Raw genomic sequence first — 1153433 nt, 5'->3', positions numbered from 1 at the left:
AAATCTTCTCATTATCTAGCACAAAATAATTGTGCTTTGTTTCTGCATTGTTTCGACGCTGTCGGACTGAAATCAAATTGATTGACACAATCTTCAATAAAAGTGACGTTCGAACTTAGCTTTGTTGATGTAAATGTATTTTATTGGATGTAATACATGAGTCATGTTTATAAACACCCGTAAGCCAAATGACTTACGATGTAGCCTGCATGATATTTTTGATGCGACTTGACAAAAATCCATAATTCCAAGAGCAACTAATTTGAAATCAAAATTTTCAGATAAACTCAACAGTTTATTCAATTGTCTTCTCTCTATTAAAAATGTTCATGCTCCAAATTCAACTGTAGCCTACACATAAAATACACAAGAGAAGTTAGGTCCCATAAAACTACAAGCTGCAGAAGCTTATGAGTTTCGGGAAGCAATAGTTTAGGACAAAAATATAAAACAACAAATACAGTTTTTTTTTCAAATTTGTATAAAAAGTATCACTCTGATTGTAACTATTCTACAAGGAATGAGATCAATATGATTTCCTGGCAAGTTGTAAATCTTTATCAATGCAATGAGTGGGCATACACACTTCGTGCGGTTGATCGAGCTCTTTATCCTCCAGATCTGCGCATGAAGTCGGATTAGCGCAGAAATTAAACGGCGGCTAGATAAAGCAAAATTGTCGTTTTTGGTTACCTTTGGGAAAAATCAAATATCAAGTTTAACATATAAAATTTTAGAATATTGACTTTTCAAAGTTATATCCAAATGATTTTTCTACAGACCAGTGCAACTTCTGTTGAAACAGCACCAATGGATAACACGTAACAACTGAAAGAATTTGATTCAAAAACGCCCTCCCCCACTTGAGCAGTTAACTTGCAAAGGGTTAAGCGTGAGTTTCAACAGCAGGAAAGTCACAGACATCCATATCTCTCTTTATTTCAGTTTCACTTCCAGACCACACTAATTCTAATCAGCCAAAAGGTTTTTAGTTTTGTACTTTCACAAGAACTAATATCAAGTGAACGAATCTTTTTAGAGAAAGTAAAAACATTATTTTGGAACACCTGAGAAATATAGTTGCACGTTAGAGTTTGTATATTCCCGATTTATGCAAGTATGCATGGGCTCGGTAGCGTTTGTTGTTTTTCCAAAGGGGCAACCAGATGCCAATGGGCAACCAGATGCTCTCCCGTTAGATCTGCCACTCTGCAGCTCTCCCATCAATGATCAAACCAACATAAAAGTTCTCGCCAGTCACTTCAACAACAATAATACGGTCGGAGTTGATGTAATAGGCTTACAGATTATATATTATAATGAATATGCTGTAAAGTAAAAGTGTTTCAAGCAGCCTTTGTGAGGAAACTAAAAATCATACAATGTCAAAATCAACATTGGCAAAGTATGTAGGTATTTAATTTTCCCCAGAACCTTAATGTCAAAATTGAAACGTTTTTGACAAAAAAAACACTTAATATGTAAGACGGTCATAGCAGCATCGGTGTCATAAGCAACTTGTCGTTGTTCTAAGTAATTACGTCATGTAACTTCAATCTTCATAGCTGATCAACATTTTCTTCCCATCAGCATTTTGGCGTAATGTTGTGATTGACATATGTACTTCCGACAGTTCTGAAAAACATCATCCGATACCAGGTTGGAAATTTACTAGAAGCTGTTTTATTGCGAACAAAGAGTTGGAAAAACGCCATATCCAGCTTGGGTTACACCTGCATTGTTCGTTAGTAGGCCTAGCTTTGTTGCAGACTCTACTTTTATCGCAAACAAAGAGTTTGTAGGATCCTGTATTTGGGTTGGGTTACACCTGTATGGTTCGTTAGTAGGTCTAGCTATGTTGCGCATACAACTTTTATCTTGAACAAAGAGTTTGTTTGAAGGACGCGCTATCTAGCTTAGGTGACCCTTGTATTGTTCGTTAGTAGGCCTAGCTTTGTTGCAGATTCTACTTTTATCGTGAACAAAGAGTTCGTTTGAAGGACGTTCTATGTAGCGTGGGTAACAAGCAGTGCCGGATTATCCATAAAAATGAAGCTTTAGGTCCAAGAAAATTCGGCATTCTTCAAATATTAAGAAACGGTTAAATATTTGGCAACATTGTTTAACATCTTTACAAACGCGAGTTAGGTCTTGAAGTTTTTATAGATTGTATTTTTCATGTAAGCAGGTGACTTGTAACTTGAAGTACAAATTCTTGACTCTTTTTACTGCTTCAATGACTTATTTCTTTGCAGCATCTATTGTCAGTTGCTATTGTTTTGTGAAAACCAAGTGCTTGTTCGAATGCGCCAAACCACGAGTCACCAACTGGCGGCCCGCCACGATAATATGTGCCACCTTCGGAAGGCAATAATATACATTATACAAGAATGACGAATTAAGACGCGACCATGTTGTCTGAAGCGACAATCGAACTTTTGATTTGATGAAAATTGTGGCAATCTTGATTTGAGTGAGATTCGAATCTCTGTCAAGATTTAACCACAATGTCCAGTATTCCGTTCTTAACCGCTGGCTACATCTCAAGACAATGGAGCTGTTGTTATGTGCAGTCTTATTCCATTTAATGCGAGGGAAGCAATCTGGTTTTTCAGAGTAGCCTACGCAGAGACGTATGAATCCCCAATGCCAATAACCTCCACGGGAGGAACCTCACTACCAGGATTTTATCTTGCAAATCATAAGCATCGCACTTACTAATATTCCTTGAAGGCAAAATGTGAGATGTGGGGGTTTGTGAAGTCATTGAGCTTCCTAGTTTAAAGAAGTCAAAGGTGTTGTCAAAATAGCTTGAAGTGGTCTATTTTGACAAAACCATTCACTCTTAATCTGATAGTTCCTCTTCTGTTGATATCCAATTTGTTTCTTTTTTTACTGAAAACATCTAGTACAGCCGAACACGTAGACTCCACCATCCATGTAGTTAGTTTTAAATCTTTTATCAAGACATAGACAAATACCCCTTTGAACCTTGTTAACACTTCCTCTTAGTTTTACATCCTCTTTTAAGTCCAATAGCGTTTCAACTTGGTACTTTCATCTGGTTGATAATTTTCAAAGTCTACAAACCAGAGTGGATAATCAATCTTTAAAAAATCCACGAATCTTCTCTCAAAGTCTGCTTGAAGACCTTCAAGATGAACAATGCATACAGAAATGCATTCTAATGTAGGATCAGTTTTCTTGAAATTTTCAAACATCAACAGATTCTTTTTCCCAAACTGTTTCTTTCCAATATTTTAATTTCCCAATGTAACCTTTTATCTTCTGAGCACAGGTAACCAAGTCTGGTCTTTTGCCTTGCAGCTCCAAGTTCAGCATGTTCACTGTTTTAAAAATATCACCAAGGTAGAATATTTTTGATTTTGTTTCAGCAGTCTCGAGTTTTTCCAGAATTTCTCTGCGCTTTCCCAGCTTGCTTTTTGTGCATTTGGACACAATTTTGTAGAACATTTTATCAAGGATTTAAAGAACTCTCTGTGGACCAATAGAAATTCCAGGTGGACCATGCTGAGAATCACTGATTTAAAGCTCCTCAATGTCTTTGATTTCGCTGTTAAACATAAAACTTTAAATATTTCCTTTTTTTGAAACATTTGTTGTTTCAATTTCGTTTCAAATTACACTCGATATACAAAGCGATACAATAATCTATTCTTCCATTTCATTATTGATTCTAAGACAAAATATTTCGATAAAAACTTCAGTTTCTCCAACGTTTCACTGACGTTTGAATATTGAAAAATAAAAATAACACTGGTCAACAAAAAAAAAATCTTGTTGCAAGAGATTTTTTGATCGATTCTGAATGAGTTTTAGCCACTGATTCCAAATCTGCAATCAGATTTTTTCTGCAAGCTCTAGTTTTTATGCAATGCACCAGTGGATATTTTGAGGCTTGCAGCATTTGGTCTGAAATTTAATTCCAACTATTTAGTTCTAGTTACCACGGCAGTTAAAGTGCCTCTGACAGGAAAATAAATTTGCTAAATTTACCTAAGATACCAAAAAGATGACACTAACAAACTTCCCTGACCAGCAAATAGTAAAAAATATCAACAGGCTAATAAGTTACACGCTTGCAAACTTTCGTTCACTTTCGGCAAACCTGGCACTCATTCAATTGCGAAAATAAAAACGGCAACCTCGCTGTGACGTCACCGTGGGTGGGAAGGATACATTCTTTCTCTGTGGTGATTTGATAAGGTATGGTACGACTGCTCCAAAACGTCAATGTGTGGGGCTCTATTGGTCTAAAGCATGTGCAAAATGAGAATTACCGAAAGGAAAAAGTCAACTTATTATTACTATCAGGTTTAGATCAAATAGATTGAGTTTATTTTTATCAAACAGCATCTCGATTCAATTGAAATTGCAGTTGTTCTAAACTCTTGTAGGGCTACGATTTGGATAATTTTTTATTTGTCCTAATCTGGCTATAGCCATTTGCAGTGTAACAGCAGTATCTCACAGACAGTAGGCTACACTTAATTTATGGTTGAGGTAGGCCTAATGCCTGGAAATTGCTGTTTATGTGACAAAGTCAGTGACAAAGACGTGTGCTATATTTTCATGCTTTCAAACAAAACAAGGTGCTGAGAAGAAAATAGTCAAAGTTTTCTTCAAGTTTTCGAAAGTGTGATGGACCATACAAAACTAGTCGTATATGTTCTTTTCACTTCACTGGAGATGATTTTGTTAACACCACCAACCCGATTTGGATCTTCTCAGCAATGAGTGGCGTGCTGGGAACGGTAGGTTGTGCGTCGGCCACAAGTGCGAGTCTATGTCCCAGCCTAATGAATGTGTACGTTGCCATGAAGTGCTATAGACGAAAGAACTTTTGAAGAAAGACGCATCTAGCTGTGTTACCAATTTGACCGATTTTGAGGCACACTTACATCCCGCAGTTCTGAGGACTTTTTTTTATGAGAAGCAGGAAGAACTCGAGAAAAAACAATAAACCGAAAGGAGAAAACGGAGACCTATCAAAAGAGTAAGGATGCTACATTAGGCTAAAAATACCCTAAACGCTAAAGAATGCACACTAAACGAAGTGATTTTATTTCCTTGCAGGCAGTATCGGTAATTAGTCGCTTACAGGCATGTATTGGAGTGGATACTACAAGGTGGTGCTCTCGAAGCAACAATCGGATTGTGCTGCCGTCATGCATTGTTTGGCGAATCCGAAACAATTTTCAAGTCCAGATGGCCGTTACACCGGATTTCAATGGCCAACTGAAGGCACATTATGAGGGAAAGAGAGAGAACTTTTATTTATTTATGAATAGTGATGAATGATGATGAATTAAATATGAATGATGATTCGTACGATTTCTTCATTTTTCACTTCAAGTATATTTTAGGTTTTGTAGGAACATATCCAGTACAGTTTTATTAAACTGCAAAAAACAATAAATCTTTGAAAAAAGCAACCGCTTATATCAACTCCGACCAAACTGTGATCCACCAATTACATCTAGAAAGCATTTGTTTCATCCGTCGCTAACAACGCCCACCCACGATGACTTAATACCACCAAAGTCGTCCCAGAGCAGTGAAATATGGAGTTTCGCCAGTGGTGGCGCTGCGGAACTGTCGTTTTGTATAAATTTCGCCCTAACCAGTCGAGCTTCGAGGTTAAGATTAAAAAGTTCGCTAAGCATAATTTTGCGCTAGAAAATGCTTAGAAAATTTACTATACTTGGGTCCAACCTGTCAGGGGCACTTTAACCTCGATTTACAGCGATACGATGATTGGTTTTACAAATGCCAAAAAAAAGTTGTTTCTTTTTGTTATATTTGTGGCATATACTCATTCCCTCGTCAGAGACGAAATATAACGCTAGTCGTGAAGCGGGCCTACAAAGCTTATTTTCAAGTTTCTCTGGGAGATCAAGAGAAGAAATGGGCTCCACATATTGTCTGCCATAATTGCGAAGAAATACTTAGAGACTGGACTGGACAAAGAAAAAACGTAACGGACTTGCTTTTGGTGTCCCTATGGTGTGGCGTGAACCGAAGGACCACTGCACTGACTGTTACTTTTGTTTGATTAACACCAAGGGTATTGGCAGGAAAAACAGACAAAATATTTCTTATCGAAATATTCCTTCCGCTATTCGACCGGTCCTTCACTCTGAAACGTTTCCACCTCCAGTATTTAATGGTTTTGCATGCTCCGATGATGAAGAAACAGCTCTGAGATTTACCACGGTAGTATGGAATGCAAGTATACTAAGGAAGCAGATGCAGACTCAGAAGGCTCTAGTTCTGAAACCATTCAGAAATTTAATCAGTCAGAACTAAATGACTTGGTACGAGACTTGGACATCCAAGCAAGCTGCTTAGCTTTCAGCATCAAGGCTTAGTGAAAAACACGTATTGGACCGTTCCACTATGGTTTCGTTTTTCAGGAAACGAGATGAAATGTTTATGTCTTTTTTTTTTCAGAGGAAAAGCAGTTAATTTACTGCAATGATATTCCAGGCCTTCTCATCCAACTAGGAGTTTCTTCATATGATTCAAGTGAATGGCACTTATTTATAGACAGTTCCAGGCGAAGCTCTGACAGCTTTTGAAGTGTGTTCTTTTGCACAATGGTAATGCATATGGAGGAGTTCCAGTTGGTCATTCAACTGTCTTATAAAAATCATATGATGATATTAAGCTAGTCATTGACTTGCTAAAATATCATCAGCACAATTGGATATTATGTGTTGGCCTGAAAATGGTTGGTTTCTTACTTGGTCATCAAAAAGGATACACAAAGTTTCCATGTTATCTTTGCATGTGGGACAGCAGAGCTAATGACAAGCATTGGACCCAAAAGAATTGGCCCATACGTGACACACTTGAAGCTGGCATGCCAAACATGTTAAACGATCCGATTGTAAGTAGGCTAGATACAAAATTGTTTTTCCCCCTCTTCACATCAAGTTAGGGTTGATGAAACAGTTTTTGAAAGCTTTAAGCCCTGATAGCGACTGCTTCCAATATATTGTTCACACATTTCCCTCCATTTCATACGAAAAGATTAAAGCTGGTGTCTTCAATGGACCACAAATTCGAAGCCTTGTGCGAGACCAACAGGCAACAGTTCACCGATAAGATGAAAACCAAAGAGAGAGCAGCATGGTTGTCCTTTGTGGATGTCACTAAAAACTTTCTTGAAACAAAAAGGCTCACAATTACGAGGTTCTTGTGAGCAAAATGTTCTTTGCTTTCCGCAACTTAGGATGCAGAATGAGCACTAAAGTTCATTTCTTATTCAGTCATCTGGACAAATTTCCAGAAAACCTTGGAGCTGTCAGTGACGAACAAGGAAAGCGGTTCCACCAGGATCTTATGAAAGTAGAAGAACGTTGCCAAGGCCGATGGAATCGACACATGATGGCAGATTACTGCTGGAGCATTAAACGAGACTGCCCCCAAAAAGCTTACAAACGCAAGAGCCTCAAACGCCAATTTTTGCCTTGCATGTAGTGTGGATTTCGCTTTCTATTTTCAGCCAGTAAACTTTTCTCACAACATCAAACTTTTAAAGGAGCTTATTTATGCTTGTAATTGCAATAGGTCTGCATACAGTGGTATGGTTACTACTGTAGTTGTGAAAGTGATTCGTTTGTTATTGTATATAGCCTATATAATTTTTGAAATCTTGTTTACGACGCTTTTCAAATGATTTTGTAATGTTTTTTCAAATATTTCGGTGCATTCCTATCAGTAAGTATAGATCTAAGCTATAGACGAAACAGCTAAGCAGTTATTTCAGTCGAAGAAGATGTTTTTTTCTCTATTTATCAAAATATCATTTTTTTGAAAAATATTCAGTTTTTACTCAAAAATGGTAAAAATCAAAATTTGCAAAAAATCTAAAGCTTCTAGACCAAAAATAATGTCATATTCGGATTCAGCACCCCAAAATTACTCAAGACCAAGTGAATTTGGAAATGCAACAAATTTTTTGTTGACCAGTGTAATTGCCAACCAACTTCAAATGGCGAATTAAAAAATGTTTCAACGTTTTCTAACGTTGCAATCTCGTAAAGCAAAAATTCGTTCTGCTTATGCTTGTGCTTGGAAAAACCTTTTTCACCAAGAACATTTCTTTTTTCTATTGTTTTCCCAGCCACGCACTGCTCACGTGATCACCGCTATAAAACGTGAGATGCTGAGCGCTTCTGCACATTCGACGAGTTAGTTGGTCAGAATTCAAATCTAGTGTTGGTAAAACTGGAAACAGTAAAAATACAACTTGCTGTGTTGTTTCGGTGGTGAGGATAAGTTAGAGCTAGAACAATAATGTATGAACCCAACAAGTTAGAGCTAGAACAATAATGTATGAACCCAACAAGTTAGAGCTAGAACAATAATGTATGAACCCAACAAGTTAGAGCTAGAACAATAATGTATGAACCCAACAAGTTAGAGCTAGAACAATATATGAGTTTGTAGCATTTGATGTGAAGTTTGTAATACGCTATAAAAATGCAGGTTAATGAGAAAAAACAACACAACCGAAACTATTATTCAAATCATGCGTTTGTGTTGGTTTGTTCAATATAAATTGATGTTGTTTGATTTGTCTTGTTTACTTTGATAAGGAAGAGAGATGTTTATGGCTCACAATTGTGTTTTGTAGCCTCAACTACCTTATTAAGTTTTATGTTGATTTGCTGACTAGCAGTTAACAAAACAATACAAAATGTATTTCCCACAAAATCAAGAAGAAAACACAATAACTTCAACTGAAGAAACTGAACGACCATTGCCAGAAAATCCTGGTAAGTTCGTTTTGAACAATTTGTCTAAGAGACTGCTCAAATATCGCATCACGCCCTCTGGTGTTTTCGAGAACTTTTATATAACCATTGTATGGTTGGCTGCACAACCGAGTAGTGAAAACCCTCGTACGACAGTCGAAAGGGCGCCGGTTCGACACCGCTGAAGAGCACGCTGCTGTTTATTTGGTAAGACACTTAATGACGTGTCTGATGGACACAAAAATTAACTTTCTTGCCCATGGCATTCAACAGTAATGACAAAACAAACTAACCTAAGAATTAAGTGCTAAAATATTCTGATATTTTTGTGTCGTTGTTTTAGCAGTTTTGTTTCTAAATATACATCGTCAGCATTAGATTGATTGATTGATTGATTGATTGATTGACATTTTATTTGTTGCGAGTATAAACACACATATTCAACAAAATCGGATAAAACAAACGATAACGTAGAATGTATTATGTGTGGATACTGCAACGCCTGCAACGGGTGGCTGCGAAGTGACCTGGAAGGTCTTCTAGTCGAGCAGCCACCCTCAACAAAAGAAAAAGTAACAAATTAAACATCAATGAAGCGAGGCAAAAGTATCTAAAACATAAATTTACGGTATAATTGCTTGAATGAACACAAAATACATCATCTAATAAAAGTTCTACTTAGTCCTGAAGCCATCATGATTGGTAAAATGATAGTAGTAAATTTTTATAAAATTTTTTAAATAAGTTAGGTGATTTTTTTCTTATTTCCAATGGGATTAAATTCCAAATTTCCACTCCTGTATACTTGAAACTACGTTGAAGTTTTGAAGATGAATATTGAGGAACATAAAAATTATCCTTGTCAATTGCATTTCTGGTATTGCGAGAATGAACATTTTTTGCTTTTTTAAAATAATTAGAAAAAGTACATGGTAGTGAATTGTTTTCAAATTTGTGCATTAATTTTTAAGTTTCGAGTTTGAACAAATCTTTTATTTTAAGAACATTTAGTTGTTTAAAATATGGAGTAACGTGATCCGACCATCGACCTCCCGCGACTATTTTTATTGCTTTGTTTTGGAATGTTTGGAGTTTGTCGAGATGTGTCTTAAAAGTGGAACCCCATATTGTTATTGCGTATTGTATATGGGGATGCACAAGCGAGTGATATAACTGAAGTCTTGTTTTCTGAGGAATGAAAGATTTCAATTTATACAAGATGCCGACGGACCGAGCAAGTTTCAATTTTATATCATCAATGTGGGGTTTAAACGAAAGTTGACTGTCAATAGTTATTCCAAGATATTTAGCGTGGTCAACTATTTCTAATTTATCACCATTGTAGAGAACATTGATTTTATCAAGATTACTGTAGTTTTTTTTTGGCGGAATTACTAATAAATTTGATTTGGAAGCATTGATAGTTAACTTGTTGGCATTTATCCAGCTACTGATTTCGACTAGATCCGAGTTGAGCTTGTTTTCTAACAGACTTAAGTTTTCAGCTTTGACAATGAGACACGTGTCATCGGCAAACAATCTTGGTATTGATGATATGCTATTGGACAAATCATTTATATATAATAAGAAGAGCAGTGGGCCTAGTGTGGATCCCTGCGGAACGCCGTACTCACTAAGCTGATGAGTGGAAGAGTAATTGTTAATCTCAACATATTGTTGACGGCCATTCAAATAGGATGCGACAAGGTCGTTTGCTACTCCCCGAATGCCATAGTGGTCAAGTTTGCGCAAGAGTCGTTTATGGCAAACAGTATCGAAAGCCTTTTTTAGATCCAAGAAAGCAAGCCCTGTAAAATCGTTGGTTTTCGTTTGATCGTAGGAAGTGCTGATGATATCGAGAGCGGCATGTGTTGTAGAGCGATTAGTACGGAATCCATATTGCGTAGGAATGAGTACAGAATTTTTACCAATAAAACAGGAAATCCGTTTAAATATTATCTTTTCGAATACTTTTGAGAAGCACGATAACAACGAGATAGGTCGATGGTTAGATACATCTTGTTTGTTACCAGACTTATAAACTGGTATAACTTTGGCAATTTTTAGACACCAGTAAAAGGAGAATTGAATTGTGACTTCATAACCATAAATAACAATAAATTGTTCTGTTTCTTACAGAACAAGCTCCGAGCAACATAGCTGTTCTTCAACAGCAAGTAATTCAGCAGGACAACCTACAACATCATGACCATCATCATCAACATGTTGATCAACAATTGGTTCAGGTTGATCAGCGGCAAAACATAATCAACATTATTCATCAACCCGAACAAACCAATGTTCGATCTGGAGATCAAGAAGGTTTGTAAAATGTTCATGTTTATATCAAAAATAAAATCTACCAGTTTTAATATACATTTATTTGCAGCAGTGAGCTTTAACAATTGCCCGTTTGTCATTGAAAATATTTTGCCTTTTCAATTGTTTAACTTTTAATATTTTTGTGGAAATTTGATGAACTAAAAGATTTTTGCAATACTAGATTTTTAATTGGTACATATTTCCCCGCCTTGCAAAAAAAAATCTTCTTACGTCACATTGAATATAAGCTGCGTTTTATTTGGATAGCCCCATCATTGAATTTACCCTTTCATAGATTTTACACTGAGTTGACCTAATTTTTCCATATTATTTGTATATAATTTTAAACTTTGTGATTTAAAATTAGCAACACTTTTATACAAAAGCAAAATTATCTGGGAATGTTAAGTTTTGTGGCAAAGCTAAATACTTAGATTTCTCTGCAAGCTGATTGTTTGCAACAATTTAGTGACATTTTGAGTTGCTTTCATAACATAGATCGAAGGTAAAAGGTACTTGGTCTACGTTGACATGTCATTGATTGTGTATGGTCGTTGCCTTGCACTACGAGGTGTGATGGGAATCTTCCTCTATTAAAACAACGGCAAGATAAAGCTGCGTTTTAACTAGTGTTGCCAAATTTGAAACCTGTTAGGATCATAAGTTTCATTTGGAAAATGTTTAGAAGTTTTGAAGTGGGTATTTGGTGATACTTTGTTGAGTTGGAATCGTAGAAATACGCAACTAGTTAGAGAAATTTAAATTTATTTTGAGAGAAAATTACCCCTTTAGCTCGGTGGTTTTGCGCCCAACTCAAGACCAAGCAGCACTGGTTCGACTCTCGGGGTGTGTTCTTGAGTATCGCATTTTAGAACTGCTCTCCATTCAGCAGCACCAGGAAATAATTCACAGATCACGCCATCTTTTATAAAAACAAACAAGGTACAAAACAAAGCTGTGTTTCAACTAAGGTTGCCAAATCTGAAAGCTGCTAAGGACATAAACTTCCATATGGAGAATGTTTAGAAATTCCAAAGTAAGCGTTTTGAGTTACACTTTGTTGAGTTGGATTTGTAAGAATACGCAACTAATTAGGGAAATTTCAGCTTGGTTTTGGGAAAAATCATTTGTAATTTTTTTGGAAAAACTGATTTTAATGTTCATTCAATGGAAAGCCAATTTTGACAAAATGTGATTTTGAAATTTTTTTTTTTGTTGTTAGATCTTAACAAAGTCTTCGACAAACTGAAGAAAGCAACTCGACAACTCTACAAGTCCGAGTTTGATGTAGATGTGTCGAGGTTTGATAATCCAGCATCGAATTTTCCGGAAGTTCATCCAGAGCTTCTGTCGGTGGACTTCTACGAAGGAAGGTTCATTCCCAACGACGACCAGTATGATCCCAAAACCAGACAAATCAAATTTAAAGAGTCCGATAAAAAAGTTTCGATTGATCAATTAATTTCATGTATTAAGTCACAAAGCTTCATATCAATCGTCGGTTACCCTGGGGCGGGAAAGACAACGTTATCAAAGCGCCTGGCAAGGCGTCTAGACGAAACTAGAGACTTTCTCGTTCTGAGGATACCTTTCATGAGCATGAATGATTGCGATGATGAGAAATTAACTTTGAAAGAATTTTTACTTGGAGATATAAATTTTGACTTAAATCAAGAAGAAAAAACGTTTGTATTCAAATGGATAAAAAATCACATGCAAAATTGTTTTTTCATCTTTGACGGGTTCGACCAGGTGAATTGGAATTTAATGGGAAAAATCAAATTATTTTACTCGAGAAATTACGACACATTAATGACTTACCAGGAGCTTGTGTCGAATCTTTGTCAAGGATTATTATTACCCAATTGCCACATTGTATTCACATCTCGACCACACGCCATGCTGGAAGTTCCTAAAAAATGTCGCCCTAAGCAAACGTATTTTATCGGAGATTTGACGCCTGAAAACATGAAAAAGTTATTTGTTGCTTTGATAAATGATGAACAAAAATCAAGTAAAATTTTTCACAAGCTAACTGTAGAAACCCCTCATCTAGAATCCATGTGCCACAATCCTTTGATGCTACAATTATACTTGAGAGCTTCTCTTAGTTCATCACATGAAACTGCAAACATTTCAACAATGACCCAAATATTTCAAAGAGTGCTAGGAAACCTTAGAACATCAGAACACACAATTGCTTTAACAGATGAAATTGTCCTTAAACTGTCACGAATCGCGTACAATGCAACAAAAAATGGAACCGTAGTAATCACAACTGAAGATCTTCGAAACGACAATCTTTTAACTAAAGATGTGCAAGATATTGTTGTGGCATTGTTTGCTTCAAATAGACAATGTGGCCTTTTCGAGGGTAACCAACGATTGTATTTTTCACACCAAACCTTTCAAGAGTTTTTTAGCTCTTTATACATGGTCCATCAAATGTCGTTAGATAATTTCACATCATTTGTACAAACTAAACTACTGGTCGATCACTGGTCAGTCGTTGTTCAATTCTTATCCGGACTTTTGTTGGATTCGTGCATGAATGAAGGTAAATATATTTTATAAACAATGGTTTTAATGTTGTATTGAAATCGAATGCAATCGTGATTGTCCATACTTGAACAATTTGTTTTCTATTAAATCATGAATTCTTAACCAGGGTTTCAAGAAACAGTGTGAAATGTAGGCTACTGTTACATTTTAACCAATTTCAAGAGGGGGTGAAAGAACTAGATGGTGATTTGAAGGTGAAACCAAAATGGCAAAAGGATAGGAACCGCTGTACTAACTTAAACTCTTTTAAACTAATCTACTAAATTATTTTTTCTGTTTAAAATAGCGTAGAAGATGCTGGAATGGTACAAAGACTATGTGCGGGTATACGCAATTGTATAAATATTATGATAAATTACAGAAGCTGTAACTTGTTGAATCAAGTTGTATAGTTTCATATACTAATTATGAACATTCTCTGCAGATCTTTCGAGCTCTGCAGTAAATCAATATCCTTCAGATGCATCTACCTCACCACTGACGCAATCACCATTTCAATCACCACCTCTGTCTTCACAAATTGCTTCAAGTAGGAGTATCTACTAGACCACTTCAAAATAAGCTCTCAGATTTAAATTATGCTTATAAATTTAAATTATGCTTATATTATTATGCTTTAAATTATGCTTCAAATTATTTTGAAATACCCAAGTATTGATTTGTATGAAATGCTTGAAAAATATTTATGCTTGAAATTAGAAAGTGCTGACTTGTATAAAAGTAAAGTTTTCGCCCAATGGTTAGAAGCATATAGCGGCGTCAACCTTGGTTTCGTTGTTTATTTGTTTTTGTTGTTGTTTCAGCCACACAGCTGCATTGAGATATTTCGTCACGGTTGAGAAGGAATTTTACATAAACACTAATCGTTGATTGGTTGTGGAAATCTCATATTGAGAAAACTAGTTGGTTCTTTTAAGTTTTTTTTCTAGTTTGTTTAGTTTAATCCTTGAAGTTTTGCATAACTGTCACTACACACTGAGATTGAAACTGCTTCTTGTGGAAATTATGTTGCCTACGAATTGTTTCAGCCACTAGGTAACGCTCAATGACCAGCTGTGTTGGAATTGCGTTACTCAACTGCACAGGATGATACTTGAACCAGCGTTGCTTGTTCTTGTTGTTTCTTTGAGGATTTGTTACACCGTAGTTGAAGCAAACTTCTGTTTTTTATTAGTTGTTTATTATTGAATGTTGTGATGAAAATCTTTCTCGATAAAATCAACCACAAGCCATAGCTTCTCAACCACAAGCCAAATCAACCACAAGCCCAGAGATGGGCAAGATCACCAGTATTGGTGATCTTGAAGATCAAGATCAAGATCACCAAACTATGCGATCTTGAAGATCAAGATCACTTTTTGTGTATTGGTACTTGAAAAAAAATGAATTTTTTGATCAATGATGTTGCAAAAAATAATTACTATAAGTAACCTGGGTAAAGTTGGTGTAGTTGGTATTGCTATAGTTGGTATTGCTAAATTTTACTTTTAACTACTCGATCACTGGCCTAAGAATTGTAATAAGTTAGCACTGTTGCTATTAGGCCTATCAATTGTTGACTTAGTTTGCGTAGAATCGCAACGTCACACCCAAGGCCGAGGTTAATTACAGTAGTTCTGAAAAAGTCGCAAAATTTGCAATTAGTTTTATAGTTTTTATTAATAATAAATAAATAAAAATAAAGTTTGAACTGCATCATTTTTTACCAAATTTTAGTCTGGTTCATGTGGGAGTTTTTATTCGTGTTACTAAGTAGTTTTAACTTTCACTGTGTCGATGTTTATTGCACAATTTACCCATCTGGCAACCTTGATACTGTTGTCTGCTTTCAAAAAAGTTCAGAGGTTTGCGGTCAGACAAACCGCTCCATACTCAGACCCTAAATAAGTCTTGATCTGATTGATTTGCTGCAATAAACTACTTTATATAACCAAGTTGGTTAGAGTCCAGATTTTTTAACACCGCCATTCCAGACTTTTGAAACATTTCAAATTGGGTCAAAGAAAGCAAACATTTCTTTAAAATTCACACATGGAAATTGTGAACAAAGTTAAATCATTTTTTATTATGCGTCAACATAAAGTACACGGAAGCTGACTTCTTTATTATGACCAACACAGAAAACTTTTTCAATTTTGAAATGGTAACACTGACTAGATTAGATGGAGACTAATCGTCTTTTGTTGGACACATATTATATTAACAGTGGCTTAATGTTAGTAGTTGCCACTAACTACTTTGTACAGTACGAGTTCTAAAAAAATGCCTCTATCTAGTAAGTAAACTTCAATTTTAAAGTGATCTTGATCTTATTGTTCTTCAAGATCAAGATCACACAAAAAAAGTGATCTTAGATCAAGATCAAGATCACCAAAAAAAGTGATCTTGAAGATCAAGATTAAGATCACGCCCATCTCTGCACAAGCCATAACCATAGCTGTTGCATAGCTCTTTTATTGATGATCAAATGATGATAGCTTAACGGATTGTCCAATTATTATCTTAAGTGATAATAGTTGCTGTTTTCATATCCAGGTTTATGCCAATGGTTGAAAGATTATATTAAATTAACTACATAAAAAATTGAAGGAGAAAGTCTTCCTGTCCACAATCAGATGTGTCTTGTCAGGCGTGTCATTGAGTGTCTGGCCACGACAGTGCATGTCACTTAGTGACAATCAGTGCGCTCGATAAGTTCTTATGTTTATTTTTTTCAGCTTCTTCGAGTCATGCAAACAACCAACAACAACCTTCAATTGAATTCACTTTACCACAAACATCTGTCCAGCAAACACAGTCTTTGCAACCTCTATTAAGTAAGAATATATCCTGCTAACAGCATTTAAAGTTATCCAGTAATGCTCAAGTACATTTAGACACAGACAAACCATGATCACCTTCTCAATAAACTTACCCCAATCTACATCTACCACGTCTTCACGTTCGCGTTTGGGCGTTTATTATACTTTTTCTAACCTTGTTGGCTGTGATTATCCTTGATAAAAACAAATAGAACCAAGTCAAAGACAACTTAATTACACGAAGCCTAGCTACAGAACAATATTAGTCTTCGCTTCTGCATTTACAACTGCATTGTGACATGCCTTGATTCTAAGTAGTTTGCAAAATCCTAAATTATATTAGCTCTAAAGTCAAATCCGCCACGTTAGCTCAGTTGGTTAAGCGCCTGACTTTGTTCACGAAGAAACCTCACGATCAAGCGGCACTGGTTCGGCTCTCGGAGTGTGCGCTTGAGCAACGCATTTCAGGATTTCTCTTATTTAGCGGCACCTAGTGGATGGGTTAAGAATTCACAGATAAGACTTCAACAAGCAGAAACCTGACTCTGTCAGTCTCGGTAACTGGCCAGGCGTCAGTGGTTCAAAGCCTCTGCAAGTATGCGAAACTTCTAGGAATAAGCTATCAGAAGCTTTGTCGGTCCAAGGATAAAGATTCAAACCAACCAACTTGTCTGTTCAGTAACTCACAAATGGAAACAGTTGCTTCCTCTTCATGAAAGTGTGGTACTGACGTAGCAATCAATGGTGATGTCAGACCAATATTGTAACGGTGAAGTGTTTTAATATAGCATATGTGCAATTGTGCATGCAGTAATAAGGAAGGTTCTGGAAATATTATTTTGTTTAAACTTATTGTAAGCTTAGCTCTTGAGTTGTGTGGCTGAGTAACGCATTTCAAAGCAGATTTCAATACTTTAATTTTAAAAGCAGAGAATATGACTCACTTTATAGACCTTTTGACTTAGGCTACAATTTGTGCTGACTGATGAAAGCACATCAACCAGCCTTTGAATGAATGGTGTGCATTCCAAGTGATGTTCACATTATAGTTGTCCTATGGCGCACTAAGTATCGCTCCACACTACTGTGCTGCGGCACACTGAGGTAGTTAACAGTTTTATTTCTCGTTTTTCAGATCTCTTGCAAGATTCTATTCTTCAAGAATCCCATGCTTCAAATCAACCACAATCGTCTTCACAAGATGTTTCAAATCAACCACAATCGTCTTCCCAGGATGCTTCAAATCAACCACAATCATCGTCCCAGGATGCTTCAAATCAACCACAATCATCTTCCCAGGATGCTTCAAATCAACAACAATCATCTTCCCAGGATGCTTCAAATCAACCACAATCGTCTTCTCAAGATACTTTAACTGTTTCTGGAAAGTCAAAATCTCAATACTTAATAAGAAAATTGAAATACTTCAAAAAAATAATATTTCCAAGTAAGAAATTAATTATATGAATTTAAATGTGTTTATGTTGCTTTAAATCACAAACTTGAACAAAACAGGTTTTGAAATTTTATTTTCCGGAATAATTAGAAGATAAAAATATTTCAAATCTATCAGATCTTTGTGCTTTTATATGGTTATCGGCCAAAAATAATTTCAAATATTCAACTTTTAGGTTTACCACAATTTCATTTCAATTAAAATTTCGTAACGTTTACATCAAACTTTACGTCTATGCTTCGCTTTATCGCAATAAACGTCACAATAAATAAACACTGTAATTAACTTTTGTCGCCATTTGTGTTTTTACAGAATCATCTGGAATAACAGCCAAATCTTCACAACGATTGCAACCATTTTCCCATCCCCAACCAAGTAAGATCGGACTATACAGACAATTAGAGCATTGTCAATTCATTTCAATTGTTTCTGCATTTCCAGTTAGATCAGTTTGCTCAACGCGAGCCGCTCGGGCCATGTCTTAATGCCAAATTATGACGTTTCACGAATGACCACAACCACTCTCTTCCTGCCTTCTTGTTGTCAGAGTTTTTGGGAACGGTGACTTGGTTTTGCTAAGTAAATTCGTAAGCTAGCATTTTTACTTTATCTACAGATAAACCATGATGTTGCTTTGCCCAATTAATGTTCCTATTTAATTGCGCATGCCGCATGCGGACCGCGGACCGTCAGTTGGTGACCCCTGAATTAGAGCATTGTCAATTCATTTCAATTGATTCTTCATTTCCAGTTAAATCAATTTGCTCAACGCGAGCCCCTCGGGCCATGTACAACTTAAAGAGAGTCCAAACGTTTTTTTTCTTGCAATTTTGTAACTGTTTTAAGGTTGTTTATCTTTGATCAAAGATATTTTTGTATTTTGAATAATGTCGCACCAATTGCAGGCTTATATTTTACGAGATAATAAATGAAAAAGTCGCTCTGATGCTTTGAAACCGCAGGTTTGGTGGCTCCTTTGGAAATTCGGTCTCGCATTTGCAAGAGCTTTGAGATTGTTGCAAATCATTGGTAACATACAATCAAGCTGGCACATTGACGCCAATGAGTTGACCAGTGACCAAAACAGCAATAATTACAAGTTTAGCAAAATTTTCGATACCTGAAGATGTTCTATTGGTTTTTGGTGCTATAAAAACTTTTAAACAATATATCAAATGCTTCAATGTTTTGCAAACTTGCTTGTGGCTTGGGCTGAGCAAAGCTTTTCAAAACTGAAACTCATCAAAACGATTGTAGGCTATAGTAGGCCTGTGCAAGAGTTCATAATAGGCTTTCCTTGGTCAGTAAATCAGTTTTTTTACACTGATGCATCGTCAATATACCAATAGACAATATATCAAATGCTTCAATGCTTTGCAAACTTATTTGCGTCTTATCTTTAAAAAAAAATTTTCCGGGGGAAAGTTAAGTGTTTGTTTCATAAGGAAGGACACATCAGTGCATCATTAATGCAAATTGAGGACAATTATAAAAATATTTTGGACTTTTCAATAAGTTTCTGGGTAGGTTAAAACGATCTCGTTCCCTAGCACAAAAGTAGCCTACTCACTGAACCACTTAATTCAACACTGTCGGCTACAATACAGAAGTGTACAGGAGCCGGAGTTTTGGAGTATTTAGGAGCCTGAGTCTGGGCATCTAAGGTCTAGTTCCAAACATTTGGGGTCTGCGGTCAACATAGCAGAGTTATTAACCAAACTTACACATAAAAAAGTAAGCCAAGTATGAAACATGAGATTTTGGCGTAAGCTGTATCATTTTGTTGATACCGTGTAAAGTTTAACTATCATTTAATTTTTAATTCCTAGTTTTACTACTACATATAAAGTAATTTAACCAACAACAATTGGAGTTACTAAAACTAAAAGCTTCATACCTTTTATTGTTCACTTATTAAAGTAAAAAGTTGAGCAATGATGCGCTGAAATTGAATCTTGCCTGAAGTGCATCGGACTTGCAGTAAGCAAATGTTTGTCGCTCAGGGTCACTTGCAGAATCTTTTTTTTAAATTTGCCATCTGCAAGTAAGGTGCATATTGCAAACATGTTTGTACTTAAGTTCAACAACTATCCAGTCACCTTCAGAAGAATCCGATGTTTTATTACTCCAACCACCTTCCCAGCAAACCCGATTATCTTCACCTGGTAAAATGTATTTTACTTTGTACATCAAATTAAGACCTTGACAACGCTGTGTAATGTGTATACAGAGGTGGGCAGTAGCGCGCTGATACCAATTGGTAAACATCAAGCCATGCTGATACCAACAAAAGTGACACCAACCCTTGGGAAAGAGCATTTTAAAAGGTTGCGGATTCGAATCTATTCTAGAATAGTTTTTATTCTTAAATAGTTTAAACTATTTTTGCCAAGGAAAATGATTTAAACGCCAAGTAAAGTCAAAGAATTGTTAGAAGCACAAAATATGTTCATTAAAACGTAAAGTAAATGCTGTGCTGTGTTCATAACTATTCGAATCTTTCGCTGTAAAACATTCTCTCAGTTTGATGGTGGTTAACTCTGCAGTGGAAACTAATAATGTGGAGACTCACACAATGCAGTCGCTGTTCCAGTACCCTGCGATTAACAGCGTGACATCCACTGACAAGATTTTATTTTGCTCTTATTGATATAATAGTTATTCAAACGAAGTGAAACCAACCAACAGACAACTGTTTTCATATTAATTTACCGTTTTGCAAACGTTGAAACAATATAAAAAAACGGATTTTGCTATCAAGAGTGTCACGCAATAAAAATAAAGATTAATATTGGTGTTAAAGTGTTAGTGAACCAAGTCACTATATCGCACCAATGACTGCCGTACTGTTAGATCAGTGGTTCCCAACCGGGAGGGAATTCCCCACTAGGGGGGAATTTTGCAATTTTTAGGGGGGGATTTTGTTTTAGGATTGTAAACCTTTTTAAACCTAGTAAGTTGGCCTAGACGAGCCTTAAAGAGAAAATTATTATTAGATTAACTCCCGATTATGTGCTGCTGTGCACTGACATAAATGCAAACCATCACGTAGGCGTACTTCTTTTTCATACAACTACTCGATGGCTTTCAAGAAGAAACGTAACCAAGCGAGTGTTTGAGCTCAGAGACGAGCTTAAATTATTTTTTGACCTTTAAAGAAAATTGGAATTTGTTTCATTGCTGAATGATGACAGATGGATTAGATTCCTTGCTTATTTGGGTGATATGTTCGGTTCTTTGAATAAACTAAATCTGAAAATGCAAGGGAAAGACACCGGTATACAGTAGCCTATATATCACCTTCTCCATTTTCCAGCGGTTCAATCGCCACCTCCATTTCAAGCAGATTGCGCATCAACATGAGTTATCTACATCCATGAGCCATTGACATATTGATACCATTTAAATCTAAAAACTGCACTGCTTCCATGCTGGCTCGAGGCAGGTTGGAAGAGTGTATTTGATTTATGTCATTGTCATTAGGAGCAGGGCTTTGGAGTCGAAGCCGTGCATTTTCAACGGAGCCGGAGCTCTACGTGAAATTCAAGTGGAGCAGGAGCTGGAGCAAGTTATTTGAAAAATAGCTCCGGCTCCGATGTATATACTTCATAAGATGCTACTACTAAGTTATTGGCTGAATTCACATAATTTAACAGCAACCCTTCACAAAATTAAGAAATTATTTGCGAAATCAGACGTCGAATTAACGAATATGTTTTGAAACGCAGTTCCGCATTACATTTTGATTAAAGTACCGTACCTTAAATTTCATAAAGTTGTGCTATTTTTAGCAACAGTTGACTGCAGCCAATTTTAAGCTTTAGAAATTAAATTGATAGGCTATGTCGTCAATATTTTGATGAAAGCACTTTTCGGTGCCTGGAGCTGTAGCCGGAGCAGTGGTTGTGGTATCAATAAGCTCCGGAGCTGGAGCTAATTTATGATAAAAGAGAGCTGCGGAGCTGGAGCAACTTAACATTTACGCCTGCTCCAAAGCCCTGATTAGGAGATTGTCGCTTAAAGTGCCCCTGACAGGTTGGATCCAAGTATAGTAACTTTTTAAAGCATTTCCTAGCGCAGAATTACACTTAGCAAACTTTTTAATCTTAACCTCGTAGCTCGACTGGTTAGGGCGTAATTTAATAAAACGACTGCTCCGCAGCGCCACCACAGGCGAAACTCCATATTTCACTGCTCTGGGACGACTTTGGTGGTATTACGTCATCCTAAGTGGACGTCGTTAGCAACGGATGAAGCAAACGCTTCTTAGATGTAGTTGGTTGATCACAGTTTGGTCGGAGCTGGTGCAAGCGGTTGCTTTTTTCGAAGATTTATTGTTTTTTGCAGTTTAATAAAACTGTACTGGATACGTTCCTACAAAACCTAAAATATACTTGAAGTGAAAAATGAAGAAATCGTACGAATCATCATTCATATTTAATTCATCATCACTATTCAATAATAAATAAAAGTTCTCTCTCTCTCTCTCATAATGTGCCTTCAGTTGGCCATTGAAATCCTGTGTAACGGCCATCTGGATCTGGAAAATTGTTTCGGATTCGCCAAACAATGCATGACGGCATCACAATCCGATTGTTGCTTCCGAGAGCATAACCTTGTAGTAGGCTATACACTCCAACACATGCCTGTAGGCATTTTTACTTGAGTGGTAGGCCTATTAACAAAATCATCTTCAGTGAAGTGAACATATACGACTTAGTTTTGTATGGCCCATCCCACTTTCGAACACTTGAAGAAAACTTTGACCATTTTCTTCTCAGTACCTTGTTTTGTGGGAAAGTGGGAAAAGAAAGCACACGGTCTTTGTCACTGACAATGTCACATAAACAGCAATTTTTAGGCATTGCCTCAATCATAAATTAAAGGTACTGTTTGTGAGATAGGCCTACTGTTGTTATTCTGCAAATGGCTATAGCCAGATTAGGACAAATAAAAAAGTATGAAAATTGTAGCCCTATGAAACTGCAATTTCAATTGAATTGAGATGCTGTTTGATAAAAGTAAACTCAACCAATTTGATCAAAACCTGATAGTAATAATAAGTTCACTTTTTTATTTCGGTAATTCTTAATTTGCACATGCTTTAGACCAACAGAGCCCCACACATTCACGTTTTGCAGTAGCCGTACCATACTTTACCAAGTCATCACAGAGAAAAGAATGTATCCTTCCCGCTTACTGTGACGTCACAGCGGTGTTGCCGTTTTTGTTTTCGCAATTAAATGAGTGCCAGATTCGCCGATGTCAACGAAAGTTTGCAAGCGTGTAACTTAGTGGCCTGTTGATATTTTTTTACGATTTGTTGGTCAGGGAAGTTTGTTAGTGTCATCTTTTTGGTATCTTAGGTAAATTTAGCGAATTTATTTACCTGTCAGAGGCACTTTAAGGTACTAGAAGGCTCTGGTGGCCGGCCTACGTTTTGTCTGGCCTCTACCTTTCGACAAGCCTGGCATGGGAGGCCCTTCCAGAGCAGATGCCAGTTCCCTTCAGCATTTAAAGATGCTTGGAAGCTTTCACCAGCAAGCTTGATAATTCAAAGAGAAAAGTTACAATAAACAACTGAACATGTTATCATGTTTAAAGAATTATCATTGGTGCTTGTTGTTGACGGCAAAGAACAAGTTCTTCCAGAGTTGGAAAAAGAAGAGATTTATTCAGCAAAAATCTATCAATGGATTTTGGCCATTAATGTGTAATTCTTATCCCATTATCCCAAAGTGGCAAAGAAAGCTATTCGAAATATCTTTCCGTTTGATTCAACTTATCTACAGTAGATGCGAATCAGGTTTTTCAACACTTGCAAATGAAAACAAAACAGAGAAACAGATTAGACATGAGGAATAATATTAGTTGTGCTCTTTCACCACATTAATGATCTGTCGAAACAAAAAAAATCACAAGTTTCACACAGACTGTTAAATCCAGTGACTCTTATATTTAGAATGCATTCTTTGAATAAACTACTTTTCAGCAATGTTCTTCATTAATTAAATTATTTTAATATGAAAAGGAATATTACAGGCTATGGTGAAAGTTTAGTTTATGTTTCAAGATTTGATTGAAATATTAATGTAAACAAGTTTTTAACAAACTAAATATATAGGGGGGGGGAATTTAGATTTCAATATCGACTAAAAGGGTCCACCGGTTAAAAAAGGTTAGGAACCACTGTGTTAGATTATATATTGACTTCAATAGATTAAATTAACAATATTATATTACTTAGCAAAAGGCGTATGTTGGCTAATGTTACTTGTTTTACTTTCGGTTCTCTCGAAAGTTCTGTTTCAATGTTTTAAAAGCAAACGTAGTTTTCATCTGAAACCTCTTCAAACAAATATCTTTAACCAAAATCTCATGCTTTTCTTGCAAAGTCAAAAATTTAAGATTATAAATTTTCCTGACGTTGCCGTAAAGTTGCAAGCTGTGAACTGTGTAGAATCGCCTAAAATTGTTATTTTTTTTCTATCTTGAAAGCACACAATGACATTAACTCAAGCACCGAAATCATCGATTTACAAGAAGTTTTTCTGCTGAGACTGCAAATGTTACGCATGAACGCATAGGCGTTCAAAAATAAAATTTAATTTGGTTTTTACTTTTTGCAAAATATTTTAAATCTAATCTGAGAAGAACCGAAATATTATAATTTATATGAAATGATAACCTCCAATTGAGTAAAAGTGAAGAATGTGAATGTTCATTCTTTGAGGGTATCTGTCAGCTACTCTCAAAATTTTGATCTAAAAAGTTAGCCAAAAAAGCAAACAGTTCTGCGGGAAGCGAATTTTTTTCCACGAAGTGTTTGTCTCATTTACATATTTCTGTAAGCCATTACTGGTAACCGCGCGGCGCGCGTCACTGTTTTTACCGATTCATTTTTTTGCGCGGTTTTCAAAGTCAGCAGCCGATTTTCGCCCTGCAGGTCCAAGTCTAAACATTGAACTTGAAAAAAACGTAGCCTGGAGACACACCTAGTCTAGTCAAATTTAAAAAAGTTGAGAAAAATAATTGATTCTGGTCACTCTAAAAGTAAGATATTTCTGAATTAATTAACAATTAACCCTAACTCTAACAATAACAATTAACCCTAAGCCATTAAACCTAACCCTACTTTTTTTGAAAAGCTTTTGCTCACCGCAAAAATTAATTTAAAGAAAAAAAAAATTGACTTCGATGAGCGTCAAACCGATATCCTCACGAACATAAGGCAGAAGATGAACACACTGAACCAAACACGCCAACGAAAAATGTTTGCATTCACATGGTATTAATACAAACTCTATGCGAAGTAACAGAAAGTTCGTGGGGAAAACAATCCGCCTGCGGAAAACGTCAAGACTGGCTCCTGCGATGTCAATCAGCGTGTGTGCGCTTGTGTAACCTATTTGCTGTGCTGCACGCGCGTCGTCCACCAGTAAAAATAATGTTATGCCCAGACAGTAAATCAACCTTTTTATTATTTAACGACTGCAAACGTAAAAAAAACTGTTGATTTGCTCTCTGGGTAGTTTTATTTACTGTCGCTTTACAACATTTAAGGTCTTTTAGCGACAGGGCTCATTTTTAATTTTATATCAAGTTTACGATGTCATCACATTATTACCCGACTTATTCTCACTGCATCATGCCAAAAAGAGAACAATCTCTATCGTCTTTAAAGTCTCTGGTTTGACCCGAACTGGTTAATACCGAACAGAACTGGAATCAGATCTACCAGTATCAGAGCAGAAGGCAAAACCATTCGGCCACTGAGCTGGTTCACTCCAGCACTGATACATAACGTAAATAAGACGTGAAAAAATGAATATGTTTTACATGAGAAATTTAATCTTTTTCAGATGAAAAATTGCAAAAACGGAAAGTATTTCTTTCAGAGCTGTATGAAAGAACTCGAAAAGTTGCTGTTGGTAAGTAAATGTTTTTACCTGGTCAGCACAGTTTTCTATGTTAATGATGTTTTATCAATTTTGAGGTGGCCTATATTTAGGCAACTGAAAACAATATTGCATCGTTGTATTTTTAAGTAGTTTTGTTTATAAAAGTGTTTAAATTTCAGGTTAAAAACGATCAAAAGATGAAAAATTGTCAAGTGAATAAAATGAGCCAGGTTAGGAAGCAAAGGTTCTAGCAGCAAATATCAGTGTAGACTGTAGATATCATATGAGCACGGTAAGCATAAGAGCATAACAAGTAAGCTGTAGGTTGCAAAATAAAGTGGAAAATCGTGATCTCTAGGTCACATTCAAGCAACAGTACTCATTTCTTTTAGGCAGCAAGAACTTTTAAAGTTGAAGTAACTCAAACAGATTTTTCTACAAAGGTCCAACTTATCACAAGTCATCAAATATTTTGTCAACCATCTCACTAATAGTCAGTAGCGTTGACAAGCAGATCCAGATGGTACGTTCAGACCCTGCCAGAGATAATTTTATGGTCCTTGACCTTTTCAAAGAGCACGGACAGTTGAAAAGCAATGAGTATTTTTTGGATATACTAAAAGTGTGTCTTTGACGTGTTTTTATCTAGGTCACGAGAATCCAGGGGCGTTGGCAGGGTGGTCTAGGTGGCACTTTTGGACCCGAGCCCGAAATATTTAAAGGGCCTGGATTTAAAAGATTCCCCGCGATTTCAAACTTTATCAAGAAGTTAATATACAGTAAGTTAATTAGATCTAAAAGAATTGCCATCAAAGGTTAAAACAGCCAGTTCAACCGTCAGATGGTAAAGTACCGGGCCCCCTTCTAGGTACCAGGCCCACTTCAGACCTCTGGTGGTAAAATAGCTACTTCAGCCACTAAACAGTAAAATAAGAATTTAATCTAGTATAGTGATTTCCCTAACCACGAATATTTAGTGAAATAACCCGAAACACGAATTTCAAAATAAATAGGCTAACATTTGTTTAAACTCAAAAACTGAATGGCACAGGTAAGACGATTGCTATCCCTATTTCTGCACTATAAATTAAACCAAAACCACTTTTTAGATTGCAACAATCAGCAAATGTTTGACCTAGGCCTAAAACCTTTCCCAAATCAAATTGAAAACTTTTTGATCGTCTGCACTAACTGCTCTAAATTCTCTTCTGAAAAGCTTAGAATGACCAGTGAAACATTAATGGAATCGGAAAGTAATACTCTAGCGCCGTGTGAAAAATAAAAGTTCAAAAAAGCAACCACTAGATAGAGATAGTAAGTTTTGCGGTTCAAGAAATTTTAAAATTGCGCAAGATTTGTTAAATGACCATGCTTAACTCATATCCTCCTACCGTCAGTTTAAACTGACAGCACGTTTAGATGGTTTCTAGATTACAAACCGTTTTGTCGAAACCCAGTTAGTATGTTATGAGGTTCGTAAGGTCTGTACCTAACACTATAGTACATTTAGTGAAATTCCGTTTCTCCTTCGACTGGATATTTACGGATCAAATTTCTAAAATGGATATTTTTTGTTGTTCATAATTATAGCGCTGTCAATTTTTACTGGATCGCGTTATAATGACATAAACCGAGAAATTAGTTAGAACTAACATTGCTGTATCCATATTTTGCATACTTAGAAGAAATTAATTGTTGTTTAAATTTTGTACCATTTCCGCTTCCGTCTGTTTAAACTGACGCTAGGGGCAGAAGGGAGCATGTAAATTGTAAATGATTTTACAAATTATGTGCAGAATAGTTGAGTTTAGGGGTTATTTTGCAAACCTTTTGATTCTCAAGCAAAACGTTGATATATTAGCAAATGAAAACTTAATCTAGGTCAATTGGTGAACATAGCCTAATATGGTATAACTGTTTAATTTGAAGTTAAAAGTAGTGATATATCATGCATCTTTTGATTTCATACAGCATAGCAATGGCAAAACATTTACATGATAGCAACAAATTGAGTTTTTGAAGCATTGGAAGCTCTTAAAAGGTTAGAAACTGATGAAGAATCAATATCAGAAGTCGTGTCTAAAGCAAATTTAGTTATATTTCCTCCTGAAGATGATGGCATGGATACAGATGAAGATGCTGGTGGTGAAATGGATTGTATTCCAGACAATCTATGTGGTAGACAGTTGTTGGCTAATGCTGAATTGGATATCGTTGAGAATGGGGGCATTCCCAACAATCTTTCTGACAACCAGCAATTAGATAAAAGTGACAAATTTTCCAAACTCCGGCCATTCTTTGCTGCAGTGAACACACAATGCCTTGCAAACTACAAACCTGAACAACATGTGACTGTGGATGAAAGCATGATACCATACTTTGGGAAACATGGCGCAAAACAATACATTCATGGGAAGCCTATAAAGTTTGGCTATAAGCTGTGGGTGCTAGCGAAGCCGTTAGGCTACTGCGTACAATTCCGCCCTTATACATGAAAAGATTCCCAGCTGGAAGAGTACGAGGATATTGGGCTTGGGATGGGTGCTGCAGTAGTAGCTCATTTGATGCAACATCTACCTCCACAAAGCAAGTCCAGTACCAACTATCATGTGGTTATGGACAACTTTTTCACAAGTCCGGGACTTCTGCGATACCTTCGTGAAAAGTCTATTGCAGCTACAGGAACAGCCAGAGTTAACCGCATGGAAAATCCCCCCCTCAAGCGAGTTAATGAAGTTGACAAGTTACACAGAGGTGCCTCGGATGTTGCTGTGGAGACATCACATAACATTGCTGCTATCCGATGGAAAGTAGTAGTAAAGAAAAGTAGTAAATGTTCTGTCAACCTTTGCAGGAAAAGACCCACTGCAAAAAGCGAAGCGATATAGTAAGCAAGAGAGAAAAAAGATTGATATTCAGCTCAGCTGCCAAATGTAATACACGTTTACAACCAACACATGGGCGGTGTTGACCGTTTGGATGAAAATGTTTCAAAGTATATGATCAACTTGAGAAGCAAAAAATGGTGGTGGCCATTATTTCGTTTTTGTATTGATATGGCAGTCAACAATGCTTTTCAAATATATCGCCATCGCAAGACCGATGCTTGTGAAATTCGTTTAGATGCTCTGGGCTTCAGAAGAGCAGTTGTTGAAAGTTACCACCAGCTTTATCGAAAAGATGTTCCAGATATACTGTTTCCGAGACCCAAGGAATCTCCGCAACTCCATATAAAATACAGCACTGCCCAACATTAGATCATAAAAGGGAAGCAACACAGCTGCGCCAAACCAGGATGTTCTGGAACCTGCAATGTTGGCCTACATCCTCAGTGTTTTAAGGAGTACCACATGAAATAGATGATGTCAGAATTGGGCTCTTTCAGCTGAACTCAAGCCGGGTGAACATGTGAGACGAAATGGTTTCAAGCCAATATAAAGTACATTTTTACGATAAATCAATATCGCCAGACGTTGAATCAACCAAGAACATTCCTATCTTTTGATACTGTGACATTTATTTGATTCGTTAACATGTAGTGATTTCTTGACTTTTTTGTCCTTTTCCATTATTGCTTTGGTTGAATACGTATTAGACTAAACACTGTCCGAGAAAACGTTTTCGTATTTATTTTATATGCCCCCTCCTGCTCCTAACGTCAGTTTAAACTGACAGGCCAAAAATTGTTGATAATTGTCCCCACCAAATTTTTTTTTCAAAAATATTGTTCAATTTGGTTAAGATACCTTAAAAATAATATACATACAAAAAATTGCACAAAAATTTTGATTCAGGAGGATATGGGTTAAAGGACATCAATAAAAGTTTGTACACAACCTTTATATTCATAACATTGTCGCTGAAGGGGGCCCGAAAATAAATTGGTACCGGGCGCAAGAAATCCTGTCAACGCTCCTGCGAGAATCTCATTGGTAGCCTACCAGTTCCAAATTCTATAGTAGAACCGCTACTCAGAGTCAGAGTGGCTCTACTCATTATTACTCAGAGTGGCTGCCCCTATGAATCGGGGAAGGTTTGACTTCAATTTGCTTTTTTTCTTCTGTCCTCAGTGGTTCAGGTAAAATTTGAATCAAAGTTAAATGTAATTAATTTCACATTTTTACGTAGACTACAGTAATTGTAATTGAGACTAATTTTTGTTGTTGTGTGCAGTAGCGTTCGTAGCTATTTTTAATGAAACGGTTGAAATAATGCTTTTACTGAAACAGCTTGTAATCCAGGGACTTGAATAAAATGAATCTCAGGATCAATATTTAAAAATAAATTATCTAGCTACGCTGTTAACATGTCTCGATGCTGCTAACATGTCGCAGTTAACATATCCCTACCAGTATAAGTTAATGTATTCAATTCAATTTTTAGTTATCTTTGTTGGAACTCAAAAGAAACGTAACTTAGAAGCATTATATAACATATATTTTTATGAATAGAAACATTAAAATCACTCAATAGCCTACATCATCATCATCATAATCGGCCATGCCTGAATAAGGCGTCAGCTACCGTGAGTATCCACAACGATCGATTGTCCATAGTTCTTATTAAGTTTTCAAAATTTTGGTTTGTCCATGTTGAAGGATTTTTAACGTTTTCCAAACGTGGACACCCCGATGCCTCTGACCAGGAAGTCGCCCCATCATTGTCGAGTGTTCAATTCCGCGTTTGGGGTAGACATGCCAGATAAATATCATTTGCCTTTTTTTTGATAGTTGTGATGAGGACGCCAGGGGTACACCCAGAGCGTCTCCACACTTCTTCGTTGGTGATTTTATCTAGGGAGTTAATTTCCATCATTCTTCGAATAAACCAAATTTCAGCACTGTTGATCTTCTTTTCTATCTGCGGGCATATACAGTCCAGGATTCGCAGCCATATAGCAGAACTGACCAAATGTACACATGTAAACTTCTTATTGTAGTGTTTAGAGAGATTGATTTAGATTTCAGTATTTTGGCCATTTTGATGAAAGCTTGTTGGGATTGTGCAATTCTTGATTTTACATCGCTCCAGCATCGACCATTCGAAGTGACTATAGAACCCAGATAGTTGAAACTATTTACTTGTGAGACCGTTGTATTCTGTATTTTGATTGTGCATACTGGAGTTATTTCCTTTGATGAGATAGTCATGCAGAAGGTTTTCGTTGCATTCAAATTAAGTCCAAGGTTCTCAGTTTGCTTAATGACTATGTCGAGTAAGTTTTGTAAACTGGAGTTTGATGTGGCGATTAGTACCGTGTCGTCTGCGTATCTTATGTTGTTGAAGTGTTGTTCGCCTACCGAGATGCCTTCTTCTTCACCTAGATGTCGCAAGATCATTTTTTCGATGTACAGTGAGAAAAGATCAGGTGAGACTACGCACCCCTGTCTAACACCTCTCCTAATTTGTGTCCACTTGCTCAGCTCGCCATCTATCCGGACTACGGCTGATTGATCCCAGTAGAGATTTCTGAGGAATCGGAGGTCTTTACCATCTGTGTCTAACCTGTCAAGCATCGCCATAAGTGGCTCATGTCGAACACAGTCGAAAGCTTTGCTGTAGTCCAGAAGGCAGAGGTACAGGTCTTCCCTGTGTTCTATCGACCTCTCAGCAAGTGTCCTCCTGATTAGGAATGTGGCGTTTCTAGTTCCTTTGTCTTTCACAAATCTGCATTGCACATCTGAGATTTCGGGATTGATACATTTGCTTAGTCAATGGAGTAACACGGTCAAAATAGAAACATTAAAATCATTCAATAGCCTACATAACTACAACTTATTGTCTTTTTGTTCAAGTGGAGTGATTTTGAACGTAAATAAACGAAGCTTTTTGTCAAAATGTCCTCTTCCATTTTTAAAGTTTCTTAGAAAACATTACTTCCTTTCAAAAAAATAAAATAGAATATTCACAAGACAAAACGTTAAAAATGATTTAATCTGATATAGCTTCAATAAAAAATCCAAACAATCCATTTACCTGGCATTAACTTTCACCTTAAATTTTTCGTTGATTACCATTTTTTATGGGAAACACTACGCATAAAACTCCCGCGCAAACCTGCAGACTAGAGATGCAGCGAACCCAAAATTTTTATCCGCACACCGCACCGCAACTGACTCATCTATCCGCGCACCGCACCGCACACCGCAATTTATCTGGAACTTTGACACTGCACCGCACCGCACACCGCAAATTACAAAATTAAAAAAAAATATTTTAACGAGTTATTGTTTAGAAAGTCAATTGTAGGAAAAAGCATCCATGGCATATAACTGGTAACCTAGTACCAATACAGTTGTGCACTAATTGGCCAGGCTAACCAGATCATATTCTCTTATCAGCAATGCATCTAAGTTCTAAGACATAATACAAACTAAGACAAATAGAATGTTCCTGGATCCAGTATCAGGACTTTTGAACACTTTTTGCAAGCAATAATGCAATTATAATGCCAGTGGCTATATGAACTACACACACAAGAGTAAAACTTATAGCCTGAACTCACTGGGCTAACTGATATAGTAAATAATGCGGTAGTTGCGCTAGGCCTATAGCCTGGTAACTGAGCTTATCAGCTAGGCTACTAACCAAAAACATTCGTACAGCTTCCCTGACAAGCAAGCCCTAAAACCCTGTCAACTGCAAGCCATTTGCAATTGCATAGCTTTCCATCTTAGGGTTTCCGAAGGGAAAAATAACTGATCCGTGTTTCCAATTTAAATTTGAAGTTTCATAGCTGATTCTTGAAAAGTTGAAAGTTTACGTTTACGAAAGTTTAATTTCTTGAAAGTTTACGTTTACGAAAAATTAATTTCTTGAAAGTTTACGCGGCAAGCGGCGCGGCGCGGCTTTGTCATTTCAACCTTCCACGCGGCGCGGCGCGGCACGCGGCGAAAAAGTCAAAAGCGGCCGCGTACGCGGCGCGGCGCGGCGCGGCTTGCATCACTACTGCAGACGACAATTTGTGTTGGTTAGGAGCAGAGTTGCCGAAACAGAATTCAAACAATTTTTCACAAGCTAAAATTTGCATTTTTTGGAGTATGTGTGTATTCTTTGAAAATTGCAAGCTGATCGTATATTTTAATTTAATTTTAAAAAATATGAAATAACTGCCTTACGTGTTTTCCCAAAGTAGTTTAGATTTTTATCTTTATTCTATTGTTTGTTGCGTCAACTACTTTTTAAATAAAAACTTATTTGGCAACTCTGCACAAAAATTCCCGCGCAAATCAGCAGGCGACAGCAGTGCTTCCACTTTGAAGGATTTTATCCCGAAATCGGGATTTTTCAACGCTTCGAAGGATAAAAAAGGGATTTGAAGAAAAAGAGGATTTTTTAGGGATTTTTAACAATTTTACAAGGAATTTTTGTCTTAAAAAGGGAATTGTTGTTTTTAGCAATTTTGAAGAAAATTTTATTAATATTCTCTTTCAAAAGTTCTAAAAACGACTGGAATAACAATGATCAGCTGGTTTTCATCGTCACTCGCCATCCGGAACCCCTCTTACTCCCTGTCCCATCCTCGCGTTTCTAATTTCTATCGCTTGATTTCTTTTATCGCCACTTTGGGAATTGGACGTGATTGCAGACTGTAGTGAGAGAGTTAGTTCTCAATTCTTTGAGTTAAAATTAAGTAATCCGTTGATTTACAGTTGAAGTTGAGTAGCAATAACAAAGTTCACTGAGGTTCGACGTACAGTTAGGTATGATAAGCTTAGGCTAGTGATATCTTTAGTGCTAGTGATATGTTTAGAAAAGTTAGTTTTTGCCTATGCTAACTGATGGTGTCATAATAATAGAGGCTATGTAGTATGTATGCTATAGATAGTGTACACAGTCAGACTGAGTCAGTATCATGAATAGGCCTAGTATCCTGGAATTTTTCGTCAGTCTCAAATGATTGTGAAGGCGTTACTGACAAGAAGAAAAAAGAGATACCGGTAGCCTAGCCAATAATGTTAAGTTAGCGGCTTAGCGCATCAAGGAAAACTAAACTAAACACAAAAATAAATTTGTTAATGGATGGATAATTCGTTGAAACTGGAAATTTACCACCTGTACATTTTTGCTGTTAGGGATAGATTAGGAACTCCGGGTAGGAAAGATGAGAGTGGTAATTGGTAAATGATGTCCAGGACTCCAGGCGGTAGGCCTAAATATCCCAGAACCGACTAACTGACAAGCAGTTTTTTGGCTGGACAGTGAACAAAGGAAGTAAACCATGTTATTGTAAAATATGGGCTGCTTTTGTGCAGCCTACTGTTCTAATAAAACAACGTTGCTTCGACATACCGGTGCTACTGAATAAAATCGAGATTAAAATAGCTTTAACTGAGATTATATTATAATAACTTTAAAGTTGTATTACATTAGCACCTTTTTTAACCTAAATAACGTTAAAAATAACCTCGTCTATGAAGGAAATTTTGAAAGATTTCCGACTGAGGAAAAAGGGATTTTTCAGGACAAAAAAGGAAATTGAAAAGGATTTATCAATTGTCAGAAGTGGAAGCACTGGGCGACAGTCATTTTGTTTTTGGTCGTTGAAGAAGAAACAGGAAAGAAATGGTTGGTGCCAGCTTATAATTCAGTCATCATTCTGCTTAGTTTCACCAGAGAAACGTTTTAAAGTTTGTTTCTGACCTTGTCTTCTAAATGTGGAACAAAAAGCATCAGCTTGGATGAAGTTTCAGCAAGAAATGACTGATTGGGAAATTTTCTTGATCAAGTTGTAAAGTTTCTTCGAAGATTTGTCGAAAAAGAAATCAAAGTTTATTTCAATTTGCAAGCTTTGGTTAGTTTCATGTTTTAGCAAAAGTTTAGTTTCTAACTGCAAAGCTAGCCTAAGACTGCTCAGGTTATTTTTCAAATTGTGATTTTGACTTAAACCTAAAAAGTTTGTTTAAAGTCTGTGGCTATTTTTCCCATGTAAGTGTTGCCAGATAAGCAATTCTGCCCTAATTTGAGAAACTTCAAAAACCTTGAAAACAGAAACTTGTGAGTTGGAAAACTTTGAAGTCTCGGACACAGAAAACTTTTCTAATCTGCAACGAAACAAGATTTTTGGTTCAAAATAATTGTTTGTATTTTGTTTACGAGATAAATAAATTAATGTTTTATTCTTAAGTAAACAACTTGTGTTCAATGTTTGCTTATTTTATGGTTAGAACCAAACTGTAGTTTTAGATTACAACCTGGTTAGCCGAGCTAATATTGATTGATATTATTCCTGCATTGTTAGATCACAAAGATAATCGTTCCATCATCGCCATCAGCAGAATCCTGAGGGAAGGCAACAACGAGGAAGTGACCGTGGCCGCAGGGCGTCATTTTGATGGAGGGAGGATAGAGATGTATCCCTCCGACACTCAGAATGACATCCATGCGGTGACGTCATTCCTCAAATTGATGCCAGGGCGGATTGGAAAGCTTGATCTGTCCGAATGCGAAATGAATTCCAATCAATTCCGTCCATGGAATGAAGCGATCAAATCGATGTCTGGATCCGTAAGTCATGTTTAACTTTTATAACCAACGTTTAATTACATTGATCCATGGTTGCATTAACATCAGTTGTTACGTTGATTCAACGTTACTTTACATTGTTTTATCGTCCGACTCCAAATCAGTTTCCAATTTTAATTATTTAAGTTTTGTTAAACTTACACAAATAAACAAAACGTCGCAAACAACAACATTATTTAATTGTTGCATCATAATTATTTGTGTTTAGATTGTTGGGATGGATCTCCAACTCAACCTCCTATCTATCCATGACGTCATCGAGGTAATCAGCAAAGTTGAGAAGCAAGTTTGGATGGGGCGTTGCCTCGATGATGGTGATGGGGAGTTGAGAGATGCGAACATGATGGAACGATCCATGTTGAAGGAAGCTCTGGATCGGTCGGACAATAAGGTGAAAGTTACGTTGTATCAACGTTATCTAACATAACATGTAGAGTACATTACATTGTATCAACGGTATCTAACATAACATGTAGAGTACATTACGTTGTATTAACGTTATCTAACATAACATGTAGAGTACATTACGTTGCATCAACGTTATCTAACCTAACATGTAGAGTACATTACGTTGTATCAACGTTATCTAACATAACATGTAGAGTACGTTACGTTGTATCAACGTTATCTAACGTCACATCTACCAAACTCTAACCTCGAATTGTTGATAATATTTTGCTTCTGGTAATTGTAGCCTAGCTAGCCTATGGTAGCCTACAATCACCAAGGTTTGTTATTCTATCCTTGATTCTACGTCAATAAACATCAAGGTGAAGTATTTGCATCAACATTACATTGATTCAACGACGTTCCATCAATACACAGTTGGAAGGATCCAAAGTATTCCAAGTTGTGGAAACTTCTTTAATTTAATTATTCGCTTCGTCTTTTACAGAAGTTGGAGATCTTGGTTGGCCTCAGTGACGTCATCATCCACAAGGATCGAGATGATTGAAAGATTTTCTTGTTTATTTATTTGATGTTGTTTTATGTTAAATTAATGTTATCCGTTCTTTGTTTATTACATGATGACAACGAAGTATCAACGATAAACGACGTTGTATCAACGTAAACTTCAATGTTGCGATAATGAAATTGTCAGGAAAGTGTTGGGGAAGGGGTTGGGGGGTCACCTCTCTTCAACGACCTCTAGTGTTGCTAATTATTGATTTTATTTAAAAATTTCAATAAAAATTCAAATCAATTTATTAGTTTACAGTGTTGCCAGGTGAGTCAATTGTAAGGTGTTGCCAGATTACACTTTTTTTTCAATTTTTAATAAAGGTTTCAAGTCAGGAATCTGGAAGTAGCTGTCGAGATGAGCGTTGATTGCAGGTAGCGTCAAATCAGTTTATTTGTTAACATGTTGATAGAATTAATAATTTTAAAGTAATTGTTGAGTTACTGAGTTAACTTAAAAGCAAATAATTTTGGAGTGTTGCCAGATTAAGTTGTTTTTTTCTAATTTAAATATATACAGTTTAAGTTTATACTGGAGGAAAAAATGTTTAATCGTAATTTCTGTAACGAAACATAAGGCAAGATTGTTGAACTAATAATAACAACAATATTTATATAGCGCCACAGTTAAATTATGTTCCTGGGCGCTGTACATGACAATGGTGATAATTAATACGGTTCTTTCAGTCATAATGCTCATTGAAATAGAACGTTTTCAAGCGAGCTTTGAACTATAGGCTACTCATGGGCTAAATACCCATTGTCGGGCATCTTTAGTGCTGCAAGATATTTTTGAATAAAAATAGTGTTTATTAAATTCGAAGTCGATTCAAAATAATAGGAAATCAACAATATTGCAACCTGCTAGAAATTGTCCTCAATCACGAAGCAAAACTCACGGATCTGGCAACACTAAGATAATTATTAGGCATTTTCTGAAATCGCCAGACATTTTAAAGGGTTGTCGGACCATAATCTTACTCCTAACCTCCCAATGGCAGCCCAAACAACATTCCGCAAAACTGGTCCAATTGGATCTGACAATGTGTAGGCCTATTTAGATTAACGTAGCCTACTTAAAGGCCGCGTCTAAATCTAATGACGAGTTTAACAATAACTTAAACTGAATCTCAAACCTACAGTAAATCGTCGTAGACAGAGGCGTAGCAACCGCCCTCCGATCGGAGGGGGCCCCGCAAGGAATGAGGGCCCCTCCGCCGAAGTTTTTGGAAGACTCGAAATATAGGCTAACCAGTAACCACGTAGTCACAAACGCACGCGAAATAGCAGAGCTTATTGGTATTGAGCAGGTGTTTTCAAAAAACACGGTACGATGTAGGAAGAGAATGTTTGGTTACAAATGTGAAAATTAGAAATTGCCCAAATATAACGTATGCGGTGCATGATAGGCTAACAGTGAAAAACTATCATAACAAGATCACCAGCTAGCTAGAATTTCTTACCCAAGTAATCAAGATAGAACTGAATTCATCTTTGAATATACCTTGTTTGTGCATTGCTCGATACTTCTGAACTTTGGCATGGTAGGTAGGAGTAGGCTAACAATAAGAGTATTATATACTTCAGTAGTAGCATTTTAAATGTTGGTGAAATTAACATGACATAGTTGAATACCTGAATATGAGAATGGCCCAAGTCCAAGTGATACTATTTCGAGAAAATCAAAAAAAACTTCACAATTTTTTTTTTGTTAAAGATATCAAAGCCTGGTTAATGTGGGTAGTTACTCATCGTGGTTGGCAATGACGTCATCACCCACAAGGATCGAGATGATTGAAAGATTTTGTTGTTTATTTATTTGATGTTGTTTTATGTTAAATTAATGTTATCCGTTCTTTGTTTATTACATGACGACGACGAAGTATCAACGATAGACGACGTTGTATCAACGTAAACTTCAACGTTGCGATAATGAAATTGTTGTCAGGAAAGTGTTGAGGGCTCACCTCTCTTCAACGACATCTAGTGTTGAATATTATTAATTTTATTTAAAAATTTCAATAAAAATTCAAATCAATTTACAGTGTTGCCAGGTGAGTTAATTGTAAGGTGTTGCCAGATTAGACTTTTTCAAAATTAAATAAAGGTTTGAAGTCAGGAATCTGGAAGTAGCCGTCGAGATGATTGCAAGTAAGGTCAAATCAGTTTGTTTGTTAAGATGTCCATAGAATAAATAATTTTAAAGTAAGTGTTGAGTTAGTGAGTTAACTTTAAAGTAAATAAGTTTAGAGTGATGCCAGATTAAGTTGTTTTTTCTAATCCAAATATATGCAGTTTATACTGGAGGAAAAAATGTTTACTCGTAATTTCTGTAACAAAACACATAACGCAAGATTGTTGAACTAATAACAATATTTATATAGCGCCACAGTCAAACTATGCTCCTGGGCGCTGTACATGACAATGGTGGTAATTAATACGGTACTTTCAGTCATAATGTTCATTAAAATAGAACGTTTTCAAGCGAGCTTTGAACTATAGGCTACTCATGGGCTAAATACCCATTGTCGGGCATCTTTAGTGCTGCAAGATGTTTTCAAATAAAAATAGTGTTTATTATATTCGAAGTCGATTCAAAATAATAAGAAATCAACAATATTGCAACCTGCTAAAAATTTTCCTCAGTCACGAAGCAAAACTCACTGATCTGGCAACACCAGAGAATTATTAGGCATTTTCTGAAATCGGCAGACATTTTTAAGGATTCACTGTAATCTTATCGTGGTAATTTCATCACATGGTAATTACATTGTCATCGCATTGTAATTACATCGCAAGACACCACATCGTCAGTAATTTAATCGTCAACGTCCACCCATTTTTTTTAAAGTGAAAAGGCGGATGATAAAGTAAATGATACCCATTAAAGTTCAAAGTTGTTGTAATGAGCAAATTAAAATGAAGTAACCATATTAAAAATAGCTGAGACAGTTGCTTTTTAATCAAAACGACAAGTTATGTGCAATTCTGGAGTTACGGGAACTTGGGCTGCTACATTTCTAGCATTTCGTATATTCCTTTTTAAGCACTGAGATGTTGGTAGCTTGCCTGCAACTGCTTGGGATACTCCGACGTACGCATTTGTTGCAATGCAATGTGTTCCTTCTTGAGTTGTCATTGCTTTTTCTTTAGTTGAGTTTAGGGTTAGGCCTACCATATTTGAAAAAGCAAAATTCCGGACAGTGCATGACTATTTTCGTGAGACCATATATATGCGCTACCGAAATGCTAAAGCTGCAAACGTTGTAGCCTACGATACTCATGCTAAAGCGCCAGCTACCGAAATTAAAAGTATTGTCTTCTGTCACGAGCAGAATCTCACACCAGGCAGGGTAAGCACTCTCTAAATATAGCTACGGACCGTCACTGAAAAAAATCTCAACTTCAGAGTGGAAAATAATAATGAGAATTAGGTTATGCCGAAAAAGGAAGAACAGCAATTACATGCTTAAAACAAATTAAAGACACGCTTGTAAGTCAAGTCACTACAAATTTACTCTTCTGACCATGCATATTTTTCTGAAGATCTAATTCTCTTCAATAGGGCCTTGTGTGATTTCAAAAATGAGAAAAATTCACTAAAGCACACATCTTTGAAATTATATTGAAGAGTCAACATGCCTTTCATAGTCGCAACGCTCAACTTGTTTCTTTCTTTAGTCCACTGACTTTGCATCAGTGAAAAGAGTTTCTCTACATTGGCATTGTGGGATGTAACAGCAAAGAAAAACTGTACAATCCCTTAAAATTTCTGAGTGGCATGTGATGTTCGTAAACTGATTGAAATATTTGCACCATTTCTTATGCGTTGGCAATTTAAGTTTAAATTTTAGTGTTGTAGCCCAGTTTAAAGTTATGGATAAATTTTTAAAACGAAAAGAAGATTGTAATGATTCGGATTGGGAAGCCCAGCAGCATGTTTTGTCCAAAAAGAAGAAGAGGATATATAGCATTACTTAGCTAGAATAGCTTGCGAAGACACAAGAAGGAGTATATTAAGCTTGGCTATATTGAATGTCCTTCTGATGTTACTAAACCTCACAAATAACTCCGAGAATTGATGACTTATATGCAATAAGAAGCAATCCCATCCGTCCCATTGATGTTGTCAGTTTTTTTTAAATTAATAAAATTCGGTTTGTTCATTTTTACCTTTGTATTGGGATCCGCAAATAAACAGATTCACAAATAGTGGTCCCTAGCCCAAAAAAGTTTGGGAAACCCTGCTCTATGGTATTGGCATTTAGCAACTGTTTCTTCATGTGTTTGAATGGGCTCATCTTCAAATCCTTCTTGAGAACTGTTAACATGGTTCCATAGGCCACGTTTGCCTCCTTTGCCATTTTTTGAATTGGATCTCTTGTAGCGTTACTTATTGATGACCCTGTAGTTGTTAGCAGTAGTCAGTGTTGGGCGAGATAACTCATTTTTCAGTTAAGCGATAACGATAATCGATAAACGTAAAATGCCTAAAGCGATGACGATATAAACGATAAATCAAAAAAAAGTTAAGCGATAAACGATAAATTATCGCCGATAACGTCAGATAACGATTTTTTTTCTTGATTAGCACTGCCCAATCCCATGCAGCACGAACTGTTTTCATCAACATGACAAAAAATTGAACATAATATACTGTAGTGTAAAGGGACAAAACTTTTTGTAAGTTATGCATAAATAGAATCGCAACAGCGGCAGTAGGTATCGAATCTTCAACCTCTTGATCCAGAATCAAACCACTGAGGTAACCGCCGTGCTTATAATTATACCTTCAGATACCAGTTGGATGCTTTTATCAATTGAGTTACACTGCCGCTTACGTGCAATAGGCAAAATAATTAAATCAAATGAAAATACCATAAAAAGTTCCAAACTTTGTATTTTGCTTTCTGCTTAAAAGGCTGTTTACAGCAAAGTCAGCAATAATTGAAAAAATTCCAACAAACGCAAAATGCTTGAAAATTTATCAGTAATCTTAAGCGTTATTGGTAGTAAAAATGTGCATACTGTGAAATCCATCAAGCTTGTCAAATTAGTCGTGTTTGTTTAAGAACAAAAACATAATTATCGTAATTTACTGTACTGATAATTTCAGATAATAATAATTAGATGATGATAGATGATATAATTAATAGATGATAATTTCAGATAAATGGCACTTACGCATTTGGTTATTATTTTTGGATTAAAGTTATATCGCCAAGCTAGAAAAAAATCGATCTTACAGTCTATAACCGATCTTGTGTTGTTATTGTGTGTGAATTTTGTCTTTTAAACTGAGTTTGTGGCGTAACCGCACGTCTCAAGGCAAGTTCTTGCAATTTTAGTTAATCTACTCATCTAAAGATTTAATGCACTTAAAACAGTAAGTTTCATGTTTTGACGAGAGAGATTTTATTTTTTTACGACAATTACTAAAAACTAACACTTCCAACGAGGAAAACACAAGAATAAAATAGTTGATCGTGAGGTGGCGCGAAAGACCATGTTTACGATGTAAAATCGTCAGGTCGTCCAGTCTGCGCCACCTCATAAAATGATGACATTAAACCTGTTCAAAATGACACCAAGCTATACTTGCTGGTTCAATTCTGTCTTTTTAAAATCACAGAATTTTTGAGAACTAATGCGTATCTGTAGACTGTAAGTTAAAGCAATAAAATGTTTGCTACAATTTTCAAAAATCAATATCGGAAAGTAAAAGTTAAAATCTAATCAAAAATCACTAAAGTTAAAAATATCCAATAAACATATTTACTTTAGATTGTTACGACAACAATATTACTTTTCATGGTCTTTTCACTTGTGTCTTGATCCTATATAATTTCATATCAAAAGCCATTCATAGCTATATCCAGTGGTGAAAATGTGATATAACAATGACAAAAAGTAAATGATCATCGAGTTTGGTATCTGCCTACCATCTAAAAACCACTGTGCAAAGTATCAACCTTGAATTTATAAAAACCAATAGCCTACTATATATCGCTAATTAGGCCACACCGATTGCAGTTTCATGATAGATTTTCTCATGCTCTAAATGTATTTTTACGCAAGCATGAACACCTGAAAGTTGGTCTTCACCCATTTCTTTGTTCGAAAGAAGACTACATTTTATGTTTTGCAAACACTGCTGGTATGAGAATGTAATTTCGAATAAAATGATATGATACAAGGCTCTCTGTAACAACAGCACAAAAATCCTCTATCAATTTGCGTAATAGATCTATTAATACATGAATAAAAAACACGTTTGTGGAAGTTTTTGTAGCTACACAAAGCCTTCAAATCTAATTTTATAATTTCATTTTATAAGCCTTCAAATCTAATCAGGCACATTTAGGGCAACTTTTGCTCATTTCATAGAATTTTGATTTATAGCCAGTGGCGTAGCCAAGGGGGGGGGGGGAAAGTTGGGAGTTATAACTCCCCCCTTTGGCACGCGTGTGACGTCACGACATTGAGAATGATGCTTTCAGTCTAAAAAAAATGTCTAATTTTAAACAAAATTGCATTAAAAGAGCGAGTTTTGCCAATACCAAACATCTCAGCCAGGAATTAGAAACAAGAAAACATAGAGACTTAGCTTTATTTCCGAAAAATGCCGAAGAAAACATGATCTTATCCTTTTGCTATGCTACCGGACAGCACCATTTTACAGGAATATTCGTACCCACATTTTTGTTGAAAATGCTCTCAGAATGCACTAAATTCAAAGTAATTTTTCAAAATTTTCTGGGGGAGGGCCCCCAGACCTCCCGCCGCTGGGTGGTCAACCCCCCCCCCCCCCCCCCCTTTCAAAATTCCTGGCTACGCTACTAGCCTAGCCCTAGGCTATATTGGTTTTACATGTCTTTCGTACAGTAACGTATTGCAATAGATATTTGTTGGATTGAAATTCTACTGTTTTCAATAACTTATATGTGATCATTTGGTGGTGGATAACTATTTCTCGAGTCGCTAAAAATAAATGGTAGAACGTATTTTTTTTTATGAGCAACTGCGTGCTCACTGGCTGGTATATTATAGCACAAGAAATGTTTGGGCATTGTGCGATTTTTCGATGCAATGCTGTGAAAAAGGAGTAAAATGATCTATTGTCACACTAATAAGAAAATCGTTTCTGTTTTATATTGGTGTCACGTCTTGAGACGTTGAATCAATATAAAAATAAGTGATTTTCTGACTGAACTGCTCTAGCCATCAGCTCGGGACAAATTTAGGTCAAACAAAACAATGGAAAACTCCGCGATAGTCTCTCTCCTTGCGCATGTTGATTCACGGAGCAATTATGAGCTGATCGTTTGTAAGCGAAAAGAAATCGATTTCATGCTTTGCCAAACGTCGGCCAAAAACAGCAAAAATTCACCAAAATCTTGAATTTACAAACGAACTACACACAAACAAACTTTTGCTATCAAACTTTACATCATCAGATCCGCCTTGCAATTTTAGGAAAAGTCAAGAAAAAACAAGTGCATGGCATTACTGTGCTTCAAGTAATTATAAAGGGAATGTGAAGGGGGCCAGATCTGATTGCTTGTCGTTAGTGACGTAGGCTGTACAGTCGCACGCTTCGCTGTTCACGTCCATTCCCGTTTTGAAAGCTCTGACAAAAGCACGCGCGGAATGCTGATCAGACCGCAATGGGGCAAAATTTTATTGAAAATCGTTTTATGGTAGGCGGTAGCATGTTAAACACAAAGAACGAGGAAAATCGCCAAGTCAGGTTTTTCCTTTAGTATCCCTTTGAGTAAGACACTTTTCTAAACATTTCCGTTGTTTTACATCAGCCCAGGCTACACTTTATTAAAAACAAGTGTAATTTCTCTAAAAAGCGACCAAAATTTCCTAAAATTTTCTCAGAACATGTCCTCTTGCCGTTCCTGCCTGAATATTCAATTCTTACAATATTTAGGCTACCTCGGCGTATCTCAATTGTTTTAATCTAGCCTACTATTGAAGCCAGGTATTTCGAATGTTTAAACTTTAAATGAGCTTCTCAGTCTTTGCGAAAATATATTAGGCTAGAACAATAACAAAATAAGCTAGACCTAAATAAGCTAGAACAATAAAAGCCGTTACTAGAACTTTTGAAACCATTGGACACGTTTATGTCTTGAAGGCAGTCAATCAATAGCCTAGTTTTATTCATCAAACAAGCGAACGACCTCCTACAAGTTAGAGACACAGGTAGGGCTACATTGTAAAAGTTGAGTAAAAACAAAATTGACTCAAAATGTTTAACCCTTATTTTCAAGGGAATAAACGCTATTTTTAAGCACTTGGTGTTTTTCCATATCTCCAGGCCCGGATTTAGGGGGGCAGAGGGTGCAGGTGGAAAAATGTGACTTTGTGTTATTATTATTTTTTTTCTTTCAGCCTTTGAAGTTTCTGCAAAATGTTGTGCAGTGCTGGATTAATGCTACTGTAGACGTAGAGGTGGTTTTTCGCGCCGTCGGCGCGATAATTTTTTTTGCAGTGGGGAACCCCGATCAAAAAGTGACCCGGGCCTCCCATCAACTAAATCCGTCCCTGCATGTGTCTCAATGGTTTGAGGGAGTTAGAGAAAATATTTTGGTCTAAATCCTCCTCTCCTTAATATAAGCTCATAGCAATAGACTACATAACTTAGGGCTAATCGCCTAATACTTTAAAAAATTTCATTTCGGTGGTCCGCAACTGATTCACTGAATATGTTCGGATAAGAAAAATTGATTTTTGAATGGGAAACAAACTGATACAATTTTACCTCAACCTGTAAGCTTTAACAAGTTACGTTAGGCTTACAATTTTTTTTAAATTTGAACTTAAAAGTATAACCAAGCTCTGAAAAACAGAGAATGTAGGCTACTGCAGCTTCATCAGCTCACTTCATAAACCTACGGTACTGTACTACTTCGACGTTTGTTTGTAATAAGAAATATTTTAAGTAGCCTACAGTAAGAAAGTGTTAATTAGGCCTAGGCTACATTCCGTCTCGATGACCTGACATGACCCAAGAAACAACTCGATAGATCAGCTACTTATAGTGGCGATTTAGTTGTCCAACAAAACATGTAGCTACGCAAAAGTCAATGAAGGGAAACGCAAACAGGTTTGAGTAAACTAAAACTGTTTGTAGTCATGGTACATAAAAGACTGGTAGCCTATACTCTACTTATGCAAGCATTCAAACATGCCAAATTGCTACTGGAACAACAGTAAGAGCTATCATTTAGAATCGGCAAGCAAGCAAATTGTTTTTCAATGCAAACCTTATTGATAAATTCATATTTTTGTATCGTGAAACACAAGATGCGACGGTGCTCGAGGTCATGTGAGCAGTGAGCAACATCTCGCCCAGCTCGTAATAAAGCCGATTACTTTAATCAAACTTTCAAAAACAACCACAATAAAATTTTGTGCTGTTTAACTTTAGCAGAAAAGTCAAGCGGGATGGATTTTTTTGCCAAATTCCGTGTTTGATCTGTTTATAAAATACTTGTTTGATATCTTGTGTTAAGCTGATGAATGTATGAAGCCTTTGTAAATAAATCACAATATGTAGACGGATACTGATTCATATGAAATTTGTAGGCCTACTTTTTTATTTCAATGTTATGTAGGCTAGGCTATGTCTTTTAGTTTCAAGATGTTCGTTTTGAAAAATAAAAAATTAGTGGAGCATAGTAATTTTGTTATGGATCCAGTATACTGTCACAGGCCTTTCTCCAACTTGAGCTACAAAACAAGCCGAAGTTTATAAATATAAAAGATGAACATCATTTCACAAACACAATAACTTATTCAAAAAAATAAGTCTAGGCCTATCCTTTTGTTGAAATTCCTATCAATCCTATCTGGTTGGACATGAAGCAATAAGAGGTTAGCTTCCTTTTCCAACGTCTACTAGCAGTAGCGTCTACTAGCGTTGACAGAGGGGGGGGGGTCGAGGGAAACTTTTGGACTCGGAATAATTTTAGGAACCCAAGAAACTTGAATAAACCACCGCATATTCTATAGACAGGCTTTTGGGCATTTTTCTTGAAAGTATCTTGATTTGGGGTCGCGAATATCTTCTTGATACCGGACCCAAATTATCTTCTCAACGGGCTTGCCTACAACCTAGATAGGCTATCCACCCAGTGGTTCAAGATCACGCGGCGCTGGTTCGACGCTCGGGGTGTGCGCTTGAGCAACGCATTTCAGGACTGCTCTCCATTCAGCGGCACCTAGTGAATCGAATAATTCCCCAAGCAACAACACTTCAACAATCGGTAATCTTCACTCTGTCAATCTCGGTAACCGGCCCTGCGTCAAGACCAAGAGCCTCTACGTCTACAAGTATGCGAAACTACCAGGAATAACCTATCAATCAAGGCTTTGTCAGTCCGAGAACAAAGATTCAAAAACAAACAAACAGGGGCATAGCCAGCACAAAAATTCTGGGAAGGGGACAAATAAATAGGCTATTAAGTTATTACACGTCAATAAGGTCAGCGGTGTATTGCCGAATATCATACTTTCCGTGTGTCTTCACTTGCACTTAACTTAAGTCTCCTAGCTCCGTCGTCAGATTAACACGACCACTAATAGTCTTTGTAAAGGTCTGCCGCAAACCCAATTGATTCAGCGTCAAAAAAAGTCATAGAGTGCCTGTATCGGAGTTGGTACAAGTAGGTTCAATAAGAAAACATGTCACAAAGACATACGATGTTTTCATGGAAGTGAAAAAAGTATCACAAACACAAAAGATAAAGCATCACGAAAATGGCTGAAACATCAAAAAGATTCTACAAAACTTCATTTCTTCCCAGAACGAAAGCTCAGTTTGAAAATACCTCCGGTCTCACAGAAAGTTGCAAAACTTATGTATGTCCAAGGCACAAAACACGATATACGCTATTTCATAAGAGCATCACGGTATATTGAGTGTAACTTCGTAAAAGAAAAATTGCACTATCGCTTTAACATAATCTATGTTGAGATAAAAACATTTTGTGATTGTTGCTGAAAATTTTTCAAACAAGCAGCAAGAATCGGCAAATGAAAAGATGTTGCGTAACGATAGGTGGCATTAAACGAAAAAAAAATCACAAAAATGAAGATGCACATGAAATCTAACTGCACATTTATCAAAACGTGACGGAGTTGCTGTCTTGGCAAATAACTTTCTTAATGGGTAGAGTGAACGGCAACACTTTCAAAGGAAAAACTCATCAAAACCGAGTAGAGATTTAGTTGCTTTTGGAAAACAAGCAAATCTACAGCATCTAAAAAATGAGATTCATTGCAAAACTGGACATGTCAAGCATGGCTTATAGAGAATACCACAAGTGCATCACAGCTACATAGGCCTATGCGATATAAAACAACTTCCAAACACGTCATACGTTTGCTGCAAAAATTGACATCTGGTGTACATCCAATCTGAAACCACACAAATTTTAGCAGTTCACGCACGATAAATCAATGCTCATGGTCGACACTTCACTGCATGAAGGTGATATGATGTGATCACGTGATCTTTAGGGGTCGTTCTTTAGTCTGCTCGATCGCGTGAATTCGCATCTGAAGACGGTTTTCAAAATCGTACCCAGCAAAGTTATCCTTGAATAGGGACGGTAGATTACAGGACGCGCAACTCCGTTGTTCCGCCAACATTAGAAGGGTCAATAGCCAATTTGACATTTTTTTCACGCTTTGTTGCTCGCTTGTTTTCAACTAAAAACCTTAAATTACTTTAAAACCAACTTCATTCTTCTTATATAACCTATAAAATGTACAATATTTTGTAAATCAGAAAAAATCGTAACCCTTCTAGTGTTGCGGATAAGCCAAAAGCGGATGTAGTTGCGCATCCCGATATTCTACTGTCCCTATCTTTGAATAACAAGACCGCGGGTTAAATGAAGAGTATTGCTTGTAAGTAGGCATTGACTAACATCATTCAACAAGAAGCTGGTAATAAAAAATTCCGTTCTTAAAAATAACGCAAAATACAGCATAAAAAAGTGGTTTCATTGAACCATGATCTTACTTTCTGCATTTTTAGCTTAATTTTCTTCAATAAATTGAGTTTAATAAATCTTAAACGCGCAACGTCAAAAGGTAAAGATGGTCCCATACTTGATTCAAGTGTCGGGTACGATAAAATAAGGTTCTCAATTCTCATTGTACTAAGCCATCGGCACTAAGAAGAGTAGGGTGGCCAGTTCCTTTCTCTCGGTCACCTTTCCTTCAGCAATTATGCCCACCCAAGTTATTACACCCGAGGTGAGAGGTGTTTTCAACAACCAGCTTAGCCGGGAATCGAACCAGGATTGCATAATTGGAAAGCCACCGCATTATCCGCTGCGCCATCCCAAACGCGCCACATGAATCGTGTTTTAAAAATCGAAAACCATACGCTTAGTTAGTGCGGCAAGCATTTTTAAGATCCCTAGCATTGATTGGTTGCTCGTTTTCATTTCGTTTCACCTTGCAATGATGAAGCACTTCCAAGCCTTTCTTTCTTGTGTCAGGCGAAGTCAACATTGAAGTGGCTAGCTCGTACAAAGCGAAGGGCGAAATGTGACCATCTTCTAAGTCTTTCTCGGATATCTGAAAGATTAAAACCGTAAATTACGTTATCGTTATGTCGCATGTGCGAGCTATATACATACTTTTATAGTAGCAATATCAATAATTATTGAATAATGTTCGTTCAAATTGGTGCAATTAATGTTACTCGACTTAACGACGCATTGATAAATTGCAATGATTTTCCAACATTTTGTTTTGGGTCAATTTATTTTCAAATTTTAATTTTAGCAATTATTCCCATTTCATGGGAATCCAACTGTTAAATTTTTCTGGATATCCCTTCCACTTTACAAACACAACCCCTTCGAATGATTCTTTCTATTCTAAAAGTAGATTCAGGGGTTTGGTTAGTCTTCAAATTCTTGTTCATAAAATGATCCTTGAATTAACTCTCCACTCAAGTCTTCCATCACAAACGTAACTGGACTTGTGCTTTTGACTCCCCCAACTTTGAAAATTTCTTCAGTCCAATTGGGAGTGTAGCCTTTGTCGAAAATCTTCTTTTTGCATTTGCTGATTCGAACAAAGTCACCTACTTTAAATTTTGGATATCCCACAGGGTTTTCATGATGATTGTATAAATTGTAAGCAACACGACCAGAGTTCTTTTTTAAAGTTGCTTCAGTCGGCTTCATTTTTATGGATGAATGCTTTGTGTTGTTTGTTCCAGAGGCTCATCTGTTTATTGTTTCTATGCACGCGTCACCTGATTTATTAGCGCTTTACCTGCGGGAAGGCGCCTTCTCAAAGGTAAAGCCAGCACTGTTCACTTTACTTTCAATCATTCCAGTTTTCTGTTATTTGCCGTCCGGATGGCTAAAATCTTTTGGTGTTACTGCTTGGTATTTGTGAAAGACTATTTTTAATCCTTCAATAAGAAAATCAAATCAACTTCAAAAATTGTGTGTTAAAAGAAGTCTTAGAAAGGATAGGGAAACTTATGTTACAAGCTCTCTAAATTTAAGTCTCTGTAAACAACTTAGAGGGACGAACCATTATTATATTTCCCAAACAATTCAGGAAGCCAATCCACAAATCGTGTTGAGCTTGTTTCAGTAAATCGTTTCCACATTTTTTCCTTTATTGTTCGATTCCAACGTTCAACCACACTCGATTTTTCTTCATTTTCTGTTGTGTACAACCTGATTTTTGCTTTCACATGTTAATTGAAAAATTCTTTCCCTTTATCAACCCAAACCATTTTAGGAGTCCTCCCATTCTTACAAAAATATATTCTGAAAAGCTTTTGCGACTGTTTCACCCTTTTTATCTTTTATCATCCCAATAAAACCAAATTTCGAAAACATATCAATTACCATCAACAAGTAGCCTACCTCACACCATTGTTCCACTTGGAAAACTTTTGCATTTCAACTAAATCTGCAGCCCAAATTTCATCAACTCCTTTTGAAAATACCTGTCTTCGAGTAAATTTTCTCCTTATTGGTTTATGCAGCTCATCAGCTCATATTTGACCCTCTTTTTTTACTCCCAAACCTAATTTGTATTTTGTTCCAATTGCTCCTTGAACTAATTTCTTGTCGAATGACTCTCTGATTCCTTTTGTTTTCGTCTTGGACAAGCTATCCAACATGGATTTATCACGTTTAAATTTTCCGGCTTTGTTGTTGTTGTCTCGATAGCAGATGTCATGTTTCAAAGCGATAGCATCAACTTGATTAAACCGTTCTTGACCAGGAACCGGATTGTCGTTTGCATCGAGTTGTTTATCAAGAGGATTGAACGGACCTGTGTACTTATGACGTGGCACAGTGAAACCTCCTTTTGGTCTTGGTAATTTTCCAATTAGTTTATGAATATCAATGTTTCCACCGCTTTTGGAAACAAAACTTGTTTTCGTTATTCCACAACTTGCACAAACACATTTCATCATCACCCGACCACCTTTTATGTATTCAATACCGTCACTTCCTGGAACACATTTTGTTTTCATTCGTTCTGTAACACAATAGGTTTCCATATTAGTTTGTTGAAAATTTAAAACTTTTTTTTTTGTTTACAAAATGTTGTTCTGGAATTTAGAATTTATCAGCAATGTTGCTCAGATGGATCTATGGCTTAAAATGTTTAAGTAGCAGGACCCATATTAGTTTAAAAACATAAATTTTTGGCACAATCTTGTTGTTGGCTCCTCTCCCTCAAAGTCATTGAGGAGGAGCCATTCCAAGTTGTTTAGTGGTTAAGCCATGGCCTCCCCCACACAGCCACAAGCTTGGTCGCTTTTGTACGATTTGTCCATTGTGTCCAGGGAAGTTGGGAGCTTGAGGCATTCAAATGGGTGTCTTGGAGGTGTGGAGGGTGGTTTTGCATTGCTTGGCACAATCTTCTTCAATTATAACATTTAATGAGCCTATTATAAACATACAAAACATCATTAGGGGAACTTGGCATAGCACACTTGCAATTAAAAATAGTACTGATTTTCAGACACAAGCTTTTGTTTTCACTTTGTGAGGTAAAATACTCAATAAGCCATTAATTTTATTTCTGATATATCAATTCTCCTTGAAAATATCTTTAAAATGATGCATTGCATGTGATTGTAACTAGTGAGCACCATGAGTTATTTATGATCAAAAATTATTTTCCGCATGATTGAGCACAATTGGGCTACTAATAAACATGAGGTTAAAGGTCAAAGGTGATGGTCAAGAGCTTTAGTTTTAAGTGATATGGCTTAAGAAGTATATCTCCTACAATACCTGAAAATATCAATCAGTACAATTTCTTACGAGCTGAGAAATATCTTCCTATAGTTAAACTTGTGAAAGCGAAATGGATTTTACGCTTCAGCGATCACAAAAAGCAGTCAACTTTAAGAAGATATCTATGCTTTAAGTGGTCGTAACTTTTGTTTTAGTTGACCGATTTAAAAAAAAAAGTTTTTTGAAATCAGGAAGAAAAGTTTTATCAGTGTGTGAATTTTCATTAAAATCTGAGAGGGTGTGTTACAAAATCCCATTTTTCTGGATCACTTGACATGGAATGACCATGGTCATATTTGTATGCAATAATAAGCATGTGGGGCTACCGTAACGCCAATGCATAAGCATTGGATTATTCCGTGCAATATCAATGTCCTTTGAGAGGTCTGTTAACCGTTTTCAGACTGGGCTCTCAAGGGATTCCCTGAGTTGGGGGTGGGCATAAAGTGCTCACGGTTTTTGAACGTTTATTACGCCTTTGATATGCATGCTGTCAGTAAGATATTTTACCAATTGAAAGGAAATTTATCTGACTTTCCAAAAAATTCAAACGTGTCTTCGAATCATGTGTATATCTATAGCTATAATAGATTTATTAGACAGGTGTCAAATCGCCAAAGTTAGATGTAAATTATAATAAAGAAACAAAGCTTGCTTTGCTTGAGATAATGACGTCACGGTATTCCCACGGTAATCACACTTTGCGCTCTGTCTCTCACACTAACAACCACAACGGCTCATCAACTGCCGAGAATCTATTTATTCCGTAATTATCCAACCGGCAAAAGTGCGACATTATTATATCGATTCAACGTTTCACCACAGTGCTTAGACGTGAAAATTGTTTATTTGACTTGAGTTTGTTTGGAAAGATACGAAGATCGGAAACAAGTGTTGCTTGAGATGTATGCAGATTTGGCTACAAGCCGTAAAAAATATATGCTTACACAGCTAACAATTGTAAGACGTAATAATCATTCAAATGCATAATTTTTTCAGCAATTTATAAATACTGTTTTTGGTACGTCGTACTGGTACTAACAAACGATTTTGTTTGTGGTTTCTCCCTGTAAATACGTGCGTAACTTTTTGTGTAGCTGTTGTTTCATCATTTTCTCTCGTCGATATCGACGTACAATATTAGAACCTGCAAACTATGTCGTTTATATACGATACATATGTCGTGTATAAACGACACACGAAATAGCGAAATTTGATCTCTCGACAAGTCTCTAATATTCTTTCCACATGCGTGGCACCCAAGCTGGAAATAATTCACATTCACACCGATTGGGCGTAAAATGGACGATTTTCTAGCTGAAAACCAACGGTGAATGTAAATAGCCTTCAATAAACGCGGATTCAATGCAGTTAATTACATTATAAAATATCATCATATGATTAAGTATTTCTCATTGCAATGCGCGTATTGTGCGGTAAATAGCGTTTCTGCTTCAATAATATTTTAGTGAAGATTCACATGTAAAAGTTATTATGTTTGTATTTACTGGACTACCGTGTTGTAAACAAGTATTTGATTATGTGTGATGACGGCTGAAATAGTAGGCTAGGCTATGCGTGTAGCCTACATCTTGTATGCAAGGCTAGAGTTATGGCGTACTGTGCTTTATTTACTATTTTGTTGATTTGCAACGTTGAATGGGCACAGTTTTGAAAATCGAAGTAATTTCAAAGCAAACACTTCTATCTTTGGTGTTTTACAACTACAAATATCATTCGTAGAACTGAATGATGGGTTAATAAATTATGCCATTATCGTTAACTTACTGCCTGATTATAACGTAAACAACAGGATGTAAGAACAATAAGTAGAAGAGCAGTTGAAATACGTCAACAAACCTACAGAGAAAAATTGACCATTTGTGCGTCTACTCAACGTCTTTAGTTGTTGAATCGACGTGAAAATGGCCGATTGGTCAGCGGAGAACAAGCACATGGAAATGGTTTTATTTCTGTTTGTTTCAATCGCAGCAACGTTTTTACAACGATTTTACGTCGTTTGACGTTAGATCTGCGTAACAACGGTGGGATTTGAAAACAGGAAAATACGATCAAATGCAAGTGAAATGAGAAGACTTTTCGTTATACCCACGAGTTACGTCATTTTACATCGGTTCAACCATGATGATAATAAATCAAAGCTGAAACAGCAATGTGCTGTTCTAACACTTATCTTTTGAAACATAACAATAAGCGATGTCCACTTGTGCAGTCATTGGAGGCAGCCAATTTTACGATAAATCAAACTCGTCTAACGTTGATTCGATATAAGAATCCTATAGTAGGCCTATAGGCGATCGTGTGCAAGCATTTTCTCATCGCAAACTTGTCGATTATTAAATCGATTCAACAGCTGATGATATTGAATCAATGAAAACATGGCACTTGCTGCCATCAGGCTTGTACGAGGTTGGAGATATATCATTCATAGCATTATATATCATTCCCCAATTAGTAAAGTGATGCATTTGACTTGTATTAGACAACTTATCTAGTTCGAAATTCCTTCATATACATATGCGAATTTATTTTCAAAATACATTTCATCAACATATTGTTGTTTTTTCCGTCGATATCTGTTCATTTCGCCAATTTCACATTAGAGGGGCGTCTAAAGACTAAAATCTGATAGACAAGGCAACCAAACTTTAAAGTAGGTTATTCCAAGAAGAATATATCCGTTGCGTAAAATAAATGGTTTTGTTTCAGTCACAAGACAGAAGTAACTGTATGCAATTTACACCAGACGCAAATCATCATGCAGTGTTTTCTTCACAACTAATCAAATTACACGCGCGACAAACTCATTAGGCGACTCGGCTTGGCGGCTTGGCGCCTTTGAATAAACGATCGATGATCTGTCACTCTTTTTATAAAAGAAACCAACCAAGCGCAATCTGCTCTCACTCCAGGAGCAAATCAATGAAATATTTCAAGGTGCATGCTAAAAACAGTAGAATATCTCCCAAACCGAATCAGGTATAGCCACGAAACTTTAAATACCTTTAGCCAAGTAATATTTAGGAAAAGTCAAGAAATTTCAGCTTATTAGCACGTATGCCCATTAAAATACATTCGTTTGAAATTGGGGTGGGCACATTATGCCCAACCCCAGTCTTAATACGGTTAATGATATCCAATCAAGCTAAAAGTTTGGGAAACTTATTTTCTCACCAAGCTTCACAAAAAGCACTACCAACATCAGCGATGTTGTATGTCACGCATGGTTGCGGTTACCTTTTCGGGCAGTGTAATACGTAAAAGTGCCTACCAACTTTAAGTGGTCGTAACTTTTGTTTTAGTTGACCGATTTAAAAAAATAAAGTTTTTTGAAATCAGGAAGAAAAGTTTTATCAGTGTGTGAATTTTCATTAAAATCTGAGAGGGTGGGTTACAAAATCCCATTTTTCTGGATCACTTGACATGGAATGACCATGGTCATACTTGTATGCAATAATAAGCATGTGGGGCTACCGTAACGCCAATGCATAAGCATTGGATTATTCCGTGCAATATCAATGTCCTTTGAGAGGTCTGTTAATGATATCCAATCAAGCTAAAAGTTTGGGAAACTTATTTTCTCACCAAACTTCACAAAATGAGAGGGTATGCAATATGCATACCCAAAATCCAAAATAATATTTTTTAAACACCCTAGTATGCACATTGATTGGCATATACGTTAAATGCAATAGGCTACTATAGTTGGAGCTTGTGGTAAAAAAAGATAACCAAAAGCTTTGGTGAAAAGATATGTTCAAACCTTCATTTTACCAACAATTTTTTAAAGTTAGTCTGTCAGCCATCATTAACTTTAATGCAACTTTATTTTAGATTGTTGCTCGCTATAAAACTGATGTTTCTTCCATATTGGAATTAGTTATTACAGCCAGTTTTTCATACAAGTTGTTTTATCATGGATTTAAATGTTTGATTGCTGCAGTTGACATGCCAGATATCCGCACTTGCACAATCAAGACTTTTTTACAAAGAGTGTGACCTCTTCTTTATCACTTATGTTCAGGTTTGTTTGCTGCGATACTGTACAAATGGCTAGTTGTGTTTTTATTCAATGTGTATCATTTCTCAAGGATACACATTGAAAATGAAAATTACTTTCTAGTTTACAGTTCTTACCTTGTCTGTGTTTGCATGGAGGGTCAGCACATTTGCATTACTGTAGTGTTTTTATGACATTGTTATGTGAAATTGCAGAAAGGCTTGAGTATTTACCGGTTGTAAGCATAATGTGAGTCTAAAATTCTAGACCAGCTAAGCGTAAGCGAACCTAACCTAGCTAAATTAAAATATACTTGTAAATGGAATGGCCCGTTTCGGCGAGTCCGATTCGGCGAGTCCAATTCGGCTAGTCCAATTCGGCTAGTCCGATTCGGCGAGTGCCCTATTCGGCGAGAGCCCTTTTCGACAATTTTTTGAATTTTTTTTTAAAATTATTGGGTACTGTAGTCTAATTATCATTGCCGTTTTGAGGTTAGGGTCTTATTTTAACGTTTAGCAATGTTAAAACGATGTAAAAGCAGCAATAATAATTAGGCTACGGTACCCGATAGTTTAAAAAATTTTTCCAAAAAATCGCCGAATATGGAACTCGCCGAAAAGGGCTCTCGCCGAATAGGGCACTCGCCGAATCGGACTAGTCGAATTAGACTTGCCGAATCGGACTCGCCGAGAGAGGAGAGTGAACGGCATGAGTCATGATGAATTGAGTTTTGTAGCCTACGCACTACTGCACGGTTTTACAATCAGCATGAAACCAATTTAAAAAACGTCAAATAAGCACTTATATACAATAGTTTTTTGTAGATAGCAGGAAAAGAGATTCCATTATTGCGATTCATTACATTTTGATTGATGAACCAACTTTCAGAAAACATTCACTTTTTATTATCACTTTCAACTTTTAGAATTTTAGAATTGCTCCAAGTTATTTTATGATCTGAAGTTACGGCATGCATGCAAATTGCAAGGAGCAGAATGTTCAAGGTGTTGATATTTGAAAGCTCTTTTTTCATTAATGCGAGATTTAAGATCTCGTTTTGTTTGGCCAACATAAATTAAATTGCAATCATCACAAGAAACTTGGTACACTAAACCTGAGATTTCGTATTGTTTCAAGGGGTTTTTTAAAGACGGCAAAAATTTACTTATTGTCAAGAAAGGTTTCAAAGCAACTTTTACACCAATTTTATTTAAGATACGCTGAATTTTTTCAGAAACTCCCTTAACATAAGGTAAAGAAACAAAAGACGGAGCTGATTTACAAGGTTCCCCTTTGGTTAAAAGGCGATGACGTCACGGAGGAGGTATCCACCAAAAAAATAGTAGAAAAGTGGGGTGAAATCAATCAACTATGACGATAAAAAGCATGCAAGTGTCCGCCTTTGGTAAATTAGTTGTGATTTGCTTGTTTCTGCTTCAATTTTTACAATTGAACCAGCCCTGCAAAGCAGAAGATCTCACCTATGCAAAGCAATGTAACACAGGCCTGAAAAACACCACATATCTCCTTAGAAAAGAGTTAAACTTGACCAAGTTTAACTATTTATCCGAAGAATACACAGCAATTAATAAAGATAACAGCATTTAATCAAGAAGATATCTCTGTCGTTTCTGCTTCGATTTTTACAATTGAACCATTGCTGGAAATCACAAGCTATCGTCTACCCAAATAAAGCTAAGCCTGACTCTAAAAGTTAAAAATTTTTCCTAGGTAAAGAGTTGAACTTGACCGAGTTTAACCATTTATACGAAAAATAACTTTAAAGATACAAGCATTCAATAAACGCTAATTTAAAGAACATATCTCTGTCTATTAACAAGCAAAAGTTGAGGTTGATAGCTTTTTCACAAAGCGAGCAACCGGGCTTTAAACACAAGCAAATAGCGCCCGATGACTCGTTGCATTTCTGAATTGAAGCAAGTATACAAGTCTCCCCTGGTCTGCGATCATTTCATGCCTTTATGAAATTAGTTGTAAGTTGCTTGTTTCTGCTTCGATTTTAACAATTGAACCATTGCTGGAAAGCAGAAGCTATCGTCTATCCAAATGAAGGTGAGCCAGACTCTAAAAGTTAAAAATATTTCTTAGGTAAAGAGTTGAACTTGACCGATTTCAACCATCTATCCCACAAATATTTTTTAAGATACCAGAATTTAATCAACGCTAATCTAAAGAACATATCTCTGTCTATTTACAAGCAAAAGTTGAGGTTGATAGCTTTTTCACAAAGCGAGCAACCGGTCTTCAAACGCAAGCAAAAAGCGCCCGATGACTCGTTGCATATCCGAATCGAAGCAAGTATACAAGTCTCCCCAGGTCTGCGATCATTATATGGCTCTATTAAATTAGTTGTAACTTGCTTGTTTCTGCTTCGATTTTTACAATTGAACCATTGCTGGAAAGAACAAGCTATAATGCTAAGCCAGACTCTAAAAGTTAATAATATTTCCTAGGTAAAGAGATGAACTTGACCGAGTTTAACCATTTATACGAAAAATAGCCTACCTTCAAAGATACCAGCATTTAATCAACGTTAATTTAAAGAACATATCTCTGTCTATTTACAAGCAAAAGTTGAGGTTGATAGATTTTTCACAAAGCGAGCAACCGGGCTTTAAACACAAGCAAATAGCGCCCGATGACTCGTTGCATTTCCGAATTGAAGCAAGTATACAAGTCTCCCCGGGTCTGCGATCATTATATGTCTTTATTAAATTAGTTGTAAGTTGCTTGTTTCTGCTTCGATTTTAACAATTGAACCATTGCTGGAAAGCACAAGCTATCGTCTACCCAAATAAAGCTAAGCCAGACTCTAAAAGTTAAAAATATTTCTTAGGTAAAGAATTGAACTTGACCGACTTCAACCATCTATCCCACAAATAATTTTTAAGACACCACCATTTAATAAACGTTAATCTAAAGAACATATCTCTGTCTACTTACAAGCAAAAGTTGAGGTTGATAGCTTTTTTACAAAGCGAGCAACCGGGCTTCAAACACAAGCAAATAGCGCCCGATGACTCGTTGCAATTCTGAATCGAAGCAAGTATACAAGTCTCCTCTGGTCTGCGATGATTTTATGCCTTTATGAAATTAGTTGTAAGTTGCTTGTTTCTGCTTCGATTTTAACGATCGAACCATTGCTGGAAAGCACAAGCTATCGTCTATCCAAATAAAGGTGATCCAGACTCTAAAAGTTAAAAATATTTCTTAGGTAAAGAATTGAACTTGACCGACTTCAACCATCTATCCCACAAATATTTTTAAAGATACTAGCATTTAATAAACGTTAATCTAAAGAACATATCTCTGTCTACTTACAAGCAAAAGTTGAGGTTGATAGCTTTTTCACAAAGCGAGCAACCGGGCTTCAAACACAAGCAAATAGCGCCCGATGACTCGTTGCATTTCCGAATTGAAGCAAGTATACAAGTTTCCCCCTGGTCTGCGATCATTATATGTCTTTATTAAATTAGCTGTAAGTTGCTTGTTTCTGCTTCGATTTTAACAATCGAACCATTGCTGGAAAGCAGAAGCTATTGTCTATCCAAATGAAGGTGAGCCAGACTCTAAAACTTAAAAATATTACCTAGGTAAAGAGTTGAACTTGACCGAGTTTAACCATTAATACGAAAAATACCTTCAAAAATACCAGCATTTAATCAACGCTAATTTAAAGAACATATCTCTGTCTATTAACAAGCAAAAGTTGAGGTTGATAGCTTTTTCACAAAGCGAGCAACCGGGCTTTAAACACAAGCAAATAGCGCCCGATGACTCGTTGCAGTTCTGAATCGAAGCAAGTATACAAGTCTCCCCGGGTCTGCGATGTTTTTATGCCTTTATGAAATTAGTTGTAAGTTGCTTGTTTCTGCTTCGATTTTAACGATCGAACCATTGCTGGAAAGCACAAGCTATCGTCTATCCAAATAAAGGTGATCCAGACTATAAATTTAAAAGTATTTCTTAGGTAAAGAGTTGAACTTGACCGACTTCAACCATCTATCCCACAAATATTTTTTAAGATACTAGCATTTAATAAACGTTAATCTAAAGAACATATCTCTGTCTATTTACAAGCAAAAGTTGAGGTTGATAGCTTTTTTACAAAGCGAGCAACCGGGCTTCAAACACAAGCAAATAGCGCCCGATGACTCGTTGCATTTCCGAATTGAAGCAAGTATACAAGTTTCCCCCGGTCTGCGATCATTATATGTCTTTATTAAATTAGTTGTAAGTTGCTTGTTTCTGCTTCGATTTTAACAATCGAACCATTGCTGGAAAGGACAAGCTATTGTCTATCCAAATGAAGCTAAGCTTGACTTTAAAAGTTAAAAATATTACCTAGGTAAAGAGTTGAACTTGACCGAGTTTAACCATTTATACGAAAAATACCTTCAAAAATACCAGCATTTAATCAACGCTAATTTAAAGAACATATCTCTGTCTATTTACAAGCAAAAGTTGAGGTTGATAGCTTTTTCACAAAGCGAGCAACCGGGCTTTAAACACAAGCAAATAGCGCCCGATGACTCGTTGCAATTCTGAATCGAAGCAAGTACTATACAAGTCTCCCCTGGTCTGCGATGATTTTATGCCTTTATGAAATTAGTTGTAAGTTGCTTGTTTCTGCTTCGATTTTAACGATCGAACCATTGCTGGAAAGCAGAAGCTATCGTCTATCCAAATAAAGGTGATCCAGACTCTAAAAGTTAAAAATATTTCTTAGGTAAAGAATTGAACTTGACCGACTTCAACCATATATCCCACAAATATTTTTTAAGATACTAGCATTTAATAAACGTTAATCTAAAGAACATATCTCTGTCTATTTACAAGCAAAAGTTGAGGTTGATAGCTTTTTCACAAAGCCAACCGGGCTTCAAACACAAGCAAAAAGCGCCCGATGACTCGTTGCATTTCCGAATTGAAGCAAGTATACAAGTTTCCCCCGGGTCTGCGATCATTATATGTCTTTATTAAATTAGTTGTAAGTTGCTTGTTTCTGCTTCGATTTTAACAATCGAACCATTGCTGCAAAGCAGAAGCTATTGTCTATCCAAATAAAGCTAAGCTTGACTCTAAAAATTAAAAATATTATCTAAGTAAAGAGTTGAACTTGACCGACTTCAACCATCTATCCCACAAATATTTTTGAAGATACCACCATTTAATAAACGTTAATCTAAAGAACATATCTCTGTCTATTTACAAGCAAAAGTTGAGGTTGATAGCTTTTTTACAAAGCGAGCAACCGGGCTTCAAACACAAGCAAATAGCGCCCGATGACTCGTTGCATTTCCGAATTGAAGCAAGTATACAAGTTTCCCCCGGTCTGCGATCATTATATGTCTTTATTAAATTAGTTGTAAGTTGCTTGTTTCTGCTTCGATTTTAACAATCGAACCATTGCTGGAAAGCAGAAGCTATTGTCTATCCAAATGAAGGTGAGCCAGACTATAAAATTTAAAAATATTATCTAGGTAAAGAGTTGAACTTGACCGAGTTTAACCATTTATACGAATAATACCTTCAAAAATACCAGCATTTAATCAACGCTAATTTAAAGAACATATCTCTGTCTATTTACAAGCAAAAGTTGAGGTTGATAGCTTTTTCACAAAGCGAGCAACCGGGCTTTAAACACAAGCAAATAGCGCCCGATGACTCGTTGCATTTCCGAATTAAAGCAAGTATACAAGTCTCCCCTGGTCTGCGATCATTATATGTCTTTATTAAATTAGTTGTAAGTTGCTTGTTTCTGCTTCGATTTTAACAATTGAACCATTGCTGGAAAGCACAAGCTATCGTCTACCCAAATAAAGCTAAGCCAGACTCTGAAAGTTAAAAATATTTCTTAGGTAAAGAGTTGAACTTGACCGACTTCAACCATCTATCCCACAAATATTTTTTAAGATACCACCATTTAATCAACGTTAATCTAAAGAACATATCTCTGTCTATTAACAAGCAAAAGTTGAGGTTGATAGCTTTTTCACAAAGCGAGCAACCGGGCTTCAAACACAAGCAAATAGCGCCCGATGACTCGTTGCATTTACGAATCGAAGCAAGTATACAAGTTTCCCCTGGTCTGCGATCATTATAATTATATCTTTATTAAATTATTTGTAAGTTGCTTGTTTCTGCTTCGACTTTAACAATTGAACCATTGCTGGAAAGCAGAAGCTATCGTCTATCCAAATAAAGGTGAGCCAGACTCTAAAAGTTAAAAATATTTCTTAGGTAAAGAGTTGAACTTGACCGAGTTTAACCATTTATCCCACAAATATTTTTAAAGATACCAGCATTTATTAAACGCTCATCTAAAGAACATATCTCTGTCTATTTACAAGCAAAAGTTGAGGTTGATAGCTTTTTTACAAAGCGAGCAACCGGGCTTCAAACACAAGCAAATAGCGCCCGATGACTCGTTGCAATTCTGAATCGAAGCAAGTATACAAGTCTCCTCTGGTCTGCGATGATTTTATGCCTTTATGAAATTAGTTGTAAGTTGCTTGTTTCTGCTTCGATTTTAACGATCGAACCATTGCTGGAAAGCACAAGCTATCGTCTATCCAAATAAAGGTGATCCAGACTCTAAAAGTTAAAAATATTTCTTAGGTAAAGAATTGAACTTGACCGACTTCAACCATCTATCCCACAAATATTTTTAAAGATACTAGCATTTAATAAACGTTAATCTAAAGAACATATCTCTGTCTATTTACAAGCAAAAGTTGAGGTTGATAGCTTTTTCACAAAGCGAGCAACCGGGCTTCAAACACAAGCAAATAGCGCCCGATGACTCGTTGCATTACGAATCGAAGCAAGTATACAAGTCTCCCCGGGTCTGCGATCATTATATGTCTTTATTAAATTAGTTGTAAGTTGCTTGTTTCTGCTTCGATTTTAACAATTGAACCATTGCTGGAAAGCAGAAGCTATCGTCTACCCAAATGAAGGTGATCCAGACTCTAAAATTTAAAAATATTTCTTAGGTAAAGAGTTGAACTTGACCGACTTCAACCATCTATCCCACAAATATTTTTTAAGATACTAGCATTTAATAAACGTTAATCTAAAGAACATATCTCTGTCTATTTACAAGCAAAAGTTGAGGTTGATAGCTTTTTCACAAAGCGAGCAACCCGGCTTCAAACACAAGCAAATAGCGCCCGATGACTCGTTGCATTTCCGAATTGAAGCAAGTATACAAGTTTCCCCCGGTCTGCGATCATTATATGTCTTTATTAAATTAGTTGTAAGTTGCTTGTTTCTGCTTCGATTTTAACAATTGAACCATTGCTGGAAAGCACAAGCTATCGTCTACCCAAATAAAGCTAAGCCAGACTCTAAAAGTTAAAAATATTACCTAGGTAAAAAGTTGAACTTGACCGAGTTTAACCATTTATACGAAAAATAACTTTAAAGATACCAGCATTTAATAAACGCTAATTTAAAGAACATATCTCTGTCTATTAACAAGCAAAAGTTGAGGTTGATAGCTTTTTCACAAAGCGAGCAACCGGGCTTCAAACACAAGCAAATAGCGCCCGATGACTCGTTGCATTTCTGAATCGAAGCAAGTATTACAAGTTTCCCCTGGTCTGCGATCATTTTATGCCTTTATTAAATTAGTTGTAAGTTGCTTGTTTCTGCATCGATTTTTACAATTGAACCATTGCTGGAAAGCAGAAGCTATTGTCTATCCAAATGAAGGTGATCCAGACTCTAAAATTTAAAAATATTTCCTAGGTAAAGAGTTGAACTTGACCGAGTTTAACGATTTATACGAAAAATAACTTTAAAGATACCAGCATTTAATCAACGCTAATCTAAAGAACATATCTCTGTCTATTTACAAGCAAAAGTTGAGGTTGATAGATTTTTCACAAAGCGAGCAACCGGTCTTCAAACACAAGCAAAAAGCGCCCGATGACTCGTTGCATATCCGAATCGAAGCAAGTATACAAGTTTCCCCAGGTCTGCGATCATTATATGGCTTTATTAAATTAGTTGTAACTTGCTTGTTTCTGCTTCGATTTTTACAATTGAACCATTGCTGGAAAGAACAAGCTATTGTCTACGCAAATAAAGCTAAGCCAGGCCCTAGAAAATAAAAATATTTCCTAGGTAAAGAGTTGAACTTGACCGAGTTTAACCATTTATACGAAAAATACCTTCAAAGATACCAGCATTTAATCAACGTCTCTAAGTGCTCTCTAAGCGCTATTTGCTTGTGTTTGAAGCCCGGTTGCTCGCTTTGTGAAAAAGCTATCAACCTCAATTTTTGCTTGTAAATTGACGGAGATATGTTTTTTAAATTAACGTTGAATAATGCTGGTATCTTTGAAGGTATTTTTCGTATAAATGGTTAAACTCGGTCAAGTTCAACTCTTTACCTAGGTAATATTTTTAACTTCTAAGGCCTGTCTTAGCTTTATTTACGTTGACAATAGCTTGTTCTTTCCAGCAATGGTTCAATTGTAAAAATCGAAGCAGAATCAAGCAAGTTACAACTAATTTAATAAAGCCATATAATGATCGCAGACCTGGGGAGACTTGTATACTTGCTTCGATTCGGATATGCAACGAGTCATCGGGCGCTATTTGCTTGCGTTTGAAGACCGGTTGCTCGCTTTGTGAAAAAGCTATCAACCTCAACTTTTGCTTGTAAATAGACAGAGATATGTTGCTTGTAAATAGACAGAGATATGTTCTTTAAATTAGCGTTGATTAAATGCTGGTATTTTTGAAGGTATTTTTCGTATAAATGGTTAAACTCGGTCAAGTTCAACTCTTTACCTAGGTAATATTTTTAAATTTTAGAGTCTGGCTCACCTTCATTTGGATAGACAATAGCTTCTGCTTTCCAGCAATGGTTCGATTGTTAAAATCGAAGCAGAAACAAGCAACTTACAACTAATTTAATAAAGACATATAATGATCGCAGACCGGGGGAAACTTGTATACTTGCTTCAATTCGGAAATGCAACGAGTCATCGGGCGCTATTTGCTTGTGTTTGAAGCCCGGTTGCTCGCTTTGTAAAAAAGCTATCAACCTCAACTTTTGCTTGTAAATAGACAGAGATATGTTCTTTAGATTAACGTTTATTAAATGCTAGTATCTTAAAAAATATTTGTGGGATAGATGGTTGAAGTCGGTCAAGTTCAACTCTTTACCTAAGAAATACATTTAAATTTATAGTCTGGATCACCTTTACTTGGATAGACGATAGCTTGTGCTTTCCAGCAATGGTTCGATCGTTAAAATCGAAGTAGAAACAAGCAACTTACAACTAATTTCATAAAGGCATAAAAACATCGCAGACCCGGGGAGACTTGTATACTTGCTTCGATTCAGAACTGCAACGAGTCATCGGGCGCTATTTGCTTGTGTTTAAAGCCCGGTTGCTCGCTTTATGAAAAAGCTATCAACCTCAACTTTTGCTTGTTAATAGACAGATATATGTTCTTTAAATTAGCGTTGATTAAATGCTGGTATCTTTGAAGGTAGGCTATTTTTCGTATAAATGGTTAAACTCGGTCAAGTTCATCTCTTTACCTAGGAAATATTATTAACTTTTAGAGTCTGGCTTAGCTTTATAGCTTGTTCTTTCCAGCAATGGTTCAATTGTAAAAATCGAAGCAGAAACAAGCAAGTTACAACTAATTTAATAAAGCCATATAATGATCGCAGACCTGGGGAGACTTGTATACTTGCTTCGATTCGGATATGCAACGAGCCATCGGGCGCTATTTGCTTGTGTTTAAAGCCCGGTTGCTCGCTTTGTGAAAAAGCTATCAACCTCAACTTTTTCTTGTTAATAGACAGAGATATGTTCTTTAAATTAGCGTTTATTAAATGCTGGTATTTTTGAAGGTATTTTTCGTATAAATGGTTAAACTCGGTCAAGTTCAACTCTTTACCTAGGTAATATTTTTAATTTTTAGAGTCTGGCTCACCTTCATTTGGATAGACAATAGCTTCTGCTTTCCAGCAATGGTTCGATTGTTAAAATCGAAGCAGAAACAAGCAACTTACAACTAATTTAATAAAGACATATAATGATCGCAGACCGGGGGAAACTTGTATACTTGCTTCAATTCGGAAATGCAACGAGTCATCGGGCGCTATTTGCTTGTGTTTGAAGCCCGGTTGCTCGCTTTGTAAAAAAGCTATCAACCTCAACTATTGCTTGTAAATAGACAGAGATATGTTCTTTAGATTAACGTTTATTAAATGCTAGTATCTTAAAAAATATTTGTGGGATAGATGGTTGAAGTCGGTCAAGTTCAACTCTTTACCTAAGAAATACATTTAAATTTATAGTCTGGATCACCTTTACTTGGATAGACGATAGCTTGTGCTTTCCAGCAATGGTTCGATCGTTAAAATCGAAGTAGAAACAAGCAACTTACAACTAATTTCATAAAGGCATAAAAACATCGCAGACCCGGGGAGACTTGTATACTTGCTTCGATTCAGAACTGCAACGAGTCATCGGGCGCTATTTGCTTGTGTTTAAAGCCCGGTTGCTCGCTTTGTGAAAAAGCTATCAACCTCAACTTTTGCTTGTTAATAGACAGATATATGTTCTTTAAATTAGCGTTGATTAAATGCTGGTATCTTTGAAGGTAGGCTATTTTTCGTATAAATGGTTAAACTCGGTCAAGTTCATCTCTTTACCTAGGAAATATTATTAACTTTTAGAGTCTGGCTTAGCTTTATAGCTTGTTCTTTCCAGCAATGGTTCAATTGTAAAAATCGAAGCAGAAACAAGCAAGTTACAACTAATTTAATAAAGCCATATAATGATCGCAGACCTGGGGAGACTTGTATACTTGCTTCGATTCGGATATGCAACGAGCCATCGGGCGCTATTTGCTTGTGTTTAAAGCCCGGTTGCTCGCTTTGTGAAAAAGCTATCAACCTCAACTTTTTCTTGTTAATAGACAGAGATATGTTCTTTAAATTAGCGTTTATTAAATGCTGGTATTTTTGAAGGTATTTTTCGTATAAATGGTTAAACTCGGTCAAGTTCAACTCTTTACCTAGGAAATATTTTTAAATTTTATAGTCTGGCTCACCTTCATTTGGATAGACAATAGCTTCTGCTTTCCAGCAATGGTTCGATTGTTAAAATCGAAGCAGAAACAAGCAAGTTACAACTAATTTAATAAAGACATATAATGATCGCAGACCGGGGAAACTTGTATACTTGCTTCAATTCGGAAATGCAACGAGTCACCGGGCGCTATTTGCTTGTGTTTGAAGCCCGGTTGCTCGCTTTGTAAAAAAGCTATCAACCTCAACTTTTGCTTGTAAATAGACAAAGATATGTTCTTTAGATTAACGTTTATTAAATGCTAGTATCTTAAAAAATACTTTTGGGATAGATGGTTGAAGTCGGTCAAGTTCAACTCTTTACCTAAGAAATACTTTTAAATTTATAGTCTGGAACACCTTTACTTGGATAGACGATAGCTTGTGCTTTCCAGCAATGGTTCGATCGTTAAAATCGAAGCAGAAACAAGCAACTTACAACTAATTTCATAAAGGCATAAAAACATCGCAGACCAGGGGAGACTTGTATACTTGCTTCGATTCAGAACTGCAACGAGTCATCGGGCGCTATTTGCTTGTGTTTAAAGCCCGGTTGCTCGCTTTGTGAAAAAGCTATCAACCTCAACTTTTGCTTGTTAATAGACAGAGATATGTTCTTTAAATTAGCGTTGATTAAATGCTGGTATCTTTGAAGGTAGGCTATTTTTCGTATAAATGGTTAAACTCGGTCAAGTTCATCTCTTTACCTAGGAAATATTATTAACTTTTAGAGTCTGGCTTAGCTTTATAGCTTGTTCTTTCCAGCAATGGTTCAATTGTAAAAATCGAAGCAGAAACAAGCAAGTTACAACTAATTTCATAAAGGCATAAAAACATCGCAGACCAGGGGAGACTTGTATACTTGCTTCGATTCAGAACTGCAACGAGTCATCGGGCGCTATTTGCTTGTGTTTGAAGCCCGGTTGCTCGCTTTGTGAAAAAGCTATCAACCTCAACTTTTGCTTGTAAATAGACAGAGATATGTTCTTTAGATTAACGTTTATTAAATGCTAGTATCTTAAAAAATATTTGTGGGATAGATGGTTGAAGTCGGTCAAGTTCAATTCTTTACCTAAGAAATATTTTTAACTTTTAGAGTCTGGATCACCTTTATTTGGATAGACGATAGCTTGTGCTTTCCAGCAATGGTTCGATCGTTAAAATCGAAGCAGAAACAAGCAACTTACAACTAATTTCATAAAGGCATAAAATCATCGCAGACCAGGGGAGACTTGTATAGTACTTGCTTCGATTCAGAATTGCAACGAGTCATCGGGCGCTATTTGCTTGTGTTTAAAGCCCGGTTGCTCGCTTTGTGAAAAAGCTATCAACCTCAACTTTTGCTTGTAAATAGACAGAGATATGTTCTTTAAATTAGCGTTTATTAACTGCTGGTATTTTTGAAGGTATTTTTCGTATAAATGGTTAAACTCGGTCAAGTTCAACTCTTTACCTAGGTAATATTTTTAAATTTTAGAGTCTGGCTCACCTTCATTTGGATAGACAATAGCTTCTGCTTTCCAGCAATGGTTCGATTGTTAAAATCGAAGCAGAAACAAGCAACTTACAACTAATTTAATAAAGACATATAATGATCGCAGACCGGGGGAAACTTGTATACTTGCTTCAATTCGGAAATGCAACGAGTCATCGGGCGCTATTTGCTTGTGTTTGAAGCCCGGTTGCTCGCTTTGTGAAAAAGCTATCAACCTCAACTTTTGCTTGTAAATAGACAGAGATATGTTCTTTAAATTAGCGTTTATTAAATGCTGGTATCTTTAAAGTTATTTTTCGTATAAATGGTTAAACTCGGTCAAGTTCAACTTTTTACCTAGGTAATATTTTTAACTTTTAGAGTCTGGCTTAGCTTTATTTGGGTAGACGATAGCTTGTGCTTTCCAGCAATGGTTCAATTGTTAAAATCGAAGCAGAAACAAGCAACTTACAACTAATTTAATAAAGACATATAATGATCGCAGACCGGGGGAAACTTGTATACTTGCTTCAATTCGGAAATGCAACGAGTCATCGGGCGCTATTTGCTTGTGTTTGAAGCCCGGTTGCTCGCTTTGTGAAAAAGCTATCAACCTCAACTTTTGCTTGTAAATAGACAGAGATATGTTCTTTAGATTAACGTTTATTAAATGCTAGTATCTTAAAAAATATTTGTGGGATAGATGGTTGAAGTCGGTCAAGTTCAACTCTTTACCTAAGAATTATTTTTAAATTTTAGAGTCTGGATCACCTTCATTTGTGTAGACGATAGCTTCTGCTTTCCAGCAATGGTTCAATTGTTAAAATCGAAGCAGAAACAAGCAACTTACAACTAATTTAATAAAGACATATAATGATCGCAGACCCGGGGAGACTTGTATACTTGCTTCGATTCGTAATGCAACGAGTCATCGGGCGCTATTTGCTTGTGTTTGAAGCCCGGTTGCTCGCTTTGTGAAAAAGCTATCAACCTCAACTTTTGCTTGTAAATAGACAGAGATATGTTCTTTAGATTAACGTTTATTAAATGCTAGTATCTTAAAAAATATTTGTGGGATAGATGGTTGAAGTCGGTCAAGTTCAATTCTTTACCTAAGAAATATTTTTAACTTTTAGAGTCTGGATCACCTTTATTTGGATAGACGATAGCTTGTGCTTTCCAGCAATGGTTCGATCGTTAAAATCGAAGCAGAAACAAGCAACTTACAACTAATTTCATAAAGGCATAAAATCATCGCAGACCAGAGGAGACTTGTATACTTGCTTCGATTCAGAATTGCAACGAGTCATCGGGCGCTATTTGCTTGTGTTTGAAGCCCGGTTGCTCGCTTTGTAAAAAAGCTATCAACCTCAACTTTTGCTTGTAAATAGACAGAGATATGTTCTTTAGATGAGCGTTTATTAAATGCTGGTATCTTTAAAAATATTTGTGGGATAAATGGTTAAACTCGGTCAAGTTCAACTCTTTACCTAAGAAATATTTTTAAGTTTTAGAGTCTGGCTCACCTTTATTTGGATAGACGATAGCTTCTGCTTTCCAGCAATGGTTCAATTGTTAAAGTCGAAGCAGAAACAAGCAACTTACAACTAATTTCATAAAGGCATAAAATCATCGCAGACCAGAGGAGACTTGTATACTTGCTTCAATTCGGAAATGCAACGAGTCATCGGGCGCTATTTGCTTGTGTTTGAAGCCCGGTTGCTCGCTTTGTGAAAAAGCTATCAACCTCAACTTTTGCTTGTTAATAGACAGAGATATGTTCTTTAAATTAGCGTTTATTAAATGCTGGTATCTTTAAAGTTATTTTTCGTATAAATGGTTAAACTCGGTCAAGTTCAACTTTTTACCTAGGTAATATTTTTAACTTTTAGAGTCTGGCTTAGCTTTATTTGGGTAGACGATAGCTTGTGCTTTCCAGCAATGGTTCAATTGTTAAAATCGAAGCAGAAACAAGCAACTTACAACTAATTTAATAAAGACATATAATGATCGCAGACCGGGGGAAACTTGTATACTTGCTTCAATTCGGAAATGCAACGAGTCATCGGGCGCTATTTGCTTGTGTTTGAAGCCCGGTTTCTCGCTTTGTGAAAAAGCTATCAACCTCAACTTTTGCTTGTAAATAGACAGAGATATGTTCTTTAGATTAACGTTTATTAAATGCTAGTATCTTAAAAAATATTTGTGGGATAGATGGTTGAAGTCGGTCAAGTTCAACTCTTTACCTAAGAAATATTTTTAAATTTTAGAGTCTGGATCACCTTCATTTGGGTAGACGATAGCTTCTGCTTTCCAGCAATGGTTCAATTGTTAAAATCGAAGCAGAAACAAGCAACTTACAACTAATTTAATAAAGACATATAATGATCGCAGACCCGGGGAGACTTGTATACTTGCTTCGATTCGTAATGCAACGAGTCATCGGGCGCTATTTGCTTGTGTTTGAAGCCCGGTTGCTCGCTTTGTGAAAAAGCTATCAACCTCAATATTTGCTTGTAAATAGACAGAGATATGTTCTTTAGATTAACGTTTATTAAATGCTAGTATCTTAAAAAATATTTGTGGGATAGATGGTTGAAGTCGGTCAAGTTCAATTCTTTACCTAGGTAATATTTTTAACTTTTAGAGTCTGGCTTAGCTTTATTTGGATAGACAATAGCTTCTGCTTTCCAGCAATGGTTCGATTGTTAAAATCGAAGCAGAAACAAGCAACTTACAACTAATTTAATAAAGACATATAATGATCGCAGACCGGGGGAAACTTGTATACTTGCTTCAATTCGGAAATGCAACGAGTCATCGGGCGCTATTTGCTTGTGTTTGAAGCCCGGTTGCTCGCTTTGTAAAAAAGCTATCAACCTCAACTATTGCTTGTAAATAGACAGAGATATGTTCTTTAGATTAACGTTTATTAAATGCTAGTATCTTAAAAAATATTTGTGGGATAGATGGTTGAAGTCGGTCAAGTTCAACTCTTTACCTAAGAAATACATTTAAATTTATAGTCTGGATCACCTTTACTTGGATAGACGATAGCTTGTGCTTTCCAGCAATGGTTCGATCGTTAAAATCGAAGTAGAAACAAGCAACTTACAACTAATTTCATAAAGGCATAAAAACATCGCAGACCCGGGGAGACTTGTATACTTGCTTCGATTCAGAACTGCAACGAGTCATCGGGCGCTATTTGCTTGTGTTTAAAGCCCGGTTGCTCGCTTTGTGAAAAAGCTATCAACCTCAACTTTTGCTTGTTAATAGACAGATATATGTTCTTTAAATTAGCGTTGATTAAATGCTGGTATCTTTGAAGGTAGGCTATTTTTCGTATAAATGGTTAAACTCGGTCAAGTTCATCTCTTTACCTAGGAAATATTATTAACTTTTAGAGTCTGGCTTAGCTTTATAGCTTGTTCTTTCCAGCAATGGTTCAATTGTAAAAATCGAAGCAGAAACAAGCAAGTTACAACTAATTTAATAAAGCCATATAATGATCGCAGACCTGGGGAGACTTGTATACTTGCTTCGATTCGGATATGCAACGAGCCATCGGGCGCTATTTGCTTGTGTTTAAAGCCCGGTTGCTCGCTTTGTGAAAAAGCTATCAACCTCAACTTTTTCTTGTTAATAGACAGAGATATGTTCTTTAAATTAGCGTTTATTAAATGCTGGTATTTTTGAAGGTATTTTTCGTATAAATGGTTAAACTCGGTCAAGTTCAACTCTTTACCTAGGAAATATTTTTAAATTTTATAGTCTGGCTCACCTTCATTTGGATAGACAATAGCTTCTGCTTTCCAGCAATGGTTCGATTGTTAAAATCGAAGCAGAAACAAGCAACTTACAACTAATTTAATAAAGACATATAATGATCGCAGACCGGGGGAAACTTGTATACTTGCTTCAATTCGGAAATGCAACGAGTCATCGGGCGCTATTTGCTTGTGTTTGAAGCCCGGTTGCTCGCTTTGTAAAAAAGCTATCAACCTCAACTATTGCTTGTAAATAGACAGAGATATGTTCTTTAGATTAACGTTTATTAAATGCTAGTATCTTAAAAAATATTTGTGGGATAGATGGTTGAAGTCGGTCAAGTTCAACTCTTTACCTAAGAAATACATTTAAATTTATAGTCTGGATCACCTTTACTTGGATAGACGATAGCTTGTGCTTTCCAGCAATGGTTCGATCGTTAAAATCGAAGTAGAAACAAGCAACTTACAACTAATTTCATAAAGGCATAAAAACATCGCAGACCCGGGGAGACTTGTATACTTGCTTCGATTCTGAACTGCAACGAGTCATCGGGCGCTATTTGCTTGTGTTTAAAGCCCGGTTGCTCGCTTTGTGAAAAAGCTATCAACCTCAACTTTTGCTTGTTAATAGACAGATATATGTTCTTTAAATTAGCGTTGATTAAATGCTGGTATCTTTGAAGGTAGGCTATTTTTCGTATAAATGGTTAAACTCGGTCAAGTTCATCTCTTTACCTAGGAAATATTATTAACTTTTAGAGTCTGGCTTAGCTTTATAGCTTGTTCTTTCCAGCAATGGTTCAATTGTAAAAATCGAAGCAGAAACAAGCAAGTTACAACTAATTTAATAAAGCCATATAATGATCGCAGACCTGGGGAGACTTGTATACTTGCTTCGATTCGGATATGCAACGAGCCATCGGGCGCTATTTGCTTGTGTTTAAAGCCCGGTTGCTCGCTTTGTGAAAAAGCTATCAACCTCAACTTTTTCTTGTTAATAGACAGAGATATGTTCTTTAAATTAGCGTTTATTAAATGCTGGTATTTTTGAAGGTATTTTTCGTATAAATGGTTAAACTCGGTCAAGTTCAACTCTTTACCTAGGAAATATTTTTAAATTTTATAGTCTGGCTCACCTTCATTTGGATAGACAATAGCTTCTGCTTTCCAGCAATGGTTCGATTGTTAAAATCGAAGCAGAAACAAGCAAGTTACAACTAATTTAATAAAGACATATAATGATCGCAGACCGGGGAAACTTGTATACTTGCTTCAATTCGGAAATGCAACGAGTCACCGGGCGCTATTTGCTTGTGTTTGAAGCCCGGTTGCTCGCTTTGTAAAAAAGCTATCAACCTCAACTTTTGCTTGTAAATAGACAAAGATATGTTCTTTAGATTAACGTTTATTAAATGCTAGTATCTTAAAAAATACTTTTGGGATAGATGGTTGAAGTCGGTCAAGTTCAACTCTTTACCTAAGAAATACTTTTAAATTTATAGTCTGGAACACCTTTACTTGGATAGACGATAGCTTGTGCTTTCCAGCAATGGTTCGATCGTTAAAATCGAAGCAGAAACAAGCAACTTACAACTAATTTCATAAAGGCATAAAAACATCGCAGACCAGGGGAGACTTGTATACTTGCTTCGATTCAGAACTGCAACGAGTCATCGGGCGCTATTTGCTTGTGTTTAAAGCCCGGTTGCTCGCTTTGTGAAAAAGCTATCAACCTCAACTTTTGCTTGTTAATAGACAGAGATATGTTCTTTAAATTAGCGTTGATTAAATGCTGGTATCTTTGAAGGTAGGCTATTTTTCGTATAAATGGTTAAACTCGGTCAAGTTCATCTCTTTACCTAGGAAATATTATTAACTTTTAGAGTCTGGCTTAGCTTTATAGCTTGTTCTTTCCAGCAATGGTTCAATTGTAAAAATCGAAGCAGAAACAAGCAAGTTACAACTAATTTCATAAAGGCATAAAAACATCGCAGACCAGGGGAGACTTGTATACTTGCTTCGATTCAGAACTGCAACGAGTCATCGGGCGCTATTTGCTTGTGTTTGAAGCCCGGTTGCTCGCTTTGTGAAAAAGCTATCAACCTCAACTTTTGCTTGTAAATAGACAGAGATATGTTCTTTAGATTAATGTTTATTAAATGCTAGTATCTTAAAAACTATTTGTGGGATAGATGGTTGAAGTCGGTCAAGTTCAATTCTTTACCTAAGAAATATTTTTAAGTTTTAGAGTCTGGATCACCTTTATTTGGATAGACGATAGCTTGTGCTTTCCAGCAATGGTTCGATCGTTAAAATCGAAGCAGAAACAAGCAACTTACAACTAATTTCATAAAGGCATAAAATCATCGCAGACCAGAGGAGACTTGTATAGTACTTGCTTCGATTCAGAATTGCAACGAGTCATCGGGCGCTATTTGCTTGTGTTTAAAGCCCGGTTGCTCGCTTTGTGAAAAAGCTATCAACCTCAACTTTTGCTTGTAAATAGACAGAGATATGTTCTTTAAATTAGCGTTTATTAACTGCTGGTATTTTTGAAGGTATTTTTCGTATAAATGGTTAAACTCGGTCAAGTTCAACTCTTTACCTAGGTAATATTTTTAAATTTTAGAGTCTGGCTCACCTTCATTTGGATAGACAATAGCTTCTGCTTTCCAGCAATGGTTCGATTGTTAAAATCGAAGCAGAAACAAGCAACTTACAACTAATTTAATAAAGACATATAATGATCGCAGACCGGGGGAAACTTGTATACTTGCTTCAATTCGGAAATGCAACGAGTCATCGGGCGCTATTTGCTTGTGTTTGAAGCCCGGTTGCTCGCTTTGTGAAAAAGCTATCAACCTCAACTTTTGCTTGTTAATAGACAGAGATATGTTCTTTAAATTAGCGTTTATTAAATGCTGGTATCTTTAAAGTTATTTTTCGTATAAATGGTTAAACTCGGTCAAGTTCAACTTTTTACCTAGGTAATATTTTTAACTTTTAGAGTCTGGCTTAGCTATATTTGGGTAGACGATAGCTTGTGCTTTCCAGCAATGGTTCAATTGTTAAAATCGAAGCAGAAACAAGCAACTTACAACTAATTTAATAAAGACATACAATGATCGCAGACCGGGGGAAACTTGTATACTTGCTTCAATTCGGAAATGCAACGAGTCATCGGGCGCTATTTGCTTGTGTTTGAAGCCCGGTTGCTCGCTTTGTGAAAAAGCTATCAACCTCAACTTTTGCTTGTAAATAGACAGAGATATGTTCTTTAGATTAACAATTATTAAATGCTAGTATCTTAAAAAATATTTGTGGGATAGATGGTTGAAGTCGGTCAAGTTCAACTCTTTACCTAAGAAATATTTTTAAATTTTAGAGTCTGGATCACCTTCATTTGTGTAGACGATAGCTTCTGCTTTCCAGCAATGGTTCAATTGTTAAAATCGAAGCAGAAACAAGCAACTTACAACTAATTTAATAAAGACATATAATGATCGCAGACCCGGGGAGACTTGTATACTTGCTTCGATTCGTAATGCAACGAGTCATCGGGCGCTATTTGCTTGTGTTTGAAGCCCGGTTGCTCGCTTTGTGAAAAAGCTATCAACCTCAACTTTTGCTTGTAAATAGACAGAGATATGTTCTTTAGATTAACGTTTATTAAATGCTAGTATCTTAAAAAATATTTGTGGGATAGATGGTTGAAGTCGGTCAAGTTCAATTCTTTACCTAAGAAATATTTTTAACTTTTAGAGTCTGGATCACCTTTATTTGGATAGACGATAGCTTGTGCTTTCCAGCAATGGTTCGATCGTTAAAATCGAAGCAGAAACAAGCAACTTACAACTAATTTCATAAAGGCATAAAATCATCGCAGACCAGAGGAGACTTGTATACTTGCTTCGATTCAGAATTGCAACGAGTCATCGGGCGCTATTTGCTTGTGTTTGAAGCCCGGTTGCTCGCTTTGTAAAAAAGCTATCAACCTCAACTTTTGCTTGTAAATAGACAGAGATATGTTCTTTAGATGAGCGTTTATTAAATGCTGGTATCTTTAAAAATAATTGTGAGATAAATGGTTAAACTTGGTCAAGTTCAACTCTTTACCTAAGAAATATTTTTAAGTTTTAGAGTCTGGCTCACCTTTATTTGGATAGACGATAGCTTGTGCTTTCCAGCAATGGTTCAATTGTTAAAGTCGAAGCAGAAACAAGCAACTTACAACTAATTTCATAAAGGCATAAAATCATCGCAGACCAGAGGAGACTTGTATACTTGCTTCAATTCGGAAATGCAACGAGTCATCGGGCGCTATTTGCTTGTGTTTGAAGCCCGGTTGCTCGCTTTGTGAAAAAGCTATCAACCTCAACTTTTGCTTGTTAATAGACAGAGATATGTTCTTTAAATTAGCGTTTATTAAATGCTGGTATCTTTAAAGTTATTTTTCGTATAAATGGTTAAACTCGGTCAAGTTCAACTTTTTACCTAGGTAATATTTTTAACTTTTAGAGTCTGGCTTAGCTTTATTTGGGTAGACGATAGCTTGTGCTTTCAAGCAATGGTTCAATTGTTAAAATCGAAGCAGAAACAAGCAACTTACAACTAATTTAATAAAGACATATAATGATCGCAGACCGGGGGAAACTTGTATACTTGCTTCAATTCGGAAATGCAACGAGTCATCGGGCGCTATTTGCTTGTGTTTGAAGCCCGGTTTCTCGCTTTGTGAAAAAGCTATCAACCTCAACTTTTGCTTGTAAATAGACAGAGATATGTTCTTTAGATTAACGTTTATTAAATGCTAGTATCTTAAAAAATATTTGTGGGATAGATGGTTGAAGTCGGTCAAGTTCAACTCTTTACCTAAGAAATATTTTTAAATTTTAGAGTCTGGATCACCTTCATTTGGGTAGACGATAGCTTCTGCTTTCCAGCAATGGTTCAATTGTTAAAATCGAAGCAGAAACAAGCAACTTACAACTAATTTAATAAAGACATATAATGATCGCAGACCCGGGGAGACTTGTATACTTGCTTCGATTCGTAATGCAACGAGTCATCGGGCGCTATTTGCTTGTGTTTGAAGCCCGGTTGCTCGCTTTGTGAAAAAGCTATCAACCTCAACTTTTGCTTGTAAATAGACAGAGATATGTTCTTTAGATTAACGTTTATTAAATGCTAGTATCTTAAAAAATATTTGTGGGATAGATGGTTGAAGTCGGTCAAGTTCAATTCTTTACCTAAGAAATATTTTTAACTTTTAGAGTCTGGATCACCTTTATTTGGATAGACGATAGCTTGTGCTTTCCAGCAATGGTTCGATCGTTAAAATCGAAGCAGAAACAAGCAACTTACAACTAATTTCATAAAGGCATAAAATCATCGCAGACCAGAGGAGACTTGTATACTTGCTTCGATTCAGAATTGCAACGAGTCATCGGGCGCTATTTGCTTGTGTTTGAAGCCCGGTTGCTCGCTTTGTAAAAAAGCTATCAACCTCAACTTTTGCTTGTAAATAGACAGAGATATGTTCTTTAGATGAGCGTTTATTAAATGCTGGTATCTTTAAAAATATTTGTGGGATAAATGGTTAAACTCGGTCAAGTTCAACTCTTTACCTAAGAAATATTTTTAAGTTTTAGAGTCTGGCTCACCTTTATTTGGATAGACGATAGCTTCTGCTTTCCAGCAATGGTTCAATTGTTAAAGTCGAAGCAGAAACAAGCAACTTACAACTAATTTCATAAAGGCATAAAATCATCGCAGACCAGAGGAGACTTGTATACTTGCTTCAATTCGGAAATGCAACGAGTCATCGGGCGCTATTTGCTTGTGTTTGAAGCCCGGTTGCTCGCTTTGTGAAAAAGCTATCAACCTCAACTTTTGCTTGTTAATAGACAGAGATATGTTCTTTAAATTAGCGTTTATTAAATGCTGGTATCTTTAAAGTTATTTTTCGTATAAATGGTTAAACTCGGTCAAGTTCAACTTTTTACCTAGGTAATATTTTTAACTTTTAGAGTCTGGCTTAGCTTTATTTGGGTAGACGATAGCTTGTGCTTTCAAGCAATGGTTCAATTGTTAAAATCGAAGCAGAAACAAGCAACTTACAAATAATTTAATAAAGATATAATTATAATGATCGCAGACCAGGGGAGACTTGTATACTTGCTTCGATTCGTAAATGCAACGAGTCATCGGGCGCTATTTGCTTGTGTTTGAAGCCCGGTTGCTCGCTTTGTAAAAAAGCTATCAACCTCAACTATTGCTTGTAAATAGACAGAGATATGTTCTTTAGATTAACGTTGATTAAATGGTGATATTTTTAAAGGTATTCTTCGTATAAATGGTTAAACTCGGTCAAGTTCAACTCTTTACCTAAGAAATATTTTTAAATTTTATAGTCTGGCTCACCTTCATTTGGATAGACAATAGCTTCTGCTTTCCAGCAATGGTTCGATTGTTAAAATCGAAGCAGAAACAAGCAACTTACAACTAATTTAATAAAGACATATAATGATCGCAGACCAGGGGAGACTTGTATACTTGCTTTAATTCGGAAATGCAACGAGTCATCGGGCGCTATTTGCTTGTGTTTAAAGCCCGGTTGCTCGCTTTGTGAAAAAGCTATCAACCTCAACTTTTGCTTGTAAATAGACAGAGATATGTTCTTTAAATTAGCGTTGATTAAATGCTGGTATTTTTGAAGGTATTTTTCGTATAAATGGTTAAACTCGGTCAAGTTCAACTCTTTACCTAAGAAATATTTTTAAATTTTATAGTCTGGCTCACCTTCATTTGGATAGACAATAGCTTCTGCTTTCCAGCAATGGTTCGATTGTTAAAATCGAAGCAGAAACAAGCAACTTACAACTAATTTAATTAAGACATATAATGATCGCAGACCAGGGGAAACTTGTATACTTGCTTCAATTCGGAAATGCAACGAGTCATCGGGCGCTATTTGCTTGTGTTTGAAGCCCGGTTGCTCGCTTTGTCAAAAAGCTATCAACCTCAACTTTTGCTTGTAAATAGACAGAGATATGTTCTTTAGATTAACGTTTATTAAATGCTAGTATCTTAAAAAATATTTGTGGGATAGATGGTTGAAGTCGGTCAAGTTCAACTCTTTACCTCGGAAATATTTTTAACTTTTAGAGTCAGGCTTAGCTTTATTTGGATAGACAATAGCTTCTGCTTTGCAGCAATGGTTAGATCGTTAAAATCGAAGCAGAAACAAGCAACTTACAACTAATTTAATAAAGACATATAATGATCGCAGACCCGGGGGAAACTTGTATACTTGCATCAATTCGGAAATGCAACGAGTCATCGGGCGCTATTTGCTTGTGTTTGAAGCCCGGTTGCTCGCTTTGTGAAAAAGCTATCAACCTCAACTTTTGCTTGTAAATAGACAGAGATATGTTCTTTAGATTAACGTTTATTAAATGCTAGTATCTTAAAAAATATTTGTGGGATAGATGGTTGAAGTCGGTCAAGTTCAATTCTTTACCTAAGAAATATTGTTAACTTTTAGAGTCTGGATCACCTTTATTTGGATAGACGATAGCTTCTGCTTTCCAGCAATGGTTCGATCGTTAAAATCGAAGCAGAAACAAGCAACTTACAACTAATTTCATAAAGGCATAAAATCATCGCAGACCAGGGGAGACTTGTATACTTGCTTCGATTCAGAATTGCAACGAGTCATCGGGCGCTATTTGCTTGTGTTTAAAGCCCGGTTGCTCGCTTTGTGAAAAAGCTATCAACCTCAACTTTTGCTTGTAAATAGACAGAGATATGTTCTTTAAATTAGCGTTGATTAAATGCTGGTATTTTTGAAGGTATTTTTCGTATAAATGGTTAAACTCGGTCAAGTTCAACTCTTTACCTAGGTAATATTTTTAACTTTTAAAGTCAAGCTTAGCTTCATTTGGATAGACAATAGCTTGTCCTTTCCAGCAATGGTTCGATTGTTAAAATCGAAGCAGAAACAAGCAACTTACAACTAATTTAATAAAGACATATAATGATCGCAGACCGGGGGAAACTTGTATACTTGCTTCAATTCGGAAATGCAACGAGTCATCGGGCGCTATTTGCTTGTGTTTGAAGCCCGGTTGCTCGCTTTGTGAAAAAGCTATCAACCTCAACTTTTGCTTGTTAATAGACAGAGATATGTTCTTTAAATTAGCGTTTATTAAATGCTGGTATCTTTAAAGTTATTTTTCGTATAAATGGTTAAACTCGGTCAAGTTCAACTTTTTACCTAGGTAATATTTTTAACTTTTAGAGTCTGGCTTAGCTTTATTTGGGTAGACGATAGCTTGTGCTTTCCAGCAATGGTTCAATTGTTAAAATCGAAGCAGAAACAAGCAACTTACAACTAATTTAATAAAGACATATAATGATCGCAGACCGGGGGAAACTTGTATACTTGCTTCAATTCGGAAATGCAACGAGTCATCGGGCGCTATTTGCTTGTGTTTGAAGCCCGGTTTCTCGCTTTGTGAAAAAGCTATCAACCTCAACTTTTGCTTGTAAATAGACAGAGATATGTTCTTTAGATTAACGTTTATTAAATGCTAGTATCTTAAAAAATATTTGTGGGATAGATGGTTGAAGTCGGTCAAGTTCAACTCTTTACCTAAGAAATATTTTTAAATTTTAGAGTCTGGATCACCTTCATTTAGGTAGACGATAGCTTCTGCTTTCCAGCAATGGTTCAATTGTTAAAATCGAAGCAGAAACAAGCAACTTACAACTAATTTAATAAAGACATATAATGATCGCAGACCCGGGGAGACTTGTATACTTGCTTCGATTCGTAATGCAACGAGTCATCGGGCGCTATTTGCTTGTGTTTGAAGCCCGGTTGCTCGCTTTGTGAAAAAGCTATCAACCTCAACTTTTGCTTGTAAATAGACAGAGATATGTTCTTTAGATTAACGTTTATTAAATGCTAGTATCTTAAAAAATATTTGTGGGATAGATGGTTGAAGTCGGTCAAGTTCAATTCTTTACCTAAGAAATATTGTTAACTTTTAGAGTCTGGATCACCTTTATTTGGATAGACGATAGCTTGTGCTTTCCAGCAATGGTTCGATCGTTAAAATCGAAGCAGAAACAAGCAACTTACAACTAATTTCATAAAGGCATAAAATCATCGCAGACCAGAGGAGACTTGTATACTTGCTTCGATTCAGAATTGCAACAAGTCATCGGGCGCTATTTGCTTGTGTTTGAAGCCCGGTTGCTCGCTTTGTAAAAAAGCTATCAACCTCAACTATTGCTTGTAAATAGACAGAGATATGTTCTTTAAATTAGCGTTTATTAAATGCTAGTATTTTTAAAGGTATTCTTCGTATAAATGGTTAAACTCGGTCAAGTTCAACTCTTTACCTAGGTAATGTTTTTAACTTTTAAAGTCAGGCTTAGCTTTATTTGGATAGACAATAGCTTCTGCTTTCCATCAATGGTTCGATTGTTAAAATCGAAGCAGAAACAAGCAACTTACAACTAATTTAATAAAGACATATAATGATCGCAGACCCGGGGGAAACTTGTATACTTGCTTCGATTCAGAATTGCAACGAGTCATCGGGCGCTATTTGCTTGTGTTTGAAGCCGGGTTGCTCGCTTTGTGAAAAAGCTATCAACCTCAACTATTGCTTGTAAGTAGACAGAGATATGTTCTTTAGATTAACGTTTATTAAATGCTAGTATCTTAAAAAATATTTGTGGGATAGATGGTTGAAGTCGGTCAAGTTCAACTCTTTACCTAAGAAATATTTTTAAATTTTAGAGTCTGGATCACCTTCATTTAGGTAGACGATAGCTTCTGCTTTCCAGCAATGGTTCAATTGTTAAAATCGAAGCAGAAACAAGCAACTTACAACTAATTTAATAAAGACATATAATGATCGCAGACCCGGGGAGACTTGTATACTTGCTTCGATTCGTAATGCAACGAGTCATCGGGCGCTATTTGCTTGTGTTTGAAGCCCGGTTGCTCGCTTTGTGAAAAAGCTATCAACCTCAACTTTTGCTTGTAAATAGACAGAGATATGTTCTTTAGATTAACGTTTATTAAATGCTAGTATCTTAAAAAATATTTGTGGGATAGATGGTTGAAGTCGGTCAAGTTCAATTCTTTACCTAAGAAATATTGTTAACTTTTAGAGTCTGGATCACCTTTATTTGGATAGACGATAGCTTGTGCTTTCCAGCAATGGTTCGATCGTTAAAATCGAAGCAGAAACAAGCAACTTACAACTAATTTCATAAAGGCATAAAATCATCGCAGACCAGAGGAGACTTGTATACTTGCTTCGATTCAGAATTGCAACAAGTCATCGGGCGCTATTTGCTTGTGTTTGAAGCCCGGTTGCTCGCTTTGTAAAAAAGCTATCAACCTCAACTATTGCTTGTAAATAGACAGAGATATGTTCTTTAAATTAGCGTTTATTAAATGCTAGTATTTTTAAAGGTATTCTTCGTATAAATGGTTAAACTCGGTCAAGTTCAACTCTTTACCTAGGTAATGTTTTTAACTTTTAAAGTCAGGCTTAGCTTTATTTGGATAGACAATAGCTTCTGCTTTCCATCAATGGTTCGATTGTTAAAATCGAAGCAGAAACAAGCAACTTACAACTAATTTAATAAAGACATATAATGATCGCAGACCCGGGGGAAACTTGTATACTTGCTTCGATTCAGAATTGCAACGAGTCATCGGGCGCTATTTGCTTGTGTTTGAAGCCGGGTTGCTCGCTTTGTGAAAAAGCTATCAACCTCAACTATTGCTTGTAAGTAGACAGAGATATGTTCTTTAGATTAACGTTGATTAAATGGTGGTATCTTAAAAAATATTTGTGGGATAGATGGTTGAAGTCGGTCAAGTTCAACTCTTTACCTAAGAAATATTTTTAACTTTCAGAGTCTGGCTTAGCTTTATTTGGGTAGACGATAGCTTGTGCTTTCCAGCAATGGTTCAATTGTTAAAATCGAAGCAGAAACAAGCAACTTACAACTAATTTAATAAAGACATATAATGATCGCAGACCAGGGGAGACTTGTATACTTGCTTTAATTCGGAAATGCAACGAGTCATCGGGCGCTATTTGCTTGTGTTTAAAGCCCGGTTGCTCGCTTTGTGAAAAAGCTATCAACCTCAACTTTTGCTTGTAAATAGACAGAGATATGTTCTTTAAATTAGCGTTGATTAAATGCTGGTATTTTTGAAGGTATTTTTCGTATAAATGGTTAAACTCGGTCAAGTTCAACTCTTTACCTAGATAATATTTTTAAATTTTAGAGTCTGGCTCACCTTCATTTGGATAGACAATAGCTTCTGCTTTCCAGCAATGGTTCGATTGTTAAAATCGAAGCAGAAACAAGCAACTTACAACTAATTTAATAAAGACATATAATGATCGCAGACCGGGGGAAACTTGTATACTTGCTTCAATTCGGAAATGCAACGAGTCATCGGGCGCTATTTGCTTGTGTTTGAAGCCCGGTTGCTCGCTTTGTAAAAAAGCTATCAACCTCAACTTTTGCTTGTAAATAGACAGAGATATGTTCTTTAGATTAACGTTTATTAAATGCTAGTATCTTAAAAAATATTTGTGGGATAGATGGTTGAAGTCGGTCAAGTTCAACTCTTTACCTAGGAAATATTTTTAACTTTTAGAGTCAGGCTTAGCTTTATTTGGATAGACAATAGCTTCTGCTTTGCAGCAATGGTTAGATTGTTAAAATCGAAGCAGAAACAAGCAACTTACAACTAATTTAATAAAGACATATAATGATCGCAGACCCGGGGAGACTTGTATACTTGCTTCGATTCGTAATGCAACGAGTCATCGGGCGCTATTTGCTTGTGTTTGAAGCCCGGTTGCTCGCTTTGTGAAAAAGCTATCAACCTCAACTTTTGCTTGTAAATAGACAGAGATATGTTCTTTAGATTAACGTTTATTAAATGCTAGTATCTTAAAAAATATTTGTGGGATAGATGGTTGAAGTCGGTCAAGTTCAATTCTTTACCTAAGAAATATTTTTAACTTTTAGAGTCTGGATCACCTTTATTTGGATAGACGATAGCTTGTGCTTTCCAGCAATGGTTCGATCGTTAAAATCGAAGCAGAAACAAGCAACTTACAACTAATTTCATAAAGGCATAAAATCATCGCAGACCAGAGGAGACTTGTATACTTGCTTCGATTCAGAATTGCAACGAGTCATCGGGCGCTATTTGCTTGTGTTTGAAGCCCGGTTGCTCGCTTTGTAAAAAAGCTATCAACCTCAACTTTTGCTTGTAAATAGACAGAGATATGTTCTTTAGATGAGCGTTTATTAAATGCTGGTATCTTTAAAAATATTTGTGGGATAAATGGTTAAACTCGGTCAAGTTCAACTCTTTACCTAAGAAATATTTTTAACTTTTAGAGTCTGGCTCACCTTTATTTGGATAGACGATAGCTTCTGCTTTCCAGCAATGGTTCAATTGTTAAAGTCGAAGCAGAAACAAGCAACTTACAAATAATTTAATAAAGATATAATTATAATGATCGCAGACCAGGGGAGACTTGTATACTTGCTTCGATTCGTAAATGCAACGAGTCATCGGGCGCTATTTGCTTGTGTTTGAAGCCCGGTTGCTCGCTTTGTAAAAAAGCTATCAACCTCAACTATTGCTTGTAAATAGACAGAGATATGTTCTTTAAATTAGCGTTGATTAAATGCTAGTATTTTTAAAGGTATTCTTCGTATAAATGGTTAAACTCGGTCAAGTTCAACTCTTTACCTAGGTAATATTTTTAACTTTTAAAGTCAGGCTTAGCTTTATTTGGATAGACAATAGCTTCTGCTTTCCATCAATGGTTCGATTGTTAAAATCGAAGCAGAAACAAGCAACTTACAACTAATTTAATAAAGACATATAATGATCGCAGACCCGGGGGAAACTTGTATACTTGCTTCGATTCAGAATTGCAACGAGTCATCGGGCGCTATTTGCTTGTGTTTGAAGCCGGGTTGCTCGCTTTGTGAAAAAGCTATCAACCTCAACTTTTGCTTGTAAGTAGACAGAGATATGTTCTTTAGATTAACGTTTATTAAATGCTAGTATCTTAAAAAATATTTGTGGGATAGATGGTTGAAGTCGGTCAAGTTCAACTCTTTACCTAGGAAATATTTTTAACTTTTAGAGTCAGGCTTAGCTTTATTTGGATAGACAATAGCTTCTGCTTTGCAGCAATGGTTAGATTGTTAAAATCGAAGCAGAAACAAGCAACTTACAACTAATTTAATAAAGACATATAATGATCGCAGACCCGGGGAGACTTGTATACTTGCTTCGATTCGTAATGCAACGAGTCATCGGGCGCTATTTGCTTGTGTTTGAAGCCCGGTTGCTCGCTTTGTGAAAAAGCTATCAACCTCAACTTTTGCTTGTAAATAGACAGAGATATGTTCTTTAGATTAACGTTTATTAAATGCTAGTATCTTAAAAAATATTTGTGGGATAGATGGTTGAAGTCGGTCAAGTTCAATTCTTTACCTAAGAAATATTTTTAACTTTTAGAGTCTGGATCACCTTTATTTGGATAGACGATAGCTTGTGCTTTCCAGCAATGGTTCGATCGTTAAAATCGAAGCAGAAACAAGCAACTTACAACTAATTTCATAAAGGCATAAAATCATCGCAGACCAGAGGAGACTTGTATACTTGCTTCGATTCAGAATTGCAACGAGTCATCGGGCGCTATTTGCTTGTGTTTGAAGCCCGGTTGCTCGCTTTGTAAAAAAGCTATCAACCTCAACTTTTGCTTGTAAATAGACAGAGATATGTTCTTTAGATGAGCGTTTATTAAATGCTGGTATCTTTAAAAATATTTGTGGGATAAATGGTTAAACTCGGTCAAGTTCAACTCTTTACCTAAGAAATATTTTTAACTTTTAGAGTCTGGCTCACCTTTATTTGGATAGACGATAGCTTCTGCTTTCCAGCAATGGTTCAATTGTTAAAGTCGAAGCAGAAACAAGCAACTTACAAATAATTTAATAAAGATATAATTATAATGATCGCAGACCAGGGGAGACTTGTATACTTGCTTCGATTCGTAAATGCAACGAGTCATCGGGCGCTATTTGCTTGTGTTTGAAGCCCGGTTGCTCGCTTTGTAAAAAAGCTATCAACCTCAACTATTGCTTGTAAATAGACAGAGATATGTTCTTTAAATTAGCGTTTATTAAATGCTAGTATTTTTAAAGGTATTCTTCGTATAAATGGTTAAACTCGGTCAAGTTCAACTCTTTACCTAGGTAATATTTTTAACTTTTAAAGTCAGGCTTAGCTTTATTTGGATAGACAATAGCTTCTGCTTTCCATCAATGGTTCGATTGTTAAAATCGAAGCAGAAACAAGCAACTTACAACTAATTTAATAAAGACATATAATGATCGCAGACCCGGGGGAAACTTGTATACTTGCTTCGATTCAGAATTGCAACGAGTCATCGGGCGCTATTTGCTTGTGTTTGAAGCCGGGTTGCTCGCTTTGTGAAAAAGCTATCAACCTCAACTTTTGCTTGTAAGTAGACAGAGATATGTTCTTTAGATTAACGTTGATTAAATGGTGGTATCTTAAAAAATATTTGTGGGATAGATGGTTGAAGTCGGTCAAGTTCAACTCTTTACCTAAGAAATATTTTTAACTTTCAGAGTCTGGCTTAGCTTTATTTGGGTAGACGATAGCTTGTGCTTTCCAGCAATGGTTCAATTGTTAAAATCGAAGCAGAAACAAGCAACTTACAACTAATTTAATAAAGACATATAATGATCGCAGACCAGGGGAGACTTGTATACTTGCTTTAATTCGGAAATGCAACGAGTCATCGGGCGCTATTTGCTTGTGTTTAAAGCCCGGTTGCTCGCTTTGTGAAAAAGCTATCAACCTCAACTTTTGCTTGTAAATAGACAGAGATATGTTCTTTAAATTAGCGTTGATTAAATGCTGGTATTTTTGAAGGTATTTTTCGTATAAATGGTTAAACTCGGTCAAGTTCAACTCTTTACCTAGATAATATTTTTAAATTTTATAGTCTGGCTCACCTTCATTTGGATAGACAATAGCTTGTGCTTTCCAGCAATGGTTCGATCGTTAAAATCGAAGCAGAAACAAGCAACTTACAACTAATTTCATAAAGGCATAAAATCATCGCAGACCAGAGGAGACTTGTATACTTGCTTCGATTCAGAATTGCAACGAGTCATCGGGCGCTATTTGCTTGTGTTTGAAGCCCGGTTGCTCGCTTTGTAAAAAAGCTATCAACCTCAACTTTTGCTTGTAAATAGACAGAGATATGTTCTTTAGATGAGCGTTTATTAAATGCTGGTATCTTTAAAAATATTTGTGGGATAAATGGTTAAACTCGGTCAAGTTCAACTCTTTACCTAAGAAATATTTTTAACTTTTAGAGTCTGGCTCACCTTTATTTGGATAGACGATAGCTTCTGCTTTCCAGCAATGGTTCAATTGTTAAAGTCGAAGCAGAAACAAGCAACTTACAAATAATTTAATAAAGATATAATTATAATGATCGCAGACCAGGGGAGACTTGTATACTTGCTTCGATTCGTAAATGCAACGAGTCATCGGGCGCTATTTGCTTGTGTTTGAAGCCCGGTTGCTCGCTTTGTAAAAAAGCTATCAACCTCAACTATTGCTTGTAAATAGACAGAGATATGTTCTTTAAATTAGCGTTTATTAAATGCTAGTATTTTTAAAGGTATTCTTCGTATAAATGGTTAAACTCGGTCAAGTTAAACTCTTTACCTAGGTAATATTTTTAACTTTTAAAGTCAGGCTTAGCTTTATTTGGATAGACAATAGCTTCTGCTTTCCATCAATGGTTCGATTGTTAAAATCGAAGCAGAAACAAGCAACTTACAACTAATTTAATAAAGACATATAATGATCGCAGACCCGGGGGAAACTTGTATACTTGCTTCGATTCAGAATTGCAACGAGTCATCGGGCGCTATTTGCTTGTGTTTGAAGCCGGGTTGCTCGCTTTGTGAAAAAGCTATCAACCTCAACTTTTGCTTGTAAATAGACAGAGATATGTTCTTTAGATTAACGTTTATTAAATGCTAGTATCTTAAAAAATATTTGTGGGATAGATGGTTGAAGTCGGTCAAGTTCAACTCTTTACCTAGGAAATATTTTTAAATTTTAGAGTCAGGCTTAGCTTTATTTGGATAGACAATAGCTTCTGCTTTGCAGCAATGGTTAGATCGTTAAAATCGAAGCAGAAACAAGCAACTTACAACTAATTTAATAAAGACATATAATGATCGCAGACCTGGGGGAAACTTGTATACTTGCTTCAATTCGGAAATGCAACGAGTCATCGGGCGCTATTTGCTTGTGTTTGAAGCCCGGTTGCTCGCTTTGTGAAAAAGCTATCAACCTCAACTTTTGCTTGTAAATAGACAGAGATATGTTCTTTAGATTAACGTTTATTAAATGCTAGTATCTTAAAAAATATTTGTGGGATAGATGGTTGAAGTCGGTCAAGTTCAATTCTTTACCTAAGAAATATTTTTAACTTTTAGAGTCTGGATCACCTTTATTTGGATAGACGATAGCTTCTGCTTTCCAGCAATGGTTCGATCGTTAAAATCGAAGCAGAAACAAGCAACTTACAACTAATTTCATAAAGGCATAAAATCATCGCAGACCAGGGGAGACTTGTATACTTGCTTCGATTCAGAATTGCAACGAGTCATCGGGCGCTATTTGCTTGTGTTTAAAGCCCGGTTGCTCGCTTTGTGAAAAAGCTATCAACCTCAACTTTTGCTTGTAAATAGACAGAGATATGTTCTTTAAATTAGCGTTGATTAAATGCTGGTATTTTTGAAGGTATTTTTCGTATAAATGGTTAAACTCGGTCAAGTTCAACTCTTTACCTAGGTAATATTTTTAACTTTTAAAGTCAAGGTTAGCTTCATTTGGATAGACAATAGCTTGTCCTTTCCAGCAATGGTTCGATTGTTAAAATCGAAGCAGAAACAAGCAACTTACAACTAATTTAATAAAGACATATAATGATCGCAGACCGGGGGAAACTTGTATACTTGCTTCAATTCGGAAATGCAACGAGTCATCGGGCGCTATTTGCTTGTGTTTGAAGCCCGGTTGCTCGCTTTGTAAAAAAGCTATCAACCTCAACTTTTGCTTGTAAATAGACAGAGATATGTTCTTTAGATTAACGTTTATTAAATGCTAGTATCTTAAAAAATATTTGTGGGATAGATGGTTGAAGTCGGTCAAGTTCAACTCTTTACCTAAGAAATACTTTTAAATTTATAGTCTGGATCACCTTTATTTGGATAGACGATAGCTTGTGCTTTCCAGCAATGGTTCGATCGTTAAAATCGAAGCAGAAACAAGCAACTTACAACTAATTTCATAAAGGCATAAAAACATCGCAGACCCGGGGAGACTTGTATACTTGCTTCGATTCAGAACTGCAATGAGTCATCGGGCGCTATTTGCTTGTGTTTAAAGCCCGGTTGCTCGCTTTGTGAAAAAGCTATCAACCTCAACTTTTTCTTGTTAATAGACAGAGATATGTTCTTTAAATTAGCGTTGATTAAATGCTGGTATTTTTTAAGGTATTTTTCGTATAAATGGTTAAACTCGGTCAAGTTCAACTCTTTACCTAGGTAATATTTTTAAATTTTAGAGTCTGGCTCACCTTCATTTGGATAGACAATAGCTTCTGCTTTCAAGCAATGGTTCAATTGTTAAAATCGAAGCAGAAACAAGCAACTTACAACTAATTTAATAAAGACATATAATGATCGCAGACCGGGGGAGACTTGTATACTTGCTTCGATTCGTAATGCAACGAGTCATCGGGCGCTATTTGCTTGTGTTTGAAGCCCGGTTGCTCGCTTTGTGAAAAAGCTATCAACCTCAACTTTTGCTTGTAAATAGACAGAGATATGTTCTTTAGATTAACGTTTATTAAATGCTAGTATCTTAAAAAATATTTGTGGGATAGATGGTTGAAGTCGGTCAAGTTCAATTCTTTACCTAAGAAATATTTTTAACTTTTAGAGTCTGGATCACCTTTATTTGGATAGACGATAGCTTGTGCTTTCCAGCAATGGTTCGATCGTTAAAATCGAAGCAGAAACAAGCAACTTACAACTAATTTCATAAAGGCATAAAATCATCGCAGACCAGAGGAGACTTGTATACTTGCTTCGATTCAGAATTGCAACGAGTCATCGGGCGCTATTTGCTTGTGTTTGAAGCCCGGTTGCTCGCTTTGTAAAAAAGCTATCAACCTCAACTTTTGCTTGTAAATAGACAGAGATATGTTCTTTAGATGAGCGTTTATTAAATGCTGGTATCTTTAAAAATATTTGTGGGATAAATGGTTAAACTCGGTCAAGTTCAACTCTTTACCTAAGAAATATTTTTAACTTTTAGAGTCTGGCTCACCTTTATTTGGATAGACGATAGCTTCTGCTTTCCAGCAATGGTTCAATTGTTAAAGTCGAAGCAGAAACAAGCAACTTACAAATAATTTAATAAAGATATAATTATAATGATCGCAGACCAGGGGAGACTTGTATACTTGCTTCGATTCGTAAATGCAACGAGTCATCGGGCGCTATTTGCTTGTGTTTGAAGCCCGGTTGCTCGCTTTGTAAAAAAGCTATCAACCTCAACTATTGCTTGTAAATAGACAGAGATATGTTCTTTAAATTAGCGTTTATTAAATGCTAGTATTTTTAAAGGTATTCTTCGTATAAATGGTTAAACTCGGTCAAGTTAAACTCTTTACCTAGGTAATATTTTTAACTTTTAAAGTCAGGCTTAGCTTTATTTGGATAGACAATAGCTTCTGCTTTCCATCAATGGTTCGATTGTTAAAATCGAAGCAGAAACAAGCAACTTACAACTAATTTAATAAAGACATATAATGATCGCAGACCCGGGGGAAACTTGTATACTTGCTTCGATTCAGAATTGCAACGAGTCATCGGGCGCTATTTGCTTGTGTTTGAAGCCGGGTTGCTCGCTTTGTGAAAAAGCTATCAACCTCAACTTTTGCTTGTAAATAGACAGAGATATGTTCTTTAGATTAACGTTTATTAAATGCTAGTATCTTAAAAAATATTTGTGGGATAGATGGTTGAAGTCGGTCAAGTTCAACTCTTTACCTAGGAAATATTTTTAAATTTTAGAGTCAGGCTTAGCTTTATTTGGATAGACAATAGCTTCTGCTTTGCAGCAATGGTTAGATCGTTAAAATCGAAGCAGAAACAAGCAACTTACAACTAATTTAATAAAGACATATAATGATCGCAGACCTGGGGGAAACTTGTATACTTGCTTCAATTCGGAAATGCAACGAGTCATCGGGCGCTATTTGCTTGTGTTTGAAGCCCGGTTGCTCGCTTTGTGAAAAAGCTATCAACCTCAACTTTTGCTTGTAAATAGACAGAGATATGTTCTTTAGATTAACGTTTATTAAATGCTAGTATCTTAAAAAATATTTGTGGGATAGATGGTTGAAGTCGGTCAAGTTCAATTCTTTACCTAAGAAATATTTTTAACTTTTAGAGTCTGGATCACCTTTATTTGGATAGACGATAGCTTCTGCTTTCCAGCAATGGTTCGATCGTTAAAATCGAAGCAGAAACAAGCAACTTACAACTAATTTCATAAAGGCATAAAATCATCGCAGACCAGGGGAGACTTGTATACTTGCTTCGATTCAGAATTGCAACGAGTCATCGGGCGCTATTTGCTTGTGTTTAAAGCCCGGTTGCTCGCTTTGTGAAAAAGCTATCAACCTCAACTTTTGCTTGTAAATAGACAGAGATATGTTCTTTAAATTAGCGTTGATTAAATGCTGGTATTTTTGAAGGTATTTTTCGTATAAATGGTTAAACTCGGTCAAGTTCAACTCTTTACCTAGGTAATATTTTTAACTTTTAAAGTCAAGGTTAGCTTCATTTGGATAGACAATAGCTTGTCCTTTCCAGCAATGGTTCGATTGTTAAAATCGAAGCAGAAACAAGCAACTTACAACTAATTTAATAAAGACATATAATGATCGCAGACCGGGGGAAACTTGTATACTTGCTTCAATTCGGAAATGCAACGAGTCATCGGGCGCTATTTGCTTGTGTTTGAAGCCCGGTTGCTCGCTTTGTAAAAAAGCTATCAACCTCAACTTTTGCTTGTAAATAGACAGAGATATGTTCTTTAGATTAACGTTTATTAAATGCTAGTATCTTAAAAAATATTTGTGGGATAGATGGTTGAAGTCGGTCAAGTTCAACTCTTTACCTAAGAAATACTTTTAAATTTATAGTCTGGATCACCTTTATTTGGATAGACGATAGCTTGTGCTTTCCAGCAATGGTTCGATCGTTAAAATCGAAGCAGAAACAAGCAACTTACAACTAATTTCATAAAGGCATAAAAACATCGCAGACCCGGGGAGACTTGTATACTTGCTTCGATTCAGAACTGCAACGAGTCATCGGGCGCTATTTGCTTGTGTTTAAAGCCCGGTTGCTCGCTTTGTGAAAAAGCTATCAACCTCAACTTTTGCTTGTAAATAGACAGAGATATGTTCTTTAAATTAGCGTTTATTAAATGCTGGTATCTTTAAAGTTATTTTTCGTATAAATGGTTAAACTCGGTCAAGTTCAACTTTTTACCTAGGTAATATTTTTAACTTTTAGAGTCTGGCTTAGCTTTATTTGGGTAGACGATAGCTTGTGCTTTCCAGCAATGGTTCAATTGTTAAAATCGAAGCAGAAACAAGCAACTTACAACTAATTTAATAAAGACATATAATGATCGCAGACCGGGGGAGACTTGTATACTTGCTTCGATTCGTAATGCAACGAGTCATCGGGCGCTATTTGCTTGTGTTTGAAGCCCGGTTGCTCGCTTTGTGAAAAAGCTATCAACCTCAACTTTTGCTTGTAAATAGACAGAGATATGTTCTTTAGATTAACGTTTATTAAATGCTAGTATCTTAAAAAATATTTGTGGGATAGATGGTTGAAGTCGGTCAAGTTCAATTCTTTACCTAAGAAATATTTTTAACTTTTAGAGTCTGGATCACCTTTATTTGGATAGACGATAGCTTGTGCTTTCCAGCAATGGTTCGATCGTTAAAATCGAAGCAGAAACAAGCAACTTACAACTAATTTCATAAAGGCATAAAATCATCGCAGACCAGAGGAGACTTGTATACTTGCTTCGATTCAGAATTGCAACGAGTCATCGGGCGCTATTTGCTTGTGTTTGAAGCCCGGTTGCTCGCTTTGTAAAAAAGCTATCAACCTCAACTTTTGCTTGTAAATAGACAGAGATATGTTCTTTAGATGAGCGTTTATTAAATGCTGGTATCTTTAAAAATATTTGTGGGATAAATGGTTAAACTCGGTCAAGTTCAACTCTTTACCTAAGAAATATTTTTAACTTTTAGAGTCTGGCTCACCTTTATTTGGATAGACGATAGCTTCTGCTTTCCAGCAATGGTTCAATTGTTAAAGTCGAAGCAGAAACAAGCAACTTACAAATAATTTAATAAAGATATAATTATAATGATCGCAGACCAGGGGAGACTTGTATACTTGCTTCGATTCGTAAATGCAACGAGTCATCGGGCGCTATTTGCTTGTGTTTGAAGCCCGGTTGCTCGCTTTGTAAAAAAGCTATCAACCTCAACTATTGCTTGTAAATAGACAGAGATATGTTCTTTAAATTAGCGTTTATTAAATGCTAGTATTTTTAAAGGTATTCTTCGTATAAATGGTTAAACTCGGTCAAGTTCAACTCTTTACCTAGGTAATATTTTTAACTTTTAAAGTCAGGCTTAGCTTTATTTGGATAGACAATAGCTTCTGCTTTCCATCAATGGTTCGATTGTTAAAATCGAAGCAGAAACAAGCAACTTACAACTAATTTAATAAAGACATATAATGATCGCAGACCCGGGGGAAACTTGTATACTTGCTTCGATTCAGAATTGCAACGAGTCATCGGGCGCTATTTGCTTGTGTTTGAAGCCGGGTTGCTCGCTTTGTGAAAAAGCTATCAACCTCAACTTTTGCTTGTAAGTAGACAGAGATATGTTCTTTAGATTAACGTTGATTAAATGCTGGTATCTTAAAAAATATTTGTGGGATAGATGGTTGAAGTCGGTCAAGTTCAACTCTTTACCTAAGAAATATTTTTAACTTTCAGAGTCTGGCTTAGCTTTATTTGGGTAGACGATAGCTTGTGCTTTCCAGCAATGGTTCAATTGTTAAAATCGAAGCAGAAACAAGCAACTTACAACTAATTTAATAAAGACATATAATGATCGCAGACCGGAGACTTGTATACTTGCTTTAATTCGGAAATGCAACGAGTCATCGGGCGCTATTTGCTTGTGTTTAAAGCCCGGTTGCTCGCTTTGTGAAAAAGCTATCAACCTCAACTTTTGCTTGTAAATAGACAGAGATATGTTCTTTAAATTAGCGTTGATTAAATGCTGGTATTTTTGAAGGTATTTTTCGTATAAATGGTTAAACTCGGTCAAGTTCAACTCTTTACCTAGATAATATTTTTAAATTTTATAGTCTGGCTCACCTTCATTTGGATAGACAATAGCTTCTGCTTTCCAGCAATGGTTCGATTGTTAAAATCGAAGCAGAAACAAGCAACTTACAACTAATTTAATAAAGACATATAATGATCGCAGACCGGGGGAAACTTGTATACTTGCTTCAATTCGGAAATGCAACGAGTCATCGGGCGCTATTTGCTTGTGTTTGAAGCCCGGTTGCTCGCTTTGTAAAAAAGCTATCAACCTCAACTTTTGCTTGTAAATAGACAGAGATATGTTCTTTAGATTAACGTTTATTAAATGCTAGTATCTTAAAAAATATTTGTGGGATAGATGGTTGAAGTCGGTCAAGTTCAACTCTTTACCTAGGAAATATTTTTAACTTTTAGAGTCAGGCTTAGCTTTATTTGGATAGACAATAGCTTCTGCTTTGCAGCAATGGTTAGATCGTTAAAATCGAAGCAGAAACAAGCAACTTACAACTAATTTAATAAAGACATATAATGATCGCAGACCTGGGGGAAACTTGTATACTTGCTTCAATTCGGAAATGCAACGAGTCATCGGGCGCTATTTGCTTGTGTTTGAAGCCCGGTTGCTCGCTTTGTGAAAAAGCTATCAACCTCAACTTTTGCTTGTAAATAGACAGAGATATGTTCTTTAGATTAACGTTTATTAAATGCTAGTATCTTAAAAAATATTTGTGGGATAGATGGTTGAAGTCGGTCAAGTTCAATTCTTTACCTAAGAAATATTTTTAACTTTTAGAGTCTGGATCACCTTTATTTGGATAGACGATAGCTTCTGCTTTCCAGCAATGGTTCGATCGTTAAAATCGAAGCAGAAACAAGCAACTTACAACTAATTTCATAAAGGCATAAAATCATCGCAGACCAGGGGAGACTTGTATACTTGCTTCGATTCAGAATTGCAACGAGTCATCGGGCGCTATTTGCTTGTGTTTAAAGCCCGGTTGCTCGCTTTGTGAAAAAGCTATCAACCTCAACTTTTGCTTGTAAATAGACAGAGATATGTTCTTTAAATTAGCGTTGATTAAATGCTGGTATTTTTAAAGGTATTTTTCGTATAAATGGTTAAACTCGGTCAAGTTCAACTCTTTACCTAGGTAATATTTTTAACTTTTAAAGTCAAGGTTAGCTTCATTTGGATAGACAATAGCTTGTCCTTTCCAGCAATGGTTCGATTGTTAAAATCGAAGCAGAAACAAGCAACTTACAACTAATTTAATAAAGACATATAATGATCGCAGACCGGGGGAAACTTGTATACTTGCTTCAATTCGGAAATGCAACGAGTCATCGGGCGCTATTTGCTTGTGTTTGAAGCCCGGTTGCTCGCTTTGTAAAAAAGCTATCAACCTCAACTTTTGCTTGTAAATAGACAGAGATATGTTCTTTAGATTAACGTTTATTAAATGCTAGTATCTTAAAAAAGATTTGTGGGATAGATGGTTGAAGTCGGTCAAGTTCAACTCTTTACCTAAGAAATACTTTTAAATTTATAGTCTGGATCACCTTTATTTGGATAGACGATAGCTTGTGCTTTCCAGCAATGGTTCGATCGTTAAAATCGAAGCAGAAACAAGCAACTTACAACTAATTTCATAAAGGCATAAAAACATCGCAGACCGGGGGAGACTTGTATACTTGCTTCGATTCAGAACTGCAATGAGTCATCGGGCGCTATTTGCTTGTGTTTAAAGCCCGGTTGCTCGCTTTGTGAAAAAGCTATCAACCTCAACTTTTTCTTGTTAATAGACAGAGATATGTTCTTTAAATTAGCGTTGATTAAATGCTGGTATTTTTGAAGGTATTTTTCGTATAAATGGTTAAACTCGGTCAAGTTCAACTCTTTACCTAGGTAATATTTTTAAATTTTAGAGTCTGGCTCACCTTCATTTGGATAGACAATAGCTTCTGCTTTCCAGCAATGGTTCAATTGTTAAAATCGAAGCAGAAACAAGCAACTTACAACTAATTTAATAAAGACATATAATGATCGCAGACCGGGGGAAACTTGTATACTTGCTTCAATTCGGAAATGCAACGAGTCATCGGGCGCTATTTGCTTGTGTTTGAAGCCCGGTTGCTCGCTTTGTGAAAAAGCTATCAACCTCAACTTTTGCTTGTTAATAGACAGAGATATGTTCTTTAAATTAGCGTTTATTAAATGCTGGTATCTTTAAAGTTATTTTTCGTATAAATGGTTAAACTCGGTCAAGTTCAACTTTTTACCTAGGTAATATTTTTAACTTTTAGAGTCTGGCTTAGCTTTATTTGGGTAGACGATAGCTTGTGCTTTCCAGCAATGGTTCAATTGTTAAAATCGAAGCAGAAACAAGCAACTTACAACTAATTTAATAAAGACATATAATGATCGCAGACCGGGGGAAACTTGTATACTTGCTTCAATTCGGAAATGCAACGAGTCATCGGGCGCTATTTGCTTGTGTTTGAAGCCCGGTTGCTCGCTTTGTGAAAAAGCTATCAACCTCAACTTTTGCTTGTAAATAGACAGAGATATGTTCTTTAGATTAACGTTTATTAAATGCTAGTATCTTAAAAAATATTTGTGGGATAGATGGTTGAAGTCGGTCAAGTTCAACTTTTTACCTAAGAAATATTTTTAACTTTTAGAGTCTGGATCACCTTTATTTGGATAGACGATAGCTTGTGCTTTCCAGCAATGGTTCGATCGTTAAAATCGAAGCAGAAACAAGCAACTTACAACTAATTTCATAAAGGCATAAAATCATCGCAGACCAGAGGAGACTTGTATACTTGCTTCGATTCAGAATTGCAACGAGTCATCGGGCGCTATTTGCTTGTGTTTGAAGCCCGGTTGCTCGCTTTGTAAAAAAGCTATCAACCTCAACTTTTTCTTGTAAATAGACAGAGATATGTTCTTTAGATGAGCGTTTATTAAATGCTGGTATCTTTAAAAATATTTGTGGGATAAATGGTTAAACTCGGTCAAGTTCAACTCTTTACCTAAGAAATATTTTTAACTTTTAGAGTCTGGCTCACCTTTATTTGGATAGACGATAGCTTCTGCTTTCCAGCAATGGTTCAATTGTTAAAGTCGAAGCAGAAACAAGCAACTTACAAATAATTTAATAAAGATATAATTATAATGATCGCAGACCAGGGGAGACTTGTATACTTGCTTCGATTCGTAAATGCAACGAGTCATCGGGCGCTATTTGCTTGTGTTTGAAGCCCGGTTGCTCGCTTTGTAAAAAAGCTATCAACCTCAACTATTGCTTGTAAATAGACAGAGATATGTTCTTTAAATTAGCGTTTATTAAATGCTAGTATTTTTAAAGGTATTCTTCGTATAAATGGTTAAACTCGGTCAAGTTCAACTCTTTACCTAGGTAATATTTTTAACTTTTAAAGTCAGGCTTAGCTTTATTTGGATAGACAATAGCTTCTGCTTTCCATCAATGGTTCGATTGTTAAAATCGAAGCAGAAACAAGCAACTTACAACTAATTTAATAAAGACATATAATGATCGCAGACCGGGGGAAACTTGTATACTTGCTTCGATTCAGAATTGCAACGAGTCATCGGGCGCTATTTGCTTGTGTTTGAAGCCGGGTTGCTCGCTTTGTGAAAAAGCTATCAACCTCAACTTTTGCTTGTAAGTAGACAGAGATATGTTCTTTAGATTAACGTTTATTAAATGCTAGTATCTTAAAAAATATTTGTGGGATAGATGGTTGAAGTCGGTCAAGTTCAACTCTTTACCTAAGAAATATTTTTAACTTTCAGAGTCTGGCTTAGCTTTATTTGGGTAGACGATAGCTTGTGCTTTCCAGCAATGGTTCAATTGTTAAAATCGAAGCAGAAACAAGCAACTTACAACTAATTTAATAAAGACATATAATGATCGCAGACCAGGGGAGACTTGTATACTTGCTTTAATTCGGAAATGCAACGAGTCATCGGGCGCTATTTGCTTGTGTTTAAAGCCCGGTTGCTCGCTTTGTGAAAAAGCTATCAACCTCAACTTTTGCTTGTAAATAGACAGAGATATGTTCTTTAAATTAGCGTTGATTAAATGCTGGTATTTTTGAAGGTATTTTTCGTATAAATGGTTAAACTCGGTCAAGTTCAACTCTTTACCTAGATAATATTTTTAAATTTTATAGTCTGGCTCACCTTCATTTGGATAGACAATAGCTTCTGCTTTCCAGCAATGGTTCGATTGTTAAAATCGAAGCAGAAACAAGCAACTTACAACTAATTTAATAAAGACATATAATGATCGCAGACCGGGGGAAACTTGTATACTTGCTTCAATTCGGAAATGCAACGAGTCATCGGGCGCTATTTGCTTGTGTTTGAAGCCCGGTTGCTCGCTTTGTAAAAAAGCTATCAACCTCAACTTTTGCTTGTAAATAGACAGAGATATGTTCTTTAGATTAACGTTTATTAAATGCTAGTATCTTAAAAAATATTTGTGGGATAGATGGTTGAAGTCGGTCAAGTTCAACTCTTTACCTAGGAAATATTTTTAACTTTTAGAGTCAGGCTTAGCTTTATTTGGATAGACAATAGCTTCTGCTTTGCAGCAATGGTTAGATCGTTAAAATCGAAGCAGAAACAAGCAACTTACAACTAATTTAATAAAGACATATAATGATCGCAGACCTGGGGGAAACTTGTATACTTGCTTCAATTCGGAAATGCAACGAGTCATCGGGCGCTATTTGCTTGTGTTTGAAGCCCGGTTGCTCGCTTTGTGAAAAAGCTATCAACCTCAACTTTTGCTTGTAAATAGACAGAGATATGTTCTTTAGATTAACGTTTATTAAATGCTAGTATCTTAAAAAATATTTGTGGGATAGATGGTTGAAGTCGGTCAAGTTCAATTCTTTACCTAAGAAATATTTTTAACTTTTAGAGTCTGGATCACCTTTATTTGGATAGACGATAGCTTCTGCTTTCCAGCAATGGTTCGATCGTTAAAATCGAAGCAGAAACAAGCAACTTACAACTAATTTCATAAAGGCATAAAATCATCGCAGACCAGGGGAGACTTGTATACTTGCTTCGATTCAGAATTGCAACGAGTCATCGGGCGCTATTTGCTTGTGTTTAAGGCCCGGTTGCTCGCTTTGTGAAAAAGCTATCAACCTCAACTTTTGCTTGTAAATAGACAGAGATATGTTCTTTAAATTAGCGTTGATTAAATGCTGGTATTTTTGAAGGTATTTTTCGTATAAATGGTTAAACTCGGTCAAGTTCAACTCTTTACCTAGGTAATATTTTTAACTTTTAAAGTCAAGGTTAGCTTCATTTGGATAGACAATAGCTTGTCCTTTCCAGCAATGGTTCGATTGTTAAAATCGAAGCAGAAACAAGCAACTTACAACTAATTTAATAAAGACATATAATGATCGCAGACCGGGGGAAACTTGTATACTTGCTTCAATTCGGAAATGCAACGAGTCATCGGGCGCTATTTGCTTGTGTTTGAAGCCCGGTTGCTCGCTTTGTAAAAAAGCTATCAACCTCAACTTTTGCTTGTAAATAGACAGAGATATGTTCTTTAGATTAGCGTTGATTAAATGCTAGTATCTTAAAAAATATTTGTGGGATAGATGGTTGAAGTCGGTCAAGTTCAACTCTTTACCTAAGAAATACTTTTAAATTTATAGTCTGGATCACCTTTATTTGGATAGACGATAGCTTGTGCTTTCCAGCAATGGTTCGATCGTTAAAATCGAAGCAGAAACAAGCAACTTACAACTAATTTCATAAAGGCATAAAAACATCGCAGACCCGGGGAGACTTGTATACTTGCTTCGATTCAGAACTGCAATGAGTCATCGGGCGCTATTTGCTTGTGTTTAAAGCCCGGTTGCTCGCTTTGTGAAAAAGCTATCAACCTCAACTTTTTCTTGTTAATAGACAGAGATATGTTCTTTAAATTAGCGTTGATTAAATGCTGGTATTTTTGAAGGTATTTTTCGTATAAATGGTTAAACTCGGTCAAGTTCAACTCTTTACCTAGGTAATATTTTTAAATTTTAGAGTCTGGCTCACCTTCATTTGGATAGACAATAGCTTCTGCTTTCCAGCAATGGTTCAATTGTTAAAATCGAAGCAGAAACAAGCAACTTACAACTAATTTAATAAAGACATATAATGATCGCAGACCGGGGGAAACTTGTATACTTGCTTCAATTCGGAAATGCAACGAGTCATCGGGCGCTATTTGCTTGTGTTTGAAGCCCGGTTGCTCGCTTTGTGAAAAAGCTATCAACCTCAACTTTTGCTTGTTAATAGACAGAGATATGTTCTTTAAATTAGCGTTTATTAAATGCTGGTATCTTTAAAGTTATTTTTCGTATAAATGGTTAAACTCGGTCAAGTTCAACTTTTTACCTAGGTAATATTTTTAACTTTTAGAGTCTGGCTTAGCTTTATTTGGGTAGACGATAGCTTGTGCTTTCCAGCAATGGTTCAATTGTTAAAATCGAAGCAGAAACAAGCAACTTACAACTAATTTAATAAAGACATATAATGATCGCAGACCGGGGGAAACTTGTATACTTGCTTCAATTCGGAAATGCAACGAGTCATCGGGCGCTATTTGCTTGTGTTTGAAGCCCGGTTGCTCGCTTTGTGAAAAAGCTATCAACCTCAACTTTTGCTTGTTAATAGACAGAGATATGTTCTTTAAATTAGCGTTTATTAAATGCTGGTATCTTTAAAGTTATTTTTCGTATAAATGGTTAAACTCGGTCAAGTTCAACTTTTTACCTAGGTAATATTTTTAACTTTTAGAGTCTGGCTTAGCTTTATTTGGGTAGACGATAGCTTGTGCTTTCCAGCAATGGTTCAATTGTTAAAATCGAAGCAGAAACAAGCAACTTACAACTAATTTAATAAAGACATATAATGATCGCAGACCGGGGGAAACTTGTATACTTGCTTCAATTCGGAAATGCAACGAGTCATCGGGCGCTATTTGCTTGTGTTTGAAGCCCGGTTGCTCGCTTTGTGAAAAAGCTATCAACCTCAACTTTTGCTTGTAAATAGACAGAGATATGTTCTTTAGATTAACGTTTATTAAATGCTAGTATCTTAAAAAATATTTGTGGGATAGATGGTTGAAGTCGGTCAAGTTCAATTCTTTACCTAAGAAATATTTTTAAATTTTAGAGTCTGGATCACCTTTATTTGGATAGACGATAGCTTGTGCTTTCCAGCAATGGTTCGATCGTTAAAATCGAAGCAGAAACAAGCAACTTACAACTAATTTCATAAAGGCATAAAATCATCGCAGACCAGAGGAGACTTGTATACTTGCTTCGATTCAGAATTGCAACGAGTCATCGGGCGCTATTTGCTTGTGTTTGAAGCCCGGTTGCTCGCTTTGTAAAAAAGCTATCAACCTCAACTTTTTCTTGTAAATAGACAGAGATATGTTCTTTAGATGAGCGTTTATTAAATGCTGGTATCTTTAAAAATATTTGTGGGATAAATGGTTAAACTCGGTCAAGTTCAACTCTTTACCTAAGAAATATTTTTAAATTTTAGAGTCTGGCTCACCTTTATTTGGATAGACGATAGCTTCTGCTTTCCAGCAATGGTTCAATTGTTAAAGTCGAAGCAGAAACAAGCAACTTACAAATAATTTAATAAAGATATAATTATAATGATCGCAGACCAGGGGAGACTTGTATACTTGCTTCGATTCGTAAATGCAACGAGTCATCGGGCGCTATTTGCTTGTGTTTGAAGCCCGGTTGCTCGCTTTGTAAAAAAGCTATCAACCTCAACTATTGCTTGTAAATAGACAGAGATATGTTCTTTAAATTAGCGTTTATTAAATGCTAGTATTTTTAAAGGTATTTTTCGTATAAATGGTTAAACTCGGTCAAGTTCAACTCTTTACCTAGGTAATATTTTTAACTTTTAAAGTCAGGCTTAGCTTTATTTGGATAGACAATAGCTTCTGCTTTCCATCAATGGTTCGATTGTTAAAATCGAAGCAGAAACAAGCAACTTACAACTAATTTAATAAAGACATATAATGATCGCAGACCCGGGGGAAACTTGTATACTTGCTTCGATTCAGAATTGCAACGAGTCATCGGGCGCTATTTGCTTGTGTTTGAAGCCGGGTTGCTCGCTTTGTGAAAAAGCTATCAACCTCAACTTTTGCTTGTAAGTAGACAGAGATATGTTCTTTAGATTAACGTTGATTAAATGGTGGTATCTTAAAAAATATTTGTGGGATAGATGGTTGAAGTCGGTCAAGTTCAATTCTTTACCTAAGAAATATTTTTAACTTTCAGAGTCTGGCTTAGCTTTATTTGGGTAGACGATAGCTTGTGCTTTCCAGCAATGGTTCAATTGTTAAAATCGAAGCAGAAACAAGCAACTTACAACTAATTTAATAAAGACATATAATGATCGCAGACCAGGGGAGACTTGTATACTTGCTTTAATTCGGAAATGCAACGAGTCATCGGGCGCTATTTGCTTGTGTTTAAAGCCCGGTTGCTCGCTTTGTGAAAAAGCTATCAACCTCAACTTTTGCTTGTAAATAGACAGAGATATGTTCTTTAAATTAGCGTTGATTAAATGCTGGTATTTTTGAAGGTATTTTTCGTATAAATGGTTAAACTCGGTCAAGTTCAACTCTTTACCTAGATAATATTTTTAAATTTTATAGTCTGGCTCACCTTTATTTGGATAGACAATAGCTTCTGCTTTCCAGCAATGGTTCGATTGTTAAAATCGAAGCAGAAACAAGCAACTTACAACTAATTTAATAAAGACATATAATGATCGCAGACCGGGGGAAACTTGTATACTTGCTTCAATTCGGAAATGCAACGAGTCATCGGGCGCTATTTGCTTGTGTTTGAAGCCCGGTTGCTCGCTTTGTAAAAAAGCTATCAACCTCAACTTTTGCTTGTAAATAGACAGAGATATGTTCTTTAGATTAGCGTTGATTAAATGCTAGTATCTTAAAAAATATTTGTGGGATAGATGGTTGAAGTCGGTCAAGTTCAACTCTTTACCTAGGAAATATTTTTAACTTTTAGAGTCAGGCTTAGCTTTATTTGGATAGACAATAGCTTCTGCTTTGCAGCAATGGTTAGATTGTTAAAATCGAAGCAGAAACAAGCAACTTACAACTAATTTAATAAAGACATATAATGATCGCAGACCAGGGGGAAACTTGTATACTTGCTTCAATTCGGAAATGCAACGAGTCATCGGGCGCTATTTGCTTGTGTTTGAAGCCCGGTTGCTCGCTTTGTGAAAAAGCTATCAACCTCAACTTTTGCTTGTAAATAGACAGAGATATGTTTTTTAGATTAACGTTTATTAAATGCTAGTATCTTAAAAAATATTTGTGGGATAGATGGTTGAAGTCGGTCAAGTTCAATTCTTTACCTAAGAAATATTTTTAACTTTTAGAGTCTGGATCACCTTTATTTGGATAGACGATAGCTTCTGCTTTCCAGCAATGGTTCGATCGTTAAAATCGAAGCAGAAACAAGCAACTTACAACTAATTTCATAAAGGCATAAAATCATCGCAGACCAGGGGAGACTTGTATACTTGCTTCGATTCAGAATTGCAACGAGTCATCGGGCGCTATTTGCTTGTGTTTAAAGCCCGGTTGCTCGCTTTGTGAAAAAGCTATCAACCTCAACTTTTGCTTGTAAATAGACAGAGATATGTTCTTTAAATTAGCGTTGATTAAATGCTGGTATTTTTGAAGGTATTTTTCGTATAAATGGTTAAACTCGGTCAAGTTCAACTCTTTACCTAGGTAATATTTTTAACTTTTAAAGTCAAGCTTAGCTTCATTTGGATAGACAATAGCTTGTCCTTTCTAGCAATGGTTCGATTGTTAAAATCGAAGCAGAAACAAGCAACTTACAACTAATTTAATAAAGACATATAATGATCGCAGACCGGGGGAAACTTGTATACTTGATTCAATTCGGAAATGCAACGAGTCATCGGGCGCTATTTGCTTGTGTTTGAAGCCCGGTTGCTCGCTTTGTAAAAAAGCTATCAACCTCAACTTTTGCTTGTAAATAGACAGAGATATGTTCTTTAGATTAACGTTTATTAAATGCTAGTATCTTAAAAAATATTTGTGGGATAGATGGTTGAAGTCGGTCAAGTTCAACTCTTTACCTAAGAAATACTTTTAAATTTATAGTCTGGATCACCTTTATTTGGATAGACGATAGCTTGTGCTTTCCAGCAATGGTTCGATCGTTAAAATCGAAGCAGAAACAAGCAACTTACAACTAATTTCATAAAGGCATAAAAACATCGCAGACCCGGGGAGACTTGTATACTTGCTTCGATTCAGAACTGCAATGAGTCATCGGGCGCTATTTGCTTGTGTTTAAAGCCCGGTTGCTCGCTTTGTGAAAAAGCTATCAACCTCAACTTTTTCTTGTTAATAGACAGAGATATGTTCTTTAAATTAGCGTTGATTAAATGCTGGTATTTTTGAAGGTATTTTTCGTATAAATGGTTAAACTCGGTCAAGTTCAACTCTTTACCTAGGTAATATTTTTAAATTTTAGAGTCTGGCTCACCTTCATTTGGATAGACAATAGCTTCTGCTTTCCAGCAATGGTTCGATTGTTAAAATCGAAGCAGAAACAAGCAACTTACAGCTAATTTAATAAAGACATATAATGATCGCAGACCCTGGGGAAACTTGTATACTTGCTTCAATTCGGAAATGCAACGAGTCATCGGGCGCTATTTGCTTGTGTTTGAAGCCCGGTTGCTCGCTTTGTGAAAAAGCTATCAACCTCAACTTTTGCTTGTAAGTAGACAGAGATATGTTCTTTAGATTAACGTTTATTAAATGGTGGTATCTTAAAAAATATTTGTGGGATAGATGGTTGAAGTCGGTCAAGTTCAATTCTTTACCTAAGAAATATTTTTAACTTTTAGAGTCTGGCTTAGCTTTATTTGGGTAGACGATAGCTTGTGCTTTCCAGCAATGGTTCAATTGTTAAAATCGAAGCAGAAACAAGCAACTTACAACTAATTTCATAAAGACATATAATGATCGCAGACCAGGGGAGACTTGTATACTTGCTTCAATTCGGAAATGCAACGAGTCATCGGGCGCTATTTGCTTGTGTTTAAAGCCCGGTTGCTCGCTTTGTGAAAAATCTATCAACCTCAACTTTTGCTTGTAAATAGACAGAGATATGTTCTTTAAATTAACGTTGATTAAATGCTGGTATCTTTGAAGGTAGGCTATTTTTCGTATAAATGGTTAAACTCGGTCAAGTTCATCTCTTTACCTAGGAAATATTATTAACTTTTAGAGTCTGGCTTAGCATTATAGCTTGTTCTTTCCAGCAATGGTTCAATTGTAAAAATCGAAGCAGAAACAAGCAAGTTACAACTAATTTAATAGAGCCATATAATGATCGCAGACCTGGGGAGACTTGTATACTTGCTTCGATTCGGATATGCAACGAGTCATCGGGCGCTTTTTGCTTGCGTTTGAAGACCGGTTGCTCGCTTTGTGAAAAAGCTATCAACCTCAACTTTTGCTTGTAAATAGACAGAGATATGTTCTTTAGATTAGCGTTGATTAAATTCTGGTATCTTAAAAAATATTTGTGGGATAGATGGTTGAAGTCGGTCAAGTTCAACTCTTTACCTAAGAAATATTTTTAAGTTTTAGAGTCTGGCTCACCTTCATTTGGATAGACGATAGCTTCTGCTTTCCAGCAATGGTTCGATCGTTAAAATCGAAGCAGAAACAAGCAACTTACAACTAATTTCATAAAGGCATGAAATGATCGCAGACCAGGGGAGACTTGTATACTTGCTTCAATTCAGAAATGCAACGAGTCATCGGGCGCTATTTGCTTGTGTTTGAAGCCCGGTTGCTCGCTTTGTGAAAAAGCTATCAACCTCAACTTTTGCTTGTTAATAGACAGAGATATGTTCTTTAAATTAGCGTTTATTGAATGCTTGTATCTTTAAAGTTATTTTTCGTATAAATGGTTAAACTCGGTCAAGTTCAACTCTTTACCTAGGAAAAATTTTTAACTTTTAGAGTCAGGCTTAGCTTTATTTGGGTAGACGATAGCTTGTGATTTCCAGCAATGGTTCAATTGTAAAAATCGAAGCAGAAACGACAGAGATATCTTCTTGATTAAATGCTGTTATCTTTAATAATTGCTGTGTATTCTTCGGATAAATAGTTAAACTTGGTCAAGTTTAACTCTTTTCTAAGGAGATATGTGGTGTTTTTCAGGCCTGTGTTACATTGCTTTGCATAGGTGAGATCTTCTGCTTTGCAGGGCTGGTTCAATTGTAAAAATTGAAGCAGAAACAAGCAAATCACAACTAATTTACCAAAGGCGGACACTTGCATGCTTTTTATCGTCATAGTTGATTGATTTCACCCCACTTTTCTACTATTTTTTTGGTCGATACCTCCTCCGTGACGTCATCGCCTTTTAATTAAAGGGGAACCTTGTAAACCAGCTCCCAAAAGACTTATACTGGGTAGATAGGGGTACTAAACTTTTACGTTGTCCTTGGCAAGCATGCTTTCTTGGATTTGGATTTTCATTTGGCAGTGGCTATTTGACCGGCGCCGGTCTTTGAATCTGAAACACTATATATTTGACCGTCATACGTCATGAAGCACGTTGTATATAAGTCCTAAATCCGACTAATTCATTCAACTCATACGTGGCGAGTGCGATACGTCGCCGCTTCCTATTGTAGAGGTACTGAGTTCGATACTACCTGGAAGCGTTCTTTTTTTATTTATTTTTTTTAACTAAATTTTGACAGGAAGTGCATTTTTGTAGTCAATTTTTAATTTGAGTTGTCTACAGCCCAATTTTTTATGTCTTTTCAAATGTGAGTAATAAAGTTAGAGTTTTTTAATTTGCTGGAACTTGAGAATTTCTCTGGGTAATTTTCCGTTTGTGGTGTGCTAACTATAGCCTACTACATAATTTTTCATTCAGGCACGTTTTAAACCTTCAAGGTTTTGCCACCTTTTCCCGTTCATTAACGTGCTTGGGAGGTCTATATCGATTTTTGTAGTTAGTATCTTTTTCGTCCCTGACGCGTTAATGACGAAAAATAAAATGATTAATGGTATGTAAATGTAATGCAACTTGCAACTCAAATTAAAAATTGACTACAAAAATACACTTCGGGTCAAAATTTAGTAAAAAAAAAAAAAAAAAAAGAACGCTTGCTGGTAGTATCGAACTCAGTTCCTCTACAATAGGAGGCGGCGACGTCGGATTTAGGACTTATATACAACGCGCTTCTCGTCTTTTGCTTGGAAAGAGAAAAAGAAAAAAAGTGACTGTATAATATAATGACGTAATGATGGTCAAATAGTGTTTCAGATTCAAAGACCGGCGCCGGTCAAATAACCACTGCCTTTTCATTTTGCATGTTTAGTTGTTTTCAGCAATATGTCCTGTATTTTGCCATGCTAGACAGGCATGGGCGCCGATCGCTCTCTAAGATTGGTGGGGACATTTACTAGGAAAGAAAGGGCAGACGAGCGAAGCGAGCTGAAAGATTGGGGTCTGTTCAACAAACAAATAGGCCTACAGTAGATAGGCTACAAGTCTAATGCGATGTATTTTAATTGTCAGTGTCAACATTGGACAGCAGAAGTCCAAACTCGGCAACGAGTCTCCGGCGAATTAAAAACGAAGTCCTTGGTTGATCCTTGGCTTGTAATGAAGGTTGATCGAATTCAAAACTTTATTGTGCACATAGCAGACCATTGCATGATTTGGCCGTTTCTGTGTCATGGTAGATCGTAACAAAGTTTTGATACGTCGCAAAGTTGAAAATGAGCGTTCAGCTGAAAACGAGCGGGCTGGTGATATGAGCAAAAGTTCCATTTGCGGAAACATTTGCCAAACAGCGGATGGTAGCCTATCTTCTTGAATATCATTCGAAAATCTTGTGCAAGGGACTCTGTGTCAAAGAACTGAAGATAATCGTCTACCAAATGTGATTGTAGCTTTCCACTAAAGAGTGATTCTTGTAGAATTTTGTAGTGCTCAAGATCGGTCGACTTGAAATAGTCAGTAAGATTTTGCTGCGAGCTGTCAATGACTGCAAAATACTCTGACCGATCGATCTTGAAGTTTAGGAGGTTGACCATGGCCATGTCCATACTGAAGACGATTTGGAACGTGACAAGTCTTTTAAAAATTGGGTAGGGTAAGAGTTTTTTCACTTGAAAAAAAGCTGCCTGGCAGCCTTCCAACTGCTGATTTTCCTATATACAATTTTTTGCCAAACCGGTGAAGACATTTCAGCAGCTTTTAACCTCAATGTAATAATAACTGAAAAAATAGCTTTTTTCTTATACAAAAGTAACACAAGCTACACTTACTGCACTACATGCTTGTACGACTCTTTCAAAGTAATTCTAAAACTCTGCACTGCGTGGCCCTGGCGTAACCAAATTAAATACAATTTGCGAGTTACACCAGGGTTTCTCTGCCTAATAAAACATTTCTACTACGGTTGGGGCTTCCTCGCATAAAACAAAAATGTTGTCCCCTCCTTTCAATATATTTTAAACGTTTGACTGGTAAAATTGTGACATTCGGGTAATATTTTCCCTTTTACGTTACAAAAATAATGTAAAAAGATGATGGGGACATGTAAAAAGATGGTGGGGACATGTAAAAAGATGGTGGGGACATGTCCCCACTGTCCTATAGGGATCGGCGCCCGTGTAGACAGGTAGTCACCACCTGGTCAAGCCCCCTGATGAAGTCAGTCGTGTCTGATTGACGAAACGTCGGAATAAAAAGCAGATTGTCACTGTATATATACATCTTGTGATAGTTTAGCTTAATTTGCACCAGTAGAACAGCCTCATTCAATTTTCAAACTTTGGTTGATTAACCAGATATGCATGGTTAATGAAAAATGTAGCTTGCAGCTGATAAAATTTTACACTTTTTGAATGTGCTGCTTTTTTCTTTTTTTAGATTTGCTTTAAATTTAGCAATGAAAAGCGGGAGCAAGTCTTTTAGGCGCAGACAGTTAGGTGCCGGTCAAATAGGTGCTCACTCTGTGGCGTCTAGATATTTAGGTGCGGAGAACTGTGGCGCCCGTTCATTAAGGTGCTATTCCTAGTAAAGTCTGCAGATTGTATCAGCTTGGCAGGTATGGCAATGCTTTTCACACAAAATGTTGTATTGAACAAAAAAATGTGTTATGGCTTCCGTGCGTAAAGCTGCTTAAACCGGCAATGCTGTTCATACAAAATGTCATATTGAACACAAAAATATATTCTAATTTTAATGCGCGTGTTCGGCATTTATTTGTTGTTAGTCCAGGTTGCGTCGGCGAAAGCTTTATCAATAAATTATTTAAGTTTCCGAACATGCCTGATTTCACTTTTAGTGAGTCAAATAATAACTAGGCTACAGTAAACATCAGTAAAAAATATAGCGTAGCCTATATTCAAGCGGGTGGTAGGCTTGAGTGAAGAGTAACTTAGTTTTCCGTCAAAACCCTGACTAGGTTTAATAACGAGCAAAGTCGCACTATTATGCTTGTATCTAGGGTTTATACGTCTTATAGTTAAATGTACCGTATATGTCTTATAGGTATTCATGTAGTAGAGCGTTGTCTCATACGTACTCGCCACACGACCAATCCATCCCGAGTAGAACTACTGTAATTGCGAAAGATAACAGATTAAGTAAGGTTCCATCTGGTTGCAACCTGTGTTCAGGATGCATAGCAAATGTCCTGTGGAGATGTGTTAATATCAAGAGTAGTAGAGCGTTGTCTCGCACCTCATCTCCACACGCGCATTAACAAAACAACATATTTTTCTGTTCAATACAACATTTTGTGTGAAAAGCATTGCCCTACCTGCCAAGCTGATACAATCTGCAGACTTTACTAGGAATAGCACCTAAACGAGCGGGCGCCACAGTGCTCAGCACCTAAATATCCAGACGCCACAGTGTGCGCGCCTATCTGACCGGCGCCTAGCTGTCTGTGCCTAAAAGACGTGGACCCCGAAAAGCGCCTCTTGTTATGATGAATTAAGGCGAATTTTGATTTTACCTTCACGTCACACTTTGATTGATTACCGGTAAGTATTAACGGAGCAAGATGATGTAAAAAGATTAAAAAAAAAGAGTATATGGTACTGCAGTTACTTTCTTGTTTTTTCCTGTTCAAATGATATCGAATTTTTTTGTAATCGGTAACCTTGCTATAAACCTGTTTTAGTAACTTTGTGTGATTTTTGATTATAGTATTTTAAAAATGAAAACTAACAAACCTGAAACACAGTACGGTTTAGCGGTGTTGTTGATGTTTTACTCTGCTTCTTAAGAAATTACAAGTGGTTCCTAAACTATACGGCACCTTATGCAATATTTCACTCACTGTTTAACTGGATGTGATTGCTTTGTAATATGTTTATGATCTTTTTGTTAGCCACAAATAAGCAGTGTGGCTGTGACAATTTTTGTCATTTAGGATTTATGTTGACATGCTCTTTTGATTGTACCTATAATATGCTGTTTTGCTCTTTTGCAGCACCCTATAGTATGCTGCTCTTTTAATATTTTGTAGTAACATGAAATAGGCTAATAAAGTAGCCTCAGTGGACCTATGCGGTTATTTAAAAGATTAAAGTGATTATTTTTAGAAAGCATTGCGGCAATCCAAAGCACTTCTATCTTTGTTGAGATTGAAGGATTGCGCAAAAGGCATGTTATCCCTTCATTGTCCAACGATACTAAATTCATATAGCTATTACTTCGTTTTTCATGCTAACTGGAAGTTATTGATCGACTTTTCGGTTTTGACTTTTGTTTTGTTTATATATAAGTTTTTCTTATCAACAACAACCCAGATAAACAATGAATGTTTTTTACATTGATTTCACATTGGTTCTACGTGGAATCAATGTAAAAAGTATGGATTTACTTAGTGACAATAATCTTTCGCTTTACATGCGACTGCTGGAAGAGTTAGAAAATACCAAGCACGGTTTGACTCTCCCACCTCTTTCTATTTGTTGTCAGGAAGCAATAGCATCCTCTCTGTATTGTGATACTTGTAAAGTCATAACCAAAACAAAAATTGTCATTTTTACATTGATTGGACGTCTGCAGACGTTGAATCAATGAAAAAATTGCGGATATTTCTGAGATTATTATTTTTTATTATTTATTTGTTTTCTGAGATTATTTATTGAGGTTGGTTTACTCTTTGATTTAAAAACCTTTTGAGCGAAATTATTTGTCCATCTTCAGCTGAAATGTCATGGATGGAACAAGATCTTAAGGAAAAGAATCAAGAAGTTTCAATTTTAAAAGGAGAGTGTGCTGTCTTGGAAAACGGGAAAAAGCGAGCAGAAGATCGAATTAAAGTCCTGGAAGAGCAGTTGGAAGAGATGAAGATTGCAACAATTAACAAGTAAGATGGATGTGTATTAAAGTTGTGTATGGATTTTATAATTTTCATATACTTTTGAGTAGCTCATTGCTTTGCCATTTAATGAGATTTTGTTAGCGTTGCCCTTATTAGTTTAGATAATTTTTCTTAATTTTGTTGAAATCAAGTGAGATTTTTGTGATATGTTGAATTACATTCATCATTTCAAACAAAAATGCATTATTACTAAGACACTAGTTTGGTGATAACTTTTTTTTTTGTACAGTTTAGTAGCTCATATGTATCATCAATATTTTTTGATAAGAAAATGAACTTTCAAAGCAGTTCGCCAGAGAAAAAGCTAGATGAAAAATCCAGCGCCGATCTTCGAATCAAAGCCGCGAAGTTGGAAGCTTCAGAAGCGGAGAACGCGGTCCTCCGGCTCCAGATGCAACTTGTTGAGCTGAATCACTGAAGACATCTCACAGCACAATGATATGAGCGCTGAAGAAGCAGCTGAAACGAAATGGAACAGTAAGTTTTGCGCATCTCAATCGTTTTCTTTCGTGTGAGACATGATTGTTCAAATTTCAGGGCAGGAGATGGAAACCAGGTGAGTGTAGCTTCGTCCAGTGCTTCTATACCATGCATTCCATTTGGTGCCTTGTAAATGGGATATTCAAGAATGACATGATAAGCAGTTTATTCCACCACGCCGCATTCGCAAGCCGATGAGGGAGCCAGACCCCACTTTTTTGTATTGGAATGGAAGCGACCGACTCCTATTCCCATTTTGTGAAGCTTAACTCAAGTCGGCCTGGCCAGGTCCATACCAGGGGGGTGCACCACCCGGATAGGTATAAAACCATGGAGTTTGATATCGGTGGCACACCATGCTGTTTTCCAAGTGTCTTCCACATAATGTGCTGTACTGGTGGCATGATCACTGAATGGTTGTAATAATTCAAGGGCAGCTGGTACAAAGGGTCTCTTGATTTTAATCGCCAGGAAAATTCCTGAGGTGGGACGCTGAGTTTGGCGTAGAGCAAGTGGTTATGATCTTCTACCCGGCGATCCAGGGGTATAGTGGCTTCCTTTCGACAGGGATAGCCATTATATGGCTTCTCAATGTAGCAAAGGCATCAAATCTTTCTTAAGTTTTTGTGGAGCAGTCTACTGTACACAAAGATTTGTTTAAACCATTATCTGAACAATAAAATTACTTTCAAGTTTTAAGACTTCTTTTACATTTGATAAAGATTCCAAACTTAAGTGTAATATATATATATGTAATATATTTTGCCATAATTTTTTCTTTAGAGTTCCGGTGCCAGCGACAGTTCCGGGTCGGGAAATTCCCTTATTGCGGCTACGAAGGAAATTAAATCATTGAAGCGTGACTTACAACGAGCCATCGAAGGTGATTTGCGATGGATTGATGTTGCGAACAAGCATCCTACGTTACTTTTAACATTATAATGCGTTTGTACAAAATGGAACCCCTTTTATGTTGTTGACGTCGTCTAACCTACACCCAGACATGTTGGTCAACGTCTCTTTTGTCATCGCTACTGCATCATATCTCCAGCTTCACCGGAACAATTTATTTTGGCCCAGATAGGGTCTCATGATGACGGTTGATTGCGGTGCTGCATAGTGTGGACGGTTTAAATATGCGCATAACTACACATGGTTAACTACACATCAGATGGATTGATGTTGTGAACAAGCATCCTTCGTTACTTTCAACATTATAATGCGTTTGTACAAGACGGAACGTCTTTTATGTTGTTAACTTCGTCTAACCTACACCCAGACATGTTGGTCAACGTCTCTTCTTCATCGCTACTGCGTCATTTCTCCAGCTTCATCGGAACAATTTATTTTGGTCCGGATAGGGTCACATGGTGACGGGTTGATTGGAATGCTGTAGCATTCCATAGATTATAGTGTGGACGATTTCCATATGCGCATTAGTACACATGGTGTTCCACCCTTGTTTAAAAGTTAGACTGGGTTGAATATTATTGGAGTGAATAATGGTGTGGAGAATTGATAGAGGAATACCAAATCACAGTGATGGAGCGATTGAGCAAATAATTCAATGTCGCTTAGAAATTGGAATAAAAGAAAAACACATCAGTGATCTGAAGAAGAAATTCGTCGATAGTCAGCGACTCGAGCAAAAAGCTCGACAGGAACGAGATGAATTGCAAGGGAAGGCCATCATCATGGAGTCATTGTGAGTAACAAACTAAATAGCATCAAAGTTCGAGTGAAATAAATTGAAGAGATTTTCCAATAAAGAGCATTAGTAGTAAGTAATACCCCATCTCGGACCCCCATACACCATGCTGTGACGTCACAGACGAAGCAAACCAAAAAAGGGCAATAAATTCACCCGCCAAAATTCAAATGTATAAAGAATAAACAAAGAAATGTGAGTATGATTCAAGCTCCAGGGTTGCCAGATGTATGATAAATAAATCTCCAGGGTTGCCAGATCACTTTTTGTATAAAAAAAAAAATTCAAATGTATAAAGAATAAACAAAGAAATGTGAGTTCTGCAGGGTTGCCAGATGTATGATAAATAAATCTCCAGGGTTGCCAGATCACTTTTTGTATAAATTTACCCGCCAAAATTCAAATGTATAAAGAATAAACAACGAAATGTGAGTTCTGCAGGGTTGCCAGATGTATGGTAAATAAATTGAGTGTTCAAGCGTGACAAGAACTATTCTGATGCTACAGTGTTGACGTCACTTGTTTCTATGATGATGTCACTGTGTTGACGTCATGTTTTCCTTGCACCATCCTTGAGTAATGGGTGATTTGGTCTCGATTTTTTTTTCTTATTGTTTATGAGGTGTTAGCTATGCATGGTAGTAGGTTGCCATTTGTCGCGACATTGTTATTAGGGTAGCACATGGTGGTTATGGATAGGTTTTTTGGATCATCGAGTGTTGCAACAGCTAGTGTTTATGTAGGATTCTCAGATGGCTTATCAGCTATGCTTTGTCCAGATTCAGGCCCTTCTGATCCTCACATGATGGAAAAAGAGGTTAGAATGAAGACTTTTGAAAGGAATGAAAAATGTTGTAATGAATACTTTCTTAACTCTTTGCATTGTCCAAAGAAAATGGTGGATAGTGGTTTTTATTACACGGGGGTGAAGGATTTAGTGCGCTGTTGCTATTGTGCAGGAGAATTGAACAATTGGAAGTTTGCAGAAGTTCCAAACGTGGAGCACGCGAAATACTTCCCACATTGCAAATTCATTCAAGAAACGTTGGGACTCGAGTTTGTGTTGGGTGTCACCAGAAGACACCCCGATTTGAATAGGCCAACATCTTTTCGAATAGGTGGAAACTTGCCTGCTGGAATAGTGCTTCGAAGAGGTTTAAACATACCTCAACCGCGTTGTACACCTCAACCTCGTTCTGCACCGCCGCTAACTGTCACAATGCGAAAATGGATGCATCGAGTTGTCTCTTTTGTTTATGCACCTGAAGATTTGTTTGTCGAGAAAGCTTTTCTTGCCAGAGCTGGGTTGTGTTACAGCGGAGATGGGAGAAAGGTTGTTTGTTTTTGGTGCGACACATCTTTTTTAATGGCTGGTTTTCAATGCCCTTGGACTCAACACGCCAAAGCCAATGATAAATGCAACTATTTGAAAATGAACAGAACACCTCCATCCACTAATTGCGATGGTCAACTGTGTTTATTGGATCAATCAAACAATTCTAAGGAATCGAATGAACACTGCAAAATTTTACGGTGTAAAGTTTGTTTAGATGATTTGACTGAAATTCTAATTAATCCTTGTGGTCATTTATGCGCTTGTAGCAGTTGCGTGATCAATTTGAAAAGTTGTCCTATATGCCGACGAGGGATTGAAAGTCTTAAAAAAGTTTACCTAACTTAATTTTTAAGTTTCTCAGTTTACCTAACTTAATTTTTAAGTTTCTCAGTTTACCTAATATAACAGTTTTTCGTTACCTAACTTAACCAGTTTTACGTCTTATAATTCAATCAATACAAGTGTCGAAGCATAACTTGTGTGATCAATTTGACACCCTGCGACGTCTGACCGTGCAACAATAATTGAACAGCATGAAATTTAGGCGCGATGCAGTGACACCCGCATTTTCAGGTGGTTTATCAGCCTATTCTTTATCCAGAGCCAGATCCTTCTGCTCGTCATACGAGGTGACCTTTGAGCAAAAATGATGACCTTTAATGATACTTGTTTGTCTAACCTCTCACCGTTTTACGTCTTATTTAGTCAATACAAGTGTCGAAGCGCAATACTGTAGCATCCTGTAATCATTATCTAGCCTTGCAACACTTTCGTGGCGATTAACAAAAGTTGCATCCGCTGAGTGGTGTATTGAGTCAGCATTTATAGGCAGCAAACGCTCTGTTGAAACGAATCAACAATGAACTCGCGATGTTTTGTTTAGACCTGCCTACCAAAGAAACAGCACAACCAACACAAGGATTTTCCACAGTTTATTATGCCAAACTGACGGTGAAGGTTACTTCTTTCCTTTTTACTTGCGTTGTTGTTGTAGCTTTCTTTTTCTGAGAAAAAAATCATAATAATTAAAACAAATCGATGGATGGATTAGTGAATATTGCTCTGTTTACTTTAGCTATTGCAAATAGTTTCACGCTATCTTTAAAGAAAAAGTAACTGTTTAAGACAGATAAAAAAACTCACGATATTTTAAATAAGATAAAACACTCGCATATATCGTCATCCGGCATCTTTGGATTAGTGTGTATTAAACAAATCGATGGATAGGTCATTGCATATTGCTCTGTTTACTTTAGCTATTGCAATAAAAACACATGAAAAATCAAATTAAAAATAAAAAAAAAAATAACGTGGAGAATTGTTTCAAGAATGATACCCGGCTACCACCCTGCATCTCGGATAACGCAATCGGTTGTCATATCCACGAAATTAAAAAATAAATAAACATCTACTTTGAAAAATTAACTGTTTAAATCATCCAACACGGAGAATTGTTTCAAGAGTGTTTCCTATAGGCTATTACCCTACATCTCGCATAATGCAATCGGTCCTCATACCCTTGAGCAATAAAATAAGTCAAAAAAGCAATAAAGTAAGTCCAAAAAAAAAAAAAAAAGAAAGTCAAGAAAATATTCAAACTTACTGGAGGGTTTTGAACATTCTAAAACAAGTGAAATGAAATCGTTTAGTTTACATACCACTTCAATCGTAAAGAATCAATCAGACTTTAAAACTAAATGTTGTTTTACATAGGAGGAGGAAAAAAAAAGTAATAAGGGTTTGATTGAATTCATCACGTTATTTGTAGTCGATTTGCAATATTCTGGAGTTATTTGCACTCACAATTTAGAAATAGGTAAAAATTAATAATAGGAAAATCTGCCACAGATTTATCACATTACTTGTAGTCGATTTGCAATATTCTGGAGTTATTTACACTCACAATTTAACAAGAAATAGGTAAAATTAATAATAGGAAAATCGATAAAAGAATACTTACATGAGCTCTACTGCTGCAGTTGTTGACGTGTTTCAATAAGCAGCCGTAGCGCCTGTACATTTTTGTGCAAAATGGGCAGAACCCTCTCTCCCATGCTCTTTCATTTCATGCTGGGTTCGTGCTTCCCAGCTTGTGAATGTAGCTCTACAATTCGTGCAACTCATTATTTTATTTTTTAATTTTCAGGTTTGAATAAATCTCGACTAAACCTCGGTATTTAAATCGTGTTTGAGGGGAAAGAAACAAATCAAGTTTTTGACATCGCTTGATTTTGTTACAGGTTCACATCCAACTTTTTTTCTTTTTTTTTTTTAACAACTTTGAAGTAAACCTATTTTAAGTTGCCTTTGGAAAAAGATTGCTTTAATAAATTAAACTTCTCGGTCGAAGTTTGACTTCATAGAAAATAATTACGCTTTAACAACAGGTCAATAGTCTTCACGCAGGTTGAATTGAAGCTTGATTTTGTATTACAGCTCCATTTCCGACTTTTTTTATAACTTTGAAGTATGCCTATATTGAGTTGCGTTTGATATCAGATTGCTTCCGTTTGAACTTCTCGGTTAAAGGTTGGCTCAAGCTTACCAAGAACTTGACGTATTTCGAGTTGCGTTTTGGAAACAGATTGCTTTCCACAAATTGGACTTTTCCGTTGAAGTTTCGCGTCATAGCTTCAACATTTCTTAAAAGAATGAGTTTTTTAGTTTTTTTTATTACCTTGAAAGTTTTCAAGGCGTCGTATAGGTGGATATTGTTTCAAATCCACCGAAACCTTGAAGTTTTATCACCAAACTGCAAGTTCATGGCTCGATGTCCAAAAGTGGCAATGGAAGTTCCATTCACCCCCACTAAAGAATGACTATGTGTTTTTAAATGTTTTTCAGACTTATACGGCCTAACCAAGCTTATTTCAGCACCACTGTCTATCATGAAGCATAAACCTGACTTGTGATCCCTAATGTGAAGAAGTGGGCTGTGACTTTTATGAAATGGAAGTTTTGTTGCACTGGGCACAGTCGATCTCGCAGTGCAACCTACCAGTTTCCCTGGAAAGAGCAAGGAGGGTTACATTTGCGAGCATTTGCACCAAACCGTTGGTGATAGAAACACATCATATTGTGTGTTCTAGCCACGCGAGAATAATTTGAGTGTGAAGCTTGTGGTTTTGGTGCATAGTGAGCAGGTGGAGGACCGGCTCTCTGGGAAGAAACTTGGCTTGGAATAGTCCTCATTAATTCTTGCACTGACTTAGTCAATGACTCCAGCTGTAAATTTACCCTAACCATTTCAGACTGCTGGGGCTCTTTGTTTACAGTCCCCACAAAAGATAAAGGTGCAGTATGCTTTATAGCATGGTCTGCTGCTATTGCATACTCCTCTAGTGAAGCCTCATGAAGTGGTGCCAATGCAATTTTAACCTCTTGTGGAAGTTTGTCGACCAACATGGACTTCACCACAGAGTCGGACATGTCTGACTCCGAGATATTTACTCTCATGTTAGCCACAAACTCCGAAGGTTTTACATCACCTAACTGCTTGACAGAAACTAACTTCTGAATTTGGTCACATAAAGGTTCTGTGAACTTGCTTATCAGAAAACTTTGAATGTCCGGGAATTGTTTTTGTCTTGCCAAAAGTGGTTGCACTGCAATCATAGTTGATGAATCCAGACAAGACATTAAAGCTTCAATCTTGTCTGAATCCTCAACTATGCTCCACTTGTGGCACACTCTATGAAATTAGCAAACCATGCCTTAGGGGCAGATTTGCAAAATTCTTGGGTGACTCGTTTACCCGGTTTTAAAATGGAAGTTGTTGGGTTGTTCTCTGTCATCACGCTGTTACTAGTGTTTGGTGAGGTATGAGAATTGTTTTGTGTGATGCGTGATTGGTGGCGTGTATTGTAGGTGTGTGTAGCCACAATGATAACACAAAATGATTAGAAAAAAAGATTAAGTTAGTCTACACACATTATGGTATATAAATTTACACAAAACACTAACAGGCAATGCACTGCTAGAAGAAGGCTTTGTCGGGGGTCACCAGTTTGGCGTACAGGTTGTAGGTGGTCGAATAGTGTACGCTAAGCACTACCGACATGCGACTCCTAGCTCAGAAGGGGCGTTGTTCTAACCTTATCTCTTCTAGAGTGCACTGTCTATTAATACCACACAAAAGCAAGCATTGTAGAAGTAGTATAATAATTCAAAGTAAACACAATAACATTAATTAACAATGGTAGAAGCTAATACAAATGAAGGTCACCAGGGCAGACCAGGTTACACCCACAGTAATATTACTTAATAGAATAAATGTCCTTAATCAATAGTCCGGGTTCAACCTTGTAGCCATGTTCCTATTTCCGAATGTCATTTCTTTATTGTATTTTGTGCATCGCTTTCCTTCACTTCATTTTACGTCCGATCGCTGAGTTGTTGTTTTCAAAAGTCTCTGTTTAGTATTCATCTGCGGCGCGAGCCACGTTCCAGCCTTGGCGACCTCTAGCGGACAGAACTATTCAGACGCAGGCAGAATTGTAAAGGGGAACGCCACATCTCCACTCGATCGATTTGATTTGGAACCACACCACAATTCAAGGACCTTTGTCGCTTGTCTGTGGTCACTATTGCATGTATTTTCTATTAAAACGCTGTTGCGGTGTATCCATGAAGGCGATTGTCTCAAATTTTCATTCTGATCTCAATGCAAACGATCGTGCTATTGAAGACTTTGTACGCCGGCGTTGTAGAATAAAAATTTAATTTGTACATTTGTTTAGTTTTTTGTTTTTTATTATGTATTTGTGTCTATTACACAGTTGTTGCATTTTTACCTCAATTTCATGTTGTTGTTTTTTCAACATAAAGTTAGAAGAAAAAAATCTTCCTGCTTCACCTTTCAATGTATTTTTTATTTTTTTATTTTAATTCTACCTTTGCACTTAAAATTATATTGCTGTTGTTGCCTAATAAAAAAAAAAAATACGAGTTGTCAATTTTATTTTATCGCAAAGCACGAAAAGCTAAAATGATGCAGGTGAAAAGAAACAAGTTTCTTTAAGGAAAAAAAAAATACAAGTTAGCAATTTTATTTTATCGCAAAGCACAAAAAGCTAAAATGATGCAGGTGAAAAGAAACAAGTTTCTTTAAGGAAAAAAAAAATACAAGTTAGCAATTTTATTTTATCGCAAAGCACAAAAAGCTAAAATGATGCAGGTGAAAAGAAACAAGTTTCTTTTTGAAATTTGTTCAATAAAAAAAGATAAAAAAAAAAATACAAGTTAGCAATTTTATTTTATCGCAAAGTGCAAAAAGCTAAAATGATGCAGGTGAAAAGAAATAAGTTTCTTTAAGGAAAAAAAAATACAAGCTAGCAATTTTATTTTATTGCAAAGCGCAAAAAGCTAAAATGATGCAGGTGAAAAGAAATAAGTTTCTTTAAGGAAAAAAAAAAAAATACAAGCTAGCAATTTTATTTTATTGCAAAGCGCAAAAAGCTAAAATGATGCAGGTGAAAAAAAAACAAGTTTCTTTTCGAAATTTCATTTCTTCGAAATGAAATTAAAAAAAAAAAAAGAAACATCTCAATGTTGCGGCGACATTGTTACACAAACTCATCTTCATTGATTTCTGCCCGTACCAAGTTGGCGCGTTGCTGATGACAACAGTCATGGTCGATTTCTGCTGTGTCCAGTATACGACAGTCAAGTTAGGGCGACTCTAAACTCATCTTCATCAATTTCAGCCCGTACCAAGTTGACGCGTTGCTGATGAGAGCAGTCATTGTCTATTTCTGCTGTGCCCAAAATACGACAGTCAAGTAAGGGCGACTCTACAACCTTGACGATGGTGAACAATTTGCGGCACTCTTTGCAGTGCTCAAGCGGTCTCAGGTCAAACAATGTAACGCTTCTGACAAGCCCCCAAGCAAACGTCGCCGCAACATTGAGATGTTTCTTTTTTTTTTTTTAATTTCATTTCGAAGAAATGAAATTTCGAAAAGAAACTTGTTTTTTTTTCACCTGCATCATTTTAGCTTTTTGCGCTTTGCAATAAAATAAAATTGCTAGCTTGTATTTTTTTTTTTTTCCTTAAAGAAACTTATTTCTTTTCACCTGCATCATTTTAGCTTTTTGCGCTTTGCAATAAAATAAAATTGCTAGCTTGTATTTTTTTTTCCTTAAAGAAACTTATTTCTTTTCACCTGCATCATTTTAGCTTTTTGCACTTTGCGATAAAATAAAATTGCTAACTTGTATTTTTTTTTTTATCTTTTTTTATTGAACAAATTTCAAAAAGAAACTTGTTTCTTTTCACCTGCATCATTTTAGCTTTTTGTGCTTTGCGATAAAATAAAATTGCTAACTTGTATTTTTTTTTTCCTTAAAGAAACTTGTTTCTTTTCACCTGCATCATTTTAGCTTTTTGTGCTTTGCGATAAAATAAAATTGCTAACTTGTATTTTTTTTTTCCTTAAAGAAACTTGTTTCTTTTCACCTGCATCATTTTAGCTTTTCGTGCTTTGCGATAAAATAAAATTGACAACTCGTATTTTTTTTTTTTTATTAGGCAACAACAGCAATATAATTTTAAGTGCAAAGGTAGAATTAAAATAAAAAAATAAAAAATACATTGAAAGGTGAAGCAGGAAGATTTTTTTCTTCTAACTTTATGTTGAAAAAACAACAACATGAAATTGATGTAAAAATGCAACAACTGTGTAATAGACACAAATACATAATAAAAAACAAAAAACTAAACAAATGTACAAATTAAATTTTTATTCTACAACGCCGGCGTACAAAGTCTTCAATAGCACGATCGTTTGCATTGAGATCAGAATGAAAATTTGAGACAATCGCCTTCATGGATACACCGCAACAGCGTTTTAATAGAAAATACATGCAATAGTGACCACAGACAAGCGACAAAGGTCCTTGAATTGTGGTGTGGTTCCAAATCAAATCGATCGAGTGGAGATGTGGCGTTCCCCTTTACAATTCTGCCTGCGTCTGAATAGTTCTGTCCGCTAGAGGTCGCCAAGGCTGGAACGTGGCTCGCGCCGCAGATGAATACTAAACAGAGACTTTTGAAAACAACAACTCAGCGATCGGACGTAAAATGAAGTGAAGGAAAGCGATGCACAAAATACAATAAAGAAATGACATTCGGAAATAGGAACATGGCTACAAGGTTGAACCCGGACTATTGATTAAGGACATTTATTCTATTAAGTAATATTACTGTGGGTGTAACCTGGTCTGCCCTGGTGACCTTCATTTGTATTAGCTTCTACCATTGTTAATTAATGTTATTGTGTTTACTTTGAATTATTATACTACTTCTACAATGCTTGCTTTTGTGTGGTATTAATAGACAGTGCACTCTAGAAGAGATAAGGTTAGAACAACGCCCCTTCTGAGCTAGGAGTCGCATGTCGGTAGTGCTTAGCGTACACTATTCGACCACCTACAACCTGTACGCCAAACTGGTGACCCCCGACAAAGCCTTCTTCTAGCAGTGCATTGCCTGTTAGTGTTTTGTGTAAATTTATATACCATAATGTGTGTAGACTAACTTAATCTTTTTTTCTAATCATTTTGTGTTATCATTGTGGCTACACACACCTACAATACACGCCACCAATCACGCATCACACAAAACAATTCTCATACCTCACCAAACACTAGTAACAGCGTGATGACAGAGAACAACCCAACAACTTCCATTTTAAAACCGGGTAAACGAGTCACCCAAGAATTTTGCAAATCTGCCCCTAAGGCATGGTTTGCTAATTTCATAGAGTGTGCCACAAGTGGAGCATAGTTGAGGATTCAGACAAGATTGAAGCTTTAATGTCTTGTCTGGATTCATCAACTATGATTGCAGTGCAACCACTTTTGGCAAGACAAAAACAATTCCCGGACATTCAAAGTTTTCTGATAAGCAAGTTCACAGAACCTTTATGTGACCAAATTCAGAAGTTAGTTTCTGTCAAGCAGTTAGGTGATGTAAAACCTTCGGAGTTTGTGGCTAACATGAGAGTAAATATCTCGGAGTCAGACATGTCCGACTCTGTGGTGAAGTCCATGTTGGTCGACAAACTTCCACAAGAGGTTAAAATTGCATTGGCACCACTTCATGAGGCTTCACTAGAGGAGTATGCAATAGCAGCAGACCATGCTATGAAGCATACTGCACCTTTATCTTTTGTGGGGACTGTAAACAAAGAGCCCCAGCAGTCTGAAATGGTTAGGGTAAATTTACAGCTGGAGTCATTGACTAAGTCAGTGCAAGAATTAATGAGGACTATTCCAAGCCAAGTTTCTTCCCAGAGAGCCGGTCCTCCACCTGCTCACTATGCACCAAAACCACAAGCTTCACACTCAAATTATTCTCGCGTGGCTAGAACACACAATATGATGTGTTTCTATCACCAACGGTTTGGTGCAAATGCTCGCAAATGTAACCCTCCTTGCTCTTTCCAGGGAAACTGGTAGGTTGCACTGCGAGATCGACTGTGCCCAGTGCAACAAAACTTCCATTTCATAAAAGTCACAGCCCACTTCTTCACATTAGGGATCACAAGTCAGGTTTATGCTTCATGATAGACAGTGGTGCTGAAATAAGCTTGGTTAGGCCGTATAAGTCTGAAAAACATTTAAAAACACATAGTCATTCTTTAGTGGGGGTGAATGGAACTTCCATTGCCACTTTTGGACATCGAGCCATGAACTTGCAGTTTGGTGATAAAACTTCAAGGTTTCGGTGGATTTGAAACAATATCCACCTATACGACGCCTTGAAAACTTTCAAGGTAATAAAAAAAACTAAAAAACTCATTCTTTTAAGAAATGTTGAAGCTATGACGCGAAACTTCAACGGAAAAGTCCAATTTGTGGAAAGCAATCTGTTTCCAAAACGCAACTCGAAATACGTCAAGTTCTTGGTAAGCTTGAGCCAACCTTTAACCGAGAAGTTCAAACGGAAGCAATCTGATATCAAACGCAACTCAATATAGGCATACTTCAAAGTTATAAAAAAAGTCGGAAATGGAGCTGTAATACAAAATCAAGCTTCAATTCAACCTGCGTGAAGACTATTGACCTGTTGTTAAAGCGTAATTATTTTCTATGAAGTCAAACTTCGACCGAGAAGTTTAATTTATTAAAGCAATCTTTTTCCAAAGGCAACTTAAAATAGGTTTACTTCAAAGTTGTTAAAAAAAAAAAAGAAAAAAAGTTGGATGTGAACCTGTAACAAAATCAAGCGATGTCAAAAACTTGATTTGTTTCTTTCCCCTCAAACACGATTTAAATACCGAGGTTTAGTCGAGATTTATTCAAACCTGAAAATTAAAAAATAAAATAATGAGTTGCACGAATTGTAGAGCTACATTCACAAGCTGGGAAGCACGAACCCAGCATGAAATGAAAGAGCATGGGAGAGAGGGTTCTGCCCATTTTGCACAAAAATGTACAGGCGCTACGGCTGCTTATTGAAACACGTCAACAACTGCAGCAGTAGAGCTCATGTAAGTATTCTTTTATCGATTTTCCTATTATTAATTTTACCTATTTCTTGTTAAATTGTGAGTGTAAATAACTCCAGAATATTGCAAATCGACTACAAGTAATGTGATAAATCTGTGGCAGATTTTCCTATTATTAATTTTTACCTATTTCTAAATTGTGAGTGCAAATAACTCCAGAATATTGCAAATCGACTACAAATAACGTGATGAATTCAATCAAACCCTTATTACTTTTTTTTTTCCTCCTCCTATGTAAAACAACATTTAGTTTTAAAGTCTGATTGATTCTTTACGATTGAAGTGGTATGTAAACTAAACGATTTCATTTCACTTGTTTTAGAATGTTCAAAACCCTCCAGTAAGTTTGAATATTTTCTTGACTTTCTTTTTTTTTTTTTTTTGGACTTACTTTATTGCTTTTTTGACTTATTTTATTGCTCAAGGGTATGAGGACCGATTGCATTATGCGAGATGTAGGGTAATAGCCTATAGGAAACACTCTTGAAACAATTCTCCGTGTTGGATGATTTAAACAGTTAATTTTTCAAAGTAGATGTTTATTTATTTTTTAATTTCGTGGATATGACAACCGATTGCGTTATCCGAGATGCAGGGTGGTAGCCGGGTATCATTCTTGAAACAATTCTCCACGTTATTTTTTTTTTTATTTTTAATTTGATTTTTCATGTGTTTTTATTGCAATAGCTAAAGTAAACAGAGCAATATGCAATGACCTATCCATCGATTTGTTTAATACACACTAATCCAAAGATGCCGGATGACGATATATGCGAGTGTTTTATCTTATTTAAAATATCGTGAGTTTTTTTATCTGTCTTAAACAGTTACTTTTTCTTTAAAGATAGCGTGAAACTATTTGCAATAGCTAAAGTAAACAGAGCAATATTCACTAATCCATCCATCGATTTGTTTTAATTATTATGATTTTTTTCTCAGAAAAAGAAAGCTACAACAACAACGCAAGTAAAAAGGAAAGAAGTAACCTTCACCGTCAGTTTGGCATAATAAACTGTGGAAAATCCTTGTGTTGGTTGTGCTGTTTCTTTGGTAGGCAGGTCTAAACAAAACATCGCGAGTTCATTGTTGATTCGTTTCAACAGAGCGTTTGCTGCCTATAAATGCTGACTCAATACACCACTCAGCGGATGCAACTTTTGTTAATCGCCACGAAAGTGTTGCAAGGCTAGATAATGATTACAGGATGCTACAGTATTGCGCTTCGACACTTGTATTGACTAAATAAGACGTAAAACGGTGAGAGGTTAGACAAACAAGTATCATTAAAGGTCATCATTTTTGCTCAAAGGTCACCTCGTATGACGAGCAGAAGGATCTGGCTCTGGATAAAGAATAGGCTGATAAACCACCTGAAAATGCGGGTGTCACTGCATCGCGCCTAAATTTCATGCTGTTCAATTATTGTTGCACGGTCAGACGTCGCAGGGTGTCAAATTGATCACACAAGTTATGCTTCGACACTTGTATTGATTGAATTATAAGACGTAAAACTGGTTAAGTTAGGTAACGAAAAACTGTTATATTAGGTAAACTGAGAAACTTAAAAATTAAGTTAGGTAAACTGAGAAACTTAAAAATTAAGTTAGGTAAACTTTTTTAAGACTTTCAATCCCTCGTCGGCATATAGGACAACTTTTCAAATTGATCACGCAACTGCTACAAGCGCATAAATGACCACAAGGATTAATTAGAATTTCAGTCAAATCATCTAAACAAACTTTACACCGTAAAATTTTGCAGTGTTCATTCGATTCCTTAGAATTGTTTGATTGATCCAATAAACACAGTTGACCATCGCAATTAGTGGATGGAGGTGTTCTGTTCATTTTCAAATAGTTGCATTTATCATTGGCTTTGGCGTGTTGAGTCCAAGGGCATTGAAAACCAGCCATTAAAAAAGATGTGTCGCACCAAAAACAAACAACCTTTCTCCCATCTCCGCTGTAACACAACCCAGCTCTGGCAAGAAAAGCTTTCTCGACAAACAAATCTTCAGGTGCATAAACAAAAGAGACAACTCGATGCATCCATTTTCGCATTGTGACAGTTAGCGGCGGTGCAGAACGAGGTTGAGGTGTACAACGCGGTTGAGGTATGTTTAAACCTCTTCGAAGCACTATTCCAGCAGGCAAGTTTCCACCTATTCGAAAAGATGTTGGCCTATTCAAATCGGGGTGTCTTCTGGTGACACCCAACACAAACTCGAGTCCCAACGTTTCTTGAATGAATTTGCAATGTGGGAAGTATTTCGCGTGCTCCACGTTTGGAACTTCTGCAAACTTCCAATTGTTCAATTCTCCTGCACAATAGCAACAGCGCACTAAATCCTTCACCCCCGTGTAATAAAAACCACTATCCACCATTTTCTTTGGACAATGCAAAGAGTTAAGAAAGTATTCATTACAACATTTTTCATTCCTTTCAAAAGTCTTCATTCTAACCTCTTTTTCCATCATGTGAGGATCAGAAGGGCCTGAATCTGGACAAAGCATAGCTGATAAGCCATCTGAGAATCCTACATAAACACTAGCTGTTGCAACACTCGATGATCCAAAAAACCTATCCATAACCACCATGTGCTACCCTAATAACAATGTCGCGACAAATGGCAACCTACTACCATGCATAGCTAACACCTCATAAACAATAAGAAAAAAAAATCGAGACCAAATCACCCATTACTCAAGGATGGTGCAAGGAAAACATGACGTCAACACAGTGACATCATCATAGAAACAAGTGACGTCAACACTGTAGCATCAGAATAGTTCTTGTCACGCTTGAACACTCAATTTATTTACCATACATCTGGCAACCCTGCAGAACTCATATTTCGTTGTTTATTCTTTATACATTTGAATTTTGGCGGGTAAATTTATACAAAAAGTGATCTGGCAACCCTGGAGATTTATTTATCATACATCTGGCAACCCTGCAGAACTCACATTTCTTTGTTTATTCTTTATACATTTGAATTTTTTTTTTATACAAAAAGTGATCTGGCAACCCTGGAGATTTATTTATCATACATCTGGCAACCCTGGAGCTTGAATCATACTCACATTTCTTTGTTTATTCTTTATACATTTGAATTTTGGCGGGTGAATTTATTGCCCTTTTTTGGTTTGCTTCGTCTGTGACGTCACAGCATGGTGTATGGGGGTCCGAGATGGGGTATTACTTACTACTAGCATTGAACAAATTAAATAGCATGTTCCTTTTGTTCAAATATTGGTTTACATATTGCGCCATTTGTCTTTTATCGCTTTAAAAAACATGAAAATGTGCGAAATACTTTTATGATAATAGCTGAAGATAAATCCAGAACAGCTGTAAGCTTTAGGTTTTGACGTTGCAGTCAAAGTTTCATCAGATTTTTGACAAAACTTTGTTTTCTAGAAACGATTCCAGCCAAGATTTATTAAAGGAGCTTGATGAGATGCGAGAGAAAAAGTTCAACCTTGAAAAGCAACTTCCTAACGACCAAGACAAGTCAAACTCCACCGACTACGCTTTCGTTGCCTGAAGATCTTGACAGGTAATCTGGCAACACTGTAGGCTACTATTAATGCTTTAATATTGACTGATTAAAACCATAATAAACCGCATCCTTGATTCTTCTGAAACACGTTACTGCTGAAGCTTTTTCACAGAAAAATATCTCTAAGTTGTAGATATTCTTCTTTGTTGTGAGCACAAAATTGAGTGCTGTTACAACATAATTATGCTTGTTCTACATAATTTCAAGGTCATTTTGACGTGTTTTTTCAAAATAACTCCTTTTCTGTTGCAGTTAGCGTTTCATATTGTATTGACAACAAATAGGAAATCGTCCCTTCCGGTCATTTTTGCGCAAGTTTCAACTCTCTAGCTCTTACCACAGGCCTCGAAATTCCGGCGGTCATGGCGGACATGACCTCCGGAATGACCTTGAATGTCTGCCGAAGCCGACTCATTGGTCGGTCATAAATGACCGCCGCAAAATTCTTGACAAAAATAGAGCTAATGCAGCAAAAATATATTTTAAATTTGAATTGTTACAATTGTTTGTTTAACGCGAACAACTACGGGGCTGAAAGAATAATAGTACAGGCAATTGCTTTAAAGATCATGTTAGAGTGGCGTGGTTGAAGAGCTGATGGCAAAAGTAGCCATTTTTACATCATTTCAACGCCTTGCAATGTTGCCTTGAAATAAAGTTGTCTGAACTTTTCGGCAGGATATGTATTCTAATTTTAACAATGAGGATTATTGCGTCACATTGATCGTTTGTTAAAAAGAAACGTCACAGAGAAGCAAGTCTCAGCTGGGTTCGAAGGTGTTAGACTAACACTATTGTGTTAGTTAGTTAACACTAACACTATTGAGGGCTAACACTATTGGGTCACTAATGCGCATCTGTCTGGACGGTCCTGACATGGAGATTTGCAACCCCGCGCCGACATTAATCGCTTGGCACAACGATTCTATAACGCGAAAACCACGGAATAAGTGATCATAATTGCTTTTGTAATAAGGAAATTTGGATTGTTGTTTTCAATTGTGTTTATTGCGTCATTACACGACTGTCATTAACGCACTGATTTATTTGCAAGCAATCTTCTCCAGTATACTGTTAAGGTTAATTAAGCCATCAACCATTGCGGAGTTATTTTGTTGTAGAAAATCTTCTACAAACACGACTACACAATACTGTAGTGCAGGGGTCGGCAACCTTTCGTATGCAGTGTGCCAGTTTATGAATAATATCAAAATATCAACAACTCGCGTGCCAAACATATATGTTTGGTTTTGTATTGGCAATTATCTGATGTTAAAATTAAACAGTAAAGTTGACTGAGTTAACAGACAAGAAACAAATTTGTTTTATTAATTTTATTGGAAAACATCGAATGCAGTCATAAAAGTCACTTTTTAATGAGATCCTTGTCCTTGCGTTTTCTTGCTTAGCTCTGTAGTATTAGGATTATATTTGGACGCTTCAAGTGGAACACATGCTTCCGAATGATCTTTCGTAAGTCGGCTGCGATGTGGACTGAGAATAAAATTCATGTGCAAAAATATTTGTTCACACAAATAAGTGGAGCCAAATGCAGATAGCAAAGCTATTGACATCTTCTTGAGACAGCTAAATTTCTCCGGCAAAGATTTCCAGCACGTCAAAATGCTTGTTTGTTTGTTTTCAATCGTTTCCAGCGATTTCCGCAATTCGACGAATTTTGATGTCCACAATAAGGATGCTTTGAAATCGATCAGGTGCATCTGGAAGTCTTCGATGTCTAACCATTCAAATGCAGATAAGTTCAAGTCTTCGCTGCTCTCGGGCTTGATGAGAAATGAAAATACTGAACCAAAATGTTGAAAATCTTGGAATCTATTGCAAAGTTGAGACGCTAGATCCCTCATGTACACATCAATTTCAACTATGTTGACTTGATGATCCACTGAGAAAACCTTCAGGTATTTAAAGTAGCGAAAAGTTGCAGTTTGGATGTCCCTTGTGTATATATCCAATTTAACTACAAAACCTTTCCATGCCTCAAAACGATCCATCACCGTTTGTTGTGAACCTTGCAGACGAAGATTAAGTTCGTTAAGGTGGGTGGTGACATCTGCAAGAAACATTAGTTTTACAAGCCACTTTTTATCCTCCAGTTCAGGGTAGACCTTGCTTACCCTGCCAAAAAGACCCTTATCTCGACTAGACATTCAACAAACCTCAAGAGAATCTTACTGGACTGGCACCTATACGGTGGCACCACTGCTGCAGATCGAACTGGAAATGTGTGCAACCATTCAGTTAACGCTAGTGTTAGTGATGTAATAATAATGTTAGTGATGCAATGGTTGCACTTTCTTAAGGTGCTATAACGTGTGCGTCAAATCATTTGGCGTGCCATAAAAAATCATCTCGCGTGCCACAAGTGGCACGCGTGCCAGGGGTTGCCGACCCCTGCTGTAGTGCATAGGCGCCTAACTATTTTTTTGGCCGTGGGGGCGAAAGCGTGTTTCACAAGCAGCAACGTAGCCTAAATTCAGGGAAATGTCACGCAGATGGATGACGTAATTATGTCGTCACACTCGGATTGCTTTTATTGCCACACTCGGAGTTATCGCTACGTTCGACCTACCGTTAATTATAATAAACAAAACTCGACCAAAACACATGCTATGCGTCTGCGTTGGCTAGCGGTTGATGGACTGCGACTCTTTAAGCTAAGCACAACATAAAGTTTATCAACGAACTAGATTTATTAGCATGAAACAAGAGACGAAAAGGTTTACTAAAAGGTATACTGTAAATGGAATGAAAATACTAACTTGATCATACGCTTGAAAATATACCTGTTGAAAGCAAAACCATTCATGTTTACATCAATTCAACATCACGTCAACTTGAATAAATTTAAAAGTTGCTGACACCTTAAACAGCCCTTAAAAAAATAGTTACGGAGAGACGTTTGATTAAGTTTTCGACTTGACATTACTCCCTTTTCACCACAATATCACAACTTATCGCTGACCAGCTGACCTGCTTTCAAGTTTCAATTCGCTGTGATACGCCCGTGTTGCAGATGAAACAAAAGACGCGCATATTCCCCCGCCTTTGATCGGGTTTCTATGGCAACGGTCGTGCGTGCGCCATGCAGTCTGCGCGAGTCCGTTGTTGTGTTGATTATGCCGCGTGTGCGCAATGCGGTTTGTACCAGCCCTTGTTACGTTGGTTAGTGGTTACTTCGGGCCGAGACTTCAAGTTCCTTTTCACAACCATTGAATCGACGCAAAACAGTAGATTTTTGCTATGTCTCAAGCAGCAAAATCAGTCATTTTTACATTGATTCAACGTCTGCAGACGTTAAATCAATGTAAAAATGACAGATTTTTTTGTCTGGTGTGGGATTGTAGCATCGCTACTCGTTCTAGTGATTATTTATCGCGAAGCTGTTGCGGTTTGCATTTAAAAATGTTTTCCTGCTGCCGATCGCTAGTTCATCTATTATTTTATGTATCAATGCAGCATAAAAAGTTGGTCCCACGTAGAAATATGCGCGGGGGCCTGGCCCCCACGGGTTAGGCGCCTATGCTGTAGTGTGATTTTGTGCAAAATCTACATGTAAAAAATATGTCCGGTTGAGATATTAAATGTCCGCTGAAAGGGCCAGTCCGGTAGGACATGCTTGACCGCCGGAAAAAAGTACAAATTTCGAGGCCTGTACCATATTCGTGATAAGGCCAAAATAGCAAAAATCCGCTAGCTGGCGCATCAAGATGACGTCATAATGAAAAAATAACGTCATTTTTGAGATCAGTGACGAAAATCCATTCAGAATTTGACCCGAACCTAATTTTCCTGAAAAGTCGCCTAAAAGTGGGACACCCTAATACATATAACCTGTCTTTTTAATAATCATAAACCTAAATAGGCCTAGTGAATGCAGTATAGACCACTTTATGTATATACTTGTTAAACACACTGGGTTAAATCATTTGTTACTCTACGGGACAAATGACAATTTTTTATTAATTGACTTCATCATTATGATTCTTTATTATTAAATTCTAATGTAAAATCATTTTTGAAATCTGCTGGTGATGAACTTTGCTTTAGTAAACGTTTTTCCACAAAAAGATCAATTTTAGTAATTGTTTTAACTAAAACTGTGACGTTACACTACGGGACACCTGAAACAACCATCAATTTACCCATTTTTCTGCAATCAGCATTTCTTCCTCAATTAGCCTTTAACATTAAATTTTTTTTGCGGCAAATGTTTGTATGGCTTTATTTGTGTCATGGGCGATAATCTCAGAAGTTTGAAATAATTTAAACTGAATCTCTACAATGTTTAGTATGTTACACTACGGGGCGTTACACTACGGGACGTTACACTACGGGACGTTACACTACGGGACGTTACACTATGGGACACATTTTCCTTGCATTATTTAATTCAAAACAAACGAACGAATTCAAGAACAAAACGAAAAATTCACAGCAACTTATGTATCAAATAGCATTCTGTATTAGTCAGTGTGTATGCATTTATGCACTTGTAAAGGCATGTACCAAGTTCTGATATTTGCTTCCAGGTAAACTGTAAATAATCGTACCAGCACCTGCCATCAGCTCAGGCTCCACTGTTTTAGCCAAAATATCCTTTAGGTTTATCACTCAAATATCATCATCCTCTGGATATTGATAGCGATTAGGTCCACACGATGTTGGATACTTAACTCGTATCCTTCCTCCAGGTGTGTCAAAACCTTCCCTACACAGAAATTTTTGTTATAAATCACCGCAACCCATGAGTTTTCAATTTCGTCATCTTCGTCTCTTTCATTTTGAAAATCAGTAGTTTGATGATTTGTTGACGAGAGATATATAATTTAGAATTGGTTCTTGCTGTTCTAATGTTATTTGATGGGCTTTTCTAAATCCATCCAAGGTAGGTTCTGCATCAAATTTTCCCTTCCACTCCTCTTTCTTTATTGTTTCTGTAATTTCATCTTTAGTAGTTTTTATGATTTTGATTTTAGAATCTTCATTGACCTGGGCAGCAATCACAAAAGAATCTAGGTCATGTACGATAATTTGTCTGGATATGTCACGATCATAAACCGCCCATAAACTACCACCAAGTTCTTGTAACTTTCTTATTCTCGGTGATTGCGGAAGTGCTTTTCTCGTTCTTGAAATAGCCTTATTCCTTGCAGAATCTGTCTTATATGGCGAGGTTGGTGTTATTGGTATTGCCGTGTCTTCTGCATTATGCTCATTTGAATTTTTTGCTTTTCTCTGTTTTGCTTTCCTTATCCTTTCATACTCTCTCCTCTGTTCTCTCAGTTTATGCTGTTCATCCGTATCAAGTGTTGATTCCTTTATTTTTCTCTTGTTCCTGTATTTCTGGACTTCTAATTTCTAGTCTTTTTTAAACTTTTCTAGGTCTGCAGCCTTCTTTTCACGACATTTTTTTATCCTATCTGCCCCTGAAGTAGGCATTGTTGTCTAAAACATGGTTAATATGGTTAATTTACTGATTCTGATTCAATTAAAATCATTCTAAGTTGTTAACTGAAATTCATATCTAGAGTGTGAATGTAAATATTGCATTGGAGGTCATGTTACACTGCGGGACATAACAAATAGTTACACTACGGGACACAATTATTTCTCATTATTCAAGGCAGTAGTTTTTTTTTTTAAATCTGTTAATATTGTTACACAATGGTATAACTAGTATGCTTGTTAGACTGCAAATTTTTTTTATCTCTAACCGAGTTATATGTTGAAATATAAAGAAATTTGTGAAAAAAATCAACATTTTGTTACACTACGGGACATCAGAGTTAGGTTGATTTTGGGAATCATAATGTGATGCCATGTTATAGCACCAGTGCAAGTTAAAAGAAGAAGCTGCAAATACATTAGTTTGTGTCACTGTAGCCCAAAAACTATTTAAATTTACTCAAAAATTGACCGCTATATCACTTGGCGAAAACAAGGCATTTTGTGCAATATACTCAACAACATTTCCTCACTGGTAAATAAGGCTAAAAATTTGTGTTCAGAATGTAGAAATTTGAAAAATAAAGTACACAGTGTGAAACTGTAAAGCAACACCATTCCAAAAATGTATAAAAGGTACCCATTTGACAGCTTTCAAAAATTTACCAACTTTTCTCTCCCATATGATTTTGCCCCACTACGTTTAAAAGCCTGCCAAGCCTCAATGAAAAAATTGATTCAGTAATAAAACACTATTAGTGTTTTACTGTTTGGCTTCACCAGCCCCCAGTCGTTTTGTCTGTGTCAGATTGTGCTTGAGTTATAGCCAATTGTTAATTTTGCAGGCAGGAAGCAACTATATTGACAATGTGTACTGGAAACACCCCATTGATGATGTCACAACTAAATCACCTGAAGAAGAGAACTCATCCTTTCAATATTGGAAACCTGTGGAATATTCTTTAAACTCAATGGACTTTGAAGAGTTGTGTGGCTGAATAACTCTGCCTGTACATTGCGAAGTGTATTTTGCATTTCCGCCAATGCTTCAATGCTCGCCATGTTACCTGTTGTTATTTGCTCTTCAACAGGTTTAATTGTAATAATGTGTTTCCTTTCAAAATAGTACACCGGTAATGTGCATCTCCTCTTCTTGATAGGTGCAATACAATAAATAGTGTGGAGTGTTTGCAAGTGCTTTAATCATACTGATCTGTCACAGTGTCAGTATTCTTTATAAGTTGGTTTGCAGGATGGAGCAGAACTAATTCGCCTTATTCCAACATAAATTATACAACTTGACAGTAGCATCAAGGTCAATGTCCTGCCATTTAATAATTCAGTGTCTGATTTTTACACTGCCGCGTACATGGTTTGTTGTCATTGGCATCAAGACTAACCTTGTGCTGCAAATATTGTTGTTCTTGTGGATGAAATGAAGCAGCTGTGTGGTTACACAAAGTTAGTTACATGTTTTATCAACTTTATTCATGTGTATAATATCATGTTTGCTCAACTGCCTTTTACATTTTGACATGTTTTGTAGTGTATGTTGAAACTGATTGTGCATTATTTGTTGCCATGACGATTTGTCACACAAGTGAACCCCAGAAATCATGTTAACGTTTACATTGCGTTCAATGAATTAAAAAAATGTGAAAACGAAGACACGAAATTGCTGACTGTGTTTACAAAAAAGTTGGAGATTTAAGGGACCAGAAACCATAAAATGAATGATCAATTTTTTGTGGTTTTTAGGGGTCAGCCTCTTCTATCTGATGCTTCTCAGAAGCTGCTGTGTCTGATAGATTTTTGTTTTGAAACTCATGCTAAACTGCATTGTTTTAAATTTGCAGGGAGGTTAATAATTAGTTGAAATTTTATAACACTTTATTTGCACACCATGAACAGTTATGTACAATCTTTGAGCAGGTACAACCTAACTTTGTGGTGAGTTGTTTCTTCAATTAATAATAATAATTTTTCTGTCTCTAGTAATTCGTTGATCAGTTACACTTTTATAATGTTGTCTTTATTTGCAGAGCCTTCTGGAACTAATGATGTGATATGCCGCTTTTCATAAACGACCATGAAATCCAGCAAGACGATGGCTTGTTAAAGAGCCTGAGCAGTTTCTTACAGGTGGAATGAAAATGTGAATATACTCTTCTACTGCGCTCGCCTGCATTTTAACTTTGTGTTGTGGAATGCTGTGATAATATTACATCTAATAAATGCTTCATTTCCAGTCTGACAAATAACTTTTGAAGTAGACCCAGTACACAATGGCACGAAATGTCAAAGCCACAGCCGTCTCTCTTCACCCAAACACCAGCTAGGCGCAATGTTTGTTGATGTAAATATTCAGATTTTGCAGAAATATGAGAACTACTTCCATGAACAAAACGAAACTTTAAAGAAGCAAAAAGTTTGTCAGATATCTCCGGAACATTCATTCCTCTATGTCAGTCAGCGGGAACTTGCCAGTACGTTGATGAATGATTCTGTAAGTCTGTCATTGCCTTCATTCAGAGTCTAGCTGGAAGTCAGTATTAGTAAAACATCAAATTGTTTTACTATTTTGTGTGAAGTTTTGCAAAATGCCTATACTGCCTTGAGTTAATTATTTCGCAGCTGGAATCTGCCAGTATGAACATTCTTATCAAGTTTAATGCAAATTGCAAACCCACAGATAACGATTCCTGCTCTCGATTTATGCTGGTTTAAGTTGTTATGCTATGCTGCTATATAGCGTTTACTTCTGTTTTTCCATTTTTGTTCGAAGTAGCCTAATCTTCCGCATCATCGTGACATCATTTATGACACCGAGACAGGCCACTTTGGTACAGTCAACCTTTTTACCATTTTTTATTTATAAAAGTGGTCCCTTAGTTTTGTGCAATCTAATTCATGTCGATATATGAACTTAAATTACCTTTCTATTTTAATTTTTATTAAAGTCTGGGTAAAGTTTTTCAGGAGTTTTACTAAAAATCTTAATTTAAACGTTGGATTGAATGGCAGCCATCCCAAGGAACCATGTTGTTCATGTATCGTCTATTGTGTTGTCATACTATACCCAATAGTATTGTCATAGATAACTTATTGTCTGATCCTCAGATAGAAGGCATCGGTACCGATATGATGACGACCTGTCACGCTGTTGTACTGAGGTGTGGTCGGACCAAGGTGACTTCCCTGGGGCACTTTGATGGGGCTGCCACAGTGGATGGGGTACGTACTATGGTCAACACCGCGTCATCAAATCCAGCTGGGACATGGCCTCTCTAGACTTGCTTCATCAAGGCGTAACCGTTTGCTCACTGATGTTGGACGCTATGGTGCAGACATGTTGCGTTGGGGCTTGGCAGAGAGTGCTGCTTGTGAGTGTGGCGAAATGCAGACGGCAGCCCACATTATCAAGGATTGCCGGCTATATAGACCACCCCATGGTATGGAAGGTCTAATTTCCATCGATGACGACACCAGGCAGTGGCTAACCAACGGATGCCCTGACATATAGCGACAATACGAGAGAAGAAGAAGACCGCGTCATCGATGTCGCGTCACAAATCAGGTTGGTTGTTCTTCGTTGTTACTCGATTTCATGAACGATTTCATGAACATGAATATTTTAGTTCAATGTTTTAGTCATCCTTTCAAATTAAGAATTTGTATGGTTCATGTTTCTTGTAACTTATTTATCAGTTGTAACTTGGGTAGTACCGTCCAGGGCCGTTCAGAGGATAATTTGGGCCTGGTACCAATGAGATCTTCAAGCTCCATAAGAAACCTCTCAGGAAAAGGCACTGTATCAACACAATACAACGTGATTTTTAGGTTTTCGACCCCCTTGTAAAGGTAACGGGCCCTGGTCCAAAAGTACCTCGACTCCTCTGTCAACGCTACTGGTGTTGTCTGAATGCTACGTTACCCCGCCATGTACCGACCTTGTATTCAACCGTTGGCGTTTAGCAGCTGACTTCTAACGTTTTCTCCTCAGGAGTGGCGTCAGAGAACGTTGAATTTGATCTCCATATTGTTGGAGGATTTGATGACGACCGAGGCATTTCGCAAGAACTCTCACTAGACATTCTTAACGCGTTTGCTTCCGTTCGAGTTGGTAAGAATCAGTCTGGTCGTAGTTTGAGGTTTTGTGACCGAGGGTCTAACCCTATGTGGAAGATGTACCCGGGCTGCACGGGAAAGAGTGCTAGGGACTTTGATGTCGCCATCCGGCACCACCAGACCTTCTCCTCCATTCGGTGAATGTGTTAGTTCCATATCTCAGAAACACCTGAGGATAGTTCGATAGTTGATATTTTCGTTTCGGTTGATTTTCCATCTCGGTGACGTACGAGTGACGTCACCATCGGGTTGCCATGAATCGTTCAGTGGATCGTCATCCCCTGCATGAATTGTCGGTGGAGTCAATTCATCGCGTTGGTCGCTTAGAAGGTTGCTGAGAGTGATGCCTCTCTTGGTGTACTTAAAGATTAAGTCAATCGATTTGCTCTGACGATGTTAAATACAGAATTAAACGAAATAATGGGTTACGGAAGGTCACTATCGGTCATCGGAAGGTCACTATCGGTCATTATCTGCCACTCCGCACGTTAACCTCATATTCTTGATGTTAGATTTGTGCGAAAATTTGCTCATCACTTTGATGACGTTTTGTTGCACCACGCTGAATCAGAAGACGATCCGCCAAGATGGTAGGTCCATCAAGAGTCCGGTGATCTTTGGTCTTGGCGTTGCCTTGGCAACCGGAGAGTTATTTCCAGCTGTCTTTGAAGATCCCGCTAATGAACCAGCCTCGTCACTACGTGGCGCCAAGTCACTTCACGGTCCATCGGTCATGCAGGATATTTATAAGTGAGTCTACAGTTTAAAAAGTCTTTTTGTGATCCAATATTATCACGTTAGCATAAAGATACAAGCATCATCTTTCAAATTACTGAGGCAAAGTCATGATCTTTTGCATTAATTTGCAGTTTACAGTCACCAGAAGAACGCAAGAAGTTGTTTTATAAACTTTAATATCATTGTAAAGATGATTATCGCCAGATTGGTGTAAATTGAAAGAGAATTGACACTTTGTGCTTCTATGTAACATTGTGACGTCACGTTATGTTGTTTTGTAAAGTTTGACCGAGCAACCAGCACATCAAGAGCTGTTCAGGCGTAATTTTGTTTTGTTTACAATTTCTAGTTGTATGATTTCCTTGTTGTTCCAGTAAATTCTGATCATTACAACAACTATTCGACTGTCTCGTCCATGCTATACGTTTATACCCTATCATTCGCTGTACTCTGATATGCCGTTATTGATTATCATCAACCTCTTCCATTGCTCCCAGCTGGAGAACAAACAACATTGTGATAAAACCTTTCACTTACGATGCCTTCCCTTCCATATCCGCCTGGTTGGATCAGCATGACAGCATTATTCGAAAGTGAGTGTTGTGGTAGCAATAGACAATTGATGTTAACTTGACTGAACTATTGATAATAACAATGAGCTTTGTGCCAGGATTGTTGACATTGTGAGGCTCCAATCCCTGCAATTTTCGCACTGGCACTTTCATCCCAGGTACTTGTCCACTTCGCCAGATGTGGAACCGGAGAACTTCGAATCGCACATCCGGGATTCCTTGGCGTTCATCTTCAGTCATCCCGACCCGATGCAGTCCGTGTTCAAAGAAGGAGCCATCCGCTTCAGGAAGACAGGAGTCGAGTGGGTCCAGGTTTCTTAGGAGATACCAGATGCAAGACGTGGAATTTGCTCCAGTTATTCACAACCCGCTTAACTTCCCTTGAAAGTTTCCTCTTAATGCAAATACAACGTTAATAATAATCAGCGATGTCAAAACACTATATTGTCAGTTACGTCATAAACGAGATTGTTAAACGTTTGTTTTCTGTCGAACCACGCCGTGAATTGTTTGTCGAATACTTTCAATTGCACAGCTCGCCTCAAGAAGGTAATGATCACGATAATGTTCATTATTTAAATGTACTTGGTGCCGCAGCGTACACACTTGCAAAATTGACACTGCCCTCAACACCACCATGAGAATAATCACTGGTTGCCTGCTTCCAACTCCCACTGACTTTTTGTCTGTACTATCAGGCATCGCCCCAGGTAGACTTCGTGGGGAAAATCACGTACGCAGTCTGGTTCTACAAGCTATGTCAAGGGATGACCACCTCCTCAACCAGATTGTCCTAAACTCACCGTCCCAAAATCCCCAGCGCTTGAAACCTCGACGCCCCTTTTCCCGACATGCTGTAGATATCTGTAAGTCCAACTTCCACATTACCGAAGTTTGGAACAGTGAATGGAGAGAAGTTGGGAGACCAACCCAATTCACAGTCCTTCCCAATACCAACACTCCACCTGGATCAGAACTACCTCGGAAGGAATGGGTGAAGCTCAATCGCCTGCTGACTGGGGTGGGCCGTTTCAACAGCAACATGTTCCAATAGGGCCTCGCCGATTCACCATCTTGTGCGTGTGGCTCAGACTGCACACCACATTATCTACCATTGTCCTGTATATCGACCCCAGGACAGATATGTGGACTTCACAACGCTCGATGAACACACAATCCATTGGCTGCTGCGCCTGCATGTAACAACGTGATCTGTGGCGGCCTCAAACGCAAGAAGAAGATTGTAGTTTTATTTTATTTATGATCACGATAATGTTCATTATTTAAAGGTAAATTGAGTTTCCCCTCTCTGCTTTATTTCGTCTTCCCCTGAAACAATTTTCTTTGCAAAGTATTTCGCTTCGACCCAATTGTCTTTTGAAAAGCAAATTCAATTTTTTCACATTGATCCAATCTTTGAATATGTTGAATCAATGTAAAAATGACAGTTTTTGTTCGCTGTGGATTTACCAAATACAATTGTGATTTAATTAAATTCAATTAATTTTACTTTGCCTGTTAATTGCCAGATTCACCCAGACAACTGAGCAGAAATTCATTTTGTTTATTCAACGTACACAGACGTTGATACAAAAGCTTTTCTGGCTGGCATTTTTTTTTTTTGTTCGGTCATGAATTAGTAAAGGGGAGAAAAATCGACATTTTTTATCCATTGTGTAGTCTCAGACGTTGAATGAAGGTAATAAAGAGTGTGGGCTAGTTGCAAATGCTTCAATCTCTGCATCATTATAGCTTTGAAAGCATTTGTTTCTATCTATTCCTTGTTTGAAACACAGAATTTTAAATAGAATGTGTCACGCAGTGTATAGCCGTGACAGGTTGTCTGATAGGCCCTCTACCGGCCATCTACAATTACGGCTAAGTGACAAATCTATCAGTGTCTTGGGTTTTTAACGCAACCATTAAAGGGGTACTAAAGGAAAAACCTGACTTGGCGATTTTCCACGTTCTTTGTGTTTAACATGCTACCATAAAACGATTTTACCAAAGTTAGAAAAATCGGCTCAACTCCCCTGGGTCTCCCTTATATTTATAAAGACATGATTGGGGCAAATTTCGCACCTCCAAAATGTTTTATTCTCTTGTTACGGCTATGTTTAAAAGTATGTACGGTTGTTTCGTTCACCCGCTTGGAACTAATGTTAGCAATCCGCCATCGAAAGACAACTTAGCCATCAAAGATGCAATCAAAGAACAGTTGATTGGTTTAGTGAATGATAGGGGTGCGAAACGTATTTTCAGTGAGATGTGCTGCAGTGACGTGTGGGTTGAAATGGCGCAGTCCTAACCTAATATCGCAAGTATGCCACTAACACTGCTGAATCAATTTCTAACAACTTATAAATGTGAAACAGCATTTTCAACACTACTCGCTATCAAAATAAAAGCTTGCACCATGTTGGATGTGATGCTTGGTATGAAAGTGTCGTCGTGCATAATGGAGCCTGACATCGAACGACTGTAGCAGCTAAGCAGGTGCACCCAGGTTATTGAAGTGTGAATTTCTAATTGCATGTAACAAATTAACCGTGTTCGTGCGAATTTGAGCCGGATATCTAAGATATCTTCGTTACGTTTGGTATGTTTAGAAAACAACCCACAATTTGTTTTGAGTTAGCTTCAAACAATGATAGAAATCACTCGGCATATTTCCTCATCCTGTGATGGAAATGTCTCACTGCGCTCGATTGAAAAAATCTTTTATTAAACAAATGTCTTTGTCTATACAATTTTCAAAATGACGAAACAATGCACTTTCTTAAAATTGGCACATGGCAGCACATACCATCTTCGATTTTAAATCTCGAGATTAGTCTTCATTGTGATTGTAGAATCCGACCAAAACAATGAGGAACAATTGAAACCTCGAATGTAAAATCGTGACACATTCGAGGCCAATTGGGTAACAATGAGATTTGTCGATTTATTGCAATTGGTTCAGGCAATGCCCCTTCTTTTCAGTGACTGCGCTTAAAATGTTTTGCGATGGTTTTTTAAACTGCAAGCGCTCAAGAGGTGGGCCATAAAAACATCAAGTTTGAACCACAAAGTCTTTCAATGAAGGGAAATAAAATTCACAGATTTAGTGAAAAACACAATTCTTGATATTCTCTGGTGAAGAATATTTACAGGCAATGCAGTAATTTACTTTAGAGCCGGCCTTCCATTAGCTTTCTTTAAAGATTATTCATAGCGCTTAACTTTTGCTAAAGGTTTTGAATTCAGATTGAAAACATATTACGTTGATTTTACAATCGTTTATGAAGTTTTGTAATGAAGTTAAGTTTTGTTATGAAGTTAATCGTTTATGAAGGTGAAGTTTTCGAGTGGTGTGCTCTGTGAATTATTCCAACCACTAGGTGCTGTTGTGTGGAGAACTGTTTTTGTTAATCCTGACATGCGTTGTTAAAGCGCGCACACCGAGAATCGAACCAGCGCTGCTTGATCTTGACATTTCTTCGTTAGTAGTCGGGGCTTACCCAACAAAGCTATCTGGGTGGACTCCACACCAGAAAACACATCAGACAACTGAGTATCTGAGTTTATGAACAGTAGTTGCGGACAGGAAGAGAAACTTTTGTGTCAACTTTTCGGATTGTCTTTCAGCAAAGCGCCTTGCTAGATCACAGGTGCCTGATTTCGCTAGGTGTCGCATCTTCGTTCCTGCAAGCATCGTACAGGAGTTCACACAACTCACCCTCACAGCCACAAAAGCATGTTGCTTGGTTTCAAGAATTTTCGGTCTGTATTCTGTTGTAAAAACTAAATATAGCGTAAAATTGAGTTGAACTTGAAACGATTGGCGTAAACCAAAATATTTTCAGTGTTCGCACGCGATAATTGTGACATCACAGAGTTGCTATTGTTGTAATTCTATCCCGAGTTGTTTGTTCAAAAATATCTTCCTTTCAATAATTACTTGGAGTAGAAAGTTGCACATTGCTCGAAGCTGCAAAATTTGCCAAGTCTTACCAATATATAGAGTAAGGTTTGAATCTCCCTCAATAAAGCTGAACAATTTATTGTCAAACTCAACAATACCAGCTTATTAGCAAACAATACTGTGGCAATGTAAAGCCAAAAACGAAGATGAGTTGTAAATTATACAGATCGAATGCAATTTATTATTTACGAGTTTTATCAACCGGATTCCTTTGTGAACCCATAACCTGGTAAAGCTTTACTTTATGAATTGTGAATCATTAAAATTCCCAACATGTCATATTCGTGGCCATTTGGGTAACAAGCTGGTTTGTTAATTTATTGCAATTGGTAAAGGCAATTATGGCCCTTCTTTTCGGTGACTACGCTTAAAATGTTTTGCGATGGTTTGGTCCATGAGCTGTTTTTCTTCAGTGCTGATGCTTTAAATTCTTTAAAGATTATTCATAGCGCTTAAGTTGTGTGGTTTTGAATTAAGATTGAAAACATTTTACGTTGATTCTACAATCGTTTATGAACGAATTTCATCTTTGAGCACGTCTTGTGGGTCAATCTCTCCAGGATATCTCTTCCGCGATTTGTTTTGAGATAGCTTCAAACAATGATGGAAATCACGCTGCATATTTCCTCATCCTGGGATAGAAATGTCACGTGCCTCACTGCGCTCGATTGCAATTCATCCAACTTGAGTCATAACTTGCACAATCATGCATGTATAGCAAGTCTGCTGCAATAACAAACCATTACTTTACGTTGGAACGACTTTAATGCACATCTTGCAATTTTCCATTTCTCAATTTATGTCACTTGGTTATAAATGTTGGCATAGAAACCTTTTCCTTTGGACATGATTTGTTGGAACCACTTTTACTAAGCCAGCAATCAACTGAATGCACCTTGGAATGGTGAAAGTTTGATACAAAACTCATAGATAGGTTGTGAATGCATCAGATAGTTTGTATTGAAATAATCTTTTATTGAACAAGCGTCTATTTAATTTTCAAAATGACGAAACAATGCACTTTCAGTTGGAACATGGCAGCACATACCTTCTTGAATTTTAAATCTCGAAATTAGTCTTGATTGTGATTCTAGAATCCGACCTAAACAATGAGGAACAATTGAAACCTCGAATGTAAAATCGTGACACATTCGAGGCCAACTGGGTAACAATGAGATTTGTCGATTTATTACAATTGGTTCAGGCAATGCCCCTTCTTTTCAGTGACTGGGCCTGAAATGTTTTACGATGATTTTTTAAACTGTAAGCGCTCAAGAGGTGGGACATGGAAACATTAAATTTAAAACACAAAGTCTTTGAATGTAGAGAAAATAAAATTTTCACTTTCACAGATTTAGTGAAAAACACGATTCTTGATATTGTCTAGTGAAGAATATTTAGTATACAGGCAATGTAGTAATTTACTTTAGAGCGGGCCGTTCATGAGCTGTTTTGTATCAGTGCTTATGCTTTAATTTCTTTAAAGATTATTCATAGCGCTTAAGTTGTACCAAAGGTTTTGAATTCAGTTTGAAAACATTTTACTTTGATTCTACAATCGTTTATGAACGAATTTCGTCTTTGAGCACGTCTTGCGAGTCAATCTTTTTCAGGATATCTCTTTCCGTTTGGTGTGTTTAGAAAACTACCCACGATTTGTTTTGAGTTAGCTTTAAACAATGATGGAAATTACGCTGCATGTTTCCTCGTCCTGTGATAGAAATGTCTCACTGCGCTCCATTGCAATTTATACAACTTGAGTCATCTCTTGCACAATCATTTATTGTAGCAAGTCTGCTGCGATGACAAGTCATTGCTTTACTTTGGAACGACTTTAATGCACTTCTTGCAATTTTCCATTTCTCAATTTATCTCACTTGGTAATAAACGTTGGCATAGAAACCTTTTCCTTTTGGGCATGATTTGTAGAAACCACTTTTCACTAAACAAGATAACGATAACTGCAAACACATTTACAGAATGAGCAATTCCTTTACAAGTTGAAATAACAGTCCTAGAAAAGCAGATTCTATTGCAAATGTGACATTTTGATATGAGTGAAATGAACCGATGAAGATTGTAGGCTACATTCTTCCCTGTCGACTGCAACCTTTAATCATTTTGTACTTTAGCTTGATTGATTGTGGAGATCGTTATCCTCGGACTGAAACAGCTTCTTTAAAAGCTTTGTCCTGTCATGCTTCCCATACTAGTAGATATTTTAAACTACTGATGCAGCACCCACCAAGATTGACATGGTGAAGTTTTCGATTGGTGTGTCTGTGAATTTTTCCAGCCACTTAGTGCTGTTGTGTGGAGAACTGGCCTGATATGCGTTGTTAAAGGGCACTCACCAAGAGTCAAACCAGCGTTGCTTGATCTTGAAATGTCTTCGTTAGTAGTCAGGACTCAGGGCTAACCCAACTGAGCTATCTGGGTGCTCCACACCAGAAAACACATCAGACAACTGAGTATCTGAGTTTATGAACATTGGTTGCCGACGGGAAGAGAAACTTTTGTGTCAACTTTTCGAACTGTCTTTTAGCAAAGCATCGTATCTTACCAAGACACAGGTGCCTGATTTCGCTAGGTGTCGCATCCTCATTCTTGCAAGCATCGTACAGGAGTTCACATTTTTTGAGCTACCGCAAATCAACTATTTTTGAGCTACTGCAAATCTTTTCATAGTTTCAAAGTAATTTGGCAGGGAGTTCCACTCTGTAAGAATTATATTCAGTTCAGTTCAGTTTGTTTTTATTTCTGACCATCACAACAAAAAAACAATATATGACAGACATAGCAGAGGTCTAGAAAAAGGTAGAAGCGACAAAACGCGGACGTTATAACGTGCATGATACAAAAGCAGGACAATCAGTTTAAAGTATGGCACGGTCGCAACACCTTAATAATTTTTTACAGATTTAGAAAAAAAAGAGAAAAAAGGCTAATAATTTATTTATTATTTTTTGTTAACAATTTATAAGCATAGACATAGGCTATACAACCAAGCAACCACACGGCATTTAACATAATCCATTAAAATTGAACAAAACCTATAAGCTACAAACGTTTTCGGCTATACACACGTTAGCCCTTATCAAGTAACAAAAAATAAAAAATAACTGCTTATCATATCTACAATGAATATGAATAACTGATCTAAACACTGAATTGAAAAACGAAATGCAAAATGAAACAGCAGAGCATAGGAGAAAGGCGCATCACATGGCGTTTAAATTACACGAGGCAAAGACGCATCATATGACGTATCAAGAAAAGACGTTGAGTAAATAAGAAGCACCTGAGGCAAACAGCTGTGTATTGAGGCGAGGATTGTATGATTTTATTAGCAAAGCCTCGTGGATTTTAGTGTCGAATTCGGTGAAACATTTACGCATAATTCTAAACGACTCCAAGGAAGGTTTGTTATTTGAACACGTTTGACAATCGAATATGTGATCTTTAATGGCACTTAGTTTGTTCAAATTATTTAAATCCAAGTGCTCCCTCACTCTCGTGGCCAAATGACATACCGATGTATAGCCTATGTACATTATACTGCATATTTGGTTGTATATGTCTGTGGTTGAAGAAAGTGACCTCTTTACCAAAATTGTATTTCTGAGCATGGTTTTCAACAGCAGGAAAGTCACAACCATCCATATCCGTTTTCATTTCAATTTTTTGTAGGAGATGATTTACATAAGTCTACAAATTTTGTTTCCAAACTGCACTTACTTGAAAGTCTATCATTTCCATTTCCAAGTTGTAAAGACGAAGCCATTCGAAGTTTGATAATTCAAGATTTTCAAATTGAATTGCATGCAGGAAAAGAATGAACTGCAATGTAGTATCTAGCTTTCGGAACTGTGTATATAAACCTTTCTGACATTACATTTTGGCCTCTTTTTCGTCAGTAAAACATACTTGTTGAGTGCAGTTTGCTTTTGTTCATAAGTTAAATTGGTGCTGGTAAAGTGCTTCAACAACTGAGAAAAATATTTCAGCTGACCTTGTTCAAGGTCTACAGAAAAAATAGCGGGTTTCTTCTCAAATGCTTTAATGTACCCAAACATGGATAATATAATATTTCCACAGCCTTGCAATTAGTATTTAACTTATTGTAATGCAGCGTTTCTTAATCGGGGGTGCTAGCACCCCTTGGGGTGCTGGAATAGACTGTAAGGGGTGCTAAATGTATGCAGTATAATATCAAAAAATGCCATTTTACTTTTCTCCATTTTTTCGACTTTCTGCCAGTATCGGCAGTTGTCATATCAATGATTGCTGTTTCGAAGTAGCCTACATGATTTGCTGTTATTGTAGTCATCTCCCAGTCATGTACGCAAATTGATCCTGAGTAGATTGTGCGAACTTATCTGGTGGGTGCTTTGTTGTAATATTGTTGCTCACCTCTCGCTTCTAGCAACCACCATGGCAAAATACGTTCCCACAAATCACTCGTATCCAGAGTGGATACAGCAGCCCTTCTTGGCAGACATGAGTGATGATAATAGACTAAAGAAGGAGCTGATTGACATGCAGGTGAATCAGAGTTGGACAAAATTTCGTCATTCCACTTGCTGATTTCTGGTGTGGTCAGTTGACAGCATATCCTGCATTGGCACGGGCAGCATTGGAATTGATCGTTCCATTTCCGACTACCTACCTGTGTGAAAAGGCGTTCTCCACCATGCTCCAAATCAAAACGATTGGCCGGAACCGCCTTTAACGTGGGTTGCTCCACGATATGAGAGTGGCTTTGATCAACACAAAGCCTCGAATAGAGAAATTGGTCACACATAAGCAACAACAGAAATCACATTCATTCATGTGTGACTAGTTACCCAGCTGGGTAACTTAAGTTTGTCCATGTTCTTTCACTATTCTCGGGTTTTCCTATTTCTTTTATCACCAATGACGACAGTGGCTGATGACTTCCTGCCTTCCAATCTAGCCTGGAGAAGACCTGCTGATACGCCGATGATAAGGACAGTAGTTTTGAAGAATAAACAAAATGATCAATTTGTTCACCGCTTTCCTTTCAATAGTGCACGCCAAAGTTTAATGGCGGAGCCGAAATTTTGACATGCTTTTTGATCGCTGGCGGTATATTTTGTATTTTTCTGTCGCTTAACAAACTGTGCTGTTGTCTTAAGAGAGTTGATTCACATACATATGGTTATAATTGAATTTCTGTTGGTGAATGAAAGTCAAATACCAAATCCTGAATCAAGCAACTTAACACCAACGTTAAAACAACTACCGTATACAGTTTGTTAAACAACAAGAGACTTCAATACAAACTATATGGCCAGCGATCTGAAGGCATGTCAAAACTTCGGCCTCTATACTAAACTTTTGGTCCGCACTGTAATAGTCGAATGTTAACGATAGTTAGGGGGTGCTAGACTGTTCAACCCTGTTTACCTTGGTGCTGGAGTCAGCAAAGGTTAAGAAACGCTGTTGTAATGCATTGTGAAATCAGCGAAAAAATGTAAATCATTCAACCACGTACTTTCGCTTAACTCTGGATATTTTTGATCTTTTTAAGGTAAAAAAAGTTGTACTTCTTCCAACAATTCAAGGTACGGTACTAGATTAAAATAGGGTGGGGCCTTATTACAAATATTTAGTGAAACATTTATTCTTTGATGAAATATTTGTTTAAATTTCATTATTTAAAAAAAGACAAGTGGGTTACTGAAAATCTGTGATGGGACTTCGTGACCCGCGGGTCAGTGGTTCGCCATCCCTGATATAGAGTATGGTTTGAATTTCTCTCAATAAAACTGAACAATTTATTGTCAAACTCAACAATACCAGCTTATTAGCAAACAATAAGGTACTGTGACCATGACAATATTTTAATTTAATTACTTGTTTCTGTCTCAAGCACGTTTTAACGTTCGCGTTTTGTCGCTTCTACCTTTTCTAGATCTTTGCTATGTTGACGTGTCTATTGTTTTTAATGTGGTGGTCAGATATAAAAAAAAAAAACTCAACTCAATGCTGTCCCAATATAAAGCCATAAACAAACATTATAGAGTGAATGCAATTCATTTATTTACGAGTTTTATAAACCGGATTCCTTTAACAGTGAACCCATGACCTTTTAAAGCTTTACTTTATGAATTGTGAATCATTAAAATTTCCAACGTGTTTTTCATATTCGTGGCCAACTGGGTAACAAGCTTATTTGTCGATTTATCGCAATGGGTTCTGGCAAGTATCGCCCTTCTTTTCACTGACTGCGCCTAAAATGTTTTGCGATGGTTTTTCATACTGTGAGTGTAAGCGCTCAAGAAGTGGGCCATAAAAGCATTAAGTTTGAAACACAAAGTCTTCATGGCAAACCACATCGGTACATACATTCTGATTATGAATGTCACAAGCAGTAGCGTAGCCAGGAATTTTGAAAGGGGGGCGAGGGGGGTTTGACCACCCAGCGGCGGGGGATCTGGGGGGCCTCCCCCAGAAAATTTTGAAAAATTACTTTGAATTTGGTGCACTCTGAGAGCATTTTTCAACAAAACTGTGGGTACGAATATTCCTTTAAAATGGTGCTGTCCGGTAGCGTAACAAAAGGATAAGATCATGTTTTCTTCGGCATTTTTCGGAAATAAATCTAAGTCTCTGTGTTTTCTTGTTGCTAATTCCTGGCTGAGATGTTTGAATGTTTGGTATTGGCAAAAATCGCTCTTTTAATGCAATTTTGTTTAAAATTAGGCAATTTTTTTTAGACTGAAGGCATCATTCTCTATATCGTGACGTCACACGCGTGCCAAAGGGGGGTTGTAACCCCAAAACCCCCCCTTGGCTACGCCACTGGTCACAAGTGTCTTTACATTTTCAGATGGATCGTTAACACCGACGTAACAGCGCAGGATTCTGTTCGCAGTGGTTAGCCACCGTAGGTGATTGAGCAGACCAGGTTTCCGTGTTATTAAGTCTAAATCTATAGGGCATTCACCCTTGTCTATGGCATCACACAGATGTACAAATACATGTCTCAAGGGAAGTTCGTTGGCATGTAACATGCAGACGAACCAATGAAGCGGACGTCCAAATGACTCTTCCAGTCTCCTTATAATACCACCCATAACTCCCGCGTTTAATGCCGTTCCATCACATCCAACGGCTACTACTTCGCCATAATCAACATTCTTTTCAACGAGACTCCCTATGATAGCTGAAGTTATTGATTTGCTTGATCCATTTTTTGCTATTTGTTTTTGGGTATTGTGGCCGTGCTAACTACTGACATATAGCCTACTACATGATTTACCATTCAAGCACGTTTTAAACCTTCCAAGGTTTTGCCACCTTTTCCCGTTCGTTAACGTGCTGGTAGGTCTATATCGATTTTTGTAGTTAGTATCTTTTTCCTCCCGGACGCGTTAATGAGGAAAAATAAAATGATTGATTGATTGATTAGTTGCCAATACATGAGAGAAATATCAGGAATCTGACTTTGAAATGATGCTGACATGTTCTTCGATCATTGTTTTCGGCGATATTTTCCATCAATATCCATCACTTTTTTATTGTTTTGTCCTTTCAAAATACAATCCTGGTATATCGGTCATTCCTTTCTTTTGCAATCTTTCACATGTTTTTGTTCTCTCTCTGCGAATCTTAGTTCGGTCAATTATTCTGGATTGATGTTTTGGAGAGATAACTTCCACGTCTTTCAAAACGACTGAAGCGATTATAGCAGCAGATCTATCAGAGACACCTGTGTGATGGCATGCTTTTGCCACTGATGGTAGAGACTTAGTCATTTTATCGTCAATTGGAGGTGTTTCTGGGAACCTTTTCGTGTTTCTTGATGAACGTGGTTTGTAAATTGTGTCTGTATTATCATCACTAATATCCTTGCTATCGTCATAACTACTATCACTAAGAGCAGTGACGTGAACTTCTTCAGGGAAACTTTATGTTTTTGAGCTGAGCTCTATCTCGAAAGATTTTCTTCCGTAGCCACCTGGTTTCCACTTCTTCAATTACACCGATGGGATTTGTCTTGGTCCTCTCTGATCTTCCAGAAACAGTCGTTCTTCAATTGGCATTTAGTCAGATCTAGCACAGTCACAACTGTCAAAATTGGCACATCTACACTTCGAAATGTCTAACAGTTTATCAGCGTCTCAGTTTAATAGGATAACGTAACATGTATGTGACGTTACGATAGGGAGCGATCAGTCGATCATGCGAGACGCCTACAGTTTACTAATATGCGAACACAAAAAGGGGGAAATTTATTCACGTAATACACGCAATGTCGCAATTTAGAAGGAAATAGTACATTTTCAAGTGGCTGGTGGCAGATCAAGATGTCGTCAGATCACATTCTAATTTTGCACAATTGTTTGTAGTAGTAACTGGAAAGTTTTCCAACCCCAAACAAATAAAAAATTAAAAAGTGTTTCTACTACAAGAAAATGGACTAATCACGACAAGAAATGCCCAAGTTCGAATCGAAACGTGACTATTTCATCTAAAGCGAGGAAGTTTGATGCATATTATCATTTCCATTGCATTGCAATAAATCTCCATGCTAACGTCAAATCCAAATATTTTTGCGTTTTCGGTCGATAAGTAATGGCCTGGTTGCAGATCAAAAATTTGTTCCATCGAAATATACTTTTAACACAGTGTTCTATACACCCAATGGCAAGTTTTGGCACCCCAAGCTAAGCAAAATGGAAAAACCTTTTACACCCCCTAAATCGATCCACCCTAATGTAGAAGGAAATAGTAAATCTTCAAGTTGCTGGTGGCAGATCAAGATGTCGTCAGATTACATTCTAATTTTGCACAATTGTTTTTAGTAGTAACTGGAAAGTTTTTCAATCCCAAGAGCTAATAAAAAATTTTATAAAAAGTGTTTCCATTACACCCTAGACTACTTAATGTTTTACCTTCTTTAAAGATTATTCATAGCGCTGAAGTTGTGCCAAAAGGTTTTGAATTCAGATTGAAAACATCTTACTTTGATTCTAGAATCGTGTATGAACCAATTTCCGTCTTGGAGCACGTCTTCTGAGTCAACCTTTTCATGGTATCTCTTTCCGTTTGGTGTGTTTAGAAAACCACCCACGATTTGTTTTGAGTTAGCTGCAAACAATGATGTCACGCTGCATATTTCCTTATCCTGTGATGGAAATGTCTCACTGCGGTCGATTGCAAGTCATCCAACTTGAGTCATAAGTTGCACAATAATTGATTGTAGCAAGTCTGCTGCAATAACAAGCCATTACTTTACGTTGGAACGACTTTAATGCACTTCTTGCAATTTTTCATTTCTCAATTTATCTCACTTGGTAACAAACGTTGGCACAGAAACCTTTTTCTTTTTGTAGGGTGGGGAGGGAGGCAAAATATTTGATTCATCGAAGAGAACGACAAAGTATTTGATTAAACACATCGCCACCTGATGTGCAGTGGATCATTAATCTCGCTTGGTAATAAATGTTGGGACAGAAACCTTTTCCTTTTGGACATGATTTGTAGAAACCAATTTTCACTATTGCAAATAGAGATGTAAAAAAACGTTTTTTTTTTGTTTGTAAAATAACGAGCTCGTTTTTTTGTTTTTTATCGTTTTTTTTTTTTTATTCGTTTTTTTGTTTTTGTTTTTACATATTTTGTTATTAAATGTCACAATATGCAGCAATTAGGGTAAACTCATTGCAATAGCGTCTCTTTCAACAAACAAACAGTCTCATAACTCGTATAACTTATTTCAAATCAGACAATATGTCTGGTATATTTTTTCATTGCAATTTTGTAGATCTCAAGTCTCAACACACGAGCCATAAAGATTTCTCATCGTCTCAAATTGTAGTAACAGCGTCCACATCTTAAGTATTGTCTGTAATTTGGTCCAGCCAGTTGTTAAATGCAGTACCACACTCGTGTACAGTTTCGAAGCCACCTGGGATTTAGCAGTAGACGGTCGAGGCACATTATTTTTTGAAGCATTTTTTCAACAAACTGCATTCAACAGTATGCAGCTTTGCAAGCTGAAAGATTAATAGAAACTTCTCAAACACGTTGTGAATGCATCAGATATTGAATTGAAAAGTCTTTCCATTAAACAAATATGAATTCAACTTTCCACTTTGCTTCTGCTTTTCGAGTTTGCTTCTGAAACGAATTGAGTCACTCCTGGACAATTTTGAGTTGTTGAACACGAATATCACGTTAAAACTTGTTGTTTCGCTGGTTTTCGAGATATGGCACCATGCCAAACTGTGCATTAGCTGCAGTCTGTGGCTTGACTGTGGCTCTCAAGTGAATTTTTTCTCAAAATTCTGGTGACGTATATGATGAGCATGGTGAGCGATTTAGAGATGCCAGAAATAACGGAACCATTCCATGCTTAGTAACTTTTGCAAGTTAATAACTGTAGGAAATAATTCTCCATAGGGCGCGTTCACACTACAGTTATTTTCGCCGCAGCAAAGCGAACCTTTTGTTTGTTTTATTGTCGCCTGGTGTCACTCACTTATCAGAATGGTACCCCCAGACCAAGCACAGCGCCCTTGTCAGGGCGAACAGCTCCAGCTGTTGTAGGTCAAGGAGTGACCATTCTGCAACTAAATGTTGAAGGCATCACCAACGCTACACTAGACATCATCACACAGCTTGCCCACAACAACGATGCAGCAGTGATCCTCATCCAGGAAACCCATTGCTTGACCCCGGAGAAGCTTAAGATTCCCCACTTTGATCTTGCTGCCTGCACCCTCAGCAATAAGCATGGAATAGCAACGTTCGTTAAAAAAGACCTTAACTGGATACTAGAGGCAACTTCCACAGCAGACGGTGATCTTGAATGGATCGCAGTACGAATACAGGATACGATTGTTGTAAATGTCTACAAACCTCCTCCAAGTAGACTTCTTTCGACATCATTACCACCATTTCCTGCACCCTGCATATATGCAGGGGATTTTAATTGCCGTCACACTGATTGGGGTTATTGCAACAACAACGCTGATGGTGAAACTTTAAATGAATGGGCTTCCAAAAACGATCTTTCCCTTTTATATAATCCTCGGGAACCAGATAGTTTTCTATCCGGACGCTGGAACACAGGAACCAATCCTGACCTTGCTTTTGCAGGAGTACTCCAAGGCGAATCCATCCCAGATCGTAAAGTCATAGAAAAATTTCCCAAATCTCAGCACAGACCCTCTATAATCTTTCCTGCATCTATTGTGCAACCGCCACCAACCAACCCAGTCAGACGCTGGAACTTTAGGAAGGCTAGATGGAAGCAATTCTCTGAAATCACGAGTAAACTAGTTCATACCCTACCCCCACCCAATAATGCAGATGTCAATACCTCCTACTCAGCCTTCACAGATCTGCTTCGCCATGCAGCAAAACAGGCAATTCCCCGTGGCCAACGCAAGGAATACATACCATGCTGGGACGAAATGTGTCAAAGTATGTACGAAGACCTGAATGACTCCGAAACATCTGAAGACTTCCAAGAAAGGTCTGAAAGCCTGATGCAGCACCTCAACACCAAACGTCAGGAGCGATGGATTGAGACGGTCGAAGCTATAGACTTTACCCACTCCAGTCGTAAAGCATGGAACACGGTCAATCGCCTGACTGGAAGAAGTTCCAGAACTTGTTCGAAATGTCCTGTAACTCCTAATGCCATTGCATCGCAGGTTGTGGAAAATGGACGACACCAACAAATAGACCGCAAATTTCAACGCAGACTCTCAAGCCTCACATCAGAAATGTGGAAGGATGACACGCGTAACAACGAACTAACTGAAGACTTTTCGACCGAAGAAATGACTGAAGCCATAAAGTTACTGAAAGCAGGGAAGGCCCCAGGACCAGACCTGATTCACCCCGAATTCATACAAAACTTAGGAAAGGAAACGATTAATTGGCTACGAAATTTTTATTCTCATTGCATGCGAACCCTAAAGATTCCTAAACTCTGGCGGAAAGCATTGATTGTTGCAGTCCCAAAACCAAACAAACCGGTAACTGACCCAAAGAGCTATCGCCCCATTTCCCTATTGTGCGTGCCATTCAAACTACTGGAGCGCGTCTTACACCGACGAATGGAACCCGTTATTGACCCCAAACTCCCACACGAACAGGCGGGGTTTAGGAGAGGAAGATCAACAGTCGACCAAGTAACCTTGCTGACACAAAACATCGAAGATGGGTTTGAGGCCAACTTGAAGTCGGGAGCGGTCTTCCTCGACCTTACTGCGGCATATGATACTGTTTGGCACAGGGGTCTCACTTACAAACTGCTGCAGATAATCCCAGATAGACACATGGTTAAGTTTATCGTAGAACTCATCTCCAACCGCAGCTTCATTCTTAAAACCAGCGACGGAAAGAAAAGCCGACAGAGACGTCTAAGAAATGGAGTTCCGCAGGGATCCGTTCTCTCCCCAATGCTGTTCAACATCTACATTCATGACCTTCCAAATACTTCCTCTAATAAATACGCATACGCAGATGACCTGGCTATTCTTTATTCTCACCGCAAATGGGAAACAGTGCAGAACATCTTGACTAAGGATATGGACATTCTATCTTCCTATCTGCACCAATGGCGCCCCAAGTTGAGTGAAGCGAAGACGGTGACTTCTGTCTTCCACCTATGTAATAGAGACTCAAACAGGAAAATTAACATCCAAAGTAACGGCCGAACACTTCCTTTCGAAGCCACACCCACATACCTTGGAGTCCGACTTGATCGGTCCCTTACATACCGCAAACACCTAGAACACTTACGCGGAAAAGTGACAGCTCGTACTGCTCTCATGAAACGTCTTGCTGGTACAAGGTGGGGTGCTAGCCCCTCAGTGCTGAGAACAAGTGGTTTAGCCTTAGTCTACGCCCCTGCTGAATACTGTGCTGCTACTTGGTGCAGAAGTGCCCATACTGACCTTGTCGATGTACCAATCAACAACTGCCTGCGAACTGTCACAGGTTGCCTCCGCCCAACTCCAACTGACTGTTTGCCTGTCCTTGCAAACATTGAGCCAGCTGCACTACGGCGCCAACGTGCTGTTCTCTCCCTGAGCCGTAAAGCCCTAAACCCTGGCCATCCGTTACACACAACCACGCTGAGATATCCACCAAAGCAGCGGCTAAAATCAAGAAAACCATTTGTACGCGCTGCACAAGACCTTCTGGCAGTCTCTGGTGGAAGCCCTAGCAAACAGTGGTGCCACGCGGCGTGGTGTGAACAATGGTCAAGCAGCACGTCCCCACTTCGCCAAGTATTCAGATCCCCGTCCGAAAACCAGCTGGGACATGGCCTCTCTAGACTTGCCTCATCACGGCGTAACCGTTTGCTCACTGGTGTTGGACGCTATGGTGCAGACATGTTGCGTTGGGGTTTGGCAGAGAGTGCTGCTTGTGAGTGTGGCGAAGTGCAGACGGCAGCCCACATTATCAAGGATTGCCGGCTATATAGATCACCCCATGGTATGGAAGGCCTAGTTTCCATCGATGACGACACCAGGCAGTGGCTAACCAACGGATGCCCTGACATATAGCGACAACACGAGAGAAGAAGAGAAGCACATCCCTTGTAATCTAAGCCTGGTGTCGCTCACTTGCGGTTGCTTTGCTTCAGTTTCACAAAGTGAGCGTGTGACAAAGATCGATCTTGAGCGTTTTTTCTGCTCAACTGCGTGACGTCATGCGTGTTTTTGGCTCGAAAGTTGATTTTCTGAGTCTCGTTTTCGGGGTGTGCGTTTGAGCGACGCATTTCAGGACTGTTTACCATTCAGCGGCACCTAGTGGATGGAATATTTCTCCCCCAACAACTATCGGAAACTTCACTCTGTCAATCTCGGTACTCAGCCCTGTTTCAAAAGCCTCTACAGTCTACAAGTATGCGAAAAGGACATATTGAGGCCTTGTCAGCCTGAGGATAAAGATTCAAAAACCAAACATGTCATAGCGTAGGCTTCATATTGCTTTACGTCTTTCACAGATACTTGTACAAAGCAAAAGAAAAGAACTGGCGGTCGCAAACGCAAATTAAGCGATTGTACGACATCCATTGCTAGCTTTTGCATGAAGGAGTTAAAAGACATACAGAAGGAAGCAGGTAACCAAACTTTATGCTGTTTTGAAACTACAATAGCCTACCTTTCTTTGCCATAATAAACTTCAAAATGTTCTGTAGTTAATTTCTATTCAGTATGCCTACTCAACTTTAGCTCGACACCGGCTATGAACATGAAGTTTATTATTCTGCTTTGTCGGTCAGAAATACAAATATACGGAACTGGCATTGAAACCTCGATAACTTCACACAAGTTTCAAAGCACATGAAATAATTTAACACAATTTGTTATATCGTATCTGTTTTCATTTTTGCAGAACAAGAACATGATTCCACCGGCTCTTTCTTTGACTTTGTAGCTAAAGAGGCCAGACAAATGCCAAAACTAATCAGGATGAATTTCCAAAACGAAGTGATGGAGCTGGTTAAAACGTACACACAACAAGTGGAATCATTACATTGTAACTAGTAGCCTAATATATTAGTGTGCCATTTCTGAAGTTTCTACATTTTTCATTGAAATACATTGTGATGAAACAAACTTGAAAATGGTTATTTCATGCTACAATTCAGCTTAAGCTACGTGGTGAAGAAGACGACGAAAATATCTAAACTTTGAAGCTAGTATAACAAAAGCATTTCGTACAATTCGTCGCGCACGCGACAGCCTGTATGGTAAGTTAGTTTTTTTTTATCATGAGATAGGCCTGAACCAGGGTAGGGTCGCATCAAGTTTTGACTGAGGAGAAAAGCTTCATCTTTTTCAAATACAAACGACATTGATGGTTGGTTTGTACTGTGTAGCGGTTTATCTGCTGGAAGTCCAAGCAGCCCACTGATTAATAGTTTTCCATATTCAAACTGAGAGAATATTGTAGAATCGCTATGTCGCACGGAGGACCCGACGTCGACGAAAACAAAATTGTAGTGAGAGTCAACAGCAGCCAATGCTGTGACTTGTGAGTTCTTATGTAGTTGAAAAACGATACTTGAATTTTAAATAAATTTTTTAATTTACGATGCTTGAATGACGATGTGTTTGCCATCTACGGCACCAACGCAGTGAGGGAAATTCCAATAATTAAAATCAGTTGCAATCTTTTCCCATTCAGAGTTAGTTGGTAAAGGTATCAACTACTCTCATCCGCAAAACAGGGCTAAACCTAATATTTCGGCTTTTTCTGTGCACGCAACGTTTGCAAAAGAATAAGCTTTCGTCTAGCTTTTCTCACCTTGTAAAAGTGCATCTTAACCATGTTTAGTAAAAGTAGCAGCGATAATACCGTGAAACTTCTTCAACAGCACTGCAGTGATGATCTGACACCGATCAAACAATTTTTACAACAGCCGAAAAAGCATTGTTGCATCATAAAGGCACGGGTATTCGCTTTGCTTTGCCTGCGTTGAAATAACTGTCGTGTAGACACTTTTTTTTCTCGTCAAACGTTTGCATCGCGTTGGGCGCGTTCACACTATAAGAAAACATTGTGGCACCAACGCGACAAACGAATGGATTCAGCGTCCAAGCATACATAAGAATTAATTATTTTCATCTCGGAAGCAAATAAATTTTGAAAATTGTTGACCAGTGTAATCATGGGCGAAAAAGTAATCTCGCATAAATAAGTTGATGCAAAAGAGATGTCAGATTCAAGGTCATCTTTTGAGATTGGAACACTCCTTCACCAGTAGTTTATAAAACACCACATGGGCTCCAAGTGGAAACGATGTTGATCTGGCTTTTCATGGTTGCACATCTTGAGTGATTTGAGCAGAAATCGAATAAAAATCTTTCCAGAATATCTCCAGTAGGTCTGGTGTGTTACAAAAACAACCCACGATTTGTTTTGAGTTAGATGCAAACAATGATAGAAATCACGCTGCATACTTCCTTATCATGGGATACAAATGTCTCACTGCGCTCGATTACGGGTCGTCCAACTTGAGTCATAACGTGCACGATCATTTATTGTAGCAAGTATGTTGCAGTAACAAGCCAATGATGCCATTACATTATTCGGAACGACTTTAATGCACTTTTTGCAATTTTCCATTTTTTAATGTCACTTGGTAATAAACGTTGGCACAGAAACCTTTTCCTTTTGGACATAATTTGTAGAACCACTTTTTACTAAACCAGCAATCCACGAAATGCACCTTGGAATGGTGAAAGTTTGATACAAAACCGAATAAATGTGTTGTGAATGCATCAGATATTTTGTATTAAAATAATCTTTTGATTGAACAAACGTATATTCAGTTTTCGAAACGGCAGAAGCAATTCACTTTCAGTTGGCACATGGCAGCACAAACCATCTTGGATTTTAAATCTCGAAAATAGTTTTGATTGTGATACTAGAATCCGACCAAAAGTGAGGAAAAATTGAAACCTCGTGTGTAAAATCGTGACACATTCGAGGCCAACTGGGTAACAATGAGATTTGTCCATTTATTACAATTGGTTCAGGCGTTTATGGCTCTTCTTTTCAGTGACTGCGCCTGAAATGTTTTGCGATGTCTTTTTAAACTGTAAGCGCTCAAGCGGTGCGACAAGAAACCATCAAGTTTGAACCACAAAGTCTTTGAGTGTAGAGAAAATAAACTTTTCACTTTCACAGATTTAGTGAAATTCATAATTCTTGATATTGTCTAGTGAAGAATATTTAGTATACAGGCAATGCAGTAATTTACTTTAGAGCCGTTCATGAGCTGTTTTGCATCAGTGCTGATGCTTTAATTTCTTTGAATCTTTAAATTTCTTATAGCGCTAAAGTTGTGCCAAATGTTTTAAATTCAGATTGAAAACATCTTACTTTGGTTCTGCAATCGTGTATGAACCAATTCCGTCTTGGAGCACGTTTTGTGAGTCAAACTCTCCAGAATATCAAAACCACCCACGATCTGTTTTGAGTTAGCTGCAGACAATGATGTCACACTGTATCTTTCCTCGTAATGTGACGGAAATGTCTCACTGCGCTCCATTGCTATTCATCCAACTTGAGTCATAACTTACACAGTAAGCTAATTGATTATAGCAAATCTGCTGCAATATCAGGCCTTTACTTAAGTTTGGAACGACTTTAATGCACTTCTTGCAATTTTCCATTTCCCAGTTTAGTTCACTTGGTAATAAACGTTGTCATAGAAACCTTTTCATTTTGGGATAATTTGTAGAAACCACCTTTCACTAAATTAGATAATGATAACTGCAAACACACCCAGGGAATGAGCAATTCCTGTACAAGTTGAAATAGCAATATTAGAAAAGCAAATTCTATTGCAAATGTAATGTTTTTGATATCAGTAAAATGAAACCGAAGTAGATTGTAGGCTACATCCTTCCCTGTCGACTGCAATCTTTAATAATTTTATCATTTAAATTGATGGATTGTAGAGATCGGTATCCTCGGACTGAAACAGCTTCTTTGAGAGCTTAGTCCTGGCATGTTCCCCGTGCTAGTAGAAACTTTGAACCACTGATGCAGGGGTGCAGGACCCACCAAGAATATGCGTTGTTAAAGCGCGCACACCGAGAGTCGAACCAGCGTTGCTTGATCTTGAAATGTCTTCGTTAGTAGTCGGGGCTAACCCAACTGACCTATCTGGGTGCTCCACACCAGAAAACACATCAGACAACTGAGTATCTAAGTTTATGAACAGTGGTTACGGACGGGAAGAGAAACTTTTGTGTCAACTTTTCGAATTGCCATTCAGCAAAGTGCCTTGCTAGAACACATGTGCCTGATTTCGCTGGGTGTCGCACCTCGGTTCTTTCAGCGTCCTACAGACATTCACACAACTCACTCCCACAATATCAAATGTTGCTTGCTCATCGAATGAAACAAAAATAAGTTGTCATCTGTAACGCTTGTTTTATTTAAAACTTTGCAATGTTTTTTAGTCACGTTTAGGACTGTTTAAAACAAAACTTGAGATTATTCTTCCTTTTAAAAATTTGTTGTTTTAATTTTGTTTTAAATTAAACTCGATGTACAAAGCGATATAATAATCTATTGTTCCATTTCATTATTGATTCTGAAGACAAAACATTTCAATAAAAGCTTCAGATTCTCCAACGTTTCACTTACTTTTGAATATTGGGAAATAAAAATAATTGCTAACCAACTTCAATTGGCAAATTAAAAGATGTTTCAACGTTTTCTAACGTTGCTATTTCGTAAAGTAAAGAATCGTTCTGTCTATGCTTGTGAGTTAAAAAACTTTTTTCCAAGAACATTTCACGTGATTACACATTTCACGCACTGCTCACGTGATCACTGCTATAAAACGCGAGATGCTGAGCGCTTCTGCACAGTCGACGAGTTGGTTGGCCTGGGTTCGATTCAGTGTTGTTTAAATTGGATTTCTCAAAAGTATAACTTGCTGTGTTGTTCCGGTGGTGAGAATAAGTTAGAGTCAGAACAATAATGTGTGAATCCCGCGTAGATGAGTTTGTACCATTTGATGTTAAACAAGGTGGTGTGTAAAACGCTGTAAAAATGGAGATCAATGGGCCACTGTAGAAATTATTATTCAAATCATGCCTTTGTGTTGGTTTGTTCAATATAAATTGATGTTGCTTGATTTGTCTTATTTACTTTGATAAGGAAGAGAGATCTTTATGACTCACAATTGTGTTTTGTAGCATCAACTACCTTATTAAGGTTTATTTTGATTTACTCACTAACAATTAACAAAACAATACAAAATGTCTTTCCCACAATATCAAGATGAAAACACAGCAACTTCAACTGAAGAAATTGAACAACCATCGCCAGGAAATCCTGGTAAGCTTGTTTTGAAAAAATTGTCTAAGAGACTGCTAAAACATGGCAGACGTCCTCTGGTGTTTGCAAGAACTTTGATATAACCATTGTATGGCTGGATAACCGAGTAGTGAAAACCTTTGTATGACAGTCGAAAGGGCACAGGTTCGACACCATTGAAGAGCACGTTGCTGTTTATTTGCTAGTTTACACAGCACACTTAATGACGTGCCTGGTGGAAAAAACTGACTTCCTTGCCGATGGCATTTAACAATAATGACAAAATAAACTAACTTAAGAATCAAGCGCTAAAGTGATTCTGACATTTTTGTATCGTTGTTTCAGTGGTTTTGTTTCTAAATAAACAATAAACATCGTAAGCATTAGACACAGGGCCAGATTTATTAGTAGACAGAGTAAGCAGTTGCCTAGGGCGGCAAAATATACGAATATATTACATTGATATAATAAGTTACTGTAGGCCTACGTGAATATAATAATTCACAACAGATATATCCAGATATATAGCAATTAATTAATATGTTATCACATCACAAACATTTATAAGCAGTACGGCAAGTCATGTATGGCAAGTCACCTTCCCTAGAGTACTTCATGCTTGATTGGTTTTCAACAATATGTGCTGCTTATCGCTTCATTTAGTTATCTGTCTCGCTTAGTATGGAGCATTAGGCTTTGTCTGTGCAATTTTTATTAATCTTTGTTCGGTTTGTTTCACTGTTATTAAATTTAAAGGAACCTAGAAAAAATGTTTTAGTCAATGTTAGGTTGATGGAAAAGTTGCAAGCTATTTTGTGTACTTGCCTTGATGCTTCAAGTAGGTATGTAAACAAGTCAAAAAGTAAGACTACCTTACGAAAGAACTTTAGTTTCATGAGGTTTTATAAAAATGGCGGCATTGAGGACAAGTGAGAACAAGTGCCTGAGTTGTATCGAAAAATCGAAAATCACCATGTAAAATTTTTTTTTGGGGGGCAGAACTTTTCTCATCTGCCTAGGGCAGCACTTAGGCTAGATTAGACACTCCTAAAAAGGAGAATTGAATTGTGACATCATAACTATAAAAAACAATAAACTGTTTTGCTTCTCACAGAACAAGCTCCGAGCAACATAGCTGTTCTTCAACAGCAAGTAATTCAGCAGGACAACCGACAACATCATGACCATCATCATCAACATGTTGATCAACGATTGGTCCAGGTTGACCAGCGGCAGTATCACGCCCATCATCATTATATTGATCAACGATTGGTCCAGGTTGACCAGCGGCAGTATCAACAATTGTTCCAGGTTGACCAGCGGCAAAACATAATCAACATTATTCATCAACCCGAACAAAGCAATGTTTCATCTAGAGATCAGGAAGGTTTGTAAAATTTTCAAGTTTACATCAGAAATAAAATCTATTAGCTTTAATATACATTTATTTGCAGCTGTGGGCTTTAACAAATGCCCCGTTTGTCATTGAAAATATTTTGCATTTTTAATTGTTCAACTTTTAATGTTTTTGTAGAAATTTGATGAACTAAAAGATTTTTGCAATACTAGATTTTTAATTCATAAACAGACATAACTCAGCAACAACAGTACATTTAACATTATAAAAACAAAAAACAAAATTTTTAATTAGTACATATTTTCCCACCCCCCAAAAGAATGCTCTTACGTCGCATTGAATATAAGCTGCGTTTCATTTGGATAGCCCCATAATTGAATTTGCCCTTTCATAGATGAGTTGACCGAATTTTTCCATATTATTTGTATATAATATTAAACTTTGTGATTTAAAATTAGCAACACTTGTACACAAAAGTAAAATTATCCGGGAATGTTTAATTTTGTGGCAAAGCTAAATATTTAGATTTTTCTGTAAGCTGATTGTATGCAACAATTCAGCGACATTTTGAGTTGCTTTCTTAACATAAAGCGTATGTAAAATGTACTTGGGCTATGTTGACATATGGCCTTTGTCTTAATGTCTTACGTTACGAGGTGAGATGGGAATCTTTCTCGATAAAAACAACTACTACTACTACTACTACTGACAATTTTGAAAGCTGCTATGGACATAAGTTTTAATGTAAAAAAATGCTTAGGAGTTTCGAAGTAGGTGTTTGCTGATACACTTTTTGCTGAGTTGGAATAGTTAAAATATGTTACAAATTGAGGAGATTTAAAATTAGTTTTAAGGAAAATCGCTCCTTTAGCTCAGTATTTAAGTGCACAACTCAAGATCAGTGATGCTGGTTCGGCTCTCGGGTTGTGCACTTGAGTTACGCATTTCAAGGACTGCTTTTATTCAGCGGAAATTAGTGGGCGGATGGAATAATTTCCCAGCAACAACACTTCAACAATCGGAAAAACTTCACTCTGCTAATGTCGGTAACCGTCTCTGCGTCAAAAGCCCTATCAGAGGCTTTGTCAGCCCGAGGATGAAGATTCAAACCAACGAGCCAACATACCAATTGTGATTGTCTGGAACAAAATGATTTCAACGTTTATTAAATGGAAAGTCAATTTAAAAAGAATGTGATTTTGAAAACTTGTTTTTTGTCATTAGATCCAAACAATGCCTTCGACAAACTGAAGGAAACAACTGGTCAGCTCTACAAATCGGAATTTGATGTCGATGTGTCGAGGTTTGACATTCCCGCATCGAATTTGCCAGAAGTTCATCCAGAGCTTCTGTCAATTGACTTCTACGAGGGAAGGTTCATTCCTAACGATGACCAGTATGATCCCAAAACCAGACAAATTCAATTTAAAGAATCCGATAAAAAAGTTTCGATTGATAAATTTATTTCACGTGTTAAGTCACAAAGCTTCATATCAATCGTCGGTTACCCTGGGGCAGGAAAGACAACGTTATCAAAGCGCCTGGCAAGGCGTCTAGACCAAACTAGAGACTTTCTTGTTCTGAGGATACCTTTCATGAGCATGAATGATTGCGATGATGAGAAATTAACTTTGAAGGAATTTTTACTTGGAGATGTAAATTTTGACTTAAATCAAGAAGAAAAAACGTTTGTATTCAAATGGATAAAAAATCACACCAAAAAATGTTTTTTAATCTTTGACGGATTCGACCAGGTGAACTGGAATTTAATGGAAATAATCAAAAAATCTAGTTACGACACAATATTGACTTACCAGGAGCTTGTGTCGAATCTTTGTCAAAAAACTTTCTTACGCAATTGCCACATTCTTTTTACATCTCGACCACACGCCATGCTGGAAATTCCTAAAAATTGTCGCCCTAAGCAAACATATTTTATTGGAGACTTAACGTCTGAAAACATGAAAAAATTATTTGATGCTTTGATAAATGATGAACAAAAATCTGGTGAAATTTTTGACAAGCTAAGTGTAGAAACTCCTCATCTGGAATCCTTGTGTCACAATCCTTTGATGCTACAATTATACTTACAAGCTTCTCTTAGTTCATCACACAAAACTGTAAATATTTCAACAATGACCCAAATTTTTCAAAGAGTGCTAGAAAACCTCAGAACATCAGAACACACAATTGCTTTAACAGATGAAATTGTCCTTAAACTGTCACGAATCGCGTACAATGCAACAAAAAATGGAACCGTAGTAATCACAACTGAAGATCTTCGAAAATGGAATCTTTTAACTAAAGATGTGCAAGATATTGTCGTTGCATTATTTGCTTCAAATAAAAATTGTGGCCTTTTCGAGGGTAATCAACGATTGTATTTTTCACACCAAACCTTTCAAGAGTTTTTTAGCGCTTTATACATGGTCCATCAAATGCCGTTAGATAATTTCACAACTTTTGTACAAACGAACCTACTGGTCGATCACTGGTCAGTCGTTGTTCAATTCTTATCCGGACTTCTGTTGGATTCGTGCATGAATGAAGGTAATTATATTTTATAAACAATGGTTTTGCTATTGTATTGAAATCGAGCAATCGTGATTGTCCATACTTGAACAATTTGTTTTCTATTAACCCTTAACATACTAAGCGGGGTCTCATAGGTGAACAAAGACGGTTATTTTTCTTAAATGTATTAACAAAAGAAAAATGATCGAATCGCAATTTCTGCAACAAAATACACAACGTAAGATTGTTAAACTCAACACTAGAACTAGAACAAAAGAAGCTGTTGTTCGCTAGCCTGCCAGAATGAAATGATACGAATAAAACAGAGTACTGCCTCGCGGAGTACACGTGACAAAAGGAGTGCAAACGTAATCAAGGAAGCATGCTAACTGCAGGCATTTGTGCAACTCCCCCAGCTCGTAAGGCGAAACTGTACTTACGAGCTCGAACCCTTGATTACCCATTGACCAGAGGATGCGTCTAAATCCAATGCCGGCCGTCGGGACCGCGTAGAACGGCGCAGAACAGGCGATTTTTCAATGTGCGGGACTCCACTTGTGGGTTCTGTTGTTTCTACTGAATCGAAATAATGCAATAGGGACCCCAGAGGTGAATTTTTTTTATCTCCCGCCTTACCTGTAGCAACATTTTTTCTCATCTTTATAGCCTATGTGTCATAAATTTAAGCAAGTTCAGTATAGTGCAACAAAAATTAAAAAATCATTTGAAACATATTCAAAAAACAACATTACGTTATCTGGGGTCCTGATAGGACTCCCATGGCATATTAGGTTATAAATTCTGAATTTTATCCAGTTAACTTCATGCGCAAAATATCGTTACATTTTGCCAGAATTTGAGAGTATAATCGGCATCCAGGCCGGATAGCGACTGTCAAAACAGCGACTGTCATAATGGCGACTTCATAATAGGGACGTAATGAAGTGAGCGACATTCCAAACAGCGATTGTATGAATGCCGACTGCATTAAAACAGCGACTGTTATGATAGCGACTTAACACTTTCAATTTAGCTATAGCGAGAAGTTTTTGGATTTATATCATGCCAGTCAGCAGGTTTTGACTTGGAGGCCAAATTGGAGGCCAAACTTGGAGCAGAAGTAATGCCTCTCGTAAATTACTTCGAAGACAACTACGTGGGCCGAAGAAACAGACGGGGAGACAGACGACAGCCATTGTTTCCCGTACATATGTGGAGTGTGAAAGCCAGACAAGATGCGGGACTGCCACGAACCAACAACCAGCTAGAGAGTTGGCACAATGCGTTTCAGGGATCAACGGAAACTCATCATCCATCCATCTTTCGATTCATCGAAGCTTTAAGACGGGAGGAAGCCCTTCAACGGCCAAACCGAACCCAGCTACTACAAGGCAGAGACCTGACTCAGCGAATGAAAAGATACGTGACAATGAACACACGAATCACTGTTGTACAGCAAAATCGAGGCCAGTATGATCTGCAGCAGTTCCTTCGAGCCCTTGCTCACAATTTAGAAATAAACGTGGCTTGATTTTTATTGCAACACTTTTGGTTGTTTTAAAGTCCCTTTTGGTTTCAATCTTTTTCTAGACCCTGAATTTTATTGCAAGGCTTGACGACTTTCTGTTGTTTGGCTTGACTAGCCTATTTCTTTTTAAATCATGTGACTTCTATGGATAGTCCAAATAAAATGTTGTTTTAAAGTCCCTTTTGGTTTCAATCTTTCACTACGCAGGGTTTGCCTGTTTGTGCGTGCATATGTGTGTAGAGAGGTGTGGAGGATGGAAGGTATGTGTGGAGGGGGTGAAAGAGTGCGTGTGCGCGTAAGCCTTGGATTTAATAAAAGAAGTGAGGTCGCTGTTGTGGCAGTCGCTGTTTTTGATGAATCGCTGTCGTGTAGTCGCTCTATTGACAGTCGCTGTTTTAAATGAATCGCTGTCGTGTGGTCGCTCTATTGACAGTCGCTGTTCTGACAGTCGCTATTTGGAACCCGAGCCGTATAATCATAGCTCTCTCTTAGAATTTACTATTCTTTTTTATATTAGTCGTCAGTTTTAGTCCAACAAGTAATGCCCTTTCATGATTGAATAATACATTTTTGCGTGACATTTAGCTTCGTAGCCATGGATCGCAACGGCGCGCTGTCTGAGCTGCGTTGTACGTTTCTTTGTTAGCTTTCGTTACACTTCAGTTCGTTCACAGGAACTTGTTAGAGGCAGAGATGTAAGAGTGATGAGGAGATATAAGTTGTGAACTTGAAGCCTAGTAAGCCTAATCAAGTAAAGTTTACAACATTTGTGCAATGTTTTAGCAATCTCTAGATTTTGTACGCAACTGGTTATTTTTCAAATTTTTAGAAGTAAATTTTAGGCTCTGAAAATTTTTAACTGTTGTGTATTGTGAAAAATGGCTCGTCGTATTAGCACACACGAAGATATTATTCAAATTTTGGACGTGTTGGATATACTGTAATTGATCCTGAAGATGTCTTGAGTGAATCACATGACTACTTTATACCACAAGGAGATGCATCAGAATCAGAAAATAAGCTTGAATTAAATTCAGAAGAAAGTGACATTGCCAGCGCAGCACAGTCAAATGATGATTCTGATGAAGATGAATTTATTGCAAAATCAGGAAAAGTTTAGAAAAGTAGCGTGCCCCCGGTAACTCGCAGACGCTGTTGCAATTATGTCATTGGATCTCTTGGGCCAACGCGCATTACAGATAACGTATAACCACTATGCAAGAAGTTTTGAGTTTGTTTCTTGATGAAATTGTACAAACTATATGCACCTATATAGGCTAGTAATCTTGAAGCTACACGTGTTATTCCAGAAATCAATGCTATAATGCTTCTTCTAAGAGAATAAGAATTTAGCTTTAATGTAGATCCTGTGGAAATAAGATGGAAATAATAATGGCTAGAGCTCTTCATTGCCGAAGAGTAGTAATTTCTGAAATGTGGACTACGGATCAAGCCATTCACCATGCTATTTTCCTGCTTCCATGGCGCGAAACAGATTTCCTCGCATTCTTAAGTTTATTAGATTTGATGACAAATCAACACGTGTTCGAAGAAAAGAAAATGATAAACTGGCAGCTTTTCGCGAGATTTGGGATAGATTATTTGTAGAAAACTGCAAAAAAACTCTATGCGCCATTTGGAGAAGTAACGGAAGATGAACAAAAAGGCTCTTTCCGAGGGAAATATCCAATGAGACAGTACATGCAATCAAAGCCAGCAAGATATAGAATTAAAGTGTGGGCAGCTGCAGACGTGATGAAGACCACTTACCGTTATAATCTCCAAGTCTATACCGGAAAACTTCCTGGGAGTGCACCAGTCAAAAATTAAGGACATCGTGTTGTGTGTGACATGATGAAGCCACTGTTTGGAACTGGAAGAAGTGTTACCACAGATAATTTTTTTTACATCAGTGCCAACTGCAGAATTTTTGCTCCAAAAAATATCACCATGACAGGAACACTGAGAAAAAAGCCAGATATTCCTGCAGTTATCGAAGTTGCGAAGGGACGAGATGTTTTATCGTCAAACTTCATCTTTTCAGAAAAAACTGGCAGTTGTAAGCTGGGTGCCTAAAAAAAACAAGACGGTTCGTTTACTGTCTTCTCAGTATCTTGATGACTTAGGCCTACTGTCTAATAAAGATCACAAGAAATCAAACATGATACTTGAATATAACCGCACAAAACGCGGTGTGGATAATGCAGACAAGCTGGTGAGTGAATATTCTTGTGCCAGGCGAACGTCAAAATGGCCTTTCCGACTTTTATGAACGTGCTTGACATTGGAGCTCTGAAATTCTATATCATTTGGGTGTTCAAAAACAGAGACTGGAACAGTAGAAAATCGAATCGAAGATTTCATTTCTTGGTGAAGTTAGGCAAAAAATTAACTAAACCCAATGTCTTGAACAGAGCATGTAATCCATCTGGTTTTCAGCTTCACATCGTTAGAACTATTGAAGGTCTGGGAGTTTCTGCAGCTCGAAACACTGAAGCTTCAAATATAGCCTATCTTCAACGTCAAGGCAGCTAGTAAGACGGAAGAGAGAAAGATGTTTTCAATGTCCTCGAAACAACGATAGAATAGTTAACGTTATATGCTCTAAATGCAAACGATTCGTTTGCAAACATCACCGAGTCACCAACACAACTGTGACATGTGCGAAAGAATGTGAAGATGACAGTGAATGAACTGTGTGTTTTACTGTTTATGAATACAATCCTTTGTCCACGTAATTTGTAGAAACACATATATTATACTGTACTGTATGTGATGCTAAGACTAAAATTCTAGTTTTTATAACAGTTGGGGTAAAAACAGGGGTTTCTTACAGTGTCATAAAAATAATATTTGCTTTACTTACAATTTCAGCATCTTCCATTATTAGATTGGCTGAAAAAACTGTAATTTAAGTAATGATGAAGAAAATAGACTACAAGTTGGCTTGTGCTTTGATGTGCCGGTTTTCTGTATATACTGTATACTTTAAGCAATAAAAACGATGGGGTCCTCAGAAGATCCCATCTTGGTAAACGACGTTGGTGAACTAGGCTTGGTATGTTAAAGGTTTTAAATCAGAAATTATTAACCAGGGTTTCAAGACACAGTGTAAAATGTAGGCGACTGTTACTTTTCAACCAATTCTAAGAGGGGATGAGAGAATTGGTTGGTGATTTGAAGGTGGAACCAAACTGGCAAAAGGATAAGAACCACTGTACTAACTTAAACTCTTTTAAAGTAATCTACTAAATTATTTTTTCTGTTTAAAATTTCGTAAAAGATGCTGGAATGGTACAAAAACTATGTGCGGGTATACCCAATTGTATAAATATTATAATAAATTACAGAAGCAGCAACTTGTTGTACTACGTTGTATAGCTGAATAAACTAATTATGAACATTTTCTGCAGATCTATCGAGTTCTGCAATGCATCAATTTCCTTCAGATGCATCTACCTCACCACTGACGCAACCTCCAATTCAATCACCACCTCTGTCTTCACAAATTGCTTCAAGTAGGAACTGAGAAAACTAGTTTGTTTTTTAAGTTTTTTTTCTAGTTCTTTTTTTTAAAAGCAGAAAATATAAATCACTTTACACAACTTTCGACTTGTTACAGTTCGTGCTGACTGATGAAAGCGCATCAACCAGTCTTTGAATGAATATAGTGTGCATTCCAAGTTATGTTCACATTATAGTTGTCATATGGCGCATTAAGTATCGCTCCACAACACTGTGCTACTGCACACTGAGGTAGTTAAGAGTTTTATTTCTCACTTTTCAGATCTCTTGCAAGATTCTATTCTTCAAGAATCCCATCCTTCAAATCAACTTGAATCGTCTTCCCAGGATGCTTCAAATCAACCACAATCGTCTTCCCAGAATGTTTTAAATCAACCACAATCGTCTTCCCAGAATGTTTCAATTCAACCACAGTCATCTTCCCAGGATGCTCCAATTCAACCACAATCATCTTTCCAGGGTGCTTCAAATCAACCACAATCATCTTCCGAGGATGCTTCAAATCAACCACAATCATCTTCCCAGAATGCTTCAATTCAACCACAATCCGCTTCCCAGGATGCTTCAAATCAACCACAATCATCTTCCCAGGATGCTTCAAATCAACCACAATCATCTTCCCAGGATGCTACAAATCAACCACAATCATCGTCCCAGGATGCTTCAAATCAACCACAATCATCTTCCCAGGATGCTTCAAATCATCCACAATCATCTTCCCAGGATGCTTCAAATCAACCACAATCATCTTCCCAGGATGCTTCAAATCAACCACAATCATCTTCTCAGAATGCTTCAAATCAACCACAATCATCGTCCCAGGATGCTTCAAATCAACCACAATCATCTTCCCAGGATGCTTCAAATCAACCACAATCATCTTCCCAGGATGCTTCAAATCAACCACAATCATCTTCCCAGGATGCTTTAACTGTTTCTCAAAAGTCAAAGCCTCAATCCTTAATAAGAAGATTGAAATATTTCACAAAAAAAGTGTTTTCAAGTAAGAAATTAATTATATGAGTTAAAGTTGATGTTGCTTTAAAACAGGAACTTGAGCAAAACAGGTTTTGAAATTTTATTTCACGTAACAATTAGAAGATAATTTTTTTTTCAAACCTATCAAGTCTTTGTGCTGTTATATAATGGTTATGGGCCAAAATAATTTCTAATATTCAACTTTGAGGTTTACCACAATTTTAATTTCAATTAATTTCCACAATTTCATTTCAATTAAAATTTCGTAAAGTTAATCCCAAACTTTACGTCTAGGCCTCGTTTAGTCGCAACAAGCGTTACAATAAATTAACACTGTAATTAACTTTTGTCGCTATTTGTGCTTTTACAGAATCATCTGGAAGAACAGCCAAGTCTACACAACGATTACAACCATTTTCCCTTCGTCGACCAAGTAAGATCAATGTACACAGACAATTGGAGCATTGTCAATTTATTTCGATTGTTTCTGCATTTCCAGTTAGATCAGTTTGCTCAACGAGAGCCTCTCGGGCTATGTACGACTTAAAGAGGGTGCAAACTTTTTTTTATTGCAGTTTTGTAACTTTTTTTGAAGTTGTTTTTTCTTTGAACAAAGATATTTTTGTGTTTGGAATGTTGTCGCACCAATCTCAGGCCTACAGTTTACGAGAAAATAAATGGAAAAAGACGCTCCGATGCTTTGAAACCGCAGATTTGTTGGGCTCATTTGGAAATTCGGTGTCGCATTTGCAAGAGCTATGAGATTTGTTTCTCGGCAGTCGAGTGTAGCAGGAACTCAGCGATAGACACGTGTTTCGCCCATGAGGCTGGGCTCATCAGTACCGCACCACTAGTTCCTGCCACATAGTTCTCAACCGCTGCTTTTGTCCCTGCTACACTCGACTGCCGAGAAACACATGTTTTTGGAAAAGTCTTGATGGCTAGTGTGGAGGCTACATCGGCATGGTTAGCGAAACACAATGCTCGCTGTTCTGTAGTGAGTAGTCAGGTAGTGCTGACGCCAGGAAGATCGCTCCTTCTCAACAGCTTTGAGATTGTTGCAAATCATTGGTAACATACAATCAAGGAGCCACATTGACGCTAATGAGTTGACCAGTGACCGAATCAGCAATAACTACAAATTTAGCAAAATTTTTGACATCTGAAGATGTTCTATTGGTTTTTGGTGCAATAAAAACTTTTAGACTATATATCAAATGCTTCAATGTTTTGCAAACTTGCTTGCGGCTTGCGCTGAGAAAAGCTTTTCAAAACTTAAACTCATTAAAACGACTGTAGGCTATAGTAAGCCTCTGCAAGAGTTCAGAATATAATAGGCTTGCCCTGGTCAGTAAATCATTTTTTCTACACTGATACAAGGTCAACATATCCAATGCTTTAATGTTTTGCAAACTTATTTGTGGCTTATCTTAAAAAAGTTTTTTTCCGGGAGAAAGTTAGGTGTTTGTTTTATGAGGAAGGACACATCAGTGCATCATTAATGCAAATTGAGGACAATTATAAAAATATCTTGGACTTTTCAATAAGTTTCTGGGTACTTAAAACGATCCCCTGCCCTGGTTCAAAAGTAGCCTACTCACTGAACTACTTAACTCAACACTGCTGGCTACAATACAGAAGTGTACAGGAGCCGGAGTTTTAAAGTATTTAGGAGCCGGAGTCTGGGCATCTCAGGTCTGGTTCCAAACATTCGGAGTCTGCGGTCAACATAGCAGAGTTATTAACCAAACTTACACATAAAAATTAAGCTAAATCAAATATAGTTATTTTTATCTGAATCCTTAACAGCCTGTTTTACCTTTAACGGATTATCAGAAGGTCTTATTCAAATACAATTCTATTTGATTTTATTTCTATATTCAAATAGATTCTATTTGAATAGGACTCTTCTGATGATCCGTTAAAGGTGAAACAAGCTGTTAAGGATTCTGATAGTAATAACTATATTTGATTTAATTCGCTCTGCTTTGCTTTTTTGCTTAGTATTGAGCACTTTTTGTAGTATTAATAGTTTTTATTGTTTTTAAAAATTAAGCTAAGTATGAAACATGAGATTTTGGCGTAAGCTGTATTAATTTGCTGATACCGTGTAAAGTTTATCTATCATTTAATTTTTAATTCCTAGTTTTACTACTACATATAAAGTAATTTAACCAACAATAATTGGAGTTACCAAAACTAAAAACTTCATAACTTTTTATGTTCAACTATAGTAAAAAGTTGAGCAATGAGGCGCTGAAATTGAATCTTGCCTGAAGTGCATCGGACTTGCAGCAAGCAAATGTTTGCCGCTCAGGGTCACTTGCAAAATCTTTTTTTTTTTTAATTTGCCATCTGCAAGTAAGGTGCATATTGCAAACATGTTTGTACTTTTATAGGTTCTTTAAGGTCAACAACTATCCACTCACCTCCAAAAGAATCCCATGTTTCAACACTCCAACCACCTTCCCAGCAAACCCGATTATCTTCACCTGGTAAAATATATTTTACTTTGTACGTTAAATTAACACCTTGACAACGCTGTATATACAGAGGTGGGCAGTAGCGCGCTACCTTTGTGCAACTACATTTTGTTGAAGTAGCGGCTGCAGCAGCGGCGCTACTTTTTTTTCAATGTAGCTGTAGCAGATAGGTGATAGATTTCTTTCAGTCGTACTCCCGCTACCGGTTACTTTCCAATATAAAGTAAAAAATGGCTTTTTTAGATATTTTTCATGGAAACAGTGTGTGAAAAAATTAAAACATAAATCATTCGTTTATTGTGGAAAACATCAAGCCACACTGATACCGACAAGAGTGACACCAACCAACCAGTGACACCAGCCAACCCTTCAGAAAGATTATTTTAAATGGTTGAGGATTCGAATCTATTCTAGCATAGTTTTTATTCTTTAATTGTTTAAAATATTTTTGTCAAGGAAAATGATTTAAACGCCAAGTAAAGTCAAAGAATTGTTTGAAGCACAAATTACGTTCATTAAAACGGAAAGTAAATGCTTTGCTGTGTTCATAACTATTCAAATCTTTTCCTGTTAAAACATTGTCTCAGGCTAATGGTGGTTAACTCTGCAGTGAAACTAATAATGTGGAGACTCACGCAATGCAGTCGCTGTTCCAGTATCCTGCGATTAACAGCGTGACATCCACTGACAAGATTTTATTTTGCTCTTATTGATATAATACAGTTGTTCAAAAGAAGTGAAACCAACCAACAGACAACGGTTTTCGTATTGATTTAACGTCTGCAAACGTTGAAACAATATATAAAGACGGATTTTTCTATGTAGAGTGTCATGCCGGAAAAATTGCTGATTAATATTGGTGTTGAAGTGTTAGTGAACCAAATGATTACAACGCACCAATAACTGAGGCACTATTATGGGACCAATGACTGCCACAGGGTTGTTGACTAGACAGACCAGATACTATACCTTACATCACACTAATTATTATATACTGACTTTATTACATTAAATTAAGAATATTATATTACACAAAAAACCTACGGTATTTATTTAACATAATTACACGAAAATATACTAAAGATTACAAACGTTTTCGGCAAAAACCAACTGACTGATGCTCTTCATAAGTTGAAATTACAGATCTGATCTATATACACAAATATCGAAAAAAGACACGAATAAGAATGATACGGCAAGGCAGAGGAGAGGCAAAATCACATGACGCTTAATTGTCTAAGAACAAACACAAATCAATGACGCAAAAATTACGTGAAGACATTTAGCAGATAGGAAACAGCTGCCTATTGAGGCGAGGAATCCAAGATTTTATGAGCAAAGCCTGATGGATTTCAGTATCAAATTCGGTGAAGCATTTACGTACAAGTTGCAAAGTCGCAAACTGTGAACTGTGAAGAATCGCTTCAAATCGGCTTTTTTTTTCGTTTTTTTTTTCATTTTCTTAGAAGTACAGAATGACATTAACTCAAGCACCGAAATCTTCGATTTGCACGATGTTCCTTCAGCTGAGACTGCAAATGTCACACATGAACGCATAGGCGTTCAAAAATAAAGTTTAATTCGCTTTTTACTTTTTCCAAAAAATATTTTAGATGTAATTTGAGAGGAACCGAAACATTTCAATTTATATGAAATGATAATCTCCAATTGAGTAAAGATGAAGAATGTGATTGTTCATTCTTTGAGGGTATCTGTCAGCTACTCTCAAAATTTTGATTTAAAAAATTAGCCAAGATATGCAAACTTCTATCAACTAAACGCAATAAAATTTCTTGCTGAGTGAAGAAATTCCAGGTTATATAGCGCCGAAATCCCGAGCAAAAACTCGCAATTCCTAAATGAGATTATCACAGTTCTGCGGAGAAACCTCAAAACTGGTTCATGCGATATCAATCAGGGTGTGTGCGCTTGTGTAACCTATTTGCTGTGCTGCTTACTTATTGTCGCTTTATAACATTTAAGGTCTTTTTTTATTCTTTTAAGCGACAAGGCTCATTTTTAATTGTATATCAGATTTACGATATCATCACATTATTAGTTATCCGACTTCTTCTCACTGCGTTATGCAAGAAAGAATGACCGGCTATGTCACATATATAGGCCTTTTTACAACGGGCCGATAGAAAAATACCTGAAATTTTGACTAACAAAGAAACTGCTATTACTGGCATAGGGTATAACAAAGCAGATATTTTTGAGACCTGTTAAGGCGTTTTTAATGCATTTAACAGTTGCCTGAGCTTACATTCCTTAGACACATTGTATTAGGCTGCCAAACTATATAATGAAGGGTGCCATGGCCACCAAAAGATACGACCTGATTTGTCACATTTTGCAGAAATTTCCAGGTTTTTCTGACTTTGGGCGAAAGTTTAAATAAATTTTTCTAAAAATTAGATTTTTACGCTTTCTTTATTCTTTTCCCCAGATGACACAATAGGTTTTAACATCCTCATATGTTGAAACACAAAAAAAATTTGATTTTGTAGATTTTAGTCTGACTGTTAATTTTCAATAACAGTCTGATTTTGCGTTTTTCAACTTCCTTTTCTCATTTGCTACTGCTTCCCCAAGGCAACAAAAAAGTTTCATGTCATTAGGAAACCGCAAAAAGTAAAAACATCTCAAAAAATGTCAGTCAAGCACTAGCAGTAGCTGTAATCAAAATCTGCAAAATGTGACAAATCAGGCCGCATCTCCAGGTGGCCTTGAGGGTGCAAATGAATAATTTGTAAGTAAACAAACACCGCAAAATAAACAATAATAAACAGCACAGACTATTTTTTTACAACAAAAATGGTGTAAGGACATGTGAAAATAATGATATATGTGTTATTCAATGAAATTGGGGGGAACTAGAAATACGATAGTGATCATGGTGACGGAAAAAGACATCTCATAACTACAATAGAGTCAACTACTTTTGACGTTGCCTTAAATGCTGCAATGTCATCCTTTCTTTTTGTCTCATTTATAATCTTTTGCCAATTATTATATTAAATATTAACAGCAATTCTCGATGCAAAGTGGTTGCTTGCCCCCGTCCACATATGTGTCACATGTAAACTTTACACCGGTGAAAAGATATTTTTTAAAACATACTGCATAGCCTTTCGACAAGGCAATCCACATTTGTGTACGGTACCTTTTCAACAACATCTAAAACAGCAAAAGCAATACAAACAAAATCAGCAAGTGGCTGAGAAGGCACATTGAAGCCCCCTTGACAAAAGCTGAAAGTACAAAGGAGCTTTAGCTGCACAATCAGCTGTAGGCCTAAGCATAGCCGTAGGAGAGTAAAACATTTTGGGGGCAAAACAAAAAAATTTTCTAAATTTTGCCTTTGTAAATATATTGTCAAAAACGCAATATTACTCACAATCTCTGAGGTAGTGTAGTTTAAGAACTCTAGTCATCAACTTGGCAGTGTACGAAAACACAGGCAACGAAACGTTCAACATAGTAAAACAAGGCTGAATTTACTTTAAACTAAATTAACCATCAAATTGTAAATTTCTTGCAGCACAAAAGTATATATATTAGGTCTAAAATCAGATATTCTGTCTTTCTGCGAGACGTCTACCAGTTCATCAGGCTGTTTCATATGAATTTTGGGTGCTTTTCGTGGAGGTGCTGCTGGAGTTGGTAAAGCTGATGGGCGTTTTGATGCTTCAATTGAGTGAACTGTCGGAACTGGATTTAGATGCCACTTGAGGCTATTTCTTTTACCATAACTTATAAACTTCTCTTCAAAATATTTCATACACAAAACAGAATTTTTTGTAGGCTCCCAGTTAGATCGGTTCACAAATTTTATCCATTGCGGCAGCAACACCACACTATCCAAAGGAAAAGCAAATTTAGAAATACTGGCAGCAGAAGTAAGGTAGCCTGATTGGTAACCAAACGCAACGCATTTATTAGGCATTTTGTGACTTAAATCCTATAAAATGCAATGAAACAAAAGTCCATCATCTACATGAACATGCGAACTACACATCATGACCGATTCGCGGTCATGTATTATAGGCTATCCTACATGCCAAGACTTGCATTACGATTCATACATTGGTCATAGAGTTACAATATTTTGCTGCCATAAAATGATTGGTTCAACTTGTTTAGTTTTGTAAACATGAAGTCAACATGCTTTCTCTTCGTCAACTGACAAAAGTTAAAATAGCCTACAGTAGCATTAAAAAGTATGCTGAAGTGAAGATACAACTAGCCCTGTAGCCATTGCATATCAGAAGCTTGATTTGCTCAGCAATCAGCTACATAATTTCGGTACCTTGCATTGCTTTTCTGTGTTAGTTGCTTGAGAATATCACATGAAAACTAACTGCACATATTGTACGACTAAATTGTTTTCATTTTCACTCTAGCTGCTAGACTTGCCTATGCTGTGACTAACTGCGTATGAGTTCACTTTATGGTTCACTCCCATCAAGAAAAATGTCCAGCTGCGCAGTATTTCAGCTCGGAACTTACAAACTTTCCTTACATTGAGTCAACGTCTACAAACCTGCGATTCATGTCTACATACTCTTAAGGCAAAAGTAATGTGTTTTGTCTGCCGAACTGCTACGAAACAGTCGGCCCGGTATTTTAAGGCTTCAAAATGTGACATAGCCCGTCATCTCTACTAGTCTAGTATGGTCATGCGGTGTCAGAACCGAAGGAGAAACCAATCGGCCTCTGAGCTTGTTCACTCCAGCAGTGATAAATAACGTAAATGTGACGTGAATAAAAATGAGATAGGCTACATACTGAATCTTATTTTTGGACTCAAATTATTCAAATAGTACAGGATTCGAATCCACTATTTTAAATCGCCCACCCTTAACCCAACACCAGTCACGACTCTGAGGATGAATCTTTGGTGTATTGGTGCCATCGCATCAAATGTCGGTACGGAAAACCCAGTCAATTGTGGAGGTCTTTCCTTCAGACAGAAGCAAGCTCCTGAGCTTTCCCAGTGCCGATTTAAAACGTCTTTTCATTAAATGCAATTTCCCATTCCTTCCAGTGCTGCGGTGTAGAGACCGTTCTCTGTTGGTAAAGACGTGCTCACTGCTCAAGTCCAAACGGAAGGACTCAGCGACTCGCATATCTAAATGCTCGTGTTTTTAAAAGACTCATAAAAATAAATTTCACCTATAGAACGTGTTTGCTGTAACAATGTTGAGAAGGCAGTGTATATGAATGATACCACTCGTTTACAAGATCTTTTTCGGCATTACAAGTTACTTGAAATGTGCTTCCTAATGTTACTTCATACAAAAGTAGCGATAGTACGCGCTACTTTTGTCCAAGCAGCGGTACCGAGTAGCGCGCGACTTTCGTCGATTGGTAGCGGGTAACGCGCTTCTTTGGTCTATCCAAGTAGCCGCTACTTTAAAAGTAGCGGGTGCCCATCTTTGGCTATGTAAAGTAACTTTTACACAAAGATTTAAAAATCCTTTTTAAAAATCTGCTATCTAAACTTGAGGCGCATATTGCAAGCATGTTTGTACTTTTATAGGTTCTTTAAGGTCAACAACTATCCAGCCACCTTCAGAAGAATCCGATGTTTCAACACTCCAACCACCTTCCCAGCAAACCCGATTATCTTCACCTGGTAAAATGTATTTTACTTTGTACGTTAAATTAGGACTTTGACAACGCTATTTAAAGAAACTTTTAAACACAGGCTGCTTTAATTTTGCACTTTGAACTAGTTTAATTTTTTAGCAGAAGTATTCGTTTAATTGAGCTGAGTTGAAAAACCAGAGTGTTGTAGAAGAAACCGCATCCCTACAATTTTTTGTGTCTTATCTCGAAGACATGTTGGCAACGCAAATATCTGTAAGCTACGGCTCGTCAAAAGTTTACAACAAATTGCAAACTAAAAATTTTTAGTAGGCTAGAGAGATTATTTTTAGAGCTCTTAGTGATTTTTTATGAAGTTAATGTGCTGTTTGACACTGTAGTGTAGCCTATACAATAATATTTTTTTTTATCCTTGCACCCTGGTGGCAATCCTATAGCCTTTGATTGTATAGAAATAAAGTGATTGCACATACATCGACTATCTTCCCGCGACTAGTCTGGTTAGTGAAAGCATGAACTGTGGTAACGAATGCTTAGGCCACGAAAGAGACATCTACGAAGGTGACGATCAGCCATAATTTTCATGAGGGGTGTGTTTTTTTTTCAGGTGAAAAATTGCAAAAACGGAAAACGTTTCTTTCAGAGCTGTATAAAAATACTCGAATAGTTGCTGCTGGTAAGTAAATGTGTTTACCTAGTCAACACAGTTTTCTATGCTGAGGATGTTTTACCAATTTTGAGGTGACCTATACTGATCTAGCCTATATTTAGGCAACTGAAAACCAAGATTGCATCGTTGTTTTGTTGCATAGTTTTGTTTAGTTATATAGTTATAAAAGTGTTTAAATTTCAGGTTAAAAATAATCAAAAGATGAAAAATTGCCAAGTGAATCAAATCAGCCATGTTAGGAAACAAAGGCTCTAGCAGCAAATATTAGTGTAGATATAAGCACAGTAAGCATAAGAGCATAACAAGGAAGCTGCAGCTTACAAAATAAAGTGAAAAATCATGATCTCCAGTTCACATTTAAGCAACAGTACTCATTTCTTTCAGGCAGCAAGTACTTTTCAAGTAGAAATAACTCAAACAGATTTTCTACAAATGTCTAACTTACCACAAGTTATTAAATATTTGTCAACCATCTCACTAATAGTCAGTAGCGTTAACAAGGAGATCCAGATGGTACGTTCAGACCTTGCCGGAGATGATTTTATGGTCCTTGACCTTTTCAAAAAGCACGGAAACTTGAAAAACATCGAGCATTCTTTGGATATACCGATAGTGTGTTTTTGCTCTACGGCACGAGAATCTCATTGGTAGCCTACCAGTTCCAAATTATACAGTAGAACCGCTACCCAGAGTCAAAAGTGCATACCAAGATTCATTCTACTAGAAAAGCTTTGTAACATTTGACAAGTCATAATAATCATCTCTTCTGGCAGTGAGTCCTTCAGATCATCTAGATAACAGTGAAGCAATGTTTTAGCACTCTCTTCTGTTTTGCTAATTTCGGCTCCAATCCAGGTCTCGTTGGACATCAACCAAATTCAACTCGATACCTTTATTTTAAAACATATAACTGAACTTAAAAAGTGGCTGCCCCATGAATCGGAGAAGATTTGACTTCGATTTGCTTTTTTTCTTCTGTCCTCAGTGGTTCGGGTAAAATTTGAATCAAAGTTAAAAGTAATTAATTACACATTTTTACGTAGACTACAGTAATTGAGAGTAATTTTTGTTGTTGTGTGCAGTGGCGTTCGTAGCTATTTTTAATGAAACAGTTGAAATAATGCTTTACTGAAACAGCTTGAAATCCAGGGACTTGAATAAAATGAATCTCAGGATCAATATTTAAAAATAAATTATCTAGCTATGCTGTTAAAATGTCTCGATGCTGCTAACATGTCGCAGTTAACATGTCCCTACCCGTATAAGTTACTGTATTCAATTCAATTTTTATTTATCTTTGTTGGAACGCAAAAGAAACGAAACTTAGAAGCTTTATATAACCTATATTTTTATGAATAGCAACATTAAAATCATTCAATAGCCTCCATAACTACAGCTGATTGCCTTTTTGTTCAAGTGGAGTGATTTTGAAAGCAAATAAAGGAAGCGTTTTGTCAAACTGTCCTTTTCAATTTTTAAAGTTTCTTAGGAAACATTACTTCCTTTCACAAACTTAAAATAGAATATTCACGAGACAAAACTTTAAAAATGATTTAATCTGGTGTAGCTTCAATAAAAAATCCAAACAAACCATTTACCTGGCATTATAAGTCTAAGCGTAAAACGTATTGACCTGGAATAAATTGCGACCTTAACAAATTAGGTACCGTATCGTTGGAAAGCTTAACTCTTCTAGATTAAGATTTTCACTCTCCTCCAACCAGAGACCCTTGGCAAGAAAAGTTATGGCTGTTTTTTTAGCAGCACCTTGCGCCGCTAGTGTCGAAAGTGCAATTTTCCTTTTGCGCAAGTTTCTAGTCTAATTGTCAACTTTTTTCCCTACGTGTATAAGAAAGAGACAACTCACATTTGAAAAAATATTTTTTATTTTTAATTGACGTCACTCTGACCTCATCAAACTAAAATTGCTTACATTACTCCCAGCCCATTGATAATTGCAGATCCAATACATTTCAGTTCAGTTGTTTTTATTTCTGACCATCATATCAAAAACAATACACGTCAACATAGCAAAGGTCCACAAAAAGGTAGAAGCGACAAAACGCGAACGTTAAAACGTGCTTGTGACCGAAGTAAGTTATTTAGTTGAAAAAAAATTGGCGCGGTCGCAACACCTTCAGAAAAATTTAAGATATAAAGGGAAAATAAAAAAAAGAAAATGTTACAAACAAAAAAAACAAATAAACAACATATATTTAGGCTATAGCTTTATTAGCCCACATAGCTTTAGCTGATAGTGATATATTTAACATTTGTATGGACAGTTGCTATGAACATCGTGCGTTATCAAGAGTGCTGATGGTCGTGAGGAGAACACGTCTTGATGCGTTTAGCTCATAGCAAAGAGCAAGGCAGGCAAAGAAAACACCACAAAGAAATCCTACCACGGGTAAAGCCATTTCAAGCGCAACGCACCATGCCTTGCACGACTCACAAAATAGATAGGCTGTAACTTGACGACATGAAAACAAAGACAAACTAGCAAAAACAACATCATCATCCTGCGGAAATCCAATTATACCCAGAGAAGTTATGTCTTGAAGATAGCAAGCGTGCTTTGTAATAAAGTTGCGTTGATAAAGCGATAATTTTACATCCCAGTCAGTTAAACTCGTCACCTCCACACCGATCTAACGTCAGCAAACGTTGAATTAATGCAAAAATGGCAGGCATCGCTAGCTGGTATGCAGTAGTGGGATCTAAAAGATCGTTTTTAGACAGAACGGAGCTTCATATAATGATTCAAGGGGGCATTTTGACCCCAGGTCCGATTTAATGACGAAACTAAGCGCTGAAAGTGGCGAGAGTATATTATGGGCATTATACAAAAAGTGCGAAATTTTTAAAACTTTACTTCAATAATTATGCCTTCGAGGAAATGGTTGACAGTTGAGTGCCCAAGGCGTGGAACTATTGTTCTTGTCGACGGTGAAAATTCGACTCACACTGCTAATGGATATGCCATGTCTGAGGAGTGGGCTACAGCTCAACTATCCAGTGGAATCTTTCGGGTAACCCAAATTTCGGCAAAACACAAATATCCATCAGACAAGAAAAATTGGCAAATCGAGCTTGGGTCTGGGCAACCACCCTATGTATTAACGCAGAAGGCGCCTTCCTGCCATAGGAGAATAAAGATCGCCATGAACTATGTGGTACCGTACAATTGTTTTTATTTGATATTGTTTTATATTTTATTATCATAAGCAAACTTAAGAAAAAAATTTCATACGTTTCTAGGCTCATTTTCAGGTTCAGTCCAGCCTTTGCAGTAACGTTCCTATATCACTTAACTGGTGTGAACTTCTATGCTCGGTCGCTCATAAAATCAAAAGGGCAAAACGTTCCATTTTTTTATAAAATCATTTATTGAAACATGATCAAACTGTCGCAATCCTCAGGGCAGTCTTCTTGTACATAACTGAGATTGCAACAAGTTTCCCCACGACACTCTCCACATGCTGTTACGCACTTTAAGCAGGCCCGGATTAAGGTTTTGATGGACCTGGGGCTATGTGGTAATTTAAGGCCTATATTTCATTCCTCTCATTGTACCAATCACAATTAAAATAAAATAACAAAAATTATACCCGAATTACAGTATTTAATTATTAAACACAATCAAATGACATGTTTTCTGGATTTAGACAAAGCAAAGCTGTTAATAACATCATCGGTGTCTATTTTTTCCAAAATTTTGTTTTCAATGCAGAGTAGAGCTAAGGAATGCAACCTTTTCTGGCCCATGGATGAACGCAGTTGATTCTTTACTCTTTTAAGCACTGAAAATGAGCGCTCGCCTGAACAATTAGAAATCATTACACAAAGATACATACATTCTTAGTAGGCCTACTACAGATATGTTAGAAAATGCATGCATAAACTCGTTTTCATTGATGAATCTAAACATTTAAGTTTCTTTGCTGCATTCGCTGTTAAAATGGTGTTGTTTTAGAAGTTCAGAAAAATGAATCTTCTCTTCAGGCAGTGATTCTTCTAGTCTAGATCATCTGGATAATAGTGAAGCAATGTTTTAGCACTCTTTTCAATTTTACAGTTAGACATGGTGTTTAATTCCTCCAGAAACGAAAATCTTATTTGAAGACGATCGTAGCCTATGCTGCAATTCTGGATTTCATACACAAAATAATTTGGTCAATGATTGGCAAAATTAATATGAGTCTACTTTGAGACTACTCGATGGATCAAGTAATGTGTCTTCAGATCAACCTTCGCTATAGCCAAACATACTTTTCTTCCCTTCTTTCTTGAAATTTCTTCAATATAGCGATGACAGCCACTTAATACTCTACCCTTTTCTTCGAATTCTTGAAATTGGAATCTTATGTTTGAACAAAGTCATGTAGGCTAGACCCTGAAGTAAATTTTTTGCCTTATTCAAAGTAATTTTGCTATCCTGCAGCGCCCGACTAGTTTTATGAAATCGTTCCATTATGCACGACCATAACTTTAACTCATATAAAATAACGCTAGATCTCGCGCTCCCTCGGAAATTAGCTGACGCCCCAGTGGTTGAGAACCACTGGTTCACACAGTTAGCATTCGTTCTATGATTATCGTCCTTTATTCTTCCTGATTCTGATAATAAGCATGCCAGTTGCTCTTGGGCTGTAGCCCCGTCAGCCCCCGCCTTAATTCGGCCCTGACTTTAAGCCATGTTTTCTGCAGCTGCAAGACATTGTACCATATTGATTTTTTGTTCCTTCTTTGCATTTGCATCGTACAACGTTCAATAGCCATTCTGGTGCCGGATCTAAATTGGTCTTTATTGGCATAACTGCTCCTGCTGAGTCAGCTTTCCATCCCCACTGTGCGAGATCCAAGATTTCGGTGTCAAGATGCTTCTACTGACATACCTGAAACAACAGTTTTATATCAACTTAGATAAATCAAATCTTGCTGCCATAAAATTTTTGATTTGTAGTACACCACTTGATTATGCTAGTCATGTTATAACGCAAGTTGTTTTGCTATAACTTGCATTTTTTGCCTTACAGCAGTTTAATACTGTAGCGCAATTTGCTGTAATATTTTGAAGTTACCGACAATAAACAATTCTTGAAAAATATCTTCAAGTGCTATAATCTATAGGGCAAAGACGCTTTTTTACTAAATGATTACCGGTATTGTGTTGCAATACCATTAGGCTATGCACTATTATTTCACCTGCAAATGTACTCTGAAGGAATGAAAACGAATCGCAGCTTCGGTGTGTGGCAATCTTTCAGGATGAACAGTGGAAGCTGTTGCAACCATCTGCATGTACTTGACGTACCGTAGTTGGCCAAGTGAATCTGCAGGTTTTTCATTAAAGCTGGATAGATCAACAAAATATTTCATTATTATTGGTGAATCTCATTCAGACTGGTAGCCTACTCAGCAACATTTTCATTTATTTTTATTTAATTAACTGTCTCCCAATACAGTCCCAGTAACCAACGTTTTCAATAACAAATCTCTTCCAGCATCAGCTATTTTGCTCACGTGTAGAACCTAATCTACCAAATACATCAGCAGATTGTTTAAATTCTTCCTTCTTCAGGTAATTGAACATCTTTAGCTTTCCTAAGCAACAAGACAAATGAAATAATTAATCATTGTCACCAAATAATGTGTGCATACACTCCGTACATTGGCATTACAAATAGAAGTAAATACAATATTAGAATAATATTTAGTAAATTTGGTAATGACTTCCACCTGAGTTCTTGCATATCTTTTAAAAGCTGATCAGAAAATGGTAAAAATGTACTTTCAGACAAGCATGGTAAGCAGTTCAGGAATGAAGAGTGGGGAAAATCCAGAAAATACTGAAAGCAAGATAAAAATGTACTGCTACCACAGCTGAAAGCTGAAACCTCAATTGCTAAGGTAACAGGGATCAGTTGTCAGTAGATGTTACAGAAAATATATTTCGCACTTATTCAGTGCATCGTCAGTTCTGATAAAAAACATAATTTCACTGATAAATTGTTTTTTATCAGAACTGACGATGCACTGAATAAGTGCGAAATATATTTTCTGTAACATCTACTGACAACTGATCCCTGTTATCTTAGCAATTGAGGTTTTAGCTTTCTAGATATGGAACAGGGATCGTTTCAGAATAAGACTAGGTCAGAAAGCGAAGCAGACTCCGACGCAGCTCAGCATCAGCCAAGAGCATTTAGCTACCACAGCTGATTAATTATATTGGTACCTTGTTGATATATTGCAGAAGTTGTATCACATCCACTCCAAGCATGAGCAAACAGCAAGTAATTTGAAACAACTTAGAAATTATTATTTCATAAAAACCTTTGTAAAGCTGTGAAGAGAGAAAAGTAACCTCAGACCTGGGAAAAAAAAATGGCCACACAGCACATTTGCTCTTTCAAACTTAATCTATATCTGAATATGATATAGTCTTTTCAGGTGGTCTCAGAAGTAACAAGAACCATAGTTCATAAGCCTACTGGTAGGCTGGCCTCCTTATTTAACTGATAGAGTGTGCAATTACCAGAATACGCATTATTGCATGGATATCACTAGAAGCTACCAAGTCTCAATAAACACCCTTCATTTGTCAATTTGTGCACCAGTGCACTGGTAGCCTATAACAGTGGCCTACTACTACTACGGTACCATATTGCATTCATTGGTACAAATACTTCACACCTGCATGCAATGCCATTTAAAATCCAAGATGTTAAATGAAAGAGAACTCAGCTAAAAGAACAACAGAAAACTCAAAAATTTAATATGAGCTAGACGATTAGACATTCTGCATGTAAAGAATATTTAGACCTGTTTCCTTTAACTTTCATCATAGCCTAGCATACACTGTTATAGGCCTAGTGCACCTGTGTATCCCCTGCTGCCCGGTACCGTGCCTAACGTGTTGACTTCTGTTGCAAACCAAATTAAATGAATAACCTGACATAACTTACCGATAATGATGTTCTTGTAAACAGTTCCCAAAACAAATTAAACTAGGCTATATGCTTGCCTGGTAGGCTACTCAGTTCTGTGATATTTAGGCTAGTAGGCTACTGCAGAGTGCTAGATCAAGAATCTTTGCTGTCCCAAACCTACTCAATACTACTACTGTCTAGTTACTTACAAACATCATGGCTAATAAATAAGCTGGTGAGTGGTCACCGGAGCAACTTCGACTGCCAGAAATTTACACGGCTTGCTGGCCGTTAGCCTAATCATTCTGCTACAAAGTACGTACAATTTCAACCATGTTTCTGCTGAAAGCATAGCTATCTGCGCCACTACCGGCGCAAGGTGCTGCTTAAAAAACGGCCATAATTTTTTTTTGCCAAGGGTCCCCTGGTTGGAGGAGAGTGATAATCTTAATCTAGAGGAATTAAGCTTTCCAACGATACCAAATTTGTTGAGGTCGCAATTTATTCCAGGCGGCCCTATATTTTCGCATTTTACGCTTAGACTAACATTCATCTTAAATTTTTGTTGATTACTATTTTTTCTGGGAAACACTACAGTACGCAGAAAACTCCCGCGCAAAGCTGCAGACGACCATTTGTGTTGGTTAGAAGAGTTGCCGGAACAGAATTCAAACAATTTTTCCCGAAGCTTAAATTTGCATTTTTTGGAGTATGTCTGTATTCTTTGAAAATTACAAGCTGATCGTATATTTTATTTTAATTTTAATAACTGTGAAATTAGTACTTTATGTGTTTTTTCCCAAATGGTTTAGATTTTTTATCTTTATTCTATTGTTTGTTGCGTCAACTACTTTTTAAATAAAAACTTATTTGGCAACTCTGCACAAAAACTCCCGCGCAAATCAGCAGGCGACAGTCATTTTGTTTTTGGTCGTTGAAGAAGAAGCAGGAAAGAAATGGTTAGTGTCAGCTTTCAATTCAGTCATCATTTCGCCCAGTTTCACAAGAGAGGTGTTTTAAAGTTTGTTTCTGTCCTTGTCTTCTAAGTTTGGAACAAAAAGCATCAGCTTGGATGAAGTTTCAGCAAGAAATGACTGATTGGGAAATTTTCTTGATCAAGTTGTAAAGTTTCTTCGAAGATATGTCGAAAAAGAAATCAAAGTTTATTTCAATTTGCAAGCTTAGGTTAGTTTCATGTTTTAGCAAAAGTTTAGTTTCTAACTGCAAAGCTAGCCTAAGACTGCTCAGGTTATTTTTCAAATTGTGATTTTGACTTGAACCTAAAAGTTTTGTTTAAAGGCTGTGGCTATTTTTCCCATGTAAGTGTTGCCAGATAAGCAATTCTGCCTTAATTTGAGAAACTTCAAAAACCTTGAAAACAGAAACTTGTGAGTTGGAAAACTTTGAAATCTCGGACACAGAAAACTTTACAAATCTCAACGCCACGAAACAATGATTTTTGGTTCAAAATAATTGTTTGTATTTTTATTTTTTAGTTTATATTTTGTTTATGAGATAAATAAATTAATGTTTTATTCTTAAGTAAACAACTTTGATTCAATGTTTGATTATTTTATGGTTAGAACTAAACTGTGGTTTTAGATGACAACCTGGTTAGCCGAGCTAATATTGATTGATATTATTCCTGCATTGTTAGATCACAATGATGAACGCTCCATCATCGCCATCAGCAGAATCCTGAGGGAAGGCAACGACGAGGAAGTGACCGTGGCCGCAGGAAGTCATTTTGATGGAGGGAGGATACGGATGGAATCCTCCGACACTCAGAATGACTTCCACGCGGTGACGTCATTCCTCAAATCAATGCCAGGGCGGATTGGAATGCTTAATCTGGGCAAATGCGAAATGAATTCCAACCAATTCCGTCCTTGGAAGGAAGCGATCAAATCGATGCCTGGATCCGTAAGTCATGTTTAACTTTTATAACCAACGTTTAATTACATTGATCCATGGTTGCATTAAAATCAGTTGTTACATTGATTCAACGTTACTTTACGTTGTTTTATCGTCCGAGTCCAAATCAGTTTCCAATTTTAATTATTTAAGTTTTGTTAAACTTTCACAAATAAACAAAACGTCGCAAACAACAACATTATTTAATTGTTGCATCATAATTATTTGTGTTTAGATTGTTGAGATGAGTCTCGGAGACAACTTCCTATCCATCCATGACGTCATCGAGGTAATGAGCAAAGTTGAGGAGAGGGTTGGGATGTTGCGTTGCATCGATGATGGTGATGGGGAGGGGAGAGTTGCGAACATGATGGAACGATCCATGTTGAAGGAAGCTCTGGATCGGTCGGACAATAAGGTGAAAGTTACGTTGTATCAACGTTATCTAACATAACATGTAGAGTACATTACGTTGTATCAACGTTATCTAACAGAACATGTAGAGTACATTACGTTGTATCAACGTTATCTAACATAACATGTAGAGTACATTACGTTGTATCAACGTTATCTAACAGAACATGTAGAGTACATTACGTTGTATCAACGTTATCTAACATAACATGTAGAGTACATTACGTTGTATCAACGTTATCTAACGTAACATGTAGAGTACATTACGTTGTATCAACGTTATCTAACATAACATGTAGAGTACATTACGTTGTATCAACATTATCTTACATAACATGTAGAGTACATTACGTTGTATCAACGTTATCTAACATAACATCTACCAAACTCTAACCTCGAATTGTTGATAATATTTTGCTTCTGGTAATTGTAGCCTAGCTAGCCTATGGTAGCCTACAATCACCAAGGTTTGTTATTCTATCGTTGATTCTACGTCAATAAACATCAACGTGAAGTATTTGCATCAACATTACATTGATTCAACGACGTTCCATCAATACACAGTTGGAAGGATCCAAAGTATTCCAAGTTGTGGAAACTTCTTTAATTTAATTATTCGCTTCGTCTTTTACAGAAGTTGGAGATCGAGATTGGCGTCTTCAGGCCGAGATCTTCAATAACTTCTTCTAACTATCTTCAATGTTCAATAATGAAAATGACAATTCGAAAATGACAATGTTCGAACTTCAACCTATTTTCATCACCCACAAGGATCGAGATGATTGAAAGATTTTGTTGTTTATTTATTTGATGTTGTTTTATGTTAAATTAATGTTATCCGTTCTTTGTTTATTACATGATGACGACGAAGTATCAACGATAGACGACGTTGTATCAACGTAAACTTCAACGTTGCGATAATGAAATTGTTGTCAGGAAAGTTTTGGGGGGTCACCTCTCTTCAACGACATCTAGTGTTGCTAATTATTAATTTTATTTAAAAATTTCAATAAAAATTTTCAATCAATTTATTAGTTTGCAGTGTTGCCAAATGATTCAATTGTAAGGTGTTGCCAGATTAGATTTTTTCAAAATTTAATAAAGGTTTGAAGTCAGGAATCTGTCTTGTGGAGATGAGCTTTGATTGCAAGTAAGGTCAAATCAGTTTGTTAACATGTCGATAGAATAAATAATTTTAAAGTAAGTGTTGAGTTAGTGAGTTAACTTTAAAGTAAATAAGTTTAGAGTGATGCCAGATTAAGTTGTTTTTTCTAATCCAAATATATGCAGTTTATACTGAAGGAAAAAATGTTTAATTGTAATTTATGTAACGAAACACATAACGCAAGATTGTTGAACTAATAATATTTATATAGCGCCACATCCACAGTCAAACTATGCTCCTGGGCGCTGTACATGACAATGGTAATAATTAATATGGTACTTTCAGTCAAAATGTTCATTGAAATAGAACGTTTTCAAGCTAGCTTTGAACTATAGGCTACTTATGGGCTAAATACCCATTGTCGGGCATCTTTAGTGCTGCAGGATATTTTTAAACAAAAGTAGTGTTTATTATATTCGAAGTCGATTCAAAATAATAAGAAATCAACAATATTGCAACCTGCTAAAAATTTTCCTCAGTCACGAAGCAAAACTCACTGATCTGGCAACACCAGAGAATTATTAGGCATTTTCTGAAATCGGCAGACATTTTAAGGATTCACTGTAATTTCATCACATGGTAATTACATTGTCATCGCAAGACACCACATCGTCAGTAATTTAATCGTCAACGTCCACCCATTGTTTTTAAAGTGAAAAGGCGGATGATAAAGTAAATGATACCCATTAAAGTTCAAAGTTGTTGTAATGAGCAAATTAAAATGAAGTAACCATATTAAAAATATCTGAGACAGTTCTTTTTAATCAAAACGACATGTTATGTGCAATTCTGGAGTTACGGGAACTTGGACTGCTACATTTCTAGCATTTCGTATATTCCTTTTTAAGCACTGAGGTGCTGGTAGCTTGCCTGCAACTGCTTGGGATACTCCGACGTACGCATTTGTTGCAATGCAATGTGTTCCTTCTTGAGTTGTCATTGCTTTTTCTTTAGTTGAGTTTAGGGTTACCATATTTGAAAAAGCAAAATTCCGGACAGTGCATGACTATTTTCATGAGACCATATATATACGTTACGGTACCAAAATGCTAAAGCTGCAAACGTTGTACGATACTCATGCTAAAGCGCCAGCCACCGAAATGAAAAGTATTGTCTTCTGACACGAGCAGAATCTCACACCAGGCAGGGTAAGCACTCTCTAAATATAGCTACGGACTGTCACTGAAAAAAATCTCAACTTCAGAGTGGAAAATAATAATGAGAATTAGGTTGTGCCGAAAAAGGAAGAACAGCAATTACATGCTTAAAACAAATTAAAGACACGCTTGTAAGTCAAATCACTACAAATTTACTCTTCTGACCATGCATATTTTTCTGAAGATCTAATTCTCTTCAATAGGGCCTTGTGTGATTTCAAAAATGAGAAAAATTCACTATAGCACATATCTTTGAAATTATAGATATAGAAAAACTGTACAATCCCTTAAAATTTCTGAGTGGCATGTGATGTTCGTAAACTGATTGAAACATTTGCACCATTTCTTATGCGTTGGCAATTTAAGTTTAAATTTTAGTGTTGTAGCCCAGTTTAAAGTTATGGATAAATTTTTAAAACGAAAAGAAGATTGTAATGATTCGGAATGTGAAGCCCAGCAGCATGTTTTGTCGAAAAAGAAGAAGAGGATATATAGCATTACTTAGCTAGAATAGCTTACGAAGACACAAGAAGGAGTATATTAAGCTTGGCTATATTGAATGTCCTTCTGATGTTACTAAACCTCACAAATAACTCCGAGAATTGATGACTTATATGCAATAAGAAGCAATCCCATCCGTCCCATTGATGTTGTCAGTTTTTTTTAAATAACAAAAAATTCGGTTTTATTCATTTTTACCTTTATATTAGGGGTCCGCAAATAAACAGATTCACAAATATAAGTGGTCCGTGGCCCAAAAAAGTTTGGGAAACCCTGCTCTATGGTATTGGCATTTAGCAACTGTTTCTTCATGTGTTTGAATGGGCTCATCTTCAAATCCTTCTTGAGAACTGTTAACATGGTTCCATAGGCCACGTTTGCTTCCTTTGCCATTTTTTGAATTGGATCTCTTGTAGCGTTACTTATTGATGACCCTGTAGTTGTTAGCAGTAGTCAGTGTTGGGCGAGATAACTCATTTTTCAGTTAAGCGATAACGATAATCGATAAACGTAAAATGCCTAAAGCGATAACGATATAAACGATAAATCAAAAAAAGTTAAGCGATAAACGATAAATTATCGCCGATAATGTCCGATAACGATTTTTTTTTCTTGATTAGCACTGCCCAATCCCATGCAGCACGAACTTTTTTCATCAACATGACGAAAAATCGAACATAATAGCCTATACTGTAGTGTAAAGGGACAAAACTTTTTGTAAGTTATGCATAAATAGAATCGCAACAGCGGCAGTAGGTATCGAATCTTCAACCTCTTGATCCAGAATCAAACCACTGAGGTAACCGCCGTGCTTATAATTATACCTTCAGATACCAGTTGGATGCTTTTACCAATTGAGTTACACTGCCGCTTACGTGCAGTAGGCAAAATAATTAAATCAAATGAAAATACCATAAAAAGTTCCAAACTTTGTATTTTGCTTTCTGCTTAAAAGGCTGTTTACAGAAAAGTCAGCAATAATTGAAAAAATTCCCACAAACGCAAAATGCTTGAAAATTTATCAGTAATCTTAAGCGTTATTGGTACCGGTAGTAAAAATGTGCATACTGTGAAATCCATCAAGCTTGTCAAATTAGTCGTGCTTGTTTAAGAACAAAAACATAATTATCGTAATTTACTGTACTGATAATTTCAGATAATTTTTTTTGTTTTCTTGTGAACATCATCATTAAAGCAATGGCAGAACGCTAAGTTGTTGAGATAAGAATTACAATATAGGCACTGTATTAGTGGAAATAAAAATATTTGATTGAGGTAGGCTATGTCGCATAGGTAGGCTACAGCAGTGAAGAGCAACGTGGTCCAGGTGGACCACAAGTGGTCCACAGAGAATTTTCGGTGGTCCACGGATAAAATAATTATTTAAAATAATAATCCACAGATTTACGAAATTGTACAATCTTTCATCATATCCTTTCCAACAACATGGCTAGTTGAGGCTAGATTTTCTGTTATTAATGACATTTTTTGTAAAAAAAGAAACCGACTTGATATTAATAAGCGTGATACAGTAAGATTAAGATTGAATCAAACTTTTACTTGTAATTATGACTTAATGTGTGACAGAACAAGGCAGTCACTGACGTAAAATTTTATGATATTTGGTCAATTGTTACTTATAAATATTTGGTTAAATTTATTACTGTTGTTTTTCTAAACTTAAGCCACAATTATAAATCTGATATCGAAAAAAGGCTATGGTCCACAGAGATTTCTAAAAAAAATTTATGGTCCACAGTCACAAAAAGGTTGCTCATCACTGGGCTACAGTAAATGAGAAAAGTTATAGGCCTACTGTATTTAGGATAATTTTACGACGCAACTCGATGCGCCTATTGTCATGCAAAAACCACTACAAGATGCAAAAAATGTGATGTCGGTCTGCATGTCAAATGCTTCAAGCAATATCATATTCCGCAATGACTTGTTTCAATGATGTGTTACTTTGCTAATTTTCATCTTCATATTTTTTGAACTTTCATTTCAATAAAATTTTTGATGACAATAATGACATGACAAGACATGAACAAGACATTTCCCATTTTTATCACTTTGAGCGATAAGTAAAACGTAATAACGATTAAGCATTCATTACGCACAAGAAACTTGTGAAATTTGATAACGGATTTGCCTAACGTCCTATATATAGGACGGCTTTTTTCTCGAAAAGTACAAACACACTTAGGAAAAAAGTAATCGTGATATGTTTTTTGGGTCATAATTAGGCAATATTTAAATTTTCCGAAATTTTTTTTTAAGTACTTTCACTTTCGGCACAAATGGGTTAACTTTTTAAGTTAAATGGCACTTACGCATTTGGTTATTATTTTTGGATTAAAGTTATATCGCCAAGCTAGAAAAAAATCGATCTTACAGTCTATAACCGATCTTGTGTTGTTATTGTGTGTGAATTTTGTCTTTTAAACTGAGTTTGTGGCGTAACCGCACGTCTCAAGGCAAGTTCTTGCAATTTTAGTTAATCTACTCATCTAAAGATTTAATGCGCTTAAAACAGTAAGTTTCATGTTTAGACGAGAGAGATTTTATTTTTTTACGGCAATTACTAAAAACTAACACTTCCAACGAAAAAAGAAAACACAAGAAAAAAATGGTTGATCGTGAGGTGGCGCGAAAGACCATGTTTCCGATGTAAAATCGTCAGGTCGTCCAGTCTGCGCCATCTCTTAAAATGATAACATTAAACCTGTTCAAAATGACACCAAGCTATACTTGCTGGTTCAATTCTGTCTTTTTAAAATCACAGAATTTTTGAGAACTAACGCGTAACTGTGGACTGTAAGTTAAAGCAATAAAATGTTTGCTGCAATTTTCAAAAATCAATATCGGAAAGTAAAAGTTAAAATCCAATTAAAAATCACTAAAGTTAAAAATATCCAATAAACATATTTACTTTAGATTGTTACGACAACAATATTACTTTTCATGGTCTTTCCACTTGTGTCTTAATCCGAAATAAAATTTATCGGCGATTATCGGCGATAATCAAATACTGCCTTTGGCGATAACGATAAACGATAACTGAAAAATAAATGAGCGATAACGATGGGCGATAGAAATTTATCGCCGATAATAATTATTATAGCCGATAATGCCCATCACTATATTGACTTTTTTGTTTGTGTGGTTTTGGCTTACAATCATGGAAAATTGATAGACAGCAAAGTAATTGGGTTGAAAAACACTAATCAATCCCAATTAGCTTACTTTGTTGTCTATCCATTGTCTATGATATTATAGCTATGTGGAAAACGAAACTTGTGCAGTACGTCGCGTAATAACGTGAAACCTTTTTTTCAACGCGATTTAGCAAAAATCGCGAGATTATGGAAACAAAAAGAGCGAGTTTTCTATTATTCAGATATGTCCTGCACACATAAAACGTAGTTGAATCTTTATGGTAATACTGGCAATCTGACATATGGAGTAAATAGAGCTATCACATTGTGTTTACATCATTTAGGTCAGTGCTTCCCAAATGGTGGGTCGCGAAGCATTTCTAAATGTTACTGAATGTTAAAATTTTTAAAAAAAATACTGACGTTGCTATGGATCTCACAAGCCGCAGTTTGGTCTTGAACAGTAGGCTATACTTCGCCATCACTAATCTTCACTTCATTTGTTGACTTTTCATGAATTGTGCACCCTATTTTCTGTTAGGTCGGGAAATTATTGAGAAAATAAATCAATAGTTTTTTTTTCAAGTCTAAACCTTAAACCATTTGACCAGGTTAACACTCACAATAGTATTTCAAAATTTTTTTTAATATATGAAATTAATTATGATATAATATTAAAAAAAATTTAATTATGTATATTATGTAATTATGTAAATTTAATTATTAAAATAAATTATGATATTATATTAAAAAAAATTTTGAAATACTATTGTGAGTGTTAACCTGGTCAAATGGTTTAAGGTTTAGACTTGAAAAAAAACTATTGATTTATTTTCTTAATGATTGCTTTCTGTGTTAGGTTGATCGCCCATTTGAGGAAGTGTCATAGTACCTGATCACCTTTACCAGTTAGTTTTTCTCACTTTTAATCGGGAAATTATTGCATTATCATTACGTAACAATTATGCAACAATGTAACAAATACGTAACAATTAGATGTGTTGTGTCGCATTAACTATTTCCTTACGTGGGCCAGTAGTAAAGATGTCATAATAAAGATGTCATATCTCATTGTGGGTCGCAAAATAAAACTTGCATTAAAAGTGGGTCGCGCAATAAAACTTGCATCAAAAGTGGGTCGCAAGCCGAAAAAGGTCGGGAAGCACTGATTTAGGTAATGTGTGTTTTTTTTTAATAAATTGTAGAAATTCTGTAGGAAAATCAACGTCATAAGATCATAAAAATACAAAAATAAAATAAGGCTGATAAAAAATAGCCTATAATTTCACATCAAAAGCCATTCATAGCTACATCCAGTGGTGAAAATGTGATGAACAAAACAATGACAAAAAGTAAAAAATGATCATGGAGTTTGGTATCTGCCTACCACCTAAAAAACACAGTGCAAAGTATCAACCTTGAATTAATAAAAACCCATAGCCTACTATATATCGCTAATTAGGCTACACTGATTGAAGTTTCACGATGGATTTTCTCATGTTCTAAATGTATTTTTACGCAAGCATGAACACCTGAAAGTTGGTCTTCACCTATTTCTTTGTTCGAAGGAAGACTACATTTTATGTTTTGCAAACACTGCTGGTATGGGAATGTAGTTTCGAATAAAATGATATGATACAAGGCTCTCTGTAACGACAGCACAAAAAAACTCTATCAAAGACAACAATTTGCGTAATATATCTACCAATACATGAACAAAGAACACGTTTGTGGAAGTTTTTATAGCTACATATAAGCCTTCAAATCTAATTTTATAATTTCATTTTATAAGCCTTCAAATTTAATCAGGCACATTTAGGGCAACTTTTGCTCATTTCATAGAATTTTGATTTATAGCCTAGCCCTAGGCTAAATTGGTTTTACATGTCTTTCGTACTGTAACGTATTGCAATAGATATTTGTTGGATCGAATTCTACTGTTTTCAATAATTTATATGTGATCATTAATTTGGTGGTGGATAACTATTTCTCGAGTCTCTAAAATTAAATGGTAGAGCGTATTCTTTTTTATAAACAACTGCGTGCTCACTAGCTGGTATGTTATAGCACAAGACATGGTTGAGCATTGTGCGATTTTTCAATGCAATGCTATGAAAAAGGAATAACATGTTCTATTGTCCACCTAATAAGAAAATCGTTTCTGTTTTATATTGGTGTCACGTCTTGAGACGTTAAATAGGGCTATCGTATGTCCTCTTTTAGGAGGATTTGTCCTCTTTTTTGATAAAAAATGAATTGTCCTCCGAGGACACTTGAAAATGCTCAAACGTCATCTTTTTTGCATTGATATCATTTTCAGCATGGTTTTATTTTTATGTGACATTGGTGAAAGCTAAATAAGGCTAAGCAACGATGCCAAAAAGGAAAAGTATGTTTTCTGTGAGCTGTGGCAGAAGTAGGCTATCTTTAGTATCCTTGTTTAAGAAAAGTGTTTATTAACTTTGAGGTTGACAGTACATTGCTTGCTGTGGATATGGTGGATACAATTATTTCTGAGGCAAACGAAGGCAGTGTTACTGATTGATTCTTGTGTTGCCTATTTGGATGAATAGACCACTAATTTCATTTTCCGAGTTCACATCCTTTGATTGAATGCTTATTGCTTATGTTGTCTTGCACCAAAGAATAGGATAACGCTTTTCAGCGGTGTGTGAAAGTATCTGTCACAGAAAAATGTTGGCATTGATAATGTTAAACCGTCCGATCTATACCAAAGCTAGTGCAAAGGTGTCTTAAACGTGATTTAAAGCGCTTGCATTCGCTTTGTTTAAAATTCAGCGTGGTCCAACTTCTTTTCATCGCGGGCCAAAGACTTTTTTTTATCTTGCGGGCCAATGTTTTTAAATAGCGATTCATAGGTTTATTGCTGGCAAATTATACGTAGCCTATGGCATATACTTAAGCCTACTACTCTCTAAAACCTCTACAGCTTGTTTCACCCTAAAAGGAGGATCATCTTTAACGTTATCAACTTTAGATTTTAATTTTAGACAATAGCGTTGGTATCCACGAGAATCGTAGATGTGGCCATGCGAACGCAAGCGTAAAGAGCTTCGTTTCCAAGTTGATTTCGATATTTGGCTTTAATATTTTTCATTGCTGGAAATGTACATTCGCAAATGTATGTACTTCCAAACATCGAGTGGCCTGCAGGTTCAGAACAGCATCTTTTGAAAGGGGAAACTGCTGTTTTGACACTAACTTCCAAAAGGTTGCAGGACTTTCCATTTTCTTTGAGAGCAAAAACGGATCGTTCTGACGTTCACATAATTGGAGTTGAAGCTCTGGGGGCTGTGTACTAACTCTCACGCCCATGGGAAATTTTTGAACAAAGTGGTATTTTTACGCATTACAAAGGATCATTCACAAAGATTTTTTGTCAAATAGCCTACAATAAAAAAGAAACAAAAATTGAAGTAATATTGCTAGATTAAAGCAAAACTGACTATCAGTTCAAGACCAAAAAAAAAAAACGGAACTCGCGGGCCAAGTTTGGCCCGCGGGCCTGCAGCTGGACCAGGCTGGTTTAAATGATGGCACATTAGAAAATGGATAGAATAGTTCAAATATTGCAGGACTATAGATTTTTTAATGAATTGTTAAAAATCGAGCAATTCTTCATCTGCAATAAGCTATGGCTCAAAATGCAAATGTAAAACGCATGTTTCTGTGGAGAAAATCAAATGAACAGCAAATGTTCATTGACTGAATCTGACAAATAAATATGTTATGTTTTTTATTTGTCATTTTTGCTACATAGGCGTATAATAATCTAAGAAGATGTAAAAATTGTTTTTGACGTAAAAATCCACTGGCATATTACGTGCTTACTAAACATGTCCTCTTTTTGGGTGATGAAAATATGGTACGCCTACGTTAAATCAATATAAAAAAAGAAGTGATTTTCTGACTGGACAGCTCTAGCCATCAGCTCGGGACAAATGTAGGTCAAACAAAACAATGCATAACTCCGCAATAGTTTCTCTCCTTGCGCATGTTGATTCATGGAGCAATTATGAGCTTATCGTTTGTAAGCGAAAAGAAATCGATTTCATGCCTCGCCAAACGTAGGCCAAAAACAGCAAAAATTCACCAAAATCTTGAATTTACAAACAAACTACACAACTTTTGCTATCAAACTTTACATCATCAGATCCGCCTTGCAATTTTAGGAAAAGTCAAGAAAAAACAAGTGCATGGCATTACTGTGCTTCAAGTAATTAAAGGATATGTGAGGGGGGCCAGATCTGATTGCTTGTCGTTAGTGACATAGGCTGTACAGTCGCACGCTTCGCTGCTCACGCCCATTCCCGTTTTGAAAGCTCTGACAAAAACACGCGCGGAATGCTGAATAGACCGCAATGGGGCAAAATTTTATTGAAAATCGTTTATGGTAGCATGTTAAACACAAAGAACGTGGAAAATCGCCAAGTCAAGTTTTTCCTTTAGTATCCCTTTAAGTAAGACACCTTTCTAAACATTTCCGTTGTTTTACATCAGCCCAGGCTACACCTTATTAAAAACAAGTGTAATTTCTCTAAAAAGCGACCGAAATTTCCTAAAATTTTCGTAGAACATGTCTTCTTGTCGTTCCTGCTTGAATATTCAATTCTTACAATATTTACCTCGGCGTATCTCAATTGTTTTAATCTACTATTGAAGCCAGGTATTTCGAATGTTTAAACTTTAAATGAGCTTCTCAGTCTTTTCGAAAATAGACTAGGCCTACGTTACTTGCAAACAAGCAAAAAGTTAATTCCGTAATAATTTTCACTACGAATCGCCTTCGCGTTGGAATTTAAGTAATGTTTCAACAGGTGTGACGCTGCGTCGCTGAGCGAAGTCAGTTAGAACCACTGAAGCGTGACTGGAACGGACATAAAGCACGAAAGAAGCCACTTTCTCGTCTACTAATATAAAGTCTGTGGTTTAACTGATCAAACTTACTATGCTTTTTTGTGTCTAATGAAAGGTAACGCCTAGAACGTCACACGCCCAGGGCGAAAGAGAAAATTGAATTGAGTCCTGTCTTTGTCATGAGTTACCATGAGGGGTGGGGGGACAGGTTATACCTGGAACTGGTATATAAGTCCCCCCCCCTCACCCCCCTTGGTAACTCATGACAAAGACAGGACTCAATTCAATTTTCTCTTTTGCCCTGGGCGTGTGATGTTCTAGTCTTTTCCCTAATGAAAGGTCTATGGTAGGGTTGCCAGATTGGGCACTTTTACGCCCAATTGGGCTACTTTTGATTTTTCCAGGCGCCAAAAATTCGCGTTGGGCGCGCTTTTTTGGCTGGCGCCCAATTGGGCTACTTATTATAAAAAAATACAATATAAATTTTTATGTAAAAATTGTAGCATGTTTAGGATTTTTACCTGATTCGTAGTTATTTCATTGAATAGCAGGGTTTTAGGAGGCCTCCGTCAGGCAGGGTTACCAATTTGGTATAAAGATGCCAATTTTCAAAAATGTGAATATTTAAGCTTTAATATACGGCAACTCTGGCAACCTGAGTGATCCAGGTTTCCATGAAAATGCAGTCGACATCAATATCAGTTCAGTTTGTTTTTATTTCTGACCTTCACAATGAAAAATAATATACACATAGCAGGGGTCTAGAAAAGGTAGAAGCGACAAAACACGGACGCTATAACGTGCACGATGCCAAAGCTGGACAATCAGACTTTGTATCATCCGATTTTTGTAGGGTTAATAACGGACCCTGCATACAACAGCTGTGCCATATTTTGCTCGACAGGAACGGCTACCATTTAGGCCTCAATTCATCACATCTGACTCAAGCTGACCAATGTTTATTCAAGTACACAAAAACACTTACTTGTAATCCACGCACACAAGCCAACCACCATCAGAAAGAAATTATTGAAAAATACGCCCGTCCACCGCTCTGTCGAAACGCAAAAGAAAACTTTTCAATAAATGAAACATGAAGATTCAAAACTCATGCGGCTGGAGTTCACTGAAGCATGAAAGCAAAACAAGAACATTCAAAATAAGAAAGGGATCACATAAATCGTTTCTACAGAGGTTAATATATGGTAGCCACTTTAACAAGTCGAAATTCTGCCACTGAAATTGACTAGAATGCAACCGCCAACCAATCATAAGCTACGGTTTAAGTGACGTAAAAAAAAACAAGACAAAATGATAGTTGCTATGTTGATCGACCTTGGTGGGTTATCTAAGCTGTTGATGGTCTTGAGGGGAACACTCTTGATGCGTTAGCTCATCACGAAAAGCAATAGACCTTTTGCACATACAAAATCACCAGAGCGTGACGTTTGAGTAATGCGCACGCGCAGTCTGAGCATAGACTTTACATTAGTAGACGAGAAACTGGCTTTTTTCTCGCTTTATCTCCGTTCCAGTCACGCTTCAGTGGTGCTAACTGACTTCGCTCAGCGACGCAGGGTATTTGTGTCTAATGAAAGGTCAATGGCAGTGGTTCTTAACCTTTACTAACCTGCCGAACCCTTACGCTGGTCTGCAAGCTTTCGTTGAACCCCAAATTTTCGCTGAGTCACAAACAAAATCTACCACATTTAATAATAATACATTACTGAATCAATGAGCCTTCTGTTGTTGTTTTTCTGAGACCAATAGTGCGATTCGAAGATCTGTATTGGAAACAGCAATTCTATTGTCATTTTTGCATAAAGCCGATGTTGTTTTTTTGCTTTAACATCCATCAGAATAGAAAACGCATGCTCGCATAAATAAGTGGTTACAATTGGCACGAGAACTTCAAGGGCAACTTTTGCAGAGAATAACTTTCCATTTGTTGGCACCAAAACGATTGAAGATTTGTTGTGTTAAGTTTCTTTTTTGCATCTCACTTTCTTGAAGTTCGATAATGTAATCTAAGTATGGACTGTTTATATCTGCTGTTGAAGTTTAATAAACAAATGGTTGACGTATCCATGCTGGATATTACGCTTGTTTAGGAAAGTAGTCTTGAAATAAATTTTGCACTTCTGCAAATGCTCAGTAAATACTGGCTTAAAGCCTCTGAACTTCTGCAACTTCGCCATTAATTGCTGTATCGGAACTACTTATTACCTCGTCCAAACGTGGAAAGTTAGCGAAGTTGTTATATTCAATCGCTGCCACCACAACTGCAATTTCCTCTGAAAAGCACTCATTTACTCTTCAGCTTCTATTACATTTTTACCACTTCCTTGCATTTGGTAATTCAGCTGATTGAGAGCACCAAAGATGTCAACCAAATAAGTTAATGTAAGGATAAAACTTGTCTTCAAAGCGTTTTGAATGCCGATGGTTGTGACTTGTGAGTGTGACTTTTCAAGAACTCTTCTTTTCAAGCGTCTTGAGAAAATAGCCGTAGCCTATCAATTGCCCTTCATCACGACTTTTCAAAAACTCTGAAAAAGAAAGCACAACCATCTCAATGTTAGCTATATCTGTAAAACAGGAATAGATTTTACTTTAGCAAAAGTCAGTCGACCAAATGCTTTACTCTTACCGCTCTTACAAAAATTAACAATATTTCTTTTATCATGCACATTGCACACTCTCTAAGGGGGCTGCACTGAAATAAAATCTCGGTAATAGGGGAGAAAGTTCATAGCAGAATGTAGGTTACCGGTACTCAAAACGATTAGCCCATCGAAATGTCGGCAGTATGGCCAAGAGGTCTGGCGCGCTGTTTTTGCGGCGGCCTGTGATTGATAGCATAGGTCTCAGGTTCAACTTTTCAGGTCATTTTGTTGCGTCCTTGGGAAAGACGCTTTACGATAATTTCCTCTGCTTGTGGATTCAGACAAGCAGCAAATTCTTCAAAGACAAGATCAAACTTCAAATGAAATCGGAAACTTGAATCTGGAAACTCCCATGCAGGTCTGGATCAAATGGTCCTATGCATATAACGCCTCCGCTGTTTTCCCGTAAATGGATGATAAAGATAAAGAATTGAAAAAAAAACATGCAACATTCTTCACTAGTTGGTTGTTCTTCAATCGATTGTTGTCATAAAATTAGCCTACAACTTACCGTCGTAAATGGAAGTCATGACTTCAATAGCTTTTGGAGTAATGTCGGAAGACTTCTTTGCCAATCCTGCTGCAACTGCTAGGCACGATCCACGTTGAATTACAGTATTTCCGATAAACCATTCGAATGGTATCTGATTGATGTATACCGATGTAATAAGACTTAAACTTAAAACTATGTAATCAAAGTCATACACACTATCTCATAACTTTTAATACATGAAGCTTACGGGCGGAAGTCGGTATGAGCGGCAAAAGTCTGGGTCACAGACCTTTACGCAGCTCCAAAATAGGCAGTTGTAAAGAGAATCACAACAAACAGTCTCTGTTGAAGTAGATTAACATGTTAAACCATAGATTTTAGACAGACTATATCAACGACAGAGTTGAAGTATTACTAGTAAAAGTTCCGCTGAAATATTTTACTGTCTGAAGCACGGTCTCAATTATTACCTCTACGTGTATTTCCCAATTTTCATCAGAAAGAAATAGGTTTTCACCAGACACTGCCAAGTGCCATTGCTATTCTTGTATAAGCATGAAGCTTCCGCTCCCAGATGTTTGAAATTGTAAGAAGTGTCATTTTCTGTTTTGCCAATGGAAAGCCAGTCAGCACCAGTCATGCGTGGCAAGGCAGACGCATGATTTTAACGCCACTTTGGTTTGTTTCATTAAAATCGCTTTTTTCTTTTTTCGGAGTTTCTCGTCTACGTATGTAAAGTCTATGGTCTGAGGGATTAAGAATCGCTTGTTTAGTACGGTTTATGAAGGCGTTTCTTGTTATTGCAAGCAAGCGTGAGGTCGCTGGCAAGTGAAAGTAAATTTTTTGTGTTTATGAATTGTTGTAGGTTATCGGTACATTTCAGTTTTTGTTCGTTTTCATCATAGTGCTGGCTAACAGACTAGGTAAGGCAGTGTAAGACGGCCACCGGACCAGTTGAGTTGCTGTGTGTGTCCATCCCCTCCGTGCGTTATCACTTATCAGTAACCGTCAGGCGAAGCCCAAAGGCGTGTTGCCGAAGGCAACCCTTCCAGCGGGGGCTCTGGGGGGCCTCCCCCAGAAATTTTTGAAAAACACTTCCAGTTTGGTGCGCTCTGAGAGCATTTCCAAAACAAATCAAACATAAAAATCTGTCAAATTGTGCTTCGCCTATGTCGTGATCATACATTCATTTAATGTTTAGAAGTCATAAACAATCTTAATTTTAACGTTGCAGGATCAAAATCCAGTGTTAGACATGGAATAATAGTTGTCTAAATGTTCAATTCGTCATGAATGTTTATTCTCAGATATTCAGTTAAGCCTACACTACAAAAACTAACACTTAGGCCTAAACATTACAACCGCAAGCAATTTGTACAAAAAGCTGGATAAGTTTGCCTCCTGCGTATAGAAGCTTAACAAACTAAATATTGCATCCGCACCTGAACGTTCATTGGCGAAGTAACGTTATATCAACGATGTAAACAGGGCAAAGGCATGACTATGAAAGCTAGTACAGTAGGCTAAAGTACATGGCGAGGAGACATCAAAAAACAGCAACAAGCTTTTTGGCATTATGATGCTAGGCGTGTACCGTGACGAGAACCATTCTGACGAGTTAGTCTAGTCGCTCTAGCGAATGTACCAATTGACGTCACTGGGAAAGCACAACTCACCTACCATAACCATAACACATCTGATTGGCTAAGCAGCTGGTGACGTTTTGCAAAACTAGTGATGATTGGATAAAACGAAGGCGTTTTTTGACATTTTTGAATCTGGGAAAGCAAGTTTGATAGTTGCTTACCTTGAGCCTCAGTGATTGTTTCTGACAGACGCGTTTGCGTGAATTGGCATTTATAGGCAAGACATGCGGTTTGGTGAGGATTTAGACTACTCACAAGCGTTACGAGTAATTCAAGTCACGAATACAGTAATTTTCAAGTTAAAATAGACGTGATAAAAATAATAAGAAGTTAAACCTAGAATTCAGTCATTATATTTTGCATAGTTTTTGCTAAGGTAAGCACTGCTTTCCTTGCTTTCCCTCACCGATCGTCACTGCTTATCAGCCTAGTCTAGCTTCCTCGATTAAATTTAAGACTTAGTCGGCCATTATTGTTTAATTATTAACTAAAAACTAGCCTAATAGGCTACTGTAGATGGCAATGTTTCAATACCCACTAGGTAGATTAAGTAGGTCTGGTCCACACAGGTTCAGTCACTAGCTAGGCCTACCATAACCACTCTTTTTAAGCCAAAAGCTCATTTTATGGGTTCCTGAGTGTTCCAAGTAGCCCATGGTCATAGGCATAATTAACAAATGCTATTCTGTAGAGTTTGTGATATAAGCTACAATGTGTCACTGGATGCATGCTGGATAAAATCATTAGAAAAGCTGCCGTCATTTGGCATAAGTGATATATCAAAGTATGAAACTGGAAGTAACTTTGGTTTGTTAGAAATAAAATGTCCATTTACGTTGAGGAATAGCACTATAAAAGAGATGGCTACAAACAAGGACTCCTACCTTCATGTCTTGGATGGCGACATAGGCCTACAGTCCCTACACCCTACAGCTTAACACAACGCATAAATACTATTTTTCGATCCAAGGACAACTAGGTTTAAGATGGCGTGCAATGCTTCGTGTGTTCAACACTTCGTCTTCACTCATTTGAGGCGAACGGTGGGATATTAAAATGTAGACCAATATCATGTAGCCTAAGTCTTTTTCTATGAGAAACCCTTTATCGGCCATAATAGCATCATTGAAGTGCAGCTCATTAGCAGCTATTTTCTGCTTCAAAACGTGAAAAAATCCACTTCTCTGACATATTTCTTTGTCACTCACATTACCAGTGTACAACTGAGATACAAACATAATACGCCCATTTGGATCAACTACCATTAATGCCTTTGCAGTGTTAGTACTTTTATAGTTCGAGTGCGTTTGCGACTGACAGTGAAGTGAGAATAGTGTTTTGAGACGTAGCCTACTTCAGTGCAGTCGATGATGATCATGGTGCTTGGGTAGTCCTAGTAGGCAAATTATACTGAAACACTGATACACGCCTGTAAAGATCACAAAACAACAGCTCAAGCAAACGCTAAACAATTTATTCGCCTGCAAACTACGCCACTAACCTAGTCATTCACGACTCCAACACGCTCTGTTGGTTCGTTATGCAAAAGGTATATTAAACCATTTTTTATGTTTAGGTACTTGTTTGTAGTTATTTTAACAAACAGTTGAGTGAATGCATGGTTGCCAATCTGTCTGAAAGATGTGAAGAACTGGAAAAACACTTATAACTTGGAACTGATGATTAAGCGTTCTGGAAGAATTTTGTATAGGCTAATAGCCTATCTCATTGCTTGGGCTTCATTTTGGGCTGCATTTTAGAACCCCAAAATAAATTGGGCTACTTTTTGCATAAGCTTGGGCTCTTTTTTATATTAACCTCTGGCAACCCTAGTCTATGGTGTCACAGGTATTTGCAGAAGGTTGCGAGATTGCAGGTTGCATATTAAAAAGAACGCTATTGCAGCAAATTAGCGGTTGGTTTGATGGAATGATGTTTGTGTATGGTAATTGAGATGTCCAGTGAGACCTTATCTCATATTATTATTATCATATTATAGACCTAGCTAACAGTTGCATTATAAGCATTTAAGCAAGGTAGGTAGGCTCAGATCAAGTTATTTAGTGGTGAATCGGACTCACCGAATAGTAGCAGACCCTGGTAGAACATCCAGGAACAGAACAGAAACTTGGAGCCATGGAATGACGGAATGTTATTATATACCACTAAATAACTTGATCTGAGCCTACCTACCTTGCTTAAATGCTTATAATGCAACTGCTAGCTAGGTCTATAATATGATAATAATAATATGAGATATATAAGGTCTCACTGGACGGGTCTGCTACTATTCGGTGAGTCCGATTCGGTGAGAGCCCTATTCAGTGATTTTTTTGAATTTTTTTTTGAAAATTATCTGGTACCGTAGCCTAATTAAAACCCCTAACCCCAAAACCTCTAAACCCAAACCCCAAAACACCCCAACAACCCCCAAAGCCCCCAAAAACCCAAACCCCCCAAAAAAAACCAAACACCAAAAACCCCCAAACCCAAACAACCCCAACAACCCCCAAAGCCCCCAAAACCCCCAAAAACCCAAACCCCCAAAAACCCAAACCCCCAAAAACCCAAACCCCCAAAAACCCCAACCCCCAAAAACCCAAACCCCCCAAAAAACCCCCAAACACCAACAACCCCCAAACCCCAAAAAACCCCAACAACCCCCAAAGCCCCCAAAAACCCAAACCCCCAAAAACCCAAACCCCCAAAAACCCAAACCCCAACCCCCAAAACACCAAAAACCCCCAAATCCCAAAAAAACCCTAAAGCCCAAAAACCCCCAAATCCCAAAAAACCCCAAACCCCAAAAAACCCCAAACTCCAAAAAAAAACCAAATCCCAACCCCCCAAAAACCTCCAAACCCTTAACCCCTAACCTCTATCCCCTAACCTCTAACCCCTATCCTCTAACCCCTATTCCCTAACCCCTATCCCCTAACCCCTAACCCCTAACCCCTATCCCCTAACCCCTATCCCCTAACCCCTATCCCCTAACCCTATAACGGCAATGATAATTAGGCTACGGCGCGCAATAACTAAAAAAAAAAACTCACCGAATAGGGCTCTCACCGAAAAAGGCTCTCACCGAAAAAGGCTCTCACCGAATAGGGAACTCACCGAATCGGGCCATTCCGGTTCTACCAGGTATAAAAAGGGACACTATGTTCACATTAAGCAAGTGAAAAGTTTAAAGTTTTTGAAGAAAGACACTGATGAATATCAACATCAAGAATTGCTTAATCGTTTCATATTATATTATCATATCGAAATCCAAATGCAAAAGAAGATAACATAAAGTCTCAAATTCATCGTGGGCAATGTGGAATTTGCGAGAAGCATTTCAAAACTTCTGATTTCATCTTGAGTAAGTTCTGTTGAATTTCATCATTGATTTCTGGTATCACATGAAAAATCGGTAGGTTTACAGACAGTATGCCTATTGCCTATTGGTATGTTAAATATTCATATTGCATTAGGTGACTTAGGCCTGTGCTGTACCAGTATATTATGGTTGTTACTGATGTCCAATATGTTGCTCTGCAACTTCAACTTTATTGAAGGTACCGGTAAGCTAAGGCTACTTAGTACTGGGAGCAGGGATGGATCCAGCCTCTAATTTTTGGGGGGGTGCTGCTGAAATCTATTTTCATTTAAGGAGATCGATCAGTGTGGCACTGTCAAAATGTGTCTCTGCTGTATTTGGCATACTGATAAGCATTCATGTTGTTAATGCAGATGTTTTTGTTGGGTACAACCTAGTTCGTACGTACCCTGAACAGTTCATACCCTCAGTTCGTACCCTGAAAAGATCAAGAAAAAATTAAAAAAAGCCAAAGTTGCTGTTCGGAGTTTCCGCAAACAAACAAACTGAAAAGATCGAGAGAAAAAATAGAACAAAGCGTCGCTGATCGCAGTTTTCGCAAACATTTTAAAATTTCTGGTAATGATCCTAAGAGTTTTCCGAACCGAAGTCACTGATCGCAGTTTCTGCAAACATTTTAAAAGGGTTAGGGTTGAGATCGGAGTTTTTGCAAACATTTTAAAATTTCCGGTAATGATCCTGAGTTTTGGTTTGTTTATGATAACTTCGGCTTTGTGCTATTTTTTCTCTCGATGTTTTCAGAGGGAAAATTTTAAAATGTTTGCTGAAACTGCGATCAGCGACTTCAGCTTTTTTAATTTTTTCTCTCAATCTTTTCAGGGTACGAACTGTTTAGGGTACGAACTAGGTTGCATCCTTTTTGTTTAATATTAATAAAGACTTGAAAACGGAGAAAGTGTGCATGAAAAATCAAGTCTTAAAAACAAGCATTAATAAAAAACACTTATGGTATAACAAAATTCAAGAACGTGATGAAATTTTAGAAAATATTCTAAAGTTTAAAAACATGAGCAGTACCTACAAAACACATGATTATTTCCATTGGTACACATTCCATAATCTACACAGCATCAATTCGTTACATGCTGAGATAAAATGCTATGATCTATAAAAATATAAAGTAATACTAGTAGATTTTAATACCATTAGTTTATTAAAATAATAGCAGTTTGAAATTTTTGGGGGGGTGCGCACCCCCCCACACCCCCCCCTTAGATCCATCCCTGACTGGGAGGGTAGCATGATGATGATGATGCAGTGTAGACTCAGCCATAGGCGCCGACTTTTATTTTTGCACGGGGTGGCGGATAGCACAATATGGCAACCTAAAAACTTTCAAACTGCATGTTTTTGTTTGATTTTTACTAAGCGTGTTTCGTAGATGCAATTGTTTTTTCACACCTGATTTATAGCTTGATAATTTACAAAGCAACTTTAAAACAAAGCACAGGAGGTATGTCGTGAATTTTATTGTTACGTTGCTGCTCTGACACTTAACATTTGGCAAAAGTATTTTTGCGAACAGCAGCTCTGTCAATCCAACTGTTAATCAACTGTTCAAGTTGTAACCGTGAAGCTTCAGCTTGATAAACATTTAAAATTAGGACGTGGTTCAATCGCAGTTGCGTCATGGTAGATCGCAAGTAGGTTTTTATGCGCCTGAGTGCACTAAACGATCGCTCCGCCTCGCAGGTGGTGGAAGGCAGCGATAAGTATATTTTCACAATGCAGACCACGTTTGAAAGAATTAATGAAATTGTTTCATTGCTTGCAAATAGATCAAATTCAAGCAGTTGCGACTAGTTGCAAATCGGACAGAATGCTCTATCTTTGCATCTATCGTATTCTAGCCACGGAAATTCGCTCTTCACGGTTTTTGATAGCTTCTCCCTTCAACAGCAATTATCCTGCTCGTGCTTGGTTCTTCCACCTCCCTGATCATGCTAACGCCTTTTGGCAGTGGCACACTTTCGTTTCGTTCAGGCATTTGGTCACTTTTATGCTGGCTGAAATCCTGACTAGACGCAACAAAAAATGACTCAATGGAGAGCTGCAATTTTGAATGCTTTTTTGGTGGCATCTTTAAGCTGAATAAAGCTGGAATGTCGGCGAAAACTTTTACTGGACGACGTTTCGTAATTTTTTCTATGATGTAACAAGCAACTCCTATGTCAGACCAATAAATTCCCGCATCACAGTTTGTCACGCATCGACACGCAATATTACTGCATGAAGTAAATAACAAAGTAGAAATTAAAGCATAAAGTAGATGACAGTACACTCCAATTGAAATCGGAAAATAATTCAAAATGCAAAATCTTGAGTAATTGAAAAAGGTTGCTTTTATTATTGGGAATTGGCAGGGGGTGTAGCTTTCCTCGAATAGAATCATGTAAACGTGTAAATTTGCACAGAACGTTAAAACTGCTACTTTACTAAGTGCACTTATTAATTAAAACTCAAAAAGTTTCGAAAATTGCATTTTTTAATGAAATTTAAAATATTCATTTATTTAGGGAGTGGAGCTATCAATCATCGAGATAATTTTATTTCCAAGTATTTTATAGCTGGCATAATTTATAGCGATATTATGAGCAGTTTAAAATTTTTCAGAAAAGATTTTTGAGGGAGGCAATGGAAAGATCGTATTTTATTGATTAATAAATCCCATTGTAAACCTAACAAATGTAACAATGACTTATGACAAGTAACAAATAAACGATCGCAACAACAACAAGGAAAAAACTCGTAGCCACGTGTTGCGTAATCTTCACGTAGCTTGCTTGATGTTACGCGAGTATCATGCTTGTGACAAAAACAATCATTTTCTTCGCAATACTGTATTGGTTCACCTCTTGCTTTACGTTGACTTGAAGCGAAAACCAATGATCAAAAAAAGATTTAAACGTCTGTTCAAACTACATTTATTTGCAGTAAGTAATGTAACCTAAACGGGGTGGCGTGGCCACCCCGTAACCCCGTAAGTCGGCGCCAGTGGACTCAGCGACCTGTCCACTCTGGCTGGTCACTCATTTTGGTCTTTCACATTCTCTCATTGGATACTTCAAGTGCTATTTAATGTCTTTGAACTTTGCACATAGCCTAGTGTATCCAGGACCATGAATATTTCTTCTATTGTAGGCTACACCACTTTGGAAATAGGCTACATTTTTAAAAATCATGGTGGTGTTTCAGTCAGTCAGTTTATTTATTTGTCACAAACACAAACATGAAAAGAATACAAAATATGCAATAATTTGCTGTGTGTCATATGACGAGGAGACTGCGAAAAGACCAAGCGGTCATCTAGTCAGCAGCCACCTCAAGCTAGGTGATGTAGGTCTAAATAACTTACACAAACAATCATACAAAAAAATCAAGCATTTGCTGATATAGATACACATGTTTTTATTAGGCAAAAAAAAACCTAAGCAGGTTTACTACCGTGCTAGGCTACTGCATGAATTAATTGTGGAGTTTAAGAGATATCAATTGACAATTTTAATCAGTAAAAAATCAAAAGTAACGTATACCAAAGAGGTGAGCATTGAGCAGATAGAATAATGTAATTATATATAGACAAAACAATTATTATTTATACAGTGTCGTTTAAATCAAGAAAGTAGCGTTTAAATTTTCTTTTAAAAGAAGTTGGAGAAAGACCTTTGACATCAACTGGAACCTCATGCCATATTTTAGGACCCTGATTAACATCTACTTTTTACCCAATTCAGTAGGCTACGCACCCTTGATACAAAATAGTTACTACTGGATGATTGGCGAAATGGCGAGTATTGTGTGAGTGGCATTCTGATAGTCTGCGGAAGATATCACATTCTGTTTCTGGTAATAAATTTAAATGGACTCTGTGCATGTATTTTGCTATCTCTAGTTTGTAAATTTCTTTTAACAGCTGTAGTTTATGGAAAAGTTGCAATGTGTGAGCTGTATAGTTGCTGAATGTGATGATTCTAACAACTCTTTTTATGTAGCTTAAATAAGTGATTCAGTGCACTGTCACAGGTTCCACTCCAGCTGGATATGCAGTATTGAAGATGAGAATATATAAGACTGTAATACACAGTTTTCAGAGTGTTAGTATCCACATAATTTCTGAGTTGAAGAATGGCCCAGGAGCCTCTAGCAAGTTTTTTACAAACATTTTGAATGTGACATTTCCAGTTTAGGGAGTCATGGAGCAGAAATTTTTGATGCCATTTTATTGCCTATGTTAGCAAAGTATTCATTAAACGAGTTAGCAATAGCAGTAGAATCGGAGATGATTTCATCATCTTCCTTCTTGCTACTTGTAGGTGTATTTAAATTTTGTTATGTCATTTATTGTTTGCCATAGCTTAGATGTGTTATGATGGGTGCTATGAATTAATCGGCTATAGTACATTTTTTTAGCTTGTTCTTTAATATGTGTTAGTTTGTTTCTGTACACTCTGTATTCATTTAGTGCTTCACTAGTGTTTACTTTTAACCTTGACTGAAATAGTTTGTTTTTGTGTTTAATAGACACCATAATTGCTATGGTAATCCAAGGTTTTCCTGTTAATTTTTTTTCCTTTCGGGTACGTTTCCTTAAAGTGCCCCTGACAGGTAAATAAATTTGCGAAATTTACCTAAGATACCAAAAAGGTGACACTAACAAACTTCCCTGACCAGAAAATTGTAAAAAATATCAACAGGCTACTAAGTTACACGCTTGCAAACTTTTGTTGACATCGGCGAATCTGACACTCATTTTATTGCGAAAATAAAAACGGCAACATCGCTGTGACGTCACCGTAAGCTGGAAGGATACAATCTGTGGTGACTGGTGACTTGGTTAGGTATAGAACGGCTACTGCAAAACGTGAATGTGTGGGGCTCTGTTGGTCTAAAGCATGTGCAAATTAAGAATTACCGAAATAGAAAAGTGAACTTACTATTACTACCAGGTTTTGATCAAATAGGTTGAGTTTATTTTTATCAAACAGGAAACAGCATCTCAATTCAATTGAAATTGCAGTTTCATAGGGCTACAATTTTGATACTTTTTTATTTTTCCTAATCTGGCTATAGCCATTTGCAGTGTAACAACAGTATCTCACAAACAGTAGGCTACCTTTAATTTATGGTTGAGGCAATGCTTAAAAATTGCTGTTCATGTGTAATTGTGTATTGTTGTATTTAAAAATATCTATCCCAAATTTCCTTGCCAACTGAAAGTATTAAATGCAATAATTCTCATTGTTCAGATGCTTCTCATGTTGCCTCAATAGACTCTTTCTATAATATTATAACTGATGCTCTCAAAGCAGCTTCTGATAAAATCTTTGTTGGTGTAAAGAAGAAATGTAACATATTTTCTGTTCCTGGTTGGAATAATCATGTTAAGCAAGCTCATGCTACTGCCAGAGAAAGTTACATCATGTAGGTGAAAAATGGGAAACAGTGAAATGGTTACCTATATGAGTTGATGCAGAGCAAACGAAAGGAGTTTAAAAAAGCCTTTCGCCGTTGTAATCATGCCTCTGAACAACATAGAGCAAATGTGCTTGCCTCAGCACTCAACTTGGACAGCTCACATAGGTCATTTTGGCAGAAAGTAAAAAAGTCTACTTGCAAAAAGAGTTCTCTTCCTGTAAATGTTGGTGGAGCACAAGGTCCTGAAGCAATTGCTGAGATGTGAAAACATCATTACAGCTCCTTGCTAAATTCTAGCAAAACCAACACTGAAAAAGAATTTGTTAACTCATGTATTTCTTCTAGGGATAAATATTACAACTTTTGTTGCAACATGGACACAATTGGTTCCATAAACCGGGCTGCTGGTGCTGACAAAATTTCAGCTGAACATATTGTTTATGCTGATTATTTGTTTTTATATTAGTGTACTGTACTTTTTAATATGTGTCTTAGTCATGGCACTGTACCAAATTCTTGCTTGAACACTGTCTTAGTCCCGATTGTAAAGAATTTGAATGGCGACATTCAAGATTCAGGTAACTATAGACTTATTGCTCTAGCCACAGTAATCTCAAAACTGTTTGAATGTTTTATGTGAATCATCTATTGCCTTTCTGGAATACCAGTGACAATCAATTTGGGTTTAAGTCTGGTCATAGTACTGAAATGAGTGTTTTTTATTAAAACAACCAGTGTCCTCTTATATCAGTCATGACACTCCTGTATATTCTGTCTTTTTGGATGCTTCAAAAGCCTTCAACAAAGTCAATCATCATTTATTGTTTAGAACGCTTGTCACACGTAACGTGCCTACTGCCTATCTATTTTGTTCGCTTATTGGAATACTGGTGACCTTTGTGCCTTTATAGTAAAAAAACCATGCAAGTGAGGTGGGAAGGTCACCTGTGCCAATCATTTACTGTGTCCAGCGGAGTCTGACAAGGTGGGGTGTTAAGCCCCCATCTTTTTGCCGTATATATTGATCAGCTTTCTTATCTCAATAAAACAAAAGTTGGTTGCTATGTTGGCAACTCTTGTCTAAATCATATTATGTTTCCTGATGACATTTGCTGCATCTCGCCTAGTTTGTGTGGCTTACAAAATTTGTTAGATGTTTGCCACAAGTATGCTGTTGAACATGAAATTACTTTCAATTCTAAAAAGTCATTTGGTATGTTATTCTCCCCAAAAAACTTTTATCTTTTACGTGCTCCTCTGCTACATCTAGGTAAATCTGAAATTGTGTTCACAGACTCTGTAAAATATCTGGGTGTATTTATTGATAGTTCTCAGATGAAAATTATATTTCAAGGCAAGTACGCTCTCAGTACTGTGCTGCAAATAATGCAAAATCTCAATTTTTCTAAATGCTCACCCGCTGTAAAAAACAGTTTATTTTGTTCTTATTGTATGTCGTTTTACTTATCCCAGTTGTGGAACAAGTTTAGATCTTCTAGTATAAAACGATCACGTGTTGCTTACAATGACTCTTTCAGAATATTGCACAATTTGCCTCGTTAGGTCAGTGCCCGTGAATATCAAGTAATGAATAATGTAACTACGTTTGATGCTTTATTGAGGAAAAAACATGTTTTCGTTTATTAACCGATTGCATACACTCCTCAAATCGCTTTATATCAGACATGATGTCATCTGATTACTTTTATCGTTCTGAATGCTTTCAATTCTTCCAACGCTCATTATATGTAAATTTGTGACAGTAGATAGCCTATTTAGTGAGCTTTTAAACCGACGGCATCCAAGGTGGCTCTCTGTGATCTTTGTGCATTTTCAGTTTGTGTATTACAGTATTTCATTGTTTTATTTTCGATGTGGACAGCTTTGTCTGACGCAAATAAATAATAAATAAATATGTGACAGTGTCAGTGACAAAGACCGTGTGGTTTCTTTTTACGCTTTCCCACAAAACAAGGTGCTGAGAAGAAAATGGTAGAAGTTTTCTTCAAGTGTTCGAAAGTAGGATGGGCCATACAAAACTAGTCATATCTGTTCTCTTCACTTCACTGAAGATGATTTTGTTAATACCACTCAAGTAAAAATGGGCTTGAGCAAACTTTACATTTTGAAGGAATCTGCCATAGGCTACCATCTACAGTATAACAGCAAAGATGCAACCAGTTGCTGATGATGATTTCAGCACTTCTAAACAACAACGTTTACAAAAACGTACCCTTGTACAGGTAAACTAGGCTTTTACATGTATAGACTCTGCTATGTACGTACTGAGGGTACATTATGAGAGAGAGAGAGAGAACTTTTATTTATTATGAATAGTGATGATGAATTAAATATGAATGATGATTCGTACAATTTCTTCATTTTTCACTTCAAGTATATTTTAGGTTTTGTAGGAACGTATCCAGTATAGTTTTATTAAACTGTAAAAAACAACAGATCTTTGAAAAAAGCAACCGCTTGTACCAACTCCGACTAAACTGTGATCCAGCAATCACATCTAGGAAACGTATGTTTCATCCGTCGCTAAGAACGCCGACTTACAATGACGTAATACCACCAAAGTCGTCCCAGAGCAGTGAAATATGGAGTTTCGCCTGTGGTGGCGCTGCGGAGCCGTCGTTTGATGTAAATTACGCCCTAACCAGTCGAGCTACGGGGTTAAGGTTAAAAAGTTCGCTAAGTATGATTCTGCGCAAGGAAATGCTTTAAAAAGTTACTATACTTGGATCCAACCTGTCAGGGGCACTTTAATAGTGCATGCTTTTGTAAGACTATTTCGAATATGCTAATAAATTTGCTCATAGAGGTATTTACAGAAGTGCAATTAATATTAGTCATTTTTTTCAAATTTTCATCAAGGTCACACAGAAATGTTTCATGTTTCACATTATGAGATGTGAACTTTACAATAATTGGGCGAGGTTTTCCAACTTTTTTTGGTGTGCCTTTTAGACGATGGCTCCTGTCAATTTCATAACTATGCAGATCAAAACCAAGATTGTTGCTACAAAAGTGTTCGATTTTTTTATCCGTGTCTTCATTTTCGCCAACTTGTATACCATGGAAAAGGAGACAGTTCCTTCTGGAGTATTGCTCTATCTTTTCCTGCTCTCCTTTTAGTTTATTGATGTCATTGTTGACGTCTTTTGCAGTTTCATTAATTTGTTGACTTTGCTTTTCTATGTCCTTTTGAAAATCCATTTTCACTGCTTCATATATCGTTTGTTTGAAGCTTCATATATCGTTTGTTTGAAGCTGTCATCCTGAGAAAGGAGCTGATATAATTTGTTTACAATTGTATCAATGAAGACTGAATTGTCAGCTAAGTTTTTTATTGCTTCAGTCAATACATTCTCATCCTTCAGGGCTGTTTTGACGATGGACTTTAGTTGTTCTTGTGACATTTCAAACAGGTGTTCAGATACAGATAATTATAATATAGTTTCGGGAGAGAGTTTGCTTTTTTATACCAAAGACAGGCAAGACACAACAATACCACAGGGTTGAGCATTACAACAGTATATATATATTTTACATATTTACAAAATAGTTTGACATTCAAACGTTTTCGGCTTAACCTAAGCCCTCATCAGGAATCTGAAAATATTAATAAAATGCAATAAATTTCAACTTTTTGAAGGTAACTAGCTAACTAATTGTAAGCATCAAGAAATACGCAGCGGTTAAAAGCAATAGTGTGGAAAACAAACAGACGGACGGAAAACAAAATTACATTAGAAAAAGGCAACCACATGACTACAAACGAATTAGCACCACAGGGAACGTGATCCATCTAACTTAGTAAATGTTTAGTAGAATGGACGCGCCGCCAGCAAATAATTGTTTGTTTAAATTTGGGTTGTAGCGTTTGATTAATAGCGCTTCCTGAATTTTTGTGTCAAATTAGGATTTGCCTTTGCGTAAAATTTTAAATGAGTCAGCAGAGAATTTTCGATTTGTGCAAAAGGAACACTCCATAATATGGTCTTTGATGGCACTTTTCTTTAAGTCTCTAAAGTTCAAATGCTCCCGTACTCTCGTGGTCAAATGTCTGGTGGACATACCGATGTATGTCAATGCCGAATCACACGGACATGTAAAACTGTATACGACATTTGAACAGAGAGACGAAGGCGTCTGGGACTTTAGTTGAAAATACGAACTGATTTTGAATGTTTTATAAACAGGAAAAACGTCCACATCAAATTTACTTTTCATAAACTGTCCGATTTTGCGAGCAAACGTTTTAGAATCTTTTCCCACAAACGGAATGGACAAACAATGCTTCAAATTTAACTCATTTTCAGCCTTTACTTGTTGGTCACAATTCGTTATTGATGTTATTGGTTATTGATGTTACATTTAGTTAGGTACAAGTTTATTAAATCCTAAGTTCTTTTCATGCCTTGTATTCAAATAGATTGGTAAGATTCATTGGTAAGCCTTTTTTATGCGTTTCTTGGACACTACAGCTGCTACCAGGTGTTGCATGTTTTAATGGATAAAATCTCTGCTTTACTTGTGGATATGAGTCGCACTGGCATCAAATTGTTTTCAATGAAGTGAAGGCACAGTTTTTGGGAATTCATTTGTTCAAAATTGCTTACATTCACAACACAAGTGCATTAGGAAGTATGACCACTGACCAACATGGATATGCTTCTGTAGTTGTGCCTTACATTCTTGTAAATATTAAATGATCATGTAGTACGGTAGGGTACTTATTGCATATGGTAAATAATGTCTATACTTGGTGTGGAAATGAGAAATTAAATTTATATATACAGGTGTTCTTAGATAGCCTACTTAGCCTACTGCCTTGAATTGTATCACATAATATGTTGCATACAAAAATCTTACTTTTTTAGGTTTGAAGTGTTGTCTTTACTTATTTCTTTCAGAACCAAATGGAAAGAAATGTATCAAAGTAGGAGCAATTTCTACCGAGTGTTTGCCACAAAAATCTGTGCCAAAACAGATTACACACTACACAGCCAAGACGAGAAATAGTAAAACATCCTTTACCAACTCCAGTAGTGCATCGAGATTTCAACAGCATTTGTGCATCTGTTAAAAAACAATGTTGGGAAAAATCTTTATCTGACTGGAACTTTACTGTCTCTGATTCCCAAGTAAGCAAAATATTTTTATCATAATGGAGAATGAGTTGTGTGTTGTGATATGATGTTATATAAATTATGTATACCTACCACTTAAGACGGGTCTGCTACTATTCGGTGAGTCCGATTCGGTGAGTCCGATTCGGTGAGTCTGATTCGGTGAGTTCCTAACTTCTAACCCCTAACCTTAACTCCTAACCCCTAACCCTAAAACGGCAATGATAATTAGGCTACGGTACCCGATAATTTAAAAAAAAAAATTGAAAAAATCCCCCGTTAAGGGATCGGACTCACCGAATCGGACTAACCGAATCGGACTCACCGAATCGGACTCACCGAAACGGGCCATTCCGACTTAAGACTAATTAACTTTCATAGTTTCTTTATGAGAAATTTTGTACAACTTACTAGTTTGTAAATTTAGCTCATTGTTTGATCTCTTGTTATGAGTAAACCAAACTTTGTGATCTATATACTTCATCATTTTGTTATCTTGCGTCGATTGTGTGCACCATATCATGTTAATATGTTCACCATTTTATCATGTTAATATGTTTAGGGTATCAGTTGCTTTATTTTACTTTTGTAGATATAGAAATATGCTAAATTAGGCAAACTGAATTGTCCGGTCCACGACATTAAGGCGCAAACAAAACGGCGCAGAAAAAATGGCGCAGAGGGGTAAGTCTTTGTCAACTTGACCAAGCTATGTAACCCATGGTCTCAGATTTTGATGAAACTTAGACACTTTGCAGAGCAAGTCATTTTGAGAAAAATGATACCAATCTCAGCAAAATCGGCTCAGCGGTTTTCGGGATATGGCCATTTGAAAATGAGGTGTTTTTGCGTTCGCTCAAGCATGAAATTAGTGAAAAGTTAGTACAACAAATTTTAAACGTAAATAAAACATACACCATTAATGGTACAAACTTCAAATTTTGTGAGAACTTAAGTTTGGTTGAAGTCAACACATTTACAAACTTTCAACAATTTTGGTCATGGTTGAATGATTTTGAAGACAAGTTAATATTGTTGTGGAATTGAAATCAATCAACCGTGACGTAACTTCCAAGCACTATACTGAAAAAGGCCCCTCTTCAATTTTTTTGAGTAATACATCATATGAAAGGTCTTGACTTCCCCTATACAGTGAAACAAAGATATCTTTGTGTATTTGAGAAAATCTAGGCGTAGTAAGTCGAAATGTACCATATACACAAAGTGGCTAAATTGATTGTTTTTATAATTGTTCAACAGTGCTTTGCTTCCCTTTTTTCCAATTATGCACAAAATATATACATTAGTAGACATAATAGGTAAGTTGAAAGCTTTGAATATCTTGCTTAGTCAATTAACCATACTATGACTACTGAAAATCAAAGCAAAGATTATTGAAATTCAATGTGTAAAATGTTTCACTTGAAATTGGTTTTTAATGATTGTATAGTTTAATGCCAGAAGGAAATAAAACCAAGAATACTAATAGAGAAGTGGCTCTTTTTACCTGGCCCAAAGATGCAATTTAATCAACGAAAAAGGTTATCGTGCTTTGAGAAATTTTAAGAAAAACATAACAATATACCACAAGATTCGTCAGCAAAAGCCAAAGGATAATTATATTGAACTCTCATTGCACTTTTGAACCATGATAACTTTTGGGCTGCTTTTCAATTTATATTCCCAATTTAAATAATTGGTCAAACTGGATATTAATGTATATATAATATATTTCAAAGCATATGTATGACAGAAATTAATTACTTATTAGCTGATCTCCAATGAGTTTGAATTTGTTGCAAACATTGCATGGAAAATTGATATTGGTCTCGAGTAGTTGCAAGGGTTGGACTGTCTACAACACACAAAACATGTTCAAAAGGAATCCAACATTCGTCTTTGTTTCTTGGCCAATGAAAAGATGGAAACAGTCCATTAGGGTGCAGAAAATTTACAAAGATGTCACCATTTTTTGTGTCAACTACCAAAGTTACTCCAACATAACCACTTTCCATCATACATGGCTGCTACAAAGTTTCCTTGATTGATGCTTTTGTTGCTGTACTTGGTATCAAAGTTGAAAGTGTAATTATATGTGAGTTCATGTTCTTTTGATGCCAATTTTAGACTTGTCAACTGGTTCAAAGTAATGAAATCCTCTGGTTTCTTTTATTGTACTTGCTAGCTTCCACCTTTCTTCCAGACGTTTTCTTTCATTCGTCAAATCTTCCTTGAGAAGTTTCATGAAATGTATTGAAGGCAACTTTTCAGTGCAGTGATCCATCATTTCATCTAAAGTACCAATTTGATGATGTAGAGGTCTTCGTAAACTTTCCATAGCTGTTGAATGCTTCACAGTGCCCCCAGTGCCATCGCAAGGTGACTTACCATAATTGTGGCAAAGAAAAACCATGATGTTTCCAGGTCAAAATCATGTTTGTGCAGGCACAAATGAAATTTTCTTTGCCATATGGAAAGTTTACGAAGACCTCTACATCATCAAATTGGTACTTTAGATGAAATGATGGATCACTGCACTGAAAAGTTGCCTTCAATACATTTCATAAAACTTCTCAAGGAAGATTTGACGAATGAAAGAAAACGTCTGGAAGAACGGTGGAAGCTAGCAAGTACAATAAAAGGAACCAGAGGATTTCATTACTTTGAACCAGTTGACAAGTCTAAAATTGGCATCAAAAGAACATGAACTCACATATAATTACACTTTCAACTTTGATACCAAGTACAGCAACAAAAGCATCAATCAAGGAAACTTTGTAGCAGCCATGTATGATGGAAAGTGGTTATGTTGGAGTAACTTTGGTAGTTGACACAGAAAATGGTGACATCTTTGTAAATTTTCTGCACCCTAATGGACCGTCTCCATCTTTTCATTGGCCAAGAAACAAAGACGAATGTTGGATTCCTTTTGAACATGTTTTGTGTGTTGTAGACAGTCCAACCCTTGCAACTGCTCAAGACCAATATCAATTTTCTATGCAATGTTTGCAACAAATTCAAACTCATTGGAGATCAGCTAATAAATAATATATACATTAATATCCAGTTTAACCAATTATTTAAATTGGGAATATAAATTAAAAAGCAGACCAAAAGTTATCATGGTTCAAAACTGCAATGAGAGTTCAATATAATTATCCTTTGGCTTTTGCTGACGAATTTTGTGATATATCGTTATGTTTTTCTTAAAATTTCTCAAAGCACGATAACCTTTTTTGTTAATTAAATTGCATCTTTGGACCAGGTAAAAAGAGCCACTTCTCTATTAGTATTCTTGGTTTTACTTCCTTCTGGCATTAAACTATACAATCATTAAAAACCAATTTCAAGTGAAACATTTTACACATTGAATTTCAATAATCTTTGCTTTGATTTTCAGTAGTCATAGTATGGTTAATTGACTAAGCAAGATATTCAAAGCTTTCAACTTACCTATTATGTCTACTAATGTATATATTTTGTGCATAATTGGAAAAAAGGGAAGCAAAGCACTGTTGAACAATTATAAAAACAATCAATTTAGCCACTTTGTGTATATGGTACATTTCGACTTACTACGCCTAGATTTTCTCAAATACACAAAGATATCTTTGTTTCACTGTATAGGGGAAGTCAAGACCTTTCATATGATGTATTACTCGAAAAAATTGAAGAGGGGCCTTTTTCAGTATAGTGCTTGGAAGTTACGTCACGGTTGATTGATTTCAATTCCACAACAATATTAACTTGTCTTCAAAATCATTCAACCATGACCAAAATTGTTGAAAGTTTGTAAATGTGTTGACTTCAACCAAACTTAAGTTCTCACAAAATTTGAAGTTTGTACCATTAATGGTGTATGTTTTATTTACGTTTAAAAATTGTTGTACCAACTTTTCACTAATTTCATGCTTGAGCGAACGCAAAAACACCTCATTTTTAAATGGCCATATCCCGAAAACCGCTGAGCCGATTTTGCTGAGATTGGTATCATTTTTCTCAGAATGACTTGCTCTGCAAAGTGTCTAAGTTTCATCAAAATCTGAGACCATGGGTTACATTTTCCCTTTTTTCTGGTCAAGTTGACAAAGACTTACCCAGAGGCAAAACGGCGCAGATACAAAATGGCACAGAGGCAAAACGGCGCAGACAAAACGGCGCCAAAGTCAACGTAACAAGCTCAGAACTTATTCCTTATTTTGTTCACATGTTTTGGTCAATTCCTCTTTGTCATGAGTTGCCAAGGGTGGTGTGGAGGGGACTTGTATACCAGCTCCAAAAATCCTTATTCACACATAAACTTTTGTTATGGTTGCAGAGTATTATCGTTCTATACATTGACTTTGGCGTCGTTTTTTCTGCGCCGTTTTGTTTGCGCCTTAATGTCCTGCTTCGTGAATTGTCCAAAGATGTTTCAGCAATTGATACGTTCTTAGAGTTTCGACCATGGTAAATGTTGTTTGAATGTAGGCTACTGTGTATGCACAATGCACATGGATTGGCATATACATTAAATGCAATTGATACGTTCTTAGAGTTTCGACCATGGTAAACGTTGTTTGAATGTAGGCTACTGTGTATGCACATTGATTTGGCATATATATACATTAAATGCAATACTATAGTTGGAGTTTTTGGTAAAAAAAGACAACCAAAAACTTTGGTGAAAAGATATGTTCAAACCTTCATTTTACCAACAATTCTTTTAAAGTTAGTCTGTTAGCGTTCGGAATGGCCCGTTTCGGTGAGTCCGATTCGGTGAGTCTGATTCGGTGAGTCCGATCCCTTAACGAGGGATTTTTTCAATTTTTTTTTTTTAAATTATCGGGTACCGTGGCCTAATTATCATTGCCGTTTTAGGGTTAGAGGTTTGGAGTTAGGGTTAGAGGTTAGGAACTCACCGAATCAGACTCACCGAATCGGACTCACCGAATCGGACTCACCGAATAGTAGCAGACCCGTTAGCGTTAGCCAGCATTAACTTTAATGCATCTTTATTTTAGATTGTTGCTCGCTATAAAACTGATGTTTCTTCCATATTGGAATTAGTTATTACAGCCAATTTTTCATACAAGTTGTTTTATCATGGATTTAAATGTTCGATTGCTGCAGTTGACATGCCAGATATCCGCACTTGCACAATCAAGACTTTTTTACAAAGAGTGTTACCTCTTCTTTCTCATTTATGTTCACTGTTCAGGTTTGTTTGCTGCGATACTGTACAAATTGCTAATTGTGTTTTTATTCAATGTGTATCATTTCTCAAGGTTGTTAATCAAAATTACTTTCTAGTTTACAGTTCTTACCTTGTCTGTGTTTGCATGGAGGGTCACCACAGTTGCATTACTGTGGTGTTTTTATGACATTGTTATGTGAAATTGCAGAAAGGCTTGATTATTTACCGGTTGTAAGCATAATGTGAGCCTAAACTTCTAGACCCGCTAAGCGTAAGCGAACCTAACCTAGCTAAATTAATATACTTGTAAACGGAATGGCCCGTTTCGGCAAGTCCGATTCGGCCAGCCCAATTCGGCTAGTCCGATTCGGCGAGAGCCCTTTTCGGCGAGTTCCCTATTCGGCAATTTTTTTTAAATTATTGGGTACCGTAGCCTAATTATCATTGCCGTTTTAGGGGTTGGGGTTAGGGACTTATCTCAACGTTTAGCGAAGTTAAAACGATGTAAAAGCGGCAATAATATTTAATTAGGCTACTGTACCCGATAATTTTAAAAAAAAAATTCAAAAAATCGCCGAAAAGGGCTCTCGCAGAATCGGACTAGCCGAATTAGACTCGCCGAATAGTAGCAGACCCCTTGTAAATGTACTGCTAAAGTTACTTTTTGTTTTGGAGTGATTTTCTTTTAACTTCAAAAATGCTATTCGCCATGTGATTTCAACTTGAGAGTGTGATGATTCTTTACTTCAAACTGATGTTTACTGTTCACCTTCATGTCTTGTCATCATTGTGGGTTCTGATGGTGATATTTGCAAACATTGCAAATTTTGCATTTTCAACAGCATAACATCTTTGTAAAACGAATATACATGTTTAGAATTGCAAGAATAAAACAAAAGTTATCCAGAAAGGAAGATATTGTTGCATTTGATTCTCCAATTGCTTCAAATATTCATCAGCTTATGGAACGAAATTCTGACTCGTTTTATTCCCTGTTTTATTGGGAACAATTGAAAATGCAAAAACAACGTAAAAATGGACTACGATTTCATCCAGATATCATCAGGTAATTGTTAACACTTCACCTATAGTGCAAACGAAGCAATTAAATTATAAATTAAACACTCTTAACAAACTAAAAGTAACATACATGATGCATGAAATAAAACTGGAAATTGAGTTACCCGGTTCAGTTTTCAAGGTTACTTTAGTAACCCAGCTTCAGTCACTATCTACAACTCTTCTTACAAAGTTGAAAAATTCTTCGCTGAACCTATAACGATTAACAAACTTTGGTTGATTAACCAGATATGCATGGTTAATGAAAAATGCAGTTTGCAGCTGATGAAATTTTACGCTTTTTGAATGTGTTGCTTTTTTCTTTAGATTTGCTTTAAATTTACCAATGAAAATCGCCTCTTGTTATGATAAATTAAGGCAAATTTTGATTTTACCTTCACGTCGCACTTTGATTGATTACCGGTAAGTATTAATGGAGCTAGATGATGTAAAAAGATAAAAAAAAAGAGTATATGGTACTGCAGTTATTTTCTTGTGTTTTCCTGTTCAAATGATATCGAATTTTTTTGTAATCGGTAACCTTGCTATAAACCAGTTTTAGTAAGTTTGTGTGATTTGTGATTATAGTATTTTAAAAATGAAAACTAACAAACCTGAAACACAGTACTGATAACTTCTGGTTACACTTTTGCCTGTATACAGACTATCGAGTGCATTTATGCAGTACGGTTTGGCGGTGTTGTTGATGTTTTACTCTGCTCCTTAAGAAATTACAAGTGGTTCCTAAACTATATATACGGCACCCTATGCAATATTTCACTCACCGTTTAACTGGATGTGATTGCTTTGTGGTATGTTTATGATCTTTTTGTTAGCCACGAATAAGCAGTGTGGCTGTGACAATTTTTGTCATTTAGCATTTATGTTGACATGCTCTTTTGATTGTACCTATAATATGCTGTTTTGCTCTTTTGCAGCACCCTATAATATGCTGCTCTTTTAATATTTTGTAGTAACATGAAATAGGCTAATAAAGTAGCCTCAGTGAACCAATGTGGTGATTCAAAAGATTAAAGTGATTATTTTTAGAAAGCATTGCGGCAATCCAAAGCACTTCTATCTTTGTTGAGATTGAAGCATTGCGCAAACGGCATGTTATCCCTTCATTGTCCAACGATACTAAATTCAAATAGTTTTGTTTATAAGTTTTTCTTATCAACAACAACCCAGATAAACAATGAATGATTTTTACATTGATTTCACATTGGTTCTACGTGGAATCAATGTAAAAAGTATCGATTTACTTAGTGACAATAATCTTTCGCTTTACATGCGATTGCTGGAAGAGTTAGAAAATACCAAGCACGGTTTGACTCTTCCAACTCTTTCTATTTGTTATCAGGAAGCAATAGCATCCTCTCTGTATTACTTGTGAAGTTTAACCCAAACAACAAAATACATCATTTTTACATTGATTCAACGTCTGCAGACGTTGAATCAATGTAAAAATTACGGATATTTCTCTCTGGGAGTAACTTAATACAAACATAATTATATCGTTTGATCGACGACACGATAGACAAAAAAGTTAACTGAAAGTTGTCACTGCTCAGTAAAACCGGGCGGGTATCGCATTTCAAGCATATTACATCTATAAAGGTGTTTAGCCATGCTCTCATGGGCAGACAAAAAAGTTTTTAGAACTAAAAAAAAGCTTTGCCAACCATATGCACATTGCGTTTAACTTATTCGAACATTAGAGGCTTTAGTTTCTTGGTTTTGTTAATGGAATTGCATATAAGATGCCAACCCTCTCCAACAAAGTTGCGGGAGTTTCGTAAGTAGTTGCAATAACATGAATACAGTTTTTGTGGAAGTGATGTAGCCTTGTGATGAGATCATCAGTGGCCCTGGGATATGTTGGGTGACAAAAACATCGCGAGCTTTATTACGTCATGTGGCTGTGAGTTAGGGAACAGCTAAAGTATTAAATGTTTGGGGCATAGTTATCTCAGCAACTGAATGGGACAGCAGCCAATCCTTAGAGATTATTTCCCAATGGTTATTTATAGTTTGCCATCAGACAACATCATGCTGTAAATTTCAATCGGTCACTTGTTTGTGGCCGAACGATAAATCTTGCATCTTCATAAGATTCTGTGTTCCGTTTATAGCTATAAAATAAACATTATTTTCTTCTCCAATAAAAAAATCAATCATTTTTACATTGATTCAACGTCTGCAAACATTGAATAAATGTAAAAAATAAATAAATTTTTATCTGAAAAAAGAGCCCAATGATGTAGAATAGTTTTTGTACAAACAATTTCATCCGCTCTGCTTTAGCTTAGACATGACGAGTGCAATGAACAAGTGTCTGCTTCCAGGCATGGACTCATCTCTGTGGGATTATCACTTACGACCGCCCTCTCGTGGTCGTACAAGGTCGAGAGCTGATTCCTACTTGGATACAAGTGAATATAACGAACCAAGGTGGGTGAAAGGATGTAATGCTTTCTCGTGGAGTAAATTGGATTGCCGAACCCAATCGAGAAGTATCTCTACATAATTGTGCAGGAAGACAATGCAGGTTCAGTTCAAACTATAGTTTTTTTATTGTCTATATTTCTGGTTGGGTTGATAAGCATGTCAACAAGTCAAAGCTACCAATGGGTTTAAGTGATGACGTAGGCTTTGACGTCTTTCAAAACTACCATTATGTTTTTTGTCAAGGTAAGGGTAGAAAATGTTAAGTATATTATTCCAATTGAATCAAAAAGAATATCTCTATAAGACATTCAAATTTGTTTTTTAAAAAGTGCAAACACAGCACAGCAGCAACCCAACTGATGATTTAGAATGTTGTTTAAGACAACCAACACACAGACACCTGGCATCGGTCATGCTTCACTGGTTATGCAATTTGTTTCATCTTCAGCCTCACTTTCAACTTTATGTTAAATGGTTTATTTGTGTGAACTGAGAACTTTGATTTGATTCCAAACACTTGATTTCACTTCTAATTTTTAACATTTTTCTGGCAGAGATGTTATGGCGCCCTCTCGTAGTCGTGCTTCAACACCATCGGCAGCCGTTAGGAGAGCGATGCAAGTGCTTGAAGACACGTACAGACAGCAATCCTACTTGAAGGTTTGTAATTGCGATCTTCGCTCTGATGTTCATCTTAAACTACTTGTTCCTCGTCAGAAACTAACATGCCTTTCAGTGAAGGATAACATTAGTTCTTGTAAGTCATTAGGCTTACCGTGTTGTTACACTTCTAAAATTGTTACAATTTCACTTCTAAAGTGTTTTAAACAGACTGTCGTTTGTTGGAAACGTATCTACAGGTGAGAAATCTCGTTATTATTGTGTTTGCTTTAAATCTACGTTTTTGTTTCTTGTGGTATGTAGATCCTTACCTTTTCACTGCAGTATAATCTGTCTCAATTTTGACCAGATATATTATGGTATATTAGGTTCATGGTACATTTAGGTACGTGGTACTGGTACAAGTAGGTAACCTAAGTATCATAATTTTGTAAACGGATACTTTTGTAACTACAATTTTTTTAACACAGTTATTTTCTTTAAATCCAACCAGAATGATCGATGGTCACGGTCTGCTGATCATGGAAGCATCTACAACGGACCAATCAGAGCGCGCCGTTCGCCGTCTCCCATTCGTTCCCAGTCTCCTTCCCCAATCAGAAGGTAAGTAGCCTACATGTCGCCAGGATGAAATGGTAATTTCTCATGTGGTAACACTGGGAAGTAAAAGATTTATGAAAACTGTCAAAAATGATCCATTTAATTCATTCTTCAATGAAATAATTTTGATTGAATTTTTAGTTAAGCTTGACTTTATATTGTTTGATTTGTTTACCATGAAAGATGAAACTGACTCTATAATTACTGGTAGACGGCTTGACCAGTTAATGGGGGCGCTCGTAATAACCTCATAGATTTAACATTTATCGATAAACAGCGTCCTTGTTTGAAACTGGGTGTGGCTATACTTGAAAGTGGGTGTGGCTATACTTGAAAGTGGGTGTGGCTATATTTGAAAGTGGGTGTGGCTATACTTGAAAGTGGGTGTGGTTACATTTGAAAGTGGGCGTAGACTCGGGCATCCTTAACATCATCTTGATTCAAATATACCGCTACAAGGCATGAGGCAGCTACGAAAACAAACAATGATTGTGATGTTGAATCAGCTTTAATCGCGTCCAGAGTTTTTCCGCAATTGGATCGGGAAACCCAAGCGATTCTGCCAGTTTTCCTTGCAAGGTTCGATTTCTGATACAATTTCCTAAAACTTAAAATTTTTCCAAATTTCAAGTATTTGGCCTCAATAAACTTGATATTTTACATCGTGCGACTTGCATGTTGGAAGTGATCAATAATCTTCTAGATATTTTGTTACAAAACAAAGCACTGTGTCACACACTAAGGAACATCATTCTAATACTATGCTGGCTGCAAAAGAGTTAAAATCGTCTGAGCGCTTCATTGAACTCAGATCTCCATCTTTGTGGCAACCATCCCGCGTGGTAGAGCTAGAGAGGGACAACTTTCAAGACGCGTTGGACGACAGTGAGTCCAGAAGGTAATTGCTCTTGAAAAAGTTGGCTGACGCTCAACAGACAATGGAGGTAATTATTGGAGAACAATTCTGTTTGTGTTTAATTGAAATGTTTTGATGAAGAAAAAAAGTAAAACACCATTTGCATCGAAATTGAAACCACTCAATTGTTGCCATTTCACACACAATAATGAACCTTATTAGATCATAAGTTCACAACAATTGGTTCATTTCATGATGAAACAATAATTACAAGTTCTTGTATCGATTTCAACAGCAGTTTGATCGTTTTCTCGATTTATACTTTATTTGTTCTATTGAGGTTATGCAAACAGGAAGCTTTTAGTTTTTGCGAGCTTTCGTCTTCTGTCCTCATGCAATTAACGTAAATCATTTAAACCTCGGAATGAAAACTTAAAGTTAACCTGATGTTGTGGAGTTCAGATTCAGAACGAAAGGCTCCGAGATGGAGACATGGATGTGAACGAGTGCAAAGCCACCATCAGGCTGCTGCAACAAGTCCAACAAGAGCTTGAAACTAAGACACAATTCCTCCAGAAAGAAAGAGAAAGTTTCTTAGCAAAGTCCAAACATGACGCGGAGGAAAAAGAAACTCAACGGCGAAAGTAACTTTTAAACTCAGTGTATCAGCTTGGTAGTGGTGTTAATAGAAGACAGAAATATAACTTTAATAGGTTTTAACATGCAGGTATTTTATATTTAATGTACAAACAGAAATACAACATAATTAAATTTGCAATTTAATTATGTTGTATGCTCTTTGGGTATGAAAAGTAAAACATGGTAAACTCATTATAGTTACTTTATTTTGTGTGTCTGCGATACAACAAAGCGAATTCTTTACCAAAGCTTTATCAATATAAAGCTTTGGTAGAGAGTTTGCTTTGTTGAACCATAGAGAAATAAAACATAGTAACTTTAGCGGATTTAACATACTTTATTTCACACAAAATATAACATAATTAAAATAAAATAAACTCAAACGTTTTCGACACGTAGGCTACGTCTGTCCTCATCAGGAATTAAATCTGCAATACATAAAATGAAAAATCGTAAGATAAATTTGACTATGCACTGTTACTGTAACGACAATCTGGACTGAAAGCACAAACTGAACAAATGATATGAGAATGATTGCGAGTAAATTATGCGGTGGGAAACAGATCACGTGAGATGTAGACTACAGGCATTGGACAAAACAATTAGAACACACACAAAAGGAACGATGAGCCACAGGCGAATAACTGCCGGTTGAGAGATGGATTGTTACGTTTGATTCTTAAATGTTTGTTTGATTTTAATGTTTGATTCTTACGTTTGATTTTTCATTTTATGTATTGCAGATTTAATTCCTGATGAGGACACACGTACGTGTCGAAAACGTTTGAGTTAAATCCGCTAAAGTTACTATGTTTTATTTCTTTTTATCAATATGAAGCTATTACAAATCTTTCGCCTTTACAAGATGTGCCTCGTGCATTAATTTTCTTTCTAAACTCATCATAAACTCATAATTTGTTTCATACAAAATTATATAGAATATAAGTTATAGTAGAATACAGAATAACACAAAACATTTTGTTAAGCAACTCTTACAGTAGCCCAATCTTTTGCAAATAAATTGTGTTCTTACTGTTTAGACCAGTGGTTCTCAAACTTTTTTTTGTTGCGACGCCTCTGCAAAAGTTTTTTGGACTTGCGACGCACCAGCAAATAAAAGTAAATGAAGAAACTTAAGATTAAAGTTTTGTTTATTGACACAACACTAAAAAGCGATGCACAATATTTAATGTGACGTGTGGGATTGTTTGTTTTCACAAAGTTCATTGAATCTTGGGAGAATTTTTGAAATTGCCACCCGCATTTCTCTTTCATTGTTTATTCGTGATCGGTATTTGGTTTTACCACCACCAAGGCAGAAACTCTTGCTTCACATCAATACGACGTAGCTAATGGGATAATAATTCGCAGTGTTTTCTTTCACCAAACCTGGATAATCGTCATTCATTGAATCCAAAAATTTGCCAGATTTCCTACTATGAAAGGATCACGAATCCATTCGTAGTTTGAAAAATTTTTCCGGGAAGTATTTTGCAAATTTCAACTCGAGCTTGGACAAATGTAAATAAATATGCTTCGCAAATTTGAAAGAAAAAAAACGCACTTGCAACCTCAACTCTTCACTGTTTTCAAACTGAAATAACACCAAGAAAAATGATTCAGAGTTTCCAATTTTTTTTGAAGGATAGACATCCAATACTACGTTAGGGTATCAGCAGTGGCAATTTTTTTAGTTAGTTGCGGTGTACTCGGCTAAGTGCATGGAACACATGTGTCCCAGCGGTCCTCAAAGGGTTAACCTCATTTTTATAATCTTAAACCGAGTTTCACCAAGAAACCGAACTATTCTGCGACGCCCTTAGAAAAGTGAAACGACGCACAGTTTAAGAACTACTGGTTTAGACTTTCACTGCTAACTAATATGATGCTGATTTACTGGATGTTAAAAATTTATTGATGCTACAAAACAATGTCACTTTTGCAAAATGTACCAACCTTTCATTTACTGACAGGGTTGTTGCTATACCGCTCTCACAAATTAGGGGAAGGCATAAGTTCTACAATTTGAGCTTTCAACTTGATACAGTGACGACAAGTGGTTCAATTTTTATTTACAGAATAGATGAACTGAATCGGGAATCGAACCGGCTCCGTTGCCAACTTGAGCTGATGCTGGCAGACAAACAACAACACCACGTCACTCTTGAACATTTGCACAAATCAATTGCAGATTTCAAACAACAAGTTAAAAGATATTACAGAGGTTGGCAACTATTTCCAATTTATACTGTACAGTTGTTGTGCTTTAGTCGTATGTAGGTATAGTAACTTTATGCTCTGTGGTTGAGATTTATAGTAAGTGGATGGGAAAGCAAGGAAGCCTAACTTCGTGACTTTTGGAACGAAGAAGCTTCAAGATCAGGCGGCGCTGGTTCGACTCTCGGGGTGGGCGCTTGAGCAACGCAAGTTAAAGACTGCTCTCCATTCAGCGGCATCTAATGGATGGAATAATTTCCCTGCAACAAGATTTCAACTATCGGAAACTTCATTCTGTCAATCTCGGTGACCGGGCGTGCGTCAATGATTCAAAGCCTCCATAAGTCTATAAGTATGCGAAACTGTTAAGATTAAGCTCTGCGAGAAGCTTTCCCAGTTCTAGGATAAAAGATTCAATCAATCAATCTTCGTGTCCACCTTCAAACATACCGCTGTCAATGTTGAAGATTATTATGTTTAACAAGTTTTCATTGTTGTTTCGTTTCTTATTTTTACCTACTGGCTTCGCAATTCTCATACGCATCAACAAACGTGTATTGAGTTCTTCAACCTCGTAGACTCAATCTGCGACCACTTCGGAACTGAACACGACCAAAGAGAGGTTGAACGTTGCTAGGCAACGAGGGGAACTGCTGGAAAAGGAAAAGAATCATGCCTTCTCGGAGTTGGAGAAGAACCAGAAGACACAACAAGTAAGTGTTTTCATCAAAGATTAAATATGTATTTTTTTAATTCCTATCTGTAATCAAAATCTGCAAAATGTGATAAATCAGGCCGCATCTCCAGGTGGCCATGGTGTGGACATATTTGAAAGTGGGTGTGGTTACATTTGAAAGTGGGCATAGACGGGGCTCCTTACTATCATCTTGATTCAAATATACCGCTACAAGGCATGAGGCGGCTACGAAAACAAACAATGATTGTGATGTTGAATCAGCTTTAATCGCGTCCAGAGTTTTTCCGTAATTTGATTGGGAAACCCAGGCGATTCTGCCGGTTTTCCTTGCAAGGTTCGATTTCTGATACAATTTCCTAAAACTTAAAAAATTTCCAAATTTCAAGTATTTGGCCTCAATAAACTTGATATTTTAAATCTTGCGACTCGCGTGTTGAAAGATATTTTGTTACAAAACAAAGCACTGTGTCACGCACTAAGGAACATCATTATAATACTATGCTGAATGCAAAAGAGTTAAAATCGTCTGAGCGCTTTATTGAACTCAAATCTCCATCTTTGTGGTACCCATCCCGCGTGGTAGAGCTAGAGAGGGACAACTTTCAAGACGCTTTGGACGACAGTGAGTCCAGAAGGGAATTGCTCTTGAAAAAGTTGGCTGACGCTCAACAGACAATGGAGGTAATTATTGTAGAACAATCCTGTTTGTGCTTGATTGAAATGTTTTGATGGAGAAAAAAGTAAAACACCATTTGTATCGAAATTGAAACCACTCAATTGTTGCTATTGCAAACAAAATAATGAACCTTAATAGGTCACAAGTTCACAGCAATTGATTCATTTTGTGATGAAATGATATTGCAAGTCCTTGAATCGATTTTAACAGCGGTTTGATTGTTTTTTCGATTTATATTTTATTTGTTGTATTGAGGTTATGCAAACAGGAAAGTTTTAGTTTTTGCGAGCTTTCAATTGTCTTCTGACCTCATGCAATTACCTTAAACTATTAAACTTCTGGATTAAAACTTAAAGTTATCATAATGTTGTGGAGCTCAGATCCAAAACGAAAGACTCCGAGATGGAGAAATGGATGTGAACGAGTGCAAAGCCACCATCAGGCTGCTGCATCAAGTCCAACAAGAGCTTGAAACTAAGACACAATTCCTCCAGAAAGAAAGAGAAAGTTTCCTGGCAAAGTCCAAGCATGACGCGGAAGAAAAAGAAACTCAACGGAGAAAGTAAACTTTAAACTAACTGTATCAGCTTGGTAGTGGTGTTAATAGAAGACAGAAATGTAACTTTAATAGGTTTTAACATGCAGGTATTTTATATTTATTGTACAAAAAGAAATACAACATAATTAAATTTGCAATTTAATTATGTTGTATGTTTTTTGGGGATGAAAAATAAATCATGGTAAACTCATTAAAGTTACTTTATTTTGTATGTCTGCGGTACAACAAAAGCTTTATCAATATGAAGCTATTACAAATCTTTCGCCTTTACAAGATGTGCCTCGTGCATTAATTTGCTTTGCAAACTTAACACGAAGCGTTAATTTGCTTTCTAAACTCATCATAAACTCATAATTTGTTTCATACAAAATTATATAGAATATAAGTTATAGTAGAATACAGAATAAGACAAAACATTTTGTTAAGCAACTCTTACAGTAGCCCAATCTTTTGCAAAAAAATTGTGTTCTTACTGTTTAGACTTTCACTGCTAACTAATATGATGCTGATTTACTGGATGTTAAAAATTTATTGCTACAAAACAATGTCACTTTTGCAAAATGTACCAACCATTAATTTACTGAGGGTTGTTGCTTTACCGCTCTCACAAATTAGGTGAAGGCATAAGTTCTACAATTTGAGCTTTCAACTTGATACAGTGACGATATGTGGTTCAATTTTTATTTACAGAATAGACCAGTGGTTCCCAACCTTTTTTGGTGTCGGGGCCGAATTTCAAACTTCAGAGTACGTATGGAGTCGCATGAAAACACTCAAGTAATTATAATGAAAATTTTAAAGCATGAAAGCATGTACCAACGAATAGCAACACTAACAAGAAAAATAACACAAATCAATTTAATGTCCAACTTGGCATTGGCTTTGAGCTTTAACAAGTTTGTCAAAGCGAGGCACAATTGCCGAGGATGCAGTATGCAGTAGCTGCTTGAGATGGTCATCGGTCAACCGATTGCGATATTTATTTTTGATTCTGATCATTCTGCTAAAAAGTGCTTCACATACGTAAGTTGATCCAAATACAGAGGCGTTTTTCTGGGCATTTGTTTTCAAGTTGTGATACTTTCCCTCTGGAACTCGACTGCAAAATTCAAGTAGGTCTTCATTTTGAAATAATTGTTTGAGCTCGATATGTGACTGCATGTCTAACAACTCCGATTGAAAATTATCAGGAGCAGTGGCCACATTAACTGCAATAGGATTTGCAAACATGTTCATCATTGGGAAAAATAAATTCATTCCGTTAATGCGGCGGTTGAACTCATCAATTAAATTTACTGATAAGTCTGCTGTATGCTTCAAATGATCCATTGGTTCGATGGTCAGATAGCGTTGGGAAATGTGTTGTAATACCACCTGCAAGCTGCGTTTTCCAAAGACAAACCTTGTTAACAAAAGCAATTGCTGTGCTGTACAAATTGTGACAAAACTTGCTATTGCCTTGTAGAGTTCGATTTAGACCTTCTCTTTCTCATATTATATTGTTTTTTCGTTGTGATGGTCAAAAATAAAACAAACTGAACTGAATTGAGTTTTTCAAGATTGTCCATGACCATTGTTGTTAAAGTGAACTTTTCTGACTCTTTGTAATTTTTAATATACTGTATTTCGGACGCTGCTGTTCGTGAAACTTCAGTTTAGCCATCTAATGCTTGATTTTATTTGAAATATTCAGGGCTTCATAAAAAGATTGTTTTAGGTATTGAAAAGAGCACTTTGAAGACAAAGTTCAGCCGTTGAGATGTTTGTCCTATTTCCAAATGGATAAGTTACCCAATAGAAACCGAGAAAAAAAACCCTGCTCTATCATAAAAGAACTAACTCATATTTTTGTTTTTATTTTGTCTATTTCTTCCCAGGAGTTCTCCATGTGCCGAGATAAGATGAAAAAGCAAGGAAATGATTTGATAGAATTAAGAAGAAGTCACATGGAGTTGCAAAGTGACCGGGAGAGGGCGCTAAAGCACAGCAGTGAGTTGGAGAAAACTCTCAATTCGATCAAGGAAATCAATCAAGAATTGAAACAGGTTGGTGTTCCACAAATGAAACAAGACAAGTCATCAAGAATTCCCAATGCTTTTCCCACTTCCATTTGCGTCGTTTGGGCTGCATGGCCAAGTGGCGAAGGCCTGAAACGACACTCAAAAGGCACTGGTTTGACACCACTCAAGAGCATGCTGCTGTGTGCAGGACACTTAAAGACCAACCGGAAGGTGGACATGACGATTGGCTTCCTTGTCTTCCCGTTCAACCACCGGGCGACAACCTAGATACGACAACAACAACAACAACGTTTCGGCTAAGTTTACAAGACTTACAACGAATCCAAAAATTAGTTTTTAAAGTCTACTTCCTGTCACCATCGATGGACATAAAGCATGAATATTAAAACAACTCATTATCAACTTAACCACCAGCTGCACGATTTGCTTAGAATTATTGAAAACATGAAATGGATCTCAGACAAACAACAGGACTACAAAAATGAAGGAAATCGTGAAATGTAAAACAACATTATTATTTATGAAGCGATTAAAAGTTGGAGTTTAGGTGGTGATGACACTATTACTGATTGAGGTTAAAAATATTAATAATTATGAATTCTTAATTAATTAATTATTAATAATTGTTCCATATAGGCCTACATAATATTGAATATTTAATGGTGATGGATATTACTTAAGATTTGACTAATCAAGATAAAATTTCCATGTGGCATTTCCACCTCGTCTTTATTGCGTTTAGTTGCATTAAGATTTTGTTCAGTGTCTGTGACGTATTCGCATTCATCGATACTGTTACGTCACCAGGCGAAAGTGACGCTTGAAGACGACAACACGGAACTTCACGCGGATCTGGCGAAGACGAGGCTGGAGATGGCAAAGTCGTCGGAGGAAAATGATTCAAATAAAAACCAGCTCGTCGAAAGCAGAAAGGTTGGAATTTTGTTTGATGATGTAACAAAACATTGGATGAGTAGCTGTTGAGTGTATATGATATAACAGTTAATAACAAAGGCATTGACACCCACTCATTAAAAGAAAAGACAGATTCATTTTTTGTTTATTTGTTTTGCAATTGTCTTATTTTAACGGCATCCATCGATTGAACTTGAGTTCAATGACTTCTTGTGTCAGCTGCATAGCTGAGTGGTGAGAATTGTCAAAAAAGAGAATTTTCAAAAAGATATAAGTAAAAATATGCTGAACCAGAGAGAACTAAGTCGCCTATTGTATAATATTTTACCGGTTAGTGTTTTCAATGAAATAAGCTTTCACGAAGAAAGATTATTTCATCAGCAAACTACACTATTTTAGTGGCAACTTATAATGTCATAGTTGTGACTTCAGCAGTTCTTCAAGTTATTTTTTTGATTACTTTTTTTATAATTTGATTCAAGTTTGACAAAATAATTTTTGATTCTCGTGTGTTTTGTGTTCTAGCATTGCAAGCAGCTGACTAAGGAAGTTCTTCAACTTCGTCCGGAAGTGGACGCGCTGGAGAGAAAACTTAAAGAAATGGAAGGGACTCACAAAATGGACGTGCAGAAGGCGGCGCTATTAAAAGCACAAAAGTCTCAGCTGGCCTGCGAAAAGGAAGATTCTTTAACGGTTTGTTGGCTTTTATTTTGCTTAACAAGTAGTTTAACTGACACTGTTTGGTCAAACCTTTCACGCCTTCACGTGATTACAGGCAATTTCCGTAGCTATCTCACCTACCTGTGCAGAGGGAGGTTTTATTTGTTTACGTTTACAAATTGACAGACGAAACAAAGTAACTTTAGCTCGTTTAACATTATAGGGCATAGTCAGATTAATCTTATTATTCTCATTTTATGTATACTGCAGATTTAAAGTTATTCCTGATGAAAGATACAAGTACATGTCGAAAACGTTTGAGTTTATTTTTAAATATGTTATGTCTCGTTGTGTAATAAAATATGTTATATGTTAAACCCGCTAAAGTTACATTGTTTTGTCTGTCTATGATTCAACAAAGCAAATTCTCTATCAAATCTTTACAAATTGGTTGAAGATTCACAACTAACTCTCATTATCTTGTACCGGATGTTGTGGAACAAATAAGCCTACTAGTTGTTAGTTGCTACCAGGTTAACGTACTCCTAAACCTCAAGGTCATGAAAATCTAAGATTTCTTTTAAACAAAAGTAAGCTATAACTAGAATTTTCTAGAACGTTTTAATAACTCAGTTCTGTACATTAACTAATGATTTCCTCAACTTTGGATTTTGGCCTTTTTGGATTTTGGCCATCTTGCGTCTCGCGTATTGAAAGTAATCAATAAACTTCTAAATATTTTGTTACAAACAAAGCATCGTGTCACGCACTAAGGAACATCATTCTAATTGCGCTTTGTTGAACTCAGATCGCCATCTTTATGGCAACAATTTAAGGAACATCATTCTAATTGCGCTTTGTTGAACTCAGATCTCCATCTTTGTGGCAACAATTTAAGGAACATCATTCTAATTGCGCTTTGTTGAACTCAGATCGCCATCTTTGTTGCAACCATTTAAGGAACATCATTCTAATTGCGCTTTGTTGAACTCAGGTCGCCATCTTTGTGGCAACAATTTAAGGAACATCATTCTAATTGCGCTTTGTTGAACTCAGATCTCCATCTTTGTGGCAACAATTTAAGGAACATCATTCTAATTGCGCTTTGTTGAACTCAGATCGCCATCTTTGTTGCAACCATTTAAGGAACATCATTCTAATTGCGCTTTGTTGAACTCAGATCGCCATCTTTGTGGCAACAATTTAAGGAACATCATTCTAATTGCGCTTTGTTGAACTCAGATCTCCATCTTTGTGGCAACCATCCCGCGTGGTAGAGCTAGAGAGGAACAACTTTCAAGACGCTTTGGACGACAGTGAGTCCAGAAGGGAATTGCTCTTGAAAAAGTTGGCTGACGCTTAACAGACAATGGAGGTAATTATTGGATAACAATCCTGTTTGTGTTTGATTGAAATGCTTTGATGGAGAAAAAAAATAAAACACCATTTGTTTCTAAATCGAAAACACACAATAGGCTAGTTGCCATTTCATACACAATACTGAACCTTTAATAGATCACAAGTTCACAGCAATTGATTCATTTCATGATGAAATAATAAAACAAGTCCTTGAATCAGTTTTAACAGTGGTTTGATTGTTTTTTCGATTTATACTTTATTTGTTCTATTGATGTTATGCAAACAGAAAACTTTTAGTTTTTGCGAGCTCTCAATTGACTTCTGACCTCATGCAATTAACGTAAAACATTTCAACCTCGGAATGAAAACTTAAACTTATCATGATGTTGTGGAGTTCAGATTCAGAACGAAAGGCTCCGAGATGGAGAAATGGATGTGAACGAGTGTAAAGCCACCATCAGGCTGCTACAACAAGTCCAACAAGAGCTTGAAGCTAAGACACAATTCCTCCAGAAAGAAAGAGAAAGTTTCTTGGCAAAGTCCAAACATGACGCAGAGGAAAAAGAAACTCAACGGCGAAAGTAAACTTTAAACCAACTGTATCAGCTTGGTAGTGATGTTAATAGAAGACAGAAATGTAACTTTAATAGGTTTTAACATGCAGGTATTTTATATTTAATGTACAAAAAGAAATACAACGTAATTAAATTTGCAATTTAATTATGTTGTATGTTCTTTGGGTATGAAAAATAAAACATGGTAAACTCATTAAAGTTACTTTTTTTTGTGTGTCTGCGGTACAACAAAGCGAATTTTTTACCAAAGCTTTATCAATTATAAAGCTTTGGTAGAGAGTTTGCTTTGTTGAACCATAGAGAAATAAAACATAGTAACTTTAGCGGATTTAACATACTTTATTTCACACAAAATATAACATAATTAAAATAAAATAAACTCAAACGTTTTCGACACGTACGTGTGTCCTCATCAGGAATTAAATCTGCAATACATAAAATGAAAAATCGTAAGATAAATTTGACTATGCACTGTTACTGTAACGACACTCTGGACTGAAAGCACAAACTGAACAAATGATACGAGAATGATTGCGAGTAAATTATGCGGTAGGAAACAGATCACGTGAGGTGTAGACTACAGGCATTGGACAAAACAATTAGAACACACACAAAAGGAACGATGAGCCACAGGCGAATAACTGCCGGTTGAGAGATGGATTGTTACGTTTGATTCTTAAATGTTTGTTTGATTTTAATGTTTGATTCTTGCGTTTGATTTTTCATTTTATGTATTGCAGATTTAATTCCTGATGAGGACACACGTACGTGTCGAAAACGTTTGAGTTTATTTTATTTTAATTATGTTATATTTTGTGTGAAATAAAGTATGTTAAATCCGCTAAAGTTACTATGTTTTATTTCTCTTTATCAATATGAAGCTATTACAAATCTTTCGCCTTTACAAGATGTGCCTCGTGCATTAATTTGCTTTCTAAACTCATCATAAACTCATAATTTGTTTCACACAAAATTATATAGAATATAAGTTATAGTAGAATACAGAATAAGACAAAACATTTTGTTAAGCAACTCTTACAGTAGCCCAATCTTTTGCAAATAAATTGTGTTCTTACGGTTTAGACCAGTGGTTCTCAAACTTTTTTTTGTTGCGACGCCTCTGCAAAAGTTTTTTGGACTTGCGACGCACCAGCAAATAAAAGTAAATGAAGAAACTTAAGATTAAAGTTTTGTTTATTGACACAACACTAAAAAGCAATGCATATTATTTAATGTGACGTGTGGGCTTGTTTGTTTTCACAAAGTTCATTGAATCTTGGGAGAATTTTTGAAATGGCCACCCGCATTTCTCTTTCATTGTTTATTCGAGATCGGTATTTGGTTTTACCACCGCCAAGGCAGAAACTCTTGCTTCACATCAATACGACATAGCTGATAGATGGGATAATAATTCGCAGTGCTTTCTTTCACCAAACTTGGATAATCGTCATTCATTAAATCCAAAAATTTGCCAGATTTCCTACTACGAAAGGATCACGAATCCATTCGTAGTTTGAAAAATTTTTCCGGGAAGTATTTTGCAAATTTCAACTCGAGCTTGGACAAATGTAAATAAATATGCTTCGCAAATTTGAAGGGAAAAAGCGCACTTGTAACCTCAACTCTTCACTGTTTTCAAACTGAAATAACACCAAGAAAAATGATTCAGAGTTTCCAATTTTCTTTGAAGGATAGACATCCAATACTACGTTAAGGTATCAGCAGTGGCACATTTTTTAGTTAATTGCGGTGTAATCGGCTAAGTGCATGGAACACATGTGTCCCAGCGGTCCTCAAAGGGTTAACCTCATTTTTATAATCTTAAAGTGCAACTGCACGATGACATTGACCGCACTTTATCTGAAAGAGCATGTTTCAATCTATAAATACCAACCTCGCCCTTACTTTTTAAGGCTATATTTATCTCAATAAAAATTATCAAAAGTATGGTTTTCCACGCGCTTGTATTTTTGGCCACGCTCCTGCAATGGCGGATTGCATTGCGCAACACGCGGATTATGACGTCAGTTTGAGTCAGTCAGATCGAAGCGACAATTGGTTTTGCAAGTCTTTTAGTTGTGTTTGACCTTAGAGGAAGGAGGTTTTTTTCGCTGCTTCGATCTTGTTGCACGTGCTTTTTATGTCAAGGCAGGTAGTATAGGCTGTTTGAAAAAAATAAGCCATGTCTGTTGACTTATCCATTGAAATTGTTGGTTAAGGGACAGACCAAAGCTGTCATAGGCCATGCAAGGTAAGGTACGGTACATCTTAACCAATGTTATGTGACATTCTTGTAAGCTTCAAGTCTTTCTTTCAAATATAAAACTTTTAAAACAAAACATTTCTCTTGCAACTTGGTTTCTTAGATTATTGTAGTTCTGAGCCAAACATTGAAAATGGTGAAAATTTGCTCTATCTGTCACACAAAATTTGTTTCTGGTGCAAAGGTGACATTTTTTGCCTTTCCCAACGATGAACGTTTGCGAATTAAGTGGTGCAAGTTTGCTCATCAAGTCCGCAAATGGAATGGACCCTTCCCTACCAGTGTTATCTGCTCAAATCACTTTCTTGAGCAGGATTTTGAAAATTATTTTGAAGTTAATATGGGATTTTGCAAACGTTACATTCTGAAGAAATCTGCTGTTCCCACCATAAAATGTACTTCTGCTACGTCTGATGCTACTGCTTCTAAGCTGGATAGAGATCATCGAATGCAAAAGCGGACAATAGTGAAGGTTTGTAGATACACAATAGAAGCTATAGGCTGCATATCCTATGTAATGTTTTTAGGCCTACTTGGTTAAATTTTATGAACGTACAATGTGTCATCTGCTCAAAACGATTAAGTAGTTTTGTAATACTGGTACCACTGCTATAGTCTAATTACAACAGATCACAACCTTGCAAAACAGCAAGGTTGCAAAACTTACTGTTTTGCTTACTTACTTTGACATACCGGTAACACCTTTTATCTCCAAACTGGGATTAACAACTTTTGGCTCAGAATATGTGGCTTAGCAATTTTTTATACAAATTTGATGTCCAGATTTTTTTCTTTCCTAACTTTTACAGAATGTGGCTAGTGGGATTCATAATCTGATCATAAGTCTACGTTGCCCAAACTACAATTGTGCTACCCGGGTCTTCATATGTGTTCAGGAGGTTTCTGAGACATACAGTAATCTGATATGCAATTGTCAATTTTTTGTAGGCCATGAATGATAAAATGGGTGCAGGTTCGACCAAGAAAACTAAAACCACTGCATCTCAACAAGCTGTGCCGACTGCTGTTGAAGATTTCATTGACGTTGCTATGCATGATGAGATGACAGTATGTAGCCTTGCATCGTTCTATTGATTAACCAACATAATATAGGCTACAGGTTCAATTTAATGTGCTGCTTGTATTCAGTTGCGGGTGATGTCCTCCTCCTTTATCTATGGTGGTGGCCGAGGGGTTTATCGTTTTATCATATTTCATTCTTTTTTGTAAAGTACCCAGTAGTCAAAATCACTGCATAATGCTGTTGCATTAATCTCTTATGTACAATTCAAGTGCATCTAATACTGGCATGGTACCAATTTCAAAATGTTATAGTCTTCAATGGTTCCTAATAAGCAGCAAAGTGTACTTTACAATACATATTAGGTATTGGAGGTTGCGGATGTTGACAAACAAATGGTTAGCTGCGAGTTCTCAAGTGAGAGTCATTCTGATATTTCCACCCAGTGTGAAACAGCATCTTTCCAATCCAAGGCTTGTCAGGTTTCATTGAAACAGGAGCAGACTACAAAGCGATCTGTTGGTGAGTCACCTATAAATAAGTGCTTATCTGCAATCTTCTTTTTAAGTTGGATTGATTCTGCAGTCAATGTTAAAATGTTTCTTTTTGCTGATTTACAACTACTCGTAACAGTCTATTGTGCCACTGCTACAGCATCAGTTCTCAACAGGTACCCAAACGTGGTTTGGACGAAATACCGTGGGCACGAACACTGAAACAATGTTGCTTTCCAGTCCGGTTAAGCCGGTTGCATCTTCTACCCCACTTAAAAATAGAGATGCATCTGCTCATTCTTCAGTTGGTGTAACACCGTGAATGGTGAGAATGCAAAATTTAATATTCTTTTTTCTGGTGCTGCCTTCTGTCTTGGAATACGCTGGACCAAGTTGGAGCGTTTCATGAATGTATTAAACATCACCTGCCCGGCCGAAAGGACCCATTACAATCACACAAGCAACATCATTCAGCCTCTTATTCATGCTTCATGGTGTGATGAGCAGAAGAAGCTCTTGACATGCCAAGCAGAGGAAGGCGGGAATCTTGTTGTAGCGGGTGATGGTAGGGCAGATTCTCCTGGCCACTGTGCTAAGTACGGTAGTTATACTTTCATGGATCTGCGAAAGAACAAGATTTTGTGTATTGACTTAATTCAGGTAGGAATGAGGTTGAAACTTGTCCTTTGAAGTTGTATTATATATTGTAGCAGTTGCTAGTGCTGTTAGCTTGTGCGATATAAAAGTGTAATATCCGTTGAATGTTTGGTTGTAATGTTTAGAGCAATGAAGCCGGTGGCAGCCATGCAATGGAGCTATGTGGGTTTATGCGTTGTGTTGAAGTGTTGGAAAAAAATGGTTGTCGACCACATGAAATAATAACGGATCGTCATGTGCAGATCCGAAAACACATAAGAATGGAATTGCCTGGGGTCAGGCATCACTTTGATGTGTGGCATATTGCCAAAGGTTAGCGTAAATTTTTTTTTAACATGCAGCTAATTGTGGTAGCTTTTATGTTGCTGTGACTACAACTCTTGATGCAGGCAGCATCAACAATCATTTTAACCTGCAACTCAAATAGGTGTGAAAAAAAAGTTGGCAGCCGCAAGTCAAAAGAAAGAGCAACAGGAGCTTCAAGTTTGGATCAAAAGTGTTGTAAATCACTTATACTGGAGTGCTTCCTCTTCGCGTGGACAACCGTCGGCGGTTATAGTACAAAAATGGCTCTCCATTTTAAACCACACTAGAAATATCCACGAGGGGCATGACGATTTGTTTCCACGTTGTGTACATCCACCTATTCCTGAATTTGTCTCTGAGAGGAAGTGTTGGTTAACAGGTATGCTACGTCGTATAAACAAACATTTTCAGTACTATACTTGTCACTTTAAACTCATACCCTAACCTTGACCTCCACAAGAGAAATGTAAACAAGACTCTGGGTGTGTGCTAACCGTTAGGGTCTGGTGTTGGACTGTTGGTATGAGAGTCCAATGAGAGTACCGATACCAACAAATATAGGAGCACCTTGCTAATGCAATGCAAAGGAATTTATTCTCACACGAGTCAGTGTATTCTATTACTGACTCGTGTGAGAAGAAATTCCTTTGCATTACAAGACATGTAACCGAGTCGTTCATATCAAGCATTGTTGTGGGTTTGACACCTGTCAGAAGATATTTCATTTCCTTGCTAATGCATAATGGATGATGTAAACATGACATGATGATTGCAGGACCTGCTGCATGTAAAGCGCTAGAAGGTGTTGTACGTAATCAGTATCTCCTGAAAGATATTCCCTTGATGAGCACCACCTATCAGACAAGCAGACTAGAAGCATTCCACAGTTTGATCCTCCACTTCACACCAAAATCACAGTCTTTCTCATTCAAAGGAATGTTGTGCAGGTAGTTTGTCCTGTAGTTTTAGGGTCACCCACCATACGGTACCGAATATTACCGTTTTTGATTTTGACAGGCAATACTTGGCAGCTATGCATTACAATGAAAATAGTGAGCGGGAGGTGCTTTTGGATGACAGTGGTGAGGAGAAATTCATCATCACTTTCCCGAAGCACAAGCACAAGGCAAAGGAGTATTCTATTCGACCTGTTGTTGCCAAACCGACTTACGGTAGGATGTGTGAGCTTGTGCTATTCGTGATTCCATTGCAGTAACAACAATTGTATAGGCCTACAGTACTTGATAAATTATTAGGCATTTCAAGTTTTAAGTCAAAATTTGCCAACCGCCCTAAAATGAGGTGGTAAGAATTGTCATTTTAATTAAAGTCATTATTCACCATTGTACCAATAAATAAACTTTGCACTGTACAGTACACGCAGTAAAGTCATCAGCTAAAAATGCATGAAAAATGATGCATAAATACAGTAATAAAGAATTTGTACTGTACTTAACTTTTATGCTTTGATTAAGAATACCGTACCATTTAAGTTACATGGTTTCTTTTTTATTTAGGATACGTTAAAAAAATCCTACACAAACTGTTGTTGACAACTGATGAGGAAATGGAAGTTTTTCGCACTGCTTTCCGGACTATTAACACCCCCCCTGACATAACATCGGATTTTCACCAACCTGAAAGGAGTTCAATTCAGCGCAGTGCCTCTAATCGTCGCTTCAATGTGTGAATTTTCACATGTTGTGATAGAGTTCCTGCAAGCTGCACCGGTTTTAGGAATGTTAACGGAGAAAGATTACCTCATAGATGTGGCTGCAAACTGCAGAATATTAAATTTGCCACCACTTTTATTCGGCCATTTCGCTAGACTCTCTTAATTATTCTGCAGGTTAGGATTAAGTTTTAAGTACATAGTTTAGTGATTAAAATGGACAGTGATGACTTTCTGGATTTTGATGAATGTTTCGATGGCGAAACTGCTCCGTATCTTTTTGAGCCGGAGTACTCCGACAGTGAGCTTGCACAACGAAAAGAACTTGAAAGAACACAATTGGCGGTAAGAAAATGATTATTTACTGGTAGGCTACCGTGAACTCGATAATGCTCGTGCATGCCAATGAGCTATATATAATTAATATCGTATATGAACTACACGCGTCCCAAGAAGTGACCTGGGTCATCAAGTCAGCAGCCTCATTGAAGAAGCTATAATAAAAAGCAACATACAGTGCATCGTATACAAGCAAGATTAACCAATTTTTGAAATACCAGTAGGCCCTATTGATGTTTTTTATACATTGTTTAGGTTGATGCTGGAAGACGAGACTCTACGGAAAACCGCCTAACGATGGAGTGGTGTCGTTGTACCCGTTGTGTTGTGTTGGGTGCGGAGGAATGTGTTTGCTGCCACGAAATCGAGCAGTGTGTAAGGATGCTTAACGGAGGATGCATGGCGGAGAGCACCTCTTGCATCACTGTGTTGGACGACTTCCACGCAATGGTGAATCCAGCAGTCCTACAAACCTTCTTCAGGGTTGACAGGAGGAATTGGGAAAAGGATGGCAAGCCCAGAGGACGTGATGGAAAGTTGTCAAATGAGTGAGTTTACTTGAACTTGTTTACTGTTCAACAGCCTTTCAAGAACTGGTTGCGTAATTGTTCCATTCATTATTAAACGACTTGCTGTTACCTCTCCCAGGCAATTCAGGCTGGTCGCCTATAGGCACGTGCTGGAGTGGCTGTTGGATGGAGAAGTTCTGGGCAAGTCCAACAGAGTCGTGCTACCATCGTGCATTGTCTCTTTTATCCGAAGAAAGTATCCAAGCGACGATGGAGACTATGCTGGTTTCCGAAGACCAGTGTTAACATTTTAGTCTTTTTAAAACGAAATCCGGTTTATTTGCAACCGTTTGTTGGTTTATTTTTATTTTTCGATTTGTTTTTGGTTTGGTTTGTTTTCGATGTGTGTGTCGTAATGCGATTTGTCATCAATATTGTATGTTGGTTTATTCTTATACTTTATTTCTGCTTCAATTTGGCTTATTCTGGTCTTTTTTGTTTAGCTTCATGTGTTGTAATGCGATTTGTCATTAGTATTGTACAATATGTTGGTTTATTTTTTAGTTCATTTCTGCTTCAATTTGGTTTATTCTGGTCTTTTTTTTAGCTTCATCTACATTATTTTTAAAGAACGTAGATGTCAACACCGCCGAAGACAGTCCCAATGAATGCTAAAGCGTTATCGCATGATAGTCGACTGTACTATGTCCTACAATACCGTACAATACAAAATATTTTCGATATAACCAAGTTTGGCTGTTGTAATCTACGAAACTAGCCTTCGGAGATAGGCTTCGCAAACCACTCCTGGCAGGCAGGCATGAACAAACAAATTTGTATAATGCTGGCTGAAAGATGCGTCTTCACTATAAATGCCTTATAAATTTGCGCATTCACTAGCAACCAAGCCTATCTCAGCTAGTTTGGTCTCCACTAAGCTCGACTCAAACTGACGTCATATCGCTAGGTGGCGTTGACGAGTTTACTACTTCCAGGTAGCGTGAGAGAGAAGCGCTAGAGAGCGTGGGAAAATGGTCGGTTTCTCGGCATTGGGCCTCAATTGTAAGGAAGTGAGTTTTTCAACAGGTTCCAGATGTCTTGGCAATGGATTCTAGCCTATGTTAATTCGATCGTGCAGTTGCACTTTAAACTGAGTTTCACCAAGAAACGGAACTATTCTGCGACGCCCTTGGAAAAGTGAAACGACGCACAGTTTAAGAACTACTGGTATAGACTTTCACTGCTAACTAATATGATGCTGATTTACTGGATGTTAAAAATTTATTGCTACAAAACAATGTCACTTTTACAAAATGTACCAACCTTTCATTTACTGAGGGTTGTTGCTTTATTGCTCTCACAAATTAGGTGAAGGTATAAGTTCTACAATTTGAGCTTTCAACTTGATACAGTGACGATAAGTGGTTCAATTTTTATTTACAGAATAGACGAACTGAATCGGGAATCGAACCGGCTCCGTTGCCAACTTGAGCTGATGCTTGCAGACAAACAACAGCACCACGTCACTCTTGAACATTTGCACAAATCAATTGCAGATTTCAAACAACAAGTTAAACATATTACAGAGGTTGGCAACTATTTCCAATTTATACTGTACAGTTGTTGTGCTTTAGTCGTATGTAGGTACAGTAAATTTGTGCTCTGTGGTTGAGATTTAGAGTAAGTGGATGGGAAAGCAAAGAAGCCTAACTTCGTGACTTCTGGAACGAAGAAGCTTCAAGATCAGGCGGCGCTGGTTCGACTCTAGGGGTGTGCGCTTGAGCAACGCAAGTTAAGGACTGCTCTCCATTCAGCGGCATCTAATGGATGGAATAATTCCCCGGTAACAAGATTTCAACTATCGGAAACTTCACTCTGTCAATCTCGGTGACCGGGCGTGCGTCAGTGATTCAAAGCCTCCATAAGTCTATAAGTATGCGAAAGTGTTAAGATTAAGCTCTGCGAGAAGCTTTCTCAGTTCTAGGATAAAAGATTCAATCAATCAATCAATCTTCGTGTCCACCTTCAAACATACCGCTGTCAATGTTGAGGTTTATTATTTTTAACAAGTTTTCAATGTTGTTTCGTTTCTTATTTTTACCTACTGGCTTCGCAATTCTCATACGCATCAACAAACGTGTATTGAGTTCTTCAACCTCGTAGACTCAATCTGCGACCACTTCGGAAGTGAACACGACCAAAGAGAGGTTGAACGTTGCTAGGCAACGAGGGGAACTGCTGGAAAAGGAAACGAATCATGCCTTCTCGGAGTTGGAGAAGAACCAGAAGACACAACAAGTGAGTGTTTTTATTAAAGATGTTTTTTTTTTAATTCCTATCTTATAAAAGAAAGGTGTGGTCATAATAGTGCACAGAACACCGAATAAGTTATTGATTGCCACAAAACATGGCTGTAAAGGTTTGGTAGAATTTGTAAGTAGTTCACCAGTGAACAGTGCCACTGGCGCCGACTTACGGGGTTACGGGGTGGCCACGCCACCCCGTAACCGCTGTGGCGGGGTGGCAGCCACCCCGTTTAGGCTACATTAGTTACTGCAAATAAATGTAATTTGAGCGGACGTTTAAATCTTTTTTTGGTCATTGGTTTTCGCTTCAAGTCAACGTAAAGCAAGGAGTGAACCAATACAGTATTGCGAAGAAAATGATTGTTTTTGTCGCAAGCATGATACTCGCGTAACATCAAGCAAGCTACGTGAAGATTACGCAACACGTGGCTACGAGTTTTTTCCTTGTTGTGAAGGTTGGTGTACACCAAGGATCAGTTTTGTCACCTCTGATATTTGCTATTGTGGTTGACGTTGTAACTGAAGGAGTGAGGGAGGGCTTATTGAGTGAAATTTTGTATGCAGACGACCTGGTCTTGACAAGTAATAATATGGAGGGACTGGAGAGAAAGTTTGAGAAATGGAAAGAAGCATTTGAAACCAAGGGTATGAAGGTGAATCTTGAAAAAACAAAAGTGATGGTGAGTGGAGCTGAAGGAACAGTTGTTGAGAACAAAGTAGATCCCTGTGGAATATGTGGCAAGAGAGTGATGAGAAATTCAATGCAATGCAAGGAATGTGGAAAGTGGGTACATGCAAGATGTGCTAATGTCAAGAGAGCCGCAACAAGATTGGCGAAGTGTTTTGTTTATGGGAAATGCAGTAAAGGAAGGAATGAAGTGGAAGGCCATGATGATGAGTTCTGCCATGGCATTGAAACAGTGACAGACTTCTGTTATCTGGGTGATCGGATCAATGGAAGTGGTGGATGTGAAGCAGCGGTGACAACAAGGGCAAGATTGGGCTGGGCAAAGTTCAGGGAATGTGGGGAAATGTTATACACATGGCAGAAAATTTTCACTAAGGATGAAAGGGAAAGTATATCGGAGCTGTGTGCGGCCTGCAATGCTATATGGTAGCGAGACATGGATATTGAGAGAGAGTGAACTGGCAATCCTGAGAAGAACGGAAAGGTCAATGGTGAGAGCAATGTGTGGGGTGAAAACGAGAAGGGAAAAAAGGACTGAAGAATTGTTGGATATGCTAGAGATGAGAGAGACCATAGACCAACTGGCAAGGGCAAATGGAGTAAGATGGTATGGACATGTGATAAGGAGGGAGGAAGGAAGTTTTCTTAGAAAGGCACTAGATCTAAAGGTGGATGGGAAGAGGAAACGCGGTCGTCCAAGAAGAACGTGGAAACAACAAGTGAAGGATGAATTTAAAAAAGTCGGACTGAAGGAGGAAGATGCAAGGGACAGGGTGAAATGGAGAAAAGGGATAAAAACAATTGCTGCGCGGAAACAATCGGCCACCCCCACTAGTGGGGAACAAACCGACGATGGATTATGGTGATGTGGTGATGATGATGATGTTGCGATCGTTTTATTTGTTATTTGTCATAAGTCATTGTTACATTTGTTAGGTTTACAATGGGATTTATTAATCAATAAAATACGACCTTTCCATTGCCTCCCTCAAAAATCTTTTTTGAAAATTTTTAAACTGCTCATAATATCGCTATAAATTATGCCAGCTATAAAATTCTTGGAAATAAAATTATCTCGATGATTGATAACTCCACCCCCTAAATGAATATCCAATTATCCATTTTCAAATTTCATTAAAAAAATGCAATTTTTGAAAAGCAGCTCCCAGCGCAAATGCTTTTCTTTACCAGTATAAGGTCATACTAGATTGGCTTGACACGGCATCGAAAAAAGATGGCATGGATGCTGTCACTCGAAACAATGCCACTAGCCATGTTTTATCCATGGAGAGTTTCGACGTTTACTTTTCCTTGCGTGTCCTGCAAAAGCTTTTGCTTCTTTTAAGCCCTGTACATATCGCTGTTCAGAAACGTGGGATCAATGTCGGAAAGGTACGTGGATTACTGGAAGCCGTATCATCAACAGTTTCTTGGAATGCAGCAACATAAAGTGAGGCATCTGCGTTGTTCGAAGCATGTAAAAAATCAGCTGTTGATATGGGTTTGCAGCTGCCATCTTTGCCGCGTGGCCGTGGTAGACGTACTGCAAGATCTTTCGATGACCAGCAACAGCAACCGTTTTTTTCTACCGTAGATGCTTACTACCAAAGCATTTATTTATACGTATTTAAACAGTGTTCTTCTTCACTTTTGTCACATTATTCACAGCAGGACATGAAAACGATAATGACATGGAAACAGTTCTGCTTTCCAAGGATCAAGCATCGGAAGAGAACAGAGCTGCTTTTGAAAATGTCGCTGCCACATATAAAGATGACATAAACCCAACATTTCTGCGTCTGGAATTGCAACAGCTGGAAAGTTTTCAACAGCAAAAACAGATTTATGTTTCAATTATGTCGCAACTGCTTGATCTATTTGCAAGCAATGAAACAATTTCATTAATGCTTCCAAACGTGGTCTGCATTGTGAAAATATACTTATCGTTGCCTTCCACCACCTGCGAGGCGGAGCGATCGTTTAGTGCACTCAGGCGCATAAAAACCTACTTGCGATCTACCATGACGCAGCAGCGATTGAACCACGTCCTAATTTTAAATGTTTATCAAGCTGAAGCTTCACGGTTACAACTTGACCAGTTGATTAACAGTTGGATTGACAGATCTGCTGTTCGCAAAAATACTTTTGCCAAATGTTAAGTGTCAGAGCAGCAACGTAACAATAAAATTCACGACATACCTCCTGTGCTTTGTTTTAAAGTTGCTTTGTAAATTGTCGAGCTACAAATCAGGTGTGAAAAGACAATTGCATCTACGAAACACGCTTAGTAAAAATCAAACAAAAACATGCAGTTTGGAAATTTTTAGGTTGCCATATTGTGCTATCCGCCACCCCGTGCAAAAATAAAAGTCGGCGCCTATGAACAGTGGTTCTCGGTGCATCCAGGTCAGGATATTGTTGTCAATGTTATATTTCGTTTTTCTGTGAATGTTCTTCCCAACTCATCATCATCATCATAATCCATCGTCGGTTTGTTCCCCACTAGTGGGGGTGGCCGATTTGCCTACAAATCGATTTGAATGTGGCTGAGTTAAACGCGTCAAAAACACTAATCTTAAAATCTGAAAGTAAGCATGAATACTACAAAGCAATTGTGTTTTAATCCAAAAAGGCTACATTTCAAATAATGATGTATTTTTTTCATATCTATGATCTTGAGAGAACTTAAATCTATTTTTTTAAATCGTTCATTTCAAAAGGAAATCAATGTTTTAATGTAAGAAGTAAGTTGTTTAGATAAAATGTCATAGGTATTGCAACCATATAAGTTTCTTAAAATATTATCTAACCATAGGCTCTAATAAACCGGAACACGGAACTTGGTCAGAGGTTGAGCAGATGCCAGTCGGACCTTGAGGCGGTGTCGGAACAATTGGATCAAACCAACCACAAGTATGGACATCAGAAAGAGGTCGGTGGTTCGATTCCTACTTTCACTAACTTCAGTGCTATATTTTGGAAGTTCCTACAAAAGCCATTCTGAAAAGATGCAATTTAAAATAATTTTTATGCTAATAAATCAAAAATATACTTAGCCTATGATTTTTTCAATATTGTCCTTGACGATTTTTGTTGAACTGAACTTTTTTGACACTTCGTAATTTTTACTGTATGTTCTGATGCTGCTGATCGTACAATTTCAGCTTTGATATCTAATGTTTGATTTGGTTTGAAATATTCAGTGCTTCATAAAAAGATTGCTTCAGGTATTTAAAAGAGTACTTTCAATACAAAGTTCAACTGTTGGGATGTTTGTCCTACTTCCAAATGAGTAAGTTACCTAAAAGAAACCCAGAAAAGAATCCTGCTCTATCATAAAAGAGCTAACTCATATTTTTGTTTTTGTTTTGTCCATTTCTTCCCAGGAGTTCGCCATGTGCCGAGATAAGATGAAAAAGCAAGGAAATGATTTAATAGAATTAAGAAGAAGTCACACGGAGTTGCAAAGTGACCGGGAGAGGGCGCTAAAGTACAACAATGAGTTGGAGAAAACCCTCAATTCGATCAAGGAAATCAATCAAAAACTAAAACAGGTGGGTGTTCTACAAATGAAACAAGTCATTAAAATTTCCAATGCTTTTGAGCTTCCATTACTTTACGTCTGTTCGGCTGGATGGCCGATTGATCAGAACCTGGCACGGCACTCGAGGGCGCCGGTTCGACACCGCTCAAGCGCATGCGGCTGTGTCGTTAGCAGGACACTTAAAGGCATGCCTGAAGGTGGACACGAAGATTGGCTTCCTTGCCTTCTTGCCCACTTAAATGAAATCTTCAACCACCGGGCGTAAGCCTGGATACGACCAAAACAATGTTTCGGCTATTTGACCTTGTTACAAGTTTCAACAACTTTACAAGGCTTACAACACATCCATAAATCAGTTTTTAAAATCTTGTCACCATCGATGAACATAAATCATGAATAATAAAACAATTTATTATCAGCTTACCAACCATCTGCACGATTTGCTTAGAATTATTGAAAACATGAAATGGATCTCAGACAAACAGTAGGGCTACAAAAATGAAGAAAATCGTGAAATGTAAAACAACATGCGATTAAGTGTTGGAGTTCAGTTGGTGATGACATTACTAGTGATTGAGGTTAAAAATATTAATAATTATGAATTCTTAATTAATTAATTATTATTAATTGTTCCATATACATAATATTGAATATTTAATGATGATGGAAATTACATAAGATTTGACTAATCAAGATAAAATTTCCATGTAGCATTTCCACCTTGTCTTTATTGCGTTTAGTTGCATTCAAGATTTTGTTCAGTGTCTGTGACGTATTCGCATTCATCGATACTGCTTACGTCACCAGGCGAAAGTGACGCTTGAAGACGACAACACGGAACTTCACGCGGATCTGGCGAAGACGAGGCTGGAGCTGGCAAAGTCGTCAGAGGAAAATGTTTCAAATAAAAACCAGCTCGTCGAAAGCAGGAAGGTTGGAATTTTGTTTGATCATCATCATCATCATCATAATCCATCGTCGGTTTGTTCCCCACTAGTGGGGGTGGCCAATGTAACAAAACATTGGATGAGTGGCTGTTGAGTGTATATGACGTAACAGTTAATAACTTAACAAAGGCATTGACACCCACTCATTAAAAAAAAAGATTCATTTTCTATTTATTTGTTTTGCAATTGTCTTTTATTTCAACGAAATCCATCGATTGAACGCTTGAGTTCAATGACTTCTTGTGTCGGCTGCATAGCTGAGTGGTGAGAATTGTCAAAAACGAGAATTTTTAAAACAATACAAGTTAAAATATGCTGAACCAGAGAGAATTAAGTAGCATATTGTATAATATTTTACCTGTTAGTGTTTTTAATGAAATAAGCTTTCACGAAGAAAGATTATTTGTCTGTTTATGGTTTAAAAGATTATTTGATCAGCAAACTACACTATTTTAGTTACAACTTAAAATTTCATAGTTGTGATAATTTTTGATTCTCGTGTGTTTTGTGTTCTAGCATTGTAAGCAGCTTACTAAGGAAGTTCTTCAACTTCGTCCGGAAGTGGACGCGCTGGAGAGAAAACTTAAAGAAATGGAAGGGACTCACAAAATGGACGTGCAGAAGGCGGCGCTATTAGAAGCACAAAAGTCTCAGCTGGCCTGCGAAAAGGAAGATGCTTTAACGGTTTGTTGGCTTTTATTTTGCTTAAAAAGTAGTTTTAACTGACATTGTACGGTCAAACCTTTCATGTTTTCACGTGATTACAGGCAATTTCCATAGCTATCTCACCTACCTGTGCAGAGGGGAGGTTTTATTTGTTTACGTTTACCAACTGACAGACAAAACAAAGTAACTTTAGCGCGTTTAACATTATAGGGCAGGGTTTTCCAAACTTTTTTGGGCCACGGACCACTATTTGTGAATTTGTTTATTCGCGGACCCCCAATACAAAGGTAAAAATGAATAAAACCGAATTTTGTTTATTTAAAAAACTGACATCAATGGGACGGATGGGATTGCATAAGTCATCAATTCTCGGAGTTATTTGTGAAAGACAAACTCGTAAGTCAGTGTCCACGGAAAGTCTGGACCAATATTTTGTCTTCATGTTGGTAAGAGCTGAAAATGCTGTCTCACACATGTAGGTCGTGGCAAAAGGCAATAAAATTTTAGTTGCCTTTTGCGATAGCAATGGGTATTTTTCCACAACACTCAACCAGAAAGATGCAATAGCTGTTTGATTGAAACTAAGCATTAAAGTTCGATCAGATGATAATTCGGCTAATTCTTCTTTTTCGCGTCCTGACAGATCAGCCTTTGTAACAACAAAAGGGTGTAAAATCGAGTTAAAATTCTCATATGTCTCTTTTAAAAAGTACTTCTTGAATTGTCGGCTGCGGAGCCGAGTGGTGAGAACGTCTGCGCGACGTTCGAAAGGACGTGGGTTCGACACCGCTCCAGAGCACGCGGCTGTGTCTCGGCAAAGACACTTAATGGCAAGCCAAAATAAGGGGAGCAGCTGACTCGAAGACTATATGTCACTTCGCTGCTTCCTGTCGTCTGTTGTATCGCATTTGTGATCGCAGTGTTCTGTATGTTATCGCAATGGGCGCAAATAAAAACACGATAAAAAAAAATGTGCAGAAAGCAATTCCAAATGTTGTGTAACGTCAGAAAAAATCAATTCTGTAATAATTAAGGGTTTGTTGGTAATTGTAGTCGCACAGAACAGGAAACCACATATCTACAACATTATCATTTATCCTTGTTTTCCATATGTTGAGTTTAATTCTTTATGAATGCTGTTATTTTGTTTTGAGGAATACGAGAATTTTTCGTAAACAACTTTTTAACTGCAACGAAGGTGCAACAAGTAAGATTTACGATAGTGGATAGCAAAGGCTTTCGAAATCATTTAAGTTGTAAAGAACTGCAGCAATTGTCTTTTACAGGGTACGTACTGTAGCCTACAACGTATATGTGTGACTTTTTAATTTCTTGTCATATCGCCACGTACCACCTGTGCACTTGTGCAGTCGTCGCGGACCACCAGTGGTCCGCGGACCACAGTTTGGGAAACCCTGTTATAGGGCATAGTCAGATTAATCTTATTATTCTCATTTTATGTATACTGAAGATTTAAAGTTATGCCTGGTAAGGACACACGTACGTGTCGAAAACGTTTGAGTTTATTTTTAAATTTGTTATATCTCGTTGTGTAATAAAATATGTTAAACCCGCTAAAGTTACATTGTTTTGTCTGTCTATGATTCAACAAAGCAAACTCTCTACCAAAGCTTTACAAATTGGTTGAAGATTCATAACTAACTCGCATTATCTTGTACCGGATCTTGTGGAACAAATAAGCCTACTAGTTGTTAGTTGCTACCAGGGTAGCCTACTTCTAAACCTCAAGGTCATGAAAATCTAAGATTTTTTTTAAACAAAAGTAACTAGAGCTTATTTGTTCTAGTTTTTAGTTTTAGTTTTTAGTTACCGGGGTGCAACTTTCCAAAATTTTACTTTGAAATTGGACCAATCAGAGTCTGCTGAACAAACAAGCTCACTAGTTTTTAATTGACGGGGTAGCCTACTGCTAAACCTCAAGGTCATAACAACCTAATTGTGGAACAAATAAGCCTACTAGTTGTTAGTTGCTACCAGGGTAGCCTACTCCTAAAGCTAAAGGTCATGAAAATCTAAGATGTTTTTAAACAAAAGTAAGCTAACTAGAATTTTCTAGAACGTTTTAATAATTTAGTTCCGTAAAGTAACTAATAGTGTTGCTCTGGTCAACAGAAACTATCTGCTCTTCGAGAAAGTTTTGAAAACTTGGAAAGACATCACGGAGAGGAAATGAAAAAAAATGAGCAAAGATATCGCCGAGCTACGTCACGATAAAGACAGAGCCAACGCTCAGTTCAGAGATGCGCAATCGGTGAGTGTGATTTCACAGTGCTTGCTGCAAAATTGAAATAAAGATTAAAAATTCGGCTGCATGTCTTGTGATACGAATAAACTTATTTCTTCACAAATTAGAACATTAAAAATGAACTAAAGTGAAAAAAACTTGAAAGTTTCTCTTGGCGGAAACCACCTTTTTCTCCAACTTGTCGCAATTGGGTAAACTTGTGTCATTAGATCTTCTTGCTGAGGGTTGCTGTTTCGATTTGTTGTCATTCGCTTGATTGCAAGAATTCATTTATTTGAGTTGACTACTTATTATTGGGCTATACTGTATGATATTAATGCAGTAAGCTTAACGTTGCAAATAGTGCTAGGCTCTATGTCAGAGCCCAAATTCGACTTGTATTGGCTAAGTTGTATATTCTCATTTAACACGAAACACCGGAATAACTACGTTTACTAAACCAACCCATGCGATATAATTCACAATATGAATTTAATAAACGCATTTCAGTTGAAGTATTGGAAAGAAACATTATAATGTTCAGCTTCAACTCTCTCAAAACCTTGATGGAAGAACCAATTTATTTTGTTTTAATTTTGTTTTAACTGTATTTATGTGATTTTAATTAAAAAAATTTTTTGCAATAATTCAGCAATATTCAAGAATTAAAGAGTAACTCGAATCCAACAACCAACATACACAAGCACAACTTGACCACTGGAGGCAGGCTTGTTCAAAGCTCACCTCATTGGTCGAAGAAAAGGAGCATGACTTGAGCGATTGCCTCACCCAAAGGCGAGAAGCTGAGGAGAGCTTAGCTCTCGAGGAGGCACAAAGAAGAACGTTAGAGATCCAGGCATGTCGTATAAAGACGCAAACGATTTAATAATAGCATTGCCGTAACGTTTGGGTTAGTTACGATATCAGTTGAAATCTTTCTCTGCCTTTGTGCTTCCGATAGCTCACTTGGTTAGCGAGTGACTTTGTGACAATAGAAGCTTCAAAATCAAGCGGCGCTGGTTCGACTCTCGGGGTGTGCGCTTGAGTAACACATTCTAAGGACTGATGGAATGATACCCCAGCAACAACACTTCAAAAGTCGGAAAAACTTCACTCTGTCAATCACAGCGACCGGGCCTGCGTCAGTGATTCAAAGGCTCTACAAGTATGCGAAACTGCCAGGATTAAGCTCTCAAAGAAGCTTTCCCAGTCCGAGGATAAAGATTCAATCAATCAATAACTCAGTTGGTTACGATCTCGACTTTAGCAACGAAGATCAATCGAAACGAAATCTCTCTTGTCTTCAGCTGAATGATGCGCAAGTCGCTGATGAGGAGCTCAACCACTTGCGTTCCGAACAAAAGCGACTCTCCCAAGAATGTGCAGAAAACCAGCAGATGATCACTGTGCTGGAGATGCAGAGGGACATTCTGGCCAAATCAGTGAGTATTTTGTTAGGCGACAGTTAGTTTAGTAGTTTTTTTTCCACAAAGGTAAGGATTCATTTGACTCACAAAAGTCAGCAGTTGAGAACTATGTGACATGAATTAGTGGTGCGATACTGATAAGCCCATCCTTATGGGCGAAACACGTGTCTATTACTATCAATTCTTGCTACACTCGACAAGTTACAACTACGCAAATTTTTATTTGAATATCTTGATGTCGAACCTGCACTCTTGTAATAAACGTAACTATGTGATGTAATAATAATATTAATATGCGATATATCAATTTCGCCCTAACCGGTAGAGCTTCGATCCCGAGAACGGTTTCAACCCAATAAACTGACTCACCATCCAGGCACTTCATGTTATTTTCTGTTTCGCTTTCAATCGCATCTCAAAAACAAACTAATTTTCCAATATCATATCAGCATTAGCATAAAATCATTTTGTTTACAATTCTATGATGCGTCATGTGTAGATTCCTTACTCATCTCATTGATGCAGACTCCATTGATATTAAGTCTGTACTGGAGTCAACATACACCAGCACTGCATGACCACTGGAGGCAGGAAGCCTCCTCTTACAAATAACAGCAGAATAGTTTCAGCCTAACATCAGTTCATAACGTGCCCATAAAACAAATGTTCAAAGTGAAACGCATTTTTCAAAAGAAAATCAACTCATAAACAAAATAAAATCCTCCAAAATCTTTTTTAATAATCTTTTGTTAATTGACCCTTCCCAATATTTTAACAGGTTGAAACCCTTGGTGACGTCACCACTCTGAAAGGAGTGAACCAACTTCTTGCTGAGCAACTCACCCAAGCACGACAGGTCAGTTGGGGTAGCTGGATAGTGAAACCACCTTGGCTGGGTAGATTTTACGTTGTCACACGTTGAAACTGCAAAAATTAGATGCTTATTATCTATTTTTCCAAATACAATGAATAGACATATATCCGTTGTGGCAGCTCTTGTCTTTCACAATATCTGCTTTCAAAGAGCATTCCAAATTATTGCATGTCGCTTTGTATTAATTCAACCCTGCCAACAAGATATATCTAGCTCAAATAGTACTAATTTTATCATTAAAAACGTGATTTAGGGGGCTCGATTTAAAGATGGTGTTGGGGCAAGGTCTAAACAGGGTCAGATTTCAATTTTTTTTTGGATTTATTAATATTTTGGGCTAAGGCAAAAATCTATCACCCAGGCAAGTTGAAATAAAAAAATTGCCTCAAAAGGGGCCACCCTAATGCACTAATGGGAAATGGCTTTTTTCTTTACTTGTGAAATGTGGTGCTGAGGAACAGACCACATCAACCATTGTACCATCTTCAAGCTACCTAATGGAGTGGTAGGTCTACATGTCTTGAGTGATGAAATAAAAGACTGGCTGCTCTCTAGTAGCCTTCCAGCTTAGTCCGGAAACATCGTGAATCTGGAGTGGTAAAAGGATAGATCCTCGGCCCCAGAGGTTCACACGACGATGAGCACTATTTTTTGTTCTGTTGACAACATTTATTGTAGCCTGTAAATATATTTATATAGTTATTACACAGTGTTTTTATTTTTGTTTCTACGTTGTCTACCTGACTGAAACGTTCTTTAACGTTACAAATAAACTAAATGAAGTGTATTTTCCACGTTTAGAATTTCAAAAGCTCCTTCTCCTGATGACCATGAGCCCCATCCTGAGGAGTTAGGAAACTTACCTACTCCCACTTCAAGCCCATCCCTCCCCTCCCCATCTTCAGCAGGGTAACACGTTTAAAGAAATTATTAATATTTTTGCTTTCTAAGCAATATTCAAACCGTAAGAGTCAATTAGGTTGCAAAACAGCGGTATCCATCCACCCCATAAAAAAAAACTTAGCATTGGAGATATCCCACATTAGTAACGATGATGGTTATGTGCAAAATGATAGGCTATAACTTATTTAGAGCTACCATTCTTGATTTTGCAAGTATTTATTATTCGATATCGATGGCTATCCCTCGTCTTCGAGGACGCAATAAAAACGATGGTCTTCGCAGTAAAAACGATAACGATGAAATCTTAAATGACTAGATTTGGTTGGTTGGTTTTTGAATCTTAAACCTCAAACTGACAAAGCCTTGATAGATTATTCCTCGTAGTTTCGCATACTTGCAGAGGCTCTTGACATGGGGCCGTTACAGAGATTGGCAAAGTGAAATTTCCGATTGTTAAATCGTTGTTGCCGAGGAATTATTCCATCCACTGAGTGCCATTGAATGGAGAGCAGTCCTGAAATGCGTTGCTCATTTAATGCTCAAGCGCACACACCGATAGTCGAACCAGCGCCGCTTGATCTTGAAGCTTCTTCGTTCTCGAAGTCACGCGCTGATCAACTGAGCTATCGTGGTGGACTAAATTTAAAGCGGCCTATCTTAGTATTAGAGCTAGTATTCTTGATTAAAAAAAAAATCATTATTAACTTATTGCCTTTATAAAACTCCGCAGAAGACGAGGTTTGCCAACATTAGTAGTTCGCTCGAGCGAAGACTCCGATGATTTAGAAGAACAATCTTCGATGTCAGGGTCAGAAGACAAAGCCACAGTTGGTAAAAATCCGAGCGGCTATCCCCGGCTATCCCCCAAAACTAAACCAACCAAAACCAAAGCGGCTTATCTTAGTATTAGAGCTAGTATTCTTGAACTTATTGCCTTTATAAAACTCCGCAGAAGACGAGGTTTGCCAACATTAGTAGTTCGCTCGAGCGAAGACTCCGATGATTTAGAAGAACAATCTTCGATGTCAGGGTCAGAAGACAAAGCGACGTTTAGCGAGAATCCGAGCGGCTATCCCCGGCCAATGCGTGCAGTCGCCTCCGAAGAAAGCAGTTTTCCATCGAAACCATCCTTTAAAAGCAGTTCGCATCCACAGCGGCCACGGTCTCAACCAACCTTCAAAGACATGGACACTTCTTTAGCTGCTCATTCGAGCAAGAAAAAACGGTCCAGCCTGGTATAGGCATAAAATCGTGATACCATGGTAGATAAAATCTTGATTCCATATGTACAACGAGACTGTTCGGCAAAAATATAATTACGTTTCCTCTTATAGCTAACAGTCTGAGCTTCCACAAGAAGTTGAAAACAATTTTTTTCTTGCTTATTGTTTTCAAAATCTTATGGCAGCCCAACATATAATCACGAAAAGAAAGCAAAGGTTTTTATGCAACAATTTCACAGTGATATCATTGTATCAGATGATTATTTCAATTGCTGCAGTATTGAAAGTCTAGTTATGAAAGCAGTGTAGCTCCAATGCATGCCAGATCGTTGTTTTTTGAATAACTTGCCACCTATTTGTTCAGTTGGCATCGAGCCCACGCATCGAGCGACTGTTTCATATAGTGATCATTAGAATGACTCTGAAGTTTGTTTTATTAATTGAAAGCCTCGATCTTTCAATAGCGATGGAAGGTTCGAGCTTGTTGCTGGCCGAAGCTTCACCAGATTCGAGTTGGTAGCTGACCTCACAGTGACGTCACAATGCAACCACTACAATAATAGAATGTACGAAAGTAACATACAAGGATAGGTTAACGATTGTTTACTTAATCGGAATCCCACTGAAAGCTACAAGCGGAAAAGAACTAATTTACTCTGATCAGCGTCAGGAAAATACGGTTATAGGCAAATTGTTCGTAAGCAATTGTTCGTAAAGCAATTGTTCGAAAGCAATTGTTCGTAAAACAATTGTTCATAAACTGTTTTTCGTAAAATGAAATCCGTAAAACAATTCTTCATAAAGCATTTCTTCGTATACATCAAATTTTAACTGCATGCACGAAAAAATGCTTTACGAAGAATTGTTTTACGAAGAATTAATTTTACGAACAATTTGTCGGACACCGGAAAATACTCGGCGCAACTACCTACATAGTAAAATCTGTCATTTTTACAAAGACATTTGTCTGCGGACATTGATTCAATGTAAAAATAAAGGATTTCGATGTGTAGGTAGTGATGCTTTTTGCCCAAAGAAAGCTAAAAACTATCTCCAGTAGATATTTCATGCCGTAATTACAAATAATAAAAATTTTAATATTCTAAAAACTTAACGTTTACGAAATTGATGCTAGTTTCTAAACAAAATGTAATATTTTTTTTTTGTTGACTACATTTTCAACTTCAATTCTCCAAATTTTGTTTTAGTTTTGAAACTTAGTTACGGCTTGTTGATGTGTTTGTTGGCGTTGGTATTATTTATTTTTTTGATGTGCAAGTCCATAGGCGTAATGCAAAGCACCTTCCATAAATTACGTTTTTATAAACTTTTTTATCAACCAAATCAAACTGATGCTTTGCAGTAGAAACAATATTTTTGTGAAGTGGCAGTTGATGTCGAAGTGCCAAAGTAGCCCACGTAAGTAAATGATGTTTTTTGTAGGCTATCTCAAAGAAGAATGTTCAAATGGTTTAATTTATGTTATATTTTACCTTTCATTTCAACATTTTTGTGATATTATTGCTGAAACAATTTTTGGAATAAAATTACTGAAGAAGTACGTACGATTGAAGGTAAAGGTGCTCCCATACTTGATTCAAGTGTCGGGTATGAGAAGATAAGGTTCTCATTGTAGTAAGCATTTAGCACTAACGAGAGTAGGGTGGCCCGGCCGCCTTTACTTCAGCAACTACGCCCACCCAATTTATTACACCCTTGGTAGAAGCGGTGTTTTCAACAACTAGCTTTGCTGGGTGTCGAACCAGGTTTGCATAATCGGAAAACCAAGTCATTATCCGTTGCGCCATCCAACCGCATATAAAACTGTGAGCTGTTTTCAAGTTCCACCACTCTATTGTCAGGGTTTTCCAGACAATGCAGTAGCGGAAGCTAATGGGAATGAAGAATCTTCTACTTTTGACCACTGACCGAGTGAGCAAAGTGTTGTTGTGGGTCTGTGGGATGCATGTGGTTGTGTAAAATGTAGAACACTGTAATTTTGTTTGATTAAATTCGGGACTGGGATTTAATTTAAAATAATTTCATTTTTGAAATTGAAATGTGTAAACTTGTGGGGTCTTATGGTTTTTCAATGCTTTTATTTGATCGGAGTTTGAATTGAATTGATTGACGATGAATGATGGCTCTGATAACAGCAGACCACGGCACCTAATGAGTGGAATAATTCCCAGAAACAAGATTTCAACAATCGGAAAACTTCACTCTGCCAATCTCGTAACCGGCCCTGCGTCAAAAGCCTCTAGAATTATGCGAAACTACGAGGAATAACCTATCAAGGCTTTGTCAGTCCGAGGGTAAAGATTCAAAACCAACCAGACCACTGCTCGGCGTAACGATTACTTCAATGATGAAAGGTTTGGTTTTTGTGAAAATATGAAAGTGGTAGGCACTTTAACGTAACCCACTCTTCAAATAAAACAACGCAATCATGCGTAACGTAGCCTATACGCGAATCAGCTGATGTCAGTCATGTGTCTCAGCACGTGATATTCTCATCGTATTTTAATCAGTGCACCACAAGCGTCCTTCAATCAGTGCAATCTCTTCCGTACTACACAAGCCTCCAATGGCAACGCATCATACCTAGCGGCCAGCAAACTAATCACAAGGCTTGATAACAACAGACGAGAGCGATGAGAAGAGACGGTCCAAAACATCGACTTCACCCACTCAAGCCGTAAAGCATGGTCCACGATAAACAGGCTAACTGGCAAGTCCAGACAACCGCTTGGATAACGCCACATTACAGCCAACTCTATTGCATCACAACTTGTGAACAATGGGGTATACCCCTAAGGGGATAAAAGCACGGCTCGCCAAGTGCCTAAGGAAGTGTCTGAACTGTGGAAGGTTCCAACACCACCTGAGCAAAATATATCCCGAGACTTCACCCTCGCAGAATTCCAGCATGCTCTAAACCTCCTAAAGCCAGGCAAAACACCGGACCCTGACCATATATGCCCAGAGTTCATCCTCCAGGCCGGCAAAGCATTGACATCTTGGCTGCACGGTTTCCTCTCCTCCTGCCTGCACCACCTAAAAATACCCAAAACCTGGAGACGAGCTGACGTCATAGCCATACCAAAGCCCAACAAGCCCCTGGATGACGCTAGGAGCTACCGCCTTATCTCACTCCTATGCATCCCCTATAAAATCCTCGAATGGCTCATCCACACTCGAGTGGATCTAATCATCGACCCACTCTTACCACCAGAGCACAGGTTGTCGCCGTGGCCGATCAACTGTAGAACAGGTCACTCGCATGAGCCAAGACATAGAAGATTGTTTTGAGGAAAAGAAAAAGGCTGGTACCGTATTCATTGATCTCACTGTCAGCATATGACACAGTGTGGCACCGCGGCCTCGCCTGCAAACTTCTTCACCTTCTCCCCGACTGGCACATGGTCAGAATGATTATGGAGCTTGTATAAAACCGCAGTTTCACCCTCACCACCGGACGCAGACGAAGAAGCAGGCCAAGACGCCTCAAGAACGGTGTTCCTCAGGGATCCGTCCTAGCTCCACTCCTTTTTAATGTTTACATCCATGACCTTCCACCAACAACATCTAAGCTGTATGCCTAAGCAGACGACCTGGCTATGATGCATAACGCTTCGGAATGATCTCCGCTGAAAAGGACACTAACTCAAGATATGGCTAAGATGTCAGACTACCTCCACAAGTGGAGATTCAAGCTCAGTAATTCTAAAACAGTGTCGACAGCTTTCCATCTAAACAACAAGGAAGCAAAGCATGAGCTGACCATCAATATCGATGGAAACATCCTCCCCTTTAACCCCACACAAGTCTATCTCGGCGTTAGTTGGACAGGACTGTCACGTACCGTACCGACACTACTTGGAATCACTCCGCAAGAATGAAACATCAGGCGTTGCCCTTATTCGTCGACTGACAGATACGAGCTGGGGTGCGACAGCACCAACTCTGCGCACCAAAACTCTGGCTCTTGTCCATTCCACTGCGGAGCACTACGCCCCTGTATGGTGTCGCAGTGCTCATACTCACTTGCTTGACAAACCCATCAACGATGCCTTGCGTATTGTATCGGGATGCCGGAAACCTACACCTACTGAATTAAACCTTAAAACCTACTGAATTAAACCTTAAAACCTTATATGTTCAATTCGATTTCGAAGCTACTGTTCCATCCATCATTATGTTTTAGTAATACAGTTATAATGTCTGATGCTGCAATGTAAGATGACTGATGACAGGCAGCACCTTGACTGGTTAACCGCAAGGTTGTTCGGTGCTGCCAGACCTTTCTATTGCCATATATTGATTTGTATGTAATTGTGTTTCTTTATATCGAGTCGTATTAGAAAGGCAAATAAACAATATCTCTCTCTCTCTCTCTGAGTTTTACCAGTTATTTCAGGCATCGCCCTTGCTGAGCTTCGCCGCAGAGCTGCCACACTCTCCCTGTCTCGCCGGTCACTGGAGCCACACCACGAGCTCCACAGCTACATCACCAGGTCGGTAATAAAGAAACGCCTCAAAACGAGAAACCCCTTTGTCGCTCAAGCACAATCCTTGCTGGAGCACAACACCAGTGCCTCATCCTGAATCACCAGTACCTGGCAAGAGGAATGGACACACAACACCTCCAGACTCCACACCTTTGTCCCTGACGCTGGACCCATGCCACCAGGAAAGGAGCTCAGCCGACCTGCCTGGGTACGGCTGAATTGCCTCCTCACAGGTGTTGGGCGCTTCACATCCTTGATGCACATATGGAGCCTATCAACATCTGCGGCATGCAGCTGTGGTGCAGAAGAACAGACAGCAGACCACATCCTCTACCACTGCCCGACGTTTACTCCTCCAAGGGCAGTTGCCCTGTCAACGCTGGAGGAATCTACAATCAAGTGGCTGCTCGAAGAATACCCGGACATTTGACCCCAATGAAACGTAGTCCTAAAACCAACCTCTCATACGAAAGAAGAAGAATCAGTCAATCAGCAATTATTTTTTTTTCGTCATTAACGCTTCGGGACGAAAAAGATACTAACTACCCAGACAGCAACTCAGTCGTTTTTGACATTGATTACATTGTCCGCAGACGTTGAATCAACGTAATAAACAACTGATTTGCTGTCTGGGTAACTACAAAGGTCGATATAGACCTACCGGCTACCAGCACGTTAATGAACGGATTTGCAGGGGTTTACAGGTCTTTTATGATTTAAAGTGAATATTACCCACTGATGACATCAGATACGGTACGCTGCTGGCGTAACAAAGCTGCGATGGAACAGAGGTAGGGGAAGGTGGGGCAAGATGATCAAGGTTAAAATCTCCATAAAATTCAAAGTTTAAAAGATATTTACAAATTCTTAGCATTACAAAAGCATGTGTTCATCAGCGCATCTAATGGTAGCATGCTTTGCATTATAAGCCAACAGCATGAGAATCTATAGCCATTTGAAAAAATGTGGACAAGATGATCAACTTGCGCCAGTACTGGGGCAAGATGATCACACATATGGGGCAAGGTGATCATACATTTTACGCATTCTGTGAGGTGGGGTTTATTATCAAAAATAGAAACAACTTGGTGTAGCCTCAAATTGAAGAGGCAAGCGACTAACATTATGAAAAACAACGATTGGTATGCAATGCGTGAACTGCAAAAGAATCTTTCAAACGAACAACAAAAAAACATTCAAACACACGGCACATTGCTCAGCAGCAGGGCCATAGGTAGACTACTATAAAAGGGTAAATCATGGGGTACAATTGAACAAAACCCAATTCTTTACTGTAGCATGCAGAAATGTCAAAAAAATACTAATTTAGGAATGTTAATCGTCTGATTTCATAAAAGGCTATTCCCTATACACAAACGTTGATTTTTATTCTGCACCCCAAATATAAATGTGCTTCCCTTATAGTTGGGCCCTGCTTGGAGAATCTTAGACAAAGTTTTTACAAATTAAATGCGGACAGGTTGGCATTAAAATATAGTTGGTGTGATTTTATCTCGCTTCCACTCCTGAAGTGACGTGACGGCAATTTGTGAACAATATCACTTTTCGTGAATGAAGCACTATCATTCTTCATCAATTACAAAAAGAAGCTTTTCAAAATTTCCTGGTAAGCACTGCATTTTCTTCAAAAATACTTCCTCGTATTCGCCATCTTCAAAAGAGTCGATTCTCGCGATATATGGAACTACTCTCGATTTTTCGGTAATATTTACTACAATGAAGTCTCCATCTACATTCTACAACTATCAATACCTAATATTGGAACTTGTAATTTTGACATATCATGGATGCAAGTTTGTTTCTGTCTTGACTCTTTGTTGCTAGTGTAGATATTGGGCAGATGTAGATAAGTACATGTAGATATCAGTGTAGGCTACTGTTTAGTAAATGTTTGTCATCGACTTGGCTGAGGGTGGCTGCTTGACTCGAAGACCGTCATGGTCACTTCGCAGCTTCCCGTTGTGATTTACTTATCAACGATGCAGTGTAGGCTACATTTGTTATTTTTCTTTGTTTCAATTGTGTTCGTTAAGCGTGCTGCATCATTTAATGATATTGCGGTTATGCTATTGCACAACAAAAAAATAAACCAATCAAACCATACCATAGCCTAATTCTTTCAGAAGAAAAAGTAAATATGTTATGAAGTATGGTAGGCCTTAATCAAAAGATCTGCAATAAAATTACAGTAGGCTAATTCATGAAGATGTCACTTTATGGTATTTCACGAGGTTAACCAGGAAATGAGCAAGCAATTTTAACTATAAATCCACTCATTTAAATTAGTCTCAAACTAGCATAATTATACTGTCCAAAATTATTTCAAGTGGGGCAAGATGATCACCCTGATCAAGTTGCCCCACGTGCAAGTGATCATCTTGCCCCATGCCAAACATTTTATTTTCAACTGCACTCTGTTGAAACTTAAAAATACTAACGAGCTGTAAGAAGCAAGGCTAAATTATGAATTGACGCCCTATCTAATGTGCATACTTTCGCTTTTCTGACATTCTTCAAAAACAACGTTATCACCTGCTTTTTGTGATTTCGCAATTTTACTTTTAGCTACCAAAATCACGTTTTTCAGCACAAGTCCTAAACGGCTAGTCTAAAATGGCTGAAAATTACATGTAAAATGGCGCTTTGGTAGAGCTAACGCTACTTGGCAGCATTTTGTTAAAGCTTCATTTTAAAAGAAAATAAATCGGGGTGATCATCTTGCCCCCGTGATCATCTTACCCCAGCTTGCCCTACCGGTAACGCAATGAGTCTCAAAGAATTTTTTTATTTGTAAGTTTGAATTGCAGAAATTAGAACACCAATTTTTGAACTAGCGTTGTTTAAAATTGAATAGATTTTTGAATTGAAAATAAGGATTATTGTTATGCTTATGTGTAAAACTTGTTTGTGCGGAGGTAGACCTATATAAAGCACTTTCAAAATAAAAGAAAAAGCAAGCAATTACGTAATTTAAAATTGACATATTCCAACAATATGTTTGCGATTGTAGAACAGCACAGGTGAAATCATGTTAAGATCTCGTCATGGAGGTAAATTACGGAGATATTAAATGGTTGTTATTTCACAGCAACAACTTGAAACTGAAGCTATTTCTTAAAAAGTTATTGTTGATGAACTTACACGATTTGACGTCATAATGCAACGTTTTGCTAAAACGGAGAAAATTGAGCCATCAATCGCTACCGGTATAGAACAGAATCCTGGAAAAATCTGCGGTTGAGTTATTGGAGTGGAAAACGATTTGTCAATTATTTGTTCACCACAAGTGAGTTTTTTAAGAAACACAAATATAATGAGAGAATTACATTTTGAAGAAAGTTAAAAACAATGGAAATTCATCACGGGTCCCTACAGATTCTTTCTCGAAAGATGTTGACACAAAGAAATTTACCTGAATGTATCGCCACGACCAGCGAGGCCTAATGGGTTAGGGTAAAGGAGTAGGCCTAGTCATTTCGATTGCGTGGGTTCGATTCTGCAACTGAACTGAGTGCAAGAAGGATCTTAGTGACTGCAATCAATTGAGTTTATAAGGAAAATTGTGACAAAAACACCAGTGGTGTCATATGCGTTATGCATGATTGAGTTGTGTCCTTCGGACAGTGTGGTACGTTAAATTGCCTAGCCATGAAATCGTGGTTGAATGAATTTGGCATAATATGTGAGAAGATTTAGTGGAGCAGAACTGACAAACTTTTCTCAACCCTTAATGGGAACTCACCTTGGAGAGCTGAAGCTGGTGGAAATTAACACAAATTTGTGGGAGTTTCGGAGCATAGCAGAAGTTAAAAAAATTCACATCTGCATCCAGCCTTGCATCAGTGGTTTAAGCTTACACAAGTATGCAAAACTGCCAAGAATAAAAACCTATCAAAGGTTTTGTTAGTCCGAGAATAAATATTGAAAACCAACCAACTAACATGGAATGATCTGGCAACACCATTTGTATTACAATTTTTTATCATCAGTGGTGTGTGTGGTTGGGCTGCTAAGGAAGATTTTTGATCAAAATTTATGCTTTTATAAAATTTGGCTTGAAGTTGGTTTTGGATGTTTCCACCAAGTGGTACACAAAATGTGGTACCGATATTGACATTCAAAATTTTACTTTAATCAAGTCGCTATTTCCAGCTACCGGTACAGTACAGTAGGCCTATTTGTTTTTGCAAAATAAATTTGTTGCTTTAACCAACTGTCTTGATATCAATGAGGATTGCTTGCAGAAAAAGAACATCTCCATTGATTCATCTGCTTGATGTTGAAATCAAACGTCAAAAGCTTCTGATAGAATTAAAAAATAAGCGGAAAGCAGTAGAGAGTGACATTAAAAGTTGCAAGCTCATTTTAAAAGTTAGAAAACAATGAAAACAAAACATTTCATCTAAACTTGGACTTAAAGTTTTTTTCTGCATTTTATTTTTCTGGTTTAACTACAAAGGAAGACAATTGTGACACTACAAGTACAAATGTGAGTGATTAAACTTTTAGTGTGCATTGAGCTTGGGGTTGCTTGTGTTATGTGAAGTTCCTTATCAATTTTGGTCTTAAAATCACGTGGCACTCAAATACAAGAACGCAACTCCAAGCTCTACAAACAATTATATGCTGGAGAGGAATCTTTCCTGCTAAAGTTTTATTAAAGCTATTGTGTTGAGTGCAAAATTTGGATTTTTGTGAACTGGTTAAGAGAAAAAACAGTTTGCACAAGGTTGAAAACAATAGATATTCATAACAGGTCCCTACAAATTGTAAAGGTCAACCCTGTAACGGTACTGTAAATTGAGTACAACCTATTCCATCCCCTGAACATGCCGTTTCCCGATTTCGTCCCCTAAAAAGATCGAGAAAAAAGTACATCCAAACTGGAAAATTTTGTAATGTTTGCAGAAACTTCGATCAGCGACATCGGCTTTCTTTTATAATCTAAAGAAGAGGTGATGAACCTGCGGCCCGTTAAAGAATTTTGTGCGGCCCGCAAAACTATTTGACAATCGCTCATGCATTAAAGACAAAAGACATCTAGCTGTTTTATGCCTTCATTATAATATATATGTTTTATATATGCGTTTTATGAAAATCTTAGTAGGCCTATGCAGTTGAGAGTTGCCACATCGTCTGTTTGACCTAATATTGAATGCTTAGTCAAGCAAAAAAACTGTCCAAAAATCCCACTAAGCAAAAAAACTCAATGCTTCAATGTTATTTTTTAATATTTTATGCTTCAATGCTGCATTAGATAGCTTCAGCTGTATGATTCGCGTGGGCTTTGGTTGGGTGCAACCTAGTTCGTACCCTGAACAGTTCGGACCCTCAGTTCGTACCCTAAAAAGATCGAGAAAAAAAAGTAAAAAAAGTCGAAGTTGCTGATCGCAGTTTAATAGCACAAAGCCGAAGTCGCTGATCGAAGTTTCCACAAACAAACTCGAGGGTCAGGGTTAGCGGAAACCGCGGTTAGTGGAAACTGCAAAACTGCGGAAAAATATTTGCGGAAACTGGGATCAGCGAGGGCTAGAGAGCATAGTTTACTCGATGGTTAGAAACTTAGAGTTAGGGTAAGCCGAAACTGCGGTTAGCAAAAACTGCATAAAAATGTTTGCGGAAACTGCTCTATAGTTAGGGTAAAGGTGAGCGGAAACTACGGAAAAATGTTTGCGGAAACTGCGATCAGCGAGGGTTAGGGTGAATGAGAGCATAGATTGTTCTATAGTTAGGGTTAGGGACTAGGGTAACGGTTAGCGGAAACTACGGAAAAATGTTTGCGGAATCTGCGATCAGCGAGGGTTAGGGTTAGAGCATGGTTAGGGTTAGCGGAAACTGCGATCAGCGACTTCGGTTTTGTGCTATCTTTCTCTCGATCTTTTCAGGGGGAAAATTTTAAAATGTTTGCGGAAACTGCTTTTTTTAAATTTTTCTCTTGATCTTTTCAGGGTACGAACTAAGGGTCCGAACTGTTCAGGGTACGAACTAGGTTGCATCCGCTTTGGTTTGTTGTTTGAAAAAGAAATTTCATTAACTGATTTGTTGTTTCGGAGCATAATGGTTGAAGCATTTAGTCAACTTGAGCAAAAAGGATAGAGCCAAAAAAAAGAAGAAATTATATGTACTCAAAACTCATATATATGAAAGCAAATCGAAAATTAAACTGTCTTCATTGTCAGTGCAAGTACTGTTGCTCTATCCTTTTTGCTCAAGTTGATTTGTTTTTATTTTTTACTGTTGTATGTTTTGTTTCTGCGTTTTACAAGATAGTTTCAATTGTGTGGGTTTTATTACTTTTATCTGGGTGCAACCGAGTTCGTACCTTGAACCATTCGTACAGTCAGTTCGTACCCTGAAAACATCGAGAGAAAAAATTAAAAAAAGCTGAAGTCGCTGATCGCAGTTTAATAGCACAAAGCCGAAGTTGCTGATCGGAGTTTCCCCAAACAATTTGAAACAAACTCGAGGGTTAAGGTTAGCGGAAACTGCGGTTAGCGGAAATTGCAGTTAGCGGAAATTGCAGTTAGCGGAAATTGCAAAACTGCGGAAAAATGTTTGTGGAAACTGCGATCAGCGAGGGTTAGAGCATAGATTACTCTATGGTTAGAGTTAGGGTAAGCGGAAACTGCGGAAAAATGTTTGCGGAATCTGTGATCAGCAAGGGTTAGAGCATAGATCACTCTATGGTTAGGGATTAGGGTAAAGGTTAGCGGAAACTGTGGAAAAATGTTTGCGGAAACTGCAATCAGCAAGGGTTAGAGCATAGATTACTCTATGGTTAGAATTAGGGTAAGGGGTAACAGAAACTGAGGAAAAAATGTTTGCGGAAAATGCGATCAGCGAGGGTTAGGGTTAGAGCATAGATTACTCTATGGTTAGGGTTAGCGGAAAAATGTTTGCGGGAACTGCGATCAGCGGACTTCGGTTTTAAGCTATTTTTTCTCTTGATCTTTTCAGGGGGAAAATTTTAAAATGATTGCGGAAACTGCGATCAGCAACTTCGGCTTTTTTAAAAAATTTTCTCTCGATCTTTTCAAGGTACAAACAGATGGTACGAACTGTTCATGGTACGAACTAGGTTGCATCTCTTTTATCTGCCGTTTGATACTTTTCATGAATAATATCTTGAGTCGCTTCTAAAAGATTTCATAGTAGGTTACGATTAAAAAGTTGTGTGGCCCGATAACTCATGTGTAATTGACAAAGTGGCCCGCGACCACAAAAAGGTTTGTCACCCCTGATCTAAAGTGTTAAGGACTGCAAATCACAGATACACATATTTTCTCTCGTGTGTTAATACTTGCAATGCTAAAATGGTGTGGAATAGTAAAGTTCAAAAACAAGTTCTGAGCGCTAATGTATCACCACAAATGGGCAGTGTGGGCAGTTGCATGCTATTCTTGTAACACTGCTACTTTTTGGTAGTGGTAGCAGCGTTGCATTTTTGTTGGAGTAGTGGCGCTACTTTTTTCTAATGTAGTGGTAGCATGTTGCATTTCAGTTGCATTCCCATTGTTTGCTACTTTCCAATTTAAAGTGAAAAAATGACTTGTTTTTGAGATTTTTTGTGGAAACAATGCGTGAAAACATCAACTCAGAAATAATTCAACTGCAACAAACATCAAACCACATTGATACCAACAAGAGTGATACCAACACTAATCACGACTTCAAGAATGAATTTTTTTGGTGTATTAGTGCCATCACATAAAACATTAGCACCAAAAGAAAAGTCAATTGTGGAGACCCATTTTTCGACAGAAAGCAAGTCAATATGCATTGTGCTTTCCCAGTGCCGATTTAAAACATGTCTTCATTAAATATATACCCCTATTCCTTCCTATCCTGCGGTGGAGAGACATTTCTTCATTGGTAAAGATGTCCTGAAGCCAAAACGGCAGGACTCGGCAACTCGCATTTTGTAATGCTTGTATTTTTGAATGATGCGTAACAATAAATTTCTAAAATGACATTGAAATGGCAGCTTGTAAACAAATGATATTCGATTTCAAGGTCATTTCTATTGTTGCAAAGTGTTTCTTGTGTCAGTTTAAAACAAAAGTAGTGAAGGAAGCAGAAGGTAGCGCGTCCTACTTTAGCCAAAGTTGAACTAGAAGTAGCGATTAACGCGCTACTTCTAAAATGGCGGGTAGCGCATTAGCGCAACACTGTTTAGCCACGGAATGGCCCGTTTCGGCGAGTTCGATGCGGCGAGTCCGATTCGACTAGTCCGATTCGGCGAGTTCCCTATTCGGCGAGAGCCTTTTTCGGCGAGTGCCCTATTCGGCAAGTTTTTGAAATTTTTAAAAGGAAATTATCGGGTACCGTAGCCTAATTACAATTGCCGTTTTTACATAGTTTTAACGTCGCAAAACGTTGAAATCGTGCAGAAAGGAATAAAAATAAAATGGTTGAACTATTAAATTAAAATTCGTCATGTCAGTTCAGTTATTTTTATTTTTAACCATCATATCAAAAACAATACACGTCAACATAGCAAAGGTGTAGAAAAAGGTAGAAGCGACAAAACGCGAACGTTAAAACGTGCTTGTGACTGAAGTCAGTTATTGAGTTGAAAGAAATTTGGCACGGTCGCAACACCTTCAGAAAAATTTAAGATATGAAGGGAAAATAAAACAAAGAAAATGTTACAAAAAAAAATCATGTTTATGTCTATAAGTTAGTACTTTTGAATAGTTAAAATGATTAGTTTGGATCAACAAATGTGTGACCTACACCTTAGATTGAAAGGAAATTATCGGGTACCGTAGCCTAGTTATCCCGACCAGCAAAAATTTGTTCCAAGAACCCAGTTAGCCTAACAGTTCATTTTTACATTGTAGTAACAGAATGAAAAGGCTAACCAAATGTGTGGCCTATCGTTTTAACGTCGCTAAACGTTGAAATCGTGTAGAAAAGAGAACTTTGCTGACTAGGATACGTTGAAACTGAAAAACATTCACAGAAGCCCTACGATACGTTGCATTTTTGAGATAATGTATTCAGACGTTGAATCAATGTACAAATGAAATGTTATGCTAAATGGGCTCTTGGAACAATTCGAAGGGCTTCTGTGAATGTTTCTCAGCTTCAACGTATCCTAGTAAGCAAAGTTCTCTTTTCTACACGATTTCAACATTTAGCGACGTTAAAACGATGTAAAAACGGCAATTTTTGCTGGTCGGGATAACTGGGCTACGGTACCCGATAATTTCCTTTCAATCCAAGCTGTAGGCCACACATTTGGTTAGCCTTTTCATTCTGTTACTACAATGTAAAAATGAACTGTTAGGCTAACTGGGTTCTTGGAACAAATCGAAAGGCTTCTGTGGATGTTTCTCAGTTTCAAAGTATCCTAGTCAGCAAAAGCTCCCTTTTCTACACGATTTCAACATTTAGCGACGTTAACATGATAGGCCACACATTTGGTTAGCCTTTTTATTCTGTTACTACAATGTAAAAATGAACTGTGTTCTTGGAACAAATTTTTGCTGGTCGGGATAACTAGGCTACGGTACCCGATAATTTCCTTTCAATCCAAGCTGTAGGCCACACATTTGTTGATCCAAACTAATCATTTTAACTATTCAAAAGTACTAACTTATAGACATAAACATGATTTTTTTTTCGTAACAGTTTCTTTGTTTTATTTTCCCTTCATATCTTAAATTTTTCTGAAGGTGTTGCGACCGTGCCAAATTTCTTTCCATAGGCGCCGACTTTTCAAAAAACCTTGGGGGGCGAGAAAGGTGATGACGTCATAACCATAACGCTATTTTACTCAATTAAAATAGTCTTTGATTAAGCTTAGTGTCTTGTTTATATTAACAAATAGGTCGCAAACCGAATTTATTAGAAGCGCTGCTTAAAAGGATTAGTTTTACGCATGCAGTACGCCTAGTCCTAAAAAATTTGATATTGTTAGCTCATAATTGGAACTGTTGGAAAACAAGCCGATTCATTTCCTTTTCGGGCGAGTGAATAACAACGATCAAGACAGTGAAGTTATCGAAATAAAACGCAAAAAATCATGATCTCAAGCAGAGTGAAAACCCACTATCAGCTTTATTAACCTCGTTTTGCTAATTAGTTTACTTCCTTTCAAAGCGTTGACAACGGCGAAGTGTTTTCTCTTCTGTTTTTTATTGAAAGTCTTTGTAGTCTTTTATTGAACACAGTAGGCTATATACTCGAGTAAAGGTCGAGATGTTCGCAAGTGATTTTCACCTCAAAAAGACAAGTTCAACTAACACGGGACAAGCTGTTGTCTCCAGCTCGGCAATTTTCAAAATGAACGCACTAAAAACCATTGTCGACGTAGATGACGGAGTGTGAAATCGCGTCGGCCTAAGTAAAAGTTTTGAATACGTTTATTTGCAGTGATTCAAACTTAATTTTCAAATTCAATGATTTCTTGTCAATTCTAAACTTTATGCACTTGTTGAGCAATATGCAAAGCTCACGAGACAAAACAGAAAGAGGAGATCATTTTTTTATTTTTCCGTGTAGGATATAATCGTTCTTATTATTACGTAACATTCCATGATCGTTAAAGTCAATGTCAAACCTTAGCGGCCGCATAAAACAATGATGTCAGGTTAGCTAGGTGATAATAGCGGTAAGAGACGTCGTTAATGCAGGCAATATCTGCGACCAAGACCATTAAACACATTTTTTTTTTATCGGTTTTTGATTTAATTCTCACACATTGCGAAGAAAGCAATGCGTTCTGTTGAATCATAATTGTCTCACAGCGGGAAGACTTTGCGGGCAAGAGCAACGTAGGCTTTTCTTGCTTTCGGCATTCTTTAAGTCTGTTTAAATTATCTAAATCTCTTTCGCGAAGTGCTTTATCTTTGAAACACCACTTGTCATCACCATTTTTGTTGCCCCTCAACCATAAATTTACGGGGGGCGCCGCCCCCCAGAAGTCGACGCGTATGTTTCTTTCAACTCAATAACTTACTTCGGTCACAAGCACGTTTTAACGTTCGCGTTTTGTCGCTTCTACCTTTTTCTACACCTTTGCTATGTTGACGTGTAGGCTACTGTTTTTCATATGATGGTCAAAAACAACTGAACTGACGTGACGAATTTTAATTTAATAGTTCAAACATTTTATTTTTATTCCTTTCTGCACGATTTCAACGTTTAGCGACGTTAAAACGATGTAAAAACGGCAATTATAATTAGGCTACGGTACCCGATAATTTCCTTTCAAACATTTTAAAAACTCGCCGAATAGGGCACTCGCCGAAAAAGGCTCTCGCCGAATAGGGAACTCGCCGAATCGGACTAGTCGAATCGGACTCGCCAAATCGGACTCGCCGAATCGGTCTCGCCGAATAGTAGCAGACCCGTTTAGCCAACGCCCTCCTCTGCAAATAGATTTGGTCATTTATGCTCTGAAAAATGCATGTATAATTGTATTGTTTCACTTAGTGTACACAATTTCTTGTCTAAACATTCTGTAGCCTACCGGTATTAATTAATTAATTATATAACTTGTCTTTTTAATAATTATAAACCTGAATAGCCTAGTGGATGCAGTATAGGCCAGTTTATTGAACTCGTTAAACACACTAAGTTTAAAAGTTCACCAAGCCTCAATCAAAAAATTCATTCGGTAATAAACACTTTTAGTGCTTGGCCTACTTCACCAGCCCCCAGTCGTATCGTCTGTGTCAGATTGTGCTTGAGTTCTATTGTTAACTTTGCAGGTAGGAAGCAACTATATTGACAATGTGTACTGGAAACAGCCCATTGATGATGTCACAACTAAAACACCTGAAGAAGAAAACTCATCCTTTCAATATTGGAAACCTGTGGAATATTCTTTAAATTCAATGGACTTCTGAAGAGTTGAGTGGCTGAATAACTCTGTCAGTCTGCCTGTATGTTGCAAAGTGTATTTTGCACTCGCGATGTTATCTGATTGTGATTTTCTCTTCAACATTTTTAACTGTAGTAATGTGTTTCCTTTCAAAATAGTAGACTGGTAATGTGCATCTCCTCTCCGTGATAGGTGAATACAATAAATAGTGTGGAGTGTTTGCGATTGCTTTTATCATGATGGTCTGTCATAGTGTCAGTGCTCTTTGTAAGTTGGTTTGCAGGATGGAGCAGAAATATTCTGCCTTATTCCAACATATACAACTTGGCAGTAGGATCAAGGTTAATGTCCTGCCATTTAATAATTCAGTGTTGATTTTAAACTGCTCTGTACATTCATGTGTATAATGTCATGTTTGTTTAACTGCCTTTTACATTTTGACATGTTTTCTGGTGTATGTTGAAACTGATTGTGCATTATTTGTTGCCATGACGATTTGTCACAGAAGTAAACCCCAGAAATCATGTTAACGTTTACATTGCGTTCAATGAATTAAAAAAAATGTAAAAACAAAGACACACAACTGCTGACTGTGTTTACATAAAAGTTAGAGATTTAAGGGACCAGAAACCATAAAATGAATGATCAATTTGCTGTTCTTTTGAGGGGTCAGCCTGTTCTGTCTGATGCTTCTCAGAAGCTGCTGTGTCTGATTGATTTTTGTTTTGAAACTCAAGCTAAATTGCATTGTTTTTCATTTGCAGGTTGGTTAATATTTAGTTGAAATTTTAAAACACTTTATTTGCACACTATGAACAGCTTGTTATGCACAGTCGTTGGGTAGGTTTGAGTTCACAACCAAACTTTGTGGTGAGTTCATTCTTCTATTGATAGTAATAACTTTTTCTGTCTCTAGTGATATGTTGATTAGTTACATTTTTATAATGTCTGTATTTGCAGAGCCTTCAGGAACTAATGATGTGATATGCCGCTGTTCATAAACGACCATGAAATCCAGCAAGACGATGGCTTGTTGAAGAGCCTGAGCAGTTTCTTACAGGTGGAATGAAAATGTGAATATACTCTTCTACTGCGCTCGCCTGCATTTTAACTTTGTGTTGTGGAATGCTATGATAATAAAACATCTAATAAAACTTCATTTCTAGTCTGAAAAATAACTTTTTGAGGCCCAATACACAATGGCACGAAATTTCGAAGCCACAGCCATCTCTCCTCAGCTAACTAACTAGGAGCAATGCTTGTTGATGTAAAGATTCAGATTTTGCAGGAGTATGAAAACTACTTCCATGAACAAAACGAAGCCTTGAAGAAGCAAAAAGTTTGTCTGATATCTCTGGAACATTCATTCCTCTATGTCAGCCAGCGGGAACTTGCCAGTACAATGATAAATGATTCTGTAAGTCTGTCATTGCCTTCATTCAGAGTCTCCCTTGAAGTCAGTATTTCTAAAATTTCAAATTTTTTTACTATTTTATAAATAAGTTTTGCAAAATGAATACAGTATATACTGTCGTAAGTTAATTGTTTCGTAGCTAGAATCTGCTAGTATGAACAATTGAACATTCATAATATGTTTAATGCAAACCCAAGGGTAAGGATTCCTGCACTCAATTTATGCTGGTTTATGTTGTTGTGCTATGCTGCTATTATTGTAGCGTTTGCTTCTGTTTTTCCATTTTTGTTTGAAGTAGCCTAATCTTTATCCCGCATCATTCATCATGTGACATCATTCAAGGTGACATCATTCATGACACCGAGATATGCCACTTTGGTACAGTAAACTTTTTTTCCATTTTTTATTTATAAAATTGGTGCCCAAGTTTTGTGTAATCTAATTCATGTCAATATGTGAACTTAAATTACCTTTCTATCTTAATTTTTATTAAAGTCTGGGAACAAATTTTTTCAAGAGATTTACTTAAAATCTCAATTTAAACGTTGGATTGAATGGCATCCAACCCAAGGAACCATGTTGTTCATTTATCGTCTAATGTGTTGTCATACTATACCCAATAGTGTTGTCATAGATAACTTATTGTCTGATCCTCAGATAGAAGGCATCGGTACCGACATGATGACGACCTGTCACGCTGTCGTACTGAGGTGTGGTCGCACCAAGATGACTTCCCTGGGGCACTTTGATGGGGCTACCACAGTGGACGGGGTACGTACTATGGTCAACACCGTGTCATCGATGTCGCGTCACAAATCAGGTTGGTTGTTCTTCGTTGTTACTCGATTTCATTAACGACTGTTTAATATTTTAGTCACCCTTTCACATTCAGAGTTTTCATGGTTTATGTTACTTATTTATCAGTTGTAACTAGAGTAGTTGTAACTAAAGTTTCCGGCCTATTTGTAAAGGCTACGGGCCCGGGTCCAAAAGTGTCCTTTGACCCCCCTGTCAACGATACTGGTGTTGTCTGAATGCTACGTTACCCCGCCATGTAGTGATATTGTATTCAACCATTGACGTCTAGCATCTGACTTCCTCCAACGTTTTCTCCTCAGGAGAGGCGTCAGAGAACGTCGAATTTGATCTCCATATTGTTGGAGGATTTGATGACGATCGAGGAATCTCCCAAAAACTCTCACTAGACATTCTTAACGCGTTTGCTTCCGTTCGAGTTGGTAAGAAACAGTGTGGTCGTAGTTTGAGGTTTTGCGGCCGAGGGTCTGACCCTATGTGGAAGATGTACGCGGACTGCACGGGAAAGAGTGCTAGGGAGCGCTAGACTTTGATGTCGCCATCTGGCACTAGCATAGCCTACCTTCTTCTCCGTTCAGTGGATGTGTTGGTTTCATATCTCAGAAATACCTGAGGTAGTTCGATAGTTGATATTTTCGTTTCGGTTGATTTGCTATCTCGGTGACGTACGAGTGACGTCGCCATGAATCGCTCAGTGGATCGTGGTCCCCTGTATGAATTGTTGATGGGATCAATTCATCGCGCGTTTATCGCTTCCAAGGCTGCTGAGAGTGATGCCTCTTTTGGTGTATTTAAAGATTAAGTCAATCGATTCGCTATGACGATGTTAAATACAGAATAAACGAAATAATGGGTTACGCAAGGTCACTATCGGTCATCGGAAGGTCACTATCGGTCATCATCTGCCACTCCCACGTTAACCTCATCTTCTTGATGTTAGATTTGTACGAGAATTTGGTCATCAACTTGATGACGTTTTGTTGCACCACGCTGAATCAGAAGACGATCCACCAAGATGGTAGGTCCATCAAGAGTCCTGTGATCTTTGGTCTTGGCGTTGCCTTGGCAACCGGAGAGTTATTTCCAGCTGTCTTTGAAGATCCCGCTAAGGAACCAGCCTCGTCACTACGTGGCGCCAAATCACTTCACGGTCCATCGGTCATGCAGGATATTTATGAGTGAGTCTACAGTTTAAAAAATCTTCTTGTGATCCAGTATTATCACGTTAGTGTAAAGATACAAATATCAGTCTCTCAATTTACTGAAGCAAAGTCATGATCTTTTGCATTAATTTGCAGTTTATAGTCACCAGAAGAACGCAAGAAGTTGATATATATACTTTAATATCATTATAAAGGTGATTATCGCCAGATTGGTGTAAACTGAAAGAGAATTGACGCTTTGCACTTCTATGTAACATTGTGACGTCACAGTATGTTTGTTGTTTTGTAAAGTATGACCGAGCAACCAGCACATCAAGAACTGTTCAGGCGTAATTTTGTTTTGTTTACAATTTCTAGTTGTATGCTTTCCTTGTTCTTCCAGTAAATTCTGATCATTACAACAACTATTCGACTGTCTCTTCCATGCTATGCGTTTATAACCAATCATTGGCTGTACTCTGGTATCCCGTTATTGATTATCGTCAACCTCTTCCATTGCTCCCAGCTGGAGCACAAACAACATTGTGATAAAACCTTTCACTTACGATGCATTCCCTTCCATATCCGCCTGGTTGGATCAGCCAGACAGCATCATTCGAAAGTGAGTGTTGTGGTAGCAATAGACATTTGATGTTAACTTGACTAAACCATTGATAATAACAATGAGCTTTGTGCCAGGATTGTTGGCATTGTGTGGCATCAATCCCTGCAATTTTCTCATCACTGAGCATCACCAGGCACTTGTCCACTTCGCCAGAGGTGGAGCCGGAGAACTTCGAATCGCACATCCGGGATTCCTTGGCGTTCATCTTCAGTCATCCCGACCCGATGCAGTCCGTGTTCAAAGAGGGAGCCATCCGCTTCAGGAAGACAGGAGTCGAGTGGGTCCAGGTTTCTTAGGAGATTCCGAATGCAAGACGCGGAATTTGCTCCAGTTATTCACAACCCGCTTAACTTCCCTTGAAAGTTTCCTCTTAATGCAAATACAACGTTAATAATAATCAACGATGTCAAAACACTATATTGTCAGTTACGTCATAAACGAGATTGTTAAATCTTTGTTTTCTGTCGAACTACGCTGTGAATTGTTTGTCGAATACTTTCAATTACACAACTCGCCTCAAGAAGTTCCTGATCACGATAATGTTCATTATTTAAAGATAAATTGAGTTTCCCCTCTCTGCTTTATTTCGTCTCCCCCTGAAAGAATTTTCTTTGCAAAGTATTTCGCTTCGACCCAATTTTCTTTTGAAAAAGCAAATTCAATTTTTTTACATTGATCCAATGTTTGAAGATGTTGAATCAATGTAAAAGTGACAGTTTTTGTTCACTGTGGATTTGACCAAATACAATTGTGATTTAATTAAATTCAATTAATTTTACTTTGCCTGTTAATTGCCAGATTCACCCAGACAACTGAGTAGAAATTCATTTTGTTTATTCAACGTACACAGACGTTGATACAAAAGTGTAATTTTCTGGCTGGCATTTTTTTTTTTGGTTAATTTGGTCATAAATTAGTAAAGGGGACAAAATCCGACATTTTTTATCCATTGTGTAGTCTCAGACGTTGAATCAATGTAATGAAGAATGTGGGCTGGTTGCAAATGTTTCTACCTCCGCATCATTATAGCTTTGTAAGCATTTGTTTTTATTTATTTATGGGTTGAAATTCAAAATTTCAAATAGAATGTGTCATGCAATGCATAGTCGTGACAGGTTGTTGTTGGAATTTATTTTAAGGAATAATATTATCAGAGTCGCCGGACAAAGCATTGATGATCATGCAAGTCTCTTTAATCAGTACCGTTGTTATTGTTGTTGTTTTCATTTTTGATAATACCTAAAATCAGGCCTGTAAATCAGGCCATAAAAAAAAAATGCCCCCCCTGGCAAAATCCCAACATTCTCGAGCAACAGCTACAATTATAATGATTTTGCCCATCTTTCTCGTTGCAGAGCTCCAACCTAGGCCCAATTAACTACAATTGTTTTGTTTAGTCAACAGCTAAGATGATTAAACAATTTTGCCCCCCCCCCCCTACCCCCTCCTTTGACAACCTCAACATGTTCAATTCAACCAAGGCCAACACGTGTTAGGTTGGTAGAAAAATTGTCAGAAACTGTGCAAAATGAAAATGTTTTGGGAAAGTATGATAACCTAACAAAGAGCCTAAGAGGGAATGGTTTTCCTGCAGGCCTACAAACCGGTACAAATTAGGCTATTTGATATCAGCTGTCGCTATTCTCGGTACCATACCTAATTCTAAGGGTCAGTGATAACCAATTTGTGCAGTGATAAACCAAATTTGTGCAGTGATAAATCGCAAAATGTGCAGTGGTAAAGCAAGTGGTTTTTGAAGACTACGCATTATTATTGTAACTGTCTCCGCCGCCAGTGTAGCCAAATCGTTTGACATCCGCTGGCTTCGATCAGTCTTTCAACAAGGTTGATAGGATCTCCATTCTGTTTTGTCCTTTGCGATGTTTTGCAATCGATGGAGATGTGATTTGCTGAGCAGGGATCCCAGGCCAGCTTTTCTGATGTCAGATCTCAACAGTTGTAATAAGTTGGTACGGTGACGTCCGTTTCGGCCTTGGTACTTTTTGCTGCCAATTATCGCAAATTCAAGGGCTTTCTGGGGAGGTGAGTTCTGGTGAAGTCTCAGAATATGTCCAAACATGTTCCATCTCATGGTGGAGATGTTGACAACGACAGACAACGCATACAAAATATAAACCCGTAATCTTTTAAGCAGTGTTCATTTTTTCTCTTCAATCCAATCAGTGTAAATAAATTTTGTTTCTAGTTTTCTGATCTGTGAAGTGTTCAACCTTGCAGCAGATATTGCTACATTTGGATCTAGCACTGCCGTTTGTGAGTGTGGATTCTCAGTGTTAACAAGGGTTGACGCTCCCACTAGACCAGTGCTTCTTAACTTTTTTAGCGCTCGTACCCTTTGAGCTTTCATGAAATTGTCTCGTACCCCCTGTCTACAATGGCCGACGGAAGCAAATAAAATTGTAATAATAGGAATTAAACTCAGTGTATTTATAACTTACGTGTTGAATGTATGCATTAAAAACAGTCTTGTAACTTGTAAGTTCAACAAGATTTATCAGTCAATCTACGAATAGCTTTTTTGTTGCTGCTTTTCGTCAATGATTATGTTGAAACGAGGTACTTTCAGATAGACACACGAATATTATCTCTTGGATCCAAACGATTGCCCGACTTAGTTTTGATGTTTACAAGAGTTAACCCAGTTTCACATGGGTAGGTTGTCGCAAAAAGCACAAAGATTTCTAAAGCTTTTTTTCTAACTGGGGAAATGTGTTGAATTGTGTACACCAGAAGGCATCCAACTGCATTGGATCAAACTCCATTTTGCTTTTACTACCAGCTTTCAATGAGATAGTCTTTCATTTTAGTCCAGTCGTTGAAGGGTTTTACCTTGACTTAATTGGTGTAAAGCTGAAATTTTGCACATTGGTTCTGTTCATTGCGTACAATGACCAAAAAAAAATCCCCGTGAAAATTTTTTGGTGAAAAAAAGTTATCCGCTATTTTCGAAATTCCGCCATTTTTATCAAAATGGCGGATGTACAAATACTGAAATATTCAATTTTTATGAAATTATTGCTAGTGTTGGTGCTCGTTTAAAAGTAAATTTCATACTGCAATTATTTCACATTGGCAAAGTTTTGGTCCACCGTGATTGCCGGAGGAAGTTTACGGATACACGGAAAAGGGTTCAGGGAAAATGCCTGCAAAGAAATTACGATCTGTGACAAGGAAATTCAAGCTTCTGAAGCCTCCAGTATTCTGTGTCAAAAGGGTGCTGATGGGATTAATGCTGTCAGTACTAATAGAGGGGACAACACTGTTGCGACAGCTGGTCGATAAGTACACATAGACTGTCGTAGGCCTAAACGTTACACCAACCCATTCGATATACAGCTTAAGAAGAACAGAGAGGAAAGTAACCCTGACAAAAAGTAGCAATGAGCATTTATAGAGGCAGGGTATGAGATGAAATGGAAGACGTTTTTTTCAGTGCTTCCACTTTGAAGGATTTTATCCCGAAATCGGGATTTTTCAACTCTTCGAAGGATAAAAAAGGAAAATGAAGATAGGAAGGATTTTTAACAATTTTACAAGGAAATTTTGTCTTAAAAAGGGAATTGTTGTTTTTAGCAATTTTAAAGAAAATTTTATTAATATTCCCCTTCAAAAAGTCTAACAACGATTAGAATAACGATGATCAGTTGGTTTCCGTCGTCAGTGGACATCCGGAACCCTCTTAATCTCTTTCCCATCTTCGCCTTTCTGCCGCTTGATTTCTTTTCTCGCCATTTTGGGAATTGGACGTGATTGCAGTCTGCAGTGAGAGAGTTAGTTCTCAATTCTTTGAGTTAAAATTAGATAATCCGTTGATTTGCAGTTGAAGTTGAGTAGCAATCACAAAGTTCAATGAGGTTCGACCGGGGATATCTACGTACAGTTAGGTGTGATAAGCTTAGGCTAGTGATAATAATAATTTGATGTTGTAAGTACCAAGGTGCTTTTTCATCATTCTGATATACTACGGTCATATATAGCCTACATGAAAAACACATACGGTACACAAAGTAGCCTACTGTCACTTCATAAATAGTACTGTCACTTAATACATATCCTTCCGGTTTAGAAAAGTTAGTATTTGCCTATGCTAACTGATTATGGTGTCATAATAAAAGATGCTATGTAGTATGTATAGCCTAGTATGTATACAACATGTATTAAGAAGAAGAAGTTCTTTTATTTTGCATCATCAGCACATGCGAAACAAAAAACAATACAAGATTACAATGTGAGCTAGGTTGTTTGCTGATGACGATGGGAGTGACAGAAGGACTGAACTGGTCATCGAGTCTGCCACACCCGTATTGTATAGTGTACACAGTCAGACTGAGTCAGTATCATGAATACGGTAGGCCTATAGTATCCTGGAGTTTTTCGTCAGTTTCAGATGATTGTGAAGACGTTACTGACAAGGAGAAAAAAGAGATAGCCTAGCCAATAGTGTTAAGTTAGCGGCTTAGCGCATCAAGGAAAACTAAACACAAAAATAAATTAATTGTTAATTAATGGATGGATAATTCGTTGAAACTGGACATTTACCACCTGTACATTTTCGCTGTTAGGGATAGGTTAGGAGTCCGGGTAGGAAAGATGAGAGTGTTAATTGGAAAATGATGTCCAGGCGGTAGGCCTAAATGTTCCAGAACCGACTAACTGACAAGCAGTTTTTTGGCTGGACAGTGAACAAAGGAAGTAAACCATGTTATTGTAAAATATAGGCTGCTTTTGTGCAGCCTACTGTTCTAATAAAGCAACGTTGCTTCGACATACCGGTGCTACTGAATAAAACGAGATTAAAATGGCTTTAACTGAGATTATAATAACTTTAAAGTTGTATTAACACCTTTTTTAACCTAAATAACGTCAAAAATAACCTCGCCTATGAAGGAAATTTTGAAAGATTTCCGATTGAGAAAAAAGGGATTTTTCAGGACAAAAAAGGAAATTGAAGAGGATTTATCAATTGTCAGAAGTGGAAGCACTGGCTTCGAAGGCACCAAAAGGTAGCCACTTTAACAAGTCGAAATTCTGCCACTGAAATTGATTAGAATGAAACCGCCAACCAATCATAAGCTACGGTTTAAGTGACGTAAAAAATGGCGAAAAGAAGATGATAGAAAGCAAATTAAGTGATTGATTTTTTGTCAGCTGGTTGGCTTAGGGGTTAGGGTTAGGGATAGAAAGTAATAATTTCATTGACGCGCGTTCGATTCTCACCACTGCTATTGCTCTTTTTCTTCTGTAATTACCAAATAAAGTTCAAAACAAGCATTAACTCTCTGGGTGAGTGCTAGAAGGGTCACAATTGGACGGTAGCCTCTTATAACACTTTCTGATTGGTTGGCGCTTGCATTGTAGTCAATTTCAGTGGCAGAATTTCGACTTGTTAAAGTGGCTACCGCACCAAAAGAGGTCTGCCAAGACAAAACGTTGAAAACCACTGCTCTAACTCTATTGTCAAGCTCGCGTGAAATGAAACAAAACAGGCAATTTTTAGTTATAAAGGGTTCCAATAAATCGACGGGTGCTTTGCAAGCACAAGGGAGGATCGTGGTAGCCTACTTGAGGCTGGCATGTGAAAGGAAGATGCAAGCGAACGGTAATCTGATGCGGGGTAAACGATCCCCATGGGTCACATCCTCCAGGTTGAAAACCAGTGTTTTAGACATTGAGCTACTGCAGAGTTTATTTTCACTGAGCAAGTGAGTAAGCAACCATGCGTACTGTAAGTAGGCTCAACTCCACCATAATATAAATAAGTCAAATACGTCCCTAACATTTCTGTCTATCCGATAGGATATCGTGATGACTTTGTTAATAAATCCGAATTTGGTTTTAAACATATAAAAAGGGAATTACTTTTCATTCCCAACTTCAAACAAGCCATTAGTTAACGTTCTTAATGAATTTTATTTTAAATAACAAACATAATTCTTTAAGTTCAGTCTGGTAGCTCTAGTGGCGTACGCAAGGTGGGGGGAGAGAGGCAGTATGCGGTAATTCCCCTTTGAAAGATTTCTTTTGAGCGTTGTTGTGATTTTGTAGTGCAACTAGTTATTGCTTAGGAGTGGTCTTTGTTGGTCATGTTATTGCCCCCGTACTCCCCGGCCTGAAGGAGGGTCGCGGCTTTTTAAGGGTCTACTCATTTCAGTTTATTTGGCTATTTAAAATAACAAAAAAGGATGCAAACACAAAAGATCAATACTCAATAGCTTAAATCACGTGAGGCCGTATTGACCTCTTTCAAAACTCCCTGTTGGGGCATGCACCTTTGTTTAGGCGCGCACCCATATTCATATTTTTGGTTATCAAAATAAAAAATGCGATAATACTGCTACAAAAGCTCAACATTTGGTGGCTGAAGCTGCATCTATCGGTTTTGTATTTTTGATCATTGTGGTTATGATAATAATAATAATAATGCTAAATAATTCATGATGCCAATGACTTCATGCCAACGACAACGAGTGTGCTTTGCTGGAATCAACTGCATTCATCTCATGTCTTATTTTTCCAGAAAGAACAAGGAGACCCCATCGGGACTGTGATGAATCTGCAAAGTCGAACTAAAAGGGTGAGTGCTGAGGTAACTTCATTGAGTGTCGTCAGCGTATCGGGGAACACCAAAATAGAGTTGGGCAACTCTGGCAGTTATTCATTGTGCACTCCTTAGACCAGCACTGTGTACGCGAGCAGTTTTGGTTCCTCTTGTTTACTATTCGTTTTGTGCTCTCTAGTGTAAATAGTGCAAGTGTAAGATAAAGTGTAAAATCTAGTGTTGTGTAAAATAAAAATGACAATGACAGGCGTCACATAAGACAAACAACAACTCAGCCTACTTCATCATTGATTCAACATCTGAATACGTTGCGCCAATGTATAAAGTGAAAAACCGCCATTTATAAACGATCCGATTATTCCAAAAGTGGGATAAACTAATGGATCAAAGGATGAATAAACAATGCTGAGAAAACTAAATCGAAGTGACGAACAATTCAGATGTCTTCATTTTTCCTGGCAAATCGCTTCGTAAACTCATCAACAGAAAATAGCCTATTATAAACAACGACAGGAATCCGGAAAGCAGAATTTGCTTGACTTTAGCATGAATTTAATCAGACATCTAATAACTCCACATATACAATAACGGGCTCTCAACGGCTGTAATATAAAAAGTCATAGAAAATTTGCGAAAATCATAATGTGATGCAAATGCCATAAATGCATAGTTTGCATGCTGCTCTAAGCTGGCCGGCAACCACAAAAGTAGTTGCAACTCGATAACAGCGTAATAAACATTATAAATACGTAAACCGACAGCTTTTTTGACAAACGTTTTACATCTAATAGTAAAAGTTTTCCCAACAAATTTTTGTGGAGCGTTTACAAACCACAGTTTTGTGTAATTATTCATCATTAATATTCTTATTTACTTTTGGAAGATTGTAAAACGTCACAAGGAAAAATTGCAAGAAAACAATTCATTATTTCAAGATAGTAAGCCTAGAAACTTTTTATATAAACGTAGCCGCGTTGTTTCAGCAAAGAAGCCTTTCTTGGGCAATAAAAGGTTGTAAAAAGTAATTTGCAATCCTGCAAATCGTCGTAAAAATCTAGGAAGTCTTCTCATTATTTAGCACAAAATAATTATGCTTTGTTTCTGCTTTGTTTTGACGCTGGCGGACTGAAATCAAATTGTTTGACACAATCTTCAATAAAAGTTACGTTCGAACTTAGCTTTGTTGATGAAAATGTATTTTAGTTAGGCCCGTAGCCAGCTGGGGGCCAGGTTATTTTTAAAAAAATTCGCCCCCTGGCAAAATCCCAACATTCTCGAGCAACAGCTACAATTATAATGATTTTATCCATCTTTCCCGTTGCAGAGCTCCAAACATTTAACTACAATATTGTTTTGTTTAGTTAACAGCTAAGGTGATTAAACAATTTCGCCCCCCCTACCCCCTCCTTTGGCAACCTCAACATGTTCAATTCAACCAAGGCCAACACGTGTTAGGTTGGTAGAAAAATTGTCAGAAACTGTGCAAAATGAAAATGTTTTTGGAAAGAATGATAACCTAACAAAGAGGGAATGGTTTTCCAGCAGGCCTACAAACCGGTACAAATTAGGCTATTTGATATCAGCTGTCGCTATTCTCGGTACCATACCTAATTCTAAGGGTCAGTGATAACCAATTTGTGCAGTGATAAACCAAACTTGTGCAGTGATAAATCGCAAAATGTGCAGTGGTAAAGCAAGTGGATTTTGAAGACAACGCATGCAAAATATAAACCCGTAATCTTTTAAGCAGTGTTTGTTTTTTCTCTTCAATCCAATCAGTGTAAATAATTTTCGTTTCTAGTTTTCTGATCTGTGAAGTGTTCAACCTTGCAGCAGATATTGCTACATTTGGATCTAGCACTGCCGTTTGTGAGTGTGGATTCTCAGTGTTAACAAGGGTTGACGCTCCCACTAGACGGAGCATGTTACAACCAAGACAGGCTCTTGGTGCTTATGGCCTTTGAACATTCTGTATCGAAATCTATCGATTTAGACTTGTTTGTGAGACGGTTTGCATCCAAACATCCACGACTGCAATTGCAATAGACTAGCTCACGGGTGTATAGGCGGAATGTAATCATATATATCAAAATCCTCGGCACTAGCTTCTTCGAGCCAGTTAAAGTTTTTGCTCATAACAAGTACCGCTATTTATACAACAAGTTAACAATTGCTGTGTTATGTTGGTCAATGTAATGTGGTTGCCGTGATTTAACTAGCGGATAAAATAAGAGACCAGTGTTCAGTGGCGTAGCCAAGGGGGGGGGGTTGGGGGTTACAACCCCCCTTTGGAACGCGTGTGACGTCACGATATTGAGAAATGATGCTTTCAGTCTAAAAAAATTGCCTAATTTTATACAAAACTGCATTAAAAAGCGAGTTTTGCCAATACCAAACATTCAAACATCTCAGCCAGCAATTAGCAACAAGAAAACATAGAGACTTAGCTTTATTTTCGAAAAATGCCGAGGAAAACATGATCTTATCCTTTTGCTCTGCCACCGGACAGCACTATTTTACAGGAATATTCATACCCACAGTTTTGTTGAAAATGCTCTCAGAATGCACCAAATTCAAAGTAATTTTTCAAAATTTTCTGGGGGAGGCCCCCCAGACCGCCCGCCGCTGGGTCGTCAAACCCCCCCCCCCCCCTTTCAAAATTCCTAGCTACGCTATTGCCATTGTTGGTCTTACACACTGATCTGATATATTGCAATTTTTGTGGATACCGATATTTAAGAGGTTTAAATGCCAAAATCATTTTGATTTTTTCGGCCTCCCCTAAAAAAAAGTTGGCCCCCCCCTTGCTCTGCGGTCTGGCTACGGCCCTGATTTTAGTGGATGTAATTCAAGAGTCATGTTGATAAACACCCGTAAGCCAAATGACTTATGAAGTAGTCTGCATGATATCTTAGATGTGACTTGACAAAAATCCATAATTCCAAGAGCAACTAATTTGAAAATAGAAATTTGCGGTACACAATTTCAACACTTTATTTTCAATTTCCTTCTCTCTACTAAAAATATTCATACTCCAAACTCAATTGTAGACCTAAAATACACAAACAAAGCTAAACAACTTTTCAAATGAGGTGTTACTGATGAGAAGTTTGGTCCCGAAAAACAAGAAGCTAGCCTATGAGTTTCGGAAAACATTAGTTTAGGAACTAAGGCGCTGGGTTGAATGTAAAATACTTCAACATTAGGTAGGCTAAAAAATTGGCGTTGTGGGGTTTCCTTCCAAATGCAAGCCTCCACTCCCCTTAAAATATTTTGAATTAATAAAATCCTCACTGATACAGAAGTATATCCCAGAATAATCCCTATCAACATCTCTGGCTGCCAATATCGAACATCTTCGACGTTTCTTGATTATTTAATGTTGATCAAGTATGCAACAGCTTGATTCAACTCATATCGAAGAATATCCAGGAAAAGTTTTTAGACCTTATCCAATCTTCAAGTATTATTCAGTCATATTAAACTGCATACCAGCCATTTAGCCAATATGCCATATACACACATTTCTTGAAAGTTGAGCATTGTGTTTTTGATGTATTTTCATTCATACTGTCTATGCATATTTATGCAACCAAGTAAAAGTTAACCAATTGGATCATTGTCATGGGGGGCCGCAAAGCATATCCGCACAGGGCCCGAAATACCTCGAGACCGGCATTGAGCACAACAATAACTTGCAACGTTGGCGACAGTTGTCTGTTCAATGAAATTCTTGACATTAAAACCACGTTGGAACTTTCATGATTTACAAGTCATAAAGTGATGCTTTGTGAGGTCATGGGTTTATTGTTGGAGGCATCCAGTTAATAATATTGTGGCGCAGAGTGAATACATTCGGCCCTTTATAATTTACAACCCATTTTCGTTTATGGCTTTATATTGCGGAAGCACTGTTTGCTAATAAGCTGGTATTGTTGAGTTTGACAACAAATTGTTCCGTTTTAAGATGAAAAACTCAAACCATTAACAACCAACTTATTGGAAACGACTGAATTATAGTTTGTTGGTGAATCCGTTACTTTTTATCGTTTACGACTTGAACGTTTGCAACAATGCTGCTGACCTAAGTAGGTTTGTAAATCATTAATGCAGTTCTTTGAATTATTCAAAAGTCAACATTAACTTCAATTTATTTTAATCTTGTTGTGTTTCAACTCATAAAATCGCTACCATAAAAATGAAAAACTCCGTTACAATTCGTATGGTGACTCAGAACTTGGCAATGCAAGAATGCGTTCATTGCGTCGTTCAAACGTAATAAGACGAAAATACATTGTTTTGTTTACTGCATTTCAAGGATATGACTGCCTTCGGTCTTCCACTGGGAGGCACAGCGTGAGATAAACATCAACAATGACGGGGAACGCCTGCCCTACTGTGGAGAACCTACTGTACTTATCTCGGCATAACCCTGGACTGGTCACTCACGTACCGCCGACACCTGGAGTCACTGCGCGAAAAATTATCTACGTGAATTTTGAAATAAGAAGATTTAGATCTTTGACTGAACCTTAATTATTTGTAATGGAAGAACTTAATTCCACTATGATTGTGGTTATAAAAAGAAAAACTTTTATGCAAAAATATATAATAGGCTAAATAGTAAAACACTTATAAACTAATTAAAACATCAAACTCAATTTATGTGATTATGACGCCAAAAACCCATTCCTTACGTTAATTGACGTAACATTTGCCTTGCAATTTTAACTGACCATTCAACGTGATACGAAATTACAAGAGACCTTCAGAACTTTTGCGCATTAAAATATAAATCAAATCAGTTGCAACTTAATCCAATTATTCACTGTAGTTGCTCAAACATGTTTTATTATTATTAGTCATGTGTCTGATTTAATTTATTGTTTCAACATGAAAATATTCTCATCGCGAAACAAAATGTCTGTTCCAGTGTGCGAACAATCAAAGAATATTGCTCAATCCCTTGTTTCTGTCGCATCTGAGTTTATGAACAGTGGTTGCGGACTGGAAGAGACAGTTTAGTGTCAACTTTTCGAATTGTCTTTCAGCAAAGTATTTTATCTTACCAAGACACAGGTGCCTGATATCGCTGGGTGTCGCATCCTCGTTCTTGCAAGCATCGTACAGGAGTTTACTCAACTCACCCTCACAGCCACAAAGCATGCTCACTTGCTGAATGATGCAAAAAGAAGTTTATTTAAAACTTATCAATGAAACTCATAATTTGGTTTAGGGCTGTTTAAAATAAAACTTTCACAACTTTAAATATTTCCTTTCTTTGAAAAAGTTGTTGTTTTTATTTTCGTTTCAAATATAACTCGATATACAAAGCGATACAATAATCTATTGCTCCATTTGATTGTTGAGTCTGAAGACAAAACATTTCAATAAAAAATTTCAATTTCTTTAACGTTTCACAGGCATTTGAACATTGAAAAATAAAAATAATTGCTAACCGACTTAAAATTGCAAATTAAACAATGTTTTAACGTTTTACAACGTTGCAATTTCGTAAAGCAAAGAATTGTTCAGTTCATGCTTGTGAGTTGGCCATGACCGCGATGCCGACGGGAGCTTAGAGACCTGGAACTCTAATGTTAAAATGGAAATGTCTTTCACAAATAAACACATAATATGTCAGAAGGTCATAGCAGCATTGGTGTGATATGCAACTTGTCGTTGTTCTAAAAAATTACGTCATGGATCCTCAAGCTACCACGTCACAGCTGATCAACATTGTTTTCCCATCAGCACTTTAGCATAATATTATGATTGACATTTGTGCTTCGGCCAATTCTGCCGAAACATCATCTGGTACCAGGTTGGCAATTTAAAAGAACCAGTGTTATCGTGAACAAACAGTTTGAAGGTCGTTGTACCAAGTCCTGGCATCACACGCATTGTTCGTTGATATGTTACTCGAATTAATCTTATCATGAACCAAAAGTTTGAAGAATCTTCCACTTAGCAAAGTCACAAACTTGTTTGCACTTCCACGTTGCTGATCGTTTACCGAGCTATTATTGTCCCGCACGATGCTAGATTGTTGAGATCATACGAGCCCTGCAAACAATGAGCAAGCAGTTTGGAAGTTTTTATTTTAATAAATCAATTGCGAACAAACAATTTGAAGAGGATTTTACTTCGTGGAGTTATTGTTGAGCTAAATAATTTGCAGCTGCAAATTTTCCAATATATGTAGCAATCTTGTTAAAATTAATAAGAATATTGAAGAAAGCTTTTATCTGTTTATCTCTCAATAATATTCTTGTCTAATTGTTTTAGCAATTGAATTTATAATGGCTTGAACCATCTTTTACAAAATTGTAGGTCATTTGTATGGTGGACAAAAGTAAAATATATGCTTCTTGACAAAAAGTTCTCAAAAAATATATTTTCTCCAAAAAGTATGTGCTCCCAATTTTCTCATATTGAAACAAGATTTCGGAAAAGTATTTTGGCAAGTAAAGTAAATATTTGAATTTGTTTTGGTACATTTCAATAGAAGCAATGCTAACTTTTCCCCAGTAGGTTACTCCCCAGACGAAAAAAACATGGTTTATGGACGTACTCATTTTAGTCTGTTTAATGTTTTTTGGCTATTCCAGCAACAAAAAGATGAACCTGTTCGACGATGAACAGGTTACATCAATAGGGTTTTGTTTTGTCGGTAAGAAAATTTTCAAATCGTTATCCGAATGTTTTTTTATGAGTAAAATCACTCATTTTAGCACTGCTTATCACAGTGATGTCATAATTGTGTTTGTTTAGTTCAAATGGTTGTTTTTGTAACACTGGCGAGGAATAAAAAAATGAGCTGCAAGAATAAAAGAGAAACATAAATGTTCAATACAAAAGGTTGAGAATCATGGTATGGCACCAAGAAAAATAACTTGAAAATTGTGTCCAGGAAGTACTATTGCACCAGGGCCTGAATGAATTTAAGGTCCGTAACCTTCACAGGGGGCCCTGAAACTTGATAAAACAGATAAGCGTATTAAAACAGATAAGCTTGATTAGCGTATTCTTTAGATATATCGCCTTTTTGTAAGAAGCAAGCCCACAACCAGGGGGGGCATTGGGGGCATTTGCCCCCCCCCGAAATTTTTTGAAAATTTTTTAAGCGTTTTATGCAGTATGAAATGTAGGCCCTACTATACGTCGTACACGTACAGCCATACTGTAGGGTACCCGGACATTTTGTCGAAAGGACATTTTGCCGAAAGGACATTTTGCCGAATAGACATTTTTTCGAAACTCATTTTGCCGAAAGACTAATTGCCGAAAGGACTAAATGCCGATTAGACAAATTGGCGAAATTATAGAATTCGGTAATTAGTCCTGTCGGCAAAATGAGTTTCGGCAAAATGTTCTTTTGGCAAAATGTCTTTCGGCAAAATGTCTTTCGGCAAAATGTCCGTGCACGTACTGTGGAGTGTAGACTATCGAAACCGAAAGTAGGCTTCGCTGGTTGGAAGCTATGCTAACAATTTTGTTCGATAAATTAGGCTGGCATCCTCATTATCTGTTTCGTTAGCGTATACATAATGTCAGCATCCATCATCACCATAAAAAGCGTTTAAAAACAACTAAATAATTCGAGATCAAAAGCAGCTGCGATAGCGTGGTGAATAAGGTACTCAGTTGGGCTTAGGCATTTGTAAATCTGATTTTAAATGAATTCTTGAAAGTGAAAGGCCAGCAAGTGCGATTGATGCGGTGTCAGCAATAGAATCCCAAAAAGAGTTTTATCCAAACATTTACAAACTCTTGATAATTTTGGCTACACTTCCAGTCACAATTGCTTCTGCAGAAAGAACATTTAGCTGTCTACGACGCTTGAAAAGTTAGCCTACCTTAGAAGCACTATGGGGCAGGACAGGCTTTCTGGACTAGCTCTCATGCAAATCCATCGTACCCAAATTCCAAGCGCGGAATTGGTGTTAAACAAACTTGCCAAATCAAGTAGAAAGTTAGACATTATGCTCTAAATTAAAATGTCATTTTGCATTTGCAAAGTCAACTTTTTTGGGCCTACAAACATAAAAACTTGTTGAGCCAACAAAATGTATCAGGATTGTAATTTGTAATTACCGTGTTGAGTTTATTCATATGTATCTGTTCGTTTATGTTGATGTAAATATATGTTATTGATTAATTTATGACTTCAGTCGTGCCAATGCAGTTCGTAGCCTACAGATGTTGTATTTTATTTGTAACCGACTGAACACATTACTGTGATATCGTTATTTTCTTCCTTGGGTAGTCATAGCTAAATGAGAAAAGGTTACAAAGGCTACTTTCCTTTAATGCTGTACTAAACAAAAACGTGATTGACATAAGTTATGACCACTGAACCGTAGCATGGTAGTGCCACACACTCTATCAATGGGCGTGGACATTAACATAAAAATGTCACAATGCATCATTTTAATGTTTGTTCTTTTATAAAAATTAAATGCCCCCCCCGAAAATATTTGCTGGTTGCGGGCCTGGTAAGAAGTGTCTTGTTTTGTGCGCCGAGGATTTTATTGGTACCGGCATAAATTCTCCTCTCAACGGCCCTGTGAATGCAGCTTTGTATTGAAACGGCAGGCCTACTGAATTTGATACTTGTACAAATAAAATTTAATTCCAAGTCACTTCCTGTGCCTACTTCTGCAGTAAATTTTGTTTTGAGTTAAATGCCTATGACATATACAACGCTGTTCTAACGATCCAGATACATTTAGATTTAGATACATTTGTGACAAGAAGCCTATATGACAAAGGGGACGCGTCACAGTTTGAGTGATTTCATTAAAGAGGTTTCCACAAGGAGATCGAGATAAGTTCAGGGTTCCTCAATATTTATGCAAACATTGCACTAAAAATAATTTATGTGCTTGGGAAAAGTTAATGCTATGACGTTCGGAGTTCCATGGCGTAAAGAGAGCTGCAAAATTACCACGACAATAGTGTCTTTTGCACTGAAAACATTTTCTAATGGAATCAGACAATTAAAAACACGGAAAAAATTCAACATCTTTGAGCATACCTTAGATGTCGACTAATTAAAAAAGAAAACTTGAGATTTTCCATTGCAATTCGGAACTATTTTAGAGAGCGGTCGTATAACAATTCTTAAGTTGGCAAACAAGGACCACCCTAATATCCAGAGCTGTGGAATCGGAGTCGTAAAGTAAAAATAATTTTAGCCAATCCGAAGTCGGAGTCGTAAAAAAGCCGACTCCGACTCCGGCTTGATGCAAAACGATAAACAATACATTTGGTTTGCAATCTTTTTTCAAAATATTGTTTCTTGTTCTCAGCATTGATCTCTAAAACTTTACCAGAAAATAGAAATGCTTGTTCTTCTTAGTTTTTGTAAACGTCGCCGTTTTAATTTCGATCACAACTTAACACTTTGATCCTCAAAGGGAGGCCAGATCTGCCCCCCCCCTCACATTTGTTGTAATTACTTGAAGCACAGTAATGCCAGGGAGTTGGTTTTTCTTGACTTTTCCTAAAATTGCAAGGCGGATCTGACAATGTAAAGTTTGATAGCAAAAGGTGTGTAGTTTGTTTGTAAATTCAAGATTTTGGTGAATTTTTGCTGATTTTGGCCGACGTTTGGCAAAGCATGAAATCGATTTCTTTTCGCTTACAAACGATAAGCTCATAATTGCTCCGTGAATCAACGTGCGCAAGCAGAGAGACTATCGCGGAGTTATGCATTGTTTTGTTTGACCTAAATTTGTCCCGAGCTGATGGCTGGAGCAGTTCAGTCAGAAAATCGCTTCTTTTTTATGTTCATTCAACGTCTCAAGACGTGAAACCAATATAAAACAGAAATGATTTTCTTATTGGGTGGACAATAGACCATTTTACTCCTTTTTCACAGCATTGCATCGAAAAATCGCACAATGCCCAAACATTTCTTGTGCTATAATATACCAGCCAGTGAGCACGCAGTTGTTTATAAAAAAGAATACGTTCTATCTTTTATTTTTAGCGACTCGAGAAATAGTAATCCACCACCAAATGATATCATTCAAATTATTGAAAACAGTAGAAGTTCGATCCGACAAATATCCATTGCTGTATACAATACGTTACTGTACGAGAGACATGTAAAACCAATAGGCTATAAATCAAAATTCTATGAAATGAGCAAAAATTGCCGTAAATGTGTCTGATTAGATTTGAAGGCTTATATGTAGCTTTAAAAACTTCCACAAAAGTGTTCTTGATTCATGTATTAGGAGATCTATTACGCAAATTGTTGTCTTTGATAGAGTTTTTTTTGTGCTGTCGTTGCAGAGAGCCTTGTGTCATATCATTTTATTCGAAATTACATTCTCATACCCTACCAGCAGTATTTGCAAAACATAAAATGAAGTCTTCTTTCGAACAAAGAAATCGGTGAAGACCAACTTTCAGGTGTTCACTGTTCATGCTTGCGTAAAAAAAACATTTAGAACATGAGAAAATCTATCATGAAACTGCAATCAGTGTAGCCTAATTATCGGTATATAGTAGGCTATGAGTTTTTATTAATTCAAGGTTGATGCTTTGCACTGTGTTTGTTAGGTGGTAGACAGATACCAAACTCGATGATCATTTACTTTTTGTCATTGTTTTGTTCATCACATTTTCACCACTGGATATAGCTATGAATGGCTTTTGATGTGAAATTATATAGGCTATTTTTTATCAACCTTTATTTTATGTTTATTTTTTGTATTTTTATGATCTCATGACATTGACTTTCCTACACAATTCCTACAATTTATTAAAAAATACATACGCATTACGTAAATGATGTAAACGCAATGTGATAGCTTCTTTACTCCACATGTCAGATTGCTAGTACCTATTGCCATAAAGATTCAATTACATTTTATGTGTGCAGGATATGTTTGAATAATAAAAAAACTCGCTCTTTTCGTTTTCATAATCTCGCGATCTTTGCTAAATCGCGTTGACAAAAAGGTTTCACATTATTACGTGACGTGCTGTACAAGTTTGGTTTTCCACATAGCTAATAACACAGACAATGCCAATGGATAGACAACAAAGTAGGCGAATTGGGATTGATTAGTGTTTTTCAACCCAATTACTTTGTTGTCTATCAATTTTCCATGATTGTAAGCCAAAACCACACAAACAAAAAATTTAATAGTTTTGGTACTATTGCTAAGGGATGCTTGGTTCCATAATATATAGAAATTATGAGTTTCGGAAAGCATTGGCTTTTGAAAAACAAATGCAATTTTCGTTTCAATTTTATACTGAAAACAATATAAATCATTGAATATCAGGGCGATATAATTAGTCATTTTTGCACTGCACAACAATGTAAACCGCCATTATTTACTGAAAATTTCAGTCATTGTTTACAGTCATTGTTAACATAATGTAAACAATGCCAGATTTATACACTGGCACACACACACTCCGCATTGCGTTGGAGCGGGCTCATTGTTTTGCAGCGCTTTGCGTAAAATTGGATTAGCACGGTAATTAAAAGGCGGCAAGATGAAGTAAAATAATCGTTTTGGGTATCTTTGCAAAAAATGAAATATCAAGTTAAGCATACAAAATGTCAGAATATTAATATTTCAAACTTATAGACAAGTGATTTTTCTACACATTAGTAAAAATTCTGTTCAAAAAGAACCAGCAGACCACACGTAACAGCTGGTTGAATTTGGTCCAAAAACGGCCCCCCCCTTGAGCAGTTAACTTGCGAAACAAGGTTGAAAAGCAAAGGAAAAGTGAAATTAAATTTTAAAACAATAAAAAAAACAAAAATTTGAAAAATCTGGCAACTCTCCAAAATCTGGCAGCACTGAACTGAGGAGTCGAAGTCGTAATTTTTTGCCCGAATCTACAGCCCTGCTAATACTGTATACTGTATGTATTAGAAATGACTTAGTAAATTCGTTACTTTTTATCGTTTACTACTTGAACATGTACAACAACAATACAGTTCACCTAAGTAGCGCTTTGTCAATCATTGATACAGTTCTTTAAATTGTTCAATAGTCAACATTAAAAACTCTGCTGGGATTGTTATGGTGACTCAGAACTGGGTAATACAAGAATGCGTTTATTGCGTCTTTTAAACGTAATAAAATGAAAATACACTATTTCGTGTAATGCATTTCAAGGACATGGCAACAAACAACGTACAAAAGTAAACAAAAAATTAAAGTTTACTCTTTAGTGGAACTAACACACCAGTGGTGGAATACAAAAATATCAAATTAAGCTTTTTCGACCTTTTCATTTTCAAAATTGAATGGAACTGTTCACCAGGCATATACCTTGGCCAATCGTGCCGGAAGCTTTTATTGTTGAGATCATCAGAAAGCAATTTTCAATTACTAGAAATTAATTGTGAACAATCAATTTGAAGGAGATTGTGCTTAGCGGAGTTATTAATATTTGCGCTTGGAGGTACCAAGCTAGGTGAGTTGTCATTGCTGAAATGAATGATCTGCTACTGTTTGATTTCCCACACATGGAAGCAAGCCCGCAACCAGGGGGGGCATTGGGGGCATTTGCCCCCCCCCGAAATTTTTTAAAAATTTTTTAAGCGTTTTATGCAGTATGAAATGTAGGCCCTACTATACGTCGTACATGTACAGCCATACTGTAGTGTACCCGGACATTTTGTCGAAAAAACATTTTGCCGAAAGGACATTTTGCCGAATAGACATTTTTTCGAAACTCATTTTGCCGAAAGACTAATTGCCGAAAGGACTAAATGCCGATTAGACAAATTGGCGAAATTATAGAATTCGGTAACTAGTACTGTCGGCAAAATGAGTTTCGGCAAAATGTCCTTTCGGCAAAATGTCTTTCGGCAAAATGTCCTTTCATACGGTACGCTGGTTGGAAGCTATGCTAACAATTTTGTTCGATAAATTAGGCTGGCATCCTCATTATCTGTTTCGTTACCGTATACATAGTGTCAGCATCCATCATCACCATATAATCCATCATCCATCATCTTTTTTACATCCACCATCCATCATCACCATAAACGACGCACTGCGTACTGTGACTGGATGCCTGCGTCCCACTCCAACGGACTGCCTACCCATCCTAGCAGGCATCCAACCCGCTGAGGTACGCCGTAAAGGAGCCACGATTTCTCTCGCTCACCGCGCTTTGGACCCCGACCATCTCCTCCATGCAACACTCAAGAGACCACCACCTATAAAGCAGCGCTTGAAATCAAGACGCCCCTTTGTGCCTGCCGCACAACAACTCCTTAAGAACGCAGAAAAACTTAGTTTAAGTGCGGCACACTGGACGAACCACATGTGGAACACGGAGTGGCAAAATCACACCTCCACGCTCCGTGACTTCATACCCAACGCCGATCCCCGTCCACCAGGGATGTCCCTCGCAAGGCTTGCGTGGGTCAGGCTTAACCGCCTGCGAACTGGCGTCGGCCGCTTTCGTTCGGACATGCACAAATGGGGCCTGGCTCCTTCATCAGAATGCGAGTGTGGTGCCACGGAACAGACCGCAGACCATGTCATCCACCACTGCCTAACCCATCGGCCTCCACACGGTGCGCATGGTCTGAGAATCCTGGACGACGAGACTGCCGAGTGGCTGAAGATTTCCTGCCCTCCAATCTAGCCTGGAAAGATCGCTCATACGCCATCACCATAAAAAGCGTTTAAAAACAACTAAATAATTCGAGATCAAAAGCAGCTGCGATAGCGTGGTGAATAAGCTACTCAGTTGGGCTTAGGCATTTGTAAATCTGATTTTAAATGAATTCTTGAAAGTGAAAGGCCAGTAAGTGCGATTGATGCGGTGTCAGCAATAGAATCCCAAAAAGAGTTTTATCCAAACATTTACAAACTCTTGATAATTTTGGCTACACTTCCAGTCACAATTGCTTCTGCAGAAAGAACATTTAGCTGTTTACGACGCTTGAAAAGTTACCTTAGAAGCACTATGGGGCAGGACAGGCTTTCTGGACTAGCTCTCATGCAAATCCATCGTACTCAAATTCCAAGCGCGGAATTGGTGATAAACGAACTTGCCAAATCAAGTAGAAAGTTAGACATTATGCTCTAAATTAAAATGTCATTTTGCATTTGCAAAGTCAATTTCTTTGGGCCTACAAACATAAAAACTTGTTGAGCCAACAAAATGTTTCAGGATTGTAATTTGTAATTACCGTGTTGAGTTTATTCATATGTATCTGTTCGTTTATGTTGATGTAAATATATGTTATTGATTAATTTATGACTCCAGTCGTGCCAATGCAGTTCGTAGCCTATACAGATGTTGTATTTTATTTGTAACCGACTGAACACATTACTGTATTATCGTAATTTTCTTCCTTGGGTAGTCATAGCTAAATGAGAAAAGGTTACAAAGGCTAATTTCCTTTAATGCTGTACTAAACAAAAACGTGATTGACATAAGTTATGACCACTGAACCGTAGCATGGTAGTGCCACACACCCTATCAATGGGCGTGGACATTAGCATAAAAATGTCACAATGCATCATTTTAATGTTTGTTCTTTGATAAAAATTAAATGCCCCCCCCGAAAATATTTGCTGGTTGCGGGCCTGCATGGAAGCCTAGCAACATTGTCATGTTTTGTATGAACAAACTTATTCCACACTTGGAAGCCTAGCAACATTGTCATGCTTTGTATGAACAAACTAATGAAAATAATTCAAAATGATCTACAAATATAAATCGTATTTTGTCTGACATTTTGATGCTTGGCAATTAAAGACTTTAATTCTATTTTGATTTGTATTTAAACTGCATTGAAAACTCCATGTCACAGACCTACGATTGCAAATTGAATTTTGAAATAAGAAGATTTAGGTGACTGGACCTTAATAATTTGTAATTGAAGAACTTAATTCGATCATGTTTCGTATTGACACTGCATCTTGAAGACAAATTACAAGTTCTCATATGTCGGAGTGACTATGAGAAAACCAACAGCAACAATAAATGTGGATTGTAATCCTGAAAGTCTTCTGGTCCATAATTCCTTTCAGTTTCAAAGATGCGTAATGTGTAATAACACACAGTAATCTTACACAACTTTTAATATAGGTTAGAACAAAATATGTAAGTCCCAATTAAATGCAACCTCATCTAGTTATTTGCTGTTGTTGCTACAACTTGTTTTATCACTTATTTTCAGTTGTTGCTACAACTTGTTTTATCACTTATAACTTGACTTCATCTCACTGTTCGCTTATGGGGAAGCCGACAAAAGACCACAGGACAAACAAAAATATTTTAAATTTTTGATTAAACGTTTCAAAATTTTGTTAGTTTTTACGCGAGTTGCAATGCAGCCAAAGTTAAGAATGCAATGCAGATACGTCACTCATTTGCACAGCGCGCGTACAATTTTCATGGGGGCTAGGTTTATACAGTACATCATCTTGCAGCATTAGGGTGCTTAAAGTGCAGTAATAATTTTATAGTGGTTTACTTTTACTAAACGCGGGACAAATCGGTATGCCTACTAGCGGTAGAAGATCTAAATAAACTTTAGATGCAGCAAAATGTGTTAAAATACAAGACGCGCATCTAGATCAAAAAACCATAATTGGGTTGAAAAATGCACCAAAATCGATTAAATCTTAATTAGATTTGTTTGAAGAAATTCTTAAACTACCTAAACTATTTTTCTTTGGAAGCTCGACTTCTACTTTTGTGTATTTTAGTACAAAATTCTCTTAAAATCATCAAGCTAAAATTCGATATCACTTAAAGCTCTCGTGGCGATCGTTCGCTTCAAAATGTTTTTTTTTTTCTTTCACGACCCCGAAAGAATTTCATCAACGTATTTGTTGAAGATTTGCAAAACAAAACGAAATTCAATACAAAGAAGACTAATAATTATTTGAATATTGAGAAATATAAATAAATTGCCAACCAATTCAAATCGCAAATTACACGATGTTTCAATGTTTTCTAACGTTGCTATTTCGTCAAGCAAAAGAATCGTTCTGTTTATGCTTGTGAGTTGAAAAAACTTTTTACCAAGTAGCCTGCATTTCTTTTTTTCTGTTCATTTTCCAGCCATGCCCTGCCCACGTGATCACTGCTATAAAACGCGAGATGCTCAGCGCTTCTGCACAGTCGACTAGTTGGTTGGTTTGGGTTCGAATCTAGCGTTGGTCAAATTGGAAACATCAAAGTATAACTTGCTGTGTTGTTTCGGTGGTGAGGACAAGTTAGAACAATAATGTATGAATCCCGCGTAGATGAGTTTGTATCATTGATGTTGAACAAAGTGATTTGTCGGCATGAAACATGGAGATTAATGAGCCGCAGTCGAAGCTATTATTCAAATCATGCGTTTGTGTTGGTTTGTTTAATATAAATTTATGTTGCTTGATTTGTCTTGTTTACTTTGATAAGGAAGTTAGATGTTTATGACTCACCATTGTGTTTGTAGCATCAACTACCTTACTAAGTTTTATTTTGATTTGCTGACTAGCAGTTAACAAAACAATACAAAATGTATTTCCCACAAAATCAAGAAGAAAACACAACACCTTCAACTGAAGAGTCTGTACGACCATTGCCAGGAAATCCTGGTAAGTTTGTTTTGAACAATTTGTCTAAGGCAGGGATGTCCAACCTTTGATTATAGTGGGCCGCATTGTCATTTGAAATAAATTAATGGGCCGCAAGACATATTAAATTTCAAGAAAAATAGGTACATAAAGAAACAAATAAAAACCATTAATTTCATCTTTCAAAATAGGAACAAATAACACACACATAGAAAGAAACAAAAATTTATTTCTACAATACAAAGTCAATGAGATTCTTGACATTGTTTTCCAGCTAAGAGGTTATCAACATTTGCATTAAACGACGTTGTCTTGATTCTTAGGATGTTTGCTAAGTGTTTGTCGGTCAGTCTGTTTCTTTCTGCAGTTTTGATGTTTTTCATGAATAAAAATAACTACTCGCAACAATATGTGCTGCCCCACATAAGCAATAATTTTCTGGACAAATTAACTAATTTAATAAATTCATTACATGAATGTAATTCTTTATAAAATAAAGGAAGAGTGTGTTCTCTGTGGAAAGTTTTCAAATTTTCTCGACTTCGCAGTTCAATCAGTTTATGTTTGAATTCGGGTAGCGCTTTATCACACTGAAATGAAACTGGGTCATTGAATAATTTTAATTCAATTTCAATCTTTTTCAAGTCAGAAAATCAGACTGTTAATTCTTCAAGCAAATCTTCACATAACTTAGCATACTTTTCATAGTTTACAGACCTGTCTTGAGCTCTTTTTGATAGACGACGAAAATGTAGAATTCCACCTGCTTTCAATTGTGCTATGAAAAGTTTTAATTTCCTGATAAAGCTACTTATTCACTCGAACATTAAACTACACAACTGACCTTTCTCTTGTAGATGCAAATTGAGCTCAGCTAGCACTTCTGTAAGGTCAACTAAAAAAGAAAAATCATTCAATCATTCTTCATTTTCTATAAAGTTCACATTTTGTTTCTTTTTCTCCATGAAGTTGAAAATACTAGTCTACTTGGAGTGAGAATGACTAGCGGGCCGCACAAAAATCTCAGGTGGGCCGCAATGCAACCCGCCGGCCGAAGGTTGGACATCTCTGGTCTAAGGGACTCTTTAAATATGGCATGACGTCCTCTGGTGTTTGCAAGAACTTTTATATTACCGTTGTATGGTTGGCGGCATGACCGAGTAGTGAAAACCCTCGTACGACAGTCGAGAGGACGCCGGTTCGACACCGCAGAAGAGCACGCTGCTGTTTATTTGGTAAAACACTTAATGACGTGCCTGAAGATGAGCACAAGAACTGACTTTCATGCCCATGGCATTTAACAATAATGACACAATAAATTAACACTTAAGTGCTAATATATTCTGATATTATTGTATCGTTGTGTTAGTGGTTTTGCTTCTAAATAAACATCGTAGGAATTAGACACTCCTAAATAGGAGAATTGAAATGTGACATCATAACAATAAATTGTTTTGCTTCTTACAGAACAAGCTCCGAGCAACATGGCTGTTCTTCAGCAGCAAGTAATTCAGCAGGACAACCGGCAGCATCATGCCCATCATCATCAGCATGTTGATCATCAGTCGATCCAGGTTGACCAGCCGCAGTATCAACAAGTAATGAACGTCCATCATCAACATCATATTGATCAGCAGGTGGTCCAGGTTTACAACCAGCAAAACATAACCAAGATTGTTCATCAACCCGAACAAACCAATGTTCCATCTGGAGATCAGGAAGGTTTGTGAAATGTTCAAGTTTATATCAAAAATAAAATTTACTAGTTTTAATATTTGAACTTTTATTCGTAGCAGTGAGCTTTAAAAGTTGCTCCGTTTGTAAATGAAAATATTTTACATTTTCTTTTGTTCAGCTTTTAACGTTTTTGAGAAAATTGATAAAGTGAACCTCAAAATTTTTTTTTGCAATACTAGATTTTTAATTGGTCAAATTTTCCCCCTAAAAAAAAATTCTGCTTGTGTCATATTGAATATAAGCTGAAATATAAGTTTCTTTTGGAGAGCCCAGTAATTGAAGTTGCCCTTTCATAGGTTTTACACTAAATTGATTTAATTTTTCCATATTATTTCTATTTAAATTTAAAATTTGTGATTGGAAATTAATAAGATTTTGTACTGAACCAATATTATTTGAGAATGTTAAGTTTTGATGCAAAGCTAAAATATTTGTATTTCTCTACAAGCTGATTGATTGTAACAATTTAGCTACATTTTGAGTTGCTTTCATAACATAGAGCAAAGTTGAAATGTACTTGGGCTATGTTGACATGCCATTGATTGCGTATGGTCGTTGCCTTACACTACGAGGTGTGTTGGGAATCTTCCTCTAGCAAAACAACTACACGATAAAGCTGTATTTCAGCTAGTGTTGCCAAATTTGAAAGTTGTTTGGATCATAAATTTCATGTCGAAAATGTTTAGAAGTTTTGAAGTGGGTATTTGGTGATACGTTGTTGAGTTGGAATCTTAGACATACGCAACTAGTTAGAGAAATTTAAATTTAGTTTTAGAGAAAATTGCCCCTTTAGCTCAGTGGTTACGCGCCCGAATCAAGACCAAGCAGCGCTGGTTCGGTTCTCGAACTCTGCCCTTGAGTATCGCATTTCAGAACTGCTCTCCTTTCAGCGGCAACTAGCAGAGGGAATAATTCACAGAGCACACCATCTTTATAAAAACAAATACGGTATAAGACAACGCCGTGTTTCAACTAGTGTTGCCAAAACTGAAAGCTGCTAAAAACATAAACTTTCCTATCGACAGGGTTGGAAGTCGTTAGTCAAAAAGCAATGACTATTTCACTATTCGATAGTGCCCAAAAAAGCAATGACTTTCCGCTTTCGATACTTAAAAAGCAACGAATAGCAATTACTAAAAATAATTAAAATAATAAATAATTACTAACAGCACAGATGAAACAAAACTACCAGTTTAACTTTAGAAATAACAAAAATATAACTTATTGTTTAATTCTTACTCATTTCCATATTTCACAAAAAGGTTACAACGACATTAAATAAAAGCGAAATCCTCATGACTCATGAGTAAAATGACATATCAGACGATAAGACCACCAGTAGCCTATTATGCAGTGGCTGGCAGTGCACTAATCATGAGACGCAAAAATCGAAAGCTATCAAAAATTTTAACAAGTTTACAGCAAATTATAAATCTTCTTCGCCCGAAATTAGCGAACACAAGATTTGAATAGCAAATATATATGACCATTGTGGAAATTATTATTCATTCCAGACACTACAAATAAATTAATCAGTAATTTGAAGAATAACCAGAGTACAAAAAACGCAATGATGTAATCTAATGAAATCGGCGAAGACAGACAAATTTTAACACGAGGTAAACAAAAAAGTTTTGCTAACAGTTAGCTTATGTAACTCGACAAAAATTTTGGAATCTTATTCAAATAAAAGTTATGCGATCGATGCTAACGCATTATCTTACAGTGAAAATAAATGAATGGACAAAAATGTATTCCTTTGGTCTACTCTAAACATACATAAATATACACACTCCAAACTTCTCGGGATTTCCAAAATATTTTCAATGTTGACAATGTTGTTACAATGTTGACTACAATAAAAACCTCGCAATGTCAGTGTCAAAAACAAGTCAAAAAAATGTTTAACTGGCCAAAAAACAAGCCCAGAAACAAACAACCAGCAAACTCAAAAAAAAAAAATACGCAAACTCGAAAAAAAAACAGGTTGGCAACATCGTTAACGACGCTCACTTGCATGGTTTTTCTGAACTGTGTTGCCGCAAACTTTTCCTTAATCCTTTAAAGTTCGAAAACCGGAAGGGGACTATAGGTGGGATAGTAATCCGAAAACTAAATCTCGTAAATTCGTTTTGACGACGAAGTAAGTGAATAACAAAAAATGATTCAGCAGTTCTCCTAAATATCGATTAGTGAAAAACGATTAATGACTTCGTTGCTTGCATAAAAAAGCAATGAATAACGCGCATTCGATATTTATTTTTAAAAGAAATGGGTGTAAGCATTCGATATTCAGAAAGCAACGAATAACGCTATCGAATAGTGACAACTAGTCGTTACTTCCAACCCTGCCTATGGAGAATGAAGAATTTCCAAAGTAAGCATTTTGAGCTACATTTTGTTGAGTTGGATTCGTAGAAATACGCAACTAATTGGGGGAATTTCAACTTGGTTTAGGGAAAAATCATTTGTGATTTTTCCGAAAAACTGATTTTAACGTTCAGTTAATGGAAAGTCAATTTTGACAAAATGTGATTTTGAAAACTTTTTTTTGTCATTAGATCCAAACAAGGCCTTCAATAAACTGAAGAAAGCAACTCGACAACTCTACAAATCCGAGTTTGATGTAGATGTGTCGAAGTTTGATAATCCAGCATCGAATTTTCCAGAAGTTCATCCAGAGTTTCTGTCGGTGGACTTCTACGAAGGAAGGTTCATTCCTAACGATGACCAGTATGATCCCAAAATCAGACAAATTAAATTTAAAGAGTCTGATAAAAAAGTTTCGATTGATGAATTAATTTCACGTATTAAGTCACAAAGCTTCATATCAATCGTCGGTTACCCTGGGGCGGGAAAGACAACGTTATCAAAGCGCCTGGCAAGGCGTCTAGACAAAACTAGACGAGACTTTCTGGTTCTGATGATACCCTTCATGAGCATGAATGATTGCGATGACAAGAAATTAACTTTGAAGGAATTTTTACTTGGAGATGTAAATTTTGGCTTGAATACAGAAGAAAAAGATTCTGTTTTCAATTGGATAAAAAATCACACCCAAAATTGTTTTTTAATCTTTGACGGATTCGACCAGGTGAAGTGGAATTTGATGGATAAAGTGGAAAGATCGAATTATGACTCTTTACTCACATGCCAGGCGCTTGTGTCGAATCTGTGTCGAAAAACTTTCTTACGCAATTGCCACATTGTATTCACCTCACGACCACACGCCATGCTCAAAATTCCTGTAATCTGTCGCCCTAATCAAACATATTTCGTTGGAGACTTAACGTCTGAAAACATGAAAAACTTGTTTGTTGCTTTGATAAATGATGAACAAAAATCAAATGAAATTTTTGACAAGCTAACTGTAGAAACTCCTCATCTAGAATCCATGTGCTACAATCCTTTGATGTTACAATTATACTTACGAGCTTCTCTTAGTTCATCACACGAGGCTGTAAATATTTCAACAATGACCCAAATATTTCAAAGAGTGCTAGGAAACCTCAGAATATCAGAACACACAATTGCTTTAACAGATGAAATTGTCCTTAAACTGTCACGAATCGCGTACAATGCAACAAAAAATGGAACCGTAGTAATCACAACTGAAGATCTTCAAAACGACAATCTTTTAACAAAAGATGTGCAAGATATTGTCGTGGCATTATTTGCTTCAAATAAAAATTGTGGCCTTTTCGAGGGTAACCAACGATTATATTTTTCACACCAAACCTTTCAAGAGTTTTTTAGCGCTTTATACATGGTCCATCAAATGCCGTTAGATAATTTCACATCATTTGTACAAACTGATCTACTGGTCGATCACTGGTCAGTCGTTGTTCAATTCTTATCAGGACTTCTGTTGGATTCGAGCATGAATGAAGGTAATTATATTTTATAAACAATGGTTTTGTTATTGTATTGAAATCGAATGAAATCGTGATTGTCCATAATTGAACAATTTGTTTTCTATTAAATCAGGAATTCCTAACCAGGGTTTCAAGAAACAGTGTGAAATGTAGGCGACTGTTACTTTTCAACCAATTTTAAGAGGGGTGAGAGAACTGGATGGTGATTTGAAGGGGGAACCAAAATGGCAAAAGGATAAGAACCACTGTACTAACTTAAACTCATTTAAACTAATCTACTAAATTATTTATTCTGTTTAAAATTGTGTGAAAGATGCTGGAATGGTACAAAGACTATGTGCGGGTATGTGCAATTGTATAAATATTATGATGAATTACAGAAGCAGCAACTTGTTGAACTAAGTTGTATAGCTTCATAAACTAATTATGAACATTTTCTGCAGATCTATCGAGTTCTGCAATGCATCAATTTCCGTCAGATGCATCTACGTCAGCACTGACGCAATCACCATTTCAATCACCACCTCTGTCTTCACAAATTGCTTCAAGTAGGAACTAAGTAAACTAGTTTGTTTTTTTAAGTTTTTTTTCTAGTTTTTTTTAGTTTAATCCTAGAAGTTTTGCATAACTGTCATAGACACAGAGAATGTTTCTTGTAAAGTTCTGTTGCTAATGAATCATTCCAACCACTAGTTGACGCTCAATGATCATTGACCAGCTGTGTTGGAATTCTGTTACTCAACTGCACAGGTCGATACTTGAACCACCGTTGCTTGTTTTTGTTGGTTCTTTGATTGCAAAGTCGATGAACTCAAATTGATCCATTGAAGCAAATCTCTGTTATTTAGTAATTGTTTATTATTCAATTTTATTATTTATAGATGATCAAATGATGATAGCTTAACAGATTATTCAATTATTATTTTAAGTGATAATAGTGACCATGGTTATTGTTTTCATATCCAGATTTATGCCAATGGTTGAAAAATTATATTAAATCAGCTAAATAAAAAATTGAAGAAGAAAGTCTTCCTACCCACAATCAGATGTGTCTTCTCAGGCGTGCCATTGAGTGTCTGGCCACGACAGTGCATGTCACTTAGTGACAATCAGTGCGCTCGATAAGTTCTTATGTTTATTTCTTTCAGCTTCTTCGAGTCATGCAATCAACCAACAACAACCTTCAATTGAATCCACTTTACCACAAACATCTTTCCAGCAAACACCGTCTTTGCAACCTCTATCAAGTAAGAATATATTCTGCTAACAACATTTAAAGTTAGCCAGTAATGCTCAAGCACATCTAGACACAGACGAACCATAATCACCTTTTTAATAAACTTACCCCATCTACATAGGCTATACCACGTCTTCACGTTCGCCTTTGGGTGTTAACTTATTTGGGCGTTAATTATATTTTTTCTAACCTTGTTGGCTGTGATTATCCTTGATAAAAACAAGTGGAACCAAGTCAAAGACAACTTAATTACACGAAGCCTAGCTACAGAACAATATTAGTCTTCGCTTCTGCATTTACAACTGCATTGTGGCATGCCTTGATTATAAGTAGCTTGCAAAATCCTAAATTATATTAGCTCTAATAAGTCAAGTCCGACACGTTAGCTCAGTTGGTTAAGTGCCTGACTTTGTACACAAATAGACCTCACGATCAAGCGACACTGGTTCGGCTCTCGGAGTATGCGCTTGAGCAACGCATTTGAGGATTGCTTCCGATTTAGCGGCACCTAGTGGTTGGATTAAGAATTCACATACTTCAACAAGCAGAAACCTGACTCTGTCAGTCTCGGTAACCGGCCAGGCGTCAGTAGTCAAAGCTTCTACAAGTATGAGAAACTTCTACGAATAAACTATCAGAAGCTTTGTCGGTCCAATCATAAAGATTCAAACCAACCAACTTGTCTATTCAGTAACTCACAAATGGGAACAGTTGCTTCGTCTTAACGAAAGTGCGGTAGTGACGTAACAATCAATGTTAATGTCAGACCAACATTGAAAAGGTAAAGTAAGCGAGTATAGCATATTTGCAATTGTGCATCCAATAATAAGGAAGAGGTTCTGGAAATATTATTTTGTTTAAGTGCGTATGACGACAATTGTCGTTTTCGTGATCGCAGCTATTCATGGCACTTTTAATTTCGCTTTCCTCTTTTCGCTTTTGTCTGGAAGGCGCAATTATGACGTGTGAAGAAACATAGATGCATTGTTTACAATAACGATTGCAGCCTGACGGAAATCATTAATCCCTAAGTCACTCTATTGCAATATTAGGTAGTTTCTGCACTCACCTACAATATAACAACAATTGCAGGAATAAAAAGATTTCATCCTAAATTTTTTTTTTCTGAAATGGCTTCCTTCCGATGTATGAAATTCGAACCACATCATGCGCGTTCAGTCAGTGTGAAGTCATTTTGATGTAATGTTGCAAGCAGTTTCAGAATGTTTTGTTGTGTTCGAAAACATATTTTGCAACATATAGTCAACAAAACAATAGGTGAATAAAAAAATAACAGTTAACCTCTCAAGTACATGTAGCTCCACACAAAGTGAAATTTCCATGCCTTTTAACTCTTTTTTATTTTTTTAAAAGTAATGTCTAAAAAGACATTATTGATCCAAAAAGAATGTCTAAAAAGACATTATGAAAAGTAACTACGGACAAAGGCCAGTGTTGAATATTTCCAAACTAAACTTACGTGTCCTTTGTTTAGTGTCCTACAAATACGTAGAAATTGTGCTGTTCTGTGAACTGACGAATTTTTGTCTTCATATTAAACAACTAGTGGAATAATTTGACAATGGTGAAAGGTATAATCACTTGAGAGTAATGCGATTACACCAGAAAACAATAGTCCAGCCGGAGACTTCTCCGCAATAGTCGATAAAAAGCTAAAGAAATAGACACAAAAGGAAATTGAACAAAAGCGTATTCTGCTGTGTCATGGGAGTTCCACAATATCCTAGCAAGCAATAATGCGACGAAAAGTACAGCGAGTCGTCGTCGTCGTGTGAGCCTCTGGGGCCGAGGGTCTATCCTTTTACCACCCCAGATTCATGATGTTCCCGGACAACACTGTAAGGCTACTAGAGAGCAGCCAGTCTTTGGTTCCATCATCCATGACACGCAGACCTTCCACTCCGTTAGGTGGCTTGAAGATGGAACAGTCATTGATGATGTGGTCTGCGGTCTGTTCCTCGGCACCACATTCACAGGAGGAGGAAGAAGCCATTCCGCATTGGTGCATGGTTGAGCGGAAAAGCCCGACGCCCGTACGGAGACGGTTAAGGCGCACCCATGCCTGTCATGGTAGTGTTAGGCCGATGGGGCGTGTGTTGGCGTCGGGGATAAACGAATGGAGTCTGGTAGCGGTTGTCTTCCATTCAGAACTCTATTTATGGTTCGCCCAAGTAGCCGCAGAGATGTCTTGTACATCAGATTCGTTGATCAGAAGTTGAGCGGCTAGCACGAATGGGTGTCTTGATTTCAGTCGACTGGGGTGCTCGTTTGGGAGAGCAAAGATCTTATGGTGAAGAAGGTGGTTAGGCTCCAGTGCCCGTCGACCAAGGGACAGAGTGGCTTCTTCGCGACGAAGCTCAGCGGGTTGGATGCCAGCAAGGATGGGGAGATTGTCCAATGGTGTGGGACGCAGGCATCCGGTCACTGTGCGCAGGTCGCTGTTTATGGCAGTGTCGATATTATGGCAGTGAGCACTGCGGCACTAAACAGGAGCACAGTACTCTGCTGAAAAGTAGACAAGGGCTAAGGCTGCTATACGCAAAGTGTCAGCCCTCGCTCCCCAGCTAGAGCCTGCCAGGTGCTTGAGTAGCGCAGCGCGGGATGTCAGTTTCTTGCGCAGTGACACCAAATGGTGGCGGTATGTGAGCGATCTGTCCAGTGTCACCCCAAGATATCTTGGTTCGGGGCAGAAGGACAGAGATTTTCCGTTGTTCTGGACGTGTAGCTCACGATCAGCTTCCCGATGTAGAGGTGGAAAGCTGCTGCCACAGTTTTGGTTTCGCTGAGTTTCAGTCGCCAGTTCTGGAGATATGCTGAGAGAGTTTTCATGTCCTGGCTCAAGGTGTCTTCTAGATTTTCCCACGACTTTGACGAGTGGAGAATTGCCAGGTCGTCCGCATAAGCGCATTTTGCGGAGACCGTAGTTGGCAGGTCGAGGGTGTAGATGTTGAAAAGAAGTGGAGCCAGGACCGATCCCTGTGGGACGCTTCACCGGTGAACTCGGGACAGGGGCCACAAGTTTTGGGGCGGTGATGAGGGACGGCCGATGTTGGGACCGCGGGAACTTCTCAAGCACACGTCTGTCTGGAAGAGAGCTGTCGACACTCGCGAAGGCCAAGTCAGGGTTTGTCCCTGTTCCCCAGCGGCCGGAGTGGAAACTGGCTGGTTCCTGTGGATTGAATAGGAGGGCAAGATGGTTTGTAGACGCCCAGTCAGCCAGCAATTCTCCGTCGCTGCTTGTGTTGTTGTAGCCCCAGTCGATGTGCTGGAAGTTGAAATCGCCAGCGTAGAGACTGGAGGAGGGGAACGTTAGAAGGGATGGTGGCAACATTCGCGAGGGTGGGGGCTTGTAGATGTTGACAATGTTGTAGTCTGAGATACAAATGCACACCCACTCAATCTCGGCATCAGTTGGAGATTGATCGACAAAGGTCCACTTCAGGCTCTCATGCACAAACGTGGCAATGCCGTGCTTCCTGCTTAAGGTTGACCCGGCTAGCGTGTAGTTGGGAATAGCTAGCCGATCTGCAGAGGTGCAGTCGGTCTCTTGGAGGAGGATGACGAGTGCCCGATTGGTATGGGCAAGCTGCTCCACAAATTTGATCTTGCTTGTTGTGTAGCCTTCTATGTTGAGTTGCAGAATAGTGGGGCGTCTGAACTTGTCCATTGCCCCCTGCAGCTGTGCCGTCCGGGTGGAGGCTCTTGGTTGACAAGTTTCGTTTGGCATCTGCTTGGGTGCAGATGTTACTCACAGGATGGGGCACGAGGAGCCACTTTTCGTCCATCCCGAAATACTGCGCGTGATCAAATTTAATACGCACAGTAAGGAGAGTTTCGAAAAATTAATTACGCACTTAATAGGTTAAACTTATTGTAGCTCTTAAGTTGTGTGCCTGAGCAACGCATTTCAAAGCAGCTTTTGATAGCCTACTTTATGTTTAAAAGCAGAAAATATAAATCACTTTACACAACTTTCGACTTAGGCTACAGTTCGTGCTGACTGATGAAAGCGCATCAACCAGTCTTTGAATGAATAGTGTGCATTCCAAGTTATGTTCACATTATAGTTGTCCTATGGCGCATTAAGTATCGCTCCACAAAACTGTGCTACTGCACACTGAGGTAGTTAAGAGTTTTATTTCTCGCTTTTCAGATCTCTTGCAAGATTCTATTCTTCAAGAATCCCATCCTTCAAATCAACTTGAATCGTCTTTCCAGGATGCTTCAAATCAACCACAATCGTCTTCCCAGAATGTTTCAAATCAACCACAATCGTCTTCCCAGAATGTTTCAATTCAACCACAGTCATCTTCCCAGGATGCTCCAATTCAACCACAATCATATTTCCAGGATGTTTCAAATCAACCACAATCATCTTCCCAGGATGCCTTAAATCAACCACAATCGTCTTCCCAGAATGTTTCAATTCAACCACAGTCATCTTCCCAGGATGCTCCAATTCAACCACAATCCGCTTCCCAGGATGCTTCAAATCAACCACAATCATCTTCCCAGGATGCTTCAAATCAACCACAATCGTCTTCCCAGGATGCTACAAATCAACCACAATCATCGTCCCAGGATGCTTCAAATCAACCACAATCATCTTCCCAGGATGCTTCAAATCAACCACAATCATCTTCCCAGGATGCTTCAAATCAACCACAATCATCTTCCCAGAATGCTTCCAATCAACCACAATCATCTTCCCAGAATGCTTCAAATCAACCACAATCATCTTCCCAGGATGCTTTAACTGTATCTCAAAAGTCAAAACTTCAATCCTTAATAAGAAGATTGAAATATTTCACAAAAAAAGTGTTTCCAAGTAAGAAATTAATTATATGAGTTAAAGTTGATGTTGCTTTAAAACAGGAACTTGAGCAAAACAGGTTTTGAAAAAAAATTATTTCACGTAACAATTAGAAGATAATTTTTTTTTTCAAACTTATCAAGTCTTTCTGCTGTTATATAATGGTTATGGGCCAAAATAATTTCAAATATTCAACTTTGAGGTTTACCACAATTTTAATTTCAATTAATTTCCACAATTTCATTTCAATTAAAATTCGCAAAGTTAATCCCAAACTTTACGTCTAGGCCTCGTTTTGTCGCAACAAGCGTTACAATAAATTAACACTGTAATTAACTTTTGTCGCTATTTGTGCTTTTACAGAATCATCTGGAAGAAAAGCCAAGTCTACACAACGATCACAACCATTTTTCCATCGCCGACCAAGTAAGATCAATGTACACAGACAATTAGAGCATTGTCAATTTATTTCGATTGTTTCTGCATTTCCAGTTAGATCAGTTTGCTCAACGCGAGCCTCTCGGGCTATGTACGACTTAAAGAGGGTGCAAACTTTTTTTTATTGCAGTTTTGTAACTTTTTTTGAAGTTGATTTTTCTTTGAACAAAGATATTTTTGTGTTTTGAATGTTGTCGCACCAATCTCAGGCCTACAGTTTACGAGAAAATAAATGGAAAAAGACGCTCCGATGCTTTGAAACCGCAGATTTGTTGGGCTAATTTGGAAATTCGGTGTCGCATTTGCAAGAGCTATGAGATTTGTTTCTCGGCAGTCGAGTGTAGCAGGAACTCAGCGATAGACACGTGTTTCGCCCATGAGGCTGGGCTCATCAGTACCGCACCACTAGTTCCTGCCACGTAGTTCTCAACCGCTGCTTTTGTCCCTGCTACACTCGACTGCCGAGAAACACATGTTTTTGGAAAAGTCTTGATGGCTAGTGTGGAGGCTACACCGGTATGGTTAGCGAAACACAATGCTAGCTGTTCTATAGTGAGTAGTCAGGTAGTGCTGACGCCAGGAAGATCGCTCCTTCTCAACAGCTTTGAGATTGTTGCAAATCATTGGTAACTTACAATCAAGCAGGCACATTGACGCTAATGAGTTGACCAGTGACCGAATCAGCAATAACTACAAATTTAGCAAAATTTTTGACATCTGAAGATGTTCTATTGGTTTTTGGTGCAATAAAAACTTTTAGACAATACAGTATATCAAATGCTTCAATGTTTTGCAAACTTGCTTGCGGCTTGCGCTGAGGAAAGCTTTTCAAAACTTAAACTCATTAAAACGACTGTAGGCTATAGTAAGCTTCTGCAAGAGTTCAGAATAGGCTTGCCCTGGTCAGTAAATCATTTTTTCTACACTGATACAACGTCAACATATCCAATGCTTTAATGTTTTGCAAACTTATTTGTGGCTTATCTTAAAAAAGTTTTTTCCGGGGGAAAGTTAGGTGTTTGTTTTATAAGGAAGGACACATCTGTGCATCATTAGTGCAAATTGAGGACAATTATAAAAATATCTTGGACTTTTCAATAAGTTTCTGGGTATTTAAAACGATCCCGTGCCCTGATTCAAAAGTAGCCTACTCACTGAACTACTTAAGTCAACACTGCTGGCTACAATACAGAAGTGTACAGGAGCCGGAGGTTTAAAGTATTTAGGAGCCGGAGTCTGGGCATCTAAGGTCTGGTTCCAAACATTTGGAGTCTGCGGTCAACATAGCGGAGTTGTTAACCAAACGTACACATAAAAATTAAGCTAAATCAAATATAGTTATTATTATCTGAATCCTTAACAGCCTGTTTCACCTTTAACGGATCATCAGAAGGTCTTATTCAAATACAATTCTATTTGATTCTACTTCTATATTCTATATTCAAATAGATTCTATTTGAATAAGACCTTCTGATGATCCGTTAAAGGTGAAACAAGCTGTTAAGGATTCAGATAGTAATAACTATATTTGATTTAATTCGCTCTGCTTTGCTTTTTTGCTTAGTATTGAGCACTTTTTGTAGTATTAATAGTTTTTATTGTTTTTAAAAATTACGCTAAGTATGAAACATGAGATTTTGGAGTAAGCTGTATTAATTTGCTGATACCGTGTAAAGTTTAACTATCATTTAATTTTTAATTCTTAGTTTTACTACTACATATAAAGTAATTTAACCAACAATAATTGGAGTTACCAAAACTAAAAACTTCATAACTTTTTATGTTCACGTATAGTAAAAAGTTGAGCAATGAGGCGCTGAAATTGAATCTTGCCTGAAGTGCATCGGACTTGCAGCAAGCAAATGTTTGCCGCTCAGGGTCACTTGCAAAATGTTTTTTTTTTTTAATTTGCCATCTGCAAGTAAGGTGCATATTGCAAACATGTTTGTACTTTTATAGGTTCTTTAAGGTCAACAACTATCCACTCACCTCCAGAAGAATCCCATGTTTCTACACTCCAACCACCTTCCCAGCAAACCCGATTATTTTCATCTGGTAAAATATATTTTACTTTGTACGTTAAATTAACACCTTGACAACGCTGTATATACAGAGGTGGGCAGTAGCGCGCTACCTTTGTGCAACTACATTTTGTTGAAGTAGCGGCTGCAGCAGCAGCGCTACTTTTTTTCAATGTAGCTGTAGCAGATAAGTGATGGATTTCTTTCAGTCGTACTTCCGCTACCCGTTACTTTCCAATATAAAGTGAAAAATGGCTTTTTTGGATATTTTTCATGGAAACAATGTGTGAAAAAATTAAAACATAAATCATTCGTTTATTGTGGAAAACATCAAGCCACGTTGATACCGACAAGAGTGACACCAACCAACCAGTGACACCAGCCAACCCTTAAGAAAGATCATTTTAAATGGTTGAGGATATGAATCTATTCTAGCATAGTTTTTATTCTTTAATAGTTTAAAATATTTTTGTCAAGGAAAATGATTTAAAGGCCAAGTAAAGTCAAAGTATTGTTAGAAGCACAAATTATGTTCATTAAAACGTAAAGTAAATGCTGTGTTGTGTTCATAACTATTCGAATCTTTTCCTGTTAAACATTGTCTCAGTTTGATGGTGGTTAACTCTGCAGTGGAAACTAATAATGTGGAGACTCACGCAATGCAGTCGCTGTTCCAGTACCCTGCGATTACAGCGTGACATCCACTGACAAGATTTTATTTTGCTCTTATTGATATAATACAGTTGTTCAAAAGAAGTGAAACCAACCAACAGACAACGGTTTTCGTATTGATTTAACGTCTGCAAACGTTGAAACAATATATAAAGACGGATTTTTCTATGTAGAGTGTCATGCCAGAAAAATTGCTAATCAATATTGGTGTTGAAGTGTTAGTGAACTAAATAATTATATCGCACCAATAACTGAGGCACTATTATGGGACCAATGACTGCCACAGGGTTGTTGACTAGACAGACTAGATACTATACCTTACATCACACTAATTATTATACATTGACTTTAATAAATTAAATTAGGAATATTATATTACACAAAAAAACCTACGGCATTTATTTGACATAATTACATGAAAATATACTAAAAATTACAAACGTTTTCGGCAAAAGCCAACGGACTGATGTTCTTCATAAATTGAAATTACAGATCTGATCTACATACACAAATATCGATAAAAGAAAGATAAGAATGAAACGGCAAGGCAGAGGAGAGGCAAAATCACATGACGCTTAATTGCCTGAGAACAAACACAAATCAATGACGCAAAAATTACTTAAAGACATTTAGCAGATAAGAAACAGCTGCCTATTGAGGCGAGGATTACAAGATTTTATGAGCAAAGCCTGATGGATTTCAGTATCAAATTCGGTGAAGCATTTACGTACAAGTTGCAAAGTCGCAAACTGTGAACTGTGAAGAATCGCTTCAAATCGGCTTTTTTTTTCGTTTTTTTTTTCATTTTCTTAGAAGTACAGAATGACATTAACTCAAGCACCGAAATCGTCGATTTGCACGATGTTTTTCTGCTGAGACTGCAAATGTCACGCATGAACGCATAGGCGTTCAAAAATAAAGTTTAATTCGCTTTTTACTTTTTCCAAAAAATATTTTAGATGTAATTTGAGAGGAACCGAAACATTTCAATTTATATGAAATGATAATCTCCAATTGAGTAAAGATGAAGAATGTGATTGTTCATTCTTTGAGGGTATCTGTCAGCTACTCTCAAAATTTTGATTTAAAAAATCAGCCAAGATATGCAAACTTCCATCAACTAAACGCAATAAAATTATTGCTGAGTGAAGAAATTCCAGGTTATATAGCGCCGAAATCCCGAGCAAAAACTCGCAATTCCTAAATGAGATTATCACAGTTGTGCTGGGAAACTTCAAAACTGGTTCATGCGATATCAATCAGCGTGTGTGCGCTTGTGTAAACTACTTGCTGTGCTGCTTACTTATTGTCGCTTTACAACATTTAAGGTATTGTGAAGAAAGGGGCGTTCTTCCCGGCTATCAGCGCAAGGCTGAGCACTCACTAGTACAGCGAGCAGTTGCGATTCGCTAACCATAACGGAATAGCTTCCACGCTAGCCATTCAGACCATCCAATCAACAATATGTTTCTCGGCAGCCGATTTGTAGCAAGAATTGACAGCGATAGACACTCATGGGCGAAACACGTGTCTATCGCTGTCAATTCTTGCTACAAATCGGCTGCCGAGAAACATATTTAAGGTATTTTTTTATTCTTTTAAGCGACAAGGCTCATTTTTAATTGTATATCAGGTTTACGATACCATCACATTATTAGTTACCCGACTTCTTCTCACTGCGTTATGCAAGAAAGAATGGCCGGCTATGTCACATATATAGGCCTTTTTACAACGGGCCGATAGAAAAATACCTGAAATTTTGACTAACAAAGAAACTGCTATTACTGGCATAGGGTACAACAAAGCAGATATTTTTCAGACCTGTTAGGCGTTTTTAATGCATTTAACAGTTGCCTGAGCTTACATTCCTTAGACATATTGTATTAGGCTACCAAACTACATCATGAAGGGTGCCATGGCCACCTAAGGATACGGCCTGATTTGTCACATTTTGCAGAAATTTCCAGGTTTTTCTAACTTTGGGCGAACGTTTAAATAAATTTTTCTAAAAATTAGATTTTTACGCTTTCTTTATTCTTTTCCCCAGATGACACAATAGGTTTTAACATCCTCATATGTTGAAAAACAAAGACAATTTGATTTTGTAGATTTTAGTCAGACTGTTAATTTTCAATAACAGTCTGATTTTGCGTTTTTCAACTTACTTTTTCTCATTTGCTACTGCTTCCTCAAGGCAACAAAAAAGTTTTATGTCATTAGGAAACCGCAAAAAGTAAAAACATCTCAAAAAATATCAGTCAAGCACTAGCAGTAGCTGTAATCAAAATCTGCAAAATGTGACAAATCAGGCCGCATCTCCAGGTGGCCACGAGGGTGCAAATGAATAATTTGTAAGTAAACAAACACCGCAAAATAAACAATAATAAACAGCACAGACTATTTTTTTACAACAGAAATAGTGTAAGGACATGTGAAAATAATGATATATGTGTTATTCAATGAAATTGGGGGGAACTAGAAAGACGATGGTGATCATGGTGATGGAAAAAGACATCTCATAACTACAATAGAGTCAACTACTTTTGACGTTGCCTTTGATTAAATGCTGCAATGTCATCCTTTTTGTCTCATTTATAATCTTTTGCCAATTATTATATTAAATATTAACAGCAATTCTCGATGCAAAGTGGTTGCTTGCCCCCGTCCACATATGTGTCACATGTAAATTTTACACCGGTGAAAAGATATTTTTTAAAACATACTGCATAGCCTTTCGACAAGGCAATCCACATTTGTGTACGGTACCTTTTCAACAACATCTAAAACAGCAAAAGCACTACAAACAAAATCAGCAAGTGGCTGAGAAGGCACATTGAAGCCCCCCTTGACAAAAGCTGAAAGTACAAAGGAGCTTTAGCTGCACAATCAGCTGTAGGCCTAAGCATAGCCGTAAGAGAGTAAAACATTTTGGTGGGGCAAAACAAAATTTGCCCAAATTTTCTAAATTTTGCCTTTGTAAATATATTGTCAAAAACGCGTAGTGTAGTCTAAGAACTCTAGTCATCAACTTGACAGTGTACGAAAACACAAGCAACAAAACGTTCAACATAGTAAAACAAGGCTGAATTTACTTTAAACTAAATAAACCATCAAATTGTAATTTTCTTGCAGCACAAAAGTATATATATTAGGTCTAAAATCAGATATTCTGTCTTTCTGCGAGACGTCTACCAGTTCATCAGGTTGTTTCATATGAATTTTGGGTGCTTTTCGTGGAGGTGCTGCTGGAGTACGTCATGACCGATTCGCGGTCATGTAGGCCTATAGGCTATCCTACATGCCAAGACTTGCATTACGATTCATACATTGGTCATAGAGTTATAATATTTTGCTGCCATAAAATGATTAGTTTAACTTGTTTAGTTTTGTAAACATGAAGTCAACATGCTTTCTCTTCGTCAACTGACAACAAAGTTAAAATAGCCTACAGTAGCATTAAAAAGTATGCTGAAGTGAAGATACAACTAGCCCTGTAGCCATTGCATATCAGAAGCTTGATTTGCTCAGCAATCAGCTACATAATTTCGGTACCTTGCATTGCTTTTCTGTGTTAGTTGCTTGAGAATATCACATGAAAACTAACTGCACATATTGTACGACTAAATTGTTTTCATTTTCACTCTAGCTGCTAGACTTGCCTATGCTGTGACTAACTGCGTATGAGTTCACTTTATGGTTCACTCCTATCAAGAAAAATGTCCAGCTGCGCAGTATTTTAGCTCGGAACTTACAAACTTTCCTTACATTGAGTCAACGTCTAAAAACCTGCGACTCATGTCTACATACTCTTAAGGCAAAAGTAATGTGTTTTGTCTGCCGAACTGTTACGAAACAGTCGGCCCGGTATTTTAAGGCTTCAAAATGTGACATAGCCGGTCATCTCTACTAGTATGGTCATGCGGTGTCAGAACCGAAGGAGAAACCAATCGGCCTCTGAGCTTGTTCACTCCAGTCTCCAGCAGTGATAAATAACGTAAATTTGACGTGAATAAAAATGAGATAGGCTACATACTGAATCTTATTTTTGGACTCAAATTATTCAAATAGTACAGGATTCGAATCCACTATTCTAAATCGCCCATCCCTAATCCAACACCAGTCACGACTCTGAGGATGAATTTTTGGTGTATTGGTGCCATCGCATCACATGTTGGTACGGAAAAACCAGTCAATTGTGGAGGCCCTTCCTTCAGACAGAAGCAAGCTTCTGAGCTTTCCCAATGCCGATTTAAAACGTCTCCTCATTAAATGCAATTTCCCATTTCTTCCAGTGCTGCGGTGTAGAGACCGTTCTCTGTTGGTAAAGACGTGCTCACTGCTCAAGTCCAAACGGAAGGACTCAGCGACTCGCATATCTAAATGCTCGTGTTTTTAAAAGACTCATAAAAATAAATTTCACCTTGAGCGACACCTTTTCACCTTGGACAAAAGTAGCGATAGTACGCGCTACTTTTGTCCAAGCAGCGGTAGCGAGTAGCGCGCGACTTTCGTCGATTGGTAGCGGGTAACGCGCTTCTTTGGTCTATCCAAGTAGCCGCTGCTTTAAAAGTAGCGGGTGCCCACCTTTGGCTATGTAAAGTAACTTTTACACACAGATTTAAAAATCCTTTTTAAAAATCTGCTATCTAAACTTGAGGCGCATATTGCAAGCATGTTTGTACTTTTATAGGTTCTTTAAGGTCAACAACTATCCAGCCACCTTCAGAAGAATCCAATGTTTCAACACTCCAACCACCTCCCCAGAAAACCCGATTATCTTCACCTGGTAAAATTTATTTTACTTTGTACGTTAAATTAAGACTTTGACAACGCTATTTAAAGAAACTTTTAAACACAGGCTGCTTTAATTTTGCACTTTGGACTAGTTTATTTTTTTAGCAGAATTATTCGTTTAATTGAGCTGAGCTGAAAAACTAGAGTGTGGTAGAAGAAACCGCATCCCTACAATTTCTTGTGTCTTGTCTCGTAGACATGTTGGTAACGCAAATATCTGTAAGCTACTGCTCGTCAAAAATTTACAACAAATTGCAAACTAAAAAATTTTAGTAGGCTAGAGAGATTATTTTTAGAGCTCTTAGTGATTTTAGTTGATGTGCTGTTTGACACTGTAGTGTAGCCTAAACAATAATATTTTTGTTTATCCTTGCACCCTGGTGGCAATCCTATAGCCTTTGATTGTATAGAAATAAAGTGATTGCACATACTCTGGTTAGTGAAAGCATGAACTGTGGTAAAGAATGCTTAGGCCACGAAAGAGACATCTACGAAGGTGACGATGGTCAGCCATAATTTTCATGAGGGGTGTGTTTTTTTTTTAGGTGAAAAATTGCAAAAACGGAAAGCGTTTCTTTCAGAGCTGTATAAAAAAACTCGAGAAGTTGCTGCTGGTAAGTGAATGTTTTTACCTAGTCAACACAGTTTTCTATGCTGAGGATGTTTTACCAATTTTGAGGTGGCCTACTGACCTAGCCTATATTTAGGCAACTGAAAACCAAGATTGCATTGTTGTTTTGTTGCATAGTTTTGTTTATAAAAGTGTTTAAATTTCAGGTTAAAAATAATCAAAAGATGACAAATTGCCAACTGAATCAAATCAGCCATGTTAGAAAACAAAGGCTCTAGCAGCAAATATTAGTGTAGATATAAGCACGGTAAGCATAAGAGCATAACAAGGAAGCTGCAGCTTACAAAATAAAGTGAGAAATCATGATCTCCAGTTCACATTTAAGCAACAGTACTCATTTCTTTCAGGCAGCAAGAAATTTACTCAAACAGATTTTCTACAAAGGTCTAACTTACCACAAGTTATTAAATATTTGTCAACCATCTCACTAATAGTCAGTAGCGTTAACAAGGAGATCCAGATGGAACGTTTGATCCTGCCGGAGATGATTTTAGTGTCCCTGACCTTTTCAAAAAGCACAGAAACTTGAAAAACATGCTTGAGTATTCTTTGGATATACCGATAGTGTGTTTTTGACTGTTTCTATCTAGGCCACGAGAATCTTATTGGTAGCCTACCAATCCCAAATTATACAGTAAAACCGCTACTCAGAGTCAAAACTGCATATTAAGATTCATTCTACTAGAAAAGTTTTGTAACATTTGACAAGTCATAATAATCATCTCTTCTGGCAATGAGTCCTTCAGATCATCTAGATCACAGTGAAGCAATGTTTTAGCACTCTCTTCTGTTTTGCTAATGTCGGCTCCAATCCAGGTCTCGTTTGGACATTAACCAAATTCAACTCAATGATTTTTTCAAAACATATAACTGCACTTAAAAAGTGGCTGCCCCATGAATCGAGGAAGGTTTGACTTCGATTTGCTTTTTTTCTTCTGTCCTCAATGGTTCAGGTAAAATTCGAATCAAAGTTAAAAGTAATTGATTACACCTTTTTACGTGGACTACAGTAGGCTAATTGTAATTGAGACTAATTTTTGTTGTTGTGTGCAGTGGCGTTTGTAGCTATTTTTAATGAAACGGTTGAAATAATGCTTTACTGAAACCGCTTGAAATGCAGGGACTTGAATAAAATGAATCTCAGGATCAATATTTAAAAATAAATTATCTAGCCACGCTGTTAAAATGTCTCGATGCTGCTAACATGTCACAGTTAACATGTCCCTACCCGTATAAGTTACTGTATTCAATTCAAGTTTTATTTATCTTTGTTGGAACGCAAAAGAAACGAAACTTAGAAGCTTTATATAGCATATATTTTTATGAATAGAAACATTAAAATCATTCAATAGCCTACATAACTACAGCTTATTGCCTTTTTGTTCAAGTGGAGTGATTTTGAACGTAAATTAAGGAAGCGTTTTGTCAAACTGTCCTTTTCAATTTCTAAAGTTTTTTAGGAAACATTACTTCTTTTTACAAACTTAAAATATAATATTCACGAGACAAAACTTTAAAAATGATTTAATCTTGCATAGCTTCAATAAAAAATCCAAACATCCAATTTGCATGGCATTAACTTTCACCTTAAATTTTTGTTGATTACTGTTTTTTTCTGGGAAACACTACGGTACGCAGAAAACTCCCGCGCAAAGCTGCAGACGACAATTTGTTCTGGTTAGGAGAAGAGTTGCCGGAACAGAATTCAAACAATTTTTCCCCAAGCTTAAATTTGCATTTTTTGGAGTATGTGTGTATTCTTTGAAAATTACAAGCTGATCGTATATTTTATTTTAATTTTTAAAAAAATGTAAAATTAGTACCTTATGTCTTTTTTTCCAACTGGTTTAGATTTTTATCTTTATTCTATTGTTTGTTGCGTCAACTACTTTTCAAATAAAAACTTATTTGGCAACTCTGCACAAAAACTCCCGCGCAAATCAGCAGGCGACAGTCATTTTGTTTTTGGTCGTTGAAGAAGAAGGAGGTAAGGAATGGTTGGTGTCAGCTTTCAATTCAGTCATCATTCTGCTTAGTTTCACCAGAGAAATGTTTTAAAGTTTGTTTCTGTCCTTGTCTTCTAACTGTGGAACAAAAAGCATCAGCTTGGATGAAGTTTCAGCAGGAAATGACTGATTGGAAATTTTCCTGATCAAGTTGTAAAGTTGCTTCGAAGAATTATCGAAAAAGAAATCAAAGTTTATTTCAATTTGCAAGCTTTGATTAGTTTCATGTTTTAGCAAAAGTTTAGTTTCTAACTGCAAAGCTAGCCTAAGACTGCTCGGGTAATTTTTCAAATTAGAACTTTGACTTAAACCTGAAAGTTTTGTTTAAAGGCTGTGGCTATTTTTCCCATGCAAGTGTTGCCAGATAAGCAATTCTGCCCTAATTTAAAGTCTCGGACACAGAGAACATTTCTAATTCCAACACTTGCTACGAAACAATGATTTTTGATTCAAAATAATTGTTTGTATTTTGTTTTCGACGTAAATAAATTAATGTTTTATTCTTGAGTAAACAACTTGGATTCAATGTTTGTTTATTTTATGGTTAGAACCAAACTGTGGTTTTAGATTACAACCTGGATAGCCGAGCTAATATTGATTGATATTATTCCTGCATTGTTAGATCACAAAGATGGTCGCTCCATCATCGCCATCAGCAGAATCCTGAGGGAAGGCAACAACGAGGATGTGACCGTGGCCGCAGGAAGTCATTTTGATGGAGGGAGGATAAATATGGAACCCTCCGACACTCAGAATGACTTCCATGCGGTGACGTCATTCCTCAAATCGATGCCAGGGCGGATTGGAAAGCTTGAACTGTACGGATGCAGAATGAATTCCAACCAATTCCGTCCATGGAAGGAAGCGATCAATTCGATGCTTGGATCCGTAAGTCATGTTTAACTTTTATAACCAACGTTTAATTACATTGATCCATGGTTGCATTAACATCAGTTGTTACGTTGATTCAACGTTACTTTACATTGTTTTATCGTTCGACTCCAAATCAGTTTCCAATTTTAATTATTTAAGTTTTGTTAAACTTTCACAAATAAACAAAACGTCGCAAACAACAACATTATTTAATTGTTGCATCATAATTATTTGTGTTTAGATTGTTCGGTTGGATCTCTATGGCAACCTCCTATCTGTCCATGACGTCATCGAGGTAATGAGCAAAGTTGAGGAGTTTGTTGATATGTGGGATTGCATCGATGATGGTGATGGGGGGATGAGTGATGGTTGTTGGGGGAGGAGATGTGCGAACATGATGGAACGATCTATGTTGAAGGAAGCTCTGGATCGGTCCGACAATAAGGTGAAAGTTACGTTGTATCAACGTTATCTAATATAACGTGTAGAGTACATTACGTTGTATCAACGTTATCTAACGTCACATGTAGAGTACATTACGTTGTATCAACGTTATCTAACATCACATCTACCAAACTCTAACCTCGAATTGTTGATAATATTTTGCTTCTGGTAATTGTAGCCTAGCTAGCCTATGGTAGCCTACAATCACCAAGGTTTGTTATTCTATCGTTGATTCTACGTCAATAAACATCAACGTGAAGTATTTGCATCAACATTACATTGATTCAACGACGTTCCATCAATACACAGTTGGAAGGATCCAAAGTATTCCAAGTTGTGGAAACTTATTTAATTTAATTATTCGCTTCGTCTTTACAGAAGTTGAAGACTATGACTATGATCAGGGTTGTCAACTATGACGTCATCAGACACAAGGATCGAGATGTTTGAAAGATTTTGTTGTTTATTTATTTGATGTTGTTTTATGTTAAATTAATGTTATCCGTTCTTTGTTTATTACATGACGACGACGAAGTATCAACGATAGACGACGTTGTATCAACGTAAATTTCAACGTTGTGATAATGAAATTGTTGTCAGGAAAATGTTTGGGGCTCACTTCTCTTCAACGACATCTAGTGTTGCAAATTATTAATTTTATTTAAAAATTTCAATAAAAAATTCAAATCAATTTATTAGTTTACAGTGTTGCCAGGTGAGTCAATTGTAAGGTGTTGCCAGATTAAACTTTCAAAATTTAATAAAGGTTTGAATTCAGGAATCTGTCTTGTCGAGATGAGCTTTGATTGCAAGTAAGGTCAAATCAATTTCTTAACATGTCGATAGAATAAATAATTTTAAAGTAATTGTTGAGTTAGTGAGTTAACTTTAAAGTAAATAATTTTATAGTGATGCCAGATTAAGTTTTTTTTTTTTCTAGTTTAAATATATACAGTTTAAGTTTATACTGGAGAAAAAAATGTTTAATCGTAATTTCTGTAACGAAACACATAACGCAAGATTGTTGAACTAATAATAACAATATTTATATAGCGCTACAGTCAAACTATGCTCCTGGGCGCTGTACATGACAATGGTGATAATTAATATGGTACTTTCAGTCATAATATTCATTGAAATAGAACGTTTTCAAGCGAGCTTTGAACTATAGGCTACTTATGGGCTAAATACCCATTGTCGGGCATCTTTAGTGCTGCAGGATGTTTTCAAATAAAAGTAGTGTTTATTATATTCGAAGTCGATTCAAAATAATAAAAAATCAGAAGAATCAACAATATTGCAACCTGCTAGAAATTGTCCTCAATCACGAAGCAAAACTCACGAATCTGGCAACACTAAGAGAATTATTAGGCCTTTTCTGAAATCGGCAGACATTTTAAAGGATTGTCGGACCATAATCTTACTCCTAACCTCCCAATGGCAGCCCAAACAACATTCCGCAAAACTGGTCCAATTGGATCTGACAATGTGTATTTAGATTAACGTAGCCTACTTAAAGGCCGCGTCTAAATCTAATGACGAGTTTAACAATAACTTAAACTGAATCTCAAACCTACAGTAAATCGTCCTAGACAAAGGCGTAGCAACCGCCCTCCAATCGGAGTGGGTCCGCAAGGAATGAGGGCCATTCCGCCGAAGTTTTTGAAAGACTATCGAAATATAGGCTAACCACGTAGTCACAAACGCACGCGAAATAGCAGAGCTTATTGGTATTGAGCAGGTGTTTTCAAAAAACACGGTACGACGTAGAAAGTGAATGTTTGGTTACGAATGTGCTGATGATTCGAGTCGTCTTTCTGCTGAAGAAAAATTTAAATCTTTGACCAACTCGTGGTGTGGTGCAAGTTGTTTGAATTTTTGTACAATGCTAGCAGCCTGAAGAAGTGTCTCAGAGAAAATGATTGGGTTGGTTGGTTTTGAATCTTTATCCTCGGACTGACAAAGCCTTAATTGGTTATTCCTGGTAGTTTCGCATACTTGTAGAGGCTCTTGACGCAAGGCCGGTTACCAAGATTGGCAGAGTGAAGTATTCCGATTATTGAAGTGTTGTTGCCAGGAAATTATTCCATTCACCAGGTGCCGCTGAATGGAGAGCAGTCCTGAAATGCGTTGCTCAAGCGCACACCCCGAGAGTCGAACTTGCGCCGCGTGGTCTTAAGCGGGCATGTAACCACTGAGCTAACGGGGCGGACAATGGAACTGGACAATCACTGCAAATAAAAAAAAAAATGGTAGACATTGATGCCAACGAACTAATAATGGAATTGAATCGTTTTATTTATGTCATCGAGAAATAGAGAGGACTTGTCACGGCAAGTATTTTTTTAACGTACAAGAACAGCCTTCAGGAGATATATCCGAATCTTTGCATTTGCACCAGAATTCTTCTGACCGACCACACCAATTACTGTCGCCAGTGCTGAAGGGACCATCAGCAGAATGAAACTGATCAAGAATATCCTGCGCTTAACCGTGGCAGATGACAGGTTTTCTGCTCTTGCAGTTAGGCCTACGATCGAAAACAAGCCTACCAAATCCCTGGACTATGACTCATTACAATTTGCGCAGAACAAGGCTCGAAAGAAGCGCTTTGCGTAATTATGGAATATATGTCCATCACTGTCGCTGTAGACCTAGCCTATGTATAGGCTACACAGTGGTGAGCGCAGCTAATGTAAAAGTTAGCTTTCTACAAAGAAATCAGCGGATTTCCAATAAATTTACTTTCGCTAACGAGTCCGCTAAAATTTCTAAATATTAGCGAAAATTCTAATCCGCTAACCAAAGCGTTAGCTTCGCTAATTAGCTGAACTGTGCCCTCTACTATGTATAGTATACATATTAGTCCAGTCGTTAAAGAGTTTTACCTTGACTTAATTGGTGTAAAGCTGAAATTTTGCACATTGGTTCTGTTCATTGTGTACAATCACCAAAAAAAAATCCCCGTGAAAATTTGTTGGTGAAAAAAAGTTATCCGCTATTTTATAAATTTCGCCATTTTTTTCAAAATGGCGGATGTACAAATACTGAAATACAGTATTCAATTTTTGTGAAATTATTGTTAGTGTTGGTGCTCATTTAAAAGTAAATTTCATACTGCAAGTATTTCACATTGGCAAAGTTTTGGTCCACCGTGATTGCCGGAGGAAGTTTACGGATACACGGAAAAGGGTTCAGGAATAAACTGTTCGTTGCTATTACACTACAATAATCATCAGCTCAGCTGTAACGCTAAACTGAATAAGAGCTCTGCTGGAACTGCTGGCAATGATGTAAATTTAGTGTATCACATACGCATGCTCTCGCATTGCAGTGTTTTTGCTTTATAGCCTATTATAGACTGAATGTAATTCTATGCAATTTAACACATGCTTATATTCATTTCATAGATGAATAAAACCTCTATTATACCAAAGTTCTAAATTAGGGGAGATGTGAGACCTATCGGACAAAATTGACCTAACTCCAATTATTTCTAATTTTCAAAGCGGTGTTGAATGTTCTTGTGTGTTTTTGTTTACTTACTTACGTCTGCAGACGTTGAATCAGTGTAAAAATGACAGATTTTGTTGTATGGGTTGGCTGTAACAGCGCAGCTTTCACATAAATTTGAGACACTAACAGGATGCCTTTTTTATTTTTTCAATCGAGATGCGAGAAGCACAGTCTAGTTGTTATAAGATGTCTATGTTCCCAACCTGGGTGCCATTTACAAAACTCTGGGGTGCTGCCAGCTATTTATCATATTTATTTTTCATCTGCCTTCAAATCGTCTGCTGGGATTATTGTTGCTGATAAAATTTTCATGCTCAATTGTTTTTTTACATCATTTATCAGGGGCAATTTTTTGTCATGTGCCTCATATGATGTTTCGTGGTCATAAATACTTAGTATCAGTTGAGCAAGCCATGAAAGGGCCATAGGCATTTTTCTCCTACGCAGCTTAGCTTATTGTTTATTAGAGTATAAAAAATCAAGCGCTATTGTCGAAAGAGCATCACTCCGCTATTAACGGGCATGCCTTTGAGGGTTGAATGCACCAATACCAATTAACTTAAACAATGATTAAAGTTAATCATTGTTTAACTAAACAGTGATTAAAGTTAATTCGTTGTTGGTATGCACCAACAAAATTTTGTTCATGATTATAGTTCAGGGGTCACCAACTGGCGGCCCGCGGAAGGTATCAGCGTACAAGTAAGTATAACCAAAAATACTTTTCTCGAGGAGTTAAAGAGCATGAAAGAAAAAATACTTTCCGGGAAGCATATTTTCGCTTTGCATACGATTCCACCGACCGACCAATCAGATTGTAGTTCTAGGTGGGGGTCGCTTAAGGTTATTCCAATGCGATGTCCAGCCACACTGTCCCAGTGGTTGATTAAAACGTCTGTTTTTGAATTTCGAAATTGTCTGTGAGCATAGGGTTTGCTTGTTTTAAGTTTGTAAATGTCCTGTAAGCACTAGTGTGCATTTCACCGTTATTGTGTTTCATGAGCAGTGTTCCCTTTATGCAAGTTTTTGTTGGCAAAATAGGTCGGTGTGTCAACTCAATTTATAATAAATTGGCAAAATGTTATATATAAATTTAAAGATTTTTTCTGGTTGTAATACGAAAATATTTAGCTTAGTACTGCGAAATGTTGTCAATCAACAATTCTTGCCATGCTGATAGGCACCGCAAGTGACAGTTGCCTAATAAAAATCAAAGAAGGACGGTTTTATAGACTCTCACAAAATGGATGAAAAAACAATTCATTGCTTTTTTAGAGGGAACACTGTTCATGAGCTTATGATAGAAACGTTTTTTTTTTCGGTGATTTCCTCAAGTGTTTGTTTCATGGTGCCTGGTTTCTTTCTCCTTAACCCATATCCTCCTACCGTCAGTTTAAACTGACAGCACATTTAGATGGTTTCTAGATTACAAACCGTTTTGTCGAAACTCAGTTAGTATGTTATGAGGTTCCTAAGGTCTGTACCTAACACTATAGTACATTTAGTGAAATTCCGTTTATCCTTCGACTGGATATAACGGATCAAACTTCTAAAATGGATATTTTTTGTTGTTCGTAATTACAGTATAGCGGTGTCAATTTTTACTGGATCGCGTTATAGTGACATAAACCACAAAATTAGTTAAAACTAACATTGCTGTATCCATATTTTACATACTTAGAAGAAATTAATTGTTTGTTTAAGTTTTGTACCATTTCCGCTTCCGTCAGTTTAAACTGACGCTAGGAGCAGAAGGGAGCATGTAAATTGTAAATGATTTTACAAATTATGTGCAGAATAGTTGAGTTTAGGGGTTATTTTGCAAACATTTTGATTCTCAAGCAAAACGTTGATATAAATTAGCAAATGAAAACTTAATCTTGGTCAATTGGTGAACACAATATGGTATAACTGTTTCATTTTCAAGTTAAAAGTAGTGATATATCATACACCTTTTAATTTCATACAGCATAGCAATGGCAAAACATTTGCATGAGAGCAACAAATTGACAGTTTTTGAAGCATTGGAAGCTCTTGAAAGGTTAGAAACTGATGAAGAATCAATATCAGAAATCGTGTCTAAAGCAAATTTAGTTATATTTCCTTCTGAAGATGATGGCATGGATACAGATGATGATGATGGTGAAATGGATTGTATTCCAGACAATCTAGCTATGTGGTAAACAGTTGTTGGCTAATGCTGAATTGGATCTCGTTGGGAATGGGGGCATTCAACAAGTTGATGCACTTGAAACATTATCAATTTCAAGTAATCAGGTGACAAAATGTTGATATATTAGAAAATGAAAACTTAATCTAGGTCAATTGGTGAACATACTATGGTATAACTGTTTCATTTTGAAGTTAAAAGTAGTGATATATCATGCATCTTTTGATTTCAAACAGCATAGCAATGGCAAAACATTTGCATGATAGCAAAAATTGACAGCTTTTGAAACGTTAGAAGCTCTTGAAAGGTTAGAAACTGATGAAGAATCAATATCAGAAGTCATGTCTAAAGCAAATTTAGTTATATTTCTTCATGAAGAGGATGGCATGGACATTCTAATGGCATGGCATTAAATTGGGATTCGTAGCTCAGTAGCTCATTTGATGCAACATCTACCTCCACAAAGCGAGTCCAGTTCCAACTATCATGTGGTTATGGACAACGTTTTCACAAGTCCGGGACTTCTGCGGCACCTTCGTGAAAAGTCTATTGCAGCTACAGAAACAGCCAGAGCCGCATAGAAAATCCTCTCCTCAAGCGAGTTACTGAAGTTGACAAGTTACACAGAGGTGCCTCGGATGTTGCTGTGGAGACATCACATAACATTGCTGCTATCCGATGGAAAGACAGAAAAGTAGTAAATGTTCTGTCAACCTTTGCAGGAAAAGACCCACTGCAAAAAGCGAAGCGATATAGTAAGCAAGAGAGAAAAAAGATTGATATTCAGCAGCCAAATGTAATACACGTTTACAACTAACACATGGGTGGTGTTGACCGTTTGGATCAAAATGTTTCAAAGTATATGATCAACTTGAGAAGCAAAAAATGGTGGTGGCCATTATTTCGTGTTTGTATTGATATGGCAGTCAACAATGCTTTTCAAATATATCGCCATCGCAAGACCGATGCTGGTGAAATTCGTTTAGATGCTCTGGGCTTCAGAAGAGCAGTTGTTGAAAGTTACCACCAGCTTTATCGAAAAGATGTTCCAGATATACTGTTTGCGGGACCCAGGGCATCTCCGTAACCCCATATAAAATACAGCACTGCCCAACACTGGATCATAAAAAGGAAGCAACGCCGCTGCGCCAAACCAGGATGTTCTGGAACATCCCTTTATTTTTGTGAAATCTGCAATGTTGGCCTACATCCTCAGTGTTTTAAGAAGTATATACCACATGAAATAGATGATGTCAGAATTGGGCTCTTTCAGCTGAACTCAAGCCGGGTGAACATGTGAGACGAAATGGTTTCAAGCCAATATAAAGTACATTTTTACGATAAATCAATATCGCCAGACGTTGAATCAACCAAGAACATTGCTATCTTTTGATACTGTGACATTTATTTGATTCCTTAACATGTATACTGAAAAGTTTGGGTGTTCATCAGGACAATTATCGTTTCTAGCACTAGTTGCTACGTTCATCTGATGAAATTGAAAGTAAAATCAACAACAAACAAGATGGTTTATTGCTTCACTGACTGACTTCACTGACTTAACATGTAGTGATTTCTTGACTTTTTTGTCCTTTTCCATTATTGCTTTGGTTGAATACGTATTAGACTAAACACTGACCGAGAAAACTTTTTCGTATTTATTTTATATGCCCCCTCCTGCTCCTAACGTCAGTTTAAACTGACAGGCCAAAAATTGTTGATAATTGTCCCCACCAATTTTTTTTTTTCAAAAATATTGTTCAATTTGGTTAAGATACTTTAAAAATAATATACATACAAAAAATTGCAAAAAAATTTTGATTCAGGAGGATATGGGTTAATTGTTACTGAAGCCTATTTTTACTGATATGTTTGCAGGTTACTATTGTTGCCTGTATTGCGTTGTGTCAAACATTTCCTTGTTTACTAAAACTGTTAATTGTAAGATATCTTTTGTGAAGCGAAGTGACAACACCACTCTTGCTTGGCGATGAATATTCTGATGAAACCGCTGGCCTCGCTACAAGTGCGCAAAACAAGTAGCCTCGTTTATTAGACATTATTAAAGAAGTCAAAAGTGTTGTTGAATGAGTTTGGCCTGGCAGTAGCGTTGTTCGACTAATTTTGTTGCTGCGGTATTCTAAGACAAATATTAGCAGCATGTAACGCTGGATACTGGGTACAAAATGCGTTCTTTTCTACCATAAGAGTCAACCTACCTAAAATTTTATTAGTGCGGCCCGCCACAGCTTTCCTTAGTGCTAAAGTGGCCCGCATGCAAAAAAGGTTGGTGACCCCTGTTATAGTTGATCAATGATTTAAGCAGACTGTTGATGGTTTTTGCTGAGTCATAACTCTAGCAATGAGTATTTCTTTGATTTGTTTTGGGATTCAGTAGCCTACAGTTCAGTGGTAGAAAAAGGTAGCCTACTTGTATCAGCTAATCGTCGTCGTCGTAAGAGCATCTGGGGTTGAGAGTCTATCTTTTTATCACCTCAGATTCACGATGTTGCCGGACTACACTGGAAGGCTGTTAGAGAACAGCCAGTCTTTGGTTTCATCATCCAAAACACGCAGACCTTCCACTCCATTACACGGGCTGAAAATGTTGTAATCGTTGATGATGTGGTCTGCGGTAGGCCTATGACCTGCAGAAAAGTTCATTTGAAAGTTGTCTTTCTTTGATCAAATTTATGCGGTATTTAGTCATTAAACACGTTTTGCATGCTGTAGTATGCTACTAAACCAAACAAAAAAGAATCTGAAATCTGAATGTAACACTTTGGCTGCTAATAGTAGCTTAGTCAGAGGCAGTGATAAGCAATTTTGTTGTTTAACATTTTGCTTACCAGTAGCCTATTGTTATGTCGAATGTTTGTTTCTACGTATACGACGCACACCTGAGATCTAATGTGAACATTTGATTAGTTCTGTGTTGTGTTTTGTGCGAAAGGTGCTTATTGGCATGCAGATTTCTGAAGCCCACCATTGAACTAACCATCATAGGTCTATTCTACTCTTACAACTGTTTTGGCTTTATGTACCGGTAACTAAAATAACCTATCCACCCTTTGTTACAGACTTATTTTGACAGAGTTTTACTATTCATTTAGGCTTAAAGTACTCTCAGAATGCGTGTTTTTTCAAGTTTTTTTCACAATTTTGTGGTGGTGGCCTCCCAGATCTCCTATATGTCTGCTTTAATAAACTACTCATTTGTCTGTCACGATTTGTTTGCTGGCTAAGCCCCTGCATATGACTAGTCAAAGAATTTTCCAAGGCAGAAAGTTGAAAATTTTATCGTAAAGTATGGTTTAGCGTAAACCTTAATTTTAAAGTAAATTATATTGCTTTTGTTGTTGACGTCACGGAAAATGTTGCCCTTTACTTGCTCCCCTGTAAAATGGAGCAAGTTATCGTAAAGTATGGTTTAGCGTAAACCTTAATTTTAAAGTAAATTATATTGCTTTTGTTGTTGACGTCACTGAAAATGTTGCCCTTTTTGGAAAAAGCCTTGCCCTTTACTTGCTCCCCTGTAAAATGGAGCAAGTAATACCACTGTCTGATCATCTATTGATAATACTGTCTGGTTTGCTTGTTTTTGTCGTTTTTGGGTGGTTATTAAGGACAAATGTTTGTGTGCAATAGTATTGTAACTTTATTAAACTTATTCCCTATAATTAGCAAAGGAAGAGGGGAATTAGTTTAATTACAACTTCAGCCATGGTATTAGAATACAACAGTACATTCTAAGACCTCACATTCTACATTTTCCTTGCTCTACATTATTCTTTACATGACATTCTAAGACTAGTTTATTCTAACAGCTTAAAATGTCCTGTTGCACACTAAAAGCAGGGATAAAATTTATGTTGAAAATGCAGCCGCTATACACCCCTCCCTCAATTACATTATAGTTTTATTTGAGATATGTAGAAAGTAGGTCAAGTCGCATTTTATGCCCCGCACTTATTCACGGATGACTTTTTTGGGCAGAAAGCGGAAAAATTATTCTGCCAGAATAACAATGGTCTTATCAGCTAGGCTATTAACCAAAAACACTCCTACAGCTTCCCTCACAAGCTAGCCCCAAAAACCCTGTCAACTGCAAGCAAATTGCATAGCTTCCCAGCAATCCAGTTTAGGGTTTCCGTTAAAGGAAAAAAAAGTGATCCGTGTTTCCAATTTAAATTTGAAGTTTCATAACTGATATTTCTTGAAAGTTCACGCAGCAAGCGGCGGGGCTTTGTCATTTCAACCTTCCACGCGGCGCGGCACGCGGCGAAAAAGTCAAAAGCGGCCGCGAGCAAAAAATTTTTGTACGGAGGCCCCCCGATCTAAAAGTGCCTCAGCCCCCCATCATGTAGCTTACATTGAGCCTATAATTATTCCTGATGAGGACACTATGTGATGTCGAAAAACGTTGGATTTAGTAGTTTTTTTTGTGAGAGTTTAATTAATAAAAAATGTTAAATCCGCTAATGTTAGGCTACTGAGTGTTATATGCATCTGGTACAACAAGTCAAGCTCTCTACCAAGGCTCAAACAAATATCTTGTTAAAGCATAATCAAATTAATCATCTGACCAATAACCTTCTGCATTAACTTTTGCATTCACCATATGCCTAGCAGAGGTGAACGAAGTCACTTGTTTTTTTGGTTTCGGTTCCACTCCTGCTCCGAAAATATTGACTACTGCACCAAACTCCGAAATTCATTTTGAAGTGAAATAAGCGTGAAACTACCTTCTTCAAACATTAAAAAAAAACACATGAAGCCCCAAAAGTTTTTTTTCAATCCTGCTTTTGCTACTAGGCTATATGCCCCCTCCACCGAACAGGATAATATAAATCAACTTTTATGATTTAATTTAAGGTGCTTTTAACGAAACATTTTTTCACGTAAAGCATTAAATCACCACTTGGGGCCATTAATTTGCGCGGCGCAATGCACTCAAATACTTTTCCGGGCCCTTTTGATAAATTATGGGCCCCCAGGACTAAAGAATGGCAACTTTTATACTTGAATGAAGTCGTTTAGGAAGGTTTTAACTAACATTTTTGCGCGTTAAGTATAAAATCACAATTTTGGGTCCCCAACAATCACAGGCCTGGGCCCTCAAGGGTATGCCGTACCCTCCGTACCCCCCTCTCATAGGCTCTGACCACCAGACACAAGCCTGGATACGACAAGCAATAGGACACATTCACTAAGAAATAAATGTTTCATTTATTAACATGATGTCCAATCAACTAGATTCAAGTCACAAATCATGTTGGCAGCGAAAAGTGTGTTTACCTGACGATGGTACTCTAAGCACATGTTGATTGTTGAATGTTGATTGACTGATTGGTATAGTTGCATTTCCTATTTTCTTTAAAAATGTAAAGACAAATCTTTCGTATCATGTGAATATCAACTTCACCTGCAAACATGAAAAGGAAAGTGCCCTTTAGATAAACTTTGTTCCAAATCTGAAAAGAATAAATAAATAATTTTACAAGTGAAAAAGAAATAACAGTAACCTCTCAAATACATGCAGCTCCACATAAATAAAATTTACATAACTTTTGAGATTAAAAAAAGAAATGTTTCGATTGATCTCTTCAGCGTAGCAACTAGTTTTTGCTTGAATCATTCAGTTCGAACAAAATAGGTAATAAAGCATGTTCAAAATAATTTATTCATCTGTACATGGACTTTACATAAAAATGAAAAGAATATTGTATTCGGTGTGAACTGAAAAGCAGTTAGCTACATCAGTTTAGTCACCTGCAAAGTTTGCCACTTGGACTATTTAAAACAGCGTCTTTTTTGATAAACGAAACTTTTCATACAAAAATTTGAATCAAAATGAAAAAGACAAATAATTTTCCTTCGAAACAAAATATTGCGAAATAACGAATCAATTTTATTGCTAATGGTTTCAAATCTTCATTTATTTTTAAAATATATGGAACGAGATCGTGTAAAAAAAATTCAATCTAATAATTAGCTCACGAACTCGAGACACATTACAAATCAATTTTTGAAATTTACTGCTCCTAAATCTTAAAAACTTTTGTCCTTATGAAAAATGTAGATTGCAAAAAAAAAATTTACTTTGAAGTTGGGTGTGGTCGGTATCCCGGATGTTAAATACGTTGAAGATTTGAGCAAAGCTTCCATCGCCTTGCAAGCTTGGTCATGTGAAAAGTATAATAATCAATTCTTTAAGTTTCGATTTGCCTGCAAGTTGGTCGCCCACAAACATTCAAATCTTTCCACAGTTTCGTCAAACGTCAGTTAATATTTTGCTTCAATAACTTTTCAACAACATAAGGTAACTTAAGTTATATAGTCAATAACATTTAAGGTATTCAAGCGATTTAAAATTGGTTGCTAAAAATCGTTTGGTTTATTTAACATGAAAGTACCTTTGAAAGGAAGATTATTTTGGAACAAACAAGTCGGGATAGAAGTACAACAGCAGCTCTGTGATGTCACAATCATCGCTTGCGAACAATGGAAATATTTTGGTTTACGTCGATGGTTTCAACTCAATTTTACGCTCCATTTTGTTTCTACAATAAAATACAGACGGAAAATTCTTGAAAACTTACTTAGGATTAAAGTCTCCAAACACAATGATCAAACATGACATCGCGCATGATCCTGCTGCTATTCGTTCATGTCGCTCGTTTTTTATGTTTTAAAAAAATTTTCTCTTCATTTAGTTTCTACAGAAGAAAACAAAGGCCGCTTAAAATGTTTAAAACTTTCTTGAAAATTTGCTTCCAGTCAAAGTCACCGCAGACAAATATCCAACATGACCATTGATCCCGTGGCGATTCTTGCTTGTTTTTCCATTTCTGGTTGTGCCCTACAGATTTCGTTTGTACAATAAATGCGTAACTAGGATAAGGGGTGTTTTGTCACAACTCCGATCAGTTCAGTGACGAATTTAGGGGATGGGGTGAATGGGGCGACCTCTTTAAAGATGTGTAAGTCTAGTTTAATCCAAATGTGCAAATACACAATGAATCAAATTCCTTTTTTTGTGTTTTAGAGGAGATGTCGCCCCATTTACCCCCCATCGCCTAAATCCGTCGCTGAACTGATTGGAGTTGTGACAAAACACCCCTCATCCTAGTTACGAGTTGTACAAAGGAAATCTGTACGGCACAATTAGAAATGGAAAAACAAGCAAGAATCGCCACCGGGATATTTGGCCATGTTGGATATTTGTCTGCGGTGACTTTGACTTAAAGCAAATTTTCAAGAAAGATTTAAAAAAATTTAAGCGGTCTTTGTTTTCTTCTGTAGAAACTAAATGAGGAGGAAATTTTTTTAAAACATAAAAAACGAGCGACATGAACGAATAGCAGCAGGATCAGTGCGCGATTTCGTGTTGGATCATTGTGTTTGGAGACTTTAATCCTAAGTAAGTTTTCAAGAATTTTCCGTCTGTATTCTATTGTAGAAACAAAATGAAGCGTAAAATTGAGTTGAAACCATTGACGTAAACCAAAATATTTCCATTGTTCGCACGCGATGATTGTGGCATCACCGAGCTGCTGTTGTACTTCTATCCCGACTTGTTTGTTCTAAATAATCTTCCTTGCAAAGGTAGTTTCATGTTAAATAAACCAAACGAATTTTAGCAACCAATTTTAAATCGCTTGAATACCTTGAATGTTATTGACTATAGAACTTAAGTTATCTTACGCTATTGAAAAGATATTGAAGCAAAATATTAACTAATGTTTAACAAAACTGTAGGAATTTGTGAATGTTTGTGGGCGGCCAACTTGCAGGCAGATCGAAACATAAACAATTGATTTTAATACTTTTCACATGACCAAGCTTGCAAGGCGATGAAAGTTTTGATCAAATCGTCACCTTATTTGACATCCGGGATACCAATCACACCCAACCTCGTACGGCATTGTTCAAGCCAGTGCAAATTCTAGCAGGGAAGTCAGCACTAGAGTAGCAGCGGGATAAAAGCCCGGTTTCATGTTGGATAATTGTCTTTAGCGAATTTGATGCTACCAAGTCTGCTACAATATTATTACATTACTTCGAAACGATACCCTTTTGTAATTTTCCTTTTTCCGATAAAATTTATGTCCCTTGGTAATGAATGTTGGCACAGAAACCTTTCGATTTGGACATAATATGTAGAAACCACTTTTCACTAAACTAGATAACAATAAATACGAACACATTGAGGGAGTGAGCAATTCCATTACAAATTAAATTAACCGTCTTAAAAACCAGATTCCATTACATATGCTGAAAATTGAATGAGGCTGTTCATTAAGTAATTAAATAGGCATTTAATTAAATAATATGATGCGTTCTACTGGTGCGAACTAAGCTAAACTATCACATAATGTATAAAGTGACAATCTGCTTTTATTCCGACGTTTCGTCAATCAGACACGACTGACTTCTTCAGGAAGCTAGACCAGGTAGTGACTACCTGTCTAGCATGGCAAAACACGGGACCATGTTGCTGAAATCAACCAAACATGCAAAATAAACATTAAACTTCTAGACAAAAAATTATCTCGCCCAAACTTTGAACTAGAAAAAAGGGGGTTTAAATGTTAACCATCAACAAGAAACTTAATGTGTTTTTAGGAAAAGTCTTCATGGCTAATGTGGAGGCTACACCAGTATAGTTAGTGAAACACAATGCTTGCTGTTCTATAGTGAGTAGTCGGGTAATACTGACGCCAGGAAGATCGCTCCTTCTCAACTTTGCATATCCTTGGCGACAGTTAGTTTAGTTGTTTTCTTTCCACAAAGGTACTACAAAGGGTAAGGGTTCAATTGACTGACAAAAGCAGTGGTTGAGAACTATGTGGCATGAACTAGTGGTGCGATACTAAAAAAAAAAAAAAAAAAAAAAGCGATACTGATGAGGTCAGCCTCATGGGCGAAACACGTGTCTGTCGCTGTCAATTCTTGCTACACTCGACTGCCGACAAACACATTTTTTTGGGAAAAGTCTTGATAGCTAGTGTGGAGGCTACACCGGTATGCTTAGAGAAACACAATGCTTGCTGTTCTATAAAGAGTAGTCGGATAGTGCTTACGCCAGGAAGATCGCTCCTTCTCAACAGAAACTTGGTGTTTAGGATGGTGTGAATTACAATTTAAGTATCTGTCAGTGTATGTGGGTTTTTTGAAAATCATGGTAGTCGACATGTTTGTGGCATTGTGACAAACAACTAAGGCGTCTAAAAATGATATGGAATTGTTTTTTCATGTTCTTTTGTGAATAGAATTGAAGAAGATATCTGTTCAAATGTTGATAGAAATCCAATTCTCACAACATGGTGAGATTCCTCGTTCGCCCATTGATAGGGCGTTGGTTTGACACCTCTCAAGAGCATGCGTGACAAGACTCGTGACAACAATGCGCTGCTCTAGATAGAAATACCTACGGTCCTTCATAGGACTATATGGCCTGGTGAACTGAATCAATGTTTTTGATTCGAGTTCAAAACTTGGAATAGCCCTTTTATTGAAAACAACTCCTGTTTCAATTAAAATATTTAATACGTTTCAAATTAAATATACAATTTTGGTAAAGATTTGACTTTCTTCAACCATAGACAGATAAAACCAAGCAACCACACGACATTTAACATAATACATTTCACTTTAATGTAGCCTATAATGTTAAATGCCGCGTAGTTGCTTGGTTTTATCTGTCTATGGTTAAAGAAAGCCACCTCTTTACCAAAATTGTATTTTCAATCTATGTTTGTAAAAAATACTTTACTTTTTTTCAACTCTTTATCTTTTTTACTTTTTTATTACGTTTCAAATTAAATATGTTATACATACATTGCAATAAATCTTTTTCCACTTTATCATTGATTTTAGAAATAAAATCTTTGACTGAAAATCTTTAGTTTCTTAACTTTTCATTGATTTTGATGATTAACAAAAATAAAACAATATTCTCAAAAAAACAATAATTGCAAATATAATAATGTTGCAACGTTTTCCAACGTTATTCAACGTTTTCCAACGCAGTTACGTAACACAAAGAATAATTTTGTTTTTGCTTGTGTGTTAAAAAGCTTTTTTCAACAAGAACATTTCTTTTTTCTGTTGATTTTCCAGCCACGCTCTGCTCACGTGATCGCTTCTATAAAACGCGCGATGCTGAGCGCTTCTGCACAGTCGACAAGTTGGTTGGTCTGGGTTCGAATCTAGTGTTAGTCAAATTGAAATCATCAAAGTATAACTTGCTGTGTTGTTTTGGTGGTGATGATGAGTTAGAACAATAATGTACGAATCCCGCGTATATGAGTTTGTATCATTTGATGCTAAACAAGGTGGTTTGTCGACACAAAACATGGAGATCAATGAGCCGCAGTCGAAACTATTATTCAAATTATGCGTTTGTGTTGGTTTGTTCAATAAGAATTTATGTTGCTTGATTTGTCTTGTTTACTTTGATAAGGAAGAGAGATGTTTATGACTCACAATTTTGTTTTGTAGCATCAACTACGTGTTAAGTTTTATTTTGATTTGCTGAGTAACAATTAACAAAAAAAATGTCTTTCCTACAAAATCAAGAAGAAAACAGAACAACTTCAACCGAAGAGACTGAAGGACCATTGCCAGGAAGTTCTGGTAAGTTCATTTTAAACAATTTGTCTAAGAGACTCTTCAAATATCTTATGACGCTGTCTAGTATTTGTAAGAACTTTTGTGCTACCGTTGTATGGTTGGCTGCATAGTCGAGTGACGAGAATTTTCGTACAACAGGTGAAAGGACGCCTGTTCGACACCGCTGAAGAGCACGCTTTCTTGCCCACGGAATTTAACAATAATGACAAAATAAACTAACTGAAGAAACGAGTGCTGCAATATTCTGGCATCTTCGTATCGCTGATTTGGTGGTTTTATTGCTAAATAAAAACCGTTGGCATTAAACACCTCTAAAAAGAATTAATATATGACATCATAACAATCAACTGTTTTGTTTCTTACAGAACAAACTTCGACCAACATAGCTGTTCCTCAACAGCAAGTAATTCAGCAGGACAACCGACAGCATCATGACCATCATCATCAACATGTTGATCATCAGTCGATCCAGGTTGACCAGCGGCAGTACCAACAAGTAGTCCATGTTGACCAGCGTCAGTACCAACAAGTGGTCCAGGTTCACAACCAGCAAAACATAACCAACATTATTCTTCAAACCGAACAAAGCAATGTTCGATCTGGAGATCAAGATGGTTTGTAAAATGTTCATGTTTATACCAAAACTAAAATCTCTTAGTTTTAATATACATTTATTTGCAGCAGCAGGCTTCAAAAATTTCCCCGTTTGTCATTGATAATATTTTGCATTTTCAATTGTTCAACTTTTAACACTGAATTGAACTCATTTTTCTAAATTATCTGTACATAATTTTAAACTTGTGATTTAAGATTAGCAAAAGTAAGTTCCGAGGTAGGTATTTGCTGTCAAACATTTTGCTGATTTGGAATCGTGGAAATATGCCACAAATTAGGGAAATTTAAATTTAGCTTTAGGGCAAATCGCCCCGTTAGCACAGTGGTTTCGCGCACAACTCAAGATCAAGCGGCTCTGGTTCGACTCTTGGGGTGTGCGCTTGAGCAACGCATTTCAAGAATTGCTTTTCATTCAGCGGCACCTAGTCGATGAAATAATTCCACAGCAATAACACTTCAACAGTCGGAAAAACTTCACTTTGCTAATCTCGTTAACTGTCTCTGCGTCAAAAGCCTACCAGAGGCTTTGTCAGTCCAAGGATAAAGATTTAAAACAACGAGCCAACATACCAATTGTGATTGTCTGGAACAACTGATTTCAAGATTTATTCACTGGAAAGTCAATTTAAAAAGAATGTGATTTTGAAAACTTGTTTTTTAGCATTAGATCCAAACAAGGCCTTCGACAAACTGAAGAAAATAACTGGTCAACTCTACAAATCGGAATTTGATGTCGATGTGTCGAGGTTCGATAATCCCGCATTGAATTTGCCAGAAGTTCATCCAAAGCTTCTGTCAATCAATTTCTACGAGGGAAGGTTCATTCCCAACGACGACCAGTATGATCCCAAAACCAGACAACTTCAATTTGAAGAATCCGATAAAAAGGTTTCGATCGATCAATTAATTTCACGTATTAACCTGTTAAGTGCGTATAACGACAATTGTCGTCCGAGACAGTCGCTCTTGCTGTGCGTAAGACGACAATTGCCGTTTTCGTGATCGCAGCTATTCATGGCACTTTTAATTTCGCTTTCCTCTGGTCGCTTTGTCTGGAAGCAATGCCTGGAAGGCGCAATTATGACATGTGAAGAAACATAGATGCATTGTTTACACTACAATAACGATTGCAGCTTGATGGAATTCATTAATCCCTAAATCACTCTATGATCAAAAGTGGGAAAAAACTAACCGGAAAAGGCGATCTGGTACTATGACACTTCCTCAAATGGGCGATCAACCTAATACAGAAAGTAATCACTAAGAAAACAAATCAATAGCTTTTTTTCCCTAAAAGTCTGAACCTTAAAACATTTGACCAGGCTACGCAGTCACAATAGTATTTCAATAAATATAATTTAATTTATGTTGTGGAACATGTTTTCGTTCATTAGAACTCTTCAGCACAACTGGACCGAAACAAAAATTATTCGAAACTAAATTAGCCTACAATATAAATAGATTTCAGCACTAATAAGGTTCAGACTTTTAGGGAAAAAAAGCTATTGATTTGTTTTCTAAATCACTCTATTACAATATTAGGTAGGATACGGTAGCTTCTGCACTCACCTACAATATAACCACAATTGCAAGAATAAGAAGATTTCGTCCTAAATGTGTTTTTTTTTCTGAAATGGCTTCCTTCCAGTGTATAAAATTCGAACCACATCATGCACGTTCAGTCAGTGTGAATTCATTTTGATGTAATGTTGCAAGCAGTTTCAGAAATATTTTATTGTGTTCGAAAACATATTTTGTAACATATAGTCAACAAAACAATAGGGTTTTGTGTTGCTGCTAATGTTAGAACAAGCGTCAGAAAATGGTCGGCTACAGTTTGAATATTTCCAAACTAAACTTACGTGTACTTTGTTTAGTACCCTATAAATGCATAGAAATTATTCTGTTCTGTGAATTGATGTATTTTTTTCTTCATAATAAACAACTAGTTGAATAATTTCACAATGGTGAAAGGTATAATCACTTGAGAGTAATGCGATTACACCAGAAAGCAATAGTCCAGCCGGAGACTGGACACAAAAGCAATGGGCACAAAAGGAAATCGAACAAAAGCGTATTGTGCTGCGTCATGGGGGTTCCCCAATATCCTAGCAAGCAATACTGCGACGAAAAATACTGCGAGTGATCAAATTAAATACGCACAGTAAGGAGAGTTTCGAAAATTTAATTACGCACTTAACGGGTTAAGTCACAAAGTTTCATATCAATCGTCGGTTACCCTGGGGCAGGAAAGACAACGTTATCAAAGCGCCTGGCAAGGCGTCTAGACGAAACTAGAGACTTTCTCGTTCTGAGGATACCTTTTATGAGCATGAATGATTACGATGATGAGAAACTAGTCTTGAAAGAATTTTTGCTTGGAGATGTAAAATATAACTTGGAAAAGGAAGAAAAAAATGCACTTTTTAGTTGGATGAAAAGTCACACTCAAAACTGTTTTTTTGTCTTTGACGGATTCGACCAGGTGAACTGGAATTTGATGGATAAAGTGAAAAGATCGAATTATGACACTTTACTCACTTGCCAGGAGCTTGTGTCGAATCTGTGTCGAGGAACTTTTTTACCTAATTGCCACATTGTATTCACCTCACGACCACAGGCCATGTTTACAATTCCTAAACAATGTCGCCCTAAGCAAACGTATTTTGTTGGAGACTTAACGTCTCAAAACATGAAAAAGTTATTTGTTGCTTTGATAAATGATGAACAAAAATCACGTAAAATTTTGAACAAATTAACTGTAGAAACTCCCCATTTAGAATCCTTGTGCCACAATCCTTTGATGCTACAATTATATTTACGAGCTTGTCTTGATTCATCAGATGAAACTGCAAACATTTCAACAATGACCCAAATATTTCAAAGAGTGCTAGGAAACCTCAGAACATCAGAACACACAATTGCTTTGACAGATGAAATTGTCCTTAAACTGTCACAAATCGCGTACAATGCAACAAAAAATGGAACCGTAGTAATCACAACTGAAGATCTTCGAAAGGACAATCTTTTAACTAAAGATGTGCAAGACATTGTCGTGGTATTATTTTCTGTAAATAAAAATTGCGGCCTTTTCGAGGGTAACCAACAATTGTATTTTTCACACCAAACCTTTCAAGAGTTTTTTAGCGCTTTATACATGATCCATCAAATGTCGTTAGATAATTTCACATCATTTGTACAAACTAACCTACTGGTCGATCACTGGTCAGTCGTTGTGCAATTCTTATCCGGACTTCTGATGGATTCATGCATGAATAAAGGTAATTGTATTTTATAAACAATGGTTTTCTTATTATATTGAAATCAAATGCAATTGTGATTGTCCATAATTTTTACGTTCACGTTTGGGCGTTAATTATTATTTTTCTAACCCTGTTGGCTGTGATTGTCCTTGATTGTCCTTGATGGCAGCCGTGGCCGAGTGGTTAGCGCGTTGGGCTCGCAGTCGAGAGCCTGCATGTTCGACTCCAGCCACTCGCACGTGCTGTTGTTTCTCTGGGCAAGAAACTTTACGATAATTGCCTCTACCTAGTGATCGACTTTCGAGTAATGGGTAGTACCAAATTTAAGTCATAAGTAAAGTAGACAACCGGAAACAGACATTGCTGTCGGCTGCAGCGTAGGTCAGGTGTATGTCGGAAGGCGTACACCGATGCATAGCGCTCAAGTCCGCTTTCCCGCAATGCAGGATAAAGATAAACAAACAAACAAACAAATGAGGACAAATGAAACCAAAAACGATTTAATTACACGTAGCCTAGCTACAGAACAATGTAAGTCATCGCTTCTGCATTTTCAACTGCATTGTAGCATACCTTGATTATAATTAGATTGCGAAATCTTAAATTGTATTATCTCTATAAGTCAAGTTCGCCACGTTAGCTCAATTGGTTAAGCGCCTGACTTTGTACACAAACCTTCACAACGATTGCAACTATTGTTCCATCCAGGATAAAGTAAGATCGAACTAGACATACAATTATAGCATTGTCAATTTATTTCAATTGTTTCTGCATTTCAAGTTAGAAGTTGCAAACATTTTTGCAAACATTTCAAGTTGGAATTGCAAACATTTTTGTACTTTTATAGGTTTTTTAACGTCAATGGCCATCCAGTCACCTTCAGAAGAATCCGATATTTCAACACTCCAACCACCTCCCCAGCAAACCCGATTATCTTCACCTGGTAAAATATATTTCACCTTGTACGTTAAATTAGGACTTTGAAAACACCATATAAATTAATCTTTAAACACAGGCTACTTTAATTCTGCACTTTGCAAACTGCAAAGTTTATCTTTTTAGCAGGATTATTCACAATAACTATCCGAAGTTGAAGCGCTTATAGCAAACATGTTTGTACTTTTATAGGTTCTTTAAGGTCAACAATTAACCAGTCACCTTCAGAAGAATCCGATGGTTCAACACTCCAACCACCTTCCCAGCAAACCCGATTATCTTCACCAGGTAAAATATATTTCACTGTGTACGTTAAATTAGGACTTTGACAACGCTATATAAATTAACCTTTACACACAGGCTACTTTAATTCTTCGCTTTCGACATTTAGACGAGTCAATATACGGAAAAAAGGCACCTAACCCCAAAAAAATTGATACAAAAGGTTTTTCAACGGATTCTGTTACCAATGGGCATACTAAATAACATACTAAAAGTCTACCAAAATCGGACCCCCAGAAAGGGGTCATTTTCAAGGAAATGTACGCCATATTTCTAAATAATTTTGCCTATTGGGTAGATGGTGGTATTCAAGTTGTTATTGTTCTTGTGTTTGTGACATCATAATCACATGAATGAGTGCATAGTCGCATCACAATGCAAGCAAAGTTATTGTTGTTCAAGTCAAAAAGATTTATTCAGGCAAAGTCACTCCGGACTGCCAGAGCTTGTTTTTTTAATGCACTTTTGTGGTTTTATTTTTGAGTCTGGGGTTTTTGGACCATAATTTATAGGCTTTCATTTTGCTATTTTTTGGATATTTTAAGTGCTAAAACGCTAATAGTGTTAAGAAAGTTAGTTATGAAAAAAAGCAATATTTTTTCGCTCCATCGACGCGATATTTGCTGCATAGTTTTATTTTGACCATCCTGGAGCAACATGCTAGTTGCAAGAATTTTGCCAGGCGTGCTATTTTCCCGCCGACTTTGGCTAGTTTGGCATTTTTTGTACATAATCAAGCGTTATTTTCGGTGTTTTTAAAAGCTGGGGTTTTTTGTTTGGATCTTGTTTCATGTTATCCGTCGCAGCAGCCAGTTCTGGGCAGGCCTCAGCTCAGATCTCGTCATCGAGACGACATTGATGAGGTCGTTGAAAACCACTGGCCTTTCTTGCAAGATGCTTCGTTAAGGAACGTTGTCACTAGTGTTGTAGCCGATGATAGTGTGAACGTGCACGAATATGAGACTGTTGGACAAAAAATCTTACAAAAAATGACAGGCCAACCTGCATTCGCATACTCATTCAGTAGAAAGGATAAAGCCAGGACCCTTGGGAAAAAATCTGCTATCAAGGTCGCTCCTGATCGAACCATTGATACTGCACTTCTTTTTCAACGCTTCATGGTGGTCTCCCAAGCTGGACATGTCTGATTTTATGCTGATTTATGCTGATTTTCACCATCCGGCAATATGGATGGTGAAATCAGCATAAACTTCGGAAACAAAATTGCACCGTGGTAAATGCATCTGGGGATGCTGATGTAGAAATTGTGAAGGCCGCACTGGAGACATCTCTTCTCCAGACAACAACGCTGATTGGAGAAGATACCGATCTCCTTGTGTTAATTGTTTACGATGCACAAGAAGATAGTAAGGGCCTTTATTTCAGGTCAGACAAGTCCAAAGCTGATGACAGTACCAAAGTATACAACATCAACCGTTTGAAAAAAATCTTTGAACATGACATGTGTTCTGAGTTGATATTTATCCATGCCATGACTGGTTGTGACCAATGATGAAACCAAAGACTGGCTGCTCTCTAGTAGCCTTCCAGTGTAGTCCGGGAACATCGTGAATCTGGGGTGGTGAAAGGATAGACCGTCGGCCCCAGACGCTCACACGACGACGACACTACGTCTCGAATATTCGGTGTTGGCAAGAAGACTGCTTTTAGGAAACTTGTGCATGGAGATCCTGTTCTTCGGTCTTGTGCTAAAGCATTCACTGCCCCAAACCAGACCACAGAGATAATCGATGACCTTGGGTGCCAAGTAATGGCTGTCTTCTTTGATGGCCAGAGCACAGATTCCCTTGCGACAATGCGATACAACACCTTCAGCAAGAAAGTTGTCTCTGCTTCATCATTTGTAACGCCCGAGCGTCTGCCACCAACTGAATCTGCTACCCAATTTCACTGTCGTCGAGTTTACTACCAGATAATGGTCTGGATGGGAAAAGCAGAGAGTATGGATGTCATGAATTGGAGGTGGAACCTGCAAAAGAATTGGCTCATTCCACTTATATCAAAAATGAAGGAGTTTACTACCAGATAATGGTCTGGATGGGAAAAGCAGAGAGTATGGATGTCATGAATTGGGGGTGGAACCTGCAAAAGAATCGGCTCATCCCACTTATATCAAAAATGAAGGAGTTTACTACCAGATAATGGTCTGGATGGGAAAAGCAGAGAGTATGGATGTCATGAATTGGGGGTGGAACCTGCAAAAGAATCGGCTCATCCCACTTATATCAAAAATGAAGGAGTTTACTACCAGATAATGGTCTGGATGGGAAAAGCAGAGAGTATGGATGTCATGAATTGGGGGTGGAACCTGCAAAAGAATCGGCTCATCCCACTTATGTCAAAAATGAAGGCTGCTCCAGACAGTCTCTTGAAGGTCATTCATTGCAACTGCTCCACTGCCTGTAAGACACTCCGCTGTTCCTGTAGAGGATACGGAATACCATGTACCGCTGCATGTGGACCATGCCAACTGCAAGAATGTGACAATCTACATAACAAGTTTCTTCTAGACGAGTCGGAAGATGATGAATAGAGACAGCCGTAGGCACTAAGACAACAAACCAGCTGATCACCCTGGTTTACGATTTACTGTACCTTTGTAGCCTACTGTTGTAATTCCGATGATTTTCTGAATGTGTCTGTGTCCAGACTTTAATGGTACGCCATTCTTTAGAACAGATTAATCCCCTGTATTCATCTACTGTAGGAGGCCAAGTATGAGCCTCCTGTTGGTTGCAGTTTTTCTTAGATGCCTGTATTGATAGTACCTGTTATGCCGCATGTAATAGCCTAGCTGTTATGATAATTCCATCTTATTAGGGGAGATTGGGGATACTACGGACGGATTTTCGAGTATTTTGTTTTCGAAAAAATGTTTTATTTTACATTGTACTGGAAACCGTTTTTCACCAATACATATGGAATTTATTCAGATGAAAAGTGAGGAGTTGTCTCTGAAAATTTTACCACTATTCGGCTTATCAAGCTATCAAGCTATCAGGCTTATCAAATATAGAAACTGAAATGTTGGAAAAACCCTTTTCTCAAGCTCGTGTTACATAATGGAAGTCAAGATGATTTTGTTTGCGGTTTATCTCAAGCCTCAAGTGAATTTGCTAATATCGTGCTCTGCTCTGTCTGATGTTCGCCTGTCGCTGCGTCCGAAATGTCCCCGAGCTCCCCCAGGTCATATATTATATACAATCATACGTATCTCTGTAGATAATCAGCCTATCGTAATTTAACCTATTTAATTCGATTCATTGGCCCCGAAAACCTAGGGATAGACACCTAAACCGCCTTTCTAGCTTGAATAGCAATTGAGATATAGGCAATATAACATCCCGGCGGCCATCTTGGACGCCATCTTGAAAATGACCCTTTTCTGGAGGTCCGATTTTGGTAGACTTTTAGTATGTTATTTAGTAGGCCCATAGGTAAAAGAATCCGTTGAAAAACCTTTTGTATCAATTTTTTTAGGGTTCAACCTTATATTGACTCGTCTAATTGCAAAGTTCATTTTTTAGCAGGATTATTTGTTTACTTTGGCTGAGCTGAGAAACCAGAGTGGAAGCGCATCCCCACAATTTTTCGTGTCGTATCTTGTAGACATGTTGGCAATGCACGGATTTGTAAGCTCACTAAAAGTTTACAACAAATTGCAAACTAAAAAAATTTCATTAGGCTAGAGAGATTATATTTGAAGCTCTTGTGATTTTTTATGAAGTTTATGTGCTGTTTGACATTCTAATGTAAACAACAACTATAGTTGCAACAATAATATTTTTGTTTACCCTCGTATCTTGGTGACAATCCTATAGAATATGATTGTGTAGAAATAAAGTGATTTTACATATATCGACTATTCGCCCGCGACTTGTCTGGTTGTGATAACGATAACGCATAGGCTGTAGGCCTACTCCTGCAACGGTGACAATTGCAAGTCCTAGTTTTCATGAGGGTGTGATTTCTTTCAGATGAAAAATGGCAAAAACATGAAACATTTATTTCAAAGCTGTATGAAAAAACTCGGCAAGTTGTTCTAAGTAAGTAAATGTTTTTATCTCGTCAACACAGCTTTCACTGCAAAGGATGATTTATCAACTTCAGGGTGGCCTATGTTTAGGGAACTGAAAACCAGTATTGCATTGGCTTTCTTTTAAGTATAGTCTGTTTTTTGTAAAAAGTGTTCTAATTTCAAGTTAAAAATGAACATAAAGTGAAAAATTGCCAAGTGAATAAAATCAGCCAGATTATAAAACAACGGCTCCAGCAGCAATTAGGCTATTAGTTTAGATATAAGCATGGAAAGTATAAAAGCACAATAAATATGCTTTTCAACAAAAGTTGAAAAATCTTGATCCCTAGGTCACATTCATGCAACAGTAGGCTACTCTTTCAGCGAGCAAGAACGTTTCAAGTTGAAGTGGCCCAGTAGTTCAACAAAATTTTCCGCAAAGACCTGAATAATCACAAGTTATTAAATTTTTGTCATATAGTCAGTAGCTTTGATAAGGAGACAAGCTCACTATATTGTGCAAAAATTCTTATTATCCCCTTCTCCCTGAGATTTTGAGCCAGCTACGCCCTTACTCGTAGATTATAGTGTGAGGTCTTGTGTGAGTGTGAGCACCTTGTCTTGCGTAGAAATCTTTTTATCATAAATATTTTAACGAGTAGCAACATTAACAGCATTCAATAGCCATTATATTCAAGTAAAGTGATTTTGAACGTAAGTAAAGAAAGTTTTTTGTCAAGTTGTTCATTTGCATATTTAAAGTTTCTTGGTAAATAATATGAGGCGTTCTACTGGAGCAAATTAAGCTAAACTAACTGATCACAAGATGTATCCAGTGACAATCTGCTTTTATTCCGACGTTTTGTCAAGCAGACACGACTGATTTTTTCAGGGGGCTAGACCAGGTAGTGACTACTTCTCTAGCATGGCAAAACACAGGACCATGTTACTGAAATCAACTAAACATTTAAAATGAAAATTCAACTTCTAGACAAAAAATTATCGTGCGCAAATTTTGAAATAACTTAAACTTGAGATGCTGATACAATTTGCTGATCTTTAAAGTTTCATTCACAAGTTTCTTCGCTTTCCTTAACACGTCCTTGCCTTATTCTTTTCTGATAATGCAGAAAATTGAATCAGAATTATCAGAAATTGATTTTCAATTTTCTTGGTAAAATTGCCCTTTTTTTAAATAAGAGATAGAATATTTATGAAAATAAATTTTAAAAACTATTTAATCTGAAGTAAAAGCAAAAGAAAATCCAAACAATCAATTTACCTGGCACAAACTGTTACCTAAATTTCTCGTTGATTACTGTTATTTTGGAGAAACACTGCGCAGAAAACTCCCGCGCAAAGCTGCAGACGACAATTTGTGTTGGTTGTGAACAAAGTTGCCAAACTGACAGCTTTGTTACAAGATTAAATTCGCATTTTGAAATATGTGCATGTTTTTCAAAAATTACATGTTGGTTATATTTTTTGTTCTATTTTTGAAAAATTATGAAACTATTTTGTAGTTTTTTGAAGTGGTTTAGTTTTTCTAATTTATTCTATAGTTATTCTATAAAAAATAAATTGAATTGAATTGAATTGTTTGTCGCTTCAATTGCGTTTTAAAATGACGCTTATTTGGCAACGCTGCACAAAATCTCCCGCGCAAATCAGCAGGCGACAGTCATTTTGTTTTCAGTCGTTGAAGAAGAAGCAGGAAAGAAGTTGTTGGTTTCAGCTTTCAATTCAGCCATCATTCTGCTTAGTTTCACCAGAGAAAAGTTTTAAAGTTGATTTCAGTCCTTGTCTTCAAAGTGTGGAACAAAAAGCATCAGCTTGGATGAAGTTTCAGCAAGAAATAACTGATTGGGAAACTTTCTTGATCTAGTTGTAAAGTTGATTCGAAGATTTATCGAAAAAGAAATCAAAGTTTATTTCAATTTGCAAGCTTTGGTTAGTTTCATGTTTTAGCAAAAGTTTAGTTTCTAACTGCAAAGCTGGCCTAAGACTACCCAGGTTATTTTTTAGGAAGTGGCTGCATTTACGGCGCCGTAAATACAGCCGTTCCATGCCTTTTTTCTAATCTTTACGTCGCTTTTAGTGCGCATGCGCGCTGTTGCTGAAAAAAGCTAGATATATAATTAAATTCAACTGTTTTTGCCAAGTGATTCAGTGGCGCATGCGGTCTGCGTCTGACTCGTAGCCTACTCCCAAGGATATGAGTTCGATACTTCCAAGAGGTGTGTGTTTTTTTTTTTAAGTTAAATTCTCACCTGAAGTGACTCAATCGTTAGGCTGCGCATTTTTGTGGCCGTTTAGTTTGTTTTTAATTCTGAACATTACAACGAAAAAACAGTATAATCTTCTTCTTCAAACATAGCAGAGATCTAGAAAAAGGTAGAAGCGACAAAACTCGAACGTTATAGGCTACCGTGCATGATACCAGATAGCCGAGTGGTGAGAACGTCTGCGCGGCGTTCGAAAGGACGCGGCTGTGTCTCGGTAAAGACACTTAATGCCAAGCCAAAATAAGGGGAACAGCTGACTCGAAGAGTAAATATGTCACTTCGCTGCTTCCCGTTGTCTGTTGTATCGCATCTGTGATCGCAGTGTAGGCTACTGTATGTTATCGCAATGGGCGCAAATAAAAACACGATTATTATTATAAAGCAGGACAATCAGTTTAAAATATGGCGTCGTCGTCGTGTGAGCCTCTGGGGCCGAGGCACATTCACAGAAGGAGGAAGAGGCCATTCCCCATTGGTGCATGGTTGAGCGGAAAATCCCGACGTCCTGTCTTGGTAGTGTTAGGCCGATTGGGCGTGTGTCGGCGTCGGGGATGAGCGAATAGAGTTTGGTGGCGCTTGACTTCCATTCAGAACTCCATTTATGGTCCGCCCAAGCAGCCGGAGAGACGTCTTTTTCTCAAACCTTTAGTTAGGCTACGTTACGATTCAATCGTTAGGCTACGCATTTTTGTGGCCGTTCAGTTTAGTTTGTTTTTAGTTCTGACCATCACAACGAAAAATCAGTTTAGCCTAAAATATGGCACGGTCGTAAACACCTAAAAAATTTATGAATAAGTTATAGAATTTTAAAGAAAAAAAACTCACTAGCCTTTTTTTTTCTCTTCTAAATTTATAAAAATTTTATTAAGGTGTTACGTCCGTGCCATATATTAAACTGATTTTTCGTTGTGATGGTCAGAACTAAAAACAAACTAAACTGAACGGCCACAAAAATGCGTGGCCTAACGATTGAATCGTAACGTAGCCTAACTAAAGGTTTGAGAACAAGACGTCTCTGAGGCTGCTTGGGCGGACGATAAATGGAGTTCTGAATGGAAGTCAAGCGCCACCAAACTCTATTCGTTCATCCCCGACGCCGACACACGCCCAATCGGCCTAACACTACCAAGACAGGACGTCGGGCTTTTCCGCTCAACCATGCACCAATGGGGAATGGCCTCTTCCTCCTTCTGTGAATGTGGTGCCGAGGAACAGACCGCAGACCACATCATCAATGACTGTTCCATCTTCAAGCCACCTAACGGAGTGGAAGGTCTGCGTGTCATGGATGACGAAACCAAAGACTGGCTGCTCTCTACAGTAGCCTTCCAGTGTAGTACGGGAACATCGTGAATCTTGGGGTGGTAAAAGGATAGACCCTCGGCCCCAGAGGCTCACACGACGACGACGCCATATTTTAAACTGATTGTCCTGCTTTATAATAATAATCGTGTTTTTATTTGCGCCCATTGCGATATCATACAGTAGCCTACACTGCGATCACAGATGCGATACAACAGGAAGCAGCGAAGTGACATATTTACTCTTCGAGTCAGCTGTTCCCCTTAATTTGGCTTGCCATTAAGTGTCTTTACCGAGACACAGCCGCGTCCTTTCGAACGCCGCGCAGACGTTCTCACCACTCGGCTATCTGGTATCATGCACGGTAGCCTATAACGTTCGAGTTTTGTCGCTTCTACCTTTTTCTAGATCTCTGCTATGTTTGAAGAAGAAGATTATACTGTTTTTTCGTTGTAATGTTCAGAATTAAAAACAAACTAAACGGCCACAAAAATGCGCAGCCTAACGATTGAGTCACTTCAGGTGAGAATTTAACTTAAAAAAAACACACCTCTTGGAAGTATCGAACTCATGTCCTTGGGAGTACGAGTCAGACGCAGACCGCATGCTCCACTGTATCACTTGGCAAAACAGTTGAATTTAGTTATATATCCAGCTTTTTTTAGCAACAGCGCGCATGCGCACTAAAAGCGACGTAAAGATTAGAAAAAAGGCATGGAACGGCTGTATTTACGGCGCCGTAAATGCAGCCACTTCCTATTTTTTAAATTAAAAAATTGGGCCAAACCTGAAAGTTTTGTTTAAAGGCTGTGGCTATTTTTCACATGCAGTGATGCCAGATAAGTACTTCTGCTCGAAAACTTTAAGACATTGATAACAAAACCTTGTAATTTAGAAAATTTTGAAGTCTTGGACACAACAAACAATTTTAATCTTTGCTCTAACCCCAATCTTATTTTCAACTCTAGCAACCTTTGCAACGAAACAATGCTTTTTGATAGTAACCATGGCAAATAGCCACTTTGTTGTTCAAAATAATTGTTTGTATTTTGTTTGCGAGGAAAATAAATTAATGTTTATTCTCAAGTAAACAACTTGGATTCATTGTTTTATGGTTAGAACCAAACTGTGGTTTTAGATTACAACCTGGTTAGCCGAGCTAATATTGATTGATATTATTCCTGCATTGTTAGGTCACAATGATGGTCGCTCCATCATCGCCATCAGCAGAATCCTGAGGGAAGGAAACGACGAGGACGTGACTGAAGTGGCAGGAATACATTTTAATGGAGGGACAATATGGATGGATGCCTCCGACACACAGATGGGTCATTCCATTATAATTCAACAAGTGAAGGCAACCCGCCCATCTTGGAATTTTTTTGTTTTTTAATATGTTAATGTGCATGAAATTCTGAACGCAACAAAAAAAAAATTATGAAAATTGATCAACCGGTTCACTAGATATGCCATTTTGAAATTTGTTGATCACTTGGTGGCGCTGATGAGTTGCCAAACATAAAAATGTCATTTGTTGTGCCCCCTGATGATAGAGAGGTGATCAAACATTCGATTTCACTATTTTTAAGGGTGAGGATTCCAAAAATGCAAGTGTTTTCTGTGTATTACTATCACAAAAAAAGTTATAGCAACTTCTATTGTTTTTGGGTGGTTGCAAAAACACGCCCAAAAAGCCTTGTGGGAATCCACGTAGAGTGAAAATTTTTTTTTTGTAAGATAGTCAAAGATGTCTTTTATTACAAAAAAGAAAAAAATTAGAGGTGTTTTTTGTTATTTTTTTTTTAATATCATTTTAAAGTAAAGTATGGTTTTCACAGAATTTGTCCATTTTTAAGCCTTACATTGTTGCTCTTGTGTCATGTAATAATGGGCACACCAATGACATCATAATGGTTATTATTTCTTAACAATCAGCCTGTTAGTTGAGGTTCAAAATGGCTGCTCTTTTAAACCTGACTGCTTCCCTATTGTGTTTTCTGTCTGAGCACACCCTGTGTAGGTTAGTTAGTGGGTGTTGTGAGTAGAAGGTATTGAGATGGAGGATTGTACTGTTGGAAAAAAAAGTAGTAGTACTTGTCATTTGAAATCAATATTTAATGATTCGAATATTCTTTCAGAAAGTAAGCAAAATGATGATTGCAAATTGTTGACATTGGCAGTTCCTCTTTTTCAAGTTCAATCCCAGATCTCCATAGAACTAACTTTGTTTCAGTTTCAGAAAGGTCAGACAAAGCTATGTAGCTGTCCTTACGGCTGTACCATTTCAAATGACAAGCACTACTACTTTTTTTTCCAACAGTGCAATCCTCCATCTCAATACCTTCTACTCACAACACCCACTAACTAACCTACACAGGGTGTTCTCAGACAGAACACACAATAGGGAAGCAGTCAGGTTTAAAAGAGCAGCCATTTTGAACCTCAACTAACAGGCTGATTGTTAAGAAATAATAACCATTATGATGTCATTGGTGTGCCCATTATTACATGACACAAGAGCAACAATGTAAGGCTTAAAAATGGACAAATTCTGTGAAAACCATACTTTACTTTAAAATGATATTAAAAAAAAAATAACAAAAAACACCTCTAATTTTTTTCTTTTTTGTAATAAAAGACATCTTTGACTATCTTACAAAAAAAAATTTTTCACTCTACGTGGATTCCCACAAGGCTTTTTGGGCGTGTTTTTACAACCACCCAAAAACAATAGAAGTTGCTATAACTTTTTTTGTGATAGTAATACACAGAAAACACTTGCATTTTTGGAATCCTCACCCTTAAAAATAGTGAAATCGAATGTTTGATCACCTCTCTATCATCAGGGGGCGCAACAAATGACATTTTTATGTTTGGCAACTCATCAGCGCCACCAAGTGATCAACAAATTTCAAAATGGCATATCTAGTGAACCGGTTGATCAATTTTCATAATTTTTTTTTTGTTGCGTTCAGAATTTCATGCACATTAACATATTAAAAAACAAAAAAATTCTAAGAGGGGCGGGTTGACTTTTTGAGGAAAATTTGTTGAATTATAATGGAATGACTCAGAATGACTTCCACGCGGTGACGTCATTCCTCAAATCGATGCCAGGGCGGATTGGGAAGCTTGGTCTGTACAATTGCGAAATGAATTCCAACCAATTCCGTCCATGGAAGGAAGCGATCAAATCGATGCCTGGATCCGTAAGTCATGTTTAACTTTTATAACCAACGTTTAATTACATTGATCCATGGTTGCATTAACATCAGTTGTTACGTTGATTCAACATTACTTTACATTGTTTTATCATCCGACTCCAAATCAGTTTCCAATTTTAATTATTTAAGTTTTGTTAAACTTTCACAAATAAACAAAACGTCGCAAACAACAACATTATTTAATTGTTGCATCATAATTATTTGTGTTTAGATTGTTCGGATGAATCTCTATGACAACCTCCTATCTGTCCATGACGTCATCGAGGTAATGAGCAAAGTTGAGGAGTTGGTTTGGATGGGGCGTTGCCTCGATGATGGTGATGGGAGGAGGAGATTTGCGAACACGATGGAACGATCCATGTTGCAGGAAGCTCTGGATCGGTCGGACAATAAGGTGAAAGTTACGTTGTATCAACGTTATCTAACATAACATGTAGAGTACATTACGTTGTATCAACGTTATCTAACAACATGTAGAGTACATTACGTTGTATCAACGTTATCTAACGTCACATCTACCAAACTCTAACCTCGAATTGTTGATAATATTTTGCTTCTGGCAATTGTAGCCTATGGTAGCCTACAATCACCAAGGTTTGTTATTCTATCGTTGATTCTACGTCAATAAACATTAACGTGAAGTATTTGCATCAACATTACATTGATTCAACGACGTTCCATCAATACACAGTTGGAAGGATCCAAAGTATTCCAAGTTGTGGAAACGTCTTTAATTATTCGCTTCGTCTTTTACAGAAGTTGAAGATCGATGTTGGCGATGACGACATCAGACACAAGGATCGAGATGATTGAAAGATTTTGTTGTTTATTTATTTGATGTTGTTTTATGTTAAATTAATGTTATCCGTTCTTTGTTTATTACATGACGACGACGAAGTATCAACGATAGACGACGTTGTATCAACGTAAACTTCAACGTTGTGATAATGAAATTGTTGTCAGGAAAGTGTTGGGCGTCACCTCTCTTCAACGACCTCTAGTGTTGCAAATTATTAATTTTATTTAAAAATTTCAATAAAAATTCAAATCAATTTATTAGTTTGCAGTGTTGCCAGGTGAGTCAATTGTAAGGTGTTGCCAGATTAGACTTTTTTTTTAAATTTAAATAAAGGTTTCAAGTAAGGAATCTGAAAGTAGCTGTCGAGATGAGCCTTGATTGCAGGTAGCGTCAAATCAGTTTATTTGTTGACATGTCGATAGAATAAATAATTTTAAAGTAATTGTTGAGTTAGTGAGTTAACTTTAAAGTAAATAATTTTAAAGTGATGCCAGATTAAGCTTTTCTAATTTAAATATATACAGTTTAAGTTTATACTGGAGGAAAAAATGTTTAATCGTAATTTCTGTAACAAAACACATAACGCAAGATTGTTGAACTAATAATAATATTTATATAGCGCCACAGTCAAACTATGCTCCTGGGCGCTGTACATGACAATGGTGATAATTAATACGCTACTTTCAGTCATAATGTTCATTGAAATAGAACGTTTTCAAGCGAGCTTTGAACTATGGGCTAAATACCCATTGTCGGGCATCTTTAGTGCTGCAGGATGTTTTCAAATAAAAGTAGTGTTTATTATATTCGAAGTCGATTCAAAATAATAGAAAATCTGAAGAATCAACAATATTGCAACCTGCTAGAAATTTTCCTCAATCACGAAGCAAAACTTACGGATCTGGCAACACTAAGATAATTATTAGGCATTTTCTGAAATCGGCAGACATTTTAAAGGGTTATCGGACCATAATCTTACTCTTAACCTCCCAATGGCAGCCCAAACAACATTCCGCAAAACTGGTCCAATTGGATCTGACAATGTGTATTTAGATTAATGTGTAATTGACAATGTATATTAGCTCCCGTAGCCTACTTTATAAACTCGAAGCTTTGATTGAACAAAGGCCGCGTCTAAATCTAATGACGAGTTTAACAATACGTTAAACTGAATCTCAAACCTACAGTAAATCGTCGTAGACAAAGGCGTAGCAACCTCCCTCCGATCGGAGGGGGCCCCGCAAGGAATGAGGGCCCCTCCGCCGAAGTTTTTGGAAGACTATCGAAATATAGGCTAACCACGTAGTCACAAACGCACGCGAAATAGCAGAGCTTATTGGTAGTGAGCAGGTGTTTTCAAAAAACACGGCACGACGTAGGAAGAGAATGTTTGGTTACGAATGTGAAAATTAGAAATTGCCCAAATATAATGTATGCGGTGCATGATAGGCTAACAGTGAAAAACTAACATAACAAGATCACCAGCTAGCTAGAATTTCTTACCCAAGTAATCAAGATAGAACTGAATTCATCTTTGAATATACCTTGTTTGTGCATTGCTCGATACTTCTGCACTTTGGCATGGTAGGTAGGAGTAACATTAAGAGTATTACAGTAGAACTCGGTTAATCCGGATTCGATTTGACCGGCGATTCCATCCGGATTAGGCGAAGATCCGGATTAACCGATGACGGTTCTATGAAGCCTGACGTTACCTAGATAGAAGGGTATCGGTAAAAATCACCGAAATTGAACGCATTAGTGTGGTCATCTGTCAATTCCGAGACGCGCGATCACCATATATTAGCAATAGAATTCTTTTGAAATGCATGTAAAACGAAAGTATTTGTAGACTCTGCGTCTAACGCAAGAACACACTGGTAAAAGTTATATCTTCAGACATGCGTGTCGGAATAATCTGTAGTCACTCAAAACTTTTGAAAACAGTTACAGAAGACAAGTTTCTTTGGAAAACTTACAAAAAATCAAACAAAGTCTTCTATTGGAAAAACATCACCGACATAACGCCGAGAATTCCACCGACATCTTTTCAAGTTACAGTACGAGTTTGAACATTTGCACACAAATTTTGCGTTAGGAGGGATTACTGTTCATGAAAAGAAGAAATCCGCAATAATTTATTGCGTCACATTAACGGAACAATAGATAAGAAATTTCTCGCAATAAGCCACGTTACGTTTTAGCATAAAGTGGCAAAACTGTCGGGAAAATCCGGATAAAGCGATAGAGAAAGCGCAAATTTTGTCCGGAATAGGCGAAGATCCGGATTAAACAATCCGGATAATTCGAAGCCGTTTCTCAAGAAAAAGATTACAAATCATTTGTACTTCCAGTTTCATCCGGATTAGGCGAAGATCCAGATTAACCGAATCCGGATTAACCGAGTTCTACTGTATGTACTTCAGCAGTAGCATTTTAAATGTTGGTGAAATTAACATGACACAGTTGCATATACAAACTAAATATTTATTTTTTATTTTTGGGCGCAACTGCATCATTTTAATTTGGGTAGTTTTATAAAAGTAACCAAACAAAGCTAAGCAACACCACAACATTAACATTACATTTAACAGGTAGCCTAAAGTATAACATTTTTTCGTTAAATGTTCAATCAATCAACGTTTTATTTGTCAGTAACAGGAACATAGGTACATGTTTGAAATATGCAATATACACAGTACAAAAGTTACACAAGTTCCCATACCGACAGGGAGACAACGAGACGACCATACGGTCTACTAGTCAATTGCCACCCTACGGAAATTACGATTTTGCCATTTAAAATAAGCTTACAAGAGAAAAATAATAATTGAAACGTTCCCGCGCTTCAACAACAACATACGCACAAAAAAAAAAACAACATATTGATGATAACGTAGGCCAAAACACAAAATTCCATGAAGCAAGCAGAGAATAATAAAGTTTCCGAAGCAACTGACAAGTTGGTTTCCATAACATATCACTTACTATGCACTGTAGTTTTGTAAAATTAACGTTTTGATCTGTGGTGTTGCTTAGCTATGTCCGTTTATAAGTAGTTTTGCTTAAGTATTTGCTATGTCCGTTTATGGTTGAAAAAGTAGCCTACTGCAACCTCTCCACCCGAATTGTTTTATAAAAGTATTCACCAGATTTATATAAATTTATATTTTGTAGTTGCCCAAATCAAGATGATGCATTTATGGATATTAGGCCTATGAAAAATTTAAAGATTTTGTAAATTTTAATGCCGAGGCAACTGCATCATGCCAATTTGGGCAGTTTTATAAATAAACTATAATCAGATAATTTGATATTTTTTGTTGCCCAAATCTAAACGATACAGTTATGTAAATGGGAAAAATTAATGAATTTGTTCATTTTGGGGAAATTGCCTCACGCTAATTTGGGCAGTTGTATAAACAGACTAATCAGATAATGTCATGTTTTCAGCTGCCCAAATCAACACGATGCATTTGTGAAAATTAATAAAATTAGCTACGTATATAGCAAATTTTGTGTTTTGATTTGGGCAGATTCACAAAAGTATTGAGACATATTTTGGTGGCTGCCCATATTGGCATGATGCAGTTGGTTAAATGCATTTCGTACTACAGTTTGATCACCATACAATACATCAATACGGGTGTGCCAAATGAAAATTTTGCGGCATATTTCTTGTGCAAATAAGAGGCTGTACCGTACTTAGTTTGATAGGTAAAAGATACTAATTTGTAGTTTTTTTTAATTCATGCAATTTTGAAGCTTTTCATATAGCATTGATTGAAGATTTGATTGAACAAAGGCCGCGTCTAAATCTAATGACGAGTTTAACAATAACTTAAACTGGATCTCAAACCTACAGTAAATCGTCGTAGACAGAGGCGTAGCAACCGCCCTCCGATCGGAGGGGGCCCCTCCGCCGAAGTTTTTGGAAGACTATCGAAATATAGGCTAACCACGTAGTCACAAACGCACGCGAAATAGCAGAGCTTATTGGTATTGAGCAGGTGTTTTCAAAAAACACGGTACGACGTAGGAAGAGAATGTTTGGTTACGAATGTGAAAATTAGAAATTGCCCAAATATAATGTATGCGGTGCATGATAGGCTAACAGTGAAAAACTAACATCACAAGATCACCAGCTAGCTAGAATTTCTTACCCAAGTAATCAAGATAGAACTGAATTCATCTTTGAATATACCTTGTTTGTGCATTGCTCGATACTTCTGCACTTTGGCATGGTAGGTAGGCTAACATTAAGAGTATTATATACTTCAGCAGTACCGGTAGCATTTTAAATGTTGGTGAAATTAACATGACACAGTTGCATATACAAACTAAATATTTATTTTGGGGCGCAACTGCATCATTTTAATTGGGGTAGTTTTATAAAAGTAACCAAACAAAGCTAAGCAGCACCACAACATTAACATTACATTTAACAGGTACAGTATAACATTTTTTCGTTAAATGTTGTGGTGTTGCTTAGCTATGTCCCTTTATGGTTGAAAAAGTACTGTAACCTCTCCACCTGAATTGTTTTATAAAAGTATTCACCAGACTTATATTTTGTAGTTGCCCAAATCAAGATGATGCATTCATGGATATTAGGCCTATGAAAAAATTAAAGACTTTGTAAATTTTGATGCCGAGGCAACTGCATCATGCCAATTTGGGCAGTTTTATAAATAAACTATAATCAGATAATTTCATATTTTTTGTTGCACAAATCTAAACGATACAGTTATGTAACTGGGAAAAATTAATGAATTTGTTCATTTTGGGGAAATTGCCTCACGCTAATTTGGGCAGTTGTATAAACAGACTAATCAGATAATGTCATGTTTTCAGCTGCCCAAATCAACACGATGCATTTGTGAAAATTAATAAAATTAGCTATATAGCAAATTTTGTGTCTTGATTTGGGCAGATTCACAAAAGTATTAGAGACATATTTTGGTGGCTGCCCAAATTGGCATGATGCAGTTGGTTAAATGCATTTCGTACTACAGTTTGATCACCATACAATACATCAATACGGGTGTGCCAAATGAAAATTTTGCGGCATATTTCTTGTGCAAATAAGAGGCTGTACCGTACTTAGTTTGATAGGTAAAAGATACTAATTTGTATTTTTTTTTAATTCATGCAATTTTGAAGCTTTTCATATAGCAATTTTGGCCCTAATAAGTGCAAGATTTTGCCCGAATTCGCGACGTTTTGAAACAACAGGGGGGGCAGCTGCCCCCCTGGCTCGTACGGCTATGGTTGCAAGTAACAACTTTACTGCACGACATGGGAGTTACTAACTGGACACCTGTTCAAAGTGTAGGTGCATAAAACATGACATATACAGCATATACTGTAATTGGTGATGGGTAGACTGTGATCTGCCATGAAATCATTGTCAAGGAAATACCAGCGCACAGATTAATATGATTCATACTGCTGCATGTGCTAGGCCACCAGTACTACATAAGAACAACCAAAAAGGTGAACATGTCAATCTAGTGGGAATTCCTTCTTAGCTGTTGAATTCTTTCATAAGCTGACAAGATTGCACCTTCTGACGAATCAGCCAATACCTTCATTCAAAAGCTACAACAAATCAAAAGCTTGGCATGACGCATTGACGCTCCACCACTTGGATGTGGCAAGGATAATCGAGCCGCAGAGGTTAGTCGATGACATTGTCAAGCTGTTGATCTGTTAGCGATCTCATGATAGGTGGCTCAGACTTATGAACTGTGCCAAGCTTCACAAGTTGGTGGTATAATTTTGCTTTAGTATTAAGCTGTAGAACAAGAAATCTGCGTATTGCAGGTGGCACCGCTGGTGAAATTGCCTTTCTCAGCTTTTGATTTTCATCTTCTGCTTGTTGTGAGGAGCCAACATGATTCTTTCTTTGCTTTTTCTGAGCTTGTGAACGTAACAGATGGATTTGTTGGACTGCTGCTATTCATAATTGGCAGTCTTCATCACCTAGCATACCAACAATGACATTTTCAGGGTGATCGAAAAATGCATTGCGTTTCAAAACCTTCTTAGAAATCTCTTTTACTTCTTGGTTTGGGAAGGATAGATTTCTTTGCAACATGTTGAAGAAGTTTTTTGACTCATTAGATAATGAATTGTGATGTTTTATTTTAGACTAAGATAGGAAGAAAACCTTGATGCAGTACTCAGACAAGATCATGAAACATTTGAAAAGGTTGATCGCAGAAGTATATTTACAAAGTAGCCTACAAACAAGTGTTTGCCACCATAAATGACATAATTCCCCGACTGACAACAACTTTAAGTCTTCATCAACATGCCCAAGCATAACAGCCCAACATATTCTGTAGTCATAATACTGGTCAGAATTAAGGTTATCAATCACACTGTTGGGCAACACAGGAAATTTGGAATTGGGGATTGTTTAGATTTGGGTAACTTTCCATGCAGAAATTCTGCCTCTCAATTCCTTTCCTATGATTCCAGAAAAAGATGAAGGGCTGTTTGTTGTCCTATCTAAGTTTGTAAATATATGTCGTAGAGCAGTGGTTCCCAACCTGGGGTTCGCGGACCCCTTGGGGGTCCGTGAGAAAGCATTTGGGGGTCCGTGATTACCTTGATAAATTTTGGAAAAAAAAACTTTGTTCTATAGCCTATGCACGGATGGAGCACCAGCTATGCTCGGGAGCAAATCCGGATTTGCTGCTTTAGTAAAAAACGAAGCTCCTCGGGTGGTTGTTACCTATTGCTTCTTGCACAGGTAGGCCACGCCTTAACAGCAAGAACTTTGCTAGCAAGTCTCAAAGAAATTCTGACGAATTGCGTGAAAGTCGTTAATTTCATCAAAAGCAGAGCTGTAAACCACCGTATTTTTAAAGCGCTCTGTCAAGAAGTAGGGTCAGATTACGAAGTACTTTTGTATCATTCTGAGGTAGCCTACGTTGGTTATCTAGATAAGTTTTAAAACGGCTGCAGCAGCTAAAAATGAGTTATCAACTCTTTTGAAAAGAAAAGAAAGTCCCCTCTCAAATTTGTTCGAGAGTAAAAGTTTTCTATACGGTGTTCCAGACAATGGTTCACCTATTCAAACGTCATATAAAAACCGTTCAAGTCTACTGAATATTACGTCATGGAAGTTGCTAGAAAATGTGCCAAAATTGCACCATCGTTCATAGACTTGTGTCAAACCTGTTTGGACTTGTTTGGGCCTGTTTCAGTTTGAAACCTGTTTAAACAGGAAATATTACATCAGCTTTAAACACCTGTTTGAATGACTTCATAATTGTCTTTCATTATTGCGTCACAGTACTGCATACGGTATGTGAGTTTGAGATATTGCTATCTATTCTGGTCATTCGTGAAATGATTGTTTGAAAGTTGGCCGCACATTTAACTGTTGGCTTAGTGCTTGCTAGCTGGACAAAGGTTCCGTCTTTTATCCAAGTAATCTGTTCTGTAGTGACAGTTTTCAGTGGTGTACGGCGTTGCACCCCCCTCGTTTTCGATAGCCTCGGGCTAATTTTACAGAAATACACTGTTTGAAAAGAAGTTCAAGTGTGTGTTTCTTCGGTCATTATATACAGACGAACGGATTTGGGAATCTTATGTTACAATTTTCCCACGAAGAGATTATGGTTTACCGCTGTGACCATACGGCATGGCCTACTTAGCCGATATTTTCGGTCAGATTAACAATGTTAATGTGGCATTCAAGTACCAGGTGTGACAATAATTGATGCAGCTGAAAAACTGAAAGCGTTTTTGGCCATGTTGCCGGTTTGGAAACGCAGATTGGAAGCAGGTAATTACGCTAACTTTCCAATGTTAGAAGATCTTATCTTGATGGATGAAACTCAAAGAGAATGTACTCTTTTGATTTCTATTAGAGAAAAATTTTGCGCATACTTGAAACCCTGCAAATCTCATTTCAACGTTATTTTAATTTAGAACACCTGCCGCACGAAGTTGAAACATGGATTCGAAATCCTTTTCTTTTGACTTGAGCAACATTAGCGATGACGATCTCAGTAAAGATGACCTAATTGATTTGAGATCAAAAGAGTTATTACGCATTGAATGTCATTCAAAAACTGTGGAAGAATTTTGGTGCTCACAGCTGCAAACCCACCCATTCTTGGCAAAGCAAGAGGTTATTGTTTTGTTTGTTTGTTTGTTTATCTTTATCCTGCATTGCGGGAAAGCGGACTTGAGCGCTATGCATCGGTGTACGCCTTCCGACATACACCTGACCCACGCTGCAGCCGACGGCAATGTCTGTTTCCGGTTGTCTACTCTACTTAATGTTTATTACTTAAATTTGGTACTACCCATTACTCGAAATCGATCACTAGGTAGAGGCAATTATCGTAAAGTTTCTTGCCCAGAGAAACAACAGCAAGTGCGGGTGGCTGGAGTCGAACATGCAGGCTCTCGACTGCGAGCCCAACCCGCTTTTGTTACCATTCATAACCACTTACCTTTGCGAGGCAGGATTCTCAGCTCTTGTTACAATAAAAACTAAGCATCGAAATCGCCTGGACGTTGAAGATGGCATGCGTGTTGCATTGTCAAAAACTCAAGCACAGTTCAGTCGTTTAGTTCAGGAAAGGCAACAACAGACCTCTCATTAAATTTGCTTACGTTGAAAAAGTTTCGGCATGGCACTTTGGGTCACCTTGATATTCAAATACTGCTGACATTTCTTGAACAATTCATTCATTTTCTTATTTGAGCAACTGTTGAACCTGATATTTGCTGCAGGAGTCATAGCGGCAATGCAATATGACACAGTACAGTAGTTGAGTGGCATAATTATTACAATAGTCAATAGTATGTTAATTGAGTTTCAGGCAAAATTTAGGTAGGGGTCCGCAGAATTAATAGTTTGTCTAAAGGGGTCCGTGACAACAAAAAGGTTGGGAACCACTGCTCTAATATAACTAATTAGTCCTTGAAAAAACATCTGTTTTAAGTTAACAAAACTAAAGCCAGGTCTGTCCGTGAGAACTCGAGTCCCACAAAACAAACAATGAGTCTCAGTGCCGAAATTGCCATCAAGAATTCGAACACTTCGTTTCCTCGTGACGCAGGACCCACTTTCCTCTCTGTTCTTTTTAAGCTGTATATCGATTAGGTTGGTGTAACGTTTAGGCCTACGACAGTCTATGTGTACTTATCGACCAGCTGTCGCAACAGTGTTGTCCCCTCTATTTGTACTGGCAGCATTAATCCCATCAGCACTCTTTTGACGCAGTATACTGGAGGCTTCAGAAGCTTGAATTTCCTTGTCACAGATTGTAATTTCTTTGCAGGCATTCAAAATGAAAGCAATGGGACTACGAATCCTCACTAAACTAATCAATAAATGGTCTTGTTGCGCCTAAGATGACAACCTCATTGTGAAGAAAGGAGCGTTCTTCCCGGCTATCAGCACAAGGCTGAGCACTCGCTAGTACAGCGAGCAGCTGCGATTTGCTAACCACAACAGCTTTACTTTGTACAAGTTTTCCTCATTTCATTTTGAAATGAGGAAAAACCTCTCATTTTGGGCCGCTATACTCAACTCAACTCCTCATTTTGGGCCACTATGAAGCTCAAATATATATTATAACTAAAGTAATGGGTCTCAAAAGGACACCTGATAAATCTAACAAGATATAAGGAGGGGCCCACAAATCGTTCAATCGTACTATTTCTTATACAGTACAGTAACTGTAATAACCCCTTAGATTTTGGCCCTTCAAAAGCTGCTTTTCGTATTTGTAATTACTGCTGAAGTCCTAAGTTTTCAAAAAAGGGTTAAATGTAGTTAGGCCTATACTATGTTGTTGGAGTGCATATCAAGCATAATGCAGAGAAAATTTACCCGATTCCAACCCTTAGATAACTATTTGTGAACTCTTATGTTATTATTCAGTGTATTGTTGTATGGTATTTTTGATGTGTTAGTTTTGTTGTGGAAACATAGGTCAAGAAAGAGTATGTACCCGAAGTGACAAAATGTTGTTCTGGAATTTAGAATTTATCATTGTTGCTCAGATGGATCTATGGCTTAAAATGTTTAAGTAGCAGGACCCATATTAGTTTAAAAACATAAATTTTTGGCACAATCTTGTTGTTGGCTCCTCTCCCTCAAAGTCATTGAGGAGGAGCCATTCCAAGTTGTTTAGTGGTCAAGCCATGGCCTCCCCCACACAGCCACAAGCTTGGTCGCTTTTGTGGGATTTGTCCATAGGGTGGTTGTGTCCAGGGAAGTTGGGAGCTTGGGGCATTCAAATGGGTGTCTTGGAGGTGTGGAGGGTGGTTTTGCATTGTTTGGCACAATCTTTTTCAATTATAATATTTAATGAGCCTATTTTAAATTATAAATATACAAAAATCATTAGGGGAACTTGGCATAGCACACTTGCAATTAAAAATAGTACCGGTACTGATTTTCAGACACAAGCTTTTGTTTTCACTTTGTGAGGTGAAATACTCAATAAGCCATTAATTTTATTTCTGATATCAGTTCTCCTTGAAAATACCTTTAAAATGATGCATTGCATGTGATTGTAATTAGTGAGCACCACGAGTTATTTATGATCAAAAATTATTTTCCGCATGATTGAGCACAATTGGGGCTACTAATAAACATGAGGTTAAAGGTCAAAGGTGATGGTCAAGAGCTTTAGTTTTGAGTGATATGGCTTAAGAAGTATATGTCCTACAATACCTGAAAATATCAATCAATACAATTTCTTACGAGCTGAGAAATATCTTCCTATAGTGGCCGAGTGGTTACGCGTTGGCCGAGTGGTTAGAGGCCGAGTGGTTAGCGCGTTGGGCTCGCAGTCGAGAGCCTGCATGTTCGACTCCAGCCACTCGCACTTGCTGTTGTTTCTCTGGGCAAGAAACTTAACGACAATTGCCTCTACCTAGTGATCGATTTTCGAGTAATGGGTAGTAGGCCTACCAAATTTAAGTCATAAGTAAAGTAGACAACCGGAAAACAGACATTGCCGTCGGCTGCAGCGTGGGTCAGGTGTATGTCGGAAGGCGTACACCGATGCATAGCGCTCAAGTCCGCTTTCCCGCAATGCAGGATAAAGATAAACAAACAAACAAACTATAGTTAAACTTGTGAAAGCGAAATGGATTTTACGCTTCAGCGATCACAAAAAGCAGTCAACTTTAAGTGGTCGTAACTTTTGTTTTAGTTGACCGATTTAAGGAAATCATGGAATTGAAATCAGGAAGAAAAGTTTAATCAGTGTGTGAATTTTCATTAAAATCTGAGAGGGTGTGTTACAAAATCCCATTTTTCTGGATCACTTGACATGGAATGACCATGGTCATATTTGTATGCAGTAATAAGCATGTGGGGCTAACGCCAATGCATAAGCATTGGATTATTCCGTGCAATATCAATGTCCTTTGAGAGGTCTGTTAATGATATCCAATCAAGCTAAAAGTTTGGGAAATTTATTTTCTCACCAAGCTTCACAAAATGAGAGGGTATGCAATATGCATACCCAAAATCCAAAATAATATTTTTTTAAACACCCTAGTATGCACATTGATTGGCATATACGTTAAATGCAATACTATTGTTGGCGTTTGTGGTAAAAAAAGATAACCAAAAACTTTGGTAAAAAGATATGTTCAAACCTTCATTTTACCAACAATTTTTTTAAAGTTAGTCTGTCAGCCAGCATTAACTTTAATGCAACTTTATTTTAGATTGTTGCTCGTTATAAAACTAATGTTTCTTCCATATTGGAATTAGTTATTACAGCCAATTTTTCATACAAGTTGTTTTATTATGGATTTAAATGTTCGATTGCTGCAGTTGACATGCCAGATATCCGCACTTGCACAATCAAGACTTTTTTACAAAGAGTGTTACCTCTTCTTTCTCACTTATGTTCAGGTTTGTTAGCTGCGATACTGTACAAATTGCTAATTGTGTTTTTATTCAATGTGTATCATTTCTCAAGGTTGTTAATGAAAATTACTTTCTAGTTTACAGTTCTTACCTTGTCTGTGTTTGCATGGAGGGTCACCACAGTTGCATCACTGTGGACTGGAGTTTTTATGACATTGTTATGTGAAATTGCAGAAAGGCTTGAGTATTTACCAGTTGTAAGCATAATGTGAGCCTAAAATTCTAGACCAGCTAAGCGTAAGCAGGGGTCGATCTTACCTTTTTTTTTCACTAGCCCACCGGACTAGTTGCTCCCCGTTTTCAGTAGCCCACATGATTTTTCACTAGTCCGACCAGTTTACTGACTTTTCACTTGTCTGAGCGTTAGACACTTTGTAGTAACATTGAATCAGCATTTGATCACGATATATCAACAAAAAAACGTTAATTTCGCTAACTGCTGCTTGCTGGGATGCCGGCTTCTCCGTGCTGGCGTGCTCACTACTACCACGTGTCGTGTCTAGCGAGGTTGCGAGAAAAAAGTAGTCACGTGCTCAGTTGACCGACTTTGCAGCCTTCTTCGTGCAATCTCGCCTCTGGCAAGCAAATTTTTGCAGTATTTCAGAGTGACGTCGCCAATTGCCATTTTGCAAACCAAAACTTTTCACGGTGACACTGTAAACGGCGAATATTTTCACTAGACAAATCGGACTAGTACTGCAACATTCTACTAGTCCGCGCAAATTTTCACTAGCCATTGGCTAGCGGACTACCGCTAAGAGCGAACCCTGGTAAGCGAACCTAACCTAGCTAAATTAATATACTTGTAAACGGTACGCGCCCACTTGGGCAAGACCAGGTGGGCGACGAGTCAAGTGGGCGACGGCCAAAGTGGGTGACGGTAGCGAAAGTTTAGCCGTTCGAAACAGTGGTGACATATATATATAATTTATCTAGTTGCTTTGTGGCGTCACGGTTTATCGTAAAGCTTAAGAGAAAGGCAGTGGCTATTTGACCGGCTCCGGTCTTGGAATCTGAAACACTATTTGACCGGTCATGACGTCATTACATAAGTACTTTATTCTTTTTCTCTTTCAAAGCAAAAGACGTGAAGCGCCGATATAAAGTTCTAAATTCAACTCGTTCTCTTCAACTCAGTCCGTGGCGCATACGTTGCGTCTCGGGTTGCCTTTCTAGTGGGGATGAGTTCGATACTATCCGGAATCATTGACTTTTTTTTCATTTTTTTTTATTTAAACTTTGAACCGAAGCGCATTTTTGTGATCAATTTTTAATTTGAGTAGCCTACAGCCCATTTTTTTATGTCTTTTCAAATGTGAGAAATAAAGTTAGAGTTTTTTTAATTTGCTGGAATTTGAGAATTTCTCTTGGTAATTTTCCGATCGTGATAAGTGGTCCAATTTTCCAATCGTCCATTTTTTTTAAAAGAAAATTACATTTTTGCTCTCAAGTTAGTTATAGCCTATACAATATGATACTTCTTTAAAAAATATAACTAACTTGAGAGCAAAAATGGGTGCTCTTCCACAAGACGCCCTGTTGGTCAACCAGACAAAATGATGACGTCACACATTGGAATGGACTATTATGAAGGAGGAAGTGCGGGGTGGAAATGGAACGAAATACACCAGAAGGAAATTGTCTCCCATTCATTCATTTCTTGTTCAATTTCAACAAATTTGCTATTGTTGGAAAGCACAAGCATAGATCTAACCAACTAAATTAGTACCAAGTCCCAAAATACTACTAGCTCCATCTGGTGGCCACCTAAACTTGACCAAATTCAAACCATCACCAAAACTTCATTTTAAATGATAAACAATCTAAATCAAATCTAATTAAAAGAACATGTTACTGTTTATTGAAGTGCTAACTTTCATTGTTATATCTTATTCAATATGCGCGCAATCGTTGTTCGAAGACAGCCCCCTAACGAAGCTTTTGCCCAATGCATTTCAATGGCGAATCGATCGTCTTCCAATTCACGCCCTGCATGATCACGATAATTAATTGTCTCCCATTTATTCATTTCTTGCTCAATTTTAACAGATTTGCTATCGTTAAAAAGCACAAGCATAGATCTAACCAACTAAATTAATACCAAGTCCCAAAATACTACTAGCTCCATCTGGTGGCCACCTAAACTTGACCAAATTCAAACCATTATCAAAAGTTTATTTGCAATGATAAAAACATTAAACGACAACCAATTAAAAGAACTTGTTACTGTTTATTGAAGGGCTAACTTTCATTTTGACACCTTATTTAATATATGAGCAATCGTTGTTCGAAGACAGCCCCCCAACGAAGCTTTTGCCCAATGCATTTCAATGGCGAATCGATCGTCTTCCAGTTCACGCCCTGCATGTTCACGATAATTAATTGTCTCCCATTTATTCATTTCTTGCTCAATTTCAACAGATTTGCTATCGTTGAAAAGCACAAGCATAGATCTAACCAACTAAATTAATACCAAGTCCCAAAATACTACTAGCTCCATCTGGTGGCCACCTAAACTTGACCAAATTCAAACCATCACCAAAACTTCATTTTAAATGATAAACAATCTAAATTAAATCCAATTAAAAGAACATGTTACTGTTGATTGAAGTGCTAACTTTCATTGTTATATCTTATTTAATATGCGCGCAATCGTTGTTCGAAGACAGCCCCCCAACGAAGCTTTTGCCCAATGCATTTCAATCGCGAATCGATCCTCTTCCAGTTCACGCCCTGCGTGTTCACGATAATTAATTGTCTCCCACTTATTCATTTCTTGCTCAATTTCAACAGATTTGCTATCGTTGAAAAGCACAAGCATAGATCTAACCAACTAAATTAATACTAAGTCCCAAAATACTACTAGCTCCATCTGGTGGCCACCTAAACTTGACCAAATTCAAACCATTATCAAAAGTTTATTTGCAATGATAAAAACATTAAACGACAAACAATTAAAAGAACATGTTACTGTTTATTGAAGTGATAACTTTCATTTTTATACCTTATTTAATATATGAGCAATCGTTGTTCGAAGACAGCCCCCCAACGAAGCTTTTGCCCAATGCATTTCAATGGCGAATCGATCCTCTTCCAGTTCACGCCCTGCGTGATCAATGGTGAATCGATCGTCTTCCAGTTCACGCCCTGCATGTTCACGATAATTAATTGTCTCCCATTTATTCATTTCTAGCTCAATTTCAACAGATTTGCTATCGTTGAAAAGCACAAGCAGGGATCTAACCAACTAAGTTATAACCAAGTCCCAAAATACTACTAGCTCCATCTGGTGGCCACCTAAACTTGACCAAAATCAAACCATTATCAAAAGTTTATTTGCAATGATAAAAACATTAAACGACAACCAATTAAAAGAACATGTTACTGTTTATTGAAGTGCTAACTTTCATTTTTATACCTTAATTAATATATGAGCAATCGTTGTTCGAAGACAGTCCCCCAACGAAGCTTTTGCCCAATGCATTTCAATGGCGAATCGTTCGTCTTCCAGTTCACGCCCTGCGTGATCAATAGCGAATCGATCGTCTTCCAGTTCAAGCCCTGCATGTTCACGATAATTAATTGTCTCCCATTCATTCATTTCTTGCTCAATTTCAACAGATTTGCTATCGTTGAAAAGCACAAGCATAGATCTAACCAACTTAAATTAATACCAAGTCCCAAAATGCTAATAGCTCCATCTAGTGGCCACCTAAACTTGACCACATGCAAACCATCACCAAAACTTCATTTTAAATGATAAACAATCTAAATTAAATCCAATTAAAAGAACATGTTACTGTTTATTGAAGTGCTAACTTTCATTTTTGTATCTTATTCAATATGCGCGCAATCGTTGTTCGAAGACAGCCCCCCAACGAAGCTTTTGCCCAATGCATTTCAATGGCGAATCGATCGTCTTCCAGTTCACGCCCTGCATGTTCACGATAATTAATTGTCTCCCATTTATTCATTTCTTGCTCAATTTCAACAGATTTGCTATCGTTGAAAAGCACAAGCATAGATCTAACCAACTAAATTAATACCAAGTCCCAAAATACTACTAGCTCCATCTGGTGGCCACCTAAACTTGACCAAATTCAAACCATCACCAAAACTTCATTTTAAATGATAAACAATCTAAATCAAATCCAATTAAAAGAACATGTTACTGTTGATTGAAGTGCTAACTTTCATTGTTATATCTTATTTAATATGCGCGCAATCGTTGTTCGAAGACAGCCCCCCAACGAAGATTTTGCCCAATGCATTTCAATCGCGAATCGATCCTCTTCCAGTTCACGCCCTGCGTGTTCACGATAATTAATTGTCTCCCACTTATTCATTTCTTGCTCAATTTCAACAGATTTGCTATCGTTAAAAAGCACAAGCATAGATCTAACCAACTAAATTAATACCAAGTCCCAAAATACTACTAGCTCCATCTGGTGGCCACCTAAACTTGACCAAATTCAAACCATTATCAAAAGTTTATTTGGAATGATAAGAACATTAAACGACAGCCAATTAAAAGAACATGTTACTGTTTATTGAAGGGCTAACTTTCATTTTGACACCTTATTTAATATATGAGCAATCGTTGTTCGAAGACAGCCCCCCAACGAAGCTTTTGGCCAATGCATTTCAATGGCGAATCGATCCTCTTCCAGTTCACGCCCTGCATGTTCACGATAATTAATTGTCTCCCATTTATTCATTTCTTGCTCAATTTCAACAGATTTGCTATCGTTGAAAAGCACAAGCAGGGATCTAACCAACTAAGTTATAACCAAGTCCCAAAATACTACTAGCTCCATCTGGTGGCCACCTAAACTTGACCAAAATCAAACCATTATCAAAAGTTTATTTGCAATGATAAAAACATTAAACGACAAACAATTAAAAGAACATGTTACTGTTTATTGAAGTCCTAACTTTCAGTTTTATACCTTATTTAATATATGAGCAATCGTTGTTCGAAGACAGTCCCCCAACGAAGCTTTTGCCCAATGCATTTCAATGGCGAATCGTTCGTCTTCCAGTTCACGCCCTGCGTGATCAATAGCGAATCGATCGTCTTCCAGTTCACGCCCTGCATGTTCACCATAATTAATTGTCTCCCATTCATTCATTTCTTGCTCAATTTCAACAGATTTGCTATCGTTGAAAAGCACAAGCATAGATCTAACCAACTAAATTAATACCAAGTCCTAAAATACTACTAGCTCCATCTGGTGGCCACCTAAACTTGACCAAATTCAAACCATTATCAAAAGTTTATTTGCAATGATAGAAACATTAAACAACAGCCAATTAAAAGAACATGTTACTGTTTATTGAAGGGCTAACTTTCATTTTTATACCTTATTTAATATATGAGCAATCGTTGTTTGAAGACAGTCCCCCAACCAAGCTTTTGCCCAATGCATTTCAATGGCGAATCGTTCGTCTTCCAGTTCACGCCCTGCGTAATCAATAGCGAATCGATCGTCTTCCAGTTCACGCCCTGCATGTTCACGATAATTAATTGTCTCCCATTCATTCATTTCTTGCTCAATTTCAACAGATTTGCTATCGTTGAAAAGCACAAGCATAGATCTAACCAACTTAAATTAATACCAATTGGTCATCTGTGCGCAATAATAGCATCAGGCTGCAATAAAACTATTATTTAGTGTTTTGTGTTGTACATAGCCTATCATGTGATCTGTTCCTCGCCAATTATTCCTCGCCAATTGCGTAAGCTATCCTGCATTGAATTCGTGTGTCAGTTGTTGATGCCGGTGCTGTTGAGAGGTGTCGCTTGTAGCTTACAGCTTTAATGCAAAATTTTCAAATTCATTCATTTATTTCTCTTAGATGTAGCCTATAATTAGTCCTGATGAGGACACTATGATTTGGTGTCGAAAACGTTGGATTTAGTAGTTTTTTCTTGTTTTTTTGTGTGTTTAATAAAAAATGTTAAATCCACTAACGTTACTGAGTGTTATATGTATCTGCGGTACAACAAGTCAAGCTCTCTACCAAGGCTCAAACGTAACATCTTGTCAAAACATCATCAAATTAATCGTCTGACCAATAAGCTTTCTTCATTAACTTTTGTATTCACCACATGCCTAGCAGAGGTGAACGAAGTTACTTTTTTTTGACTCGGTTCCGTTCCTGCTCCGAAAGTATTCACTTCGGCTCTTGCTCCAACTTCTAAATTCATTTTGAAGTGAAATAAGCGTGAAACTACCTTTTTCAAATAATTTTAAAAAAACACAAAAAAGCCCAAAAACACCCGAGCTTTTTAAGAAAAGCCCGAGTTTTTCTCAACCCTGCTTTTGCTTCCCTATGTCCTAACCGAACAGGAGAAAAACCAACTTTTACGATTTAATTTTGGGTGCTTTAAAATGGAACATTTTTGCACGTAAAGCATTAAATCACCACTTTGGGCCCCTAATTTGCGCGCAATGCACTCAATTACTTCTCCGGGCCTTTTTGCTACATTACGGGCCCCCCAGGACTAAATGATAACAACTTTTATGCTTGAATTTAGTCGTTTAGGGTGGTTTTAACCATCATGTTTTCGCGTAAAGTATAAAATCACAATTTTGGGCCTCCCAACAATCACAGGCCTGGGCCCTCAAGGGTACGCCGTACCCTCAGTATCCCCCTCTCATAGGCCCTGGGTCTCCAAGCAAAACATTCAAACACAAACGGTTTTGGAACTACAAACATTCGTGCTTGTACGAAAAGCATAGGCTACTATGTGGCTTCATGCCACACCATCACTATTGATGAACACGAATATTTGCCATTTGTTGATAACGTACAGGTCTGTTCGGAGGATTTGTTGAGGAATCAGCATCAAATCGGTGGACCTGGCCACATCGTCGCTATCGATGAGTCCTTGGTGGCCAGACGAAAACCAGGAAATTCACAAGGGCGCCCAGTGCCACAGCAGTGGATCTTCGGCGGGATTGACACCACAACAAAGTAAGTTATATATTATGTGCATGTTTACCTCCTACAACTAGGCCTACGCCTAGTCAACTACGTTCGAGCAGGTGAGCAATATCACTTGGGCTTGGGATTTGAAGGAATATTTGACAACACTTTTATTTAACCTACCCTCCTTAGGGCACGTTCTTTTGCACCTCAATGCCTGTAGATATCCCTAGTAAAATTGTGCTATTAGAGAATGCTTCATTGTAATGGTACCGCGGCGGGACAGGGCTACACTGGAGGCAGAAATTCTACGCCACATCGCACCAGGAACAGAGATTCATTCCGATGAATGGGGTGCATACTCTAACTTGTCTAGTGAGTGTTTCTTGTAGTTCTATTTTAAAATGACATAGGCTACACTAACATGTAAACACTTAACGTAGATTATGTTAAACATTAAATGGATTGGATGAAGTACATAAAATGCATGTAGATTAAACATTTGTGTAGACTAGGTGTACTGAGAGTAAAAATGTGTAGGGGAGATGTGGCACCTATGGGACGAATATGACATTATTTCTAAAAAAACGTTATTTTAAAGCAAATCATGAACTAAAGCAATTTTATTGCAAAGTTTAGTCATTGTTTTTTTAACATGAAATCAAAACAGTGATGACTGTAGGCTAATATTCTTTATTGTTTTTTTTTCATCATTAAAAAGTGTCAGACAACTGTCCCATAGGTTGCTTACATACATGATCAATGGGACAAGGGGTTATGTCCCAGGAGACACTTTTCTAGATACATCAATTGATTGTCAAGGGTATGATGGAATGAAAGAGACTCAAGAGAAAAGAAGCAGAACTTGTTTTCTTGGTTTTCATCAATAAATAGACCCGCTTTTCTTTTCAGACATGATAAAATAAGACACTTTAAAGGTTCAATGAATTGAAATCTAAAAAGGTATATACTTTGCCATGATCTATAGCAAAGTGTAGTGTAATAAGGCTTTTCAAGATTGTACAAAATAAAGCAGTAGCTCTTATCTACATCCCTAGTGAAAAATACTTTTTAAGTGAAAAAAATTTCTTTCAGCCTTAAAATAACGTAGGAATATGTCCCAAAAGTGATTGCTTGCACAGTCCCATTGGTCATTCAACCACCAGTTTGTGTTTAGCTTGTCTGAAGACATATCACAGTACAATGTGTACTTTTCTGTTGTGATAGCATCAGACCCAACCATTTGGCTTAAACTGTCATGCCAGGTCCCACTTGATACAACTTATTCATAGTGTAGAAACTGTTAACAACAATTAACCATTTAAAGTTACTTTGGGAGCAGAAAAAAAAATCAACTGACCTCGCCACTTAACTGCACAGCTCCTTTTCAAAAAGCACGATGGCTCATGCCAAAACAATTATGCATCCATTAAAAATAAATTTAACAATTTAACATGTTTTTGTTATTTCTATTGGGAAACCGTTGCAGCAAGCATTTTAGGCTGAAATTTATTTAAAGTTGCTTTCGTATTTTTTAGATCTTGGATATCGCCACCAAACGGTCAACCATCACCATCATTATGTTTCGGCCACAGGGGTTCATACGAACCACATTGAAAACCTGTGGCTGAATTGTAAACGGAAATTTAAAAGAATGGGTGGCACCACAAGGCCCATGATACCTGGGTATCTTGATAAATTTATGTGGCGACATCAGTTTCCACGGGGACGACATTTTCCGGAAGTTCTCCGCGCCATAAGGGAGTCCTACCCCTTACTGTAGCCGCCACATCGTCCATTTGCCAAAAAAAAACAAAACAGCCCTTTTCAGGGCTACCTAATGATAAAAAAGAGTTGCTGCCCACATAGCCTACTTTGTGATATTTATTCTATAACAAACAAACTAGGCTAAAAAAAGTGCAATGTCACATGAAACAAAATAATTTTTTTAACTTACGTTTGTAACATGATTTTTGTGTGTTAACGTTTAAGGTTTGGACCTATGAATCATTTTGTTTACACACACGGATGCCTTTGGGAAAAAGACTTCGTGTGGTAATGAAAGAACACGAGAATGCAAGCCCAAGTCATTTCATTACGGTTTCGTTACTTACCTTTGATCCATATTTAAGCCTAGGTTTATTAGGCTTAGCCTATGTGTTGCGAAAAAATTTCTTGGCTAAGCATTGAACAAAACATAAGTATCCGCACCCACTGTCTCGCTGGTTGTTGTTGCTTTTTATTATTTGCAGAGGTTTCTCCATCCAAATAGGAACAATTTTCTGGCTCCTGCACTTGGAGCTGACATCACTTGCTTCCTCAACCGAGCTTTTCCAATAGATGTCGACTGAGGGCCGAGTGACAAGAATTCTTCCACGACCTCCCAAAGGATCAAAGTTCTACACCGCTCTAGAGCACACATCGCTTTCCTATTGATCAGTGTTTGTTACATTACTTGATTCGGACAAGCCATCACACCACCAACTAGGCTATTTGTGTGCCTGATCCTAATACTTTCTATGACTTTAGCATTTTTTCAATATAAATGGGACACAATTAATTATCGCGATCACGCAATGTGAATCCAGAAAGACGATCGATTCGCCATTGAAATGCATTGGGCAAAAGCTTCGTTGGGGGGCTGTCTTCGAACAACGATTGCGCGCATATTGAATAAGATACAAAAATGAAAGTTAGCACTTCAATAAACAGTAACATGTTCTTTTAATTGGATTTGATTTAGATTGTTTATCATTTAAAATGAAGTTTTAGGGAGGGTTTGCATGTGGTCAAGTTTAGGTGGCCACCAGATGGAGCTAGTAAAATTTTGGAACTTGGTATTAATTTAGTTGGTTAGATCTATGCTTGTGCTTTTCAATGATAGCAAATCTGTTGAAATTGAGCTAGAAATGAATAAATGGGAGACAATTAATCATCGTGATTACGCAGGGCGTGAACTGGAAGAGGATCGATTCGCGATTGAAATGCATTGGGCAAAAGCTTCGTTGGGGGACTGTCTTCGAACAACGATTGCTCATATATTAATTAAGGTATAAAAATGAAAGTTAGCACTTCAATAAACAGTAACATGTTCTTTTAATTGGTTGTCGTTTAATGTTTTTATCATTGCAAATAAACTTTTGATAATGGTTTGATTTTGGTCAAGTTTAGGTGGCCACCAGATGGAGCTAGTAGTATTTTGGGACTTGGTTATAACTTAGTTGGTTAGATCCCTGCTTGTGCTTTTCAACGATAGCAAATCTGTTGAAATTGAGCTAGAAATGAATAAATGGGAGACAATTAATTATCGTGAACATGCAGGGCGTGAACTGGAAGACGATCGATTCACCATTGATCACGCAGGGCGTGAACTGGAAGAGGATCGATTCGCCATTGAAATGCATTGGGCAAAATCTTCGTTGGGGGGCTGTCTTCGAACAACGATTGCGCGCATATTAAATAAGATATAACAATGAAAGTTAGCACTTCAATCAACAGTAACATGTTCTTTTAATTGGATTTGATTTAGATTGTTTATCATTTAAAATGAAGTTTTGGTGATGGTTTGAATTTGGTCAAGTTTAGGTGGCCACCAGATGGAGCTAGTAGTATTTTGGGACTTGGTATTAATTTAGTTGGTTAGATCTATGCTTGTGCTTTTCAACGATAGCAAATCTGTTGAAATTGAGCAAGAAATGAATAAATGGGAGACAATTAATTATCGTGAACATGCAGGGCGTGAACTGGAAGACGATCGATTCGCCATTGAAATGCATTGGGCAAAAGCTTCGTTGGGGGGCTGTCTTCGAACAACGATTGCGCGCATATTGAATAAGATACAAAAATGAAAGTTAGCACTTCAATAAACAGTAACATGTTCTTTTAATTGGATTTAATTTAGATTGTTTATCATTTAAAATGAAGTTTTGGTGATGGTTTGCATGTGGTCAAGTTTAGGTGGCCACTAGATGGAGCTATTAGCATTTTGGGACTTGGTATTAATTTAAGTTGGTTAGATCTATGCTTGTGCTTTTCAACGATAGCAAATCTGTTGAAATTGAGCAAGAAATGAATGAATGGGAGACAATTAATTATCGTGAACATGCAGGGCTTGAACTGGAAGACGATCGATTCGCTATTGATCACGCAGGGCGTGAACTGGAAGACGAACGATTCGCCATTGAAATGCATTGGGCAAAAGCTTCGTTGGGGGACTGTCTTCGAACAACGATTGCTCATATATTAATTAAGGTATAAAAATGAAAGTTAGCACTTCAATAAACAGTAACATGTTCTTTTAATTGGTTGTCGTTTAATGTTTTTATCATTGCAAATAAACTTTTGATAATGGTTTGATTTTGGTCAAGTTTAGGTGGCCACCAGATGGAGCTAGTAGTATTTTGGGACTTGGTTATAACTTAGTTGGTTAGATCCCTGCTTGTGCTTTTCAACGATAGCAAATCTGTTGAAATTGAGCTAGAAATGAATAAATGGGAGACAATTAATTATCGTGAACATGCAGGGCGTGAACTGGAAGACGATCGATTCACCATTGATCACGCAGGGCGTGAACTGGAAGAGGATCGATTCGCCATTGAAATGCATTGGGCAAAAGCTTCGTTGGGGGGCTGTCTTCGAACAACGATTGCTCATATATTAAATAAGGTATAAAAATGAAAGTTATCACTTCAATAAACAGTAACATGTTCTTTTAATTGTTTGTCGTTTAATGTTTTTATCATTGCAAATAAACTTTTGATAATGGTTTGAATTTGGTCAAGTTTAGGTGGCCACCAGATGGAGCTAGTAGTATTTTGGGACTTAGTATTAATTTAGTTGGTTAGATCTATGCTTGTGCTTTTCAACGATAGCAAATCTGTTGAAATTGAGCAAGAAATGAATAAGTGGGAGACAATTAATTATCGTGAACACGCAGGGCGTGAACTGGAAGAGGATCGATTCGCGATTGAAATGCATTGGGCAAAAGCTTCGTTGGGGGGCTGTCTTCGAACAACGATTGCGCGCATATTAAATAAGATATAACAATGAAAGTTAGCACTTCAATCAACAGTAACATGTTCTTTTAATTGGATTTAATTTAGATTGTTTATCATTTAAAATGAAGTTTTGGTGATGGTTTGAATTTGGTCAAGTTTAGGTGGCCACCAGATGGAGCTAGTAGTATTTTGGGACTTGGTATTAATTTAGTTGGTTAGATCTATGCTTGTGCTTTTCAACGATAGCAAATCTGTTGAAATTGAGCAAGAAATGAATAAATGGGAGACAATTAATTATCGTGAACATGCAGGGCGTGAACTGGAAGACGATCGATTCGCCATTGAAATGCATTGGGCAAAAGCTTCGTTGGGGGGCTGTCTTCGAACAACGATTGCTCATATATTAAATAAGGTGTCAAAATGAAAGTTAGCCCTTCAATAAACAGTAACAAGTTCTTTTAATTGGTTGTCGTTTAATGTTTTTATCATTGCAAATAAACTTTTGATAATGGTTTGAATTTGGTCAAGTTTAGGTGGCCACCAGATGGAGCTAGTAGTATTTTGGGACTTGGTATTAATTTAGTTGGTTAGATCTATGCTTGTGCTTTTTAACGATAGCAAATCTGTTAAAATTGAGCAAGAAATGAATAAATGGGAGACAATTAATTATCGTGATCATGCAGGGCGTGAATTGGAAGACGATCGATTCGCCATTGAAATGCATTGGGCAAAAGCTTCGTTAGGGGGCTGTCTTCGAACAACGATTGCGCGCATATTGAATAAGATATAACAATGAAAGTTAGCACTTCAATAAACAGTAACATGTTCTTTTAATTAGATTTGATTTAGATTGTTTATCATTTAAAATGAAGTTTTGGTGATGGTTTGAATTTGGTCAAGTTTAGGTGGCCACCAGATGGAGCTAGTAGTATTTTGGGACTTGGTACTAATTTAGTTGGTTAGATCTATGCTTGTGCTTTCCAACAATAGCAAATTTGTTGAAATTGAACAAGAAATGAATGAATGGGAGACAATTTCCTTCTGGTGTATTTCGTTCCATTTCCACCCCGCACTTCCTCCTTCATAATAGTCCATTCCAATGTGTGACGTCATCATTTTGTCTGGTTGACCAACAGGGCGTCTTGTGGAAGAGCACCCAAAAATGTAGGGTCGTTCACCGTTCAGCAAACACGGTCACTTATGACGATCGGAAAATTACCCAGAGAAATTCTCAAATTCCAGCAAATTAAAAAAACTCTAACTTTATTACTCACATTTGAAAAGACATAAAAAAATGGGCTGTAGGCTACTCAAATTAAAAATTGACCACAAAAATGCGCTTCGGTTCAAAGTTTAGATAAAAAAAAATGAAATAAACGTCAATGCTTCCGGTTAGCATCGAACTCATCCCCTCTAGAATGGCAACCCGAGACGCAACGTATGCGCCACGGAGTGAGTTGAAGAAAACGTGTTGAATTTAGAACTTTATATCGGCGCTTTACGTCTTTAGCTTTGAAAGAGAAAAAGAAAAAAGTACTTATGTAATGACGTCATGACCGGTCAAATAGTGTTTCAGATTCAAAGACCGGAGCCGGTCAAATAGCCACTGCCTAAGAGAAACCCCTCAGAAAAGAGACAAACGAATGGCCAAAGAGTGGTTGAAGTCATCGAAGCTTGTCAGTCGTTAGAAAGTCATATTTTCTGTTTTAGATCATAAAATATGACTTTTCATTTTTACTTTAAAATACAATGATTGATTTGTGGAAGGGAGGCAATGAGAGTTCTCACGCTGAGTTTCACGAAGCATTGGAAGCAACGTTTTCTTTATATTTTGTAGTCTAGTAATAGCGCTTGCTGTTTGATGTTAATTTGGATTGTGACATCATCTTGACACATTATTTTGCAACACACAATCCAGTCTCAGAATATTATAAACACTTGTGCTAGGTCAGCCAGTGCTGAGATCTTAACTACTAAGTAGCTGGATTGGTAGGAACCGTACATGCATTAGAGTCCAGGGGTTTTCAAATGGGGGTACTCGCACCCCTTGGGGGTACGAGATTAAACATCAAGGGGTACGAAGATCCTTGGGCCACAGCTTTTCAAACAGATTTCACAGCAAGTTTTATTTTGGAATTGTAAATGATATTATGCCATTACCGTCTTTGTTTTAAAAAAAACAATTATCTACAAATAATTGTTGTTATTTAGTAGGCTAAGAAGTAGAGATGTACCGATATATCGGTATCAGTGATATCGGCCATTTTTTTAGTATCGGTATCGGCAAAATTTGGCCGATTCTGTGGCCGATACTACCATGTAAAAAAAAGGCGTTTGTTGCGGATTAGGGTGGGCTGAAAAACACTTATTTTTGAATTAAAAAAAAAAGGTGTTCTAAAAAGCTGCCAAATCGACTTAGAAATCATTTCCCAAAATTTTGGGAGGTAGCCCCCTCAATCGGCCATGCCACCCAGCCCAAAAGGTCAAATAAAGGTCAAATCGCCATATCTCGAAAACTACTTGGGCTGGAAGGGTCAAACAAAGCTCAAATGAAGCAGAAACACTAAGTTTCTATCTGTCCTAAAAGATGTTTTTATCATAGTTGCACTACAAATTATGTTATTTCAAAAAGAACGCTTTTTATGGTAAACTTGAGGGGCAAAATCACAGAAATTGTAAATTCCGGGTGTGGAATTGATTCCTGTGCATGGCTTACGTAATACAGGCCTTGCCATCGTGCGAGCTGGAGTCCAAGCTGGAGGCGAAGCTTGCTTTTGAACTGTTTGCAGTGAAGAGTTCTCTCAGATTCGATAAGATAATAAAGAGAAAGAAAAAAATTTCTCCTTTGCGATCTCGTAGTATTTCTCGTATGTATCGTCACAATGATTAATTCAGAAAATATTTTACGAAAGTAGCCAACTAACTAGAAGGGGGCTTTTTTCTTATTTTGGTTATGAAATAGCAATGTAGTGTTGATTTTATTTTATTTTGAACAATTTTTTTTATTTATTACTGTATATGTGTAACTTTTAGAAGCATAATTTGTACAAACGTGTATTAAAGTAGCCATTTGTTCGAGTTCTTAACAACCATGCCACATGTTGAATCGGTCTTTGTGAAGATAATGATTGGGAAAACAGGAATCGATGCTGCAAGCTAGAAGATGTGAATTTTTGACAGCAGCAAAGTATAGTCTACTAATACAAGTTCTTAATGTTGGTAATGTTATAAGCTAATGTTGTAGCTGGTGAATAGTCACTAACTGTTGTAGGCTACATTAGATTTCGCACAATCATTAAGTTGCTAGATAGGTGTAGTTTTTTCATTATAGCTGTAGCCTACCTTGAACAGTCAAAACATCAAAGAGGACTTCTCTACTATAGATACAGCCAGGTTCTCAGCAATCAAGATTTGATAAAAATTTTAATAAACAAATTACAGAGTAGAAGTTACTCTGCATGTTTGTTTTTGACAGAGAATTTTACCAAGAGCCTAAAAGTATCTTTGCGCAGGGCTAGGTCAAAGCAAGAGATTAAAACTTTAGATTTTTTATCGGCAGTGGCTATTTGACCGGCTCCGGTCTTTGAACCTAAAAGGCAAGCCTATGGTTGAATAAAATCATATAGGCTACTGTAATTAACTACTCACATGTTATAATTAGGTAACTTAATAACAATTAATTCATAATGGGGCGTAAATGTGTGATGAATTGCAATTATTACTTGCTTCTTGCCAAATATATGATAAATGTGTAGTCTTGTAAACTTTTGCAGTTGGTTACTTGATATGAATGTCTATTGTTCATTGCAAGAATGTATCAGTTTTTTCATACAATGAACGGAATGACTTGTGAAACTTGACTAAATTTGTTAAATCAATTTAGTAATAGTTATTCAGTTATTAAGAAGGCTGTGGTTATGTTTACACAATAGTATAATAATAGCCTCAATAGTGTTGCCAGATAAGGAATTCTGCCCAAATTTGAGAAAAGATTAAAGCCGTTGAAAACAAAAACTTGTAGTTTGGAAATTTTTTTTAGTCCTGGGCAAAGATTAAAACCCTATTCTTATTCCTAACTTTAAACCCTATCTTAAACCTTCCTAACTTTAATCCTAACTCTGGCAACACCTGATTGTAACAATGGCATTAAGTGTGGAAAAATAGCCACTTCCTATTAAGAAATACAGAAAGCTAGCTAAATCATCAACAACAAAATAGCAAGGCTATTTGCTTTAATTCTGGTCGATATGAGACTGTGACTACTGCTGTATATATATGATAGTGATCAATGCTTTCAGAGTGCTCAATGTATTATGTGTTATCATCATGACTTTTAGGAATTTAATAGGCAAATAACTTACTGTAGAACATACTGTGCAATACACAACATTATTGCTACAATTTATGTGTCAAAGTTATGGAGCTGGAGAAGGGCTTTATTGGAAAATCAAAGGAGTCTGATGAATGTCATAAAACGTGGTATACCAAACGACAAGAATTGTTACCCATTGCACAGTTGAAACGAAATGAACTAGAACTTGCATAATGGAGAGCGGGAGTCAAAGTGGAAGATTGCATTTTCGACTAAGTGCAAAGATATGCCTTTATCCTTATTGAGTATACATATTGCGTGATGTGAAAAGAGACAAACGAGATGCTGCAATGTCTTACAACTCCATTATGGAGTTAAGCTTCCCAAAGCACGCCAATCAATTACATTAAATACCCATGGCAAGAAGTTTGATAAAAACCCACAATGCAATTACACCCAGATTGAAATTATGCATCACTTGCCAAAGACAAGCAAAACAGAGCTTGATATTCTAGCCAAGGGCAACCCTTCTGACACGGATGAGTGTGATGATGCATGCTAATCATCAAGTACATCTGAAACTGACAGATCAGAATTTGCAATTACAAATAACGAAGGTGCACTTGATGCACTTAATAAAAGTCTTTTAAATCAAAATCTGTCACCAATCTTATTGAACATTTACTATGACATTACGATGCATATGCTGTGTGATCAACTGATCATGTATTTTTTATTAAAAAATCAATAATCAGCAGTGCCTATTTATGGCATATGCATTTCGCTCTACTACTGTATAGCATCATTAGTGCCTTAATTGTATGACACTTCGAGTCTATTGATTAAAAGCGTTATGAATATAGCAATGAAAAATTCATGTCAATTGCAGAAGCTTGCAACAAAATGTATTTATCATACTTTTCTACATGAAGCAGGTAGCTTTTCTTGACAGTTTAACATGCATCAGTTGGGGGAAAAAAATCTTTTTGCAGATTTGAGATATGGGGCATTGAAATGGAGTACCCCAAAACTTTTGTACAATAAAATAAAGTGTTTTTCGTTGCTTTTTTCACGAATGTAATAACATATTTGAATTCCTTGCCCCAAAAACTATAAGAATACATATTTTTATTATTTCTGCATCATACAAAATAAGAATTCTAAGCTATTTTTGTTTTTGTGATATGAAAATAGCGCCTCTGGTGGCAAAAATATAATCGTTGATATCTTGAAAACTGCTTGATGGATTTTGACAGTGCAAATGTCAATCTTCATCTTTTCTCAATAGCTCTAATATATTAAAAAATGAAGAAATTCTGAGAGGATGGGTTACAAAATTTCAAAATTTTGACTGTATTATAATAGAATGACTCATACATTACATATTGTCTTTCATTGTGCTTTTGTGTTGTGCTTGTATTTACGTTACTGACGTTAAATCAACGTTAATAATAGCAGATTATGCTTGACAAGAAATATTGTTTTCTTGTGTACATTTGTACCGTTTCATTTAACACCTTTTATTCTACTATGTGCTTTATTTAAATGTGTCATTCATTGTAAATCGAACATAGAATGCATATAACTTATCAATTAAATTAAAAAAAAAGATTATTATTTACTGATATGGTATCAATCGAGCAGGATTTAACAAAATGGGCAAACAAGCCTTGAAAAGTGTGTTTAGCAAGTCATAGACATGAGTTTTTGTTCGCCTCCAGCTTGGACTCCAGCCTGCACGATGGCAAGGCCTGTATTACGTAAGCCATGTTCCTGTGCCAATTCAGAGCAGAGCAGAAATACAAAATAATGAGAAATTCTTTCAACTCGTTAATGGGGTGTACAACTGTGCAACTGTACATCGATGGCAGAAAGGATGCCACACTCTCACTTCTTGAAGCAGATCATGACAGGCACTATCAAGCCACTGTCTTGGAAGAACATTCTGTAGTTGTTGGTGAACCAGGCTGGTTTTATTTAACACATTTCTCACCTGAAAATGGAAAAGGAAAAACTATTGCAAATTGCGTATATGAAGCTATGAAATAGACCTCCCCAATCCCCGGACTTTCTTTTGTTTTCATCTATATTGTGACTTTTCTGCATGGGTTTTCAATGCTGATTTCAAAAATATGCATAAAATTTTTTTTTGATCAACATCTGGGAAGTTATTCGCTGTTGCTTAGCAACAACTTTTCAAAAAAATTACAAAAATCCCCTTTAAAACCCCTTTACTTTTAACCTAGTATGCTGATATCTAGATTATCTGAAAGCATTTCTTCTGCTGAAGAATTTAAAAAAAAAATTATTAAAATTGGACAATCGGTATCAGAGTTATGACCGTTTAAGTACCCAGATTATGCAGTCACGCATGACTGATTTTTGTTAATTTATTGCCAAATGATACTAGAAAAATGGTGAAAGTTGCTATCAAGGGGTTTTTGGGGGTAAGGAGTTCAAAAAGTATATTAAAAAGTGTCTCAGAGCAACAGAAAAAAAGTTATTAAAAAATTGATACGAACAGTCATGCATGAATGATTTTGTTGCTGTCGCTTCATTCCTGCAACGAGATGTATTCCTTAGGCACCACAAACGTTAAATGCCTGGAGTCATATACAGTATAACATGGAACCGATCATCTCAATGTAGCTAACATCTGGGTACCCATTGCACTTGATGTTAAAATACACGCTTCATTGCTCGGAAAGAGCTCTGATCAAGTGCAAGATGGTCACGGTCCGCCACAATTTCAATAGCATCTCTCACCCAGCATAATGTAGTCTATGTATCTAAATCATGTGGCAAAAAATGGATTAAGTCAGCTGAACTTAACGATAACCTTCTGTAATGCATTTCAGGTTTCACTATTGATCAGTTAGCATTTTCTACTTGTATCTTGTATGCTTATATAACGTATTGTATACACTTCTACTGTCTAATATTCCGTGTGTATTCATGTATCCATCATGGAGCTGAGGAAGAGTAAAATGAACAATGGTGGTTTGCTTGGTAATTTGCAGCCTTTAAAACATTTTAAGGAAGGACAATTTAGACCAACTACTGGAGATGTTCTTCAGAAATACATATATCATCTTCAATTAAATCCTCGTAACCACCAGAGTGGGAAGCTCGCAGCTTGGGATACAGCAGTATGTCTAGCAAAAGTATGGCAGCCTGCTTGCATTCCACTGATGACAAAACAAAATATCCAAAACAAAATTATTTGTTTGGTTGATGAATACAAGAAATACAAACATGCCAAAAAGGAATCTGCTGCCTTAATTAAATTTCGAGAAACACTGACAACACGATTTATGATATCTGCTAAGAATGCCGCAAATCTTATTAACAAAACAAAACATTGCTACCAGAAGGTAAGGCAGAAGGTATACAGTTTCTTAATTACTTGAAACAAACCAACCAGCATCTCTTGGACCCCTTGATAGAAAGAGGTTGAAATGCTTCAAGAATTATGCATTGAAGAATCGAATAAAGTATGATGTATGTTTGTTCCCAGTATGCTTAACAGCCCAATGATTTTTAAAGTAACATTCCGATTAATTTTTGATACGAATGCATAAACAAGACATTTTTTACAGATAATTGCAGATTCTCAGTGCAGATTCGACTTAATTTATTGGGAAGATGATATCAGAAGATGACGAGGAGAGTAAATTAAGTCCTGAGGTAGATGGCTGAGAATCTGCATTTATCTGTAAAAAATGTCTTGTTTATGCATCCGTATCAAAAATTAATAGGTATGTTACTTTAAAAATCATTGGGCTGTTAAACATACTGGGAACAAACATACATCATACTTTATTCGATTCTTCAATGCATAATTCTTGAAGCGTTTCAACCTCTTTCTATCAAAAGGTCCAAGAGATGCTGGTTGGTTTGTTTCAAGTAATTAAGAAACTGTATACCTTCTGCCTTACCTTCTGGTAGCAATGTTTTGTTTTTGTTAATAAGATTTTCGGCATTCTTAGCAGATATCATAAATCGTGTTGTCAGTGTTTCTCGAAATTTAATTAAGGCAGCAGATTCCTTTTTGGCATGTTTGTATTTCTTGTATTCATCAACCAAACGAATAATTTTGTTTTGGATATTTTGTTTTGTCATCAGTGGAATGCAAGCAGGCTGCCATACTTTTGCTAGACATACTGCTGTATCCCAAGCTGCGAGCTTCCCACTCTGGTGGTTACGAGGATTTAATTGAAGATGATATATGTATTTCTGAAGAACATCTCCAGTAGTTGGTCTGAATTGTCCTTCCTTAAAATGTTTTAAAGGCTGCAAATTACCAAGCAAACCACCATTGTTCATTTTACTCTTCCTCAGCTCCATGATGGATACATGAATACACACGGAATATTAGACAGTAGAAGTGTATACAATACGTTATATAAGCATACAAGATACAAGTAGAAAATGCTAACTGATCAATAGTGAAACCTGAAATGCATTACAGAAGGTTATCGTTAAGTTCAGCTGACTTAATCCATTTTTTGCCACATGATTTAGATACATAGACTACATTATGCTGGGTGAGAGATGCTATTGAAATTGTGGCGGACCGTGACCATCTTGCACTTGATCAGAGCTCTTTCCGAGCAATGAAGCGTGTATTTTAACATCAAGTGCAATGGGTACCCAGATGTTAGCTACATTGAGATGATCGGTTCCATGTTATACTGTATATGACTCCAGGCATTTAACATTTGTGGTGCCTAAGGAATACATCTCGTTGCAGGAATGAAGCGACAGCAACAAAATCATTCATGCATGACTGTTCGTATCAATTTTTTAATAACTTTTTTTCTGTTGCTCTGAGACACTTTTTAATATACTTTTTGAACTCCTTACCCCCAAAAACCCCTTGACAGCAACTTTCACCATTTTTCTAGTATCATTTGGCAATAAATTAACAAAAATCAGTCATGCGTGACTGCATAATCTGGGTACTTAAACGGTCATAACTCTGGTACCGATTGTCCAATTTTAATAATTTTTTTTTTTAATTCTTCAGCAGAAGAAATGCTTTCAGATAATCTAGATATCAGCATACTAGGTTAAAAGTAAAGGGGTTTTAAAGGGGATTTTTGTAATTTTTTTGAAAAGTTGTTGCTAAGCAACAGCGAATAACTTCCCAGATGTTGATCAAAAAAAAATTTTATGCATATTTTTGAAATCAGCATTGAAAACCCATGCAGAAAAGTCACAATATAGATGAAAACAAAAGAAAGTCCGGGGATTGGGGAGGTCTACTATGGAAGGCACTGCATTGAAAACAAAACTTGCAATGGTAGGAACAGATGGCACTTCTGCAATGACTGGAGCCCATTCTGGATACATAAGATGCCTGGAAGTACTTAAGAGACCTTTGCAGTGGTCGGTGTGCCTTTTACATGCAAGTGAACTCCCTCTGTGCCATGTCTTTGCAACTCTCGATGGCATTATCAATAGTCCAAATAGTTTTACTGGGCCTATTGGAAAAGCCATTGACTCTTGTGTTTCCGATTGGCCTGTGGTCACTTTTTCTTCTATTCTCAACCAAGACTTTTTGTTTTTTCCTAACGATTTTATTTACGATCCCAGTGCAGATCAAAATTATGCTTACAAAATTTGTTTAGCAGTGATGGACTGATGGTTGGATCATCATCATCATCCATCGTCGGTTTGTTCCCCACTAGTGGGGGTGGCCGATTGTTTCCGTGCAGCAATTGTTTTGATCCCTTTTCTCCATTTCACCCTGTCCCTTGCATCTTTCTCCTTCAGTCCGACTTTTTTAAATTCATCCTTCACTTGTTGACCTAGACTTGAAGCTGATCGAGGTTGGTCCAATTGTACACTCAAGGTGGCTAACTCTGGCTTACCGCATCCTACGTTTTTATACTGCAACAGAAAATCCCTCAACCAATTTGGTGTTGCTAGCAAAATTTTGCATGCTGAGATATTTTCCATCATGGTTTGAAATAAAGCAAAATCACAAAATTACACATGGATCAGAAAACTTCTATAATATGCTACAAAGGATCATAAAATTGCTGATATTGCCTTTGAAGTTGTGCAAAGAAATGGCTTTTTTGCACATCCTGAACAAGTTATTATGGGGATGCTTGGACACGAGGATGAAAGTATCCGCAGGCAAGCTGTAAACAAAGTGTTGTCCCTGCGTGGAAGGATCCCTGAATTGAAATAAGGCAACCACAACTTTGAAGGAGGGTTTCTGGAACTTGAAGATCAAGACAGGCAGAGCTAGAGGGCAAAAAGTTCAGTTCGTAAGTTTTTAATTCCGAAAATCAATGTGAAAGCAAAAGCATTTCACAAAATGGCGAACCTGGATTTTCCTGGCCTGCAAGAACCTCCTCTAACAAACATATCTCAGTGATAGTGAAATTGAACAAATCAGACAAAGTCCATTGCAACTTGAACATCCTTGCCATAACCAAACTGTGGAAAGACATGTCAAACTTGTATCTGAAGCATCCAGTTCAGTTGCAACATTTGAAAGAAGGGATGGGATGATACGACAAAGAATCAGTTCACGAAAACTGATGAAAATGTTTGACAAAAAAACAATTCACCATGTAAATTAACAACAGATTGAATAATATTTATCTATTCTGTTGTTTTTGCATGCTTTCCAAAATATTATATATATTACATGTCAAGTAAAACCATTGAATGTTTATATATAATATACATAAACTGAACTATTAACTCTACAAAAAGAGTACTCAATACCAAACACATGGCCAAGCAGAGAAATATAATCAAATAAAATTACTAGTACCAAAAACCGTAACAGCCAGTTTCACCCTGTGATGGGATCTTCAGATAGTTCTTGAATAAAAACCATATGAATCCCATCACAGGATGAAACAGGCTGTAAAGGTTTTTTGGATATTATGTACTATTATTAGTGATTTTATTTGAATGCATATGTTTTTGCTACATTCCAGACCAAATGCATTACCAAAGTGAAAATTTCTACATATTTTCCAAGAGTTAAACCACTCGTTTTAGTAAAATATGTGTTTTTTCTAAATATCTCAATTTGTAGTGCAACTATACAAAAAGTTCTCTTGGAACAGATAGAAACTTTATGTTTCTGCTTCTTTTCAGCTTGGTTTCACCCTTCCAGCCCAAGTAGTTTTCGAGATATGGCGATTTGACCTTTAATTGACCTTTTGGGCTGGGTGGCACGGCCGATTGAGGGGGCCACCCCCCAAAATTTTGGGAAATGATTTCTAGGTCGATTTGGCAGCTTTTTAGAACACCTTTTTTTTGAAATTCAAAAATAAGTGTTTTTTAGCCCACCCTATTGCGGATTTTTTGTACAAGCAAAGATATAGATTTTTTAAAGTAGTAACTAACGTCACATTGATGTAGAAAAATAACAACCTGTTCAAATTTTTGATACCTCACACTCCCATGACTTCATGCGCCCACCTTTTGGCATTGTTTGCTTACAGTGATTCTTTCACTCAAAAACGTTTTGTTTCAGCAGTTTTGCGTTGTTTGATTCTTAAGTTGTGAAGGAGACTCAATTTCTCCAATATTTATCATTTGTGTTTCTTTTTTACTCTCAGCAAAGAATAAAACCAGGCCAAGACTACCCAGGTAGCAAAAATGTATAATTTTGCATCGTTTTTACGTTGCTAAACGTTTAAATAACCCATGTAACTTGGTTGTTTTTAGTAAGCTGGTTCTATCAGTTTGTGATTTAATTTCCAACTTTCGTTGTAATAAACTCACCAAGCTTAAACAATGTCATGGCAGAGCAAGTAGGCTCAAAATGAAAGCAATGGGTCTACAAATCCTCACTAAACTAATCAATAAATGGTCTTGTTGCGCCTAAGATGACAACCTCATTGTGAACAAAGGAGCGTTCTTCCCGTCTATCAGCACAAGGCTGAGCACTCACTAGTACAGTGAGCTGTTGCGATTCGCTAACCATAATGGTGTAGCTTCCACGCTAGCCATTTAGACCAGTGGTCTGAATCTTTTAACAGTGGGGGACCGGCAAAATTTTAAAAAAATGTTTGCAGACCAGGAACCAAAGATCGTAGTGAATAGAATGAATATTTGAAACGTTTTGTTAACCAAAGTTGTCGTTACGCACCATAATGCAAGGTTTTAGCATATGATTTGTATTCAGGACAAAAATTGGAATAAAACGGCAATCAAATCAACTCAAACAGAAAAATGTCAATCCATTTGCATACAACATCAATGCCAGTGGGAAATTTGCTACTGTAACGCTGCCAGTACCCTGTGTGAGAAAAACGAAATATCAAAGAAGTTTCTATAACACGTAGCTTTGTTTCGGCATCCAAGCGATTTCTTTACTTTGTTATTAAAGCTAGAGATGAAAAAGAATTGTTGTTTCTAAATATCTAGTTGAAACAATTACCATCAATTCGATTGTTTTGAAAGTTAGGCACGAGTTCGTTTGCAAGACATAACCAGAAGTGTGACAATGATGTTTTTCGAATCTGGACTGCAAAGTAGAAGCACAACATATTGTAATTCAATCAAACTTTCTTTTTCATGAAGATTAAGGTCGCATGTGTTGACATCATCGATGCATGGATTGTTTATCCAAAAGTTTCCATGTCGAGGATTTTCATGCTACGCAAAATGATCGTCAAAATTGTTAGCCAACTCTTTCAAGTGTTGACTCACTATGCTCAGCAGCTCTTTTTACTTTTTTCACCACTCCATTTTACCACAATTTTCCACAGCAAATCGGCTTTTCTTCATTCCATTCCGAAGCGCTATTTTCCGCATAGTCTTTGAAAAACAAGATCTTTGCTTTCTCAAACTCCGGTTCTGGCAAATTTCCATTGCCGGTTTGACTTTATCCCAGAACTTCAAATTTATCTAATACCAAATTTTCTACTCCAACGACTTTAAAATTTTCCAAAATCAAGAACAAAATTCCCCACTTGGTTATGTATTTCTGTGTTTCAAAACTTTTTGAAAACTACACGCAATTTGTCACAAAAACATTATCAACGGCACAGAATTAGGTCATCAAAAAGTCACCTTTATTATCCAACAATTTTACGTGGAGATATGTCAGTTTTACAGCTTTACATGGTTCACAGTGCGATCACCATTTTATAATATGCTAATGACTCCACATTAAAATTAGCTTTGCAAAAAGTAAGATCTTCTGCGGACTGGAAAAAAAAATACACGGACTGGCGTTTGAGAACCACTGATTTAGACCATCCAATCAACTAGGCTATAATATGTTTCTCGGCAGCCGTTTTGTAGCAAGAATTGTATTGACAAGAATTGAAATGGCTAGTGTGGAAGCTACACCGTTGTGGTTAGCGAATCGCAACTGCTCGCTGTACTAGCGAGTGCTCAGTCTTGTGCTGATAGCCTGGAAGAACGCCCCTTTCTTCACAATGAGGTTGTCATCTTAGGCGCAACAAGACCATTTATTGATTAGTTTAGTGAGGATTCGTAGTCCCATTGCTTTCATTTTGAGCCTACTTATTCTGCCATGACATTGTTTAAGCTTGGTAAGTTTATTACAACGAAAGTTGGAAATTAAATCACAAACTGATAGAACCAGCTTACTAAAAACAACCAAGTTACACAGGTTTTTTAAATGTTTAGCAACGTAAAAACAATGCAAAATTATAATTTTTGCTACCTGGGTAGTCTTGGCCTGGCAAAAGCTTTTCAACCAAATGACAAGCGCCCTTAGGTTGCACATTACTTGTCGAATAGTTTTTGTACGACTACACAAATGACTTGGTTTACATTTTACATCTTATTATCCATTATGATAGCCTATTTGGAGGGTTTGCGCAAACACTTTATTAATTTTTCAGAAACCCCAATTATGATGTAGGGTCATTCCATGTCAAAACACCGAAATTTCAAAAAAGTTCCCACCCGACCCTCTCAGATTTTGCTCAAACTTTATCAGAATGTTGGTAGACATAATTAAGCAACATACGCAAAATTTTAGCTCTTCATCACTTTTCGTTTAAAATTTATACCCCCCCAAACTTTTGCACCCCCGCGAATTAGTCGTTTTCATCTCATTTTATAGCGTTTTTGAAGGATCATAACTTCAGATTGAAATGAGCTACAATGCTGAAACTGGGAATTTTGGTAGACATTTTCCCACTGATTTCAGACATATATTTGATAGAAATGTAGTGTGTTGCAAATTTGAGTTACATTTCTTTGAAAATAGCCCTTTCTACACATGCAAACGTATTTTTTGCAAACTTTGGAGTCCTGTATCTCCCGCAACAAGTATGACAGTGCAACAAAACTACTGCTGGTTTTCACTCATATATGTAAGATTACTCTGATAAAATTTGAGGCTTCTAACTGCAGTGACTTTGCAGTAATGAATTGGAACAAACCAGACATTTTGCAAAAATGGTGAAATTGCGCCATCTTGTGAGGACCATTTCATAATGTGGGCAATATTTCAGAAATTTGAAAATTTTACAAGAATATGTCTTTGACCCAAGCTTCAACACATCAAACTTTCAAGAATGTGTCTCAACTATAAAGTTGTCTTTTGAGGTCATAAAAGTCCATCATTTTGCAGAATTTGCTTGCAAATTTTCCCTAGCAACGACCATAGCAACGACACTCTGCTTGCTGTAAACCCCCACTATTGTTACATTTTTGTAAGTTATATTGAAAATTTAACAACTTGCACATGCTAATTCTCATCAAAATGAACAACATGCGTATTACTAATTGTTTTTCTATACCCCAAGCCAGGGCTGCGATTTTTTCTTTCTTGTCGAACGACTAAAAATTCTACGCTTGTTGGTCGAATAGTAATATGACGTCACAAGAGTCAGATTATAAGCGTTTGGCCGCGAGTTACCGCACAAGTTGTGTGGTATCAGAATCACTTATTTTAAGTTTTTAATCGCACGCTGGTTGAGTGATTCCATCTATGACGGCAAAAACATTGCCGTCGCCAAATCAACACACCTTGGATTGCTGCGACAATTGCCGTATGCTTTAATGTTTAATCAAACAAAATTTTATGCGCTTCTTCATCGCGTGTCACACGGCGGTAGCCCAGAGCATCACGCAAGCTATTTTATGCGCTGACAATGCTCTTGTGAACTGTAAAAAGTTTGCAACCTAATAAATACCGGCTTATTGTTACGCAAAAGTTATATATTCTTTCATCGAATGCTTATTGTTTACCGGTGTCGTTGCGAATATAAATCATCGTGAAAGAAGATACAGTTAAAAAGTGGAATTTACCTGCTATAGATTATTATCAAACAAAAGGAAAGTTAGTGTGGTATTTTGCAAAATTTGTAAAGAATTTTATGACAGAAACAAATCGGAATTAGAAAAGCTACGGGGTCAAGTTAAAAAAGTAGTACAAAATTGGATAAACGATTCTTCGGCAGAAAAGAAAAATAATGCTTCTGATCATAATTTATGGCATTGCGCGTGCATGAACGGGCAGTTTTGCGTCTTCAAGTATTCCAGTGACGATGCGACAGCTTCATCCTCCCATACAGCGTCTTATGATTCCGATTCTGACAGCTAGTTCTTTATCAAACAGACTCGTGTTTGCTCGCAGTATCTCAATTGTGCCGAAATTATGTTCGTGTAAACGTAAATCGAGGCAATCATCCCGCAGTGAGATATTAATTTGTTACCGGTACCTGGTTGAACAACTAACGTTATTTTATGATAATTCAAAGTTGCTAGATGTCGAATTAATGTAAAACAAACGTAAATTTCTTCTTGGGCATTGTTACGCAGGCAGCAAAATTCGTTATTTTTGCATTGACTTCACGTCTGTAGACGTTGAATCAATGTAAAAATGATGATTTTTGCTGTCTGGGTACGCAATGTAACCCGCCAGGAAATTTAAATAGATTTGTGCTGACTCGAACGTTGAATCAACTCAAAATTAACTTACTTTTCCCCCTGAGTTATTTGACGTGATTTAACGTAACAGCGTGCGTATTGCTACTTTTGGTATTATTACAACACTACAAATCAAACAGTGCGGTCGTGACTCGTGATAGACTACTCTAGTGTATTTTTCGCTTTTCGTTTTTTCGATTCAACGTCTGCAGACGTTGAATCAATGTAAAAACGACGGGTTTTGCCAGCTGGGTTGTGTGCTTTTGTGAATGCAAATTATGCAAAATCGCCCATTACGTAATCACAGAAACCCTTTTAGTGGATGGAAGTCAAGTTGCAACCGTGGTTATCTGTCTACTATTCTTTATTCACATTGCAAAACGTTTCTGCAATCTTGGAACAACAAGTGCATAAGTCAGACATAAATCCAAACTTGCAAACACGTTGACATTTAAAGTAGCCTACTTCGGTTATTTTATCTATAAAAGAAACCCGTTGTGTCGAATAGCACAAAACGTGTGTGGCGAAATGTTTGATTCCAGGCGTTGGAACTTCGATCAAAGCATTCTCCCGCAGTGTTCAAAATGGCGGCGCTGACGCCTTTGGAGTTTCTCGTGTGAAGCGTCGCTTTTAGACCTTGTTTTAAAGTACCTGGCGCAAGAAAGTTTACGTAAGCCAGCACTCTTATGATTGCATCACGTGATGCCCCCCCCCCCCCCCCGATTGTTCCTCGACCTGACGATGTTTAGTCCTCTCTCAGTTTTTTTATTTCCTTTTTATTTTCCTCTTTTTTTTTCGTAAGGCACGGCGTTTGTCGAATAGTGATGGCGCGTGTCGAGTGACCTCGTCACCGAAAAAAGCAAAAATCGCAGCCCTGCCCCAAGCATAACCTGGAGGCCAATATGTTATTCGGGATCAAAACTGGCATTCCAGTTTGTGTTGTATGAGGTACGATAATGTAAACATTAAACTCAAGCATTGCAACATCACATTAATCAAAAACAACTGTAGTGTATATACATATGCAAAAATTAATCCCTTGAATACCAGGTATGCGTTAAACTCAGACCTGACTCAGACCCCTCATTATATTGTCAGCCTAATAAAATACGGATTGGCTATTCTTACTACATTATTTTAACTTTCATGCGTCAACCCATTCTTACTCTTGCATAGTCTCTGAATTGCCGCTCAGGCAATAGCCTACAGAAAACACCACATTCCCATATGGTCATTTAAAGTCAGTTTGTTCTGTATCATATAACATAGAAAAATAAATAAAAGTCTGGCGGTTTCTGTGATAAATCATGGCGTTTTTCAATCTTCCAGCTGGTAAAAAATTATTAAGATCTAAATAATGAAATGATTCGGCTTTGATCTGATTTGCTCAGCTTGTAGCATCGACCACTTTGATCTTGAACGACAGGGGCATCCACAATGCATAATATTTCTTGAAACGGTATCCAGCATTCATTTCTTGCATGTTGGGGCCATGTTAACGTGTTGTTTTGGTTAAGATGCATAAATTTAATGTATACATCATGTTGTTCTTCACATCGCTCAGTAATAATTCCGACGTACCACCCTTGATCATATGTGCATGCTACATACTGTCCAGGTTGGAATTGGATATTATTTGTAGTTGATCTTATGCCAGAAGAGCATGCTGCTACATTTTCAACTTCTCCAAGTAAAACTTTGGTACCAGCAGTGTCAGAAGAAAGTCTCTTCATTTCCATGACAGACTCAGAAACAGGGATAAAACTATGATGTGAACGAGTTCCAGGGATGGTTCGACATTTAGAATAACGCTCTTCTAGATCAAAGTGCTGGGAATTGCTTGCGATTTCACTTGTACTGACATAAATGTATTTTATGCCAGTAATATGGTGATCAGCCCATGTAAACATTTGAAAGGGTGTCAAAATTTGGTTTGTTTCTGTTGCCTGCAAGCTTGCTCTTGCCACAAGCCGTTTGGTTGTACCACCCAAACCATCGCATGGTGACTTACCATGGCTGGTAGCAAAAAAATGCCACTCAGCTTCAAGATGATGATCATGTTTATGGTGACACATATTTACCAGATTCTTGAAGTTTTTATATTGACTTGCAGCACCATCACTAAAATAAATCACTTTCGACGTTAAAGGAAGTTGTTCTATAATGTATTGAAGTGCTGTATGGATGAAAGCATGAACTGCATTGCTGTCATGTTTCATGCTGTCCGATATGATGCAAACACTTAAACAGTTAACTTGCTCCCCTTGTTTCTTATAGTAGACAGTAAATGGGTGGAGTGTGGCTTGGCTGTTGTCCCAGTGGTAACCCTGAACAGCGTCCTGAACCATGAAACCGTAATTTTCAGCAAAATCAAGAAGTACAATAATTTCATTGAGTTTAAGGTCTTTTTTGCTTTGCTTGAGAAAAGCTGATTGAGACTTAGCAATGTAATGATGATGCCTCAGTGAATCAAATTTTTCGCAAACAATCTCAATGAACTCACTTGCTGCAAATTGCAAGTCGAGTAGCTGTGTTCTATCTGTATGTAGCCATTGTTTAACAGTGATTTTATCTTCCATGTCGATGTCATGATTTTCAAAAATTTGTTCCAACATTTGCTGAAGTTGGTCTTTGCCTGGGCATTGATCGCATTGTTTGAGCATGCAGTTTCGGCTTTCTAAATTGCACACTTATTGCTGCAAAAGATCTTGATAGGTGCTTTTTCCGGGCAGAGCACTGCAAAGCAGTTTTGCATTTTGATGTTTTTCGCAAATGCACACGGCATGCATTCCTGCACTGTTAACAGTGACGCACCACTTTGGTCTATGTTTACAAAAACTTGAAAATCCGATGGTAACATCAGTGTTTAGCATAAATTGTTGATGGAGCTCTTTCAAATTAACCAATAACAGTCGCTTTTGTTTTTGAATTTTTTCATTTCCGGATTTAATTGAAACAAATTCTTTTTTTCCTGGGCACATTCGCGAGTATTCATCTGATTGGTAAAACTCAGTCACTTTGTCAATTATTTCCACTGAAAGAGCTTTTCCTTTTTTTGGATTAGGATCACTGAGAATACCGGTTTGTGTTTTCAGCTTCCTTGCTTTTCGTACTAAATGTTCCGAAATACCAAATTCTTCCACAGCTTTTTTGATCGACCAGCTCTCGGGAATAAGAGTCAAAAGCTTTATCTGTTCTTGTTTAGAAGCTAATCCACATTTTATTTTCAATAATGCTATGAAACGGTCGAAATCTTGGCACTGCGTACACAGTTTATCTTGTGGTAGAGGGTTAAGGGTTTCTGCAGAAACCGACAAAACTTTGGCTACTTTATTTTGTGTTGCCTTTTGTAAATCTTTAAGTTTTCTTTTGCCATAAGCAAGTCGGTCACGATTGCTAACCAGTTTTGCTTTTACAGGAGAACAACCCAGCAAGGTTGCACTGCTATTGAGCTCGTCTTTAACGGCTTCAACAGGTTCAAAAGCTTCATCTGCCGATGATGAACATTGTTCAGACCCAAGTCTTCGGTCACATGAAGGACACACTTTTTGCCCTGGCTTGAGATTTACAAGCTCTGCTTGATTGATGTCAATGGTTCTTAGGGATTCTGAAAAAAGATAGTGAATTTAAACAAAGCAGAGCTAAGCAACTTGTTATAATATCAGCTGTACCATACCATATAAGCCTGTTCTGCTATTATCGATTTGCAAAAAATGTTAGGCTATCATATAATTTTCTGAGTTATCAATTTTTGGTTTCAGAGATTATTTCAACAACTCACTTTTGACTTGTTTTTTGTGCACCTTGAAGGGATCACAGCAATTTTTTTGCAAACTCTCATATCGGTATAGATAAACCTTTTCATGATGATAGCAGATGATGCCCTCATTGGGGACATCTATATCAATTCTCCACTCAAGTATTCGTTTACTATTTGCATCCAGGTCAGCCAGATGAATGAGTCCTGTTGTTCTGGAGTAGGATGTTTTGTGGCATTCTTCATTTAGTTTGATGCCAATGAAGCATGGCTCCAGAACGATATTACTTGCCATCAGTCAGTTGTTACTAAAAATGTAGTCTCAATAAACCCTTTACTATAACTTTGCAATTATTACTGAATACCTGAAACTAAAGAATTCTTGTAAAAGTAAGAAAATTCAACACTTCATTCAATAAAAAGAATATCTTATTTGTTGAAATTCGTGTTTCAACCGACTATAGAGACCTGCAGTAGGCTAATATTCTGCTTAGAATTGAACCGTCAGGTATTAAGGCTAACTTTGAGATAAGCTGTTATGATGCTAGTACGGTAGCCTAGTATTCCTACAGCAGAGGCTGAAGCACTTAGAAAATATTGTGAACTATCTAAACATTGAAGCAGCAGATAACAAGGATATCATCATTGACACCACAATAACTTTCACTACCAACTTTGCAAAGCATCTGGTGACATAGTTTCCTCATATTTGCAGCTAGACAATGACAAAAATACAGAGAACTAGAAACTTATGGTGGTTGCTATGGTCGTTGCTAGGGAAAATTTTCAAGCGAATTCTGCAAAATGATGGACTTTCATGACCTCAAAAAATAACTTTATAGTTAAGACACATTCTTGAAAGTTTGATATGTTGAAGCTTGGGTCAAAGACATATTCTTGTAAAATTTTCAAGTTTCTGAAATATTGCCCACATTATGAAATGGTCCTCACAAGATGGCGCAATTTCACCATTTTCGCAAAATGTCTGGTTTGTTCCAATTCATTACTGCAAAGTCACTGCAGTTAGAAGCCTCAAATTTTATCAGAGTAATCTTACATATATGAGTGAAAACCAGCAGTAGTTTTGTTGCACTGTCAATAGGGTGCGTCGCGTGCCCCAATGTTCATATTTTTTGTATTATTTTTTTTCAATGGTGAGGTTTCACTGAAACAACAATAATATGAAGTTTCAGCAAAAAATATTAATGTTTAGGTGCTCCACATTGCAGTTAAAAATACAGGAATTTCGACCCCCATACTCCATAAATACCTTGTTTTAACATAACACTCGTCTACCCGATTTTTGCTCTATGAACTTTGAAAACTGATTTAGAGTAATTTTGGGGTGCTGAATCCGAATCTGCCCTCAGATTTATCCTATCACGTCAGGTATGTGAAATATGATGACAGCAAATTGTTACTTTTGGGCCATTCCGTGTCAATTCACACAGTCAAGAAAATCAACCTCTTCGATTTTTCTTAAATTTTACACACCTTTTCACTATCCTATATGATGAACAACTGCAAAATTTGAGTGAAATTTATTGAGAAACACGAGAGTTATGAAGCATTTAGTTTGGGGGGGTGTGCTGAGGGGGCACATTTTTTTTATTTTTGGCCATGTTTGAGGCCCTATTACTGCTAAACTAAATTAGGTAAGAACCCAAATTTTTTACATGTGATAATACTTCTGCCAAATATTGAAAAAACAACATCGTTCACATTGTCACTCTAAAAGGTCAAAGGTTATAGACATCCAAAGTTGGCTGTTTCCAGCTCTCGGCTAAAATTTACCAAAATTTTAAAACCTTGCCAAGACCCTATTTTTGATTGGTTTTGGCTAAAATTTAGCAGAAATGTTGTTTACAGGATTTTCTATGAACTGAGAAAATTTTAGTATAAAATATTAAAGGGTTTGGGAGGTATTTAATGTGAAACATGGGTTGAAATGAAAAAAAGCAAAAAGTGGGGTCCTTTTAATACCCCGGTTACCCATGACCCCAGTGAAAATTTGCACTGAAATTTTTTTCACACATTTACTAAGATATGACAAGTCTAGCATGCAAAATTGATCCATGGTTCTCAATGTTTTCTTATAGAAAGTATTCGTCAAAGTTTGGAGAAAAACGCTAAAAATTAGAAATGAAAAATTCAAGGGGAGTAGGGGTGATCATTATTTTATCTTGCTATTGGCTATGTAAAGTGTTCTTGATAACAGCAGCAATATTATGTGCTTGACAAATGACAATGTAGACCTATGAATAATTTTGCAAGACGTTCTATCCATAAAGTTTAAGACATTATTATCTTTATGTGTTTTAGCTACACTGTCCGATATCGTTTTGTTCGATCTTTTGGTATTAAATTTGCTTCAATTGCATGAAAAAGAAGTATATAACATCAGAATGCCAAGTTAATGCAAGCCGTAGTACCTGATAAGCTGACATACACAGCAACCGAAATTTTGTTCACAAATTCACTAAGATGTGACAAGTCTACCATGCAAAAATTGATCCATGGTTCTCAGTGTTTTCTTACAGAAAGTATGCGTCAAAGTTTGGAGAAAAACGTTAAAAGTTACAAATGAAAAATTAAAAAAAAAATGTAACAATATTGAACTATATATACTAGAAAACATTTGAAGTGTATTTTTGATTGTGTTTTGAGCAATTGTTCACAAAGCAATTATTATACATTTGACAACTGTAATGTACTATGTGGACGTGGTTCTCATTGTCAGTGGACAAAATGGCAAATTTTGTCATAATCTTCATTGCTCAGTTTGTACTGTTGTCCAGAAGAACCATGGATACTCGGCACAGCAATTGAACAAATAAATATTGAAATGGAATCCAGCATGTTTGTTGATGTCTGAGCCAGTTTAAACATTTGTTGCTTTTGTTAAGTATCATAAACTAAACACTGAAGTCTTTCTTTTCATAGCTTTTTTCACTAATAATGCCATGTACCTTATCTGCAAGGTACACATTGGCCTATACTTGCATCATCTTCTTGGAGTTGTGATTGACCTAGTGCCACATCCACAAGGGTATGTGAAATATTATTTGACAGTCGACGCATTTTCAAAGACTGAAATGATTGTGGAGTAAAGCTATGATGTGATCTCGTGTCTGTTATTGTTTTACACAATGCATATCGCTTTTCCAATTCAAATTTTGTGTTGAGGTCTTGAATTTCAATTGAAGAAACCCAAATATATTCAAACCCAGAAATGTGATCTTGCTCCCATTGGAAAAGATTTGTGGTGTGAGAATTTGGTTGTTCGTTGCTGCGTAAAGACTTGCACGACTGCACGTGCAGCTAATCTTTTGGTGGTTTCACCAACTCCATCACATGAACTTTTGCCATGAGATGTAGCAAAGAAATGCCGCTCAGCATCAATTCCAAAATGTGATGAAATCAGATGGCAAAGATTAATAAAATTTTTACGGTTTTTGTATTGTGAAGCAGCACCATCGCTGAAATAAAATATTTTTTTCACATTACCAAGTGATTTGATAATTGGAATTATTTGGTTAATGAATGCATGCAATGTACTTGTTGAATGTTCCAAGTGATCTGATATTGCAACCAAACTTTTTAATGTTAAAGCTCCATCTTTTTTGTAGTATATTACAAAAGGGTGAAGGGTTGCCTGAGTGTTGTCCCAATGGAACCCTTGCACGGCATCTTGGACACTAAATGAGTAGTTCTCAGCAAAATCAAGTAGTACTACGACTTCATCATCAGCTAAATTTTGTTTCAAGTAACTTGATTGTGATTTGCTAATGAAGTGATGGGTCTTTAAAGCTGTATTTGGTGCATTACAACTCAGCTCTTCGGAGTTGAGTACCTGCTTTGTTTCTACTTTTTATGTTTGATTGTAATAATATTGACCATCTTGAGTTGAGTCTGATGCAAATAAATAAAAGCAAGAAAGGTGTCACACAATGATTCAATAAAGTCATCCAGGCTTTTTAGCTGCTCAGTTAATTGTCGTTCTATCAGTATGAGCCCATTGCTTGTCCCTTATAGTATCATCAAGATCATATTCGTTGCTGAATGTATCAATTAAGTAGCTCTTCAAACATTCTCTGCATGAGCAATTATTGCACAAACTCATCATGCATTCTTTGTTAGAATTATGGAACACACCAATTTTCCAAATAGTCTGTGTATCAGGTATCAGCTTATCAGGTACTACGGCTTGCATTAACGTGGCATTCTGATGTTATATACTTCTTCTTCTTCATGCAATTAAAGCAAATTTAATACCAAAAGATCGAACAAAACGATATCGGACAGTGTAACCAAAACACATATAAAGATAATAATGTCTTAAATTTTATGCATAAAACGTCTTGTAAAAATTATTCATAGGTCTACATTGTCATTTGTCAAGCACATAATATTACTGCTGTCATCAAGAACACTTTATATAGCCAATAGCAAGATAAAATCATGATCACCCCTACTCCCCTTGAATTTTTCATTTCTAATTTTTAGCGTTTTTGTCCAAACTTTGACAAATACTTTCTATAAGAAAACATTGAGAACCATGGATCAATTTTGCACAGTAGACTTGTCATATCTTAGTGAATGTGTGAAAAAAATTTCAGTGCAAATTTTCACTGGGGTCATGGGTAACCGGGGTATTAAAAGGACCCCACTTTTTGCTTTTTTTCATTTTAACCCATGTTTCACATTAAATACCTCCCAACCCCTTTAATATTTTATACTAAAATTTTCTCAGTTCATAGAGAATCCTGTAAACAACATTTCTACTAAATTTCAGCCAAAACCAATCAAAAATAGGGTCTTGGCAAGGTTTTAAAATTTTGGTAAATTTTAGCCGAGAGCTGGAAACGGCCAACTTTGGATGTCTATAACCTTTGACCTTTTAGAGTGACAATGTGAACGATGTTGTTTTTCTAATATTTGGCAGAAGTATTATCACGTGTAAAAAATTTGGGTTCTTACCTAATTTAGTTTAGCAGTAATAGGGCCTCAAACATGGCCAAAAATACAAAAAATGTGCCCCCTCAGCACACCCCCCCAAACTAAATGCTTTATAACTCTCGTGTTTCTCAATAAATTTCGCTCAAATTTTGCAGTTGTTCATTATATAGGATAGTGAAAAGGTGTGTAAAATTTAAGAAAAATCGAAGAGGTTGATTTTCTTGACTGTGTGAATTGACACGGAATGGCCCTTTTGTCAAAAGTGGAAGATTTGACGTTGCGTTTATTGCACATACATATTTTGCTATATGCAGAAATCCAGGCCATGTCGTGCATAAGTAGCTGAAATACACCAAATATAATTTTGATACCAATTTGTTTTCTAAGCAACATTATTAACCATGCAGGAATAACAATCTAAAAGGGAGGCTAAAAGTATAACTGACCCCCCCCCCACCCCCTCGTCAAAGGTTTGCATGAAACCACAAAGGATTAAGTAGGCCTGTGGCAATGCTTGTACAGTAACCTTACTTAGGCTGTTTTGGTCTGTCTAACACTAACCATTTGTTATAGCACTGCATATGTTGGTGGTGAACGCAATGCCAAATCTTCGACTTTTGACAAAAGTAACCATTTGTTGTTATCATATCTCACAAACCTGACGTGATCTGAGGTTAGATTCGGATTCAGCACCGCAAAATTACTCTAAATCAGTCTTCAAAGTTCATGGAGCAAAAAATAATTCTTTTTTTGTTTACCAGTGTAAAATATGGATTATGCCTGCATTGTGCTTGGGCATGTTGAATGTTGATGAAGACTTGTTGCTTTTGTCAGTCGGGAAATTATGTCATTTAAGGTGGCTAACACTTGCTTGTAGGCTACTTCGTAAATACACTCATGCAATCAACCCTTCCAAAAGTTTCATGAACTTGTCTGAGTACTGCATCAAGGTTTGCTTCCCACCTTGGTTTGAAATAAAACACTACAATTCATTATCTGATGGGTCAAAAAACTTCTTCAACATGATGCAAAGAAATCTTCCCAAACCAAGAAGTAAAAGATTTCCAAGAAGGTTTTGGAATGCAATGCATTATTCGCTCACTCTGAAAATGTCATTGTTGGAATGCTAGGTGATGAAGACTGCCAAGTTAAAAGAGCAGCAGGCCAACAAATCTATTCCTTAGGTGCACAAGCACAGGAAAAGCAAAGCAAGAATCATGTTGGCTCCTCACAAAAAGCAGAAGATGAAAATCGAAAGCTGAGAAAGGAAATTTCACCAGCCGTGCCACCTGCAATATGCAGATTTCTTGTGCCACAGCTTAATACTAAAGCAAAATCATACCACCAACTTGTGAAGCTTGGCACAGTTCATAAGTCTGAGCCACCTATCATGAGATTGCTAGCAGATCAACAGCTTGACAATGTCATCGACGAACCTCTGCGGCTGGATTATCCTTGCCACAACCAAGCAGTGGAGTGTCACGTTAAGCTAGTGACTGTTAAAGCAAGCTTATATGCTGTAGGTTTTGAAAGGGATGGACTGATTCGTCAGAAGGTGCAACCTCGTCAACTTATGAAAGAATTCAACAGCAAGAAGGAATTCCCACTAGATTGACATGTTCACCTTTTTGTGCTGGTTGCTAAAGTCTCAATGTAGTAGCCTACAGGTAGTCTAGCACATGCAGCAGTATGGAGTATATCAATCTGTGTGCTGGTATTTCCTTGACAATGATTTCATGGCAGATCACAGTCTACCCATCACCAATTATGTCTACTAATTACAGTATTTGTTTATGCACCTACACTTTGAACAGTCCAGTTAGTAACCCCCAGGTCGTGCAGTAAAGTTGTTACTTGCTACTGTGTGTGTACATGACACGAGCACTATATTGTATTTCCAGTCACACTACTGTACCGTTAGACCACTGTCTACATGCTCTCGATTAACCCTTGTATTCTCTACATCATGTGTAGTGTGTACCGTATATTATGCAATATGCATACCATGCTGTATATTTATTGCAAATGCAATAAGCAAAAGTATCCAAGTCATCTGTGACCTGCATCAACATATGCAGTACAGCATGTGCATTTACCCATTATCTTGTGCCTGCGCTACCGTTTTGTCCAAAACATTGTCAAATATACGCTTTTTGTCATAACTTTTTTTCTAGTGAAATTAAGGCAAAAAATCCTCATAGAGCAGATAGAAACATTATGATTCTGCATCATTTGATACCAAACTCATGTTCCTAGCACCAGCAGTTCCAAAGTTACATCCGATTTGAGAATTTTGGGGGTATTCCCCCATAAAATGGGGGGTAGAACGGCCAATATGTGGTACAACTCCCTGAAACCAGTTTTGTTATTGTTTTTAGCCAATTTGTCAGTGGTCTAGACCCCCCTTTTTTTTAATTAAAAAAAAATTTTTTTTCAATCCACCCTATTGTCATGCCAACAAGGGGATACAGGCAATTGGGATGTGGAGCACCTAAACCTTGACCAAATTTTTTGAAATTTTGTAATTTTGCTTTTTTAGTCAAGCCTCACCCACAAAAAAAAATAATTTTGTTTTCAACCATTTTTTAAATTTTTGGGGGCACACGACACACCCTAACTGTCATACTTGTTGCGGGAGATACAGGACTCCAAAGTTTGCAAAAAATACGTTCGCATGTGTAGAAAGGGCTATTTTCAAAGAAATGTAACTCAAATTTGCAACACACTACATTTCTATCAAATATATGTCTGAAATCAGTGGGAAAATGTCTACCAAAATTCCCAGTTTCAGCATTGTAGCTCATTTCAATCTGAAGTTATGATCCTTCAAAAACGCTATAAAATGAAATGAAAACGACTAATTTGCGGGGGTGCAAAAGTTTGGGGGGGTATAAATTTTAAACGAAAAGTGATGAAGAGCTAAAATTTTGCATATGTTGCTTAATTATGTCTACCAACATTCAGATAAAGTTTGAGCAAAATCTGAGAGGGTCGGGTGGGAAGCCCTTGGTGTTTTGACACGGAATGACGTTTCTTCCCTTATACCCCAGTCCTCAATTACGGTGGCCTTTCATTACTAAAACCTACTATTATGACACAACAATGCGGTTGAGATTGGATTCTTGAATCTTTAATAAATTATGCCAATTGAAAGCTTTTTTTATGCAAATAAGGTAAGACTTAGCATTTGATATAATTCCTTGCAAATACCAAAATTGCTTCTTTTTGTAACACCAAAGTATCAGCCAAAATATCGGTATCAGTATCGGTATCGGCCTAAACAAGGGATATCGGTATCGGCCAAAATATTGGTATCGGTACATCTCTACTAAGAAGCCTCATTGTCTCATAACAATGTGTTTTTTTTACTTGCTGCTGCTGAAAATGGAAACCTTGCTAATTTTCCTTGTCTTGATCAAATTGCAAATATATCTTTGCTGAGTCATTCCATTATAATTCAACCAATGGTGAACAAACTGAACACCCTCACCTCTCAGATTTTTCTTGTTTTTTGATATTTTGAAGACACAAAGAAATTATGAAGAATGTATTTTAAATTTTTTCTCTATCTTACTTGGCTTTTGAGTAATCTCATATTTAAAATTTGCATTTTCGCCACTAGTGGCGCCATTGCGCAATTCAGTGTTTTACAAAATTGGCCTAAAATCTACATTTCTGACTCAACTTTTCTAAACAAAATGTCAAATTGTATGTTTTTGTGGCCAAGGATCTCAAAAATGAGGTCAAAAACACCAAACTATGCTTAGTTTTCTGTGTAAGGGGTCTTGAATTTAAATTGTGGTACCCAACTTCAGATGCCCCCAATTTGCTTATGATTCAACATTTTTTTCCCTGGCAACTTGCAATAGTCTTATAAATGCCTGATCTCACTGGAGCTAAAATATCTTTTAAGGATGTTTTTTATACAATGAGGAATTTCACTTTTAACATATAGGATATTATAAAGCTTTGGTAGAGAGTTTGCTTTGTTGAACCATAGAGAAATAAAAAGTGTGGATATAGGATATGTGGATATAGGATATTTGCTATGACGTTTCCAGTTGAAAAGTTCTCCCTGTCATAAGCATTGGTACAAAAAAGAAAAAGGGTTTTTCAAACTTGCTGCTTTGTCCAATAAAAAAATTGCATTGGTTATGTGGAGATCTGGTTTAAAGCAAACGGTTGCAGATAGTCATGTTTTGAATGATGGCTACAACACTTTGTGCTTCCACCATCATTCAGCGTTTCTAAGCTGCTGTGAAACAAAACAAAAAAATGTATCGACCCATTTGGATTGCATTCCAGATCTAGAAACAAACAAGTGCGTCAAGGTCAATACTCAATTACTCTCTCTATGGCTGAAATATTTCAAAAAAAATGCATTAAACAACCTGTTGATTCCTGGTCAAAAATTATGCAAAGAGTGGTAGCTTAAAGTTAAAACAAAACTTCACCATTAACAACAAGCTGAATCAAGCTGTTCTGAAATCTTTTCTGACAGTTCTCACAATGAACAAACTTTAGAAGATTCAAACATTATGCTGGTTGATTCGTCACTAGCTGCTTGTGGTGTGTCACCATTTCAATCTAAAGGTAAGACTCAGGGGCAAAAAGAAACCCATGCTCAGAAAAAGGCCAGCCAAGCAGTAAAAAATTTAGAAGCAGCATTTTTATCAAGAGATATCACGAATTTATCATCTAGTTCTGAAGCAGCAAATTCTCGAAACTTGTTCTTCTTCTTCGTCATATGAGCTGTTCTTCCGGACTATATGTTTGGGCATGATGTCATCAGCCACTCGACAGTCTCGTCATCCAAGGCCTTCAGTCCAAGCGTTCCATGTGGTGGTTGATAGATTGGGCAGTCATGGATGACATGGTCCACTGTCTGGTCTGTGGCGCCACACTCGCATCTCGGTGAGGGAGCCAGGCCCCATCTGCACATGTCTGAACGAAAGCGACCGACGCCGGTTTGTAGGCGGTTAAGCCGTATCCACACAAGTCTTGCGAGGGGCATTCCCGGAGGGTGGGAATCGACGTCGGGTAGGAAATCACGAAGTCGGGAGGTGTTGTTTTGCCACTCCATGTTCCATGTGTAGTTTGTCGAGTGTGCTGCAATTATTCCAAGATCTTCAACGTTGTTCAGAAGCTGTCGTGCGGCGGGCACAAATGGGCGTCTTGATTTCAGTCGCTGCTGTTCTCCAGGTAGGCGCTGGAATGTACTGTGGAGGAGGTGGTCGGGGTCCAGTGTGCGACAAGCAAGGGAAATCATGGCTCCTTTACGGCAAAGCTCAGCAGGTTGGATGCCTGCAAGGATGGGAAGGCAGTCCGTTGGAGTGGGACGCTGGCATCCAGTCACAGTGCGTAGTGCGGCATTGATGACGGTGTCAATAGAATTCAATTGCTCACATTGAAGCCCCAATCTTGGACAATACAAAAAACTGTCAGTTATTTTGAAACAACAACATATAGTCAAGTGGGGTAATTACTGGACAGTTAAAATGACGGGGTAAATTCCTTGAAAACCCTGCTTACTTTTTTCTGTGTGCAATGTGACCTTGCAATTTAGTCATCTATTTAGACAAAGCTTTGAACTAAATGAATCAGTTGCAACTCTTATTTTATCTGACTTTAAATTTTTTTGGCAAGACTTGGAATGCAGGGTGTCAAATTTTGCATTAATTTGAAGCTAAGTAAAAAAAGTAATTTTTTAATATAGGCAACATTATTAGGTACAGTATTTGAATTTTCAAACTGGCTACACTAACTAGAAAAGCATGGAACCTTCTAAAAATGCCAGAGTGTGAGCAGCAGCTGTATCCACTTTTCCACAAAATGTGTCCAATATTTACCCCATAACAATTTCTCGGTTTTGAGGTAATTATTGGACACTTGAAGGTTGTAATTTCACCAAAAACACTGAATGATAGTTCACAAAATATTGCCTTTGCAGACGTATTTTGAATAGCGTGTTTTTAGTAGCTAGCTTTTTAACAATCCCAGAACATAAATCAAATGTAGCACGGCCAAAGGTAGCAAAAGGTAGGCCAAAGGTAGCACGGCCAATACGGAGTGCAACTCCCTGACACCAGTTTTTTTTTTTTGCCAATTTGTCAGGGGTCTAGAGTCTAAACCCCCTTTTTTTAATTTAAAAAAACAGTTTTTTTCACTCCACCCTATTGTCAAGCTAACAAGGGGATACGGGCAATTGAGATGTGGAGCACCTAACCTTGACCAAATTCTTTGAAAATTTGTAATTTTGCTTTTTTAGTCAAGCCTCACCCACAAAAATGAATAATTTTGTTTTCAATCATTTTTTTAATTTTTGGCGGCACACGACGCACCCTAATGCATAGTAAATACAACCTTATGCTTGTATTTTAAACAAAATTTCATTTACTGTAATAGATAAACAAAACATAAAACTACATCACATCTAATTTCACCTCAGAAAGGTCAAGGAATTCAAATAATAATACTTTTTTACATAAGGGGTATATACTGGACAGTGTCCAACAATTACCCCTACCCCGTCCAATAATTCCCTCATTTGATGGGGTAATTATTGGACAAAGAAAAGTTGTGTTTCTGCTAAAATACACATAGTAGAGAATCAGGTTAATTTGTAATGTAAAGATGAAGGCCAACCCTTGCAATCAAGATACTTTACATATAAATAACTTGAGTCCTTATACAAAATATTACAACGTTTTCACGAAATGTCCGGTAATTACCCCACTTGACTATACTTGGTTAAAACAGCAATTAAACTGGAAAAAGCTGAAGGAATTCTTAGTATTCCCAAAAAAAGTGCCAGACAAGGAGTAGATGAGGAAACTTTAAAGAAAGTTGCTGCTTTTTATGAGAATTACAGGTATTCCAGGGAAATGCCAGGAGCCAAAGAATATGTCAGCATAAGTTTTAAAGTGTACCACCAAAAACGATTGCTGCTATGCAATTTAAAAGAATTGTATGCTGCATTTCTAAGCAAGTTTCCTCAACGCAAAATTGGGTTTTCCAAATTTTGCTCATTGCTACCTAAATGGTGTGTTACACTTTACACTTAGATCTTCCGGTGGTCATAATGTATGTGTTTGTGCAATCCACCAAAATGCAATTCTTGCTTGTAATGCACTTAATTTGGAATACAAAGAGTTGGTGACCAAGCTAGTGTGTAACGTACAAAGCAAACTGTGCATGATGCATTGTTGTCCAAATTGTCCAGGTTTTTCATATCATTTTTTGTTTTTGCAAGAATTAATTTCTGACAAAATTGATCAAGAAATCACGTTTCAGCAGTGGGAATCAACTGACTGAACGACACTTGTGCGCATTGTAATGAATATGCCACAATTTATTCAGTTTTTGGCACACAAAATTGATAAACTCACAACTCATTCATTTATTGCAAAATGCCAATCCAAGTATCTATCTACTCTTAAAGAAAGCCTCCACTTGTGTCCAACCAGCTGTTTGGCTTTAGCTGACTTTGCAGAAAATTATGCCATGATTGTGCAAGATGCAATTCAAGGTTGGCATTGGACTAAACTGCAATGTACTATTCACCCACTCGTACTCTACTACACCAAATCGTCTGGAGATTTAAAGGTGTCTTCATTTTGTTTTGTCTCAGATGACTTAAAGTGCCTCTGACAGGAAAATAAATTTGCTCAATTTACCTAAGATACCAAAGAGATGACACTAACAAACTTTCCTGACCAGTAAATCGAAAAAAATATCAACAGGCTACTAAGTTAAACGCTTGCAAACTTTTGTTCACTTTCGGCGAATCTGGCAATCAGTCAATTACGAAAATAAAAACGGCAACACCGCTGTGACGTCACAGTAAGCGGGAAGGATACATTTTTTCTCTGTGGTGACTTGGTAATTTATAGTACGGCTACTGCAAAACGTGAATGTGTGGGGCTCTGTAGGTCTAAAGCATGTGCAAATTAAGAGTTACCGAAATGAAAAAGTGAACTTATTATTACTATCAGGTTTCGATCAAATAGGTTGAGTTTATTTTTATCAAACAGCATCTCAATTCAATTGAAATTGCAGTTTCATAGGGCTACAATTTTGATACTTTTTTATTTGTCCTAACCTGGCTATAGCCATTTGCAGTGTAACAATAGTATCTCCCAAACAGTAGCCTACCTTTAATTTATGGTTGAGGCAATGCCTACAAATTGCTGTTTATGTGACAGTGTCAGTGACAAAGACCGTGTGCTTTCTTTTCACGCTTTTCCACAAAACAAGGTGCTGAGAAGAAAATGGTCAAAGTTTTCTTCAAGTGTTCGAAAGTGGGATGGGCCATACAAAACTAGTCGTATTATGTTCTCTTCACTTCAATGAAGATGATTTTGTTAATACCACTAAAGTAAAAATGGGCTTGAGCGAACTTTACATTTTGAAAAAATCTGCCATACCATCTATAAAAGTAAAGATGCAACCAGTTGCTGATGATGATTCCAGCACTTCTAAACAACAACGTTTACAAAAACGTACCCTTGCACAGGTAAAGTAGGCTTTTACATGTATAGACTCTGCTATGTACGTAACTGTATAATTAAGATTTTGTTAAAACTGGCACTGACAACTTGCATTGCGCAAAGCTCACTGCTTGCAGTTTTCAGTTTGATGCTCTCGGAAGCAACAATCGGATTGTGCTGCCGTCATGCATTGTTTGGCGAATCCGAAACAATTTTCTAGATCCAGATGGCCGTTACACCGAATTTCAATGCCAACTGAAGGCACATTATGAGAGAGAGAGAGAACTTTTATTTATTTTTGAATAGTGATGATGAATTAAATATGAATGATGATTCGTAAATTTCTTCATTTTTCACTTCAAGTATATTTTAGGTTTTGTAGGAACGTATCCAGTACAGTTTTATTAAGCTGCAAAAAACAATAAATCTTTGAAAAAAGCAACCGCTTGTACCAAATCCGACCAAACTGTGATCCACCATTTACATCTAGGAAGCGTTTGTTTCATCCGTCGTTAACGACGCCCACTTAGGATGACGTAATACCACCAAAGTCGTCCCAGAGCAGTGAAATATGAGTTTCGCCTGTGGTGGCGCTGCGGAACAGTCGTTTGATATAAATTACGCCCTAACCAGTCGAGCTACGAGGTTAAGATTAAAAAGTTTGCTAAGTATAATTCTGCGCTAGGAAATGCTTTAAAAAGTTACTATACTTGGATCCAACCTGTCAGGGGCACTTTAAACAATGATACTGGATTTGTTCATCACATGCAGAGTGTTTTTACATCTCATCTTAAATCTCTTACTTCCAGTTTGACCCAAATCCACTACTTTTCAGATGGCTGTGGTGGCCAATACAAAAATTACAAACATTTTCTCAATCTGACTTTTCACCAACAAGATTTTGGAATAAGTGCAACATGGAACTTCTTTGCTACTAGCCATGACAAGTCTGCTTGTGATGGAGTGGGTGGAACAGTAAAAAGAAAATTAGCAAACGAAAGTTTAACCAGAATCCGAGATAATCAAATTACAACAGCAAAAGAAGCATTTAATTTTTGTAATGAATCAATTCAAGGAATCAAATTCTTCTTTTTGTCAACAAATGAGTTGGAAGAAACTCTACAAAATCTGCAAGCACAATACCAGATTGGACACACAATTCCTGGGTCACGCAGTTTTCATGTTTTTTTACCCATTCGAGTTGGTGTAGTAGTGAGCGGCTGAAGATGACGAAGCAAGTGGAGAGCACCACTTCTTTCAAACAACATCACAGTTGTTGACACCAAAGCTTCAAGATTATATAGCTGCAATGTATGACAACCACTGGTGGATTGGCTTGGTAGTCGACAACACTCAAATTGGTGAAGTTAAAATTACCTTTACGGCTCCACATGGCCCTAGAACAACTTTCCACTGGCTGACAAGAGATGATGTTTGTTGGGTACCCATACCCACAAACAACATTATTCGAGTGCTGCAACCATTATCCTTGACATCGGGGTCAGGTCGAAGTTATAGTTTGGCAGCTGAAGATCTTATTACCTTGAGCAAACAATAATTTGTTTTCTGGAAGGCCTTTATTTTGATCTCCAAGTTGGAAAAGTTGTTTTGATTAACGTACTTAATGCATTCTTCTTCTTTGAGTACCATGCCTGTTCCAGGCTTAGGCGATTATGCACAGTTCTTTCCATTTATCCCGGTATTTAACTGAATTAACAGTAGTTGTGGTTTTAACGTGAAAGTGGTTAATGATTATTGAGAAAAGTGAGACCCACGTGCTCAATTATTGTTCTTCTTCTTCTTCTTGCTTATGAGGCAGCAGTTCAGGCAACATCTCCATTATTGTTTATCATTGTGAACATCTCCTGGAAATTTCATCCACTGACATTTTCTTCATTTCAATTTAATTTGGATAGCCCACACCAAGACAAGGGTAGATGTGTATTAAAAAATAGGACTCAGTGTTTTAAATCTCATCAAATCAAGTTCAACAGGAGTTAGATTTTTAAGAAATCAACATCATGTGTAGGCTACTAAGAAGTCTTACCCATGTATTTGCAACATAAAATACAGTACCGGTAGTATTAAGAGCGCGAAAAGTGGTAATAAAAAAGCGATTTTTAAAGGTTTAAATTAATATTTTAGATTCATGCATTTGTTACCATGAATAAGTGATAGATTTATAATCGCTGGAATTTTCTAAATGTTGGCTGTAATCTTTTCAGTTTTTTGCAGTGCTTTGCTCAATATTTTGTTATTCTAATAATGTGAGCTTGTTAACTGGTGTTTTCAACTATTATCATCCATCTTGTTCTATACATGTATAGTATTGTATACTAGACCTCCCCAATCCCCGGACTTTCTTTTGTTTTCTTCTATATTGTGACTTTTCTGCATGGGTTTTCAATGCTGATTTCAAAAATATGCATAAAATTTTTTTTCGATCAACGTCTTGGAAGTTATTCGCCGTTGCTTAGCAACAACTTTTCATAAAAATTACAAAAATCCCCTTTAAAACCCCTTTACTTTTAACCTAATATGCTGATATCTAGATTATCTGAAAGCACTTCTTCAGCTGAAGAATTAAAAAAAAAATTATTAAAATTGAACAATCGGTACCACAGTTATGACCGTTTAAGTACCCAGATTATGCAGTCACGCATGACTGATTTTTGTTAATTTATTGCCAAATGATACTAGAAAAATGGTGAAAGTTGCCGTCAAGGGGTTTTTGGGGGTAAGGAGTTCAAAAAATATATTAAAAAGTATCTCAGAGCAACAGAAAAAAAGTTATTAAAAAATTGATACGAACAGTCATGCATGAATGATTTTGTCGCAGTCGCTTCATTCCTGCAACGAGATGTATTCCTAAGACACCACAAACGTTAAATGCCTGGAGTCATATACAGTATAACGTGGAACCGATCATCTCAATGTAACTAACATCTGGGTACCCATTGCACTTGATGTTAGAATACACGCTTCATTGCTCGGAAAGAGCTCTGATCAAGTGCAAGATGGTCACGGTCCGCCACAATTTCAATAGCATCTCTCACCCAGCATAATGTAGTCTATGTATCTAAATCATGTGGCAAAAAATGGATTAAGTCAGCTGAACTTTACAATAACCTTCTGTAATGCATTTCAGGTTTCACTATTGATCAGTTAGCATTTTCTACTTGTATCTTGTATGATTATAAACGTATTGTATACACTTCCGTCTAATATTCCATCTATACTCATTTATCCATCATGGAGCTGAGGAAGAGTAAAATGAACAATGGTGGTTTGCTTGGTAATTTGCAGCCTTTAAAACATTTTAAGGAAGGACAATTTGGACCATGTTCTTCAGAAATACATATATCATCTTCAATTAAATCCTCGTAACCACCAGAGTGGGAAGCTTGCAGTTTGAAATACAGCAGTATGTCTAGCAAAAGTATGGCAGCCTGCTTGCATTCCACTGATGACAAAACAAAAATATCCAAAACAAAATTATTCGTTTGGTTGATGAATACAAGAAATACAAACATGCCAAAAAGGAATCTGCTGCCTTAATTAAATTTCAAGAAACACTGACAACACGATTTATGATATCTGCTAAGAATGCCGAAAATCTTATTAACAAAAACAAAACATTGCTACCAGAAGATAAGGCAGAAGATATTCAGTTTCTTAAATTACTTGAAACAAACCAACCAGCATCTCTTGGACCCCTTGATAGAAAGAGGTTGAAACGTTTCACAAATTATGCATTGAAGAATCGAATAAAGGTAATAAAGTATGATGTATGTTTGTTCCCAGTATGCTTAACAGCCTAATGATTTTTAAAGTAACATACATATTAATTTTTGATACGGATGCATAAACAAGACACTTTTTAGAGATAAATGCAGATTCTTAGCCATCTACCTCAGGACTTAATTTACTCTCCTCGTCATCACAAGAAACACAATCTAATACTGATGAAGAATTCATACATACTGCTGCTACCACTACTCATAACAAAACTATAAGTACTAATTTTGTTTTAAATCTTAATAGAGATGACTGGATAAAAAAACTGATACCACATGCTGACAGAGGGATCCGTATCAAAAATTAATAGGTATGTTACTTTAAAAATCATTAGGCTGTTAAAGCATACTGGGAACAAACATACATCATAACTTTATTCGATTCTTCAATGCATAATTCGTGAAGCGTTTCAACCTCTTTCTATCAAGGGGTCCAAGAGATGCTGGTTGGTTTGTTTCAAGTAATTTAAGAAACTGAATACCTTCTGCCTTATCTTCTGGTAGCATTGTTTTGTTTTTGTTAATAAGATTTTCGGCATTCTTAGCAGATATCATAAATCGTGTTGTCAGTGTTTCTCGAAATTTAATTAAGGCAGCAGATTCCTTTTTGGCATGTTTGTATTTCTTGTATTCATCAACCAAACGAATAATTTTGTTTTGGATATTTTGTTATGTCATCAGTGGAATGCAAGCAGGCTGCCATACTTTTGCTAGGCATACTGCTGTATCCCAAACTGCAAGCTTCCCACTCTGGTGGTTACGAGGATTTAGTTGAAGATGATATATGTATTTCTGAAGAACATCTCCAGTAGTTGGTCCAAATTGTCCTTCCTTAAAATGTTTTAAAGGCTGCAAATTACCAAGCAAACCACCATTGTTCATTTTACTCTTCCTCAGCTCCATGATGGATAAATGAGTACAGATGGAATATTAGACGGAAGTGTATACAATACGTTTATAATCATACAAGATACAAGTAGAAAATGCTAACTGATCAATAGTGAAACCTGAAATGCATTACAGAAGGTTATCATAAAGTTCAGCTGACTTAATCCATTTTTTGCCACATGATTTAGATACATAGACTACATTATGCTGGGTGAGATATGCTATTGAAATTGTGGCGGACCGTGACCATCTTGCACTTGATCAGAGTTCTTTCCGAGCGATGAAGCGTGTATTCTAACATCAAGTGCAATGGGTACACAGATGTTAGCCACATTGAGATGATCGGTTCCACATTATACTGTATATGACTCTTGGCATTTAACGTTTGTGGTGCCTAAGGAATACATCTCGTTGTAGGAATGAAGCGACTGCGACAAAATCATTCATGCATGACTGTTCGTATCAATTTTTAGTAACTTTTTTTCTGTTGCTCTGAGACACTTTTCAATATATTTTTTGAACTCCTTACCCCCAAAAACCCCTTGACAGCAACTTTCACCATTTTTCTAGTATCATTTGGCAAGAAATTAACAAAAATCAGTCATCCGTGACTGCGTAATCTGGGTACTTAAACGGTCATAACTCTGGTACCGATTGTCCAATTCTAATAATTTTTTTTTTTTATATTCTTCAGCTGAAGAAGTGCTTTCAGATAAACTAGATATCAGCATACTAGGTTAAAAGTAAAGGGGTTTTAAAGGGGATTTTTGTAATTTTTATGAAAAGTTGTTGCTAAGCAACGGCGAATAACTTCCAAGACGTTGATCGAAAAAAAATGTTATGCATATTTTTGAAATCAGCATTGAAAACCCATGCAGAAAAGTCACAATATAGAAGAAAACAAAAGAAAGTCCAGGGATTGGGGAGGTCTATTGTATTCTGTAACAATATATTGTCATCCAAGCTCATTATAACCATCAAAATACAGATGCAATGCATACATAACAAGTGGCACTTTGAAAGTGATGGGTCATTTCATTATAATTCATCCAGAAAATTGAAATTTTGGAACCATAGAATTTAGAATTGTCCCATTTTTTCACAGTTTAAAATGTTTAAAATTCTGAGTTATTTGGCACAAATTTTGTCAAAATTGGTTGAGCGGTTTTTGTTTTATTGCTACTTTAATGTTTGACCACCAGGTGGCGATTTTTTTAGTGAGCCGCATAAAAATGCTCATGTCTTGGGACCTAGTTGCCCAATCTTCATAAAATTGGTATCTATCCCCCCATTTTCAGGGGTGGGCTTTCCAAAAATGAAAGTTAAAATGAGCTAGGAGTTATACTTTTTGTGATATAAACATTTGTAGTGCTTCGATTGCATGGCCGATTTCGCCATGCGGCCACATGTTTTTTTCAAAATTTTTATGATCATTATTATCAGCATAGATGATATATTCCAAAAATATCTTTTTAATCACTTACAATTCACAACCTCATAATAAAAATTGTGCACAAAAATGCAGAATTTTTAAAATAGTCAAAAACATTGGGTTTTAATTTTTTTCATCAGCCCATACTGGGCGGTCCGCCCTCCCCCCCCCTTATTACGCCACTGTATGTCAAGCAAAGCATAGTAGTATAATACATTATTACAAAATTACACAAAGTGAAGGAGTCAAGACATAAAGATGAAGGAGTTTAATACATCGAAAGGATGTAATGAGCTTGTCCGATGTGGGAAATAATTATATCATTTTCCAAACAAGTTTTGCTGCTACTGGTAGGACAGTGTGCATAGTACAATTCGTTACTTTAATTTGTCAGAAGTTACATTAAAGAACAGCGACAGTCTTAATAGTAAAGTGAGCTATATGCAACAATCTGAGCAAGTATGTACATTGTACAACACCCCACCGGTACATAACATTGCAAAATAAAGTCACACTATTCTGACGATATAACTACAAGTCTATACACTTCTGCTATCATTTCTGAATTGGAATATATATATACGGTATACTATAAGATAGGCTTTGTCTGCACTGATCATTGTAAAATTACATGCATACATCATTGTAAGATTATTAGTGCCAAGAAGTGTACGAAACATTAAAGATAGTTTTAAGTGACTTTTTGCAATAAAATACAATTAAAAAGGATTCAATAAACCTATAGTTTTGCATGCATAACTAGTGCATCCCATTTTGCATTTAACATTATGTGACACTGGACAAAATATGCTCACTTCAGAGTGCAGAGCCATTACAACATGTGAGGGGCAACAATCGGAATGAATAAAAACAAAATTGAACAAATGCCGCCATGCATGTAAATAAACCGACAACCACGGTTTCTACCATGTAGCTAAACATGTGAGAGGCAGCATAAATTACTATACAATTGAACACGAGTTGTCATGCATGCAAATAAATTTTAAACCACGGTTTCTAGCATGTACAGTAGCCTAACTAAGCTCTGTGAGAGGAAGCAAAAATATAAATACAATGTACAGATTCTATTTGAATAAGACCTTCTGATGATCCGTTAAGTGAAACAATTTGTAAAGGCTTCAGATAGTAATAACTATATTTGATTTAAATACAACATAAATGAACAAATGTTGTTGCACACTTGGACACATAGAACAGCATGCCATTATTGTAACATTAGTCAAGACCTAGACAGCAATTTCAGGCAATCAAACCCAACATAATAGAAGCCAATCAATGCTCACCTTGAATGCAAATGAAGCGACGATTCACAGTTTCCATGTTTAGAGCCGAAAATGTGTATATTCTGCCAGTTGTAGTGGAAACTGTCCAAAATCATCAGGATTGAAGAAATGCAAGACCAGGCACAGTGCTTCCACGCTGGAATCTTTGTTGAGTATTTCTTACTGGCACCAGTTGCTCAGCTTTTATGTATATAGAAGAAAGTTACACTTGTTACAGCTTCAGAGCATTATTGATAGGCAGCTGCAGCAGTCAAAATTTGGTTAGCAGTTGGTCTGCCTAGAATTTCGTTACCCAGCTTCCTTTTTACTACTCCATCAATCCCGTCACATGGAGATTTACCATGACTTGTGGCAAAAAATGACCACTCTTGAACAAAGATTCCAGGGTGGAAGCACTGTGCCTGGTACTCGTGGATACCATTACTTTAGTTGAAGTTGTATTGGTTCTTTCAGTTTTAAGCGCGTATCAGATGATTCACAATTCGCTGGCACACATTGTTTCTTCGATGCAACCCCAATGATAAACATCCACGATGTAAGTGTCATGTCTTATGTAGCATGTGTTTATGACAGACAGTGGTGAGTTGGGCTTGTTGAAATTGTGGACAAAGAAAAGAATGATGTTCTGGTCAATTTTATGCATCCTTGTGGCCCCTCTCCATCTTTCGATTGGCCTGACCGTGAAGATAAGTGTTACATGCACATTTCTTCAATCATGATGATTTTGGACAGTTCTTCCACTACAACAGGCAGAATATACACATTTTCGGCTCCAAACATGGAAACTGTGAATCGTCGCTTCATTTGCATTCAAGGTGAGCATTGATTGGCTTCTATTATGTTGGGTTTGATTGCCTGAAATTGCTGTCTAGGTCTTGACTAATGTTACAATAATGGCATGCTGTTCTATGTGTCCAAGTGTGCAACAACCTTTGTTCATTTATGTTGTATTTATATTTTTGCTTCCTCTCACAGAGCTTAGTTACTGTATGTACATTGTACAATACATGCTAGAAACCGTGGTTTAAAGTTTATTCGCATGCACGACAACTCGTGTTCAATTGTATAGTAATTTAAGCTGCCTCTCACATGTTACATGGTAGAAACTGTGATTGTCGGTTTATTTACATGCATGGCGTCCCTTGTTCTTGCGTTTTTATTCATTCCGATTGTTGCCCCTCACATGTTGTAATGGCTCTGCACTCTGCAGTGAGCATATTTTGTCCAGTGTCACATAATGTTAAATGCAAAATGGGATGCACTAGTTATGCATGCAAAACTATAGGTTTATTGAATCCTTTTTAATTGTATTTTATTGCAGAAAGTCACTTAAAACTATCTTTAATGTTTCGTACACTTCTTGGCACTAATAATCTTACAATGATGTATGTATGTAATTTTACAATGATCAGTGCAGACAAAGCCTATATATTCCAATTCAGAAATGATAGCAGAAGTGTATAGACTTGTAGTTATATCGTCAGAATAGTGTGACTTTATTTTGTAATGTACTTTCTTTCTCAGATTGTTATGTATTTCTTAGATTGTTGCATATAGCTCACTTTACTATGAAGACTGTCGCTGTTCTTTAATGTAACTTCTGACAAATTAAAGTAACACAATTGTACTGTGCACACTGTCCTACCAGTAGCAGCGAGACATGTTTGGAAAATGATATAATTATTTCCCACATCGGACAAGCTCATTACATCCTTTCGATGTATTAAACTCCTTCATCTTTATGTCTTGACTCCTTCACTTTGTGTAATAATGTATTATACTACTATGCTTTGCTTGACATACAGTGGCGTAGTAAGGGGGGGGGAGGGTGGACCACCCAGTATGGGCTGATGAATTGTTAGTGATTAAAGTGGAATTATTGGAATAGGAGTCAGTTATCTATGTCAATATTAGCATTGAGAAGAAAGCTTGACTACAGTTCTGCTCATAAAATAGTTGTAATACAAGTAGTGATAATGAAATCTAAAGTCTTATCCAAAAATTCCAAAAAAAATAAAATCCAATATTTTTGACTATTTTAAAAATTCTGCATTTTTGTGCACAATTTTTATTATGAGGTTGTGAATTGTAAGTGATTTAAAAGATGTTTTTGGAATATAACATCTATGCTAATAATAACAATCAAAAAAATTTTGAAAAAAATATGTGGCCGCATGGCGAAATCGGCCATGCTATCGTAGCACTACAAATGTTTATATCACAAAAAGTATAACTCCTAGCTCATTTTAACCTTCATTTTTGGAAAGCCCACCCCTGAAAATGGGGGGATAGATACCAATTTTATGATGATTGGGCAACTAGGTCCCAAGATATGAGCATTTTTATGCAGCTCACCAAAAAAGTCGCCACCTGGTGGTCAAACATTAAAATAACGATAAAACAAAAACCGCTCAACCAATTTTGACAAAACTTGTGCCAAATAACTCAGAATTTCAAGCATTTTAAACTGTGAAAAAATGGGACAATTATAAATGTTATGGTTCCATGGCCTGGATGAATTATAATGAAATGACCCTGATGTGATATGCACAATTATTTAAAAGTATCAATAATAGGGGCAATGTTAAAAGTGAAATTCTTCGTTGTATAAAAAACATCCTTAAACGATATTTTAGCCCCAGTGAGATCAGGCATTTATAAGGCTAATTTGCAAGTTTCCAGGGAAAAAAATGTTGAATCATGAGCAAATTGGGGTCATGTGAAGTTGGGTACCCCAATTTATATTGAAGACCCCTTACACAGAAAACTAAGCATTGTTTGGTGTTTTTGACCTCATTTTTGAGATCCTTGGCCCCAAAAACATACAATTAGACATTTTGTTTAGAACATTTGAGTCAGAAATGTAGATTTTAGGCCAATTTTGTAAAACACTGAATTGTGCAATGGCGCCACTAGTGGCGAAAATGCAAATTTTGAATATGCGATTACTCAAAAAGTAAATGAGATAGAGAAAAAATCTGAAATATGTCCTCAATCATTTCTTTGTGTCTTCAAAATATCCAAAAATAAAAAAAATCTGAGAGGTGAGGGTTTTCAATTTTCTTAAAATTGGTTGAATTATAATGCAATGACCCTGCTGCAAAATGTCAAAAATGAAATTATTTCCAATTTAAACATGCTGGATGATTCTTACGATGGTCACTTTTTTTCTGGTGATTTGAATTATTCCCAGCTTTGGAATATAAATCCATTTCTTTTTGATTTAACAAAAATGTTGGATGAGGATAATTTGAAGGAGAACATCATCGAAATGAAAAGCTGCCAAAAATTGAAACTGCTATTTGACAAATCAAAGTTAGAAGATTTTTGGTGTGTTGCTATGAAGCTTTCCCAAGTCTTGTTATGGAAGCCATGACAGTGTTAATTTTCTTCTCAACAACTTATTACTGTGAAAGTGGCTTTTCGACATTGATGTTTTCATCAAGAATAAGTACAGAAATCGTCTGCAACTGGAAGATTGTGCTGCCTTGAGTAAAATCGAACCATCGTTTGAGCAAATTTTATTAATGCAGCAGCAACAAATATCTCACTGAGAAGTGACAAACAAAATAAATGACAATTACTTTCGTTTGGTAATTTTTGCATATTTGTGTGAAATATCGGTTTAACGTTTAATTGACCTATAAAAGCAATTTAATTTAGCAACATATACCGTACCTCAAAATTCAATCAGAATTTTTGGGGGTACGAAGAATGCTATGACCTGACAAAGGGATACGAATAGCAAAAAAGGTTGGGAACCCCTGCATTAGACATTTGAATTTTTGTAATGATTTTTAAGCGAAACAGAAGTTTTTTGTTAGTTGTTCGGGTGTGTTATTGTTCAAAATACATGTAAAAACTTACATACGAATCATCAACTACGCAGATTAGGAGAATAAATCAATAGATTTTTTTCAAGTCTAAACCTTAAACCATTTGACCAGGTTAACACTCACAATAGTATTTCAAACAAATTTTAATATAATTTATGTTGTGGAACCGGTTTTCTTCCAATAGGAGTCATCAGCACAACTGGATCGAAACGAAAGATTAGCATAAATTTGATGCTCTAAATATAAAGTCATATATTTCAAAAAATAAAGTCATATTTTTCAATTTTTAGGTTATTAACAAAATGGTCCTAGTAATGACTGTCAGTCACAATGTGTTCTGTAAACTGCTAATGCGGCTACGCAGCATCTAGATTAGAGCATTCGGATTAAGAAATATGGTTTAATTGTGTCGCAGTTCCTGATTTACAATGCTTCCACAAGATTTTGACAAAAATTACACTAAAAAAACACAAAAAGTTTTTCAATTAGCCATAATTGGACAAATTTTGACTTTATTGAAAATTTTTAACTTTATTGTCAATTTTGACTTTATTTTGATCTATAAACTTCTTAGAAACAGTCCCCTAGGTGCTGAAAACAACTTTATTCTTTGATTCGTGAGTCTGTGGTGGATCCTGTCCATTTAAGTTTTATTGGTACTTTCACATACAACATTGTAAAGTTGTTTAGATTTATCATTGCAATATTTTACATAGATTCAACGTCTTTGCAGTACAACGTCTTTGCAGATTCAACGTCTTTGCAGTTTGCAGTACAACGTTTAGCACATAAGATTATGGTCTGGGATTACAGACACTTGTCTTTGTTTTGATCGCATGCGTCTGTCCCACCTTTACTTCATTTCGCCCATTGCGGACAATCATTCGATTGGTGACCTATATATATGTAGGCCACCAGCCCACCACATTCTGGAGAAGCGTGCTCACAAGACACAAATTGAAATGACTTGAATACTTGGTATAAAACATGCAAGGCAAGTCGTAGTTGTCATCACAATCGAAAGCGTCTTTCGAACGATACTCGCTGCGTAGCCGCATCAGCAGTTTACAGAACACATTGTGAGTTGTGACTGACAGTCATTACTAGGGCCATTTTGTTTATGACCTAAAAATTGAAAAATATGACTTTATTTTTTGAAATATATGACTTTATTTTTAGAGCATCAAATTTATGCTAATCTCCGTAGTTAATGATTCGTATGTAAGTTTTTATGTATTTTAAACCAGGGGTGTGCAACGTGCGGCCCGCGGGCCAAATGCGGCCCGCAAAGATGTGCCAATTTTGAGTTGTGTGCGGCCCACGAAACGTCTTTATTATTTAGTTTAGTCTGGTACGTGTGAACAATTCATTGTGGAGTGGATTATTATAGATTTTGCATCTTCTGTTAACCATTTTAGAAATCTCCCACCGGCCACCGCTAATCCATTGTGTTAATTATTTGGAACGTAAAAATGTATGGTCACATAAAAAGCTTTATGAACAAATTACGACTTTGGAAAGCTCACATACAGAGATAGGAAATATTTTCCACTTTCCAACTTTGAGAGACTATGGAGTATGGAATGCATCCTGAGAAGAAAACTAAATTTGAAAAATTGTTGTATGAATTTTTAGCTCGTTTCAAGGACTTCAAATCTCATGAATATTTGTTTGGTATATTCTCTTCGCCATTCGACACAGTCATTGACAAAGCACCAGCTGATATCCAACTTGAACTGATGATCTTCAAGAGAAAACGGATTTGAAAGCAAAGTATTTAGAAATGAATCTTGGCGATTTTTACGGAAAACATCTCAACCAAGATGACTTTCCACATTGGAAAAAATCCATTGCTTCAAAAATGGCTCTTTTTGGCTCAACATATTTGTGCGAACAATTTTTTTCTAAAATGAGCGTCATGAAATCTCCCTATCGATCAGTTCTGACAGACGAATACTTGGAAAATGGGTTTCGAATTGCGAACACTTCCATTAAAGTACGGTAAATTTGGAAAAGCGGTTGGAAAAAAAAGCCAACTGCAAATTTCTCACTGAACTCGTTTAAAAGGACGGTGTGACAATAAATTTGAATAGCAGTTTTCTTCAGAAATTTATGTGTCTTAACTTATTATTTCTGCAAAGAGATAACCCCTAATAATGCCATAAGAATAACATGAATAACAAAAAAACTACTGTTTTGTGCCTGCAACTACTAGAAATCATATGTTAAATAAACGTGCGGCCCGCGATTTCACCCAGTTATTTATATCTGGCCCTCCTGTAATAAAGGTTGCACACCCCTGTTTTAAACAATAACACACTCGAACAACTAACAAAAAACTTCTGTTTCGCTTGAAAATCACTACAAAATTCAAATGTCTAATGCATGTACCTACCAAACCAGCTACTTAGCATTTAAAGTAAAAATGAAACGTCATATTTTATTATCTAAAACAGAAAAGAAAACAAGCTTCGATGACTTCAACCACCCTTTGGCCATTCGTTTGTCTCTTTTCTGAGGAGTTTCTCTTAAGCTTCACGATAAACCGTGATGCCGCAAAGCAACTAGATAAATTACACTGGTCAACAACAAAAAAATTTTTTTTTTCTTGCATGGGCTTTGAGAACTGATTTATGGTAACTTTGAGGTGCTGAATCCGAGTCTGACCTCAGATTTATCCTATCACATCAGGTTTGTGAGATATGATAACAGCAAATTGCTACTTTTGTCAAAAGTGGAAGATTTGGCGTTGCGTTTACCACCAACATATGCAGTGCTATAACGAAAGGTTAGCGTTAGACAGGCCAAAACAGCTTCTTCTTCTTCGTCGTATGAGCTGTTCTTTGGGACTATATGTTTGGGCATGATGTCATCAGCCACTCGACAGTGTCGTCATCCAGGGTCTTCAGTAGGGTGGCTCGTTTTTGAACTTTTTTCTTTAATTCTTTCGGGGTAGTGGGGAAATGGTGCCAATGAGTGAGAAAACGCTCATGACAAAATTTGAGATTTGTAAAAAATTGTCTTCAGCCTCCTCATGGGGCCCAAAAATCGAAAAATGGGGTCAAAAACGCAATTTTTTTTTTAAATATTTTTAGTTTGGGTAGATACAATATTGTTTAGATATATCTAATTGGCGTCATTTAAAAAATTGGCGTCATTTGAACTATTCCTTCAGCTTCCTCACAGCTTCCGAAAATTTCCATTTTGCTGAAAATTTCGCATTTTGTGGGCGGTTACATGATACATAATTGCGTTAGACATTTTGCCAGCTATAAAACGTCATTGTATTTCTCTTTATAGACCTGCCCTGAGCCGTTGCGTCATTTTTTAATGAAATTGGGTTAACTTGGTAGGAAAAAGTGACGTCTTTTATTTGAATTTACGTCACTGACGAAGTTTGTAGATATGTAACCACAAACAAAAATGCAAAATTTTCAGCAAAATGATAATTTTCAGAAGCTGTGAGGAAGCTGAAGAAATAGTTCAAATGACGCCAATTTTTTTTCTTAGGTTAATTAGATATATCTAAACAATATTGTATCTACCCAAACTAAAAATATTTAAAAAAAAATTGCGTTTTTGGCCCCATTTTTCGATTTTTGGGCGCCATGAGGAGGCTGAAGACAATTTTTTACAAATCTCAAATTTTGTCATGAGCGTTTTCTCACTCATTGGCACCATTTCCCCACTACCCCGAGAGAATTTAAAAAAAAAGTTCAAAAACGAGCCACCCTAGTCTTCAGTCCAAGCGTTCCATGTGGTGGTTGATGGATTGGGCAGTCATGGACGACATGATCTACTGTCTGGTCTGTGGCGCCACACTCGCATCCCGGTGAGGGAGCCAGACCCCATCTGCACATGTCTGAACGAAAGCGACCGACGCCGGTTCGTAGGCGGTTAAGCCGGACCCACGCAAGTCTTGCGAGGGACATTCCCGGAGGGTGAAGATCGACGTCGGGTAGGAAATCATGGAGTCGGGAGGTGTTGTTTTGCCACTCCATGTTCCATGTGTAGTTCGTCCAGTGTGCCGCACTTATGCCAAGATCTTCAACGTTGTTCAGAAGCTGTTGTGCGGCGGGCACAAATGGGCGTCTTGATTTCAGTCGCTGCTGTCCTCCAGGTAGGCGCTGGAGTGTACTGTGGAGGAGGTGGTCGGGGTCCAGTGCGCGACGAGCAAGGGAAATCATGGCTCCTTTACGGCGAAGCTCAGCAGGTTGGATGCCTGCAAGGATGGGAAGGCATTCCGTTGGAGTGGGACGCAGGCATCCAGTCACAGTGCGTAGTGCGTCATTGATGGCGGTGTCAATGTGGCGGGTGTGGGAGCTGCGGCACCACACTGGTGCGCAGTACTCAGCGGTAGAATGGACGAGGGCCAAGGTAGCTGTGCGAAGGGTTTTCGCATCAGCTCCCCAGCCGGAACCCGCCAGCCGCCTCAAAAGTGCAACGCGCGCTGATAGTTTTTTGCGCAGTGACTCCAGGTGTCGTCGGTACGTGAGTGACCTGTCCAGGGTTACGCCGAGGTAGGTGGGTTCGGCGCAGTAGGGGAGGTGTTCGTCATCGATGGTAATGTTGATCTCACGTTTTGCTTCCTTGTTGTTTAGATGGAAGGCCGCCGACACTGTCTTTGCCTTGCTGAGCTGTAGCTTCCATTTCTGGAGATATGTTGATATAGTTGACATGTCCTGGCTTAGGTTCCTCTCCATTGACTGCCAGTCTCCGGCTGGATGCAGGAGAGCCAGATCGTCTGCGTAAGCATACTTCCTGGAGATGGTGTCAGGCAGGTCATAGATGTAAGTGTTAAAGAGGAGGGGAGCCAGGACAGAGCCCTGTGGGACGCCGTTCCTGAGTCGACGTAGTCTACTTCGTCGGCCGCTACCGGTGGAAAGGGTAAAGCTGCGGTTTTGCACAAGTTCCATAATCATATGGACCATGTGCCTGTCAGGAAGGAGACGAAGTAGTTTGCAGGTAAGGCCGCTGTGCCATACAGTGTCGTAGGCAGCCGTGAGATCGACAAACACGGCGCCAGCCTTCTTTTTTGCCGAGAAGCTGTCCTCGATGTCTTGGGTCATCAGAGTGACCTGGTCTACAGTTGATCTACCGTGGCGAAAGCCGGCTTGTTCCCGAGGGAGCTGAGGATCTATTATCGGTTCGACACGGGCGTAGATTATTTAAGCCAAAACAGCTTAAATAGGTTACTGAACAAGGTTACTGAACAAGCATTGCCATAGGCCTGTTTAAATCTTTGTGGTTTCATGCAAAACATTGACGGGGGTGGGGGTCAGTTATACTTTTAGCCTCCCTTTTAGCTTGTTACTGCTGCATGGTTAATAATGTTGCTTAGAAAACAAATTGGTATCAAAATTATAGTTGGTGGGTGTATTTCAGCTACTTATGTACTACATGGCCTGGATTTCTGGATATAGCACAATGTGTACGTGCAATAAACGTAAAGTCAAATCTTCCACTTTTGACAAAAGTAACAATTTGCTGTTATCATATCTCACAAACCTGACGTGATAGGATAAATCTGAGGTCAGATTCGGATTCAGCACCCCAAAATTACCCTAAATCCATTGAAAAACTCCATGCAAGAAAAGTTGTGTTGACCAGTGTTATATATGTCACCACCGTTTCAAACGGCTAAACTTTCGCTACCATCGCCCACTTGGCTCATCACCCACTTTGTCCGTCACCCACTTAGCTCGTCGCCCACTTGACTCGTTGCCCACTTGGTCCGTCGCCCACTTGGCTCGTCGCCCACCTGGTCTCGCCCAAGTGGGTATCGCCCAGTTGTGGTGTACCGCTTGTAAATGTACTGCTAAATTTACTTTTTGTTTTGGAAGGATTTTCTTTTAACTTCAAAAATGCTATTCGCCATGTGATTTCAACTCGAGAGTGTGATGATTCTTTACTTCAAACTGATGTTTACCGTTCACCTTCATGTCCTGTCATCATTGTGGTTTCTGATGGTGATATTTGCAAACATTGCAAATTTTGCATTTTGGTGAATGCAAAATTGCAACGTCAAAGAGAATCCTATAATTTTCAAATTGGCAAGCTACCTTTACAAAAATTTTCCACAGGGGCAACAAAGAGTCGACTTCTGCAGACAGCTAGGAAACAAAAATCAGAGTGAGTTTAGTTTGTGTGATGATTTTGCTCTACTTTTTAAAGTATCAACAGCATAACATCTTTGTAAAACGAATATACATGTTTAGAATTGCAAGAATAAAACAAAAATTTATCCAGAAAAGAAGATATTGTTGCATTGGATTCTCCAATTGCTTCAGATATTCATCAGATTATGGAACGAAATTCTGACTCGTTTTATTCCCTGTTTTATTGGGAACAATTGAAAATGCAAAAACAACGTAAAAACGGACTACGATTTCATCCAGATATCATCAGGTAATTGTTAACACTTCACCAATAGTGCAAACGAAGCAATTAAATTATAAATTAAACATTCTTAACAAACTAAAAGTAACATACATGATGCATGAAATAAAACTGGAAATTGAGTTACCCCGTTCAGTTTTCAAGATTACTTTAGTAACCCAGCTTCAGTCACTATCTACAACTCTTCTTACAAAGTTGAAAAATTCTTTGCTGAACGTATAACGATTAACAAACTTTGGTTGATTAACCAGATATGCATGGTTAATGGAAAATGTAGTTGTAGCTGTAGTTGTATGCTGATAAAATTTTACGCTTTTTGAATGTGTTGCTTTTTTCTTTTTTTAGATTTGCTTTAAATTTAGCAATGAAAAGCGCCTCTTGTTATGATAAATTAAGGCGACATTTGATTTTACCTTCACGTCGCACTTTGATTGATTACCGGTAAGTATTAACGGAGCTAGATGATGTAAAAAGATAAAAAAAAGAGTATATGGTACTGCAGTTACTTTCTTGTTTTTTCCTGTTCAAATGATATCGAATTTTTTTGTAATCGGTAACCTTGCTATAAACCTGTTTTAGTAACTTTGTGTGATTTGTGATTATAGTATTTTAAAAATGAAAACCAACAAACCTGAAACACAGTACTGATAACTTCTGGTTAAACTTTTGCCTGTATACAGACTATCGAGTGCATTTATGCAGTACGGTTTGGCGGTGTTGTTGATGTTTTACTCTGCTCCTTAAGAAATTACAAGTGGTTCCTAAACTATACGGCACCCTATATCAGGGGTCCCACTCGGCATAAAATCATAAAAAATCATAAAATTTTGCTTGATTTGGAAAAAATCATAAAATAGCATAAAATATAGACACAATCATAAAAAATCATAAAATTTAGTTGTAATGGAGAACTGAGCATGTAAAAATCAAAAACATTAATATAGTGTAATGTGTAACAATTCCAACCATGATAACAGCATAATTATTTGTGTAACGATTGTGTTGAATGCATTGATTTAGGATAACATGTGGTTGCGTAATCAAGTCCAGTGTTGCCTGTGGAGCTGGAATGAGAAAAGGAGCGTAACTAGATACTTTCAGTGAATGTTTTAAACGTCATTAGACATAGACAAGTAGACGCTGACAAGATTTCAAGACATTGCAGTTATTGTTGGAGAATGGTGAAAGGATAATTTGACAGCAATGTTTTGGGAAAAAGCGTAGGGCTAGGCAAGGAAACTATTGAGGCCATTTGCAAGCAATGTGTTACTCAGGCGAAATTCATGGCGGAAATTCATGGCCTTAAACCTTGAGTGGGACCTCTGACATTACTTCCTGTAGTTTTTGCCTTAGCAAAAAACTTCAAGTCAAAAATTGCATCTACCCAAAGATACAAAAGGATTTAAGAAGCATTAAAGGATCCTTTGATTGAAGCTTATATATATTTCATTTGTATCATTTGCTTCTGGTGACTTTGAACGGTTTTTAGTCCTATTCCAATATGAAGAGCCACTGATTCACATTTTTTACTCAGCAATGTGCTATCTGATCACAGCTTTGCTTAATAAATTTATCAAAAAAAAACAACATATCATCCACAGAGTCAGAAAATCTTGTGCTTGATGTCACAAACAAAGAACTTCAGAAGCCCTTGAACTTGATTGATGCTGGAACATGAACAAAAATTTTACTCAGTGATATTGCAGTCCTAACTGAAACCGACAAGAAAAAATTTAAATCAGACTGTCTAAACTTTTTTGTGGTTGCTACAAGTTACCTTTTACATCATTTGCCATTGCATTCATCTGTTCTTAAGCAGGCACAATTTTTGCACCCAGAAAAAAGAAATGATGTTGGAACTACAACTTCTACTGTCAATCCATTGGACAGTCTCCAATTGCATTAAAAAGTGTCGTGCAAGTGCTTTTGCAATTGATGTATCTGTTTCAAGAGAAGAACTTTATGATAAGGCAAGACTGCAGTGGTTGCGGTATCAATCTAAGGATATTCTAGATGAGTTTTACAAAAAGACTGATCTTGAAAGTAACAAATACAGTATACACCAATTCCCAATCTTCTTACTGGACTCAAGCACAAATCAAATATGGTTTAACAGTAACACCCCTACCAAAAGTGTCTTCCTACAGGAGAATTGACTATTATTAGTGTTGTATTTCCAGACGTTTAATATAAAATAAACAATAATAATTGTAGCGATAGCCAACCAAGTGAGAAAACCATTTACCTCTTGTTACTTACTGATTCAGTGTATAAAATCAACGCAATATATAGTAAGAAAGAAACGCAAAACAATCAACTAAGGAACGTGGTACAGAACGCTCAATTGATTACACGCGCAGTGCGGTGGTAATCAATTCCAACGTCTGTACCAGAAAACGCTGAACTGTGATTATGTAGTGAGGCAGGTCACAAGTTACATAAGTTCAACGTAGATGACGACTATAACACCTCCCCGATAATTTTTATACACAAACATAAAAATGAACAAGACACCGAATTAAACAATTAAACTCCAAGTCCGAAACGGGCCGGAGGTCTGCGGCGACGGCTCGACCTTCGTGGGTTGTGTGGCCCGAATTCCGGTACAGTCGGTGTGTCGTCCGAATTCGTTCGGGCTGAGGTGGAGACAGCGGAGGAGTCGATTGTTGGTGCAGGAGTTTCTCCCGGCTCCTGGTCCTCCGATGATGCATAGCGAGGTTGCAGTTGGTCCATATGGCGCCTCCACGTCGGACCATGTGGCAGCAGACGTACCAGGAAGATTCGGTTACCCTGTCGCTTGATCACCTCGGCTGGAACCCAACGAGGATCCTGGCTCCGTCGTGGAGTGAATGATAGCGCGTAACAGGGATCTCCCGGTTTGAAATGTCGTTTTGTACTTTCGGAGGCGTCCGTGTTGTGAGGTTTTTGTCGGGGTACCACTTGAGACGGTGTAGGGAGAAGCGTGTCGATCTTGGTTCGAATCTGACGATTGTTGAGTAATTGGCTTGGAGAGCAGCCACTCGGAGTTGGCGTGCTTCGATACTGCTGTAGGAATTCCAAGACGGCCTGCTTCGGGGGTAAGGCAGATTTGCGAAGTGCTTGCTTGAACGTACGTACGAGGCGCTCCGCCGCTCCATTGGTTTGCGGATGGTAAGGTGCACCCGTGATGTGTACCATACCCCTCTCCTTACAGAAAGTTTGAAATTCTGTGGATTTAAAAGTAGTAGCATTATCGGTAACTATAGTATGGGGATAGCCGAAATGAGCAAAATCTTCTTCTAGCAGGTTGATAGTAGCTGTTGAAGATAAAGAAGTAGTAGCATGAATACAAGGGTATTTAGAAAAAGCATCAATGCTGAGTAACCAATGGTAACCCATGAATTCTACCGCATGATCTATGTGTAAGCGACTCCACGGTGCTTCTGGAACCGTCCATGATTGGACCTGGGTTTTAGATTGCGGTTGATATTCGCCACAGGTACTACACTTGTGACAAAGTTCCGCGATGTCTCGATCGATGTTTGGCCAGTAGACGGACGTTCTTGCCAACTGCTTCATTCTCTCAATGCTGAAATGTCCTTCATGAAGCAACTGAAGGACGGAAGGACGAAGTTTGGACGGGATGACCACTCTGGAACCGTAAAGTAGACATCCGTAACAAGTAGAAAGAGAGTCTGCGTACTTACGAAACGGTTCGACCGGGTCTTGTGGAGAAGACTTGGCCGGCCATCCTTCATGAATGAAACGCATTACCGTGGAAATGATAGGATCTTTAGAAGATTCTTTACGTAGTGAGGCAGCATTTGGGGTCTGGACCTGCAAATCCAAAGCATCGATAGCGCAGACGATATCAATGTCATTCGCACTTTCCTCTTCATCGAAGACTTTATCCCCTCCTGCTGGTAAGCGACTCAAAGCATCAGCGTTTTGATGATCCTTCGTCTTCCTGTACTCAATAGTGTATGTAAATTGCGACAAAAAGAGTGCCCAACGAGCCAAACGATTTGCTGCCAAAGAAGGTGTCGATTTGGTCGGGCCAAAAAGACTAAGCAATGGTTTATGATCTGTGACCAAAATGAATGATCTACCAAAAAGATATTGATAGAATTTCTTTAGCGCAAAAATTATCGACAAAGCCTCTTTCTGAATTTGACTATAGTTTCTCTGCGAAGCTGTTAATATCTTTGAAACGTTTGCTATAGGTCGTTCTGTGCCATCTGGGTAACGGTGAAACAAAGTAGCACCGATGCCCACACTAGAAGCATCACATGCGATACCTACCGGAAGTGACGCATTGAAATGTGTAAGAACCTCATCAGTAGATAGATGACGCTTCAGCTGAGCAAAAGAGTTTTCCTCTTGTTTTCCCCATCTCCAAGGAATGTCCTTTTTCGTGAGATGGTATAGTGGTTCTGCTACAGTAGAAGCGTTCAACGGTAGAAACTTCGAATAAAATTGTAAGGAACCTAAAAATGAACGAAGAGAAGATACGTCAGTGGGGGCAGACATCTCCAGTACGGCGTTTACCTTGGGACCTTTGGAGATGCCCTGCCTGGACAAAATGTGTCCGAGATACTCTACCTGAGGTTGTGCAAACTTACACTTGTCCTTCCTACACCTCAGGCCTTTTGAGTGAAGTCGATCGAGGAGCCGTCTAAGATTCTGGAGATGCTCCTCAGCAGTATTGCCACTGACAAGAATGTCGTCTAGGTAGACTGCGACCCCTGGAAGGTCGGCTGTAAGATCGTCCATGATCTTCTGAAAATAACCTGGAGCAGAAGATATGCCAAAAGGTAAAACATTTTGTAAAAGTACGCCACGGTGAGTGCTTAATGCGAGTCGTTTTCGACTGTCAGGACCAAGTCGAATCTGATTGTAGGCATCAGCCAAGTCTATCTTGCTGAAACCATACCCACCACCCAACTTTTGCATTAAGTCTTCTGGTAAGGGTAACGGGTGACGATGGGTCTCCAGGGAAGGGTTCACCGTGACTGAATAATCGCCACAAATGCGTAACTTGGCCTTCGCTTGTGAAGAATTTGAACGCTTACGGACTGGAACAACCGGTGTGCCCCAATCGCAAAACTGAACTGGTGTCCATACACCACGTGCAATGCCCGAATCATAGGCTTGTGCTAAGTCCTCCTTTAGCGCGAAAGGTATAGGCCTAGGTTTTAGAAAAACAGGTTTAGCATCAGACTTAAAATCTATGTCTAGTTCATAATCTCGCAAGCACCCGAGTTCAGGCTTAAAAACATCTTTGAACTCGTCACATAAGAGGGAGCATGCCTTCTCCAGACTCTTATCAGGCTTGTCGCATGACTGGATGCTCTGTAAAGTAGAACAGTTAGACAGAAGGAATTTATCGATAGAAATTCCTAAAGACGAGATTGCATCACGACCTAGCAAGTTTAGTCCTTTGACTGTCGTGACTACAAAAGAAATATTATCTGACCTTCCCGTGGAAGGACAAGTTACCTGGGCCGTGAAAGAACCCGTGATTGGTACTAGATGCTTGGTAGCAGATTGGAACTGCGACACTGGTGCTTGCAACTGAGGTGCGCCTACCTGAGTCCAGACGTCGCTGGAAAGGAAATTTCCATTTGTAGCAGTGTCCAGTTCTAAGTGTGTGGTTACCGAATTAATGGAGATCGGTACTTCCAACTTTGAATTTCGAGGTTTTCTGCAAGAACTAGAGAGCATGTTAATTTCCTCAATACAATTTACCTTAGAAGGTTTAAACTGTCTAGCTTTCTTTCGACAAACACTCTGTAAGTGTCCCGTAATATTGCAGAAATGGCAAGTGGCTTTCTTAAACCTACAGTCATTGGCGTTATGGTTGGAATTACCACAACGATAGCATTCTTTATTTTTAGAAGTAAAGAAAGTACCTGTAAGTTGCCTAGTTTTTGGAGGTTTGCTGATGGTCCTTACTTTCGCAACTGGTACTGGTGGAGTGCCGTAAACAGTTTCTTTGGCCACCTTGGCTGCCTCTTCGGTTTCTGATGCAACCTCCACCGCACGTTTGAAAGTAAGTTCATCAGCTCTGATTTTGAATAACGCCTTAAGCACAGCCTCGTTACCTATTGAACAAATAAAACGAGTACGTAAAGCTTCGTCCAATGGATTTGAAATGGACGAGAAGTCACAGGTGGCAGCTGCCTGGCGTATGCGGATGGCTAGTTCTTGAGCTGTTTCCCCGGGCTTGCGCTTCATTTCGCTCCAGAAACGGAATCGCTCTCTCACGATGAAGCGTTTTGGGTCGAATTGTTGAGCCATGTAATTTGTAATTTCCGTCATGGTGAGATCGTTGACTTCCTTTGGGTTTGTTTCCTGCGCAGCCAAATTTGTTAACATTTTGTAGATTGTAGGTGATTGATTGGTGAGAAAAACTTGCGGCATTTTGTCTTGTGCGACTGAATGTGCTGCTACAAAGGTGTTAAACCTCTTCCAATAGTCTGCCCACAGTTCAGTGGTGGCATCGAACGTTACGAACTTAGGTAAAGATACCTGTTGTTGTATTGTTGTTGGTTGTGGTCTTGAAGTTTGGGCTCGCATTTCTCGTAGTTGCTCCATGAGTAGTTTTGTCTGATCTTGGTGACGTTCTTCTTGTCTGGCCATTTGCTCCTTCGTCTGGCGTTCTTGGTTGGCAATTTGCTGTTGCAGGACTTCGATAAGTTTCTCCATGTTTCTAAAATCCTCTAAAAATTCTGTAAAGATCCTGCCGACGACGCCAGTTAAATGTCTGTTGTATTTCCAGACGTTTAATATAAAATAAACAATAATAATTGTAGCGATAGCCAACCAAGTGAGAAAACCATTTACCTCTTGTTACTTACTGATTCAGTGTATAAAATCAACGCAATATATAGTAAGAAAGAAACGCAAAACAATCAACTAAGGAACGTGGTACAGAACGCTCAATTGATTACACGCGCAGTGCGGTGGTAATCAATTCCAACGTCTGTACCAGAAAACGCTGAACTGTGATTATGTAGTGAGGCAGGTCACAAGTTACATAAGTTCAACGTAGATGACGACTATAACAATTAGACAAAAATTGGAGGCCTGTTTGATGATGCTGGGATAAAAAATATCCGCAACTATTTAGTCTGGCAAAATGTTTTCTAACATTAAGTCACGGTAATGCCAGTCCTGAAAGAGGTTTCTCCATTAATACACATTTGATTGATTCACATAGAAGTTCTCTTAAAGGAATCACAATTGTTTCACTGAGGATGGTGAAAGATGAACTAAATCGGTATGATGATGAGGTAAACTTTCCCATTAACCGTTTGAGTAATGTTACTAGAAAGTTGGTTTACATGAAAGTTGCCATCTGATCACGGCTTTGCTTAGTAAATTCATCAACAACAAAAAAAAAAGAACATATCATCCACAGAGTCAGAACATCTTTTGGTTGATGTCACAAACAAAGAACTTCAGAAGTCGTTGAACTTGATTGATGCTGGAACATGAGCAAAAGTTTTACTCAGTGATGTTGCGGTCCTCAGTGAAGTTGACAAGAAGAAATTTAAATTAGACTGTCTAAACTTTTTTGTGGTTGCTACAAGTTACCTTTCACATCATTTGAGTAATGTTACTAAAAAGTTGGTTTATATGAGCCATGCAAGAAAGATCAAGCCACAACAAATACTGATTAACAGGTCTGTTCCAAATGAATTATGATAAATTGGATTTCCGCAGAACCTAGAAGTACTGGTTATTCCCAATGTCTTTGCAAGTCTGTTGTTGCGTTGATTTGATTTTTAAAGTGCAGCTTGCTCTGAACTGAGCTAAACAATTTAACCACATTTAAATAATGTAAAGTATAACAAGCTTACGGTAGGCTATATTATGTTTTCTACTTCCACTCAAAAGCTGTACCGTAGCCTATGTTTGCTTTTACGTAATGACTTGCATTGATTGTTTTTCCGTAATCGCTTCTTATCCTTAAACTGTGAAAATAAATACTTTAAAAAAATTAAATGTAACAAAACATCGAGCTCTGATGTAAAATCATAAAAAAATCATAAAATTTTGATGAAAAATCATAAAAAAATCATAAAATAACCAAAAAAATTCATAAAAAATCATAAAATTTTTGACTTTTTTGGCATAAAATCATAAAAAAAATAGGAACATCTTGAGTGGGACCCCTGCTATATTATGCAATATTTCACTCACTGTTTAACTGGATGTGATTGCTTTGTAGTATGTTTATGATCTTTTTGTTAGCCACGAATAAGCAGTGTGGCTGTGACAATTTTTGTCATTTAGGATTTATGTTGACATGCTCTTTTGATTTGTACCTATAATATGCTGTTTTGCTCTTTTGCAGCACCCTATAATATGCTGCTCTTTTAATATTTTGTAGTAACATGAAATAGGCTAATAAAGTAGCCTCAGTGGACCTATGCGGTTATTCAAAAGATTAAAGTGATTAAAGCATTGCGGCAATCCAAAGCACTAACTTCTATCTTTGTTGAGATTGAAGCATTGCGCAAACGGCATGTTATCCCTTCATTGTCCAACAATACTAAATTCAAATAGCAATTACTTCGTTTTTCTGGAATGGCCCGTTTCGGTGAGTCCGATTCCCTATTAGGTAATTTTTTGATTTTTTTTTTAAATTATTGGGTACCGTAGCCTAATTATCATTGCCGTTTTAGGGTTAGGGGTTAGGAGTTAAGGTTAAGGGTTAGGGGTTAGGAACTCACCGAATCGAACTAACCGAATCGGACTCACCGAATAGTAGCAGACCCGCTCAGTAATACCCAGCGGGTATTGCATTTCAAGCATATTATACCTATGATAAAAGTGTCCTCACGGGGAAACAAAACAGCTTTTAGAAATGTAAATATAGCTTTGCCTAACACATGCACATTGCTTTGAACTTATTCGAACATCAGAGGCTTTGGTTTCTTGGTTTTGTCAATGGAGTTGCATATAAGCGCCCATTTCGGTGAGTCTGATTCGGTGAGTCCGATTCGGTGAGTCCGATCCCTATTTGGTGATTTTTCAATTTTTTTTTTGAATTATTGGGTACCGTAGCCTAATTATCAATGCCGTTTTAGGGTTAGGGGTGAGAGGTTAGGAACTCACCGGATCGGACTCACCGAATAATAGCAGACCCGCATATAAGATGCCAACCCTCTCTATCAAAGCTGTTGGAGTGTCGTAAGTAGTTGCAATAACATTATTACAGTATTTCGTGGTAGTAATGTATAGCCTTGTGATGGGATCATCAGTGGCGCTGGGACATGTTGGGTGGCAAAGACATCGCGAGCTTTATTACTTCATGTGGCTGTGAGTTGGGGCACAGCTAGTATGAAATGTGAGCTCAACGATGTAGAATAGCTTTTGCACAAACGATTTTATCCGCACTGCTCTAACTTAGGCACGACGAGTGCAATGAACAAGTGTCTACTTCCAGGTATGGACTCATCTCTTCGGGGTTATCGCTTACGACCGCCCTCTCGTGGCCGTACAAAGTCGAGAGCTGACTCCTACTTGGATACGAGTGAATATAACGAACCAAGGTGGGTGAAAGGATGTAATGCTCTCTCGTGGTGTAATCTCGGTTGGATTGTCGAACCTAATCGAGACGCATCGCTACATAATTGTGCAGGAAGACAATGCAGGTTCAGTTCAAACAATAGTATTTTTATTGTCTATACGTGTGGTTTGCTTCTGAATTGGGTTGATTTCAACAATTCAAAGCAACCAATAGGTGATGACGTAGGTGTTGACGTCTTTCAAAACTACCATTATGTTTCTCTTCAAGGTGAGGTAAGTTTTTTTTGTCATGCGAACACAGCACAGAGCAACCTAACTTATAGTTTAGAATGTTGATAAGGCAACTTATTGGCAAGCCATTGACCACAACACGCAGACTCGTGGCATCGGTCATGCTTCACTGGTTATGCAATTTGTTTCATCTTCAGCCTCACTTTCAACTTTATGTTAATTCTCTACTTTTTCGTTTTACGTGGTTTACTGTTAAATGGTTTAAGTATTTTGTGTGAACTGAGAACTTTGATTTGATTCCAAAGACTTTTCACTTCTATTTTTTAACATTTTTCCATGACAGAGATGTCATAGCGCCCTCTCGTAGTCGTGCTTCAACACCATCGGCAGCCGTTAGGAGAACGATGCAAGTGCTTGAAGACACGTACAGACAGCAATCCTACTTGAAGGTTTGTAATTGCAATCTTCGTTCTGATATTCATCTTGTTGTACTTGTTCCTCGTCAGGAACTAACATGCCAATGAAGGATAACATTAGTGCTTGTAAGCGATTGCCGTGTTCTTACAGTTCAAGAATTGTTACAATTTCACTTCTAAAGCGTTTTAAACAGACTGTCGTTTGTTGGAAATGTATCTACAAGTCAGAAATCTCGTTATTTTTTGGGCTTTTAACATACGTTTTTGTGGTGTGTAGATCGTTACCTTCTTTACTGCAGTATACTTCAGTAGTCTCTTTCAATCCTGACCAGATACCCATGGTACATTTAAGTACGTGGTACTGGTATGTAGGCTACCTATATATCATCATTTGTACGATTTAAACGGATACTCGTGAACCTAAATTTTTTTTAACAAATACAGTTATTTTCTTTAAATCCAACCAGAGTGATCGATGGTCACGGTCTGCTGATCATGGAAGCATCTACAACGGACCAATCAGAGCGCGCCGTTCGCCGTCTCCCATTCGTTCCCGATCTCCTTCCCCAATCAGAAGGTAAGTACATGTTGCCAGGATGAAATGATAACTTCTCATGTGGCAACCATGGGAAGTAAAACATTTATGAAAACTGCCAAAAACGATGCATTTAATTCATTCTTCAATGAAATAATTTTGATTGAAATTTTAGTTAAGCTTGACTTCATATTGTTTGATTTGTTTACCATGAAACTGACTCTGTAATTACTGGTAGACGGCTTGACCAGTTAATGGGAGCGCACGTAATAACCTCATAGGTTTTAAACAGCGTCCTCGTTTGAAAGCGGAAGTGGCTACATTTTGATACAGTTCAGTAACGTTAGTTTTGCGTTATGATTATTGCCTTAGTGCTAATGCATTGCACCGAGTCGCATGCGCTTGATTACGTCATGCCGCCCTGTAGCTCTGAGTAGTTCGTAATTATTGCAGCAGGACTTGGTAACCACTACACAGTGATTTGTCACTTGTACACAAAGCTCTACTCGTGTTAAGACCTCTTTTCAATTCCTTTACGTTTGTGGGTTTCTGCAGCTATTCTGCAGCACCTACAAGCGTAACACATTTGAAAGTGGGCGTGGCTATATTTGAAAGTGGGCGTAGACGCTGGCATCCTTCATCTTGATTCAAATATACCACTACAAGACATTCTGAGGCGAATACCAAAACAAACAATAATTTTGACGTTGAATTAGTTTTAACTCTTTCTCGTCCCAAGATTTTCCGCAATTTGATCGGGAAACCCATGCGGTTTTGCAGATTTTCCTTGCAAGGTTTGATTTCTGATACAATTTCCTAAAATACAATTTGGGTAGAGAGGTAACTCTTTTAAACCATAAACAGACATAACTCAGCAACAACACTACATTTAACATTATAAAAACAAAAAACAAAAAGCGAACGTTTTCGGCTAGTCATATAGCCCTTTTCAAGCCTATAAGAAAATACATTATTAAAAGAAATGTTTATAATTTCCTATGTCTATGTCTGTTTATAATTTCCTAAAACTTAAATATTTCCTCAACTTTGAATTTTTGGCCTTTTTGGATTTTGGCCATCTTGCGTCTCGCGTGTTAAAAGTAATCAATAAACTTCTAAATATTTTGTTACAAACAAAGCATCGTGTCACGCACTAAGGAACATCATTCTAATTGCGCTTTGTTGAACTCAGATCGCCATCTGTGTGGCAACCATCCCGCGTGGTAGAGCTAGAGAGGGACAACTTTCAAGACGCTTTGGACGACAGTGAGTCCAGAAGGGAATTGCTCTTGAAAAAGTTGGCTGACGCTCAACAGACAATGGAGGTAATTATTGGATAACAATCCTGTTTGTGTTTGATTGAAATGTTTTGATGGAGAAAAAAATAAAACTCCATTTGTTTCAAAATCGAAAACACACAATAGGCTAGTTGCCATTGCAAACACAATAATGAACCTTATTAGATCACAAGTTCACAGCAATTGATTCATTTCTTGATGAAATAATAATACAAGTCCTTGAATCGATTTCAACAGCAGTTTGATTGTTTTTTCGATTTATACTTTATTTGTTCTATTGAGGTTGCAAACAGGAAACTTTTAGTTTTTGCGAGCTTTCAATTGACCTCTGACCTCATGCAATTAACGTAAATCATTTCAACCTCGGGATGAAAACTTAAAGTTAACCTGATGTTGTGGAGCTCAGATTCAGAACGAAAGACTCCGAGATGGAGAAATGGATGTGAACGAGTGCAAAGCCACCATCAGGCTGCTACAACAAGTCCAACAAGAGCTTGAAACTAAGATACAATTCCTCCAGAAAGAAAGAGAAAGTTTCCTGGCAAAGTCCAAACATGACGCGGAAGAAAAAGAAGCTCAACGGAGAAAGTAAACTTTAAACTAACTGTATCAGCTTGGTAGTGGTGTTAATAGAAGACAGAAATGTAACTTTAATAGGTTTTAACATGCAGGTATTTTATATTTAATGTACAAAAAGAAATACAACACGAAGCATTAATTTGCTTTCTAAACTCATCATAAACTCATAATTTGTTTCATACAAAATTATATAGAATATAAGTTATAGTGGAATACAGAATAACACAAAACATTTTGTTAAGCAACTCTTACAGTAGCCCAATCTTTTGCAAATAAATTGTGTTCTTACTGTTTAGACTTTCACTGCTAATTAATATGACGCTGATTTACTGGATGTTAAAAATTTATTGATGCTACAAAACAATGTCACTTTTGCAAAATGTACCAACCATTCATTTACTGAGGGTTGTTGCTATACCGCTCTCACAAATTAGGTGAAGGCATAAGTTCTACAATTTGAGCTTTCAACTTGGTACAGTGACGATAAGTGGTTCAATTTTTATTTACAGAATAGACGAACTGAGTCGGGAATCGAACCGTCTTCGTTGTCAACTTGAGCTGATGCTGGCAGACAAACAACAACACCACGTCACTCTTGAACATTTGCACAAATCAATTGCAGATTCCAAACAACAATTAAAATATATTACAGAGGTTGGCAATTATTTCCAATATACGGTAGGCTACAGTTGTTGTGCTTTAGTCCTATCTCCAGCAGATTTACGCTCTGTGGTTGAGATTTAGATTTAAGTGGATGGGAAAGCAAGGAATCCTATCTTCCTGTTCACCTTCAGGTATTCCATTGGCAATGTTGAGGTTTATTTTTAACAGCAAAGTTTTCAATGTTGTTTCATTTCTTATTATTACCTATTGGCTTGGCAATTCGCATACGCATCAACAAACGTGTATTGAGATATTCAACTTCGCAGACTCAATCTGCGACGAGTTCTGAACTGACCACGACCAAAGAGAGGTTAAACGTTGCTAGACAACGAAGGAAACTGCTGGAAAAGGAAAAGAATCATGCCTTCTCGGAGTTGGAGAAGAACCAGAAGACACAACAAGTAAGTGTTTTTATCAAATATTAAAGATATTTTATTAATTCCTATCTTATAAAAGAAGGATGTGGTCATAACAGTGCCCGGAACATCGAATAAGTTATTGATTGTCACACACACGGCTTTAAAGTTTTGCTAGAATTTGTAAGTCGTTCACCAGTGAACGGTGGTTCTCGGTGCTTTCCAGGTCAGGAAGTTGTTGCCATTAAATTTCGTTTTTCTGTGAATGTTCTTCCCAACTATTGCCCGCAAATCGATTTGAATGTGGCTGAGCTAAACGCGTCTATAACACTGATCGTAAAATCTGAAAGAAAACATGGTTACTTCAAAAGCAATTGCGTTTTAATCCAAAAAGGTTACATTTCAAAAAAAGGGTAAAGTTTTTGATATCTATAATCTTGAAAGAACTTAAACCTATTTTTTAAATCGTTCATTTCAATGTTTTAATGTAAGAAGTAAGTTGTTTGGATGAACTGTCACAGGTGTCGCAACCAACTAACTTTCGTAAAATATTGTCTATCCAGGCTCTAATAAACCGGAACACGGAACTTAGTCAGAGGTTGAGCAGATGCCAGTCGGACCTTGAGGCGGTGTCGGAACAATTGGATCAAACCAACCACAAGTATGGACATCAGAAAGAGGTCGGTGGTTCGATTCCTACTCTCACTAACTTCAGTGCCATTTTGCAAGTTCCTACAGAAGCTAATCAAATCCAAGCCATTCTGAAAAGATGCAATTTAAAATAATTTTTGTGCTAATAATTCAAAAATATTCTATGAGTTTTTGAAGATTGTTTATGACGATTTTTGTGGAAGTAAACTTTTCTGACTCTTTGTAATCTTTACTATATTTTCGGACGCTGCTGTTCGCAAAACTTCAGTTTAGATATCTAATGCTTGATTTCGTTTGAAATATTCAGGGCTTCATAAAAAGATTGTTTTAGGTATTTAAAGAAGCACTTTGAAGACAAAGTTCAACTGTTGAGATGTTTATCCTGTTTCCAAATGAATAAGTTATCCAGTAGAAAAAAACAGAAAAGAACCTTGCTCTATCACACAAGAGCTAAATAATATTTTGCACATTTCTTCCCAGGAGTTCGCTATGTGTCGAGATAAGATGAAAAAGCAAGGAAGTGATTTGACAGAATTAAGAAGAAGTCACACGGAGTTGCAAAGTGACCGGGAGAGGGCGTTAAAGTACAACAGTGAGTTGGAGAAAACCCTCAACTCGATCAAGGAAATCAATCAAGAATTGAAACAGGTTGGTGTTCCACAAATGAAACAAGTCATCAAGAATTCCCAACGCTTTCCCACTTCCATTACTTTGCGTCGTTTGGGCTGCATGGCCAAGTGGTGAGAGGCCTGAAACGACACTCTAAAGGACATTGGTTCGACACCGCTCAAGAACATGCTGCTGTGTGCAGGACACTTAAAGGCATGCTTGAAGGTGGACATGAAGATTGGCTTCCTTGCCTTCCCGTCCTCTAAATCTTTACCAGGCGTAAGCCTGGATACGACAAAAACAATGATACGACAAAAACAAACTAACCCTAACAACAACAACATTTTGGCCTGGTAGCCTACAAGTTTACAAAGCTTACAACAAATCCATGAATGAGTTTTTAAAATCTACTTCTTGTCACCATTGATGGATATAAAGCATGAATAACAAAAGAACTGATCATCACCTTAACCACCAGCTGCATGATTTGCTTAGAATTATTGAAAACATAAAATGGATCTCAGACAAACAGGGTCTACAGAAATGATGGAAATTGTGAAATGTAAAACGACATATTATTATTTATGAATCGACTAAGCGTTGGAGTTTAGTTGGTGATGACATTACTATTGATTGAGGTTAAAAATATTAATAATTATGAATTCTTAATTAATTAATTATTATTAATTGTTCCATAATATTGAATATTTCATGATGATGGATATTACTTAAGATTTGACTAATCAAGATAAAATCTCCATGTAGCATTTCCACCTCGTCTTTATTGCGCTTAGTTGCATTCAAGATTTTGTTCAGTGTCTGTGACGTATTCGCATTCATCGATACTGTTGCAAGCAGCTGACTAAGGAAGTTCTTCAACTTCGTCCGGAAGTGGACGCGCTGGAGTGAAAACTTAAAGAAATGGAAGGGACTCACAAAATGGACGTCCAAAAGGCGGCGCTATTAGAAGCACAAAAGTCTCAGCTGGCCTGTGAGAAGGAAGATGCTTTAACGGTTTGTTGGCTTTTATTTTGCTTAAAAAATAGTTTGACTGACACTGTACGGTCAAACCTTTGTTTTCACGTGATTTCAAACCTGCAATTTCCATAACTACCTCACCTACCTGTGCAGAGGAGATTTTATTTGTTTATGTTTACTACTTGACAGACAAAACAATGTAACTTTAGCGTGTTTAACACTATAGGGCATAGTCAGATTCATCTTATTATTCTTATTTTATGTATATTGCATACTTAAGTAATTTCTGATGAAGATACAAGTACGTGTCGAAAACGTTTGAGTTTATTTTTATATATATTATATTTCGTTTGTGTAATAAAACATGTTAAATCCGCTAAAGTTACATTGTTTTGTCTGTCTATGGTTCAACAATGCAAATTCTCTACTAAAGCTTTACAATTTGTTTAAAGATTCATAACTAACTCGAATTATTTTGTACCGGATCTTGTGGGACAAATAAACTCACTAGTTTTTAGTTACCGAGGTGCAACTTTCCAAAATTTTACTTTGAAATTGGACCAATCAGAGTCTGCTGAACAAATAAGCTCACTAGTTTTTAATTGACGGGGTAGCCTACTGCTAAACCTCAAGGTCATAACAAGCTAAGATGTTTTTAAACAAAAGTAAGCTAACTAGACTTTTCTAGAACGTTTTAATAATTTAATTCCGTACAGTAACTAATAGTGTTACTCTGGTCAATAGAAACTATCTGCTCTTCGAGAAAGTTTTGAAAATTTGGAAAAACATCACGGAGAGGAAATGAAAAAAATGAGCAAAGATATCGCCGAGCAACGTCACGATAAAGACAGAGCGAACGCGCAGTTCATAGATGCGCAATCGGTGAGTGTGATGTCACAATGCTTGCTGCAACATTGCAATAAAGATTAAAAATTCGGCTGCATGTCGTGATACGAATAAACTTATTTCTTCACAAATTAGAAGATAAAAAGTGAACTAAAGTGAAAAAAACTTGAAAGTTCCTCGTGGCGGAAACTATCTTTTTCTCCAACTTGTCGCAATTGGGTAAACTTGTGTCATTAGTTCTTCTTGCTGAGGGTTGCTGTCTCGATTTGTTGTCATTCGCTTGATCGCAAGAATTCATTTATTTGAGTTGACTACTTATTATTGGGCTATACTGTATGATATTAATGCAGTCAGCTTAACGTTGCAAATAATGCTAAGCTCTATGTCAGAGCCCAAATCAGACTTGTATTGCGTTAAGTTGTATATGTTCATTTAACCCGAAACACCGGAATAACTACATTTATTGAACCAACCCATGCGATATAATTCACAATATTAATTTAATAAACGCATTTTAAGAATTGGAAAGAAACATTTTAATGTTTAGCTTCAACTCTCTCAAAACCTTGATGGAAGAACTTACCGTATTTATGTTGTTTTAATTAAAAAAAATGTTTTGCAATAACTCAGCAATATTCAAGAATTAAAGAGGAACTTGAATCCAACAACCAACATACACAAGCACAACTTGACCACTGGAGGCAGGCTTGTTCAAAGCTCACGTCATTGGTCGAAGAAAAGAAGCATGACCTGAGCGATTGCGTCACCCAACGGCGAGAAGCTGAGGAGAGCTTAGCTCTCGAGGAGGCGCAAAGAAGAACGTTAGAGATCCAGGCATGTCGTATAAAGAAGCAAACGATTTAATAATAGCATTGCTGTAACGTTTGGGTTAGTTACGATATCAGTTGAAGTCTTTCTCTACCTTTCTGCTTCCCGATAGCTCAGTTGGTTAGCACGTGACTTTGTGACAAAAGAATCTTCAAGATGAAGCGGCGCTGGTTCGACTCTCGGTGTGTGCGCTTGATCACGTTAAGGATTGCTCTCTATTCAGCGGCATCTATTGGATGGAATACTTCCCCGGCAACAACAACTATCGGAAACTTCACTCTGTCAATCTCGGTGACCGGGCCTGCGTCAGTGATTCAAAGCCTCCATAAGTCTACAAGTATGCGAAACTGCCAGAATAAAGCTCTCAAAGAAGCTTTCCCAGTCCGTGGATAAAGATTCATTCCATCAATCAATAACTCAGTTGGTTACGATCTCGACTTTAGCAACGAAGATCAATCGAAACGAAATCTCTCTTGTCTTCAGCTGAATGATGCGCAAGTAGCTGATGAGGAGCTCAACCACTTGCGTTCCGAACAAAAGCGACTTTCCCAAGAATGCGCAGAAAACCAGCAGATGATCACTGTGTTGGAGATGCAGAGAGATATTCTGGCCAAATCGGTGAGTATTTTGTTAGGCGACAGTTAGTTTGGTTATTTTCTTTCCACAATGGCAAGGATTCAATTGACTGACAAAAAGCAGCGGTTGAGAACTATGTGACATGGATTAGTGGTGCGATACTGATGAGCCCAACCTCATGGGCGAAACACGTGCCTATCGCGGTCAATTCTTGCTACACTCGACTGCCGAAAAACATCAGTGAGTATTGGTAGAATAACAGATGATTACTTATTCCATGAACGTGCTGTTTGGAAAATTCAAAACACTGGATTATGGATTAGTTGAACCTCACATTTGGATTACTGAAGACACAATCGAACAAATTAAATCATAAAAATAAATGGTCACTCACAATGTCTCCCTCTTCTATCACCGGTTTAAATCACTATTTTACTGAGTGAAATTAAGATGATTAACTTAAAGATTTTATTCTCACTTTTTATCTGCTGTTTGAAAACTCTTGTTTGATTTGGATCCTGGGTCTAGGACACTTTTACAGTATATAGGACTACTTTTTATTGAGACTTTTAGAAGTATCCAATTACTATGTATAAACTACATCAACGAGCAAATTACTGTTTTTCAGCCGTCCAAGACTACAAGTGAAAATATTTGTCAGCCTCAAATTGAAAAGCTGCAAGCCGAACTGGGTTTGATAAAATCAAGGTTACAACAAACAGAATCAGAACGAGACAATCTTGTCAAAAATAAAAATAAATTGGCAAGGGATACTTCGGTAAGGACTATTAGGCCTAAATGCAATGAAAAAATTATTTGCCAAATTTTCTCACTCTAGATATTTAAGTTCAAGCTACTATTACGCAAGCTTTTTTTGAATATTTTGATGTCGAACCTGCATTGTAATAAAAGTAACTATGTGATGTAATAATAACACTGGTCTACACAAAATTTCAGGTTTGGGTTTTGACAACCGATTTTAGCTAATTTTGGGGCGCTGAATCCGAAAATGAACTCAGATTTTCTCTATCACGTCACGTTTTTGAGATATGAAATATCCCTAATTTTTGAAAAAAATCCATTTTTGCCCCCCCTCTGTTGTCAAAACAAGGCATTCTGATGCAATAAACTCTGTTTTACCTGCAATAATCTAGCTTTAATTAACAAACAAGCATTCTATATTATATTCACACAAATTTGCGTTGTCTTTATTAAAATTTCATGCCTTGGAATAAAAAATAGGCATGCAAAAGAGCAACCATAATAACATCAAACGCTACATTATGCTGACGAACATGTCGATAGGACAGTGACAAGGTATTTTCTGAATTATAGCCTACAGTTCACACAATATGCACATAGACATTCCAATAGAGTGCAGAAATTCTGAAGACACACACAGAAATAGCAAAGTGCCAAAATAAAGATTGACTCATAGGGACTTGGGCAGGGCGAGTTCAGAAACAGTCAAAAAAAGAGCTTTCATAAAATATGAACTCTTCACTTATAAGCTTAAAAATACTCTTTTGAGGGACTTTCTTTTATGAGCAGCATCTGGAATTTCTCTTTTAAAACTCCAGCAATAGTCGGCCATCATATGACAATCCCACCGACCTTGATAACGTTCCTGCATAATTTTAATATCCTGGTGGAAACGTTCACCCTGTTCTTCACTAACTTTCTCAAGGTTTTCTGGAAACTCATCCGCATGGCTTTTCAAATAGTGAACTTTGATGCTCATCCTGCATCCCGAATCTTCAAAACTAAGCAGTAGCTCCCTTAAAAGATCTTTATAATTTTCTGCTTTTCTGTTTCCCAAAAAATTTCTCACAACAGCACCGAAAGCATTCCAAGCTCTAGCCTCGAATGGCAACATTGATTTTACAAAATTTTCATCCTTTAACAATTGCCTGATTTGTGGTCCATTGAAAATCCCAGCTCTTTTTTTCTCTTCACTGAGACCAGGAAAAGCATAACATATATACTTAAAACACTCTCCTTTATGATCCAAAGCTTTTACATATTGTTTCATGAGACCAAATTTGATGTGAAGAGGAGGCAAGAGGATCTTTTTGATATCAACTAACTGATCACGTATGATATTTTTGTCTCCAGGTGTCAAGGTGAGCCTTGGAGGCCACTCTTCTTTGTTCCAGTGCTGATCCTTGGCCCTGCTGTCCCAGTAACATAGGAAACATGGGTATTTGGTGTAGTCACTTTGTTGTTTTCCCAGCAAAAAGTTCACCATTTTTAAATCTACACAGATGAGCCAACCATGCTCATGGTACTTTAACTTTTCAAGAACGGTTTTGATGTCCTGATACTCTTCTTTCATTGTCACCGAATGTCCTATCGGAATAGAACCGTACACGTTACCATTGTGAAGTAGAACACACTTCAAACTTCGTTTGGAGCTATCAATGAAAAGTCTCCATTCGTCTGCATCATACTGTGGTAATCCCATTTCTAGAAGAAGCCCTTCTATATTGTTGCAATAAACGAAATTGGCCCCTTGTTTAAAAAGTTGGCTCTTTTTTGGCCCTTTTTGAACGTGCAGTTGGCTCCTTGCCAAATTTACATCTGGTAACCCTGCTGCACAGAGATAGCAGCTGACCCACAGATAACGCCTGAGAAGCCAAGACAGGGAGTTCAAGCCAGCATGGAAAAACTCAACGCTACCAATCTCCACTATGTCCTATTACGATTATTATCATAACAGGAATTTTTTTTATTTTAAAGGAAATCTGAACCAATTTATGAATTTAGTGTAAAAATGTCTCTATGTTTGAAAGTTTATTGCTGTCAGAAAATAATTATATTTGACATTTTACTGCACTAAAAAGGGTAAAAATTGGTCAATTTCATTAATAATGGCAACGATAGAAAGAAGACTTGATGTGATAGAGAAAATCTGAGTTCATTTTCGGATTCAGCGCCCCAAAGTTAGCCAAAATCAGTTGTCAAAGCCCAAACCTGAAAAAAAAGTTGAAATTTGTAGACCAGTGTAATATAATATGCAATATATAAATTTCGCCCTAACCGGTCGAGCTTCGAGGTTAAGTTTAAAAAGCTCGCTAAGCATAATTCTGCGCTAGGAAATGCTTAAAAAAGTTACTAGCCTACACTTGGATCCAACCTGTCAGGGACACTTTAAGCTTTTCCAAAGAAGCAAACTTATTACTCTGTTGCGACATCATGCGGTGCTACATTAACAGAAAGGCCATGAGTACTTTTCCACCCAGGCCTGAGATAATTTTAGAACTTTAGGGGCAAAAAATCTTTTTAGATATCCAGATAACTTGCCAAACCACTGCATATTATTTTACTTTAAAGCATTTGCATTCAGTCTATTTCGTTTCAGTGACAATTCCTGCTTTTGAAATAAAACAAAACCTCTTTTCTGAAGGATTTTACAAATAGGTTATTTTCTCACCCTGCCATCTGGTTGGAACCGGTCTAAATTATCCCGAAAACGGTTTTGTCCCAATAAACTGACTCACCATCCAGGAACTTCGTGTTATTTTCTGCCTCGCTTTCAATCACATCTCGAAAACATAAAATCATTTTCCAATATCATATCAGCATTAGCATAAAATGATTTTATTTGCAATTCTCTGTTAGGTCATGTGTAGATCCCTTACTCATCGCATTTTATTGATGCATTGATATTAAGTCTGTACTGGAGTCAGCATACACCAGCACTGCATTACCATTGGCGGCAGGAAGCCTTCTCTTATAAAAAAAAAAGTAGCAGCAGAATAGTTTCAGCCTAACATCAGTTCATAACGTGCCCATAAAACAAATGTTCAAAGTGAAACGCATTTTTCAAAAGGAAAATCAATTCATAAACAAAATAAAATCCTCTTAAATCCTTTTGAATAATCCTTTGTTATTTGATTCTTCCCAATATTTTATCAGGTTGAAACCCTTGGTGACGTCACCACGCTAAAAGGAGTGAACCAACTTCTTGCTGAGCAACTCACCCAAGCACGACAGGTCAGTTGGGGCAGCTGGATAGTGAAACTACCTTTGTTGCGTAGCTTTTACGTTGTCACACGTTGAAACTGCAAAAATTAGATGCTTGTTATCTATTTTTCGAAAATGTAATGAATAGACATATATCCATTGTGGCAGCTCTTGTCTTTCACATTATCTGCTTTCAAAAAGCATTCCAAATTATTGCATGTCGCTTTCTATTAATATTAAATCTTCTGCAATCACGCCCTTCATTGTGACGTAACACCATACTTCTTCTACGACTGCCTTGCCTGAACCAGGCATCGACGGCCTCGGATACTTTTATCTAAAGCACAGAAGGTTGTGTTGTAAAAGTTTGAGCGAAGAGTTTTTCGCTTTTGACTTGTCATCGCATCAATCTTAAACTATGGAAGTTTTAAAATCATTTTTTCCTTGCATTTAAATATTGAATTACTGTCGACACAAGTTTAATTTATGTATGCGTTATTTGCTTTAATTAATTTAGGAAGTGGAAACCTTACAAAGTCTCTTGGAAGAAAAGTCGAGAGCGTATGAGAGGGAAGTGAGAGAATTAAGCAGAGAGAAGCAACAGCTTGATTTAAGATTGGCCAGCATGTCTGATGAACTGAACGCGTTACAAAGCGATCAATCGCGAAGGACAAGTGACAACAATTCGGAATTGAAAGGCATAAAAGGTAAAATCTAAACCGTCCAACACACAATAAAATCGAACATATCACAATACAGACATAATCGATATAACCTAAAAAATTTAAAAAGAAAATATGACCTTTGTTCAAAATTACAATTGTTCTTCCTAATTAAAGACATTATTCTTACTAACTTTAAAAAATAAAAACAATCTTATTCTATTTTAGACAGCAACATTTGTCTGTCGATGTTGTTTTGTCGTTTTGCCTTCATTTAAAACGTTGTAAATTAATTGTCTATATTCAGCTGAAATGGTATGGATGGATCAAGATCTTAAGGAAAAAAATCAAGAAGTTTCAATTTTAAAAGGAGAGTGTGCTGTCCTGGAAAACGGGTAAAAGCGAGCAGAAGATCAAATTAAAGTCCTGGAGGAGCAGTTGGAAGAGATGAAGAATGCAACAGTTGACAAGTAAGATGGATGTGTATTAAACTTGTGTATGTATTTTGTAATTTTACATATTTTTGAGTAGCTCATGACTTGGCCCTCTTCCAAACTAAACTGTTAAATATGAAGATCATGATCATCCTTTAGATAAGAAATGCACAGCACAGCAGTTATGAAAAGAAATTAAATTGCAAATATACCAAAATATTATCATTCTTATGTCGTTTTATTTGAACTTAACAATCAGCAGTTGTAGCTTACATCAGCTCAGTAGCCAAGTGGTTATCGCCTTTCGGCTGTTGTGCTGGTAGGGCTGAGATCGATTCCAGGTCGGGTCATACAAAAAACTTTAAAAAACAGTACCGATTGTGTTCTTTCTTGCATAACGCAGTAAGAATAAATGAGTAATAAGGTGATGACATTCAAAATCTTATTCGTCTAGTGCTGCTATACCATGCATTCCATTTGGTGCCTTGTAAATGGGACATTCAAGAATGACATGGTCAATAGTTTATTCCTCTACGCCGCACTCGCAGCCGATAAGGGAGAAATACTCCACTAGTACATATTGGGATGGGAGCGGCCGACTACTGTCCCAATTCTATTAAGCTTGACCGAAGTCGGCCGGGCCAGGTCCATACCATGGGGGCACGCCACCGAGATAGGTATAAAACCCTGGAGTTTATTATTCGTGGCACACCATGCTCTTTTCCAAGTGTCTTCTATGTATTGTGCTGCACTGTGGTGGTATAATCACTGAAATGGCTGTAATAGTTCAAGGGCAGCTGATACAAAAGGGGTGTCTTGAATTTAATCGCCAGGAAGATTCTTGAGGTAGGACGCTGAGTTTTGCATAGAGCAAGTGGTTAGAATCTTCTGATCGACGATCCAGGTGTATAGTGGTTTCCTTTCTGCGGAGGAAGCCATTTTATTGCTTCTCAATGTAGCAAAGACATCAAACCTTTCTTCAAGACGTCTTTACGTTTGATAAAGATTCCAAAGTTCGGTGTAATATCGTGTTTGGCGAAGTGACTTTTCGCTTTATCGCACAATTGGCAAGAAATACCTTGCTCAAAAAGTCAATAAATTAACTATATAAACCTGAGGGCTTTCCAGTAACCCATTGATTATAATGATTCTTCAAAGTGATTGATGCAAGACTATTCTTTAGCAACATGAGTATACGAAAAGTTAAGAAGAGGCTAAAACTAAAGAATAATTTATTTTTACACATCAGCAATTCTTAATTTAACAACACATAATTCTTAACAACACAATCAACTTTAACTTACTATTAACTTTAATGGTGTCCGAAGTTTTCTTCGTAAACAGTTCTTCTTAAAGCAATTCTTCGAAAGCAATTTTTCGTAAGCAATTCTTCGTAAAGTTAATTCTTTGTAAAACAATTCTTCCCAAAGCATTTATTCGTGCATGCAATGGAGATTTGATGTATACGAAGAAATGCTTTACGAAAAATTCTTTTACGGATTTCATTTCACCAACAACTGTTTACGAACAATTGTTTTACGAAGAATTGCTTACGAAGAATTGCTTTACGAAGAATTGTTTACGAAAAATTCGCCTATAACCAACTTTAATGCATTAAGCGCTTAAATACTTCCCTCCGATATAGTTTCACTCCTGATATTCTTCTGCCATAATGTTTTATTTAGAGTTCCGGTGACAGCGACAGTTCCGGGTCGGAAAACTCTCTTAATGCGGCTGCGAAGGAAATTAAATCATTGAAGCGTGACTTACAACGAGCTATCGAAGGTGATTAGTGATGGATTGATGTTATGGACAAGCATCCTTCGTTACTTTCAACATTAAATGCGTTTGTACAAAATGGAATGTCTTTTATGTTATTGACATGTTGGTCAACGTTTCTTCTTCATCGCTACTGCATCATTTCTCCAGCTTCACCGGAACAGTTTATTTTGGTCCCGATAGGGTCTCATGATGACGGTTGATTGCGGTGCTGGACGATTTCCATACGCGTATAACTACACATGGTGTTTCACCCTCATTTAAAAGTTAGACTGGGTTGAATATCATTGGAATAGATAACGGTGTAGAGCAGGGGTCACCAACCGTTTTTGCATGCGGGCCACTTTGGCACTAAGGAAAGCTGTGGCGGCCGCACTAGTAAAATGTTAGGTAGGTTGACTCTTATGCTAAAAAAGAACGCATTTCGTACCCAGTATCCAGCGTTACATGTTGTTCATATTTATGTCAGAATACCGCAGCAACAAAATTAATCGAACAACGCTACTGCCAGGCCAAGCTCCTTTTACAAAACTTTTGACTTCTTTGACAATGCCTAATAAACGAGGCCACTTGTTTTGCGCACTTATAGCGAGGCGAGCGGTTTCATCAGAATATTCATCGCCAAGCAAGAGTGGTGTTGTCACTTCGCTTCACAAAAGATATCTTGCAATTAACAATTTTAGTAAACAAGGAAATGTTTGACACATTGCAATACTGGCAACAATAGTGACCTACAAACATATCAGCGAAAAATAGGCTCCAATAACAGGGAAAAAGAAACCAGGCACCATGAAACAAATGCTTGTAGAAATCACCCAAAAATCGTAATTCTATCCTAATTCATAAACGGTCTTCCCTTTAAAAAAGGCAATGAGTTGGTTTTTCATCCTTTTTGTGAGAGTCTATAAAACCGTCTTTCTTTTGTTGTAGACAACTGTCACTTGCGATGCTTATCAGCGTGGCAAGAATTTGTTGATTAACAACATTTTGCAGAACTTGCTTCGGCAGTAGATATACTAAAATTGGAACGATACAGAGAAGATTAGCATGGCCCCTGCGCAAGGATGACACGCAAAATCGTGAAGCGGTCTATATTTCTTTAAAAAAAAAAGAAAAAAAAACATTTGCAGCACTAAGCTAAATATTTTCATAATACAATCAGAAAAAGTCTTTAAATTTATACATAATATTTTGCCAATTTATTATAAATTGAGTTGGCACACCGACCTATTTTGCCAACAAAAAGTTGCATAAAGAGAACACTGGTCGTGAAACACAATAACGGTGAAACGCACACTAGTGTTTACATGACATTTGTAAACTTAAAATAAGCAACCCTGTTCTCACAGACATTTTCGAAATTCGAAAACAGACGTTTTAATCAACCACTGGGACAGTGTGGCTGGACATCGCATTGGAATAACTTTAAGCAACCCCCACTTAGAACTATAATCTGATTGGTCGGTCGGTGGAATGGTATGCAAAGCGAAAATATGCTTCCCGGAAAGCATTTTTTGCCTTCGTACTCTTTAACTCCTCAAGAAAAGTATTTTTGGTTATACTTGTACGCTGATACCTTCCGCGGGCCGCAGCGATACAGCGTGGCGGGCCGCATGCGGCCCGCGGGCCGCCATTTGGTGACCCCTGGTGTAGAGAATTCATAGAGCAATGCCAATCTACAGTGATCGAGCAACTGAGTAAATAATTCAATTTGCTTAGAAATTGGAATTAAAGAAAAACACGTCAGTGATCTGAAGAAGAAATTCGTCGAGAGTCAGCGACTCGAACAGAAAGCTCGACAGGAAAGAGATGAATTGCAAGGGAAAGCCATCATCATGGAGTCATTGTAAGTAACAAACTAAATAGCATCAAAGTCCAAGTGAAATAAATTGAAGAGATTTTCCAATAAAAAGCATTGAACAAATTATATAGCACGTTCCTGTTGTTCAGATATTAGTTTACAAATTACGCCACTTGTCTTTTAACGCTTTAAAAAACATGGAAATGTGTGAAAGACTTTAGTGATGATAGAAGCTGAAGATAAATCCGGAACAGCTGTAAGCATAAGGTTTTTACGTTGCCTTCACAGTTACATTAGATTCTTGACAAAACTTCGTTTTCTAGAAACGATTCCAGCCAAGATTTATTAAAGGAGCTTGATGAGATGCGAGAGGAAAAGTTCAACCTTGAAAAACAGCTCAGCAACTTCCTAACGACCAAGACAAGTCAAACTCCACCGGCTACCCTTTCGTTGCCTGAAGATCTTGACAGGTAATCTGGCAACACTGTACTAATATATGCTTTAATTTTGGTTGATTAAAACTGTGATAAACCGCATCCTTAATTCTTCAGGAATACGTTACTGCTGAAGCTATTTTCACAGAAAAATATCTCTAAGTGTAAAAATTCTTCTTTGTTGTAAGCACAAAATTGAGTGGTGTTACACCCCCTAACATAATTATGCTTGTTCAACGAATTACACAGTCGGCATATTTTGTAGCTGGAAACAGAAATTTTCTTTAGAAAGTATGGTAGTTCACTTTACTAGCATGCTCTTATGAGAAAGTATAGCATGAGATGGAAGATTATAAATTTTAATCATAACCCACAGAATGTTTTACAGAGATCTGGAAAACCAGTACCGCACAGTATGTGAACGAAACAAATGGCTGGAAACAAGGATTGCAACCTTACAACGCGAAATCGAGCTCATCCGCGACCAGAACACATTGTTGCAGGAACAACGGAACAATGCGGAGCGCGAAGCCGCTAAGTTGCAGGATGAACTGAAGGTTCTGAAAGAATATAACTTACCGCATCAAAAAACAATGAAGTTTTTTGTATGATATGACAATAATTTAGTGTAATCAATACAGACATTAATTCTTTGCGCATTGCTACTCCGATGACATAGGAAACGCATCGAAGGAGCAGAGAGGGGTTTCATTTCAAGGTGTTGGGAGTTGAAATGGCTGCAAAGAAAATTTCTTTAAAACTTTAAGAAAATTGTGATGGGAAAAGTTATTGAAGCGAAATATTAACTGATGTTTGACAAAACTGTGGAAAGATTTGAATGTTTGTGGGCGGCAACTTGTAGACAAATCGAAACAACTTAAACAATTGGTTTTAGTACTTTTCACATGACCAAGCTTGCAAGGCGATGGAAGCTTTGCTCAAATCTTCAACGTATTTAACATCCGGGACGCCGACCACACCCCACCTTGTAGGGCATTGTTCAAGCCAATGCAAATTCTAGCAGAGAACTTTCGAAGAAATTAAGTTAAAAATGTTTATGCGGTAAACTTTCCTCACTCTTGTTCTTGCGTTTAAGGCCGCCGCAGTCACGTTGTTGCATCCAATCACGGCAGCCAACGGATTGTGTGTTCATAGAGCCTCATCATTGTGTGTTCATCCTCATGTGACGTTTCACGCATCAGTTTCATCCAGCTCACACTAAGTAGAGTATGTCAACCGGGGTGCGGAAATGATGGCACTGTGAAGAGCGAAATACTGAAACAAAATAAGTGACATTGCCGACAAATGTTCAACAAGAACAGCACATACAGGCAAAGGTTACGGTCTACAAGCAACCTCATACAAATTCAATTTCAAATAAACATTAAATTTTACCAGGGAACCAATTAAATTATATTTAGAGTCTAAGCAACATAACAAAAAACATTTTTTCTCAATTGGGCAAAATTAGATCAACTACAACTAAAAAAACGAGTAGAGTAACATGAAAGAATAGCAGCGCGATGAATAGCCTACGCGATTTCATGTTGGATAATTGTCTTTGGCGACTTTGATCATAAGCAAATTTTCAAGAATTTTCCTTCTGTATTCTATTGTAGAAACTAAATGGAGCGTAAAATTGAGTTGACCCCATTGGCGCAAACCAAAATTCAGTGTTTGCACGCAATAATTGTGACATCACAGAGTTGCTATTTTTGTAATTCTATCCCGAGTTGTTTGTTCAAAAATATCTGCCTTTGAAAAATTATTTCTAGTAGAAAGTTGCACATAGCTCGAAGCTGTAAGATTTGCCAAGTCATATCCAATATATATAAAGTATAAGAAAAAAATAGGTTGAATAGGCCTACTTTAACATATTAACGTCCACCTTGTAGAGTACCGTACAAGTCAATTCAAAGAGAAACAAGAATTTATTTGCTAAACTTCCATGTTTGATCAACTACACCATTAATAGTTTTCAAAGTATTCATGTCCAGCTTGAAATTATCTATAATTATATAAACAGCATAGTACAGTAATATTTACAGCAGTTCACTTTAGAAAATGACAAAATTGTTATGTGGTTGCCAAGAAACGAATTAGTCTGCGAAATTAGTCTACGAGCAGTAATAATGACAATTTTTATGCAAATTATGAAGGTAATTGGGTCATACAATATTCAAAGAAAATACATTAAAAGCATTCCGGGAAGTATTTAAATTCAAACAATAAAAATGGGGGTCAGTCAAGCTGACATACGCCCAAATCTGGGACCAGTCAAGCCGGCCTCCTGTAGAATGATCCGAGCGAGCCGGATGCAAGATACTTCAAACCACTAATTCAAATATATAAAGTATGATTTGAAAAACAATGAAGACTATTAATACTACAAAAAGTGCTCAATGCTAAGCAAAAAGGCAAAGCAGAGCGAATTAAATCAAATATAGTTATTACTATCTGAAGCCTTTACAAATTGTTTCACCTAACGGATCATCAGAAGGTCTTATTCAAATATAATAATCTATTTAAATAAGACCTTCTGATGCTCCGTTAGGTGAAACAATTTGTAAAGGCTTCAGATAGTAATAACTATATTTGATTTAAAGTATGATTTGAATTTCTCTCAATAAAGCTGAACAATTTATTGTCAAACTCAACAATACCAGCTTATTAGCAAACAATAAGGTATTGCGACCGTGACAATATTTTAATTTGATTACTTATTTCTGTCTCAAGCACGTTTTAACGTTCACGTTTTGTCGCTTTTACCTTTTCTCGACCTTTGCTATGTTGACGTGTATTGTTTTTGTTGTGATGGTCAGAAATAAAAAAAAACAAAAAACTCAACAACTTAATGCTCAATATAAAGCCATAAACAAACATTATAGAGCGAATGCAATTCATTTATTAATTACCAGTTTTATTAACCGGATTCCTTTAACAGTGAACCCATGACCTGGTAAAGCTTTACTTTATGAATTGTGAATCATTAAAATTTTCAACGCGTTTTTCATATTCGTGGCCAACTGGGTAACAGGGAGGTTTGTCGATTTATCGCGATAGGTTCAGGCAGGTGTCGCCCTTCTTTTCAGTGACTGCGCCTGAAATGTTTAGAGATGGTTTTTTATACTGTAGGCTAAGTGTAATCGTTCAAGAAGTGGGCCATGAAAGCATTAAGTTTAAAACACAAAGTCTTCATGGCAAACCACATCGGTGCATACACTCTGATTATGAACGTCACAAGCGTCTTTTCATTTTAGATGGACCGTTAACACCGACGTAACAGCGCAGGATTCTGTTCGCATTGGTTAGCCATTGTGGGTGATTGAGCAGACCAGGATTCCCTGTTATTAATTGTATTGGGCATTCACCCTTGTCTATGGCATCACACAGATGTACAAATACAAGTCTCAAAAGAAGTTCGTTGGCATGTAACTTACAGACAAACCATCAATGAAGCGGACGTCCAAATGACTCTTCCAGTCTCCGTATAATATCACCCATAACTCCCGTGTTTAATGCCGTTCCATCACATCCAACGGCTACTATTACGCCATAATCAACACCCTTTTCATCGAGACTCCCTATGACAGCTGAAGTTATTGATTTACTTGATCCATTAGTTGCCACTACATGAGAGAATTATCCGGAACCTGGCTCTGAAATGATGCTGATATGTTCTTCGATCACCGTTTTTCGGTGATATTTTCCATCAATATCTATCACTTTTTTATTGTTTTGTCCTTTCTGCCATCAAAACACAATCCTGGTATATCAGTCATTCCTTTCTTTTGCAATCTTTCTCGTGTTTTTGTTCTCTCTCTGCAAATCTTAGTTCGGTCAATTATTCTGGATTCATTTTTTGGAGAGATAATTCCCACGTTTTTCAAAACGGCTGAAGCGATCATAGCAGCAGAGCTATCAGAGACACCTGTGTGATGGCATTCTTTTGCCACTGATAGCAGAGACTTAGTGATTTTATCGTCAATTGGAGGTGTTTCTGGGAACCTTTTCGTCTTGTTTGATGGACGTGGCTTGTAAATTGTGTCTGTATTATCATCACTAATATCCTTGCTATCGTCATAACTACTATCACTAAGAGCAGTGACGTGAACTTCTTTAGAGAAAACTTTATGCTTCTCACGACGTATCAGCCAGGGGCGTTGACATGGGGGTCTAGGTGGTACTTTTGGACCCGGGCTCGGAATATTTAAGGGGCCCGGATTTAAAAGATTTGACGCGACTCCAAACATTATCAATATCTTAATATAATCAGATCTAAAGGAATTGCCAACAGAGGTTAAAACAGCCCCTTAAGCCGTCAGATGGTAAAGTACCGGGCCCCCTCCTGGCCGGGTACCGGCCCACTACAGTTCTGTGGTTTTAAAATAGCCACTTCAGCCAACAAACAGTAAAATAAGAATTTAGTCTAGTACTGTATAGTGATCTCCCTAACCACGAATATTTCCCTAACAACGAATAATATTAACCCGAAACACGAATTTCAAAATAAGCTAATGTTTGTTTAAACTCAAAAACTGAAATGGCACAAGTAAGAAGATTGCTACCCCTATTTCTGGACTAAAAATTATACCAAAACCGCTTTTCAGATTGTAGCAATCATCAAATGTTTTAGTTAGGCTAAACTAGGCCTACCATATTTTCATCACCCAAAAAGAGGACATGTTCAGTAAGCAAGTAAAATGCCAGTGGATTTTTACGTCTAAACAATTCTTACATCTTCTTAGATGATTATAGGCCTATGTAGCAGAAGTGACAAATGAAAAGCATAACATATTTATTTGTCAGATTCAGTCAATGAACATTTTGCTGTTCATTTGATTTTCTCAACAGAAAACATGCGTTTTGCATTTTGAGCCATAGCTTATTGCAGATGAAGAATTGCTCGATTTTTAACAATTCATTAAAATAAATCTATAGTTTTGCAATATTTGAACTATTCTGTCCATTTTCTAATATGCCATCATTTAAACAAAGCTAATGCAAGCTAGCTATTAAGTTTAAGACGCCTTTGCACTAGCTTTGGTTTAGATCGAACAGTTTAACATCATCAATGCCAACATTTTTCTCTGACAGATACTTCCACACAGCACTGAAAAGCGTTAACCTATTCTTTGGTGTAAGACAACATAAGCAATATAAGCATCCAATCAAAGGATGTGAACTCGAAAAATGAAATTAGCGGTCTATAGCCTACATCCAAACAGGCAAAACAAAAGTCGAACAATAAAAATACATCTGACATGGTCATTGAGTAACACTTCCTTCGTTTGCCACAGAAATAAATGTATCCACCATATTCACAGCAAGCAATGTATTGTCAACTTCAAAGTCAATAAACACTTTTCTTAAACAAGGATAACCTACTTCTGCCACAGCTCACAGAAAACATAGGCTACTTTTCTTTTTTGGTATCGTTGCTTAGCCTTATTTAGCTTTCGCCAAGGTCACATAAAAATAAAACCTTGTTGAAAATGATAGCAATGCAAAAAAGAGGACATTTGAGCATTTTCAAGTGTCCTCGGAGGACAATTCATTTTTTATGAAAAAAGAGGACAAATCCTCCTAAAAGAGGATATATGGTAGCCCTAGGCTAAACCTTTCCCAAATCAAATTTAAAACTTTTTGACTGTCTACAGTAACTTTGCTGTAAATTTGTCTTCTGGTGAGCCTAGAATGACCAGTGAAACATCAATGGAATCGGGAAGTAATAATCAAGTGCCAAGTGACAAATAAAAGTTCAAAAAAACAATCGCTGAATAGAGATAGTAAGTTTGGCGGTTCGGGAAATTTTAAATTGCGCAAGATCTGTTAAACAACCATGCTTTTGGCATATCGGGTTTGATCTACAGTATTCCTCTTAATTTTCTACTTTGAACGGCATGTGTCATCCCCATTTTAAGAGCAACCTTTATATTCATAACATTGTCGATGAAAGGGGCCCGAAAATAAATTGGTACCGGGCACGAGAAATCCTGTCAACGGCCCTGGTACCAGCTGAGCATTATCTCGAAAGTTTTTCGCAGCCGTATGGTTTCCACTTCTTCAATCTTCATTTCCACCGAGGAACATTTGTCTTGGTCCCCTCTGATCTTCCAGAAACACTAATTCTTCAATTGGCATTTTGTCAGGTCTAGCACAGTCACAACTGTCAAAATTGGCACATCTACACTTCGAAATGTCTAACAGTTTATCAGCGTCTCAGTTTAGTAGGTCAACGTAACATGTATGTGACGTCACAGTATGGAACGATCAGTCGATCATGCGAGATGCCCGCAATTTACTAATATACGAACACAAAAAGGTGGTAATGTATTGACGTAATACACGCAATGTAGAAGGAAATAGCAAATTTTCAAGTGGCTGGTGGCTGATCAAGATGTCGTCAGATTACATTATAATTTTGCACAATTGGTTTTAGCATTAACTGGAAAGTTTTCCAACTCCAAGAACTAATAAAATTTTTATACAAAGTGTTTCCATTACACCCTAGACTGCTTGTGCTTTACCTTCTTTAAAGATTATTCATACCACTTTAGTTGTGCCAAATGTTTTGAATTCAGATTGAAAACATCTTACTTTGATTCTGCAATCGTGTATGAACCAATTCCGTCTTTGAGCACGTCTTCTGAGTCAACCTTTTCAGGATATCTCTTTCCGTTTGGTGTGTTTAGAAAACAACTCACGGTATGTATTGAGTTAGCTTGCAATACGAGTTTAGCTTCAAACAATGATGGAAATCACGCTGCATATTTCCTCGTCATGTGACGGAAATATCTCACTGCGCTGAATTGCAATTCATCCTACTTGAGTCATAACTTGCACAGTAATTTATTGTAGCAAGTCTGCTGCAATAACAAGCCATTACTTTACTTTGGAACGACTTTAATGCACTTCTTGCAATTTTCCAATATTATTTATGCCACTTGTTAATAAACGTTGGCATAGAAAACTTTTCCTTTAGGGCATGATTTGTTGAAACCACTTTTCACTAAACCAGCAATCAACTGAATGCACCTTGGAATGGTGAAAGTTTGATACAAAGCCTTATAAAAGGGTTGTGAATGCATCATAGGATATATTTTGCATTGAAAAATTTTTTTATTGAACAACCGTCTATTTAATTTTCGAAATGGTAGAAACAATACACTTTCTTAAAGTTAGTACATGGCAGCACATACCGTCTTGGATTTTACTTGACTGTGATCCTAGAATCCGACCAAAACAATGAGGAACAATTGAAACCTCGAATGTAAAATGGTGACACATTCGAAGCGAAACGGGTAACAATGAGATCTGTCGATTTATTGCAATTGGTTGAGGCAATTATGAGGCTACATTCTTCCCTGTCAACTGCAACCTTTAATAAATTTGTCGTTTAAATTGATGGTTTGTGGAGATCGTTATCCTCGGACTAAAACAGCTTCTTTGAGAGCCCAGTCCTGTCATGTTTCCCTTGCTAGTAGAAAGTTTGAACCACTGATGCAGTGATGCGGGACCTAGCAAGATCGACATGGTGAAGTTTTCGATTGGTGTGTTCTGTGAATTATTCCAACCACTTAGTGCTGTTGTGTGGATAACTGGCCTGATATGCGTTGTTAAAGCGCGCACACCGAGAGTCGAACCAGCGCTGCTTGATCTTGAAATGTCTTCGTTAGTAGTCGGGGCTAACCCAAGTGAGATATCTGGGTGGACTCCACATCAGAAAACACATCAGACAACTGAGTATCTGAGTTTATGAACAGTGGTTGCCGACGGGAAGAGAAACTTTTGTGTCAACTTTTCGAACTGTCTTTTAGCAAAGCATCGCATCTTACCAAGACACAGGTGCCTGATTTCGCTAGGTGTCGCATCCTCATTTTTGCAAGCATCGTACAGGAGTTCACACAACTCACCCTCACAGCCACAAAACCATGTTGCTTGGTTTCAAGAATTTTCGGTCTGTATTCTATTGTAAAACTTAAATGGAACGTAAAATTGAGTTGAAACCATTAGCGTAAACCAAAATATTTTCAGTGTTTGCACGCGATAATTGTGACATCACAGAGTTGCTATTTTTGTAATTCTATCCTGTAGTTGTCTGTTGTCTGTTCAAAAATATCTTCCTTTGAAAAATTGTTTCGAGTAGAAAGTTGCACATAGCTCGAAGCTGCAAGATTTGCAAAGTCATATCCAATATATAGACTATGGTTTGAATTTCTCTCAATAAAACTGAACAATTTATTGTCAAACTCAACCATACCAGCTTATTAGCAAACAATAAAATATTGCGACCGTGACAATATTTTAATTTAATGACTTGTTTCTGTCTCAAGCACGTTTTAACGTTCGCGTTTTGTCGCTTCTACCTTTTCTAGACCTTTTCTATATTTACGTGTATTGTTTTTTAATATGGTGGTCAGATATAAAAAAACAACTCAACTCAATGCCGTCCCAATGTAAAAAAAACAAAAAACTCAACAACTTAATGCTCAATATATAAAGCCATAAACAAACATTATAGAGCGAATGTAATTTATTTATTAATTACGAGTTTTTATAAACCGGATGGATTCCTTCAACAGTAAACCCATGACCTGGTAAAGCTTTACTTTATGAATTGTGAATCATTAAAATTTCCAACGTGGTTTTCATATTCGTGGCCAGGCCAACTGGGTAACAAGCTTATTTGTCGATTTATCGCAATAGGTTCTGGCAATATGCAAAAACGAGTAGAGTAACATGAAAGAATAGCAGCGCGATCAATGCGCGATTTCGTGTTGGATAATTGTCTTTGGCGACTTTGATCTTAAGTAAGTTTTTAAGAATTTTCCGTCTGTACTCTATTGTAGAAACTGAATGGAGCGTAACATTCAGTTGACCAAAATATTTCCATTGTTCACACGCGATAATTGTGACATCACAGAGCTGCAATTGTAATTCTATCCCGAGTTGTTTGTTCTAGAATAATATTTTTTTCAAAAATTGTTTCGAGTAGAAAGTTGTACATACAGCAGCTCGAAGCTGCAAAATTTGCCAAGTTATATCCAATATATAGAGAAGTGGTTCTTAACCTTTACTAACCTGCTGAACCCTTACGCCAGTGCTTCTCAACCCCTGGGTCGCGACGCAAAACTGGGTTGCTGCAAGATACGCCTAACCAGTAACCACTATACTTTAGTTTTCGTAATTTCTACTTTTCAAACTACGTTTCAGGTTTCACCCCACGATTTTTCCACACTCATTTTGCGGTGAAGTGTACACAACAGTAGGCTTACACACTAGCCCAGGGAATTGTCACAATCAATTGCTTTAAAAATCACACACAACAAATACAATTAATTGCTAAAACTGGACAATCACTTGTATTAAACCTTATCAAATAAAAAAATTAATGGATTTCCCGCACCCCTTTCAATCTTCGAACATCACTTGTGTACCGGTAAATTCGTCAATTACTTAAGCTCAGTAGCGTAGCCAGGAATTTTGAAAGGGGGGGTTTTGACGACCCAGCGGCGGGGGGTCTGGCCTCCCCCAAAAAATTTTAAAAAATTACTTTGAATTTGGTGCATTCTGAGAGCATTTTCAACAAAAATGTGGGTATGAATATTCCTGCAAATTGGTGCTGTCCGGTGGCATAGAAAAAGGATAAGATCATGTTTTTTTCGGCATTTTTCGGAAATAAAGCTAACTCTATGTTTTGTTGTTGCTAATTCCTGGCTGAGATGTTTGAATGTTTGGTATTGGCAAAACTCGCACTTTTAACGCAGTTTTGTTTAAAATTAGGCAATTTTTTTTTTAGACTGAAAGCATCATTCTCAATATCGTGACGTCACACGCGTGCCAAAGTGGGGGTTGTAACCCCCAAAACCCCCCTCCCTCCCCTTGGCTACGTCACTGTTTAAGCTTATATGGTTACTATGTTCACCTTTTTGTATTGCTTTGGAAACAACAACACGAGGCGAAGATGTCTTTGCTTTGGCCGCCTCATTTATGAATGAAGAAGGGTTAGAGTAGACAAAATGTTCCAGTATTTGCAGTGATGGAGTTTCAGCTATGCTCGGATCCGGCAAAGGTTTTACTGCTCATGTGAAAGAAGTGAATCCTAATGTACTCGTCAGTCACTGTTTCGTCCATCGATAGAATTTAGCATCTTGCAGACTTTCAATCGGATTGGGAACTGTCATGCAAGATGTAATTCACATCGTCAACTTCATAAAGGCCAAATCACTGAACTCACGACTATTTGTATGCGAAGATTTTAATGCAGAATACAGACATCTGTTGTACTTTCCTGATGTGAGATAGTTATCTCGTGGCAAAATAGGCTATTGGAGAAATTTGTAACTCTGCGCAAGGAGTTACATGTGCAATTTTTGATAAACAAGAAGCAAAGCTTGGCAGAAAAGTTTGCTTATCAAAAGTGACTTTTGTTTGTAGCGTATATTTCTGATATATTTTTGCAGCTGAAAATCTTGAATAAATCTTTGCAAAGACCAAACATAATGTTGGTCGATGTATCTGAAAAACTGATTGCTTTTACGGAAAATCTGAAGTTGTGGAACAGGAAGATCGCGTCCCAAAAAACAGCATCATTTACTGCTTTGAACCAGTTACTGGAAGATACGGAATTAGGCTTTGAGGATGTCAAGTTTGTCATAGAAAGGCATTTGGGTTACTTGACATGAGAATTTGATATGATTATTCCTAAATATGAGTGTGGATAATTTTTTCATGCTTACAAAACGTTGTGCGAAACGTAGTTTGGGAAACAGGGTCGCCAAATTTTCGCTATTAATTTAACCTTAGTATTTGGGTCGACACAAATAAAGGTTTAGAAGCACTGCCTTACGCTAATCTGCAAGCTTTCGTTAAGCCCCAAATTTTCGCTGAGTCACAAAAACAAAAGCCTACCGTAAACCGGGGCTACTTTGAACGCCAGGGTAACTTTGAACATTTTTTTTTATTTTGTTTGTTCATTGTATGTTTACCTAAAAACGTATCTTCGCTTATTTTATTTTTCTGTTTAGCAGTCAATTTGTAAATAGTGTATGGTAAACTATTTATGGAAACCCTTTCTGTTCGAAAAAAAAGAAGATTGCTGCTTTGAGACTAGTTTGCTTTCAACCTCGATTTTGAGGGAAATAATCAGTTTTGGCAAGGTAAGAATACTTCACTGTGTGTTTGAGTGGTTTTAACGCTTTTGGCCAAGACCTTTTTATCAATTGAAGGGTAAGTCATAAGCAAGTTATATCAATATGCACATCGAGTTTTTTTGTAGTAGTTTTGAAAAGCTTGAGTCATATGCTAGATGGGGTTACTTTGAACAGTATTCTGGGGTTACTTTGAACGTCAAAAGTGGATTTCGAAAATGCGGTATTCATCCTTTCGATCCGCAAAAAGTGTTGGAACGGCTTCCAGACTATGATTTGAATGAAAATGGCGATGCCAGTACCGGTACCGACACAGCTCGCAGAGTGTCAGATGCAGTTCTTGGAGTGCTCAGAATGATGTGGATGAGGACAGACCAAAGAAGAGAAGAAAGAAGATCAATACCATTCCAGGGAAAAGCATCACATGTGATGAGATAGCAGAAGCAGGTGAGCACCAGAGCACATACCGGTAACCATTCTTTTATTTCTAGAATCCTCTGTTTTGTTAGTTTTATTGCAAAGGTTAAATAACTTAATTTTATGTACCAGTACTGGTATTGGTGTCTAATATATTTCTGCTATGAAAGCACATCATTAACTTCATTCGATTTCATTGCACTGCTGTTCTGGATAAATATTTTTGCAGGCACATCTAAAAGTGCAACTGCAGTTACCGGTACGGACGGTGAAGATGAATCGGAAGGCGATGAGTCGTATGAGGACGAAAGCATAGAAGATGGTGCTTCAGAGGATGATACGGTTTCTGATGATGATATTGAAGAAAATGAAGCAGAAGAATCTAACAAAAAATATATTGCAATTGGAGAGTACATAATTGTTGAATACGAAGAGCAACAGTTTCCCGGTAAAGTGACAAGTGTTGAGAGCGAAGGAGCGGTGGTATCGACATTGACAAAGTGCAATCGAAATGGATGGAGATGGCCCCAAACCGAAGATGAGATGCTCTATGAGTGGGATGATATTGTCAAAGTACAGCCCAAAGCCATTCCTCTGAATAACAGAAATATTCTTCGATTTCCTGACTTCGAATACATGTGGGGAAAGTAGTTGCAAAACCTACGTTAATATGAACTGTTTTGAGCCATATTCCTTGTCTTCCTGTAGCATAATAATTGCTATTGCCAATTCGTGTACCAGTTTGTGTAAATATGTTCTCTTCAGTGAAATATGTTGTTTATTGTCAATATACTACGGTACCGATATCAAAAAGGCTTTTTAAAAACTTTCAATGTGTTTAAAGTAACCTCATATACAGCCAAATTTGAACAAACGTAAACAATTCACGTCTGTTCAAAGTAACCCCGTGATCGGGGTTACTTTGAACACCGACAATTTTCTAAAAAAAGCGGTTAAGATAGAGATTAAAACTGAATGTTGTTTGTGCTATTTAGAGACCTAGTTGGTCCCCCTAACATATTGCAATTTAGTGCGGATAGGTTAAGAAACCGCTGATGCACTTCATTTTGAAGTCAAAAAGCGTTCAATGTAGCCCCGGTTTACGGTACCACATTTAATAGTAGGCCTAATACATTACTGAATCAATGAGACTTCTGTTGTTTTTTTCCAGACGAATAGTGAGATTCGAGGCTTTGTCTCGGAAACAGCAATCCTCATTCCTCATGCCATTTTGGCATGCAAGCCGGTTTCGTTTTTCTGCTCTAACATCCACCAGAATAGAAAACGCATCCTCGCATAAATAAGTGGTTACGAATGGCATGAGAAATTCAAGGGCAACTTTTGTAATAAGAGGATAACTTTCCATTTGTTGGCAGCAAAGCGTTTGAAGATTTGTTGTGCTGAAGTTTCTTTTTTGCATCTCGTTTTCTTGAGGCTCGATAATGTCAACCAAGTATGGACTGTTGACAGAGATGGAGGAACCACGTGGGCCTGGGCCCACCTACTTTATTTTCTGGGTGGGCCTGGCCCACCCACTTTTGAATGTCAAATATTTTTGAAAAGGTAGTGAAAGATTTGACCAAGATAACCTGATGTTGTTTGTGATATTAAGAAAGTAATTTTAGCTGCAGCAAGTGTAGAGGATGCAGCAACTTTGTCTCTAAAAGAAGGCACTTAAAGTCCAGGCTAGATGGGGATATTGATGTTAATTCTCTCGAAAACGAACTCAAGCTGTTAAAATAGATAAAACATTTACATAAATCTATCAAAACTGATACAGTTTTACCTGAAAATCCCTATGTTTAATGCTAGTGCAAAAGAGTCTTTTTCGTGCCACAAACTTGTGAAAAATTACTTAAAAAGCAGATTAAAACCCAAGAGCACTTGAACCATAGGATGAACAGTTGAACACATTCACAAAAACTTGATCGATCAGGTTGATCTCACCTCAATTTGACAAGAATTTATTGCTTTCAATGATCGTATTATTAACTTTTTTAGGAAACAATTTCAAGTGTAATAAAGTATGTTAAACCCTCTAAGGTTACTATGTTTAATTTCTCTATGGTTCAACAAAGCAAACTCTCTACCAAAGCTTTATCACTATAAAGCAATTTAACAAATTTGTAAATGCTCTGGCCAAGTTGGGTACAAAAATGGAAACTTTTCGCTTGCTGGCACGAAAGGCAATCATGAAAACTCAATGTATAAATAATATAAAGCAGTGAAGAGCAACGTGGTCCAGGTGGACCACAAGTGGTCCACAGAGAATTTTCGGTGGTCCACGGATAAAATAATTCAAGACACACACACACACGAAATTGTACAATCTTTCATCATATCCTTTCCAACAACATGGCTAGTTGAGGCTGGATTTTCTGTTATGACATTTTTTGTAAAAAAAGAAACCGACTTGATATTAATAAGCGTGGTACAGTAAGATTAAGATTGAATCAAACTTTTACTTGTAATTATGACTTAATGTGTGACAAACATCAACAACAAGGCAGTCACTGACGTAAAATTTTATGATATTTAATCAATTGTTACTTAAAATATTTGGTTAAATTTATTACTTATAAATATGTTGTTTTTCTAAACGTAAGCCACAACTATAAATCTGATATACAAAAAAGGCTATGGTCCACAGAGATATCTAAAAAAAAATTATGGTCCACAGTCACAAAAAGGTTGCTCATCACTGATATAAAGTATTAGGAATGCAACAATGCTAAGTGGGGCTTCGCCCCCTAGAAGTTGGGTTGACTTTGACTGTTGTGCCTCTGGACCCACCTACTTTTAAAATGGTTCCTCCATCTCTGACTGTTGATATTCGCTGTTGTAGTATTATAAGTACTTGTAAATAGTTGACGTATCCATGCTAGATATTGCGTTTGTTCAGGAAAGTAGTTTGAAATAAATTTTGCAACTTCTGCAAATGCTTAGTAAATACTGGTTGTTATATTGCCAATCGCTGCTACCACAACTGCAATTTCTTCTGATAAGCACTCATTTGCTTTTTAACTTCTATTACATTTTTACCACTCAAAAACATTTCCATCGTCAAACACACAGATGTTTATTTACCATCACGTAAGCCGCAATCAAGTTTCGGCTGGACAATATTTTCCAAAAATATTCGCTGATATCATGTGATATGCCATTCAGTAGGCCGTGTGTTAATGTTTCAGAGGGCTATACCAGTATTATCAACTGAATGCACCTTGAAATGGTAAAAGTTTGATACAAGCCTCATAGATAGGTTGTGAATGCATCAAATATTTTGTATTAAAACGATCTTTTAAACAAACGTCTGTTCAATTTTCAAAATGACAAAACAATGCACTTTCTTAAAGTTGGTACATGGCAGCACATACCATCATGGATTTTAAATCTCGAAATTAGTCTGGATTGTGATTCTAGAATCCGACCAAAACAATGAGGAACAATTGAAACCTCGAATGAAAAATCGTGGCACATTCGAGGCCAACTGGGTAACAATGAGAATTGTCGATTTATTGCAATTGGTTGAGGCAATTATGGCCACTTCTTTTCAGTGATTGCGCCAGAAATGTTTTTCGATGATTTTTTAAACTGTAAACGCTCAAGAGGTGGGGCATGGAAACATTAAATTTGAACCACAAAGTCTTTGAATGTGGAGAAAATAAAATTTTCACATTCTTAGATTTAGTGAAAAATATAATTCTTGATATTCTTTAGTGAAGAATATTTAGTATGCAGGCAATGCAGTAATTTACATTAGAGCCGGCCGTTCATAAGCTGTTTTGCTTCAGTGCTTATGCTTTAATTTCATTAAAGATTATTCATAGCGCTTAAGTTGCGATTAACAAAGGTTTTGAATCCAGATTGAAAACATTTTACGTTGATTCTATAATCGTTTATAAACCAATTCTGTCTTTGGCCACGTCTTATATGTCAATCTCTCCAGGATATCTCCAATAGGTTTGGTGTGTTTAGAAAACAACCCACGACTTGTTTCGAGTCAGCTTTAAACAATGATGGAAATCACGCTGCATATTTCCTTATCCTGGGATAGAAATGTCTCACTGCTCTCGATTGCAAGTCATCCAACTTGAGTCATAACTTGGTCAATAATAATTGATTGTAGCAAGTTTGCTGCAATAACAAGCCATTACTTTACTTTAGAACTTTAATGCACATCTTGCATTTTTACATTTCCCAATATCATCTCACTTGTTAATAAGCGTTGGCAGATTTGCAGGAACCACTTTTCACTGAACCAGCAATCAACTGAATGCGCTTTGGAATGGTGTAAATTTGATACAAAACGTCATAAATGGGTTGCAAATGCATCATATATTTTGCATTGAAATAATCTTTTCATTAAACAAACGTCTATTTAATTTTCGAAATGGCCGAAGCATTGTGCGAAAGGTAAAAATCGCCGACTGATGCTTTCTTCGAAGTCTTCTTGGGAAAGAGCACGGATTGCATGTTTGGCAATACACCACCTTGTGCAATGGTGACTCCGCCCAAAAGCTTGTTCAGTTCCTCGTCGTTGCGGATGGCGAGCTGAAGGTGACGCGGAATGATTTTTGTCTTTTTGTTGTCGCGGGCGGCGTTACCGGCCAACTCCAACACATCGGCACTCAAGTACTCGAGCACGGCCGCAAGGTACACTTGTGCGCCTGTACCTACGCGTTCCGAGTAATGTCCAGTGATTCTACAATCGTTTATGAACCAATTTCGTTTTTGCCCACGTCTTATGAGTCAATCTCTCCAGGATATCTCCAGTAGGTTTAGTGAGTTGAAAAAACAACCCACGATTTGTATTGAGTTAGCTTTAAACAATGATGGAAATTACGCTGCGTATTTCCTTATCCTGGGATAGAAATGTTTCATTTCGCTCGATTGCTATTCATCCAACTTGAGTCATAAGTTGCACAATAATTGATTGTAGCAATTTTGCTGCAATAACAAGCCATTACTTTACTTTGGAACGACTTTAATGCACATCTTGCAATTTTCCATTTCCCAATTTATCTCACTTGGTAATAAACGTTGGCACAGAAACCTTTTCCTTTTGGGCATGATTTGTTGGAACCACTTTTCACTAAACCAGCAATCAACTGAATGCACCTTGGAATGGTAAAAGTTTGATACAAGCCTTATAAAAGGGTTGCAAATGCATCATATGTTTTGCATTGAAATAATCTTTTCGTTGAACAACGTCTATTCAATTTTTGGAATAGCAGAAACAATACACTTTCTTAAAGTTGATACATGGCAGCACATACCATCTTGGATTTTAAATCTCAAAATTAGTCTTGATTGTGATTCTAGAATCCGACCAAAACAATGAGGAACAATTCAAACCTGGAATTTCAAATCGTGACACATTCGAAGCAAAACGGGTAACAATGTGATCTGTCGATTTGTTGCAATTGGTTGAGGCAATTATGGCCCATTCTTTTCAGTGGTTGCGCCTGAATTGTTTTGCGATGTTTCTTTAAACTGTAAGCGCTCAAGAGTTGGGGCATGAAAGCAACACTTTGATCCTCAAAGGGAGGCCAGATCTGGCCCCCTCACATTTCCTTTAATTACTTGAAGCACAGTAATGCCATGCACTTGGTTTTTCTTGACTTTTCCTAAAATTGCAAGGCGGATCTGATGATGTAAAGTTTGATAGCAAAAGTTGTGCAGTTTGTTTGTAAATTCAAGATTTTGGTGATTTTTGCTGTTTTTGGCATACGTTTGGCAAAGCATGAGATCGATTTCTTTTCGCTTACAAGCGATAAGCTCATAATTGCTTCGTAAATCAACATGCGCAAGGAGAGAGACTATCGCCGAGCTTTTCATTGTTTTGTTTGACCTAAATTTGTCCCGAGCTGATGGCTAGAGCAGTCAGAAAATCAAGAGGTGCTCAAGAGGTGGGGCTAGAAAGCATTGAGTTAGAATGACAAAGTATTTGAATGTAGAGAAAATAAACTTTTCACTTTCATAGATTTAGTGAAAAATATAATTCTTGATATTCTCTAGTGAGGAATATTTATTATACAGGCAATGTAGTAATGTTCGTTAATAAATTGTTCGTCTTATTGAGAGAAATTTAAACCATCAGCAATTTATTTACTGGAAACGACTGAAATAATGTTCATTGGTGAATGTATGGTTTTTGCGACTTGAATGTTTGCAACAATGCTGCTGACCTAAGTAGGTTTTTGAATCATTGATACAGTTATTAAAATTTTGACAAGTCAGCATTAATCAAAAATTTATTTCATTTATTCTTGTTGGGTTTGAACTGATGAAATTTCTAGCTAGATAGACAAAAACGAATAATTGCTGTAATTTTATACAACGCGTTCCACGGCTAGCAAATCATTTGAACATTTATTTGTGGCATTGTTTAAATTTCTGTGAAGGTAGTGGAGTAATCGCAAATAAAACTTCATTTGTCCTTAATAATAGTGTCCAAGCCCCTTTCAGCCAACCCTGAGTTTGACAAACGTTGAATCTTTAACAACCTGATTGAATTTCCTGCATACACTTGTGATCGAATAATTGGTATAAACTTACATTCATTACAACATACTAACCCAGCGTAGTTCAAACCCTGGCACGCGGGCTGCATGCGGCTCAGATGGAAGTTTTGTGCAGCCCCTTCAACATTTTTTATACGTCATATTTTCCATGGCACAATCGACAAACATGCAAACGCACCGGCTTACGCCGATTGAGCACTTTACTGGAGGCACCTTGCTAAGCATTGCGCAAAGCTCACTTGCTTGCAGTTTGAGCTCTTTGGCAAGGTTGGCAGTAGTACTACTTTTGGTGCTTACGTACCACAAATAGGAACATGTCACATGAAGGTATATATCTCCATCGCCATTCCAGTGTACCTACTGCACTGAAGAGACCGGAAGGTCGAAACGGTGTGCACTGTCAGTAGTTATGTTTCACACAAATGCATTGCATTAGCCAAGCCGTGATTATGTCGCAGGCCTACAACGTCGAAGTACAGTTCAATTAACGATAGCCCACTGATGTGTACTTTTGCATAAGGTCACTATACATTTTCATACTTTGCAACGAAACAATCCTATGTTAATATTCGGTCTTGTCGCAAGCATAAACTTCCGTAAGTTACCAGCTGTGGTTGTTGAACAAAACGTAGTCAAGCGCCATGTTTCAATGTCGAACAAATATAAGAGAAAAACTAAAAGTTTTATTGATATTACCAAGGTGGGGTCTTCTAAGGACCCCATCGTTTTCATTGCTTTAAGTATACAGAACAAACTGTATACTGGCACACCAAAGCACAAGCCAACTTGTAGTCTATTTTCATCATCATTACTTAGATTACAGTTTTTTCAGCCAATGTAACAAAGGAAGATTGCTGAAATTGTAAGTAAAGTTGATGTCGTTTTCATGACACTGTAACATACCCGTGTTTTTACCTCAAGTGTTATAAAAACTAAAATTTTAGTCTTAGCATCACATACAGTATAAAATATGTGTTTCTACAAACTAATTGGGCAAAGGATTTTATATTCATAAACACGCAGTTCATTCACTGCCATCTTCACATTCTTTTGCATCTAGTTGTCCCATCAGGACCCCAGGTAACGTTATGTTGTTTTTTGCATATGTTTCAAATGATTTTTTAATTTTTTTCGCATTATACTGATTTTGCTTAAATTTATGACACATACAAAGATTAGGAGAAAAATTGTTGCTATAGGTAAGGCGGGAGATAAAAAAATTTACCTCTGGGGTCCCTATGAGACCCGGCTTGGTATGTTAAGGGTTTAGCAATGAATAAATATCGAATAAACTTTAATTACTTAACCGTATCTGTTACTGCTTCCTTTTGGCGGCAAGAGTTACTCGCCGAGACCATCAGGTCTACGTCTCTCTTATTGCTAATTACTCCGTCGGCTTATATCAAATAACAACGGAGAAAGTATGCCATTGGTCAAAAGCCTTATCTATCATTTCAATCAATTTATTTCGCAAAATATATTCGTGATTGTGTATTTTAGGTAGAAAAGGTGATAAAGACTCAGTTTTTGAACTATTTTCTCCATTTCTTGGTCAAATTTCTCAGTTCACATTTTATTTTGAAAGTCTTCTTGTATTGAACACAGAATTTCATCAATTTTGTTTTTCCGTTTCTGTGCAAACAGTATTCCATGCACTTTTTGCACTACAAAGCAATTTGCGCCAATAACAAATCACCTTCCTAATTATTGTCTGCCAGCGAAAAATGACTCACATCTCGTCAGAGACCGTTTCCCTACCCAGACAGCAAAATCGATGTTGAATCAATGTAAAAATGACGGATTTTGCTGCTTGAGTACAGAATGGAATTTTAGCGCCGTCGCGGTATGATTGACAAACACAAAATGAAACCGCACGCTAATAGTAAACTGTCAATCAAGCTATTGAATATCAGCAAATTTCTTGCATTTCATAACTTGCTGTGACAAAAGGTTTATTGTGAACTTCACAATTATCCGATACCAACGAATCGGGATTAAAAGTTGGGGCAAGAAAAAAAAGTAAAAGTCAAGAAATCTCAGGTTTCTAGCGTCACTGCTTCTATGTGAAATTGCTGAATTAGCAGAGGGCGAGACCATAGGGTCTACGCCAGTTACAGGTACGGTTAAAGGCATGCCTGAAGAGACACTTAAAGGCATGCTTGAAGGTCTACATGAAGATTAGCTTCCTTGCCTTCCCGTCCACTTAATCTAAATCTTCAACCACTGGGTGTAAGCCTGGATACGACAAACAAATAAAGTTTATTGGTGGATCCCTTTTAACGTTTGCAATGCTATTGACCAAAGTAGGTTTTGTGAACCATTAAAATTGTTCTCACAAGTCAACATTAACTTTAATTTATTTTAGTCTTGTTGCATTTTAACTCATAAAATCGCTACCTTAAAAAAATTAAAGGCTCAGTTGAAATTTGTATTGTGACTCAGGACTGGGAAGTACAAGAATTCAAACGTATAAAAATTAAAATACATTGTTTTGTTTAATGCATATCAAGGACCAGTGACGATCGGTGAGGGAAAGCAAGGAAAGCAGTGCTTACCTGAGCGAAAACTATGCAAAGTATAATGACTGAATTCTAGGTTTAACTTCTTATTATTTTTATCATGTCTATTTTAACTTGAAAATTACTGTATTCGTGACTAGAATTACTCGTAACGCTTGTGAGTACTCTAAATCCTCACCAAACCGCATGTCTTGCCTATAAATGCCAATCAACGCAAACGCTTTTGTCAGAAACAATCACTGAGGCTCCAAGGTAAGCAACTATCAAAGTTGCTTACCCAGATTCAAAAATGTCAAAAAACGCCTTCGTTTTATCCAATCATCACTCGTTTTGCAAAACGTCACCAGCTGTTTAGCCAATCAGATGTGTTATGGTGAGACCAGGTGAGTCTTGCTTTCCCAGTGACGTCAATGCATACATTCGCTAGAGCGGCTAGACTAACTCGTCAGAATGGTGTCGTCACGGTACACAGCACAAGCATCATAATGCCGAAATAATTGTTGCTGTTTTTTGATGTCTCCTCGCCATGTACTGTACTTTAGCCTACTAGCTTTCATAGTCATTCCTTTGCCCTTTTTACAGCGTTGATGTAACGTTACTTCGCCAATGAACGTTCAGGTGCGGATGCAATATTTACTTTGTTAAGCTTCTATACGCAGGAGGCAAACTTATCCAGCTTTTTGTACAAATTGCTTGCGGTTGTAATGTTTAGACCTAAGTGTTAGTTTTTGTAGTGTAGGCCTAACTGAATATCTCAGAATGAACATTCATGACGAATTAAATATTTAGACAACTATTATTCCATGTCTAACACTGGATTTTGGTCCTGCAACGTTAAAATTAAGATTGTTCATGACTTCTAAACATTAAATGGATGTATGATCACGACATAGGCGAAGCACAATTTGACAGATTTTTATGTTTGATTTGTTTTGAAAATGCTCTCAGAGCGCACCAAATTGGAAGTGTTTTTCAAAAATTTCTGGGGGAGGCCCCCCAGACCCCCCGCTGGAAGTGTTGCCTTCGGCAACACGCCTTCGGGCTTCGCCCGACGGCTACGCCCTTCGTGCCTACTACCTTGCTGCAGCATATTTACAAGTTGCTTTCCCAACGGTTTAAGCCACCGAACGTCACTGTCAAGGACATAACAAATCGGCCGACCTGGCATTTCTCCACCTCATGAAGTCGTCAGAAAGCCTAGAAGACAACCTGAGCCAGAACATGAAAACCCTCTCAGTTTATCTCCAGAACTAGCGAATGAAACTCAGCAAAACCAAAACTGTGTCAGCAGATTTCCACCTCCACAATCGGGAAGCTTATCGTGAGCTACATGTTCAGAACAATGGGAAACCACTCTCTTGTCCCGAAATAGAATACCTTCGGGTGACATTAGACAAATCGCTCACTTAGGCCTACCGCCATCACGACGACTGCGCAAGAAACTCAAACGCTTGGCAAGACCTTCAAAAAATTTTAGCAAAAAATGTTTTTCTTCAAAAAGAATTGATTTCATCTCACTGTTCGCGCATGGGGAAAGCGACAAAAGACCACAGGGCAAACAAAAATATTTTTAAATTTTTGATTAACCGTTTCGAAATTTTGTTAGTTTTTACGCGAGTTGCAATGCAGCCAAAGTTAAGAATGCAATGCAGGTACGTCGCTCATTTGCACAGCGCGCATACAAATTTCATGGAGGTTTGGTTTAAACATCATATAGCAACCTTAGGGTGCTTGAAGTGCAGTAATAGTTGTATAGTGATTTACTTTTACTAAAGGCAGAACAAATCATTATGCCTACTGGCAGTAGAAGATCTAAATAAACTTTAGGTGCAGCAAAATGTTTAGAAAAGAGAATTTTGTACCAAAATACACAAAAGTACAAGTCGAGCTTCCAAAGAAAAATAGTTTAGGTAGTTTAGGAATTTCTTCAAACAAATTTAATCAAGATTTAATCGATTTTGGTGCATTTTTCAACCCAATTATGGTTTTTTGATCCAGATGCGCATCTTGTATTTTAACAAAATCATCAAGCTAAAATTGGATATCACTTAAAGCTCTCGTGGCGATCGTTCGTTTCAAAATGTTTTTTCAACAACTTCTTTGTTGAAGGTTTGCAAAACAAAATGAAATTCAATAGAAAGAAGACTAATACTTGTTTGAATATGGAGAAATACAAATAAATTGCCAACCAATTCAAATCGCAAATTGCACGATGTTTCAACGTTTTCTAACGTTGCTATTTCGTCAAGCAAAAGAATCGTTCTGTTTATGCTTGTGAGTTGAAAAAGCTTTTTTCCAAGTAGCCTGCATTTCTTTTTTTCTGTTGATTTTCCAGCCACGCTCTGCTCACGTGATCATTCGGCTATAAAACGCGATGCTCAGCGCTTCTGCACAGTTGACGAGTTGATTGGTCTGAGTTTGTATCTAGTGTTGGTCAAACTGGAAACATCAAAGTATAACTTGCTGTGTTGTTTCGGTGGTGAGAATAAGTTAGAGTTAGAACAAGAATGTATGAATCCAGCGTAGATGAGTTTGCATCATATGATGTTAAATAAAGTGGTTTGGTGACATGAAACATGGAGATTAATGAGCCACAGTCGAAACAATTATTCAAATCATGCGTTTGTGTTGGTTTGTTCAATATAAATTTATGTTGCTTGATTTGTCTTGTTTACTTTGATAAGGAAGAGAGATGTTTATGACTCACAATTGTGTTTTGTAGCATCAACTACCTTACAAAGTTTTATTTTGATTTGGTGACTAGCAGTTAACAAAACAATACAAAATGTATTTCCCACAAAATCAAGAAGAAAACACAACACCTTCAACTGAAGAGTCTGTACGACCATTGCCAGGAAATCCTGGTAAGTTTGTTTTGAACAATTTGTCTAAGGCAGGAATGTCCAACCTTTGATTATAGTGGGCCGCATTGTCATTTGAAATAAATTAATGGGCCCCAAGACATATTAAATTTCAAGAAAAATAGGTACATAAAGAAACAATTAAAAACCATTAATTTCATCTTTCAAAATAAGAACAAATAACACACACATAGAAAGAAACAAAAATTTATTTCTACAAGACAAAGTCAATGAGATTTTTGACATTGTTTTCCAGCTAAGAGGTGATCAACATTTGCATTAAACCAGTGCTTCCCAACCTTTTTCAGTTCACGACCCACTTTTAATGCAAGTTTTATTGTGCGACCCACAATGAGATATGACATCTTTATTATGGCATCTTTACTACTGGCGACTGGCGTACGTACTGAAATAGTTAATGCAACACAACACATTTAATTGTTACGTATTTGTTACATTGTTGCATAATTGTTACATAATGATAATGCAATAATTTCCCCATCTGATAGAAAACAGGGTGCACAACTCATGAAAAGTCCACAAATGAAGTGAAGATTATAGTGATGGTTAAGTAGCCTACTGTTCAATACCAAACTGCGGCTTGTGAGATCCATAGTAACGTCGGTATTTTTTAGATAAGTTTAACATTTAGTAACATTTACAAGTAGGCTATGTCGCGACCCACCTGAAATAGCTTCGCGACCCACCAATGGGTCGCGACCCACCATTTGGGAAGCACTGCATTAAACGACGTTGTCTTGATTCTTAGGATGTTTGCTAAGTGTTTGTCGGTCAGTCTGTTTCTTTCTGCAGTTTTGATGTTTTTCATGAATTAAAATAACTGCTCGCAACAATATGTGCTGCCCCACATAAGCAATAATTTTCTGGACAAATGAACTAATTTAATAAATTCATTACATGAATGTAATTCTTTATAAAATAAAGGAAGAGTGTGTTCTCTGTGGAAAGTTTTCAAACTTTCTCGACTTCGCAGTTCAATCAGTTTATGTTTGAATTCGGGTAGCGCTTTATCACACTGAAATGAAACTGGGTCATTGAATAATTTTAATTCAATTTCAATCTTTTTGAAGTCAGAAAAGTAGACTGTTAATTCTTCAAGCAAATCTTCACATAACTTAGCATACTTTTCATAGTTTACAGACCTGTCTTGAGCTCTTTTTGATAGACTACAAAAATGTACAATTCCACCTGCTTTCAATTGTGCTATGAAAAGTTTTAATTTTCTGATAAAGCTACTTATTCACTCGAACATTGAACTACACAACTGACCTTTTTCTTGTAGATGCAAATTGAGCTCAGCTAGCACTTCTGTAATTTCAACTAAGAAAGAAAAATCATTCAATCATTCTTCATTTTTTATAAAGTTCACATTTTGTTTCTTTTTCTCCATGAAGTTCAAACTCCTACTTGGAGTGAAAATGAGTAGCGGGCCGCACAAAAATCTCAGGTGGGCCGCAGGTTGGACATCCCTGGTCTAAGGGACTCTTTAAATATAGCATGACGTCCTCTGGTGTTTGCAAGAACTTTTATGAAACCATTGTATGGTTGGCTGCATGACCGAGTAGTGAAAACCCTCGTACGACAGTCGAAAGGACGCCGGTTCGACACCACTGAAGTGCACACTGCTGTTTATTTGGTAAAACACTTAATGACGTGCCTGAAGATGGGCACAAGAATTGACTTCCATGCCCATGGCATTTAACAGTAATGACAAAATAAATTAACACTGAAGTGCTAATATATTCTAATATTATTGTATCGTTGTTTTAGTGGTTTTGCTTCTAAATAAACATCGTAAGAATTAGACATTCCTAAATAGGAGAATTGAAATGTGACGTCATAACAATAAATAACAATAAATTGTTTTGTTTCTTACAGAACAAGCTCCGAGCAACATAGCTGTTCTTCAACAGCAAGTAATTCAGCAGGACAACCGACAGCATCATGACCATCAACATCAGCATGTTGATCATCAGTCGATCCAGGTTGAACAGCGACAGTATCAACAAGTAACGAACGTCCATCATCATCATCATGTTGATCAACAATTGGTCCAGGTTCACAACCAGCAAAACATAACCAAGATTGTTCATCAACCAGAACAAACCAATGTTCGATCTGGAGATCAGGAAGGTTTGTAAAATGTTCATGTTCATATCAAAAATAAAATTTACTAGTTTTAATATTTGAACTTTTATTCGCAGCAGGGGGCTTTAAAAATTGCCCCGTTTGTAAATGAAAATATTTTGCATTTTCTTTTGCTCAGCTTTTAACATTTTTGAGGAAATTGATAGAGTAAACCTCAATTTTTTTTTGCATACTGGATTTTTGATTGGTCAAATTTTCCCCCCTAAAAAAGCATTCTGCTTGTGTCACATTGAATATAAGCTGAAATATAAGTTTCTTTTGGAGAGCCAATAATTGAAGTTGCCCTTTCATAGGTTTTACACTAAATTGATCTAATTTTTCCATATTATTTCTAATTAAATTTAAAATTTGTGATTGGAAATTAGCAAGATTTTATACTGAACCAATATTATTTGAGAATGTTAAGTTTTGATGCAAAGCTAAATATTTGGATTTCTCTACAAACTGATTGTTTGCAACCATTTAGCGACATTTTGAGTTGCTTTCATAACATAGAGCAAAGTTGAAATGTACTTGGGCTATGTTGACATGTCATTGATTGCGTATGGTCGTTGCCTTGCGTTACGAGGTGTGTTGAGAATCCACCTCTAGCAAAATAACTACAAGATAAAGCTGTCTTTCAGCTTGTGTTGCCAAATTTGAAAGTTGTTTGGATCATAAATTTCATGTCGAAAATGTATAAAAGTTTTGAAGTGGGTATTTGGTAATACTTTGTTGAGTTGGAATCGTAGAAATACGCAATTAGTTAAAGAAATTTAAATTTAGTTTTAGGGAAAATTGCCCCTTTAGTTCAGTGGTTACGGGCCCAAAGCAAGACCAAGAAGCACTGGTTTGGTTCTCGAACTCTGCCCTTGAGTATCGCATTTCAGAACTGCTCTCCTTTCAGCGGCACCCAGCAGAGAGAATAATTCACAGAGCACACCATCTTTATAAAAACAAATACGTTATAAGATAAAGCTGTGTTTCAACTAGTGATGCCAAAACTGAAAGCTGCAAAAAACATAAACTTTCCTATGGAGAATGAAGAATTTCCAAAGTAAGCATTTTGAGCTACACTTTGTTGAGTTGGATTCGTAGATGTACGCAACTAGTTAGGGAAATTTCAACTTGGTTTAGGGAAAAATTATTTGTGATTTTTCCGAAAAACTGATTTTAACGTTCAGTTAATGGAAAGTCAATTTTGACAAAATGTGATTTTGAAAACTTTTTTTTGTCATTAGATCCAAACAAAGCTTTCAATAAACTCAAGGAAGCAACTCGACAACTCTACAAGTCCGAGTTTGATGTAGATGTGTCGAGGTTTGATAATCCAGCATCGAATTTCCCAGAAGTTCATCCAGAGCTTCTATCGGTGGACTTCTACGAAGGAAGGTTCATTCCTAACGACGACCAGTATGATCCCAAAACCAGACAAATTAAATTTAAAGAGTACGATAACAAAGTTTCGATTGTTGAATTAATTTCACGTATTAAGTCACGAAGCTTCATATCAATCGTCGGTTACCCTGGGTCGGGAAAGACAACGTTATCAAAGCGCCTGGCTAGGCGTCTAGACGAAACTAGACAAGACTTTCTCGTTCTGAGGATACCTTTCATGAGCATAAATGATTGCGATGACAAGAAATTAACTTTGAAGGAATTTTTACTTGGAGATGTAGATTTTGACTTGAATACAGAAGAAAAAGATTCTGTTTTCAATTGGATAAAAAATCACACCCAAAATTGTTTTTTAATCTTTGACGGATTCGATCAGGTGAACTGGAATTTGATGGATAAAGTGGAAAGATTGAATTATGACACTTTACTCACCTGCCAGGAGCTTGTGTCGAATCTGTGTCGAAAAACTTTCTTACGCAATTGCCACATTGTATTCACCTCACGACCACACGCCATGCTCAAAATTCCTGTAATCTGTCGCCCTAAGAAAACGTATTTTGTTGGAGACTTAACGGCTCAAAACATGAAAAAGTTATTTGTTGCTTTGATAAATGATGAACAAAAATCAAGTGAAATTTTTGACAAGTTAACTGTAGAAACTCCTCATCTAGAAACCATGTGCCGCAATCCTTTGATGTTACAATTATACTTACGAGCTTCTCTTAGTTCATCACACGAGGCTGTAAATATTTCAACAATGACCCAAATATTTCAAAAAGTGCTAGGAGGCCTCAAAACATCAGAACACACAATTGCTTTAACAGATGAAATTGTCCTTAAACTGTCACGAATCGCGTACAATGCAACAACAAATGGAACCGTAGTAATCACAACTGAAGATCTTCGAAAAGAGAATCTTTTAACTAAAGATGTGCAAGATATTGTCGTTGCATTATTTGCTTTAAACAGGCAATGCGGCCTTTTCGAGGGTAACCAACGATTATATTTTTCACATCAAACCTTTCAAGAGTTTTTTAGCGCTTTGTACATGGTCCATCAAATTCCGTTAGATAATTTCGCAACATTTGTTCAAACTAATCTGCTGGTCGATCACTGGTCGGTCGTTGTTCAATTCTTATCCGGACTGCTCTTGGATCCATGGATGAATGAAGGTAATTATGTTTCATAAACAATGATTTGTTATCCTTTTGTTATATTTTATAAACAATAGTTTTGTTATTGTATTGAAATCGAATGCGATCGTGATTGTCCATACTTGGACAATAGGGTGGCTGGTTTTTTAATTTTTTTTTTTAATTCTTTCCGGGTAGTGGGGAAATGGTGCCAATGAGTGAGAAAAAAGCATGACAAAATTTGAGATTCGTAACAAATTGTCTTCAGCCTCCTCATGGGGCTCAAAAATTGAAAAATGGGGTCAAAAACGCAATTTTTCAAAAATTATTTTTAGTTTGGGTAGATGCAATATTGTTTAGATCTATCTAATTAACCTAAGAAAAAAAAATTGGAGTCATTTGAACTATTCCTTCAGCTTCCTCACAGCTTCTGAAAATTTCCATTTTTCTGAAAATTGGTGTGATGAATCGTTAGGGCTGGTTCCATAATGACATAAGGAGCTATGTTTGTTACTGGGTTTCAAAAAGCATTCTGAAATGTAGGCGACTGTTACTTTTCAACAAATTCTAAGAGGGGGTGGGAGAACTGGTTGGTGATTTGAAGGTGAAACTAAAATAGCAAAAGGATAAGAACCACTGTACCAACTTAAACTCTTTGAAACTAATCTACTAAATTATTTGTTCTGTTTAAAATTGTGTACAAGATAATGAAATAGTACAAAGAGTCAAAGACGATGTGAGGGTATACGCAATTGTATAAATATTATGATAAACTACAGAAACTGCAACTTGTTGAACTAAGATGTATATAGCTGTATATAAGTTATATATAGCTTCATAAGCTAATTATGATCATTTTCTGCAGATCTATCGAGTTCAGCTGAAAATCAATTTCCTTCAGATGCATCTACGTCAGCAATGACGCAATCACCATTTCAATCACCACCTCTGTCTTCACAAATTGCTTCAAGTAGGACTATCTAATAGATCACTTAGTATTTATGCTTCTAATAACCAATTTTAAGAGGGGGTGGGAAAACTGGTTGGTGATTTGAAGGTGGAACCAAAATGGCAAAAGGATAAGAACCACTGTACCAACTTAAACTCATTTAAACTAACCTACTAAATTATTTATTCTGTTTAAAATTGTGTAAAAGATGCTGGAATGGTACAAAGATTATGTGCGGGTATACGCACTTGTATAAATATTATGATAAATTACAGAAGCTGCAACTTGTTGAACTAAGTTGTATATATAGCTGTATATAAGTTATATCATCATCATCATCATCGGCCATGCCTGAATAAGGCGTCGGCTACCGTGAGTCTCCACAACGATCGATTGTCCATACTTCTAATTAGGTTTTCAAAATTTTGGTTTGTCCATGTTGAAAGATTTTTGAAGATTTCCAAACGTGGACGCCCCTGGTGTCTCTGACCAGAAAATCGCCCAATCATTGCCGAGTGTTCAATTCCGCGTTTGCGCTAGACATGCCCGATAAATAGTTATATGTAAGTTATATAAGTATAATATAGCTTCATAAACTAATTATGATCATTTTCTGCAGATCTATCGAGTTTGGCAGAAAATCAATTTCCTTCAGATGCATCTACGTCAGCAATGACGCAATCACCATTTCAATCACCACCTATGTCTTCACAAATTGCTTCAAGTAGGAATATCTACTGGACCACTTTAAATTTATGCTTGAAATAAGAAAGTGTTACTTTGTATAAAAGTAAAGTTTTCGCCCAACTGGTTGGACGTATAGCGGACGCCAACCTTATTTTTGTTGTTTATTTGTTTTTGTTGTTGTTTTGGCCACACAGCTGCATTGAGCTATTTCGTCACGGTTGAGAAGGAATTTTACCTAAACACTAATCGTTGATTGGTTGTAGAAATCTCATACTGAGAAAACTAGTGTGTTTCTTTAAGTTTTTTAATAGTTTTTTTATGTTAATCCTAAAAGTTTTGCACAAGTGCCACTAGACACAGAGACTGCTTCTTGAAAAATTCTGTTGGCCACGAATCATTCCAGCCACCAGGTGACCTTCAATGACCAGCTGTGTTGGAATTGTGTCGCCCAATTGCACATGTCGATACTTGAACCATCGTTGCTTGTTCTTGTTGGTTCTTCGAGGATTTGTTACACTGCCATTGAAGCAAACTTCTGTTATTTATGAATTGTTTATTATTGAATGTTGTCTTTTATTGATGAACAAATGATGATAGCTTAACAGATTGCCCAATTATTATCAAGTGATAATAGTGACCATGGTTGTTGTTTTCATATCCAGGTTATGCCAATGGTTGAAAAATCATATTAAATCAACTAAATAAAAATTTGAAGAAGAAAGTCTTCCTGTCCACAATCAGATGTGTCTTGTCAGGCGTGCCATTGAGTGTCTGGCTGCCACAGTGCATGTCACTTAGTGACAATCTGTGCTCTTGATAAGTTCTTATGTTTATTTCTTTCAGCTTCTTCGAGTCCTGAAATCAACCAACAACAACCTTCAACTGAATTCACTTTACCAGAAACATCTTTCCAGCAAACACCGTCATTGCAACCTCTATCAAGTAAGAATATATTCTGCTAATAACATTTAACCGTCTGATGAAATTGAAAGTAAGAGCAACAACAAACAAGATGGCTTATTGCTTCACTGACGTTTCGCGCACCATGACAATGCGCATCCTCAGAGCGAATAACATACAAAATAAAATTTCACCAGGTTATATACTGCAGTGCGATTGAAGGCAAGAAAAAATAAAACAGACAATATTTTAGAAAATTGGCCAATGATGTGTGAACATCGGTGAAGCAACAAACCATCTTGTTTGTTGTTAATTTCACTTTCAATTTCATCAGATAAACGTTGCAACTAGTGCTAGAAACGATAATTGTCCTGATGAACACCCAAACTTTTCAGTATTCAACAACATTTAAAGGCATACTAAAGGAAAATTTCAAACCGGAATTAAGCATTACAATGAGCAAACTGAACATTCAAGAATACATTTCAAAAACAATTACCGAAAAAAAATTTGTTTTCAATGGCGCTGGCAAGGCCCAAAGTCCAGTGTTTCATTTATTTTCATTTTTTTCAAAATGACCAAAACGTGCAAACACAGCTCGAGAATACGTAATAAAATCCAGCAATAACAAAAGCCACGTTACCACATCTGATGTTTTGAGCAAACTGTCTGCTGTTTTGATGTTGAAATGTGCTGTTTTGATGTACATACATACATAGCCTACAGTCAAATCGCCCGCAGTAACAATTATTGCGTGATCGGTTGATTGCTAGCCTTTATGACGTAGACTGTACACTTGTACAGTCGCACGCTTCGTTGCTCAGGTCCAATCTCGTTTTGAAAGCTCTGACAAAAGCACGCGCACAATGGCGGTCAGACCGCAATGGGGCAAAACTTTATTGAAAATCGTTTTATGGTAGCATGTTAAACACAAAGAACGTGGAAAATCGCCAAGTCAAGTTTTTCCTTTAATACCCCTTTAAGTAAGCCAGTAATGCTCAAGTACATTTATATTCTAGACACAGATGAACCATGATCACTTTCTCAATAAACTTACCCTATCTACATGTACCACCGGTCTTCACGTTTACGTTTGGGCGATCCTTTTTTCCCAGTGTTGCCATTCGACAACACTAAATAAAATAAACAAACAAAACATCTTCATTTTCTTTCTTTTTTGAAGTCATTACTACCACAGGAGAGCTTTAGAAAAATTTTCCCCACCCAAAATAATAATTTGAAAATGAAAGGATTCTTATTTGAACGTTTATTATACTTTTTCTAACCTTGTTGGCTGTGATTGTCCTTGATAAAACAAAATGATACCAATTCAAAGACAACTTAATTACACGAAGCCTAGCTACAGAACAATATTAGTCTTCGCTTCTGCATTTACAATAAGTCAAGCCCACCCCTTTTGCTCAGTTAGTTAAGCGCCTGACTGTGTACACAAAGAAACCTCACGATCAAACGACACTGGTTCGGCTCTCGGAGTGTGCGCTTGAACAACACATTTGAAGATTGTTCCCTATTTAACGGCACCTTTTGGTACCATTAACGGCACCATTAAGAATTTACAGACAAGACTTCAACAAGCGGAAACCTGACTCTGTCAGCCTCAGTAACCGGCTAGGCGTCAGTGGTTCAAAGCCTCTACAAGTATGCAAAAGTTCTAGAAATAAGCTATCAGAAGCTTTTTCGGTCCAAGGATAAAGATTTAAACCAACCATCTTGTCTGTTCAGTAACTCACAAATGGAAATAGTTGCTTCGTCTGAATGAAAGTGTGATACTGACGTAACAATCAATAGCTACTGATGTCAGTCTACTAAATACCCTACTACTACCAAATACCCTCTAGGCCTCTACTACTCAACATAGCGGATTTATGGGGGGGCCCAGGGGGCCCGGGCCCCCCCCCCGAAATGTTGTGAAGGATTATTGTTGAAATTCTATGTATCCGCATCAAATCGTTTGATATGCGTCTAAACAGCTGATATTAGTCCCACGGCGGACTTAACTTATCCGGCGGGGAGGGGGGGGATAATTTTTTGTTATTATTATGGTTGAAATCATCCATCGATCAGACTCCTTTATTTTCATTGAAACAGCTGCAAATGCATTTTAATAACAACATTTGTTGGAGCTGACAGCTGAAACCAATGCTGAACCAAATGACGTCAGTTGAAACAATCTGAAACCTTGAATGGCTGTTTTATAGTTTTTAGCCTTCATTATAATTTCAATCAATTGCCGTATATGTCTGCAAACATACAAACATCCAATTGGTCATGGACACTGCATACAGGGTTTTAAGCCAGATTTCAAGTTTACTTTGCATGCTTAGCAATTTTTATTTAAGCAAAATGTATTTTTTACACATTCACAATTGATGAAAATGGCTGTTTCTTTTAATGTCTATTTTATTTCATGGCATGTCGTATAGGCCTATGTCGTAGTAGGCGTAGTCAAGGAGTTTGCAAGGCCAAAGCAAATGCGCATAGATTGTAAACTGACTAATAAATAATCTAACTGTTTAGCTAGACCTTTATTATACGCCATGATTGGTGACTCAACCATACAGATAACAGTGATTTGTTAGCAGACTTATTACTGACGTGTGGTAAAGTGTTAAAAGATCACATGACGCAAGCACAACCAAATTAACTATAGCTTCCTTTCAAGGCTCTCATAACCTTGTTGCTCTTGTTGAGCTTTCAAGGAACATATTTGTTGATATCTGAGCTAGACAAGCACGTGACTGTTTAAAAGCCCTTTCTTCATTTTACAAACAATGCAGAAAATAATTTTGCAGGTTACTTCTGAAACAAATTCAAATTGTTAGTTTTGGAAATTTGTGGCTTTTAATTGAAACTTTGATCCAGCGGTTGCAGGCCGCAAAACTATTTTAAAAGGGCAATATTGATTAATTCCTAGTTTAAACATTTGAAACGCTAACATTCACTACTGAAAACTCAACATTACGTGATTGGTTATGTGCATACTTAACCTGGGACTATACTCACAGTTAATCCATTGGAATTAGATGAAGCGTTCTTCTTTAAAAACCTGCTATCCTAAATTGAGGCGCATATTGCAAACATGTTTGTACTTTTATAGGTTCTTTAAGGTCAGCAACTATCCAGTCACCTTCTGAAGAATCCGATGTGTCAACACTCCAACCACCTCCCCAGCAAACCCGAATATCTTCACCTGGTAAAATGTATTTTACTTTGTACGTCAAATTAAGACCTTGACAACGTTGTATACAGAGGTGGGCAGTAGCGCGCTACTTTTGTAGTGATACTACATTTTTTTGGAGTAGCGACCGCAGTAGCGGCGCTACTTTTTGTCAATGTAGCGGTAACAGGTAGGCGCTATATTTTTTCAGTCGTACTCTCGCTGGCCGTTACTTTCCAATTTAAAGTAAAAACTGGCTCTTTTTTGGAGATTTTTCATGGAAACAATGAGTGAAAAAATTAAAACAGAAATCATTCGATTATTGCGGAAAACATATAGTTTTTATTCTTGAATAGTTAAAAATATTTTTGTCAAGGAAATGATTTAAACCTCAAATAAAGTCAAAGTATTGTTAGAAGCACAAATTATGTTCATTAAAACGTGAAATAAATGCTGTGCCGTGTTCATAGCTATTCGAATCTTTTCCTGTTAACCCTATTTCCTGTGGGGGGGGGGGTCGGTGGGGACTTGCTCCTTTTCAAAGCAATATCATTAAAGAACTACGCGATCCACAGCTTTAAAATTTCTTGACTTTTCCCAAAAATTATTCAAGTATTTATTCCGCTTTAAATGACGTTGCTATTGTCTATAGTTTTAGAGATATGGCATGATTTTCATAACATACTCTGATATTTTAGCTAGCTACTAGCTAGCCCTTTTGTTTTCAAATTATACGGATTAATAGGATTACTGAGCGCCGCCGTGCGTGGAACTGCGACGCAGATATCTCATGAGTTGGCTTTGTTGTGAAGCATTCAACCGTAATGAGTTCGCCTTTTGTTTGCAAACTCGAGTTTTGAGTTGCTTTGATTAATCTTTTAATTACATCTGAGTTGCTTTGAAATTATCAGAGAGCATCCGATAATCTATACTGAAAAAATGTAATTTTACGTTGTTTTCTATGGCGAATACATTTTGTTTCTAACTTATAACAAGAAGCAGTAGGAAAGTTATTGCCAAAACTCTGTTTATCTCATAAAACAAACAGACTGATGCGGTAAGTTTCTTGATTTCTTGTCGGAAAGCAAGGAGTGCGTTCTTGACCCACCAATAAACTTTTCCATGTACCTGTACACTTATATTCACATGAATGTTGTGAAAATGTTTTATGAAAACGAGAGATTGATGGATATTGAAAAGAACTTGACACAGACTATCTAAACTGCTTGGCTTTTGTGGAAAAACACGCGCAGCTAAATTATTGTGCTTTGACAAGCATTGTGCATATTGTATCATCACTGAATCTTTACCTAAATGGTAATTTTGCAGTTGCTTGAGAGATTACAAAATTATTTTTTTATACGAGGATTGAAAAGTTTTGATATATCTCAGCAGAAACACTATTAGGACCAACTCAATAATTTCAAACTTTTCATTCAAATGTTGGTCTTCAAAAGCTTATTTTCACAAAACGGTGTAGGCCTACATCTTTTTCTCCATAAATTTAGACGTTTGTGTCATTTGGAGCAAAGTTGTTTGTTGGGTTGAAAGAATCTGAAATCAATGCCTCGTTTGTGTAACGTATCGTAACGTAATCTATCAGTCAGCGCTTTTGTGCCTTTTTGTTTTCGAATACATTTCCGTGACAAAAGATTGGCTTTTGTAATAACGCCATCAACCATAGAGTTGTATTCTCTGACTGCATCTCAAACGCTATGCCATACTCAGCAATTTTTCTAAAGCATTGTTACACAAAATGCATATCTGACAAAAGAAGGGAAATATGTTGAATTGAATTATACTTTATACGGATCGTTTTCCTTGTCCTTGAAAAAAAGAAAGAACGATTTTTATCGTTTGGCATAAAAATATGTATATTGAGGTTCACCTTGGTTTGCATAATGAAAATCAACCCAAAGAATTGCTTGAAGTGATTTTTGCAGCTATTTGATCCTTCGCGATGATATCAATTATAGTTTCTATCACATGAAACCTGTTCAAACTATTTTTTTAAAACTATGGTTCATTCAAGAATATAATACTTTGTAAATATATCTTACTTCATTTTTGCGTTTTTACTTCGATTTTTTCACAAGCAAGACTTTACACAAAACAAGTTATTTGCAACGTGAGTTGATTGACCATAGTAGCCTAAATGGACCAAAATGCTGTGGCCAAAACTTGATTACTTTTTATCAAAATGTTTGCACATTGGAAACAGCAATCACTTTGTTTCAAATCAGCAAATCACTTTTTGTCATTGGTTCAACGTCTGCAGACGTCTAATCTAATATACGACAAAATTGGTTTTCTGGGTCTTCGGTGCGGAAAAACATCATTATGATGTATTGTGACGTGGTCTATCAGCCAGCAGTAGTTTATGCGTCTTTTGTTTTTGGATGTGTGTCAATTACAAAAGATGGTTTTTGCAGTAACGCCATCAACCGCAAACTGCATCTAAAATGCTATTTCAAAATTTGAACAGAAAGAAATCTTCTAATGCGTAATAAATAACTTGACACAAAATGCATGTCCAACAAATCAGAAAAAAAATGTAGAAAACGTTATTTTGCAAATCTAGTTAACAACATGAAAAAAAAACACTTCAATCATATTGACACAAACGTGCATTTTTAAAATATCAATAACCTTCAATTTTACCCAAGGAAAAAGTCAACACTTTAGTGATTTTTTGTTTTTTTACGACAATAGCACTCGGCCTGAAAAATATTTTTTTTCTATTTTTCGTATCGTTATGCCACGACTTTGAGTTTGTCACGCAGAATGGGAGTTCCATTTGGCAAACGACCTGTTCTATAGCCTACCAACACGATTTGACTAAACGATTATTATCACTACATTTTGTCACAACTGTTTGCAAAATTGTTTCATTCAAAGTGATCATTGTTGGTAAGTATTGAAACATTTCACTTTGGAATGCATCGTGACATAGTTTATCAGTAAGGAGTTTTAGACGCTCTTTGTTTTTGGAGTGCATGATGGCCTAAAATGGAACAAGCTCCTATCGAAGCAAGTCACTACCTTTGGATAGGTTGTTGTTCAAATACCACGTGACACCACAGGCTACCTTACTTTTCTGTATTCAACCGCTACCCAGGCAGCAAATCAGACACTTCTTACATCGATTCAACGTCTTTAGACGATGAAATATTGTTAAAAACGAATAAATAGCTTCCTAAGATGTGCTGTGAAATACAAAGTGTTTCTTGATCATGCATAACCAAATTCGACAGTGTGAATGTGAAAAAAAATTTGCTTGATTTAGTTCCAATATCAAGTAATGACAGTACGTTTGAAAAAATGTAGACTATAAACATGCGACTCAAAAAGAACTTGAAATAGTTTTTTTGTGGTGATTTTGTCTCATTCTCTGCAAATGTTGAAATAAAGCAAATTTTTTTTACAATGCCTCCGGCAAAACAACAAGCAAACGAGAGTCGGACGCCAATTACGATTTCATTGAAGCGTGGACGACGTCTTCGCGAAAGAGATTAAAATCTACACAATGGAATTAACCCGTCACACTCAATTATAAGTTAATTACGAAGCAATTTCTTAAGTCAAATAAAAAAATATGACCAACCATCAAATTATTTGATTTTTCAAGTTGCGCTGTTGAACAAATTGCAAAAGAGTTTAGATGTTATGTTGTCAGATAAATTATCTACACCATGTGAAAATTTGATTGATCTATCTTGCGTAGTTTTTGAGTTACACGAGCTCAAAGTGATAGTGTCGAACCGACCCCCCCGTCCGCAAGTCAACTGGCCAAAATACGTCACAGGATAAAGGGTTAAACATTGTCTCAATTTAATGGTGGTTAACTCTGCAGTGGAAACTAATAATGTGGAGACTCACGCAATGCAGTCGCTGTTCCAGTACCATGCGATTAACAGCGTGACATCCACTGACAAGATTTTATTTTGATCTCATTGATATAACAGTTATTCAAACAAAGTGAAACCAACCAACAGACAACGGTTTTCGTTTTAATTTACCGTCTGCAAACGTTGAAACAATATAAAAAGCGGATTTTGCTATCATTGATATACAGTAAGGCAGTTATTCAAACAAAGTGAAACCAATCAACAGACAACGGTTTTCATATTAATTTACCGTCTGCAAACGTTGAAACAATATAAAAAAACGGATTTTGCTATCAAGAGTGTCACGCAATAAAAATGAAGATTAATATTGGTGTTAACCGTTTTCAGACTGGGCTCTCAAGGGATTCCCTGAGTTGGGGGTGGGCATAAAGTGCCCACGGTTTTTGAACGTTTATTACGCCTTTGATATGCATGCTGTCAGTTAGATATTTTACCAATTGAAAGAAAATTTATCTGACTTTCCAAAAAATTCAAACGTGTCTTCGAATCATGTGTATATCTATAGCTATGATAGATTTATTAGACAGGAGTCAAATCGCCAAAGTTATATGTAAATTATAATAAAGAAACAAAGCTTGCTCTGCTTGAGATAATGATGTCACGGTATTCCCACGGTAATCACACTTTGCGCTCTGTCTCTCACACTAACAACCACAACGGCTCATCAACTGCCGAGAATCTATTTATTCCGTAATTATCCAACCGGCAAAAGTGCGACATTATTATATCGACTCAACGTTTGACCACAGTGCTTAGACGTGAAAATTGTTTATTTGACTTCAGTTTGTTTGGAAAGATGCGAAGATCGGAAACAAGTGTTGCTAGAGATGTATGCAGATTTGGCTACAAGCCGTAAAAAATATATGCTTACACAGCTAACAATTGTAAGACGTAATAATCATTCAAATGCATATTTTTTTCAGCAATTTATAAATACTGTTTTTGGTACGTCGTACTGGTACTAACAAACGATTTTGTTTGTGGTTTCTCCCTGTAAATACGTGCGTAACTTTTTGTGTAGCTGTTGTTTCATCATTTTCTCTCGTCGATATCGACGTACAATATTAGAACCTGCAAACTATGTCGTGTATAAACGACACACGAAATAGCGAAATTTGATCTCTCGACAAGTCTCTAATATTCTTTTCACATGCGTGGCACTCAAGCTGGAAATAATTCACATTCACACAGATTGGGCGTAAAATTGGCGATTTTCTAGCTGAAAAGCAACGGTGAATGTAAATAGCCTTCAATAAACGCGGATTCAATGCAGTTTACATTATAAAATATCATCATATGATTAAGTATTTCTCATTGCAATACGCGTATTGTGCAGTAAATAGCGTTTCTGCTTCAATAATATTTTAGTGAAGATTCACATGTAAAAGTTATTATGTTTGTATTTACTGGACTACCGTGTTGTAAACAAGTATTTGATTATGCGTGATGACGGCTGAAATAGTAGGCTAGGCTATGCGTGTAGCCTACATCTTGTATGCAAGGCTAGAGTTATGGCGTACTGTGCTTTATTTACTATTTTGTTGATTTGCAACGTTGAATGGGCACAGTTTCGAAAATCGAAGTAATTTCAAAGCAAACACTTCTATCTTTGGTGTTTTACAACTACAAATATCATTCGTAGAACTGAATGATGGGTTAATAAATTATGCCATTATCGTTAACTTACTGCCTGATTATAACGTAAACAACAGGATGTAAGAACAATAAGTAGAAGAGCAGTTGAAATACGTCAACAAACCTACAGAGAAAAATTGACCAGTTGTGCGTCTACTCAACGTCTTTAGTTGTTGAATCGACGTGAAAATGGCCGATTGGTCAGCGGAGAACAAGCACATGGAAATGGTTTTATTTCTGTTTGTTTCAATCGCAGCAACGTTTTTACAACGATTTTACGTCGTTTGACGTTAGATCTGCGTAACAACGGTGGGATTTGAAAACAGGAAAATACGATCAAATGCAAGTGAAATGAGAAGACTTTTCGCATTCTATACCCACGAGTTACGTCATTTTACATCGGTTCAACCATGATGATAATAATTCAAAGCTGAAACAGCAATGTGCTGTTCTAACACTTATCTATTGAAACATAACAATAAGCGATGTCCACTTGTGCAGTCATTGGAGGCAGCCAATTTTACGATAAATCAAACTCGTCTAACGTTGATTCGATATAAGAATCCTATAGTATAGGCGATCGTGTGCAAGCATTTTCTCATCGCAAACTTGTCGATTATTAAATCGATTCAACAGCTGATGATATTGAATCAATGAAAACATGGCACTTGCTGCCATCAGGCTTGTACGAGGTTGGAGATATATCATTCATAGCATTATATATCATTCCCCAATTAGTAAAGTGATGCATTTGACTTGTATTAGACAACTTATCTAGTTCGAAATTCCTTCATATACATATGCGACTTCATTTTCAAAATACATTTCATCAACATATTGTTGTTTTTTCCGTCGATATCTGTTCATTTCGCCAATTTCACATTAGAGGGGCGTCTAAAGACTAAAATCTGATAGACAAGGCAACCAAACTTTAAAGTAGGTTATTCCAAGAAGAATATATCCGTTGCGTAAAATAAATGGTTTTGTTTCAGTCACAAGACAGAAGTAACTGTATGCAATTTACACCAGACGCAAATCATCATGCAGTGTTTTCTTCACAACTAATCAAATTACACGCGCGACAAACTCATTAGGCGACTCGGCTTGGCGGCTTGGCGCCTTTGAATAAACGATCGATGATCTGTCACTCTTTTTATAAATAAAAACCAACCAAGCGCAATCTGCTCTCACTCCAGGAGCAAATCAATGAAATATTTCAAGGTGCATGCTAAAAACAGTAGAATATCTCCCAAACCGAATCAGGTATAGCCACGAAACTTTAAATACCTTTAGCCAAGTAATATTTAGGAAAAGTCAAGAAATTTCAGCTTATTAGCACGTATGCCCATTAAAATACATTCGTTTGAAATTGGGGTGGGCACATTATGCCCAACCCCAGTCTTAATACGGTTAAAGTGTTAGTGAACCAAGTCACTATATCGCACCAATGACTGCCGTACTGTTAGATTATATATTGACTTCAATAGATTAAATTAACAATATTATATTAATTAGCAAAAGGCGTATGTTGGCTAATGTTACTTGTTTAACTTTCGGTTCTCTCAAAACTTCCGTTTCAATGTTTTAAAAGCAAACGTAGATTTCATCTGAAGCCTGTTCAAACTGATACTACTTTTAACCAAAATCTCGTGCTTTTCTTGCAAAGTCAAAAATTTAAGATTATAAATTTTCCTGACGTTGCCGTAAAGTTGCAATTTGTGAACTGTGAAGAATCGCCTAAAATTGTTATTTTTTTTCTATCTTGAAAGCACACAATGACATTAACTCAAGCACCGAAATGTCGATTTACACGATGTTCCTTCAGCTGAGACTGCAAATGTCACGCATGAACGCATAGGCGTTCAAAAATAAAGTTTAATTTGCTTTTTACTTTTTGCGAAATATTTTAAATCTAATTTGAGAAGAACCGAAATATTATAATTTATATGAAATGATAACCTCCAATTGAGTTACGGTGAAGAATGTGATTGTTCATTCTTTGAGGGTAATTGTCAGCTACTCTCAAAATTTTGATCTAAAAAGTCAGCCAAAAAAGCAAACAGTTCTGCGGGAAGCGAATTTTTTTTTCCACGAAATTTTTGTCTCATTTACATATTTCTGTAAGCCATAACTGGCTACCGCGCGGCGCGCGTCACTGTTTTTACCGATTCATTTTTTTCGCGCAGTTTTCAAAGTCAGCAGCCGATTTTCGCCCTGCAGGTCCAAGTCTAAATATTGAACTTGAAAAAAACGTAGCCTGGAGACACACCTAGTCTAGTCAAGTTTAAAAAAGTTGAGAAAAGTAATTGATTCTGGTCACTCCAAAAGTAAGTTATTTCTGAATTAATTAACAATTAACCTTAACTCTAAATTACAATAACAATTAACCCTAAGCCATTAAACCTAACCGTACTTTTTTTGAAAAGCTTTTGCGCACCGCAAAAATTAATCTAAAGAAAAAAAAATTGACTTCGATGAGCGTCAAACCGATATCCTCACGAACATAAGGCAGAAGATGAAAACACTGAACCAAACACGCCAACGAAAAATGTTTGCATTCACATGGTATTCATACAAACTCTATGCAAAGTAACAGAAAGTTTGTGGGGAAAAAATTCGCCTGCGGGAAATGTCAAGACTGGCTCCTGCGATGTCAATCAGCGAGTGTGCGCTTGTGTAACCTATTTGCTGTGCTGCACGCGCGCACTCCACCAGTAAAAATAATGTTATGCCTATAGACAGTAAATCAACCTTTTTTTTACGTAACGTCTGCAAACATAAAAAAATGTTGATTTGCTATCTGGGTAGTTTTATTTACTGTCGCTTTCTTTTAGCGGCAGGGCTTTTAGTCTTTTAGCGGCAGGGCTCATTTTTAATTTTATATCAAGTTTACAATGTCATCACATTATTACCCGACTTATTCTCACTGCGTCATGCCAAAAAAGAACAATCGCTATCGTCTTTAAAGTCTCTGGTTTGACCCGAACTGCTTAATCCCGAACAGAACTGAAATGAGATCTACCAGTATTAGAGCAGAAGGCAAAACCATTCGGTCACTGAGTTGGTTCACTCGAGCAGTGATAAATAACGTAAATAGGACGTGAAAAAAAATGAATAAGTTTTCATGAGGGGTGTAATTCTTTTCAGATGAAAAATTGCAAAAACGGAAAGTATTTCTTTCAGAGATGTATAAAAAAACTCGAGAAGTTGCTGCAAGTAAGTAAATGTTTTTACTCAGTCAACACAATTTTCTATGCTAAGGATGTTTTATCAATTTTGAGGTGGCCTATATTCAGGCAACTGAAAACCAATATTGCATCGTTGTTTTTTTAAGTAGTTTTGTTTATAAAAGTGTTTAAATTTCAGGTTAAAAATAATCAAAAAATGAAAAATGCCAAGTGAATCAAATCAGCCATGTTAGGAAACAAAGGCTCTAGCAGCAAATATTAGTGTAGATATAAGCACGGTAAGCATAAGAGCATAACAAGTAAGCTGCACCTTACAAAATAAAGTGGAAAATCGTGATCTCTAGTTCACATTCAAGCAACAGTACTTCTTTTTTTCAGGCAGCACGAAATTTTCAAATTGAAGTAACTCAAACAGATTTTTCTACAAAGGTCTAACTTATCACAAGTTAATAAATATTTGTCAACCATCTCACTAATAGTGAGTAGCGTTGACAAGGAGATCCAGATGGTACGTTAAGATCCTGCCAGAGATGATTTTATGGTGCTTGACCTTTTCAAAAGGCACGGAAACTTGAAAAACATCGAGTATTCTTTGGATATACGATAGTGTGTTTTTGACGTGTTTCTATCTAGGCCACAAGAATCTCATTGGAAGCCTACCAGTTCCAAATTATACAGTATAGAACCGCTACTCAGAGTCAAAACTGCATACTAAGATTCATTCTACTGGGAAAGCTTTGTGACACTTGACAAGTCATAATAATCATCTCTTCTGGCAGTGAGTCCTTCAGATCATCTAGATAACAGTGAAGCAATGTTTTAGCACTCTCTTCTGTTTTGCTAATGTCGGCTCCAATCCAAGTCTCGTTTAGACATCAACCAAATTCAACTCGATACCTTCACTGTAAAAAATTTTTACTACGCATAGCCATGCAACAATTTTACTATGCACTTTAGTAATTCTTACTAACAAAGTTTGTAAAATTTACAGTAGAGTTTGGTAGTTTTTCCACTCAGTGCATGGTAGAATTTACAGTTTTGTTGTAATATTTACAGTTTATTTTGGCAATTTTTACTCGCTAAGGATGGTAGAATTTACGTTTCTCCAGCAATACTTACGATTAATCTTAGCATTTTTTACTCTCAATTTATGGTAGAATTTACATCTATCTTGCAATAATTACTGTTGACCTTGGTGATTTTTACTAGCTACACATAGTAGAATTTACTTTTCTTTTAGCAATAGTTTCTATCACTGAGCTATAATTTTCACTATGCACAGCTATGCAACAATTTTACTATGCGCTTTAGTAATTCTACTAACAAAGTTAGTAAAATCAATAGTTTAGAAAGGCGCCTTGAATTGTCGTCACAAGCCATAACAAAAAATATGCAGGTCGGAAATCTTGTAGTATACTGTATTACAAACCCTGAAAAGAACGCAAAAACAAAGAACAAGCAGTTCACAGATGCAGACGCAAAATACATACGTTTTATAATGTACAAGGTGGATAGTTTTCGTTTCAAAAGCTTATTTCAGCGCGGACACAAAAAGCAATGAAAAGCGAAGTCCCGATGAGTCGGAAGCAGCGGCATTTTTCTAACGAGATATCGAAGTTAGTTTAGCGGTTTGAAAAGCAAAAGGGAAACTAAAAGGTACACAATATGAACGGGTACTGTGCTACTTTCGACCACACTCGCACACTGTACAATGAGTTTTTCCAGAACTTTTCGTCCGTTCACATTTCTTCAGAACTTTTGATGAGTTTGCAAAGTCTCACAATTTTAGAGTGTACGTCTTGTCATCTACGTGTTTTCGTCTTGGCTCCAACTCATCCATGCGGGCAAAATATCTAAAAAGACACAAACCTCTGAGCCAAATAATATTTTAAACAATCTGAACCTAAAATGTCAGAATGCACATTACCACTTCAAACAACAGGCGGTCTGGAGGAACAGTTGAAGCTTTCATATGTACTAGCTCAGTAATAAAATGCTAGGATTCGAATTCATCGGGTTGTGAGTTTTAAACTACCCTTACCAGTTTTATTTTGTTAATGTAAGGTAGGCAGAAGCACTGCCGCTGTTAGCTTTCATGCAGCATAGTGCACATACTGTAATCGACTGCTGTTTGCTCGCAATCAAGAAAGCCAATGAAAAGCTAACTATAATGAAACAATGCTTTACTGTATATAATTCGAACCACACACGGCAACCTGTGTACAGTATAATAGCTTTTCGTCGAGCGCAGTCCTTGATTATGGACAAACAGCATCTGGTCTTAAGCGACCACGATAGCTGGTTTGGTGACAAACTAGATGCCTGGCATTTAGTTTGTTTGTTTTATTGAAATCTAACAAAAAATAATCTGAAACCATAGAACGACGTTTAGGGGAGAGTGGGGTTAGTTGGAAGGCGGGGTTAGTTGAAAAATGATCATTTTTTTAACTCTCGATAACTTTTTTAAATATTTACTGCCAACATGTGAAGTAGTTTATAAAAACACATAATCCATGTTAGTTTCGATTTGTTGAGTCAAGGCATACCCATTTGGCTGACAATTTTCTATTTTCTTACTTTCAAAGTAAAATTTTTGGCGTATTAAAAAACATCTTATGCGTCGATATCGTTAAAGATAGGCAGAAGTTTTTTGGTGTGTGTCATCTGTAGGTATTCAGCAACACTAAAATATAAACAAATTTTAGTCCAATTCGCCATGCTTGAATATTTTGGGAAAATAGTTTGTCGTATGCTAATGGGGCTAGTTGGAAAATAGTGGGTGGGGTTAGTTGGAAAGTGGTTTGATAACGGTATGACTATGTAGTACGATACGAGTATAATTATCGTCGTGGTATGATAATAAGTAGTATAAGCTCCGATGTATTTGTTGCAGACATACATTGTAAAATTTTAATTTGAATAACTTGGAAAGGGTTATATATACGGCATCACAAGTTTTAACAATGCGTTTATTAAAAAATGGTTTTACGATGATTAGGTGTAGAATTCATTGCATTTTGATTTTAAAGCAGGTAAACATATTTGCTTACAACCCCATGTAAATGTTTGTTGGTTGAAAAAAGGGTATCCAGTTCATTAGTGGGCATTAAACTGACGTTTTTCAACTAACCCCAGGCATGGGGTTAGTTGAAAAATCAATTGTATGTTTGTTTATTTTAAATTTTCATTAAAAGCTGAATTGACTCAATACTTATTTTTGGTTGTATGATAGAGGACACTATAGATGATAATTTAAGCGTCTTCACGTTGTCAGGTTATGCACCAATTGTTTTAAATTTCAATTTAAAAAAAAATCTTTCCGACTAGCCCCACTCTCCCCTACATCAAAGTAAATCTAAAGTCTAGAACTGCGAGATTACCATTACCACTCCAGCAATGAGCAATCCCACGCATGGTAAGAAAATACCAGCAATTATACGAAGCATCGAGATTAACTTCGGGCAGAGGTGCACAATCGACTATTGATCGAATGTCGAGATGGTAAAGAAAAGCATCAACACGTCCTGGCGCAAAGCATGCATGTAAAAGATCCGCAGGCAACTAACAAGTCTGTCTGGAAGACGAACCGGTTGCGTAGTGTGTTCATAAACACAATACATTTGCTCTTACCTTTGAAAAAATTCCAGTGTAACCGCAATTTTGTCATCGTATTGAATGTTGAAAACATAATAGCAGCAGAATAGATAGACGAATCCGTTAAGGACATCTTCACACTTCCAAACCACTTCTTTTTCCACAACGACGAATTGATGCACCTGCAGAATTATATACTCTAGGTAAAACGGTAAGAACCAAGCCCACAAACGATTACTTAACTAAGCTTTGTTTTGGGAAACATAGCAATAATCCAGCGGCAGTCACGTTACATGGGACCACTGATGCAGAGCAAAGCACTCCTGGGCACAACAGCGTTTTTTCTGATCTCCATTTAATATTTTGTCCGTTCATTAGACGCATAACCCGACCAAGGAAATGAACCAGTTATGTACTTCCACGTTCAAAGCCGACGTTTGAACCATTACACTATGTAGCAGCTCTTACAAGCATAATTGGTGAACATTTGGCTTTGTATAATTATGTATGTAGCCTACAATTGTACAGTGTGCCCACTTAGACAGCTTCTGAAGACAGCACTCAACCGGATCATTCCTAGGTAAAATCTGTTTGGATTAACCCGATAACAATGACATGTTGCAGTGAAATGCACAAATAGGTTTACCTTTGATAACAAGAAATTGAGTCGGTGGAGCTGCTTCCAATGTTCTCCATTGGAACATCTTCCTGCAATTACAAATTTATATTGTTTCTAGTGAAAACAGCCTAAAAGCAACACAATGCGTAATCGGAAAGGAACAGGTAAAATTTTATCATGGTAGAGCATCCAGTTCAATGCCTCGCACTGCTTCTGTCCAAAGGAAAACTACAGATCAATGCTGCCTCAAGGATGCAAAGCTACAGTAACTGTGCAGCGTGCAGTCTGGCAAATAAACTTTAGCAACCAAATGTTGTACCACATAGGTTGAAAATGAATCCCTTGGCTAATTTTGGGGTGCTGATTTTGAATCTGATGTTTGTGTTTGTGTCATCTTTCATTTTTTAGTAACCTCACACACCTAAAAAGTTTAAAATACCATATCATATAGCATATACCAAAAAATTACACAAACTTTCCACATCAAACTATTGTGAACCAGTGCTTGTGATTACAGAACAACTTACTTCGTTTTCAAGCTTTTAGCACCTTTTGGGCTTGTATTGGAAGTAGCACATCTTTCAGGTCATCATTTTCAACAAATGTAAGATCAGCCACCGACTGAACACCAACCTGCTTTAGCATGTCAAGCAACACACCAAGAACTTCCGGAGATAAATCGGGTAAAGTTGTTGTTGGTTTTGTTCAATTGCTTCCATTACCAATCAGTTTTCAAACTAGGTTCCTGCAAAACACTACACAAATCATGTAAAAGTAGGATAGGGCAAATCTGAAAATTTTAGAGAGCCGAGTTCTTCTATAAGCGAAATGATGTGCTGAATCCAAAAATGACCGTACTTATTATTAGATCAAAGAGGTCCATTGTTATGGATTTTCTCAAATATATTAACAGCTGCAAACTGGTGCAGGATGTCTTCAATTGTACCGGGTTCTACTTTTGCTTGCAGAAGTAACTTTTTTAACAAATTATTTGAATGCATTACTTGTAACGTGTTTATTTTTCCTGAGTGACAATATCACCCGCAGTGCTGCTTGGCACGTGTTGTTTGTATAGAAAAAACTGATAAAATGATGCATATTCCTTGATTCAACAATCAACATTTGTGGAGCAGTTTTCTCTCACGCTTTCATCAACAGTACCGGTATCCATTCTGGAATATTTTTCAAAGTTACACCGCAGATGAAACTTCAGATGTTTGAAAAGACTCTCAGAATTGTTGAACTCTAGTCCACAATCTGCATAGAGCACTTCAACGAGCACATTATAGAGTCATTTCATTATAATTCAACAAATTTTGAAAAAATTTTACACCACCATATCTTAGATTTTCTTTGTTTTTACATATTTGGTACATAATTTAGAATAATATTCATAACTGTTGGAATTTTTTTGATACCTCGTGTCGTTTTCAAGTTATCGCAATTTAAAATTTGACATTTTTGCCACTAGTGGCGCCATTGTGCGTGGGAATATTTTGGGAAAATGCTGTAAAGTCACCATTTCTTGTCCAATTATGATGAACAAAGTGTCTATTCCCATGTTCTCATGGGTGGGAAATTCAATTCTGCTATTAAAATATCAAAAAAACAATTGCTTGATATAAAAATCTTCATGTTATTTCTTAAAAGTTCCTCAAACTTTAAGGCCCCCCCACTCCCCCATGATTGCATAAATTTTTTTCTGATTGGCTCCATTTTGTAAAGTGATGGTTTAGTTACCAAGAAATGAAAAATCTTTCACTGAACTTTTCTCTAAGTGCTTTTATCACATTAACTGTTGGCATACCCATTGCAAGCTAATAATTATATTTAAGCTATTGTGAAGTTTGGGATAACAATTATGACTTCAGAGCCAATATGACTTCACAAAGACATAAAAATGATATGGTTAACCTCAATTTAAAATAAACAATATCACACCAAATCAGAAAAATCAATTTATTAAAATATAGAGCTTTTGCCACACAAGTGTGGCTTCTGCAGTATAAATAATCTTATTCGAATATAAACTATTGAAAATATTCAAATATAATTCTATTTGAATAAGATTGAAAATATTCAAATATAATTCTATTTGAATATGATTATACTGAAGAAGCCAGACTTGTGTAGCAAAAGCTCTATATTTTAATAAATTGATTTTTCTGATGTGGTGTGATATTACTTATTTTAAATTAAGGTAAACCACATCATTTTTATGTTTTTGTGAAGTCATAATGGCTCTGAAGTCATAATTGTTATCCCTAACTTCACAATAGCTTAAATATAATTATTAGCTTGCAATGGGTATGCTAACAGTTAATGTGATAAAAGCACTTAGAGAAAAGTTCAGTGAAAGATTTTTCATTTCTTGGTAACTGAACAATCACTTTACAAAATGGAGCCAATCAGAAAAAAATTTATGCAATCATGGGGGAGTGGGGGGGGCCTTAAAGTTTGAGGAACTTTTAAAAAATAACATGAGGATTTTCATATCAAGCGATTGTTTTTTTGCTATTTTAATAGCATAATTGAATTCCTCACCCATGAGAACATGGGAATAGACACTTCGTTCATCATAATTGGACAAGAAATGGTGACTTTAGAGCATTTTCCCAAAATATTCCCACGCACAATGGCGCATTAGTGGCAAAAATGTCAAATTTTAAATTGCGATAACTTGAAAACGACACGAGGTATCAAAAAAATTCCAACAGATATGAATATTATTCTAAAATATGGACCAAATATGTAAAAATGAAGAAAATCTAAGAGATGGTGGTGTTCACCATTTGTTGAATTATAATGGAATGACTCTATAGCATTAACTGGAAAAACCTAGATATTACAACAGACACTTCACTAAATATGAACAGACGCTGGAATTTCAGGTGCTTCTTCACTAAATCTGCTGAATTATGAAAATGTAGTCCACATATAGGTAGAGCACATTTCAATGGACACATTATAATGAGCTACAATTAACAACAATACTTGAAGACTTACCGTAACCATTGCAACTATGTAATGTGAAATTCTGCCAAGTATATTTATAAGTGGCACAAACCACACATCGGCGCAGTGTTAACACAGCTACAAATCATCTCTTGTTTGATTTTGACTTAAATATAAAGCCTATTCAAGCAGAGTAAAACATGTTACAAGAAAATTGGATGAAAACAGAAAGTTTGAAAACTCTGACACTACCTCTACTCTGAAACTTCGTTTGACTGCGGTATTCCTGTTAATAGCAACCAGGGTACTACTTATGTTGCATGCTTATTCTTCAATAGAATATTTTGTTTAATTCTATTTTACTGGCTTATTCTACCATTATTTCGCTGTCTCCTGGTTGAGCTATAATCAACTTCCCTTTTGAAACTGTTTTATATGTACAAGTGCTTAACAAATAAAAATTCTTGAAAACTGCTGGTCACAATAATCTTCACTGGGCGAAATAAGCTTACCACAGTGTTGTTGATGTAGAAATACATCTCGCCGCTGTAATATCCTCACTCTTTCGACTCTGCTGGTGGCAACAGGTTACAAAAACTTTGCGAAACTGTACTGACACTGTGTCTGTAGTCTGTACAACAACAAGAACAAACCCTAGCGTAAGTTCCCGGATGTCCAAATTCGCGCTGTTTTCTGTTGCTACTTTGGAATCACCTCATTGGACGATTCAGAGAAGCGTGATGTGCCGAAGCATCCTAAGAGCAACCATGCGTATCGAAAGTGCTTTTTTCTTGCAATTCCTGCAAAGGCGAGAGAAAAAACGAGAGAAAAAAGGAAAATTGAAGTTTTTTACTGTGCAGTTACGGTAAAGTGGTGCTACAATCCGAATTGTAAAACTTTCACCAGCAATGCGCAGGAATTTTTACAAGATTTTTTTACAGTGTTTATTAGCATATAACTGCACTTAAAAAGTGGCTGCCCCATGAATCGGGGAAGGTTTGACTTCGATTTGCTTTTTTTCTTCTGTCCTCAGTGGTTCAGGTAAAATTTGAATCAAAGTTAAAAGTTGAACCATAGGCATACGAAGCCGAGCAACGTTATCAAGTTTAACATATTTAAAGATTATTATATTTACAAAACTACGCAACAATTAAATATCGAACGTTTTCGACATCACAAGATGTCCTCTTCAGGAATAGTATACATACAACTTAACTACATCTGAATAAAATACACAATAACAAGACAAACTCTCTACCGAAGCTGTAAAGTTGAAAGTAATTAATTACACATTTTTACGTAGACTACAGTAATTGTAATTGAGACTAATTTTTGTTGTTGTGTGCAGTGGCGTTCGTAGCTATTTTTATTGAAACGGTTGAAATAATGCTTTACTGAAACAGCTTGAAATCCAGGGACTTGAATAAAATGAATCTCAGGATCAATATTTAAAAATAAATTATCTAGCTACGCTGTTAAAACACAGTCTCTATATTACTAGTCTGGAAGGCTAACGAAAAAGGCAGTTGTCGTCGCTCGTGAAACAGCGCCCCTAGTGGTCCGAGGGTTTATTATGAAAGCAAAGCAGCAAAGGTATGCAAATACAGGCATATTGTCTACTATCAATGGTGAAATTGTGCAAGATATTGTGGTTGCAGACTTGTTTTTAACTAATGTGGAATGTTTAGCATGTTAGTTACAGTATTTATCTAGTAAATTTCGTTTGTTCTACTTTTCTTAGGCTTAGGTTAGCATAGTTAAAAGATGATGTTAGTTTTCAAATTATTAAGGAATTGAATTTTGACTTCTTCAGCAGAAGACCAAAACATAGGTTGTTGAAAGGCTGGTTAGTTGCTAAACTTTTCTGCCAGAAATATTAGGCACTGGTTAGTTTAAAGGAAGGCACTTGTTGCCAATGGAAATTGACCTAGACTCAAGATTAAACAGTACTTTTGTCTATTCAAAGTTTATAAATGTATATGTACAGCAGTACAGGCATTTATTCTGAAGAATTTTTAAAAGATATTGATTACCGGTACATTCATAAATACAGTATATATATATTTTTTACAATGCAGCAATAGGGTACAGAAAGGTTTTTTATTATTTTGTTTTAAAAAGTCATTAAAATGTTGTCACAATGTTTGGAGTCTTTTTAAGACAGGAGTGAACACTGAACAAGAACTTACAATATGTTTTCATAAGGTATGTTGAACTACACTTGTTTACATGCAAAATACTATTCATATATCTTACTAACTACAGTAAGTCTCTTTAAGACTTCTATTCATAAATGCTCTGCTACAATTCTGACGCTCTTATCAAATCGTCTTATTTCAAATATGTCATTTGCAGCTTATTCTTGTATTTTTTTGTTTATGTCTTTTTGCATGTATGGTACATAATTAATATGGACTTATTGTTCTGATGCAAATAAATAGTAATAATAATATTATCAATATGGTATGAAATTTGGAAATCTAGCCAATGAAATACTTACCTGCTTCAGGGTTACCTTCGTGTTGAAAAAGTTAGCTTTCAAAAGCATAATATGCAATTATATATACACCATTACGATGGTGCTACTTTAGAAGTACATTAATTCAATAATTCCGTAGCTATATTTACACTTTGAGGTACCGGTAATGAACGTTCTTCCTTGGGTGCCATTTTTTGCATACTATATATAGCAATTGAACGTAACTTATTTTACACATATGCATTACGTACATTACTGGTATGCTGGCACTTGATGAAAATGGTGCATTACTGAATTCATTTGTATTTGCAGTTGAATGAAGATTTGGAAGGTGAAATTCGCCTATGACAGGGAAATTCTCTTCAAAAAGTGGGGTATTACAGTATTACACCGACATATTGCGCAATGAAATCAACAACCTTAATCTGCCTGATGCATACCGTATCATGACTATTGTGAAGAAAGCTTATTGTTGGACCTGGACTGTGCAAGGTATAGCCTACAGCAATCCATTAACTATGGAAACTCTCTACGAAGGCGCTTTTGAAGAACTTTTCTAGATCCTTGCTATGTTGACGTGTATTGTTTTCGCTGTGATAGTCAGAAATAAAAAAAAAAGAACTTATAAAAAAAGTGCTGGAGATGCGAATGGGGTAATATTTTTTGCCACTACAAGACTTCTTACATGGTAGAAATAAAACAGTTAAACAATCGCATAAGCCAAACTGTGCACTACGTAGCACTCTGAAAAGTATTTAAGCAATTCTAAAAGCAAACTTTGAAGGATAATTCCTGTTATATTTTGTTATCCGTTTTTGATTGGTACAATAAACATCATAGCATACTTTCATCATATGCTTTTCAAGCTTATTTCATAGCACATTACTTTGAAAAATAAAATAGGCTTTCTATTAACACCGTAACTTAAATAAAGCGCAGTATGCCGGAGTAGTTAATCTAATGTTCACTCTCGACATTAGATCCCTTCACTGCAGAGTACTTTACCATATCTGAAGTTTTGACGGTACTGCTAAACATTCGAACTGTAGGCGCGGTATCCCGGGACTACAGAGAAGGGGACTTCCGACTCAAAAACGGCATGGGCCTTAAGAGGGTTACTACCGCTCAAACGAAAATCAACAAAAGATAACATCTAAACGTCTTTCTGTTTCATGTAACATCTTTTAAGGGTACTCAGCACAAAATTGAGTAAGCTGTGGCTATATTTACACTATATAGTGTAATAATTACTTCAATAGTGTTGCCAGATAAGGAATTCTGGTCTAATTTGAGAAAAGTTTAAAGCTGTTGAAAACAAAAACATGAATTTTGTAAATTTTTTTAGTCCTGGGCAAAGATGAAAACGCTAAATCTTATTCCTAACTCTAACCCTTACCTTAACCCTTCCTAACTCTAGTAATCGCCAATAGGCTACTATACGACCATATATATTCATTTTTTTGGAAAATTAAACAAAGATAATGAATACTGCTGCAACGCCAACATTGTTAGGCCTATGTGTTTCCGGTGGCTCCAGGTCCCCTGCTGCCATGGGCAAGCATATTAACCCTTGAAATGGGGGGTATCGCGACTGCCACGTCGCTCATTGTTGCCTGGTTTCGGAGGATGTTTGAAGTTCCTTGATTGGGGTAGGATCTCTACACAAACATATAGAAAATAATGTAGTGCAGTCGAGCATCTGTAGGAGCAGACAAACCTCCACGATCAGCTAACTCAAACAACTGGGCATATTCCTCTGGTACACAGTCTTGGATTTTATGTACATTTATAATCTTGCACAAGCAATTCTTTGCAAGCCGAGCACTTTCTTCGGTGAGATTCACTACGTCCAATGTATCCACTAACAAAGCATGTAACATTAGCATCAACAATTCAACATCAGATAAATCATCTATGCTAACTACAACAAAGAAATCATCAAGCCATTTGAAAGAGAAGGCGTCTGAAATTTCTGGAGGAGATTGGTCAGAGGAAACCAGGCAAGATGCTGATACCAAAGCTTGCTGTTGTAACAAACTTAAACAACAAACTTTTTTTCTGACTCGAGTAGCTGCTTTACTGACATGAAGTTACCTCCATTGGTTTGACGATACCAACTTTGTCGCTTGTGACTTTATCGCTTTAAATTACTGAACCTGCATACTTACCGCTACCGTAATCAAAATTGTCTTGCTAATGCTCTTTGTTTACAAATTATTTTTGGGACTTGGGAGTGACTATTTTGAGTGCCACAGATTGAAACATATCAACTTTTCGTTGTAGGCTATCACTAAATAAAACAACTTTATACACTTTTTTAAAATAAGTGTCAACTGAATTAGTTGATCAATCAATGTTTTTGGAAATGATGCTGGCTAAGTAGCATCTGCCAATTACGGTACTAATTTCAAGCCTACTTCAGCTTAAAGCTTCCGCAAATATTTAGTAATTAAACCCTTCAATTATTAAGCTGATGTATATACTTGGTACATTGAAACTTATGAACTTTAAAGACCACTACTTCAAACTATAAAGTAATCAATTCCTTAGTAATTTAAAAACTCACATCACATTTTAACTACTTGTATAGTCATGCTAGATATTAACTGTAACTAACATCCTAAACATTCTACATTAGTTAAAAACAGTCTGCAACCACAATATCATGCAGTTTCACCGTTGGTAGTTGGCAATATGCCTGTATTTGCATAGCCTACCTTACAAGCAGATTCTGTGATTTGACCACAATCCCTATATTGAAAACTTAAGACCAACTTAGTAGGATAATCTGGTAATAAAAAAAATTAGCCTAGGCCTATTTTGCGGTAATCTGCAAATAAGAATTTAGCCTACTTAAAGTTAAAACAACCTGCAGTTGACATTACTCGGCTAACCCTGCCTAGACTTTTGGCTACGAATTGCAAAGAACCAACTTGCCACTTGAGGCGCTGTCTCAAATCCTAAGACACACCCTTGCATAGCAACGCCATTGAGCTTCCAGACTAGTAATATAGAGACTGTGGTTAAAATGTCTCGATGCTGCTAACATGTCACAGTTAACATATCCCTACCCGTATAAGTTACTATATTCAATTCAATTTTTATTTATCTTTGTTGGAACGCAAAAGAAACGAAACTTCGAAGCTTTATATGACCTATATTTTTATGAATAGCAACATTAAAATCATTCAATGGCCTACATAACTACAGCTGATTGCCTTTTTGTTCAAGTGGAGTGATTTTGAAAGCAAATAAAGGAAGTGTTTTGTCAAACTGTCCTTTTCAATTTTTAAAGTTTCTTAGGAAACATTTTATTTCCTTTTACAAACTTAAAATAGAATACTCACTAGACAAAACTTTAAAAATGATTTAATCTGGTGTAGCTTCAATAAAAAATCCAAACAATCCATTTACCTGGCATTATAGTCTAAGCGTAAAACGTATTGACCTGGAATAAATTGCGACCTTAACAAATTAGGTATCGTTGGAAAGCTTAACTCGTCTAGATTAAGATTTTCACTCTCCTCCAACCAGAGACCCTTGGCAAAAAAAGTTATGGCCGTTTTTTTAGCAGCACCTTGCGCCGCTAGTGTCGAAAGTGCAATTTTCCTTTTGTGCAAGCTTCTAGTCTAATTTTCAACTTTTTTCCCTACGTGTATAAGAAAGAGACAACTCACATTTGAAAAAATATTTTTTATTTTTAAATGACGTCACTCTGACCTCATCAAATTAAAATTGCTTACATTACTCCCAGCCCATTGATAATTGCAGATCCATTACATTTCAGTTCAGTTGTTTTTTTTATTTCTGACCATCATATCAAAACAATACACGTCAACATAGCAAAGGTTCACAAAAAGGTAGAAGCGACAAAACGCGAAAGTTAAAACGTGCTTGTGACCGAAGTAAGTTATTGAGTTGAAAAAAAATTGGCACGGTCGCAACACCTTCAGAAAAATTTAAGATATAAAGGGAAAATAAAAAAAAGAAAATGTTACAAACAAAAAAACAAATAAACAACATATATTTAGGCTATAGCTTTATTAGCCAACATAGCGTTAGCTGATAGTGATATATTTAAGATTTGTATTGACAGTTGCTATGAACATCTTGCGTTATCAAGAGTGCTGATGGTCGTGAGGAGAACACGTCTTGATGCGTTTAGCTCATAGCAAAGAGCAAGGCAGGCAAAGAAAACACCACAAAGAAATCCTACCACGGGTAAAGCCATTTCAAGCGCAACGCACCATGCCTTGCACGACTCACAAAATAGATAGGCTGTAACTTGACGACATGAAAACAAAGACAAACTAGCAAAAACAACATCATCATCCTGCGGAAAGCCAATTATACACAGAGAAGTTATGTCTTGAAGATAGCAAGCGTGCTTTGTAATAAAGTTGTGTTGATAAAGCGATAATTTTACACCCCAGTCAGTTAAACTCGTCACCTCCACACCGATCTAACGTCAGCAAACGTTGAATTAATGCAAAAATGGCAGGCAGCGCTAGCTGGTATGCAGTAGTGGGCTCTAAAAGATCGTTTTTAGACAGAACGGAGCTTCATATAATGATTCAAGGGGGCATTTTGACCCCAGGTCCGGTTTAATGACGAAACTAAGCGCTGTAAGTGGCGAGAGTATATTATGGGCCTAATACAAAAAATGCGAAATTTTTAAAACTTTACTTCAATAATTATGCCTTCGAGGAAATGGTTGACAGTTGAGTGCCCAAGGCGTGGAACTATTGTTCTTGTCGACGGTGAAAATTCGACTCACAATGCTAATGGATATGCCATGTCTGAGGAGTACAGCTCCACTATCCAGTGGAATCTTTCGGGTAGCTCAAATTTCGGCAAAACACAAATATCCATCAGACAAGAAAAATTGGCAAATCGTGCGTGGGTCTGGGCAACCACCCTATGTATTAACGCAGCAGGAACCTTCCTGCCATAGGAGAATAAAGATCGCCATGAACTATGTGGTACCGTAAGCCTACAATTGTTTTTATTTGATATTGTTTTATATTTTATTATCATAAGCAAACTTAAGAAAAAAATTTCATACGTTTCTAGGCTCATTTTCAGGTTCAGTCCAGCCTTTGCAGTAACGTTCTTATATCACTGAACTGGTGTGAACTTCTATGCTCGGTCGCTCATAAAATCGAAAGGGCAAAACGTTCCATTTTTTTTATGAAATCATTTACTAAAACATGATCAAACTGTCGCAATCCTCAGGGCAGTCTTCTTGTACATAACTGAGATTGCAACAAGTTTCCCCACGACACTCTCCACATGCTGTTACGCACTTTAAGCCATGTTTTCTGCAGCTGCAAGACATTGTACCATATTGATTTTTTGTTCCTTCTTTGCATTTGCATCGTACAACGTTCAATAGCCATTCTGGTGCCGGATCTAAATTGGTCTTTATTGGCATAACTGCACCTGCTGTGTCAGCTTTCCATCCCCACTGTGCGAGATCCAAGATTTCAGTGTCAAGATGCTTCCACTGACATACCTGAAACAACAGTTTTATATCAACTTAGATAAATCAAATCTTGCTTCCATAAATGTTTTGATTTGTAGTACACCACTTGATTATGCTAGTCATGTTATAACGCAAGTTGTTTTGCTATAACTTTCATTCTTTCCCTTACAGCAGTTTAATACTGTAGCGCAATTTGCTGTAATATTTTGTGTTGCAATACCATTAGGCTACGCACTATTATTTCACCTGCAAATGTACTCTGAAGGAATGAAAACGAATCGCAGCTTCGGTGGGTGGCAATCTTTCAGGATGAACAGTGGAAGCTGTTGCAACCATCTGCATGTACTTGACGTACCGTAGTTGGCCAAGTGAATCTGCAGGTTTTTCACTAAAGCTTGATAGATCAACAAAATATTTCATTATTATTGGTGAATCTCATTCAGACTGGTAGGCTACTCAGCAACATTTTCATTTATTTTTATTTAATTAACTGTGCACCAATACAGTCCCAGTAACCAACCCTTTCAATAACAAATCTCTTCCAGCATCAGCTATTTGTCCCAATACAGTCCCAGTAACCAACCTTTTCAATAACAAATCTCTTCCAGCATCAGCTATTTGTTCACGTGTAGAATCTAATCTACCAAATACATCAGCAGATTGTTTAAATTCTTCCTTCTTCAGGTAATTGAACATCTTTAGCTTTCCTAAGCAACAAGACAAATGAAATAATTAATCATTGTCACCAAATAATGTGTGCATACACTCCGTACATTGGCATTACAAATAGAAGTAAATACAATATTAGAATAATATTTAGTAAATTTGGTAATGACTTCCACCTGAATTCTTGCATATCTTTTAAAAGCTGATCAGAAAATGGTAAAAATGTACTTTCATGACAAGCATGGTAAGCCGTTCAGGAATGAAGAGTGGGGAAAATCCAGAAAATACTGAAAGCAAGATAAAAATGTACTGCTACCACAGCTGATTAATTATATTGGTACCTTGTTGATATATTGCAGAAGTTGTATCACATCCACTCCAAGCATGAGCAAACAGCAAGTAATTTGAAACAACTTAAAAATTATTATTTCATAAAAACCTTTGTAAAGCTGTGAAGAGAGAAAACTAACCTCAGACCTGGGAAAAAAATGGCCACACAGCACATTTGCTCTTTCATACTTAATCTATATCTGAATATGATATAGCCTTTGCAGGTGGTCTCAGAAGTAACAAGAACCATAGTTCATAAGCCTACTGGTGGGCTGGCCTCCTTATTTAACTGATAGAGTGTGCAATTACCAGAATACGCATTATTGCATGGATATCACTAGAAGCTACCAAGTCTCAATAAACACCCTTCATTTGTCAGTTTGTGCACCAGTGCACTGGTAGCCTATAACATTGGCCTACTACTACTACGGTACCATATTGCATTCATTGGTACAAATACTTCACACCTGCATGCAATGCCATTTAAAATCCAAGATGTTAAATGAAAGAGAACTCAACTAAAAGAACAACAGAAAACTCAAAAATTTAATATGAGCTAGACGATTAGACATTCTGCATGTAAAGAACATTTAGACCTGCTTTCTTTAACTTTCATCATAGCCTAGCATACACTGTTATAGGCCTAGTGCACCTGTGTATCCCCTGCTGCCCGGTACCGTACCTAACGTTTTGACTTCTGTTGCAAACCAAATTAAATGAATAACCTGACATAACTTACCGATAATGATGTTCTTGTAAACAGTTCCCAAAACAAATTAAACTAGGCTATATGCTTGCCTGGTAGGCTACTCAGTTCAGTGATATTTAGGCTAGTAGGCTACTGCAGAGTGGTAGATCAAGAATCTTTGCTGTCCCAAACCTACTCAGTACTACTACTGTCTAGTTACTTACAAACCTCATGGCTAATAAATAAGCTGGTCAGTGGTCACCGGAGCAACTTCGACTGCCAGAATTTTATACGGCTTGCTGGCCGTTAGCCTATTCATTCTGCTACAAAGTACGTACAATTTCAACCATGTTTCTGCTGAAAGCATAGCTAGCTGCGCCACTAGCGGCGCAAGGTGCTGCTTAAAAAACGGCCATAATTTTTTTTGCCAAAGGTCCCTGGTTGGAGGAGAGTGATAATCTTAATCTAGAGGAATTAAGCTTTCCAACGATACCAAATTTGTTAAGGTCGCAATTTATTCCAGGCGGCCCTATATTTTCGCATTTTACGCTTAGACTAACATTCATCTTAAATTTTTGTTGATTACTATTTTTTCTGGGAAACACTACGGTACACAGAAAACTCCCGCGCAAAGCTGCAGACGACCATTTGTGTTGGTTAGAAGAGTTGCCGGAACAGAATTCAAACAATTTTTCCCGAAGCTTAAATTTGCATTTTTTGGAGTATGTGTGTATTCTTTGAAAATTACAAGCTAATCGTATATTTTGTTTTAATTTTAAAAACTGTGAAATTAGTACCTTATGTGTTTTTTCCCAAGTGGTTTAGATTTTTTATCTTTATTCTATTGTTTGTTGCGTCAATTACTTTTTAAATAAAAACTTATTTGGCAACTCTGCACAAAAACTCCCGCGCAAATCAGCAGGCGACAGTCATTATGTTTTTGGTCGTTGAAGAAGAAGCATGAAAGAAGTGGTTAGTGTCAGCTTTCAATTCAGTCATCATTTCGCTCAGTTTCACTAGAGAAATGTTTTAAAGTTTGTTTCTGTCCTTGTCTTCTAAGTGTGGAACAAAAAGCATCAGCTTGGATGAAGTTTCAGCAACAAATGACTGATTGGGAAATTTTCTTGATCAAGTTGTAAAGTTTCTTCGAAGATTTGTCGAAAAAGAAATCAAAGTTTATTTCAATTTGCAAGCTTTGGTTAGTTTCATGTTTTAGCAAAAGTTTAGTTTCTAACTGCAAAGCTAGCCTAAGACTGCTCAGGTTATTTTTCAAATTGTGATTTTGACTTAAACCTAAAAAGTTTTGTTTAATTAAAGGCTGTGGCTATTTTTCCCATGTAAGTGTTGCCAGATAAGCAATTCTGCCTTAATTTGAGAAACTTTAAAAACCTTGAAAACAGAAACTTGTGAGTTAAAAACTTTGAAGTCTCGGACACAGAAAACTTTTCTAATCTGCAACGAAGCAATGATTTTTGGTTCAAAATAATTGTTTGTATTTTGTTTACGAGATAAATAAATTAATGTTTTATTCTTAAGTAAACAACTTGGATTCAATGTTTGATTATTTTATAGTTAGAACCAAACTGTGGTTTTAGATTACAACCTGGTTAGCCGAGCTAATATTGATTGATATTATTCCTGCATTGTTAGATCTCAATGATTATCGATCCATCATCGGCATCAGCAGAATCCTGAGGGAAGGCAACGACCAGGAAGTGACCGTGGCCGCAGCAAGTCATTTTGATGGAGGGAGGATACAGATGAGATCCTCCGACACCCAGAATGACTTCCATGCGGTGATGTCATTCCTCAAATCGATGCCAGGACGGATTGGAAAGCTTGATCTGTTCCAATGCAAAATGAATTCCAACCAATTCCGTCCATGGAAGGAAGCGATCAAATCGATGGATGGATCCGTAAGTCATGTTTAACTTTTATAACCAACGTTTAATTACATTGATCCATGGTTGCATTAACATCAGTTGTTACGTTGATTCAACGTTACTTTACATTGTTTTATCGTCTGACTCCAAATCAGTTTCCAGTTTTAATTATTTAAGTTTTGTTAAACTTTCACAAATAAACAAAACGTCACAAACAACAACATTATTTAATTGTTTGCATCTAGTGCAGGCCCTTAGGGGAATCTTTAGGCTAAACGTGTTACACGTTTTTTTTTGCATATTTTTGTAGTTGATCAACCCAACTTTGATTTTAGTGGGTGCCGCAACTTTTTGGGTCACGTGATCACCCCAAATCGGGGATTTCCCCAGAAATCACGTTTCAGCTCTTTTTACGTCATTTTTGTGCAATTACATATTTGATTTTTGTATATTTTAACTTAAAAAGCACATACAAATAAGTGAGACAAAATAAACACAAAATAATTTGATTGATGACGTCATTGTGACGTCATCACATATTTTTTTGCTTTTTTAACCTATTTTGGTCGTTTGCTGTTGGTTTTAGTTGGAATACCGGTTACTAAAACCATTTCACAATTCCTAAAAGTAGTTTCGTCATGATTGCATCTTTTATGACGTCATCATTACATTATTAATACTAGACAACTTCAAATTCAGGAACCAAAGGTAAGTTCATTCCGAAAAAAGCGATCAAATACTCATTATAAGTTTTGCAAATGCTTAAAATTTTACAATTGCAAGCAATAACAATCATGCCAGTACAGTATAACGCAATAACGACGTCATCAAGGGAATAACCAGAAGAGCAGCTACCAGGGGTGAATTTCCCTTTTGGTCATGCCACTTTAAAATTTAAAATAATATGTAGGCCTAATTATGATCTACAAATCAAATTAATACACGACCCCAGATGATGCAATGTCAGAGTCTTAATACTGTTAATTCAAGATGAAAAAACTAGCGGTTTTCGATGTTAAATTCCTACCATACGTAATTTGATGTTAAAAAAATTCGTGTACGCAGTCTTCGAAATTAGCACATTTTTTTCTTCGGCAGAAATTTTTTCTTCGGCGAAAAATATACTAGAGTAGTCTATCACAACCGCACTGTTTGATTTGTTGTGATGTAATAATGCCAAAAGTAGCGATAAAGCGAGCAACAAGATACGCACGTCGCACGCTGTTACAGTAATTCACGTTAAATAACTCACTGGAGGAAAGTAAGTTAATTTTGGGTTGATTCAACGTTCGAGTCAGCACAAATCGATTTAATTTTCACGGCGGGTTATATTGCGTAACAACAATGCCCAATAAGAAAGTTACGTTTGTTTGACTTAATTCGACATCTAGCAACGTTGAATTATCATAAAATAACGTCAATTGCTCAACCAGGAAACGATAACAAATTAATAGCTCCCTGCGAGAAGATTGCTTCGATTTACGTATACACTAACATAATTTCGGCACAATTGAGATACTGCAAACAACACAAAGTCCGTTTGATAAAGAACTAGCTGTCAGAATCGGAATCATCAGATGCTGTATCGGAGCACAAGGTTGTCGCGTCAGCACTGGAATCAGACACATCAAGAGGCTCATCGCTTGGCTGTAAATCTACACCGTCTTTGCCATTCGCAATGAAGCGTCCACGTTTTGCGGCTTTCGGGTTTTGATACCAATCCACACGCCTCTTTCTTTTTCATAGAGATCCATCAGGGTGTTGACTATGGAACAAATCTATGGCTGTGCCATAACGACTGGGAGGAATGTCTAACCCTAACCTTACAAGCGCTCGTGTGGCCTTGGCATTTGCCATTTGCCGACGCTAATTTCGAAGACTGTGTACGACAAGCTTTTTCAAGTTACAAGATAGAGTTTAGAAAGTCAAAAGCATTTCTTGAATGATCAGTGTGGATTGGAGATGAAACGTCAATGTGGATTGAAGATGAAACATCAGAGAGGATTGGATATTTTGTGGTCGAATTGCATGTTTCGTACTCGCATGAACAAAGACTTGTGCATTTTATGGATTTTTTCTTACAGGAACATCGAGAGCCACAAGTAGACTGACAAAACGGAACAAGCTGATTTGCATCATTATGTTTCCAACCCCAAGTTAAAGGAGAAGGTAGTTGCTGAACATTTACGAGGCTTGATTTCCGTATTTCAGCTTGATGTATCGCTCTGCGTGTATGTTGCATCAGAGCAGCTGACGTTGGTGGCAGCTTTTCAATAGTGCAACCATTGGTAAACATCATATAACGGCATTCGTCTACATCCGTGATAGTAGGACCATTGCCATAAAGAGCTATGACATACTTTTGTATGTCATTTATAGAAGTAGGTGAGCTTGAGAAATTCAGAGAGTTAAATAAGCCACACATTGCGGTAAGATTAAGCATCCAACAATCCCAAGCCTGTTTTTCCAAAGACGAAACAGTATCACAGATTGTGATAGCATAAAACAAAGGTAAAGAAACGCAAATCATCAGAGATTGAGGTAAAGATGAAACAATGTCATGGATTGGAATGAAGCGAGTTTTTTCTCCAACTCCAAATTCAACCCATAGTTTACAGAGTCAAAACACGAAATTGCAATAATTACCACATCAGTATCTACTGTCTTGACTATGGCATGGGATTTGCCATGTTTCACATGGAGAAACATACGGGTGTCTGCCTCTTCGTGATCACACAGGGAAATCTCAGACATGTCCAATGTTTGATTGCTAAGAGCTGTAGGCTATCTAACGATGTAACAAAAATCGTAGACAAGTTTGGATCGACTGAAGTTATCACAGCTTGTTGAACCAGTTGGTATAACGCAGTTTTGTTGCTGTCATTTCTCAAAAACTCAGACCAGTTGAGAGGAAGACGAGTATTACTTGTGACAGCCACGTAACATCCAGACCCTCGCTTGTTTCTTGCAGAAGATAAGTCTCAAATAGCTACCGCCATCACAGAACATGCCAGCAGTGTGATGTCAGGCGATTATGAAGTAGTGAAAGAATCTGCCTCGAAAACCGATCACTACGTCCTTGATGGAGGGTTCTTGTTGCATCGAGTGCCATGGAAAGCTGGAGACAGTTATGGGTCTATTGCACAGTCGTATGCAGATTTTACCATTCGTCATTATCGCGTAGCAACGGTGGTCTTTGATGGATATGGTGGTCCGTCTATCAAAGACAATACCCATCAAAGACGCGGCATGAACGTCCACCCGGTTGTTCACTTTACTGTAGACACCAAGTTCATTGGAAAGAAGGAGCAGTTCTTGCCTCGAGCTTCCAACAAGGAAGGATTAATTTCTGCTCAACTGAGGAATAGAAGCTGCAATGTGATGAACGCTCCAGGTGATGCAGATGTTGACATCGTCAAGACGGCAGATGGACAGCCCTCATCGACATAGTACGACTTTAATTGGTGAAGGCACGGACCTTTTAATATTGATACTACGCTATGCTGACACTGACCCAGACATTAAAGACCTCTACTTCCGCTCCGAAAAGGCTTACGTAACCAAGATACACGACATCAGCAAACTTAAAGCAATCATCAGACCAGACATAATTATGCTTACAGCTCCTGTTCATTCATGTATTCACCGGTTGTGATTCAACGTCAAGGATATTTGGTATCGGAAAGACGACGCTTTCAAGAAACTAGTGAAAAGTCAACCAATAATCAAAGAATGTGCAAATTGCTTTATTCTCCCAAATCAGACAGACCACATCATTAAGGATCTTGGAAACAAAGCTATGACCGTTATGTTTGGCTAGAAACAGCAGTAGTAACCTAGAAACACAGCGATACAATACATTGGTCAAGAAAATTAAAGCAGCCAAATCCTTTGTTCACCCTGAACGTTTGCCACCTACATCATCCTTTACCAAATTCCACTGCCTCAGAGTTTACTACCAGATTATGGTCAGGATGGGTAGGCTACTGACGATGGTATGGATGCTCTAGACTGGGGATGGAAAGTAGACAATAATCAGATGGTTCCAATCATGACGGACATGAAAGCTGCCCCGGACAACCTACTGAAAATGATCTCTGCAATTGCGAATCGTGTTCACCTCACTGTAGTTGCCGGAGATATGTGCTACCATACCATGCTGGATGTGGACCATGCCAAACTGGTTGATGTGCCCATACAGCAATCACATAATTACAGACGATGACATCGAGAGTGACAGCGATGAGCATTAGGAATACTTGATCCATTTGCTTTCTTTACGCAGATTATGTCAAGAGTCTACATGACCACATCGTATGAGCTCTTTATGCCTGCTCAGTTAACCCAAATACATATAGAAATCCCTGTGATAGAAATTTACCGGGTTTTTTAATAAACAATACATTGTTATTGTACATTTTTAATTGTTTTGGCAGCCATCTTGGATTGCCATATTGAATCTATAGGCTATCAGATAATTTAACAATTCTGAGAATGGTCTCATTGACTTCACAAGGTATAAGAACCTAGATATAGACACCAAAACTACACGTTTTGGTCATATGATAACCTAGTTATGGTCAATTTACTGTTATTTTAATGGTTTGGCGGCCATCTTGGAAGCTATCTTGAAAATAACCACTTTCTGGAAGTTGGATTCCTTAAGATTTTGAATATGTTAGTACTGACACTCAATACTAATCAAATCAGTTGAAAAACCATTGGTAACTTATTGTAACCAAAAAAGTAACACCAACAACAAACAAGCGACTACAGTACAAAAAAAACAAGCAAAAAATTAATACATGACGTCACAATGACGTCATTAATAACATAATTTTGTGTCATTTTTATCTCGTGTATTTTGTAGTGGCAGTCAGTACAAATTTAAAAAAATAACGTATCTAATTGCATAAAAATGCCGTAAAAAGAGCTCAAAATTGACTTGGGGGGAACCCCAATTTGGGGGTGATCACGTGACCCAAAAAGTTGCGGCACCCACTAAAATTGAAGTTAGATTCATCAACTACAAAAAAATGCAAAAAAACAACGTGTAACACGTTTAGCCTAAAGATGCTCATTTTTGCCCCTAAGGGCCTGCACTAATCATAATTATTTGTGTTTAGATTGTTCGGATGAATCTCGATGGCAACTTCCTATCTATCCATGACGTCATCGAGGTAATGAGCAAAGTTGAGAAGTGGGTTTGGATATGGAATTGCCTCGATGGTGGTGATGGTAGGTTGAGATCTGTGAACATGATGGAACGATCCATGTTGAAGGAAGCTCTGGATCGGTCGGACAATAAGGTAAAAGTTACGTTGTATCAACGTTATCTAACATAACGTGTAGAGTACATTACGTTGTATCAACGTTATCTAACAAAACATGTAGATTACATTACGTTGTATCAACGTTATCTAACATAACATGTAGAGTACATTACGTTGTATCAACGTTATCTAACAACATGTAGAGTACATTACGTTGTATCAACGTTATCTAACGTCACATCTACCAAACTCTAACCTCGATATGTCGATAATATTTTGCTTCTGGTAATTGTAGCCTAGCTAGCCTATGGTAGCCTACAATCACCAAGGTTTGTTATTCTATCGTTGATTCTACGTCAATAAACATTAAATCAAGGTGTAGTATTTGCATCAACATTACATTGATTCAACGACGTTCCATCAATACACAGTTGGAAGGATCCAAAGTATTCCAAGTTTGGAAACGTCTTTAATTTAATTATTCGCTTCGTCTTTTACAGAAGTTGATGATCAGGGCTGGCAACTATGTCGACATCACCCACAAGGATCGAGATGATTGAAAGATTTTGTTGTTTATTTATTTGATGTTGTTTTATGTTAAATTAATGTTATCCGTTCTTTGTTTATTACATGACGACGACGAAGTATCAACGATAGACGACGTTGTATCAACGTAAACTTCAACGTTGCGATAATGAAATTGTTGCCAGGAAAGTGTTGGGGGGTCACCTCTCTTCAACGACATCTAGTGTTGCAAATTATTAATTTTATTTAAAAACTTCAATAAAATTTCAAATCAAATTATTGATTTACAGTGTTGCCAGGTGAGTCAATTGTAAGGTGTTGCCAGATTATACTTTTTTTCAAATTTTAATAAAGAATTCAAGTCAGGAATCTGAAAGTAGTTGTCCAGATGAGCTTTGATTGCAGGTAACGTCAAATCAATTTGTTAACATGTTGATAGAATAAATAACTTTAAAGTAATTGTTGAGTTAGTGAGTCAACTTTAAAGCAAATAATTTTGGAGTGTTGCCAGATTAAGTTGTTTTTTCTAATTTAAATATATACAGATTAAGTTTATACTGGAGGACAAAATGTTTAATCGTAATTTCTGTAACGAAACACATAACGCAAGATTGTTGAACTAATAATAATAACAATATTTATATAGCGCCACAGCCAAACTATGCTCCTGGGCGCTGTACATGACAATGGTGATAATTAATACGCTACTTTCAGTCATAATGTTCATTGAAATAGAACGTTTTCAAGCGAGCTTTGAACTATAGGCTACTCATGGGCTAAATACCCATTGTCGGGCATTAGTGCTGCAGGATGTTTTCAAATACAAGGCGGCAGCAGTGGCCGAGTGGTTAGCACGTTGGGCTCGCAGTCGAGAGCCTGCATGTTCGACTACAGTCACCCGTACCTGCTGTTGTTTCTCTGGGCAAGAAACTTTACGATAATTGCCTCTACCCAGTGATCGATTTCGAGTAATGGGTAGTACCAAATTTAAGTCATAAGTAGAGTAGACAACCGGAAACAGACATTGCCGTCGGCTGCAGCGTGGGTCAGGTGTATGTCGAAAGGCGTACACCGGTGCATAGCGCTCAAGTCCGCTTTCCCGCAATGCAGGATAAAGATAAACAAACAAAAAAAAAGTGTTTATTATATTCGAAGTCGGTTCAAAATGATAGAAAATCAGAAGAATCAACAATATTGCAACCTGCTATGAATTTTCCTCAATCACGAAGCAAAACTCACTGATCTGGCAACACTAGGAGAATTATTAGGCATTTTCTGAAATCGGCAGACATTTTAAAGGGTTATCGGACCATAATCTTACTCCTAACCTCCCAATGGCAGCCCAAACAACATTCCGCAAAACTGGTCCAATTGGATCTGACAATGTGTATTTGGATTAACGTAGCCTACTTTATAAACTCGAAGCTTTGATTGACAAAGGCCGCGTCTAAATCTAATGACGAGTTTAACAATACCTTAACCCTTTGCTTTTCAACGTTTTTTTGGAAGTTAACTGCTCAAGGGGGGGCCGTTTTTGGATCAAATTCAATCAGCTGTTACGTGTGATCCGCTGGTGCTATTTCAACAGAAGTTGCACTGGTGTGAAAAAAAATCATTTGTCTATAAGTTTGAAAAGTCATTATTCTAAAATTTTATATGTTAAACTTGATTTTTCAACTTTTGCAAAGGTACCCAAAAGCGACAATTTTGATTTAACTTGCCGCCTTTAATTAACCGTGCTAATCCGATTTCATGCAAAATTCTAATGGACAAAGAGCTCGATCAACCGCACGAAGTGTGTGTGCGGTGTGCCGACTCATTGCGTCGATAAAGATTTACGACATGCGAGCAAATCTTATTGTAGGCTACTCATTAATTGTAAAATAGTTACAGAGTAACATTGTTACATGAATTTGAAAACACAAAACTGCGTTGTTTTATATTTTTGTCCTGAACTAATGCTTTGCGAAACCCATGGCCAGCTTCTTGTTTTATGGAACCAAACTTCTCATAAGTAACACCTTGGCCTACTGGAATAGCTGTTTACATGTTCGTTTGTGTATTTTAGGTCTACAATTGAGTTTGTAGTATGAATTATGCCTGTTTTGTTTCTTATATTCCACTTTTCACAGAAAACAACACTGATCACACAAATTTGCTTCAATGGACAATACAAAATACCGTAATGTTTTATAAACCTAGTCTAAATCCACTTGTAAAGTATTTAGATGTGTATTTGCAGATGGCCTACAGAAAGCCAGCATGCAAAAGACGTTCATTAGCCTTTCTGTCCCTATTGCACAACCAAACGTCATTACTAACTAGTCTTCAACGTGCAGAAGTGCTATCCCGAGCTCACTATATCCCCGGTTTCAATAGAAAATCCAAACAATCAGTTCACCTAATGCAGGGTTTCCCAAACTGTGGTCCGCGGACCATTGGTGGTCCGCGACGACTGCACAGGTGGTCCGTGGCGATATGACAAGAAATTAAAAAGTTACGCATATACGTTGTACAGTATGTACCCTGTCAAAGATAATTGCCGCAGCTCTTAATTAATACAGAGTTGATTTTCTCTGACGTTACTCAACATTTGGAATTGCTTTCTGCACATTTCAAGAAGAACTTTTTAAAAGAGACATATGAGAATTTTGACTGGATTTTAAACCCTTTTGTTGTTACAAAGACTGATCTGTCAGGACGCGAAGAAGAAGAATTAGTCAAATTATCATCTGATCGAACTTTAATGCTTAGTTTCAATCAAACAGCTATTGCACCTTTCTGGTTGAGTGTTGTTGAGGAATACTCATTACTCATTGCTATCGCAAAAGGCAATTAAAATTTTATTGCTTTTTGCCACGACCTACATCTATATGTGTGCGACAGCATTTTCAGCTCTTACCAACATGAAGACAAAATACAGGTCCAGACTTTCCGTGGACCCTGACTTACGAGTTTTCGTTTCACAAATAACTCCCAGAATTGATGACATTATGCAATAAGAAGCAATCCTATCCGTCCCATTGATGTTGTCAGTTTTTAAATAAACAAAATTCGGTTTTATTCATTTCTACCTTTGTATTGGAATTGGAGTGTCCGCAAATAAACAGATTCACAAATAGTGGTCTGTGGCCCAAAAAAGTTTGGGAAACCCTGACCTAATGAAATGATTGATGATGACCTGGCATTAACTTTCACCTTAAATTTTTCGTTGATTACTATTTTTCTGGGATACACTACCCAGAAAACTCCCGCGCAAATACTGCAGATGACAATTTGTGTTGGTTAGGAGCAGAGTTGCCGGAACAGAATTTAAACAATTTATCCCCAAGCTTATATTTGCATTTTTTGGAGTATGTGTGTATTCTTTGAAAATTACAAGCTGATTGCATATTTTATTTTAATTTAAAAAAATTATAAAATTAGAACCTTATGTGTTTTTCCCAGGTGGTTTAGATTTTTTATCTTTATTGTATTATTTGTTGCGTCAACTACTTTTTAAATAAAAACTTATTTGGCAACTCTGCACAAAAACTCCCGCGCAAATCAGCAGGCGACAGTCATTTTGTTTTTAGTGGTTGAAGAAGAAGCATGAAAGAAATGGTTTGTGTCAGCTTTCAATTCAGTCATCATTCTCCTGAGTTTTACCCGAGAAATGTTTTAAAGTTTGTTTCTGTCCTTGTCTTCTAAGTGTGGAACAAAAAGCATCAGCTTGGATTAAGTTTCAGCAAGAAATGACTGATTGGAAAATTTTCTTGATCAAGTTGTAAAGTTGCTTCGAAAAAGAAATCAAAGTTTATTTCAATTTGCAAGCTTTGGTTAGTTTCATGTTTTAACAAAAGTTTAGTTTGTAACTGCAAAGCTAGCCTAAGACTGCCCAGGTTATTTTACAAACTAAAACTTTGACTCAAACCTGAAAGTTTTGTGCAAAGGCTCTGGCTATTTTTCCCAAGTAGTGATGCCAGGTAAGTATTTCTGCTCGAAAACTTCAAAGACATTGATAATAAAACTTTGTAATTTGGAAAATTTGAAAGTCTTTGATGGAAAGAACAATTTTAAATTTTGCTCTAACCCCAATCTTATTTTCAACTCTGGCAACACTTGCAACGAAACAATGCTTTTTGATCGTAACCATGGCAAATAACCACTTCGTTCAAAATAATTGTTTATATTTTGTTTGCCACGTAAATAAATTAATGTTTTATTCTTAAGTAAACAACTTGGATTCAATGTTTGATTATTTTATGGTTAGAACCAAACTGTGGTTTTAGATGACAACCTGGTTAGCCGAGCTAATATTGATTGATATTATTCCTTCTTTATTAGATCACAAAGATAGTCGCTTCATCATCGCCATCAGCAGAATCCTGAGGGAAGGTAACGACGAGGAAGTGACCGTGGCCGCAGGAAGTCATTTTGATGGAGGGAGGATACAGATGAATCCCTCCGACACTCAGAATGACATCCATGCGGTGACGTCATTCCTCAAATCGATGCCAGGGCGGATTGGAAAGCTTGATCTGTTCAATTGCGAAATGAATTCCAACCAATTCCGTCCATGGAAGGAAGCGATCAATTCGATGCCTGGATCCGTAAGTCATGTTTAACTTTTATAACCAACGTTTAATTACATTGATCCATGGTTGCATTAACATCAGTTGTTACGTTGATTCAATGTTACTTTACATTGTTTTATCGTCCGAGTCCAAATCAATTTCCAATTTTAATTATTTAAGTTTTGTTAAACTTTCACAAATAAACAAAACGTCACAAACAACAACATTATTTAATTGTTGCATCATAATTATTTGTGTTTAGATTGTTTGGATGGGTCTCCAATGCAACTTCCTATCTATCCATGACGTCATCGAGGTAATGAGCAAAGTTGAGGAGGAAGTTGTGATGGGGCGTTGCCTCGATGATGGTGATGGGAGGAGGAGAGTTGCGAACATGATGGAACGATCCATGTTGAAGGAAGCTCTGGATCGGTCGGACAATAAGGTGAAAGTTACGTTGTATCAACGTTATCTAACATAACATGTAGAGTACATTACGTTGTATCAACGTTATCTAACATAACATGTAGAGTGCATTGCGTTGTATCAACGTTATCTAACATAATATGTAGAGTACATTACGTTGCTTCAACGTTATCTAACATAACATGTAGAGTACATTACGTTGTATCAACGTTATCTAACATAACATGTAGATTGTAGAGTACATTACGTTGTATCAACGTTATCTAACATAACATGTAGAGTACATTACGTTGTATCAACGTTATCTAACGTCACATCTACCAAACTCTAACCTCGAATTGTTGATAATATTTTGCTTCTGGTAATTGTAGCCTATGGTAGCCTACAATCACCAAGGTTTGTTATTCTATCGTTGATTCTACGTCAATAAACATTAAATCAACGTGAAGTATTTACATCAACATTACATTGATTCAACGACGTTCCATCAATACACAGTTGGAAGGATCCAAAGTATTCCAAGTTTGGAAACTTCTTTAATTTAATTATTCGCTTCGTCTTTTACAGAAGTTGGAGATCTCGGTTCGCCCCACCTACGATGACGTCATCATCCACAAGGATCGAGATGATTGAAAGATTTTGTTGTTTATTTATTTGATGTTGTTTTATGTTAAATTGATGTTATCCGTTCTTTGTTTATTACATGACGACGACGAAGTATCAACGATAGACGACGTTGTATCAACGTAAACTTCAACGTTGCGATAATGAAATTGTTGTCTGGAAAGTGTTGGGGGTCACCTCTATTCAACGACATCTAGTGTTGCTAATTGTTAATTTATTTAAAAATTTCAATAAAAAATTCCAATCAATTTATAACTTCACAGTGTTGCCAGGTGAGTTAATTTCAAAGTGTTGCCAGATTAGATTTATTTTCAAATTTTAATAAAGGTTTGAAGTCAGGAATCAGAAAGTAGCTGTCGACATGAGCTTTGATTGCAGGTAAAGTCAAATCAGTTTATTTGTTAACAACGTTGATAGAACGAATAATTTTAGAGTGTTGCCAGATTAAGTTTTTTTTTTAATTCAAATACATACAAGTAGTTTAAGATTTAAATTTATAACTAAAGATTAAATCGTAATTTCTGTAACGAAACACATAACGCTAGATTGTTGAACTATAGTCTACTTATGGGCTACCTCTAAATACCTATTGTCAGGCATTTTTAGTGCTGCGGAATGTTTAAAAATTCATTATATTTAAAATACAGTAGAATTCGCCTATAACGGCACCTCTAGGGGACTGCAAAAAACTGACGTTATAGCCGAATTGACGTTATAGACGAACTACCGCAAACTATTCCAAAACTGTCTTTTGATTAAAGAAAGAGGAGTATAATCCAGTCAGGTTTACTGTGTACCACCAAACTGACAAAAGTCAAGCAGAAAATACAGTAAACAAAGAAATTGTTTAAAAAAAATAACCTACAGCGAAAGGTACAGGAAATTTGCGCAATAGCCTACAGCTCGTTACATACAGTAGTAGAGAAGTTCATTGTTTATTAGCAAAAAAGGCATTGATCTTCAGCTGTTTCTGTTATAGTTTTTCACGCGGGAAAAAAGTTAATTCGGTTAATTAAAGTTCCTGCTGCGAACGACGTAGCAAAATAAGGGGAAGACATTTTGCAAGCAGCAGCGCTAACTGGATTAAAAGACTGACCGTTCGTGGTGAAGGTAATGGCTTAAAGTGACGTTATAAACGAACAAAAGACGTCTGGGGACCAATAAAGGGTGCTGTTACATGCGAATTGACGTTATAGGCGATGCTGTTGTAGCCAAACTACAATGTACGTAAAAGATAGGAATATTTAAGGATAAATTATAGGCGAATGCTACTGTAGTAGAAAATCCGCAATATTGCAATCTGCTTGAAATTTCCCGTAACTACGAAGCAAAACTCATGCATCTGGCAACACTACAAAATTATTGGGCATTTTAAGAAATCGGGAAACATTTTAAAGGGGTGTCGGACAGTAATCCGTAAAACTGGATCTGACAATGGGAAATTTGAGCTAAGGTACTTATGAGCTCGAAGCTTTAATTGAACAAAGTTTACATGGAACAGACAATTTTTCGATATGAGGGCTTCACTGGAAGATTTTGGTGGTTTCAATAAATCAGAGTCAGGTGAAGGTTTTGGTTTATAAAGATGTAGACGTGGGACAGGGAGGTGTAAGCGTACGGTACATCAAGAGGCGAAGTCGATGATTTGTCCGATTCTAGGTTAGGGCTTAGCTCGACATGTAAAGGGAAGAGAGGGAGCAGTAGTCTTGTTTTCAAAGGTTGAGCGGGAGGAGATGATAAAAGACTGTGGGTGAGCAACGGTGGTTGATTGAAGAGAGTGCAATCTGGATTGAATTTGTGTTCGTCCGCCCCGAAAGCTCAGTTGTTGGTTAGCGCGTGACTTCGTGAACGAAGAGCTTCAAGATCAAGCGGGGCTGGTTCGACTCTCGGGGTGTGCGCTTGAGCTACGTATTTTAAGGATTGCTCTCCATTCAGCGGCACCTAATGGATGGAATAATTCCCCTGCAACAATAATCCGAAAACTTCACTTTGTCAACCTCGGTAACCGGCCCTGCGTCAAAAGCCTCTACAAGTATGCGAAACTACTGGGAATAACCAATCAAGGCTTTGCTATCAGTCGGAGGATAAAGATTTAAAACCAACCAAACCACCTCACGCACAAGGTTCAATGGTTGAAAAACGTTGTTATTTACTTACTTTCATGTCATTTCTTAATAAATTGATGTTGATGTTCCAGCCAATTGTTCACCAAATCAAACGTCATATAAAAACCGTTATGGTCTACTTAACCTAGCTGGCATCTTACGTCATGGAAATTGCTAGAAAATGTCCAAATATTGCACCATCGGTCGTAAGACCTGATGAAATATTGCATCATTGCCTTTCAACACCGGTTTGAATTACGTGACAATGTCTTTCACTATTGCGTCACAGTACTGTGTACGTGCATTTGAGATATTTCTATCTATTCTGGTCATTCGTGAAATGGTTGCTTGAGAGTTAGTCGCACATTTAACTGTTGGCTTGGTGCTTGCTAGCTGGACAGAAATTCCGTCTTTTATCTAAGTAATCTGTTCTGTAGTGACAAGTTTTAGTGGTGTACGGTGTTGCACCCCGATTTTCGATAGCTGCGGGCTAATTTTACAGGAATACAAATTTGAATAGACGTTTCGAAGGAGTGTTTCTTTTTCGGTCATTACATGCAGACGAACGGATTTGGGAATCTTATGTTACAATTTTCCCACGAAGAGATTATGGTTTACCGCTGTGACCAGTTGATTACATGGATCGCTTGTTCGACGAAGTTTTAACGATAAACGACGTTGCATCAACGATTAGTAGAAGCCTAGTAGTCAATAGCCTATAGTACTTGTGGCCCACTAAAACTGAAAAAGTTGCGCTGGCTCTTACAAAAGTACATACAGGGTTGCAAGTCAATATCGAAAAAAGTAGGGTATAAATCGACACCGACAGTCAAACAAAAAATTAGGGAAATGTCCGATTGCGATAGCCTCCCAAAAAAGTAGAGAATAAAGAATAAGCTAATCGATATTAAACGCAATTAAAAAAAATACAAATTCTCTAGATATCACGGTTTAAAGTGAACCCTTTTACCCACACTATTTAAGTGGCAACATGATTTAATGAATATTTTGTATTAAACAGTGTTGCCACAAAAATTTTGTGAGTAAAAGAGTTCACTTCAAGATCAAAATATTATATTTACATCCAGACTTCAAGATCAAAATATTGCTACACGATCAAAATATCCTACACGATATTAAGTCCAGAGCAATAAGATTTGCAGTAAAAAACAAACAATTCACATGGTAGACAAAAGAATGAATCAGCGATTTCCAATCTTATAGTGTCTTTCTGCTCGATCATGCATAACTTCAAACACAATGCTTATTCTTTCAACTCCGCCGCTTGATCGGTAGCCTATTGTTCAATTTATCGTTTTTCTCGCATGAGCGTCAAAATATGCTATGATATCTTTGTCCGTCGTAGGCTACGTTCTTAAGTAGAATTAAAGGCTTGAAAAAAGTAGTAAAATAATTGTAACAACCGAATTCTGCAAGATCATAACGCTGGTGTAATCCGCATTGAAGGGCGCTTAAGTAATCCTCCAGAGATCTCTCTAGAAGCAAAGCATCCGATAGTTTTGCCTTCGAAACACCCCTTCACTAGGCTTATTGTACTTTCATACCATAATCGAAATGCGCACTGTGGAGTACAGCACAGTTTGTTGTCTACGCGACAGAAGTTTTGGATCGTTAATGGCAATGCCTCCGTGAAGAAGTATCGTAATTGACTGTGGTTAATGCGCGATTGAGAGAGCGGGGCCTATAAGGCAGCTCATGTCTGATTTACCTTTGTCTCGTACAACTGTGCATAGGAAACCCTTTTTTGATTGCGACTTAGACTATCTTGGACCTTTAACCTTTGTTGAAGGTAGGAGTCACAAAAAAGCTTGGGGACTCTTGTTCACATGTATGGCATCTCGCGGTGTTCATGTTGAGCAGGTTACGTCATTGTCGCTGAGCGAATTTTTACTTGCCTTTACAAGGTTGACAGATTTACGTGAGCAGGTTAATGCTATCTATTCCGATAATGGAAGCACCTTTCAGGCAGCATCTAACAAGTTACCCGAGTTGATAAAATCAGCTGAATTTCACAACGCCTTGAGACAGAAGGAGATAAACTGGGAATTTATACCTCCGTATGCTCCAGGGCAAGGTGGCGCCTGGGAAGCAATGGTAAAACAATTTAAAATTGCATTTTTTCACATTTTGGACTCTTCAATACGCAAGCCCAATTTTATTGAACTGCTTACGTACACGAGCAGTGCCGTTCGGATCGTGAACAAACGCCGTTTAGTACCTTTGAGTGACGACCCTAGGGATTTTACTGTCATCACCCCTGCCTCACTGTTGACCCCATACTTAGACTCATACTGTGTTGTTGGGCAACCACATGATCGTGACCAACTAAGAAGGGATTATCGGTTCAATTTGTCACTTTCTCAGCAGTTTTGGAGTAAATGGATAGATTTTTACTTGCCAGGGCTTCAGGGCCGGAAAAAATGGTTAAAAATGGCCGAGAATTTGGAGCCTGGTCAACTTGTAGTGGTGGGTTCTCTCCAAGACATTGGTAAACGTGGGAAGTATCAACTTGGAAGGGTGCATGAGGTAGTCCCACAAATTAGGAAAGGGAAGCCTGTCGTTCGTAGAGCTAAAGTTGCCGTTTGCAACTATGATGATAGTACGGGGAAGTGAAAGTAGACTACGTGTTGAAAGATATTTCGTGCCTCGCCACCGTAAAGAACACTTAAGTGTTAGGGTTTGAGCCTAGTTCTGTCTGCGTGGTCGACCTTTGTCTGAGCCCAAAACAGTCATTTATTATCTCAACCATTGTATATAGCGTGTACGTGTACCTATGGTACCAATTTCATGTATCGTCGTGTATTATTCTTATTATTGTTCATTCTTTGCATGCACTTTGTATTTGAGTATTAGCTTAAACGTGAGTGATTCAAACAATTTGTGTATCGGGTATTTTTATTCATTGGCTCACGATTGTTTTGAAATTCTTTTTTAGTTATGCCATGTTAGACTGTCATAACTAAGGGCCGCTATGTTACAGACAATCTTCAAATCAAACGTCACATTAAACCGTTAAGGTCTACTGAACCTTGGCGTCTGACGTAATGGAATATTACTAAAACATGAGCAGAGATTGTATCATCACCTTTGGTAACACCTGTGAAATATTTCATCATTTTAAATCTTGAATTACGGGATGTTGCGAAAGCCGAATTTACCAGGTGCTTGAATTGCTTCACAATGCTTGTCACTGTTATCTCACAGATACATGTTATGTGGTTTGAAACATCTCAAGTCAGTCCGTCATTTTTAAAATTGTTGCTTGAAAGGTTGGTCGCATTGCTTGTGCTTACCAACTAAACGAAATTTCCGTCGTTACCTCAGTAATTTGTATTGTGGTGACAAGTTTTAGTGGGTACGGTGTTGCCTCCATTCTTCGACAGCCTGTTGGCTATTTTTTACTGAAATACAATTCTTGAACAGGCGTATTCAGAAGAGTATTCTTTTTCCGTGTCATCGCATACACACGAACGGATCTGGGAATTTTATGCTACAACTTTCCCACGAAGATATTATGGTTTACCGCTGTGACCAACCAGTAGTGTAGCACCAAGGAGAGTGAGTGTTGAAGACATAAGTCCCCTTTCAACAAATATTTTTCAAAGCCATGCTAGAAGAATAAGATCCTCAAAATCTACTCTGCTTACAGCATCGCCTCATAAAAGATTGGTAAAGTCAATGGTAAAAAAGTCTGCTCAGCTTCTTACAAAGTTGGTCGAGCAAAAATGGTTAGGTCTACCAAACAGAAAAATCTGTTTTCCAAAAAAGTACATAATTGCCTGGTTTGTAGTGAGTCAAATGATGAAAACTGGATCGAGTGTACTCAATGCAAGGAGTGGGCTCATGAGCATTGTGTTGATTTGTCGGACCCTAAATTCTACTTTTGTGATAACTGTCAGTAAACTAAACAAGTTTACATATATTGACTGAGTGGTTGAAAAGGTTTAAGGCATTTTCGCCCAATTACTGAACAGTTTTTTGGTAATAGCCAGCTGCTTTTGAAGTTGTTCTCAATTATGTCATACAAAAAATAGTGCTTTCTTGCATCAACTCTTTCATACTTTTTACTACTCAAATCACTCCTTGCTAATGTTTCATAGGAACTTTAAACTTGGGAAATTGCTAAGTTAGAATACTTGCTACTTTACTGCAAAATATGCTTTCACCTAGTATGAACAAATACTGGTTCAAATTACACATGGGTGAGGTTCATTTTACACAGGGCATGTGTAATTTGGACCAGGTTACGTTTTTTTTAAAACACCTTTTTAAATCACCCTTGTGGCCGTCCTGTACAATTTTCGCCGATAACTTTTTCATGTGTATACCTTTGCCTTCAATTTGTTAACATGTAAATTTCAAAAAAAAATTGGGTTGTAAAAGAGTTAAAACAAATCCTGCTTAAGGGGTTCAAATTACATAGGTTTCCTCTAACTTGTCTGCATACATGCAAACACAAAAGTCCACTCGTCAACGCCATCCCCCAAACCAACACACTTTCATTGAAGTTCACTTGAAATTTTTTTTACAGGCGTTTGTTCCGTGCAATTGTTTGGTTGGTTTTGGATCTAAAGAAATAAACATTATGACAGAGAATCGAACCCATGTCATTTGTACCCAGGACGAATAGGCTCAAATGTTTTTAATAGGTTCAAGTTTCACATAGAACCAAAAATTGACGTACCTTAGCATCAACACAGCGTTTAATTATAAAACAAGGCATTTGGGAATTGTGGCTCTTGGTGAGACACTTCAAAATGAGTATAGTCATGGCCACCTGGAGATGCGACCTGATTTGTCACATTTTGCAGATTTTGATTACAGCTACAGCTAGTGCTTAACTGACATTTTTTGAGATGTTTTTACCTTCTGCGGTTTCCTAATGACGTAAAACTTTTTTTGTTACCTTGGGGAAGCAGTAGCAAACGAGAAAAAGTAAGTTGAAAAGCGCAAAATCAGACTGTCGTTGAAAATTAACAGTCTGACTAAAATCTTCGAAATCAATTTTTTTGTTTTTCAACATGTGAGAATGTTAAAACCTATTGTGTCATGTGGGGAAAAGAGTAAAGAAAGCGTAAAAATCTAATTTTTAGAAAAATTTATTTAAACGTTCGCTCAAAGTTAGAAAAACCTGGAATTTTTTGCAAAATGTGACAAATCAGGCCGTATCTTTAGGTGGCCATGGTTTAGTAAAAGCAAAATTATTGTTGTAGATACAAAAAATGTAGAAAAGAAATCTTAAATTACGAAAATTTAACTAGAAATGAAATATTTCGAAACAATTTTTCGAAATGATTTTGCTTCTAACAGCTTAACATTTGTATGTTTGTTTAACCAATTATCCGAACAGTTCAACCCAAACTGTGACAAAACAAGACATATAACAATTTAGCCTTCGTTTCTATGGCAACTGGTCACCTCAACAAGATTGTTCTCAAATCCCATCTTCTTCTTGTGGACCTCTCCGGTCTGAACCGCGCCGGTCTCAAATACCACCTGGCGGATGATATCCCTCAGACCAATGACCCGGTAGAATTCCTTTCTGTTCGGCTTCCCTGATCACTTCGATCTTCTTCTCCACCTCCACTGGCTCCGCATCTTGCTTTTCCAACTTTTCTTTGCTCTGTTAAGCCTTCTTCACTTAAGAGATGTGCATCGCCTTAGAGTGGTTGAGGTTGTTTTCTGAATATAATCAAATCACTGAAGAAGTATTCTGGCCCAGATCTGATGAAGATTTGGTGAGGTCCTTACTCATACTCAATCTGGTAAACATCTGGACCAGGTAAAGTGGCTGTCAGGGATATAACCAACTCTTTTCATATTATTTTTGGTGACATGATCCATACATTCCTTGAAAAAGTTTCAGTGTTAAAACCTGCATGGTGTCGCTAGCGAGCCACGTTTGTCATAGTGATCGGGAAGTCAACTTCTTGTCATTGAAGAAATAATGATCTTCTTGCGTTTGCAGCCGCCGCAGGTCACATTGTTATATCCAGACACAGTAACCAACAGATTGTGTGTACATCGAGCATTGTTGTCACTCAGCCGTTTATAAATGTTAAAAGGAATTCGACAGTGATGAACAAAAGGATGTCCAATGTTTATCTGGAGATTTTATGCGAATTATCATTTTTGTTTGCTTTCGAAACTCCCTGAATTTCCATTCCAATGAAGTTGAAGCTTTTCAAAAAGTATTTTAGTATCAAACAAACATTCCTTTGACGGTTATGACGTCATTGTAATGGTCATTTTTAAAACCATAGTAAATTGACCAATGTCACATTTTGTTTTTCGCAATACGCCCGGTGTTGTTGGCATATTGGCAGGTGGTGAAATGCAACAATGACAGTTTCAGTTTTTATGTCACAACCATTTAAGGGTACGGGTATCTCAGTTTGGGAACCCCTGCTGTAGATAATCACAAAAAATACCTTTTATGATCAGCAATAACAATTGTGCATGGCAATTTTCTCAGCAACAATGATCCTCGCTGATCATTTGAAGACAAATGAAACGCACATATCACTTTGAAGACTGCTGGGACATATGTGTCTCATGCAATTTAGCCGATTACCCCGCAGTTAAGTTTAAAAAGTTTGACACTGCTGATACCCTAAGGTAGAATTGAATGTCTATCGTTCACAATAAATAAAAAAATTGGAAATCTGAATCATTTTTCTTTTTCTAATTTCATTTTAAAAACAGTGAAGAGTTGAGGTTGCAAGTGCATGTTTTTAGTGACGTCATTAAGATATTTTCATGTCATTTTTTTAATTTTTGTTTGCACTGTGGTCTTTAAGATTTCTTTGTTGTTGCATGGCAGTTAGAATTAGGATAAAAGCGAATATTATGGCATGAAAGGAGATTTTGTTTGCATGGGACATATGTGTTCCGTCAGTCTTCAATGGCAATTTTTTATGTTTCTTTAGAGACTGTGCATTCACTATATTTTAGGATAAAAACACAATGGTTCAAATTAATTTTTGTTAAATAAAAACAAAACATCATGTTTTCTGAATTCAAACACAAATATGAATAACATTTCACTCGAACATCAAAGTAACGTAGTTTTACGTTGTTATCAGTTTGTGCACTACCAAAACATATGACTACCCTAATGGCTCTATTCATTGCAAACAAATCCATAAAAAGCCAAATGACATGAACGAAGAAATTCCATTTGCTTTCGACAAACACCAAACCAAGTGTGATTGTGAGTACGCTCTGACTTGTTTAGCATGAAACGTAGATGTAACGTTGTTTGAAGGGAAAGTTTGAACAAACGCAGAATCAAGCAGTTGCAGCAGCAAATGAATTGCGTGCGAACGATGAAAGGTATTTCTGCTTCACTACAGTGGCTTAGAACCAATTTTACGTTTCAGTCATTTCTTATAAGACGAAATCAAGTCAGCTTATAAAAAATCGCTTTGGAGCCTTCCAGACATGAGACAAGAGCATCGCCAATCGTTGACCCGACCGTTACGTCACTGCTGTTGTAAATAACGAGACAGCAAAATCCGCCATTTTTACATTGATTCGACGTCTGCAGGCGTTTTTTCAATGTAAAATGATGAATTTTGCTTTTTCAGCAATTGTCATTTAGAAATGCTGAGCCTTGAAAAATAATTGCTTTCATTTTGTTTTTCTAAAAAAGACAAATTTACCTGTAAATATTATTAGCCAACTAATTTTTGAAGAAACCATTCCCTCAGATATCACGGTAACTGGAGTTGTACAATGTACAGCATTTGCGTGATGTATTCAATTTGGAAAAAGTTCTCGTTTGACTATGATCGCTCAAAGATATTATTTATCAACCCACAAAATAATCGGTTTTGATTCAGTTTTGAAAAGAAATTTCGTATTTCTACTTGTCGGACAGCGATTATATTGTGTAAACCAGTTGAGTCCAAAATTCGTTTAGGAAATAAGATACTTCTGATAATTAAATGCAACTTGATAGCTTCACAATTTTCAACTATAAACTACTGCAAAAAAAAGACAATGATGTTAATTTATTACAAAACCATGAAGTATTTTGGTGCAATACGGCGATTTTGGATAGTTAATGAACAGCAGACTATATTGGTTTCAGTTCAGCTTGTTTTTACTTTTGACTTCCAACACTTCCATGTTGAAACATTCACGATATTTTATCACAAAAGATATGACCAAGAAAACATAAAAGCGTGCCTGGGAACGACGTGATGTACGAATGAGAATGGATTTGGCACAATCGTAACATCTTGCAATGATGTACATCGAAAATAAGTCACTTGTGATGTATAGTTTTCCCAATGCATCCATACTTAGTCTACGTTCTATGCTGGCCAACAACGGCCAATTCCTAAGTACACGTACGTCGTCAAAGCGTATTGTGAAATCATAAAGCAACATTTAGAAAGTTATGGATTTACTTTCGTATTTCCGTGGTCAGTGTAGTAATACCAGGTGGTAATAACTTCAACTCTTCAAGGGTAAACTAGAATACTAAGGCTGAACAGCCTCTGATCAAAGCCTATTTGTTCAATACCGATGCATTTTCACTGGAGGTCATGGATTTCAAATTTATCTGGAAGACGACCTGTTTAGTTTCAGCCTTCACCAACTGCTTATTTGCATAATTCTGTGCTTTGATGATGTTTAAACTCTCCATTATATTTCATTAAAATTTGAAGCTTTTTCATCCCATATTCTAGCTAGGGATGGTTATAACGTCACAACTGACAAATCCATGTAAATCAGAAAAATATGAACCAAACTGTTATTTCTTTTTCTTTTTCACCAAAACAATAGCGATTGTCGAGAAGCTTTTTAAAACAATATAAAACTGACCATCAATGTCACATTTTGTTTTCCGCGGTATCGCCCAATCACTTCATTTCAAAGCATCAAGTTAATGTTGATCTTTCTAATTAACATCTCGTACTTAAGTGTTTGCATGCTTTACAAAGAACATGGCGGTCCTGTTTCACTTCAAATCAATGCAACTATTTAACTGTCTGTTTCATCAAATCAATAACCATTCCGGTACAATTTCATACAGGATGCGATATTTGCGTCTGCAAAACGTTTGTTTGATTCAAAACGGACAATGATCACTCTACAAACGCTGAAGGAGGATGGAATTTCTGGCAATTTAAATGTCTATAGCAGTTGCTTAAATTGCATCTACGAGATCACTAAAGTTCAAATTAAATTTTGTAACGTAAAAACAAAATATCATGTTTTTTGAATTCAAACGGAAATATGGATAACATGTCATTTAAACATCAAAGTAACGTAGTTTTACGTTGTTATCAGTTTGTGCACTAACAAAGCATAAACTACCCTAATGGCTCTATTCATTGCAAACAAATCCACACAAAGCCGAAGAATATGAACCAAAACATTCCATTTGCTTTCGACAAACACCAAACCAAGTGTGATTGTGAGTACGCTTTGACTTGTTTAGCATGAAACGTAGATGTAACGTTGTTTGAAGGGAAAGTTTGAACAAACGCAGAATCAAGCAGTTGCAGCAGCAAATGAATTGCGTGCGAACGATGAAAGGTATTTCTGCTTCACTACAATGGCTTAGAACCAATTTTTTTGTTTCATTTATTTGTTATAAGACGAAATCAAGTCAGCTTTTAAAAAATCTCTTTGGAACTTTCCAGCCATGAGGCAAGAGCATCGCTAATCGTTGACACGAACGTTACGTCACTGCTGTTGTAAATACCAAGGCAGCAAAATCCACCATTCATACACTGATTCAACGTCTGCAGGCGTTTTTTCAATGTAAAATGATGAATTTTGCTTTCTGTGTTATTGTCTTCTAGAATTACTGAGTCTTGAATATTAATAGGTTTTATTTTGTTTTTCCAAAAAGACAAATTAACTTGTGAATACAGGGTGACCCAAAAAAAGGGCCCCAAATCTAATTACGCCCCGTTTCTTAGTGTTTCGTTCGAATGAAATGAAACTTTGGTTATAACTAGTTTATTGTGTTCAAAACATCACATCAAAACACTAGGGTCTTTGGCCTTTTTTGAGGTGTGAGAACTTGCCCCGTCTTGCTGGAACCAGAACTTGCTCATGAGCGACGGGTAGAGTGTCTGGAGCTCACTCTTAAATGTTTTGAGGACATCCACATACCGCTCATTGGTGACTGTCACTGCAACGCCAGGTTCTTCGATGAAGATTGGTCCGATGATGACTCTGGCCGAGATTGCAGCCCACACCGTGCACTTAGGAGAGTGCAGAGGCTTGGTGACTCTGGAGGACCCCCAGAAGACAGTTGTCTTGGAGTCCGCCTAGATGGAAGTGAGTTTTATCTGAGGTCCAAAAGAGGTTAAGGAAACCTGGTGTTTCCTCGATCTTCTCGAGCATCTTGACTGCCATAGCGCTCCTCTGTTTCTTGTCTGAGGCTGTAAGGGTCTGCATCGTCTGTTTGGGTAAGCCCTGATATCGTTCACCAGCACTCTCCTGCAAGTCTCACGGGATATACCGAGAGACTGACTTCGTTTACACGCATAGCATTTCGGACTCTGCTGGAGAGACTCCCTCACACTTTCAACCAGTTGAGGTTCTCCACGGTCCCATACTTCTCGAAGTGGTCCGCCCAGTTCTGAATTCTGCTTTTGGATGATGCCTTTTCAAATTCCAACTGATTCATGAAACTGTGCTGGGTTTTCTTAAACTAGCTTGTCTTGTAGTAAAATTTTACACAGTGTATTCTTTGTCCCATCTCCCACTGGGGTCTTGGTGTACTCACCGTTGTCGTTGTTAATTGATCCATGCCATGTCCATTGTTGATTGATTCGTGCCATTTCCATTGTTGATTGATCCATGCCATGTCCATTGTTGATTGATCCATGCCATGTCCATTGTTGATTGATTCGTGCCATGTCCATTGTTGATTGATTCGTGCCATGTCCATTGTTGATTGATCCATGCCATGTCCATTGTTGATTGATCCATGCCATGTCCATTGTTGATTGATCCATGCCATGTCCATTGTTGATTGATTCGTGCCATGTCCATTGTTGATTGATCCATGCCATGTCCATTGTTGATTGATTCGTGCCATGTCCATTGTTGATTGATCTATGCCATGTCCATTGTTGATTGATCCATGCCATTTCCATTGTTGATTGATCCATGCCGTGTCCATTGTTGATTGATCCATGCCATGTCCATTGTTGATTGATCCATGCCATGTCCATTGTTGATTGATCCATGCCATGTCCATTGTTGATTGATTCGTGCCATGTCCATTGTTGATTGATCCATGCCATGTCCATTGTTGATTGATCCATGCCGTGTCCATTGTTGATTGATCCATGCCATGTCCATTGTTGATTGATCCATGCCATGTCCATTGTTGATTGATCCATGCCGTGTCCATTGTTGATTGATCCATGCCATGTCCATTGTTGATTGATCCATGCCATGTCGATTGTTGATTGATCCATGCCATGTCCATTGTTGATTGATCCATGCCGTGTCCATTGTTGATTGATCCATGCCATGTCCATTGTTGATTGATCTATGCCATGTCCATTGTTGATTGATCCATGCCATGTCCATTGTTGATTGATCCATGCCGTGTCCATTGTTGATTGATCCATGCCATGTCCATTGTTGATTGATCTATGCCATGTCGATTGTTGATTGATCCATGCCATGTCCATTGTTGATTGATCCATGCCGTGTCCATTGTTGATTGATCCATGCCATGTCCATTGTTGATTGATTCGTCGTTGATTCTGCCATGTCCGATAAAACAAAGGCAATCGGTGAATAAATAAAGGAGATATGACATAAAGTGTACGCGGGGCCCGTTTTTTTGGGTCACCCTTGTATTATTAGCCAACTAATTTTTAAAGAAACCATACACTCAGATAACACGGTAACTGGTGTTGTACGATGTACAGCATTTGAATGATGTATTCAATTAGGAAAAATTTCGCGTTTGACTATGATCGATCAAAGATATTATTGATCAACCGACAAACTAGGTAGGTTTTGATTCAGTTTTGAATTGAAATTTCGTATTTCTACTTGTCGGACAGCGATTATATTTTCTAAACCAGTTGAGTCCAAAATTCGTTTGGGAAATAAGATACTTCTGATAATCAAATGCAACTTGATAGCTTCACACTTTTCAACCATGATCTGCTGCAAAAAAAAGACAATGATGTTAATTTATTACAAAAACATGAAGTATGTTAGTGCAATACGGCGATTGGATAGTTAATGAACAGCAGACTATATTGGTTTCAGTTCAGCTTGTTTTTATTCTTGACTTCCAACACTTCCACGCTGTAACATTCACGATATTTTATCACAAAAGATACGACCAAGAAAACGTAAAAGCGTGCCTGGGAACGACGTGATGTAATAATGAGAATGGATTTGGCACAATCGTAACATCTTGCAATGATGCACACCGACAATAAGTCACTTGTGATGTATAGTTTTCCCAATGCATCCATACTTAGTCTACGTTCTATGTTGGCCAACAACGGCCAATTCCATTAGAACTTGATTGGCCGACAAAAGCAACAATGTCATAAGCACACGTACGTCGTCAAAGGGTATTGTGAAGTCATAAAGCAACATTTAGAAAGTTATGGATTTACTTTCGTACTTCCGTGGCCAGTGTAGTAATACCAGGTGGTAATAACTTCAACTCTTCAAGGGTAAACTAGAATAATAAGGCTGAACAGCCTCGATCAAAGCCTATTTTGTTCAATACCGATGCATTTTCACTCGAGGCCATGAATTTCAAACGTATCTGGAAGACGATCCATTAGTTTCAGCCTTCACCAACTGCTTAATTGCATAATTCTGTGCTTTGATGAAGTTTGATCTCTCTATTATATTCCATTAGAATTTGAAGTCTTTCCATCCTATATTTTAGATTAAAAGCGATAATTATGACGTCACAACAGACACATCCATGTAAATCAGAAAAATATGAATCAAACTATTATTTGTTCTTCTTTTCCACTAACTAAGACAATAACGATTGTCGAGAAGCGTTCACTGCTTTACCACACAACGTAAATATGACGTATTTGAAAAGAAGATATACTATTAGGCCAAATAATGAATGCAGCAATTTGGTAGGGACAAAATGAAATGCTTGAAAGAGATTGAAAATATTTCTGCTTCCGCTTTAAAAGATTAAGACCAATTTTACGTTTCAGTTGCTTTCAACAACAGGATATCAAGCAGACTTTAAAAAAAATCTTCGTTGAGGCTTTCTGGGTTTTCAAAATTCTAACTTGGAACGTATTGCTCGCACGATTATTCTCCCGTTCCTATGATATTTAGATGTCTAGAAAATAGCACTGTAACTATGCGTTTCAATAAAGACGTATGTGCTCAAGCAATACCGGTCAACAATTCAGGGTGACTTTGAGAATTTGACAAAAAATATTTGTTTTGTTTGTCGTATCCAGCCTTACGCCCGGTGTTGTTGGCGTATTGGCAGGTGGTGAAATGCAACAATGACAGTTTCAGTTTTATGCAGATTTTTGCTGCAGATAGTCACAAAAAAGTACCTTTTATGATACAACAATAACAATTGTGCATGCCAATTATCTCAGCAACAATGATCCTAGCAGATCATTTGAAGACAAATAAAACACACAATTGCAAAATAGCTTGAGTGCCCAAGAATGTTGTAAATGGTTCCCGGTTGAGAACCACTGGTCTAACACGTAAAGAAACTGTAGAAAAATATATGACGTTGTACAAAGTTCTTGTAGGAAATTTGCGGAAATCGTAACACGATACAAATACCATAAATACGTAGTTTGCATGCTGCTCCCAAGCTGGCCGCCAACCACAAAGGTAAACAATAAAGGTAATTTGTAACTCGGTAACAGCGCAATAAACATTATAAATTCGTAAACCGACAGTTTTCTTTTACAAACGTTTCACGTCAAAAAGTAGATTTGCAGCAACAAGTTTTAGTGAAGTGTTTACAAACCACGGTTTTGTAAAATTATTCATCATCTCTGTTTTTTACTTTTGGGATGTTGTAAAACGTCATCAGGAAAAACCACAAAAAAACATTTTATTATTTCAATGTATTAAGTCTATAGGATTTTTTTATATAATCGTAGCCGCGATGATTCAGTTAACCCTATTCGGACTAACGGGTGGACGGGTTCCGTCCATACCTAAAACTTTCATCGATTACATAAAAGTTACTGGCTCAAATTAGCTGAAGTTTTATGACTTTTCCTAAAAATTATTCATCTTTGTTTTAGTAATAAAATGACATTTTTATGTGGTATAGTTTTTTAGTTATCAGCAGTTTTTGGCACCCTACTCCTAAAATTGCCGGGTCGTCTGAAAAACTTTATCATCTTGTACAAGCAAGTTAGCAAACATTTGTATTGTTTTGTGCCTTCCAAGATTTACTGCGTGACCTACATGACTACTGACCATTTCGGATTACATGCATGACTGGACCGTGTGCCTTTTACGAAGATATTAACGATTTCAGGAGATTATGACGGAGACATCAGAAAAATTTAAAAATAAATGACTACTTTTAGCAAAAAAGCAATAGCAAATAACTGGTAGAGTATGTGTGTCCACTTAAAATTTTAACCAGTTTGTCAATAATTTTGCTTTAACTTTGCGAAAAAAGCAACCTCGTAACGTTTTTATATCAAAAGTTATTAGCAAATGAAAGTGTGGATGGAATAAGTCCACACGTCAGGCCATTACCTCACAAAAATAGCTTAGTCCGAATAGGGTTAAGAAGTCATTTAAGGTTATAAAAGGTTATAAAAAAAATTTGCAATCCTGCAAATGTTTAGAAAAAATCTAGTAAGTCTTCTCATAATCTAGCATAAAATAATTATGCTTTTTTCTGAATTGTTTCGATGCTGGTGGACTGAAATCAAATTGTTGGACACTATCTTCAATAGAAGAGACGTTCGAACTTAGCTTTGTTGATGTAAATTTTGAATTTTAGTCGATGTAATACCTGAGTCATGTTGATGAACACCCGTAAGCCAAATGACTTATGATGTAGCCTGCATGATATTCTTGATGCGACTTGACAAAAATCCATAATTCCAAAGGAAACTAATTTGAAATTAGAAATTTCAGATAATTTCAACAGTTTATTTAATTTCCTTCTCTCTACTAAAAATATTCATACGCCAAACTCAATTGTAGCCTAAACCTAAAATACACAACAAAGATGTAAACAACTTTTCAAATGAGGTATTACTTGTGAAAAGTTTGATCCCATAAAACTAAAAGCTAGCCTATGAGTTTTTGAAAGCATTAGTTTAGGACAAAAATGTAAAACAACAAATGCATTGTTTTTTTCTAATTCGTATAAAAGTATTACTCTGGGAGTACACTATTTTCGATGGAATTAGAACAATAACATTTGCTCGCAAGTCGTAAATCTTTATCAATGCAATGAGTGGGCACACACTCTTCCTGCCGTTGATCGAGCTGTTTATTCTCCACACGTTTACTTTGCATGAAGTTGGATTAGCACAGTAACTAAACGGTGGCAAGATAAAGCAAAATCGTCTTTTTGAGTACCTTTGCAAAAATGAACTACCAAGTTTAGCATACAAAAATATAAAATATTGACTTTTCAAAGTTAGAGACAAATGATTTTTCTACCCACCAGTGCAACTTCTGTTGAAGTAGCACCAGCGTATCACACGTAACAACTGATTGAATTTGATCCAAAAACGCCCTCCCCCCTTCCCTTGAGCAGTTAATTTACAAAAAAGGTTGAAAAGCGAAGGGTAAAGGGATTCTAAAGGAAAAATCTGACTTGGCGATTGTACACGTTCTTTGTGTTTAACTTGCTACCATAAAACGATTTTCAATAAAATTTTGCCCCATTGTGGTCTGACCACCATTGCGCGGGTGCTTTTGTCAGAGCTTTCAAAACGGAATTGGGCTTGAGAAACGAAGCGTGCGACTGTACAGTCTACGTCACTATAGACTAGCAATCAGCTGAACGCGCAATAGTTATTTCTGCGGGCGATTTAACTGTAGGCTATGTATGTATGTACATCAAAACATCAGATTTCAACATCAAAACATCAGACTGTTTGCTCAAAACATCAGATGTGGTAACGTGGCTTTTGTTATTGCTGTCTGTAGCGACGTTTTCTCGAGCAGTCTTTGCAATTTTTGGTCATTTTGAAAAAAATTAAAATAAATGAAAAATTGTAATTTGGGCCTTGCCAACGCCATTGAAAACAATTTTTTTCGGTATTTTGAAATGTATTCTTGAATGTTCAGTTACCCATTTTAATGCTTAATTTCCGTTTGAAAATTTCATTTAGTATGCTTTTAAGCATGAATTTCAACAGCAGAAAAAGTCACAGCCATCTATTTTTATTTTAGTTTCACTTCCAGAATAACCTAATTCTAATCAGAAAAAAGGTTTTTGGTTTTACATTTTCACAAGAACTAATATCAAGTCAACGGATCTCTTTTGATAACATAAAAACATCAACTTGAAACAACTGAAAAGTGCATGAACAGGTTAAAGATTATATATTCCAGATTCATACAAGTAGCCCCACATGAGTACGGTAGGGTTTGCTTCTTTTTCCAGAGCCAGGTATCCAGATGCTCTCCCGTTAGATCTGCCACTCTGCACCTCTCCCAACAATGATCAAACCAACATAAAAGTTCTCGCCAGTTACTTCAACAACAATAATACGGTTGGAGTTGATGTAATTGGCTTATAGATTATATATTATAATGAATATGCAGCAAAGTAAAGGTGTTTTGTGAAGCCTATGTGAGGAAACTCAAAATTATACAAAATGTTAAAACCAACGTTGCCAAAATAGTAAATTTACTTTTTCCACAGAACAAACTTTACAATGGGAACTTCTGTGACAAAAGCACGCGCAAGGGAAAGTAGGGCTATATGGTCCACCCTGTTTGGCGTACTTAAAAAGGGCTTGTGGCCACGATTCCTAAACAGCTTGAAAGAAAACTAGAAGACGCAATTTCTGCTTAGATGGCCTATATTTACCTCCTTTCCCTTAACATGTAAGAAGGTCATAGCAACGTCGCTGCCATGTGCAACTTGTCGTTGTTCTAACAAATTATGTCATGAATTTTCAAGCTACCACGTTACAGGTGATCAACAGTTTCTTACCATCAGCACATCAGCACTTTGGCGTAGTAGTGTAATTGAAATTTGTGCTTCGGCCAGTTCTGCCAAAATATCATCCGATTCCAGGTTGGCAATTTATGAAAACCAGTCTTATCGTGAAAAACCTAGGTATCTTGGTATCTACGTACCTAGGTACACCTGCATTGTTCCAAAGTATGTAGCGGCGTAGCGCACTAGGGACGGTAGATTTTCACACAAAATGGACGGATTGTGGCAAAAATCGGTATTTAGGTGAGGCGTGCAGTACTAAATAAAGTGTTAAAACTTCAAATTTAAAAAAAACTTCAGTTTTCCCAACGCTTCAGTGACGTTTGAATATTAAAATACAAAATAAATTGCCAACCAGCTTTAAATTGCACATTAAAAGATGTTTCAACGTTTTGCAACGTTGCAACTTCGTAAAGCAAAGAATAGTTCGGTTTATCTATGTGAGTTGAAAAAAGTTTTCCCCTAAGAACATTTCTTTTTTTCTATTGTTTCCAAGCCACGCACTGCTCACGTGATCATTTGGTCATAAAACGTGAAATGCTGAGCGCTTCTGCACAGTCGAAGAGTTGGTTGGCCTGGGCTCGAATCTAGTGTTGGTCAAACTGGAAACAGCAAAAGTATAACTTGCTGTGTTGTTTCGGTGGTCAGGATAAATTAGAGTTAGAGCAATAATGTATGAATCCCGCGTAGATGACTTTGTATCATTTGATGATAAACAAGGTGGTTTGTTGACATGAAACATGGAGATCAATGAACCGCAGTCGAAACTATTATTCAAATCATGAGTTTGTGTTGGTTTGTTCAATATAAATTTAAGTTGTTTGATTTGTCTTGTTTATTTTGATAAAGAAGAGAAATGTTTATGACTCACAATTGTGTTTTGTAGCTTCAACTACGTGTTAAGTTTTATTTTGATTTGCTGAGTAACAGTTAACAAAACAACAAAATGTCTTTCGCACAAAATCAAGAAGAAAACAGAACAGCTTCAACTGAAGAGACTGGACGATCATTGCCAGGAAATTCTGGTAAGTTTGTTTTAAACAATTTGTCTAAGCGCCTATTTAAATATCTTATGACACCCTCTAGTGTTTGTAAAAACTTTTGCACTTCCATTGTATATTTGGTTGTATAGCCGAGTGGTGAAAACCATCATACGACAGTCGAAAGGACGATTGTTCGACACAGCTGAAGAGCACGCTGCTGTTTATTTCGCAAGACACTTAATGACGTGCCTGAAGGTGGACACGAATATTGACTTTCTTGCCTACGAAATTGAACATTAATGACAAAATTAACTAACTTAAGAAACGGGTGGTACAATATTCTGACATTTTCGTATCGCTGTTTTGGTTGTTTTGTTGCTAAACAAAAGCCGTTATAGTTAGACACCCCTAAAAGGAATTAAAATATGACATCATAACAATAAATTGTTTTGTTTCTTACAGAACAAACTTCGACCAACATAGCTGTTATTCAACAGCAAGTAATTCATCACGACAACCAACAGTATCAACAAGTATTCCAAATTGATAACCGGCAAAACATAACCAACATTATTCATCAACCAGAACAAAGTAATGTTCGATTTGGAGATCAGGAAGGTTTGTAAAATGTTCATGTTTATATCAAAAATAAAGTTTACTAATTTCAATATAGGCCTACATTTATTTGCAGTAGTGGGCTTTAAAAGTTGCCTCGTTTGTCATTGAAAATATTTTGCATTTTCAATTGTTCAACTTTTAACATTTTTGGGGAAATTTGATGAACTAATAGATTTTTGCAATACCATATTTTTAATTGCTCAATATTTTCTCCCAAAAAATAATTCTTCTCACCTGGAATATCAGCTACCTTTCTTTTGAAGAGCCCAACAATTAAATTTTCCCCTTCATAATTTTTACACTGAATTGATCTAATTTTTCCACATTATTTCTACATATTTGTAAAATTTGTGATTTAAAATTGGCAAAATTTTACACTAAGCCAATATTATCTGGGAATGTAAAATTTTTTTGCCAAGCCAAATATTTGGATTTCTCTTCAAGCTGATTGTTTGCAACAATTTAGCGACATCTTGAGTTGCTTTCATAAGATAGAGCAAAGTTAAAATGTACTTTGTCTATGTTGACATGTCATTGATTGCGTATGGTCGTTGCCTTACACTACGAGGCGTGATGTGAATCTTTCTCCATAAAATTAACTACAAGCTATACCTGTGTTTCAAGTAGGGTTGCCAATTTTGAGAGCTGCTAGGGACATAAACTTTTAAAGTACATACAAAATGTTTAGAATTTCCAAGCTAGGTATTGGCTGATACACTTTTTGCTGAGTCCGAATCGTGGAAATATGCCACAAATTGGGGAAATTCAAAATTAGTTTTAAGGAAAATCGCCTCATTATCTCAGTTGTTACGCGCCCGACTCAAAATCAAGCGGCGCTGGTTCGACTCTCGGGATGTGCGCTTGAGCAAAACATTTCAGGATTGCTCTTTATTCAGCGGCATCTAATGGATGGAAGTAACTCCCCGGCAACAACACTTCAACAATCGGAAACTTCACTCTGCCAATCTCGTTAACTGGCCCTGCGTCAAAAGCCCTATCAGAGGCCTTCGAGCCAACATACCAATAGTGATTGTCTGAAACAAAATGATTTCAACGTTTATTCAATGGAAAGTCGATTTAAAAATAATGTGATTTTGAAAACTTGTTTTTGTCATTAGATCCAAACAATGCCTTCGACAAACTAAAGGAAATAACTGGTCAACTGTACAAATCGGAATTTGATGTCGATGTGGCGAGGTTTGACATTCCCGTAACGAATTTGCCAGAAGTTCACCCAGAGCTTTTGTCGATTGACTTCTACGAAGGAAGGTTTATTCCTAACGACGACCAGTATGATCCCAAAACCAGACAAATTCAATTTAAAGAATCCGATAAAAAAGTTTCGATTGATCAATTAATTTCATGTGTAAAGTCACAAAGCTTCATATCAATCGTCGGTTACCCTGGGGCAGGAAAGACAACCTTATCAAAGCGCCTGACAAGGCGTCTAGACCAAACAAGAGACTTTCTTGTTCTGAGGATACCTTTCATAAGCATGAATGATTGCGAGGATGAGAAATTAACTTTGAAGGAACTTTTACTTGGAGATGTAAATTTTGACTTGAATACAGAAGAAAAAGATTGGGTTTTCAATTGGATGAAAAATCACATGCAAAATTGTTTTTTAATCTTTGACGGATTCGACCAGGTGAACTGGAATTTGATGGATAAAGTGAAAAGATCGAATTATCACACTTTACTCACCTGCCAGGAGCTTGTGTCGAATCTGTGTCGAGGTACTTTTTTACCTAATTGCCACATTGTATTCACCTCACGACCACACGCCATGCTTACAATTCCTAAACAATGTCGACCAGAGCAAACGTATTTTATTGGAGATTTAACGTCTGAAAACATGAAAAATTTAATTGTTGCTTTGATAAATGATGAACAAAAATCAAATAAAATGTTGAACAAGTTAACTGTAGAAACCCCTCATCTAGAATCCATTTGCCACAATCCTTTGATGCTACAATTGTACTTAAGAGCTTTCCTTGGTTCATCACAGGAAACTGTAAATATTTCAACAATGACCCAAATATTTCAAAGAGTGCTAGGAAACCTCAGAACATCAAAGCACACAATTGCTTTAACAGATGAAATTGTCCTTAAACTGTCACAAATCGCGTACAATGCAACAAATAATGGAACCGTAGTAATCACAACTGAAGATCTTCGAATCGAGAATCTTTTAACTAAAGATGTGCAAGATATTGTCGTGGCATTATTTGCTTCAAATAAACAATGCGGCCTTTTCGAGGGTAACCGACGATTGTATTTTTCACACCAAACTTTTCAAGAGTTTTTTAGCGCTTTATACATGGTCCATCAAATGCCTTTAAAAAAATTCAAATCATTTGTTCAAACTAATCTACTGGTCGATCACTGGTCAGTCGTTATTCAATTCTTATCCGGACTTTTGTTGGATTCATGCATGAATGAAGGTAATTATATTGTATAAACAATAGTTTTGCTATTGTAGTGAAATGGAATGCAATTGTGATTGTCCATGCTTGGACAAACTTTTTCTATTACTTAGCCAGGGGTTCTTAACCATTGCTACACGCAGCCACGCACCACTAGGGAATGGGAGACCTGTTCCCATGGAGAGCAAAAATTATGGAATTTTTGGGTTGTTTCCATAATGACGTAAGGAGCTATGTTCGTTACCGGGTTTCAAAGAATGTTCTAAAATGTAGACGACTGTTTTTTCAACCAATTCTAGAAGGATGTGGCCAGAACTGGTTGGTGATTTGAAGGTGGAACCAAAATGGCAAAAGGATAAGAACCACTGTACCAACTTAAGCTCTTTTAAATTAATCTACTAAATTATTTTTTCAGTTTAAAATTGTGTACAAGATACTGAAATGGTACAACGACGGTGTGCGGGTATACGCAATTGTATAAATATTATCATAAATTACAGAAGCTGCAACTTTTTGAATCAATTTGTATAGCTTCATAAACTAATTATGAACATTTTCTGCTGATCTATAGAATTCTGCAATGAATCAATTACCTTCAGATGCATCTACGTCAGCACTGACGCAATTAATATTTCAATCACCACCTCTGTCTTTACAAATTGCTTCAAGTAGGAATATCTACAGGACCACTTCAAATTTATGTTTGAAATAACCAAGTTGTTGATTTGTACAAAAGTAAAATTTTCGCCCAAGGGTTAGAAGCATAGTGGGCGTCAATCTTGGTTTCGCTGATTATTTGTTTTTGTTGTCGTTATAACCACACAGCTGCATTCAGCTATTTCGTCACGGTTGAGAAGGAATTTTACATAAACACTAATCGTTGATTGGTTGTGAAAATCCCATAACCTACTGAGAACACTAAATTGTTTCTTTTAAGTTTATTTCTAGTTTGTTTAGGTTAATTCTAAAAGTTTTACATAACTGTCACTGGACACAGTGATTGAAATATTGCTTCTTGTAAAAATTATCTTGGCCGCGAATCATTCTAGCCACTAGGTGACGCTCAACGACCAACGGTGTTGGAATGGTGTTACTCAACTGCACAAGTCGATACTTGAACCACCGTTGCTTGTTCTTGTTGATTCTTCGAGGATTTGTTACACTGAGCCATTGAAGCACTGTTGACCAATGACCATTGTTGTTGTTTTCATATCCAGGTTTATGCTAATGGATGAAAAATTATATTAAATTAGCTAAATAAAACATGGAAGAAGAAAGTCTTCCTGTCCACAATCAGATGTGTCTTGTCAGGCGTGCCATTGAGTGTCTGGCCACGACAGTTCATGTCACTTAGTTACAATCTGTGCGCTCGATAAGTTCTTATGTTTATTTCTTTCAGCTTCTTCGAGTCCTGCAGTCAACCAACAACAACCTTCCACTGAAATCTCTTTACCACAAATATCTTTCCAGCAAACACAGTCTTTGCAACCTCTATCAAGTAAGAATATATTCTGCTAACACCATCTAAATTTGGCCAGTAATGTTCATTGTTCAAGTACATCTAGACACAGACGAACCATGATCACCTTCTAAATAAACTTACCCCATCTACATTTACCACGCCTTCACCTTCGCGTTTGGGCGTTCATTATATTTGGGCATTTATTTTTATATTTTTCAAGCGCTGTTGGCTGTGATTGCCTTGATAAAAAAAAATAGAACCTAGTCAAGGACAACTTAATTACACGTAGCCTATAGCTACAGAACAATATTACAGTCTTCGCTTCTGCATGTACAACTGCATTGTGGCATGCCTTGATTATACGTAGCTTGCGAAATCCTAAATTATCTTAGCTCTAATACGTCAAGTCCGCCACATTAGCTCAATTGCTTAAGCCCCTGGCTTTGTACACAAAGAAAGCTCACGATCAAACGCCGCTGGTTCGACTCTCGGAGTATGCGCATGAGCAACGCATTTGAGTATTGATCCCTATTTAGGGTAAATTAGTGAATGGATTAAGAATTTACAGACAAGATTTCTACAAGAGGAAACCTTGTTCTGTCAGTCTCAGTAACCGGCCAGGCGTCAGTGGTTCAAACCTAGCTACAAGTAAGCGAAACTTCTTGGAATAAGCAGAAACTTTGTCGGTTCAAGGATAAAGATTCAAATCAACCAACTTGTCTGTTCAGTAACTCACAAAATGGAAACATTTGCTTCCTCTCAATGAAATTGTGAATCAATGCTGATGTCAGACCAACATTGAAAGGGTGAAGTGTACGAGTATAGCATATCTGCAATTGTGCATCCAATAATAAGGATAAAAAGGTTCTGGAAATATTCTTTTATTTAATTTTTTTTCTAGCTCTTGAGTTGTGTGCCTGAGCAACGCATTCCAAAGCAGCTTTCAATACTTTAATTTTAAAAGCAGAAAATATGAATCACTTTATAGAACTTATAGTTCGTGCTGACTGATGAAAACGCATTAACCAGTCTATGAATGAATGTGTGCATTCCAAGTTATGTTCACATTATAGTTGTCCTATGGCGCACTAAGTATCGCTCGACACTACTGTGCTGCGGCACACTGAGGTAGTTAACAGTTTTATTTGTCACTTTTCAGATTTCTTGCAAGATTCTATTCCTGAAGAATCCCATGCTTCAAATCAACCTCAATCATCTTCCCAGGATGCTTCAAATCAACCACAATCATCTTCCCAGGATACTTCAAATCAACCTCAATCATCTCCACAGAATGCTTCAAATCAACCTCAATCGTCTTCCCAGGATGCTTCAAATCAACAACAATCATCTTCCCAGGATGCTTTAACTGTTTCTCAAAAGCCACGACCTCAATCCTTAAAGAGAAAATTGAAACATTTAAAAAAAAAAAATATTTCCAAGTAAGAAATTAATTATATGATTTTAAGCTGGTTTATGTTGCTTTAAAACACAAACTACAACTAAAACAGGTTTTGAAATTTTATTTCACGTAACAAGAAGAAGATAAACGTTCTTTCAAACCTATCAAGTGTTTGTGCTGTTATTGATGATTATGGGTCAAAAATAATTTCAAATATTCAACTTTTATGTTTACCACAATTTCAATTAAACTTTCAAATTTACGTCTTTGCCCGGTTTTATCGCAATAAACGTCACAACAAATTAACAATGTGATTAACGCTCTTTGTGCTTTTACAGAATCATCTGCAAGTAAGCTTGAACTGCACAAGCAATTAGAGCATTGTCAATTTATTTCAATTTTTTTCTGCATTTCCAGTTAGATCAGTTTGCTCAACGATGTGCTATTGTTCAACCTCTCTGGCCATGTGCACTTATAGGGGGGGCAAAAGGTTGTTTTCTCTTCTTGCTGTTTTGTAACTTTTTAAAAACTTTTAACGTTTTGTACAACGTCAAAGGGGTACAAAACGTGTTTTCTTTGAACAAGGATATTTTTAAATTTTATGTTTTTGTGTTGAGAGTTTAATACATTTAGAAAAGTTGAGCACGAATCTTCATCATTAAAATTAGCAAAAATATCATCTACATACCTAAGATAAAGTTTCAGAAGTAAATCTTCAGAATCTTCAAGAATTTTTGTTTCAATATGGGTCCTACTGGTAGTCTAGAAGTACATGGTTCATTATTTGAGGGTATCTGTCAGCTGCTCTCAAAATTTTGATCACATTTCTGCCGAAACTTCGAAACTAATTCCTGCGATGTCAATCAGTCTGTGTGCGCTTGTGTAACCTATTTGCTGCGCTGCTCGCGAGCAGTCCATCAATAAAAATAATGTTATGACCAAGCAGCAAATCAACCAATTTTTTTCGATTCAACGTCTCTGAGCTGGTTCACTCTAGCACTGATAAATAACGTAAATAGGACGTGAAAAAAATGAATGAGTTTTCATGAGGTGTATTTTTTTTTCAGGTAAACAATTGCAAAAACGAAATGTATTTCTTTCAAAGCTGTATAAAAAAACTAGAAAAGTTGCTACGGGTAAGTAATTTGTTTGTACCTTAGTCGACACAGTTTTCTATGCTAAGGATGTTTTACTATTTTTAGGGTGGCCTATATTTAGGCAGTGATGTACGCGCATACAAAAAATTATGACGCCGTCAGCGCAAACGCAAACGTTCGAAAAACTATACGCCGCATGCGTCAACGCAACTTGTAAAAAAAGTTGGCAGCGTCAGCGTTAGCGCATACTCTAGCGCAAACTCATTTTATTTGCTAGGTGCCAAACATTCACACGGTATAAACCACTCGAAACAACACACTTTTCAAGCCACTTCGCGTTTTCTCGTTACAATAAATTATCTTTTTGGCCGGAAGGCACATCTGGCATTAAAAATATAAGTTTTTGCCTTTCGAAGAAGAGAGCTTAAAATACTTTTCCATGTAGGGCCATGGATTTGTATTATCATGCTACATTTCACTTGGAGATTAGTATTACCGTAAGTTATTCCCTGAATACAATAGTGTAGTGTAAGAAACTGTAGCATATGCCTATCAAGAAAATTCTAGTATTATAGGCTAATAACTGTCGCTCCTAGTAATATACTAACTGTCGGTTCCTAAAAATCCATTTTAAAAAACACTATTTTTAAAATGATTCCGTTTGAATAAGACTAATGTTGCTTTTAATGCCATGATTCTCTCAGTAGCCTAAGCTCTATGCTTTTTTCTGATAAGATTTTTAAAAAGTGGGTTAATGGAAGACAAAACTGCCAGACACAAGCAAGTTTAGATTCTGAACTGCACAACTCTTTGTTATTAGCATTCAGGGATAGTTAGCATTACTAGTGTTATTAGCAGTAGGCTACTCAAAAGCCTCTCACAATTGGCCCCTGGATGCATGTTTTGCTAAACTGCTCATCAAGTTACAAAACATATATAATTACATACTTACGCAACAGAATGTATAAATTGTCAAGTAAAAATTACCTTAGCTTGATAGCCTACTGTATGTAGACCTACACATTACTACGCTACATAGCCTACAACAAGTATAACGGGCAAAGGCAAAGTAATGTACTACATATAACATACAGAGTACAACATCATGCAAGCAATCACGGTCGGAGACCAAATATTTGAGTTTGTTTAGATACATAGGCTGCACTGCTCATTGCCTGAGAAGTTTCTGATTTGCCCCAAAATGCAAGACTTAACTAATATAAATTAAAGTGCTCACAATTGCTTACAAACGCCTTCAACACTGCTTGACTAAAAAAAACTTCACACTACGAAGCCAAGTCATTGTTTACATTTTACATGGAGCGACATTACCAACCAACCTATTTGCTTGCTTACATTACATTTCTGTTCTGACCCGTAATTTACTAAGTAATTTCTCAGTAGGCCTAACTAATTCTTTCTTTTTTTCTGCAAGACTTCAGTCTCCACGTGGGACTCTAGCGTCAAAGGCAGTAGTGCGATATACAAACAAACTCCAGCTGACTGAACAATAGATGACACTGTGACACAACAATAAAACAATGGGCAATTGCAAGACGCAACATTTCACAGTTTGACAAAAAAATTGCAAACAACAACTAAGACATTACAAAGTATGCGTTGACGCTATGCGCTAAAAAACCGCGAAAACTTTACGGCGCATCCTCAAGCGCAAACTATCCAAAAATATGTGGCCGCAAGCGTTAGCGCAAACAAAAAGTCTACGCCGCAAGTATGCGGCGTAGAATTTGCGGCGCATACGTACATCTCTGTATTTAGGCAACTGAAAACCAATATTGAATCATTCTTTTTAAGTTGTTTTGTTTGTAAAAGTGTTTAAATTTCAGGTTAATAAGATCAAAAGATGAAAAATTGCATAGTAAACGAAATCAGCCAGGTAAGGAAACAAAAGCTCTAGCAGCAAATGTTAGTGTAGATATAAGATTAAGCACGGAAGCATAAGAGAATAATAACTGAGCTGTAGCTTACAAAATAAAATGGAAAATCGTGGTCTCTTGGTCACATTCAAGCAACAGTACTCAATTCTTTCAGTGAGCAAGAACTTTTCAAGTTGAACTAATATTTTGTCAACCATCTCATTAATAGTCAGTAGCGTTGACAAGAGATCCAGATGGTACGTTCAGACCCTGTCAGAGATGATTTTAGGGCCCTTGACCTTTTCAAAGAGCACGGAAACCTGATAGCCTACCAGTCTCAAATTATATAGTAGAACAGCTACTCAGAGTCAAAACTGCATAAGATTCATTCTACTCAGAAAGCTTTGTAACACTTGACAAGTGATAATTATCATTTGTTCTGGCAGTGAGTCTTCCAGATCATCTGGATAACAGTGAACCAATACTATAGCGCTCTCTTCGATTTCGCTAATTTTGAATCCAATCCAGGTCTCGTTTGGATGTTAACCAAATTCAACTCAATGACTTTTCTTTAAAAGTATGTAACTGCATTTAAAAAGTGGCTGCGGCCATGAATCGAGAAAGATTGAATTCGGTTTGCTTTTTTCTTCTGTCCTCAGTGGTTCAGGTCAAAGTTGGATCAAAATTAAATGTAATTAATTACACATTTTTATGTTGACTACTGTAATTGTAATTGAGACAAAATATTGTTGCTGTATCCAGTGGTACTCGAAGCTATTTTTAATGGATAGACTGCAAAAATGCTTTACTGAAACAGCTTGAAATCCAGGGACTTGAATAAAATGAATCTCAGGATCAATATCTAAACATTTTTATCTAGATGCGCTGTTAACATGTCTCGATGCTGCTAACGTGTTGCAGTTGACATGCCCGTATATTGTATTCAACTCAATTTTTAGGTGTCTTTGTTGGAATACAAAGAAACGATATTGTGAAAATAAAGTACATTAACAAAACCAACCAAAGCAAAAGGTGACGGAACCGTGATGGTTTGACACGTGCATGTAAAAGATCTACTTTTATAGTATATGTATCACGGCCACCAAACCTGATAGTTAAAACAAGCAGCTTAGATGAATTCAGGGGCGCCGGAAGCGGGGGGCAGGGGTGCGGATGCCCCCTGCCCCCAATTTGTCTGTGGATGGGAGGGCAATGGTGCCCTCTTAAGGTCATGTAAGCTACTGCATATTTTGCTATATAACAATTTCTGCTATTCGCTTTTAGCCTAATTATAACCTTTCGTTTTTGCCTCAAAATAATATTTGCGACACAAAATTCTGTGTCACAGGAGGTTACATCATTATAACATAGCATAATGCCCTTCCGTGCCATTGTTCTTTGTATACCGAATACCGCTATGCAGGTTCTTGTATCATTACTCGATAATGGACTGAAAGATGAGCATTATCGCTATATCTTAAACCTTTAAAATCCATCTTAAAACTTAAAAAAGAATTGGCCTTTTAGCAACAAAAGTGCCCTTTTTTCATAATCCTACCACCCCCAGTCAAAAATCGTTCCGTAGCTCTGGATTAATTAGTGCAAATGTGTCAAACTCCTGGCCCGCGGGCCAAGTCCGGCCCGCGATGCAACATTTTTTGACCCGCAGGACGGTATTAAACTCTATTTAAATCTGGCACGCCGACATGCTGCATCATAAACAACTTCAAGTTTTAATCAATAATAAACTTACATCACTAAAATATTATTATTGTAACTGTCTCCGCCGCCAGTGTAGCCAAATCGTTTGGCAGCCACTGGCTTCAATCAGTCTTTCAACAAGGTTAATAGGATCTCCATTCTCCAAGACGATAACCTTCTCGAGGTTCACCCTGTCAGTACTGATTTTTCAGGAAGCTAATCATCGTCTAGGCTTGCGGGCTGACAGCCGCATAAAACACCGAGTGGGTGGTAAAAGGATAAACCCTCGGCCCATCTTCGGAAAGATGTCTAACTTTCAACAAGCACGTTCACTAAAATAAACAATAAGGAAGTTACACGAGACTAAAACTTAATAAATGTTTAGTTTGTAAGTACTGTACAGTGCATATTTGCACCAGCCAAAATCCTCAATATGCTTCATCAAGTTAATGTTAAGACAACAATTTATCTTTTACGTAATAATCGAACAAAAGACATTCTGGGTAAATTCCACGGTTGCTATATTGACGAATTTATGGTCAAAATTCAGAAATCTGGCGATGTTTGAAAACGTTTGTCTTCGTATTTATGGTTTGGTGTTTTGGCTCCTTTTTGGCGAATTTAGGGAACTGGTTTGGCTAAATCAATTCCTTTTGGCGATTAATCAATTTGCTAAAACGTGCTTGAATACTCGGGTATTTGACACTTGAACCTAAAAATATGTGGTTAACTCACCTACTGACCTTTTTTTTATTTTTTAGTCGCACTAGCCCACAGTGTTTGAAAGACCTGATTTTTCTGCAGAGTTTCGATAGTTTTGTCTCTGAGTCGCGACATTTTTTTCAACCAATATGCTCAAAATTGCTGGCAAAACCACCTACTATTGTTGCAAAGTCCGAAGTACCTTGAAACATATTTTGAAATAAATATTGAACTAGTCTGGCTCGTGACTTGTACTGATGTTTTAGTTTTTGCCCGGGTGTATTTGTGTCTGGCACCTCTGCATTAGCAGAAAGAATCAGCTGTCTCCTTGTTCCTAAAAAACTGGAGTGCCAGTTTTTGAAGCAATGCGGACGACTAACCTAACAACTATCACAAAAACAAATTGCATCATATATATTGCAGTTAAGAAGTATAAATACAAGGACTATTTACAAATTTTGTACAAAAATAAAGTGCTTTCAGCAACGACAGTGAGTAGCCTACAGATTGCAGAAGATAAATACACAACATGGCAGATGGTTGCCTAGATTAAATAGCATTACCATCATTAGGTTCCTTGCTCGTATTGAGGGTTGGATACAATGCGCCATTGTTCTCGACCATGAGCTGTTAGTACTCCATTTTCATAACTTAAATAGAATAGCCTACACGTATTACAGTTTTCATATAACAAATAAGGGTTGCTTTGTCACACTTAGAAGCATTACTATATTTTTATAAATAGGCCTAGCAACATTAAAATCATTCAGCAATAGCCTACAAAACTACAACTTATTTCTTTTTTGTTGAAGTGGATTGATTATGAATGTAAATATAGAAAGCTTTTTGTCAAATTATCCTTTTGCAATTTTAAAGCTTGTTAGAAAATATTACTTATTTTCAGAAACTTAAAATAGATGTTCAGGAGACAAAACTTCAAAATCATTTAATCTGATGTAACTTCAATAAAAAATCCAAACAATCAATTTACCTGGCATTAACTTTCACCTTAATTTCGCGTAGATTACAATTTTTTCTGGGAAACACTACGCAGAAAACTCCCGCGCAAACCTGCAGATGACAATTTGTGTTCATTTTAGTGCAGAGTTGCCGAAACAAATTTAAGCAAGTTTTTCTAAGCTTAAATTTGCATTTTTTGGAGTATGTGTGTAGTTTTTAAACATTACAAGGTGATCGTATATTTTATTCGATTTTTGAAAAAAATATGAAATTAGTGCTTTATGTGTTTTTTCCCAAATGGTTTAGAATTTTCATCTTTATTCTATTGCTCGTTGCACCAACTACTATTTTATTTGAAACGTATTTGGCAACTCTGCACAAAAACTCCCGCGCAAATCAGCAGATGACAGTCATTTTATTTTTAGTTGTTGAATGATGTGCTTGAAAAAAGTTGCAACAAGAAATGGTTAGTTTCAGCTTTCAATTCAGTCATCATTTCGCTCAGTTTCACTAGAGAAATGTTTTAAAGTTGGTCTCTGTCCTTGTCTTCTAATTGTGGAACAAAAGGCATCAGATTGGAATAAGTTACAGCAAGAAATAACTGATTGAAAATTTTCTTGATCAAGTTGTAGAGTTGCTGCGAAGATTTATCGAAAAAGAAATCAAAGTTTATTTCAATTTGCAAGCTTTTGGTTAGTTTCATATTTTAGAAAAAGTTTAGTTTCTAACTACAAAGCTAGACTAAGACGGCCAAGGGTATTTTACAAATTTGAACTTTGACTTAAACCTAAAAGTTTTGTTTAAAGGTTGTGTCTATTTTTCCCATGCAAGTATTGCCAGATAAGCAATTCTGCCCTAATTTGAGTAACTTCAAAAACCTTGAAAACAGAAACTTGTGAGTTGGAAAATTTTTGATGTCTCAGACACAGAAAACATTTCTAATCCCAACTCTGGCAACCCTTGCCACAAAACAATGATTTTTGATCTTTGTTGTTCAAAATGTTTTTGTATTTTGTTTACGAGGTAAATAAATTAATGTTTTATTTTTAAGTGAACAACTTGTGTTCAGTGTTTGATTATTTTATGGTTAGAACCAAACTGTGGTTTTAGATTACAACCTGGTTAGCCGTGCTAATATTGATTGATATTATTCCTGCATTGTTAGATCACGATGATCCACGCTCCATCATCGCCATCAGCAGAATCCTGAGGGAAGGCAACGACGAGGAAGTGACTGTGGCCGCAGGAAGTCATTTTGATGGAGGGAGGATAGAGATAAAATCCTCCGACACTCAGAATGACTTCCATGCGGTGACGTCATTCCTCAAATCGATGCCAAGGCGGATTGGAAATCTTGATCTGTCCGAATGCAAAATGAATTCCAACCAATTTCTTCCTTGGAAGGAAGCGATCAAATCGATGCCTGGATCCGTAAGTCATGTTTAACTTTTATAACCAACCTTTAATTACATTGATCCATGGTTGCATTAACGTCAGTTGTTATGTTGATTCAACGTTACTTTACATTGTTTTATCGTCCGAGTCCAAATCAGTTTCCAATTTTTCTTAAACTTACCCAAATAAACAAAACGTCACAAACAACAACATTATTTAATTGTTGCATCATAATTATTTGTGTTTAGATTGTTTGGATGGGTCTCCAAGGCAACTTCCTATCTATCAATGACGTCATCGAGGTAATGAGAAAAGTTGAGGAGTGGGTTGTGGTGGGGCATTGCCTCGATGATGGTGATGGGAGGTGGAGAGTTCCGAACTTGATGGAACGATCCATGTTGAAGGAAGCTCTGGATCGGTCGGACAATAAGGTGAAAGTTACGTTGTATCAACGTTATCTAACATGTAGAGTACATTACGTGGTATCAACGTTATCTAACAAAACATGTAGAGTGCATTACGTGGTATCAACGTTATCTAACAAAACATGTAGAGTGCATTACGTTGTATCAACGTTATCTAACAAAACATGTAGAGTGCATTACGTTGCTTCAACGTTATCTAACATCACATTTACCAAACTCTAACCTCAAATTGTTCATAATATTTTGGTTCTGGTAATTGTAGCCTAGCTAGCCTATGGTAGCCTACAATCACCAAGGTTTGTTATTCTATCGTTGATTCTACGTCAATAAACATTAAATCAACATGAAGTATTTGCATCAACATTACATTGATTCAACGACGTTCCATCAATACACAGTTGGAAGGATCCAAAGTATTCCAAGTTTGGAAACGTCTTTAATTTAATTATTCGCTTCGTCTTTTACAGAAGTTGAAGATCGTGGTTGGCCCCTATGACGTCATCATCCACAAGGATCGATGGAGATGATTGAAAGATTTTGTTGTTTATTTATTTGATGTTGTTTTATGTTGAAATAATGTTATCCGTTCTTTGTTTATTATATCATTACGACGAAGTATCAACGATAAACGACGTTGTATCACCGTAAACTTCAACGTTGCGATAATGAAATTGTTGTCAGGAAAGTTCTGGGAGGTGACTTCTCTTCAGCGACCTCTAGTGTTGCTTATTCTAAATTTTATTTAAAATTTTCAATAAAAAATTCAAATCAATTTATTAGCTTGCAGTGTTGCCAGGTGAGTCAATTGTAAAGTGTTGCCAGATTAGACTTCTTCAAATTTTAACAAATGCTTCAAATCTGGAAGCAGCTGACCACATTTAATTTGTGTACAGTGTTGCCAGGTGAGTCAATTGTAACGTCTTGCCAGTTTTTTTCTTTTCAAATTTCAATAAATAGTTGAAAGAGATTTGAAAGTAACTGAGACTTGATTGCAGGTAACGTCAAATCAGCGTTGAATAAATAATTGTATAGTGTTGCCAGATTAAATTTTTTTTGTTAAATTGACATACATACAAATAGTTTACAATTTATAACTAAAGAAAAAATGTTAAATCGTAATTTCTGTAACGAAACACTTAATGCAAGATTGTTGAACTATGGGCTACCTCTAAATACCCGTTATCTGGCATTTTTAGTGCTGCATGATGTTATTAAATAAAATTAGTGTTTATTGTAGTCAATTCGAAATAATAGAATATCAAAAACATCAACAATATTGCAACCTGCTAGAAATTTTCCGCAACTGCGAAGCAAAACTCACGCCTCTGGCAACACTCGACAATTATTAGGCATTTTCAGAAGTCGGCAGACATTTAGACTTTGAGGGTTTTCAGACCGTAATCTTACTCCTATTCTCCCAATGGTAGCCCAAACAGTAATCCGTAAAGCTGGATCTGGCAACCCTGACAATGGGCATTTAGAGGTAACATACTTATGAACTCGAAGCTTTGATTGAAAAAAGTTAGTGAGGAACAGACAATTTTTCGGTATGAGGGCTTCATTGGAAGATTTTGGTGGTTTCAATAAGTCAGATGAAGGTTTTGGTTTATAAAGATGTAGACGTGGGGCAGGAAGGTGTGAGGGTACGGTACATCAAGAGGCGACGTCGATTATTTGTCCGATTCTAGGCTAGGGCTTAGCTCGGCATGTAAAGGGAAGAGAGGGAGCAGTAGCCTAGTCTTGTTTTCAAACGTTGATCGGGAGGAGATGATAAAATACTCTGTAGGTGAGCCACAGTGGTTGATTGAAGAGGGTGCTATCGGGATTGAATTTGTTTTCGTCCGCCCGGATATCTCAATTGGTTAGCGCGTGACTTCGTAAACGAAGAACCTTCAAGATCAAGCGGCACTGGTTCGACTCTAGGGGTGTGCGCTTGAGCAACGCATTTTAAGAACTGCTTTTCATTCAGCGGCACCCAATGGATGGAATAATTCCCCTGCAACCACATTTCAACAATCGGAAACTTCACTCTGTCAATCTTGGTAACCGGCCCTGCGTCAAAAGCCTCTACAAGTATGCGAAACTACTGGGAATAACCAATCAAGGCTTGCTATCAGTCGGAGGATAAAGATTTAAAACCAACCAAACCACCACACGAACAAGGTTCGATGATTGAAAGACGTTGTTATTTATTTACTTCATGTCATTTTTAATAAATTGATGTTATTCGTTGATTGTTTGTTTGTTTATTACATGGATCGCTAATTCGACGATGACAAACTATTAACGATAAACGAAATTGCATCAATGATAGAGAGAAACCCTGTAGTTAATTGTACTTTTTTGCTTGTGGCCCACTAAAACTGAAAAAAGTTGGCCGTAGCCCTTTAGTATAAAAGATATCTCGTAATTGTTGACAAGGTGCCACTATACTTTAAGGTGGTGTCTTTGAATCTTGTAAATCTAACAATTTTATAACGTTTTTACACCAATCCCACTCCAGTCCATTTCTGAATATAATGGAGACCAAATGAGGCAGGTAGCATTGTTCGTAGAAGTTGCGTCATAAACAGGGTAGAAGCATAATAGTAAGCCTGAAGGTAGAAACATGAACAGAATGCCAACTACGTCTGCTAGGGCTCCAGCGGTGCAACCATTCGTTAAGCGCGCTCATTGCCAATATATGCTGCATAAGTGTTCAAGCTGAAAAGTGGACTGCATTAAGTGGCCGATACATAAGAGCTACCGTAACCCTCAATGATTTAGCCCCAGGCAAGGGCGTCCGCACATAGAGGCAAATGGGGTCAGCTGACCTCCCCTGGAAAATGGTTGGATGAAAAATGAAAAAACGAGAACATGCAAAAATAGGCAATTTTCTGAAAGGGGGGAGAGGTGAAGGTGATAGGCTACGAGTGATGACTGGCTGGTCGGGTGCAACCTAATTCGTACCATGAACATTTCGTACCATCAGTTCGTACCTTAAAAAGATCGAGAGAAAAAATTAAAAAAAGCCGAAGTCGCTAATCGCAGTTTCCGCAAACATTTTAAAAGGGTTCGGGTATCGGATTCGTAGAATCGGTTAGGTATCCTTTTCCTTTTGGTATCCGTTTCCTTTTGTTGGTTTTATTCACGTAAACTGTTGGTAACTATGATTGCTGTGGTTTTCCGACAAAGAAAAATAAATTGAATTGTATCGGTATCAGCAAACAAACAAACTGAAAAGATTGAGAGAAAAAAATAGAACATCGCTGATCGCAGTTTCCGTTTTTCCGCAGTTTTTGCAAACATTTTATAATTTCCGGTAGGAATGATCCTAAGAGTTTGCCGAAGTCGCTGATTGCAGTTTTCGTAAAATTTTTAAAAGGAGGGTTAGTGTTGATAGGAGTTTCCGCAAACATTTTAAACGGGTTAGGATTGATCGGAGTTTCCGCAAACATTTTAAAATTTCTGGTAATGATCCTAAGAGTTTTTGTAATGATCCTAAGGTACGAACTGACGGTACGAATTGTTCATGGTACGAATTAGGTTGCATCCAGCTGGTCAAGCTCTCCGATTGTGATCATTACCCTTCTTCGGGAGTATCCCACTTCCTCTATTAATTTACGAAGATACCTACGAGCTACCCGTAATCGCAAAATTCGACTTGAGCTCCTGTAGGCTACTCTCAGAACCACATTACTAGTGCGGGCACTGGCTTCATCTCACATAAATCTGAAGAAAGATAATTCACAGTTTCAGATAAAATCATCTCGTGTTTCGTGAATTCAATGAAGCTGTTCATAAAATTGAATCATGCAGAAAAGAACAATCAGCCACCAGTTTAGTTAATCAGTTCTTGAATAAAAAGTGAAGTCGACGTGGGTCTTTGCCGAAATCTTCGATGACTTTTTGGATGAACAAATTTATGTCCGAGTTTATTCGGCTTTTGTGGACACTCATCATACACAGCCCGGTTACAGTGGCGTAGCCAAAAAAAATAATTGGGGGGGGCCAAATATTTTATGAATTGAAGAGAACGACAAAGTGTTTGATTTTAAGACATCGCCACCTGATGTGCAGTGGCGTATCCTGGTGAGGGGTTAGAGCGTGCCGAAGGCACGCGTATTCTAGGAGGGTCCGGGGGCATGCTCCCCCGGAAAATTTTTGAAAAATTACACTCAAATAATGGATTATAGCGCTTTCTGGAAATACTTTCAGGGTAATATTTGTATGAAATTTATTAGCAGATAAACAGCTATTAACTTATTAAAGGTAGCTGTAACACGAACGGACAAAAACTGCGGCTAAAATTAAAGAATACAAAAAGCTCAGCTACACAAAAACTACACAAAAACCCAACAGAGTAAGCGATTCTGAAATTGCTTACACAGATTAGTTAAAAGAAACGTAAATCGCGTAAACTTTGCGCGATTTACAATTTTCAAAATTTATTGGTGTCTTTCTGTGTGTCTAAAACAAGTCCTGGGGGTGTTAATAGCCAGATGTCTTGGAAAACGATATAAATTTCTACAAATTATATTATATTTTCAACAAGGGGTTCAACTTCGGAATCCAAACTTTGAAAATTTTGAGGGGGCCATGGCCCCTTTCGCCCCCCCCCCCTGGCTACGCCTATGCCCGGATAGCATGTCGTCAGACATGGTTGATCTGAGCCATGTTTTGGTCACCCGCCTCATTGTGCTGAATGATCTTTCTACCGTAGCCTACAAGTAGTGGCGAGGAGGGTCAGTAATGCTATCATCGCTTGACGTACAGCTGGAAAAAGTTCGGGGATTAGTGCTGGAAAAATTTTGGGTATTAGTGCAGAACGCTCAAATCTTTTTAGGCTCACTGCAAATCTCAAATCACCACATATAGGCTACTGGTAAACTGGATTAACAGCTTGCCACACTTCTACCAGTCCTTGGCAGATTGAAACTAAGCTATTTGAACAATGAGTGAAAAAGAAAAGGAACTTAAACCTGATGTCATGGTCACATACACAAGGCCAAAAACAATTGGAAATTATGTTACAAACTACAAAGATCTATCAAAAAAAATCCAATCTTCTGTTCTACAAAGAGGTTATTTTGCCCCTTGTGGTCGCTGTGCGTTGTGTGGTAACCATGGTCATCATCGTTTGTCAATGGTTTCACGTACAACGACATTGAGCACTCCGCAAAGACTTTTTAAGTTAAAACAGGAACTCAATTGCAGCAATTATGGGATTTATGTAGCAACATGTTTACTTTGCAATGAACAATATGTTGGACAAACGGTTAATAAATCTTCGGTTCGCTGGTCAGGCCATCGTGCAACTTGGAACACTTTCGATTTTTCTTCTAATAATGACAGGGCTGCGTTATTAAAACATTTTGCTTTATTTCATGATCTAAGTACTGAACCACAACTTTCCCAATGCTACAATGTCACATTTGTTGAACAACCCAATATTGATAATCTAGATGCTTGTGAAGATAAATGGATACATAGGATACATGCCAAAATAAATATCCAAAAATTAATTCTGCCACAAGTTTAATTTTTTGACGCTCCACTACATTTTTTGGTATTTTTTCAATATTTTACTGCCTTATTATTCACTGCCGTCTTTGCCTACTCTTTTTTCCACAACGCTACATTTTGTGTTTTCCAAGACGCTCCATTTAATTATTTATCGCTGTACTTAGTTTGTTTATCACTGCCTTTGACTGCCGTGTTCCGCATATAATTTATTTTCTTTGCCGTAATTTGTCACAACGCTACATTTGCAGGCTTTGCTCATCGCTCTTTCATCAATTCTAGTTTATAATTTATATTTGATACGTAATTTACTTTACTGCCGGCTTGGTTTAGTTTTCATTCAGCATTTTTTCAATATTTACGCTTATGCTTTTTCAATTTTTTACGCTCATGTTTTGACATTATTACGTCACTGTAATGTTGTTTAAAACATTACTTGTAGGTTTTAACTGCCCTTTATCAGAACTGACGATGCACTGAATAAGTGCGAAATATATATTCTGTAACATCTACTGACAACTGATCCCTGTTACCTTAGCAATTGAGGTTTTAGCTATTTGAACAATCGCTAAAAATCAAATTTGCTGTTGATATCATCACAACTCATAACTTTTTTCTGTGTAGGCTATGGTTTTAAAGATTACAGACTCCCAAATACCATCGTGTAATTGAAATGCTTCTTTTTCTCTGTTCTTACCTTCCTTTACTATCTCTTGATGGAACTACTAGCTACTAGCAGTCGGTCGCTGCGGAAACCACACAGCTATGACAAACCAAAGTGCATTATTACCCCAAATGTATTGTATATATTACACCTTGGGCAGGGTTCACTTGAGCACGATAATAGTATGCAATAAAACGATTATATAACTCTGATAATTTTTGCTCTGGCCAATTTTGATAAACATCCGTAGAAATGTAAACACTGATAAAAATGATAAATTGTCTGGATGGTGTAATGGTCAAGTTTTCAAAAATATTTTGCATCCGGCCGAAAGGGCAGAGTGAACCCACCTTGACCTCCCTAACCGAAAACCTGCGGACGCCCTTGCCCCCAGGTCAAATTTCAGATTTAACATCACAAGAATTGAGACATGAAGCGCGGTACCATTCACGACTATTTTCGACCTAAAAGATCAGCTTCTTCTGCTGAACAGATATCAGTGAATGGAGACAGCAGTGACCAAGAAAGTAAGTTATCTTTAGTTAACTCTAAACACGATGAGATTGGCTTTTTTCTGCCACAGTTGATCAAGTTTCTTCCACGGGTTTCTTCAAATGAACCAGTGGCAAGTTCCACTTACGTTGTCAATGCCAACCAAACTTCTCCAGCTAACCAAGTTGGTTTGTTGTGGTTTTGAATCTTTATCCTCGGACTGACACAGCCTTGATAGGTTATTCCTGGTAGTTTCGCATACTTGCAGGGCCGGATTAACCATTAGGCTAATAAGGCTATAGCCTTTGGCCCTGGAAAAATTCGGCCCTCAATTTTTTTTTAAGGCCAAACTTTTGTAAGGCTGATAGTGATACAGATCCAATACAGTAGGCCACTAGGCCTACAGTTTTTGCTTAAAAACGAATGACTGATTTGAGTCAATAGGGGAAGGTCGGGTTAGTTGAGCCACTTTTTGCATTTTTTTTTTATATGAGTTGCTTTCATTTCTTCATTCACAGTGCTTTACATCCTATGTATATTAAACAATATCTGTAGGAAGTATAAGCCTTATGGAACGGCGACAACTGGGTCCACAGGTGTTTAAAAACTAATAGTCAAATGGCTCAACTAACACCATGGTGAGGGTTAGTTGAGCCTCATTTATTATTTTTGAAAACACAAATTTAACCATGTTTCTTTTCCAAGCCTGAGTTGGTATTTAAAGTAATAATATCAATATATGAAAGCAGGTTAACAATTGTTCCAAGAGTGGCTCGTAACTCAATATACACATCAAATAATGAAGGTATTGCTACGGCATCCAAATAACACCATTTCATTATAGCTTGACCAAGTTTATGTGCCTTTGTCGAATTTTATGTAGTTCAAAGAGATTTATTGGACCGTAAACAGACTTATCCAACGGCTGCAATCTATGTAAGGTGTGTGGAGGTTTCGTAAGCATTAGGCTATAACGCCCTTTTTACACTGGCTCAACTAACACCGAAGGCAGTGGCTCAACTAACACCTCAACTATACCGCCATAAAAATGTTAAAACCACAGCTAAACTTCATGGCACACTATGTCGCTTTTTATTCAGAACGTAGCTTGTTTGGTATGCTACCAAACAAATTGAATAAAACTGTCTCAGTAACTAAGTATAAAAAAATATTATTGGACATACCTATATCTTCAAAATCTACTTTCCAAGGTCAAAACACAACTTTTTAACTTCAGCACCACATATAATGTAAATCAGGGGTGTTCAACGTGCGGCCCGCGGGCCAAATGCGGCCCGCGAAGAAAAATTGTGCGGCCCGCGAAGATGTGCCAATTTTGAATTGTGTGCGGCCCGCGAAACGTGTTTATAATTTAGTTTAGTCTGGTAGTCTACGTGCCAACAATTCATTAGAGTGGATTATTGTACATTTCGCAGCTTCTGTTAACCATTTTAGAAATCTCCCACCAGCCACCGCTAATCCGATTGTATTTAATTGTTTGGAACGTCAGTAGATCAGAGGCACATAATTGCGCAGGGAATAGCTCAAACTATGAAACCATATTCTGACTGTAATTTTGTGAAGCAGTGTCTTATCGATGTCGCAGAAGAAATGTGCCCTAAAATGAAGAGTGAGTTCGAGAAAATAAGTCTGTCACGGTGGACGATAGCGAGGCGTATCGATGATCTTGCTTGTGATATTAGTGACACTCTCAGGGATAAGGTGAAGAACTTTGTTTCACGGAGTTTTGCGATGGATGAAAGTACGGACCAGAAGGACACAGCACAGATGGCCATATATGTAAAAGGAGTGGACAAAGACTTGAACGAAACGGAAGAGCTTCTGTCACTACAGTCAATGAAGGGCACGACAACCATTGCTGACATTTTTACTGAAGTAATTGATGCTTTTGACAAGTTAGAACTGGACTTGTCCAGCTTATGCGGAATCGTAACTGATGGTGCTTGATCCATGTCCGGAACTGGCATTGGATTCATAGGTCTCTTGAAGTCTGCCTTGAAGGAGAGAAAAATCGATGATGACATAGCAACTTTTCATTGTATCATTCACCAGCAAAACTTGTGCGCAAAATCCTTGAAGTTCAAACACGTCTTGAGCCCGGTTATTAAGGCACTAATTTCATTCGAGCACGAGAGCTCAACCATCGTCAGTTTCATAAGTTTCTGGATGGTCTCAACACGACACATAAAGATGTAGGCTCCTGACTTTTCCGAGGTGCGTTGGTTAAGAAAGAGCTGCATGTTGCGACGATTTTACAAACTGTGGAAAGAAGTCATCAATTTTTTGAAACTTAAAGGATACCCAATAGCTGAAATGGAAGACGAAGACGAAATGCGATCTAGCTTGTTGATATACCTACGCACCTGAATGATCTTAATACAAGACTGCAGCGAAAAAATCAGTATGCAAATCAAATGTATGGTCACATAAAAGGCTTTATGCACAAATTACGACTTTGGAAAGCCCATATACAGACAGGAAATCTTTTCCACTTTCCAACTTTGAGAGACTATGGAATGCATCCTGAGGAGAAAACTGAACTTGCGGACTAATTTGAAAAACTATTGTATGAATCTTTGGCTCGTTTCAAGGACTTCAAATCTTATTCTCTTCGCCATTCAACACAAACATTGACAAAGCGCCATCTGATATCCAACGAACTGATTGATCTTCAAGAGAATACGGATTTGAAAGCAAAGTATTTAAAAATGAATCTTGGCGATTCTTATTCTTACCGAAAACTTCCCAACCAATGACTTTCCAGATTTGAAAAAATTCATGGCTTCAAAAATGGCTCTTTTTGGATCAACGTATTTGTGCGAACAATTTTTTTCTAAAATAGAAGTCGTCTGGAAAAGAAGCCAGCTGCAAATTTCTCACTGAACTCGTTTAAAGTCAGTGTGACAATAAATTTGAATAGCAGTTTACTTCAGAAATTTATGCGTCTTAACTTATTATTTCTGCAAAGGGATAAGTTCCTCTAATAATGCCATAAGAATAACATGAATAACAGAAACACTACTTTTTTGTGCCTCTAACTGCTAGAAAGCATATGTTAAATAAACGTGCGGCCCGCGGTTTCACCTAGATATTTATATCTGGCCCTCCTGTAATAAAGGTTGCACACCCCTGATGTAAATCGTCAACTCAAACCAGACTGGAGACCACGCGATGAGATCACGTGATGATAAAATGTGGATACCTCACTACATTTAAGAATTAAAAGGGGTGGATCAACTAACCCAGTGGCTCAACTAACCCGACCTTTCCCTACATATGAAGAGCCCATTTCCAAAACCACGTAGGCGCCACTTGTATCGAGTTTAGAGCAGGGCTTTTTAACTTGGGAGTCGCGAGCCGTTTTTCGGAGGGTCGCGAGGCGCTTGAAATTCCAGTGTATTGTTTTTAATTCTTTTTTGCCAGAAAAGATTAAAAACTGTGTTTTTTCGCAATTGACCATTCCTCTACTTGGGGTTATTATATCGTTATAGCTTTCAGACGTTGCAAGGCTTTAACTATAGGAAAGCATTCGATATTTTTCACTAAATTCTTGTACGTTGCTTTGTGCAGACTAAAGTTAACCAGTAACAACGCTATGGTAAAAAAGCAAAATCATGTAGAATCCTATGCAAAATATAGATATCTCAGTATCGTTTTCAATGGCATTGAAAAAAAATAGTGTCGGCTATTTTGTTTGAAAGTTCTTGCAACAGTATCAGTATCTTGCAACGCATTGACAAACTTGATGGTTAAAAATATGCATCACCAACAATCTCACTTAAATTGATATAAATGAATTCATAAAAATTGCAATAAATTCAACCTGTGAAAGTGCGAAAACGTAGATTATTCTCATTATTTTTTCTCCTATTATCTAGCTAAGCTTGATAGAAAATGGAAATAACAATCGGAAGAAATGTAAAAAAAGCCGTAATAACATCGCAAAAAAACGTTTTCGTTTCGGAAGTTTACGTTGGAACAACAAAACTAAACACAACTGGATGTCGGCAACTCGGCATGAATCAAATTTGGTTAAATTTTGCATTAAAAATGCTTTTGTTGAATACTTTTAAAGTGGGTCGCGACACTACATTGATTGCTCTGAGTGGTGAGATCTCTGATTCCACGTTCTCTGGGGCGCCGCTTCGACATCGTTCATGAGCATGGAGCTATGTTTCTGACAAGACACTCAGGGTCGAATGCACCAACAGTGATTGGTTCGACTCCCGGCTTCAGCTGGTTGTTGAAAAACACCGCTCACCTCTACCCAGGGTGTAATAAATTGGGCGTATAGTTGCTGAAGTAAAGGCGGCCGAGAGAAAGGAACTGGCCACCCTACTCTCCTTAGTGCCGAAGGCTTAGTATAATGAGAACCTTATCTTCTCATTCCCCAAAGCTCAGTATCTGAGTATGGGTCCTTTACTTCACTCTTTAATGCTTAAAACATACAAACACATAGTTTAGTTTATTAACTCCAAAAAGGAATCATCACTAATCTTTTTTTTTACAAAGCAAAACAATACTGACTCAGTATTACAATACTGAGTCAGTTACAAAGTCGTTGTTCTAGTTGCTGCCGGTTAGCATCTCCTCCTTCTCGGCTTCGTTAGATGATGTGGTGTGCTGGCAGCGTCATCAGCTTCAGAGTCAACTTTAATTTGAGTTGACTTGTCTTCACACGGCTCAAACAAGTTTTATCTAGATTTAGTTTTACCTGATACTAGTTTTTCCACCTTTTCGTTTCCGAGCCTATTGCGGACCTTGGTGTGAGTGTTCCCAAATACTCACCATTTCGCTTAGAAGATGCTGGAGTAGGTGCTATCTGTAGAATGATAGAAGCAATGGGAGATATGGTTTCAGAGCTACATAGGCCCTTCCACCATATAGCTGCGGAGATGTGTTGGGCTGAAGACCAAACACCGTTTCTGTAGTGTTACCTCCCTGTGTGTTCATCTGCAGAGCACGTGACCTACAGTTCGCGTATATATACGGCTGTCGCCATCAGCAGCGACTTTAGTTACTTGTACCTGAGTTATTAAAAGGGCTAAACACTACATGGTGTCAGAATGGCTGGAAACCTTCGACCTCCAGACCAGTTTAATTTTGAAAAGCCAGAAGAATGGCGAGGTTGGAGCCGCAGATTTGAACGATACAAAATTGCTTCAGCACTTAGTGACAAGCCTGAGAAAGAACAAGTTAACTTTCTGATATATTTGATCGGAGATAAAGCGGACGATATTTTGGCAACATTCGGGTTAAGTGCAGAGGACAGGAACAAGTATGACACGGTGATAGCAAAGTTTAACAATTATTTCGACACTCACCACAACGTCATATATGAACGAGCAAAGTTTAACCTCAGAAAACAAGAAATTCATGAAACAGCCGATGAATTTATTACGTCGCTTTACTCTTTGGCGGAAAACTGTAATTACGGCAATTTACGCGATGAACTAATCCGTGATAGAATTGTAGTTGGTATTTCAAACAAAGACTTGTCTGAAAGATTGCAACTAGATTCAGAATTGACCCTTGATAAAGCAATTCGGATGGTTCGCAACACCGAATCGGTGAAAAAGCAGCAAAAGCTCTTGCAGCAAACAAGCGTTTTAGAAGTGGACAGCGCACGTTTTGATGATTGCACGCCTGCAGTGAGCGCAGTGCGACAACGATTTGAACGCAAACCAAATCAAATTAATCGACAATCTTGTTAATGGTGTGGAAATGCGGCTCATTCTAAAACGATTTGCCCTGCTCGCAATGTTACCTGTCACAGTTGTGGTAATTTAGGCCACTTCCAAAAAGTGTGCAGAAGTAAGCGCAACAAAGTGTTGTCAACTCACCTAGTTGTCAACTCACAATCTGATCTAATGCTTGGAAACTTGAACAATAGTGCAATGTACGACAGACCCGAAGAAAACATTCAAGTGAATGACGTAATGATGCGGTTTCGAATTGATTCAGGAGCTGACGTTACGGCGATGTCTCTAGAGGACAGTAAAAAACTTAAAGTTTCGCTACGCCCGTCATATGTTGACTTAGTCGGCCCTCAATCCACACGACTGCAATTGCAAGGCAAATTTACTGCGACTTTGAGCGTAAGGAACCTTTCCTGCACACAGGACGTTTATGTCATAAAAGGATTGACGCAACCACTGCTAGGTTGGCCTGCAATAAAAGAACTGGGTATCTTTGCTTGCTTTAATAATGTCAGGGAACTCTCGGTTTCACAGCAATCAATTTTTAGCGAACAATATCCAGACTTATTCACAGGTTTAGGCAAACTGGGGCGTGAATATAACATTAGCTTAAAAGCTGAGGCGAAACCTTACTGTCTTTCAGCTCCGAGATGAGTTCCATTGCCGTTGGAGGACCAGGTGAAGGGTGAGTTGAAGCGCATGGAGGAACTTGGAGTCATTTCAAAAGTTACGGAGCCTACAGAGTGGTGTTTTGGAATGGTTGTGGCTCCAAAGAAAAACGGTAGGGTACGAATTTGTGTAGACTTTACACAGCTAAATAAAAGTGTTCAAAGAGAGCGTCATATGCTCCCCACCGTCGAAGAAACCCTGGCCAAACTTTCGGGTGCCCAGTATTTTTCAAAACTTGATGCCAAAAACAGGATTTTGGCAAATTCCCCTGTCCGAACAATCACGATTGCTGATTACATTTATCAGTCCATCCGGGAGGTATTATTTCAACCGATTACCATTCGGAATCTCGTCAGCCCCAGAACATTTTCAACGCGAAATGTCGTCTATTCTGGAAGGATTACCTGGCGTGTTATGCCTTATGGATGACGTGTTGACATTTGGGGCGACAAAGAGTGAACACGATAAAAGACTTAATGACGTTTTGGCTAGGCTGTCCGCTGCGGGAGTGACTCTTAATGACAATAAATGTGAATTTTCCAAGCAACTGATAAAATTCCTTGGCCACATAGTTGATAGCAAGGGTATTCATGCTGACCCTGAAAAGATATCGGCTGTTAAAGACATGGAAGCTCCCTCAGACACAAGTGGAGTACGCCGGTTTTTGGGCATGGCTAATCAGCTTGCAAAATTTTTGCCTAACCTAGCAGAATTGTCACAACCATTACGAGAGTTGTTACGCAAACAGACCTCTTGGGTTTGGGGCCTCAGCGAACAAAAATCTTTCAATGATATCAAGTCTGCGTTAACAGATACCCCTGTGTTAATTCACTATGACCCTAAAGCTTAAACTGTTCTTTCGGCAAACTCGTTCTCTTATGGGTTAGGGGCTGTATTGTGGCAAATGCAATCTGGGCAAATGCATCCTGTTGCCTTTGCATCAAGATCACTCACTCCGGCTGAAACTCGATATGCCCAGATCGAAAAAGAGGCATTGGCTGTAACTTGGGGATGTGAAAAATTCCGAAACTTTTTAATTGGAACTTTATTTGAAATAAACACTGATCATCAATCGTTAATATCGCTGCTGGGCAACAAAAGTCTTGACGAGTTGCCTCCTCGCATTCAACGCTTCAGAATGAGATTGATGTGGTATTCTTACGAGATTAAATATGTTCCAGGAAAATTACTTTGTTCAGCAGACATGCTTTCCAGAAGCCCTGCTTCAACGGGCAACAAAGATGATCTGCATGAGGAGGCAGAACTTCATGTGGATGCCGTTATTGTTTCACTGCCTGCCTCGTCCGAACGCTTAGATCAGATTCACGCCGAAAATCGAGATGATCCGGTATGTGCTAAATTAATTGATTACTGTCAAACGCAGTGGCCGAGCAAATCCGTGCTAGATCTGCACTTGATGCCATATTTCAAAGTCCGAAATGAGCTGTCGTTTGAAAGAAACATATTGCTTTTTCGCAACCGCCTGTTAATCCCTCTCAAGCTACGGAATGATATGCTTCACCGCATCCACACGGGTCATCAAGGAATAGTCAAGTGTAGATCCCTGGCTAGATCTTGTATATGGTGGCCTGGTATGAATGATGACCTTGCCAGTTTTGTAACCAAATGTTCTGCTTGCAGCCAACACCGTGTTTACAGCCCAGAACCTCTCATGCCTTCGAGTTTGCCGGACTATCCTTGGCAGAAAGTTGGCTGTGATTTGTTCCAATGGCAGAACAAACATTATTTGATTGTGGTCGACTATTTTTCGCGTTTTATTGAAGTGTCGTGTCTTGACCACTCCACTACATGCTTTGATGTTATCGAACATTTGAAAAAGATTTTTTCGACTCACGGAATTCCCGAAATACTCGTCAGCGATAATGGCCCACAATACTCTTCTCACATCTTTTGCAGATTCTCCGAGGAGTATGGGTTTTTACACAAAACGAGCAGTCCACGATATCCAAAGAGCAATGGCGAAGCAGAAAGAGCTGTTCAAACAGTGAAATCGCTATTCGACAAATCAACGGATCCACAACTTGCACTCATTAATTACGCAAGCACTCCACTGCAGTCTGGATTCAGTCCGTGTGAACTATTAATGGGACGCAAGCTGCGATCGATTGTTCCCGCTGATCCTAAAATATATGATCCAAAGTGGCCTTACTTAAAACAATTTCGCCTTCGTGATAAAGAACTAAAACAGCAGCAAAAGTTAGATCACGATAAAAGACATAGAGCAACGGTGCTGCCTCCCCTATCTCCAAACTCAAGTGTTTGGATCGAGCCAGATTTGGATGAAGGACACTTAATTGAACAAGCTCCATCCCCTCGCTCTTACCTGGTCGAAACTCCTCGTGGCATTATCAGACGAAACCGCCACAGTTTAATATCAAGACCGGCAAACCAAAAGACCGAAATCCCCGTTACACAGTCAGAAACTGATCAAGTTGACCATGATCAGCACAATTCTGATCAAGATCAGCCCAATTCTGATTTGTATAGAACCCGCAGTGGTCGTACTATAAAGCCACCAGATCGTTATACTGATAATTGGCAATAGTATCGTGTAATTGTTTCGGGGTTGTTGTTGTTTTTTTTTTTTAGTTACTTGTACCTAAGTTATTAAAAAGAGCTAAACACTACATGGTGTTTATCTACCAAAAATGACTTCTTTTCTTTAAGTGATGACGTAGGTGTTGACGTCTTTCTAAACTACCATTATGCTTCTTGTCAAGGTAAGGTAAGTTTTCTTGTCATGCGAACACAGCACAGAGCAACCTAACTTATAGTTTAGAATGTTGATAAAGCAACTTCTTGGCAAGCCATAGACCACAACACGCAGACTCGTGGCATCGGTCATGCTTCACTGGTTATGCAATTTGTTTCATCTTCAGCCTAACTTTCAACATTATGTTAAATCTCTGCTATTTCGTTTTACGTGGTTTATTGTTAAATGGTTTAATTATTTATTTGTGTGAACTGAGAACTTTGATTTGAGTTCAAAGACTTGATTTCACTTATGTTTTTTTTTTATTTTTTTTTTTATTTTTATTTTTTATTTATTTCTTTTATTACACAACAATAACAATACAGATAACAAACACAAAGATACACATATATTGTACTCATCAGCACATCAGCAAGATGCATGCAAGTTCGAGTTCACAATCTATCTATGTCATGGGGTTCCATTTGAATTGGTGTTTTTTCAAATTCTCAGACTTTACGGCGGTCACTCGCTCTGATTGCTTAGTTTCTTTCACCGTTTGAATAAACTGGGAAATTGTCGGCTTAGCTTCGGCATATTTGCATCGATAAACAACATATCTTGCGCATAAAAGTAAACAGTTTAACAAATTACAATTCGCAGTTCCAAACAGAATTAACTCGTTATTTGTTGTTACAGGATATCTCAGTTTTGCTGAAATCCAAGAAAAAACATCTTCCCAATAATTTTTTACAATATGACATTCGCAAAACAAATGAAAAACATTTTCCGTCGCAACGTTGCAAAATGTACAGAGGTTGCTCTCCTTCAGACCAAACGCAAACAACGCGTCATTGGTCACAATTGCTCTGAGGTTCAACTTTATTTGGAATGCTCGCAATTTGCTCTCTAGCGTGCTGTAGTGCACAGATTTGTAAATGTTTTCCCACTGCGTCAGGTTCCAGTTCATCCCTGCAATTTGGTGCCATCTGTTTTGTTGCTTTGTAGGAATTAGTTTGACTTTGTCAAGGTAAAAGTGATATGCAGTTTTTGTTGATTCGCATATTGTGTTTAGATGAGATGTGAGTGTGGTATTGTTGTTGGTGTAATTTGGGCGATTTAAATTGCCGTTGTCTCTATCCCACGAAGTAGGTAATGATGAGATGAGTTCGATAAATTTAATAAACGTTTCATTGCTTGGTGTCAAGTTGTATGCTGAGCATATGTCATCATAAGACTGGCGGTAAAAATATAATGACGTTTTTTTTTCGTTCTTCCTCTTACAGCTAACAGTCTGAGCTTCCACAAGAAGTTGAAAACATTTTTATTTTCTTGCTTATCGTTTTCAAAATCTAGAGGCGCCCTAATGTAAAATCACGAAAAGAAAGTAAAGATTTTTATGCAACAAATCCACGGTGATATCATTGTATCAGATGATTATTTCAATTGCTGCAGTATTGCAAGTCTAGTTATGAAAGCAGTGTAGCTCCAATGCATGCGAGATCGTTGTTTTCTGAATAACTTGCCACCGATTTGTCCAGTTGGCATCGAGCCCACACATCGAGCGACTGTTTCATATGGTGATTGTGGTATTTACGTCTTGACAACGTCTGCAATTTGTGTTTGGTAGTTATGCCATCTGCTGATTGATTAAGAAGCGCGATGCCTCTGGCATCGCAAGCAACCTTTCCTTTCAACTGCTTTGCCAGAGCGTCGCAGTCTTATGTTTGAAACTATATGTTACAGTAGAAGTTTGTGTTGTATGCCTACTACGTTACCTAATGCTATCAGTTTGTCTTTAGTTCTTATTGTTTTGTATTTATATATTTCAGTGAATAAAAGCCTCAATTGGTTATTAAATGTTTCATCTCAATTTTATTCACTTGTATTAATGGACAAATTGCTGCGACCCAACAGGCTGGAGATCCTTCCAGAGGATCCCGAAGCAAAGAAAATATACGATCACTGGAAAAAAACTTTTGAAACTTTTCTAACTGCGGTTGAAAGAAACGAAGGAAATCAAGAAAACATCGACAAGCTGGGGTTACTAGCAAACTCACTCTCACACAGAACCTACGCCTTCATCGCAGATGCAGGGACCTACGCCGCAGCAAGGACAGCGCTCGACAATGCTTATCATAAAAAGAAAAATGTTGTGTTTGCTAGACATTTATTAATGACCAGAGTTCAAAATCCTGAAGAGACCATCGATGAATACATTCACGCATTACGTCAACTAGCAAGAGAATGCGAATTCGAAAACGTAGACGCCGAGACCTACAAAGACGAAATTACAAGAGATGCTTTTATTAATGGCATCAACTCCAATACAATTCGACAGAGATTACTTGAAGAGCAAAAATTGGATTTACCAACTGCCATTAGAAAAGCTCAAATGTTGGACCAAGCCAAAGAACACTCAAATTCTTATTTAACTAATTCACCCCAGCGTGCTTCATCCATTTCTAAGCAATCTAGCAGCGATGTGAAAACGACAACAATGAAACCTACAGTTTCTAACCGATGCACAAAGCGCAAGTGTTTTTTTTGTGGAGGTAATCTCCATGCAGGTGGCAGATACTTCTGTCCAGCGAAAGACAAGCTTTGCAATGCTTGTGGCAAGATCGGTCATTTTCAAGGTGTTTGCCAAAACAACCTTCGGAAAGCAGCTGCAATACCATTTGCAGGCCAGAAGTCCCCACTTGACGATGACAACACAGCCCATGATGATGTTGAAAAATCTCACTTGTATTCTGTTCTTGGTACAGTCCCAAAATGCTTAAACAAAACCACACTACGTACACAAATTAAAGGGGTGGATTTTGATTGCTTGCTGGACACAGGTGCATCCGACAACTTCATGAGTGCCAAAGCTGCAAAATTTATTAAACTGCAACCTCAAGGCAAGCCATCTAAAGTTTCAATGGCTTCGGACCAACTCACTGCACAAGTGCTGGGGAAAGTGTGTACTGACGTCAAACTTCAAGAGAGAAAGTATGCCAACGTCGTCTTTGGAGTAGTACCAAAACTTTGTGCCGACATCATACTAGGCCAAGGTTTTCTGAACCAGCATGAAGAAGTTCTGTTCAAGCTTGATGGATCACAAAGAAAGTTAGTGATCGGAGACTCTTACTGCGAGTATCTGCCTCAACCATGGAATCTCCTCATTTATTCCAAAGTTTGGAACCTAACTCCAAGCCCATCGCTACTAAATCTCGGAATTTCAATCAAGAAGATCGTAAATTCATCCGGGAGGAGGTAAGCAAACTTTTGTCCGAGAAAATAATCGAACCTTCTTATTCACCTTGGCGAGCGCAAGTGCTGGTTGCAAGAGATGGACGACATAAACCAAGAATGGTTGTTGACTATTCACAAACTATAAATAGATTTACGTTACTTGATGCTTATCCGCTTCCTAAAATAAGTGATCAAATTGCGAAAATCGCAGAAGGATCTGTGTTTAGCACTTTAGATTTAAAATCTGCTTATTATCAAATTTCGCTTTGTCCTGCTGACCGCCCATTTACGGCTTTTGAAGCCGAAGGAAAATTATTTCAATTCACGCGTTTACCATTTGGTGTTACTAACGGTGTGTCGTTTTTTCAACGAATTGTTGACAAACTGATCGAAAAGCATAATTTGACTGACACCTATGCCTATCTTGATAATATAACTGTGTGTGGCAATGATCGAGCAGATCATGACGCGAAATTAAACGCCTTGTTTGCTGCAGCTAAAGCCGAGGGCTTAACTTTTAATGAATCGAAATGTGTTTTTGCTCGTAATGAGATTGACTTACTGGGTTATAGACTTTCACACCGTAAAATCAAACCTGACCCCGAACGCCTTAAACCCTTGCTCGAACTTACCTTGCCGAAATCTAAACCAGAATTACAACGGGTTTTGGGAATGTTTTCTTACTATGCCAAATGGGTACCCGATTTCTCTGAAAAGGTTAGACCTTTAGTACAATCCAATCTATCATCTTCTTTTCCTCTACCCTCTGACGCCATTAAAAGCTTCGAAACTTTACGTGAGGGTCTTGCATCTGCTTGCCTCACCAGTGTCAAAGAAGGAATTCCATTTGTAGTGGAGTGCGACGCTTCGGAGCATACCTTAGCTGCCACTTTAAATCAGGGAGGGCAACCTGTTGCCTTTCACTCTAGAACATTTTCTCGTTGCGAAGCAAACTATTCAACTGTAGAAAAAGAAGCTTCGGCTATCATGGATGCGGTTAGAAAGTGGAGCCATTTATTACATGGCCGCAAGTTTACACTTCTGACAGATCAAAGGGCCGTTTCCTTCATGTTTGACCCAAAACGACTAGGTAAAATTAAAAACAACAAAATCCAGCTCTGGCGTGCCGAATTGGGAAATTTCGATTACGACATCTTGCATCGACCCGGTAAGAGCAATCTAGTTCCAGATGCGTTATCCAGAGCGTGTACACTATCTTCTAACTCGCCCGATCTTACCAAAATCCATAAAAAACTTGGGCACCCTGGCATTACACGTTTGTCCCATTTCATTCGCACTAAAAATCTGCCTTTTTCTATGGAAGATGTCAAATATGTTTGTTTGCACTGCAAAGTCTGCGCTGAATTAAAACCTCGATTTTATCGTAAACCAGCCGAATTGTTGATTAAATCGATGAGACCATGGGAAAGACTTAGCATTGACTTTAAAGGACCCCTCGATGGCAGGAATAAGTATATGTTGATTGTTGTTGATGAATATAGTCGCTATCCTTTCGCATTTGCATGTAAAGACATGACTTCGCCCACTGTTATTCGATGCCTTGGTCAACTCTTTTCTTTATTTGGTCATCCCTTGTATATCCACAGCGACCGAGGCTCTTCATTCATGTCTCAAGATCTCAAGCAATATCTTTCAGACAGAGGAATTGCGAGTAGTCGGAGTACACCATACCACCCTACCGGCAACTCTCAATGTGAAAGAATTAACCAAACTGTTTGGAGAACTGTCAAACTCTTGTTAAGAACGTACGAACAGCCTGAGAGCTGCTGGGAGGCAGTTCTACCCGAAGCTCTGCACGCAGTACGATCTCAGTAGTATAGAAAGTAAGTCTCATCAAGTAAATGTAATAACCCAAAGTATTAACCTGCAATAGGACGATATTGTGAGCACATTTTTCTGCCTATTTGAGCGGGCAATAACGGTTGATGCATATTTTTGAAGTCCTCACACATTGGACATTTGAACTTCCTGCGCATTGTGATCACATATATTTCGGCTGATGACGCTATATGAGTTCTATAAAAAGCGAGTAGATTTCATGCCGATTTCAAGACGAGCTTTAACTGCAGATTAGTCAGAGTTCTTACGAAAATTTATGAGATTTATGTTTGAACTAGCACGAAATTATGGAATCGAACTCATTGAACAGGTGAGTGTTATTTTTGATTTTTCTTTATTCGAATTCAGTGGGTTTCTAAAACATTCATTTCGTTAGATTTTTAGATGAATGCTCTCGAGATTATGAATGTGAGAGGTGTCAAAAGACATTTAAAGATGAGAGTTCTCTCCATTCTCATGTGGAGTTATCGTGTCTTTTCTGTCAAATCTGTGGGGTAATGTTTGGAAGGTATTTATTTTCCTTGTTTTGATGTTTGTTGGGATTAGGGTGTGTGTGTATCATTGTTTATTTTCCCTGAAATTTTGGTCAGTTGCAAGTCTTTTCATGAAAATAAAATTGTGGGTGGGTGATAATTAGTTTTTTTTTGTTTCGTTAATAGTGTCAAAAGCAAAGACCAACACAGCCATAAGAGATGTAGGTTCTGTGAAAAAGAACTAGCATCCAACTGGGGAGTGAAAAGACACGAAAGAACGTGTGGAGTGTGTCGGAGATGTAATGTTTCTTTTCAGAGGTGGGTTGTGTGTATACATTTGATATGGTTTATGATTATGTGGGTTCATTGCTTTTATTTTATTTTTTTTTTCAGTCGAGAGGAGAAGATGAACCATCAACACCTCCCAACAGTTCACAAATGTCCGACTTGCGGACGATCTTTCAAACACAAGAAAGGACTCAAGCAACATTGGAGAATTATTCACCGCCCTACTCCACCCGATGCAGGAGAAACAACCCAAGAACCAGATATTTGGTAGATATGTATTTTAATTTCTTCTTTGTAGAGAGTGTCTCATATGGTAAAGTTCGCTTTAGTGTCATTAATTTTCTTGAAACCAAGCAAATTTTTTTTAGAGGATAGAACCTCCCTCTCGCATGATGAACTTGTGGGTTATTCTTAATACAAAATACTTGAAAAAATTGAAATTAATGTTAAAATAATGTAAGTTAAAAGACTAAGCATACCTCTGGAGTGTAATGAAAATTATTTGTAGGGGCAATGTTTCTGATGGGGAGATGTACGAGGTTGCGGAGAAGTTGTCACAAAACAGAAAGAGGTGGGTTTATTTTAACTTTTGTGAGCCTGTGTTTTTCTGTTTTGAACACGTTTTTTCTTTAATTTTATTTTGAAAAAATAGGAGAAATTATATTTAAAAACATTCAATTAGAATTAGTAATCATTTTAAAGTCGAAATAAATGTTAAAAATAATGTTAGTTAAAATGAAACCAAGCAAATTTTTTTTTAGAGGAGAGAACCTCCCTCTCGCATGATGAACTTGTGGGTTATTCTTAATACAAAATACTTGAAAAAATTGAAATTAATGTTAAAATAATGTAAGTTAAAAGACTAAGCATACCTCTGGAGTGTAATGAAAATTATTTGTAGGGGCAATGTTTCTGATGGGGAGATGTACGAGGTTGCGGAGAAGTTGTCACAAAACAGAAAGAGGTGGGTTTATTTTAACTTTTGTGAGCCTGTGTTTTTCTGTTTTGAACACGTTTTTTTTTTAATTTTATTTTGAAAAATAGGAGAAATTATATTTAAAAACATTCAATTAGAATTTGTAATCATTTTAAAGTCTAAATTATGTTAGTTAAAAGACTAAGCTTGTGTTTATGATGAAATATTTATTAAATAGTGAACAGAACGAGGAAGCTGTCACAGACATTCAAGTCTTAGAAGAAAGTAATCTGGTGGATATCTTTCAATCCGACTCGCAGCTTGTGGGACTTCAAGAAGACTGGAGGTAAACCTGCAGTATGTTTGACTCACTGTTTTTTTTTAGCCCGTGTCTAATTCATCTTCTTAAAAAAAAAAAAAAATAATAATAACTTCGTCTTACCAGTTTGTATATGATTCCTTCAACGAGAAAGATTTGTTGGGAATTCCATATTTTTTTGTTTTAGTTTCTTTATTTTTTTTTAAGGAAAGTTATCGAGGAATTCGATCTTTCTTGGATTTGGAGCCAAGAGCATCCTATCGAGGATTCAATCAACCTCCAGTCAAATGATCCTACTAACGAGTGGGATATCAGAAGTTGTGAACATCAAGGGTGCGACGCGCAATGTCTCTGCGAACTTTTTAATTCATTTAAGGAGGATGAAACTCTACCTCAATCACCAATTGATTTGTTTAGTGATAAATTTTGGACTGTTAATTAATCGTTTAAATAAATATTATAGCCTCTGTCTTGTGTTCTGCATTATCGAAATATACTACACACAAATTGTCAACAGTTTGTTTTATTGGACTGCACAAGCGAAGAAATTGTAAGCGAAGTTACACAGCAATTAAATCTTTTTCGTTGATCCAAGTGTTGAATTCAGGTGGATAACCCAACCATTTCACTTGTACTTGTTGATTCCTTCCTCGTTTTCGTTCTCCGACAATAGCTTCAATTAGATACTCATCATCATTCTTTATGATTTTTTGAAGTTCTTGAGGGTAAAAACGACCTTGGAGTTCTTCGTTGTTGTAGTCTTTTAGTGTGTAAAGAGTAGGATTTCCAATCAAGCGTTTCGAAACGGTAAAAATTTCTTCAGTAAAGTTAGGCATATAACCTTTCTCAAACAGTTGCTTCACCTTGCTGATGCGAACCTTATCTCCAACCAGAAATTTGGAACCTTTAAGGGATCGTTGCTTTCCATATAGAACCTGCCAAACTTCTTCTTGATTTTCCTTATTAACCGAGGCAGGAGTCCGTTTAATTGAGCGATGATAACTGTGATTGTAGCTCCACAATAAATCATCCAAGATATTAATGTAGGTTAGAGTGTTTTTCGCGGTGAAGTATCGCCACATCTTTGTTTTTAACGTTCTGTTGAATCTTTCTACAATGCTAGCTTTAGTCTCATTTCTTGTTGTGAAAAAATGTATGTTGTTCTCTTTTAGAAAAGCTTGAAATAGACGATTGGTGAATTCTTTCCCTTCATCGGTTTGCAGACTATCGCATTTTCGAACTTGGATGATGTGAGAGAAAGCTTCTACTAGGCTCTTTCCAGTTTTATCTTTCAAAGGAACAGCAAAGGCGTATTTTGAAAGCACATCAATACATGTCAACAAGTATTTATAATCTTTGTTGTATTTTTTCAGCTTTGACAAATCACACAGGTCTGCTTGAAACTGTTGGTTGATGCTTCCAACAATCACTTGCCTTCTCGTGAATTTTCTCTTGATTGGTTTATGTAATGTGTAGGCGTCTTGTCCCATTAACCATTCTTTCACTTTCTTTATAGGTTTTTTTGAACTTTTTTGCAAAGCACTGACGCCACCAAAACTCCCAGGGTTACGGGGGTTGTAGTAAATTTCCTTTAAAGACATGTTTTAATATGGTGACCAAACGAGTTGTTTCAATTTCTGTTCAGTATTTTTTCTCCTTGATCGTCTAGGTGTTGTTTTAGGTTTGGTTTGCTTTTGTTCTCGTCCCAGAGAGCTGCTTGATACAGAAGGGTGCATGTAGTCCCACCGTTCTTTATTTCCAACTAACGTTTGTGGGGTGTTGATTTGTTTTAAAGCGTTTCCAAATTCTCTCCAACCTATTGGTTCAAAATTTTTTCTTTTTCTTAATACATCATTGATTAAATCCTGTACATTTGAACCAGAGAGTAATTTATCGTTTATTTTCACCTCGCCCAACTCATTCCAGCTTATGGTGTCAGAGTTTTTCATTAATTGAAGAAGATCTTGAGCTGATTTTCGTTTTGAATTTGGGACGCTATCCAATATTCTCAGCTCAATCGCTGGGGTGGATGTATGGTTAGGTTTTGGTAATTCTTCTTCAACTCGAATCCGGATAGGTTGATTTTTCTTTTCTTGGTAGGTTAAGTAACGTTGCAAAACTTGCTGATATAATTTTGCTTTTTCATCGTCCGGTAAATCACCGCTTAAGATGGTATTCATTTCCTCGTCTAAATTCGAAAGCATTTTTGAGGTGGGATTGGAGGCAGGGTTGTTCAAAACTCGGGGATCCACCAAAACCATCTTTTTTGCATGCATCATCACTTCCTTGTAAAAAGACTCGTTATAGCAGGAATGACAGCCCCAATAAGTGGGGCAAGGAAACTTCCGAGAAAACCGCCGTTTTGTAAAATTTTCCTTTTTTTAGAGAGTGCAGTGCGTTTGCTTGCAAGAGTTCTCAAGCTGTTTCTATGACGATAGAGTTTTTGCTTCTGGTTTGGTGTGAGAGTCACGTTCCCTTTTAAAATATTGAGAGCGCACTCACAGAAAGTATTTACCAAGTCTTTGTCCGCGCTTTTGATGATTGCCTTTCGTAGACTGGGTTTCGCTTTTGTAAGAACGTGAAACGTTCTAGCGTGACGTCTAACCCTCGCTGACATCATGAGAAAATGAATCGAAAAGTGTTCTCTCGGCTTTTTTTATCACTTTGGAACATAAACAGTTTGATGCTCGCCGGAAAAAATAGACGTTCTTAATCGCATTTTTTCCGGTGTGTCTTGCTTGAGGTCAACAAGTAAATATCCGTGTGGTGGAGCTGTTGCATCACGAAACGCTTCAACCATGAATTTCGACTTTGAAGGATACATCTGGCTTGCTAAATGTCGAATCTGTGTGACATCACGTGGGTTTTTGAAAAGAACTAAGTAATGAGCATTTAAGCTCACAGTCCTATGACCCTTTCCTTTATGAAATAAGTTTTGCACAATGTGGATCACGCTTAAATTTTTATGGTGAGACTTCTTAGTAAAAATTTCAGAAATCGCTTCATCGTGGTTTCCCATCAAATCATCAATGATAAGTAGTGTTCTCTTAGAAGTATCAAGTCCGGACAGATCTGGAAGCCCCTCAACAAACTCCACATTGTTTGTAGTCTGGTATAACGGTTGCCATTCTGAAAAGCACCATATCACTCTGTCTGGGGGAGGGTTGACTAAATGAGATGACTCTTTAATAAATTTGTCTGTAAAGAAGGATTTTCCAGACCCACTTGGACCTGCTATTAAACAACTGAAGGGGTGCTTCCAGCGCGAATCCATTACTATAACTGTCAAAATACCTCATTGCAACACAATATAAATCACATTCGAAAGACTTTTATTTTGCGATCAATATCTTGTCTACAAATAGGACACGTTGTTAAAGCAGAACCACAAGACGTACAACAGCATAAATGAGCACATGGTAAAAATAACGTATCAACATGAGCAGTCAGACAGACACTGCACTCTCCTCTGTCATGAACTGCTTCAATCTCTTCTCTGGGACTCTGTTCTCGGGAATCCGAAAGTCCTGTGATTCTCTGTTGTGGTATGACTTGTCCTCTCATCAAAACCTCCCCAGCTGGAGTGCCCATGTGAATCAAATTCATGATTCTTCGTGTTAGATTAGAGATGTGTGGGTTTCGAATCCGCACTCGCTCTATAGAAGGGGTTTGAGAAACCACTCGGTAAACATATTCAGGACCTTTACAGCATAGCACGTACTCGCATAAAGGAAAGTGCTTTGCATGCTCCTCCCAAGGGTTATCAGTCACAAGCCAATTCTGCAATCCTCCACCGCAATACCAACATTTTGTACGATCGCGATCTCCAGTGTAATATAAACCAGCTTCTGCGAGGGAGAGACAAGAAGGGCTAACGTTATGACTGAACCAAGCTCTTCCACCTCTATAGAATGTTTGCAAGCGATTTGCTACATGTCGCATAGACGGATAGCCGGGTTCTTGACACGCAAATACCCCTCGATTGTCGGTTTCATCGGTGCTCGTCATGATTTTATTTTTCTATGCAGTGATTGCCTTTTATAAACCACTACCACCTTTTTTCTTTCATTTTTTTCAACACTTTATCAAGCGGAATAATCAAACATCACATTTCGATTTTTATCAACCTCCAACACATTATCAAACTCAGCATATACAATAGCATTGATAGAATGGGCAAGGGCTTCAGCAAATTTAACATCCAAACGAAGTGTGCCGTGCTTCACAAGATCAAAGTGACCACCATCACTCAAATCTGGGCTTAAATCAAAAGCAAATAGAGAATAACCCTTGGCATAATCGGAGTAGTCAATACAATTGCCCAAATCTTTAAAAAAAGATCCTGTTCCAGTAAAAAGGGTGCTGTACAAACGAACATACTGTGGTGGGTCAGAGAATTTTGGAGTTAAGGGCTTTGAAGGAATCTGTTCTCCATTCAAATACAACGATAAAAAATTGATATTGAAATGTTCAAAATGAAATGGGTTTTGATCGTAAGCACCATTATAAGCCGTATTTTTAACAAACCCAATCACAACACGTTTCGGCATCTGACCCATGAAAACATTCTCATGCGTTGAACTCATATCTCCACGTGGAATACTAAACGTTTTAGTAACAACACGACGAATAGGATATTTCGCATTTGAAACTTGCAATGCTTTTGTATGTCCTGTGATGACAGCTGGGCTTAAATTCACTTGTCGAATAAAGAGAGATACTTCTTTTATGACAGTTTTAAACTCGGCATCAGCAGCTGCCATCAAATTGAAAGCATGTTTAGAACGAATGAGACGTAATTTCATATTGACACCACTCAGTAAATATCGGTTTTGAAAGAAAACGTCCAAATGAAGTTTTCCCAGCATTTCGACTTGACGGCTAGTGGCAGTCAAACCTTTTCTTTTTGTGAAACCAGTATTGTTCTGATCAAGATCCGACATGTGTGATGGGGTATCTTTACTCCACATTGATGCGGAGAGTTGAGAGTCTTTGGCAGCTGGTCCAAAGCTGAGTAATGTCTCGAGATAAGATCTATAGGGATAAGTGTTGTCTGAAGCTGTAATGAGTTTATCATTGAGATAAAGATCCACTTGAGAAAACATTGAATGCATCCAATAATTTGTACCACCCACAGCCGCCTGTGCGTCTATATTCGTCCCATCTCCTTTAACGATTTGCGCTTTCACAAAAAGCATGGAATTGGACAAATCAAAATAAGTGTTTCCAGAGGAATTCACGGTAAATTCAATAGAACCGCGTTCAGATATGTTGTTTAATGGTTGAAATTCTATCCATTTTCCATCTTCAACGCTGGTTTGCGTCGGATTGACACTGAAAAGATTCAACTCTGACTTCAAGCACTCACAAGACAAAGGATGAACCAACGCCATTTAAGAAAATATATCTCTTGCTTTCCTCTTTGCTTTCTTTGATTTGAATGTCTTTGAGGGTTGCTTGCGCTTTTTATTTGTGTGATTCATCATGGAGTGAAGAAGGCTAGAGCCAGCTTCTCTACTTCTTTTCACCACTGCCTGCTTTGCGTTTTTTCCTTCTAAAACATCTCCTAGAAACTCTGATCCGGAACGGATTGCTTGATGGGCAATGGCTTTTCCTGTCTTTTTCAGGAAGGGCATCACCATTTTTGCAGCTGAAGAGAATATATTTGCAAGACCATGACCCCGCTGAAATTCGGCTCCATGAAACACCGGGAGACCGTTTCCAGCTTGATCAATAAAATATTTTTCATAAGATACTGGATCAGACTGATGCATCATGTTGTTTTCTGAGATGAACAATCACGACAACACGTCCTGGGAGGAATGGCATCTTTTCTCCGGTGTCTGTTCTTAAATCCAATTCTATGATATCAAAACTTTTGTGTTGTAATGGGTAGTACTGCGCTTTTTCATATTGTTTTGATGCATATTCTCCCTATTTTCGATCAAGTGGAATCACACGCAGAAGCGGGGCATAAACACCTCCAACCATGCTTGGTTCAAGCAAATCACAATAAACATACATTGAATAAAAACCCGACTTGAGGTTCACAGGGTTTTCGAGTGTGTGGTTCCCAGGTAAGAGAACATCTCCAGCGATGCCAAGTATGGTGCACAAGCGCGGAGAGAAACGAATGGTGGTTCGTTCCATGATTTCAATTGTGAGTTTTCTTGTTAAATTATCATAATGCGCTTGAAACACGTGAGCTGGTTGGACGCAAAGAGCATCAATATCATCATGCAAAACTCCTCTGTCAATTGTTGACCGATAAATTTGTTGGCTTAACGCATTCAAAACCGAAACAAGCTGTTTAGGATCATAGTGTCCATCAGGGAGAGCGGGGTGAAACTGTTCACCCATGCAATTTATCACCATAGTGCAGGATTTTGCAGAGATGTTGTTGAAGTTGATTGGGAAGTGGATTTCTGATAAACCCATCTCCCATCCCCCCTCCAATCGCACTTGATGGGGAAGCTTTACTTTGAAGTTTGCGAGTGTGTTGTCTGGAAATTCATTCATGGACGCATTCGAAGGGAGAGTAATATACATTTTCACTTGATGACTGGATTCGGTAACAAATAACCTAAGCAAGAGCTGAGCAGGGAAATCCAAAGATCTTTTTGTTCAACACTAGTCGAGAGATTATAAATGCTTGCTATGATGACAGCATACACAATGATAACTTGACAAATGAACACAATTTCGTTGCGTGGAACTTTTTTCCCAAACAGACCCCAAGATCTCTCAGAGGATGGACGCTCACTCTCCTCAGGATTCATTTTCTTTCTGAAGGATGAATGGTCGGGCGTTTGTTTATAAAACATGATTGAACCTTGAAGTGATAAACTTTTTTGCCAGTTCATCGTTCTTTGATAAATCATCAGAGTAGATTTTCAAGATCTCTTTCAACTGATACCCTCTTGCAGATAGCATACCGAACAGCAAAACCTGATGACCGCAAGATGTCGCCATTAAACCTTGCACTGTCTGTTCATTAAACTCGGTTGAGGTTGCGTTTATTCGGAGGAAGAGATAGATTTCTCGATACATTGGATGGAGCCCTAAAGGATCAAAATAAGTCGCCTTGTGGTTTGCATCAGTGAAAATCCCTACCCAATGTGAGCCAGGTTGATCGGACCTGTCAAGATTGATAACACAGAAGCCAGGGTTTTTAAAGTCAACTTCAATCAATTGATCTCTCGCGAAAACTCCTTTAAAGACTGTCCTTGCATATGGATCGGTCTGTAAAACATTTGCCAGTTGCTGAGTATCCATGATTCATTTATGATACTTACTCAAAAAAACACAACAACATTTCTCTTTATTAGCAAAAAAAAAAAAAAAAATGAGGTTAGTCTTTTTTTCCTTTTCACTGTATAAAAAGGGAGGAATAAATGTTGTTTTTTTTAAATGCGATAGTTTGGAAAACATGGAGAAACAAATGCCACCAATCTATGTACCTCAACCGTATGTGCGGGAACCATTCTATGAGGCTGAACAAGACTTAGCTAACGAATCAAAACTTAAACGTGCTACAGCAAAAGTTGTTGACATCGCCAGGACTTTCAATGTGAAGCATGAAATTGGATTCAACCCTCACTTAAGACGAGCTTCATTATCTGTTCGCGTTGGAAGAAAAGCGTTTCATCCTGAACAACTATGCAAAGTCGCGAAAAAGCTAATTGTGAAACAACCGTTTTTTGCTTTCCCCTCCACAAAGAACATCTTACAGATTTTATACTGGAGCAAAGAGGAAGATTTAAATTATTGTCCTCATAGCGAGCATATCCAGCGTGTGAAAGAGGAGCTCCTACCTCAACAAATTGATTTGAACTTTACCAGTGGAAAAGTCTACGCGCCAGCTGCCTATCTCTCTTATATTATCGACGGGAAAGTCAATGTGAAGGTTTATCATGAAGCGTATCCCTTACCAACTCCAGAAGATCGACACCAATTGCAAGAAATTTTGAAATATTTAAAAGTGCTAAAGGATCAATCACCAAGCGCTTTTCGACCTCAAAAACGAATCAAATTAGATTCTATTCTGTGATTGTTTTGTATGATTTGTCAATAAAACATGATTAAAACTGTACTGTCTTGTTTCTTTTGTCAGTCAGCACATAAGTTTTATTAAACAACAAGATTTCCAGTAAAAACAAAGCAAAAAAAAAATAAAACACAGTAAGAAATAAATAAGTCGTAAAGCACATACACAAAGAAACATACACAAATTATATAGATAACGGTAAAGTAGTGACATCATCAGAACAAACGACACGTTTCGCATAAAAATACGCCAATCCTTTTTTAGTTTGATGATACGTGTAAATTTTGTTGTCTCTGACACGAAAGGAAACATTAACCCCTTGGCCACTTTCATGTGTACTCAATACATTTAGATAGGAATTTTTGTCAAATTTGTTTTTTGTTGTACTTAAACCTTTAGAGACTTGCTTGTCCGCAGCACCAAAGCAATAATATGTTTTAGAACACAAGCCCACAAAACCTGTCCCGGCCCATTCTTCCTTAAACAAACCAGGAGTACGCTTATCAAATTTTTGTTGGGCAATACAACATTCCTGGGGAACAAATTCACTGCCATTACACTTCAATGAAACGAAATCTGCGCGATGTACAGGACAGGCAATAGATGGAAACCAAAGATGATAACAACTAAAAAACTCAAAACGCTTTTCGGGCTTCACGACTTGTTCCAATGATGAAGCAGATAAAGCGAAATACAACGAGTCAGTGTCCATTTCGAGACACTGAAAATCACTCCGATCAACAAATTGATCTAAAAAATCATAATAAAACTCTAGCATTCTGAGTTTGGCATAACCGTAGACAAAAAATCCAATTTGGAGGGGGAGGTCAAACTTGATGGATTTTTTAAAACTTTCTACTTCAAACAGATTTTCATGGACAGGGTTTAAATGGTGAAAAAAGGATTTATTAATTTCTTTTGCCACTGTGTCACTATCACAAAACTTAATTTTCTTATGTTTTTGTTTGTTGGTGATTGTTTTACCATAAGCCGAGTTTCCCCATAACTTAAATGTATCAGCCAAGATTTTCTTGTCAGGATTAGAATCACCTCTTCGCCTTGCATCCGATACCTGGTCTGCAAATTTTTGAAAGCATTTGTTTGGTTGGAATTGAATGACTTCGTAGATCTTTTTAACAACAAGGCCATGTTCTAAATACCATTTTACCAAGGGTGTGATCAACAAAATTTTCGAACCAAAATAACTTGAAATGAGCATGCGTCTTGGCTTGGATAAAATTTGATTTTTTTCTGCAAACTCTTGCATGAATTCACCTATGTCTCCTCTAGAAACTTCAACGTTTTTAAAAATAGGGCAAAATTCAGAAAAATGTTTTTTTAGATTGTCAGGAGTCTCAATATCACATAAAACAAGACCGAATAATGTCCCATCTAAAATGGAAGAAAGAAATGTGTCCTGAGTCATATTGTACATCGGTTTAAGCACATTCAGAGTTTTCAAAAATTGTTTCACACTGCACACTTTTTTTTGCTCAAGCCACTCACATTCATACATTTGCACAACACGATAACCTAGCTCCTGCAAATATTTACAATTTTTTTCTGTATTTTCCCTGAGTTGTTCCATCGAAAGTCCATTACAAGAATTTGTGTCCTTCATTAACCCAGTAGAACGATCGATGTTAAGCCGACACGAGTGTCCATGCCAAAAGCATCCCTGGAATTGATACACGGTTTGAGATTCTTTACAGAATCCATCCACAAAGAGTTTTCCAACTTTGATTTCCCCACCATTAAAATCATGCTGAATATGGCAACCTTCTTGAAAAGATACAAATTCCAACCATTCCATGGCAAGGTAGCCATATTTATGAGAGCAAGTGGGTTTAAAATTCTCAGCCTCCTTATAGCGGATGAATCGACCTGTAGGAGCTGGTTGAGCTATCGATCCCAAGTAAAGCGCGTTCGCATCCAGACCAAGAACACTTTGGCATAACTTAGCATTGTCACCGAATTCATGCTCTCGAAGTCGCGTGACACCTTTCTCATGGTAACGATGAAAAATAATAGAAGGACCACCAACAATATTACTCTTGAACAGTTCATGGAGATCTTTGTTCTTTTCATCTATTAAGGAAAAATTGACACCACGATCGAGAGTAGAAAATAGATACTTCAGAGTTAACCCGGGAACAGAAAGTCCATCTTTAAAGAGATCTAAAGATTTTGATTTGTAAAATTGAAAGCACTTTTCAATGGCAATTAAAAACGGAACAACATCTAAATTATTATAATACACTAAAAAATCTTTCATAGTTTTCATTTCTTTTTCTTTCCAAGTTTTTTGACATAGTGAATAGTCTTCATCCGATATATTACAACCTTTCAGGTGACTGTAAAAACATTCGTGCTCTGGAAGAAACGTCTGATTTAACTGTGACAAGTCTGTTAACCACTCGTAGGGAAAAAAAAACTTGGTTTGCTCCACGCCATAAGCTTTAATAAACTTGTCATAAGAAAATCCAGGCGCAATATAATTCATTATGTCAAGAAATTTAAAATTTTCCGTTTTAATGCACATGTAATTGTTGTTTCTCTTTACGACAAACTCAATGTCTTTCTGGATCTGGCTAAAAAATTCTCTCTTCACCAAATTCAAATCGTAGCGGCCACTATTGAACCCAATAACTGGCATTTCTTTTAAGTACGAGTGAAAACGTGATGTTAATTCTTTGAAAGGTTTGTTTTTTGGGTCTTTTTCCTCTGTTGAGCAACGGGATTCAAGTTCTTCAAACACATATTTAAATTTTTCAAGAAGAATCTGATATGCAGCAGTTGAAATTTCACCTAAATAGTCTAACTTTTTTCTCACAAGATCGTTCACATTACCTTCATCCACAAAACACACAGGATTTTCAAACCCACATACATTACTGCACACACTCACGGAACAAGCTTTATGTTCCGCTTCCCAATGAATCGTGTCAGAATTGTTTGGTAATTGATCTTTTGAAAAAAGGCACTCGAAATCATACGTAGCCCTATAGGGAAAATAACGTTGATTTTTAGGAACAATTATATTAACATCCTCCAAACGTTCAAAAATGGTTTTAGGAATGTTGTACACCCCACCTACAAATTTGTTTTTGACATTCATGTCGCATGTTTTCGCATGTCTCTCACATGAGGACCCACGACCCCAAATTGTTTGACACTTTGGACACACAAATGTTTTGGAGTACAGCGATAAATTGCAAATATAACTAAAATGGTTATCATACAAGTTTAAATGCATAGTTTCAGAAAAGCGATTGGGACTTCGTTGAACTAAAGAAGCAACAATTTGTTCTTTTTTTTCTAACTTGTATACGGAAATATTGATTTGAAATAATTTTTCGATTTTATCTAAATCAAATAATGACACACCTGAAAATTGAATCGGATCAACATTAAATTTCGAACAGAAAACATGAAACTTTTCTTTTGCTACTTTTTCTAAGTTATGAGGTAAACAACCAGCTTGCAAGGCCAAGCAACGAAACAGACACAAGTGATCAGTATAAGTTTGATTACTTTGTTGACTTGTTACAAGTGCATTTAAACCAAAATTGTTTAAAATAAAATCAGGTAATGCTAGCGAATGACCAATGGGATGATTTGGTAACTTGTTAACATAAAAGCAAACATTTGTGACATTAACAACAGTCCAACTTGAATCAGGGCGTTGAAGTCGTGCAAATTCCAAAATATCTTGATGTATTACGTTTTCTAAAAAATCATCGAAATCATGCGAGTTTGAAATTAAAGGAGAAATTTGAAGAACACGGTCTGCTCCGTGGGACGGGTGAAAAAACCTCAGACCCCCATGAACACGGTGACGTAAAATAAACCCGAAACTATAATTAATTTTAAAAGCAGAGTTTTGTGATTGAAATATGACCCGTCGGAATTCGTCTCTTCGAGATAGCAAATCATTATTATTTAATGCAAAATTAAACCGATCTTGCACTCTTTGATGGATGATGTGTTTGGCGTGGATGCTTCCTGAATGTCGCCTCAAAAACTGTCTGTAATACAAACCCTCTTGAAAATGTTTGACAAAAAAAAAATTAACAACTAGGTCAAGTGAAGCATAGTGTTGGATAGATTAAAATTTAACAACAACTCACTGAATATCCTGTTCTGCAGGAGGTTGTTCAGCACCATTTCGATTTTCCACATTCTGCGACCATTGTATATCTCTAAAAAAAAATAATTTTGACTATAATTTTGACCAACATGTTGCTATTTTGTTAAAAAAAATCATCACGCAAATCAGTGAAAGAAAAGTTTTTTTTTTTTTTTCAATGTCTACTAAAACACTTATCTTTTTTTTTTCAAGATAACCAGACCATAAAAAACAGAAAATGTTTTAAAGTCTCCCCAAACGTTTGAAATGCTATTTAACCAGTAATATGTTACTTTTTGTTCAAAAAACATTGACAAAGATAATATGTTTCCAATCAACTTACCCCCATAAATCAGGGTTTTTCAAGTCTTGTTCGACTTCGTACTGTGCTTTCCAGTCAATGTCTCTACAAAGGAAAGTAAAGTTTCAAAAAAAAATCCCTGTTTTGTAATCATTTTAACTAACTCCAAACTAAACAGTTTAGAAATAATTTTGCTTTGAATATGTTCATTTTGTAACACTTTTAATTTACATTCTCAATTTTAAATGAGATCTCATTGCAGAATTCTTACCCCCATAAGTTTGGATTCATTAATTCCTCAATTTCATTCTCTCTGGGGACCTTTTCCCTTTCATTGTTATTGCCTTCGACCACTCTGAAATTGTAATCAGTCAGATAACTAAAATTAAACAATTACGTGATTCCCTTCACCCACTCTCAAATTGTAATCAGTCAGACAACTAAAATTAACAATTTTACAATTATGTGAACAATCAAACTCACTTGTGAAACCTCCGCTCATGCCGATTTCTTGACACTACTTGCGAAAACGTCCTTTCACAAAACCTACAAGCATAACGAATGTTTCTATGTTTTTTCATATGCAACCATCTCCCAGTCTTTGACTTGAATTGGGCATTACAGATTTCACAATTATACATTTTGCTATGTTTTTTTTCTTATCAACCTGAAAAAATATTCAGCTCATAATCGAAATAGGAGACATAACTTTCTGCTAGTTCAAACATAAATCTCATAAATTTTCGTAAGAACTCTGACTAATCTGCAGTAAAAGCTCGTCTTGAAATATTTCACTTCTTTCAAGGCACCCAAACAGCCGGCATGAAATCTACTCGCTTTTTATAGAACTCTTTTCAAAGTTTCTTTTTTGCAACTTCCTGATTCAAATCAACCATTATGCATATGTGTTACCTTTGATATAGCGTCATCAGCCGAAATATATGTGATCACAATGCGCAGGAAGTTCAAATGTCCAATGTGTGAGGACTTCAAAAATATGCATCAACCGTTATTGCCCGCTCAAATAGGCAGAAAAATGTGCTCACAATATCGTCCTATTGCAGGTTAATACTTTGGGTTATTACATTTACTTGTTGTATTTGACATTTACTTACTACTGATCTCTCTTATGCACTGCAACCAACACCACTCCCCACGAACGATTTCTGGGGTTTAGTCGTCGAAGTATGTTCGGTCAATCTCTTCCTAGCTGGCTTATCCAGCCAGGACCAGTCCTACTCCGACGTTTTGTCCGAAATAAAAGCGATTCGCTTGTGGAAGAGGTCGAGCTATTGGACGCAAACCCAAGTTTCGCCCATGTGCGATTTCCCAATGGTCGGGAATCTTCCGTCTCAACCAACGATCTTGCCCCAACACCTAGAAAAGGATCAAACAATGATAACATGATTTCTACTCCTTCTGAATCTCTCTCTCAAACTTCACTCACACAACAAAATCTTACATCAGAACCTCCATGTACACAACAAAACCCTTCACCAGAAACCGCAGGTACACAGCAAAATCTTACACCAGATATTGATGCAGATGCTCATACTTCTTCGGAAACTAATCATGAAATGACTGAATCTCCCTTAACCATTTCTACACACCCGAGACGTTCTTCTAGAGTAACTAGACCACCTGAAAGATATGGTCACAATATATACGATGTTTGAGGTGCCTGTACAAATAGGTAATGCATTTATTTATCATGTATGAAATGTATCTGTTTGTTATTATATCGTTTTGTCAATTTGTTATTGTATTATTCGAAGATGGTGTTCCGAAGATGAAGGAGGGAAGAATGTGGTATTTACGTCTTGACAACGTCTGCAATTTGTGTTTGGTAGTTATGCCATCTGCTGCTTGATTAAGAAGCGCGATGCCTCTGGCATCGCAAGCAACCTTTCCTTTCAACTGCTTTGCCAGAGCGTCGCAGTCTTATGTTTGAAACTATATGTTACAGTAGAAGTTTGTGTTGTATGCCTACTACGTTACCTAATGCTATCAGTTTGTCTTTAGTTCTTATTGTTTTGTATTTATATATTTCAGTGAATAAAAGCCTCAATTGGTTATTAAATGTTTCATCTCAGTGATCATTAGAATGACTCTGAAGTTTGTTTTATTAATTGAAAGCCTCGATCTTTCAATAGCGATGGAAGGTTCGAGCTTGCTGACCGAAGCTTTACAGATTCGAGTTGCTAACGATTGTTTATTTTATCGGACTCCCACTGAAAGCTACCAGTGGAAAAGAAATAAATTACTCTGATCAACATCAGGTAAATACCCAATGTAACTACTCGTAAAATCTGTCATTTTTACATAGACATTAGGGTGGGTCGAAATTTGGACTTTTTCTCCGATTTCATTGCTACAAACTTTTTTTCTTGCGAATAGTCATAAAACGACATTCCTGAAAGTTTGAGCTTGATCGGACATTGTCTTCATTTCTAAAAATCGCGATTTATAAAGGTACCTGAAGCGATTTTTTCGAGGCTTGAAAATGTATTGTTTTTAATAGGAAGTTGTTTTCACGAGATTTAAAAACGTCATAACTTACTGAATTCTTATTGCAAAAAGATGATTTATGCGTCAACAGATTCAATATAATTAGGAGAATCTAATTAATTATGTACTGACTCCGGAAAATGATGACGTCATCAATGACGTCACTAAACAGTAATTTGCAAATAGCGATAAAACTGATATTCCAACATGCTTCATCTCTAAGTTATTTGATAATGAATTGATGTACTTTTCAAACATAAACATCGTGCTGGTAATTGATGACGTCACCTACATTATTAAGATGAAACTGTTAAGATAGCATCAAGAACAGGTGGCAAGATTTTTGTTTGCGTAGAACACTACAGTGTTGTTCAGAAACCTGGAAATCGGTATTTAACTGCTGTCAGTCCAATATCAGGAACAGCTGAAGATAATAAAAATGCTCTCATACCAAAAATATAATATGGTGCATTGTGTCAAAGTAGGTGGGTGTGATTCCATGAATGTAAACACTGGATTTAAATCAGGTGTGATAACTGGACTGGAACAACGCCTTAGTCATCGCGTGAGTTAGTTTATATGCATGTTGCACAGTTGCAGCCAATGAGTTACCCCTTCGACACGTCTTCGCTACATTAGATGGACCTACCAGTGGTGAGACACCATTTAAAGGGCCAATGGGGAAGCTTCTAAGTAGAGTTGAATTTGAAGAAGTCAATCCTTTATTTGTGCCTGTGAAGATGGGGCCAGGAAATCGTTTGCTACCGGAGCACATAGTAAATAATCTATCGACTGATCAAAGGTATCTGTACGAGATTACCAAGGCCATTAGGAATGGCTATGTTTCATCTAAACTGATGTACGCAAAGATTGGTCCGTTATATCATTCGTGGTGGCTAACTTTCGCTTCACGTTGCTACAAACTATACATCAGTGATCACAAATTGCCAAGTGACATTGCAGAAAACTTGAAAATAATTGTTGCGCATATAGTCATTCAATATATGCCCCATGTTGGTTTAATATAAAATGTGAACCATTGTGCAAAGACGGAACAAAGCATATCCTTAAATCGTTGCAGTGCTGTTCACTTTTGCCTGATAAAATTCGAAACATTGCGTTGAAATATGTTAAAATGAATGCCTATTTTGCACACCAGGAAAGGCAGTGTGGAACTAATCTTTGAAGAGCAATATTGTTATTTAAAATGAAGCGATTCATAACTAATTGATAACGATCCATTATCTATCAGAAACACGCAATATTTTCCAGAAGCCATCATGCTGAAATGTAATTTAATAATGTATATGACGTCATCAAGTACCAGCATGATGTTTATGTTTAGAAAGTACATCAATTCATTATCAAATAACTTAGAGATGAAGCATTGTAGAATTATCAGTTTTATCGCTATTTGCAAATTACTGTTTAATGACGTCATTGATGACGTCATCATTTTTAGGAATCAGTACACAATGAATTGGATTCTCCTAATTGTATTGAATCTGTTAACGCATAAATCATCTTTTTACAAAAAGAATTAAGTAAGTTATGACGTTTTTAAATCTCGTGAAAACAACTCCCTATTAAAAACAATGCATTTTCAAGCCTCGAAAAAATCGCATCAGGTACCTTTTTAAATCGCGATTTTTAGAAGCGATGACGATGTCCGATCAAGCTCAAACTTTCAGGAATGTCGTTTTATGACTATTCGCAAGAAAAAAAGTTTGTAGCAATGAAATCGGAGAAAAAGTCCAAATTTCGACCCACCCTAATAGACATTTGTCTGCGGACATTGATTTAATGTAAAAATAAAGGACTTGGTGTGTAGATAGTGATGCTTTCTGCCCAAAGAAAGCTAAACTCTAAAAACGTAAAGTTTGCAATATCGATGCTAGTTTCTAAACAAAATGTAAAATATTTTCGCTGACTACATTTTCAACTTCAATTCTCCAAATTTTATTTTTGTTTTAAAAGCGTGAGTGAAAAGTTTATTGGGTCACACCACGGCCACCTGGAGATGGGGCCTGATTTGTCACATTTTGCAGATTTTGATTACAGCTACTGCTAGTGCTTGACTGACATTTTTTGAGATGTTTATACTTTTTGCGGTTTCCTAATAACAAAAAACTTTTTTGTTGCCTTGGGGAAGCAGTAGCAAATGAGAAAAACTAAGTTGAAAAACGCAAAATCAGACTGTTATTGAAAATTAACAGTCTGACTAAAATCTTCGAAATCAAATTTTCTTTGTTTTTCAACATGTGAAGATGTTTAAACCTATTGTGTCGTCTGGAGAAAGGAATAAAGAAAGCGTAAAAATCTAATTTTTAGAAAAAATTATTTAAACGTTCGCCCAAAGTTAGAAAAACCTGGAAATTTCTTAAAAATGTAACAAATCAGGCCGTATCTTTAGGTGGCCATGGTCACACTTAGTTACGACTTGTTGATGTTTTTGTTTGCGTTGTTATGGTTTATTTGTTAGATGTGCAAGTCCATAGGCGTAATGCAAAGCACCTTTGATACATTACGTTTTTATAAGTTTTTTATCAACCAAATCAAACTTATGCTTTGCAGTAGAAACAATATTTTTGTGAAGTGGCAGTTGATGTCAAAGTGCCAAAGTAGCCCACGTAAACAAATGTGTTTTTTGTAGGCTATCTCAAACAGATGAATGTTCAAAAGGTTTAACTTATGTTATAACTTATTTTACCTTTCATTTCAACATTTATGTGATATTATCGCTGAAACAATTTTGGGAATAAAATTTATTGAAGTATATAAAAATATAAGCTGTTTTCAAGTTCCATCACTTTATTGTCAGGGTTTTCCAGACAATGGCTTATTGGGAATGAAAAATCTTTTACTTTTGACCTCTGACCGACTGAGCAAAGTGTTGTTGTGGATCTGAGGGCGTGTGGTTGTGTAAGATGTAGAAAACTACAATTGCCTTTGATTAAATTCGTGACTGGGATATAATTTAAAATCATTTTATTTTTGAAATTGAAATGTGTAAACTTGCGGGGTCTCAGGGTTTTTCAATACTTGTATTTGAAGAGAGTTTGAATTGATTGACGATGAATGATGGCCATGATATCAGCAGACCACTGCTGAGTGTAACGATTACTTCAATGACGAAAGGTAGCTTATGAGTCTTCACTCTTTTATTTTGGTGAGGTCGAATTGTTGATAGAGGATAAATGAACAGAAGATAGTAGATGACTCTTGAAGAACATCAGATTCAAAAATTCAATAAGACTACGGACGAACTCTCCACTGAATTCCAAATGAATCCTTATGTGAATAAGCATACCACCACCAAGCTGAATAGTTTGTTCTTTGTTGGAAAAACGCGCAATTGTCTTCTCGAAGCACTCAATCGCCAGGTTGTGCCGACTCGCGGTGTTTCTCCAGGGAAAATAATCGCGGCTTTACGAACGCGAAAACGTAAATAAAAAGCAGTTACAGCAAAGTGTAAACATCATAGTATCATACATTAAGTTATACGAAATTTTATATGAGATGCACGGCTGGTTAACGAATCAGACAAATTATGAATAACTGAAAATGATTCTTACCGATTTGTTGACAACTCTGTTTGCTAGAATTCATTTACAAGGTGGTATAAGCATTATATCACAACTAAGTAGAAACAACTATAATTAACAAATATTCCAGAAAAATCTAACATAGCCTTTATTAAATTAAAGTGTCAAGAAAATGAAATGTCTTCTGACAGGTGTCAAAGTCACAACAATGCTTGATATGAACAACCTGGTTACATGTCTTGCAGTACAAACGAATTTATTTTCACACGAGTCAGTTGGATCATAAACAGCTAAAAATCGATTTCGATCAGCTAGCAGCTAGATCATCTTTAGTTAAGCTTATTCAAATAGAATTTATTAACATTTTTATCATGATCTAGCTGATCGAATGCTCGCCCCGATAGCTCAATTGAGTAGCGCGTCACTTCTGGAACGAAGAAGCTTCAAGATCAAGCGGCGCTGGTTCGACTCTCAGGGTGTACGCTTGAGCAACGCACGTTAAGGACTGCTCTCAATTCAGCGGCATCTAATGGATGAAATAATTCCCTGGCAACAAGACTTCAACAATCGGAAACTTCGCTCTGTCAATCGGTGACCGGCCCTGCGTCAGTGATTCAAAGCCTCTACAAGTATGCGAAACTGCCAGGATTAAGCTCTGCAAGAAGCTTTCCCAGTCCGAGGATAAAGACTCAATCAATCTGATCGAAATCGATTTTAGGCTGTTTATAATTGAACTGACTCGTGTGAAAACAAATTCGTTTATATTAAATTACAAACCAAAGTTCTTTTCAATAGCTCATTTAACAAATGCGATATTTCTAAACTGCTAAGCAATTGTATCAATTAAACGTGCAATCATTCTCGTATCATTTGTTCAGTTTGTGCTTTCAGTCCAGAGTGTCGTTACAGTTACAGTGCATAGTCAAATTTATCTTACGATTTTTCATTTTATGTATTGCAGATTTAATTCCTGATGAGGACACACGTACGTGTCGAAAACGTTTGAGTTTATTTTATTTAATTATGTTATATTGTGTGTGAAGTAAAGTATGCTAAACCCGCTAAAGTTACTATGTTTTATTTCTCTATGGTTAAACGCGTAAATTGACGTAAAGAAATGTTTGCGTAGCCTATAGCTGAGCTACTCATGCAATGTTGTGCTATTTAAACTCAAAACTACAAAAACGTCCTTTTTCTGATGTTGAAATAGAAACGTCAAAGTTACATCAGTAAGTCGTTCGTCAACGTAGACTTAGCATCTACGTTGACGAACATGAGGCAACAGATCTGGTATCCATGAGGCAACAGATCTGGTATCCATGAGGCAACAGATCTGGTATCCATGAGGCAACAGATCTGGTATCCATGAGGCAACAGATCTGGTATGTATTGTAATCCAGGGGTTCTTAACAGGGGGTAAACAACCGGAAACAGTCATTGCCATCGGCTGTATTGTGTCAAAAGCCTCTACAAGTACCGGCATGCGAAACTACCAGGAATAACCTGTCAAGAATTTTTCAGTCAGAGGATAAAGATTCAAAAACCAAACCAAACAGCAACAAAGCCAGCAAAAAGAAAATAAACGTAATCTGATACAAATTCAACAAAAAAGATGCCCCTCCAGCGAATAATAATTGTTTGTTGAGCCTGGGGTTGTGCTGCTTTATTTGGAGTGCCTCATGAATTTTAGTTTCAAACTCTGATTGACCAGTTGCGAATTATCTTGAATGAATCTAATGTAAATTTGGTGTTGGAACAAATACTGCAGTCATAAATGTGGTCTTTGATTGCACTGTGTTTATCGATGTCTGTTAAATTTAAGTGTTCCGTTGCTCTTATTACCAAGTGTCTTGTGGACATACCTATGTATGTCCTGTGGTGGGCACTAGTTACTTTCAAAGTAACTGAGTTACAGTTACTTTGCTCAAAAAGTAACTAGTTACAGTTACCGTTTTTTTAAATGTAACTAGTTACAGTTACTTTTCAAAGAAAATGGATGTGTACTGACCTACAACTATTCTTTTCATGAAGTACAAGTTGAAAAATACATGATAAAGGATAAGATTATATTTTGTTCATAGCTGTTGCCTAACTACTAAACTGCGACCACTCTGTTAGCTGTCTACATACAGTACTATAATTCTTCTAAAAATCCATACAATCTAAGCTCAAAACGTCCACCTACCGAATATAAAAAATTAAAAAAACGACATGCACAATGCACAGGAGATAACTATATAAGCAGTAGGACATGTCAATATTTTTATAAGGGTATTTAAAATGAGCGAAGAGACACAACATCAAGTTCCTTTCAGAAACATCAGCATTTCAAATTGTTAAGTCCAACTCGCTTTGGCTTCAAATTGTCCTTTCCAAGGGAGAACAGTCTTTCAATAGAAGCACTGAAGAGATAGGGGTATTAATATTATATTGCAAGAACAAACGCCTCATGACGTCATTGGGGAAGGCATCAGACGTAACTGTCTATGTTGGGTTACATTCGAGAAATTCATTTAAAAAATTTGCGGCACTCGCTTTCTTTTTTTGTGTTTTCAAATAACGGAGCAAAAAAGTCATCTGTTTCATGCTTGTCAACATCAGTGTCGCTTCTTCTTGCTACATCGTCGATGTTGAAATTGCTGTAGTTCTGAAATAGGTTAACCATTTTGAGATGTAGAGCCGTCTTAATTTCTTCACCCCTCTAAAGCCAAGAAAGTCTGAATTGTGGGTGAAACGCAGCAACTAGCTGGCAGTCACTATCATCAAAAACATGACCAAATCTGTTTTTCAAAGATTCCAACAATCGGGTAGTAATGGCAGGCAGACAGCCACCTTGTTGCAGTTTGGAAGTTCTTTCAGTATTTTCCTCGTCATGCCCATATATGCCTTCTCTTCTGATTGCAAAATGTCCAGAGATTGGCATATTGGTCGCATAACCAGTGGGGTTTGTTTCTGCTTCAGATACTTTAGTTAGACAGAAACTTATCCATTTCGACTTTCAAGTTTTCGACTACTGAGTACTGACTACCTCGTCTACCTGTGTTCAAAATTATATAACAACAATCTACAAAAAAGAATTCCTTTACAAAAAAGGAGAACATGAAATTTGTAAAAACAGCCAGCTTAGTAGGAGAACAAACAAAAGATTGTGGCGTCACAGACATCAATCCTCAGAAAACACTGCGAAATCCTACTTCGCAGTTTAAGCGGCCTCCTTTCTGTCGCTGGTACACCGCAAAATCCTACCTCATAGTTTATACAGCTCCTTTCTGTAGGCTACATCAGGGCTTCCCAAACTTTTTTGCTCGCGACCCCTTTTAATCTCCTAAAATTTTTCGCGACCCCTTACGATTAAAAACGACAAACAGTGCGAAATATACGTTTGTGATAACTTAAAACAATGAAAACTATTAATACTACAAAAAGTGTTCAATGCTAAGCAAAAAAGCAAAGCAGAGCGAATTAAATCAAATATAGTTATTACTATCTGAATCATTAACAGCCTGTTTCACCTAAAGGAGGATCATCAGAAGGTCCTTATTCAAATAGAATCCTATTATTCTATATTCTATTTAAATAAGGACCTTCTGATGATCCTCCTTTAGGTGAAACAGGCTGTAAAGGATTCAGATAGTAATAACTATATTTGATTTGTGATAACTTATGTATTGAAAAGCTTATAACAAACGAAATTCAAAAACAATTTACCGGCACTCAGTTCAGTTTGTTTTTATTTTTTATTAATTTCTGACCATAACAACGAAGCCCATGGGCAGCCTACTGGAAACAAAACAAAAAAGCAAACATGTTTATTCAGTGTGATGGGTGTGACTGCTTTCTGCCACAAGCAAGTCCAGTCGTGGCTCAGTGTTTGTTAATGCAGGTCTCAAGGCGGTTTCGATGTTGCTTGGGCTGGAACGGTAGGCGAAGTGGGAACAATTCAGATAAATTATTTTGAAATTTTTGTTTCTAGATGTTCAATTTTTTGATCAACTCATCAATTTTAGATTTCAATGCAAAATATTGATGTTTTTTCCTAGGATGGACAAATGAAATTCGTTCAGTGTTTCAAACAAATCTGACATTTGGCATAATTCGAAAAGCTAGATGCGAAAATGAGGGACGAAGACTGAGCTTTATTCTGTTGCAAAAGTCACGATTACAGTTTTTAACGTTAATTGGCTAACCGTTTTAAAGCTTTGACTTTTGAAAGCCACCTCACTTCACGATGCGGTAAAATAGTTTTTAACTTCGATGAGTTACTTCACCTCATAAATTTTCAAAAATATGGGCAGCCTATTGAGTGCGAGACTCTTAATAGAGTTAATATCTGTCAAAGCATCTCGTACAGAAGTGTTAATATGTAGTAGGCTACCTTGTACAAATTGGTATACTTTCTGCGACCCCTGAAGTTCGTTACGCGACCCCTTGGGGGGTCGCGACCCCCAGTTTGGGAAGCCCTGGGCTACATAACCTCTCGCTTCTTGTCGCCGAACGCGTATAATCTCTCCGAAACAAATAATTTGACCACTACGAAAAAACTGCCATAAACTGAAAAACGAATGACCAATGTTTGTTTGGGAAATCAAGTAACTGTAACTAGTAACTGTTGAAAAACGCTAAAATAGTAGCTAGTTACTGCCTATCGTTACTTTTTCAAAAAAGTAACGAAGTTACAGTTACTCAAAAAGTAACTAGTTATGCAACTAGTTACTTTTTTAACTAGTTACTGCCCACCTTTGTGTATGTCATGTTCGTGTCGCACGAACAAGTGAATTTGTAGACAATGTTGGAACGAAGAGACTGCGGAACGGGAGATTTCAGCAAAAAATATCTACTGATTTTGAAGGTTTTGTACAGAGGAACAATGTCGATATCAAATTTGCTCGACTCTACCAACAAATTCTTAGAAAATGTAAATAACTTTCCGTGCCACAAAAATCAATTGATGGTGAGTTTTGATGTGTCTTCATTGTTTACAAATGTACCGTTGGTTGAAACCATAAATATCATTGCTGATTACATTTTGTCGGATTCCCAACCTAATCACCCTCCTAAGAAAGACATTTTCATTAAACTCCTCATGTTAGCCACACAAAGCATGTTTTTGTACAAAAATAATTTATACAAACAAATCGATGGCGTCGCAATGGGGTCTCCATTAGGTCCTACCATTGCTAATTTTTTCCTAGCATATATTGAAACAAAAATTCTTGAAGAGTCCGAAACTTTATCTTAGGTATGTAGATGATATCTTTGCTATTTTTGATGATGAAGATTCGTGCTCAACTTTTCTAAATGTGCTAAATTCCCAACATAAAAACAAAAAATTCACAGTGGAAAAAGCTAGAAAAACTATACCATTCTTGGATGTTGAACTAAAGATTAACGAAAGTACTTTTGACACATGGGTTTGGCGAAAACCTAGTAACACTGGATTATTATTAAATTTCAACGCAGTGTGTCCTATGAAATGGAAATTTGAGTTGGTTTTAGGTTTGCTTAATCGTGCTCGTTCTATCTGCTCAGACAATTACCACTACATGAATGAAATCGCCAAAATTAAATCTATGTTATGTGCTAATGGATATTCCGGGCAGTTTTTTGATAAGGTTTTACAACGTTTCAATTCAGTATCTTCACCGAATACTAACGTCATAAATTTCCAGAACTCTATATCCATACCTTTCCTAGGAAAGGAATCTCTCGTATACGCTAAAAAACTATCTAAACTCTTTAAGTGTAAATTTGATATCGACATTGTTCCTCTGTACAAAACTTTTAAAATAAGTAGATATTCTTCGCTGAAATCTCCCGTTCCGCAGTCTCTTCGTTCCAACATTGTCTACAAATTCACTTGTTTGTGTGACACGAACATGACATACATAGGTATGTCCACAAGACACTTGGTTACTAGAGCAACGGAACACCTAACTTAAAAGACATCAACAAACACAGTGCAATTAAAGACCACATCTATGGCTGCAGTATTTGTTCCAACATCTAATTTACATTAGATTGATTCAAAATAATTCGCAACTGTCAATCAGAGTTTGAAACTAAAATTCATGAGGCACTCCAAATACAGCAGCACAAACCTAGGCTCAACAAACAATTATTCGCTGGAGGAGCATCTTTTTTGTTGAATTTGTATTAGATTACGTTTGTTTTATCTTGCTTAGTGTTTTTTTCCTTGATTGCCTTTATGTTGTTCCGCTCACTATCTTGTCTCATGACCAGACTCCCGCATAGTTTATGACAGATTGTTACCACTTTTTGTGTTTGTTCGTCAGTTGTTGCTTGTACGCAGGTCAGTGCAGTTTTATTTATTTTCAGTCATCCATTATTAACATTTCACGAATATTTGTTTTTGTTTAGATGAATTAAGGTATTTTCCTGACGAGGGCATAAAGTTTTGCCGAAAACGTTTGAAGTTATGTAGCTATTTTAGAGTATGTATTATTTTTTGAATTATGTGTATCCAACAACAATCTTATAAAGCTGTTATCGATTATCTGTCTGTGGTATTCAAAAAGTATCTCTCTACCAAAGCTTTACTAGAATGACATAAAAATGGCCAAATCACCCCCTGGCCAATTCACCCCCTTCTACCCTAAGCTTATTGTGTATCGTACTATTATAGAATCTGATTGGCAAATAAAGTTATTTCTCTCTTGGCAAGTCGTAAATCTTTATCAATGCAACGAGTGGGCATACACACTTCGTGCGGTTGATCGAGCACTTTATTTTCCAGATCTGTGCATGAAATCGGATTAGCACAGTAATTAAGCGGCTGCTAGATGAAGCAAAGTTGTCGTTTTCTGGTACCTTTGCGAAAAATGAAATATCAACTTTAACATATAAAATTTTAGAATATTGACTTTTCTAAGTTATATCCAAATGATTTTTCTACACACCAGTGCAATTTCAGTTAAAATAGCACCAGTGGATCATACGTAGGCTAACAACTAAAAGAATTTTATTCAAAAACCACCCTCCCCCGCATGAGCAGTTAACTTACAAAAAAAATTGAAAGGCAAAGAGTTAAGCGTGAGTTTCAACAGCAGGAAAGTCACTGCCATCCATGTATCTTTTTATTTCAGTTTCACTTCGAGACTACACTAATTCTAATCAGGCAAAAGATTTTTGGTTTTGTGTTTTCACAAGAACTAATACCAAGTGAACGAATCTCTTTTGAAAAAGTGAAAATATCGTCTTGGAACACCTGAGAAATATAGGTACTAGTGATGCAAGCCGCGCCGTGCCGCGCCGCGTACGCGGCCGCTTTTGACTTTTTCGCCGCGTGCCGCGCCGCGCCGCGTGGAAAATTGAAATGACAAAGCCGCGCCGCGCCGCTTGCCGCGTAAACTTTCAAGAAATTAAACTTTCGTAAACGTAAACTTTCAACTTTTCAAGAAAATCAGTTATGAAACTCAAATTTAAATTGGAAACACAGATCAGTTTTTTTTCCCTTTGGAAACCCTAAGCTGGAAAGCTATGCAAATTGCAAATGCAAATTGCAAATGCAAATTGCAAATGGCTTGCGGTTGACAGGGTTTTGGGGCTGGCTGGCTTGTCAGGGAAGCTGTACGAATGTTTTTGGTTAATAGCCTAGCTGATAAGCTCAGCTCCCAGTTACCAGGCTATAGGCCTAGCGCAACTACCGCATTAGTTACTATAACAGTTAGCCCAGTGAGTTCAGGCTATAAGTTTAACTCTTGTGTGTGTAGTTCATATACGTACCTAGCCACTGACATTAAAATTGCATTATTGCTTACAAAAAGTGTTCAAAAGTCCTGATACTGGATCCAGGAACATTGTATTTGTCTTTGTTTGTATTATGTCGTAGAACTTAGATGCATTGCTGATAAGAGAATATAATCTGGTTAGCCTAGCCAATTAATGCACAACTGTACTGGTACCGTACCGCAGGTTACCAGTTATATGCCATGGGTGCTTTTTGCTACAATTGACTTTCTAAAAATTAACGCGTTAAAATATTCTTTAAAATTTTTTTAATTTGCGGTGTGCGGTGCGGTGCAGTGTCAAAGTTCCAGATAAATTGCGGTGTGCGGTGCGCGGATAGATGAGTCAGTTGCGGTGCGGTGTGCGGATAGAAATTTTGGGTTCGCTGCATCTCTAATAGGTACACGTTAGAGATTGTATATTCCAGATTTATGCAAGTAGCCCACGCATAGGCGCGGTAGCGTTTGTTGTTTTTCCAGAGGCAGGTAACCAGATGCCCTCCCGTTAGATCTGCCACTCTGCAGCTCTCCCAACAATAATCAAACCAACACAAAAGTCCTCGCTATTCACTTCAACAACAATAATACGGTCGGAGTTGATGCAATAGGCTTATAGATGATATATTATAATAAATATGCAACAAAGTAAAAGTGTTTCATGCAGCCTATGTGAGGAAACTAAAAATCATACAATGTCACAAATCAACATTGGCAAAGTATGTACCGTAGGTATTCAATTTTTCCACAGAACCCTAATGTCAAAATGGAAACTACTTCGACAAAACTACACGTAATATGTAAAAAGGTCATTGCAGCATCCGGGGCGCAACTTTTGAAAAGGTACCATAAAAAAATCCCCTCTGAGCAACAAAGGAAAACGTATATTGTAGCTCAGTTTAGTCATTCGTTCCTTGATCTTGAAGCTTCTTTGTTCCAGAAGACAGGCGCTAACCAGCTGAGCTGTCGGGCGGACTGAGTTATTTTTAACTTTAGGTGCTTATTGCAGAGGTGTACAGGAACCGGAAACGGATCTTTCTGTTTTTTACCGGATCTTGATCTTGTTTTTTTTTTAAACAAACAGAATCCGGATCCTAAAATTTCAAGATTTTTTTTATTAATTTTGTCAACAAAGATACAAAATTTTCTATGTGCTTCTGGCAACAATTCCAAACCCGAAAAAAGTTTACATAATGATGCAAACCTCGCCGCGCACGCGGCCGCTTTTGACTTTTTCGCCGCGTGCCGCGCCGCGCTGCGTGGTAAGTTAAAATGACAAAGCCGCGCTAAGGTTAAGATGCAAGCCTTGCCGCATTAACTTTGAAGAAATATTAGTTATAAAACTTCAAATTTAAATTGGAAATACGGATCAATTTTTTTAAGCTGGATTGCTGGGAAGCTATGCAAATGGCTTGCAGTTGACAGGGTTTTTGTGGCTGGCATGTGTGAGGGAAGCTGTACGAGTGTTTTTGCTTAATAGCCTAGCTGATAAGACTACCGTCATTCTGGCAGAATAATTTTTCTGCTTTCCGCCTAAAAAGGTCATCCGTGAATAAGTGCGGGGCATAAAATGCGACTTGACCTACTTTCGACAAATCTCAAATAAAACTATAATGTAATTGGGGGAGGGGTTTATAGCTGCTGCTTTTTCAACACATACTTTATCACTGCTTTTAGTGTAAAACAGGACATTTTAAGCTCTTAGAATGAACTGGTATTCGAATGTCACGTAAACAATAATGTAGTGTAAAGACAATGTATAATGTAAGGTCTCAGAATGTACTGTTGAATCCTAATACCATGGCTGAAGTTGTAATTAAAGTAATTCCCCTCTTCCTTTGTTAATTATAGGCTATTAATTTAATAATGTTACAATATTATTGCACACAAACATATGTCCATAATAACCACCCAAAAACGACAAAACAAGCCAACCAGACAGTGTGATCAATAGATGGTCAAGACAGTGGTAATACCTGCTCCATTTTGCAAGGGGAGCAAGTAAAGGGCAAGGCTTTTTCCAAAAGGGGCAGCATTTTCATTGACGTCAACAACAAAAGCAATATAATTTACTTTAAAATTAAAGTTTACGCTAAACCATACTTTACGATAAAATGTTCAACTTTTTGCCTTGGAAAGTTCTTTGACTAATCATACGCAGGGGCTTAGCCAGCACAAAAATCGTGACAGACAAATGAGTACGGTCGTTTATTAAGGCAGACATATAGGAGGTCTGGGAGGCCACCATCAGAAAATTGTGAAAAAAACACCTTGTCCTTGAAAAAACACTCATTCTGAAAGTACTTTAAGCCTAAATGAATAGGAAAACTCTGTCAAATAATTTTGTAACAAAGGGTGAAAAGGTTATTTTAGTTACCGGTACATAAAACCAAAACAGTTGTAAGAGTAGAATAGACCGATGATGGTTGGTTCAATGGTGGGCTTCAGCATGCCAATAAGCACCTTTCGTAAAAAACACAACACAAAAATAATCAAATGTTCACATTGGATCTCAGGTGTGCATCGTATATCAATATATCAAACATTGATAAAATCGCATTTTTAATGTTTTGGTAATGCAGCAAAGTGATCACATTTGCGCAAAATATCCAGTTCATCAAATAAACAGTGAGGTTATGTATATAAACACCTAAGTACGTAGCCTACTTCACCAAATCAACAGAGAACATTTTTTCAGGCCCAAACGAGTCCTGTGGGCTTCAAGAAAGTTTAAAATATCGAAGAGAAAATAACAAAGATATATGACAACAAAGATAAATCGGATCACATAGATTGGTGCGCACTGAGAGTATATTTGTATAACAGGATAAGGAAACTAGCAGCGGGTTTTCCACAATTCATTGAAGCTAATTCAAAGCAAATAGTGGGTGGTTTTTATTTTTGTGTGAAGTCGTCGTTATAACCGATGCTGGTTTCAATGAACCAGATGCTGAGCTTGCAAATCAAACAATCTCTAAACCTCATAAATTCTTCCATTGTTGCGCAATGTCTCAAAGGGTAATAAAGCAATGGCCTATTATTGCACTGCACCATAGATCATTGTGCAAAATATGACTCATGTTAGATCACATAGATTGGTGCACAGTAAGAGTAGGCTACGTTTGTAGCCTATTACAGGATAAGAAAACTAGCAGCGGGTTTTCCACAATTGTGTCAAGCTAACTCAAAACAAGAGTGGGGGATTTTCTATTTTCGTGTGAAATTTTCTTCATAACCGATGCTGGTTTCAATGAACCAGATGCTGAGCTTGCAAATCAGACAATCTCTAAACCTCATCAATTCTTCCATTGTTGCGCAATGTCTTAAAGGGTAATAAAGCAATGGCCTATTGTTGCACTGCACTATAGATCATTGTGCAAAATATGACTAAAGTTAGATCACATAGATTGGAGCACAGTAAGAGTACGTTTATATTACAGGATAAGAAAATTAGCAGCGGGATTTCCACAATTGTTGAAATAAAACTAACACAATTTATTTCAGCAAACTTGCAGAAACAAATGATTATGCAAGACGTGACTCAAGTTGGATGAATTGCAATAGAGTACATTGAAATATTCCAATCACACGATGAGGAATATTAGCATTGGGGTTTCCACAATTGTGTCAAGCTAATTCAAAACAAACCGTGGGTGGTTTTCTCAACACAGAAAACTGAAGGAGATATCCTGGAAAGCAAAACGTCAGGTCAACTTACTGGATTTCTTGAGCGCTGAGATAAAAAGCAATCAAGAAAAATATAATTTTCTGCATATGAACGAAACAACATCACTGGTTTGTGTTAGACATAAAAAAATGAAACGAAATCTGGGTTTGCAATCAACGGATTAGTGAAATCTGGGTTTGCAATCAACGGATTAGTGAAATTTGGGTTTGTAATCAACGGATTAGTGAAATCTACTGTAAAGTAAAAACCAACACTACATTAGTTCGATAAAAGTTTCAATAACGTTTATGTAAAGAAAATAACCATGTCATAGATTGAGTTACGCTTCAGCTTCAAACAACTATATCATATGCAACTCACAACACCCTCGCTGGCTCCCAGCAGAACGTTTGCGGTGCGGCCTGGGTCATGTGGGGGGCGCTGTGGAATGGGGGCTTTCCCTTAACCCATGCAAAGAATTGCAGTCATATGGGTTTCAGTCCCAAACACATGCATGGGAACGCCAAGCGTGGCACCTATAAGATGAACGCTGTTAAACATCTCGTTGCCACCTAAAGTTGGTGTTAGATTAATGTAAAAGTTTGAAAACGTACCAACTTCTCTCATGACACGTTCTTTATAATTGGATCCACCACGACGGACAAAAATAGACACGTGATTGTCTCGTAACAAGTTTTGAAACTGCTTCAAAGCGCGTACTTGGTACATGTTACACAATACCCTAAACAGAAAGATATTAAACTCAACATTACCAATACTGGTAACTAGCCCTTTTACATTGATTTAACGTCTGCAGACGTTGAACCAATGTAAGAAAAGGACTGGTATGTTGGTTGGGTGTTTGACCATAAAGAGTTTTTGCTATTAACTCAACCAGCATATTAGTTGTGTTTGCATTTGTTTGCATTGGTCTAACTTCTGCAGATATTAAATCTGTAAAATTCCCGGGAATTTGCAAAGCCGAAACTTTCCATGGACGGTAACTTTCAAAACAACCTTATTTTGATGTTGAAACAGGAAAATAATGGCCTTGTACTGTTCAGATTAAAAGTACTATGTAGCCTATAACTAAAATACTTAAGAACATACAAACACATGGTTTAGTTTAATAACTCCAAAAATGAATCATCACCAATCTGTTATTTTACAAAGAAAAACAATACTGAGTCAGTTACAAAGTTGTTGTTTTAGTTTCTGCCGGTTAGCATCTTTTCCTGCTCCTCTTCTTCAGATGATGTACTAATAACTGTGCTGGCATAGTCATCAACTTCAGAGTCAACTTCAATTTGAGTTGACTTGTCTTCACACGTCTCAAACAATGCCAAGTTTTATTTAGATTTAGTTTTACCTGATACTAGTTTTTCCACCCTTTCGTTTGCGAGCCTATTGTGGACCTTGGTGTGAGTTTTCTCAAATACTGACCAGTTGCGCTCAAAAGATGCTGGAGTAGGTGCTATTTGTAGATTGTAGAACGATAGAAGCAATGAGATGTGGCTTCAGAGCCACATAGGCCCTTCCACCATGAAGCTACCGAGATGTGTTGGGCTGAAGAACAAACACCGACTCCTTTCCACAAACTATCTTTGGTGCGAAACTTGGCCAAGCTAGACAGGATTTCCCTCCATCGAGTTAGGTGGCCCGGTGGAGTGCCATGGTCGTTGCGTCTCGTAACTTGCGAATCAGCGGCCTGCTAGGGTGGGAGTTTATGAATACTGAGTCTAGCATTATAAGCGGTCTCGCATCGGTCGTGTAAAGTTCTCTCACAGTGTTCTACGAGGTCGCAACTTACGAGAGGTTGGTGAATAAAGCCTCTGGTATATTTTTAATATTGAAAAAGTATGCATAATTATGCATAAGGTTTATTCTTAATTGTCACCAAATTAGTGTTTATAATATAAAGAAAATAAGAAATGCGATAGGTTTTTAATAGTTTTTTCTGGTTGTTGAAATATTTAACAAATGTTCTAAACATAATAAATGCCAAATTTGGGTATTCTCAATATTCCCGGGTCCTTCAAAATTCCCGGGTTCTTTAAAATTCCCAGAAAGTTTCCAGGAAAGTTTCAAAAATTCCCGGAAACTTACCACCCGTTTATAACCCTAATTAAATCAATAAAAAAGGTAAAACTTGCTGATTGAAACTTTGATTAGGATGAAGCCACCGTTCACATGAACTTTTTATTTGCTTTAAGGCACATAGCCGTCCACCAAAATGTCACAGTATAGCCAAATCATATCTAAATTTTGCTATCAAACGTTATTTAACGTTTAGATAATGTGTTTCAAACTTTAAGGATACAAGGGAGGACGGAAAAGTTCTCATCATTGGTGGCGGAATTGCCAATTTTACCAACGTCGCTGCTACCTTTAATCATCAGAGACAAAATAGTCCGAGCATAGTCGTAGGACTGTTGTTCATTGGGAGCTCCAATATATTCCCCATAATTTGCAAGCTCCGAAGCGCCACCAAGGTCGCATATGGTGTCGCTGTGGAATAAATCACATTTTATTTCACAAAATAACTGCAAGTACTGACATGATAACTCAGTTCAAGCAGACCGCTTTCACGCAGAAAACCTAACCTAGAATAACGTATTGTGTGGGGAGATGTACAATGTACATCTCATTGCCATGTACATTGTACATAGCAATACAAGTAACCGGTAGACTACAGAAGCACTGCCTCCAGCCACCATAGTCCATATGCGTCCTCGTGGATTCAACACCGTCAACTTCAGTGAAGTTTCGCTATTGGCATCCAGATCAGCGATATAAGACTCTTCTGGATAAGCCTCCCGGCAGAATGGAAGAAGGAGGAGGGAAGGTAACATCCCCCCACTGGCGCTGGCACACAAACTCGGCACCCTGTGGCACAAAATACCGTTTTAGAATGAGGAACAAACTGGATATTCTAGAGCTGCAAGAGACGTTTTAGGTTATTTATTCGTTAAGCAGCCAGCAGTAGATTCATATTTTCAAGCGTTACGTTATGCAAAAGGAATATGAGATCACTAAGCGTTTCAATTAAACAAGATCTACTCAGCATAGTAAAAAAATAGATAAAGTTGTAATCGTTGCTAACATGCAAGTGCCTTGAAACTTGTAAGGAATGAAGTTATAAAACTTTTAACTAATAACTGACGGTCGAACATGTGGCATCGGATACAGTTTCTACACATCAGATCACTTCTTTTAAGCTTTAGAATTTTTGATTTTATTGTTGCAACAATTTAGTCAACGTACATTTTGATGAACAAGCATCCTTTCTCATTACAACCGAATCTGAAAAGCTTCAAAACAATAGTTCGATCACTGCCCGCCCCGTTAGCTCAGTGGTTACGCGCGTGGCTCAAGATCACGCGGTGCTGGTTCGACTTTCGGGGCATGCGCTTAAGCAACGCATTTCAGGACTCCTCTCCATTCAACGGTACCTAGTGAATGGAATAATTACCCGGCAACAACATTTCAACAATCGGATACTTCACTCTGTCAATCTCGGTAACCGGCTCTGCGTTAAAACCCTCTACAAGTAATATGCAAAACTACCAGGAATAACCTATCAAGGCTTTGTCAGTTCGAGGATAAAGATTCAAAACCAACCGAATAACCTTACACTATCAATACACCACTCATACATATCCTATTATGATTGTTGGCAGTTGCTAGGCTATGTCTGCTGAGACCTGCTGAATCTGCTGATCGAAAAAAGCAATGAAAATAAAAAAATAAAAATTATGCGGGAAGGAGAGCAATTGCATCAGGTCACCACGTGCACATACCTAGGGTCCCTCATTACACAAAATAGAAAATGCACCAATGATGTAAAAAGAAGAATTGGTCAAACAAAAGCGTCATTTTTAAAATGCAAGGAATTTTTAAGAGGAGAAATAGATTTACAATTGAAACTGAGACTTATATCTTGTTACATCAAACCAGTCATGTCATATGGAAGTGAAAGTTGGACCTACAGCAAAGAAATTCACTAAAAAAATTAGTGCTATTCAATTCTGGTGCTACAGAAGAATATTAAAAATATCATATAAAAACACATTGCAAACGAAGCAATTAGGAAAAGAATTGGAATGCAAGATAGATGGGCAAACGACTCAGCAAAACAAAAGATGAAATTTGCGGGACATACTTTGAGAGGATCAGCAGCACAGCTACATCAATTGGTTATTGAAGGTATGGTGGAAGCAAAGAAGTGCAGGGGAAGAAGGAGATGAACATGGGGAGATGACGTAATACAGTGGACTGATTTGTCAAGCATCGAAGAAACAAAAAGAGTAGCAGAAGAACGTGACTTGTGGAAGAAAATGACAGCCAACCTTCGGATCGGAGACGGCGGTGGTGATGATCGGAGACGGCGGTGGTGATGAATCATACTTTGTAAGAAGCAAACTATTGTCAAGAAATTTTAGTAAAAAAGCGGTGCCTAGCGGAAATACAAAAAAAAAATGAATACCGGTAGTTGAAATGCGTCTATAAACGCTCTTGGCAGTTCGAGTGTTAAAATCCTGGACATTCAGCACGTTTTTGTATTTCTCCTTGATTCAGACTTGAACAATAAATTCTCTGGCATGGAAAAATTCTACATACTGTAGGCTACATATAATTAAATACATAATTAATGTAACCATCCGTAATTAAATACATAAAAGTATTAATTAATTAAATACATAAGGGTTAAACACTATGTTCATGTTCTTTGTTCTGAACACAGGTTCTTTCAATAATTTTCTACTCACACAAATACAATTTTGTCAACTTTTCTTGTTTTTCGTTGTTATAAAATACAGTCTTAAGCCAAAAGCAGCTTGTTTGCAAGTTAAATTAAACTCTAAAAATCTGTGGTCGATTGCGTAGAGGCGTCCCTTTGGCTACAGCCCTTCATTTCTCTCATGTAAGAACACTGCTCTACATAGAAATGCATACGGCCCTTCATAGGACTATTATGGCCTGGTGAACTAAATCAATGTTTTTGATTCGAGTTCAAAACTGGGAATAACCCTTTTATTGAAAACAACTTCTGTTTTAATTAAAACGCTTAATACGCTTCAAAGTAAATATGTTATACAACAGTGCAATAAATCTTCTTCCAGTTTACCATTGATTCTGGAGATAAAATGTTTGGTTGAAAATCTTTTGTTTCTTCAACTTTTCATTGACCTTCAATATAAGGAAAGAAAATTAAATTACAAAGAAAATTACCGAGATAGAGGGAAAATGAATAAAAATTTGATTTATCAACAGAAGTCAGATGGAATTGATTCACTGGGTGTTCTAATAACATTTGTCAATTTCTCCAGCTGCAGTGTGTTTTCGCTAGGCTCCGAAATAAAATAAAAAAATGGCTGGGCCAGGTCTATTTAAAAAGTACTGTACCCAATTATGTAGCAAAGAGACAACACTCCACCAGCTTGGCAATAAAAGATAAAATTGCTCCTCTGCTAAAAGTGCACAAAACGAGTGGCCTCGTTTAAAGAAGTCAAAAGTGTTGTCAAAGGAAGTTGGAGTGGCAGGAGCGTTGTTCGATTACTTTTTGTTACCACGATATTCTAAGATGAACATTAACAACATGTAGCGCTAGATACTGGATACGAAATGCGTTCTTTTCTAACGTAAGAGTCAACTTATCTAAAAATTATTAGTGCTGCATGCCACACTGCCACAGCATTCATTGGTGCCAAAATAGCCCTCATGCAAAAATAAAGACGACCCCTGCACTGAACAGCGATAACAGTCAGTGACATATAGGGTTACTGTTTGTTCAAGAAAGCAGTAGGCTACTTTGTCTTGGGTAAGAGTCGAACTGAGATTGGAACCACGAAATGGAAATTGAACCAATTCGTTTCGAATTAAACTCGTTGTATAAAGCGATACAACAATCTATTGCTCCATTTCATTATTGATTCTGAAGATAAAATATTTCAATAAAAAACTTCAGTTTCTTCAAAGTTTCACTGAAGTTTGAATATTGAAAAATAAGAATAATTGCTAACCAGCTTCAAATTGCAAATTAAAAGATGTTTCATCATTTTCTAACGTTGCAATTTCGTCAAGCAAAGAATCGTTCGGTTTGTTGTTGTGAGTTGAAAAAACGTTCATCACCAAGAACATATTTTTTCTATTGCTTTCCAAGCCACGCACTGCTCACGTGATCACTGCTATAAAACGCGGATGCTGAGCGCTTCTGCACAGTCGACTAGCTGGTTAGTCTGGGTTTGAACCAAGTGTTGGTCAGACTTTACGCATAAAAGTATAACTTGCTGTGTTGTTTCTGTGGTGATGAGTTAGAGTTAGAACAATAATGTATGAATCCCGCGTATATGAGTTTGTATCATTTGATGTTGAACAAAGTGGTTTGTAAAAAAACACAAAACACACACAAAACATATAAAACATGGAGATCAATGCGCCGCACTCGAAACTATTATTCAAATTATGCGTTTGTGTTGGTTTGTTTAATATAAATTTATGTTGCTTGATTTGTCTTGTTTACTTTGATAAGGAAGATTATGTTTATGACTCACAATTGTGTTTTATAGCATCAACTACGTGTTAAGTTAACAAAAAAAATGTATTTCCCACAAAATGAAGAAGAAAATACAACAACTTCAACTGAAGAAACTGGACGACCATTGACAAGAAATTCTGGTAAGTTCATTTTGACAAATATGTTTAAGAAATTGCTCAAATATCGTGCTGGTACGCTCGAAAGCCGCCGGTTCGACACCACTCAAGGACACGCTGCTGTGTCATAGGCAAGGCATTTAATAACGTGCCTGAATGTGGACACTGACTGGCTTCCTTGCATTTGACATGACCTGATTTTCGACCATCAAATTCTTACAGTAATATAGCAAGCGATATGAAGAGAGTGACTAACTGACTATTTTATACTAAAACACAAACCTGGTCCAAACGCTGTTACTTGTGTTCAAGAATTCAAGACACGGTGTTTTCTCACAGAACAATCTCAGATCAATGTATTGAACGTCCATCATCATGTTGATCAACTATTGGTCCAGGTTCACAACCAGCAAAACATAACGAAGATTGTTCGTCAACCCGAACAAACCAATGTTCCATGTGGAGACCAGGAAGGTTTGTGAAACGTTTATGTTCATATAAAAGATGAGTAGATTTCCATAATAATGACAAGTGAGAATAAACTACAAACGAGGCTTATACGTTGACGTCTTTATGTTGTGTCATCAAAAGTTTGAGTGATTTCTGTGATTTAAATAAAAATCAGTTTCATTTAAACACCAAAAATGAAAGTGGAGAGTTGAAATATGACGTCATCACAATAATAACCAAAATTACGTCACAATGTTTTATTATAATGTGCATCAAAAACAGTGGTTCCCAACATTTAGTACAAGACGTTGCAGTTTTAACCAGTCTGCATCGGCTCTTGATCTACGTCATCGTGACGTAACCATCGACTTTTCTATGTCTTTCCATTTAACATTTCAGTTAAAGCAGTGGTTCCTAACCTGGGGGTAAATTACCTTCGAGGAGTAATATGCAATACTTTGGGGGGTAACGCGGCACCACTATCACGCTAAAAAATAAATGTTGTTCTCTATTGCGAGTAATCACTGCAAATATTTTTTAACCTAGTGTGAGTTGCAGTAACAAACAACGGTTGCCACCAGTGGCAGCTAATACAAAAGACGTTTGCTTGTAACGTCGCAGTGCATTTTATATTTTTGTGGCATATTGTTTTCCGCTAGGCTAGATACCATAGTTGCCATTTCCGCGATTTTCCTACGGAATTGGGCTAGAACACACTAAAAACGATATTTTTTTTTCTTGCAGTGATTGTTTCTAAAAACTTACTGAAAAGTAACAAATAAAACGACACAACTAGTAGCATAATGGAAATGGTTAAGTTGTTTTACGAAGTGAATATTAAGGGTAACATGCTATAGTCCCTACGTTTATTTGGGTGACGGCTCGAAAAAGGTTAGGAAACACTGAGTTAAAGGTTCAGCCTCCAAAATATTTTACAAATGTTGGAGCTTTGAGAGAGCGTTTGCCTTGCTGAGCCACAAACGCATGATGTCAAGTAACATGAAGGGTTCAATTTGTTTATTACACATTCGTATTTAATGTCGTTTGCTTTAGCGATTGTCTTACAAATCAACTGATTGGATCTTACAAATGCAATCTCAATTCATAGCTGAGAGTAACTAACAAAATTATGTAAAGAAATATACTTTTATTTGTTGACTCATTCAAAAGTGTTAATTTTGTTTCAATGCGCATTGCACTTATTCAGATCCAAGCAGAGCCTTCGACAAACTGAAGAAAACCACTGGAGAGCTTTATGATCGCAAATTCGATGTGGATGTGGCGAGGTTCGACATTCCCGCATCGAATTTGCCAGAAGTTCATCCAGAGCTTCTGACAATCGACTTCTACAAGGGAAGGTTCATTCCCAATGACGACCAGTATGATCCCAAAACGAGACAAATTCAATTTAAAGAATCCGATAAAAAAGTTTCGATTGATAAATTAATTTCACGTGTTAAGTCCCAAAGCTTCATATCAATCGTCGGTTACCCTGGGGCAGGAAAGACAACGTTATCAAAGCGCCTGGCAAGGGGTCTAAACGAAGCCAGAGACTTTCTCGTTCTGAGGATACTTTTTATGAGCATGAGTGATTGCAATGATGAGAAACTAACTTTGAAGGAATTTTTACTTGGAGATGTAAAATATAACTTGGAGATGGAAGAAAAAAATGTACTTTTTAGTTGGATGAAAAATCACACTCAAAACTGTTGTTTTGTCTTTGACGGATTCGACCAGGTGAACTGGAATTTGGTGGATAAAGTGAAAAGATCAAATTATGACACTTTACTCACATGCCAGGAGCTTGTGTCGTATCTGTGTAGAGGATTATTATTACCTAATTGCCACATTGTATTCACCTCACGACCACACGCCATGCTCAAAATTCCTGAAATCTGTCGCCCTAAGCAAACATATTTTGTTGGAGACTTAACGTCTGAAAATATGAAACAATTATTTATTGCATTGATAAATGATGAACAAAAATCAAGTAAAATTTTTGAAAAGCTAACTGTAGAAACTCCTCATCTAGAATCCTTGTGTCACAATCCTTTGATGCTACAATTATACTTGAGAGCTTCTCTTGATTCATCAGATGAAACTGTAAATATTTCGACAATGACCCAAATATTTCATCGTGTGCTGGAAAACCTCAAATCATCAGGTCACGTCATTTCTCTTTCGGATCAAGTCGTTATTAGTTTATCAAAACTAGCATTTCAAGCTACTAAGAATAAAACAGTATTAATCACAATTGAAGATCTTCAAGCAGAACATTTAACAAGCGAGCAAGTCCAAGCACTTGTTGTGACATTATTTGGTTCAAATCGAAGGTGTGGTCTTTTGGAGGGTAACCGACGATTGTATTTTTCACACCAAACTTTTCAAGAGTTTTTTACCGCTTTATACATGGTCGATCAAATGTCGTTAGAAAATTTCACAACATTTGTTCAAAGTAATCTACTGGTCAATCATTGGTCAGTCGTTGTCCAGTTTTTATCCGGACTGCTGTTGGATCCATGGATGAATGAAGGTAATTATGTTTCATAAACAATGTTTTGTTATCCAACTGAAATCGAATAAGTTCGTGATTGTCCAAAATTGGACAATCTGTTTTTCATTAAAGCAGGAGTTCGTAACCATTGTTACACGTACCACTAGGAGGTGCGAGACTTGTCTTCAGGAGTTGCGGAAGTGCTGAACCATTCGGATTAGTAACAAAATGTCGATTTGTATAAACGTGAACAGCGATAAGCACTTCTAGAATAATCCGTTTTCACAAATTGCTTCAAGCAGGAATATCCACTAAACCACTTAAACTTTATAACTGTAAATAATGGTAGGCTAATGTTAAGTGACTGAAGAAATAACTGCAATAGGCACTGAGCTAAGTACACACACAACCGCAGAACAGATACCAAAGGTGTTAATATTTTGTTGTAACGTACACTAGCGTGTAATCACAAGACAAGATTGCGGGATAGGGAGCGGCGACAAAGTACAATCCGGGAAGCAATTATGACATACAGCAAACGTAATCTAATATAAATTCAGTTAGCAAGATGCCCTCCAGTGAGGAACTGCTTGTTGAGCTGCGGTTTTTTTCGTTTTACTTGAAGTGCCTCATGAATTTGGTTTCAAATTTTGATGGACAGTTTAGAATTATTTCAAACGAATCTGATGTAAAATTGACGTCACAACAGATACTGCAGTCATGTATGTGGTCTTTAAATTTGATTCAGCTCAATAACGTTTGTTTTGCGTTATGGTTATTGCCTTAGTGTAAGTGCATTGCACCGAGTCGCATGCGCTTGATTACGTCGTGCCGCCCTGTGGCTGTTGAGTAGTTCTTAATAATTACACTGGTCTACAAATTTCAACTTTTTTTTTCAGGTTTGGGTTTTGACAACTGATTTTGGCTAATTTTGGGGCGCTGAATTCGAAAATGAACTCAGATTTTCTCTATCACATCAAGTTTTTTTTTCTATCGTTGCCATTATTTTATGAAATTGACCAATTTTACCCTTTTTAGTGCAGTAAAATGTCAAATATAATTATTTTCTGACAGCTATAAACTTTCAAACATAGAGATATTTTTACACTAAATTCATAAATTGGTTCAGATTTCCTCTAAAATAAAAAAAATTCCTGTTATGATAATTGTAATAGGACATAGTGGAGGTTGGTAGCGTTGAGTTTTTCCATGCTGGCTTGAACTCCCTGTCTTGGCTTCTCAGGCGTTATCTGTAGGTCAGCTGCTATCTCTGTGCAGATGGAATATCGTAGGAAAACAGCTGGTGGGAGTAGATTTGACTTAGTAATAAATTCTTGCTTAGTGAGGAAGATTTATTTAGAAGTTTTATAAAGCACATGTACATTGTACATACCAACATCAGAGTTCAAGCTGAAAAGTGGTTTGTAGAAGGAAAAAGTATTTTCATACTTTATAAGTTTGAGTTCAAGTCGGTTAGAGTTTTTGGTATAGTGGTGTTTCTGTGGAAAAACTTGCTCTTAGAAAACTACTAACAAAGAAAGGTTATATTTGATCTCAAGCTATGTCTGCTTCCAGCAAAAGAAGAAAATGTTCTAATGATCCGGATATATTTTGTTACATTTGTGGATGCTTCATGTTGAAGTCTCAACAATGCAATATTACCACGTTTGTAAAAAGGGCATATCTTGCTGGGCTCCTCAAAAGCTGGGCTCCTCATAAAGTGTGCAAGACCTGCTTTGAATGTCTGAGAAGTTGGTCGCAAGGAAAAGGTTCACAAATGAAATTTGGAATACCCATGATTTGGCGAGAGCAACGAAATCATGTTGACGATTGTTATTTTTGTCTTGTTAGTGTGAAAGGGTATAACAAAAAGAGTAAACATCGTTTTGAAATATCCAAATCTGGATTCGGCATTGCGGCCAGTTCCTCACAGTGATGAAAAGCCACTGCCAGTATTTACATCACTTCCAGAACTACACGAAGAGGCTATTTCTTCTTCAGAAGCATCGTTTAGTGAAGGAGAAGGGGAAATTTTTCAACCAGTACCCGAAGATCTGTCAGACAAGCCTTCCCAGTTTAATCAGATAGAATTAAATGATTTAGTGAGAGATTTGTATTTGCCTAAGCAATCTGCGGAGTTATTGGCATCAAGGCTACAGGAAAGGAAACTTCTCAAAGCTGGTACAAGCGTGACATTTTATCGCAAACGAGAAGAAGAACTGCTTCCATAGTTTGCTTCCCACAATGATTTCGTTTATTGCAACAATATAGAAGGGCTTCTTCTAGAAATGGGATTACCACAGTATGATGCAGATGAATGGAGACTTTTCATTGATAGCTCCAAACGAAGTTTGAAGTGTGTTCTACTTCACAATGGTAACGTGTACGGTTCTATTCCGATAGGACATTCGGTGACAATGAAAGAAGAGTATTAGAACATTAAAACTGTTCTTGAAAAGTTAAAGTACCATGAGCATGGTTGGCTCATCTGTGTAGATTTAAAAATGGTGAACTTTTTGTTGGGGCAACAAAGTGGCTACACCAAATACCCATGTTTCCTATGCTACTGGGACAGCAGGGCCAAGGATCAGCACTGGAACAAAGAAGAGTGGCCTCCAAGGCTCACCTCGACACCTGGAGACAAAAATATCATACGTGATCACTGATCAGTTAGTTGATATCAAAAAGATCCTCTTGCCTCCTCTTCACATCAAACTTGGTTTCATGAAACAATATGTAAAAGCTTTGGATCATGAAGGAGAGTGTTTCAAGTATATATGTTATGCTTTTCCTGGTCTCAGTGAAGAGAAAAAAAGAGCTGGGATTTTCAATGGACTACAAATCAGGCAATTGTTAAAGGATGAAAATTTGTAAAATCAATGTTGCCATTCGAGGCTAGAGCTTGGAATGCTTTCGGTGCTGTTGTGAGAAATTTTTTGGGAAACAGAAAAGCAGAAAATTATAAAGATCTCTTAAAGGAACTACTGCTTAGTTTTGAAGATTTGGGATGCAGGATGAGCATCAAAGTTCACTATTTGAAGAGCCATGCAGATGAGTTTCCAGAAAACCTTGGGAAAGTTAGTGAAGAACAGGGTGAACGTTTCCAACAGGATATTAAAATTATGGAGTAGCGTTATCAAGGTCGGTGGGATTGTCATATGATGGCCGACTATTGCTGGAGTTTTAAAAGAGAAATTCCAGATGCTGTTCATAAAAGAAAGTCCCTCAAAAGAGCATTTTTAAGCTTATAAGTGAAGAGTTCATATTTTATGAAAGCTCTTTTATTGACTGTTTCTGATGCTATTTCTGTGTGTGTCTTCAGAATTTCTGCACTCCATTGGAATGTCTATGTGCATATTGTGTGAACTGTAGGCTATAATTCAGATAATACCTTGTCACTATCCTATCGACATGTTTGTCAGCATAATGTAGCGTTTGATGTTATTATGGTTGCTCTTTTGCAGGGCCGTTGACAGGATTTCTCGGGCCCGGTACCAATTTATTTTTCGGGCCCCCTTCATCGACAATATTATGAATATAAAGGTTGTGTACAAACTTTTATTGATGTGCTGTAAAAATGAGGATGACACATGCCGTTCAAAGTAGAAAATTAAGAGGAATATCATTTATATCTTCTCAAAGATTTGTTGTACCGTATCCACGAATTTCCCCAACTGTGCAATTACGCATTAGGGATTTCTTCATAAACTGCAAATCCTTGCTCTCAATCACGATCTTCGTCGATATGTTTAAAATTGTTGGAGTTTTCGGCTGAAATTAATTCTTTGTAAAGTAGAGTAGCCGTAGGAGAGTAAAACATTTGTTCACAAAGAAACCTCACGATCAAGCGGCACTGGTTCGGCTCTCGGAATATGCGCTTGAGCAACGCATTTGAGGATTGCTCCGATTTTAGCGGCACCTAGTGGATGGATTAAGAATTCACAGACAAGACTTCAACAAACGGAAATGTTTCTCTGTCAATCTCGGTAACCGGCCAGGCGTCAGTGGTTCAAAGCCTCTACAAGTATGCGAAACTTCTAGGAATAAGCTATCAGAAGCTTTGTCGGTCCAAGGATAAAGATTCAAACCAACCAACTTGTCTATTCAGTAACTCACAAATGGAAACAGTTGCTTCCTCTTCATGAAAGTGTGGTACTGACGTAACAATCAATGCTGATGTCAGACCAACATTGAAAGGGTGAAGTGTTTTAATATAGCATATGTGCAATTGTGCATCCAATAATAAGGAAGGTTCTGGAAATATTATTTTGTTTAAACTTATTGTAGCTCTTGAGTTGTGTGGCTGAGCAACGCATTTCAAAGCAGATTTCAATACTTTAATTTTAAAAGCAGAGAATATGACTCACTTTATAGACATTTTGACTTAGGCTACAATTTGTGCTGACTGATGAAAGCACATCAACCAGCCTTTGAATGAATGTGTGCATTCCAAGTTATGTTCACATTATAGTTGTCCTATGGCGCACTAAGTATCGCTCCATACCAGGCCCGTAACTAGCTTGGAGCACCAGGGGGGGCAAAAAGTATTCCAGAGGGGGCCCAACTTTTACCTTCAGTATCGTGTACGAAAACGACGTTTGTACACAATGTAGTATATCTACGCAAAAACATTAATCGTATAGCAGCGTTTACATTAGCATAGATTATCATAGAAACAGCAGCGTAAACTGGCATTATAGAGTCAATTACATACTGTAGCTTAAGCAGTTATAATGACGATAGCATAGAAATTGAGAAACAAAATCATTTTTAAAACATCCGATCCGGATCCGACCATCAACTAGCGATAAAATGGTTAAAAATAGGCATAGAAACCGCAGTGAAATAAAAATTTATGATTTTGTAGTTGACTCTTTTGTTAGTTAATCCTTTCATGAACTTCGAGTTCGTTTTAGTTTATTTGCATTTTCCCCTAATGCGCTGTATAAATCACACAAAATATACACAGAAAATAGGCGTTCAACTATGATCAAATAGGGCTGCAGCCGCTGCACCTGTCACTCATCGTTTTGTAAATAATTGTACAATGTGTTACCTACATTGCACCTCTTTTTCCATAGTGCAGAATCAACAATCATCTCTTCAAGATCAATCTTTTAAGGATAATATTGAGAATGTATTTCACACCATCAGTGAAATACATCCTCGCCAAAGATAGGTTAGGTCCTACCTTAACAGAAGGCGTTGGTGGACTTTACTGAGTCTATTAACAAAAACGTCCACGTCTATTTTCTCGGTCATTTTCTTTTGAAACCCCAACAGGACCAAGTTCGCCTGTCTCGTCTGGAACATAGACCTGCGTGTAGGCTTGTCTATCCGAGATAAGACCGAGAAGCCACTCTCACAAACCGCACTACTGGACACGAATAATGCCATAGTAGCAGCAAGTTTATATGCATTCACTAATGCCAGTCGTTGATTGTACAGTTCTTTCAGTAGGCTAATAATTGGAATTTTGCAACTTCCACACGCCACGGTCATGTAGGAACTGTTTTGCGACTTGCAATTCCGCCTCTGATGGAATATCTATCTTCAGTTGCGTATATAGGCCTAATGGAATGAGAGATTCACCGTCCAAGAAGTTTTTATTTTTTCTTGAAAGGGCACGAACAGATGTGTAAAACCATAAATTGTCAGCAAATCTGAGTTTCATCTCCAAAACAATGTCGTCTATCACAGCATAGCCTACATCAGTAACCTTCTCAGATCCATTTTCTCTTCCATTCCTACAACAACTAGAAGGCTAGGCTAACTCTTCCATCACCAGGAAATCACAAATCAGTAAGGCGTGTATTTGGCAGTCAACTTTCTGCACAGTATTCTGGAGACTTGTCGGCTATCACACTGCTTTGCTCAGTTGGAAACTGGTGTACTCTGGATCTAACCAACATTAAATCTCGAGTCTGTTTAACACAACATTCGACCACACCATTAAACACGTCACACAATGTTTACAATTAAACAACACAAGAAAATCGGATATAAAACTGAAAAGTCCGCGAACAGAGCTAATTAACATCATTTTTTTCCAGGGGGTGCCAACATTTTTGTAGGGGGGGCTTCGCCCCCCCTGCGCCCCTCCTAGTTACGGGCCTGCTCCATACTACTGTGCTGCGGCACACTATGAGGTAGTTAACAGTTTTATTTCTCGCTTTTCAGATCTCTTGCAAGATTCTAGTCTTCAAGAATCCCATGCTTCAAATCAACTTAAATCATCTTCCCAGGATGCTTCAAATCAACCACAATCGTTTTCACAAGATGTTTCAAATCAACCACAATCGTCTTCCCAGGATACTTCAAATCAACCACAATCATTTTCACAAGATGTTTCAAATCAACCACAATCGTCTTCCCAGGATGCTTCAAATCAATCACAATCATCTTCCCAGGATGCTTCAAATCAACCACAATCGTCTTCTCAAGATACTTTAACTGTTTCTGGAAAGTCAAAACCTCAATACTTAATAAGAAAATTGAAATACTTCAAAAAAAGAATATTTCCAAGTAAGAAACTAATTATATGAATTTAAATGTGTTTATGTTGCATTAAATCACAAACTTGAACAAAACCGGTTTTGAAATTTTATTTCCCGGAATAATTAGAAGATAAAAATATTTCAAATCTATCAGATCTTTGTGCTGTTATATGGTTATCGGCCAAAAGTAATTTCAAATATTCAACTTTTAGGTTTAACACAATTTCATTTCAATTAAAATTTAAATCAAACTTTACGTCTATGTCTCGCTTTATCGCAATAAACGTCACAATAAATTAAGACTGTAATTAACTTTTGTCGTTATTTGTGTTTTTACAGAATCATCTGGAAGAACAGCCAAACCTTCACAACGATTGCAACCCTTTTCCCACCCCCAACCAAGTAAGATCGGACTACACTGACAATTAGAGCATTGTCAATTCATTTCAATTGTTCTGCATTTCCCGTTAGATCAGTTTGCTCAACGCGAGCCGCTCGGGCCATGTCGCCAAATTATGACGTTTCACGAATGACCACAACCACTCTCTTCCTGCCTTCTTGTTGCCAGAGTTTTTGGGAACGGTGACTTGGTTTTGCTAAGTAAATTCGTATTCGTAAGCTAGCATTTTTACTTTATCTACAGATAAACCATGATGTTGCTTTGCCCAATTAATGTTCCTATTTAATTGCGCATGCCGCATGCGGACCGCGGACCATCAGTTGGTGACCCCTGAATTAGAGCATTGTCAATTCATTTCAATTGATTCTTCATTTCCAGTTAAATCAATTTGCTCAACGCGAGCCCCTCGGGCCATGTACAACTTAAAGAGGATCCAAACGTTTTTTTCTTGCTGTTTTGTAACTTTTTTAAGGTTGTTTATCTTTGAACAAACATACTTTTGTATTAGGAAAATTGTCGCACCAATTGCAGGCCTATATTTTACGAGATACTGAATGAAAAAGTCGCTCTGATGCTTTGAAACCGCAGACTTGCTGGCTCCTCTGGAAATTCGGTCTCGCATTTGCAGAAGCTTTGAGATTGTTGCAAATCATTGGTAACTTACAATCAAGCAGGCACATTGACGCCAATGAGTTGACCAGTGACCAAAACAGCAATAATTACAAGTTTAGCAAAATTTTCGATACCTGAAGATGTTTTATTGGTTTTTGGTGCTATAAAAACTTTTAGACAATATATCAAATGCTTCAATATTTTGCAAACTTGCTTGCGGCTTGGGCTGAGCAAAGCTTTTCAAAACTGAAACTCTTCAAAACGATTGTAGGCTATAGTAGGCCTGTGCAAGAGTTTAGAATAGGCTTGCCCTGGTCAGTAAATCAGTTTTTTACACTGATACATCGTCAATATACCAATAGACAATATATCAAATGCTTCAATGCTTTGCAAACTTATTTGCGGCTTATCTTTAAAAAAATTTCCGGGGGAAAGTTAGGTGTTTGTTTCATAAGAAAGGACACATCAGTGCATCATTAGTGCAAATTGAGGACAATTATAAAAATATTTTGGACTTTTCAAGTATTTTCTGGGTACTTAAAACGATCTCGTTCCCTAGCACAAAAGTAGCCTACTCACTGAACCACTTAAGTCAACACTGCTGGCTACAATACAGAAGTGTACAGGAGCCGGAGCGTGAGTCTGGGCATCTAAGGTCTAGTTCCAAACATTTGGAGTCTGCGGTCAACATAGCAGAGTTATTAACCAAACTTACACATAAAAAAGTAAGCTAAGTATGAAACATGAGATTTTGGCGTAAGCTGTATTATTTTGCTGATACCGTGTAAAGTTTAACCATCATTTAATTTTTAATTCCTAGTTTTACTACAACATATAAAGTAATTTAACCAACAACAATTGGAGTTACCAAAACTAAAAACTTTATGACTTTTATTGTTCACTTATTAAAGTAAAAAGTTGAGCAATGATGCGCTGAAATTGAATCTTGCCTGAAGTGCATCGGACTTGCAGCAAGCAAATGTTTGTCGCTCAGGGTCACTTGCAAAATCTTTTTTTTTAATTTGCCATCTGCAAGTAAGGTGCATATTGCAAACATGTTTGTACTTTTATAGGTTCTTTAAGTTCAACAACTATCCAGTCACCTTCAGAAGAATCCGATGTTTCAACACTCCAAACACCTTCCCAGCAAACCCGATTATCTTCACCTGGTAAAATGTATTTTACTTTGTACATCAAATTAAGATCTTGACAACGCTGTGTAATGTGTATACAGAGGTGAGCAGTAGCGCGCTGATACCAATTGGTAAACATCAAACCACGCTGATACCAACAAAAGTGACACCAACCCTTGGGAAAGAGCATTTTAAAAGGTTGAGGATTCGAATCTATTCTAGAATAGTTTTTATTCTTAAATAGTTTAAAATATTTTTGCCAAGGAAAATGATTTAAACGCCAAGTAAAGTCAAAGAATTGTTTGAAGCACAAAATATGTTCATTAAAACGTGAAATAAATGCTGTTCTGTGTTCATAGCTATTCGAATCTTTCGCTGTAAAACATTTTCTCAGTTTGATGGTGGTTAACTCTGCAGTGGAAACTAATAATGTGGAGACTCACACAATGCAGTCGCTGTTCCAGTACCCTGCGATTAACAGCGTGACATCCACTGACAAGATTTTATTTTGCTCTTATTGATATAATAGTTATTCAAACGAAGTGAAACCAACCAACAGACAACTGTTTTCATATTAATTTACCGTTTTGCAAACGTTGAAACAATATAAAAAAACGGATTTTGCTATCAAGAGTGTCACGCAATAAAAATGAAGATTAATATTGGTGTTAAAGTGTTAGTGAACCAAGTCACTATATCGCACCAATGACTGCCGTACTGTTAGATTATATATTGACTTTAATACATTAAATTAACAATATTATATTAATTAGCAAAAGGCGTATGTTGGCTAATGTTACTTGTTTTACTTTCGGTTCTGTCGAATGACATTAACTCAAGCACCGAAATGTTGATTTACTCAATGTTCCTTCAGCTAAGATGTCACGCATGAACGCATAATGTCACGCATGAACGCATAGGCGTTCAAAAATAAAATTAATTTGCTTTTTACTTTTTGCGAAATATTTTAAATCTAATTGGAGAAGAACCGAAATATTATAATTTATATGAAATGATAACCTCCAATTGAGTTACGGGGAAGAATGTGATTGTTCATTCTTTGAGGGTAATTGTCAGCTACTCTCAAAATTGTGATCTAAAAAGTTAGCCATAAAAGCAAACAGTTCTGCGGGAAGCGAATTTTTTTTCCACGAAGTGTTTGTCTCATTTACATATTTCTGTAAGCCATTACTGGTTACCGCGCAGCGCGCGTCACTGTTTTTACCGATTCATTTTTTTCGCGCGGTTTTCAAAGTCAGCAGCCGATTTTCGCCCTGCAGGTCCAAGTCTAAACATTGAACTTGAAAAAAACGTAGCCTGGAGACACAAATAGTCTAGTCAAGTTTAAAAAAGTTGAGAAAAGTAATTGATTCTGGTCACTCTAAAAGTAAGATATTTCTGAATTAATTAACAATTAACCCTAACTCTAACAATAACAATTAACCCTAAGCCATTAAACCTAACCCTACTTTTTTTGAAAAGCTTTTGCGCACCGCAAAAATTAATTTAAAGAAAAAAAAATTGACTTCGATGAGCGTCAAACCGATATCCTCACGAACATAGGCTAAGGCAGAAGATGAACACACTGAACCAAACACGCCAACGAAAAATGTTTGCATTCACATGGTATTAATACAAACTCTATGCGAAGTAACAGAAAGTTCGCGGGAAAAAAAATTCGCTTGCGGGAAACGTCAAGACTGGCTCCTGCGATGTCAATCAGCGTGTGTGCGCTTGTGTAACCTATTTGCTGTGCTGCACGCGCGCACTCCACCAATAAAAATAATGTTATGCCCAGACAGTAAATCAACCTTTTTTTGATTTAACGTCTGCAAACGTAACAAAAACTGTTGATTTGCTGTCTGGGTAGTTTTATCTACTGTCGCTTTACAATATTTAAGGTCTTTTAGCGACTGGGCTCATTTTTAATTTCATATCAAGTTTACGATGTCATCACATTATTACCCGACTTATTCTCACTGCGTCATCCCAAAAAGAGAACAATCGCTATCGTCTTTAAAGTCTCTGGTTTGACCCTAACTGCTCAATCCCGAACAGAACTGAAATGAGATCTACCAGTATCAGAGCAGAAGGCAAAACCATTCGGCCACTGAGCTGGTTCACTCCAGCACTGATACATAACGTAAATAAGACGTGAAAAAAAAATGAATAAGTTTTCATGAGGGATGTAATTCTTTTCAGGTGAAAAATTGCGAAAACGGAAAGTATTTCTTACTGCGCTGCATAAAAGAACTCGAGAAGTTGCTGCTGGTAGGTAAATGTGTTTACTTAGTCAACACATGGCCACCTGGAGATGCGGCCTGATTTGTCACATTTTGCAGATTTTGATTACAGCTACTGCTAGTGTTTGACTGACATTTTTTGAGATGTTTTTACTTTTTGCGGTTTCCTAATGACATAAAACTTTTTTGTTGCCTTGGGGAAGCAGTAGCAAATGAGAAAAAGTAAGTTAAAAAACACAAAATCAGACTGTTATTGAAAATTAACTGTCTGACTAAAATCTTCGAAATCAAATTTTCTTTGTTTTTCAACATGTGAGAATGTTAAAACCTATTGTGTCATCTGGGGAAAAGAATAAAGAAAGCGTAAAAATATAATTTTTAGAAAAATTTATTTAAACGTTCGCCCAAAGTTAGAAAAACCTGAAAATTTCTGCAAAATGTGACAAATCAGGCCGTATCTTTAGGTGGCCATGGTCAACACAATTTTCTATGCTAAGGATGTTTTATCAATTTTGGCTTGGCATATATTTAGGCAACTGAAAACCAATACTGCATAGTTGTTTTTTTAAGTAGTTTTGTTTCTAAAAGAGTTTAAATTTCAGGTTAAAAATAATCAAAAGATGAAAAATGCCAAGTGAAGCAAATCAGCCATGTTAGAAAACAAAGGCTCTAGCAGCAAATATTAGTGTAGATATAAGCACGGTAAGCATAAGAGCATAACAAGTAAGTTGCACCTTACAAAATAAAGTGGAAAATCGTGATCTCTAGTTTACATTCAAGCAACAGTACTTATTTCTTTCAGGCAGCAAGAAATTTTCAAATTGTAGTAACTCAAACAGATTTTTCTACAAAGGTCTAACTTATCACAAGTTAATAAATATTTGTCAACCATATCACTAATAGTCAGTAGCGTTGACAAGGAGATCCAGATGGTACGTTAAGATCCTGCCAGAGATGATTTTATGGTCCTTGACTTTTTCAAAAGGCACGGAAACTTGAAAAACATCGAGTGTTCTTTTAATATACCGATAGTGTGTTTTTGACGTGTTTCTATCTAGGCCACAAGAATCTCATTGGTAGCCTACCAGTTCCAAATTATACAGTAGAACCGCTACTCAGAGTCAAAAGTGCATACTAAGATTCATTCTACTGGGAAAGCTTTGTCACACTTGACAAGTCATAATAATCATCTCTTCTGGCAGTGAGTCCTTCAGATCATCTAGATAAGAGTGAAGCAATGTTTTAGCGCTCTCTTCTGTTTTGCTAATTTCGGCTCCAATCCAGGTCTCGTTTGGACATCAACTAAATTCAACTCGATACCTTTATTTTAAAACATATAACTGCACTTAAAAAGTGGCTGCCCCCATGAATCGGGGAAGATTTGACTTCGATTTGCTTTTTTTCTTCTGTCCTCAGTGGTTCAGGTAAAATTTGAATCAAAGTTAAAAGTAATTAATTACACATTTTTACGTAGACTACAGTAATTGTAATTGAGACTAATTTTGTAGCTATTTTTAATGAAACGGTTGAAATAATGCTTTACTGAAACAGCTTGGAATCCAGGGACTTGAATAAAATGAATCTCAGGATCAATATTTAAAAATAAACTATCTAACTACGCTGTTAAAATGTCTCGATGCTGCTAACATGTCGCAGTTAACATGTCCCTCCTACCCGTATAAGTTACTGTATTCAATTCAATTTTTATTTATCTTTGTTGGAAAGCAAAAGAAACGTAACTTAGTCGCTTTATATAACATATATTTTTATGAATAGCAACATTAAAATCATTCAATAGCCTACATAGCTACAGCTGATTGCCTTTTTGTTCAAGTGAAGTGATTTTGAAAGCAAATAAAGGAAGCGTTTTTTCAAACTGTCCTTTTCAATTTTTAAAGTTTCTTAGGAAACATTACTTCCTTTCACAAACTTAAAATAGAATAATCACGAGACAAAACTTTAAAAATGATTTAATCTGGTGTAGCTTCAATAAAAAATCCAAACAATCCATTTACCAGGCATTATAGTCTAAGCGTAAAACGTATTGACCTGGAATAAATTGCGACCTTAACAAATTAGGTATCGTTGGAAAGCTTAACTCCTCTAGATTAAGATTTTCACTCTCCTCCAACCAGAAAAAGTTATGGCTGTTTTTTTAGCAGCACTTTGCGCCGCTAGTGTCGAAAGTGCAGTTTTCCTTTTGCGCAAGTTTCTAGTCTAATTTTCAACTTTTTTCCCTACGTGTATAAGAAAGAGACAACTCACATTTGAAAAAATATTTTTATTTTTAAATGACGTCACTCTGACCTCATCAAACTAAAATTGCTTACATTACTCCCAGCCCATTGATAATTGCAGATCCAATACATTTCATTTCAGTTGTTTTTATTTCTGACCATCATATCAAAAACAATACACGTCAACATAGCAAAGGTCCACAAAAAGGTAGAAGCGACAAAACGCGAACGTTAAAACGTGCTTTTGACCGAAGTAAGTTATTGAGTTGAAAAAAAATTGGCACGGTCGCAACACCTTCAGAAAAATTTAAGATATAAAGGGAAAATAAAAAAAATAAAATGTTACAAACAAAAAAAAACAAATAAACAACATATATTTAGGCTATAGCTTTATTAGCCCACATAGCTTTAGCTGATAGTGATATATTTAAGATTTGTACGGACAGTTGCTATGAACATCGTGCGTTATCAAGAGTGCTGATGGTCGTGAGGAGAACACGTCTTGATGCGTTTAGCTCATAGCAAAGAGCAAGGCAGGCAAAGAAAACACCACAAAGAAATCCTACCACGGGTAAAGCCATTTCAAGTGCAACGCACCAAGCCTTGCACGACTCACAAAATAGATAGGCTGTAACTTGACGACATGAAAACAAAGACAAACTAGCAAAAACAACATCACCATCATGCGGAAATCCAATTATACCCAGAGAAGTTATGTCTTGAAGATAGCAAGCGTGCTTTGTAATAAAGTTGCGTTGATAAAGCGATAATTTTACATCCCAGTCAGTTAAACTCGTCACCTCCACACCGATCTAACTTCAGCAAACGTTGAATTAATGCAAAAATGGCAGGCATCGCTAGCTGGTATGCAGTAGTGGGATCTAAAAGATCGTTTTTAGACAGAACGGAGCTTCATATAATGATTCAAGGGGACATTTTGACCCCAAGTCCGGTTTAATGACGAAACTAAGCGCTGTAAGTGGCGAGAGTATATTATGGGCATTATACAAAAAGTGCGAAATTTTTAAAACTTTACTTCAATAATTATGCCTTCGAGGAAATGGTTGACAGTTGAGTGCCCAAGGCGTGGAACTATTGTTCTTGTCGACAGTGAAAATTCGACTCACACTGCTAATGGATATGCCATGTCTGAGGAGTAGGCTACAGCTCAACTATCCAGTGGAATCTTTCGGGTAGCCCAAATTTCGGCAAAACACAAATATCCATCAGACAAGAAAAATTGGCAAATCGTGCGTGGGTCTGGGCAACCACCCTATGTATTAACGCAGCAGGCGCCTTCCTGCCATAGGAGAATAAAGATCGCCATGAACTATGTGGTACCGTACAATTGTTTTTATTTGATATTGTTTTACATTTTATTATCATAAGCAAACTTAAGAAAAAAATTTCATACGTTTCTAGGCTCATTTTCAGGTTCAGTCCAGCCTTTGCAGTAACGTTCCTATATTACTTAATTGGTGTGAACTTCTATGCTCGGTCGCTCATAAAATCAAAAGGGCAAAACGTTCCATTTTTTTATGAAATCATTTATTGAAACATGATCAAACTGTCGCAATCCTCAGGGCAGTTTTCTTGTACATAACTGAGATTGCAACAAGTTTCCCCACGACACTCTCCACATGCTGTTACGCACTTTAAGCCATGTTTTCTGCAGCTGCAAGATATTGTACCATATTGATTTTTTGTTCCTTCTTTGCATTTGCATCGTACAACGTTCAATAGCCATTCTGGTGCCGGATCTAAATTGGTCTTTATTGGCATAACTGCTCCTGCTGTGTCAGCTTTCCATCCCCACTGTGCGAGATCCAAGATTTCGGTGTTAAGATGCTTCTACTGACATACCTGAAACAACAGTTTTATATCAACTTAGATAAATCAAATCTTGCTGCCATAAATTTTTTGATTTGTAGTAGGGGAAGGTCGGATTAGTTGAGCCACTTTTTGCATTTTTGCATTTGTTTTTTATATGAGTTGCTTTTATTTTTTTCATTCACAGTGCTCTAGCTTCTGCGTATATTAAACAATATTTGTAGGAAGTACAAGCTTTATCGAATGACGACAACGGGTCCACAGGTGTTTAAAAACTTGTAGTCAAATGGCTCAACTAACACCATGGTAAGGGTTAGTTGAGCCACAGACTGGGGTTAGTTGAGCCTCATTTATTTTTTTTGAAAACACAAATTTAACCACGTTTCTTTTCCAATCCTTAGTTCATATTTGAAGTAATCATATCAATGTATGAAAACAGGTTTACAATTGTCCCAAGAGTCGCTCGTAACTCAATGTGCAGATAAAATAATGAAGGTATTGCTATGGCATCCAAATAACACCATTTCATTATAGCTTGACCACGTTTATGAGCTTTTGTTGAGTTTTATGTAGTTCAAAGAGATTTACTGGACCGTAAACAGACTTATACAACGGCTGCAATCTATGTAACGTGTGTGGAGGTATCGTAAGCATTATAACGCACTTTATACACTGGCTCAACTAACACCGAAGGCAGTGGCTCAACTAACACCTTAACTATACCGCCATGAAAATGTTAAAACTACAGCAAAACTTCATGGCACACCATGCCGCTTTTTATTCAGAACGTAGCTTGTTTGGTAAGCTACCAAACAAATTAAATAAAACTGTCTCAGCAACCAAGTATAAAAAAATATTATTGGACATACCTCTATTTTCAAAATCTATTTTCCAAGGTCAAAACTCAACTTTTTAACTTCAGCACCGCACATAATATCAATCGTCAACTCAAACCAGATGAGAGACCACGCTATGAGAAACTTTAAGATCACGTGATGATAAAATGTGGTTACCTCACCACATTTAAGAATTAAAAGGGGTGGATCAACTAACCCAGTGGCTCAACTAACCCGAGCTTCCCCTACACCACTTGATTATGCTAGTCATGTTATAACGCAAGCTGTTTTGCTATAACTTGCATTTTTTTCTTACAGCAGTTTAATACTGTAGCGCAATTTGCTGTAATATTTTGAAGTTACCGACAATAAACAATTCTTGAAAAATATCTTCAAGTGTTATAATCTATAGAGCAAAGACGCTTTTTTACTAAATGATTACCAGTATTGTGTTGCAATACCATTAGGCTACGCACTATTATTTCACCTGCAAATGTACTCTGAAGGAATGAAAACGAATCGCAGCTTCGGTGTGTGGCAATCTTTCAGGATGAACAGTGGAAGCTGTTGCAACCATCTGCATGTACTTGACGTACCGTAGTTGGCCAAGTGAATCGGCAGGTTTTGCACTAAAGCTTGATGGATCAACAAATATTTCATTATTATTGGTGATGCTCATTCAGACTGGTAGCCTACTCAGCAACATTTTCATTTATTTTTATTTAATTAACTGTGCACCAATACAGTCCCAGCATAGACTTTACATGCGTAGACGAGAAACTGCGAAAAAAGAAAAAGGCGATTTTAATGCAACAAACCAAAGCGACGTTAAAATCATGTGTCTGCCTTGCCACGCATGACTGGATCTAACTGGCTTTCCATTGGCAAAACAGAAAATGACACTTTCTTACAATTTCAAACTTCTGGAAGCGGAAGCTTCATGCTTATTGCTTATACAGGAATAGCAATGGCAGTGTCTGGTGAAAACCTATTCCTTTCTGATGAAGATTGGGAAATACACGTGGAGGTAATAATGGAGCACAGTTTCTATATTAATAATATAATATAGTAATATAGAGACTGTGAATGGAGACCGTGCTTCGGACAGTAAAATATTTCAGCGGAACTTTTACTAGTAATACTTCAACTCTATCGTTGACATAGTCAGTCTAAAATTTATGGTTTAACATGTTAATCTACTTCAACAGAGACTGTTTGTTGTGGTTCTCTTTACAACTGCCTATTTTGGAGCCAGGGATTGTTTGGAGCTGCGTAAAGGTCTGTGACCCAGACTTTTGCCGCTCATACCGACTTCCGCCCGTAAGCTTTATGTTTTAAAAGATATGAGATAGTTTTTTGTGACTTTGATTACAAAGCTTTAAGTTTAAGTCTTAATACATCGGTAGGCTATACACCAACCAGATACCACTCGAATGCTTTATCGGAAATAGGCCTACTGTAATTCAACGTGGATCGTGCCTAGCAGTTGCAGCAGGATTGGCAAAGAAGTCTTCCGACATTACTCCAAAGGCTATTGAAGTCATGACTTTCATTTACGACGGTAAGTTGTAGGCTAATTTTATGACAACAATCGATTTAAGAACAACCAACTAGTGAAAAATGTTGCATGCTTTTTTTAATTCTTCATCTTTATCCTCCATTTACGGGAAAACGGCGGAGGCGTTATGCATAGGACCATTTGATCCAGACCTGCTTGGGAGTTTCCACATTCAAGTTTCCGATTTCATTTGAAGTTTGATCTTGTCAAATAGTCCTACTACCGAGATTTTAATTCAGTTCAGCCCCCTTAGAGAGTGTGCAATGTGCATGATAAACGAAATATTGTTACTTTTTGTAAGAGCGGTAAGAGTAAGGCTTTTGGTCGGCTGATTTTTGATAAAGTAAAATGTATTCCTGTTTTACAGATATACAGTAGCTAACATTGAGATGGTTGTGCTTTCTTTTTCAGAGTTTTTGAAAAGTCGTGATGAAGGGCGATTGATAGGCTACGGCTATTTTCTCAAGACGCTAAGCGGTTGTTCTGCGAAATTGGTCTTTCGATAGGCGAGCTCCTAAAATGTTTAGATGTCATTTCAATAATTTTTTGCGAACGGAAGAATGAAGCTGCTGCCAGCAATCTTCAGACATTGTTATCAGTGACGAGGATAAAAAAACAGTGAAGTATATTGGAGGTTATATAATAAAAAATCTGCTACGCAAATCTTGGAACAAGGAAACAAAAAAATCTTTTTTGCAAAGGTGCGTTAAAAAAAGTTCGGATTCTTCACTGCTCGAAATAACGGACCTCCTTCTTCGCATATTGATTGCTTTGGAAAAAGCCTTTCGAAAGAGCAAGTCGTTCGCTGGTATCGATTTAAATAGGCCTATTATGAACGAGTGTCTGGCATCGCCACATGTCCAAGCACATATACAACAAATGTGTGTAGCCTACATATGGATCTTGAAGATACCAGGCCATGCGTCTCGTGCGTCCACAGAATTGCTCGCTTATTTTTTAAAATTAGGGGCCATCGTTTTGCTAAGTCATTAGCAGAAAATGCCACAGCAAAGAACAGTAAGTCTCTTCGCAACTCTTTGAAAAAGCTGTAACTTGTTATTGAACTCTGTACTGTAAGTGATTCGTTTTTTCTATTTGTGTTCTGTGCCGTATTCTTATTTGTTGGCTGTGATTGTTGTATTTTATCTGTTATTCGGCTTGCCTTTTTAAGTCATGTGTTATTTCTCTTATGACCTTACACTAGAGTAGAAGACGAATTGCTTTCTTTTCGCTTATTGAATACAAGTATTTCCAGTTATTTGTTGTTGTTTTTTTTTTCCAAAAAGAATATCAATCCATAATAATTCATTCGCAGAAACTCAACATTAACATTATCATAAAACACTAGGCAGTCACAAGCAAATTTAAAAATGGACCACTACTCTTTCCGGCGTTTCTTGAAAGGTCGACCAACTGCACAACCGTGATGTAATTCGCGCTTTAACACAATGGTGTTGTTTCGGTATCCAAACTCATGAATATTGGGATTTTGGTGCCTTCTCCCCAACGCTCTTTGGTGACCAAAGTAGGCTTCGAGGCTGTCTTGAGATATTCGCCTTGTCACCTAATGCACCTAACGTCACCTAAGTCACCTAACGCAATATGAATATTTAGCATACCGATAGGCCTACTGTCTGTAAACCTACCGATTTTTCAACTGATACCAGCAATCAATGATGAAATTCAACAGAACTTCATCAAGATGAAATCACAAGTTTTGAAATGCTTCTCGCAAATTCCACATTGCCCACGATGAATTTGAGAGTTTATGTTATCTTCTTTTGCATTTGGATTTCGATATGATAATACCAAACGATTAAGCAATTCTTGATGTTGATATTCATCAGTGTCTTTCTTCAAAGACTTTAAACTTTTCACTTGCTTAATGTAAACATAGTGTTCCTTTTTATACCTGGTAGAACATCCAGGAACACAACAGAAACTTGGAGCCATGGAATGACCGAATGTTATAGGCCTACCACTAAGTAAAGTAACTTGATCTGGGCCTACCTACCTTGCTGAAATGCTTATAATGCAACTGTAAGCTAGGTCTATAATATGATAATAACAATAATAATATGAGATAAGGTCTCACTGGACATCTCAATTACCGTACACAAGCATCATTCCATCAAACCAACCGCTAATTTTCTGCAATAGAGTTCTTTTTAATATGCTGCCAGCAATCTCGCAACCTTCTGAGGGAAGTCACTTAGGACCACTGAAGCGTGACTCGAACGGAGATAAAGTACGAAAAAAGCCAAGTTTCTCGTCTACGTATGTAAAGTCTATGGTCCCAGTAACCAACCCTTTCAATAACAAATCTCTTCCAGCATCAGCTACAAGCCTTAAAGCAGCCGGCGGCCATCGCGGCCATGGCCGCTAAGTAGTGCTTGAATGACCGCCGGTGCTACCTCCTCCGTCGGCCAAGTTTGGCCGCCGGTTTCTTCTAGCCAATTATTTAATTTCGCATTAGAATGATCGTGGATTAAATGTCGAAAATATGTAGTATCAAAGAGTGACGCAGAAGTAGGCCAGCGCATCATAGTCACTACTGTTGTATTGAATATATCCAGCTGCGATCACCAGCGCTGTAAGTCTTGTTTGCAATTCCCGATGTTTATTTTAACGAAGTGTTAATCCGAAGTGCTAATTTACATCAGCTGGCAATATTGTCGTTTTTATATCGATTCAATGTTGTCGGACATTAAATCGTTGTTAAAAAAGAGAACTAGGTTAGTTGACATCCGTGAGTAAAACACATGTCTTCATAGTTGAGAACGCTGTGGGTTAGTGACTTCACACCCTCAATGGTGACATCATAACGGAATAAATGGTCAGGTTTTATGAAAGGCGGTATGCAGTTGAAACAATTTACTGAGCTGCGAGCAGTTAAATCAATTTAGGGTCGTTAGATGGTCCCGCAGTACCGGATTACAATCCCGATAAAGCATTTAATGCGTGGTACAACGATTCTATTGCAGGACGTCGCCCAGACTTCAACAACGCTAAGTGATCATTTTAACATTGTTGCAAGTTTAATGCTATTTACTTGTGCTATCGTTATTGTATTTTGGCCTCCAAGCACGCAGATTTGGCCGCCGAGAAGGAGCTCTCGGTAGGCCACGATGGCTGCCGGAAAAAAACAGGAGTTTTAAGGCCTGAGCTATTTGTCCCAATACAGTCCCAGTAACCAACCTTTTCAATAAAAAATCCCTTCCAGCATCAGCTATTTGCTCACGTGTAGAATCTAATCTACCAAATACATCAGCAGATTGTTTAAATTCTTCCTTTTTCAGGTAATTGAACATCTTTAGCTTTCCTAAGCAACAAGACAAATGAAATAATTAATCATTGTCACCAAATAATGTGTGCATACACTCCGTACATTGGCATTACAAATAGAAGTAAATACAATATTAGAATAATATTTAGTAAATTTGGTAATGACTTCCACCTGAATTCTTGCATATCTTCTAAAAGCTGATCAGAAAATGGTAAAAATGTACTTTCAGACAAGCATGGTAAGCAGTTCAGGAATGAAGAGTGGGGAAAATCCAGAAAATACTGAAAGCAACATAAAAATGTACTGCTACCACAGCTGATTAATTATATTGGTACCTTGTTGATATATTGCAGAAGTTGTATCACATCCACTCCAAGCATGAGCAAACAGCAAGTAATTTGAAACAACTTAGAAATTATTATTTCATAAAAACCTTTGTAAAGCTGTGAAGAGAGAAAACTAACCTCAGACCTGGGAAAAAAAATGGCCACACAGCACATTTGCTCTTTCCTACTTAATCTATATCTGAATATGATATAGCCTTTGCAGGTGGTCTCAGAAGTAACAAGAACCATAGTTCATAAGCCTACTGGTAGGCTGGCCTCCTTATTTAACTGATAGGGTGTGCAACTACCAGAATACGCATTATTGCATGAATATCACTAGAAGCTACCAAGTCTCAATAAACACCCTTCATTTGTCAGTTTGTGCACCAGTGCACTGGTAGCCTATAACAGTGGCCTACTACTACTACGGTACCATATTGCATTCATTGGTACAAATACTTCACACCTGCATGCAATGCCATTTAAAATCCAAGATGTAAAATGAAGGAGAACTCAGCTAAAAGAACAACAGAAAACTCAAAAATTTAATATGAGCTAGACGATTAGACATTCTGCATGTAAAGAACATTTAGACCTGTTTCCTTTAACTTTCATCATAGCCTAGCATACACTGTTATAGGCCTAGTGCACCTGTGTATCCCCTGCTGCCCGGTACCGTACCTAACGTTTTGACTTCTGTTGCAAACCAAATTAAATGAATAACCTGACATACCTTACCGATAATGATGTTCTTGTAAACAGTTCCCAAAACAAATTAAACTGGGCTATATGCTTGCCTGGTAGGCTACTCAGTTCTGTGATATTTAGGCTAGTAGGCTACTGCAGAGTGGTAGATCAAGAATCTTTGCTGTCCCAAACCTACTCAATACTACTACTGTCTAGTTACTTACAAACCTCATGGCTAATAACTAAGCTGGTCAGTGGTCACCGGAGCAACTTCGATGGCCAGAATTTTACACGGCTTGCTGGCCGTTAGCCTAATCATTCTGCTACAAAGTACGTACAATTTCAACCATGTTTCTGCTGAAAGCATAGCTAGCTGCGCCACTAGCGGCGCAAGGTGCTGCTTAAAAACGGCCATATTTTTTTTTGCCAAGGCTCCCAGGTTGGAGGAGAGTGATAATCTTAATCTAGAGGAATTAAGCTTTCCAACGATACCAAATTTGTTAAGGTCGCAATTTATTCCAGGCGGCCCTATATTTTCGAATTTTACGCTTAGACTAACATTCATCTTAAATTTTTGTTGATTACTATTTTTTCTGGGAAACACTACGGTACACAGAAAACTCCCGCGCAAAGCTGCAGACGACAATTTGTGTTGGTTAGAAGAGTTGCCGGAAGAGAATTCAAACAAATTTTCCCGAAGATTAAATTTGCATTTTTTGGAGTATGTGTGTATTCCTTGAAAATTACAAGCTGATCGTATATTTTATTTTAATTTTAAAAACTGTGAAATTAGTACCTTATGTGTTTTTTCCCAAGTGGTTTAGATTTTTTATCTTTATTCTATTGTTTGTTGCGTCAACTACTTTTCAAATAAAAACTTATTTGGCAACTCTGCACAAAAACTCCCGCGCAAATCAGCAGGCGACAGTCATTTTGTTTTTGGTCGTTGAAGAAGAAGCAGGAAAGAAATGGTTGGTGTCAGCTTTCAACTCAGTCATCATTTCGCTCAGTTTCACTAGAGAAGTGTTTTAAAGTTTGTTTCTGTCCTTGTCTTCTAAATGTGGAACAAAAAGCATCAGCTTGGATGAAGTTTCAGCAAGAAATGACTGATTGGAAAATTTCATGATCAAGTTGTAAAGTTTCTTCGAAGATTTGTCGAAAAAGAAATTAAAGTTTATTTCAATTTGCAAGCTTTGGTTAGTTTCATGTTTTAGCAAAAGTTTAGTTTCTAACTGCAAAGCTAGCCTAAGACTGCCCAGGTTATTTTTCAAATTGTGATTTTGAATTTAAAACCTAAAAAGTTTTGTTTAAAGGCTGTGGCTATTTTTCCCATGTAAGTGTTGCCAGATAAGCAATTCTGCCTTAATTTGAGAAACTTCAAAAACCTTGAAAACAGAAACTTGTGAGTTGGAAAACTTTGAAGTCTCGGACACAGAAAACATTTCTAATCTGCAAACGAAACAATAATTTTTGGTTCAAACTAATTGTTTGTATTTTGTTTATGAGATAAATAAATTAATGTTTTATTCTTAAGTAAACAACTTGGATTCAATGTTTGATTACTTTATGGTTAAAACCAAATTGTGGTTTTAGATGACAACCTGGTTAGCCGAGCTAATATTGATTGATATTATTCCTGCATTGTTAGATCACAATGATAGTCGCTCCATCATCGCCATCAGCAGAATCCTGAGGGAAGGCAACGACAAGGAAGTGACCGTGACCGCAGGACGTCATTTTGATGGAGGGAGGATAAAGATGGAATCCTCCGACAGTCAGAATGACTTCCATGCGGTGACGTCATTCCTCAAATCGATGCCAGGGCGGATTGGAAAGCTTGAACTGGCCGGATGCAAAATGAATTCCAACCAATTCCGTCCATGGAAGGAAGCGATCAAATCGATGGATGGATCCGTAAGTCATGTTTAACTTTTATAACCAACGTTTAATTACATTGATCCATGGTTGCATTAACATCAGTTGTTACGTTGATTCAACGTTACTTTACATTGTTTTATCGTTCGAGTCCAAATCAGTTTCCAATTTTAATTATTTAAGTTTTGTTAAACTTTCACAAATAAACAAAACGTCGCAAACAACAACATTATTTAATTGTTGCATCATAATTATTTGTGTTTAGATTGTTTGGATGAATCTCAATAACAACCTCCTATCTGTCCATGACGTCATCGAGGTAATGAGCAAAGTTGAGGAGGAAGTTGGGATGTGGGTTTGCCTCGATGGTGGTGGTGGGAGGAGGAGATGTGCGAACATGATGGAACGATCCATGTTGAAGGAAGCTCTGGATCGGTCGGACAATAAGGTGAAAGTTACGTTGTATCAACGTTATCTAACGTAACATGTAGAGTACATTACGTTGTATCAACGTTATCTAACATAACATGTAGAGTACATTACGTTGTATCAACGTTATCTAACATAACATGTAGAGTACATTACGTTGTATCAACGTTATCTAACGTCACATCTACCAAACTCTAACCTCGAATTGTTGATAATATTTTGCTTCTGGTAATTGTAGCCTAGCTAGCCTATGGTAGCCTACAATCACCAAGCTTTGTTATTCTATCGTTGATTCCACGTCAATAAACATCAACGTGAAGTATTTGCATCAACATTACATTGATTCAACGACGTTCCATCAATACACAGTTGGAAGGATCCAAAGTATTCCAAGTTGTGGAAACGTCTTTAATTTAATTATTCGCTTCGTCTTTTACAGAAGTTGAAGATCAGGGTTGACGACTGTGACGTCATCACCCACAAGGATCGAGATGATTGAAAGATTTTGTTGTTTATTTATTTGATGTTGTTTTATGTTAAATTAATGTTATCCGATCTTTGTTTATTACATGACGATGACCAAGTATCAACGATAGACGACGTTGTATCAACGTAAACTTCAACGTTGTGATAATGAAATTGTTGTCAGGAAAGTGTTGGGGGCTCACCTCTGTCCAACGACCTCTAGTGTTGCTAATTATTAATTTTATTTAAAATTTTCAATAAAAAATTATTAGTTTACAGTGTTGCCAGGTGAGTCAATTGTAAGGTGTTGCCAGATTACTGGTAGACTTTTTTTTCAAATTTTAATAAAGCTTTCAAGTCAAGAATCTGGAAGTAGTTGTCGAGATGAGCCTTGATTGCAAGTAAGGTCAAATCAATCTGTTAACAAGTCGATAGAATAACTAATTTTAAAGTAATTGTTGAGTTAGTGAATTAACTTTTAAGTAAATAAGTTTAAAGTGTTGCCAGATTAAGTTGTTTTTTTCTAATTTAAATATATACAGTTTTAGTTTATACTGGAGGAAAAATGTTTAAACTGTAATTTCTGTAACGAAACACATAACGCAAGATTGTTGAACTAATAATAATAATATTTACATAGCGCCGCAGTCAAACTATGCTCCTGGGCGCTGTACATGACAATGGTGGTAATTAATAGGGTACTTTCAGTCATAATGTTCATTGAAATAGAACGTTTTCAAGCGAGCTTTGAACTATAGGCTACTCATGGGCTAAATACCCATTGTCGGGCATTTTTAGTGCTGCAGGATGTTTTTAAATAAAAATAGTGTTTATTATATTCAAAATCGATTTAAAATAATATGAAATCAACAATATTGCAACCTGCTAGAAATTGTCCTCACACACGAAGTAAAACTCACGGATCTGGCAACACTAGAGAATTATTAGACATTTTCTGAAATCGGCAGATATTTTAAAGGGTTATTGGACCATAATCTTACTCTTAACCTCCCAATAGGAGCCCAAACAACATTCCGCAAAACTGGTCCAATTGGATCTGTCAATCGGTGTTTAGAGCTAACGTAGCCTATTTTATGTATTCGGAGCTTTGATTGAACAAAAGCCGCGTCTAAATCTAATGACGACTTTAACAATAACTTAAACTGGATCTCAAACCTAAATCGTCGTAGGTTACTGTGTGATGTGCAGTCTGACCATAGAAAGAGCTCAACACCTGCTCTCCTGGGCCATATCGAAACGGGCTTTTGCCTGAGGATGGGTTTCTTTTATGTCCGGTTTTCTTTCTCCATCCTGTTATTATCATTATGACTGCTCATCCACATCAATGTTGGAACTGGCAAATTCGATCCACAACACTTTTCATTAGGCTAGGCCTACCATATTTTCATCGCCTAAAAAGAGGACACGTTTCGCCAGCAAGTAGAATTTTAAGCTGGAAAAATCTTTTAGGCCCTACATCTTTTTAGATCATTACAGTATAAGGCCTACGCAGCAAAAGTTACCAAAAAAAAAAGAAAACAGATTGACAGAACGTTTAACTTATTCTTTCTCATCTTTAGTGCTTCCTTAAGACAACAAATAATTTTATATTATTATGAGTCAGCAAAAAAGTGAAAAAAATACCTAATTTTTTCAGTCACAGCAATGATCGCAAAATGTGACAAATCAGGCACGATCTCCAGGTAGCCAAGCCTTCGAAATTGTTAAATTATTGGCAAGAAATATGATTAAAACCGTAGTCTGCAGTTCATAGGTGTAGCCAGGGGGGTGCGAAAGGGGCCATAGCTTAGGCCTACCATATTTTCATCGCCTAAAAAGAGGACACGTTTTACGCTTGAAGAATCATTTACATCATTTTAGATAATTACAGTAGGCTATAGGCCTACGCAGCAAAAGTTACCAAACAAAAACATGAAAGAGATTGACTGAACGTATAACTTATTTTTTCTCATTTTTAGTGCTTGCCTAAGACAACAAAGGATTTTATATTATTAAAAGATTCAGCAAACAAAAACATGAAACAGATTGACTGAACGTTTAACTTATTTTTTCTCGTTTTTAGTGCTTGCTTAAGACAACAAATGATTTTATATTATTAAAAGAGTCAGCAAAAAGTGAAAAAAATACCTAATTTTTAGACAGTTTCAGTCAGACAGCCATGATGGCAAAAATCTGCAACATGTAACAAATCAGGCACGATCCCCTAGCCAAGCTACTTTTTTCAACAAGGAATGGTCAGCTTTAACGAAATTGTTAAATTATTTTCAAGAAATATGATTAAAACAGTAGGCTGCACATAACCGTTTAAGATGCTAAAATCGGCGTGAACTAACTATCTGTCCCTTTCCTTGCAAAGCTGTGGGCCTATCCATGCAATGATTTCTTTTGCTGGAGGTTAGGTGTTATACACATTGCGCTTATACTGTAGACATTCGTTTCGATTTGTTTCAAGTAACAAGCGAGCTAAACCGAGTTGGTAATCAACAATGTCTACAAGCGTTGTATCAATATAAAACGTATGTAGGTAAAAGAAGAATTTTTGTGAAAGTGTGAGCATGGCCTTTAAAATGTCGTTTAATATCTTGCAGTGAACCAGGCAATGAACGGTCAACAACAGTTCTATAAAATGCGCCAATTCCTTGTAGAATTTATAAAATAAATAGCCTACAAGCCGTCGCTAAAACATGATCAAGCAATGTAATCCCGTTGAGAATATAAGCAAGAAAACCCAAATTGTCAAAAAAGAGGACATTTGAGCATTTTTTAGTGTCCTCGGAGGACAGTTCATTTTTCTTGAAAAAAGAGGACAAATCCTCTTAAAAGAGGACGTATGGTAACCCTACCATAGCTCCTCCCAAAATTTCAAAGTTTGGATTCCGAAGTTCAGCCTTTTGCTGAAAATATAATAAAATGTGTAGAAAATCATATCGTTTTTTAAGACATCTGGCAATTAACACCCCCTAGAACTTGTTTTAGACACACAGAAAGACACCCATAAATTTTGTAAAAACAAATGAACGAAGTAATTTTAAGTCACATTCCGGCTTTGCGTGAAAATCCTGATTACTTCTCCACAAAGCGTTCTCGACCATGATCGCAACGACCTGAACGTTTTGCTGAAGCATATAGGCTACAGAGAACCATGCGAAGTACCGTACTCAGAGTACAAGAGCTGACGCCCCGTTAGCTCAGCCGTTGCGCGCCAGGCTCAAGATCAGGTGGCGATGGTTTGACTCTTCGGGTGTGCGCTTGAAAAACGCATTTCAGGAGTGCTCTCCATTCATCGGCACCAAGTGAACGAATAATTCCCCAGCAACAAACACTTCAACAATCGGAAAACTTCACTCTGTCAATCTGGGTAACCGGCCCTGCGTGAAGAGCCTCTACAAGTGTGCGAAACTACCAGGAATATTAAGGCTTTGTCAGTCCGAGAATAAAGATTCAAACCCGGCTCTGCGTCAAAAGCCTTTAGAATTATGCGAAACTACCAGAAATAACCTATCAAGGCTTTGTCAGTCCGAGAATATGGATTAAAAACCAAGCTGACGATGCCCAGAATAGTAGAGGTTTACAGTGCTAACGTCTGCGCTGAATCGATTTTCAACGTTCGGTATATGTCCAATACATGGACGGATTGAGTAACTCTCTTCGGGAACGATTCAGTGACAACATTGATTTTTTGCGTTGCTATCCATCCTTCCACCAAACAAACCAACCAAGATAGATGAGAATGAGCATTTGTATTCTTTGGATTACCTTGATAGCGAAGTAATTCTCTTGAGGTCTTCCCTGACTTCTCAAGTCAACCAGGAAAGTTTACAAGAACTTCTTTAGAGTGCCAAATATTATCCAAGCGTGCACAGTGCAATCCAAGTCATCCTGGCCTTGCCAGCAACAACAGTTGAGGCTGAAAGGACTTTTTCATGCATGAAGAGGGTCAAGACCTGGCTACTTTCAACAATGACTTCCGATCGCCTCTCAGATTTGTGTGTGCTCCATTGCCATTACGAAAGGATCAGTGAGGAGAAGATCAATCGAGTTGTTACGAACATGGCTGGCGGGAGGCGACGAATAGACTTTTAATCGCGATGTTGTCATTTTCTGATCATTCAATAAATTGATTTTGCTTTATGTTTAAAAATAATTTTTGAATCTCTCAGAAAGTCGATTTTATATTAACAAGGTCAAGGAATGATTTTAAACCATCTTTCTTTTGTTGTATGTTTGGATGGTTTTTATCAAAATTATCCAAATTTGACAAGACAATCATAGCCTCCTTGTTAGCACTCCACTTAACAAGTTTAACCCTATCTTAATACGAGCTGTTTTCGTACGCGGAAAGTTCGACACGGGCTATTTTAGCCCCGTGCTAATTAATCGCTAATAACGGGAGCTATGAAAATTACAGAGCCAAAATATCTTGCAAGATAATAGCCATGTGTATTGTGCGTATAGAAATTAAAATTTTACCGAACAACTTTGTTGGAATAAAGTGTTTGAGATGAAAAAACGATAGAAAGTCGGTTTTTATTCTACTTTCACGAAAATAGCTTCAAAATTGACCGTTCGAACGCATATTTTTGAATTATAACATGGAGTAATGCCAAACTAAGCAAAAATGTACTTTTCCTCATAAATATAAGGCATTTTTGGGCGTTTTTCCATTACAAAGAAATTGCACTAATATTTATAATCTACCATATAATTCGTTTGCTCAAATATCAAGCAGCGAAAGGTCAACTCTGGTTTGCCGCTCTTGTCCTGACCTAATTCTCATCGCAGAGAAATAAGCACAGCTTGATATGTCCTATAGTGTTATTGCGAGTGCTAACAGCTTATAGATACTTTGCTTATGTCGATACAACGTTCAGCGGTGTTGCGATACAACCTAAGAAAGTCATGCGTTTGTTTCAAATTGCATTCCTCTTGAATGAATGTTTTTTTGTTACGCAAAACGTTCGCAGGAAATATCGGCCGCTTTACAGCGGTTCACCGTCGTCAGACGTTGAAACAGTATAAACATTTCATCTGTGAAAGTCATGCCTATCAGCGAAAATGGAAACACATAATGTCATCCAGGCACTGTTTATTGAAAATGAAGACATGCAGTTCGTCATTGCATTGAGAAAAACTGACTTATCAAAATTCTTCGAAGACAAGAAATTTCAGTCACAAAAAAATATGACTTGTGCGAAATATTGTACAAAACAGACTTGTACTTGTAATATCACCATGGTATTATGTGCATTTCTACATTACTCCTGTACGCAACGTTGGTATTTAACATACTAACATATCGTAGATGTCGTTTTATTTGGACAGTTGCTCATAGTACTCCCAGAGCTAAATATACTGCCAACGTGTTGCAGATAATCTATATCGCACCTTTAGAGGAATTCATCATTACGATTTTACATAATTCAAGAGTTTGCCGCAATAATCAGGAACGCTTTGTGTCTTATTCAAAGTATTCTTCATCTCATAAATAACAAAGTGCCATGAGACATCAAAATGACGTAGAATAGCTGTAAAGTTTATAAGTTTTGTCATGGCCATGGTTTTGTGCAAAGAAATTAAAATGAACTAGGATACTTTGTTTTTTGTCCGATATAAACTCATCTATATTTGTCTAAATAGGTTGAATGACAGTAAATTGGCATAATTTGACGGTTACAACCGTTTACACAAATATGTGAAACGTATAATGGATTTTTAGCAATGATGGGACCGCTTGAAGTCCCTCTCATTCTTCATTGTAGGGACGCTATAAACTCATAACGAAAATCAATGACCTAGAATTCATTACACCGTGGTGCTGACAAAACACGTTATGTATGTAGCATGACAGGTGTTATATTATATTGTATCGACGCTCTACGAGATAAATATAAGTGAATATAGGCTACTTACAAGAATCTAAGGTACGAAAAGGCGTTGTGAAATAAATAATCGAGCAATTTTGTTATGATTATGGGGATACAACATGTATCAAAAAGAATCAAATCAAAAATAATTAAATTTGGGCTTCAGCATCTTCTAAGAAACAAGCGTATTTATGACTTCGGCAATGTCGTCGAACAAGGGTAGAGCACATAAAAAGATAAAATCGTAATGTTTGATTTGTAGTTTGTGCGATAGGCTACAATCAAAGTAAGCAACATATTGTTACAATAATGATCAAGCATTTTACGTTGATTCAACGTAGAAATGCATCGACGAAATATCAGGAACAGACTTTCTGTAACGGAATAAAACTTGTTTATTCTATCTGGAAAGCAGCGAAATGTGGAAAGCAGTCGCAATTCTAAGGGCATTGTTCGAACACACACAAGATTGTAATTAAAACCCCACAATCCTATTTTACCCTTTTGCGGCAAAGCAACGCCTCGGGGTAGGATTAGAACGAATGTCCAAAAACGATATATTGGATAATTGGATCACACAGCGGAGAAAAACTTCCCACGACAATTAACTGCTGTAATGCAGGCAGTTTCATGAAAATGTCTAGCCACCTGGGACAAAATGCTTATTGTGAAGGGCAGGAAGGTAGAAAAACGACGAGGGTAGGTTTAAAAAATTCGCAAAGAATAAAAACTAAAAGTCAAGAAATTTCACATTTCTAGCATATTTCCTTCTGTGAAATATTTCACTACTAGAGTGGGGCGTCCTCATTTGACCCCGTGTCGTATTAAGATAGGGTTAAACCCACGGCTATCAAACAAAGCAAGTGATTCATGAGTGATTTGCTGAGCTTCCTCTAAGCCAGGGGTCACCAACCTTTTTTGCATGCGGGCCACTTTGGCACTAAGGAGAGCTGTGGCGGGCCGCACTAATAAAATGGTAGGTAGGTTGACTCAATGACTCTTATGCTAAAAAAGAACGCATTTCGTACCCAGTATCCAGCGTTACATGTTGTCCATATTTATGTTAGAATACCGCAGCAACAAAATTAATCGAACAACGCTACTGCCAGGCCAAGCTCCTTTTACAACACTTTTGACTTTTTTTTAACAATGCCTAATAAACGAGGCAACTTGTTTTGCGCACTTATAGCGAATCGAGCGGTTTCATCAGAATATTCATCGCCAAGCAAGAGTGGTGTTGTCACTTCGCTTCACAAAGATATCTTGCAATTAACGATTTCAGTAAACCAGGAAATGTTTGACACATCGCAATAGAGGCAACAATGGTGACCTGCAAACATATCAGCGAAAAACAGGCTCCAATCACAGGGAAAAAGAAACCAGGCACCATGAAACAAATGCATGTGGAATTCATCCAAACATCGTAATTCTATCGTAATTCATGAACAGTCTTCCCTTTAAAAAAGCAATGAGTTGGTTTTTCATCCTTTTTGTGAGAGTCTACAAAACCGTCTTTCTTTTGTTATAGACAACTGTCACTTGCGATGCTTATCAGCGTGGCAAGAATTTGTTGATTAACAACATTTTGCAGAACTTGCTTCGGCAGTAGATATACTAAAATTGGAACGATACAGAGAAGATTAGCATAGCCCATGCGCAAGGATGACACGCGAAATCGTGAAGCGTTCCATATTTCTTTAAAAAAGAAAAAAAACATTTTGCAGTACTAAGCTAAGTATTTTCATAATAGCCTACAATCAGAAAAAGTCTTTAAATCTATATATAATATTTTGCCAATTTATTATAAATTGAGTTGGCACACCGACCTATTTTACCAACAAAAACTTGCATAAAGTGAACACTGGTCGTGAATTACAATAACGGTGAAACGCACACTAGTGTTTACATGACATTTGCAAACTTAAAATAAGCAACCCTATCCCAGCAAACATCACAGTATTGGGCCAATACTGTATTTGTATCGGCGTGTATCGGGTGTATCGGTAACGTTTGCACTGTATCGGGCCAATACCTGCAATGTACAGTATTGTATCGGCAAAACGGTACAGTTTGTCCGATACAAAGCCTGTATCGGGCCGATACAATGTTGTAACGGCAAAACTGTACAGTTTGTGTAAGGGCAATCCGGTATTGGCACAGTACAGTTTGGTAGGGGAGATGTGTCACCAACGGGTCATTTTTCACATATTTGTTATTTTCTCTCCATACAAAGGTCATGCATCCTCCTTTTTTGGCATAACAGTAGGTTACATACCCTGGTATATTCAGCCAAAAAAGTTTTTTAATTTTCCAACTACTAACTGCCGAAAAATAAATTTTAAATGATAATAAAAAGTGCCCCGTTGGTCAAACCCCTATACGACCAACGGGCCACTGCTATTCGACCAACGGGTCACTTCTATTTGGCAAAAAGCTGATGCACTGGTGCTTATTTTGGACTATTTAATACACGAACAACATACAAACAACACAACAACATAAGCAACAAGCACTAGAAACATGCTTTTATTATGAAATTTCATTTCATATTTTCATATCCAATTCATTTTCATAATATGAGGTTCAAGGGTTTTTGGTGTTTATTTTACTCTTTTTAAATTTCATATTTTTCTAAACTTGCAGAAAACTGTAAGATAGGCTATCAGACAGGTGTTTTGTAGATGCCACGGGTGTTGATGCAGTAGTTTTCTCACTATCCATTGATTCATTCTTTAACATAACGAGCCAACGTTGTTCGTGGTATATCATATTTTTTCACCGAGTTTCGAACAGAAATATTTTGTTTCAAAACATCTTCGACAGCTTTGTTGAGATTTTCAGAAGTAAACAACCCTGTTTTATTACTAGTTGTTTTAATTTCTGACATGTTAAGTCTGACTACATAAAGAAAGACGTTGTTGAACAATTAGCTAGTGACCCACTGGTCAAACAGGTGGGTGGTCCGTTGGTCAGATACATGATAGTTCTTGGGTTTTATGACCTAGTTTAATGATGGATAAAATTTAAACATTTAACTCATTGCAATTTCATTAATCAATGAATAAGCAATCAGCAAACAAAAAATAGTCTTGAAAAAATAAACCGATGGGTGAAAAAAATTGCAGAAAAAAAATGTTCAAAATTTACTTTCTACCTTGTAAAACATACTTTCCTTCATAACAATATGAAAAAAAATCACAGGTCCCCGCAAAGAAGATTTCCAAACCCAAAAAGGTTAATCTCGATACCACAATAACATTTTTCGTGCTTCCAACTTTTATTTTAAGAAATAGAAGGGTGGTCCGTTGGTCGTACCCTGTCCGTTGGTGGAACATCTCTCCTAATGGCAAAACTGTACAGTTTGTGTAAAGGCAATCCGGTATTGGCACAGTACAGTTTGTGTAATGGCAAAACTGTACAGTTTGTGTAAGGGCAATCCGATAGTGGTACAGTACAGTTTGGTAATGGCAAAACTGTATAGTTTATGTAAGGACAATCTGGTATTGGCACAGTACAGTTTGGTAATGGCAATACTGTACAGTTTGTGTAAAGGCAATCCGGTATTGGCACAGTACAGTTTGGTAACGGCAAAACTGTACAGTTTGTGTAAGGGCATTCCGGTATTGGCACAGTACAGTTTGTGTAATGGCAAAACTGTACAGAGTGTGTAAGGGCAATCCGGTATTGGCACAGTACAGTTTGGTAATGGCAAAACTGTACAGTTTGTGTAAGGGCAATCCGGTATTGGCACAGTACTGTGGGATAAAGGCAAAACTGTACAGTTTGTGTAAGGGCAATCCGGTATTGGCACAGTACAGTTTGGTAATGGCAAAACTGTACAGTTTGTGTAAAGGCAATCCGGTATTGGCACAGTACAGTTTGGTAATGGCAAAACTGTACAGTTTGTGTAAGGGCATTCCGGTATTGGCACAGTACAGTTTGGTAATGGCAAAACTGTACAGTTTGTGTAAGGGCAATCCGGTATTGGCACAGTACAGTTTGGTAATGGCAAAACTGTACAGTTTGTGTAAGGGCAATCCGGTATTGGCACAGTACAGTTTGGTAATGGCAAACTGTACAGTTTGTGTAAGAGCAATCCGGTATTGGCACAGTACTGTGTGGTACTGGCAAAACTGTACAGTTTGTGTAAGGGCAATCCGATATTGGCACAGTACAGTTTGGTAACGGCAAAACTGTACAGTTTGTGTAATGGCAATCCGGTACTGGCACAGCACAGTTTGTGTAACGGCAAAAGTGTACAGTTTGTGTAAGGGTCATCCGGTATTGGCACAGTAGGCTACTATGTGGTAAAGGCAAACCTGTACAGTTTGTGTAGGGGCAATCCGGTATTGGCACAGTACAGTTTGGTAAAGGCAAAACTGTACAGAGTGTGTAATGGCAATCAGATATTGGCACAGTAGGTTACAGTTTGATGAAGGCAAAACTGTACAATGTACATTGCGAGTTGCGACGCACGTGTTTTTTCGCTGTGAAAGGCATTTTCGCTGTGAAGTGCCTGCAGTGAAAGGCCGATCGTAAAGATTTTCATTGACTGAATTGAATTTGAGGTCGACAGACTGGAGTTTCTTTAGCTGAATGTTAAGATATACAGTAGTGCTAAAAGAAAGATATATTCTACTTTAACATCGAAAGACGCAGTCATGGAAAGTCTATTAGAACTCATAACTTCGAGCCAGTACGTTTCAAACTCGGATTGGAGTATATTAATCTACTAAAGAAACCAACAACAAAAGTGAGCTGTCGGAGCGAAAGTAAGAACATTTCTTGGGACTTTGATGCATGTGTGTACGTTGCTAAATCTTTGAACTTGATTCGTAAATCTGGATTTAGTAAAACGGGTGCATATGGTTTCATAACTGCTAGTCTGCTACTACATGTAGCAAAATTCATTTTACCGTCGGTTTTGCTTAGCCTACTTAAGTTTTTCGTGTTTCATATCCAAACTAATTGTTGAAAATTTGCAACATTCATTAGTCATATTCAACGTTAACCACCAAAACTCTACAGCTATTGTGATTGTTGAAATAGCTTACATCGCAAATTTTCAACGTTCTTCGTAACATTTATCTAGTAAAAAACTAACAAAATTAAATACGATTTTGAAACGAAAACAAGATTATCTTTTTGGACTCTGTTGATTGTGTTGTATTTAATAAGTGGTGCTAAAATCTTTTGCCCAGAAATCAATCCATAAATTTGCTTTCACTCAGATGAGCCTAGTTTTATAAGGGTCACAAGCAAAAAGTCAATTCGCCTACCACAATTGCTATATCCAACGTCAAACTACCGTAGTTTTACGTGAATCGCCAGTGTTTGTGGTTGTCAGTTTACCACACATTGCAAATTTTTGCTTTTCGCAAGTGTGTATTAGAACCGCCCGCTTGCCAGCTGAAGTGAATAGAGTGACATCATAATCCCTTTAGCAAAGGATTAACTCCAGACCTTTGTCTCTTCTGTTTTCAAATCAAACCAAGCCCTTCTGTTAAGTCACGTCGTCTTACGTTTATATAACGCATCGCCTTCTCTCTCACCAAATTCTCAACTGCAACACAAAAACCTAACGCATCTGCGACTCCAAAGCCATTCAAAATCCCAGTCATCTCGCCTAGTAGCCCATTATGTTTGAATGTTTCAGATTTTTCGCCTTTCTGTGGTGGATGGCTCGTCAGTGAAAGAATGCAGCTGGCGAGTGATGAAGAGCACCATTTCAAATACATTTTGTCAGAAGTATAATTAGTCGGGAAAAGGTGGATGGAAGGGGGATTCCGGTTTGCCAAGGAAGAAAGCGCTATGTTTTGTGAAGAACATTGCGGATGTCAATTGTCATAAAGAGTAAGTCAAGTAACTTTCAAAGTTTTTGCTTTCATATTAAACTGTAAGGTGAAATCTAACTGCAAAAACATACATCACAAAAACATAAAGAAATAAGCATGGTATAAAGTTTAAAAAGACAAAAAATTGTAGTGGTATGTAAGAATGTCAAATTGAGCATAATAAATTAGCCTGTCGTCACAACCGGCAATTGGTACAGGATAGTGATGCGTATTTAACGAATTGTTTACTGCTTTGCGGTAGATTAATTTTAGAATGGTTAGATAATAGGCTATGCACGTAACATATTTTAATGTTGCAGTTATGTTTTGTGGACAATTTGTTCATCTTTGTTTTAGGAGCTGTTCTACAAAACCCGCTGCTGACCTCAGTTACCGAAAAAGAGGTAGAGAAAGCAGCCAGCCCCTGGATGCAAAACTGGCCTGATCGCCAAGGCGGAAGAAGACTCGGGTTGAAGCCGAGGTGGCCAACAGTTGATTGTATTGATAATAATAAAAGATGCAAGTGGTAAATGAGTTGTGTTGCAAAACCTGTCGAAGTATTCCTAAAGACAGTGTGCTATCCCTGGATGTCAGCAGAACAGTTTCAGTTAACGAGCAATACACATCAGTAGCCTACCTATTGGTGTTGTAGCGTAGCATCGCATCAGAGCGGCGCGATAGTTTCGATACAGTTAAGGTAGTAGCAGATAATCTGTTTACAGGCACGATACGGTCACCAGTACAAAGACAGTAAGTTATTGGCTGGGTACAGTCACCGGTACAAAGACTGTACTGAGCTAGTATTGGCTGTGTACAGGCTCAGTACAGTCACCGATACAAAGACTGTATTGGCCCAACGCGTTAACGATGTGCACGAATGTACTGGGCCGGTATTGGCGCCGGTACTGGGCCAATACAAGTTGCCTGTATCATCCGATACTGGGCCAGTATTGGCTGTGTACAGGCACCGTACAAAGACTGTACTGGGCCAGTATTGGCTGTGTACAGGCACCGTACAGTCACCAGTACAAAGACTGTACTGGGCCAGTATTGTCTGTGTACAGTCACCGGTACAAAAACTGTACTGGGCCAGTATTGGCTGTGTACAGGCACCGTACAGTCACCGGTACAAAGACTGTACTGGGCCAGTATTGGCTGTGTACAGGCACCGTACAGTCATCGGTACAAAGACTGTACTGGGCCAGTATTGTCTGTGTACAGGCTCAGTACAGTCACCGGTACAAAGACTGTACTGGGCCAGTATTGGCTGTGTACAGGCTCAGTACAGTCACCGATACAAAGACTGTATTGGCCCAACGCGTTAACGATGTGCACGAATGTACTGGGCCGGTATTGGCGCCGGTACTGGGCCAATACAAGTTGCCTGTACCCTCCGATACTGGGCCAGTATTGGCTGTGTACAGGCACCGTACAGTCACCGGTACAAATACTGTACTGGGCCAGTATTGGCTGTGTACAGGCTCAGTACAGTCACCGATACAAAGACTGTATTGGCCCAACGCGTTAACGATGTGCACGAATGTACTGGGCCGGTATTGGCGCCGATACTGGGCCAATACAAGTTACCTGTACAATCCGATACTGGGCCAGTATCGGCCCAATACTGTGATGTTTAAAACCAAAGCAAAAATCGTGTGTCGTCTTGTTGAAGCAATCCAACAGAAACTTATAGCCTACTCATCTCATTTTACAAATGTTGTAGACTATGTCTTAATCATCATCATCATCCGTTCAGTCGATTTGAATTGTCGGTCATTCAATATAGGCTATCTTCTCTCTCCACAGATGCAGGGACGTGCAGTCAGGGGAGGCAGGTGAGGCAGTGCCTCACCTGCCAACATCTGGCAAAGCAAAATTTATATCAAAGAAATGGTTATCACAGAATAAATATTATTTGTTAAAAAGTAATAAATATTGCACGTTTTTAGGTGCTTTTATTTGTGTAAATTGCTGTAGTCGTGCCCCCTTTCCCTCAAATTTTACGTTTCTACACCCAAACTGTGCTTTAATTTTTTCTGTTTCTGTGGCGATATTCTTATCGAGCCGTTCACGTGGTCAAAATCGTTGAAATACGCGAGGAGAGGCAACGCCAAGCTGCGCCTCACTTCAGATCAGAAAACTTCCATACGCTGCATTATGCGTGCCTTTTTCTTTCGCAAAGTCGCCCAGCAATCATCATGAACGATTTAGCTACGATTTGAGGCTTGCCTCAAATGTGACGTCACAGCTATGAAACCTTTTTCGTCAAGCTGGAATGCCCGCATAGTACGTGGTATGTGACTTCTTGCAGTGTAAAGGATTGTTTCTTATAACATTTAACTAAAAAATGGAAGAAGATTTTGTATCAAATCTGAAAGATTTAAAAAAATTAAACTTTCAATCCAAAGTTGAAGTCATAAATAAAGACTGGTTCTAAATTTATAAGGTTTGCATCAGACGACTGAAAAAAAAAAAATAACTTGCAACTTTCAAAGAGATTGCTGCTCAAAAAAGAAGTGGCTGGCTTTAAAAATTGCCTTTTCTGCTTTCCCTTTCAATATCTAGTGATAATGTTAGGACTAAAGAAGGGTCTATACAACAAAGTCACAAATGTTTTAGTCCAAAAGGATTGGCGCATGGATTTTATTTTTAATAAATGTGAAAGCATGCTGCTAATTTTTTTGATTAGTATGATACCACTTTTGTTGCTAAAAAATTTTATTGTAAAAGTTACTTGAAAAAATTAGTGCCTCACCATCTAGGAACCTCACCGTACGTCACTGCACAGATGTAGGCTACAGTTTTGCCTTTACCAAACGATATTGTATCAATATCGGATTGCCCTAACACAGACTGTAGGCTACAGTCTTGCCTTTACCAAACTGTATTGCACTTATATCAGATTGCTCTTACACAAACTGTACAATTTTGTCCTTACCAAACGATACTTTGTCAATATCGGATTTCCCTTACACAAACTGTAGGCTACAGTCTTGCCTTTACCAAATTGTATTGCACCAATATCGGATTTCTCTAACACAATATGTACAGTTTTATCTTTACCAAACGATACTGTATCAATATCAGACTGCCCTTACACAACCTGTACAGTTTTGCTTTTACAAAACTGTATTCCACCAATATCAGATTGCCCTTACACAAACTGTATCGTCTTTTCTTTATCTGACTGCACTGTGCCAATATCGGATTGCTGTTACACAAACTGTACAGTTATGCCTTTACCAAACTCTATTGCGCCAGTATCAGATTGCCCATACACAAACTGTACAGTCTTGTCTTTACCAGACTGTACTATGCCAATATCGGATTGCTCTTACACAAACTGTACAGTTTTGCCTTTACAAAATTGTATTGTATCAATATCAGATTACTCTTACACAAACTGTACAGCTTTGCCTTTACCAAACTATATTGCACCAATATCAGATCGCCTTTACACAAACTGTACAGTCTTTTCTTTACCAGACTGTAATGTGCCAACATCGGATTGCTCTTACTCAAACTGTACAGTTTTGCCTTTACGAAACTGTATTGCACCAATATCAGATTGCCCTTACACAAACTGTACAGATTTGCCTTTACACAAACCTTACTGTATCAATATCGGATTGCCCTTACACAAACTGTACAGTAGCCTATTGCCTTTACAAAACTGCACTGTGCCAATATGGGATTACCCTTACACAAACTGTACAGTTTTGCCTTTACAAAACCGCACTGTGCCAATATCGGATTACCCTTACACAAACTGTACAAGTTTGCCTTTACAAAACTGTACTGTACCAATATCGGATTGCCCTTACACGAACTGTAAACTTCTGCTCTTACCAAACTGTATTGCACCAATATCGGATTGCCCTTACACAAACTGTATAGTGTTTCTTTACAAAACTGTATTGTGCCGATATCGGATAGCACTTACACAAACTGTATAGTTCTGCTTTTGCAAAACTGTACTGTGCCGATATCAGATTGCCCTTACACAAACTGTATAGTTTTTCCTTTACAAACCTGTACTGTGCCGATATCGGATTGCCCTTACACAAACTGTATAGTGTTCCTTTACAAAACTATATTGTGCCGATATCGGATTGCCCTTACACAAACTGTATAGTTTTTCTTTTACAAAACTGTATTGTGCCGATATCGGATTGCCCTTACACAAACTGTATAGTTTTTCCTTTACAAAACTGTATTGTGCCGATATTGGATTGCCCTTATACAAACTGTATAGTTTTCCTTTACAAAACTGTACTGTGCCGATATCGGATTGCCCTTACACAAACTGTATAGTTTCTCCTTTACAAAACTGTATTGTGCCGATATCGGATTGCCCTTATACAAACTGTATAGTTTTCCTTTACAAAACTGTATTGTGCCGATATCGGATTGCCCTTACACAAACTGTATAGTTTTTCCTTTACAAAACTGTACTGTGCCAATATCGGATTACCCGTACACAAACTGTATAGTTTTTCCTTTACAAAACTGTACTGTGCCGATATCGGATTGCCCTTACACAAACTGTATAGTGTTCCTTTACAAAACTGTATTGTGCCGATATCGGATTGCCCTTACACAAACTGTATAGTGTTCCTTTACAAAACTATATTGTGCCGATATCGGATTGCCCTTACACAAACTGTATAGTTTTTCTTTTACAAAACTGTATAGTGCCGATATGGGATTGCCCTTACACAAACTGTATAGTTTTTCCTTTACAAAACTGTATTGTGCCGATATCGGATTGCCCTTATACAAACTGTATAGTTTTTCCTTCACAAAACTGTACTGTGCCGATATCGGATTGCCCTTACACAAACTGTATAGTTTTTCGTTTACAAAACTGTACTGTGTCGATATTGGGTTTGTATCGGACAAACTGTACCGTTTCTCGATACAATACGGTACGTAACCGGTATCGGCCCGATACGGTGCAAACGTTACCCATACACCCCATACGCGCCGATACAAAAACAGTATTGGCCCGATAATGTGATGTTTACTGGGTTCCTCGGCACCACATTCACAGAAGGAGGAAGAGGCCATTCCCCGTTGGTGCATGGTTGAGCGGAAAAGCCCGACGTCCTGTCCTGGTATAGTGTTAGGCCGATTGGGCGTGTGTCGGCGTCGGGGATGAACGAATAGAGTTTGGCGGCGCTTGACTTCCATTCAGAACTCCATTTATGGTCCGCCCAAGCAGCCGCAGAGACGTCTTGTTCTCAAACCTTTAGTTAGGCTACGTTACGATTCAATCGTTAGGCTACGTTACGATTCAATCGTTAGGCTACCGGCACGCATTTTTATGGCCGTTCAGTTTAGTTTGTTTTTAGTTCTGACCATCACAACAAAAGATCAGTTTAAAATATGGCACGGTCGTAAACACCTAAAAATTTTATGAATAAGTTATAGAATTTTAAAGAAAAAAAAACTCACTAGCCTTTTTTTTCTTTCTAAATTTATAAAAAAAATTATTAAGGTGTTCGACCGTAACTGATTTTTCGTTGTAATGGTCAGAACTAAAAACAAACTAAACTGTTTCTGTTTTTGTTTTATTTTTTTGCTATTTGTTTTTTGGGTTTTGTGGCCGTGCTAACTACTGATATAGCCTACTACATAATTTTTCATTCAGGCACGTTTTAAACCTTTCAAGGTTTTGCCACCTTTTCCCGTTCGTTAACGTGCTGGTAGGTCAGGGATTGGTAGGTTTATATCGATTTTTGTAGTTAGTATCTTTTTCGTCCCGGACGCGTTAATGACGAAAAATAAAATGATTGATTGATTGATTGAACGGCCACAAAAATGCGTAGCCAAACGATTAAATCGTAAAGTAGCCTAACTAAAGGTTTGAGAACAAGACGTCTCTGCGGCTGCTTGGGCGGACCATAAATGGAGTTCTGAATGGAAGTCAAGCGCCACCGAACTCTATTCGTTCATCCCCGACGCCGACACACGCCCAATCGGCCTAACACTACCAAGACAGGACGCCGGGCTTTTCCGCTCAACCATGCACCAATGGGGAATGGCCTCTTCCTCCTTCTGTGAATGTGGTGCCGAGAAACAGACCGCAGACCACATCATCAATGACTGTTCCATCTTCAAGCCACCTAACGGAGAGTTGAACTAAGGTCTGCGTGTCATGGATGACGAAACCAAAGACTGGCTGCTCTCTAGTAGCCTTCCAGTGTAGTCCGGGAACATCGTGAATCTGGGGTGGTAAAAGGATAGACACTCGGCCCCAGAGGCTCACACGACGACGACGTCATATTTTAAACTGATTGTCCTGCTTTATAATAATAATCGTGTTTTTATTTGCGCCCATTGCGATAACATACAGTACACTGCGATCACAGATGCGATACAACAGACAACAGGAAGCAGCGAAGTGACATTTAGTCTTCGAGTCGGCTGTTCCCCTTATTTTGGCTTGCCATTAAGTGTCGTTACCGAGACACAGCCGCGTTCTTTCGAACGCCGCGCAGACGTTCTCGGCTATCTGGTATCATGCACGGTATAACGTCCGCGTTTTGTCTCTTCTACCTTTTTCTAGATCTCTGCTATGTTTGTCATATACTGTTTTTTCGTTGTGATGTTCAGAATTAAAAACAAACTAAACGGCCACAAAAATGCGCAGCCTAACGACTGAGTCACTTCAGGTGAAAATTTAGCTCAAGAAAAAGCACACCTCTTGGAAGTATCGAACTCATATCCTTGTGAGTAAGAATCAGACGCAGACCGCATGCGCCACTGAATCACTTGGTGAAAACAGTTGAATTTAGTTATATATCCAGCTTTTTTCAGCAACAGCGCGCATGCGCACTAAAAGCGACGTAAAGACTAGAAAAAAGGCATGGAACGGCTGTATTTACGGCGCCGTAAATGCAGCCACTTCCTAGAAACTTAGAGTTAGGGTAAGCCGAAACTGCGGTTAGCAAAAACTGCGGAAAAATGTTTGCGGAAACTGCTCTATAGTTAGGGTAAAGGTGAGCGGAAACTACGGAAAAATGTTTGCGAAAACTGCGATCAGCGAGGGTTAGGGTGAATGAGAGCATAGATTGTTCTATAGTTAGGGTTAGGGTAACGGTTAGCGGAAACTACGGAAAAATGTTTGCGGAATCTGCGATCAGCGAGGGTTAGGGTTAGAGCATGGTTAGGGTTAGCGGAAACTGCGATCAGCGACTTCGGTTTTGTGCTATCTTTCTCTCGATCTTTTCAGAGGGAAAATTTTAAAATGTTTGCGGAAACTGCGATCAGCGACTTCCGCTTTTTTTAAATTTTTCTCTCGACCTTTTCAAGGTACGAACTGAGGGTCAGAACTGTTCAGGGTACGAACTAGGTTGCATCCGCTTTGGTTTGTTGTTTGAAAAAGAAATTTCATTAACTGATTTGTTGTTTCGGAGCATAATGGTTGAAGCATTTAGTCAACTTGAGCAAAAAGGATAGAGCCAAAAAAAAGAAGAAATTATATGTACTCAAAACTCATATGAAAGCAAATCGAAAATTAAACTGTCTTCATTGTCAGTGCAAGTACTGTTGCTCTATCCTTTTTGCTCAAGTTGATTTGTTTTTATTTTTTACTGTTGTATGTTTTGTTTCTGCGTTTTACAAGATAATTTCAATTGTGTGGGTTTTATTTTATCTGGGTGCAACCGAGTTCGTACCTTGAACCATTCGTACAGTCAGTTCGTACCCTGAAAACATCGAGAGAAAAAATTAAAAAAAGCTGAAGTCGCTGATCGCAGTTTAATAGCACAAAGCCGAAGTTGCTGATCGGAGTTTCCCCAAACAATTTGAAACAAACTCGAGGGTTAAGGTTAGCGGAAACTGCGGTTAGCGGAAATTGCAATTAGCGGAAATTGCAATTAGCGGAAATTGCAATTAGCGGAAATTGCAAAACTGCGGAAAAATGTTTGTGGAAACTGCGATCAGCGAGGGTTAGAGCATAGATTACTCTATGGTTAGAGTTAGGGTAAGCGGAAACTGCGGAAAATGTTTGCGGAAACTGTGATCAGCAAGGGTTAGAGCATAGATCACTCTATGGTTAGGGATTAGGGTAAAAGTTAGCGGAAATTGTGGAAAAATGTTTGCGGAAGCTGCGATCAGCGAGGGTTAGAGCATAGATTACTCTATGGTTAGAATTAGGGTAAGGGGTAACAGAAACTGAGGAAAAAATGTTTGCGGAAAATGCGATCAGCGAGGGTTAGGGTTAGAGCATAGATTACTCTATGGTTAGGGTTAGCGGAAACTGCGGAAAAATGTTTGCGGGAACTGCGATCAGCGGACTTCGGTTTTAAGCTATTTTTTCTCTTGATCTTTTCAGGGGGAAAATTTTAAAATGATTGCGGAAACTGCGATCAGCAACTTCGGCTTTTTTTTAATTTTTTCTCTCGATTTTTTCAAGGTACAAACTGATGGTACGAACTGTTCATGGTACGAACTAGGTTGCATCTCTTTTATCTGCCGTTTGATACTTTTCATGAATAATATCTTGAGTCGCTTCTAAAAGATTTCATAGTAGGTTACAATTAAAAAGTTGTGTGGCCCGATAACTCATGTGTAATTGACAAAGTGGCCCGCGACCACAAAAAGGTTCGTCACCCCTGATCTAAAGTGTTAAGGACTGCAAATCACAGATACACATATTTTCTCTCGTGTGTTAATACTTGCAATGCTAAAATGGTGTGGAATAGTAAAGTTCAAAAACAAGTTCTGAGCGCTAATGTATCACCACAAATGGGCAGTGTGGGCAGTTGCATGCTATTCTTGTAACACTGCTACTTTTTGGTAGTGGTAGCAGCGTTGCATTTTTGTTGGAGTAGTGGCGCTACTTTTTTCTAATGTAGCGGTAGCATGTTGCATTTCAGTTGCATTCCCATTGTTTGCTACTTTCCAATTTAAAGTGAAAAAATGACTTGTTTTTGAGATTTTTTGTGGAAACAATGCGTGAAAACATCAACTCAGAAATAATTCAACTGCAACAAACATCAAACCACATTGATACCAACAAGAGTGATACCAACACTAATCACGACTTCAAGAATGAATTTTTTTGGTGTATTAGTGCCATCACATAAAACATTAGCACCAAAAGAAAAGTCAATTGTGGAGACCCATTTTTCGACAGAAAGCAAGTCAATGTGCATTGTGCTTTCCCAGTGCCGATTTAAAACATGTCTTCATTAAATATATATATACCCCTATTCCTTCCTATCCTGCGGTGGAGAGACATTTCTTCATTGGTAAAGATGTCCTGAAGCCAAAACGGCAGGACTCGGCAACTCGCATTTTGTAATGCTTGTATTTTTGAATGATGCGTAACAATAAATTTCTAAAATGATGTTGAAATGGCAGCTTGTAAACAAATGATATTCGATTTCAAGGTCATATCTATTGTTGCAAAGTGTTTCTTGTGTCAGTTTAAAACAAAAGTAGTGAAGGAAGGAGAAGGCAGCGCGTCCTACTTTAGCCAAAGTTGAACTAGAAGTAGCGATTAACGCGCTACTTCTAAAATGGCGGGTAGCGCATTAGCGCAACACTGTTTAGCCACGGAATGGCCCGTTTCGGCGAGTCCGATTCGGAGAGTCCGATTCGACTAGTCCGATTCGGCGAGTTCCCGATTTGGCGAGTTCCCTATTCGGCGAGAGCCTTTTTCGGCGAGTGCCCTATTCGGCAAGTTTTTGAAATTTTTAAAAGGAAATTATCGGGTACCGTAGCCTAATTACAATTGCCGTTTTTACATAGTTTTAACGTCGCAAAACGTTGAAATCGTGCAGAAAGGAATAAAAATAAAATGGTTGAACTATTAAATTAAAGGAAGTGGCTATTGTTACACAATGAAGTGTTGCCAGAGTCAGGATTAAAGTTAGGAAGGGTTAAGGTAAGGGCTAGAGTTAGGAATTATTTTAGGGTTTTGATTTTTGCCCAGGACTAAAAAATTCCAAAAAACAAGTTTCTGTTTTCAACAGCTTTAAACTTTTCTCAAATTAGGGCAGAATTCCTTATCTGGCAACACTGTTGAGGCTATTCTTACACTATATAGTGTAAATATAGCCACAGCCTAAATTAAAATTCGTCATGTCAGTTCAGTTATTTTTATTTTTGACCATCATATCAAAAACAATACACGTCAACATAGCAAAGGTGTAGAAAGGGTAGAAGCGACAAAACGCGAACGTTAAAACGTGCTTGTGACTGAAGTAAGTTATTGAGTTGAAAGAAATTTGGCACGGTCGCAACACCTTCAGAAAAATTTAAGATATGAAGGGAAAATAAAACAAAGAAAATGTTACAAAAAAAAATCATGTTTATGTCTATAAGTTAGTACTTTTGAATAGTTAAAATGATTAGTTTGGATCAACAAATGTGTGACCTACAGCTTAGATTGAAAGGAAATTATCGGGTACCGTAGCCTAGTTATCCCGACCAGCAAAAATTTGTTCCAAGAACCCAGTTAGCCTAACAGTTCATTTTTACATTGTAGTAACAGAATGAAAAGGCTAACCAAATGTGTGGCCTATCGTTTTAACGTCGCTAAACGTTGAAATCGTGTAGAAAAGAGAACTTTGCTGACTAGGATACGTTGAAACTGAAAAACATTCACAGAAGCCCTACGATACGTTGCATTTTTGAGATAATGTATTCAGACGTTGAATCAATGTACAAATGAAATGTTATGCTAAATGGGTTCTTGGAACAATTCGAAGGGCTTCTGTGAATGTTTCTTAGCTTCAACGTATCCTAGTAAGCAAAGTTCTCTTTTCTACACGATTTCAACATTTAGCGACGTTAAAACGATGTAAAAACGGCAATTTTTGCTGGTTGGGATAACTGGGCTACGGTACCCGATAATTTCCTTTCAATCCAAGCTGTAGGCCACACATTTGGTTAGCCTTTTCATTCTGTTACTACAATGTAAAAATTAACTGTTAGGCTAACTGGGTTCTTGGAACAAATCGAAAGGCTTCTGTGGATGTTTATCAGTTTCAAAGTATCCTAGTCAGCAAAAGCTCCCTTTTCTACACGATTTCAACGTTTAGCGACGTTAACACGATAGGCCACACATTTGGTTAGCCTTTTTATTCTGTTACTACAATGTAAAAATGAACCGTGTTCTTGGAACAAATTTTTGCTGGTCGGGATAACTAGGCTACGGTACCCGATAATTTCCTTTCAATCCAAGCTGTAGGCCACACATTTGTTGATCCAAACTAATCATTTTAACTATTCAAAAGTACTAACTTATAGACATAAACATGAATTTTTTTTCGTAACAGTTTCTTTGTTTTATTTTCCCTTCATATCTTCAATTTTTCTGAAGGTGTTGCGACCGTGCCAAATTTCTTTCCATAGGCGCCGACTTTTCAAAAAACCTTGGGGGGCGAGAGAGGTGATGACGTCATAACCATAACGCTATTTTACTCAATTAAAATAGTCTTTGATTAAGCTTAGTGTCTTGTTTATATTAACAAATAGGTCGCAAACTGAATTTATTAGAAGCGCTGCTTAACCCTTTGCTTTTCAACGTTTTTTTGGAAATTAACTGCTCAAGGGGGGGCCGTTTTTGGATCAAATTCAATCAGCTGTTACGTGTTATCCGCTGATGCTATTTCAACAGAAGTTGCACTGGTGTAAAAGCAAATCATTTGTCTATAAGTTTGAAAACTCATTATTTTAAAATTTTATATGTTAAACTTGATATTTCAATTTTTGCAAAGGTACCCAAAAACGACAATTTTGATTTAACTTGCCGCCTTTAATTAACCGTGCTAATCCGATTTCATGCAAACTTCTAAATAACAAAGAGCTCGATCGAACGCACGAAGTGTGTGTGCGGTGTGCCGAATCATTGCATTGATTAGAATTTACGACTTGCGAGCAAATCTTATTGTAAGCTACTCACTGATTCTAAAATAGTTACAATCAGAGTAATAGTGTTACACGAATTTGAAAAAAACAAAACTGCGTTTGTTGTCTTACATTTTTATCCTAAACTAATGCATTCCGAAACTCATGGCTAGCTTCTAGTTTTATGGAACCAAATTTCTCATAAGTAACACCTTAGCCTGCTTGAATAGCTGTTTACATCTTCGTTTGTGTATTTTAGGTCTACAATTGAGTTTGTAGTATGAATATTTTTAGTAGAGAGAAGACAATTGAACAAGTTGTTGAAATAATCTGAAATTTCTAAGTTCAAATTAGGTGCTTTTGAAATTGTGGATTTGTGTCAAGTCGCATCACAAATATCATGCAGGCCACATCATAAGTCATTTCGCTTACGGGTGTTTATAAACATGACTCATAAATTACATCCACAAAAAATACAGCATTTACATCAACAAAGCTAAGTTCGAAGCTCACTTTTTATTGAAGATTGTGTCAATCAATTTGAAAATACATTTTTAGTCAGCCAGCGTCGAAATAATGCAACAGCGAATTGAGGAACATGCGTAAACAAAGGAAATGTGAAATAACCCACAGTCAGCAAATCTACATAAATTTAACGTTTACAAATGTTGAATCAATGTAAAAGGACTGGATTGCTGACTGGGTCCTTATTGTTTGAAGCACTAAAAATACGCGTAAAAGCGACAACGTCAGCAAGGCAGTGATTATGTTTCTGGCCAAAAAAAAAATAACGTTTGACTTCAAAGATAAAAATGATTATAACGAAGCTTCAAAGTTTGTCGTAAAACATTTTACTGAGATACAATAAACATAATCATTCTGTGCCAGATTGTGAGAAGACTTCCTAGATTCTTTCCAACCATTTGCATGATTGCAAATTATTTTCTATAACTTTACATTGCTAAAAAATGGCTTCTTTGTTGAAACAACGTGGCTACAATTCTATAAAAAATTCTTAGGCCTACTACATTGAAGTAATGAAATTTTTTTTGTGATTTTGCTGATGACGTTTTACAATATCCGAGAAGTAAAAAATAATAATGATGAATTATTTTACAAAACCGTGGTTTGCAAGTGCTTCACAAAAAATTGTTGGGGGAAAATTTACTATTAGACGTAAAACGTTTGTAAAAGAAAATTGTCGGTTTACGTATTTATAATGTTTATTGCGCTGTTATCGAATTATAAACTGCCTGTAGGCTATTGTCTACCTTTGTGGTTGCCGGCCAGCTTAGAGCAGCATGCAAACTAAGCGTTTGTGGTATTTGCATCGTGTTATGATTCTCGAAAATTTCCCACAAGGTCTTTATTTTTATCGTGATATTTTGTGCCTCTTCTGTCCTAAACTTGAAGTTATTGTGCAGCACTATCCACATCGGTTTTTAGACTCAGTCTTCATTGAAAATCTTTTGTGTGGTGCATCATTTCAAGTAGTGTCTTCCCCTAAACTGTTACACAAATCGCCCAGAACCAGGTTGATTATTATGTATCTTACAGCAGTTGAGAGCCCGTTATTGTATGTGTGGAATTATTACTGTAGATGTCTGACTAAATTCATGCCAAAGTCGAGCAAATTCTGCTTTCGGGATCCTTGCCGTTATTTACTGTATTTTTTGTTGATAAGTTTAGGCAGCATTTTTCCAAGATAAATGAAGACATCGGTATTGTTCGTCACTTAGATTTAGTTTTCTCAGCATTATTTATTCATTCTTTGATCCACTAGTTTGTCCCACTTTTGGTATAATCGGATCGTTTATAAATGGCGGGTCTTCACAATAGCCGGCCTCTTATACATTGGCGCAACGTATTCAGATGTTGAATCAATGATGAAGAAAGCTGATTTGTTGTTTGTCTTATGTGACGCCTAAATTTATGCCTCGTCTACAGTACAAAATATTTTGTAATGTACATTGTGTACATTGTACATTTTGTTTGTAGGCCTACATTACAAAATATTTTGTAATATTTTATTATCATCTTTTGTAATATTTTATTATCATCATTATCATTATCATCTATTATATTATCATCTTATATTATCATCTTATTATCATTATCATCATTTTATTATCATTATCTATCATCTATCATCTTATCATTATCATCTTTATTTTGCGCTCTTTGGAACAAAACACAGTGCACTGTGAAACAAAAATACAGGACATAACAACAAGTAGGCGACATAAAGCAGTGAAGGGACGCCATCGAGTTAGCTGCTACGTGTAAATGGAGCCTATCTCATAATTTTGAGTGTATCTCACAATTACTGTTTGCAAAAACGCTATTTCTCCGGCTTCTCCCAAAAGCATTTGCAGTGATACATTTCCTCAATTGCAAGTTTTGTCAATGAGAGCATTTCCATAGAACGTTTATTTCGAAACCAGGTTTTCGTGTCTTTATCCAAGAGAAGATTTCTTATTGTAACGTTTTTTATTCGTCAATGAATATTATCTGCTTGAAACAACTGTTTTGAATAGTTTGTGGCCTCCATAGCCTACTGTTTTGATCGTGGATTGCTATTCTTCTTTGTAGAGCTGATAACGCAAAAAAGCTTGCTATTATTGTTTCTAATTAACAGCTTTGCGATCACTGGCTTTTCTTTGCAGCATAAGAAATAACGCGCTTTGTATTATTGAGGTCAAACCGTGGCCTGGGTCAAACCAAACAAAAGAAAGCAAGAGGATGCTTCTCTCTGCTCGCGCATATCGATGCACGAAGCAATTATGAGCTTATGGCTTGTCATCGCAATGTAATCCATTTCACGCTTTGCTGGAAGTTAGCTAGAAACAGCAAAAATTCACCAAAATCTTGAATTTACAAGAAAACTACACAACTTTTAGCATCAAATTTAATATCATCAGATCCGCCTGGCAATTTTAGGAAAAGTCAAGAAAAACCAAGTGCATGGCGTTACTGTGCTTCAAATAATTAAAGGAAATATGAGGGGGGGGCCAAATCTGGCCTCCCTTTGAGGAGCAAAGTGTTAAAAGGATTAGTTTTACGCATGCAGTACGCCTAGTCCTAAAAATTTTGATATTGTTAGCTCATAATTGGAACTGTTGGAAAACAAGCCGATTCATTTCCTTTTCGTGCGAGTGAATAACAACGATCAAGACAGTGAAGTTATCGAAATAAAACGCAAAAAATCATGATCTCAAGCAGAGTGAAAACCCGCTATCAGTTTTATTAACCTCGTTTCGCTAATTAGTTTACTTCCTTTCAAAGTGTTGACAACGGCGAAGTGTTTTCTCTTCTGTTTTTTATCGAAAGTCTTTATAGTCTTTTATTGAATACAGTAGGCTATACTCGAGTAAAGGTCGAGATGTTCGCAAGTGATTTTCACCTCAAAAAGACAAGTTCAACTAATACGGGACAAGCTGTTGTCTCTAGCTCGGCAATTTTCAAAATGAACGCACTAAAAACCATTGTCGACGTAGATGACGGAGTGTGAAATCGCGTCGGCCTAAGTAAAAGTTTTGAATACGTTTATTTGCAGTGATTCAAACTTAATTTTCAAATTCAATGATTTCTTGTCAATTCTAAACTTTATGCACTTGTTGAGCAATATGCAAAGCTCACAAGACAAAACAGAAAGAGGAGATCATTTTTTTATTTTTCCGTGTAGGATATAATCGTTCTTATTATTACGTAACATTCCATGATCGTTAAAGTCGATGTCAAACCTTAGCGGCCGCATAAAACAATGATGTCAGGTTAGCTAGGTGATAATAGCGGTAAGAGACGTCGTTAATGCAGGCAATATCTGCGACCAAGACCATTAAACACATTTTTTTTTTATCGGTTTTCGATTTAATTCTCACACATTGCGAAGAAAGCAATGCGTTCTGTTGAATCATAATTGTCTCACAGCGGGAAGACTTTGCGGGCAAGAGCAACGTAGGCTTTTCTTGCTTTCTGCATTCTTTAAGTCCGTTTAAATTATCTAAATCTCTTTCGCGAAGTGCTTTATCTTTGAAACACCACTTGTCATCACCATTTTTGTTGCCCCTCAACCATAAATTTACGGGGGACGCCACCCCCCGGAAGTCGGCGCGTATGTTTCTTTCAACTCAATAACTTACTTCGGTCACAAGCACGTTTTAACGTTCGCGTTTTGTCGCTTCTACCTTTTTCTACACCTTTGCTATGTTGACGTGTACTGTTTTTCATATGATAAAACAACTGAACTGACATGACGAATTTTAATTTAATAGTTCAAACATTTTATTTTTATTCCTTTCTGCACGATTTCAACGTTTAGCGACGTTAAAACGATGTAAAAACGGCAATTATAATTAGGCTACGGTACCCGATAATTTCCTTTCAAACATTTTAAAAACTCGCCGAATAGGGCACTCGCCGAAAAAGGCTCTCGCCGAATAGGGAACTCGCCGAATAGGGAACTCGCCGAATCGGACTAGTCGAATCGGACTCGCCGAATCGGTCTCGCCGAATAGTAGCAGACCCGTTTAGCCAACGCCCTCCTCTGCAAATAGATTTGGTCATTTATGCTCTGAAAAATGCATGTATAATTGTATTGTTTCACTTAGTGTACACAATTTCTTGTCTAAACATTCTGTAGCCTACCGGTATTAATTAATTATATAACTTGTCTTTTTAATAATTATAAACCTGAATAGCCTAGTGGATGCAGTATAGGCCAGTTTATTGAACTCGTTAAACACACTAAGTTTAAAAGTTCACCAAGCCTCAATCAAAAAATTCATTCGGTAATAAACACTTTTAGTGCTTGGCCTACTTCACCAGCCCCCAGTCGTATCGTCTGTGTCAGATTGTGCTTGAGTTCTATTGTTAACTTTGCAGGTAGGAAGCAACTATATTGATAATGTGTACTGGAAACACCCCATTGATGATGTCACAACTAAATCACCTGAAGAAGAGAACTCATCCTTTCAATATTGGAAACCTGTGAAATATTCTTTAAATTCAATGGACTTCTGAAGAGTTGAGTGGCTGAATAACTCTGTCAGTCTGCCTGTATGTTGCAAAGTGTATTTTGCACTCGCGATGTTATCTGATTGTGATTTTCTCTTCAACATTTTTAACTGTAGTAATGTGTTTCCTTTCAAAATAGTAGACTGGTAATGTGCATCTCCTCTCCGTGATAGGTGAATACAATAAATAGTGTGGAGTGTTTGCGATTGCTTTTATCATGATGGTCTGTCATAGTGTCAGTGCTCTTTGTAAGTTGGTTTGCAGGATGGAGCAGAAATATTCTGCCTTATTCCAACATATACAACTTGGCAGTAGGATCAAGGTTAATGTCTTGCCATTTAATAATTCAGTGTTGATTTTAAACTGCTCTGTACATTCATGTGTATAATGTCACGTTTGTTTAACTGCCTTTTACATTTTGACATGTTTTCTGGTGTATGTTGAAACTGATTGTGCATTATTTGTTGCCATGACGATTTGTCACAGAAGTAAACCCCAGAAATCATGTTAACGTTTACATTGCGTTCAATGAATTAAAAAAAATGTAAAAACAAAGACACACAACTGCTGACTGTGTTTACATAAAAGTTAGAGATTTAAGGGACCAGAAACCATAAAATGAATGATCAATTTGCTGTTCTTTTTAGGGGTCAGCCTGTTCTGTCTGATGCTTCTCAGCGATTTTTGTTTTGAAACTCAAGCTAAATTGCATTGTTTTTCATTTGCAGGTTGGTTAATATTTAGTTGAAATTTTAAAACACTTTATTTGCACACTATGAACAGCTTGTTATGCACAGTCGTTGGGTAGGTTTGAGTTCACAACCAAACTTTGTGGTGAGTTGATTCTTCTATTGATAGTAATAACTTTTCTGTCTCTAGTCAGGCCTGGATTAACCATTGTGCTAGGGTGTGCTAAAGCACAGGGGCCCCGCAGACTGAGGGCCCCCTTTTTCCTAAAAATGATATAAATAAAATAGCTGGTAAGGGCCCCCATAAAATTCATTTGCACAGGGAATGTTTTCCCTTGCACGGTTTCGTTGATTTAATGTGTGTGATTTTGCATCCATTATAACGTAAACAACTAAACATTGTTGACTTAATTTGCACATGCTTATTTAATCATCGATCACGTGCTATTATTTGAAAGTTATCTAACTTACCTAAGCAAGGCTCGGTTTCCTCTGCAAGCGAAACCAGCTTACTTCCATTACGCTCCACGTAAGCTGGTAAGGGCCCCCATAAAATTCATTAGCACAGGGGCCCCATTTGACCTTAATCCGGGCCTGTCTCTAGTGATATGTTGATTAGTTACATTTTTATAATGTCTGTATTTGCAGAGCCTTCAGGAACTAATGATTTGATATGCCGCTGTTCATAAACGACCATGAAATCCAGCAAGACGATGGCTTGTTGAAGAGCCTGAGCAGTTTCTTACAGGTGGAATGAAAATGTGAATATACTCTTCTACTGCGCTCGCCTGCATTTTAACTTTGTGTTGTGGAATGCTATGATAATAAAACATCTAATAAAACTTCATTTCCAGTCTGAAAAATAACTTTTTGAGGTCCAATACACAATGGCACGAAATTTCGAAGCCACAGCCATCTCTCCTCAGCTAACTAACTAGGAGCAATGCTTGTTGATGTAAAGATTCAGATTTTGCAGGAGTATGAAAACTACTTCCATGAACAAAACGAAGCCTTGAAGAAGCAAAAAGTTTGTCTGATATCTCCGGAACATTCATTCCTCTATGTCAGTCAGCGGGAACTTGCCAGTACAATGATAAATGATTCTGTAAGTCTGTCATTGCCTTCATTCAGAGTCTCCCTTGAAGTCAGTATTTCTAAAATTTCAAATTCTTTTACTATTTTATAAATAAGTTTTGCAAAATGAATATATATATATATATTGTCGTAAGTTAATTGTTTCGTAGCTAGAATCTGCTAGTAGGAACAATTAAACATTCATAATATGTTTAATGCAAACCCAAGGGTAAGGATTACTGCACTCAATTTATGCTGGTTTAAGTTGTTGTGCTATGCTGCTATTATTGTAGCGTTTGCTTCTGTTTTTCCATTTTTGTTTGAAGTAGCCTAATCTTTATCCCGCATCATTCATCATGTGACATCATTCAAGGTGACATCATTCATGACACCGAGATATGCCACTTTGGTACAGTAAACTTTTTTTCCATTTTTTATTTATAAAATTGGTGCCTAAGTTTTGTGTAATCTAATTCATGTCAATATGTGAACTTAAATTACCTTTCTATCTTAATTTTTATTAAAGTCTGGGAACAAATTTTTTCAAGAGATTTACTTAAAATCTCAATTTAAACGTTGGATTGAATGGCATCCAACCCAAGGAACCATGTTGTTCATTTATCGTCTAATGTGTTGTCATACTATACCCAATAGTGTTGTCATAGATAACTTATTGTCTGATCCTCAGATAGAAGGCATCGGTACCGACATGATGACGACCTGTCACGCTGTCGTACTGAGGTGTGGTCGGACCAAAGTGACTTCCCTAGGGCACTTTGATGGGGCTGCCACAGTGGACGGGATACGTACTATGGTCAACACCGTGTCATCGATGTCGCGTCACAAATCAGGTTGGTTGTTTTTCGTTGTTACTCAATTTCATGAACGACTGTTCAAAATTTTAGTCATCCTTTCCCATTCAGAATTTGTATCGTTTATGTTTCTCTGTAACTTATTTATCACTTGTAACTTGAGTAATGTTGAGCAGGGCCGTTGAGAGGATAATCTGGCTCCTGTACCAATAAGATTCTCGGGGTCCATATCAGGAAACCTTTTAGGAAAAGGCACAATACAACGTGTTGATACAATGCACAGTGTATCAACACAATACGTGTTTTTTAAAGGGATACTAAAGGAAAAACCTGACTTGGCGATTGTACACGTTCTTTGTGTTTAACATGCGACCATAAAACGAGTTTCAATAAAATTTTGCCTCATTGCGGTCTGACCACCATTGCGCGCGTGCTTTTGTCAGAGCTTGCAAAACGGGATTAGGCGTGAGCAGCGAAGCGTGCGACTGTACAGTCTGCGGCACATAGACTTGCAATCAGCTGATCGCGCAATAGTTGTTACTGCGGGCGATTTAACGGTAGGCTATGTTTACGTATGTACATCAAAACATCAGACAGTTTGCTCAAAACATCAGATCTGATGTTACAACATCAGATGTGGTAACGCGGCGTTTTGTTATTGCTGTCTTTTGTGACGTATTCTCGAGCAGTGTTTGCACTTTTTGGTCATTTTGAAAAAAATTAAAAATAAATGAAACATTGGACTTTGGGCCTTGCCAGCGCCATTGCAAACAAATTTTTTTCGGTAATTTTTTTTTAAATGTATTCTTGAATGTTCAGTTGACGCATTTTAATGCTTAATTCCCGTTTGAAAATTTCATTTAGTGTAATATGCCTTTAAGTGGTAAAAATATATCTTTAAGTTTCCGGGCTCCTTGTAAAGATCACCGGCCGGGTCCAAAAGTACCCCTAGACCCCTCTAAAATACCCCTAGACCCCCTGTCAACGTTGCTGGTGTTGTCTGAATGTTGCGTTACCCCGCCATGTAGTGACCTTGTATTCAACCGTTGGCGTCTAGCATCTGACTTCTAACGTTTTCTCCTCAGGAGAGGCGTCAGAGAACGTCGAATTTGATCTCCATATTGTTGGAGGATTTGACGACGATCGAGGAATTTCGCAAGAACTCTCACTAGACATTCTTAATGCGTTTGCTTCCGTTCGAGTTGGTAAGAATCAGATGTACTAGGACTGCACGGGAAAGAGTGCTCGGGACTTTGATGTCGCCATCCGGCACTAGCAGACCTTCTCTTCCATTCGGTGGATGTGTTACTTTCATATCTCAGAAATACCTCAGGTAATTCGATAGTTCATATTTTCGTTTCGGTTGATTTGCCATCTCGGTGACGTATGAGTGACGTCACCATCGGGTTGCCATGAATCGCTCAGTGGATCGTCATCCCCTCACGAATTGTCGGTGGGGTCAATTCATCGCGTTTATCGCTTCGAAGGCTGCTGAGAGTGATGCCTCTCTTGGTGTATTTAAAGATAAAGTCAATCGATTTGGTCTGACGATGTTAAATACAGAAATAAACGAAATAATGGGTTACGGAAGGTCAATATCGGTCATCAGAAGGTCACTATCGGTCACCAGAAGGTCACTATCGGTCATCATCGGCCACTCCCACGTTAACCTCATGTTCTTGATGTTAGATTTGTGCGAGAATTTGGTCATCAACTTGATGACGTTTTGTTGCACCACGCTGAATCAGAAGACGATCCACCAAGATGGTAGGTCCATCAAAAGTCCGGTGATCTTTGGTCTTGGCGTTACATTGGCAACCGGAGAGTTATTTCCAGCTGTCTTTAATGATCTCACTAAGGAATCAGCCTCGTCACTACGTGGCGCCAAATCACTTCACGGTCTATCGGTCATGCAGGAGATTTATGAGTGAGTCTACAGTTTAAAAAATCTTTTTATGATCCAATATTATCACGTTAGCATAAAATACAAGCATCATCTCTCAATTTACTGAGGCAAAGTCATGATCTTTTTCATTAATTTGCAGTTTATTGTCACCAGAAGAACGCAAGAAGTTGATTTATAAACTTTTATATCATTATAAAGGTGATTATCGCCAGATTGGTGTAAATTGAAAGAGAATTGACGCTTTGTACTTCTATGTAACATTGTGACGTCACAGTATATTTGTTGTTTTGTCAAGTTTGACCGAGCAACCAGCTCATCAAGAGCTGTTCAATTTTGTTTTATTTACAATTTCTAGTTGTATGATTTCCTTGTTCTTCCAGTAAATTCTGATCATTACAACAACTATTCGACTGTCTCTCGCTGGAGTTGCGAGTGGAGGGTCGGAGAAAACAAGGAAGACCAAAGAAAACATGGAAAAAGCAAGTTGAGGAAGAAAGCAGCAAGGTGGGCTTGACAAGAGAGGACGCGTTAGACAGATCGATGTGGAGGCAGGGTGTGAAGACGATTGCGGCACTTGGAGGTGAATCCGGCCACCCTCGGTAACGGGGACATCACCGGATAAAAACTGGACTACTACTACTCTTCCTCACTATGCGTTTATAACCAATCATTTGCTGTGCTCTGATATATCAACCTTTTCCATTGCTCCCAGCTGGAGAACAAACTACATTGTGATTAAACCTTTCACTTACGATGCCTTTCCTTCCATATCCGCTTGGTTGGATCAGCCTGACAGCATCATTCGAAAGTGAGTGTTGTGGTAGCAATCGACATGAGGTATTGATGTTAACTTGACTAAACTATTGATAATAACAATGAGCTTTGTGCTAGGATTGTTGGCATTGTTTGGCACCAATCCCTGCAATTTTCTCATCTCTGAATATCACCAGGCACTTGTCCACTTCGCCAGAGGTAGAGCCGGAGAACTTCGAATCGCACATCCGGGATTCCTTGGCGTTCATCTTCAGTCATCCCGACCCGATGCAGTCCGTGTTCAAAGAGGGAGCCATCCGCTTCAGGAAGACAGGAGTCGAGTGGGTCCAAGTTTCTTAGGAGATTTCGAATGCAAGACGCGGAATTTGCTCCAGTTATTCACAATCCGCTTCACTTCCCGCAAAAGTTTCCTCTTAATGCAAATAACTTACAACGATACCAAAACACTCTGTTGTCAGTTACGTCATAAACGAGATTGTTAAATCTTTGTTCCTGTCGAACCACGCTGTGAATTGTTTGTCGAATACTTTCAATTACACAGCTCGCCTCGAGAAGTTTGTGATCACCATAATGATGATGGCGTATGAGCGATCTTTCCAGGCTAGATTGGAGGGCAGGAAATCTTCAGCCACTCAGCAGTCTCGTTCATAATGTTCATTATAGATAAATTGAGTTTCCCCTCTCTGCTTTGTTTCGTCCTGAAAGAATTTTCTTTGCAAAGTATTTCGCTTCGACCCAATTTTCTATTGGAAAGCAAATTCAATTTTTTCACATTGATCCAATGTTTGAAGATGTTAAATCAATGTGAAAATGAAAGTTTTTGTTCGCTGTGGATCTGACCAAATACAATTGTGATTTAATTAAATTCAATTAATTTTACTTTGTCTGTTAATTGCCAGATTCACCCAGACAGCTGAGTAGAAATTGATTTTGTTCAACGTACACAGACGATGATACAAAAGTATGCTTTTCTGGCTGGCATTTTTTTTTGTTAATTCGGTCATGAAATAGTAAAGGGCAGAAAATCCGACATTTTTTATCCATTGTGTAGTCTCAGACGTTGAATCAATGTAATGAAATTTTTCTACCTCAGCATCATTATAGCTTTGTAAGGATTTGTTGATACCTATTCCTTGTTTGAAACACCGAATTTCTAATGGCATGTGTCATGCAATGCATATTGCATAGTCGTGACAGGTTGTTGTTGGAATTTATTTTAAGGAATAATATTATCAGAGTCGCCGAACAAAGCGTTGGTGAGTGCAAAAGTCTCTTTAATCAGTAGCTACCTATTGTTATTGTTTTGATATTACATAAAATGCTTCAATTAGTCTAATGTAGGGTAATTAGTTAAAATTCAATACATTATTATTCATGAAGTTAGATGTTAGAACATAACTATGTGTGCAGTGCAGTGATTTCTGCGTTAGTTTCGATCTGGGATTTCGGTAATACCAAATATCTATGCATGGAACAAGTTTTTTCAACTAAGTCAACTTTTCGTAGCAAATTCTCTTAGTTAATAAACTACCTCTTAGTTAATAAACTAAGTAGTTGTTTTAGGCCTTATTTTACACTATATAGTGTAAATATAACCAAATAATAGCGTTGCCGGATAAGGAATTCTGTCGTAATTTGAGAAAAGTTTAAAGCTGTTGAAAATAAAAACTTGCATTTTAGAAAATTTTTTAGTTCTGGGTAAAGATCAAAACCCTAACCTTATTCCTAAGTCTTACCTTAACCCTTACTAACTTTAATCCTAACTCTGACAACACCTGATAGTAACTATGGCAACAAGTGGGTAAAGATAGCCACTGTGTTAATGTAAAAGTAAGTCGAAATACGATTAAGATCGGGTAAAAAATGTGGTAATCTGAGGACAAATGTGGTAATACAAGTGGTAACCTAGCTTTGTAAAAGTGGAAGCACTGGTTTGGGGGGACTGAAATTGAGTGGTTTTATTAATTTTCACATATTTTAGACTGTTCTGCAGTTATCAAACCGCTTTGACTTCCGTTTTTTTGCATTTTATGTGAAAGATATGTGCATGCTGATACAGTAAAACCAATAAATTTGAACTTTTTTTCTAATTAAAGCAAGACTGATAATGATGATCAGACTAGGCTAATTTTGGTAATGAGGCCCATGGGCCCCTGAGGTAACGTTGTGCACCCTTGGTTAAGAAAGTGAGGGTTAAAGACTTGAGTGACCTAAACAATTCTTGTTACACCATTAATCCAATTTGTTATTGCAATGGAAATATCATTTTCAAAATCAAAATACTTTATCATCCCTACCATATCTAAAAACACCATGTCGCTTTTTAAAAAAATGGAGCATTGGGCGGGGGAGGAAATAGTTGTCTCTGTGTATTTAATTATTAGTTATGTGCCTGTGTTGTCGATTAGAATTTGTTTTGTGGTGTTGTTATAGTGAAAATACATCTTTTCCATCACTTTTGGTGCTAATTCAAACCGGGCCTTATTCACAACACGTGCATCTAATAAGGCCCGCTTGAGATTTTTTTTATTGTTTTAATATTTTACAACTCCTTTTACTTAGAAACTTGTGTCATAGATATGTTGTTTAGATAGACCCAAAGTATCCTCATTCCAAGTTTCGTTCAAAATTATGCAGTATTTAGAAAAATATTGAGGTTTGAAAATTAGCGGGCCTTATTAGCTGCAGGTGCCTTATTGATTCTGCGCTTGTAGACGTTGCTGATAACCAGTGTTGTACGTTGACGCCGTCAATTTGACGGCGTCAACTTTTTGTTGACGCTGAGGCTAGCGCCGTCAATTTATTTTTCAGTTGATACGGAAGTGATAGCGCCGTCAACTATTTTGCCGATTTTAAGCGTCAAGCGCTAAGCGTCATTTTTTGTTTCCATAGAAAATCTCGTTTCACAATAAGAGTTTCACAATATATTTTGGCCAGCGCGACTCATCCGAATTACCGGCTTTGGCGTTGGTTGGAATGGCTCCCTGGAATACAAGCGGAAGAAGTTCGCCAAATGGTGATCACCCATGTATTGAGAACGAGGGATCAGAGACAGAAAGCAAAAAATCCATGAATGGCATCGCGGACGTTAAATATACTTTATTTCAAGAGCTCTATGCCCCTGAAAAGAGCGATGTTGGTGCAGTGGACCTCGTTAATTAAACGTTTTCAACTTGTTTTTGAAATACAACACACCAATACCAACCAGCGCTGCTGTGGAACGCATGTTTTCGCTTGGAAAGGACAATATGCGTAGGGGCGCCGGAAGCGGGGGGGGGGGAGCGGATGCCCCCTGCCCTCAAATTTCTGTGGATGGGGAGGGAAGAGGGGGCAATGGTGCCCTTTTAAGGTCATGTAAGCTACTGCACACTTTGCAATATAACAATTTATGCTATTCGCTTTTAGCCTAATTATAATGTTATATTTTTGCCTCAAAATAATATTCACGACACAAAATTCTCCATCACAGTAAGTTATATTACATCATTATAAAATAGCATGATGCCCTTCCGTGCCATTGTTGTTTGTATAGCGGACACTTGTATCATTACTCGATAATGAGCTGATAGATGAGCATTATCGCTATATCTTATCTTAAAACTTAAAAACAAATTGGCCTTTCAGCAACAAAAGTGCACCTTTTTTCATACTCTTGCCCCTCCAGTCAAAAATCGCTCCGGCGCCCCTGAATATGCGTCCAAAACGCAGCAGATTATCAGACAAACGTTTTGAAATGCTTGTTTTTCTGCAAGGAAATAACTAATAGGCTGAGCAGCTAATTACAATACAGTCTCAAAACATAATATCTGCTCTTTATTTATAGCTATTGTTAGCCTGAACTTGGTTGAAATATTTCCGTTTTATGAGACGCTGGCAAAAAATAGCGCTAGAAATTAGCGCTGACGCCGTCAATTTCTTCAAAAGCTTACGCAGTCCTTTACGCCGTAAAGTTTTTAGGCAATTCGCGCTGACGCCGTCAAATTATTTCAATGACGCGTACAACACTGCTGATAACCAACTTAGGCCTAATAGTTTGGCTAATTTGTCAAGTAAAGCAAATCGAAAAAATAATCCAATGTGCACTATGCATAACATGAATAACCTATTTCAAAAGAAATCTTGGCATGGATAGTTGGATACTTACGGTACAACTTATGTAGGTGCAAAGGTAGAATAAATTTTATCTGTCATGCAGCCACAATGGTAGCCTACAAAGAAGGAATCAGCCTTTTAGTTTTAGGTGAGTCTGTCCTTAGCATTTCATTAACAGCTCTATTCAACTTCAATTATATTTAGTGTAAGCAGGGGCTCTATCCACTTTTAGAATTCGGGGGGGTGATTTTTGGACAGTGGTCTAAAATCGTCATAGTCATTTCAACTTCTGGGGGGCTGCGCCCCCCAGACCCCCCATTGCAGCATCAGCTTCTTTCTGATCGAAGCATAGGGTTTCCAAGTCGTTTCACAAAGTATGTTTCTGAAAGGGCATTTTTGGGTAAGCAAACTGGTAGTCACTTAACAAGAAATATTTCTGACACTGCAAATGAAAACTCGAACCAATCATAAACTACGTTTTCCGTGACGTGAAAAAGGGCGAAAAGAAGATGATACAAAGCAAATCAAGTGCTGGATTTTCTATCAGCTGTTTGTTTGTTTTTCATATTTTTACCCTGCATTGCGAGAAAGCGGACTTGAACGCTATGCATCGGTGTACGCCTTCTGACGTACACCTGACCCACGCTGCAGCCGACGGCAATGTCTGTTTCCGGTTGTCTACTCTACTTATGACTTAAATTTGGTACTACCCATTACTCGAAATCGATCACTGAGTAGAGGCAATTATACTCATAGTGAAGTTGCTTCCCCAGAGAAACAACAGCAAGTGCGGGGGGTGGAGTCGAACATGCAGGCTCTCGACTGCGAGCCCAACACGCTAACCACTCGACCACTGCTGCCGACTAAGTTGGCAGCTGGTTGGCTGTTTAGGGGTTAGGGTTAGAAAGTAGTCATTTCATTGATGTGGGTTCGATTCTCACAACTGCTATTGCTCTTTTTTGTTCTGTAATTACCAAATAAAGTTCAAAACAAAGATTAACTCTCTGGCTAAGTGCGAGAAAGGTCACAATTGGACGGTAGCCTCTTATAACATGTACTGATTGGTTGGCGGTGTCATTCTAGTCATTTGCAGTGGCAGATTTTTTTCTTGTTAAAGTGGCTGCCAAGCAAACTAAGAACACAATGTAAACGCCTGGCTCGTAGTTCAGGGTTGCCAAACCAAAAAATCATATTGAAATGAAATATATTCATATTAATAAAAAATTCAAAATGTGCTAACAGCGAAAATATATTTTTCAAAATTTGATCAATAAAATATCACAAAACCTTTTCAAAGCCAAATGAGTGGGGGGGTGATTTTGCATTGATCACCCCCCCACTCCAATTAGTGGGGGGGTGATCACCCCCCTCACCCCCCCTTGGATAGAGCCCATGAGTGTAAGTAATTTTATGATTTCGTTAAAGATGATCTCTTTTTTCTGAAAAAAGTTAAGACATGGCTACCTACAGATACTGCCTGCCTCACATTTTTATTACATTATCACATCGCATTTTTATTTTGTCACACAAATCGGCTTGCGAAAAACAAATTTGTCTGTTTTTTTGCTGTAGGCCTAACTGTCTATAATTATCCAAAAAGATGTAAAAAAATCTTCATACGTAACATTCTACTTGTAATTTTACTTGCTGACGAAACGTGTCCTCTTTTTAGGCGATGAAAATATGGTAGGCCTACTATAGTTTCTATCGATGACGACACCAGGCAGTGGTTAACCAACGGATGCCTTGACATATAGCGACAACACAAGAGAAGAATGCAATAAAGTGGGCAAACACACTTTGTGCAGTGGATCGAGCTCTTTATTCTCCAGATCTGTGCATGAAATCGGATTAGCACAGTAATTAAGGGGGCAGTTCTATTTAGAAAATTAAGCAGCGGCTAGATAAACCAAAATTGTCGTTTTTGGGTATCTTTGCGAAAAATGAAATAGTCTATTAAGTTTAACATATAAAATTTTAGAATATTGACTTTTCAAAGTTATATCCAAATGATTTTTCTACACACCAGTGCAACTTCTGTTAAAATAGCACCAACGGATCACACGTAACAACTGAAAGAATTTCATCCAAAAACGCCCTCCCCCCTCCTTGAGCAGTTAACTTGCAAAAAAGATTGAAAAACGAAGGGCTAAACATGAGTTTCAACAGCAAAAGTCACAACCATCCATACCTCTTTTTATTTCAATTTCACTTCTAGACTACACTAATTCTAATCAGCCAAACGGTTTTTGGTTTTATATTTTCACAAGAACTTATATCAAGCGAACGAATCGTATTTGAAATAGTACTTGGAACACCTGAAAAATATAGGTGAACGTTAGAGTTTGTATATTCTCGATTTATGCAAGTAGCATGGGCGTGGTAGAGTTTGTTGTTTTTCCAAAGGCAGGCAACCAGATGCTCTCCCGTTAGATATGCCACTCTGCAGCTCTCCCAACAATGATCACATAAAAGTTCTCGCCAGTTACTTCAACAACAATAATACGGTTGGAGTTGATGTAATAGGCTTATAGATTATATATTATAATGAATATGCAGCAAAGTAAAAGTGTTTCATGTAGCCTATGTGAGGAAACTAAAAATCATACAATGTCAAAATCAACATTGGAAAAGTATGTAGGTATTTAATTTTCCATAATCAGAGATGTACGTATGCGCCGCATACTTGCGGCGTAGACGTTTTGTTTGCGCAATCACTTACGGCCACATTTTTTTGGATAGTTTGCGCTTGAGGCTACGCCGTAAAGTTTTCACGTTTTTTTAGCGCATAGCGTCAACGCATACTTTTTAATGTATTTTTTTCACTACAGCACGCCGATACCTTCCAGTGCTGCAGTTGAAAGAATGTTTTCAATGGGCAAAGACATATTGGAACCAAAACACAGCAAAATGTTGGGTGAACACATTCAGATGCTTGTGTTTCTTTGTGGAAATTCAAAATCAAACTTGTTTGTTTCGAGTGATTTATACCGTGTAAATGTTTGGCACCTAGCAAACAAAATTAGTTTACGCTAGTGTATGCGCTGACGCCGCCAACTTTTTTTACAAGTTACGTTGACGCATACGGCGTATGGTTTTTCGAACGTTTGCGTTTAGGCTACGCTGACGGCGTCAATATTTTTTGTATGAGCGTACATCACCGATTATAATGAATATGCTGCAAAGTAAAAGTGTTTCATGTGAGGAAACTAAAAATCATACAATGTCAAAATCAACATTGGAAAAGTATGTAGGTATTTAATTTTCCACAGAACCCTAATGTCAAAATTGAAACGTCTTTGACAAAAACACACGTAGGCTAATATGCAAGAATGTCATAGCAGCATCAGGGTCATAAGCAACTTGTCGTTGTTCTAAGTAATTACGTCATGGAACTTCAATCTTCATAGCTGATCAACATTTTCTTCCCATCAGCATTTTGGCGTAATATTGTGATTGACATTTGTACTTCCGCCAGTTCTGAAAAACATCATCTGATACCAGGTTGGAAATTTACGAGAAGCTGTTTTATTGCAAACAAAGAGTTGGCAAGACGCCATATCCAGCTTGGGTTACCGCTGTATTGTTCGTTAGTAGGCCTGGCTTTTTTGCAGATTCTACTTTTATCGTGAACAAAGAGTTTGTAGGATCTTGTATCCAGCTTGGGTTACACCTGTATGGTTCGTTAGAAGGTCTAGCTATGTTGCAGATTCTACTTTAATGTTTAAAAAAAGAGTTTGAAAGACGCGGTATCCAGCTTGGGGACAATTGTATTTTGTATTGTTCTTTAACAGGTCTAGCTATGTTGCAGATTCTATACTTTTATGTTGAACAAAGAGTTTGAAAGACGCGGTATCCAGGTTGGGTTACCCCTGTATTGTTTGTTAGTAGGCCTAGCTATGTTGCGCATTCTACTTTTATCGTGAACAGAGAGTTCGTTTGAAGGAAGCTCTATGTAGCATGGGTAACAACCAGTGACGGATTATCGATAAAAATAAAGCTTTAGGTACAAGAAAATTCGGCATTCCTCACATATTAAGGTATCGGTTAAATATTTGGCAACATTGTTTCACATCTTTGCAAACGCGAATTACTGTTGGTCTTGAAGTTTTTATAGATTGTATTTTTCATGTAGGCAGGTAACTTGTAACTTGGAGTACAAATCCTTGACTCTTTTTACTGCTTCAATGACTTAATTCGTTGCAGCATCTATTGTCGGTTACTATTGTTTTGTGAAAACCAAGTGCTTGTTCGAATGCGCCAAACCAGGGGTCACCAACTGGCGGCCCGCCACGATAATATGTGCCACCCGTGGAAGGCATCAATATACAAGAATAACGAATTAAGACGCGACCGAACGAAAATGGAAAACGCCATTCCCCGACAGCAAAATCCATCATTTTTACGTCTGCAGACGTTGAATCAATGAAAAATGGGAAATTTGCTGTCTGGGACTCAATTTTCACCGTTAATCGTCAGTGGTGCATATCCATGTTGTCTGGAGCGACAATCGAACTTTCGATTTGAAGAAAATTGTGGCAATCTTGATTTGAGTGGGAATCGAATCTCCGTCAAGATTGTACCACGGTGTCCAGTATTCCGTTCTTAACCACTGGCTACATCTCAAGACAATGAAGCTGTTGTTATGTGCAGTCTTATTCCATTTAATGCGATGGAGGCAATCTGGTTTTTCCGAGTACGCAGAGACGCACGAATCCACAATGCCAATAACCTCTACGGGAGGAACTACTAGGATTTAATCTTGCAAGTCATAATAAGCATCGCGCTTGCTAATATTCCTTGAAGGCAGGATATGAGATGTGGGTTTTGTGAAGTCATTGAGCACCCTCGTTTAAAAAAGTCAAAAGTGTTGTCAAAGAAGCTTGAAGTGGCAGGAGCGTTATCGATTATTGCTGTTATCGCGATATTCTAAGATAAATATTAACACCATGTAGCGCGAGATACTGCACTGCAAGACAAGGGATGTTATTGTTTGTTCAACACGTGGTGCCTTATCTTGCGTGGGAGTTGAACTGAGATTGGAACCATGGAACTTGAACCAATTAACGAACCTGTGGACATTCACATAACAGCGGCCGAATAGCTTGGTAGAGGTTTTGTTGAAATAAAATTAATGCCCCAACTGCGTGGTATCGTGGCCTACAGGGGTTGACGCAACTCACCCTCACAGCAATCTTGTTTTCTCATCGAATGATACACAAACAAGTTGTTATCCGTAAAATTTGTTTCATTTAAAGCTCCTCAATGTCTTTGATTTCGCTGTTTAACATAAAACTTGAAATATTTCCTTTTTTTGAAAAATTTGTTGTCTTAATTTCGTTTCAAATTAAACTCGATATAGAAAGCGATACAATAATCTATTGTTCCATTTCATTATTGATTCTGAAGACAAAATATTTCAATAAAAAACTTCAGTTTCTTCAAAGTTTCACTGACGTTGGAATATTGAAACACAAAATAAATTGCCAACCAACCTCAAATGGCAAATTAAACAATGTTTCAACGCTTTCTAACATTGCAATTTCGTAAAGCAAAGAATCTTTCTGTTTATGCTTGTGAGTTAAAAAACCTTTTTCAGCAAGAACATTTCTTTTTTCTATTGTTTTCCAAGTCACGCACTGCTCACGTGATCATTCGGCTATAACACGCGAGATGATGAATGCTTCTGCGCAGTCGACGAGTTAGTAATTTAGTTGGTCAGAATTCGAATCCAGTGTTGGTAAAACTGGAAACATCAAAGTATAACTTGCTGTGTTGTTTCGGTGGTGAGGATGAGTTAGAGTTAGAACAATAATGTAGCCTATGAACCCCGCGTAGATGGGTTTGTATCATTTGATGTTAAACAAGGTAGTTTGGCGACATGAAACATGGAGATCAATGAGCCACAGTCGAAACTATTATTCAAATCATGCGTTTGTGTTGGTTTGCTCAATATAAATTTATGTTGCTTGATTTGTCTTGTTTACTTTGATAAGGAATAGAGATGCTTATGACTCACAATTGTGTTTTGTAGCATCAACAACATGTTAAGTTTTATTTTGATTTGGTGACTAACAGCTAACAAAAAAAATGTCTTTCCCACGAAATCAAGAAGAAAACAGAACAACTTCAACTGAAGAAACTGGACGACCATTGACAGGAAATTCCGGTGAGTTTATTTTGACGAATGTGTTTAAGAAATTGCTCAAATATCGTGGTACGCTCGAAAGCCGCCGATTCGACACCACTCAAGGACACGCTGCTGTGTCGTAGGCAAGGCACTTAATAACGTGCCTAAAGGTGGACACTGACTGGCTTCCTTGCATTTCCGACATGACCTGATTTTCGACCATCAAATTCGTACAATTAGTATAGCAAGCGATAAGAAGATTGAAGAGTGTGGCTATGTTATATACTAAAACACAAACCTGGTTCAAACGCTGTTACTTGTGTTCAAGGTTAAATTCAAGGAACGGTGTTTTCTTACAGAACAATCTCAAATCAATGTATTGAACGTCCATCATCATCATCATATTGATCAACAATTGGTCCAGGTGCACAACCAGCGAAACGTAACCAACATTGTTCATCAACCCGAACAAACCAATGTTCGATCTGGAGATCAGGAAGGTTTGTGAAATGTTCATATTCATATATAAGATGAGTAGATTTCAACAAGGATGATAAATGAGACTAAACTAAACAAAAGGCTTATACGTTGAAACACCGTCTTGGTGCAAGTATAGAATCCGCCACCCTGGTCAACATGACGTCACAAAACGGACGCAACTATTATTGGGAGGGTGAAAAAAGGAAAGTAAAAAGCGGCGGAATGGAGGTGATAAGGCGGAATGGATATGATTTTTTTGACAATTTTACTGTGTTTTTACAATAAAAACATTAAACCAAAGTCGAGTGTTGAATAAAACAACCTAGAATGACATAAAAGTTACCAAATTGCATCAATTCAACTAAAAATTTACCCAATTAAACTTTAAAAATAAAAATACGAAACGTTTGCAACTAAATGTGTTGTAGCTATCTAATTTCTGCTCGCATTTTAATTTTTACAAAAAAAGTACCAATCTAACGCAACTGCAAAGAGTATGTCTTGCTTTATGCACGTGAAAAGTTTCAGGTTTATATCTTATCTACAAAACGGGCAATCGTCATTCAAACGTAGCCGCTGGGCGACACTTTTTACCAATGCATTGTGAAGGCGAATCGATCCTTATTCAGTATAAGCCACCCCTGTTTGCTGCGATCGGCAAATAGTGCTTCAACTAAACTTGCTGTAGTTTTCTTGTTTCTGCTCGGATTTTAACAATTTTGCCATCGTTGGAAAGTACGATTATATATCTACACGAATCAATTAAACAGTAGCACAAAATAAATACTAGATTTATCTTATGATAACTTAAACTTCACCAACTTGTAACGATTCTCAGCAATTTAATTTTTGCAATAAAATCATTAAATCTTTGCAAACTAAAAGAATATGTCTTGCTTTATGCACATGAAAAGTTTCAGGTTTATATCTCATCTACCAAACGAGCAATCGTTGTTCAAACTTAACCGCCCAGCGAAGCTTTTTTCCAATGCATTGTAAAGGCGAATCGATCCTTATTCAGTATACGCTACTCCCTGTTTGCTGTGATAGGTAAATTGTCCTTCCACTGAAAGTGCTGTAGCTTTCTCATTTCTGCTCGGATTTTAACAATTTTGCCATTGTTGGAAAGCACGATCATACATCTACACGAATCATTTAAACAGTAGCACAAAATAAGTACTAGCTTTATTTTGTGATAACTTAAACTTCACCAACTTGTAACAATTTTCATCAATTTACTTTATACAATAAAATTATTAAACTTTTGCAAATGGAAAGAGTATGTCTTGCTTTATGCACATGAAAAGTTTCAAGTTTATATCTTATTTACAAAACTGGCAATCATCGTTCAAACGTAGCCGCTCAGTGACACTTTTTTCCAATGCATTGTAAAGGCGAATCGATCCTTATTCACATATTCAGTATACGCCACTCCCTGTTTGCTGTGTTCGGTAAATAGTGCTTCAACTAAACTTGCTGTAGTTTTCTTGTTTCTGCTCGGATTTTAACAATTTTGCCATCGTTGGAAAGCACGATCATACATCTACAGTCTACACGAATCAATTGGCTAAAAATCCAAAACAAGTACTATCTTTATCTTGTAATAACTTAAACTTCATCAATTTATACCGATTCTCAGCGATTTAATTTTTAAAATAAAATCATTAATCTTCTGCAAATGCAAAGAGTATGTCTTGCTTTACGCACCTGAAAAGTTTCAGATTTATATCTTATCTACCAAACGAGCAATCGTTGTTCAAACTAAACCGCCCAGCGAAGCTTTTTTCCAATGCATTGTAAAGGCGAATCGATCCTTATTCAGTATACGCCACCCCCTGTTTGCTGTGATCGGTAAATAGTGCTTCAACTAAACTTGCTGTAGTTTTCTTGTTTCTGCTCGGATTTTAACAATTTTGCCATCGTTGGAAAGTACGATTATATATCTACACGAATCAATTAAACAGTAGCACAAAATAAGTACTAGATTTATCTTGTGATAACTTAAACTTCACCAATTTGTACCGATTCTCAGCAACTTAATTTTTACAACAAAATCATTAATATGTTACAAATAAAAAGAGTATGTCTTGCTTTATTCACCTGAAAAGTTTCAGGTTTATATCTTATCTACCAAACGAGCAATCGTCGTTCAAACTTAACCACCCAGCGAAGCTTTTTTCCAATGCATTGTAAAGGCGAATCGATCCTTATTCAGTATAAGCCACCCTTGTTTGTAGTGATCTGTAAATAGTGCTTCCACTAAACTTGCTGTAGTTTTCTTGTTTCTGCTTGGATTTTAACAATTTTGCCATCGTTGGAAAGCACGATCATACATCTACACGAATCAATTGGCTACAAATCCAAAACAAGTACCATCTTTTTTTTGTGATAACTTAAACTTTACCAACTTGTAACGATTCTCAGCTATTTACTTTATACAATAAAATTATTAAACTTTTGCAAATTGAAAGAGTATGTCTTGCTTTATGCACATGAAAAGTTTCAGATTTATATCTCATCTACCAAACGAGCAATCGTTGTTCAAACTTAACCGCCCAGCGAAGCTTTTTTCCAATGCATTGTAAAGGCGAATCGATCCTTATTCAGTATACGCCACTCCCTGTTTGCTGTGATAGGTAAATTGTCCTTCCACTGAAAGTGCTGTAGCTTTCTCATTTCTGCTCGGATTTTAACAATTTTGCCATTGTTGGAAAGCACGATCATACATCTACACGAATCATTTAAACAGTTAGCACAAAATAAGTACTAGCTTTATTTTGTGATAACTTAAACTTCACCAACTTGTAACAATTTTCATCAATTTACTTTATACAATAAAATTATTAAACTTTTGCAAATGGAAAGAGTATGTCTTGCTTTATGCACATGAAAAGTTTCAAGTTTATATCTTATTTACAAAACTGGCAATCATCGTTCAAACGTAGCCGCTCAGTGACACTTTTTTCCAATGCATTGTAAAGGCGAATCGATCCTTATTCACATATTCAGTATACGCCACTCCCTGTTTGCTGTGTTCGGTAAATAGTGCTTCAACTAAACTTGCTGTAGTTTTCTTGTTTCTGCTCGGATTTTAACAATTTTGCCATCGTTGGAAAGCACGATCATACATCTACAGTCTACACGAATCAATTGGCTAAAAATCCAAAACAAGTACTATCTTTATCTTGTAATAACTTAAACTTCATCAATTTATACCGATTCTCAGCGATTTAATTTTTAAAATAAAATCATTAATCTTCTGCAAATGCAAAGAGTATGTCTTGCTTTACGCACCTGAAAAGTTTCAGATTTATATCTTATCTACCAAACGAGCAATCGTTGTTCAAACTAAACCGCCCAGCGAAGCTTTTTTCCAATGCATTGTAAAGGCGAATCGATCCTTATTCAGTATACGCCACCCCCTGTTTGCTGTGATCGGTAAATAGTGCTTCAACTAAACTTGCTGTAGTTTTCTTGTTTCTGCTCGGATTTTAACAAGTTTGCCATCGTTGGAAAGTACGATTATATATCTACACGAATCAATTAAACAGTAGCACAAAATAAGTACTAGATTTATCTTGTGATAACTTAAACTTCACCAATTTGTACCGATTCTCAGCAACTTAATTTTTACAACAAAATCATTAATATGTTACAAATAAAAAGAGTATGTCTTGCTTTATTCACCTGAAAAGTTTCAGGTTTATATCTTATCTACCAAACGAGCAATCGTCGTTCAAACTTAACCACCCAGCGAAGCTTTTTTCCAATGCATTGTAAAGGCGAATCGATCCTTATTCAGTATAAGCCACCCTTGTTTGTAGTGATCTGTAAATAGTGCTTCCACTAAACTTGCTGTAGTTTTCTTGTTTCTGCTTGGATTTTAACAATTTTGCCATCGTTGGAAAGCACGATCATACATCTACACGAATCAATTGGCTACAAATCCAAAACAAGTACCATCTTTTTTTTGTGATAACTTAAACTTTACCAACTTGTAACGATTCTCAGCTATTTACTTTATACAATAAAATTATTAAACTTTTGCAAATTGAAAGAGTATGTCTTGCTTTATGCACATGAAAAGTTTCAGATTTATATCTCATCTACCAAACGAGCAATCGTCGTTCAAACTTAACCTCGCAGCGAAGCTTTTTTCCAATGCATTGTGAAGGCGAATCGATCCTTATTCAGTATAAGCCACCCCTGTTTGCAGTGATCGGTAAATAGTCCTCCTACTGAAAGTGCTGTAGCTTTCTCAATTCTGTCCGGATTTTAACAATTTTGCCATCGTTGGAAAGCACTTCATACATCTACCCAGGGATGGGGAACCTGCGGCCCGCGGGCCGAATGCGGCCCGCGTAACTGTTGTATGTGGCCCGCGTCAAAATTTCGTAATTTTTTTTTTTTTCTTTTGCAAAAGTGAAATCATTTGAAGCTAAATTACCTGTGGAAAGTACAACTTGAAAACAATAACACCGCACATTTTCCTACCTTGCAAGAGCAAAAGCTTTCTACAACAGCCAAATATAGGCTACCCATTGCCTATGTATGTGTCAATCTTATGGAGACATTTAATGCAAGATTTTTGGACATAAAGAGTAAAGAAATGGAGTTAGATATTTTTGCCTCTCCTTTCAATGTGGTTGCAACTGATGTTCCTAGTAACTTCCAACATGAAATAGTAGAGCTCACAGAGTGACGGTACGTTGAAAGCGATGTACCAAAATATTCCACTGCTCAACTTTTATCAACGCTACATAAATGCTGATGATTTTCCAGTCATGCGGAAACATGCTTTGAAACATGTGTCTCTGTTTGGAAGCACCTACCGTTGCGAGCAGTTTTTTTCCAAATTGAATCTAACAAAAAGTCGGCTTCGCTCCAGACTGACTGATAAAAACGTGGAGATGTAGTTAAGAGTTGCAACATCTTCCGTGTCAGCAGACATCACACGACTCACCAAAAATAAAAACTTTCAGAAATCCCACTAGCTGTGAAAGTGAAATAAATCATTGTCTACTTCGCTGCATTTTTTATCTGTAAATAAAATTTCGAAATTTTAGTGGCCCGCCTGTGTTATTTCTCATTTTATGTGGCCCGCAATACTAAAAAGGTTCCCCACCCCTGATCTACACGAATCAATTAAACAGTAGCACAAAATAAGTACCAGCTTTATCTTGTGATAACTTAAACTTCACCAACTTGTAACGATTTTCAGCAATTTAATTTTTACAATAAAATCATTAAATTTTTGTAAACTAAAAGAATATGTCTTGTTTTATGCACATGAAAAGTTTCAAGTTTATATCTCATCTACCAAACGAGCAATCGTTGTTCAAACTTAACCACCCAGCGAAGCTTTTTTCCAATGCATTGTAAAGGCGAATCTATCCTTATTCAGTATACGCTACTCCCTGTTTGCTGTGATCTGTAAATAGTGCTTCTACTAAACTTGCTGTAGTTTTCTCGTTTCTGCTCGGATTTTAACAATTTTGCCATCGTTGGAAAGTACGATTATATATCTACACGAATCAATTAAATGCAAGCACAAAATAAGTACTATATTTATCTTGTAATAACTTAAACTTTACCAATTTGTACCGATTCTCAGCAATTTAATTTTTACAAAAAAATCATTAATATGTTACAAATTGAAAGATTATGTCTTGTTTTATTCCCCTGAAAAGTTTCAGGTTTATATCTTATCTACCAAACGAGCAATCGTCGTTCAAACTTAACCGCCTAGCGAAGCTTTTTTCCAATGCATTGTAAAGGCTGGTATTATCCAAAGAAATGTTTTTTCTTTTTTACTTCTTCAAAAGTGTTAATTCATTTAAAGTGTTCAAAACCTTCAAAATATTTCACAAATGTTGGAGCTTTGAGAGAGCGTTTGCCTTGCTGAGCCACAAACGCATAAAGCCAAGTATCATGAAGTGTTCAACATGTTTATAATGTTTATGACACATTCCTATTTAATGTCGCTTTGCTTTATGTGATTGTCTTACAAATCAATGTAAAGAAATATATTTATCAACAAGGATGATAAGTGAGACTAAATTAAAAGCGAGGCTTATAGGTTGACGTCTTTATGTTGTACAATTTTGGTAAAGAGGTTACTTTCTTCAGCCACAGACATATACAACCAAGCAACCACACGGCATTTAACATAATGGATTAAAATTGAAACATAAACTATAAGCTACAAACGTTTTCGGCCATACACACGTTAGCCCTTATCAAGTAACAAAAAATAACTGCTTATCATATCTACAATGAAAATGAATGACTGATCTAAACACTGAATTGAAAAACGAAATGCAAAATGAAACGGCAGAACAGAAGAAAGGCACATCACGTGGCGTTTAAATTACACCAGGCAAAGACGCAACATATGACGTATCAAGAAAAGACGTTGAGTAGATAAGAAGCACCTGAGGCAAACAACTGTGTATTGAGGCGAGGATTGTATGATTTTATTAGCAAAGCCTCGTGGATTTTAGTGTCGAATTCGGTGAAACATGTACGCATAATTCTAAAGGATTGGAGTCCTTTAGAATTATGCGTAAATGTTTCACCGAATTCGACACTAAAATCCACGAGGCTTTGCTAATAAAATCATACAATCCTCGCCTCAATACACAGTTGTTTGCCTCAGGTGCTTCTTATCTACTCAACGTCTTTTCTTGATACGTCATATGTTGCGTCTTTGCCTGGTGTAATTTAAACGCCACGTGATGTGCCTTTCTTCTGTTCTGCCGTTTCATTTTGCATTTCGTTTTTCAATTCAGTGTTTAGATCAGTCATTCATTTTCATTGTAGATATGATAAGCAGTTATTTTTTGTTACTTGATAAGGGCTAACGTGTGTATGGCCGAAAACGTTTGTAGCTTATAGTTTATGTTTCAATTTTAATCCATTATGTTAAATGCCGTGTGGTTGCTTGGTTGTATATGTCTTTATGTTGTGCCATCAACGTTTGAGTGGTTTCTGTTATTTAAAAATCAGTTTCATTTAAAAACCAAAACAGAAAATGGAGAGTAAAAATATGAAGTCATCACAACAGTAACCAAAATTACGCCATAATGTTTCATTATAATGTGCATCAAAAACAGTGGTTACCAATATTTATTACAAGACGTTGTTGTTTTAACCAATCTGCATCGGCTCTTGAGCTACGTCATCGTGACGTAACCATCGTTTTTGTCTATGTCTTTCCACTTAACATTTCAGTTAAAGGTTCAGTTTCCAAATTATTTTACAAATGTTGGAGCTTTGAGAGAGCGTTTGCCTTGCTGAGGCACAAACGTAACATTAGAGATCCAACATATTTATTGCAAGTTCATATTTAATGTTACTTAGCTAATATGCTGGTCTTACAAATGAACTAATTGGATTAATCTTGCAAATGCAATCTCAATTCATTGCTAAAAGTAGCTCCTGGTACTATCTAAAAAATAGTTGTTTTTTTGACTTATTCAAAAGTGTTAATTTATATAAAGTGTTCAAAGGCTTCAAAATGTTTTGTCACAACATCACAACAGATACTGCAGTCACATATGTGATCTTGCACTGTGTTTGTCGATGACTGCCAACATCAAAATTTCGATAGGTTTTAGCATATATAAATGATCCTTCACTGAGGAAAGGCATGGATACAGAGTTACGGAAATCTATGACGTAAGTTCTTATGTTTATTTCTTTCAGCTTCTTCGAGTCATGCAATCAACCAACAACAACCTTCAATTGAATCCACTTTACCACAAACATCTTTCCAGCAAACACCGTCTTTGCAACCGCTAGCAAGTAAGAATATATTCTGCTAACAACATTTAAAGTTAGCCAGTAATGCTCAAGTACATCTAGACACAGACGAACCATGATCACCTTCTCAATAAACTTACCTCATCTACATCTACCACGTCTTCACGTTCGCGTTTGGGCGTCAATTTATTTGAGCATTAATTATATTTTTTCTAGCCATGTTGGAATCTGATATAAAATTAAAAATGAACCATGTCGCTAAAAGACCATAGCTGTTGTAGAACGACAATAAATAAAACCATATCATTAAGAGCCGCTGAGATAACAGGTCGGACCCGGTACCAAGTGTAATTCTAGACAGTCTCTGAAAAAAGTAATGTATCTTTAAAAAGGTTTTTCAATTTTTTGAATTCGTTGCTAAAAGTAGCGCCTGGTATTATCCAAAGAAATGTTTTTTCTTTTTTATTTATTCAAAAGTGTTAATTCATTTGAAGTGTTTAAAACCTTCAAAATATTTCACAAATGTTGGAGCTTTGAGAGAGCGTTTGCCTTGCTGAGCTACAAACGCATAAAGTCAAGTAACATGAAGTGTTCAACTTGTTTATGCCACATTCCTATTTAATGTCGCTTTGCTTTAAGTGATTGTCTTACAAATCAATGTAAAGAAATATATTTTAATTTGTTGACTTATTCAAAAGCGTTAACTTAGTTTTAATACGAGTGGTACTTTTTCAGATACTAGCAGGGCCTTCTACAAACTGAAGGAAGCAACTGGTCAACTCTACAAATCGGAATTTGATGTGGATTTGTCGAGGTTCGACATTCCCGCACGGAATTTCCCAGAAGTTCATCCAAAGCTTCTGTCAATCGACTTCTATGAAGGAAGGTTCATTCCCAACGACAACCAGTATGATCCTAAAACCAGACAAATTCAATTTAAAGAATCCGATAAAAATGTTTCGATTAATCACTTAATTTCACGTGTTAAGTCACAAAGCTTCATTTCAATCGTCGGTTACCCTGGGGCGGGAAAGACAACGTTATCAAAGCGCCTGGCAAGGCGTCTAGACGAAACTAGAGACTTTCTCGTTCTGAGGATACCCTTTATGAGCATGAACGATTGCGATGATGAGGAGTTAACTTTGAAGGAATTTTTACTTGGAGATGTAGATTTTGACTTGAATACAGAAGAAAAGGATTCTGTTTTTAAATGGATAAAAAAGCACACCAAAAAATGTTTTTTAATACTTGACGGATTCGACCAGGTGAACTGGAATTTGATGGATAAAGTGAAAAGATCGAATTATGATACTTTACTCACCTGCCAGGAACTTGTGTCGAATCTTTGTCGAGGAACTTTTTTACCTAATTGCCACATTGTATTCACCTCACGACCACACGCCATGCTTACAATTCCAAAACAATGTCGACCAAAAAAAACGTATTTTGTTGGAGACTTAACGTCTGAAAACATGAAAATCTTAGTTGATGCATTGGTAAATGATGAACAAAAATCAAGTGAAATTTTAAACAAACTAACTGTAGAAACTCCTCATCTAGAATCCATGTGCCACAATCCTTTGATGCTACAACTGTACTTAAGAGCTTTTCTTAGTTCATCAGATGAAACTGCAAATATTTCAACAGTGACCACGATATTTCAAAGAGTGCTAGGAGGCCTCAGAACATCACAACACACAATTGCTTTAGCAGATGAAATTGTCCTTAAACTGTCACGAATCGCGTACAATGCAACAAAAAATGGAACCGTAGTAATCACAGCTGAAGATCTTCAAACAGAGAATCTTTTAAGTAAAGATGTGCAAGATATTGTCGTGGCATTATTTGCTTTAAATAAACATTGTGGCCTTTTCGAGGGTAACCAACGATTATATTTTTCACACCAAACTTTTCAGGAGTTTTTTAGCGCTTTATACATGACCGATCAAATGCCGTTAGATAATTTCACATCATTTGTACAAACTAATCTACTGGTCGATCACTGGTCAGTCGTTGTTCAATTCTTATCCGGACTTCTGTTGGATTCGTGCATGAATGAAGGTAATTATATTTTATAAAAAATGGTTTTGTTATTGTATTGAAATCGAATGCAATTGTGATTGTCCATAATTGAACAATTTGTTTTCTATCAAAGCAGGAATTCTTAACCAGGGTTTCAAAAAATATAGTAAAATGTAGGTGATTGTTATTTTCAACCAATCCTAAGAGGGGTGGGAGAACTGGATGGTGATTTGAAGGTGGAACCAAAAAGGATAAAAACCACTGTACAAACTCAAATCTGTACACCACTGTACAGAATGCAAAAACAACGTTTCTATAAAAACAATTTGAGATCATGTCCAGAGGCAGGTCTGAGTATCAAACTAAAATCTCAGAAGCCTTGCACATAAAACGTAACAATCCACCTTTGAATAGACAATTGTATGCTTTTTAGCAGGATTATTCACAATAACTATAACTATAGTTGCAAGAATGATGTTTTCGTTTACCCTGGCACCTTGGTTACAATCCTATAGACCAGTGTTTCTCAACCTTTTTTGGCCTAACGCTCCCTTCATGAACTGGCAAAATTTTTCCGCCCCCCAACAAAAACAACTAATTACGAAAAGAGAATATAAAACAATAAATACTATTAATAGCCTACTACAAAAAGTGCTCAATGCCAAGCAAAAAGCCAAGCAGAGTGAATTACATCAAATATAGGCTAGTTACCAGTCTCTAAAACCCTTACAGCCTGTTTTACACTAAAAGGAAATCATCAGTAGGTCCTTATTCCAATAGAATTCTATTTCTATTAGAATAAGGACCTTTTGATGATCTCCCTTTTAGGGTAAAACAGGCTGCAAGGGTTTTAGAGACTAGTAACTATATTTGATGAAAAGCAAATACTGTATATATATATTTGCGAGCATAAAAACAGTAGCCTATAGGCCTACTGGTAGTCAGTGTGAATCTTGGGCTTGGTGAGAAAGTGCCAGTTTCTTCACATCCGGTGTAAAGTCAGTGAGAAACATTCGAAGATCACCTCTTATGGATATGTCAAGTGGGTTTCGCTGTTTGGTATGTAGCAGAACAACACAGCTGAATCCCTTTTTCCACCAAGGTATGAGGTAGGAAATGCTACCACGAAGATACGGGCTCTTTGACGAAATCCTTACGCTGGGCAGTAGATGGGTTAAACCAGAATGCCCCTAATAATCAAAACGCCCCCCTTAAGCCGAGGTAAGCATACCGCCCCCCTGCACAATCAAAACGCCCCCCGAGGGGCGGTACCGCCCCCGTTGAGAACCACTGCTATAGACTTTGATTGTATAGAAATAAAGTGATCACACATATATCGACTATTTGGTCGCGACTGGTCTGGTTAGTGAAAGCATGAACTGTGGTAACGATAACGCGTAGGCTGTACGCCTGCAACGGTGACAATTGAAAGCCCTAGTTTTCATGAGAGTGTGATTTCTTTCAGGTGAAAAAAGGCAAAAACGGGAAATATTTATTTCAGAGTTTTATGAGAAAACTCGGAAAGTTGCTGCAGGTAAGTAAATGTTTTTACCTCTTCAACACAGTTTTCTTTGCAAAGAATGTTTTATGAATTTTTGGTTGGCTTATGGGACTATACTTACGGGACTATAAACCAGTATTGCATTGGTCTTCTTTTAAGTAGATTTGTGTTTTTAAAAAGTGTTCTAATTTCAAGTTAAAAACCAACATAAAGTGAAAAATTGCCAAGTGAATAAAATCAGCCAGGTCAGAAAACAACGGCTCGAAAAGCAATTATTAGTATTAGACATAAGTACAGAAAGCATAAAAGCACAATAGGTAAGTTTTACATCAAAAAGTTGAAAAATCTTAGTCCCTAGGTCACATTCAGGCAACAGTACTCATTTCTTTCAGCGAGCAAGAACTTTTCAATTTGAAGTGATCCAGTCAGGCCCGTAGGCAGCCAGGGGGGCCTGGCCCTCCTGAAAAAAACTTCACTCCCCCCCCCCTAGCAAAATCCCAACATTCTCGAGCAACAACTACAATTATAATGATTCAATTTTTTCTGCCCCCCCTAAATAAAAGTTGGCCCCCCTTGCTCTGCGGTCTGGCTACGGCCCTGGGTCCAGTAGCTCAAAACAAATTTCTGCAAGGACCTGACTAATCACAAGTTATTAAATCTTTAGATAATATGAAACCAAGGAACTTTGTCAAACATCTCATTTATACTCAGTAGCTTTGACAAGGAGGTCTAGGTAGTATGTTTCGACCCGGTCCTAAATAATTTTTGGGCCTGCAACCTTTCTAAAGAACTGGAACTTGAAAACCACCGCGTATTGTTTTGGAAGTAATGTGCTTTTTTTTAAATGTCTTGGTTTAGCCCCCGAAAAGCACAGGATACCAGAATAAGGATTTAATGCTTTTTATCTGGCTACGAGTTTCATTTAACATGAGGAGGGAGGGAGAAGAGAAAGAGGAAAATTGTTCCCCCTGAAATATTTTAATTAGAAATTTCAAACTCTCTTACAGCATCATATGACAGTTTAACTACTAATTTATGGTGAAAGTACTCTGTAAATGCCCAATTTTAAGGTATATTTGTCATAATGTTGTGGGAGAATGCCCCCAGACCCCCCTGTAGATGTTCTATACTCTATGTTCTCTACTTTCAGTGACTTGTTGCCGGACTCACTTTTATGTACAAAAATACTTATTTGCCCCTTCTCCCCCGAAATTTTGTACCAGCCACTCCCTCTGCCGGTAGATTATAGTGTGAGGGTTACATTGTCTTGAGTAGAAATTTTTTATGATGTATATTTTTATGAACAACAACATTAAAAGCATTCAATAACCTGCATAGTTACAACTTGTCGCCATTTTATTCAAGTAAAGTTAATTTAAACGTAAGTGGAAGCTTTTTGTTAAATTGTTCTTTTGCATTTTTGAAGTTTCTTGGAAACCTTTGCAATTTTTAGAAATCTAAAATGGAATATTTATAAAAAAAATGTTTAGAAATTATTGAATCTGAAGTAATTTCATCAGAAAATCCAAACAATCAATTCACCTGGCACAAACTACCTAAATTTCTCGTTGATTACTGTTTTTTCTGGGAAACACTGCGCAGAAAACTCCCGCGCAAAGCTGCAGACGACAATTTGTGTTGGTTATGAACAAAGTTGCCAAACTTTCAGTTTTCTGAATAAATCAGTTTCAAGAATAAATTCGCATTTTTTGAAGCATGAGCGTATTTTTTTTTAAATTACAAGTTTGTTGTATTTTTTGTTTTATTTTTCACAAAATATGATTTCATTTTGCTTTTTTTTCTAGTAGTTTAGTTTTTAAATTTTATTCTGCGGTTTGTTGCTTCAATTACGTTTTAAAATAAAATTTATTTGGCAACGCTGCACAAAAACTCCCGCCCAAATCAGCAGGCGACAGTCATTTTGTTTTTAGTCGTTGAAGAAGAAGCATGAAGGATATAGTTGGTGCCAGCTTTCAATTCTGTCATCATTCTACTTAGTTTCACCAGAGAAATGTTTTAAAGTTTGTTTCTGTCCTTGTCTTCTAAGTTTGGAACAAAAAGCAACAGCTTGGATTAAGTTTCAGCAAGAAATGACTGGGACAATTTCTTGATCAAGTTGTAAAGTCGCTTCAAAGATTTATCTAAAAAGAAATGAAAGTTTATTTCAATTTGCAAGCTTTGGTTAGTTTCATGTTTTAGCAAAAGTTTAGTTTCTAACTGCAAAGCTAGCCTAAGACTGCCCAGGTTATTTTTCAAATTGTGATTTTGACTTAAACCTAAAAAGTTTTGTTTAAAGGCTGTGGCTATTTTTCCCAAGTAGTGATGCCAGATAAGTATTGTCGAAAACTGCTCGAAAACTTCAAAGACATTGATAATAAAACTTTGTAATTTGGAAAATTTGAAAGTCTTTGATGGAAAGAACAATTTTAAATTTTGCTCTAACCTCAATCTTATTTTCAACTCTGGCAACACTTGCAACGAAACAATGCTTTTTGATCGTAACCATGGCAAATAACCACTTTGTTCAAAATAATTGTTTATATTTTGTTTGCCAGGTAAATAAATTAATGTTTTATTCTTATGTAAACAACTTGGATTCAATGTTTGATTATTTTATGGTTAAAACCAAACTGTGGTTTTAGATTAGAACCTGGTTAGCCGAGCTAATATTGATTGATATTATTCCTGCATTATTAGATCACAAAGATGGTCGCTCCATCATCGCCATCAGCAGAATCCTGAGGGAAGGCAACGACGAGGATGTGACCGTGGCCGCAGGACGTCATTTTGATGGAGGGAGGATAAACATGAAATCCTCCGACACTCAGAATGACTTCCATGCGGTGACGTCATTCCTCAAATCGATGCCAGGGCGGATTGGAATGCTTAATCTGCTCGGATGCAAAATGAATTCCAACCAATTCCGTCCATGGAAGGAAGCGATCAAATCGATGCCTGGATCCGTAAGTCATGTTTAACTTTTATAACCAACGTTTAATTACATTGATCCATGGTTGCATTAACATCAGTTGTTACGTTGATTCAACGATACTTTACATTGTTTTATCGTCTGAGTCCAAATCAGTTTCCAATTTTAATTATTTAAGTTTTGTTAAACTTTCACAAATAAACAAAACGTCACAAACAACAACATTATTTAATTGTTGCATCATAATTATTTGTGTTTAGATTGTTGGGATGAATCTCTTTGACAACCTCCTATCCGTCAATGACGTCATCGAGGTAATATTCAAAGTTGAGGAGGAAGTTTGGATGTTTCATTGCCTCGATGATGGTGATGGGAGGTGGAGAGTTGCGAACATGATGGAACGATCTATGTTGAAGGAAGCTCTGGATGGGTCGGACAATAAGGTGAAAGTTACGTTGTATCAACGTTATCTAACATAACATGTAGAGTACATTACATTGTATCAACGTTATCTAACGTCACATCTACCAAACTCTAACCTCGAATTGTTGATAATATTTTGCTTCTGGTAATTGTAGCCTAGCTAGCCTATGGTAGCCTACAATCACCAAGGTTTGTTATTCTATCGTTGATTCTACGTCAATAAACATCAACGTGAAGTATTTGCATCAACATTACATTGATTCAACGACGTTCCATCAATACACAGTTGGAAGGATCCAAAGTATTCCAAGTTGTGGAAACTTCTTTAATTTAATTATTCGCTTCGTCTTTTACAGAAGTTGAAGATCATGGTTGGATACCTCGGTGACGTCATCACCCACAAGGATCGAGATGATTGAAAGATTTTGTTGTTTATTTATTTGATGTTGTTTTATGTTAATTTAATGTTATCCGTTCTTTGTTTATTACATGACAACGACCAAGTATCAACGATAGACGACGTTGTATCAACGTAAACTTCAACGTTGTGATAATGAAATTGTTGCCAGGAAAATGTTGGGGGGCCACCTCTCTTCAACGACATCTAGTGTTGCAAATTATTAATTTTATTTAAAAATTTCAATAAAAAATTCAAATCAATTTATTAGTTCACAGTGTTGCCAGGTGAGTCAATTGTAAGGTGTTGCCAGATTAGACTTTTTCAAAATTTAATAAAGGTTTCAAGTCAGGAATCTGAAAGTAGCTGTCGAGATGAGCTTTGATTGCAGGTAACGTCAAATCAGTTTGTTAACAAGTCGATAGAATAAATAATTTTAAAGTAAGTGTTGAGTTAGTGAGTTAACTTTAAAGTAAATAAGTTTAGAGTGTTGCCAGATTAAGTTGTTTTTTCTAATCCAAATATATACAGTTTAAGTTTATACTGGAGGAAAAAATGTTTAATCGTAATTTCTGTAACGAAACGCATAACGCAAGATTGTTGAACTAATAATAATAACAATATTTATATAGCGCCACAGTCAAACTATGCTCCTGGGCGCTGTACATGACAATGGTGATAATTAATACGGTACTTTCAGTCATAATGTTCAGTGAAATAGAACGTTTATACAAGCGAGCTTTGAACTATAGGCTAAATACCCATTGTCGGGCATCTTTAGTGTTGCAGGATGTTTTTAAATAAAAGTAGTGTTTATTATATTCGCCTTCGATTTAAAATAATAAGAAATCAACAATATTGCAACCTGCTAGAAATTTTCCTCAGTCACGAAGCAAAACTCACTGATCTGGCAACACCAGAGAATTATTAGACATTTTTAAGGATTCACTGTAATCTCATCGTGGTAATTTCATCACATGGTAATTACATTGTCATCGCATTGTAATTACATCGCAAGACACCACATCGTCAGTAATTTAATCGTCTTCGTCCACCCATTTTTTTTTAAAGTGAAAAGGCGGATGATAAAGTAAATGATACCCATTAAAGTTCAAAGTTGTTGTAATGAGCAAATTAAAATGAAGTAACCATATTAAAAATATCTGAGACAGTTGCTTTTTAATCAAAACGACAAGTTATGTGCAATTCTGGAGTTACGGGAACTTGGGCTGCTACATTTCTAGCATTTCGTATATTCCTTTTTAAGCACTGAGGTGTTGGTAGCTTGCCTGCAACTGCTTGGGATACTCCGACGTACGCATTTGTTGCAATGCAATGTGTTCCTTCTTGAGTTGTCATTGCTTTTTCTTTAGTTGAGTTTAGGGTTAGGCCTACCATATTTGAAAAAGCAAAATTCCGGACAGTGCATGACTATTTTCATGAAACCATATTATTATATGCGCTACCGAAATGCTAAAGCTGCAAACGTTGTACGACACTCATGCTAAAGCGCCAGCTACCGAAATGAAAAGTATTGTCTTCTGTCACGAGCAGAATCTCACACCAGGCAGGATAAGCACTCTCTAAATAGCCTATAGCTACGGACCGTCACTGAAAAAAATCTCAACTTCAGAGTGGAAAATAATAATGAGAATTAGGTTGTGCCGAAAAAGGAAGAACAGCAATTACATGCTTAAAACAAATTAAAGACACGCTTGTAAGTCAAATCACTACAAATTTACTCTTCTGACCATGCATATTTTTCTGAAGATCTAATTCTCTTCAATAGGGCCTTGTGTGATTTCAAAAATGAGAAAAATTCACTATAGCACATATCTTTGAAATTATATTGAAGAGTCAATATGCCTTTCATAGTCGCAACGCTCAACTTGTTTCTTTCTTTAGTCCACTAACTTTGCATCAGTGAAAAGAGTCTCTCTACATTGGCATTGTGGGATGTAACAGCAAAGAAAAACTGTACAATCCCTTAAAATTTCTGAGTGGCATGTGATGTTCGTAAACTGATTGAAATATTTGCACCATTTCTTTATGCGTTGGCAATTTAAGTTTAAATCTTAGTGTTGTAGCCCAGTTTAAAGTTATGGATAAATTTTTAAAACGAAAAGAACATTGTAAAGAACATTGTAAAGATTCGGAATGTGAAGCCCAGCAGCATGTTTTGTCCAAAAAGAAGAAGAGGATATATAGCATTACTTAGCTAGAATAGCTTACGAAGACACAAGAAGGAGTATATTAAGCTTGGCTATATTGAATGTCAGTGGCGGCTCGTGGCCTTTGGTGATGGGGGTGCTGCAAATGTTGATGCTAAGTATGACATCATAATGTGACACGAACAGTCGAGCGCCGAAGGCGCGAGCTTCCTAGGGGGGTCTGGGGGCATGCCCCCCCAGAAAATTTTGCACTTTTATATGCTCTAAAATGCCATTGCTGGTGTTTTCAGGAAAAAAAATAAAAATTTTGAGCAGTTGAAAATGTGGACTTTTAGAACTTTGAAACAAAAAAAATTGCTTTTTCTGAAAGGTTGGTACAAAACAGGAAATCTGAAGTAGGCCTAATAGATGGGAACATTTTGCTCATAATATGAATATCAATCAATCATTTTATTTTTTGTCAATAATACGTCCGGGACGAAAAAGATAGGCTACTACTAACTACAATAGTCGATATAGAACTACCAGCACGTTAATGAATGGGAAAAGGTGGCAAAACCTTGAAAGGTTTAAAACGTTCCTGAATAGAAAATCATGTAGTAGGCTATGTCTGACTGTAGTTAGCACGGCCACAAAACCCAAAAAGCAAAAAATAAAACAAAAACAAGCACAAATGTAGTAATGAATGACAGCCTAATGAAAAGTTTCTCGGCAGCCGATTTGTAGCAAGAATTGACAGCGATAGACACCGTGTTTCGCATGAGGCTGGGCTCGTCAGTATCGCACCACTATGATATTCGACCACCGCTTTACCAGTCAGTTTAACTCTTATCTTTGTGGAAACAAAGAAAGAGCCAACAAAACCAGCAGGCGCCAGGGCACAGGACATGTGAAGAGAGGGGCGTTCTTCCCGGCTATCAGCACAAGGCTGAGCACTCGCTAGTACAGCGAGCAGCTGCGATTCGCTAACCATAACGGTGTAGCTTCCACGCAAGCCATTCAGACTTTCCAATCAACAATATGTTTCTCGGCAGCCGATTTGTAGCAAGAATTGACAGCAATAGACACCGCGTTTCGCCCATGAGGCTGGGCTCGTCAGTATCGCACCACTAATTCTGCCACAATGAAAAGTGTTGTGGATTGAATTTGTCAGTTCCAAGATTGATGTGGATGAGCACTGAGCAGTAATCATAATAATAATAGGATGGAGAAAGAAAGCCGCACATAAAAGAAACCCATCCTCACTCCTCAGGCAAAAGCTCGTTTCGATGTGGCCCAGGAGAGCAGGTGTTGAGTTCTTTCTATGGTCAGACTGCACATCACACAGTAACCTATGATGATTAAGGTTTGAGATCCAGTTTAAGTTATTGTTTCTTGTCCTGGTGGGTGAAGATGGAATGGATGAGCTGCTGGTAGATAAGATGATGATGTCCTGATGGTGTTGATGAAGCTCTCATCCCCTTTTGCGACGTGTCGTGTTGATTATGGAGTGTTGCGTTTGCTGTTAATATCTACAAACATAAAAGTACAGCACAAGCAATCGATATTATTGTTAGGTAGGCCCAATCTTTTGTAAATTATTTTGGATTTCCACTAAAATCTTCACAAGAATGCAAGAAAGTCTTTCTACGTTGTCTTTCTATTGCGTGTCCGTTTTGTTTGCTTAAATGTTGTTTTAGATTGTGGACAAAAAGTGACTTTGTATCACTCTTTCTAATTGAAGAAGGAAATTCGTTCCATGTTTTCGCACCTGTGAATTCTATTGAATGCTGAGTTACAAGCGTTTTTGAGAAGTATGGAATGTTTAGAGAATCATTATCATGGTTTCTTGTACACAGGCAGTGAACCTCTTTGACACATTTAAAACGGTTGGAGAAACAATCTGGTAGTAAATTGTTGTGAAATTTAACACAAAAACACTAATTTCCAGTTTGAACAATTGCTCAATTGATATCGGGATCTTGCTACAACTATCATTGTTGGGACAAAAAATACGATGAATTCAAAGCAGATTTTTCTCCTAATTTACAAGTAAAAAGGAAGTGTCCAACAGGAGAGTGACAATCTAGCCTATATAATATATATACATTGGTTAAAATTATTTGCGATATCATATATATAATATACATATAAGCACTGTTTTGTAAATAGTTACCAGTTTTAACAAATAAGATAGGCATAGGCTATTATAGGCCTAACCCAAAACATAAAAAGATTAATTAATCAGTACGATACTTAACTTTAGGATGTCTTCTGAACATTTGATTATGTGTGTCTGTGAATAAATAAATACAAAACTGTTGCCATTGATTGTTCAGACATTTCTTTTCCCAAATTGGTGTTTTGCATCGTTGACGAGTTGAACACTCCGTTTAGTGAGGGACTCAGTCAAGGCTATGGATGATCCAGCAAAGTTTTTCTTTCGCTGAAATACAAGATTTCTTGTGGTTTGTCTGACAAATTATTTTATGATGGGTTATTTTATTACTATGAATAACAAATAAACAAAAGACACAAAGTTCCTACAGTGCATGCTGCACATGCACTATGCAGGCTATAACTAGGGTGCATACTAAGGTAAACAGTGGGATAAACTACAAAACATAAGTTACTTACAAATAAACTGCTCCATGTCAACTGGAACCAAGCTTATTTATAGACAAACTCCATTCTTTTCTCTGTTGAAATGACGGCAAGAGCATTTAATGATTGGAGCCTTTCTTGATTGATGGTACTCCTCAGAAAAGTTTTGATTCTTTTTAATGTCGAAAAGCAGCGTTCAGGCTCTGCTGTGGTCATAGGAATAATTAGGAGGATTTTTAACAGTTTGGAAATTTCACTGAGAGCATCTCTGAATAAATGTCAACAATTCAAATAACGCGGAATATTCATGCATGTCCAATCTGCTGTAGAATACTGCAAGTTCAGTTTCAAACTTTTCTTTTTCTATGATGGGATATGCTTCAACAGTTACTGCCACCTCATGTATGGGCAGTTTATTCTTAAAGCTATTGAAGCTTGTCTTGTTGAACAATTTTGCAGTTACTAATTGTTTGGTGAAGCAATATCTAGCCATTATGTCAACACATATGCAGTCACACACCTCCTTCGCTTCAGCCATAAGTGTTTTTGAAGAATTCTCACAGTACGGTATTTTAGAGTTTCTTATCACGGAAATTGCACTTTTAAAATTGCTTATATATTCATGTAGCCTACTTTGAACACATCAATATCTCGAGATTGCATTTGGTTGAAAATCACTTCAACATGAGACATTATTTGATAAAAAAGCTGCAACCAAAAGAGGAATTTTTTGTTGGTAAGGTAATGCAAAATGCCTGTTGCTTCTGAAATGGTATGATCAGTAGTTGATGTAGACTGTAGTGTATATCATCAAGGCAGGATTTTAAGGGTTCCAAATGTTCATGAACTTTATTAACTGTTCGTATACGAAAGTTCACATTGACAGCACCACGTTGCAGCCTCCCATGTCATAACCTATCCTTCTACCAGTCTACAACTTGCTGCAAAAGTAGCCTAGCACTCATAAACCACCAACACACAGCCTGAAAATAACAATGCGATGTGAAATTAATGTAAATATGGCAGACCCTGCTCAGCAAAATGCTGATAAAAAATCCTAGCCGATTAAGAAGTTGCGTTGTTCTTACAGTTACACCCCTAGATATTTGACCTTAACTTATTATCGCAAGTAAACAAAGAACCTAGTTTAAATTTAATTAAGTAAAAACAATAATGTAATGATAACCTAGTCTAAGCTCAATCAAGATAACCTAGTCTAAGCTTTATCTTTTTGTGCAGAAAGCAAAGCATATTAGTCTAACCATGTAACAGCATCAGTCACAGCCACCTAACATTGTGCTTGAAAACGATGAAGTATACTTGCAACAATAGCTAGCCTGACCGGCAACTGCAAAATTTGCAGTTCGGTATCGTGGAGTTTTAAAGCAACCTCAGCCAAAAATGACGTCACGATTCCTGTTTGTTCTTCTTTTATAAAATCACAACTGCAGAGCTTGCAGTTCAGAACTTCCAAATAAAAAACTTGAAAAATCATAATACTTTTTAAAATCCAGAAATTATGAAACTTCTAGTCGATAGGATCTATAGAGAAAATGAAAAAAAACGTAAAATTAATAAAAAAAAAAAATTCTGAAATGTGCAGGGGGTGCTGCAGTTCTGCAGTTTCTATAGACGAGCCGCCACTGTTGAATGTCCTTCTGATGTTACTAAGCCTCACAAATAACTCCGAGAATTGATGACTTATATGCAATAAGAAGCAATCCCATCCGTCCCATTGATGTTGTCAGTTTTTTTTAAATAACAAAAAAATTCGGTTTTATTCATTTTTACCTTTGTATTAGGGGTCCGCAAATAAACAGATTCACAAATAGTGGTCTGTGGCCCAAAAAAGTTTGGGAAACCCTGCTCTATGGTATTGGCATTTAGCAACTGTTTCTTCATGTGTTTGAATGGGCTCATCTTCAAATCCTTCTTGAGAACTGTTAACATGGTTCCATAGGCCAAGTTTGCCTCCTTTGCCAATTTTTGAATTGGATCTCTTGTAGCGTTACTTATTGATGACCCTGTAGTTGTTAGCAGTAGTCAGTGTTGGGCGAGATAACTCATTTTTCAGTTAAGCGATAACGATAATCGATAAACGTAAAATGCCTAAAGCGATAACAATATAAACGATAAATCAAAAAAAAGTTAAGCGATAAACGATAAATTATCGGCGATAATGTCCGATAACGATTTTTTTTCTTGATTAGCGCTGCCCAATCCCATGCAGCACGAATTGTTTTCATCAACATGACGAAAAATCGAACATAATATACTGTAGTGTAAAGGGACAAAACTTTTTGTAAGTTATGCATAAATAGAATCGCAACAGCGGCAGTAGGTATCGAATCTTCAACCTCTTGATCCAGAATCAAACCACTGAGGTAACCGCCGTGCTTATAATTATACCTTCAGATACCAGTTGGATGCTTTTATCAATTGAGTTACACTGCCGCTTACGTGCATTAGGCAAAATAATTAAATCAAATGAAAATAGCCTACCATAAAAAGTTCCAAACTTTGTATTTTGCTTTCTGCTTAAAAGGCTGTTTACAGCAAAGTCAGCAATAATTGAAAAAATTCCAACAAACGCAAAATGCTTGAAAATTTATCAGTAATCTTAAGCGTTATTGGAACCGGTAGTAAAAATATGCATACTGTGAAATCCATCAAGCTTGTCAAATTAGTCGTGTTTGTTTAAGAACAAAAACATAATTATCGTAATTTACTGTACTGATAATTTCAGATAATTTTTTTTGTTTTCTTGTGAACATCATCATTAAAGCAATGGCAGAACGTTAAGTTGTTGAGATAAGAATTACAATATAGGCACTGTATTAGTGGAAATAAAAATATTTGATTGAGGTAGGCTATGTCGCATAGGTAGGCTACAGTAAATGAGAAAGGTTATACTGTATTTAGGATAATTTTACCACGCAACTCGATGCGCCTATTGTCATGCAAAAACCACTACAAGATGCAAAAAATGTGATGTCGGTCTGCATGTCAAATGCTTCAAGCAATATCATATTCCGCAATGACTTGTTTCAGTGATGTGTTACTTTGCTAATTTTCATCTTCATATTTTTTGAACTTTCATTTCAATAAAATGCTTGATGACAATAATGACATGAACAAGACATTTCCCATTTTTATCACTTTGAGCGATAAGTAAAACGTAATAACGATTAAGCATTCATTACGCACAAGAAACTTGTGAAATTTGATAACGGATTTGCTTAACGTCCTATATATAGGACGGCTTTTTTCTCAAAAAGTACAAACACAATTAGGAAAAAAGTAATTGTGATATGTTTTTTGGGTCATAATTAGGCAATATTTAAACTTTCCGAAAATTTTTTTAAAGTACTTTCACTTTCGGCACAAATGGGTTAACTTTTTAAGTTAAATGGCACTTACGCATTTGGTTATTATTTTTGGATTAAAGTTATATCGCCAAGCTAGAAAAAAGTCGATCTTACAGTCTATAACCGATCTTGTGTTGTTATTGTGTGTGAATTTGTCTTTTAAACTGAGTTTGTGACGTAACCGCACGTCTCAAGGCAAGTTTGTGCAATTTTAGTTAATCTACTCATCTAAAGATTTAATGCACTTAAAACAGTAAGTTTCATGTTTTGACGAGAGAGATTTTTTTTTTTTACGATAATTACTAAAAACTAACACTTCCAACAAGGAAAACACAAGAATAAAATAGTTGATCGTGAGGTGGCGCGAAAGACCATGTTTCCGATGTAAAATCGTCAGGTCGTCCAGTCTGTGCCACCTCATAAAATGATGACATTAAACCTGTTCAAAATGACACCAAGCTATACTTGCTGGTTCAATTCTGTCTTTTTAAAATCACAGAATTTTTAAGGACTAATGCGTAACTGTAGACTGTAAGTTAAAGCAATAAAATGTTTGCTACAATTTTCAAAAATCAATATCGGAAAGTAAAAGTTAAAATCCAATCCAAAATCAATAAAGTTAAAAATATCAAATAAACATATTTACTTTAGATTGTTACGACAACAATATTACTTTTCATGGTCTTTTCACTTGTGTCTTGATCCGAAATAAAATTTATCGGCGATTATCGGCGATAATCAAATATTGCCTTTGGCGATAACGATAAGTGATAACTGAAAAAAGAATTGAGCGATAACGATGGGCGATAAAAATTATCGCCGATAATTATCATCGCCGATAATGCCCATCACTACATTGACGTTTTTGTTTGTGTGGTTTTGGCTTACAATCATGGAAAATTGATAGACAGCAAAGTAATTGGGTTGAAATACACTAATCAATCCCAATTAGCCTACTTTGTTGTCTAGCCATTGTCTGTGATATTATAGTTATGTAGAAAACGAAACTTGTGCAGTACGTCACGTAATAACGTGAAACCTTTTTTTCAACGTGATTTAGCAAAAATCGCGAGATTATGGAAACAAATAGAGCGAGTTTTCTATTATTCAGATATGTCCTGCACACACAAAACGTAGTTGAATCTTTATGGTAATACTGGTAATCTGACATGTGAAGTAAATAGAGCTATCACATTGTGTTTACATCATTTAGGTCAGTGCTTCCCAAATGGTGGGTCGCAAAGCATTTCTCAATGTTACTGAATGTTAAAATTTTTTCTAAAAAATACTGACGTTGCTATGGATCTCACAAGCCGCGGTTTGGTCTTGAACAGTAGGCTATATTTCGCCATCACTAATCTTCACTTCATTTGTTGACTTTTCATGAATTGTGCACCCTATTTTCTATTAGGTTCGGAAATTATTGCATTAACATTACGTAACAATTATGCAACAATGTAACAAATACGTAACAATTAGATGTGTTGTGTCGCATTAACTATGTCCTTACGTGCGCTAGTAGTAAAGATGTCATATCTCATTGTGGGTCGCAAAATAAAACTTGCATCAAAAGTGGGTCGCAAACCGAAAAAGGTCGGGAAGCACTGATTTAGGTAATGTTTTTTTTTTTTAATAAATTGTAGAAATTCTGTAGGAAAATCAATGTCATAAGATCATAAAAATACAAAAAATAAAGTAAGGTTGATAAAAAATAGCCTATAATTTCACATCAAAAGCCATTCATAGCTATATCCAGTGGTGAAAATGTGATGAACAAAACAGTGACAAAAAGTAAAAATGATCATCGAGTTTGGTATCTGCCTACCACCTAAAAACACAGTGCAAAGTATCAACCTTGAATTAATAAAAACTCATAGCCTACTATATATCGCTAATTAGGCTACACTGATTGAAGTTTCACGATGGATTTTCTCATGTTCTAAATTTATTTTTACGCAAGCATGAACACCTGAAAGTTGGTCTTCACCCATTTCTTTGTTCGAAGGAAGACTACATTTTATGTTTTGCAAACACTGCTGGTATGAGAATGTAATTTCGAATAAAACGATATGATACAAGGCTCTCTGTAACGACAGCACAAAAAAACTCTATCAAAGACAACAATTTGCGTAATAGATCTACCAATACATGAACAAAGAACACGTTTGTGGAAGTTTTTATAGCTACATATAAGCCTTCAAATCTAATTTTATAATTTAATTTTATAAGCCTTCAAATTTAATCAGGCACATTTAGGGCAACTTTTGCTCATTTCATAGAATTTTGATTTATAGCCTAGCCCTAGGCTAAATTGGTTTTACATGTCTTTCGTACTGTAACGTATTGCAATAGATATTTGTTGGATCGAAATTCTACTGTTTTCAATAATTTATATGTGATCATTTGGTGGTGGATAACTATTTCTCGAGTCTCTAAAAATAAATGGTAGAGCGTATTCTTTTTTATAAACAACTGCGTGCTCACTAGCTGGTATGTTATAGCACAAGACATGGTTGGGCATTGTGCGATTTTTCAATGCAATGCTATGAAAAAGGAATAACATCTTCTATTGTCCACCTAATAAGAAAATCGTTTCTGTTTTATATTGGTGTCACGTCTTGAAACGTTAAATAGGGCTATCATATGTCCTCTTTTAGGAGGATTTGTCCTCTTTTTTGATAAAAAATGAATTGTCCTCCGAGGACATTTGAAAATGCTCAAACGTCCTCTTTTTTGCATTGCTATCATTTTCAGCATGGTTTTATTTTTATGTGACATTGGTGAAAGCTAAATAAGGCTAAGCAACGATACCAAAAAGGAAAAGTATGTTTTCTGTGAACTGTGGCAGAAGTAGGCTATCTTTAGTATCCTTGTTTAAGAAAAGTGTTTATTAACTTTGAGGTTGACGGTTAACCGTACATTGCTTGCTGTGGATATGGTGGATACAATTATTTCTGAGGCAAACGAAGGCAGTGTTACTGATTGATTCTTGTGTTGCCTATTTGGATGAATAGACCACTAATTTCATTTTCCGAGTTCACATCCTTTGATTGAATGCTTATTGCTTATGTTGTCTTGCACCAAAGAATAGGATAACGCTTTTCAGCGGTGTGTGAAAGTATCTGTCACAGAAAAATGTTGGCATTGATAATGTTAAACCGTCCGATCTATACCAAAGCTAGTGCAAAGGTGTCTTAAACGTGATTTAAAGCTTAAGCTTGCATTCGCTTTGTTTAAAATTCAGCGTGGTCCAACTTCTTTTCATCGCGGGCCAAAGACTTTTTTTTATCTTGCGGGCCAATGTTTTTAAATAGCGATTCATAGGTTTATTGCTGGCAAATTATACGTAGCCTATGGCATCTAATTAGGCCTACTACTCTCTAAAACCTCTACAGCTTGTTTCACCCTAAAAGGAGGATCATCTTTAACGTTATCAACTTTAGATTTTAATTTTAGACAATAGCGTTGGTATCCACGAGAATCGTAGATGTGGCCATGCGAACGCAAGCGTAAAGAGCTTCGTTTCCAAGTTGATTTCGATATTTGGCTTTAATATTGTTCATTGCTGGAAATGTACATTCGCAAATGTATGTACTTCCAAACATCGAGTGGCCTACAGGTTCAGAACAGCATCTTTTGAAAGAGGAAACTGCTCCTTTGACACTAACTTCCAAAAGGTTGCAGGACTTTCCATTTTCTTTGAGAGCAAAAACGGATCGTTCTGAAGTTCACATAATTGGAGTTGAAGCTCTGGGGGCTGTGTACTAACTCTCACGCCCATGGGAAATTTTTGAACAAAGTGGTATTTTTACGCATTACAAAGGATCATTCACAAAGATTTTTTGTCAATTACAATAAAAAAGAAACAAAAATTGAAGTAATATTGCTAGATTAAAGCAAAACTGACTATCAGTTCAAAGACCAAAAAAAAAACGGAACTCGCGGGCCAAGTTTGGCCCGCGGGCCTGCAGCTGGACCAGGCTGGTTTAAATGATGGCACATTAGAAAATGGATAGAATAGTTCAAATATTGCAGGACTATAGATTTTTTTAATGAATTGTTAAACATCGAGCAATTCTTCATCTGCAATAAGCTATGGCTCAAAATAAAAATGTAAAACGCATGTTTCTGTGGAGAAAATCAAATGAACAGCAAATGTTCATTGACTGAATCTGACAAATAAATATGTTATGTTTTTTATTTGTCATTTTTGCTACATAGGCGTATAATAATCTAAGAAGATGTAAAAATTGTTTAGACGTAAAAATCCACTGGCATTTTACGTGCTTACTAAACATGTCCTCTTTTTGCCTGATGAAAACATGGTACGCCTACGTTAAATCAATATAAAAAAGAAGTGATTTTCTGACTGGACTGCTTTAGCCATCAGCTCGGGACAAATGTAGGTCAAACAAAACAATGGATAATTCCGCAATAGTTTCTCTCCTTGCGCATGTTGATTCACGGAGCAATTATGAGCTTATCCCTTGTAAGCGAAAAGAAATCGATTTCATGCCTCGCCAAACGTAGGCCAAAAACAGCAAAAATTCACCAAAATCTTGAATTTACAAACAAACTACACAACTTTTGCTATCAAACTTTACATCATCAGATCCGCCTTGCAATTTTAGGAAAAGTCAAGAAAAAACAAGTGCATGGCATTACTGTGCTTCAAGTAATTAAAGGATATGTGAAGGGGGCCAGATCTGATTGCTTGTCGTTAGTGACATAGGCTGTACAGTCGCACGCTTCGCTGCTCACGCCCATTCCCGTTTTGAAAGCTCTGACAAAAACACGCGCGGAATGCTGATCAGACCGCAATGGGGCAAAATTTTATTGAAAATCGTTTATGGTAGCATGTTAAACACAAAGAACGTGGAAAATCGCCAAGTCAAGTTTTTCCTTTAGTATCCCTTTAAGTAAGACACTTTTCTAAACATTTCCGTTGTTTTACATCAGCCCAGGCTACACCTTATTAAAAACAAGTGTAATTTCTCTAAAAAGCGACCGAAATTTCCTAAAATTTTCTTAGAACATGTCCTCTTGTCGTTCCTGCTTGAATATTCAATTCTTACAATATTTACCTCGGCGTATCTCAATTGTTTTAATCTACTATTGAAGCCAAGTATTTTGAATGTTTAAACTTTAAATGAGCTTCTCAGTCTTTTCGAAAATAGACTAGGCCTACGTTACTTGCAAACAAGCAAAAAGTTAATTCCGTAATGATTTGCACTACGAATCGCCTTCGCGTTGGAATTTAAGTAATGTTTCAACAGGTGTGACGCTGCGTCGCTGAGCGAAGTCAGTTAGAACCACTGAAGCGTGACTGGAACGGACATAAAGCACGAAAGAAGCCACTTTCTCGTCTACTAATATAAAGTCTGTGGTTTAACTGATCAAACTTACTATGTTTTTTGTGTCTAATGAAAGGTAACGCCTAGAACGTCACACGCCCAGGGCGAAAGAGAAAATTGAATTGAGTCCTGTCTTTGTCATGAGTTAGCCTACCATGAGGGGTGGGGGGACAGGTTATACCTGGAACTGGTATATAAGTCCCCCCCACCCCCCTTGGTAACTCATGACAAAGACAGGACTCAATTCAATTTTCTCTTTTGCCCTGGGCGTGTGATGTTCTAGTCTTTTCCCTAATGAAAGGTCTATGGTAGGGTTGCCAGATTGGGCACTTTTACGCCCAGTTGGGCTACTTTTGATTTTTCCAGGCGCCAAAAATTCGCGTTGAGCGCGCTTTTTTGGCTGGCGCCCAATTGGGCTACTTTTTATAAAAAATACAATATAAATTTTTATGTAGGCTACGGTAAAAATTGCAGCATGTTTAGGATTTTTACCTGATTCGTAGTTATTTCATTGAATAGCAGGGTTTTAGGAGGCCTCCGTCAGGCAGGGTACCAATTTGGTATAAAGATGCCAATTTTCAAAAATGTGAATGTTTAAGCTTTAATATCCGGGAACTTTGGCAACCTGAGTGATCCAGGTTTCCATGAAAATGCAGTCGACATCAATATCAGTTCAGTTTGTTTTTATTTCTGACCTTCACAATGAAAAATAATATACACATAGCAGGGGTCTAGAAAAGGTAGAAGCGACAAAACACGGACGCTATAACGTGCACGATGCCAAAGCAGGACAATCAGACTTTGTAACAACCGATTTTTGTAGGGTCAATAACGGACCCTGCATCCAACAGCTGTGCCTTATTTTGCTCGACAGGAACGGCTACCATTTAGGCCTCAATTCATCACATCTGACTCAAGCTGACCAATGTTTATTCAAGTACACAAAAACACTTACTTGTAATCCACGCACACAAGCCAACCATCATCAGAAAGAAATTATTGAAAAATATGCCCGTCCACCAGTGTTGCCAGATTTAAAAAAAAAGAGCCCAAAAATGCGCCAAAGCAACTTAAAAGTAGCCCAATTTGCTGTCGTGACGTCGACGGTCGAGCAACGAAGGCGCAAGCTTTTTAGGGGGGGGGGGGGTTTGGGCATGCCCCCAGGAGTCATGGACAAAGCAACATCTTTGTCCATCATGCTGATTGTGTAGATACAAAATGCATACATTAATACAACATACAATAAGTACAATGTTCAATATTGAATCAAGCATTGTTCAATAGAAAAAAACTTAGACGAGCCAATGCTATACAGACTTCATACAAATTCCTATTTTCAAATTCAAGATACAAATGGTTCCATAGTAGATGCAAATGCATAGCATAAGCCCGTCAACTCAGATGAACTACCAAGAACTAACACCCAACAAAATTCTATCATCAACTGCTGAAACTTCATTTTCATATATAGAGCTGTCATGCTTCCGCATTGATGACCGGGAATCAAACAGCATTTTTCCAATTGTTGCAGCAAAGTTCTGATCCTCACAATCGCTGACAAAAGTTGAAGTCCGATACGATTTCGCAGTTTGGTTTTGATTGCAGAAACTCTCGAAAAGGCTCGCTCAACTAATGCATTGCTGATTGGTATGGTATAGGCTACAATGTTAGTGCCAGTTGAGCAACTTCTCTAAATTTATACTTCCCTGCAGCATTTCCAAACTAGTACACATTGGGACAAAAAGTACAAGAATCTATCATTGTTTTTTCATCATACAAGGAAGACCAGTTTACAATCAGTAAGTTTCTCCACTGACATTCATTTTTTCCCACATTTTATAGCTTAGACACCAATAAAAGCTTCAAAAATTATGGCACGGTACTAAACCAAGATCATAACTATAATTTCCAATATTCGATACAAGTGGAATTTCGCTCTCGCCACTCGCCAGTCAGTCCTTCCATTTTCCCGGATGAAAATGAATACAGCATTGCTGTAACAACAGTCAAAGCTGCTGATGGTCAGCGGTAAAATCAATCCTCATGCCGAATCAAAAAAATAACGTCATTTTTTCCGTAATAAACCGAAACTTTACCAACATTTTCAAAGGCTGGTCGGATTCTACCAATTATTCAAATCTGCCAACTCAAAATTCACTGTTAAACAACTTAAAATTCTGCCAAATTTAAGCGCCGTCTCGCGCCAAATAAGAGACTGAAAGTAGCCCAAAAAAGCGCAAGTTGCAAACCAACATTTTTTGGCGCCAAGCCCAACTACAAGTAGCCCAATTGCAGATAAATCGCCCAATCTGACAACACTGCCGTCCACCGCTCTAGTCGAAACGCAAAAGAAAATTTTCAATAAATGAAACACGAAGATTCAAAACTCATGCGGCTGGAGTTCACTGAAGCACGAAAGCAAAACAAGAACATTCAAAATAAAAAAGGGGTCGCATAAATCGTTTCTACAGACGTTAATATATGGCATGGTCGCAACACCTAAAATTTTTTACAAATTTAGAAAGATGAGAAAAAAAAGCTAGTGAATTTTTTTAACATTTATATGAATAAAAAAAAAAAAAAACGCACTAAGGAACATCATTCTAATTGCGCTTTGTTGAACTCAGATCTCCATCTTTGTGGCAACCATCCCGCGTGGTCGAGCTAGAGAGGGACAACTTTCAAGACGCTTTGGACGACAGTGAGTCCAGAAGGGAATTGCTCTTGAAAAAGTTGGCTGACGCTCAACAGACAATGGAGGTAATTATTGGAGAACAATCCTGTTTGTGTTTGATTGAAATGTTATGATGGAGAAAAAAATAAAAGACCATTTGTTTCGAAATCGAAACCACTCTATTGTTGCCATTTCATACACAATAATGAACCTTAATAGATCACAAGTTCACAGCAATTGATTCATTTCATGATGAAATAATAATACAAGTCCTTGAATCGATTTTAACAGCGGTTTGATTGTTTTTTCGATTTATACTTTATTTGTTCTATTGAGGTTGCAAACAGAAAACTTTTAGTTTTTGCGAGCTTTCAATTGACCTCTGACCTCATGCAATTAACGTAAAACATTTCAACCTCGGAATCAAAACTTAAAGTTAACCTGATGTTGTGGAGTTCAGATTCAGAACGAAAGACTCCGAGATGGAGAAATGGATGTGAACGAGTGCAAAGCCACCATCAGGCTGCTGCAACAAGTCCAACAAGAGCTTGAAACTAAGACACAATTCCTCCAGAAAGAAAGAGAAAGTTTCCTGGCAAAGTCCAAGCATGACGCGGAAGAAAAAGAAACGCAACGGAGAAAGTAAACTTTAAACTAACTGTATCAGCTTGGTAGTGGTGTTAATAGAAGACAGAAATGTAACTTTAATAGGTTTAACATGCAGGTATTTTATATTTAATGTACAAAAAGAAATACAACATAATTAAATTTGCAATTTAATTATGTTGTATGTTCTTTGGGTATGAAAAATAAAACATGTTAAACTCATTAAAGTTACTTTATTTTGTATGTCTGCGGTACAACAAAGCGAAATCTTTACCAAAGCTTTATCAGTATGAAGCTATTACAAATCTTTCGCCTTTACAAGATGTGCCTCGTGCATTAATTTGCTTTCTAAACTCATAATTTGTTTCATACAAAATTATATAGAATATAAGTTATAGTAGAATACAGAATAAGACAAAACATTTTGTTAAGCAACTCTTACAGTAGCCCAATCTTTTGCAAATAAATTGTGTTCTTACTGTTTAGACTTTCACTGCTAACTAATATGACGCTGATTTACTGGATGTTAAAAATTTATTGATGCTACAAAACAATGTCACTTTTGCAAAATGTACCAACCTTTCATTTACTGAGGGTTGTTGCTATACCGCTCTCACAAATTAGGTGAAGGCATAAGTTCTACAATTTGAGCTTTCAACTTGATACAGTGACGATAAGTGGCTCAATTTTTATTTACAGAATAGACGAACTGAATCGAGAATCGAACCGGCTCCGTTGCCAACTTGAGCTGATGCTGGCAGACAAACAACAACTCCACGTCACTCTTGAACATTTGCACAAATCAATTGCAGATTTCAAACAACAAGTAAAAGATATTGCGGAGGTTGGCAATTATTTCCAATATACGGCAGGGCGGTTAGGCTACAGTTGTTGTGCTTTAGTCCTATCTCCAACAGATTTATGCTCTGTGGTTGAGATTTAGATTTAAGTGGATGGGAAAGCAAGGAAGCCTATCTTGCTGTACACCTTCAGCCATAGGCTACCATTGTTAATGTTGAGGTAGATTTTTAACAGCAAGGTTTTCAATGTTGTTTCATTTCTTATTATTAGCTATTGGTTACGTACTTCACATACGCATCAACAAACGTGTATTAAGTTATTCAACTTCGCAGACTCAATCTACAACTAGTTCTGAACTGAACACGACCAAAGAGAGGTTGAAAGTTGCTAGACAACGAGGAGAATTGCTGGAAAAGGAAAAGAATCATGCCTTCTCGGAGTTGGAGAAGAACCGGAAGACACAACAAGTAAGTGTTTTTATCAAAGATTAAATAATTATGTGTTTATTAATTCCTATCTTATAAAAGAAGGATATGGTCATAATAGTGTCAAGAACACCGAATAGGTTATTGATTGAACCATAGGCATCCGAAGCCGAGCAACGTGATCAAGTTTAACATCTTCAAATTTATTACATTTACATAAACATAAAACTACGCAAAGTTTTATGTTGTTGCGTAGTTATATGCTTATGTAAATGTAATAAACTTGAAGATGTTAAACTTGATCACGTTGCTCGGCTTCGTATGCCTATGCTTCAACAAGACAAACTCTCTATCGAATAGGTTATTGATTGTCACACACACGGCTTTAAAGTTTTGATAGAATTTGTAAGTAGTTCACCAGTGAACAGTGGTTCTCGGTGCTTTCCAGGTCAGGAAATTGTTGCCATTATATTTCGTGTTTCTGTGAATGTTTTTCCGAACTGTTGCCTAAAACGGGAAAAAGCGAGCAGAAGATCAAATTAAAGTCCTGGAGGAGCTCTTTGAAGAGATGAAGAATTCAACAGTTAACAAGTAAGATGGATGTGCATTAAACTTGTGTATGAATTTTGTAATTTTCAATATTTTTGAGTAGCTCATTGCTTGGACCCTTCCAAGCTAATCTGTTCAATATGAAGATCATGCTTCGTTAGTTAATTCCTCGCAATAAGAAATGCACAACACAAAAGTTATGTAGAGCAATTAAATATTACAAGTATACCAAAACTTTATCATTCTTAAGTTGTTTTATTTGAACTTCACAATCAGCAGTTGTAGCTTACATCAGTTCAGTAGCCGAGTGGATATTCCCTTCGGCTGTAGTGCTGGTAGGCCTCAGATCGATTCCAGGTCGGGTTATACAAAAAACTTTAAAAAACGGTACCGATTGTATTCTTTCTTGCATAACGCAGTAAGAATAAATGAGTAATAATGTGATGACATTCTAAATCTTATACAAAATTAAAAATTAGCCGGTCGCAAGTAAGACCTAAGCGATTGTAAGTTTAGTTTATTTGTCATAACTTTATTATTAGTTGCAGCTTACTTCGACATGGTACGGTTCCCATTTAAAGCGATTTTGTTAACGTTGCACTTGTTAGTTTAGATAATTTTTTCTTTATTTTGTTGAAATGGAGTGAGATTTTTGTGACATGTCGAACTGCATTCATCATTTCAAACAAAAATGCGTTATTACTAAGACACTATTTTGGCGATAATTTTTTTTTGTAGAATTTAGTAGCTCATATGTATCATCAATATTTTTTGATAAGAAAATTAACTTTCAAAAGCAGATCACCAGAGAAAAGGCTAGATGAAAAATCCAGCGCCGATCTTCGAATCAAAGCCGCGAAGTTGGAAGCTGCAGAAGCGGAGAACGCGGTCCTCCAGATGCAACTTGTTGAGCTGGAATCGCTGAAGACATCTCACAGCACAATGATAGGAGCGCTGAAGAAGCAGCTGGAACGAAATGGAACAGTAAGTTGTCCGCTTCTCAATCATCTTCTTTCGTGTGAGACAGGATTGTTCAAATTTCAGGGCAGGTAATGGAAAACCAGGTGAGTGTAGCTTCGTCCAGTGCTGCTATACCATGCATTCCATTTGGTGCCTTGTAAATGGGACATTCAAGAATGGCATGGTCAATAGTTTATTCCTCTACGCCGTACTCGCAGCCGATAAGGAAAAAAGACTCCACTAGTACATATTGGGATGGGAGCGGCCGACTACTGTCCCAATTCTATTGAGCTTGACCGAAGTCGGCCAGGGCAGGTCCATACCAGGGGGGCGCGCCACCGAGAGAGGTATGAAACCCTGGAGTTTGTTATTCATGGCACACCATGCTGTTTTCCAAGTGTCTTCCATGCATTGTGCTGCACTGGTGGTATAATCACTGAATGGTTGCAATAACGCAAGGGCAGCTGATACAAAGGGGTGTCTTGACTTCAATTGCCAGGAAGATTCCTGAGATGGGACGCGGAGTTTTGCGTAGAGCAAGTGGTTAGGATCTTCTGTCCGGCGATCCATATGTTCCATATGGCGATCCATAGATTCTGTCCGGCGATATATATAATCTTCCGTTCGGCGGTGGTAGCCATTATATGGCTTCTCAACGTAGCAAATACATCGAACCTTTCTTAAGTCTTTGTGCAGCAGACACAAAGATTTTTTTTAACCAATTTCTGAACAATAAAATTACTGTCAAGCTTTAGGACATCATTTACATTTTTATACCAAAGACAGGCAAGACACAACAATAACACAGGGTTGAGCATTACAACAGTATATTACATATTTACAAATAGTTCAACATTCAAACGTTTTCGACTTAACTTAAGTCCTCATCAGGAATCTGTAAATAATTATAAACTACAATAAATTTCACTTCTTGACAGTGACTACCGTAACTAACTGACTAACTAAAAGCATCGAGAAACACGCACGATTAAAAGCACTGGAGTGGAAAACATACAGACAGACGAAAAATTACATTAAGAAAAGGCAACTGCATGACTAAGTTACAAACGAATTTGCACCACGGAGTACGTGATACAACTAGGCTAATAAATATTGAGGAGAATGGAGGCGCCACCGGCAAATAATTGTTTGTTTAGATTTGGATTGTAACGTTTGATTAACAACGCTTCCTGAATTTTTGTGTCAAATTGGGATTTGCCTTTGCGTAAAATTTTAAATGAGTCAGCAGAGAATTTTTGATCTGTGCAAAAAGAACAATCCATGATATGGTCCTTGATGGCACTTTTCTTTAAGTCTCTAAAGTTCAGATGCTCCCGTACTCTCGTGGTCAAATGTCTGGTGGACATACCGATGTACGTCAATGTCGAATCACACGGACATGTAAAACAATATACGACATTTGAGCAGAGAGACGAAGGCGTCTGGGACTTTAGTTGAAAATACGAACTAATTTTAAATGTTTTATAAACAGGAAAAACGTCCACATCAAATTTAGTTTTCATAAACTGTCCGATTTTACGAGCAAACGTTTTGGATTCTTTTCCCACAAACGGAATGGACAAGCAATGCTTCACATTTAACTCATTTTCAGCCTTTTCTTTTTGGTTGGAATTCTCAGAGATAAAACGATTCAATATTTTCTCAAAGTACAATTTTGGATAACCATTATTATAAAACATTTGTTTCAATTTCTCTATTTCAATATTAAAAAGAGCATCATTGCAGCAAATCATTTTAGCCCGAGCTAATAGGCACAAGATCAAACCAGACTTCCATTTCAATGGGCATAATGCATCAAAGTTCAAAAACAAACCAGTATGAGTTGGTTTGCGCCAAACCCAAGTATCAAATCCAGTGGCATTAATTTTAATTTCAACGTCCAAAAAAGGAAGGGTTTCACGTGCTTTTTCGATTGTAAATTTAATGTTTTTATGTTGAGAGTTCAGCATATCTAAAAAGGTTTCACATGAGGTTTCTTTATTGAATACCGCAAAAATGTCATCAATGTAACGTAAGAACAACTTCGGGTGAAATGCTAGATGTTTTTCAAATAATTTTGTTTCCAAATGTGCCAGAAAAAAATTAGCAATAGTAGGGCCCAATGGAGATCCCATGGCCACACCGTCAATTTGTTTAAACAATTGGTTTTTATACATAAATATGCCTTCGGTAGCTGATTCGGCATTGACGTACATCGGTATGTCCACCAGACATTTGACCACGAGAGTACGGGAGCATCTGAACTTTAGAGACTTAAAGAAAAGTGCCATCAAGGACCATATCATGGATTGTTCTTTTTGCACAGATCAAAAATTCTCTGCTGACTCATTTAAAATTTTACGCAAAGGCAAATCCCAATTTGACACAAAAATTCAGGAAGCGTTGTTAATCAAACGTTACAATCCAAATCTAAACAAACAATTATTTGCCGGTGGCGCCTCCATTCTCCTCAATATTTATTAGCCTAGTTGTATCACGTACTCCGTGGTGCAAATTCGTTTGTAACTTAGTCATGCAGTTGCCTTTTCTTAATGTAATTTTTCGTCTGTCTGTATGTTTTCCACTCCAGTGCTTTTAATCCTGCGTGTTTCTCGATGCTTTTAGTTAGTCAGTTAGTTACGGTAGTCACTGTCAAGAAGTGAAATTTATTGTAGTTTATAATTATTTACAGATTCCTGATGAGGACTTAAGTTAAGTCGAAAACGTTTGAATGTTGAACTATTTGTAAATATGTAATATACTGTTGTAATGCTCAACCCTGTGTTATTGTTGTGTCTTGCCTGTCTTTGGTATAAAAAAGCAAACTCTCTCCCGAAACTATATTATCATTTACATTTGATGAACAATCTGAAGTTAAGTGTTTTGCGGAATGACTTCATTTTCAATCGCACAATTGGCAAGAAATACCTTGCTAAAAATTTCAATAAATTAACCATAAAAACCTGAAGGCTTTCCTGTAGCCCATTGATTATATTGATTCTTCAAAATGATTGATGCAAGAAGATTCTTTGCAACATGAGTATACAATAATTACGAAGAGGCTAAAACTAAAGCATAATTTATTTTTGCATGCCGACAATTCCTGTTCTTCACTTAAATTGAATACTTTAAAAGTTTAAGCAATAAGCACGTAAATATTATTAACTATTAGCTTTAACGCAATTAACTTTAACTTACTATTAACTTTGATGCATTAAGAGCTTAAATACTTTCCTCCGATATAATTTCACTCCTGATATTCTTCTGCCATAATGTTTTATTTAGAGTTCCGGTGACAGCGACAGTTCCGGGTCGGGAAACTCTCTTAATGCGGCTACGAAGGAAATTAAATCATTGAAGCGTGACTTACAACGAGCTATCGAAGGTGATTTGTGATGGATCGATGTTGCGAACAAGCATCCTTCGTTACTTTCAACATTATAATGCGTTTGTACAAAATAGAATGTCTTTTATGTTGTTGACATGTTGGTTAACGTTTCTTCTTCATCGTTACTGCATCATTTCTCCAGCTTCACCGGAACAATTTATTTTGGTCCCGAGATGGTCTCATGATGACGGGTTGATTGCAATGCTGCATAGTGTGGACGATTTCCATATGCGCATAACTACACATGGTGTTCCATGTGTAGTTATGTTTGAAAGTTAGACTGGGTTGAATATCATTGGAGTAAACAATGGTGTGGAGAATTGATAGAGGAATGCCAATCCACAGTGATCGAGCGATTGAGCAAATAATTCAATGTTGCTTAGAAATTGGAATTAAAGAAAAACACATCAGTGATCTGAAGAAGAAATTCGTCGATAGTCAGCGACTCGAGCAGAAAGCTCGACAGGAAAGAGATGAATTGCAAGGGAAAGCTATCATCATGGAGTCATTGTGAGTAACAAACTAAATAGCAACAAAGTCCAAGTGAAATAAATTGAAGAGATTTTCCAATAAAGAGCATTGAGCAAATTATATAACACGTTCCTTTTGTTCAAATATTGGTTTACAAATTACGCCACTTGTCTTTTATCGCTTTAAGAAACATGAAAATGTGTGAATTACTTTTGTGATAATAGAAGCTGAAGATAAATCCGGAACAACTGCCTTAATTTTGGTAAACCTAATATCCGCCATTGTGTCAAAAATGACTATTTTGCATTTTTCTACGTTTAAAGGCTTCATGTATTTCCTGACAAAAATTTGTGCCCCTATGTAGTATGGTTTTTGAGATAATTGGTGTGTAAAAACTAACATATTAAATAAATAAACCTAACATAACAAACACAAAAAGTCGTTTATCTCGAAAACTTGAAAATGGCGGATATTAGGTTCTGACAAATCAGAGCTGTAAGCTTTAGGTTTTTACGTTGCCGTCAAAGTTTCATCAGATTTTTGACAAAACTTTGTTTTCTAGAAACGATTCCAGCCAAGATTTATTAAAGGAGCTTGATGAGATGCGAGAGGAAAAGTGCAACCTTGAAAAGCAGCTCAGCAACTTCCTGACGACCAAGACAAGTCAAACTCCACCGACTACGCTTTCGTTGCCTGAAGATCTTGACAGGTAATCTAGCAACACTATAGCCTACTATTAAATGCTTTAATATTGATTGATTAAAACCATAATAAACCGCATCCTTGATTCTTCTGAAACACGTTACTGCTGAAGCTTCTTTCACAGAAAAATATTTCTAAGTTGTAGAAATTCTTCTTTGTTGTGAGCGCAAAATTGAGTGGTGTTACACCCCCTAACATAATTATGCTTGTTCTAATTTTACATTTGTAAAATTAGAAAAGTAATTCTACATGATCTTGTTCCACCAATTACACAGTCGCATATTTTGTAGCTGGAAACAGAACTTTTCTTTAGAAAGTATTTTAGTTCTAACTAAGATGCTCTTATGAGAAAGTAGAGCATGAGATGGAAGATTATAAATTTTAAACATAATCTTCAGAATGTTTTACAGAGAGTTGGAAAACCAGTACCGCACAGTATGTGAACGCAACAAATGGCTGGAAACAAGGATTGCAACTTTACAACGCGAAATCGAGCTCATCCGAGACCAGAACACATTGTTGCAAGAACAACGGAATAATGCGGAGCGCGAGGCGGCTAAGCTGCAGGATGAGCTGAAGGTTGTGAAAGAATATAACTTACCGCAGCAAAAAAATATTCTTTCTACGATATGAAAATAATTTAGTGTAATCAATGCAGACATTAATTCTTTCCGCTTTGCTACTCCAATGACATTGGAAACCCATAGAAGGCGTAGGGAGGGCTTTTGTTTCCGAGCAACTGCAGTCTAACCCGTGTCAGTATATATTGTCATAAAAGTCAAATAGATAATTTATTTCACTAATTATACAATCTTACTATGCGGTTCATCGTAGAACAAGTCTGAGAGGATTTTAGTTTTTACCATATGTCAACAATCACAAATATCAACGGTATATCATCTTACCTTGTAGATCATCTTCCGGAGGAATCCCAAAAGTTTCACGAAGCACCTCAGAGTCCCAAAAGTCTAATAACGTCCTTATGATGCCTCTCTCTCCTACGCTCACGTACGTCACCGCGATTGATGACGTCACGGACCCATACACTCCATCGACGGGGAAGCGTTCGCGGTCACGGGACGATCAGTTGTCTCCTACGCGAGTCAGCTTCGATGAGAACTCGGACCACGAGTTGCACACCCCATCATCGAGAGGAAGATCAAGAAGTGAAGGATCATCTCCTAGACGTGGAACTGATGAAGATCACGACGGTGCGTTCTATGCAGAAGATTATCTTCCTGAGGATCACCATCAAGCCTCCATTAGATCTCCAATAGAAAGGTTTGAACAACTTTAAACTTTTTCGTTTGCAGTAAAAATTCTATGCGCGTGACATGAATGACCTCAAGTTAGCTTTTGCCAGCAGCTCAATAATGATCTAATTTTGTAAATGTACAAACAAACTACAACATCACGCAACAATGTAAGCGGCATTTACGCGCGCTGCTGGCCAAACATGTTTAGGAAAGCTCGCTATTGCATGAAATACGTCCTGTCACTTCCGTTCGTCGTAGGCTCCCTCGGGAGCTATGCTCCGTTGAGCTCTCGGGCTTTGGCGGCCTTGGGTGTTCCTGCTCGTGGGGTAGCAGAGGTGGCTAGAAAAGAGGCTTCCCTTTCAATCGAAGGTTCCCTCCGTGTCTGGAAAGCTTGGAACGCCGGGCTCACTCGTGGAGGGGCTACGTCATAGAAAAGACGATTCCAGCGATCAGAAGCTCAATTCCCCAACAGCAGAAGCTCTGCAGTAAGCATCCGAGCGCGCAAGACAGCAAAACACCTCAAAACCCGCCAGTAATTGTGTGACGTCATGTTAAATCCATTGTTTCATTATCAATTTATCTGTAAACAATTGTCGTTTCATCAGCATGCTGCAGCTCAATGAAGAATACAATCATCATCAATAAAATAAAATAGCAATATATGAATTAAGTATATATTGCATATCGTGAATGGACTCATATCATCTATCAATGACGTAATATCATTAACAACACTGGATCTGTATTTTCATATTTCAATATTTTAGAATATCTGTCACGATTTCTTTCTATCTCTTACCAGGAAAGAGACTTGGAAAGGTTCAATGACGTAGTTTAATGGGTATAACCGAAAACAGTCAATTAAATGTCGTATAGTTCTACTAGTGAAATGATAATCTAACTTCTTGAAGGACTTTAATAAACGGCTTCTCTTCTAACTCTAATTTCGAGCACAATTTATATCAGCACCAATTCTCATCTACTTGTATTCAATTACTTCAAGTCTCAATCACCAATAATTTCTGCACCAACTACCAATCCACAACTCATAACACAACTCTCATAATCAACTCATAATAATTCACATCATCAACTCAATAATAATCTCAGAATAATCATTACGCAAATTACACCACTATTTATAGAAGATTTCTCGGTATAGTAACTTCGAGAAGGTTACGTAATGTCACACCACTCATTGTTCTGTCAAGTTGAATTAAATGTAAACAAGCAGAAGCTCAAAGAAGTTTAAAGAATATCACGTGGTGTAGAAGATTCTTACATAATAAATATTTCGCAATCGGACATTTACTGATAAACAACCTTATGACGTCATGACAAACGACGCTCAGAAATCATGAAAAACAACAGAACCTTCCAAAATTGCATACTTACAGATGATTCTAGAAATACGTTACATAATACAGATTTCTCATTCAAAGGTTACTTCAGGTCATAACCGATAATAACACATCGCACCAGAATTCTACAACCAAAACAACACGCTCGTTGAAGATAAAAAGCAAGCCATCGCGAGGCATTGCACGTTGATTGTGACAATATCACACACTACCTTCTCCCGATATGCTGCTCTTTCCCGCTCGGATCAACCTCGCGTTGCTTTTAACTCATCGATAAACATGATTTCCCAATCAACTCGATGCAACCTCCAAAGTTTCATCCCACTATTCTATATGTTTTCCTGGTATCGTAGCCTAGTCATATCTACGCTTCGATCGCTAGTCCCCCCGACCCATCTGGGCGAACCTGCCTCAACGTCTGGCCAGTGCACATCCGTGCTCGTTGGTTCAACGTCAACACTTTTCCAGTAAGTAAAGCATACAATATATTCCCACATACCTTATTTTTTTACACCAATTAATTGAGCCTTTGCTCTAGATTTTATATAAATTTTGTCTCCCACGAGTATTCAAATCGTCCTTGTAGCTAAGCTTCTCTTCCTCGTGGGAGACCCCAAAGTTTATCCGCTCTGCCTACGGGCAGACCGGGTATAGGAGTCAAACGTACCTGTGTTACGGTCACGTGATGGAGACGTGGGCGCTGCCTGGCTTTATAAAACCTCTGTCGCCCGGCCGTCGTCAGCTGACCTTTTTGCGTTTGCAGAAAGCTAAGCCCGTCTCCCTGGCCCGTTCCGCCATTCTAACTTTTGCGGACGAGTTGCACAAAATTCTTGATCCACACTTTCCTTACACAGGTACCTAGACTCCCCAGCCTGGCCCCCGCGACCTAAGCTGGTGGACTTCCCTTCCGGGTGCATCGCCACCCCATAATCACGCCGCTCCCCGCCTCCACGGGGCGTGGCAGGCGGTTCTTTAAAGTCTCTGACCTGGCTATGTTTATTGTGTTCTTCTCGCCGTGTCAATTATTTTGTACTCGTGCGTCGTTGATCAAAATAAAACAGTTCATCATCGAGTACGTTCCTCACAAATTGATAGCCTATATGTATTCTTTATGTTTGACTTTACTACAACCCGAAGAACCTCAACAGTCTGTTTCAATTTTTGTGAAATTATATCAGATCTTTTGAAAATCCCAACAAGATTGAAACAGATTGTTGCGTTGTTTTCTCCGTTGAGCTTTTTCGCGAAGAAGCCACTCTGTCTCTGGTTCGACGGGCACTGGATCCCAATCATCTTCTCCATTCTAAGATCTCTGCTCCCCCAGAAAGCACCTCCATCGATTGAAATCAAGAAACCCATTCGTGCCAGCCGCTCAACTTCTGATGGGGGGGAAGAACAAGCACCTTCTCGTGGTCCCTCCCGTCAGTACCATATCTTTGAGAAAAGATATGCGAAACGAAGCTTGTCACACTCGAGCAAACCAGGCCCAGGTTCAGCCCAGGGTGGATAGGGAAACGCCCTTCTCAGGGCGCGGCAGCTCCTCTGTCGAAAAGTACCGACGACCCACCGTACTGCAGCTGAACACCGAGGGCATTACTGCCAGCAAGCTCAGCATCATCGAGTATCTGGCCACAAAACATCAGGCCCTCGTTATTCTCCTCCAGGAGACCCACTGCACATCTGTGGATAAGTTGGTATTACCCAACTTCACACTCGCAGGCGCAACCATCAGCAGGAAACACGGCCTCGCCACGTTTGTCCATGAGCAACTGAGCTGGACGCCAATAGACCAGTCCAGTGCCCAGTCGGAGATAGAGTGGTTATGCATAGACATATCAGGCTATCACATCATCAATGTCTATAAGCCACCACCCTCACGCTTAACACCAACAGCCATCCCAGTGTTCCCCCAACCCAGCCTCTATGCTGGCGATTTTAATTGCCACCACGTCGACTGGGGCTACAACACCACCAACACCGACGGAGAAAGCCTGGCCTCATGGTCAGCCAATAACAACCTCACCCTACTGCACGATCCCAAGGGTGCAGCGAGCTTCTTCTCCGGACGCTGGAACACTGGTACAAACCCCGATCTGGCTTTCGCAAGTGATGACCCCGATAATTGCCAACCGGACAGACGTGTGCTAGAGAAGTTCCCCAGGTCCCAACATCGACCCTCGATTACCACGGCTCCAACGCTCATAATGCCTGTCCCGAGCAAGCCTGTTAATCGATGGAACTTCAGAATGGCTAACTGGGAGTACTACAGCCTCCTCACCAATGAAGCCACACAGTATCTCCCACCCCCTCACACCAACAACGTGGAAGAAGCCTACCAGGACTTTTGTGATGCAATAACATCAGCGGCAAAACAATCCATCTCCCGCGGCCGACGAAAGACCTACATACCGTGCTGGGACAAGGAGTGCGAAAGCCTCTACTCCGACTTCCTCCACGCCCCTCAGGGCAATGACACCAACAGCTCAGCCACAGCTCTGCTGGCAAGGCTGGACTCAAAGAGAAAGGAGCGCTGGACAGAAGCCGTTGAATCAATCGACTTCACGCACTCCAGCCGCATAGCATGGAGTACACTGAACAACCTAACTGGCAGATCACGTGCCTCTCGTCAACAATGTCCCGTTTCAGCAAATTCCATCGCCTCACAACTTGTGGAGAACGGGAAATACAAATCGAGAGACCGTGAATCCGATAGATCCGTCTTGCAAGAAATGACGGACCTCTGGAGGGTAACAACCCCAGACGGGGACAACATCTCGGGTGAGTTCACCCCGGAAGAATTTTCCGCCGCCCTCCAGCACATAAAGCCAGGTAAAGCCCCGGGCCCTGACCACCTATGCCCGGAGTTGATACTCCATGCTGCTGCCTCCTTAAAGTCCTGGTTAAAAGACTTCCTTTCCTGCTGTTTGCGCCACCTGAGAATTCCCAGAATCTGGAGAAGAGCCCTTGTGGTTGCAGTCCCTAAGCCGAAGAAGCCCCCAGGGGACCCGAAGAGTTACCGTCCAATCTCACTGCTCTGCATCCCCTTCAAGATCCTCGAGAGACTCATCTACGCCCGTGTCGAACCAATAATAGATCCGCAGCTCCCCCGTGAACAAGCTGGTTTCCGACACGGACGATCAACCGTAGATCAGGTCACACTTATGACCCAAGACATTGAGGACAGCTTCTCGGCTAAGAAGAAGGCTGGCGCCGTGTTTGTTGATCTCACGGCTGCCTATGACACCGTATGGCATAGCGGCCTTACCTGCAAGTTACTCCGTCTGCTCCCTGACAGACACATGGTCCATATGATGATGGAACTTGTGCAAAACCGCAGTTTTACCCTCACAACCGGTAGCGGTCGTCGAAGCAGACTACGCCGACTTAAAAACGGCGTCCCACAGGGCTCAGTCTTGGCTCCTCTCCTGTTCAACATATACACCTACGACTTGCCCCCCACCATCTCCAGGAAATATGCTTACGCAGACGACCTGGCACTCTTGCACTCAGCAGGAAACTGGCAGTCAGTGGAGAGGAACCTCAGCCAAGACATGCAAACACTATCAGCGTACCTCCAGAAATGGAAGCTACAGCTCAGCAAGTCAAAGACAGTGTCGGCGGCCTTCCACCTTAACAACCGGGAGGCACAGCGTGAGATAAACATCAAGATTGATGGGGAACGCCTGCCCTACTGTGCCGAACCTACATACCTCGGCATAACCCTGGACAGGTCACTCACGTACCGCCGGCACTTGAAGTCACTGCGCAAAAAACTATCTACACGCGTCGCACTTTTGAGGCGACTGGCGGGTTCCGGCTGGGGAGCTGGTGCTAAAACTCTTCGTACAGCTACCCTAGCCCTTGTTCATTCCACCGCTGAGTACTGCGCGCCGGTCTGGTGTCGTAGTTCTCACACCCACCAGATTGATACCGCCATCAACGATGCACTGCGTACTGTGACTGGATGCCTGCGTCCCACTCCAAGGACTGTCTACCCATCCTAGCAGGCATCCAACCCGCTGAGCTACGCCGTAAAGGAGCCACGATTTCTCTCGCTCGCCGCGCTTTGGACCCCGACCATCTCCTCCATGCAACACTCAAGAGACCACCACCTATAAAGCAGCGGTTGAAATCAAGACGCCCCTTTGTGCCTGCCGCACAACAACTCCTTAAGAACGCAGAAGAACTTGGTTTAAGTGCGGCACACTGGACGAACCACATGTGGAACACGGAGTGGCAAAATCACACCTCCACGCTCTGTGACTTCATACCCGACGCCGATCCCCGTCCACCAGGGATGTCCCTCGCAAGGCTTGCGTGGGTCAGGCTTAACCGCCTGCGAACTGGCGTCGGCCGCTTTCGTTCGAACATGCACAAGTGGGGCCTGGCTCCTTCATCAGAATGCGAGTGTGGTGCTACGGAACAGACCGCAGACCATGTCATCCACCACTGCCTAATCCACCGGCCTCCACACGGTGCGCATGGTCTGAGAATCCTGGACGACGAGACTGCTGAGTGGCTGAAGATTTCCTGCCCTCCAATCTAGCCTGGAAACATCGCTCGCTCATACGCCATCATCATCATCAACTTCTGATCAACGAAGCTGATGGACAAAACATCTCCGCGGCTAATTTGGGCGGACCATAAATGGAAGTCAAACACAACCAGACTCCGTTTGTTCACCCCCGATGCCGACATGGCTTAGTGGCATGGTTCCACTCGTCCCACTGGCCTGGCATTACAAAGACAGGCGTTGGTGCGCCTCAACCGTCTCCGAAAGGGCGTCGGGATTTTCCTCTCAACCATACACTAATGGGGAATGACTTCTTTATCTACTTGTGAATGTGGTGCTGCGGAACAGATCACATCAACGATTGTACCATCTTCAAGCTACCTAATGGTGTGGTAGCTGGTAGGTCTAGCCTACATGTCTTGAATGATGAAATAAAAGACTGGCTGCTCTCTAGTAGCCTTCCAGCTTAGTCCGGAAACATCGTGAATCTGGAGTGGTAAAAGGATAAACTCTCGGCCCCAGAGGCTCACACGACGACGAGCACTATTTTTGTTCTGTTGACAACATTTATTGTAGCCTGTAAATATATTTAGATACCGGTAGTTATTTTACAGTGTTTCTATTTTTGTTTCTACGTAGCCTACCATACTTAAATGTTGTTTAACGTTACAAATAAACTAAATGAAATGTATTTTCCACGTTTAGAATTTCCAAAGCTCCTTCTCCTGACGACCATGAGCCCCATCCTGAAGAGTTAGGAAACTTACCTACTCCCACTTCAAGCCCATCTCTCCCCTCCCCATCTTCAGCAGGGTAACACTTTTAAATAAATTATTAATATTTTTTCTTTCAAAGCATTATTCAAACCAAAAGAGTCAATTGGATTGCCAAACAGCGGTATCGGGGTGGACCATATTTAAAGCGTTCGCCCCGTTAGCTCAGTGGTTACGCGCCGGGCTCAAGATCACGCGGTGCTGGTTCGACTTTCGGGGTGTGCGTTTGAGCAACGCATTTCAGGACTGTTCTCCATTCAGCGGCACCTAATGAATGGAATAATTTCTCGGTAACAACACTTCAACAATCGGAATACTTCACTCTTTCAATCTCGGTAACCAGCCCTGCGTCAAGAGTCTCTACAAGTATGCGAACAAGTACCAGGAATAACCTATCAAGGCTTTGTCAGTCCGAGGATAAAGATTCAAAACTAAACCAACCAAAACCAAAGCGGCTTATCTTAGTATTAGAGCTAGTATTCTTGAACTTATTGCCTTTATAAAACTCCGCAGAAGACGAGGTTTGCCAACATTAGTAGTTCGCTCGAGCGAAGACTCCGATGATTTAGAAGAACAATCTTCGATGTCAGGGTCAGAAGACAAAGCGACGGTTAGCGAGAATCGGAGCGGCTATCCCAGGCCAATGCGTGCAGTCGCCCCCGAAAAAAGCAGTTTTTCATCGAAACTATCCTTTAAAAGCAGTTCGCATCCACAGCGGCCAAGGTCTCAACCAACCTTCAAAGATATGGACACTTCTTTAGCTGCTCATTCGAGCAAGAAAAAACGGTCCAGCCTGGTATAGGCATAAAATGGTGATACCATGGGAGATAATCTTGATTCCATATGTACAACGAGACTGTTCGTCAGGAATAAAATTACGTTTTTTTTACGTTCTTTTTATAGCTAACAGGCTGAGCTTCCGCAAGATGCTGAAAATATGTTGATTACCATTTTTTTTCTTGCTTATTGTTTTCAAAATCTTGTGGCAGCCTAACATAAAATCACGAAAAGAAAGTAAAGATTTCTCGGCAACAATGTCACAGTGATATCATTGTATCAGATGATTATTTCAATCGCTGCAGTATTGCAAGTCTAGTTATGAAACCAGTGTAGCTCCAATGCATGCGAGATCGTTGTTTTCTAAATAACTTGCCACCTATTTGTTCAGTTGTCATCGAACCCACACATCGAGCGACTGTTTCATATGGTGATCATTAGAATGACTCTGAAGTTTGTTTTATTAATTGAAAGCCTCGATCTTTCAATAGCGATGGAAGGTTCGAGCTTGTTGCTGGCCGAAGCTTCATCAGATTCGAGTTGGTAGCTGACCTCACAGTGACGTCACAATGCAACCACTACAATAATAGAATGTACGAAAGTAACATACAAGGATAGGTTAACGATTGTTTACTTAATCGGACTCCCACTGAAAGCTACAAGTGGAAAAGAACTAATTTGCTCTGATCAACGTCAGGAAAATACGGTTATAGGCAAATTGTTCGTAAGCAATTGTTCGTAAAGCAATTGTTCGTAAACTGTTTTTCGTAAAATGAAATCCGTAAAACAATTCTTCATAAAGCATTTCTTCGTATACATCAAATTTTAACTGCATGCACGAAAAAATGCTTTAGGAAGAATTGTTTTACGAAGAATTAATTTTACGAACAATTTGTCGGACACCGGAAAATACTCGGCGCAACTACCTACTAGTGATGGCGCGGGCAGGAAAAATGCTTTACGAACAATTGTTTTACGAACAATTGCTTACAAACAATTGCTTTACGAACAATTGCTTACGAACAATTTGTCGGACACCGGAAAATACTCGGCGCAACTACCTACATAGTAAAATCTGTCATTTTTACAAGACATTTGTCTGCTGACATTGATTCAATGTAAAAATAAAGGATTTTGATGTGTAGGTAGTGATGCTTTTTGTCCAAAGAATGTTAAAACCCATCTCCAGTAGATATTGTAAGCCATAATTACAAATAATAAAAATTTTAATATTCTAAAAACTTAACGTTTACGAAATTGATGCTAGTTTCTAAACAAAATATAATATTTTTATTTTGTTGACTACATTTTCAACTTCAATTCTCCAAATTTTATTTTAACTTTGAAACTTAGTTACGATTTGTTGATGTTTTTGTTTGCGTTGTTATTATTTATTTGTTAGATGTGCAAGTCCATCTACATAGGTCATAATGCAAACCACCCTTGATAAATTACGTTTTTATCAGTTTTTTAGTAACCAAATCAAACTGATGCTTTGCAGTAGAAACAATTTTTTTGTAAAGTGACAGTTGATATCAAAGTGCCAAAGTAGCCCACGTCAGCAAATGTGTTTTTTGTAAGCTATCTCAAAGAGGAATGTTCAAATGGTTTAATTTATGTTGTATTTTACCTTTCATTTCAATATTTTGTGATATTATCGCTGAAACAATTTTTGGAATAAAATTTATTGAAGTACATCAGATTGAAAGTAAAGGGGGTCCCACACTTGATCCAAGTGTCGGGTATGAGAAGATAAGGTTCTCATTATAGTAAGCATTCAGCACTAACGAGAGTAGGGTGGCCGGCCGCTTTTACTTCAGCAACTACGCCCACCAGCTTAGCCGGGTGTCGAACCAGGTTGGAAAACCAACGCATTATCCGTTGCGCCATCCAACCGCATATAAGACTGTGAGCTGTTTTCAATTTCCACCACTTTATTGTCAGGGTTTTCCAGACAATACAGTAGCGGAGGCTTACTGGGAATGAAGAATCTTCTACTTTTGACGACCGACTGAGTAAACTGTTGTTGTGGGTCTGTGGGATGCGTGTGGTTTTGTAAGATGTAGAACACTGTAATTTTGTTTGATTAAAATCGGGACTGGGATTTAATTTAAAATAACTTCATTTTTGAAATTGAAATGTGTAAACTTGCGGGGTCTTATGGTTTTTCAATGCTTTTATTTGATCAGAGTTTGAATTGAATTGATTGACGATGAATGATGACTCTGATAACAGCAGACCACGGCACCCAATGAGTGGAATAATTCCCAGGAACAAGACTTCAACAATCGGAAAACTTCACTCTGCCAATCTCGATAATCGGCCCTGCGTCAAAAGCCTTTAGAATTATGCGAAACTACGAGGAATAACCTATCAAGGCTTTATCAGTCCGAGGATAAAGATTCCAAACCAGACCACTGCTCGGCGTAACGATTACTTCAATGATGAAAGGTTTGGTTTTTGTGAAAATATGAAAGTGGTAGGCACTTTAACGTAACCCACTCTTCAAAAAAAACGAAATTATGCGTAACGTAGCCTATACGCGAATCAGCTGATGTCAGTCATGTGTCTCAGCACGTGATCTTTTCATCGTATTTCAATCAGTGCACCACAAGCGTCCTTCAATCAGTGCAATCTCTTCCGTACTACACAAGCCTCCACTGGCAACGCATCAGACCTAGCGGCCAGCAAACTAATCACAAGGCTTGATAACAACAGACGAGAGCGATGAGAAGAGACGGTCCAAAACATCGACTTCACCCACTCAAGCGGTAAAGCATGGTCCACGATAAACAGGCTAACTGGCAGGTCCAGACAACCGCTTGGATAACGTCCCATTACAGCCAACTCTATTGCACCACAACTTGTGAACAATGGGGTATAGGCTACCCCTTAAGGGATAAAAGCACGGCTCGCCAAGTGGCTAAGGAAGTGTCTGAACTGTGGAAGGTTCCAACACCACCTGAGCAAAATATATCCCGAGACTTCACCCTCGCAGAATTCCAGCATGCTCTAAACCTCCTAAAGTCAGGCAAAGCACTGGACCCTGACCATATATGCCCATAGTTCATCCTCCAGGCCGGCAAAGTATTGACATCTTGGCTGCACGGTTTCCTCTCCTCCTGCCTGCACCACCTAAAAATACCCAAAACCTGGAGACGAGCTGACGTCATAGCCATACCAAAGCCCAACAAGCCCCTGGATGACGCTAGGAGCTACCGCTCTATCTCACTCCTATGCATCCCCTATAAAATCCTCGAATGGCTCATCCAAACCCGAGTCAATCCAATCATCGACCCACTCTTACCACCAGAGCACAGGTTGTCGCCGTGGCCGATCAACTGTAGAACAGGTCACTCGCATGAGCCAAGACATAGAGGATTGTTTTGAGGAAAAGAAAAAGGCTTGTACCGTATTCATTGATCTCACTGTCAGCATATGACACAGTGTGGCACCGCGGCCTCGCCTGCAAACTTCTTCACCTTATCCCCGACCGGCACATGGTCAGAATGATTATGGAGCTTGTATACAACCGCAGTTTCACCCTCACCACCGGACGCGGACGAAGAAGCAGGCCAAGACGCCTCAAGAACGGTGTTCCTCAGGGATCCGTCCTAGCTCCACTCCTTTTTAATGTTTACATCCATGACCTTCCACCAACAACATCTAAGCTGTATGCCTAAGCAGACGACCTGGCTATGGTGCATAACGCTTCGGAATGGTCTCCACTGAAAAGGACCCTAACCCAAGATATGGCTAAGATGTCAGACTACCCCAACAAGTGGAGTGGAGATTCAAGCTCAGTAAATTTAAAACAGTGTCGACAGCTTTCCATCTAAACAAGGAAGCAAAGCATGAGCTGACCATCAATCTCGATGGAAACATCCTCCCCTTTAACCCCACACAAGTCTATCTCGGACTTAGTTGGACAGGACTCTCACGTAGGCTACCGTACCGACACTACTTGGAATCACTCCGCAAGAAAGAAACATCAGGCGTTTCCCTTATTCGTCGACTGACAGATACGAGCTGGGGTGCGACAGCACCAACTCTGCGCACCAAAACCCTGGCTCTTGTTCATTCCACTGCGGAGTAATGCGCCCCTGTATGGTGTCGCAGTACTCATACTCACTTGCTCGACAAACCCACCAACAATGCCTTGCGTATTGTATCGGGATGCCTAAAACCTACACCTACTGAGTTTTACCAGTTATTTCAGGCATCGCCTCTGCCAAGCTTCGCCGCAGAGCTGCCACACTCTCCCTGTCTCACCGGTCACTGGAGCCACACCACGAGCTCCACAGCTACATCACCAGATCGGTAATGAAGAAACGCCTCAAAACGAGAAACCCCTTTGTCGCTCAAGCACAATCCTTGCTGGAGCACAACACCAGTGCCTCATCCTGGATCACCAATACCTGGCAAGAGGAATGAACACAACACCTCCAGACTCCACACCTTTGTCACCAACGCTGGACCCATGCCACCAGGAAAGGAGCTCAACCGACCTGCTTGGGTATGGCTGAATTGCCTCCGCACAGGTGTTGGGCGCTTCACATCCTTGATGCACAAATGCATCAACATCTGCGGCATGCAGCTGTGGTGCAGAAGAACAGACAGCAGACCACATCCTCTACCACTGCCCGACGTTTAATCCTCCAAAAGCAGTTGCCCTGTCAACGCTGGAGGAATCTACAATCAAGTGGCTGCACGAAGAATACCCGGACATTTGACCCCAATAAAACGTAGTCCAAAAACCAACCTCTCATACGAAAGAAGAAGATTCAGTCAATCATCAATTATTTTATTTTTCGTCATTAACGCTCCCGGGACGAAAAAGATACGAAAACTACCCAGACAGCAAATCAGTCGTTTTTTACATTGATTACATTGTCCGCAGACGTTGAATCAACGTAATAAACAACTGATTTGCTGTCTGGGTAACTACAAAGGTCGATATAGACCTTCCGGCTACCAGCGGGTTAATGAACGGATTTGCAGGGGTTTACATGTCCTTTATGATTTAAAGTGAATATTAACCACTGATGACATCAGATACGGTACGCTGCTGGCGTAACAAAGCTTCGATGGCACAGAGGTAACGCAATGAGTCTCAAAGAATTTTTTTATTCGTGGGTTCGAATTGCAGAATTTAGAACAGCAATTTTTGAACTAGCGTTGTTTAAAAATGAATAGATTTTTGAATTTTAAAATAAGGATTATTGTTATGCTTATGTGTAAAACTTGTTTGTGCGGAGGTAGGCCTATATAAAGCACTTTCAAAATAAAAGAAAAAGCAAGCAATTACGTAATTTAAAATTGACATATTCCAACAATATGTTTGCGATTATAGAACAGCAAAGGTGAAATCATGTTAAGATCTCGTCATGGAGGTAAATTATGGAGATATTAAATGGTTGTTATTTCACAGCAACAACTTGAAACTGAAGCTATTTCTTAAAAAAGTTATTGTTGATTAGCTTACACGATTTGACGTCATAATGCAACGTTTTGCTAAAACGGAGAAAATTGAGCCATCAATCGCTATAGAACAGAATCCTGGTAAAATCTGCGGTTGAGTTATTGGAGTGGAAAACGATTTGTCAACTATTTGTTCACCACAAGTGAGTTTTTTAACCATATCTGTCACTGCTTCCTTTTGGCGGCAAGAGTTACTGGCCGAGACCATCAGGTCTACGTCTCTCTTATTGCTAATTACTCCGTCGGCTCATATCAAATAACAACGGGAAAAAGTATGCCGTTGGTCAAAAGCCTTATCTATCACTTCAATCAATTTATTTCGCAAAATATATTCGTGATTGTGTATTTTAGGTAGAAAAGGTGATAAAGACTCGGTTTTAGACCTATTTTCTCCATTTCTTGGTCAAAATTTTCAGTTGACATTTCATTTTGAAAGTCTTCTTGTATTGAACACAGAATTTCATCAATTTTGTTTTTCCTTTTCTGTGCAAACAGTATTCCATGCACTTTTTGCACTATAAAGCAATTTGCGCAAATAACGAATTACCTTCCTAATTATTGTCTGCCAGCAAAGAATGACTCATATTGCGTCAGAGACCGACTCCCTACCAAGACAGCAAAATCGACGTTAAATCAATGTAAAAAGACGGATTTTGCTGCCTGGAATTTTAGCGCCGTCGCGTTTGACTGACAAGCACAAAATGAAACCGTACGCTAATAGTAAACTGTCAATCAAGCTATTGAATAAACCCGAAATTTTCCTGCATTTCATAACTGGCTGTGACAAAAGGTTTATTGTGAACTTCACAATTATCCGATACCAACATATTCGGGATTAAAATTTGGGGCAAGAAAAAAAAGTAAAAGTTAAGAAATCTCAGGTTTCTAGCATCACTGCTTCTATGTGAAATTGCTGAATTAGCAGAGGGCGAGACCATAAGGTCTACGCCAGTGACAGATACGGTTAAGAAACACAAATATAATGAGAGAATTACATTTTGAAGAAAGTTAAAAACAATTGAAATTCATCACGGGTCCCTACAGATTTTTTTTCGAAAGATGTTGATACAAAAAAATTTACCTGAATGTATCGCCACAACCAGCATGGCCTAATGGGTTAGGGTAAAGGAGTAGGCCTAGTAATTTCGATTGCGTGGGTTCGATTCTGCAACTGAACTGAGTGCAAGAAGGATCTTAGTGACTGCAATCAATTGAGTTTATAAGGAAAATTGTGACAAAAACACCAGTGGTGTCATATGCGTTATGCATGATTGAGTTGTGTCCTACGGACAGTGTGGTACGTTAAAGCAGGGCTTCCCAAACTGGGGGTCGCGACAGGGGCGCCGGAAGCGGGGGGGCAGGGGGGGCGAATGCCCCCCCTGCCCTCAAATTTTCTGCAGATGGAGGGGCAGGGGGGGCAATGGTGCCCTTTTAAAGTCATGTAGCCTAAGCTACTGCACATTTTGCAGTATAACAATTTCTGCTATTCGCTTTTAGCCTAATTATAATCTTTTATTTTTGCCTCAAAATAATATTTACAAAATTTTGCAACACAGTACAGGCCTTAAAACTCGTTTTTTTTTCGACAGCCATCGTGGCCTACCGGGAGCTCCTTCTTGGCGGCCAAATCTGCGTGCTTGGAGGTCAAAATACAAAATAAAAATAACGATAGCACAAGTAAATAGAACTAAACTTGCAACAATGCTAAAATGATCACTTAGCGTTGTTGAAGTCTGGGCCTGGGCGACGTCCTACAATAGAATCGCTGCACCACGCAATAACTGCTTTATCGGGATTGTAATCCAGTACTATTCAAACGACACTCGCACGAGTGTCTCCAATGTGGCTGATTTTATAAAAGTCCGCTACTCCCCTAGAATTCTTTTTAGCAACGAAAAACAACGTTCGACATGTGTTGACGATGACGGCAAGGTAATAAAATAAGTATTTCAATGATTAAAACATTACTTGTAGGCTTTAACCGCCCTTTATCAGAACTGACGATGCACTAGCAAGTGCGAAATATTTTTTCTGTTACATCTACTGACATCTGATCCTGTTGCCTTAGCAATTGAGGTTTTAGCTATTTCAATGATGTACATTACTAAAAGAAGCAAAATTTTTGCAAAATATGATCAAAAAATGTTTTCCCCATTGATGTCAACTAACTTTGTTCTCCTTTTTAACAACGGTTCAATGTCCGACATCATCGAATCGACATAAAAACGACAATATTGCCAGCCGATGTAAATTAGCAATTCGGATTAAGACTTTGTTAAAATAAACGTCGGGAATTACAAACAAGACTTACAGCGCTGGCGATCGCAGATGGCTATTCCATCAATAACAAATATTCCCCACACAATGCAACAGTGGCGATTATGACGCGCTGACCTAACTTTGCGTCACTCTTTGATACTGCATGTTTTCGACAGTTAATCCACGATCATTGTATTGCGAAATTAAATAATTGGCTAGGAGAGACCGGCGGCCAAACTTGGCCGATTGAGGAGGTAGCACCGGCGGTTCATTCAAGCAATACTTAGCGGCCATGGCCGCCGGCTGCTTTAAGGCTTGACAGTAGGTTACATCATTATAAAATAGCATGATGCTTTTCTTTGTATTCCGGACACTTGTAGGCTATCATTACTCAATACATAGTGAGCTAATAGATTAGCATTATCGCTATGTCTTATCTTAAAACTTGAAAAAAAATTGGCCTTTTAGTAAACAAAAGTGCCCTTTTTTTCGTAATCTTGCCCCCCCAGTCAAAAATCGTTCCGTCGCCCCTGGGTCGCGACCCCCCAAGGGGTTGCGTAACGAACTTCAAGGGTCGCAGAAAGTAGGCCTACACCAATTTGCACAAGGTAGGCTACTGCATATTAACACTTCTGTGCGAGATGCGGCGACAGTTATTAACTTTGTTAAAAGTCGTGCACTCAATAGGCTGCTCGTATTTTTGAAATTTTATGACGTGAAATGAAATCGGAGTAAAAACTTTTTCACTGCATCGTGAAATGAGGTGGCTTTCAAAAGTCAAAGCTTTAAAATGGCTAGCCAATTAACGTTGAAAACCTAAATCGTAATTTTTCCAACAAAATAAAATTCAGTCTTTGGTCCATCACTTTCGCAATGACATCTAGCTTTTGGAATTATGCCAAATGTCAGATTTTCTTGAAAAACTGAACAAACTAAATTTGTCTTTCCCAGGAGAAAACATCAATATTTTGCATTGAAATCTAAAATTGATGCGTTCATCAAAAAATTGAACATCTGGAAACAAAAATTTCAAAATGATTTATCTGAAATGTTCTCACTTCGCTTACCGTTCCAATCTAAGCAACATTGAAACCGTCTTGAGACCTGCATTAACAAACACTGAGCCACGGCAGGACTTGCTTTGGGGACACGTTTGGGGCAGAAACAGGGCCGGATTTAGACCATGAGAGGCCCTAGGCTATTCCATTTGTGAGGCCCCTCCCTATTTTTGAGCTCAGAATTTCTCTCTAAACAACATCACATGTCATTGCTTAATGTTAAAAATATGAGTGCATTAAACTCTTCGTTCTTTTCATTTTCCACATTCATGGGTGCAAATTTTTAATTAATAGAATAAAAATTTAGTTAAGGCAGTTTTGCTTTTAATTTTAATTTCTTTGATCAAACAACCGTTACAATAATTGTAAACTTTATATACGAGGACATAAGAAATAGTTACAGCCATCAAATAGAGTAAGACTAGGGTACCTAATTTTTTTTCTAGCTTTTGTCAAAGCAAAATCATGCAAAAGTTTATCAAAATTTATCTGTTTAAGTTTGTCACTCTCAATGCAGAGAATGCTCAGTGCGGACAACCTTTCTTGAGACATGGTCAATCTCAGTTTATTTTTGATGTTTTTGAGCCTTGAGAAAGATCTCTCTCCTGAGCAGTTAGTGACCATTCTGCTAAGAAACAGTTTTAATATTGCTTCAACATAAGGAAAGACAGTGTTAATTTTTTCCTTGCACATAATTTCATAAAGGTCTCCATGTTTTTTGTTTTTTTTGTCGTATTCAGGCTTATACCTGGTGGTTGAAGGTTTAGATTAAGTGAATGGGAAGACAAAAAAGCCAATCTTCGTGTCAACCTTCAGGCATGCTTGTGTCTTACCGAAGACACATGAGACAAGGAAATAGATTGCTCTTCTGTACCGGCAAGCCCTTGGTTTTGTGTTTGTCTCACGTACAAATGAAAATATAGAAGTTCATCAGTAAGTTTCGGGTCAACATCTTCCGGAAACGCTCCCTAATTAAAGCGTCAGGTGCATTTCTTTGTCTAATAGTAACAGCTCTGTAGTTGATATTCGGCAAGGTTGCTTTTGCTTGCTGATCAAACTCGTCAAACTCATCTCTAATTTCGCATAGAAAGTCTACAAGTGAACTGTAGCCTACAATTCGGCAGAAGTACTTAATAACAATTCAGATTTTTGAAGGGTTTTGCTAACCCTGAAAAAACGACCTAGCACTATGGACCAAAAATGCAACATAAACACAAATTCCAATTTTTCCATTTTTTGCAAATGACAGTTTGCAGATGCAAACGACGTAACAATGGCTGTTTACATGGTGGTTGAAACCAGTTGTGTACAGAATTTTCTACTCTGAAAAGCTTGATATATTGTCAAGTTTTTAAAAGAATTACAAACTTTAAAACGGAATTTCGAGGCCCCTGGACGTTGAGGCCCTAGGCTTCAGCCTGCCTAGCCTATTGGTAAATCCGGCCCTGGGCAGAAAGCAGTCACACCCATCACACTGGATAAATGTGTTTGCTTTTTTGTTTTGTTTCCAGTAGGCTACCGGCTACCCATAGGCTTCGTTGTGATGGTCAGAAATAAATAAAAACAAACTGAACTGAGAACGGTAAATTATCTTTGGTTTTCGTTAGATTTAGGCTTTTCAATAAATATCACAAATGTATATTTCGCACTGTTCGTCGTTTTAATCGTAAGGGGCCGCGAAACATTTTAGGAGATTAAAAGTTTGGGAAGCCTTGCGTTAAAGTGCCTAACTGCCTAGCCATGAAATCGTGGTTGAATGAATTTGGCATAATATGTGAGAAGATTTAGTGGAGCAGAACTGACAAACTTTTCTCAATCCTTAATGGGAACTCACCTTGGAGAGCTGAAACCAGGGACCTCAGAATACCGGGACCGCTCACTGGAGAATTTTCGGTGTTTTAGTGGCCACTAGTAGGGTAGAAAAAACACACACGTTTTTGAGAATTCTGAATTTGATTCTTTGAGGTCGGTAGTGGTCTGTTTTTTGCAAGCAAGTGATGAATCCTCATGATGTGTAATTTTATTATATTAGATGGTATTCCTTACATATGAGTACAAGCAATAACGTGGTGGTTCTCCTTTTAAGAGACTTAGCTGAAAACTAATTGCTACCCTACTGACTGAGAGATGATTTTTAAGCTTATGATTTTCATGCTAACTTAAATATGTTTCTAGCTGTTGCAGTGGCAAGTACTATTATTACTTCACTATCTGGTACAAACAGGTTATTTTAAGCATAGATTGTAGTCATGGTCATCCCTTGACTAGTATTCCGCCTACCATTCTGATTATTTTCATCAATTATTAAGTTATAGAATTGTAGAATACCAGCATAGTTAAGTCAAACTTCCATTGGAAAAGCATGCAGTACATCAAAACAGCAATAATTAGAATATTAGGCACAGCAATATTAGTAAAGTAGCATCATGTACACCGGTGTATTTTTTCTACAGAATACCAGCATCAGTATGCTTAAGGTAACTAAACATAAAATGTTTATCAGCAATAAACATGTGTTAGGGTGGGTACCGTACCGTTTCCCCAGTTCTGCTAAACTTCCTAATAATTTTGTAAACTTTGGGTCAGCAATGTTGCCTTTCACCTATCAGGCTACATACCTAAGAAGTTTTACTTCAGTAGACTATACTTTTTTTGAAGGTTCTCATAATGGTAAAGTGATTTTTTTTGTTATACTGTAGTCAACTTATGTTTAATTGCAAGCTTTTAACTGTTTTTTACGGTTGAACTAGCCTATCAATGTCGCTGTGCAACAATAGCAATATCAAGTGAATTTAAGCGTTACCGTACAGTTAGGCTACACACTACAAGATAAAAACAGCGATGCTAGCACTTCTAATAATGATTTAATGTACCGGTATGTTATATCACTAGCCTATCAGTTACTTTACATGAATTTATTAGGTTAATAATTTGGAAGTGGCTATTTTTCCACACTTGATGCCATGATTACAATCAGGTGTTGCCAGAGTTGGGATTAAAGTTAGGAAGGGTTAAGGACTAAGGTAAGGGTTAGAGTCAGGGTTGTCGGTATTTTACCCAACCCAAAAAAAACACTTAAAAAAATCCATAAAAAAACCAGAGCATCATATTTGTCCAATTTCTATCAGAAAAATGAAGGCAGTGGCTATTTGACCGGCGACGGTCTTTGAATCTGAAACACTATTGGACCGGTCATGACGTCACTATACAGTCACTTTTTTTCTTTTTCTCTTTCAAAGCAAAAGACGAGAAGAGCATATATATACAAGTTCTACATTCGACAATTACACCATATAATGTAAATATAGCCACAGCCTTATAATTTTTGCTTAATGTTTAAATAAATATATTTATTTAATGTAATCAAATATAGTTATTACTATCTGAAGCCTTTACAAATTGTTTCACCTAACGGATCATCAGAAGGTCTGTAAAAACATGTAAACAGTGAAGAATCGATAATTCTGAAAAGATATTAAATATTACAACTGTAATTTAATCTGCCAAAAAAAATCTCTAAACCTGTACTTCCTGAGGAGATATTAAATATTACAACTGTAATTTAATCTGCAAAAAAAACCTCTAAACCTGAATTCCTGAAAAGATATTAAATATTATAACCGTAATCCAATCTGCAGAAAAAACTCCAGAACTACTAAGGACAGCCTCCATCCGCCACGATAAAGTTTCAATCAATTTGTTCCAATGGAAACCAAGCAACTGATGGCAACATCTATGACATCACAAAGAAGCAAAATGCTTGTTATGATCGGCGCATCCTGTAGTAATCTGAACAGAATGAACAAAAATTGTTTTTAAACCTGTAAAAATTAAATGAGATTTACAACCTGTAAAAATGAAATGAAATTCAATTTTTTCAAAATTATAACCTGTAAAAATCCCAAGGAATTGTGATGATGTAACCTGTAGTGTCCTGAACAAATGAAATAAAATCTGTTTATAAACCTGTAAAAATTAAATGAGATTTATAGCCTGTAAAAATCAAATGAAATTTTAAAAACCTGTGAAAATCAAAATCAAAAGGAATTTATTTTATTTTGAAGTACTTGAGTTTAAATTTGTTTCTATGACGACATTTGCCGACCAGTTCCGAACGCTTGTTCAAAAGGTGGCCACTATCAGCCTTCAGAATGGCCAGCTTTTCAGCCAAACATAGGCCACAATTGTTACGACCACCACCACTATAAGGCCGAGCACAGCTGTGGATGGACCAAGTTATTCTAGGATCAACACCCTTGTCCTTAAGGTCCCAAACTGCCTTAGATAGTTCGGTACTGTTTCGTTTAGACCTATCCATGAAGGTACATTTATGGTTGGAAAAACGTTTTTTAAAAGTAGTTTCACAACAACCAATGTAATTAAGAACCTTCGGGCTGTTATCAATGGTAGCTTTGTAAACAATGGCCTTTTGCAAGCATTGCCCATTCAAAGGACATTCTAGCCTCACCCTACAATTGCAACCAGGCTGCGATGGTATATTATCAGCCTGCAATATTGCTTTATTGTGGGAGGATATGACGCTTGCAACATTCGGAGTACAACTGTAGCTCAGCTTAATAGTATTACGGTTGAATATTTTGTGCAATCTATGATGGGGTGGAAAGTGTATGGAAACAAGTTTGAAAAATTCCTTACCAATATTGCTATCAACCTGCAAGCTGAAAGGAGGGTTAAACCATAAAATTTTACGGCTTCTTTTCCTAGATGTTCGTAAGTTATTAGCAGGGTTGTAGCAAACTCTCTCCGCAAAACCACTTTTCAAAAGGGCATCGTTATAAACAGATGCGGTCTTATCAAATTCATTTTGGCCAAATGATGTGGCGGACAATCGCTTTGAAATCATAGTCGGGATTTGTCTCTTAATGTTGGGTGGGTGATTGGACTGGGCATGGATGTAAATTGGATCATTATTGGGTTTTCTATAAGGCCAGAATTTACCAGATAGCAAATTCAAAGTTAATGTAAAAATATAATTGTATATATATTCAATTAAGGATAGTGCTGTTATGCCAGTGTTTAGATACCATGGTGTTTACTTGCTGTGTTCCAAAATGTAAAACTGGATATAAAACAACTAAACCAACCACCACTGAAAAAATCGCATTGTTCAAATTTCCAGCTGATACAATTCTACAACAAAAGTGGATTAGAGCAATTCCTCGTCGAGATTGGAATCCAACAGTAAAACATAGAGTGTGTGCAAAACATTTCAATAATGATGATTTCATTACCACTTCTCATGATACAAAAAAGAGTCGAAAGATTACTCGCAAATCTGACAAACTCCAACGAATACGTTTGAAACCTACGGCTGTTCCACATGTTTTTCTGTGTCTTCCTAAGTATTTATCTACGCCTGGGATCCCATCTCGACCTGCATCAGCTTCTGCATCAGCAAGACTTAACTTAGAAAATGCAGCAATAACAAAAATGAGTGAAGATCTGTTACAACAGGAAACATTTAATGATTTTGCATCATTCCAGCAGAAAATAAAGGATGAACCATTGATAAGTGGGTACATTGCAATAAATAAGGACAATTGTATGCAATTTCATTACATGAAATGCTCAGAAAACTTCGTTGATGCTCCACAGTTGCTGGCGTCAGTAATTATAACTGATAATATGGAAATTAAAGCATATGTTCATTCTGCTCTTGTACCGAAATCTGCTTACAAACACTTGTTGAGATCTGAGTACCTTCAGTCAACATCAGAATTATCTAATCTACTTGCATTATGCAAATCTATCTGTGATGAAACCGGAAATTCAAGCCATTGTCAGTACATTCCCTTGGCAGTATCACTGTTAGAATGTTATATTTCTGCTGAAACAGTCGCTGATAAAGAATTACCAGCGGACTGTTTACCACTTATCAAATTTGTTGTAGAACAACTTAAATTAATATCATTGCCTAAAAATGGACGCCGTTACTCTGTTGAAACTTTAACCACCGCATTTTTATGGCAACTTACGAGCACTGCATTGTACAGAAGGCTCCAGAATTTGCTTATTTTGCCAACAGTGGGTCATCTTCGAAAGTTGTCTGCATCTACCTCTGTTGAGACGAGGGCAGTTGACATGAGTTATTTATTTCAAAGAAGTGAAAACTTGAAAGATCATGAACGAACTGTAGTTTTACTCGTAGATGAAGTGTACACTGCTCAACGAGTTGAATACTGTAATGGTTCATTTATTGGATTAACAGAGGAAGGCCTACCAGCGAAAACAGTTCTAGTGTTCATGGTGCAATCAATCTACGGGAAATTCAAAGATGTTGTGTGTCTGATTCCAGTTAGTAAACTTGACACAAATTTGCTGAGCACATGGTTTCACAGAGTCATGCATGCAATCAATGAGATTTTCTTTGTTGTAGCTGTATGTGCAGATAATCATGTTTGCAACAGGTAAGCTAAAATATGTTCTTACATTGATACATGTGCATGTGCAGCATTTAAGAAATTGTTGTTTAGGCAATTGACAGTTTTGGTGTGCAAGAAATTAGCTTGCTTTGGCAGCTAATGACAGTTAGTTGTCGCTAATCTCACCATACTCTTTGTCTTTAATGTCAATGTACAGTTTGAAATTTTTTGATAAAAATGAGTTAACTTGGTAACATTTTTTCTTTATAAAAACCTATGAGCAACTCACATTTGTTTCCGGCTTTGTCCAAAAGTGAGCTTGTTAGTGACACTGCATTTGTATCATATATACATAATGTATATACAGTATGTGAAAGGATTTGGAGTTTTAAATAACAAATGTGGAGTTAAAGAGTTTAATTTCATCTAGAATTTCTATCCTGTAGAGTGTGATGTTAATATGGTATGATTCCAGTGTGGTTTGGCATTTTAGCTTTGTCAAAGCAGTGTGTTGCACTGCTTTTAATATTTGGTGCATACATAGCATCATCCGGTGATTACAGTTATAAGCATAATTTTAATGCTCCTTTACTCTGTGTGGGTTAGTTTGTTGTGTTATGGTAATTTATAAACTGTACTAATTACTGTATATTTTTAGGAAACTGTTTGTGGATCTTTGTGATGGGAAGTTGTCACACAGCATTGATCACCCAACACGGAATGGAGAACGCTTGTTCATTTTATTCGATTTTACACACAACTTTAAAAACATATACAACAACTTTATTAACAGGAAAATAATGTATCTTCCCACTGTTGGCCATGAAGAAATATTGGGTGAAGCCTGTTGTGCTGAATTTTCACACATCAAGAAGCTGTATGCTCTTGAAGAAAATAAGACTCTGAAAATAGCCCACAGCTTGAAGAAAGTATCGTTGAATCCAAGCAGTATAGCCCGAACTTCACCTCAACATGCTCTGGGTAAGTAAATATGTTTGTTATACCTTGGTTACCTGCTTATTTCATTAATAATTATATTAACAAATTTTATATTGTACATAGACATAACTTAATGTATTGTTAGTTAAAATAGCGGTTACTGTGTTATACAGTCCAAGTGCTGTATTTCCATAAAAACAGCAAAGTTTTGCAAGATAACATCTTAATGTCAAGCCTTCTTGGTAAATGACAACCTCTGGTTATATGAACAGGTTTGTGCTCTTTTCACTGCTTGATTTATTATTGAATGACTATATAATTATTATTTAGTTAATCATTAAATTCCTTATCCATTAAGTTTGTTGTGAACAATTTAAAAGAGCTTCATGAATGAAAGTATATTATACCATAATGTACTTTCCAGGTGTATTCAGTGAATCCACTGCCAGAGGTTTGGAATACTATGCCAGCACCTACCCTCCATTCATGCAGACTGCTCGGTACGTGAAATTTGTGAACAACATATGGAAAATCATGTCAGTAAAAGCACCATATAAAGGTAAGTCTTGTTTCTGAATTAAATAGGTACTGTCGCTAAGAACAGTCACACAGTAGTTATGGTTTTAAAAGCATTTTTTTAATCCGGCCAGAACTCAAAATCCAGGTCTGGTATATCCCTATTAGTGTCTACTAAAGCAGTGGTTCCCAACTCGTTTTTAAGGCGACCCATTTTAAAAAAAAATTCAGTTCGGTAAAATCTTACGACCCAAGCAAATTGTCGTAATATTTTAAAAGCCATACAAGATTGTGTTGCCAAAAAACAGCACTACAAAAGCAGTAACTTTTTCCGAAAATAATATGTTTATCAAATCACTAATGAGATAGTTGTGCTGGCTTGCTGTCAGTGAGTTTTTGAAATCGAGGCGTTATTTTGCTTAGGCATAGCCGCATGTCGGCTTTAACTTCCAGCCAGTTTCGCTGTTCAGTTTTCAATACACACATGGCGCTAAATCCAATCTTACAAAGCCAAGTTGTTGCAAATGGAATCTGTTTTTGAATCCCAAAAGTGGATGTTTGCAGAATCTTTGGGGTACCGGTATTTGTCTTTGAAGGACGCAAAAGAAATACGGTTTGCTACTTCTGTCGTTATGTCCATAAACTGTTCTGCAACATGGATGGAAAGTTGAGGCAGATCTTTTCAAACAAATGGATCAATTATCCAATCATTTTGGTTAGGTGTAAGAGATTCTCCATAGTAGTGCACAAACTTTTTGGCAAACTGTTCCAGGTGTCTAATTATCGTTTGCTTAATATCAACTTCATTGCCACAGATATATTGCGTTAGCTGAGGAAATATATCGTACTCATCTCTGGTGACATAACTTTTCCAGAATATGAGTTTTTTGTGGTAAGCAGAAACTTTTGCGGCGCGATCAATCACCGTAAAACCGTTGCCTTGCATATATAAATTTAGAGAATTCAGAGAGTCAAATATATCGGCAAGGTAAGCAACTTTTGCCTTGAAATCTTCTTGCAAAAACTCCTCGGCTAATCCCACACAGTTCTGTTGCCTCAGGAAGATAGCAATCTCCTCTCGCAAATTACAAACTCGCTTCAGGACACGACCAGGACCTCGTGACAACTATCGCACTTCTGTGTGCAACAGCAATGCTTGATAATAATCAGAATCCACAAAGACGAAAACAAATGCCGATTTAGTGGACTTGTTTTGATGAAGTTTACACACTTCACATCATTCAACACTTCGTTCAGCTCTTAAGACAGCTTTTTTGCAGCAAAGGTCTCTCTGTGGAGAAAGCAATAAGTCCATACAGCACTTGGGGCTTTGTCTTTGATGCGTTTTACCACACCAGACTATGCGTGGTCCAACGTGTGGAAAACTTTATCATAGTTTGTCCGACATAGCGTTCGTGACATATAGTGCACGTTACAATATATATCCCGTAACTTTGTCAAGTTAATTTATGTTTGAGACTGAAATTTTTGTTGGGTTTACATTTAATAATAGGCTAATAATAACAATAATAAAAGCGAAAATTGTTAAAACTTCTTGCACTACGATCATGCTACAAAGCTTTCCGATGTCTCGACATAAAACGCTTCATGACTTGTGTTTATATTTTCCAGTTTTGTGATCAATCTCTTCACGTTTTAATTTTTTTTTATTGTTATTTTTTTTCGTCCAAGATGCAATATGCCTGAAAAACAAGCGACCCAACAAAATTATCAGGCGACCCAACCCGCACAACAACGTGTCGTTGGTCCAACGTTAGACCATCGGAAACGTCCCGTGGGCCCTCCGTTGGTTTCCGACGTTGGCGCGTAACAAATTTGGCCAGCGGGCCACCTTGGGCGAATCGTCAGTCACAAAAATCGGTTGGTTAAACGTCGATCCCCCGGTGGCACACTGTTGGCCAACCCTTTCCCGACCATTTGCCACCTGCGACCAACCTGCGACCAAACGCTTTCGTTGGTTCGACGTGGGATCCACGACGCAATTTACAACTGTCCTCACTGTGGCGAAAAAAGGCTTGGCTAATCGTAGACCCAACGTTGATGCACTGTTGGCCAACCCTTTCCCGACCATTTGCCACCTGCGACCAACCTGACGACCAAACGCTTTCGTCGGTTCGACGTGGAATCCACGACGCAATTTACAACTGTCCTCACTGTGGCGAAAAAAGGCTTGGCTAATCGTAGACCCAACGTTGATGCACTGTTGGCCAACCCTTTCCCGACCATTTGCCACCTACGATCAAACGCTTTCGTCGGTTCGACGTGGAATCCATGACGCAATTTACAACTATCCTCACTGTGGCAAAAAAAATGCTTGGCTAATCGTAGACCCAACTTTGGTGCACTGTTGGCCAACCTGACGACCAAACGCTTTCGTTGGTTCGACGTGGGATCCACGACGCAATTTAGCCTACAACTATCCTCACTGTGGCAAAAAAGAGTTGTTTAATCGTAGAACCAACGTTAGTGCACTGTTGGCCAACCTACGACCAAACGCTTTCGTTGGGTCGACGTGGAAGACGCAATTTACTATCATCCCCTCTGGCGAAAACGATTTGGTTACTCGTGGGCCTAGCGTTGGCCATCATTTGCTAATTTACGACCAAACGCTCACGTTTTGCTCTGACAAGGGTTAGACATTACGACCTCACCAAACCGAAAACGTTTCTTAACTTTGACCACATGGTGGCATGTTGTTAACTCACTTTTTTCGAGTTAATCTGTGCTGAAAATGATGACCACGAAGACGTGGGATCGAGGCCTCAATTCGCAGTAAACCTTATCACTTACCATACTAGCATTCCACTCGGTATAACATTGCTAGAAAAGGCACTCATACAAGCAAAGAGTAGGACAGATGGCAGTTAAGTTTGTTTTTATTTCTAACCATCACAGCAAAAACAAAGAACATGCTAAATATAACAGCGGTCTAGAAAAGGGCATGAGGCAAATTAAATCAAATTTCCTGTCTTCCTCTTCTCAAACTTCTCAGTCCTCATCTCTTGCGTATTTCAGCCAGTCTGAAATAGCGGCATGGATATTTGAATTTGTTGCTGTGGACAAGTTATGGGTTCTTCGTACTCCATCTAAAAATAATAATGTCATTGGGATAAATTGCCAATAGCTGGTCCAAACCAATATGTCTAGTGGAAAAGGTTGGTTGCTGAAGCCACGTAACTAACTCTAACAAGCAACTTTTTCCCATAAAGCAATGAACTAATCACACTGAAAAAGTTCTGAAAGTATCTCCCATGGATAAACTCAGAATTACATTGATTACAACAGTCTGGAAAAGAAAATGAGAATTATCCTGCTACAAATAAACTTTGAAATCATTTCTTCAAAGATTTTGCGAATTACTTCTATTACAAATACAAAATTATGATTTTTCGTCACTGTAATAAACACCTTTTTCATGCAACCTTGCATTAAATTAACTACAGAAGCTTTGTCTGTAGTTATTATTCATTAAAAACTGAGAGTTTGTTGAAAAAGAAACATAAGGTAAAGGGGTAAATGCTTAAGCTGACCATGCTTGTGCTTGTAGTGAAAAAGGATTATCGAAATCTGATGTAGCCTCATCATCATCCGTCATCACCATCATCCATCATCATCAGCCTATTCCTCACAAATAGAGCAAGTTTTCATCGACCTGAATATTCAAAACAATTTACTTTAAAATGTGAAAATGACCTTAATGACCTAACAAAAACTTGACCCAATAATTTAGTGTTTTTTTAGATTTTTTGTTAAAACTAATTGCTTTTAATCAATTAGATCGTACCAAAATTGCAAAATTGCGATACAAGACAGTAGTCTGAGCCACAAAACTGGCGACATAAAAATAAACAAATTATTGAGGGTGAGCTTTTTTTATCAATGTAGGAGGAAACATTTTGCTTATTAGTGTCCATTTAAAACAAACTGACTTAAAATAAGTAATGGTATTGAATTGACTTTTCATTGATCTATTAAACAAGCGTCTGGAACCTTTTCGTTACTTTCAGAATCCTTACAAAAAACGCACCGCGCAAGCTTGCTACAAAAAGTTGACTTCATCGAAAAAACAGGAGATAAGCTATTTAGTATTATCGAAACTAACACAAAAATCAATGCACTGCACAGTACACACCCAGGTGTGTCCTAAAATCTAAATTTATGAATAATTATGTATCGGTATTGCATTATAATTAATTATAGTAGGCTACTACATTGAACTAATTGAACCATCTCATGCTTTATCAAAAATGCTAACAACAATAAAAACAGCGATATGCAGTACCTAGTATACACTCACCAATGCTTTTCCAGGCGACTAATGATAGTATTCGAGGCTGGAGCTTGTAGGCTTAAAATCTTTCGCAATTTCATTGGTTGGACCTTGCTGACATACCAAAGCACCGCAATATTATCTTTGTAATTCGTACAAGCCCTCAAGCCGTCACAGCTCACTGTGAATAAATTTGAAAGCAGGGCAGCATGGGAAAAAAATGAAAAAAGAAGAGGATGACCTAATTAACACCAATGCATGACCTAATTAACAAAAAGCTGTTTATTGCCAGCCAGCAAAGCATGCTTTTGTATCAACATTTGTGAACGTTGAATCAATGAAAATCAATTTCTGCTCTGTTGTCCAGGTGAATCTAGTAGTTAAACTTAATTCAATTCAATCAAACTTTGGATTTAATTAAACCACAATTCTATTTGGGTTAAATCACTGGCGAACAAAATCAGGCATTTTACATTGATTCAACATCTTCAAACATTGGATGAATGTGAAAAAATTGGACTTTGCTTTTCAATAGAAACTTTTAGGTCGAAACGAAATACTTCGAAAATTCGAAGCAAACGAGATGAGAACAACAAGTTTTGTGGCTAAAGGAAGTAATTTGTATTGAACACTCGAAAGTCTGAATGGTTGAGAAATAGTTTTGCCCACCACAAACATTCATATGATCATTTGTAGGCTACTTTATGGGGGATATTTGCGGTTACTGTAAAAACATGATGAAATCATTTTTTTGGTCCAAATTAAATTATTTTATTTTGATGTAGTTAATTCTAGTCAAACGTTAAATACGGCAGATGTAGGCTAACGAAAATCCTTATCCTCAAACAAGACAAAATTTTTGCATTTTGAGTTTTCTTGGTTGTATTTTCAACAAAATATTATTTTTATATGAATTTTTGGCGACGGCTTATATTTCATTTTCAAAAATTTCCGATATCCAACCGATTTACTGACTTATAAACTATTGAAAAGCTGTAAAAACGTTTATCAAAAGATGAATTTCTTTAATCAAATTTATGCAGCATTTGGTCATGCAACATTTTAATATAGGCTATTTGTATGAGTGATTGTAACACTTTGTTTCGTGAGACTTGTGTTTTCTCTCATTGAAAACTATTTGATTCAATTGCGCAGGCTAAGCATTTTGAATTCTATGGACTTTGAGTCTGATTGCAAATAAATAAATAAAATTAAGATTTTTTGGCAAAAGGTTTGCTCACAACCGAATGCCCACGGCGACGAACGCGCTGTGGGAATGGCTCAACGCCGCGTCAACAAACTATTTTTTACATAGCGTTTTTGTTAGAATAAACCTTTGTTCACTTTAATTTCGTCAAATTGTAGCATATACTGGCCAATACTTCGAATTATTTTGTTGTGAATACGAAAAATGATATTTGTTGTAGAAAGGTTGATTCACAACCGAATGCCCACGGCGACGAACGCGCTGTGGGGCCCACCATTGGCTCAACGTCGCGTCAACAAAATATTTTTTACATAGCGTTTTTGTTAGAATAAACCTTTGTTCACTTTAATTTCGTCAAATTGTAGCATATACTGGCCAATGCTTCGAATTATTTTGTTGTGAATACGAAAAATGATATTTGTTGTAGAAAGGTTGATTCACAACCGAATGCCCACGGCGACAAACGCGCTGTGGGGCCCACCATTGGCTCAACGTCGCTTCAACAAAATATTTTTTATATAGCGTTTTTGTTAGAATAAACCTTTGTTCACTTTAATTTCGTCAAATTGTAACATATACTGGCCAATGGTTCGAATTATTTTGTTGTGAATACGAAAAATGATATTTGTTGTAGAAAGGTTGGTTCACAACCGAATGCCCACGGCGACGAACGCGCTGTGGGGTCCACCATTGGCACAACGTCGCGTCAACAACTATATTAGTCATATTAAATTTTTGTTGAAATGAACTTTAAAAATTCTTCATTTCACAGAATTATAATACATACTTGCCATATCTCTTAATTCGTTTGCCAGAAACACCAAAATTGAGATTTATTCTCAAAAGGTTGGCTGACAACCGAATGCCCACGGTGACGTACGTGACGTTGGTTCTTCGTTGGTTCAACGTTGTGTTAACAACCTATTTATGATATTGACGTTTGTTGAAATAAAAATTTATAAAAGCTTCAATTCACAGAATTGTAATGGGTACTTTTCATTATGTAAGATTATTTCACCCGGAATATCAAAATAAACAATCGGTGGCTGGAGGTTGGTTTTCAACTGAATGCCCACGACGACAAATGCGACGTTGGCCCACCATTGTCTTAGCATTGTGTCCACAACCAAGTTTTACACAATATATATTTGGTAAAAAAAATGTTTTATGTGGTTTATATCACCAAATTATAACATGTTGTACCCTTTTTTACTGATTCTTTGTCCAGTTAAAGAAATAATGTTAGTTGGCAAATGGTTGTTTTGCGGCGAAAAGCCGACCGCGACGTTCGCGACCGTTGGCCAACGATCAGCCGACATTGTTTGCTGTGCGGGAACTTTGGGTCGCGACCCATGAGTTGGGAACCACTGTACTAAAGTATACTATACACAAAATAATACTGGTTATGCTTTGGTAGATTTAAGAAAAAGAGACCAAATGTACATGGCGATGAAGGTAGTAGATGGTGAAAATCATGCAGCATTGGCATACTTGCAAGAAGCAACACAACTCTTGAAAGAATGGCAAGCATCTCATAGATCTGGACTTACAACCGAAACTTTCACAGCGTGCATACAAACTATGGGGGCACTCCCTGAATTAACTCGGTATTTGCAAGATAAACACAGCTTCCAGTATGTTCTGTCTGGCAAACTAATGTCGGATCCTCTTGAAGCGCGTTTTGGCTGGTACAGGCAAGTCAATGGTGGAAACTTTTTTATGTCTCTCAAGCAGCTTCTGTTAGCTGAAAAAAAGATTCGTTGTTTGAGCCTAATGCAGCAAGAAGCTCTGCTTGCTGCATCTCGCAGTAAGTCAAATATGTGTGACACTGATGTATCAATTGGCGATGCCGGCATCGCTGAAGATCCAACCTGGCTCTCAGAGTTTTTATCATCAATTTGCTTGGATGATATATCTACCAGTGATGCTGCTGTGACCTACTTCGTCAGTGGGTATATTGGACGGAGCATTGTTCGACGAAGAAAATGTGCTCTGTGTAAGGAATTGTTGGTGTCTTGCAGGGATCCACCTTCACTTCAGGATTCCATACCTGAGGAATATAAAACGATATTTGAAATGGCAGATCGAGGAGGCCTCTCAAGCCCAACAGAATTTTGTTTTGCAGTCACAACACTCGCAGTGCAGTGCTACACAGCCATTGCTGCAAATGAAGCAATAATGCAAGAGCTCCTCACTAAGAAAAACCAGCGATCTATTTTTGTTGAAGCTACTTCCATCACAGCAAGTACGTCTCCGACATTTTGCACTTTAACTGGTGTAAAATGCTCTGCAAAGCACTTGAATTTTGATTTGATTGTGCAAAGTGCTTTTAATTGCTTTGCAAAAAAACGAGTTAAAACGATTTAACTGCCGCCCAAGTGCTGAAGGGCCATCTTCAAAAACCCTGCGTAAGATACGGAAGCTTCAATCAAAAGACTAATTTGAAGTATGTTTATTTTCTTTTTTGCGTATATTTTCTGTACTGGCATATGCCTTCACATCCTCGGAAGCTGTCAATTTAAATGTTTTTTTTTTCAAATATGTGTGTTTGTGTGGTTCCTTGGAACCTATTTGCAATCATCAGTTTAAGCAGAGCTACAATAGTGGGTAGATTGCATGACCCACGTGTTACGTTGAATTCTGTTGTTTGTACTTTGTATGCTTGTGATATTTGATGCATGTTCCGTTCCTATTTGAAATTTCTGGCCTGACCCGACTGGGATACGAATCCGGTGAATAGTTACAATAACTGTTTGTACCTTTTCGGAAATGTCCAAGCATTGTTATGTTCAGGCTATCCAGTATCCACACCACCTTTGTATTTTTATTAAAGAAATGTGTCCTTTTGCTCCAAAAAGCTTGGATGTGTTAGACGTCATTATCAAATTAAAACGGTCAAGTTTTATTATAGTATCTGTATTTGAAGAAACTTTCCCTTTCGCGCATTCACATTCACGCATCATTATCGCTGCAAATCGTATTATATCCTTTTGAAACCAACTTTGCTACCGCTTATTGGTAGGCTAATATAGCCTATTTGTGATAATCTCTAAAATGTGGTCTGACGAAGTGAGTTACGTTGCCCTTAAAACATCAAAAAATAAATGTGGGTGGATCAGCGTTATGTATTGACCTCTTATAACATTAATTTAGGAGATTATTAACAAGTTTGCAGGGTTTCGAAAATCTACCCTACTAGTGTCCGGGGCAAAAACAAGTGAGCCATCCCGTACTTCAGAGATCCCTGGCTGAAACTGGTGGAAATTAACACAAATTTGTGGGAATTTTGGAGCATAGCAGAAGTTAAAAAAATTCACATCTGTATCCAGCCCTGCATCAGTGGTTTAAGCTTACACAAGTATGCAAAACTGCCAAGAATAATAACCTATCAAAGGTTTTGTTAGTCCGAGAATAAATATTGAAAACCAACCAACTAACATGGAATCATCTGGCAACACCGTTTGTTTTGCAATTTTTTATCATCAGTGGTGTAAGTGGTTGGGCTGCTATGGAAAATTTTTGATCAAAATTTGTGCTTTTATAAAATTTGGCTTGAAGTTGGTTTTGGAAGTTTACACCAAGTTATACACAAAATGTGGTACCGATATTGACATTCAAAATTTTACTTTAACCAAGTCGCTATTTCCAGCTACAGTAGCCTACAGTATTTGTTTTTGCAAAATAAATTTGTTGCTTTAACCAACTGTCTTGATATCAATGAGGATTGCTTGCAGAAAAAGAACATCTCCATTGATTCATCTGCTTGATGTAGAAATCAAACGTCAAAAGCTTCTGATAGAATTAAAAAATAAGCAGAAAGCAGAAGAGAGCGACATAAAAAGTTGCAAGCTCATTAAGTTAGAAAACAATAAAAACAAAACATTTCATCAAAACTTGGACTTAAAGTTTTTTTCTGCATGTTATTCTGGTTTAGCTACAAAGGAAGACAAATGTGACACTACAAGTACAAATGTGAGTGATTAAACTTTTAGTGTGCATTGAGCTTGGGGTTGCTTGTTTTGTGTGAAGTTCCTGGGTGCAACCTAGTTCGTACCCTGAACAGTTCGGACCCTCAGTTCGTACCCTGAATAGATCGAGAGAAAAAATTAAAAAAAGCCGAAGTCGCTGATCGCAGTTTAATAGCACAAAGCCGAAGTCGCTGATCGGAGTTTCCGCAAACAAACTCGAGGGTTAGCGGAAACCGCGGAACTGCGGAAAAATATTTGCGGAAGCTGCGATCAGCGAGGGTTAGAGCAGAGCATAGATTACTCGATGATTAGAGTTAGGGTTAGCCGAAACTGCAATTAGCAAAACTGCTGAAAAATGTTTGCGGAAACTGCGATCAGCGAGGGTTAGGGTTAGAGCATAGATTGCTTTATAGTTCGGGTAAAGGTTAGCGAAAACTGCGGAAAAATGTTTGCGGAAACTGCGATCAGCGAGGGTTAGGGTTAGAGCATAGATTGCTCTATAGTTAGGGTTAGGGTAAAAGTTAGCAGAAACTGCGGAAAAATGTTTTCGGAAACTGCGATCAGCGAGGGTTAGGGTTAGAGCATAGATTAATCTATGGTTAGAGTTAGGGTAAAGGTTAGCGGAAACTGCGGTTAGCGGAATCTACGGAAAATGTTTGCGGAAACTGCGATCAGCGAGGGTTAGGGTTAGAGCATAGATTAGCCTATGCTGGTTAAGGTTAGCGGAAACTGCGATCAGCGACTTCGGCTTTGTGCTATCTTTCTCTCGATCTTTTCAGGGGGAAAATTTTAAAATGTTTGCGGAAACTGCGATCAGCGACTTCCGCTTTTTTTAATTTTTTTTTTCGATCTTTTTAGGGTACGAACTGAGGTTCCGAACTGTTCAGGGTACGAACTAGGTTGCATCCGAAGTTCCTTATCAATTTTGGTCTTAAGTTAAAATCACGTGGCACTCAAATACAAGAACGCAACTCCAAGCTCTACAAACAATTATATGCTAGAGAGAAGTCAACTTGAGCAAAAAGGATAGAGCCAAAAAAAAAAAAAAGAAATCATACACATATGAAAGCAAATCGAAAATTGAACTGTCTTCTTTTTCATTATCAGTGCAAGTACTGTTGCTCTATCCTTTTTGCTCAAGTTGATTTGTTTTTATTTTTTACTGTTGTATGTTTCGTTTCTACGTTTTACAAGATAGCTTCAACTGTGTGGGTTTTATTACTTTCATCTGCCGTTTGATACTTTTCATGAATAATATCTTGAGTCGCTTCTAAAAGATTTCATAGTAGGTTACGATTAAAAAGTTGTGTGGCCCGATAACTCATGTGTAATTGACAAAGTGGCCTGCAAACACAAAAAGGTTCGTCACTCCTGATCTAAAGTGTTAAGGACTGCAAATCACAGATACACATATTTTCTCTCGTGTGTTAATACTTGCAATGCTAAAATGGTGTGGAATACTGGAATAGTAAAGTTCAAAAAGAAGTTGTAGGCGCTAATGTATCACCACAAATAGGCAGTGTGGGCAGTTGCATGCTATTTTTGACACACTGCTACTTTTTGGTAGTGGTAGCAGCGTTGCATTTTTGTTGGAGTAGTGGCGCTACTTGTGCAGAATATGCTTTGCGGGCCCCAATGACAATGATTGTAATCAGTAGCGTAGCTAGGTATTTTGAAAGGGGAAAGGGGGGTGGTTTGATGGTCGGCGGGCGAAGCCTGACGGTGTGTTAACCGAAGGCGACACCTAGCGGCGGAGGGTCTGGGGGGTCTTCCCTCAGAAAATTTTGAAAAATAACTTTGAATTTGGGGCATTCTGAGAGCATGTTCAACAAAAATTTGGGTATGAATATTACTCCAAAATGGTGCTGTCCGGTAGCATGGCAAAAGGATAAGATCATGTTTTCTTTGGCATTTTTCGGAAATAAAGCTATGTGTCTACGTTGAGTCTGGATGCAACCTATTTCGTGATTTTCGTCCCCTGAAAAATTCGCACCCTAACCCTAGTACGAAATAGGTTGAATCCTTAAACATTTCTAACCCTGACGTGATTGCATAGCACGAACAATTGTTGAGAGAATATAATTTCCAGCACATTCTAGGGCGCATCTAGAAAATGTTAATACTGTATCCCTTAGCTTCCATTTAAGCAGAAAAGCTTTGGATTTCTAGGTTGTTTCAACGTTTGATGACATTGAATCAGCATTATAACGGTGAATTCTTCGCTAAGAATGGATGGGAGTAGCTTACCTACTTCTACACTAATCAGTGCAATTTAGTTCAAGTGTTACATCACAATGTCTGGCTTTGATCTCCGAGTAATATTGATAAGGCAAGGTTGGGTACAAAATTAAATTATACGAGTAGGCTAAGTTTGGTAGGCTATTACAGTAAGAAACAAAAGGCCCAGGAAAAATTCTGTAAGTGAGAATGAATACCATGAACCTGCAATACTTGCTCACTTTAGCTCACATGACACGCAAAAATAAACCTAAGGATAAAAGCCTAGTGAAACTTTGCACAGCAGGAAACAGTAACCTTAGTGCAGAAGTTTTCTGACTCCTGCCCAGAGCATTGTGACGCAAGAACCAAGAAGCCACACGACCTTGTTCGGTGGAAGTTAATCAGTTATGTTGTGTATTGGGCAGCCAGAGGGCACTTTGACTCTTCAATGGTCTGGTCTGATGAAGGCCTTTCAGAGTTAAGAATTATCAACATAAACCAAAGTAGCAAAGATTGGCGTCTAGACAGCTACACGCTAGCGAAGTTATTGGCGACTCGCCAGCGATAATCGCCATCCAGCTTCACCGATCTGCTCATCGTTTAACCGGCGTAATGCTGGCGAAAATCGACAATAAAGTTGGTGGTGCGGAAGCGCCCCGAACGCGAAAGTTGCTCAAGTCAGTTAACGGCGCGTTGTCTGTACGTCAACGAATTTCGCTAAACTTACTGGCACGTTTTTTCCGGCTGCGCGCGCTGTCGCTTGGTTGACAAATGCCGCCCTGCTGAAGCCCTTTCTTTTTCGGCCACCATCAGCAGCTGTTGTTTTGCAAAATTACCAAAAAAAACACTAAAACTTTTGGAAGCATTTTGTGTATTAATTGTCTCTTTGTGGTTAAAGCGAGACGCAATTCAAGAATGTAAAACAACGAAAACAATGAAGATTTTTAATAGACTGTCTTACCACAGCTCCATTTTTGTACTAAATTGCTAAAAGATGTTTCACTAATTAATGAATGGCGTTTTTACTGTAGTATGTAGTACACAATTAGTTTCTAATCGGGAGTAAATTTTACTTACCCTTACCCTAGGGTAATTCTTGCAAGCAAAAATTTGAATCAAACCCATTATAGTTTCGAAAACCAAGAAAGTTTTTTTTTTGGGGGTTTATTGCTTAAAAATTACTGTTTTGCGAAAACTGTCAAAATTCACTTAACAGCTGTTGGGCTTTTACAAATAAGCATATATGGTAGGTATTCCAATACGTCAAAATCACAGCACTGGAATACACAGCAACATCAAGAACACTACTATTGCTTCCACTGTACTCTATGGTGTAATAAAGATTAATACGTAGCCAGCAGAGAAATTCAAATTAATAAGTTTTTTGTGCTATCTGGCTTTGATGGTTGCCAGCACGGCAACCACAATTATAGGGAAGGGCAGCCTGAACGACGACCACAACGCATTTTCGTTTGCACATTTGTTGTGGCGGTCATGCTGGCAACCTTCAATGCCAGATAGCACAAAATTCAAACCCTCATAACATAGCCTACCATTGCATGAAAAAAACGTAAACCCACGTAGGTTACATGCACTATATCAACAATCATAAGTGATTATTGCGTTTTGCGTTCCGACATCCATTAGGTAAATATGAAAGAAACAAACTGGGAACATGTCGTTTGGACACCAAAGAGCTTGGGTTCGGGGTAATGTTAGGGATTAGGACTGGCAGCAAAACGCCACTACGAAAACACGTTTGAATAACAACAGTAAACATATTAAAAGTAAACATTGAAAGGTCAACAAACAATCAAAAAATAGATAGCGTTCATGTATTGTCGGAATTTTTATCTGCGCCGGAGGTTTTGTTTGCCCGGTTCTTTTTTTTTTCGTTTCTGTCACCAGCTGCCTTCAAGTATATACCGCTTCACTGCAGATTCCATGTCTTTGTCTGTCGCCTTTGCTTGGCTTCGAATCACATCATTTCGTTTTTGAAAGTCAAAAACGGCCCACCCTAGTGGATATACCTGCGTATGTCAAGTTCATGTCGCACAAACAAGTAAATTGATAAACAATGTTGGAATAAAGAGACTGGAAAATGAGAGATTTCTGTGAAAAATATCGACTAATTTTAAAGGTTTTGTATAGAGGAACAACATCGATTTAAATTTACGTTTAAAGAGTCTCGACAGGTTTTTAGCATATACAAGTGATTCTTTACCTAGTACAGGTATGCGTGGAGTTACAGATATTGAATTAAAATGTTTTAAAACCTTTTCAAAGAAATGCCTGGGATATCCATTAGCACATAACATGGACTTAATTTTGATGTCTTCATTCATGTAGTGATTTGTGTTTGAGCAAATAGAAAGTGCTCAGTTAAGTAAGCCTAAAATCAAGCCAACTTTCTATTTTTTAGGACACACTGCGTTGACATTTAATAATAATCTTCAATAATAATATTAAATTTCAACGCAGTTTGTCCTCTAAAATGGAACTTTAAAAGCAAGGTTCTCGTTGAGATTTGCAGCGTGTGTGGAAAAAATAGAACCACTTCTATTGAATTTACAGTAGTGTTCATTAGACCACTTATATCCTGAAATCGAATTACTACAACTTTGTTGTAACAATGCACTGTTTAAATATGTTGTTGATAATACTCATTGATCATTTAAAAAAGAATTGCTGTCACTTCCAAGGAAAACAAAGCTTTCCTTCAATGATTTCTCTATTAGTTGTTTGCACAAAATGTTTGCAGTGAACAACCAATGTGCAAGCCATGCAAGGCGTCTGTGATGGTGTACGATGATGCTTTGAGACAATGGAAGCCAGCTGGACGAACGCAAGGATTATCCAATATTAATATTTATCGCCACAATACTGAGAACACGTTTAGAGTTGTAGGAAGGAAGGAGCAGGATGGAGAGGTGATGTTTAAACTTATAATTTTTGGGCCGTTCAGCCATCCACTTGTTTGCTTGTATGTAATTTTAAACATGGCTGTGGAATCGCAAGGATTTTGGCGTGTACGGCGTCGTTAAGAAAAGGCTGACTCCGGCTTCATACAAAATGATGAACAATAAAATTTTTCTTTGCAATCTTTTTAAAGAATATTGTTTCCTGTTCTCTGTTTTGTGCTCTAAAACTTTACCACAACATGGAAGTGTTTGTTTTGTGAAAGTCGCCGTTTTAATATCAATGGCAACTTTAGTGAAATTAAAAAAAAACAAGATTAAAAAAAAACTGGCAACACCGAAGTCGGAGTCGGCCAGTTAAAAAATCGAGAAGTCAGAGTCGCATATTTTTCATCCGATTCCATAGCTCTGGCTTTAAAGCTGCAACTTGGATTGTCTGCAAGTGATTGTGGAAAATTTCTATTTGAACATAAAACGTGTTTAACTTGCCAGCCTTGCATAAGGATTAAGGAATTATGCCTTTGGAATGCAAATTATTACCATTCCTTGGTTTCAGCGTTCTTACAACATCGTTTAAATGCTATTCATGTGAATTGTAAACCTGCTAGAAAATTTAACCGTTTTAAACTGCGACTGTTGTTAGGTGGTGATCAACTGCGCGGTGATTTCCCAGCTTAAATACAACCGTGCCACCGCCACCTTTCATCAATGGAGGGATGGAAACCGGCCTGTGTATGGGTTAAACTTTCCCACTCAACAAGAGGCTGATACATTTGCAGCGGCGATGGAGAGCGCCTTGGAGATGCTCAGGAATGGAGGGGGTGGTGGAGGTAGCTACTGAGTTGGTTTTTATTTGAAATTAAACTCTCAGTCGAAAGTATACTTGCCTTATTTAACATCACTTCAACATTATGACCAAAGCAGCATTATGCTCTGATGTGCGTTAGCTTCCACTTGAAATATTTGGCTGCACCAGCGGTGGACATTTAAACGTTCTTATTTCTTTTATAATTAAAGTGAATTTCGTAGAGAGATTCAATGAAACCACGGAGCTCTTTGTTTAATATTTGACCTTTTACCAATCAAGATTTGTTCAATGCTTCTTGTCAAATGTGAACAGTCCTTGCAAGAAATATGAATCGAGATGTTTTATTTCAGTTTCATCTCAGCCAACTCTTCAATCTTCACTTCTCCATTTTCCTTCAATTTCTTCGTCATTTCTTTGGTTATTGTTCTGGAAGTGAGATAGTTAGTCTTCCACATTTCTAGTTTCTGCTTTCACTCTTTGCAATCCTCGTCGTCGTTCGTATAAAGCAGAAAGTTTGCGATCAGCAGAATTGAAGGATTTGAATAATAATAACAATCATGCTTTTATTTGCGCCCATTGTGATAACATACAGTGCACTGCGTTCACAAATGCGATACAACAGACAGACAGGAAGCAGCGAAGTGACATATAGTCTTCGAGTCAGCTGCTCCCCTTATTTTGGCTTGCCATAAAGTGTCTTTGCCGAGACACAGCGCGTGCTCTGGATCGGTGTCGAACCCACGTCCTTTCGAACGTCGCGCAGACGTTCTCACCACTCAGCTACGCAGCCGACATTTGAAGCCAATTTTCGTCAGGTCATCAACTTTGCAGAGGCTTTATTCCGTTAGGAGAGAAATACATGAAGCAGCCAATGATGATGTGGTTGGCTGCTTGCTCTGTTGCGCCACATCGGCACGTAGCGGAATATCAGGCTTCTAAAACACCTCCTCGAGGATTTTGAATAAATTCCATCCAAATTGGATTAAGATTTCATCCAACGCAGCATTTCGAATCATGAAGGCATTATATCATTGTTGAATTACGTTTGCTGATACAGATTGTGCCACAATGTCCCGTCCTTTGTAAGAGCTTAACATGCCACCTTTGTCCAAGCCCACCACCTCCGCCAGCTGGCCCGTCTCCTGCGGAACTGGAAGCAAAGAGGTAATGTTTCAAGTATTTCCATTGAGAACATTCGGTTCATATTAAAACCACTGTCGTCAATTGAGTTTGACCCTGAAAGTAAAACGGGATTGCTTCTGGTGCATGGACGAGTTTGTACGTCACAATTTAAGAAGCCCTAATAGTTTCAACCTGGAATCTTCTCAAAAGATTTTAACGTTTTCTATTTGATGTCAATTGGCTCGTTGGCCTGCTCCGCTTGAGAGAGCTTCCTTTGACTTTGTTCATGTAGCTGCTGGAAGTATGTAAGTGGCCAAGCTTATGTTTTGCACACCTGCAAGAATCAATGTTGATATCGGAAAAGTCCTCCGAGTGTAACTTCTGGTACTTTTATGAGCTTGGCATTGTTTCCTAAATCCGCTTCCATTGATCTGAACAGGAGGAAGGAGATGGAGCAGCAGCGGAGGGAGCAGGAACGTCTGGAGAATGAACGCAAGGCGAGAGAACGTGCCGCAGCTCCTCCAGCACCACGTAGGTCTTCATGGGCGGTGAGAAGATGTACACAATTTGATGCTTTTTAAATTGAATTTCAAACGTTTGGAAGAGATAAGCAACGCAAGATTATGAATTTTCTTAACTTTATAGTGTCGTATAAAGTATTCCCGCGTGAACGACTGTGATGCGTTCCCGGAAGATTCCAAGTTGGACACGGGAACATGCCTTCCATGTTTAACTTTGCATGTAACCAACGCAACTACGACGATACGTTGTTTGTGGTCGCTTAGTTCTCAGTGAAGTCCATCTTGACATGGAAATATATACGAACCCAGACAGCAAAATCCGTCGTTTTTACATTGATTTAACGTCAGCAGATGTTGAATCAATGTAAAAATGGCAAATTTAGCTGTCTGGAAAGCGGTGAGAACAGTGAAGCACTAACTTGTCGATTTATTTGTCTTACAGCTTCTGCGCCCACACCTCCCGGGCCTCCCCCTCCCTCTGGTGGAGGAGTGCCGCCCCCACCTCCACCACCGCCCCCAAGCGGTGGTGCCTCACCACCGGCCCCAAGTGGTGGCGGAGGGGCTTCAAACCAAGGCGGGCTCGCTGCGGCCCTGCAAGGCGCCAAATTGAAGAAGGCTGCGGTAAGCTTACGTCACAATTGCAGATAATATTGTACGCGGATATATTGTTAGCAACTTGGATAATCAGATGCGCGAATGTCAATGCACGTCACAGCGTTAGCAGAGAATGAAAGCTTGTTGTTATTTATGGTTAGTAAGAGGGTTTTCTCCCTTCACCCCTAATCGACGTTCCAAGGGTGAATTGACACCCTTTTCTGATTTATCAAAATCACCCTCGTGACCCAAGTTACGTCACATTCGGAATCGTTTGATTTCTGGTTGGTAGTTACCACATCGTCGACGTGTACAAGATGACATCGTCGACGTCATCGTACCACATCGTCGACGTGTACAAGATGACATCGTCGACGTCATCGTACCACATCGTCGACGTGATGCACCTTTGATACTAGACTTGATGGTTCCTAGATAGGGTTTGTTCGTCAATTTCATGTATACATCCAAAAGTTGCTTAAAATTTTTATTTGTATGTTTTCCGTGTTCAGCGCGTCTCTAGATGCTTGCTTTATGATACGCTGTTGTATCTTGATGTTGCAACTCTCCTTTGCGAGCACAATTGAGAACGCCAGCGTGGCCTTTGAATGAGTTTGTTACGTCACAAGCTTCGATACAGCCACTGGCCAGCCATACCTGAGTTTGTGTTGGAATTGCTGATGACGGCGCCTGGCGCGTTGGCGTGTGTTTCTGTTTTGATGCATTCACACACACTAAGCTGAGGTATTTGTATCTCAGTTTCCTGAGCCAGAACAGCCATTATCCAGCGGCCACTTAAGACTAGTTAACTGGTTCACAGTTTTCTTGAATGCCACGCTGTCCCGATTTTTGCCGTCACGATTCCACATATAAATGTTAGTAATTCCTAGTCTCCCTCATTCCAAGCATATCCATCAGTTCTTCTGTCTTGTTCTATCCAGCGAAGGCAGTGTTGCAATATGGTGGCTTCTGAACTGGGCAACCTAGCGCGATCAAGGAATGTCCTGTCCAGCGAAGGCAGTGTTGCAATATGGTGGCTTCTGAACTGGGCAACCTAGCGCGATCAAGGAATGCATCTTTGGTGAGACAATCGTCCCAACGAGTGCCTAGCATTTGACCCAGTTTCTTTCCTCTGCTGAAAATTTTCAAGACGTTTGATGTCACGGCGGTATAATGTCCAGGTTTCACAAGCATAGAGAAGAATGGATAGAACGACTGCCCGGAGGACCATAATTTTGTGCGGATAGATATAGCATGGTTGTTGAAAACACGATGGTTAAGTCCATAGGCGCCGACTTTTATTTTTGCACGGGGTGGCGAATAGCACAATGTCAATATGGCAACCTAAACACTTTCAAACTGCATGTTTTTGTTTGATTTTTACTAAGCGTGTTTCGTAGATGCAATTGAAGCGTTTAGAACGAAAAGTGACTAAGTCACATTTTCACTCGAATTGAGTTAAGTACAAAAACGTATTGCTTTCATTGTCCTTTGTCACCGGACACAAAAATATTTTGGTATAAAGGTTGCTAAGCCATCATTTTCGAATACAGGTTTTGAGCGAAAAGATAATTTTTTCTTCTAACAGTAGCTAAGTCCGTTCTGACCAATAGCGTCGAGTCATTTAACCACGTGACATGATTTTTATTTTGCATTTTGATTGGGTTCCATTTTAGAGGGTATAAAGTTATTAGCTGGTTACAGATTATTTAGACTGGGACACTGCCTCTGGTTTAGATAGGGTAGGTGAAGGATTAGGATCATTGGTAGTGTTAAATACGGTAGTGTTTTTATCAGCTTTTAATTGTAGATATTTTGCAAATAGTTTTCAAATACCGGTAGTATTTATAGGCCTACTGCTTTCGAATCAAATTCAGCAGTCCACAGGTCCAATTTGCAGGAAGTTTAGCAGTGCAAACTTCAATATTCATGGGACATGATTAGGCTATTCGATGGAGTGTTGGTGCCAGCAGATAACGAAATGAAGTACACTTAACCTAAGATTAAGTAGCCTATTGGATTGGACTATTATTTTTATAACTTATTCTGTAAAGGTCCTAGCCTATGAAGGGAAGAAGGTTTTGAGAGTGTACCCAATTATTATTATGTAGTCCAGACCAGTAGGCCTAACCCAATTATTATTCTACTGTACATTGCCAATGAAGGTGGGGAAGTCTCTGTACTTTGTCTGTTTTTTACCCCATTAATTACCAGTAACAGTTATTATGTGCTACCAGCCTAATTTTTTCAAGATATTTCTAACCCAAAATAATTCTTTGCAGATTATTCTAATGTCATATTACTACGAGGTTTGAACAAATATGTTTAAATAGCTTACTTTACAGTAGTATCTGGAGTAAGAGATGGCAAACTCTGTTTGGCCTATAGAACACTTAAAAGTGCTTAAGTCCATCATTTGTGTCTAAAAGTGCCTAAGTCCAGCAATTTTGAAGAAAAGTGCATAAGTCCAAAAAAGAATATTATCAATATTTTTTGACAAGTTCAACTAAAAAATCAATTAATAGTGCAATCAGAACTAGGCTGGGGTTGTAGACACTGACATATGGTAAAAACAAAAAAATCTTTTAAATCTTGATTTTACAATGCAATTGAAAACTGTACATGTCAATATCTCCTTAGTAGTATTTTGTGACTTAGTCACTTTTCGTTCTAAACGCTTCAATTGTCTTTTCACACCTGATTTGTAGCTCGATAATTTACAAAGCAACTTTAAAACAAAGCACAGGAGGTATGTCGTGAATTTGATTGTTACGTTGCTGCTCTGACTTACTGACACTGCTCTGACACAAAGTATTTTTGCGAACAGCAGCTCTGTCAATCCAACTGTTAATCAACTGGTCAAGTTGTAACCGTGAAGCTTCAGCTTGATAAACATTTAAAATTAGGACGTGGTTCAATCGCTGTTGCGTCATGGTAGATCGCAAGTAGGTTAAAAATTAAAAAAAAAGATTTTTGAGGGAGGCAATGGAAAGATCGTATTTTATTGATTAATAAATCCCATTGTAAACCTAACAAATGTAACAATGACTTATGAAAAGTAACAAATAAAACGATCGCAACAACAACAACAAGGAAAAACTCGTAGCCACATATATGTTGCGTAATCTCACGTAGCTTGCTTGTTACGCGAGTATCGTGCTTGTGACAAAAACAATCACTTTCTTCGCAATACTGTATTGGTTACCCTCTTGCTTTACGTTGACTTGAAGCGAAAACCAATGATCAAAAAAAGATTTAAACGTCCGTTCAAATTACATTTATTTGCAGTAAGTAATGTAACCAAAACGGGGTGGCTGCCACCCCGCCACAACGGTTATGGGGTGGCGTGGCCACCCCGTAACCCCGTAAGTCGGCGCCAGTGGTTAAGTCTTCCATAGGCGCAATGTGCTGCTTTTACACGATGTTCAATATTCTTTGACAGTGTTACAAACAAGCAAAAAAATGTGGCCATGTGGCCGGTGTCCTTTTAAAAGGCAACAATAAATATAAAGCAAAATAAACAAATAAAAGAAGCAAAACCTTACACAAGTTAGAGTGTAGTAGGAAGCACAATATTATAAAGTGTCAAACTATGAAGAAACATAATTCATATCTACTACCAATAGGCAGTAAAACATGCATGTTCCTCCTCACTTCACTTCATCCGGCTCTTCTCATTTTTCAACAATTTTCAAACTTTCACAAAATTCAGAAAAAGTACGTTGTTCGCAAATATTTATCAACACCTTCCAAAACAGACCCTAAACAACTACTAGCAAGTCCAAAATGATTCAATCAAAATAAGATGATGCAATACTGATGCATTCAAAACGATGTCCTTTTAAAAGGACACCGGCCGTAAATGGGTTAAGACTAGTTAACTAGTTCACAGTTTTCTTGAATGCCACGCTGTCCCGATTTTTGCCGTCACGATTCCATATATAAATGTTAGTAATTACTAGTCTCCCTCATTCCAAGCATATCCATCAGTTCTTCTGTCTTGTTCTCCTTTTTGGTTTTTACCCCACACTTTGCTCCAATATTTCAAAACCTTCGAATCGATGCGTTCACCGGCTTTGCTCTTTTTGCTCGCTAATGTGTGGAGAAGTTTTGCAGATTCTTCCTGGGTTGAACCAAATATTGATTTGAGTTAAAGAAACAGCTTTTTTCCAGTTATCACTATTTTGTTTATGTCTTTCTGTATTCTGTATATACAGCACCGTAGATGAACTGCATGGCCAGCTCGTCTAAATCTCAGTTGCTTTACATCGAACCAACGTCAGAAGGAATAGAATCAATCTAAAAAAGGATGAATTTTCTGGTTGATATTTTAATACCTTACTAGACAAAAATACGATGCTTCCACCAAATTGCCCTTTCCGTTCTTCTCAGAATAGTCAGTTGACATGTTCAACTGCCGTACAATATTGCAGGCCACACACAATTCCGATAGATGTTCCTTTTTATTTTTAACGAAATGTTTTTTCATATACTGTATAGCATTTCCTCACATTCCCTGAACTGTTTCCCTCAAATAACATAATTATTCACGGTGACGTAGGGTGTCTGATGACGTAATCACCGATCGATTGTGCTTTGCTTGGAGCGAAAATAAACTATGTTTGGAACATTTCCGCTTTCGGATGTGTGGAGTGCGATCAATTATTGTTGCGTCACCATCCTGGCCTGTTGGTCATTTTTCACTGTTTCAGGTTCCGGAGAAGACGGAGAGCGCTCCATCTAGCGGAGGAGGAGGAGGAGGAGGTGGAGGGATGGATATGATGGCGGAACTACAGAAGAAGATGATGTGAGTTCATCATCATCATAATCCATCGTCGGTTTGTTCCCCACTAGTGGGGGTGGCCGATTAATATGCCATATTCAAAGCTTTTTTTAATAGTTTTATGCAAATAAGGTAAAACTTAAAACACAAGAGCACAAGATCAAAAGTAAAACCACAAGATCTTGTGCTAAAACACAAGTCGTGGCACCACCGCGGCTGACACAGTGACAAATTAGTCTAAAACCAAAAAATCCCAAAAATTCAAAATTAGTTGTGTTCAAGTTTGGCGCTCACAATAAATAAATTCCAACATACGCCACAAAACTAACCAACTTTGGAAATTTATAGAGCAGCAAGGGGAACTTCAATTGGGCAACATTAGGTGCCAAAGGGGCAATATTACGTCATTATGAGTGAGAATGGACGGATTTGGAAGTCCTTGGCACTTGAAGATTCAAGAATCCAATCCCAACTCAATGTTGTGTCATAATAGTAGGTTTTAGAAATGAAAGGCCACCGTGATTGAGGACTGGGGTATAAGGGAAGAAACATTACATCATAATTTGGGTTTCTGAAAAATTAATGAAAGGTTTGCGCAAACTCTCCAAATAGGCTATCATAATTGATAATAAGATGTAAAATGTAAACCAAGTCATTTGTGTAGTCGTACAAAAACTATTCGACAAGTAATGTGCAACCTAAGGGCGGTAGGCACTTTAACATACTGATATCCCATTGAACCACAAACCATCAACCAATCAGAAGCTACGCTGTTCATGACGTCATCAATACTGCGTTTCTCGGAACAAAGGAAAAATGCAACTTCCCACCACTGCTATTGCTCTTGTTTGTTGTGTAATTACCAAAAAAAGTTTAAAGTAATAATTAACTCTCTGGCTGAATGCTGAAATGGTCACAATTGGACAGACAACCTAACATCTGATGGTTCGGGTTCGTTCAATTGGTAATCAGTATGTTTAAGTTCCTACCCCTAAGGGCGCTTGTCGTTTGGTTGAGAAAATTTAGCATCGTGTTTACGTTGCTAAACGTTTAAAAACCCTGTGTAACTTGGTTGTTTTTAGTAAGCTAGTTCTATCAGTTTGTGATTTAATTTCCACCTTTCGTTGTAATAAACTCATCAAGCTTAAATAATGTCAGAGTAAGTAGGCTGCGCATTGTGCAACGAACTCCCACAGCCACAGTTATCACCACTTGCTGCTGACAAGTCAAAGAAAACATCTATGTCTTTTGATGTTGCCTATTTGCGTCACATGTTTGTGTTTTTTTTTATAGTGATACTTGCTCTTGCTATTTCTGTTACGTTTAGATGATGTCACGTTATTATGCCGATTTAAGATATAATTTAATTCATGACGTTGCATGGATGAAAAACTTTTACAAGTTTTATAGGCCTACTCTGCTGAGAGTAAAAAAGAAACACAAATGATAAATATTGGAGAAATTGAGTCTCCTTACACAACTTAAGAATCGAACAACGCAAAACTGCTGAAACAAAACGTTTTGTTTAAGTGAAAAAATCACTGTAAGCAACCAATGTTAAAACGTGCGCGCAAGAAGTCATGGGAGTGTGACGTATCAAAAATTTGAACAGGTTGTTATTTTTCTACATCAATGTGACGTTAGTTACTACTTTAAAAAAAATTATACCTTTGCTTCTACAGAAAATCCGCAGCACACGCCTTTTTTTACGTGTTTAGTATCGGCCAAATTTTGCCGATACCGATACTCAAAAAATGGCCGATATTTACCGATACCGATATATCGGTACATCTCTAGTTACAACGATACTGCTGTCTGGCCTAGTGGGGTTTGCATTGAACAATTCTGTGACCACTTGGTCAGGATTGAAAGATTAGTTTAGTTTCCATGACAATCTCATGTATGAAAACGACTAGGAATGACATGCCTGACTAATAAGGCGATGTTTCAATTGCGATGGTTCAACCATCGCAATTATGAACTTCCATCAGGCTACAGTTGCTTGTAGTGCACACATGATGTTGGTGTGTTCATCACTATCCCATTCATTTCATTGTAGGAGGTCCAAGACGGCCTTCCTACCCCCATTATATAAGGCCAGGGCTGCCCGTTCGTGGGATGAGAAACTGGGAATTCAACTTTTCAAACCATTTTGTTCCACCAAGCCGAACTTTCGGTGTGTGGTAGACGTCAATCTGATGAAGGTTAACGTATTATTAAGGTATAGTATTCACTGACACTTGTTGTTGCAGCAAGAAGCAAACTAGTGGTAGATCATCTGACATGGAACAGTTTAAGCAAGTAGACCCAGAAGCTTGTGTTGGTGTGTTGAGTGATGTTTTCAGAGGTCGGAAGAGCTTGCTCTCCATGCGTGGCAGTCTCCATTGTCATCCCTCCCGCTGCATCTATACAACCGTTTCATGAGCAAATGATCGATACCAGAGTTTGCATCCGGGATCCTTGTGCATGTGCGATGAAAGAAATAAAACTAAGCTCATCTTTGAATGTAATCTCTATCGGTTCATATCATGCCATCATACCCCACGATTCCGATTTTTGCTCGGACTGTGCTGAGAGGGGAGCAATGAGCAGTCGATCTTTGGTCTCGTCTGCTGTGTGACGTAGCCAGTGACGTAGTTGAATTCTGAAGAACCTGCAGATTGCAAACCAATGAAAATTTGATTTACAGGAAATCTTGTCGGAGATGCAGAAGATGAAGGAAGAAATATTGCGAGGTACGATTGAGTGGTTTCATTGCAATTGTTGACGTCAATATCAACGCGATTATGACCTCAAACATTTGGCTCAAACAAAAAAGCCGCATTAAAGAACGACTCACTGACTTCAACACCATTCGTCATAGCACATGACTAGGGAACTGTGTTCCGACAGCTAGTGCAATCCTCTATTACCACAGCGAAGTTGCAGCATCAGGCTAAAACAGGTCGTTAAAATCTACATTGGGAAGTAAATAAACATTGTTAGCACAAGCTTTTGATAAAAAGAGTTCACGCTGGAGTGGAACTTAGCATTGAGCACACCCTTACATTAGAGCGCATCCTTACACTAGACTCTAGTACTCTAGTGACTAAAGTACACCTTTACACTAGAGCGCATCTTTACACTAGAGCGCACCCTTACACTAGAGCAGTGTTTCTCAAACTTTATTAGTCCATCGCCCCCTTTTCGTTATTGAAATAAAATTTCACCACCGTTCCGAACGGCTAAACTTTGCCAGTTTGGCCGTCACCCACATGGTCCGTCGCCCACTTGGGTCGTCACCCACATTAGGGTGGCCAAAAAAATTGAAATTTTTTGTTTTTGTTTGCACACCCTCTCATTTGAGGAGGATTCATGAAAAAATGACATTGTGAAAATTTGAAGTGAATCCGACAAGAGGAAGTGCTCTCCCACCGACCTCAAAGTTTGCTTTCTTTGGCATAATTCGTCAAAATTCTTTGAATCACATTTTGCAGATTTTGATTACAGCTACTGCTAGTGTTTGACTGTTATTTTTTGAGATGTTGTTACTTCTTGCGGTTTCCTAATGACATAAAAAAATTTTGTTGCCTTGGGGAAGCAGTAGCAAATGAGAAAAAGTAAGTTGAAAAACGCAAAATCAGACTGTTATTGAAAATTAACAGTCTGACTAAAATCTTCGAAATCAAATTTTCTTTGTTTTTCAACATGTGAAGATGTTAAAACCTATTGTGTCATCTGGGGAAAAGAATAAAGAAAGCGTAAAAATCTAATTTTTAGAACAATTTATTTAAACGTTCGCCCAAAGTTAGAAAAACCTGGAAATTTCTGCAAAATGTGACAAATCAGGCCGTATCTTTAGGTGGCCATGTGTGACGTAATTCTTTTTTGATTTATCTACATTGCAGTTGCAGCATTTTTGTGTTAACCATTGTTTTACTCTGAATTTATGATACAATAAGTGTTTCTACATGCAGAAAAACATAAATAATGCACAAAATAGATCACATTAACAAGCGTTTGGTATGAAATTAAATGCACTAAACTTTAGCGAAAACCGCATGAAAGTACGTTCACCAGTCACGATCGCAACGCTTCAGGTGACAACACATTGCCCAGAAATTGCAAAAGAAATGTTTGTAAAGAGTCAAGCCATTGATTTTGTTTAATGGAGCTGTTGGCATGTTGGCTTTTACTTGCACTTGTTGGAAGCAGCTTTCTTTGGTGCTCGACCACCTGATAGAGGAGCTGGCGCTGTTGTTCATTTTCCGTAAGGACTTCATTGAAGTCAGTAGCTAATTTGACTGCCCAGTGCCCGCTCTGCACAATCATTGACGACTTTGAGATGATGGCATGCAAGAAATAGCAGCCTTCGATTAAATGCCTGCTGCACGACAGTGATAGCTCCAGTGTGGATTCTCGTATTGCTTGATGTCGTGTCAAAACAAAGTGCAGCTAAATGCTCTGCTACAACTCGTGTATGAATTCCACTACTTTTTGGCCCATTAGTGATCCCGTTCCAACAGGCAGCTTCGGAATGCCAAGCAGTATCTCAACATGCATACCAGAAACTACAATGGCCAAGGAGTCGCACTTTGTGCCATTGGCATTAGTCAAATGTTTACCATGAAAATGAGCAACAAGTGGAACTGTTGGTTTAAATTTTTTCCGCACTGCAGCTGCCAGGCTTTCACGTGAGGTGTTTCGAACATTCATGACAGAGGAATGTGACATTGTCAATTCATTTATATCAATTCCAGCTGCAGCAAGAGCAGGAGTGACGATCATCATTGCTTGACGACTTGATGTTATAGTTCTGTTCAGTGCTGCATTAAACAGTGGATTATCGATAATGCAGCGTTTTGGTAATGGCTGCTCCTACTGGGTTTTGTTTTGGTGTTATTTGGATTTACGGTGCAAACAGTGGGTCACTGGAAGAATCTTCATTATCTGCTGATCATTTTCAGATGAGAAAGCAGCAGCACTTGATGGTACTGGATCAATGCGATTTCTGTTGCGGGTCTGTTCATCATCTTTGCGATTTCTATACTTTGCAGCAGCTTGCCGATGCGTTGGGTCCTCTGTTGTCATCAGTATCGGTCATGCACCACATTGGTCTATCAAAAACTGGCAGTCCTCTGGCATTGTTGTGCGTCATTCTCAGTTAGCATGTGCAATATCAAATAATGCACTAAAGCTCTGGGTGAAATCAGCTTCTGAGGTCAGCTGGGAAGCTGAATTTCGCCTCCCTTTGTGCTTTGATTCTCCTATATGCTCTTGATGAATGCGTTTTAGTTTAGTAACAACGTGAGTCTTTGCAGTGGTAGCGATATTAGCTTTCACTCACAAGAACTGTACTGCAAGCAAGTGGCAGTGTAACCTTATTGATCTTCATCTCGTAGTAGAGGTGGTGAAGAACCACACCCCATACAGGCAGCTGACATGGCCCCTCAGGAGAGTCAACACTAGAGAGTGGGTGTCCATTTGTTGACTCTCTTGAGGGCCATGTCAGCTGCCTGTATGGGTTGTGGTTCTTCACCGTCTCTACTACAAGATGAAGGTCAATAAGATTACACTGCCACTTGCGCTCAGTACAGTTGCAGATGAAGTAATATTAACTACCGGTATTACCATCTATGCCACTTTTTGGTTTGCAGCACCTTCCTCAATATCTGCCCCTATAAATGACCTAGCAATGTTACAGCTCACAGAGAATCATAAGAGGTTGACAATGCAATTTCTCAAGTAGCAGAAAAAAGTTGAGGTTGCGCTTGTGGTACATCAGTGAGGATCTTGCTGCACTGCCTTTATTCAGTGATAATAACACAGATGATGAAAAGAAGGCAATCGTTAATGCTCTTAAGAAAGACCCATTTCCCGAAGATGTTCGTCGTGTTGCCCCAAACAAAATTGTCAAGTTTCAACGTCTCTCTTTGGCACAGTTTGTAACACAGCGTTCACTTAAACTTTTCGAGTCACTGCTTCTGTCGACACATGGCGTGATCGTGATGATTATAAAGAAGCATGCAAAGTTTGGCGTCATCTCAAAGCCGTCAATGATTGTGCAGAGTGCAAACAAAAATAAAAAATTTCAATTTTTTTTGGCCACCCTAACCCACATGGTCTCGCCCAAGTGAGTTTTCGCCCAGATGTCGTGTACCGGGCAGCTCACACTAAAGGAGATCCAACGTCCTGCACGCCGGTGTAACGGTCCAGGAGTTACTGCGGTCCAAAAGTTACCGTGCTGCTGCAGTGTGTCAGTCTAGAAGTGACGTCAGACCGCAAATGACCAAAGCTGCCCGGCGCTTCCGAAAGCAGTACAAAAACAAAAGTTTTACAACTAAGTTTAATCGAGTAGTTGCTCTCAAACTAATGCAAACCTTTTCAATTAAGATTAATCAATTCTTAATTTGTCAATGTAACTTTTTGAGCAGTAAGAATTTCAATAATTTTCATAAAAAAATAAATAATTATCTTTGGCAACCCTGGTAACTCTTAGACTTTGGTCATTCCTAGACACAAAGAATTGGTCACTCCTGTTACACCGAGAATTGTGATGGTTTAGTGGTGGCAGCAATAAAACGTGTTGAAGAAAAGGGCTATTCCTCAAGCGAATTCTGCTGCAATATTCGTCCTTGCACAGGCAAAGCCATCTCACATGTTGCTGCCCCGTGTACTCTTACACCATAGCCTGTGATTGTAGCAATGCTTGTTTCAAAAAGTTTTAATTCCGTCAAGTTTGTTGTTGATTCAGATAATTTCTCGTCACATGAAACTACCCAACGTCAGTTTAACCGAAACTTTCATCTCATCCGCGCATTTTCTTTCCAGCTATCCAAGACATGAAGTGAAGAATAAACGATGACGATCGGGCTCCACAACGAAAAGTAACGTCACGATGACGTCACTTTCACGTCATTCCACCTAAAAATATCAACGTAACGGTTTGATTGATCTTGGCATGCTCAAGTAGTGAGCAGTGACGCTGCTAGCTTAGATCGTCTCTCGTGCCTTGCCATTGTCTGTACTTTGTTGTCATTCCGTTATATTTATGTTTGGTTACGATGTCACAGTCCTAACGCCATTGCATTGTTTGTATTGTTACACCACAATTTTCTCGAACGAAATAACGATGTGGACACCACTAGATAGGTACCTGTTGAATTCCATTAGCATTTAACCGAAGATTTATTTGTTGGGTGATCATCGTCAGTGTCTGGACCGATCATCGTCAGTGTTTGGACCGATCATCGTCAGTGTTTGGATTGATCATTGTCGCATCATCTGACACCCCCAACGACCCCGAGCTGTAACATCACAATATATTCCCATCGGGCTGCATCGCATATTCGTTTAATCAACGCCTTGATGGCGTATGCACTTCTAATGTTGATTCTACGTAATCAGACGCTGCTTTTATCTGTGAGTTGTTTTATATTTTCAAGATTGTTTTCTTTTTAACCCTGATGCTGCTGCCACTCTGTATGACCAAACAGAATTTTTACGTCAGTGCGACGCATAATGTGCTCCCTCATTGTGGCGCCCTGTTGTAGCGCCCTGTTGTAGCGCCATCTTCATTGCGGGATATTGTCACGGCCGCCAGCCAACCTTCTCGCTGTGATTATGATGCATTTGCTTGCACTGCACTGAAGTTTTCGTAACCGATAAAAACTTATTTAATCTGTTATTGGGAGGACTGTTCTCATCATCGGCGTGGCAAGGTACGTTCAGTTTCGTCATTACAACGTTATCTGGTAAAGGTAGTTGTCACACCTGATCATTGGAATATCGTTGGAAACCAATGAATTCATCTGTCCTACCTTTCTTGCACAACTTTTTATTATATAAAGCTTTGGTAGAGAGTTTGCTTTGTTGAACCATAGAGCAATAAAACATAGTAACTTTAGCGGGCTTAGCATACTTTATTTCACACAAAATATAACATAATTAAAATAAAATAAACTCAAACGTTTTCGACACGTACGTGTGTCCTCATCAGAAATTAAATCTGCAATACATAAAATGAAAAATCGTAAGATAAATTTGACTATGCACTGAACTGTAACGACACTCTGGACTGAAAGCACAAACTGAACAAATTTGTCCAATACCTGTAGTCTACACCTCACGTGATCTGTTTCCCACCGCATAATTTACTCGCAATCATTCTCGTATCATTTGTTCAGTTTGTGCTTCCAGTCCAGAGTGTCGTTACAGTGCATAGTCAAATTTATCTTACGATTTTTCATTTTATGTATTGCAGATTTAATTCCTGATGAGGACACACGTACGTGTCGAAAACGTTTGAGTTTATTCAGGTCGTTAGTATCTACATTGTGAAGTAAATAAACATAGTTAGCACAAAATTTTGATAAAAAGAGTTCATGCTGGAGTGGAACTGAGCAGTGAGCACACCCTTACACTAGAGCGCATCCTTGCACTAGAGCGCACCCTTACACTAGAGCGCACCCTTACACTAGAGCAGCTCACACCAAAAAAGACCCAACGTTCTGTACGCCGGGAATTGTTATGGTTTAGTGGCGGTAGCAATGAAATGTGTTGAAGAAAGGGGAAAATCCTCAAGCAGATTCTGCAGTGATTATCATCGCACAGGCAAAGCCATCTCACATGTTGCTGCCACGTGTACTTTTATACCATAGCTTGTGATGCTAGCAATGCTTGTTTCAAAAGGTTTTGATTTCGCCAAGTTTGTTGAATTCACATAATTTCTCGTACGAAAAACTATCCCTACGCCATTTCATCCGCGCATTATGTTTCCAGCTATCCAAAACATGAAGTGATGATTACACGATGACGATTGGAATCCACAACGAAACGTAACGTCATGATGACGTCACAATCACGTCATTCCACCTAAAAATGTCAACGTAACGGTTTGATTGATCTTGGCATGCTCATTAGGGTGGATCGTTTTTCAACTTTTTTTCTTAATTGCTTATTAATAGTGCGGAAAAGTAGTGCACTGACATTGTAAGCACTACACAAAAAAAAATTTTCAAAAATTTTAATATCTTGGGTTGCCCCAAAGAAGTTGAAATATTAGAAAAAGTGAAAAACTTCCAAAAATTTTATTTTTTGTTTTAGTTTTTAATCGCTTGTTAATAGTGCGGAAAAGTTGTGCACTGACATTGTAAGCACAACACAAAAAAAAATTTTAATATCTTGGGTTGCCCCAAAGAAGTTGAAATATTAGAAAAAGTGAAAAATTTCCAAAAATTTTATTTTTTTGTTTTAGTTTTTAAACGCTTCAGAAAATTTCCGAAAATCAATATTTTCTTCGCATTGCTGATCTCATGGTTGTCTGTATCCTGTTTCATAACATGAACATTCACCAACGTTTGCTGCCTTCCCCTTAGTGCGGGCCTTAGTAGACGATCATGGGGTGTCTCACAGAAGATCTGTTGTTGAAGAGCATGTGTGTATTATCGCCGAACCTGGATCTCAGTATTTTGGCCACGTAAGTCCATCCGCGGGAACAGCCAGAATCATTGCCGAGTCCATATCAGCAGTTCATGATAGAGGAACAGACACCAGCTTAATAACAGCCGTGGGGTGTGATGATACTGTGGTAAATACGGGTCATGCAGGCGGTGTTATCCGATTCTTGGAATTAGAGTTTCCAAAACCGCTGCAATGGTTGGTATGCCAACTCCACGCAAACGAATTACCCCTGCGGCATCTTTTTGAGTTTTTGGATGATAGTACAACTGGTCCTCGTGGGTATTCAGGACAGATTGGAAAGGCTTTACTTACATGTGATAAAATGTCTATCCGACGATTTGAATCAATATTAAGTAATTTTCCTCATGTGGGTGTGACCGATTTAAGCACGGACCAAAATTACCTCCGAGACATTTGTCATTGCGTTTGTACAGGAGAAATTCTCAGTTCACTCGCCACAAGAAGTCAAGGTAAGCTTAATCCCTCACGCTGGTTAACTGCGAGGAATTGCATTCTGCGGTTGTAGGGACCTATATAGGGACCACAGAACCCTCACTAACCAATGCGATTCATCTGTCATGCTTTTCTTACACAATTTTATCATATCCGGCACATTTATATCTTTAGTGAAATCGAAGCTCGAAATCTTTTCGTTTTGACGAATCGAAGCAATCAGACTTGGCTGATGACGTCATACGACTCCAGTGTTGCTGCTTTTGTTTATATTTTATAACTTTCCAGTGCATTTGCATTGTTTGTAAATCTACGATTTTGTTTTAGTTGCTGGTGACGTAATATAACATGTAATCAACGTACTCTTGCCTTTCATCGATGATCAATATCAACCAGTTGTGCGACTTGATTGTGATGAAATGAACTTTTGTACCCGGCAGCGAGAGGGCGAGTATGTTGTCCTTCCTTGCTTCAAAGTCAATTTCTCAGCATACATACATAATCACAGCAAACGTAAACATCAGATGAATGAAAAGATTCAACCAACGAAATGTCGCCACCACAATCATCGTCCGCGTACTTGTGATCTGTAGGTCACTACAGCAGATGGAGTGGTTGGACAAGTAAACACTTTGTCATAAGACAAGTTTCTCTATGAACTAGCTGACTGCTTCATTGTGACCCTCCCAGCACTCAGACAGAAAGTTGATTCTTGTTTTCAGCTTTGTTTGAAAAAATAGGTATAGCAGGGGTGGGAATCGAACCCACCTCATCGAAATGACTACCTCCTTCACCGTCTAGGCCTAGTTGACCACGGCAAAACCTTCACTTAATTTTCTATCAGAAACGTTTCGAGAAGAACGCTCAATATCACGTGTATGAGTTACATGACTGCGATAAATTGTTTTAAATCTTGGCTTCTGATTGGTTAATAAACCTCATTTGCTGCAGCGACCTGTAGATTGCAAATACTCCTACCGTCCAGTTGTGGGCATCCATCCATGTAGTATTGACCAGGAGAGCTTTCATGGAGTGACGCTTGAACTATTTAACGTTTCCTTCTTCTTCTCTCGTGTTGTCGCTATATGTCAGGGCATCCGTTGGTTAGCCACTGCCTGGTGTCGTCATCGATAGAAACTAGGCCTTCCATACCATGAGGTGGTCTGTATAGCCGGCAATCCTTGATAATGTGGGCTGCCGTGACGTTTCCTCTTGCGTAAAGACGAGTAGCCTGTTTATCAGCAGAGGCATCGGAGCAGACAATCAAAGCAAACTGATAGTTTTGTTGCAGTTTCGCATACTCGTAGATGCTTCGGACAGCTGATACTGGTTCCCGAGGTCAATGTTCTCATCCGGGACCTTGCTACGAGTAAAGTTCCAGTAACCAATAAATGATCATGAAGAAAAACTTGCAGGGTTTTTCTATCTGTTGCTGTCTTTTTGTTATTAAAAGGATAATTTAGGTTTCTGTCTAGAGGTATGATTAGGCCAGTGGCGTAGCCAAGGGGGGTGGGTTACAACCCCCCCCCTTTGGCACGCGTGTGACGTCACGATATTGAGAATGATGCTTTCAGTCTCTTTATGCTTGAGAATGATGCTTTCAGTCTAAAAAAAAATTGCCTAATTTTAAGCAAAACTGCATTAAAAGAGCGAGTTTTGCCAATACCAAACATTCAAACATCTCAGCCAGGAATTAGCAACAAGAAAACATAGAGACTTAGCTTTATTTCCGAAAAATGCCGAAGAAAACATGCATGATCTGAGTTTTGCCAATACCAAACATTCAAACATCGCAGCCAGAAATTAGCAACAAGAAAACATAGAGACTTAGCTTTATTTCCGAAAATTGCCGAAGAAAACATGATCTTATCCTTTATACAAAAAACTATCTCAACGCGTAAAACTCAAGTATAAAATTGTCCTCTGTATGTGTAGCCCACTTGTTTATAGTTCATTTGTACAACCAACTACGTCATCAAAATTTTTGACCAATCAGAATCCTTTAAATCAATATCCCTTTTTTTGATTTTGAGGTAGTGACAAACCCCAAAAAATTTTGTTGTTACAAATCGCTTTTTTTTCATAAAGATCTATGAATACAAAAGCTATATAATTTCGTTGCAGTGCACCTTTGAATATAATCAAATATTGATTAGGTTTGCCACTATTGCTGTCTGCGGAAGGTGAACTTTGTGCGTGTCTGTCAAACACACGAACCAATATTAAAGACTTGTGCAAGAAACACCAGGCTCAATTTCTCATTGAATTTTTTATGAGAATAAACGTAATTTTTTACAGTTTTTATGTTTATTGTACATAAATAAATCTGAACATGAGTATTTTAATTTTATTTTATTAATTAAACGATGTTTTTTGCATAAGGCAATTAAATTATGGAACAGGGGTTCCTCGAGCTTTTGGAATGTTTCATTGGGTTCCGCTCCACCAATAAGGTTGAAAACCACTGATCTAAATAAATTCTAAAGTCAAGTGATTCTAAAGTCACCAGTAATAAATTCTACTGCTATTCGCAACAATGTTTCTCCAACTGTTTTATCTGCGCTGCTTGAGTAATTTATTGTTGCCTGCTCTGGTAATCCAAAAAAAGTGAATATACACTGTTCTCAGTCGTATCGTTATAGGATTACATCAAGTAAGAAAATTGCAGAATGCATCCGGGAAACATGGAAGTCACCGACAGTTGGATCAATACATTGAGACGGGAAGCTAATGGATACACTGAACAACAAGGACAAAACAATTGAGAGGATCCCAATTTTAATTAGTGGTAATAGAAATTCCAAACTTCTTGGCGTGCCGGCAATGTACACACACTATGGTGCAGGCCAAACAGGGCCTTCTATTGCAGGAGTTACCTGTTCACTCCTTAAAACATAGAATATGAGTGAAACTTCATTTGTAGGATTGATTTTTGATGCAACTGCATCGAACACCAGGCACAAAAGTGGAGCTTGTGCATAATGTTCAGTTAAATAAAGGTTTAGGCTACTGTGATTTGCTAGCAGACACCATTTTGGTGAAATCATATTAACTCATGCATATGAAAAACTTAAAATTGAAGCACCCAGAGGACCAAATTACACTTTTTTTAATCGCTTTAGAACAAACTGGAAAAGTATTACAAATCAGGATTTTGCGAAATTGAATGTTTTCAGCTTGAAAGATGTTTTATAATGCAGAGTTTTTAAACGACTGTGAAGCACAACTAATTGAAACAGCTACCTCTGTGATGGCTGCGAATACGAGATTGCGGTGCAGGGATGACTACAGAGATGTTGCATCTTTCATTGATATACGCTGGCTCAAACTTAGTGGAACTTGATAATTACACGATGCTAAAGCTTGGTGTGGTCAACCGAAAGGAAGGACTTGGAGCCAACTTTTTGTCAGATCGTCAAGTGTGCGGAGGCCTGTTATTCCTTTCGGAGGGGAAAAGATTGGACACCCAAAGATGATGTGGTTGGCTGTTTGCTCCGTCGCACTGTGCTGACACGCAGCAGAGTCCCTTATGCCCCAGCGTGTCAAGCAGGCATTGAAGCGGCCAACTCCCGTTCTTAATCGGTTCAGCGTCACCTATTCCCGTCTCTGAAGCTCCAAACCAAGTGGGAGTGAGGAGGCAGGAGAGATATCAAATAAAACGAAGCGGGATTTTATTTATGGTCCAGTGCTTAATTCCTCAGATCAGGCATCTGACATGATGACACGTGAATAGCGGTTAAAGAAGCCTCTTATATCTACAGTAAAACATAAATATATTTTGCAATCTGCTATTGTTGACAGTTCCAGTCCAATCTACCACCTCTAGCCTTCATATTAAACTGGGTCTTATGAATAAGTTTGTAAAAGCTCTCAACAAACAGAGTTCTTGCTGTTGGACCTCAAATCAAAAAACTTAAACACTGAGTTTCTATTCACCATGATGGATGTGGAAAGAAGTGCATGGCTTTGTTTTGCAGAAGTCGTATCAAAGTATCTTGGCCATACTAAGAATCTTGACTATCAGAACACTGTGAAAAACATGTTCATTTATTTTAAAAATCTTGGATGTCGCATGAGCTTGTAAGTTCATTTTTGCATGCACACTTGGACAGTAAAGAACACGGTAAACGTTTCATCAGAACATTAAAATTGAGGAAACACGAAACCAAGGGCTATAGGATGGAGCCATGATGGCAGACCACTGTTGGTGCCTGAAACGTAACTGTAGCCTACCAATAACGACATCTCAAGGAAAGTCACAAGAAAATTTATACCTGAATTCAACAGCAACAGCTATGTAAAGTGGTTTGAATGAAAATTTTATTAAAAAAATAGTTTGGAATATGTAGCGCTACTGAATAGGCCTAGTTACTGCGTTTGAGTAAGATATAAAATTGATTTTACAAAAATTGTGACGTAATGGATAAATTCTAAATGCGAGAATGAGCGCAATCAAATTAAGTAGATTGATCTAATTGTTTGAAAAAAATAACAAAAAGTTGTAAAATGTCGACTAGTGTCATTGGTTAACGTTTTTGTAATGGATTTGAACCAAGTTTTAAACCAGGTACATCAAGATAAGGAACTATTGAACAACATAACTCAAAAGCAACTCAAATTTCTCGTTCACATTATCAGAAAAGAAGATTTCGAAAATCTCTGTCTAAGCGGCCGCCTTCTCGGGAAACGTGTTCGTGGCAGACAAAGAACAACATTTATATCTAATTTCAATACATCAATCAGCCAACCAAGAACACTTTGGGACACTGCGCGACAAAGGGAACACTGGAAAAATTTACGAACTGAGCATCTAGTTCATCAAAGGCCGCATCGGCTATGATACTGTTGATGAGACAACTTTCAACTGTTATTCATTCAAACGAGAATAGCAGCAGGTCTACCGCTGGGTTCGGCTATCCGGAAGCAAAAGATAAGAAAGGAAGCTATTCTCTTAAAAAGATCAAAGAAAACCCCACTTACCGTAAGTTATCTATACAGCATAATTTTGTGAAATTAATAATATTCCAAAACTGCTACTTTATAATATCAAGAAAATGAAGTATCTTCTGACAGGTGTCAGACCCACAACAATGCTTGATATGAACGACTCGGTTACATGTCTTGTAATGCAAAGAAATTTATTCTCACACGAGTCAGTTCAATCATATATAGCTAATATCATATTAGCTATATATAATTGAACTGACTCGTGTGAGAATAAATTTCTTTGCATTACTTTATGTGTAGTTGTAGTAGGTGATTACCCATTCAGCAAAATCCGTCATTTTTACATTGATTCAACGTCTGCAAAACGTTGATTCAATGTAAAAAGGACTGATTTTGCTGACTGGGTAAGCATGTGCGGTAAAGTGAAATGTGTGCAGCAATCATTGTAACTACCGTACATTTTTATTGATTCAAAATACATAACCTTTTAAGATCACGTCAAGAGCCTCGAAGATTGCATTGTGCGAAAGGGTGACCTTGGCAGAATACCGAGAAGAATGGGAGAGCACACCTGTTCCCATGCAGTTATGCTCAGAATTTTTGCATCCAGATATTTCTGATGCAATAGCATCTTATTTTTCACGGTTTTCTAACGAAAACCGCATTGTCTTAATGATGTAGCAATACTTAAAAATCGGCAATCATGTTGTAGCCTATTATATTCATGTAATGAAAAGTTGTTTTTAAATACGCTATAGACACATTGCCTACAGACAGTTTGTTGGTTGGATCTGGGGTTACCTTGGTCATTCAATCCGTGTGCCTCTGCGTCACGAGTCGTTTCGGCCATTCGGTCGAAATTTTCAAGTGAAGATAGCAAATATGTTGGTTTTATATATCCTGATTTGAAATAAAAAGAAGTCACAATTCAGAGTCTGCTTTAAGAAAAACGTTGCCGTGTGCATAGAGAGTGAGCGATTTTTGTACTTGTACAGTAAAGTATAGGCTACCTATCAGAGTTCTTGAGAAAATGTTTCTAGTTCTTTATCAATTAATATAGTGCTTGCCTAAAGCTAGTTGCCTTCAGTGTTCATTCTATCAACTACTAAGCTGCTTAAAGTCGACATAAATAGTTCATTGCATTTGCTGGAAACGACACCATGAGCAATCTCTTACACTGCATTTCAAATGCATCTTGCGCGAACATTAAAGCAGCTTGTACTGTTGTGACGTCACGTCTGATTATCGCACGGTTCAGTGCGCACGCGTTGCTCTGAAACTAAGGCCTAACAAAAACGGCTCTACAAAGGAAACGCAATGAAATTTTGGTAAAATTTCACCGACAACCACATATTATACATGCCTAGAGCACATGCAATCAAAAAAATAGAAAAGTATGGTTTCGGGTTTACTGGCCCTTTAATCCGGCACTTATGACGATTGACGACATTGACGAAGTTATGAGCTATATGTTGGCACACAGGATCAAAAATCAATAATCTATATATGCCGAATTAATGTTTTTCTATCAATTTTATCAAAAGAATTGATAGAATTTTGTGACCGTTACAAAGAATTTTCTATTTGTAGGCTATTCAATATTAATTCATTATAATCACAGTCATGGCAAAACTGTGCTTGCATTTCTAAGTTACGTATTGATTAACAATCTGCTGTCTCATAAGAATTAAGTTGAACATAATGAATAGATTAAACTCATTTATATGATCTTTTTTGTAGTTTGAAAACCAAACCTTTGAAATTTCAAACGACGCACCAGGGTAAAAGTTGCAACGTACAATTTGAGAATCACTGTAATACACAAATAAAGAACAAACCATTATTAAATTTCGTAATTTATCAATCATGCTGCAAACTTTCGCGGACCTCTGGTTGAGAACCGCTGATTTAAAGGGTAGGCCTACATTTAAAAACCTATTGTTAGTGTTGCCGGATGTTTTAACTGAAATAGAATTTATTTTATTAAAATCGATTCGAATTAATAGGAATTCGAAGTTATCATAACCTGCAACTCATAAAAATTTTACGCTATTGGGAAACAAAACACGCGAATCTGGCATCTCTTGAAATTTGTCTGAAAATAATCGTAACATGTAATCCTCAAAACTGGCAACACTGACAATGGGCATTCAGAGGCACCAGATTTAGACGCGACCTTCGGACAATCGATGGTTCGAGCTTGCAAGTGCAGTTAAACAATTTTGCGTTCTGTGTTTCGTTACAGAAATTATGATTCCATCTCTTTTGTTAAGAACCGTTTTTGTTCAATCGCAAAAACATCTTGCATGTCTCTGATTTTTAAAAATGATACTTTTTATGTAAACGATTCTAAAATTATTGAATCTAACGACACTGTTAACAAATAAACTGATTTGACGTTACCTGCAATCAAGGCTCATCTCGACAACTACTTCCAGAAATCTGACTTGAATTTTTTATCAAAATTTGAAAAGAAAAACTAATGTGGCAACACCTTAAAATTGACTCACCTGGCAACACTGTATACGAATAATTTTTTTTTCATTTTTAAATAAACATTTGCAACACCAGATGTCGTTGAAGAGAGGTGACCACCCAAACCCTTTCCTGACAACAATTTCATTATCACAACGTTGAAGTTTACGTTGATACAACGTCGTCTACCGTTAATACTTCGTCGTCGTCATGTAGTAAACAAACAACAGATAACATTAATTTAACATGAAAAAATCAAATAAACAAACAACAAAATCTTTCAATCATCTCGATCCTTGTGGGTGATGACGTCACGGATGCCAACCTCGATCTTCAACTTCTGTAAAAGACAAAGCGAATAAAATAAAAAAGTTTCCACAACGTTGATACAACGTAATGTACTCTACATGTTATGTTAGATAACGTTGATACAACGTAATTCTCACCTTATTGTCCGACTCATCCAGAGCTTCCTTCAACATGGATCGTTCCATCGTGTTTGCAACTCTTTCCTCCCCATCACCATCATCTAGGCAATCCCACATCACAATTTTCTCCTCAACTTTGCTCATAACATCGATGACGTCATTGACAGATAAGAAGTTCCATCGGAGATGCATTCCAACAATCTAAACACAAATAATTATGATGCAACAATTAAATAATGTTTTTGTTTGTGCCGTTTTGTTTAATCGTAAAAGTTTTACAAATTTTAAATAATTAAAATTAAGAATTGGAAACTGATTTGGAGTCGGACGATAAAACAACGTAAAGTAACGTTGAATCAACGTAACAACTGATGTTAATGCAACCATGGATCAATGTAATTAAACGTTGGCTATAAAAGTTAAACATTACTTACGGAGCCAGACATCGATTTGATCGCTTCTTTCCATGGACGGAATTGGTTGGAATTTATTTCGCATCCGGACAGATCAAGCTTTTCAATCCGCCCTGGCATCGATCTAAGGAATGACGTCACCGCATGGAAGTCATTCTGAGAGTCGGAGTCATACATCCGTAACCTTCCGCCATCAAAATGACTTCCTGCGGCCACAATCACATCCTCGTCGTTGCCTTCCCTCAGGATTCTGCTGATGGCGATGAAGGAGCGATCACCACTCAACAAATATGGATCACAATTGTGATCTGATAATGCAGGAATAATATCAATCAATATTAGGTCGGCTAACCAAGTTGAAATCTAAAACCACAGTTTGGTTTTAACCATAAAGTAATCAAACACTGAATGCAAGTTTTTTACTTAAGAATAAAATATTAATTTATTTATCTTCCAAACAAAATACAAACAGTTTTTTTTAACAATAAAGTGGCTATTGCCATGGTTATGATCAAAAAGCATTGTTCCGTGGCAGGTTTTGACAGAATTGAAAATAAGATTGTGGCTAAAACAAAGATTAAAATTGTCCATTCTGTCCTAGTCTTCAAAATTTTCCTAGTTACAAGGTTTTGTTATCAAGTTTTTGAAGTTTTTGAGCAGAAGTACCTACCTGGCATCACTGCATGGGAAAAATAGCCACAGTCTTTCAACAAAACTTTCAGATTTGAGTCAAAGTTATAATTTGAAAAATAACATGGGCACTGCTGGGCAGTCTTAGGCTAGATTTGGAGTTATAAACTAAACTTTTTTTAATGCATGAAACTAACCAAATTTTGCAAATTGAAATAAACTTTGATTTTTTTTTCTATAAATCTTAGGAGCAAATTGACGACTTGATCAAGAAAATCTCCCAATCAATCATTTCTTTCTGAAACTTAATCCAAGCTGCTGCTTTTTGTTCCACACTTCGACGACAAGGACAGAAACAAACTTTAAAACATTTCGCATGTTTTATTTGAAATATTACATTAAGTATTCAGTCTTACATTGAGACTGAAACTACAAAACCAGCGCTTCCCACTGTTCTAATATGCTGCTGATGACCTGTTCTCAAGAAAGCCATCATGTTTGTGCTAATTTTGAAAATTTATGTTGAGCTGTATCAGCAACTTTTTGAATCAAAAAAAGTTTCAAACCGAAAAACCTACATTACCCAAATTTGAAAAAAAAGCAACTTTAAACCCAGATGTGGTAAAAAAATACCGTACAGATCTAGGTGGAAAAACCTAGCGCTGGCAATTTTGGTGATTGGTGAAAACCTGCTGAAATCAAAGTCCAAAAAACTTCTCGTTATAGCTAAATTAAAAACTAGTTGTGTTTAAGTTTGGCGCCTATAATAAATAAAATTCAAACATACGCCACAAAACCGGCCAACTTTGGGCATTTATGGAGAAGCAAGGGGGCCTACAAAATGGCAACATTAGGTGCCAAATGGGGCATTGTTACGTCATTATGGATCACAATGGACGGATCTGGATGTCCTTGGCACTGAAAGTGTCAACTAAAAATAAAATGACAGTCGTTTGTTGATTTGCGCGGGAGTTTATGTGCAGCGTTGCCAAGAAAATGTCATTTTTAAAACATAATTGTAGCGACAAACAGTAGATTAAAATTTAAAAATTTAAACCATTTAAAAAAAAAAGTATATGTTTTATCAAATATTGAACAAAAAATGCAACCAAACTGTATTTTTTTTAAATGCGCACACACTTCAAAAATGCAAATTAAATTTTACAGAAAAACTGGAAAGTTGGCAACTTTGTTAACAACCAACACAAATTGTCATCCGCAGCTTTGTCCGGGAGTTTTTTTGCGTAGTGTTTCCCAGGAAAAATAATAATCAACGAGAAATTTAGGTAACAGTTTGTGCCAGGTAAATTGATTGTTTAGATTTTCTGATAAAATTACTTCAGATTAAATAACTTCTAAAAAATTTTTTTATAAATATTCCATTTTAAATTTATAAAAAAAGCAACCTTTTCAAGAAACATTAAAAATGCTAAAAATCAATTTGACAAAAAGTTTCCTTCACGTACGTTCAAAATCACTTTACTTGAATAAAATGGCAACAAGTTGTAGTTATGCAGGTTATTGAATGCTTTTAATGCTGCTATTCGTAAAAATATACGTCGCTCAAAATTTCAGGAGAGATGGGGTAAATAATGAGTTTTTCACATACGAGTTAGCCCGGCTACCGAAAGTAGTCACCGAAAGTAGAGCATCCACAGGGAGTCTCTGGTGGCCCTACTCACAACATTTTGAAAAAAATGCCTTAAATATGCGCATTTTTAGAGTAGGCTACTTTCACCTAAATTAATAATAAAACTTTGTCGAATAATGCTGTAACAGAGTTTGAAATTTCTAATTATAGGCTAATATTTTAGCCAAATGGAGAACAATTGCTTATATCTAAACTAATAATTGCTGCTGGAGCCGTTGTTTTCTAACCTGGCTGATTTTATTCACTAGGCAATTTTTCACTTCATGTTCGTTTTTAACTTGAAATTAGAACACTTTTTAAAAGCCAAAAATGCTAAAAAAGAAAACCAATGCAATATTGGATTTCAGTCCCTTAAATATGAGCAACATCAAAATTGATAAAACATCCTTTGCAAAAAAATTGTGTTGACAAGGTAAAAACATTTAGGCCCTACTTACTTACTTGCAATAACATCCTTAGTTTTCTTATACAGCTCTGAAATAAATATTTCCCGTTTTTGCCATTTTTCACCTGAAAGAAATCACACCTTCATAACAACTATGGCTTGCAATTGTCACCGTTGCAGGCGTACAGTCTACGCCCTACGCGTTATCGTTACCACAGTTCATGCTTTTACTAACCACTAGATGCTTTTCACTAACCAGATTAAAGACGCGGGAAAATAGTCGATATATGTACATTGTACAATCACTTTATTTCTATGCAATCAAAGTCTATAGAATTGTCACCAAGGTGCGTGGGTAAACAAAAATATTATTGTTACTACTATAGTTATTGTTTACATTACAATGCAGCACATCACCTTCAAAAAAAAAAAACACTAAGAACTCTAAAAATAATCTCTCTAGCCTACTAAAATGATTTAGTTTGCCATTTGCTGTACACTGTTGACGAGCGGTAGCTTACAGATCTGTGCGTTGCCAACATGTCTACAACATAAGACACAAAAAATTGTGAGGATGTGGTTGCTCTGCTACACTCTGATTTCTTAGCTCAGCTAAATTAAACAAATAATCCTGCTAAAAAAAAATAAACTTTGCGGTGTCCAAACTGTAAGATTAAAGTAGCCTGTGTTTAAGATTACTTTATAGAGCGTTGTCAAAGTCCTAATTTAACGTACAAAGTAAAATATATTTTACCAGCTGAAGATAATCGGGTTTCCTGGGAAGGTGGTTGGAGTGTTGAAACATCAGATTCTTCTAAAGGTGACTGGATGGTTGTTGACCTTAAAGAACCTATAAAAGTATACAAACATGTTTGCAATATGCGCCTCAATTTCGGTTAGTGTACATTGTTAAAGAAGAATGTTTCATTTAATAGATTAACTGTGGGTATAGTCCCAAGTAGAGATGTAAAACAAGCTCGTTTTTTTTTGTTTTTTATCGTTTTTTTGTTTTTTATTTGTTTTTTTTACCTATTTAATGTTTTTTTTTTACATTAAATGTCACAATATGTAGCAATTAAGGTAAACTCATTGCAATAATACAACAGATTATTCATTTGAGGACTCTGATCTTGCACAACTACTATTTGAATAAGCTGAAGATGCTATTACTATAGCGAAATCGATTCTTAACTTAATAAATTACACTAAGAGGTTAGATTGTTGTGCAAATGCCAGCATTTGATGAATGCAAATTAGCAGTACCATCTTACTACATCAGATTTTTGTTAGTTTCATTAAATTTGTTCTTGTACCCAAATAAAATAAGCTTTCATCTTTGATGTTTTTTTTGTATCTTTATCCTGCATTGCGGGAATATGGGTAAAACTTTATTCTTGTCAGGAAAAGCATTATGAAGCATTTATTCACTCTGTGAACACTGAGCAGTGCTGAAAAACTCCACTTTAAAGGAAAAATTTCTATGTTCAGGGTTGGTAGTTACTAGCAATAGTCAACAAGGGTGGTGGGTATTTGAAAGGAACATTAACCTAAACCTTTTCTGGCAATTGTACTTACTTCTGACAGTTAAAAATATCAGTGATAAAATTTCTTGCATTATGTCACAAATGATCTGCAAGAAGCATCAATGACAAAGTGTCTTTTTTGTTTGTCGTATCCAGGCTTGCACCCAGTGGTTGAAGATTTAGATTAAGTGGACGGGAAGGCAAGGAAGCCAATCTTCGTGTCCACTTTCAGGCATGCCTATAAGTGTCCTGCCAGAGACACAACCGCATGCTCTTGAGCGGTGTCGAACCGGCGCTCTTTCGATTGCTGTTCCAGAGCTCTCACCACTCGGCTATGCAGCCGACAAAGTGTCTAACCCCTTACAACACACGAAAGAAATACTTCTATTTCAACATTTATAAAGCACATCGTTGCTAAGCTATCAGTTAAAAAACATGTTTAAACAAGCTATTGGCAATTATAGCTTGCATTAGTAAAGTACCACAAACAAGGTAATGTGTGTTCTGAATACTGCCACCCAGTGGCGTAGCCAAGGGGGGGTTTTGGGATTTCAAAACCTCCTTTGGCACGCGTGTGACGTCACGATATTGGGAATGATGTTTTTAGTCTCTTTATGTCTCTAAAACAAAGTTTGCCTAATTTTAAACGAAACTGCATTAAAAGAGCGAGTTTTGCCAATGCCAAACATTCAAATATCAGAAGAAAACATAGAGGCTTAGCTTGATTTCCGAAAAATGCCGAAGAAAACATGATCTTATCTCTTTGCTATGCCACCGGACAGCACTATTTTACAGGAATATTCATACCCACATTTTTGATGAAAATGCTGTCAGACTAAACCAAATTCAAAGTAATTTTTCAAAAATTTTTGGGGGAGACCCCCAGACCCCCCCACCTCTGGGTGGACACGCCAACGGGCTTCACCCGCCGGCCGTCAAAACCCCTCCCTTTTAAAACTCCTTATCTTTTCTTCAGAAAAAACATTTTTAAGATGCCTTACTTTTCTAGAAACTGTCTAGAATAACGCTTGGTACCGGGTCCGACCTGTTATCTCAGCGGCCTTTAATGTTATGATTCTATTTATTGTCGCTCTACAACAGTTATGGTCTTTTAGCGACAGGGTTCATTTTTAATTTTATTTCAGGTTTACAATGTCATCACTTTATTACCCGATTTATTCTCACTGCAATATGCAAGAAAAAACACAATTAGTGCCGTTTTTCAAGTGTTCTGTTTGACCCGACGTAGAATCAACCTCAGATCAACTACAGTAGCACCAGAGCCGAAGGCGAAACCACTTGGACAATAAGCTGGTCCAGCTGTCCTTATAGTAGCTACTGTAAGCCATCATCCAGACAGCATTGATCAACCATTAGACAGTAGACATTAGTAGTCTGTAACTTAAATGTCTGTCTTAAACGTCTGTAGACATTTAGTGTAAATTAAATGATTTGCTGACTAGGCCAACCCTATCTTAAACTATTGCAGAGCGGAGCCTGCAATCGTTTTGATGAGTTTCAGTTTTGAAAAGCTTCGTTCAGCCCAAGCCGCAAGCAAGTTTGCAAAACATTGAAGCATTTCATAGATTGTCTAAGAGTATTTATTGCATTGAAAACCAATAGAACATGTTTCAGGATTCAAAAAAGTGTGCTAAATTTGTAGTTATTGCTGTTTAGGTCACTGGTGAACTCATTGGCGTCAATGTTCAATGCTTGATTGTAAGTTAGCAATGATTTGCAACAATCTCAAAGCTCTTACAAATGCGACAACAAATTTACATATGAGCGCATCAAATCTGCGGTTTCAAAGCATCAGAGCGACTTTTTCATTTATTATTTTGTAAACTATAGGCCTGCAATTGGTGCGACAATGATCCAAATACACAAATATTTTTGTTCAATAAAAAAAGACCTTAAAAAGTTACAAAACTGCAAAAAAAAAAAGTTTTGCACCCCTTTGAAGTCTGCCCCGAGAGGCTCACGTTGAGCAAACTGATGTAACTGGAAATGCAGAATAGGGTGGCTCGTTTTTGAACTTTTTTTTTTAATTCTCTCGGGGTAGTGGGGAAATGGTGCCAATGAGTGAGAAAACGCTCATGACAAAATTTAGGATTTGTAAAAAATTGTCTTCAGCCTCCTCATGGGGCTCAAAAATCGAAAAATGGGGTCAAAAACGCAATTTTTCCAAAAAATTAAAAAAATATTTTGCAAAAATAATTTTAGTTTGGGTAGATACAATATTGTTTAGATATATTTAATTAACCTAAGAAAAAAATTGGAGCCATTTGAACTATTCCTTCAGCTTCCTCACAGCTTCTGAAAAGTTCCATTTTTCTGAAAATTTCGAAAAATTATCCACTCAGAGCAGACACTCCTTTGTACCAAGACAAACTACAAAATATTCAAAATCAAGAAAATAAGCTATTTCATATTGCTGCTTGTAAATGTTGGGATTTTACATCTTGCACATGTTCTGCTTCTACAAAAGTGCCCTGTAAAGAGCAAGACTTCTTGATTGACCAGCGCACGAATAGAAAAATGATTATTTTTGGTATTGACCACCGTGAAGCGATCAGAGTTTGAAAAATGAATCAGCGAAAAAACAAACGAAAACAGTGCCAAGCAGCACAGCCAAATCAATACGTTGAACGCAGGATTGAACTGGCTTCATCATCGTCTGAATGTGACACAGACACATTGGTAACATGTGAAGATAGTGATGCATTAACTTGTGAAGAAGAGCTTGCTGACTCTGAGAATATTTTCGGTCAAAGCAACCAAAGGAGAAATAAGAGTCTCTCATCTGTAGCTCAAGTGTGCGACAGAGTGGGTGTGTCTGACAGAACAGCAGCCTTTGTTGCAAGCTCTTTATTGCAAGCTCATGAGCAATCATAATCTGCATCATTGGAGCTTTGTGCTTCTCTGCGGACCTTTTTGCTTTCTCGACGAATTTTATGTCGATCTATAACAGAGCTGTTATCATGTTTACTTATTATCACCCGAATGTCCAGTGTGTGCTTTAATGGCTTATATTGAGTTCATCGACTTTGCACCTAAAGAACCAACAAGAACAAGCAACGCTGGTTCAAGTATCGATTTGTTCAGTTGAGTGTCACAATTCCAACACAACTGGTCATTGAGCATCACCGAGTGGCTGGAATGATTCTTAGGCAACCTAATTTTTACAAGAAGCAGTTTCAATCTCTGTGTCTAGTGACAGTTATGCAACAATTCCAGGATTAACCTAAACAAACTAGAAAAAATAAATTAAAAAAAATAAATTAGTTTTCTCAGTATGAGATTTCCACAACCAATCAACGATTAGTGTTTATGTCAAATTCCTTCTCAACGGTGACGAAATAGTTCAATGCAGCTGTGTGGCTAAACCAACAACAAAAACAAATAAACAACGACAGTGGCATAGCCAAGGGGGGGGGGGGGGAGGTTGGGGGTTACAACCCCCCTTTGGCACGCGTGTGACGTCACGATATTGAGAATGATGCTTTCAGTCTCTTTATGCTTGGGAATGATGCTTTCAGTCTAAAAAAAAATTGCCTAAGTTTAATCAAAACTGCATTAAAAGAGCGAGTTTTGCCAATACCAATAAACATCTCAGCCAGGAATTAGCAAAAAGAAAACATAGAGACTTAGCTTTGTTTCCGAAAAATGCCGAAGAAAACATGATCTTATCCTTTTGCTATGCCACCGGACAGCACCATTTTACAGGAATATTCATACCCACATTTTTGTAGAAAATGCTCTCAGAATGCACCAAATTCAAAGTTATTTTTCAAAATTTTCTGGGGGAGCCCCCCAGACTCCCGCCGATAGGTCGTCAAAACCCCTCATCCTAAATTCCTGGTTACGCTACTGAACAGCGAAACCAAGGTTGGCGCCCACTATACGTTTAACCAGTTGGCCGAAAACTTTACTTTGATACAAATCAACACTTTGTTATTTCAAACATAAATTTGAAGTGGTCTAGTAGATATTCCTACTTGAAGCATTTTGTGAAGACAGGGGTGGTGATTGAAATGGTGATTGCGTCAGTGCTGACCTAGATGCATCTGAAGGAGACTGATTTATTGCAAAACTCGATAGATCTGCAGAAAATGTTCATAATTAGTTTAAGAAACTATACAATTTGATTTAACAAGTTGCAGCTTCTGTAATTTATCATAATATTTATACAATTGCGTATACCCGCACATAGTCTTTGTTCCATTCCAGTATCTTCTACACAATTTTAAACAGAAAAAATAATTTACTGGATTAGTTTAAAAGAGTTTAAGTTAGTACAGTGGTTCTTATCCTTGTGCCAATTTAGTTCCACCTTCAAATCACCATCCAGTTCTCCCACCTCCTCTTAGAATTGGTTAAAAAATAGCAGTCGCCTACATTTCAGAATGTTTTCTGAAACCCGGTAACAAACATAGCTTCTTACGACATTATGGCCCCAATCAAAACGATTCATCATTTCTGCATCCCCTGGGAACAAGTTTCACACTTGCTAGTGGTGCGTGGCTGCGTGTAGCCCTGGTTAAGAATGCCTGGCTTAATAGAAGACAGATTGTCCAAGTATAGACAATCACGATTGCATTCGATTTCAATACAATAGCAAAACCATTGTTTATAAATTACTTTCATTCATGCATGAATCCAACAGAAGTCCGGATAAGAATTGAACAACGACTGACCAGTGATCGACCAGTAGGTTCGTTTGTACAAATGATGTGAAATTATCTAACGGCATTTGATGGACCATGTATAAAGAGCTAAAAAACTCCTGAAAGGTTTGGTGTGAAAAATACAATCGCTGGTTACCCTCGAAAAGGCCACAACTTTTATTTGAAGCAAATAATGCCACCACAATATCTTGCACATCTTCAGTTAAAAGATTCTTTTTTTGAAGATCTTCAGTTGTGATTACTACGGTTCCATTATGTGTTGCATTGTACGCGATTTGTGACAGTTTAAGGACAATTTCATCTGTTAAAGCAATTGTGTGTTCAGATGTTCTGAGGTTTTCCAGCACTCTTTGAAATATTGTGGTGATTGTTGAAATATTTATAGTTTCATCTGATGAACCAATAGAAGCTCTTAAGTATAATTGTAGCATCAAAGGATTGTGACACATGGATTCTAGATGAGGGGTTTCTACAGTTAATTTGTCAAAAATTTGACTTGATCTTTGTTCATCATTTATCAAAGCATCAAATAAGATTTTCATGTTATCAGACGTTAAGTCTCCAACAAAATACGTTTTTTTTGGTCGACATTGTTTTGGAATTTCCAGCATGGCGTGTGGTCGTGAGGTGAATACAATGTGGCAATTAGGTAAAAAAGTTCCTTGACATAGATTCGACACAAGTTCCTGGCAGGTGAGTAAAGTGTCATAATTCGATCTTTTCACTTTATCCATCAAATTCCAGTTCACCTGGTCGAATCCGTCAAAGATTAAAAAACAATTTTGAGTGTGATTTTGCATCCAACTAAAAAGTAAAGTTTTTTCTTCCTTTGCCAAATTATATTTTACATCTTCAAGTAAAAATTCTTTCAAGATTAGTTTCTCGCCATCGCAATCGCTCATGTTCATGAAAGGTATCCTCAGAACGAGAAAGTCTCTAATTTGGTCTAGACGCCTTGCCAGGCGCTTTGATAACGTTGTCTTTCCTGCCCCAGGGTAACCGACGATTGATATGAAGCTTTGTGACTTAATACGTGAAATTAATTGATTAATCGAAACTTTTTTATCGGATTCTTTAAATTGAATTTGTCTGGTTTTGGGATCATACTGGTTGTCGTTGGGAATGAACCTTCCCTCGTAGAAGTCGATTGATAGAAGCTCTGGATGAACTTCTGGCAAATTCGATGTGGGATTATCGAACCTCGCCACATCCACATCGAATTCGCGATCATAAAGTTCTCCAGTGGTTTTCTTCAATTTATCGAAGGCTCTGGCTGGATCTGAATAAGTACAACACGTGTTAAACTAAATTACCACTTTTGATTAAGTCAACAAATAAAAATATAGTTTTTTATATAATTTTATTAGTTACTCTCTGCTATGAATTAAGATTGCATTTGTAAGATTAATCCAATCAGTTGATTAGTAAGACAATCACTTAAAGCAAAGCGACATTAAATACGAACGTGTCATAAACATATTGAACCTTTCCTGTTACTTGACTATATGCATTTGTGGCTCAGCAAAGCAAACGCTCTCTCAAAAGCTCTAACATTTGTAAAGTAACATTTGTAACATTTTTAAAGCTCTAACATTTGCAAAAATATTTTGAAAACTGAACCTTTAACTGAAATGTTAGAGGAAAGGCATAGAAAACGTAAAACTATGAAATTTTAATTGCAGCTGGACCCACAATCTTCAAGCAGTTTACAACAGCAAAGTTTTTTTAATAAATGTTGGGGACCACTGTTTTTTAAAATGATGCACATCATAATTAAATTATTGTGACGCAATTTCAGTTATTGTTATGATGACGTCATATTTCATCTCCCCACTTTTTCTTTTCATGTTTAAATAAAACTGATTTTTTTTAAATCACAACAAAATCACTCAAACTGCGACAGTTCAACATAAAAGCATCAACGGATAAACATGAACATTTCACAAACCTTCCTGATCCCCAGATCGAACATTTGTTTGTTCGGGCTGATAAACAATGTTGGTTATGTTTTGCTGGTTGTGAACCTGGACCAATTGTTGATCATGGACATGATACTGTCGGTTGTCAACGTTCATTACGTTGATCTGGGATTGTTCTGTAAGAAAACATCGTGTCTTGAGTTTAACCTTGAACACAAGTAACAGCGTTTGGACCAGGTTTATGTTTTAGTATAACAAAGCCACACTCTTCATATCGCTATATTACTGTAAGAATTTGATGGTCGGAAATCAGGTCATGTAGAAAATGCAAGGAAGCCAGTCAGTGTCCACCTTTATGCACGTTAATAAGTGCTTTGCCTATGACACAGCAGCGTGTCTTTGGGTGGTGTCGAACCGGCGACTTTCGAGCGTATCACGATAGTTGAGCAATGTTTTAAACATATTTGTCAAAATGAACTTACTGGAATTTCCTGTCAATGGTCGTTCAGTTTCTTCAGTTGAAGATGTTGTGTTTTCTTCTTGATTTTGTGATAAAGACATTTTTCTTTTTAGTTAACTGTTACTCAGCAAATCAAATTCAACTTAACACGTAGTTGATGCTGCAAAACAGAGTTGTGAATCATAAACATCTCACTTTCTTATCAAAGTAAACAAGACAAATCAAATAACATAAATTTATATTGAACAAACCAACACAAAAGCATGATTTGAACAATAATTTCGACCGCGGCTCATTAATCTCCATTTTTGCAGGGTTTTACAAACCACCTTGTATAACTTATCTACGCGGGATTCATAACTAATGCTTATTTAATTCCTAGATGAAGCTCTTTGAAATGTCTCGCTGCTAAGGACATGGAGTATCATGAAGCAGCGTTTGGCAACACTTTGCGACATCAATATGACGATACTCAACAAATATAAAAGAAAATATTTGTGTTTAAACCAAGACTTAAAATAAATAAGAGCTAGTAGCAGCACCACATGCAGCTCTCAAAGTCTCCATAAAACGCGATAGCCAATTTTGTGATCGTGACATCACAGTGGACACAGAATGAGCAGCGCACCCGACTTCGTCACTTTGGTATTAGTTATGAATCTAACTCTAACTTATTCTCATCATCGAAAAAATACAGAAAGATATACTTTGATGTTTCCAGTGGATCAACGCTAAATTCGAACGCAGGCCAACCAACTTGTCGACTGTGCAAAAGCGCTCAACATCTCGAGTTTTATAGCCGAATGATCACGTGGGCAGGGCGTGGCTGGGAAAACAACAGAAAAAAAGAAATGCTCTTGTTGGGAAAGCTGTTTTTAAAACAAGCAGGTTTTTAATACAACCAGAAACAGAATGACTAGTTGTATTACGTAATTGCAATGTTGGAAAACGTTGCAATATTATTATACTTGCAATGTTTGTGTATTTAGTAATATTGTTTTATTTTTGTTAATAATCAAAGTCAATAAAAAGTTGAGAAACACAAGATTTTCAGTCAAATATTTTATCTCCAGAATCAATGATAAAGTGGAAAATGATTTATTGCACTGTTTGTATAACATATTTAATTTGAAGCGTATAAAAAGTTTTAATTAAAACATTAGTTGGTTTAATTAAATTGTTTTAATGGGATATTTCAAGTTTTGAACTCGAATCAAAAACATTGATTTAGTTCACCAGGCCATAGCCCTATGAAGGGCCGTCGGCATTTCTATCTATAGCAGCCTACTGTTCTTACATGAGAGAAATGAAGGCTGTAGTCGAAGGGACGCCACTCCGCTATCGACGGCATGCTTTTAGGAGTCTTGTCACATCATCACATGCTCTTGATAGGTGTCAGACTGTGCAGCCGACATTAAAAACTTTTAAACAGAACAAACTTTATAGATGACAAGTTGCTTGTGTTTTATTCGATGAGCAAGCAACATGCTTTTGTTGCTGTGAGGGTGAGTTGTGTCAATGTTGTACGATAATTACAAAAACACGGGGAAGTGACATTTATCTGTGACGGAACTGCATTGCATATGTATGTTGATTCTGTGGTCTTTCACTGACTTCTACATAAGCTACCACCCATCGTGTGATGGTATCTGTGTTATAATTGCATTGAATGTGGTGTTTCTCAGCAGTCGAGTGTAGCAGGAATTGACAGCGATAGACACATGTTTCGCCCATGAGGCTGGGTTTATCAGTGTCGCACCGTATTCTTGCCACATAGGTTAACGAAACACAATGCTCGCTGTTCTATAGTGAGTAGTCAGGTAGTGCTGACGTCAGGAACCTCGTTCCTTCCCAGCTGTTCAATGTGGTGTGTTCCTGAAATAAATAAGTAAAATAAACTGGATCTACAGCAACGTTTTGGTGTGAAGGAGAGCAAAAGCAAAAGCAGGCGCTCGATTTCTATTCATGCAGTCCTGGTTCGACACCGAACTTAAGCTGGTTGTTGATAAACACATCTCACCTCTACCCAGGATATAATAAATTAGGTCGGCATAGTTGCTGAAGGAAAAGGAGCCGAGAGAAAGGAGCTAGCTATCCTACTCTCGTTAGTCCGATGGCTTGGTATAAGAATCTTCCCATGTCTAAATGCTTGAAATCATGCATAAGATTACTTTTTTTACAGGATTGTAATTTCTATAGAGAAAATATTGCAGATTTAATATTGCTTGTTTTAAATGCTTTCAACATCTTCGCGCATCATTCAGAGCGAAATCAGCATGTTTTTAATTGTTGGCTCACAGAAGCCGCCATTCCGTTTGTGTTCTCGCACTGATGACGTCGTCATATTGAAGTAATAAAATAAAGTCGAGCATCTGAGAGTTAGCGTTAGGAACTTACTTAACAACTTCAGGAAATAAATAAACATTTTTGAGAGTCATTGAAAGTTTAATTTAATTTGTAAAACGCTGTTTTTGGCCTGCTGTATTTTGTAACAACTTTGAAAAGTTTACAAAATTTTATTTGTGTGAGTAGAAAATTATTGAAAGAACTGAAACCTTTTTCATTATTAATCAATCATTAGCAATCAACTATCTACAAATATTGCATATGGTATTCGGTGGATTTATTCTTTTGAGCAAGCCCACGCGTATATTATTAGGCTACCTCATGACGCTTTCCGCATCTTACGATTCTCTTGCATTTGCACTTCATACTTCCATGCAAAACAAAACCAAATTGCTGCTATCTCGAAATGAAATAAGACGAAAAGATAAAAGAATTTTCCGTCAAAATGAAACGAAATTTTGTTTTAAAAACGTAAAGTTGTTCATTAGGGTGGCTCGTTTTTGAACTTCTTTTTTTAATTCTCTTGGGGTAGTGGGGAAATGGTGCCAATGAGTGAGAAAACGCTCATGACAAAATTTGAGATTCGTAAAAACTTGTCTTCAGCCTCCTCATGGGGCCCAAAAATCGAAAAATGGGGTCAAAAACGCAATTTTTTTCAAAAATATTTTTAGTTTAGGTAGATACAATATTGTTTAGATATATTTAAATAACCTAAAAACAAAAACTGAAGTCATTTGAACTATTCCTTCAGCTTCCTCACAGCTTCTGAAAATTTTCATTTTGCTGAAAATTTCCCATATTTGTGGGTGGTTACTTGATACATAATTGCATTAGACATTTTGCCAGCTATAAAACGTCATTGTATTTCTCTTTATAGACCTGCCCTGAGCTGTTGCGTCATTTTTTAATGAAATTGGGTTAATTTGGTAAGAAAAAGTGACGTCTTTTATTTGAATTTACGTCACTGATGAAGTTTGTGGTTATGTAACCACAAACAAAAATGCGAAATTTTTAGCAAAATGAAAATTTTCAGAAGCTGTGATGAAACTGAAAGAATAGTTCAAATGACTCCAATTTTTTTTTTAGGTTATTTAGATATATTTGAACAATATTGTATCTACCCAAACTAAAAATATTTTTGAAAAAAATTGCGTTTTTGACCTCATTTTTCGATTTTTGGGCCCCATAAAGAGGCTGAAGAAAATTTGATACAAATCTCAAATTTTGTCATGAGCGTTTTCTCACTCATTGGCACCATTTCCCCACTACCCCGAGAGAATTAAAAAAAAGTTCAAAGACGAGCCACCCTATTGTTCATATTAAGCAAATATACGTGTTCACTAAATTCAATCTAAATAAAAACCATTATAAGTTGTGTTGATGATGGAAAAAGAGGATAACCCATGATAAACAAAAAACATAAAAATTACGACATCAAGTTTAATAAGAGGGGGTCACCCCTAAAATTTCCTTTTGCTTACATCACTAGTCTAGGAAATATTTTTCGACCCGAGATGATTTTATTGCCTCAAAATTGTTTCAGGAAAGAGGGGCTCTACGTTTAAAAAACAATTTCACAGAACCAATTTTTTAAAGCTATCTTGCTTCGTTGATGCACATATTTTATATTCACCCTAGCGTCTTAGTTTCTTAAAAAAAAACACTGCTCTATTCTTCTTTTTCCTGTGTTTTTGTCTTTTAAAGTGATGCAATTGCAAGTTTTGGAAACGATTTTTTCATTTTGTGTTAGACCCAAATCATCTTCTGAAACCCCCCCTGTTGACAACCCCTGATGAAAATAGCTGCCGAAGGTGAATGACTGTTCAATAAAGAAGATGAAATCACTGTAAGGTATAGCCATGTTTCAAAAGAGATGAAACTTTTTCTGCAATTGTACCGCTTTGACAAAGCACAAAGTGGCTAATACCTTTAGCTCTTTTAGTTCAATAAAAAAAATTTGAAGGTTAAAAAACGTATCTTTTAGAATACTTGCTAAATGGAGAAATTGTTGAAAATCTTGAAAAAGGTAAGTCTGATTTACGCACGGTAGGCTCCTTCCTTATTTCCAACTTCTAAGTTCACAATTTGAAGATCTCACCTCTCATGGGTCAACGTTTCGTCGAAACAACAGAAAAAACACGTAAGTGTGTACAATGCAATAATAATCATTGATGAGATGGAAATGAAAAGTCAATATTGAATGTTTTGTTGTAGACTCGCAGTGCAAAAGCTGTTACGATTTTGTTAGTAACAAAAATGGGTTTTCTAGTTTTCACCAGTGGCTTATGTTGGCCATTTTTTTGGATGTTCAATTTTTGAAAAATCTTCAAACACATGCTTGATTTATACAATGACTCTAAACTGGACTTCCGCAACAATAAAAAAACTCACAAATTTCCAACATCACATCATAAGCAAGACCAACAAAAGACTACTTGACGACATGAGTATAGAAGACCTATTGACTATAATGAAGCTACACCCAATTGCAGCAATAATAAAACTAAAATTTCTAAAACTTTTCGGCCATACTAAAAGATCAAAATACAGTGTCAGCAAATTCTGCATAGAAGGTAAAATTAACAGAAAGAGAGAAAGAGGGAAACCACTATCGCGATGTCATGGCAACATCCAGGCATGGACCGAACTCAACTTGACGACACAAGGCGAGCTAGCTAAAAACCGTGACTCATGGAAATAGATAACCCGTGTCGATGCGCAATCTGCTGCAAGTGGAGATTGTGATTGAATATAAATCATTGCAAAAAGTGAAGCACCTCAGGGTAGGTCATCAATAACGATTGTTGTCATCAATAACGATTGTTGTTTGCTGTTCAGCATTGTTTGTTGTTTAGGAATTGTTTGTGACAATTTCCTACTTTTTCCACTGTAGGCTGGCAGTTACTTGGTTAGGGAAATATTGCTCGCTTTCATGGTTGGGACGGATAACTTTTCATTTTGTATAACAAGAGCTTCTATTAAGCCTTTGTCACAATTTCTTTAACCTGTCATAACATTTTTGTTGTCTGGTGATCTGTGATGACACCCGTTACGATCCTTACCAATGAGACCTGCAGGCCATAAAATAAAAAACTTCCCCTGAAAAGTAATAAAAGAGTGGGAAATAGGCCGCTACTGAAATTATCAAAAAACGAGGCATAGTCAACGTTCGATAGCCTACATTTATGGGGAATTTGACAGCTGCAAATCATTTAAATCAACATTGAAAATTTAATTAGCTTATTATCTCCACCGTGAACGATCGATCGTGAACGATCGGCGACGTGGAAGGGAAAAATGTTTGTTCACAGTAACACTAGTTCTCCGTAAATTGCCAACCTGGGATCGGATGATATTTTGACAGAACTGGCTGAAGCACAAATGTCAATCACAATATTACGCCAAGATGCTGATGGAAAGAATATGTTGATCAATTGTGAAGTCACAAGTGGTAGCTTAAGGATTCATGACATAATTTGTTAGAACAACGACAAGTTGCATATGACACCGATGCTACTATGGCCTTCTTACATATTACGTGTGGTTTTGTCAAAGATGTTTCAATTTTGATATTTGGGTTCTGAGGAAAAAGTTAATCTACAACTTTAACAATGTTGATTTTGACATTATGTAATCTTCAGATTTTTTACATAGGCTGCACAAAACACTTTTATTTTGTTGCATATTAATTTTAATTTACAGGGTGTTCATAATGTTCTGTAACAATGCTTCATGTCACACAATTGAAATTGTAACAGGACTTTATGAACACCCTTATAATCTATACGCCTACTGCATCAAATCTTACTGTAGTATTGTTGTAGAAGTGAATAGCGAGAGCTTTTTTTTATTAGGGTTTCGTCATTGTTGTGAGAGCTGTAACCTACAGTAAACAGTAGCAGTCGCAAGGTGGAGGAAAACACCTCTGGTCACCTGCCACCTTGATAAACAAAAACGCAATCTATGTATACTTGCATAAATCGAGAATATACGTACTCAACGTTGCACGTATATTCCTCATGTGTTCCAAGGTGATGTTTATAATTTAATTTATCAAAGGACAATTTATCTAGCTTGGATCTGCCAAGCGCAAATATTGACAACTTTGCTAAGCACAATCCCCTTCAAATTGTATGTTTTCAATTCATCATCATCACGTGCCGTCTCCGATCCGAAGGTTGGCTGTCATTTTCTTCCACAAGTCACGTTCTTCCGCTACTCTTTTTGTTTCTCCAATGCTTGACAAATCAGCCCACTGTAATACGTCATCTTCCCATGTTCGTCTCCTTCTTCCCCTGCACTTCTTTCCTTCCACCATACCTTCAATAACCAATTGATGTGCCTGTCCTGCCGATCCTCTCAAAATATGTCCCGCGAATTTCATCTTTTGTTTTGCAAAGTCGTTTGCCCATCTATCTTGCACTCCAATTCTTTTCCTAATTGGTTCGTTTGGCATGTGTTTTTATATGATATTTTTAATATTCTTTTTTAGCACCAGAGTTGAAAAGCATTAATTTTTTTGTGAATTTCTTTGCTGTAGGTCCAACTTTCACTTCCATATAACATGACTGGTTTGATGTAACAAGATAGAAGTCTCAGTTTTAAGTTTAAATCTTTATCTCCTCTTAAAAATTCCTTGCATTTCCAAGTTGTAACAGGACTAGTTTTGTAACAGGACTAGTTAACTAGTTTTCAATTAGTTTATGATAATTGAAAACTGCTTTCTCGTGGTGGCAGAGCTGTTACAAACTCAACAATGTAGCATTGCACTCCACAATGACAGCTTATGAAACAATTGAGAAATATGTCTGGTGCCTGGTGATTAGTATCGTTCACTTTTGATGATGAAAAAGGTCGAGAAAGTTTAAGATCTTTTTGTATCCCTCCAATGGTGGTTGATTGATTTTAGAAGTTTATCTTCGGACTGACAAAGCCTGTGATCAGTTAGTTTTGGCAGTTTTGCATACTTGTAGAGGCTTTTGATGCTGGGCTGGTTTTACAGATTGACAGAGTAAAGTTTCTGATAGTTATTCAAGTGTTGTTGCCTGGAAGAATTATTCCATCCATTTGGTGCGCAAATAAACTGGTGTGTAAGTAACACAAAAGATTTCATTTAATTTTGTTTCAATCTGTCTTTACTTTTGTACTTTGTTTGTTGTCGTTGTCGTCGTCGTGTGAGCCTTTGGGGGTCGAGAGTCTGTAGGCTTTCCTTTTACCACACCAGAATCACGGTATTCCCGGACTATACTGGAAGACTATTAGAGAGCAACCAGCCTTTTGCTTCATCGTCCAAGATTTTCCAGTCCATTAGGTGACTTGAAGATGGTGCAATTGTTGATGATGTGATCTGATCTGTTCATCAACAGCGTATTCAAAAGTAGAGAAAGAAACCATTTCCCATTGGTGCATAGTTGAGTGGAAAAACCTGACTCTCGTATAAAGATGGTTGAAGCGCACCCACGCCTCCTTTTGTAGTGTCAGGCCGGTGGGACAAGTGTCGGCATCGGGGATAAACGAATGGAGTCTGGTGGTTTTTGACTTCCATTTAGAGTTTCATTTATAGTCCGCCCAATTAGCCGCAGAGATGTTTGTCCATCAACTTTGGTGATCAGAAGTTGAGCGGCTGGCACGAAAGAGTGTCTTGATTTTAGTCAACAGGGGCGCTGTCTTGGGGGAGCGGGAGATCTTGGAATAGAGAAAATGGTTAGACTCCAATGCCCGTCGACCGAGAGACAGAGTGGCTTCTTTGCGACGAAGCTCAACCGGTTGGATGCCTGCAAGTATAGAAAGATTGTCCAATGATCTGGGACGCAGGCACCCGGTCACTGTGCGCAGAGCGCTGTTGATGGCAGTGTCGATGTTGTGGCAGTGAGCACTGTGACACCAAATTAGTGCACAGTATTGTGCTGAGAAGTAGACCAGGGCGAAGGCTTCTATACGCAAAGTGTCAGTCCCCTCTCCCCAGCTGGAGCTTGTTAACTCGACCTGTTATCAGATGTGGCCAAATGGCCACGCCCTTCACTAGTTTTGAAATTTCATATAAAAGGAATTTTCCTAAAGCGCTGATATTTCTTGACTTTTACTTTTTATTAGTTGCACATCATTTAAACCTGATGTGGTTATTTTTGAAACATTATGTGGTTCACAATAAGCCTTTTGTCACAGATTGTTCAGAAATTTGTCTACTGTAAATTCCTATATTTTAGCAATCGGCTTCGAAATAACTCATATCGTTATTGATATTGTGCACACAGTGGCTCAGTCAACGCGAGTCTTGTCATCAATCACACATTAAAGGCATACCAAAGGAAAATTTCAAACCGGAATTAAGCATTAAAATGAGTAAACTGAACATTCAAGAATACATTTCAAAAACAATTACCCAAAAAAATTTGTTTTCAATGGCGCTGGCAAGGCCCAAAGTCCAGTGTTTCATTTATTTTCATTTTTTTCAAAATGACCAAAACGTGCAAACACAGCTCAAGAATACGTCATAAAGTCCAGCAATAACAAAAGCCACGTTACCAATCTGATGTTTTGAGCAAACTGTCTGCTGTTTTGATGTTAAAATGTGCTGTTTTGATGTAAATACATACATAGCCTACAGTCAAATCGCCCGCAGTAACAATTATTGCGTGATCGGTTGATTGCTAGACTTTATGACGTAGACTTTATGACGTTCTTTACAGTCGCACGCTTCGTTGCTCAGGCCAATCTCGTTTTGAAAGCTCTGACAAAAGCACGCGCACAATGGTGGTCAGACCGCAATGGGGCAAAATTTTATTGAAAATCGTTTTATGGTAGCATGTTAAACACAAAGAACGTGGAAAATCGCCAAGTCAGGTTTTTCCTTTAATACCCCTTTAAAACTAAGCACTAAACGCAGTGGGGCTCTAGCACAACTTATCGTTTCAATCCAGACTGTCCAGGCAGTGTTTATTGCGTCATTGCATGATCTCGGCAAGTACAGTTGACCAGTTTTTACGAAGATTCGACGTGTTCAAAACATGAAAAGCAAACTTTGGCAACTAGGAATGATCCGCTACTTTATTATTTTGTACTTTGCTACTTCTGAAAAGAAAACCAGAATAATAATAATTGTCTTACATCACGCTGTGTGTACACATGATTTTTACTTCGCATCCTGTAATTGAAAAACTTTCTTTATCGCGTTTTCGAAAGCGTAATTCGTGTTAGTGTAAAAGGTGAGTTGTTGGCATATCCAATATTACAGTGTCCAGAATAAAAAAATATTAATTTTTCCATGGCTTTTCCATTTTCCAGCATGAATTGTCCATAGCTATGTCCTTGATAAAACCACAAATGGCCCCGTATCGCAACACTCCTCAACTCAATAATTACCTAGGCAAGTCAGTAATGGGATTTCTAGGAAAAAGTACTGCTAGGACAATGCAACCACAACCGAATCATCAACCACAGCCATTCAAAAAGCGTTGTGCCATGTGTGTAGACGACGTCAGAGGAACGGGATATTCCAAAAAGAAGAAATAATCTTGGCAAAGTTTTTCATCGTTGCTTCAAATGCAATATGCCTTTATGCACAAAGCACATGTTGAAACTATTAGTCCGGCAGCCCGTGACGTATTTGTAACATCATAAGGTACAAAAGGTTTGAGTGTTTTATCAACCTTGCCCCACTGTGAGATGTTCAGAAACCCACATCCGCGGTTTCACTGCGGGGGCGTTTGGGGGCTACGGCCCGGTGAAAAACCCATTTTGGGGGTCAAAAAAACATCATAAAGTACAAGAACAAAACCTACGCCAGATTTTATGCCTTCACTTTTAGACTTTGGAACAAGTCGTCCTGGGTGCCCCAGGTGGGACATTCCCGATAAGAGGCCCCCAAAGTTGGGGCAAAATACGTAAAAATAACATCATAAAGTACAGATGGAACTTATTTCATCAGTTGGAGCATGTTCCACTTAGTACGAAACAACTTTTCTTATGGCCTCAAGGTGGGGCTTAACCTCATTTTGGGGGTATAATCCCTAAAATTCACAAAATTAACATCATAAGGTACATGGATGAAACCAAGTGTAGGTGATAGTACCTCACTTACGGATTTTGGAACATTAAAATTCGGTCGCCCCAGGTAGGGCATTCCCGAATAAGAAGCCCCCAAATTAGGGGGAAAATATGTACCGGTAAAAATAACATCATAAGGTGCGAAGATGGAACTTCTTTCATCCGTTGGGGCATGTTCCACAGAGTTTGAAACAATTTTCCTTATGGCTCCAAGGTGGGGATTAACCTCATTTTGGGGTATAACCCCTAAAATTCACAAAAAAAACGTTAAGTGCGTGATTAATTTCTCGAAACTCTCCTTACTGTGCGTATTTAATTTGATCACTCGCAGTATTTTTCGTCGCATTATTGCTTGCTAGGATATTGGGGAACCCCCATGACACAGTACAATACGTTTTTGTTCAATTTCTTTTTGCGTTTATTGCTTTACCTTTTCATCGACTATTGCGGAGAAGTCTCCAGCTGAACTATTGTTTTCTGGTGTAATCGCATTACTCTCAAGTGACTATACCTTTCACAATTGTGAAATTATTTAACTAGTTGTTTATTATGAAGAAAAAGATACATCAATTCACAGAACAAAATAATTTCTAAGCATTTATAGGACACTAAACAAAGTACACGTATATTAAGTTTATTTTGGAAATATTCAAACGGTATCATTTTTTGACGCTTGTTCTAACATTAGCAGCAACACAAAACCATATTGTTTTATTGACTAGGGGAGACCGGGGCAAGTTGTGCAACGGGGCAAGTTGTGCAAGTCCCCGTTTGAAAGGAAATAAAGAGCGTAATGAATCTTTAACGCCATTATTATATTTTACCTATAATGCCTTTGAAGCACGTGAAATGCAGTTATCAGTTTTTTGGGCAGGTTAGGCTTGATCAACGATATAAGATGCTTAGGTCTTAGGATCTAAATTGCATGCAGACAAAATTTTGATTTTTTGGATGCACAATAGAACTAGTCAAACTTTAGCAGTAGGGGTCAGTAGACATGTGATGTAGTTGTATTTTCGCAGGTAAAATTTTTTTGTACATTTGTTAGTTTTCTTGAAATTTTTTGTTCTTTAAAAAAGTGTAAATGGGGCAAGTTGTGCAATTGATGACGGGGCAAGTTGTGCAACTGTAATATGATCGTAATATGTTGCTCAACTTGCCTCTGGCACTAGTGTTGCTCAACTTACCCCATGGTGCTACACAGCTTGCCCACCATGGTGTTGGTTGCACAACTTGCCCCGGAAAAATAATCCGGGGCAAGTTGCGCAATCGTTATTTAAACTTGAATACAGTGCAAAATAATAAATAAAACCAACCAGCTTTTGTCTTAAAACTTGGCTTATTAGCATGTTTTTGAAATGCAATACTTGAGTCTTCGAAAAAGTTAGTAAAATAAAAAAAAATTAGATTTAAAAAAAACCTGCTCAACTTGCCCCGGTCTCACCTATATGTTACAAAATATGTTTTCGAATACAACAAAATATTTCTGAAACTGCTTGCAACATTACATCAAAATGACTTCACACTGACTGAACGCGCATGATGTGGTATGAATTTTATACACCAGAAGGAAGCCATTTCAGAAAAAAAAAAGACATTTAGGATGAAATCTTTTTATTCCTGCAATTGTGGTTACATTGTAGGTAGGTGAGTGCAGAAGCTACCTAATATTGTAATAGAGTGATTTAGGGATTAATGATTTCCGTCAGACTGCAATCGTTATTGTCGTGTAAACAATGCATCTATGTTTCTTCACACGTCATAATTGCGCCTTCCAGACAAAGCAAATAGAGGAAAGCGAAATTAAAAGTGCCATGAATAGCTGCGATCACGAAAACGACAATTGTTGTCTTACGCACAGCAAGAGCGATTGTCTCGAACGACAATTTTTGAAGGGCCTAGAGCAAAAACGAGATATGTCAAAAATCACCCTTTTGAGAAAATGAAGGTTAAAGTATATCGTTGTACCCTGCTCTTTTCTTGGCATTATACCAAATTTCATGGTTATGTGTCAGTCCCTAATGGTTGTTGAAGTGTGCCAGTACAGTTTATTGTTGTTTGAAAACAAGTTGCGTGTCTTTATTTTGCTCAAGAATTGACATACCACCTTTTTGCACAAAAATTTATTCACATGAAAGGAGATATGTCACACTCAAGAACAGGATTTCAAGAACAAACCAAAGAGACAATCTATTTCTTGCTTAAGCTATTTAAAAAAAGTTTGTTTAAGTTGTTTGGATCTTTTACGGCCATCCTACTCTTCAAGTTTTTCTGCCTCACGTTGTACGGAGACGCTGGTAAAATCAGTGATATTGGTGAGGAACAAAAGGCATTTGCTTCTGGATATCTGCAAACGTTTTGCTGGAAGTTCCACGTGAGTAGTTTTGGTGCAACCTAAGGGAATCAATGTTGAAATCAGCAATTTTTCTTTTATGCTCAATATTCAGAGCTTTCCATTCTTCATTCTTAAAATCGTTTTTATAGCAAGTTGTGCCGAATTCCTTGATAAACATCACACTGACTGTCTGAATGGAGAATTCTTCCTTACAGGTATATCAGGCCTCGAAATTCGTTTTTGTTGACGGCGGACAAACGTGTCCGGTCTGAGCAGCTATCTCGGCAGACAAATCAAGTCTCACGGCGGACACACCAGTTTTAACATCGATCGTCATGTTTAATCATTTTTTTGCCATTTGAGAACTATAGCTACGGTTTAGAAGGCTTTTTAAAATCTCAGCGAAGTCACTCAGAAAGGCTTTCATCAGACCAACGACGTGCGCTTGAAGAGTGAAAGCTCCGTGTAGCTGCTTAATACGCCGCATAACTGATTAACTTTCACCGAACGAGGTCGTACGGCTTCTTGCGTCACAATGCTCTGGACACGAGTCGGAAAACTCCCACACTAACTCTACTATTTTCTGCTGTGCAAAGTTTCACTAGGCTTCTTTCTATAGGTTTATTTTTGCGTGTCATGTGAGCAAACGTGTCAAAGAGCGAGTAGGTTCATTGCCCTCATTCTCACTTTTACAATTTTCTCTGTGATTTTTTTTTTCTTACAGTAATACCCAAAGTTAACAATTTTTTTTGCATCTTGCTGTAATAGCCTACTCGTGTAATCTAATTTTGTAACCAAGCTAATCAAGCTTGCCTTATCAATATTACTCAGAGATCAAAGCCAGACATTGTGATGTAAGACTTGAACTAAGTTGCACGTGATTAGTGTAAATGTACGGTACTCCCATCGATTCTTAGCGAAGAAGTCACCTTTGTTACGCTGATTCAATGTCATCCATTGTTGAAGCAACGTAAAAATGGAAGGTTTTCCTGCTTGAACGGAAGCTAATGGATACAATATTAACATTTTCTAGATGCGCGCTACCATGCTAGAATGAGCGGGAAATTATATTCTCGCAATAATTGTTGCGAGAATATAATATCGCTAATTCCTGTGCTACTTTTCGGCGGACAAATATGACCGATCTAGATGGCACTTCCCGCGGACATCACATGCTGTGACGGCGGACATGTCCGCGGTGTCCGCCGTGAATTTCAAGGCCTGTATATTCTTGCTCCTTTTAAGTAGTCCAAGTTGTTCACGCTGCAGTATGAGTCATAAAAATTGTTTGCCATGTCATAGACACGGAATTTGTTTTGATGTTTTGTGTCCCGTATGGCAGTTCTATAATGCTCTGACAAGTACATGTGCTGATCTTTTCTTAGCTGCTTCTCAATGAGACGAAAGTCTCTGTCGCAGTCCATGTAGCTATCCCCAACAATCGGAAATTTATGAAAAACGTTTTCGAATCTCCCCGTTTGAACAAGAAGGTGTCAGAAAGCCATATAGAAGTATTTTTTCTGACCTCCACAAGAATCCGCGTGTCCCCGTGCCGCGTGTACCTCAGCTTCTAACATAAAAGCATAGAGAGATGAGATGATCTCGTTCGACCCTCTGCCTCCTTCATTATCTACCCAAGAGTGCATAAATCCGTTTTCTTCCACTTTACTCGAATCATAATTTTTTTGGATCAAATGACCTCCGAAGTTATGGGTCTGCTACTATTCGGTGAGTCCGATTCGGTGAGTCTGATTCGGTGAGTTCCTAACCTCCAACCCCTAACCCTAACTCCAAACCCCTAACCCTAAAACGGCAATGATAATTAGGCTACGGTACCCGATAATTTAAAAAAAAAATTGAAAAAATCCCCCGTTAAGAGATCGGACTCACCGAATCGGACTCACCGAAACGGGCCATTCCGCGAAGAAGTTATAGCCTACATCTAAAGTTGTCTCAAATAAAATGCAACAGATGTAGGCTAAATATTTTTAGGAGAGGCATTGCTGGTTGTAGGTCAAAACTTATAAAAACGATTCCCGCTTGCTGAAAGATGAGCTGCTGCAACACTTCATTGAACACGAGATAGTGTTTCCAATAAAAAAACAAGTCATTTCGAGAATGCTTTGCTTGGATAAGCTAGGGTTTGCAGGTTATATGTTAAATTGTTGTAATCTGTTGCTTGCAGTAAGGATATATGTCAGACAATTTTTTTATCATTTCAGCGCAAAAAGGATATATGTCAGACATATATTCTTTTTGCGCTGAAATGATAAAAAAATTATGTGACATATTCCCTTTATCCTTCGCCTATCTCCTTCATTTCTCAAGGTACACCTACGGCCTTTTTGCACAAGACGCGCAGCAGGCTCATGAACATCCTGACGTGCTTAACTCAAATTTGGTAAAAATTGACATACCTCCCTTTTGCACTAGGCCCTTCAATTGTCGTCATACGCACTTAACAGGTTAACATCATAAGGTATAAAACCAAGTGTCTCTCCTATATATTTCAAAACATCTGCAAATATTTTGGAAAATCAACGAAGCATGTAAGATATAATATCTACACAGCATAACATTAGCTTATTAGGTTAAAATTTATCACTATGAAAATAGATATTGTATGCAGGGGTGGATTGGCGGCTAATCATTAACCTACTGGAAATTCGAGGAAGTTCCCGGTTGGTCGGTCAGAGGGTCACTGTCCTGTTTTATGTACAAAAGAAAATTTTATTTGAAATATAATAGTCGTAGCGCTATATCCTTATTCTTTGTTTGAATAACACTGACAATGATTCAAGTTACAAATCGAAGCTTGCTTACAAATACGTAGGCTACAATGTCTAATTTTACAGCCTACATCATATTAGGCCTACCGGTGAAAGACTTTTTCTGAAATGAAATAAATTGTTTGTGAAACGAGCATTTTTATGCTAAATCTATTTTGATAGAAGTGGAACGTTATTATTTTTAAATTCCCGGGGCTAATTCAGTTTGCTAATCCGCCCCTGATTGTACGTAGGCCTACCTACATTTAAGTTTTTCTCAGACTAAACACTGAACAGAAACAAATCACACTATGTGGTCTCATTTAAACAACTGAGAAGACTTCTCGAATAACATGTGATTTCAATCAATCAATCGTTTATTTATAAAAAAAACAAAAAAACGCAAAAGTGACATAAAACAATAATACATACAACGTTTAGGTTTTGTTATTGATAGGACGAAATGACCATACGGTCAACTAGTCAATTACCACCCTGGAAAGGATAATTTGAGTTATGAAACTAATCAACAATTTAACCAAATCGGTTACAATCAAAAAAGAAAACACAAACAAGACTAATACTTCGACTAGTAGCTTACAATTAATTGTCAGCTTCATAAAATTGTATGCAAGATTTTCCAACAAACAGTAATCATGAAAATCAGTGGACACCGGACACCATGACAATAGACCCTGTTGAATGTAAGAGCTTAAGCCAAATGAAGACCCACTTATCAAGTGTCATAGCTTTGCAAAGCTGATGCTTTGCTATGTTTTTTGAAATCATAAAAAGATAACTTTTTGAGATTGCTTGGAACCTCTGACTACACCACTGGTCCAAGTACTTGTATGGATTTTTTGCCAAATTCTGTATTAGTGCGATTAACAAAACAATTATTGTTTTATTGATATCTATAGTGTTATGGTTGTGGATGAGTGAAGAACTTGTGAACAAGAAGGGCACAGGTTCATGCAGACTCTGAACATGTGTATTTTTTTATTTCTAGTGTACACATGTCTTCCAGCTTTAAGATATTCATTTTAAACAATAATGGACTGGTATGGGCTCTATAATCGCTTTTTGTAATTATTCTTATTATTCTTTTTTGCATTTTTCTGAGAGGGTCTAGAACTTTGTTGCAAGCTTTACCCCAGCTAGTAATGCAATATTGAAGGTGGGAGTAAATTAAAGTATAATAAACGGCTGTCAATATGTCTGAATTCACATAATCTCTCAGTTTTAATAGTGCCCAAGAACCCTTTGCAACTTCCCCACAGAGTTGTTCTATGTGGTGTTTCCACGTTAACTTATTATCAATATAGACACCAAGATACTTGATTTGATCTTTTTGCTGAATTGCTTTACTCCCAATCTTAATGTTAACATCTCTTATTTGTTTTTTGTTTGTAATAAGCATGTATTCTGTTTTTATAAAAGGGGAAACATTTACTAATTAAAAATCTAATATTGCAAAAATCTTTTACTTCATCAAATGTTTCCAAAATGTTAAAAGTTGAACAATTAAAAATGCAAAATATTTTCAATGAAAAACGTGGGATTTTTTCAAGCCCACTGCTGCAAATAAAATGTACATTAAAACTAGTAGATTTTATTTTTGGTACGAACATGAACATTTTACAAACCATCTTGATTTCCAGATCGAACATTGGTTTGTTCGGGTTGAAGAATAATGTTGGTTATGTTTTGTCGCTGGTCAACCTGGACTACCTGTTGATATTGTCGGTTGTCAACCTGGACTACCTGTTAATATTGTCGGTTGTCAACATTCAATACATTGATCTGAGATTGTTCTGTAAGAAAACATCGTGTCTTGATTTTAACCTTGAACACAAGTAACAGCGTTTGGATAACAAAGCCACACTCTTCATATCGCTTGCTATATTACTGTAAGAATCACATGTTGGAAATGCAAAGAGACCAGTCAGTGTCCACCTTAGTCACTTAAGTGCTTTGCCTATGACACAGCAGCGCGTCCTTGAGTGGTGTCGAGCTGGCGGCTTTCGAGCGTACCACGATATTTGAGCAATTTCTTATTTCAATTCGTTTTTTTCAGCTCACAACAATAAACAGAACGATTTTTTGCTTTGCGAAATTACAACGTTAGAAAACGTTGAAAAATCTTTTGTTTTGTAATTTAAAGTGGATTTGCAATTATGTTTATTTTCAAATATTCAAACGTCAGTGAAACTTTGAAGAAACTGAAGTATTTTATTGAAATATTTTGTCTTCAGAATCAACAATGGAATGGAAGAATAGATTATAGCACGCTTCGTATATTAAAAGTAAAAATTAAAAAAAAAATATTCCAAATTTTGTGTTAAACAACCCTGAACGCAACTCAAAACTATTGAGGAGTTTTAAGCAAAACAAACTTTATAGATGACAAGTTGTTTGTGTTTCATTTGATGAGCAAGCAACATGCTTTTGTTGCTGTGAGGGTGAGTTGTGGGAATGTCTGTACGATGCTTGCAGGAAGTGGGCCTATTGTACGTGCTATTTTAACTCGACATGGAATATAAAACTTATTTCAACTAAACATCTAGCAAACTATTCGACCTATAATATGTGAATGGCCACAGGCTTGGTAATTCGTTTAAGTTTCATTTCGTGCTTCTAATCTCAGTTCGACTCTTACGCAAGACAAGGTCACCTAATGCTTTCTTGAACAAATAGTAACCTGGAAGACACTGACAGTCATCGCTGTTTAGTACAGGGGTTGTCAATATTTTTTGCATAAAGGCTATTTTGGCACCAAGGAATGGTGTGACGGGTCGCACTAATAATTTTTTAGATAAGTTGACTCTTACGTTAGAAACGAACGCATTTCGTACTCAGTATCTAGCGCTACATGTTGTTAATGTTCATCTTAGAATACCCCAGTAATAAAAATAATCGAACAACGCTTTTGCCACTCCAAGGTCTTTTGACAGCAGTTTTGACTTCTTTAAACGAGGCCACTTGTTTTGTGCACTTTTAGCAGGGGATCGATTTCATCATAATATTCATTGCCCAGCAGGTGGAGTGTTGTCTCTTTGCTGTATACTTGGGTAAAATAATTTTTAAGTATACCTGGCCTCCACTATTTTCTTTTTTCTATTTCCGAGCTAGCGAAAACACACGGCAGCTCAAAAAACTAAAAAATGTTTTTGGAACACCCAGTGAATCACTCCCACCCAACTTCTATCTGCCTATAAATCAAATTTTTATTTATTTTCCTTGTATCTCAATCATTTTCATTCCTCATAATCAAAGTCAATGAAAAGTTGAAAAAACTAAAGATTTTCAGTCACATATTTTATCTTCAGGATCAATAACAACGTGGAAGAAGATTTATTGCACTGTTTGTATAACAAATTTCATTTGAAACATACTAAACGTTTCAACGTTAAAACAGCAGTTGCTTCCAATAAAAGGGATATTTCAAGTTTTGAACTCGAATCAAAAACATTGATTTAGTTCACCAGGCCATAGCCTTATGAAGGGCCGTAGGCATTTCTATCTAGAGCAGTGTAGGCTACTGTTCTTACATGAGAGAAATCAAGGCTGTAGTCGAAGGGACGCCACTCAACCATCGACGGCATGCATTTAGGCATTGCTTTACATAGCAAAGCATCAGCTTTGCAAAGTTATGATACTTGATAAGTGGGTCTTCATTTGGCCTAAGCTCTTACATTCAACAATGTCTATTGTCATGGTGTCCAGTGACCACTGATTTTCATGATTACTGTTTGTTGGAAAATCTCGCATACAATTTTATAAAGCTGCCAATTAATTGTAAGCTACTAGTCGAAGTATTAGTCTTGATTGTGTTTTTCTTTTTGATTTTAACTAACTTGGTTAAATTGTTGATTAGTTTCATAACTCAAATTATTCTTTCCAGGGTGGCAACTGACTAGTTGACCGTATGGTCGTTTCGTTGTCTCCCTATCAATAACAAAACCTAAACATTGTATGTATTATTGTTTTATGTCACTTTTGTGTTTTGTTTTTTGATAAATAAACGATTGATTGATTGATTGATTGATTGATTGATTGATTGATTGATTAGAAGTCTTTCAGCACATGCTCTTGAGAGGTGTCAAACCAACGCACTATGAAACGGCGGACGAGAGATCTCACCACTCGGCTGCGCAACCCACGCTACTCAGCTTTAAACAAAACAAACTTGTTTGTGTTTTTTTCGATGAGCAAGCGGTACCCGGTCATTTGGTCGACAGACATTTGGTCGACAGTCATTTGGCCGACAGACATTTGGTCGATAGGACGTTAGGTCGACAGACATTTGGTCGACCGGACATTTGGTAGACAGAACGATTAATTTTAGGGTTAGAGTTAACTAACCCTAACCCTAACTCTAACCCTAACCCTAACCCTAACCCTAACTCTAACCCTAACCCTAACACTAACTCTAACTATGAAAACTTGCAAAAAGTGCAAGTCGTTCCAAAGTACAATGGCTTGTTATTTCATCAGATTTGCTACAATGAATGATTGTGCAAGTTATGACTCAAGTCGGATGAATTGCAATCGAGTGCAGTGAGACATTTATTTTACAGGATAAGGAAACATGCAGCGTTTGCAACATTATTGTCTGCAGCTAACTCAAAACAAATTGTGGGTTATTTTCTAATCATACCAAACGGAAAGGAGATATCCTGGAGAGATTGATTCACAAGACGTGCTCAAAGACGGAATTGGTTCATAAACGATTGTAGAATCAACAACACTCCAGCAATCGGAAAACTTCACTGCCAATCTCGGTAACCGGCCCTGCGTCAAAAGCCTCTAGTCTACAAGTATGCGAAACTACCAGGAATAACCCATCAAGGCTTTGTCAGTCCGAGGATAAAAAGCCAAAACCAAACCCAAACCAAAACCAGAATCAAAGTAATATGTTTTCAACTTAGATTCAAAACTTTTAAGCACAACGCGCTTTGAATAAGCCTAAAGGCGACAATACTAGTGATAAACAAATTTTTTATTTTTTTTTGTTTTTTACTCTAAAAGGTAAGAAATTTAATGAAGATTTGAATATGTAAAAGTTTTACTGAATTTCAAACGCAAGTAGCCTAAGTTCCTTAGTAGCATTTTATTTTCAAAATACAATTTGGATTAGAGATTTATCTGTTTTGCAAGCTTTGTCAGAGATGTTAACTTGAGGTGAGTTCTAAAGTGAGTGTTGGCATTCTTAGCACTCTTAGTAGTAGGTAGATGCAATGGAAAACTTCGAGGTGGCAGATTTCAGGAGGAAATTTTTTGTTATGATGTTGCTAACTGTAAGCGGCGTTTTCTCAAAAATGTTGTTTTTTGAACAAAAAATATATCTACTTCTTCATTTCTTGTCCAATCTGCTTCAAATTTTCAGGAAATGTTCACAGCAGCATGAGCATTCAAATAATGGAACTATTTTTTGAAATTCAAACTAATACGCTTTTAATGAAAAAAAAACAAATAAAAATACCTTGTTTTAAAGTGGTATACTTTGTGACACAATATTTTTTGTCATTGATCAGTTAGGAAAAAATCCTCCCATCTTTTTTTGTTAATAGAGCAATCACTGTAAAAAAGTTTCAACTTGATAGGGTGCACCACATTTATGTTTTTAGGTTTTAAGTATTTTGTTTATTTTTTGTTTTTGGCTTCAAGGCCAGCTGACTATAGCTTGTTTGTTATTATTTCATGAAATTTTTGATTCTATCTTATATATAGAGCATTTCAAGACCTTTACAAAAATATATAACTTGTTGTTGGAGTTGTAACAACATCTTGTTTGATTTGGACTTATTTGTCCGCACCATCAAAAATTATTGCTAGCACTAGTATTGTCGCCTTAAAGAAATTAAACCATAAGCAATGAAGCAAAACAGCTCATGAACGACCGGCTCTAATATAAGTTACTACAGCCTGCAGGCACGGATTTATGAAGGGTTGGGGCCAGGAGGCCCGGATCTCGCCCACAATTGTGTGAGAAAATGTTGAAATTGTTTGTTTCCGCATCAAATGATTTGATATGCTTCTAAACAGCTGATATTAGTCCCACGGAGGACTTAACTTATCCCGGGGGGGGGGGGGTATAATTTTTTGTTATTATTATGATTGAAATTATCCATCTATCAGACTCCGTTTTTTTTTTCATTCATACAACTTCAAATACATTTTAATAGCAACATTTGTTGGAGTTGACTCAGCTGAAAACTTGATTACTTTTTATCAAAATGTTTGCACATTGGGAACAGCAACCATTTGTTTCAAATCAATCAGCAAATCACTTTTTGTCATTGGTTTAACGTCTGCAGACGTCTAAACTAACATACAACAAAATTGGTTTTCTGGGTCTTTGATTCAAAAAACATCAGTGTGATGTATTATGACGTGGTCTATCGGCCAGCAGTAGTTTATGCGCCTTTTGTTTGGGTGTGTATCAATTGCAAAAGATGGCTTTGCAGTAATGCCGTCAACTGCAAACTGATCTAAAATGTTATTTTAAAATTTGAAGAGAAAGAAATCTTCTAATGCGTAAGAAATAACTTGACACAAAATGCATGTCCAACAAATTAGAAAAAATGTAGAATATTGTAGCTTGCAAATCTAGTTGACAACATGAAAAAAGCCGTTTCAAACGTTTAGACACAAACGTGCACTTTAAAAATATCAATAACCTTCAATTTTGTCGAAAGAAAAAGTCAAAACTTAAATGATTTTCTTGTACGACAATAACAATAAGCCTACAAAAAAATTTTTCGCAAGATTTGATATCTTGCAAAATGCCTTTATTTTTCATTTTGAGAAGGTAATTCTTCTTCGTCGTATGAGCTGTTCTTCCGGACTATATGTTTGGACATGATGTCATCAGCCACTCGACAGTCTCGTCATCCAGGGCCTTCAGTCCAAGCGTTCCATGTGGTGGTTGATGGATTGGGCAGTCATGGACGACATGATCTACTGTCTGGTCTGTGGCGCCACACTCGCATCCCGGTGAGGGAGCCAGGCCCCATCTGCACATGTCTGAACGAAAGCGACCGACGCCGGTTCGTAGGCGGTTAAGCCGGACTCACGCAAGTCTTGCGAGGGACATTCCCGGAGGGTGGGGATCGACGTCGGGTAGGAAATCACGAAGTCGGGAGGTGTTGTTTTGCCACTCCATGTTCCATGTGTAGTTCGTCCTGTGTGCCGCACTTATTCCAAGATCTTTAACGTTATTCAGAAGCTGTCAGCGGCGGGCACAAATGGGCGTTTTGATTTCAGTCGCTGCTGTCCTCCAGGTAGGCGCTGGAGTGTACTGTTGAGGAGGTGGTCGGGGTCCAGTGCGCGACGAGCAAGGGAAATCATGGCTCCTTTACGACGAAGCTCAGCAGGTTGGATGTCTGCAAGGATAAGAAGGCAGTCCGTTGGAGTGGGACGCAGGCATCCAGTCACAGTGAGTAGTGCGTCATTGATGGCGGTGTCAATGTGGCGGGTGTGAGAGCTGCGGCACCACACTGGTGCGCAGTACTCGGCGGTAAAATGGACGAGGGCCAAGGTAGCTGTGCAAAGGGTTTCCGCATCAACTCCCCAGCCGGAACCCGCCAGCCGCCTCAAAAGTGCAACGCGTGCAGATAGTTTTTTGCGCAGTGACTCCAGGTGTCGTCGGTACGTGAGTGACCTGTCCAGGGTTACGCCGAGGTAGGTGGGTTCGGCGCAGTAGGGAAGGTGTTCGTCATCGGTGGTAATGTTGATCTCACGTTTTGCTTCCTTGTTGTTTAGATGGAAGGCCGCCGACACAGTCTTTGCCTTGCTGAGCTGTAGCTTCCATTTCTGGAGATATGTTGATATAGTTGACATGTCCTGGCTTAGGTTCCTCTCCATTGACTGCCAATCTCCGGCTGGATGCAGGAGAGCCAGATCGTCTGCGTAAGCATACTTCCTGGAGATGGTGTCAGGCAGGTCATAGATGTAAGTGTTAAAGAGGAGGGGAGCCAGGACAAAGCCCTGTGGGACGCCGTTCCTGAGTCGACGTAGTCTACTTCGTCGGCCGCTACCGGTGGAAAGGGTAAAGCTGCGGTTTTGCACAAGTTCCATAATCATATGGATCATGTGCCTGTCAGGAAGGAGACGGAGTAGTTTGCAGGTAAGGCCGCTGTGCCATACAGTGTCGTAGGCAGCCGTGAGATTGACAAACACGGCGCCAGCCTTCTTTTTTGCCGAGAAGCTGTCCTCGATGTCTTGGGTCATCAGAGTAACCTGGTCTACGGTTGATCATCCGTGGCGAAAGCCGGCTTGTTCCCGAGGGAGCTGAGGGTCTATTATTGGTTCGACACGGGCGTAGATAAGTCTCTCGAGTATCTTAAAGGGGATACAGAGCAGAGAGATGGGGCGGTAGCTCTTCGGATCCCCTGGGGGCTTCTTCGGCTTTGGGACTGCAACCACTAGGGCTCTTCTCCAGATTCTTGGGATGCGCAGGTGACGCAAGCAGCAGGAAAGGAAGTCTTTTAACCAGGACCTCATAGAGGGGGCAGCTTGGAGTATTAGTTCCGGGCATAGGTGGTCAAGGCCCGGGGATTTGCCTGGCTTTAGGTGCTGGAGGGCGGAGGCAAATTCTTCTGGGGTAAACTCACCAGAGATGTTGCCCTCGACAGGTGTTGGGACCTTCCAGAGGTCCGTCATTTCCTTGAGGACGGACTTGTCTGATTCACGGTCTCTTGTTCTGTGCACTCCATTTTTCACAAGTTGTGAGGCGATGGTATTTGCTGAAATGGGGCATTGGCGACGAGAGGCACGTGATCTGCCAGTGAGGTTGTTGAGTGTACTCCAAGCTGTGCGGCTGGAGTGCGTGAAGTCGATTGAGTCTATGGCTTCTGTCCAGCGCTTCTTCCTCTTTGAATCCAATCTTGCCAGCAGGGCTGTTGCTGAGTTGGTGGTGGCGGTGCCCTGGGGGGAACGGAGGAAGTCGCGGTAGAGCCTGTCGCACTCCACATCCCAGCAAGGTATGTAGTTTTTCCGTCGACCTCGCGGGATGGAGTCTTTTGCCGCAGATATGATTGCATCACGGAAGTCCTGGTAGGCTTCATCCACTTTGATGGTGTGTGGGGATGGGAGGTACTGCGTAGCTTCGTTTGTGAGGAAGCTGTAGTATTCCCAATCGGCCTTTCTGAAGTTCCATCGCTTGACAGGCTTGCTCAGAATAGGTGTGGCAAGCAAGGGGGCCGTGATTAGCGAGGGTCGGTGTTGAGACCTTGGGAACTTCTCTAGCACACGTATGTCCGGCTGGCGATCATCGGGGTCATCACTTGCGAAAGCCAGGTCTGGGTTCGTGCCAGTGTTCCAACGATCAGAGTGGAAGCTCGGTGCGCCCTTAGGATCGTATAAGAGGGCGAGGTTGTTGTTGGTTGCCCAAGCGGCCAGACTTTCTCCGTCGTTGTTGATGGAGTTGTAGCCCCAGTCAGTGTGGTGGCAGTTAAAATCGCCAGCGTAGAGGCTGGGGTGGGGGAACACTGGGATGGCTGTTGATGTTATCCGCGAAGGTGGGGGCTTGTAGACATTGACGATGTTGTAGCCTGCTACATCTACACAAAGCCACTCGATCTCCGATTGAGCTTGGGATTGGTCAACCAAGGACCAGCTCAGCCGGTCATGGACAAACGTGGCGAGGCCGTGTTTCCTGCTGCAGGTTGCGCCTGCGAGTGTGAAGTTGGTTATTACCAACTTATCCACAGATGTGCAGTGAGTCTCCTGGAGGAGGATGATGAGGGCTTGATGCTTGGTGGCCAGGTGCTCGATGATGTTGAGCTTGCTGGCCGTGATGCCCTCGGTGTTCAGCTGCAGTACGGTGGGTCGTCGGTACTTTTCGACAGTTCGAGCACTGCCGTGCCCTGAAAAGGGCATTTTCCTACCCACCCTGCACTGAACAGTCTCATTAGCTCTTGTTTGACAAGTTTCTTTTCGCATACGTATTTTGCATAATTTCGTATGTTACTGACGGGGGGGACCACGTGAAGGTACTTGTCTTCCTCCCCTGAATGATATCTGTAATGATATCTTTGATGTGACTTGACAAAAATCCATAATTCCAAGAGCAACTGATTTGAAAATAGAAATTTGCGGTACACCATTTCAACAGTTTATTTTCAATTGCCTTCTCTCTACTAAAAATATTCATACTCCAAACTCAATTGTAGGCCTAAAATACACAAACGAAGGTAAACAACTTTTCAAATGAGGTGTTACTGATGAGAAGTTTGGTCCCGAAAAACTAGAAGCTAGCCTATGAGTTTCGGAAAACATTAGTTTAGGACAAAAATATAGCTTACAACAAAAAAAGCATTTTTTTTCTTCTAATTTCTGTAAAAGTATCACTCTGATTGTAATTATTTTAGAAGAAATGAGATCAATAAGATTTTCTCGTAAGTCGTAAATCTTTATCGTACACACACTGCGTGCTGTAGATCAAGCTCATTAGGCTACGTTTACATGAGAGGCGAAATGAAAATGACCGAAATGAAATCTCAAAGCGGCGTGAAAAACTTATTCTTAACATGGAATCTCGTTGCGACTGCTGTTGGTTTCGGGCGAAAGGAATTCTGTCTCTACGCATGAGTGCGCACCGTGCTAAAATTGGATTAGCACGGTAATTAAACGGCAGCAAGATATAGCAAATTGTCGTTTTTGCGACTTTTGCAAACATTGAAATATCAAGTTTAACATATAAAATTATAGAATATTGACTTTTCAAACTTATAGACAAATGGTTTTTCCACACGCCAGTGCAACTTCTGTTGAAATAGCACCAGCGGATCACATGCAACAACTTGATTCAACTCATATCGAAGAATATCCAGGAAAAGTTGTTAGACCTTATCCAATCTTCAAAGTATTATTCAGTCATATTAAACTGTATACCAGCCATTTAGCCAATATGCCATATACACACATTTCTTGGAACTTGAGCATTGTGTTTTTGATGTATTTTCATTCATACTGTCTATGCATATTTATGCAACCAAGTAAAAGTTAACCAATTCGATCATTGTCATGGGGGCCGCAAAACATATCCGCACAGGGCCCGAAATACCTCGAGGCCGCAATGAGCACAACAATAACTTGTAACGTTGGCGACAGTTGTCTGTTCAATGAAATTCTTGACATTAAAACCACGTTGGAACTTTCATGATTTACACGTCATAAAGTGAAGCATTGTGAGGTCATGGCTTTATTGTTGGCGGCATCCAGTAAAACTATGTGCACAGAGTGAATACATTCGGCGCTTTATAATTTACAACTCATGTTCGTTTATGGCTTTACATTGCGATACATTTTTGCTAATAAGCTTGTATTGTTGAGTTTGACATCAAATTGTTCCGTTTTAAGATGAAAAATTCAAACCATTAACAACTAATTTATTGGAAACGACTGAATTGTAGTTTATTGGTGAATCCGTTGCTTTTTATCGTTTACGACTTGAACGTTTGCAACAATGCTGCTGACCTAAGTAGGTTTGTAAATCACTAATGCAGTTCTTTGAATTATTCAAAAGTCAACATTAACTTCAATTTATTTTAATCTTGTTGTGTTTGAACTCATAAAATCGCTACCTTGAATAAAAATGAAAAACTCTGTTACAATTCGTATGGTTACTCAGAACTGGGCAACACAAGAATGCGTTCATTGCGTCTTTCAAACGTAATAAGACGAAAATACATTATTTTGTTTACTGCATTTCAAGGATATGACTGCCTTCGGTCTTCCACTGGGAGGCACAGCGTGAGATAAACATCAACATTGATGAGGAACGCCTGCCCTACTGTGGAGAACCTACTGTACTTATCTCGGCATAACCCTGGACTGGTCACTCACGTACCGCCGACACCTGGAGTCACTGCGCGAAAAACTATCTACGTGAATTTTGAAATAAGAAGATTTAGATCTTTGACTGAACCTTAATTATTTGTAATGGAAGAACTTAATTCCACCATGCTTACATTGTGGTAATAAAAAGAAAAACTTTTATGCAAAAATACATAATAGGCTACATAGTAAAACACTTATAAACTAATTAAAACATCAAATTCAATTTATGTAATTATGACGCCAAAAACCCACTCCTTACGTTAATTGACGTAACATTTGCCTTGCAATTTTAACTGACCATTCAACGTGATACAAAATTATAAGAAACTTTCACAACTTTTTGTAGATTAAAAAATAAATCAAATCAGTTGCAACGTAATTCAGTTATTCACTGTAGTTGCCCAAACATGTTTTATTACTATTTGTCATGTGTCTGATTTAATTCATTGTTTTAATATGAAAACATTCTCATCGCGAAATACAATGTTAGTAACAGCGTGCGAACAAATCAACCAATATTGCTCAATTACTTGTTTCTGTCGTATCTGAGTTTATGAACAGTGATTGCGTATTGGAAGAGACAGTTTAGTGTCAACTTTTCGGATTGTCTTTCAGCAAAGTATTTTATCTTACCAAGACACAGGTGCCTGATATCGCTGGGTGTCGCATCCTCGTTCTTACAAGCATCGTACAGGAGTTCACACAACTCACCCTCATAGCCACAAAAGCACGTTGCTTGCTCACTTGCTGAATGATGCAAAAACAAGTTTATTTAAAACTTATCAATGAAACTCATAATTAGGTTTAGAGCTGTTTAAAATAAAACTTTCACAACTTTAAATATTTCCTTTCATTGAAAAAATTGTTGTTTTTATTTTCGTTTCAAATTAAACCAGACATACAAAGCGATACAATAATCTATTGTTCCATTTGATTGTTGAGTCTGAAGACAAAACATTTCAATAAAAAAATTCAATTTCTTTAACGTTTCACAGGCATTTGAACATTGAAAAATAAAAATAATTGCTAACCGACTTAAAATTGCAAATTAAACAATGTTTTAACGTTTTATAACGTTGCAATTTCGTAAAGCAAAGAGTTGTTCGGTTCATGCTTGTGAGTTGGCCATGACCGCGATGCCGACGGGAGCTTAGAGCCCTGGAACTCTAATGTTAAAATGGAAATGTCTTTCACAAATACACACATAATATGTAAGAAGGTCATAGCAGCATTGGTGTGATATGCAACTTGTCGTTGTTTTAACAAATTACGTCATGAATCCTCAAGCTACCACGTCACAGCTGATCAACATTGTTTTTCCACCAGCACTTTAGCATAATATTGTGATTGACATTAAGTACTTCGCCCAGTTCTGCCGAAACATCATCCGATACCAGGTTGATAATTTACGAGAACCAGTTTTATCATGAACAAACAGTTTGAAGGACGTTGTACCAAGCCCTGGCATCACACGCATTGTTCGTTGATATGTTGCGCAAATTAATCTTATCATGAACCAACAGTTTGAAGAAACTCCCACTTAGCAAAGTCACAAACTAGTTTGCACTTCCACCTCGCCGATCGTTTACAGAGCTATTATTGTCCGGCATTATGCTATATTGTTGACATAATACGAGCCCTGCAAACAATGAGCAAGCAGTTTGGAAGTTTTTATTTTGATAAATTAATTGCAAACAAACAATTTGAAGTGGATTGTACTACGCGGAGTTATTGTTGAGCTAAATAATTTGCAGCTGCAAATTTTCCAATACATGTAGCAATCTCGTTAAAATTAATAAGAATATTGAAGAAAGCTTTCAATTGTTTACCTCTCAATAATATTCTTGTCTATAGCAATTGAATTTTAAAATGGCATGAACCATCTTTTACAAAATTGTAGGTCATTTGTATGGTGGACAACAGTAAAATATATGCTTCTCAACAAAAAGTTCTCAAAAAATATACGTTCTCTAAAAAATGTGTGCTCCCAATATAGCCTACTCATATGGGAACAAGATTTCGGCAAAGTATTTTGGCAAGTAAAGTAAATATTTGAATTTGTTTTGGTACATTTCAATAGAAGCAATTCTAACTTCTCCCCAGTAAGCTACTCCCCCGACGAAAAAAACATGTTTTATGGACGTACTCCTTTTAGTCTGTTCAATGTTTTTTGGCTATTCCAGAAACAAAAAGATGAACCTGTTCGACGATGAATAGGTTACATCAATATTGACCTATTGTGTTATTCGGTTACACTCAATTATTTCTCATTTACATTTTGTTTAATTTCTTTGTCAAATTGTACGGTCACATTGCGCTAGTTTCATGCAGCCTAACAGGTCACACTGAGAGTCACTCAGCCATTTCTTTTATGACAGAACAATAGGCCTATACCTTTTTTTAAATTGTGATTATTTTTGTATTGTAGCCTAATACTGTTACTGAAAATGTTTTTACTCGTAGCCTTGTACTATTTATTGGCTTGAACTTTTCTTGGTTGCACTGAAGTTTAAACGCCCTTGCTACAAGAGTTTATTGATTTCAAAAGTTTTTTTTCTCTATTATTTTTTAATCACCCGGAATAAACTTTATAATTGAATAAAACCACAGGACTTCACTTGAGGTCGCACAGCACATGAGTTCTTTTCTTTCATTAATATTACTGAACATCAGCCTATCTTGTTTCAACGTAATTTGCCGATGCTTGACATTTGTCACATTAAGAACTGGGAAGCAGCTGACTCGATGACTGATATAGTCTTTCGCTGCTTCCTGTCTGTTGTGGTATTTAGATAGCTATGGTACTATTTTATTCGTATTGTGTATAATTGTACCGTACTATTCTCGCAACAGACAAAATAAAGGGTTTCTCTCTCTCTTTCTCAATAGGGTTTTGTTTTGCCGGTAAAAAAAATTTCAAATTGTTATCCGAATGCTTTTTTATTAGTAAATTACTCATTTGAGCCCTGAAACTTGATAAAACGCCGAGTATTCTTTGGATATAGTGTCTTTTTCTAAGAAGTGTCTTGTTTTGTGGGTCGAGGATTCCAGTAGTACCGGACCCAAATTATTCTCTCAACGGCCTTGTAAATGCAGCTTTGTATTGAAAAGTCAGGCCTACTGAATCTGAATTTGGTACTACGACAGTTTATCGAACGACAGTTTATTGAACGACAGTTTATCGAAACGACAGTTTATCGAACGACAATTCATCGAACGACAGTTTATCGAAACGACAGTTTATCGAAACGACAGTTTATCGAACGACAGTTTATCGAACGACAATTTATCGAAACGACAGTTTATCGAAAACCTAACCCCTAACCTAAAACCTAACCTTAACCACTAACCCCGACCACTAACACCCAACCACTAACCACTAACTCCTAACCCCTAACTCCTAACTCCTAACCCTAACCCCTAACCCTTAAACCCCAAACCCCTAACCCCAAACCCCTAACCCCTAACCCCTAACCCTAACCTTACCCCTAGCGCCTAACCGTTAACCCCTAACCCCTGAGTATTCCATTGCATATGTGCTTCGTCGTTCGATAAACTGTCGTTTCGATAAACTGTCTTTCGATTAACTGTCTTTCGATAAACAGTCGTTCGATGAACTGTCGTTTCGATGAATTGTCGTTAGATAAACTGTCTTTCGATAAACTGTCGTTCGATGAACTGTCGTTTCGATGAATTGTCGTTAGATAAACTGTCTTTCGATAAACTGTCGTTCGATTAACTGTCGTTTCGATAAACAGTCGTTCGATGAACTGTCGTTTCGATGAATTGTCGTTCTATGAACTGTCTTTCGATAAACTGTCGCGTCACGACTGATTTTGACATTTGTACAAATGAAATTTACTTCCAAGTCACTTCCTACTTCTGCAATAAATTTTTTTTTGGGCTATGCACCTAATATATAAGCTAATAAATAATGTCTATGACCTATACGACGCTGTTCTAACGATCCAGATACATCTACATTTAGATACATTTATGACAATTGTATGACAAAGGAGACGCGTTACAGTTCGAGTGATTTCTTCAAAGAGGTTACCAAGCTTATTACTTTGACATGAAGCAAGGAAATCGAGATAAGTCCTGGTCTCTCCTGGTAAGCAAACTTTGCACTAAAACCAATTTTGGACTTGAGAAAAGTTAATGCTATGACATTTTGTGTTCCATGGCGTAAAAGAGCCGCGAAATTACGATGAGAATATTGTTTTTGCACTGTAAACATGATCTAATGGAATCAAAAACTTTTTTGTTGCCTTGGGGAAGCAGTAGCAAATGAGAAAAAGTAAGTTGAAAAACGCAAAATCAGACTGTTATTGAAAATTAACAGTCTGACTAAAATCTTCGAAATCAAATTTTGTTTGTTTTTCAACATGTGAGAATGTTAAAACCTATTGTGTCATCTGGGGAAAAGAATAAAGAAAGCGTAAAAATCTAATTTTTAGAAAAATTTATTTAAACGTTCGCCCAAAGTTAGAAAAACCTGAAAATTTCTGCAAAATGTTAAATTTCTGAATGTTAAATTTCTGAATGGTTTCAGAATTAGAGCCTTCTGAGTCTGCATCTGCTTCCTTAGTATACTCGCATTCCATACTACCGTGGTAAATCTCAGCGTCTGTTTCTTCATCATCGGAGGATGCAAAACCATTAAATAGCCTACTGGAGGTGGAAACGTTTCAGAGTAAAGGACAGGTCGAATAGCGGAAGGAATATTTGGAGAAGAAATATTTTGTCTGTTTTTCCTGCCAATGTCCTTGGTGTTAATCAAACAAAAGTAACGATCAGTGCAGTGGTCCTTCGGTTCACGCCACACCATAGGGACACCAAAAGGAAGTCCGTTACATTTTTTCGTTGTCTTTTATTAATATTCAGGTCATCAAAGCTGTAAAACCAATCATCGTATCGCTGTAAATCGAGGCTAACTGCTAGAACTAAATATTTGGAATTTCGCTTTAAATTTCAGACCAAATGCTGCAAGCCTCAAAATATCCACTGGTGTATGACCAATGACGAAAAATAAAATGATTGATTGATTGATAAAAACTAGAGCTTGCAGAAAAAATCTGATTGCAGATTTGGAATCAGTGGCTAAAACTCATTCAGAATCGATCAAAAAATCTCTTGCAACAAGAAAAAAAAAATTGTTTTGTTGACCAGTGAATTGCCAATCAACTTCAAATGGCAAATTACATGATGTTTCCACGTTTTCTAACGTTGCAATTTTGTAAAGCAAAGAGTCGTTCTGTTCATGCTTGTGAGTTGAAAAAACTTTTTTCCAAAAACATTTGTTGAATTTCCCGCCACGCACTGCTCACGTGATCACTGCTATAAAACGTGCGATGCTGAGCGCTTATGCGCAGTCTACAAGTTGATTGGTCTTGGTTTGAATCCAGTGTTTGTCAAATTGGATTCCTCAAAGGTATAACTTGCTGTGTTGTTTCGGTAGTGAGGATGAGTTAGAACAATGATGTATGAATCCCGCGTATATGAGTTTGTATCATTTCATGTTAAACAAGGTGGTTTGACGTCATAAAACATGGAGATCAATGAGCCGCTGTCTAAACTATTATTCAAATCACGCGTTTACGTTGGTTTGTTCAATATAAATTTATGTCGCTTGATTTGTCTTGTTTACTTTGATAAAGAAGAGAGATGTTTATGACTCACAATTGTGTTTGTAACCTCAACTACCTTATTAAGTTTTATTTTGATTTGCTGACTAGCAGTTAACAAAACAATACAAAATGTCTTTCCAACAAAATCAAGAAGAAAACAGAACAACTTCAACTGAAGAGACTGAGGGACCATTGCCAGGATATCCTGGTAAGTTCATTTTGACAAATTTGTCTAAGAAACTGCTCAAATATGGCATGACGTCCTCTGGTGTTAGTGAGAACTTTTATATTACCATTGTATGGTTGGCTGCATAGCCGAGTAGTGAAAACCCTCGTACGATAGTCGAAAGGGCGCCGGTTCGACACCGTTGAAGAGCAAGTTGCTGTTTATTTGGTAAGACACTTAATGACGTGCTTGATGGGCACAAGAATTCACTTCCATGCCCATGGCATTTAACAATAATGACAAAATAAATTAACACTTAAGTGCTAATATATTCTGATATTATTGTATCGTTGTTTTGGTGGTTTTGCTTCTGAATAAACATCGTGAACATTAGACACCCCTGAAAAGGAAAATTGAAATGTGACGTCATAACAATCAACTGTTTTGTTTCTCACAGAACAAGCTTCGAGCAACATAGCTGTTTTTCAACAGCAAGTAATTCAGCAGGACAACCGGCAGTACCATGTCCATCGTCATCAACATGTTGATCATCAGTCGATCCAGGTTGACCAGCGGCAGTATCAACAAGTAATGAACGTCCATCAGCATCATCATATTGATCAACAATTGGTCCAGGTTGACCAGAGGCAAAACATAACCAATATTATTTCTCGTCCAGAACAAAGCAATGTTTCATCTGGAGACCAGGATGGTTTGTAAAATATTCAAGTTAATATCAAATATAAAATCTACTTAGCCTACTGTACATTTACTTGCAGCAGTGGGCTTTAAAAATTGCCCCGTTTGTCATTGAAAATATTTTGCATTTTCAATTGTTTAACTTTAAATATTTTGTGGAAATTTGATGAACTAAAAGAATTTTGCGATACTAGATTTTTAATTGGTAAATATTTCCCCGCCCCCCAAAGCAATTCTTCTTACGTCACATTGAACATAAGCTGCACTTTAGTTGGATAGCCCCACAATTAAATTTGCCCTTTCATAGATTTTACACTGAATTGACCTAATTGTTCCATATTATTTCTATATAATTTTAAAATTTGTGATTTAAAATAATTAGCAAAACTTTTACACAAAAGCAAAATTATCTGGGAATGTTAAATTTTGTGGCAAAGTTAAATATTTCGATTTTTCTGCAAGATGATTGTATGCAACAACTCAGCGACATTTTGAGTTGCTTTCTTAAGATAGAACAAAGGTGAAATGTACTTGGGCTATAATGACATGTCATTGATTGCATAATGGTCGTTGCCTTACGTCACGAGGTGTGATGTGAATCTTCCTCTATAAAAACAACTACAAGCCGTAGCGGTAACTACTTTTTTGCCAATTTTGAAAGCTGCTAGGGACATAACTTTCAATATAAAAAAAATGCTTAGAAGTTCCGAGGTGGGTGTTTGCTGATACACTTTTTGCTGAGTTGGATTAGTGAAAATATGCTAAAATTAGGGAAATTCAAAATCAGTTTTAAGAAAAATCGCTCCTTTAGCTCAGTGATTACTCGCACAGCTCAAGATCAAGCGGAGTTGGTTCGGCTCTCTGGTTGTGCGCTTGAGTTACGCATTTCAAGGACTGCTTTTTATTCAGCGGTATTTAGTGGATGGAATAATTTTCAAGAAACAATACTTCAACAATCGGAAAAACTTCACTGTTCTAATCTCGGTAACCGTCTCTGCGTCAAAAACCCTATCAGAGGCTTTGGCAGCCCGAGGATGAAGATTCAAACCAACGAGCCAACATATCGATTGTGATTGTCTGGAACAACTGATTTTAACGTTTATTAGATGGAAAGTCAATTAAAAAGGAATGTGACTCTGAAAACTTGTTTTTTGTCATTAGATCCAAACAAGGCCTTCGACAAACTGAAGGAAATAACTGGTCAGCTCTACAAATCGGAATTTGATGTCGATGTGTCGAGGTTCGACATTCCCGCATCGAATTTGCCAGAAGTTCATCCAGAGCTTCTGTCGATTGACTTCTACGAGGGAAGGCTCATTCCCAACGACAACCAGTATGATCCCAAAACCAGACAAATTCAATTTAAAGAATCTGATAAAAAAGTTTCGATTAATGAATTAATTTCACGTATTAAGTCACAAAGCTTCACATCAATCGTCGGTTACCCTGGGGCAGGAAAGACAACGTTATCAAAGCGCCTGGCAAGGCGTCTAGACGAAACTAGAGACTTTCTTGTTCTGAGGATACCTTTCATGAGCATGAATGATTGCGATGATGAAAAATTATCTTTGAAGGAATTTTTACTTGGAGATGTAAATTTTGACTTGAATCAAGAAGAAAAAACGTTTGTATTCAAATGGATAAAAAATCACACCAAAAAATGTTTTTTAATCTTTGACGGATTCGACCAGGTGAACTGGAATTTGATGGATAAAGTGAAAAAATCGAATTACGACACTTTACTCAACTGCCAGGAGCTGGTGTCGAATTTGTGTCGAAGAACTTTTTTACCTAATTACCACATTGTATTCACCTCACGACCACATGCCATGCTGAAAATTCCTAAAAAATGTCGCCCTAAGCAAACTTATTTTATTGGAGACTTAACGTCCGAAAACATGAAAAAATTATTTGATGCTTTGATAAATGATAAACAAAAATCTGGTGAAATTTTTGGGAAGCTAACTGTAGAAACCCCTCACCTAGAATCCATGTGCCACAATCCTTTGATGCTACAATTATACTTGCAAGCTTCTCTTAGTTCGTCACACGAGGCTGTAAATATTTCAACAATGACCACAATATTTCAAAGAGTGCTAGGAAACCTCAGAACATCAGAACACACAATTGCTTTAACAGATGAAATTGTCCTTAAACTGTCACGAATCGCTTACAATGCAACAAAAAATGGAACCGTAGTAATCACAACTGAAGATCTTCGAAACGAGAATCTTTTAAGTAAAGATGTGCAAGATATTGTCGTGGCATTATTTGCTTCAAATAAAATTTGTGGCCTTTTCGAGGTTAACCAACGATTGTATTTTTCACACCAAACCTTTCAAGAGTTTTTTAGCGCTTTATACATGGTCCATCAAATGCCGTTAGAACATTTCACAACTTTTGTACAAACTGAGCTACTGGTCAATTACTGGTCAGTCGTTGTTCAATTCTTATCCGGACTTCTGTTGGATTCGTGCATGAATGAAGGTAATTATATTTTATAAACAATAGTTTTGTTATTGTATTAAAATCGAATGCAATCGTGATTGTCCATAGGCTACTTGAACAATTTGTTTTCTATTGAACCAGGAATTCTTAACCAGGGTTTCAAGAAACAGCGTGAAATGTAAGCGACTGTTACTTTTCAACCAATTCTAAAAGGGGGTGAGAGAACTGGATGGTGATTTGAAGGGGGAACCAAAATGGCAAAAGGATAAGAACCGCTGTACTAACTTAAACTCTTTTAAAATAATCTACTAAATTATTTTTTCTGTTTAAAATTGTGTAGAAGATGCTGGAATGGTACAAAGACTACGTGCGGGTATGCGCAATTGTATAAATATTATAATAAATTACAGAAGCAGCAACTTGTTGAACTACGTTGCATAGCTGAATAAACTAATTATGAATATTCTCTGCAGATATATTGAGTTCTGCAATGAATCAATTTCCTTCAGATGCATCTACGTCAGCACTGACGCAATCACCACTTCAATCACCATCTCTGTCTTCACAAATTGATTCAAGTAGGAACTGAGAAAACTAGTTTGTTGTTTAAGTTTTTTCTAGTTTTTTTTATTTTAATCCTTGAAGTTCGCATAACTGTCACTAGACACAGAGAATGCTTCTTGTAAAGTTCTGTTGGCCACAAATTATTCCCTAGGTGACGCTCAATGACCAGCTGTGTTGGAATTGTGACACTCAACTGCACAGGTCGATACTTGAACCAGCGTCGCTTGTTCTAGTTGGTTCTTCGGTTGCAAAGTCAATGAATTCAAACTGAACCATTGAAGCAAACCTCTGTTATTTATTAATTGTTATTATTGAATTTTGTTATTTATAGATGATCAAATGATGATAGCTTAACGGATTGTCCAATTATTATCTTAAGTGATAATAGTGACCATGGTCATTGTTTTCATGTCCAGGTTTATGCCAATGGTTGAAAAATTATATGAAATCAGGTAAATAAAAAAATGAAGAAGAAATTCTTCCTGTCCACAATCAGATGTGCCTTGTCAGGCGTGCCATTGAGTGTCTGGCCACGACAGTGCATGTCACTTAGTGACAATCTGTGCGCTCGATAAGTTGTTATGTTTAGTTCTTTCAGCTTCTTCGAGTCATGCAATCAACCAACAACCTTCAATTGACTTCATTTTACCACAAACGTCTTTCCAGCAAACACCGTCTTTGCAACCTCTATCAAGTAAGAATATATTCTGCTAACAACATTTAAAGTTAGCCAGTAATGCTCAAGTACATCTAGACACAGACGAACCATGATCACCTTTTCAATAAACATACCCCATCTACATCTACCACGTCTTCACGTTCACGTTCGCGTTAATTCTAACCTTGTTGACTGTGATTGTCCTTGATAAAAACAAATGGAACCAAGTCAAAGACAACTTAATTACAGGAAGCCTAGCAACAGAACAATATTCGTCTTCGCTTCTACATTTACAACCGTATTGTGGCATGCCTTGATTATACGTAGCTTGCGAAATCCTAAATTATATTAGCTCTAATAAGTCATGTCCGCCACGTTAGCTCAGTTGGTTAAACCTCACGATCAAGCGCCGCTGGTTCAGCTCTCGGAACGTTCGACTATGCGCTTGAGTAACGCATTTTAAGATTGCTCCCAATTTAGCGGCACCTAGTGGATGGATTAAGAATTCACAGACAAGACTTCAACAAGCGGAAACCTTGCTTTGTCAGTCTCGGTATAACTGGCCAGGCGTCAGTAGTTCAAAGCCTCTACAAGTATGCGAAACATCTAGGAATAAGCTATCAAGGTTTTGTCGGTCCAAGGATAAAGATTCAAACCAACCAACTTGTCTATTCAGTAACTCACAAATGGGAGCAGTTGCTTCGTCTTAACGAAAGTGTGGTACTGACGTAACAATCAATGCAAGGCAAGGCTCTGGAAATATTATTTTGTTTAAACTTATTGTAGCTCTTGAGTTGTGTGCCTGAGCAACGCATTCCAAAACAGCATTCAATACTTTGATTTTAAAAACAGAAAATATGAATCACTTTATAGAACTTTTGACTTACAGTTCGTGCTGACTGATGAAAGCGCATCACACAGTCTTTGAATGAATGGTGTGCATTCCAAGTGATGTTCACATTATAGTTGTCCTATGGCGCACTAAGTATTCCTCCTCACTACTGCGCTGCGGCACACTGAGATAGTTAACAGTTTTATTTCTTAATTGCTTTTCAGATCTCTGGCAAGATTCTATTCTTCAAGAATCCCATGCTTCAAATCAACCACAATCATCTTCCCAGGATGCTTCAAATCAACCACAATCATCTTCCCAGGATGCTTCAAATCAAACTCAATCATCTTCCCAGAATGCTTCAAATCAACCACAATCATCTTCCCAGAATGCTTCAAATCAACCACAATCGTCTTCCCAAAATGTTTCAATTCAACCACAGTCATCTTCCCAGGATTCTTCTAATCAACCACAGTCAACTTCCCAGGATGTTTTAACTGTTTCTCAAAAGTCAAAACCTCACTCCTTAATAACTAAATTGAAATATTTCACAAAAAAAATATTTCCAAGTAAGAAAATAATTAAATTTATTTATGTTGCTTTAAAACACAAACTTGAACTAAAACAAGTTTCAAAATTTTATTTCACGTAACAATTAGAAGATGAAATTTTGTTTCAAACCTATCAAGTCTTTGTGCTGTTATAGGCTATAATGGTTATGGGCCAAAATAATTTATAATATTCAACTTTGGGGTTTACCACAATTTCATTTCAATTAAAATTTAAATAAAGAAATTTAACTCAAACTTTACGTCTAGGCCTCGTTTTGTCGCAATAAACATCACAATAAATTAACACTGTGATTAACTTTTGTCGCTATTTGTGCTTTTACAGAATCATCTGGAAGAACAGCCAAACCTTCACAACGATTGCAACCATTTTCCCATCCCCAACCAAGTAAGATCGCACTACACAGACAAAAAGAGCATTGTCAATACATTTCAATATTGTTTCAGCATTTCCAGTTCGATCAGTTTGGTCAATGCGAGCCTCTCGGCCATGTACGACAGACAGAGGATGCAAACTTTCTTATTCTTCTAGTTTTGTAACTTTTTTGAGGTTGTTTTTCTTTGATCAAACATATCTTTGTATTTGGAATATTGTCGCACCAATTGCAGGCCTATATTAATTTTACGAGATAATAAATAAATGAAAAAGTCGCTCTGATGCTTTGAAACCGCAGGTTTGGTGGCTCATCTGGAAATTCGGTCTCGCATTTGCAATAGCATTGAGATTGTTGCAAATCATTGGTAACTTACAATCAAGTAGGCACATTAACGCTAATGAGTTGACCAGTGACCTGAACAACAATAACTATAAATTTAACAAAATTTTCGACACCTGAAGATTTTCTATTGGTTTTCGGTTCGATAAAAACTCTTAGCTTCAATGTTTTGCAAACTTGCTTGCGGCTTGGGCTGAGCGAAGCTTTTCAAAACTGAAACTCATCCAAACGATTGTAGGTTATAGTACAGTAGGCTTGTGCAAGAGTTCAGAATAGGTTTGCCCTGGTCAGTAAATCAGCTTTTTTACGCTGATACAACGTCATCATATCAATAGACAATGAATCAAATGATTCAATGTTTTACAAACTTATTTATGGCTTATCTTTAAAGTTTTTTTTCCGGGAAAAGTTAGCTGTCTGTTTCATAAGGAAGGACACATCAGCTATTAAAATGTAAAATTGGGGACATTTATAAAAATATCTTGGACTTTTCAATAAGTTTCTGGGCACTTAAAACGATCCGTGCCCTGGTTCAAAAGTAGCCTAGTCACTAAACCACCTACATCAAGGCTGGTGCCTGCTGGCTAAAATATAGAAGTGTACAGGAGCCAAAGTTTTGGGGGATTTAGGAGCCGGAGTCTGGGTCTGGCGATCTAAGTTCTGGTTATAAACATTTGGAGTCTGCGCTCAACATAGCGGAGTTATTAACCAAACTTACACGTAAAAAATAAGCTATGTGTGAAACATGAGATTTGGCGTAACCTGAATTAATTTGCTGACATCGTGTATAGTTTAACTATCATTTAATTTGGAATTCCTACTTTTACCACTACATACAAAGTAATTTAACCAGCAACATTTGAGTTACAAAAACCAAAAACTTTAAAATTTTTATTGTTCACTTGTTGAAGTAAAGTGTTGAACAATGGGGCGCAGAAATTAAATCTTGCATAAGGTGCACCGGCCCTGCCCGCAAGCAAATGTGTGCCGCTCAGGGACATCTGCAAAATGTTGTCAAGAGTTTGTTCAACTTATTTCATATAAAAATGTTTAAGTTATAGGCTATATCTGATATCTGAAGTAGACAAGCACGTGACTATTTAAGAATCTTTCCTTCATTTTACAAAATGCAGAAAATAAATTTGCAGGCTACTTCTGATACAAATTCAAATTGTTAGTTTTTGAAATTTGTGGCTTTTAACTGAAACCTTGATCCAGCAGTAGCAGGTTGCAAAACTATTTTAAAATGGCAAGATTGATGAATTACTAGTTTAAACATTTGAAACGCTAACATTCACTGTTGAAAAGTCAACATTACGTTATTAGTTTGAGCATGCTTAACATATACTCACAGTTAATCTATTAAATGAAGTGTTCTTTTTTTTAAATCTGCTATCTGAAATTGAGGCGCATATTATAAAAATGTTTGTACTTTTATAGGTTCTTTAAGGTCAACCGTCACCCAGTCACCTTCAGAAGAATCCCATGTTTCTACACTCCAACTACCTTCCCAGCAAAACCAATTATCTTCACCAGGTAAAGTGTATTTTACTTTGTACGTTAAATTAAGACCTTGACAACGCTGTATATACAGAGGTGGGCAGTAGCGCTCAATTTTCTCGCCAATACATTTTATTGGAGTAGCAGCTGCAGTAGCGGCGCTACTTTTTTCAATGTAGCGAAGCAGATAGGCGCTACATTTCTTTCAGTCGTACTCCGCTACCGGTTACTTTCCAATATAAAGTGAAAAATGGCTTTTTTAGATATTTTTCATGAAACAATGAGTGAAAAAATTAAAACAGAAATCATTCGATTATTGCGGAAACATCAAGCCACGCTGATACCGACAAGAGCAGTGCTTCCACTTTTGACAATTGATAAATCCTCTTCAGTTTCCTTTTTTATCCTGAAAAATCCCTTTTTTCTCAGTCGGAAATCCTTCAAAATTTCCTTCATAGGCGAGATTATTTTTGACGTTATTTAAGTTTAAAAAAAATGCAATACAACTTTATTGTTATTTTAATCTCACCTAAGTTACGTTTTAACCTGAAAGAACAGAAAATCCGTGAATTGAAGAAGTGGTACCGTATAGTATTCAAATCGCTACAAAAAACAAAACCTTGCAGGCAGTAGCATGGCTGATTTAGTTGACAAACCCAATCTTATAACATAAAGTTGCTGAATAAATTACAAAGGTTAGCTTGAATTTTTTCAGTAGCAACGGTATGTCGAAGCCACGCTGTTTCATTAGAACAGTACAGTACTATAGGTTACACAAAAGCTGCACATATTTTACAATAACATGGTTTACTTCTTTTGTTCACTGTCCAGCCAAAAAACCGCTTGTCAGTTAGTCGGTTCTGAGATATTTACCACCTGGAGTCCTGGACAATGTGGACATCATTTACCAATTACCACTCTCATCTTTCCCACACGGACTCTTTAACCTATCCCTAACACCGAATATATACAGGTGGTAAATGTGCAGTAACGAATTATCCATCGATTAACAAATTTATTTTTGTGTTTAGTTCGGTTTTCCTTGATGCGCTAACTTGTTCAACTCTACAAGGCGAGGCTATCTCTTTTTTCTCCTTGTCAGTAACGTCTTCACAATCATCTGCGACTGATGAAAAACTTTAGGATACTAGGCCTATTCATGATACTGACTCAGTCTGACTGTGTACACCATACGGTGCAATTATAGGCTACATGTGGTATACACAGCCTAGCTAGCTCTATTATGGGTGCAACCTAATTCGTATCCTGAACACTTGGTATGGTACCCTCATTTCGTACCCTGAAAACTAACTCACTCACTGCACTCACGTCCAATCCAATTCCCAAAATGGCGAGAATAGAAATCAAGTGACGGAAAGGCGAGAATGGGAAAGAGAGTGAGAGGAGGTTTCGGATGGCGAGTGACGACGGAAACCAGCTGATCATCGTTATTCCAGTCGTTTTTAGAACTTTTGAAAGGAAATATTAATAACATTTTCTTTAATATTGCTAAAAACAACAATTCCCTTTTTAAGACAAAATTTCCTTGTAAAATTGTTAAAAATCCCTAAAAAATCCTTCTGATCTTCATTTCCCTTTTTTATCCTTCGAAGCGTTGAAAAATCCCTTTTTCGGGATAAAATCCTTCAAAGTGGAAGCACTGGACAAGAGTGATGCTAACCTTTAGGAAAGAGCTTTTTTAAATAGTCGAGGATTCGAATATATTCTAGAATAGTTTTTAATCTTTAATAGTTTAAAATATTTTTGTCAAGGAAAATGATTTAAGGTAAAGTGGAAAGATGGTTTGGAGCACAAATGATATTCATTAAAACGTGAAATAAATGCTGTGCTGTGTTCATAACTATTCGAATCTTTTCCTGTTAAACATTGTCTCAATTTGATGGTAGTTAACTCTGCAGTGAAAACTAATAATGTGGAGACTCACGCAGTGCAGTTTTTGTTCCAATATCCCTGCGAGTAACAGCGTGACATCCACCGAGTAGCGGCCCAGAAAGCCCTTGAATTTTCGATAATCGGCAGCAAAAAATACCAAGGCCGAACCGGACGTCACCGTACCAATTTATTACAACTGCTGAGATCTGACATCAGAAAAGCTGGCCTGGGATCCCTGCTCAGTAGGGTGAATCGAAAAATCCAAAATTTTTATTTTTCTAAGCTAGTATGTCAAAAAGGTGCGAAATACCCATAATAACATACATGCAAATTTTTTTTGGGTTTTGACAATTTTTTGATCGCCCCCCGCAAGGTTTTAATTTCCCTAATATCGGTTGGAGAAAGTCTACCGCAAAATTGGTCAAAAGCATAAATACTGTGTGACTCACTTATGCGCTTTATGATGTCATAATAAGCAACTTGTTGTTTAAACAGATAGGCTACAATTGACCGTTGTATCACCATTGCTAAAATACTTGGTTGTGCATCTCAACAATTAGCTGATGCAGTATTTGTTTTTTCAAAAGAATTCTAGGTATAAAAGAAGCTTTATAGTACAATTATTGGAATTTGCTTGCACTGCAGGTTCCACAAAGTTTAATAAAAGTTAAATGCGCTTCTTACAGATTAAAAGGCAGTTCACTTAGACTAGTACGGATAACCCTACTGGGCGATGGCCTAGTTTTATTATTAGGGGAGGCTGGGGTGCATTGGAACACTAAAAACGTTTTTGTTTCTAGCTCTATCAGGTTTTGTTTAAACATACTGACGTCTCGCTAGTTGATAGTATAAGTGTAGTTCTATATTTTAAATTATTCCACTTTCACCAAACTTTTATACTTGCCGAGTATTTCGAGCTCAAAATTTGGTGTTCGAATGCGCCCCGTGGATTTTTTCCGGGATCAAATGGAACACAAGACTGGGTGGATTGGAACATCGATTGGGGTACAATGGAACACAAGTAAAACATCACAAAAACGTGTTTATTAAAAAGAAAAATTGAGGAAAAAACTTCCTTTTCAACGAAGATAAACAACAAAAAGAAATAGGCTGTGCTTCGTTATACAAACGTTGTGTAGGAATAGTATCCAGCCATGCATAGCCTACATTCAGTTTTAGGCTAACTCTATCTCTCACATTACAACAAGAACAATCACTGCCCAAGCAATTTATCAGGGTACTGTAGCCTACTAGACACACACACCTGCAGCATATCAAAACAAAAAGGATGCGTTTTTTAAAGCATCCATTTGTTCATGAAAATATTATGTAGGCCTACCTTACAAATTAATAGTCTCCAGTGGCTATTCAGTCACTTTGAATGCTATCACCACCCTTCAACATAAATGGTCGCTACGAAAGAAATACAGCAAGGTAGGTTACAGCACTTCAGCAAATCAAGCGTTTTTGACAACAAATATAATAGCCAAGGAAAATAATAATAGGCGTTCAGAACAACTGCATTTCACATGTTAAGTAAGGAGAAGTCAAAGTCGAATTTACATGACTTCTGCTGCCTCCCAGTTGAACCGCATGGGCGAGGTGTTGGCAAAACTACTTTTACACCGTCTTTGCTGTGCGAAGCAATATCATCAATATCCGGGAAAAAGAATTCTTCCACATGACGCTTGCGACGAAGAAATTTCACTTCAATGTCACCATCATTGTCTTCAGGTTTAGTGACCAGACCAACATAATATTTTTTCGGATGTGCATCAAATTCAACCAAAACATAATCTCCTGCTTCTGGTTCTTTGGATAATGCAGGGAATTTTCAGTTGTGCCAGTATCTTCAACCTCTTCATCTGGTAAAGCATCTGATGAATGATCAGAGAGATGTGGAAACTCACCATCAGAAGTTTCACTCTCTGACCAAGACAAATCTCTTCGAACTCTGTCGTTAGTTTTGCAAGAGTTGGCTATGCGTGAATATGTTACAGCAACACCTAACACCATAACTGTCTGTGGAAAATGCAATGAAAAGTTAGGCACTAGTTTTAGTGTGCACTGTGCAGTAGCTTACTGGAAATGAAGTCAAAACAAAAGTCAGCAAGTTATTGGTTGATACTTTTACATGAAGACAAATCATGTAGTGTGTAACTTTAGCCCACAGTATAGGCTACTTATAGGCATAAACAATTAACTTACAATCTCTAGCTAGTGTAAGGGTAACCATTGTTAGGTAAACTCTTTAAACAACGAGTAAGCTACGAGAGATTAGGCGCGAGTTCAAGTCTAAAAAGCCTACCTAAAACTGTAGCCAACTTGAGATGGAATCAAGTCTGTAGGCTACTCGTAGCCTACTTGAATGTAGGCCTAACCTATGACAATAATATAAACCTGGCTTAATATCTTTATGCTTCCTGCAAGCAGACTGTTTTATTTATAACTAACAGATACAATATGTTGGGGAGCATTGGAACGTGTTCCAATGCAGACAAACATTTTTGTTCCAATCCACCCCAAGGCAAATTTTTTAACAAAAATGGCGGTAGCTCACTTGTTTTCTAACCTGTTGAGAAAACTGTTTCACACAAGCTTGCTAGTATCCCTACGTTCTTAGTTTCATAGGTAAGACAATTTTTCCTTCGCTGAATATTCTGTAACTAAGTTTATGTTGAATAAACTGCAATTTACTTGAACTAGTCAGAAACACATTTTGATCAACAGCACCCTACCTCAGTGCATGTCAGCTACCAAAACAGAACATGTGGTGAGCAACTTAGCAATGAAGCCACTGTCATGCTTGAATGGTTTTAAAAGTTAAAGAAAAAAAGGGGAATTCGACTGTTCCATACGTCCCTGTGTTCCAATGCACCCCAGCCTCCCCCCCCTACTTGGTGCTTCTCTTTACCAATCTTCACCATTCAGAGTATACCAGTTTGACTGAACTGGTGAATGTAGCATTGATCTGGCGATGCGAAACCCAGGATGCTTGAATCACTCAGACACTCACGACGGCTGACTACAGCTAATTAATAGAGCCCTTAATCCCTTATATGTCAGCGATAACAATCCGTACGGGAAACTGCAAGCATTGGTTGTGTTCGTTATCCGTGTTTATGCTCCAATGTGGTTCACAATAAAATCACACTCATCTTGCAAAGATGGAGCTAGACACAATCACCAAATGATAACCACATCACGATATCTTAGTCCGAAGCACAAGAAAATTATCAACCCAGTTATAGGCTACACCGCAACTCATACTTTGCTCACCTGGAAAATATAATTTTGGCTATGATAACTTACCATTGGTCACAGCGGTAAACCATAATCTCTTCGTGGGAAAATTGTAACGTAAGATTCCCAAATCCTTTCGTCTGCATGCAATGACCGAACAAGAAACACGCCTTTGAAACGTTTATTCAAATTGTATTTCTGTAAAAATTAGCCCGCGGCTATCGAAATCGAGATGCAACGCCGTACACCTCTAAAAAACTGTCACTACAGAACAGATTAATTGGATACAAGACGGAACTTTTGTCCAGCTAGCAAGCACTAAGCAAACAGTTAAATGTGCGACTAACTCTCAAGCAACCATTTCACGAATGACCAGAATAGATATCAATATCTCAAATTCACGTATGCAGTACTGTGACGCAATAATGCAAGACAATTATGAAGTCATTCAAACACCTGCTCCAGAGGCTGATGCAATATTTCATGTTTGAACAGGTTTCAAACTGAAACAGGTTTAAACAGGTTTGACACAAGTCCATGAACGATGGTGCAATTTTGGCACATTTTCTAGCAACTTCCATGACGTAAGATTCAGTAGACCTGAACGGTTTTATATGACGTTTGATTTGTACAGAGATTGGCCGTAACATAGCGGCCCCTAGTTATGACAGTCTAACATGGCATAACTAAAAAAGAATTGAAGGACAATCGTGAGCCAATGAATAAAAACACATGATACACAAATTGTTTGAATCACTCACGTTTAAGTTAATACGTAAATACAAAGGGCATGCAAAGAATGAACAACAATAAGAATAATACACGACGATACATGAAATTGGTACCATAGGTACACGCTAAAATGACGCTATATACAATGGTTGCGATAATAACCGACTGTTCCGGGCTCAGACAAGGGTCGGCCACCGCAGACAAAACCAAGCTCAAACCCTAACACTTAGGTGTTCTTTACGGGGGCGAGGCACGAAATATCCCTCAACACGTAGTCTACTTTCACTTTCCCCGTACTCTCATCATAGTTGCAGACGGCAACTTTGGCTCTACGAACCACAGGCTACCCTTTCCTAATTTGTGGAACTACCTCATGCACCCTCCCAAGTTGATACTTCCCACGTTTACCAATGTCTTGGAGAGAACCCACCACTACAAGTTGACCAGGCTCCAAATTCTCGGCCATTTTCAGCCATTTTTTCCGGCCCTGAAGACCTGGCAAGTAAAAATCGATCCATTTGCTCCAAAACTGCTGAGAAAGTGACAAATTGAACCGATAATCCCTTCTTAGTTGGTCACGATCATGTGGTTGCCCAACAGCACAGTATGGGTCTAAGTATGGGGTCAAAAGTGAGGCAGGGGTAATGACAGTAAAATCCCTAGGGTCGTCACTCAAAGGTACCAAAGGGAGTTCGTTCACGATCCGAACGGCACTGCCTGTGTACGTAAGCAGTTCAATAAAATTGGGCTTATGTATTGAAGATTCTAAAATGTGAAAAAAGTACTTGGTCATATCAGCCACGAAACCAAATCTTTCAAGCCGAAATCTGGCCAAGAGGTCTGCCAGAGGGTTTAACAAGTCAGGACCCAAAAACATTACATCATTAACACAAGTTCCTCGAAATTCAGACTTTCCATCGTAGACAATGCGATTTTTTAATTGTGACGTCACAAAGTATGGTAAATACCATTCAAATCCCTTGACATTTCCTGCTTCACCAGCACGCTCAATATAGCCATTAGATTTAAGATCTTTCATGGTGTCAGTAAGGAAATCACGAAGTTCAGGTTGTTTTAAAGCTTTCTTTCTTAAAGCAGCAGCTCTATCTGACGCCAACACAAAATTGTTAGGTAGATCAATATCTTCCTTCAACGGAACAGGTATCTCAAATCGACCATCTTTCAACTCAATATTTGGTTCGACAAGTTCTCCAGCCAAAATGTCATTGCGAGACAATTCACAGGTTTCATTTTGCAAAGTCAAATCCTGAATGACTTTATTCAGATCTGCTATTTCCATATCGCGAGACTCAATTTTACGCTGAAAGCCAGAGATGACATCCGACTCTGAAGACGTCTGCACTCTGCACACTTTAGCAACGCTTTCAACTAAGGGTGACTTACCACCACAAGCCAACCAACCGAGAGGAGTGAGTAAAGCATGCGGTTCACTACGATTCTCACCAACACGCTCTTCTTTAGCACACATCAAATAAGCGTTGTCGTTGCCAATCAGTACATCTACAGTACTACAATCATTCAAATGAAACATATTCACGTCATGAAAATGACGGAAACCACTTAAATCTTGTTTATGTGGTAAAGTTTTAACATCGTCAGCCCAAGCTGGGTTAACCACCGAAGTTATATCACAAAACAGTTCATTCGTCTCTAACGACTGAATGTTGAGTTTAACAAGTTCAGCACAAGTAGGTTTCTGACCAGCCAGAGTATCCATTTTAAACGACGCTTTGTCATACGGTTTAATGCCAAGCTCGCAGACCAAATCACTCGAAACAAACGTCAACTGCGAACCAGGATCATGCTGACAATACACCAACTTCGATTTGCCAGTCATTAGATTCAAAACACGAGCAGCAGTAATGCGGTTAAAGGCTGCTTTAACATTTCCAATCTTAACATTACGCACAGGAACTCTGGCACCAGCATCATCTTTACCGACCGAATCCAGAGAATCACGTGACGTCACATAAAAATCATGCAGAAGAAAATAGTGTTTCCTATCGTTGTTAGGACCACACTTACGACAGTTGTTTGCATGAACGCAATCCCTAGCCATATGCTGGCGCAAACAATTCAAGCATTTGCCAGCTTTCACAATGACATCTCTCCGATCTTTAGGTGTCAAGCGCAAAAATTCTTTACAATTAGACAAAAAATGATATTCAACTTGACCACGTGACGAACAATAAAAACATGCCGGTATGTCACTACGTCTGGCCACACCACCGCGCGGTGCGCCAACAGCAGTCGAGTACTGCGAACTCCCTGAAATCACATTATCATGGGCTTTTACCGACGTCTGCCTAACCGGACATGAAGGCAATTTTCCTTTGCCAAACTTTTTAAAATGCTGCGACTCACCAGAATCGCCCATTAGCATAATGCTAAAATCAGTCGACTTGCGCGTTTCCTCCCGTACAACAAAACCGGACAAACTTTGAAAAGTAGGCTCATCAGTACCACCATACTGATCACCTAAAAAGTCAAGATAACGCTGCTTAGCGTCAAACAGGAGTCGCTTAGCCAAATCCAAAACAAAACGTCCTTCTAATTTATCACGCTGACCATAAGCTTGCGCGTAAAGCAGACACTGCGACAATTCATCTTTAAACTCTTTCAAATCACTGGAAGAGATTGAATTCAATTTGCTACCATAGCGATACTTTCTAATTACCGGTTCGGCGAAAAGACCTCCACGAACCCCAAAACGCTGGGACAAGCGAGCTAACGACATTTCTATCCTGTCTTCCTCTGACAAGCCAGGAGTGTCGGAAACCAAATTAGCAATCGTTTGCGCAGCTGTTCTAACACAAGCTGCTTGTAACAAAGTTAAACGAGTTCCCTTAAAGGGCGAAGCTGCCATCAAGGCCGTAACACGATTTTTAAAGAAGATAAATGGCATATTATTACCATCGTAACCAATCAAGGCCGCCTTATCGAAAAACGTCCTACTATTTTGGTATTCAAAAAAGCAATCCTGTTGTTGAGAACTCGATTTAGCGGGAGAAGACAAACTATATCCCTTAAGGGGCTGAGTGGGCTCAGTCACATGCTCAGCCCGATCACGATCCTCACACACGTTAAAATCAGGAGACACGATACGCCTCTCACAACCACCCAAATTACGTGTTTCTGGGCGATCAACAACTAGCGGCGCAGAAAACTTTGAAGGGGGCAAAGCATTACTGCTAATGGCGGCCCCGTGACCTGTACGCTCTGGGCCAGGAGTTCGGTTGTAATTTGCAGACCTTGGCCCTACAGCCTTCGGAAGACCCTTAGCCGCGGCCCCGAGACCTCCTGAAACAGCTGGAAAACATGTGGATTGTACAGGTCCACTTACAGATTGAACAGGCGTCTGGAAAAGGTTAGGTAAATTAAACTGCGATTGATGTTCACTTCTGGAATGCCTAGAAGAGCTCTTCCTAGAGCTACGCCGGGAGCCCAACTCAGAACGATATTCAGCTAAAACTGCCTCTTTACGTTGTTCGGCCCTCAACTGAGCGTCTTTGAGTGCGAACTCAGCAGCTCTAGCTTCGGCTTTCGCGGCGGCCTCAGCTGCTCTCGCTTCGGCCTTAGCTCTTGCGGCAGCCTCTGCTCGTGCGGCCTCAGCAGCTCTCGCGTCGGCCTCAGCTCTCGCGGCAGCCTCAGCTCGTATGGCCTCAGCTCTTGCGATGGCCTCAGCAGCTCTTGCTTCGGCCTCAGCTTGGATCTGGAGCTCCTCTCGTCTTAGCTGTAGGTTAATTTGTGCAACTATCCGAGACGAACTCTTAGACATCCTAGTGCTTACATTTGAGGCGCTATCCTCAGGGTGTATGTCAGCATCCAACATATCTGAGAACTCACTTACTTTTTGTTCGAAGTTATTTTTCAACGAGTTAAATTCGGGATCTACCCTATCACGAAGTTCTGCCAAGATTGCAGAGTTAAGAATTTTAGTCAAAAGAGCATGGAAATGCCGTAAATCCTCTTCCAAAGTAGAAAACTTAGATCTAAAAATTAACAGTTCCTGCTTATCACTCAAAGAACCTAGGGCTACAGAAAGTTCCCCAATTTGAGTCAAAATATCCCGTCTAAGATGCCTGGCCTCTCGAACTGACTTAGCCTCATCGTTATTGGGTCCCTCCCCAGAATGGCCTGCCCGACCGCAAAGAACATCATCAGGCTTAAACTCAGTCGAGTCTACGGCGGTCGAGTCCCTGTCGCCACCGAGTGTAGACATATTAAATGTTGGGGCTAAATTTTACAATTAAAAAATTAAGTTACACAAACACACAAAATTAAGTTATAAAACTTAACTGTAAAGACCGTAAAAATACAAAAAAGAATTTAAATGCACGATACCGTAGCTGTACGAGTATGAAGTCCTAAAGTCCACAAAACTTGCTTGGATTCTTCCACTTGAATCTTCAAGCACAGATGGATTGCCTTTAATCTTCTTTCTTGCCAATGAATGTCAAAGTTATTTTTCTTCAGTACCAAACTGAGAAGAAATGTCTTTACTTTTCTTTGCTTCTGTAAGAGTGTAGACTACCAACCAACAAATCTTCTTTTATTATTTCTTGTGCTTCTAAGTAGTTCTTCTACACTAGCTGACAACAAACACGTCTTTTATTTTTTTATGCCTTCAAGTGCTTCTTGGCCTACCAGCTAACAAAAACGTCTTTTATTTTTTATGGTCACAGCGGTAAACCATAATCTCTTCGTGGGAAAATTGTAACGTAAGATTCCCAAATCCTTTCGTCTGCATGCAATGACCGAACAAGAAACACGCCTTTGAAACGTTTATTCAAATTGTATTTCTGTAAAAATTAGCCCGCGGCTATCGAAATCGAGATGCAACGCCGTACACCTCTAAAAAACTGTCACTACAGAACAGATTAATTGGATAAAAGACGGAACTTTTGTCCAGCTAGCAAGCACTAAGCAAACAGTTAAATGTGCGACTGACTCTCAAGCAACCATTTCACGAATGACCAGAATAGATATCAATATCTCAAATTCACGTATGCAGTACTGTGACGCAATAATGCAAGACAATTATGAAGTCATTCAAACACCTGCTCCAGAGGCTGATGCAATATTTCATGTTTGAACAGGTTTCAAACTGAAACAGGTTTAAACAGGTTTGACACAAGTCCATGAACGATGGTGCAATTTTGGCACATTTTCTAGCAACTTCCATGACGTAAGATTCAGTAGACCTGAACGGTTTTATATGACGTTTGATTTGTACAGAGATTGGCCGTAACAACCATCGACCACATATTCGAGAACTAGGCCTGCGTGGAGTGATGAATGCTAGAGCTGCAAAACCCAGCGGAAAAGTACAAAAATTTAAAGTTCCCGCAAAGCTTAATTTTGATACAGTGAAATACTTCGAATTGATTAACTGGACAGATCTTGCTATCACGGAGCCTCATATAATTAAAACCATGACGGATGCTGAGCTCCGGCAATTCATCATGATTCATGATGAATTGCCCTTCATGATAGATGTGACTCCCAGTGTATTTTTCCACAAATTTCCATGTGACATGCAGGCTGTTGAAAGGCTCTTGAAGCTGGTTACATACGCATCTAAAGCAGTTTGTGGACCGAAATATCGTGCCGGAATTGCTTCTCGTCAGTTAATGCCAACATTTGAGTCTAAACGTGACTTTACTCACTTCAATTTGTAACTGTTTGTTATATTGCTTGCAGTCTTTGTATGCATGAGCGCATATATTAATAAGAAGTGACTTTGCTAATGGGCCACCTGTCAAACCAGTCATATAAAGTTTAAGCTTGTGAGTCTATAGCCGGCCATCTCATGGTGAATGTTAATAGGCGTTTACCTGTTGGAACCGCAGATGGTCCATCCGCCAAGTCACTTTAAAATTAATATGCTGAAAGAGGGTGAATTCAAAACTCTTAATTACGCACATTTTCATTGTATTTGGTGTTATATTAGAACCTTTTGCCATGTCTGCAAAGCGAGTTAAAATCGAAAAAAAATTTGCCTTGCAGTTCTCGTATGTATAAGTGACTAAATTTGACTGTCGCGGGGGGAGATCAAAAACTTGTTCAAACCTCTTCAATTTTTTACATTGTGTTTTGGTGATACATTGGCAACTTTTGCCATATCTAGCTAATTAAAATTAAGAAAAAAATTTTTTTTTCCCATTTTTGATCCACCCTACTGCTCAGCACACCACATCTCCATCGATTGCAAAACATCGCAAAGGACAAAACAGAATGGAGATCCTATCAACCTTGTTGAAAGACTGATCGAAGCCAGCGGATGCCAAACGATTTGGCTACGCTGGCGGCGGAGACAGTTACAATAATAATAATCCACTGACAAGGTTTTATTTTGCTCTCATTGATATAATGCAGTTATTTAAAAGAAGTGGAACGGTTTTTGCATTGATTTACCGTCTGCAAACGTTGAAACAATATAAAAAAACGGATTTTTCTATCAAGAGTGTCACGCAAGATAAATGCAGATTAATATTGGTGTTAATGTGTTAGTGAACCAAATGATTATATCGCGCTAATGACTGCCGCACTGTTGGATTAATTATTATCGCATCAGTGACTACCGTAGCGGTGTTAACCAGACAGACCAAATATTAAACGTTTCATCACACTAATTATTATATACTGACTTTAATAAATTAAATTAACAGTGTTATGTTACTTACCAAAAGGCGTAGCCTATGTTGGCTAATGTTACTTGTTTTACCTTCGGTTCTCCCGAAAGTTCTGTTTCAATGTTTTAAAAGCAAACGTAGATTTCATCTGAAACCTCTTCAAACAAATACTTTTAACCAAAATCTCATGCTTTTCTTGCAAAGTCAAAAATTTAAGATTATAAATTTTCCTGACGTTGCCGTAAAGTTGCAAACTGTGAAGAATCGCCTCAAATTGTTTTTTTTTACTATCTTGAAAGTACAGAATGACATTAACTTAAGCACCAAAATCGTCGATTTACACGAAGTTCCTTCTGCTGAGTCTGCAAATGTCACGCATGAACGCCAAAAATAAAGTTTAATGTGCATTTTACTTTTTGCGAAATATTTTAAATCTAATTTGAGAAGAACCGAAATATTATAATTTATATGAAATGATAACCTCCAATTGAGTCACGGTGAAGAATGTGATTGTTCATTATTTGAGGGTATCTGTCAGCTATTCTCAAAATTTTGATCTAAAAAGTTAGCCAAAAAAGCAAACAGTTCTGCGGGAAGCGAATTTTTTCCCACGAAGTTTTTGTCTCATTCAGGCTACATATTTCTGTAAGTGTAGCCACTACTTGTTACCGCGCGGCGCTCGTCACTGTTTTTACCGATTCATTTTTTTCGCGCGGTTTTCAAAGTCTGCAGCCGATTTTCGCCCTGCAGGTCCAAGTCTAAAGATTGAACTTGAAAAAAACGTAGCCTGGAGACACACCTAGTCTAGTCAAGTTTAAAAAAGTTGAGAAAAGTAATTGATTCTGGTCACTCTAAAAGTAAGTTATTTCTGAATTAATTAACAATTAACCCTAACCCTAACAATTAACCCTAAGCCATTAAACCTAACCCTACTTTTTTTGAAAAGCTTTTGCGCACCGCAAAAATTAATTTAAAGAAAAAAAATTGACTTCGATGAGCGTCAAACCGATATCCTCACGAACATAAGGCAGAAGATGAAAACACTGAACCAAACACGCCAACGAAAAGTGTTTGCATTCACATGGCATTAATAAAAACTTTATGCGAAGTAACAGAAAGTTCGTGGGAAAAAAATTCGCCTGCGGGAGGCATCAAGACTGGCTCCTGCGATGTCAATCAGCAAGTGTGCGCTTGTGCAACCAATTTGCTGCGCTGCTCGCACGTATTCCACCAGTAAAAATAATGTTATGCCCAAACAGCAAATTAACCTTTTTTTTTATTTAACGTCTGCAAACGTAAAAAAACTGTTGATTTGCTGTCTGGATAGTTTATCTACGGTCGCTTTACAATATTTAAGGTCTTTTAGCGACAGGGCTCATTTTTAATTTTATATCAGGTTTACGATGTCATCACATTATTACCCGACTTATTCTCACTGCGTCATCCCAAAAAGAGAACAATCGCTATTGTCTTTAAAGTGCCCCTGACAGGTTGGATCCACGTATAGTAACTTTTTAAAGCATTTCCTAGCGCAGAATTACACTTAGCGAACTTTTTAATCTTAACCTCGTAGCTCGACTGGTTAGGGCGTAATTTAATCAAACGACTGCTCCGCAGCGCCACCACAGGCGAAACTCCATATTTCACTGCTCTGGGACGACTTTGGTGGTATTACGTCAACCTAAGTGGATGTCGTTAGCAACGGATGAAACAAACGCTTCTTAGATGTAATTGATGGATCACAGTTTGGTCGGAGTTGGTACAAGCGGTTGCTTTTTTCGAAGATTTATTGTTTTTTGCAGTTTAATAAAACTGTACTGGATACGTTCCTACGAAACCCAAAATATACTTGAAGTGAAAAATGAAGAAATCGTACGAATCATCATTCACATTTAATTCATCATCACTATTCAAACATAAATAAAAGTTTTCTCTCTCTCTCTCTCATAATGTGCCTTCAGTTGGCCATTGAAATCTTGTGTAACGCCCATCTGGATCTGGAAAATTGTTTCGGATTCGCCAAACAATACATGACGGCATCACAATCCGATTGTTGCTTCCGAGAGCATCACCTTGTAGCAGTGATGTACGCGCGTACAAAAAATATTGACGCCGTCAGCGTAAACGCAAACGTTCAAAAAACCATACGCCGTATGCGTCAACGTAACTTGTAAAAAAAGTTGTCGGCGTCAGCGTCAGCGCATACACTAGCGTAAACTCATTTTGTTTGCTAGGTGCCAAACATTCACACGGTATAAACCACTCGAAACAAACAAGTTTTATTTTGAATTTCCACGAAGAAACACAAGCATCTGAAAGTGTTCATCTGACATTTTGCTGTGTTTTGGTTCCAATATGTCTTTGCCCATAGAAAACATTCTTTCAACTGCAGCGCTGGAAGGTATTGGCGTGTTGTAGCGAAAAAAAATACATTAAAAAGTATGCGTTGACGCTATGCGCTAAAAAACCGCAAAAACTTTACGGCGTAGCCTCCAGCGCAAACTGTCTAAAAAAGTGTGGCCGTAAGCGTTAGCGTAAACAAAAAGTCTACGCCGCAAGTCTGCGGCGTAGAATTTGCGGCGTATACGTACATCTCTGCCTTGTAGTATCCACTCCAACACATGCCTGTAGGCATTTTTACTTGAGTGGTATTAACAAAATCATCTTCAGTGAAGTGAACATATACGACTAGTTTTGTATGGCCCATCCCACTTTCGAACACTTGAAGAAAACTTTGACCATTTTCATCTCAGTACCTTGTTTTGTGGGAAAGTGGGAAAAGAAAGCACACGGTCTTTGTCACTGACAATGTCACATAAACAGCAATTTGTAAGCATTGCCTCAACCATGAATTAAAGGTACTGTTTGTGAGGTACTGTTGTTACACTGTAAATGGCTATAGCCAGATTAGGACAAATAAAAAAGTATGAAATTTGTAGCCCTATGAAACTGCAATTTCAATTGAATTGAGATGCTGTTTGATAAAAGTAAACTCAACCTATTTGATCGAAACCTGATAGTAATAATAAGTTCACTTTTTCATTTCGATAATTCTTAATTTGCACATGCTTTAGACCAACAGAGCCCCACACATTCACGTTTTGCAGTAGCCGTACCATACTTTACCAAGTCATCACAGAGAAAGAATGTATTCTTCCCGCTTACTGTGACGTCACAGCCGTGTTGCCGTTTTTATTTTCGCAATTAAATGAGTGCCAGATTCGCCGATGTCAACGAAAGTTTGCAAGCGTGTAACTTAGTAGCCTGTTGATATTTTTTACGATTTGCTGGTCAGGGAAGTTTGTTAGTGTCATCTTTTTGGTATCTTAGGTAAATTTAGCGAATTTATTTACCTGTCAGAGGCACTTTAAAGCAGGGAATCGAACCGTTTGATTTTTCCGGTTCGAGTCCGGTTCTGGTTCAAAGATTGTTTCAAAATTTGGTTCAGTTCCGGTTCAGGTTCGAAGAAACTTAAAACCGGTTTTATAAGTTCCGGTTCGGGTCCGATAAAATTAGGCCTAGGCCTACTATTGCCCAACTACTAACTAGCCCAATTGGGCGTAAAAACCGCAAGGTTGGCAACACTGATTTCAACACTGCTTTGCTCAATTAACTTGCCTTTGTTGTTTGTTGCACAAGTTACAATCAAACTATATTGTCTATGATGTCACAGAACAGAAGATGTTTACCTCAAAAAATTCCTCTCCAAAGCATCGATGATGGTGGATCGTGTGTTACGGAATAGGCTATAATTCATCCGTACAATGTGGCCTCCAAGATAACAACATGCTACGTACAACTTCACTTACCACAATGCAAACAATGACGTAATGCTGGAGTGAACCGCTTTTTTTAACCGGTTCGGGTTCGGTTAGGGTTAAGCTAACTCAAATTTTCGGTTCAGTTCCGGTTAAGGTTCAGACAAAATCGCACTAAAACCGGTTTACAAAAATCCGGTTCGAGTTCGGTTCGACTCCCTGCTTTAAAGTCTCTGGTTTGACCCGAACTGGTTAATCCCGAACAGAACTGGAATCAAATCTACCAGCATCAGAACTGAAGGCAAAATCATTCGGTCACAGAACTGGTTCACTCCAGCAGTGATAAATAACTTAAATATGACGTGAAAAAAATGAATAAGTTTTCATGAGGGATGTAATTTTTTTCAGATGAAATATGGCAAAAACGGAAAGTATTTCTTTCAGAGCTGTATGAAAAAACTCGACAAGTTGCTGTAAGTAAGTAAATGATTTTACATAGACAACACAGTTTTCTATGTTAAGTTTTAGCAATTTTGAGGTGGCCTATATTCAGGCAACTGAAAACCAATATTGCATCGTTGTATTGTTGCACAGTTTTGTTTATAAAAGTTTTTAAATTTCAGGTAAAAAACGATCAAAGAAAAATAGCCAAGTAAATAAAATCAGCCAACTAGGAAACAAAGGTTCTAGCGGCAGATATTAGTGTAGATATAAGCACGGTAAGCATAAGAGCATAACAAGCAAGCTGCAGCTTACAAGATAAAGTAGAATATCGTGATCTCTAGTTCACATTCAAGCAACAGTACTTATTTCTTTCAGGCAGCAAAACTTTTCAAATTGAAGTAACTCAAACAGATTTTTCTACAAAGGTCTAACTTATCACAAGTTGATAAATATTTGTCAACCATCTCACTAATAGTCAGTAGCGTTGGCACGGAGATCCAGATGGTACGTTCAGACCCTGCCAGAGATGATTTTAGGGTCCTTGACCTTTTCAAAGAGCACGAACAGTTGAAAAGCAATGAGTATTCTTTCAATACACCGTGAGAGTGTTTTTGATGTGTTTTTATCTAGGGCACGAGAATCTCATTGGTAGCCTACCAGTCCCAAATTATATAGTAGAACCGTTACTCAAAGTCAAAACTGCATATTAAGATTCATTCTGCTAGGAAAGCTTTGTACCACTTGACAAGTCATAATTATCATGTCTTCTGGCAGTGAGTTCTTCAGATTACCTAGATAAGAGTGAAGTAATGTTTTAGCACTCTCTTCAGTTTCGCTAATGTCGGCTCCAATCCAAGTCTTGTTGGACATTAACCAAATTCAACTCGATGCCTTGTTTTTAAAGTATACAACTACACTTAAAAAGTGGCTGTGGCCTTGAATCGGGGAAGGTTTGACTTCGATATGCTTTTTTTCTTCTGTCCTCAGTGATTCAGGTCAAATTTGAATCAAAGTTAAATGTAATTAATTGCACATTTTTACGTAGATTAGGCCTACTGTAATTGTAATTGAGACTAATTTTTGTTGTTGTGTGCAGTGGCGCTCGTAGCTATTTTTAATGGATAGCCTAGGTTGTAAAAATGCCTCACTGAAACAGCTTGAAATCCAGAGACTTGAGTAAAATGAATCTCAGGATCAATATTTAAAAATAAATTATCTACCTACGCTGTTAACATGTCTCGATGCTGCTAACATGTTGCAGTTAACATGTCCCTACCCGTATAAGTTGCTGTATTCAATTCAATTTTTAGTTATCTTTGTTGGAATGCAAAAGAAACGTAACTTAGAAGCATTATATAACATATATTTTTATGAATAGAAACATTAAAATCATTCAATAGCCTACATCATCATCATCATCATCATCATCATCGGCCATGCCTGAATAAGGTGTCGGCTACCGTGAGTCTCCACAAAGATCCATTGTCCATAGTTCTTATTAGGTTTTTAAAATTTTGGTTTGTCCATGTTGAAAGATTTTTAAAGATTTCCAAACGTGGACGCCCCCGGTGCCTCTGACCAGGAAGTCGCCCCATCATTGTCGAGTGTTCAATTCCGCATTTGCGCTAGACATGCCCGATAAATGTCATTTGCCTTTTTTTGATAGTTGTGAACTTGTGATGAGGACGCCAGGGGTGCACCTAGAGCGTCTCCACACTTCTTCGTTGGTGATCTTATCTATTCAGTTAATTCCCGTCATTCTTCGAATAAACCAAATTTCAGCACCGTTGATCTTCTTTTCTATCTGCGGGCATACAGTCCAGGATTCGCAGCCATATAGCAGAACTGACCAAATGTACACATGTAAAATTCTTATTGTAGTGTTTAGAGAAATTGATTTAGATTTCAGTATTTTGGGCATTTTGATGAAAGCTTGTTTGGATTGTGCAATTCTTGATTTTATATCGCTCCAGCATGGACTATTCGAAGTGACTATACAACCCAGATAGTTGAAACTATTTACTTGTGAGACCGTTGTATTCTGATTGTGAATACAGGAATTATTTCCTTAAATGAGATAGTCATGCAGAAGGTTTTTGTTGCATTCAAATTAAGTCCAAGGTTCTCACTTTGCTTAATGACTATGTCGAGTAAGTTTTGTAAACTGGAGTTTGATGTGGCGATTAGTACCGTGTTGTCTGCGTATCTTATGTTGTTGAAGTGTTGTTCGCCTAACGAGATGCCTTTTTCTTCACCTAGATGTCGCAAGATCATTTCGATGTAGAGTGAGAAAAGTTTAGGTGAGACTACGCACCCCTGTCTAACACCTCTCCTAATTTGTGTCCACTTGCTCAGCTCGCCATCTATCCGGACTACTGCTGATTGATCCCCGTAGAGATTTTTGAGGAGTCGGAGGTCTTTACCATCTGTGCTTAATTTGTCAAGCATCTCCATAAGTGGCTCATATCCAACACGGTCGAAAGCTTTGCTGTAGTCCAGAAAGCAGAGGTACAGGTCTTCCCTGTGTTCTATTGACCTTTCAGTAAGTGTACTGATTAGGAACAGGGCCAGATTTATCTGATTGGGGCCCCCGGGGCACTTTTAGATCGGGGGGGCGCCCCTGCAAAAAAAAATTTTGCGAAAAAACACCTCTGCGTCTACAGTAGCATCAATCCAGCACTGCACAGCATTTTGCAGAAACTTCAAAGGCTGAAAGGAAGAAAAAATAACAAAAAATCACATTTTTTCCACGTAGGGGGGCCCTTCAAAAGTCGGGGGTCGGACTTCAAAAGTCGTTTTCCCAATTGCCACATATAGATGAGAAATTTGGACATGCAAAAAACGTGACATTAAAAAGTTTTGAAACGTGGTATCACAGAAGACTATTACGCATCACCTGGATGGAAAGAAGAACAAATGAATTTGTTTCCCAACAAATAAATGATAAATGGAGTCTGATTAACAACATTAACCTCAGAAAATTGAGATATTTCAAACACATAGCAGGAAGCAACTCGTTGGAAAATTCAATGTTGACTGGGATGGTGCAAGGCAAACGAACAAAAGGACGACAAAAAATGAAATATTTTGACAATATCAAGCAAATTACAGGAATAAAAAGCATGCCGGAAACACTAATAAAAACAAAAGACAGAACAAAATGGAGACAGTTCATAAGGGAGATCACAGCTGATCAAACACGATCAAACTGATGAAGAAGAAGAAGAAGGAGTGATGTTGAACGTAAATAAAGGAAGCTTTTTGTCAAATTGTCCTCTTCCATTTTTAAAGTTTCTTAGAAAACATTACTTCCTTTCACAAACTTAAAATAGAATATTCACGAGACAAAACTTTAAAAGTGATTTAATATGATGTAGCTTCAATAAAAAATCCAAACAACCAATTTACCTGGCATTAACTTTCACCTTAAATTTTTCGTTGATAACCATTTTTTTATGGGAAACACTACGCAGAAAACTCCCGCTCAAACCTGCAGACGACAATTTGTGCTGGTTAGGAGCAGAGTTGCCGAAACAAAATTCAAACAATTTTTCCCAAGCATAAATTTGCATTTTTTGGAGTATGTGTGTATTCTTTGAAAATTACAAGGTGATCATATATTTTATTTTAGTTTAAAAAAAATATGAAAAAACTACCTTACGTGTTTTTCCCCAAGTAGTTTAGATTTTTTATCTTTATTCTATTGTTTGTTGCGTCAACTACTTTTTAAATAAAACCTTATTTGGCAACTCTGCATAAAAACTTCCGCGCTAATCAGCAGGCGACAGTCATTTTGTTTTTGGTCGTTGAAGAAGAAGCATGAAAGAAATGGTTGGTGCGAGCTTTTAATTCAGTCATCATTTCGCTCAGTTTCACAAGAGAAGTGTTTTAAAGTTTGTTTCTGTCCTTGTCTTCTAAGTGTGGAACAAAAAGCATCAGCTTGGATGAAGTTTCAGCAAGAAATGACTGATTGGAAATTTTCTTGATCAAGTTGTAAAGTTTCATGGAAGATTTATCGAAGAAGAAATCAAAGTTTATTCCAATTTGCAAGCTTTAGTTAGTTTCATGTTTTAGCAAAAGTTTAGTTTTTAACTGCAAAGCTAGCCTAAGACTGCTCAGGTTATTTTTCAAATTAGAACTTTGACTTAAACCTGAAAGTTTTGTTCAAAGGCTGTTGCTATTTTCCCATGCAAGTGTTGCCAGATAAGCAATTCTGCTCTAATTTGAGAAACTTCAAAAACCTTGAAAACAGAAACTAGTGAGTTGGAAAATTTTGAAGGCTCGAACACACAGAACATTTTTAATCCCAACTCTGGCAACACCTGCCACGAAATGATATTTGGTTCAAAATAATTGTTTGTATTTTGTTTGCGAGGTAAATAAATTAATGTTTAATTCTTAAGAAAACAACTTGTGTTCAATGTTTGATTATTTTATGATTAGAACCAAACTGTGGTTTTTGATGACAACCTGGTTAGCCGAGGTAATATTGATTGATATTATTCTTGCATTATTAGATCACAATGATGATCGCCCCATCATCGCCATCAGCAGAATCCTGAGGGAAGGCAACGAGGAAGTGACCATGGCCGCAGGAAGTCATTTTGATGGAGGGAGGATACGGATGTATGACTCCCACACTCAGAATGACTTCCATGCGGTGACGTCATTCCTCAAATCGATGCCAGGGCGGATTGGAGAGCTTGATCTGCTCGGATGCGAAATGAATTCCAACCAATTCCTTCCATGGAAGGAAGCGATCAAATCGATGCCTGGATCCGTAAGTCATGTTTAACTTTTATAATCAACGTTTAATTACATTGATCCATGTTGCATTAGCATCAGTTGTTACGTTGATTCAACGTTACTTTACATTGTTTTATCGTCCGAGTCCGAAGCAGTTACCAATTTTAATTATTTAAATTTTGTTAAACTTTCACAAATAAACAAAACGTCACAAACAACAACATTATTTAATTGTTGCATCATAATTATTTGTGTTTAGATTGTTCGGATGAATCTCCGAGTCAACCTCCTATCCATCCATGACGTCATCGAGGTAATGAGCAAAGTTGAGGAGGTGGTTGTGATGGGGGAATGCCTCGATGGTGGTGATGGGGGGAGGAGATTTGCGAACATGATGGAACGATCCATGTTGAAGGAAGCTCTGGATCGGTCCAACAATAAGGTGAAAGTTACGTTGTATCAACGTTATCTAACATAACATGTAGAGTACATACGTTGTATCAACGTTATCTAACGTCACATCTACCAAACTCTAACCTCGAATTGTTGATAATATTTTGTTTCTGGTAATTGTAGCCTAGCTAGCCTATGGTAGCCTACAATTACCAAGGTTTGTTATTCTATCGTTGATTCTACGTCAATAAACATCAACGTGAAGTATTTGCATCAACATTACATTGATTCAACGACGTTCCATCAATCCACAGTTGGAAGGATCCAAAGTATTCCAAGTTGTGGAAACGTCTTTAATTTAATTATTCGCTTCGTCTTTTACAGAAGTTGAAGATCCAGGTTGACTTCTTTGACGTTGATGGACGTCGTTGAATCAATGTAATGTTGATGCAAATACTTCACGTTGATGTTTATTGACGTAGAATCAACGATAGAATAACAAACCTTGGTAATTGTAGCCTAGCTAGCCTATGGTAGCCTACAATTACCAAGGTTTGTTATTCTATCGTTGATTCTACGTCAATAAACATCAACGTGAAGTATTTGCATCAACATTACATTGATTCAACGACGTTCCATCATACACAGTTGGAAGGATCCAAAGTATTCCAAGTTGTGGAAACGTCTTTAATTTAATTATTCGCTTCGTCTTTTACAGAAGTTGGAGATCGTGGTTGGCCATGACGTCATCAACCGCAAGGATGGAGATGATTGAAAGATTTTGTTGTTTATTTATTTGATGTTGTTTTATGTTAAATTAATGTTATCCGTTCTTTGTTTATTACATGACGACGACAAAGTATCAACGATAGACGACGTTGTATCAACGTAAACTTCAACGTTGCGATAATGAAACTGTTGTCAGGAAAGTTTTGGGGGCTCACTTCTCTTCAACGACATCTAGTGTTGCAAATTATTAATTTTATTTAAAAATTTCAATAAAAATTCAAATCAATTTATTAGCTTGTAGTGTTGCCAGGTGAGTCAATTGTAAGGTGTTCCCAGATTAAACTTTTTCAAAATTTAATAAAGGTTTGAATTCAGGAATCTGTCTTGTCGAGATGAGCTTTGATTGCAAGTAAGGTCAAATCAATTTCTTAACGTGTCGATAGAATAAATAATTTTAAAGTGATGCCAGATTAAGTTTTTTTTTTTCTAGTTTAAATATATACAATTTAAGTTTATACTGGAGGAAAAATGTTTAATCGTAATTTCTGTGACGAAACACATAACGCAAGATTGTTGAACTAATAATAATAACAATATTTATATAGCGCCACAGTCAAACTATGCTCCTGGGCGCTGTACATGACAATGGTGATAATTAATATGATACTTTCAGTCATAATGTTCATTAAAATAGAACGTTTTCAAGCAAGCTTTGAACTATAGGCTACTCATGGGCTAAATACCCATTGTCGGGCATCTTTAGTGCTGCAGGATGTTTTCAAATAAAAATAGTGTTTATTATATTCGAAGTCGATTCAAAATAATAGAAAATCTGAAGAATCAACAATATTGCAACCTGCTAGAAATTTTCCTCAATCACGAAGCAAAACTTACGGATCTGGCAACACTAAGAGAATTAATAGGCATTTTCTGAAATCGGCAGACATTTTAAAGGGTTATCGGACCATAATCTTACTGGGTTATCGGACCATAATTAAAGGGTTATCGGACCATAATCTCCCAATGGCAGCCCAAACAACATTCCGCAAAACTGGTCCAATTGGATCTGACAATGTGTATTTAGATTAACGTAGCCTACTTTATAAACTCGAAGCTTTGATTGAACAAAGGCCGCGTCTAAATCTAATGACGAGTTTAACAATAACTTAAACTGAATCTCAAACCTACAGTAAATCGTCGTAGAAAAAAAGGCGTAGCAACCGCCCTCCGATCGGAGGGGGCCCCGCAAGGAATGAGGGCCCCTCCGCCGAAGTTTTTGAAAGACTATCGAAATATAGGCTAACCACGTAGTCACAAACGCACACGAAATAGCAGAGCGTATTGGTATTGAGCAGGTGTTTTCAAAAAACACGGCACGACGTAGGAAGAGAATGTTTGGTTACGAATGTGAAAATTAGAAATTGCCCAAATATAATGTATGCGGTGCATGATAGGCTAACAGTGGAAAACTAACATAACAAGATCACCAGCTAGCTAGAATTTCTTACCCAAGTAATCAAGATAGAACTGAATTAATCTTTGAATATACCTTGTTTGTGCATTGCTCGATACTTCTGCACTTTGGCATGGTAGGTAGGAGTAACATTAAGAGTGTATATACTTCAGCAGTAGCATTTTAAATGTTGGTGAAATTAACATGACACAGTTGCATATACAAACTAAATATTTATTTTTTATTTTGGGGCGCAACTGCATCATTTTAATTTGGGTAGTTTTATAAAAGTAACCAAACAAAGCTAAGCAACACCACAACATTAACATTACATTTAACAGGTAAAGTATAACATTTTTTCGTTAAATGTTCTATCAATCAATCAACGTTTTATTTGTCAGTAACAGGAACATAGGTACATGTTTGAAATATGCAAAATACACAGTACAAAAGTTACACAAGTTCCCATACCGACAGGGAGACAACGAGACGACCATACGGTCTACTAGTCAATTGCCACCCTACGGAAATTACGATTTTGCCATTTAAAATAAGCTTACAAGAGAAAAATAATAATTGAAAGGTTCCCGCGCTTCAACAACAGCATACGCACAAAAAAAAAAAAACATATTGATGATAACGTAGGCCAAAACACAAAATTCCATGAAGCAAGCAGAGAATAATAAAGTTTCCGAAGCAACTGACAAGTTGGTTTCCATAACATATCACTTACGATGCACTGTAGCTTTGTAAAATTAACGTTTTGATCTGTGGTGTTGCTTAGCTATGTCCGTTTATAAGTAATTTTGCTTAAGTATTTGCTATGTCCGTTTATGGTTGAAAAAGTAGCCTACTGTAACCTCTCCACCCGAATTGTTTTATAAAAGTATTCACCAGATTTATATAAATTTATATTTTGTAGTTGCCCAAATCAAGATGATGCATTTATGGATATTAGGCCTATGAAAAATTTAAAGACTTTGTAAATTTTGATGCCGAGGCAACTGCATCATGCCATTTTGGGCAGTTTTATAAATAAACTATGATCAGATAATTTCATATTTTTTGTTGCCCAAATCTAAACGATACAGTTATGTAACTGGGAAAAATTAATGAATTTGTTCATTTTGGGGAAACTGCCTCACGCTAATTTGGGAAGTTGTATAAACAGACTAATCAGATAATGTCATGTTTTCAGCTGCCCAAATCAACACGATGCATTTGTGAAAATTAATAAAATTAGCTATATAGCAAATTTTGTGTTTTGATTTGGGCAGATTCACAAAAGTATTGAGACATATTTTGGTGGCTGCCCAAATTGGCATGATGCAGTTGGTTAAATGCATTTCGTACTACAGTTTGATCACCATACAATACATCAATACGGGTGTGCCAAATGAAAATTTTGCGGCATATTTCTTGAGCAAATAAGAGGCTGTACCCTACTTAGTTTGATAGGTAAAAGATACTAATTTGTAGTTTTTTTTAATTCATGCAATTTTGAAGCTTTTCATATAGCAATTTTGGCCCTAATAAGTGCAAGATTTTGCCCGAATTCGCGACGTTTTGAAACAACAGAGTAACAACTTTACTGCACGACATGGGAGTTACTAACTGGACACCTGTTCAAAGTGTAGGTGCATAAAACATGATATATACAGCCAGTGGCGTTCGCAGGATTTTCTCAAGGGGGGGGGGCCATTAACGGTAGCGTAGCCAGAAAATTTGGAAAGGTGGGTTTGACGACAGGCGGGCGAAGCCCGACGGCGTTTTCGCCTAAGACGACACCCAGCGGCGGGGGGTCTGGGGGGCCTCCCCCAGAAAATTTTGAAAAATTACTTTGAATTTGGTGCATTCTGAGAGCATTTTCAACAAAAATGTGGGTATGAATATTCCTGTAAAATGGTGGTGTCAGGTGGCATAGCAAAAGGATAAGATCATGTTTTCTTCGGCATTTTTCGGAAATAAAGCTAAGTCGCTACGTTTTCTTGTTGCTAATTCCTGGCTGAGATGTTTGGTATTGGCAAAAGTCGCTCTTTTAATTCAGTTTTGTTTACAATTAGGAAAGTTTTTTTACACTGAAAGCATCATTCCCAAGAATAAAGAGACTGAAAGCATCATTCTCAATATCGTGACGTCACACAACATCTTAAGGGGGGGGGCCATGGCCCAATGCCCCCCCCCCTGCGTACGCTAGTGTATACAGCATATACTGTAATTGGTGATGGGTAGACTGTGATCTGCCATGAAATCATTGTCAAGGAAATACCAGCGCACAGATTGATATGATTCATAATGCTGCATGTGCTAGGCCACCAGTACTACATAAGAACAAACCAAAAAGGTGAACATGTCAATCTAGCGGGAATTCCTTCTTAGCTGTTGAATTCTTTCATAAGTTGACGAGATTGCACCTTCTGACGAATCAGCCAATACCTTCATTCAAAAGCTACAACAAATCAAAAGCTTGACATGACGCATTGATGCTCCACCACTTGGATGTGGCAAAAATAATCGAGCCGCAGAGGTTAGTCGATGACATTGTCAAGCTGTTGATCTGTTAGCGATCTCATGATAGGTGGCTCAGACTTATGAACTGTGCCAAGCTTTACAAGTTGGTGGTATAATTTTGCTTTAGTATTAAGCTGTGGAACAAGAAATCTGCGTATTTGCAGGTGGCACCGCTGGTGAAATTTCCTTTCTCAGTTTTTGATTTTCATCTTCTGCTTGTTGTGAGGAGCCAACATGATTCTTTCTTTGCTTTTTCTGAGCTTGTGAACGTAACAGATGGATTTGTTGGACTGCTGCTCTTCATAATTGGCAGTCTTCATCACCTAGCATACCAACAATGACATTTTCAGGGTGATCGAAAAATGCATTGCGTTTCAAAACCTTCTTAGAAATCTCTTTTACTTCTTGGTTTGGGAAGGATAGATTTCTTTGCAACATGTTGAAGAAGTTTTTTGACTCATTAGATAATGAATTGTGGTGTTTTATTTTAGACTAAGATGGGAAGAAAACCTTGATGCAGTACTCAGACAAGATCATGAAACTTTTGAAAAGGTTGATTGCAGAAGTATATTTACAAAGTAGCCTACAAACAAGTGTTTGCCACCTTAAATGACATAATTCCCCGACTGACAAAAACTTCAAGTCTTCATCAACATGCCCAAGCATAACAGCCCAACATATTCTGTAGCCATAATACTGGTCAGAACTAAGGTTATCAATCACACTGTTGGGCAACACAGGAAATTTGGAATTGGGGATTGATTAAATTTGGGTAACTTTCCATGCAGAAATGCTGCCTTCTAATTCCTTTCCTATGATTCCAGAAAAAGATGAAGGGCTGTTTGTTGTCCTATCTAAGTTTGTAAATATATGTCGTAAAGGGAGATCGTTGCAGTGCAGTAAGCATATAACCTACTGCACTTGTCTTTAGAGTTGCTCTTTCAGATGACGAAGTGCTCGATGTTCATTTCCAGTCATTGCAGCAGTACCATCGCTTCCAACGAGTGCAAGCTTGTCATGAAGTTCAGTATCTGCAATTGCCTGCAGCACACTTTTTGCTACAGATAAGCCAGTACCATCCATTGCACATGCAGCAGTATCTGTGTGCTGGTATTTCCTTGGCAATGATTTCATGGCAGATCACAGTCTACCCATCACCAATTACGTCTATCAATTACAGTAGCCTATATGCTGTATAAGTGTATATGTCATGTTTTATGCACCTACACTTTGAACAGGTGTCCAGTCAGTAACCCCCACGTCGTGCAGTAAAGTTGTTACTTGCAACTGTGTGTATACATGACGTGAGCAGTATTTTGTATTACCAGTCACACTACTGTACCGTTAGACCATGGTTGCCCCTGCCAACGTGCTCTCAGTTAACCCTTGTATTCTTTACGTCATGTGTACCATATAATATGCATACTATGCTGTACATTTATTGCAAATTCAATAACCAAAAGTATCCAAGTCATCTGTAACCTGCATATGCAGTACAGCATGCGCATTTACCCATCATCTTGTGCTTGCGCTACCGTTTTTGTCCAAAACATGGTAAAATATACGTTTTTTGTCATAACTTTTTTCTAGTGAGATTAAGGCAAAAAGTCTTCTTAGAGTAGATAGAAACATTATGATTCTGCATCATTTGATATCAAACTCATGTTCCTAGCACCAGCAGTTCCAAAGTTACAGCCGATTTAAGAATTTTGGGGGTAAGCCCCCATAAAATGGGGGGTAAAACGGCCAATAGGGGGTGCAACTCCCCGTAACCAGTTTTGTTGTTGTTTTTTGCCAATTTGTCAGGGATCTAGACCCCCCTTTTTTGAATTTCAAAAAAAAGTTTTTTTCACTCCACCCTAACCACTAACCCTAGCGCAGTGATTCTCAACGTGGTCCAGGTGGACCACTGGTGGTCCACCTGGAATTTTTGTTGGTCCACAGAGAGTTCTATAAATCCTTGATAAAAACGTTCTTTAAAATTGTATCATTTACTATAGTAAGGACTGCATATAGGTGTAAGAAAATTATGTAGCATGTATGATTGCATGTCAGCATGACGAAATAATCATGTTTACTTCGTGATTTTTGAACGATTTTTCTGGAAGTGCTAGATAAGCAATAAGCATTAGCTCAGTAGTTTTTGAATTTATTTTACTAGTTGACGAGTAGGCTATTGAACTGCTCAAGGCATAAGTGAAGTGCTGGTACTGGTAGGCCTAATCAATAAATCATATGTTGTTGTAATTGTTGTGGTGTTGTCGGTGCACAAAGATTGTGCTTTTTCATGGTACAAAGTTTCTTTAGGAAGAGTAGAGCTATTCGCTGTTTCACTGAATGTTAATTAAATTATTTCATTAATGTCACATGTTATACTTTTTCAGACGCTAAATGAACAACTGTATTCTGCAGTGTTTTCAAATTAACAAAATGTTAGAAGCTCCTGATGCTAAGAAGGCAAAACTGAGACATTCCCGTACCATTCTATTGAAACAATATATGCAATATTGTGCATGATGTTTTGTTAGAATGAAATTTGAAAATAAAATTATGTGTAGGCCTATTCAAGTAGTTGAGGTTGAAGTGAAAATTAAGAGGATTTGCTTAATTCGTTAATTACGTATTACAAGGACTAAGATTAAACACGCCCTTGAGTTTTCTGACTTTGTGTGCAATATAGTTTCGACTAGTAGCGTTCATGAGGCGTCAACATAACAAAGTGGTCCATTGGATATTTTTTTTTTAAATATGGTCCATGTACCAAAAAAGGTTGAGAATCACTGCCCTAGCGCACAGCATTGCAAACAGCGACGAGTCGTTCACGACTCCAACGTCACGCTCTGTTGGTTTGTTATGAAAAAAGTCTACTGTATTTCAACTTTTGCCGAGGCAATTTCAACTTTTGCCGTTTGGCCTTGGCAACGTTTTTGTAGGGGTTTGCAGTTACGAGTTAGGGCTATATAATAGTTAAAATATCGATATTGAAAAGATATCGTATCGAAAATTCGATATATCGCCCAACACTAATTTCCACGTATTTGGGAGCAGGCCCGTAGCCAGCCGGGGGCCAGGGGGGCCTCGCCTCCCCTGGCAAAATCCCAACATTCTCGAGCAACAGCTACAATTATAATGATTTTGCTCATCTTTCCCGTTGCAGAGCTCCAACCTAGGCCCAATTAACTACAATTGTTTTGTTTAGTTAACAGCTAAAATGATTAAACAATTTCGCCCCCCCCCCCCTACCCCCTCCTTTGGCAACCTCAACATGTTCAATTCAACCAAGGCCAACACGTGTTAGGTTGGTAGAAAAATTGTTAGAAACTGTGCAAAATAAAAATGTTTTGGGAAAGAATGATAACCTAACAAAGAAGGAATGGTTTTCCAGCAGGCCTACAAACCGGTACAAATTAGGCTATTTGATATCAGCTGTCGCTATTCTCGGTACCATACCTAATTCTAAGGGTCAGTGATGTTGTAAAATTACGTTTAGTCTACATATGGTCCTACGTTCTGGTTTCTTTGCTTGGAGCGCTTTACGTTGATTGTTTTCTCAGTTCGCGTTCCCAGCTCACTCAGTCTAGTTTTCACAAGAGCTTTTCTTACAATGTTCGGTTATAGGGACGTTTTGTTACTTTAAGTTCTGATTGTGTGAAACAGACCTACTTTGTTCGCTTTATATTTATGGTTTGTGTTTTGCAGGTGTGCTTCGTTTCTTAGTTTTTTAAAACTCAATAAATGGATGTTACAAGTGATAACCAATTTGTGCAGTGATAAACCAAATTTGTGCAGTGATAAATCGTAAAATGTGCAGTGGTAAAGCAAGTGGTTTTTGAAGACAACGCATACAAAATATAAACCCGTAATCTTGCAGTGTTTAGTTTTTCTCTTCAATCCAATCAGTGTAAATAAATTTTGTTTTTAGTTTTCTGATCTGTAAAGTGTTCAACCTTGCAGCAGATATTTTTACATTTGGATCTAGGCATCATCTAGCACTGCCGTTTGTGAGTGTGGATTCTCAGTGTTAACAAGGGTTGACGCTCCCACTAGACCAGGGGTTCTTAACCGGGGGTAAATTTACCCCCTGGGAGTAAATTTCACCTACCGAGGGGGTAAATTTACTGAAGTATAAATTAAAGCAAACTTTATTTTTTCAGTTATCAGAACAGAACACTCTGTTCTCTGTTCAGAACACTCTGTTCTCCTTTATCACACCGAAGTTCGGTGGCTCCTAGGGGTCTTGTTTTGTCTCGAACTTTCGAACTACATCGTACATGATAAAATTCAGGGCTTTCAGACAAAATTAGATCTGTGGAGTAGAAGAGTTCAAAAAGGAATTTACGCAAATTTTCCAACATTTGATGATTGAAAAGTCAATAGAAGTCGCAACGAGATTTCTGACCTCGAAGTCGAAATATGCCAGCACTTTACCGCCTTAAAAAGAACTTTGACGGTTATTTCGAAGGTGATAGTTTTAACAGTAGCCTACTGCTCTTTGGATAACTCATCCCTTCGAAGCCAAGTTAGAAAGTACTGCTGACGATGATCTTTGCAAAGATGAATTGATTGATCTTCACTGTTCAACAACGCTTTGTTCCAAATTCTTATCGTGCAATGGTGACTTTTTCAAGTTTTGGTGTGGATTAGTCGAAGAGTTTCCCACGCTGACTAAGCGTGCATTTGAAGTTATTATATCTTTTCCAACTACTTATCTGTGTGAAGCAGGGTTCTCTTCATTGTTGACTATATTAAACAAAACATCGATCTCCCTTAGTTCCCAAAGACGACATGCGAGTAGGTCTTTCTACATGCGAGTAGGTCTCATTCAATGACTGTTCCAAGAATCTCCAAAATTGTTCATGGAAAGAAAGCACAAAAGCCTCACTGATTGACTGTTGAAATTGCGTGTCAGTTATTAATAAAAGAAAAAACCTTAAACATTCTTGTGTGCTTTTATCATAGTTATTTAAGACATTTGAGTAGACATTATCTTTCACTGGACCCCGTCAAGAACAATCGTGTCTTCGGCAAATAAACAGTTTGTTTTTGTTTTTGCCAAGGTAAATCCAGACAAAAAAAGATGTTTTGCATTTCTTCGCATGGTTGACTGGACACGATGACATCACAAGGGGCCACCAAAACGGTGGGAGTAAATTTTACTTTTTTCATTCGGCAAGGGGTAAACGAGACAAAAAAGGTTCAGAACCCCTGCACTAGACGGAGCATGTTACAACCAAGACAGGCAAACTTGGTGCTTATGGCCTTTGAACATTCTGTATCGAAATCTATCGATTTAGACTTGTTTGTGAGACGGTTTGCGTCCAAACATCCGCGATTGCTATAGACTAGCTCACGGGTGTATAGGCGGAATGTAATCATATATATCAAAATCCTCGGCACTAGCTTCTTCGAGCCAGTTAAACTTTTTGCTCATAACAAGTACCGCTATTTATACAACAAGTCAACAATTGCTGTGTTATGTTGGTCATTGTAATATGGTTGCCGTGATTTAACTAGCAGATAAAATAAGAGACCAGTGTTGGTTCTAACACTAATATGATATTATATTGCAATTTTTGTGGATACCGGTATTTAAGAGGTTAAAATGCCAAAATCATTTAAATTTTTTCGGCCCCCCCTTGCTCTGCGGTCTGGCTACGGCCCTGTTTGAGAGGTTCTTGCCTTGAAAGACGATCAATTATTGGAAGAGCTTCACCGGCAGCACTGCAAGAGGCTAACACTGTTGTGTCAGCACGACCTGGACCGAAGGAGACCTTGGCATATCCACAGCCTATATTAATATACTTGCATATTTCAAACATGTACCGTACTACGTTTCTGACAAATAAACCATTGATTGATTGACATTTGTAAATTTGTCTCCGGCTCTGAACACCCCCACACCAGCCTGTATAATGAACATGTTTAAATGAGTTTCTACATTCTCTAATGCATATATCTGAATTATATCTGCATCCTAGGCAAAGGCTAACTCTTCATTACACTTTCTTACCTTTTCCATGACCAGATCAAAACGGATATAATAAAAGCATGGCCGCTCTTGTCATCATCATCATCCGTTCAGTCGTTTACGACTCTCGGTCACTCTATACGTCATCTTTCTCCACATCTCTCGATCCCACGCAGCCTCCTTCAATTCATGCACTCCCATACCACTGTCATTTACAATCGTGTCAAGCCATCTTATTTTTGGGCGCCCCCTTCCTCTTCCTCCGCTCACCAAACCAAGCATGATGTCTTTTTCCATTGATTTGCTTCTCATTATGTGGCCAAAATATGAAAGTTTCTGCCTGACGATTCTAGCTTCTAGGGATATGGGCCGCTCTTGTGCATTGGTGAAATTGCTCGAATGCGCGATAATTACTATCGCCATCTAGCGGTTGCTGTTTTGAACTTTTATTTGCCACATGCCACTAAAGTATTATTTTCCAATTTTATTGATGTTATTCTAGGTTCACCAGAAGAGATTTAACAGCAACGTTAGTGCAGACGGTCAGAAAGTTTTCAATTTTATTAGGGACAGGGTTTTGGGACTAGGTCAAACATTTGCTGAAATCTGAAAAGCGGTTTTGGTCTAATTTTTAGTACAGAAATAGGGATAGCAATCTTCTTGCCTGTGCCATTTCAGTTTTTGAGTTTGAACAAATATTAGCCTGTTTATTTTGAAATTCGTGTTTCGGGTTATTTTACCAACAATTCGTGGTTAGGGGAATGACTATATGTTATGTATCGCAATGGGCGCACATAAAACACGATTACATCAAATATAGTTATTACTATCTGAAGCCTTTACAAATTGTTTCACCTAACGGATCATCAGAAGGTCTTATTCAAATAGAAATCAAATATTCAAAATAAAAATAAAATAAATAAAATATTCAAATAGAAAATTTAAAATAGAAATAGATATTTCAAATAGAAATAGATTCTATTTGGATAAGACCTTCTGATGATCCGTTAGGTGAAACAATTTGTAAAGGCTTCAGATAGTAATAACTATATTTGATTTAATTTGCTCTGCTTTGCTTTTTTGCTTAGCATTGAGCACTTTTTTGTAGTATTGATAGTTTTCATTGTTTTAAAACACGATTACCATTATTATTGAGTGCGTCTGTGCTTGGATAGTGATCATTAACAGATGGAACATCATTTTTGATGAGCCTTGCCGCAGTTATAATAATTTCTCTCTTGTGTGACTCTTCATCCTCCTCATGCCTTGTTTTTAGGTAATGAGATCGGAGGAATTCGGATGTCTTCTCTCTCATGGTGACAATGTCATGAAGGCCCTGACCTTCAGTTATATAAATAGTTTCGTCGATTGGGTCTTCAGATATTTTGATCCATAAGGAAGGCAATCATCATTTGCTAAAAACTCCTTCATTTTAGATCTGAGGTCTGATATCGTTAACTGTTCTTCATCATTCTGTTCAAGATGTGAACACATCTTTAGAGATGCCTGGTCCTGTTCCTCATCCTTCGGTCGCCCAGATTTTCGACGTTTTGCCTCAATACTCTGTCGCATTACAAAGTTACATTAAATCCATATATAAAATTAACACTACAAGAATGATGGTATAAGCAGTGCTGCATGCAAATCGCCACCGTAATATTCAATACGACCTTTCACGGCAAATAACCAATCGTCAGAACGTCTCGCACAACACTCTAATATAACTAAGTAGTCCTTGCAAAAACATCTGTTTTAAGTTAACAAAACTAAAGCCAGGTCTGTCCGTGAGAACTCGAGTCCCACAAAACAAACAATGAGTCTTAGTGCTGAAATTGCCATCAAGAATTCGAACACTTCGTTTCCTCGTGACGCAGGACCCACTTTCCTCTCTGTTCTTCTTAAGCTGTATATCGATTAGGTTGGTGTAACGTTTAGGCCTACGACAGTCTATGTGTACTTATCGACCAGTTGTCGCAACAGTGTTGTCCCCTCTATTTGTACTGGCAGCATTAATCCCATCAGCACTCTTTTGACGCAGTAGCCTATACTGGAGGCTTCAGAAGCTTGAATTTCCTTGTCACAGATCGTAATTTCTTTGCAGGCATTCAAAATGAAAGCAATGGGACTACGAATTCTCACTAAACTAATCAATAAATGGTCTTGTTGCGCCTAAGATGACAACCTCATTGTGAAGAAAGGAGCGTTCTTCCCGGGCTATCAGCACAAGGCTGAGCACTCGCTAGTACAGCGAGCAGTTGCGATTCGCTAACCACAACAGCTTTACTTTGTAGAAATTTTTCTCATTTCAAAATGAAATGAGGAAAATCCTCTCATTTTGGGCCGCTATACTCAACTCCTCATTTTGGGCCACTATGAAGCTCAAATATATATTATAACTAAAGTAATGGGTCTCAAAAGGACACCTGATAAATCTAACAACATATAAGGAGGGGCCCACAAATCGTTCAATCGTACTATTTCTTATACCGTACAGTAACTGTAATAACTCCTTTAGATTTTGGCCCTTCAAAAGCTGCTTTTCGTATTTGTAATTACTGCTGAAGTCCTAAGTTTTCAAAAAAGGGTTAAATGTAGTTATACTATGTTGTTGGAGTGCATATCAAGCATAACGCAGAGAAAATTTACCCGATTCCAACCCTTAGATAACCATTTGTGAACTCTTATGTTATTATTCAGTGTATTGTTGTATGGTATTTTTGATGTGTTAGTTTTGTTGTGGAAAAATAGGTCAAGAAAGAGTATGTACCCGAAGTGACAAAATGTTGTTCTGGAATTTAGAATTTATCATTGTTGCTCAGATGGATCTATGGCTTAAAATGTTTAAGTAGCAGGACCCATATTAGTTTAAAAACATAAATTTTTAGCACAATCTTGTTGTTGGCTCCTCTCCCTCAAAGTCAATGAGGAGGAGCCATTCCAAGTTGTTTAGTGGTCAAGCCATGGCCTCCCCCACACAGCCACAAGCTTGGTCGCTTTTGTGGGATTTGTCCATAGGGTGGTTGTGTCCAGGGAAGTTGGGAGCTTGGGGCATTCAAATGGGTGTCTTGGAGGTGTGGAGGGTGGTTTTGCATTGTTTGGCACAATCTTCTTCAATTATAATATTTAATGAGCCTATTTTAAATTATAAATATACAAAAATCATTAGGGGAACTTGGCATAGCACACTTGCAATTAAAAATAGTACTGATTTTCAGACACAAGCTTTTGTTTTCACTTTGTGAGGTGAAATACTCAATAAGCCATTAATTTTATTTCTGATATCAATTCTCCTTGAAAATACCTTTAAAATGATGCATTGCATGTGATTGTAACTAGTGAGCACTACAAGTTATTTATGATCAAAAATTAATTTCCGCATGATTGAGCACAATTGGGGCTACTAATAAACATGAGGTTAAAGGTCAAATGTGATGGTCAAGAGCTTTAGTTTTGAGTGATATGGCTTAAGAAGTATATTATATGTCCTACAATACCTGAAAATATCAATCAGTACAATTTCTTACAAGTACAATTTCTTACAAGATTTTACAAAGCTACAGTGCATCGTAAGTGATATGTTATGGAAACCAACTTGTCAGTTGCTTCGGAAACTTTATTATTCTCTGCTTGCTTCATGGAATTTTGTGTTTTGGCTTACGTTATCATCAATATGTTGTTGTTTTTTGTGCGTATGCTGTTGTTGAAGCGCGGAAACGTTTCAATTATTATTTTTCTCTTGTAAGCTTATTTTAAATGGCAAAATCGTAATTTCCGTAGGGTGGCAATTGACTAGTAGACCGTATGGTCGTCTTGTTGTCTCCCTGTCGGTATGGGAACTTGTGTAACTTTTGTACTGTGTTGGTCACAGCGGTAAACCATAATCTCTTCGTGGGAAAATCTTAACATAAAGTTCCCGAATCCGTTCGTCTGTATATAATGACTGAAGAAACACACACTTGAACTTCTTTTCAAACAGTGTATTTCTGTAAAATTAGCCCGCGGCTATCGAAATGGGGTTGCAACTCCTTGCACCTCTAAAACTGTCACTACGATACAGATTACTTGGATAAAAGACGGAGAATTTGTCCAGCTAGCAAGCACCAAATAAACCAGTTAAATGTGCGACCGACTTCCAACAAACAACTTCGAGAATGAATCAGAAAAATTTGTGATAACTCAAAGGCACGAGAGCAGTTCGTGACGCAATATTTCATGTCCAAACAGGTCTCAAACTGAAACAGGTTTAAACCGGTCTGACACGAGTCTTACGGACGATGGTGCAATTTTGGCTCATGTTTTAGGAATTTCCATGACGTAATATTCAGTAGACCCGAACGGTTTCTACATGACGTTTGACCAGGCGAACAACCGTCTGTAACATAGCGGCCCCTAGTTATGACAGTCTGACATGGCATAACTAAAAAAGAATTGACGACAATTGTGAGCCAATGAATAAAAACACATGATACACAAATTGTTTGAATCACTCACGTTTAAGTTAATACGCAAATACAAAGGGCATGCAAAGAATGAACAGCAATAAGAATAAACACGACGATACATGAAATTGGTACCATAGGTATTAGGTACAAGCAAAAAATGACGCTATATACCATGGTTGCGATAATAACCGACTGTTCTGGGCTCAGACAAGTGTCGGCCACCGCAGACAAAACCAGGCTCAAACCCTAACACTTAGGTGTTCTTTACGGGGGCGAGGCACGAAATATCCCTCAACACATAGTCTACTTTCACTTTCCCCGTACTCTCATCATAGTTGCAGACGGCAACTTTAGCTCTACGAACCACAGGCTTCCCTTTCCTAATTTGTGGAACTACCTCATGCACCCTCCCAAGTTGATACTTCCCACGTTTACCAATGTCCTGGAGAGAACCTACCACTACAAGTTGACCAGGCTCCAAATTCTCGGCCATTTTTAGCCATTTTTTCCGGCCCTGAAGACCTGGCAAGTAAAAATCGATCCATTTACTCCAAAACTGATGAGAAAGTGACAAATTGAACCGATAATCCCTTCTTAGTTGGTCACGATCATGTGGTTGCCCAACAGCACAGTATGGGTCTAAGTATGGGGTCAAAAGTGAGGCAGGGGTGATGACAGTAAAATCCCTAGGGTCGTCACTCAAAGGTACCAAAGGGCGTTCGTTCACGATCCGAACGGCACTACTGGTGTACGTAAGCAGTTCAATAAAATTGGGCTTACGACTTGAAGAGTCCAAAATGTGAAAAAATGCAATTTTAAATTGTTTAACCATTGCCTCCCAGGCGCCACCTTGCGCCGGAGCATACGGAGGTATAAATTCCCAGTTTATCTCTCTCTGTCTCAGGGCGTTGTGAAATTCAGCTGATTCTATCAACTCGGGTAACTTCTTAGATGCTGCCTGAAAGGTACTTCCATTGTCGGAATAGATAGCATTAACCTGCCCACGTAAATCTGTAAACCTTGTAAAGGCAAGTAAAAAATCACTCAGCGACAATGACGTAACCAGCTCAACATGAATAGCGCGAGATGCCATACATGTGAACAAGAGTCCCCAAGCTTTTTTGTGACTTTTACCTTCAACAAAAGTTAAAGGTCCAAGATAGTCTAAGCCGCAATCAAAAAAGGGTTTCCTATGCGCAGTTGTGCGAGACAAAGGTAAATCAGACATGAGCTGCCTTATAGGTCGAGCTTTCTCAATCGCGCATACACCACAGTCATTAAGATACCTCTTCACGGAGGCATTACCATTAGCGATCCAAAACTTCTGTCGCGTAGACAACAAAGTGTGCTGTACTCCACAGTGCGCATTTCCATTATGATGCGACAGTACAACAAGTTTTGTGAAGGGGTGCTTCGAAGGCAAAACAATCGGATGCTTTGCTTCTAAAGAAATCTCGGGAGAATTACTTAAGCGCCCTTCAATGCGGATTACACCAGCGTCATCTACACAAGGTCTGTACTTTTTAAGTGAACGTAATTCTTTCAACCGTTCCTTCTCACGTTGCGAAGCGCCAACACTACCTCGCTTTATCACTTCCTCAAGGGCATCCGGCGATCGTTTGGTCATTAAATGTACCACATCGCCATACACGCTCTTCTGAACAAACTTCACAGCCAACTCTGAAGCACTGTTAAGATAAGATGCATCCAGTTTTGGCTTCACAAAGCTACGCTTTCTCGTTTTACAGCACAAAAATTCTACAAAAGCAACCAAATAAGCGATTCTCTTTTTCATAACATACAAAGAAGGTGCGGCCTCGATCAATCTGTGAAGACCACCCTGTCCAACGTCAAGCGACTCCTCTTCGTCACGAAGATATAGGCTATGGACAGGTACTGGAGTGGCATTTTCTACAGATGGAATTTCCTCACACTGGTAGAGAAGACTAGAACCATTTAACCACAACTCTCGAAATTCTTTCTTTGTAATAAGATTTGGCCTTGTGCCAACATCAGCTGGGTTCATATCGGTAGGGCAAAAACGCCAATCCTGGGCTCCAGACAACAATAAAATATGCTCAACTCGACGCGTAATAAACTTATTCAAACGTAAATCAGGGTTTTTAACCCACTGCAACACAGTACGAGAATCACACCAAAAATACTTAAGGCAGTCTGGCATCTTCAATGCCTCGTAGGCCTGCTTCACGAGTCTTGCTGTATTCAAAGCGGCAACAAGCTCTTTCCTAGCTATCGGCCAAGAAAACTGATTTTTTACAACAATGGTAGATTTACCCAGAACGAAAGACACACTCGGACCTCCGTTAACCAGTCTACGTAAGTAAACAACAGAAGAGAAAGCTTGATTCGAAGCATCACTAAACCCATGCAATTGATATGAAACAATATCATCCGGACTGCACACACCAGAGTTTGCAAAATACCATCTCGGTAACGAAAAATCCTTAAGCAGGTCCAAAGAGCGAAGCCACGACTCCCACTCTTTAACAAAGCTATCAGGGACCTCGGTGTCCCAATCAAACTTGTCTATCGCCAATTGCTGAAGTATAAGGCGTGCTTTTAGAAAAAATGGCGCTCCAAAGCCTAGCGGGTCAAAATTTTGTCCAAGCTGACTGAGCATACTTCGGCGCGTGTGTTTAGCTAAGGGCTTTAAGGAACATGCGATACGCATCTCGTCAGACTCGGTTTGCCACACACAACCCAATGTCTTCGCTGATGGCAAAGTCATATTTTCAGTCTGAAAGTCAATGTCACGAATCAAAGGTGAAAGCATCTCATTATCCAAATTTGACAAGACAATCATAGCCTCCTTGTTAGCACTCCACTTACCAAGTTTAAACCCATGGCTATCAAACAAAGCAATTGATTCATGAGTGATTTGTTGAGCTTCCTCTAAGCTATCAGCCGAAAATATAAAATCATCCATGTACATATTATTTGCAATATTGCAGAGAGTCAATTCACCAACACTGCTGGGATTCTGCTCGATCATTTTCTTTATAGCCAAGCAAGCGATATACGGGCTACTCTTTATTCCCCAAGGGTGTACACAAAAACGAAATGGTACCATCCTACCATTTTCAAGGTCATCATCTTCAAACCACAATATACGAAACAAATCCCTTTGCGACTCAGGTAACTTTATTTGAAAGAAGCATTTAGTCACATCAGCCATGAGACCAAATCTACCAAGCCGAAATCTAGCCAAGACATCTACCAGAGGGTTTAACAAGTCAGGACCCGAAAACATTACATCATTAACACAAGTTCCTCGAAATTCAGACTTGCCATCGTAAACAATGCGCTTTTTAATTGTGACGTAACAAAGTATGGTAAATACCATTCAAATCCCTTGACATTTCCTGCTTCACCAGTACGCTCAATATAGCCAATTGATTTAAGATCTTTCATGGTGTCAGTAAGGAAATCACGAAGTTCAGGTTGTTTTAAAGCTTTCTTTCTTAAAGCAGCAGCTCTATCTGACGCCAACACAAAATTGTTAGGTAGATCAGTATCTTCCTTCAACGGAACAGGTATCTCAAATCGACCATCTTTCAACTCAATATTCGGTTCAACAAGTTCTCTAGCCAACTTATCATTGCGAGACAATTCACAGGTTTCATTTTGCAACGTCAAATCCTGAATGACTTTATTCAGGTCTGCTATTTCCATATCACGAGACTGAATTTTACGCTGAAAGCCAGAGATGACATCCGACTCTGAAGACGTCTGCACTCTGCACACTTTAGCAACGCTTTCATCTAAGGGTGACTTACCACCACAAGCCAACCAGCCGAGAGGAGTGAGCAAAGCATGTGGTTCACTACGATTTTCACCAACACGCTCTTTTTTTGCACACATCAAATAAGCGTTGTCGTTGCCAATCAGTACATCTACAGTACTACAATCATTCAAATGAAACATATTCACGTCATGAAAATGACGGAAACCATTTAAATCTTGTTTATGCGGTAAAGTTTTAACATCATCAGCCCAAGCTGGGTTAACCACCGAGGTTATATCACAAAACAGTTCATCTGTCTCTAACGACTGGATGTTGAGTTTGACAAGGTCAGCACAAGTAGCTTTCTGACCAGCCAGGGTATCCATTTTAACCCGTTAAGTGCGTAATTAATTTTTCGAAACTCTCCTTACTGTGCGTATTTAATTTGATCACTCGCAGTATTTTTCGTCACATTATTGCTCGCTAAGATATTGGGGAACCCCCATGACGTAGCACAATACGCTTTTGTTCAATTTCCTTTTGTGTATATTGGTTTATTTTTTCATCGACTATTGCGGAGAAGTCTCCGGCTGGACTATTGTTTTCTGATGTAATCACATTTCTCTCAAGTGATTATACCTTTCACCATTGTGAAATTATTCAACTAGTTGTTTATTATGAAGAAAAAAATACATCAGTTCACAGAACAGAACAATTTCTAAGCATTTATAGGACACTAAACAAAGCACACGTAAGTTTAGTTTGGAAATATTCAAACGTTATCATTTTCTGACGCTTGTCCTAACATTAGCAGCAACACAAACCCTATTGTTTTGTTGACTATATGTTACAAAACATGTTTTCGAACACTACAAAATATTTCTGAAAGTGCTTGCAACATTACATGAAAATGACCACACTGATTGAACATGCATGATGTGGTACGAATTTTATACACCCGAAAGAAGCCATTTTAGAAGAAAACGTTTAGGATGAAATATTTTTATTCTTGCAATTGTGGTTATATTGTAGGTGAGTGCAGAAGCTAACTAATATTGTAATAGAGTGATTTAGGGATTAATGATATCTGTCAAGCTGCAATCGTTATTGTAGTGTAAACAACGCATCTATGTTTCTTCACACGTCATAATTGCGCCTTCCAGACAAAGGGAATACAGAAAAGCGAAATTAAAAGTGCCATGAATAGCTGCGATCACGAAAACGACAATTGTCGTCTTACGTACAGCAAGAGCGACTGTCTCGGACGACAATTGTCGTCATACGCACTTAACAGGTTAAACGACGCTTTATCGTACGGTTTAAGATCAAGTTCACACACCAAATCACTCGAAACAAACGTCAACTGCGAACCAGGATCATGCTGACAATACACCAACTTCGATTTGCCAGTCATTGGATTCAAAACACGAGCAGCAGTAACGCGGTTAAAGGCTGCTTTAACATTTCCAATCTTAACATTACGCACAGGAACTCTAGCACGAGCATCATCTTTCCCAACCGAATCCAGAGAATCACGTGACGTCACATAAAAATCATGCAAAAGAAAATAGTGTTTCCTATCGTTGTTAGGCCCACACTTACGACAGTTATTTGCATGAACGCAATCCCTAACCATATGCTGGCGCAAACAATTCAAGCATTTGCCAGCTTTCACAATGACATCTCTCCGGTTTTTAGGTGTCAAGCGCAAAAATTCTTTACAATTAGACAAAAAATGATATTCAACTTGACCACGTGACGAACAACAAATACATGCCGGCAGGTCTTTTCGTCTAGCCTCACCACCGCGCGGTGCGCCAACAGCAGTCGAGTACTGCGAACTTCCTGACATGACATTATCATGGGGTTTTACAGACGTCTGCCTAACCGGACATGAAGGCAATTTTCCTTTGCCAAACTTTTTAAAATGCTGCGACTCCCCAGAATCGCCCATTAGCATAATGCTAAAATCAGTCGACTTACGCGTTTCTTCTCGAACTACAAATTCAAACAAACTCTGAAAAGTAGGTTCCTCAGTGCTACCATACTGATCACCTAAAAAGTCAAGATAACGCTGCTTAGCGTCAAACGGGAGTCGCTTAGCCAAATCTAAAACAAAACGTCCTTCTAATTTACCACGCTGACCATAAGCTTGCGCGTAAAGCAGACACTGCGATAATTCATCTTTAAACTCTTTCAGATCACTGGAAGAGGTCGAAGTCAATTTGCTACCATAGCGATACTTTCTAATTTCCGGTTCTGCAAAAAGACCTCCACGAACCCCAAAACGCTGGGACAAGCGAGCTAACGACATTTCTATCCTGTCTTCCTCTGACAAGCCAGGGGTGTCAGAAACCAAATTAGCAATCGTTTGCGCAGCTGTCCTAACACAAGCTGCTTGTAACAAAGTCAAACGAGTCCCCTTAAAGGGCGAAGCTGCCATTAAGGCCGTAACACGATTTTTAAAGAAGATAAATGGCATATTATTACCATCGTAACCAATCAAGGCCGCCTTATCGAAAAACGTCCTACTATTTTGGTATTCAAAAAAGCAATCCTGCTGTTGAGAACTCGATTTCGCGGGAGAAGACAAGCTATATCTCTTAAGGGGCTGAGTGGGCTCAGTCACGTGCACAGCCCGATCACGATCCTCACACACGTTAAAATCAGGAGACGCGATACGCCTCTCACAACCACCCAAATTACGTGTAGCTGGGCGATCAAAACCTAGCGGCGCAGAAAACTGTGAAGGGGGCAAAGCATTACTACTAATGGCGGCCCCGTGACCTGTACGCTCTGGGGGAGGAGTTCGGTTGTAATTCGCAGACCTTGGCTCTACAGCATTCGGAAGACCCTTAGCCGCGGTCCCGAGACCTCCTGAAACAGCTGGAAAACGTGTGGATTGCCCTGGTCCACTCACAGGTTGAACGGGCGTTTGGAAAAGGTTATGTAAATTAAACTGCGATTGATGTTCATTTCTGGAATGCCTAGAAGAGCCCTTCTTAGAGCTACGCCGAGAGCCCAACTCTGATCGATATTCAGCTAAAACTACCTCTTTACGTTGTTCAGCCCTCAACTGAGCGTCTTTGAGTGCGAACTCAGCAGCTCTCGCTTCGGCTCTCGCGGCGGCCTCAGCTGCTCTCGCTTCGGCCTCAGCTCTCGCGGCAGCCTCAGCTCGAATGGGCTCAGCTCTCGCGGCAGCCTCAGCAGCTCTCGCTTCGGCCTCAGCTTGTATCTGAAGCTCCTCTCGTCTTAGCTGCAGGTTAATTTGTGCCACTATCCGAGACGCAGTCATAGACATCCTAGTGCTTACATTTGAGGCGCTATCCTCAGGATGTATGTCAGCATCCAACATATCTGAGAACTCACTTTCTTTTTGTTCAAAGTTATTTTTTAACGAGTTAAATTCGGGATCTACCCTATCACGAAATTCTGCCAAGATTGCAGAGTTAAAGATTTTAGTCAAAAGAGCATGGAAATGCCGTAATTCCTCTTCTAAAGTAGATAACTTAGATCTAAAAATTAACAGTTCCTGCTTATCACTCAAAGAACCTAGGGCTACAGAAAGTTCCCCAATTTGAGTCAAAATATCCCGTCTAAGATGCCGGGCCTCTCGAACTGACTTAGCCTCATCGTTAATGGGTCCCTCCCCAGAATGGCCTGCCCGACCGCAAAGAACATCATCAGGCTTAAACTCAGTCGAGTCTACGGCGGTCGAGTCCTTGTCGCCACCGAGTGTAGACATATTAAATTTTGGGGCTAAATTAACAATTAAAAAAATTAAGTTACACAAACACACAAAATTATTAGGCTAAAGTAGTTATAAAAAACTTAACTGCAAAGACCGTAAAATTACAAAAAAGAATTTAAATGCACGATACCGTAGCTGTACGAGTATGAAGTCCTAAAGTCCACAAAACTTGCTTGGATTCTTCCACTTGAATCTACAAGCACAGATGGATTGTCTTTAATCTTCTTTCTTGGCAATGAATGTCAAAGTTATTTTTCTTCTGTACCAAACTGAGAAGAATTGTCTTTACTTTTCTTTGCTTCTGTAAGAGTGTAGACTACCAACCAACAAATCTTCTTTTATTATTTCTTGTACTTTTAAGTAGTTCTTCTGCACTAGCTGACAACAAACACGTCGTTTATTTTTATGCCTTCAAGTGCTTCTTGGCCTACCAGCTAACAAATCGTTTTTTATTTTTCTTGCTTTAATTTCTTCTTGACCTACCAACTGACAAGAACTCATCTTTTATTTTTTCTTGTTTTAATTTCTTCTTGACCTACCAACTGACAAGAACTCGTCTTTTATTTTTTATTTCTTTAATTTCTTCTTGACCTACCAACTGACAAGAACTCGTCTTTTATTGTTTGTGGTCACAGCGGTAAACCATAATCTCTTCGTGGGAAAATCTTAACATAAAGTTCCCGAATCCGTTCGTCTGTATATAATGACCGAAGAAACACACACTTGAACTTCTTTTCAAACAGTGTATTTCTGTAAAATTAGCCCGCGGCTATCGAAATGGGGTTGCAACTCCTTGCACCTCTAAAACTGTCACTACGATACAGATTACTTGGATAAAAGACGGAGAATTTGTCCAGCTAGCAAGCACCAAATAAACCAGTTAAATGTGCGACCGACTTCCAACAAACAACTTCGAGAATGAATCAGAAAAATTTGTGATAACTCAAAGGCACGAGAGCAGTTCGTGACGCAATATTTCATGTCCAAACAGGTCTCAAACTGAAACAGGTTTAAACCGGTCTGACACGAGTCTTACGGACGATGGTGCAATTTTGGCTCATGTTTTAGGAATTTCCATGACGTAATATTCAGTAGACCCGAACGGTTTCTACATGACGTTTGACCAGGCGAACAACCGTCTGTAACATGTGTATATTGCATATTTCAAACATGTACCTATGTTCCCGTTACTGACAAATAAAACATTGATTGATTGATTGATTGAAGCTGAGAAATATCTTCCTATATAGTTAAACTTGTGAAAGCGAAATGGATTTTACGCTTCAGCGATCACAAAAAGCAGTCAACTTTAAGTGGTGGTAACTTTTGTTTTAGTTGACCGATTCAAAAAAAAATAGTTTGTTTGTTTGTTTTATTATCTTTATCCTGCATTGCGGAAAAGCGGACTTGAGCGCTATGCATCGATGTACGCCTTCCGACGTACACCTGACCCACGCTGCAGCCGACGGCAATGTCTGTTTCCGGTTGTCTACTCTACTTATGACTTAAATTTGGTACTACCCATTACTCGAAATCGATCACTGGGTAGAGGCAATTATCGTAAAGTTTCTTTTCCAGAGAAACAACAGCAAGTGCGGGTGGCTGGAGTCGAACATGCAGGCTCTCGACTGCGAGCCCAACGCGCTAACCACTCGGCCACTGCTGCCGACTTTTGAAATCAGGAAGAAAAGTTTTATCAGTGTGTGAATTTTCATTAAAATCTGAGAGGGTGTGTTAAAAAATCCCATTTTTCTGGATCACTTGACATGGAATGACCATGGTCATATTTGTATGCAATAATAAGCATGTGGGGCTAACGCCAATGCATAAGCAAATTGGATTATTCTGTGCAATATCATTGTCCTTTGAGAGGTCTGTTAATGATATCCAATCAAGCTAAAAGTTTGGGAAACTTATTTTCTCACTAAGCTTCACAAAATGAGAGGGTATGCAATATATCCAAAATAATATTTTTTTAAACATCCTAGTATGCACATTGATTGGCATATACGTTAAATCAGGCGCGAATCTAAGAGTTTTTTTCGGGGGGGGCCAGAAAATTTGAAATTCAATTAAAAAGAAAGAAAAAGCTAAACAGATATGAACAATGATACTACGACATATACGATATGCTATAAAATAGACATTAAAACAACCATTTTCATCAATTGTGATGCCGAGAGACTAATATCAGCTGATTAGAAGCATATCAAACCATTTGATGCGGAAACATACAATTTCTACAATTTCTCACAAAATTTCGGGGGGGGGCCCGGGCCCCCTGGGCCCCCCCATAAATCCGCGCCTGCGTTAAATGCAATACTATAGTTGGAGTTTGTGGTAAAAAAAGATAACTGAGGGTATGAACTGTTCAGGGTACGAACTAGGTTGCACCCGTCTGTCAGCCAGCATTAACTTTAATGCAACTTTATTTTAGATTGTTGCTCGCTATAAAACTGATGTTTCTTCCATATTGGAATTAGTTATTACAGACAATTTTTCACACAAGTTGTTTTATCATGGATTTAAATGTTCGATTGCTGCAGTTGACATGCCAGATGACCTCACTTGCACAATCAAGACTTTTTTACAAAGAGTGTTACCTCTTCTTTCTCACTTATGTTCAAGTTTGTTTGCTGCGATACTGTACAAATTGCTAATTGTGTTTTTATTCAATGTGTATCATTTCTCAAGGTTGTTAATGACAATTACTTTCTAGTTTACAGTTCTTACCTTGTCTGTGTTTGCATGGAGGGTCACCACTGTTGCATTACTGTGGTGTTTTTATGACATTGTTATGTGAAATTGCAGAAAGGCTTGAGTACTAGACCGGGAGCCCGCGACGTCCACCCTAGGTGAAAAAGTTACCAATTTCTATTCATACAGCGATGTACGGTGGTATGTGGGTACTCATAATCTGGAAGTCTGCCGGGCCGCCGGTGGTGGGTATGGGAATGGGGGGCATTTTTCATGGCCCAAAAAATGCGCTAGGTCAGCTGAAATAGTTACCGCTTGAAACTTAGTTGGTTGTAAAGTAAATTGTTTCTAGATGATTGTCTGGTATGTGACAGACATTTTTTGTGGTGGGGGGGCTCTGACAGACAAGTTTTATACCCCCCAAAATTTGCGCTAGGTCAGCTGAAAAAGTTACCGGATAAAACCAACTGATTATTAATCTGTGAGTGTTAAGCTTTACAAAAATATATGTGACAGACAAATTTGGTGGTGGGTGTCCCCTGACAGACGACCTAAAGTAGGTGACCCCCCTAACTGAGCTAGGTCAGCTAAAATAGTTACCGGATAAAATCAATTGAAAATTAATGTGTGAGTGTTAAGCTTCACAAAAATATATGTGACAGACAAATTTGGTGGTAGATGTCCCCTGACAGACGACCTAAAGTAGGTGACCCCCCTAACTTGAGCTAGGTCAGCTGAAATAGTTACCGGATAAAACCAATTGAAAATTAATGTGTGAGTGTTAAGCTTCACAAAAATATATGTGACAGACAAATTTGGTGGTGGGTGTCCCCTGACAGACGACCTAAAGTAGGTGACCCCCCTAACTTGAGCTAGGTCAGCTGAAATAGTTACCGGATAAAACCAATTGAAAATTAATGTGTGAGTGTTAAGCTTCACAAAAATATATGTGACAGACAAATTTGGTGGTGGGTGTTCCCTGACAGACGACCTGAAATAGGCCTAGGTAACCTCCAGGTTTGCACTAAGTCAATTGATAGGAGGGATTTGTTAGCTGTGCTTTTGAAGTACGGTATACTAAGTAACAGAACGTGATTTATCTACTATTCTACTTCATTTGTCTACACAAATAAAAATAGTTTCAGTGCAAGGAACTATATCAAGTGTTTTTGCATGTGCTTGGCTCACTACAATCTCAGCCAGTAAATCAACTGTTTTCTACATTGGTTTAACGTCTTCAGACGTTGAATCAATTTAAAAAATGGTTGATTTGCTGTCTGAGATCCGGTTGTCTTACTTTTAAACCTTGTAAGAAATCCGGCTGTCTTACTTTTAGCGAGTTTGGTGATTGGAATTTTACAGTCCTAGTGCAAGCTGGTCAGCTGAAATAGTTACCGGATAAAACCAATTGAAAATTGATGTGTGAGTGTTAAGCTTCACAAAAATGTATGTGACAGACAAATTTGGTGGTGGATGTCCCCTGACAGACGACCTGAAATAGGTCTAGGTAGCCTAACCCCTTCCCTTTTTGCACTAAATCAATGACAGGAGTTCCCGCTAAAAAAAAAACTTGAAGAAGTGTTTTGTTTTATGTGTGCACAACAGAAAATAAGTATTAGTATTACGTATAACAGGCCATTTAACTACTAATGGAATACTGGAATAAAAATGATGCAAATTGAGCAATCACCCAACTTGGGTTAGGGTTAGTTAGATCTATAATAACAATCACTGTTAAGGATAGCCTATTAATACTTGAAAAGTTTTTGTCTGAATTTTTCGTCAACACTGAACAGTCTAGTCTATATAAGAAAAAATGTTTGGCAATGGTGGTGAGTCATTGACTAAAAAAATAATTCCAAGCCAGATTCATCTTCCGAGTCGGAATCTCCGCTCCACTGTTCATCACAACTCTCAATGTCATCCTCATCACTTCTTTTCTCCGATTTACTAAATAGCTCAGATGGTATAGCTGCGCCTTCAAACCAGCCTGGAATGATAACTTCATTTGTTTTTGACCAGCTATAGTAGTGACATTTGCTCGTTTTCTTTAACAATTCTGTGATTGCGTAATTGTTTCGCGGCATGCCGGCATCTTCGACTTGTTCTAAGCCTGCAAGATATCTTAACTCTGTTACAGAAGCAGGTCTCTGTGTAACTGTGACACAACATCTTTTTATGGCACTTTTTGAGTTCCGAAAGCCAAGTATTCCTTTTACCTGCGACGCAGCGTCCCTATTCGCAGTTTGCTCTAAAGACAGATGGACTGCCGTCCTAGAGTAATCCTTTTTGGTACGCCTAACTGAGAAAGCACCATTATCCAGTATAGCTCTCAGTTTCGGATCCGCGTTTTTTAGTTTGTTGTAGTACAACGATCCCCATCTTGCATAATTTAGACAATTCAGAGCGAAATATATAACCATGTAACCACTTGCGTCGTTCATCCTGACGCATCTCTGCACTTCTCGATAGAGTCGGTTTATTAAGAACACGTAGGACCAATCACGTAGAACCTATAGTGTCCAGAACTGATAGGTTTCACTAAACACTTCATTCATAGACCTATAAAAGCATTCTTTATACTTTTCCCGATGTTCGGTGACGACTGGATTGGCCAAGCATACTTCTACTTTATCAGGGTCACTTAGAATAGTGGACATGACTTGCTGGAAGTTGTCAATTTCATCTGCATCTAAAGTTGTTAAGAATCGATCGTATAGCTTTCTTTTCCATGACGTTGGCTGTAATTTCGTGCACACGAGTACAGTAGCCTACACCTGTTGTAAAATTTTCTGTAATGAACCCTTGTAATGATCCCTCGGCAAGGATCTTTGACTCCAACAATATGGACTCTATCCCGCAATCATTTATGAAGATTCCTTCTGCTCCGAAAAATGCAAGATCCATGTGGAAATTCCCAAACATAATGAGGAGATTGTCAAAAAGAGGAGGGGTTTCAATGGCTTGAATGGAGTATAGGCTTTTTGTGTAACCAAGGGTGTGCATTGTGCAAGAGCTACGTCATGCGTCACCACGCGTATTGTTGGTGAGTTTCAGTTGCAACCTTTATGGTTCTAACCAGTAACCAGTCTTTCTTTAACAACGTTATTGTTGGTTGGTAATCTTGTTATTGGGTCCATGTAACATATTCGCTGTAGCGGTAGACAATCCACTCTATTATTGCTCATGAAACCAGCATAGAGTGGAGTTGCAACATCTCTACTTTTGCTGAACCAATACATATCTAGCGGCTTCATTTTGCATGTCAAGATGGACTCTTTCTCCATTATTTCCTGAATATAATCAGATGCTTCTCCCACGGAACGTGATTTTTACTTTCTTCCTGTGCTAAAGCGAAGTATGCAAATTCCGGCTCTAAACTTTTCACATCATTGTAGTTATTTGTGTGGCCTTCCCTGTTAGGTATCTGCAAAGTTAACTTGGAACCTGTCATTGCTTCTAAACCAAGTATTGTGTGCTTCCATGGCTTTACATGACCTCGACTGACGTTATACACAGCATCTGACTACATTGATTCAACTTTTCTTTCCATTGTGTCTGTGTGAGAATCACTGAATTTGGATTTCAACCCACATAATTGTGTGGTAGGCTATAGAAGAGTTGCAATCATTCAGGAAGTTTTGGGGCCATATCCTTCAAGCTCTCTACGATTGTTGGATTTGGGGTTTTGGTTTTGAGTAGCTCGTAAGCTCGTAAGTAAGTCAATATTTCACCTCGTAAGAGAAGTGCCACTGCACGAATCTGATCATCTTGATTGGCACTATAATCACCTATCAGAGCATATTTTTCTTCTTGGGCGGAGAGAAGTGAGGTGTAAATAAAATTGCCTACTTATTGTTAGTGCTTTACCAAACTTATGAGAAATTTTCCTCACAAGGTTCTGCGTGGTGTTAGACCATAGCTCAACATCATTTCCTCCATTTACCAAATACTCATCTTTGTAAAGATTAAATAATATTGCAATTGATTGAGTTTCGCTTTTAGCAGCATGATCGTTGCTTACTTCACAAGGTAGATTTAAACGATCTGTCTTAGCCTGATGCTGCGAGTTTGTTGTGGCAATAGTAAGTTGCGCTAGCTTTCGGAACACTGTTCCCTAGTCATGTGCTATGATGAGTCTATATAGATTAATATATATATAGAGTCGATATAGATTAAATAATATTGACAATAGCATTGGCCTTTGTTTTTGCATCTCTTCCTCAACAAATTCGCATATTATTAGGAAAGGAAGGTTGTGAGTTTGGCAAAATGAAATATTCCAGTTTGTGGTGGTTTGGGGATTGCTTTTAGTCTCTCTATCAAAATGAACCCGGCAAGACTTGTGATACTCTGCTTCTTTGGCAATTAAGTCCACACCACTACGAATTAGTGATTTAATCGTTTCGTTTTTAGAAAACACTGCTCTTGACTTAATGATTCGCATCCATCCATCGTTGAGACCTTAACGGTATTTTCTTCTTTATTTTTGTGTTTCTTTTGCTTGGGACAGCAAAATATGCAGGATCATTTCAATAAACCTATTTTGTCCGACTAAGGGAGCGAGCTTCTGCATCTTGTTAGGGAGCGAGCTTCTGCATCTTGTTAGGGAGCGAGCTTCTGCATCTCGACTTTAGCAGAAGATAAAGCAACTGCCTTAGGTTGAAATGTTCTTTTAACTGCTGTACAGGTAAACGTTTTGTGACATGACTGATGAAAGACACCCATGGGTAATGCAGAGGAACTTGTCTGGATGATTTTACGTGTGGTGACAGAAAAGCAATCGGATGATAATAATTGTAGTCGAATGCTTGCAATGTTTTTCCATGACCGTTTTTTTTTCATTGATTCAACGTCTGCAGACGTTGAATTAATGTAAAAAATGATTGATTTGCTGTCAATGTTTTTTCGAAAGGTTGCTTTTTACACTGTTTTTATATCATATTCTTCAACTTAGCCTACTAATATTTATCCATACTCGTTAGATCGCCAATTTGTTGCGTAGCTTAAACTGAATTGTCACTGGCTGCCTGTTTGAAAAGCCTTGTTCATAGAATAACGGTTTGGAGGAATAAAAAACGTAGAATACTTAATTATTTATTTTTGTGATGTCATATAGTAGCTTAAAGTAGGGAGTTTCGAAAAAAGTGTTCATTCATGTTAAAAGTGTATCACATAGCTAAATGGTTAGGGTATAATGCTATAGTCAGATGATCAAGTGCTTTAAGGAGTGAATTGTTAGTAATGTGTCGTTGCCCACTGTAACACAAAAGCAAATAATCCTTTTCAAACTAATTTAACAGCTTGCACTAGGACTGTAAAATTTCAATCACCAAACTCGCTAAAAGTAAGACAGCCGGATTTCTTACAAGATTTAAAAGTAAGACAACCGGATCTCAGACAGCAAATCAACCATTTTTTAAATTGATTCAACGTCTGGAGACGTTAAACCAATGTAGAAAACAGTTGATTTACTGGCTGAGATTGTAGTGAGCTAAGCACATGCAAAAACACTTGATATAGTTCCTTGCACTGAAACTATTTTTATTTGTGTAGACAAATGAAGTAGAATAGTAGATAAATCACGTTCTGTTACTTAGTATACCGTACTTCAAAAGCACAGCTAACAAATCCCTCCTATCAATTGACTTAGTGCAAACCTGGAGGTTACCTAGGCCTATTTCAGGTCGTCTGTCAGGGAACACCCACCACCAAATTTGTCTGTCACATATATTTTTGTGAAGCTTAACACTCACACATTAATTTTCAATTGGTTTTATCCGGTAACTATTTCAGCTGACCTAGCTCAAGTTAGGGGGGTCACCTACTTTAGGTCGTCTGTCAGGGGACACCCACCACCAAATTTGTCTGTCACATATATTTTTGTGAAGCTTAACACTCACACATTAATTTTCAATTGATTTTATCCGGTAACTATTTCAGCTGACCTAGCTCAGTTAGGGGGGTCACCTACTTTAGGTCGTCTGTCAGGGGACACCCACCACCAAATTTGTCTGTCACATATATTTTTGTGAAGCTTAACACTCACAGATTAATAATCAGTTGGTTTTATCCGGTAACTTTTTCAGCTGACCTAGCGCAAATTTTGGGGGGTATAAAACTTGTCTGTCAGAGCCCCCCCACCACAAAAAATGTCTGTCACATACCAGACAATCATCTAGAAACAATTTACTTTACAACCAACTAAGTTTCAAGCGGTAACTATTTCAGCTGACCTAGCGCATTTTTTGGGCCATGAAAAATGCCCCCCATTCCCATACCCACCACCGGCGGCCCGGCAGACTTCTAGATTATGAGTACCCACATACCACCGTACATCGCTGTATGAATAGAAATTGGTAACTTTTTCACCTAGGGTGGACGTCGCGGGCTCCCGGTCTATACGGTATTTACCGGTGTTCACGAAGTTATGGCCAACGAGAAAATATCTATATATATGGATGACTTAATATTTGCGGTGGATAGCTTGTGTGATGCAGAGTCGGTTGTAAACGAGTCGATTTCTTTGTTTAAAAGTCGTGGGTTTCATTTGGTTAAGTGGAGTGCTAATGGTGAGGCACTTCCAGCGTTGTCACATTTGAATGTAAACTCATTAGCGTCTGGTTTCCGAGACCTAGACTTGGATGATGAATGTCAGGATGACATGCCTGGCATGAAGGCTTTTGGTTGCATCTGGGAGACAAGCTCTGATTGCTTAAAACTCAAGTCAGAACTGCAACCTTTGAACAAATACACGCGAAGAAGCATGTTAAGCCAATTAGGCAAGTCGTTTGACCCTCTTGGGATATTTTGTTGCTTCTTCGTGAAGGCTAGATTGATCTTGCAGCAATTAGCAATTGATAACTTTGACTGGGACACCCCGGTTCCAGACAATGTTGTAAAAGATTGGGAAACATGGTTTCAATTGATAAAGTCACTGTTGGACATGTCATTGCTTCGGTATTACTTTGCGAATTTTATCCCAGTGGAGCCCAATGATAAAGTGGTTTTCCAACTGCATTGTTTTTCGGATGCATCAGAGCGTGTCTTTGGTAGTGTTGTTTATTTACGTCGGATAGTAAATGAATCTATATCAGTGTCGATTGTCTTCGGCAAGAGTAAAGTGGCTTTAAGGCATCAGCGCTCTTGGGGAATTTCGCGAAAGGAATTGGTTGCTGCTGTGATGGGTGTAGACTGTAGAGTTACTCCGACAGGCTAAGGAGTCGTTAAAACTAGATAACTGTAAGCCCTTTTTGTGGTCTGACTCGAAAACCGTTTTGCATTGGTTAAAAAATGACGATTTGAGATTGGACAAATTTGTAGCACGTCGTGTTGACAAAATATTATTGTTTTCGGAGTCTTCAGATTGGAGGTATTGTCCCACAGATTTAAACCCGGCAGATGTCGCTTCAAGACCAGATGGAGTTAAGAAGGAGACATCGAGAAGTTTGTGGTTTCACGGACCTAGGTTTTTATCACAAAGCTGCGAAATCCCTCTTGTTGATGATGGTGTGGGTAGTGTATCCTGTCATAAGACTAATTGCACAAAGGTTGAGATGTGCCCTGGTGACGATGATGACAGTCTAGAACAACTCATTGCCTCTGCACCGTCGTTGTATGTTTTGCAGAAGCGTGTGGCCTATAGGGCAGCGTTTGTTCAGTTTCTGTTCTGCAAAATCAAAGGACGCGAGTTTCGTAAGCCGAAGTTAGATGTCGATTATCTTAACTGGTCATTGGAATTAGTTGTTAAATTTGTTCAAAATAAAGTGTATGGGTCTGCTGTGGAATTGATGACTGAGGAATCGCCAGAAGCCTTGGATGAGGCGATCAAAAAGCTAAGCAAAAGGAGTAGCGTACGTAATAAACAATGGTTGGGTGATTTGAGATCATTACGTAGGTTTAGACCATGCGTAGATGAAAAGGGTCTGTTAAGAATTGAAGGAAGATTGAGTAATGCACCGGTTTTGTCTGAAGATAGAAAACATCCGATTATCTTGCCAACAAAGCATGCGCTCACGCGGCTGGTTGTGTTATGGTATCACAGCCGAAATGGTCATGTTGGTGTACAACATTCGCTGCTTTGTACAAGGCAGAGGTTTTGGATCATCAAAGGTGCATGTGCGGTCAAAAAATACTTAAAAGAATGTGCGAGGTGTGCGTTGGAGAAAGCGAAGCCCATAAGGCAGCTCATGTCAGATCTCCCAGTAGCTCGTACTGCTACATGTGATAAAGCCTTTGACATCTGTGGCATGGACTACTTGGGGCCAATTGAATTCGTTCAAGGGAGAAGTACACGTAAGGCGTGGGGATTGTTGTTTACTTGCATGGCTTCAAGGGCAATACATGTCGAACTTGTCACTTCGCTGTCATTGAATGAGTTTATATTGGCATTTAGCAGGTTCACTGACGTAAGAGGCTCCGTGACGAAATTGTTCTCTGATAACGGGTCTACGTTTCAAGGGGCAGCGAACCTTCTGCCAGAGTTGCTTGAGTCTTGCGAGTGGTCGAACTCTCTACGTGAAAGAGGTGTTAAGTTTGAAAGGATCCCGCCATATGCCCCATCGCAAGGTGGCACTTGGGAATCCATGGTCAAGCAGTTTAAGCTAATTTTCACAAGAACTGTGCACGAATTGGCACGTAAGCCAAGCTATGTTGAATTGCTGACGTTTTCCTCGAGCGCCGTTAGGATTGTCAACGAAAGACCATTAGTATCGTTAAGTGATGACCCTGACGATTTTGCGGTGATAACACCTGCGTCATTGCTTACACCCGCCTTCGGCCGTTATGTGCCCTTGGGGGATCCTCAACCCAGGGACCTTCTGAGGCGTGATTACCGGTTTTTACAAGGGCTCTCTGATAAGTTTTGGAGTCACTGGGAAGATTTCTACCTACCTCAGCTGCAGGGTCGGGGAAAATGGAGAGACATCTGTCGCAATTTAGAACCCGGAGACTTGGTCCTGGTATGGGATATGAACGATCGGCCTAAACGAGGGGACTACCGAGTCGGCAGAGTAGTTGAAATTTTACCGCAGCATCGAAAGGGTAAAGAGTTTGTGAGAAGGGTGAGGGTGGCTGTGGTAGCATGGGACACTAACACAAAGAAGTCGCACGTTGAAACCGTGCTTCGTGATATTTCTTGCGTTGCTCCGGTAGAGGGCGCGCGGGCACGCACTGCTGTGCTCGCTCCAGTTGGTTCGGGCCCCCCAGATGGACGTTAAGGGACGTCACTCATAGAAAATGTGTTCACCTTTTTTATTAATGTTTAATTGTTTATGACTTGTGTGATGTATGATGCTTATGCTCGCTGTTTACAAATTAAATAGATACAGTCTGGCTGGAACCGTATGTATTTATCAACTACATATTGTAAGAAATATTCTGTACCTACCAAATATTTCTTCTTAGTGTGGTGGGTCTTGCTGATCGTCCGATGCGAGAGAAACCCAAAATAAAGCTACCTGACTACTAGAGAATCTACAGGGGCACAGCAATTAGTACTACCGAATTCCTAACACTGTACCAGCCGAGAATCTACAACCGTACCATTGAGATCAGGGATTTACTTTAAGTGACTCCGCACCAAACAATTTACAAAAAAATATTGACCAGACCACACATCCGAGCGATCCAACACCGACGATCGAAAAGACAATTACAACTCATGGCAGATAAAATGTACGAGAAACAGAGTTGCCAAATACAGGATCAACACACTAGGTGGCGGTAAATACACAAAGAAAGATACCATGTGCGACCGCTGTTTCCAACATTCCCACCCCTAAAAGCGGCAGTTAATAATGGCGCTTTTAAAACTAGAGAAACAGCACCAAAACCAAGAATGTAATGTGTGACAAGACACAACATAACTCCTTGACATATAGCCTACAGTATACTAACATAAATTAACATATTAACAAAAACGAATATAAACAGTAGCACAAATTGGTAACGCAGCCAAACTTTACTATCTTGCGTCACTACTGCAAGATGTTAATTGAAAGGGTAGATAATAATTGAAAATGAAGGCACCTTTAAACTAAAAAACAGCTACATCAATATGATGTCATAAAACACAAAAATAAACATAAACGATGACACAAAATGGCAATGCAGCACGGTACTACTATCTTTGCAATTAATGGCGCAAAGCTGCAAGACGTTAATTTAAATTAAAGCATCAGTGACGCCTTTAAAGAAGCAGTCACAAATTCAATGGCGTACCAAAGACCTAAATAAAATAAACACAAAATGGTAAGCAGCACCGCTATCGTAGCATCAAAGGTACAAGAGCTGCAAGATTTTAATTTAACAAACAAAAACTAACAAACGAGAGCAGCCGAAGCAATGACAGCATTGCGTGTACTACACAGACTTACTGACTTATTTAAAACACGAAATCACAAACAGTCTGTACTTATGGCTTTATAGCGCTCGCGCGCTGCAAACAGAAAACTAATAAAAATGTTACACTTACACTACTCCTACAATATAACAAACGATGCAATATAACATAAGCCTCACATGGCAGCCAACACAAATGTCTGTTCATTGATTGATAGCGCCCTCCAGCAAACAAATCTTTCGAATGTCTCTCATGAAAATCGACCCATCCGCTGTGCGCACACGTACCCGTCTCACTAGTCCAGCATTGTCAGGTAAAGTTTCAATTATGATTGCTTTAGGCCACCGGCCTCTCTCTGTCAGATCGTCTTTGACCAACACCAAGTCACCAGGTTGCAAGTTCGGTGAAGCACCAAACCATTTCTGCTTGGGCTGAAGTAATGGCAGATATTGCTTTGCCCACTGCTCCCAAAACTTATTTGCCAAATATTGCGTTTTCTTCCACGAACGGCGATAGACATCAGCTTTGGAAAGGTCTTCTGATTCACTTTCTTCGACAACTGTACCAGTAAGGATAGCATTTGGGCTTAAAGTAGCCATATCATCAGGAGACGACGGGAGAGCAGTTATCGGACGATTGTTGATTATTCGTTCGATCTCAGACGTGTATGTTAGCAATTCAAATTCCCCGAGGGTGGCTTCAGCTACAATAGAGCGAAAAATCTTCCTGAAGATTCTGAAAAACACTTCGTAAAAGCCCCCTTGATGTGAGGCACGAGGCGGGTTAAAATGCCAAGTTACCTCCTTTAACTTGGTTTCTGCAGCTACAAAATTACCACCATTGTCACTGTAAATGTCAGTTGGTCTCACATTCCTGCGATTGCAAAAACGCTTGTAAGCTTGGATGAAAGCGTCAGTGTTTAGTGATGGGACCACTTCCAAATGCACAGCCCTGGTGGTCATGCAGTTGAAGATGCAGATGTATCTCTTCACTCGACTACGTCCAATAGTCACCATAATCGGACCCATTAAATCTGTACCAATTGCAATGAAGGGTGTTGATTCTGTCACTCTTTGTTGAGGCAAACTAGCCATCTGCTGTCGGCCAGTACTGGCCTTCCAAAAGCGACATGTAGGACAATTGATTAAAACTTTCTTGACAGCCGACCTTCCTTTAACAATCCAGTAGGATCTGTTCATGTCGGCAAGCACATGACCAACACCCATGTGTCCCTCTCGCTCGTGGTGAAACTTGATTAACAGATCAGTTATCGGGTGGTTGTGAGGTAATAACACAGGATGCTTGTTTTCGAAGGCCAGAGAAGAATTTTGCAGCCGACCTCCCACACGCAGCACTCCTGAAGACACAAATGGACTTAACGATTGTAGCTTTCGTAGCTCAGCACACTCCGTTAACTGCGCTTCGGTGATGGAGACAACAGAACTTTCCGATGCACTCGAACTTGAGAGCTTCTCCACCACACCTGGAAAGGCTTGTGCTTGGGAGACTTTAAGAATAGCTGTTAGTGCCTCTCTTCTTTCTTCAGCTGATAGACACCCGACAGGAGGAGGACAGGAAACTGCAGAACACTTCCAGCGCAAATAGACCTTGAAACGCATAAGCCACGCAACGGCTTGCTGTAACCTGTGGAGATCCGAGTACCGTGCAAACAGCGGGGTCAGGACGACTTCAGAATCAGAACAAGCAACTTGGGCGGAGCATTGTCTCTTACAAACTTCCGAGCCATCCTCGGCTGAATCAGTCAAAAAATCAGGCTGCCGAGGCCATTTGTCCTCACTATTTAACAAAAATGACGGTCCATTCAACCACAAAAATAAACGATCAATTTTACCAGGTAATACACTACGAGAGCCAATATCAGCTGGGTTGAGATCCCCAGGTACAAATCGCCATTGATCGACTGAAGAGAGAGTATGCAACATTTCAATACGATTGGCTACAAACAATTCAAAACGTGTGGACGTATTGTGCAAGTATCGCAACACTACTGAGGCATCCGTCCAAAAAAATACACCATTGAATGTAAAATTAAGCTCTTTACAAATAACAACACTTAGCTTGGCTGCAAGAACTGCAGCTGCCAATTCCAGTCTGGGAATTGTTACCCTTTTAAGAGGTGCAACACGTGACTTGCCCATCACAAAACGACACTGTACTGTGCCATCTGCATACATGCATCTAGCATACGAGCAAACACCATAACCAACTGAGCTGGCATCAGAAAAATTGTGCAACTCGACTCTAATCAATTGCTTGCCAGCACACAAAATACAACGATCAAGCTGCAAGTTCTCAGTCTCAGGCAATAAATTTAACCATTTTTCCCAACTTAACTTTAAATCAGGAAGATTTATCTCTTCATCCCACCCCAATTTGGCAAAGCAGGCTTTTTGAAGGATGACTTTAGCTGTGAGCAAAAAGGGTTGTATAATCCCCAATGGATCATACGTTTGATTTATCATTGAGAGGATGCCCCGCCGAGTAATAGACTTTTGAGCAATCCCCACCCGAACATGAATTTTGTCTGTGGCAACATCCCAGTCAACCCCCAATGCTTTTGTTACCGGAAGCTTGCCTGCACTTAAATCGACACCGTCTGCCAGGTCATCTTCAGGGATAGTTGACAGGACCTTCCAACTGTTAGACACAAATTTGGTTATATGAAAACCACCAGTTGCCAGTAAGTGGCGAAGCTGGGTGACTAATTTAAGTGCATCACTTTCTGTTGTGCAAGACATGCACCAATCATCAACATAAATATTATTTTCTACCGTGTCCGTAGTTGCCGCATCAGCCCCAGAAAGATTGTCCATCGCAGTCCTCCTCAGAGCAAATGCCGCACAGCAAGGTGACGATTTGGCGCCGAACACGTGGGTCTTCATACGATATTCAACAGAATCCCGACTCACATCACCCTTCTCAAACCACAAGAACCGCAGCGCATCTCTATCTTCCTCTTCCACCAAAACCTGAGAACACATGCCTTTAATATCACCAATAATTGCTGTAGGGTATTGTCGAAACCGCAATAACACCCCAATGACATCATTGGTGAGGTCAGGACCATGTAGCAATTCATCATTTAAAGACCTGCCATTGCTGCGAGCACTGCAGTCAAACACCACTCTAAATTTTACCGATTCAGAGGTGCAGTGATGTGGAATAAAAAAGGTTTTACCATTGGCTGGCTGCTCATTAGGAACAGGCTCAGCATACTTAGTGACATATTCAGACATTTTGTGTGAGTACTTTTGCAATAATTCACGATTTGAAAGGAATTTTCTTTGCAGACTATATAGCCTCCTTTCAGCCAATTTCCTGCTGTCTGACAGATGTGGGTAATCTCCCTTCCACAATAAGCCAACAGAATAATGACCATCTACCTTCTTTACCGTCCTCTTCAAAGTCCCAAGTGCCTGTTTATCCTCCTGAGAAAGAGCACGCTGGTTCGCCACATCGTTACAGTCATTGAAATCCTGAGCTAAGATCTTAAGGATCTGCTCACATGACTCTTCGTTTTTCTCTCGACCTTCAACAAAATTCACCATGAAGCGTGGCACAACTTGCAGCTCTTTGTCCCCACTATTGGCACCATATACAGTCCAACCCAAAGCCGTACGCAACCCACATGGCTCACCAGGCTTTCCTTGAACCACATCTTTTAGGAGGAAGGCCTGATGAAGCTCACTCCCCAGTAACAATTCTACCCTTTTCTCCTCTAAAACAGGGAAATTTAATTCTTTCAAATGTGGAAAGGCATCCACTAATTCAGCACTGGGTATGCTGCTGCTAACATCGACAACTTCATCTACAACAAACACATCATTTAACATGAAGGCAGACTCCTCATCCACACCTTGGACACCCATGCCATCTACCCGTTTGCTCAGTGCTGACGTCGCATTTGTTGTGACTAACTCAATGTTGGTGGCAGTAAGAGACACACCCAGACGCTCCGCTAAACTTGAAGAGCAAAGGTTAACATTAGATCCCTCGTCGATGAAGGCATAAGTATGAACAAAATTGGAAGTGTTGCTCGCCCAAACCTTCACCGGGACCACTTTAAATATGGTGCAATCCCTTTGTTTTAAATTGGTGGAACAGGCTATTTTAGGTTTTACCTCATTTTCCAAAGACCTTTCTTCACTTTGTCGGTCCCTACTGTAGTGCAAAAGTGAGTTGTGCTTATGGCTGCACTCTCGACAAAATAGTTTACTTTTGCACTGGGCAACCTGATGGCCTGGCAGTAAGCAAACATAACACAGTCTTTTTTCTTTAACAAAGGCCCTTCTTCCATCAACAGTCTTAGCATGGAACATATCGCACTTCCACAGCGGGTGTTCCTTTTGGCAGCAGGCACAGGACCACAATCTCCTCGCGCCTGAAGCAGAGGGGTTCACCACTTGCTGGGAAGCACAAAACTTTCTACCACCTCCATGTTCTGTATTCGTTCGCTGCTGACCAAGCCCCCTCTCCTTCTTTTTACTCAGCAACAGGCCGTACTCACTTTCAGCTTCTGACGCTGCCCTTTCAGTGAGAAGCCTTAAATCCACAAAGGTCCCTCCACCTCTCTCGCTGCTTACAGCAACAAACTGTGACCGCACCTTGTAAGGCAATCTTTCAAAGAGGCCATGCATTAGGTCCTGGCTATCTAGCATCCAGGCCTTATCCCAACCTTGAAAGCTCACCTCACATCGGTACATGCGGTCACTTAACTGAAGCAATGCTTCAGCATCACCTTCCTTTATAGGCGGGCCCTCAAGAAGTTCCTGTCGCAACCGAAGCATCAATTTTCTTGAATCACCAAATCGTTGCTCCAGACGCGACCAGGCTTTGATGTAGGCCTCCTCGCTGCTGATGAGACAACTCAGGCCAGCTATAACTTCGTGGGCTCTCCCTATGCACATGCTTTCTAAAAATGCCATGCGGTCCTCAAAATACGGGTACACTTCCTCGACATGGCGCCTGAATCTCTTCTTAAAATCCCAGAACTTTATGACATCCCCATCAAATTTATCCAATACCAACCTAGGAGCAGGTGGAGCCGAGATAGGTCCACGATATGCCAGGGGATGACACATACTGGCATTCCCTTGGACCACCTCTTCTACCACCGTAGGCCTTGCAGCATAGGGGTAAGCATCAGGATTTAAAGCCTGACCACTGCACCTAGCCTGTGAAAATTCAGACTTTATTTGCTCAACCTTGGGAACAATAGGTGGATGCTCTAGGTGATTCGGCATGCCTCTAGATGTTGAAGGCTCACTGGTCTCTCTAACATTTTCTGATGGTGGCACAAAGGGACGCTCCGAAACAAACTCCCCAGTTAGTATCGGACGAGGTTCATCATGGTTCTCCGCAGATTGAATCGAAGAACCTGAAGACCTATCTTCACCACTGGGAGTTTTTACAGCAAGCAAACAACTCTCTTTCAATTTACAAATTAAGTCTTCAATCTGGTCAGCTTTTAGTTCTAAATTTTCTGTTGATGCCGACTCCTGGTCCAAGATTTCAACATGCAACACTGAAATCTCTTCCCAGTAATCATCAACTTCCTTTTCTAATGTTGCTATCAAGTGCAGAGAGTTGGGCTCAGACTGCAAAGCATTAAATTTTCTTTTAAGTGCAGCGACCTTCACCTGCACCTGATATAACTTTCTTTTCAAAGTTTTAAATACCACTGCTGAATCACTGCCATGACTCGATTCAGCAGAGGAACTTTGTGATTCAACAGCAGACGACGAATCATTACCCTCTTGAATATTATGTGAAGCATTGCTAGTACCCAATTGAACCTCAGGTGTAGAACCACTAACCTCCTCATCAGCCATAACCAAACTTAAATAGGCTACGCTTTAAATAGTTGGTAAAGTAACAGTACAGTAACAACTTAACCAAGTACGTACTCTAGACAGGCTTCAACTGTCCTCAAGACCATACAGTAGCTAACTACAAAGTTAGCCGACAACAAATTAATAAAGAATCAGGGTCACTAACCGATAAATAGTGAATTCAATGCCCGAGCATTTACCTAACACAATAAGTTTGACAGGTTGCTACTGTCCCCGTAAATATAGCTAACTCATACAGAGCAAGGCTACACAAATAAACGTACACTAACCGATAAATAGTGAAAAAACAAAGAACAAACACTCACCTTATTTTTTTGTAAATGAATGTAAGAAATATTCTGTACCTACCAAATATTTCTTCTTAGTGTGGTGGGTCTTGCTGATCGTCCGATGCGAGAGAAACCCAAAATAAAGCTACCTGACTACTAGAGAATCTACAGGGGCACAGCAATTAGTACTACCGAATTCCTAACACTGTACCAGCCGAGAATCTACAACCGTACCATTGAGATCAGGGATTTACTTTAAGTGACTCTGCACCAAACAATTTACAAAAAAATATTGACCAGACCACACATCCGAGCGATCCAACACCGACGATCGAAAAGACAATTACAACTCATGGCAGATAAAATGTACGAGAAACAGAGTTGCCAAATACAGGATCAACACACTAGGTGGCGGTAAATACACAAAGAAAGATACCATGTGCGACCGCTGTTTCCAACACATATTGTCACTTTGAGTTATGCCAATATCGCTTACAGCAAATTTGCTTGTGATACCTGTGACTAAGCTGAGCATCTTATTCATTCTTTCACATTTAATTTAGTATCTTCTTATGACAACTTTGTTTTGTATAACTTTAGGTGTATGGTGTGTTAGTACTGTAATGTCGTGTGAGCATGGTCCGTTTTAAATACCTTCAGACAGCAGTGCGGGACTACAGGTTCATCTACATGACTATGTCGTATGTATGTTATTTATACGACAATTTTATGCGGTATTGCAATTATGTTTAATGTGTGTTAGGTATGGCCAATGTTGAGTAATTTCGTTTAGGTAAAAATAATCTTTTGGAAGATGGATATTGTAATATTCATCTTGGAGGCTGCTATGTTCACGAAATTATGGCCAAGTTATCTGTCTCCGTATTGTGACATGGATTGTCGCGCAATCGTGACGTCATCATTGCGATGCACTGTCACGCTTGAGCGACAATCTCTCGTCATTCTTTCTCTAATTTTCTAACTTGTGTTATCCAAACGTGCTTCGTCTTCCTTTTACGATGTGTGAATCTAACGAACGGACGTAATTAAGAGTGTGAAGTGACTATTCCACATCACAATTGAACCAGTCTCTTTTGACAATATACCATCTTAACTCAACACATGTGGAAGTAGTGGAACTTGAGTAAAAGGTTAGAAAGAAGACAGGTTGGGTAACAGTTAATGCATAGCTGTTACCAGAAAGAAAGAACAACCGGTTGTAAGCATAATGTGAGTCTAAAATTCTAGACCAGCTAAGCGTAAGCGAACCTAACCTAGCAAACTTAAAATATACTTGTAAATGGAATGGCCTGTTTCGCCGAGTCCGATTCGGCGAGTGCCCTATTCGGCGAGAGCCCTTTCGGCAATTTTTTGAATTTTTTTTGAAATTATTGGGTATAATACTGTAGCCTAATTATCATTGCCGTTTTGAGGTTAGGGTCTTATTTGAACGTTTAGCGACGTTAAAACGATGTAAAATCAGCAATAACAATTAGGCTACGGTACCCGATAATTTAAAAAAAAATTTCAAAAAGATTGCCGAATATGGAACTCGCCGAATCGGACTAGTCGAATTAGACTCGCCGAATTGGACTCGCCGAGAGAGGAGAGTGAACAGCATGAGTCATGATGAATTGAGTTTTGTAGCCTACGCACTACTGCACAGTTTTACAATCAGCATGAAACCAATTTAAAAAACGTCAAATAAGCACTTACAAGAGTTTTTTGTATATAGCAGAATAAGAGATGCCATTATTGCGATTCATTACATTTTGATTGATGAACCAACTTTCAGAAAACATTCACTTTTTATTATCACTTTCAACTTTTAGAATTTTAGAATTGCTCCAAGTTATTTTATGATCTGAAGTTACGGCATGCATGCAAGATTGCAAGGAGCAGAATGTTCAAGGCGTTGATATTTGAAAGCTCTTTTGTGTTCATTAACGCGAGATTTAAAATCTCGTTTTGTTTGGCCAACATAAATTAAATTGCAATCATCACAAGAAACTTGGTACACTAAACCTGAGATTTCGTATTGTTTCAAGGGGTCTTTTAAAGACGGCAAAAATTTACTTATTGTCAAGAAAGGTTTCAAAGCGACTTTTACACCAATTTCATTTAACCGTATCTGTCACTGCTTCCTTTTGGCGGCAAGAGTTACTGGCCGAGACCATTAGGTCTACGTCTCTCTTATTGCTAATTACTCCGTCGGCTTATATCAAATAACAACGGGAAAAAGTATGCCGTTGGTCAAAAGCCTTATCTATCACTTCAATAAATTTATTTCGCAAAATATTTTCGTGATTGTGTATTTTAGGTAGAGAAGGTGATAAAGACTCGGTTTTTGACCTATTTTCGCCATTTCTTGGTCAAATTTCTCAGTTCACATTTTATTTTGAAAGTCTACTTGCATTGAACACAGAACTTCATCAATTTTGTTTTTCCGTTTCTGTGCAAACAGTATTTCATGCACTTTTTGCACTACAAAGCAATTTGCGCGAATAACAATTTACTTTCCTAATCATTGTCTGCCAGCAAAGGATGACTCATTCGAAGCGCGGTCTCTCGTCAGCGTGAACGTCTGAACTGTTGTAAAATGCCATATGTGAAAGTAACTAATGGGTTGGTGTCCATATTTACGTCGATTCCACGTCAAGTAATGTCGAATAATTGTACATAACCCTGTAGCAATTATTTTCGACTTGGATAAGCGATAGCGAAATTCTTTAGTCAAAAATCTCATCTTAGGTAAATTTGACATTAGTAGATGTTAAATCAACGTAACCTCTTCATTCACTTGCATGGCTCAAAGCGTTTTCTGCAAGCTAAGGAAATAAGCTCAATCATTTTGCAATACATGTAGTTTCAACTTCTGTTCATAAACAATACATATGAAAAACTACTCAAAATTGTTCTACTTGGTCAAGGACGTTGTACTTTGGTCAAGACATTTAGCTACTTCAAATAAACAGTCTTCAAAATTAGCATATTTTTACTTCGGCAAAAACGTTGCCGAGGCTAAACGGCAAAAGTTGAAATTGCCTCGGCAATTGCTGTGAACGTTTATTATGAAAAAATTGTAGGCTACCACAACATGTAAAACGAGAAGCGAAAAATATAATAGAGTTTCAGTAGTCTATCAAGACCGCATTGTTTGATTTGTTGTGATGTAATAATACCAAAAGTAACGATAAAACGAGCAACGCGATACGCACGCTGTTACGATAATCATGTTAAATAACTCACGGGGGGAGGGGAAGTATGTTAATTTTGGGTTGATTCAACGTTCGAGTCAGCACAAATCGATTTAATTTTTCCGACCGGTTGTATTGCGCAACAACAATGCCCAATAAGAAATGACGACGACGACGTCAATTCTTAAGACGCTTGAAGAGCTTGAAGACGCAAAACTTCCCGTTCATGAACACGCGATGTCACATGATCGAAAGCATTACTTTTCTTTACTGCCGAAGTACCATTTATCCAATTTTGTACTACTTTTTTTAACTGGGCCCCGTAGCTTTTCTAATTCCGATTTGTTTCCGTCATAAAATTCTTTACAAATTTGCAAAATACTGCACTAACTTTTCCTTCTGTCCCCTCTGTTTCATAACCTATAGCAGGTAAATTCCACTTTTAACTGTATCTTCCTTTACCATGATTTATATTGGCAATGACACTGGTAAAGAACAAGCATTCGATGAAAGAATAACTTTTGCGTAACAATTAAGCCAGTATTTATAAGGTTGCAAACTTTTTTTATAGTTCACATGAGCATTGGCAGCGCATAAAATTGCACTTGTTGTTGTTACGCAACCAGACATCTATCACAAACCGCAATTAACAAAGCTCACCCTAAAGGTTAACGCGTTAACGTATTACTTACATGTATTCGACGTCTGTTGATGTTGTGTGGTTCGTTGTGAAAACGGCGCGATCGTTTCTGATACAGCCGGACAGATAACGGAAGGCGAAGCGCGATAAGGAGTGAATGCTTACAATAATTTGACGTCTACTGGCGTTAAATCAATGCAAATAGGGTGATATTTCTATAAAAGATTCAATTCTCCCAGCTGGGCACTTGTCTAAGCGGCGGCGAAGTAGAAAGTAACCCAAATAAAAACATCAAGCAATAGTAAGATTGAATCAACCTCCTAGTCTGGTGTGGTCTAAGAAAATTAGGGTTATTTTTGTAATCTTGTGGTCCTCACAAGCGCTCGTGTGGCCTCGGCATTTTTATTGCCGAGGCTAATGTGCCATTTATGCATCTGCCTCGGCAATTGCCGATTGCCGAGGCTAATTTCGAAGACTGAATAAAGCAACGCACATAAACTTCAATCCGAATGAATATTTGTATTTACCTAGATTATAATTCACTCTAATGTAAAAAGTACGTTGTTTTTCTTTTACTTCGTTTTTTTAATATAGTGTATGCTAGAATAGAGTAAGCATGTGATTACGGAAAATATATCATGTTTCTTTACATTGCACTATTTGCATTGATACAATAAATTTAATCCAAAGTTGAATAAAATCGTGTATATTCGATGTTTCAAAGCGTCGAAACAATTCAATTACTTTGCAGTGAAAATCATTTTCTTCTTCGATAACTTGCTAAAATTTGTAATAGGAATTTTATTACTTACCCAGCTAGCAAAATCCCCCAAGTTGATTCAATGGAAAAATGGGTGATTTTTCTAGCTGGGCATGCATCTATCTAGCCAGCAAAATCGGTTGTTGTTACATTGATTTAACGTCGTCGGGCGTTGAATCAACGTAAAAACGGCCGATTTTGCTAGCTGGATAGACATTGCCTGCACTATGGCTAAGCTGCGCCACTGTTTTGTCGACATACAATGCGTAGTTTCAACTTATAGTGATGATAAATCTACGAAAATATGTCGGATGCGGTTGGATGCTCACGTTTGAGCAAGCGTTCACTCAACTTTTTTACAGATTGCGTGAATTTGCTTTTTGATTATCGCTGTTAGCTCGAATTCGGCAACTTGTTTATAAACCAACAAAAGCAGGGAAAACACGTCGGAGGGAAATTTATAATCAAAAGAAAACCTCAATGAAATGAAATCTATGACACACATTAGTTAGAACAGAAGGACTTTTGGAGCATAAAATATGGGATTATATGATATACTGTTAGTAAAACGAATATAAGGGCCAAACTACTTATAAACATTTGAATCTAACGTTTCAAACACAGCGGTTTTTATCGTCTGTAGAATAATAAAAATGGACTTCGTTTTAGATCAAATGTTTACCAGTATTTTGGCTCATAGATTCCTGTTGGGTAAAATAAATTTAGTTTTATAACAACGTTTCGTATTCTTCAGCCTGGTTGACCCGTTCATTTAAATTACACTCCACTTGGTAACATTAATCGCGTAGGTGTGTTGATACAATGTCTCATGACCTTCCATCAACACAAAATCAGGCCATTTTGTACACTGGTAATATAGTGCGCTCAGCTAATTCACGTCGCATAAATGGCAGACTATAAAGCAGACTTGCAGTATACGGTAATGAAATATTACAAGTGGAGCAAGAGTTTTCTAAATAATATCAAACACTTCTTGGCCCAAATATTTACAACATCACTGCAACTCAGTTCACATAGTTTTGACGACCAGAATGATGAACGACTGATGTTGAATAACTTATTTGCACGAGCGGCACAATTTGTATGCGTGTTTTATGCAAAGCGGACTGGGGCGCTTTTCACAACAATAAACTGTTTTACCAATTTTCTTTCTTTTTGCTGTATATCCTGTACCTCTGATTCCGTCTAAACATGTAGAGCATTGCTTCTTTGAGGGTTGAGGTTGCTGATCCAACTGCGGCGGATTAGGCCTAATACTTCTTCCTAGGTACGACGCCATCGTCTTCCGTAAGTGATCATTGAGTGTTGGCGTGTTATCTAGACGATGCGACATGTGAGGCTTTATCAACGATAGAGCGAGCTCCCAACCTTCGAGGAAACTTTCGTCTGCTCGTGCATCTGCCAATCGCATCCCTCTATTCATATAGCTAACCGTCATTGCGTTTACTCGAGCTACATCTAATAGATAGGAAAATGCTGACACCGTCCATTTTGATGATTTTGGTTTGACAGAATAAAATCCCATCTTTTGGTCGACTACATCTGTACCACCTTTCGTAAAATCGTAAAATTTTATGATAGCTGGCTTCCTCTTACCGTCATCTTTAGTTACTCCTAGAATAGGAGTCATGGTTGAAAGTACCAGGACATTTCGCTTTGCGGAAGATTTCTGCTTGACCACGTAAGATGTAGCAGTAAGATGAGGTTTTGATTATTAATAATAATAACAATATTTATATAGCGCCACATCCACAGTCAAACTATGCTCCTGGGCGCTGTACATGACAATGGTGATAATTAATACGGTAATTTCAGTCATAATGTTCATTGAAGTAGAACGTTTTCAAGCGAGTTTTAAATTCATTTAAATAATAATTTTAAAATTGATTTAAATTTTTCATTTAAATTTTAATTTTAAAATTGATTCTTCCCAATAAACTTTTGTACTGAGCGGTTCTCTATCGATAAGAGAGCTTATATCGCCAACACCTTTCCTGGCGGTTTGCCACGTTCCCACCAACGTGATTCGTTTCATCCACAGCCATTCTGCCAGCTCCAGCGATGTATAGAACCGGTCAAGGGAAATGTTACGCCCTTCTAACGAGGTCGCTTGCTCTAAATTATGCACAAGAGTGCGAACATATTCTAAAACATAGATCAGGTAATGTGGTCCTGGATCTCCAGTTGGTTTTCCAGCGTATGCAATGGACGTATATGTGTAGGGTACACGCGCACTGTTGATGCTTCTAAATAGCAATCCGTATTTCGGTGGCTTGTTTCTATTGTACTGACGAAATGCTACTCCCACACGAGTAGCATACAACGTTTCGTCTAAAGACAAAAAATCTTCTGGAGTAACTACTGCCGCACAGCTTGTAATAAAAATTTCTCTCATTGCGGCAAATCGATCGCTCTTCCAACGACGAGTTCTGGATGACTTGTCGTCAAATCTAAGGTTGGCCGACAAGAATTTAAATCGATTCAACGACATTGTTGCAGCAAATATTGGATGGCCATACACATGAGAAAAAGAATGCTGAATTCTGTGAAAGGTATGCTTCAGTAACCCTCTCACGTACCATAGACCAATAAATGCTTCAATCTCTGTCGCATTAGTTTCCATCAAATATGGAGCACGCCAAGATACTCGCTGCTCATCCGATATCTTTGCCAGCCGTTCTCGAATGCATGCGTTGGTGCTTGCTACTATAATGTAAATTATTTCGACAGTGAAAAAATTGCGCCAGGCCGCGAATGATGTCATGGCGTTTCTATACGAAAGATTGACTCCAGGAGTGTTATGAATAACATTAGCTGAATTTTGTCTCCCTATTCTTGTAGGACGATTAGTTGTCCACACCACACTTTCTTTAGTTCTCTTATCAATTACAACCGAAAATCGCTCTTCCTCCTGATCAGGACATGGCTGAAAATTGTCTTCGTCTAGCGCACTATCCACCGCATTGACGACATGATGTCTCCGCTGCTGCGATTGCCTCGGTCTTGCAATAATTACCTCCTCATCTCTGCTTTCACCCGACGTTATAGGATCGTTTTCGCCATCACACAACGGCAAATCCTCGTCACTATCGGAAAAGTCTACTTCATTTTCGTCCTCTATGTTTGCAAGTATATTTGCAGCTTGAATAGCGTTATAAGTTTCATTCGATTTTGAAGCCATTACAAGGTATCTAGTTTTGTCCACCTGGAACATTCAATATTGCTATGACTAAGTACTGCTAATATGCATGTATCTCATTGTAGTTCTAAATGCTGGCATTTCCACAACAATCAAATTTCTAAGCATAATTTATTCAAAGAATCAATTTCGCCATTAGTAATAGCATCTTCAGCTAGCATAATTATGTAAAAAATAATTATTGGTTAGAGTTGAAAGCACATTTATATTTAAATTTAAAATGCATGAAACAAACAAATAAAGCAAAATGTATTATAATGGTAAATAATTTTTTATCAAACAGTCTAAATAATTTCTGGTGTACATTACTCTGCATGCATTTTATTCTATCCTCAAATATAACAGATTATAAATTTTTAAACAAAACGCTTTAAACCTGATGTTCTAACTGGACTCTAACAGTGACATTGAAGTGGCACAAAATTTTGAAAGAAATATATAGGCCAACTGTAATGGTCAGATCATCTATACTAAATCTTCCGTTTATGTTGATTCCACGTTGGTAGATGTTCGATTGTCGGGACAAAAACAAAGTGTTCCAGCCAGATACAAGACGAAGTTTTATCTCTAATCGTTGTAAGAATTATATATGACATAGTAATGTAAAACTGACGTAACACTGGAACAAATATGATGTCCTAACAATAACAGCGTGAATGTATTATGGGTTGAGTTGAGTCATTCGCTGCGGCGTTTATAAAAGTTCAAAATACTTTATACTTCTATCACTACACGTTGAACAAATGTAACAAGAGAAAATGATGCGCCTTCTCTTGTACCAAGCCATGGAGGCAAGACCAAAATATCGCGTCGTTGGTCAGAGACAGACTCCCTATGAAGAATGGCATTTTAGCGCTGTCCCAGTTTGAATGACAAACACAAAATGAAACCGCACGCTAATAGTAAACTGTCAATCAAGCTATTGAATATCAGCAAATTTCTTGCATTACATAACTGGCTGTGACAAAAGGTTTATTGTGAACTTCACAATTATCCGATACCAACATAATCGGGATTAAAATTTGGGCCAAGAAAAAAAGTAAAAGTCAAGAAATCTCAGGTTTTTAGCGTCACTGCTTCTATGTGAAATTGCTGAATTAGCAGAGGGCGAGACCATAAGGTCTACGCCAGTAACAGATACGGTTAAGATTCGCCGAATTTTTTTCAGAAACTCCCTTAACATAAGGTAAAGAAACAAAAGACTTATACTGGGTAGATAGGGATACTAAACTTTTAGGTTGTCGTTGGCAAGCATGCTTTCTTGGATTTGGATTTTCATTTTGCATGTTTAGTCAGTCTTCGAAATTAGCATATTTTTACTTCGGCAAAAACGTTGCCGAGGCCAAACGGCAAAAGTTGAAATTGCCTCGGCAATTGCTGTGAACATTTATTACGAAAAAATTGTAGGCTACCACAGCATGTAATACGAGCAGCAAAAAGTTTAATAGAGTAGTCTATCAAGACCCGAGACGCATTGTTTGATTTGTTGTGTTGTAATAATACCAAAAGTAATGATAAAGTGAGCAACGCGATACGCACGCTGTTACGATAATTCATGGTAAATAACTCACGGGAGGGGGGGGGGGGTATGTTAATTGTTAGGTTGATTTTTTCAGGTATTGACACGATACAAGAGGGTGCCCCATTGAATTAAAAAAAAATTCAATTTATGAATCACCCTAACCACCATACTAGCTGGAAGGCCAACTTTAATCATACCAAAAGCCTAGTGAAGTGCCACCTTAACCAAACTAACAGCTAAGTAGGTCTATGTAACACTTTTTTAAACCTAACCTTTTAATTTTTATTTACACACACCAACTAACCTATTAACTGAAACAGAGTACCATCTTTCCAAAAAACTGAAATTGCCTTTCCACCAAAGTCCCACAAAATGCCAAGACCTGAGCTCAAACTAAATTCTGCGCCAGAACCTTGGTCAAGCGAATCTCTCCAGAGCGTAAAAAAAGCTCGCGATGACCAGACATTTTCAGGCCGACGGCGGTGCTGTTGCCGAGAGAAGATTTGTGTTAAATAAACGAAGAATGCGCCACGCTCAGCTCAAAATATTTTGTAGTGTAGACCAGGCTTAAAGGTTAACGCGTTAACCCAGTGGTTCTCAAACTTTTTACAGTCTAAGCGCACTTGCAATACTACAAATAATTCTGGGCACACTTTATATAAAAACCGTTTTACCGACCTGCGACCGACCGTACAAGTTTTACCGAATGTCTGCGACCGTGCCTGAAATTATCGTAATAATGATGTTAAACGGAAGGTGCAGATAAGAAAATTGATCTAATATGGTAACTATTCTTTTTGTTTTTCTTATTAGAATACTTTTTTAGGAATGCTGTTGGGCACACCTAGATAACCTCTGGGGCGCACCAGTGCGCCCGGGCACACCGTTTGAGAACCACTGCGTTAACCTATTACTTAGGCTACATGTATTCGACATCCGTTGATGTTGTGTGGTTTGTTGTGAAAGCGGCGCGATCGTTTCTGATACAGCAGGACGAGATAACGGAAGGCGAAGCGCGATAAGGAGTAAATGCTTACAATAATTTGACGTCTACTGGCGTTGAATCAATGCAAATAGGGTGATATTTCTATAAAAGATTCAATTCTCCAGCTGGGCACTTGTCTAAGCGGTTGCGAAGCAAAAAGTAACTCAAATAAAAACATCAAGCAATAGTAAGGTTGAATCAACCTCCTAGTCTGGTGTGGTCAAAGAAAATTAGGGTTATTTTTGTAATCTTATGGTCCATACAAGCGCTCTTGTGGCCTCGGCATTTTTATTGCCGAGGCTAATGTGCCATTCATGCATCTGCCTCGGCAATTGCCGATTGCCGAGGCTAATTTCGAAGACTGTTTAGTTGTTTTCAGCAATATGTCCTGTGTTTTGCCATGCTAGACAGGTAGTCACTACCTGGTCAAGCCCCCTGAAGAAGTCAGTCGTGTCTGATTGACGAAACGTCGGAATAAAAAGCAGATTGTCACTGTATACATCTTGTGATAGTTTAGCTTAATTTGCACCAGTAGAACATCTCATATTATTTAATTTAATGCCTGGTGAACAGCCTCATTCAATTTTCAAACTTTGGTTGATTAACCAGATATGCATGGTTAATGAAAAATGTAGTTTGCAGCTGATAAAATTTTACACTTTTTGAATGTGTTGCTTTTTTCTTTTTTTAGATTTGCTTTAAATTTAGCAATGAAAAGCGGTAGCAAGTCTTTTAGGTGCAGACAGTTAGGCGCCGGTCAAATAGGTGCTCACTCTGTGGTGTCTAGATATTTAGGTGCGGAGCATTGTGGCGCCCGTTCATTTAGGTGCTATTCCTAGTAAAGTCTGCAGATTCTATCAGCTTGGCAGGTATGGCAATGCTTTTCACACAAAATGTTGTATTGAACAAAAAAATATGTTATGGCTTCCGTGCGTAAAGCTGCTTAAACCGGCAATGCTGTTCATACAAAATGTTATATTGAACACAAAAATATATTGTATTTTAATGCGCGTGTTCTGCATTTATTTGTTGTTAGTCCAGGTTGCGTCGGCGAAAGCTTTATTAATAAATTATTCAAGTTTCCGAACATGCCTGATTTCACTTTTAGCGAGTCAAATAATAACTACAGTAAACATCAGTAAAAAATATAGCGTAGCCTATATTCAAGTGGGTGGTAGGCTTGAGTGAAGAGTAACTTAGTTTTCTGTCAAAACCCCGACTAGGTTTAATAACGAGCAAAGTCACACTATTATGCTTGTAGCTAGGGTTCATATGTCTTATAGTTAAATGTATTCATGTAGTAGAGCGTTGTCTCATACCAGGGATATCTAAAGAAGGGGATATGAAGGCTCGCAGCGATTGCTTTGTTCTCGTGACACTACCAGGGCGGTAGTTTGTAGTGCTTTAAACATGTGGTTCTTTTTAAAATCGTAGAAAGTTTTGTAGTGCAGCTGGTACAATGAGCTACAGTAAACAGTTAGCAAATGTTACGTAGAGCATATTTAAAGAATACTTGTTTACAAAGACAGTTGAAAAGTTACCAGTAAGCTGTTTTTTATAACAAAGCCTTTGCAGTAGGCTAGATGTAAAGCAAGTATATGGGTAGTTGAATTAACAAGCAACCATGAGCATGCTGTGAATATCCAGGCCTGATGCTAATAGCGCAATGCAAGTTATCATAACAAGATTTATTAAACTACTATCGGTGCCAATTTTCATTTTACGATAAACACAGATTATTTACGATAAACAAGAGCCCTTTTATTGTCAGACGTAATAAAAGCCTTCGTATCCCCTTCTTTAGATATCCCTGTCTCATACGTACTCGCCACACGACCAATCCATCCCGAGTAGAACTTGATAACTGAGAAAAGATAACTTGAAAATTGCGAAAGATAACAGATTAAGTAAGGTTCCATCTGGTTGCAACCTGTGTTCAGGATGCATAGCAAATGTCCTGTGGAGATGTGTTAATATCAAGAGTAGTAGAGCGTTGTCTCGCACTTCATCTCCACACGCGCATTAACAAAACAACATATTTTTCTGTTCAATATAACATTTTGTGTGAAAAGCATTGCCCTACCTGCCAAGCTGATAAAATCTGCAGACTTTACTAGGAATAGCACCTAAATGAGCGGGCGCCACAGTGCTCAGCACCTAAATATCCAGATGCCACAGTGTGCGCGCCTATCTGACCGGCGCCTAGCTGTCTGTGCCTAAAAGACGTGGACCCTGAAAAGCGCCTCTTGTTATGATAAATTAAGGCGAATTTTGATTTTACCTTCACGTCGCACTTTGATTGAGGGTCTGCTACTATTCAGTTAGTCCGATTGGGCTAGTCCGATTCGGCTATATCCCTTTTCGGCTACAGCCCGATTCGGCTAGTCCGATTTGGCTAGTCCCATTGGGCTAGTTCCCTATTTGGCTACCAGTCTTTATCAGTTAGTTCCCTATTCGGCAATTTTTTGAAATTCCAACGATAATCCTTCTGTAATCCAACAAAATCCCTCTGTAAATCCAACAACGCCTTCTGTTAATTTAGAGAATTTTGTATTTTATTCCACAACATCGTTTCTTTTGCATTCCGACAAAGAAAAACAAATTGAAATGAAATTTAGCGAAAAATGTTTGAACTATTAAATTGAACTGTTTGCTCACATAAAATCGACAACGACGCCTTCTGTTTATTTAGAGAATGTTGTATTTTATACCACAATATATTTTCTTTTATAATTGATTAAACTACCATTCAACGTTTTATAGGCAGAGAAAACTTTTTCTCGAACCGTAGAAAATTTCATTATCAGATCACCGCTTCAATGCGTGATGGAAATCTACAGATAAATCTGCATCAGGCATTGCAGAGTGCAAAAACAGTGTTGCAGAACGCGTTTTCGAATATTAAATTCTCATCAGTGCAACTACACAGAACAATTAGCCTTGTGAATCATTTAACAAAGATCTTACTCTGAATCATGATGATGAGATTGAGACCAAAACTAAAATCGGAAATTTCAACAGCACAGTTTGGAATTGTTCAAAACAAAGGAACCACAAAAGGAATTTTTACATTAAAAATGATAACAGAGTATGTCCGATTCTTCTGTGTATTTAGAGAATTTTGTATTTTATTCTACAATATCGTTTCTTATGCATTTTTGCATTTTATCCGGTGTTCACCTTTGAGTGCCTTCCCAGACGGCAAAATCCGTCATTTTTAAAAATTAAAAATGACGAATTTTGTTGTCTGGGTTAATTCAACATATGTTTTTTACATCAAAACAACATTTTTCATTATTAACAATAGAGGTTAATGAGATATATAAATAGAAGTGTTTTGTTAGTTGTTCGAGTGTGTTATTGTTCAAAATACATGTAAAAACTTACACACGAGTTATTAATCACGGAGATGGCATAAATTTGATGCTCTAAAACAAAGTCATATATTATCATAATAGTATAGTCAAACTGGCAAATGAGCGGACGACAGTGTTTTATGATAATACGTGGTCCGGCGGTAAGTATTAACCGGCGATTCAATTCGATAATATCAAACCTCCATCTTTACACTCTGACTACAAAAAAAAACTAGGCCTAGTATATATATCACGTGAAAGTTGCGAGTAATTAAGCATTGACTTCAACGACCTAATTTTTGGGAAAAAATCAACTTTACGACCGGTATTGCGAACTTTGATCTTCCGCTTTGCAAGGCAACTTGATAGTTACTTTGCGTTTTAGTCCAACGTAGAGTGGTTTCACTCTAACCTAAATAAAAAAATGTCTACTTTCTGGCTTTCTTTCCCAATTAAAATCATTAATCAACGCATTCGAAAAGGTTTTCCAGAATTTCGTTATTGTGCGGTGACATGCATTTCTGTGGTAAACAACTTTTCACTTTTTTCTCCGCTATTCTCTTTTAAATACCGGCGCGCGTAATTAGAAGTGGTATATAATTACGCAATTCATTATGACGCAACCAAAGGCTTTAATTTATCACACGGCTCACCCAGACAGTAAGATCCGCCATTTTTACATTGATTTAACGTCTGCAGACGTTGAATCAATGTTGTAAAAATGACGGATTTTGCCGTCTGGGAAGGCACTCAAGGCAAAAGAAACGATAAATTGTGGAATAAAATACAAAACCTCTAAATAAACAAAGGGCATCGTTGGGTTTAGAATTTTGTAATAGTTGAGGATTCTAATATATTCTAAGGCAAAGTTTACATGCAGACGGCGACGCAGGATGCATGTCAATTTTATCTGAGCAAACATTAACAGTTCAAAAATAAATTGAGCAAACAGTTCAATTTAATAGTCCACCACTTTTTGCTAAATTTTATTTCAATTTGTTTTTCTTGTAAATACAAAATTCTCTAAATAAACAGAAGACGGTTGGATTTACAGAAGGATTTTGTTGGATTACAGAAGGATTATCGTTGGATTTTCAAAAAATTGCTGAATACGAACTAACCGATAAAGACTGCAGCCAAATAGGAAACTAGCCCAATGGGACTAGCCAAATCGGACTAGCCGAATCGGGCTGTAGCCGAAAAGGGTAATGGCCGAATCGGACTAGCCCAATCGGACTAGCCGAAACGGGCCATTCCGTTTGATTGATTACCGGTCAGTATTAACGGAGCTAGATGATCATCATCATAATCCATCGTCGGTTTGTTCCCCACTAGTGGGGGTGGCCGATTGTTTCCGCGCAGCAATTGTTTTAATCCCTTTTCTCCATTTCACCCTGTCCCTTGCATCTTCCTCCTTCAGTCCAACTTTTTAAAATTCATCCTTCACTTGTTGTTTCCACGTTCTTCTTGGACGACCGCGTTTCCTCTTCCCATCCACCTTTAGATCTAGTGCCTTTCTAAGAAAACTTCCTTCCTCCCTCCTTATCACATGTCCATACCATCTTACTCCATTTGCCCTTGCCAGTTGGTCTATGGTCTCTCTCATCTCTAGCATATCCAACAATTCTTCAGATAAAAGATAAATAAGATAAAAAAAGTGTATATGGTACTGCAGTTACTTTCTTGTTTTTTCCTGTTCAAATGATATCGAAATTTTTTTGTAATCGGTAACCTTGCTATAAACCTGTTTTAGTAACTTTGTGTGATTTGTGATTATAGTATTTTAAAAATGAAAACTAACAAACCTGAAACACAGTACTGATAACTTCTGGTTAAACTTTTGCCTGTATATTATACAGACTATTGAGTGCATTTATGCAGTACGGTTTGGAGGTGTTGTTGATGTTTTACTCTGCTCCTTAAGAAATTACAAGTGGTTCCTAAACTATACGGCTCCCTATAATATGCAATATTTCACTCACTGTTTAACTGGATGTGATTGCTTTGTAGTATGTTTATGATCTTTTTGTTAGCCACGAATAAGCAGTGTGGCTTTGACAATTTTTGTTATTTAGGATTTATGTTGACATGCTCTTTTGATTGTACCTATAATATGCTGTTTTGCTCTTTTGCAGCACCCTATAATATGTTGCTCTTCTAATATTTTGTAGTAACATGAAATAGGCTAATAAAGTAGCCTCAGTGGACCTATGCGGTTATTCAAAAGATTAAAGTGATTATTTTTAGAAAGCATTGCGGCAATCCAAAGCACTTCTATCTTTGTTGAGATTGAATCATTGCGCAAACGGCGTGTTATCCCTTCATTGTCCAACGATACTAAATTCAAATAGCAATTACTTTGTTTTTCATGCTAACTGGAAGTTATTGATCCACTTTTCGGTTTTGACTTTTGTTTTGTTTATAAGTTATTCTTATCAACAACAACCCAGATAAACAATGAATGTTTTTTACATTGATTTCACATTGGTTCTACGTGGAATCAATGTAAAAAGTATCGATTTACTTAGTGACAATAATAATCTTTCACTTTACATGCGACTGCTGAAAGAGTTAGAAAATACCAAGCACGGTTTGACTCTCCCAACTCTTTCTATTTGTTATCAGGAAGCAATAGCATCCTCTCTGTATTATGTTACTTGTGAAGTCATAACCAAAACAAAAAAATTGTCATTTTTACATTGATTTAACGTCTGCAGACGTTGAATCAATGAAAAAATTGCATATATTTCTGTCTGGGAATAACTTCATACAAACATAAAATCGTTTTATAGACGACACAATAGACAAAAAATTAAACTGAAAGCTGTCACTGCTCAGCAAAACCCAGCGGGTATTGCATTTCAAGCATATTATACCTATAAAAGTGTCCTCACGGGGAAACAAAACAGCTTTTAGAAATGTAAATATAGCTTTGCCTACCACATGCACATTGCTTTGAACTTATTTGAACATCAGAGGCTTTGGTTTCTTGGTTTTGTCAATGGAGTTGCATATAAGCCGAATGGCCCGTTTCGGTGAGTCCAATCCTTATTTGGTGATTTTTTAATTTTTTTTTTTAAATTATTGGGTACCGTAGCCTAATTATCATTGCCGTTTTAGGGTTAGGGTTAGAGATGAGAGGTTAGGAACTCACCGAATCGGACTCACCGAATAATAGCAGACCCGCATATAAGATGCCAACCCTCTCTAACAAAGCTGTTGGAGTGTCGTAAGTAGTTGCAATAACATTATTACAGTATTTCGTGGAAGTGATGTATAGCCTTGTGATGGGATCATCAGTGGCGCTGGGACATGTTGGGTGGCAAAGACATCGCGAGCTTTATTACATCATGTGGCTGTGTGTTGGGGCACAGCTAGTATGAAATGTGAGCTCAACGATGTAGAATAGCTTTTGCACAAACAATTTTATCCGCACTGCTCTCTTAGGCATGACGAGTGCAATGAAAAAAATGTCTACTTCCAGGTATGGACTCATCTCTTCGGGGCCATCGCTTACGACCGCCCTCTCGTGGCCGTACAAGGTCGAGAGCTGACTCCTACTTGGATACGAGTGCATATAACGAACCAAGGTGGGTGAAAGGATGTAATGCTCTCTCGTGGTGTAATCTCGGTTGGATTGCCGAACCTAATCGAGACGCATCGCTACATAATTGTGCAGGAAGACAATGCAGGTTCAGTTCAAACAATAGTATTTTTATTGTCTATACGTGTGGTTTGCTTCTGAATTGGGTTGATTTCAACAATTCACAGCTACCAATAGGTTTATGTGATGACGTAGGTGTTGACGTCTTTCAAAACTATCATTATGCTTCTTGTCAAGGTAAGGTAAGATTTCTTGTCATGCGAACACAGCGCAGAGCAACCTAACTTATAGTTTAGAATGTTGATAAGGCAACTTATTGGCAAGCCATAGACCACAACACGCAGACTCGTGGCATCGGTCATGCTTCACTGGTTATGCAATTTGTTTCATCTTCAGCCTCACTTTCAACTTCAAGTTAATTCTCTATTTTTTCGTTTTACGTGGTTTACTGTAAATGGTTTAATTATTTTGTGTGAACTGAGAACTTTGATTTGATTCCAAAGACTTGATTTCACTTCTATTTTTTAACATTTTTCCATGACAGAGATGTCATAGCGCCCTCTCGTAGTCGTGCTTCAACACCATCGGCAGCCGTTAGGACAGCGATGCAAGTGCTTGAAGACACGTACAGACAGCAATCCTACTTGAAGGTTTGTAATTGCAATCTTTGTTCTGATGTTCATCTTGTAGTACTTGTTCCTGGTCAGGAACTAACATGCCAATGAAGGATAACATTAGTGCTTGTAAGCGATTGCCGTGTTGTTACACTTTTAAAATTGTTACAATTTCACTTCCAAAGCGTTTTAAACAGATTGTCGTTTGTTGGAAATGTATCTACAAGTCAGAAATCTTGTTATTTTTTGGGCTTTTAACATACGTTTTTGTAGTGTGTAGATCGTTACCTACTTTACTGCAGTATACTTCAGTAGTCTCTCTCAATCCTGACCAGATACCCATGGTACATTTAAGTACGTGGTACTGGTATGTAGGCTACCTATATAGCGTCATTTGTACGATTTAAACTCGTGAACCTAAAATTTTTTTTAACAAATACAGTTATTTTCTTTAAATCCAACCAGAGTGATCGATGGTCACGGTCTGCTGATCATGGAAGCATCTACAACGGACCAATCAGAGCGCGCCGTTCGCCGTCTCCCATTCGTTCCCGGTCTGTTTCCCCAATCAGAAGGTACTTATCAGAAGGTACCAAGGACTTCATATTGTTTGGTTTGTTTACCACGAAACTAATTTACTAATTAGTTAATTTCTCATGTGGTAACGCTGGGAAGTAAAAGATTTATGAAAACTGCCAAAAATGATGCATTTAATTTTAATTCATTCTTCAATGAAATAATTTTGATTGAAATTTTAGTTAAGCTTGACTTTATATTGTTTGATTTGTTTACCATGAAACTGACTCTGTAATTACTGGTAGACGGCTTGACCAGTTAATGGGAGCGCACGTAATAACCTCATAGGTTTTAAACAGCGTCCTCGTTTGAAAGCGGAAGTGGCTACATTTTGATACAGTTCAGTAACGTTAGTTTTGCGTTATGATTATTGCCTTAGTGCTAATGCATTGCACCGAGTCGCATGCGCTTGATTACGTCGTGCCGCCCTGTAGCTCTGAGTAGTTCGTAATTATTGCAGCAGGACTTGGTAACTACTACACAGTGATTTGTCACTTGTACACAAAGCTCTACTCGTGTTAAGACCTCTTTTCAATTCCTTTACGTTTGTGGGTTTCTGCAGCTATTCTGCAGCACCTACAAGCGTAACACATTTGAAAGTGGTTGTGGCTATATTTGAAAGTGGGCGTAGACGCTGGCATCCTTCATCTTGATTCAAATATACCACTACAAGACATTCTGAGGCGAATACCAAAACAAACAATAATTGTGACGTTGAATTAGTTTTAACTCTTTCTCGTCCCAAGATTTTCCGCAATTTGATCGGGAAACCCATGCGGTTTTGTAGATTTTCCTTGCAAGGTTTGATTTCTGATACAATTTCCTAAAACTTAAATATTTCCTCAACTTTGAATTTTTAGATTTTGGCCATCTTGCGTCTCGCGTGTTGAAAGTAATCAATAAACTTCTAAATATTTTGTTACAAACAAAGCATCATGTCACGCACTAAGGAACATCATTCTAATTGCGCTTTGTTGAACTCAGATCGCCATCTTTGTGGCAACAATTTAAGGAACATCATTCTAATTGCGCTTTGTTGAACTCAGATCTCCATCTTTGTGGCAACAATTTAAGGAACATCATTCTAATTGCGCTTTGTTGAACTCAGATCGCCATCTTTGTGGCAACAATTTAAGGAACATCATTCTAATTGCGCTTTGTTGAACTCAGATCGCCATCTTTGTGGCAACAATTTAAGGAACATCATTCTAATTGCGCTTTATTGAACTCAGATCGCCATCTTTGTGGCAACCATTTAAGGAGCATCATTCTAATTGCGCTTTGTTGAACTCAGATCTCCATCTTTGTGGCAACAATTTAAGGAACATCATTCTAATTGCGCTTTGTTGAACTCAGATCGCCATCTTTGTGGCAACAATTTAAGGAACATCATTCTAATTGCGCTTTGTTGAACTCAGATCTCCATCTTTGTGGCAACAATTTAAGGAACAACATTCTAATTGCGCTTTGTTGAACTCAGATCTCCATCTTTGTGGCAACAATTTAAGGAACATCATTCTAATTGCGCTTTGTTGAACTCAGATCTCCATCTTTGTGGCAACCATCCCACGTGGTAGAGCTAGAGAGGGACAACTTTCAAGACGCTTTGGACGACAATGAGTCCAGAAGTGAATTGCTCTTGAAAAAGTTGGCTGACGCTCAACAGACAATGGAGGTAATTATTGGATAACAATCCTGTTTGTGTTTGATTGAAATGCTTTGATGGAGAAAAAAATAAAACACCATTTGTTTCAAAATCGAAAACACACAATAGGCTAGTTGCCATTTCATAGACAATACTGAACCTTAATAGATCACAAGTTCACAGCAATTGATTCATTTCATGATGAAATAATAATACAAGTCCTTGGATCGATTTTAACAGTGGTTTGATTGTTTTTTCGATTTATACTTTATTTGTTCTATTGAGTTATGCAAACAGGAAACTTTTAGTTTTTGCGAGCTTTCAATTGACCTCTGACCTCTGACCTCATGCAATTAACGTAAAACATTTCAACCTCGGAATGAAAACTTAAAGTTATCCTGATGTTGTGGAGTTCAGATTCAGAACGAAAGACTCCGAGATGGAGAAATGGATGTGAACGAGTGCAAAGCCACCATCAGGCTGCTGCAACAAGTCCAACAAGAGCTTGAAACTAAGACACAATTCCTCCAGAAAGAAAGAGAAAGTTTCCTGGCAAAGTCCAAGCATGACGCGGAAGATAAAGAAACTCAACGGCGAAAGTAAATTACTCAGTGTATCAGCTTGGTAGTGGTGTTAATAGAAGACAGAAATGTAACTTTAGTAGGTTTAACATACACAGGTATTTTATAGTAACGTACAAAAAAATACAACATAATTAAATTTTAATATTGATTGTGTTGTATTTTTGGGTATGAAAAATAAAACATGGTAAACTCATTAAAGTTACTTTATTTTGTATGTTTGCGGTACAACAAAGCGAAATCTTTACCAAAGTTTTATCAACGTAAAGTTATTACAAATATTTTGTCTTCATGAGATGTGCCTCGTGCATTAATTTGCTTTCTAAACTCATCATAGACTCATAATTTGTTTCATACCAAATTATATAGAACATAAGTTATATTAGAATACAGAATCAGAAAAAACATTTTGTTAAGCAATTCTTACAGTAGCCAAATCTTTTGCAAATAAATTGTGTTCTTACTGTTTAGACTTTCACTGCTTACCAATATGACGCTGATTTACTAGATGTAAAAAAGTTATTAATGCAACAAAAGAACGTACTTTTGGAAAATGCACCAACCATTCATTTGCTGAGGATTGCTGCTAAATCACTCTCAAAAATTACGTGAAGGCATGCGTTCTTACAATTTGAGCTCTAAACTTGATACAGCGACGGTACGTGGTTCACTTTTTATTCACAGAATAGACGAACTGAATCGGGAATCGAACCGGCTCCGTTGCCAACTTGAGCTGATGCTTGCAGACAAACAACAGCACCACGTCACTCTTGAACATTTGCACAAATCAATTGCAGATTTCAAACAACAAGTTAAAGATATTACGGAGGTTGGCAATTATTTCCAATATACGGTAGGCTACAGTTGTTGTGCTTTAGTCTTATATCCAACAGATTTACGCTCTGTGGTTGAGATTTAGATTAAGTGGATGGGGAAGCAATGAAGCCTATCTTCCTGTACACCTTCAGGTATACCATTGTTAATGCTGAGGTTTATCTTTAACAGCAGAGTTTTCAATGTTATTTCATTTCCTATTATTACCTACTTGGTTTCGTACTTCGCATACGCATCAACAAACGTGTATTGAGTTATTCAACTTCACATACACATCAACAAACGTGTATTGAGTTATTCAACTTCGCATACGCATCAACAAACGTGTATTGATTTATTCAACTTCGCATACGCATCAACACACGTGTATTGAGTTATTCAACTTCGCAGACTCAATCTACAACTAGTTCTGAACTGAACACGACCAACGAGAGGTTAAAAGTTGCTAGACAACGAGGAGAACTGCTGGAAAAGGAAAAGAATCATGCCTTCTCGGAGTTGGAGAAGAACCAGAAGACACAACAAGTAAGTGTTTTCATCAAAGATTAAATATGCATCTTTTAACTTCTATCTTATAAAAGAAAGATGTGGTCATAATAGTGTCAAGAATACCGAATAGGTTATTGATTGTCACACACACGGCTTTAAAGTTTTATAAGTCGTTCACCAGTGAACGATGGTTCTCGGTGCTTTCCAGGTCAGGAAATTGTTGCCATTATATTTCGTGTTTTTGTGAATGTTCTTCGCAATTGTTGCCCACCAATCGATTTGAATGTGGCTGAGCTAAACGCGCCTATAAGGCTAATCTTAAAAATCTAAAAGTGAACATACCCAGCTAGAAAGCTACGTATATTACACGTTGATTTTTGGTTGATTTTAGGTAGTATGGTATCTTAGGTAGAATTCAGGTGTTATTAAGGAGTTTGTGTACACCAACAAAAATTTACTTGTTTAAAAAACATTTTTTTAGAGACATATTTTAGCTATCATTTAGTATGACTAGTGTGTAAATATGATTCTAGAAGTTTTATCAGGGATTATTTTGTGAATATAACTCTTGCAAAAATAACACGTGTTTTCCACGTATATTACACGTGTTCAAAATCCTATGATTATTTGACTAATTTTTAAGGTATATAAGGTAAAATCACACCCAGAAGAGGGCATACAAAAGAGAAAAAATGTTTACCCGAGCAGAAGGATGTTTTACCGGAATTTTTTGTATGTTGATTATATGTTGTTTCCACGTGTATTGCACGTTTCCATCTGTTGAAAAGTAACACGTGTTTTCCACGTATATTAAACGTGTTGAAGTTCTTTCGTTCATTTGGGCAATTTTTAATCTGTGTTAGGTAAAACTACCTCCCAAGGACGGTATAAACAGAAAGAATTCTCCACTCAAGTGGATTGGTGTCAACCACGCTCCTCCGCATTTTTTAGGATATAAGTTAGATTATGTGTTTTTGTAGGTGTCTTTACACGTTTTTATTACGTTATGTAAAAAGGAAACTTCATGACATTTTTTAGTCGCAAATTAATGTGATCTTTTAACGATAGTTCTTAGTGTAAATTTAAGTGGTCTCGCTTACTGATATTAAACAATTACTTACTAAGGTTTGGTACGGTAGCCACTTTAACAAGTCGAAATTCTGCCACTAATAATGACTAGAATGAAACCGCCAACCAATCATAAGGTCCGCTTTAAGTGACGTAAAAATGGCGAAAAGAAGATGATAGAAAGCAAATTAAGTGATGGATTTTTTGTCAGCTGGTTGGCTTAGGGGTTAAGGTTAGGGCTAGAAAGTAGTCCTTTCATTGAAGCGGGTTTGATTCCCACCACTGCTATTTCTCTTTTTCTTCTCTAATTCCAAATAAAGTTCAAAACAAGCACTAACTCTCCGAATGAGTGCTAGAAGGGTCACAATTGGACAGTAGCCTCTTATAACAATATGTGTTATACAAATGTGTTAAATAAATACAAATGTGTTAAATTGTTGATTTCAGATACGTTGCGCGGAAATTAGGTAGAATGTGGGTGTAAAAACACATAAAATCCAACACCAAATATACGTGTAAAACACGTGAAATAGTGTCGACACTTATGCGTGTATTATACGTGAAAATTAACCTATAATCCACGACCCAAGGAACGTAGAATCTACGTGTCAGATACGAGGAAATTAGGTGTAATGCGGGTGTAAAACACGTAAAATCCACCACCAAATATACGTGTAATACACGTGAAATAGTGTCGACACTTATGCGTGTATTATACGTGAAAATTAACCTATAATCCACGACCCAAGGAACGTAAAATCTACGTGTCAGATACGAGGAAATTAGGTGTAATGCGGGTGTAAACCCCGTAAAATCCACCACCAAATATACGTGTAGTACACGTGAAATAGTGTCGACACTTATACGTGTATTATACGTGAAAATTAACCTATAATACTCGACCCAAGGAACGTAGAATCTACGTGTCAGATACGAGGAAATTAGGTGTAATGCAGGTGTAAAACACGTAAAATCCACCACCAAATATACGTGTAATACGCGTGAAATAGTGTCGACACATATGCGTGTATTATACGTGAAAATTAACGTATAACATACGACCCAAGGAACGTAGAATCTACGTGTCAGATACGAGGAAATTAGGTGTAATGCGGGTGTAAAACACGTAAAATCCACCACCAAATATACGTGTAATACACGTGAAATAGTGTCGACACATATGCGTGTATTATACGTGAAAATTAACGTATAATACACGACCCAAGGAACGTAGAATCTACGTGTCAGATACGAGGAAATTAGGTGTAATGCGGGCGTAAAACACGTAAAATCCACCACCAAATATACGTGTAATACACGTGAAATAGTGTCGACACATATGCGTTAGGGTGGGTCGATTTCTCCATTTATCATATAAATTTGAACATAGGTGCGGCTTTACCTTCTAAACATTTCCTCAAAGTTTAAAATCGTTTTGTGCACAGCAACCCATTACCCCAATGACTCTCTGTTTCTGTAACAGGGTTGCCAGATTGGGCAAAAAGTTGCGGAAATTTTTGTCATTTTATCTCATTTTTTCGCCCAATCCGGCAATTTTGCGCAGTGAGCGAACTTCTAATAGTTGTGCGGTTTAACACGCCACAAAAAAACTTTGTGAAACTGACTCTTTATCTTATTCATCCGATAATGATCCGAGTTTCTTGGAGAGTGTCTCAACAAGTAGTGCCTACAAAACCATCCCAATCCCTTGTGTTGCAAGGGAAGCCGATCAAAAGATGGTTTCTGACGAAACAATTGCTGCTATTGCCACTGCCACTTTGCAGGATGTGTTAGGAAAAGACTTCTCCACAGACATCATTATTGACCCACGGGAAGTGAGACATAGCTTAGTCAAGAGGCGTACTGGATTGAAACCAACCCAACATGTCGTCAATAATTTTATATCGCTCTATTTCGATGGGAGAAAGGATGAATCATATGTCTTTGATGACTACCACCACAGGAGAAAAATATAAGAATACCATTACGTTTTACTGACACAACCTGGTGACATCTACATCTCTCATGTCACAAAACCAAGTGGTCGTTTAGTTGACATTTTAAAATGTATGATCGACGAGAATATGAACATGGATGGAATTCGAATAACAGGTTGTGACAGGACAGCAGTGAACACTGGGCATCGTAATGGAGTAATTGCTAGAATAGAAGATTATATCCATTATTCATTATGAAGTTCAGTGGAATATATATTGGCCTACGCTGCCCATCAACCATTGCAGCATCTATTTGAATTATTTGGAAAGACATCTGGTCCAGAAACATTTATTGGTGAAATTGGCGATATTCTGTGGTCAAACCTTATAGCCTTGGACAGTGGTTCTCAAACTTTTTTTGTTGCGACGCCTCTGGAAAAGTTTTCTGGACTTGCGACGCACCAGCAAATAAAAGTTAATGAGGAAAATTATTATTAAAGTTGTGTTTGTTGATACAACAACAAAAAGCAATGCATATTATTTAATGTGACGTGTTGGCTTGTTTGTTTTTACAAAGTTCATTAAATCTTGGGAGAATTTTTGAAATTGCCACCCGCATTTTTCTTTCAGTGTTTATTGGTGATCGAAATTTGCTTTTTATCACCGCCAAGGCAGAAAATCCTGCTTCACATAAATATGACGTGACAAATGGAATAATAATTCGTAGTGCTTTCTTCACCAAAGCTGGATAATCGCCATTCATTGAAATCCAGAAGTTTGCCGGATTTCCTGAATTAAACATCCTTTTCAGGGAATTGTCACAAGAAAGGTCAATGTAGGCTTCTTTTTCTTGTGCAGTAAAAGACAGTGGAGTAGGTTGGACGAAAGGATCACGAATCCATACGTAGTTTGATAAATTTTTCAGGAAGTATTTTGCAAATTTTGACTCGAGCTTGGACAAATGTTGCCCAAATATGCTTCACAAATTTGAAGGCAGCTTCATACTTTTTTTTTCAAGCAAATTGGACAAGAAAGTGAAGTATCGAGAGCTTCCAGACAGGTTTGCTATATCTTCCTTCCACAATAGCAGCTTTTTAACGAATGCTGCAATTTTATCTGAAATGTCATTTTTATTCGGCCCTTGCATAGAAATGTTCAGTTTGGCGAAGATATCACACAAGTAAAGTAAGCCAATTTCAATAAAAAATTGTTCTGAGCTAAACAATCTGCAAGTGGATTATTTTTTTGCTGCAAAAAAGCCTGAAGTTCATCCACCAATTCGTAGAAGCGTTTAAAGAATTTTCTAAGCGAAAGCCACCTGGATGAAAATTAAAAGAGCAAACTCCGATGCGCTGCATTCATTTCTCCACAAAGTTGTTTGAAAACTCTTGACTTCAGTGGGCGTGTTTTAATGAAGTTAACAACTTTGATGACAACTGAAACTGCTAATCAAAGATTAACCTCATGTTTATAAGATAAACTGAATTCAGCTACGAAACGAAACTCTTCTGCGACTCCCTTGGAAAATTGAAACGACGCACCAGGGCGTCGCGACGCACAGTTTGAGAACCACTGGCCTTGGAGATCGCATTGTTTGATAAAATTGAAACTCCCCATTTGCCAAAATTGGACAATTCAAATCTAAGCACAGACCAGATGTACCTTTTGGAAATCTGCCATGCAATCAGTTCTGAGGAATGCTCTGAAACACTCTTACACAAAGATCCTGGGAAATACAGTATAATTATTCACAGGAGCAAATCGAATGTGCCGCTATTATGTTAGTCAAACCCATCCACCAGAAGCTGTTAAGACATTGACACGATTCATTGCAACTGTATACATGGGCCTGTATGGTTTGCACTAAGATGGCCACAGATATCAGCGATGCTCCAGCAGTAGGCTACTTTTCCTTAAGATACAACTCAGTCGTAGACTTGAGCCAGTAGAAGTGCAGTCTGTCATCGACAAATCGATCAAGCAAAATTCTTATGCAGCTCACCCAGAAAACTTGCTATATGCCATATTTCATGACAATAGACCTGCCATTCGTGAAGTAGCTGTTAGGCGAATTCTGAAAGCACGAAAGCTTTCATTTACAATAATATGAAGATTTCATCGCCCTGCTGATCAAGTTAATCTTTAAGCAATGGTTTATATTGATACGATCGAGTGGACACAGATTGGCGTTTCTGAACCTCCATTATTATCATCTAATAAAGGAACTTTGGGATGCAATAAAGTGAGTCCCAGTAAAGTCGTCATACACACCACAGACTCAAGCCGTTGATAGAATGATTCGTGTAGTCGCTGAGGTCAGCCTCAAAACTGTCGGAAAGGAGAAAAGGAACTCTATGATTTATTCTATCTTAGATGCAAGGAAGCAGCGGCCTATATTTGAATCAAAGAAAGACTGTGTTGTTTAGTTTAACATGGCTTTAACTCATTACATTTCAATTATGTTTCGTTTTCACTGTAGCCTACCTATTGAATATAATTTACAGTGAAGTAGAAAATTGTATTTTTCCATACCACCTGGGGTAAGTGGTTAGGAGCACACCATCACATTGAAATTTTAACACTTTATTTAGTATGGCAAGCCTCACCTAAATACCGATTTATGCGACAATCCGACAATTTTATATGAAAATCGACCCACCCTAATATGCGTGTATTATACGTGAAAATTAACGTATAATACACGACCCAAGGTACGTAGAATCTACGTGTAATACACGTGAAATTTCTAGCTGGGTAGATACTTCAAAAGTAATTGCATTTTAATCCAAAAAGGTTATATTTCAAAAAAAAATTGTGAAGTGAAGTTCTTGATATCCATGATCTTGAGAGAACTTCAACCTATTTTTTTAATCGTTCATTTAAAAAAAATCTATGTTTTAATGTAAGAAGTAAGTTGTTCGGATAAAATGTCACACGTTTTGCGACCAAATAACTTTGGTAAAATATTACTTAACCAGGCTCTAATAAACCGGAACACGGAACTTGGACAGAGGTTGAGCAGATGCCAGTCGGACCTTGAGGCGGTGTCGGAACAATTGGATCAAACCAACCACAAGTATGGACATCAGAAAGAGGTCGGTGGTTCGATTCCTACTCTCACTAACTTTAGTGCCATACTTTTCAAGTTCCTACAGAAGCTATTGACATGGAAGCCATTCTGATAAAATGCAATTTAAAATAATATCTGTGGTAAAAGATCCAAAATATTGTATGGGTTTTTCAAGATTGTTTATGACGATTTTTGTTGAAGTAAACTTTTCTGACTCCACGTAATTTTTACAATATTTTCCGACGCTGCTGTTTGCAAAACTTCAGTTTACTCATCCAATGCTTGATTTCGTTTGAAATATTTATGGCTTCATGAAAAGATTGTTTTAGGCATACACAGTTCAGCTGTTGAGATGTTTGTCCTATTTCTAAATGAATTAATTACCCAGTAGAAACCCAGAAAAAAACCCTGCTCTATCATAAAAGAGCTAACTCATATTTTTGTTTTTGTTTTGTCCATTTCTTCCCAGGAGTTCTCCATGTGCCGAGATAAGATGAAGAAGCAAGGAAATGATTTGATAGAATTAAGAAGAAGTCACATGGAGTTGCAAAGTGACCGGGAGAGGGCGTTAAAGTACAACAGTGAGTTGGAGAAAACTCTCAATTCGATCAAGGAAATCAATCAAGAATTGAAACAGGTTGGTGTTCCACAATTGAAACAAGTCACTAAAAATTCCCAATGCTTTCCCACTTCCATCACTATGCATCGTTTGGGCTGCATGGCCAAGTGGTGATAGGCCTGAAGCGACACTCAAAAGGCACTGGTTCGACACCACTCAAGAGCATGCGGATGTGTCTTTGGCAGACACTTAAAGGCATGCCTGAAGGTGGTCACGAAGATTGGCTTCCTTGCCCTCTCGTTCTAAGTTTACACAACTTACAACGAATCCACAATTTAGCTTTTGAAATTTTTCTTGTCACCATCGATGAACATAAATCATGAATAATAAAAGAACTCATTATCAGCTTACCAACCAGCTGCATGGTTGGCTTAGAATTAATCAAAACGTGAAATGGATTTCAGAAAAGCAGTGGGGCTACAGAAATGATGGAACTTCTGAAATGTAAAATAACATATTATTTATGAAGCGATTAAGCGTTGGAGTTTAAGTGGTGATGAAATTACTATTGATTGAGGTTAAAAATAATAATAATTATGAATTATTAATTTATCCATATACATAATATTGAATATTTCATGATGAAGGATATTACTAAAGATTTGACTAATCAAGATAAAATCTGCATGTAGCATTTCCACCTCGTCTTTATTGGGTTTAGTTGCATTCAAGATTTTGTACAGTGTCAGTGACGTATTCGCATTCATCGATACTGTTACGTCACCAGGCGAAGGTGATGCTTGAAGACGACAACACGGAACTTCACGCGGATCTGGCGAAGACAAGGCTGGAGCTGGCTAAGTCGTCAGAGGAAAATGATTCAAATAAAAACCAGCTCGTCGAAAGCAGAAAGGTTAGAATTTTGTTTGGTGATGTAACAAAACATTGGATGAGTAGCTATTGAGTTTATATGACGTAACAGTTAATAACAAAGGCATTGACACCCACTCATTAAAAAAAAACAGATTAATTTTTTGTTTATTTGTTTTGCAATCGTCTTTTATTTTAACGAAATCCATCGATTGAACTTGAGCTCAATGACTTCTTGTCACAAAAGAGAATTATCAAAAAAATAAGTTAAAATATGCTGAACCAGAGAAAATTAAGTATCCTATTGTATAATATTTTACCTGTTAGTCTTTTTAATGAAATAATTATTCACGAAGAAAGATTGTTTGATAACTACACTACCAAACCAAACTACACTATTTCAGTGAAAACTTGTAATGTCATATTGTCATAGTTGTGACGTCAGCAGCTCTTTAAGGGATTTTTTTGATTGCCTCTTTATAATTTGATTCAAGTTAGATCAAAACAATTTTTGATTCTCGTGTTTTTTGTGTTCCAGCATTGCAAGCAGCTGACTAAGGAAGTTCTTCAACTTCGCCCGGAAGTGGACGCGCTGGAGAGAAAACTTAAAGAAATGGAAGGGACTCACAAAATGGACGTCCAGAAGGCAGCGCTATTAGAAGCACAAAAGTCTCAGCTGGCCTGTGAGAAGGAAGATGCTTTAACGGTTTGTTGGCTGTTATTTTGCTTTAAAAATAGCTTTGACTGCACTGTACGGTCAAACCTTTCATGTCCAATTGTCCATGTGATTTCAAACCGGCAATTTCCATAGCTACCTCACATACCTGTGCAGAGGAGAGGTTTTATTTGTTTATATTTACAAATTGACAGACAAAACAAAGTAACTTTAGCGCGTTTAACATTACAGTGCATAGTCAGATTAATCTTATTATTCTCATTTTATGTATAGTGCAAATTTAAAGTAATTCCTGATGAGGACACATGTACGTGTCGAAAATATTAGAGTTTATTTCTAAATAGGTTATGTTATATTTCGTTGTGTAATAAAATATGTTAAACCCGCTAAAGTTACTTTGTATGTCTGTCTATGGTTCAACAAAGCAAACTCTCTACCAAAGCTTTATAAATTGGTTGAAGATTCATAACTTATTTAGTAATATACTGTTGTAATGCTCAACCCTGTGTTATTGTTGTGTCTTGCCTGCCTGTGGTATAAAGATTCATAACTAACTTGTATTATCTTGTACCGGATCTTGTGGAACAAATAAGCCTACTAGTTTTCAGTTGCTACCAGGGTAGCCTACTCCTAAACCTCAAGGTCATGAAAATCTAAGATTTCTTTTAAACAAAAGTAAGCTAACTAGAATGTTGTAGAACGTTTTAATAACTTAGTTCTGTACAGTAACTAATGATGTTGCTCTGGTCAATAGAAACTATCTGCTCTTCGAGAAAGTTTTGAAAACTTGGAAAAACATCACGGAGAGGAAATGAAAAAAATGAGCAAAGATATCGCCGAGATACGTCACGACAAAGACAGAGCGACCGCTCAGTTCAGAGATGCGCAATCGGTGAGTGTGATGTCACAGTGCTTACTGCAAGATTGCAATAAAGATATATTTCTTAATTGGTGGCACTTTTGTAGTAAGAAATCATGAAAAGAGAAATATCTCCTGGCGGAAGTTAAACCACAACAATTAACAATTCGGTTGCATGTCTTGTGATACGAATAAACTTATTTCATCACAATTAGAGCATTAAAAGTGAACTATAGTGAAAAAAATTTGAAAGTGCATCGTGACGGGAAACCACCTTTTTTTCCAATTTGTCGCGATTTGGTAAAGCTGTGTCATTAGTTCTTCTTGCTTATGAGGATTGCTGTCTAGATTTGTTGTCATTCGCTTGATTGCAAGAATTCATGTATTTTGAGTTGACTACTTATTGTTAGGCTATATATTAATGCAGTCGCCTTACCATTGCAAATAGTGCTAGGCTCTATGTCAGAGCCCAAATTCGACTTGTATTGGCTCAGTTGTATATGCTCATTTAACACGAAACACCGGAATAACTACGTTTATTGAACCAACCCATGCGATATAATTCACAATAAAAATTTAACAAACGCATTTCAGTTGAAATATTGGAAAGATACATAATATTCAGCTTCAACGCTTTCAAAACCTTAATGGAAGAACAATTTTATGTTGCTTTTAATTTAATTTTTTTTTTTTTGCAAAATTCAGCAATATTCAAGAATTAAAGAGGAACTTGAATCCAATAACCAACATACACAAGCACAACTTGACCACTGGAGGCAGGCTTGTTCAAAGCTCACCTCATTGGTCGAAGAAAAGGAGCATGACTTGAGCGATTGCCTCACCCAACGGCGAGAAGCTGAGGAGAGCTTAGCTCTCGAGGAGGCACAAAGAAGAACGTTAGAGATCCAGGTATGTCATATAAAGTAGCAAACGATTTAATAACTTAACGTTTGGGTTAGGTACGATAGCAGTTAAAGTCTTTGTATGCCTTTGTGCTCCCCGAAAGGTCAGTTGGAGAGCGAGGGACGAGGAACATCAAGCGGTGCTGGTTCGACTTTCGGGGTGTGCGCTTGAAAAACGCACGTTAAGGACTGCTCTCCATTCAGCTGCATCTAATGGATAGAATAGTTCCCCGGCAACAGAACTTCAACAATCGGAATCTTCACTCTGTCAATCATGACCAGGCCTGCGTCAGTAAATCAAAATCTTTGCAAGTATGCGAAACTGCCAGGATTAAGCTCTTCAAGAAGCTTTCCCAGTCCGAGGATAAAGATTCAATTAATCAATCAATAACTCAGTTGGTTACGATCTCGACTTTAGCAACGAAGATCAATCGAAACGAAATCTCTCTTGTCTTCAGCTGAATGATGCGCAAGTCGCTGATGAGGAGCTCAACCACTTGCGTTCCGAACAAAAGCGACTCTCCCAAGAATGCGCAGAAAACCAGCAGATGATCACTGTGTTGGAGATGCAGAGGAACATTCTGGCCAAATCAGTGAGTATTTTGTTAGGCGACAGTTAGTTTAGTTGTTTTTTTTCCACATTGGTAAGGATTCATTTGACTAACAAAACTCAGCAGTTGAGAACTATGTGACATGAATTAGTGATGCGATACTGATAAGCCAATCCTTATGGGCGAAACACGTGTCTATCACTATCAATTTTTGCTACACTCGACTGCCGAGAAACATCAGTGAGTATTGGTAGAATAGCTGATGATTACTTATTCCATGAACGTGCTGTTTGCAAGATTCAAAACACTGGTTTATGGATTAGTTGAACCTCATATTTGGATTACTGTAGACACAATTGAACAAATTAAATCATAAAAATAAATTGTCACTCACAATGTCTTCCTCTTCTATCACCGGTTTAAATCACTATTTTACTGAGTGAAATTAAGATGATTAACTTAAAGATTTTGTTCTCACTTTCTATCTGCTGTTTGAAAACGCTTGTTAGATTTGGATCCTGGGTCTAGGACACTTTTACAGTATATAGGACTACTTTTTATTGAGACTTTTAGAAGTATCCAATTACTATGTATAAACTACATCAACAAGCAATTTACTGTTTTTCAGCCGTCCAAGACTACAAGTGAAAATATTTGTCAGCCTCAAATTGAAAAGCTGCAAGCCGAACTGGCTTTGATGAAAACAAGGCTACAACAAACAGAATCAGAACGAGACAATCTTGTCAAAAATAAAAATAAATTGGCAAGGGATACTTCGGTAAGGACTATTAGGCCTAAATGCAATGAAAAAATATTTGCAAAATTTTCTCAGTCTAGATATTTAACTTCAAGCTACAACTACGCAAACTTTTATTTGAATATCTTGATGTCGAACTTGCACTCTTGTAATAAACGTAGGCTAACTATGCGATATAATAATAATGTATAAATTACGCCCTAACCAGTCGAGCTTCGAGGTTAAGTTTAAAAAGTTCGCTAAGCATAAATCTGCGCTAGGAAATGCTTAAAAAAGTTTTGGACTTAAGCTTTTCTCAAGAAGCAAACTTACTGCTCTTGTGGGACATCATGCGGTGCTACAGTAACAGAAAGGCCATGAGTACTTTTCGACCCAGGCCAGAGATAATTTTATAATTTCAGGGGCACAAAAAATGTTTTTAGGTGTCCAGAGAACTTGCCAAAACACTGCATATTATTTTACTTTAATGCATTTCTATTTCGCTTTGGTGACAATTCTTACTTTTGAGAAAAAACAAAACCTCTTTTCTAAAGGATTTTCCAAATAGCTTGTTTTCCCACCCTGCCATCTGGTTGGTACCGACCTAAATTATCCGGGGAACGGTCTCGACCCAATAAACTGACTCACCATCCGGGCACTTCGTGTTATTTTCTGCCTTGTTTTCAAATGCATCTCGAAAACATAAATTTATTTTTCATTATCATATCAGCATTAGCATAAACTCATTTTATTTACAATTCTCTGTTAGGTCATGTGTAGATTCCTTTCTCATCGCATATCATTGATGCAGACTCCATTAATATTAAGTCTGTACTGGAGTCAACATACACCAGCACAGTATCACTACTGGAGGAAGGAAGCCTTCTCTTACAAAAAAGTAGCAGCAGAATAGTTTGAGCCTAACATCAGTTCATAACGTGCCCATAAAACAAATGTTCAAAGTGAAACGCATTTTTTAAAAGGAAAATCAACTCATAAACAAAATAAAATACTCCAAAATCCTTTGTTATTTGACTCTTTCCAATATTTCATCAGATTGAATCCCTTGGTGACGTCACCACGCTAAAAGGAGTGAACCAACTTCTTGCCGAGCAACTCACCCAAGCACGACAGGTCAGTTGGGGTAGATGGATAGTGAAACTACCTTTGTTGGGTAGCTTTTACGTTGTCACACGTTGAAACTGCAAAGATTATATGCTTATTATCTATTTTTCTAAATGTAATGAATAGACATATATCCGTTGTGGCAGCTTTTGTCTTTCACATTATCTGCTTTCAAAAAGCATTCCAAATTATTGCATGTCGCTTTCTATTAATATTAAATCTTCTGCAATCACGCCCTTCATTGTGACGTAACACCATACTTCTTCTACAACTGCCTCGCCTGAACCAGGCATCGACGGGCTCGGATACTTTTGTCTAAAGCACAGAAGGTTATGCTCCAAAGTCTAAATAAACGTTTCAACGACGAGTTTTGCATTTTCGCTTTTGGCTTCATATCATCAATCATCATCTTAAACTATGGAAGTTATAAACACACTTTTTCCTTGCATTTAAATATTGAATTACTGTTGACACCAAGTTTAATTTATGTATGCGTTATTTGCTTTAATTAATTTAGGAAGTGGAAACCTTACAAAATCTCTTTGAAGAAAAATCGAGAGCGTATGAGAGAGAAGTGAGAGATTTAAGCAGAGAGAAGCAACAGCTTGATTTAAGATTGGCCAGCATGTCAGATGAACTGAACGCGTTACAGAGCGATCAATCGCGAAGAGCAAGTGACAACAATTCGGAATTGAAAGGCATAAAAGGTAAAAATCTAAACAGTTCAACACACAACAAAATCGAACATGTTACAATACAGACATAATCGATATAACCTAAAAATTTCAAAAGGAAAACAACCTTTGCTTATAAATTAAATTTTTCTTCTTAGTTAAAGACATTATTCTTATTAACTTTGAAAAATAAAAACAGTCTTTTTCCGACAGCAACATTGTCTGTGGATGTTGTTTTGCCTTCATTTAAAACCATTTGAGCGAAATTATTTGCCTATATTCAGCTGAAATGTTATGGATGGAACAAGATCTTAAGGAAAAGAATCAAGAAGTTTCAGTTTTAAAAGGAGAGTGTGCTGTCCTTGAAAACGGGAAAAAGCGAGCAGAAGATCGAATTAAAGTCCTGGAGGAACAGTTGGAAGAGATGAAGATTGCAACAGTTAACGAGTAGGATGGATGATTGGATGTGTGTTAAACTTGTGTATGTATCTTGTAATTTTCATATATTTTTGAGTAGCTCATTGCTTGGCCCCCTTCCAAGCTAACTGTTCAGTATGAAGATCATGCCTCAGCCTTCGGCTCTAGTGTTGGTAGGCCTGAGATGGATTAGTTAATTAAGTTAAATAAATTTAGTTAATTAAGAAATGCACAGCACAACAGTTATGTAGACAAATTATATTACAAGTATACTAAAACTTGATAATTTTTATGTTGTTTTATTTAAACTTAACAATCAGCAGTTGTAACTTACATCAGCTCAGTAGCCGAGTAGTAGTAGTAGTAGTAGTAGCCTTCGGCTGTAGTACTGGTAGGCCTGAGATCGATTCCAGGTCGGGTCATACAAAAAACTTTAAAAAATTGTATCGATTGTATTCTTTCTTGCATAACTCAGTAAGAATACATGAGTAGCTAAATCCAAACAAAGCGATTGCAGAGCGACAATAGCTAATAATATTAACTTACTAGTTGCAGCTCACTTCGACATTATACGGTTCCCATTTAAAGCGGTTTTGTTGACGTTGCACTTGTTAATTTGGATTTTTTTTTTGGATTTTGTTGAAATCAAGTGAGATTTTTGTGATATGTTGAACCGCATTCATCATTTCAAACAAAAATACATTGTTACTAAGACGCTATTTTGGTGATAAATTTCAGCTTATATATATCATAGATATTTTTTGATAAGAAAGTCAACTTTTAGAAGCAGATCACCAGAGAAAGAGCAAGATGAAAAATCCAGCGCCGATCTTCGAATCAAAGCCGCGAAGTTGGAAGCTGCAGAAGCGGAGAACGCGGTCCTCCAGATGCAACTTGTTGAGCTGGAATCGCTGAAGACGTCTCACAGCACAATAATAGGAGTGCTGAAGAAGCACCTGGAACGAAATGGAACAGTAAGTTTTGCACTTCTCAATCGTCTTCTTTTGTATGAGACAGAATTGTTCAAATTTTAGGGCAGGTGATAGAAAACCAGGTGAGTGTAGCTTCGTCCAGTGCTGTTATACCATGCTTTCCATTTGGTGTCTTGTAAATGGGATATTCAAGAATGACATGGTCAGCAGTTTATTCCACCAGGCCGATGAGGGAGCCAGACCTTACTTTTACGTATTGGGATGGAAGCGGCCGACTCCTGTTCCAATTCTACTAAGCTTCACCCAAGTCGGCGGGGGCAACTCCATACCAGGGGGGCGCGCAACTAGGTGAGGTATAAAACCATGGAGTTTGGTGTCGGCTACACACCATGCTGTGGTGTTCCCAGTGTCTTCCACATAATGTGCTGTACTGGTGGTATGATTACTGAATAGTTGTACTAATTCAAGTGCAGCTGGTACAAAAGGGTGTTTTGATTTTAATCGCCAGGAAAATTCCTGAGGTGGGACGCCGAGTTTGGCGTAGAGCAAGTGGTTGTGATCTTCTACCCGGCGATCCAGGTGTATAATGGCTTCCTTTCTGCGTTGGTAGCCAGTATACGGCTTCTCAATGTAGCAAAGACATCAAACATTTCTTAAGTTTTTGTGGAGCAGTCTACTGTGCACAAAGATTTGTTTAAGTCATTATCTTAACAATAAAATTACTTTCAAGTTTTAAGACATCTTTTACATTTGATAAAGATTCCAAAGTTAAGTGTAATATCTGTAATATATTCTGCCATAATTTTTTCTTTAGAGTTCCGGTGACAGCGACAGTTCCGGGTCGGGAAACTCTCTAAATGCAGCTACGAAGGAAATTAAATCATTGAAGCGTGACTTACAACGAGTCATCGAAGGTGATTTGTGATGGATCGATGTTGTGGACAAGCATCTTTCGTTACTTTCAAAATTAAATGCGTTTGTACAAAACGGAACGTCTTTTATGTTGTTGGCTTCGTCTAACCTATACCCAAACATGTTGGTCAACGTCTCTTTTTTTCATCGCTACTGCATCATTTCTCCAGTTTAAAAACAATTTATTTTGGCCTCGATAGGGTCTCATGATAACGGGTTGATTGCAATGCTGCACAGTGTGGACGGTTTCCATATGCGCATAACTACACATCGTGTTCTACCCTCGTTTAAAAGTCAGACTGGGTTGAATATTATTGGAGTAAACAATGGTGTAGAGAATTGATAGAGGAATGCCAATCCACAGTGATCGAGCGATTGAGCAAGTGATTCAATGTTGCTTAGAAACTGGAATTAAAGAAAAACACGTCAGTGACCTGAAGAAGAAATTTGTCGATAGTCAGCGACTCGAGCAGAAAGCTCGACAGGAAAGAGATGAATTGCAAGGGAAGGCTATCATCATGGAGTCATTGTGAGTAACAAACTAAATAGCAACAAAGTCCGAGTGAAACAAATTGAAGAGATTTTCCAATAAAGAGCATTGAGCAAATTATATAGCACGTTCCTTTTGTTCAAATATTGGTTTACAAATTACGCCACTTGTCTTTTATCGCTTTAAAAAACATGAAAATGTGTGAAATACATTTGTGATGATAGAAGCTGAAGATAAATCTGGAACAACTCCCTAGATTTTGGTAAACCTAATTGGTAACAGTGACATACTTCTGTTATCTGGGTGATCGGATAAATGGAAGTGGTGGATGTGAAGCATCGGTGACAACAAGGGCAAGATTGGGCTGGGCAAAGTTCAGGGAATGTGGGGAAATGTTGTATGGCAGAAAATTTTCACTAAGGATGAAAGGAAAAGTATATCGGAGCTGTGTGCGGCCTGCAATGCTATATGGTAGCGAGACATGGGTATTGAGAGAGAGTGAACTGGCAATCCTGAGAAGAACGGAAAGGTCAATGGTGAGAGCAATGTGTGGGGTGAAAACGAGAAAGGAAAAAAGGACTGAAGAATTGTTGGATATGCTAGAGATGAGAGAGACCATAGACCAACTGGCTAGGGCAAATGGAGTAAGATGGTATGGACATGTGATAAGGAGGGAGGAAGGAAGTTTTCTTAGAAAGGCACTAGATCTAAAGGTGGATGGGAAGAGGAAACGCGGTCGTCCAAGAAGAACGTGGAAACAACAAGTGAAGGATGAATTTAAAAAAGTCGGACTGAAGGAGGAAGATGCAAGGGACAGGGTGAAATGGAGAGAAGGCATTAGAACAATTGCTGCGCGGAAACAATCGGCCACCCCCACTAGTGGGGAACAAACCGACGATGGATTATGATGATGATGATGATAATATCCGCCATTTTGTCAAAAATGACTATTTTGCATTTTTCTACGTTTAAAGACTTCATGTATCTCCTGACAAAAATTTGTGCCCCTATGTAGTATGGATTTTGAGATTATTGGTGTGTAAATCCTAACATATTAAATAAATAAACCTAACGTAATAAACACAAAAATTCGTTTATCTCGAAAACTTGAAAATGGCGGATATTAGGTACTGACAAATCACGGCAGAGCTGTAAGCTTTAGGTTTTGACGTTGCCGTCAAAGTTTCATCAGATTTTTGACAAAACTTTGTTTTCTAGAAACGATTCCAGCCAAGATTTATTAAAGGAGCTTGATGAGATGCGAGAGGAAAAGTTCAACCTTGAAAAGCAGCTCAGCAACTTCCTAACGACCAAGACAAGCCAAACTCCACCGACTACGCTTTCGTTGCCTGAAGATCTTGACAGGTAATCTGGCAACAATATAGCCTACTATTAAATGCTTTAATATTGACTGCTTAAAACCATAATAAACCGCATCCTTCATTCTTCTGAAACACGTTACTGCTGAAGCTTTTTCACAGAAAAATATCTCTAAGTTGTAGAAATTCTTGTTTGTTGTGAACACAAAATTGAGTGCTGTTACAACAAAATTATGCTTGTTCTACACGATTTCAAGGTCATTTTGACGTTACAAAGTGTTTCTTGTGTCACTTTAAGACAAAGCAATGAAAGAAGTAGCAGCAGCGCATCCTACTCTAGTCCAGTGCTGCTCAAACTTTTTTGTGCCGTGTACCGGCTGAGCACCTTCCATCACTTGACGTCCCGGTAATTTGCGAAAAAAAGACAAGAGCAAAGTCATTAGTATTACTTTTGTAACAAATACACAAAAAAAAACACTTTTATTAATGATCTTTCGAATTTTGATGCGAAGTGTGCGCTTGCTTATTTGCAACCAGCTTATCCAATTGCGGTTCGATGGAAGACAATGCTACTAGCTTCAACAAATCTATGTAAAAACATGCTCAACTCACTACAATCATCTGATATTTTGAAGTGAGAATGTGGCCGATCGATTGAGCCTCTCACTTCTCTACTCGTTACTGGACGCTGCAGGTATAGTCAAGCACCTGGACACAGCACAAACACACAAAAAGGATGATCATCTCGCATCGAACATTGCGATACTTTATTGAAATAATGGATAACAATTACGAAATAACATTTCTTTGTGACGTAACTGGAAGTCGTCGTAGTAGCGGGCGACCAAACAGTCTATAGCTGGGAAAGCAGATTGAACATTATCGTTGCCTAAAAATTATGATATAGACGTTCTGATCAACATTTAACAAATTACTCAATTTACAGTTTCTTCTAACTGACCGCGTACCAGCAGCCAAGTGCTCGCGTACCGGTACGCGTACCGGCGTTTGAGTAGCACTGCTCTAGTCCAAGTAGCGGTGGCGTGCCACTTCTAAAGTAGCGAGTAGCGTGATGCTGCTGAAGTAGCAGATGCCCACCCCTGCAAATAGACTTGGTTACCTTGTAATACGCTCTGTGCAAAATACATTTTATAATATTGTTTCATCCAATGTACACAATTTTCTGTCTAAACATTATATATTAATCATAGGTATATAACCTGTCTTTTTAATAATCATAAACCTAAATAGGCCTAGTGAATGCAGTATCACTTTATGTATATACTTGTTAAACACACTGGGTTAAATCATTTGTTACTTCTACGGGACTAATGACGATTTTTTTTTTTTTTGACTTCATCATTATGATCATTATGACGACATTGATGATGAATCATTATGATTCTTTATTATTAAATTTTAATGTAAAATCATTTTTGAAATCTGCTGGTGATGAACTTTGCTTTAATAAACGTTTTTCCACAAAAAGATCAAATTTAGTAATTGTTTTAACTAACACTGTGACGTTACACTACGGGAAACCTGAAACAACCATCAATTTATCCATTTTTCTGCGATCAGCATTTCTTCCTCAATTAGCCTTTAACATTAAATCTTTTTGCGGCAAATGTGTGTATGGCTTTATTTGTGCCATGGGCGATAATCTCAGAAGTTTGAAATAATTTAAACTGAGTCTCTACAATGTTTAGTATGTTACACTACGGGACGTTACACTGCGGGACACATTTTCCTTGCATTGTTTAATTCAAAACAAACGAACGAATTCAAGAACAAAACGAAAGATTCACAGCAACTTATGCATCAAATAGCATTCTGTGTTAGTCGGTGTGTATGCATTTATGCACTTGTAAAGGCATGTACCAAGTTCTGATATTTGCTTCCAGGTAAACTGTAAATAATCCTACCAGCACCTGCCATCAGCTCAGGCTCCACTGTTTTAGCCAAAATATTCTTTAGGTTTATCACTCAAATATCATCATCCTCTGGATATTGATAGTGATTAGGTTCACACGATGTTGGATACCGTACTTAACTCGTATCCTTCCTTCAGGTGTGTCTAAACCTTCCCTACACAGGAATTTTTGTCATAAATTACCGCAACCCATGAGTTTTCAATTTTGTCATCTTCGTCTCTTTCATTTTGAAAATCAGTAGTTTAATGATTTGTTGACGAGAGATATATAATTTAGAATTGGTTCTTGCTGTTCTAATGTTATTTGATGGGCTTTTCTAATTCCATTCAAGGCAGGTTCTGCATCAAATTTTCCCTTCCACTCCTCTTTCTTTATTGTTTCTGTAATTTCATCTTTAGTAGTTTTTATGATTTTGATTTTAGAATCTTCATTGACCTGGGCAGCAATCACAAAAGAATCTAGGTCATGTACGATAATTTGTCTGGATATGACACGATCATAAACCGCCCATATACTACCACCAAGTTCTTGTAATTTTCTTATTCTCGGTGATTGCGGAAGTGCTTTTCTCCTTCTTGAAATAGCCTTATTCCTTGCAGAATCTGTCTTATATTGCAATGTTGGTGTTATTGTTGATTTTGGGAATCATAATGGGATGCTATGTTATAGCACCAGTAGAAGTTAAAAGAAGAAGCTGCAAATACATTAGTTTGTGTCACTGTAGCCCAAAAACTATTTAAATTTACTCAAAAATTGACCGCTATATCACTTGGCGAAAACAAGGCATTTTGTGCAATATACTCAACAACATTTCCTCACTGGTAAAGAAGGCTAAAAATTTGTGTTCAGGATGTAGAAATTTAAAAATAAAGTACACAGTGTGAAACTGTAAAGCAACACCATTCCAAAAATGTATAACAGGTACCCATTTGACAGATATCAAAAATTTACCAACTTTCCTCTCCCATATGATTTTGCCCCACTACGTTTAAAAGCCTGCCAAGCCTCAATGAAAAAATTCATTCAGTAATAAAACACTATTAGTGTTTTACTGTTTGGCTTCACCAGCCCCCAGTCGTTTTGTCTGTGTCAGATTGTGCTTGAGTTATAGCCAATTGTTAATTTTGCAGGCAGGAAGCAACTATATTGACAATGTGTACTGGAAACACCCCATTGATGATGTCCCAACTAAATCACATGAAGAAGAGAACTCATCCTTTCAATATTGGAAACCTGTGGAATATTCTTTAAACTCAATGGACTTTGAAGAGTTGTGTGGCTGAATAACTCTGCCTGTACATTGCGAGGTGTATTTTGCATTTCCGCCAATGCTTCAATGCTCGCCATGTTATCTGTTGTTATTTGCTCTTCAACAGGTTTAATGCAATAATGTGTTTCCTTTCAAAACAGTGGGCTGGTAATGTGCATCTCCTCTCCTTGGTGGGTGCAATACAATAAATAGTGTGGAGTGTTTGCAAGTGCTTTAATCATACTGATCTGTCACAGTGTCAATACTCTTTATAAGTTGGTTTGCAGTATGGAGCAGAACTATTCTGCCTTACTCTAACATATACAACTTGACAGTAGCATCAAGGTCAATGTCCTGCCATGTAATAATTCAGTGTTTGATATTTAAACTGCTCTGTACACGGTTTGTTGTCATTGGCATCAAGACTAACCTTGTGCTGCAAATATTGTTGTTCTTGTGGATGTAATGAAGCAGCTGTGTGGTTACACAAAGTTAGTTACATGTTTTATCAACTGTATTCAATGTATATAATATCATGTTTGCTTAACTGCCTTTTACATTTTGACATGTTTTGTAGTGTATGTTGAAACTGATTGTGCATTATTTGTTGCCATGACAATTTGTCACACAAGTGAACCCCAGAAATCATGTTAACGTTTACATTGCGTTTAATGAATTAAAAAAGTGTGAAAACGAAGACACAAAATTGTTGACTGTGTTTACAAAAAAGTTGGAGATTTAAGGGACCAGAAACCATAAAATGAATGATCAATTTTCTGTGGTTTTTAGGGGTCAGCCTCTTCTATCTGATGCTTCTCAGAAGCTGCTGTGTCTGATAGATTTTTGTTTTGAAACTCATGCTAAATTGCATTTTTTTAAATTCGCAGGTTGGTTAGTAATTAGTTGAAATTTTATAACACTTTATTTGCACACCATGAACAGTTATGTGCAATCTTTGGGCAGGTACAACCAAACTTTGGTGAGTTGTTTCTTCAATTAATAATAATAATTTTTCTGTCTCTAGTGATTCGTTGATTAGTTACACTTTTATAATGTTGTCTTTATTGACAGAGCCTTCAGGAACTAATGATGTGATATGCCGCTGTTCATAAACGACCATGAAATCCAGCAAGACGATGGCTTGTTGAAAAGCCTGAGCAGTTTCTTACAGGTGGAATGAAAATGTGAATATACTCTTCTACTGCACTCGCCTGCATTTTAACTTTGTGTTATGGAATGCTGTGGTAATATTACATCTAATAAAAGCTTCATTTCCAGTCTGAAAAATAACTTTTGAAGTAGGCCCAGTACACAATGGCACGAAATGTCAAAGCCACGGCTATCTCTTTTCAGCCTAACACTAGCTATGGGCAATGCTTGTTGATATAAATATTCAGATTTTGCAGAAATATAAAAACTACTTCCATGAACAAAACGAAACTTTGAAGAAGCAAAAAGTTTGTCAGATATCTCCGGAACATTCATTCCTCTATGTGAGCCAGCGGGAACTTGCCAGTACGTTGATAAATGTTTCTGTAAGTCTGTCATTGCCTTCATTCAGAGTCTCGCTTCATCATCATAATCGTCATCATAATGCATCGTCGGTTTGTTCCCCACTAGTGGGGGTGGCCGATTGTTTTCGCGCAGCAATTGTTTTAATCCCTTTTCTCCATTTCACCCTGTCCCTTGCATCTTCCTCCTTCAGTCCGACTTTTTTAAATTCATCCTTCACTTGTTGTTTCCACGTTCTTCTTGGACGACCGCGTTTCCTCTTCCCATCAACCTTTAGATCTAGTGCCTTTCTAAGAAAACTTCCTTCCTCCCTCCTTATCACATGTCCATACCATCTTACTCCATTTGCCCTTGCCAGTTGGTCTATGGTCTCTCTCATCTCTATGGCTTGAATTCAGTATTTCTAAAACTTCAAATTCTTTTACCATTTTAGATGAAGTTTTGCAAAATGTATATTGTATATATATGCCGCCTTAAGTTAATTATTTCGCAGCTAGAATCTGCCAGTATGAACATTCATATCATGTTTAATGCAGTTCTAAGGATAAGGATTTCTGCACTCAATTTATGCTGGTTTAAGTTGTTATGCTATGCTGCTCTATAGCGTTTACTTCTGTTTTTCCATTTTTGTTTGAAGTAGCCTAATCTTTCTCCCGCATCAACGTGACATCATTTATGACACCGGGACTGGCCACTTTGGTACAGTAAACTTTTTTTCCATTTTTTATTTATAAAAGTAGTGGCTTACAGGGTTCCCACACAGTCGGGAAAGTAGGGAATTTGAAAACCCGTTTTCCAGACCGGGAAAAGGTCGGGAATTGTGTGAAACCTCCCTCGTGGTATTGAAAAAGTATGGAAAACTTTGATGACTAAATTGTAGATAAAAAATTCGATATATTAGTATCGGTGATATCGGCCATTGTTTGAGTATCGATATCGGCAAAATTTGGCCGATACTAAACATGTAAAAAAAGGCGCTTGCTGCGGATTTTCTACAGAAGCAAAGATATAGATTTTTTAAAGTAGTAACTAACGTCACATTGATATAGAAAAATAACAACCTGTTAAATTTTTGTTATCTCACACTCCCGTGACTTCTTTCGCGCGCATTTTGGCATAGGTTGCTTGCAGTGATTCTTTCACTTGAACAAAACGTTTTGTTTCAGCAGTTTTGCGTTGTTCGATTCTTAAGTTGTAAAGGAGACTCAATTTCTCCAATATTTATCATTTGTGTTTCTTTTCTACTCTCAGCAGAGTATCTTCTTCTTTTATTGTCGCACTTGATTCCAAGCATTGACTGCCTCGTGTATGAAAAGTTTCCAGGATTCTCTGTTGTTTGCTTTGTGTATTAGGTGTATGTTGGTGTTAGTTTTGTCAGTTTGTTGGTTTAAGTATGTTAATCTTTGTCTGCCTTGGGCACGCTTCCTTTCAATTTTGCCTGTGAGAGAGAGATGTTCTAACTTTCCTTTTCGCAGCACGTGTCCTAAAAATTGAAGTTGTTTTTCTTTGATATTTTTTAGAAGATTGTTTGTTTGTTTGACTTGATTTAAAACAGTTTGGTTGCTTTTTCTGTCAGTCCAGGAAATCCTCTGCATTTTTCGGAATGCCCACATTTCAAACCCATTTATTCTTTTATTAATTGATTTGGTAATTGTCCAGGTTTCTGAATTATATTTAAAAATTGGATAAATGTAACACTTTAATACTCTAAATCTGGTTGCGAAAGATATGTTTTTGTTGCATAATATTGTTTTCATTTGCTGGAAAGAGGCTTTTGCTTGAGCAATACGTATATTGAACTCTTTATCATCTTTGGCGTCCCAGTTTATTGTTGTTCCAAGATATCGAAAGCTTTTTACTTGTTTTATAGTTGTTCCGTTCATTTTAATTTGACAGATTGGAATTTCATTTTCTTTTTTCTTTGTGATTACCATCGTTTCTGTTTTCTTTTCATTCGTTTCCATTCCAAATTCTTTACTTCTTTCATTTACTTTGTTCAACAAATTTTGTAGTTTTGCTTCCGAATCAGCCACCAAGACAGTGTCATCAGCATACCTCAGGTTATTAAAGTTACTTCCCCCAACATTTACGCCAGCTTCATCATCAAGACATCAGAGGATGATCTCAGCACTGTATAATGAAAAAAGGATTGGAGAGAGCACGCATCCCTGTCTAACTCCTCTCTTGATGGATATCCAATCGCTGATATTGTGATTTATCTTTATTGCTGCAATTTGATCAAAGTAAAGGTTTTGAATAATACGTAGAATGTAGATCCTTGTCGTCAATTCTAATGTTATCTAGCATCTCCAGTAATTTGGTATGTTTTATTCGGTCGAAAGCTTTCTTATAATCAATGAATGCGATGTACAGATCTTTCTTCATTTCAATTGATCTTTGAGCGATATTTTTTAATACAAATACAGCATTTCTTGTGCCGCGGTCTGGCATGAATCCGTACTGTTCTTCAGCAATTTCATTGTTGATTTTGTTCTTGATTCGGTTCATGACAATGCGTAGTAAAATTTTTGTAATATGTGATGTCAAGCTGATTGTGCGGTGATTTTCACATTCCTTTGCTCCCGGTTTTTTAGATAATGCTATAAAAATTGATTTGTTCATGTCGGTAGGCATCTCTCCTGAATCATATATGTTATTGAAGAGTTCATGCAATGCATCCACACCTACATGTTCCAGTGTTTTTAGCATCTCAGTACTGATCTCATCTGGTCCCACAGCCTTATTCAATTTAGTTTGTTTTATGGCATGTTCAATTTCACTTTTTAGAATATTTGGTCCTGACATTGGTTCACTGAATTTGAAAGGTTTTACAGTTCGATCTGGATCGTCATATAAATCAGATAAATACTCTTGCCACCTTTTCTGTATTTCATTTTCTTCCATTAGTATTTCACCTGTTTTACTCTTCAAAAATCCTGACTTTGACGTAGAATTGTGCTTTGCAGTTAACGTTTTGATTCGTTGATAAAACTTGTAAAAGTTTTTATCCATACGACGTCATGAATGAAATATCTCAAATCGGCGTAATGGCGTGACATCATCTAAACCAGGGGTTCCCAACCGGGGGTACTCGTACTCCTTGGGGGTACGAGATTGAACGTTAAGGGGTACGAAGATCCTTGGGCCACAGAGCAGCTTTTCAAACAGATTTCACAGTACAGTTTTATTTTGGAATTGTAAATAATATTATGCCATTACGGCCTTTGCTTTGAAAAAAATCAATTAGCCTATTTACAAATAATATTGTTGTTATTTAGTTGGCTACGTAGCCTTATGACAATGTGTTTTTTTACTTGCTGCTGCTTAAAATGAAAATGGAAACCTTGCTAATTTTTCTTGTCTTGATCAAATTGCTAATAACTTTTTGCTGCAAAATGTTAAAAATGAAATTATTTACCATTTAAAGATGCTGGTTGATTCATTCAATGGCTACTTTTTTGCTGGTGATATGAATTATTTCCAGCATTGAATTATAAATCCATTTCTTTTTGATTTAACAAAAATGTCGGATGAGGATAATTTGAAGAACATCATCGAAATAAAAAGCTGCCGAAAATTAAACCGCTATAACACATCTCCCCGGTCTCCCCTAATCGTTCTCAATCGCCCTACAAAACTGTGAACAAATCAAAGTTGGAAGATTTTTGGTGTGTTGCTATGAAACCTTCCTAAGTCTTGCTATGGAAGCCATGACAGTGTTAATTCTCTTCTCAACAACGTATTTATACTGTGGAAGTGGTTTTTCGACCGTGATGAATATCAAGAATAAGTACAGAAATCGTTTGCAACTGGAAGATGATTTACGTGTTGCCTTGAGTAAAATCGAACCATCGTTTGAGCGAATTTGATCAATGAAGCAGCAACAAGTGACAAACATAATAAGTTCTGACATTTCATTTCTTTTGGTAATTTTTGCATGTTTGTGTGAAATATCGGTTTAACGTTTAATTGAGCCATAAAGCAATTTAAATTAGCAATATATAGGCCTACCTGAAAAATTCAATCAGATTATTTTGGGGGTAGCCTACAAAGAATGCTCTGACCTGACAAAGGGGTACGATCAGCAAAAAGGTTGAAAACCCCTGATCGAAACATTTTATCGAATAAGGAATTAACAAATTCGATCGTCACAAGTGGTTTGGTTGTGGTAAACAAAATACGTTTTGACTTTGAAGTTCAGTGAAACAAAATATCCATTAATCGATATGTAACTTAATATATGTAGCCTAGTCAAATACCATATCAAGAATAAGTCCATATTTTTTCAGGTTTATGTAAGCTCCAGAGATCAGTAGGCACAACAAGACCTTTTACTGATTGGTTCAGTGAGGATTCGTGGTCCCGTTGCTCTCATATTTCGAGAATGGACTCGTTTTCAATTTATTCTTATAAGACATTACGTAATGAAAAAATATGTGATAAGGTTGGAAGACATTTCGTCGTGTATTTTCAATACAAGTTGAAGTTTAAAATTTATTCTTTTGTTCGTTGTAGCAATCCACCTTCAAAGCGGTAGGCTATTACAAAGAACCATTTTCGATAAGGGGGGCATCAAGAATAAGTCGACATGATTTTGATGGTTTAAGTCAGCTCCGGAGATCATTAAAATATAAGGTTGTCATCTTCGGTGCAACAAGACCATTGATTGATTGGTTTAGTGAGGATTCGTAGTCCCATTGCTTTCATTTTGAGTGATCATACTGATTTTCAATTTATTCCTGCAAGACATTACGACTACCGTACGTAATGAAAAAATATATGATAACTAAGGATGGAAGACATTACGTCATGTCTTTTCAATTCAAAATGAAGTTTAAAAGTTATTATTTTGTTCATACTCGTAATCCTCCTTCAAAGCGGTAGGCCTATCACAAAGAACAATGTTGTGGCGCAACATGCAACTTTTCAATAAAGTTCGGGAACTGTTTTTTTCTTGTTCATCTGCGCTTTAAATACCGGTCATTCTCCGTTGTTCATCCACTAAGCAGTTTAGGTTAACTGTGGTTAGCCTACTTGCAACAGGAGTTATACTGTACAGACAGTGGCGTAGCGTAACCGTGGCGTGACTTATTTAATTGTGGGGCACTCCAGAAGCAGAAATATTTACCTTGACATGAAAATTTAGCCTCGGGCGATTTTTGTTCTGTAGCCTAACATTCAAAATTTTACTTATTGCCGTATATACTCGAGTGTAGTTCGAGATTTTCGCAAGTGGTTTTCACCTCAAAAAGCCAGGTTCGACTTCTACACGGGACAAGCTGTTTCCAGCTCGGCAGCCTTCAAAATTAAAAATACTGAGTGTGAAACAGCGTCGGCTGAAGTAAAAGTTTTGAATACGTTTATTTGCCGTGATTCAAATTTCAGTTTCAAATTGAATGATTTCTTCTTAATTCTAAACTTTATACACTTGTTGAGCAATACGCAAAGCTCGCGAGACAAAAGAGCTGATTTGAGCAATCGATTTATTTTATTTTTGCGTGTAGCCTATAATCGTTCTTATTACGTAACATTCCATGATCGTTGAAGTCGATTAGCGGCCGCATAAAACAATGATGTTAGGTTGGCTAGGTGATAATAACGGTAAGAGACGTCGTTAATGCAGGCAATATCTGCGACCAAGACCACAATACCTCAGTCCTCCTCAATCACGGTGGCCTTTTATTGCTAAAACCTACTATTATGACACAACAACAAAGACAATATCATTCATAAATCCTATTTACTGTACAATGTCTTTGTGATTCAGTGTTCAGAATCACAATGACAGTGTTCAGTGTTTTTTTCACTTGTAAACTTCATTTTGTCAGTAGTGTGATTTTTAATTGTTTTGGTTTGGTTATGACAGGTTGCCATGTCCGATGGAATGAGGCTTTAAATTGCAATTTTAGTATAAATGTGACAGTTTATCCAAACTGATTTCAGTTCGGGTCTTTTGAAAAAAAAGAGTTTTTTCTCCAAACAGGAATCTTTCACTGTACATTATTATTATTTTTCATACTGATTCTAGTGTAATAGGGTCCGGATATACAATTTCAAACCTGTGCATGATCGTGTTTGGAAATAATACAGCACAGAAATTTTCATTGATTAAGCACTGTTAATGCGCAATTTAGATCAAAATCAGGTTGGGAATTTTTTTAATTTAGTATTGAAAAAGTAGGAAATTTTTAGAATTTAGTATTGAAAAAGTAGGGAATTTGTTTATAAAAAATGTGTGGGAACCCTGGGCTTAGTTTTGTGTAATCTAATTCATGTCGATATGTGAACTTAAATTACCTTTCTATCTTAGTTTTTATTAAAGTCTGGGTACAATTTTTTCAAGAGTTTTACTTACTTAAAATCTCAATTTAAACGTTGGATTGAATGGCACCCATCCTAAGGGACCATGTTGTTCATGTGCGCACTGTTTTATCGTCTATTGTGTTGTCATAGTATACCCAATAGGATGGTCATAGATAACTTATTGTCTGATCTTCAGATAGAAGGCATCGGTACCGACATGATGACGACCTGTCACGCTGTCGTACTGAGGTGTGGCCGGACCAAGGTGACTTCCCTGGGGCACTTTGATGGGGCTGCCACAGTGGACGGGGTACGTACTATGGTCAATACCGTGTCATCGATGTCACGTCACAGATCAGGTTGGTTATTTTTCGTTGTTACTCAATTTCATGAACAACTGTTTAATATTTTAGTCATCTTTTCAAATTCAGAATTTTCATGGTTTATGTTACGTATTTATCAGTTGTAACTAGAGTTTCCGGCCTCCTTGTAAAGGCTACGGGCCCGGGTCCAAAAGTGTCCTTTAAACCCCCCCTGTCAACGCTACTGGTGTTGTCGGAATGTTCTGTTATCCCGCCATGTAGTCACCTTGTATTCAACCGTTGACGTCTAGCATCTGACTTCCTCCAACGTTTTCTCCTCAGGAGAGGCGTCAGAGAACGTTGAAGTTGATCTCCATATTGTCGGAGTGACGGAGTCAGTTTGAGGTTTTGCGGCCGAGGGTCTAACCTCATGTGGAAGATGTACGCGGACTGCACGGGAAAGAGTGCTAGGGACTAGGGAGCGCTAGACTTTGATGTCGCCATCCGGCACTAACATAGCCTACCTTCTCCTCCATTCTGTGAATGTGTTAGTTTCATATCTCAAATATATTTGAGGATAGTTCGATAATAATTGATATTTTCGTTTCGGTTGATTTGCCATCTCGGTGACGTACGAGTGGTGTCACCATCAGGTTACCATGAATCGCTGTGGATCGTCGTCCACTGCATGAATTGTTGGTGGGGTCAATTCATCGCGTTTGTCGCTTCGAAGGTTGCTGAGATGCCTCTCTTGGTGTATTTAAAGATTAAGTCAATCGATTTGCTCTGGCGATGTTAAATACAGAAATAAACGAAATAATGGGTTACGGGAGGTCACTATCGGTCATCAGAAGGTCACTATCTGTCATCATCTGCCAATCCGCACGTTAACATCATGTTCTTGATGTTAGAGTTGTGCGAAAATTTGGTCATCAACTTGATGACGTTTTGTTGTACCACGTTGAATCAGAAGACGATCCACAAAGATGGTAGGTCCATCAAGAGTCCGGTGATCTTTGGTTTTTGCGTTGCCTTGGCAACCGGCGAGTTATTTCCAGCTGTCTTTGAAGATCCCGCTAAGGAACCAGCCTCGTCACTACGTGGCGCTAAATCACTTCACGGTCCATCGGTCATGCAGGATATTTATGAGTGAGTTTACAGTTTAAAAAGCTTTTTTGTGATCCGGTATTATCACGTTAGTCGTTAGTATAAAATACAAGCATCGTCTCTCAAATTACTGAGGGAAAGTCATGATCTTTTGCATTAATTTGCAGTTTATAGTCACCAGAAGAACGCAAGAAGTTGTTTTATAAACTTTTATATTATTATAAAGGTGATTATCGCCAGATTAGTGTAAATTGAAAGAGAATTGACGCTTTGTACTTCTGTGTAACATTGTGACGTCACAGTATATTAGTTGTTTTGTAAAGTTTGACCGAGCAACCAGCACATCAAGAACTGTTCTGGGCGTGATTTTGTTTTGTTTACTATTTCTAGTAGTATGATTTCCTTGTTTCTCCAGTAAATTCTGATCATTACAACAACTATTCGACTGTCTCTTCCATGCTATACGTTAATAATTTCGCTGTACTCTGATATGCCGTTATTGATTATCATCAACCTCTTCCATTGCTCCCAGCTGGAGAACAAACAACATTGTGATAAAACCTTTCACTTACGATGCCTTCCCTTCCATATCCGCCTGGTTGGATCAGCCTGACAGCATCATTCGAAAGTGAGTGTTGTGGTAGCAATAGACAATTGATGTTAACTTGACTAAACTATTGATAATAACAATGAGCTTTGTGCCAGGATTGTTGGCATTGTGTGGCATCAACCCCTGCAATTTTCTCATCACTGAGCATCACCAGGCACTTGTCCACTTCGCCAGAGGTAGAGCCGGAGAACTTCGAATCGCACATCCGGGATTCCTTGGGGTTCATCTTCAGTCATCCCGACCCGATGCAATCCGTGTTCAAAGAGGGGGCCATCCGCTTCAGGAAGACAGGAGTCGAGTGGGTCCAGGTTTCTTAGGAGATACCAGATGCAAGACGCGGAATTTGCTCCAGTTATTCACAACCCGCTTAACTTCCCTTGAAAGTTCCCTCTTAATGCAAATACAACGTTAATAATAATCAGCGATATCAAAGCACTATATTGTCGGTTACGTCATAAACGAGATTGTTAAATATTTGTTCCTGTGAACCACGCCGTGAATTGTTTGTCGAATACTTTCAATTACACAGCTCGCCTCAAGAAGTTTATGATCACGATAATGTTCATTATTTAAATGTACTTGGTGCCGCAGCGTACACACTTGCAAAATTGACACTGCCCTCAACACCACCATGAGAATAATCACTGGTTGCCTGCTTCCAACTCCCACTGACTTTTTGTCGGTACTATCAGGCATCGCCCCAGGTAGACTTCGTGGGGAAAATCACGTACGCAGTCTGGTTCTACAAGCTATGTCAAGGGATGACCACCTCCTCAACCAGATTGTCCTAAACTCACAGTCCCAAAAGCCCCAGCGCTTGAAACCTCGACGCCCCTTTTCCCGACATGCTGTAGATATCTGTAAGTCCTACTTCCACATTACCGAAGTTTAGAACAGTGAATGGAGAGAAGTTGGGAGACCAACCCAATTCACAGTCCTTCCCAATACCAACACTCCACCTGGATCAGAACTACTTCGGAAGGAATGGGTGAAGCTCAATCGCCTGCGGACTGGGGTGGGCCGTTTCAACAGCAACATGTTCCAATAGGGCCTCGCCGATTCACCATCTTGTGCGTGTGGCTCAGATTGCACACCACATTATCTACCATTGTCCTGTATATCGACCCCAGGACAGATATGTGGACTTCACAACGCTCGATGAACACACAATCTATTGGCTGCTGCGCCTGGATGTAACAACGTGATCTGTGGCGCCTCAAACGCAAGAAGAAGATTGTAGTTTTATTTTATTTATGATCACGATAATGTTCATTATTTAAAGGTAAATTGAGTTTCCCCTCTCTGCTTTATTTCGTCTTCCCCTGAAACAATTTTCTTTGCAAAGTATTTCGCTTCGACCCAATTGTCTTTTGAAAAGCAAATTCAATTTTTTCACATTGATCCAATCTTTGAAGATGTTGAATCAATGTAAAAATGACAGTTTTTGTTCGCTGTGGATTTTACCAAATACAATTGTGATTTAATTAAATTCAATTAATTTTACTTTGCCTGTTAATTGCCAGATTCACCCAGACAACTGAGTAGAAATTCATTTTGTTTATTCAACGTACACAGACGTTGATACAAAAGCTTTTCTGGCTGGCATTTTTTTTGTTAATTCGGTCATGAATTAGTAAATGGGAGAAAATCCGACATTTTTTATCCATTGTGTAGTCTCGGACGTTGAATGAAGGTAATGAAGAGTGTGGGCTAGTTGCAAATGCTTCAATCTCTGCATCATTATAGCTTTGAAAGCTTTTGTTTCTACCTATTCCTTGTTTGAAACACAGAATTTTGAATAGAATGTGTCACGCAATGTATAGCCGTGACAGGTTGTCTGATAGGCCCTCTACCGGCCATCTACAATTACGGCTAAGTGACAAATCTATCAGTGTCTTGGGTTTTTAACGCAACCATTAAAACAAGCTTGCATGCATTTTTGTTTCGTTGATTCGATATACTACACCCCGTTGTTTGTATTTTCATGTTGACTTGCTGTTATCAGTAGCAGTAAAACCTCAGGCGGCGGTGTGGCCAAATTTCCGCATTGTATTTACTATGTAGGCCATTTCTGGTCTTGATGGATACAGCGCAATATAAAAACTAACATTATTATTATTAAGCTTATTATTATATGATTCAATGCTAGATTAAAGACGGAATGCAATTGAACAAAACTGCATTCATTCCTTCGATAACCAAACAAAGTGCAAAGCAAGAATTAACTCTCCATGAAACACTCTTCAAGTCCCTTGTGACGCAACAATGACCTTGAAAACGAATGTTATCTTTCGTTTACACTGTCATTTTAACTTGTCGTTATAGAAAACACATTCTAAGGGAAATTTATTGTTACGCATCTTTCAAAAACACGAACATTTCAAAATGAGAGTCACTATAAGTCCTGCCCACTTTAGCTTAAGCAGATATTTTCCAACAGAGAAAGGTCTCTCCACCGCAGCAGTGGAAGGAATGGGGGTGTTGTATTTAATGAACAGATGTTTTAACTCGGTATTCGAAAAGCTCAAGGACTTGCTCCTGTCCGAAAAAAAGGCGTCCACAATTCCTGTTTCACGGGATGGCGCCAACACACCAAAAAATTCATCCTCGGAGCCGTGACTGGTGTTGGTGTCACTCTTCTCGGTATCAACCAGGCTTGATGTCTCCCGCAACAGTCGAATTACATCTATCTTGACTTTTTCTCGCAGTGCGTCAGCATCATCCGTGGAAACGTGGTTCAAACTAGCGTTTGAAGGTAACGGGTAGTGGGAGTGCGACTGAAAAAAAGTAGCGCCTCTCCCGCTTCCGCTACTTTGGAAAAAATAGCGCCGCTACTCCAACTAAAAAGTAGCGCCACCACCGTTACTTTTACCAAAAAAATAGCGGTGCTACAAAAGTAGCGCGCTACTGCCCATCTCTGGTTATAATATGTAAGATTGACCTACCATGCTTAGTTGCATTGCCGATAACTTTTTAGTTTCCAGTGCTCAGCTAGTTCACTTATTTGGATAGATTTAATTTTGTGTTGAAAACAAACAACATGATATAACACCATTGACGTGTCGCATATAATGTTTTACATACGAAGTAGTTGGCTTACTTAAGAGTTAAACTGACTGGTAAAGCGGCGGTCGATTACTCAAGTGGCAAGAATACGGTGCGATACTGATGAGCCCAGCCTCATGGGCGAAACACGTGTCTATCGCTGTCTATTCGATGCTACAATCGGCTGCCAAAATAACTTAGATGTGTGAGCGGTTACTTTCCACGTTAAATTACGTAAAAACTTCCAACAATAAATATAAAAATTCGAAGCAGTGACGACCAACCGAAAAAATGCTATTGAAGGCAAGAGAAAACGAACACAATGTTTTAAAGATTGGCTAATGATGTGTGGTTACTTTCGACGTTAAATTACGTAAAAAAAACTTGCAAATGACCAGAATATCGTGAATGATCATAAGACCTGCGGACAGCAAGGGCCAGAGGGGAATTGTGAAATCAAAATTTCCCTTTCGAAACGTGTGTGACGTCATGATAATTATGTGTGATGTCATTATGATTGGTTAGTAATGATAACCGCATCTATAATTATTATTAATTATTGATTCAATCATTTTGTTGTCGAACAATTTTCAAAGGGCACTTTCTCTTCTACACTAGCCTACCGCTTGAAGTGACCGCAAACTGCTGGAAAAGCGCTTGGGTTGCAATTTGAAATGGGTTAAAACTGCTTTTTAGATCAAAAAACTATTGGGGCCCATCATTGATGGCGGATAATGTTCTCACCGCAACACCACCAGTTTGAATTAGATGGTGAAACAATAAATCTAACAAGTGACATTGTAACACTGTGTACTGAATAATATTGCATAATTTACTTTGTATTATATGTTTTGTGTTTAACTTATATGGTTTTGGTAGGCAATGGCTCAACTCACCGTGAGACTATGATCAACTCTCCTCCATCGGCCAGAGCGTTGAGCCGACTGACTTTTTTATTTCTTAGGCAAAATAGCCTACACAATACACATATATGAAATGATGTTAGATTAATTTCCTTTTTTATGTATGAAGGTGAATGGTTACCATTCAGTTTACCAAACAAATTATTACTGTAACCTAGAGATTTCGATAGATATTTACCAAAGTAGAAAAATCGGCTCAACTCCCCTGGGTTTCCCTTATATTTGTAAAGACATAATTTGGGTAATTTTGTTTTCGCAACTCCAAAATGTTTTATTTTCTTTCGGCAATGTTTAAAAGTAGGTCTTCATTAGGCTGTCGTTATGTTTAAAAGTAGGTCTTCATTAGGCTGTCATTAAGTTTAAAGGTAGTTAGGCCTACGGTTGTTTCGTTAACCCGTTTGGAAATAATTTTAGCAATCCGCCACCGAAAGACAACTTAGCCTAATGCAATTAAAGAGCAGTTGATTGGTTTGGTGAATGATGGGGATCCAAAACGTATTTTCTGTGAGATGTGCTGCAGTGACGTTTGGGTTGAAATGGCGCACTCCTAACCTGACATCGCAAATATGGCACTAAAACTGCTGATTTTATTTCTAACAACTTATGAATGTGAAACAGCATTTTCATCACTACTCAAAGGTTTATTACAAATGCATTTATTGGATAATGGGTGAAACTTAGAATGTTATAGACCAAAAATTGCCTACTGCTAAATTTTCATGCCAAGTTCAATATTTGTATTGACGTCCTCCCCCCAATCAAATGAGTGACGCTACGCCACTGGTAACAACACTCATCAGTGGCAGTGATATGCAAGTTTGTTGTTTATTCAAAATATTTTTTAAATTCAATATTGATACAAATTCAATATCAATATCGTTCACAATCCATTCCAAAGCGCATTCAGTTGATTGCTGGTTTAGTAAAAAGTGTTTTCTACAAATTTTGTCCAAAGTAAAAAAAATTGTGACAAAGAGATAAATTGGAAAATGGAAAATTGAAAGAAGGACGTTGAAGTCATTAAAGACGTGTAAATTTAGTTTAGGCTATCCGATTGTGCAAATACAGACTGAATCAAGTTACCTTTCTGTGCTTTAGAGGACGAGATCGCCCCATTCACCCCCATCCCCTAAATCGGTCACTGAACTAAATTGGAGTTGTAACAAAATACTCCTCATCCCAGTTAGGCATTCCACAAAAGACATCTTTTACTGTACAAAAGACATCTTTATCTGTACAAAAGACACCTTTTACTGTACAAAAGACATCTTTAACTGTACAAAAGACATCTTTAACTGTACAAAAGACATCTTTAACTGTACAAAAGACATCTTTACGGCATAATTAGAAATGGAAAAACAAGCAAGAATCGCCACAGGACCAAATGGTCATGTTAGCTATTGGTTTGTGGTGACTTTGACTTGAAGTAAATTTTCAAGAATGTTGTTAAAAAAATTTAAGCGTTTTTTTTCTTCTGTAGAAACTAAATGAAGTGAAAAATTGAGTTGAAACCATTGAAGTAAAGCAAAATATTTCCATTGTTTGCACGCGATAATTGTGGCATCACCGAGCTGCTGCTGTAATTCTATCTCGAGTTGTTTGTTCTGAAACAATCTGTCTTTCAAAGGTTGTTTCATGTTAAATAAACCAAAAAATTTTTAGCAACTGATTTTAAATCGCTTGAATACCTTCAGATATTCACGAATTCTGCAGTGCTGACGTCATATTATTCGTTTCAAGGTGTTTGTAGTTGAAATGGCTGCAAAGAAAATTTCTTTCAAACTTTAAGAAAATTGTGATGGCAAAAGTTATTCAAGCAAAATATTAACTGACGTTCACAAAACTGTGGAAAGATTTGAATGTTTGTGAGCGGCCAACTTGCAGGCAAATCGAAACTTGAACAATTGATTTCAATACTTTTCACATGACCAAGCTTGCGAGACCATGGAATCTTTGCTCAAATCTTCAAAGTATTTAACATCCGGGATACCGACCACACCCCATCTCGTACGGCATTGTTCAAGCCAATGCAAGTTCTAACTTTCCAAGAAATGAAGTTAAAAATGTTTATACGGTAAACTTTTGTCACTCTTCTTGCGTTTGAGGCCGTCGCATTCACGTTGTTAAATCCCATCACAGCAACAACGGATTGTGTGTTCATAGAGCATCATAATTGTGCGTTAACGAACAATTTATTTATTACGAGTTTTATTAACGGGATTCCTTTAACAGTGAACCCATGACCTGGTAAAGCTTTATTGTATTGTTAATCATTAAATTTGCGACCTGTTTTTCATATTCGTGGCCAATTGGGTAACAAGCTGGTTTGTCGATGTATTGCGTTTGGTTCAGGCAATTATGGCCACTTCTTTTCAGTAACTGCGCCTAAAATGCTTTGCAATGGTTTTTTAAACTTTAAGCGCTCAACTGGTGAGGTATGAAAACATCAAGTCTGAATCACAAAGTATCTGAATGTAGACAAAATAAAATTTTCACATTCATAGATTTAGTGGACAATATAATTCTTGATATTGTCTAGTGAAGAATATTTACTATTCAGGCAATGCAGTAATTTACATTAGAGCCTGCCCTCCATGAGCTGTTTTGCTTCAGTGCTTATGCTTTAATTTGTTTAAAGATTATTCATAGCGCTTAAGTTGTGCCAAAAGTTTTAAATTCAGATTGGAAACATTTTACTTTGATTCTACAGTCGTTGATGAACCAAATCCGTCTTTGCCCACGTCTTGTGAGTCAATCTCTCCAGGATATCTCCAGTAGGTTTGGTATGTTGAGAAAACCACCCACGATTTGTATTGAGTTAGCTTCAAACAATGATGGAAATCACGCTGCATATTTCCGTATCCTGTGATGGCAATGTCTCAATGCGCTCATTGCAAGTCATCCAACTTCAGTAATAATTTGCACAATCATTTATTTCAGCAAGTTCAGTTCAGTTCAGTTGTTTTTATTTCTGACCATCATATCAAAACAATACACGTCAACATAGCAAAGGTCGAGAAAAGGGTAGAAGCGACAAAACACGAACGTTAAAACGTGCTTGTGACCGAAGTAAGTTATTGAATTGAAAAAAAATTGGCACGGTCGCAACACCTTCAGAAAAATTTAAGATATAAAGGGAAAAAAAAAAGAAAATGTTACAAAACAAAAAAACAAATAAATTTAGGCTATAGCTTTATTAGCTCACATAGCTTTAGCTGATATATTTAAGATTTGTATGGACAGTTACTATGAAGATCGGCCATGGTGCGTTATCAAGAGTGCTGATGGTCGTAAGGGGAACACGTCTTGATGCGTTTAGCTCACAGCAAAGAAGAGCAAGGCAGGCAAAGAAAACCCCTCAAAGAAATCCTACCACGGGCAAAGCCATTTCAGCGCAACGCACCATAGGCCTTGCACGACTCACAAAATAGATAGGTTATAACTTGACGACATTGAAAACAATGACAAAAACAAATAAAACAAACTAGCAAAAACAACATCATCATCTTTCGGAAATTCAATTGTATCCAGGGAAGTTATGTCTTGAAGATATCAAGCGTGCTTTGATAAAAGTTGCGTTGATAGAGCGATAATTTTAGACCCCAGTCAGCTAAACTCGTCACCTCCACACTGATCCAACGTTAGCAAACGTTGAATTAATGCAAAAACGACAGGCATCGCCAGCTGGGATGTAATAGTGGCATGTCACAGTAATATGATAAATTTGGGTTACCGTAGGCTATGTTTTACACGTTAAACCATAACAAAAGTGAAAAAAAATCCAATTCGGCATGTTAGAAATATAGATAAACAATCAGACAATAGCATGACGATCCAGTCCAAGATATTGATATTAAAACAACTGGTTGGAGCACATGGCCACCGCTTCACCGAAAGATGGCGATTGGTCGAAGAGGATGGAAAAAACTTCTGAAGACTCTGTAGAACTGTAGGTGTACTTACAACCTTACTATTTTGCTAAATAATCTACACACATTGGTCTATCATTTCTGGGCAAAAAAAAAATATTAGTACGTTTAATGCATATAATACTTAGATAGGATCATTTTAAGGAAGAGTTAGTTGTTTGCTAGTTTGTTTTGAAGAGTTAGTGTTAGAAGTTTGCTGCGATAACACGCCATTGCTTTACTTTGGAACGACTTTAATGCCATTCTAGCAATGTCCCATTTTCCAAAATTATTTATGTCACTTGGTAATAAACGTTGTTATAGAAACCTTTTCCTTTTGGACATAATTTGTAGAAACCACTTTTCACTAAATTAGATAACAATAAATGCGAACACATTTACAGAATGAGCAATTCCTTTACAAATTAAAATAATAGTCTTAAAAAAGTAGATTTTATTGTAAATGTGACATTTTGATATGAGTGAAATGAACCGTTGAAGATTGTAGGCTACATACTTCCCTGTCCAATGCAATCTTTAATCATTTTGTCGTTTAAATTGATGATTGTGGAGATCGATATCCTCGGACTGAAACAGCTTCTTTGAAAGCTTTGTCCTGTCATGTTCCCATGCTAGTAGAAACTTTAAACCACTGATGCAGGACCCACCAAGATCGACATGGTGAAGTTTCCGATTGGTGTGCTCTGTGAATTTGGTGATGCAGTGTGGAGAACTGTCCTGATATGCGTTGTTAAAACGCGCACACCGAGAGTCGAACCAACGTTGTTTGATCTTGAAATTTCGTCGGTAGTAGTCGGGGCTAACTCCACTGAGCTATCTGGGTGGACTCCACACCAGAAAACACATCAAACAACTGAGTATCTGAGTTTATGAACAGTGGTTGCGGAGGGGAAGAGAAAGTTTTGCGTCAACTTTTCGAATTGTCTTTCAGCAAAGTACCTTGCTACAACACAGGTACCTGACTTCGCTAGGTGTCGCATTCTCGTTCCTGCAAGTATCGTACAGGAGTTCACATAACTCAATCTCAAAACCACAAAAGCATGTTGCTTGTTTTCAAGAATTTCTGTCTGTATTCTATTGTAAAAACTAAATGGAGCGTAAAATTGAGTTGAAACCATTGGCGCAAACCAAAATATTTTCAGTGTTCGCACGCGATAATTGTGTCTTCACAGAGTTGCTATTTTTGTAATTCTATCCCGAGTTGTTTGTTCAAAAATACCTTCCTTTCAATAATTGTTTCGAGTAGAAAGTTGCACATAGCTCGAAGCTGCAAAATTTGCCAAGTCTTACCAATATATGGAGTATGGTTTGAATTCCCCTCAATAAAGCCGAACAATTTATTGTCAAACTCAACAATACCAGCTTATTAGCAAACAATACTGTGGCAATGTAAAGCCAAAAACGAACATGAATTGTAAATTATATAGGCCTACTGTAGAGCGCATGCAATTTATTTATTACGAGTTTTATTAACCGAATTGATTTAACAGTAAACCCATGACCTGGTAAAGCTTTACTTTATTTTGTTGTTAATCATTAAAATTTCAAACGTGTTTTTCATATTCGTGGCCAACTGGGTAACAAGCTTATCTGTTATTTTATTGCAATTGGTTCAGGCAATTATGGCCCTTCATTTCAGTGACTGCGCCTAAAATGTTTTGCGATGATTTTAAAACTGTAAGCGCTCAAGCGGGGAGCCATGAAAACATCAAGTTTGAGACACAAAGTCTTTGAATGTAGACAAAATAAAATTTTCACATTCATAGATTTACTGAAAAACATAATTCTTGATATTGTCTAGTGAAGAATATTTAGTATACAGGCAATGCAGTAATTTACTTAGAGCCGGCCCTCTATGAGCTTTCTTTAAAGCTTATTTATAACACTTAACTTATGCTAAAGGTTTTGAATTCAGATTGAAAACATATTACTTTGATTCTACAATCGTTTATGAACGAATTTCATCTTTGCCCACGTCTTGCGAATCACGTCTTGTTGTGAGTTAATCTCTCCAGCATATCTCCTTTACGTTTGGTATGTTTAGAAAACCAATCACGATTTGTTTTGAGTTAGCTTCAAACAATGATGGAAATCACGCCGCATATTTTCTTATCCTGTGATAGAAATGTCTCAATGCGCTCATTGCAAGTCATCTAACTTGAGTTATAATTTGCACAATAATTGATTTTAGCAAATCTGCTGCCATAACAAGCCATTAGCCTACATTACTTTGGAACGACTTTAATGCACTTCTTGCAATTTTTCATTTCCCAATTTATTTCCCTTGGTAATAAACGTTGGCACAGAAACCTTTTCTTTTTGGACATAATTTTTAGAAACCACTTTTCACTAAACTAGATAACAATAAATGCGAACACATTTACAAAATGAGCAATTCCTTTACAAGTTGAAATAACAGTCCTAGAAAAGCAGATTTTATTACAAAGTAACATTTTGATATGAGTGAAATGAACCGTTGAAGATTGTAGGCTACATTCTTCCCTCTCGATTGCAATCTTTAATCATTTTGTCATTTAAATTGATGGATTGTGGAGATCGTTATCCTCGAACTGAAACAGCTTCTTTGAGAGCTTAGTCCTGACATGTTCCACACACTAGTAGATACTTTTAACCACTGATTCAGGATCCACCAAGAATGTGTTAAAGCGCGCACACCGAGAGTCGAACCAGTGTTGCCTGATCTTGGAATGTTTTCGTTAGTAGTCGGGGCTAACCCAACTGAGCTATCTGGGTGGACTCCACACCAGAAAACACATCAGACAACTGAGTATCTGAGTTTATGAACAGTGGTTGCGGAAGGGAAGATAAAGTTTTGTGTCAACTCTTCGGATTGTCTTTCAGCAAAGTGCCTTACACAGTAGAACACAGGTGCTTGATTTCGTATGGTGTCGCAACCTTGTTCTTGCAAGCATCGTACAGGTGTTCACATAACTCACTTCCACAATAGCAAATGTTGCTTGCTCATCGAATGAAACAAAAAGAAGCTGTCATCTGTAACGCTTGTGTTATTTAAAACTTTTCAATGTCTTTTACTCACTTTTAGAGCTGTTTAAAACAAAACTTGAGATTATTCCTTTCTTTGAAAAATTTGTTGTTTTAATTTTGTTTCAAATTAAGCTCGATATACAAAGCGGTATAAACTATCTTCCATTTCATTATTGATTCTGAAAAGAAAATAATTCAATAAAAAACGTCACTTTCTCCAACGTTTCGCTGACGTTTGAATATTGGAAAATAAAAATAATTGCTAACCAACTTCAAATGGAAAGTTACACGATGTTTCAACGTTTCCTAACGTTGCTACTTCGTAAAGTAAAGAATCGTTCCGTCCATGCTTGTGAGTTAAAAAACTTTTTTCCGAAAACATTTTTTTTTGTGGATATGCCAGCCACTTTCTGCTCACGTGATCATTCGACTATAAAACGCGCGATGCTGAACGCTTCTGCACAGTCGACAAGTTGGTTGGCCTGGGTTTGAATCCAGTGTTGGTCAAAGTGGAAACATCAAAGTATAACTTGCTGTGTTGTTTCGGTGGTGAGGATAAGTTAGAACAATAATGTACGAATCCCGCGTAGATGAGTTTGTACCATTTGATGTTAAACAACGTGGTTTGTTGAAACAAAACATGGAGATCAATGAGCCGCAGTCAAAACTATTATTCAAATCATGCGTCTGTGTTGGTTTGTTCAATATAAATTATCGTCTGCATAGCCGAGTGGTGAGAGCCCTGGAACGGCAATCGAAACTGCGACGGTTCGACACCGCTCAAAAGCATGCAACTGTGTCATTGGCAGGACACTTAAAGACATGCCTGAAGGTAGACACAAGGATTGGCTTCATTGCCTTCCCAATTCCCATCCGCTTAATCTAAATCTTCAACCACCAGGTGTAACCCTGGTTACGATAAACAAAACAACAATGTATGTTGCTTGACTTGTTTTGTTTACTTTGATAAGGAAGAGAAATGTTTATGACTCACAATAGTGTTTTGTAGCATCAACTACGTGTTAAGTTTTATTTTGATTTGCTGACTAACAATTAACAAAACAATACAAAATGTCTTTCCAACAAAATCAAGAAAACACAACAACTTCAACTGAAGAGACTGAACGACCATTGCCAGAAAATCCTGGTAAGTTCAATTTCAACAATTGGTCCAAGAGACTGCTCAGTGCTCAAATAGCACATGACGCCTTTTGGTGTTTCCGAGAACTTTTATACTGTATTACCATTGTATGGTTGACTGCACAACGAGTAGTGAAAACCTTTGTCAGACAGTCGAAAGGGCGCCGGTTCGACACCGCTGAAGAGCACGTTGCTGTTTATTTGGTAAGACACTTAATGACGTGTCTGATGGACATAAGAATTGACTTTCTTGCTCATGGTATTTAACAATAATGACAAAATAAACTAACCTAAGAATCAAGTGCTAATATATTCTGACATTTTTGTATCGTTGTTTTAGTGGTTTTGTTTCTAAATAAACATCGTAAGCATTAGACAGCCCTCAAAAGGAGAATTGAAGTGTGACGTCATAACTATAAATAACAATAAACTGTTTTGTTTCTTACAGAACAAGCTCCGAGCAACATAGCTGTTCTTCAGCAGCAAGTAATTCAGCAGGACAGCCGGCAGTATCATCCCATCAGCATCTTCAACAGCAAGTAATTCAGCAGGACAACCGCCAGTACCATGTCCATCAGCATCAAAATGTTGATCAACAAGTGGTCCAGGTTGATCAGCGGCAATATCATGTTCACCAGCGCAAATGTCAACAAGTAGTCCAGGTTGACCAGCGGCAGTATCAACAAGTGGTCCAGGTTGACCAGCGGCAGAACATAACCAACATTTTTCATCAACCCGAACTAAGCAATGTTTCATCTGGAGATCAAGAAGGTTTGTAAAATGTTCATGTTTATATCAAAAATCAAATTTAACAGTTTTAATATTTAAATTTTTATTTGCAGCAAATTTTTATATTTTGCATTTTCGATTGCTCAGCTTTTAACTTTTTTGAGGAAGTCGGTAAACTAAGCCTTAAATTTTTTTTGCAATACTAGATTTTTAATTGGTCAATATTTCCCCCTTAAAAAAACATTCCTCTTGTGTCCCATTGAATATAAGCTGCGTTTTTCACGGAGAGCCCCACTGAAGTTGCCTTTTTTTAGGTTTTACACTAAATTTATCTAATTTTTCCATATTATTTCTACATAATTTTAAAATTTGTGATTTAAAATGATCAAAATGTTATAGCCTACTGAACCGATATTATCTGAGAATGTTAAAATTTGTTGCGAAGCTAAATATTTGAATTTCTCTACAAGCTGATTGTTTGCAACAATTTAGCGACACTTTTGCCTTCATAACACAAAATAGGCTAAAGTTAAAAAAATACTTGGTCTATGTTGACATGTCATTGATTGCGTATGGTTGTTAACTTACCGTACGAGGTGTCATGTGAATCTTTCTCGATAAAAACAAGTGTTTCAAGAAGTGTTGTCAAATTTGAAAGTTGTTAATATAATAAATTTCATGTGGGAAATATTTGGAAGTTTTGAAGTGAGTGTTTGGTGATATTGTACACTTTGTTGAGTGAAATCGTAGAAATAGGCAACACCTTAGAGAAATTTAAATTCAGTTTTAGGGAAAATCACCCGTTTAGCTCAGTAGTTACGCGCCCGACTCAAGGCCAAGCAGCGCTGGTTCGGCTCTTGGGGTGTGCACTTGAGTATCGCATTTCAGAACTGCTCTCCATTCAGCGGCACCTAGTGGAAGCAATAATTCACAAACCACGTGAAGGGAATAATTCACAGTTCAAGTTCTTCTTCTATAAAAACAGCATAAAAATACAAATACAAGTAAGACAAATACAAATAATAAATAAGACAAAGCTGTGTTTCAACTAGTGTTGCCAAAATTGAAAGCCGCTAAGAACATAAACTTTCCTATGGAGAATGTTTAGAACTTCCAAAGTAAGCATTTTGAGTAACACTGTGTTGAGTTGGATTCGTATAAATACGCAACTAATTAAGTAAATTTCAACTTGGTTTAGGGGAAAATCATTTGTAATGCTTTCGAAAAACTGATTTTAACGTTCATTCAATGGAACGTCAATTTTGACAAAATGTGATTTTGAAAACTTCTTTTTGTCATTAGATCTCAACAAAGCTTTCAACAAACTGAAGAAAACAACTCGACGACTTTACAAATCCGAGTTTGATGTAGATGTGTCGAAGTTTGATAATCCAGCATCGAATTTTCCAGAAGTTCACCCAGAGCTTTTGTTAATTGACTTCTACGAAGGAAGGTTCATTCCCAACGACGACCAGTATGATCCCAAAACCAGACAAATTAAATTTAAAGAATCTGATAAAAAAGTTTCGATTGATGAATTAATTTCACGTATTAAGTCACAAAGCTTCATATCAATCGTCGGTTACCCTGGGGCGGGAAAGACAACGTTATCAAAGCGCCTGGCAAGGCGTCTAGACGAAACTAGAGACTTTCTCGTTCTGAGGATACTCTTCATGAGCATGAATGATTGCGATGAGAAATTAACTTTGAAGGAATTTTTACTTGGAGATGTAGATTTTGACTTGAATATGAAAGAAAAAACTTCCGTTTTCGAATGGATAAAAAATCACACTCAAAACTGTTTTTTGATCTTTGACGGGTTCGACCAAGTGAATTGGAATTTGTTGGATGAAGTGAAAAGATCTAATTATTGCACTTTACTCACTTACCAGGAGCTTGTGTCGAATCTGTGTCAAGGAACTTTCTTACGCAATTGCCACATTCTTTTTACGTCACGACCACACGCCATGCTTAAAATTCCTCCAAAGTGTCGCCCTAAGCAAACGTATTTTGTTGGAGACTTAACTTCTGAAAATATGGAAAAATTGTTTGATGCATTGATAAATGATGAACAAAAATCAAGTGAAATTTTAGACAAATTAAGTGCAGAAACCCCTCATCTAGAATCCATGTGCCACAATCCTTTGATGCTACAATTATACTTAAGAGCGTCTCTTAGCTCATCACATGAAACTGTAAATATTTCAACAATGACTCAAATATTTCAAAGAGTGCTAGGAAACCTCAGAACATCAGATCACGCAATTGCTTTAACAGATGCAATTGTCCTTAAACTGTCACGAATCGCGTACAATGCAACAAAAAATGGAACCGTATTAATTACAACTAAAAATCTTCGAAAAGAGAATCTTTTAACTAAAGATGTGCAAGATATTGTCGTGGCATTATTTGCTTCAAATAAACATTGTGGCCTTTTCGAGGGTAACCAACGATTGTATTTTTCACACCAAACCTTTCAAGAGTTTTTTAGCGCTTTATACATGGTCCATCAAATGACGTTAAAAAAATTCAAATCATTCGTTCAAACTAATCTACTGGTCGATCACTGGTCAGTCGTTGTTCAATTCTTATCCGGACTTTTGTTGGATTCATGCATGAATGAAGGTAATTATATTTTATAAACAATGTTTTTGTTATTGTACTGAAATCGAATGCAATCGCGAATGCCCAAGCATGGAAACTCTGTTTTATTTTAAGCCAGGGGTTCTTAACCATTGCTACACGCAGCCAAACACTACTAGGGAGTGCGAGAGTTGTTCCACAGGGAGTGCAAAAAAGATGAATCGTTTGACTATTTTATGACGTTAGCAGCTATGTTTGTTATCCGGATTTAAAACTATAGTGAAATGTAGGCGACTGTTACTTTTCAACCAACTCTAAGAGGGGGTGGGAGAACTGGCTGGTGATTTGAAGATGGATCCAGAATGGTAAAAGGATAAGAACCACTGTACCAACTTAAACTCTTTTAAACTAATCTACTGAACTACTTTTTCTGTTTAAAGTTGTGTGCAAGATACCAGAATGCATGGTGACCTCTACTTGTATAGGCCACCATGCTGTAATGGTACAAAGACTATGTGCGGGTTCACGCAATTGTACAAACATGTATAAAATATTATGAAAAACTGTAGAAGCTGCAACTTGTTGAATCAAGTTGTATAGTTTCATAAACTGATGATGAACATTTTGTGCAGATCTATCGAGTTTTGCAGAACATCCATTTCCTTCAGATACGTCAGCACTGTCGCAGTCACCACTTCAATCACCACCTCTGTCTTCACAAATTGCTTCAAGTAGGAATATTTACTAGACCCATACAAATTTATGTAATAACAAAGTGTTAAATTGTATCAAAGTAAAGTTTTCGCCCAACTGGTTAGACGTATAGCGGGAACCAACCTTAGTTTCGTTGTTTATTTGTTTTTGTTGTTGTTTTGGCCACACAACTGCATTGAGATATTTCGTCACGGTTGAGGAGTTTTACATAAACACTAATCTTTGATTGGTTGTTGAAATCTCGTATTGAGAAAGCTAGTTTGTTTCTTTAATTTTTTTTTTATCTTGTTTAGCTTAATCCTAGAAGTTTTGAATAACTGCCACTGGACACAGAGAATGAAACTGCTAATTCTACAAAAAATGAAACTAAAAATTGAAACTTACTCAAAAACTAACTCAAAAACTTACTCAAATACTCTAAAAATTAAAAATGAAACTAAAAATTATGTTGCCTACGAATCATTCCACCCACTAGGTGATGCTCAATGACCAGCTGTGTTGGAATTGTGTCACTCAACTGCATTCAAGTTGATATTTGAACCAGCGTTGCTTGTTCTTTTTGGTTCTTGGAGGATTTATCACACTGCTTATGACACAAACTTCTGTTATTTATTGATTGTTTATTATTGATTGTTGTCTTTTATTGATGATCAAATGATGATAGCTACGGATTGTTCAATTATTATCTTAAGTGATAATAGTGACCATGGTTGTTATTTTCATATCCAGGTTTATGCCAATGGTTGAAAATTTATATTAAATCAGCTAAATAAAAAATTGAAGAAAACAGTCTTCCTTTCCACAATCAGATGTGTCTTGTCAGGCGTGTCATTGAGTGTCTGGCCGCGACAGTGCATGTCACTTATGTCTTATAGTGGACACTCAGTGCGCTCGATAAGTTCTTATGTTTATTTCTTTCAGCTTCTTCGAGTCATGCAACCAACCAACAACAACCTTCAATAGAGTTTACTTTACCACAAACATCTTCACAGCAAACACCGTCTTTGCAACCGCTATCAAGTAAGAATATATTGTGCTAACAACATTTAAAGTTAGCTGATAATGCTCACGTTCAGTTTACATCTACCACGTCTTCACGTTCGCGTTCGGGCGTTAATTATATTTTTTCTTGTCTTGTTGGCTTTAAATATCCTTGATAAAAACAAATGGAACCAAGTCAAAGACAACTTAATTACACGAAGCCTAGCTACAGAACAATATTAGTCTTCGCTTCTGTATTTACAACTGCATTGTGGCATGCCTTGACTATACGTAGCTTGCGAAATCCTAAGTTATATCAGCTCTAATAAGTCAAGTCCGACACGTTAGCTCAGTTGGTTAAGCACTTGACTTTGTTCACAAATAAACCTCACGATCAAGCGGCACTTGTTCGGCTCTCGGATTATGCGCTTGAGCAACACATTTGAGGATTGCCCCCTATTTAGCAGCACCTAATGGATGGATTAAGAATTCACAGACATGACTTCAACCAGCGGAAACCTTGCTCTGTCAGTCTCGGTAACTTCTAGGAATAGGCTATCAGAAGCTTTGTCGGTCTAAGGATAAAGATTCAAACCAACCAACTTGTCTATTCAGTAACTCAAAAATGGAAACAGTTGCTTCGTCTTAACGAAAGTGTGGTACTGACGTAACAATCAATGTTGATGTCAGACCACCATAGAAAGGATGAAGTGTGCGAGTATAGCATATGTGCAATTGTGATCCAATAATAAGGAAAAAGTTCTGGGAATATTACTTTGTTTAAACTTATTGTAGCTTGTTTGTTTGTTTGTTTATCTTTATCCTGCATTGCGGGAAAGCGGACTTGAGCGCTATGCATCGATGTACGCCTTCCGACATACACCTGACCCACGCTGCAGCCGACGGCAATGTCAGTTTCCGGTTGTCTACTCTACTTATGACTTAAATTTGGTACTACCCATTACTCGAAATCGATCACTAGGTAGAGGCAATTATCGTTAAGTTTCTTGCCCAGAGAAACAACAGCTAGTGCGGGTGGCTGGAGTCGAACATGCAGGCTCTCGCCTGCAAGCCCAACGCGCTAACCACTCGGCCACGGCTGCCGAGTAAGTTGTTAGTATAGCTCTTGAGTTGTGTGCTTGAACAACGCATTTCAAAGCAGCTTTCAATACTGAAATTTTAAAAGCAGAAAATATGAATCACTTTATAGAACTTTGGACTTACAGTTCTTGCTGAGCAATGAAAGCACATCAACCAGTCTTTGAAGGAATGTGTGCATTCCAAGTTATGTTCACATTATACTTGTCCTAGGAATCCTATGGCACACTAAGTAGTAGGGTGGGTCGATTTGCACATAAAGTTGTCGGATTGTCGCATAAATCGGTATTTAGGCGAGGCTTGCCATACTAAATAAAGTGTTAAAATTTCAATGTGATAGTGTGCTCCTAACCACTTACCCCAGGTGGTATGAAAAAATACAATTTTTTACTTCACGGTAAATTATTTTCAATAGGTAGGCTACAGTGGAAACGAAACACAATTGAAATGTAATGAGTTAAAGCCACACCTGGATGTTAAACTAAACAACACAGTCTTTCTTTGATTCAAATATAGGCCGCTGCTTCCTTGCATCTAAGATAGACTGAATCATAGAGTTCCTTTTCTCCTTTCCGACAGTTTTGAGGCTGACCTCAGCGACTACACGAATCATTCTTTCAACGGCTTGAGTCTGTGGTGTGTATGACGACTTTACTGGGACTGAATTTATTGCATCCCAAAGTTCATCCTCCCTCTTAGTTTTTAGATAATAATAATGGTGGTTCAGTATCCTCAATCTGTGTCCAGTCGATCATATCGATATAATCCATTGCATTAAGATTCAGTTGATCAGCAGGGCGATGGAATCTTTGTATTATTGTAGATGGAAAGCTTTCGTGCTTTCAGAATTCGCCTAACAGCTACCTCACGAATGGCAGGTCTATTGTCATGAAGCATGGCATATATAATAGAAAGTTTTCGGGGTGAGTTGCATAACAATTTTGCTTGATCGATTTGTCGATGACAGACTGCACTTCTACTGGCTCAAGTCCACGACTGAGTTGTATCATACGGAAAAGTAGCCTACTGCTGGAGCATCGCTGATATCTGTGGCCATCTTAGTGCAAACCATGCAGGCCCATGTACAGTTGCAATGAATCGTGTCAATGTCTTCACAGCTTCTGATGGATAGGTTTGACTAACATAATAGCGGCACATTCGATTTGCTCCTGTGAATGATTATTATATTTCCCAGGATCTCTGTGTAAGACTGTTTCAGAGCATTCCCCAGAACTGATTGCATGGCAGATTTCCAAAAGCTACATTTGGTCCGTGCTTAAATCTTTGAATTGTCCAATTTTGGCAAATAGGGAGTTTCAATTTTATCCAACAATGCGATCTCCAAGGCTATGAGGTTTGACCGCAAAATATCGCCAATTTCACCAATGAATGTTTCTAGACCAGATGTCTTTCCAAATAATCCACATAGATGCTGCAATGGTAACTCATTGATGGGCAGCATAGACCAACCGCCCAACATATATTCCACTGAACTTCATAATGGACATGATCTTCTATTCTAGCAATTACTCCATTACGATTCCCAGTGTTCACTGCTGTCCGTTACAACCTGTTATTCGAATTCCATCCATGTTCATATTCTCGTCGATCATACATTTAAAATGTCAACTGAACGACCACTTGGTGTTGTGACATGAGAGGTGTAGATGTCACCAGGTTGTGTCAGTAAAACCTAATGGTATTCTTTTATTTTTCTCCTGTGGTGGTAGTCATCAAAGACATATGATTCATCCATTCTCCCATCGAAATAGAGCGATATAAAATTATTCACGACATGTTGGGTTGGTTTCAATCCAGTACGCCTGTTGACTCGTCTGTGTCTCACTTTCCGTGGGTCAATAATGATGTCTGTGGAGAAGTCTTTTCCTAACACATCCTGCAAAGTAGCAGTGGCAATAGCAGCAACTGTTTCGTCAGAAACCATCTTTTGATGGGCTTCCCTTGCAACACAAGGGATTGGAATGGCATTGTAGGCACTAGTAGTGCAACTCAGAAGTGGTTGCAGACTCATCGGTCGGCTGTGGATATTCAAGTTAAGCATTCTAGGCTGCCCACATTGAATGAACTCAGATCTCTGCAAAAACTGTTTGCTGGCTAAAATCAAGGACTGTCGTGGTGCTTATAACTTAGCTCATAAAACCAAAGACCTGGCAGACAGGCTATTTGTTTTGTGTAATCTCGTTTGCACCAACTTGGAATATGCTTTTGCTGTAATTGGAGTTTTTTAAACTGTTCGTTAATAACTAAATGAGATTTTAGTGTAACTGTCACATTGGCAGCTTATTGGTTCTTATATAGCAAATCTGCAACCACAAGCGCTCATTTCAAGAATTGCATTTCCTTACTTTCCTATTGCAGTCAATGTTTTTGCAAGTGTGCTTAGGATTGGCTCATACAAATAAGTTTACAATTGAGTTAAGAGATTGGAATTAGCTCATGCAAATCGAGTTTCAAGTGTAGGCCTACGCAGTAAAAAAAAAAGCAACGGAGATTGCAGTGTAGCAACCAAGCCAAATTTCAAACTGATAATTTTATATCGGATTCAACAACGTTTTCACGTTTTGTTGCTTCTACTTTTTTCTGTACTTCAAGCTATGTTTTACTTAGCATGCTGGGTTGTTTTTCGACATGATGTTCAGAAGTAAAACCAAACTGAACAGTGTTTCCTTTCAAAAAAGGTAAACATTGTTGGCTAACCTACGCCGATTACTTATACATACTTTGTCTATAACAACACAGCTAAGTGTTAGAGCCCCCCCCAAAAAAATTTTAGGAATGCACCCCTGGGCACTACTTGTTGAGCCACTCTGCATGAAACTCGGATCACTATCGGATGAATAAGATAAAGAATGAATTTCACAAAGTTTTTTGTGGCGTGTTAAACCGCACAATTATTAGAAGTTCGCTCACTGCGCAGGATTGCCAGATTGGGCGAAGAAATAAGATAAAATGACAAAAATTTCCGCAACTCTTCGCCCAATCTGGCAACCCTGTTATAGAAACAGAGGGTAGTTGGGGTAACGGGTTGCTGTGCACAAAATGATTTTAAACTTTAAGGAAATGTTTAGAAGGTAAAGCAGCACCTATGTTCAAATTTATATGATTAATGGAGAAATCGACCCACCCTACTAAGTAGTGCTCCACACAACTGTGCTGCGGCACACTGAGGTAGTTAACATTTTTATTTCTTGGTTTTCAGATCTCTTGCAACATTCTATTCTTCAAGAATCCCATGCTTCAAATCAACTTGAATCATCTTCCCAGAATGCTTCAAATCAACCACAGCCATCTTCCCAGGATGCTTCAAATCAACCACAGCCATCTTCCCAGGATGCTTCAAATCAACCACAATCGTCTTCCCAGAATGTTTCAAATCAACCACAATTGTCTTCCCAGAATGCTTCAAATCAACCACAATCATCTTCCCAGAATGTTTCAATTCAACCACAGTCATCTTCCCAGAATGCTTCAAATCAACCACAGTCATCTTCCCAGAATGCTTCAAATCAACCACAGTCATCTTCCCAGGATGCTTCAAATCAACCACAGTCAACTTCCCAGAATGCTTTAACTGTTTCAAAACCTCAATCCTTAATAAGAAAATTGAAATATTTCACAAAAAAAATATTTCCAAGTAAGAAATTAATTATATGATTTTAAATGTGTTTATGTTGCTTTAAAATACAAACTTGAACAAAACAAGTTTTGAAAATTTATTTCACGTAACAGTTAGATGATGAAATTTTTTTCAAACCTATCAGGTCTTTGTGCTGTTATTTATGGTCATGGGCCAAAAATAATTTCAAATATTCAACTTTGACGTGTACCAAAATTTCAATTAAAATTTCGTAATATTTATATCAAACTTTACGTACAGTATATCTCTCGTTTTGTCGCAATAAACGTCACAATATATTAATAGTGTGATTAACTTTTGTCGCTATTTGTACTTTTACAGAGTCATCTGGAAGAACAGCCAAACCTTCACAAAGATTGCAACCATTTTCCAATCCCCGACCAAGTAAGATCGAACTACGCAAACAATTAGAGCATTGTCAATTTATTTTAGTTGTTTCTGCATTTCCAGTTAGATTACTTTGCTCAACGCGATCCCCTCGGGCCATGTACGACTTAGAGCAGTGGTTCCCAACCTTTTTTGGCTGTTACCCTAATCTCCACCTTGAAGTGAGCCAATTACCCCCACGATCAATTTTCAAAAACAAAAGTGTTTATTGCTAAGGGCTAACTATGACAATCAAAATGCAATACAATGCTGAATACAAGATGACAGTGCGTGGTATACATTTAATGCGAAGGTTGGGCCTGGACTTCAGCCGCCAGCTTTGTGGTAGGCTATACTGAGGGCGATTCTTGTGTCGCTTTCGACATCCTGGCGATTGCGCTTCTGTCTTCATTCCAAAGACAGTTAAAATCCTTGTTCACAGCGATACGTTGTTGAAAAAGATGTCAGGATATTTAATGCCCGTGTAGCTAATGTTGGTGCGTCCTGGAGTCTGCTAAACCAGAAGGGTTCTAAGCCTTTCCCTGTGAAATCAAGTTTCAACGCTTGTTCATTCGGAGAGTGATAAATTCTTCTTTGGTCGGAAAGTCGTCATCACCAACCTGGCTGTCATCACAGGTGAAGGGCTCAGTGCACCATTGGAGACTGGCCGTGTCCAAATTCGGAAAGTAGCCGTCCATCTTCTTGGCTAGCTGGCCTAAGTGGTGAGCTATGTCCTCCTTCAACACCGCTGTCAACTCAAGTCCATCGCCTTCGAGATACATGTCAAGCGTCTGAAACTGCGCCACTGTGCCTCTTTGGTGTCGATCACAGTTACATTCTTTCCTTGAATTAAAAGATTGCTTTTGTCTAATTCACCAAAGATATCAGCCAGGTAGCACAGCTGGGAAATGGACTGTTGGTTAGAGAAGTATTAAGCTCAGTCGGACTTTTTTTCTATCAGAAAAACATGGACAACCTCACGAAGTTCGACCAAGCGGGTTATCACTTTGCCACGAGACAGCCATCGTACTTCTGTGTGGTAGGCTACAGTAATGCTTCGTATCTTTCTCCCATCTTCTTGCACAGTTCCTTGAAAAGACGGCTGTTCAATTCCTTCGCTTTTATAAAGTTCACAACCTTCACTGTTTCTGAATCGGGTCTCGTTACCCCCAAAAAACAGGCAAATTACCCCCCGGGGGTAATTTACCCCCAGGTTGGGAACCACTGACTTAGAGGGTGCAAACGTTTTTGCTTGCACTATTGTAACTTTTTTGAGGTTTTGTTTTCTTTGAACAAAGATACCGTACTTCTGTGTTTGGAATATTGTCGCTTCAATTGCAGGCCTATATTTTACGAGATAATAAATGAAAAAGTCGCTTTGATGCGTTGAAACCAAAGGTTTGGTGGGCTCATCTGGAAATTAGGTCTTGCATTTGCAAGAGCTTTGAGATTGTTGCAAATCATTGGTAACTTACAATCAAGCAAGCACATTGACGCTAATGAGTTGACCAGTGACCTAAACAGCAATAACTATAAATTTAACAAAATTTTCGACACCTGAAGATTTTCTATTGGTTTTCGGTGGAATAAAAACTTTTAGACAATACAGTATATCAAATGCTTCAATCTTTTTCAAATTTGCTTGCGGCTTACGCTGAGGAAAGCTTTTCAAAACTGAAACTCATCAAAACGATTGCAGGCTATGGTAGGCCTATGCAACAGTTCAGAATAGGCTCGCCCTGGTAAGTAAATCAGCTTGTTTACACTGATACAACGTCAATATACAGCATCAATACTCAATAGACAATGTATCAAATGATGCAATGATTCAACTTATTGGCGTCTTATCTTTAAAAAGTTTTTTCCGGGGAAAATTAGGTGTTTGTTTCATAAGGAAGGACAGTAGGACACATCAGCTATTAAAAGTGCAAAATTGAGGACACTTATAAAAATATCTTGGACTTTTCAATAAGTTTCTGGATACTTAAACGATCCCGTGCCCTGGTTCAAAAGTAGCCTACTCACTGAACCACTTAAGTCAACACTGCTGGCTACAATACAGCAGTGCACTGGAACCAGAGTTTTTTGAGTATTTAGGAGCTTGAGTCTGGGTATGGGCATCTAAGGTTTGGTTCCAAACATTTGGACTCTGCGCTCAACATAGCGGAGTTATTAACCAAACTTATACATAAAAAGTAAGCTAATTGTGAAACATGAGATTTTGGCGTTAGCTGTATTAATTTGTTGACACCGTGTAAAGTTTAACTATCATTTAATTTGGAATTCCTACTTTTACTACTACATGTAAATAAATTAACCAACAATTTGAGTAAAACTATAAAGTTATCAGTAATTTGTTAGCAGCCTTATTACTGGTGCAAAGTGTTCAAAGATCACATAGCGCAAGCACAACCAAGTTAACTATAGCTTCCTTTCAAGGTTCTCATAACCTTGTTGCTCTTGTTGAGCTTTCAAGAAACATTTTTGTTGATGTCTGAGCTAGACAAGCACGTGACTATTAAAGAATCTTTTCTTCATTTTATAAACAATACAGAAAATAATTTTACAGGCTACTTTTGAAACAAATTCACATAGTTAGTTTTTTGAAATTTGTGGCTTTTAACTGAAACTTTGATCCAGCGGTAGCAGGTTGCAAAACTATTTTAAAAGGGAAATATTGATAAAAAACTAGTTTAAACATTTGAAACCCTAACATTCATTACTGAAAAGTTTTCTTCTTCGTCGCAGTGGCGTAACTACCCATTGGATCTTGTGGATAAATCCAGGGGCGGCACGTTGCTAGAGGGCGGCAAAATGTGATAAAGTTTTAAAGTTTAAACGAACAAAGACAGTAACATTAATTTATTCTCGGAGAGAGACTCAGACTTAAACGACCTAAGTTAACACTGATCTAAGTGAAGCCAATTGCCAAAAAATTAAACAAGTTATTAGAATGTCGGTTGTAACTTGTAAGCTATAGCATTGTTCAGTCAATTTAGCTTTGGTAGAGCTCAGATTAGTTTTAAATTTATTTCACATTCTGGAGGAGACAGGAATGGACCGTGAGGTCATCGAGTCAACTGCCATCTTTACCATCTGTCTGTGGTAGATAGACGGGATTCCTCCATCTTCATGTGTGAAGATGGGTTAGGTTTGTGAAAGGTTTAGAGCAGTGGTTCTCAACCTTTTTGTTTTGGCTGACATCTTTTGGTACCTTCGAAGCGGTCGTGGACCCTTAAAAAAAATTATCTGAAATTTTTGGTATATCGCTTCTCCTATAATGGAATCAAATGTTTCAGAAGTTTCGAAACGACACACTTAAAAAAATTGCTGAACTTGAAACGCACTTATGACGATTGATGACATTGACTAAATTGTGTCATCAGTTTTATGTTGGCAGACAGCATCAAAAATCAGTAATCTATATGTTGATTTTATGTTTTTCTATTAATTTTATCAAAAATCAATAGAATTTTGCTACCGTTACAAAGAATTTCTCCTTTTTTTCATTTCCAATCAATATTAATTCGTTATAATCTTTGTCATTGCAAAACTATGAGTGGTGATAGACTGCTGACTAACATTTGCATTTCTAAGTTAAGCATTGATCAATAGTTGAACACAGCCTTATTAAAAAACTAATTCATTTACATGATATTTTTTTAGTACAGTTTTTTAGTACAGTACAGTTTAAGTACAGTTTAAAAATCACGGTAATACACAAATAAAGCACAACCAGCCAATTTTCAAATTTCGTAATTTATCAATCATTCTGAAGACTCGGAAACTTTCACGAACCTCCTGAAATCGCTTCGCGGACACCCGGTTGAGAACTACTGGTTTAGAGTTTCAGGTCTGAAATAGATCACTTAGCTTAACTCATCAAATTTGCAATTATGGTTATTGTTTTTACCTAATGTGCTGCAGATTCTAGAACAAGATTTAAATCGCAATTTTTTAAGTTAATTTTTGCCTATGACTAGTCAAAGAAAGTGAAGATTTTTTAGAAAGAAAAAAAAAGCTAGAGAAGAGGAACTAAAAAGAATGAAGGAGCCATTTTGAAGTTTGTAAAAATTGCCTCTGCTAAAAAAACAGAAGAGATTAGCACAGTAAATCTGCACCTCAAGGGGCGGCGTTTCGTGCAAAAATCCAAGGGCGGCATATTGAGTTGCTACGCCACTGCTTCGTCGTATGAGCTGTCTTCCTCCGGACTATATGTTTGGGCATGAAGTCATCAGCCACTCGGCAATCTCGTCATCCAGTGCCTTCTGTCCAAGCGTTCCATGAGTTGGTTGATGGATTGGGCAGTCAAGCAGTCATGGAGGACATGGTCCACTGTCTGGTCTGTGGCGCCACACTCGCATCCCGGTGAGGGAGCCAGGCCCCATCATCTGCACATGTCCGAACGAAAGCGACCGACGCCGGTTCGTAGGTGGTTAAGCCGGACTCACGCAAGTCTTGCGAGGGACATTCCCGGAGGGTGGGGATCGACGTCGGGTAGGAAATCACGGAGTCGGGAGGTGTTGTTTTGCCACTCCATGTTCCATGTGCAGTTCGTCCAGTGTGCCGCACTTATTCCAAGATCTTCAACGTTGTTCAGAAGCTGTCGTGCGGCGGGCACAAATGGGCGTCTTGATTTCAGTCGCTGCTGTTCTCCATGTAGGCGCTGGAATGTACTGTGGAGGAGGTGGTCGGGGTTCACTGCGCGACGAGCAAGGGAAATCATGGCTCCTTTACGGCGAAGCTTAGCAGGTTGGATGCCTGCAAGGATGGGAATACAGTCCGTTGGAGTGGGACGCAGGCATCCAGTCACAGTGCGTAATGCGTCATTGATGGCGGTGTCAATGTGGCGGGTGTGAGAGCTGCGGTACCACACTAGTGCGCAGTACTCAGCGGTAGAATGGACGAGGGTCAAGGTAGCTGTGCGAAAGGTTTTCGCGTCAGCTCCCCAGCCGGAACCCGCCAGCCGCCTCAAAAGTGCAACGCGCGCAGATAGTTTTCTGCGCAGTGACTCCAGGTGTCATCGGTACGTGAGTGACCTGTCCAGGGTTACGCTAAGGTAGGTGGGTTCGGCGCAGTAGGGCAGGTGTTCGTCATCGGTGGTAATGTTGATCTCACGTTTTGCTTCTTTGTTGTTTAGATGGAAGGCCGCCGACACTGTCTTTCCCTTGCTGAGCTGTAGTTTCCATTTTTGGAGATATGTTGATATAGTTGACATGTCCTGGCTAGGTTCCTCTCCATTGACTGCCAATCTCCGGCTGGATGTAGAAGAGCCAGATCGTCTGCGTAAGCATTCTTCCTGGACATGGTATCATGCAGGTCATGCATGTAAGTGTTAAAGAGGAGGGGAGCCAGGACAGAGCCCTGTAGGACACCATTTCTGAGTCGACGTAGTCTACTTCGTCGGCCGCTACCGGTGGAAAGGGTAAAGCTGGGGTTTTGCACAAGTTCCATAATCATATGGACCATGTGTCAGGAAGGAGACGGAGTAGTTTGCAGGTGAGGCCGCTGTGCCATACAGTGTTGTAGGCAGCCGTGAGATCGACAAACACGGCCTCAGCCTTCTTTTTTGCCGAGAAACTGTCCTCGATGTCTTGGGTCATCAGAGTGACCTGGTCTACTGTTGATCTTCTGTGGCGAAAGCCGGCTTGTTCCCGAGGGAGCTGAAGGTCTATTATCGGTTCGACACTGGCGTAGATAAGTCTCTCAAGTATCTTAAAGGGGATACAGAGCAGAGAGATGGGACGGTAGCTCTTCGGATCCCCTGGGGGCTTCTTCGGTTTTGGGACTGCAACCACTAGGGCTCTTCTCCAGATTCTTGTTATGTGCAGGTGACGCAAGCAGCGGGAAAGGAAGTCTTTTAACCAAGACCTCATAGTGGGGGCAGCTTGGAGTATTAGTTCCGGGCATAGGTGGTCATGGCCCGGGGATTTGCCTGGCTTTAGGTGCTGAAAGGCGGAGGAAAATTCCTCTGGGGTAAACTCACCAGAGATGTTGCTCTTGACAGGTGTTGGGACCTTCCAGAGGTCCGTCATTTCTTTGAGGACGGACTTGTCTGATTCACGGTCTCTCGTTCTGTGCACTCCATTTTTCACAAGTTGTGAGGCGATGGCATTTGCTGAAATGCGGCATTGGCGACGGGAGGCACGTGATCTGCCAGTGAGGTTGTTGAGTGTACTCCATGCTGTGCGCTGGAGTGCGTGAAGTCGATTGAGTCGATGGCTTCTGTCTAGCGCTCCTTCCTCTTTGAATTTAATCTTGCCAGCAGGGCTGTTGCTGAGTTGGTGGTGGCGGTACCCTGGGGGGAACGGAAGAAGTCGCGGTAGGGCCTGTCGCACTCCACATCCCATCAAGGTATGTAGTTTATTCGTCGGCCTCGCGGATGGAGTCTTTTGCCGCAGATATGATTGCATCACAGAAGTCCTGGTAGGCTTCGTCCACTTTGATGGTGTATGGGGATGGGAGGTACTGCGTAGCTTTGTTTGTGAGGAAGCTGTAGTATTCCCAATCGGCCTTTCTGAAGTTCCAGCGCTTGACAGGCTTGCTCGGAATAGGTGTGAGAGCAATGGGGACGTGATAAGCGAGGGTCGATGTTGAGACCTTGAGAACTTCTCTAGCACACGTCTGTCCGGCTGGCGATCATCGGGGTCCTCACTTGCAAAAGCCAGGTCTGGGTTCGCGCCAGTGTTCCAACAACCGGAAAGGAAGGTCGCTGCACCCTTAGGATCGTATAAGAGGGCGAGGTTGTTGTTGGTTGCCCAAGCGGCCAAACTCCATCAACAAAGACTCCGTCGTTGTTGATGGAGTTGTAGCCCCTGTCAGTGTGGTGGCAGTTAAAATCGCCAGCCTAGAGGCTGGAGTGGGGGAACACTCGGATGGCTGTTGATGTTATCCGAGAAGGGGGGGGGAGGGCTTGTAGATATTGACGATGTTGTAGCCTGCTACATCTACACAAAGCCACTTGATCTCCGATTGAGCTTGGGATTGATCAACCAAGGACCAGCTCAGACGGTCATGGACAAACGTGGCGAGGCCGTGTTTCCTGCTGCAGGTTGCGCCTGCGAGTGTGAAGTTGGTTAGTACCAACTTATCCACAGATGTGCCCTGTGCAGTGGGTCTCCTGGAGGATGATGATGAGGGCTTGATGCCTGGTGGCCAGGTGCTCTATGATGCTGAGCTTGCTGGCCGTGATGCCCTCGGTATTCAGCTGCAGTACGGTGGGTCGTCGGTACTTTTCGACAGTGCGAGCACTGAAAAGGCCGTTACCCTACCCACCCTGCGCTGAACAGTCTCGTTAGCTCTTGTTTGACAAGCTTCGTTTCGCATACGTTTCGTATGTTACTGACGGGGGGACCACGTGAAAGTGCTTGTCTTCCTCTCCCTGAAAAGTCAATATTACGTTATTGGTTATGTGTATACTTAACTTGGGACTGTACTCATAGTCACCGACGACCTACTATTAAATGAAGTCTTCTTTTTTGAAAACCTGCTATCCGAAATTGAGTCGCATATTGCAAACATTTTTGTACTTTAAAAGGTTCTGTAAGGTCAACAACTGAGGTGAACAACTAAGGTCAACAACGGTCAACTAAGGTCAACAGGTAAGGTCAACTAAGGTCAACAACTAAGGTCAACAACATCCAGGCACTTTTTTTTTTTTTTGAATCCGGCACTTTTTGGTAAAAGGAGCCTTAGCGCCACTACATTTTGTTGGAGTTCGGCTGCAATAGCGGCGCTACTTTTTTTCAATTTAGCGGGAACAGATAGGCGCTACATTTTTCAGTCATACTCCCGCTGCCGGTTACTTTCCAATTTAAAGCGAAAAATTGGCTCTTTTTTAGAGAATTTTTATGGAAACAATGCGTGAAAAAATTAAAACAGAAATAATTCGATTATTGCTATAAACATCAGGTCACGCTGATGCCGACAAGAGTGATACCAACATCTTAGGAAAGCGCATTTTTAAATGGCTGAGGATTCGAATCTATTCTAGAATAGTTTTATTCTTTAATTGTTTGGAATATTTTTGTCAAGGAAAATGATTTAAACGCCAAATAAAGTCAAAGTATTGTTTGGAGCACAAATTATGTTGATTAAAACGTGAAATAAATACTGTGCTGTGTTCAAAGCTTTTCGAATCTTTTCTTGTTAAACATTGTCTCAGTTTGATCGTGGTAAACTCTGCAGTGGAAACTAATAATGTGGAGACTCACGCAATGCAGTCGCTGTTCCAGTACCCTGCGATTAGCAGCGTGACATCCACTGACAAGATTTTATTTCGATCTCATTGATGTAATACATTCGTTCAAAGGAAGTGAAACTACCAACAGACAACGGTTTTCATATTAATTTACCGTCTGCAAACGTTGAAACAATATAAAAAATACAGATTTTGCTATCTAGAGTGTCACGCAATAAAAATGTAGATCAATATTGGTGTCAAAGTGTTAGTGAACCAAGTCACTATATCGCACCAGTGACTGCCGTACTGTTAGATTATATACTGACCTCAATAGATTAAATTAACAATATTATATGACTTAGCAAAAGGCGTATGTTGGCTAATGTTACTTGTTTTACTTTCGGTTCTCTCGAAAGTTCTGTTTCAATGTTTTAAAAACAAACGTAGATTTCATCTGAAGCCTGTTCAAACAAATATCTTAAACCAAAATCTCATGCTTTTTTTGCAAAGTCAAAAATTTAAGATTATCAATTTTCCTGACGTTGCCGTAAAGTTGCAAGCTGTGAACTGTGAAGAATCGCCTAAAATTGTTATTTTTTTTCTATCTTGAAAGCACACAATGACATTAACTCGATCAAGCACCGAAATCATCGATTTACACGAAGTTTTTCTGCTGAGACTGCAAATGTCACGCATGAACGCATAGGCGTTCAAAAATAAAGTTTAATTTGCTTTTTACTTTTTGCGAAATATTTTAAATCTAATTTGAGAAGAACCGAAATATTATGATTTATATGAAATGATAACCTCCAATTGAGTAAAGGTGAAGAATGTGATTGTTCATTCTTTGAGGGTATCTGTCAGCTCCTTACAAAATTTTGATCTAAAAAGTTAGCCAAAAAAGCAAACAGTTCTGCGGGAAGCGAATTTTTTTCCCACAAATTTTTTGTCTCATTTTCATATTTCTGTAAGTGTAGCCATTACTGGTTACCGCGCGGCGCGCGTCGCTGTTTTTATCGATTCATTTTTTTCGCGGGGTTTTCAAAGTCAGCAGCCGATTTTCGCCCTGCAGGTCCAAGTCTAAACATTGAACTTGAAAAAAACGTAGCCTGGAGACACACCTAGTCTAGTCAAGTTTAAAAAAGCTGAGAACAATAATTGATTCTGGTCACTCTAAAAGTAAGATATTTCTGAATTAATTAACAATTAACCCTAACCCTAACAATTAACCCTAAGCCATTAAACCTAACCTTACTTTTTTTGAAATGCTTTTGCGCACCACAAAAATTAATTTAATGAAAAAAAAATTGACTTCGATGAGCGTCAAACCGATATCCTCACGAACATAAGGCAGAAGATGACAACATTGAACCAAACACGCCAACGAAAAATGTTTGCATTCACATGGTATTAATACAAACTCTATGCGAAGTAACAGAAAGTTCGTGGGGAAAAAAAATCGCCTGCGGGAAATGTCTAGACTGGTTCCTGCGATGTCAATCAGCGAGGGTGCGCTTGTGTAACCTATTTGCTGTGCTGCACGCGCGTAGTAAACCAGTAAAAATAATGTTATGCCCAGACAGCAAATTAACCTTTTTTTTATTTAACGACTGCAAACGTAAAAAAAACTGTTGATTTGCTGTCTGGGTAGTTTTATTTACTGTCGCTTTACAACATTTAAGGTCTTTTAGCGACAGGGCTCATTTTTAATTTTATATCAAGTTTACGATGTCATAACATTATTACCCGACTAATTCTCACTGCTTCATGCCAAAAAGAGAACATTCGTTATCGTCTTTAAAGTCTCTGGTTTGACCCGAACTGGTTAATCCCGAACAGAACTGAAATGAGACCTACCAGTAACAGAGCAGAAGGCAAAACCATTCGGCCACTGAGCTGGTTCACTCGAGCAGTGATAAATAACGTAAATAAGACGTGAAAAAAAATGAATAAGTTTTCATGATGGATGTAATTCTTTTCAGGTGAAAAATTGCGAAAACAGAAAGTATTTCTTACTGCGCTGCATAAAAGAACTCGAGAAGTTGCTGCAAGTAAGTAAATGTTTTTACTTAGTCAACACAATTTTCTATGCTAAGGATGTTTTATCAATTTTGAGGTGGCCTATATTTAGGCAACTGAAAACCAATATTGCATCGTTGCTTTTTTAAGTAGTTTTGTTTATAAAAGAGTTTAAATTTCAGGTTAAAAATAATCAAAAGATGAAAAATGCCAAGTGAATCAAATCAGCCATGTTAGGAAACAAAGGCTCTAGCAGCAAATATTAGTGTAGATATAAGCACGGTAAGCATAAGAGCATAACAAGAAAGCTATACCTTACAAAATAAAGTGGAAAATTGTGATCTCTAGTTCACATTCAAGCAACAGTAGGCTACTTATTTCTTTCAGGCAGCAAGAAATTTTCAAATTGAAGTAACTCAAACAGATTTTTCTACAAAGGTCTAACTTATCACAAGTTAATAAATATTAGTCAACCATCTCACTAATAGTCAGTAGCGTTGACAAGGAGTTCCAGATGGTACGTTAAGACCCTGCCAGAGATGATTTCATGGTCCTTGACCTTTTCAAAAGGCACGGAAACTTGAAAAACATCGAGTATTCTTTGAATATACCGTTAGTGTGTTTTTGACGTGTTTCTATCTAGGCCACAAGAATCTCATTGGTAGCCTACCAGTTCCAAATTATACAGTAGAACCGCCACTCAGAGTCAAAAGTGCATACTAAGATTCATTCTACTGGGAAAGCTTTGTAACACTTGACAAGTCATAATAATCATCTCTTCTGGCAGTGAGTCCTTCAGATCATCTAGATAACAGTGAAGCAATGTTTTAGCACTCTCTTCTGTTTTGCTAATGTCGGCTCCAATCCAAGTCTCGTTTAGACATCAACCTTTATTTTAAAACATGTAACTGCACTTAAAAAGTGGCTGCCCCCATGAATCGGGGAAGGTTTGACTTCGATTTGCTTTTTTTCTTCTGTCCGCAGTGGTTCAGGTAAAATTTGAATCAAAGTTAAAAGTAATTAATTACACATTTTTACGTAGACTACAGCAGTGGCGGCCCGTCATAAGGGACTGCGTGACTGCAGCCCCCAAACATTTTTGTGCATATGTGAATTATGTTACATATAGATAGTTCTGCCATGTTTTTTTAATTTATTTTGCTTGAAGGATTAAAAAAACTCTTAATATTAATTTTTTTTGTAATGAAAAAAAAATTTGTGTTACAAAATTAATTGGCAACTCTAGGTCTGCAAATTTTGCAGGTCCGGTGTTGCTTGTTCTTTTTTTTATGACGTAGTTTTTTAGAAAAAAAGTTTTCTAGGGTCACTGAACAAGTGCTGTAGGGACTGCAAATAGAACAGACCCTGGTCAGGGATTCCAAGTTTGGTTCTCCTAAATCTTTAGGGTAAGCGTGTGGAAGCTATCGGTGATTAGGTGAAGGGGTCGTAGGTTACTGTACTTGATCTGTGTTTTGAGAAGTCACTGAGACAGACTAGTTTTGATGTGAAGTAAAGCCAATTACTATAATTATTGGTGCTCTTTCACAATTCGTCCTTTTGGGATGGTGACGTCATGATACGTCACACAGGTTGGAATGGACTATTATAAAGAAGGAAGTACGGGGTGGAAATGCACAGAAAAACACCTGAAGGAAATTGTCTCCGATTTATTCATTTGTAGTTCAATTCAACAAATTTGCTATCGTTGGAAAGCACAAGCATAGATCTAACCAACTAAGTTAATACCAAGTCCCAAAATAGTACTAGCTCTATCTGGTGACCACCTAAACTTGACCAAATTCAAGCCATTATCAAAAGTTACTTTAAATGATAAAAACATTAAACGAAAGCCAATTAAAAGAACATGTTACTGTGTTACTAACCCTAACTCAGTGCATTTATAACTCAGTTCAGTACAGGTTTATAATTATTTATATTAGGTTAGCCTACTGGTTGATGCAGCCCCCCCCCCATGTTTTGAGATCACGAGCCGCCACTGGACTACAGTAATTGTAATTGAGACTAATTTTTGTTGTTGTGTGCAGTGGCGTTCGTAGCTATTTTTAACGAAACGGTTGAAATAATGCTTTACTGAAACAGCTTGAAATCCAGGGACTTGAATAAAATGAATCTCAGGATCAATATTTAAAAATAAATTATCTAGCTACGCTGTTAAAATGTTTCGAAGCTGCTAACATGTCACAGTTAACATGTCCCTACCCGTAAGTTACTGTAATCAATTCAATTTTTATTTATCTTTGTTGGAACGCAAAAGAAACGTAACTTAAAAGCATTATATAACATATATTTTTATGAATAGAAACATTAAAATCATTCAATAGCCTACATCATCATCATCATCGACCATGTCTGAATAAGGCGTCAGCTACCGTGAGTCTCCACAACGATCGATTGTCTATTGTTCTTATAAAGAAGTTTTCAAAATTTTGGTTTGTCCATGTTGAAAGATTTTTAAAGATTTCCAAACGTGGACGTCCCCGGTGCCTCTGAGCAAGAAGTCGCCCTATCATTGTCCAGTGTTCAATTCCGCGTTTGGGGTGGACATGCCAGATAAATGTCATTTGTCTTTTTTTGATAGTTGTGATGAGGACGTCAGGGGTACACCCAGGCCCGGATTTAAGGGGGGCAGAGGCAGGCCCGGATTTAGGGGGGGGCAGAGGGGGCAGGTGCCCCGGGCCCTCCGATTTTTGAAGGGCCCCCCTACGTGGAAAAAATGTGATTTTGTGTTATTTTTTCTTCCTTTCAGCCTTTAAAGTTTCTGCAAAATGCTGTGCAGTGCTGGATTGATGCTACTGTAGACGCAGAGGTGGTTTTTCGCGCCGTAGGCGCAAAATTTTTTTGCAGGGGGCCCCCCCCAATCTAAAAGTGCCCCGGGCCCCCCATCAGCTAAATCCGGCCCTGGGCAGAGGGGGCAGGTGCCCCGGTCCCCCTACGTGGAAAAAATGTAATTTTGTGTTATTTTTTCTTCCTTTCAGCCTTTGAAGTTTCTGCAAAATGCTGTGCAGTGCTGAATTGATGCTACTGCAGACGCAGAGGAAATTTTTCGCGCCGTAGGCTTGAAAAAATGTTTTGCAGGGGGGCCTCCGATCTAAAAGTGCCCCGGGCCCCCATCAGCTAAATCCGGCCCTGGGTACACCCAGAGCGTTTCCACACTTCTTCGTTGGTGATCTTATCTATGGAGTTAATTCCCATCATTCTTCGAATAAACCAAATTTTAGCACTGTTGATCTTCTTTTCTATCTGCGGGCATATACAGTCCAGGATTCGCAGCCATATAGCAGAACTGACCAAATGTACACATGTAAAATTCTTATTCTAGTGTTTAGAGAGATTGATTTAGATTTCAGTATTTTGGCCATTTTGATGAAAGCTTGTTTGGATTGTGCAATTCTTGATTTTACATCGCTCCAGCATCGACCATTCGAAGTGACTATAGAACCCAGATAGTTGAAACTATTTATTTGTGAGACCGTTGTATTCTGTATTTTGATTGTGCATACTGGAGTTATTTCCTTTGATGAGATAGTCATGCAGAAGGTTTTCGTTGCATTCAAATTAAGTCCAAGGTTCTCAGTTTGCTTAATGACTATGTCGAGTAAGTTTTGTAAACTGGAGTTTGATTTGGCGATTAGTACCGTGTCTTCTGCGTATCTTATGTTGTTGAAGTGTTGTTCGCCTACCGAGATGCCTTCTTCTTCGCCTACATGTCGCAAGATCTTTTTTTCGATGTAGAGTGAGAAAAGATCAGGTGAGACTACGCACACCTGTCTAACACCTCTCCGAATTTGTGTCCACTTGCTCAGCTCGCCATCTATCCGGACTACTGCTGATTGATCCCAGTAGAGATTTCTGAGGAGTCGGAGGTCTGTACCATCTGTGTCTAACCTGTCAAGCATCGCCATAAGTGGCTCATGTCGAACACGGTCGAAAGCTTTTCTGTAGTCCAGAAAGCAGAGGTACAGGTCTTCCCTGTGTTCTATCGACCTCTCAGCAAGTGTCCTCCTGATTAGGAATGTGGCGTTTCTAGTTCCTTTGTCTTTCACAAATCTGCATTGCACATCTGAGGTTTCGGGATTGATATATCTGCGTAGTCGATGGAGTAACACGGTCAAAATAGAAACATTAAAATCATTCAATAGCCTACATAAATACAACTTATTGTCTTTTTGTTCAAGTGGAGTGATTTTGAACGTAAATAAACGAAGCTTTTTGTCAAATTGTCCTCTTCCATTTTTAAAGTTTCTTAGAAAACATTACTTCCTTTCAGAAAAATAAAATAGAATATTCACAAGACAAACTTTAAGAATGATTTAATCTGATGTAGCTTCAATAAAAAATCCAAACAATCAATTTACCTGGCATTAACTTTCACCTTAAATTTTTCGTTGATTACCATTTTTTATGGGAAACACTACGCAGAAAACTCCCGCGCAAACCTGCAGACGACAATTTGCGGGGACTTAGAGAGCGTTACGGGACGATCGACTCGTTAAGACGGCTCCCATATGTAGGCCGACCCGATCTCAATCGTAGCGTTTCTAATATCGCCTTGCGGTCATCGCCTGTTAGGCAGAGTTTGATAAAACACTAAACTTAACGCCTACTGCTTCGGTTACTGCTTTTACTAAAACTTACTCATGAGAAATTTTAAAAGTAACCAAACAATACGGTACAGGTAATTTTAGCTGAGTTTTGCTTGAGGCTACACTAAAAATACTGTTAAGAATTTGCAGCAAGTAGTTGCTTAACTGACACATGGAATCCATGCTCTGAATGCAAGCAGTGAAAGTTTCCGTGGTCAATCCTATCCGTCCAGATGTTCGCCATGCTTTCATGATCGCAATGGCATCTTGAATGTATTGCAATCCTTTATGGCAGATTCCTTCAGTACAAGAGCAAGGTTTACAAAACTCATCTCGTTTACGAAGACCTGCATAAAAAAGCTCTTGACAGTGTCTTAAATAGAGCCAAGAGGTATTTAGAAATGAAAATAAGCAACTCTTTTCAAGAGTCAGAGTAAGAAGGCCAATGCTGGCATACTGCTCAGTTGCCACTTCAAAATTTCATTAAGTTTCTTGGAAAAGTACAGATTGAGCAAATACATAACAACAAAAAGAAAATTAGACTGGCCAATCGAAAATTTCTAATTTAGAAGTGGTATCAACAAGGGAAGTAGAATGAAAAAAAAAATTGATTCAACCTTACCAACTGTTTGCCTGAGCACTCAAAAGTTGGTAATGCAAAGGTTCCGTCAAAGGCTTCCATACAGTCTAGTCTATAATATTCTTATCTGCTAAAGCAAGTGGTGCCAAACATCAATATGAAAAGTTGGTATTTGCAACAAAAAACGTTACTCAGTAATTGGTTACTTTAATGCTGGGAACAGTTTTGTTTATGTTTTGTAACCAGTGTTACATCCAGGCACACAGCATTTGTGAATCATATCTATCTCTCAAAACCAACAAAAAATTACAGTAAACAACTAACTTTCAAATTAAGAGCAGTTAACAAATGAATTAACTGTCTAACAAAACAAAAAAAAGAAAATGTAAAATGTTACAGACTAAGTTTGAAAATTGATCAACAATCGAACTGTTCATTCACATGCTATAAGCAATATTTCCAAAGATAACTAGCCTACCTCATAATAAAAACAGTTTGAATAAACGCAGGGTCGGGACTACAGAGAAGGAGACTTCCGACTCAATAAAGGCATGGGCCTTAAGAGGGTTACTACCGCTCAAACAAAAATCGACAAAAATAACATCTATATAATATGTTCCATGTACCGTAACAACTTTTACGGGCACTCAGCACAAAATTGACTGTTGGTGAGGAAAAATACGCAAACACAGATAAAACGAAAATTTAGTATAAACATTTCACTAAAATATTTAAAATCATAGGGCTACATGGAATTGCCAATATTATATAATATTTATTCATTTTTTTGAAAAATTAAACAAAGATGATTATTGCCGCAACGCCGACATTGTTAGGCTTATGGTTGTTAGGCTTTTCCGGGGCTCCAGGTCCCCTGCTGCCACGGGCAAGCATATTAACCCTTGAAAGGGGGTTTCACGACTGCCAAGTCGCTCATTGTTGCCTGGTTTCGGAGGATGTTTGAAGTTCCTTGATTGGGGGAGAATCTCTGCACAAACGGACAATAATGTAGTGCAGTGATACATACAAAAAATACTAATCTGCATTGTATTTATGACCTAAGCAGTCAACAGTAGCGTTTGCTAAATTCTGGAGTTTTCCACTGCGGTAACCGTTAAAGCAGGCATGAATGTAAATAAGACAATATAAATTTATTACCTACCAGTTTAACTATTCACCTGCATTTACTGTTTGTTGCTTCCTCGACCTTGAAGTTTTCGAATTTTGCGGTTTTGAACTAAACTTGGCGGAGCATCTTTTAAAGAATTGAAATTTTTTAACTCATTTTGAGCAAAGGAATTAAATGCAGAACAAATAATCCATTCAAAGTTGCAGTGTCCAGATGAACATCTTTGTTTTATAGCCATTCCAAAACTTCCACTTGCTTCGACTGATGTCATTAGGGCAGAAGTGAAAGTGAAACGCTAATTTCTCAAAGTGAAGAGTTTGTGCTTCATGGCTACGAGAGCTGTATAGCTTTGAACAGCCAAAGCAGTGACAGCAAAACATGCCTCTGTAGTAGCAGACAAACCTCCACGATCAGCTAACTCAAACAACTGGAACTGGGCATATTCCTCTGGTACACAAGTTTCGGAACTGCACCGTGCTCTGAATACAAGCGGTAAACGTTTCAGTTGTATGGTCGTTATTGCTGGACTTTTTCCACTAGATAAATATTATATATCGATTGCTTTCTTCAGGTATAACAATCCACCTTGATCTTTACAAGAACTTCTCATAGGAGCATACATTTCATCTAACTTTTGAGTAGCTGAAATACATCAATTATTATACATGACAATTAATCAATCGGTGTTCTACCTAGCTTGCAGCACTCGCTATATCAATACCATAACAGAAATGTGAAACTACAGTAAGATGCATCTACTGGTGATACCAATGTTTTTTGCTTTATGATGAGTTCTTTCTAAGCATGAGAATGAACAAAATAACATGGCCAGGAAGTTTTTACATGCTTCATACATCCATCTAAAAAAGCAGTTGCATAACATTAGCAACAATCAGAGCAGGAAGAACACAGTAGTGGCCGGTGGGTTTATGAAGCAATTACCATGGAAATGATTTTTTTTGGGAATGTTGTAACATGCAATGTGTAGCTTTGTAACAACTCTATATAAGGAACAAACCTTTACTTGGTGACTTTACAGAAATTATCTTCCAAATATTAAGAACAAATCGTGATGTTTCAATAAATGCAGGGTTTGATTGCACATAAACTTCCAAACCACAGGCAGTTGACTCACTGAAGACATTTACAAACATAAATTCAAACAAAACCTAAAGCTTTCAAGGAAATAACTCAACACATGCAAGCGTGCTAAATGAACAATCAGCATCCAGCATCTCCTGTTGGTTGTTGTTAACCACCTGCAATCCCTAATCCATTGGTCGTGATTTGGGGGAGCAAGTATTTTAGGTGCAGACAGTTAGGCGCCGATCAAATAGGCGCGCACTCTGTGGCGTCTGGATATTTAGGTGCAGAGCACTGTGGCACCCGTTCATTTAAGTGCTATACCTAGTAAAGTCTGCAGGTAGGACAATGCTTTTCACACAAAATGTTATATTGAACAGAAAAATATGTTGCTTTGTTAATGCGCGTGCATTTATTTGTTGTTAGTAATGGCTTCAGTGAGTGAAGCTGCTTTATCCGGCAATGCTTTTCACACAAAATGTTATATTGACCAGAAAAATATATTGTTTTTTTCATGGGCGTGTTTGGCATTTATTTGTTGTTAGTTCAGGTTTGCGTCGGCGAAAGCTTTATCAATAAATTATACAAGTTTCCGAACATGACTGAGTTCACTTTTAGTTATAGTCCTATAAGTCAAATAATAACTACACTAAACAGTAAACATCAGTAAAAAATATATCGTAGCCTATATTCAAGCGGGTGGTAGGCTTGAGTGAAGAGTAACATAGTTTTCTGTCAAAACCTCGACTAGGTTTTGTCAAAGCTAAGCTGATACAATCTGCAGACTTCACAAGGTACCGGTATAGCACCTAAATGAACGGGCGTCACAGTGCTCCGTACCTAAATATCCTGATGCCGTGCAGTGTGCGCGCCTATTTGACCAGCGCCTGACTGTCTGCGCCTAAAAGACGTGGACCCTGACCGTGATTTGGTACCGTACCGGTGGGGAACCATGCTCAATGGCAGTTTTTTTTTCTTTTAGGATTTAGAGTTAGGGGCAAGTTTAGGAGTTAGGGCTATTGGGTCTGTAATAGTAATTCAAAGTTACGGTAAGTTGAGGTTACTTAAAATAATAAATCTAGGCTACGGTACGGTACATCTCAAACAAGATCACCTGAATCAAGTAAAAATAGTACCGTATTATATATATGGTACAAGATTGCAAGAATAGCCACTGCCTAAAGATCCCTAGTGTAACATTAAAAATTTAAATCTTACTTAATGTCCAAATAGGATTAAATGTAAAAGTTAGATTTAGCCTGAATCATTCAGGATTGAATCTTGAAATTGAATGCATAGGCTACCGATATAATACAGTTTTCTTTGTGTGATATTAGTTTAAATAGTAGGCTATGTGTTTTTGTTTCTAAGTCCTACAGCCATAAATTGTTTCTATTACTTAGTAGCCTATTACGGGGTGGCAGCCGACTTGTAGACCCTATGGTCATCTTGCTGTTTCTCTTTTGCAACTTTAACTTTTCATTGTCAATACTGATTGATTTAGCTGCAGTACCTACCTACTTTTAGCTTCTGGCAAATGAATACATGAATGTATATGAATTCAATTATTGAACTAAGTGCCCAACGCACATTTAAAGTCAATTAACTGCTGATGCAGTGCCTTGAAAATCTCTCAAAACTATAGCATACTGCGATCTATGCAAAGCAGTCACCAGCGATCTTACTTTGAAATCCTCGGCCTATATATGGCGGAAATTTCAGTGAACGGAGCGCAGTCAACCGTCTCGTAACGCTCTCTAAGTCCCCGGACAATTTGTGTTGGTTTGGAGCAGAGTTGCCGGAACAGAATTCAAACAATTTTTCCCAAGCTTAAATTTGCATTTTTTGGAGTATGTGTGTATTCTTTGAAAATTGCAAGCTGATCGTATATTTTATTTTAATTTAAAAAAATATGAAATAACTACCTTACGTGTTTTCCCCAAGTAGTTTAGATTTTTTATCTTTATTCTATTGTTTGTTGCGTCAACTACTTTTTAAATAAAAACTTATTTGGCAACTCTGCACAAAAACTCCCGCGCAAATCAGCAGGCGACAGTTATTTTGTTTTTGGTCGTTGAAGAAGAAGCATGAAAGAAATGGTTGGAGCCAGCTTATAATTCAGTCATCATTTCGCTTAGTTTCACCAGAGAAACGTTTTAACTGCAAAGCTAGCCTAAGACTGCTCATGTTATTTTTCAAATTGTGATTTTGACTTCAACCTAAAAATTTTTGTTTAAAGGTTGTGGCTATTTTTCCCATGTAAGTGTTGCCAGATAAGCAATTCTGCCTTAATTTGAGAAACTTCAAAAACCTTGAAGACAGAAACTTGTGAGTTGGAAAACTTTGAAGTCTCGGTCACAGAAAATTTTTCTAATCTCAACGCCACACCTGCAACGAAACTATGATTTTTGATTCAAAATAATTGTTTGTATTTTGTTTACGAAATAAATAAATTAATGTTTTATTTTTAAGTGAACAACTTGTATTCAATGTTTGATTATTTTATAGTTGGAACCAAACTGTGGTTTTAGATTAGCCGAGCTAATATTGATTGATATTATTCCTTCATTGTTAGATCACAATGATTATCGCTCCATCATCGCCATCAGCAGAATCCTGAGGGAAGGCAACAACGAAGAAGTGACCGTGGCCGCAGGACGTCATTTTGATGGAGGAAGGATACGGATGGAATCCTCCGACACTCAGAATGACTTCCATGCGGTGACGTCATTCCTCAAATCGATGCCAGGGCGGATTGGAATGCTTCATCTGAACGAATGCGAAATTACTTCCAACCAATTCCGTCCATGGAAGGAAGCAATCAAATCCATGCCTGGATCCGTAAGTCATGTTTAACTTTTATAACCAACGTTTAATTACATTGATCCATGGTTGCATTCACATCAGTTGTTACGTTGATTCAACGTTACTTTACATTGTTTTATCGTTCGAGTCCAAATCAGTTTCCAATTTTTAATTATTTAAGTTTTGTTAAACTTTCACAAATAAACAAAACGTCACAAACAACAACATTATTTAATTGTTGCATCATAATTATTTGTGTTTAGATTGTTCGGTTGTATCTCCTTGGCAACTTCCTATCTATCCATGACGTCATCGAGGTAATGAGCAAAGTTGAGGAGTTGATTGAAATGAGGAGTTGCCTCGGTGATGGAGATGGGGAGATGAGAGATCCGAACATGATGGAACGATCCATGTTGAAGGAAGCTCTGGATAGGTCGTACAATAAGGTAAAAGTTACGTTGTATCAACGTTATCTAACGTAACATGTAGAGTACATTACGTTGTATCAACGTTATCTAACATAACATGTAGAGTACATTAAGTTGTATCAACGTTATCTAACATAACATGTAGAGTACATTACGTTGTATCAACGTTATCTAACATAGCGTGTAGAGTACATTACGTTGTATCAACGTTATCTAACATAACATGTAGAGTACATACGTTGTATCAACGTTATCTAACATAACATGTAGAGTACATACGTTGTATCAACCTTATCTAACATAACATGTAGAGTACATTACGTTGTATCAACGTTATCTAACATAACATGTAGAGTACATTACGTTGTATCAACGTTATCTAACATAACATGTAAAGTGCATTACGTTGCATTAACGTTATCTAACATAACATGTAGAGTACATTACGTTGCATCAACGTTATCTAACGTCACATCTACCAAACTCTAACCTCGAATCATTCATAATATTTTGCTTCTGGTAATTGTAGCCTATGGTAGCCTACAATCACCAAGGTTTGTTATTCTATCGTTGATTCTACGTCAATAAACATTAAATCAACGTGAAGTAATTGCATCAACATTACATTGATTCAACGAAGTTCCGTCAATACACAGTTGGAAGGATCCAAAGTATTCCAAATTGTGGAAACTTCTTTAATTTAATTATTCGCTTCGTCTTTTACAGAAGTTGGAGATCGTGGTTGGCGTCGGTGACGTCATCTTCCACAAAGATCGAGATGATTGAAAGATTTTGTTGTTTATTTATTTGATGTTGTTTTATGTTAAATTGATGTTATCCGTTCTTTGTTTATTACATGACGACGACCAAGTATCAACTATAAACGACGTTGTATCAACGTAAACTTCAACGTTGCAATAATGAAATTGTTGTCAGGAAAGTGTTGGGGGTCACCTCTCTTCAACGACATCAAGTGTTGCAAATTATTATTTTTCAAAAATTTCAATAAAAAAATTCAAATCAATTTATTAGTTTGCAGTGTTGCCAGGTGAGTCAATTGTAAGGTGTTGCCAGATTAAACTTTTTCAAAATTTAATAAAGGTTTGAAGTCAGGAATACAGAAGTGTACAGGAGCCAAAGGTTTAAAGTATTTAGGAACCGGAGTCTGGGCATCTAAGGTCTGGTTCCAAACATTTGGAGTCTGCGGTCAGCATAGCAGAGTTATTAACCAAACTTACACATAAAAATTAAGCTAAATCAAATATAGTTATTACTATGTGAATCCTTAACAGCTTGTTTCACCTTTAACGGATCATCAGAAGGTCTTATTCAAATAGAATTCCATTTGATTTTATTTCTATACTCTATATTCAAGTAGATTAGTAATGTAATAACTTTAAAACCTGATGTGCTAGAACAAAACTAGCGCCAGATTTGAAATCAGCAGCATATTGTGGTCTAAGAAAAGTTACCCCCATTCTCGACTAAAATTTTTTTTCAAATTTAGTTAACCTGTGTTATTGGTGTTAAAGTGTTAGTGAACCAAGTCACTATATCGCACCAATGACTGCCGTACTGTTAGATGATATATTGACTTCAATAGATTAAATTAACAATATTATATTAATTAGCAAAAGGCGTATGTTGGCTAATGTTACTTGTTTTACTTTCGGTTCTGTCGAATGACATTAACTCAAGCACCGAAATGTTGATTTACTCGATGTTCCTTCAGCTAAGATGTCACGCATGAACGCATAATGTCACGCATGAACGCATAGGCGTTCAAAAATAAAGTTTAATTCGCTTTTTACTTTTTGCGAAATATTTTAAATCTAATTTGAGAAGAACCGAAATATTATAATTTATATGAAATGATAACCTCCAATTGAGTTACGGTGAAGAATGTGATTGTTCATTCTTTGAGGGTAATTGTCAGCTACTCTCAAAATTGTGATCTAAAAAGTTAGCCAAAAAAGCAAACAGTTCTGCGGGAAGTGAATTTCTTTTCCACGAAGTTTTTGTCTCATTTACATATTTCTGTAAGCCATTACTGGTTACCGCGCGGCGCGCGTCGCTGTTTTTACCGATTCATTTTTTTCGCGCGGTTTTCAAAGTCAGCAGCCGATTTTCGCCGCGCAGGTCCAAGTCTAAACATTGAACTTGAAAAAAGCGTAACCTGGAAGACACACCTAGTCTAGTCAAGTTTAAAAATGTTGAGAAAAATAATTGATTCTGGTCACTCTAAAAGTAAGATATTTTTGCATTAATTAACAATTAACCCTAACTCTAACAATAACAATTAACCCTATAAGCCATTAAACCTAACCTTACTTTTTTTGAAATGCTTTTGCGCAACGGAAAAATTAATTTAAAGAAAAATTGACTTCGATGAGCGTCAAACCGATATCCTCACGAACATAAGGCAGAAGATGAAAACATTGAACCAAACACGCCAACGAAAAATGCTTGCATTCACATGGTATTAATACAAACTCTATGCGAAGTAACAGAAAGTTCGTGGGAAAAAAAATTCGCCTGCGGGAAACGTCAAGACTGGCTCCTGCGATGTCAATTAGCGTGTGTGCGCTTGTGTAACCTATTTGCTGTGCTGCACGCACGCACTCCACCAGTAAAAATAATGTTATGCCCATAGACAGTAAATCAACCTTTTTTTTATGTAACGTCTGCAAACGTAAAAAAAAATGTTGATTTGCTCTCTGGGTAGTTTTATTTACTGTCGCTTTACAATATTTAAGGTCTTTTAGCGACAGGGCTCATTTTTAATTTTATATCAAGTTTACGATGTCATCACATTATTACCCGACTTATTCTCACTGCTTCATGCCAAAAAGAGAACAATCGCTATCGTCTTTAAAGTCTCTGGTTTGACCGAACTGCTTAATCCCGAACAGAACTGAAATGAGATTTACCAGTATCAGAGCAGAAGGCAAAACCATTCGGCCACTGAGTTGGTTCACTCGAGCAGTGATAAATAATGTAAATAGGACGTGAAAAAAATGAATAAGTTTTCATGATGGATGTAATTCTTTTCAGGTGAAAAATTGCGAAAACAGAAAGTATTTCTTTCAGAGCTGTATAAAAAAACTCGAAAAGTTGCTGCAAGTAAGTAAATGTTTTTACTTAGTCAACACAATTTTCTATGCTAAGGATGTTTTATCAACTTTGAGGTGGCATATATTTAGGCAACTGAAAACCAATATTGCATCGTTGTTTTTTTAAGTAGTTTTGTTTATAAAAGTGTTTAAATTTCAGGTTAAAAATAATCAAAAGATGAAAAATGCCAAGTGAATATCAAATCAGCCATGTTAGGAAACAAAGGCTCTAGCAGCAAATATCAGTGTAGATATAAGCACGGTAAGCATAAGAGCATAACAAGTAAGCTGCACCTTACAAAATAAAGTGGAAAGTCGTGATCTCTAGTTCACATTCAAGCAGCAGTACTCATTTCTTTCAGGCAGCAAGAAATTTTCAAATTGAAGTAACTCAAACAGATTTTTCTACAAAGGTCTAATTTATCACAAGTTAATAAATATTTGTCAACCATCTCACTAATAGTCAGTAGCGTTGACAAGGAGTTCCAGATGGAACGTTAAGACCCTGCCAGAGATGATTTCATGGTCCTTGACCTTTTCAAAAGGCACGGAAACTTGGAAAACATCGAGTATTCTTTGGATATACCTATAGTGTGTTTTTGACGTGTTCCTATCTAGGCCACAAGAATCTCATTGGTAGCCTACCAGTTCCAAATTATACAGTAGAACCGCCACTCAGAGTCAAAAGTGCATACTAAGATTCACTCTACTGGGAAAGCTTTGTAACACTTGACAAGTCATAATAATCATCTCTTCTGGCAGTGAGTCCTTCAGATCATCTAGATAACAGTGAAGCAATGTTTTAGCACTCTCTTCTGTTTTGCTAATGTCGGCTCCAATCCAAGTCTCGTTTAGACATTTACCAAATTCAACTCGATACCTTTATTTTAAAGCATATAACTGCACTTAAAAAGTGGCTGCCCCCATGAATCGGGTAAGGTTTGACTTCGATTTGCTTTTTTTCTTCTGTCCGCAGTGGTTCAGGTAAAATTTGAATCAAAGTTAAAAGTAATTAATTACACATTTTACGTAGACTACAGTAATTGTAATTGAGACTAATTTTTGTTGTTGTGTGCAGTGTCATTCGTAGCTATTTTTATTGAAACGGTTGAAATAATGCTTTACTGAAACAGCTTGAAATCCAGGGACTTGAATAAAATGAACCTCAGGATCAATATTTAAAAATAAATTATCTAGCTACGCTTTTGAAATGTTTCGATGCTGCTAACATGTCGCAGTTAACATATCCCTACCCGTATAAGTTACTGTATTCAATTCAATTTTTATTTATCTTTGTTGGAACGCAAAAGAAACGAAACTTAGAAGCTTTATATAACATATATTTTTATGAATAGCAACATTAAAATCATTCAATAGCCTACATAACTACAGCTGATTGCCTTTTTGTTCAAGTGGAGTGATTTTGAAAGCAAATAAAGGAAGCGTTTTGTCAAACTGTCCTTATCAATTTTTAAAGTTTCCTAGGAAACATTACTTCCTTTCACAAACTTAAAATAGAATATTCACGAGACAAAACTTTAAAAATGATTTAATCTGGCGTAGCTTCAATAAAAAATCCAAACCATCCATTTACCTGGCATTAACATTCATCTTAAATTTTTGTTGATTACTATTTTTTATGGGAAACACTACGGTACACAGAAAACTCCCGCGCAAAGCTGCAGACGACAATTTGTGCTGGTTAGGAGAAGAGTTGCCGGAACAGAATTCAAACAATTTTTCCTGAAGCTTAAATTTGCATTTTTTGGAATATGTATGTATTCTTTGAAAATTACAAGCTGATCGTATATTTTATTTTAATTTAAAAAAATGTGAAATTAGCACCTTATGTGTTTTTTCCCAAGTGGTTTAGATTTTTTATCTTTATTCTATTGTTTGTTGCGTCAACTACTTTTTAAATAAAAACTTATTTGGCAACTCTGCACAAAAACTCCCGCGCAAATCAGCAGGCGACAGTCATTTTGTTTTTGGTCGTTGAAGAAGAAGCAGGAAAGAAATGGTTGGTGCCAGCTTATAATTCAGTCATCATTCTGCTTAGTTTCACCAGAGAAATGTTTTAAAGTTTGTTTCTGACCTTGTCTTCTAAATGTGGAACAAAGAGCATCAGCTTGGATGAAGTTTCAGCAAGAAATGACTGATTGAGAAATTTTCTTGATCAAGTTGTAAAGTTTCTTCGAAGATTTGTCGAAAAAGAAATCAAAGTTTATTTCAATTTGCAAGCTTTGGTTAGTTTCATGTTTTAACAAAAGTTTAGTTTTTAACTGCAAAGCTAGCCTAAGACTGCCCAGGTAATTTTTCAAATTAGAACTTCGACTCAAACCTGAAAGTTTTGTTCAAAGGCTGTGGCTATTTTTCCTACGCAGTGATGCCAGATAAGTACTTCTGCTCGAAAACTTCAAAGACATTGATAATAAATCTTTGTAATTTGGAAAATTTGAAAGTCTTTGATGAAAAGAACAATTTTAAATTTTGCTCCAACCCCAATCTTATTTTTAACTCTGGCAACACTTGCAACGAAACAATGCTTTTTGATCGTAACCATGGCAAATAACCACTTTGTTCAAAATAATTGTTTGTATTTTGTTTGCCAGGTAAATAAATTAATGTTTTATTCTTAAGTAAACAACTTGGCTTCAATGTTTGTTTATTTTATGGTTAGAACCAAACTGTGGTTTTAGATTACAACCTGGTTAGCCGAGCTAATATTGATTGATATTATTCCTGCATTATTAGATCACAATGATGGTCGCTTTTCTGAATAAATCAGTTTCAAGAATAAATTCGCATTTTTTGAAGCATGAGCGTATTTTTTTTAAATTACAAGATGGTTGTATTTTTTGTTTTATTTTTCACAAAATAATATTTTATTTTGTTTTTTTTCAAGTAGTTTAGTTTTTTTAATTTCATCAGCGGTTTGTTGCTTCAATTACGTTTTAAAATAAAATTTATTTGGCAACGCTGCACAAAAACTCCCGTCCAAATCAGCAGGCGACAGTCATTTTGTTTTTAGTCTTCGAAGAAGAAGCATGAAAGAAATAGTTGGGTTTCAGCTTTCAATTCAGTCATCATTCTGCTTAGTTTCACCAGAGAAAAGTTTTAAAGTTTGTTTCTGTCCTTGTCTTCTAAGTTTGGAACAAAAAGCAACAGCTTGGATTAAGTTTCAGCAAGAAATGACTGATTGGGAAAATTTCTTGATCAAGTTCTAGAGTTGCTTCAAAGATTTATCGAAAAAGAAATCAAAGTTTATTTCAATTTGCAAGCTTTGGTTAGTTTCATGTTTTAACAAAAGTTCAGTTTTTAACTGCAAAGCTAGCCTAAGACTGCCCAGGTTAATTTTCAAATTAGAACTTCGACTCAAACCTGAAAGTTTTGTTCAAAGGCTGTGGCTATTTTTCCCCAAGTAGTGATGCCAGATAAGTACTTCTGCTCGAAAACTTCAAAGACATTGATAATAAAACTTTGTAATTTGGAAAATTTGAAAGTCTTTGATGGAAAGAACAATTTTAAATTTTGCTCTAGCGCCAATCTTATTTTCAACTCTGGCAACACTTGCAACGAAACAATGCTTTTTGATCGTAACCATGGCAAATAACCACTTTGTTCAAAATAATTGTTTGTATTTTGTTTGCCAGGTAAATAAATTAATGTTTTATTCTTAAGTAAACAACTTAGATTCAATGTTTGTTTATTTTATGGTTAGAACCAAACTGTGGTTTTAGAATACGGTAGCCACTTTAACAAGTCGAAATTCTGCCACTGAAATTGACTACAATGCAACCGCCAACCAATCAGAACGTGTTATAAGAGGCTACCGTCCAATTGTGACCCTTATAGCTCTCATTCAGAGAGTTAATGCTTGTTTTGAACTTTATTTGGAAATTACAGAAGAAAAAGAGCAATAGCAGAGGTGAGAATCGAACACGCGTCAATGAAATGACTACTTTCTAGCCCTAACCCTAACCCCTAAGCCAACCAGCTGACAAAAAATCCATCACTTAATTTGCTTTCTATGATCTTATTTTCGCAATTTTTTACGTCACTTAAACCGCAGCTTATGATTGGTTGGCGGTTTCATTCTAGTCAATTTCAGTGGCAGAATTTCGACTTGTTAAAGTGGCTACCTTAGAATACAACCTGGTTAGCCGAGCTAATATTGATTGATATTTTTTCTGCATTGTTAGATCACTATGATGATGGTCGCTCCATCATCGCCATCAGCAGAATCCTGAGGGAAGGCAACGACGAGGATGTGACCGTGGCCGCAGGACGTCATTTTGATGGAGGGAGGATACGGATGGTTGCCTCCGACAGTCAGAATGACTTCCATGCGGTGACATCATTCCTCAAATCGATGCCAGGGCGGATTGGATGGCTTGATCTGAACGGATGCAAAATGAATTCCAACCAATTCCGTCCATGGAAGGAGGCGATCAAATCGATGCCTGGATCCGTAAGTCATGTTTAACTTTTATAACCAACGTTTAATTACATTGATCCATGGTTGCATTAACATCAGTTGTTACGTTGATTCAACGTTACTTTACATTGTTTTATCGTCCGACTCCAAGTCAGTTTCCAATTTTAATTATTTAAGTTTTGTTAACTTTCACAAATAAACAAAACGTCACAAACAACAACATCATTTAATTGTTGCATCATAATTATTTGTGTTTAGATTGTTCAGATGGATCTCCTTGGCAACTTCCTATCTTTCCATGACGTCATCGAGGTAATGAGCAAAGTTGAGGAGTGGGTTGTGATGAGGCATTGCCTCGATCTCGATGGTGGTGATGGGTGGGAGAGATCTGCAAACATGATGGAACGATCCATGTTGAAGGGAGCTCTGGATCGGTCCAACAATAAGGTGAAAGTTACGTTGTATCAACGTTATCTAACAACATGTAGAGTACATTACGTTGTATCAACGTTATCTAACATAACATCTACCAAACTCTAACCTCGACTTGTTGATAATATTTTGCTTCTGGTAATTGTAGCCTAGCTAGCTTATGGTAGCCTACAATCACCAAGGTTTGTTATTCTATCGTTGATTCTACGTCAATAAACATCAACGTGAAGTATTTGCATCAACATTACATTGATTCAACGACGTTCCATCAATACACAGTTGGAAGGATCCAAAGTATTCCAAGTTGTGGAAACTTCTTTAATTTAATTATTCGCTTCGTCTTTTACAGAAGTTGAAGATTGAGTTTGACATATAGTCTAAGCGTAAAACGTATTGACCTGGAATAAATTGCGACCTTAACAAATTAGGTATCGTTGGAAAGCTTAACTCCTCTAGATTAAGATTTTCACTCTCCTCCAATCAGAGACCCTTGGCAAAAAAAGTTATGGCCGTTTTTGAAGCAGCACCTTGCGCTGCTAGTGGCGAAACTGTATTTTTCCTTTTGCACAAGTTTTTAGGCTCATTTTTAACTTTTTTCCCTATGTGTATAAGAAAGAGACAACTCACATTTGATAAAATATTATTTATATTTAAATGACGTCACTCTGACGTCATCAAATTAAAATTGCTTACCTATTACTCTCAGCCCATTGATAATTGCAGATCCAATACATTTGTTCTAAAAAATCGTTTTTAGACATAACGGAGCTTCATATAATGATTCAAGGGGGCATTTTGACCCCAGGTCCGGTTTAATGACGAAACTAAACGCTACAAGTGGCTAGAGTATATTATGGGCATTATACAAAAAATGCGAAAATTTTAAAAACTTTACTTCAATAATTATGCCGTGGAGTGTTTTTGTTTTATCATCTTTATCCTGCATTGCGGGAAAGCGGACTTGAGCGCTATGCATCGGTGTACGCCTTCCGACGTACACCTGACCCACGCTGCAGCCGACTGCAAGGTCTGTTTCCGGTTGTCTACTCTACTTATGACTTAAATTTGGTACTACCCATTACTCGAAATCGATCACTGGGTAGAGGCAATTATCGTAAAGTTTCTTGCCCAGAGAAACAACAGCAAGTGCGGGTGGCTGGAGTCGAACATGCAGGCTCTCGACTGCGAGCCCAACGCGCTAACCACTCGGTCACTGCTGCCAGTGCCCAAGGCGTGTAACTATTGTTCTTGTCGACGGTGAAAATTCGACTCACACTGCTAGTGGATATGCCATGTCTGAGGAGTACAGCTCAACTATCCAGTGGAATCTTTCGGGTAGCTCAAATTTGGGCAATAGGCTACACAAATAATAATATTTATTTGCATCAGACAAAGCTGTCAATATACAAAACGAAGAAATAATACACAAACTGCAAATGCACAAATAACGAACAACAACAACGAAATAATACACAAACTGCAAATGCACAAAATCTCACTAAATAGGCTATCTAATGTTACAAGTTTACAGACAATGGTACGGTAGTGTTGCAAGTTAGAAGAACTGAAAGTGTTCAGAACGATAAAAACAATCAGATGACACGGCAGCCATCAAAACTAGATATCAGCATACATAGAATTATTATAATGAAGACGATAATTTGATATACGATGGCAATCGGACCTCATCAGGGAGGCAACAATAGAGTTTGTTTGTTTATCTTTATCCTGCATTGCGGGAAAGCGGACTTGAGCGCTATGCATCGGTGTACGCCTTCCGACATACACCTGACCCACGCTGCAGCCGACGGCAATGTTTGTTTCCGGTTGTCTACTCTACTAATGACTTAAATTTGGTACTACCCATTACTCGAAATCGATCACTGGGTAGAGGCAATGATCGTAAAGTTTCTTGCCCAGAGAAACAACAGCAAGTGCGGGTGGCTGGAGTCGAACATGCAGGCTCTCGAATGCGAGCCCAACGCGCTAACCACTCGGATACTTCGCATCTTCCAACAAAAGAAAAAACATATTTCCGAAGTAATGCATCAAATGTTATAATGTTGCACAAGACTTGATGTTCACGTACGCTGTAATGTTTAGGCAAATTGTGTATAATTCTAAATGCATTATTAAAGGCAACACGCAGGCGATTAATGTTACGTTGATGATAATTTTCCCACAGATGACATGCATACATTGGGATACAATATGAACGGAATAGAACGTTTTTAATATCACTGGAGCACTTGTAAAATTTTGATTTTAATTTGTTGGCAGAACAGATCATTTATTGAAACATGATCAAACCGTCGCAATCCTCAGGGCAGTCTTCTTGTACACAACTGAGATTGCAACAAGTTTCCCCACGACAGTCTCCACATGCTGTACGCACTTTAAGCCATGTTTTCTGCAGCTGCAAGACATTGTACCACATTGATTTTTTGTTCCTTCTTTGCATTTGCATCGTACAACGTTCAATAGCCATTCTGGTGCCGGATCTAAATTGGCCTTTTGGCATAACTGCACCTGCTGCGTCAGCTTTCCATCCCCATTGTGCGAGATCCAAGATTTCAGTGTCAAGATGCTTCCACTGACATACCTGAAGCAACAGTTTTATATCAACTTAGATAAATCAAGACTTGCTGCCATAAAATTTTTGATTTGTAGTAGCCTACACCACATGTTTATGCTAGTCATATTATAACGCAACTTGTTTTGCTACAACTTGCATCTTTTCCTTACCGCAGTTTAATAGCGCAATTTGCTGTAATATTTTGAAGTTACCGACAATAAACAATTCTTGAAAAATATCTTCAAGTGGTATAATCTATAGAGCAAAGACGCTTTTATACTAAATGATTACGGGTATTGTGTTACAATACCATTAGGCTACGCACTATTATTTCACCTGCAAATGTACTCTGAAGGAATGAAAACGAATTGCAGCTTCGGTGGGTGGAAATCTTTCAGGATGAACAGTGGAAGCTGTTGCAACCATCTGCATGTACTTGACGTACCGTAGTTGGCCAAGTGAATCGGCAGGTTTTGCACTAAAGCTTGATGGATCAACAAAATATAGCATTACTATCGGTGAATCTCATTCAGACTGGTAGGCTACTCATAGGGATGGGCAATATAGAATTTCGAATAGTTGCAATCCGAATAACTAATTATTCGAATTAAAATCACATTTCAAATCGAATTTTCCAAACCGAAATGAAATATCCGCTTTTCCAACTACCAAAATTTTTTATCAATTTTTCGCCGATCAATTACATTCGGCTCGGCGATAGCTATTCGCTCTAGCGAAAACGGCTAGCCAGCTCTCTTTACCAGTGCGCTTTGTAGACGTCAGAAGACCGTTGTGCAGTGGATTTGCATCTATTTTCATCGTACGAAACATGGAAAACAATTCAACTCTGGGTGAGGCTACCACCTAGTGTAGGAAGTTCCATAACAATGCAGTTCTAAATCCAATGAAATGGATGCTTTATTGAGCTCCGGTGTAGAAGCGACGAAAACTTCAGCATCAAGTAACAACAAACAGCTTTTAGCTGCCGAGGAAATCCGATTGTACCTTAGGCAAAAGTGCCAAACAGCGATGCAATTGAATGGTGGAACAAAAATAAAGAAAAGTTCTCGCTGTTGTTTGATCTTGCAAGGAAGTATTTAGCTACTTCTGCATCTTCAGAAAGATCCCTCTCTAGTGCTGGATTAACAGCATCAAAACTGTGATTGCGGCTCACTGGCGAGCATTTTAGTAGAAGCTTTAAACAATCTTCACTGCAACAAATTCTTGCTCTCCTAGGCAGGCAGTTACTGTTGTTTTTTGTTTTGTTGCCACTTTTCCATTATGTGTCTTCAATAAAACCAGAATAAAAACAAAGCTTTTTAACTTTTTTTTGAAATTAAAAAAATCATTCTAGAATAGGTATTCGAAATTCTAGATTCGAAAAATTATTCTAGAATAATTCTAGAATAGCTTATTCTTCTATTTTGCCCATCCCTAGCTACTCAGCAACATTTTCATTTCTTCTTATTTAATTAACTGTGCACCAATACAGTCCCAGTAGCTAACCTTTTCAATAACAAATCTCTTCCAGCATCAGCTATTTGCTCACGTGTAGAATCTAATCTCCCAAATACATCAGCAGATTGTTGAAATTCTTCCTTCTTCAGGTAATTGAACATCTTTAGCTTTCCTAAGCAACAAGACAGATGGCATAATTAATCATTGTCACCAAATAATGTGTGCATACACTCCATACATTGGCATTCCAAATAAAAGTATTACAATATTAGAATAATATTGGGTGGATTTGGTAATGACTGCCATCTGAATTCTTGCATATCTTTTAAAAGCTGATCAGAAAATGGTAAAAATGTACTTTCAGACAAGCATGGTAAGCAGTTCAGAAATATATAAAACACTGTAACAAACACTATAGATAAAACACTGAAAGCAAGATTAAAATGTACTGCTACCAAAGCTGATTAATTATATTGGTACCTTGTTGATATATTGCAGAAGTTGTATCACATCCACTCCAAGCATGGAGCAAACAGCAAGTAATTTTTGACACACCTCATGCACCTTACAACTACTTTCGCTCTTTTCTTTTTCTTTTAGATATTGATAAAGATGACTGTCACCAATGTTTTGTGCATAGCTGATTAATGTCTTCAGTCCACCTCGTTTCACTTCTTGTAGCTTTGATAAATTATGACATTGGCATTTGATGCATAAACTTTCATTATAAAACGCTTGATTCTGATTTTCCATTATTCAATTATCTCCATAACATCTGAAAACTAGTCTATCAATTCTAACTGTTTAATAAACTAAGCTATACAACTTAGAAATCATTACCGGTATTTCATAAAAATCTTTAAAGCTGTAAAGAGAGAAAACTAACATCAGACCTAGGAAAAAAATGGCCACACAGAACATTGCTCTTTCAAACTTAATCTATATCTGAATATGTTATAGCCTTTACAGGTGGTCTCAGAAGTAACAAGAACCATAGCTCCTATTGGTAGGCTGGCCTCCTTATTTAACTGATACGATAGTGTGTGCAATTACCAGAAAACGTATTGTTGCATGGATATCACTAGAAGCTACCAGGTCTCAATAAACACCCTTCCTTTGTCAGTTTGTGCACCAGTGCACTGGTAACAGTGGCCTACTACTACTACCATACTGCATTCATTGGTACAAATACTTCACACCTGCATGCAATGCCATTTAAAATCCAAGATGTTAAATGAAAGAGAACTCAACTAAAAGAACAACAGTAAATTCAAAAATTTAACATAAGCTAGAGATGATAAGACATGCTGCATGTAAAAAACATTTAGACCTGTTTCCTTTAACTTTCATCATAGCCCAGCATACCGTACTGTACACTGTTATAGGCCTAGTGCACCTGTGTAATGTGTATCGCCTGCTGCCCGGTACCCTATCTAACGTTTTGACTTCTGTTGCAAACCAAATTAAATGAATAACCTGACATAACTTACGGTACCGATAATGATGTTCTTGCAAACAGTTCCCAAAACAAATTAAAAAATTAAACTACGGTAGGCTTGCCTGGTACGGTACTCAGTTCTGTGATATTTAGGCTAGTACTGCAGCCAGTGCAGAGTGGTAGATCAAGAATCTTTGCTGTCCCAAACCTACTCAGTACTGCCTAGTTACTTACAAACCTCATGGCTATTTTTTTTTTCTTTTTGCGCAACGCTCAGAGTTCACGATGGATACCACTACATGGCTAATTAGCTGGTCAGTGGTCACCGGAGCAACTTCGACTGCCAGAATTTTACATGGCTTGCTGTTTCTGCTGAAAACATAGCTAGATTAGCTGCGCCACTAGCGGCGCAAGGTGTTGCTTAAAAAACGGCCACAACTTTTTTTGCCAAGGGTCCCTGGTTGGAGGAGAGTGATAATCCTAAACTAGAGGAATTAAGCTTTCCAACGATACCAAATTTGTTAAGGTCGCAATTTATTCCAGGCGGCCCTATATTTTCGCATTTTACGCTCAGACTAATAGTGATTTTACATTCAAGAGCGTTCAAGGTTGTTCCCGATGACGTCATCATCCACAAGGATCGAGATGATTGAAAGATTTTGTTGTTTGTTTATTTGATGTTGTTTTATGTTAAATTAGTGTTATCCGTTCTTTGTTTATAACATGACGACAACGAAGTATCAACGATAGACGACGTTGTATCAACGTAATCTTCAACGTTGTGATAATGAAATTGTTGTCAGGAAAGTTTTGGGAGGTCACCTCTCTTCAATGACATCTAGTGTTGCAAATTATTAATTTTATTTAAAAATTTCAATAAAAATTCAAATCAATTCATTGGTTTACAGTGTTGCCAGGTGAGTCAATTGTAAGGTGTTGCCAGATTAGACTTTTTTCAAAATTTAATAAAGGTTTGAAGTCAGGAATCTGTCTTGTCGAGATGAGCTTTGATTGCAAGTAAGGTCAAATCAGTTTGTTAACGTGTCGATAGAATAAATAATTTTAAAGTAAGTGTTGAGTTAGTGAGTTAACTTTAAAGTAAATAATTTTAGAGTGTTGCCAGATTAAGTTTTTCTAATTTAAATATATACAATTTAAGTTTATACTGGAAGAAAAAATGTTTAATCGTAATTTCTGTAACAAAACACATAACGCAAGATTGTTGAACTAATAATAATATTTATATAGCGCCACAGTCAAACTATGCTCCTCGGCGCTGTACATGACAATGGTGATAATTAATACGGTACTTTCAGTCATAATGTTCATTGAAATAGAACGTTTTCAAGCGAGCTTCGAACTATAGGCTACTTATGGGCTAAATACCCATTGTCGGCCATCTTTAGTTCTGCAGGATGTTTTTAAATAAAAGTAGTGTTTATTATATTCGAAGTCGATTCAAAATAATAGGAAATCAACAATATGGCAACCTGCTAAAAATTTTCCTCACTCACGAAGCAAAACTCACTGATCTGGCAACACCAGAGAATTATTAGGCATTTTCTGAAATCGGCAGACATTTTTAAGGATTCACTGTAATTTCATCGTGGTAATTTCATCACATGGTAATTAGATTGTCATCGCATTGTAATGACATCGCAAGACACCACATCGTCAGTAATTGAATCGTCAACGTCCACCCATTTTTTTTGAAGTGAAAAGGCGGATGATAAAGTAAATGAAACCCATTAAAATTCAAAGTTGTTGTAATGAGCAAATTAAAATTAAGTAACCATATTAAAATATCTGAGACAGTTGCTTTTTAATCAAAACGACAAGTTATGTGCAATTCTGGAGTTACGGGAACTTGGGCTGCTACATTTCTAGCATTTCGTATATTCCTTTTTAAGCACTGAGGTGTTGGTAGCTTGCCTGCAACTGCTTGGGATACTCCGACGTACGCATTTGTTGCAATGCAATGTGTTCCTTCTTGAGTTGTCATTGCTTTTTCTTTAGTTGAGTTTAGGGTTACCATATTTGAAAAAGCAAAATTCCGGACAGTGCATGACTATTTTCATGAGACCATATTATTACATGCGCTACCGAAATGCTAAAGCTGCAAACGTTGTACGATACTCATGCTAAAGCGCCAGTTACCGAAATGAAAAGTATTGTCTTCTGTCACGAGCAGAATCTCACACCAGGCAGGGTAAGCACTCTCTAAATATAGCTACGGACCGTCACTGAAAAAAATCTCAACTTCAGAGTGGAAAATAATAATGAGAATTAGGTTGTGCCGAAAAAGGAAGAACAGCAATTACATGCTCAAAACAAATTAAAGACACGCTTGTAAGTCAAATAACTACAAATTTACTCTTCTGACCATGCATATTTTTCTGAAGATCTAATTCTCTTCAATAGGGCCTTGTGTGATTTCAAAAATGAGAAAAATTCACTATAGCACATATCTTTGAAATTATATTGAAGAGTCAATATGCCTTTCATAGTCGCAACGCTCAACTTGATTCTTTCTTTAGTCCACTGACTTTGCATCAGTGAAAAGAGTCTCTCTACATTGGCATTGTGGGATGTAACAGCAAAGAAAAACTGTACAATCCCTTAAAATTTCTGAGTGGCATGTGATGTTCGTAAACTGATTGAAGTATTTGCACCATTTCTTATGCGTTGGCAATTTAAGTTTAAATTTTAGTGTTGTAGCCTAGTTTAAAGTTATGGATAAATTTTTAAAACGAAAAGAAGATTGTAATGATTCGGAATGTGAAGCCCAGCAGCATGTTTTGTCCAAAAAGAAGAAAAGGATATATAGCATTACTTAGCTAGAGTAGCTTACGAAGACACAATAAGGAGTAGCCTATATTAAGCTTGGCTATATTGAATGTCCTTCTGATGTTACTAAACCTCACAAATAACTCCGAGAATTGATGACTTATATGCAATAAGAAGCAATCCCATCCGTCCCATTGATGTTGTCAGTTTTTTTTAAATAACAAAAAATTCGGTTTTATTCATTTTTACCTTTGTATTAGGGGTCCGCAAATAAACAGATTCACAAATAGTGGTCCGTGGCCCAAAAAAGTTTGGGAAACCCTGCTCTATGGTACTGGCATTTAGCAACTGTTTCTTCATGTGTTTGAATGGGCACATCTTCAAATCCTTCTTGAGAGCTGTTAACATGGTTCCATAGGCCACGTTTGCCTCCTTTGCCATTTTTTGAATTGGATCTCTTGTAGCGTTACTTATTGATGACCCTGTAGTTGTTAGCAGTAGTCAGTGTTGGGCGAGATAACTCATTTTTCAGTTAAGCGATAATCGATAAACGTAAAATGCCTAAAGCAATAACGATATAAACGATAAATCAAAAAAAAGTTAAGCGATAAATGATAAATTATCGCCGATAATGTCCGATAACGATTTTTTTTCTGGATTAGCGCTGCCCAATCCCATGCAGCACGAACTGTTTTCATCAACATGACGAAAAATCGAACGTAATATACTGAAGTGTAAAGGGACAAAACTTTTTGTAAGTTATGCATAAATAGAATCGCAACAGCGGCAGTAGGTATCGAATCTTCAACCTCTTGATCCAGAATCAAACCACTGAGGTAACCGCCGTGCTTATAATTATACCTTCAGATACCAGTTGGATGCTTTTATCAATTGAGTTACAATGCCGCTTACGTGCAGTAGGCAAAATAATTAAATCAAATGAAAATACCATAAAAAGTTCCAAACTTTGTATTTTGCTTTCTGCTTAAAAGGCTGTTTACAGCAAAGTCAGCAATAATTGAAAAAATTCCAACAAACGCAAAATGCTTGAAAATTTATCAGTAATCTTAAGCGTTATTGGTACCGGTAGTAAAAATGTGCATACTGTGAAATCCATCAAGCTTGTCAAATTAGTCGTGTTTGTTTAAGAACAAAAACATAATTATCGTAATTTACTGTACTGATAATTTCAGATAATTTTATTTGTTTTCTTGTGAACATCATCATTAAAGCAATGGCAGAACGCTAAGTTTGTTGAGATAAGAATTACAATATAGGCACTGTATTAGTGGAAATAAAAATATTTGATTGAGGTAGGCTATGTCGCATAGGTAGGCTACAGTAAATGAGAAAGGTTATACTGTATTTAGCATTATTTTACCACGCAACTCGATGCGCTTATTGTCATGCAAAAACTACTACAAGATGCAAAAATGTGATGTCGGTCTGCATGTCAAATGCTTCAAGCAAAATTATATTCCGCAATGACTTGTTTCAGTGATATGTTACTTTGCTAATTTTCATCTTCATATTTTTTGAACTTTCATTTCAATAAAATGCTTGATGACAATAATGACATGACAAGACATGAACAAGACATTTCCCATTTTTATCACTTTGAGCGATAAGTAAAACGTAATAACGATTAAGCATTCATTACGCACAAGAAACTTGTGAAATTTGATAACGGATTTGCCTAACGTCCTATATATAGGACGGCTTTTTTCTCAAAAAGTACAAACACAATTAGGAAAAAAGTAATTGTGATATGTTTTTTAGGTTATAATTAGGCAATATTTAAATTTTCCGAAAAATTTGTTTAAGTACTTTCACTTTCGGCACAAATGGGTTAACTTTTTAAGTTAAATGGCACTTACGCATTTGGTTATTATTTTTGGATTAAAGTTATATCGCCAAGCTAGAAAAAAATCGATCTTACAGTCTATAACCGATCTTGTGTTGTTATTGTGTGTGAATTTTGTCTTTTAAACTGAGTTTGTGGCGTAACCGCACGTCTCAAGGCAAGTTCTTGCAATTTTAGTTAATCTACTCATCTAAAGATTTAATGCACCTAAAACAGTAAGTTTCATGTTTTGACGAGAGAGATTTTATTTTTTTACGACAATTACTAAAAACTAACACTTCCAACGAGGAAAAGAAAACACAAGAATAAAATAGTTGATCGTGAGGTGGCGCGAAAGACCATGTTTCCGATGTAAAATCGTCAGGTCGTCCAATCTGCGCCACCTCATAAAATGATGACATTACATCTGTTCAAAATGACACCAAACTATACTTGCTGATTCAATTCTGTCTTTCTAAAATCACAGAATTTTTGAGAACTAATGCGTATCTGTAGACTGTAAGTTAAAGCAATAAAATTTAAAGTTAAAGCAGTTTAAAAGACAAAATTCAAAAATCAATATCGGAAAGTAAAAGTTAAAATCCAATCAAAAATCGCTAAAGTTAAAAATATCCAATAAACATATTTACTTTAGATTGTTACGACAACAATATTACTTTTCATGGTCTTTCCACTTGTGTCTTGATCCGAAATAAAATTTATCGGCGATAATCAAATATTGCCTTTGGCGATAACGATAAACGACAACTGAAAAAATAATTGAGCGATAACGATGGGCGATAAAAATTTATAGCCGATAATTATCATCGCCGATAATGCCCATCACTATATTGACTTTTTTGTTTGTGTGGTTTTGGCTTACAATCATGGAAAATTGATAGACAGCAAAGTAAGTGGGTTGAAAAACACTAATCAATCCCAATTAGCCTACTTTGTTGTCTATCCATTGTCTATGATATTATAGCTATGTAGAAAACAAAACTTGTGCAGTACGTCACGTAATAACGTGAAACCTTTTTTCAACGCGATTTAGCAAAAATCGCGAGATTATGGAAACAAAAAGAGCGAGTTTTCTATTATTCAGATATGTCCTACACACATAAAACGTAGTTGAATCTTTATGGCAATTCTGGCAATCTGACATGTGGAGTAAATAGAGCTATCACATTGTGTCTACATCATTTAGGCCAGTGCTTCCCACATGGTGGGTCGCGAAGCATTTCTAAATGTTACTGAATGTTAAAATTTTCTAAAAAATACTGACGTTGCTATGGATCTCACAAGCCGCGGTTTGGTCTTGAACAGTAGGCTACTTCGCCATCACTAATCTTCACTTCATTTCTTGACTTTTCATGAATTGTATCAACCTTGTATTAACAAAGTAACAAACAAAGTAACAACAAAGTATCAACCTTGAATTAATAAAAACCCATAGCCTACTATATATCGCTAGTTAGGCTACACTGATTGAAGTTTCACGATGGATTTTCTCATGTTCTAAATGTATTTTTACGCAAGCATGAACACCTGAAAGTTGGTCTTCACCCATTTCTTTGTTCGAAGGAAGACCAGGCCCGGATTTAGGGGGAGGCAGAGGGGGCAGGTGCCCCAGGCCCCCCGACTTTTGAAGGGCCCCCCTACGTGTACAGTGCTAGATTAATGGTAGTGTAGACGTAGAGGTGGTTTTTCGCGCCGTAGGCGCGAAAAATTTTTTTGCACGGGGGCCCCCCGATCTAAAAGTGCTCCCCCCATCAGCTAAATCCGGCCCTGAGGAAGACTACATTTTATGTTTTGCAAACACAGTGCCTGTGCAAACACTGTGCAAACACTGCTGGTATGAGAATGTAATTTCGAATAAAATGATATGACACAAGGCTCTCTGTAACGACAGCACAAAAAGACTCTATCAAAGACAACAATTTGCGTAATAGATCTACAAATATATGAACAAAGAACACGTTTATGGAAGTTTTTAAAGCTACATATAAGCCTTCAAATGTAATTTTATAATTTCATTTTATAAGCCTTCAAATTTAATCAGGCACATTTAGGGCAACTTTTGCTCATTTCATAGAATTTTGATTTATAGCCTAGCCCTAGGCTAAATTGGTTTTACATGTCTTTCGTACTGTAACGTATTGCAATAGATATTTGTTGGATCGAAATTCTACTGTTTTCAATAATTTATATGTGATCATTTGGTGGTGGATAACTATTTCTCGAGTCTCTAAAAATAAATGGTAGAGCGTATTCTTTTTTATAAACAACTGCGTGCTCACTAGCTGGTATGTTATAGCACAAGACATGGTTGGGCATTGTGCGATTTTTCAATGCAATGCTATGAAAAAGGAATAACATGTTCTTTGTCCACCTAATAAGAAAATCGTTTCTGTTTTATATTGGTGTCACGTCTTGAGACGTTAAATAGGGCTATCATATGTCCTCTTTTAGGAGGATTTGTCCTCTTTTTTGATAAAAAATGAATTGTCCTCCAAGGGCACTTGAAAATGCTCAAACGTCATCTTTTTTGCATTGATATCATTTTCAGCATGGTTTTATTTTTATGTGACCTTGGCGAAAGCTAAATAAGGCTAAGCAACGATGCCAAAAAGGAAAAGTATGTTTTCTGTGAACTGTGGCAGAAGTAGGCTATCTTTAGTATCCTTGTTTAAGAAAAGTGTTTATTAACTTTGAGGTTGACAGTACATTGCTTGCTGTGGATGTGATGGATACAATTAGACCTTTCTGAGGCAAACGAAGGCAGTGTTACTCGATGACCATGTCAGATGTATTTCTATTGTTCAACTCTTGGGTTGCCTATTTGGATGAATAGACCACTAATTTCATTTTCCGAGTTCACATCCTTTGATTGGATGCTTATTGCTTATGTTGTCTTACACCAAAGAATAGGATAACGCTTTTCAGCGGTGTGTGAAAGTATCTGTCACAGAAAAATGTTGGCATTGATAATGTTAAACTGTCCGATCTATACCAAAGCTAGTGCAAAGGTGTCTTAAACGTGATTTAAAGCTCAAGCTTGCATTTGCTTTGTTTAAAATTCTGCGTGGTCCAACTTCTTTTCATCGCGGGCCAAAGATTTTTTTATCTTGCGGGCCAATGTTTTTAAATAGCGATTCATAGGCTTATTGCTGGCAAATTGTACACAGCCTATGGCATATACTTACTACTCTCTAAAACCTCTACAGCTTGTTTCACCCTAAAAGGGGGATCATCTTTAACGTTATCAACTTTAGATTTTAATTTTAGACAATAGCGTTGGTATCCACGAGAATCGTAGATGTGGCCATGCGAACGCAAGCGTAAAGAGCTTCGTTTCCAAGTTGATTTCGATATTTGGCATTAATACTGTTCATTGCTGAAAATGTACATTCGCAAATGTATGTATTTCCAAACATCGAGTGGCCTACAGGTTCAGAACAGCATCTTTTAAAAGGGTAAACTGCTCCTTTGACACTAACTTCCAAAAGGTCGCAGGACTTTCCATTTTCTTTGAGAGCAAAAACGGATCGTTCTGAAGTTCACATAATTAGAGTTGAAGCTCTGGGGGCTGTGTACTAACTCTCACGCCCATGGGAAATTTTTGAACAAAGTGGTATTTTTATGCATTACAAAGGATCATTCACAAAGATTTTTTTGTCAATTACAATAAAAAAGAAACAAAAATTGAAGTAATATTGCTAGATTAAAGCAAAACTGACTATCAGTTCAAGGACCAAAAAAAAAAAAAACGGAACTCGCGGGCCAAGTTTGGCCCGCGGGCCTGCAGTTGGACAACGCTGGTTTAAATGATGGCACATTAGAAAATGGATAGAATAGTTCAAATATTGCAGAACTATAGATTTTTTTAATGAATTGTTAAACATCGAGCAATTCTTCATCTGCAATAAGCTATGGCTCAAAATGTAAAACGCATGCTTTCTGTGGAGAAAATCAAATGAACAGCAACAGGGATTCTTAAACTGGGATCCGTAGACAAGTTTTAAGGGGTCCATGAAGGCCCAATGGAAATTTTAGTGTATAATTTTAAAAATTTTAAAAATTTTAAAAATGGAATAAATTTTTCAAAAGAAAAGAGATTAAGTTCAAACAACGCTGATCATTTCTAGTTTGACATTTCCAGATAATTGTTACGCTATGGTATTGCACTTCTTCTTCATCGTGTGTCACACGGTCGTAGCCCAGAGCATCACGCAGGCTCTTGCTCTATCGTTGAACTCGGCCAAATCCTGTGCAGAGCACCTTGCTTTTAGGTCAGGGCATTCGAGTAGATGTTGCATCGTTTGCTCCTGTCCGCATTTGCAACTTGTGCTCCCCATGGAATACCCCCAGTGTCTCATCAAGGTTTTTACATCTGCCAATACCAGTTCTTAAGCGGTTGAGGCATCGCCAATACTTCCACGGTTCACGTTTTCCGGGAGGAAGGGTCTCCATGGGTGTGAGCTATGTCACTATGTCATAGGCTATGTCACTTTCCACATTGTTGTTTTTGCCGCTATTTGAACATTGCAAAATTTTATCAGTTGCAGCTAAGCTAGACGTCGGCTAAGCTAGGTTAAGATTGTGAACGGTTTATGCATATCTTCTTTTGGTAAAGAGAGCCATGGCTGCTATAATCCCTTGTACATATTTATGTGAGTCAGGATTTTCATCCTTGGTAACTATCAAAACAAAGAGTCGAAACCTGTTGGATGCAAAGGATGACATGCGTGTTGCCCTATTAAAAACGAAGCCATAATTTCATGTTGAAGATAAACAGCAGCATCCTCAGGGTTGGGAGTCGATAGTGAAAAAGTAAAGAATATTCCGATATTCGACAGTGCCACAAAAAAAAAGAATTAACCGATTTCAATAACTTACTAGAAAAAAAAGTAAAGAATAAAGAATGTAGTAATCGATATTGAAAAAAAAACAATTATTCCACCACTCTTTCTGAATGCTCAAGGCAGTAACAAATTGAAAAAAATTCAAAGAAGTAAAGAATAGCCTACTTCCCACTCAAAGGAATAGAAGTATGCTAACTAAACATAGTTTTAAATGCAGTTATGCAATAATAGGCGGTGGGATGGCGGGTGGGATGGCGCAGCGGATAAGGAGCTCGCTTTCCAATCATGCAATCCTGGTTCGACTCCCGGCTTAAGCTGGTTGTTGAAAAACACCGCTCACCTCTACCCAGGGTGTAATAAATTGGGTGGGCGTAGTTGCTGAAGGAAAGGCGGCTGAGAGAAAGGAACTGGCCACCCTACTCTCGTTAGTGCCGAAGGCTTGGTCTAATGAGAACCTTATCTTCTCGTTCCCCGAGGCTTGAATCAAGTATGGGACTCACCTTTACCTTTTTTTTTTTTATGCAATAATAATCCTTTTGAGAAGAGTCACAAACACAGTTTTAAATGCAGTCATGTAGGTCTAATGTGCCGAACTGCTGAAGCAAGCATGACCATTTTCTCAGAGTTGGAATCAGAGAGTTGGGAACCTGGCCTAAACAAAACAACGCAGGGTTCGAGTTGAATGCGATCAACCAGGGTTTTCCGGCAAAAAAATTTGCTCCTCTTTCCAATAGAATTTCAAAGTCTGCCTAATAAAATTGTGGAATTTGGTTGGTCACAGCGGTAAACCATAATCTCTTCGTGGGAAAATTGTAACGTAAGATTCCCAAATCCGTTCGTCTGCGTGCAATGACCCAAAAATAAACACACTTTCGAAACGTCTATTCAAAAGTGTATTCCAGTAAAATTAGCCCGAGGCTATCGAAATGACTGGTGCAACGCCGTACACCTAAAAACTGTCACTACAATACAAATTACTTGGATAAAAGACGGAACCTTTGTCCAGCTAGCAAGCACTAAGCCAACAGTTAAATGTGCGGCCAACTTTCAAACAATCATTTTACGAATGACCAGAATAGATAGCAATATCTCAAATTCACGTATGCAGTACTGTGACGCAATAATGAAAGACTATTATGAAGTCATTCCAACAGGTGTTTAAAGCTGATGTAATATTTCCTGTTTAAACAGGCCCAAACAGGTTTGACACAATTCTTATGAACGCTGGTGCAATTTTGGCACATTTTCTAGCAACTTCCATGACGTAATATTCAGTAGACTTGAACGGTTTTATATGACGTTTGATTTGTACAGAGATTGGTCGTAACATAGCGGCCCCTAGTTATGACAGTCTAACATGGCATAACTAAAAAAGAATTGAAGGACAATCGTGAGCCAATGAATAAAACACACGATACACTAATTGTTTGAATCACTCACGTTTAAGTTAATACGCAAATACAAAGGGCATGCAAAGAATGAACAACAATACGGAATAATACACGACGATACATGAAATTGGTACCATAGGTACACGCTAAAATGACGCTATATACAATAGTTGCGATAATAACCGACTGTTCCGGGCTCAGACAAGGGTCGGCCACCGCAGACAAAACCAGGCTCAAACCCTAACACTTAGGTGTTCTTTACGGGGGCGAGGCACGAAATATCCCTCAACACGTAGTCTACTTTTACTTTCCCCGTACTCTCATCATAGTTGCAGACGGCAACTTTGGCTCTACGAACCACAGGCTTCCCTTTCCTAATTTGTGGAACTACCTCATGCACCCTCCCAAGTTGATACTTCCCACGTTTACCAATGTCTTGGAGAGAACCTACCACTACAAGTTGACCAGGCTCCAAATTCTCGGCCATTTTTAGCCATTTTTTCCGGCCCTGAAGACCTGGCAAGTAAAAATCGATCCATTTACTCCAAAACTGCTGAGAAAGTGACAAATTGAACCGATAATCCCTTCTTAATTGGTCACGATCATGTGGTTGCCCAACAGCACAGTATGGGTCTAAGTATGGGGTCAAAAGTGAGGCAGGGGTGATGACAGTAAAATCCCTAGGGTCGTCACTCAAAGGTACCAAAGGGCGTTCGTTCACGATCCGAACGGCACTGCCTGTGTACGTAAGCAGTTCAATAAAATTGGGCTTACGAATTGAAGAGTCCAAAATGTGAAAAAATGCAATTTTAAATTGTTTAACCATTGCCTCCCAGGCGCCACCTTGCGCCGGAGCATACGGAGGTATAAATTCCCAGTTTATCTCTCTCTGTCTCAGGGCGTTGTGAAATTCAGCTGATTCTATCAACTCGGGTAACTTTTTAGATGCTGCCTGAAAGGTACTTCCATTATCGGAATAGATAGCATTAACCTGCTGTCACAATCAAGGTGCAAATGCCTCGCGATGGCTTGCTTTGTTACTTCAACAAGCGTGTTGTTTTCATTATGGAATTCTTGAGCGGTATGTTATTATCGGTCAATGACCAGTAGTAACCTCTAATTGTGAAGTCGTTGTTCTGCAACGTAATTCTAGATTATTCTGTATCTGGAACGTTCTGTTGTTTTCACAATTGCCAATATCGTTTGTCATGATGTCACAAGGTTGTTTACGAATGGACCTCTGATTACGAAATCGTTATTATGTAAGAATCTTCTTGCGAACGTGACCTTCTATAAGCTTCTGCTTGTTGGCATTTGAGTGCTGCGTGGCCGAGCGATGGTTCTTTGTGATGTGGCCTTCTCGAGGTTGCTGGACTGAGCAGCCAGCTGTGGGTGGTGGTGTGGTTTGTGTGGTGTTTGTTCTGAGATTCTGAGATTCTGAGATTATTATTATGGTGATTGTTACGAGTTGATTATGAGAGTTGTGCTATGAGTTGTGAATTGGTATAGTTGATGCAGAAATTAGAGTTATTTGAGAAGCCGTTCGTTAAAGTTCTTCAAGAAGTCAGATTATCATTTCACTAGTAGAATTATTCGACATTTAATTGACTGCTTTTCGGTTTGACCCGTTGGGCTGCGTCATTGAACCTTTCCAGGTCTTGTTCCTGGTAAGAGATGGAAAGAAATCGTGACACCTGCCCACGTAAATCTGTAAACCTTGTAAAGGCAAGTAAAAAATCACTCAGCGACAATGACGTAACCAGCTCAACATGAATAGCGCGAGATGCCATACATGTGAATAAGAGTCCCCAAGCTTTTTTGTGACTCCTACCTTCAACAAAGGTCAATGGTCCAAGATAGTCCAAGCCGCAATCAAAAAAGGGTTTCCTATGGGCAGTTGTGCGAGACAAAGGTAAATCAGACATGAGCTGCCTTATAGGTCGAGCTTTCTCAATCGCACATACACCACAATCATTAAGATACCTCTTCACGGAAGCATTACCATTAGCGATCCAAAACTTCTGTCGCGTAGACAACAAAGTGTGCTGTACTCCACAGTGCGCATTTCGATTATGATGCGACAGTACAACAAGCCTAGTGAAGGGGTGCTTCGAAGGCAAAACAATCGGATGCTTTGCTTCTAGAGAAATCTCGGGAGAATTACTTAAGCGCCCTTCAATGCGGATTACACCAGCATCATCTACACAAGGTCTGTACTTTTTAAGTGAACGCAATCCTTTCAAGCGTTCCTTCTCACGTTGCGAAGCGCCAACACTACCCCGCTTTATCACTTCCTCAAGTGCATCCGGCGATCGTTTGGTCATTAAATGTAACACATCGCCATACACGCTTTTCTGAACAAACTTCACAGTTAAGTCTAAGGCTCTATTAAGATAAGAGGCGTCCAGTTTTGGCTTCATAAAGCTACGCTTTTTCGTTTTACAGCACAAAAATTCAACAAAAGCAACCAAATAAGCAATTCTCTTTTTCATAACATACAAAGAAGGTGCGGCCTCGATCAATCTGTGAAGGCCACCCTGTCCAACGTCAAGCGACCCCTCTTCGTCACGAAGATATAGGCTATGGACAGGTACTGGAGTGGGGTTTTCTACAGATGGAATTTCTTCACACTGATAGAGAAGACTAGAACCATTTAACCACAACTCTCGAAATTCTTTCTTTGTAATAAGATTTGGCCTTGTGCCAACATCAGCTGGGTTCATATCGGTAGGGCAAAAACGCCAATCCTGGGCTCCAGACAACAATAAAATATGCTCAACTCGACGCGTAATAAACTTATTCAAACGTAAATCAGGGTTCTTAACCCACTGCAACACAGTCCGAGAATCACACCAAAAATACTTACTGCAGTCGGGCATCTTCAATGCCTCGTAGGCCTGCTTCACGAGTCTTGCTGTATTTAAAGCGGCAACAAGCTCTTTCCTAGCTATCGGCCAAGAAAACTGATTTTTTACAACAATGGTAGATTTACCCAGAACGAAAGACACACTCGGAACTCCGTTAACCAGTCTACGTAAGTAAACAACAGAAGAGAAAGCTTGATTCGAAGCATCACTAAACCCATGCAATTGATACGAAACAATATCATCCGGACTGCACACACCAGAGTTTGCAAAATACCATCTCGGTAACGAAAAATCCTTAAGCATGTCCAAAGAGCGAAGCCACGACTCCCACTCTTTAACAAAGCTATCAGGGACCTCGGTGTCCCAATCAAACTTGTCTATCGCCAATTGCTGAAGTATAAGGCGTGCTTTTAGAAAAAATGGCGCTCCAAAGCCTAGCGGATCAAAATTTTGTCCAAGCTGACTGAGCATACTTCGGCGCGTGTGTTTAGCTAAGGGCTTTAAGGAACATGCGATACGCATCTCGTCAGACTCGGTTTGCCACACACAACCCAATGTCTTCGCTGATGGCAAAGTCATATTTTCAGTCTGAAAGTCAATGTCACGAATCAAAGGTGAAAGCATCTCATTATCCAAATTTGACAAGACAATCATAGCCTCCTTGTTAGCACTCCACTTAACAAGTTTAAACCCACGGCTATCAAACAAAGCAATTGAAGGGCTTAGAGGCAAACCGGTCTAACCCCAAAAATGTCAAATTTGATTTAAAGACGCCATTCAACAGATATCGATATTATCTGTTTATGCTATAACGGTCTAACCGTTATCACGTGTATGTGAAGGCGAAATGAGCAGACTAATTTCAAGCTCTTCGGTTTTTTTCATATTTGCTAGAGCCAAAGTGGTCTAAGCCATAATTTTTTCCCTGCGCTTGAGCCAAAGCGGTCTAAGCTACAATTTTTCCCCTGCGCTTGAGCCAAAGCAGCTGCTGTGCAAATGCTTCAGGGTTGTCAGTTGCCATTATTTGCAAATTTGGCTATTTTCAATATCATTTCAATATTATGTTGTGTATAAATCTGTATGATGCAATTTTGGCAACTTCAAATTATTGCAGACTCATTTTTAGCCTATAGGTTGTCCAAAACAAGAATCATAATTACAAGATAGCAGTATTTAGCTAGTTAAAGTATTAAGAGTTGATGTTCTGTGTTCAGTAGCGTAGCCAGGAATTTTGAAAGGGGGGGGGGTTTGACAACCCAGCGGCGGGGGGTCTGGGGGGCCTCCCCCAGAAAATTTTGAAAAATTACTTTGAATTTGGTGCATTCTGAGAGCATTTTCAACAAAAATGTGGGTATGAATATTCCTGTAAAATGGTGCTGTCCGGTAGCATAGCAAAAGGATAAGATCATGTTTTCTTCGGCCTTTTTCGGAAATAAAGCTAAGTCTCTGTGTTTTCTTGTTGCTAATTCCTGGCTGAGATGTTTGGTATTGGCAAAACTCGCTCTTTTAATGCAGTTTTGTTGAAAATTACGCAATTTGTTTTAGACTGAAAGCATCATTCTCAATATCGTGACGTCACACGCGTGCCAAAGGGGGGGGGGTTGTAACCCCCAAAACCCCTCCCTTGGCTACGCCACTGTCTGTGTTAATAGAAAGGTAGGTAGCTAATAACCTTGTTTGTGAGAAGGTCAGCCGTTTTATGGAGTAGCTAGGACATTTACGGAGTTATGGAGTAGCTAGACTTGGTATTGAAGAAGTCAATCACAAATTCATGGTTTCTGGCCATAGTTATCTTCCGAACGATAGTGACTTTGCAAAAGTAGAAACCGCGAAAAAGCGTCATGAGAATGTTTACATTCCGCAGCAGTGGATGGACATTGTTGCAGAGGCAAACAGGAAAAAACCTTTCAACGTTATTCCCATGTCTTCAGAAGACTTTATTGGTGTGAGTGATTACAAAAAAGAACTGGTGATCAGAAAAAGGGATACTGGTGGCAGAAAGGTGGAGTGGTTAAAAATTCAATGGATCAGACTTGTCAGTGAATCATCAAGTTTAATGTATTTCAAGTACAACTTGACTGATATTACTGAATGGAATGTATTGGATTTGGCAAAGCGTCAAAGTCGTGGTCGACCAGCCAATGGTTTGGCAGTTCTCAATCGTCTTCATGATCAGCCTGTGCTGATTAACCCGTTAAAACTAAAAGATATCAACGATTTGTTGGATTATATTCCTCTCCTGTCTATCACGATTTCTATAAGAACTTGCGTAGTTCTGCGGATCAGGATCTTGATGAAATGCTACCAGACGAAGCAGATCATGAAAACGAAAATGATTAGAGGAAAGTTGTGTGAGTTAATGATATCCCAAAAGTTTTTCACAATAGAACTGCTTTTATTCCTTAAATGCATTGACACTTTCTTTTGGTAAAGTTTTTCTGCCAACCCTAAATATTCTTCAGCCCTTAAAAGATCCAACTGTAGATAGAACTCCCAAAATTGTAACTTACAATGTATGCTACAATGGTCTAACAGCATTTTTGTAGTTTGTATTGTTATGTTACAATGTGTGCCACAATGGTCTAACCGTATTTTTGTATTTTGTTCAGTAGTTATTGCGATTTTTTGAAACATTCAGTGGATAACAGATGAGGCTTGTCACAATATCTAATAAACTTGCATGCATTGTTGTGTGTATTGTTTGTCGATATTTTGGTACTCAAAATACTTCAATTGCGATTTACTCAAAATAATGTTTTTGTGGTTTAGACCGGTCTGCTTCTAAGCCCTTCAATTGATTCATGAGTGATTTGCTGAGCTTCCTCTAAGCTATCAGCCGAAAATATAAAATCATCCATGTACATATTATCTGCAATATTGCAGAGAGTTAGTTCACCAGCACCGCTGGGGTTCTGCTCGACCATTTTCTTTATAGCCAAGCAAGCGATATATGGGCTACTCTTTATTCCCCAAGGGTGTACACAAAAACGAAATGGTACAATCTTTCCACTTTCAAGGTCATCATCTTCAAACCACAATATGCGAAACAAATCCCTTTGCGACTCAGGTAACATTATTTGAAAGAAGCATTTAGTCACATCAGCCATGAGACCAAATCTACCAAGCCGAAATCTAGCCAAGACATCTACCAGAGGGTTTAACAAGTCAGGACCCGAAAACATTACATCATTAACACAAGTTCCTCGAAATTCAGACTTGCCATCGTAAACAATGCGCTTTTTTAATTGTGACGTCACAAAGTATGGTAAATACCATTCAAATCCCTTGACATTTCCTGCTTCACCAGCACGCTCAATATAGCCATTAGATTTAAGATCTTTCATGGTGTCAGTAAGGAAATCACGAAGTTCAGGTTGTTTTAAAGCCTTCTTTCTTAAAGCAGCAGCTCTATCTGACGCCAACACAAAATTGTTAGGTAGATCAATATCTTCCTTCAACGGAACAGGTATCTCAAATCGACCATCTTTCAACTCAATATTCGGTTCGACAAGTTCTCTAGCCAAAATATCATTGCGAGACAATTCACAGGTTTCATTTTGCAAAGTCAAATCCTGAATGACTTTATTCAGGTCTGCTATTTCCATATCACGAGACTCAATTTCACGCTGAAAGCCAGAGATGACATCCGACTCTGAAGACGTCTGCACTCTGCACACTTTAGCAACGCTTTCAACTAAGGGTGACTTACCACCACAAGCCAACCAACCGAGAGGAGTGAGTAAAGCATGCGGTTCACTACGATTTTCACCAACACGTTCTTCTTTTGTCCACATCAAATAAGCGTTGTCATTGCCAAATGCCAATCAGTACATCTACAGTACTACAATCATTCAAATGAAACATATTCACGTCATGAAAATGACGGAAACCACTTAAATCTTGTTTATGGGGTAAAGTTTTAACATCGTCAGCCCAAGCTGGGTTAACCACCGAGGTTATATCACAAAACAGTTCATCAGTCTCTAACGACTGGATGTTGAGTTTGACAAGGTCAGCACAAGTAGGTTTCTGACCAGCCAGAGTATCCATTTTAAACGACGCTTTATCATACGGTTTAAGACCAAGTTCGCACACCAAGTCACTCGAAACAAAGGTCAACTGCGAACCAGGATCATGCTGACAATACACCAACTTCGATTTGCCAGTCATTGGATTCAAAACACGAGCAGCAGTAACGCGGTTAAAGGCTGCTTTAACATTTCCAATCTTAACATTACGCACAGGAACTCTGGCACCAGCATCATCTTTACCGCCCGAATCCAGAGAATCACGTGACGTCACATAAAAATCATGCAGAAGAAAATAGTGTTTCCTATCGTTGTTAGGCCCACACTGACGACAGTTGTTTGCATGATTACAGTCCTTAACCATATGCTGGCGCAAACAGTTCAAGCATTTTCCAGCTTTCACAATGACATCTCTCCGACCTTTAGGTGTCAAGCGCAAAAATTCTTTACAATTAGACAAAAAATGATATTCAACTTGACCACGTGACGAACAACAAAAACATGCCGGTATGTCACTACGTCTGGCCACATCGCCGCGCGGTGCGCCAACAGCAGTCGAGTACTGCGAACTCCCTGAAATCACATTATCATGGGGTTTTACCGACGTCTGCCTAACCGGACATGAAGGCAATTTTCCTTTGCCAAACTTTTTAAAATGCTGCGACTCACCAGAATCGCCCATTAGCATAATGCTAAAATCAGTCGACTTGCGCGTTTCCTCCCGTACTACAAAATCAAACAAACTCTGAAAGGTAGGTTCCTCAGTGCTACCATACTGATCACCTAAAAAGTCAAGATAACGCTGCTTAGCGTCAAACGGGAGTCGCTTAGCCAAATCCAAAACAAAACGTCCTTCTAATTTATCACGCTGACCATAAGCTTTCGCGTAAAGCAAACACTGCGACAATTCATCTTTAAACTCTTTCAAATCACTGGAAGAGATAGAAGTCAATTTGCTACCATAGCGATACTTTCTAATTTCCGGTTCTGCGAAAAGACCTCCACGAACTCCAAAACGTTGGGACAAGCGAGCTAACGACATTTCTATCCTGTCTTCCTCTGACAAGCCAGGAGTGTCAGAAACCAAATTAGCAATCGTTTGTGCAGCTGTTCTAACACAAGCTGCTTGCAACAAAGTCAAACGAGTTCCCTTAAAGGGCGAAGCTGCCATCAAGGCCATAACACGATTTTTAAAGAAGACAAATGGCATATTATTACCATCGTAACCAATCAAGGCCGCCTTATCGAAGAACGTCCTACTATTTTGGTATTCAAAAAAGCAATCCTGCTGTTGAGAACTCGATTTAGCGGGAGAAGACAAGCTATATCCCTTAAGGGGCTGAGTGGGCTCAGTCACATGCACAGCCTGATCACGATCCTCAAACACGTTAAAATCAGGAGACACGATACGCCTCTCACAACCACCCAAATTACGTGTAGCTGGGCGATCAGCAACTAGCGGCGCAGAAAACTTTGAAGGGGGCAAAGCATTACTGCTAATGGCGGCCCCGTGACCTGTACGCTCTGGGGGAGGAGTTCGGTTGTAATTTGCAGACCTTGGCTCTACAGCCTTCGGAAGACCCTTAGCCGCGGCCCTGAGACCTCCTGAAACAGCTTGAAAAGATGTGGATTGTACTGGTCCACTTACAGATTGAACAGGCGTCTGGAAAAGGTTATGTAAATTAAACTGTGATTGATGTTCACTTCTGGAATGCCTAGAAGATCCCTTCTTAGAGCTACGCCGGGAGCCCACCTCTGATCGATATTCAGCTAATGCCACTTCCTTACGTTGTTCAGCCCTCAACTGAGCGTCTTTGAGTGCGAACTCAGCAGCTCTCGCTTCGGCTTTCGCGGCAGCCTCAGTTCGTACGGCCTCAGCTCTCGCGGCGGCCTCAGCAGCTCTCGCTTTGGCCTCAGCTCTCGCGGCAGCCTCAGCTCGTATGGCCTCAGCTCTCGCGGCAGCCTCAGTTCGTATGGCCTCAGCTCTCATGGCAGCTTCAATTCGTATGGCCTCAGCTCTCATGGCAGCCTCAGCAGCTCTCGCTTCGGCTTCGGCTTGTATCTGGAGCTCCTCTCGTCTTAGCTGTAAGTTAATTTGTGCCACTATCCGTGACGAGCTCTCAGACATCCTAGTGCTTACATTTGAGGCGCTATCTTCAGGATGTATGTCAGCATCCAACCTATCTGAGAACTCACTTTCTTTTTGTTGGAAGTTATTTTTTAACGAGTTAAATTCGGGATCTACCCTATCACGAAGTTCTGCTAAGATTGCAGAGTTAAAAATTTTACTCAAGAGAGCATGGAAATGCCGTAATTCCTCTTCTAAAGTAGATAAGTTAGATCGAAAAATTAACAGTTCCTGCTTATCACTCAAAGAACCTAGGGCCACAGAAAGTTTCCCAATTTGAGTCAAAATATCCCGTCTAAGATGCCGGGCCTCTCGAACTGACTTAGCCTCATCGTTATTGGGTCCCTCCCCAGAATGGCCTGCCCGACCGCAAAGAACATCATCAGGCTTAAACTCAGTCGAGTCTACGGCGGTCGAGTCCTTGTCGCCACCGAGTGTAGACATATTAAACGTTGGGGCTAAATTAACAATTAAAAAAATTAAGTTACACAAACACACAAAATTATTAGGCTACAGTAGTTATAAAAAACTTAACTGCCAAGACCGTAAAAAATACAAAAAAGAATTTAAATGCACGATACCGTAGCTGTACGAGTATGTGAAGTCCAAACGTCCACAAAACTTGCTTGGATTCTTCCACTTGAATCTTCAAGCACAGATGGATTGCCTTTAATCTTCTTTCTTGCCAATAAATGTCAAAGTTATTTTTCTTCTGTACCAAACTGAGAAGAAATGTCTTTACTTTTCTTTACTTCTTTAGACTACTAACCAATAAGATCTTCTTTTATTATTTCTTTGCTTCTAAGTGCTTCTTGGCCTACCAACTAACTAACTTCGTCTTTTATTTTTTTTGTGGTCACAGCGGTAAACCATAATCTCTTCGTGGGAAAATTGTAACGTAAGATTCCCAAATCCGTTCGTCTGCGTGCAATGACCCAAAAATAAACACACTTTCGAAACGTCTATTCAAAAGTGTATTCCAGTAAAATTAGCCCGAGGCTATCGAAATGACTGGTGCAACGCCGTACACCTAAAAACTGTCACTACAATACAAATTACTTGGATAAAAGACGGAACCTTTGTCCAGCTAGCAAGCACTAAGCCAACAGTTAAATGTGCGGCCAACTTTCAAACAATCATTTTACGAATGACCAGAATAGATAGCAATATCTCAAATTCACGTATGCAGTACTGTGACGCAATAATGAAAGACTATTATGAAGTCATTCCAACAGGTGTTTAAAGCTGATGTAATATTTCCTGTTTAAACAGGCCCAAACAGGTTTGACACAATTCTTATGAACGCTGGTGCAATTTTGGCACATTTTCTAGCAACTTCCATGACGTAATATTCAGTAGACTTGAACGGTTTTATATGACGTTTGATTTGTACAGAGATTGGTCGTAACATTGGTTGATATTTTACGTTGTTTATTTGTAAACTTTACAGAAAAGTACCGAATATCGGATTCAACGCACAAAATAGTAAAGAATAGCAGCTAATCGATATTTATTTGAAAAAGAAAAGAAAACACGGATTCGACAGTGACAAAGTAACGAATAACGCTATCGAATATCGATTCGTAATCAATAGTCCCAACCCTGAGCATCTTTTAAATTAATGAAATTAAATCGAAGATATTGAAAAACAATCTGCATTCGCTATTTCTCAAATTTAAGAAAACATAAATTTTGTTACCTCAAATCAAATATAGTTAGGCCTACTCTCTAAACCCTTGTCACCCTGTTTCACCCTAAAAGGAGGATCATCAGAAGATCCTTATTCAAATACAAATAAATTTTGTTATCAATTCATTTTAATTTTATTGCGTCATGTCCAATTCGTGCTGATCAAAAAAGTTTCTCGGACTAGGCCACAAAGGGGGTCCACGCAAACCAAATTTGTTTTAAGGGGTCCGCGTTAAAAAAAAGTTTAAGAACCCCAGCCCTAGCACTTTCTAACTTATGACCTGTTGAATACCCTAACTCTACAACTAACACTTCTACATTCATGGCTCATCCTACTCTGCAAAATAAAAACTAACTTTAAAAAGTCTGTAAAGTTATTCGGTTTGGTGGGGTTGTTTTCCATGCAGCCTCAACAGATTCAAAAATTGCTGCAAAATACCAAAAAAGGTGGAGCTTCAAGGATAATTTTTAGCCAATCAGAGCGCTTGAAATCCATAATCTCGGGCTACAAATAAGTTTGCCCAAAATCGGTGTTGCCAAACAAAACTTTTAATATTTTGAGTTTCGATCCGCAATTCTTAAGTGAAAAAAGTAACCGGGTCGGACAAACACAGAGGAAAACATATTTTCCCTCTTATCTTTATTTCAAGTGGGCACGAGCCTATAGCACAAGCCGCCACTGCCTATTACCACCTTTTGTCATTGTTAAGGGTGCCAGCTTTGATAATTGCGGGTTGATTAATAATTCTCTTACAATATTTTAAAATGTCTGACCATTTTCAAGTTGTCAGATTGTCAGATTCGTAAGTTTTGCTTCTGCGTAGCGTAAAATTTTTAGCAGTTGCAGGTTATTATATCTTTGATTTCCCATTATTTCAAATCGATTTTCGTTGAATAAATAATTATCATTTTCAGTTAAAAACATCCGGCAACGCATAGGTTGTTAACTGTAGGCCAGGGGTCACCAACCTTTTTTTCATGCGGGCCATTTTGGCACTAAGGAAAGCTGTGGCGGGCCGCACTAATAAAATGGTAGGTTGACTCTTATGCTAGAAAATAACGCATTTCGTACCCAGTATCCAGCGTTACATGTTGTTCATACTTATGTTAGAATACCGCAGCAACAAAATTAATCGAACAACGCTACTACCAGGCCAAGCTCCTTTTGCAACACTTTTGACTTTTTTAACTATGCCTAATAAATAGAGGCCACTTGTTGTGTGCACTTATAGCGAGGAGAGCGGTTTCATCAGAATATTCATCGCCAAGCAAGAGTGGTGTTGTTACTTCGCTTCGCGAAAGATATCTTGCAATTAACAGTTTCAGTAAACAAGGAAATGTTTGACACATCGCAATACAGGCAACAATAGTGACCTGCAACATATCAGCGAAAAATAGGCTCCAATAACAGGGAAAAAGAAACCAGGTACCATGAAACAAACGCTTGTGGAAATCACCGCAAAATCGTAATTCTATCGTAATTTATGAAGTCTTCCCTCTAAAAAAGCAATGAGTTTTGCATCCTTTTTGTGGGGTAGGCACTTTTACATCACCCACTCGTCGAAGAGTGCCTGCTTTTCAATGTGAAATTGCTTTGTGTTTTAGTCACAATTTTCCTTATATACTCCGTTGATTGCAGTCATTAAGATCCTTCTTGCACTCAATTCAGTTGCAGAAGAAAAATTAGTATTAGCAGAGGGTGGGAAACGAACCCACGAAATCGAAATTACTACTCCTCTGCCCTAACCATTAGGCAACGGTGGTTGTAGTGAAGCATTCCGTTAAATTTCTTTGTATCAAAAATTTTCGATCAGAATATCACGTGTCGAGTCACATGACTGAAATCAGCTGAATTGCGAATGAACATGTCACGCATGATCGCGTACCTTTTCGACTAGTGGGTAATGTTAAAGTGCCTACCTTTTGTGAGAGTCTATAAAACCGTCTTTCTTTTATTATAGACAACTGTCACTTGCGGTGCTCATCAGCGTGGCAAGAATTTGTTGATTAACAACATTTTGCAGTACTTGCATCGGCAGTACATATACTATAATTGGAACGATACAGAGAATATTAGCATGGATCCTGCGCAATGGCTCCCTGCGCAAGGATGACACGCACAATCGTGAAGCGTTCCATATTTCTTAAAAAAAAAACTTTTGCAGTACTAAGCTAAATATTTTCACAATACAATCAGAAAAAGTCTCTAAATTTATGTGTAATATTTTGCTAATTTATTATAAATTGAGTTGACACACCGACCCATTTTGCCAACAAAAACTTGCATAAAGAGAACACTGCTCGTGAAACACAATAACGGTGAAACTCGCACTAGTGTTTAAATGACATTTGCAAACTTAAAATAAGCAACCCTATGCTCACAGACAATTTCAAAATTCGAAAACAGACGTTTTAATCAACCACTGGGACAGTATGGCTGGACATCGCATTGGAATAACTTTAAGCAACCCCCACCTAGAACTATAATCTGATTGGTCGGTCGGTGGAATCGTATGCAATGCGAAAATATGCTTCCCGGAAAGTATTTTTTGCCTTCGTGCTCTTTAACTCCTCAAGAAAAGTATTTTTGGTTATACTTGTACGCTGATACCTTCCGCGGGCCGAAGGGATACAGCGTGGCGGGCCGCCATTTGGTGACCCCTGCATAGGCCTACCCTGATTGTTAACTGTAGGGTCTGTGAAAGTTTCCGAGTTTGTAGCATGATTGATGAATTAAGAAATTTAAAAATTGTTTTGTGCTTTATTTGTGTATTACAGTGATTCGCAAACAGTAGGCCTACGTCACAACGCCCTGGTGCGTCGTTTGATATTCCAAAGGTTCGGTTGCCTAACTAAAAAAGTCATATTGCCTGAATGAGTTAAATCTATTGGCTATGTTCAACTTAATTCTTTTGAGACAGCAGATTGTTGATGAATACTTAATAAAGAAATGCAAACACAGTTTTGCCATGACTGTGATTATAACGAATTAATATTGAATAGTTTACACATGAAAAAAAGGAGGAATTCTCTGCAACTGTCGCCAAATTCTACTAATTTTTACTAAAATTTATAGAAAAGCATATTGATTATCCTACTGATGTTTGATCCTGTGTGCCAACATAAGTGCGTCGCGAGTTCAGCAGATTCATCTAAGTGTGTCGCTTCGAAGCTTATGCAACACTTGATTCCATTAGGAGAAACGTTATGAGAAAATTTTCGATAAACATATTTTTAGGGGTCCCCTTCGAAGTCACCAAAATGAGTATGCCAAGACAAAAAGGATTCCCATGGGTCACGACCTCCAGGTTTAAAACCAATGTTTTAGACATTGAGCCACTGCAGAGTTTATTTTCACTGAGTAAATGAGTAAGCAACCATGCGTAAGTAGGCTTAACTCTGTCATAATATAAAGAAATCAAATACATCCATTACATTCTTACCTATCTGATATCGTGATGACTTTGTCAATGAATTCGAATTTCGTTTCAAAATATGAAAAGGAAATTAATTTTCATTCCCAACTTCAAGCAAGCCATTAGTCAACGTTCTAAATGAATTTTAACTTAAATAACAAACAGAGGTTTGTAACTTTCACGGATAATTCCAGTGGCGTACGCAAGGGGGAGGGAAAGCATTCGATCACATCCGTTCTAATAAAGTTTTTTTTTTGTGTTGTTTTGATTGCGTACTGCACAAAATGTCATGTTTAACTCTTCCAAAACCCCAGGTTGGGGCCCATTACTGTTTAGGGCCCCAACCATATTCATATTTAGTTTGTGGACTACAGCGTTTCTTGAGTATTTGAAATAAAAAAAATGTGACAACAATGACATGACAAGAATGACAGTGACATGACAACAGTGACATGACAACAGTGACATGACAACAGTGACATGACAACAGTGACATGACAACAGTGACATGACAACAGTGACATGACATGAAAATGTGACAAGGTGGCGAGGTTTCTGCTATAAAATCGAAAGTGGGAAAATACTGTTGTGAGTGATAGCCCAGCCAAATAATTTTAAGGTTTAGACCAGACATGTACAACTGGCGGTCCGCCATGTAGTTCTGGGCGTCCCGCATGGTACCCAACATAATAGTCGAGTTTATACTGAACTTACCACAAGTTATATCACATTCAGTTTAGTTCAGTTTTATTTTATTTCTGACCATTACATCAAAAACAATAGGCTACACGTCAATATAGCAAAGGTCGTAAAAAAGGTAGAAGCGATAAAACGCGAACGTTAAAACGTGCTTGTGACCGACATTTGTTATTTTGGCTGTCCAAGGAACACGCAGTAATCTTCTCCAACACCACAATTCAAATGCGCCAATCTTTCTTCTGTCTGTAACACGGTCGCAACACCTTCAGAAAAATTTAAGATATAGCCTAAAGGGAAAAAAAAATAATATTACAAACAAAAAACAAAACAAAAAAACAACATCTATTTAGGCTATAGCTTTATTAGCCCACAAAGCTTTAGCTGATATATTTAAGATTTGTATGGACAGTTGCTATGAGGATCAGCCATGGTGCGTTATCAAGAGTGCTGATGGTCGTAAGGGGAACACATCTTGATGCGTTTAGCTCATAGCAAAGAAGAGTAAGGCAGGCAAAGAAAACCCCACAAAGAAATCCTACCACGGGCAAAGCCATTTCAAGCGCAACGCACCATGCCTTGTACGACTCACAAAATAGATAGGCTATAACAAATTGTGTATAACGCATTGTTTCCAGTCTTGGCTGTAGAATCGGTTGAGGAAGACAAGCAACGAATCATAAAAATTGAAGAAAAGTTGCGGCTTAGTGGGCAATGCGCCCGCCTCTGATTCGGTAAGCATGGGTTCGATACTCTGTAGGGTCATACCAAAGACTTTTAAAAATGATACTGAATTTAATTCCTGCTTGGCACTGAGCAATGGAATAGATTCGGGTAATAATGTACTCAGTTGCGCCTCTATACGGCTGCATTGACACTGTCTGCTTTGTAAAGCGCTGAGGAGCAACGCATTTTGTGATGGATACAGAGCTATATAAAAACAAGCATTTAAGCTGAGCGCGCACTCGTTGATGGTTTACATCAAAACAAGTGTAAATTTTCACGCGCTGTATAATGAATCGCTAAAGCTTGTGATATAATAAACTGGCATGCAATTTTACAATGCGAGTTTAGCACTTAAAAGTGTGGAACATCATTGCCAACCTTGCGGTGTTCTCATAAACTTGATATTGTTTTGAGTTGCGTATTTGTCAGATTTACGAGTTACTTACATTTGGGCTTGTTTTGTTTATGACTTGTTTATTTTTTGGGCTTGATTTTGAAACTGAAATTGAGAATGTTTTGCTGCAGTCACTATTTTGCCATTTTCCATTTTAATGCAGCCTACCGTGTGGGCTATACCTATTGACTGTTACAGCCCACTTTTACTTTTTGGACAACCCTAAAGTTACGATTTGCGACCTCGTTTTTGGTCACGACCCACAGTTTGGGAAGCCTTGGGCTAATGTACGTTGGTAGTTTTAGGATGACCATGTTTCCAATAGTCTCCTGGTGTTGTTTCACAAGCCATTTGTGTTCTAAATATCATTCACCACAACTTACTTGTGCGAAATGCCAGTTTCTGCACTGACGCTTGATCAAGTACCAAATCAAGACTGTTTGTGCACAAAAGATAATACACCTTTCACATATGCCAGTAAAATAAAATGATTTTACTGACATACGTTCATTACAATAAAGTCAACAGTTTGTTTAAAGTAGTAACTTCAATAAAGAAGTAAGTGAAAGCAATATTTCGAAAAAACATTGACATAAGTTATTAAGTCAATGTGTCGCGCGATTGATTCGGAAATGCGTTGGTATGCGTAGTCCAAAAACATTTGAAAACCTCTCGTCTATAGCATGAATTTTGTAAGAAAGGCTAAACAATATAATATTCAGCGATAGACAGGTGTTTCACCCATAAGGCTGGGCTCTGGTTAGCGAATCACAATGCTCGCTGTTCTATAGTGAGTAGTCAGGTAGTGCTGACGCCAGGAAGATCGCTCCTTCTCAACTTACTTAATTTTGTCACAATCCAGCAAAGATTGTTGTCTTCATCTCGTTTTGACTCGAATTGCTTTGCATTTGTAGCTTTAACTGTTCTTGCAAACTTGCTTCCGCGCAACTTGCTGTTATACTACGTACCTTGCACTTTTTTCAGTGATGCGTTGTTCAAGTTATGAGAAACGTTTGTGACTGACGCAATAGACGGATAGCCACCCGTCAGTACGACACTGTCTAGTAACGACGGTGTGTCTAGGTGTGGAAGTAGATTGGCAATTGTTGAGATGATTGGACTACCTTAAGTTCTGTACTTTACGACAAACTTTGCTATTTTCTGCAAAAGTTGCCAAACTCGGTTAATTATTTGCTGTTTTAATTATCGATTTATGAAGAATTTATAGAAGTTCTTTGTTTTTTTAATTATTTCTTTCCTTGAATCTTAAGCTAAAGGTTTGAGAATATTTCCAGGTTTTGTAAAACAGAATTGGGTCTAAAATATCGTTATTGCATCTTAAACTAAATCCATGAATCGGTTGTCGCCAAGTTGTAACTATTTTGTGAATCGTGCAAGGCCTGGTTCGTTGCGCTTGAAATGGCTTTGCCCGTAGTAGGATTTCTTTACGCAAGAAGAGTGACAAACGTTTACTGTATAAACATTTTTAACTTCATTTCTTGGAACTTCCTTACTAGAACTTGCACTTGAACAATGCCGTACGAGGTGGGTGTGGTCGGTATCCCGGATGTTAAATACGTTGAAGATTTCAGCAAAACTTCCATCGCCTTGCAAGCTTGGTCATGTGAAAAGTATGAAAATCAATTGTTCAAGTTTCGATTTGTCTGCAAGTTGGCCGCCCACAAACATTCAAATCTTTCCACAATTTTGTCAAACGTCAGTTAATATTTTGCTTCAATAACTTTTCAACAACATAAGGTGACATAAGTAATTATAGTCAATAACATTCAAGGTATTGAAGCGATTTAAAAACAGTTGCAAAATTGGTTGGCTTATTTAACATGAAACTACCTTTGAAAGGAAGATTACTGTAGAACCAGCAAGGGATAGAAATACAACAGAAGCTTGGTGATGTCACTATCATCGCATGCGAACAATGGAAATATTTTGGTTTACGTCGATGGTTTTAACTCAATTTTACGCTCCATTTTGTTTCTACAATAGAATACAGACGGAAAATTCAAAAAAACTTACTTAGGATTAAAGTCTCCAAAGACAATGATCCAACACGAAATCGCGCATGATCCTGCTGCTATTCGTTCATGTCGCTCGTTTTATTATGTTTTAAAATCATTTCCACTTCATTTAGTTTCTACAGAAGAAAACAAAGACCGCTTCAATTTTTTAAAAACTTTCTTGAAAATTTGTTTCAGGTCAAAATCACCACAGACAAATATCCAACATGACCATTGGTCCTGTGGCGATTCTTGCTTGTTTTTCCATTTCTAGTTGTTCCGTAAAGATGTTTTTGTGGAATACGTCACTGGGATGAGAGGTGTTTTGTCACAACTCTGATCGGTTCAATGACGGATTTTGGGGATGGGGTGAATGGGGCGACATCTTTGAAGATGTGTAAGTCTAGTTTCATCCAATTGTCCAAATACACAAGTGAATCAAGTTATTTTTATGTGTTTTAGAGGAGGATGTCGCTTCATTCACTCCCATCTCCTAAATCCGTCACTGAACTGTTCGGAGTTGTGACAAAACACCCCTAGTCCTAGTTACGCATTGTACAAAAAAAATCTGTACGGCACAACTAGAAATGGAAAAACAAGCAAGAATTGCCACGGGATCAATGGTCATGTTGGATATTTGTCTGCGGTGACTTTGACTTGAAGCAAATTTTCAGGAAAGTTTTAAAAAAATTTAAGCGGTCTTTGTTTTCTTCTGTAGAAACTGAATGAAGTGGAAATGATTTTAAAACATAAAAAACGAGCGACATGAACGAATAGCAGCAGGATCAGTGCGAGATTTCGTGTTGGATAATTGTCTTTGGAGACTTTAATCCTAAGAAAGTTTTTTTTGAATTTTTCGTCTGTGTTCTATTGTAGAAACAAAATGGAGCGTAATATTGAGTTGAAACCATTGAAGTAAACCAAAATATTTCCATTGTTCGCATGCGATGATAGTGTCATAACCGAGCTGCTGTTGTACTTCTATCTCGACTTGTTTGTTCTAAAATAATCTTCCTTTCGAAGGTAGTTTCATGAAGCCAAACGATTTTTCGCAACCAATTTTAAATCGCTTCAGTACCTTGAATGTTATTGACTATAGGCTACAACTTATGTTACCTTATTGAAAAGTTATTGAAGCAAAATATTAACTGACGTTTGACAAAACTGTGGAAATATTTGAATGTTTGTAGGCGGCCAACTTGCAGGCAAATCGAAACTTAAACGATTGATTTTAATACTTTTCACATGACCAAGCTTGCAATGCGATGGACGTTTTGCTCAAATCTTCAACGTATTTAACATCCGGGATGCCGACCACACCCCACCTCGTACGGCATTGTTCAAGCCAATGCAAGTTCTAGCAGAGTACTATTTAAGAAATGAAGTTAAAAATGTTTATTCGGTAAACTTTTTTCACTGTTCTTGCGTTTGAGGACACCGCAGTCGCGTTGTTAAGTCCAATCACGGCAGTCAATGGATTGTGTGTTCATAGAGCATCATAATTGTGTGATCATTACTTTTAGCACGACAGGAATTAGATTATTTTTAGAGTCTAAGCACCGCAACAAAAATTTTTTTTTTCTCAATTAGGCAAAATTAGATCAATTACAACTAAAAAAAAACGAGTAACATAAAAGTAGCAGCGGGATCAATGCCCGGTTTCATGTTGGATAATTGTCTTTAGCGAATTTGATCCTAGCAAATCTGTTGCAATATTATTACATTACTTCGGGACGACTTTAATGCCCTTTTTGTAATTTTCCTTTTTTCGATAAAATTCATGTCTCTTGGTAGTAAACGTTGGCACAGAAACCTTTTCGATTTGGACATAATTTGTAGAAACCACTTTTCACTAAACCAGATAACAATAAATGCGAACACATTTAGGGAGTAAGTAATTCCTTTGTAAGTTAAATTAACCGTCTTAAAGACCAGATTCTATTACAAATGTTGAAAATTGAATGAGGCTGTTTATTAAATAATTAAATAGGCATTTAATTAAATCTACTGGTGCAAACTAAGCTAAACTATCACAAGATGTATAAAGTGACAATCTGCTTCTATTCCGACGTTTCGTCAATCAGACACGACTAACTTCTTCAGGGAGCTAGACCAGGTAATGACTACCTGTCTAGCATGGCAAAACACAGGACCATGTTGCTGAAATCAACCAAACATGCAAAATAAACATTAAACTTCTAGACAAAAATCATCTCGCCCAAAGTTTGAACTAGAAAAAAGGGGGTTTAAATGTTAACCATCAATTAGAAACTTAATGTGTTTTTGGGAAAAGTCTTGATGGCTAATGTGGAGGCTACACCAGCATGGTTAGTGGAACCCACTGCTTGCTGTTCTATAGTGAGTAGTCAGGTAGTACTGACGCCAGGAAGATCTCTCCTTCTCAACTTTGCATATGCTTGGCGACAGTTAGTTTAGTTGTTTTCTTTCCACAAAGGTACTACAAAGGTTAAGGGTTCAACTGACTGTCAAAAGCAGCGGTTGAGAACTATGTGGCATGAATTAGTGGTGCGATACTGATGAGGTCAGCCTCATGGGCGATATACGTGTCTGTCGCTGTTAATTCTTGCCACACTCGACTGCCGACAAACACATGTTTTTGGGAAAAGTCTTCATAGCTAGTGTGGAGGCTAAACCGGTATGCTTAGAGAAACACAATGCTCGCTGTTCTATAAAGAGTAGTCGGATAGTGCTTACGCCAGGAAGATCGCTCCTTCTCAACAGAAACTTGGTGTTTAGGATGGTGTGAATTAAAATTTAAGTATCTGTCAGTGTATGTGGGTTTTTTGAAAATCATAGTAGTCGTTTCATAGTAATCAGACATGTTTGTGGCATTGTGACAAACAACTAAGACGTCTAAAAATGATATGGAATTGTTTTTTTCATGTTCTTTTGTGAATAGAATTGAAGATAATGCTGTACAAATGTTGATAGAAATCCAATTCTCACAACATGGTGAGATCTCTCGTTCACCCTTTGGTCACAGCGGTAAACCATAATCTCTTCGTGGGAAAATTGTAACATAAGATTCCCGAATCCGTTCGTCTGTATGTATCGACCGAGAAAGAAACACTTCTTGAAACGTCTATTCAAAAGTGTATTCCTGTAAAATTAGCCCGCGGCTATCGAAATCGAAATGCAACGCCTTGCACCTCTAAAAACTGTCACTACGATACAGATTACTTGGATAAAAGACGGAGAATTTGTCCAGCTAGCAAGCACCAAATAAACCAGTTAAATGTGCGACCGACTTCCAACAAACAACTTCGAGAATGAATCAGAAAAATTTGTGATAGCTCAAAGGCACGCCAGCAGTAGCGCGACGCAGCATTTCATGTCCAAACAAGTTTCAACTGAGACAGGTTTAAACAGGTTTGACATGAGTCTTACGGACGATGGTGCAATTTTGGCTCATGTTTTAGGAATTTCCATGACGTAATATTCAGTAGACCTGAACGGTTTCTACATGACGTTTGACCAGGCGAACAACCGTCTGGAACACCCTTTGATAGTGCGTTGGTTTGACACCTCTCAAGAGCATGTGACAAAACTCCTAAACGCTTGTCGTCGATTGCGGAGTGGCGTCCCTTCGACTACAACCCTTGATTTCTCTCATGTAAGAACAGTTCGCTGCTCTAGATAGAAATGGCTACGGCCCTTGATAGGGCTATGGCCTGGTGAACTAAATCAATGTTTTTGATTCGAGTTTAAAACTTGGAATAGTTCTTTTATTGAAAACAACTGCTGCTTCAATTAAAATATTTAATACGTTTCAAATTAAATATACAATTTTGGTAAAGATTTGACTTTCTTCAACCATAGACAGATAAAACCAAGCAACCACACGACATTTAACATAATACATTTCACTTTAATGTAGCCTATTATGTTAAATGCCGCGTAGTTGCTTGGTTTTATCTGTCAATGGTTAAAGAAAGCCACCTCTCTATCAAAATTGTATTTTCAATCTATGTTTGTAAAATATACTTTACTTTTTTTCAACTCTTCATTTTTTTTACTTTTCTTTTTTACTTTTTTATTACGTTTCAAATTAAATATGTTATACATAGCCTACATTGCAATAAATCTTTTTCCACTTTATCATTGATTTTAGAAATAAAATCTTTGACTGAAAATCTTTAGTTTCTTTAACTTTTCATTGAGTTCGATTATTAACAAAAATAAAACAATTTGGGTAGAGAGGTAACTCTTTTAAACCATAAACAGACATAACTAAGCAACCACACTACATTTAACATTATAAAAACAAAAAACAACAAGCGAACGTTTTCGGCTAGTTATATAGCCCTTTTCAAGGCTATAAGAAAAAATACATTATTACAAGAAATGCTAAAGAATCATATAGTATCACAGCAAAAATATGGTCAAATCTAAACATTTGAGAAGCTGCCTCGCTCAAACAAAATGATAACTGAAAATTACACAGCACAACGGGTCAAGTATTTCAGAGGTAAAATTAATTGATTGTTCAGACAAGGACTCAGGCAGATTACGCAAGAAAGACAGAAGCACAAGAGATAGTGGCACAAAACCAAAGTAATGCGAAAAGCACAAAGCGTGACAATTCAATCAAAAAACTGTTAAAAAGTAAGAAGCTCCGCAAGCAAATAATTGTCTGTTGAGCCCTGGGTTTAAAGATTTGATGATCAATGCCTCATGAATTCTGGTTTCGAATTCGGACAAACACTTACGTACAATTTTGAAAGACTGCAATGACGGTTTATTATTTGAGCACGATTGGCAGTTTCTAATATGGTCTTTATGTGCACTGTTTTTACTAAAATTAGCTAAATTCAAATGCTCTCCCACTCTCGTCACCAAATGTCGCGTGGTCATACCAATGTATGACGATCTCGCATCATGCGAGCAAGTGAACTTATACACAACGTTTGAACATAAGCGGAAAGGAGTTTCGAACTTTAAAGGGGACCTGAAATGAAAAATTAAAATTTTTTTGGTGATTCTTTAGTGTTTAAGTATTATATTTTTCAAAAAAATTTTTTGATATGCCGTTTTGTTTGGGAGATATAACCAAATGAAAATTGGCCACCTGATGGCGCTATGTGTCTTGTGATGTCATCGGCTGGCAGCCAAGTAAACAGCTTGATGCATTTGCCTTAAAAACGTCGCATAGGTCATTGTATATTGAGTAATAGAAGATCAGCATAAACAAGATGTCTGAAACAAGACAAGGATTTTTCTTTGAACCAAAAAGACGGCGACTTAACAGCAAAGAACATCATTCTGATTCGTGCTCTGACAACACCAGTTCGGACAGCAGTCGGATGGAAAATTTGCATTGAAAAAAATGCAGGAAAATGATTTGCGTGAACCAAGTGGTTGATATCAACTAAAAGTAGCCGATGTATTCAGAGTTGCCTAATATGCCTACCCTGCCAATGTTTTACTGTCCTAAAAGTTTCAAAGCCTTGTTGTTTTCTCGCTTTGCTATTCGATCCAAACGTCCGATCGTAGGCTACTCACAGACCTGTGTCTGTGTACCTAGGTCAATCGAGTTTTGTGGGTACCGGTACTGCATTGACAGTGGCTTTCACATATCTTGAAAAATCAAAGACAGAAGAAACAGCTTCAGGGATGAGCAGGTGTCTGGACTTGGTGCCTTGTAGCTCTGCCTGTAGATCACGTTGGTAATCGCTGGCCAGAAAATGATTGCTGCACACACGACAGTGCTTGTTTACAGGTGGGTTTTTGAGTTTCATCGCTGAGATCCATTTCTTCAGCTTGTCGTCATTATTCAGAGGTAAACGATGAAAGGATACCCCTTTGACGATTCCCCGGTTAGTACAACCGGGAGCCATACAAGAAGCCACCATTTTAAGGGCGTAAAACTCCCTTAGCACAAAATTGTTTGCTGTTTCGGTAGCCTACGCGATTTGTTCCTTGTGTTTGCACACAAAACAGTAGACCTTGGATGCGGCTTTGCCAGCCAATGACGTCATCAAAATTTTTGACCAATCAGAATCATTCAATTCAAAAAAGGTTATTTTAGGTTTTTTAATTAATGGTAACACAAAAAATAAAAAAATTGTTGAAAAACGTTTTATTTCAGAAAGATCTACAAATACAAAAGCCATGTATTTTCGTTGCAGTGCACCTTTAACTGAAAATAATAATCAGCTTTAAATGTTTTATAAACGGGAAAATCTTAACGTTAAACTTCAATGCAATAAATCTGGACAAACTTGTGGCAAAACGTTTGGATTCCTTGCCAACACACGGGATTGTTAGAAAGTTTTTGAAATCAAGCTCCTCAACAGGAGACGTAGTGGAAACCGAATTCAAAAACCCTCTAAGAACCTTATTAAAAAACCAAGTCGGATAATGATTAGCACCACAGTATGAGCGTAATTTATTAATTTCATTATTGAAACAGTCAATGTTCGAGCAAATGTCTCGAGCTCGCGAGATAAGGCACTTGATCAAAGCAGATTTGTAATTAGACGGGCAAACAGCGCTGAAATTAAGGAAAAGATTAGTGTTTGTCGGTTTACGCCAGACCCAAGTATCAAATCCATTACCATTTATCTTGATTTCTACATCCAAAAAAAGTATAGTCTCCGTGGCCTTTTCTACAGTAAAATTTATGTTTTGATGTTGCGTATTGAGTACTTCAAGAAACTGTAAACAAGAATTATCGTCATCAAATATGGCAAAAATGTCGTCAATATAACGTAAGTAAAGCTTGGGAAAGAATTGGGAAGTATTTTCAGAAAAAATCTTATTTTCAAGGTGGGCTAGAAAGAAATTAGCAAGAGTGGGACCCAAAGGCGAACCCATAGCCACTCCGTCAATTTGCTTGTACAATTTATCTTTGTATAGAAACATGCCCTCTGTGGCTAAATGCACCAATTTGATAAAAATGTCTTTTTTGATGAGCTGGTGGTTTGGCTGGTCTTCTGCATATATGTAATTCGTGATAATGTCGATCGTTTCTTTTAAAGGGACGTTAGTGAATAGTCTCTTGTGCTTCTGTCTTTCTTGCGTAATCTGCCTGAGTCCTTGTCTGAACAATCAATTAATTTTACCTCTGAAATACTTGACCCATTGTGCTGTGTAATTTTCAGTTATCATTTTGTTTGAGCGAGGCAGCTTCTCAAATGTTTAGATTTGACCATATTTTTGCTGTGATACTATATGATTCTTTAGCATTTCTTGTAATAATGTATTTTTTCGTATAGGCTTGAAAAGGGCTATATGACTAGCCGAAAACGTTTGCTTGTTGTTTTTTGTTTTTATAATGTTAAATGTAGTGTTGTTGCTTAGTTATGTCTGTTTATGGTTTAAAATAAAACAATATTCTAAAAAAAACAATAATTGCAAATATAATAATTTTGCAACGTTTTCCAACGTTGCAATTCCGTAACACAAAGAATAATTTTGTTTCTGCTTGTGTGTTAAAAATCTTTTTTCAACAAGAACATTTCTTTTTTCTGTTGATTTTCCAGCCACGCTCTGCTCACGTGATCGCTTCTATAAAACGCGCGATGCTGAGCGCTTCTGCACAGTCGACGAGTTGGTTGGCCTGGGTTCGAATCTAGTGTTGGTCAAACTGGAAACATCAAAGTATAACTTGCTGTGTTGTTTCGGTGGTGAGGATGAGCTAGAGTTAGAACAATAATGTATGAATCCCGCGTATAGGAGTTTGTATCATTTGATGTTAAACAAGGTGGTTTGTCGACATGAAACATGGAGATCAATGAACCACAGTCGAAACTATTATTCAAATCATGCGTTTGTATTGGTTTGTTCGATATAAATTGATGTTGCTTGATTTGTCTTGTTTACTTTGATAAGGAAGTGAGATTACCAAATATTACCAAAGAAATTACCAACCAACTTCAAATTGCAATTTAAACGATGTTTTAACGTTTTGCAATTTTGCAAAGAAAAAAAATCACTGTGTTTGTTGTTGTAAGTTGAAAAAAACTTTTTTTCACCAAGAACATTTCCTTTTTTCTATTGTTTTCCAAGCCACGCACTGCTCACGTGATCACTGCAATAAAACGCGAGATGCTGAACGCTTCTGCACAGTCGACGAGTTGGTTGGCCTGGGTTCGATCCAGTATTGGTTAAATTGGATTTCTCAAAAGTATAACTGGTTGTGTTGTTCCAGTGGTGAAAATAAGTTCGAGTTAGAACTATAATGTATGAATCCCGCGTATATGAGTTTGTATCTTTTGATGACAAGGTGGTTTGTAAAACGCTGTAAAAATGGAGATCAATGGGCCGCTGTCGAAACTATTATTCAAATCATGCGTTTGTGTTGGTTTGTTCAATATAAATTGATGTTGCTTGATTTGTCTTGTTTTCTTTGATAAAGAAAGGAGAATCTGATGTTTATGACTCACAATTGTGTTTTGTAGCCTCAACTACTGTACTAAGGTTTACCTTGATTTGCTGACTAGCAGTTAACAAAACAATACAAAATGTCCTTCCAACAAAATCAAGAAGAAAACAGAACAACTTCAACTGAAAAGACTGAACAACCATCGCCAGGAAATTCTGGTAAGTTCATTTTCAATAATTTGTCTAAGAGACTGCTCAAATATCGCATGACGTCCTCTGGTGTTTGCAAGAACTTTTATGTAACCATTGTATGGTTGGCTGCATGACCGAGTAGTGAAAACCCTCGTACGACAGTCGAAAGAGCGCCGGTTCGACACCACTAAAGAGTACGCTGCTGATTATTTGGTAAGACACTTAATGACGGGCCTGAAAATGGACACGAATATTGATTTCCTTGCCCATGGCATTTAACAGTAATGACAAAATAAACTAACCTAAGAATTAAATGCTGAAATATTCTGACATTTTTGTGTCGTTGTTTCAGTGGTTCTGTTTCTAAATAAATATCGTAAGCATTAGACACTCCTAAAAAGGAGAATTGAATTGTGACATCATAACTATAAATAACAATAAACTGTTTTGTTTCTCACAGAACAAGCTCCGAGCAACAAAGCTGTTCTTCAACAGCAAGTAATTCAGCAGGACAACCGACAACATCATGTCCATCATCATCATCATATTGATCAACAATTGGTCCAGGTTGACCAGCGGCAGTATAATGTCCATTACCATCAAACCGAACAAACCAATGTTAGATCTGGAGACCAGGAAGGTTTGTAAAATGTTCATGTTTATATCAAAAATAAAATTTACTATTTGTAATATTAAAACTTTTATTCGCAGAAGTGGGCTTTAAAAATTGCCCCACTTTTAATTGAAAATATTTCGCATTTACTTTTGCTCAGCTTTTAACATTTTTGAGGAAATTGATAAAGCAAACTTCAAAATTTTTTTGCAATGGTAGATTTTTGATTGGTCAATTTTTCCAGCTAAAAAAACATTCTGCTTTGGGTCAATTGAATGTTGCATGTGTCAGTTGCATTGAATATAAGCTGCGTTACATATGGAGAGCCAAACAATTGAAGTTGCCCGTTCATAGAGTTTACACAAAATTGACCTAATTTTTCCATTATTTCTATATAAATTTAAAATTTGTGATTGGAAATTAGCAAAATTTTATACTAAACTAATATTATATGAGAATGTTAAACTTTTTTGCGAAGCTAAATATTTGGATTTCTCTACAAGCTGATTGTTTACAACAATTTAGCGACATTTTGAGTTGCTTTCATAACATAGAGCAAAGTTGAAATGCACTTGGTCTATGTTGACATGTCATTGATTGCGTATGGCCGTTGCCTTGCGTTACGAGGTGTGATGTGAATCTTCCTCTAGCAAAACAACTACAAGATAAAGCTGTATTTCAGCTAGTATTGCCATATTTGAAAGTTGTTAGGATCATAAATTTCATATAGAAAATGTTTAGAAGTTTTGAAGTGGGTATTTGGTAATACTTTGTTGAGTTGGAATCGTAGAAATACGCAACTAGTTTGAAAAATTTAAATTTAGTTTTAGGGATAGTCACCACTTTTGTTCAGTGGTTACTCGCCCGACTAAAGACCAAACAGCGCTGGTTTGGTTCTCGAGGTGTGCGCTTGAGTATCACATTTAAGAACTGTTCTCCTTTCAGCGGCACCTAGTAGAGGAAATAATTCACAGAGCACACGATCTTCCTCTATAAAAACAATTTCGGTATAAGACAAAGCTGTGTTTCAACTAGTGTTGCCAAAACTGAAAGCTCTTAAGAACATAACCTTCCATATGAAGAATGTTTAGAAATTCCAAAGTAAGCATTTTGAGTCACAATTTGTTGAGTTGGATTCGTAGAAATACGCAACTAATCAGGGAGATTTCAGCTTGGTTTATGGGAAAATCATTTGTAATTCTTTGGAAAACTGATTATAACGTTGATTCAATGGAAAGTCATTTTAGACAAAATGTGATTTTGAAAATTTCTTTTTGTCATTAGATCCAAACAAAGCTTTCGACAAACTGAAGGAAATAACTGGTCAGCTCTACAAATCGGAATTTGATGTGGATGTGACGAGGTTCGACATTTCAGCATCGAATTTGCCAGAAGTTCATCCAGAGCTTCTTTCGGTGGACTTCTACGAGGGAAGGTTCATTCCTAACGACGACCAGTATGATCCCAAAACCAGACAAATTAAATTTAAAGAATCTGATAAAAAAGTTTCAATCCATAAATTAATTTCACGTATTAAGTCACAAAGCTTCATATCAATCGTCGGTTACCCTGGGGCGGGAAAGACAACGTTATCAAAGCGCTTGGCAAGGCGTCTAAACGAAACTAGAGACTTTCTTGTTCTGAGGATACCTTTCGAGCATGAATGATTGCGATGATGAAAAACTAACTTTGAAGGAATTTTTACTTGGAGATGTAAATTTTGACTTAAATCAAGAAGAAAAAACGTTTGTATTCAAATGGATAAAAAATCACACCAAAAAATGTTTTTTGATCTTTGACGGATTCGACCAGGTGAACTGGAATTTGATGGATAAAGTGGAAAGATCGAATTATGACACTTCACTCACCTGCCAGGAGCTTGTGTCGAATCTGTGTCGAAAAACTTTCTTACGCAATTGCCACATTGTATTCACCTCACGACCACACGCCATGCTCCAAATTCCTGCAATCTGTCGCCCGAAGCAAACGTATTTCGTTGGAGACTTAACTTCTGAAAATATGAAAATATTATCTGTTGCTTTAATTAATGATGAAGAAAAATCTAATAAAATTTTTGACAAGCTAACTGTGGAAACTCCTCATCTACTGTAGAATCCATGTGCCACAATGCTTTGATGCTACAATTGTACTTACAAGCTTCTCTTGGTTCATCAGATGAAACTGTAAATATTTCGTCAATGACAAAAATATTTCATCGTGTGCTGGAAAACCTCAAATCATCAGGTCACGCCGTTTCTCTTTCGGACCAAATCGTTATTAGTTTATCGAAACTAGCATTTCAAGCTACTAAGAATGAAACAGTATTAATCACAATTGAAGATCTTCAAGCAGAACAGCTAACAAGCGAACAAGTCCAAGCACTTGTTGTGACATTATTTGGTTCAAATCGAAGGTGTGGTATTTTCGAGGGTAACCGACGATTGTATTTTTCACACCAAACTTTTCAAGAGTTTTTTACCGCTTTATACATGGTCGAGCAAATGTCTTTAGAAAATTTTACAACGTTTGTTCAAACTAATCTACTGGTCGATCACTGGTCCGTCGTTGTTCAGTTTTTATCCGGACTGCTGTTGGATCCATGGATGAATGAAGGTAATTATGTTACATAAACAATGTTTTGTTATCCAACTAAAAGCGTGATTGTCTAAAATTGGACAACATCTTTTTCATTACAGCAGGGGTTCGTAACCATTGTTACACGTACCACTAGGAAATACGAGACCTGTCTCCAGGGTTTGTGGGAATGCTGAACCATTCGGATTAGTAACAAAATGTCGTTTTGTATAAAAGTGAACAGCGATGAATAGCCTACTTCTAAATTAATCCGTCTTCACAAATTGTTTGACGTAGGAACATCTAGCCTACTAAACCACTTTTACTTTATAACGTAAATAATGGCAGGCTAATGATAAGTCACTGAACAAATAACTGTAATAGGCACTGAGCTAAGTACATACACAACCGTAGAACAGATACAAAAGGTGCCAACATTTTTTTGTAACCTATATATACTAGCGTGTAATCACAAGACAAGGTTGCGAGATAGGTAGCGGTAACAAATAACAATCAATATAAATCAATATAACCTAATAAATATGTTCTTTTAATTTTTTTTTATAGTTTGTTTAGTTTAATCCTTGAAGTTTTGCATAACTGTCACTAGACACTGAGATTGAAACTGCTTCTTGTAGAAATTACATTGCCTACGAATCATTTCTGCCACTAGGTGACGCTCAATGACCAGCTGTGTTGGAATTGTGTCACTCATCTGCACAGGTCGATACTTGAACCAGCGTTGCTCGTTCTTGTTGGTTCTTCAGTTGCAAAGTTGATGAACTCAAACTGAGCCGTTGAAGCAAACTTCTGTTATTTATTAATTTTTTATTATTGAATGTTGTCTTTTATTGATGATCAAATGATGATAGCTCAGCCGTAGCGGATTGTCCAATTATTATCTTAAGTGATAAACGTTGTTGTTTTCATATCTAGGTTTATGCCAATGGATGAAAAATTATATTAAATTAACTAAATAAAAAACTGAAGGAGAAAGTCTTCCTGTCCACAATCAGATGTGTCTTGTCAGGCGTGCCATTGAGTGTCTGGCTGCCACAGTGCATGTCACTTTGTGACAATCAGTGCGCTCGACAAGTTCTTATGTTTATTTCTTTCAGCTTCTTCGAGTCATGCATTCAACCAACAACAACATTCAATTGAATTCACTTCACCACAAACATCTGTCCAGAAAACACAGTCTTTGCAACCGCTATCAAGTAAGAATATATTCTGCTAAGACCATTTAAAGTTAGCAAGTAATGCTCAAGTACATCTAGACACTGACAAACCATGATCACCTTCTAAATAAACTTACCCCATCTACATCTACCACGTCTTCACGTTCACGTTTTGGCGTTAATTCTACTTTTTCTAACCCTGTTGGCTGTGATTGTCCTTGATAAAAAGAAATGGAACCAAGTCAAAGACAACTTAATTACACGAAGCCTAGCTACAGAACAATATTACTCTTCGCTTCCGCCTTTACAACTGCATTGTGGCATGCCTTGATTATACGTAGTTTGCGAAATCCTAAGTTATATTAGCTCTAATAAGTCAAGTCCGACACGTTAGCTCAGTTGGTTAAGCACTTGACTTTGTTCACAAATAGACCTCACGATCAAGCGACACTGGTTCGGCTCTCGGAGTATGCGCTTGAGCAACGGATTTGAGGATTGCTCAGAATTTAGCGGCACCTACTGGATGGATTAAGAATTCACAGACAAGATTTCAACAAACGGAAACCTGGCTCTGTCAGTCTCGGTAACCGGCCAGGCGTCAGTGGTTCAAACCTCTACAAGTATGAGAAATTTCTAGGAACAAGCTATCAGAAGCTTTGTCAGTCCAAGGATAAAGATTCAAACCAACCAACTTGTCTGTTCAGTAACCCACAAATGGAAACAGTTGCTTCCTCTTCATGAAAGTGTGGTACTGACGTAACAATCAATGATGATGTCAGACCAACATTGAAAGGGTGAAGTGTTTTAATATAGCATATGTGCAATTGTGCATGCAATAATAAGGAAGGTTCTGGAAATATTATTTTGTTTAAACTTATTGTAGCTCTTGAGTTGTGTGGCTGAGCAATGCATTTCAAAGCAGCTTTCAATACTTTGATTTTAAAAGCAGAGAATATGACTCACTTTATAGACCTTTTGAGTTAGGCTACAATTTGTGCTGACTGATGAAAGCACATCAACCAGCCTTTGAATGAATGGTGTGCATTCCAAGTTATGTTCACATTATAGTTGTCCTATGGCGCACTAAGTATCGCTCCACACTACTGTGCTGCGGCACACTGAGGTAGTAAACAGTTTTATTTCTCGCTTTTCAGATCTCTTGCAAGATTCTATTCTCCAAGAATCCCATGCTTCAAATCAACTTGAATCATCTTCCCAGGATGCTTCAAATCAACCACAATCGTCTTCACAAGATGTTTCAAATCAACCACAATCATCTTCCCAGGATGCTTCAAATCAACTTGAATCATCTTCCCAGGATGCTTCAAATTAACCACAATCGTCTTCCCAGGATGCTTCAAATCAACCACAATCATCTTCTCAAGATGCTTCAAATCAACCACAATCATCTTCCCAGGATGCTTCAAATCAACCACAATCGTCTTCTCAATATACTTTAACTGTTTCTGGAAAGTCAAAACCTCAATACTTAATAAGAAAATTGAAATACTTCAAAAAATAATATTTTCAAGTAAGAAATTAATTGTATGATTTTAAATGTGTTTATGTTGCTTTAAATCACAAACTTGAACAAAACAGGCTTTGAAATTTTATTTCCCGGAATAATCAGAAGATAAAAATATTTCAAATCTATTAGATCTTTGTGCTGTTATATGGTTATCGGCCAAAAATAATTTCAAATATTCAACTTTTAGGTTTACCACAATTTCAATTAATTACCGCAACTTCAATTCAATTAAAATTTCGTAAAATTTAAATCAAACTTTACGCCTATGCCTCGTTTTGTCGCAATAAACGTCACAATAAATTAAGTCGGCAGCAATGGCGAGTGGTTAGTGCGTTGGGCTCACAGTCGAAAGCCTGCATGTTCGACTCCAGCCGCCCGCACTTGCTGTTGTTTCTCTAGGCTAGAAACTTTACGATAATTGCCTCTACCCAGTGATCGATTTCGAGTAATGGGTATTACCAAATTTAAGTCATAAGTAAAGTAGTGTTCCGGCGGGTCGATTGCCCTCTTGATTAGAATTGAAATTGTGATGAATTTTGTAACTTGGTTGGTTGAATTAAGCAACGTTGAATTTGCGTTCTTTCACTGTTATACGTTACGTGGCCCGCCTTCTGACCAAGACGTTTAATTTCTGATTGTCGCATTGCCACGTGCCGGGAGCCGTGGTTTCTGGAGAGTATTTGCCATTGTGTGTTGAGTTTCATTTCATTATCGAAAAAAGCAAGCTAGAGAAATGAATGTGTACCACGGATTTAAGTTGTCGTGTTAAAGCCATTGTAAGTTTATACAAAATCAGGTTTTTATCCCAACTCGCTCTCAATAAATCAAAAAACAACAAGAAACAATTGCAAGTATGATTCAGGCAGACCGAGGAGGGATTGTAGGTAGGCAGTGAGCACCTACTCATGTAACCAAAAATAAAAACCTGATAATTGGACAACTGAAGTAAAGAACTATAAAGTATCTAAATAACGAAATAAAAGAATTAAAAGAACTAACAAAATTGACAGAATTGAAAGAACAAGAACTAAAGGACTAACTTAAGAATAACAAATTTAAATTTCAACCAAGGAAGACTTCTGAAGGGGTGGTCAGCACATCCCTGCAACGAAAGGACTTTAATATAACCGTACTTTAATTGTGTTGTAAACTGGAACTCTATTGTAACGGAGCCTAATTGTGTATAATAACTTGTGTAAAATACTGTATTGTTTGTCAAAAGGCTTGCTCCACCGTAACTCAGAGAGCGGTAAGTTACTAATTAATGTTGGTTACGCTGTCCATTACGTTACGTGTGTCGATATTACTGTGTGTAGGCTGTAGTATACAGTAGTGTAATTTCTTAAATTGATAAATGGAAGGTGACGGTGGCCATCCGGTGTCTCGTACGCTTCCCGTTGGCAGTGGGACAGGGGGCGCTGCGTCTGGGGGTGGTGCGGCGGAACACCCGGGCGTTGGGCAGGTGTATCCTCAGGGGGTTCATGGCAGCCTTACCCATGCTGATTCCAGTGCAGAAGCTGTGCTCAGGGACGTCAGACACAAAAAAAGAGAGGTGCTGCAGGGGGTTGGAGAATTAAGGAGAGGTCTCCCCATGGTACATGATGAAGCGTTGCTAGAGCGGGCCTTGGTTGATATGGCGGAGTTAGAGGGCAACTTTGGAGAACTGTTAGAACTTGCGAATAAACTAAAGGATAGCACTATGATATCTGAAGCTACAGAACAGGTCAGGTTAGAGATTGAGGAATTGAGACGTACTATAAAACAGAAGCAAATCTCCAAGGTAGATACAAAATTAGGTACAATAAAAGGAAAATCAACCACCAGTGCCTCGAGTAGTCGCTCGCGCCGTTCAAAAGAAGAAGAGATTGAAATCCGGCTCGAAATGGAGAAGTTGCGGTGGGAAAAACAGATGTGGGTGAACAAAGCCAAAGCAGAGGAAGCCAGAGCCAAAGCCAAAGCAGAGGAAGCCAAAGCCAAAGCAGAGGAAGCCAGAGCCAAAGCCGAAGCAGAGGAAGCCGAAGCCAGAGCCGAAATTGAAATGCAGATCAAGGCAGCCGAACTGAGAGCAAGGCAAAGTAAGCTTGACTTGTTTTCACAATGTGGATCGGACCAAGGGTCGGAGCGCGGGCAACGACGGCCTACGGCCAGTAGTCTCGGAGTCACCGACTACATCCCTACAGCGATAGAAAAGGTCCAGAGGTGGGACGCTGACATTATCAATCCGTCTGGGAGATCCCATGACATTCATGGGGCCGCTAGCATAGATGCCCAACCTAAACAGAGCCAGGCTAAACAGGAGAATTTAATGGAACCGCCACATAGAGAAACTCCCCTAAGAAAGCTCTTTCCAGGAAACGCCCTCACAAACAAGTATAGAACGTGGACTAAAGATAATTTTTTGGCAAAACCGCCCGGGGGGACCCATGGGGCCGCTGAAAGAGAACCTCATTATAATTATCAACGTGATTTTTATAGAGAGAAGGTTGTGAAACCGTCACAAACATGCCCCTTAACTGTAAGGAAAGATCTTAAAGGTGAGAGATGTAATTCACCACTAGTTAAAGATGATGGCCGTGAAACTAGACATGTTATGACATCCCCGCCAGGGCTTAATGCAAACAGAGGTGCTGAGGATCAACAAAACTGGTTCTATAAATATCATAATTGTCGCACTTTCTATGACAGGGCCGCATTGATCAACTATGACGGCAACAACATGCCATTTATATTTTTTAAAAACCGTATTGAATCACTAATGGAGAGTTGCCCATTTGAGGGAAATCGGCTGACTTTGCTACAGGCAGCCTGCGTACGTAGCGCCGCGCAAACCATCTCAAACTTAGCATCGGATACTTCTGGTTGGAGCGAAAAGGAAAGGATCGATATGTCGCTGGATCGCTTGTCCCAGCGCTTTGGTGTTAGAGGCGGATTTCTCGCGGAGCCGGAGATTCGGCGGATACGGCATGGCAATAAATTATCTGGGATGTCATCATCCTCAATAAAGGAATTCAAAGACGAGCTGGCTCAGTGTACCCTCTTCGCTAGAGCGTATAACCAGCGTCATCAGCTAGAAGGACGTTTTGTACTAGACTTAGCAGGTCGATTACCTGGATATGCGAAGAAAGACTTTTTGTACTATCTGAAAGAGCAATATGGTAGCACCGAGGAACCAAGCTTCCAAAGCCTAATGGATTTCGTAAATTGCGAAGAGACGTGTCGCTCTACGGACTTCGCCATACGCTTAATGGAGGAAGTCGTTGCTAGAAAAGATACAAAACGGTCGGCAAGTGATAATCACATTATGCGTATTCGTCAAACCTCAGCACAGCCTGTCAGAAATGTCACCCAAGGTAGCAGTCGCGGGTCTGGCTTTAGTTCTGGGAGCCGAGAAGAAACGTTTGGTAGCCGCTCTTTTGAGGGTACGAGGAAGGACATACTTTGTATCTATTGTGAGAGTAGGAATAAGCAAGAGCGTCACAGACTACCCAATTGTCCTGAGTTCCTAAACTTGACGCCGTCGCGACGCCGAGATGTCATCGCCACGACTGGTCGTTGTCTAAACTGCCTACGTCTAGGACACGAAGCAAAAAACTGCACCCAATCATGTAATTGTAGGCGCTGCGGCGAACATTTCCGATTTAAGCACTATTATCTACTGCACGACGCCTATGTGAATCCTCAAGGAACATCGGGCAATGGCAATGATCTTAGAACGGCACCTGCCGTCACTAATCGTAGCGTAAGCATCGCTCATAAGAGGGCAGTGTTTAATCGTGTCACGGCTGCGCGGGTCATAAACCCATCTAATGGAGAGACCACTCTGGTTTACTGTCAACACGACCCAGGCTCTCAGCTCACATTTGTTTCAAGCCGATTGGCTAAAGAATTGTATCTAAAAGCCACGGATAATGTATCCTTCCGCATGGACACTCTAGCAGGCAAACAAGAAATACACTCTGATCTGGTTAAATTTAATATCCAATCCTTAGTTACTGACGAACTGTATGGTGATGTGGAAGCAGTGGTAAATGCACCTTGGAGTGACCATGTCGAAACATTGCCGCAGCATCAAGACTTAAATAGGTTTTCACATTTCGATAATGTTGAATTGATTTCGTTACCTAACAAAATGTCTGTCGATATTCTAATCGGGAATGACCATGCTTACTTGATGCGAGTATTAGAAGAACGTGTTGGCATGACTCGGGAAGAGCCCCATGCTATTTTAACCCCACTGGGCTGGCTGGCTAGTGGAGGTCGAGGTTCTATGATCTTTGGTGATTCTAAAGTACGTCGTGTTGCCATTAATGGTAACGTCGCTGAGGAGTCACTTAGTCTTGACAGTTTTGATGCGCAGGAGATTGAAATCAGTCGTTTAAAACATGTAATAAAGGATTTAACCCTAACAGATGAAACGATAGAACTGTCCCGCAATGATGTCATAGCACAAAAATTTGTTGAGACGCAAATGAAAGTTGAAGATGGGAGATTTGAAATGCCCGTACCTTTAAAAACCGACTTTGAATTACCGGATAACCACTCTTTGGCTTTTGACCGTGTTCTGAGCTTACGACGAAAGGCTTTAAAGCAATCTGATGTTCGAATATTCTTAGTAGAAACGATGACTGAAACGCAGTCCAGTGAGTACATTGAGCCGGTAAAAGACGATGACTCATCAGCATGTGTGTGGTACTTACCATATTTTGTGACATCCCAAGCAAAAAAGCGAGTGGTATATGACGGCAAATCTGAGTTTAAGGGTAGGTGTGTTAATGATGTGATTTTGTCGGGCCCAGACATATTAAACCCTTTAACACAAGTTCTGGCTCGCTTTAGATTGGGAAAGTTTGGCCTAATGGCAGACCTAACCAAGTGCTTCTTCCAGATTCAATTACCAATGGAACAACGCGACTTGTTCCGTTTGCTCTGGTTTGAGAATAATGATATCGAAAAGGGCAAAGTAATTCCGTTTAGATTTTGTGTACACCCTTGGGGAATTAAAAGCAGTCCATACGTCGCCTGCTTAGCCATTCAAAAGATGATTGAACAAAACCCCACTGGAGCCAGTGACCTGACCCTGCGTGCCATTCGAAAAAATATGTATATGGACGATCTGATATTCTCTGGAAATAGCCTTGATGAGGTCAGTGAGATTGCTAAACAAGCCATTGACTTGTTCGATAGCCGAGGCTTTAGTTTGGTGAAATGGAGTGCCAACAAAGGGGCGTTGGATGTTTTGTCGGACTTTAAAAAAGAGATGCTGGCTTCCTCCTTTCGCGATGTCGACCTCGAAAAAGACGACACAGACTTACCAGTAGCAAAAACTCTAGGTTGTGTGTGGCAAACCGAGTCAGATTCATTCTTCATTAAGTGCTCTCTCCAACCTTTAGAGAAGTACACACGTCGCTCAATGTTAAGCCAACTTGGCCAAAATTTCGATCCACTAGGGTTCGGCGCTCCATTCTTCCTTAAAGCTAAGTTAATTCTGCAGCGTTTGGCTTTTGAAGGCCTCGATTGGGACACCGAAGTGCCACAAAGCTACATAAAAGAGTGGAAGTCGTGGATTCATTCATTAGATTTACTAAAAGAATTTTCCATACCTAGATGGTATTTTGTAAACACAGAGCCGTGTTGTGCAGACGATGATATCGTATATTAGTTACATGGATTCAGTGATGCCTCCAATCACTCCTTTGCTTCCGTTGTGTATATACGTAGGCTGTGTAACGGAGTCCCTTGCGTATCCTTCGTTTTTGGCAAAAGTAGGGTTGTCCTCAAGCATCAAAGTGCATGGCCGATTGCCAGAAAGGAGCTTGTAGCCGCGCTTAATACTACGGAACTGTTAAACCAGGCAGCTAATGCACTACACCTGCCTGATCTTAGACAACATTTCTGGTGTGACTCGAATACTGTCCTTCAGTGGATCAGAAATCCTGATTTACGATTATGCAAGTTTGTTACTCGTAGGTTAAATCGTATTTTACTCTTGTCAGAGGTGAGAGAATGGCATTTTTGTCCGACACATCTCAACTCGGCAGACGTTGGAACCAGACCGAATGCCATCACCAAAACAGGTTCCAGAGAGATGTGGTTGAGCGGTCCATCTTTTCTCATGCAGGAGGGCGAGGTCCCAACGGTGAATGGAGCAGATGCTGCTATTCGTAAAATGGAACTGTCGCCGGCGATAACGGTAAGTGAAAATGCAACTGCTGGCTCCATTAGCAAGATGATCGAAACCGCACCTACTTTGTACGTGTTGAAAAAAAGAGCCGCCTATCTTGTAGCTTTCACGGAGTTCATTGTATCCAAATGCAAGAAACATGGGTATGTAAAACCAAAGTTAAATGCATCCTATCTTGAGGACGCTTTAAATAGGGTTGTTTCTTACGTACAAAAAGTAGTGTATAGAGATTTGTTAAGTTGTGACGGCCTGCCGGAGTCGATCGATGTGGTAACAAAACGTCTTGCTTCGAGCGAAGCTGGCGCTGATAAACAGTGCCTGAAGGAGTTGCGCTCTCTAAAAAAGTATCGTCCTTGTGTGGACACACGGGGGAGACTTCGTATTGAAGGTCGATTGAGTAAGTCTCCCGAAATAACTGTCGATGCGAAGCATCCTCTTATTTTGCCTTCGAGGCACGCATTGACACGGCTAGTTGTCCTTGACGCTCATTGTGATAGCTATCACTGTGGTGTGCAACAGACACTGTTATCTACTCGTCAACGTTTTTGGATTGCAAATGGTAATTCCTCGGTGAAACATTATTTGCATGACTGCGCTCCATGTGCCTTAGAGAAAGCAAAGCCTATCAGGCAGCTTATGTCGGATCTACCATTACCACGAACCACGGCCTATAACAAACCCTTCTTCAACAGTGGCGTAGATTATTTTGGTCCAATGACGTTTGTGGAAGGAAGAAGCCAAAAGAAAGCATGGGGATTGTTATTTACCTGTCTTGCGAGTAGAGCAATCCATGTGGAACTTGTGACGTCACTATCTTACAGTGAATTTGTTTTAGCATTTACCAGATTTGTAGACTTGCGTGGATCTATACGTAACATGTACTCAGATAACGGGACCACATTTCAAGCGGCAGCTAAAAGACTACCAGAAATTTTGGAGTCTTCTGAAATTCAAACTTCTTTGCGAAAAAAGGGAGTTAACTGGGAGTTCATTCCTCCGTATGCCCCGGCCCAGGGAGGGGCCTGGGAAGCAATGGTCAAGCAATTCAAAATTGCCTTTTCCCACGTTATTGGGAACTCATCACGGAAACCCAACTTTGTTGAACTTCTTACATTTACTGGTAGTGCCACAAGAATAGTCAACGAAAGACCTTTAGTCCCTGTCTGTGATGACCCTAAGGATTCTACTGTTATCACTCCAGCCGCCCTCCTTAACCCATTCTTGAGCCCATTTTCATCAGTAGGAAATCCTCATGACCGAGATGAGTTACGGAGAGACTATAGGTATAACCTAGCTCTATCTCACAGTTTCTGGGAGAAATGGATCTCTTTCTATTTACCTTCCCTGCAGGGTAGAAAAACGTGGGTCAGTTTGGTGGAAAACCTACAGCCTGGCCAATTAGTGGTGGTTGGTTCTCCAGAAGATATAACTAAGAGAGGGAGATACCGTCTGGGGAGAGTCCATGAGATCATCCCCCAAATTAGAAAAGGTAAACCGATTGTCAGGGTGGCAGTCTCAGTGGTGGATGAGGCATCGGGTGAGGTCAAGTGGACCTGGTCCTAAGGGATATATCGTGCGTTGCTCCTGTGGGGAATGCTTGACTACGTTCAGGGCCCGGCCCCGCCCTGGTCTGTTGTTAGCGGGTGTCGTCGAGGCATCTGTACCACCCTTGCCTTTCATTTAAATTGTAGTGTATTGTAGATATGTACCGCGCAAATCTGTTATTAACCTGCGTATTTCTATGTGTCATCCGCAGGGCTCCAATATGCGTAACTCAACAACATGTCTTAGTAACGTATGCTCTACAGCAATCTCAGTCATCGGCCTCGTTATAAGTAGCTAGTTAGTTAGGCCTACTGTGTAATGCATTTGATTTGTTTGCTATTGTGTGTTTCATGCAAATGATGTAAATGCTAACCGTGTAAGTATTCGCAAGCGATCTCAGTAATTTGCGTCATTATAAGTAGCTAGTTAGGTACTGTGTAGTGCGTCTGAGTTGTTTGCTACTATGCGTGTCTCATGAAGCTAACGTAGATATTAATCGTTAATCGTGTAAGTATTCGCCAGGCCATTGTGGCCAGGGTGTCCAAGTGCCTTGCACTGCTATCAAAAGATAATCACCGTTTTTGTGTAGTTTTAATGTACATACTTTCTGTGTATTGCATGTCGGGAATCGACCCTTCTACTTCAACCTTTATTTAATTATGTGCCATAATTAGGGGCCGCAATGTTCCGGCGGGTCGATTGCCCTCTTGATTAGAATTGAAATTGTGATGAATTTTGTAACTTGGTTGGTTGAATTAAGCAACGTTGAATTTGCGTTCTTTCACTGTTATACGTTACGTGGCCCGCCTTCTGACCAAGACGTTTAATTTCTGATTGTCGCATTGCCACGTGCCGGGAGCCGTGGTTTCTGGAGAGTATTTGCCATTGTGTGTTGAGTTTCATTTCATTATCGAAAAAAGCAAGCTAGAGAAATGAATGTGTACCACGGATTTAAGTTGTCGTGTTAAAGCCATTGTAAGTTTATACAAAATCAGGTTTTTATCCCAACTCGCTCTCAATAAATCAAAAAACAACAAGAAACAATTGCAAGTATGATTCAGGCAGACCGAGGAGGGATTGTAGGTAGGCAGTGAGCACCTACTCATGTAACCAAGTAGACAACCGGAAACAGACATTGCAGCCGGCTGTAGCGTGGGTCAGGTGTATGTCGGAAGGCGTACACCGATGAATAGCGCTCAAGTCCGCTTTCCCGCAATGCAGGATAAAGGTAAACAAACAAACAAACAAACAAAAAGACTGTAATTAACTTTTGTCGCTATTTATGCTTTTACAGAATCATCTGGAAGAACAGCCAAACCTTCACAACGATTGCAACCAGTCTCCCATCCCCAACCAAGTAAGATCGGACTACACTGACTTTTCATTTCAATTGTTCTGCATTTCTAGTTGGATCAGTTTGCTCAACGCGAGCCGCTCGGGCCATGTCGCCAAATTATGACGTTTCATGAATGACCACAACCACTCTCTTCCTGCCTTCTTGCTGTCAGAGTTTTTGGGAACGGTGACTTGGTTTTGCTCACTAAATTCGTAAGCTAGCATTTTTACTTTATCTACAGATAAACCATGATGTTGCTTTGCCCAATTAATGTTCCTATTTAATTGCGCATGCCGCATGCGGACCGCGGACCGTCAGTTGGTGACCCCTGAATTAGAGCATTGTCAATTCATTTCATTTGATTCTTCATTTCCAGTTAAATCAATTTGCTCAACGCGAGCCCCTCGGGCCATGTACAACTTAAAGAGAATCCAAACGTTTTTTTCTTGCAACTTTGTAACTTTTTTAAGGTTGTTTATTTTTGAACAAAGATATTTTTGTATTTTGAATATTGTCGCACCAATTGCAGGCCTATATTTTACGAGATAATAAATGAAAAAGTCGCTCTGATGCTTTGAAACCGCAGGTTTGGTGGCTCCTCTGGAAATTCGGTCTCGCATTTGCAAGAGCTTTGAGATTGTTGCAAATCGTTGGTAATGTTCTTTCTTTTTGATAACCGCTATGTATGAGCTGCTATCCAACCTGTCTTCTTCCTAACTTTCGACTCAAGTTCCACATGTGTTGTTGAGTGAAGATTGATGGTATATTGTTAACAAGAGACGGGTTCAATTGTGATGTGGAATAGTCACTTTACACTCTTATTACGTCCGTCCGTTAGATTCACACATCGTAAAAGGAAGACGAAACATGTTTGTAAAACAAAAGTTAGAAAAATTAGAGAAAGAATGACGAGAGATTGTCGCTCAAGCGTGACAGTGCATCGCAATGATGACGTCACGATTGCGCGACAATCTGTCACAATACGGAGACAGATAACTTGGCCATAATTTCGTGAACATAGCAGCCTCCAAGATGAATATTACAATATCCATCTTCCAGAAGATTATTTTTACCTAAACGAAATTACTCATCATTGGCCATACCTAACACACACTAAACATAATCGCAATACCGCATAATATTGTCGTATAAATAACATACATAGTCATGTAGATGAACCTGTAGTCCCATACTGCTGTCTGAAGGTATTTAAAACGGACCATGCTCACACGACATTACAGTACTAACACACCATACACCTAAAGTTATACAAAACAAAGTTGTCATATGAAGATACTACATTAAATGTGAAAGAATGAATAAGATTCTCAACTTAGTCACAGGTATCACAAGAAAATTTGCTGTAAGCGATATTGGCGTAACTCAAAGTGACAATATGTATTTAATAAATACATACGGTTCCAGCCAGACTGTATCTATTTAATTTGTAAACAGCCAACATAAGCATCATACATCACACAAGTCATAAACAATTAAACATTAATAAAAAAAGTGAACACATTTTCTATGAGTGACGTCCCTTAACGTCCATCCGGGGGGCCCGAACCAACTGGAGCGAGCACAGCAGTGCGTGCCCGCGCGCCCTCTACCGGAGCAACGCAAGAAATATCACGAAGCACGGTTTCAACGTGCGACTTCTTTGTGTTAGTGTCCCATGCTACCACAGCCACCCTCACCCTTCTCACACATTCTTTACCTTTTCGATGCTGCGGTAAAATTTCAACCACTCTGCCGACTCGGTAGTCCCCTCGTTAAGGCCGATCATTCATATCCCATAACAGGACCAAGTCTCCGGGGTCTAAATTGCGACAGATGTCTCTCCATTTTCTTCGACCCCGCAACTTAGGTAGGCAGAAATCTGTCCAGTGACCCCAAAACTTATCAGCGAGTGACATGCTACGCCGCGAGTCTGCCAGCGTGGCCTCTTTTAACTCCTGCCTTAATTCATCCGCAATGCAGTCGCGCGTCAAATTTTCACGTTTTAACCAGTTCACGTTCTCAAGATCATTGCGAACCTGCACTTTCCTGACTGTGACACGACTGTCCGAACAGAGAGGTGACCGCCCCCCTCCGGCTAGCCATCCCAACGGTGTGTTTATAGCGTGCGGCTCATACAACGTTTTACCAACTCGCTCTTCAAGCACAGTTAACAAGAATGGACAATCATCGCCTATCAAAATGTCCACAGTCTGACGATTTTCTAATTCAAACACACTAATGTCATCAAAATGTCTGTAACCACTCAATTCTTGCTTATGGGGCAAGGTTTCAATGTCATCGCTCCATGGCGTCGAACAAACAACATTATCTATGTTAAAGCTCTCACCAGTCGACAACGATTTTACCACAAATTTGACCAAACCAGTATCAACTTTCGCGTCACCGTTCAAGGTTTTCATGGTAAAGGAAATGTTTTCATAGGGCTGTAACCCCAACTCTGCACACAAAGATTTTGATACCAGCGTTATCTGGGATCCATAATCAAGCTGACAGTACACCAACTTTTCTAAGCCAGTTGCCGGGTTTATGACCTTCACAGCAACTGTTCGGTTTAAAACTTTACAAGGTGTCACTTTCACATTTCTCAAAGAGACTGATTTTTCTCTACCTTGAACTCCAGTTTTATTAACCGCAGACTTGTCAACTTTGTCCACAGCGGACTCGCGTACCTTCTTTGGAACTGGTTTGTTTGCTGGCCTATCATTAACGACCCATTCATGCAACATAGCGAAATGCTTCGGCGTTTTATAGTTAGCATCCTGACACTGATCACAGTTCATGGCACAGCGACAATCTCTAGCCCGATGCTTTCCTCCACAATTATAACAGAGCCAATGTTTGTAGAAAAACTCTTCACGCTTTGCCACAGTCATACTTTGCAAACGATGACATACCTCCAAACCATGATCCACATTCACACCAAACGAAAGCCAACACTCACACAACGAGACACTCGTTTTTGACGTTGCGGAATTTATATTACCATAGCCGTCAACCTTGGCCGCCGTATGTTTCACTTGAAATGCACCCGCGTCCCTTTTACTCTCCGACTTACCAAAAGAATGGTTATTGCTCGACTTATGGTCCTCACTCATTAACCAAACGCCAAAGTCGGTTGATTTCGCATTTTCTTCCGCAATAACAAACTGCAACAAACTATCAAAGGAAGGGTCCGTCGTACAACCAAATTTATCACCTAAGAAATCAATAAAGCGTTGACGCGCATAAACGGGCAAACGTTTAGCTAGATCACAGATAAATTTCCCTTCAAGATAGTCCAACCGCTTGTATGCTGCCGCATATATTTGGCAATCTAGTAATTCTGCCCGAAACTTGCGCCAACCAGTAATGTCAGCCCCCGACACACGCGGTCCAAATCGGATACTTTCAACACAAGCCTCAGAATTAAAACCGCCGCGAAGAGAAAATCTTAAAGACAAACGCTCCAATGCCATATTAGCACGCATTGCTTCGTTGTAACCTGGGGTGCTACTGATCACCAAGCTTATGTCTTGAGCAGCAGTTTTAATACATGCTGCTCTAATCAAGCTCAGTCTCATATCCTCATATGGGCATTTTTCTAACAAAGCATTTATCTCGTTTTTAAAAACAATAAAGGGCATAGAAAACCCGTCATATTTTATGAGCGAGGCCATGTCAAGATAGTCCTTCCTTGACGCTTTTTCGCACGCTCCGTCGTAGGCTAGGGGCGGTTGCTGTTCTCTCCTTGCCATCACGTCACTTTCATGCAGGGGTAAGTCATAATACCCATCATGAACTGCACTACCCTTAGGGATATACCTAGTAGTATCAGTAAATCCTGGCGGAGGTCTAATAGGTCTCTCATAAACAGGTAAATTTAAGCTAGGGGCCATTAACTTGTCTGCTTTGTTAGCAGCCTCCATATGGGCACAGAATTTAGACAACACTGAGTGAGGAGCTTTTTTTGGTTTCTTGCTTTCCTTGAGATGGGGACCATCTTTCACCTGGGCGCTCGTCTTGGAATCCCGCGTGCGATAACTCCTCAAGCTATGTGTCTTCTCTGTATAGCATTCCGACATGGCCATCTGCTTCTGCAAGCTTGCACGTACTTGTAACTCCCTAAGCTCTCTGGCCAGCTTACGCTCTTCTCGGGCTTCCTGTTCCCGGGCCTCCTTCAATTTCCTTGTCTCTCGCGCCTCATCTAAGCGGTTCTCAATTTGAATCTGTTCTAATTGAGTTTCTAGATCAATCTGAGCTAGAATATGCGCAGACCTTCTGCTTTTCCCTGCAGATGAGGGAGGGACCCCAATGGTTATGTTTGGCAGGGAAGCTGAATTTACTGGGAGCGAGTCTGTTAGCTCCTCCCATCGTTCCTTACATCTCCTCACCAACATCTCAAACTCGGGGGCGACACGAGGCTCGGAGTCCTCTTTCTGCATAATGGCACAAAAGTCTCTAACCCTCTAATCTAGAGCCTTGACATGCTGTGATTCACATTCTATCACTTCGTCTCTGCTTCTTAGTTCCCCAAGCTGTCTCGTGGCCGCACTGATGTCATTAAGTAGCTGACGCCTTCGTTGACGGGCTTCCCTGTCATTCTGTAGCCCTAACACTTCCTGGTGAACCTCCTCTCTACCGACCTCTGAGGGCAGTTGTGATTGTACTACTGGTCCACTCACCGGAAGCCGCGCTACGGTGGCCCCACTCTCCGCGACAGATCCACCTCGCCCCACCAAAGAGCGGCGGACCGGCTCCTGTACACTCCCCAGCCCGCCCGAAACCCACAGACAGTCCTCAAGGGAAGCGGCACTCATAGTTATTTCAGTAACTTATTAAATGGAATATGTACGGTAATTAACTTTTACTACTAAATTGCGGTAGGCTACACAAATTTGCTATAAAAGCTCGATAACGTACACAACCAAATAAGTAGCACACTGACCAGAGGCAGGAAATAGTCCTCGCACCACTGTCCACTGCCCTTACGAGAAGCGTCGCACTCTTTGTCCACGTGATCCAGTTTCAAAATGGCGTCGCGCGCTTCGTCTTGTGGTCGGTGGAATAACACAGTTTCTTGCTCTCCTCGGACAGTTCGATCGTCGACGGATTGTTGGTCTGGTGACCGTTCCCCAGCCGCTTCAGGCAGTATAAAGTAACCGTGCTTATACTGCCCCACAGTAGAATTAGTGACTTCTCTAGCTGGAGATCTGGTTTCGCTTTTTCGATTGCTGTTCTTTGGCCGCTTCGGTTGGCCAGCAATATGCGTTTTACAGCACCAGCAAAAAACAATTCTTGTAGCTTCACGATTGAAGTGACCAGAACCACACAATTGAAGATGGGTACAGTAACTACAGACTCACGATTGAAGTGACATCCCGTTTTAACACAATTGAAGATGTTCTTTCTTTTTGATAACCGCTATGTATGAGCTGCTATCCAACCTGTCTTCTTCCTAACTTTCGACTCAAGTTCCACATGTGTTGTTGAGTGAAGATTGATGGTATATTGTTAACAAGAGACGGGTTCAATTGTGATGTGGAATAGTCACTTCACACTCTTATTACGTCCGTCCGTTAGATTCACACATCGTAAAAGGAAGACGAAACATGTTTGTAAAACACAAGTTAGAAAAATTAGAGAAAGAATGACGAGAGATTGTCGCTCAAGCGTGACAGTGCATCGCAATGATGACGTCACGATTGCGCGACAATCTGTCACAATACGGAGACAGATAACTTGGCCATAATTTCGTGAACAGGTAACTTACAATCAAGTAGGCACATTGACGCCAATGAGTTGACCAGTAACCTAAATAGCAATAATTACAAGTTTAGCAAAATTTTCGATACCTGAAGATGTTCTATTGGTTTTTGGTGCTATAAAAACTTTTAGACAATATATCAAATGCTTCAATGTTTTGCAAACTTGGTTGCGGCTTGGGCTGAGCAAAGCTTTTCAAAACTGAAACTCATCAAAACGATTGTAGGCTATAGTAGGCCTGTGCAAGAGTTCAGAATAGGCTTGCCCTGGTCAGTAAATCAGTTTTTTTTACACTGATACATCGTCAATATACCACTAGACAATATATCAAATGCTTCAATGCTTTGCAAACTTATTTGCGGCTTATCTTTAAAAAAAATTTTCCGTTGGAAAGTTAAGTGTTTGTTTCATAAGGAAGGACACATCAGTGCATCATTAGTGCAAATTGAGGACAACTATAAAAATATTTTGGACTTATCAATAAGTTTCTGGATACTTAAAACGATCTCGTTCCCTAGCACAAAAGTAGCCTACTCACTGAACCACTTAATTCAACACAGCTGGCTACAATACAGAAGTGTACAGGAGCCGGAGCTTTGGAGTATTTAGGAGCCTGAGTCTGGGCATCTAAGGTCTAGTTCAAAACATTTGGAGTCTGCGGTCAACATAGCAGAGTTATTAACCAAACTTACACGTAAAACAGTAAGCCAAGTATGAAACATGAGATTTTGGCGTAAGCTGTATTATTTTGCTGATACCGTGTAAAGTTTAACTATCATTTAATTTTTAATTCCAAGGTTTACTACTACATATGAAGTAATTTAACCAACAACAATTGGAGTTACCAAAACTAAAAACTTCATACCTTTTATTGTTCACTTATTAAAGTAAAAAGTTGAGCAATGATGCGCTGAAATTGAATCTTGCCTGAAGTGCATCGGACTTGCAGCAAGCAAATGTTTGTCGCTCAGGGTCACTTGCAAAATCTTTTTTTTTAAATTTGCCATCTGCAAGTAAGGTGCATATTGCAAACATGTTTGTACTTTTGTAGGTTCTTTAAGGTCAACAACTATCCAGTCACCTTCAGAAGAATCCGATGTTTTATTACTCCAACCACCTTCCCAGCAAACCCGATTATCTTCACCTGGTAAAATATATTCTACTTTGTACATCAAATTAAGACCTTGACAACGCTGTGTATACACTATACAGAGGTGGGCAGTAGCGCGTTGATACCAATTGGTAAACATAAAGCCACGCTGATACCAACAAAAGTGACACCAACCCTTGGGAAAGAGCATTTTAAAAGGTTGCGGATTCGAATCTATTCTAGAATAGTTTTTGTTATTAAATAGTTTAAAATATTTTTGCCAAGGAAAATGATTTAAACGCCAAGTAAAGTCAAAGAATTGTTAGAAGCACAAAATATGTTCATTAAAACGTAAAGTAAATAATGTGCTGTGTTCATAGCTATTCGAATCTTTCGCTGTAAAACATTCTCTCAGTTTGATGGTGGTTAACTCTGCAGTGAAAACTAATAATGTGGAGACTCACACAATGCAGTCGCTGTTCCAATACCCTGCGATTAACAGCGTGACATCCACTGACAAGATTTTATTTTGCTCTCATTGATATAATACAGTTATTCAAACGAAGTGAAACCAACGAACAGACAACGGTTTTCATATTAATTTACCGTCTGCAAACGTTGAAACAATATAAAAAAACGGATTTTGCTATCAAGAGTGTCACGCAATAAAAATGAAGATTAATATTGGTGTTAAAGTGTTACTGAACCAAGTCACTATATCGCACCAATGACTGCCGTACTGTTAGATCAGTGGTTCCCAACCGGGAGGGAATTCCCACTAGGGGGAATTTTGCAGTTTTTAGGGGGGGGATTTTGTTTTAGGATTGTAAACCTTTTTAAACCTAGTAAGTTGGCCTAGACGAGCCTTAAAGAGAAAATTATTATTAGATTAACTCCCGATTATGTGCTGCTGTGCACTGACATAAATGCAAACCATCACGTAGGCGTACTTCTTTTCATACAACTACTCGATGGCTTTCAAGAAGAAACGTAACCAAGCGAGTGTTTGAGCTCAGAGACGAGCTTAAATTATTTTTTGACCTTTAAATAAAATTGGAATTTGTTTCATTGCTGAATGATGACAGATGGATTAGATTCCTTGCTTATTTGGGTGATATGTTCAGTTCTTTGAATAAACTAAATCTGAAAATGCAAGGGAAAGACACCGGTATACAGTAGCCTATATATCACCTTCTCCATTTTCCAGCGGTTCAATCGCCACCTCCATTTCAAGCAGATTGCGCATCAACATGAGTTATCTACATCCATGAGCCATTGACATATTGATACCATTTAAATCTAAAAACTGCACTGCTTCCATGCTGGCTCGAGGCAGGTTGGAAGAGTGTATTTGATTTATGTCATTGTCATTAGGAGCAGGGCTTTGGAGTCGGAGCCGTGCATTTTCAACGGAGCCGGAGCTCTACGTGAAATTCAAGTGGAGCAGGAGCTGGAGCCAGTTATTTGAAAAATAGCTCCGGCTCCGATGTATATACTTCATAAGATGCTACTACTAAGTTATTGGCTAAATTCACATAATTTAACAGCAACCCTTCACAAAATTAAGTTCGTGGGAAAAAAATCCGCCTGCGGAAAACGTCAAGACTGGCTCCTGCGATGTCAATCAGCGTGTGTGCGCTTGTGTAACCTATTTGCTGTGCTGCACGCGCGTCGTCCACCAGTAAAAATAATGTTATGCCCAGACAGTAAATCAACCTTTTTATTATTTAACGACTGCAAACGTAACAAAAACTGTTGATTTGCTTTTTGGGTAGTTTTATTTACTGTCGCTTTACAACATTTAAGGTCTTTTAGCGACAGGGCTCATTTTTAATTTTATATCAAGTTTACGATGTCATCACATTATTACCCGACTTATTCTCACTGCGTCATGCCAAAAAGAGAACAATCTCTATCGTCTTTAAAGTGCCCCTGACAGGTTGGACCCAAGTATAGTAACTTTTCTAAGCATTTTCTAGCGCAGAATTATGCTTAACGAACTTTTTAATCTTAACCTCGAAGCTCGACTGGTAAGGGCGAAATTTATACAAAACGACAGTTCCACAGCGCCACCACAGGCGAAAATCCATATTTCACTGCTCTGCGACGACTTTGGTGGTATTACGTCATCGTGGGTGGGCGTCGTTAGCGACGAATAAAACAAATGCTTTCTAGATGTAATTGGTGGATCACAGTTTGGTCGGAGTTGGTACAAGCGGTTGCTTTTTTCGAATATTTATTCTTTTTTGCAGTTTAATAAAACTGTACTGGATACGTTCCTACAAAACCTAAAATATACTTGAAGTGAAAAATGAAGAAATCGTACGAATCATCATTCATATCTATTTCATCATCACTATTCATAAATAAATAAAAGTTCTCTCTCTCTCTCTCTCATAATGTGCCTTCAGTTGGCCATTGAAAACCGGTGTAATAGCCATCTGGACTTTAAAATTGTTTCGGATTTGCCAAACAATGCATGATGGCAGCACAATCCGATTGTTGCTTCCGAGAGTACCACCTTGTAGTATCCACTCCAATACATGCCTGTAAGCGACTAATTACCGATACTGCCTGCAAGGAAATAAAATCACTTTGTTTAGTGTGCATTCTTTAGCGTTTAGGGTATTTTTAGCCTAATGTAGCATCCTTACTCTTTCGATAGGTCTCCGTTTTCTCCTTTCGGTTAATTGCTTTTTCTCCAGTTCTTCCTGCTCCTCATAAAAAAAGTCCTCAGAACTGCAGGATGTAAGTGTGCCTCAAAATGGGTCAAATTGGTAACACAGCTAGATGGGTCTTTCTTCAAAAGTGCTTTCGTCTGTGGCACTTCATGGCAACATACACATTCATTGGGCTGGGACATAGACTCGCACTTGTAGCAAACGCACCACCTACAGTTCCCAGCACGCCACTCATTGCTGAGAAGATCCAAATCGGGTTTGTGGTGTTAACAAAATCATCTCCATTGAAGTAAAGAGAACATATACGACTAGTTTTGTATGGTCCATCCCACTTTCGAAGACTTGAAAAAAACTTTGACTATTTTCTTCTCAGCACCTTGTTTTGTTTGAAAGCATGAAAATATAGCACACGTCTTTGTCAGTGACTCTGTCACATAAACAGCAATTTCCAGGCATTACCTCAACCATAAATTAAGGGTACTGTCTGTGAGATACTGCTGTTACACTGCAAATGGCTATAGCCAGATTAGGACAAACAAAAAAATTATCCAAATTGTAGCCCTACAAGAGTTTAGAAAAACTGCAATTTCAATTGAATTGAGATGCTGTTTGATAAAAATAAGCTCAATCTATTTGATCTAAACCTGATAGCAATAATAAGGTGACTTTTTCCTTTCGGTAATTCTCATTTTGCACATGCTTTAGACCAATAGAGCCCCACACATTGACGTTTTGGAGCAGTCGTACCATACCTTACCAACTCACCACAGAGAAAGAATGTATCCTTCCCACCCACGGTGACGTCACAGCGGTGTTGCCGTTTTTATTTTCGTTATTGACTGATTGCCAGATTTGCCGAAAATGAACGAAAGTTTGCAAGCGTGTAACTTAGTAGCTTGTTGATATTTTTTACGATTTGCTGGTCAGGGAAGTTTGTTAGTGTCATCTCTTTGGTATCTTAGGTAAATTTAGCAAATTTATTTTCCTGTCAGAGGCACTTTAAAGTCTCTGGTTTGACCCGAACTGGTTAATACCGAACAGAACTGGAATCAGATCTACCAGTATCAGACCCGAAGGCAAAACCATTTGGCCACTGAGCTGGTTCACTCCAGCACTCATAAATAACGTAAATAGGACGTGAAAAAATGAATATGTTTTACATGAGAGATTTAATCTTTTTCAGATGAAAAATTGCAAAAACGGAAAGTATTTCTTTCAGAGCTGTATGAAAGAACTCGAAAAGTTGCTGTTGGTAAGTAAATGTTTTTACCTGGTCAGCACAGTTTTTTATGTTAAGGATGTTTTACCAATTTTGAGGTGGCCTATATTTAGGCAACTGAAAACAATATTGCATCGTTGTATTTTTAAGTAGTTTTGTTTATAAAAGTGTTTAAATTTCAGGTTAAAAACGATCAAAAGATGAAAAATTGCCAAGTGAATAAAATGAGCCAGGTTAGGAAACAAAGGTTCTAGCAGCAAATATCAGTGTAGACTGTAGATATCATATGAGCACGGTAAGCATAAGAGCATGACAAGTAAGCTGTAGGTTGCAAAATAAAGTGGAAAATCGTGATCTCTAGGTCACATTCAAGCAACAGTACTCATTTCTTTTAGGCAGCAAGAACTTTTAAAGTTGAAGTAACTCAAACAGATTTTTCTGCAAAGGTCTAACTTATCACAAGTCATCAAATATTTTGTCAACCATCTCACTAATAGTCAGTAGCGTTGACAAGCAGATCCAGATGGTACGTTCAGACCCTGCCAGAGATAATTTTATGGTCCTTGACCTTTTCAAAGAGCACGGACAGTTGAAAAGCAATGAGTATTTTTTGGATATACTAAAAGTGTGTCTTTGACGTGTTTTTATCTAGGTCACGAGAATCCAGGGGCGTTGGCAGGGTGGTCTTGGTGGCACTTTTGGACCCGAGCCCGAAATATTTAAAGGGCCTGGATTTAAAAGATTCCCCGCGATTTCAAACTTTATCAAGAAGTTAATATACAGTAAGTTAATTAGATCTAAAAGAATTGCCATCAAAGGTTAAAACAGCCACTTCAGCCGTCAGATGGTAAAGTACCGGGCCCCCTTCTAGGTACCAGGCCCACTTCAGACCTCTGGTGGTAAAATAGCTACTTCAGCCACTAAACAGTAAAATAAGAATTTAATCTAGTATAGTGATTTCCCTAACCACGAATATTTAGTGAAATAACCCGAAACACGAATTTCAAAATAAATAGGCTAACATTTGTTTAAACTCAAAAACTGAAATGGCACAGGTAAGACGATTGCTAACCCTATTTCTGCACTATTAATTAAACCAAAACCACTTTTTAGATTGCAACAATCAGCAAATGTTTGACCTAGGCCCAAAAACCTTTCCCAAATCAAATTGAAAACTTTTTGATCGTCTGCACTAACTGCTCTAAATTCTCTTCTGAAAAGCTTAGAATGACCAGTGAAACATTAATGGAATCGGAAAGTAATACTCTAGCGCTATGTGAAAAATAAAAGTTCAAAAAAGCAACCACTAGATAGAGATAGTAAGTTTTGCGGTTCAAGAAATTTAAAAATTGCGCAAGATTTGTTAAATGACTATGCTTAAAGGACATCAATAAAAGTTTGTACACAACCTTTATATTCATAACATTGTCGCTGAAGGGGGCCCGAAAATAAAGTGGTACCGGGCGCAAGAAATCCTGTCAACGCTCCTGCGAGAATCTCATTGGTAGCCTACCAGTTCCAAATTCTATAGTAGAACCGCTACTCAAAGTCAAAACTGCATATTAAGATTCATTCAACTGAGAAAGTTTTGTAACACTTGACAAGTCATAATTATCATGTCTTCTGGCAGTGAGTCCTTCAGATCATCTAGATAACAGTGAAGCAATGTTTTAGCACTCTCTTCTGTTTTGCTAATGTCGGCTCCAATCCAAGTCTCGTTTAGACATTAACCAAATTCAACTCGATACCTTTGTTTTAAAACCTATAACTGCACTTAAAAAGTGGCTGCCCCTATGAATCGGGGAAGGTTTGACTTCGATTTGCTTTTTTTCTTCTGTCCCCAATGGTTCAGATAAAATTTGAATCAAAGTTAAATGTAATTAATTTCACATTTTTACGTAGACTACAGTAATTGTAATTGAGACTAATTTTTGTTGTTGTGTGCAGTAGCGTTCGTAGCTATTTTTAATGAAACGGTTGAAATAATGCTTTTACTGAAACAGCTTGTAATCCAGGGACTTGAATAAAATGAATCTCAGGATCAATATTTAAAAATAAATTATCTAGCTACGTTGTTAACATGTCTCGATGCTGCTAACATGTCGCAGTTAACATATCCCTACCAGTATAAGTTAATGTATTCAATTCAATTTTTAGTTATCTTTGTTGGAACGCAAAAGAAACGTAACTTAGAAGCATTATATAACATATATTTTTATGAATAGAAACATTAAAATCACTCAATAGCCTACATCATCATCATAATCGGCCATGCCTGAATAAGGCGTCAGCTACCGTGAGTATCCACAACGATCGATTGTCCATAGTTCTTATTAAGTTTTCAAAATTTTGGTTTGTCCATGTTGAAGGATTTTTAAAGATTTCCAAACGTGGACGCCCCGGTGCCTCTGACCAGGAAGTCGCCCCATCATTGTCGAGTGTTCAATTTCGCGTTTGCGGTAGACATGCCAGATAAATATCATTTGCCTTTTTTTGATAGTTGTGATGAGGACGCCAGGGGTACACCCAGAGCGTCTCCACACTTCTTCGTTGGTGATCTTATCTAGGGAGTTAATTCCCATCATTCTTCGAATAAACCAAATTTCAGCACCGTTGATCTTCTTTTCTATCTGCGGGCATATACAGTCCAGGATTCGCAGCCATATAGCAGAACTGACCAAATGTACACATGTAAAATTCTTATTCTAGTGTTTAGAGAGATTGATTTAGATTTCAGTATTTTGGCCATTTTGATGAAAACTTGTTTGGATTGTGCAATTCTTGATTTTACATCGCTCCAGCATCGACCATTCGAAGTGACTATAGAACCCAGATAGTTGAAACTATTTACTTGTGAGACCGTTGTATTCTGTACTTTGATTGTGCATACTGGAGTTATTTCTTTTGATGAGATAGTCATGCAGAAGGTTTTCGTTGCATTCAAATTAAGTCCAAGGTTCTCAGTTTGCTTAATGACTATGTCGAGTAAGTTTTGTAAACTGGAGTTTGATGTGGCGATTAGTACCGTGTCGTCTGCGTATGTTATGTTGTTGAAGTGTTGTTCGCCTACCGAGATGCCTTCTTCTTCACCTAGATGTCGCAAGATAATTTTTTCGATGTAGAGTGAGAAAAGATCAGGTGAGACTACGCACCCCTGTCTAACACCTCTCCTAATTTGTGTCCACTTGCTCAGCTCGCCATCTATCCGGACTACTGCTGATTGATCCCAGTAGAGATTTCTGAGAAGTCGGAGGTCTTTACCATCTGTGTCTAACCTGTCAAGCATCGCCATAAGTGGCTCATGTCGAACACAGTCGAAAGCTTTGCTGTAGTCCAGAAAGCAGAGGTACAGGTCTTCCCTGTGTTCTATCGACCTCTCAGCAAGTGTCCTCCTGACTAGGAATGTGGCGTTTCTAGTTCCTTTGTCTTTCACAAATCTGCATTGCACATCTGAGATTTCGGGATTGATACATTTGCGTAGTCAATGGAGTAACACGGTCAAAATAGAAACATTAAAATCATTCAATAGCCTACATAACTACAACTTATTGTCTTTTTGTTCAAGTGGAGTGATTTTGAACGTAAATAAACGAAGCTTTTTGTCAAATTGTCCTCTTCCACTTTTAAAGTTTCTTAGAAAACATTACTTCCTTTCAGAAAAATAAAATAGAATATTCACAAGACAAAACGTTAAAAATGATTTAATCTGATATAGCTTCAATAAAAAATCCAAACAATCCATTTACCTGGCATTAACTTTCACCTTAAATTTTTCGTTGATTACCATTTTTTATGGGAAACACTACGCATAAAACTCCCGCGCAAACCTGCAGACGACAATTTGTGTTGGTTAAGAGCAGAGTTGCCGAAACAGAATTCAAACAATTTTTCACAAGCTAAACTTTGCATTTTTTGGAGTATGTGTGTATTCTTTGAAAATTGCAAGCTGATCGTATATTTTATTTTAATTTAAAAAAATATGAAAAAACTGCCTTACGTGTTTTCCCAAAGTAGTTTAGATTTTTATCTTTATTCTATTATTTGTTGCGTCAACTACTTTTTAAATAAAAACTTATTTGGCAACTCTGTACAAAAATTCCCGCGCAAATCAGCAGGCGACAGTCATTTTGTTTTTGGTCGTTGAAGAAGAAGCACGAAAGAAATGGTTGGTGTCAGCTTATAATTCAGTCATCATTTCGCTCAGTTTCACCAGAGAAATGTTTTAAAGTTTGTTTCTGTCCTTGTCTTCTAAATGTGGAACAAAAAGCATCAGCTTGGATGAAGTTTCAGCAAGAAATGACTGATTGAGAAATTTTCTTGATCAAGTTGTAAAGTTGCTTCGAAGATTTGTCGAAAAAGAAATCAAAGTTTATTTCAATTTGCAAGCTTTGGTTAGTTTCATGTTTTAGCAAAAGTTTAGTTTCTAACTGCAAAGTTAGCCTAAGACTGCTCAGGTTATTTTTCAAATTGTGATTTTGACTTCAACCTAAAAAGTTTTGTTTAAAGGCTGTGGCTATTTTTCCCATGCAAGTGTTGCCAGATAAGCAATTCTGCCTTAATTTGAGAAACTTCAAAACCTTGAAAACAGAAACTTGTGAGTTGGAAAACTTTAAAGTCTCGGACACAGAAAACTTTTCTAATCTGCAACGAAACAATGATTTTTGGTTCAAAATAATTGTTTGTATTTTGTTTACGAGATAAATAATTTAATGTTTTATTCTTAAGTAAACAACTTGGATTCAATGTTTGATTATTTTATGTTTAGAACCAAACTGTGGTTTTAGATGACAACCTGGTTAGCCGAGCTAATATTGATTGATATTATTCCTGCATTGTTAGATCACAATGATGCTCGCTCCATCATCGCCATCAGCAGAATCCTGAGGGAAGGCAACGACGAGGATGTGACCGTGGCCGCAGGACGTCATTTTGATGGAGGGTGGATACAGATGGAATCCTCCGACTCTCAGAATGACATCCATGCGGTGACGTCATTCGTCAAATTGATGCCAGGGCGGATTGGAAAGCTTTATCTGGCCGGATGCGAAATGAATTCCAACCAATTCCGTCCATGGAAGGAAGCGATCAAATCGATGCCTGGATCCGTAAGTCATGTTTAACTTTTATAACCAACGTTTAATTACATTGATCCATGGTTGCATTAACATCAGTTGTTACGTTGATTCAACGTTACTTTACATTGTTTTATCGTCCGACTCCAAATCAGTTTCCAATTTTAATTATTTAAGTTTTGTTAAACTTTCACAAATAAGCAAAACGTCGCAAACAACAACATTATTTAATTGTTGCATCATAATTATTTGTGTTTAGATTGTTCGGATGGATCTCCGATACAACCTCCTATCTATCCATGACGTCATCGAGGTAATGAGCAAAGTTGAGGAGTGGGTTGAGATGTGGCGTTGCCTCGATGATGTTGATGGGGGGAACAGATTTGCGAACATGATGGAACGATCCATGTTGAAGGAAGCTCTGGATCGGTCGGACAATAAGGTGAAAGTTACGTTGTATCAACGTTATCTAACATAACATGTAGAGTACATTACGTTGTATCAACGTTATCTAACATAACATGTAGAGTACATTACGTTGTATCAACGTTATCTAACATAACATGTAGAGTACATTACGTTGTATCAACGTTATCTAACATAACATGTAGAGTGCATTACGTTGTATCAACGTTATCTAACATAACATGTAGAGTACATTACGTTGTATCAACGTTATCTAACATAACATGAAGAGTACATTACGTTGTATCAACGTTATCTAACGTCACATCTACCAAACTCTAACCTCGAATTGTTGATAATATTTTGCTTCTGGTAATTGTAGCCTAGCTAGCCTATGGTAGCCTACAATCACCAAGGTTTGTTATTCTATCGTTGATTCTACGTCAATAAACATCAACGTGAAGTATTTGCATCAACATTACATTGATTCAACGACGTTCCATCAATACACAGTTGGAAGGATCCAAAGTATTCCAAGTTGTGGAAACGTCTTTAATTTAATTATTCGCTTCGTCTTTTACAGAAGTTGAAGATCGTGGTTCGCCCCAATGACTTCATCATCCACAAGGATCGATGATTGAAAGATTTTGTTGTTTATTTATTTGATGTTATCCGTTCTTTGTTTATGACATGACGACGACGAAGTATCAACGATAGACGACGTTGTATCAACGTAAACTTCAACGTTGCGATAATGAAATTGTTGTCATGAAAGTGTTGGGGGCTCACTTCTCTTCAACGACATCTAGTGTTGCAAATTATTAATTTTATTTAAAAATTTCAATAAAAATTCAAATCAATTTATTAGCTTGCAGTGTTGCCAGGTGAGTCAATTGTAAAGTGTTGCCAGATTAGACTTTTTTTCAAATTTTAATAAAGGTTTCAAGTCAAGAAACTGAAAGTAGCTGTCGAGATGAGCCTTGATTGCAGGTAGCGTCAAATCAGTTTATTTGTTAACATGTCGATAGAATACATAATTTTAAAGTAAGTGTTGAGTTAGTGAGTTAACTTTAAAGTAAATAATTTTAGAGTGTTGCAAGATTAAGTTGTTTTTTTTAATATAAATATATACAGTTTAAGTTTATACTGGAGGAAAAAATGTTTAATCGTAATTTCTGTAACGAAACACATAACGCAAGATTGTTGAACTAATAATAATAACAATATTTATATAGCGCCACAGTCAAACCATAGATATCTTACATATAGATATGCAACTCAGTGGTGCGTAATGATGTTTGAAGGCTAACAGCGTAGCTATGGCTGTATGCATTGACTTCAAACTTGGCACAGCAAAACAACTTTATTTTTAATATATTTTTTTGGTTTTTGTTTAAATAAAACTTTCTTCGTTTTCAAGTTGACGTATGAATTGCTTGTGATGACGTCACATTCTCGTTCCGCATGGACTGCTTTATGGAGATTCTGGCGATTGAAAACAAATCACAGTCACAGAGGGTACCTCTAAGGCTCTAAATACCCATTGTCGGGCATTGTCTGCTTTTTGGGGGGTTGTGGAGCATTTTCAGGGGTTGTCGAACACTTTCAGGGGTTTCAGCTATTGTAGAGTAGGCTAACTACTTTCAGGCATTGTTGGGAATTTCTAGGCATTGTGTAGAATTTCCAGGCATTGTCGATCATTATCAGTGGTTGACAGGCTTGTGAGGCATTGTCGATCATTTTCAGGCATTATCGAACATATTCAGGGGTTGTCGAGCATTTTCAGGGGTTGTCAGGCATTGTAGAGTAGCTACTTTCAGGCATTGTTGGGAATTTCCAGGCATTGTCTAGGATTTCCAGGCATTGTTGATCAATATCAGTGTTTGACAGGTTTGGTAGTCATTATGGAACATTTTCAGGCATTGTCGAACATATTCAGGGGTTGTCGAGCATTTTCAGGGGTTGTCAGGCATTGTAGAGTAGCTACTTTCAGGCATTGTTGGGAATTTCCAGGCATTATCTAGGATTTCCAGGCATTGTCGATCAATATCAGTGTTCGACAGGTTTGGTAGTCATTATGGAACATTTTCAGGCATTGTCGAACATTTTCAGGGATTGTCGAGCTTTTGAGCGAGCAGGGGTTTTGCACGGGACCCCTGATCTAAAAGTGCCCCGGGCCCCCCATTAGCTAAATCCGGCCCTGTGTGAAAATGAAATGCGTTTTTTATCAGATTATAATCAAAATCAAAAATCGTAGTCTGAAAGTGCCGCCCCCAGACGTACCGCCCGGAGCGGTCCGCCCCTCCCTCCCCCCCTAGCTACGCCACTGATTGTCGGACATCTTCAGGCATTGTCTAGGATTTTCAGGCATTGTCGAACATATTCAGTGGTTGATAGGTTTGTTAGGCATTGTCGAACGTTTTCTTGGGTTGTCGATCATTACCAGGTTTTGACAGGTTTGTCAGGCATTGTCGATACTTATGATAGCCAGGTCATTTAAACGCTGCTGTGTTTGTGTATACCGTAAATATGTTTACAACCTACGCAAAATAGAAAGGGATCATTCTGCTGCGCATGCAAAGCTGGGAATAAAAATGTATGAAAATGTTCGACAATGCCTGACAAATGTGTCAAAAACCAATAATGATCAACAATGCCTGGAAATCCTAGACAATGCTAGGAAATGCCCAACAATGCCTGAAAGTAGCTTAATCTAGAATGCCTGACTACCCCTAAAAATGTTCGACAATGCCTGACGAACCCCTCAACCACTAATAATGATCAACAATGCCTGGAAATCCTAGACAATGCCTGGAAATTCCCAACAATGCCTGAAAGTAGCCACTCTACAATGCCTGACAACCCCTGGAAATCCTCGACAACCCCTGAAAATGTTCCATAATGACTACCAAACCTGTCGAACACTGATATTGATCGACAATGCCTGGAAATCCTAGACAATGCCTGGAAATTCCCAACAATGCCTGGAAATTCCCAACAATGCCTGAAAGTAGCCACTCTACAATGCCTGACAACCCCTGGAAATCCTCGACAACCCCTGAAAATGTTTGGCAATTATCGCTACCGTATATCTCACCCTAAAATCGTTCCGGCGCCCCTCTATCTCAGGTTTGTAAACTGCCTACAACAAGCTTTAATGAGTCACTGGAAATAAGCTTAAATGATAGTTCCAACGATCATGAAACAGAAGTTGCATAACCTACGTGAAGAAAGATTATTGTCTTGATTTTTCATAGTAGGCTATTCTGTGAAAACTTGAAATATACGCCAAACAAAATATTCCAAAAGAGCTCAGAAGCCACCACTCGCCAAGCCCAAACCGTACAATAATAGCCCATCATAGATACGATAGCCAAGCTGGCAACCTTGATTGTTGATTATGTCCATAAAGTCAGTCGAGCGTGACGATAATTCCACGATTGCTGAGTTGCATATCTATATGTAAGATATCTATGGTCAAACTATGCTCCTGGGCGCTGTACATGACAATGGTGATAATTAATACGCTACTTTCAGTCATAATGTTCATTGAAATAGAACGTTTTCAAGCGAGCTTTGAACTATAGGCTACTCATGGGCTAAATACCCATTGTCGGGCATCTTTAGTGCTGCAGGATGTTTTCAAATAAAAGTAGTGTTTATTATATTCGAAGTCGATTCAAAATAATAGAAAATCAGAAGAATCAACAATATTGCAACCTGCTAGAAATTGTCCTCAATCACGAAGCAAAACTCACGGATCTGGCAACACTAGAGAATTATTAGGCATTTTCTGAAATCGCCAGACATTTTAAAGGGTTGTCGGACCTTAATCTTACTCCTAACCTCCCAATGGCAGCCCAAACAACATTCCGCAAAACTGGTCCAATTGGATCTGACAATGTGTATTTAGATTAACGTAGCCTACTTTATAAACTCGAAGCTTTGATTGAACAAAGGCCGCGTCTAAATCTAATGACGAGTTTAACAATAACTTAAACTGAATCTCAAACCTACAGTAAATCGTCGTAGACAAAGGCGTAGCAACTGCCCTCCGATCAGAGGGGGCCCCGCAAGGAATGAGGGCCCCTCCGCCGAAGTTTTTGGAAGACTATCGAAATATAGGCTAACCACGTAGTCACAAACGCACGCGAAATAGCAGAGCTTATTGGTATTGAGCAGGTGTTTTCAAAAAACACGGTACGACGTAGAAAGTGAATGTTTGGTTACGAATGTGCTGATGATTCGAGTCGTCTTTCTGCTGAAGAAAAATTTAAATATTTGACCAACTCGTGGTGTGGTGCAAGTTATTTGAATTTTTGTACAATGCTAGCAGCCTGAAGAAGTATCTCAGAGAAAATGATTGGGTTGGTTGGTTTTGAATTTTTATCCTCGGACTGACAAAGCCTTAATTGGTTATTCCTGGTAGTTTCGCATACTTGTAGAGGCTCTTGACGTAAGGCCAGTTACCAAGATTGGCAGAGTGAAGTATTCCGATTATTGAAGTGTTGTTGCCAGGAAATTATTCCATTCACCAGGTGCCGCTGAATGGAGAACAGTCCTGAAATGCGTTGCTCAAGCGCACACCCCGAGAGTCGAACTTGCGCCGCGTGGTCTTAAGCGGGCATGTAACCACTGAGCTAACGGGGCGGACAATGGAACTGGACAATCACTGCAAATAAAAAAAAAAATGGTAGACATTGATGCCAACGAACTAATAATGGAATTGAATCGTTTTATTTATGTCATCGAGAAATAGAGAGGACTTGTCACGGCAAGTATTTTTTTAACGTAAGTTACAAGAACAGCCTTCAGGAGATATATCCGAATCTTTGCATTTGCACCAGAATTCTTCTGACCGACCACACCAATTACTGTCGCCAGTGCTGAAGGGACCATCAGCAGAATGAAACTGATCAAGAATATCCTGCGCTTAACCGTGGCAGATGACAGGTTTTCTGCTCTTGCAGTTAGGCCTACGATCGAAAACAAGCCTACCAAATCCCTGGACTATGACCCATTACAATTTGCGCAGAACAAGGCTCGAAAGAAGCGCTTTGCGTAATTATGGAATATATGTCCACACTGTCGCTGTAGACCTAGCCTACGTATAGGCTACACAGTGGTGGGCGCAGCTAATGTAAAAGTTAGCTTTCTACAAAGAAATCAGCGGATTTCCAATAAATTTACTTTCGCTAACGAGTCCGCTAAAAATTCTAAATGTTAGCAAAAATTCTAATCCGCTAACCAAAGCGTTAGCTTCGCTAATTAGCTGAACTGTGCCCTCTATGTATAGTATACATATTAGTCCAGTCGTTGAAGGATTTTACCTTGACTTAATTGGTGTAAAGCTGAAATTTTGCACATTGGTTCTGTTTATTATGTACAATGACCAAAAAAAAATCCCTGTGAAAATTTATTGGTGAAAAAAAGTTATCCGCTATTTTCTAAATTTCGCCATTTTTTCCAAAATGGCGGATGTACAAACACTGAAATACAGTATTCAATTGTTGTGAAATTATTGTTAGTGTTGGTGCTCATTTAAAAGTAAATTTCATACTGCAAGTATTTCACATTGGCAAAGTTTTCGTCCACCGTGATTGCCGGAGGAAGTTTACGGATACACGGAAAAGGGTTCAGGAATAAACTGTTCGTTGCTATTACACTACAATAATCATCAGCTCAGCTGTAACGCCAAACTGAATAAGAGCTCTGCTGGAACTGCTGGCAATGATGTAAATTCAGTGTATCACATACGCATGCTCTCGCATTGCAGTGTTTTTGCTTTATAGCCTATTATAGACTGAATGTAATTCTATGCAATTTAACACATGCTTATATTCATTTCATAGATGAATAAAACCTCTATTATACCAAAGTTCTAAATTAGGGGAGATGTGGGACCTATCGGACAAAATTGACCTAACTCCAATTATTTCTAATTTTCAAAGCGGTGTTGAATGTTCTTATGTGTTTTTGTTTACTTACTTACGTCTGCAGACGTTGAATCAGTGAAAAAATGACAGATTTTGTTGTATGGGTTGGCTGTAACAGCGCAGCTTTCACATAAATTTGAGACACTAACAGGATGCCTTTTTTAATTTCTTCAATCGAGATGCGAGAAGCACAGTCTAGTTGTTATAAGATGTCTATGTTCCCAACCTGGGTGCCATTTACAAAACTCTGGGGTGCTGCCAGCTGTTTATCATATTTATTTTTTATCTGCCTTCAAATCGTCTGCTGGGATTATTGTTGCTGATGGGAAGAAGGGGGAAAAACAAGCACCTTCTCGTGGTCCCTCCCGTCAGTACCATAGCTTTGAGAAAAGATATGCGAAACGAAGCTTGTCACACTCGAGCAAACCAGGCCCAGGTTCAGCCCAGGGTGGATAGGGAAACGCCCTTCTCAGGGCGCGGCAGCTCCTCTGTCGAAAAGTACCGACGACCCACCGTAGTGCAGCTGAACACCGAGGGCATTACGGCCAGCAAGCTCAGCATCATCGAGTATCTGGCCACAAAACATCAGGCCTTCGTTATTCTCCTCCAGGAGACCCACTGCACATCTGTGGATAAGTTGGTATTACCTAACTTCACACTCGCAGGCGCAACTATCAGCAGGAAACACGACCTCGCCACGTTTGTCCATGAGCAACTGAGCTGGACGCCAATAGACCAGTCCAGTGCCCAGTCGGAGATAGAGTGGTTATGCATAGACATATCAGGCTATCACATCATCAATGTCTATAAGCCACCACCCTCACGCTTAACACCAACAGCCATCCCAGTGTTCCCCCAACCCAGCCTCTATGCTGGCGATTTTAATTGCCACCACGTTGACTGGGGCTACAACACCACCAACACCGACGGAGAAAGCCTGGCCTCATGGTCAGCCAATAACAACCTCACCCTACTGCACGATCCCAAGGGTGCAGCGAGCTTCTTCTCCGGACGCTGGAACACTGGTACAAACCCCGATCTGGCTTTCGCAAGTGATGACCCCGATAATTGCCAACCGGACAGACGTGTGCTAGAGAAGTTCCCCAGGTCCCAACATCGACCCTCGATTATCACGGCTCCAACGCTCATAATGCCTGTCCCGAGCAAGCCTGTTAATCGATGGAATTTCAGAATGGCTAACTGGGAGTACTATAGCCTCCTCACCAATGAAGCCACACAGTATCTCCCATCCCCTCACACCAACAACGTGGAAGAAGCCTACCAGGACTTTTGTGATGCAATAACATCAGCGGCAAAACAATCCATCTCCCGCGGCCGACGAAAGACCTACGTACCGTGCTGGGATAAGGAGTGCGAAAGCCTCTACTCCGACTTCCTCCACGCCCCTCAGGGCAATGACACCAACAGCTCAGCCACAGCTCTGCTGGCAAGGCTGGACTTAAAGAAGAAGGAACGCTGGACAAAAGCCGTTGAATCAATCGACTTCACGCACTCCAGCCGCATAGCATGGAGTACACTGAACAACCTAACTGGCAGATCACGTGCCTCTCGTCAACAATGTCCCGTTTCAGCAAATTCCATCGCCTCACAACTTGTGGAGAACGGGAAATACAAATCGAGAGACCGTGAATCAGATAGATCCGTCTTGCAAGAAATGACGGACCTCTGGAGGGTAACAACCCCAGACGGGGACAACATCTCGGGTGAGTTCACCCCGGAAGAATTTTCCGCCGCCCTCCAGCACATAAAGCCAGGTAAAGCCCCGGGCCCTGACCACCTATGCCTGGAGTTGATACTCCATGCTGCTGCCTCCTTAAAGTCCTGGGTAAAAGACTTCCTTTCCTGCTGCTTGCGCCACCTGAGAATTCCCAGAATCTGGAGAAGAGCCCTTGTGGTTGCAGTCCCTAAGCCGAAGAAGCCCCCAGGGGACCCGAAGAGTTACCGTCCAATCTCATTGCTCTGCATCCCCTTCAAGATCCTCGAGAGACTCATCTACGCCCGTGTCGAACCAATAATAGATCCGCAGCTCCCCCGTGAACAAGCTGGTTTCCGACACGGACGATCAACCGTAGATCAGGTCACAGACCCAAGACATTGAGGACAGCTTCTCGGCTAAGAAGAAGGCTGGCGCCATGTTTGTTGATCTCTCGGCTGCCTATGACACCGTATGGCATAGCGGCCTTACCTGCAAGTTACTCCGTCTGCTCCCTGACAGACACATGGTCCATATGATGATGGAACTTGTGAAAAACCGCAGTTTTACCCTCACAACCGGTAGCGGTCGTCGAAGCAGACTACGCCGACTTAAAAACGGCGTCCCACAGGGCTCAGTCTTGGCTCCTCTCCTGTTCAACATATACACCTACGACTTGCCCCCCACCATCTCCAGGAAATATGCTTACGCAGACGACCTGGCACTCCTGCACTCAGCAGGAAACTGGCAGTCAGTGGAGAGGAACCTCAGCCAAGACATGCAAACACTATCAGCATACCTCCAGAAATGGAAGCTACAGCTCAGCAAGTCAAAGACAGTGTCGGCGGCCTTCCACCTTAACAACCGGGAGGCACAGCGTGAGATAAACATCAAGATTGATGGGGAACGCCTGCCCTACTGTGCCGAACCTACATACCTCGGCATAACCCTGGACAGGTCACTCACGTACCGCCGGCACTTGAAGTCACTGCGCAAAAAGCTATCTACACGCGTCGCACTTTTGAGGCGATTGGCGGGTTCCGGCTGGGGAGCTGGTGCTAAAACTCTTCGTTCAGCTACCCTAGCCCTTGTTCATTCCACCGCTGAGTACTGCGCGCCGGTCTGGTGTCGTAGTTCTCACACCCACCAGATTGATACCGCCATCAACGACGCACTGCGTACTGTGACTGGATGCCTGCGTCCCACTCCAACGGACTGCCTACCCATCCTAGCAGGCATCCAACCCGCTGAGCTACGCCGTAAAGGAGCCACGATTTCTCTCGCTCGCCGCGCTTTGGACCCCGACCATCTCCTCCATGCAACACTCAAGAGACCACCACCTATAAAGCAGCGGTTGAAATCAAGACGCCCCTTTGTGCCTGCCGCACAACAACTCCTTAAGAACGCAGAAGAACTTGGTTTAAGTGCGGCACACTGGACGAACCACATGTGGAACACGGAGTGGCAAAATCACACCTCCACGCTCCGTGACTTCTTACCCGACGCCGATCCCCGTCCACCAGGGATGTCCTTCGCAAGGCTTGCGTGGGTCAGGCTTAACCGCCTGCGAACTGGCGTCGGCCGCTTTCGTTCGGACATGCACCAGTGGGGCCTGGCTCCTTCATCAGAATGCGAGTGTGGTGCCACGGAACAGACAGCAGACCATGTCATCCACCACTGCCTAACCCACCGGCCTCCACACGGTGCGCATGGTCTGAGAATCCTGGACGACGAGACTGCTGAGTGGCTGAAGACTTCCTGCCCTCCAATCTAGCCTGGAAAGATCGCTCATACGCCATCATCATCATTGTTGCTGATAAAATTTTCATGCTCAATTGTTTTTTTTACATCATTTATCAGGGGCAATTTTTTGTCATGTGCCTCATATGATGTTTCGTGGTCATAAATACTTAGTATCAGTTGAGCAAGCCATGAAAGGGCCATAGGCATTTTTCTCCTACGCAGCTTAGCTTATTGTTTATTAGAGTATAAAAAATCAAGCGCTATTGTCGAAAGAGCATCACTCCGCTATTAACGGGCATGCCTTTGAGGGTTGAATGCACCAATACCAATTAACTTAAACAATGATTAAAGTTAATCATTGTTTAACTAAACAGTGATTAAAGTTAATTCGTTGTTGGTATGCACCAACAAAATTTTGTTCATGATTATAGTTCAGGGGTCACCAACTGGCGGCCCGCGGAAGGTATCAGCGTACAAGTAAGTATAACCAAAAATACTTTTCTCGAGGAGTTAAAGAGCATGAAAGAAAAAAATACTTTCCGGGAAGCATATTTTCGCTTTGCATACGATTCCACCGACCGACCAATCAGATTGTAGTTCTAGGTGGGGGTCGCTTAAGGTTATTCCAATGCGATGTCCAGCCACACTGTCCCAGTGGTTGATTAAAACGTCTGTTTTTGAATTTCGAAATTGTCTGTGAGCATAGGGTTTGCTTATTTTAAGTTTGTAAATGTTCTGTAAGCACTGGTGTGCGTTTCACTGTTATTGTGTTTCATGAGCAGTGTTCCCTTTATGCAAGTTTTTGTTGGCAAAATAGGTCGGTGTGTCAACTCAATTTATAATAAATTGGCAAAATGTTATATATAAATTTAAAGATTTTTTCTGGTTGCAATACGAAAATATTTAGCTTAGTACTGCGAAATGTTGTCAATCAACAATTCTTGCCATGCTGATAAGCACCGCAAGTGACAGTTATCTAATAAAAATCAAAGAAGGAGGTTTTATAGACTCTCACAAAATGGATGAAAAAACAATAATTCATTGCTTTTTTAGAGGGAACACTGTTCATGAGTTTATGATAGAAACGTTTTTTTTTTTCGGTGATTTCCTCAAGTGTTTGTTTCATGGTGCCTGGTTTCTTTCTCCTTAATTGTTACTGAAGCCTATTTTTTACTGATATGTTTGCAGGTTACTATTGTTGCCTGTATTGCGTTGTGTCAAACATTTCTTTGTTTACTAAAACTGTTAATTGTAAGATACAGTAGAACTCGGTTAATCCGGATTCGGTTAATCCGGATCTTCGCCTAATCCGGATGGAATCGCCGGTCAAATCGAATCCGGATTAACCGAGTTCTACTGTATCTTTTGTGAAGCGAAGTGACAACACCACTCTTGCTTGGCGATGAATATTCTGATGAAACCGCTGGCCTCGCTACAAGTGCGCAAAACAAGTAGCCTCGTTTATTAGACATTATTAAAGAAGTCAAAAGTGTTGTTGAAGGAGTTTGGCCTGGCAGTAGCGTTGTTCGACTAATTTTGTTGCTGCGGTATTCTAAGACAAATATTAGCAGCATGTAACCCTGGATACTGGGTACAAAATGCGTTCTTTTCTAGCATAAGAGTCAACCTACCTAAAATTTTATTAGTGCGGCCCGCCACAGCTCTCCTTAGTGCTAAAGTGGCCCGCATGCAAAAAAGGTTGGTGACCCCTGTTATAGTTGATCAATGATTTAAGCAGACTGTTGATGGTTTTTGCTGAGTCATAACTCTAGCAATGAGTATTTCTTTGATTTGTTTTGGGATTCAGTACAGTTCAGTGGTAGAAAAGGTAGCCTACTTGTATCAGCTAATCGTCGTCGTCGTAAGAGCATCTGGGGTTGAGAGTCTATCTTTTTATCACATCAGATTCACGATGTTGCCGGACTACACTGGAAGGCTGTTAGAGAACAGCCAGTCTTTGGTTTCATCATCCAAAACACGCAGACCTTCCACTCCATTACACGGGCTGAAAATGTTGTAATCGTTGATGATGTGGTCTGCGGTAGGCCTATACCCTATAGCTATTGAAGACCTGCAGAAAAGTTCATCTGAAAGTTGTCTTTCTTTGATCAAATTTATGCGGTATTTAGTCATTAAACACGTTTTGCATGCTGTAGTATGCTACTAAACAAAACAAAAAATAATCTGAAATCTGAATGTAACACTTTGGCTGCTAATAGTAGCTTAGTCAGAAGCAGTGATAGGCAATTTTATTGTTTAACATATTGCTTACCAGTAGCCTATTGTAATGTCGAATGTTTATTTCTACGTATACGACGCACACCTGAGATCTAATGTGAACATTTGATTAGTTCTGTGTTGTGTTTTGTGCGAAAGGTGCTTATTGGCATGCTGATTTCTGAAGCCCACCATTGAATATAGGTCTATTTTACTCTTACAACTGTTTTGGTTTTATGTACCGGTAACTAAAATAACCTTTCCACCCTTTGTTACAGAATTATTTTGACAGAGTTTTACTATTCATTTAGGCTTAAAGTACTCTCAGAATGCGTGTTTTTTTAAGTTTTTTTCACAATTTTGTGGTGGTGGCCTCCCAGATCTCCTATATGTTTGCTTTAATAAACTACTCATTTGTCTGTCACGATTTGTTTGCTGGCTAAGCCCCTGCATATGACTTTAGTCAAAGAATTTTCCAAGGCAGAAAATTGAACATTTTGTCGTAAAGTATGGTTTAGCGTAAACCTTAATTTTAAAGTAAATTATATCGCTTTTGTTGTTGACGTCACGGAAAATGTTGCACCTTTTGGAAAAAGCTTTGCCCTTTACTTGCTCCCCTGTAAAATGGAACAAGTAATACCACTGTCTGATCATCTATTGATAATACTGTTTGGTTTGCTTGTTTTGTCGTTTTTGGGTGGTTATTAAGGACAAATGTTTGTGTGCAATAATATTGTAACTTTATTAAACTTATTCCCTAATAATTAGCAAAGGAAGAGGGGAATTAGTTTAACTACAACTTCAGCCATGGTATTAGAATGCAACAATACATTCTAAGACCTTACACTCTACAGTTTCCTTACACTACATTATTCTTTACATGACATTCTAAGACTAGTTTATTCTAACAGCTTAAAATGTCCTGTTGCACACTAAAAGCAGGGATAAAATTTGTGTTGAAAATGCAGCCGCTATACACCCCTCCCTCAATTACATTATAAACTTAGTTTTATTTGAGATATGTAGAAAGTAGGTCAAGTCGCATTTTATGCCCCGCACTTATTCACGGATGACTTTTTTAGGCAGAAAGCGGAAAAATTATTCTGCCAGAATAACGGTGGTCTTATCAGCTAGGCTATTAACCAAAAACACTCCTACAGCTTCCCTCACAAGCTAGCCCCAAAAACCCTGTCAACTGCAAGCAAATTGCATAGCTTCCCAGCAATCCAGTTTAGGGTTTCCGTTAAAGGAAAAAAAAGTGATCCGTGTTTCCAATTTAAATTTGAAGTTTCATAACTGATATTTCTTGAAAGTTCACGCAGCAAGCGGCGCGGCTTTGTCATTTCAACCTTCCACGCGGAGCGGCACGCGGCGAAAAAGTCAAAAGCGGCCGCGAGCGCGGCGCGGTTTGCATCACTAGCAAAATTTTCTCCGGGTTTGGAAATGTTGCCAGAAGCACATTAAAAATGTTGTATCTTTGTTAGGAAACTTTGTAGAAGAATTAATAAAAAAACTTGAAAATTTAGGATCTGGATTCTGTTTGTTTTAAAAAAAATACAAGATCAAGATCCGTGTCCGGTCCCTGTGCACCACTGCAATAAACACACAAAGTAATAGCAATAGCTCAGTCCACCCCGACAGCTCAGTTGGTTAACGCGTGAATTCCGGAACGGAGAAGCTTCAAGATCAAGCGGCGCTGGTTCGACTCTCGTGGTGTGCGCTTAAGCAACGCACGGTAAAGACTGCTATCCATTCAGCGGCATCTAATGGCTGGAATAATTACCCGGCAACAGGACTTCAACAATCGAAAGCTTTACTCTTGTCAATCTCGGTGACCGAGCCTGCGTCAGTGATTCAAAGCCTCTACAAGTATGTGTAGCGAACAGTATATAATTTAGCTTATCTGCCCATACCTAGCTGTGGAAGCTTAAGCTACAGCGACATTCCGAGCGCAGTGATCGCAGGGAATGATCGAGAACGTCTAAACTTCTTAGTTACAAGTATGCTTTTATTGTAGAAAGGAACTTCACGTCACCATATAACTTAGGAGGTTGCAACCATCTTGATTTATTTCCGTAGGGTGGCAATTGACTTGTAGACCGTATGGTCGTTTCGTTGTCTCCCTGTCGGTATGGGAACTTGTGTAACTTTGCATTGTGTATATTAATTGCATATTTCAAACATGTACCTATGTTCCTGTTACTGACAAATAAAACATTGATTGATTGATTGATTATAATCGAACACAATTCCAAATCACCACAACCAAACTGAGCCTTGGCTTAGATTCCTGAAGAAAATAACTTGATTACAAATTATAACATACTAGAAATTATATCACTACTGGACCAAACCTGGTCTTCCAATCTCACCAAAACAACATTTCTACTGCACCAAAAACTATAGGCCTACTGTTACTGTCTGTTGAATTGAAGGCCAGAACGCGATATACATAGTCGCTGAGGAATCAAGTATCTGTAGGCTATAACGTTGAAGAGACGAAAAACTACGCATATGTGATTAAAACTGCCGGTTGCAAGAATGTGTTTAGCTTACTGGCATGCATTTCTTGAGGCACGCAAATTCCTAATCACGCTTCAAAATCCCGAAACACAACTGCAAAATTACTTGAATTACTGGGTAACGTTACATATATGCAAAAGAATGACAATTTCACGACGGTAACAGACGTTGAAAAGACCTAAGGTTGAACGCAGGGCGCTACATATGCGAAACTACCAGGATTAAGGTCTGCAAGAAGCTTTCCCAGTCCGAGGATAAAGATTCAATCAATCAAATATGTTTATCTTGCATAACCGGTTTTCATCTGTGGAAGAAAATCAGTGCAACTTTGTCTTGATCTTCATTTGTCCAAATGGCTTTGCTCAGCTTACCAAAACCAGGGATATCTAGAGAAGGGGATATGAAGGCTCACAGCGATTGCCTTATTCTCATGACACTACCAGGGTGGTAGTTTGCAGCGCGTGAAACATGCGGTTCTTTTCAAAATTGCAGAAAGTTTTGTAGTGCAACTGGTACAGTCAGCTACAGAAGACAATTAGTAAATGTTACATAGAACATATTTAAAGAATACTTGTTTGGAAAGACAGTTGAAAAGTTACCAAAAAGCTGTTTTTCTTAACAAAGCCTTTGCGATAGGCTAAATGTAAAGCAAGTATACGTGTAGTTGAATTAACAAGTAACCATAAGCATGCAGTGAGTATCCAGGCCTGATGTTAACAGCGCAATGCAGGTTATCATAACAAGATTTATTAAACTACTATCGGTGCCAATTGTCATTTTACGATAAACAGAGATTATTTGCGATGAACAATAGCCCTTCTATTGTCACACGTAATAAAAGCCTTCGTATCCCCTTCTTTAGATATCCCTGACCAAAACCCTATTTTAATTTGATGAATTTACCCACATACTGAACGACCAATGGTTACATACAAAATGTGTACCTTGATAAAAATGGACATCAGGCCTATTGTGGCAAAAATGCCAATTAGGGAACAAAAACAAGATGATATTTGTCAAAATTTTTCGAGAGCCGAGCCCTTCACCCGACTTTTCGGACATTACGTTTTGCATCGTTCATTTAAAAAAAAATTTTTTTTACAGCATTAAAGGTCAAGTTCTTCCCCAACTTATTTCTAGATCCGTTACTGTATTTTCGGCCTATTTACTAGGCTAACTTATTTTTAAAATTTTAGAGTTATTTACTCGTTGCTAAAATGATAAACGTAAGTTTTTCTCCACATTGAAAGAGTTTGCGGATACAACCTTTCTTGCCCTAGTTTAAGAGCCATCACTAAATATAGGGGCCCATTAAGTATTAGATTTTCAGGGGGTAAATGGTGCACACACGCAGGGCCTCCGAGAGAAGTCAGCACTGGTCGGGAAACAACACGAAAAATGGGCCCCATAATATTTTTTAGCAAATATTGCATTGCATGTTCGTGTTAAGCTGAAATTAGCCTACTTTCCTCAGCACGAAAAGAACTTCGTTCAATGTAAAAATCATCAATATATAATCACTGGATTACACTTGCAGCAAAAATGCCATTGGGGCAAACTATTTTGTCTAGGAAACTTTGTAAACACACAATAGGCCGACAGGCAACGAAAATAATTCAATCAGGCATTTAATTCAGGAGTGTCCAAACTTTTTTCCACGCGAGCCAGACTTGATAATAAGTGTTCGCGGGCCAACAGCCACAATAATTTTTCTGAAAACTGCAAGTTGAATTTATTTGATTTTTGTGTGTCTGCAGGCCAAAAATAACACATTGTACAACAACAGGCGCGGGCCATACAAAAACGTCTCGTGGGCTGGAGTTGGCCCGTAGGCCGGACTTTGGACATCCCTGATTTAATTCAACTCTTTCTGGACTTTTTGCAATGCAAAGTTACGGATCACAGCATCAAATGATAAAATTTTGCGACGTCTGAATTGATGCACAACATGTAGGCTACGAGTATAGTTAGGCTCGTATAGTTAGGCTTTTCAATCGGTTTTGAGTCATAGGCCTACTGGAGCGCAAACAATTCTTTCCAAATTTCAGTAATTGCTAAAACCACGTTCTCAAAGCACAACCGTTGGAGGTAGCTACCGTAACACAAAAAAATCATAACAAAACTATTTAGAAAAACCTTTCGAAAGTTGCAATCAACGATTCCTTGTGTAGAGATTATGAGGTGGTTCGTTCTGGTTTGCAGCTGAAGTTTGCTGTGTGGCTTTCCGTCAAAAGTAACAACTCATCCAAAATGTCTTGAAAAATGTCATTGTTGTAGCCTACAAATGGTTTAAATCTGTCCCACATGCCCGCAACTTCACGACATAGGCTATACCATGAAATTTTCATGGAACTTCAAACTCATCGACGATATGTTTAAGTTTGTTGATACATTTGTCAATTTCAACAACTATCGAATTCTTTGCAATGTAGGGTAGAATACATTTCCTTCGAATGATTCAGCTAGTTAAGTGGACTTATAAAAGCGTTCTGTCCTCAGGAAAACAAAGTCATTTTCTTTTAATTTTATAATTGCCACTGCAACTTTAGCTTGCGAGTAGTAGCCTACTCTTCTCAGCTTTCTCTTACTTAGATTACAACTTCCTTTAATTCCATTAAATGCATCAGTGAATCTTGATTAGGACCGTAATCCACATAATGCAAAGTAGTCACAAATTTAAAACTGCTAGTTGTAGGCTACTTTAGCATTGACTCAGCTTACGATCAAGCTCTTGTTGGTTCCAACTTGATGCATTTAAGAAACGTCTTTGGAGCTCCAAGTGCAAAAGGGTAATGCAAAGCATTGGGTTTGACTGCACCACGCCTTGATTACATTCTCGAAGTCAATTTTCTTTGCAAGATGATAGGACAGCTTTCTTTAGATTTTTCAGAATTTTTCCTCTGACTGGGCTATAACTTTAAAGATGCCACAAGCTTACAGATAAATCAATTACTCCAAAAATGATAAGACATTTGAACAACGCTGTCTGTAGGCAACATTGTGAATACCAACTAGATTTAGCCTAAGCAACAACATCCATAAACAAAAAACTCTAATAAAGAAAAAACTCACTGCCATCCAAAATCACATCATGAGAAGCATGACCAACAAAAGGCTACTTGACCACACGAAAACAGAAAATCTTTTAACTATGGCAAAGTTACATCCAATTGCAGCAATAAGTTAATAAAATCAAAAGTTTTAAAACTGTTCGGCCACACTAAAAGATCATAATTCGGAATCAGCAAAGTTTGCACAGAAGGAAAAGTGGAAGGAAAAAGAAAACGTGGCAGACAACCAAAACGACGGCAAGACAACATCCAATCATGGACCGGACTCAACTTGGCGACACTGGGCGAGCTGGCTCAAAATCGCCACTCTTGGAAGCAAATAACTCATGTTGATGCGCAATCTGCTGCAGGCGGAGATAATGGCTGATGATGATGATGATCCATAAACAAAAAATACACAGGATTTACTTTCTTTAATCGTGCTTGGACTGATACCTTTAACTTTCCTAGATAACTTATGTTGGATACAACATCCTATGCCTGGCCAACGCAGATTTTGAAGTTAAGGTTCAGTTGTCAAGCAAAAATAGTTCCCGCTTAGCTAAAACATCGCCAGTTTTCAAGTTGAAACTATCAATACAATCGAAACCGTTCAGTGATACAGAAATGATTTCAGCTTCAGATTTTACGTCTTGAAGCTGTTCAACACCGCCTATCTTAACACGAAAATGATTTGTTCTTGATGAGAAGCATCGAGAGTGACATTTACAATGATTGAGAAATACTTGGAACTACGCACTTCATTTAAGAATTTGTTGATTATTTAGTTGGTGCATTTTTACTTTAGTACTAAAAATAGGCCCCCTCAAAAGTGCAAAAACAAAAAACTACTCGTTTTTCCTTTACAATGTTTTGCTAGGGGGGAAACTGGCCCGACTTCCCGCCCCTCTCGGAGCCACTGCACACACGCCCCGAGTGTAACTTAGTAGATAGGCTACATAAATGCTTTTTTTTTTTTAGGTACATAAAACACACTTTTGAAACCACGTGATATGAAAAACAAACGACTCAAAAATTAGTAGCGACGCTACAGCTTCCTTTAAAAGTGAAACGAAATAAATAAAGGGGTTATGAAACCATGAATGCGATTGCGATATCATATTTATGATGAGCCAGAAGCAAAAGAGCGTCGTTTCTTTTAGCTCTTTGTCAACGCAAAGATAAAATCATTTGTGACGTAGTTAATGCGCAAAATTTATGCTTATAGAAGTTATAGTGGTTGTCAAATAGTCATAATAATAATAATGTTTGTTTTTATACAGCACTGTATCCAGGCGCGGATTTATGGGGGGGGCCCAGGGGGCCCGGGCCCCCCCCGAAATCCGGTGAAAAATTGTATGTTTCCGCATCAAATGGTTTGATATGCTTCTAAACAGCTGATATTAGTCCCTCGGCATCACAATTGATGAAAATGGTTGTTTTAATGTCTATTTTTTAGCATATCGTATATGTCGTAGTATCATTGCTCATATCTGTTTAGCTTTTTCTTTCTTTTTAATTGATTTTCAAATTTTCTGGCCCCCCCCGAAAAAAACTCTTAGATTCGCGCCTGACTGTATCCATCGCAGAATGCGTTGCTCCTCAGCGCTTTACAAAGCAGACAGTGTCAATGCAGCCGTATAGAGGCGCAAAAACTGTCTACACTGGCAAATTTGATCTTGCGACCGTGTGCATTCAAGCGCTAACAACGTCACTTTCTGCTTGGTTACGTCACCTGGCGGGAAATTCGCCTCCAATTGATTCAAACTTATCAATCAAGCGCATCCATCATTATTGTACTGACACAGTGTAATAGGTGGGCAACACTAAAAGGCGGAAATGCGGAAGCACGGAAATAAGCCGAAATAACTTTAGAATTAAAACAGTCATAGTATTTAATGATCTCACAATTGCTTCTAAATAATATCTTTCAATGATATTTCAACATAACAAAAGGTTCGGTATTGAGTTGTGGCTAAAAATCGCATTTCCGCCTTTTTCCTATTTCAATAAATTCCATTAAATTTCGAAATTTACTCCAATAACTGTGGAATTAAAACAGTCAAAGTATTTAATGACCTCACAATTGCTTCTAAACAATATCTTTCAATGATATTTCAACATAAAAGTAGGTTCGGTGGTGAGTTGTTGTTAGAAATCGCATTTCCGCCTTTTTCCATGTTGCAACATTTCATTCTTTCATGATGAAGTTATCGCTATGTTAAACAATATGGACGCCAAGATCGTATTTCCGCGTTTTCTACATCGGCATTAAATCGCTACTTCTGCGGACAATACGCCATTTCACGCCCGGCTTATTTCCGCGTTCCGCATTTCCGCCTTTTAGTGTTGCCCGTAATAGGTCAACTGAAAATAATCCAGAGTAGTATTGTAGACCTAGAGCTATCCTATAACTTGTAGAGTTGAACCTTGCAATCAATGCAAGGCTAGCAGGTAGGCCAACCCAAGTTTGACCAAAAGCCTGGTGAAGTGCTATCTGAACCTGACCAACAGCTAAAGATAGTTTGAATCAGTCTAAGAGGTAGGACTACCATACTAACTGGAAGGCCAACTTTAATCATACCAAAAGCCTAGTGAAGTGCCACCTTAACCAAACTAACAGCTAAGTAGCCCTATGTAGCCTAAGACTTTTTTAAACCTAACCTTTTAATTTTTATCTACACACACCAACTAACCTATTAAATGAAACAGAGTGCCATCCTTCCAGAAAACTGAAACTGCCTTTCCACCTAAGTTCCACAAAATGCCAAGACCTGAGCTCAAACTAAATTTTGCGCCAGAACCTTGGTCAAGCAAATCTCTCCAGAGCGTAAAAAAAGCTCGCGACGACCAGACATTTTAAGGCCGACGGCGGCGCTGTTGCCGAGAGAAGCTTTGTGTTAAATAAACAAAGAATGAGCCACGCTCAGCTCAAAATATTTTGTAGTGTAGACCAGGCTTTAGGTCGCAATGTTGAAAATACATGATTTGTATGACTTCAGCGCTGTGTTGTGTGTGTTGTATGTACAGGGCCGTAGCAACAAAGAACATGGCCCCCTCCGAACATAAGTCCGGGGCCCCATACAACGCAGAAACTGGAATGTGGTAAGCTTATTTATTTTACACAACATGCAGGGTTCATATTATGTAGCCTATACATAGTAGAGGGCACAGCTCCGCTAATTAGCAAAGCTTTTTTTTTGGGCCTACTTATTCTGCCATGACATTGTTTGGGCTTGGTGAGTTTGTTGCGGCTAACGGTGGAAGTTGAATCGCCTACTGGTAGAGCCGGCTTGCTGGGGGCAGCCGAGTTGCACGGGTTTTTTGAGCGTATGGTGTGGTGGGAGCGATGCAGAATTGTGCATTTTTGCTATCTGGATAGTCTTGGCCTGGCAAAAGCTTTTCAACCAAACAACAAGCGCCCTTAGGTTGCACATTACTTGTCGAATAGTTGTTGTACGACTACATAAATCGCTTGGTTTACATTTTACATCTTATTATCAATTATGATAGCCTATTTGGAGAGTTTGCACAAACACTTTTTTTTCAGAAACCCCAATTATGATGTACGGTAATGTTTCTTCCCTTATACCCCAATCCTCAATTACGATAGCCTTTCATTACTAAAATCTACTATTATGAGTGGGTTTCATTTCAGTTTATCTTCAAAGGGGTAAACTAAGCATAATTGGTTTGGCAGATTAAAGATGATTTTGGAAGATTTTTGGACACTGTTTGGCAGAACATCAAATTTAAATCTGGCAACCCTGATCCAGTAACTGTGTGCAATTAAATTGCTAGATGCTCAGATAAACTGTACTAAGGTAATATCGCTGATTTTCGTTGTTATATTATATAGTGCAAAATAGAATAGGTTCAGGTGTGGTAGATACCAGTTTCAACATCCTTTCAGCATTTTCTGTTGCTTAAAATTGCTTTTAATGTGACATCAGGGGAATTTTTAACTAACAGTGATTGAAGTAAATTTAATATAATAAATGTCTCTTTGGATGAGTCAATTTCACCACTAACTCTGTTGAAGACAAGTGGAACAGGTGTGAAATCACCCACCCAAACACCAAAAACTCGACAATGTTCAAACATTTTTGGTGTAGGTAAAGGACTGTCTGCTAATGATGCAGAAATTACAGGGAGCAAACTGCCATCGTCTATGCAAGTATTATGGGTGCTGGTTTAGCATCGGCCGCCTTGGTCAGTGACGTCATTAAAATGTGTGACGTCATGCAAAAAAACGCAACTACTTTTAAAAAGGGTGCAAAAACGCGGAACAGAAGTAAAAGCGGAAAGGCTATTGATTTTTTAATATTTGTAGTGAATAGTGCCTCCTAGCTTTCTCATTTCTGCTCGGACTTTAACAATTTTCCTATCGTTGGAAAGCATAATGCCTCATCTACCCGAATGGATTAATTGCCAGTCTAAAGTAGGCATTACATTTATGTAGCGTTAACTTAAACTTTACTATTTTGTACCAATTCTCCGCAATTCATTTTTTACAATAAAAATACCAAACCAACACAAATTAAAAGATTATGTCTTGGTTTATTCATATGTTAACTTTCACATTTATATCTAATCCACAAAACGAGCAATCGTTGTTCAAACGTAACCGCTCGACGAAGCTTTTTTCCAATGCATTTTTCAAGGCGATTCGATCGTGGTTCAGTAGCCTATAAGCCGCCCACTGTTTGCAGTGATCGATGAATACTGCCTCCACCAAATGTGTTGTAGCTTTCTCATTTCTGCTCGGACTTTAACAGTTTTACCATCGTTGGAAAGCACGATACTGCATCTATCCGATTAAATTGGTTGCAAGTTTAAAGTAGGCATTACATTGACCTAGCGCTAACTTAAACTTTACTATTTTGTACCAATTCTTAGCAATTCATTTTTTACAATAAAAGTACCAAACCAACACAAATTAAAAGAGTATGTCTTGGTTTATTCATATGTTAACTTTCACATTTATATCTAATCAACAAAACGAGCAATCGTTGTTAGAACGTAACCGCTCGACGAAGCTTTTTTCCAATGCATTTTTCAAATCGATTCGATCGTGGTTCAGTATGAGCCGCCCACAGTTTGCTGTGATCGATGAATACTGCCTCCACCAAATATGCTGTAGCTTTCTCATTTCTGCTCGGATTCTAACAATTTTACTATCGTTGGATGGTATTATGCTTCATCTACCCGAATGGATTAATTGCCAATCCAAAGTAGGCATTATATGTATGTAGCGTTAACTTAAACTTTACTATTTTGTACCAACTCTCCGCAATTCATTTTTTACAATAAAAATACCAAACCAACACAAATTAAAAGAGTATGTCTTGGTTTATTCATATGTTAACTTTCACATTTATATCTAATCCACAAAACGAGCAATCGTTGTTCAAACGTAACCGCTCGACGAAGCTTCTTTCCAATGCATTTTTCAAATCGATTCGATCGTGGTTCAGTATGAGCCGCCCACAGTTTGCTGTGATCGATGAATACTGCCTCCACCAAATATGCTGTAGCTTTCTCATTTCTGCTCGGACTTTAACAGTTTTACCATCGTTGGAAAGCACGATACTGCATCTATCCGAATTAATTGGTTGCAAGTTTAAAGTAGGCATTATATTGATCTAGCGCTAACTTAAACTTTACTATTTTGTACCAATTCTAAGCAATTCAATTTTTTACAATAAAAATACCAAACCAACACAAATTAAAAGAGTATGTCTTGGTTTATTCATATGTTAACTTTCACATTTATATCTAATCAACAAAACGAGCAATCGTTGTTCAAACGTAACCGCTCGACGAAGCTTCTTTCCAATTCATTTTTCAAGGCGATTCGATTGTGGTTCAATATAAGCCGCCCACAGTTTGCTGTGATCGATGAATACTGCCTCCACCAAATATGCTGTAGCTTTCTTATTTCTGCTCGGATTTTAATAATTTTACTATCGTTGGATGGCATTATGCTTCATCTACCCGAATGGATTAATTGCCAGTCTAAAGTAGGCATTACATTTATGTAGCGTTAACTTAAACTTTACTATTTTGTACCAATTCTTAGCAATTCATTTTTTACAATAAAAGTACCAAACCAACACAAATTAAAAGAGTATGTCTTGGTTTATTCATATGTTAACTTTCACATTTATACCTAATCCACAAAACGAGCAATCGTTTTTCAAACGTAACCGCTCGACGAAGCTTTTTTCCAATGCATTTTTCAAATCGATTCGATCGTGGTTCAGTATGAGCCGCCCACAGTTTGCTGTGATCGATGAATACTGCCTCCACCAAATATGCTGTAGCTTTCTCATTTCTGCTCGGACTTTAACAGTTTTACCATCGTTGGAAAGCACGATACTGCATCTATCCGAATTAATTGGTTGCAAGTTTAAAGTAGGCATTATATTGATCTAGCGCTAACTTAAACTTTACTATTTTGTACCAATTCTAAGCAATTCAATTTTTTACAATAAAAATACCAAACCAACACAAATTAAAAGAGTATGTCTTGGTTTATTCATATGTTAACTTTCACATTTATACCTAATCCACAAAACGAGCAATCGTTTTTCAAACGTAACCGCTCGACGAAGCTTTTTTCCAATGCATTTTTCAAATCGATTCGATCGTGGTTCAGTATGAGCCGCCCACAGTTTGCTGTGATCGATGAATACTGCCTCCACCAAATATGCTGTAGCTTTCTCATTTCTGCTCGGATTCTAACAATTTTACTATCGTTGGATGGTATTATGCTTCATCTACCCGAATGGATTAATTGCCAATCCAAAGTAGGCATTATATGTATGTAGCGTTAACTTAAACTTTACTATTTTGTACCAATTCTCCGCAATTCATTTTTTACAATAAAAATACCAAACCAAAGTATTTTAAAAACTCTGAAAGAGGCCAGTGACACCCCTTTTTGGGGTTGGCAATGAGCATGTCTTGAAAAAAGATTACTGCTTATAGTTTTTTTAAAACACTGGAGTGAAAACCACTAATAGTTTTTTTTTTTTTTTAAACTCTACGCATGGACCAAATGACTTCAAACTTGGTAACATGTAAGGGCTCTTGATAGCCCTCAATATGGGTAAACTAAAGTTTTCTCCCAGAACCATTGTAAAATTAAAGTAAGCGGTGTCTCATAACTGGACCAAAGTCACCCCATTCTACTTCTCGTATTAAGATAGGCGATATTAAACTGCTTCAAGACGTAAAATTTGATGCTGTTAAGACTACTGATTTCTGCATCATTAAAGGGTTTCTATTGTTCAATCTTGAAAAGTGGTGCTGCTGCGTTTGGCTAAATGTGTAGCCTACTATTTTTGCTTGACCAACTGAATCTTGACTTCAAAAACTGCGTAGGCCAAGCACATTCATCCAACAAGTCTGGAATAATTAAAAATGTTCAAGCAAGATTCAATTAAAGGGAATTAGTAAACACTTTTTGCCTATTGTCTGCTTATGGATATCATAGCTTAAGTCTGTTTGGAGTTCATGGTGTTGTCCAAATGTCATAGGCCTATCACTTTTGGAGTAATCGATGTTTTAATAGTAAAGTTTAAATTAGCGTTAGATAAATGTAGGCTACTGTATACCTTGGACATGCAACCAATTGATTCGGGTAGATGCAGTATCGTGCTTTTCAACGATGGTAAAATTGTCAAAAAAGCTTCGTCGAGCGGCTACGTTTGAACAACGATTTCTCGTTTTTTAGATATAATATAAACGTGAAAGTTGTTAGGTTAATAAACCAAGACATACTCTTTTAATTTGTGTTGGTTTGGTATTTTTATTGTAAAAAATAAATTGCGGAGAATTGGTACAAAATAGTAAAGTTTAAGTTAATGCTACATAAATACAATGCATACTTTAGATTGGCAATTAATCCATTCGGGTAGATGAAGCATAATGCCATCCAACGATAGTAAAATTGTTAGAATCCGAGCAGAAATGAGAAAGCTACAGCATATTTGGTGGAGGCAGTATTCATCGATCACAGCAAACTGTGGCGGCTTATACTGAACCACGATCGAATCGCCTTGAAAAATGCATTGGAAAAAAGCTTCGTCGAGCGGTTACGTTTGAACAACGATTGCTCGTTTTGTTGATTAGATATAAATGTGAAAGTTAACATATGAATAAACCAAGACATACTCTTTTAATTTGTGTTGGTTTGGTACTTTTATTGTAAAAAATGAATTGCTAAGAATTGGTACAAAATAGTAAAGTTTAAGTTAACGCTACATAAATGTAATGCCTACTTTAGACTGGCAATTAATCCATTCGGGTAGATGAAGCATAATGCCATCCAACGATAGTAAAATTATTAAAATCCGAGCAGAAATAAGAAAGCTACAGCATATTTGGTGGAGGCAGTATTCATCGATCACAGCAAACTGTGGGCGGCTTATATTGAACCACAATCGAATCGCCTTGAAAAATGAATTGGAAAGAAGCTTCGTCGAGCGGTTACGTTTGAACAACGATTGCTCGTTTTGTTGATTAGATATAAATGTGAAAGTTAACATATGAATAAACCAAGACATACTCTTTTAATTTGTGTTGGTTTGGTATTTTTATTGTAAAAAATTGAATTGCTTAGAATTGGTACAAAATAGTAAAGTTTAAGTTAGCGCTAGATCAATATAATGCCTACTTTAAACTTGCAACCAATTAATTCGGATAGATGCAGTATCGTGCTTTCCAACGATGGTAAAATTGTTAGAATCCGAGCAGAAATGAGAAAGCTACAGCATATTTGGTGGAGGCAGTATTCATCGATCACAGCAAACCGTGGGCGGCTCATACTGAACCACGATCGAATCGATTTGAAAAATGCATTGGAAAAAAGCTTCGTCGAGCGGTTACGTTTGAAAAACGATTGCTCGTTTTGTGGATTAGGTATAAATGTGAAAGTTAACATATGAATAAACCAAGACATACTCTTTTAATTTGTGTTGGTTTGGTACTTTTATTGTAAAAAATGAATTGCTAAGAATTGGTACAAAATAGTAAAGTTTAAGTTAACGCTACATAAATGTAATGCCTACTTTAGACTGGCAATTAATCCATTCGGGTAGATGAAGCATAATGCCATCCAACGATAGTAAAATTATTAAAATCCGAGCAGAAATAAGAAAGCTACAGCATATTTGGTGGAGGCAGTATTCATCGATCACAGCAAACTGTGGGCGGCTTATATTGAACCACAATCGAATCGCCTTGAAAAATGAATTGGAAAGAAGCTTCGTCGAGCGGTTACGTTTGAACAACGATTTCTCGTTTTTTAGATATAATATAAACGTGAAAGTTGTTAGGTTAATAAACCAAGACATACTCTTTTAATTTGTGTTGGTTTGGTATTTTTATTGTAAAAAATAAATTGCGGAGAATTGGTACAAAATAGTAAAGTTTAAGTTAATGCTACATAAATACAATGCATACTTTAGATTGGCAATTAATCCATTCGGGTAGATGAAGCATAATGCCATCCAACGATAGTAAAATTGTTAGAATCCGAGCAGAAATGAGAAAGCTACAGCATATTTGGTGGAGGCAGTATTCATCGATCACAGCAAACTGTGGCGGCTTATACTGAACCACGATCGAATCGCCTTGAAAAATGCATTGGAAAAAAGCTTCGTCGAGCGGTTACGTTTGAACAACGATTGCTCGTTTTGTTGATTAGATATAAATGTGAAAGTTAACATATGAATAAACCAAGACATACTCTTTTAATTTGTGTTGGTTTGGTATTTTTATTGTAAAAAATTGAATTGCTTAGAATTGGTACAAAATAGTAAAGTTTAAGTTAGCGCTAGATCAATATAATGCCTACTTTAAACTTGCAACCAATTAATTCGGATAGATGCAGTATCGTGCTTTCCAACGATAGTAAAATTGTTAAAATCCGAGCAGAAATGAGAAAGCTACAGGATATTTGGTGGAGGCACTATTCACCGATCACAGCAAACTGTGGGCGGCTTGTAATGAACACTCGAAACTGATCGCTTTGTGTTTGCATTGTTTTGGTAAAAAGCTTCGTCGAGCGGTTACGTTTGAACAACGATTGCTCGTTTTGTGGATTAGATATAAATGTGAAAGTTAACATATGAATAAACCAAGACATACTCTTTTAATTTGTGTTGGTTTGGTATTTTTATTGTAAAAAATGAATTGCTGAGAATTGGTACAAAATAGTAAAGTTTAAGTTAGCGCTACATAAATGTAATGCCTACTTTAGACTGGCAATTAATCCATTCGAGTAGATGAATCATAATGCCATCCAACGATAGTAAAATTGTTAGAATCCAAGCAGAAATGAGAAAGCTACAGCATATTTGGTGGAGGCAGTGTTCATCGATCACAGCAAACTGTGGGCGGCTTATACTGAACCACGATGAAAGTTGTTACGTTAATAAAGCAAGTATTTTTATTGTAAAAATTGGTACAAAATAGTAACAGTTTAAGTTAGCGCTAGATCAATAATAATGCCTACAAATATTTAAAAATCAATAGGCTTTCCGCTTTTACTTCTATTCCGCGTTTTTGCACCCTTCCTACAAGTAGTTGCGTTTTTTTGCATGACGTCACAGATTTTTGTGACGTCACTAACCAAGGCGGCCGATCCTAAACCAGCACCGTATTATGTTGCATGCTGTATCACATTGAAGATGGAGCCAAAAGCAATCGAACTAAATTTCAGGCTTCTAAAATTGTTCTATCAAAAATCATTCCATTTTAATATAAAGCCAACATTCCAATGGTCACCGAACTTTATGCCTGTAACAAAATCATTAAACTTTTGGACGGCAATAAGATACTTTATGACATTCCAGCTAACAGAAAACAAACTCCAGTAGTGATGAAGAAATTAGAAGCCAGTAATTTGAGTTTGTCAAAAGACTTTTCAACTGTAGCCTACAGATGTTGAAAAACTGATGAAAAATGAAGATGACATAAAGTTCCTAAAATCCATGCAAACTGATAGAGTAGCCATTTTTGGGTCGTGTGATAAGAAACAAGCTTATTTGGTTCAGCGCTGCCAAGCACGCAAGGACGCTGAGAGAGACTCGACGTCATGAAAAAGCACTTTCTGATATGAGTGCAAACACCAGCACAGCAGTCTTAGACGAAAGTGAAAATACATGTACCTCGTCCGATCAAGCAAAGGCTAGCCGAAGCCACAAAGGTAGCAGGTACACAGGCATTTATACGGTACCTCATTATATTTTACAGTCCCAAAAGCAAGTATATATCTCTTGCGACACGCATGAAAATGATCCCAGCTCAGCAGGTTGCATTTGAAGTTTTTATAGAAGAAGTTGGAGGTGACACATCGAAGGTAGTGACATTATATTCTTCAGCGGATCGCACCAGACGAAAGGTGGGAAAAGAAATAGCAAGTTCTGTGAAATAAAAATGGAATCCACCAAAACTGTTAACCTCCATTGGGATTCGAAGCTGCAATGCAAACTAACTTATGTAAATGAGAAAGAGGAGCGAGTAGTTATATAGCAGCTGGCACTACAATAGAAATGAAAATTCTGAGCATCCCTAGTTATGAACCTGGAACAGACCGTAAAACGGTGAAATAGTTGCAAAAGTTTCAGCTGATTTGATTAAACAATGGAACTGTTCGAAGTGCGTTGTAAATTTAGTGTTTGATACCACTTCAAGTAACACTAGACATGTATTGGCGGTATGTATCAGCCTGCAGCAGCAGTTGGATCGACCAATTTTATGGTCTGAATGCAGGCACCACATAGAAGAAGTGGTGATCACTCATGTTTTCAATGAGCTAAAAATAGAGACATCAAAATCCCTTCAGGTGATGTTGTTTGTAAGACTACGCAAAAACTGGGGAATGATTCCACATTGCTCGGCTGAAAAACTAGCTAGATTGGACATATCTAATTCTGATGAAGAAGCGAAAGTATTAGTATTACAGCTGAAAGAAGATGTTCTCAGGTTATGCAGAGCGCAGGAGAAGTTTAAACATGATAACTATGTATAAAGAATTTATTCATTTGTGCTTGGGCTACCTTGATCCAAATCAATCCTGGCCAAGATCATATATATTCTTAAACTAAGCTTACTGGAACACCAGATTATTCAGAGCCTAATTTAGCTACTCAAGACCGTGTATGTTTGTGCATTGCATGATTTTGCTTCCAACCCTGCTATATAGGACGGAACCCAATCATTATAATATGCTAAATATCATTTAAGTATAAAATATTGTTCCGTACACGCATACTATAGTTGCACTAAATTCAGAGGTGTGAACTAGAACGTGACTTTTTGAGTTAAAAGAGGTTAAATTGCACAAGAGTTACCGTTCAATAACATTAGGGCCATGTGGCATACCTAAATGTTCACGAAACTTTATAGCATTTTCACACAATGATTTTCTCACCCAGTCTAACAGTTTAGGCAATAGAAGAAATGCGATGTTAGTATTTTTCAAAAATATGGGGCAGCTGATGCACCCTAATATATATGGTACTGCAGTTACTTTCTTGTTTTTTCCTGTTCAAATGATATGGAATTTCTTTGTAATCGGTAACCTTGCTATAAACCTGTTTTAGTAACTTTGTGTGATTTGTGATTACAGTATTTTAAAAATGAAAACTAACAAACCTGAAACGCAGTACTGATAACTTCTGGTTAAACTTTTGCCTGTATACAGACTATCGACTATCGAGTGCATTTATGCAGTACGGTTTGGCGGTGTTGTTGATGTTTTACTCTGCTCCTTAAGAAATTACAAGTGGTTCCTAAACTATACGGCACCCTATATTATGCAATATTTCACTCACTGTTTAACTGGATGTGATTGCTTTGTAGTATGTTTATGATCTTTTTGTTAGCCACGAATAAGCAGTGTGGCTGTGACAATTTTTGTCATTTAGGATTTATGTTGACATGCTCTTTTGATTGTACCTATAATATGCTGTTTTGCTCTTTTGCAGCACCCTATAATATGCTGCTCTTTTAATATTTTGTAGTAACATGAAATAGGCTAATAAAGTAGCCTCAGTGGACCTATGCGGTTATTCAAAAGATTAAAGTGATTATTTTTAGAAAGCATTGCGGCAATCCAAAGCACTTCTATCTTTGTTGAGATTGAAGCATTGCGCAAACGGCATGTTATCCCTTCATTGTCCAACGATACTAAATTCAAATAGCAATTACTTCGTTTTTCATGCTAACTGGAAGTTATTGATCGACTTTTCGGTTTTGACTTTTGTTTTGTTTATAAGTTTTTCTTATCAACAACAACCCAGATAAACAATGAATGTTTTTTACATTGATTTCACATTGGTTCTACGTGGAATAAATGTAAAAAGTATCAATTTACTTAGTGACAATAATCTTTCGCTTTACATGCGACTGCTGGAAGAGTTAGAAAATACCAAGCACGGTTTGACTCTCCCAACTCTTTCTATTTGTTATCAGGAAGCAATAGCATCCTCTCTGTATTATGATACTTGTGAAGTCATAACCAAAACAAAAAAATTGTCATTTTTGCATTGATTCAACGTCTGCAGACGTTGAATCAATGAAAAAATTGCGGATATTTCTGTCTGGGAATAACTTAATACAAACATAAAATCGTTTTATCGACGACACAATAGACAAAAAATAAACTGAAAGCTGTCACTGCTCAGCAATACCCAGCGGGTATTGCATTTCAAGCATATTATACCTATAAAAGTGTCCTCACGGGGAAACAAAACAGCTTTTAGAAATGTAAATATAGCTTTGCCTAACACATGCACAATGCACATTGCTTTGAACTTATTCGAATATCAGAGGCTTTGGTTTCTTGGTTTTGTCAATGGAGTTGCATATAAGCGGAATGGCCCGTTTCGGTGAGTCCGATCCCTATATGGTGATTTTTTCAATTTTTTTTTTTAAATTATTGGGTACCGTAGCCTAATTATCATTGCCGTTTTAGGGTTAGAGGTTAGGGTTAGGGGTAAGAGGTTAGGAACTCACCGAATCGGACTCACCGAATAGTAGCAGACCCGCATATAAGATGCCAACCCTCTCTAACAAAGCTGTTGGAGTGTCGTAAGTAGTTGCAATAACATTATTACAGTATTTCGTGGAAGTGATGTATAGCCTTGTGATGGGATCATCAGTGGCGCTGGGACATGTTGGGTGGCAAAGACATCGCGAGCTTTATTACATCATGTGGCTGTGAGTTGGGGCACAGCTAGTATGAAATGTGAGCTCAACGATGTAGAATAGCTTTTGCACAAACAATTTTATCCGCACTGCTCTAACTTAGGCACGACGAGTGCAATGAACAAGTGTCTACTTCCAGGTGTGGACTCATCTCTTCGGGATTATCACTTACGATCACCCTCTCGTGGCCGTACAAGGTCGAGAGCTGACTCCTACTTGGATACGAGTGAATATAACGAACCAAGGTGGGTGAAAGGATGTAATGCTCTCTCGTGGTGTAATCTCGGTTGGATTGCCGAACCTAATCGAGACGCATCGCTACATAATTGTGCAGGAAGACAATGCAGGTTCAGTTCAAACAATAGTATTTTTATTGTCTATACGTGTGGTTTGCTTCTGAATTGGGTTGATTTCAACAATTCAAAGCTACCAATAGGTTTAAGTGATGACGTAGGTGTTGACGTCTTTCAAAACTACCATTATGCTTCTTGTCAAGGTAAGATAAGTTTTCTTGTCATGCGAACACAGCACAGAGCAACCTAACTTATAGTTTAGAATGTTGATAAGGCAACTTATTGGCAAGCCATAGACCACAACATGCAGACTCGTGGCATCGGTCATGCTTCACTGGTTATGCAATTTGCTTCATCTTCAGCCTCACTTTCAACTTCATGTTAATTCTCTACTTTTTCGTTTTACGTGGTTTACTGTTAAATGGTTTAATTATTTTGTGTGAACTGAGAACTTTGATTTGATTCCAAAGACTTGATTTCACTTCTATTTTTTAACATTTTTCCATGACAGAGATGTCATAGCGCCCTCTCGTAGTCGTGCTTCAACACCATCGGCAGCCGTTAGGAGAGCGATGCAAGTGCTTGAAGACACGTACAGACAGCAATCCTACTTGAAGGTTTGTAATTGCAATCTTCGTTCTGATATTCATCTTGTAGTACTTGTTCCTGGTCAGGAACTAACATGCCAATGAAGGATAACATTAGTGCTTGTAAGCGATTGCCGTGTTCTTACACTTCAAGAATTGTTACAATTTCACTTCCAAAGCGTTTTAAACAGACTGTCGTTTGTTGGAAATGTATCTACAAGTCAGAAATCTTGTTATTTTTTGGGCTTTTAACTTACGTTTTTGTGGTGTGTAGATCGTTACCTTCTTTACTGCAGTATACTTCAGTAGTCTCTCTCAATCCTGACCAGATATCTATGGCACATTTAAGTATGTGGTACTGGTATGTAGGCTACCTATATATCATCATTTGTACGATTTAAACGGATTCTCGTGAACCTAAAATTTTTTTAACAAATACAGTTATTTTCTTTAAATCCAACCAGAGTGATCGATGGTCACGGTCTGCTGATCATGGAAGCATCTACAACGGACCAATCAAAGCGCGCCGTTCGCGTCTCCCATTCGTTCCCGATCTCCTTCCCCAATCAGAAGGTAAGTACATGTTGCCAGGATGAAATGATAACTTCTCATGTGGCAACCATGGCAAGTAAAACATTTATGAAAACTGCCAAAAATGATGCATTTGATTCATTCTTCAATGAAATAATTTTGATTGAGTTTTTAGTTAAGCTTGACTTCATATTGTTTGGTTTGTTTACCATGAAACTGACTCTGTAATTACTGGTATACGGCTTGACCAGTTAATGGGAGCGCACATAATAACCTCATAGATTTAACATTTATGGATAAACAGCATCCTTGTTTGAAAGTGGGTGTGGTTACATTTGAAAGTGGGCGTATTGCGGGCATCCTTAATATCATCTTGATTCAAATATACCGCTACAAGGCATGAGGCGGCTACGAAAACAAACAATGATTGTGACGTTGAATCAGCTTTAATCGCGTCCAGAGTTTTTCCGTAATTTGATGGGGAAACCCAGGCGATTCTGCCAGTTTTCCTTGCAAGGTTCGATTTCTGATACAATTTCCTAAAACTTGAAAATTTCTCCAATTTCAAGTGTTTGGCCTCAACGACCTTGATATTTTTCATCTTACGATTCGCGTTTTGAAAGAGATCAATAAACTTCTAGATTTTTGGTTGCAAAACAAATCATTGTGTCACACACTAAGGAACATCATTCATGTCCGCCGTGTTAGCTCAGTGGTTACGCGCCCGGCTCAAGATCACGCGGCGCTGGTTCGGCTCCATTCAGCGGCACCTAGTGAATGGAATAATTTCCCTGCAACAACACTTCAACAATCGGAAACTTCACTCTGCCAATCTCGGTAACCGGCCCTGCGGCAAGAGCCTCTACAAGTATGCGAAACTACCAAGAATAACTTTCAAAGCTTTGTCAGTCTGAGGATGAAGATTCAAAACCAACCAACCTAATACTATGCTGAGTGTAAAAGGGTTAAAATCATCCGAGCGTAAATGCTTCATTGAACTCAGATCTCCATCTTTGTGGCAACCATCCCGCGTGATAGAGCTAGAGAGGGACAACTTTCAAGACGTTTTGGACGACAGTGAGTCCAGAAGGGAATTGCTCTTGAAAACGTTGGCTGACGTTCAACAGACAATGGAGGTAATTATTGGAGAACAATCCTGTTTGTGTTTGATTGAAATGTTTTGATGGAGAAAAAAGTAAAACACCATTTGTTTCTAAATCGAACCCACTTAATTGTTGCAATTTCCAACACAATAATGAACCTTATTAGATCACAAGTTCACATCAATTGATTGATTTCGTGAAGAAATAATATTACAAGTCCTTGAATCGATTTTAACAGTGGTTTGATTGTTTTTTCGATTTATACTTTATTTGTTCTATTGAGGTTATGCAAACAGAAAACTTTTAGTTTTTGCGAGCTTTCAATTGACTTCTGACCTCATGACCTCATGCATTATCATAAAACAGTTATCATGATGTTGTGGAGTTCAGATTCAAATAGGAAAATTTTAGTTTTTGCGAGCTTTCAATTGACTTCTGACCTCATGCAATTAACGTAAAACATTTCAACCTCGGAATGAAAACTTAAAGTTATTCTGATGTTGTGGAGTTCAGATTCAGAACGAAAGACTCCGAGATGGAGAAATGGATGTGAACGAGTGCAAAGCCACCATCAGGCTGCTGCAACAAGTCCAACAAGAGCTTGAAACTAAGACACAATTCCTCCAGAAAGAAAGAGAAAGTTTCCTGGCAACGTCCAAGCATGACGCGGAAGAAAAAGAAACGCAACGGAGAAAGTAAACTTTAAACTAACTGTATCAGCTTGGTAGTGGTGTTAATAGAAGACAGAAATGTAACTTTAATAGGTTTTAACATGCAGGTATTTTATATTTAATGTACAAAAAGAACATACAACATAATTAAATTTGCAATTAAATTATGTTGTATGTTCTTTGGGTATGAAAAATAAAACATGGTAAACTCATTAATAGGCGAGTAAGAAGTGACATTGGACCCGGACATTTTTGATAACAACCATTTTTTGGTTGCAAGAGGCTTGTCTGGTAGTCAGACCGACGATTCCAAAATTCGGCAAAAATCGGACTTAAAGAACTGCCCAAATCCGCATTTTAAATTTGTATAGCGCGCCATCTAACGGTTGTAAATATTTGCTCTAAATAAAATGCAACTTGTGACGCATATATACACGTAATTAACAGTCACAAGCAGATAAGTGTATTAAAACTATTTAAAAAGGTTGTGATCATAGGTGTCGGCAGGGAAGGGGCACTTACCCCCCTCCACCGGTTTATGATTTCATATATAATTTGCCCCCAAGACTGCAATTTTCCAAAATCGGATTCGCCTTCCAGGCAAACACTTTTCCATCAGGTTTTCAACCAACTCTATTTTATTTTTTTGATTTCTCTGAATATTTTTCCGCCGTAGGCGCAACAACCACTTACATCAGACGCTAACAGTAGTTTTTTTCACAATTCTCGCATCTAACCACTCAAATGTTACTTTAAATTTAGAACTTTTCTTACCTATGTTGCAGCTTACAAGATGAATTTGGCTTCAAAAATTGTGTCTTTGCAACCCCTGCCTCTCCCCCTCTCCTGCATTTTTTCTGCCGACGCCCATGTTTGTGACGTATTTGGTCATTTATTACAGTTTAACGATTTTCACGCAATGATAATCGCCTACGTTAAATTGTAATTCAATGTAGGCTATATATATGACACTTCAACAACATTAGCAACTGAAACAAATGGTGCTACAACGTTGGCAGATGTAGAATCAACGTATAATAAAAAGATGAACATCAGCGATTTGAGCGACTAATGTTTATCTGAAGACAATTTAATGTCGTTTATTCAGTACTAATTCTTTGCTTCAACAAAAAAGGCAGCGTATATTTAATAAATGCGTTCACTTTCATTTGCAAATCACTCATTGCAAAAAATATTTCACTTGCAAAAACTACCACAGTAACAACTAACAATTTGAGGTCCCGCTCTAGAGATACAACTATTTTATTAAAGTAAATATACTTCTACACTCACAGCTCTTGGGTATCTAACACTCTAAAAGTGATGAATTTTCACACTGAGCTTCACAAGCACAGTGAATACTGCACTTAAAGCCTTTCAACTTTAAGAGCAACCCCAAGATGTGCATAAACGTTTAGCGCTCCTGCAATTGCAGCTAATTTCTTTCAGAAAGGTTTTGGGTGCACATTCATTCTCTGTCATTATCGGGACCAGAAGCTGTTTCCTTGTATCTATAGAAAGTAGGATTCAGCACAGTTTTTAAATGACGCCATGTTGACACTTGATGATGCACACGAAGGCTGTGAATGTAGCATGGTCTACTTGTTGGAGGCATTCTTTCAACTGATATATATTTTGGGGATACAGCGTAATTGTAGCGCAATAAATTCAAAGTATTCCTTGAAAACCCTTGCTTGTACAGAATTTGGGCAAATCCTTCTCCAATTCTGGAAATGTCTTCTTTTAAAGCTTCCTTGTTTCCGAAGGCGACACATTTACTTTGCACTTTGTCCAGACCTTTGAAGATTTTAAAAACTTTAACTTTTCCCATTCCGTAAAAGCAGGATGTTGTATCGCATCCAGAGTACGCGTGGCAAAATAGCAACGATGGGCACATATTTTCTCCGAGAGCATGCTGAGCTCGACGAATGGAAATTTTCGCGTTAGACGTTTTCATATAAATGCTGTTTCCGCATGGGGCGTGATAAAGCAAAAGAATGAGTACATCAGTATCGTCAGCCATCACAGTTACTTGACCATAGGGTTCATGTTCTTCCAGCACCTTATACGGACGATAACAACATTAGCGTCTCCTTCTCCTTCGGCCTTGTCCACAGAAATGCCATTACTACTAAGATTATCGAAAGCGAGTTTATAAGTTTTTGCTTGTTACGTTTATTTGATAAAAACGCGGATTCATTTGCTGGGATGGGTGTGTCTAAGGCTAAGCGAATTGCTACGACGGGACAAGGTGTGTTCAGCTTTCTGCGCTTTTGCTCTGCTTCTTATTTGGTTGTTTCAATATCATAATTGTCAAAAACAACGCTAATATTGGTATTTTCCCCGCGTAGAAGATATTGAATGAAGATTTCAAGCAAATGTTTCATATTCCCAACTTTTGGCCAGGAAAGTCGGTGAATGAGAGCACAGCCATCAAATACAAGCAAAATAGAAGATGATCGAGAATTAGTGCACAAAATATCCTTATTTTGCGAGATTATGTATTTGAACAATGCAGATTTCTGAGATTTCCGCATCCATCCGTCATCTGAGAAAAGTGATGGTGGAACATTGGCAAGTTCATACGAAAATATGTCCTGTTCCAGTGGCCCCTGCAAACAGGCTATAGACAGTAATCTGTGAAAGATTTCGGTGGATGACATGTCCATGTGTATCTCTTCATCTCCACATTTTAAGGCTTGTCGCATAACGGCAAAGGTAATTGCGTGGTCAGATCTTTTTAGCGCAATCTCTTTCAGCTTCTTTCCACATATTTGGCGAATAATATCGTTACCAATAATTAAGGCGTTATCCACATTTACACGAGTATCAGCGATAAGGCCTGTTGAAATGTAGTACAAATCTTCTCCTTCTGTATGAAATGGGTTGTGACTTTGAAAAAATGACAAAAACTTATTTAAGCTTAATTCCATCTCGAAGATCTCGATGTTGGCGAGACCAAGTGCCAGAAAATTTCATTGTGAGAAATCGGAGTGCTTCGGTGTACTACGACAGGATGTGCGCAGTTAAAAGCCATTTCACCGTTGCAGATTCCCTGTGAGATGTTAATTAATCCACCGGATGCTTTCCCTGATCTCATCAACGTTTGCTCAATCGTCATATCACTCCATGTTCCGCTCCAGTACAAATTTTTGTTTCTCCTGATAGTGAAAACCGTTCTCCATTGTAGATTGAAGACAATGGCACATGTTTTCATTATCTTGAAGATACAGTTGTGTGAGGAGTGTCATGCTCTATGGCTCTAAAACGCGGGTTACTTTAGCAAGCACCGTCAAGCGCCTACAACGTAATGACAGAGCGATGGTAAGATGGACCTGCCTACTAGGCAGTGCCTAGTCAGGCCTGAAGACAACATTTAGTTTGAGACTCTTCTATCAAAGCTCAAAGTAAAAGACATCAGTGAAGTCCTCCAATTAGGCAGACTGAGATGGCTTGGTCACGTTGAGCGCAGCTCAAGCTGGATCTCACAGGTCAGATGTGTCAACATCGCAGCACAGCGGGGTCAAGGTAGACCAAAACTTTCTTTGGAAGAACTTGTAAAACGTGACCTTGTAGCCCTGAACATGGACTCTGCCAACCCAATAAATCGCAAGGTGTGGAGGGGAAGACTTCGTTGACAGACAGACAGGCCACACCCTCGACATGAGGATTAATTCATGGCCTGTATAATCAAAATTGGTTGATGATGATACAAAATACAGCATTTTAAAATAATAATGGTTGTGTCCAGCAGCTTCAAAATAGAGAAGCATGTCCTTGGTAGCCTTTAAATCCAATCTCCGCTGCGTTCAGATCTCACATACATTCTAATAATAGACACAAAATTCATAAAGATCACGCACAGTTTTCCGGTTCTCGACTTTTCCTTCTCCTGCTTTAGTTTGGTTATTTGAGATTGAAAGTCAATTAAAACTTGATTGTCAGTAATTTTATCTAATCCAATCTCGTCTGATCAGATATCTTTGTACAACTTCTCTGACTGCTTCTAAATCACTCGCAAAAGCATCTCCCTGTTTAATAAGCGTAATGGTGCACAAATAACGGAATCTTAGGATACCATTCGAAAGAGCTTCTATGTGGTTTTGTACATAACAACTGGAACATTTGTTCTGGGAATTTTCTGAAATCTTTTCTTTGTGGAAGTTCAAGGTTTAAATCATTACCAAATTTTATGCGCCCGTAGTTTTCATGTTCGTCAGATATGTTGTAACAGACGAAATTACATTTTCCGAAATCAGTCTTAGTTAATTAAAATTTTGCAGAATTTTACAACCACTGCACTATCATTGCAGCCTAGTTTCTGTTACATGAAGCACTCAGCAAACAAAATATGTTATTTTGCGTCGATTTAACGTAGCCAGACGTTGAATCAACGTAAAATAGCAAATTCTGCTGTAGGGTAATTCTAGACACTATGTTAATCATCCTTGTTTCACTTGAAATTCCCCAATTAGCACGACGGAAAATAATTATGTTTTTCTTCCGCTAGATGGCGCGCCGATCAATAATTGCTCCCCTCAAAAAGGCCTTTCCTTATGTACGAATTTTGCCGAATTTTAGGTTTGTGGTCTCAAACAGGTAACCCATCTTTTTATGAAGAAAAATGGTTGTTATCAAAAATGTCCGGGTCCGGCTATTTTTATGTCAATTCTTATTCGCCTATAAAGTTACTTTATTTTGTATGTCTGCGGTACAACAAAGCGAAATCTTTACCAAAGCTTTATCAATATGAAGCTATTACAAATCTTTCGCCTTTACAAGATGTGCCTCGTGCATTAATTTGCTTTCTAAACTCGTCATAAACTCATAATTTGTTTCATACAAAATTATATAGAATATAAGTTATAGTAGAATACAGAATAAGACAAAACATTTTGTTAAGCAACTCTTACAGTAGCCCAATCTTTTGCAAATAAATTGTGTTCTTACTGTTTAGACTTTCACTGCTAACTAATATGACGCTGATTTACTGGATGTTAAAAATTTATTGATGCTACAAAACAATGTCACTTTTGCAAAATGTACCAACCTTTCATTTACTGAGGGTTGTTGCTATACCGCTCTCACAAATTAGGTGAAGGCATAAGTTCTACAATTTGAGCTTTCAACTTGATACAGTGACGATAAGTGGTTCAATTTTTATTTACAGAATAGACGAACTGAATCGGGAATCGAACCGGCTCCGTTGCCAACTTGAGCTGATGCCGGCAGACAAACAACAACACCACGTCACTCTTGAACATTTGCACAAATCAATTGCAGATTTCAAACAACAAGTTAAAGATATTTACAGAGGTTGGCAACTATTTCCAATTTATACTGTACAGTTGTTGTGCTTTAGTCGTATGTAGGTACAGTAAATTTGTGCTCTGTGGTTGAGATTTAGAGTAAGTGGATGGGAAAGCAAGGAAGCCTAACTTCGTGACTTTTGGAACGAAGAAGCTTCAAGATCAGGCGCTGGTTCGACTCTCGGTGTGTGCGCTTGAGCAACGCAAGTTAAAGACTGCTCTCCATTCAGCGGCATCTAATGGATGGAATAATTTCCCTGCAACAAGATTTCAACTATCGGAAACTTCACTCTGTCAATCTCGGTGACCGGGCGTGCGTCAATGATTCAAAGCCTCCATAAGTCTATAAGTATGCGAAGCTGTTAAGATTAAGCTCTGCGAGAAGCTTTCCCAGTTCTAGGATAAAAGAATCAATCAATCAATCTTCGTGTCCACCTTCAAACATACCGCTGTCAATGTTGAGGTTTATTATTTTTAACAAGTTTTCATTGTTGTTTCGTTTATTATTTTTACCAACTGGCTTCGCAATTCTCATACGCATCAACAAACGTGTATTGAGCTCTTCAACCTCGTAGACTCAATCTGCGACCACTTCGGAACTGAACACGACCAAAGAGAGGTTGAACGTTGCTAGGCAACGAGGGGAACTGCTGGAAAAGGAAAAGAATCATGCCTTCTCGGAGTTGGAGAAGAACCAGAAGACACAACAAGTGAGTGTTTCTAGCAAAGATTAAAGATGTTTTTTCTTTAATTCCTATCTTATAAAAGAAAGATGTGGTCAGCGTTGTACGCGTCAATGAAATAAATTGACGGCGTCAGCGTCAGCGCGAATTGCCTAAAAACTTTACGGCGTAAAGTACTGCGTATGCTCGTAACGAAATTGACGGCGTCAGCGCTAATTTCTAGCGCTATTTTAGCCAGGGTCTTACAAAACGGAAGTCTTTCAACCAAGTTTAGGCTAACAATAGCTATAAATAAAGAGCAGGTTTTATGTTTTGAGACTGTATTGTAACTAGCTGCTTTAGCTTATTAGTTATTTCCTTGTAGAAACACAAGCATTTCAAAACGTTTGTCTGACAATCTGCTGCGTTTGGGACGCATAATGTCCTTTCCAAGTGAAAACATGCGTTCCACAGCAGCGCTGAATGGTAGGCTATTGGTGTGTTGTACAGGGTGACCCAAAAAGATGCATACCCATGTTTTATTCGATTTTTTCACATTTGGAACACATCTTGGGAAAGCCATAAATTGACTAAAAATTGACAGAAAAAGCTGAAACTCTGGTCAATGGTCTTCCATAAACTGAATAATGTGTGGTTGTAATTTGAAATAAATAGCTTTTCAATCAAAGTCACAATTGAACTTTTCATGGGTACGCATCTTTTTGGGTCACCCTGTATTTCAAAAACAAGTCTTGAAAACATTTACTCGGAAAGGTATCACTGTTCCAAGCGTGCTGTGATGGCTTAGCTGCTTAGCATATATATATATCTTTTAACGAGGTCCACTGCACCAACATCGCTCTTTTCAAAGGCATAGAGCTCTTGAAATAAAGTACCTTCAACCACCGCGATGACATTCATTGATTTTTCGCTTTCTCTCTCTGATCCCTCGTTCTCGATATCAGTGATCACCATTTGGCGAACTTCTTCCGCTTGTATTCCAGGTAGCTATTCCAACCAACGCGAAATCGGGTAATTCGGATGAGTCGCGCTGGCCAGAATACATTGTGAAACTCTTATTGTGAAACGAGATTTTCCATGAAAACAAAAAATGACGCATAGCGCTTGACGCTTAAAATCGGCAAAATAGTTGACGGCGCTATCACTTCCGTCAACTAAAAAATAAACTGACGGCGCTAGCCTCAGCGTCAACAAAACGTTGACGCCGTCAACGTACAACACTGGATGTGGTCATAATAGTGCACAGAACACCGAATAAGTTATTGATTATCACAAAACAGGGCTTTAAAAGTTTGGTAGAATTTGTAAGTAGTTTACCAGTGAACAGTGGTTCTCGGTGCATTCCAGGTCAGAAAATTGTAGTCAATGTTATATTTCGTTTTTCTGTGAATGTTTTTCCCAACTGTTGCCTACAAATCGATTTGAATGTGGCTGAGTTAAACGCGTCAAAAACACTAATCTTAACATCTGAAAGTAAGCATGAATACTACAAAGCAATTGTGTTTTAATCCAAAAAGGCTACATTTCAAATAATGATGTATTTTTTTTCATATCTATGATCTTGAGAGAACTTAAATCTATTTTTTTAAATCGTTCATTTCAAAAGGAAATCAATGTTGTAAGCTTAATGTAAGAAGTAAGTTGTTTAGATAAAATGTCATAGGTATTGCAACCATATAAGTTTCTTAAAATATTATCTAACCATAGGCTCTAATAAACCGGAACACGGAACTTGATCAGAGGTTGAGCAGATGCCAGTCGGACCTTGAGGCGGTGTCGGAACAATTGGATGAAACCAACCACAAGTATGGACATCAGAAAGAGGTCGGTGGTTCGATTCCTACTCCCACTAACTTCAGTGCTATATTTTGAAAGTTCCTACAGAAGCCATTCTGAAAAGATGCAATTTAAAATAATTTTTATGTTAATAAATCAAAAATATACTTAGCCTATGATTTTTTCAATATTGTCCATGACGATTTTTGTTGAACTGAACTTTTCTGACACTTCGTAATTTTTACTATATGTTCTGATGCTGCTGATCGTAAAACTTCAGCTTAGATATCTAATGCTTGATTTCGTTTGAAATATTCAGTGCTTCATAAAAAGATTGCTTCAGGTATTTAAAAGAGTACTTTCAATACAAAGTTCAACTGTTGAGATGTTTGTCCTACTTCCAAATGAGTAAGTCACCTAAAAAGAAACCCAGAAACCCAAGAAAAGAATCCTGCTCTATCATAAGAGCTAAATCATATTTTTGTTTTTGTTTTGTCCATTTCGTCCCAGGAGTTCGCCATGTGCCGAAATAAGATGAAAAAGCAAGGAAATGATTTGATAGAATTAAGAAGAAGTCACATGGAGTTGCAAAGAGACCTGGAGAGGGCGCTAAAGTACAATAATGAGTTGGAGAAAACCCTCAATTCGATCAAGGAAATCAATCAAGAATTGAAACAGGTTGGCGTTCTACAAATGAAACAAGTCATTAAAATTTCCAATGCTTTTGAGCTTCCATTACTTTACGTCGGTTCGGCTAGATGGCCGATTGATGAGAGCCTGGCATGGCACTCGAGGGCGCCGGTTCGACACCGCTCAAGCACATGCGGCTGTGTCGTTAGCAGGACACTTAAAGGCATGCCTGAAGGTGGACACGAAGATTGGCTTCCTTGCCTTCTTGTCCACTTAAATTAAATCTTCAACCACCGGGCGTAAGCCTAGATACGACAAAAATAATGGTTCGGCTATTCGACCTTGGTACAAGTTTCAACAACTTCACAAGGCTTACAACACATCCATAAATCAGTTTTTAAAATCTTGTCACCATCGATGAACATAAATCATGAATAATAAAACAATTTATTATCAGCTTACCAACCATCTGCACGATTTGCTTAGAATTATTGAAAACATGAAATGGATCTCAGACAAACAGTAGGACTACAAACATGAAGGAAATCGTGAAATGTAAAACAACATGCGATCAAGTGTTGGAGTTCAGTTGGTGATGACATTACTAGTGATTGAGGTTAAAAATATTAATAATTATAAATTCTTAATTAATTAATTATTATTAATTGTTCCATATACATAATATTGAATATTTCATGATGATGGATATTACTTAAGATTTGACTAATCATGATAAAATCTCCATATAGCATTTCCACCTCGTCTTTATTGCGTTTAGTTGCATTTAAGATTTTCTTCAGTGTCAGTGACGTATTCGCATTCATCGATACTGCTTACGTCATCAGGCGAAAGTGGCGCTTGAAGACGACAACACGGAACTTCACGCGGATCTGACGAAGACGAGGCTGGAGCTGGCTAAGTCGTCGGAGGAAAATGATTCAAATAAAAACCAGCTCGTCGAAAGCAGGAAGGTTGGAATTTTGTTTGATGATGTAACAAAACATTGGATGAGTAGCTGTTGAGTGTATATGACGTAACAGTTAATAACAAAGGCATTGACACGGCAAAGAACCAAATTCTGGAGATGCAGAGAGACATTCTGGCCAAATCAGTGAGTATTTGGCAGAATAGCAGATAATTACTTGAATGTACTCTTTGCAAAATTCAAAACACTGATGCATGAATTAGTTGAACCTGACATTTGAATTAGACATAAGCAAACACATTAAATCATAAAAATAAATTATCACTCACAATGTCTCCCTCTTCTATCACCGGTTTAAATCACTATTTTACGAAGTGAAATTAAGATGATTAACTTAAAGATTTCGTTTTTTCTTTCTATCCGCTTTTAGTTAATTTAGTTTGAGTTTGAGTTAATCCGCTTTTTGAAAACTATTGTTAGATTTGGAAACTGGGCCTTTAGGACAGTTTTACAGTATATTATATATAAGTACTTTTTATTGAGACTCTTAGAAGTAACCAATTACTATGTATATTGTACAAACTACATCAACAAACAATTTACTGTTTTTCAGCAATCCAAGACTAATCCAAGTGAAAATATCTGTCAGCCTCAAATTGAAAAACTGCAAGCCGAACTTGCTTTGATGAAAGCAAGGTTACAACAAACAGAATTAGAACGAGACAATCTTGTCAAAAATAAAAATAAATTGGCAAGGGATACTTCGGTAAGGCCTAGTAGGTTTAAATGCAATGAAAAAATATTTGCCAAATTTTCTCACTCTAGATATTTAAGTTCAAGCTACTATTACGCAATCTTTTATTTGAATATCTTGATGTCGAACCTGCATTGAAATAAACGTAACTATGCGACATAATAATAATATAATATGCAATATATAAATTTCGCCCTAACCGGTCGAGCTTCGAGGTTAAGTTTAAAAAGTTCGTTAAGCATAACTCTGCGCTAGAAAATGATTAAAAAAGTTACTATACACTTGGATCCAACATGTCAGGGGCACTTTAAGCTTTTCCAAAGAAGCAAACTTATTGCTGTATTGAGACATCATGCGGTGCTACATTAACAGAAAGGCCATGAGTACTTTTCGACCCAGCCCTGAGATAATTTTAGAACTTTAAGGGCACAAAATCTTTTTAGATGTCCAGATAACTTGCCAAAACACTGCATATTATTTTACTTTAATGCATTTCTATTTCGCTTTGGTGACAATTCCTGCTTTTGAAATAAAACAAAATCTCTTTTCTGAAGGATTTTACAAATAGCCTAGTTTATTTTCCCACCCCGCCATCTGGTTGAGACCGACCTACATTATCCCAGAAATGGTCTCGACCCAATAAACTGACTCACCATCCAGGCACTTCGTGTTATTTTCTGCCTCGCTTTCAATCACATGTCGAAAACATAAAATCATTTTCCAATATCATATCAGCATTAGCATAAATTCATGTTTTTTACAATTCTCTGTTAGGTCATGTGTAGATCCCTTACTCATCGCATACTATTGATGCAGACTCCATTGATATTAAGTCTGCACTGGAGTCAATATACACAGCACTGCATGACCACTGGAGGCAGGAAGCCTCCTCTTACAAAAACGTAGCAGCAGAATAGTTTCAGCTTAACATCAGTTTGTAACGTGCCCATAAAACAAATGTTCAAAGTGAAACGCATTTTTCAAAAGGAAAATCAACTCATAAAAAAATAAAATCCACCAAAATCCTTTTGAATAATCCTTTTTTAATTCATTCTTTCCAATGTTTTATCAGGTTAAATCTCTTGGTGACGTCACCACTCTGAAAGGAGTGAACCAACTTCTTGCTGAGCAACTCACCCAAGCACGACAGGTCAGTTGGGGTAGCTGGATAGTGAAACCATCTTTGCTAGGTAGCTTTTACGTTGTCACACGTTGAAACTGCAAAAATTAGATGCTTATTATCTATTTTTCCAAATAGAATGAATAAACATATATCCGTTGTGGCAGCTTTTGTCTTTCACATTATCTGCTTTCAAAGAGCATTCCAAATTATTGCATGTCGCTTTCTATTAAATCTAAATGTTCTGCAACCACACCCTTCATTGTGACGAAACACCAAACTTATTCTTCAACTGCCTTGCCTGAACCAGGCATCAACGGGCTCGGATACTTTTGTCTAAAGCACGGAAGGATAAAGATAAAGTCTGAGGATAAAGATTCAATTAATCAATCAATAACTCAGTTGGTTACGATCTCGACTTTAGCAACAAAAATCAATCGAAACGAAATCTCTCTTGTCTTCAGCTGAACGATGCGCAAGTAGCTGATAAGGAACTCGATCACTTGCGTTCCAAACAAAAGCGACTTTCCCAAGAATGTGCAGAAAACCAGCAGATGATCACGGTGCTGGAGATGCAGAGAGATATTCTAGCCAAATCAGTGAGTATATTGCTAGGCGACAGTTAGTTTGGTTATTTTCTTTCCACAATGGTAAGGATTCATTTGACTAACAAAACGCAGCAGTTGAGAACTATGTGACATGAATTAGTGGTGCGATACTGATAAGTCCTTCCTTATGGGGCGAAACACCTGTCTATCACTATCAATTCTTGCTACACTCGACTGCCGAGAAACATCAGTGAGTATTGGTAGAATAGCTGATGATTACTTATTCCATGAACGTGCTGTTTGCAAGATTCAAAACACTGGTTTATGGATTAGTTGAACCTCATATTTGGATTAGACACAATCAAACAAATTAAACCATAAAAGTAAATTGTCACTCACAATGTCTCCCTCTTCTATCACCGGTTTAAATCACTATTTTACTGAGTGACATTCAGATGATTAACTTAAAGATTTTATTCTCACTTTCTATCTGCTGTTTGAAAACTCTTGTTAGATTTGGATCCTGGGTCAAGGACACTTTTACAGTATATAGGCTTAGCCTACTTTTTATTGAGACTTTTAGAAGTATCCAATTACTATGTATAAACTACATCAACAAGCAAATTACTGTTTTTCAGCCGTCCAAGACTACAAGTGAAAATATTTGTCAGCCTCAAATTGAAAAGCTGCAAGCCGAACTGGCTTTGATAAAAACGAGATTACAACAAACAGAATCAGAACGAGACAATCTTGTCAAAAATAAAAATAAATTGGCAAGGGATACTTCGGTAAGGCCTAGTAGGTTTAAATGCAATGAAAAAATATTTGCCAAATTTTCTCACTCTAGATATTTAAGTTCAAGCTACTGTTACGCAATCTTTTATTTGAATATCTTGATGTCGAACCTGCATTGTAATAAACGTAACTATGCGACATAATAATAATATAATATGCAATATATAAATTTCGCCCTAACCGGTCGAGCTTCGAGGTTAAGTTTAAAAAGCTCGCTAAGCATAACTGTGCGATAGAAAATTATTAAAAAAGTTACTACACTTGGATCCAACATGTCAGGGGCACTTTAAGCTTTTCCAAAGAAGCAAACTTGTTACTCTGTTGCGACATCATGCGGTGCTACATTAACAGAAAGGCCATGAGTACTTTTCGATCCAGGCCTGAGATAATTTTAGAACTTTAAGGGCACAAAATCTTTTTAGATGTCCAGATAACTTGCCAAAACACTGCATATTATTTTACTTCAATGCATTTGCATTCAGTCTATTTCGCTTTGGTGACAATTCCTGCTTTTGAAATAAAACAAAACCTCTTTTCTGAAGGATTTTACAAATAGGTTATTTTCTCACCCTGCCATCTGGTTGGAACCGGTCTAAATTATCCCGAAAACGGTTTTGACCCAATAAACTGACTCACCACCCAGGCACTTCGTGTTATTTTCTGCCTCGCTTTCAATCACATCTCGAAAACATAAAATCATTTTCCAATATCATATCAGCATTAGCATAAAATCATTTTATTTACAATTCTCTGTTAGGTCATGTGTAGATTCCTTACTCTTCGCATATTATTGATGCAGACTCCATTGATATTAAGTCTGTACTGGAGTCAACATACACCAGCACTGCATGACCACTGGAGGCAGGATGCCTCTTCTTACAAAAAAGTAGCAGCAGAATAGTTTCAGCCTAACATCAGTTCATAACGTGCCCATAAAACAAATGTTCAAAGTGAAACGCATTATTCAAAAGAAAAATCAACTCATAAACAAAATAAAATCCTCTTAAATCCTTTTTATTAATCCTTTGTTATTTGACTCTTTCCAATATTTTATCAGATTGAATCTCTTGGTGACGTCACCACGCTAAAAGGAGTGAACCAACTTCTTGCTGAGCAACTCACCCAAGCACGACAGGTCAGTTGGATAGTGAAACGGACTCCACCATTAGTACCAACAACAGACTGAAAACAGCAACTGAATGATATCAAATCCGTAGTATTAATCACAAAAGCAGCCGTAGATCTACACCATAGCAAAACCAATGAAGGAACGTAACCTAAACGTTACTTATATCAGCCACGTGTCAATACCATCCTAGTAGTTGTATCACCACCACAACAGTATCATCGCAATATGAATACCATCTCAGCATCGTCGCCATCACATCACCAATATCAACACATGATTGAAATAATCAGTTCACTTATATTAAAACTGACGGACTAATATCAAAATCGACTGAATAATATCAAAATCGACTGACTAATATCAAAATCGACTGAACAATATCAAAATCGACTGAACAATATCAAAATCGACTGAACAATATCAAAATCGACTGAATAATATCAAAATCGACTGAATAATACCAAATCGACTAAATAATATCAAAATCGATTGACTAATATCAAAATCGACTGAATAATATCACAATCGACTGAACAATATCAAAATCAAATTAGAAGATATAAAACAAAAGTATTTTTCGTGCATGAAACAAGTGAAGACATAGTTATGCTAAGCGATGACTTCCGATCGCCTCTCCGACTTGTGTGTGCTTCATTGCCATCGTGAAAGGATCAATGAGGAGATGATCAATGAGGAGATGATCAATCGAGTTGTCACGAGCTTAGTTGGCGGAAAGCGACGAATGGAGGTTTGATCATAGTGCTATTTGCTTATGCCTGGCATGGACTTTCTATTGTACACGAATTAAGACTTTGATCTTTTAAGCAACTACTCGATTTTGATATTAATCACTCGGTTTTGATATTAATTCGTCGGTTTTGATATTAAGCAATCGATTTTGATATTAGGTAATTGATTTTGATATTATTCAGTCGATTTTGATATTAGTCAGTCGATTTTGATATTAGGCAGTCGATTTTGATATCATTCAGTCGATTTTGATATTAATCCGTCGGTTTTGATATTACGCAGTCGGTTTTGATATTATTCAGTCGATTTGATATTAGGCAGTCAGTTTTGATATTAGGCAGTCAGTTTTGATATTAGTCAGTCGATTTTGATATTATGCAGTCGATTTTGATATTATTCAGTCGGTTTTGATATTATTCAGTCGATTTTGATATTATTCAGTCGATTTTGATATTAGTCAGTCAGTTTTGATATTATTCAGTCGGTTTTGATATTAGTCAGTCGATTTTGATATTATGCAGTCGATTTTGATATTATTCAGTCGGTTTTGATATTATTCAGTCGATTTTGATATTATTCAGTCGATTTTGATATTAGTCAGTCAGTTTTGATATTATTCAGTCGGTTTTGATATTATTGAGTCGGTTATGATATTGTTTGGTCGGTTTTGATATTATTCAGTCGATTTTGATATTATTCAGTCGATTTTGATATTGTTCAGTCGATTTTGATATTATTCAGTCGATTTCAATATTATTCAGTCGATTTTGATATTATTCAGTCGGTTTTGATATTATTCAGTCGATTTTGATATTTTTCAGTCGGTTTTGATATTAGTCAGTCGATTTTGATACTGTTCAGTTAATGATGTAGCCTAATTGTAGCCTATTAGATAAGGTCTTATGCAGTTAATGTGTAGTTTCTGTTGCTGTGATAATAAGTTGCATGTTCTTAAAGTATTTGATGATATATGTCATTGTGCGATGTAGATGCGTTGTTGGTAGGCTACTATTGCGTGTGATGATCTTATGATACTGATTTTGTTCTTAAGCCGTTGTTGAGTTCTTTCCAGTGGCGATATCGCTACGATTGTGTGATCGTTCCAACAATGAAGTAAATCAAGGCAAATGATATAAATGCGACACTGATCTATTTCTCTTGTTAAACACTAGCTAGGCGCAATGTTTGTTGATGTAAATATTCAGATTTTGCAGAAATATGAAAACTACTTCCATGAACAAAACGAAACCTTGAAGAAGCAAAAAGTTTGTCAGATATCTCCGGAACATTCATTCCTCTATGTCAGCCAGCGGGAACTTGCCAGTACGTTGATAAATGATTCTGTAAGTCTATCATTGCCTTCATTCAGAGTCTCGCTGGAGTATCAGAGTATCATTTCAGAGCTAAGCCAGTATTTCTACATCAAATTGTTTTACTATTTTGGGTGAAGTTTTGCAAAATGTATATACTGCCGTAAGTTTATTATTTGGTAGGTAGAATCTGCCAGTATGAACATTCGTATCAAGTTTAATGCTATTCCAAGGATAAGGATTTCTGCACTCGATTTATGCTGGTTTATGTTTTTATACTATGCTGCTATACAGCGTTTGCTTCTGTTTTTCCATTTTGTTTGAAGTAGCCTAATCTTTCTTCCGCATCATCGTGACATCATTTATGACACCGGTACAGGCCACTTTGGTACAGTAAACTTTTTTTACCATTTTTTATTTATAAAAGTGGTGCCTTAGTTTTGTGTAATCTAATTCATGTCGATATGTGAACTTAAATTACCTTTCTAACTTCATTTTATTAAAGTCTGAGTAAAGTTTTTCAGGAGTTTTACTTAAAATCTTGATTTAAACGTTGGATTGAATGGCATCCATCCCAAGGAAGTTTTGTTCATGTGCGCACTGTTTTATCGTCTATTATGTTGTCATACTATGCCCAATAGTATTGTCATAGATAACTTATTGTCTGATCCTCAGATAGAAGGCATCGGTACTGATATGATGACGACCTGTCACGCTGTCGTACTGAGGTGTGGTCGGACCAAGGTGACTTCCCTGGGGCACTTTGATGGGGCTGCCACAGTGGACGGGGTACGTACTATGGTCAACACCGTGTCATCGATGTCGCATCATAAATCAGGTTGGTTGTTCCACGTTGTTATTCAATTTCATAAGCTAAAACCTCAATTGCAATTTCTTTTGCATGCGCACACCTTAGGCAAACTGCGAATACTTGGTCAACATAACGAGGGACTCTTCTACCTTGTCTTCTGTAGCTAACTGCTCTTGGCTGATGCTGAGCTGCGTCGGAGTCTGCCTCGCTTTCTGACCTAGTCTTATTCTGAAACGATCCCTGTTCCATATCTAGAAAGCTA

The 1153433-nt window shown here is 37.8% G+C and overlaps 30 protein-coding genes, 4 long non-coding RNA genes, 2 other non-coding genes and 2 pseudogenes across 72 annotated transcripts in view; 32 read left to right on the top strand and 6 right to left on the bottom strand.

Moving 5' to 3' along the window:
- Positions 1-8728: 8728 nt before the first annotated feature.
- LOC145777808 (uncharacterized) lies at positions 8729-191527 on the top strand. Its single transcript, XM_082589235.1, has 13 exons — positions 8729-8807; positions 10926-11108; positions 12331-13665; positions 14095-14199; positions 171338-171442; positions 171712-172452; positions 172798-172860; positions 174827-174922; positions 180456-180551; positions 181131-181199; positions 189786-190051; positions 190278-190460; positions 191091-191527. The coding sequence occupies exons 1-13, from the start codon at positions 8729-8731 to the stop codon at positions 191187-191189; spliced, it is 3420 nt and encodes a 1139-aa protein (XP_082445361.1). The 3' UTR covers positions 191190-191527.
- Positions 109913-142106, top strand: LOC145777897 (protein N-terminal asparagine amidohydrolase-like). Its single transcript, XM_082589256.1, has 14 exons — positions 109913-110864; positions 112039-112201; positions 112502-112693; positions 113480-113579; positions 114275-114401; positions 128673-128811; positions 135126-136230; positions 136323-136422; positions 136649-136786; positions 137401-137514; positions 138256-138403; positions 138921-139158; positions 139644-139739; positions 139877-142106. The coding sequence occupies exons 8-14, from the start codon at positions 136348-136350 to the stop codon at positions 140037-140039; spliced, it is 972 nt and encodes a 323-aa protein (XP_082445382.1). The 5' UTR covers positions 109913-110864; positions 112039-112201; positions 112502-112693; positions 113480-113579; positions 114275-114401; positions 128673-128811; positions 135126-136230; positions 136323-136347; the 3' UTR covers positions 140040-142106.
- Positions 191528-219474: 27947 nt separating the features above from the next.
- LOC145788310 (uncharacterized) lies at positions 219475-262844 on the top strand (annotated as a pseudogene). The gene is made up of 21 exons (XR_014291507.1): positions 219475-219570; positions 219840-220070; positions 225059-225255; positions 226109-226297; positions 228639-228744; positions 229296-229401; positions 229856-229969; positions 234903-235052; positions 235428-235609; positions 249841-249985; positions 250561-250695; positions 254207-254323; positions 254778-254945; positions 255743-255868; positions 256399-256566; positions 258682-258820; positions 259446-259649; positions 260101-260235; positions 260999-261076; positions 261896-262003; positions 262728-262844. The product of XR_014291507.1 is annotated as an uncharacterized LOC145788310 (transcript).
- LOC145765471 (uncharacterized) lies at positions 234312-242828 on the top strand. Its single transcript, XM_082577331.1, has 6 exons — positions 234312-234387; positions 237484-237651; positions 238435-238560; positions 239068-239235; positions 240445-240577; positions 240961-242828. The coding sequence occupies exons 2-5, from the start codon at positions 237493-237495 to the stop codon at positions 240520-240522; spliced, it is 531 nt and encodes a 176-aa protein (XP_082433457.1). The 5' UTR covers positions 234312-234387; positions 237484-237492; the 3' UTR covers positions 240523-240577; positions 240961-242828.
- LOC145777734 (uncharacterized) lies at positions 247761-249070 on the top strand. Its single transcript, XM_082589180.1, has 3 exons — positions 247761-247894; positions 248144-248436; positions 248537-249070. The coding sequence occupies exons 1-3, from the start codon at positions 247766-247768 to the stop codon at positions 248709-248711; spliced, it is 597 nt and encodes a 198-aa protein (XP_082445306.1). The 5' UTR covers positions 247761-247765; the 3' UTR covers positions 248712-249070.
- Positions 262845-263059: 215 nt separating the features above from the next.
- LOC145766021 (ATP-citrate synthase-like) lies at positions 263060-626407 on the bottom strand. The gene is made up of 3 exons (XM_082577709.1): positions 625907-626407; positions 625674-625828; positions 263060-263171 (listed from the first exon to the last, which is right to left on the bottom strand). Exons 1-2 carry the CDS (start codon positions 626019-626021, stop codon positions 625755-625757), a joined length of 189 nt encoding a protein of 62 aa, XP_082433835.1. The 5' UTR covers positions 626022-626407; the 3' UTR covers positions 263060-263171; positions 625674-625754.
- On the top strand, positions 271681-284683 carry LOC145767354 (protein N-terminal asparagine amidohydrolase-like). 8 transcript variants are annotated; one of them, XM_082583178.1, is made up of 9 exons: positions 271681-271910; positions 279473-280455; positions 280546-280645; positions 280874-281002; positions 281657-281819; positions 282118-282249; positions 282756-282993; positions 283484-283579; positions 283657-283768. In XM_082583178.1, the coding sequence occupies exons 3-9, from the start codon at positions 280571-280573 to the stop codon at positions 283703-283705; spliced, it is 882 nt and encodes a 293-aa protein (XP_082439304.1). In that variant the 5' UTR covers positions 271681-271910; positions 279473-280455; positions 280546-280570; the 3' UTR covers positions 283706-283768. The 8 variants fall into 8 exon arrangements, with proteins under 8 accessions (XP_082439304.1, XP_082438729.1, XP_082436729.1 ...); XM_082580603.1 differs by having other exon boundaries at positions 271683-271910; positions 279473-280349; positions 283736-284683; XM_082579515.1 differs by having other exon boundaries at positions 271684-271910; positions 283736-284683.
- LOC145781065 (uncharacterized) lies at positions 306625-362438 on the top strand. 6 transcript variants are annotated; one of them, XM_082593744.1, is made up of 13 exons: positions 306625-306763; positions 308210-308464; positions 311041-312369; positions 312834-312902; positions 313503-313601; positions 317766-318440; positions 318789-318851; positions 320823-320918; positions 326247-326342; positions 326896-326964; positions 329610-329875; positions 330102-330305; positions 330683-331423. In XM_082593744.1, the coding sequence occupies exons 1-13, from the start codon at positions 306685-306687 to the stop codon at positions 330752-330754; spliced, it is 3372 nt and encodes a 1123-aa protein (XP_082449870.1). In that variant the 5' UTR covers positions 306625-306684; the 3' UTR covers positions 330755-331423. The 6 variants fall into 6 exon arrangements, with proteins under 6 accessions (XP_082449870.1, XP_082449268.1, XP_082451834.1 ...); XM_082593142.1 differs by having other exon boundaries at positions 312798-312902; XM_082595708.1 differs by lacking the exons at positions 329610-329875; positions 330102-330305; positions 330683-331423 and adding exons at positions 360544-360701; positions 362326-362438 and having other exon boundaries at positions 312798-312902.
- LOC145784131 (uncharacterized) lies at positions 346496-348568 on the top strand. 2 transcript variants are annotated; one of them, XM_082595895.1, is made up of 4 exons: positions 346496-346631; positions 346994-347242; positions 347905-348131; positions 348377-348568. In XM_082595895.1, exons 1-4 carry the CDS (start codon positions 346553-346555, stop codon positions 348392-348394), a joined length of 573 nt encoding a protein of 190 aa, XP_082452021.1. In that variant the 5' UTR covers positions 346496-346552; the 3' UTR covers positions 348395-348568. The 2 variants fall into 2 exon arrangements, with proteins under 2 accessions (XP_082452021.1, XP_082452016.1); XM_082595890.1 differs by having other exon boundaries at positions 347905-348568.
- LOC145786235 (uncharacterized) lies at positions 348795-719273 on the top strand. The gene is made up of 12 exons (XM_082598227.1): positions 348795-350524; positions 494480-494584; positions 495183-495287; positions 496094-496192; positions 641071-641415; positions 641727-641789; positions 643473-643568; positions 645735-645803; positions 658184-658449; positions 658676-658864; positions 659279-659608; positions 719201-719273. The coding sequence occupies exons 1-11, from the start codon at positions 349570-349572 to the stop codon at positions 659336-659338; spliced, it is 2352 nt and encodes a 783-aa protein (XP_082454353.1). The 5' UTR covers positions 348795-349569; the 3' UTR covers positions 659339-659608; positions 719201-719273.
- Positions 361891-363693, top strand: LOC145765785 (uncharacterized). The gene is made up of 3 exons (XM_082577550.1): positions 361891-362559; positions 362786-362968; positions 363331-363693. The coding sequence occupies exons 1-3, from the start codon at positions 362416-362418 to the stop codon at positions 363385-363387; spliced, it is 384 nt and encodes a 127-aa protein (XP_082433676.1). The 5' UTR covers positions 361891-362415; the 3' UTR covers positions 363388-363693.
- On the top strand, positions 375157-556167 carry LOC145788470 (uncharacterized). Of its 5 annotated transcripts, XM_082575887.1 has the most exons (13): positions 433710-433969; positions 447506-447606; positions 447734-447839; positions 448391-448496; positions 448931-449040; positions 450191-450323; positions 450703-450884; positions 451385-451529; positions 451805-451939; positions 452458-452574; positions 453026-453193; positions 454013-454168; positions 454877-455008. In XM_082575887.1, exons 2-12 carry the CDS (start codon positions 447561-447563, stop codon positions 454061-454063), a joined length of 1299 nt encoding a protein of 432 aa, XP_082432013.1. In that variant the 5' UTR covers positions 433710-433969; positions 447506-447560; the 3' UTR covers positions 454064-454168; positions 454877-455008. The 5 variants fall into 5 exon arrangements, with proteins under 5 accessions (XP_082456384.1, XP_082432068.1, XP_082432013.1 ...); XM_082600258.1 differs by lacking the exons at positions 433710-433969; positions 447506-447606 and adding an exon at positions 375157-375284; XM_082576002.1 differs by lacking the exons at positions 433710-433969; positions 447506-447606; positions 447734-447839; ... (5 more) ...; positions 451805-451939; positions 452458-452574 and adding exons at positions 455609-455812; positions 456290-456424; positions 457011-457160; ... (3 more) ...; positions 463130-463229; positions 464943-465063 and having other exon boundaries at positions 453051-453193; positions 454877-455014.
- Positions 437927-447480, top strand: LOC145765923 (uncharacterized). The gene is made up of 4 exons (XR_014288682.1): positions 437927-438030; positions 438117-438306; positions 438643-438738; positions 447375-447480. It is a non-coding gene; the product is annotated as an uncharacterized LOC145765923 (long non-coding RNA).
- On the top strand, positions 464220-464322 carry LOC145785011 (U6 spliceosomal RNA). Its single transcript, XR_014291101.1, has one exon. It is a non-coding gene; the product is annotated as a U6 spliceosomal RNA (small nuclear RNA).
- On the top strand, positions 488819-884105 carry LOC145774829 (uncharacterized). 8 transcript variants are annotated; one of them, XM_082587146.1, is made up of 14 exons: positions 488819-488938; positions 490835-491089; positions 633604-634929; positions 711569-711667; positions 712361-713686; positions 856905-856973; positions 857558-857653; positions 858674-859018; positions 859344-859406; positions 861175-861270; positions 877925-877993; positions 882478-882740; positions 882966-883148; positions 883818-884105. In XM_082587146.1, exons 1-14 carry the CDS (start codon positions 488860-488862, stop codon positions 883872-883874), a joined length of 4326 nt encoding a protein of 1441 aa, XP_082443272.1. In that variant the 5' UTR covers positions 488819-488859; the 3' UTR covers positions 883875-884105. The 8 variants fall into 8 exon arrangements, with proteins under 8 accessions (XP_082443272.1, XP_082442555.1, XP_082444476.1 ...); XM_082586429.1 differs by having other exon boundaries at positions 856869-856973; XM_082587796.1 differs by lacking the exons at positions 488819-488938; positions 490835-491089 and adding exons at positions 631892-631970; positions 632286-632420 and having other exon boundaries at positions 856869-856973.
- On the bottom strand, positions 509618-515371 carry LOC145768381 (uncharacterized). Its single transcript, XR_014288932.1, has 5 exons — positions 515279-515371; positions 512800-513017; positions 512300-512361; positions 511690-511835; positions 509618-509912 (listed from the first exon to the last, which is right to left on the bottom strand). It is a non-coding gene; the product is annotated as an uncharacterized LOC145768381 (long non-coding RNA).
- On the top strand, positions 524782-573086 carry LOC145765258 (uncharacterized). Of its 3 annotated transcripts, XM_082577230.1 has the most exons (4): positions 524782-526073; positions 526526-526791; positions 537375-537557; positions 538106-538359. In XM_082577230.1, the coding sequence occupies exons 2-4, from the start codon at positions 526636-526638 to the stop codon at positions 538169-538171; spliced, it is 405 nt and encodes a 134-aa protein (XP_082433356.1). In that variant the 5' UTR covers positions 524782-526073; positions 526526-526635; the 3' UTR covers positions 538172-538359. The 3 variants fall into 3 exon arrangements, with proteins under 3 accessions (XP_082433356.1, XP_082433281.1, XP_082433213.1); XM_082577155.1 differs by lacking the exons at positions 524782-526073; positions 526526-526791; positions 537375-537557; positions 538106-538359 and adding exons at positions 536151-537148; positions 572324-572506; positions 572968-573086; XM_082577087.1 differs by lacking the exons at positions 524782-526073; positions 526526-526791 and adding an exon at positions 536151-537148.
- LOC145777688 (uncharacterized) lies at positions 603585-606518 on the bottom strand. The gene has a single exon (XM_082589125.1). It carries the CDS (start codon positions 606516-606518, stop codon positions 603585-603587), a length of 2934 nt encoding a protein of 977 aa, XP_082445251.1.
- On the top strand, positions 612118-613142 carry LOC145775249 (uncharacterized). Its single transcript, XR_014290139.1, has 2 exons — positions 612118-612327; positions 612752-613142. It is a non-coding gene; the product is annotated as an uncharacterized LOC145775249 (long non-coding RNA).
- On the top strand, positions 666784-666886 carry LOC145785121 (U6 spliceosomal RNA). The gene has a single exon (XR_014291125.1). It is a non-coding gene; the product is annotated as a U6 spliceosomal RNA (small nuclear RNA).
- LOC145764720 (protein N-terminal asparagine amidohydrolase-like) lies at positions 687394-693731 on the top strand. Of its 6 annotated transcripts, none has more exons than XM_082576483.1 (8): positions 687394-687913; positions 689242-689341; positions 689561-689698; positions 690356-690518; positions 691565-691684; positions 692169-692406; positions 693098-693193; positions 693336-693731. In XM_082576483.1, exons 2-8 carry the CDS (start codon positions 689267-689269, stop codon positions 693496-693498), a joined length of 993 nt encoding a protein of 330 aa, XP_082432609.1. In that variant the 5' UTR covers positions 687394-687913; positions 689242-689266; the 3' UTR covers positions 693499-693731. The 6 variants fall into 6 exon arrangements, with proteins under 6 accessions (XP_082432609.1, XP_082432837.1, XP_082432683.1 ...); XM_082576711.1 differs by having other exon boundaries at positions 687396-687913; positions 689570-689698; XM_082576557.1 differs by lacking the exon at positions 687394-687913 and adding an exon at positions 688584-688632.
- On the top strand, positions 730605-737366 carry LOC145777546 (uncharacterized). The gene is made up of 6 exons (XM_082588957.1): positions 730605-730780; positions 735001-735133; positions 735508-735689; positions 736353-736497; positions 736787-736921; positions 737328-737366. Exons 1-6 carry the CDS (start codon positions 730605-730607, stop codon positions 737364-737366), a joined length of 810 nt encoding a protein of 269 aa, XP_082445083.1.
- Positions 737380-743921, top strand: LOC145777521 (uncharacterized). Its single transcript, XM_082588922.1, has 7 exons — positions 737380-737470; positions 738229-738412; positions 741674-741773; positions 742160-742286; positions 742810-742956; positions 743360-743528; positions 743862-743921. Exons 1-7 carry the CDS (start codon positions 737448-737450, stop codon positions 743919-743921), a joined length of 810 nt encoding a protein of 269 aa, XP_082445048.1. The 5' UTR covers positions 737380-737447.
- On the top strand, positions 743836-752553 carry LOC145765110 (uncharacterized). 2 transcript variants are annotated; one of them, XM_082576903.1, is made up of 3 exons: positions 743838-744230; positions 750785-750892; positions 751366-752553. In XM_082576903.1, exons 1-3 carry the CDS (start codon positions 743932-743934, stop codon positions 751652-751654), a joined length of 696 nt encoding a protein of 231 aa, XP_082433029.1. In that variant the 5' UTR covers positions 743838-743931; the 3' UTR covers positions 751655-752553. The 2 variants fall into 2 exon arrangements, with proteins under 2 accessions (XP_082433105.1, XP_082433029.1); XM_082576979.1 differs by lacking the exon at positions 750785-750892 and having other exon boundaries at positions 743836-744230.
- LOC145777492 (uncharacterized) lies at positions 766610-776130 on the top strand. The gene is made up of 4 exons (XM_082588876.1): positions 766610-766855; positions 767469-767791; positions 768174-768308; positions 775181-776130. The coding sequence occupies exons 1-4, from the start codon at positions 766692-766694 to the stop codon at positions 776128-776130; spliced, it is 1572 nt and encodes a 523-aa protein (XP_082445002.1). The 5' UTR covers positions 766610-766691.
- On the bottom strand, positions 771151-772712 carry LOC145782598 (uncharacterized). The gene is made up of 3 exons (XR_014290851.1): positions 772584-772712; positions 771817-771938; positions 771151-771372 (listed from the first exon to the last, which is right to left on the bottom strand). It is a non-coding gene; the product is annotated as an uncharacterized LOC145782598 (long non-coding RNA).
- LOC145774035 (uncharacterized) lies at positions 777682-798953 on the top strand. Of its 4 annotated transcripts, XM_082585172.1 has the most exons (10): positions 777682-777735; positions 782713-782881; positions 783513-783700; positions 784791-784841; positions 785239-785330; positions 785763-785941; positions 790627-790721; positions 792757-792918; positions 793387-793432; positions 797508-798953. In XM_082585172.1, the coding sequence occupies exons 2-9, from the start codon at positions 782723-782725 to the stop codon at positions 793412-793414; spliced, it is 954 nt and encodes a 317-aa protein (XP_082441298.1). In that variant the 5' UTR covers positions 777682-777735; positions 782713-782722; the 3' UTR covers positions 793415-793432; positions 797508-798953. The 4 variants fall into 4 exon arrangements, with proteins under 4 accessions (XP_082441298.1, XP_082441311.1, XP_082441306.1 ...); XM_082585185.1 differs by lacking the exons at positions 777682-777735; positions 792757-792918 and having other exon boundaries at positions 782694-782881; XM_082585194.1 differs by lacking the exons at positions 777682-777735; positions 782713-782881 and having other exon boundaries at positions 783534-783699; positions 784735-784841.
- LOC145777448 (uncharacterized) lies at positions 807958-820211 on the bottom strand. Its single transcript, XM_082588825.1, has 9 exons — positions 820133-820211; positions 819680-819826; positions 817685-819010; positions 817042-817146; positions 812275-812370; positions 811577-811645; positions 808876-809162; positions 808460-808642; positions 807958-808353 (listed from the first exon to the last, which is right to left on the bottom strand). The coding sequence occupies exons 1-9, from the start codon at positions 820209-820211 to the stop codon at positions 808294-808296; spliced, it is 2352 nt and encodes a 783-aa protein (XP_082444951.1). The 3' UTR covers positions 807958-808293.
- On the top strand, positions 853212-856451 carry LOC145777429 (NACHT, LRR and PYD domains-containing protein 3-like). Its single transcript, XM_082588804.1, has 3 exons — positions 853212-853290; positions 853706-853960; positions 855109-856451. The coding sequence occupies exons 1-3, from the start codon at positions 853212-853214 to the stop codon at positions 856449-856451; spliced, it is 1677 nt and encodes a 558-aa protein (XP_082444930.1).
- Positions 884106-914852: 30747 nt separating the features above from the next.
- Positions 914853-917613, top strand: LOC145768304 (uncharacterized). Its single transcript, XM_082579785.1, has 2 exons — positions 914853-915591; positions 915782-917613. Exons 1-2 carry the CDS (start codon positions 914853-914855, stop codon positions 917611-917613), a joined length of 2571 nt encoding a protein of 856 aa, XP_082435911.1.
- A 1327-nt stretch (positions 917614-918940) lies between these two features.
- LOC145768295 (uncharacterized) lies at positions 918941-924589 on the bottom strand. Its single transcript, XM_082579775.1, has one exon. It carries the CDS (start codon positions 924587-924589, stop codon positions 918941-918943), a length of 5649 nt encoding a protein of 1882 aa, XP_082435901.1.
- Positions 924590-941566: 16977 nt separating this feature from the next.
- Positions 941567-968058, top strand: LOC145785268 (uncharacterized). The gene is made up of 24 exons (XM_082597254.1): positions 941567-941594; positions 942044-942149; positions 942708-942813; positions 943243-943352; positions 944896-945028; positions 945416-945597; positions 946264-946408; positions 946804-946938; positions 952886-953002; positions 953447-953614; positions 954324-954449; positions 954945-955112; positions 955837-955974; positions 956647-956850; positions 957302-957436; positions 958023-958172; positions 959187-959264; positions 959773-959962; positions 960214-960368; positions 961120-961320; positions 962093-962192; positions 962593-962719; positions 963899-964045; positions 967064-968058. Exons 1-24 carry the CDS (start codon positions 941582-941584, stop codon positions 967182-967184), a joined length of 3255 nt encoding a protein of 1084 aa, XP_082453380.1. The 5' UTR covers positions 941567-941581; the 3' UTR covers positions 967185-968058.
- An 8-nt stretch (positions 968059-968066) lies between these two features.
- LOC145768282 (protein N-terminal asparagine amidohydrolase-like) lies at positions 968067-978847 on the top strand. The gene is made up of 9 exons (XM_082579761.1): positions 968067-968141; positions 968254-968353; positions 968580-968717; positions 975194-975356; positions 975642-975697; positions 976213-976448; positions 976939-977034; positions 977171-977591; positions 978299-978847. The coding sequence occupies exons 2-8, from the start codon at positions 968279-968281 to the stop codon at positions 977331-977333; spliced, it is 927 nt and encodes a 308-aa protein (XP_082435887.1). The 5' UTR covers positions 968067-968141; positions 968254-968278; the 3' UTR covers positions 977334-977591; positions 978299-978847.
- Positions 978848-991467: 12620 nt separating this feature from the next.
- On the top strand, positions 991468-1102677 carry LOC145768272 (uncharacterized). Its single transcript, XM_082579754.1, has 10 exons — positions 991468-992413; positions 993004-993102; positions 994007-994105; positions 998385-998819; positions 1085769-1085831; positions 1092625-1092720; positions 1096528-1096596; positions 1101403-1101668; positions 1101895-1102077; positions 1102624-1102677. The coding sequence occupies exons 1-10, from the start codon at positions 991468-991470 to the stop codon at positions 1102675-1102677; spliced, it is 2310 nt and encodes a 769-aa protein (XP_082435880.1).
- Positions 1018580-1020990, top strand: LOC145765667 (uncharacterized). Its single transcript, XM_082577518.1, has 3 exons — positions 1018580-1019626; positions 1019854-1020036; positions 1020745-1020990. The coding sequence occupies exons 1-3, from the start codon at positions 1019471-1019473 to the stop codon at positions 1020802-1020804; spliced, it is 399 nt and encodes a 132-aa protein (XP_082433644.1). The 5' UTR covers positions 1018580-1019470; the 3' UTR covers positions 1020805-1020990.
- Positions 1057094-1057215, top strand: LOC145784887 (U6 spliceosomal RNA; annotated as a pseudogene).
- LOC145777334 (uncharacterized) lies at positions 1073586-1077611 on the top strand. Its single transcript, XM_082588696.1, has 2 exons — positions 1073586-1074081; positions 1076375-1077611. Exons 1-2 carry the CDS (start codon positions 1073586-1073588, stop codon positions 1076551-1076553), a joined length of 675 nt encoding a protein of 224 aa, XP_082444822.1. The 3' UTR covers positions 1076554-1077611.
- Positions 1102678-1150287: 47610 nt separating the features above from the next.
- LOC145777242 (protein N-terminal asparagine amidohydrolase-like) overlaps positions 1150288-1153433 on the top strand; it is a 5562-nt gene continuing 2416 nt past the window's right edge. The window contains exons 1-3 of the mRNA XM_082588574.1: positions 1150288-1150306; positions 1152265-1152373; positions 1153036-1153198. Coding sequence (XP_082444700.1) covers positions 1152350-1152373; positions 1153036-1153198 — 187 coding nt within the window. The 5' untranslated portion in view covers positions 1150288-1150306; positions 1152265-1152349. The remainder of the gene's footprint in view (positions 1150307-1152264; positions 1152374-1153035; positions 1153199-1153433) is intronic.

Source organism: Aplidium turbinatum, chromosome 1, assembly GCF_918807975.1.
Source record: "Aplidium turbinatum chromosome 1, kaAplTurb1.1, whole genome shotgun sequence".
NCBI classification, from domain to species: domain Eukaryota; kingdom Metazoa; phylum Chordata; class Ascidiacea; order Aplousobranchia; family Polyclinidae; genus Aplidium; species Aplidium turbinatum.
Note: the sequence above shows the minus strand (reverse complement) of the source record. Positions and strands in the feature narration are given on the sequence as shown.

Excerpts from the sequence above, each read along its gene's own strand:
- LOC145774829 (XM_082586429.1), top strand. The coding sequence starts at position 488,860 with ATGTATTTCCCACAAAATCAAGAAGAAAACACAACACCTTCAACTGAA. Across the intron at positions 856,974-857,557 it reads GTCTTCACAAATTGATTCAA|CTTCTTCGAGTCATGCAATC; the intron begins GTAGGAACTGAG and ends TAGTTCTTTCAG. Across the intron at positions 857,654-858,673 it reads GTCTTTGCAACCTCTATCAA|ATCTCTGGCAAGATTCTATT; the intron begins GTAAGAATATAT and ends ATTGCTTTTCAG.
- LOC145781065 (XM_082593142.1), top strand. The coding sequence starts at position 306,685 with ATGTATTTCCCACAAAATCAAGAAGAAAACACAACACCTTCAACTGAA. Across the intron at positions 306,764-308,209 it reads ACCATTGCCAGGAAATCCTG|AACAAGCTCCGAGCAACATG; the intron begins GTAAGTTTGTTT and ends TGCTTCTTACAG. Across the intron at positions 308,465-311,040 it reads TCCATCTGGAGATCAGGAAG|ATCCAAACAAGGCCTTCAAT; the intron begins GTTTGTGAAATG and ends TTTTGTCATTAG.
- LOC145765258 (XM_082577087.1), top strand. The coding sequence starts at position 536,828 with ATGACAACCTGGTTAGCCGAGCTAATATTGATTGATATTATTCCTTCT. Across the intron at positions 537,149-537,374 it reads TCAATTCGATGCCTGGATCC|ATTGTTTGGATGGGTCTCCA; the intron begins GTAAGTCATGTT and ends ATTTGTGTTTAG. Across the intron at positions 537,558-538,105 it reads TGGATCGGTCGGACAATAAG|AAGTTGGAGATCTCGGTTCG; the intron begins GTGAAAGTTACG and ends CGTCTTTTACAG.
- LOC145777734 (XM_082589180.1), top strand. The coding sequence starts at position 247,766 with ATGGACAGTGATGACTTTCTGGATTTTGATGAATGTTTCGATGGCGAA. Across the intron at positions 247,895-248,143 it reads TTGAAAGAACACAATTGGCG|GTTGATGCTGGAAGACGAGA; the intron begins GTAAGAAAATGA and ends TACATTGTTTAG. Across the intron at positions 248,437-248,536 it reads GATGGAAAGTTGTCAAATGA|GCAATTCAGGCTGGTCGCCT; the intron begins GTGAGTTTACTT and ends TACCTCTCCCAG.
- LOC145774035 (XM_082585172.1), top strand. The coding sequence starts at position 782,723 with ATGTGCAAGCCATGCAAGGCGTCTGTGATGGTGTACGATGATGCTTTG. Across the intron at positions 785,331-785,762 it reads CGCAGCTCCTCCAGCACCAC|CTTCTGCGCCCACACCTCCC; the intron begins GTAGGTCTTCAT and ends TTTGTCTTACAG. Across the intron at positions 792,919-793,386 it reads AAGGTTAACGTATTATTAAG|GAAATCTTGTCGGAGATGCA; the intron begins GTATAGTATTCA and ends TTTGATTTACAG.
- LOC145777429 (XM_082588804.1), top strand. The coding sequence starts at position 853,212 with ATGTCTTTCCAACAAAATCAAGAAGAAAACAGAACAACTTCAACTGAA. Across the intron at positions 853,291-853,705 it reads ACCATTGCCAGGATATCCTG|AACAAGCTTCGAGCAACATA; the intron begins GTAAGTTCATTT and ends TGTTTCTCACAG. Across the intron at positions 853,961-855,108 it reads TTCATCTGGAGACCAGGATG|ATCCAAACAAGGCCTTCGAC; the intron begins GTTTGTAAAATA and ends TTTTGTCATTAG.
- LOC145768282 (XM_082579761.1), top strand. The coding sequence starts at position 968,279 with ATGCCGCTGTTCATAAACGACCATGAAATCCAGCAAGACGATGGCTTG. Across the intron at positions 968,718-975,193 it reads GTACGTTGATAAATGTTTCT|ATAGAAGGCATCGGTACCGA; the intron begins GTAAGTCTGTCA and ends TCTGATCTTCAG. Across the intron at positions 977,035-977,170 it reads CCTGACAGCATCATTCGAAA|GCACTTGTCCACTTCGCCAG; the intron begins GTGAGTGTTGTG and ends GAGCATCACCAG.
- LOC145768272 (XM_082579754.1), top strand. The coding sequence starts at position 991,468 with ATGAATGATTGCGATGAGAAATTAACTTTGAAGGAATTTTTACTTGGA. Across the intron at positions 992,414-993,003 it reads GGATTCATGCATGAATGAAG|ATCTATCGAGTTTTGCAGAA; the intron begins GTAATTATATTT and ends CATTTTGTGCAG. Across the intron at positions 1,101,669-1,101,894 it reads TCAAATCGATGCCTGGATCC|ATTGTTCGGATGGATCTCCG; the intron begins GTAAGTCATGTT and ends ATTTGTGTTTAG.
- LOC145777897 (XM_082589256.1), top strand. The coding sequence starts at position 136,348 with ATGCCGCTTTTCATAAACGACCATGAAATCCAGCAAGACGATGGCTTG. Across the intron at positions 136,423-136,648 it reads GCCTGAGCAGTTTCTTACAG|ATTTTGCAGAAATATGAGAA; the intron begins GTGGAATGAAAA and ends GTAAATATTCAG. Across the intron at positions 139,740-139,876 it reads CATGACAGCATTATTCGAAA|GTACTTGTCCACTTCGCCAG; the intron begins GTGAGTGTTGTG and ends CTTTCATCCCAG.
- LOC145765110 (XM_082576903.1), top strand. The coding sequence starts at position 743,932 with ATGATGCCTCTCTCTCCTACGCTCACGTACGTCACCGCGATTGATGAC. Across the intron at positions 744,231-750,784 it reads ATTAGATCTCCAATAGAAAG|AATTTCCAAAGCTCCTTCTC; the intron begins GTTTGAACAACT and ends TTCCACGTTTAG. Across the intron at positions 750,893-751,365 it reads CCCTCCCCATCTTCAGCAGG|AAGACGAGGTTTGCCAACAT; the intron begins GTAACACTTTTA and ends AAAACTCCGCAG.
- LOC145785268 (XM_082597254.1), top strand. Across the intron at positions 943,353-944,895 it reads TCTGTTTCCCCAATCAGAAG|ATCTCCATCTTTGTGGCAAC; the intron begins GTACTTATCAGA and ends TGTTGAACTCAG. Across the intron at positions 945,598-946,263 it reads AAAGAAACTCAACGGCGAAA|AATAGACGAACTGAATCGGG; the intron begins GTAAATTACTCA and ends TTTTATTCACAG.
- LOC145777546 (XM_082588957.1), top strand. The coding sequence starts at position 730,605 with ATGTATGTACTTCCAAACATCGAGTGGCCTACAGGTTCAGAACAGCAT. Across the intron at positions 736,498-736,786 it reads AAGTAAAAGATATTGCGGAG|ACTCAATCTACAACTAGTTC; the intron begins GTTGGCAATTAT and ends TCAACTTCGCAG. Across the intron at positions 736,922-737,327 it reads AGAACCGGAAGACACAACAA|GTCAGGAAATTGTTGCCATT; the intron begins GTAAGTGTTTTT and ends GGTGCTTTCCAG.
- LOC145767354 (XM_082580603.1), top strand. The coding sequence starts at position 280,571 with ATGCCGCTGTTCATAAACGACCATGAAATCCAGCAAGACGATGGCTTG. Across the intron at positions 281,003-281,656 it reads GTACAATGATAAATGATTCT|ATAGAAGGCATCGGTACCGA; the intron begins GTAAGTCTGTCA and ends TCTGATCCTCAG. Across the intron at positions 283,580-283,735 it reads CCAGACAGCATCATTCGAAA|AGGTGGAGCCGGAGAACTTC; the intron begins GTGAGTGTTGTG and ends CCACTTCGCCAG.
- LOC145777808 (XM_082589235.1), top strand. The coding sequence starts at position 8,729 with ATGTATTTCCCACAAAATCAAGAAGAAAACACAATAACTTCAACTGAA. Across the intron at positions 181,200-189,785 it reads TACTCGAATAGTTGCTGCTG|ATCACAATGATGAACGCTCC; the intron begins GTAAGTAAATGT and ends CTGCATTGTTAG. Across the intron at positions 190,052-190,277 it reads TCAAATCGATGCCTGGATCC|ATTGTTGAGATGAGTCTCGG; the intron begins GTAAGTCATGTT and ends ATTTGTGTTTAG.
- LOC145777492 (XM_082588876.1), top strand. The coding sequence starts at position 766,692 with ATGGTGCAATCAATCTACGGGAAATTCAAAGATGTTGTGTGTCTGATT. Across the intron at positions 767,792-768,173 it reads TTCACCTCAACATGCTCTGG|GTGTATTCAGTGAATCCACT; the intron begins GTAAGTAAATAT and ends TGTACTTTCCAG. Across the intron at positions 768,309-775,180 it reads AGTAAAAGCACCATATAAAG|ATTTAAGAAAAAGAGACCAA; the intron begins GTAAGTCTTGTT and ends ATGCTTTGGTAG.
- LOC145777334 (XM_082588696.1), top strand. The coding sequence starts at position 1,073,586 with ATGTGCCACAATGCTTTGATGCTACAATTGTACTTACAAGCTTCTCTT. Across the intron at positions 1,074,082-1,076,374 it reads GGATCCATGGATGAATGAAG|ATCTCTTGCAAGATTCTATT; the intron begins GTAATTATGTTA and ends CTCGCTTTTCAG.
- LOC145768295 (XM_082579775.1), bottom strand. The coding sequence starts at position 924,589 with ATGGCTGATGAGGAGGTTAGTGGTTCTACACCTGAGGTTCAATTGGGT.
- LOC145765785 (XM_082577550.1), top strand. The coding sequence starts at position 362,416 with ATGACTCAGAATGACTTCCACGCGGTGACGTCATTCCTCAAATCGATG. Across the intron at positions 362,560-362,785 it reads TCAAATCGATGCCTGGATCC|ATTGTTCGGATGAATCTCTA; the intron begins GTAAGTCATGTT and ends ATTTGTGTTTAG. Across the intron at positions 362,969-363,330 it reads TGGATCGGTCGGACAATAAG|AAGTTGAAGATCGATGTTGG; the intron begins GTGAAAGTTACG and ends CGTCTTTTACAG.
- LOC145765667 (XM_082577518.1), top strand. The coding sequence starts at position 1,019,471 with ATGGAATCCTCCGACACTCAGAATGACTTCCATGCGGTGACGTCATTC. Across the intron at positions 1,019,627-1,019,853 it reads TCAAATCCATGCCTGGATCC|ATTGTTCGGTTGTATCTCCT; the intron begins GTAAGTCATGTT and ends ATTTGTGTTTAG. Across the intron at positions 1,020,037-1,020,744 it reads TGGATAGGTCGTACAATAAG|AAGTTGGAGATCGTGGTTGG; the intron begins GTAAAAGTTACG and ends CGTCTTTTACAG.
- LOC145765471 (XM_082577331.1), top strand. The coding sequence starts at position 237,493 with ATGTGCCGAGATAAGATGAAAAAGCAAGGAAATGATTTGATAGAATTA. Across the intron at positions 238,561-239,067 it reads AGCTCGTCGAAAGCAGAAAG|CATTGCAAGCAGCTGACTAA; the intron begins GTTGGAATTTTG and ends TTTGTGTTCTAG. Across the intron at positions 239,236-240,444 it reads AAAAGGAAGATTCTTTAACG|ATCTCCATCTTTGTGGCAAC; the intron begins GTTTGTTGGCTT and ends TGTTGAACTCAG.
- LOC145777448 (XM_082588825.1), bottom strand. The coding sequence starts at position 820,211 with ATGTCTTTATCACAAAATCAAGAAGAAAACACAACATCTTCAACTGAA. Across the intron at positions 808,643-808,875 it reads TCAAATCGATGTCTGGCTCC|ATTGTTGGAATGCATCTCCG; the intron begins GTAAGTAATGTT and ends ATTTGTGTTTAG. Across the intron at positions 808,354-808,459 it reads TGGATGAGTCGGACAATAAG|AAGTTGAAGATCGAGGTTGG; the intron begins GTGAGAATTACG and ends TGTCTTTTACAG.
- LOC145768304 (XM_082579785.1), top strand. The coding sequence starts at position 914,853 with ATGGATGACTTAATATTTGCGGTGGATAGCTTGTGTGATGCAGAGTCG. Across the intron at positions 915,592-915,781 it reads TGCTGTGATGGGTGTAGACT|ATTTAAACCCGGCAGATGTC; the intron begins GTAGAGTTACTC and ends ATTGTCCCACAG.
- LOC145764720 (XM_082576483.1), top strand. The coding sequence starts at position 689,267 with ATGCCGCTGTTCATAAACGACCATGAAATCCAGCAAGACGATGGCTTG. Across the intron at positions 689,342-689,560 it reads GCCTGAGCAGTTTCTTACAG|ATTTTGCAGGAGTATGAAAA; the intron begins GTGGAATGAAAA and ends GTAAAGATTCAG. Across the intron at positions 689,699-690,355 it reads GTACAATGATAAATGATTCT|ATAGAAGGCATCGGTACCGA; the intron begins GTAAGTCTGTCA and ends TCTGATCCTCAG.
- LOC145788470 (XM_082600258.1), top strand. The coding sequence starts at position 375,209 with ATGCCAGATATCCGCACTTGCACAATCAAGACTTTTTTACAAAGAGTG. Across the intron at positions 450,324-450,702 it reads ACGCTCAACAGACAATGGAG|ATTCAGAACGAAAGACTCCG; the intron begins GTAATTATTGGA and ends TGTGGAGCTCAG. Across the intron at positions 451,530-451,804 it reads AATTAAAATATATTACAGAG|ACTCAATCTGCGACGAGTTC; the intron begins GTTGGCAATTAT and ends TCAACTTCGCAG.
- LOC145766021 (XM_082577709.1), bottom strand. The coding sequence starts at position 626,021 with ATGTACCAAGTACGCGCTTTGAAGCAGTTTCAAAACTTGTTACGAGAC. Across the intron at positions 625,829-625,906 it reads ACGTGTCATGAGAGAAGTTG|GTGCCACGCTTGGCGTTCCC; the intron begins GTACGTTTTCAA and ends TTCATCTTATAG.
- LOC145777688 (XM_082589125.1), bottom strand. The coding sequence starts at position 606,518 with ATGAATGTCAAAAACAAATTTGTAGGTGGGGTGTACAACATTCCTAAA.
- LOC145784131 (XM_082595890.1), top strand. The coding sequence starts at position 346,553 with ATGTCTTTCCTACAAAATCAAGAAGAAAACAGAACAACTTCAACCGAA. Across the intron at positions 346,632-346,993 it reads ACCATTGCCAGGAAGTTCTG|AACAAACTTCGACCAACATA; the intron begins GTAAGTTCATTT and ends TGTTTCTTACAG. Across the intron at positions 347,243-347,904 it reads TCGATCTGGAGATCAAGATG|CATTAGATCCAAACAAGGCC; the intron begins GTTTGTAAAATG and ends CTTGTTTTTTAG.
- LOC145777521 (XM_082588922.1), top strand. The coding sequence starts at position 737,448 with ATGAAGAATTCAACAGTTAACAA. Across the intron at positions 738,413-741,673 it reads AGCTGGAACGAAATGGAACA|AGTTCCGGTGACAGCGACAG; the intron begins GTAAGTTGTCCG and ends TGTTTTATTTAG. Across the intron at positions 741,774-742,159 it reads CTTACAACGAGCTATCGAAG|AAATTGGAATTAAAGAAAAA; the intron begins GTGATTTGTGAT and ends AATGTTGCTTAG.
- LOC145786235 (XM_082598227.1), top strand. The coding sequence starts at position 349,570 with ATGAGCATGAATGATTACGATGATGAGAAACTAGTCTTGAAAGAATTT. Across the intron at positions 641,790-643,472 it reads CTTTTCCCACCCCCAACCAA|GTTCTTTAAGTTCAACAACT; the intron begins GTAAGATCGGAC and ends GTACTTTTATAG. Across the intron at positions 658,450-658,675 it reads TCAAATCGATGGATGGATCC|ATTGTTTGGATGAATCTCAA; the intron begins GTAAGTCATGTT and ends ATTTGTGTTTAG.